Source organism: Anolis carolinensis, chromosome 3 (genome assembly GCF_035594765.1).
Source record: "Anolis carolinensis isolate JA03-04 chromosome 3, rAnoCar3.1.pri, whole genome shotgun sequence".
Classification (NCBI taxonomy): Eukaryota; Metazoa; Chordata; class Lepidosauria; order Squamata; family Dactyloidae; genus Anolis; species Anolis carolinensis.
The window spans coordinates 124237087-125390519 of NC_085843.1; the positions used below are offsets into that span (position 1 = coordinate 124237087).

The 1153433-nt window shown below is 39.6% G+C and overlaps 5 protein-coding genes and 1 long non-coding RNA gene across 12 annotated transcripts in view; 5 read left to right on the top strand and 1 right to left on the bottom strand.

Moving 5' to 3' along the window:
- The first annotated feature begins 48878 nt into the window (after positions 1–48878).
- fgf14 (fibroblast growth factor 14) lies at positions 48879–444825 on the top strand. 3 transcript variants are annotated; one of them, XM_008106972.3, is made up of 6 exons: positions 48884–49988; positions 268493–268532; positions 338092–338202; positions 344728–344831; positions 437424–437622; positions 442189–444825. In XM_008106972.3, exons 3-6 carry the CDS (start codon positions 338151–338153, stop codon positions 442323–442325), a joined length of 492 nt encoding a protein of 163 aa, XP_008105179.1. In that variant the 5' UTR covers positions 48884–49988; positions 268493–268532; positions 338092–338150; the 3' UTR covers positions 442326–444825. The 3 variants fall into 3 exon arrangements, with proteins under 3 accessions (XP_016847790.1, XP_008105179.1, XP_003218761.1); XM_016992301.2 differs by lacking the exon at positions 268493–268532 and having other exon boundaries at positions 48879–49988; XM_003218713.4 differs by lacking the exons at positions 48884–49988; positions 268493–268532 and adding an exon at positions 303274–303976.
- On the bottom strand, positions 443093–646381 carry itgbl1 (integrin subunit beta like 1). The gene is made up of 11 exons (XM_008106971.3): positions 645932–646381; positions 643039–643238; positions 558310–558456; positions 557635–557757; positions 552740–552880; positions 546826–546966; positions 544260–544406; positions 470389–470505; positions 466397–466543; positions 462385–462498; positions 443093–460291 (listed from the first exon to the last, which is right to left on the bottom strand). The coding sequence occupies exons 1-11, from the start codon at positions 646030–646032 to the stop codon at positions 460200–460202; spliced, it is 1470 nt and encodes a 489-aa protein (XP_008105178.2). The 5' UTR covers positions 646033–646381; the 3' UTR covers positions 443093–460199.
- LOC134297570 (uncharacterized) lies at positions 474637–573610 on the top strand. The gene is made up of 3 exons (XR_010004364.1): positions 474637–474931; positions 512977–513046; positions 573260–573610. It is a non-coding gene; the product is annotated as an uncharacterized LOC134297570 (long non-coding RNA).
- Positions 646382–652597: 6216 nt separating the features above from the next.
- nalcn (sodium leak channel, non-selective) lies at positions 652598–952954 on the top strand. 5 transcript variants are annotated; one of them, XM_062975470.1, is made up of 47 exons: positions 652598–652945; positions 663125–663165; positions 664639–664782; positions 666854–667036; positions 693576–693653; positions 694178–694234; positions 705892–705975; positions 706904–707043; positions 708729–708857; positions 717438–717592; positions 782832–782974; positions 783074–783178; positions 786939–787025; positions 829001–829132; positions 831725–831892; positions 843398–843589; positions 864550–864687; positions 870899–870973; positions 902157–902293; positions 903675–903813; positions 911400–911473; positions 913308–913409; positions 913742–913811; positions 915802–915893; positions 919563–919685; positions 921570–921626; positions 921828–921948; positions 922042–922173; positions 925284–925451; positions 927141–927245; positions 929382–929488; positions 933751–933871; positions 933965–934063; positions 935195–935288; positions 935591–935697; positions 935889–935963; positions 936611–936730; positions 937654–937722; positions 938347–938495; positions 938918–939011; positions 940511–940643; positions 941597–941712; positions 943022–943179; positions 943707–943857; positions 945086–945232; positions 947175–947292; positions 948888–952954. In XM_062975470.1, exons 3-47 carry the CDS (start codon positions 664675–664677, stop codon positions 949079–949081), a joined length of 5346 nt encoding a protein of 1781 aa, XP_062831540.1. In that variant the 5' UTR covers positions 652598–652945; positions 663125–663165; positions 664639–664674; the 3' UTR covers positions 949082–952954. The 5 variants fall into 5 exon arrangements, with proteins under 5 accessions (XP_062831540.1, XP_062831541.1, XP_008105175.1 ...); XM_062975471.1 differs by lacking the exon at positions 663125–663165; XM_008106968.3 differs by lacking the exon at positions 693576–693653 and having other exon boundaries at positions 652599–652945.
- A 73561-nt stretch (positions 952955–1026515) lies between these two features.
- On the top strand, positions 1026516–1057516 carry LOC103278306 (maestro heat-like repeat-containing protein family member 6). The gene is made up of 16 exons (XM_016992298.2): positions 1026516–1026658; positions 1029463–1029835; positions 1030178–1030324; positions 1035495–1035649; positions 1037656–1037821; positions 1039571–1039740; positions 1045581–1045715; positions 1045807–1045921; positions 1046489–1046632; positions 1047401–1047571; positions 1048159–1048314; positions 1051374–1051466; positions 1053454–1053556; positions 1054712–1054777; positions 1056496–1056601; positions 1057455–1057516. Exons 2-16 carry the CDS (start codon positions 1029470–1029472, stop codon positions 1057465–1057467), a joined length of 2106 nt encoding a protein of 701 aa, XP_016847787.2. The 5' UTR covers positions 1026516–1026658; positions 1029463–1029469; the 3' UTR covers positions 1057468–1057516.
- An 84661-nt stretch (positions 1057517–1142177) lies between these two features.
- The window catches only part of tmtc4 (transmembrane O-mannosyltransferase targeting cadherins 4), a 72317-nt gene continuing 61061 nt past the window's right edge, over positions 1142178–1153433 (top strand). The window contains exons 1-2 of the mRNA XM_008106967.3: positions 1142178–1142337; positions 1153303–1153433. The exon at positions 1153303–1153433 is cut by the window's right edge and continues 85 nt beyond it. Of these exons, the coding sequence (XP_008105174.1) occupies positions 1153357–1153433 (77 nt within the window). The 5' untranslated portion in view covers positions 1142178–1142337; positions 1153303–1153356. The remainder of the gene's footprint in view (positions 1142338–1153302) is intronic.

The window sequence follows — 1153433 nt, forward strand, 5'->3', positions numbered from 1 at the left end:
GTTCAGGTGGAATCTCCTTTCCTGTAGTTTGAAGCCAGTAACAGCCTTGAAGCTAGAAATGGCAGAATGCCGTTCTGCACAAAACGATGGAAGATCTTGAGTTGATACTTGTGGATATTAGAGTCTCCAATCTATTTTGATTTTTGTTCTGTGTTTACCCTTTCTATTTCACTTCTCTCTCTTTTCCTCTGGTATATAGAGAACTCCACTGTAGCACAATATCCAATTTCAGGCATTGTACATTTGGGCGAAATGGGCCCTTACTGATGCTGCTGGACTGCAACTCTCAGATTAGGGCCAGTGGGGTCTACAGTGTACTGTGCTCATTCCTGGCTTTGTCAGATAAAGTAGAATTGGAACATAAGGAAGGAAGGAGGAACATGTTCACATATGGTCAGCAGTACAAAAGGAAGTCCTATGTGAAAAGTTTGAAGAACTGGTCGTGTTTAACCTGATGAAGGGGGACTGGGATGATAGCAGTCTTCAAATACTCCCAGCTGTTAACAGCCAATAATGAAAGGACCAAGACAGTGACATCTCCAGCCCATCCTCTGTTCAGATATCAGCCAGCACGCCAACGCCTTAAATCAAGAAATAGTTTTCTAAGATCTACAAAGATATTTGGAGGAACATCTCAGCCAGCGAGAGTCCAAAAGTGTCAGGCTAAAACCTGGAACCTCAATCCATGGCTGATACTGGATGAGAGACTCCCTCCTGGGCACACAGAAGACTGAGCTCTGGGACCACAAGGCGCAGAGCCAACCTTAAGAAATGGGACCACAAAGAGGAGTCCACGGTATGTGAGTAAACCACAGACTACCTATTACAATACAGTCTGAGCCCTGCCACATGCACAATGGAGGACCTTATAGCAACACCAGAGGCACTCCAAGTGGCCAGCTTCTGGTCAAAGGATATTTAGTATAATGCCAAATTTTTAACTTTGTGTTTTTAAATACATTACAACTGTACCCTCAGCTCACTTCTAACACGATAAATGAAAAATCGTTATTACAGAACTTTGCAATGTCATGATTTAGACAAAAACTCCCAGAATCCTGAGCTGTTAAAATCCAGGACTGGAAATTATCGGCAAAATCGTATTTTTAAAACTCTGTTAGATGAGAGTAAAGATTTGCCACAGACTAGAGTAAATGTCTTCAAATTATAGGAGGACAGATTTCAATTGAACATCCAGAGAAACCTCTTTATGGTAAGAGCTGTTCAAAAGCAAAGCTGATCATCTGTAGGGAGGGCAGGCTCTACTTCTTTAATAGTCTTTCATGCAGGAACTAGGCCCCTTCTAAACTGCCATATAAAATCCAGATTATCTTCTCTGAACTGGATATATGGCAGTATAGACTCATATAATCCAGTTCAAAGCAGATAATGTGGATCATCTGATTTGATAATCTGGATTATATGGCAGTGTAGAAAGCGCCCTAGTGAGCCATCTCTTGGATTTCCTGCAGGAGAAGCAGGGTCAGATGATGCAATGCAAACTCTCTCCCTCTGATGCTATAAACATCTTCACACATTATTTTGAAGACATCTTTATAGTAGGCACACCTGTTTTGATAATTGTGAGGCTCTAGTTCTAGTTCTTTTTTCCTAAACCTCATAGAGAAAGCCAAGAAACCACAGTCTTGATCTGCCCTTTCCACCCCCCCCCCCCCCACACACACTAAATGTTGAAATGAAAGGCATTTAAAAGTGGTGTCAGTGTGTTCAAGTGAACATAATTACAAAGTCTTACATGTTAGACAAGGTTCCCAGTCTAATAGAGCTCTGTAATTACAGTCAGCTGAATGCAGTAGCTGTAGATCAGGCCTGGCAAGACATTTGATATGGGATTGTCTAGCTCTGTCAGTAGGTCAAGCTTTTAGTGACTATCTGTTGAGGAAGGATTCTGTGCTTTTTAATTGTGTGTCAGATAGCTTTTAATTCAGTTTATTTATTTTATTTATTTATTACGGAGACTTCTATGCCACCTTTCTCCAGGATGAGCCCAAGGTGGCTCATATCATATTAAACATATAATTAAAGAATTTAATTAAAGAATTAAAAACTGTAACTAAACAAGTATTAGAGGTTCGATAATCCTGAAAACCTTTCCATATGGTTAAACATTAAAAGTTAGAATCAGTCTAAAATCTCCATTATTTTGTATTGATAAGTGCCTGGCTTCAGTTAAAAGCTGCTTTGAAGAGGTAAGTCTTCACACCTTTCCTAAATGTCATGAGGGTGGGAGCTGATCAGAGCCGGCCCTAGGTATTTTTCAAGTGTAGGCAAAAAGAATTTTGGCGCCCCCCCCCCCCCAAAAAAAAACCAATCATTGAAAAATAAAAGCATTGGATAAGCAAAAATGTTGGATAATAAGGAAGGATTAAGGAAAAGCCTATTAAACATCAAATTACATTATGATTTTACCAATTAAGCACCAAAACATCATGTTTTACAACAAATCAATAGAAAAAGCAGTTCAATACATGGTAATGTTATGTAGGAATTACTATACAGTAGAGTCTCACTTATCCAACACTCGCTTATCCAATGTTCTGGATTATCTAACACATTTTTGTAGTCAATGTTTTCAATATATCGTGATATTTTGGTGCCAAATTCATAAATACAGTAATTACTACATGCAACAGCTGCCTCTTAGTCTCATCTCCACAAGTCATTCCAGAAGGATACCATGGTCGATGGTATAGAAAGTTGCTGTGAAATTCAGAAGGACCAGTAGGTCACACTCCCCCGTCCACCTCTCCACATAGATCATCCATCAAGACAACTAAAGCTGTTTCCATCCCATGTCTCAACCTGAATCCAGATTGAAATGATTCTAGAAAATCAGCTTCATCCAAAAATTTGTTTGGCCACCACGCATTCCAGGATCTTACTACCGAATGGTAAATTTGGCACTGGCCTATAGTGGGATTGACGGGGTTTTTTTTAATATATTATAGTTTGTGTTTTACTCTTTAAATGTTTTATGTTTTAAACTTGTATGTTGCCTTGCGTTCCAATTTGAGGAGGTACTTCATATAAATGCATAAAATCTACCAGTAAATATCATAATTTTCTACACTGAGGTGAGCAGTATTGAACATAATTACTTTCAGTGAAATAACAAACTGCTTGTTTTGTGGGGAGTGGGGGAGTCAGCACATTATTAAAAGGGGCAGATGACATGCCTTAAAATAATCAGATAGACTCTGAACACGGAAACCAAACTCTGCAAATGGAAGGCAAGTGATGACTGGTGTTCTTAATGCTGAAGTTTATATTCTGTGTATAGTGATTTAAAAGAAATATTTCACTCAATATAGAAACAAAATCAAGAACTCCGCTGCAGGAGTCTACCATATACCATGCAGCTGTGGACAAGTCTACATAGGGACCACCAAACGCAGCGCCCAAACACGAGTCAAAGAACATAAAAGGCACTGCAGACTAACTCAACCAGAGAAATCAGCCATAGCAGAGCACTTGATGAACCAACCTGGACACAGTATATTATTTGAGAACACAGAAATGCTCAACCACTCCAACAACTATCATGTCAGACTACACAGAGAAGCCATTGAAATCCACAAGCATGTGGACAACTTCAACAGAAAGGAGGAAACCATGAAAATGGACAAAATCTGGCTACCAGTATTAAAAAACTCGAAAATCAGAACAGTATTTTATTTCCAATATTTCTATCCCGCCCTTCTCACCCGAAGGGACTCAGTAAATAAGAAGCAACACTCTGAGACATGGGAACTAGGGGCAGTTAACAAAGAATGCCCCGAGGCAGAAAGTAGCTAGTAGATGTAGCCATTCAATGCAAATTAGGGTGATGATCTGCAACATTTACGTTGGCCTCCAACTGACAAGAGTTCTTCCCTCACCTTGGACTTCCCACAGATATATATAAACCTTCCTTGCTTAGTTTCTCCATACCTCACATACCTCTGAGGATGCCTGCCATAGATGTGGGCGAAACGTCAGGAGAGAATACTTCTAGAACATGGCCATACAGCCCGGAAAACATACAACAAACCAAAATCAAGAACAGATAAGCTAGTGGAGAAATAAGGTTTGAACTCTGTTTCCTGTTTGGGTGTTCTCCCAACTGAGATGGGTAAAAGATAGGGTTTTCAGTATGCCTGACCAAGCCTAGATTGTCATCCAAGTGTCCAATCTCAGTTCTGCATATTTTAAGAGACAAATTTTTCCAAAGTACACTTCAACTGGCTTGAGTTCTTTTAAAACATCTTAGGTTACACACAGTGGAATCTTAAGAATGATTAGTCATAAATTAAATATCACAAATAACAAACAGAAATGTATGCTAGAAAGGCAATTGACATTGGTCTGCTTTTAAGTTCCAGAAAGGATTCTTTTCAGGCAATTCGAATCATAGAATCATAGAGTTCGAAGAGACCCCATGGGCCATTCAGACCAACCCCCTGCTAAGAAGCAGGAAATCTCATTCAAAGCACCCCATCCCCCGACATCCAGCCTCTGTTTAAAAGCCTTCAAAGAAGGAGTCTTTACCAAACTCCGGGGCAGAGAGTTCCACTGTTGAACAGCTCTCACAGTGAGGAAGTTCTTCCTGATGTTCAGGTGGAATCACCTTTCCTGAAGTTTGAAGCCATTGTTGGAATTACTATGGCGTAATGTGGGGATCTTTGTACTCATCAAATATGAAATCCTCCTCTCTGCAAACACACAGTGTGAGGGCTTTCCCTAATCATGGTGTCTTAGGCCAACACTGGGTTTGTGTGCCCTGTTGTGCTCCAAGACAAATTTTTAAACACACCTGGTTGGAGATCCAACAAAGATGTATTTCACTGCACAGCACAAGGTGAGGTAGAATCATTCCTAAAATACGAGCACACTAAATGTTAGAAGTGCCTTGGTTTTATACTCAAAGACCAGAAACATATAGGAAAAGTTTAGTATTACATCAAAGGAATGATCTAACTTCCACATGTGTATAACTCATGTTGCATACATCCCATAATAAGCTCAATTAGCTATGCTCCCACATGTGGGTGTGATTTTAGTATGCTAATAAACTCTAGATTCTTATCGTTCAAATAAACAGAACTTAGCGCATGAATCACAGCATTGTTGGAGCCAGTTTTATCTTAGAACTCCTTAGAAGCAACACCCTTGTTACCAATCCACATGTAAGAACTTCCTCCTGTGCCCTTTGTTTGCTGCCAGCTGTGAGGTCTGTCTTCAATGTCCCAGAGAGGATTTAAATTACCTTTATTCCCAACAAGACTCCACCCTTTCACCTTCAGCGGTACAAAAAAAAAATCCCTTGGCTCTCAGAAAGGAAGCCAGAAATGTATAAACACAAAAGCAAAACTTTATTTGCAGAGGTTAAAAATAAAACAACATTATTTTTATATAGGTTGAGCATCCTTTATCCAGAATTTTGAAGTACTCCAAAATCAGCCTTTGCTTTCTTGATGGCACCTTTGCTTGATGGCGCCTTTGCTTTCTGATAGCTCAACGTAAACAAACTTTGTTTCATGCACCAAATTGTATAGAATAACTTCAGGTCATGTGTATAAGGAACAAATGCATGTTTAGGGGCCCATTTCCAAATCCCCCATCCCCTCTAAAAAGTCTGAAATCCAAAACACCTCAAGCCCTAGGCACTTTGAATAAGGGGTACATAAGCTGTATAACAATTAAAACAGCAATCTCTTCTCACAATAAATCAGAATCTCACCAATACACAACTAAAACTCATTTCTTTCATTGCAAGCCTAAATTGTATCTACGCTGTAACATTAATGCAGTTTGATACACCACTTTAACTGCCATGGATCAATGCCTTGGAATTCTGGGATTTGCAGTTTGGTGAGGCATCAGCATTTTTGGTAGAGAAAAGATTAAAGACCTTGTAAAACCACAACTCCCAGGATTTCATAGCATTGAACCATGAGAGTTAAAGAGATGCAAAATGCATTAATCCTACAGTGCAAATGCACACCTAATCTAAGGCCCTATCTACAATGCCAGATAATCCGGTTTCAGAATACAGATTAACAATACTGAACTGGATTATATGGCAGTGTAGACTCATACAATCTAGTTCAATGTGATTCAATCTGCATTTTATGGGTCTACACCAAGCATTATATTTATTAATTTATTTATTTACAGTATTTATATTCCATCCTTCTCACCCCGAAGGGGACTCAGGGCGGATCACGTTGCACATATAAGGCAAACATTCAATGCCATAACATAGAACAAAGACAGAGACAGACACAGGCATGGGCTGGCCTCGAACTCATGACCTCTTGGTCAGAGTGATTTGTTGCAGCTGGCTGCTAACCAGCCTGCGCCACAGCCCGGCCTATATTATAATGCAGTTCAAGATGGATTATATGACACCTTCCATATACACAGATTCTGCATCAATGGGTTCAACCATTACAGCCTAAAAATACATTTTTAACCCTTGATTCTGCCATTTTATATTTTAAAAGACCCATTCGACGTAATAGGACTTGAGCATCCATGGAATTCGGTATCCACAGGGACCCTGGAACTAAACCTCAATAATTTTAGTAGCCAGTGTGGCTCCCAGGCCCCTTCTACACTGCCATATAACCAGATTATTAAATCAGATAATCTACATTTTCTGCAGAGTCCAGTATAAATGTTGCATGTTGCTATTAACAGATTTGTGCAAATGTCTAAGGCCCCTTCTACACTGCTGCATAATCCAGATTATCAAAGTAAATAATCCACTTTATCTGCTTTGAACTGGATTAAATGAATCTGCACTGCCATATAATCCAGTTCAAATCAGATAATCTGGATTTTATATGGCAGTGCCTAAGTGGCATGCTACAGACATGTTTTGCCACTCCTACATTGAGCTAAGGAAATCCCACTTGGGTCCAGGACCTATAGTTTAGGAAGCAATGATCTGGAGGATTTGGGGCACCCACAATGTGAAATGATCTTCTCCATGGGATCAAGCATGTTTCCTATCTTGACAGCTGAAGGGTTACCTTTTTACCCATTATTTTCCTGGCCATCAACCTAGTAAATTACTTACAGGAATGTAAATAAATTCGTAACTTTTTATCAATGCTTTATTCCTCTGCTTGGTTTTTGTGGCATTTTCTTGTTATGGATTGCTGAAACTCACGATCTTTGAGCCAAGCTTTGGTTTATAAATCTTTCACAATCCTTGTTCTTGTTTGGAGAGTAGACCGTAGGAGCAGCAGTGTCCACTGCATTCGGAGACTAATGGCATCCGTTTGACTAATCTTCCTGGCCTTGAGTTTTTCCATCTGATAAGGACAGGCAGCTTGCCCATCCTCAACGTGACCCCCTTTCAAATATTTAAACATGGCTTCAACAGCCTTCTTAAATTGTGGTGTCCAAAATTGGACACAGTATTCCAGGGGAGGCCTGTCTGAAGGAGAATAGTGTAGGATTATAACCTCCCTTGATTTCAAATCTCTATTATTTTATATTATTCAACTCTGTTCTTGAAAAATAGAGGAGTGCTTGTTTTATTACTTTTCATAACCTTCTCTTTTTCCCCTTCTAAATTTGATTGAATTCATTTTACCTATTTCCTTTCCAAATCACTTATATGACATCAGCAGCCAGGATCACCTACGCAAAGTATTGGAAACTAGAAGAAATGCCAGACCCGAGTCAATGGAGAATTAAATTGATGGACATTAAGGACATGGACAAACTGACTTTTTTTTAATTAAAAAGAACTCGGGTAACCCTATAAAACAAACAACCTGGGATCAGGTAGAAAAGTATTTTAGAAGAAGACGAAACAAATAATTACTGGGAGAGGTACAGTAATATAACAATATTCAGCAGAATTAAAAAAGAACCAAACCGCAAAGGACTGGAAGGAAGTCAAGACCAATTTTTTTTTAATTCCCCCCCCCCCCATTATTTTTTAATGTTTTTCTTTTCATATATTTTTTCTACCCTCTTTTTTTATAGTTCTCTCTCCTCCCTTCTTCACAATCTCTCCTTTTTTTCCTTTTTTCCCTTCACTTTCTATTAAATAATTGTTCTCACTCTTTCGATGTATTCTATTTCTATATATGTTAATAAATTGTTTGGATTTTTTTAAAAAAAGAAATCCATTTTATTGCCTTTAATTATGTCTGAATCAGCTTAGATTTTATCTTTTGCCTTAGAATTTTTTTTGGGGGGGGGGGGTTAAACAAATGTTTATCAATGATTACTTCTATTTTTCAACCTTTTCTCTTTTGCTTTTTAAAAAAAAAACCCAGAAGTGTTGTAGATGATGGGAGAGATAACACCAAGAGAGATCCTTTTGTTGAGGCTGGAAAGGATTTTATTTTATTCAGCTGAAGACTCTGGAAGTGGAATCTCTTCCGAAAGAAAATCAGAGCCCCGATCAAGGCATGGCCTTTTATACATTTTCAGACAAAGAACATGCTTCTACATACATCTCATCATCAGTACGTCACTTCACATGTTTACATACATGGGCATAAATATGCACAATCAGCATTTTTCTACTTAAGCACTCTAAAAAGCCTGTAGCAAGTCACAGATCCCAAGAGAGATCCATCAAGAGGCCACTCTTGGCCTGTCAAGCTGTACTAGGAACCAATTCACGCTGGAATGTATAGAAAACAGCCCCCCCCTTCTCCCAGCTTGTCCTGTCAGCTTGTGCATCCCTAAAATCTAACACAGAAAGAGTCTGATTTTTCTACATTTCACTGCTTCTAATGTGCATACAATATATGTCTAAAAATCCATATTTTTCAGTACTTAGGAATTTTGTCATTCTTCATTGGTTGGTAGGCAGTGCATGTTTTGTTCATCATTCCACAATATGATGAAAATTGAACTACTGGGAAACTTATGTTTTTAAACTACTTGGGCTGCATGGATTAAAATATTAAGAGCAACAGTTTCCCCCATTTTAATAACAATTAACCCTTATACTAACTGATGGGACATTTTAGCTTATTTTGCTGCAAAATTAACACAGAACAAAGTTACCTATCTTCCACCATTACTCAGATGGACACTAGGGCCCCTTCCACACAGCTGTATAAAATCCCACATTATCTGCTTTGAACATGTCAGTGTGGAGTCAGATAATCAAGTTCAAAGCAGATATTGTGGGATTTTCTGCCTTGATATTCTGGGTTATATAACTGTGTGGAAGGGCCCTGAAGTCTACAAAACTGCTTTGCAGGAAAACACAATTAAATCACTCCCAACAGATGATCATCCAATTTTGGTTTTAAAAGCTCCAGAGTAGGAGACAGCATCATACTCTAAGGAAATACCTGTAGTCGTTCTCAGCTTTCTCATGTTTATCCTAAACACGTTCACTCTAATGCAGATCTCATTTTGTTCAAAAAGGTTTGTTCCTTAGAACTGTTACTGTCTATCTCACCTTCTGCGTTTTCAAGCTAAACATCCAGCTCTGGATAGATATCTAAACTTTGATGCAATTGTGCCCTCTAGTGTTTATTGTTTTTTAAATACACACCACTGATATAAAAAATTTTATGTGGCTGTGATTTGTAGGTTCTTTTCCTGTTGTACTTATCAGAGCAATTACAACTCAGGGTGCATTCAGATTTGTTGAAAAGTCTCAGTTTTTGTTCCTGTTCTTTCAAATTTATACTGGGTTAAAATGAATTGGCATGAAGAACTGGCATGAAGAATATTTGATTGTACCAAAAGATGACAGAAATTATTCTGAGATAAACAAAACCTGTATGAATAATCAAAATCACATAAGAAAGAACAGGAACTAAATCTGGGGCTTGTTAGTTTTTTTAGATTGTATCCAGATTGATTTAAAAGTCCCAGATTTTATTCAGATTTTATACTGGGTTAAATTAAACCAACTTTAGTTGCTGGTATAAGAAATCTCTGATCATGTAGCAATGAACAAAAAATATTCTGAGATAAACAAAACAAGTACAGATCTCCAAATTGAAATTAGTAAGAAGAGGACCAGAATCTGGGACTACCTGGTATTTTAAATCAGTCTGGATCCACCCTCAACCATGTACTGCATGCTTCATTTCTAAGAAGAAATGTAAGGCAATCCAAGTCTGAGTTCCTCATGTGACCAAAATTATTTTTCTCATGTAAAGACAGAATACCTTTCAAGTTCTTGTTATTTTATAGTAACCTATATTAGCTTTCTTCATTTTCAGGTTAGAATGACAGTCTTGAATCCAAATTGGCTTAAAAATATTAAATGTTAAATATGTTAAACTCATACCTTCATTCTGTCTTTTAAATCACTTTTTAAAGGAAAAGAGTACAAGATTCGAGCTTTGCCAATGATATTGTGCTGACCTTGGAAAACACCAATGAATCAACGAAAGAATTAAATAATATGCTGATGAACTTTTTGGAATTAGCTGGGTTAAAGGTAAACAAAGAAAAAAGTCAATTTTTAACAAAGAACCTGACAGAATTGGAAAAATAAGAACTAAAAAAAATACAGAATATAATATTGTACACTTTGTTTTTAATGCAGCTATTTTCTTCACTCCCTGTGATTGGAACCTCAAATAAAACCTTTCCATAGTCTGTTTGGTAGCTTGATTGGTAAAAGCAAAAAGATGTATTTATGTGGTTTTTTTTTAATACAGTGACCAGGTAGGAGATGCACATACCATATTTTCCGACATACAAAACGACGGGGCGTATAAGACGACCCCCAACTTTTTGAGTTAAAATAACAGTATTCAGAAATACTTGCCATATAAGACTACCATTCCAAGTTTGGCCATGCATAGTGTAGCTGCAGTTCTCCAAACCCCGCTCTCCAACCTCCAGAGGTTGGAGGGGGGCAGGGGCTGACAGCGGGGCTTGCTGCCTTTTTGTTTTGTCAGCCAAAAACCTCCTCCATGCATCGCCAGAGGCTCCTTCCTTCCTACTGCAGCCAAGGCCCACCCCTGGCTTTCATGAGGGTTGGAGGGTGGCGGGAAGGAAGAAGTCTCTGGTGAAGCATGGAGGAGGTTTTTGACCCCTGCCTCCTGCCGCCCTCCAACCCTCATGAAAGCCAGGGGCGGGCCTCGGATGCGGCTGGAAGGAAGGAGCCTCTGGCAAAGCATGGAGGAGGTTTTTGGCTGACAAAACAAAAAGCCAGCAAGCACTGCTGACGGCCCCTGCCCCCTGCCACCCTCAAACCCCTGGAGGCCTTCGCTACAGGATCTTGGGACAAGGAGGCGAGGCCTTGGAGGAGATGGAGCTTGGCAAGGCCATTGGAAAGGTCTGGCCCTGACCAAACTACAACTCCCATGAATCCATAGCCAGCATATAAAACAACTCCCGACTTTGGAGAAGATTTTCCTGGGTTAAAAAGTCATCTTATATGCTGGAAAATATGGTATATTTAAAGAAAAGCTGAAGCGATTATTATAAGCATAGTTCCACTATGCCTTGGCACAGTAACTGGTGAAAGACCCTCCATTCCGCTGCCATTGCTCTGGCCTCCAAGCAGTGGCATTGCTGGGGTTGACATCACACAGTGCAGTAACTCTTAGTGGATCTTCTTCCAGACCATAGAGAATTCTTAATAATTTTTTTGTTCCCATAACCCACTGAATATAATGTCAAAATCAGTTACTATAAAACAATATTTAATATTTTGTATAAAATGCAACTGTACTTAGTTATAACTACAGGGATATTTTTATTTTATCAAAACATAGTTCTGCAGAAACACTGCACAAAACATTTATAGACATACATTTTGGGGTCACCCCCTTGATGGTATCGCACAGTATGGTCTGTAACCCTCCGCACCCCCTAATGCTTCCAAGTGAGAGAAGAGCAAGCAGTCAGAGGCTGATGAACTTGAACCCTTCCTCAAGTGCCATTCCTGTTTTATTAAGATTGTAAGCTTGAGAGCAGAGAACTGTCATATCGGCTATGTGTAGGCAGCTCCAGGGCTGAAGGGAAGAGTATAAACATTCTAATAAATAAATAATAAAAAGCAGGAGAAAGACTTTTAGTGGGACAAATGAAAAATGGGGTGTTCAAAAATTCATGAAAAATTGGGTGTTCAAAATTTCTCCTAAGCTTAAAACAGGGACAAAAGTGGAGCGGGGAGGTAGCAGAATCACAAATAGCATTTTCCAGCTTCATTCTTTATAGGGCTTTGGCACAGTTTTTTGCCTCACCTAAAATGGCACTTAAACATAATAATAGGTTTATTTCCCCCACATGCAAAAGTTATTGAGATTTTAAGCTTAATTAAATGCATTAACCTCTGTCTATTAATGTTCCTTTCTCTCTGAGGATTATTGTAGAAGAATAGAACCATATGAGCTACCTTGAACTTGCTAGGGGAAAATGCAGGATATAAATGTAAATACTAAACATGGTATCATCAGCTTCTATGCCATGATATCACCAAAGCCCCATTACATCAACAGAAGTCCCTAAGTCTCAAGGACTGGGATGTTCCTGAGCTGGCAACCTTAACTATGGGACTTATGGGAATTGCAGTCCAACAACACTTGGAAGGCCACAGAGCTGCACCATAAGTCTGGCCCCATGGAAGCATGCATTTTATTCCTTCGCGAGGTGGCTTTACCATGAAAATTAAATACAGTAGAGTCTCACTAATCCAAGCCTCGCTTATCCAAGCCTCTGGATAATCCAAGCCATTTTTGTAGTCAAATGTTTTCAATATATCGTGATATTTTGGTACTAAATTCGTAAATACAGTAATTACTACGTAGCATTACTGCGTATTGAACTGTTTTTTCTGTCAAATTTGTTGTATAACATGAAGTTTTGGTGCTTAATTTGTAAAATCATAACCTAATTTGATGTTTAATAGGCTTTTTCTTAATCTCTCCTTATTATCCAAGATATTCGCTTATCCAAGCTTCTGCTGGCCCGTTTAGCTTGGATAAGTGAGACTCTACTGTATAATTATTTCCAAGTTTCTAAAATGGGTCTCTGGTGCATCTGGATTTAATTAGCAATCCTGAGGCATGTGTGGCCAAGTAACATCAGAGTGTGGTTAAGTGGGCATAAATTATCAATGAAGAAGAAAACACAAAAAGGAGAGGGTGCAATGGTTGGTTTTTACCTGCTTGGAGGGGCAGATCCTGTTCTCTTCTTGCCGTGTTAACTGTGTGAAAACTAATTTTGCACTTTTTATCAATTTATAGCAGTTGCAATAGGTTGAAGATGAAGGAAGAAAGTGAAAAGTGGAGAGAAACTGGTAAATTTTAAAAACATGAAAACATAGGATGAAATCAGGGCCAAATTGGCATAGTTGGGGGGGGGCATAGAAATGTGCTGGAGAAAAGCCTGCTTTAGTTTCTAGCCACTTCACATGTTTTCAAACAATTTCCATGGTTTTGAAGCTAAATTTCAGACTGCAGAGCATTTTAAAAAAATAATTCAGGATTTCAGTGGAGTTGCTAATTGAATTCACTAAGCTCACATGAATGACCGAATCTTGGAATAATCACACTTGTTCATACAGATTATTCCTTGCAATCTTGCAATCTTGATGGCTAAGGACCCAAGAGCTGAGGGTAAAGCAGATCATCATATAAATCAATAATTCAACTAATACAGAAAGGTGACAGCAGGTATCGATTGGTGCATCAATTCGTAATATGTTTTATATAAAATGCCAGTAAGTGAATTTCATGAGGTACAAAACAGAAAGGTTGAACAGAAGTAGATATTCCACAACATGCTGCAAAATACATAATAGGTATTGTGTAAGACATGATGAACATTTGGGTTTCTTCCTTTCCCAGCAACAGTTGATAAACACAAAACTGCTCAGCCTAGAGCAACATCTTCCAAATATACAAAACTGAGACATATTCATGCAATATGTTAAACTGGTGAAAAAGCTAAATAGATGAGATAAGGGGCATGAGACTTTAATTAGAAAGGCATGGTTCTCATTTTCATATGTGCCATTAATATGGTACCTGGTTTATAATATTCTAAAATTCAAAGTACATTGTGGAAAAATAGAATGCATAACCTATCACAGCATATAAGGTCTTATACAAATGTTTAATCTTTGAGTTTATTCATCACTTCAGACTGACTGGATAAGGCACAAGCAGCAAATCTGCAATATTGTTGGTAGTCATTAGATCGATCTTTGTTATTCTCTGGAAATTTTAGTGAGAAAGATTTATGTCATTATATTTTTGTACTGCTACTTGTCAATGGCTTTCTGTGATTTCTCTCCCATTGATAATTTCATTGTGTTTCTTTCCATGTGTACATATTTTGTATGTTGACATAAAAGATGATTTACTGAAAGTCAAGGTAAAAATGCTTGAAATAAAATAATAAAAGGCATTTGAGTTTGGATTGATTGTTTTAGCATAACCAAAAATCTTTTTGAGTCGCATCAGTAAGGAAAATAAGTCAGTGGTCAGATCTAAATCTAAAGAATAAGCCAAAGAAGCCAAAGAAGAATATGCCCTTTGGATCTGTGTCTAATGCTATCATGTTAGGACTATCATGTTAGTACTATCCATATAGAAGAAAGGATGTTAATCCCCCTTTTCTCTTTGGAAACGAAGAGGACCACCACTGTACTACTTGTAGTTGAGCTTTCTCCAACCTGCTGTCCTCCTAATCTCATGGACTACTGTTCCCATCTCCTCCAACCGGACCAATGGTTATTGAGGAAGAGAGCTATAATCCAAAACATTTGGATGGCATCAGGAGGGGGAGGACCAATATCATGGCAAAGTTAACACATTCAAAAGCAGAGATCACAACATTTACCCTTTTAGACTACAGATCCCCAAATCCACCAGAAAAAAATAATTCTGTGAGATTCTTAGTAGTGTAGTCCAAAAAAGGAAATTCCCCAAGCTCTGTTAAAAAGTGATGCTGCTTCTCATTCATGATAAAACTTTCTTTTTAAGGTTTTGCACACCTCTGTTGTCTTTCTTCCCTTATTGTATTATGGAAGTGCTTTCCTTTATTACTTTAAATAATGCTTAGTATCTGGCACTTGTACAGCACTTTAATCTTAGAAGTACTTTACAAACAACCTCTAAAGACCAAATCCTGGCAGCATTCCAGAAACATAGAAAGTTTGATGGGGAAATGCTTAGAGCCATGGAAGAGTTTGCCCACTACTTTTGGCCTGAGTGTAATAGAACCTGCATTCGCCCGAGGAACTCATAAATCCAATATAAGCATTTATGGCCTGTGTTTCAACCATTGACGTCAAAGCTAGTGAACCATGGGGAGCCAAGGAACCTCCATGTTGGCACTAACACTACACAGGAATGCTTCATCTGAAATGAAATATTAATTGCTTTACTAAGATTATGCAAGCACTGGCTAGATGTAATGAAACTAGTTTGACTTTTTTCCAGACTAAAAAATTAATAAGGATTTCAAGGCACTTGGTTAAACCTTTGCCAGTACTGTGTAGTGAGTCCCACAGCAAGAATGTAATTCAGTGTAAAATTCATACTCTTCTTTTCCTTTAGAATAATTGAAATGATGGCAAAATGCCACATCAGTCTGTAAATGCGGCTTCTTTAAGCGAATATGTAAATCTGTTTCTTAATAAACTTTTACTGCCAAGTTTACAAACCACACACACACACACACACACACACACACCAACATCAGAACAAAACTGACTACACAAGCCATCTGGGTTTCCATCCCAACACATGAATCATATAAGTCATTCATTTCCAAATGGTTCAATTTACTTGAAATGGAACCATTCTGGAGAAAGCATTTGTGCATGGCATCCTTAATATGCGTGAGTGCTTTAACCGCATCTTCAATTGCCTGCATTTATGTCTATGTGGTTATCAGCTTTAAGCCTCAGCACATTTCTTAAATGGAAAAATAAAAAATAGGTGCAGAGTCCTATTACTATATTAGCAGCCAATACTGCTGTCTCAGGAGTTTTTATTTTTCATGTATTTTGTTCATATCACTGAAGCCCTGCACTGGCGTGATGGAAAAGGGAAGGATCCAGCAATTTCAGAAGCTGGAGCCCTTTCATACTACATTAATATAGCATCATGGTTCCTTTTCAAATGCCATAGTTTCATTCTTTGGAATTTAGGGGATTTATGGTTTGGTCAGAGGCACTAGAGGGGTTTTCTGGCAGATAAATCTAAATACCTCTTCTTAAGTTGCAGATATCAGGATTCTGCAGTATGTATCCATTGCAGTTATAGTGGAACCATGGCCTTTCAGCATATTGCTTTCCAACAACTGGCTCTTTTGACAGATCTACTGTATAGCCTCGTAATGCACTTTCGACCCTGGTCTGTGCTTTCAATCACGCCCAACCTTTTCCCCTCTCTCACACACTCAACATGGCACCATCTAAGCCTTGCACTTGCAAGCTTAAAAAATTGAGTTCCATTTTTCAACCATTTCCATTTTTCAACAATGCCCTGGTCCCTAATCTGCTGAAGAATCAGTAGAAGCTTGTCATATGAAAATGCTATTCAAAAACTCCTACCCTTTGGATTCATTGTTAATCGAGACTTCAAAGCTAACTCAAATAAAAATTCTCTCTTGCCTCCAGTGATATTTGCCATGAAAAATTTTCATTCTACTTGCAGAAATGCAGCAATTTTGGGCTGTACCCAGAGACTTGGCAACCCTATGAGAGGTTTAATCCAAGGGGTCAGAGGTTGCAGAAATGTGCTATATCCCTGTTTCATCTGAATAGTCTGTGAAAGGTGTGTGAAGCACTGGAACCATTTTGAAAGGTTGGCGGGATCCACTGCCATATTTCATTGTGTTAAATTATCTGGAAGAGGTTAGGTGCTGTTCTGCAGAGATGACATTGGCATCTTCATGTGATACTGCAGAGTTTCAAGCAGACAGCATCTCTCGAACTTCTTAACATGAGCATGCCAGCAGAATGAAATGAAACAAACTATTTTGTCACTCTCAGGTTGACAATAACTGATGCTGACATGTGTTATGTATTGCTAACACATGATTTGCACATGAAACCTTTGAGAAAATTAGCAAGAAACTCCATTTACAACCATGAAAGCTTATCAGATTTTGCATTTGAGCTTCTAAAGGCCCCAGATTCTATCTGATCTTGGAAGGGTCAATGCTGGCTGATATTTGGATGAGATGCTGCAAATGAATACCATGTGATATAAGCTATATTTCAGAAGGTATATTTAGGTAATTATTGGCAAAACCACCACTTTGTATTAATTGCCTAAGAGAACCCTTAAAATTCATAGGATTGCCATAAGTTGATAGGCAACTTGAAGGGAACATGAACATAAAATTTGTACACAAAATAGTACCTAAATAATATTTCATCTGAGACTTACCCCAACACAAATCAACATCCACTCTATTTCTTACTGTTTTGCATAAATTTGAAAAGTTATTGGGGGGTGGGGGGTGGGGGGATAGTGTATGTTGACTGCAAGAATCTGTTATTTGTAGGCAAAAATGGGAACTTTCCCATAGCTCTCCATTATAAACAGATTCCAGGGTCTTCTGCAATGAGCCTGCTGTTAAACTGCTCTTGCTATTTCAAACAGAAATGTTTCCAACTTTGCCTAAATCTGTATAAATTAATTTCATCCATAAATTGGATTTATATGTGCTGATTGATTTAGTCTCGTGTAGTCAAAAACTCACCTTCCCTTCTTGGATCAGACTGTATCCAGGACAAGTTAACACAAGAGCAAGTTCATCACGCAACCTTCCCCAGGTTGATCCTCAAAACAGGATTTTAAGTCCCCATCTACATTGCCATATCAACTGTATTGAATTGCATTATATGAGTCTACACTGACCATATAATACAGTTTCAAACTGCATTATATGGCTGTGTAGATGAGGCCTAAGTATAAAACTAAGGAAAAGAACTCGAGTGGTGGTGGTGGTGGTGGTGGTGGTGGTGGTGTGTGTGTGTGGTGGGGGGGGGGGAATGTCAATGTATTCCCTGAAACCCTGAGTAAAACTCAAGAAGAGAAACCTGAATGAAATTCAAGGAGAAAAAACTTGAAAAATAAAGAATTCAGGCCCTTGAACACTATCATGTAGGATGGTGCAAAAATCTACATTCAGAATAACACTAGGTTTGTATATCGTCTGAGGGATGAAAGAGATAGGAGGGAAAAGGAAATAAAAGCCTCCCCTGCTCCTTCCACTGGAAGACAATTTGAACATAATCCCTATCTTTTCCTCCTCCACAACTTCTTTTTTCTACAAAACAAGCAGCAGCACTAGATAAAGTCATGCTACAACTTGGCCAACAAATCTAGTCCTGCCTTGAGCTAGTTGATTGAGATGGATTGGGGGAATCCATTCTTAGCAAGACAAGCAAGAGGAACAGCTATATTAGCTGAGAAAACTGGGATAGTATCCAGGTTCTTTGACTATATTTATCCACTGTCTGGAGAACATGCTGTCTAACCAAGTAGCTTGGACGGTGAGATGGATATAAAGCTAGCCATCCCGATCGACCTTGATTTTCTTCAAGGCTGGGGTGGAGAAATTCAGGCCCTTCTGATGTCATTTTCCCCAGCACAGTTATTCAGATCTGTGGAAAATCAAGAGTGTCGTTTAGGGGTTAAAATGTTTTTCTGGAAAGTGAACAGTCTTTAAAACAAAACAGTACTCCTCAAGCTTCCAGCCCTTATGGTTGCAAAGTAAATATAAATGTATCTGCTCAGTTACCCAAAATCTTAGGGGCAACAGCAAAGTATTTGTGGTGGTCTGAATGGGGTGTCAGTATCTTGCATTTCCTTGTCCTTCTCCAATACTAGCAAACCAGAATAAATTATGCAAAAAAGAGAGTGCTTATGCAAAGTTGCTCAATATGCATAATTTATACATGTTGCAGAATTCAGCATTTTTCCAGTGCACATGTTAATCTTTCTTCTCAAAGTATGGAATACAAACTGCCCTAGCCATGCCTTCCTCCAAACTTTTCTTGTTTCTTTCTTGTCAACTATCAGTCTGCAAATACAGGTTTCTTGCACATCAAGTTGATTTTTTAACAAGATAAATTTCTCTCTGAGCCTGCATATGCCATGGATCTGAGCATAGCTGACTCCAGACATTCATCTCTGTGTCCAATTTCAGATCAGAGTGGCATAATATTAGAGTTTTTCTTTGAAAAATGCCTGCCTTTAACACATCCATCTCTTCAGACAAGATAAAGTACAGAAAAATCCTACAATAGAAAGTAGGATGAACAGATACAAGCAATCCATGAGATTATAAAGTCTTAAAATTTTTTATTATGAGATCCTCAAATATAATACAAGCACCACAATTTATTTATTATAGAAAGAGTCTGAGGTGAGAGAGATTGTCAGCAATTGAAAATCAGAACTAGAATTGCACCATCCACTGACAGAAAAGGTAATGTCCTCCCTGCAAAATATGACTCAGTCAGCATTGATTGCCCTATTTCATTAAAAAAAAGGAATCTAAAGCACTATAGATTATAATGTCATATTTGAGACTTAACCCCCATGATGCACTTTACGGCCTGGTGCCGTTTGAGGGACGATGGCCCATGGGTGATGGAATTTGTAGTACTTTCAATTGCTACGACTCCCACAGGCCACTGCGATGCCCAGCAGTGACAGAACTGGACCAAACTTGGCACACAGAACCCCTATGAACCCTTTTCCGTCCTGGGGCAGATTGGGGGAGGATGGACCAAATAGCTTCACTCACTTCTTGCTCTGGGAGTTGTAGTTTATTTATTTCCATCATTTCTATGCCGCCCTTCTCACCCGAAGGGACTCAGGGCGGCTCACTATCTGGCAAATTCAATGCCAGTTTACAGTACAAAAATAAAACATAACAATTAAAACAATCAATTTAAAATAATCCAATAAATAAAACAGTACAATAAAAATACTTAATCCATTTGTCCACATAAACCTGTATAGTTCACCCTTATACAGACAGCACTGAACCCAGCCAACTTCGGATCTGGACTAAACTTGGCACACTGCCTCATCATGCCCAACAGTGCATACAGGCAGGGTTTTGGGGTGACTGTCCTTTGGCTCTGGGAGTTGTAGTTCACCCTTATCCAGACAACCCTGAACTCAGCCGACTTCGGATCTGGACCAAACTTTGCACACAGCCCCATCATGCCGAACTGTGCATACAGACAGAGTTTCGGGGTGATTGTCCTTTGCCTTTGGGAGTTGCAGTTCACCCTTATCCAAACAGCCCTGAACCCAGCCAACATCGGATCTGGACCAAACTTGGCACACTGCCTCATCATACCCAACTGTGCATACAGGCAGGGTTTCGGGGTGATTGACCTTTGGCTCTGGGAGTTGTAGTTCACCCTTATAAAGACAGCACTGAACCCAGCCGACGATGGATCTGGATCATACGTGCCACAGAGAAGCCCCATGACCTGCAGGGGTTTAGGGGAATTGACCTTGATTTTGGGAATTATAGTTCACCTGCATCCAGCATGTACTGACCCCTGACATCAGATGTGAACCATTTGGCACAGAGACCCAACATGGCCAATTGTGCATACAGGCCTGCTTTGGAGGTGATTATCCTGGGAATCTGGAAGTTGTAGTTCACACTTATCCAGACAGCACTGGACCCAGCCTACGACAGATCTGGACCAAATTTAAGTGTTATTTCCTCACATCCCAAAACAACTCAATGCCCTCTACTAACAACCCGGGCACCGCCGGGTCCCCAAGCTAGTTACTTATAAAAGCCTTCTAGGAGGCCAGGTTATCTGAAGATTCATTGATCTCTATAAGAATTTGCCTTCATAATAACAAAATACGTAATAACAAAACTTTATTTGTAGACTGCCCTATCTCCCTGAAGGGACTCTTCATGAAAGGCCTCTCTCTCTGCGACTCTCAAAGTCAACTTTGCTGATGATATGGAAGTCGAGCTTCTCAGTCAGTTCTCTAATTGTCATCTCACGTTCATTCTTGCAATGACAGGCAAAGACTTTTTTCATCAAGCAGGCTTTTCAACAGCTAGTTGGCGACAGTAGAAGGGACTTACTATTGGCAGAGTTCTACCGTACTTTCCTCTTTGTCTGATGTATTTGCAAATTGTTTTTAATACTTATTGTAGACATGATGCCAAAGTTGAAAAACAGCAGCATGAAAGAACAACTGTTGTGCTTAATTTGCATAATAGGGCACATTATTCAAATTAGGCTTTTCTTAGCATTAGAAACCAAAAGTGAGTGTGCAGTTTTTTTGATTCCTCAGCTTTATTCATTCAATCATTTGTTTTGTGGAAAAGAAAAATACAGAAGAATTTGTTGAAAAACATAGAAGCAGAGCTGGCCCGATATTAGAAAAAAAGTCACACAGTTACTGCCAGATGCTGGAAGAGAAAAAAATGTTATTTACTTTTAATGTAGGTTTATTCTTAGAGGTGGGAAGAAGGAAGTTTTCTGCTTCATAAACCAGAATCACTTTGGATTTGAGTAATATGCTCCTTAATATTGGGGTAACCTTTGCATATTTTGTCTCAGGAAGAAAAATGTCTTGGACTAGCCTTATATGGTCTCTTTTAAAAATCAAATGAACGAGGAAACATAACTGTATGATAAAATGTTTGTTTGACGGCACCTTGGGTTTTATACATGGACTATAACATCTATGTTGCATGAAAGTTGCAGTATATTAGCATATTGGAAACAGGTAAAATTATGGTTAGATATCATGAATCAGTAGAAAGCCAAAAAAAGTCAAACTGGTCCCTTCATTTATTACTTCTTCCACTATGTAATCAGATTTACACAGTTATCTCTGAATCTAAAGAATAAATGACTCTATATTCAACACCAATTATTGAACCACACCTATCTTCATCATTTTGGTCAAGAAGTTACATTTTCTAAAAAATATTTTTCCTTTAATAACAAATGTATTGAAATTTAAAAAAGGGAGAAAATATCACTTTGAACTTGCATTATAAAAGAACAGAGGTTGGTGTAGAAAAAAACCCATCCATGCTTCAGGATATTAGTGAATACTCGGTCTTATTTTTCCTACAGCTATGACAAATTAGCTTCTAAGTGTAAAAAAACAAAATGTCTTTGTTTTAAGAGCAACCTTAAACTTAATGTTGCTGTTCCTACTTTCCTAATGAAGATATCGTTAATAATTTGTGATACAGCTTGTGCTTGCCCAGTCATTTTCACAGTTTTCAAGGAAAATTATACTCAGGGAACAGAAGGACACAAATTAGTTTGATTCTGTAAAGTCCAAGACCGATAAATACTATATGAATTTAGTTTTCTAACTTAAATGAACACTAGGGTCTCTTGGTGGTATTGAGGTGTTGGGATTTCACTAACAAAGTCAAATGTATTGTTGCCATCAACGCTCAGTTCATCTTTTCTAGTTCTTTTAAGAATTAAGGGAGTTCTAAGGGAATCAAGGATATTCTTCTTCTAAAAGTTAATGTATTATACAAGGCAAAAGTCAAACGAAGTGCTTCAGCATCTTCATAAATGAAGGTTTCTTTCTACCCAAATGCACAGCAAAATGCTATTGAATGGAATCCTACCTTAATAACTAACCATAGGGAAGAAAAGCCTTTTAAATGGCTGTCTTAGAGGAACTGCTTTCTACCATTAACAGTTGAGGAAGGTCTTGTAAAATGTCTTTCTCTGGAACAAGACAAAGAATACACGGATGCTCTGTTAGATGTTGAACTGTAACTCCCTTCATCCATGTCCACTGGCCTTTGCAGCGAAGGGGTGATAGGAGCTGCAATTGAGAGGTGATAGGAGCTGCAATTGAGAGGTGATAGGTGCAATTGAGAGGTGATAGGAGCTGCAATTGAGAGGTTCACATGTTGTCCATCCTTGCTGTATATAAGATAGGGTTTAGCGTCTTTGCTAATTTGTAAATATTCATTAAAAACACTTACAAAAATATGATTAATTCTTAGAAGGCATGCATGGATACTAATTTGTAAATATTTATTAAAAACACTTACCAAAATTATGATTAATTCTTAGAAGGCATGCATGGAATGATGCTCTAGGACTACATTGTTGCCCTGTGCCCTGGGGCATATACATTTCTTACCCATTATGTCCTTGCATTAGGTGTAAATGTTTGCAGAGGAAAACCTACATGAATAGACAGTGCAACTGAGTACTGCACATCTAACGTACAGCATGACTGCTGTATCTGTGGAACCAGTATCCATAATTTCATTTATCACTATCAAACAAAATATGTCTTCTTTAGGCATTTCCTAGATCCTCCAACACAATTCTATGCTATTCTTGAGCCAGAGGACCTTCATTTCAATATCTCTGGTTTTGTGTCTGGGAACATATCCCTTATAAGTACAGGGGTTGCACTGGATCATGTTTAGTGATAGCACAAAGATCGGCCCTTTAGACCGAGGTCTTGACCTTCATTTCTCAGTGTTTTAGATGGTACTAGTTTAATAACCTAATTTGGACTTATCGCTTCTTCTGAAAATGAAGAGAACACTATGCTTCCCTGTCACTCTAGTTTGGGACCTTTGTGAGGTAATCGCATGGTGGAAAGAGAACCCATTCTGTAATGTAGAGCCAGGTTTTTTTTTAGCCCAAAATCCAAGTCAGGTCAAAGTGATATATTTTTATGATTATTTTTAAGTGCTGGTTGTAGTTCTGAGGATTTGGTTTAGAACAAACCTTAATCTACCCTAATCGACACAATAGGGTCTAAATTTAAATTAGACCTTGCACATGGGATATTTGTAAACAAAAAAGTCACTATTATTATTAATAATAATAATTCACATCCCTCGTTTCTCGTAATAACAGGACTGAGGATGGCTAACAACATATTTTTAAAACTAGAATATTAAAAGTGACATAAAACTTGCTTTAAGGTATACATATAAAATACATTTTAAAATTAAATAATTTATAAAATTAAAACATTAAACATCAAAATCATTAATTAGAGGTCTATACAAACCATAAAACCACACATCATTAAAAGCTAATCCCTTCTTCAGTTACCAAAAGAAGGAGAGCAAAGAGGGAACCATCTTGGCCTTTCTAGGGAGTGAGTCCCAAAAACTGGGAGCAGCCACTGAGAAGATCCTCTTTTTTTCCAACCTAAGAAGCCCGAGAAGGGAGAATTTAATTTATGGGAAGAAATATTCAGTGCACAGGTAATTGAACCTATAGCTGGTTCAGATGAAATGAGAAATGAACACCTCTGCATTTTACTTAGGAGAAGGGACTACCTGCACAGGCAAAAGACATGCTCATGTATTGGCTCATTGAGCTAACAAAAGTTGATCCAAATCCAGTCATTGTTCTCCTGTTTAAAATGCAGGCATCCTGCCAGGAAAAAATGACAACTTTAATACCAGTCTTCTCATACAAAACAAAGACATTTGCATTTCTTGTTCTCACAGGTATAATCTTTCATGAGACACTATTAAAATGGTTTTTCCTGGAGACCTTCCTACCAAGTATTTGAGATTATATTGCACATCTGAGTCATTTTTTATATCAGGGTTTCGACGTGTGAAGTGCCTACCAAAGAACAATGTAATCTTTTCCTCTAGATCACATAGTTTAATAAATTAAATACTGTTGGACTAGGTCTCTAAGCGTGTATTCAGTTAGCATTCAGTTATATCAGCCCCCACCTCCAACATGACCTTCCCATTTCCCTGGGAATCAGATAAAAATAGAGTGATTTATTTTCAAGTAAAAATGTGTGTAATTGCTCTACTGTAGAGCTAAGAAATCAGGTGCCCCCCAGATGCTTGATTACAGTTTTCACAATTTCTAGCCAATACAGCTAATGGTGAAGGATGCTGGGATTTGCAATCAATAACATCTGGCAAGTTACAAAATGCCTACCTCACAATATACAGTCAATGGGAGAACATTGTAAGGTCTTCATCCATTAAAATGACTTCAGGCATAGCAAATACGTGCTTACCTCTAAAAGAGAAAAGGAATGTCCCTACTGTTTCAGGTTTCTGATACTGCACCATATCAACTCAATCACTGCTGTTCAAAGGGGGAAAATCTTATCCAGAAAGAAAGGAGTTTTCTGGAAGAAACCCAACTTTCTTGAAATATTCTGAGTTTTCCTCACTCCTCTCCCTTCTGTCCTTCTTTTTCCCCCGATAAGACTGTTCTCGCAAAGTCAAATCAGTGTCCACACAAAGACAAGTGGTCAGACCTGTTTTTTTTCTGTATCTTCCTGAAGCATAATTCAGAATACTTTAAGATGTGAGCTTTACCTTTTCAAAATCAGTTGGCTTTGCCCTGAGTCTACTGGGAAGAACAAGACTCGCCCCACCAGTCCTTTCCCTTTGCAGATTTAACTGGGTGCCAAACATCATTTGGATGCACCAGGCTAATGTGCCCTCTATACTTGGTCTTAGCAATACCCTGCATCAGTTGGACTATATTTGTTAAATCTCCATTATGTAGTTTGGTTCTTTCTCCTCCATATTTGAAGAACACGTTATAAGACTCTTGCCTTCTGCTGGTGAAAACTACAGTCCTTCTCTGCCAAAGAGTGTTGGTGTGTGACCAAACTAGAATTCCCAAAATTCCATAGCATTGAGCCAAGGCAGTTAATTCGTCAACATGCCTTATTCTGGTATCGAAATGTATCCTTATATATTTATTTTGCTATATGTTATCACCCAGAACTATGTTTTGATTTTACAAGACTATAAGATTTATATTCACAATGCCTTTCATCCTAGATAGTGGTTCTCAACCTGTGGGTCCCCAGATGTTTTGGCCTTCAACTCCCAGAAATCCTAACAGCTAGTAAACTGGCTGGGATTTCTGGTAGTTCTAGGCCAAAACACCTAGAGACCCACAGGTTGAGAACCACTGTCCTAGATTTTAGTCAGCTTCTATTTCCATCAACTCCAGCCAGGCAAAGCAATGGATGATAGGAGTTCACCAATGCCAGGAGAACCACTGATGGACCAGCCCTGCTGCAAAAGCTGGTTGTGCCATGTTGACTTTGTGATCAGAGGCAACGTAAGGGATAGAACCACATTATATTTCTTCCAAGCTCTGCCTAAAGTCCATGCCAAAAAATTCCTTTTGTGCTTCTATAGCCCATGGTTTTTTTTGTTTTTTTTTACTGTTGTATACACAGCAAAACAGACATATGGAATTTTCCCCATATGATGGGGTCCTGAGACGAGAACTCCTATTTGTAATGGCCAAATATGGTGCCATAATTATACTGATGAAATAGTATACATGACATGTACCAATCTTATGTAGAAATGGTAACTGTGTAAGGAAATCATCTTGTGCAAAGTGGCCTTTAGACAAGATCCAAATTAGCTCTGAGTGTAAGCTTGTTTATGTAACACTGGAAGTGGGAGTAATCAGTAAATTTAAAAATCAGCACTCATGCTTTCTGAATGTTTCACATTCTGTTGAGTGGAACTAGAAATTCAGACAGAGAGTTATGGAACTGTTATATGCTTGCAGTCTTTCAAGTATAGCAAAACCTTTATAAGATCTTGAAGGGTTAATAGTTCTTTTCCAAATTGTACAATGCCATTTTAAGGCATGACTCCTGTGATGTGAATTTGAAAATTTTCTCTTGCCTTTCAGGAAAGAGTTCCTGAAAGCAGTTTGAATTTAGAGTTGAGAAGTGGAAAAATTGTCAAAGCCTCTTTTCTAGAGGTATGACCTGGAACAATTGATTCATCTGGGCCAACTCTAATAGAGTAAAGTTGCTTTCACAATCTGATGCCACCAGATTTCTCACACACACACACACATCCCAATCCCAGCCATTGCCCATGCTGGTCAGAAGTCAATCCCACCTGGCCAGCTGTCTTGCCAGAGGCTGTACTAAGGAATATTTGCCTCTTAGGAACGTAGAAGACTTTCTAAATGGAGGAAAACCCTTAAAACCCTTTAAGTCTATCTACCCCAGAATTATGAATAATGACTGGTATTCTTTCCATTTTGATAGATTTTTTAACAGCCTTTTTGCAAAGAAAGGGAAAAAATGGATATGAGGATGGGGTTGACATATACTCTAATGTAGTGGTTCTCAAAGTGTGCTCCGTGGAACCCTTAGGGCTCTGTGAAGCATACTGAGGAGCTTTGCACCCTCCTCCTCCCCCCCGCTCCTGCTCCCCCTACAAGATTTCCCTCCTCTTTCATCCCCCTCCCCCATCCCCATCTCCTTTCTTTCCAAAAGCCTTTTTAAGCCATTTCCTCATCCCCAAAGCCTTTTTTTATCATCTCCCTTGCCCCCAAACCTTTTTCGTCTTTCTTGACCCAAAGCCATTTTCCTAGTCTGCCTTGCTGCTAGAAGTCTTTTTTCCTTATCTCCCTCACCCCCAAAAGTCTTTCAAACATAAGGTCTTCCTAGTTTCATTTCCTCCATACCTTGCAAAATGAATGTGAAGTTGCCTCTGTTATAGCTGGCAAGGAAACATAGATTTTCCCCTTCCTCAGGACATCATGCACCTTCTTTTAACTGTTTCTAAGGAACAAGAAAACCCATTACAACCTGCCCCATTTTATAGGAAATGCTTCAATAATTCATACAATCCTTTGAAATATGGCAAAGTTTTCTAAAATGTTGGTTCCACTTTAAGCCTCAGTAATACTGTTCTGCAGAAGCAGAAACTAGTTACGAGGGCTATCCAGAAAGTACATTACGTTTTAGAATTTAAAATGAACAAAGTATAGGAGAAAACATTTACCATATGCAATTGAAAGCCACACCCGAATACCACACCTCACGTAGTCGCCATTCAAATCTAGGCACTTATCAAAGCGATAAATGAGCTTCGAAATGCCTTCCCCACTAAATTCTGCCGCTTGTCCTCAGCCAGCCGGTCACCCCTTCCCGCAGCTGTGCAGCGTCGCGAAAACGCTGCATTGCTAGCCACGCCCCCATTGTTGGAAACAAATGGTTGAGGAAGCAAACAGCAGAATTTAGTGGGGAAGGAGTTGCAAAGCACCTTCATCTCTATGGTAAGTGCCTAGATTTGAATGGCGACTACGTGTCAGGACCCAGGCTGCAGAGCACCAATAACCTTACACGGAGGCCAGAATCTATCTAATATCTTTATTAAAGAAATATATAAAGTCAATAAAAACAAGTGAAGAATATAGTTCAGAAGTAGACCTTTCAGATGAGGTCAAATATAGTCCAGAAATGTATTGTCCAATATAAGATATTAGAGTCCAAAGTTTTAATCCACTTGACCGAAACACACACCTTGCCAAGCAATAGTGTGGGGAAAACAACAGAGTCTTTAAAGTTCAATGTAGCTAGACAACAAGGCTGGAAAATAAATTGATTCTTGGCTGGATCCGTGACTAGAAGACAAGGTAAACATGAAACATGAACAGAGTCCAAGGAAGTCCGTGAGACAAGACAAGGTTGGAAACTTGATCCGGGAAACAAGGAACTGGATTACGAAGTCCACACACGATCTCCCTCCTCAAGCTGAACAATTGACTCCGCAAAGTATCCCTGGCGCTAAGCACCTATATTGGGTCTCGTTTTCCCGCCAACAGAACTCTTTCCCTAGAGAACAAGAAGCGAAACCCAACTCTGTCCAGATGCATGACTCCTTAGAATTTCCCAAGGGAAGCAGACCTAATCAGCTAGTTGTTTGGCAGCGATTCTCAGGCTCCGGCGATTTGCCTCTCTGACTCCTCTATCTCTATTATAATTGTCCCTTCGGGAAAACGGGGGGGGGGGGGGAGTTCTGCCCAAGGCCTGTTTGGCTGAATTCTTGAGGACAAACAACAACATCCTGCAGGTGAGGAGACTCCGGCTCTGGCTGAACCAGCAAAAATCCCATGTTTTCCTCTTCGTCTGTCACAATAGTACTAGGAACAGGACTACAAGGCCCATGAGTCATCACACTACGTGAGATGTGGTATTTGGGTGTGGCTTTCAACTGTATATGGTAAATGTTTTCGCCTATACTTTGTTTATTTTTAATTCCAAAACATAACGTACTTTCTGGATAACTCTCGTATACTAGGCCCTAGAGATCTAAATCAAACTGGTACTTGTGGCACCATATTTGGCCATTACAAATAGGAGTTTTTCTCATCTCAGGACCTCATCACATGGGGAAAATTCCCAATTGTAGAACACTTTGTCCATGCAGCCGGCACGAAGCCCACCTGATTTCAACACATGACACAAAGCTACTTCTAGCAGGGCTATGTGCTGGCTGCATCAGTGAATTGTTCTGTGATGGGGAATTCTGAACATAGGAGACTACTCATATTCAGATAGAAAATCATGGGGACAGCGCAGGAGCATGCTGGAAAGGTACACTTTCTGGCATGTGATGGGGAAGTGGGTGATGTGGGTGATATGGGGTACAGATTTACCCTGCTGCCCCACAATCTGCCCCACTGGCCTACAGATCCCACTGCTGTTGCCCACATCAAGGACCTCCATGTGATGGGGTCCTCAGTGAAAGAGTTCAGGGTATATCTGCTGCTCCAAGTAGTTAACATGTCTGTCAAAACTTATCATGTTCACAGTTTACCAAAGGGATCATCCATAATTCCCCCATGGAGTGATTAAAGTCCATGAAGTGATGTTATTTTCTGAGTGAGCTACCGACACTAGGAAATCTCACACTTAAAAATTGTGGGTTGTTAATTGGTTCTTATGGGAAAATGCCAAAATTGAAATGGCCATTAACATATCACATTACAGTTGTTGCATATCTCAAAATCACGCTCATCCATACTTTTGAAATTAAAATAAATAAATAAATAAATAAATATACTTTATTTGTATTCCGCCCTATCTCTCCAAGTGGACAGTAGTTGTTAGACCCAATGTTATGTAGATCATATGTGATCACAGTCAGGCTGTGTACAAACTAAAATTTCATCATGTCAATGATGAGTGTCATAAAACTTTCTGCTGTTACAATCTGGCAAAGGGGTCTGTGGAACAAAAAAGGCTAAAAACTCCTGGTCTAAGGGTCTACACATGGAACAATTGAATACTGTTTGTGAAGCGGCTCTCTGTCCTACAGAAATTCCATTACAATACTTTCATGGATCTTGGAGGACTAAAAGCCACTTTGTGCTTCAGTACATTTACCATCTTCTCACTCAAGTGTTTTTATGGGAGTGAATTGTGTTGTTGAACACGTACCAGGGATGCTGTTTATGTGTGTGTGTGTGTGTGTGTGGTATTTTGTTTGTGTCTTCAATTTGCTACTTCTGGGGTTAACTTCCTTTCCTTCGCTGCACTTTTCAACTGCCAGAATGATTTATTAACTGTCATTTGAGAATGTTCTATTCCACTAACCAAATGATAAAAATATCAAATCCTGCAGGCTGACCCTACATCAGTATCAAAATAGCTAACATGGGAGTAGCACAAGCATAAGTTATTTCAAGAGAGAAAAAATAGTGAAGGAATAAATAGCGCATCTAAAAGGCTCTAGGAATATTTGAGTTAAATTTTAGGATTCTAGCTAAAGATTGAACAGTAAGGGCTTGTGACCACTGATGAAAAATATTCTGTTTGGCATCACATTTTCCTGGTCTGTAGTGACCCCATACTGAAACTGCTAACACCACATACATTGCAACATTTTCCCAAGCAACCTCACCTTGCTGTTTTCAGAGCGCAGGGAGGGAGAGATCCACATTCTCTGTCCATTGAGATATCTTCACTTACACAGCCATGGCTGCTCCATTGTTTTCCATTATGCATGAGAATATATGTATTTCATTTTAAGCAGGGGTGTGCTATTGCTGATGTCCTGGAATGTAAGTGTGCACATACATGCACCTTCTTTTAAAAAAGACAATTTAATATTTAAAATGTAACCCGGGAAAGAGCCACCTCCAGCTAATCTATCCCGCCCACCATTAACTCCTTCGCCCAGTGCCACTTGTGATGCATTTAGAAGGCTGGGCACACATTTCTCTGGAAAACTGTGGGGTAAAAGGCAATTTTTGTTAACTGGATTAAAGCTAAAGGACCACGTTGCAAGTGGATTGTCAAGAATATTGCGTGGCAGAAGCACAGTGGCTACAAGTACAATTTTTTTCATTTGTGTAGAAAAATCCTAAGTCAGGAGCTCTCTGGCTAAATTTTGACACAGATCCTATGGACTGTGGGCAGAGTTGTAGCTAGAGGATTAGCAGAAATAACTAGGCTGAAATCAGCCATGCTCCTCATTCCTTTATACCAATTCTGTCAGAATGCGGCAGACATGGCAGAGGGTTAGACTAGATGGGCCTTCTGGTCTCTTCCAACTATAATTTGTTGATTATATAATAACAGATTTTGTAGAATATTCCCAGGGCTCCTGGGCTAAAAGGGACAAAGCTCTGTGCCCTTTATTTTCAAATGTTTCCAAATAAAAATTAGTAGTATAAATCAAGGTTGACTTGATGGCAGTTAACAACAACAGGAATAACACTTTAAAATGCTTGAAAAACTCGAAACTAGATACAATGCTGGAGTATGAATTGAGCAACCTCTTCACTTCCATCACCATCTTGGCCTTCTTCTGGGCTGTAGCCTTGTGTCTAGTTGGGCTCTTTGAGAGCTTTCAGTGAATGCCATCTTGTCATTTTCTTGTTTGTTTAGTCACCCCTTAGAGTCTCTTTGCTTTGCCTCTATGCAGCGGATGAGGCTGCTCGGGAATGACAATGTCAACTACATAGGCCATTTCCTTCATTTTTTCATGGGGAAGCATTTAATTGTATCAACCCCCACCTCCAACATGACCTTCAAAGACTTTAAATGTAGGCAAATTAACTCATTTGCCATTTGTGAAAACACTATGAGGAATAGGCCTTTGTAGGAACAGACCCTAGTAGGTCAACTGTATATTGCTGGGTTAGAGTAGGGATATTTGGGCTAGGCCTAGGGCTACGATATGGTCGTGTTTCGCATCATCTCATTTACTGTCACTTTGGCAATTAATCGAAAATGGAACTACATGTATCAACCAATTAAAGAATTTTAGTTGATCAGCTATTTGCATAATAAGCTACATTCAAATTAATTTACATTCAAGTTATTAAAATTCATTTGCTCTTTCTTTCATTTCTTCTTTGTTATACTGTTTGACTTCTTTGATTTTCTTCCTACGCAGCAGTTAATTATTGCACAGCCTTTACTTTAACTCTTTTGCTTGCTTTGTTTTAGTGTATTTCAGCTAAGACAGTTTTCTCATTTGTAATTCCAGTACTCAGCTCCCACTGTTGGAGTAGTGTAGTGCTGCTGGTTGTTTTCAGAATATAAATTCTGTTATTTTTATTTGTAGACTAGGCCTACTATATTCTAGGCGCTACATTTAACAATGTAGTGTAATACAGTGTAACTATAAAGTTTATTCGTGGCTGTGTATTTCTTTGGTAGAAGAAAATGAACACAGGTGACATTGCTTTGACTATTAGAATTGGTCCTATTCAATGAAACAATGACAGTTTTTCTCTTTAGTATCCCACTTTCACATGGCTCTCTGTATGGATTGCCATTCATAGTTCACCATGGGTTCCATGTTTTTGACATCACTGCTGACAAATACTTGCATTCCAACTAATGTTTCTTGATTCTGGTTCATGATGGCAGTTGGGTGGGTTGAAGATTGGGTTGCTGACCTGAAGGTTGTTGGTTCGAATCTGCGAGACATGGTGAGCTCCCATCTGTCAGCTCTAGCTTGTGGGGACATGAAAGAAGCCTCCCAGCTAACACATCCGGGCGGCCCTGGGCAACATTTCTGTAGGTGGCCAATTCTCTCACACCAGAAGTGACTTGTAATATGATTTAAAAAAAAGAGATGGCAGTTACATGAATGGATAGCCAGCCTATCCAGTGTTGACAATCAAGGTGTTAATGAAGTTTTAAAGACTGACTACAACTTTAATTAAAACCTTCTTGAAGCATTTGACAAAAGAACAAACTTGGCAAGAGGAAGATTTTAATTAAAGTTGTCACCACTATTGCTTCTAGAACAGCATGTATGAGTGATCAGAAAGGAACTGCCTCTTAGTCGGCTTTGCTTCTCTGTGCTGGGATGGTCTTAATTATTTATCATTGAAAATCTACTGTTTCACCTCAGTTCAAAATCCATTATCACAACACCATCCCATTGCTTATATGAAGCCTGGAGAATTACTTGGTCTTGCGCTGTTAAAAAAATGAAATCCCGGAATCAGGCTAATAGTATAAACAAGAATGAGATGGCATGGCAAGAATTCAAGTAAAACCCAGCCAGTTGGTCAACACAACAGTGTTATCTTGTCTTTTACATTTTTTTCTCAAAACCAATTACAAGTATTTGAATCAAACATTAAGGTTTTTGACCTTGAGGAAACTCTTAGTTCCAGGGAGTCTTCTTATTCCAAAGGAGTCTGATATTTGCGACTTAATGACTCATAGCAGTCCAAGAGATTTCAGAGGGAAAAATAAATAAATTAAAATAATTCTGCTTTTAAAATGACATTTCTTACCTCCCCACCATCAAGTAAAATGTTTGGTTTTCATGATCTTGGAGCTATGGAAAAAATTCCAAACCATAGTGGCAGGATGAATGAGGACTGCAGAGAAGGGGGAGATAATTGCCATATGATTTCAGCTCCCCTAAATCATGTAATTTGGAAGCCTGGAGGACAAAGTAGCCAAAAGGTTGAAAGAAGCCCAAAATGGGTTTGAAGGCAAGGCAGAGGTCTTTATTTCATCTGGCCAGAAAGGATATCAGCAGAGCTAGTGCTCAAAGTAATGTCATAAAGCATTGGGAAATACAGAGCAGCTCAGCTAGGATCCAGGCTCACATTGGCTGGAGGTTCTGTGGAGTGGCTTCTGTGCTTGGTTCTTTGAATGGCAGGAAAAATTAATAAACTATTATTCACTAACTTAAAGTGTCTGTTAGTCTGCCCCTTGAAAGAAGCGCAAACTCTAGGAATGTGGAGTGGCAACATGCAAAGAGTCGTTGATTGACTTAATGGTCTAGTCTGGATAAACACAATGGGAAGTATCCCATACATATACACTGGGTCTTTACAGATTAATGGGCGAAGTTTGTCCACAACTTATGTGCTGATCCTCATAAGCATATATCTCCAGCTTCATCAACGAAAGCAGGAAATTCATGAGTGATTACATGGGATTTATGACTTAAGGCAAAGGATGTAAGAAGCAGACACGAGAAGTTCATGAATATGGTGGGAAATCCATGAATGGTTTACACAGAGATACAGAAAGGTTTAATCAAGAGAGTTGGGCGCTCTCTGCCACTTCCTCTTGAGCTCCCCCCAGGTGTTCCGGTCATTTTAAAGGGATTGTGTTAATTTGGGACATTATTTCCTGGAGTCCAAGATGTCGTGAAGCAACATTCCAATGAAATTTCTTTTTAGGGCAATTAAAAATGACCATGTATCTGGCTATATTTTCCGGTGGAGTCACATCTTATAATTCATATATTGTATGCAATATATTTTATTGTTGTAGGGCCTAATTTCTTGATAACAGAATCAACAGAATTAGAATCTTTTATTCATTGTAAGAGAATTTTTTAACTGGATTATCTTCTGACAATATATTATAGAAGAATCCTGGCCAATGGAAACTCACATTAGTGGGCTATATGGCACTTTATTAAGTGCTGTGTGTAGTCACTACTTCTGCATAATAGTAATAAAATGATGCCTTGGCCACATGAAAAAAAGTCTTAGAGCAGATACAACCATAGTTGATGGTGAAGATGATGATGATGATGATAATGATAATAACAATAACTTGCTTTTATCTCTTGACTGAGATGCAGAGCAGCTCACAATATCAATAAAAACAAAGCAATATAAAATACACAACATATAAATATGTCAATAGAATTAAATATACCAGTACATTAAAATAATATTTGGCTCACTCTTAAAACTTTATTTTTAAAAAACTTGTCTGAATAAAAAAAGTTTTAGCCTGTCCTTGGAAGGCCAACAAGGAGGGTGTCATTCCGGCCTCTGTAGGGAAGGAGTTCAAAAGCCTAGAAGACCCCCTCTTGCCTCCTCACCAACCATGCTTACAATGGTGGTGACACTGAGAGAAGTGCCTCTCCTGATGCTCTCAGAATCTTGGCAGGTTCATTCAAATAGCCTGGACCTGAGCAATATAGGGCTTTATAAGTCATGACCAGCACTTTGAATTATGTCTGGAAACAAACTGGCATCTAGTGGAGCTGTTGCAATGTGGGGTTGTCTACTCGTTCCAGGTAGTCCCAGTTAACAATCTGGCCACAGCTGTTTGGGCCAGCTGAAATTTCCAAACACTCTTCAAAGCCAACACCAAGTACAGCATGTTACAGGAATCCAAACAAGACGTAACTAAGGCATTACCATCATGGTCAGATCTGACATCTCAAGGGATGGGGGCAATTGCCTATCAGTTTAAAATATGCAAAGGCATATGTGACCACTGCAGAAACGTGAATCCTGGAGTACTGCTAAACTATGGACCTGTGTCTTCAGGTCAAATGTACATCTAGCACAGGCTTAATTTTCACTGCCTGATCCACCTTCTGTTTGACCAGACACACTTCTGTCTTGTCTGGATTCAGTTTCACTTTGTTTGTCTTCACCAGTTAATTACTGGAGCCCCCGGTGGCACATTGGTTTAAACCCTTGTGCTGGCAGAATTGATGATTTGAAGGTTGGGTTGCTGACCTGAAGGTTGCTGGTTCAAATTCAAATCGGGGAGAGCACAGATGAGCTCCCTCTATCAGCTCCAGCTCCATGCGGGGACATGAGAGAAGCCTCCCGCAGGATGGTAAAACATCAAACATCCAGGTGTCCCCTGGGTAACGTCCTTGCAGATGGCTAATTCTCTCACATCAGAACCAACTTGCAGTTTCTCAAGTCACTCCTGACATGAAAAAAAGTTAATGACTGATGAGAGGCATTTGGTTTAGGATCAGGACACCTTTCTTTGCTTGAGGTAGAGCTGGTAGGTGGCACCACACGCTAAAACTCCAGATGATCTCTCTCAGACGTTTCATGTATATGTCAAATAGCATGGGGGACAAGACAGAGCCTTGTTCAATCCCCTAGCCATCGGCCTCAGGGCTCTGTCTTGTCCCCCATGCTATTTGACATATACATAAAATGTCTGGGAGAGATCATCTGAAGTCTTAGGGTGTAGTGCCATTTTCTGGGTTCACCCGTCCAAGAAGAAACAGAACCACTGTAAAATTGTGCCTCTATATCCCATCTCAGAGAGGTGCTCAGAAGGATAACATGGCCAGTGGTATCTATAGCTGCTGAGAGGTTCAGTAAAACCAACAGGTACACACTCCCCCTATTAAATTCTCTGTGTAGGTCATCCACCAATGTGACCAAAATTATCTCTTTCCCATAGCCTGGCTTAAAACCAGATTGAAATGGATCCAGGTAATCAGTTTCATCCAGAAATCCCTGGAGTTAGGGAGCTACCAGATGCTCTAATACCTTGCCCAGAAATGGAAGGTTGGACACTGGCCGATAGTTGTTTATTATAGAGGAGTTCAGGGACTGCCTTTTTAATACAGACCTCACAGCTGCATCCTTTAGGCAAGTGGGGATTTTGTCTTGTTCTAAGAAGACATTGACAATACCCTTCACCCACGCTGCCAGTCCCCCTCTGGATTATTTGACCAGCCATGAAGGATGTGGATCCAAAACACACGTGGTTGTTCTTAACTCTGTAACGCAATGGTTCTCAACTTATGTGTCCCCAGATGTTTTGGCCCTCAACTCCCAGAAATCCTATCAGCTGGTAAACTGGCTGGGATAATCTGGGAGTTGATGCCAAACCACCTGGGGACCCACAGGTTCAGAACCACTGCTGTAAGGTAAACAAAACATTTATAAACATAAATAATGATTTATATATATATATATATATATATATATATATATATATATCATTATTTATGTTTATAAATGTTTTGTTTACCTTACAGCAGTGGTTCTTTATTCATTATTTATATATATATTCTGCCCACAGTAATCTAACTTCCTGCCTGAAGGATATATGTGAGTAGATACACATGTCTATTTTTGTCTTTCCTCTTTTATTGGAAAGTAAAGTCTAGTCCCAGGAAGTTGTCTTTCCCTATCCCCATCTGTTACATGCAGACTAAATATTATACTTCCCTGTAAGGGCTAAAATGTGATGTGGCTGTTATGTTCTTGAGTGATCATCTTGAAAACAACTAGGGATGGTTGGAATCCTTACACAGACAGATAGTGTTTCCTTTGCCACTGAGTTCTGGCCCTTTCCAAAGCTAGCCCCCTTCCAGAACCTAGCAGAGCATGAATAATATTTTTGGACTTTGCCAAACTTTCTGGTTTGATAACAGATGGTGCTCCTTCCGTGGCTGGAGCAAAGGCTGGCATGGCAACATTTTTCTCATTGCTCATCTGTGTGATCATAAAGAAGAAAAAATAGTTCCACTGAAACACAGAGCAGGAAGACTGCGTGGGAAAGACTTAGTCCTGAATTATTTCTCCAGAGTTTTTCTCACTAAATGGCTGTCCTATAGACATCCTTTTCAATTTGATGGTAAGAGCTTCTGAAAGAGTCTTGAAGACCCCCTACCCTTTACAGCCCTGTACACAAAGTTTGGGGGTCATGTAAGATAATGCACCATAGAGCTAAACAGCCAGGTTAGTTTTGTAGATCTGATAAGGTTAAAATATTTTTGAAATTGACAAAAATATATTCAACACCTAGAGCATGGTTATGCCCAATTATTTTTGTTTTTATCCTTCTTTTTTTATTTTTACTTTGAAGTGGGGTACAAGGCAAGGATGTCCATTGTCTCTTTGAGTATACAATTTATGTTCTGGATCATTAGCATGTGCTATTATAATAAATTCCAAGATCAATGGATTTGTGCTTGTCAACATAGTTTCCACAAATGATCTTTTGGTGTTCATTTTGGTGCCCTAGCATTTGATTCCTGTCTTGGTAAAGTTGATTAATAATTTCGATAAAAGATCATATCTGTTTTACAAATTAAAGTGCTGCTTATGACTTTTCAGAACCTATATATATTGGATCCAGACCATCTTGAAAACTCTATCACCTTCTATGAGACTCTTCAACTATTTCCATCTTTGGGAGGAAAGCTTTCTCTTGGTCACAGGTACATTTGGTGATGGTGAGGGAGACAGCCTTCTCAGAGGCTGTTCTCAGTATATATAAATGTATCCCACAGGAGACCGTGCAGCCTTTCTGTTGGCAGAGATACTATTTTTTTTGGTATATATTAAGCAGACCTTTGGCTTTGAGGTTGCAGTGGCGAAGCATCTTTTTGATAGGCTGTATTATGCTTTTATCCTTTTTAGTATATTTTAATGTATTTTAACTGTTGTAATTTAGCATTTTAATATAATTGTTTATTTAATTTGTTAAACATTTTGTATCACATATGTTTTATTGTACTTTATTTTTAACCTGATGCCAACTACTCAATGGTGGGCTATAATAAATAAAATGACTTTAATATAATGTAATATAATGGTAGTGAGATCATCACAGAGGACATTATATACTTTTTTGGATTAAGACACAGTAAAATAATGCCCTGTTCTAGGAATTTGAAATGGCATGAATACTTCAGTTTGATGGTGTCTATACAGTAAAGTAAGCTTGTGTGTATGTTTGCATGAGTGTTGCCTATTGACTTATGGTGACTCTCTGAATTTCACAAAGTTTTCTTAGGGAAGGATTACTTAGAAGTGGTTTGCTATTGTCTTTCTCTAAAATATAGCCTAGATCACCTGGAATTTCTTGGCAATCTCATGCACATCCTGACCATAGCTGACCCTGCTTAGCTTCCAAGCGATGGTACTTTCATGGTATTTAGGCCCTTAACTTTTGAATAGAACTAAATATTATGGAAGATGAATGGATGCTACCAGAAATAGTAGCTCTGTGGTTTCCTTTATTGTGCCACTCATCAAAATAAAATGCATATTGTGATTTAATTGCTCTATAAGTCTCTCATCTACAAGCCACAATCAATGAATTGCATGAGGAACTATGTAATCTGATGGTCTTATAGTGAAAGAAAGGAGATGCAGGGTTGCTATGCATCTTCCATAATGTCTAGCTATAAATGTGTAGCACAATCAAGTTCAGGTTCACTGACAGGCAGGTTTCACAGCTGGAACCCTAAGCAAACCATAGGACTAAATCTATTCATGTTGTACAGGAGGTGTTTCCCTCTATACTTAGAAATACAGCCTACTTTGCTCCACAGTAGATTGAGCATATCCTTAAATAAACTAAATTATAGTTTTTATTCAATTATTATTATTATGTCAGAAGGTTAACAGTAACATAAATATTACCCCTTTCTTGTGAACATTTTAGAATAATTAGTTAAATGTGGGTTAGATGGTTTATTGCATCTTGCTGGTTGTTTAGCATGGTGAATGCATAGTTACTAATCTTGGGATTTTATATGGCACTTATTGTCATGGTATCCAGGGTCTGAAGAAGAAGGAAAAAACCACACAGGGAAAGGCACATTTTTCTCTGTTCTTCCAGGATGACAGAATGTGGCTTTGGATTGTGTGTGGGATATATTCAATATCATTATGTTATTTTTAGCAACAGATCTAGGTCTAATCAGTTCCACTGGCAGGAGATGCTTCATTCTCAGTATCTGATCTTAAGTCTAGTTAACTGTATCATCTTTGTCAGAATGAGATGTCTTGAAGGAAGGGCATTCCACATGCACTTCACAGAATATTGGCATGCAGCTGGCCAATACAAATATCTAGATGGACAGCTTACTCAGAGGAAGCAGTGATTTTGTCAAATAGTCAGATCTCGAGAATTTTTGCGGGGACTGGATTAGAATATGGTCAAAGGATAGTATGAATAAAGAATGTAAAGAAAAGTAAATATTCTAACAAAATTGTGCTGTGCCATCAGGGAATACCACCCTGGCTGACATGAGGGGAGCTTAGAGAAACATGAATATGACAACTGAGATCAGACTTCCAAACCTTTTTCTGGCAGATCCCTCACACTGAAAAGCAAAACTAGTTTATTTATTGTTGAGATGACTGGCCCAAGGTCATCTACTGACTGTCACGGTTGAGTCTGGGTCACTTAAGTCCTGGTCCAAAACTCTAACACTAACTCTAGTTCATACTAATATTAGTTCACATATGAATAATGATAATGTTAAAGATGGCAAATGATGATTTGTGTGTGTAATATGAGCCACTGCATGTAGAATTTTCACATTGCTTCTAACATAAAGTTTCTCAGTAGAGCTAATTCACACATTTTACCATCAGGGTGGTACATGATGACATTCAAAGGCAAATGCTACTGCATCTTTCCATGGTTAATGCTTAGTCCAAAGAATGTTTTGAATGTATGAATGAATGTATGAATAGATGAATATGTGTACCAAAGGATATGATCATTTTTTTCAACTTTTCATTGATTCATAGTATTATAGCATAGCAGATGACTTCACATGGTAATGATAATGAAATTTGTATTTTGGGGGTTTAAAGATTAATAGATTTCTTCTAGCTTAATCAGTCATGAATGTGTCTACTTATCTGAATGATATAAATGTCATTTTCTTCTAAAATCAACTGAAGCTATATGCCTAAGTTGTCACATAGATTAGTACACAATATACTGCAGGTGGCAAATTATGTAGCCTTTCAAATGTTGTTATACTACAGCTTTTCCCAGTTTTCATCATTGGCTAGAGCTGATGGAAATTTCAGTCCAATGCTACATCATCAACCAGGGTATTATAAGGTTGTAAACTTTCTCCAAGGTTAATTAGAAAATGTGACCATGGCTAGCAGCTACTGGGTACAAATACAACAGGCCAGGAGTGGGCAACTTATGGCTATCCAGTGTTGTTGGTCTCCAACTTCTATCAACCCAGCCAGCATGGTAAATGAGCAGTTCAATATCTGAAGGGCCATCAGATTCAGCCATATCACCCATCATGGGTCAAAGGAAAGGACTCCAAGTTGTTTGGTTATAATAGTAAGGGTGTCACTTTATATCAGTACACCAAAGCAGGCCAGGTACTGATTTATGAGCCCTTATAGAAGTTACTGTACATGTTTCTTTATTGAGCTGTGTGCAATAAAGAGGGATGGCGTTCCCTTACTATAAACAGCTTCTTCACCCTAGGTTTTAAATGCGCTGGGTTTATTGCATGCCAGATGTGTGTCACAGATTGCTTCTTCAGCATATCAAACATCAATGGATATATTGATTAATTTCTTTCATTAAGACAGGTTTACACATGCTCTTAGAATTAGGATTAGGCATTAACAATCTATTGCATGGAGGTGTGCACTTCATAGTTGCCCTTCCAAATCCTTCTTCTGATTTCTTGACAACAATATTCTTTTTGATTAATGACTCAGCCAAGGTGTGAAAAATCTTGAACTATTTTAATGTCTTCATCATCTTATTTAAAGTTATGTAAATAATCGATGGTTATTATTTGTGTTTTCTTAATGTTCAGCTATAAACCCAACTTTGAATTTTTTTGCTTGCCTTTCTTCAATTGTCATTCAACACATTTGCTATTTTTCTGTTAATAGTATGGTCTCTTCTGCATATCTTCAATTGCTGATGTTACTTCTTCCAATTTTTACACCTCCTGACTCCTAGTCTAATCCATCTTTACCCATGATATAAAAATTAAAACAGAGTGATAAATACACCCTTTGCCAACTGGAAACTATTCTATTTCTCTGAATTCTATATTGATGGTAACTTCTTGTCCTACGTTGTTATGCACTAGGACAATCAAATGTTGTGGTGCTCCCATTTCTTTTAATTGGATCCTTAGTTTTTCACAATGCACTGCTATGACTCATAATGCGCAAGTTGATTTTCTTCTGAAATTCTTTGGTGTGATCCATTGTCTCTATAATAATAATAATAATAAAACTTTATTTATACCCCGCCACCATCTCCCCAACGGGGACTCGGGGCGGCTTACATGGGGCCATGCCCAAAACAATACAAAATAAACAGCATATAAAAAACAACATTTCAGAACACAATGAACAGTACAATAAATAAAATATCAATTATAATACAAATCAAGAGAACAATAAAAACAAGGGCGGTCCACATGAACATTAAATTAAAACTCGGGGTGAGAGAAACATAAAATAAAACCATAGCAATCAGGGTCAAGGAAGTGGTGTAGTCTAGAGGGTAGATATTCGAGGGAGCAACAGGAAAGGAATGTAAAATAGTTACTCTCCAAAGGCACCACGGAAAAGCCATGTTTTCAAATCTTTCTTGAAGGCTACTAATGTGGTGGCTTGCCTAATCTCAGTGGGCAGTAAATTCCATAATCGGGGGGGCCACAGCAGAAAAGGCCCTCTCCCTTGTTCCCACAAGGCGGGTCTGGGTTAGTGACTCTAGTGACTCTTCTTTTTCTTAAACTAGCTTGGGCATCTTTTTTCTGAATCTAACTTGGACATAATCAGGGAAAGAATAAAATCTGAGAATAAATCACTTTGTTTTCATGAGAATGTAATGTTATAGTGGATACTGCAATCTTTAGTGTTCTCTTTTTTGGGAATTAGAATGTATATCAAGCATTTCTAGTCTCTGGGCCATTGTTTTTAGTGTGTTTATTGTTACCTGTCTCAACAGGTATAGCAAAACACAAAATCTCAGCTTCCTGTGTTTTTTCACACATAGCAAATGAAAATGGGAAGATTATTTTTTAAATGAGATCTTTTATCTTTATCTTTCAAACCTTATACTCCCTTGTTCCTTCACAAAAGGATGTACTCTATTAAATACTATTTTTATTGTTTCTTGTGTATTTTGTACCTAGAGTTGGTTTTTAATACTGTATTGCTCTTATTGTTATTTTGTGTACTATATAAAGTACCTACAATAGCAGCATTTTGAAAACATTACCTCTGATCCTAAAATAAATCAGCTTAAGGAAGTTAAGTTAGCACAAGATAAGTCTCCTTTCCTCATATAAGATGGGAGCAGGAGGTTGTAGGAAGAGGTAACTGGGGAGTCCATGTGTCTAATTTTTGATAAGTTTTCATATGCTATACCTCATTCCTGAATATTCAGAAAGATTTATGGGGAAGGATGTATAAAATTACTTTAGAAGATTTGGGGTGGAATTAAATATAAGAAATAATTTAAAAAGTATTAATACACACTTTTAACACTATAAAATAAATGTGTATGTGAGATTAGATGTGCTGAAGTCTAACGTATTGGAAGAGAACATGGTTATGTAATGAATTCAGCTAGGATCAGAGATAAGGAGGTCCATGCCTGGTGAGCCTTCACTAAACCAGATCAGCTGGACAGAGTACAGGCACTCTGGGTTGAAGGCAGAGGATATAAAACCTAAAAGATAAAGGTGGTGATCCTACACAATCAAGGATTTGCCAATTCCTACTGAGAGTTAATTGATTCATATTTGTTGAGCCCTGTCTCCTGCGAGACCGGCAGACTCTCAGCCTCAAACTAAATGAACAAAAATCCTAAGGTTACCCCAGTGACAAAGAGGATCATCTATCTGCATATACACACAAAGGTTTTTGATATTTATCTAGCTTGCAAAATATCTGGAGGGACCCTGGCTGTGGTTTCCTTTCCAATGAGATTGTGTAAACTGAGGTCATGGAAAAGTTGCTGCACTCTAGATATATTTTAATACATTTCATTTGATACAGTTTATACTTTTAGGAAGTGAAACAGTAAATAAAAGATACAAGTTATACATAAACTCTCAAGTTTGTAAATTTATTGAAAGTTAGATCTGATAGTTTGTAGGGTACAGCTGCTGCTAGGTCTGTTCTAGCGCTTTGCCATTTCACAATTCTGGAGCTGTGAAAATGTTTTAATAAAAAGGAAAAAAATCATATAATTTTTTGGAATCTCTTGTCTATAAATATCTGGGGTGTGTGTGCTGTGGCTCAACAACAGTCATCTTTTAGAATACTACTACAGTAGAGTCTCACTTATCAAACATAAACGGGCCAGCAGAATGTTGGATAAGCAAATATGTTGGATAATAAGGAGAGATTAAGAAAAAGCCTATTAAACATCAAAATAGGTTACGATTTTACAAATTAAGCACCAAAACATCATGTTATACAACAAATTTGACAGAAAAGGTTGTTCATTACACATTAATGCTATGTAGTAATTACTGTATTTACGAATTCAGCACCAAAATATCACGATGTATTGAAAACATTGACTACAAAAATGCGTTGGATAATCCAGAACGTTGGATAAGTGAGACTCTACTGTACTTCAAATTCTCAGGCTATATGGCATCCTTGGTATTTTAAAAGCATTATCTTTTGTGGAAAAGTTAGGCTTCAGTCTTTTCATATAGGTTACAAAATAATGGTATTGAAGATAATGGGCATAATTTTGATTAAATATGTATTCATAAATATGTAACACTTAAAGAATTTGTTGTGTATAGATTTCCCTAAAGCAGAAATAGCCATATTTTGCTTTTTTCAGTGGCATAAATAGATATTGGGAAGCTGCCACTGAAATGAATAATAATAATGATATACTAAAGCCAAAAATGACTGAGCAGTTATAGGATAATGTCCTGAGTTTTTTTTCATGTCAGGAGCGACCTGAGAAACTGCAAGTCGCTTCTGGAGTGAGAGAATTTACCGTCTGCAGGGACGTTGCCCAGGGGACGCCTGGATGCTTTTAATGTTTTACCATCCTTGTGGGAGGCTTCTCTCATGTCCCCACATGGAGCTGGAGCAGATAGAGGGAGCTCATCTGTGTTCTCCCCGAGTGAATGACTTCAACTGCAGATAATCATATTCATTCTTCATATGTAACTTCATATGAACTTCATTCTTCAACTCTGCTTCATATCAGTTACATATATTTGCAATTAAACCAGTTCACTAACATAGTCAAATCATTGGATTGTCTTGAAATCTTTAATGATGGGCATGTTAAATGACTGCCTGATATCAACAATATGTTACCCAATTAGCTTAAGAATATCCCTGTTCTTTAGTTCTAGAATTTCTTACTAAGATTCAGGCTGTTTGTTGTACCATCAAGTCTTTTTAAAATAATAAGACAAACTTTTTGCAGTGTTTCCTTGGCAAGATTTGTTCAAAGGTGTTTTGCCTACACTTTCCTCTGAGCTGAGGGAATGTGATATTCCTAAAGTCTGCCCTTGGGTTTCCATGCCTGAGTGGGGATTCAAACCATGGTCTATCAGCATCCTAGTCCAACACTTAAGCCACTACATCATGATGGTTCCCTCTCAAAAAAATGTAATGTGCATAATTTCAATTGAAAACCCCAAGACTGGTTAGTTGTGATTAATGTAGTTTCTATTATTGTCAGTTAAATTAAGGTGGGTATCATTGAGGAAAACAGCCTCAAGGTTCCAAGGGAAAATAGTTGAACAAGAACTCATCATTTTTTTTCTCCTGCATCTTGAACAGGAATAAAAACTTTTGATTTAACTATCTGCGCCAACCAGATTGTTCATACAGGCTTGTCTATATTCCTACTCAACTATTCTTTGTTGAAGGCCACTATTCAGTCTTTATTCTGTTCCCTTTGGCCCGCCTGATTATAATTCCCCCATCCACTAGAATTCATCTAGATATCAAACACCTTCTTTCACAACATGGATTAGACAAATGCTTGTCATTTCTATTTGAGGGATGTTTTTATGCAAGCTTATCTATGGTACCTTCCAACTGCAATTTGTTAACCGCAATTAAGATACAGTGGGCACTTGGTATCTGCAGGAATTTCATTCCATGACACCTGTGAATATCAAAATCCATGGATGCTCCTGTCCCAATATCTACAGTGGCACAGTCAAATAGTGTCTCTTATATAAACTGGTAAAATCAGGGGTTGCTTTTTGGATTTTTAAAAATATATATTTTAAGTATTTTATATCCATGGATGATGCAATCCATGGATATAGAATCTATGAGTGAAGACAGTTGATTATATTTGCAATTGCAGTTTGGTTGTCATATATCCTCTCCATCCAAGTATCCTGCTTTTCCCATTACACAGGGCATAATGGCCCCACTTTAACTAAAGTAATTGCATCCTGTGGAATCTTAACATTTGCAGATGGGTGAGGCATTAGTTTTGCTAAACTAAACTTAAAAGTCCAAGGTTCCATTGACTGTAACTATGGAAATTAAAGTGGAATCATTGCACTATAATTTTATAATGTGAACGACTCTGAGGCAACACTGTGAAATGGGCTGCAATCCATAGGCACATACTGTATGTCAGATAAGTGTTGTTAGTCTTTAAGGTGATACCAGGCTTGCCATTGTTGTTTTTGCTGTGATAAACAAACTGTAGGTTTTAAATTCATTCTTATTTCCTATTTAAAAGTAGCTTTTCATTGATTGGAGGCAGCCTACTTGTTTGATCATAAGTAGCAAGAGCTTGCCTTTTCAAATTTGGATTTAGTTACATCCCTCAGCACTTTTGTAACCTCAGTGGTCCATCTGTCACATTTCTGCTTCTTATAGATATGTTCTCACATCCCAGCTGCTAAGCAAACCATGACTTACTTGTTTTAACCAGCATGAGATTTACTCATAAAGGAAACATACCTGCTCAGTGCTACTGACGAGAATAACCTGTACTAACAATAAATGTGACTTTTATTTTAAAAAATGGGAGAGCTTTATTAAAACTGGAAATAAACTATGTTTAAAATGGTACAAGGCATGCAGTATTACAGAGAACAAGTAGGAAATGTCTAAACAGCTTTCCACAGATATGTTGTCTTTTAAAAATAAAAATAGCTTATTTGAATGTATCTTTTTGAACTGGAAATGAAGTGAAACATTAAACCAGAATTGCAAGGATATGTTGGATCACAACTGGCCTTTTTGTTTCTAACATTCAAGACACATACAGCTTAGTATTGTCTATACTGACTGGCAGTTCTCCATAGTTTCAGACTAGGGTCTTTCCCAGATGTAACAGGAGGTGCCAATGAATGAACCTGCAACTTCCTGAATGCAAACCATATGCATTATTACTATGGGTTAATGGTCCATCTCCATCTCAGGTTGGCAGAGACAATGAATTGATACCCTGTCAACACTATACGATAAGGGGGATTTTTAACATATTATGATTGGCATTCTGTTGTTTAGTTCCCACTAAAGCAGATTCATTCAATCAACTATTAATGATACAACAACATAAGGGTAAATCCTGTTCATTCAAAGGGTCTACCCCAGCCAGGATTAATAACAGAGATTTAGCTCACCAATTGCAGAAGGCAGGGGCCACACACAAAGTGGTCTGATCAAAAGTGATTGGCATGTTGTGTGTTATAGGAGAAGACTAAAATCTGGCCAGCCGGCGGCCTTCCTTCCCCAACCTCTGCACTAAACTGTGTAGTTTATCGTACATCCTTCATGTAAATAGCAAGTGTATATAAATGTGTACAAGCTGGAATATGTTCTTCCAACTTCCAAGTTCTGATATCAATAGTCTTGACAGATAATGGCACTCAAATCTTATTTTGCGTATACCTGTCTCAATCATTATGAAAGCCACATGCAAACAAATGCATGAATGCCTCATACTTCAGCTTTTGCTGCACTTTCAGTTTAATGCCCAAATAGTGTTACAAGGTTGAGAGGTGTACTTCCTATTTTTGTTGTGTGCTTTCAACTTATGATGACCCTAAAGCAAACCTTTCATGGAGATTTCTTGGCAAGTTTCTTCAGAGAGTTTGCCATAGCCTTCCTCTGAATCTGTTATTTTCCATGGAAAAGTGACTTTCCATGTTGGGGTTTGAACCCTTGCTTCCAAAGTCATGGCTAAGCACTCAAACCACTACACAAGACTGGCTCTCAGGAGATGAACATAGTTCAATTAACAGACATATGAAGCCATTTCATACTAAGCCAATCAATCATTCTAGAGTGGCATTGTCTCTGCTGACTGGTAACGATTATTCCATCATCTCTACCTCAACATTTGATTGCAGGTGCTGGGGACTTAGTCTGGGACTTTTGGGCGAAAATCATGTGCTCTTCACCTGCACTGTATGTATGTACAGCTGGGGAGAAGTTCTCCTTCAGAAAGAGCAAATTGCAAGGGAAAAAAAGAGTTGGCTTGCTCAGATGATTGCTGGTGTTCAACCTTGGAAGGTGATCTGCCAAGGTAAGGGATCTCCACAAATCCTTCATGCTGGACAGGGCTATTTCGCCCCTAGAACTTTTCTTTAACAGTTTTGTTCACACTCTCCATAAAGAGAAAACCTGGATGGAGTTTTCTCTCAAAAGTGTTGCTTTCTCCCTCTTTAGCAGATGGGGATGGGGGAGTGGCTCATGTTTCCTTTGTATCCCCACATTTAGTCCCTGAGTGGCTTTGGGTTTTCTATAGAATGAAACTGGCTTCTCATCTTTGACTTAACCTTAATACCAAGGGTTGTCAGAGGGCTGCTTCACATTCCCTTTCCTCACAAGTCAGCGCATGCCATGCTATTGGCTTTTCCTTTCTAGTTAGCATGCAGAGATGCACCTCTCCCCAGGGTGTACAAGTGGCAGGCCGTTGTGTCCAGTATTTTGAGCTGCAGCATGGTAGGGTGAGAGAAATGGAGTTGGGGGGAAGAGAGGGAGGGGGCAGGCAGAGAGACTGCAGTGACACTGCCTTCCCTGGGCTGGCTGAAGCATCTCACTGGTGACAGGCCTGGGAACACGTGGCTACGTCATGGAAAGCCAGTCTCTCAATGCAAATCTCAACTCCTCCTACTCCCGTTGAATGCCTGTAACTCATATTCAAGGCTCTGGAGCAAATTCCAGTCTGTGTGTCTGTGTCTGTGTGTGTGTATGAGCGCATGTATCTCTTTCTCTCTCTCTCTCTCTCTCTCTCTCTCCCTCTGTGTGGCTGTATGTGCGCCTGTGTGTGTGTATGAGGTGGGGAAGATCTTTTTTTCCTTCCCCCTAATGCATGCCAGTGTTGGATGAAGCAGGCAGAGGGAGAGAGAGGAAAAAGACGAGAGCTGCCTCTGTGGTGTGTCTGTTCGCCTGCATGCAAAGGGCTAAAATTTGCATCTGTTGTGCAGGCTGGCTGGGAACTGCAGGTGCCAAACAATTACATACATAACTGAGATGATTTGCTGGTAAAAAAGCATCCCTTCCAGAGTGGAGCAGCGCCTGCCTTCATCAATCAGACTTGTGCTGGATGGTGCTGGTGGTGGTGGTACAGACGGTGTGTTCTCTCTTCCCGGGGCTGCGCTATGGCAGTCTTTTAGTAGGATGCATCCTGCCTTGGCTTTGTTCTGCAGATCCACCCATCCTCCCAGCAATCAAGTAACAGGCTATGGTTTCCCCTTTGGAGATCTTTCGTGCTTTACGGTTGTCTCGGGTTAGTTTTTGGCCTTGGCTGGAATTTCATCACCTCATGTCTTGGTTGGCTTTAGCCTGAAGGGGAGGAAAACAAAACAGAGAAAGAGAGGAGAGAAAGAAAGAGGATCTATGTATTTTCTTCTTCTTCCACAGTTTTGGGTGATCATCCAGCATCGTTCTGGAGGGGGAGATTCACCGTTCACCCTGGCTGAAAAACACATCCATTGAGAAGAAGTCTGAAAGAAATAAACCACGTGAGGGGAAAAGGGGAAAAAGACCCTGGGAGATCAGGATTGTATCTTTTTTTTCCAACCTTATTTTTTTCTTTTTTTGGTCTATGATCAATCTGGTGTCCCTCTCGAGGAGAACTGATCTCAATTTATTATTATGCAACAACCACAAGGATCTCATCTTTCTCAGGGTGTATAAGCGCTGGATTGCTTTTCGCCCAAATCAATGAGGTTTCTTTGGAACATTTTCAGCAAAGGATCGCATATGCTGCAGTGTCTTTGTGGCAAGAGTCTTAAGAAAAACAAGAACCCAACTGGTAAGCAATAGATTGCACCCCGTTGTGTTTTCCTTTGTGCTACTCTGTCTGTTGCTCACCCGAGGTAGGTCTGCAGTCCTGTTGAGGGGGGATTTGGGGGGGGGGGGCGGCAATGGTGATAATGTTAACCAGGCCGGCATACGGACGTTTCATGCAGCACAGGGTACAAACAAGCTCTTGGATGCATTGTTGTCAGAGTTTTAAAAAAGAGAAAGAAACTTAGATAATTGCTGACATTTTTCATAGCAAGATGAAACTGTTTTCTGACCAGTCCTCTTCCCACCCAGCCCTTTGTCTCTGTCCTCCTTCCATCCCTCCTTCCTTGGGTGCAGAGAGTTCCCCGAATCGGTCTCAGGGCCTTGTTGTCACTCTCTTGTGAGTCTGCGGCTGGCAGGGGCACCTAAGGGCTTTCCAGTGTCCTGCAGGCGACTTTTCGGTTCAACTCGAGAAGGTGGCTTCCGACTTCCTCCAAGTGCCTCAAAAGAAAGGGAAAGGGTTGGCCAAAGTGTGGATTATTTCCCCAGACATTCAGCTCAGACCCTTCTTCCCCGAGGGAAGACTTTCACAAAGCTTGTGCCTGGAAGGGGACTGGAGGGGAAAGTCCACCTCTACAGGAGTAGGTGTGTGTATGAAAGAGAGAGAGAGAGGGTAGATAGGTCTTCCCAGTGCCTTCCTGTTGGGGCGGCCAGCCTTTTTCCTTAGTCTGCCTGCATGTCTGTGCACTCCAATCCAAGCGGGCTCTGAGGGGGGGAACACTTGCAGTGAAATTACATAAGGAAATGCAAATAGCAGGTGCTTTGGGGCCGCCCCAGTTCCTCTGACTCCCTCTCTGCTCAGACCCTTCTCCTTCCCAAGGAGGAGGCCTAAGGAGTGGGGCAAGGAGAAGTAGGGGAAGAAAGTCTTTCAAGGGAGTGCCACTCAGGACCCAACCTGTGCCCTGAGGGGTGGCAGCAGGGAGAGAGGGGGGAGCTGCAGCCTCTTGCCTGCTTTGGTGGGCAAGAGGCTGCCCAGGTGTGTGGAGAGCCTGGAGAGCCAGGAAAGGGGTGGCACCAAGACTCTGATATGTCTGCCTGCCTGTATGTGTGAGTGTGGTGGAGCTGGTCTCTGCCCTGCAGTGCCTGCTCCTTCGAAGCAGGAGGCTCCTGACGCGGGTACTGCAGTGTAGTAGATCACTGGCACCGCCTGACACCCCAACATCAACAAGCTGCAGCAGGGCTGGCCCACAGTTGGCTCCTGGCTTGGGCACTGCCAGCCTGCCTCCGACTGTGCCCGGCCAAGGCACAAACTCTGCGTCCCCCTCGCGCCAATCCTCCGTCCCTTTCGCCTTGCCCGCACCGCTCTCTCCCTGCCGCTGCCGCAGCCAAGGCCAGCTCCTCCCCAGCATACCAAAGAGAGGCAGGAGGCAGCCTTGCCCCAGCCTACGAGAAGAGAGCGAGAGGGAGAGAGAGAGGAGCAGCCCGCCTCAGAAAGCGCCCCGAAGCTCAGCTCCCAAAGGCGTGCGCCCTCTCAGGGCACTGCGGAGGGAGGGAGGAGCGCGCTTCCCGCCAAGGGGCAACTTCGCCAAAGGCGCCTGAAGGAAGGAAAAGGGAGCCGCTCTCCCTTCCCAGCCACAAGCCAAAGCTTCCCTCTTCCCCGCCTTCTCCTGCCCCGCCAGGGTCCAGTACAGGCATGGGCAAACTTCGGCCCTCCGGGTGTTTTGGACTTCAACTCCCACAATTCCTAACAGCCGATAGGCTGTTAGGAATTGTGGGAGTTGAAGTCCAAAACACCCGGAGGGCCGAAGTTTGCCCATTCCTGGTCCAGAGAGTCAAGGACTGACATAAATAAACTTCCTCCTCTTCTCAACTCCTCTCCGCCTTTCAACAAAAGACCCTTCCCTCGTCAAGAAGCCCGAGTGTGTTGTCGAAGGCTTTCATGGCCGGAATCGCTGTGACTTTTCCGGGCTGTATGGTCATGCTCCAGAAGCATTCTTTCCTGACGTTTCTCCCGCATCTGTGGCAGGCATCCTCAGAGGATGTGAAGTCTGTTGGAAACTAGGCAAGTGGGGTTTATATATCTGTGGAATGCCCAGCATGGAGAAAGAACTCTTTTTTATCTGTTTGAGGCAAGTGTGAATGTTGCAATTGATCGCCTTGATTAGCATTTAATAGTCTTGCAGCTTCAAAGCCTGGCTGCTTTCTGCCTGAGGGAATCCTTTATTGGGAAGTTTTAGCTGGCCCTGATTGTTTCTTGACAGGAATCCCCCGTTTCCTGAGCATTGTTCTTTATTTACTGTCCAGATTTTAGAAGGTTTTTTTTTTAAAAAAAAAAAATATTGATAGTCAGATTTTGTTCATTTTCATGATTTCCTCCTTTCTGTTAGGATTGTCCACATGCTAACAACCACCATGTCAGACTGCATAGAGAAGCCATTGAAACCCATAAGCATGTGGACAATTTCAACAGAAAGAAGGAAACCATGAAAATGAACACAATCTGGCTACCAGTATTTAAAAAAAACCCTCTAAAATCTGGACAGTAAATAAAGAACAACACTCTGAAACAGGCAGATTCCAGACAAGGAATAATCATGGCCGGTTAACACCTCCCAACAAAGGATTCCCCCGGCTGGAATCATCCAGGCCTTGAAGCTGCAAGGCTTTTCAGTGCTAATCAAGGTGATTAATTGCAACATTCACACTTACCTCCGACAGACAAGAATTCTTTCTCCCATCCTGGACCTTCCACAGATATATAAACCTCCCTTGCCTAGTTTCCAACAGACCTCACACCTTTGGGGGTGCCGGCCATAGATGTGGGTGAAATGTCAGGAGAGAATGCTTCTGGAACATGGCCATACAGCTTGGGAAACTCACAGCAACCAGCCAAAGAGTGCCCTCGCGTGTAGGGCTCCTGGCCACCTTTTTAACTGAGAGGAAAGAGGGAGGGGTGTTGTCCAAAGTTGGGAGAGCACTTCTGGGACTCCACAGACCCCGTCCAGGCACAAGCTGCAAGAGAGTGACTCCTCAGGACAATGGTCCGGCTGTCTTTTGGGACATCTTCAGAGGAAGCTGCCTCCCCGAGTTAATGGGCATGCTTCAGATGCCTAGGTGTCTCTTCCAATGGTGTGCTAGATTCGTTTTTGTAGGCTGCAGTTAGATAGGAAATATTGTCTAAGGCCTTTAGGAATCAAGTGTGAGCAATACTGTCCCTAATGTACGTTCTCTATCCCTCTCCCCCTCCACTGCAGTCCAATATTCTGAGTTCTTGCAAAGTGGTCTGTCGCACTGTTGCTGTTGCTGTGTCTACCCACACTGAAGAGAAAGTTGTTCTGGTTTTGGTGAGATGACGCAGAATGGGGTGAAAATTGCAAATATTGCATTGCAAGGCAAGTAAGGGAAAGCTTTTCGATGGCTACAGAGGCAGAACAGTGCATGGCCAAATCTCAGGCTGCCGAATCCAGTGAAAAAGCCCAGGTGTTCCTCTATGTAGCTTTCGGCATCACTCCATTAGCTGCGTAATAGAGACCTAAACTGCTGGACTGTTGAAGATAGTCAAGCTATTTGCAGTCCAAAAGTTGGTGAGCTCCTCTCTCACAACACATACCCATCCTCTCCCCAACATGCACTCCTCGGGCTTTTTGTTGTGGTGATATGGTTTTCCTCCTCACATTCTGCCTCAGTCAAAGCTTTTAGTACAAGCCGCAAATGGTCTGTGGTCCTGAGGTACACGTCTGCTGCTAAATTAATTGATCAATTAATGTGAAATATAGGCAAGTCCTTCTAAACGGTAAAACAGCTCTGAGGAATTGTCTGAACATGATCTATCGTGTTTTGTTTGTTATGACTCAGGAGAGGATAAATAGCTTATCATATTAAGGTGGAAAAGGTTTGGAATTGCTTGCAGTGGCTACATGAGTAGATTTCGTTGACAGTGGTTTATGCACTATAATACATTGAATGATTGGATCATGTTCTAAAGTTCGTCTTTAGCAGTTGTGTATAACTGGATTATTCACGAGGAGAAAAAAAAAGACAAAAGAAGTTTTCATCCTGGGAGTAAAACTCTGGAGATGTTTTTAAGGTATTCCCAAGGTCTGAATACAGTATCTCATATTTGGTTTTCTGCTTTTGCAAAAGGAAGGTTGTGAAAATCTGAAGTCCATTCGCCAAGCAATAAGTCCTAAATTCAGTGGAATTTATTACCATACTAAGTAAACTCATTGAACAAACTCCAACATATTACAAGGCTCAAACAAAATTATATGCATTTAAATTGTTGAATGATAATTTCCAGTTTTGAGATGTTAATGTTTATACCTATTTGTTTCCATTATATTAGTTAATAGATGAGATGAGAGAAAACATTGCTGTACCTTTTTTCTTTTTCAGAGGAATATAGCCATTGTTGAATCTGTACAAATGAATTCAAACTATAGCTGTTTTATTGTATGGGTTTCTGGTAGTAGGATATACCCACACATTAAAAGTTAAATTTTGTTTATTTTATGAAGAAGAATAAATAATACCCACCATTTAAGCATTTGGTTCATGATTCAAAGCTCATAGCCTTACATTTGACTGCTTAGAAAACTGAAAACTGCAAGCTAATAGCTAGAATATTTACTGTCTTCTGAACGACAAATTTAAATAAGATTCAAAAGTGAAAACGTCATCTGAAAAAAATGTTGAATGTCTGTATTTGTAGTTTTTCTAACACTCTGTGCTGCCAAAACCATTTGGGCATATATTTTGAAATAACTATTTTTCTTCTTTCTTTTGTTTATCTTTCCTATCTTTTCCTTTGTTTATTTCTTGGGTTTCTTTAATTTTCCACTAAATGCTGTTTGTAATGCGACATGGGAAATCAACTAAACTTTAAAAAAGATAAAATACTCAGTACAACAATACTTTACCCAAAATGTAAAGTTGATGTCTTTCCAATGTGCCTGGATAAATATACTGGTGATTTTCAAATTGCAGACTTTTGGAAAAGAACTGTTTTGATCTTTAATATTCCACTTCCAACGTGGAATATATTATGTTATCATCAAAGTTGTTTTACCTTGTTACCATAATTTACCCCATTACATGGGACTTTGTTGTTTTGTCATGAACTTCGTAGTTTTGAACTTTTTTGTCACAGTGAATTGAGCTGAATTTTGTCATTGTAGTTTTGGGAAGGAAGGCTTGAAATGTATTATTCCAGGTTGGGTGGCAGCAGGCCTGAGACATCTTTGTCTATCAATAAAGTATGCTGCATTATTCAAAAGATCCCAGTGTTGCCTATAGGATACCCAAGCAGAACTCTCTGGTCATATGTAGTCCACACGATTCAAGTTTTATGTCTAATATCTCAGGGCCAGCCTGCCTCATGCTGACCAAGAAACATTTTGTGCATTATGAAAGGCAGCATGTTGTTAGTTATTTACTGTGCTGTTATGTTTTGAGAATCAGAAAGAAGGATGACTGTTAGGTCTTCTTGGATTTCTTTTATCATATGGCAAAATGACCTCGGTGACTTTAAGTATTGTGTATTCCCCACATTGATGCATGAGAAGCATCTTTCGCAGCTTTTTCTCAGGCAGCGAAATATCTTGTGTTAGTCCTGCAATATCTTCTGTGGCATAACAAGTGCTGCCGTAGTCACCTTTCACATTTTTCACTGCTGCATTAAACAATTTGCCTCCCCCCAACGGATTACTCAGTTTGACACTGCTGTTGTCCTAGTTCTAACTTGGACACAGAAATGAATCCAGTCTGCAGAAGGCTGGATGTGAATGAAAAGGCATCACTTACATTTTTGCTCCAAATTCAGGAATTCACAGCTGTTGACCTGCAGGCTGCATGGGGCCTGCAACATAGTTTTGTTTGGCAAACAAGGATACATCTGTGCCATCCAAGCATATGTCCCTATGCTGGCTTGAAATGAAGGGGAAGACAATATTGGGAAGGAAGGGGGGGTTAAGATGAGGAGAGTTTCTGACCAGCTTCAGTGATAATGAAAGTGCCTCGTTTTCTTCAGCCTACTTATCCTGCTCTATTATGCTCAATATCTGATGGTGATGCTAGGCAATCTCTTTCTCTCTATAGTCTGTACAAAGATAAATGTACATATGATGGTGGATAAGAGTGATGGTGCTAAAACATACTGAGCCAGCCAGGTAGGCAACTAGGGCTATTGATAAGTGTGTGTGTGCCTTCAAGTTGGCAGTAGATTTATGGTGGTACCATACATTTCATTGGGTTTTATTAGGTAAGGAACACTTAGGGGAGGTTTTTTAGTTCCTTCCTATGAAATTTTAGCCTACAGCACCTGATATTGGTTGGCAGTCTCCTATAAATGTGCCAACTAGGGCTGATGCCGCTTAGCTTCCATGACTAGATGAGATTTGGTATTATTACAGTATTTATGCTATTTTTCCACTTTAATTACCATGACACCGTCTGATAGAAGTCTGAGGTTCTATCATTTATGAGATATTTGACCGGGATTTGTAAATATCTCTCTCTAAACCACCAACCCAGGATTCCATAGGATGAAACCATAACAGTTAAAGTGAAATAATAGTGCTATACTTATCTAAGTACATAACCCTATACCCTAGAATATCAAGACAGAAAATCCCACAATATCTGCTTTGAACTGGGTTATCAGAGTCCACACTGCCATATATTCTAGTTCAAAGCAGATAATGTGGGGTTTTCTGCCTTGATGTTCTGGGATATAGGGCTGTGTGGAAGGGCCCTTAGAGAGCATTGAAGTATCCCAGCTTCCACCATATCCTCACACATTTTTATTCATACAGGGAACACTCCTGGTCCTCCAAGAAAGAGAATTATCATGCAATCAACAGTGGTCTTCTCTGCTCTCTCCCCACCAAAAACAGCTTGCCACTCACAGGGGTGGATTTATGGCAGGCTGATACTAAACCAAGATGGGAACTGTGCAGTCTGATATATGCTTTTGGGCTGCAGCTTTTAGCATTCCTCATAATTGGTCATGCTGTCTAGGGCTTCTGGGAGTTGCAATCCAACACGATCAGGAAACCTACTTGTTCCTGACTCCATCAGAAAAAAAAATGCTGATCCCCCACACGAGATAACCACAAAAGCCCTGGTTTCATGTACATCTTTAGTTTTGTACCCAGCTAGAAACAGTTATTAAAATGAACTCATTTACCGCTAGCTATATAATGCTTGTCTCATCGTCACCACTTCAAAGGGGAAACTAAAGCTGACAGTCTCAATATTTTTCCTTTGTAATTAGAGGAATAAGTGACCTCTGGCTGTGGATGGGATTGTAAATCATGGCCTCCTTCTTGATTTATGTGTATCTATTAGAGCTTGTGTGGAAAGCAAGCTGTTTGTGTTGCATATTAGTCCTTTTAGAAGCAAGAAGGCTTTGTGAGAAGTAGAAAAGGTTCATTTGAGACTGATGTTGGTGTGAGCATTTGGGACCTGAATCATGTCTTCAGGGAACTAGGACAAGCCTGGGCCAATGTTGCTGTAATTCAATTAAGTTGTTTATGCTTCTTTTGAAAAGTCAAAGGTTGTTTGGACTCAGTTTCTAGTAGTCATGTATGATTCCCTGTTATTGATCATTCTTTCAGTAAGTTGTTAAAAATAACTTGGGTTTTGGCGATACTGATTGTATATGGCTATTTTCCCTATTTAGAGTTATGGACAAAATCTCTGTCCACATGTTCTAATAAATATGCAACTGAGATGCTATTCCTTGTGCCTCACATTCATTTGGCTTCAAAGAACATCTGAAAAATGCTCTGGATTTGCCAGAGGCTGCTGAATTTATAGAGACTTGAGCACAGCAAAGTTGAGCCAGTGGCGCTTGTAAATGACCTTCTTTATCATAGATCAAATTTTTCTTTGTATATTGACTTGGATGAGCATTGAATGTCTCGAGAACTCAGGGGAAAACTACATAGTATGGTAAATATACTTTTTTCTTTGCATCTGTGTTATGTGGCTTTAAAATTGTAACCATGGGGGTGCTTTACCAGGAGCTACGACATGAGTAGAGAGTTCTATTTGTAATGGCCTAGGCTTTATAAAATATCACTTCTGCTGTTTTTTTCTGGAGGAAAGCTGGCTGCCAGTAGCAGCTTTCTTCTTGGGAAAAATGGCAGCTTGCAGGGAGCAGAAGATTTTCATTAGGACTATGATGTATGGTGGAAAGAAAGGTTAAAATTTCAGCACCACAGTTTTTATGTGGGTTAGATTCCCATGCAATTGCAATTAAAACAACACATAATACAAAATAAAGGTACAATTAATGTAAGTCAGCTGGGCCTCATTTATGTCTTCTGAAGTATACATTGGGATCTAGTCAATAGCATTGGAATTAGAGTCCTTTATGCTAATTTAAGCAACAGGACTGGGTAAGTGATCAGTTTGTTGAGTTGGCAACAAGCGAATCTTCTTCTCACTCATTCTTAGTTCAAATGTAATTCAAAGGTATTGGCAAATATAACTGGTAACTCTAGGAAGTAAGGCAGACATGGCACTCTCAATCTCTCCTGCTCTCTCTCAATCCCCCCTTCTTCCCCCTGTCTATGTGTAGGTGAGAGAAAGATCACTTAAAAAATGGAATGCTGGATGGAGCAAAAAATGGGGCTGATTTCCCTTTCCTAATAATCAGATGCCTGTTATTTACTGTGTTATTAACATATATAACTGCCGTTGCCCAGGAATTTTCTTTGTGCCTCTTTTTTTCCTACTCTCTTTCTCTCATACACTTTGTCACTTTCCTTCCTTCCTTTTTGTTTCTTCATTTTTATGTTCCCTTCTTTCCCTGCTCCTTTTTGTTTCATTTTCCCTTTTATTTCCTTTTCTCTCTCGCTTTCCTTTACTTCCCTCATACCTTTCTTCCTTCCAATTTTCTTCCTTCATTTTTCATCTTCTTTGAAGTCACAATTTCCTAGATTTAGAGCAAGGCACAGAAATGCACACACACATATTCCTTCCAAAATAGAAATCTTTATTACATTGCTTACTTTCTTATGGGGTGGGTGTCCCAACTATGGCCTTAAGGGCTGTGTTGTAGGTTCATGACACATCCATTTGGTTTACAAGTAGCTAATATTTCATCTACATATTGCCCCCTTGTGGTTTGATCTGAGCACTGCATACATACATACCTTTGAACAAGTAGCTAATCCTTTCTTTTTATATACGGTCATTTTTTAATTTGAGTGGTCCTCACCTCCAAATGGGGTTGATTTTGTAGTTGAAATCTTGCAATTATTTTAAGTTGGGCAATAAAGGATATGTGTACCAAGTTTGGGCCAGATCCATCAAGCCATAAAGGAGCCTTAGTAGTGAAAACAAACAAACAGAGACAAACATACATATAGTACATACTTTGGCTTTTATAGAGAGATGTTGCAAGTTGGTAGAAAGATCAGTTGTTCTTTGTTTAAAAACTGTGCCCTCATATTTGGTAATAGTCACAAGTTGATTAAAGGGTATGGTTAAGAATTTCTGTCCAATATTTCATATCTATCTATCTTGTATCTATCTATCTCAATATGTGTATGTGTGTTCCCTCACTTATCATGGAGTTTTTGTTCCAGGACCACCCGCAATAAGTGAAAATCCACGAAGTGGGGACACTATAGTTATTTTAATATTTATACATCATTTTAATATTTGTACTTTATTTTATCAGTTACAATATACAGTACATGGCAGAGAAGAAGAATGGAAGCTAAATAACCTTTTTCTTATTTCCAACCCTTCCCTACCCGCCCCCTCTCCCTTTATTTCTCCCTCCCCCCAATACCAAACCCCTTTGAAAACTGCAAAAACCCATGAAACAGCATAAATACCGCTATAGATGTTTATATTAATATTTATTGAAAACCCACAAAACAGTGAGGGAGCGAAAAGTGAACCGCAAAGTAGTGAGGAAACACTGTACATAAATTTCAAAAAACCAACAATGAAACAAAGCTATACATATATACATATAGATGTACAACTACAATACTATCTAATATTTATACAATAGTGTAATAGTTATATATGACTTTTGTCCTCCCACTCCTCCCATTGTGGTGATTTCCCATCCTTTGGGTTGAAGACATTCATATACAGTTTGTTCTTCCCTACTATTACATTGTTTTTCTATACTTCCTTCTGGCCTAACAGTTATTGCTTATAACTTCCCCACAAAGATTCTAACTGATTAAATTATGAAGCCTTCATAATTTAATGAAGGCTTTTCCTGCATGGCATGTGCGTTTCCTGTGTGGCAGGGGGTTGGACTAGATGGCCCATGTGGTCTCTTCCAACTCTATTATTCTGTGATTCTATGAAAATTTCCCCTCCTTTTTTTCTTTTTCAAATAAAGTTTCAGAATGGCTCCCAGTCCTCAATAAAGTTTTTTGTGTTTTTTCTTTGTTCATCATTGCTAATTTGTCAATTTCTGCTATTTCAAAAACTTTAACAATCCATTCTCCTATTGTTAGGAAGTCTTCCTTCTTTCAAAGTTGTGCATATAGTGTCCATGCTACTATTAGCATGTAGTGCAATATTTTGTAGTTTAGTGATTTTGTTTCTTTATTTGACAGTCCCAATAAAAATATTTCAGGTAACTTTGATTTTAAAATTTCTTGCAGTGTTTTTTTTTTTTTTGTATCTTGAGCTTTTTTACAGGACCACCACATGTGGAAGAAAGTTCCTTCATATTCTTTACATTTCCAACACCTATTGTTTCTTCCCTTATACATTTTGGCAGGTTTTGCTGGAGTCAGGTACCACCTGTTCATCATTTTATAAAAAATTTCCTAAGGCCATAGTACAGAATTTTCTTTAAGCCAATAGTCTACATTTCCCCCATTTATTTAATTCAGTGTTGTGCCAGTCATTTGGGGCCATTTAATCATACATTCCTTATTAATTCTGGTTCCATTTCCGTCTTCAGTAATACTCTATATATTTTCTAATAAGGTGTTCTTCATTAGCACATAATTCCTTTTCAAATTCAGATTGTTCTCTTTGAAATCCGATATTTTTTGCTGTCTAGCATAAATCTTTCTTTCAGTTGCCTATATTGTACCACTGTAAGTGAAGCCCTGCATCCATCAATTCCTCTTGAGTTTTAAATCTGTATTTTTCATCTTCACATATTGTTAAATCTTTGTATGTAATCCATTGTTCTCTTGTCTTCTTATCTAATTTGTAAAACACCTCTTCTATTGAAATTGATAATGGTTTTTTTTTGACATAATTTATTTTGTAGTTGTTTTATATCCTTAGTATGGCTTGTTTTATGAAATGGTGGTTAAAGTCTGATGCAAACTGATGCAAGTACTTTTGCTTTTTGATTCCATATATAGGTGTGCCATCCAAAATGTAAATCATGACCATCAAATTTTAACAGTCTCTCATTGCTTAAGATTATCCAATCTTTCATCCAAACAAATGTCCATGTTTCTGAATGCAGTTTTAGGTCTGGTAGCGCCTTTTCTTTTCAACTTGTAAAATTTTAGTTTTAATTCTAGGCCTCTTGCCTTGCCACATGTATTTGGTTAAATCTTTTCTTGATTCTTTAAAAGGTGCATCATTTATTATAATTGCAATATTCTGAAAAAGAAATAGCATTTTTGCTAGTATATTCATTTTGATAGCTGATATTATTCCCAATAGTAACAATTTTAATCTGTCCCATCTTTGTATATCTGATTTTATTTCTTTCTGTGTCTTTTCATAATTGTCCTGAAATAATGTTGTACTTGAGAGTGTTATTCCTAAGTATTTTACTTTTTTCAATTTGTAATCCTGATATTTCTTTTATCTTATTCTTCTCTTTATCTTTTAGATTTTTTGGTAAGGGCTTTTGTTTTTTGTTTATTTTAAAACCTGCTATTTTTCCATATTTGTCCAATGTAAGTACTGTAGTACATTCTCTGTTTTCTGTTAGATCTTCTATTATCACCATTACATCATCTGTGAATGCTCAGTTTGAATATTTAATTCTGTCCATTTTAGATGAACTTCCATTTCTCTTAGGATGCTGTGATTGTATGCCACTATACAACCTACAGGGATTTGGGGCCATCTGTATTGGCATAAAACTTTATGCCAGATGTATTGCAGCATGCTTTCCAAAAGGGAATATAACTGACAGTAACCATAACACAATAGAAGTCTGAATCCTTCACTCATCTTAGATATACTGCTACTCTTGGAACTCTATTCACCATATGAAGCAATTCGTTTGTACAATAGTTAAGGCTCTGACCTTTCATTGATCAGTATTTTTTATTTCATTTCATATATATATGCTACCTCAAACTGGTGTATAGTACCTGAATGTATACTAGTAAACAAACATTATTAGATGACATATTAAAATAATAACATTTAGGTTGTTTAAAAGACCAGTGGTATTCCTTGGCACTTAAAAGAGAACCTGGAGGAAGTAGACGGCAATCTTTATGGCGGCGAAGCGGAAGTCAATTTGGGTTTAGGCTTTTTTTTCTTTTTTTCTTTCCTTTTTTTTTTTTAACTTGCATTCTTTTTTTTTGTTTTGTTTTTCCTTCCTTCTCCTTTTTTCTTTCTTTTTGTTTTTTCCTGTCTGTTTTTTCTTCCTTGTTTTCCTCTTTGTCCACTAATATTTATGTAAACCCATCACCCCATCCCTCATCCCCCTCTCTTTTCAGTTCACCCGAATTTTATTGTATATGATTGAAATTTAATAAATATTATTAAAAAAAAAAAGAGAACCTGGAAATTTCCAATTCTAGGGAAGAAGTTCATGATTTGGGTGCCATTGCAGGCTTTTTCTCTCTTAGTTTCATGCCCAAAGATAGGGACTTATTGAAAGGTATCTTTACAACAAAGATCATGACTTGCTGAACTTGGGGAAATGTATTTGCAGAACCTGGGAAAATGCAGTTGCCTGAATTTCATAGGATTGTCATTGCATTCCTATGAAATATAATCAACAGTGCCTGGTATTCCTTGGCAATTCCCTATCCAAATGCCAACCAGACCAAACCCCGATTAGCTTCCACAGTCAAATAGGATCTTATACTGTCTAGGGATTTAGGCTTCTACAAAGCTTCTCTATGGGTTCCTATATAAATTAGGGAACTATGGAATATAACAATTCAACATGAATGGTCCACTCCCACCTCATGTGCTGGAAAAAGCAACACATTGCAAAATTCAGCCTTGTGTGCAGTTCCTAAAAAATATAAGTAATATCCCAGAGTCTACATCTGGTAAATGTAATCTTTATGTATAACGAAATATGTTTGCATATGTATGCATTATGCAGCATGTTGTTTATATTTCCAAATTAATTCTGCAAAGGACCTAGAATTTGTATGCCAAGGTGTTAATTCATATGCATAGCATGCTATATCTATTATGAATTTAATGGGTGCATGGTGTTGGCATGCTCCTCACAATCCTTGAATGAAAAATGACCTATTTACATGGATGTTGTCTACAGAAGCAGTTGCGCTATGTATAATATATTATCTACATTTATACCAATTTAAAAATTCTCCCTTATCTGATTAAAATGTACATTGCCTTCTTAATGGATGAAATACTTTTCTGCATGTCACGTACTGTATGTCTGTTATATGATTATAAAACATTCTTCAATTTATTTTTTCTGGGCAACTCACAAAGACAATTCGGAACAATTTAAAAATTCTTAGAACTGCTGATGAAATGTGTTGTCGAAGGCCACACAGCCCGAAAGACATACAACAACCCTGTTTGTATTTAGTTTTAATGTTAGGGGATATTTGTTGAGAGGCCAGTTTATTTATTTATTTATTTATTTATGTTCTTGAAAATGGGTTATGTTGGTATATAAGAAGCAGATTCACAAAAATAGATATATGGACACCCAACACATCTGTGGTTTCTTTAGAATCTCTAGCAAGTGTGTTGAGAAGCACAGCATTACAGTGCAATCTTATATCTGTTAAACTGGTAGTAATATATATACCCGTTAGTCAAACAGCGACCCTCATAACCTGGGATGACTTATCCATGGACATCCTCTTCTCTAAAGCATGGTGAAATATGAGACCGTAGTCAGTCACGAGAACCTAAAAGAATATAACCCCTCTATTCTCTCCACCATAGCCTTTTTGAATGCCTGGGTGGGAAAATGCACTGGCCAAGGGGGGCTAGCCCCACCGAGATGGCTCTGGCACTTTCTCCTCTCTGAGGAATGACCCCTTGTTGCTAGTCTGCAGAGACACCTTAAAATGACACTAGAGCCCCAGACTGTAAGCAATACAAGCTGTTTATTGAGGGTTATATGTAAGCAATAGCAAATCAAAGTTCAAAGTCACTAAAACAAGGTCATAGTCCACAAGGTATGTGGCACTTAGAAAACTTGAAGCAAGGGTCCATAGAATTCCAAACACAAGAATAAACTTCAGTCAAGCTAGTCAAAATTAGTCCAAGGAACAGAGTCATGAACTGGAATAAAAAACAGGATCATGAACTGGAACAGGAGATTCAAAATGCAAGGCTTTTAGGAACATGACATGATAATCCAAAATATCCAGGAATGGAAACAAGGCATGGAAATCCACAGGAACAAGGCATGAAAGTCCAAAGGAAACATGAAACAAGAGTCCATGAAGCTGGATCAAACCTCTCGATGAGCAAAGTTACCACCGCTGAGCTCACTCTCAGAAGCGGTTCTTCTTAAAGCTAGAATCAAGGCCCCTTTCCGTGGGATGTTTCTCCCAAACCCTTTCTCATTAGTAACTGTTTGCACCTTCTCAAACCTCCCTTTCTTTTTTCTGTTGACATATTACTTTCTTTCTGTCAACCTCATTACTTTTATTAAGACTGGAATGCCCATCTGCCGAGGGGATGACTCAATCTTGACTCTCCCAAGGAATGTGGTTCAAGCTGCTTGCTTGAAATCATTGTGTGCCTGCTCCCAGAATCCTCAGGCTCAGGAACAGCAGACTCATCTAACTCTTGCTGTACAGAATCATCTACCTCAGGTAGGAATCCTAAGCCCCAACCCAGATTCATCTGACAGGTCAGGTGCAGGTACAATCACAGGCTGAACAGGCCCAACCCCAAGATCTCCTGTCATCTCAGATGCAGGCTGGAATACAACAGACTTACCCATAGGTCATATCAAATTCCATAATATTGTCTCAAAATGTGTGATCAACTTATACTTGAGATTGACTTATACATAAGTATATATCAGGCATGGGCAAACCTTGGCCCTCCAGGTGTTTTGGACTTCAACTTCCAGAAATTCCAGTCAGCTTACCAGCTGTTAGGAATTGTGGGAATTGAAGTCCAAAACACCCGGAGGGCCGAAGTTTGCCCATGCCTAGTATATATGGTAAGGCTTGCAATGTTTAGTGGACTTTACTAATTTGTTTAAAATTACCTCAGCTCCAGCTTGATCCAGCTGTCCATACATCAAAAACACTGGGGGTCACACCTGAGTTTCCTGGAAGCTCCTGATTAAGCTGTGGCTCTTCACGTGACAGATTGAAAGCTAGAAACAACACTTCTGCTGTGAAACTGTCCATACTTGTGTGGACTGCTTATAGAAGTTTCAGGTTGATAATGTTTTGGTTTTTTTTTTTTGGTACATGTAAACATAGAGCAGGTCAGCAGAATCTATACTGGGAGGTATTTTTTTAGGATTTCAGGTGACAGTTTTCCACAATTCTCCCTTGAAGACACTGAGAATGAATCTGAGACATATGTAAAGGATATGTTCTATGATCCTTTGCTTAATGCTACTTTCAAAAAACAGCCAGATAAACAAAAAGCAAATCTTGCAAGTTCGTGTTGATAGCACCTGCACCACAGCATCATCATGGTCCTATTTGTGCATGACAAAAGTCTGATTCACACTTGATTTCTGTAAGTTTCTGTCGTTGATGACTGATAGCTCAGTATCAAAAGTGACTCTATTGAAAAGCTTTGTGTACAAAGTAATGTGATGAGATATGAAAGGTTTCTCTATTATGTTTATAATTGATATGGCTCACCCATCCATTCAGATTGTGAATGTGTGAGCCAGCCTAGGATAGCTTTTAAAGAAAAAGCAATGAGGCATCCCACAACCTTGAGTCAGAGACCTACTGCTTTCTGCTTCAACTCATAATACATTCTATTTCCACTGCAGATACCCCAGTGCATCTCTTAAAGTGGGGCTGGGAATAAAATGTTGTTTGACACCAGTTTCAGGTCGCTCCTGTGAGCATGACTAGTAGTGAAAGATGATGGGAGTATTACATTGGGTCCTAATAGCTGGTAAGATGGCTGGGATTTTTGGAAGTTGAAGTACAAAACACCTGGAGGGCCGAAGTTTGCCTATGCCTGATCTACCCTGACAATATTATGCAGTGTAGATGGGGTTTAAGTTTTTTGTGTGATTCTATGGTATGCTTCTGGTTCAGGTATGGTTTCTGGTATTCACAGGGAATCTTGAAATATGTCACAACTGAATATGTGGGTCATACATTTTCAGTTAAAGCTGAAAGTGTCCTGAATTTAAATGCCAGTGAAAAGAGGTGAAGTAAGAAAGATTTCTTTGGTTTATTAGCTACAGTCCCTGGCACATTTACCAGAAAGCAAGATCCACAGAGTATTTTTGGACATTTCTGAGTAAATGTGCAGGTAATTAAGTGATTGAGGGATATTTTTTTAAATTACAAATATCAGTTAGAATAACTTCAGCTTGTCACTGATAAATGGTTCTTGCATGGCTTTGAAATGCTGTACACACAATAAAGGCATGTGATCATTCATGTGCCTACATAGTGTGATTTTATTGTTCATGATGCAAGTTCAGTTGTCATAATGTTTTCACCCTTCAAAATGGTGGAAAGGTTGGTGATGCATGCAAATGAATTTTTTGTCATGTTTGCCATTTTATTCTAAATTTTCCCAAATTTCCTTAATTACTATGGCCATTTAGTTGAATTTTGCAATAAGCAGTAGGTTGGAGAAGGCTGTCCTATAAAAGATATAGGGTGTATTTATATTGACCACTTCGGTCTGTTCTGTCCTGTCTCCAAACGGCATTGAATGTTTCCCGTGTATGTGTACTGTGATCTGCCCTGAGTCCCCTTGGGGCAATAGGGTGGAATATAAATAAAGTGTTGTTGTTGTTGTTGTTGTTGTTGTTGTTGTTGTTGTTATTATTATTCAATCTATGTATAAAACTGTAGAATCATGCTCAAAATACAAAGTGAACTTACTCTAAATCAACTGAATAGAAATGAAAGGGGAGATAATTTTGCCCTTCCCAACAGACTCAGGCCAAAACAAACTGTTGCTGCTTCTCCTTGTGTCCCCCCCCCCCCCCCCCCCCCGATTGATCATGTTTGGTGTCTTGATCATGCTCTGAAGCAGCTTGGCCCCAAATGTCCCAATTTTCATCTGTGAAATGTTGGAGAGTGTGTGAGTGTCAGTAGGTGAACCAAAGCATATGTTTAACCCTTGGAATTCTGCTCTCATTGCATTATTGTTCATGGAGTTGATCTGTGATACAGCAGTACACATTTTGTAGACTACATAATTCCTCTCACATTTTGTCATAAAAACAGATTTTACTACATGGGACCTATCAACTAGTGTTATTGATTTTAAGGTTCAGACAACAATAAAGGTTTTTTTGTGATTTTTTAAAGCAGATAATTACATGTATGTCAGGAGCAATGTCTTCATTATCAGTTGTTTCCAGAACTTGGAATAAAGGATTCTGGGAGTGTTTTTTTAAAAAGGAATGTTTCCAAACTCTAGCTGCTTCTTACTTTAGAATTTGAGTTCAGCTAAGAACATCAAGGGCATATGCTATAAATCACATAGCCTTCAGTTCAGATTTCCCCTTTTTGTTGTTAACACAAGTATTTTATGGCCCTAACTAATTTTCAGAGACAAATCAGATTAGACCTAGCACTGTGGCATTTGTGCAGATGTTCATCTTCAATATCATGATGTTCAAACCTGGAACTCTGACTTGTCTGTCCCTGACAAGCCTGATGACAATAAACTATGAGTTGTTTCCCCGGATTTTGGTTGGAAAGACAAGGCAGAGTGCAAAAATGCATGTCTCAACAAGCAAGACACACAGGGAAAATAAATTCTTTCTCTGACTGCTCCATCCAGCCCATTACCTCACTTACTGTAAGCCAGAATACTCAAGAAATCTGATTTGTAGTGATATCTAAATGCATCTAAGATTAAGAGAAGGTTAAAAAGGGACATGTTTAAATATTTGAAAGGGTACCATATGGAAGATGAAGCAAGATGTTTTCCTGATGCTCCAGAGATTACGATACGGAGCAATGGATTCAAACTTCAGGAAAAGAGAATCCATATAAACATTTGGAAGAAGTAGTTCAACGGTGGAATTGGCTGCCTCGGGGAGTGGTGTAGTCTCTGTCTTTGAAGGTTGGATGGCAGTCTGTTGGGAGTGATTTGATTCCTCTACAGGAGAGATTGGACTGGATAGCCATAGTGATCTCTTCCAACACTTTCATTTTTATGTTTCTAAGAAGGATGTAAACATTTTCATGTTTGAGCCTGCAATGGCATTTCAAAAGAAGTATATTATGTATTCATTGCAGCATAACGGACTCTTGCACGCTTGTGTCCATTGAAAGAATAATGCTCATGCTTCAATACTTTAGGTTTCTACTCAGAAATAAGACCAGGGTAGCATACAGTTTGCAAACCTAGCTGCATTTAGCTCTTTATTGGATTGTTTGCAGCCATCCTGTTCAGTACTGATTTTTTTAAATGTTGCATAGTAGGGTTTTGGAATGTATCTAACAGATTATAGTTGGATAATTTAAATTTCACCAGAGGTCAGAAGGCTTTGCTTATTGGGGTACCTACAAGCTATTTGTGAAAAGAAGTTAGACACCTGCATCTTCTTTTAGAAATGCTACAGCAGCAGGAAATTAAAAGGATGCACAAAAATGCAACTGTTTATGAAATGGTGCATTTTTCAAGAGAAAATTAGTTCACATTAATTATATAATGTGCTTCATTTTTATTTAATTTTGGCTGTATCATGACCATTAATTCCAATACTTACTTCTAATGCATTTGATTTAAACACATGTATAACTTTATAACTAGAAAGAATAGGACCCATGTCTGTTTAAGTTTGATATATTTTATATTGTTTTAGATTAATTTTAAACATTTATCTCAGCTAAACAACATTTATAACCAGTGTTAACGCACGGTGTATTGTAAAATCACAACAGTGCCTTAATTTTCTAGTCCTTTCTCACCTTTTTGGGAGAAAGTGTAGATGGCAAAAACTATAACTAGAAAATTTCCTCAACCTTTATATTTTTTAAAAAATATATATTTTCATACTCAAACACTTCAGTTTAAGCAAACATATGGGGCTTTGCAATGCGCTATTTTAATATTTACGTAGGAAAAATAGTCTCTTGGAGATTTTTTTTGGCATAATCGGGTTACGAAATTAAAATTAAATAGGTCCCTCTTGACATTAATGTAGTTCCAAGGTTAAATACTTCAGCCTTGTTGGAATTGTTTTAGTTATTATTAGCTGAAGATGCAAGTGAGATGCTGTTCAGTAAGACTGTTTTTGTATTAAAGAGATTTGAAGGAGATGGATTTTGTTTTGTACAAAGTACAAAGGAATGTTTATTTTTGCTGTGTTTTCTTTTTAATGATACTCAGGACAGTATACATGGGTTTCCCATAAAATGTTTAATCTCGGCTCTGACCTGACCATACTGTAGATCACTTCCTGGATTAGTCTGATTTTCTAATAAAATCAAATGCTACTTTGGTATTTGTCTAAGCCTTTCCTTTGATTGTTTCCCCCCAATGCCTGTTTTTGCATAGTAAGTTGCTTTGGGGTATGGTCCTGTCTTCTCATTCCTACATAATGAAGACATGCTTGGGAACTATGTTAACTGATGTTTGATGGATTTATTTTTGATTTTAGATAGAATGTTTTCTGTCTTATCACTACTTACACATTTTGAAAACATGAATTAAACACGTTTGTTTTAAAAACACAAATATAACCCTCTAATTATGGTAGAAATTTATTTGCTCTTTAGTTGAAACATCTGAATTAAAATAAAATAAGGTGGGAATTTATCTCTGATATTTAATTGTTTCTGTGATATTCTTTTTAAAGTATTTGTTTGCTTTTAAGTATGAGTGTGAAAGATTCCATGCTGAGGAACATAATTAACTGACCCTTAGTGTAGTGCTTTCAAAATAATTTTCAGGATTCTGCTAGCAAGAACCTACAAATCTCTATGTCAGTATGGCTGAAAGCTGTTAAAACTGTCCTTTGAACTTGACAATTTAATGCATCATTCTTGCTTCCTAATTGAAACAGATTTCTCCTCCATAACATTTTGGCATCAAATTATAGGAAAATACTTATATGTTTTTAAAAAGTGTACAGTTCTTCGGAGTGCCCTATTTGATTTATGCTTCAGGGGTTAGTCTGGGCAGGGCTTGTAGCACATGGCCATTGCTCTTACCACCCTTTCAGAAGTCTGTATCTTTTGTTATTGATTTTTTTAAACAATTTGCCTGATTTTCTGTGTTTGTTTTCCCAAATATCTGGTCCTTCAGGTGTTTTATGCATATATTCCATGTCCATTTCTAGACAGTTCAAATTTTTTAGGTCAAACAAAATTCATGACGTGGTAATTGCATTAACGATAGGATGGAAGCATATCTAGTGGGAATACAGGATGGGACCTTCTCGGTAGCTCCTCCTAGGCATTAGCACCCCCTCCCTAAGAGACTCGCCCCTTTCTATACTTCCATCAACAACCTTTTTGGAAGGTCTTCCAAAAAGACTGCAAGGGATTTTAATAGTATGCAGGTTTACTGAGGGTTATTTATTTGTCTTTCATAAAAGTGTTTTAAATTGTTTTAATTGGGTAGATAGTGTAACTGTTTGAATAATAGCTTTTGTACATGATAATAATAACAATATTCCTACATTTTTTGAAGCACAGATCCAAGAACAAAAGGTTTCAGGACTAAAGATGACACGTCATAATTGGTCTAGATCAGTCAAATTTGGGTCTTACATTTAAACTGGTTTCCTTTGAGAATCCTAACATTGAAGAAAAATGAAGCAGCTGTTGGCTAAGATGAGCCAGTTGACATTATTTATTTGGCTTTCTGCAAAGCTTTTTTTTACAAAGTCTCTTGTCAAAAGCTCCTGATTAAGCACAGCAGTCATGGATAAGAATCTGGAAAAATAGCTGGTTGAAGAATAGAAAACTGTGTCTAGGAGTAAATTTTACAGTTTTCCAAGTGGACGGTAGTAAGTAGAAAAGAGCTAAGGAATGTTATGTGTACTAGAACTTGTGCGATTATTTGGATTTAGAACTGAGCAGGGAAGTGGTAGACTTTGTGGATGATCCTAAATCTTCATAAGGGTTTTTCATAATCTTCCCAGAGGAATTCTCTAGACACTGTCTAGGCCAACTTAACCATTAGACATACTGAGGGATTATCTGCACTCTATTCCAGAAGACCAATAGCCTGGACTGGTGCCAGAGGTAGCCACACACTCTATGCTTGACCTGCAGTGGCAGTGGAGCAAAGTCTACAATTTCATTTTACTATATATCTTTCATTTTCCCTAATATTTTTTAATAAATAGAGGGGGCACTACTTACTATAATAAATTCAGGTAGAGAATAAAATGTTGGAAAACAATGTGTGCCTTCTATGCCTAAAAGTTTTCAAATCTATATTGCACCATCCCATGGTAGTATTTTGTTAGGAAGATCAGAGCAAAACCAGTTCCCCTGCTGGAATATCATCTTACCTTACTTGTTGCTGTCACTGCTATCAAATGCTACAGAGGTCTAGAAGAATCCTGGTAACCATAGGGAGGGGCAAGAAGGGAAGCTATTCCTCCTCTTTCTCTTTGGTCACACAGGCTCCTCTGTTCATGTCTCTCCTGGAGCTCTGCAGCCATCTGAAGCAATGAAGAGGGTGACATGGCCCTGATCCATTCCCTTTATCTGCATTAATGAGTACAAGGACAAGAGGATGATGGTGACGGCCCATGTTCACAACAGACTAGTCAGCTTCAGACCTGATTGTGCTGTCCACATTACACCCAATGTGCGGGGCTTCATGCTGACATATGCATCCCTCAAATTTCCTTAGCATGGGACTAAACCAATTTAGCATGGTTTACACTAAGGACCAAAAAAAGACCATCCCCGAATACCATGTTGGCATCCAGGAGTGACTTGTCACCCACTGTGGGTTATTGGCCTCACGTATATGGGCCCTGAGACAACTACATCAAGAGGCACGTACTGAAAGGGCACCAGTGATGATGGAGGACAAAGCTAGTCAGGTTACCCTTCACTTCCTAAGATAACATGTTATCTTAAAGGCGGTGAAGGTGTGATCGCTGTCCATTTGCTAGTGCTGAAGCAAGATTCATTTGGGCTATCAATATAAATTGAAATCTAATTTTTTTGCATCATAGGTACCACAACCTCCATTAATATGCTTATATATGACTCTGCTGCTATATAGTTATACCACATATACACATTCATAAAATATGATACTTCTGATAATAGGAAATACATTAATAAATAATAACCTTTGTAATTATATTTAACTTTTACCTCAAGCAAATTGGATACTTAGGATACAAATATATGCATATATTTTAAAGTATTTTTTATTGTAAACACAAGGTTAGTTTTTACATTTCAATAAAATAAAGTCAAAAATGTAGGGGGAGAAAGGCTGAGGTGTAAGTGCCAGTAGAAGATATGCATATATGTTGATTTCTAAGTTCAAGCTTAGTAACACTATTATATTTGTAATTTGAGAAAAGTACCTTATCTCTAGATCTCCTACACATTATGCTGTCATCCCCATCTATTTCATTAATTTTTTAGCACTTGACATACAGTAGAGTCTCACTTATCCAACACTCGCTTATCCAACGTTCTGGATTATCCAACGCATTTTTGTAGTCTATGTTTTTAATACATCGTGATATTTTGGTGATAAATTCGTAAATACAGTAATTACTGCATAGCATTACTGCATATTGAACTACTTTTTCTGTCAAATTTGTTGTTAAACATGATGTTTTGGTGCTTAATTTGTAAAATCATAACCTAATTTGATGTGTAATAGGCTTTTCCTTAATCCCTTCTTATTATCCAACATATTCGCTTATCCAACGTTCTGCCGGCCCGTTTATGTTGGATAAGTGAGACTCTACTGTACTTGCAATTCTTTAAAAAAAAACAAAACAATTTTTTTAAAAAATTGTGAAATGCAGTGTTACCATATTGTTACTTTAGGGACATAAAATATAACATGTATAACTTGGTTTGTCATAAAAATCATGTTTGAAATATTAAAAGTATAGTTTATTTAGTAGATAATTGCATACTGAATCCAGTGAATTGCCTTTTTTATATTAGATTTTTTTATTATAAGTGGAACTATAAGGTCTTGACAGGAACCTTTTCAGTTTTGCCAATATAAGGAACAAACAAAATCTCCATTAAAAATAGAAGAGTCACAACACCAAAACCAATTTTTATCATGTCAGAAGCGATTTGAGAACATACTGCAAGTCGCTTCTGGTGTGAAAGAATTGGCCATCTACAGAGATATTGCTTAGGGGATGCCGGGATGTGTTACCATCCTGCTGGGAGGCTTCTCTCAAGTCCCTGCAAGCTAGAGCTGACAGACAGAAGCTCACCCCATCTCGTGGATTCAAACCAGCAAGCTTCAGGTCAGCAACCCAACCTTCAGGTTGGCAGATCAGCCGGCGCAAGGGTTTGCAGCTCCATATCAAAACCATTAACATTAGTAAAACAAAGAACATTGTTTTGTCTGTACTATTTATTTATTTACAGTATTTATATTCCGCCCTTCTCACCCCGAAGGGGACTCAGGGCGGATCACATTATAACACACATAGGGCAAACATTCAATGCCCAAAACAGAGACTGAGAGACACACGCAGAGGCAAGTTAACCTTCTTCTGAGGGGATGTTCGATTCTGGCCACAGGGGGGAGCAGCTGCTTCATCATCCACACTGACGGCACTTCCTCATTCCAGGTCGTAAATTAGTTAATCTTGCCTCCCCACTTTATAAGTGGTACCTTATCTCCTACTTGATAGATACAACTATCTTTCGGGTTGCTAGGTCAGCAACGAGCAGGGGCTATTTTTATTTTTAATTGACGGGTGCTCACCCCGCCACGGGCTGGCCTCGAACTCATGACCTCATGGTCAGAGTGATTTAAGGCAGCTGCTCAACAGCTGCGCCACAGCCCGGCCCCTGTACTAGCCCTCCATGGTGCCAGGGTGGTGTAGTGTATTGAGCATTGGATTTAACTTCTAGAGACCAGGGTTCAAATCCCCACTCAGCTATGGAAAACCAACAGGTGACCTTGGCAAGTCATATGCTTTCAGCCTCAGGAACCTTCCCAATAAAATCCCATGGCCTTAAGGTTGTCATAAGCTGAAGACACACAACAAAAAGCATATCTCACTTATCCATTTGATTTAAAAAGAAAAGCTAAAGACAGCACCAGAAAGATGTTTAAAACATAATAAAATGAAAACACTGCTCCCCCTTCCCGCATTAGAAACTCATACCCAAAACCAAATGTTTCCTTAAATAAGAAAAAGGTTTTACCTGAAAATGGAAATATAATAGGAGGTATTATAGTACTATCAGAAATAGCTGTGCTATAGTATTTGTCCAGTACAAATTCTTTTTGTGAACTTTTACTTTACTCCATAAAAGGTATCATTATTGTGTGGATTTTGGACTTTCTTTTGTGTGTGTGAGTTCAGAATTTTTTTGGAGGGGTAGAAGGATCTCATGTTTTGTTTCACAGCCTAATATGAAAAAATAATGACGTGAATGACGTGGAACTAAAAATAACGTCTTCTGGATTCAACCTTAATGAAGATAAAATTCTGAAGTCAGTTGTGGAGAACATCTAAGAAAAGAAACCATTGCAATATATTGATGTTTTAGAATAAGCCTGATTCATTGTTGTCTGCTGGCAGCTTTGGAAATACTATTTTCTATTTTGTTCCAAAAGTTATGCTTTTGACATAATGTTCCAGAGAATTATAGAAAGATCTCCTTTGTATTTGATATGCGCAAAATGTTCTATTTCATTAAAGAGGTCATAGAAGTGCAAGAGAAAGCTATGGAAGCAGTGGCACTAAATTTTTCATCAAACATGACTTCAGTTTTGTAACCAAGAATGGAACAAGGTCTCCCTGGAAATCTCTACCCTTAATAAAAAGGCCACAGAAATGATTGTAAGCCTTTTTATTTAGATATTTTAGAAGGAAATACAGTTATACAAATACATAACTTTTCCGAAGTGTTAAAAAAAAGATAAATATATGACAATGCAATATAGTGAAGTCCCATGGAGCCCCCAGTGGCACAATGGGTTAAACCCTTGTGGCGGAAGACTGCTGACTTAAAGGTTGGGTTGCTGACCTTCGGTTCGAATCCAACCTGGGGAGAATGCTGGTAAGCTGCAGCTCCATTTGGGGATATGAGAGAAGCATCCCACAAGGATGGTTAAAACATCAAACATCTGGGCGTCCCTGGGTGACGTCCTTGCAGATGGCCAATTCTCTCACACCAGAAGCAACTTGCAGTTTTTCAAGTCACTCCTAACATGAAAAAAAATGAAGTCTCATGTATATACTGTAATACTAATTTACTAACAAAGGGAACTGATTCCCATGGATTTATAGGGAAACAATTAAAACTAGAACAATATATCCAAAGAATTGGAAAATAATATTGAGAGAGTACTGGATATTAGAAGATATGACAACAAGTTTTGCCATCGGATGACAAAAATAATGTATCTGCTTTGCTATAGAGGACATTTGGAATTCTGAAAATTTTAGATGATGTATATTATAATACTTGTGTGGAAGATATTGATGTAACACCACACACACACACACACACACACACACACACACACTCTTTTATCTTCCCAAACCCTTTCCTCTTCTTTGGTGATGCAGCAGATATTTATATAATTCTAATCTACTAACTAGAGCTTCACAACCTCCACCCCCTTTATTTTTATCTTTGTGTGTGTGTGTGTGTGTGTAAACAATATGATATGTTTCTATTTTTAAAGGAATAGCAACAAAACTATTGTCCAAAAAGGCCATAAAATAAGCAGTTGAATAATGTTGTTGCTCAACAGAAGGGTAAAATTTTAGGATTTCAAGTGATCATTCCTTCCTGTCCCTGTAGTGCGGCAGTCATCTGTTTTCAACCTAAATTAAACACCACGTTAAAGCTGTATAGCATGGGATAATACTGTATTAAAGGAGTTCCTTGCAATTCTTTGGAACTATTTGCATAATGTCAGCATTTATATTAAAACCAAGCTCTAAGAAGTGTGTGTCTTGGAGATTTTTGATTGAAGATATCCCAATTATCTGGTGTGCTTTAATTTTAAAAACTGCCTTGCTCACGTTCCACATTGAGAGATAGATAGCAGTTTGTTCTGTTAAGTGAGGAACAAGAGACTTTAAAATTTCTAACACAGCATACTCAAAAGAGGAGGAAACATAGAGGCTTCCTAAAGACAACAGCATCTGATCAGAGTAGGTAAGCTAAAGAATTGTTGGTTATTAGGATGTTAATTAGCCATTTTACTAAGCAAGCCATGAATCTGAGTAGATATGAAACTGGAATTCTTTTTTATATCTATCATTGGTTCATAGGAATACATACCAATATTTTTCAAATAATGTTTTATGTTGAGGGTTGAAAAAGGTGCAGCCCTCCTGAGGTTGTCCTTGCTAGCATAGACAATGATGTTTAGGGTTAATCAAAGTTACACTCTAGCTCTACATTGGAGATGTAGTGGGTTTACTTCTCTCACACTTACTTTCTCAGCTATCTTGCAGAGCTCTCTTTCACTTTCTTTTCTTCCTTCTACTACTACTGAATCTCTCTCAGGTCAAATATCTAAAGCACAAAGTTTTATTTATTTCATGTCAAAAGCATTGTACAACAAATACATTTCAAAGTCATAGTTTACAAGATACAAAACCCTGCCACTCTCGATAAAACAACCTCTGGCATTACTGAGAGGGAGGCTTTCCTTCCTCAGGGTTAGCTATTCTATCATATCAGTTGAGGAACAATAGTAGGTGGCTGTGTCCAGAATCAGTGAAGCATGGTGGTTAAGACTGTGAACAAAGAAGTCCTCCGTTCAAATCCCTCCTATGCCACAAACCCATGTGGTCTACAATCATATGTATACTTAGATCGGAGGAAGTCCCACAGAGCTCACTGCTTCTATAAAATTATGCGGCATCTAGATTTGGGCCAACTACTAGTTTTTACAAGGCATATGCCAGTGGCTTTCAGGTTCTGTCTAGTTATGAAACTTCTTGAGAAGAAGTAGGAAATGGCTACTGTTTCAATTGTCCTTAGCCTCAATGAGTGACTATCTAAATTACTGTATTTGATTCAGTAAAAGTCAGCTTCATTCATTCATATACAGCCTCAGACTCTTAAGATTTTTTTGTATGGTGACAATTGTAATTGCATTGCAATGTTTATTTCAGTTATACTTTTCCACCAATGATATCTCTTCCCTCATTTTCTCCTCAAATCAGCTCTGAGATGTAGGTTAGGGGCAGATCTACACTGACACTTTATTCTGGATCCAATCTGGAGTGTTGAATTCTGGACTGGCCTGGGGATAGTTTTAACTACCAGTCCACAGGGCACTGCAGAGGTGGGAAGAAGATGGTACTGTCAGCCCCTGGGTTGCTGCAGAGAAAGGAAGAAGTTATGACCATCCAGTGGTGCCGAATGAGATTTAGCTTCATTGGATGGCTACCCTTATCATCCCACTCTTGTTTTGTCATAGCAGTGGACACCAAATGCAAAATGGCTAGTGTCTGTCACTGATTGCTTGGAGTGATGTCGGCCAGAGTAATGCAGAGAGGAGAGAAAGGAGGAGCTGCCATTAACCCTTTCCCCTCATCCTTGCACTCTAACTGACATCACTTCAAATGACAAGTGATGCACACTAGCCATGTTGACCAACTGGTGACCACCACAATGACAAGAACATAAGAGGAAGAACTGTATCCCCAGGCCATCCCTGGAGAATATGGCATGGCCATGCAAACAGTTGACTCCGGTTCCATCTCAGAACTGGCCCAACTGCTTAAGTGGTGCCAAAGTCACAGTTTGCTTCATATTCTAAAGGAAAATTTAGAGCAACCCACAACTTTTAAAAGTTTGATTCAAGGCTGCATTAAGTGATCTTGGTCCACATTGACAAATCAGCTCCATGCATCATGCAGCTGCCATAGAGCTGATTCGCCTCCCCTTTGGGATAAAGGGTCAGTGTAGATGTGCCCCGGGGAGATAAAGAATGATTTATCACATGAGTTTCATGGCTGAGTCTTCCTAATCTTAGTCTGATATTTCCTAATGTTAGTCTGATACTTTAACACCTAACTCTTAACATTGGTCCTCAGTAGTACTGACCTATTTCATATGCTGCTTGCAAGGAACAATGCCATAAAGTATGTGAAATCCGTTGAACACTCAAATATCTATGTAAATGAAAGGTAACTAAAGATATAGAAGTGACTCATTTGCTTCTGATTTTTATCTGTAATTGTGAATACCCATAACCAATTTGCTTACTGTAATAATAAAAAGGAATATTCTCATATTATTCTGACAGTGAGAATATACAGCAAAGGTCCTTTCTCTCTCTTCTCCTTCAAAGTGGCAGTGAATACTGAGAAAGCAAGAAAGGTCCTTTTATGAATCATGCATTGTATATTTTGTAAGTTAGAGTGACCAGTGGAAGCTAGAAGAGAAAAAAACAACAAAGAAACCTAACATTGAACCTGTTATTAACAGAATGCATTGGCTGTGAATAAAGCAGCTATTAATACTTCTGGAGCTGACGCATTTTATTTGACACTTTTGTGGACATGTTTTTATTAATTATGGAAATTATGTGCTTGACAGAAAAGGCATTATTCTGACTATAATTTCTTTTGTAAAATTGATCTGTATATTGTCTACAGGTTCCAATTTGGGATGAGAAGATGAGACTTGTGAACAGATGATGGAAATTGATCTTGGGGAATAAAATTGAAATAGCATAAAGTAGATTAAAATAAATACGCTTCTTCTATTGTGAAATATTTCTTGATTTCAATAAATTCTTGATACCCCTTGAAATAATTCTGCTTCACTGCATTATGATTTGCCAAAAATAATGTAGCATATTTATGTTACAGTGGTTAAGACAAAAAAATACATATATTAGAGTAACAAAAATGAACGTGTTTCTTGGGTCTTTTTTGCTACATCAATTTTTATGTTTACAGGAAAGAAATTATTGCCATGTATAGGTTTTTCCTGTAAACATAAAAATTAGAAAATGCAAACAAGCAGATTTTTTTGTCATTATCTCTCCTCACCCTCTTGTTGCCTTTACAGTCACCCTCTTGAACCATGTTTCCCTTTGGAGTCACTTGCCTGCCATGCTGGTGCCCACTGTGTAATTTAAAGCTACATTTAATCTTAGAGATTTGAGAACAAAGAAATGATTGGAGAGAGTTCTCATGGGAATTACTTTCCTGTCGTGTTTCCATTTAGTCACCTGTGTGTCCGTGGCTCCATTTGTTTACCTCTCTCATCAGCTATTTCAGGATTATAAAATGGGGTTTCAGAGCACTCCACACCAGCATATCGCAACCAGGTTTTGTGGTTTTTTTGACTGCAGGAATATATAGCCAGTAACAGTGCATTTTTCGGCCAATCATGAATTTAAAGAGGACCTTTTAAACATGTATTTTTTGGCTGATCCCATGATCCAGCACACGTTTTTGGTCAGCGTAATCTGGCTACTCCCTCTTTTATCTCAGTTTCTTGTGGATTTTAAGGTTTGTGTAAGGGGCTTATTGTGAGCAAGATATCACATTTCCCAGAGTTCTTGCTCACACAGGACACATTTATACGGACAGATGTCATCAGCTTAGAGCCTATTTATAAACAGGAGGTTAAAAATGGTCCGAATCCAAGCCACATAATCCAGCCAAGACACTACAACAGCATGAAATAACAATAGAGAAGCCAATTGCCCATTACAAATTCCAAAGCCAATTTCAACAGAGCCCAGAGTCAAGGGTTAATCCAAAAAGCCAAATGCCAGAGTCCAAAAAGATAGTTCAGAAATCACCCACAGCATTAGGCCATGGCTCTCAAGGCTGAAGTTGCTGCCAGCAACAAGGTACCATTCTTGAGCACCTTATATGCTAGCTTCTCAGATGCTGCTTATTGATGGCTTCTTTATTTGCTGCCTTAAGGGACTGTGAAAGTGAGCCTTCTCCCTTTGCAGGTCCAAATGAGCTGGGACTCCTAATCCTTCCTCTGCCTACTCAGATGAACTTGCATATATTTGCTCTGCAAACTGAGAAGGGATGGTTTCCTTCATAGGCTCTTCTACCAAGTTTGGCTGAGGAAGCTGCTGGGTACTGCCGGACTCAAACGCTGATCTTTCTAACAGCATCCTCTCACCCCCACTGTCAGAGCTATCCATGACACCAGGATTAGCCCTGTGGTGGCCAAATGCTGAATGGGATGGATCTGTTTTAACCTAGGGAAAAGCTGCCTTAATATGCCTTTCCCCTGGGTTAAGCTAACTCAGGATAAATCCCAATTTTGAGCCAGGATTCAGGTTGTTCCCCAGGTTAGGGGATGTCAAGACAGCTGGATCAGTTCATAAAAGGAGCTGTCTGCAGCTCTCTTGATACCCGTCCCATGCTCCCCATCCTCAGATGGCCAGGGAATGCCAGGTTGCAGTCCCTTTCCATCCCCTCCTCACATATTGTGGCTTTTGCCAGCTGTGATAACCCCACCTATCTTTTCGTCAGTGGTCTGGCTGCTCTTAGCAAGACTGCAGCCTCACTAAAGAGGGTGGGTAGGATGAGAGGATGGGCTTCCAGCCCAAAAACCAAGTAGACAGGGGCATCACAGCTGCTGACACCTGTAATTTTGGGTGGGTCAAAACCATGTTTAGTGCTGCTGGGCAGTAGGGACTCCATGCTATCTCCAAGGCAGTTGAGGGAGTCCTATCAGCTACAAAATGGACTCAATCTGGCATCTAGGATGCTAGACTGAGTTTGCTTTGTGAATCAGTGTAAGATCATCCTTAGAGAGTTTGTTTTTTATCTGAGATATGTGACATCAGATTAGGCAGCACTAGGGGTTTACCTGCTCTAGTGCATAAGAAAGCCTAATATCTAACATTTCAATAGGACCAATGATGAATGGATGATGAAAGAATGATATGAATGACACACATTATAAGTCTGCTGGATGGATTTTGCAAGATAAAAGGGACTAAAATAACCCACTGTACTGCAAGTGGGTTAAAAACTCATTCTGGAAAGTAGCTTTTGAAAGATTCATAGTAACTCAGAAACTCCACCTTTTGTTTTTAAGTAGGTGCAATCCAGGTTCTTAATTGACTAGTATCAACAAATGCAACAATAATATAACTGTAAATATTTCAATGTTTTTTCAATCTGCATTTGTATCCCAATTCCTCACAAAGCCATAGGCACACATAGTAGCTTACCCTCATTAAATGCATAGAAATAGAAAAAATCAGTCACAGGAGGTAGCCTGAAATTGGAAGGAAGTATTTAGTCAAAAATGTTGTATGTTCTTTACAAAGTAAGGGGAAGTGCACAGTTTCAAGGTTGCATTCTTTTCTGAGATGGCTAACATAAGTTTGCATCTGTTAAGGTATGTGTCTTGGTGCGTGCACATGCGCCTTCAGATTTCCTACCAATTTATGGTGAGCCCATTCATTTCAAAGGGTTTTCTTAGGCAAGGAATACTAAGAGCTGGTTTTTCCTCTGACATACAGCCTACAGTACCTGATTTTCATGGGTGGTATCCCATCTATGTAGTACTAGTTAGCACTTAGCTTCCAAGATCAAATGGGATGTGGTGCCTTACGGGCATTTAGGCTATGTGTCTGTTTGTGCATACATACTCACCTTCCCAATAGACATCAAACTCCCATATAACATTCCCTCCTAGGTGTTAGGGTCCTAGGTGGCAGTCCTTTCTGTATTTGTTTATTCCTGAGTAAAATGGAGTAGGCTTGCTATCTTAAATGCTCTTCACTTCCTTTTAGATTTTTTAGTAAACCTATTCTGTGTTCACTCTTTCAGTAGCCTGCCATCAGATGTTTCTGTTGTCTATGAAAGCATTCCAAGGTTTGATCGCTATCAGGCATAATCATGGTCTGTTGAAATCACATTTGGTTGGTTATAATTTCTTGGGATACAATAAAGTCAGTGAAGCTATTGATCTTATCCTATTGTCTTTCTTAACCTTTTTAGCTTTAGTAGCAAGTGTGTTTCTGTGTGGTATAACTGAAAAGGTGAGATGTGTTTCTTGCTGTATTATTCCTGGGGCGTGAAAGCTTTTACATTCATACTGATCTTAGCAACGACATCTCACTTCACACTTTAAGTAAAAAGCAAAGCAAAGAAAAAACCCTACACCCGTAGTTTTATAATCATGAAGTGTCATAAATACAAATCATGCACAATTCTTCAGCATTTTACATATTTTGACAAAAGCATCATTCCATCTTGCCCGTGTAGAAAGGTGCAAAAATAACTAGCTATTGAAAGTATTTCTTTTAAAAGCAGCAACAAGAACCGTAAGTTATAAATCATAGTAATCCCAGCAAAGGTGTTGTGTAGAATATGTGGAATCTTTATTGACCCCTGATGGTGCAGCAGATTAAACTGTTGAAATGCTGAACTTGCTGACCGAAAGGTTCGAATTCGGGGGGGGGGGAGCTCCCGCTGTTAGTCCCAGCTTCTGCCAACCTAACATGTAAATGTGAGTGGATCAATATGACCTTGGAGATGGAGATTTCTTCGGCTTAGAAATGGAGATGAACACCAATCCCCAGAGTCATACACAGTTAGACTTAATGTCAGGGGAAATCCTTCACCTTTACTATTGACCTCATTTGAGTCAGAATATAAAAGATGATTGACACTAAAAAATTCACAAGTTTATGATTTTTTTTTACTTGAAAATATTGCATTTTTAGTCAGGAGAAGATTGAAAGGTTTCTGATTTTAGAAAAGTGAATGCATGGAATAACTTCTCAAGAGCTATTGCAGAAGCTATTGAAATAAGAGAAAAGTGATGGCTGAATTAATTATTATTAATGTAAAACTACTAATTATATAGCTTCATTTGTACAAGAAGATTTCCTGGTTATAGGTACTCCTTAAATACTATACCTTCCTCTGAATGGGAAAGAATTTACAGTGCAATCATATACTTATGTACTCAGAAGTAAGGCCTACTGAGTTCAATGAAGCTTATATGACGAGGGTTTTCATTTCCAATATAAATATAGTTATTCTTCTTCCTTTCTTTAAAATTATCTGCACTTGTTCATACATACAAAGACACTGGCTGCTTATTTGTACCATAGGGTCGCTGCCCTTTCCCCACCATATGGAGTGTAACTGCAGAGAAGTTTCAGCATGAATGCGCATAGATAAGTTTGGAGTGGGCAGAACATATTTAGTCAGTAACAGCATGACTGTGGTTATGGAATTGGATGGCCACTGTTTCCATGGATAATTCAGCACATGCTTATGTGAATTAAGTAGTCAGTTTGCTAACAGAAAGTTAAATATTGCAGAGTAGTATGTTGTTAAATTGCCACTGGTGTTTATTTGGTAATGCCCTTCAGTTTACAGATAGGAAATGTGTGGTTTTCCAAATGTCATGGAACAACCCCTCTGATCACTCCTAGAGAGCTATGCGTTGGACAACATCTGGAAGGCTATTCATTTCCCATTCACTCTTTAGTTCACATTTTTGCTTCTTCGTTATGCTTGCGTAGTATTGATTCATGTATGCTGAAATCAGGTAGGTTTAAATATCTTGAACAAAATATGCAGATTATGAATGGAGAAATTAGTTCATCACCAAGGGAAAGCTGGAAATAGCTATTGTAATTGGATAAACAAAACCATTTGCTACAGCAGACAAGATAATCAGATAAACAAAGACATAAACCCTAATACAGTGAAGTTGGGACCTTTTTTATGCTTCTCCACAAGTTGTTGGTTAATGGAATGCTGTCAGACCAATGTGGCTCTATAGCCCAACGGATGTTTAGGCTTCAAGCCCAACGTTAATTCAAAAGGCACCATGTTACACTTACATTTCCTGACCTGAGTACAATAGATTCAGAAATGTCTTTAGCTGTCCCCTTGTTTTTGGGCTTTTCATTGGTGTATATGTGTAAATGCTTCATTTCTGCATGTGAACCATTTGATTACTGTGTTTGTTGTGGCATGCTTTCAGAACCACAACTAGTTGATTATCTCTAGATGTTGCATTTTTGCTTCACACAAAACTTCAGCTATTTCTATTGGTGTCATGGCTGATAAGATGCAGACACCCTTGTCTGTGTGCCCCAGTGGACTGCAAAGGATATTATCAAACATCTTGTCAGACTGGTATAGTGCCTGGAGATATCTCACAGTTCAATACTTATTGTTTTTTTTCTTGTTCTTTAGGGCTTCTCAGTGCAATAGAACATAGATCTCTCTTATAGTATTTTAACTTGCCATTGCTGGGACTTTGGTCTGACCAGCCTTTATATGGCTTAAGGTGCAATTATATATACTATTTGCTGGGAGTAAATTTCAATGAGAGCAGTAAGACTAACATATAAATCAACATGCGTAAGATCAGCCTGTTATTTTTTTTTAGAAGTTGCCTGAGCTTGACAGATATTGTTTCATTGTAACTACTTAGGTTAAATTTCCCCATAAAATATATGAACATATCCTGAACCAAGCCATTTCAGGGAAGAGAGAGCTGTCCCTTTGGAAAAAGGATGACATACAGTGGAATTGTACTTACTTTGGGGATAGAAGGGGTCACTGTTTTAACTTATGGTCAGTCCTACTGAAAGAAAGATGAGAAAGACCTTTGCAGAATCAAAATAACTAAAAATTTGTTCTGGTTCTGGTATAAGACATCAGACTGTTTAGTTGTTCTTATACATTTTAGTTATTCCTATACATTATTACTTTCTGTTATGGGTTTAATAAAATGGCTTAAGATTGTATGACACAATCAGAAACCAAAAGGAATGGGGGAAAGGAAGAGTTAAATTGTTATGTGGCATAGTTTTTCTTCCCTTATGTAGATTCCCAAAAGAAGATCTACAAATCCTTTTGTTCCATTTATGAAGCATGTAGGTGGGGTGAGTTTGGTTACATTACAGGGGAAAAACATGTTCACAGAATTGAAATTGAAAAATAAAACACATGCACACAAACATTGTTTGTCTTCTTTTTGTGTTTGGATTTTAAGAGTTATTTTAGCCAGTCTATTTGCATCAGAAACCTGATGAGTTACACTGATTCAGTCAAGCAGGAGAAAAATCATGATTCACAGGCCCCATCAAATTAGATGAGATCGTGACTTGAGAATATTGAATATGAAAAGCAGTCTTGGTTGGCAGTGATTGCATCATGAATATACCTGGGGTGCTATATGTTGACTGGTTCAAAATCAGAATATTGATTTTCGGTCAATCTTATGCTGGTTTTATTCAGCATAGATCCCACTGTATCCTACATCTGTATGCCTGTGCTGAATTCAGGGCAGATCTATTGGTACTCATTTTGAATGGACATTAAACTATTTGAGATAAACTAGGAAGTATAAATAACATGAACAAGTGTATCACATGTGTACTGTTATGAGAAAACCAGAGCTTTTGTAGCCTGCTATTTCATCTGTCTTCAGTGGCAAATGCAAATTACTGGAAAACAAGCTCTATGAGGAGCGGCTTAAAGAGCTGTGCATGTTTAGCATGCAGAATAGAAGGCTGTATATCTTACTGGCATATCTTACTGGCAAAATCTGGTACTAAAAAGTAATAGCTTATACCATAATAGCTAGCCAGTCAACTCCAGATTCTGTTTTTGGCTCTGCTACTAATCAGACTCACCCACCTTCCCAGGAAAAAGAACAATATCAGCAGCAGCAATGGCTTGGAATTAGACTGGGGAGCTGTCCAGCAGTGTCAGCAGGCAGAAGGCTGAATATTGTGGAGATTGATAAAAGATTAGAAGATTCCAGGTAGAAACTAGAAATATTTTTTTTTGAAAACTTTGTCATTTTTGGCTTGCTGCAATCTTCTCTCAAAAAGCTGCTAACCTTTCAGGTTTTTGACCCATGTTTGAGAGCAAAAAGAACAATTGTCAGCAGCAGCAATAGCAAACATTTATTTTTCCCCAAAGAGCAACTGTCTCAAATATCTTCCATGAAAACATTTCCAAAAGGGTATCAAAATTCACCTTCTCTCTGCAACCATCAAAATGCAAAAGAACACTCATTGTATTGTTCATTGTGGAGATAATTCATGCAAGTTTTCATTCCTGTATCTAATAAGGAAAATGGTGAAGTAGGTGTCAATAGAAACTAGAAGTTTAACTGCTGAGCCTAGCTTCCTTCTGGAATTTTGATCCTGATTATACTTATAGTACTCTCCCACTTTACTAGAGTGTAAACATGGGATGCCTTGTACTGCAGTATTGGGACCACCCTTTTGTTTAGTTTTATTGCTATTGCTTTCCATGAGAACATAGTACTGACTATGAGAACAGGTGAAGTCCTATGAAGTTCCTATGAAGACTCAGAGATGTGTCCACTTGGAGCCATTAGACCTCCCAGTTCTGTACATTTCCTGGTTGGAGGATTATTTTTGGTGCCCCCAGTTGAGTTACTTATTCTCATGCAGTTGGAGTTTCCAAAGATAGCTCTCCCTGGCGTGATGTCTGAAACTGGTCACTAGGAAAAAATCATTCTTAGGTAGGTCTCTTGGTTTCAGTCAAGAGTGAACAATAGTTTGAGAAACTATCTGACTTTTGTATGTTTTGTTTTGTTTTGGATGGGGTAATTTCTTCCATCACCTTCTGTCACACTACAGTGAACTTCGTTTGCAATCTGTAAAATAAGCTGTGGCTGGAAGCCATGTTTGTTGCCAGAGATGGAAGAACGGTGCCACTGAGATTTCCAGGCACTGCTTCTGTGTTCTGTGAAATCTGTTTTTGCAAATACTGATAAGAAATATGTCTGTGACTTAAATGTACAAGAAGAGACATGACAGATGATGGCAGTGATATCTGAAGCCGTCTGCCATTTAAGGAATAAGCCATCGTATACTGATATCCCTTTGCTAAATCAAGATAGTGAATTATTGCTTTCATTTTGAAATAAAATGTGCCCTCATGACCCTTTTAGTGACCCTAATCTCATTTTTTATGAGAGTAATTTATAAATGTCATGATCCTTGAGCAAATTAAATTGCTTTCTCTACACTTCGCTTATAGCGAGGAGAAATTGCTGGCGAAGTATACATATTATAAGTTATTAATGCCATACCTTTCCACAGTCCTAAGGCATACTCCTCACAAAAAATAGAACATGAGGCCTAAAACATATTCAGCTGCATTAATAGGTATATGTTGAAAATTACCACTGCTCTGTCATGCACCTGCTTGCTTTTTTAAAACTACACCATGATCTGTCCACTGCTTTGTAGATCATAAAGCTGGAAACCATCCAAAGTTATTGAATCTGATCTGCTGTTTCAAGATATGACCATCAAACAATCTACTTTCTCGCTGCTTAAGCTTGTAGGATCCATGGTATGTCATGAACAAGCTCAAAAAAGCAATGGGTTGTTCCTACAGATGATTCTAGCAAAGAAGCTAGGCATGACACTTTGCTTTTTTGCCCAAAGTAAGGGCGTTAATATAATATTTAATGTGCACAGGAGCTCTGGCAGCCTTCTGTCTCTCTGATTGGGTGAGCATCCTGTCATCATCTTCAGAAATGAAAATACAAGACAGCAGATTTCAGAAGCCAACGCTAGGAAACAAAATAAAGCCACATAAAAGGAGTGAAGCACAAAGGCTCGGAGCCTAAAACAGGTCAACCTGAGGAAGCTAAAGATAAAACTTTACACCTTTCCTCCCTGTAGTATATTATGATCCTGCTAAAAGTCTTTCCTTTTTGTCTTTATGGAAGGATAAAGGATTATCAGAAACAATGTGCGATGGAGTGCAAAGGGGTTGCCAGGAGAAGAGCATTGGAAATTTTCCTTCCATGCACTTCCTTAAGAGTGCATCTACACTGTAGAATTAATAATCACAATGGCTCATTGTGTGGGATCACTGGATTTGTAAAACTACAATTCTCATGGTTTCATAGCATTGAGCCACGGCAGTTCAGTGATGTCAACATGCACTAATTCCCCTTAAGTTGAATTTGGAACATTCTCCTCCCTTCCAACAGCTTCCCTCCTCCAGTCTCAAACTGAGGAAGATGGCTCCATTAACCTTCTTTGAAGGAGAGGAGATGCAGGTTATTTCACAGGAAAGGAGTGGATAGGCGTTTTCTTTCCATTCATTCTTTAGAACTGAATTTAAGCAGTAATCTGTTTCTGCCCACATCAATGACATGTAGGAAAGGTGATAACTTGATGTGGGGCATTTAGAGGCAAAGAGGGAAGATGCCACATGGTTTTTCCAAAGTCAAGAGATCCATAAGGTGGGCATTGCCACCAGAAGGCCCATCGACACTTCTCATATCTTAGCTATGGATAAAAAAATGGGTTTGTACTATAGCAAATAGTCTTTGAGATCCCCACATCCTAGATGATGACATTAAAAGATCAGCATTACTACTGTGAAATTGAATCTGCGCATAATACAGTAACCAAGAAATCTGCCGTAGCAAGTACTTAATTTTAATTAATTGATCAATTATATTTTTAAAACTAAAGGCAATGAGTTGATTTGGAATTTCAGTGTAAACATTTCTGTCTGGAGAAATTCTCTCTAGAATTGTTATTAATTTATTCATTCAACCACAGTTCAATTGTAATGCATTGAAATATAGTACTAAAGAATCATCAATGTTTATATTACCCAATTGGCAGCTTACACAAAATCTGGATTTTTGTAAAATTGTTTATTGTGGGTCTTTTTGTTAGGGTGGGGGTTACAGAACTAAAATCACACCCTCAAGAGTAGTTCCATGGTTCTAACTTGGTTTAAGGGGCATTTGAAGTCTGCAATGTGATAGTGGATCTGTACTGTAGAATTAATGCATTTAGATGCCGCTTTAACTGCCAAGGTTCAATGCTATGGAATCATAGGAGTTGTAGTTTTACAAGGTCTTTAGGATTCCATAGCCTTGGGTCCCTTCAGTTAAAGTGTTGTCAAACTGCATTAATTTTTATAGTGTAGGTAAACATTAGTAACAGATTGGAAATATGGTAGTCTTCTCATCCTGACTGATCTCCTGTGCTCTACATTGGACAGTTTTGTATAAGGAAATTGAATCCTAGACCACTTAACTTAGGATTTTTTTAATGTGAAAAACAATAAACTAAAGAAAGAGGAAAATAATTAAATGTCAAGTATAAAGACAATATCAGAAAGAATGTGGAAGCAAGAGAACAGATTTTGGTAGAACTGGTGAGAAATAGGGTGTTAAGAACTTTGTATACTTTCTCTTCCAAGCTCAAAACAAGGCCAAGTGTTGTGAAGGGAGAACCGAAATCATGGGTGATATTTTTCAACTTCATTCAGATAAGGCTTCTAGTGTGACGAAGTACTGTAAATTTAGTCACAAATGTTCAATGGATTTTCATAGAATAATAGAATAGTAGAGTTGGAAGAGACCTCATGGGCCATCCAGTCCAACGCCCTGCCAAGAAGCAGGAAATCACATTCAAAGCACCCCCGACAGATGGCCATCCAGCCTCTGTTTAAAAGCCTCCAAAGAAGGAGCCTCCACCACAGTCCGGGGGAGAGAGTTCCACTGCCGAACAGCTCTCACAGGAAGTTATTCCTGATGTTCAGGTGCAGGGCCGGCCGGAGATATTTTTTGATGTAAAGCGGGGGTGCTGAAAAGCGCCCCCGCCACCGGCGCCCTGGCCCCGCCCAGCGTGCCCTGGCCCCGCCTCCCACGCTGCGTGGGAGGCGGGGCCAGGGCGAATAGTGAGGGGGCGGGGCCAGAGTTGGCCCCGCCCCCCGTGCCCTGGCCCCGCCTCCCACGCAGCGTGGGAGGCGGGGCCAGGGCACGCTGGGCGGGGGGGCGGGGCCAGAGTTGGCCCCGCCTCCCACGCTACCCCCGCTCGCCCGTCTGGCCTTTTGTAGCAGGCCAGACTCAGCGGAGGTTTCTCCAGGCCGCGATTGCGGCCTGGAGGAACCTCCGCTGAGTCTGGCCTGCTACAAAAGGCCAGACGGGCGAGCGGGGGTAACGTGGGAGGCGGGGCCAGCTCTGACGCCGCTCCCCCCCCCCCGCCCAGCGTGCCTTGGCCCTGCCTCCCACGCAACGTGGGAGGCGGGGCCAGGGCACGCTGGGCGGGGGGGGCGGCGTCAGAGCTGGCCCCGCCTCCCACGTTACCCCCGCTCGCCTGTCTGGCCTTGTGTAGCAGGCCAGACTCAGCGGAGGTTCCTCCAGGCCGCAATCGCAGCCTGGAGAAACCTCCGCTGAGTCTGGCCTGCTACAAAAGGCCAGACGGGCGAGCGGGAGTAGCGTGGGAGGCGGGGCCAGCTCTGACGCCGCTCCCCCCCCCCGCCCAGCGTGCCTTGGCCCCGCCTCCCACGCTGCGTGGGAGGCAGGGCCAAGGCACGCTGGGCGGGGGGGGGGGGAGCGGCGTCAGAGCTGGCCCCGCCTCCCACGCTACTCCCGCTCGCCCGTCTGGCCTTTTCTAGCAGGCCAGACGGGCCAGGGCGCACTGGGCGGGAGGCGGGGCACCGTCAGGGCGGTGCCCCGCCTCCCGCCCAGCCTGACGGCGCCCCCCCCGGGCCTGCGCCCGAGGCGGCGGCGTCAGCTGCCGCATTAGTGGGGCCGGCCCTGTTCAGGTGGAATCTCCTTTCCTGTAGTTTGAAGCCATTGTTCTGTGTCCTAGTCTGCAGGGCAGCAGAAAACAAGCTTGCTCCCTCCTCCCTATGACTTCCCTTCACATATTTGTACATGGCTATCATGTCTCCTCTTAGCCTTCTCTTCTGCAGGCTAAACATGCCCAGTTCTTTAAGCCTCTCCTCATAGGGCTTGTTCTCCAGACCTTTGATCATTTTAGTTGCCCTCCTCTGGACGCTTTCCAGCTTGTCAACATCTCCCTTCAACTGTGGTGCCCAAAATTGGACGCAGTATTCCAGGTGTGGTCTGACCAAGGCAGAATAGAGGGGGAGCATGACTTCCCTGGATCTAGACGCTATTCCCCTATTGATGCAGGCCAAAATCCCATTGGCTTTCTTTGCAGCCGCATCACATTGCTGGCTCATGTTTAACTTGTTGTCCACAAGGACTCCAAGATTTTAACACCTTTACTTGAAACTCATGGTCTTTGCCCTTTCCTACTAACTTTTCTATCTGTATCATAAATGTGATCTGTAATTTCTGAATCATGTTCAAAATCATGGACCCCATTAGCAGAGATCAAGAAAGTTACATTTAGAGTGCAACATTCAGAATCCCTACTGGCTAGTGTGCTGGGGGGTTTTCAGGATCCCATAGTTCAAACATTTTGCACTAAAGTGTTGTGTGGTTTCAAGGTTGTATGGCTGTGTTCTAGCAGCATTTTCTCCTGACGTTTCACCTGCATCTATGGCTGGCATCTTTAGCTACAGATGTTCATGAAACGTCAAGAGAAAATGCTGCTAGAACACAGCCATACAGCCCAGAAACCAGATAACACGCCAGTTATTTTGGTCATGAAAACCTTCGACAATACATCTTGCACTAACTTCAAATGAATATTATCAGACCTATTGAAATAAACATCCTGTGGATGCATACTATCAGATCATGCTGGAGGACCCAGAAAATGCCTAAAGTGAACATATCTCTAGCATTTCTAGGTGCTCCAGCACAACTCTATAGTCAACTTGTGACAGAAAACAGTGATTAACTAAAGCAGTGTTTGTCAAACTGTGCTCCACCAGTTGTTAGGAATTGTGGGAGCTGACGTTCAAAACATCTGGAGGAGGACAGTTTAAGAAACTCTGAACTAAAGGATGCATTCTGCATTTTCATTCTCCTCTCTTTCAAGATTTTTGTAAAGATGTAAATTTGAGGACTAATTTATTCTCCAAAATACCAGTATTGATTTTATTGAGCTGCCGTTCATATCTTCTATGCACTGAGTGCATTGTGTGTGTGTGTGTGTGTGTGTGTGTGTGTGTGTATGTATGTGTGTGTGTGTATATATATATATAGATATATATATATAGATGGAGCCAAATAAAAATGCTTCTCTTGGCATACTTAGGATGCTGTATTAGTATTAACAGCTGGATGTGAACAAACAATATGTCCAGTTCATTGTTGAAGGGTTTCATGGCCGGAATCACTGGGTTGCTGTGATTTTTCTGGGCTGTATAGCCATGTTTCAGAAGCATTCCCTCCTGATGTTTCACCCATATCTATGGCAGGCATCCTCTGAGATTGTGAGAAATATTAAAAATTCGACAAGGGAGGTTTATATATCTGTGGAAGGCCTGGAGTGGGATGCCCAGTTTGTTCATTTCTATTGCTACATTATAGTGTAGATTTCACTGTTACAAAATTCATGTTCTGTCCAAGTGAGCAGTATGTAACAAGTATGCTAGGATAATAATAATAATTGCATTGTATCTATTTTGTCTTACTAAAGGTATGGAACTAAATCCACTGATATGGAAAAAAACGTATGGCATGATTGATTTGATATTGCAGCCACAGATATGTACAAAACCAAGCTCTGATAGAAATAATATTTCCCACTGAAAAATAAAATGTTATACTGTTTTTGAAAGAGAATAACGTCCAGCCTATTTAGCCTCCAATAAAACTTTCATGATCTTTTCCCTTTTTCTTGCTGCTTTTAAAATAAGTATCTTAGGGCACATCCAGACAGCCCCTTAGAAACTGAAGCTTCCACTTCTTCAAGTGGGGCATCTAGGTGACACCCCACGTAAATGTGGGTGCATTCGGCACAAAGCAAAAAAAGCTGCTTTGTGCCAAGATTATTTGATAGTGGGTTTGATCCGTGCCTTCTTGAAAGGTGTGTGTTGAACCCACCATTTCTGCTATCCAGACTGCTCCCTCAGAAGTTCTGAACTTCTGAGAGGGCAGTCCAGACAGCTCTCTCACATTTTTCCAGGCTGATTCCTCCTGGAAAACTGCAAGAGTACCAACTCCCTCCCCAAATCCCTCTCAAAAAGCCTTTAGATAGGAAAATAACTTATCTGGCCTTCATTAGGCTTCTAAGTACAATTCTTGGAATGTACCATTACGTGCAAGAAAGCAACAGGGAGGTAGGAGCTATTTGTCCCTCCCTTGCTTTCTCACATGTAATGGTACATTCCTGGAACTGTACTCTGAGGCCTAATGGAGGTCGGTAAGTTATTTTTACTTCCCCCTCCCATTTTTAAGGGGTTTTAGGAGAGGGTGGAGGCTGCCTCCCTGTCCTCCCAAAAGGTTTTGAGGGGGTATTTGGACACCCACCCCAGAAAGCATGCACCTTTTGGGGCACGTGTGGATTAGAATCTGGGAACTTTCACATTTTTAAAATGTGATTGTTCCCGGGTTAAACTGCTCTTAGTCAAAATGTACTTACTGGTATGCAGTTTTGTCCATGGGAAACTGGGTGTTTGGCAGGTTATGAGACTTAAACAGAATACAAAGTTATTGGCATGTTTTGAATTCATTTTGACTTCTAAATTGAACTCATGCTATGATGAGAGTGGTTTTAGTTTGCCTGCTGCTGTTTGTATTATTTTTTTAAGAAAACCCCAGTGTCATTTTATTTAAATTGAAACTTTGCCAATGGCTGTTCTGAGGTCTGTTCATACCTGTATATTATAAATAGGTTCTCTTGCCAATATTTGATACTCATGAAAATTATAACTCTATTTCGTTTACATATGTCCAAACTTTTATGTCAGTCTTTCAATCCTTGTTTTTTCTTTTTCCATGGGAGAATGGCCCATTTTTCATGCTTCTGGTGGCTTATGTACAGGTCCAGGGATCCAGATCACTCTGTTGCTGTGGATGAATCATGCCTTGCTGTTGAGAAAATGACCAACAATTAACCAGTAGCACAAACATTGCCTTCATGAGGACATTAGAGGCTGTAACGGAGGGTAATATCTGTGCCTCAAAGAGGATGTAGCAAATAAACTTGGGCTGTTTCCTGAGTCTCCCTTATCTGTGGGAAACCTTCCAAGTGTCTGCACACTCAGTATGCAACAAAAGGGCAACTTGTGACATTTCTACCATAATACCTCACAGCTGGCTGCCTGGCTGAATCTTTGGGATGGTGCCAGCCTTATGCAGGCATTGCCAACCAGTGTGTCTATAGAAAAGAACAGAGTTATAATCTGAATCACTGACATGGTTTTTGCTGTTTCCGTTTTGTTTTCTATCAAGACAAGAGTGCAAAATGTGATTCTGGAATATACTACAACCCACACTGGAAAAGACATTACAATGGCTATCCAAGTTCAGTGGTACCAGTTATCCAGGTCAAATGACTAGAATGGCACCTGGGTGATTCCTCTGCTTCCTCAACCTCAGAAAAAAGGGGCTTGGGTTACTTTTGTTAGGGTCCGTGAGACCATTAGCCACATGACATAACAACAGGTTTTCAATAAAGTCTTAAATATGTTTAGAATTTTTTTAAAATCACACAATAGTTTTGCTTATCATGCAACTGAAAATGATGCAGTTCTTTCCAGAAAAAAAGAGAAGAGATTTAAAGAAGATTAACTGAAAGGCTATAAAGAACTGTTTGAAGCACTGGTCTGTTGGGACAAGTTATCAATAGCTTTGTTTAGCCCTGAGCCTCAGGCACAATCCAGCATTTGAATCTTCAGCTTTGATAAGTATTTGTAATTTGTATTTATTTTGTTTCCACAACCCAGATTGGATTTTGCAAGGGGATCCAATATTTCTCTGTATCTATGGACAAGAGGACATTTACCCTTCTTAAGCAGTGAAAGAGGCAATCTGCATTATTTTGAGTTACTGATCTCAGTCATCCTCCAGGCCAAAATTTAGAAAGAGCTTCACATAATAACACATGGCCCCCTCCAATAAGGTGAAAAATATTGTCAGTGTGTGTGAATTGAGTTAATCCGAAGGAACCAAAAGAAGAAAAATCTAAGCACACATTTCAGATGGTTGTAGTTTTAAAGCTTGTACTTCTTGTAGGAGAAGCATTTCAACCTCTTAAGAAAATGCTTTTTTCTTTTAAAAAAAATCATAATAATTATTAAATTATTTAAATACAGTATATATAAATAACAGTACGACAATAAATTCTTATTTAAAATATCGCTTTCACTTCATCTGTAGATATATAGAAACTACTTTCCTGTCAATCCTCTTACTAATAAGCAATTATCTACTCAATTGTCTATTTTTATTAATAATAGTCACACCTTCTAGTCATTTATCAAAAATCACATTATCTAGTCATTTATCCAAAATCTAATCTGGTCTATTGGTGGTTTAAATTTGCTATGGCTTTGGCACATATAGCTAATAAATGGCTTCTGTAAAACCCTGAACTTACTCTCATTTATTTCTTCTCTCTTTCATGTAAAAATATGGGGAAAATGTATACCAAAATGGTGCCATGGGTCAGGGAACATGGCTCTCTGGGTAAAGCATGTGGGCTGGAATCGACAACAGGGCCTGGGGTTCCCCAAATATGCCATTCTTAGCCCTTTTAGAACCATGTTTTTCCTCACCCTCATTATTATTTTTTCTAGGTTTGTTTTTTAAATGCCAAATTTGGAATTTTCTTGCATCAGGTACGTACTTGACTGGTGCATTTACAGAATATTTGGCTTCTCTTTCTATTTCCACCATCTGTTTGGTGAAATACAAGGAGCTGTTGCAACCTGCTCCGTCTGATTGGTTTGAGAACCCAAAGGACAATGGCTCGTAATGCCAGGCAACAGTGATGGCACTTTACAAGGAAACTAACTTGTAAAGCTTGGATGGAAATGATTCTTGTCATAGTTACCAGATGCAATGTTTTATTCAACTAAAATAAATATTTTAAAGTTCATTCCTCTCTTGTCCCCCATCCTCCTTGGTTGCTGAAAAGGCTTTCAAAATGTCATGTTTCAAGATACAAGACACACCTATCTTGGGAAAAAAAATGTGGGTACGTGAACTCTTTGTGTTCTGCCTAGAGGTAGCCTTAAAAATAAAAAAGCAAAGGATTGAGGTTTCAATAGTTAAAAGGCCTAACATGTGGTTATGTTGTCCTGTTCCAAATCTTCCTGTCTGTTTATTCTATTGTATCACTTTATGATGTTTATCATGCCTATTAAGGGAAGCATACAGAAGAATACAATGGAGGAAAGGGAAAGAGCAGCTTTGCTTACAGATTGTAGAAATGTGACACACAGCAGATCGTGCTCTTAGTTTTGAAAATAGCATTCATAACCTTTTAGAAAACACCTTTTGGAAATCACAACTTTTAAAGAAAAGCATGACTTTTCAAAGAAGAGCCAAAAACCCTTTAGAGTAGAATCTTCTCTTGTGGTATACAACCAGATGCGATTATGCTAGGCAATACATATGCTCTCCAATGAAACAACTTTTTTTTATGTCATGCACTCAGGAGACAAAAATGAGGTAGACTTTGATAAAAATAATATATTTGATTTATTTACAACTTTCATGTGTTCAGCATACACAGGTACGAAACTTATCAGTCCAGTTACAGCAGTGGTTCTCAACCTGAGGTCCCAGATGTTTTTAGCCCACAGCTTCCAGAAATCCCAACCAGTTTACCAGCTGTTAGGATTTCTGGGAGTTCAAGGCCAAAAACATCTGGGGACCCCAGGTTGAGAACCACTGAGTTACAGATGTGTTTGAGATAATTCTCTGTGCCATCCAGCCAGGACATCTCTTACAGCAAAACAGCAAGCAAGTGTGTGATCTGAGGTACCCCATGAACTTATAAGTCCAGTTTCAGATATATTTGAGATAATTCTCTGTGCCATCTGGCCAGGACATCTCTTAGAGCAAAATAGCAAGCAAGTGTGTGATCATAGGAACCCTATGAAAATGGAAACACCATGAATAAAAACCCCTACTTCTATACCCAAGAGAACACTCTCTAGGAAGTTCTAGGTCCCCCATGACAACTTTATGGTTAATTTTAGCCAGAGTTTGATGGACAAACAGATTCCTAGAGATGTGTTCTCCCTATGAATATATTTGTCCTGAAGTGCAATTCTGGAGGACCTAGAGAGTCTTTGCCACCCACATTCCTTCCAAAGTGGAGGAGAAGCACCAAAAGATGCTTTCTTTTCCACTACAAGGAGGAAAATGTCATTTGGGTAACTTTGACTGAGCTACCTGCACTTTCCTCCTTTTTTGCCATGTGATAGCAGAAAGGTCAGTGGAGCAATGCACGTTGCTACTCATTGTCACCCTTTCTGCCATCTGATGAGGGGAGGAAGAGGGTGCCAAAGCACCCTCTCCTATCCCCTCCATGTGATAAAGGGAGGAGGGAGGGTGGCACAATTTGCCATGTGAAGAGGTCCCTAGGCCCTTTGGTAGTGTAGACTCATATAATCTAGTTCAAAGCAGATAATCTAGATTCACAAACTGGATTATATGACAGTGTAAATCCAGCCTTAGAGAGAGAACATTTATCAAGTCTGCAAATAATCAAACTTGCAAAAATTAAACTAACAAATATGGAGGGCTGAATGTATTTGGATTTTGAAAAGCCTGAGTGTAAGATATTGTTTGGATGATCATAATTTAATTGATTTTAGTAGTTCCTTTAAAAGAATCTAAGGCCATACAAGCATATGATTAACATAATATAGATACAACAAAGTGATATCTGCAACATTTTAATTGCCAAATTGCAATGTTACTTTCTAATGCCAGATTAAAAAGGTATGCTTGGTCTATGACAATAAGAAACTTTGGAACTACAATTTCCACAGCCTCTCATTATTTTTCATGCTGGCTTTAACTCCTGGGAATTAAAGTAAGAGAATGTTAGGGCTCTCCATCCCAGTTTATAAGTTAAAATATTTCAAGAGCAACGAGAAAACTTATCAGAAAACAATAATGCATGCCACCACTTTCTGTTCTAATTCTCACCTTGGATAGAGGTGTCTCTGTTTCAGTTTTCAGTCATTGTTATCTGTGCTTTGTTATGCAGGTAAATAGTTAAGTCTAAGGGCTATCCTGATGGCTTCTTAAAATGCATCTGTTTAACCATTGTAGAAAAGAAGATGAGGGAGTGGATGGCTCAGCAGGGGAAGTAGTGGCCATTTAACTGTAGTTGTTAGGTACTACTCTCATTGAAATCAATGTAAAGGTTATCCATGTATCTGATATTCCATTGACTTCAGTGGAAAGTAAACACAACTAATTTAGTGGAGATGTAATTGAACACATTCCCACTCTTGGCTAAAGCTAAAAGACAGATGGAAAAGGCAATATATGAGTGCACATGTAGGCTTTTAATATGAGTGAGTTCTGATTCTTGAAGTCCAAATAAAGGGGTATTGTTTCCTTTGGAATATTACTGCTCACATTGCAGATACATTATTTGGGCAAGGTTTTTACATTCATGATATTTCCATTTTCATGGGAGTCCTGTGCCCCTAACATATAGGAAACCCAACTACACATATGTTTTGGGTTTATCATCCACATGGCATAAAATTATGTTTTCTGCTACTTCTACAAAACATCAGGGTTGCTTAGAGTGGCTATAAATTGGAAATATGCACTGTTTCAGTGGCTAAATAAGATACATACCTCTTACATGCTTACCTTGCTTTAACTATGGAACTTTTTTTTTCTTGTTTGCAAAGTCTATGGTTTCATTCTAATGGCATTTCCCCCAGAACTGCTATATTTCAGACAGTTAAGACAAGATGTCGTTGCTTTGGAAGCAATTTTAAAAAGTGTCCAATAGCTTTCTCTCTTTCCACACTCGTATAATCTACCTGTGATCTGTCCATAGAGCTCCTAATGTAACGCATGAAAAGTAAATAGATTTTCATTTAGGAGTTATTCATACAAATCCCCATTTGTTGATGTAACCAAAATAAATGAAATGAATGGTGCTCACTTGCTTTATTTTAAAGCATTTTATAAAATTATGTTTGTGTGTATGTATTTGTGTGCAGCACTAATTTGTTGTTTCTCCATTCCTGTCATTTATTTCCCTTTCCTGACACTGTGGCAAGTCGGATTTTAACATTGCACCAAGGAACATGTGAGAAAGAAGGGTGAGAAAATGATTTTTCTGCAGTTCATTTAAATGATCCAATTGCAGCCTGGATGCACATTTTCGAGTTCACCCAACCCTTCAGAATAATCGGTTTACAGAAACTAACTTTTGTGAAAGTTTATCCAAGTGAGGTGTCTGTGTAGATTTTCAGCTAATTAATCTACAACTGTGCTATGTGTGAAAACATAATCATGGTAGTCTTCATTAGGCATTCTGATAATTCTTAATAGATTGAGGGAAGTTAAGAATGAGGCATGTTGCAGTCTAGTTGGAGGTGGTTGTGCTCAAATATAGGGCAGTGAAGAATGTGTTTTCCTTATTTGCAAGCAGAATTAGATTTATAACATCTTTGAAAAGGCTGGTGGAAGCTGTAACCCACAAAGCAAAACACAGTGTGCCATCTATATATGGCAGCCCACTGAAGGGTTTAATAAATCTTGGGATTTTTTTTCTTACCAGAGAAGGCAGAAGCAAGGAATTGCTAAGAACCTTGCAGGCCAAAATACATAATGGGGTGCATTCAGCTGGCTGGACCACATTGTGAGATATTCATTTCAGCTATCGATAGGGAGGCACACGCCATATTTTGTTTGCCTGGAAAAGGGAAAGGATTCAAGTGGATATCTCAAAGACTCTTGAAAAATGCCTGGCACTTCAGCTTTCTCCAATTCCTCGTCTGGGAAAAGGCTGTGAAGGTAGTTCCCTCTGAGATGGAAGGCTCTTCTACAGTAGCTAATGCCCTAGACAGCATACTATAGCAGTGACAGTGCATTTTCTGACTGACTAGGTTGCGACACAAGCAGTATGTTCCCTAATGGGAAGGGTCACTGAAAAAAAAAAAAAACCAACTATGGATTTACCTCAAATGGAAAGCTGCTGTCTTCATGACACACAACTATGTTCTGTGATTCCCCTATGGTTGGTGGTTTAAACAAACTTTGCTCCACTTCAGCAATGTGGAGGGATGCCCCAAGTATCCGCAACTTTGGGGCAATATGGAAAGCTAGATTTTTCTTGATCTGCTGTCTGTATTGGACACTGGCACCATTATACTTTCCCTGTGCTGATCACGATTGTGCTGCCGTTGCTATTATTCCTAGCTGACCACAGAGTTCCATGGAAGCTCTTGGCCATTGCAACTTCCTCTGCTAACATCAGAAGAGGTTACCCGTGCTCCAAAGAGGTGAGGAGGAGGTGAGATGATCCCTGGCCATGTGAATAATATACCTAATATAGGGCTGCTCCAGGGCATATTTACACTGGGAAAAATGCCTGGTGTAGATGAGCCCTAGGAATATCTAGAGGCAGTCCCTCTGTCTTTGCTGTTGCTTGTCCAAAAGCAAGTTCCTTTGGCTAAAGGGAGGAGGAATCCTAAGGCCTCTACACATGGCACAAAAATGATACATTTTGCCGCTTTATTTCACAGCTTGGACAGGAGGCGAAGTGCTAAAAGTGGAGGCGAAGTGCTAAAAAGGCGCCTTTTCCTCCACCAATGGGAGGAAAGCATTGTTTGGGCAACTCCGATGAAGCTATCTGTACTTTCCTCCTCTTTTTACTGTGTGATGGCAGAAAGGGCAGTGGGGCAACACATGTTTTTGCCATTTCTGCCATCTGATAGGGGAAGGAAAAGGGTGTCAAAGCACCCTCTCATGTACCTCCCATGTTATGAGGGGAGGAGGGAAGGCGCATGGGGCGCCACATTCTGCCCCATGCACCTTCCCTTTCACTGGCAAAAGCCAGCAAAATGAAGGTGCAGAGAAAAGGGAAGACCACAGAAGCAGAGACAGCTCAGAGTCAAGTTAAACAAAACTGCTAATCTCATTCTGCAAGATCCAGTCTACTGTGGACATTCAAGGAGAATTTTCCTGTATGAGCAGCTCTTCTTGAATATCTACATAAATTAAATGCCCCATCTACACTGCCATTTAATCCAGTTTCTGATGCCAGATTATCTGCTTTGAATTGGATTATATGATTATATGACAGTGTAAAATCATATAATCCTGTTCAAACCAGATGAACAGATGATCTGGTTTTAATAGTCCAGGACTATTAAAGGGATATGCAGATATAGCCAGAGCTTGTATCAATATCTTTTGAGAGTTGTTGGAGAACAGGAGGGCTCCCAGAGATCTGAAGGTGACAATTTTTCTCATGTTCAAAAAAGGAAGGTGAGAGAGTACTCATCTTAACATCAATATCAGGAAAAGTTCTAGAACAGACGATTAAACAGTTGTCTGTGAGCACTTAGAAAGATATGCTGTGATTGTTAAAACCTAGCATGAACTTCTGAAGAACAAGTTATGCTATTTCAATCTTAATTCTTTTAAAAAATAGAGTTACAATCTTGGGCGATCAGGAAAATACTGTGAATGCAGTATATCTTAATCTCAGTAAGGTGTTTAACAAGATTTTGCAATGATATTATTCCCAGCCAAAATGCTACTATTTAGTGGATTTTAACTGGACTTAACCCAGTGATTCCTCTTCGTCATCTGAGTAGGTTGCATTTGGATTCTGCCCTGGTCCCAGTGTAGTTCAGCACATGACCTGGATAATGAAATATGCTTATCCAATTTGCAAATGACACCAAATGACCTAATAGCCAAGAAGATAGAATCAGGATTCAATATGATCAAAATAGATTGGAGTTGAAGGAGAACTAACATAATAAAATGCAATGGTGAGAAATGTAAGGTTCTACTTTTAAACAGGAAAAATGAAGTATGGGTAGCATCTGGCTTGACAGCAGTACACGTGAAGAGGTTCTAGGAGTCTTAGTAGACCCCAAGCCGAACATGAGTTAATTATGGGATGTGGATGCCAAAAAGGCCAGTGCAAATCTGGGTTGTATCAACAGAGGTGTCATGTCGTATCTGAGCAAAATGCATTGCCTGACTTACCAGGTGATGTCCTGTCGCGGTGTGAGGCCTGGGCCAATAGGAGGTGGGCTTGGCCCTGCCTCCAGATTGGCTAGGCCTGCTGTGGGCTGGCCCAATCACCCCCTTTTCAGGCCGCACAGCAGGCCAGAGCAGGCATCCCTCCCACCCTGCATATTCATTATGTTTTGTGTCAGTTACTTGTTGTTTCGGTTACTTATTCGTCACAACTCCAGTTGGCGTGTGGCATGGGCCCTGGATCTGGCTTGCTTACTCCCCCCCCCATTGGTAGGAGGGGGGAGTATCTGGTGGTCCCCTGGGGTGCAATGGTACCGCTGGCCCGGTTTGGTTCTGGTAGCACCCCAGCTTGGTTTGAGGCATCGGTCAGCAGTGGGCTGACCGATCTTTGATCCAGGACCTATGCATGGCTGCCAACCCTCGTTCTGTAACCAATAAAAAGAGTTGTGGCCTATTTTATGCCCAAAAATGTCTCATGTTGTTGTTCTTGGTTCCCCTTCCCTTCACGGAGGTGTGTCGCCCATACACAAAAATATTACCACTCTGTCTTCTTTGGTGAGACCCACCTGAATACAATGTCCAGCTCTAGGTACTACAGTTCAAGAAGGATATTGACAATAGGGGTTGAGCAATATAATAAGGGCTGGAAACCTCCTGTGAAGCGTAGAGAGCTGGGTATGTTTAGCTTGGAGAATATATTGTTGAGAGATGACAAGATAACTTAAAAAATATTTAAAAGAAAGTGATGTAGAAGATGACGTAATCGTGTTTTCTCCTGCTCTAGAGATTGGACATGCACCAATGGATTCAAATTACAAGAAGACGTATTCCACAAAAACATTAGGAAAAAAACTGTTTACTGCAAGAGTTGTTGAATAATAGAATAGTGGAATAGTAGAATAGAGGTGGTGGGCTCCTTCTTTGGAAGTCTGTAAACATGAATTGGATGTTCATCTCTTTGTGTTTTCATTTCAGGGGATTGAATTGCTGGTAGGCGGGCCTTCTAGTGCCTTTCAACTTTTATTATTTGATGAACATCTCTCCTTTGTGTTGTAAGAGACCCTGAAAAGAACTTTTACTGGTTTAGATTCTTTTTGAAACAATATTTGTTCTACCCCATTGGTTCCCAATATTGTAGCTGCTTCTGCTCAGAATGGATGCCCATAGATGGTTCTCTCCTCTACACAATGCATTGTAAAAAGATTGATTTTAGGTCCCACTTCCCTAAATACATTATATGTGCACATATCTATATGTATGAAGTTTGGGAATCTAAGTAAGTAGCGGTTGGATTGTGAACAGTTCATTCTAAAGCTTCATTCAGAGCTTTAAAAAGTAATGAAATACTACCAGGACATGATATTTGCATTTAGCAGCAAGGTTATGCTTGAGTTAGGCAAACAATAATATTTGAAAGGTGCCTATGCAGGCTCAACTTTCTTTTTCAACAGATTCTAAAGTGTTCTTCTGTCCCACCTTTCCCCCTTATTTAAGTGCATACTCATAAAAGCACTTTTGCAGAAAGTTCTAAAAATACACTCCAATAAATGCTGTGTAAGGCAAAATGTAATTCATATCAGCGAAAAGCAAGGGACATTGTGCTAACTGAGCTGGTGGTATGAAATAAGTTGGTGTGTCAACAGTAGAGGGTGTTCTTTGGTGTGGAAAAGACATTTCAAAGAGGCATTATCTTGTTGCCATTTTGGGATTTGTTAATGGCTTGTTGGTCGTCTAAAATGAAATGTAACTTTGCCACATAGAAGAAGAGAATACAGGCAGTCGTCAAGTTACAAATATCTGACTGCAAGCTACTCATAGTTAAGAACGAGGGTGAGACAAAGGAAGTAAGAGAAATCTATCCCTAGGAAGGGGAATTCACTGAAAGAGTTATCATGGGGAAAAGGTGTCTCCATGAACACTTTCTCACCGATTCTTGCTTCCACAACAAGCCAAATTATTCAAAATTCACAGGGACAGAAAGGGTGGTGAAATCTTCTGAACAGGGGCACAGACAGCAAAACAATCACCACAGGCAGGCCCGTAGTCAGGATTTTGTTTCGGAAGGGGCTGGGATTTTGGTTCGGGGGGGGGGGGGGCTGAGTCTGAGCGGGAGAGGGACTACCCTAGCAAACCTTTTGTATTGTTATCCAAATACCCCCAGGCATATGGGATATATTGAGCATGGCGATCAGATCACGATATGAATAAACATAACAGTTTAAATTATAAATGTAGGACCTTCTCGTGGACCACCCTGAGAATTTTTTTGGGGGAGGGGCTGAAGCCCCTCAAGCCCCCCCCCCCCGGCTACATGCCTGACCACAGGGGTGTTAACCCTTCCCTATGCTATCCATAGCTGAGATATATATATATATATATATATATATATATATATATATATATTTCTGGAGTTTCACTTAAAAAAGTCAACTGAAGAACAAAACTACAGAATTTATCTTGTTTGTAACTTGGAGACTGCCTGTATTGAGAAGAGAATTATCTATTTTAGTCTCATATTTTTTCACCATTTCTAGCTTCATTTTACTTCACAAAGCACTCTTAAGGAGATTATCAACTTGCTCACACAGACCCTGAAAGCCAAATGTCTTGCACAAGATTTTCAAGGTCTAGCCCAGGCATGGGAAACTTTTTAGAAAGGGGTCCGCATGCCAGGCCATGTGGGGTAGTCCAGACCATACTGGCGGAAGGGGAGGCTGAGGGTTGGCACAGGAGGGGGAGCCCAGAGGTGGTTGGTGTGTTTGTGTGTGGGGGAGAAAGTGTGACACAGGAGAGAAGAAAGAAAGAGAGAAAGCATGCAAGACAGAGGGAGGGTGTGAGAGAGTGCAAGGCAGAAAAGAAAGGAGAGAGGGGGGAGGAGAGTGAAGGTATGCTAGGCAGCGTCAGCACTTGCTCCCTCCCTGGCCTCCTCTTTCTCCTCTGCTACCCGCCTTCTCTGCCTGCCTTGCCTTGCTGTTACCAGTGCTGGGAGATGTGACCCCTTGAGGTTGTTCCTCTGACCCAGACCTGGTGGGCCGCCACATCTCATGAGGGCAGGACATGTGTGACATATGACTGGCTCCAGGGACCTGGACCGGAGGAAGTATACCAAGGGGCTGCATCCGGCCCACATGCCTGGGTTTGTCCATGCCTGCTCTAGCCCATATCATAGCTTTTTTATGTGGCCTTCCCTTGCCCTCCTCCGTCTCCCTTACTCTTAGTGTTCTCTTCTGTTTCCACTGATGGTTACATGAGCTTCTTGAGCAATCTCCATTTCTCAAGGGGAATGTCTTGGAGGAGCTCATAGAGCATGACTTATCTTATACTCTATTTATTTGCTGTTGCCAAACACCTCTGCCTGAAATGGGAAAAAAGAAAGGGCCTAGCTCTTTCCATGAACAATGTCCTTTGCCAGTCTGTAGGCTATTGACATGTGTAAGAATAAATATACTGGATCAGACAAAGATTTACCTATTCCTAAAGCCAGGGGGAGAGTGGGAAGGTGAATAAAAGAGAGAAGTATTGGAAAGTTCAGAATGTGGAGCAAAGTCAGGGATCTAAACAAAGATAGCAAGTGATCCCGAACTTTGTTTACTTTGTTTCTAAAACTAGAAATCTGTTATGGAAACTATCTCAATAATAAAGTTCCGAAAGCTTTTTTTCTGGATTGGGAAGTGCATGGTACCCTGGATGGGATTGGAGTGCAAGTCACATTACCATTGTAATTTGCAATGCTGGCTAGAGTTGGTAGAATCTGCAGTGCAACAACATTTGAAGGGCCACATATTCACATGACTGCGCAATATAATTAAAAGCTCATTCTGAAGATGAATTTGTATACTGAAGGAATACTGTAGGAAGACAAATTGGAGTTAATATTCTTCCAGTTACTATATATTGCTCCAGGATTTTCCACAGTTTGACCATAACAATGAATGTCAAAGACATAAGGGCAAAGAAACAGTTCCATATTTATCCATGCACTCTAAGTGACAATATTCCATAGGAAATCTATGTGGCAGCATTTCATAGGAAGATGTTCTATAATTATTAAGTAGGCCATTGCATTAGGCCTCATTAGCAGATATAACTTTCTCAAGAGATCCTCTTTCAGGAATTAGGCCGAATTGATACTAACTTATACATCCATTTGTGTACATCTTTCTACAAGTCTGTCAGGCTCTCAAGGAAGTTTTACTTGTTCCTTTGGTGGATCTTAATATGTTATGATGGCTCTCAGTTCATAAGCTTAAGCCTTGTACAAAATACTTTAAAAATGGTTCAGCTCCTACAATTTTCTTGTTTATCAGCGAACACCTTGATTTTGTTTTCTTGTGTGTAGAACATAGTGTGGGACATGCATTTAATCCATGCCATCATGTTTCTCCTTTCTATGTATGGTTGTGAAAGATGATATGAAGAAAATCAACGTATTTGAAATGTGGAGATGAATTCTACAGATACCATGAACTGCTAAAAAGACAAATCAGTGGCCCTAGAAGAAATCAAGCCTGTCCTATCCCTAGAAGCAAAGTTACTACACTTAGATTGTCATATTCTGGCCATATCATGAGAAGACGAGATCCACTAGAAAAATAATACTTTATATGAAAAAGGCAGTAGGAAAAGAAAAAATGCTTTGGGCCAGAAGTCGTTTGGATTTTGGAATACATGTATTTGTATAGATGTACAGTATATAATGGAGGTAGGACCGAAGTTTTAAACATGAAGTGCATTTATGTTTCATATACTTTATACACATAATTGATGGTATTTTAATACAATGTTTTTAATCATTTTGTGCATGAAACAAAGCCTGGGTACATTGAACTATGAGGAAGCAAAGGTGTCACTATCTCAGCCAACTATTGGGACAATTTTGGAGCATTTTGTAATTCCAGATAAGGGATGCCCAATCTGTACTATTTTTTAAAGTGGTGATGGCAAAAATAAAGATAAATGTAAGTGTTATGGAACAAGGAACTTATACCAATTTAACTCAATAAACCCAGTGGCAGTGCTTTTTACCCTAGGACCTTGTCGCACGCGCCACCAGAATTGTCGCAGATTGGGGTGATCTTGGTGGCACCCACTCAGGAGGTGTGAGGACCTGTTGCCCCATGCCCCACACCATCCCGGCTTCCCCTCTATCTCTCTAAGCTGGCTTGACCCATTTTTAATTATGGAAAGATGGGGAGCCTTCCGTTGTGCGCTGCTGGAAATTTTTCAGCACCAGCAGGTTTTTTGCAGAAGCTCAGCCCCATAGCCACGCTGGAAGTACTTTTCTGGGGTGTGATGGGAGCCAGAAGGCTTTATGGCTGATGTAAAAAAAACACCCCTCACTACTGCCAAATTAGGGTCTGTGTGAAGAGGTCCCTAGACCCAACAAGCTGCCCAGGAGACTCAGAGATTCTTGGCTTGGTCAGATTTCACTTGCTAGATGTTCATTAATGCTCTTTGTGATTGACCCTAAAAAGTACTGATTAAGCACAAAACACAGAGTGCTTTGACATTATTTGCAGCTGAAGAAAAAAAGTGGCTTTTCGAATGCATTGTTTATGATTAATCAAAATGTTTTCTTGAGGTGGCAAAAGCCAGCTCTATTGCAATTGGCAACTTTTTATCTGCACAGAGTGTTCTTTTTTTAAAACATTAAGAAAGCTTCAGATAAAATTTAAGGCTGTTATTTCTAGCCTTTCCTTAGGACTTGTAATGGCTAGATAAAGTTGTGCTAGATATTTTGAAAGAATGGAATGAGAAGCTATTGTCTGATTTGCTATAAAATACATCTGTAGATAATGCAATCAATTGTTGTTATTGTGTGCCTTGAAGTCTCTTCTGACTTATGGTGACCTGAAGGCATCATGGAGTTTTCTTGGAAAGATTTTTTCAGATAAGGTTTGCCTTTGTCTTCCTCTGAGACTGAGATAATGTTACATACTCAAGACCACCCAGTGGATTTCCATAGCCTAATCACCATAGTCCTAGTCCAACACCCAAATCAACAACACCACACTGGCTCCCAATGCAATAAATATGTCTTTCCAAATGCCCTTAAAAATTCAAAAGCATGAAGCAACTTTTGAACTAGGAGAGGGCTCTAAGGCAATGCAGGACATCGGCAGAAATAATTTTATAAATATATGAGTTGTGACTGGTAGTTCTCCTGAGGAGATAACATTCATGCATGTGCATGCACACACCCACCCACCTCATCTGGCACATAGTCATTCCTAGAGTAAAAATCAGGCCTGCACAACCTGTGGCACTCCAGCTGTTTTGGAGCTCTCAGAATTCTTGACCATTGGACAAGCTAGCTAGGGCTTCTGGGAGTTGGAGTCCCAAACACCTGGAGAGCCACAGGTTGTGCAGGTCTGATAAAAAAAATGCTCTTTTGTCATGCACCAGGATTCCTGATGCAATTATGTGACTTTGAGTCAACTCCAATTTATGATAACCCAATCCTAGATTTTTTTTTCAGGATCTATTCAGACGAGATTTATTATTGTTGCCCTTTAAAGCTGAGAATGTGTGACTTGCCCAAGTTTCCACAGCTGAGTGGGGGTTTGAACCCTGGTCTCTTGGGGCCCTGGTCTGACACTCAAACCACTGTATCACACTGGCTCTACATGATTAAGAAAGTTCATTTGCTATTTATCTAAATGATTGTACATGTATGCACTTCAGAGCCTATGAAAAAATATTTTTGGTCCACAGCTTCTAGAATCCCTTAGAAATGCTAGTCCACAAAAGTAACTTCTTCAAGTAGTAACACATAGATAAAACTGCCCTAATTTAAGTCATGTTTGCTGCTGCTACCTTTCTGGTACCACATCTCCATACACCCAGCAATTTCAAAATTAGGATATACTTATTGACCTGAAGGGCAAAACTGGGGTAATAATTTTTGACCAAAAACATTATTTTATTCAATTAAGGTCTGTTTTGAAGATGAAACTTCTTATTTTATTTTAATGTCAAATCTCAGAAGGAGCTTTTCTATTGCCAGGATTGTCTGTTCGACAGCCACTGTTCTGCTTGATACTTCTGAGCCCGGATCCATTGCACAGCAGTGACAGTGTGCAGCTGAGCAGTTCCAGTTCTGCGGCCACAACTTTGGCAGCCAGAAAAAAAATGCCTGGAAGGATCTTTACATCTTTATTTTTTCTTGCTGCTGCTGCCTGACAGTTCAGATCGCTTTGCAGCACACTGTCATCTTAATGACTTGATGCATTTGGTGTGAATAAAAAGAGGAACATTGTGTAAGTTATAACGACAGGATAATTTATTCATATGGAGAAGACAATGTATTTGATGACTGATACATTTCCTTCCCACTTTCCATGGCAAAAGGAAAAGAAGAAGGAGGGAGGTTTGCAGCACCTTGTCAGTTTAGCAGCATGACTTGCGATTAACAATTTAATCCTGAAATCTGCAGAACCTCAGATGCAGACCTCAGCTGCTATCAGAGAGGGTAGAGCAAACCCACACATTGGTGTCATGGTGGTAAATATTATTGTGCAAGCATCCATAGCCATGCTTCTAAGAGAAGTCTAAAAATCTAGATTGCTGCTGTCATCCATTTCGACAAACTTGTTCTAACAGTACTTTCTATATGAAGAGAAGCTATGTTGTAAAACTCAGAATCTAAATGGCCCAAGACCAAGACTAATCCAAATATCACTTGTGAATGACAAAATATCAGTACAATAGCATGGTTATTGTTTAAGTACAATCTAGACTGCAGCTGGTAATTAATAATGAATTATTGAGTTATATGAAATATATAGAGGAACCTGATGAGAAGGTGTGCAAAACTATGTGGTAAGCCCAGTATCTGAATTTGTTAGTTTCAAAGATCTGCCCTGTGCTGGCCATCTTTGGCAAAGACATTTTGTTAGAATAAAAGCTCCCTGCCTGGCTCAGGACTAAACATATAGAAGCACGTGCGGTTTTTGTAGGCTTTTGGAGAGAGGCTCTGAGGTCAATATTCTGTGAAACCAACTGGGAACTCATTAAAGGAAAGAGGAGAAAAGCAAAAGTTGTCCTTTTTTGAACTCATGGGGCTTATTGCCTCTGGGAGGCTATCTCTATCTTTGGTAGGCAAAAAACAACGGTTTGCTTTTTCATTCTTACTAAAGATGCAGGAATGAAATCCACTGGGTAGTAGATTGAACCAGCATCCCAGTTTGAAACGTTATTGTTTTTATTACAACTTCCGGAACTTCCAAGTCAATATAGTAACTTTTCCATACCCTGACCTATACATTTAATCCCTGCGTATGCTTTTCATTTATATGAGCATGCCAGATACTTTACAAGATCCTGCCAGACTCCACTGCACTCCTTTTCCAGTCCTAGTAAGGAAGCAAACTCAGAGGGTTGTTTTTATTTTATTTTTCTTTTAAGCCTCTAGCAATTTGGCACCGATTTTGAAACCCACAGAGGAACTATGTTCAGCTTTACACTCATAACTTCTATTGACCTCCTATAGGTGATAGCTGAATTTAGATTGTTGATGATTTTGTATCCTACAGGTGATGGCAGTTGAACTGAAGTTACTTGTGATTAACATTGTTGATCATATTTGATAGTTTATAAAAACACTTCAAAGATGTGAAATGCAAATTGAAAATGAAGGGTTTTCTCTCTGTCCATAGTCTTATAATCCAGATAAAAGGAGAGAATAGGTGGGAAAGAAAAACTTTACACTGTTGGGAGGAACATAAAGGAAGCAAAAGAATTTCAAGGAAAAACCAGATACACATCCACACTACATAAATAAAGTTTGTACTTTTCTGAGACACTAGAGCTCTTTGGCTGAAATGATGCCATACCAATTGATGTAGAATAGTGGTGCTATAACTGCGTAGTCTGAGTGGACTATAGATATGATAGAGAAGCTTAAAGGGTGATGGAAGAGATGCAACGTGAAGCCACAAATGACAACAGTAACCAGGAAATATGTTTGCATATATATGTGTGTTTGTGCATGTTTGTAATGTTATGAAAGCAAACTGAATAAAGAAATACTAAAGGAGTAGTGAGCTGATGATGGATTGGATCCGGATGATCCCTTTCATAACCGGAAGGGTATATTTTCTTCATAATAGAGATGTAATTCTTTGTTAATTTCACTCTCAAAGGAAGCAATTAGTAATCTGAACATATTTTTCACAGTATGAGAAAGTCTTCAAGGACTATTTTCACTTTGGAATTTAATCTGTTTGCATTGGGAATGGCATTTTCTGTACCGTAAACACCATTTTTTGCACAGAAAAAACCTGCAATCAGTGCAGAAAATTCTGTGCTCTGGAATTTATTTCCACAGAATTGGTATGTGGGAACTTTTTGCACAGAAAATGACATTTTCTGAACACAGATGTTTCTGCACACATTTTTCTTTTACGGAAGATGCTGTACAGAAAATGTACAGAAAATACTGATTTCTGTGAAAAACGTGGCTATTGTAAATAATAAGTTCTCAGATGTGAAAATTCTGTGAAACGTTCAGGATTCCCAACATCAGGGTTTTCTGACATCTGAAAAACATGTTTTTCAACTATTTGTCAAATATTTTTGAATATTCTTTTTCTTGCTACTTTGTGACTGCAGTTCTGTGAAGGCTTCCACTGGAAGGTGAGGGTAAGGGAAGACCACATTTTGTACTTTGCCACAATCCCTGTGGAGCAATGTATATGAAGCTGAGAAATACAACCAATTCCAGTTGAATCTCCCTTATCCAAAATCCTTGGGATCAGAAGTGGTCTGGGTATCTGAATTGTTTGGATTTTGGGGTACCTATATTTGCAAATAATATGTAAATCATATAATATGTAAATAATGAGATATCTTGAAAATAGGACTCAAGCCTAAATATGAAATTTATTTATGCTTCATATATACCATACACACATTTTCTTAATGTAATTTAGTATGTAATTTTAAAAACTATTTTGTGTGTAAAACAACGTTTGTGTACATTGAACCATAAGAAAACAAAGGTATAAATACCTCAGCCACCCATTTGAGGAATTTTGGGTTTTTTGAGTGGTTTGTATTTTGGAATTCCAGCCAATGGCTGGTCCAGCTTTAGTATCAAAAATGTAAAAATTGAAGTGGAAACAGTGAGGAAGAGGAGACAAAAAGACACTATTAGAAAAATGTGGAGAGAAAAGTAGGCTGGGAAGCTGCTCATCTGAGGAATTATCTTAATGAAATCCATTGCTTGCCTTAAGTTGGGTGTTACTCCATTAATTATCAAAACAGTGTCACATGCAACAGACTGTAGCCTCCAATGTCTGGGTTTAAATAGAGGCAGAAGGGTGTTTAGAAAAGAAGAATAGATTTAAAAAATATTAGAGATGACAATGTCAGACCAAAGCTATAACAACTAATCTCAGTTGGAACAGAATAAAATAGAAGAGCAAAGATAATGTCCAATTTTTAGCTTTTGAAAAATATTTAAATAAAATTAGAATTGTGTTGTTTTGACAATTTAAAATATGGAATGATAGACTCAGGAAGAGTAACATATTGTTAGTAATGCTATGCTGTTACGTAATATTTTAATGTTTTGCAATCCCCACTTTGGAATCTACTGTATGAAGTTCAATATGTAAATGGGTTTAGTTAACGGATGCATATACAATTATAGTTAGATGTGTAGATTTTAGTTGTAATAGAAAACTTGTGAGAGTGCAGCTAGTTTTGGTGATTGTCTTGTTTAAAGCAAGGAGCTGAAAGATCTAGTACTTGAAGAAAGGCAATTCTTTGCTAATCTGATCTCATCTTTGTATAATTCAATTTCTTTCTGACTCTGAGGAATCATTTGAGAACAGCAACACATCAGTCTCTGTACTTGGAAACTCATTTTAAAAAACTGATATTTTTCAAAATTAAATCTGTCATTGCAACTTTTAAAATGAGGTATGACAGCTTTCTTCAACCAGGTACCCTGCTAATGTTTGGGGCTTCAGCCCACACCATTGCCCCTGTTAAATAGCAAAGGGCTGATGGGATTTGCTAACCAAGACATTAGGATTGCATCAGGTTAGGGAAGCTTGAGTTTTTAAATGACAATAAACTATGTCAGGATTGTGTTGTCGAAGGCTTTCATGGCCGGGATCACAGGGTTGTTGTATGTTTTCCGGGCTCTATGGCCATGTTCTAAAAGTATTCTCTCCTGACGTTTCGCCCACATCTATGGCAGGCATCCTCAGAGGTTGTGAGGTATGGAGAAACTCAGCAAGGAAGGTTTATATATATCTGTGGGAAGTCCAGGGTGAGGGAAGAACTCTTGTCAGTTGGTGGCCAGCGTGAATGTTTCAGTTAATCACCCTAATTTGCATTGAATGGCTTATTCTACTGGCTACTTTCTGTCTGGGGGTATCCTTTGTTAGCTGCCCCTAGTTCCTGTGTCTCAGAGTGTTGCTTCTTATTTACTGTTCTGATTTTTGAGTTTTTTTAATACTGGTAGCCAGATTTTGTTCATTTTCATGGTTTCCTCCTTTCTGTTGAAGTTGTCCACATGCTTGTGAATTTCAATGGCTTCTCTGTGTAGTCTGACATGATAGTTATTGGAGTGGTCCAGCATTCCTGTGTTCTCAGATAATATACTGTGTCCAGGTTGGTTCATCAGGTGCTCTGCTATGGCTGATTTCTCTGGTTGAGTTAGTCTGTAGTGCCTTTCATGTTCTTTGACTCGTGTTTGGGCGCTGCATTTGGTGGTCCCTATGTAGACTTGTCCACAGCTGCATAGTATATGGTAGACTCCTGCAGAGGTGAGAGGATCCCTCTTGTCCTTCGCTGACCGTAGCATTTGTTGGATTTTCTTTGTGGGTCTGTAGATAGTAGATGTCAGGATTGGCAACAAAGTTTCTAATACATGAGAAGTTGGGAAAACGCTTCTGATTTCTGTTTGGGTATAACATCCAAATAAGTTTATGCGAAGCACCATTAAAAAAAAACCCAACACTACCACCACCACCCTCCCCCCAAAAATCCTCAAGCATATGTTTCCACCCAGGAATGTTCCCATCCCAGAACTGGATGGTCACGTTATATTACATTATGCCCTTGAGATATTATACTATAACCAGGATCAAGTTGATCTTTAGTAGATTATAATCTGATTATACCATATGATTATCAGAATCTGATAGGACTTTTGAGCAACTTCCACACCTTGGGAGTTGAGCATTAAACAAAATTATTTAGAAATTCTTTTGAATGTTTATATTTTTCATTTATTATACATTTTTATGCCACCTAGCAGCAAAAGCTGCCTGAGCAATGCATTAAAGAGGGCCTGAAATCATAAAATAGAAAAATATAATTCCAATCAAAACTAAATGAAGAATAAAGCCAATGTAAATCCAAAACCTCAAGACCCACATGGTGTAGTGCTTTGGCATCAGACTAGGACTGCAGGAGATGAGAGTGAATATCTGTTTAGGCCTGGAAATCCACTGGATGACCTTCAGCACGCCACATTCTCTCACTTTCAAAAGTCGACAAGGGCAAACCCTCTCTGAACAAAGTCTGTCAAGAAAGCCCCTTGATAGGTTCACCAGAGGGTCATCATAAGTTGGAAATGACTCAGGCACACAGGAACAACAAAATCCCAAAGCAGAGGCCAACAGCAGTGCAAGGATTTAAAAAGCATACAGTTCATACTCACTCTATGTGTGTTTGTGTCTCTTTCACGCATCCATATCCACACATGGGCACACACTGAAACACTAAAAACAACAAATACTTGGGGTAATTTTTCTCTGGTGCCAAAATGACTACTATATAAACATAAGGTATATTTCCAAAACTCAGAAAGGCATATTTTGGACAGTAGCTCCCAGAATCACCTACAACCATGGCCATAGAGATTCTGGAAATTGTAGTCCAAAAATTAGGCATCTCAAGATTTGGCCTCTACATATATGCAAAAGCAAATCTTTAACACATTATGACTGGGGTGATGGTATACTTTATGATGTTCGTAAGAACATCATAAGACCTTTTCTGGTTCTGAGCAAGCATTCATCTTACCCAGCATCTTCATTCCCACTATGGTCAACTGGATGCCTCCAGGAAGGCAGCAACCAGTTCAAGTTTACTTCTCCAAAGACTCTGTATGTGCTTCATAGCTGAATATGAACTTCAGCTTCCATAGTTAAGATCAATATTACCTGCCATTCCATGCTGGTTTATTTGTTACAAGGTTTTTCAGTGCTGTCAAAGTTATATTATGAAACAATTATGTTTTCAGTTAAGAAATATACTAAAAGAAGGTTATTGTTGTTGCCTTTCAACTACTCTAAGGCCAAGTGCTTTCTCTTCTTTCTTTCTTTCTTTCTTTCTTTCTTTCTTTCTTTCTTTCTTTCTTTCTTTCTTTCTTTCTTTCTTTCTTTCTTTCTGTTTTGAATTTACATTATCCCTATGAACAATTGCTGTTCATTCTGGTCTCAATGCAAGATTTAATTTCAATGTCTCTGGAACAATGTGGCAATTTAGATTACCATATAATATATTAGTTAAAAGACTTCTAGGCAAATCAGGCAGCCCACACTAATGAACAAAGCATTAGGGAGTTCTGAAGCTATTATAAAACAGAGGGTCATTATAGTGAACTGTTAGTGAAGTTCCTTCCCTGTAAAATGTTTCTTATTTTCAGGTAGGCCTTTGGAATTAGTGACTAATGCATCTTAAAAAAATACAGCTGACATGTGGCACCTGTGCCCATGCTAATAAGATCTGTGTTCTCCCTCTCTTGCTTGTCCTCATATTACCATCACAGTAACCAGCATCAAGAATGCTGGGGAATGCTCCATTATTAGACAGATGTTTTGAAAGAAAGGTATTCCAAAGAGATCTACTCTAAGCATTCTTGTTGGCTTAGGTCCATATTGATAATTAATATAGTAAACCATGGGTTGTGGGGGTGGGGAATTGAAAAATAGCATTTGTCAGGCTCTTTCCAGTGTGAATGAATGGGCAAATGAAAACTTTGTGAGATAAACTACGCAAAGGCAGTGACTGACCATAATTTAGGCAGGGAGTGTGGGATATGTCAGTCCTTTCCCTGTTCAGCGCTGGGACTGTTCAGGGAAAGAAATTGCTGCATCTTCTGGTTGGTAATCAGTAAGAACTGATCCAGAAATTCCACTTGGTGAATACAATGTAAACCTCAGGGTAGAGATGGGCTGGAAGTGGATCAAAAGCTCTTCCACCTAAGAAGAAATGTCAAGCAGATCTAACAGTTTGGAAAACAAAGTTGCTAAGACAAAAATTGTGGAAAAAAATGTGTAGAATCAGAACAACAAACTGTATAAGAAAGACAAGGCAGAATATGAGACTCCATCTACACTGACCACTTAGCTTGGTATAGAGGTGGATCAGTCCTGTGGTGGCCAAAGTTCACATGCAGTTCTGTAGCCAGAGAAGCAGGGTTCAGAGTTCAACCCCCCTCCTAAAATGTTTCAGATTGAAAAAAACCCTGGTTAACCAGTTAAAATTCATGAATAAACCAGGCTTTTTAAAAATCTTAAATATTTGGGGTGGGGGGTTTGAACCCTTAATATTCCCCCTCCTGACTACAGGCCTGGCCGCATGGGGCTTATCTGAGATGACACAAGGCAAGGACACCTTAACAAGGACTTGCCCTAAGTTACCCAAAGTTGGTGGAAAGTCCAAATTCTGGCACATAATTCAGACTAGCTCCTGATTTGTGACCAGCGAGAGGTAGGACCCATATCATAGCCAGAGACCGCTGAGACATAGAGGGTAAGGATGGCTGCTCAGTGTTCAGTGCTGCTCAGTGTTGGGTATTCTCTCCAATCGTCACAGTGGCTGGTGGAGTCCTTGGGGCTGATCTGGTATATGAAACACCTGATTGGCCCTAGATAATCAATCAATGTGAATCTGCCCTGAGGCAAACCACTGAGCAATGTCTTGGCCTTGTAAGCTCATTTCCCTGTCCAATATTTCACTGAGATGTTCTCATTACAAATGTGTGGAACTAGATGCTACAGTACTATGCAGGGTGGACCAGACTTCAGGGTATTTCTTCTGATAAAAATTCCATGGAGGTTAATAAGAAACATTTGGCAATATGAATGCTGCCCCAATAATCCTATATTTTAATAACTCCAATAAGATGGATCATCAACAACATGGTCTGCTCTGAAAACTTCGGCAAAGCCAGTGAATCTGAGAAGTAGTAGACCATCAAATGGTCTGCTTAAAATTCCATTAGACAGATGTGTCTTCTTATTAACATGTGCTGGTTTATTTGATTCAAGCTAGAGAAGAAGTTGATAGTGGGATATAAGTTACTGCTGACATTTGGCTTTTAATTCATTGTGGAGCAAGAGTATTTCTATTTACATATGATGAACCACAAAAGAAGGGCAGAGAGACCCCTTTTCTTTGCTTTTTCTAGTGACCCAAGTTCCATTTCTGTACTCTGAAAGCAGATTCCCAGCTTCATTTCAGGAGCGCTGAATAAATGATTAAAAACTTCTACCTTCAAGGGATTTGGCACAAGACTTTCTATTTGTTTTTCAATGAGAAAAGTAACCTGGCTCAATATTAAAGGATTATACAGTATTTATTCCATTGTTTCACCACCAAAGAGTAAGGGGGCAGAGAGAGAGAGAGAGAAAGAGGGAGAGAGAGAATAGTGAAAATACATGAAATAAATCTTGCAGTCTTTTCTCTTAGCCGTTAGTTTCTTTCTGTCTTGACCTACTTGCTGCTTGAGAAAGGTATGTAAATATTTAAAAACCTTTCTTAAGTATTCCTCCTGCATGAATTATGTGTGTGAAACCAAAACGGAGTCATAGTTGCCAAATCAAAAGCTGTGATTCCATCGAGGTGATTGCCTAATCCAGTTACTCCAGCAAGTAAAGTCACACAGCTTCACTTTTGAATTCCAGAATCAACAGCAATGACGTTCTGTGCCTGTGTGACTGCTGCCAGATATAGTTCAGTGAATTCTGAAATACTGTCAAGTGCAAATGTTAATGTGTTCTCAATTCAGTAATTGTTTGCTAACATCCTGCTTCCACAGCTATTTTTACCAGCTGAGAATTCATCAAAATGTCCCTAACAGTTGACTATCAGCCAGGTTCAATTTGTCCTTTGCATATGTTACTAGGGACCAGCAAACCCCCAAAATGAAAACCTCTACAATCTTCAATTGATTTATATTTACTTTATAACTCATTGTCTCATACAATTGGCCCAGACATATGTACATACTAGGGTTGTCCGATCGATGGAAAAATTGTTTCAATTCTCGTTTCTAAAGTAGGGGGTGCCGGCTCTTCGTTGTAGAAATTATTTCTAAATGTTTCACCCAAAATTTTTGGATATTTATGAAAATTCGTAATGTTTCTAAAATGTTTCTAAAATGGCGGACGCGCATGCGCAATCACCAAAAAACAGGAAAACGGGGGGGGGACTTTTCTGGGGGTCTCCCGCCCTCATTTCTTGAGCTATTCTCATCAAATTTGGTACAGTGGGAGAACACATTCCACACTCTTTGCTCAACAAATTGCAGAATGTTTCCTGTCTCCTATGATTTTTGGCGAATTTTTATAACTTTTTATAATATACTATTTTTTATATATTTTAAGAAACCTGTTCCTGTTTTGAAAGTCTTACTTCCTGTTCAATTAGGTTCTTCACTGTGAAAGTCCCTCTTTTCTATTTGTGTATATTTGTTGCTGTGGCCGGAAATCAGCGAAAATGGTGGTCATTTGCAGAAACTGGAAACCCCCCGCTCCTATCTAAAAATAAGGTGGTGATATTTCAGCTTCCTAAGACATGGGAGCTCATGTCCCACTCCCTTGTGACCTGAGCCCCACACCACACACCCTGCCCCTATCTAATAAAAAGCGGTGGCCGGGTTTTTTTTTTTTTGTGCAACAAGGAAAAGGGGTGCACACACTCCTTTGCAGGCTTGGAAAGCCTTATATGGGTTTTATTGCTTTCTTCCAGAAAACTTTGCAAAGGAAAGGCAAAAAGTCTACCTCAAAAAGAAAAAGCACCCCAAAAGCCCCAAAGCTAGCGGTTACAGGGAGGGACGCAAACTTCTTTGGAAAATAAAAATTCCCAACATCCACAGCAAGGACTCTGCCCCAAGCCCCAAGCCAATTTCCCCCCAACACAATATCTAACCGGCAACAACCAGCCACTTTGCCCTCTCAGCTTCACGGCGCGCGCGCGAACCACCCTCTCTCCTCGGTATCCCAACCCAGAGAATGGCTTGGCTCCGTGCGGAGGTGATTTTTATAGCGATTCTACACGTCGACAGGAGGACGCTAGCCCCCACCTTTTTTAGCCATAATGGAAGACTCTGATTGGCAGGGAGCGGGAGCCATGTTAGGCTGCGCTAGGCTCCCGTTCATGTTAGGTTGCAGAAACAATATAAAAAAAAATATTTTTAAAAAATTTTTGGAAGAAAAAAAATTAACGAAAATTTTAAGACACAATTACAGAATGGGCCAACGATGGATCGTATTACATTGCCAGTTGCGCCCAGGGAAAACGTTTCAATACTCGTGTCAAAAAACGGGAACATAACGAAATTATAACGGTATGACAATTTTTACGACGATATGGACAACCCTAGTACATACAGTGTTCCCTCAATACTTCGTGGTTCACTTTTTGCGGATTTGCTGTTTCACGGTTTTTCAATAAACTCTAAAAGACTATTATAAATCATAAAAGTTCCAATTTACAGCCTGAGGAAGGAGAAGCCTTCATCCAATGAGGTTGCTAGCTTGTTTCTTTGAGAACATAAAAGAAAGCCTTTTATGAACTCACAGGATGTATGTAGGTCTCCTTGTTTGGTTTCTTCCTTCTTTTCCTACTCTAAAACACATTGTAGCATCCTTTACCTCTTTTCAAGAGTAAAATCTTGAATGTACAGTCAGTCCATATTTGTGGGTTTCATTTTTGTGGATTATACACAGATTTGATTAACATGTTAGGTCTAGGATTTTCTAAGTCATCTATAGTTAACTTTTATCATACAGTTGCACTGCAGGACATAGATATTTTGCAACAAAATACTTTTGGTATTTGGAGGTTTGGAGCATGATTCTATGCTCAGTTTCTGCCAGAAGTCAATTGTATGGCCGTGCTGTAGGATTTAGAGATTCCTAGAGAGGTGTTCTCTTAGGTACAAAAGTAGTGTTGGTTTATTTCTCCTGTGTCCCTAACCCCACTGAGTGTAGAGGGCTGGTTTTTAGGTGTGTCTTATTTGGGGCACTGGTTCAGATAATTGCATTGGATAAACCACATCAGCTCTAGTTTTTCAGGCCCCTTATAATAATAATATAATAAAACTTTATTTGTAGACCACCCTATCTCCCTGAATGGACTTTATTTGTAGACCACTCTATTTCTTTCTACACTATATCCCAGGATCTGATCCCAGATTATCTGGCAGTGGAGACTCGTATAATCCAGTTCAAAGCAGATAATCTGAGATCAGATCCTGAGATATAGTACACTGTAGAAGGACCCTCAGATTAACTATCATGATTTTCTATGGGTGAAACAGCAAATATTCTGTATCTCTAAAACTAGAGCTGAAAGCAGGAAACTGGTGTCATTTATGGAATCAACAGGTCAAATATATCCATTTGAGGTACCTAAATGTGTGTTGGACAGTGTTGTTGGTTCTGGATTCTTGTTAGTCTTTGAGCATAGGATGAAGGCATATTGTTAGCAAGACTCCTTTCACATCATCACCTGCTTTATAGGGGAATGGAACCTAGGTACAGTTCTGTGCCTAATAAGCTACAATATGTGCTACCCTGTTTCCCCGAAAATAAGACATCCCCAGAAAATAAGACCTAGTAGAGGTTTTGCTGAATTGCTAAATATAAGGCCTCCCCCAAAAGTAAGACCTAGCAAAAATTTTGTTTGGAAGCATGTTCGCCAAACAGAACAGAGCATGGAGGACCGTTAAATGTATGTACCATAGATTGTTGTACATAGAAATACAGTGTTCCCTCACTTATTGTGGGGTTAGGTTCCAGGACCACCCGCAATAAGTGAAAATCCGCAAAGTAGGGACACTATATTTATTTTAATATTTATACATTATTTAAGTAGTTATACACTATTTTAAGTCTTTGTCAACCAATTGTGTGTTGATAAATCGCTTCCTTCTCCTCCTGTTGCCACTTGGACTCCTTTTCTCTCCCTTTGGTTTCTCCTTCCTCCCTTCCTTAGGCTGTAAATTGTAATGTTTTATGATTTATAATAGTCTTTTAGAGTTATTGAAAAACCACGAAACAGCGAATCCACGAAAAGTGAACCACAAAGTAGTGAGGGAACACGAAATTCTTGTAGTAACAAGAAATTCTTGATAGGATTCACAGTTTGGTAATGCTGGTTTGTGATAACAACTACTGTACAGTATATAATAAATGTTCAAATTTTTTGTTGAACAATAAGATGGAAGAATAAGACATCCCCTGAAAATAAGACCTAGCGCATCTGTGGGAGCAAAAAATAATATAAGACGCTGTCTTATTTTCGGGGAAACAGGGTATGTCTTGTTTATTATTCATATATATACATGGTGTCCATAAACTCTCTTTACCATTTAAAAATTTATTACAAAAGCAAATGAAAAGTCAAATATGTGGAAATTATTACAAAATGAGAAGTAGATATTGACTTTTCTGCCTCATTTAATACACCTCTATGGGCACCATTAGTTATAAGAAGGTCATCAAGATGGTACTGGTACTCAATTTCTTGACATGTTCGCTGTAGCATAGCCGAATTAATGATGGCAATAGCATCAGTGATTTTCTGCTTTAGGTCAGTGTTGTCCCATATCTTTGTTTGAGTTGTGATATCTTTAAGATAACCCCATAGAAAAAAGTCCACGAGACTGATATATGGCGGACAAGGTGGCCAGGGAAGTGGGTCATTCCTTTCAACCAGTCTGGAAATGTTTAATTTAGAAACCCATGAACATACAGTCTGTATGTGTGTGTGTATGTGTTTGTGTGCATGTGCATGTATGTATGTGTTTATGTGTATATATATATATGTGTGTGTGTGTGTGTGTGTATATATCTATATCTATATCTATATCTATATCTATATCTATCCTATTTTCCCCAAATAAGACAGTCTTATATTAAGTTTGGCTCCAAAGGACGCATTTGGGCTTATTTTCGGGGGATTTCTTATTTTTCCATGAACAACAATCTACATTTATTCTTGAACAAATATAGTAATTGGCATCATGTTTCTTGTTCATCTGTTTACATACGGTACTGTACCATAATTAATAGTGGATAAACCCTTTACCAAGGAAGTAAAGGTAAAGGTTTCCCCTGACATTAAGTCTAGTCGTGTTTGACTTTGGGGGTTGGTGCTCACCTTCATTTCTAAGCTGAAGAGCCGGCGTTGTCCGTAGACACCTCCTAGGTCATGTGGCCATCATGACTGCAGGGGTCTGCTTTCCTTGGGAAAGAATTTATATGTCCTGCAGTCTATTGTCAATTGATTTTAGTTTTTTACATGTACATGGTACCTGTGGACACTATTTAAACTGACTTTTTAATGAACTGCAACTAGGGCTTATTTATCATTGTAATGCTGACCTCATCAAAAAGGCTCATGGATTTGCCAAGCATCATGGAAATTCATTTGGAAATACTGTTTCCTTTTTTTCTTATTGCATCTTTTTTAATGTGCATCATGCCTATGAGGGATTTCAGTGCAAGCTGATAATGAAGTTACAAACATTGAGGATTCTTGGTGTAGGTCATTCCTGTTGACGGATATGCTGGATAGGGAGAAATAGCAATTAAAGGCATGTAAAGCAGTGCTTCTCAGGTTATTGGGGCAGTTGTTGGTTAGGAATTAATGGCCTTCCATTGCAGCAGGAACTAGTACCATTTTTGTATCCCTTGAATATAAAAATATTATATATTGTTTTTTATATTGATGGAAACATGACAAGGACCAAGACTTAATGGTTTGTGTCTTGCCACTGGTCCATGAACTAACACTATAAGTATGGGCAACACAGGAAGGCTCCCTTGCTGCCACAGCGGCAGCATATGCTGCTTGCTCTCCCTTTTCTGGACAGAGTCCCACCAGAAGTACATGTGCATCATGTAATGGCCTCCGTCCTGAAAGGGGAGAACAAGTGGTAGAGGATGGGCCAAGTAGCCTGTCTGATGAGGTTGTAAGTAGAACAGCATTGGCCTCATATAATCAATGAAAGCTTGATACTGTGAGATTATGGTTTGCTTTTGGCCATCTAATGAGTTCAGGGCTGAGAGAAGAATGGAACCTAACCAGTGAGGTTAGGCTAGCAGACACGAGGCCCCATATGTCTGGACAAACTTTCCTGTAGAGTATGTGATCTTTGCCTTCCCTGTGGCTTTTTAGGTAGGCTGTAAGTGTTAGAAGTGAAACTGTAATACTGTAGAGTCAGGGATGCTTTTGAACAGGGTTTTAATAAAAGATTTTGAGATAACCAAAGAATCCCCCCTCCTATTGTCTACCTTTTCTTACCCTTCTCTAATATACAATTACTGTACATAGATATCCATATTTTTTTCACCCATTCTCTTCCTAGAACTTTTCTTAGAATGCAACTAGACTAGAAAGTTACTTGAAGTGTAAAGCCAGTCATAAACTTTATAAACAGTCTAGCTACTATGCACTTTGACCTGACCCCCCCCATCCTATTCATTAGTGGTGAAGTTGTTTTTATGACGTTTTCTTTTATCTTACTGTCATGGTTTTATCTGTATAATTCGTGCTTGTTTTTATTTGATTGTTATACTGTTATTGTTATTGTTTTTGCTTTATATTTTAACTTGTTTATACCTTGTTTTCTTTTGGGCTTGGCCCCATGTTAGCCACCCCAAGTCCCTTTGGGGAGATGGTGGTGGGATACAAAAATAAAGTATTATTGTATGACACAGCAAACAAGATAGATATGCTGGATTTCGTATCACAAAATCACAAGTCAACACTTCCCAAGTGTCTAGGACTGTGTGATGTATTTTCGGATGATGTGCACAGATCCCAGTAGGGTGGCCTTTTGCAGTGGGCAGATCGTAGTTTTGTCAATGTCTATTGTTTCCAAATGCTGACTGAGATCTTTTGGCACAGCACTCAGTGTGCCCATCACCACCGGGACCACCTGCACTGGTTTCTGCCAGAGTCTTTGAAGTTCAATCTTGAGAGCCTTATAGCAGCTGAGTTTTTCTTGTTGTTTTTTGTCAATGTGACTGTCACCTGGGATGGCAACATCAATGATCCAAACTTTTTTCTTTTGTTGTTGTTGTTGTTGTTGTTGTTGTTGTTGTTGTTGTTGTTGTTATATTATAAAATGAAATTCCTGCAATATAACTCTTGTTTGTCCAAGGTGTTTGTGTCTTGTCTTCCTAACCAGGATTGCTAACTATTACACACACTTTCCATTACTAAAAGATATTTCATCTGAATAATTGAGAGTAGATAACATTTCTGTTTATTCTTATTGGCTTAGTTTTTAGATTTTGTCAGTTGAACTACAGTGAAAAGGTACCAGGCCCCATCTTCACTGCCATATAATGCAGTTTCAAAATACAGTTTAACTCCGTTGAACAGAGTTATATGGCAATGTAGACTCATATAATCCAGTTCAATGCAGTTAAATAAGTTTAATATACAGTTAAACTGAATTATAGTCTACATTGACCACAAAATTCAGTTTCAAACTATATTATATGGCAATATAGATGGGGCCCCAGTCTGTTTTTCTACTTATCATTGTTAAGTTGATGTTTTTAAAAAAATATTTAACATTTATTTTATTATCTAATAGATGTCTTTGGAGATACAGTATGGCATAGTATCATGGGGTATATGCTCCTGGACCTACTGTGAAAATATGAAACAGCAGATAATAGTAAACCCTATTGAAATGAATTGCCTCCAGCAGATGCTAACCATAGGGTTATGTTGGAAGACCTAAATATGCCTAGAAAACACCTCCCTAGCATTGCCATGTCCTCTAGTGCTATTTTATGATATTCTTTCATTAGAGGTTGACCATAGACCTCTGATGAAAGAATACCATAAAATAGCACTAGAGGACCTAGAAAATGACTAGAGGAAATGCATTTTTCCAGATATGATGAGTGAAATTGTAGGTATCGCTTTTTGAAAAGGGATAAATACATTTATTTAATAAACAATAAATAACAAGAAGTTGGAAATTTGTCATTTCAGCAATACTGATAATAGGACTCACGTTGTCTACTAGGAGTCTTCCTTGTGGTAGTGTAATTCTTTGTGGTTATACTGTTATGAAAACCCTATATCCTTACTGTGTTGACCAGGGAATGATCTTTGTAAGACAGACATATCTGGGCATATCTTAATCTGCTTAATTATCTGCTACTCCCCAACTGAACTTTATTTCCTTCGAAGGCGGCAGATTAATTTCACATAACTTTCTACTCACAAAAGCATTAAGACGGCAAGTTACTATAAATGTTTTATGCAAGCCTGTAGAAATTGCATTATGGTTTCCCATTAACAATGGTTAATAATAGAAATCATAACATTGTTAATAAATGGAATGTTTCACCCTGTTTATAATATGGCTGTTCTCCTGAGGAAAATGGCAGAAAACATACTTTGCGTTAATTTGAATAAATTTCCCCATGTTTTGAAAGATTTCATCATTTCCAAAAACCTGGAAAGGGTTAGAAAAAAAGACTTTACCTTTTCAGATAGAGCAGGGGTCCCCAAACTAAGGCCCGTGGGCCGGATGCGGCCCATCGAAGCCATTTATCCGGCCCCCACAGCACAAGGGAAGAAGGGGGTTGGGCTAAATGACCCAAGAGGTCTCTTCTTCTCTTACAACCATTATTACTATTATTATTATTATTATTATTATTATTATTATTATTATTATTATTATCATTGAGGCTGGGTGGACATCTGTCAGGGGCAATACTAATGGCTTTTGGTGCACAAAGGCAGAAGGGGATAGAACTAAATGGCCCAAGGGGTCTCTTCCAACCCTCTTTATTATTATTATTATTATTATTATTATTATTATTATTATTATCATTATTATCATTATTATCATTATTAACATTGAGGCTGGGTGGCCATCTGTCAGGGATGCTTTGCTTGTGCTTTCAGTGCGCAAAGGCAGAAAGGGATTGGACTCAATGGCCCAAGGGGTCTCTTCCAACCCTCTTTTTATTATTATTGTTGTTGTTGTTGTTGTTATTATTATTAATTATTATTGCTCGGTGGCCAACTATAGTCTGGCCCTCCAACGGTCCAAAGGATCGTGAACTGGCCCCCTGTTTAAAAAGTTTGGGGACCCCTGAGACAGAGTATTAGCATAAGCAACTGGATCCAAGTATAACCAGCCATAGCTAGATGGTACTTGTGTATGGGTAGATAGGTGATTTGAGAAAGTCATATAGAAATCTGTAAAAATTGTTAAGTAGACAAGGCCTATGGACCTCATCACATTGTCTTTGGGAAGCATCCTAGGACAGAATGCTTCCTCACTGGAGCCTGCTGGAGCCCATCATACAACACAAGGCTGCTTCTGGCGGGGCTCCATACAGGAAGTATCTATGCAGCATCCAGGACACTACTTAGAGAACATGGAGGCTTTCCGTGTTTACATTAGATAAAACAGGAATAGTGGGGGGGGGGAGTCAGGTGGCGACACTTTCACCCATGTGATGGGGAAAGCAGCATAGCAGGAGATGTGGGACTTGGGGCAATGGTTTCCCCCCACTGCCCCATTGATTCACCATGCTGCCTGGGAAATCTCCCCACTGTTGCCTCCATGTGATGAGTTCCTAACTTAGTACTGGTTCAAACCCTCCCCGTATGAAAGGAGATGTTGCTTTTAGAGATTTTAGTGTATGTGTAGGATGTTTCTTTTTGAAAATCCTTCTACGGGAAAATGATATCATCTCAGTGAGAGCTCTAGTTGTCTTTCTTTTTCAGTCTTTCTTTGCTCTGTCCCGCGGTTTTGATGTGACCTTCCTCCCTTGATAGTACAAAAGAAAATACAGGCTTTGGAGCCAGATATGTGGCCTTTATATGTTCCAAAGTAACCTACTAATAACTCCCACCAATGGTTGCAATTTTAGTCTTTCCTCTGTCAAAGTGTATCCAGACAACACCTCCAGCAGACGGTGAATCACAATGTGATTGATCCACATAAGATGAGAACTGCTGTTCCTTTATATCCCATATGGAATCACAGGAATAGCAATGGTGGTACCGTGATTAGACTCCGATTAAAAATAAAAACTAAAATCAAATGCACTGAGGGTCTCCTTATAGCAGGAATAGGGAACATATGGCTCTCCAGATCAGAACTCCAAAATGTTATATTTTGGGCTCTATTTTATACAATAAGAACAGAACAGCAACAGCACTGTACTTAGATACAATGAAATCTAATGCTCTCTAGTAATCTGTGACTCAATGCTGCCCTCCCACTTAACACATGCCCTGCAGCGCGGCATTGCCCAATGTGGTGGATAACAGATGTGTGGGGAAACAACTGTGGGGGTTGTGAGATTGAGCAACACATCTGGAGGGCACCAGGAGTGGAACAGGCTGTTTTACTGTGACTAATGGTGCATCCACACACTACTCAGTTACAGCACTTTGATACCACTTTAGCTGCCATACTTCTATCCTATGGCTCTCTGGTATTGATAGTTTTGTGAAACCATACCGTCCAGCTGCCCCAATTTGGCAGTGGCAGGCTCAGTTAAATCTTTGGTATCTCACTTTTTCAGCTACAGTACTTTTAAAATGCCCCAGTTTCTCTCTCCTCCCATCTCTCCACTTTGTCCTCAGCTTACTTTACTTACTGCAAATTGAGTTCAAAGTAAAGAAGTTGTTTCTAGTCAGCACAGTAGATCAGGCCTGCAAAACCTGTTGTCCTCCAAGTTTTTTGGACTCTAACTCCCAGAAGTCCTAGCCAGCTTGTCCAATGGCTAGGAATCCAGAGAGCTGAAGTCCAAAACATTTGGAGGGCTGCAAATTTTGCAGGCCTGCACTAGGGCAAAGGAGACTCTTGTCCTTTCCTGTAGATTTCGGAAAAAGCAAACTGCTACAACTCATTCTGGGGTTTTCCCCCCCTGTTCTTCCATATGTGTTCCAGTACTCAACTGTAAAATATTGGAAGGTATTTGAGGCACTTTGGTTCTTTGCTAAATAGTTCTAGTGCTATTGCTCAGTAGAGAAGTCTAAATATCTCATGAAACTACAAATGCTGGAATTCCATAAGATGGAGCTATAGCAGTTAAAGTGCTGCAATTGAGAAGTGTGGTCATACCCAAAATGTGCATAAAAGTTACTGGAATAATCTAGTTAAGTCTTTTCTCCTATTTACTCCTACTTTATATCTCTCTGGATTTATATACCAGTTTTTTTTATGTCAGATGTGGCTTGAGAAACTGAAAGTTGCTTCTGTTATGAGAAAATTGACCGTTTGCAAGGATGTTGCTCAGGGGATGCTGGATGTTTTTGATGTTTTACCATCCTTGTAGGAGGCCTCTCTCATGTCCCCGCATGGGGAGCTGGAGCTGACAGAGGGAGCTGATCCGCACTCTCCTTGGATTCGAACCGGTAACCTTCATATCAGCAACCCAGCTTTCAGGTCAGCTGTCCTGCCGGCACAAGAGTATATATTGGTAATGCAGCTTCACTGCATTGAATTACATTATATGCACTTCTAAACTGCATTTTTGTCAGTGTCGATCCAGCCCTTGCTGTTTCCCATTTGCTGAATTTTAAATTGTAATGTAAACTGTTTGAGACAGAGTCCTCTCTTGTACTACTGGGAGTTGGAGATTTCATTGTATCTAAGTACATAGAGTGTCATACAAATCAACGCTGTTATATTAATCTAAGGCAGCAATCAAATAAACATAGATAGTAAATAGACATAGTATAACAAAATATTATTTGAAGTGCAATTTCTAGGCCTATTTGAATGCTCTACTCACATTTGGGAAATTCTCTGGTTTGGATTCCAAATGGGGATTGTGGGAATTGTAGTCCAGAAAAACAACTGTTCCAAGTTCTGGTTTTGCTCTGATGATACATATGATGATATATGCAGAGAGCAAAAAAAGTCTTTCTTTTTTTAAAACAGGATCTGGGTTCTTAAAAGCTGAATATAGCTGGCATCTGAATATTACATAATTGTGTGTTTTATTATCTTTAGGAGTTCTTTCGAGATTGTTTTTTCTTTCTCTAGTTTCCTTCCTTTTCCATTTCAGATATGGTATTAGCCCTTTAATTTTTAAAATTTATGCATTTTATTGGCATTGTTCCCTTTCTTTTATTTAATTGTGGTTTGTACTGCAATCCACAATTTTTGTGCATTTCCCCAGCAGTTAAAAGACCTCATCAGCAGATCAGATCATTGCTGTGGAAAGAGATTCCCTTAGAATGTTGTGAGTTTCATACTGTATCCAAGTTTTATGTTGTGAGAAAGGACCCACAAGTTTATAACTTCCTAGAACTCAATAAAATTAGTCCCTCCCCCCTTCCCTTTAATTACATTTCTAGTCATTTTAATTCTCACTCAAGTTTCAGGAAAAGTGATATAGTCAACTCTAGCATAATCTCCGCACTTCTGCGTTTTGCCATGTTCATTTTCAGAGTGGTTTGTCTCCCATGTACAATATACTTCTTTGTTCTGCCCTGCCCTACATACTTGCAAAATTCAGTATCAGAGATTAGCTCTGGGAAGCAGAGCTATTCCATTATCTTTAGGCTGGATCTACACTGCCACATAATTCAGTTTCTGAATCCAGATTATCTGATTTGAACGGGATTATATGAGTTTATACTGTCTTAGTGAATGAAGAGGTTTCATGCTGTAGAGTCACTAGGCAGGCATGTGTAAAGGGGTGCAAACAATACTAGGTGACACCCTCAGAAGGGATGACATCAAATGACCGTTTATAAATTTTTTGAACAATGTTTTAGCAGAAATTTATTATTTTTTTAAATAAAAATATCTCTGCTCGTCATAACCACAAAAACATTTTTCGTAAATCCATCTCACATGTACTTTATCATGATAACTACACTGATGCTAATTTTTGAACCTTCGAATTCACATTCACTCTGCTCAGAATTATCACTATTACACAATTACAATAATGTTTCAAGTCATATGATTTCATTCGCATGTGCTACAAAAATGCATGATTGTTTACATTGATGCTGGTTTTTTAAATAGCTACTCCTGTTTTGTGACTCTAGTGGTTTATGTCTCCCTGCTAATTATTCCAAAAATTGTTATTTAATGTTACGAGTCAATGATTTGCTTTGCCCCTATGTCCTCCAGATTCCCTCTTCCTTTTGTGTCCCACCCTTTAAACTATAAGCCTATGTATATTATTATTATTATTATTATTATTATTATTATTATTATTATTATTATCTTGAGAACCTTTTGTGGCTGATAAGATTATATTATATTATAGCATTTTTTTGTGTCAGGAGCAACTTGAGAAACTGCAAGTCACTTCTGGTGTGAGAGAATTGGCCGTCTGTAAGGATGTTGCCCAGGGGACGCCCAAATGTTTTACTATCCTGTGGGAGGCTTCTCTTCTGTCTCCACATAGGAAAATGGAGCTGACAGATAAGAGCTCACCCACTCTCCAGACTCGAACTGCCAACCTTTCAGTCAGCAGTCCTGCTGGCACAACGATTTAACCCATTGCACCACCGGGGGCTCTTAAAAATTACATAAAAGCAGTAGATATGAGGATGGACAAATGATTGGTAGCAAGTATATCTTGTCTGGCTCCCACTTCAGCTAGCAGGCTCCAAAGTTCTGTTGATGAAAGTGCATACTGAAAAAAAAACACACATTTGGATAAAGTTAGCCTGGGCGGACAGCTTGTCTCATGTCACAATAGTTTGAGAAGCATGGTGCCAAGTTTGAGGATAGCACTATAATGAAAAAAGATAATGGGACTGACTAGAGTAGCTGATGTTGCACTATGATTCTCATAATTCTTGAAATTGGTCATGCCGTTGGGGGATACAAGTCAAAATCTAATCACTTCTTCCTTATTTTAGAGCTATTATAGGGCTGCTATGAAATTCATTGTGGGCTTTCATAGCTGGGAGTCTATTTTGATGAAATGGAAGTGCTTGGCAATACTTGTTATCTGGTGTAGAAAGCTATTGGTTATGCTAGTTTATACATCTAATGTTTTAAGGTGCCACAGGACGTTTAGGTTTTGGCTATCACTGACTAAGCAATGCAGCTACTCTTCTGCAAAGTGTTTTTGCTGGCTGTGGCAATCTGTGAGTTGTAGCCCAAAAGGTCACTTTTCCACGTTCTGCTCTTGGGGCATATGAACACTGAGCAGTGCTTTGATGTGCATTGAAATCAGGACAGAAGAAGGACATATGGGACACAGCTAGGAATATCACCAGAGGTCCTTTTGGCACAAGGATATTCATGTGCTAGAATTAGGTCATGCCCTTCATCCTATTTTCTGCACACAATTATGTGACCCTGGCACAAACCCCAGTGCTCCTAAGGCGAGACGATCTGGTCAGGCATCTGCCATTACATTTAAACCTTAAAATATAGGTTTGCTTGATTGTGGAAGAAAATGGTGACTTCTAGCAATCCTGTATATACCATAACATCAATCTTGAGGCATTTTATGGCCACTGCTATATTTGCAGCAATTATACAGAAGAAGAGGAATGTTCTTTGATTGACTGCAAAGGAGGCAAGGGTTTCAAAGCTTTTGCTACTACCTAGAAGTTCTGCAGATAAGTGGATTAAGGCAAGTAGATCTTGCCAAGTGGAAAAACTTAATTTCCCCCACAGTTCCCCATATGTTAAAAGATACAGGGATCCTGGTTTCTTCAGATTTTGATTACTCTTGTTGACACAGCAGAAGGATATCTGGTTGTTGTTGTTGTTGTTGTTGTTGTTGTTGTTGTTGTTATTATTATTATTATTATTATTATTATTATTATTATTATTATTAGAAACACAACAAGATGAGTCCACAGCAGACACTCTGCTGGCTGTTGTATTGGATCACACGTCGGACACTTCCCAAGTGGCTAGGACTGTGTGATGTATCGGCGAATAATGTGTGCAGATCCCAGTAAGGTGGCCTTCTGCAGCTGGCAGGTGGTAATTTTGTCAGTGACGATTGTGTTTACGTGCAGGCCAAGGTCTTCAGGCACTGCACCCAGTGTGCCGATCACCACTGGGACCACCTTGACTGGCTTGTGCCAGAGTCTTTGCAATTCGAGCTTTAAATCCTCATATCATGACAGCTTTTCCAGTTGTTTCTCTTCAATCCTGCTGTCACCAGGGAATGCAACATCGACAATCCATACTTTGTTTTTTAACACGATCGTGAGGTCAGGAGTATTGTGCTCCAAAACTCTGTCTGTCTGAATTTGGAAGTCCCAGAGTAGCTTGACATGTTCATTCTCTTTAACTTTTTCCAGCTTGTGATCCCACCAGTTCTTTGTCGCAGGCAGATGGTATTTGTGGCACAAGTTCCAATTAATCATCTGAGTAACGGTGTTATGCCTCTGCTTGTAGTCTGTCTGTGCGATCTTCTTGCAGCAGCTGAGGATGTGATCTATTGTTTCATCTGCTTCCTTGCAGAGTCTACATTGGGGATCTGTTGTCGACTTTTCAATTTTGGCTTTGATGGTATTGGTTCTAATGGCTTGTTCTTGGGCTGCCAGAATCAGGCCCTCCATCTCCTTTTTCAAAGTTCCATTTCTGAGCCACAGCCATGTTTTTTCTTTGTCAATTTGGCTCTCGATTTTTCCCAGTAACTGCCCATGGAGAGCCTTCTTTTGCAAGTTTTCTCTTCTGCTCTGGATTGTGTTTTTATGGTATTCACTCTTTGTCTTTTGCACTTTAAGCAGTTTACTACTGTTGACTTCTGTCAATGTTGATTCTTGACTGCCTTTCACATAATCTGCCAGGGCATGTTTCTCTTCCTCTACCATTTGTTTCACTTGCAGAAGCCCTTTGCCTCCTGATTTTCTGGGCAGGTAAAGTCTGTCGACATCACTACATGGGTGTAATGAGTAGTGGATTATCATCAGTTTCCTTGTTTTTGTGTCCAGATCATCTAGCTCTGCTTGTGTCCAGTTCACAATTCCAGCAGTGTATCTAATGACGGGGATGGCCCAGGTGTTGATAGCCTTGATCGTATTTCCGCCATTTAATTTGCTCTTCAAAATCTTTCTGACTCTTTGGATATATTCTTTGCTGACCACATTTTTCACATGCCCATGCTTGATATTGTCCAACTGTAGTATGCCCAGATATTTATAGGCTTCAGGCTGATTGCATTTTATGGTTTGTTCATTTGGCATCTCTATGCCCTCACTGTAATTTTCCCTTTCTTTAATGCTACTGTGGCACATTTGTCTAGGCAGAACTCCATACTGATGTCAGTGCTGAAGATTCTGACAGTGTTGGTCAGTGATTGGATTTCTGTTTCTGATTTTCCGTAAAGCTATAGATCATCCATGTACAGCAAGTGGGAAACTATTATTATTATTATTATTATTATTATTATTATTATTATTATAATAGCACTACTTGGAGAGGTGAAAGCAGGAGATAAAATCATGGAGACTAACTCTCAATCAGTGTAGATAATATTGGGAAAATTAGAGGAATAGTCTTCCTCAGTTAGCTTTCTGTGATTTTAAGTAGATGGGGTAGCAGGGTGCATGTTTTGTCACCAGGGTTTAGAAAATTTTACTTCTTTGGATATATTCCATAATTCTCTAATGCTGGCTGCGGGATTTGGAATGCTGCAATCCAAAAAGTAACTTTTCTCCGTTCTGCTGAATCAATGAAGAGTAAGTAATTCAAGTAATGGCACCTTAGCAGATGCTCTTTTATAATATCTTTTGGAGCAGCGTTATTATTTATTTATTTATTTATTTTCAGCATTTTTATCACGCCTTTCTCACCTGAGGGGACCCAAGGCGGCTTACATAAATTGGCAAAATTCAGTGCCCCGAAACAGTGCACTAAAAGAACAGTAAAGTTATTTTGAGTAAAGTCTGAAGTCCAGTTGGCTCTATTAATGCAAATGAATATTATTTTTCTTTCTTCTGCTCAAGTATCGCGGTGGTGAAAACACTCTTTATTGTGCAAACGTTTTGATGTGTTACTTCATTGTCTGACTGCTCCATTTATGGAACTTATTTCACTGGCTGTGTGTCTTAGTATACTTTATTTATATTCTGCTCTATCTCCTTGTGAGAACTCAGAGCGGATTACAGGTACTTATATGGCAAACATTCAATGCCGTTATACAATTGACGGAGACAGACAGTACATAAACAGAGGCAAGGCTTCCCTTGCCGTATAGCTTTTGTTCATCTTAGCCCAGTTTCCTTGAGGTATGTTGTACTACAAACCCCCATCATCTTGGGAAACATGGACTGGGAATTATGAGAGTTTCAGTCTAATACATCTACAGGGAAGACTCATGTGGATTATCTTCTTTTTGTATTCATAACTGGAGCATTTGCAGTGGTAGAAGCAATAGAGAAGTCGTTCCTTTTTTCTCTTTTTTCCCATTATTCCGAGAAAAGGCATATACCAAAATTACAAATAATTCCAAGGGTCTTTTTTAATGCTGTGGAAGTACACTTCACGTGTCAGTGATTCACTAATACAATAATAGATTGCACCATTTTAAAAATAACTGGATGGCTACATTTGCCTGGCAGATCAGCAGCTTCAAGCTAGAAATAATTTACCAGGCTCTTTTTAATGTTAGGGTGCTTGTAAAAGGAGCATGGCAGTGTTTTAAGTAGTGCATCATATTCCATGAGTTTGGTGCAGTGCAGCAGGGCTTGTATAATATTAGTGCTTCCTCCAAGCAAGGTTTGGATCTTAGCACCACTTAGAAAGATGGAAAACCTCCAGAATTTCACTGTGCTGCTAAAAACTGTATTAACTGTTGAGTTTCTAAAACAGATTTTTATTGAAAAATAACCATTTCCTTGACAGAGGAATAATTTTAGGTCACTGGAGATCTTCTGCACTGATAAAAGAAATGCCTCCGTGCTAGTGTATAACATAGGGTGTATCTTCACTGCAGAATTAATGCAATTTGACCCCACTTTAACTGCCATGACTTGAAACTGTGGAATCATGAAAGTTGTAGCTTTACATCATCTTTAGCCTTCGTTACCAAAGACCACTGATGTCACACTAAACTATAAACCCCATAATTCCATAACATTGAGCTATGATAAAGTATTGTCAAACTGAATTAATTCTACAATGTAGATGCACCCATATCAGGAAGCTGTTGGCCACACAGGCTTAGTACGAACAAGCAAACATAGTGATCCTAAACATATTTCTTCTCGGTTATATTCTACTGGTTCATATATCCTGTTCATTGTGCATTGACTCTTCTAGATGTAGAAAATGTGTGGACCATTCCTATCTCACAGCCAGTCTTACCCAGGAACTAAGAAAGCAATCGCCCATTGGTTTGCTACCCCAATTCTGCAGTATGTTGCTTTAATTGTTTGGGCTTTAAACATGGCCACTATACCATTGAGTGATGGTTTTCACATGTTAAGTGTCCACAATGCTTATTCACCATTGATACTTTCATATACCCCAATATTAACTTAATAGAATTAACTTAGCAGAGTTAGCTCATACTTTCCATAAAGTTGTCTCAAAATTAAACCAATTAGATATTGACCTCTGAATTTACTGTAGGATTGTGATTGTTCATTTTTTGTTTACTGTCATCTCTTCACATTTGTAGGTTAGGCATTCACATATATGATTACTGGACTGCTGCATTCGCTGCCACCTCCATTGCTGCCCTACATGTGATTGAAAAAATATGTCAGCTGAAGTTGACCACAGAATTGCACTGGGTGATTTACAAATGAGAGCACATCTCTAGATATTTGTAGTGACTTTATGTGAGGTGAAAGTGGATCACAGAATCATGTTGGAAGACCTTCAGATATCAGGAGAAGTGTTCCGTTAGGTCAAAAGAAAAAAAAAATCCCACTTTTTTCAGGGGTCCTACCCCTCTAGCCCTGGTGAATGTAGAGGGCTGACTATACTCTTCCTTTTTTATGAGCAAAGACTGTTTATTTACCAAATTGGGGTATCACTGAGTTGAACATTTTTCTCCAGCTGGATCTACACTGCTCTATATCCCAGGATCTGATCCCAGATTATCTGCTTTGAACTGGATTATATGTGTCTACACTACCAGATAATCTGGATAAGCATATAATCTGGGATCAAATCCTCAACAATATAGATCCAGCCACCATGTGAATTGTAACAAGCTATGACATGTTCATTTCCACTCAACATGAACAAACACAAGCTAGAAACTGTAATCTGGATGTAGATCAACAGGACTGATCTCCATGTAAACATGTATAAAGGTTTTCCCCTGACATTAAGTCCAGTCGTGTCCGACTCTGGGGGTTGGTGCACATCTCCATTTCTAAGCCAAAGAGCCAGTGTTGTCCGTAGACACCTCCAAGGTCATGTGGCTGGCAAGACTGCATCGAGTGCCGTTACCTTCCTGCCAGAGCAGTACCTATTGATCTACTCACATTTGCATGTTTTCGAATATGGCAGAAGGTTGACAGAAGCTGGGGCTAAGAGCGGGCGCTCATTCCGCTCCCTGGATTCGAACCTGTGACCTTTCGGTCTGCAAGTTCAGCAGCTCAGTGCTTTAACACACTGTGCCACCAGGGGCTCCCGTAACATACATAGTACTGAACTACATGTTTCAACTTTACATAAATGTGGCTTATTTCTAGGCAAGTGTATGATTGCATTGAAAATCAGCTCACTGCCTTAAGCCCTATACATTTGTCTTAATATTCATTTCCATTGAAGGAATGGATATCAGATAATAGAAGGAGTCTCCAGTCCTATTATGGAATATAATTTTTTATCTGAAGTAGCAAGAATTGATTAAGAACATATCCAGTTTACGAACATTATGTTTCAGTGCTAAAGAAACTGAAATAATAATTTTTAGAAGCAAAATACAAGTCACTCTTATTTTACTATTCTGTTATTTTTCTTCCTCTTGTCTCTGGGTCCCACTCTGGGAGAAAGTCTGCATACAAATGGAATAAAATGAATAAAACAAAACAAAATACAGTATGAAAGATGTGGTGTCCAAATATATAGCACATGCCAATGTCTCTAAAGGCTGTCATAGTAAATTGGTCCTGTGGGCCCCCATATTAGTTCAGCATTCAGCTAATTTGAAGGAACTATTTATAGTTTCTTTTCAGTGTAATGATTAGACAAATCATTCTTTTCAACACAAAAATCAAGCTCTTTAGGAAGAAGCAGCTACAAGAGTAGTTTCTCACTCAAAGGACATGAAAATTCAAAATGGCATATTGTCATTGTTTATTTCAAAATTCTGACACATTTTGAGTACATGGTTTTTTTTTAGAACATACATATTTTGTCATGGTCTTTTCCCTGTTTTTTTAAAGATATATGTTAGTGGCTCCCACCATGTTAGTGAACTTAATGGTCACAGCTATTGTTTTTTTAAAAAAAATAAATCCCAATTTTTCTCTAAATATCTTTTTAGTTTATTGAAAAACATTACACATTATTAAATCAACCAAACTGGTAAAGATCTTTTCTCTCATCTGTGCGAACTCATGCTTAATTACTTAATAATGTCATCAATAACTTTCTTCTGTTAATATTGAAATGCCAATTTCAGTTAATCAATTTAAATAACATTAACATAATTAAGTTGGCCCTTTTATTAGAATTTAATTTATAGTAATTTGTTTGTCCAATATTGTATACCTGTTGGTCAGTCTGTTTCAGATATTAGTCTTCTTCTAATACCTTATGGAACATATTGAGGAAACATTGTGGTTTAGATCTGACCTAAGGCATCTATTGTCTAAATCCATAGATCTCCATAGATCTTTACGCTTGCTCTTCAAACATTTGTTTTTCACCTCATGATTATTTGGCATGGATTTCCTTATCAAGTAATTTCCCTGTAAGAGAATCTTTTAATTTCATAATAATATTATTGATCCTTGCTGCCTCTTTCAGTAAACTAAATGTTAACACAGAGATTTTATTGTTTCGATTATTACCCCTCCCCAATGATCTTTTCCTAAATAAACTATGTGAGATGGGGTCTGATGAGGAAGAGGAGGAGGAGGGGGAGGAGAAGGAGGAGGAGTAGTTGCTTTCTCTATAGCCTCGGTGTGAATGTTATGATCAAGTTTAGAAGAAAAATATATGACAGTATCAAAAAGGGTTCATACAATAATTACTTTGAGCCTCAATTTTTCTAAAGCTTCAGCAATCAAGCCTGGGTTTGTATTCTCTTATTGCAAATTGGAGGTTGCCATATCACTATTAATTTAAAAGTCAAGTCCTACTGCTGTGAAAGAGGCATGGCTAATGCAGCCCTTGTGGGTTCAGCCTTAATTTTAGTACCAGTACCTACTTAAAAAAAGTCCCATTTTGTTTTATGCAAGTACGTCACATTCTGGAAAGGAGCAGGCAGCAGTTACAAGCCAAAAAAAAAAAAAATCCTCATTTTTATTTTCAACAGACTAGGCAAACAACAAGATTTACTTGAGGCTAGAGAGAATGGATTCTGTTTTTTTTTTTTAAAGTGGTGAACGTATTTACTGCACTTATTCAATAGCTTCCTGAGCTCCACAGTGCACTGAGCTAGGATTATGGATCAGTCTTCCAACCTACATGGATTTTTTTATAGAACACTTCAATAGAAACAGCGTGCTTTGCAAGATTCTCAATTATATATTAAGATTTCTGCACCTCCTGCTGCACATCCTGTCGGAGCAGTGAGCCTACCACTGTAAAACCACACCAGTTCATGCATTTATTCTGAGTGATCTAGTTGCTTCTCCCTGCTTCCACACTGAATAACTATTCTGAATGAATTCATTCAGATGCCTTGGTTCCATGAATTTGCTGGAATGAAAGAGCTTCTCCAAGTTCATACATTCTAAGTGCAAGTCAGGGTCAGCATCAGGTTTTGATCCGCTCCTCTCTCTTGCTGCCTTGTTCCAACCTGGTTCTGTGTCACACTGGTAGTGCTGTCTCTTTTGAGTGGAAGAGAAGAGAAATATGTTGATTTCTCTGGTTATCTCTATCAAAACAGCCTTGAAAGTATTCTAGCTGAATATTCTAGTTTAGTACGAGGATGGTTGTTATGTGAACAAATAAAAGAGATTGCCACATTTCAAGTAATAAGGTCTGAAAATCTTTCTGAAGAAAAACACATATAGCTTACTTTTTACCACCATGAATAGAAACTACTGTTTTACGATCCATTTCAGTTAAATGTCAACTTCACTTTTGGGTTTGAAGATATAAATTAAGTTATCGATGATGTACTCGATGTTCTGCACTAGAAAGACTGTGTATCACAAAAGAGTTACTTTCTTTTGTCTCTTTGTGTCTGATCATCTTTCTGTAAGAACTGAAGGATAAAACACTTTTATACTTTACTGCATTATTCACTGAAATGAATTCAACTTTCAGTGTTTTGTTTATTTTCTTGCTGTACGCCTGACTTCTGCTTATGATTGCCACTGTGAAATAACCTGAATTTTATTATTTGTGGGTGCATTTTCTTTGTTTTTTTTTTTAAAAAAAAAGGAATTGGGAGATTTTATGAAGAACAAACCCCACATCTCCATGATATAATGAAAGCAAAAGCAAGTGACATTTGACAAAATCACTGTACTTTTATTGAAAAAGCTCTTGATTTAGATAAAAAAAAAATACTAATATCAGTCTGTATATTATTTTTTCCTAGTATCTATCTTATCTGCCTACATCTGATCCTATGACTAGGCAGGTATTCATTTAACAGCTGCTATTGCATGAATAAAAGCAATGTATATTTATGTGTGTCTGAATTGTTTCTTTTAATTCCTTGCTGCAGTTCTATTGTGACACTGTATGACAGGAACTATAGTACAATTCCATATCTTTGTAAAAACGGGCATGGTGCACTATTTTGTGAGGTGGGAAAGAAAGAAGGGTGTACATGTTCAAAACAAACAACATATCTTGTCCCTTTATTTTAACTTTTATTATGATAAGAAAATTGATAAAATGAGGCCTGTGAGGTGTGAGGGCTTCATGTCTGTATGTGTTTTGAAGTTGCTTGTCAACCTATGGTGGCCACAAAAATTTCATAGGGCAGTGGTTCTTAACCTGTGGAAACCCAGGCGTTTTAGCCTATAACTCCCAGAAATCCCAGCCAGCTTACTAGCTGTTAGGATTTCTGGGAGTTGAAGGCCAAAACATCTGGGGACTCACAGGTGGAGAACCACTGCCATAGAGATTTTAAGGCAAGGAACACTCAAAAGTGGTTTTACTAGCTTCTTCTTCTGAAATATAGCTCACAGCCCCTGGGTTTTATTGGTGATTTGCCATCCAAGTGCCAACCAGGGTGCTTAGTTTTCAAGATGAGACAGGATCTGGTGCCTTGAGAGTACTTGGGCCTTCAGCTTCCAAATTACATTGTGAATTTTACATTGAATTGCAATGTAAAGACCCAAGTCAGGGAAGTGTAGTTGAACAGTGCAGTAGTGATACTAGAAAAATTATATATTGGGGAGACATAAGACAATATGCATTTGTGGGGACAGTATGTGGTCTGCAGGTTAAATTTCTGAAAGAGAGGTAACACTTAATATTTCCTTCTTCAACATATTTTCCTTGCAATCAATCCTATTGGTTTTGAGGGCCGAAGGTTATGAAGGAGTGGGGAGTTAAATGCTACTAGCTAAAGTTGATTTCTAAAGCTCTTTTTCTTGCAGCAACTTCCCAGGGTTTTAGATTGTAGTCTTTCCAGTGTGGAGACATCAAGAATTGGACCTATAATCCTTTGGACATGTGCTCTACCCCTGAGCTACAGCCTTTCTACAATACCACTGTCATCTGCAGTGATATAGTACAGTCTTCCATACACTTCTGTGGGTTTCACAGGTGTGGTTTCGATTATTCACAAGTTTGGATTTTACTGTGTGAACATTCATATGGCAGCCCCATCCTCAGGGGGTGAGTGAAGGGGCTGTTTAGGAGGCAGTTATGCCATATGTTTATTTCATTTGGCTCTTCCTGTCCTTTGCCTGGGTGAAACAGACACAACATAAAGGAAGAGGAAGACCCAGCCTATGCACCACTTCACTTATCCCGCATCTTCCTCTATAAATGTCTGTAGAATCACGGAATCATGGTTGGAAGAGACCTCGTGGGCTATCTGGTCCAACCCCTTGCCAAGAAGCAGGAAAATTGCATTTGAAGAGAGTGAGGTAATGGAGGGAAGAGGAACAGGTGACAAACAGAAAGAGAAGGATGAGAAGGATGAACTAGATCAATGGTTCTTCACCTGTGGGTTTCCAGATGTTTTGGCCTTCAACTCCCAGATATCCTAACAGCTGATAAACGGGTTGGGATTTCTGGGAGTTAATAATAATAATAATAATAAATTTATTCTTATATCCCGCCCCATCTCCCCGAGGGGACTCGGGGCAGCTCACAACAATAATAAAAACAGTGACAAATTACACATTGTAAAATCAAACATGAAAAGCAGTCATACAATCAATACATACATCACATGTTAAAAACAAGGAGATAAACAGTTCTAGGTCGAAATAGAGGGCTTCTGTAGCTTTGTGGCAGAAGTATTCAGCAAGGTATCAATAATCATGGCAGAACACTCTCTAATTAAATTAAATGGGCAGACAAATCAACCCCCAAAAATTAGTCGTCGAAGGCCCTCTGGAAAAGCCAGGTTTTAAGGCTTTTTCGAAAGGCAAGGAGGGTGGGGGCCTGTCTAATCTCCCTTGGGAGTGAGTTCCAGAGGCGGGGGGCCACAGCGGAGAAGGCCCTCTCTCTCGTCCCCACCAGCCGCAACTGCGAAGGTGGTGGGAGCGAGAGGAGGGCCTCCCCCGAAGAGGGAGGGGGACCCACAGGTTGCGAACCACTGAACTAGATCCTCTGGATAAGTGACATTGTGGCCATATATAGGGCTGGTTCCTTCTTCTGCTTTAATTTGCTACATGTTTCTATTCCCCTTGGTATCTCCCTTCTTTTGCTTGGGTGAAACAGACACTTTTGGCATGCAGGAAGAGGAAAAGGAGCCCGAATTGGAAGGGTAAATGGAGTAGCACATGGGGCTAGCTCTCTTTCTTCCTTTGGGACCATGATGGGTAGTCCCCTCCTAGAGACTCCAGCAGCAGTGACCCATTTCCCCCTTGTAACCCTGACAACCCACACGAAAGTGGAGGGCCAACTGTAAATTTCTTGGTGGTCCAGCTGCAATGCCGGTTTGCTGGCCTTATGCAATAATACATCATATTTATTTGCTGCTCCCAGTATTTTGATAGACAGCTGATTTTTCCTGTGCAGCAAAAATAAGACTGCAGTTATTAATACTTTTAAAACAGGTATGAATAGATTTAATGGGTCTGCAAGGTACTGTTTCATTCCCCCGGTTCCTACCATGGACTAAATTCCCGGCAATAAAAATTGACAGCAATCAGTGATGGGGGAGTCATTAAAAATGCAGGAAATTCTTGCTTTAGAAGGCTCCCCCTAAAAGTACAGTTGAGTTTGGGCAAAATCCACACAACAACAACAACAAAAAAACCCTCACACACTTGAAAGCAGTATTTTCTGCTTTCTTTAAAAGGCCATTTAGCAGTTTACCACTGAAACTGAGTGGTGCAATATCACAGGATTGGAGGGGGGGAGCTGGAGGGGGGGGCTGCCAAAACAGCCTTAGGAGTTGCATGTTGCCCACGCTTGTTGTAACAGATTGTAATGATAGTTAGCACCAACTCGTGGATTTTTACAAAGCAGAATGACTATTTTTCTAATGTGCTGCAACTAGCTGCTCCATAAAGTTTCTCAACTTTTTAAGGAAATCATTTTTTCTTTTGGTTTCCTTGACAATTTTATACTGCTCTGTATAACTGTATGGTATATCCTATAGTTAAATAACAAAAAATTCCTTATTTCCTCCCAGATGCACCCTTTGACTAGTAAATAGTTCATTAAATATTGAACATGTGCTCACACTTAAAGTTGTAATAAAAGTTTCCTCATTGCTATTGTGGGTGTGTTTTTTGTTACCTTCACCCTGTAATAATATGAAATTGTAAAATTTTAATAATAGAATAAATTACTGTACACATACCTCTCTTGTGAATTATACATCAGACTTTAATTACAGACAATTTCCAATTTAGATTTCTTGGAAAAGGAAAGTACTAGAGTAATTTCTAACTGTAGCTCCAAGCAGTTCCTTCTATTTAATAATTAGAGTATTAATGGCAGGCTGTGGCAAAGACACATGCATCAAAGTACAACATTAGATGCTGACTTTTCCTTGATTGTTTCAATCAATCCAGAATTATATTTTTGTCATTGAAGGCATGTACCAGGGAACACGGAAGTGAATTCTTAGCATAACATTATTATTTAGTAATATTATTACACATATCTATCATTTTGCCATCTGCGCGATAGAACCAATCAGTTCATAAATAGTTTGATTTTTATGAATTTTAATAATCCTGAACTGTACCAATGCTAAGGAGATATGCTTTTATTTACATGTCTGACAAATGTGTTGCTGCAACAAACATATCTGCTTATTCTGTTTATTCAATTTTATTATACTTTCTGCAACAGAAACATATCCTTGTGATGCTTTTTGTAATCTATGTATAAATTCTTCTTGCACACGTAATATACTAGCAGTTCCTTAATTACACAGTCTCTATTATCAATATAGAATGTTGTCTCCGTATCCCAGAACAGTGGAGCCCCTGTAACCCAAAGGGTGACACTGAAGTTAATGGGGAAGTCTGTGTATTCAGGAATTCTGCAAATTCATGTATGTCATGCACTGAAGTCGTGCATTAGACTTGTCTACATCAGAATGGGGACAATGAAGTGAACACTCCCCAGAGTTGTTTTGTTACTTTAGAGGTTTAAAAATGCAATCCCCACCCAAATATCCTATAGGGGTTGTGGAAAACATGAGCACCATGTTTGGAAGCCACATGGAATCAAGAAAGGTTTGGCAAAATTAGTAAAAGATTTTGCTCCTAAATGAGCTCTAGGAGCATTTCTACCACCTTCTGGACAAAATTATAAAATCACAGAATCGGACGAGACCACATGGGCCATCAAGTTAAACCCCCTGCAGTGCAGGAAAGACACAATCAAAGTACCCCTGACAGATGGTCATCCAGCCTTTGCTTAAAAGCCTCCAAGAAAGGAGCTTCCACCACACTCCGAGGCAGAGATTTCCACTGTTAAACAGCTCCTACAGTCTGGAAGGTATTCTTCATGTTCAGGTGAAATCTCCTTTTCTGAAATTTGAACCCACTGCTCTGAAATTAGACCTCAGAGAAACAGGAAATGAACTTGATGTTGTTATAAAGGCTGCAGGATCTCAAATGGCACAGGATGGCCCCAAAACATGTGGGAAATTTCCCCATTCCTGGTAGAGAGCATTTGGGATGGAGGAAAAATATTTTTACAGAGATCTGTGAAGTAGGGATGGCCACCCAAGGCCTCCATCAAGTTGAAGGACTACTTTGATGGTCTAAATTGTAGTTAGAAAATTCTCACTATGAATTTCAATAACAGCCATTGTGTTATGACTTAGGTCCTATCTACATTGACCATTTAATGCAACTTTAAAACATATTGAAGAAAGTGATTTTGTTGTGCAGATAATTTTGTAGGAAATCCTGGAACCAGTTTGAGGCTCAGTTGGTTATTACACAAACCACAGAGCACTGATAAGGGCTTTCTTTCATGTGCCTTTGTGGGAATTTGTTGTCCGGCCACTACAGTTCAAAGCTAGCTTTGCGCTGCATTAAATGGTGAGTGTAGATGGTTTAAGCTTTGACTTTTGTACCTGCCGAGTGTTGATTATTCCTGCAATTCTTATTATTACTATTTCTAGTTATATATACATTTCTTAGGCCCTGGCACAAGCTTGGAGATGTAGCCTAAGTTCCCAAATGTGTGTATAGTTCACATTTGTAGTTCTGCATCCTCCAACTTAGTTGTTGCCCTGCTTTTTATATGCATTAAAATGCCCGCATTTTACTCTCCTCCTCCCACTTTCCCTCTTTGTCCATAGCTTAATTAATTGATGAAATATGAGTACAGAATGCAAAAGTAGTTTCTGTCTTCTGTGCAGAAAATGCTATTTTCCATGGAAATCAACTATATGCAAATTTTATCCAGAGAAATGTTCAATGACAGCTTTTTCTGCATTGAAATATAATTTTCCACAGAGAAAATGTTCTTCTTATGCAGGAAATACTGTTTTCTGCACAAAGCCATCATGTACGAATTGTGTGCAAAATAACTTCTGTACTACGAAAATTCCCATCAATCCAGGATTCTTCTCATCAGAGTACAGTATTGCAACACTTGAAAAACACGTTTTTGACCACTTTTTAAATATTTTCAATAATCTCACCATCTTTAAACTCACATCTCCACTTTCCCAGTTTGGTCCCACAATTCTTCCTGATTGATAGATTTACAACACTTTCTCTATCATGGGTACCTCGGATGAATTTTAAAACCCACAAATATTTTCATTACCAGAAGGTAATGATAAACTTGTTTGGAGATTGTGGGCCAGGAATTATGTAACAACAACAATTGCTTGCTGCATCTTTATTACAACTACAGCAGCTGGAGATAGCATTTTCATATAGAGATGGTTTTTTCTTTGTATGTTGTTTTCTTTACTTCCTATTTACTGTGTCAATGGATTAATGATTTCTTTATGCAATTTTCATCTAAAGAGGCTTGCTGCTAATTTTCTTCCTGTAGCAGTACTGTTTAATTAGGCAATCACCCGTGTGTCTGCATGCTGGTAGGAAGAAAAGTGACAGAAATTATACAATGCGTTCATTTGAAACTCTGCAAAATATACTCTTTAACTAGCAAATTAAATTGGGGAAAGAGGTTACGAAAATACAGTTGAAATTTTCAAAGACCTAGAAATAACAGGGAAGTATTTTGTTAACACAAGCATCTTATTTTTAAGCAGTATCTTCTAGAAATACATTGTTTAATTTCACACATCATAGTTAATCATTGTTATCAACACTTCAAATATACTCTCCTAGCTTGTTCTCTTATTAATACATGACTAGTCTTTGGGTTGTGATGTGTGTTTTTTCCCCTTGCATCTCTTGAGCTGTCATTCCTTTTTTCACATGTCCAATCCATAGATTACTTTCCTGACACGATAAAGACATCAAAAGGTTATTTTTAAGCTCATAATTCTTGTGAACATGTCCCACATGGTGACAGCTGGTATAAACTTGAGAACTTCAAAACTCCCATATGTGATGAATTGTCCTCACGCAGGACCACAAACAGCTTTTACTGTAATATTTCCAGAAACAATTTGATGCCTTTCATATTGGAGCATAGGAAAAGCTATGGCAACAAGCCAGCTAATTGTAGTAAATGCATAGTGTTTACACCTAGTATAAGGGTAGGAACTGTAGTCATCTAAATCCAGATGTTGTTAGACTGCAACTCCTAGCATTCCTCATCAGTGGCTGTGTTGGCTGGGGTTGCTGGGAGCGACAACCCAACAGCATCAGGAAAGCTGTCTGATTTCTATTTCTATCTGAGTGCTACTAAGTTTTGCTTTTCTGCTCTTTAACAGCACAGACTTGAAGAGCCTGGGAAGTATTGTAGGGTCCATAGGATACAATGGACATTCCCATCTAAGTTCCAAGATAGAACTCTAAATCTTGGATTAGGAGATCCAGTCTATGTTCTCCGCTCTCACAACACAAAAAGTCAACACCTCACATTTTTATGCTGATGCATAGAGAGAGAGAAAATGGGGAAAGGTTTTTGGTATGGATGGACATGTTGCTAAGTTATTGACTGCACACGATAACACAATGGAAAATTCTGAACAACCCTGAAGCTTGTTGAAAATATTTTTTCTTGCTGCAAACATTCAGAAATATCAGAGTTATCTGACTTTACTGGACTATCCATTATTTATTTATTGAACTATGTTTATGGAGGCTGCTCATTGTTCTAGGGGTTAGTTCACAAAACCTCAAATATTACAGTGCAGTGCACAGCCTTCCGCCAACAGATACCAGCATTAGAAATGAAATCTTTTAAAGAAAAAAAAACAATGGATTAAAAACTGAAACTTTAACATCAAACATTTTTAAATGCTAGGTCTTTGAGTGGTATCACAATGGTACTTTATGGTCTTTCTGGGGAGGTCATATCATAACTGAGGAGACACTATTGAAAAGACTTATCATTTACAGCTCCACCCATCTATTTTTACATGTGTAATTCAGCACCCACCTACAGATAGATAGATAGATAGATAGATAGATAGATAGATAGATAGATAGATACGTTAAACAAGACTGAGGAATTTGGGTATTGTTGGATTCTAATAGCTTACATTAATTTGTTTAAATAGATACCTAGATTCTCTCCAAAATTCAGACTAAGAATAAGGGAAACACAATGTTTTTCATGTTCAGGTACTAGAAATAAGGATTATGTCTATAAATAGGTGCAGTTGGAGCATACAATATTGAGGCAACCTGGGGTAATGTGTTTTTTGTGCTTATAAGGTAATATGTAACTAAAGTACTAAACATTAAGAACTGAATTTGGAAACTTAACTCTGCCCCTGTATCTTGAATAATGGAGATCTTCCATTAATTTTTGTGGCTGTTGAATGCAGATGTCTTTTCCTTTATACATTATTGATTAAATCTCCAAAGCTGCAATTCCATTCACAGTTAGGTTGCTTCAAGCATCAGTGGTCTTCTCCTGCAATATCTCTAATGACCACCTAAAAATCATTCCACCATGAGATTCTTTAGTAGGGGTCTAAAGGTTGGGTGAGTAATAGATGTGTCACTATAAATCAAACTAGATTTGGAGGCAATTCGTTTTAGAAGGTAATTCCTCTGAAAGGTCAAAATTGCATTTTATTTCTACTGTAAATTCTCTTCTTTATTTATGTATTTATTTATTTATTAAAAAAACTTTTTGTGCTCATGCCCAAAAATGCATTTCTGTGATCTCTTAAAAACAAAATAAAACCCAACATAAATTGGATTACAAACCAGAAGCAGGCAAACTCCAACCTACCAAATGTTGTGGAACTACAGCTTCCAGCAAGGCCAACCAGCATAGCCTAACCTGCTCAGTTCCTGATGCTGCCACACATTGTAAGAGCCGTAGTGTTTCCATACTCTGGTCCACTTTGTTAATTCTGCTTCTGGGCTGAATATCTCCCTTCTTTTAGGAAAGCCACCCCCCATCTTCCAAGAGTATGAGGGGGGTTATTTTGGGCAAATGTCAGGTGGCTGGTTTACAATTAGCAGATTGACAACATTTCTAATTTCTTGGGAGAATAATCTCATGGAAATGATACTGGATACTGGAACATTACTGGTTTATACTTTACATTTCTGCTATGTTTCTTTCCAACAGTTCTTTAGAAAATTATGTTACATCATAATATTGTGTTATAATTGTTGGTTTATTGTGTGGAGAATTAGAAATGCTGCTGGGGTATTGATTTTGTTTGGAGTAAAAATGAGGGGAAATCATAGTAACTTACCTTCAATTACTGTATCTGTGTAATATGTTGGTTTCTTAAAGATCTCCTACTTATTACTGGCAACCCTGTCATTGAATTTAAGGATGTCGCCTTTTGTCATCTGAATTGTGAGCTTATCAGTGGAATAAGCCTTGTATGGACTTTAATTCTATATCTGATAGCCCTGTGGAAGAAAGGGAGGAAGGGAGGGAGGGAAGAGTTTGCAGAGTATTACTGCAGGAACAGTAGTTGTTTTAGCCTATTCCTATATTGCACAAGGAAACAGAAGTGCTGACTGGACTGAACGATAATGAACTCCCGCAAGAAATAAAATGCTAAAGAATGCAGCAGGCATATTAGGAGTGTGTATAGCAAGGAAGGAACTCAAAGCCAAGTCATAGAGGATGTTCCGGAGAACAAGACAGAATGTGACTGGAGTCCCATCATGCCCCCTGATATAAGCAAAGGCTGTGCTCTTCACCTTGGGTTTGAAGTCCCCTTTGGTCGTGATGTCCTCTCTTTTGAGGTTAGTTGGGGTCCAAGTGGTATAGATACTCACATTGCCTACCCTCCAAATGACATGCACCACAGGAAAAGAGGACGAAAGAGGGCACTAATTTGCACTGCTTTTGCATTTGCTGATGTACATACATATATGCAAATTTAAAGATAATTACTATAATTTAAATGTCATACAGGGCAAACCAATTCCTTTACTATACAGATCACAGCCCAATGACTTTCAGTATCATTTTCACCACATCCCAGATCACCCAGCTCTTGACCCCAGTTCATTTATTTTACCCCCAAATAATCCGGCTCTTGTTCCAAAATCAATTTCCCTTTAATTATATAGCTATCCTCATTCATTTATCAGCTGCCAATTCGTTTGATAATGGTGAGCAGGCTGATTCCTATCTTGAAATGAAGTGGCCCTGTGGGTGGATTATTTGTCTCTGTATTTTAAAATCCCCAGTCTCTTTCCAAATGGTTCCAGTCACTTTCCCACTTGTTTTTTTTTCCTGCTGGATTTAAGAAAAAGAAAAACAAGGAAATATTATTGATGCCTTGCTATTGATGCTGCAGCTCTCTTTTTATTCCTATATGCCCAGTTCTTGGTTGTGTGAAAGCCAGATAGATTTCTGGACAAGTGTTAAACATGTACCAGCATAACAGGGTGTCTGGACACTTTAGGTGCATGTTTCATAACCATCTCCTCTGGGACAAAACCCATATTCTAGTTGAATGTATTGGTTTTACTTTTTATAGGCATATCAAGTATAATTGACTTGACATGGTATCTCAGTGTTGCTTTATCTTTCTTCTGTTATTGCTAGCTTAATTTTAGCAATACATGTTATTTGTTAGGTCTCCTAATTGAACCAAGGAACTGATTGCTTCTTATAGTTATAATGCCTGATAGGCAACTAACATGGATTGTTAATTGTTGAAATACCAATGGTATATTGTACTGACACATTTTGTTTGTGCTTTGTAGATTCCTGTTATATTTAAATTATATCTTTATTTTTAGTGAACTGCTTTTAGCATAATTTATAGGTCAGAAATCTGAAATATAAATAAACTGTGTGTATGGTATTTTAACAGGGAACCTTATTTCATTCTAAAGATGTAGTAAATCCAACATGTTGCCTTATTCTGAAATCTGTCAAGTTGGCTTTGAGAGGCAATCTCACTTAACCATCCTGGCTTTTATTTCTGTACTATCAATATATATGGTGTTTAAAATGTATGCTCTTGCTTCAAGAAGCTTACAGTCTGACAATGGTAAAAGATCACAGGATTGGTGTAGGTAAAATGAATGATCTGCCCCTGGCAGCTGATTTTAGGTGTCAATAAACAATCACTGATTGTAAGTTACAGTATTTCCTCACTTATCGCTGGGGTTAGGTTCCAGGACCACCCGTAATAAGTGAAAATCCGCAAAGTAGAGACACTATATTTATTTTAATATTTATACATTATTTCAATAGTTATATACTATTTTAAGTCTTTATCAACCAATTGTGTGTTGATAAATCGCCTCCTTCTCCTCCCGTTGCCGCTTGGGCTCTCCCTTTGGCTTCTCCTTCCTCCCTTCCTTAGGCTATAAATTGTAATTTTTGTGATTTATAATAGTCTTTTAGAGTTTACTGAAAAACTGCGAAACAGCGAATCTGCAAAGAGTGAACTGCGAAGTAGTGAGGGAACACTGTATTTAATTTATTACTGGGGTTTTAGTGTGTGCTTGCAGAGGAGAGGAGAAGGGGGTGTCAAGGATTTTCCAGTCAAGGAGCCAAAAACAACTTGAGTGGCCTTGCAGAACAATGTAGGACTATTTGTAGGACTATTTGCAGCAAAATGACTTGGTGCAGTGATGAAAGTATGAGAGAATGATGATTTCTAGACATTGCCTAGATTGATATGGGGATGAGCTGTTCAGCAAAGGATTAATGGAAAGAATAATTTCGATAGTAAGGCCAGAATAGTCTATCTGCTCCTTACAGGCCTTCTGCATAATTCTTGGTCTTCAAGACAACTCACTATTATTTTCAGATCCTGAAAACATTATTTGGACCAAATAGTCCGGAAACCTTCACCTATCATGGTTATTGGTTATATTGGGGGGCTGAAGCATTCTGAGAGCCATAGTTTGCTGCATTGTCCTTCTCCTCCTGCTTTTCCTTTTCCTTCTCCTTCTCCAAAATAAGGCAAAACTCTTCAAAGCCTACGTTGCTACTATGCACAAAAAAGATTAAGGGACCTTTGCCCCTTGTGTTCATGCAGATGTAACTGAGAAAACACAGAGACAGTGTCATTGGCTTCTCTGCTATTACCGAGTTTTAAAAAAAATGACAAACATTAGCCACTAAGCAAACTTTGAACTCCCCCACTGGTTTCTCTGGAATTGCTAGACTAAAGAATACAAAACTGTATCAAATGTTTGCCTTCTTTATATTATATCTGAAGATTCGCTTCCTTTCCTCATATTTGTCTTAAAATGTAACAGCTCCGGCAGCTTTCTTCCCCTTTTTTATTGCTCAGTGTTGGTATCATATCACATGGCTGTGAGTATCAAGCTGTTAATAAGATACCAAAAAAATCTATTTGATATTTCAAAGCCTGTAAGTGGGCACTTCAAAGCAGAAAGAAGCCTTTTAGCTATTGTTCAAACATTACGTTGCTTCTCCCAGGACAATGCCATGTGATGAAACAAAAGAAGCATGTATTGGCAAAAGAGGATGATTCCCCATATACACACACTGCTTCTTCTCTTTGGCCAAACACTGCTATTCATCTAATATGTGTGTGGCAGAGATAAAATGAATTACTGCATTGCAGCTAATAATGCGTAAAGGTTATCCTTTGAATCGTGGTCCCTCTGTTCATTTCAGGATCTTTTCTTGTCTGTTTAAAGGAAAGCTGTAGTTCTTGTTTGTACACAGTGCAACTGTGCTGCTCTCCCGGTGGGAACGTACTGCAAAAACAACCAGCTAATGCCGCATAGTTTTCCTACCTCTGCACAAAAAAAGGGGGAAAAAAGATTCCCGTTTCTGGTCAAGCAATCATTCTGTAAAAACACAGTGCATTCTTTATCCAACGGAGAATGGTGGAACTGAGGACACTGTTTAAGAGAATTTCTGCATAGCCCAAGGCAATATTAAATTATTCCAAAATCTCAGGGACAGCTTGTCAGTAGGACAGTGACTCTGCTCTGGGTTTTAGCCTGAATTTTGACAGATCTGTTCAACCTGCTGGACCTATTTGGAGGGATAAGGTTCAGCATATTGGATAGCTCTTTTATAGTTTAGACTAAAATCCAGAAATGATTCATTCTTTCACTGACACCATAAGCCACCAACTGCAAATGAATTTCCTAAATCAGACTTCTTTCTATTCCCCCCCTTTTTTTGGGAACACCAATGAATATTCTCTGGCCCACATGTTGCATAATTTGAGTATGACCAAGTAGTTATGGAAAGTCAATACCATAGTTTGTTTATTTTTCTTTTGAAACATTTGGATGCTTGCCTGTGGCTCAAAATAAATCTCTCCCATCCATTCTGTTGTACCTCACCACCCACAAAGTGCAAAAGGCAGCTCTTGAACCATGTGATATTCCCACTTCACTATTTAGTGAGGACACAGCTTTGTAAATATAAAAACTAACAATTACAATGCAAAATAAGAGAATGTTGTCACTTGCTAAGTGACATCTGTTACATTATCATTGTTCAAAAAAATCTGTTACAAGAAATTTGCATCTATGTATAACAAGCTTTTCTGAAAATTGAAGGTCTGAGTTAGTTGTCATGGCGTTCAGATATCTATAAATACATGGTGCATCTTTCACCAGTAGATTCATCTTCCATCCTTTGTTTCATTCTTCTGGAAAGCTTTCTCAACTGGTGGTCCAGTCACATTTTAAGAAAGTGATTCACTTCCATTAACTATATGATCTTTTCTTTTTCTGCTGAATGAGAACTTTATAATTATTATTTTCCATTGCTGAACTACTGCCATTAAATTTCACTAGCTGACCTCATTTTAGTATTATAAGAGGAAGGAAAATTCTTTCTATCTGCTTGCCCCACAAAATTCATAATTTATAAACCTTAGTCATAACCGGCATGAAGCTATTTAAACAAATTATCACATCTCAAGTGCAGGTTCCTGTTCTTTATCTATTATAATCATTCTGCTTAGCTGGACACAAGATACATATACATACAGAAACACATACACACACACACACAGCAAATTTGTATACAGATAAAATGTCTAAGCAAATATAGAAACACCAGAAGAAAAAGAAAATGGGCACTTAAACTATGGCTTGAATAGTGTGGGCAGAAAAACCACATTCAAGATCAACCACTCATCTGAGTAAAAATGGGAAAGAATAATAATAATAATAATAATAATAATAATAATAATAATAATTGACACAACAACGTTGTATGACACAACAAACAAGATAGATATGCTGGATTTTGTTTCACAAAACCACAAGTCGAACACTTCCCAAGTGTCTAGGACTGTGTGATGTATTTTCGGATGATGTGTGCAGATCCCAGTAGGGTGGCCTTTTGCAGTTGGCAGATCGTAATTTTGTCAATGTCTATTGTCTATTATTATTATTATTATTATTATTATTTTGTTTCTTACCCGGCTTAAAGTGGGTTACAGCATTGTAGGGGTGTGCAAATCGAGTAAACCTTATGCTGTTTTCGATGTCCAGATTTCACTCTCCCCCAATCAGTTTTTTGGGAGATTCCTGAATTCAGGTAGGCAAAATTCCATTTTTTGATCTGGCAGCCGAAAGAGCAGTTTTAGCTCCAGGAAAATCCAGTCCTTTGGCAGCAATAGGGGAACTTCTGAGGCTCCCCTTTCCATCATTTTTAGGGCATCATACTCAAGAAACCACTCTTTCTGTGGTTGTTTGCCCTCATATCCTTCAACTAGACCTGGATTAAGGCATCAGACTTTAGAAACCACTTTTCCTGGGGTCATCTCCCCACATCTCCTTCAACTAGACCTGAAGAGGAAATTCTTGCCATGGGGACTCAAAGGAGTCAGGCTATCCCCTCCCATCACAAAAAATTTAAAACATCACAAAATTTAAACAAACACCCCAATGCCCTTTCACAGTCCCCCAATGCATGCTAACCCTCACTTCCCTAGCAAAATAGTAAAAAAAGAAGGAATTAAAGATATTAAACTAATAAACATATATGAAATTGCCAAAGGAAAAGACTGGAATTGAGTCCAAAAGCAGGTGAAGTGATCCTAAGAGCAGTGAAGGCACTGAGGATAGAACATGAAGCTAGCTAGCACGTGAGCGGTTTTCTTCTTCTGGTTGGCTCAGGCAGGCAGCAGGGCTCACAAACTCACAGATAAACCCGTGTGTGCATGCGACTGCCTCTCCACACTTTACATGTAGCCGAAAGAAACAGAAAGCAGCCATTTTTGGCAGTCACGTGTTTTGTTGTGGGGAAAAAAAAACATGGCCGCCCCATGCATGCCTTTATGGTCAATCCGATAAGTGAAAATGCCAAATCATCATTTTGAAAAATGGATCTGTGCACAGCCCTACAACATAGCTAAAACCACATAATCATTATATAAAATGCACATATCAAAATGTATTTCTACAAAATACATATATGAAAATCCGTAAAACAATTATTAAAAAATAGTGAACAGATGACATGAGTTTAAAATTCATGATTGAAACTGGCTGGGTAGACCTGCCAGAAGAGATGGGTCTTCAATTGTGTCTTAAATTCCAACAGTTGATCTAGCTGTCAAATCTCTTCCAGTAGGTTATTCCACAGTCATGAGGTGGCCAATGAAAAGGTCATCTGGGTGATGGTAGCCAGTTGGTTTCTATCAGTAGACTACCCCTGAGGACTTCAGTGTTTGGGGTGTATTGTTTGGGAGAAGGCGATCCTATAGGTAACCTGGACTAAAACCACATCGGGCTTTAAAGGTCAAAACTAACAATTCGTACTTTGCCCACAAACTATAACACTTCAGATGTTTTGGAGCATGACTTCCATAATCTTTTGGAAGTTGAAATCCAAAACATTGGAGAGTCAACCTTTGCAATAGAGTGGTGGCACTTCTATCTCTATTTTAAAATACAAAACTGTATCACACAATCTTCCAAGGTAGTCAAACAGCCCTTATCAACAGGACCATCATTCGTTGGAATCTCCTTTCTTATGATCTGAACACATTAGCTACTCCCAATCCTTTTGAACAGCAGAAAACAAACTCATCTCACCTACTTCCTGACAGTCCTTAATATCACTCCTTACACTTCTCTTCTACTTGCCGAATGCATTAAACTGTGCCAACCATTCCTCATATGGCTAGGCTTGCAAACCACTTGCCGTCTTCGCTTGCCTTCCCTCTGGATGTATATTAATCTCAAAGCTACTATGACATGTATCTACAGCACCTGAACTCCTCTACAGGTTTTTCAAAGCCCAGTGTGCCATCTTTTTATGAAGTGCAGTGAAACAGCACTTCTGACATGAAGTTTCAGATCATATAAGATCAGGTGTTGTAACAGATCTATTATGTGCTGAACCAAGTTTGCTAGGTTTGGATACCATTTTTGATTATGCAAAATCCTGTTTCTTGCATATTGTTTGGAGTGGGATTTTTGACAACACCAGGCACAGCATGCTTTTTTGTGATTAACTCTCCCATTGCCTATGGGAGAGTTAATATGTTTTCTTTCATCCAGGGCTACATGGATTTCAGTTCAGTCCCAAGCTTCATTTTCCTTTGGTTTGGTGAACAAATTTCTACTCTCACTTGTTGCTCAATATAAACTTATAGTTCATTTGGTGACTATACATATGTTGTAAACAAGTAACTAAATGTTTTAATTCAAGATTTGCAGACGTTATATTATACATCAATTAACTGATTATTTAACAACAAACAATCCAGCCAGAATTTAGGCGTAGTGATGCTCACTATAACAGTATATTAATGCTTAGGATGGGCTTTAAAAGGCTCAGCATCAGAAATCAATCATTATTTTTCTTGTACAGTGTTCCCTCACTTATCGCTGGGGTTACGTTCCAGGACCACTCGCAATAAGTGAAAATCCGCGAAGTAGGGGCACTATATTTATTTTAATATTTATACATTATTTTAGTAGTTATACACTATTTTAAGTCTTTATCAACCAATTGTGTGTTGATAAATCACCTCCTTCTCCTCCCGTTGCCGCTTGGGCTCCTTTTCTCTTGCTTCGGCTTCTCCTTCCTCCCTTCCTTAGGATGTAAATTGTAGTTTTTTATGATTTATAATAGTCTTTTAGAGTTTACTGAAAAATCGCAAAACAAATCCGTGAAAAGTGAACCGCAAAGTAGTGAGGGAACACTGTATAGCGGGAGGACAACCTTTGTAAATGTTTAGAATTGGTCTTTTAATTTAGTAAATGTTTACCTTTGTCTTTTTAAATCATCAAATGGCAGAACACAATTTTAACTTTTGCAGGGATATAAATAAAATACCAAAATAAATGTATGGTATTGATGTCAGGGATGTAATTTTTTATTTTCTTGCAAGAATGAATAAATTAAATAATATACTCCTCAATGAGAGATGGTCCTTAAAAGCTGCACACAGGCTAGGACTTACTCTGTAAAAGTATTTTTTTTTCTTTTCAAAACTACATTTTTCTGAACCTGAATGATAATATTGTACAGAAAAATGTTTCCTGTGAATGTAATTCATGATTTTTGGAGGATAAAAAGCCCCAAATGGTGAAAATATCACCATGTCAGTTTTTCTCAGCAAAACACTGTGATGGTTGGAAAGCTCCTTGACCAGGAAGGATAGAAGATAGACAGTTGTTCTTTACTTTCCTAGTTAATGTTAATTCTACCGGTCTTCTGCTCACTTTTGAAAAGCCAATGAGTCAGTTATAAAGAAAACTCTAGGAGAATTCCAGTCACTCACTTTTTTTCTAAAAGACCTTGGTCTTATGAGACTAACGGAACATATTTGTTGACTGATGAACCATATGTCATCCTGATGCTCATAACATGTTGATTACAGCTTCAGGTGATGACCTGCTGGTATAAAAGTATCATCATGCATTGTTCATGATGCATATAGCATGCAAGTGTTCAAGCATAAATATTTGCCTTATGGCAGAGATTGGTATATTTGTTGATCCAGCCTATTATTATGCCTTACTTGTTCAGGGGGTGGGAACCTCAAGTTGTTGAGCCAAAAGGCAGTTCTTTTGAGCTCCCAATCTAAGCTTTTAGAGTTTCCCCAATGGCTATACCCCTTTATCTATGCCACCATGGTTTGATGCTTCCCAAGCTTTTGTATCACCCAATCCCCATGTTAAATCTTTAAAATGTCTCTTTTGAGATATATAATTTTTGGCAGGAAAAGCTGTAAGCTAAAATCTGGCATTTTCAATTCTGTCCTTTGGGCCTAACTACTATTGGAACGTGGCCTCTCAGAACTTTTCCAAAGAAGAACTCACACATGTCAAACACAAGGCCAGTGGGCTGAATCCAACGTGCTACATCATTTTATGTGGCCCGCAAGACTTTCAATACCAGAGCAACATATATATTTATTTATACAGTCTTACAATTACAAATGGCCCTTTGATGGCAACCAGAAAGCTAATGTGACCCTTAGTGAAAATGAGTTTGACACCCCTGATCTCGTCTGTAGAGCAGGCATGGGCGAAATTCAGCCCTCCAGATGTTTTGGAGTTGAAGCCCAAAACACCTCGAGGACAGAAGTTTGCTCATGCCTACTGTAGAGTATCCTCAATCAAAGTCTAAAAGCATAGGTCTTTCCTGTCTCTATTTAACTACAAATGGAATTGGGACCTCCTGCATCCAAAATGTGTTAGGCCACTGAGTGATACACACCCTCCAACTGTCCCAACTTGGCACAGACAGATCCAATTAATCCTCTGTCATTCCACTTTTTCCCAGATGGTTTTACGATATCCCAGTTGCTTTGCCCTCCTCCTCTTTGTCCTTAGGCTTACTTCAGTTGTTGCAAACCGAGTTCAAAGGGTAGATTCTGTTAACTCAGCAGTGGGTACAAGAGAGAAAGGAGCAGAATCTGGGCTTTTCCAGTTGGCTCAGATGCAAGTAAACTGCGGCATTCTCTCTTACCTTGTGTATTCTTCCACTTTAATAATTTCTGCTATTTTGACCACACTTAGATGTTGATTGGCTACATGTGTCCTGCTTCTTCTGTAAAATTTTGGAGTACATGATTTCATCCCTCTCGCCAGCTCAGGCTTCCATCTATGTATTTTTATTTATTAATTTATTATTTATTTACTGCATTTGTAGCCCGCCTTTCTCGCCTCCGAAGGGGACTCAAGGTGGCTTACACAGGCACTTGTTCAATGCCTACCAAAGACATACCTTTAAAATATAACAAAATTAAAATTTTAAAACATTAAAAACATGACAATCAATTAAAATTGATTATTTTATTTCCCTTAGCTATTGATGGGTGGAAGTTTTTATTTAAATATAATAAAGAATCTACCAATTGTTCACAGATATCTGGGGAAGGAAAAAAAAGAGTGAGACTTTCTTTCTTACTTCCTTATTAATTTAATAGCCCACCTTCCTCTTTGCACTTACCCATGCTTAAAAAAATGGTTCCCCTTAAGTGTTTGTGAGCCTTTCAGTGACTTCCAATGTCATTCAATGGTACAGGATGGTATGCTTCCAGCCCAAGTAGAGTCAAAATATAGGGCTCACTATTATCCACAGTTTCAGTATCCACAGAATGTGCTGGTGGTGTCTTGGAATATATCCCCTACTCATACATGGGTTGCACTGTATTAAAATAGTTTAGAAACACTATATAATACATAGTTAAAGGGATAAAAGCGTAACATATCCCATTAAAAGACCCTTCTGTTATATAAGTCAAGAGTCAAAGGCAGAAAGAGAGCAGAGAGGGGAGCAACTGAGTTTCCTGTGGGAGAGAGTTCCACAACTTGGGAGCAGCACCAAGAAGGGTCTCTCTCTTGTCTTCACAAATATACTTGTAATGGTGGCAATGTGGAGAGAAAATCCCTTCTCTTAAAAGTAAGAGGGAAATTAGTTTTTTAAAAATAAAATGTCAGAGGAACAGAACTGAAACAGATAGAACTCTTAAGGTATGGGGCAGTGGTTCTCAACCAGTGGGTCCCCAGATGTTTTGGCCTTTAACTCCCAGAAATCCCAACAGCTGGTAAACTGGCTGGGATTTTTGGGAGTGGTGTGCCAAAACACCTGGGGACCCACAGGTTGAGAACCACTGGTATAGGGGCTTTGAGCATCCATTTTATCTACTTTGTAATCAACCATATCAGGACTAAGATTCGGGTTGCCACCTCTGATTTTCTGAAGAGTTTCTCCTCTTAAATGTAAACATAATGTTGCTAGAAATAGTTGTACCTATGAAATTTGGCCATTGCAAATAAGAAAGAAATCTGTTCAAGTTTGTTTCTGGAGATGCTACAGAAGTTTGCAGATTGCATATCTAGATTAGAAAAAATGTCTGGTTTAAAAATTTGCAATGGGGCAGAAGAGAAACTGCATACATTTCCCCAGTTGTATTTCTAGCACATTGAGGTATTGCATGCACTCAGGAAGGTGCTTTGTTCATAACTCTTGTGCTCTATTCACTATCCTGAGCTATATTCCTGTCAAATATTGCTACCAACACTGACTGATAAGAACAAAAGATTGGGCTTTATGCTTTTTTATTTCTTTTCCTTCTGAACAAATGTTCAGCTTTTTCCTTAGTGCACCAGATCCAGTTGGACTGAAAGAGATACTGTCCTCCGGCAAAGACAGTTCATATATTCAGGTGGTTTCATCAGAGGTTTTCAATATTGAAGTGGTGAAACACCAGTGTAGATGTATATAGTACATTTATTCTCCCAACAGTAGTGGCTCTATTTCAAGCTGCTTTCAAATTCTTGCATTTTTTGCATCATTTGCTGTCATCACCTGTACATCACATTATAAATGGAACACATCACTCATTTCATGAGGTTGCTTGTATAAGGTTCTTCTGCAAGGCAGCAGTAGAGAAACTTAAATTTGTATGAAAAATCTTCCCAATCTAAATAGAAAAAATGGAAAAATGTTGCTTCCCTAAATAGGGTACAACAGACAACTTCTACCTTTTATTTTGAGTCATCTAAATCAGTATTGTTTCCACTGACTGACATCAGCTCTTCTTGGAAAGGAATGTAGATTCCACTGTATGCAATGCTATTGGGTTTATCACAGTTCTCTGTCCCTTTCCACAAGGCACTTTCAAATGTTGTTCCTCCCAGCATTCCTATTGTAACTCCCAGCAATGCTAGCCAGTGTAATTAATGATGGGAATGCTAGGAGAAAGTTGCATTCCAACAGCATTATGCCCACTCCTACCCTATTTAACAGAGTTACTTTTTCCTCTTCAAAATAATATTACAGGTGAGATTTACAAGGAATAATTCATTGTCATCTGTTTGCATTATAAAACTGTGTCAAAATCCAGGATTAACACACTGCAGTAAATATATATTACTGATAGCCAGCTGTATCCTAGAGTGCTTTGTATTTTTGTGCATGTGTGTCTTTGTGCATATCTGAGCATGTGAACAGAATTAAGCAAACCTATTTTTTATTGAAGTAACGCAGGGAAAATTTATGATATGTGGTGGGCTCTCAGTATCTCCTGGGGATTGGTTCCAGGACACCCTAGAGTCCCATTACATACAATGTTGTAGCACAATGGTGCACCTTATATAAAATAACCCAAACAAATAGAGTCTAACGATCTGTTAAATGGCAAAAGGCTACAACAGGTTGCACATCAACATGGTGCTCAGCACACAGCAAAATAAAGGTTTGCTTATTTGGATCCCCCCCCCCCAAAAAAAAAATATTATCAGGCCATGGCTAGTTGAATCCATGGATGCAGAACCTGTGGATAAGGAGGGCTGACTGTCGTACAAGAGAAAAACATCCCCAGCAACCTTCCCCACACTGTTGTGAACTACTTTCACAACAGAATGTACCCAACAAGTTTTGGCAGAGGATTTAATCCTACTGTTAGCCCCAATTAAAGTAAAGCTAGGTTGCTGTGAGTTTTCTGGGTCGTTTGGCCATGTTCCAGATGCATTCTCTCCTGATGTTTCACCTACATCTATTGCAGGCATCCTCTAAGGTTGTGAGATCTCTTGGAAACTATTCAAGAGGGGTTTATATATATGTGGAATGGCTAGGGTGTGGAGTCTAGGGTAAAGCTGTTGGAACAAAAAGTTCTGCCTATGTGTTGACTCACTATTCAGCAACTGGTTCAATGGGTCTACACTAGTTAGGATTGACCTACAGGGTCCCAGTCAGTGTCTCATAGTTACTTGTTCTTGTTCAGCACAGCAGGGGTAAATCTGAAACCAGATAGATAAGTCAAAAGTATTTTGAAATGTACAAGGTGCCTGATCACTGAACTATATTGTAAACAAGGATAGGAAGAGATGGTAACAGGGTAATTCAAATGTACTTTCAAAATGTTAATCTAAACACTACAGAACAATCGATTGCATAATCATTAAGAAATACATGCAATGTAAAGTGGCTCCAATTTTAATAAAAAACAAAAGGTTACTTAAAAAAACATTTCAGACACATGGTGGGATCAGGAGCAATGCCAGGGTTATTTTTTTTCTTGCCAAAATGAAAGTTTATGAATGGGTAATCACAGTGAATTGATGAGCCAGTTTAAATGTTTCTTTGCCATGATGCAGCAGAGTAATGATATCAATCTGTACTTTTTCAAACAACATTAGGATACTATTTTGCAAATAGAGACCTAAATCTGAGAAGGGAGTGCTTGGAGATACAAAGACGAGAGAAGTGCATCTATAATGATGTGCAGCTACATTTTGATTTACCCAACCATGTTTGTATTTGTAATTGGATCAAATTATGACTGCCATAGGTAAACACACACACATCTATTAGCCACACAGGTGTGGCTATGAATGTTAAGATATGAAGATGATTCCATTACATAGGGGGGGGGGGGGGAAACAGTGATCAACTTCTTTTTACCCTTCATTCTCCTTCTCTTCTTCTGTCTCGTATAGTAAAAGCTAAGGAAATATTGTGTATATTTCTGTGTGTGCTCTGGCTTCATTACTGGCACAAGCAAAATGTAAACAGACAATCAAAACATACTGAGGAATGGATAGCTGATACTCCCTGTGGACAGTTAGCATTAATATATAAGCACTTAGTAATGGGGAAGGTGTTTGGCATATGGCCACATAACACTATCGCATTGCTAAACTACTGGGCAGGCAATGTTTTGCTACACTTGGCCTACCTCGGTCAATTGAAACCTGGTATTTCTGATGCCAGCAGCCTGGATAATTAAGAGGGAAATTGGATTTATGTTGCAGGGATGCCAATATCTATCTAGTAGATAGATGCCTGTCAGAAAATGCATCCTCATATTAATAGTGTTTTAAGAACAAAGTGTTTCTGATATATTTTTGGTGCCAGGCAGTCTAGCACATCTTCCCCATTCCCTAAAGTGCTCCTGGGTCTTAGGCAGAGGTCTTTCCCAGCTTTGCTCATACAGCTGCCTTCTGGGTTTCTCTAGGGAAAGCTGTGACTTTCAATAAAGCTGGCAAAGAGGAGGATTGTTGTGCTGGCCTTGATTAAAGGGCTAATGGCACTTAGTTTCAGGAAGAGGTTGGACAGAGAGAAACAGAACTGGGCATTGTCCAACATGACATGCTTTCAATAAATTAGAGCTATCCAGATGAATTTTGTGGGCATAATTTATGGACTGGCTCCATCACTAGGGTAGCGTAATATGGCAGCTGCTGCGCCCGGCAACAGGTGTTGTATGTTAAGAAAGAAAAATAAGTATTTAGCTATTTATATTTTATTACTGTGTTTTTATTAACCAATAGGAAAAGGTGTTTGTGGGATTTTCCACCCAAATTGTCAAAATAATTGTGGCCATTTGGTTTTACTCACTCTGACCTGGAGGAATGAACAACTCTGTCTCAAGCAGCGAAAAGGCCTTGGGTCAGCCTTTAGTCTCAACAAAAGGAAAGAGTATTTCTTTCCTGGGAATTATGTATGGAGAGTGGTAAAAGTTGTAATTGTAGCTAACTAGTGTATTCACCTGTTATACTGAGGGCTGTAACCAAGAAGGGGGGGGGGGTAGGGGTTCAACCTCCCCCCCCCCCCCGAAAATTTCATTTTTTTAAAAAAACCTGGTTTACTCATGAATTTTAACTGATTAACCAAATCCCCATGAGTGTCCACTGAAGTTTATTGATGGAGCCTGATTTCTAAATTATTTTGCATTATGGAACTACTCTTCATAATTCGCTAAAAGAAGTTTCACACACACACACTGAGAATTTTTTTCTGGCTATGGCCCTGTACTGAGGCATCCTCTCATTAGGTTGGCTCCATAGGCTGGAAACATCTCTTCTCTCCAAGAACTTGAGAAAATTATATGCTGAGCCAAAAAGTAACTTTTCAAGCAATCTTTACCAATCATCCCTCTTCTACCCCAAGGCTTTTGAGCTTTAGCAAAGCCACTTTACTAATCCATTGCTGCATAGCAGAGTGGGTCTTTAATCAACTGTGGAAGTGCATTCAAGGAAGCACAGTTTAATAGGAATTGCCATTTTCCTGTTAACCCAGCTGGAGCCAAGTTTTGGCATAGCTATTTCTGCTGTAGGATTCTGGAAGTTTAAAAGAATTAGCTAGAACAAATATGGACTATAGGTTGGCCAAGTCCCAAGAATTTGTTCCAGGCACATTTATGTATTGTAGCAACATCTCCCCCAGATGTTTATGCAGCTCAGAAAGGGAACATCAGTTGCACTCTAGATAGGCAAGAAACTCTCACCTTTGTGCAATAAACTAATAATGCTGGCAAGCCTATGTAAATTTCTACTGAAACCTTTTAAAGGCCACTGCTCATTCTATATTTGTGCTCAAATGGGAATGACCAGGAACAAAGTAATCAGGCATGAAAAGTGCAAGTCCATTCAACCCACGCTTCTTTCAGGAAAATGCCTGCTTCTGGATATGGAAAGGAATGAATTTTGGCATGCACTAACCCAAGGGGGGTTGTTGGTTCCCATGTCCAAAGAGCACTCAATCAATTCTGAGCATTAAGCTGAACTGTAAGAGAACCTATCAGGGTGCTGAAACCTATTCTCCATATAGATTCTATACTTTAAATACCTCCTTGAAAGCAGATTAAAAACTGGAATGAATAAGAATGTTTAGATTGTTTTGTCTCCCTAAGTCTTAGTTGTAAAATTGTACATTTATTATGTTCCCCATTTAATTTTTGATGTGCTATTATTTTTCATGTAGATGTGGATTTGTTTTTGTAATTTGGAGGGTTGGTTATTTTTGTCATTGTTCATCTTTTCGCGGCATTGAATGTTTGCCTATATCTGTTGTAAATTGCCCTGATTCCCCACAGGGAGATAAGGCAGGATATAAATAATGTTATATTATATTATATTATATTATATTATATTATATTATATTATATTATATTATTATTCTCTCCCCTATTCACATGTCATCTATATATATAAAAGAGTGATGGCATCACGGCAATTCACAAAACAACAAAAGTACAGGCCCCCCAACCTCAAAATTTGACAACACAACCCATCATCCACGCCTCAAGGTTGATACAACAAAAAGAAAAGAAAAATAAAGTCCTAATTAGAGGGAGAGCAATAATTTTTTTTATCCAATTGCTGCCAGTTTAGAGGGCTAATCTCTGCCCACTTGGTTGCCTAGCAACCAAGGGACAGCCAGGTTTCAGTTAGGGGACAGGCAGATTTAGGCCTCACTTAGGCTTCTTCCACAGATTATCTAATTTGCACTGGATTATATGGCAGTGTAGACTCAAGGCCCTTCCACACAGCTATATAACCCATTTATAATCTTATATTATCTGCTTTGCACTGAATTATCTTGACTCCACACTGCCATATAATCCACTTCAGTGTGCATTTTATACAGCTGTGAAGAAGGGGCCTCATATAATCCAGTTCTAAGCAGATAATTTAAGATTATCAATATACAGTAGAGTCTCACTTATCCAATGTAAACAGGCCGGCAGGATAAGTGAATATGTTGGATAATAAGAAGGGATTCAGGAAAAGCCAATTAAACATCAAATTAGGTAATCGTTATACAAATTAAGCACCAAAACATCATATTATACAACAAATTTGACAGAAAAAGTAGTTCCATGCGCAGTAATGCTATATAGTATTTACAGTAGAGTCTCACTTATCCAACACTCGCTTATCCAACGTTCTGGATTATCCAATGCATTTTTGTAGTCAATGCTTTCAATATATCGTGATATTTTGGTGCTAAATTCATAAATACAGTAATTACTATGTAGCATTACTGTGTACTGAACTACTTTTTCTGACAAATTTGTTGTCTAACATGATGTTTTGGTGCTTAATTTGTAAAATCATAACTTAATTTGATGTTTAATAGGGTTATCCTTAATTCCTCATTATCCAACATATTCGCTTATCCAACGTTCTGCTGGCCCGTTTATGTTGGATAAGTGAGACTCTACTGTACTGTATTTACAAATTTACCACTAAAATATCACAATGAATTTAAAACACTGACTACAAAAACATTGATTATGAAAAGGCAGACTGCGTTGGATAATCCAGAACATTGTATAAGCAAATGTTGGATAAGTGAGATTCTTCTTTAATATGAAATAATTACTGGGATAGAATAATGCAGAACAATATAATCTCTAAAACCAGGACAGTAAATAAACAGGGGAATTCCACACAGGAAACAATCGGGGCCAGCTAACACCTCCCAACAAAGTATTCCCATCATCAAAGTCTGGCAAATCCTGTTTTCTCAGGGCCACAGACAGTAGAAGCACATAAAATATCGCAAACAACACCATTCTGAAAACAAGGGAATTCCAGACAGGAAACAATCAGGGCCAGCTAACACCTCCCAACAAAGTATTCCCATCATCAAAGTCTGGAAAATCCTCTGTTTTCTCAGGGCCACAGACAGTAGAAGCACATAAAATATCGCAAACAACACCACTCTGAAAACAAGGGAATTCCAGACAGGAAACAATCAGGGCCAGCTAACACCTCCCAACAAAAAATTCACTCAGGGAGAAAACAGCCAGGCTTTAAAGCTGTGAGGCCATTGCATCCTAATCATTTTTCCTAATTGCAGCATTTATACTTGCCTCCAACAAACAAAAAAAACCAATCAGAAATATTGTATATTCACAACCTTTAGGAAATAATATCCCCTGATGGCGCAGCGTGTTAAAGCGCTGAGATGCTGAACTTCTGGACCGAAAGGCCACAGGTTTGAATTGGGGGAGCGGAGAGAGCCCCCACTGTTAGCCCCAGCTTCTGCCAACCCAGAAGTTCAAAAACATGCAAATGTGAGTGCATCAATAGGTACTGCTCCAGCGGGAAGGTAACGCCGCTCCATGTAGTCATCCCACATGACCTTGGAGGAGTCTACGGACAACGACGGCTCTTCGGCTTAGAAATGGAGATGAGCACCAACCTCCAGAGTCAGACACGACTGGACTTAATATCTGGGGAAAACCTTTACCCTTTACCTTAACTACCACCAATTCCTCAATACTTTATTTCCCATTCCACCATACTTCGCCACAGCAACGCGTGGCCGGGCACAGCTAGTTACTTACTATTAATGGACTGTTTGAGGTTTTTCAGCCACTACAGCATGTGTTCCTATAGCAGCTAATCTGCTTTGCATGTAGCTGGAATCTGTTTGTTCTCAGAAGACATAGGTTAGATTTTATGTGACTGAAAATTACTAGTGACTTTAATTCCTTCCTTTAACACAGTGTTGAGACCCATGGGGGGTTGCGAGGGGGTGTCAGATGGGTCACCAAAGACCATCAGAAAACATATTTCTGGTGGACTTTGGAACCCTTTTGGCAGAGAAGGCTGAAGATCTTTCCACCTGTCCTTCTCTTCCTTTTTGGAATCAGTGAATATTTCCAAATTTGTGCCCAATTTGGTCCAGATCCATAGTTGTTTGGGTTCACAGTGCTCTCTGGATATAGGTGAGCTACATCTTCCCTAAATCACTGTCAATTCCTCCCAAATCCCTCCAGTATTTTCTGTTGGATCATGGGAAGTTTGACTCAATTCTATCATTGGTGGGGTTCAGAATGCTCTTTGATTGTAGGTGAACTATAAATCCCAGCAACTACAACTCCCAAATGTCGTGGACTATTTCCCCAAAACTCCACCAGTGTTCACATTTGAGCTTATTGAGTATTTGTGCCAAGTTTTGTCCAGATCCATCATTGTTTGAGTCTATAGTACTTTCTGGATGCAGGTAAACTATAACTCCAAAATTCAAGGTCAATGCCCACCAAACCCTTCCAGTATTTTCTGTTGGTCATGGGAGTTCTGTGACAAGATTGGTTCAATTCCATTGCTGGTGGATTTCAGAATGCTCTTTGATTGAAGGTGAACTATAAATCCCAGCAACTACAACTCCCAAATGACAAAATCAACCCTCCCCCCAAATTTGGGTGTATCAGGTATTTGTGCCAAATTTGGTCCAGGGAATGAAAATACATCTTGCATATCAGATATTTACACTATGATTCATAACAGTAGCAAAATTAAAGTTATGAAGTAGCAATGAAAGTAATTTTATGGTTGGGGATCATCACAGCATGAGGAACTGTATTAAGGGGTCGTGGCATTAGGAAGGTTCAGAACCACTGCTTTAGCACATTATGTTATGAGGTAGTGTTCCTTGTAAATTTATTTTTCCTTCATATTTTAATAGTTATTTTTGGTGGTGCTCCATGTTTGTTTTCTTTTTTGGATGTAAGACACAATATTCCATTCAGTTATATATTTTGGTACTCTTATGCATCTGTTGTTCATACTGGTTGTAAATATTATTTTCACTAATAACTGTGATATTGTGTGCTATCCTATGCTTTTTGGGTTATCTATTTTTGGGGGGTCTCTTTTATTGGTAAGCCCATTCACATCAGCTGCCACTTCAGATTCCATAAAAAAGGTAAAGGTAAAGGTTTTCCCCTGCCATTAAGTCCAATTGTGTCCGACTCTGGGGGTTGGTGCTCATCTCCATTTCTAAGATGAAGAGCCAGCGTTGTCTGTAGACACTTCCAAGGTCATGTGGCCGGCATGACTGCATGGAGCGCCATTGCCTTCCTGCCGAAGCGGGTACCTATTGATCTACTCACATTTGTACATTTTTGAACTGCTAGGTTGGCAGAAGTTGGGGCTAACAGCGGGTGCTCACTCCGCTTTCCAGTTTCGAACCTGCGACCTTTCAGTCTGCAAGTTCAGCAGCTCAGCGCTTTAACCCGCTGAGCCACTGGAAGCTCCCTCAGATTCCATAGAGAAGCTTATATTTTGTATTCTGATAAGAAATAGACTGAAGGTGCATCTATACTGTAGAACTGAAACAGTTTAACGTCATTTTAATAGTACTTCCATCATATGGATCTTGAAATTTGTAGGTTGGTGAGGCATTGGAGCTGTCTGACTGAGATTTTGCAATATCCATTCTTAACCTGCAAATACCAAGATTCCATGTTATGTTGCCATGGCAGTTAAAGCAGAATTATAACACTACAATGGACTCTATGTTTGGCATTTTGCAGGTTGATCCAGCCTGCAATGGTTCTAGGAATGGACAGTTGACCTGTGGAATTTGCACAATGATACAAAAATAATATAAAAGGGATGCTAACTTTCTGTTGTTAAGGCTGGGAAATATAAGTTGTTGTCACATAATTCTTAATAGGCAATCTCTACAAAAAGACCCCATTGTCGGTAACACAAGGGTGGAGGTGGTTTAACCTTTTCCTTCACTTGTGCTGTGAATAAGTAGAAAGGCAAAGCCTAGCTCATCTTTCATCCATTGCTAACTCAAAATATGAGGCATTAAAAAATTGGTCACTGAACAAAAAAAATCTATTCATATTTACTGTGTTGAACACTAGAGGGTTTATTTCTGAGCAAACAAATCAGGCGCAACTGTGAAGATTTCTAACAAATCTAAGGGCAAAGAGCCAATGTAATTCATATTCTGGAGAGCACATAGACATGTTGTTAAAAACTAGCAATAAACTCTCTTGTAAGTGACACTTCCTGAGAGTGACAATTCTTATCTCAAAGGACAAGTGAAGCAGTCAGGTTAAATCAGTTGCTGACCATCTGGGCATTTGCCTGAAGAAAGCCAGGCGTGACTGCCTTCCAAGCACTTTCGCTATCACTAAAAGATGCTATTGCTTTTACTGTAGTATCTGCTATTGTTGTTGTTGTCCCTGGAGGTGTAATCACAATCTTTGTGGGGTTTTGTACTTAATGAAACATCCTGAGCTATGAAAGTGCAGGCCTTCATCAAGATCTAAAGTTTTTATTGTACCATTGCAAAGAGAAAGGAATTTATTGTCCTTTTTTGGCTCTTAAAAATATGTGAAGTCACAATATCTGTAGAAATAGAAAAAATATTCTTGTTCATGTCATAGGAGTCATAGAGGTAGTTCAATAATACGATCACATACTGAATAACTCCTCATGTTATTAACAATAAACAATTTCATTTTTCTGCCTACTTCAGCTCATAGGATAATGCTGACATTAATTATATCAATAGTACAAATCCAGCTCTGCATTACGTGTAATGGGTCACTTGTTTCAAGGAACAGGTGCAAGTTTGTAATGTCAAGGTGCTGGAATATTGCTTTGAGCCATTCAGATACACTTTGTAAGCTGGCTTTCTGCCTTTTTGTATAGTGGAAGATGCTGTCCCATTACCTGTATTGAAATGAGGGTCATCTGGCAGTCCATCTGGCTTTTCTGCATGGAAAAAGAAGAGGCTGCCATTTTGTTGTTTGTGTTAAGCAGCAATTTATCCCAACTGCATTTCCAATGCTACCTGCTATGTAAAGAAGAAGTCAGTAAGTACCGTGTCTTCCTGAAAATAAGACACTGTCTTATATTTATATTTATTCAAGAAGACATACTATAGCTTATTTTCAGGGAATGTCTTATTTTTGATTAAGTATGGTACTACAGTCTGCATTTATGGGATGATCTCTCTGGGCTCAGTAGCAGACTGCTTGCTGAAGCTTTTCCCCTATTCCCTGGTGTTTGTGTGGGGTGAGAGAGACCCACAGACTGTTGCTGGTTGATGCTGGGGAGAGAGACCCACAGTGCTGAGTAAAACAGCAGCCACAGCTTTACTTCTTCCCCCCGAGGATACACAATACATAAAGCAAAGCGTTGTGATGACTCATGGGCCTTGTAGTCCTGTTCCTAGTACTATTGTGGCAGACGAAGAGGAAAACATGGGATTTGCGCTGGGTCAGCCAGAGCCGGAGCCTCTTCACCTGCAGGATGTTGACGTTTGCCCTCAAGAATTCAGCCAAACAGGCCTTGGGCAGAACTCCCCCCCCCCCCGTTTTCCAGGAGGGAAAATTATGCTAAAGATAGGGGAGCCAGGGAGGCTAATCGCAGAAGCCTGAGAATCGCTGCCAAACAAATGGCTGATTAGGTCTGCTTCCCTTGGGAAATTCTAAGGAGTCATGCATCTGGACAGAGTTGGGTTTCGCTTCTCGTTCTCTAGGGAAAGAGTTCTGTTGGCGGGAAAACGAGACCCAATATAGGTGTTTGTCGCAAGGGATACTTTGCGGAGTCAATTGATCAGCTTGAGGAGAGAGATCGTGTGTGGACTTCGTAATCCCAGTTCCTTGCTTCCCGGATCAAGCTTCAAGTCTTGCCTTGTCTCACGGATTTACCACGGACTCTGTTTCATGCTTCATGTTCATCTTGCCTTCAGTCACGGATCTAGTCGAGAATAAAGTTTATTTCCAGCCTTGTTGTCAAGCTTCATTGGACTTTAAAGACTCTGTTATTTCCCCACACTATTGCTTGGCAAAGTGTGTGTTTCGGTCAAGTGAATTAAAACTTTGAACTCTAATATCTTATATTGGACAATACATTTCTGGACTATATTTGACCTTACCTGAAAGGTCTGCTTCTGAACTATATTCTTCACTTGTTTTTATTGATTTTATATATTTCCTTAATAAAGATATTAGATAGAGACTGGCCTCTGTGTAAGGTTATTGGTGCTCTGCAGCCTGGGTCCTGACAAGCGTCCTGCTCCTCACTTCACTGAGGAGACTTGTACTTTCACTTTCTATGTCTCCCTTTATGCCTCAGCTTGCAGCACACACTGAAAGACCGGGATCTGACAAGGGGAGTCAACCTTGTATGCTGCATAGCCATGTCTATCACTATGTCTTATTTTTGGGGTATGGCTTATATTGTGCAAATGCTTAGAAATCCTGCCACGGCTTATTTTATGGATATGTCTTATTTTCAGGGAAGCAGGGTATGAATAGAGTTGGGCTGTTAGACCACAATCCTATACATATGTACCCAGGAGTAAGTCCTATGGTTATTTGCAGATAGCTTGAAGTAGAGTACATGAATATGATTAGAATCATACAAAAGACAATACAATATCCCAAACATTCACCATTATAATTAAGCACAGTAGGTAGAAAATAAGAAAACCGAAAAATTTAAGGAATGCCAATGAATCGGAATTGCCACTGAAATTATTGCCAAAGTGCAGAAATGACTGTAGGGCTGTTGGTTTCCAGCATTTCATAATCCAGTCCCACAAAAGAATGTGCTGATGTGAAATGGATGCAATGTAGTTTCCCTAATGAATAAGGATCAACAACAAAGGTGAGCACAACTCTCAAAGCCTTTTTTTCACACTCACTGAGAAGGATCCAAAACAATCTGACTATCTGGGGGTCTGCTCACTTTCCCTGGAATGACAGTAGTACTGAAAGTTCAGCATGAATGTGTACAATTATCATTATCTCAAAGGACCAGTGAAGCAGTTGAATAAACTCAGTTGCTGACTTTACAGTCATGCTTCAGAGCGTTTCACCTCATCCCTACGTCTGATTTTATCAACCAGAACTTCAGTAAGGATCTGCTGGACCATGAGTAATTAACAAGAAACATCCAAGAAGGTTTGGATAATATATCCTTTGTATATCATAAACCTTTTGGGATGGACTATCTAAAATCAGACCACCTACCCCCCCCCCCCCCCCGCAAAGTGGAATGGTCCACTACAGCAATGGTGTCATAAAGAAGTCACCTATTTTTTCCAGCATGGCTGGGACCACCAGATCAGTGGGACATGAAGGGGTTCCAAGGGCAACATTAACACTTTGATTTGCCTTTAGAAATGGATCAGAAACTATTCAAGAAGTAAAGAACTAATGTAATACAGTAGTTTTAAAGCACAAGGACAGCCTCGTGTAGAACATGTTGCAGTGATCCAAATGAGTTTCCCAAAATGAAAAAAAAAAACCTGCTTAGTCCCATTGACTTTGGTGGTAGAGATTTATAAGCATGTGCTTCATGCTCTCCTTTTGCAATTAATAGTGCTCAGTTTTAGCTCATTGTTCTGGATATTTTTAGATGTAACTAAAATAAGTGCATCTGGACGAGCCCAGTAATTATTTAATTTTATTTTGCTATCAGAATGTTTCCAATCATTCAGAACACAAGGAAGCATCTGTTCTCTTAGGCAAAAATCAGGTTATGCATTGAGGAAATGCAATTCTTGTTCAGGCCTGGGAAATATGTTTTCTTTATTCATTTATTCGAGTTCAGCTTTTTTGGGCAGTTTGCTGTTTTATGAAACTCCTGAAAGCATCTTCTAGAAACTAAGGATGAGGCATTAACTTTCACCCAGAGTTCGGAAAAGTTGCATCTTCAAACTACATCTCCCAGAATCACTGCTTCTAATTTGCTATGGAATTCTGGAAGTTTAGACCCCAAATGACTTTTTTGTTCTCAGCTTTAGCCTCACTTTTAAATACAAAGAAAAACATAATACTTTAAGAAGACATATTTACCCCATACATATCACCTTTTGTGGATTTGATTATGAATGGATTGGATCATTCCAAACTTGGAATCTCTAGGTTCCCCAGTGCAACTCTATAGCCAACTTCCTCCAGCCATGCTGGGGAACTTAGAGATTTCTAGGGAGAACACCTTTCCCTAGGAATTTCTGGTTCCTCCAATACAATTCCATGGTCAGCTTCCAGTAAAAGTTGACCATAGAGTCATGCTGGAAGATCTAAAAATTCCTAGAGGTTTTCTCTCAAGTAAAAAAAAAGTAATGTCTTTATTTGCAACTTTTTACTTTCATGAGGATTCATCATGCATTGTATTTATTCTTGTTGCATAATCTGCTATGACTTTCAACCTTCTCAGATATGCCCCATCCCTTGTCCCCCGGTAATGTTACCGTAAGGAGAGGAAGGCTGCGGGGTGACTTGATTCAAGCCATACACCCACTGTGTGATGTGAAGGGAAGGGTAGAGCAATTACTACAGGGCACGGGGTGCCCTGAAGGGTCACACTTTTTTTCCTCACTATGTTGGGGCTTCGTGAAAGAGTGTGGCCACAGCCTCCATAGCATATGAGGCCATAATACAAGGTTAAAAAAGTGGAGCCCAGCATTATTTTCCCTTAAAAACCCCTGTCTGATGAGGTCCCTAGTAAAAAAGAACAAAGAAGCTAAAAGGGCCTCAGGCGAGCTTCCATTCTTGGCAAAGTAGGCTGGCATGTGGAAGAATAATTTGAATATATGTGACATCCCTACTTATATTTACTTCCTTCACACTTAAACCACTTCTTTATCTGAATTTTCATGCATGCAGTACGTGTATGTATATATATATATATATATATATATATATATATATATATATATATATATTAGAAGTACTGGATGTCAGAGGGAGGGAGAAATCTTATTATTTGTAGCTATCATACATTGGCTAGCATTACATATGGTGGAAGAGTCTTCTATTCACTGGTATTATGCCATCCTGTGTGCACCCAAGACAAAGACAAAATATTTCTACTGAGGTCAATCCTTTAATATAATTAGTATGCAAAAGTAATCTTGCCTGTGTCCAAAAATGAATGCTGTATCAAGGCGTCAAGAGAGCCATTAGGCTGCTTCCCCCCCTGAAGAATAGATTTCCATTAGAGAGTTGATGAGTGCTTTGAAAGAGCTACCCTGTGGGGAGCCATTTTGCTTTTTGTAAAATGTTTTCTCTCACACACATGCACACGTACATAGACAAATACATTAAAAGGTTGGGCACCAGTCTATTGGCACAGAATTTCAAGCTTGTCTTGCTGTTCTGCTTATGTTGTTGCCAATAATTGGCTTATAGCATTTGACTTGACCTTTCTAAAATCAGCAAAATGACAGCTGTAATGATTGCATACCTTCTTAAATGAAAATCATTACGGTGAACCTGGGTTCTTTCTTTTCAACTTTGCAGGCAGGGTTGGACAACCATTCCCTTTTGAAGCATGAGCCAGAGCCCTGACACTCATTTCCATATCGTAATTCAGAGATAAAATATTATGATTGAGAATTTGCATACAATTTGCATTTAGATGGCAGACACCAGGATCTGTTGCTGTTCTTTTGACACCATTAGTGTAATTCTTAGTTGAATGTGAGAATATTTCAGAACTGATCACAAGATAATTGAGATTCCTGTTGATGCAAATTCAACACACAACAATGAAAATTGAAAGCAAATGGAAGAGGGTCAGCTCTTGGAAAGGCTTTGCACAGAGAAGATTTTAAGCAACAGCCCTTCATTGTGAAAGAGAAATGCTCTACCTCTGCCTATTCCTATTGGAACAGAGCTTGGAAACGTTATCCTTCTGAGCCTTTCGTTTCTGGAATCCTTTAGGAAAATGTCCGTGTTCACAGATGCATTTTGGGAGTTGCAAGGTATCATCATAAATAGCCATGGAAATTAGACATATTGTTCAATGGTGGAGCACATGCTTTCTGTATTTCAGCTCCAGACTCAGTTCTGTCTAAGCATCTCTGTTTAAAGAAGCCCAGTTCTACCACCATCCTGAGGGGTGGTAGAAATATTGCTAGCAGATGTTATTATATATATATATCACACACACACACACAGCCATTTTGCCCACACATTCAGGGTGCTTCCCAATTTAAAATGTTGACTTATCATTTCATGGGCACTGCACAAAAGGCAGGATGCAAAGTATCAGAAAGGGGGGGGGATAAAATGAATTCAGGAGACTTGACTACTACATGAGATGAAGACTCCAGTGGTAGCTAGCTGGTCCCTTCCATACCTTATATTTAGGAAGAGTCTGCTAGAGGAGGGCGAACAGTACTAAGGCAACATAGCTTGGAACATGTTTTTTTGTGCCACAAAACCTGCCGTACTCATCCTTAGTCAGTACTTAAGTATGGTACAGGGCAGTGTCCTATCTCCAGGACTGAAATAAGGTTCAGCCACTAGTCTTGACAGTTCCTGTATATGTAAGTCCTGTTTGCATGCATGTTTGAGTATGTATTATCTTTTGCCACAGATAACAAATGATCTTGGGATGAGCCCAGCAAAATGGAACAATAGCTCTGTGTTCTTTTTTCTTTAAACGTGTGATAATTTATGTAGATGGAATATCTGGAAAAAAACCCACCCTATTTTAATAGTGATAAAATGGACTACATTGGGTATGGAATACATGTGCAGAGCACTTACTATTAACCATCTGAGGCTTAAGGTCCTAAGTCTGGAGCACTATTCCTTATTTAGGTGTACCATGCTTCACTTGTTATTAGGATTAGTGTGTGCGTGTCCATCTCTAGATGGATTCTGGCAACAAACCTCTGACATTATTATTAAAATACTCATGTATTAGCCTGACTGTTTGAGGAGGTTATGAAAGATCAGTTGTCATAGATACAACCTTGTTATCTTATGAATCAAGTATTCATCAGTGGGATACTGGGCTAGGCCACTCAAGTGTCATTGCAATGAAAACAAGTGCTCAGAAATGTGATTGCCAATATCAGACATCTGATCTAGATACAGGGATGAGATCTCTTGGAAAGAGCCCAAAGTCATTTTCAAAGCCACTCTTGAGTCAAAGGAATATGATAAATTAAATTGTATAGTGGACAGCTAGCTGTTTCACATTTTTTGCTCCTCCTATTCAGCTGCTGTTACAGTGAGTTTTTTAAACAATTAATTTCACACAAGATTGTGTTCTACCATTCCATCATCTTACACTGAGTAGAGGAATGAAAAAAGTCTTACACAGAATAGAGGTATGAAAAAACTTTAGATGTTGAAAGTTTTATTTGGCTGAATTGCTGTAAATGATCAGAAAAATTACAAAATATTGTTATTTATTGTAGGTGGTTCCCTGAACTGACAGGGCACCTGAATGTGGCATATGACACAAGTGCCTGGAAGATGGTGTGTTGTATGTGTTTGTGTGCACGTAGGCACACACACAAGAGTTCCGAAAGTAAGTTGAATGAAATTGAAAGGCAAGGGATGTTTCTGAGTTGGTTGGAGGTCAATCTGCTCTGGACGAATGACTTCTCTCTGGGGATTCACTGTCAACAGTGTTCATTTCCCTTCAGTATGCAGTGCTTGTGTATTTGTCAATAAATGTAATAATACAAGGACAGCAGAAGTTTTCAGCAGCTTCTCACACAAAAAGAAACTGGCATCACAATTCTTTGGCATATACTAAGAAAGGTGTCTGCTTTTATTATTCTTAAAAGTAATATTCTAGGCTCTGGCACTTGGTATGTTGTTTGACATACAATGGGTCTTGTAAAATCTCCATTGCTAATGGACTACAATTCTGCACTGGGCCTTGTTCTACTGAGCAATTCTGTCTCAGAAAAGGCCACAATGCAGTTTATCCCATTTAAAAGGAAAGCTGACCTTACTACCGAGAGCTTAATAATTGTCTTCAAACACCCAAATTACCCTGGGATACAGCACATGTACTAAATACAAAAGATCAAAAATTAACGTTCCCCCCAAAAATACTAGTCTGAATTTAACATTATCCTTCCTGGTGTTATTAACTTCTATCACTACTTAATATTTATGCTATTTGTGAAGGGCAATGCTACATTTCCCCAGGTAGTTCCCTTCATTAAGTGGATACTGATATTTAAATTGCAAGGCAAGCTGGGTGAACGTAGAGTGCAAAATTGCTTGCTTAGCGGGATAGCTTTAGTGCTTTTCCCCACAAAATCACTGGCTTTGTCAATATTTCTTTCAAAGCCTTTAATAATTTAAAGAGAAGTGGCACTGCAACAATGTGCACAGAAAGCTGACAGCTTGCAGTAATAATGTGAAAAATATTGTCTTTTTTCTTAGCAAGCACAGGGACCGGGGGACAGTTGCAATCTGTGGAGAAGAACAATTGAACTCAAGAATTTTTGGCTCCCTGGGGGGGGGGGGGGGGGGGGAAGCATCCTAGAATATCTGGTCTTTATAATGTTATTAATAGCCTGCATTCCACACTTTATTTTTAGACTAAACTATATTCTAGAAAATTTGTTTGTAATTTATTTGATTCTATCTGTAGGATTGGGAGTTCCTGGTGGTGCAGTGGGTTAAACTGCTGAGCTGCTGAACTTGCTGACCAAAAGGTCGGTGGTTTGAATCCGGGGAACGGAGTGAGCTCCCACTGTTAGCCCCAGCTTCTGCCAACCTAGCAATTTGGAAACATGCAAATGTGAGTAAATCAATAGGTTACATTCCAGCAGGAAGATAACAGTGCTCCATGCAGTCATGCTGGCCTTATGACTTTGGAGGCGTCTACAGACAATGCCGGCTCTTCAGCTTAGAAATGAAGATGAGCACCAAACCCAGATTCGGACATGACTAAACTTAATGTCAGGGGAAAACCTTTACCTTTACTTATGTATCTGTAGGGTAGTTAACCCCCTTACTCCCAAGGAATGACACTCAACCTGGCTCACAAAGATAATGTCAAAGAAACAAAAATTAAAACACACACACACACACATATATAGATGCACACACACATTTTGGCCAGACCCATATAGTCTTTCAGACATCCTGGTCCTAAGCCTTTTAGTTCCTTTCAAGTCCAGGGGGTCATCTTGAATTGGGTTTGGTAGGAAATTGGAAGCCAGTACAGTATTATTTTGCCTCTTAAAAGAAACAGTCTGACAGTCATATGTTGGTCTTTTGTCACTGTGAAATATTTTTCAAGGGCACCAGCCTCACATAGGACCTTATCACATTCAGTCGGCCAATGCAGGTGACAGCAGGGGGAATTTGCCAGGCAGCAGTGGAATCCGCCACCCCGCATTGCCCAAATGGCCACCTTCCCCATCCCATAGAGGAAACCGTCACTGCCCAGCTTCCCCCCATTTTCGTCCCATTGCTGGCAACAAGAACACAGAAAACCTCTCTTTCTCTTGTTGCTCCATTCTATGACACTTTCACCACAGCTCAGAGACAGGGTTCTGCCAGGAGTAGCTCTATGTTGTTTGATGGGATTTGGTGGGTTCCACCCACAAACTGTGGTGAATATGTCATAGGACAGGTACATTTGCCCGTGTGATGAAATCCATACAATGGGCCTCAGTATGGATGTCTTATACAAGTGTTTTCTTCCATTAACAATCCGTTCATGAGTGCAGCGTGGATGCATTCATCTGAACATCTTGTAACTCAGGGGAACAATTAATTAGACAAAATGAACTATACACCATGAAAGCTGTTTGTCTTAAAGTCTTTAAGCTAACTTCTGTTAATTTCCAGATTGAAAAAAGGCCTTTCTTCAGCCTAAAACATGCATGGCAATATTATCTCCATTCTTTCAACTAACAAAGCTAGCAGGTTTGGGGACACATAGGTTCCCCTCAAGTTCCTGCAGAGATGGAATGTGCTCCTAATTCTTGACAGTGATCTCCTCCTGCATACTCTCCAATATTTCACAGATGAAAACTGGAACACACCTAGCCAAGCATCATCAATGGTCCATATGATAAAAGTTACTCATGAGGAAGAACCCATTAGTTAGGATAGGCTACAGCAGTTTACTTCTGCCTGAGCCTACTGGGAAGGGTAAAATTCCATTTTTGCTCATCTTTCCTCTCTGTTGAATTAATCAAGTGCAAACTACTTTCACACTTTGAACTTAGTTTGCAGCAATTCAAGTTATCTTAGAATGAAGGGAAAAGTAGGAGAAGCAGAGGGAAAATTAGGACATTTCAGAAGCTGAAAAATGGGATTAATTTGTTCAGTTTGAGGATATGCCCCTGGTTTAAGGTACCACAAAGATCTATTGTTTCTGTGGTAGATGAATGTTTTCTAGACATAATGAAAGAACAGATATGGCCATGAAAACCTTCCTCTTTCACTTCTAGTGATGAAAAGCTTAATTCTCCTACACTGATTAGATTTTAAAATCTTAAGGACATTTTTGTCCTATTGTCATGTCGCTGTTAAAACGGGAGCCTGCTAATGTTGAGGTTTGCAGATTCATCAGAGAAGGCTTTCATCCATTGATCAGTCACCGCCAATTTTAATCAGTGGGGTCAAATTATAATTGGCACGGCTGTGTGTTAAGGGCATGCTTGTTTGTTTGATTTTTCCCTGCTAGCGATTGACTATTTTAATAGGGGACGGAGGAGGAGAAAAGTTATAAAATACCTTTCTAATCTGCTATGAGGCACTGGCATCTTTTTATAGTAAATTTATTTATCACATTCCGCTTCAGTACCTCTGGTACTATATTACATGTTGGTAATAAACATGCACATTTATTTTAAATCAAATTGATGTATTGGTTTGCAGATGATTTACTGATGATGCATGCCTTGACTGGTCAACCACTTTCACTGAGGTATAAAAAAAGTCCTAAAATTATTAAATGTGATGATAATGACTAATGTAACCATTAGGCAGAGTGAGACAGCTGATGTTAGAGTGGAAGATACTGTTGAGTGGCATGAAGACCCTGCAAGTCAGAGTTGTATATGCCTTACATTGTATATGCCTTACAGCCCACCCTCTTCCCCTTGAGCTAAAATGCTGTCCTCTGTTGAGTTAGAAAATGTTGTCCCATCACTACTGTTGAAGCAACAGAGAGAAACAACTGCCCCATTTTGGCAAAAACAGTCCCAGTTAATCCTCTGTTGTCCTTCTCCCACTTTTCCCAGTCATCCTCAGTTTCCTTAAGTTGGTGCAAACTGAGTTCAATGTTCAGAGATGACACCAGAGGATTAAGAGGAGTGGACAGAGTTTTTATCTTCCCAGCAAGCTCAGGCAAGAGCAAACTGCGTGTGTGTTCTTACTCATTAATAACGTCTGCCTCTTTATCACATTCTGATGTATTCTGGTTTTCGTATTTGAAATGTTAGAAGGTATTCTGTCATTTAATAGGTACAGATTCTCACAGTGTTGCAGAGTTGTGCTGTTTAAAAACTACTCATCAGATAAGCACAGCTTGTAAATATTACTTTTTGGACTACAACCTGGAGAACTCTTGCCAGTTGGGGGGATAATAGGTGTTGTGTCAAATCAGCCCCTCCTCCTCTGATCATATCTATTTCATTCATTTCAAAGGTGTTTCTTTACCCCAAGGTCAACTTATTTTCTATCAATTCTTGGACTTAGAACATATGTAATGAATTCCTAGTCAAAGCTTGTTTTGGTTTCCCCTTCTTTCCCCTACTCTACTGAATTTAGCAGACACTTTTCTGTCAAAGCAGAAAAAGTGGCTGACTTGGTTTGCGTCTAATAGTTTGCTGTTTCTCGGATGCTCAACAGCCAAAACTAGTGTTAAATGTAGATTCTGGAAAATAGAAGAACACCATAATTTAATTCTGGTTTCAGGGGAATTCTTTTTCAGAGGTAGGATCTTTTCACCAGCAAATCGTTTGACTATTTTAACACTTTCTCCTTTAGAAAAGCATTCGTGTTTGTCCATTTTAACTTCCTATCAACCACACATTGAACAAGGAGATATTGTAGAAATTGATGACAGAAAATCATGTACCCCTGAGATGGAGCATAAGTAGACATTGTTGGATGGGTCCATTTTATTATGTTGTTCCATTGTTTTTATCAGTATTATTTTTATATTAAAAACCCTCCCCAGTAGTGCAAATTAATGTTTTAAAAACTCCTTTCTGACCAAGAATCGCAGATAACAGATAAATTAGTCAGATTATGTACAGCCATTTTTGTGCTTTGGTGCCTTCATGTTGTTGCTGATTATGATGCTCCCAAGAGCTGCTTTGGCAAGATTTGTTCAGTCAAATATAGGTAAAGGAGATGTAGTCTTCGTATGCTTTTTTTCTGAGGCTGAGAGAATATGACTGGTCTAAAGTCACCTTGTGGGTTTTTATGGCCAAGTGGAAATTTGAACCCTGAGCTAAAATTCAACTATCAAACCACACACCATTTTGGTCCTGGTGGTACAGCCACTGAGGTCTGACAAAGATCCTTGATTACTGAATTAATCTTAATCTATTAATCCTATTGTTAATAATAATAATAATAATAATAATAATAATAATAATAACAACATCAACAGACATGAGTATCACATATTGATTACAATACATATGCTCCTTTTACAATGATTGTTATGTACTGTGTTCTTTACTCATTGCAATTATTCTAAATTTTACATGTTAGTCTGTGCCGATACTTTTTAAAAAGTGTTTTTTAAAAATTTAATCACCCACCAAAAGGATCTACTTTATATCCAGTGGAGCTTTGATTTCAGATATATTTCAGCAGCCAGTATAATAGTGAGACACACATCCGTTGTGCAAAACAGAGAACAGACCAGGAAATAGTTGGTTTCCTGTAACAGTAAAGACTGCATTTAAGTGACCATGTATTAGTAATATTACAAAAGTAGCTTTTAGCACAATCCATAGATTCTTATTGAAAAATCACACTGTGTTCATGAAATGTATTTCCAGGTATATGTATATAGCCTAAGTTCCTTTAAATGCAGCCAACTCAATGTATAAGCTTCAAATAATAATAATAATAATAATAATAATAATAATAATAATAATAATAATAATAATAATAATGACTTTGCACAGCCTTTAAATCCATCCTGCTCCTGTGTTTACATACATCTCATGCTCCAGCCTGGGTCCACCTGATTTAGAAAGTTAGAGGTAATCTTAGTACAAAAGCTCTAGCAACACCTACACTGAACTATTCAGAGAAATACTATTCTAAAAAAAATTCTAAAGAAAGCAAACAGAGAGATATTTAATGATTCCTGGTAAGCTTCAATCTGTGATAACAAAATAATTGTGACATTAATACTGATCAACCACTTGTCTTGATATGCAGCACCATAGATTCATCACTGTGCCATTGTAATCTAAAAATAGGCACTTATGTATTCCAATTCAAAGTTAAAAATAGATCCAATAGCGTAGGGGGAGAAACAATGATTCGGAACAGTCACACTCTCAACACTTTTTTAAAAAAGACCCAAAGAAAAGGCATGCCTTGAGAGAGAAGGTGCTTCAGGACTGTTGAAGTGGAAAATTTGTTATAGATTAGATATCAAGGAATGTAGGGAAACACTACAGCATTATATCATGGACTTTCAGTGTTATTTTAAAGGGATGTGGGCATTGGGAGAAGAGAGTTGCCCTTTAGACCACAAGTTCGGTCAAGCTGTTTCATTACAGTAAAAGGATAATGGAATAACACTTGTCTCTAATAGGATATAAAAATAAGTAAGTAGGTAAGTAAGTTAAAAGGGACCTTTTACAGTGGTATAATTCAGGGAAGACCATGGCTTGACTCCTCAGTTGATCATGGCATTTACTGGGAAATCTTGGGCAAGTCACACTTTCTTTGCCTCAGAAGGCAAAGGCAAATCCTCTCTAAAGTAATTCTGCCAAAAAAAACCACACCTACAATAAGCTTGTCTTAGGTTTACAATATAAATCAGAAATAACTTGAAGGTAAAGCCCCTCTTAACAAATATTGCTACAAAAACCCTATGGTAAAGTTGCCTCAGAGTCATCATTAAGTCAGAAAAAAATTGAAAACATATAGCAACAATACTCAGCAAGGAATACTCAAAAAGTAGTCAACCACCGTGGGATTTCAGGACTTTTCCCACTTTTGCACAAAAAAATTGCTTTCACACAAATTGATCTTTTTGCCCCAAAGTCCTAAACACAAAACAAAATGAAGTGAAACAAAGACATCACAACCCTTTGAAGTGTGCATAGGATCCAATAGTAGAGCACACAGATTAAGGTCAGGGTTCAGCCTAACAAGAAAAGCAGGAAAAATTCAAAAGGACAGTCAAAAACAATGCCGCACTTAAAACAAAGACAGTCATATTAGGAAGTAACATAAATGTGTTGAGGATGACCCAAAACCAGACAACAGTTCTGCAACAAGATTCAGCAGCCAAGGTGAGGTATCAGGAGAACAGTTGGAGAAAAGGTTCAAAATACAAAGGCAGAGTTAAGAATAGTATTGTTACAAACAGCAGGAAAAAAATTGAAATTCTTTGTTCTGACATGTAACAATGAAATAGGAGGAAGTGTCGAGTGTACATCCTTGCTGTTGTATTATTAAAGGCAGACCAGACTTGTTCTCTGTTGCTGTAGAGCAGTATAGATTGTGGTCTAGATGTTGGGGGACCAGCTCCCAGCATAGTAATTGGTCAAGAATTTTGGGAGACGATGCTGTATACCATTTGGAGTAATCCTGTTGCTGTAGTATTATAATTGTAATATGATATAGTATTACAATTCACAGTGACTATGCTGTCTGGGAGAGTATGGGAATTGTAGGGCCCCTTTACACTACATATTTCTAGCATGAAGATTCAATTCTAACTGCCGTGGCAACATCTATGGATGTAGTTTAGGGTGGGGTATGTGCTAGTTGCTAGAGAAAAGGTTGTTATTGTGACTGCTGGTAACCCAAGTAGAGGAAATCCCATAAGTAATACTGTGTTTCATGCATAGAAGTGCCATTGAAACAGAGTTCCAGCACAATCCCAAAGAAAAGAGTTATGTATTTAACAGAGCTTCCTTCCTGTATACATGTTTCAATTTGCATGGGATGGCATATTCCAAGAAGGGCTTTAAAACTTGGGTGTCATCTCACACAATCAGCTCCTGCATGCCAAACAATATAACAACCAGGTTGTAGGAGACATTGTGTTCATGGATTGGATAATACCTTTATAAGATTAATAGAATTGACCAGGGACACTGCAATAAAAATTAACTAAGGGAAGGCGAGATTTTATCTCTCCAGCTCTAGCAACCACCTCATATCTCTTTAGGGTAGTGGTTCTCAACCTGTGGGACCTCAGGTGTTTTAGCCTACAACTCCCAGAAATCCCAGCCAGTTTATCAGCTGTTAGGATTTCTGGGCGTTAAAGGCCAAAACATCTGGGGACCCACAGGTTGGGAACCACTGCTTTAGGGTAACACATATTACTTTTGGAAAGTAGTTAAAATTGAAGCTGGATAGTTCTGAAAGGCAGTATTTCTATTGAGAATTATCTGTACCATCATCAAACTACAACAAAAACAAAATGTTATTTGGAGAATCAATAGCAAAGTTGTTTGAAATCAATATACAGTATACTGGCAGTGCTTGATCCTTGAAGCTAAGTTGCTAACAATTCTGGAGGCATTAGTATGATATTCACAAAGAATGGCTAAGGCATGTGCCAGCCTATCTTTTCCCCCTTTCTGTAGTCAATGGGGATGATTTCTCCATTAACTTGAATGAGGGAAGGAGTGTCCTGTTAAAAAATTGGGGATAAAGGAAGAGAAAAACAGCTCCCACCAAAGATTTTGTTGACTGAAAGGTTTTGTGAAAGAATGTGCTCTACTTATTGTAATATTCACCTGATATGGGATCCAGATTTTAAAAAATGGAAAACTTATGAAAAATGGTCAGAGGAAGGAAGAAGGCATGACCATTGGACAAAGAAATCTTTGTCTAGGAATGGACTTCCACTCACATGAAGAGGAGAGTAAACCCTGCCTAGCCAAAAAAAGAGAAAAAAGAAACAAAAACAAAACAAAACAACATCAACAACCTTGAAGTATGAGAATTATATCAGATTTTGTAAACCGCCTTGAGTCCCCTCGGGTGAGAAAGGCGGGGTAGAAAGCCATTGTCCTCCCAACCCTGCTCTACGCCTGTGAAACGTGGATGGTCTACAGACATCACACCAAACTCCTGGAGCGTTTCCATCAGCGTTGCCTCAGAAAAATCCTGCAAATCTCTTGGGAAGACAGGCAGACAAATGTCAGTGTGCTGGAAGAAGCAAAGACCACCAGCATTGAAGCGATGCTTCTACGCCATCAACTCCGCTGGACTGGCCACGTTGTCCGAATGTCCGATCACCGTCTCCCAAAGCAGTTGCTCTACTCCTAACTCAAGAACGGGAAACGTAATGTTGGTGGGCAGGAAAAGAGATTTAAAGATGGGCTCAAAGCCAAACTTAAAAACTGTGGCATAGACACTGAGAACTGGGAAGTCCTGGCCCTTGAGCGCTCTAATTGGAGGTCAGCTATGACCAGCAGTGCTGCAGAGTTCGAAGAGGCACGAATGGAGGGCTTAAGGGAGAAACGTGCCAAGAGGAAGGCCCGTCAAGCCAACCCTGACCGGGACCACCTTCCACCTGGAAACCGATGTCCTCACTGCGGGAGAACATGCAGATCAAGAATAGGTCTCTTCAGCCACCTGCGGATACACCCCCAAGACCCTATAACTGGAGGACTATCATCCTCGGCCTACGAGGGATCGCCTAAGTAAGTAAGTAAGAAATGCTGCAAATAAATAAATAAATTAGTCCATCCCATGAAAAACTTCAAAGGCAGCACCCTTTTGAACATGATACTTTTCCCCTCCCCATTTAAATGAATGATGCACTTGAATGGAGTGATGGGATGCTAAAGGTGTGGGTGGAGAGAGGCTGATGTTTGAGTCAGCATTCAGTTTGTCATTTCAGCTTCAAAGTTAGGAGGAAGGTGTAATGTTCACAAAACTTCACAAATCCACTGTGACCTGAATTTCCATATTATACCAAGCCTTCTTCATGTAATTAGAATTGATCTAATATTATTTATAAGTGAAGGTTTCTTTGCTACAAATCGATTTCAGGGTTAATCTGTGTTTTAGAGAACACTGGTTGCTAGGTTTTTGTTTTTTAAAAAGAAACTCTTATAGAGACAGCCCTCCCCCCCTGCCCAAAAATAATGCATAACATGTTCGCTTCTGTCTGACAACCTTTGAACACAATCCAGGAATGAAGGGTAGCATAATAGGGCTCTATTGAGCATATGAGCATCCTACGAATGTAGGCACTTTGCCCATTGCAATGGTTTAGTGTATAAGGTACGATGATAAATAGGGACAGGAGAAGTAGTTTTTAAGTATATGGGAGAAAATGAGAAACTGGGGTCAAATAGAGAAGATAAGAAGCTGGGCAGGAAAGCAATGAGATGCAAGCAACTTTCAGGATCATTTATGGTTAAAACAGTCAACTATGCTCTAGCTTGACATTTGGAAGGGTGACTGAATGAAAGGAAGAGCCAGGCTGTGGGTGTGTGTTTCCCTTTGTTTGGAACCTCTATATGGGGGTTGACAGAGAAGCTAGAGAGAAGTGTGATTCACCACTGATAATAATTCCAGAGCCAAAATGAAGCAGGGAGGAAGGAGGAGAGCTGAAGCTGGCATAAAAGCTATGACTCAGTAAATGTTCCTAGCAGTGGACGAGACAAGAGTTGTGAACAAAGGATTCAGTGAAGATGAGAGGGTACAGTGGGTGGTACAGTGGGTGTGCACCACCTACTAAATTGAGTTTGCCTTGGTTATGAAGGTATTTTCCAGTCTAGTCATGGGCAACTCTTCTATCTAATAAATAAAAGCAAAACAAGCAATCCCAATAAGCTATTTAAAATGGTGAATTTAAGGGTATCCTCCTCCCTCCTGGAGAAAAATGTTTTCTCAGCCAACGAGTAGCACAGAAATAATAGCCCTTTATTCTGAAAAGTCCAGCAATGCCAGTACCAGACACACATATTACTTGCAAATGTATACATCAATGAGTTGCATTTACCAATTGGAGTAGAGTCATTGACTCAGTGACACTTGCACAAGGTTACCATGTTTCTGTGGATTTGATGGGACTGCTTTATTTAGGACTTGCAATTGGATTTGGGCCAATGCAATTAGACAGTGATGTACTGAAAAGTATTTCTTCTTAAGCAATTAGCTGCCCTCAGGTGGCCAAAAAGAATTTAGCTGACCAAAGAAGAAAATAAAGGGGTAAATAGAACTATATGTATTTATAAAATTTATAAAAACAGCAAAAGGAAACTTGAAAGAGGCAATTTCTCTGAAATAAAGTCAACAATTTCAGACCAATCTCATTAGTAAATTGAGATGAAAATTTATTTGCAGAAATTATAGCAACCATATTGAAATAAATCTTAGTAAAAATATTACAGGGAGATCAAGTAGTTCCAGGCAGACAGTTAAGTCAGAATGTGAGGACAATATTAAACATATTAGAGGTTGCAGAACAGGACCCTAATATAGATATTGCACTACTATTTTTAGATGCAAAGAAAGCATTTGACAATGTCTGCTGGGAGTTTTTGGAAAAGGTAATGGGTCATTATGGGGTTGGTCAGCAATTTAAGAGGGCTGTAGGTGCTATATACTCAAGATAAAGAGCTATATTAAGAATAAATGGTCAGTTGTCAAATCCTATAGAGATACAAAAAGGAACAAGACAAGGTTGTCCCCTGTCACCTTAACTGTTTATTTGGGTGCTAGAAATATTGGAATAAAACAATATTATTATGAAGAGTTATAACATTGGGAAATCTTTTTAAAGCACAATAAATAATAAATTAAAATTTTATTATTTTTGCTGAAACAGATTAACTTAGTGAGAATATTATATGTAGACTTTAGTATTGAGACTTGTATTTTCTGCCAATAGTTACCCATTCATGAGTACTGGCTTTATACTGTATATTTGTGAAATCTAATACATCTGCTTAGAACTTTTAGTTCATTTTCCATTTTTCCATGAAATAGGCTGCTTTTTTAAGGGGAATATGCAAATGTAATTGTGGTTACAGCACTTCAGAGTATGAACATCTATAGGCCACCATTTAGCTCTAGTGTTAATAGCAAGTATTCATGTGGGAATTCATGTCTTCAACTGGAGTGCAGAAATACCAATTTAGTGGAGCCTGGTTGAATACTGTGCCTCTGACTCGATCCAGTTGTGTGTTTGTGGAAACCCTTATTAGACTGGGAGTTTATCTTCATACTCTAATTTAGGAGTTATTATTGTGTGGTTGAACAGCAACTAGCTTCGTCAATGGTGACAAATGGTGAGAATCACTAGCCAACATCTGGAGAGCCATGGGATTCCATTACTGCAATGCTTCTGTTTTAGGATTTTGGGCTCCCAATCGAGTAGAGATTATTTAGCTTTTCCAAATTGATTTGCTCAGTTATTAAATCGGTGTGTGAGCATTTGTGTGACATAGGGTAATTTTCTTCTTTCAGAATGCTGACATTTGTTCTCCTGTCTTTTCCCCAAAAGATTTGCAGGATTTTTTGAAGGCACTGCTGATGGAATCTTTCTAGAAGTCAACAGTAACATTTGTAGACAGTCCATGCTTCTCTGGAATACAACAGAGTTGGAAGGACAATAACTTTATAAACAAGCACATTGGTATTCCTCGAAATGTCCCAGTCCTCAAACATGTTCTGCAAGTATTACTCACCCATGAATAACTCGATTCAAATCTGATAAAACCCCTGATGGCCATGTGTTTGCTGCGTCTCCTTCAAATACAGCAGCCCAAATTTAATTGTTACTAAAAAAATACAGAGTAGACCTGCTGAATCAGTAGTAACTTAATAAATCCATACTGCTGTAAATTCTGTTCGTATGATGGCTCCACTCTAATTCATCCTAAATATTGGATTGAAGCTATTTACTTGAAATTCTCTTTAAAACTGACATAGGTCACCTTTGGAACTTAACATGTTATTAGACTATGCCATTCCTATCCATAGTCATGTTTGCTAGGATATGATAGGTGTTTGAATCTGATTTCTATCTAGAGAAATGCACATGCTCTCTACTTCTCCAGCATTTCATAGATGAAAATTGAGACAAACAACATCAGAGTCTAGTCAAGATGGCAAAAGGTTTTAATGAGGATTTAGCCAGGAGAGGGTATAGCAGTTTGTTTTTGCCTGAGGCTACTGATAAGTGCAAGTTTTCATCTCACCCCCCTTCTCCTTTTGTCACCAGATTTAATGGAGTACAAGCTAATTTTTTTATTTGATCTTAGGCCTCTTCCACACAGCTGAATAAAATCCCACATTTTCTGGGATATATGGCAGTGTGGACTCAGATAACCCACTTCAAAGCAGATATTGTGAGAGTTTCTGCCTTGATTTTCTGGGTTATATGGAAGGGCCCTAAGTTTGAAGAAACAAAGTAAGCTGTGAACAAAGTGGGAGAAAGAGAGAAAAAGTGGGTCATTTTGAAAGCAGCTGAAAAAGTGGGACAACAAAGAATTAACCAGGACTGACCCTGCCAAACTGGGGCACTTGGAAAGAGATGTCTCTCCCATTTAAAATCGGCTCCGAGTTGATTTTGCAAGTAGCTTATTGTTTTTCTTCTTTTAAAGTTTGTAAGGATTATATCAAGCTCAGGCAATTTACAGCTGCGATGTGCCTCATCTTTACTCTGCTAAAATTAATTGTTCAGTTAAGCTTAGTGATATTGGTAATTTACCAAGTGAGTCAATTAAAAGCCTCCTAGATTGCCTCACAGCCTTACCTAAGCATGCAGTGATTTAATATATAGTCATAGTAAGCAGTGAAAAGAGTCTAAAAATATTCATTGTCAAATGAACAAGGCCTCTACCATTAGACAGATGGGTGTAGGTTCACTTCTCTTCCATTAATGGAGGCAAGTGACTCATAACAGCCTGTTCATCCATTTGGGGCTCTGCCTGCACAAAGGTTCGTGAGCTCTGCTGTTCTCTGCACATTCCTTGCACGAATGTAACACTGAGGTTCAAGTTAATATGCGTAGGTGCTTTTATTTTGTGTAGTCCAAGATAAATGGTGTAGAGAAGAGAGTAGTGGTTCACAGAGATGATACAGCTGGTATTGTGCAGAATTTCTCGAAAGGTGGCTGGCTCGCTTTACAGATAAAGTAGTTTAATTAAAATTATTGATTGTAGTTAACTCAAGAATAGTGTTATTAACTATAGTTACATGGGTTATTTCAATCTGCTAACCACTTTTTGCAATGAATAGTGCTTATTATAGCCAGATAACAGACTATATGTACATAAACAGAGGAGGCTCCATTTATTAATGATTAGCCTTCCTTTGATCTAAAATCTGTTGCTAGTTTCTCATTAAATTCATCTATGTAAGAAAAAGGACAGAGTAGAGAGTAGTGTTTCTCTCGGGAGTGTATCTAGGCTATACAATTAATCCAATTCGACACTAGTTTAACTATCATGGCTCAATGCTGTGGAATTGAATTGAGATATAATAATTTGTTTTACAAGGTTTTTTAGCCTTCCCTGCCAAAGAGTACTAATGTCTCACCAAACTACAGCTCCCAAGAGTCCATAGTGTTGAGCCATGGTAGTTAAAGTGGTGCCAAACTGCAGTGATTTTACACCAGGCATGGGGAAAAATTGGCCCTCCGGGTGTTTTGGGCTTCAACTGCTAGAAATCCCAGCCAGCTTACTGACTGTTAGGAATTGTGGGAGTTGTCCAAAACACCTGGAGGGCTGAGGTTTGCTCATGCCTGTTCTACAGTGTAGATGCACCCTGGGATTGTGGCCTTTCTGGTCTTCTCAGAAGATTTAGGAGAGCAATACCCATCCAGCATATCCCTATATCAGTAGTTCCCAAACTTTTGGGTCATGGAACAATTAAGAAGATATTTATTTTCTGTGGAAAATAGAAATCATACTCCATCGATAAACTTCAAGACAGATACGCTTCAGTGGATACTCATGGAAATTTGGTTAACTAGTTAAAATTCATGAGTAAACCAGTTTTTTTAAAAAAATCTGAAAAATTTTAAGGGGGGGGGCACTAATCCTGCCCTTGGCTACAATCCTGCCTGTATGCCAAATAAATTCCCCATCACTGTGACTCATTAGATGTGCTCCCATGCCACACAGTATATGTCATCCAAGGGGAATAATACTACTGTGAACAGGCATATGCTTCTTTCTTCATGGTATGTGCTAGCCGGACTGTAACAGAACCAACAAAGTCTTGTGGCACAGAAAGGTCTTTCCTTAGCACCAAAAATACCATAGATACAGTGTCAGGTAACCCTTTCTGGGGAAGGAAGAGTAAGGCTGAACAGTTTGTTTCAGTATATGCATTCATTCTTTGGATGCTGTCTAGAAATGATGTTTAATTACTTGTCTTGGGGGTGAGGGTATTTTTAGATAAAAGATTAGATGTTCCTTTAAGTGCCCCATCTCTGTGGCATCTAGACATCTTGTACCAGAGCACCGACAAGTTGAAAAATGGCTGCTGTTGATGCCTTTTGAAATCTATTTTCTTGCTTTACTTTTAGAAAACTGTAAACTAGCTCTTATCGGATTATTGTTTTCCCAGAAGGAAAACCGGTGGAAAGACAAGTCAGTGTTTGCTATATTATACATCTCATTTAAAGTTAATCCTTTAACTTTTTGCTGAAGAAAATCTGGAAGTGATGGGAGAAGTTGGGAGCCTCTGGTGCTTTGAAAGATTTGTATTTGCTTCTGATGATATCACTGAGATATTATTGCTATCCAGTCTTTTTCCCTCCTGGGAATAAGATCAACTTTCCTCACATCATATAGTCTGTTACTCCGCCCCCATATCTATGGGGGGATACAGTCTCTCATGGATACTTGAAACTATGTATAATAGCAAACCATTTATTTTTATATATGGGAAAGAAGCATACCATGGAATCACACTGGAGAATCTCCAGACTTACAAACACTTTTGTTAAGAAGATATTGCCAGAAGGGAAACTATGGATATTGAATCCATGCATAGGGAGATTGTACTATACAATCATGTCAAGTTAATGATTATAGTGAAAGTTAGGCCCCTTCCACACAGCTGAGTAAAATCCCACATTTTCTGCTTTGAACTGGAATATATGACAGTGTGGACTCAGATAACCCAGTTCAAAGCAGATATTGTGGGATTTTTCTGCCTTGATATTCTAGGTTGTATGGCTGTGTGGAAGGTCCCATAGTTAGGAGTGGTACAGGCATCATTTCAACCTGTCAGGAATGGTAAATAACACTGAAGAGCTTAGGCTTAAGGAGTATATAAATTTCCTTTTTTGTGTCTAGGCAAAGAACCAAAAAAAGAAAAAAGAAAAAAAAGGCCAAGGCAGAAATTGAAGCTCTTCCATGTTTGCCGGGCAACTCTGTCACCTTCTTTAAAACAAAGACCTGGGTTTCGTATTGGACACACACCTGGGAATACAGTAAAGCATCCTTTCTGTCTTCCTGTGACACAATAATATGCAACAGAATAATTGCAACAGAAAGAGTTGGTGCTATAAAAATCATGTCAGCAGAGGTTCATCCTCATGTAGTGGGAATTTGTGCCTCATGTTACTTCATGGTGCTTCTACTGAATTAGAAATAGGAATCATAGTTGCACAATGTGCTCTAATATCCTCTGAAGATGCCAGCTACAAATGCAAACTAAACGTCAGGAGAAAATGCTGCTAGAACGAAAATCACACAGCACTCCAATGTACTCTATTGTCAGCTAGGTTTTTTCCCCAGCACCTTGAGGTACAGAGATGAGCTAATAACTAGAGAGAGTAGAAAAGTTGTTTCCGACACTATTTTCTTTTCCATTTCTGTTACACTGAGCAAGGCAGAAAAGGGAGAGAAGGGGACAGGAAAGCTTTAGAGGGGAGTGGGAAATCTATTCTGGAAGACTATCCTGGAAAAGCTATCACAAATTTTCTGGAAGGACTGCAAGTAGCACTCTGGCAGCCCTTTAATTTGTTTTAAGTAATGTTTTCCAAGGCAAAATGTAAAGTTCTGCAGCTATGAATAACCATCTAATTTCTTATTAAAACAGTTCCTTCAGAACTACAGAGCTCTAGAGATATGGATTGTTTGGTTTAAGGTGTCCTTTTGGTGATCACAAGAAATGAAGGACAGACTCCCTATTTTTCCCCACCTAAGGTTGACAAGTAAGGTTGCTGACCCAGTTCAGAATAGCCCATTCCACTAAGCGCCCTTAGCCACAGCCCTATATCCCAGAATATCAAGGCAGAAAATTCCACAATATCTGCTTTGAACTGGGTTATCTGTGTCCACACTGCCACATATTCCAGTTCAAAGCAGAAAATGTGGGATTTTATTCAGCTGTGTGGAAGAGGCCTCAGATGAAAAATACACAACTCGCTTTATAACCAAAGGGGACTGCAAGAAGCAAAACAATATGAAACAAATAACCAAAAGACCCATATAAAATGACCTGAAGAGATCAGAGAGATAAGGACAGAAATAGCCTGAGCAGGATGGTTTTGGGTGTGTGACTAATCCAGGCATTGCAGTCATGGGGGAAATTCCTCAAGTCTAAGGTTGTATTAAGCAAGGTCTGTTATTTCCACAGGCTCCAACGCTAGAGTGTAATGAGAAAAGGGAGCCCTACATTTCAAGGCTATATCAGGAATTACTATTTGAATGGACTGTTATTTCTTCCTGACAGAAGATCCCACATTTTCCTCCTCTTTGAATTTTGATGCCTTCAATTTGAATGTAAACTGTTATGATTAGTAAGCACTATGTTTTGAAATTGTTGCTGCTACTTCATCAAATCCCCACATTGTCAAGCAGTAGGAGCCTTCTAGATGGCCCTTATACAAACCGATATGAAAGAAAAAGTTGGTTCCTTTAAATTCATAACAACCTGCAGAGCGGTTTTGAATGTGTGTGACTGTATGTATGTGCATTATCAGCATTTACACCCTTTCCGCTCCCCACAAAAATAAAATCAACTTGCAAAAAAATAAATAAATCCTAAGCCACCTTAAGCTTTTTTTCCATATGTTTCCTAAATCCATTTTTGCATTTCCAAAATTTGTAATCACCACACAAAATCTGATACATGGGGTTAATTTTCAAAGTAATTACCTTGACCTTTAGGTAATCAGCAAGGCCATTGTTGTTATGTTATTTTCATCTGTATTACAAGGTTGTGGGGTGGTATATAAGTAAAATCAGTCCAAGCAATTTAAAATAGTTTGGGTTTAAAACAATAACACAATTTCAGCAGTATTATTTTAGACTGTTCAAATTATTTGTTGTTGTTTTAATACTTAAACAATGAATAAAGTTGAACAGAATTAAAAAGGCTAAGAAAACAGGATGAACAAGTTTAGCAGACATAAAACGCAAACCTGCATGGAATATGTGTGTATGTATTTTTCTGTGTTTTCATCATTCCAAGCAAGCAACCCCCCCCCCCCCACACACACACACACAGTATATACAAACACACAAAAACATATACTGACAAACAAATCCACATTCACAGCTGTATATTAAACCCTACACACACAAGCTCACGTGTGTGTGTGTGGGGGGGGGATATAATATATATGTATAATGTGTGTGTGTCCATACACACAAAGAGAGAAAGGAACACACACACACACACTCCTTCACAGGCATATAAATCTTCAGAATTATTCTTGCTTTCCTTTAGCTTCCATGGTAAATGGTGGCTGACCAGGAGAAAATTCCGATCTACATTGTTCTGTTCATTGTGTTGTTGTTACTAATACAGTCCTTCTATTCTAGAAAATTGGCCATTTCTACAATTTATTTTAGCTTTGAAAACCTGGTATCAAGAGAGGCCATTGACACTCAGACTGATGTTTCCATTAGTTGACTAGAATGAAGTGCTTCTTGATTTTAGCCAGAGGGGATGCTTGCTCTGGTTTCCTTTCTGAATAGACATGGGATCATCTCATTTACCTTTATTTCTGTTATCTAGTACAAATGAAAACTCCCTGAAATAAATATATGGTGAAAATGCAATTTATTTTTTTAAAATCTATAAAATGAAAGTAGCTCTGGTTTGAACCAGTACAAAACAAATTTCCATACAAAAATGAATAAAGTGAAATAGGATTTGCCACATGAACAGATTACAATTTTGCAACTCCTAGAAGGCAGAGGAATATTCTATATTGTCCTTATTTGGTTTGTCAAGGAATAAGAAGAATGAACCAAAGCGATGGGGTAATCATGTTGTTGTTGTTGTTGTTGTTTTTGTTGTTGTTTGCCTCCAAGTTGATGTTTGTGGTAACCCCATATATGAGAGTCACCCTTTTATCAAAAGCCTTGTTCAGGTCTTGCAGATTTGGGACTGTGTCTTCCTTGACTGAGTCTATCCATCTGCAGATTTCCACTTTCTTAACTGCCATGCATTATAGCCTTTTCCAGAGAGTCCTGTCTTCTCAAGATATGGCCAATTTATGATAACCTTCAAGTAATCTCAGCTTCTAGAGTGAATTTGACTCAGATTTTCTGGCTGTCTCTGGTTTTTATATCATTGATAAAGAAATATTATTTCAAAAATGGAAATAATGCACCAACAAGAAAGAGATCAACCACTAGATTCTTCACTCTGGGACTTCATTGGGGGAGAGATGTTTATAAATAATGTTTAGTGGCATTCTGTAGATAATGTATACATTTTTTCAGTATTTTTGTACATAAAAGAATATGCATTAAAATTAAATGTTGGTTTTCAATGTAGGACTCAATGTGTATGCAAATTGTATGAAATTCTACAACTGTGTTTTATAAACAAAGGTATATTTGAAGCTAGTTAATAAGATGTCTCTATTTATGTTTTAGATTATAAGAATGCTTTAAGGTATTTAGGTGTCAGTAGCTGAGAAATTTCTTTTGATTCTTCTTTTTTGAGGAGTGAAACCAATTACAGCACAGGGTTCACAAGATCACTCTGCTCAATGGTTATCTTCTGCAATTGTACTCCTTTATTTTATGTAAAGATGAGTACATTTTTAAACAAGAAAAGAAATCCTGCTGTGTAAACTTTGACATAAATTATATTATGAATTATTATTTTATTGATTTATATTTCACCTTCCTCCCAACAATGGGACTCGGGGCTGTAAACAATATCTCTAAAACAGTACAGATATAAATAAAAGGTTACCTAAAAAGCAATTCAACAATTTATCAGTGAAAACATTAAACACTAAGAACATTAAAAATCATTTAAAAAAAATTAAAGCACATCATATCATTACAATTCCACTCTGTTCAATTTCCAAAAGGCTGATGGTGTGAGAATGTTTTCATTTGCCAATGGAAAGAGAACAAGGATGGAAATTCCAGAGACTGAGGGCAGCCACCAAGGAGGCCCTTGTTTCCCCAAAGAAGCCTGAGAAGTTGGTGGGAAGGTGAGAAAGGTCAGACGCTCTTAGAGCTCTAACGGTCTCATACAGAGATACGATTCTCCAAAATATCTGAACACAAGAGATGTATAGAGCATTTGTGACCCCAGATATAGAAATCAAACATTTACAGATAACAAATACGCATCTTCAAGGCCTGCTAAAAAGACTGATTTTTCTTATTGTAGAGTCGATGCATTTTCTGCAGAGTCCATTGTAAACACTGCATGTTGCTATTAATAGATTTGTGTAAATTGATGGAATTCTGCAACCTTTTACAGTTGTCAAATTTTTTATGACCCCAACGTTGAGCTAAGGGGACCCCATTTGGGATCGGGACCCACAGTTTAAGAAACCCTGTATAGATCATAACTAGCACTTTGAATTATGCTCAGAAACAGACCAGCGGTGGAGCTCTTGCAACAATGGAACTCTCTGTTCCTTGTAGCAATCTGGTTACAACTCTTTAGACCAACTAAAGTTTCTGAGTACTTTTAAAAGTTCTAACTGAAATAGATCCACTGAACCAATGGCAATATGGGCCTATATCCAATTGCTAGTTCCACACAGCAGAATAGATGCACTGAATTATGAAATGTACCTGCCAACTCAGCCACTGATTTGGAGTGCAATTCTAACTCACCAAGATGATGGAGGGCTCAATAAGATGACAATAGGCCAGGTAAAGCTATGCCTTTGTCAGCCTAGAGCTTTTGAGAGGCATGTAAGGATATGCATCAACGTAATGGCTTTGATCTAGCATAACTGAGCTCCTCCGTCACCCTTTTGTCTCTTTCGATAGCTGTAAATCTCCGAATGAACCAGATCCCATCAGATCATGAAAGCTAAGGAGAGTCAGACCTGATTAGCACTTGGATGGGAGACTATCAAGAAAGACCAGGTGTTCTGGGTTATATTTCAGATGATTAAACAGGCAAGACCACTTCTGAGTATTCCTTGCCTGAGAAAATCTTATGAAATTCAGGGGAGTCGCCACAAGTCCACAGGTATCTTGAAAGCACTCATATTAAATTATTATGTAGAATTTGTATTAGAGATCTTATTAGCCAAGAGAAATGTCCAATTTACAGGACAAGTTATATATCAGGGTTCACTTTTATATCACACTTCAACTGTGTTAAAATAATATTTAGGTAGTACTGCAGGAATTAGCTACGCCTTCCCCCATCAGTTAATGCAAGTGTCCTTCTTTAGTAGAAATCGCTTATGCCTGACCAAAGCATGGCTTGGGCTCTTAATATTTAATGCCTTTTCGCTCTTTTATGTAGGTCAAGAGGAAAAAAATTAAATACGGAAGCTGCACTACTTATTCCAGCAGCCTCCAGGTGCTTGCTGATTGCCTTGAATCATTAATCAAAGGGTAACTGCTCTGTCCGGACAGCAATATAACTTATGAAAAGGCACTAGGGAGGAGGGTGCATCCAGGAGATTGCCTAATTGTCCTGCCATGTCCTTTCCTATTTTTCTCCATTCCCTCCATAGCTTATTATGTCAAGTGACATGGTTTCTGGCTTCTCTAGCCTCCTATTTTCCTTTTGGGTGCTTGTCCAATTCCAGGAACTTGATGTTTTGCTAGGAAAACACTTCCTCCTTTCTCTGTTCTTCGCCATTTTGGTTTTGCAATATAGACAGTTCAGAGCTGGTTGCAAATATTTATTCACAGTTTGAAAAGTTTCTTACTTCTGTATTTTGATAGGTCTGGGGAGTAGAGGGAATAAAGTATTTTAAGGAACAAATCATTTTATTTTGTTTCTGCAGCTATTCAGCTCTGCAATTTCTAGTGCTCTCTGTTTTACAAAGACAAAATTATGATCTTGGGTGGAGGGCACAGACAAGTATTTTCCCCAGAGGAGAAGAAGAAAGAGAGAATACAGGTCACCTGTTTCTTTCATTCTTCGACTACGCCAGCTATTGTTAATATAAATGTGACCTACAGCTAAGATCATGAAGAGCAAAAAGGAGAATAAATCTGAAAAGCAAAGAGATTCTCTTTAGTCACTCAACCAAGTGGTAAAGAGAAAATGAATGGGGTTGCTTGGGTATTTGTGTCTGTGTGCATAAAGCATTTGTGTCTGCCATACCTTGCTCTCTCCCTCTTGCTACTGATATTGACAGACAGTAATGGTCAGGGAGCACCACATGTTCTAAACTGAGCTGCCCTTTCAGGACATCCTGCACCAATCTTGTACTTAAGGTTGCCTCTTCCTCATCATCCCAGGCCCTGAGGTTTCCCAGCAATGACCTGGGACCTAAATACAATCCCCAGTGATATCATTAAGCATTATTCATTAAGTATAATCCATGGTTGCACACAACTCATCATGTAAATGCACACACACAATTTCCTGTTTGGAAATTAAGACAGAAACTTTATTTCCAGCATTTATACCCCACGCTTCTCACCCGGGCGGACTCAGGGCGGCTTACAACAGTTGGCAACATTTAATGCCAAGAACATAATAATAAAACAAAAACAGTACATATAATCAATTAAAACTATAAAAATGCATCATTAAAATACATTATAACAATTAAAACATATGTTAATTAGATCCATTTGTCTAAAAACCTCATGCTTCAGCCTTCAAACTTTACGTAAATGGGCTGTTCCTGAGGGGATTCCATCACTTCACTGTTAAAAAGTTACTATCCCAGAACCTCTTTGTCTGAGAATTTTAAAGGCCCCTCCCTAAACTTCAAATTCTATGATTCTGCAGGAGTAGCCATAGAATTTAAAGCGGGATAGCAACTCTCTAAAAGTGTAGTGCGGTAATCCCCTATGTCATTGTGAAATGAGATTGACATGTTTCCACTCCTGCCAGAAGGTGGATGTAGAGCAGAGTGGAGGTCTCAAACCATAATGACTGGAAGGGACTGAATAAGCTATATGAGTAAATGCATAGATTCCCTTGAGGGTCTTTGAAAATTGCAGCAAGGAATCAATTAAGGACCTCATCACATTTACGAATTTAAGTGTCCTTGGATGGTTGCCAGCTAGTAGAGGGATAGATAGGCATGCAGCCTATCACATGATGTACCTCAACTTCTGGCAGAGGTCCTGCCCCCAATCGGAGTGGAAGCATCCTAGGATACTTCAACACAGGAAGCCTCCCATGTTGTGCTGGCTCTAATGAAGTGTCGTGATTTGCCTCTCAAGAACAGCCTTAAAACAACGTGGTAAGTAAATGAAAAGTGCTTTACTTCAGCAACATAAAGGACAGCACACGCAGTTGTATAATGAAAAAGAAAGCAAAGAAGTCTTAATGCAAACACAGTTCTTAAGTCTCTGATAAATTCCCAAATCAAACAGCAGTCGTACTTCAGACAAAGAGACAGCAATAAATCCTAAGGAGCAGTTTCCCAAACGCAGACCCGAAGCAGGCACAAGGGGAGTGAAGGCTTAAGCATTAGAGTCAGTTTGTTACCAGCAAAAATTGACTACTCCTGCTTCTGATTTATAGCCCTGAGTCCCCACACCTGCAGCTGCTAGGGCGGTTCCCAATTACTTTAGTGTTTCTGGAAGTTATTCTAGCTGAACAGCCTCTCTGCGCTGTTTCCTTTCCCCTTTCCTGAAATGTGGGTACTTGCAAAATCTCCTTCTCAGATTCCAACTTCCCCTCTAATTTCTGAACACTTTCCTGCTCCCTTTCCTCTTCTGAAGATGAGGAATCCCCAACATTAAGACAGCACACTTCTGCCCCGGTTGGGTGACACTTCCCCCATGTGTTTTTCCAACATTACTACCAGTGGTCCCACTGGTTCCATTCCCCCTTTAGTACAAGGTTCTGGGTTTGGTTCATAATAATTTGGTACTATGGAACCTCTCAAGAAAATTGTTAACTGCCATCAATTTGGCTTCAATTTATGAATGAGAGACCTCCAAGTGACTCTGTCATCAGTACTGCTGCTCCAGTCTTGTAGACACAGAACCATAACTTCCATAATTATATTTATTCATCTGGAATATAATATTCCCCTTTTCCTTATTGTCTTTTCTTTTGACCTACCATGTCTTCTCATGATATGTCCAAAGTATAACAAACTCCTCTTAGTCATCTTGGTTTCTAGGGCTAGCCTGATTTGGTCTAGATTTGCCTTTTTAGTCTATGGTATCCATACACCTCCATTTAGAACCACACTTCAAACATGTTCATTGTCTTCCTATCAGCTTTCTTCCATGTTCATCTGATGGCTTGATGGTGCCTAATTAAACCTCAAACCCCATAATTCCATAGCATTGAATTATAGCAGTTAAAGTGTGTCTAACTGCATTAATTCTACAGTTTAGATGCACCCTTGCTATACTGTTGCCCCAGGCCATGATTAACAACACATGATGTACATATAGAGTGCAAAGAATACATTTGTCTGCTCCTCTATAGATAATGTGTGTATATTACCTTAAATTTCCTGAACAACAGAGTAAGGTACTGTATGTATTGGAGATTTCTGCAAGCCTGCAATTTTACTGAAAAGGGTTGTTATTACTTCATAAACTGCAAGAATAAAGCTCAAACAAGGTTGTGCATACAATGCAAAAGGTTAAATTACAGACTGCAGTACATTGGCATGAGGCTTTCTATATTTTATTGGTGATACAAGATAAAGCCATCATTGGAAGGCGTTCTTTCTCTTTTTTCTTTTTTTGTTCTGAGTCTAAATCTTTCAGGTTCTTGGAGCTTTGAAGGAAATGGGGAACAAAAGCATTCTCTATTGTAAGCTGGGATGTGTGCTAATATTCATGTTTCTATGCATTCAATCCTATTCTTTCCTAAGAAAATAAGCATGTCTCAGTGCTTAAATAACAACTGAATCAATACAATAGTATTAATAAAGTTGATATGGAGTTATAGAACCAGGTGTTGAGAGTAGATTCTCCTTACGTTCTCAGCACTAGACAATGATCATTAATGGGTAATAAGTAAGTGTTTAAAATTTTTATGCTTAAGTCTTTGATTTAAATTGTGAGATATTGTTTTTAATTTATTTATTTTGTGTGGGGGGTAGTTATGGTGAGATAGATGAACATTTGTTTGTTTATTGTAGGATTATGCTTTGTTTATTTTTTATTCATGTTTAGTACATGTTTTGTGTCCAGAGGCAGTCCTAGGTATTTTCACCTTGTAGGCGATCCTAGTGGCCATGCCCCCCCCCGAAATTGCGCCCCCCACCAAGGCCCCACACATACCTTTGGCAGCAGCAGCAGCGGCGGCAGGGACCAACGGCTCCCTCCTCGCCAAACACGGAAGGCCTCAACTGAGGACTTGCGAGACCTCGCGAGAAGAGCTAGGCCTCAGTTGAGGCCTTCCGCGTTCGGTGAGGAGGGAGCTGATGGTCCCCACCGCCGTTGCTGACGGCGCCCCCGGGGACAATGTGCCACAAGCAGGCGCTTACATTGGCCTCTATGTTGGGCCGGCACTGTTTGTGTGTGTCATAAAATAATATATATTTATTTTTAAAAGAGAGTAGATGACCCTGCACAGAGTAAAAAACCAAGCAAACAACTTTTTGTGTGAGAAATGCTGAGAAGTAGTTTTGGATACATTTCCAGTGGAAAACTACTGTATTCTGAAGTCCAAGAAAGCCATATAAAGAATGTAACACTACACTAAATTTAATTTCTCAAAGGAAATACTGAGTAATTTAGCAATTTTCTTTCTGCTACAACAATGTCTAAAAATGATGCAGTTTGTCAAAATGATACATACTTTGAGATTTATTTGTCACGAAATGTGCACATTATGCACAAAAATATCATTTTCTGTGCTGAAAATAATTTTCCTGCACAGGAATAACATTTACTATGCAGAAAGTGCTGTAATTGGGGAATTATGCTATGCAAAATTTTGCACATGGCTTCTTTCTACAGAAACCAACATTTTTAAAATAAGAAATAGAACAGAATTGTTTTAGAGACAGAATATTCTGTTTCCTTTCCATGAAATTGTGCTACTTGTGCAAAATTGTAAAGATTCTCATCAGTTTACGATTCTTAATGTATTTTCCAACTCTAAAAAACATATTTTCAACTTTTTGAATAATTTCTAATATACTTTCCATCCCAAGCAATTATAACACTATGAATACCCTTGTTATCTACAAACAGTTTCTTTTTTATGAGAAATCATGAGAAATACAGAGAAAAAGGCAATTTATAATAGCATTTACAGATTAAAGTAAGCAACTTGGATTAAATCCTCCTTCCCCCATGGCAAATAAGAAGACAATAATAATAATCCTGGAACAATATTGTAACATACCCCATGCAGCCTATTTTACCCAGAAAATGAGCGGATACATTTGCTGAACTCTGAACATTAGTAATGTGCAAGCCCATAGAGTACAGCGTAAGGTAATGTGGCACTCCAGGGTTTTTTTCATGCAACCTTCATGCCTCAGACAATGGTGTTTTATTATGGGATTTGTAGTTCAGAAACATCTGCAGGGCCACGGGTGCTGATCACTGCCGGAGATAATATATTAATGTATATACATCTACATCATGGCTGCTATCTATCTATTTCATTACTTGGATGTTGAAATATGTAGGCAGAACATGGATATTTTGGGAAAGATTTGACACTCTTTAAAAATAAACTGAGACCATGATCAATCCTACAGGTGTACTATCCAAGGCAAAACAAACAACCTCCCAAATATGGAGTTGGAGGTTTAGTTCAGGACATTTGAATATTAGCTTAGTGTTATTTCACACATTCACTTTTATCACTTGATGTTTTTATGCGAAAATGAGAGGTAGTACAGATAAAATGTTCAACAGTGAAACTGCAATTAGACATATAAAATATTCAGTAATTTTAGCTCCCTTCACTCATACAGGCATCCAGTTGTGCTGAATGACCATGTGGTGTACTTGCAAATGCATTCTTGCTATAATTTGTCAAAAAAAAAAACACTTTGAAGGGTCATCAACTGTTATTTACAGTATTCAAAAGCCAACTTTGCCAGAGGATGTGTTCAAGACTTTTAAATGTTCCCCTTCATTTTAATATGTGTGTGTGTGTGTATGCACACAGATACACATTGATTATATCTGTTGCTCATTTATCAAAAACACTATCTCAACCATGAAATCCTGCTGAATTAATAACATGCTTAAAAAGGAAACCAGCAGAATAGTTGCTGAGCCCCTGTAGTTTACCTTTTGATTCAGCCAACGGCTATGAATTGATAAAGATGTTAGGAAGTCCAATAGTTATTGAATAATGAGCTGGAGATGAATGACTTAGGTTATGCACTTGGTTCATGGCATCTTGTGTTTTAATTTTTAAGGCTGGGTTGACTCAAGGTGTTTTGGTGCCTATTTCATGCCAGTGGTTTTAATGTCATTTTTGTAATGACATTAAAAACAAACAAACAAGGGTTGCATGTCATAACCTCATTTTCATCATGAGGCAGGCAGGTACAATCTGCATCCTCTTGGTTTATTATGCCAACATACGTTCACTAACACATGTGGTTGTACTTTCTTGGTCAATGCATAACAACTTTATAAGACTGAGAGCTCTGGAAGTGAAATTATGAATGTGGCACCATTGCACGTTGTTTCGCGTGATGTGTTGTGCATTGTCTGTTGCCCATTAATTGTACTGTACAGTGTGAACACTTGGTTGTGCAGTGTTATAATTCTATAACAAAGGGATGTAGCTAAAGTTTTTATTCATGAAATAATGAAGTATGTGCAAACAACACTTGGAAGATTAGGTCAGGGATCATCTGCATCACATCACCTTTGGACTCTGACTTTGGTTCAAAACGTGGCCAAATTGAAATTTGAAGGCTGCAATTCTAGTCTGTCCATAAGGTACTGATGCTCCTCCAGATTCACATTTTACTCTCCTTACACTGGATATCTAATAGTGGCCAATATAATTTTATTTATTTGGACTAGGGGAAGGTTGTGTGAAAACATCTTGAATGCAGCATTCAACAGCAAATATTGCTTCAGGGGCAATATTACGTATCCCAATTCTTACTGTTACTCAAGAACTGAAACCTTGAAATATCTTAATGCTGGAAAAAAGAATGGTGCTCTTTTTGGAAATATTACACTCTCCCCAATAACTCAATAGCACGATATCCATGACTTATTTTCCAAATAGTATACAGCATATGATGGCCTTATTATAGTTTTATAAAGAGTGCCATTGTGGGGTATATTGATTTAAGTGTTTGTCTGGGTGTGGAAAGCTCCTATTCTTCTATCACATTCATTTTTCAATCCTGGGTCATTCTCTATGTATTGGGTAGCACTGTGTGGAGACAGGAATTTGCTGTTTCTGTTATGATTGAAGAAAGACCTTACAGTTATTGTCTATCTTTCTGACATCAGCCTAATCTATCTAGCAGAGTTGTTTTTAAGATAAAAGTGAGGGATGAGAGATCTGGATGCATATTTATGAATGTTCTGTGTCGTACAGCAGTGTATAAGATAAGAGTTCTAGTTTGACAGGCAAGATGAAAGTAGAGAATCATCTCTTCTACTCTCACCCCCATATCTAAATGCTGAAGGCTTTGGATGATTTCTATTTTGGGCATTTGTTACTTCCTAAAAACTACAAATAGATAAAAACCTCAGCAAAGCAAAGTGCTGTGTTGCTAATTTCCTTCTCTTACCCCCACAGCCATCATTAAATCATGAGTGTGTTATAAAAGCTACAGGAGATACGGACCTCCACATCCTCAAACTGAAACAGATCTAATATTAGTTCGTGTTTTTGTTCAGGGATGCAGATTAAGATCTGACTCAGAAAGTGACACATTAAATGAAAGTCACCATATGCAGTTATTGCTTTAAGTTTTTTTTAAAGCTGATCCCTGATTGGTCTTTTACAATTTAAAACTCTGATTTCTTTCCCATGCTGGTCTAGCTCTTCTGACATGAACTTAAGTAGGCCAATTACACTCCAAAAGTACTTTTGGCTATACCATAATGATGCGCTAGTAAAGGCAAAAGACAAATGTCATGGAGTTGGGTATGATAAAGTCTCAGTCAGTAGTAATAGCTTAGAAACAGAGGACAGTGGATTAGATGGTAAAATGCATGATGTGAAACATTTTTCTTCACAGAAAAAGAATGATAAATATTAATATGCTGATATGTGCTAAAATGCCTAATCTGGAGTTGTTACTTTTCAAGATTGAGAAGAGTGGCACTGACTAATAATAATAATAATAATAATAATAATAATAATAATAATAATAATCTAACTTTATTCTTATAACCTGCCTCCATCTCTCCAGAGGGACTTGGGGCAGCTTACATGGGGACAAAGCCCAGAGAACAAGAAATTCGACATACAAAAATTAAAGCACAATATAAGATTAAAACATGTAACAGAATATAGTTAAAACCATTAACCAAAAACCAAAATATGATCATCTTAAAATACATCACAAAACATCATCACCACAGAACAGAAATTGGACTATTAAAATTGCCAGGTTGTCACGACCCAGGCTGCAGAGCACCAATAACCATACACAGAGGCCAGAATCTATCTAATATCTTTATTAAGGAAATATATAAAGTTAATAAAAGCAAGTGTATGAAATAGTCCAGAAGTAGACCTTTCAGGAAAGGTCAAAATTAGTCCAAGAAAACAATGTCCAATATGAAATATTAAGGTCCAAAGTTGTAATCCAATAACCGAAACACTCACTTTGCCAGGCAAAGTGAGGGGAGATGACAAGGTCCTTTAGTCCATGAACTTGAGCAAGGCTAGGAAATAACTTGAAACAAGGCTTGATACAAGGCAACAAGGAACGAGGAGCGAGAACAAGATCCGTGGAATTACTTGGCAAAATCCGGAAAACAAAGCAAGGCTGAGTCCTGGAAACAAGGCAAGGTCCGTGGAGGTAAACAAGGCTGGAAACGGGAGCGAAGGCTTGGAATCAGGAACAAGGCTTGAAACAGGAACGAGGCTTGGAAACGGAGCGCGCTGTCCACACACAACTTACTCCAGTAGCTGACGAATTGACTCCGCAAGATCCCTTTGTGGGTAAAACACCTAAATAGGGTCTAGTTTTCCCACCAAAGAACAGTTCACTGGGGAACCAGAAACGAAAGCTAATCTCTGAGTCCAGATGCATGACTCCTTAAAGTTTCTCATGGAAAACAGGCTTAATCAGCTAAATTCTTAGCAGCTATCCTAGCACTCCTGCGAGAGGCCGCTTGAACTCCTCTCTGTTGTTTACAAAACTCGTGGCGAGAAAACACAGGAGATTTAGGCTCAGGGCTTGTTTGACAGACTTCTGGAAGACAAATCTCTTGCAGGTGCAAGGTTCCCAAATCTGGCTGGGAAGGTTCCAATTCTGACTGAGACGGTGAAAAACCCAAGTTCTCCTCTTCATCTGGGACTACAGTGCCATGAATGGGACTACATGGCCCATGACTCATCACACTATCCCCCTCCTCAAGCCCCCTCTCAAACTGGGACTCTCTCCCCGAGGCGCGAGGCCGCGGCTTGGCGGGATAGGTCTGATGGAAGCGGCGGGTTAGATCAGGAGCATGGACTGTGGAAGCGTCTTCCCAAGAGCGTTCCTCGGGGCCAAAACCCACCCAGTCAATGAGATTGTAGGTGGCGGCGGTGAAAGCGAGAATCCAAAATGTCCTGAACCTCAAACTCCTCCTCCCCATTCATCAAAACAGGAGGGGGGGCCGGCCGGTCTGTATCAGGGCGCACACCATCCGCCGGAAGGAGTAGGGAGCGATGGAACACTGGATGAATGCGCATTGAGCGCGGAAGTTGAAGTTTGAAAGTCACGGGGTTAAGTTGCGCCACCACTGGATAGGGGCCAATGAAACGGGCATCTAACTTCCGGCAAGGGCGATGGGAGGGCAAAAAGCGAGTGGACAGAAGAACCCGGTCTCCTACCTTGATTTCGGGGCCCGGCTGGCGATGTTTGTCCGCGTGACGTTTATAGTCCTCCTTGGCTTGGTCTAATTGCTGGAGCAAAAGTTGTTGCACCGCTGTGAGTTCCTGCAGCCAGTCTTCTGCTGCGGGAACTTCTGAGGTTTCAATGACAGGAGGAAAGAAACGTGGATGGAAGCCGTAGTTTGCAAAGAACGGGGTTTCTTTAGTAGAAGCCTGGACCCCATTGTTGTAGGCAAACTCTGACAACGATAACAGGGAAGCCCAATTGTCCTGTTGGTAGTTCACATAACAGCGAAGGTATTGTTCCAAAGTGGCATTGGTGCGCTCAGTTTGCCCATCTGTTTGGGGATGATGAGCCGAAGATAAACGAGAGTCTATGTCCAATAGTTTTTGTAGTGCTTTCCAGAAACGAGAGGTGAATTGGGACCCACGGTCTGTGACCAAACTCTTGGGCAATCCATGCAATCTGAAAACATGTTGGAGGAATAGATCTGCAGTCTCTTTGGCCGTGGGAAGGCCTTCACAGGGAATGAAATGGGCTAACTTGGTGAAAAGGTCCACCACCACTAGGATTGTGGTGAATCCACAGGAAGGTGGTAGATCAGTGATAAAATCCGCAGAGATTATTTCCCATGGGTGGGATGGGGTAGGGAGGGGATGCAGAAGCCCTGAGGGCTTCTCCCTTCTTGTCTTGGAGCGCTGGCATACTGGGCAGGTGTTGACATATTTTTCCACATCCTTGCGGATCTTGGGCCACCAGAAATCTCTTAGGATCAAATGCATAGTTTTGAATAGTCCGAAATGCCCTGCTGGCTTGCAGTCATGAGACAGACGAAGTGCCTTTTCTCTGCCCGGTCCTGGGGGGATGTAAACATGATTTCTATAGCAAAGTAGCCCATCCTTAAGCGAAAAGGGAAAATGTAGTCCTTGGCGAAGTTGGTCCTGTGCCCAGGCATCTACTTGCTGGCTGGCCCTGATTTCCTGAGCACAAAGGGGCCCTGGAGTAGAGGGAGTTGATTCAATGGGAGTGGATTTGGTGTTTCCCACTGTGAGCGTGGCAAAGTTCTCGGGTTGTAACAGCTGAGATTCAAAGGTCTCCTTGCGCCCTGCAGCGTATTCCGGTTTTCGTGACAGAGCATCTGCTTGCTTGGTCTGGGCTGGGGTTACATAATGAATTTGGAAGTTAAAACGTTCAAAGAATAAAGCCCAGCGTTGTTGCCTCTGATTTAGCTTGCGGGCAGTTCTTAGATGCTCTAGATTCCGATGATCAGTATGGACTTCAATGGGAAATTTGGCCCCTTCTAACCAATGTCTCCAAGTTTCAAAGGCTGCCTTTATGGCCAATAGTTCCTTTTCCCAAATGGTGTAGTTTCTCTCTGGTGCGGTCAATTGACGGGAATAAAAGGCACAAGGATGAAGATGATCTCCCACCGGTTGTAGGAGTACAGCCCCAATTGCCACATCGGAGGCGTCCGCCTGCACGACAAAGAGGGTTTCAGGATCTGGATGCTGAAGGATTGGCTGGGACGTGAATAATTTCTTTAGTTGCTGGAACCCTTTCTCTGCTTGATCTGTCCAGCGGAAGGGCTGTTCCCACGGATGCAGCTGGTGATTGGGTCAGACCAGCGGGCAAAGTCTGGAATGAACTTGCGATAGTAGTTCGCGAACCCCAAGAATCGTTGCACCTCTTTCTTGTTGGTTGGCGCCCGCCATTCCAATACTGCTGAAACCTTTGCCGGGTCCATGGAGAGCCCTAGTGGTGAGACGCGGTACCCCAGGAAATCTACCTCTTGTAGATCAAAAGCACATTTTTCCAGCTTGGCATAAAGTCCATGATCTCGCAATCGTTGTAACACCATTCTGACGTGGTTCTCATGTTCTGATTGTGATCTAGAAAACACCAAAAAATCGTCCAGGTAGATGATCAAGAACCGATCTAGATAATCCTGAAAGATGTCATTGACAAAATGTTGGAACGTTGCGGGAGCTCCACATAATCCATAATTCATAACTCGGGACTCGAATAATCCGAATTTAGTCTGGAAGGCGGTCTTCCACTCGTCCCCTTCTCTGATGCGAACTAGATTATACGCCCCCCGAAGATCCAGCTTGGTGTAGACCTTGGCTCCTCGAAGTCGGTCTAGTAGGTCCGAGATTAAGGGCAGGGGATAGCTGTTCCGCTTAGTGATATTGTTCAATGCTCTATAGTCCACCACCAAGCGTAATTCCCCGGATTTCTTTTTCACAAACATCACTGGGGAAGCGGCTGGGGATTGAGAGGGTCTGATGAATCCCTTGCGAAGGTTTGACTCTATAAACTCCCTGAGAGCTTCTTGCTCCGGTTCAGTCAGGGAGTAGAGATGTCCTCGCGGGATCGGGGCCCCCTCCACCAAGTCAATGGCACAGTCATAAGGTCTATGTGGGGGTAATCTCTCGGCCTCTTTTTCATTGAATACATCCCAATATTCTGAGTACTTCTTGGGCAAGGTGATAATGGGTTCAGTGTCTGTGGCATGGCAGACCTTGGCTACAAGGCAATGGTTTTGGCAATATTTTGAAGCAAACTGCAGTTCTCTGTTGGACCAGGAGATGCTTGGGTCGTGAAGTGTCAGCCATGGAATTCCCAAAATCACAGGGAAATGGGGAACCTCGGTAACAAAGAAGGAAATCTCTTCCATATGTTCCCTTATCCACATTCTGGTGGGTTCCGACCACTGGCTTACGGGGCCCGTCTTGAGGGGGCGGCCATCGATGGCTTGCACCACACGGGCATTCTTGAAGTCATGGTATTGTAATCCCAGAGAGTCGGCATACTCTCTATCAATGAAATTGTTTGTGGCTCCTGAGTCTATCATGGCATGGACCATGACTGGCCCCTTTTTTGCTGACCACAAGGTGACCACTAGAAGAAATAGGACCCCGGTTGGCGGCTCTTGAGTGGGTTTTTTGACCGGGTTGGCGAGCCTCTCTACGCCCGGTCGCTGGCTTCCCCCGCCGGCTGTGCGCCAGCCGCCTCAGACGTCTTCGTCTCCGTGGAGGACGCCGCCGCCAGACGGGCGGCGGGCTTCCCTTTGGCTGGGCACTCTCTGGCGAAGTGGCCCCCGTTTCCGCAGTACCAACAGAGATTTAGGCGTTGGCGGCGGGCCTTCTCGGCGGCATCTAACCTGGGACGCACATTGCCCAACTGCATCGGCACCTCCTCGCTCCCCCTGGGGTATGGGGCTGGTGGTGGGGGTCTCCATACTGGACGCGGCTGGACGCTGGTGGGAGCGGGAGGTTTCGCCCCAGCTCTACCGCTCTGGCCTCGGACCCATTGTTTTCTGTTGGCAAGCATGACTTCAGCTCGTAAACATTGATCAATGAGTGCTTCAAGAGAGTGGGGGGGATCCACCTTGGAAATTTCCTCCAACATCTCGATGTTGAGACCCTCCCGAAATTGTCCTCTGAGGGCTATATCATTCCATCCGGTGCTGTGGGCCAGCACTCGGAACTCGGCTATGTACTGGGACAAGGGTCTGTCCCCCTGAGAGAGGCGCCGGAGTTTATGGCCGGCTGCCTCCAAATTGTCTTCGATCCCCCAAGTCGCCTTAATGTGATCCAAGAAGTGTTGCGCTGATCTTAGGTGTGGGGAAACTTGGTCGAACAGTGCCGTCGCCCAGTTGGCCGCTGGCCCGTCTAAAAGGCTGTAGATCCACGCCACTTTGATGTCTTCTTGGGGAAACTCGGCATTGCGGGCCTCTAGATAAGCCTGGCATTGGCGACGGAAAACATGAACCTTAGAAGCTTCTCCAGAAAACTTGGTTGGCAATGCCAGGGCCGGGAGACGGATTCCGCGTTCCTTCAATCCCTTTATTTCTCCCTCCTGCGCATTGAGCTTATCACGGATGCGGTCCACTTCCTCCTTGTCGATGGTGTAGCTGAGTGGCTGGCCTCCCGGTCCGGCTCCGGTAGACATTCTGGCCTAGGTTAATTGGTGCTTAGGGTGGCGGAGTCAAACTGTCACGACCCAGGCTGCAGAGCACCAATAACCATACACAGAGGCCAGAATCTATCTAATATCTTTATTAAGGAAATATATAAAGTTAATAAAAGCAAGTGTATGAAATAGTCCAGAAGTAGACCTTTCAGGAAAGGTCAAAATTAGTCCAAGAAAACAATGTCCAATATGAAATATTAAGGTCCAAAGTTGTAATCCAATAACCGAAACACTCACTTTGCCAGGCAAAGTGAGGGGAGATGACAAGGTCCTTTAGTCCATGAACTTGAGCAAGGCTAGGAAATAACTTGAAACAAGGCTTGATACAAGGCAACAAGGAACGAGGAGCGAGAACAAGATCCGTGGAATTACTTGGCAAAATCCGGAAAACAAAGCAAGGCTGAGTCCTGGAAACAAGGCAAGGTCCGTGGAGGTAAACAAGGCTGGAAACGGGAGCGAAGGCTTGGAATCAGGAACAAGGCTTGAAACAGGAACGAGGCTTGGAAACGGAGCGCGCTGTCCACACACAACTTACTCCAGTAGCTGACGAATTGACTCCGCAAGATCCCTTTGTGGGTAAAACACCTAAATAGGGTCTAGTTTTCCCACCAAAGAACAGTTCACTGGGGAACCAGAAACGAAAGCTAATCTCTGAGTCCAGATGCATGACTCCTTAAAGTTTCTCATGGAAAACAGGCTTAATCAGCTAAATTCTTAGCAGCTATCCTAGCACTCCTGCGAGAGGCCGCTTGAACTCCTCTCTGTTGTTTACAAAACTCGTGGCGAGAAAACACAGGAGATTTAGGCTCAGGGCTTGTTTGACAGACTTCTGGAAGACAAATCTCTTGCAGGTGCAAGGTTCCCAAATCTGGCTGGGAAGGTTCCAATTCTGACTGAGACGGTGAAAAACCCAAGTTCTCCTCTTCATCTGGGACTACAGTGCCATGAATGGGACTACATGGCCCATGACTCATCACACAGGTTAAGGCCGGGCTTGTGCAAAATGCAGGAATGGAATAAAGTGCCAAGTAGTCGAAGATCTAATCTCTCCATGTTCTGGCTTCACTTTTTCACATCCCACTTTCCTTTGAAGAATAAGGATAATGTATAGTTTCTTTCTTCCACACTTATAAGATAGAACAGGAGTCAGTCTAGAACAATGGTTTTATGACTAAGGATTAGAACCTGGATCTTCCCAGTCATTGTTCTACTTTCTCTCCATCCAGAGCCGTCCCGAGGTAATCTTCAGGAGTAGGCGACCAGAATTTTGGTGCCCCTCCCGAATAAATTGCTGATAAACACCGGCACCGGCGGCAGGAGGCCCAGCCACCCATCTGCGCAGCCACCCTCCTGCTCTCCCTTGCAGTCCGAGGATTCCTTGCCCGCCGTCCGCCCGTCGATGGGCCTTCCAATCGACCACACAGTCGATTGGAAGGCCTGCAGACACACACAGGCCCATTGACGGGCGGGTAAGGAGTCCTCAGACAGCGAGGGAGAGCAGGAGGGTGGCCACGCGAATGGGTGGCTGGGCCTTCTGCTGCTGCCGCCTCAACAGCGCCCCCGCATGGTCTGTGTCACAGGTGACTGCCTAATTCGCCTCATTGTTGGACTGCCTCTGTCTCCATCTAGTGTTTTTGTGTCTTCATTTAAAGATTCTGTAGACCAATGTACAACTTCCAGAGCTACCAAATAATTTTGACCAAAAATGGCAGTAGAATACAACAATGCCTTGAGCTCTTAATTGAAATCACTCTTATTTCAAAGTGAATTTTCCCACTGAAATGCATTAAAATGCTATTAATCAGTTGTGGCCCCCTGCCCCCCCAACCATCCCCTGTCCCCAATTTTTTGTAATGTGTTTTTAAATAAGAAATTGTACTTTATAAATAACAAATAATGTATAAATGCACATTCACATGAAACAATAAAAAAGAAAGATCAACTTGGTAGAAGCACATTTGAGGCAACAAAATATGTGTTGGCCAGTGATCCACTCTAAACTGGTAGAAGTACAAAGTTGTGGCACGATGGTAGAAGCACCAAGCACAAAGTGAAGAGGCCAAAGCATCATTTTCTCAATACTGTACTCATTCCACCCTCCCTCTCTCTCCCCATCTCTCTTCATGAAGCCAAACCTACCAGGAATAAAAACCACACAAAATCAATTAACCAAAGGTTTCTCAGGTGGACAAGAACAAGTGGATGACAGCAATTTCCCAAAGTGGACAAGAGCAAAGCAAACAGCAATCTCCCAAAGAGGACAAGAGCACGAGCCATGAGGGGTATGAGACACGAGGCACGGAGGCTGCTTCCCTGAAACTGCAAATCCCTTTACTGTTGCGCTAGCACTCCTTCTGCCACTAACTTAAAACTCAAAATGCTGCTCATATGTTAAAGCGAAACCTGGGCAGAGCAATGACTCTAAACTCAAAATGCTTTTAAGTTGGGAGTCTCATAACTCGAGATTCCACTGTAGTTGGTAAACTCTGAAAAATGATGCTTCCTACTGGAAAGCCTTCAACTATCTTCAATATCTATATTAATTGGGTTGCTGTGAGTTTTCTGGGCTGTATGGCCATGTTTCAGAAGCATTATCTCCTTCATAATAGATACATAGGACTTTCTAAAAATTCTTTTTCTATCTGCTGTAAAAACCATAATGGTCTAGAGTCTTAACTTAATGCTGTTCTACCACATCCCAGAAGGCAATTATCAGCCAGTAGGGGGAAAGAACAATACAGCATAACATCTGCACAATAACTAGTTATGCCCCTTGGGAGCTGTAGTATATTGCAATCTGGTGAATTACAATCCACAGGGGAAATACTTCCACTTGAGGGAGAAGAAATCTTGCCCTGGGAAGGAAGCTTATAGCTCAGAGGTATGTCTCCAGCTGTTGTTGTACTGCAACTCCTTGCAGATGTAGCCAGACATGAGGAATGCTTGGATTACAATTCAAGAACATTTCAAACTTTGCACTATTTCCACCCTTTTGTAGCAAAAGTGAATAAAGAAATTGCAGTTTGTGGCACCAAATAATGGATCTAACTTCGGTACAATCACGTCCAGACTACTTTCCTAAAAAAAAAAAAAAAAGTCGGGAAGCTAAATGCATCAGGTCCAATTTGACCTTGGAGAATAAGAAGGGTCTGCCCTGGTTAGTAATTAAATGGAGACTGTCAATGAATACCAGGTGCTCTAAGCTATATTTTGGAAGGAATTAGCAAAATCATTTCTGAGTATTATTTGCCTAAAAAAAACTGTGAAAATTCATAAGGTTGTCACAAGCAACTTAAAGGCACATACACCCACAATGCTCAAAATACATAGAGATGGGAGGAATCAGAGAAATTCTAGTTTTTGATTAACTGGAGAATTGACCAATCCATTTGCTCATACTTCTTAAAACAAGAGGGCTGCTCTCTAAGAGACTGGGAGACGTGTGTCAATTATAGGTTAGAACAAATGTCAGTACAGGACAAAACAAAGGACAAGCACAGGGCTGTCTGTCTTGACTTGCTTCTCTCTCCTCCACAGCTGCACAAACACACACATCTATGCCCGCTGATCTGCATCGCTTGTCACCTCCAATAATTTCCTTCTGACTATCAAATGAAGAACACAGTATAAACATTCTATGTCAGACATATCTTTGAATGTGTGAATCACAAGCTGACTCAATGCCAGAAGGGATTGGCTACTCATAGATCCACATCATAGTACCTCTAGAGAACTTCTGCAATCCAAATCAGAAATAGAATTGAACTAGTTAAAATCAATCAAGTTATTAAGTTGGAAACATCCTAACAAAAAGGGTCATGTAATTAAATTTGTTTTTAACTGAAGTGATTGACTGATGTTGGACTTTCAACGTTAATCTCATTTTATTAATCAAGTCATTGATTCATCTACTCAGATTTCAAAAAGGCTGCTCATTCCCCATTTCTTAGCTAGTTTGCTCTCAAAGTCTAGTTTGCCTACATTTTTGCAAAACTACACTTCGGGGGGATAGGGAAGGTTATAAACAAAGCATTATTATTATTATTATTATTATTATTATTATTATTATTATTATTATTATTATTATTATTATTTAGCTTCTTTACTAGCCTAGCAGAGTTACGGACTACAATGTTTAGGTCAAACAATTTATATAATTTATTTGATGCATGATTTGAGGATGACAATTTAAAGGTCTTTTAAACAACAGAAACTAAAGGCAACTTGGAGTGGGAGTAGGGTTTTCTGCATTGAGATATTAATTTAGATCTCATTTAGGTCCTTAGAGCTTGAGCTAGAGAAATTACTGGTGTATTTTTGCGCAGGTGCATTTTAACTTTTGGCTTCTATCTGAAAGTTGCAGTGGTTTCCCTGTGGACATATGCACAGGGTTGTCTCTTCAGAAGGATGAGCCTCTTAAAATATAATATTCAGCAAACATATTTTCCCAACAGATCTTTGTTACACAAGCAGTAGACAGATAGTCCCACTACTGATAACATGATTTCCACAGGCGCTGCATATTGTGGCATCCCTTTCAGTTGTAAGCCAAGTAATTTTGCAACCTTTATGCTATAAAGACCCGGGGTGAATACAGTTGTTGTCACTTATTATTTATGTAGTGTCATTAGTGTGAGTTGTCCTTTGCAATGGATTCACTTGTCTCCAAACCCAAGGATGATCATGAACATGTTTGACATGGTATGATAACCTTAAGGCAAGGAATTGTATATGTACATGTCTTGTGCTCACTAAAAGCTGATCCTCGTGCAGATTTCAGATGATTCTCCATACTTTGACCTTTACGTACTTTCAAAATTATATGTGATAAGATATTGTGCTTTCAAGGTTAATCCAGTACATACAGAAAGGACAGGTTAATATGACATTTCTCATGTAGCTGTAAATGTAACAAATTTGTGGATAATATGAATTGTATATATGTGTTCAGAGGGAGAGGGGAGAAAAAAGGAGGGAAGGAGAGAGGGAGCAGGGGGAGGAAAGGAAAAAAGGGAGAATCAATGTTCCTTGTCTTTTTTCCCTTGCTAATGTCTCCTCCTTGAAAATGGCATCAATACGCACTGATACTCATCTGAAATAATAAGTTCACCCATTTGTCTCTTCAGAACTAGATGAACTAGGTCTTGGAGATGAGTTCCATTTTATGTTGCTATTGACTAAAGTCATTGTCTTTAGGAGTTTATCTTTGCAGTTTTTACATAAAATGCACTATATAGATATCCTTGCATTTATCGTTTCACTGTGTGGTAAAGTAATTTTCAGAATAAACATTTTGTCCTTTTGAGCTTCAATTTTGTAGTTTAGAATCTCTCTCTCTCTCTCTCTCTCTCTCTCTCTCTCTCTCTCTCTCTCACACACACACACACACACACACACACACACACACACACACGAAAATATGTATGTGTATGTTTGTACCTCAAAGGTTCCTACATGGCTTGATGGATCTGGACCAAATTTGTTACACATACACTTCATTATACAGCTTAAAATGCTGCTTAGGTTTATAGTAAAAATTCCACTCCTTTTGCTTGTTGCTTTATTTTTATATGAGCTACATTGGCAACCAATGAGCCTCAAGCTGCAGTGCTCAGATGCCACCACAAGAGGGCAGCATATAGATAAAAGACTACATCAGAGGATGAGATGACAAATGGAAGAGGACTAACACATCAGCAGGGAGACAATCTAGGAGTCCTTCTCAGAGAGCCTACACATTGATAAGGAATCTTTCAGAGGGCCAGAGAATTTCCATATAGATATGCTAAGGGAAGAGCCCCTGGTGGCACAGTGTGTTAAAGCACTGAGCTGCTGAACTTGCAGATTGAAAGGTCGCAGGTTCGAATCCAGGGAGTGGAGTGAGCTCCAGCTTCTGCCAACCTAGCAGTTCGAAAACATGCAAATGTGAGTAGATCAATTGGTACCGCTCCGGCGGGAAGGTAACAGCACTCCATGCAGTCATGCCGGCCACATGACCTTGGAGGTGTCTATGGACAAGGCCAGCTCTTCGGCTTAGAACTGGAGATAAGCACCAACCCCCAGAGTCGGACACAACTGGACTTAACGGCAGGGGAAACCTTTACCTTTACTTATGCTAAGGGAGCTCTTCCAGGGGTCCAAGCAAAGATGGAACTGAGCTGGAGAAGGGAGTTAGAAGGCAGCAACTGACTCTCTGATCCAACTTCCATGTTTGGCGGGCAGGAGAGACAACACAGTAGCAGTCTCTAAGGGAAGGAAGAAGGCATACCTAGAAATGCACATTGTTAGCTTAATGATGTTATGAAAATACATAGCTGAGCAATGCTGGGTAGATAAGCTAGTATAATCAAACCCTAACTCCTTAATCTCTAGCCTAAATTCAGAGCTTTAGAGCAGCAGTTTCTTGCTTACAAGGCTGAACTTAGCCCTATTAGAAAAGACTCAATGAAATCAGTGGAACTGAAGGTTATAGTTGTGAATAGTGTAGGTTCCAGTTGTCTCAGTGGGTCATTTGAAACCTAAACTAAAAATTAATTCTATTTGGCACCAGGGGAAAGTGTGGTGATGCATTGGATCCAATAGTGTTGGGGCAATTTATAAGGTAGTATGAAAAGGTCAAGCCTGCAGACCATAACCTGGAGACAAAAATCAATTTCATCCTTAGACTGTACCACATCAGGTTGCTTGTGGGGGAGCTGCATGATTGAACCATCTGTTTGAACCAACTATTTGCTAGTTGAAAATGGTTCCTCAACTATGAATAAATGGCGCCCCTGTGTGATGAATGAATGACTTAAATCCTATCACTCAGCCCCTTTTAACAGATGTACCAGTTATTTTAGCAAGTACAACACAGTCCTGTTAAAATATTTCATGATTTTAAGCTCTTATCTGAATAAAACATGGAAACACTGCAGATTCTAGGGAAGCTTCAAAAGTTCAAGTAGTGCTATTTTTGGAAATGCAGTGATCAGTATTCTTATTGATGAAGAATAAATGATAATGCATGCCATTTTCCATTAAGGACAAAATGAAAGCTATACTTTCTTAAAAGAAAGACCTATTATTAATAGGAATGGTTAAGTGTGTTGCTGGAAGATACATTCAGTGACCCTTGAACATCTTGTTTCTAATTACTGTGTTTGAGTGATGTGCTGGTAGGTCAAAGGCATGAAGAATAATGTAATATTTATGAAGGTAAATGCAGTTTTAGTTGCTGTATATCAATTAAATGAAACAGATCCCTGTCTATAAGTTCAGTCGAATAACCAGTGAAATTCTTTCAGAATTTTTATTCTGAAGTGTTTTCAAAAGGAAGAGCTAATCTCTGGGAATCCACACTCCATCTTCTTAACATAAAATTAATACATTCTTTTTTAAGCCCTAATATCAAGTGCTATGTATGCAAAGAACGGGCTATGATTTAGTGCTTTCCAACTTCACTAGATATTTAAAAGGGAAGAAATAGTAATACAAGTCATGATTATAATAAAATTGATTTCTTGGGAGTAAGCCATCAGCATGTGAAATTTCACTCTTAAGACCTCATCACATTGAGTCTGAGCCCTGCCACATGCACAATGGAGGACTTCTTACAGCGACACCAGAGTCACTTGAAGTGGCCAACTTCTGATTAAAGGAATTTTAGTATAATGGCAAGTTTTTTCACTTTGTTTGTGGTTTTTCTATACATTATGTGTTCTCAGTTTGCTTCTGACATGATAAATCAAGGGTCCTCAAACTTTTTAAACGGGAGCCAGTTCACGATCCTTCAGACCATTGGAGGGCCGGACTATAGTTGGCCACCGAGCAATAATAATTAATAACAACAACAACAACAACAATAAAAAGAGGGTTGGAAGAGACCCTTTCGGCCATTGAGTCCAATCCCCTTTTGCCTTTGTGCACCAAAAGCACAAGCAAAGCATCCCTGACAGATGGCCACCCAACCTCAATGATAATAATAATAATAATAATAATAATAATAATAATAATAATAATAATAAAGAGGGTTGGAAGAGACCCCTTGGGCTATTGAGTCCAATCCCTTTCTGCCTTTGTGCACCGAAAGCACAAGCAAAGCATCCCTGACAGATGGCCACCCAGCCTCAATGTTAATGATGATGATGATGATGATGATGATGATGATAATAATAATAATAATAATAATAATAATAATAATAAAGAGGGTTGGAAGAGACCCCTTGGGCCATTTAGTCCTATCCCCTTCTGCCTTTGTGCACCAAAAGCCATTAGTATTGCCCCTGACAGATGTCCACCCAGCCTCAATGTTAATAATAATAATAATAATAATAATAATAATAATAATAATAATAATATGGGTTGTAAGAGAAGAAGAGACCTCTTGGGTCATTTAGCCCAACCCCCTTCTGCCCTTGTGCTGTGGGGGTTGGATAAATGGCTTCAATGGGCCGCATCTGGCCCCTGGGCCTTAGTTTGGGGACCCCTGAGATCAGGGGTCCCCAAACTTTTAAAGCAGAGGGCCAGTCCACAATCCTTTAGACTGTGGAGGGGCTGAATTATCATTTGGAAAAAAAAAACACCCTAACAAATTCCTATGCACACTGCACATGTCTTATTTGTAGTGCAAAACAACAACAACAACAATGAAAGAACAATACAATATTTTAAAATGAAAACAGTTGTAACCAACATAAACCTATCAGGATTTCAATGGGAAGTGTGGACCTGCTTCTGGCCAATTAATTAGGATTGTTGTTGTTATGTGCCTTCAAGTCATTTCAGACTTTGGGAGACCCTAAGTCTAAAATTATTTATTTATTCATTTACTACATTTATATCCTGCCCTTTTCACCCCAAAGGGGACTCAGAGCAGCTGTATGTACATACAATATATTATATTATTAGCATAGCACAATATTAGTATTATATATTACTATACTGAACTATACCACTATACTGTAATATTATATGTAATATATAACATATAATTAATATTATTATATGGTATTATTATTAGCATTATATTGTATAACATAATATTATTATCAGTATTATATGTATATACTATTATTATTTTATTAAAATGATATAAAAAATATTATATTATAAAACTGAGGGCAGGGGCCAGGTAAATGATCTTGGAGGGCCGCATCCGGCCCCCGGGCCTTAGTTTGGGGACCCCTGCCTGAGATAAATAAATCACATTGAGGTCCTTGATACAGAGGAGGGGGAGGGGCGTAGGGCAGCAGGGCAAACTTCTGGGAAGACCTCTGGGAAGGACTAAGTCATCTTGCAACTCACACTCCCAGATTTCCCTCCTGCATATCTGAAAGCTATTCAGGAAATGAATACATTTGCTCTGGAATGTTCCCTGACTATAATATGGAAAGTTCATTCATGCCTATGTCCATCCTGGAAGCCCCTGGTTCTTTATTCTTTACCAATATGCATAGCCCGTTGCTAAAACTGTCCTTTTCCTCTAAATCCATCGAGATGGAATAGCTTACTTTCAAAGAATGATGGAAAAACATTCTCCATTTTATTTGGAATCAGCTGGGTCATATTTACAAGTATCCCAAGTGAGTGTTAGGAAAAATCATGATTGTGTTGTCGAAGTCTTTCATGGCCGGGATCGCAGGGTGGTTGTATGTCTTTCGGGCTGTGTGGCCATGTTCCAGAAGTATTCTCTCCTGACGTTTCGCCCACATCTATGGCAGGCATCCTCAGAGGTTGTGAGGTATGATTGTTTTATGATAATTCTGCTAATGAATGATATCAGGTATATTTGCCTCATCACATTCATTGGGATTCATGGTTGAACAAACCAAAGACTGCTGAACCAGGGACTAAGCCCCAGGATATAACAAATACCCACTGTATACCAGTATTACACAGAATTACACAAAGTTTCTATATTTCCTAACAGTAAGCTAAAGCAAGGAGAAGAGGTTAGACTAAGGGGGAATAGGAGGCAGGGATTCACACTGCTTCTTAATTCTTCAAAAGTGGTTACTTCAGATGTAGGCACTCATCACAACAGTCCCTAGAGCTCTGTGCCCAAGGAGATATAAAAAAATATAGGCAGTTCAGTTGTTCATTACTAACAGACTAATTCTACAGTTTTCATTTCCACAAGGAAAGCCCTTTTTAAAGCTAATGGCTCTTAGTTGTAAGTTCAACTGCAAACAATTCTGCATCACAACAAGGATAACTCTCAACAATAGGTTGGCAAAATCAACTCCTTCCCCCCAGCAACTGAAAGGGTCATAGCTGGGCTCAGAGTGACCAAGGAGGCTGTGGGGATGGCAGGTGAGATCAATATCCGTTCTAATCAAAAGATTCTGTACTTGAACCTTCTAAGCTATGGCTCTGATTTTTAAAATGACGGTTGAAGCCTTCAACATTGCAGTTCTGATTTCCTCAGCTGGCACCTAGTAATGCTATTTGGTTTGGCTCCGTGATAACATCATAGTTGGCAAAATTAAGGGATTTTTTTTTGGAAAGGAACACCCAGAATGCTGAAGGTTCTCAGCACTGTAGTCCAAACCCTAATGTTTCCAAGCTGTGGATAGCCAAGTCTTAAGACATCATAGCTTTTTACTACCCAGACCTTTCTCTTCTTACTTGGGAATGATCTCAAGTCTAATGAAACTTGCTTTCTAGCAAATGGACCTAGAGAGAATTTTAGCCTGACAATTCTTTTCTTGGAAGTTGGAATCATTGGAATTAAGACAGCTGCCTAAATCTTGGCACTTTTTCAGCTGCGGCTCCATTCTCCAGGAGGAAAGATACAGTGCGAAAAACACAAATCCATTCCAAATGCGTGCAAGCAGCTTTAAATGTACCTGTTATTCAGATACAATTCCACATAAATTTGAGTCCATTTCTCTTATACTATCTTTCATCTAGTTCCCTTTTCTTTTTCCAGCAAAGGCCACATTCATCCTGCTTCTCTGCATCAGTAGAAAAGGCCAATTTGCTTCTGGTTAATTATTGAAAACCCAAGGGGACAGTTGACTTTTGTAGAAGAAATGTACCTTGGGTGGGGGAGATGTACAAAATCCTGACCTTTGTTTACACCTATCATGAAATGTGAAGCTATTTGTGTTGTGATGGGTGAGGCTGAGCTACAGGTGCACTCATTATAGTGGGAACGAGCAGAAAGGGAATGAAAGGAGATACAGCTGGGAGCAATTATGGCTCAGAAAGAAACCGAAGCACCTGGGAGCAGGGCTGTATTCCTCTGAGAGGTAAACATTGCGGAGGTCTTCAGAAGCAGTGAGTAGACAGATGAAGACTGTAGATGAACAAAGCACTCTAGGATCTCTAATTTAATAAGGGCCTCAAGAACTTGACCAAAATCCTCCAGATCCTCAGGGTTTCAGAAGTATTTGAAGTTAGGAAAGATGGCTGCAAGAACAGGGATTTCATTGGTCTTGAGGTTTCAATACCCAAACCTGAGAATTGGGAATCTGTGATATCTGGAGACACACCCCAGGCAATGCTATAAAGGTGATGTTGTATGGAAGCAGCTCTTGGCGATGTAATTAAGGATGATACATTAAGCATTGAGCAGAGAGGATGAAATTCTGATCAAAACATTAGGTTAAAATATTTAGGAAAGGATACGTTCTCTTGCCTTCAAAGACGGTCCAACATTAAGGCCAATTAAGCCTTTGCTTGTAGCGCAGACCATCCAGGGGTGCTGTCGAGGCGGCGGCAGGCCCAGCCACCCGTCCGCCCTCCTGCTCTCCCTCGCTGTCGCCTGCCCATCGATGGGCCTGTGCATGCTCGCAGGCCTGTCAATCTGCCGTGGGGTTGATTGAAAGGCTACGCATGCACACAGGCCCATCAGGGAGCCGGGGCACACGAGGTGGCGGCGCTGGGCCTGAGACGCAGGTGGGCAACGACCTGGGCAGCCCTGTGCCCCTCTGCTGGCTTCTCCGCTTGTCCTTCGACCACAACGTCCCCATCCAGATGGAGGTGCAGGATCTGCTCCTCAACCACAGCTTCCAACGTCTTGCTCCTGGTGCCCGCGCTGGGCCTTCCGGTGCCCACACTGGGCCCGCCTTTGGGGCCTTCAGAGATTGTGAGGTAAGTGGAGTTTATATATCTGTAGAAGGTCCAGGGTGGGAGAATTTTAGCATTTAATGGCCCTGTGGCTTCAAGGCCTGACTTCTTCTTGCCTGGGGAAAAAATTTTTTGGGAGGTGTTAGCTGTCCATGATTGTTTACTGTCTGGATTTCTCCTGTTTTCAGAGAGTTGTTCTTGTCTTGATTTTAGATATTGTCTTGATTTTAGAGGGTTTTTTTTAAATACTCGGGGCTATCTGAGTTATCTGAGTCCACACTGCCCTAGATCTCTGTTCAATGTTTGGTGCTAAATTCGCAAATATAGTAAATCCTAAATAACATTACCATGTATTGAACTGCTTTTTCTGTTGATTTGTTGTAAAACATGATGTTTTGGTGCTTAATTTGTAAAATCTTAATGTAATTTGATGTTTAATAGGCTTTTTCTTAATCCCTCCTTATTATCCAACATTTTTACTCATCCAACGCTTTTATTTTTCAGTAATTGGTTTTTGGGGGGGGGTGTGCCAAAATTTCTGTTAGCCTACACTTGAAAATTACCTTGGACCTCCTCTGCTTGCCTTGATGTTTCTTCTTCCTTTACCTGGAGAAAGGGTCTTTTTTAGGAATTGTGGCCCTAAAATTGCCAGATTGAAAAAAGTTCTGTGGCTTTAATAAGTGCACAGAAGAGAGGATTTCAACAGGTTTTGCTTGCCACACAACCAAATAACAAGCTGCTAACATTCCTTCTTCTACACAACCATTTAGAGACAGGGAAGTCCTCTCCCGTTTTCAACCTGGCAGCCCTCATGTTGTTGGACTGCAGTTCCTATCATCCCTAAGCCATAGAATCGGGGGTAAGGAATGCTGGTGCTGTAGTTCAACAAGAGTAGGAAAGTGATATGATTATCACTATGATGTAGATCACTATTGTGTCAAACTTAAGGCCCACAAGCCAAATTTAGTCCTCTAAGTCATTTTATATGACTTGCAAAACTTTCAGTGTCAGGGTCAACACAGTAACATTTTTACAGTCTTACAATTGCAAGGCCCCTTTGAGAGCAACCATAAGGTTAATGTGGCCCATGGTGAAATTTTGTTCAACCCCCCTGATGCAGATGATCCCCACTATGTCCATCTTGCCCGGATTGAACTTCCAGTTTCTTTCTTGTCTTTATCACAATGGATCTGCTCTGAATCCATGTTCCCAACTTGAAGAAGTTGCTGGTAGTTCTAATCTGAAGAAGTAATTTCTCCCAGCTTTGCAAATCAGTTATTACTTGAGTTGGTCTATGGAGCAGGACAGTTATTACTTGAGTTGGTCTATGGAGCAGCTCTATGGAGAGGTCAGTGGCAGTGTGATTTCAAGTATTTGTAGTTCATTTTAGTTTTGAAATGTGCTCTTTTGTAGATAACAGCCTTGCATGCTCCAAAGTATCCCACTTCTGCAAGTGTGTGGGTTGATGTCAGTTTTTTTCTTTCTTTCAACAAGGAAGCCATTAGAGAACTCTGAAGGCAAAGTAAAGCTTACGTCTGACATAAGTATCACCTATGCTTTTGAAATTCAAAGTGATTTTTTCTCTCTCCCTCTTCCTGATCCATCCATGTTAATAAGATAGAGTTCTCATGAGGCCAAGGTCAAAGGCAATATAACTCCTATTTGAACCAACATTGAATCAAACATGATATGTTCCAATTGTACGAATGATCATATTTTAAGACAGATTGTACATCATGGCAGCTAAAAGCTCCCATGTTAGTGTTATGTGTCTCCAAGTTCTTTCTGACTTGTCTTGTCCTTTACATGAACCAAGCCAAGACACAGTTTTCTGTGGCTGTGTGTGTGTGACTTTCCCAGGGTCACCCAGTGAGTTTCCATGGCACAGCAGGGAATCGTGCCCTGCTCTCTCAAATCAAAGTCCAACACTCGAAACATCCCATGATATGGGCTGTAAGTCTGCTATGAATTTTAGTCTGGACTATAAAACACTTTTCAAAGTGCTGAACTTATTTTATGGGATAAGATTTAGCATTATTGGTAGCTTTCTAAAGTTTGGACTGAAACCAAAGCAGATTCACTACTTCCAATGGCATTTAAGCCACCAGCCAACCAGGCCTGTAGAAACATTACATGCTTGGGACGGAAGGGACTAGGATCTCAAAGTCAGCATACAAAATATTCTAGTAAATGTGAGCCCTCTAGAAAAGAAATCCTACTCTCATCAGATGAGGACAAATTGGGCTTATGAACAAGACAACAGGGTTCGTTTTCCTTTAATAGTCATAATAACTGTAATAGCTGGCCTTGCAAACATTTCATAAAACCATTAAAGGCACGGGAGCCCCAGCACCCTTTTTATGTGGCCATTCTGGACTGGATTACTTTCCTATGTGAGCAACAGCCCACATACACACATATACACACACATATGCAGAAAATGACCAGATCATTCTAAATGGGAAGGAAGCAGGACATCCGTGTGAAGGGAGTTGCATGTTTGGCTGTGTATATTTAAACATGGTATGCCAATCAAACTTTTACTGCCATGGCTCAGTGTATGGAATCCTGGAAGTTGTGGTTTGGTGAGAAACCAGTGCTCTCTGACAGAAAAGGCTAAAGACCTTGTAAAACTACAGCCATCATGATTGCATAGCATTGAGCCATGATAGTTAAAGTGGTGTGAAACTGGGCTCATTCTACAATGTAGATGCACCCTTATTCTTTGTAATGTGCATGCTATCACTAAAATGAGATGTCTCAATACAAAGCTTGCACTATGGTAGTATTGGAGTGTCAATCCCCAGACATGTCCTTGTGCTTCCTCACTCTCTTTGCACATGTGTGCAATCACCATATATGTCAAAAATATTTTTAAACTCTTGAACTTACAAAGTTTCCCCAGTCTTGTCAAACAGTAGAAACTGCTAACGGATTCATCAGACCTTTTGCTTTCTACCTTTATCCACTGGATATAATGTGCCACACAAAGCATCTTCTTCTTTAAAGACAAGCTTTTGCTTTTACTCCATTCAGCAACCTCAATTAAAGATGAATGCAATCTTCCCATGTAATCTGCCTGACAACTTTTTTTAAAAGTAGTTCAGAGCTATAATATGGTACTGGATTTGGAAATAGCTTGTATTTTGCAATCTATAAAGACAGTCTGCTCTTAAACTATGTGTCTGGGGGGGGGGGGGTTTGTAAGAATTGCTTCTCTGTAAAATTGCAATCTGTTCAAAATAAATTTATCTTTTGCAAAGTCTCAAAAGCATTTTCCAATATAGAGATGGTTTCCAGAAGATTTTGGTTTTCTCTTTTTGACAACTAAAAGAACTTTAGTGTTGCCAATAGCCTGTTTTCTGCATATAAACTTAATCCTACAGGTCTCGCATTGAACATATTTTACTGAATTATTAAAAATTTGGAGTAAAACACTGTGGCCTTCCAGATATGGAGCTAGAGTTCCCATTGTCCCCTCACCTTTGACCAAGTGGCTAAGATGTTTGAGGTTGCTACTCCACAAAATCTAGAGTGCTGCAAGCTTCCTAGTCCTATATTAAGACAGAGTCACACTAGATTGGAGAGATTATTAAACGGTTGCTGCAATAATGTGAATGTGCCATGAAACTGCAATCATGTGGATTCAAAAATGCATCCAAAGCAAATCTGTATCTCAGTAATTAGGTCATGGTATAAGTGGCAAATCATATATCCGAATATTTGTCATCTATTACCCTTTGGTTCCCAAGCACTAGAACAGAATTATTAGTTTCACATAATATATATATGTCTAAATTGAGGGATCAAAATGTTAATTTTTATTGGATCAAAGCCCATGTTTGTTTAGTAACTGTGACATTGGCTGCACTTAATACAGACTTGCCTGCGAGTAAAACCTCATTGAGTCCAGTGGGACTTACTGTTGAGTCGACACGACTCAAATTGGGCAATTGGCTTCAATGAAACCAATGCAGTCGAAATACATACAATAAGTTGTTGGCCACAATGTACTTTAAGTGGACTGGGGCTATATGCCTGAAAAAGAATGTGGATTCTGGATCAAATTAATTAAAACAATAGATTGTGATTTCTTGAGGTTCTAAAGTTTCTCATCAGTTAATTGAGATGGATAATATTTAAGTAAAAGGTAAAGGTTTCCCCTGAGGTTAAGTCCAGTCATGTCTGACTCTGGGGGTTGGGGCTCATCTCCATTTCTAAGCCGAAGAGCCGTCGTTGTCCTTAGATACCTCCAAGGTCATGTGGCCAGCATGACTGCATGGAGCGCTGTTACCTTCCCACCAGAGCGGTACCTATTGATCTACTCACATTGGCATATTTTCGAACTTCTAGGTTGGCAGAAGCTGGAGCTAACAGCGGCCGCTCACGCCGTTCCTGGGGTTTGAACCTGGGACCTTTCGGTCTGCAAGTTCAGCAGCTCAGTGCTTTAACACACTTCGCCACCAGGGCAAAGTAGATAGATGCTTTTTTTGGACAACAAATAGAAGCATTTGGCATGGACAAAATATTGTTGCCATTACAGTAGAATCTCACTTATCCAATATAAACGGGCCAGTAGAATGTTGGATAAGCAAAAATGTTGGATAATAAGGAGGGATTAAGGAAAAGCCTATTAAACATCAAATTACTTTATGATTTTACAAATTAAGCAACAAAACATCATGTTTTACAACAAATTGACAGAAAAAAGCAGTTCAGTACATGGTAATATTATGTAGTAATTACTGTATTTACGAATTTAGCACCAAAACATCACAATGTATTCATAACATTGACTACAAAAACATCGACTACTAAAAGGCAGACTGCGTTGGATAATCCAGAATGTTGGATAAGCGAATGTTGGATAAGAGAGATTCTACTGTATTTGCAACTATTACTCCAAAAGTGCTGCCCCGCTGCGTTTCCTGTCTTGTATTGTGCAAGTCCCTCTTAGCAATTAGGTGTGAAAAGAAGTGAAATGTCTAGCAGTGTACTCCTATGGCACAAATCTTTGGAAGCAACCTGCCATAGATGTCTGCAGCTATTGCAGTTCTCCTTCCCACCTTTCTTCTTCATATGGTGACCCCATAAATTTCATAGGGTTTTCTTAGGCAGGAAATAAAACACTCAGAGGTGGCTTTGTTCCTCTGACATATAGCCCACAGCCCTTGGTATTCATTGAAAGTCTCCCATCCAAGTAGTAACCAGGGCTCATATGAGACCAAGTGACTTTAGAGTAATTAGACACAGTAACAAGGGAGGAGGAAGTGGCCAGACTTAGCACAGCAGGTTAACCACTGTGCTGTAGGAAATCCTGCCGATCAAAGCGTTAGCAGTTCGAGCCTGGGTTGGAGTTGAGCACCCACCATTAGCCCCAGCTCATCTGCCCACCTAGCAGGTCAAAAGCAGAAATGCAAGTATATAAATAGATACTGCTTTTAACCTTTAAGGAAATCCATCGGAGGAAGCTCCTCAGAATGGAAGCTCGAGCGAAGGCACCCCCCCCCCCCCCGTGGGTGGAGTCGAGCACAATCTCCAAGGTGCCAGAAATAAGATGGGGAAAACTGCCTTTACCTCTGTTGTGTTGTCTGTCCTTGTTAATTGTATAATTGGCATTGTATGTTTGCTGTATGTGCGTTCTGTGAGCTATTCTGAGTCCCTTTGGGATGAGAAGGGCGGGGCATAATACTATAGATGTAAATAGAGGTGTCCTGGCTTCAAAGGCACTGTGAGAGGTGAGAGTGGGGAAATTACCTATGGTATTGTGAACCCCACTGTCTTCCTCTTTCTTTCATGGTGGGAAGGCAAAATATAGCTAGAAGAGAAGTGCTGCAAGATGTGCATTGTTTAATCCAGTGGTCTTGATCAGGGATGAAATGGTTCAGGATGTTCTCTCTCTGTCTCTCTTCCTCTCTTTTTCTTCCCTCCTCCTCTTTTTCTTGGTTTGTTCAGAAGTAAGCTTTAGTTGCCCCCATATTACAAAAGGGAGAAAAATCAAGAGAGAGAGAAAAGTAAAAGGAGAACTGTGTACCCTTCCCCATTTTCTGCCGCTTAAAAAATTAGGTTTCCTTCTCTGTGTTTTAAGCAGCAATAACATACAACAAAAAATGTGGCCCATCAGGACCTGAACAACAACAAAAAAGATGGACAGAAAATGTGACTCATCATAACTTGAACAATAAAGTGGCTTCTGTCTGAACCACATTTATCTTTCCCTGCCATGGGGTGGATACTGGGTAGCATGCACTGGCACTCCTTGCCCATTTTTTCTGAGGTGCCCAGCCATTTCCTTCTGCTTTCAAAACTAGCCCGGTGCCTTTTGAGAAGGACATTATGAATAACCAGTGCAGAAATCCACCTGTCAATCTGGTCTTGTCTCACTATGTAGAACAGGGATGAGGCATCATGTGGGAGGAAAACACCTTGATTCAATAGATAGGTAAAGGTAAAGGTTCCCCCTGACATTAAGTCCAGTCGTGTCTGACTCTGGGGGTTGGTGCTCATTTCCATTTCTAAGCTGAAGAGCCGGTGTTGTCTGTAGACACCTCCAAGGTCATGTGGACGGCATGACTGCATGGAATGCCGTTACCTTCCTGCCGGAGTGGTACCCATTGATCTACTCACATTTGCATGTTTTCAAACTGCTAGGTTGGCAGAAGCTGGAGCTAACAGCGGGCACTAACTTCGCTCCCCGGGTTTGAACCTGGGACCTTTCAGTCTGCAAGTTCAGCAGCTCAGCGCTTTAACATACTGAGCCACTGGAAGCTCCATGATTCAATAGATACCTTTCCCTTAAACAAACTGCACAATTGATATAATGTGATACAGTACGAGATACATACATTCAAACACCACATTTAGTAGTAAGAGCATCAGCTTCTGGCAATCTCTCCTAATGGTATCACTCAGGATTTCCCTGCTCATTTTAGCAGGCAAAGTATTTTGATCCAAAACAGATATAGAAATACGCTCTGCTTGCTTGCTTCATTTGTTTGCTCTGACTGCGGTGCTGGTGGAAAAACATAAAACTAAGAAAATCTGAATTTATAGACTGGATTGCAACCCTCGCAGGGAATTCAGTTATGATGTGATGCTAAGATTTCCTTCTTAGGTCGAATATAGTAGGGTATATTTGTAGAGCTCAGTTCATCGCTTGGTTAATGTGCTTCTGTTAGCATCTTATAACATATATTTAGCTCCCTTCTGAAAATGGACTGATGGGGTGAATCACACAGTTCCTCCAAATGCTTTTAATAAAAAGAAAAAAAAACCCATGAATTGATTCACACAAAGAAGTTCAACACAAAAAAGCGCTAAAAATCTCCTTTGGAAGAGGTTGCAGAACATTAGAGCTACTATACTGCCCTCTAGAGCACCACACAGGCAATGCATACCAGTTCTTTATTCTCTGCAGAATCAATGACTTATTCTACCATACAGATTTATCTCTCTCCCCCCCCCCCCCCTTTGTTTATTCCTTCCATGGCTTTTACAAATTTGCTGACTTGTCTGTTGTTTTTTTTTTAGAATCTCTAAATTTTCATCATCCATTAGCTTTTCAGGCATAAGAACAGTATAATACAGTAAACCGGGTGAATCTTTTATCATACTTTAAATGTAACATATACATTCTCTTTTTGATGAAAACAATTACTGATCTCTCACATGGGAAAGCTATTTAGAGAAAGAACAAATGTAAGATAGGACAGAGATAGACCAGAAAGCAATTCTTTGAGTGCTAAAATTGAAACTTTGGGGTCCTCCAGATGGGAAAGTTTATCTTCAGGTCAGAGGCGGTCCAACCATAAGGCGAACTAGGCACTTGCCTGTGGCGCCATCGTCCCGGGGGCACCATCGTCCTGGGAGGAGGGCACCACTCTCCACCTCCTTCTCTTTCGGGCCTTCCAGCGGCCGCGCTGGGCCTTCCGGCCAGCACAGACCCACCTTCGCACCACGCAAGCCCACCTTTGGGGCCTTCAGAGATTGTGAGTCTGTAGGAACTTGGAAGCTAGGTATGTGGGGTTTATATATCTGTAGAAGGTCCAGGGTGGGAGAAAGAACTTTTCTTTGAAGCAGGTGTGAATGTTGTAATTAATCACCTTGATTAGCATTTAATGGCCCTGTGGCTTCAAGGCCTGGCTTCTTCTTGCCTAGGAGAATCTTTTTTTGGGAGGAGTTAGCTGTCCCTGATTGTTTACTGTCTGGATTTCTTCTGTTTTCAGAGTGTTGTTCTTTATTTATTGTCCTGATTTTAGAGGGTTTTTTTTTAATACTGAGGGCTATCTGGGTTATCTAAGTCCACACTGCCCTATATCCCTGTTCAATGTTTAGTGCTAAATTTGCAAATATAGTAATTCCTACATAACATTACCATGTATTGAACTGCTTTTTCTATTGATTTGTTGTAAAACATGATGTTTTGGTGCTTAATTTTTAAAATCATAATGTAATTTGATGTTTTATAGGCTTTTCCTTTATACTTCCTTATTATCCAACATTTTCGCTTATCCAACGCTTTTATTTTTCAGTGATTGGTTTGGGGGGGGCGCCAAAATTCTGTTCGCCTACACTTGAAAAATACCTAGGGCCGGCTCTGCTTCAGGTTGCCATGTTTGTAGCTCACATACAGTTTAAAAAATAATTCAAATGACATTTATGTTGTCCTCATGGTGCAGCAGGTTAAACCACTAAGCTGCAGAACTTGCTGACCAGAAGGTTGGTGGTTTGAATCCGCAGGACAGGGTGAGCTCTCATTGTTAGCCCCAGCTTCTGCGAACCTAGCAGTTTAAAAACATGAAAATGTGAATAGACCAATAGGCACTGCTTTGGCAGGAAGGTAACGGCACATGACTGAGGAGGCATCCACCGACAACACCAGCTCTTTGGCTTAGAAATGGAGATGAGCACCAACCTCCAGAGTAGGACACGACTAGACTTAATGTCAAGGGGAAACTTTTACCTTTACAAACAACATCGTTCCTGACATCAGTTACAAAATTTTGTTCCAAGACATGAGTGGGCCTCTTTCATTACAAGACATAAAGGGAAAAAATACTTGATTCCCAACTCTCTGAAGTTATAAAACTCCTCTTACTTTGTTTTGTACATTCAGTCTAGAAAAAAAGTCATTTAGGATTATGCTGGTTGTATTTTGGGTCTTTTAAAATAATAGAGGCAATTTATGTCTCGTCATTGATGAGATGTCACTAATTTTGCATAAGAAAGAAATATTTTGTAGTAGGAAGTCTATCCTTGGTGATCCCAAGAAAACAGTAAGTTTTGCCTTGGTTTCCAGTCTGATCTAAGGAAGACTATATGGGTTGAACCATGTGATCCACAAGCTTAGCGAGTTTACTCCTTGCATAACCTTCTGCTTTCCACGTTCCCAGGTTATCTGTTGTTGTCATTTAATAGCCCTTGGGAGTTTCCCTTTTTATGGAACAGGGAGAGTAACAACAGCATAACAAGGCTATATTACGAGCATAACAAAACTATATCACTGCCATGAATGGCCAAACAGCATTGGAGTGTAATAATAATAATAATAATAATAATAATAATAATAATAATAATAATAATAATAGCTTTATTCTTATACCCTGTCACCATCTCCCCGAGGGGACTCGGGGCAGCTTACATATGGAACAACAAGCTGGGAGAGTCTGTAGCAATTTGTTTTTGCCTGAGCCTTCTGGAAAAGACAGGAATTCACCAATTCCTCTTTCTTCTGAGGCTGGATCTACACTGCCATATAATGCAGTTTGGAAGTGCAATATATAGTCAGTGTAGAGACTCAGATAATGCAGTTTAACTGTGTTGAACTGCATTGCATGGATCTACAGTGCATTATATGGCAGTGTAGATCAAACCTGAGTGAATTGGATATAAACTACCTTTGAACTCAGTTTGTACCAGTTGAACTAAGTTGGAGAGAAAGGGGAAAACAGGATAGAACGGGAAAATTGAACATTTTAAAAAGGCAGTTGAACAAAAGTGATGACAGGCAATTAGTCGGGATTGTCTCTGCCAAATTCTGACAGTTGAGGGGTATAATAATGTGAAGTGTTTGAATAAAGTTATTTATTGCCATCATGCAGAGACGGGAATTGTATGATAGGGTTGCTTTGAGTTTTTTGGGCTGTATGGCCATGTTCCAGAAGCATTTTCTCCTGACATTTCACCCATATCTATGGCAGGCATCCTCAGAGGTTGTGAGGTATAATAAAATTGTATGATACTTCATGATAATGTTGAACTGCAGCTCCAAGCTTTCCTCACCTTTGGCATTGCAATGGTGCTGGGACTTGTTTGTCAATAGTTGCTGAAGGACCACTGAATTTCAATCTCTGGTAGAATTAGGAAGATGTCCCATTTATTTTCATGAGTGTTTGGCCAGGAGTTTTTCCAGTTTTTTTCCTCCAAAAAGTAACAAAAAGTGCTTAATGTAAAGAGTTAATAAAATTAATTCTTAATATTGCAGTAATATTGATTGCTTCTCAAAAGTCATTAGAGTTCTTTATTCCAGGGGAGCAGTCTTCCCTCTTCCTTCCAAAACAAAAGAGAAGACCCCAGTGAAAGAGAGTGGTGGAGACAGTTCTCAGGATGTCTTTGGAACTGATGGGGTTAAGTCTTACATCTATATGATCTGCTATAAATGAACCTGTCCTGGCTTGTGTCCGTTCAACTAGCATACATGGTTGCTTGTTTTCTTCAGAGTCTTGTGAACAGCACTACTCTAAAGCAGTTACAATTAAAAGCCCATTTTGGGGGCACATTCACACTACACACTATGGTTCCACTTTGATTGCCATGACTACATCCTATGGATTCCTGGGATTTGCAGTTTACAGGAAATATTTAGAATTCTCAGCAAGAGAGTTCTAGTGCCTCATGAAACTATTACATGCTAGGATTCCAGTTAAAGTGGAATCATAACATTATAATTTGAAAGCATTTTAAAAGGCAACTGGCTGCTTTAGGCTATGATTGCTGTTCAAGGGGCCAGTAGGACTGGTACATTATGTATTTGCAGATGCAGATCAGATAGCAAGTGATTGGAGAGGGAGCAAAGGGGTCAAAGAGGCCTGTTGCCATACTGTATTGGGAGAAAAAGTGTGTTGCCTCCCTTTTCTGTCCTCTACTTGGAAGCATAAGCTCTGATGTTCTAGAACACATGGGTCAAATTCAAGGCCCACAGGCTGAATCTGGTCTGCCATATCATTTTATGTGGCCCTCAGCATGCTGGACTACAACTCCAGTATTCCTCATTATTAGCTTTTATAACCAGAGCTCATTGGAGTTGTGATACATTCACATTGGGAAGGCTACCGTTTGTTCTCTGTAGTCAGGATAGTGGGGTTTGAATTTAGATACAAGGCTTGTGGATATGATATCTGATGTTAAAATGCCCTTTAACCTTTCAACCTCAGAGCCACAAGTACTGTTGGGATGCAATTCCCACTACCCCAGTCCACATGGCAGATAATGAAAAGTGATGGGAGTTGTAGTTCAGTAACATCTGGGAACCCAAATTGGTTAAATATTAAAGAGTACAGACCAAAACTTTTTTAAAAATATAATGTATCCACAGATTTCCCACCCATGGATTCAATGGCCCTTTGAAAGCAACCATCTGTAAAGCTAATACACGTGGGTGTACTTGTCCACAATTTCACTGTATAAACTACAATCTCCTCTCTGTTGTTCATTCTGTCATTCATCCCATTGAAATACTGTAGTGGGGTTTGTTATTATCTGACTTCCACTTGAAGTCCAGCAAAGTATCCCCTGTGGATATGAGAGTTGTACTACAAGTGTTGTGAATATATAGAGTTATGGCAAATTAGGTTATTTTGGTGAGGATTTTGACTCCAAGAAAATTATGCTTTGCAGTAGAATAATCAAACCTTATGTTTTCCCACATGTATTTATGACAACAACTAAAGTACAGCAAGCATCATGAAACAGTGCACTACGAATATGTTCCTAAATGTAACCTGGGAGTATGGGAAAAACATGATTTTGCCCCATGTTTAACCATTTCTGCCACTGGGTACATATACTATGCACAACTTGTAAAGTCTTAAAACTCTTAAAGATGTTGGAACTATTTCTTTTGTCCTTGCTTTCTGCCATGGCGAATCCATTTATGTGTGAGCAACTTCTAAGAATTATCAGAAAATCTACCTTGAGGAGCACCCATGTTAGCTGTTTGATAGAGAACTATTTGTATTTGCCACTTAGTTCAGTTTGAGATAATGAAATGGATAATGCTTTCATTTGTAATAAGAGGCTTAGAAATATAATCTTCCAGAATGTTAATTTGTGTTTGATCTGATTATGATATAATAGTACAACTGAACAATTATGTAAACCCTGCTGTTTTAATGAAAATGTTTACCAGGAGACCAGTTGGATTTTATTTTCCTCCCCTAACCAGTTTGTCAATGTAGGTGTCCAAAATCATTAGAACAAATTGAGCTCAGCAGAATGATGTCTTCAGAATATATTAATGATTCCATTTAAATTCCAGCACCATGTCTCATCACATTAGCCGTAGGCTATCTTGTCACAGCAGATTGTGTTAATGTCAGTGTCACAGACCAGGGTTAGGAATTAAAGAATTGTTCATGCTTGGTCATGCTCCAAATTTCCAACTGAATCTTGAGAAAATGGCACTGATACAATGGTAAGTGTTTCTTGGGCTCTGAAGTATGTCTAGAAATTATTGTACGTGTGTGTGCCTTTAAGTTGTTTGTCAACTTATGGTGCCTCCATGAATTTCATGAAGCTTTCTTAGGCAAGGAATACTCAGAGGTGGTTTAAAAAGTATTAGCCCTGAGCAAAAAAGGTTGATAGCAATGTGAAAGTATCTTAGGACTCATTTACACTGGGCAGATAGGCCTATGCCAAATGTCTAGACAGGCTGAGAGCACATCCATCCCACTGAGGCAGCCTGCATCTCACCTGCTATGTGTCATTGCCACTGTTGCTTCTAGCTAGCCATGAAGCTCCGTTCAAGCTCCTCGTCATCACAGGAAACTTTGCAGATGTCAGAAAGGAGTGCCCATCTAACAGGAAGGAGGGGCACATCAACAATATGCTAGAAGCTCATCTGGAGCTAAGACTTGCGATGGCAGTGACATGGGCATAATCCATTCTCTTCCCTGTGCTGATGAGTGCAGAGAAAGCATAATGGACCCAGTGTCCAAGTGGGACAGTGGATCAAGCTGAATTTGACCTAATCCTATTGTTCAGACTGCCCTGAAGGCCAGGATACTCTGGACCTCCCCCCCCCCCCGGCGCGGTGATACTCGCAGGAAGCTGTTGTGTATTGATGGACTTAATTTGAACAACTTTCTCTCATTACCTTCATTGTTTCATGTGCACTCTCTTGTAAGCTATGCCAATATGTGGATGCTGAAGGCAAGCTCCATGTTTTCTCACTAGTCTCAGGTGTTGCAGAAATGACTGACGAGACTTACGAATCCATCAAAATGTTTTGCCATCATTACTGTATTTGAGAGATGCAAATATCAGTGCTAGGCAACCTCACTCTATTGACCATATACTTGTTAATGTGTATCAAATAGTTTTGTGGAAAATTAACAATGTCACTTTTCCACCATTATATCATTAATTAAGACATTGCAAGCAACAATTGTTACTTTTAATACATTCTTTTCACTTGAATGTATTATACCAGGGTTGTTTCTAATTTGATAGGAGTCTATCTCACTAAAGCATGTATGTGAATTGTAGCCTAAACCTAAGTAAGTTTAGGCTACAATTGTTCTCTTCCAGCATTAATACTGCCTTCACTACAGTTACCTCTACGTTGAATACTGGACCATAAGCTCCTTGAAGCAGGAACTAGTAAAATGCCATACACTGGTGTAAGTTGCAATAACAGTGCAAGTTGATTATTTTTCTTGTTGTTGATTCAATTGCTCACTCTCACAATGTGCATGTATACATGGGTGTGTGTTCTCTAGACACTTGTCTACTTTTTAAATTTGTTGACAGTACTATTAAAGTAATGAAGGTTTATTTCTTCTGGCTTCAGCAAAAGCATGCTAGATCTGAGGAAGCAGATCTACAAACCTCATTCTACTAATTTTGTTCTCTCAGTCTCCAAGATGCTACAAGATCTTTTTGCATAATGATATTCCAAACAACTATGCTTTGAATATGCTAGACCTGTTCAGGATAGTATTAAGATAAAATGTAGAGGTTTGACATTTTGTTGTAATTGACTGAATGGAGTGAATGGGACCAGCGTTTTGCTATACCCATAGCTCAAGAAAAGAGAACAGAATTCATTGCTGCAGTGAGTGTTACCCTGGTGTTACCTATCAGGCAGCAAAAACAGCTCCTGAATTCAAGGACAGGTAAAAATGATGCAGGTGTTGCTTGGATCAAGAGTAAGGAGTTTATTCAGGGTTACAGAGGACCAAAAAGGAAAAATGCAGAGCACATGCATGTGGGTGCCAACCTGCCTTGTATAGGAAGGACAATGGTCGACACTAGAATGTTGGTTTTATAGTTCACCTAATCTTTCCCAGTAACTAAGATCGTCATCTCATGACCCTTCTGGCCAATAAGAGGGAAGGGGGAATGGCTTTGCCTTTCCAGCTTTCTATCTATTGGTATTACTTAATAACATTTTCCAATAGCAAAAGCATGTAAGTGAGGATAGCTAGAGCTGTCTCTAGACAGCCCATCCTTTCTGTGTATGTGGACTTATCTGTGTATGTGGACTCTAGTTTAGATCTTTGTTCTCACTGGCATTTTATAAAACTACTGTATTCTTTTACGTATAGTGGCTTTTTAACAGCATACCCTCCAACATTTCAAACTTGGATATATGTGGCAAAGTAATTTCAGAATAGAGTTAAAATGGATGAAACTGTTAATCAGGCTGCAGCAATTTGCCTTTTTCTGAGCTCGGGAAAGGGCAATATTTCCTCCCTCCTCTCCCCTTACTAACTCAGTGCATTGTGAACTCATTTTGAAGCAGTTGTAGTAAGCTGAATACAAATGGGTAGAGTGAGAGGAAAAAAGAAAAATTGAGACATTTTAAAAGTATCTGAAATGTATTAAATGGTACTGACCCTACTAGCCTGGGACAGTTCGGGGGTATATAATGGCCACACACATAATTCAAAACACATTAGCAAGGAGTAAATGATAAGAGAAAGTTTAGGAATAAACCTAGAGGAATCTTTTTCATTTGAACTGGACCCATGTTGCCACCAGAGGCTGTGCAATCAGTTTAGCCTAATGACTTCAAAGATTAGCATGCTGATACAGACTATTGCTTACTAGCCTCAGGCAGAACTCGCCATCTGAAACTAAAGATCCCTGTCCTATCCACTGTGCAGTAAATGTGATTCTGTTTTGACTTCAGGATATATTGACAGCTTCAGATTTTCATTGTGGTGATTTTACCATTATGTGCTTTTGGTTCTTTTTGTGCCCAGTTCTTTAGATGCATGCAGTCTGTTTCTGTACTTATACACTGTTAAACATTTGCAATTTGGGAATCCATCAGAAATTAATGTTTAAAAATAGTTCCGTCTTGTACCTGCCAGTTCCCATTGGCTAAGACTGGCGTCTTGTTTGTTATGTGTCCCGCTCCCTATATCTAAATTACGGAAAAGTTGCAGCCAGATGTCTTGTTCAAAGACTCTTGTCCCCTTTCTCCATAATGCATCCAACTCAACCTGACTCAATGTATCTTTGTCAAAACAATTTCTATGTAATCAATTTCACATTGTTTTCACTTCCAGTATGATATATATTCTGTAGTGGCTTAGCACCTATTAATCAGCATTGAAACTAAAGCCCATCCAGATATTCTTGATCTATCCTCTTAACAAGAAAGACAGTAGGAAGTAATGGCTTGTGTGTTGGACTAGGTTTCTAGAGAGTAGGGTTCAGATTCCTGCTTTATCATCGAAATCCACTGGGTGATCTTAGGCAAAACACTCTAAGCCTCAGAGGAGAGCAATAGCAAATCTCCTCTAATCAAATTTTGCCAAGAAAACCCCATGGAAGGTTCCTCTTAGGATTAGTACAAGTCTGTAATGACCTGAAGACACATGACAGCATGAACAAATACCCTCTATATCCTGATACCATTACCTAGACTGATAGGAGTTGTACACAATCTCTGGAAGGTGCTTAAACCTGCTCTCACAAAAGGAAACTGTTAACTCTTGAAAGTGAGAAAATCAATCTTTTGTTACAGCAAGACTTTGCTCAAGGGGCCAGCAGAAACAGTACAATGAACTTGTGGCTTCCTCAAAATAGCTCTGAACTGGTGACATTGGTGGTATTTACAAGCAATCAGCTTCCCCTGGGCTTGATAAGTGTGACGAGGCTGTCCAGTAAAGCCTTGGTTCTGTTATTTATTGAGCTGCATGTTGTTTCTCCAAATAGCGTGCATGGCTCTCCACGGAGCCCTGCTGGGTGAGGCTCCAACAGCGAGGGGGCATGCAAGAACAAACTGTAGCTGTCTAGCCTGTGGTGTCATAGGCGTTGTTTAAAACAAATAGGTTGGACAGGCAGTCAGAACATATAAAGGGGAAGCAGGAGACCTGATCTGATCCTTGCTCAGATGCGGCGTGACGAGTTTCCACCCCTTCAGGAAACAAGGGGAAAGTATTGCAACAGAGGGCTGGGCTATTGCAAAGTCAAGCAGGAATGCCAGGATAATCCCCCTTTTAGCATAATGAATGGGAACAATAATGTTGCTTGTACCAGCTGTGTTCAGTACAAATATAAGAAGCTGTTTTATACATGACAGCGAATTTGGCCTTCTGGCTCAATGTTCTGCCCTATCTGGTAGAAGTTCTTCAGGATTTTCAAGTAGGAGTCTTTTTCAATCTCACTTAGGTCCCTTCCACACAGCCCTATATCCCAGAATATCAAAGCAGAAAATCCCACATTATCTGAGTGTAGATTCAGTTAACCCAGTTCAAAGCAGATATTGTGGGATTGCCTGCCTTGATATTCTGGGATAATAGAGCTGTGTGGAAGGGTCCTTAGAGATGCTAAGGAATAAACCTAGGACCTCCTTTGTTCAAAGCTTCATGTGCTATGGCCCCATTGATCCTGTATTGTGCATTTTCTATTTGAGAATGCACATTGTATGGTATATCCACCAGATGAAGGACAAAAATGGAGAAATCCAGAATCTTCACAGTTATCACTGGCAAGTACTTCAAGAGCTGCCACATTGAGCCTATATAGAGGTTTACAGTAGCAGATACTAAATCAAACATTTATATGATTGAATGGCTTGAGCATGTACAATATGGCAGTTCATATATAACAACAACAACAACAATTTATTGATTAGCCAGTTGGCCTTATCAAGCACAGACAATACAAACATGAAATACAACATACATCTGATACACTTAAAATAAAATAAAAATATACAGGTATTTGCCAGCTTGGTGCCAATGTAGCTTAGCCATAGATGTATGCATCAACTATCCTCATCTCCCCTACACTGCACCCCAATCTGATCTATGTACTCCGATCTCCTTTTAGCAGCTTTAAGCAAATACAGGGCCACTTTTGTTGTCACAATGGGGTTATAACCAGCCAATAAAAATGTAGTTTTGGCTGCTATGTCCCAGCTTGTTTTATTACAAATAAAAGGCCATAAGTATTGTTTCCTTTCTTTTTCGTATAAGTTACAATTATGCAAAGTGTAGTTCAAATTTTCGACTTCAGGGGTGCCACAAATACATAATCTTTCTTCATATGGGATGTGGGCAGTTCATATATAGGAATAGGACTCTCCCTTTCCTCACAGTTACCTTTGGATGGCATCAATCTGCAGTTTACTTTTTCAAGTAAAGCTTCATTTAAGGACCACTTTCCTTTTTCATTTTTATATGGCAAGATGGCAAGATCAGTAAAGTTTCTAAGTTTGGAGTTTAGGTTTAAGTAAGAGGCTAATATGCACATAATATTTTCTCTCATATATTAGAACTTCCTCCTGTGTGTGTTGGGTTTATGTGCTTCGTTTCTTAGGGAACACAAACTAAAAAATTGTTGAACACCTTTTAATAGTTCAGAATTTGAAAAGACAGTCCCAATTAATCCTCCATCTTCCCACTTTTCCAGCTGCTTTTAAAGCATTTCAATTTTTTTCTCCTCACCCCATTCCCCACCATTCTCCAAAGCTTTCTGCTATTTCTGCAATACAAAGCACAACGGTAGTTTCCACTTAATTAACTCAGCAGCAGGGAAAGGAGTTGAGACAGCAGAATATTGCCCTTCCCAGAAGGCTCAGCCAAAGGCACACTGTTGCAGCCTCTCCAAATTTGTGTGTTTTCCTTCCTTAATGTTTCCCATTTTGATCAAACTCCAATGTTGCTTGGCCAAACTTGTCTGTGAAATGTTGGAAAATATATCATTACTGTAACCCCATATTCAAATACATTTAAGCCATAAGAATGGGTGTCCTTCTGGCCTAACCTACTGAATAGCTGCTGCTATACACGATGTAAATCTACATTGTGTGATGTATATATAACAGAAGCAAAAATAATTTGGCTTTTTAAATTTTAGTGAAGAAGGGATTATTTGATCTGCTTCAATAACATTTCATCAAAGAAACAAATATTACACACACCCTACTTATAATATACTTGTTTCCATTTACAATTTAGTTGTGAATATGCCTGAGTGGACTTAATTATTTTTTTACATATTGAATTTATACCTGTATTTCTCTAAAAGTGAGTTCCAAGGTGGTTTACAATAATTTAAGAGGAACAAAGTTAACACAGTTTATTGAAACCTGCTAAGCTCCACTATTTGTTGAAATCCTCCCTTTATATACATATAGATACTATGTAAAAAGAGGTACATTAAATGGCATCTTAGCTTTCATCAAAAAGACAAGTATTCACTATTACACTGATACGAAGGTGTAAAAGATAATACATATATAATTTCAATTGATAAAAGCTAATTCAAAAACTAAGTAGTTACATAATCAAAGTCACTGTATATACATTAAAACGTAAGACTGTTACATTCACAATACAATGAATATTCTTGTTTCTCTCTTTAAAGATGAATGAAATCCTCTTCACGTAAAGCTATAATGTTCACAAACAATGAATGTTCTTATTTCTTTGTTATTTATTTATTTATTTATTTACAGCATTTATATTCCGCCCTTCTCACCCCAAAGGGGACTCAGGGCGGATCACATTACACATATAGGCAAACATTCAATGCCTTGTAACATAGAACAAAGACAAACAACGGGGCTCGAACTCATGACCTCCTGGTCAGAGTGATTCATTGCAGTTAATTGCAGCTGGTTTGCTCTCCCGCCTGTGCCACAGCCCGGGTTGTTGAAAATGAATGGATTTATAATCCACAATCCACAACCAGTTTTGACTCCAACACTGAGTCTTCATCTGGTGGTTGGGTTCTTAACATTAAGTTCACCAATTGAAGAATGTGATCAATTATCTTTGTTGTATTTCTATAGTAGTGTGGAACCTAGAGGGAATACAAGTAGTGGCTAAAAGTAGTTCCATTGATTTAAACTAAACATAATTACATAGAACATCAATAATGAACATAAAGTATATATTACAAAAATAATATGATAAATATACTCACACAAAGTTCTATATTATCATCAGTGATACTCCGCTCACAATTGTGAGTATGAAACTGAATGGCTGAATCTAATGTTCATACAGCAAACCTAAACAACCAGATGGTTGCAATGCAGTATTGTAACTATTGTTCATAGATCACATTTAAAGGACTACTTCCAATTTTTTTTTAAAAAGCAATCATATGAGTTAGTATTGTTCAACCCTGTCAGATATTCCTTCTGGAGAGTGAAAATCCAGATTCATGTTTTAAGAGTTTAGTCTGGAAATCTTAGGTTTTATATCATCTGATAGAAAAAAATACATGTTTGGATATCAACTTGTACTATCTACTGATGATACCAATATATCCTCAATATATACCCTGACAGTTGCTGGGATTTCTGGCAACTTTCTATTAAAAATCAATTTTGGCAAGAAAAACCTGGATTTCGAGTTAATTCTAGTTTCCCAACTTCTAATCACTGAAGTACCTGAGACCCATTCTATTTAAACGTCATTACCTTTTTAATTCAATACTCACTACAAGAGAGATTGATTCCTCATTGTGTTACACTTTACACAGATACTGAAAAGTGACAGGAGGTTGCACAGTATCCTGCTTATCATCCAGTTATTAGCCAGTTCAATTTGCTCTAGATGCTAGGTGGAAATGCTTGAAACATGGATAATCTGGTAGTTTAGTCTACAGTTGTTAATAGAGTCCTTCAGGAGAAAAAAATCCAGAATGGTTTCTTTTATTATTTTTTTCATTGTACAGTAACTCTTTCAAACCTTATGGGTAGAATAATGGTACAGCTTGATTGCATGTCATAGATTACTCAACAGCTATTCCACTAATTTAAATGGGATCTTCATCCAAGGAAGTGGGCTTGTGTTTTCCAATCTGACACACACAAGAACCAAGGCTGGTACTACCATAAGACAAAGTGAGATGGCTACTTCAGCAGCAAATGCCAGAGTAGAAAATAATATCTGGAGACCATAGTTAGTTATGCCACATTGCCTGCCTTCTAGCCACTTGCCAATGCCACCTTCAGGTGAATTTGAGGTTAATCTGCCCTTGCCAGATAGTTTGATTGGCTCTTAATATGGAATAGGGTGGGGTGCCATCTTTTACTCTGTACATCTCTTTTGGGCTGGCCTGTACAAGCACACATGTGTTCTCCCACCGAGCAAATAATTATCCAGCTGAACCAGCCACAGTATTATCTGCTGCTCTAAAAATGTGTTCCAGAACCAAGATAACAATATTCCATTTATCTAACTCCCTATGCTGGCCATGGCAAATGCTTTCAGTTTGCTTACAGCAAACAGTGTTTAGGCAGGGTTATTACAATGAATAAATAGCTAATGGTGACAAAGTGCCTACATCAGTCAATATAGCATGACCATTTGGTAGCTTGCCAAAAACATGATTGCAAATTTGGGAGTAGTAGAATAGATCCCAAATAGTCATTAGTCTTTAATTTCTCCCTCCCCATAATAGCATAGTTGTGCCAAAAAAGGGTGAGGGTCAAAGGGATGGGGGGGGGGGGGAAATATTCATCCCCTTTAAATTGTATTTCTTTTGCCTGATTCTTACATCTGCACTAAATGTTTGTCCCCTATATCATGAGGAGTAGGTCATCTTTCTCTGAACGTATGACTACCCCTCAGGATTAATCAAAAGGTGAATTGAGACTTAAACTTACAATTATCTATGTGAGAAGATCAATCTAACCAAATTCAGCCATAGGTTAAAAAAATAGTTTTATAAAAATAAGATCTATAAGTAAATCGAAACGTTTATATGTATTTCAGAGTCTTAATTGTTTAACAGGAGTAACAAGAAAGTGATTTTGCTATCTGAACTGAACTACACAAATGAAAACTGCATGGAACAGCCAGATCCAGAAATAATTTCAGCCCTCATACTGGAAACAAACATTAAGGCAAATATGTGCAATTTTGTATGTTTTTTTAATCGGAGTTTGGTTGATAAGACAGCTCTGAGATCTGCTCCCTCTAATCCAATTTCCCAAATACATTTCCTAGAGAAAGATGAACAAAGGACATATCCCAAGATTTTTTTAATATTCATAATTTATTTAATATTTCTCCAGCTCTGCCAAAAACAAAAGATATAAAAACAAGTAAATAAGTATCCAGCAATATTCTACATCAGCTACTCAGTTATATACATATAACTATATATGTATACCTTTTGGCTAATCATGCTCATCCCACCTTAAGAGCCAGAACCAGGGTCAGGCAAAGGAGGTCAATTTAGCTTCCTGTGAAGTGCAAGGAGTATAACCTTTTCACACCCTCGTGCCCGTGAGCAAGATTGTGACCGGGTGCTGCTTTTTTATTTTGGCAACCTCACTTCCCTGTTGGAAGGGTGTGGAAATATCCTTCCCCTCATGCCCCAATCAGAAACAGAACAATTTGGTTGATGGCTCTTAAGAAGTGCTGGGGGGCAGCTGCATAGCCCTACTGAAGAGACTATGCCGTCATACTGAATATGGAGCAGTTATGGATCCATACATTTAGATTATGGACCTGTAGCTACCACAGTGAGTGCCAGCCAGCATTCAAAATTGACCTAAATAACTTCTAAAATAGAGTTTTAAAATTAAAACAATCAATAAACACACAAATAGAACAATTAGAAAAACTCCTCCTGGTTTCAAATGAGAAAAGTCATATCAAACCATGTAGACTTTGGAGCATGCTGGGAAAGCTCAAGGAGAATGGAGCCAGCCTGAAATATTTTGAGAAAGAGCTCCATAGCAATTTATGTGTGAAGGTCATGTTTGCCCTTAATACTCTTCTTTAAGGGGAATGCCCATAAGGATTACTCTTGTACTATGCATAAATGTTCCACATACAGCTGAATTATTAGCCAAATAAATCCAAATTCTTATGCACTTCTCTTCCCTAACAGCTTAATTAGGCAAATTGTGACAAGCAATGTGTTTGTATAAATATTTGAACGGGAATATGATGAACGAGTTTACTTCTTTTTTTTTTTTTTTGCATAGCTGTGTATTAGTGTTACTACGTTTAGAAGCAGCTTTCAAATGCACGAATATTTGCAGTAAATGCTGTGCATGCTGAAATGTATGTACCCTCCTGAACACCAGCTTGCCTTAGTTCAGGGGTAGGCATCTGTGGCTTTTCAGAGGTTCTTAAATTATAACTCCCACAATCCCTCACCATGGTAATGCTTGCCAGGGCTAATGGGAATTTTAAATCCAATGATATTGTGGTAATTCATGCATCACAACAACTACAATTATTCAGCAATTAGGTATATAGTTTAAAATGTTAACCAGATCATCTGGGAAGATTTCTTTCAAACAAATGAAACAATACAACAAGCATATAAAATATAAGTAATAATAACCATCTAAAAACTACAATTACATATAGAAATCACAAATTAATGGACTGATTGATTTTATTGTTTTTATCCTTATATGAAAGCAGACTGTTATGGCTCCAATAATGAATGCATTTCAAGCTCATGTTGCACATAAATGTGCCCTTTCTCTTACTGGGGTGAAAATAATTACTTTTCCCGTCTGATATGTCCAAAAAATCCAATGTTCTTGAAAGAGGGTGATTAATCTTCGGTTTGTCATCCCAGAGAGACATGGGACCTGATGTGGAAAGATAGTTACTGAATTGAAAATATGTCAGGCTATACTACAGTCTCCTTGCCCACAAATTAAACCAAAGAACCCAACAGTTTCTATCCCTGCTTCTTTTTATGCTTTCTGCATGCTGCACCAAAAGTTGTAACAAGATATATTTGACTACAGATGGGATTCAGTGCTCTCTAGAGGAAACAGAAATGATTCTAAACATGAAACAGAAGTTTCACCAAACCAGCGTTGCAAACCCTGTAAATTGATAATTGATCAGCCCCAGGCTTCTGCCTTCCTGTAGGAGATCTTGCTTGGCTGAACACGATGCCAGGGAGCTTGACAGCACACAGTGCCTCTTGCTGGTGCCTTCCACTTTACAGCTTCTACATCAGATGGCATTGTCTGTGTGGATGTGTGCATATGTGCATCAACCCTCCTCCACTGTGACTTTTACAACTGGGTTAATTTTTGTGAAGTCTTCACTGCTAGAATGTAATCATGGTTTGTCTTTAGCAGTTGAAATGGCAAGGGAACAAGTGCCAATAGGCACATTATTGCACATTTCCTAACAGTTACACTTTAAAATCATTTATAGATTGTGGTGATGCATTACAATTTAGAAGATACTGACATTATTTCGATAGGAGCAGACCCTTGCACAGAAAGCTACTTTGAACGATGTTCTAGCTATAGGAGGAGGAAGGTTTTGGCTAGAAAGGAGAGAAATTGCTGTCGTCTTGCAGTCAAAATGGTAATACATCCCTACTGTGAAATTGTTTGATTTTTTCCCCTTTCTATGTTTTTGTCCAACAAAGAACCAGCAAATTCAATTTCTATTCTGAAACACACTTACTGATAGTATGAAATTATAGGGATGCCTGTGAGATAGATAGATACGCACATACACTTTATTACTTATTTCAAAATATTTAACATAGTGTAAGTGTCTTGTTGCTTTATAGTGTAAGTGTCTTTGTTGCTTTGTGTCTTGTTTGGGAGCCAAGATTATGGATTTTGACATGATACATTGATAAGTTGAGGTTCATTTTGCAGAGAAGGGGGGGGCAGCCACCACTGGTCACCACTGCAATTATTTCAGCACTTGGGCATTCAAAGAGGGCAGAAGCAGCACCACATCAAAGGGAATTTAGGAGGGTTAGCATTAGGAGTGTGCTCAGTGCCATTTTTCAAAACAGGATCTGGGAAATCTGGCAGTTGCGGAAACTGAATCCCCAGAAACAGAACAGACGGTGGGGCCAAAATGAACCACTTAGCTGCTGAAAACAGCTGCTTTCGGTTGCGCTGTGGCATTAGCCACACACGGGGGGGGGGGGGGTCTCCCTTAGCCTTCCCTGAGCCAATATGAGCAAGCAAGCAGATTATGTGTCTTTTCACCAAGCTGGTCAAGGGTGAGCTCCTCTATTTTCCTGGGGCATCTTGTCTTCTGAGAGAGAGAGAACATGTGCTGGCTAGCTTCATGTTCTGTCTCAGTGTCGTCACTGCTTAGGATTGCTTTTGAACTCAATTCCAGTCTTTTCTTTTGGCAATTTTATTAAATTGTGTTAGTTTAACATCTTTCAGTCCTCCTCCTTTTTTCTGTTTTGCAAGGGAAGTGAGGGTGGGCATGCGTTGGGGGGGCTGTGAAAGGGAATTTTGGGGGTGTTTAATTTTTTTTACCTTTGTGGGGGGGTTAGTAAAGAGTTTAGTGAAAGTGGTTAGTGATAGCCTGACTCTCTTGAACCCACACAGGGAAAATTCAATCCTTTCCCAGACCTATTTTCTTGCTTCTGTACTCTGTTCTCCACCTTCTCCCCCCCCCTCCCCATTAAAAAAAAATTACAAAAGAAAGCCCTTTTAAAAAAGCAAAACAAGAGTCTTTGTTCTTCTTGTTCACCTCTTTGACTAATTCATTTATCCCCTTCCCCTATCCTAATTCCTGGTTTGTATGTACTCCTGCCCCAGGTCGCCTTGCTTGACAACTGTGTAGAAGTGAAAACACTTACATAGGAACAGTATTTGTTTTTATTAGTAAAAACACTTTCTAAAAATTCTATAAATTGTGGGATGTGTGGATCTTTATGAAAGTTGGCAGGAATGATTTATTTATTTACAGCATTTATATTCCGCCCTTCTCACCCCGAAGGGGACTCAGGGCGGATCACATTACACATATAGGCAAACATTCAATGCCTTTTTAACATAGAACAAAGACAAGACAAACATGGCTCCGAGCGGGCCTCGAACTCATGACCTCCTGGTCAGAGTGATTCATTGCAGCTGCTCTCCATCCTGCGCCACAGCCCGAGCCTTGCTGCTGCTCCTATACTTTTGCTATGGAGAAATTCCAAGGGATACCTTTTTGGGTTTTTTGCAAAGGAGATTTTATATCTAGAAGCTTTAAGAATTTCCTAAAAATCAGTGGATGACCCAAACATTCTGAAACTTAATGGGCTTGCAGTGGGAAATATGTCCTCCAATTGTGGCCATTTTCATTCTGATAACCCTAAAAATGACAGAAAGGGGAGCCTCAGAATTTTCCCCATTCCAGCTGACGGATTGATATACGGTATTTTCCCCTCCCTAATTCTGGCAGTTACTGAAAAATGGAATGGGGGCACTCAAAATGGCATGGGGTTTACCCAAATTGCATGTCCCTAGTTAGCACTTCTTTTAAGTTTTCTCAGGACAAACTAAGTTCTCACATTTTGCCACTCATTTCAGAGAAGGGGATGATTCATTTTTGAAAAGAGCTTAAGGTACTCTACTTATACTGACCCATGGATATGTCAACCCAGGGTTTTTTTTTGGGGGGGGGCAGTTTTAGACTAATGAACTAGATTAATACATGAGTATATACAGTAGCTCTTGAAAATGCATAAGATTCAAGGAACAGATCTAGTTCTTGCATATGGTGATGTCTTTTCCGTGAGGCTGTTGCAGCGGTGGACAATGGAGAACATATCTACATCATTGCTACACCTTCCTGGACATCATGGTCTTATACTATGGCATTGTCCAGGGTAGCTTGGTGAGTAATTTATCAATTCCTGCCAGCAATGTGAACTCTGTAGTGCATTGATAGAGTGTTTGGTGGCAATCACATCTGTACCTCTGGTGTATTTATATTTCATACCCCTGATTCTCTTGAACCAATCTGGGAAGGTGGCTTTTGATATACTATATAGCTATGAGTCTGCTGTGTGGCTCTTTTTTATTTTTATTTTTTTAAAAAACATTAATATTTAAGATTATGCTTTCTATAACTACCTTGGTACATATGTAGAGATGCATTAATGGCTTGGCAGGGGCTCCTAACATCTGTCCTCGTGTTGTGTATATTTTGTCTTGCGTGTATACCTATTGAATAACTGAACATCTTAAATGTAGAAGCTTGCATTAACTGTGTTGCCATAGTAACAAATGCTTTAAAAAACCCACAATGATATAAAATGCCTTGAGGAGCAAAAAAAGTTCAAATGTGTTGTTCAGTGAAAACATTTGTTTTTCCCTTTCAACTGTTTCTTATTTCAAGCTCTTCCATCATCACCATCTCTCCCATTTTAATTCCACCTGAGTACCATGCTCAGGAATGCTGTACTTCTGTTCCTCTCAATGAATCCAAGATGAATACTTAATTTGCTGTAAATCTTACCTAGCCTTTTGGAGGGTGAATGGAGGGTGAAGAATTTTGGCTTATGCATTCTACATTCTGAAGCTTTGAATCTTACCTTTGCAACATAATACAAAAATTAACATCCCCTTATGTGGCTTCTGGAAATGTCAGATTTTTTTTCATGTCAGGAGCAACTTGAGAAACTGCAAATTCTTTTGGTGTGAGAGAATTGGCCGTCTGCAAGGACGTTGTTCAGGCGAAGCCTGGATGCTTTACCATCGTGTGGGAGGTTTTTCTCATGTCTTCGTGTGGGGAGCTGGAGCTGGCAGACAAGATCTCACCCTGCTTCCCGGATTTGAACCGTCATGCCTGCATAAGGGTTTAACCCATTGCACCACCGGGGGCTCCTTGTCAGATTTAAATGTGGCAATAAGATCTGACATTTTCCTCCTTTGTTTTTGTTTTGTCTCATGCTTCACCAGGATGGATGCTTTGCTCATTTTCAGACCATTGCTGTTACAAAATACTACTATGTCATAAACATCTATATCAAATAAGATCCAAAAAAATACTGTTTGGTTGATAGAAACTGTAGCACTTAATTCATGGCATTGCTTGGTAGGAAACGTCCAGTTTGTTGCCATGTGTTTACCTGACTTGGATGGAGCTGATTACATTTACTACGATGCATTTAAAATGTATTTGACATTCAGTTTACAGTTTAATTAACTTGATTTGTGTGTGGAATGTGTAAGTGCATTTGATATGGATGGTCTGGCTATTGTGGAATATTGATTATATCTTTAAAAGCTTTAAAGAGAAATAATAATTCCTATGGCCCCTGTAACATTCTGGTGCTTGCAAAAAATACAAGGCAGTAAAGAAGCAGAATAACATCATATCTAATTGAAAATGATACCCAGCCATGTATAATAGATTACCCAAGCCCTGTAAAATGTTAATACTAAGCATTACCATACAGCAAAATGAAATGGGATGAAAATGATGAGGATTTCAGCTCCTCTTTTGCAGAGGCTTGATTGGCTTTACGGCCATATGCCAGAAAGCCTGAAGCTTGGTTCTTCATATTGCTCAACTAATCAGATTAATTTATCTCTCAAAATGTCTCATGGAATATCAGTTCTCACCCTGTTTGTAATAATATGATGACAATGAGACAGGTTAGGCATTTGTCTCAATATGAGAAGACTTTAAGTCGATAGAGAGATGGGATCATAACTTCTGTTCCCAACCCCCATCCCCTGCTAAAGGAGGACTTTAAATTAAGAAAGGCTTTTATTCCTATTTAGGTAGCACAGTAAAGCATCCCTTCAAACCTTCCTGCTTAATTGAGCAAAGGTAGGGACACAAGGAATGGCTTCAGCTACCAACGGAGAGCTCCTCATGCTTTCAAGAAAGCAGCATTAGTTTGCTCATGAGATAAGGGACCTCGTCACATTGAGTTTTTTCCAGTAATTTTATACTTTATTTTACACTCATTTGAAGGACTTCGGGCCCTTCCAAATAATCTGGAAGATAATCTGGGATAAACAGAAAACCTGGGAACAGATACTGCGATATTGGGCCTGTTTGGAAGGGCCCTTAGAGAGACTGATCCCATCACATGATGTTGCCCCACTTCCAATGGCCATTTGTTGCCTCCTGTCCTTGAAATGGAGAGTAGTTGTAAAAAGTGTACTTAGGTGATCCCTCATAGCTCGAGGAGGATCGTCTTCCATCTCTGGTGTATTGGGGGTGGGTTCTTAGGTGGCTGAAGAGACCTATTCTTGATCTGCATGTTCTCCTGCAGTGAGGACATCGGTTTCCAGGTGGAAGGTGGTCCCAGTCAGGGTTGGCTTGACGTTCCTTCCTCTTGGCACATTTCTCCCTTTCACCCTCCATTCGTGCCTCTTCGAACTCCGCAGCACTGCTGGTCACAGCTGACCTCCATCTAGAGCCCACAAGGGCAAGGGCTTCCCAACACTCGCAAAGCTCAGGCGGTGTTGTATTTCAGTGTCGATGTTGACTTTTGTGGAGAGGTGGCTGCCAAGGTAGCGGAAATGGTCAACGTTTTCTAATGTGACACCATTAACTTGTATTCCTGGCATTGCAGAGGGATTAGCTGGTGCCTGTTGGAAGAGCACTTTGGTTTTCTCGATGGTCAATGAGAGGCCAAGCTTCTCGTATGCTTCTGCGAAGGTGTTTAGAGTGGCTTGTAGGTCTTCTTCTGAATGTGCACAGACTACATTGTCATCGGCATATTGGAGTTCTATAACAGATGTTGCAGTGACCTTGGTTTTGGCTCTCAGTCTGCTAAGGTTAAATAGCTTGCCATCTGTCCGATAGATGACTTCCACTCCAGTGGGAAGCTTCCCATCAACAAGGTGAAGTATCATAGCGATGAAGATGGAAAATAAGGTAGGGGCAATAACACACCCCTGCTTGACACCTGATTCCACCTTAAATGGGTCACTTTGGGAGCCATTGCTGTCCAAGATTGTTGCCATCATGTCATCATGGAGGAGCCGCAGGATGTTCACAAATTTGACAGGGCACGCGATTTTTTGGAGGATGGTCCAGAGAGCGCTGCGATTCACCGTGTCGAATGCCTTTGCAAGGTCAATGAATGCCATGTACAGAGGTTGGTTTTGTTCCCTGCATTTTTCTTGGAGCTGTCAGTGTAGTGTTCACAACAACGGGAGAGAAATCATGTTGAGAGCTCCAACTGTGCCTCTAATCAGTAAATTAGGTGAAAAACATGTCTGATGGCAAGCATCTAACTCTTCTGTGCTGTTTCGTAGCAAAGCGAGGTAGAACCAATGGGCAGACTTTAGATCCTTAGGGGGGGATTGGCAACCGTATTGCCCAGGAAGACTTTATATCTCACTACTTTGCCATTAGGCAGCCTTTTCTTAAGCAATTAGTTAGGTTTCCCAGGTTGGCTAGCCCCTTGTCCCCTAACGGCGGCGGCGGCGGCGGCGGCGGCGGCGGAGGAGGAGGAGGAGGAGGAGGAGGAGGAGGAGGAGAGTCCTTTGTAAACTTTGTAATGATCCAGGTGGGTCAAAGGGAGAAAGCTGTGAAAGCTGTGATAAAAAAGTTGATCAATAGCTTGGGCAGGTATAGCACATATGAGCAAAGAAAGCAGACCGAGAGCATGAAGTATCCCCACAGACAGCCCCCCGCCCTTCCAAAGGAGGGCAGGCAGGGAGAGAAGGACTGAAGAGAGCAGGTAGGGAGCTCGGTGGGAGGGGGGGCATGGGCTGGCACCAGGAACTTGCCAGCACATCTGGCAAAGGAGTCCCTTTTTTGTTTTGTTTTGAGAATTCATAGGAGGCCAAGTCAGGACAGAGCGAGCAGCCCTGGCATATAAGCGTCTCACTAGCACCTGAGCATGTGCAGAGTGTTTGTTTTCTTCCTGGAAATTAAAGCATTGCTACTCCTTCTCCTGTTTCTTGTAGCACATGGGTTATGATATGCTGCCAACATGGCAACCAAATCCATTCTTTTATACCCTTACAGCTTCATTGGTGTTATTTTCAGATTCTTTTTTGCTTCCAAAGTACATTAAATGCCATTTGCGTCCACCCCCCCGCCCAGAATGTTGAATACATGTGACATAACATTAGTTCTGTTCATCTGGGAAGTGTGTGTTTGGCCCATGAAAATTGCTTGCCCTGGCGTTCCCCATCCCCATTGCCCAAATTCCATTATCCCCTGTGAGCAGCCCCATTGGCCATATGGACTGGGTGAGGAGAATACAATGTGGGAAAGACTGATATAAATCCCCAAAACCTAAAAGTTGAATAAAGCCTGTTTATCAAAGCAATGCCATGTTTATAAGGGCTGTGCAAAATTATCGTTAGTCCTTATGATGTGATATCCATCATGTGGGTGTGGCCTGTGCCAAAAACTTAAGAATCAAAACTTACCCAATACTTTTTCATTTGAATTTTGTAAAGTCAGTTTCATTTTGAGTGCAAGCAAACTGTAAAACAAAGTCCAAAAGGCTGCCTTTCCTCTTTAAATTAATAGCCTCTCGCCCTAAGAGAGGGAAGCGACAGAGAGAAAGCAGAGTTTGCTGGGAAAGAAAATGAGAAAGCACAGAATTCTGGGAAATGTATAGAAAATTCAAGGAGATATCTCTTGTAGTTGTTTTTAAAAATTTATAAAAACTTTGAAAATTCCCCAAAACTCTGTGGATAAATGAAATGTTCTGAAACTTGATGGACTAACAGTGGCACATGTGTTCTATTATTGTAGCAAGTTCCACCCCAATAACTGTAAAAAGAAATGTGAGAAAGTAGCCCCTGAAGTTTCTGCAATGTGCAATTACTATAATGAAAAAGTAATGAAATTTGGTTACTCTTGTTATAGTAACAGAATTTTCACTAATTATATTTTAGAAACAAAATTTTGTATTGAGTTTTGAAAGTTTTTTTCATCGATTGCAGAGCCCTAATATTTATGCCATACAGATTTGAAAGGCTGTATTAAGCTATAAGGCAAGAAGCTTTTTTATTATAAAAAAACAAAGTTCATCTCATTTGCTTAGATGACCATGTACCATTTTGATGAATTTCAACAGGCAACTGACCGTGAGATCTGTGTGCTTATTCCTCCCTTGTCTCTTCCTTCCAATGTGTACAATGGAAATCAGTATTTTTTCAGCCAGTTATAACATTGAATACGATGGCAGTTATAACACTGGATATGATGGCCTTCTTCACATAAATGCTAGTGGCCGTAGTTTGTAAAATTTATGGATATTACAGTATTTTAGTTTAGCAGTGTTGTGGACTACTTCGTTAGATACATAGTCATTTTAAAGGACTTCTGGATGCCTAGAGACTTTACTGCAATTCTTAAAAAACAAATCTGTATTATTATCTCCATATTATGGGGTAGTAGACTGTAGATGTTGAAAGAGGGTATAATCTGTCTGTGAGTTAATGATATGAATTCATGATTCATAGCTTAATCTCTTATCCTCTCTGCTCTTGTACACTTTACATGCACTGTCATATTTTAAAATGACATACTTTGACTATAGAAAACAAACAGCAATCTGCACATCAGGATGTCTCCATTCATTATGTGTTTCTGTGTAACAGGGCAATGAAGGATGACAGCAGAAAGCACAAAGAAACCAAAGCCATTTAGAGTGCGAATTGGATATAGAAAGAATAATTGAAAACAATGGATAGAGTGTTGCAGTGTGAAATGTTTCTGGCATGCTGGTTGGGAAGATCTGTGTTTTTCCAGGGCATATATAGTAATTCAGCATCTGAATGTACAAGATTCATATGGCTGTCTCTGTTTCCTTCTTTGTTTAGCAATTCTGTCTGTCTTTGATGTGTATTTTTTTTTTAAAAAACTTTTAATTTAATTTAATATTTAATTTGGACACCCACCCACATACACATACACAGACAATTTTGGTTTTGGTTTTGAATTTTTCAAAGCTAATGATAAAGTAATACAAAGATGTCTTTAACATGAATTAATACTTGTGTTAATATTGGAAGCAAGTAGAAAAAGGGGATCTTCTCAAAATTCTCTTATCTAGAAATGGTTAATAGTTACTTTTGTACATTGAAGAATTCATAGTGCAATCCTATTAGCTGTCCACTTGGTTCACTGGGACTTATTTTTTTGATAAATGCGGTGAATAAGAGCAGGAGCATAACTGGCATGATGACACTAAATCAATGTCTTAACTGTGGCCTCAAAGATTCATGCAGCCTATCCACTCCCAAATACTCTGCCCCCAAATGCTCTCTAATGAGACATGATAATTCTCCCATATTTTTTGTTTCCTGCTGGGACATTTTCTGTTAAGTAAACTCCTGTTTATTTCCTGTTGTTACTAATGTGTCTCCTGGGCCTAAAATGTCCAGGAGGGCACTAAAACAATGTCTGTCTTGCTCTGCCTAATGCTAGAATTGGTCATGAAATTACAAAGAATGTTATTTGAGGCTATTTCTGCAGATCTAATTCCCTGTGGTTGAGGTCTTGTGAACTTTGCTTGAGTAAACACATATATCATTGGAACCGAACAACAATATATTCTGAAGAGGGAGCTGCTGGTCCAAGACCTTCTCTAGAACGAATCTACTGTAGAGTGAAAACAAATTTACACAAAACCAGTGTCACTCTCCAAGTGACATATTATCTCAAGAGCTACAAAAATTCCTCAACTTATCTTGTCATATTGGGCCTAGGAGGAAGGGTACAAAAAGAGCAACTTAAGTACTAGTCCAGAATATGAAATTTCATAGACTGGAAAGGAGTGAGTTGCTAGAAGAACTTGTAGGGCGCACAAAATATCTACATATATGCTACAAACTGGTGACCATTGCCTCATGTTGGGTCTTCCTATCCAGAATGACTGTATATGACCTTTATATATAATTTGCTAGAATCCATTGGGGTGACTTTTCTGGATTGTCTACTGACTCCTAGACAAAAAGGAACATTTAGTTACTTATCTGATTTAGCTTCTGCCTTTATCCCAGCAAGAGATCAAAGGCATCATACATGTTAAAGGCTGGTAAATTGTTGTTTTCTAACCTTGCCCTCCATCTCAAGCACAATTCCTTTCCCCAGTAATTCTGTCTAGATCTTGGAGAGAGTGTGCACATCCAGTAATCTTTCCAAACTCTGTGCTTCTAAGGACATTAAAATCAGCAAACTGTAGGGCTCATATGTAGCCACAAGATGGTATCCTATAGTGTGGAGAACTAGATATTTTGGACACCTCAGAAAATAGTAGGCTGCCTTCTTTCTTTTCTTTTTTTATAAGGTTTAGAAATGGTTCCCAGTCCTTGATAAAGTTTTTTGTGTTTTATCTTTGTTCATCATTGCTAATTTGTCCATTTCTGCTATTTTAAATACTGTATCTAATAACAACAACAACAACAACAATAATAACAATTTTATTTGTAACCCACCCTATCTCCCCAAGGGAACATTTCTATTGTTGGAAGGTCTGCCTTCTTCCAGAACTGTACATATACTGTTCTTGCTGCTATTATCTTGTAGTGTAATACTTTATAGTTTAATGATTTTGTTTGGTTATTTGACATTCTCAATAAAAATAATTCAGACTCCAATTTTATCTTTGAATGAAAAATTTCTTGCAGCATCTTTTGTATCTTGCCCCAGAATCCTCTTGCTTTTTTACAGATCCACCACATGTGAAGGAAAGTTCTTTCCAGTTCTTTACATTTTCAGCATTTATTGTTTCTTCCCTTATACATTTTAACTAGTCTTGCTGGGGTCAGGTAGCATCTGTTCATCATTTTATAAAAATTTCCTCTAAGATCATAATATCAAATTTTTGTTAAGCCATAGTTCATTTTTCCCATTTATCTAGTTCTATGTTGTGACTGACATTTTGTGCCCATTTAATCATACAATCTTTTATTGGTTCTTTTTATTAGAAGGCTTCATAATTTAACCTGTTAAAATGGTTGTATAGATAATAAATATCAGGCCAGAAGAAAGAATAGATAAAGAATGTAATAAGATGGAAGAATGTAATTATATATGAATGCCTCCAACCCAAGGAATGGGAAGTCACTAAATTGGGAGGGGTGAAAGGAGGAGAGAGCATAACTAAATACAAATATGGTATAGATGTTAGGAAGTATTGTATTGGTTCATGCATACACACACACACACATATATGATTTGTTTCACTGGTTTTTTATGAATACATAAATTGAAAATAAAAACATATTAATCCTCAAAAAAAGTAGGCTCCAGTGCTCAAATGAGGCCATCAGAGAGTAGTGTTCCACCATGAGGTGTGGTGTCTTAGGGCAAAGAATTGGGCTGGCTGCAGTGCAGAGGTGCAACCAGAAGAGAGCAATCTAGTATGGGAAGAGTGATGCCTCCTAAGACATGTTCCAAGAACCAGACTCAGGCTGGATCTACAAACTGACATAAACTGTTTGAATTGCATTATATAGTCAGTGTAGATCCATACCAGACTTGTTTCAGAACAACTGCCTATAACAAAGCATTTATGTGTCACAGAAATATAGATCAGGATTTGTGAGTCTGGAATTGTGCTTGAACACAAACTATCTGAGCTGTGGTTTATACTGTGGTTCTTGTCTTGTGTTTTGGTCCTATTCTTTGTTTTATGATATGATCCTAATTGATCTTTAGTCTAAACCCCTCTTTCTTATTTTCTGACATGTTCCAGATTGCGCATGTATCAAATAGTAATTGAGTTAGACTTCCCATTTTCAGAGTGCATAATAAAATATGGATATTTTTGGGGCAAAGAAAAATATCTAAAGAACATTTTGTCCATGTGCCCATGTAGAGTTTGTATGTGTGCACATCTTTGTACATTTCAAATAACCAGAAATGTAGCGTGCTTAGACAAAGGAGAATAAGAGATCAACAGTCCCAATCCGTTAAATTTTCCAAAATATTTGAAGTAATAGGTGGTACATGTTTGTATCAGGCCCCGGGAAACTATACTCAGGTGGGCACTAACTTAAAAATAACAGTGGTTCTGTAGCTGAAAAAGAAGTTAAAATAGAATATGGTTTTTTTCTTTGGTTTTTGTGTGATTAGCAGAATGAGTACTGATTGACATATGGTGGCAGCTGTGTGAGTGGGCCATTACAGATCAAATAGTAAAACAGAACTTCCAGATCATCTTGTGTTGTCTTGATCATAGTGTTTTCTAATAAAGTTGTTTGCACATTCAGCTGCAAATACTGAGGTGTGAATGAGATGATTACATGATCATGTGAATGAATGCTGCTTAAGTTTCATAGCATATGTATGATATTTCTGTAACTTGAGATCAAGGGAAAAATCACTGCAGTGCAATCTCAAGAAGATGTAACATTTTGTAGACATAATTGCCACTGCTTATATTTGCATGACACAGGCTATATATCATCCAAACCGATATAAATACAGTTGTTCAATAATAACACTTGTATTATTTCCCAGTGTTGTTTGCACAGCGGAATTCTTGGTCTTTTGATCCAACTTGGATCCTTCATTTTTTAAACATTTTTTTAAACACATGGTAACTGTCAAATTTACATTTGTTTCATCTTTAAGCATAATTCATCAAAATTTGCTCATATTACCAGGTTGTTTTCAAGGGTGGAGTGGGGAGATGAAAAGCAATAAATGTGCAGATGAATATTCATAACTGCATGACTAAGCTTCCTATTTATTATAACAACTTCAACAGTTCTGTGTGTTTTTAAATCTTAATACTTTTGTTTCTTACACTACATATTCTTGACTATGCAGGTGGAGTTGCAAGAGCTGTACTGTCTGAAATGTTTTAACTCAGGATTTCAAACCAGTTCTCAGATCATGGAATAAAGGTTGCCAGGGGTGTGAATGGGCTGATGTCCTTGAGTTTTGCACCCAGTTTTAGTAAAATGATTTCTTTAAGAACAACACTGAAGGGATCTATAAAAAAGGTAACGGGGATAGAGATTATCAAGTACTAATGTAATTTGAGTGCCAACTACTGCTGATGAACAGGTGGGCAGATACAACATACATGGAGCATCATAGCACATGTAATCCCTACAAAAAACAGAACCCTAAATCACAGCAACATAGGGTTGCATATGACCTCATGCTACCTTTTTTTGCAACATCCATGATGCCTCTGTTGCTGAAGAATCAGCACCCTCCACCAGTACCATTCAGAGTTGTTCTTCTATTCTTTACTGTTAGTTTCAGAAGGGAAAGAGAAACTCCAACTCATTGTCCACCTAGACACAATGGTGCTGATAATGTTCAATAAATTTGATGGCAAGCACCAAAATTTATCAGTAGCAGCTGATTCAACAGTATTGCTATCTAGAGATGTTAAACTGGAGTCAGATTATTATTTTTAAAGGGGAGAACTTTATAATAATAATTCTTATATCCCGGCCATCTCCCTGAAGGGACTCTGGGCACCTTACATGGGGACCAAGCCCAGTAATGTAACAATAAAATACAGCAACATAGATACTCGGCAACAACGTTTTCCTAATTTATTTGGGGAAAACATTCTGATTTTTTTCTTGCAGCAAAGAAAACACAATAGCACAACAGATGCACAGCATCATGAAAACCAATGCACATAGCCTACTAAAGCCACTCCAGATATAATTGTAGGATGACTCAATCTCCCATATATCTCACATAGATAGGATTGTATCCTACTGATTGCACCATTGCTGCTGTAATATTTCAGTGTTGTTAACAGCAATGTATGCTAGGGCTATAAAGTATTACCTTATTCTTGGAACGACATCAGCATTCTGTGTATGTTTTATCTCAGATGACATGCAAAAATGAAGTCAAAGCAAAGATGATAGTTTCTCCTCCTCCTCCAAAGTATGCAGATGGCACTACATGGAAATAGCAGCTAGTGAGAGTTTTGTAATTTTGAACATGTCAGTACTTGCCACACAAGCTGTTTCAAATTTGCTGGTAATGTTATTGTCATTAAAAGCAGGTGTGAATGTCAAGTGAATATTTATTTTCTGTATTTTAACATGACTGTTACCATTTAAAGCACGTCTGCTTTGTTTAGTGCATAACCATATTGGTTTTACAGTATATCTATAAGCAATGATCAGTTTCACATACTGTGTGCATATTGTTGCAAGTATTTATTTATTTATTTACAGTATTTATATTCCGCCCTTCTCACCCCGAAGGGGACTCAGGGCAGATCACATTACATATATAAGGCAAATATTCAATGCCGTAACATAGAACAAAGACAGAGACAAATGCAGCTCCAAGCTGGCCTCGAACTCATGACCTCTTGGTCAGAGTGATTTGTTGCAGCTGGCTGCAGCTGATTGCTCACCAGCCTGCGCCACAGTCCGGAGCTGTGTACAGCTATCAATGTTTTTAGTTTCTCATATGAAAACCTTGCTGGTGTAACTGGAATGCAGCTGGACAGCTTATAACTTGACACAGCTTTAATGCACATTCTATAATCAACAATTATCTATGCAATAAGATCCTGGTGTGTTCATATTCCAAGACAATAGCATGCAATGGCTGATAATTTTGAGCTAACACTGAAAGTCATCTCTTATTTAGTGTTTTTGGTCTCCTGTTTCCTATGTTTAAGATCTTATCATTTGCAGCAATTCAGAGCCGTTTTATATTTCAAAATGACTGTTGATTTGTAAGATAACATTTGACTGAGGATGCATCTATAATGATGAATTAATTCAGTTTGATACCACTTTAATAGCCATGGTTCAATACTATAGAATCATGAGAATTATAGTTGTACAAAGTCTTAGCCTCCTCTGCCAAAGGATAGTGATGCCTCATCAAATTACAAATCCAAGTATTCCATACCATTGGGCCATGACAGTTGAAGATGAGCCATGACAGTTGTCAAATTGCATTAATTCTGTAGTGTAGGTGCACCCCACAGTGCATTGGGGGAAAAACCTGGAAGACAGGATGCTTTACATGTGAAAATAGGATATTTATATGATTGTAAACATTCCTTCCATCTTCATCATCTATTATACATAAAACTGTCTAAAATGTTCAACATACTCTTGTAAAATAGAATAAAATTCCTTTCTGTAGACCTAACATACATAAAATCTTAGAAGTAGAAGGGAGTTGGAGGTAAAACAAAAAACTATGGTAACTGAGATGGAGAAATATAATGATTACATGAAGAAAGAACAAAAATGTTTAAAACAAAATGGAAGGAATGAAGGAAATAAAGAAAGAGAAGAGACAAATATTAGAATAAATTACAAAAATAATACACAGAGCAGACTAAACAAATATCTAAAGGGAGAGCTTTACACAGAAGGTGAGAAATAGCATAATAAATGAAAAGTTTAATATAAAGATTACTGTTTGATGAATGGATGAACTGAGCAGGAGAATGGGAAAAGGCAGCATTATTAGATAAGAAGTTTAAACTTCTTAAAGGATGGAGATTAAATAAAATACCAAACAATAGAGGAAGTCAGTGAAGGGAAACGTTTAGAGGTATTGGAGATTAATGAGAAGAACAGTTGAAAGCAACAGTAATCTGTTTAAACTGAAAGACAGGATGACTGATATCCCAACATTACAATAATCCACCTGAGACATAATTGAGGATCTGAATAAGGTTTTTAGTACAATAAAAAAGAACAAATGTTATATAGAACAAGAATGAGCAAATCACACATGATTTTTCACCATTGGCTAACTTGGAAGATATTACTGGGAACATACCGTATATACATACCGAGTATAAGCTGACCCAAATATAAGTCGAGGCACCTAATTTTACCACAAAAAACTGGGAAAACTTATTGACTCGAGTATAAGCCGAGGGTGGAAAATGCAGCAGCTACTGGTAAATTTCAAAATAAAAATAGTTACCAATAAAATTACATTAACTGTGTCATAAGTGGGGTTAATGTTTTTTGATTATTTACTGTATTTCAAAGAAAAACAATAAGCTAACTCTGTAAGTGTATAAGTAGAGTCAACAAAAACAATATGGTATCAACAATAACTTTATAATAATCATCATTATCATCATCAACAACTTCCTTTGTATCCTGCTCTATCTATCTACCCATGGGGATTTAGGCCAGCTTCCAACATAGTAACAGGCAAACATTCAATGCCTATATAATCAATGTAGAGCTAGATATAGCTCTATAATTATATATACTAATTTCATATTTGCATTTTCCCCCTGAAAAGCTTTCAAATCCTCTGTGCATTTCCCTCCTGCAATATTTGCAAGTCCCATTTATCTATGTTTACATCTATCTAGACATCTCTGTGTGTGTGCATATTTCAAAGGCCTATATCTATATTAATATCTATCTATCTAGACATTGCTCTCTATATAGAGAATTATATCTTTATAGGACTTGCAGAGACTTGCAAACATATGAGGGGAAAATTCATATATTAAATTAATGTATTTGTAGGGGGAAATGTATATATTATTTACAAGCTTTGGGGCATGCATTTGCCCAAGGAAGAAATGCAAGCAAAGCCCTCCTAAAAACAACTTTGGCCTCTTTTCTCCTCCCCTTTCCCACCTCTTTTATTTATCGCTTTTCAAACTCTAAAAGTAGCCAGAAAAGGCTTTTTAAAACTTTCCTTCCTCTCCCAAAAAACCCACTCCATTTTTGTTTCCTTAGGAATAAAAAGAAATACACACCTTCTGTTGCTCTTCTTTCCCTCCTTCCCTCCCTATTGACTCAAACGTTCTTGCAATAATAGTAATAATAATAATAAATCTTGCAAATTTGCAAGAGTCTCTCTTTTTCTTCCCCTTACACTCATGCAATATTTTTCTTCTTCCTGGCTTGCAAGAGGCTTTCACTCACTCTCCTTTCACTTTTGAAAACATTCCCTTGTCTCTCTCTTTCTTAAAAAATAAGATAACTCCAGCCTGGGAGGAGAAGCGGAGAAAGGAGGTTTTGGAAAAGAAAACATACTGTAGTCTTCAGGCTCCACTGCCTGGCTTGACCTTGACCTGTTTATAAGCCGGGGGAAGCTTTTTCAGCCCCCAAAAAGAGATTTAAAAACTCGGCTTATCTTCGAGTATATACGATATGTCTACTGTGTCATATGTTGCCTACTCCTGTTACAGAGAGATACATTGTAGCACTAATGTAATCAATTGGCAAGGCAGAGGCTGAACAATAGTCAGTTCCATAAACCCACAAGATCTAACAGAGAAAACAAGCAAGTTTGGTTGTGTTTATAATACATGTCCATAATTACATTCATAATGGAGGAAAAAATGAGAAAATGGCTGCATGCAGGAAAAGAGCAGGTGTAGTTAACCAAATAGAAAGTCACCACAAGGCAAACTAGCAATTAGTATAGGCATGCAAAGGTGGCTAACTGTAACAACATGAATTCAAAAGGAAAAAAGGGTGGAAAACAACCACATAATTAATTTGCTGAAAGAGATATTGCTGCTCTTGTTCCTTTCCCCCATCTTTAATCTGACTTGGGCGTCGGGGGGGGGGGTACTGCCTCCATAATCTTCCAATCCAGCAGTAGCAAAAGCGAGTCGCTTTCTCAGCCACAGCACATCCTGGAATGATCCAAATGATCCTCCCATTTCTTCTGCCATTACTGCACACTCTGTGGTGCCCTTAACTTTGATTTGCTTGAGATGGAGTGGATGAGGATGCAGAACTAGTCCTGAAAAGTGCTGGGCAATGGAAAGAAGATGAAAGTTGGCAGGCTCAGTAGTGGATGGAAAGTGAAGTGAAAGAGGGCAGAGATTTAGTAGCTCTACATTCATCACAGAGGACTGAGATTCTTGCAATAGGGGGTGGAATTATTTTGTCCTGGACTGTAGCAAACTTTATCTCTGTTGTGTTAACTTGCTCTAGGCAGACTCAAAGATATTTAAAAGAGATGACATTCCTCTTGTCTGAAGTGGTACGACGTCAGATGAATTATTTATTTATGTATTTATTTAATATTTATCTTACTTCCTCTCTAATGTGGAGATCAGCTACTTTGCTTCAAATGTCCTTGGCTCTGTGCCACAAGAAACGTCTGGACAACCCTATGACTACTTCTGGAATATTTGTTGTTCCTTTGATCCAGGCTTTCACACATCTTTCTAAAGTGATATTATTATTATTATTATTATTATTATTTCTACACCACATTATCACTTTAAAGTGGCTAACACTAAAAGCAATACAATATATAGGTTAACACTGCAATCCTAAGCACACATAATAGGCAATGACCCACTGAAAACAGTGAGAACTGCTCTTGAATAAAGATATAGAACTTCAGTAGAACTCTTGTTTTTTTTCCTGCCTTATGAACAACATTCCATATAGCAGGCCATATTATTCTTAAGAAAATGTATTTCTTCCAACTCCCAGGTGGCTCTTTTTCTGTTCTTATTATCTGACTTTAGTTGCCCACTTACTTACCTAGTACAGAAATACTGGGGCAAGCTGATAACCATGTGTTAAGAATAATTTTTGATACATCTAGTAATATGGCAGCAAAGGAGATGGATTGATTAATTAGATACAGGTTTCTAATGACTCCATTTTTTAGAACTTTGGCAATAACAACAAAACCCTTGGAGAAATGAGGTCAATAAACCACTCCATTTCTGGGTTTGAATGTCTTGCCTGTTCTTTGAACGTTCTGTCTTGAAGGATTTAATATCAATGACTAGTTTGTGTAGTATTAAAGAGTTTCAACATGAAACCCAAAGACATTCCCATCAAGAATTTGGTCACAGTTCTCAGACAACAAATTTCACACAATGATATAGGGGTAAATTTTGAAGTGCACAATACCCAATGACAGGCTCGTCATGGTACCTCCAAGCAGAGTCCAGAAATGCTAGCAGCTGTGGTGATCCTTATCAACAAAGCAGTTCTAGCACATTTCATGTCTACCATATGCAGGTTTCTTATAAGTAGAACCAATGGGTCTTTTAAAAGGTATACATGCTATGGAAGTAAAGGTACTTCATATATTTTGCCTAATAAACAGGGATAACTCTCAACCTTATATTAGAATTAAAACAAATGCCATAATGTATCCAATTTCTCACATTGTCTGTCAGAACACAGGCACCTTAAAGAGCCACATACACAATACTCAGTGTTAACAAAAGTTTTATTGAAACTCAAAAACAGGCTCAGAGACACTTAGTGCAGTGTCTCTGACCAAAAACTCAAAGTCTTCGCCCAAACTGGGCTTAAAAGGCAAAACGGAAAATAATCCGGATTAAATCATAGTCAATGGAATTGGCAGCAAACAGTGCTGGAATGGGCTTCCTGGAAGTTAGCGCTGAACACCGAAGTAAACAAAACCAGTAAGAGTTCAACAAAATAGCAAAACAAAGGTCCAAACTAACATCATCCCCAAGTTGTTTACACAAGCCGCAGTTGAGTCAAGCCAGGAACAAAGGAAAGCCGCACTCACTATAGCCAATCCCAAGGTAGTTTACCGAAGCAGGTAACCAAAGCCGAAGTCAAATAAATCCAAAGCCAGGAAGGGAGAAAGCTGCATCCATGAAAAGCCAGTCCAAACGTCGTTACTGAGGGTCATCAAACAAAGCCGGAGTCATCAGTCCAAAGGTCCAGGAAGGGATAAAAGCACACTCATGATAGTCCAGTCCAAATCCAAGAATCACAGGAACCAGGAACGCCAAGCTGTAGAGCCAGGACCCAAAGCCCAACAGGAAAAACAGGCAGGGACAAACCTACACCAAAAATGACACTTTGCCTTCTGCAAAGGATCCCCCATTTCAGACCCTACTATTATCTTACAAATCATTATCTGAAGATGAACTGGCCTCCACCTCATCATCATCCCCACAGCTGTTCCTGTCGTTACACGTGAACCCCGCCCATCATCCCTCCAGTTCCTCCATCTCCTATCAAGACTTAGGTCTCCCCATGCCTCGGGTGTATCAGCTGTTTGCCAATCCTCCTGCCCCGAAAACCCCACAAACGTATCACCAGAAGTTGGCTCTGCAAACACATCCCTTATTTCTTGTACCCTAGTCCAGCCTGATGTGCCCTCTACATTTTCATCACTCCCAGACCCATCATCCCCAGAGAAATCCAAAAACGACTCCTCCTCTGTGGGAGCAGTAAGTATATCCCAGAGCTCCTTCCTCTCCCTTTCCTCATTTGATTCCTGCTCCCGAGTAACCCTTTTAGTTCCTCTGTTCACATCCATCCCATCTCCTCCTTCAATCATTGACTCCTCATCACTTGAAAACTTTTCAAATGTGTCTTCCTCAGAAGGTGCCATAAGTATCTCCCGGATCCATTTCCTTTGTTGTTCCTCATTTGGCACCTGCTCAAGATTACCCCTTTTCCTCCTACTAGTACTTCTACTACCGTTTGTAATACTGCCAGGAGACTCAACTACAACATTGTCAATATTTAGATTTTGATTTTTTTATTATGCGGAAGTTTCTCTATTACTTCTTTCCATGTGAATTCGGAATACCCATGGAAATGTGCAATGAGTTGCACCCAGGCTCCAAAGATAGTTCTCAATAATAGGCCTCCCACAAGCTTATTGTATGGTATCTGATTTATGAGAATGGCAGAAAATAAACATACCAAAATGGAATGCAAAAGTCATAATTACTTGCTGTGGTCCTTTCCCTGCCTTATTTATAACTTCTATATTTTTCTGTCCTAGTTACATATTTTGAAGAAATACCAATAATATATAACATTATATCTATTTCCAGAAACAACATGCTTTGTTTTTTCAATGATCAGGAATGGGGGGGAAACAATGAAGCATTGCTGTGTGTCCTCCTTTAAACTAGTCTTTTTGCTGCTTACTTCCTAGTAAGTAGAGCTATAATGGTTGCTATATGGAATCTTGTTTTGTAGGATGGAAGAAGGAGAAGGACTACAACAAACACAAATAGTGGTATGTAAGTCTTCATTTTATTGATTTTTCTCTCCTTACATCCTTTCTCCCCTTTTCGCCTCATGACAGTGTGTTGAATACACTCACTGGTTTGTTCAATTTTTATTCATAATCATATTTTCATTAAACAAAAGCAAAATTTTATCATAAACATCTGAAATAGCCTAGATTACATTCTAAAACAAAACATTATCTGATGTCAGTGGCAAATACAGCAGATTTTATCAAATCCTCACTGTTACATATCTTTGGGATTCTACTTTTTGTCATTTATTCCACCAACTGTCCAGTTTCCTTGACATGATACATTTGTTAAGGATTGAATGAACACTATCATCAACTAAAAGCACTCTTATCATTCCCTGATGACTTTTGATTACAATTTAATTGAGATAATTGCCATCCAGCACATCTACACTGGCCACGTAAAATGAAAAGACCCTGGACCAGCTCAATGGTGACCAAAAGCCACATGGATCTGCTTCAGGGTAACGGGAGGTCAGACCACATTAATTTGGCCTTGACTTGCATTAACTAAGTATTCCCTGACTTGGACCCATGTAAACAATTAGGCCATGATGGAACTGGCTTCAACTGTTTATACTGCCATCCCATAATAATAATAATAATAATAATAATAATAATAATAATAATAATAATAATAATAATGTTATTTTATTTTTATACCCCGCCCCATCTCCCCAAAGGGACTCAGGGTGGCTTACATGAGGCCAAGCCTGGACATCAACAATATAAAAACAGAGCAATAAAACAAATCAATCAACAATAAAAACAAGTCATTAAAAAAATCACATACAAAAATATAATGATAAAATCTTGGGTTGGATCCAAAGAAACTGGGCCGAAAGTGCAAGTTGTGTCGGTATCCCATGTCTCCTAGGTTTGAGTGGTGCTGGGACATGGGATAGCATTTACCGTCTTCTCCCATTCTTCTTGTTGCAGCGGTCTCTGGGTGTGACATGGGACCTACGAGAGACTAAGTAGACATAGACTAAGTCAGTCTTATCTATCTGACCATCTCTCTCTCTCTCTCTCTCTCTCTCTCTCTCTCTCTCTCCTTCTCAAACTGCATATATAAAGCTAGCACTTCAGAGACAACAATCTTACGTATAACTTAAGTGTGTGTGTGTTAAAATACTAAAATCACACAAAGATAAACCAAGGATGGATGTGTACAGCCATATAATGCAGTTTCAAACAGCATTATATGGCAGTATAGATCCAACGTAAGATAGTATAGTATTATGATACATGTTGTCATTTTATTATCTTCTTGATTATAAGTATTCATATAAATTTAAATGATTTTCTAAAAGAATAAGAGCTCATCTTAGGACCTCATCACACTGAAGTCGAGAAGCATCTTCTCTGTGCTGCTGGCATGCTGCCGGCATGGAGTCCCCCAGAGCCCATCAGATGATGCAGGGCTACTTCCAATGGGGCTCCATTGGGCTGCATGCCAGCAGCACAGAGAAACAGAGCCCAGTCAGGTGTACATCCAACTCCTCAGAGAAGAAGCTAGGGAGAAAGTGGGAAAAAGCTGGGAACTGTGAGGAAATGACACACAACAGTAAGGGGACACAGCATTATGCTGCACTACAGATTTCTCACTGTCCCCTGGCTTCTCAGCTTCACTTAAATATTGAGTCAATTTCTTATGAATGCATTATTAGAAACATATTCATTTTGATTTCCATTCATTGACTGGTTAATGTATTCATTTGGTGATAAGGAATTTTTCAAGAGACTTTGCTTAACTTTAGTTTTGTGGTTGAAATTATTTCATCATGAAAACATTGTATGCAAGATAGCATACATTAAAATAAAACTTTTTCAGTGATTTAGAAAGAAAGCATTTTCAATGTTATCTTTGGAATCTGATTCAGCTTAAACTTCTTTTGATTTGATTTTGATTTCTTGTAAATCTTTTGAATGTTTCAATTCTGTGGCCAATACAGAATACTTATAATAGCTAAAGATATTTTTCAAAGGAAAATTAATGGCATCTTTTCATGTCATATTAATCCTTTGGTAGCTCTCCCTTGGAACTTCCAAGAACAAGAGGTCTAAATACAGATATTAGCATCAAATATAATAGCCTTTTCAAATCTATAAAGCATATATAAGCATTGGTATACTGAATTCTCATTGATTAATTATACTCTAGTTGAGATTATCAAGTGTATTTAGGTCAGCGTACTTTTGTCTTTGACTTAAAATGAAATATCAAGGCCAGAACCAATAGTTCAGCCTTAATCTTACACGAGACCTTACATATTCTTCGGATCCTTGGAAAATGGGAAGAATACAGATGTAGTTCATCTTTTAATGTTGATTTTAAACATACTTGTAAAAGGAGCAGTACTGCTTTAATCATTTTATGCTTTGCTCTGAATGTACTTTATAAAATGGTTTGAAAACAGTGGACTCTGGCCTTAGCAAAAAGTATTGTTTCAATCCTTGTTTACTGGATCTGGAATTTAGGAATATCTAAATGCTTTGGATCTTGCAGTCTTTGGCAGAATATGGAATCATGGGGGTTGTAGTTTTTCAAGGTCTTTAGCCTTCTCTGCCAAAGAGTGCTTATTCCTCACTAAAGTCCAAATCCCAGCATTCCATGGCACTGAGCCACTGCGGTGAAAGTAGTGTCAAACTGCATGAATTTACAGTGTAGATGCACCTAAAGTTGCTGGTTTTTTGTGTGCTTATTCAGAGTCTCTTGTGCTGATCGTTATTTCATAAAGCCTTGTCTTCTGAACCTGATGCACCATATTAACCAAAGACTACAGATAGAGATAGTCTTTTCAATCAGCTGGCAATGGAAGTGCTTACCCTGGAGGGGGAACCTAATAGTATCTTTCACAAAGCAAGACACACAGACAAACAGACCATAACATATACTTATAGCTACTGTGGCAGCCAGTGGTATGTACTAGTGTGCATATCCTATTGTTGCAAGAAGCAAGTAACAGTTTAAGTGTTTTGTGCAGAATTCGGTGCATGGCAGAATTCTCAGTGCTCCCTTACTGTGGACTGAAATAGAGGGAAGTCAGCAAGGTCTCTCTGAAGAAGACTGTGCAAACTACTGTATAAAAACTGGCATGTCGTTTGAACCAAGAACAACCTGTGAGACTTTCCGTATTGTCCCAACTTGGCTTTATTGGTTATTCGGTGGAAAGTGACCACTTTCTGCAGAAGGTTTTGTGAACTTCCCTGGAAGGCATTCTGAATCATTCCTACTGCAATGCATGGACACAGAGAAACGTCCCTGTGCCAAATTTTCTTGTAATAGCATAACTCTCTGCTGCAGAAATAATAATTTGATACAGTGGGCAAATTAAGACCTAATTCATTTACTGTCATTATTCTTTCAGCTGGAATGGATGAAAAAAATAATTATTTTTATTCTTTGTTTATTGAATTACTGGTTTTTCTTCTGCCCTTTTAGCCAGATAGAGATGACATTTCAGGAAAAGTATAGTCTTGGGAAAATGTGCTTGCCAAATCCAGGCAAAATATTAGGGTTATTTTTTAAATACAGTACAGTCTCACTTATCCAAGCTAAACAGGCCGGCAGAAGCTTGGATAAGCGAATATCTTGGATAATGAGGAGGGATTAAGGAAAAGCCTATTAAACATCAAATTAGGTTATGATTTTACAAACTGAGCACCAAAACATCATGTTATACAACAAATTTGACAGAAAAAGTAGTTCAATACACAGTAATGTTATGTTGTAATTACTGTATGTATGAATTTAGCACCAAAATATCACGATATATTGAAAACATTGACTACAAAAATGGCTTGGATAATCCAGAAACTTGGATAAGCGAGGCTTGGATAAGTGAGACTCTACTGTATTATAAATGACTAGTTTAAATGACTAGTTTGAAATTTATTTTCTTCACTACTAATACCTACCTGAGAAAGGTTGTGCCACCTTTCAATCTACATTCCTGAAGCCTGACTAATCTTATGACATAAGCACTCAGTCATCCACAAGCTTTACTGTTAGTGAAAAATATATGTAATGGAAAGCTAAATCTTTGAGTTCCATAAATCGAACAGCTCTGTTTGAAAATTATCTAACTGGTGACAAGCCATGCTCAACATAATATTTTCCAACGTATTTATGAAATGAATTAAGTTGAAAATTATTTTCTTTAAATTGATTTGGACTACATTTCTTGCCTAGTAGTGGATGTATGGATAATGCTGGTAGCATATGACCCTTCCTGTCCTTCCTTTTGCATACTGTATGGTTCTCAATGTGTTTTTGCAAAGTAGGAGCCATCATTTATCATGCCCTGCAGGTTAACACAATACTTTCAGAAAATATTTTCAAAGTATGATAAGTCTTGCATTATACCAACCAATGAGTTTTCAGAAGACATGTTTGCCATATGAGAAGTGACAGCTGACAGAAAAAAGTCACACTGAGACTTTACAGTAGCAAAATTAAAACAAAACAGAAGCTAAAAAGCTTTCCCTCTGGCTGCTTTTATCTGTAAAGATGCACAGACAAGATAAAAATTGAAAATAATACTGGTGATTTATGGATATTGTGTTTCCAACATATGATGTTTAGATTGTCATATTCAGTTTTCTAATTGTAAAACATTGTGAATAGAAGGCATTTATCTGTCAGAATTCTGCTAGTCATCACTGCAAACATGTTAGAGCATAACAGGTTGTTTACCTCTTGTGGTTCATGGAGCAAAAGTTATCAATAAGAAATGGGAACTGAAATCAGCTTTGTAAATTACTTAAAGCTTTATATTTGAGAGAATTCATTAGATCCAATATCATTTGGAGAAACCCATATCTCTTTTCCACTATCACGTCAGGCTCATTAGATGGGAACAAGGGAGAAGACCGTCATGGTGGCTACTCCCAGACTTAGGAACTCCCTCTCTTGGGAGGTCTGCACGACTGCCTCTTTACTCTCCTAACAGCAAGCAAAAAGAAAGAGAGGAGCAAATAAGATGCATATAAAGTGGAACTCTAATCTGGACCTAAACGAAGGACACAAAGCAAATCAGGGCACGGTTTCAAAGAAGTGGGAGCTTTTCCCACTCAAGTCAGTAATTTATGTAGGTTGAGCATCACATGGGTCTTCAGCTCCATCCTAGGACCTTCCAGGATGGCCCCAAGACAGAGCCCGCTGAAGCCCATCACATGACACACGGCTACTTCCAGTGAAGTTCCATCCTGGCTCTATTCTAGAAGCATCCTAGGATGGAGCCCTGAGAATATGGGAAATTTCCCATGTTCTCATTCAGTAAGCCCGGGGAAAGTGCAGGGGGAACCTTATGGGATGGGTAAGGGGATGATGCCAGCTATGCGAGGTGCAGGGTGGCTGTTTCCCCCGTTGCCCACTGGATTTGCCCCTCTGTCTCACAGATCTGCCTCTATTCCCCAGCTTGAGGACCTCAATGTGATGAGGTCCTTATACGTAATACACTGGAAGACTGAAGTTTGAATTCCTGCTCAGCCATTTTTGCAATTATCAAATGTATTGTGAGCAGTGCCTTGTGGAAGGAGCCATATTCTTTCCTATAGAGCTTCTTGATACAATGCTGTACGATAGCAATTACAGAAACCATTCTGATTTTGTTTCTTTCCTTTATTTTATTTTCCTTCCTTTATTTTTTGAAGCTTTGTAGCTTCTCTGAAAGTTACCCTAGTATATTGGTTTAAGTGTTGGACTAGGACTTTGAGGACTAGGGTTTGAATGCTCACTTAGCCAGGGAAAATGATCTTAGGCAAGTCATATAATCTCAGCCTTAGAGGAAGGCAAGGCAAACCCCTCTGAAAAAATCTTGCCAAGAAAACCTCATGATATTTTCACTTTAAGGTTGCCATAAATCAGAAATGGCTTGAAGATACACAACAACATAGCTTCTCTGGGAGGTTTTGGACTTCAAATAAGCTAAAGGAAATAACAGAAAAAAATGATTTACAAGCTTTCAGAAAATGTTTCATTACTCTAATTTTAAATTTCATAACAACCAAAGAACAGTTATCCAGATGTCATAATTTGTATTTGTAACCTGATTAACAAACAAAACTTTCATCAGTTTCTGGTTCCTTGGTCCATAGCAACTCCATCAAATGCTGCTGTGACACACTTCTCCAGCTCACAAAGAGAAAAGTTTTGCAGTGGCAACAGCATGAAGATATCACAGTGAGCACATAACATCCAGATGTAGTGAAATGTCCTCTAACCCATTGAAAAACCAAAACAGAGGGATAAAGTTTTATGGAAGGTGGTGCTGCAACAGATAAATGTATGTTTGTGTTGCAAATATTAAGTATGCATCTGATTTCTTAAAAGATTTTATACCTGTAAACAAACATCTTCAATCTGTGGCTTTGGGAGGAATGTTATCTAAGGGCTCAGAAGGGGTCCTACTATCCCATTGAGCCATGTGTGTTTGGAGCCTGATAAGAAAAAATATATCTCTGTGTTCTTTTGATGTTTCTATAATCCAGGCAACAAAATGAAAATACTTATGAAATGTAAATAATTTTATAATGATATTTTTAAAGCACATTAATATCATGGTCATTAAGAAAACCTTTTGCCATATGTCACTGTTCAATTGCTGCAATAATTAAAGAACGATTCTTTAGTTATCCCCAGATTTAACTCATGCAGCTTTCCTTCAGAGCCCCTTCATTGTATTATTCTACTCTCTACTGCCTGCCTATCACCTTTCTTTTTCATCGTAATGGGAAGGGAATAAGGTGAAAATAATGATGAATAATAACTTTATCTCAAAATAAGCCAAAAAGATTAGATTACACCATCTTTTCTATGTTTGCTCAGAATGAAACTAAAGGTCACTTGTTCCTGCTAGTGGGAATTCATGGACATGAAATTCTTAGCCCTTTCTAAATTGTTTTGTTTCTGGGAAGTTATAGAAACGGAAAGGAAAATGCCATTTCAAAATGTCACATTCATGAGTCTTTGATAATAACACAGCAACTAAAACCAAACACCTAAGGAAACTGCTAGCAGTTTTAGGGACTTTCCATAATCAAAGAACAGGAATGATTTCACGCAGGAGTTGCATCGCTACTTAAAAGATGAACCTTCAAATAGAAAGGACTCTCTTATCCAGTGGAGCAAATCACCTTTAGTGTTCACAGAGTCTAAATGAAGCTGCAGATGTTTGCCTCTCCTACCCTATCACAAACCTATTGAAGTTATTTTTATTTCTCAGCAAAATTTCTTCCGAAGCAACAGAGTTCTGGTGCCAGATGGTAGTTCAGAGCTAGCGCATAGTGAAATGTGTATTCAAGGATACGAATCATGTTTCTATGGTAATGGAAGGTCAAACATCTCAATGTGTATTATGTTCAAATTTACTCTCTCTATATGCGGCATTTAGTAGAAACAGGGTCTTATGACCCTGCAATATTTTGGTCCACACATTCATGTCTTTTATCCTTTACCCTTGTCAAAAAGTATATTGCTATATCATGTCTTCTTTATTGTCTCCCCACCCCACTTGCATATGTGTAGCAGTCAAATAACATTAAAATAATCCGCTACATTGCAGTGGCCATTCTTGTGCTAGGAGAGTTATTTTTCATTGAGGAGAGGCATAAATATCAGTAATAAGAATTCAGTATACAAATATGTATGTTTCTGTACTCCTCACTGTTATATTCTAAGCAGACAACAGATTTGAAACTGTTACTGGACCTGAGAGAACAAGCAGTGACTGGAGGCATAAGCCAAAGATTGAAATCTGCTCTTCATTGCTCATTTTGCTTTTGAATGTAAGCTTTGACAAAATCTACTTATGTTACAATGCAATACAATCTTTTATTGATTAGTCATTTTTGACCATATCAAAACATACAATACGTACACACTTATGCATACATACAATAAAACCACGTAAAGATACAAAACATCCCGACCTACTCCTAGACAAATACAGAGTAAAAAGGTTAGGACAGGGGTAAGTAAAACAAGTGTCTTGTCCATAGTAAATTTTAAGTTTGGATTTTGTTAATGGCAATAATGTATCAGCTCTCTGCTTCCATCTTCTCACGAATGGCCAGCGCTTTTTGCATAAAAAGGGCCAGTTTTAAAATAGAGTTTTTATCTGAACCCTGTAGAAGGATATGCAATTTCTCCTTATTCTCTGAGTATGATTCTCCAGCAGAGGGTCTAAATAGAGAGATCGAATCCTGGTGTAGTAGGGGCATTTTAAGAAAAATGTTCTGAGTCCTCCACTTCTGCATCTATCTCATTACACCCACAGGTTCTCTGCGAATAGTCAAGAAGAGGTAGGTTTCCATGCCCACGTTGCATTTAAATTTGGCCAGGTATGGAGTGGCTCTAGCTTGCGCTATGATCATAAGATCTTTTTGTGCAGCAATGTCGAGGGCTCTTTGGTATACAATTGAGCACACTTTAGCCCTGAAATTTATTAGCTCATGTGGGAAAATCTACTTATGGATAATATAGTGGTAATATGGCTCTGCATTGCGGAGGCTATCTATCTGCATTTGCAGATATGATTTTGTTCTTATATATGTGTGGAAAGGGAGAAATATTCATGGAAATAACATGGTTGACTTTGATTGTTTTTTCATTCTATCATTATGTTAAAAGAATGAAAAATGACCCTATGTAAAGAAGTGCCTAGGGATACGTTTGAAAATATGATCACAAAGAAATGTTGCAGAGCCTTGCAATTTAGTGCAATTTAGTCCTGAACTGTCTCATAGAACTGTAAGGTCATTAACTGGAGAAAGCCCCCGGTAACGCAATGTGTTAAACCCTTGTGTTTGAAGGACTGCTGACAAAAAGGTTGGTGATTCAAATCTAGGAAGCGGGACGAGCTCCCATCTGTCAGCTCCAGCTTCCCATGCGGGGATATGAAAGAAGCCTCCCACAGGATGGTAAAACATCTGGGCGTCCCCTGGGCAATGTCCTTGCAGATGGCTAATTCTCCCACACCAGAAGCGACTTGCAGTTTCTCAAGTCGCTCCTGACATGAAAAAAATAGACTGGAGGTGACCGAAAGGGCCATCTAGTTCACACACACAAACACACTGCCATACAAAAAAGATGGCCACATTCGACCATCAGAAAATTCTTCAGAATGTTTATGTGGAATCTCCTTTTTTCAGTTTCACTGTATTCGTTTCTGTCGTAGTTTCATGAACAGGAGACAATAAGCTTGCTTCATCTTCTATATGGCTTCTCTTCAAATATTTGTCATTATGGCACCTTTCAGTCCTCTTCTCCAAGCTAAACATACAACTACCCAAGCCATTCCTCAAAAGGGTTGGCTTTCAGACCTTTTACCACTTCCGTTGCCAATTTTGGACATGTTAGAATTTGTCAAGGTCCTTCCTGAACTCTAGTGCCCAGAACTGACCTGGCCTCATATTTTGAAAGGAGCCAGTGTGAATTTCCCACCTTAGGTCATGGAGTGGGATAATATGCAATTTATGTGCTTTGGGTGGAGGGATGCATTGTTAGTAGAGTGGATGAAGTTGGTGGTGTAGGTACTCCTGCATCAGGCCAAGTAATATACCATTGTCATGATACATGTGGAATAAACTGAACATCTCTATGTCTATAAAGCTCAGTATATATAGGATGAATAAATAAATAAATCGGATGGTTTATTTCATTGAACAATCTCAGCAGTGATATGTTGAATTGTACACATGTAGGTGACATTCAGAGATTGTGTATCAAATGGCTAGAAAGGAACTGTGTACACTCAGGTTTCAGACTAGGTTGAGATATAAGTATATACAACCCACTCCTTCAAGACTCATTTTAGTATGTGTGTTGAGTTAAAGTAAATGCATATGCATATATGTTTCACTTGGTTGCTGATCACTTGATTACTCAGCTTCCTCTGATGACTGTGTGGACTGACTTAGTTGAAAAGCATGTGATTAAGATAATTTAGTATTATATGAAAAAAATTGTTTGTGAGATTTGATCTATGATAATGCATTCACATATGCTATTTGAACAAATGTATACTCGCTTTGTGGGAAATGAAGAGAGGGAAATACTTTCACCTCTTGTCATTTTGAAGTATTAGAAAGTTCTTCTGTAATGTATAATCATATATTGTGATTATATGCATTCCAATGGAATGCATTGGAAGCATTCCAACATGTGGTTTGATGCTAAGTAAAGGTATGTGTACACTACAAAATTAAAGCAGTTTGCCACCACTTTAACTGACATAGTTCAATGCTATAGAATCATGGGGTTTTAGCTTGGTGGGACAGCTCTTCTCTCCTTCCACACCTTCCCCCTTGCTTTTCTTGAGACAGTAATTTTAATATTTGAAAGCTTTTTTGAATAATCTTAGGTAGATGTTATAGAATTGCTTTAAAAGATATATAAAATATGGAAAAATGAAAGTGCAGAAGGGCAAAGTTACAAGGTTATGCAAAAATAAGACCATGGAAACATGGATTAGCAAATCAAGGTCATTTCACAAGTTCAGAGATGTGTAATAGTGACAATGCTTATCCTGTGTTTTGGCACTATATGTGATCATATGACTGCCATGGAATAGAGGCGTCATGCCATAAAGTTCTTAGTTTATCATGAAATTTTCCTTCTTCCCCCAAATTTCTAGCACTAAGGAGGGTGAGATAGTGAAAATTATTTATACCTTGTGCTCTCATATTTACTGTTTTCAGATTATCTTGGTCATCTTGCCCCTATTCAACTGATCATGTAAATTATTGCAGTGCTAGAAATTGGGGAGTGGGGACTGAAAAAATGGGGAAAGGGAGAATTACTGTTTTGGTGGACAATGCCCACATTTCACCTCCTTCCTCTCAGCTACACATCAAGTTAATGGTCATAATTACAGCCATAGTAGTATTATGAAAGGATTAAGGGTGACAGTCCTTAATACTGGAGATGAAATAACTCATGATGATAATACATACCATTGAATTATAAGCCTATTCACAGAGAGCCTGAGATGTTTCCCATTATTTTTATTGTCACCTTTATGTTACTGGTTCAGCTGCCATTTTAAACATGAGGTTATTTTAACTAGTTATAAGCTGCTCAAAATTTCATATTATTTTTTAATCTGAAACTATTAACTGTGTGCTCTCTAATCACTGACGTTGCTGGCAAGTGAAGGGCAGGATATACTTTCTCCTGTTGAAACAGAAGATTCAGTACTTATGGTATCTATTTTTGTTGAAACTGGTAGTGTGCAGAAAATATCTGCAGAATTCAAATAAACATCACCACTTCCAGCGACAGCATTTCAACATATGCATATTTCATGACTATATACATATTGAATCATATTTCATTATGATTTGAAGTTTGGTTTTTCTCCAACACAAATTTCACAAATCTCTGAGGGAAGCAATATAATTTATATGTGAACCAATTAGGTAGCAATACTGCCTAAGCTGAGTTTTGACTATTATAGCACTGAATATTCATTTCAGGGGGGGAAAACTTGGAACAAAATAACCTTAAATCAAATCAGAAAATTGCCAAACTCTGTCTGCATACCCAGGAATAACAGAAAACTAAAGAACCAAGGTGTGGAGGATTTCAATAACATTTATTAAATAGTAGCTTGGGTACCCAGCGTTGCCCGGGTTATCTGAAAAAGTTAATTTTAGTTGTCCAAAATGCATAAGTTGTGGGTAAACTACAACTCACATTATGCCAAGTTAACCCCTTGAAACTCCATCAATGGTTAAAATTTGTCAGGTCGGGAAGTTTGCTCTCTAGATGCATCATGGATGGGTTACAGTGTGCTCTCTGGTTGCAGGGTAAACTACAGATCCCACCATTGTGGGTCAGTTCCCCTCAATTCCCTCCGGTAGGTTCAGTTGGTCATGAGGGTTCTGTGTGTCAAGTTTGGTCCCAGTCTATTGTTGGTTGGGGTTACAGTGTCTTCGAGAGCCACCGTGGCCCAATGGGTTAAATTCTTGTGCCTGCTGAACTGCTGACCTGAAGACTGGTGGTTCAAATCCATGAGACGGAGTGAACTTCCATCTGTCAGCCCCAGCTTCCCATGCGGGGACATGAGACAAGCCTCCCACAGGATGGTAACAGATCCGGCCGTCCACTGGGCAACGTCTCTGTAGATGGCCAATTTCTCTCACACCAGAAGCAATTTGCAGTATATTCTCAATTTGTTTCTGACATAATTTTAAAAAGTGTCTCTGGATGTAGGTGAACTACAACTCCCAGACATGAAAGTCACTCCTCCCCTCAAACCCCTCCAGTATGTTCACTTGGTCATGGGATTCTGTGTGCTAAGTTAGTTCCAGGTCCATCATTGGTGGGGATTGGAGTGCTCTTTGATTGCAAATGAACTATAAATCCCAGTATCTACAACTCCCAGATGTGGAGGCCAATTTCCCCAAAATCTCTCCAGTATGTTCTGTTCATCATGGGGTTTTTGTGTGTCAAATGTGGTCCAGGTCCATTGTCAGTGGGGGTCATAGTGCTGTGTCTTGATGCAGGGTGAACTACAACTTCCATCATGTTGAGTTAGTGCCCCAAACCCCTCCAATATGTTTAGTTGTTCAGTTGCTGATCAATTCTGTTCTGTTTGCTGTGTGCCATAAGAAAGAGTAGGAAAGGCTTATGGGAGAGGCAGTGGCAGGGTCATGAAAATTCCACACCAATGGAGAGAGAAAGGAACACTGGGAAGTGTCTTTGGTGGAGGAAAAACAGAAAATCTAGGAGGAAATTGTCCCCATATAAAAGCCTTCACTTGGGTGGTGGGAAATATGGTGTTTTTGGAGGACATTGGCAGGGCTCTTGAACATGTTCATGGTGCCCGCTATAACCTGCAGTGTTCCTTGGAGGAAGGGCCATTGATGGTTCCTCTGCATGGCTGTTTGTGTAGCTGTTTGTGGAGGCAGGAGCCTGTCTGTCTAAATGGACACTCATGCAACATACACACAAAGATGTTATTTATTATGTTATTCATTCAGGTTCAATCTCGTTATATAATACTAGCTGTACCCGACCACGCATTGCTGTGGCCCAGTTTCGTGATATGGAAAATAAAGTAATGAGAAAGTTCTGGTATTTAATATGTTCTATTCAATGATATTCAAGGTGGCCAACAAAGGTATGCTGCAGGGCTATTCAGTGCTATTGAAGGTGGCCTATGCCTGCCCTAGAGGCAGGAGATTCTGGAAGTCAAGCAGGGCCAGCTCTGCTGAGTCCTTGAAGCCAGCCAAGGCTACTTTTCTGAAGATGAAAGTAGCAAAGCTTCTCTCTAGTCTTCCTTGCCCAAAGGAAACACTATGAGATCCACAGGGCTGCCATTGAACTGACAGGAGAGTCCCATCCATAGAGAGACCTGACAAGACTGTTTCTTCTGAGGGGTTTCTGTTTCCCTCAAGAGGGGGTGGGGAGGAGAAAGGCAAAAGGACAAAGTGCAAGGAAGAAGGTTTGCCGGTGAAAAGCTCTGACCTCGGTGGCCCCACCAGCAGTTCTGCCTGGCCCTGCTCCTCCGAAGCACACTCACTGCAAAGGTGAGGACGGACGGGGCTACCTTCCCGCTGGGGGTTGCTTGCTCCCTCACACACAGCCAGCACCTTCCCCACCCTCCTCCTCCTCCTCCTCCTCCTCCTCCTCCTCCTCCTCCTTTTCCTGGCTCTGACTGGCCGAGGAGAGGAAAAGAAAAGAGAGAGAGGAGAGCCTAGTGTAATCTTCCATAGGAGTCACTGCAGGCAGAGCAGCAGGGAGTGCGGCCTGAGGATGAGGAGGAGGTTTAGGAGGAGACCCCCCTCTTCACGTTGAGAGGAGGATGGAGGGAGACTTCTGTCACACCAGAAGTGGCCTGGCTGCCGTTTCAGGGAGTGGCTGTCTCACTGCCAATGGATGGTTATTCCTTTTTTTCTCTCACAGAAGAGAGTGAGGTTGGCCCATTCACACATGCACTGTTAGGTATTCTCGGTTTTGGGGGGTTTTAAGGTCTTTTTTGTTAATTTGTTTAGATTTTTTCAGTGCTGGTCATACCTTGGATGTATTAGTGTATTGTGACCAAATTTGGTGGCATTTGGTCCAGTGGTTTTGTTGTTAATCTGGTCCTACAAACTGACAGTACATTTATATATATATAGATTTAAACACATATATATGTATGATGTTTGCTTAAATGCTTTTATAGTTAACAGCATTATGGTTATTAAAATAGGGTGATAGGTACTTGACTTACTTAATAGTTGTAAGCTCAAAATTGATTCCATTCTACTACAAGTCATCTCACAATGAAACGTAAACACACTTTTCATGGTTCTTCTGTGGACAGTAATGCTCTGCTGCAGCACAGAGAATGTGAAGAGTGTATTTTTACACCACTATTAGGTTGATTTCCCTTTAGAATGTACACATCCTTATAGAATGACCACCAACAGCTCCAAGAGTATGCCACAAGTGCACAGCATTGCACTTGAGGGATTTGTATATTTGTTTGGTGTCTAGAATTCACTGCTGGAGGGCTCTAGTGCTTTAGTGTATGTGAATGTAGATGGTATTTTTCTCTTATACCTTTGTCTATGTGCTCATGTATGTGTGTGCATGTGTTCTGATGTCACCTGTAGACATATGACAACCCCACAAATTTTTCATGTGATTTTCTTAAGAGGTGTTTTTGCCAGTTCTGTCCAATAAAATATAGCCTACCATATCTGGATTTCATGGGCAGTTTTCCATCTAAGTAGGTCTGACCCTGCTTAGCTTCTAAGACTTGAGGCAGATGAATCTGTGCTATAATGACAGTATTCCAGAATAAGTGAAAAAAATTCATTTTCAACACAACCCCTTTAAAAAGCACCTTTTGTGTGTAGTCCACATGTACCTGAAATATGAATAATGGACATTATGTAAGGAATTTTATGCTGAGAACAAGCCGTCTGAGTTTCTTTCTTCTTTCTATACACACTGAAGTACCATTTTCCAGTAGTCTCTGAAATAAATGGTTAAGTTTTCTCTCTCTTGCTTGGATCATAGCAACCCAACACTCCGAATCCCCAAGGGTATCACTCTGTCAGTTAGGGAATAACTAAACATGTTCCAACTGACATGTTGTTGTGTTGCTTTGCCAAATCCCATTGTTAGTTCTGAGTGTGCTCTAAGTGCAGCACATTTTAATGTCAAACTTCAATGCATGCCACACTTCCAGGGAGTCTGCAAACAAAAATAATGTGAGCTGTTCACATTTCAAGTTAAGTAGCCTTTCCTTATTAATTCTGTAAAAAAATGAATGGAAATCACGTTAGCGTCTGTGGAAAGGCAGAGAATTAGATTAACTCTAAGTCTGGATGACAGTCCATTTCTTTTGTTTGCTGCTTTCTCCACTCTCTTCCCTTCCGTCTTTCCCATAAAAACGAAGACACTGCTCCAGTCAATATCACCCTTTCTGGCTAATCAGATTAGGATGTCCAGTCAACTGTTCGATAGATTGATAAGGAATTGTCTAATCAAATTACTCAGATTTTCAGACCCCAAGAAACCATGCGTTATGCATTCATAAAACTCAGTGAGTTCACTATATTGCTTTTCCCTATATTATCTTGGCTGATGTTGTTCTGAATTTTTAATTAAAGAATAAATCGTCACAAAATAATTGATGCTCTTTCAGTTGCATCTGTGGAAGCTGGCTCCAATTCACCAAGGTTTATGCTGTGCTGAGCTGCTACACAATTCTTTGTTTTAATTTAAGGAAAAGTCATTTAACTGGAAGAGTTTGAAATGTTTAGAGTTGGAAGTATTTTCTTTTGGTTCCTATCATATAAATCTTTTATAGAAACCAGAGGAAACAGTTTATAAAGCATCAAACTCTTCAGACTATCTCTTATGGTATCCTGTTTTCTGATTAACAGACGTTCCCAGTGATCTCGGGCTTGTGTTTTACTAACCTTGTAACAACATACCAACAGGAAATATCGAGGATTGAAGCAGGGGTCTTCTTCAATAAATGCCAGTAGCCAAACTCAACCCCGGCACCATATCATCAGAAGTACAAATTGCTTATTAAGCAGGCAAACGCTGTTTGGTGGCCATGCTGAATGGACTTTGCAAAGCTTTAACACAAGTAACTCCCATGAACCTGAGAATTTGCTGTTGTAAAAACAGCTCCAAACAATATCCCCACAGTTCACTCTTAGAGCACCTATTCACATGGAGATCTCATATGTCTATAGCTTAAAGTGCTGGCCAGTACCTTGGAGAGCTACTGCCCATTAGACAGAGTTCTTTGGGGCAAAATCTGATTCAGATACATCACAGTTAGGGAACTTTTAGTACTAACCAATTTGACATAAAAATGGTGCAAGGTCTTCATTTCTCTGGAATTACTCATGGGAGCAGTAGCATAAAAAGCAGATGAGAGAAGAAGTGGGTAAGTTAAAAAAAAATGATGCCAGATTTTGTGACTATGAGGACTGCAGTTTGGACTGGGATTCAAATGGAGAGCACAAAATGAAATAATTATTCATTTAATGTATTACGGGTATCATATATCGCTTGACATTCTGAGGAAGCAAGCTAATGGCTGGCAATTATTTTGAAAACATAAAACATGGCTTGAATCAGACTTTATGGTTCTTGTGAGACCTGAGAACAGAAATTGATGGAAATGTTATGGCATCTTTGTTGTGGCGTACCCAGATATTAATTTTAGGTGGTTTCCTAGGTAAAATCAATTTGCTATGTTCATTATTGTAGTTGGAAACAGTGCATTGTATTCTTACAAGCAGAACCAAGCTGTTCCTGAATCTACTGTGTTCATTCCTCTTCTTGCAAATAATCTGATCTAGTCCATCTTTCCTTCTCCAGCTTTCTAAATCCATTTGTATAGTTAAGTGTAATCTGAAGACAGATGGAGTCTTGATCGGTGTCATCTGCTTGAATTAACCCGTAGACCTCAATTATCTAAAGCCACAGATAATAGACGATTGAAGCACACAGTAAATCATGTTGTCAATGGTTCATTAATACTGTTGTATTTAAACTATGGATTTTTATTAAGAGTTTTATCTGTCTAATAGCACTGCCAGCTCATACATGTTGTTTACTGAAAAGCTGATTCTTGGGATCTCCTCCTCCTCCTTTAATGCCAGGATTGTAAACCAAGGTGACAGGAAGGGAGGTGTACTGGGAGAGACACTCCAGGGGCCTTGTTCAGGCAAGAGACATGACTGTCATCTCAACAAATGAAATCCAATTATATCTGCTGAAAACTGAGCAGCATCTCAACATCACTTGGTGTTTGAATATTCATAACATGTTGTGATCAACAGATTACAATTGCTGCGCAGAATCTTTTAATTAGTGTTCATTTTAGCTTCAGCTAAATGGTAGAATAAAAATTAAAGAGACAAGGAATATGAAGCATATAGTCTGCTTCTCTGTGTAGTTAATAGACCTGATCATGACAGGACTGATCCAGACTGGCTCCAGACTTGCAGTGTGGCTCCCTCTCCCAGCAAGCTAATGGGGTCCCTGCCCCACATTGCAACTAATAACTGAGCCGTTCTCTCCTTGTGCCCCATACGTTTGCACTGTTAGCATTCTCCTTCAGTGAGCATGGGGCCTCCCTACAAAGTGATGATATGGGCAAGATGGAGGAGGCAATGGGAGCACACTGGGAATCCTAGAGTAGGTATGGCTGCTGTTCAGCATGTATGAAATGATTACGTACATATTTTATTACACCTTATAAAACTTTTAATGAATCCCATAATAGCTAGGCTTCCAAACACTCACACAATATTTCAAATGTAGGACCAACTGCCTTTAATAACCACATAAAATGAGGCAGACAATGAAGCTCCTAAATCACATATCATCTCATCAGCTCATCAGGCTGATAAGGGGTGAGAATGGAGATGCTGAGTCACTATCTCAGGGGAGTAAATCAATTGCCAGTATGCAAAACAAGGCAATATTTTCAGACTCCCCAAAGTCCTAGTTTTTATGCATCTAGAAAGACAGTGGTCATGTGGGCATTTAGAGAATATTAATCCCTCAGGCTGATGGGAACAAACTAAGTAGGATTTGCATCAGACATTCCATTTTAACCCTCTGATACTCCATGTTATAAGTTTCTGTTTATTCTCAAGTATCAACTATCTTCAAGTTTTAAATTCTTTCAGAAGAACATTTGGTCCTTTCTTTCCTTTAAAACTGTTTCAGTAGCAGCAAAGATATGTGTACTTAAAGTAGTTCATAGGTGGCATATATATTCAACTAAATGACATAAAATCAATAGTGATGTTTCAAAAAGCTGCTCAAGGGGTTGTGGAAGACAGGTTCATTAGCACACATGTGGTTATAATGTCCCAAGGTGAAAGCTTTTTGGAAGGAAAGAACAGAGTGATTGAGTATAATGTCTACCAGATGACCCAAATGAGAGATATGCTACCACTCTTCTCCATCTTTGATAGTGCTTAGAAATCTTACCTCTGTATTACTGGGAGCTATCAGCATGGAAACAACAACATTTTGGAAAACCTTGTAAGGTTTCTCATTAAGATCCCATGATAACTGTTTGGCTTATTGCCCTATCTGAAAAATCAGTCAAAAATCTTTGACTAGATAAAGAAAGATGGTTTAATAGAAATTTGGTCACAATTTCTCCTCTGCAATAAAGATCTGATTTCAACACATATAAAATAACTTGAGTAGATTCAGACACAATAGTTTACTGTTGGAAAGGAGACCCATGAGAAGTGTCTGGACTAGATGCAAACAGATATGTAATAGTTAATTGTATTGACTTAGGATGACTGCAGGTGGCAGTAAATGGCCTTAGTTTAGAAGTACAGTGTTCCCTCACTACTTCGCAGTTCGCTTTTCGCGGATTCGCTGTTTCACAGTTTTTTAATAAACTCTAAAATAATATTATAAATAATAAAAAAATACAATTTACAGCCTGAAGAAGGAGAAGCCGAAGGGAGAGAAAAGAAGCCCAAGCGGCAACGGGAGGAGAAGGAGGTGATTTATCAACACACGATTGGTTGATAAAGACTTAAAATAGTGTATAACTACTAAAATAATGTATAAATATTAAAATAAATATAGCGTTCCTACTTTGCGGATTTTCCCTTATTGCAGATGGTCCTGGAACATAACCCCTGCGATAAGTGAGGAAACACTTTATTCCATATTGTCATTGCAGTCTAATCACTTTATTATATATATTACAAAATTTATTTGACTGCTAATTGCAATTAATTGAAAGCACCAACTGTAAAATAATGTTCAAATAAATCAGTATGATAGAGCTTTCACAATTTCATATGATAGTAAAAGGTAAAATGTTAGATGTAAAATGTTTTATCATATTTTGAGAGAGAAAAGAGCATATGAAAGGCATTTGCAGCTAGATATTAGAAAATAACTCCAGTAGCAGCAAAGTAAGAAGAAAAAATGCTTTGATTTTACACGCTAACTTTGTAATATAAAATTGTCTGGCTGCTTCTTTCCCTCTTCCTCAAGGGTTTTCAGTAGTGGAAGACATATCCCTTACTTGTATCTTCTAGTTCTCCAGAGACTGAACAACAAAAGCTTTGTACACACAATATTGTTCAAGGACAGTTGTGAAGAACATTTGGTCATATCTACCATCTACACTGCATATTTAAATTATTGAAATCAGAGAGTTAAAGTTAAATTGCACTACAAATTGTCCTTAAAAAGAATATCATTCAAGGGTTTGGTATTTCTTTGGCTGTTTTGATGAGTGCCCTTTATTTTATAGTCACTTTTTTTTAAAAAAAAGTGAATGCCATTTAGTTTGGTATTACAGACAAAGTTGACATCAAACAGGAAGGTTTGATGTCTTGGCATGTCTAGGTGTCCTGGAAGCCAAATAGGATCTTAGTCTGCTCGATAGGTTTGGAAAGGCCAGGAAGACTAAAACTGTCACTGACATGCTCTGGAAAAGATACTTTCTTGAACTTTAGCCCCCAGAATTCCATCATTTCCAGGAGTAATGGGAATGTAATTGAAAAATAACCTTTTAAAGATCTTGTGATGAAGCAAGTCATTCCCTCCATCCTCTGTCTTCCCACTTTTTCTGTTGCTTTTAAAATGTCCCAGTCTCTCTATGTTTCTCCCATTTCTGACCTTTATCTTCTCTTACTTCTGTTGTGGGAAATGGAGTTTGGAAGGGCAAATAAAGAATAAGTAGAATTTTGCCCTTCTTAAAAGCAAATTGGCACAGCCTTTCCTAGTTTGTGCATCCTTCCTCATTAATAATTTCCCCCTTGAACATATTGTGATGTAGGTTACACAGACATGTCCCAGTTTTCATCTGTGAAATGGTAAAAATTATGGAAAGTTAATTGCAACCTCATCTTTGAACAAAGTTCCTAGTGAGCCAAACTATATCCGAGGGCAAATCCATTATACATGTCTGTGAAAGCCCTATTTTTAAAAGTGAAGTGGACAAAGTCCAGGACACATGGAAACCTATTTTACTTACCATCCTGAAAGGGTACATGGCAAATTCTTAAAACTTTGTCTTTGAACCCTTATTTTTTCACCAGAATTGTATATTCATGTGATAGAAGCAGGAGTCAAAATAACCCCCCATCTTAGTGTATTGAGCTGTCTACAGCAAGTTCTTGGTAGCTGTTGAGGTTTGGTTCCAGGAAACCTTTGTGGATACCAAAATCAGTGGATGCTCAAGTTCTATTACAAACAATGATGTGGTATATATTCCCTCTCCATAGAATAATGTTCAAAGTTGGTTCATGGTCCATATCAAAATTCATATTTGGGGCCACAAAATCTGCCCTCGACTTATATATGAGGTCAATTTATACATGAGTATACAATGAAGCCCCCGATGGCGCAGCGGGTTAAACCACTGAGTTGTGGAACTCTCTGACTGAAAGGTCGGAAGTTCAAATCCGGGGAGCGGGGGTGAGCTCCTGCTGTTAGCCCCAGCTTCTGCCAACCTAGCAGTTCAAAAACATCCCAATGTGAGTAGATCAATAGGTACCACTCTGGCGGGAAGGTAATGACTATGCAGTCATGCCGGCCACATGACCTTGGAGGCATCTACAGACAATGCTGCTCTTCAGCTTAGAAATGGAGATGAGCACCAACTCTCTGAGTTGGACATGACTGGACTTAATGTCAGGTGAAAACCTCTACCTATTATATACAATATATACTATATCATTATGTCATGTTGAAATTAGATGATATTAAAATCTACTTAATGTGTTGTCGAAGGCTTTCATGGCCGGGATCACAGGGTTGTTGTATGTCTTTCGGGCTGTGTGGCCATGTTCCAGAAGTATTCTCTCCTGACGTTTCACCCACATCTATGGCAGGCATCCTCAGAAGTTGTGAGGTACATTCCACCTTCATACCTCACAACCTCTGAGGATGCCTGCCATAGATGTGGGTGAAACGTCAGGAGAGAATACTTCTGGAACATGGCCACACAGCCCGAAAGACATACAACAACCCCAAAATCTACTTATTTTTCTCTTGATTTTTGTTCTCTACTTTGCAAGGGAACTTTTGTATCTATAAAGAGAAATGCTTTTGTGGTATTGGTTTTCTAGTATGCTCTTCAACTAGGCAAACTAACTGATCTTCAGAAAGCTTCCTGCTTTACCATTCTGAAAGTGGATAACACTATGTCTTAAACCACAAATATTGTGTTTGTGTGTATGCGTGTAAAACACAACCCTTGATAAACAACAGTTCTGTATAATTCAATAGCTGAAGATTCTGCATTGTAAATCTTGGTTACTTTTAGCAGAATTGTTTACAGCTTATCTTTAGATTTACACAGTACCTACTTTTAAAGCAAAGTGTCTTTCTGCCATGTACATATGCAAACCCATTTCTCACATCCATTTTATTGACAACAGGTGTTTCTTTTTATCACGGGTTTCTGTGATATTGCAAGCAGCAGATGCTAGAAATTATGTACATTTTTGCAGATTTTCCTCCTGCTTTTTTTTTTTTTTTTCCTGATAACTAGTGTAACAGTGTCCACTGCTGGTAAATCAGGCAATTGCACCATATATTATAGAACATGGCTGTCAGGTTATTGTGATGAATAGCAATTTAATGGGCTTTCTTAATTAGGCCTGTTGGATTTGGGTACAGGGTAAAAGCTCATTCTGCTAGAAATTGCAAATACTGTTTCTGCTAATGATGATAAATGTGCACAATTGAATTAGTGACCTGTAACAATATAATACTTCTAGCATCGCACTGTCCAGTTTAAAGATCTCTAGAAAGATCTCTTCTTTCAGGGTACAGAACAATGTAATACTGGCCAGAATTATTGGTTTGTCTCTCAGTGATGTCCGAACAGCCAGTATTGATATTGGATCCAGTGCCTTGTCTTTAAGAACACAGAGCAAGTAGAATTCAGCGCTGATCCAGGGTTTTTAATGACATATTTCTGGGGTGTCGTTTCCCATTATTTTTTAAATAAAAAATAAAGTACAATAAAATACAACCTTCCTGGGTATTGAAACCATAAAAAAGAATCTGGTATTAAATTTCAGAATTAAAAAGGCTATAAAAAGCCCTGGTTATACAGAGCATCTAATCAGTTGGGGACTGAGCTCCATTGAACTTAGTAGGGATTACATTGCAAAGGCGTGTACTGCAAAATTGTTACACTTTTACTCTCGTTTGAACTGATTTCAAAAGCATGTGTAGGCAAAATGATAATCGCCCTGGCAGCCTAATGCTTGTGTGGTTGGCTGCAGAGTTTTAGCACGCCTTACAACAGCTCCATTGACATTTACTAAAAAGATTATGGCTCCACTCAGCTGTTTTTATAACTTGGACAAATGTCTGGCTTTTTAACCAAAAATTGTGACAACAAGAACCTGAAGGCATTTTTAATGTCACATTTTTCTAGTAAATGGATGACTGCTCCAAACCAGCGCCACAAGATGGAACATTCCACCTCTAATTTATCATCCTATACAGTGTAGCTAATAATCACTTTTTTATCTAGTGTCTGAGTGTCTGATGTGAATCACAACAGACTGAATATTACTTCCCTTGGAATAGACAACATAGAACCTGAGAACGTGACCCATCCAAATCATTTCTAGTAGAATAGTTCCCTGCCACTATTGTAGTTAACATGCCTCTTGTCAGTAGCATGGAGATGTGTGAACTGTGGCAGACAAAGGCCATGGAAGTTGTTGATACCGTTGTGATTTTTGTTGTTGTTTTAAGGAGTCTTCCAGTCAACTCTGACAGAAAGGAACTGGCAAAACCACCTCTGAGTACTCCTTGTCTAAGAAAACCCTACAATATTAATGGGGTTGCTATAAATCAGCAGGTGATATGAAAACATTTGAGCATACCCATACACATTTATAAAAATGTTCATTTTTAGTCTGGCTTATCCCAAGAGTTGAGGATAATGACTATCTGTCAATGTAGTGTGTATCCCATTAATACCTAGTAGCAAGACCCAGCCAAATTTAACAATTTTAGGGTTAAGACCTATTGATTTGAATGATAAGGTTCTAAATATACCCAATTGAATATAGTTTTAAGTAGGGATGTAACATCTTGCAATGTACTAATGTGGTACACACCACATCTTTTCTGCATCCCTGAATAAATCTTGAGTGACACCAAATTTTTAGCTCTGAAATGAAAGGATGAATGCTTACTTTGGTACATGTTTACTTTGTTTACTTTGAAAAAGAATGTGCTGTGGAGTAGGAGATTATGTTCCCTGAGGAATACTCATACAATGCCAATTTCAAACCAAAGCTTTTGGTTCTCTCAAATGTCTGCCAGCTGTATATTATAAATGACTTTTCCCCGCTCACTCTGGGAAGGAAATTGGATGTCCTCTGTTGGTGAAGGGGTGAGAAATAGAAAACGGTTAGCTAACACTTTCCCAGACAGTTAATTAACATGCATATCCATCTTGTCTATCAAAAAGGTAACATTTTTAGTTCCTTGTGTGACCTAGATTCATGACACAGAGGATTCAGGCTGTTCTCTGTTATGCGCAGAAATATATTAAGGTATCATGCTCAGAATGCAAATACGAATGGTCCCACTTGGTTGTGTGTGTGTGTGTGTGTGTGTGTGTGTGTGTGTGTTTTGCTATCAAAAATTCTTCTCAAGGAATAATAATTGAGTGGAAATACCTATTTCCAATATGTATAGAAAGCATAAAGGTTTTATCTGGCGCAAAACAAGGAATTGCTGACATTATTATTGCAGCATGAAATAGAGGGAACACAAATCTCTGTATCGAGCTCCATCACTTACTAAACTAAACATAATCCTTAACAACCCCCATAGTTTATTGGAATTTATATCTTTTTTAAAAAAATGGGATAATTTCAAATATTACATTTTATCTTGCTCAATTATTGCAACAAAAATAGGACTAGGAGCCCTCCAGGTTCCAAAGCCTTCCATGGATGGCAAAAATTGTGGATTATACCCTTTATTAATAAATGGAAATGACGTGAGCACATCTGTAGATGTGTGCCTGCATGCATACCAATTTACCATACCAATTTAGGTATGGATGCTTCTGCCAGAAGTAGTGGCAGCCACCTGACACACACTTCCCAGCAGAGGTTGTCTTTATCCAGAGCTGCTGGTTCTATAAGGCCTGTTTCTGTTTGGTCCTTGGCATCAAGATCCATGAGGGGTGGGGTGGCATTCATCTGTGAAACAGGCATATGGGTTTTTGAAAGCCATCCCTCAGTTGCTTCACACTAACTACTGTTCAGAGGCAGATTTTTAAAAACTAAGGGGATAGCCCAATATTGCATTTGTGCAACGTCTCAGTAGTTAGATAGATAGACAGATAGACAGACAGACAGACAGACAGACAGACACACACACAAACACACACACACACACACTGTATGTGTGTGTATTACTTTAAGGGAGAATTTGGTGCCTAATTAGACTTCCATTGGCTTCGCATCTGAGAATATCTCCAAGTGGAAACCTGCTTTGCAGCAGAGTACATTACATATTCACATTATAGTTATGTATCAAGGTACAGTTTTTTTTCATTAAAAAAAACCCCCCTGGATTCTTAATGACACTGAAGCCGAGGTGAGGGCAGAAAGCCTCATTGTATTTATACCACTTACTCAGCTCCTAGACAATCATAAAGTTTTCAATGAAGTGATATAAATTGTAAGTGCCTATGTCTGTTTACCTCACTAAAGACATTCAGTGAGTTGGATACTGATAGTCATGCTTAGAGCAGAGTCACTGATGTTACAAGTATTTGAATTAGTCATTAGTAACAATTTAGAATCAACCTACGTGAGTACAAGGAGAAAAAAGCACAAGAAGAATATTGTTATTCCTTAAAGAATGAATTGTTTTATTTTGCACAAATGTTCAGGCAGGTCCTCAAATGCAACCAAGAATCCGGCATATAGTCCATGAAAAATGATACTGAATGAAGCCTATTAAGGGACCACAAGTTTTCTTGTTGTTTTGCTGCAATGAACTAACCTGGCTGTCTCACAGGAAACCCATAGAGAAGGTTCCCTCCTGTTGATCTCCACCAGTATGTGGAAGATGCAATGAAGGGGGCAAAGACAAAAGAGAGATCACTTTCTCCTTTATGTGGTTCAAGTTCAGTGGTTCTCAACCTTAGGTCCCCAGGTGTTTTGGCCTACAACTCCCAGAAATCCCAGCCAGTTTACGAGTTGTTAGGATTTCTGGAAGTTGAACACCAAAACATCTGGGGACCCACAGGCTGACAACCACGGTTCTAGTTGGATACGCATGGGAGGGGGGCAGACAAACTTCTGAATACAGAACCAGTGTTGTGTTAACTTTGATATTTACCTGGTAAACTTGGACCATTGATTCTATTTCTCAGCATGAATTATCTAACTTAGTTGTTGTGAGGATAAAGTGGAATAAGGGAGAAGTTGAAATTCTTAAATTTACTCATTAACTAAATGCTAATGCTTAAATAGGGCTATGGCAACCCTGTCATGTACAAGAATAGCTTCTGGATGGTAATCGTCTAATTCTTCATGCTGGTAATTCATCTTCTGATCAGCAGGACCTGCAAACAATAATTGCATTTGAGCAGATGGAGTCCATTTTAAAATGTATAATTCATCTCCATTGTCTGTTTAGCTTTTATTTTTAGTAACCCCATCATCCTATAGTGGTATGATGTCTTGTACTGAATACACTGATCTTTTCTTATGGTTGATTTCCCTATATATATATGTGTGTGTGTGTGTGTGTGTGTGTATACATATACACACACACACAGAGCATTCCTTTAAAAATCTTATTAATTACAGTATACATAATCTAAATTTTTAAAACTGAAACATGTTTCTTTATGGCGGTATCATTTTTGCATTTACACATATAATGGCTGAGTAAAATACGAATATATTTTGATATGTATTTTAATCTGTACAATTCTGTTTTTGATATGTTTTATGTATATGTTTTATATGAGATTGTTGATTAATGTATGTTTAATTGTCTGTTAATTGTCTATGTTTTGTACTGGCATTGAATGTTTGCCATTTTACTTTGGAAGCTGCCCTGAGCCCCCTCGGGGAGAGAGGGCAGGTTAAAAATAAATCATCATCATCATCATCATCATCATCATCAAAGAAATGAATTTCTTACCTCCTGTATATTTATCTTTCAGTTACTGTACACAAAGAAAAACATGATTGCACTGTTAAAGCTAAGATGACAATGTTTGATAATAACAAACAAATTAGCTGGCATAGTGTTCCCTCAGGTTTATAGCTTTTAATGCAAATAGGTGAATAATTACAAATGAGTTAAACCCATAACTATGTGGGTTGTATCTATGTGGGAGCTCAGCAGGAATCAAGCAGTTAAGCACATGCCCAGACATGTTCCCATTGTTCAGGGGCCCATTCACACTGTGCAAGAGCATTATATTTCACATTGATTGCCATGGTAATATCCTATAGAATCCTATTTTTTTTTCCAATGCTGAAAATGGCATTCTAGCCATTTCCATTTTTGGACTTCTTGACAGTCTGTGTAGTCTTCAAAGGATCTCAGAGGGAAATAACCTGACCATTACTATGGTGGTTTCCAACCCTGCATTATACCAAGATATGAAGAAAAAGCATCAAGCAGGGTGACCTTAACAAGAACCTTGTGATTCCATAAATAATAATGTCTTTATTGTGTCATATAAAATCAGTTCCACCAGGTAATTGACTGCTTGAGTGGGAACCAAGTTTGGCTGGTGAACCTGCTGCTGAAAACACAGCACAACTGCTCTTGATTTCACTGCAGCTCCTCCTGAAATGTTCCAAGTTAAACAGGAGGTCTCTGAACTGGCTGGGATTTTATCATTTAAGGCATCTGGCACCAGTAGAGCTCCTGTACAATTCAAAGCAGCTGCATCAGAGCCAGCAGTAAAATTTAGCCTGGATCAGCTGCCAATTCATTACATATTGGTAGCTAATTAACACATGCTGTACAGTTGTTTTTTATTGGTATGGCTGATATATTGAAATACCTTTAGCTGAATCCTGGAAATGATAACCAGAAATGTATGCCATTCATTCTGTTCCACACTAATTATTTGTTATGTATAATCATTAGTTAAGAATTCTGTCATAACTATATGTGGATCCCATCGGTTCCTTACTGAACTGTTTTTCCCTTTGTCCATTGAGCTGGTATTGTAATATGAAAAATGTTTGAGATGTAACTCTTTGAACTGTGAATCTCTGATAAACCCAAATAGATAATGACTGGTTGATAATGGTTTGGCTGTAGACCAGAGCTGGGCAAAACAGAGTCATGAGGCTTAATGCAGTTCTTCAGACTGTGTTTCTGGCTCCAGCACAATTTTTGGGACAAAAAGGAGTTACCTGCCTCTTCTGAAAGATTCACCTCATAGATAGATTTCAGGAGCCCTCTTCACTATAACAAATACCACTTTCTCCCCCAAACAAAACAGTCTTCTTGTTACTTCCAGTTTGTTTGGTTTTCTTTTTTTCTGATGTGGCAATGTTCAGCCTCCAGAATGTCCTAGGGTTTAGAAAACTACCTGCTGGACTGGCCAGTTATCCTTCATCCTGCTATAAAGGATTTTGTGATGTGCTGTGGATGGGAGCTAGATGTAACAGTGAGTGCATTTCCAGATTAATGCTATTCAAGCCCTTTGTAAAATAATACAATGGCCCTGGGAAGGACTGGCTGTGTATTAACAGAATCTCTGTAAAGGATTAATGTCCATGAAAATGTGTGACAAATTTAGCTATTTTCAACTCCGCTCCAGATCCTTTTCATATATGCAACTTTCCTATTCGTAGTCATGCAATGCTTTCAGCTCATTAGAGTGACTTCAGTCAAATCACAGTGAAGAAATAGCTCTGCAATACTTACACAGATAAAACTAATCATTCCCATGATTATAGTTTAGAAATTACTATTCAGAGATATCTCCCAAGAATTGTGAAAGGAGACATAATCTTGATAATCTCAAATAATTCCTCCTATTAATGCTTGCTTTAATTAAAGATCTGGGTGCTTTAATACAGAGTGTTTTCAACTTGTCCTAAATCTATTATCACAGCTAGTCAGCAGTGACATAGGTAACCTATGTGTCCATGATTGGAAAATCCATCAGCTATCAAAACCCTTGCTCTCGCTTAAAGTGCATATATTTTATCACAGATTTAAAACAGCAGATGGCTCTCTTGAGTTTCCCTTGGAGCACCTAAAGCTGTAAACAACTATGTTGCATTTCAAGATTTCAAGCAGAGTTGCTGCTGTTCCTTGGGATAAAAATCACAATTTCTCCTTATTTCTAATATTTTATTTCCATTCTTTTGACCGTATGATGACCTCTTCCTAATTCTGTGCCCATTCATTCATTGACTAAGAATGGCTAATCTGCAGTCTGAACCTGTGGGAAAAGCTATAAGGTAGAAAAATGAAATGTACAGGTTGAAGGGAAGTTGTTCATCAATAGAAAATATGTGTCACAACAATTAATATGTTTGGAATACTTCCCCAAACAAAAGTCCTAAATTCAATTTTAGGATATGTATATTTACAGTGTTTTATGCAAATCAATGCAGATCAGTAATTTCTTCTAAATACATGTTACAAGGTCTTGAGGTTTTTCTTTCTTTCTGTACATACATTGATAGAGTATTTTCAACACATTCAAATTTTTGTTGGTAATGTTGGAAGCTATTATCAAAAATTTCAATATTCTCTCCCCACAAGACACATGGCCAAAATGCGTATGTGTGTGTGTGTGTGTGTGTGTGTGTGTGTGTGTGTGTGTGATATGTGCATTCAAGGGGAAACTAACATGGCTTTGCAGGGACTAACCCAGAAAATGCTTGCATCTTTTTTGAATTATGTCTCTTGGTCTCAGGAAACGTACTGCGGAGAACAAGATGACACTGTTGTATCTCATTCTCTGTGGTGCCAAAGGACTGGGAAATGGATTACTTAACAAGGACTTGGGAATACTTGTTTACTTTAAAGGAGGGTGAACAGGCGACACCTAGCCTACAGCAAAAAATGTTTGTTTAATTTGTTAGTATAAGAATTTTTTCAGCACATGCACTTGCAATAGTGATTCGGCAACCTTGGCAAACTATATTACAGAGGACAAGCTTGTAATCAGGACTTCCATTTTGTTCAGATTTTGGTCTGCCAGGATGAAGGACAGAAATGCCTTTCTTTCTCTAAAATAAAGTTAGGTCTTTGATTCACTAGCATGGCCTCTGCATCTTTCCTGGTGTGCTGGGAAAAGCAATTCCACATCAGAATGACTTGAACTGGTTTATGCCTGATAATAGGAGTGTTTGTTGTGTATACCACATTTTTTAAAGGACAAAGTGTCCTGCAAAATTTTCTCACCATCATTACTATAAGACTCTGGATTAGATTGCTAATATATGAAGAACTGGTTGTGATGTGTTCAAAGACATTCAAAGTGTATTTTAAATGTCAATGCATTAGGAACAAAACCAACTGTAGTCTCTTCCCCCAGCCATTCTCCCCCATTAGTTGGATATTAAATACCTGTTTTAAATTAAATAGTTATTTTGAAGGGCATTCTTCATTGCATTTTCAGAAGGCAAACCAAGAAGTGGCTCCTTTGCTCTGAACTGTCCAAGGTCCTGAATAAAGCAAAGGGCCTTGCATGGAACAGAGTTGTTTGTAAAAGCTGCCCTTTTAAACAACTTCTTTGTGTGGAAAACATTAATCTCTGGAATGTATTTTTCAGAGGATATAATGTACCAATTTTTAGAAGTGAAATACTGATTAAGCAAATAATAGCTCAGTGCCAGTAATGCTTTGTGTCAATAAACTGTATTAGGCAAACTTCAGCAAATGTGAAGAGTCTCTCTTACATAGAGAATTTTGAAGCTGAACACTTAGCAGAAATTTCTGCATTGAATTTTATTTCAAACCATTTCAAAACACAATGAGACAAAAATGTATTTTCTAGATAAATTAATATGTGCTTCTCCTTGTTTGGCTCACTTTAAGAATCCAAGCATATCCAGAGAACAGAATTGAAACCAACACATGTTCCACTCAGTGTCTTATGCTTTGAGAAATAAAGAATTTATTAGGATATAGATTTTTAATTTTAAAAATATGATAGGGCCAACTGGATAATGGACTACATTGAGATTTATATCTGGAAGGGTTTAATTCACAGGAAATGTGAAATCATAGTACAAATTTTAGAAAAAATTAAAAAAAATAATAAATTGTTCTGGTTCTGGTTTTACATTCAAGGGTTCTCTTTTCAGATGCTTTAAATGACCCCATGTAAATTGTCTATATGTTGCTGTCAGTCCATGGATATTTTCAAGATTTTGACATGAGGCTCAAAATTTGGCATTAGTTAAACTGGTGTATAGTGTCAAGGGAATCTACAGTATTGATACTTTTTCTAATTTCTGCTCAGTATTAAGTATAACAGAATAAAAGAGAAATGCCCCAAAGACATTACAATACAAATGTCTTTACAGTGACAAACCTCTATAGTTTAATACAAAATCTATGTTAGTAACTGATATAAGTAGGAGTCCCTGGTGGTGCAACGGCTCAACCCCTGTGCTAGCAGGACTGCTGACCGACAGGTTGGCAGTTCGAATCCGAGGAGAGCAGGTGAGCTCTCGCTGTCAGCTCCAGCTCCCCACGTGGGGACATGAGAAGCCTCCCACAGGATGGTAAAATATCAAAACATCCAGGCATCCCCTGGGCAACGTTCTTGCAGACGGCCAATTCTCTCACACCAGAAGCAACTTGCAGTTCAAGTCAGTCCTGACATGGAAAAAAAAACCCCTGATATAATTAGGGTGCCAAAAAGAAGCATTTTGAGGTCTGAGATGTTTATATGGCACAGTCGAAAGTAAGTCATCTGCATAGGAAACTGGGAAATCTTGGGATTAGTCCAGATGGAAAATCCAAGGAGTTGCACTGCTTCCCACAACTCTAATTGCAGGTTAAGGCATGAGTAAGGAAAGCACGCTGCAAATGTTCAGTGATATACTGGTGCCCGTTTTTTTGTCCTCCAGGTGCCATCATCTGTGGCAAATGTATACACTTTGACTAGTGGATGCCCGAATCGGAATTGCATGATTGAATACTTGGCAGACAAATAAGCGAATCACAATTCCGGGTCTCCTCCTTTGAGGGTGGGGTGGGGGACTAAAATGCACACACACTAAAGGAGATCCAGCCTCCAGAAGAAAGGATGAAATGAGCTAGAGATCAATGTAGCAGATGGCTCTGCCATTACATGTGTGTGGGAGGTCCACTTCAAGATTGCTTGGCTGTAAAAATGACAGACTGTGTCCTATTGCCTTTTCACTTTCTCTGGCACAGACACACACAAGGAGAAAGACTGGGACTTTCCTTGTCCTGTATCTTTTTACTTTTTTTGGCAATGAAATACTATTCCTAGTGGGTGGGAGAAAGAACTCTTGTCTGTTGGAGGCAGGTGTGAATGTTTCAATTGGCCAGCTTGATTAGCATGGAATAGCCTTTCACCTTTAAGATCTGGCTGGGGGAATCCTTTGTTGGGAGTTGTTTGCTGGCCCTGATTGATTCATGCCTGTAATTTCCCTGTTTTCAGAACACTGTTCTTTATTTACTGTCCTGATTTTAGAATTTTTTAAAATACTGGTAGCCAGATTTTGTTCATTTTCATGGTTTCCTCCTTTCTGTTGAAATTGTTCACATGCTTGCTTGTGGATTTCAATGGCTTCTTTGTGTAGTCTGACATGGTGGCTGTTAGAGTGGTCCAGCATTTGTGTTGGTTCATCAAGTGGGTGACTTCTCTGGTGGAGTAAGTCTGCAATGCCTTTCACATTCCTTGATTCTTGTTTGGGCAATGCTGCGTTTGGTGGTCCCTATGTAGACTTGTCCACAGCTGCATGGTATAGGGCAGGCAAAAGGTGAGGAGAGAATGCTTCTGGAACATGGCCATACAGCCCAGAAAACTCACAGCAACCCCAGTGATTCTGGCCATGAAAGCCTTCGACAACACAGTGTGCCTGTTTTCTCCCTGTTCCAAACAAGAGCCAAGGTAGCCTTTCGGGAAGCATGAGAGCTGGGTTGTTGTATGTCTTTCGGGCTGTGTGGCCATGTTCGAGAAGTATTCTCTCCTGACGTTTCGCCCACATCTATGGCAGGCATCCTCAGAGGTTGTGAGGTATGGAGGTGGAATGTACCTCACAACTTCTGAGGATGCCTGCCATAGATGTAGGCGAAACGTCAGGAGAGAATACTTCTGGAACATGGCCACACAGCCCGAAAGACATACAACAACCCTGTGATCCCGGCCATGAAAGCCTTCGACAACAGCATGAGAGATGTTCGCCCAGAGAAGAAAGCAGTGCGATGCCGTTTTGGCGCCTCTCGCTTTTCTTCCCCGTTCGTCCTCCTTGGTCTGGGCGTCCTTCTTGTCCTCAAGAAGCCGCACGTCCAACGGAGAAGGAAGGCGAGACAGGGCGAGGCGGAGAGCCAGCTTGGCCCCCGCCCCAATCCCACCTGCTGCCTGGGCCAGGCTGCGCCTTCCAAGTGCCCTTGGCCGCCCTTCCCGCCATTTCTTAGGCTTGGCTCCGGTCCCGCCTTTCTAGTCTGTGAGGGACGCAGCCGACGGTCTCTAAAGGAGCCGGCTTTTATCAGTGGCAACCAGGAGACGCCCGTGTCGCCGCCCGCCAAAAAGCGGGGCGAGTTTGTGTTGGCGGGGAGGACGGGACAAGAGTCTTCGGCGAGGTTCCCTTTCGGGCTCCCTTCTGGGCGAGTGGGCTTCCTGAGGCTGAGGAGGGAGGCAGCCAGTAGAGTCCTCCGGAAGGAGTGAGGGAGTGGTTAGGGAGGGGAAAGGGAGCTAGGCAGAGCAAGGGGGAGGGAGAGAAAAAGGGAGAGAAAGGGAAAAGGAAGTGGAAAGGGAGAGGGAGGGGGAAAGGAAAAGAAAAAGAAAAGCGAGAGCGAGAGGAGAGCCACTCAAGCACACAACTTCTTTGTGTTGTCGAAAGCTTTTATGGCCGGAATCACTGGGATGCTGTGAGTTTTCCGGGATCTATGGTCATGTCCCAGAAGCATTCTCTCCTGACGTTTCGTCCACATCAATGGCAGACATCCTCAGAGGTTGTGAGGTCGGCTGGAAACTAAGCAAGAGGGATGTATGTATCTGTGGAAGGTCCAGGGTGAGAAGAAGAACTCTTGTCTGTTTGAGGCAATTACAATTAATTGTTACAATTAATCACCTTGATTAGCATTGAAAAGCCTCGCAGCTTCAATGCCTGGATGATTCCTGTTTGGGGGGATCCTTTGTTGGGATGAGTTAGCTGGTCCCGATTTTGTTTATTTTTGTGGTTTCCTCCTTTCTGTTGTAATTGTCCATGTGGTTGTGGATTTCAATGGCTTCTCTGTGTAGCCTGACATGGTGGTTGTTACAATGGTCCAGCATTTCAACAAAAAGGAGGAAACCATGAAAATGGGAAAAAATGCAGGGTACTAGTATTTAAAAACCCTCTAAAATCAGGACAACGAATAAACAACAATCTGAAAACAAAATTCCAGACAGGAACTAATCAGGGCCAGCTAACACCTCCCAACATAGGATTCTCTCAGTCAAGAATCATCCAGGCTTTGAAACTGAAAGGCTTTCCAATGCTAATCAAGGTGATTGATTCACACTGGCCTCGAACAGTTCTTTCTCCCACCCTGGACTCTTCCATAGGTAGACAAACCCCGCTTGCCTGGTTTCCAACCTCTGAGGATGCCTGCCATAGATGTGGGGGAAACGTGAGGAGAGAATGCATCTGGGACATGGCCATACAGCCCGAAAAACTCACAGCAACCCAGTGATTCCGGCCATGAAAGCCTCCGAGAGCACACACTCGCAACTCCTCCCTGCCCGCCTCTCTCCCGGGCGCGCCCTGTCTCTCACTCCCGGCGCCTCCTTGGCCGAGGCGTCCATTCATTGCGCGCCAAAAGCACCTCGCGCTCCTCCCTCACCTCCGTGGCGCTCCGGTCGCCCCTTCCGCGCTCCCTTTCCTCCAAGGCGAGGGGCGGCCTTTCCCCCCCCCCTCGCTTCCTCCCCTCCCCTCCAGCTTGAGCGCCCTTGATCGGGGCTGGCTTCTCTCCTCCTCCTCCTCCTCCTCTTCTTCTCCCCCCTCCCCCAAGGACAAGCCCCCTCCCTCAGTTGCCTTGGGGAAGAGGCGCGCTCTTGCCTGCTTATCTCCGTGTGTGTGTGTGTGTGTGTGTGTGTGAAAGAGAGAGAGAGACACGGCGCGCGTGTGAGTGTGTTGTCTGGGGTGGGACCGAAGCGCCGTGCTTAAGGCTCCCTCGCAGGGCGCTTTCCAGATGCTGCTTTCCCAGGCACTCGGCGGCAGCGGCGGCGGCGACGCACGAGGCGAAGGCTCTTCCCTCCTCCTCCTCGCCCTCCGCCGCCGCCATGGAGGCGCGGGCATGAGGAAGAAGGGCTAGTCCGGGAGCCGAGGAAGGAGGGCTCGCTTGTTGCTCTCTCGCCCGCCCGTTTGAAGGGTGTCCGGTCCATGTGCTGAGCGCGGCTCCCTCCCTCGCGCCCCCTTCTCGCCATGGGCTCCCGCCTGGACTGAGCCGGGCGCCGTTGTTGTTGTTGTTGGCGGTGTTGTTGTTGTTTTTGGAGGGGGTCTCGGGCGCCGGGGAAGCGGGGCCATGGCTGCGGCCATCGCCAGCGGCTTGATCCGGCAGAAGCGCCAGGCGCGGGACTTGCAGCACTGGGACCGGCCCTCGGCCAGCAGGAGGCGCAACAGCCCCAGCAAGAACCGCGGGCTCTGCAACGGCAACCTGGTGGATATCTTCTCCAAGGTCCGCATCTTTGGCCTCAAGAAGAGGAGGTTGCGACGCCAAGGTGTGTGTGTGTGCGCGCGTCTGCCTGCCTGTCTCGGGGTCTCCTTTTTGGGTGCCATGGCGCCACGCTATGCGGCCCGGGGAGTTCTAGTTTTAGACCAGTGATCCTCAACCTGGGGTCCCCAGATGTTTTTGGCCTACAACTCCCAGAAATCCCAGCCAGTTTACCAGCTGTTAGGATTTCTGGGAGTTGAAGGCCAAAAACACCTGGGGACCCAAGGTTGAGAACCACTGTTTTAGACCGTCTTCAGCCTTCTCTGCCAAAGAGTGCCCTCTCTACACTACAACTCCCATGCCTGCCATGGCTCAATGCTGTGGGATCCATGGCAGTTGCAGCTTTACTATTATTTATTTATAGTATTTATATTCCGCCCTTCTCACCCTGAAGGGGACTCAGAGCGGCTTACATATGGCAATTATTCAATGCCTTAAAAACACATAATAAAATATAATCTTAAAATATTTGCAAATTAAAAATTAATACAGATTGGCAATTAAAAACATACATTCAATTAAAATAACACCATCCAAAAATTGTAGTCTAGAGCTGTTCCATGGTCTTTGCACATATTACACATCTATTGTACTTGATTATACACTGACAAGACAGACAATTGTATATAGAAAAAGGTATATATAGGCTTTTTCGCATCTTCAGCATCTTGGAGGCTTGTGCTCGTTTCCAGCCACAGGAAGGGGGGGTGCTGTTACTCCATCTCCCAGCTGAAGAGATTTCTTCACGAACGTCCTCCTTGATCAGAATGCTGGCATTTTTCTGGCATTTCCTTGTGGATGCCTTAGAATACCTCCCCGCTTTTAAGTGGTACCAATTTATCTACTCACATGTTGCTTTCAAATCGCTAGGTAGGTGGAAGCTGGGTTAAAGGCCAGGAGCTCACCCTGCCCTGGGCTTCGAACTGTCAACCTTCCAGCTGACAAGGTTGCAGCAGGTGGCTTAACCTGCTGTGCTAAAGCCTGACCCTAGGTCTTGAGTGCTCCTGCCTCACCAAACTACAACTCCCATGATTCCATTGCATTGAGCCACAGCACAAATACTGCCAAATTTTAATTCTACCAGGAGGAACAAAAACCTACTGCTTCTTGGTGCTTTCTAGGCTTTGTGTAGATGGCTAATGCTTTCACACCAGAAGCAAGTTGTACTTTCTCACGTCACTCCTGAAGCCAAAAAAAAAAAAAAAAAACTAGAAGGAAAGGAATGCCGTTTGACACCACTTTAACTACCAGGGCTATGGGATCCTGAGAGTTTGTGTTTGACAGTGTCTTTAGCCTTCTCTCCCCCAAAAGTGCTGGTGTCACAAAACCGGAACACCCATAACTCCATTGCATTGCAGTTAAAGTAGTGTCAAACTGCATCTGTTCTACAGTGTAGATTCACCCTTGGAGGAACGAAGAAACCCAGTGCTTCTTGGTGCTTTCTGGGCTTTATTGATATTCATGTATTTCATTTACATCCTGCCTTTCGCCTAAGATGGGATGCAAGCCCTTGGTAAACTCCTCTGACTATTTCACTGGGAGGGAGCTAGAGTCAACCTCTGAGAGAACCAGCCTGAAGGAAATGCTTCCTTATGATCCTCCCAGGTGCTCAAGTGAGGGTGCACCAACCACTGTAGAATTGGGTTGCTGTGAGTTTTCCAGGCTGTATGGCCAGAGGATGCCTGCCATAGATGTGGGTGAAACGTCAGGAGAGAATGCTTCTGGGACATGGCCATACAGCCCCAAAAACTTACAATAACCCAGTGATTCTGGCCATGAAAGCCTTCGGCAACACATTATCACCACTTGAACTGTCATAGCTCAATGCTGTGCAGTTCTGGGAGTTATAGTTTTGTGAGTTCTTTGCCAAGGAACACTTGTGCATCACTAAACTAAAATCTCCAGGATTCCATTGCAGTTGAAGTTGTGTCACATTACATTCATTCTATGGTGTAGGTTCACCCTCTGTTCAAACCCATACAAAGAAGCATTTGGGGTGGCAGAGAAAGCCAGTCCAATTTTCGTCCCGTTAGGAATTGGTCTGCAAAGCAGGATAATTAACTGGGGCTAAACTGACCAAATGATCTTGAGTAGGAAAACTCAATGTGTAACATCTCACCTAGAAGTCTCTTAGTTCTTATGCTAGAAGAGAACTCATATCTAGAAAGCATCATATCCCAGGGCAACCCATGGAGTTGGTAGCAATTATAAGCATTTAAACATGAGCCACAATCTAAGACAGTATTTAAAACAATGGGAAGCTTCCCTTAAAAACCCCCTGCTTTCCTCATAGTACAGGCAGAGGTTTAAGAAAGTGACTGGAAGATGGATTTTGTGCCCCATCCTTTCAGTTCAATGTTTAAATATCCCAAAGTCAGCAGATCCTGTCTGATCTTGCCAACTAGGCAGGGTTAGCTCTGGTTAGTACGTGGATGGGAGATTTCAATACCAGTCCCTATAGGCTACATTTCAGAGGAAGGAACTGGCAAAACCATCTCTGAGCATTCTTTGGCTAAGAAAACCCTGGCCAAAAGTCGGCAACTCAAGTAAAAGGCATGCACGCTTCCAAATCACATTTATATAGTAATTCTGTTCAGCTATAGTGATTGCTATTATGGAGCTGAAAACAGAGTTACTATTTCAAATTAATTAATTCAAGATACAGCATTTCAAACCTGCTTATACTTGGCCACTTTTGTTGCTTTTTTCAATTTGAGAAACGAATACAAATATTTCAGCTGAACTGGGTGGGATTTGAATAGACTGAATGTAGGTGCAGCACAATAAATAACAAAATGTGTTACACTTTTTTGCTTCTTAGATTTTAATAACCCATCTTTGGGAAAAGGAGGTAATAAATCTGGGTGTCTCATGGAAATTTAAATTCTTTTTGGATCCCACTTCTGGGAGCAAAGGATTGAATATACATTGTAGCAGCATAGGTGGAACCTTTTGATATAGCAAAATTTATGATTTACTTCATGACTTTACATTGTTTCTTTTTTGTTTAAATGCTGTTGATAGTAACATTTAATACATGCAAAGAAATCCCAGTTTGTTCTTAAGAGAATAATCACATTTGCCGTGACTACTCACTTTACGCATAGTATCAGCAAATAGGTGTTTGTAGTGTATGGAAGAGAGTCTGTAATGGCTATTGAATAAAGAAAATGGTTTTTTTTTACAATGTAAATGAGTTCAATCTTGTGAAAGGTACATGAGCCTAGAAAATTCTTATGAAATTGAGGGGGGGGGGGGGGAATCAGTACAGTCCAGGTTTCTTGAAAAATGTTTCCCATGAATAAATCATGTAAAGGTATATATGGACACAATATTTTGAGGGAAGAATGAATGGTAACATTCAGTGCATTCTGTCATTTGTACTGAACATATTAGATTTTTAATAGAGGACACCACACAGGATAATCATTTTGGAGTACTATTCATTTTGGAGTACTGTAGCTTTAAGAATTCACAGCTATTGAAATGGAGAATCCTTAGGAGTGCATATATGGGGGAACCCCAATTCCCACAATACCTTGTTTCTACAAGCTTTGTAGCTGGTTTACTCTAGAAATGTTGATGACAATTATCTTCCTTTCCACTCAGAGATGCTCCAGACCCTTTGCAAGCCTTTCCGCGCTTGTTTTAATACCGCCTCTTCAGTCTTCCATATACAGATTTAGTTCTTTTTTTCTTTTCTTTGCCTTTCTGAGAGCAAGCTCTCCATTTTTTTCTTTGAACTGCTTTCAACCCTCTGAAACCCTTACCTTCCCAGGAAAGACAGTTCAAATAACAGTAATTGTGACTGGAGGAGTCTTTACTATATTTGAACAAGCTGACATACCAGATGCACTGTGCATTTGTGCATTTATCTCTCCCTCGGTCTCTGTTTCTCCTTGCTTAACATGTTCTGGGGGTGGGGGATGCTGGTTCATATATACCCAGCCCCAGACGGATTTGGTCAAAACACAAACACACCATAAAATCAGTATGACAGAAAAACAGCCCTTTCTCTTGGCTCTGGAAATTTCCTACTTTGGTAGGAAATGCATTTTGTTTGCTTTTTGGTGTATTTAGTGTGGCAAAATTATCATGTTTCCCTTCTCCTCAAAATTATTTTTATTCCCTAAGATTTAATTTGTGATAAACTTGTAATTGTTTAGATAATATTAACACCTCTGTGTGTGAAGCAAGATCTTTCCATTCACAAAATGTATCAGAGACCATAATGAAATGCTTTGCTCCTCTGAAAAGGATTTTTATAGTTTCTCAAGGATGCAAATTACACATAGTGGAGGGTTTGATTAATTAAATTGTAAACTTAAACAACTTTAAATTATGAGTCAGAAGCAAAACAGATAAAAACTGAGATGAAAAGGGCAAATAAGAAATGGCATACTAAATGAATTGATGACAGCAGTGACGATTATCAAGGTGTGCTAGTGCAATTGAGCCCAACAGCTGTTTTGTAAATTAGTCAATATAGAGAAGGCTATAGTTGTTAAAGCCATATTTCTCTGAAGGCAACCTCCAGAAAGCAAAATGAATGGTTCCATTTTGAATCATGTTGTACTTACACATGCCAGAGTAATTTTGTGGCTCTAGTAGTGTTGTATCATTGTAGTTTCATTTCTAAAAGGATGAAGCATTTCTCTTTTTATTATTTTAAAAGAGCCCTTAAATTAATTTATAACATCTCTTTAAGTAATTGTGGTTCTTTTTAGAAACGTCTCTAAAGCTGGTGCCTCAGTGAAAATAATAGAGTTTTGTGTATTAAACTGGTATGAGTACATGCAGGGAACACCCAAACAGCAATGATAACAGCAGCAATAACATTATTAAAACTTGTCAATTGAACTTGCAACCAAGCAATTAAGTATGCAAGGTATCCACACTTATTTTGAGTTATTATTCCAAATATTATTGTGTGCACAATAATAGCTTTAAATAAGTGATATGGATAGACTGCTAAGAGGAAGAAAATCCAACAAGTGGGAAGCAATAATTGAGCTTCATTCTCCATCAGAAAGCAACTTTGACTCATAGGTTACAATTCTAGCAAGTGTAGGTGAAAATACAGGCATTCAGTCTAGCATGATATTAAACTTTAAAGTAGGATTTTGTCGAAGTATATTCCATTTTATAAAGCCTCCTACTTCAAATAACGTTTGCATAATGTCTTCATAGAATGTTAAAAAGTTGTGTTTCTTTTTTTATAATTGTTATTTGTTATTCTTAACATTTTAAAAGATAAGTAATGAATACATCTAGCACTATGGATCATAAACCCAGGTCCGTATTTATGACAAATTTATTTAAAACGTTTTCCCCTAAGCATGGCTAAATATAGATCTGCTTTGAGCTTTCTCACATTGTATCTAGGGAGGTTTCTGAAACTTAATTTGATGGCATTAAGTTGTAATACTTATAATGTTTTAAATATATATTTTGCGGAATTATTAACAGCTGGAAGAGTTTTTGGTGAAGCATACTTACAGGACTATACTTAAAAGCTTGGTTCAGTTACTCTTCTTTTGTTTAGACCATTTTTTCAAATGCATGCACATGAATTGCAATCTTTATTAGCACATGCAAATGTGACACTATGAAAAGACTGTCTCAGCCATATTTATTTTTTAATTACTTCAACTATAAGCATTTACTTGGATGTTTAACCTATACATATCAGTTGGCCTTCCTTTCAAGGAAACATTCTTATGATTGTGGTTTGACTGATGTTTTTTTAGCTTCCTCTTTTCAAGATTACATTGCAGTAAATAATGATGAATTCAAATTTACATTGTAGTATGCATATGCATATCTTGTTAGAATAAACTCAATGATTTGAAGAGGGCTTATTTCCATGTAATTATATACAGTATTGCTACTCAGAAGGAAATTACACTGTGTTCAACTGGCCCTATTCCCAAATATGTATGTGCAGGATTACAGCATTGTGATTTGTAAATTAGAATGTTAAACAAATAGTTCTTTCAGTGTATTAAACAAGTTAGCACATTGCATGGAAGATGACTAGGAACCAGAACTGTCTCTTCCAGCCAAACAACTATTTGATAGATTAAAACTGAATCCACAAAAAAGAGGTGTCTTTGTTGGTCAACCAAAATGCACAAAACATAGCATGCAAACTTTCCAAGCTTCAGTGGCTTCTTCATTTGGCAAAAGTTGTTAAAAATTGTTCAGGAGGGGGAAAAGTGTTTACCATTATGTAGTCATAGGCCTACATTTTGTATTAGCTGTTGTTTCTGTTGTGGCTCGTTTGGGGGAATCTCTATGCATGCAGACAAAGACATTGGCTACATGTGCAGTGACCAAGACAAAGAACATAAAATGTAGTCCCTTTAGCAGTGATAAAATAACTTCTTTTAGAATCTTGAGAGTCTCTGTCTTAAAAGAAGCCACCTCACCCTTTCTTGGGTAGAGAACACTGAATTTCTCAAGAGGATTCTGCTGCATGAGAAAAAGTTTTAGGTAGTTTATCAGTTAAATAATCCAAAACCAGAGTGAGTTAAATTACAAGAAAGTTACCTTAATGCTAATAATTGGATTTAAATTTTACTGTCACCTTTCTCGATCCACACATTGTCAAGAGGTGAGTGTATTTCTGCCTACATTGAGATTCCACCCAGCCAACTGAATTATAATAGAAGCAACATCTGATATAAAATGTAGGTCTGTTACTAACACTTGTCACTTTATTTCTCCTGTATGATTTCTGACATCTTTTGCCAGTATAGCTTCAAAAGCTTGCACAACATGTTTTGTTGCATTTCGGTCGGTTAATAAAGATATCACTGTTGTGGAATATGGATTTTTATTTTATTTGCTGTAGGGTCAGCATGGTTATCCCTGAATATGTTTCCTGTACTTGATCGGGTATGAGTGTGTCAATACCCATGTGTGTTGGCAGCCTGTGAATAACACAGTATAATGTGCACTGTCCCTGCTCATTTTTTTTTCATATTGTACCACATATACCCACATGAGTAATTAATAGCATGAAATAAAGGAAGTAAGTGACCTTTCCCTTATCAATCCTCCTGCATAGGTTTCTCATTCACTACAAGTAATTAAGAAAGCAGTTATTTGTAAATCAACTATGTAAATTGTACAGCTACTCTTTTGTGTCAGCTTGTCTTTAACACTAAATTAGTATGCTCAGTTATATTCAATATCCTGTTTTCCATTCTGGTAAAATTTTAGCAAAGCAAAGTGAGTTGCCTATAAAAATGTCTCATATTGAAGCAAGAGTTCTTCAGTAATTGTGTTTTGTGCTGTGTGCTATACATTTCACATATTGCTGTTATATTTTGCTACTATCCAACCGTTTGCAATGAGGTTTTATCTTGCCTGATATTGTACATGTTTATAAATATAATTCCACTCCTTTTATTATTATTTTGCATTTTTACTAAACTTATACACAGTTTCTCTTGTTTTGTATAAGACTGTTTAAAATGGTATAAAGTACAGGCAGTCCCAGAGTTACAAATGACTCATAATTAAGAATGGGAGTGAGATGACCGGAAGTAAAAGCAATCTACCCCTAGAAAGGAAAAGTCACTCCTGAAAGCTATTATGGGGAAAAGGTGTATCCACTGAGGCTTTATTACCAATTCTTGTTTCCACACAAAGCTACATTTTTCAACATCCAATTGTCACAGAGACAAAAAGTGGTGTGAGATCTCCTGAACAGGAGCACAGACAGAAAAACAAACTCCACAGGGATGTTAACCCTTCCCTATGCTATCCAAAACTAGAATTACATTTAAAATGTACCTGTTCTTACTTACAAACAAATTCAACTTAAGAACAAACCTACAGAGACTTATCTTGTGCATAACTTGGGGACTGCCTGCATAGACATTCAGTATGAGTATTTATTCTTCAATATATTGATAGCAAAAAACCCTTCAAAACCTTTTTGCTCCATCCTAAGACGCTTCCAGGATGAAAACCGCCAGAGCCCATCACATGATGCAGGGTTACTTCCATCTGGGCTCTGCCCTGGTTGCATCCTAGGAAGGAGCCCAGAGAGCACGGGAGGCTTCCTGTATTCTCATTGCTTAGAATGGGGCTTATAGAAGGGGAAGCCTGGTGGCGATGTTTTCCCGCATGTAATGGGGAAAGCAGCAATGTGGGGCTGGGGCATGGGTTGACGGTTTCCCCCACTGCCCCACAGATTCAACACGCTGCCCGGCAAATCCTCCTGCTATTGCCTGCATTTTGGAGCTCTTCTTATACCTGAGCTTGGTAATAACATGCTTCAAATAATAATGTTATCTGCAATACAATGTTTATTTTCCAATATGTCCAACATGAGTAATGTTTATTTGTTACATTTTCTTATTACTTTTAGGGAGGCAGGATGCTTCTTAGGGCATTTGGGGAATTTTTCTCCAAAATTTCACTGTATTTGTACTTTTTAACAATAGATTATCTCCCTTGGCATTTGCAAAAAAGAAAAGAAAAGAAATAAGTAAAGTAACAGTGTCCCATGAATTAAAATTAATTTATTAGTAATGATGATTAGCCTTTTTGGCTCTGTAATGAGTTAGAAAATGGTTTACTTAAAATATATTTCCAAATCTTGTAATAGACAAACATGCCAGAGAACATACCTCTACTACTACTACAGCAGATATTAGGTCACATTCTCTCAGATCCATCTTAAACCACATAAATCAAGATGAAGACAAACCCTAGAACATGTCCACTATGTTCCTTTTTTGCAGTCTGCAGTTCTTACAGATTTTACTTTCTCTAATAAAAAGGTTGGTCGATAAAAAATTAAGGGGTTTTAAAAATAAGTTAGCAGGTTTAGTATAAGTAAGCAGTTATTGTTTTTCAAAACTTAAGGTAGTTTTCTGGCCACTTCCAGGTTTTTTTTTATTATTACTGTTTGTGAGTTTATGTGTTTTGTTTTGCATTTTTCTCAATTTGTGCAGCTTCACACAGGGTCCCTGGGGTTAAAATGTACCCCAAGACCTTTTGGAGTTGCTCTAATATGTTGGGATGCCAAGTACAGTTTTCTCCTGCAAGACAAATCTTTGTACCATGCATTCCATGTATGAACACAGTGTGGTAGGATCTGAAAAATGCATACAATATTCATTGCAGTCTGTTTCCAGGACCCCCGTGGATTACAAAATATGTGGGTGTTCAAGTTCCATTAGGTACATGGTATAGTAAAATGGTACAAATCAAGATTTGTCTTTTTTGGGGGGAAATTTGAATATTGTCAAGTTGTGGATGGTAGAATCCATGAATACAGAGGGCTTGACTGCATATCCATGATTTTGTTTTAAAAATACAATCAGAGAATTGGGGGTCGTCTTTGTTCCCCAGCTCCTTAATTCAAATTCCATTTTTAAAGCAGAAATTAATTTTGTGACTTTGAATTTTTGAAACTTGTGCAATGCTAGGGCAACTCTGTGACTTACGACCTCATCACATGGGGAAAATTCCCCATCGTAGAACACTTTGCCCACACAAGTGTTCGCTGGATCTCATCACATGACACACATCTATTTCTGGTGGGGCTCCGTGCCAGCTGCATCAGCAAAGTGTGCTACGAGGGAGAAATCTAAACATGGGAGACTACCTGTGTTCAGATAGGAAATCATGGGGACAGCATGGGAGCATGCCGGAAAGGTATCCTTTCTGGCATGTGGTGGGAAAGCACATGCAGATGATGCAGGGTGCTGGACAACAGATTTGCCTTGCTGCTCCACGATTTGCCCCGCTGTCCCTTGCATCAAAGACCTCCATGTGATGAGATCCTAGGTCCTGATAGAGCTGATTGGGGATGTGGACATTTCAGGTCACAGAAATGTGGGTTCCCAGGTGTTTTGGCCTACAACTCCCAGAAATCCCAGTCAGTTTACCAGCTGTTAGGATTTCTGGGAGTTGAAGGCCAAAACATCTGGGGACCCACAGGTTGAGAACCACTGATCTACATGTTCTACTGTAAATCACATCAGATGACTAAAGTACCAGAAGTGCAATGCAGATATGGATCCACATCTAATATTTTTATATGCCATGCTTTAAATAAAGACCTCTTTTTCACTTGCAATTTAAATTTTCTGTGTTTATGCATCTGGTAGAACAGAATAGAATCTTGAAAAATTTTCACTGTATCCTATAGTCTTTCCTACAAGTTCTTGTGTTTTAACCTAAAGTTGAATGATAGATCCCTTAAAAAAAGACTGTCTGCTAAAAATCCATGGCAGGATAAGGAGCTCATTAGTCAAATAAGCTATTTGGTTGTATTAGCTTCTCATGAATCTGGAGGGATCAGTAGTTGGGATGGGAGGAACTCTCCATAGGACCACTATCACCCAGGAACTCTCCTAAGCTGGGCTTTAGGGAAGAGAGATGAGAAGGAGACCAATTCTGAAGTAAATTCATATCAGAATTGATTTGGGGTTTTCAAAAAAGGTATGCTGGAGACATGGTCTCATAAAATAAAAATGTTTTGGCCTTGCGGCAAAATGCGGCACGTAGAACAAAACCAATAATGTACGTTACTTTGAAAATACTTGTGGTGAAGCATGGGAATGGAAGTGTCCTGTTGTGTGAATGTTTTTCATTGGGTACTAGCAAACTGAGCAGGACTGATATGGTCTGTGTGTGTATATATGTGTGTATAGGTAGGTAGGTAGGTAGGTAGGTAGGTAGATAGATAGATAGATAGATAGATAGATGGGGGATGAAGAGCACTCCATCTATCTTGGCCACAATTCTGATATATACAGCAATGGCAGAGAACAATGTGCTTCATTTTATGAGAGATCTGTGAGAGGGGTCGAGCTCATCTTCCAGAAAGATAATGACCATAAATACATGGCCAAAGTAATACTGAATCATTTTACAAATAAGAAGCAAAATGTGTTAGAATGGTCCTATTGAAGCCCAGACCTCAAGTTTGTGGTCTGAGTTTTGATGGGACCTTTCTAACACATTATGCTGCTTATTGAAGCAAGACTTGAAATTGGCAGTTTGTCAATGGCCCTCATCCATGCTGACAGAACTAGAGCCATTTTCCAAGAAGATGGACATAAATTGCAAGATCCAAATATGCAAAATTGATAGAGACAGCTGTACTTCTTGACAAAAGGACTTCTTTCAAGGACTCAAAAGAGTGAAAATGTACACAACCAAACCAACAAGAGCCAGTATGCTTTTTTTGTTTATTTAACATTTGTGTCATAGTAAAAATGAGTTTCCACTTTCATAGTGTAGAGTACCTTCTATACATCAAGTGGCAGCAATGGCAATTAGATCCACTTCCAGTGTAGAACAGTCAAGTGATGGGATTGAATACTTCTGCAAGATGTTGAATACATTGATATTTTGATGTATGTTTCATCCATGTGTACAAATGGTTCATCGCTGACCTATGGCAGACAATATAATATTCTTTGAATTTGATTGTTTCAATAGGTTTGCTTCATAGATTCCTCCAACTTTGGGAACAAGTTGGTTTCTTGCCCCTCTTTTATCAATATATGTTATAATTAGTAGAATATTAGTTGGATGAAATGGTTGCAAGATGTAAGCCACATTCTACCATTACCAATGAAAAACATGGCTCTTTTAAACAGCATTTGACACAGGCAAAAATCAGTATGAACAGACATTATATGGTATAGCTGATAATAATAAAAACATATTCCTTGAACTTAAAATAGCTTAAAATAGAGTTGCCATAATTATCAAACAAACAAACATAAAACAGCTCAAAGATGAGAAAGGAAACCTAGAGAACAAAATTGGCTTCTGTAATGACTGCTAGAGAATTTGTGATATGCTGCCTCATCACACCAGAGCATGGATTCACTTTAAATCCGGTTTCTGGGGTTTGTAGTTTGGTGAGGCCCAGGACCTGTCTGGCTGAGCTGTTTAAAGGTCCCTCCCTAAAGTGGATTTAAAGTGGACCCAAGTTCTAGTGTGATGAGGTCTCTAGTTGTTTTTGCATTTACACCATTTATCCGATTCCTCAGGTGTTAATTTTTTCTTTTTTACATATGACTCAATTACTAGTCATGGAGTAATAAAAAGACTTGGGGCTTTCCATTACCATTGAACCTCATCAGGTCTGAAGTTTGAGACACATTTTTTTTAAGCACCGATGAGAAGGAAATGCCTAGCTGAATGTGTATCTCCCAATTGGTACTATCTTTCTTCAGGCTTTTTAGTGTTTCTAAAAACCACAGGGGAGACAGCATACATAACCATCTTAAATGAAAGTCTAATAGTGGTTGCTGCAGTGAGGTTTACTCCCAGGTAAGCATTATTTACAGACACAGTACAAATTTAGAAGGCATGTATTCCCTGATTCATTGTTATAATTAAAAAATGTAGCAGAAATACAATTTACAGATTGAATAATCTGTTATAACATTTCAGTGTTGTTGTACTTCTAAGGACCTTATCACATGAATAGAGGAAAAGTGGGGGAAAGCGTGGGACAGCAGAGGGAACCATCTTATCCTTTTCCCTCCCATAGATGTCCGTCTTCTGCCATCCCATGTCCTTTCCTCCGTCAGGTCCATCTTTCCCTCACATTTCCCCGCTTTATGCCATTAGGCACTCTGGTCTCAGTTTCTCTGTGTTGCTGAAATGGAGCCCCATGAAGTCCTGCTGGAAGTTGCCCTGTGTCATGTGATGGACTCTGTGGGACTCCGTTTCGGCAGCGTAGGGAAACAGGAAGACGACACAGAGAAGGCTGGAATCACTCCTATTAAGCTGCTATTGCATGAAATCTATGTTGCTTGTTAATATTAATTTACTATCAGTGAGAGCAACTAAATTTAGTCAAATAACACTATATGAATTCTGTGAGAAAAGTACTAGCAGGCTTAACATACAGACCAGCAGGCTTAACATGTGGCTGTTCATCTTACTAATTTTGCCTAATGATTCCATTTATTCAGTTGACAATCCTGTTTTTATCACCAGGCATTCCCTGCCAATTGCTTAAAATTTATTAGGACATCTGTTGCTCTTTATGTTCATGGATGCAAGAATATAAATTCAAAATTTATAGTGCACCATATTGAATATAGTAGATGTGTTTTTAGGCATTACTTAAGAAAAATGGTACCAGAGGCAGAAATAACATGGAAAGAATAGGGTTAATTTCTATAGCACAATAAAGAAGAACAGTTCAGGAAACCTATTTGTTTATAACAAACAAGATGCACATGTAAAATGAACCCAAGTCAGGCAAGCCTAGCATAAGTAAACATAAGCATTTAAAAATCCTCTTGAAACCACTTCAAGAATGCATCAAGGAATGCCTTTCTTTTTCACTTGCACATTTCTTATGAATGCCATTTTGATGGTCTGACTTATAGAGCCATGTCTTTTTCAGAAAATCTGAAGGTGAAGCAGAGTTACATACTCTGTTCAACATCACTTAAGTTTTCTACTTAAAATCATACTGAATAGCATAACTATTTGTCCTAAGAAAGCAAGGAGGAAGAAAGATAAACAATTAATGCATCCTTTACAAAATGGCCAACCTATATTTTAGTGAAATATTTGGATGGTTTGAGATTGGAACACCTGTGTTCTTTGCTACTATATATTTTCATATGATATATGCTTTCTTTTAATATATAGTGTCCTATAAAAATAACAGTTCTTCTGGCTTGCATTTTTTCTTTTAATAAAAGTATTTTCTCATCTCATGTAATGTATTATTTTGCAATTTGTGCCTGAAGTCAATTTATGAAATTTGCACTTAGTTTGCAGGAAGGTATAGGAGCCTATGGTGGCGCAGCAGATTAAACCGCTGAGCTGCTGAACTTGCTGACCGAAAGGTTGATGGCTCGAATACAGGGAGCGGGATGAGCTCCCACTATTAGCCCCAGCTTCTGCCAACCTAGCAGTTCGAAAACATGCAAATATGAGTAGATCAATAGGTACCGCTCTGGCGGGAAGGTAACGGTGCTCCATGCAGTCATGCTGGCCACATGACCTTGGAGGCATCTTCAGCCAGCTCTTTGGCTTAGACATGGAGATGAGCACCAATCCCCAGAGTCGGGCATGACTAGACTTAATGTCAAGAGGAAACCTTTACCTTTACTTTACCTTGCAGGAAGGTATCAGTTTTAATATTCATTTTAATGCTTTTTCTGGGTTTTGTTAAAACAGAACTTTATACAAACTTGTTTTGACAACTATGTTTTGTGATGGTAGTAATGCTTATTATTGTTATTATACATCTTCATGCCATCTTACAGGATAACATAACCTTAAAGCCATGCCCTTCCATTATGATTTCTCTCATTGACCCTCAAACGTGTTTGAAATCACTTAATAAACCTGAAAGGCAAACATACCCACTTGCTCAAATGTGGATTCTGAATCTACCAGGAAGATATGTTAATTCACTACACCTTTGAAATATACTTAAGATGAATACTAATAGCAACTCAAAGTTTTGTTGTCATCTTTTAGAGTTCTAATTACATACCCTCCTTCTCAGGAGGCAGCAGTGCAGGGTTGATTAAAATACAATGTAAATAGTCCCTTAATGGGGTTTTCAGAATCTACAGTTGTCATACATTGAGGATTCAAAATGTTTGATATGTTAGCATGGCAGTACCAACATTATCACTCAAGTTTTTTGCCAGTTTTTTAAAGAACAAGGACAAACATCTATAATACTTGGCAGCCTTTATGTAATGGATTTTAACATTAGCAATATATATGAACAGGAAAAAAGATACATTGTCAGAGTGACTTTAAATTCTTTAAAGATATAGCAAATTTGTTAGATGTTCATCTTTAACACTGCTTTGCAGTCTTCTATCTCTAGATTATGTTGGTTGTCCAGAATCTCTGACACCAGTCACACAAAATAATAATAATAATAATAATAATAATAATAATAATAATAATAATAATAATAATAAATAACACTGTTTTTTGTTTCCCACCCATCCTCACACCTCGAAGTGGGATACAACATAGTTAAAATACATAGATATAACAGAAGACCATTAAATACATTTATTAAAAGACATAGAGCAAAGATTAAAAAAACAAAAAACATACATACCAATAAAATGTAATCTTAATATTCATAGTTTAAAATTGACTGGTCAGTCCTGTCAAAAAGGATAGGACTTTAATTCTGTTTTAAATTCTGACAGCTCCTTTAGCTGTCAAATGCCTTCTGGCAGGTCATTTCACAATCTAGGGGCGCAGTTGATGATATGGACAACATCATCCAGCCATTCAGGATTGGGGAACATTGATCTACAAAGATCAAACTAGATTCCTCTCCATTAGTTTTTAGTTTCAATTTCCTACAATTTATATTTAACAGAATATTATTGAAGAAACCTTACTTTTTAATCCTGGAACAGAGAAAAATGAGATTAAAATACCCTTTTCTTTCCTTTTGTTGAATAATTTTAATATGGGAATTTGAATATATATTTCAAGTAGTTTACACTTATTCTTCTCAGGGAAGAAGTCTTTAGAGAATTTTGCATTATTAAATCTTGGTTATTGTATATAAGTTGGTTAATATGGTTTTGAATAACTGTTGACAAATAGGTCAGTGCTCCTGAATGTCTGGAAATGAATGTCTAGTCACAGAAATATTATGTATCAAGGCAAGGAAGTAAGGAAAAGAGACTGTGTGGGTACTGTACTTCAGTTTGGATAGAATTGGAACAGGTTGGACTTACACAGTGTACATGGCATGTGTAAAATATATTTGATTTATATGTCAGCACATAAAAAGCCTCTAATCTTTGGCTTCTACAATATGCAAGCCTGTCTGCCTATGGATCCTACCTTCTCTGTGTTCTTAGCACAAATAAATACTAGGTGATGTCTAATGTACCAAAAGTCATCCAATCCTGTCTGACCTTGGAAGCTAGCAGGGTCAGCCCCGATTAGTACTTGGATGTGAGATTGCCAAGGAATATCATGTGCTGTAGGCTAGATAGGAAGGAACTAGCAAAACCACTTCTGAGTATTCCTTGCCATGAAAACCCCTGTGACATTCTTGAAGGCACATACACTTCTCATTAAAAGTAACAATAGCATTTGGGGTTGGGACCAAGTTTGTGATTTTAGCTATGTCTCATGTCAGCTCTGTGCTTCCAGTCACATTATTTTACTGATTATTTTACAGGGCACAATGAAACGTGTTTCATGCAGAGTACATGTGTGTATTTTAGATTCCAAACTACAGATCCAGCACCAGCTCCCAATGCTTCGACAGGCCTTTGTGATGGGGCCCTTAGTTGGATCCAAACTTGAGTGTAACAGTTGAAATGCTGTTTTAGGTCTGGACTTGTAAGGCTTTGCTAATACAGTATGATCATGGTGGGTAATGGGGAATCTTCTCTGTAGTCAGAATGTTGGACCAGGACTCGAGGATCTATAATATCAATTGAATCAATATCCATGACACATAGAAAATCCTCATTGAAAGTATTTGTGGTCACTTTAAGTCCTCCAGTGAGATTTCAACCTATGGACCTCTTCACATGTATTTTTTTCGGCAGCAGCAGCTGGATTTTTATTCTTCAGCCACGGAGCCCGATGGTTCCCATCACACTCCAGCCAACTACTTCCAGGGAGGCTCTGTGGCTGGAGTGCTGCTGTCACTAAAAAAAAAATTATGACAGAAGACAATGGCAGGCTCCCCGTCTTTCCATAAGGAAACAAGGTGCCAAAAAAGGGCTCCCCCCCCCATGTGATGTGGAACGGGGAAAGCCACGATGGAACAGAGCATGGGGAGATGGGTCCCCATGCCCCCTGTGTGACTGCCAGTGAGACATAGTGATCTAGGACTCCATTGGCAGCACATGTAACAAGATCCTAAGTGTGGTCAAAATACAGGTTTCGGGTATCCACTGGGAGGCTTGAAAGATATTCCCTGCAGATACTATCCTGTTCCAATTCCACAGTTGCTTTTCAAACAACAGGAGAGTGGGCTGCCATCAGCCGGAGCATCTTTCTGTCAGATGGGGGTTGGGGAACTTTCATGGTCCCCAGAGTCCTCTAAACTACAGAATGCTTAGGTATACAAAAGCAGGTAAAGTCCAAACATTCAACACAAGAACAGTCAGCAGGAACATGAAACATGGAATCAGGGAACATGAACACAAAGAAACCTGTAACTAAAAATCCCTTGGAAGATTTGACTTAGCTCCAAAATCAACTTTGTCTGAACTAATGGGATACTCTGCTGGCCTTTCTAATACAGACAGAAAGCCACACCTTTGCCCTTCCAAGACTGATAAGGGCTTCTTCGATAATACGCAAGTTGACCTAGTGTAATAGTAGTGTAGTGGGTTAAACCCTTGTGCCAGCAGAACTAATGATTTGAAGGTTGGGTTGCTGTCCTGAAGCTTGCCGGTTCGAATCTAACCCGCCGACAGTGTGGATGAGCTCCCTCTATCAGCTCCATCTCCATGCATAGACATGAGAGAAGCCTCCCACAAGGGTGGCAAAAACATCAAAACATCCTGGCGTCCCCTAGGCAACGTCCTTGCAGACAGCCAATTCTCTCACACCAGAAGCCTTTTTGCAGTTTCTCAAGTCACTCCTGGCATGAAAAAAACACAGCATGTACTGTATATAATGTAGAAATCTAGAAATGTCAATTAAAAATCAACCTAAAAATTCTGAGACGACTTATTCATGGATCAAGGTAAATTCTGAGGTGCTTTGGCCTCTCTTTGTAAATGATCTTCAGTTTGTTAGCCTCACCTGTGCCGGGTTGCCACCATTTACTGTATTTCCCTCTTCATCCATCCAGCCTTTGGGGTAGGTAGAAACTGTTATGCCTGCTGGAATTTTGTAAGTTCTTTGGCATTTTTTCCCCTTGGATTTCTTCCTTTCAGTCCTTTGTCAAACACCCCTAAGTTTTATCCATAGGTCATATCAAAATCCAAGCCCTGCCCTCAAATTATACATGAAGTTGACTTATACATGAATATATATCGGATACTCTGAACACAAAGAAGCGCTTGTGTCTTGTGTGAATGGAGTGCATACTCACAACAATGTTTCTTAAGCTTAATTGAAGAGCGGGATGAGCAGGTTTTGCCAATGTGTCAGATAATGGCATCAAACTTATCCCTATTGGTTACCATTGTTTCATACTTTCCGGGAAACTTGTTACAAATAGCTCATAGATTGGCACCAGTCCATGGACCATATCTTTGAGTAGTATTCCTCTAAAATGCACCTGTTGGGAAAATTAATAGCTGTATGACTGTCATTATTTATTGTCTCATTCAGTAATGTATTATTACTTTTTGAGGGACATTAAGAGCCCTAGATCCCTGTTGAAAAGCTACTTATGCACATTCATTACAAACATGACATACCCTCCCCTTCCCAAATCCACCATTAGTTTCCTCACACTTTCACTTTCTTGATTTGGATTTAAGACAGGGACCCATTTCTTTCTGACTGTTGATAAGGTTCAGAAGTTTGATCTTGGAGAAATGGAGAGAGGAGAACTCTAGTGTCCCAGCTCTTGTAATTTTCAAGGAAAAAAGCTATTTATACTCTTGGTATGTCCCACTCTTTTCAAGCTTTACCTCTTCAACACATGCAACATCACACACACACTGCAATCTGTGGTTTCTCTCCACCCTTTCAGGACGTTATAGATTTTATCTGCTTTATCTCTTTTTTGGAGTATTATAATGTTCAGGAACCAAACACATTATTAAAATGTTTCTGTTTACAGATTTTTTGTTCTGATATTCCCATTATATTGAGTCTTTTACTTTGTAAAAGTCAATATGTTCTTGTTTGATTGTACATATTCCTCCTTGCCATCTCCTGCTGCCCCAGAATGTGGACAGATTTACAAAAGGATACAAACAGAAGGGTGCATTATTGGCATGTGGTTTTAAACAATTCCACATTTGAGAAGAATCTCCATGCTATATGCTGAGTATGAAGCATTCTAATAATGTCTAATGTTCCTTTTACTTTTCTTCCTCTAGCTTTTCTGGCAATTTGTATGAATTGAGCTTTAAATGTTAAAAATAATAAAATTTATCTGAAAGTCTTTTGAAATATCTTAAAAGGAGACGGTATTAGTCAGAAGGAACATGAATCTATACATTTCAAAATCAGCTTTATACAGGTTTAAATACATTGTCAGAGATTAATTGAGCCAACAGCTAGAGAAATTTCATAAAATTTACTTTCCTTCAACACCTTTCTGCAGTTGCAGATTCACATCTCATTCAATGCAATGATGGAGTTTGAAATCATTGATACAGCTTCCTAAACATCTTCTGGATAGCCACAGCCAGGCAACCTATCTAGAAGCTGGACTGATTTCTCAAATCATGCTGTATGATTTAATTGTCATCACCCCTTTTCTCCTTTAAAGGATTGATTCATTCCCCTTAACTGTCCATAAACTTCTTTTTTGAATGGCAGAGAAGTGGCAAAAATTGATTTAGCTGTATGACCACAATAGACTTTGTTTGGTCTATTCTTAGATACAGTCAGTCACTGGAACTATTTTTCCAATAGTTCTTTTACATCTCCCAGTGCAACACAGATCTAATCATTAGTAAACCTTAGGTAGCCATCACTCAGGGTTTTCTTGTTCTTCTGACTCAGCCATGGAACATAGTGCAAAGTAGAATGAAATAATGTGGAGATCTCGAAATGAATTTTATGGTGGGAAATGACAAATTCTGGGTTTATTACAAAAGGGATTGTTGCAATTTCTAAGCTTCAAATTGGTTTGATATCCATTTTGTATTAGGCCAAGCTCTGGACAGTTATCCATTCATGAGACACCTCAGAAATACTGCTCAAATTCCCCGTTATGAAATTTAATGCCAATTACAAAGAAAAACATCCACAGGAATCACCTGCAATTTAACTACCGAAAAAGTTAATTGGATTTTGCAGAGAAGTTTTAAAGGATTTGAATCCACTCAGTTTTTCTTGTGATTTGTGGACTTTCTCAGAAATAATGCCAAGGTAACAGGTATTCTCATATTTTCTCCCTGACATCTGCATTATAGCCAGATTGTTGGGCTTAATGTTAATAAAATCATCCACTAAGATAACATGAATATTTGAATAAATGTGATCAATTTTGATATGACATTATAGGAAGAAATATAGAACAGGTAAACAGAACTTCACAGAGTACAAGACTCTATCCCTTTGATTGGAAATACTTTGTAGGGTCAAAAAGAAATCGTAACAATTTATTCCAGTTATTGTTTATATTAAAATGCCTCAGAATTAAAAAGAAAAGAGTAAATTAATCTTCCACTGGCCTTAACCATGCTGCTTTAGAAGGAGAAAACAGTGGAATGTGATGGATTTATTTAAACATTTAAATTATGTTAATTTTAATCAATGAAATCCACTAATAAGGGGAAAATAATTTAAGTGCTTGGGAACTGAAGTATATGAGATTTTGATTACTCCTCCCTCTCTCCTCCCCTATATACACACACGCAAACACAAACACCGCATGGCTGGGTGCAGCAGTGAGTGTAATGTGATTTCAAACCATGGGATGACTTTATAAACAATAAATCCAGAATTCCATTACTCTATATGTTTACTACTGACCACAAATGCCAGGGAAAGCTGACTGTACTTTGTTTGATCCTGCCAAGTTACTATTGGGTTCCCTGGCTATCCTTGTAAGAGCTGATGCCAAATCTCTCAAAGGCCCGAGGTTTGGTCACATGTGCAGTGGAACTCACCCATTCTCCCTGTTGTTGATATGGCTGATATGGCCTTTATTCTTTTCCTCAGAATGATGCCTGTCACCTATTTACAGGTGTTTCAGTATTACTCTTCCTAGAGCCTTTACACATCACAAAATCGTAGCACTGCAGTCATGGATGCATCTTATGGAAATCCTGGGGTTTGTAGTTCATTGAAGTATTAGAGCAGAAGTTCTCAACTTGTGGTTCCTCAGATGTTTTGGCCTTCAACTTCCAGAAATCCTAGCAGCTGGTAAACTGGCTGGGATTTCTGGGAGTTATAGGCCAAAACACCTGGAGACCAACAGGTTGAGAACCACTGTACTAGAGGAATTTGCTGACAGAGAATTCTAAGTATCCCCTGTGCGATTCTGTAGGTTGTCACTGTCAGTTAAAGTAGAACCATCTATCTATATATATAAAAGAGTGATGGCATCACGGCAATTCACAAAACAACAAAAGTACAGGCCCCCCAACCTCAAAATTTGACAACACAACCCATCATCCACGCCTCAAGGTTGATACAACAAAAAGAAAAGAAAAATAAAGTCCTAATTAGAGGGAGAGCAATAATTTTTTTATCCAATTGCTGCCAGTTTAGAGGGCTAATCTCTGCCCACTTGGTTGCCTAGCAACCAGCCAAGGGACAGCCAGGTTTCAGTTAGGGGACAGGCAGACTTAGGCTTCACTTATGCTTCTTCCACAGATTATCTAATTTGCACTGGATTATATGGCAGTGTAGACTCAAGGCCCTTCCACACAGCTATATAACCCATTTATAATCTTATATTATCTGCTTTGCACTGGATTATCTTGACTCCACACTGCCATATAATCCACTTCAGTGTGCATTTTATACAGCTGTGAAGAAGGGGCCTCATATCATCCAGTTCTAAGCAGATAATATAAGATTATCAATATAGAGTCTCACTTATCCAACGTAAACAGGCCGGCAGGATAAGTGAATATGTTGGATAATAAGAAGGGATTCAGGAAAAGCCAATTAAACATCAAATTAGGTAATCGTTATACAAATTAAGCACCAAAACATATACAACAAATTTGACAGAAAAAGTAGTTCCATACGCAGTAATGCTATGTAGTATTTACAGTAGAGTCTCACTTATCCAACACTCGCTTATCCAACGTTCTGGATTATCCAACGCATTTTTGTAGTCAATGCTTTCAATATATCGTGATATTTTGGTGCTAAATTCATAAATCCAGTAATTTCTACATAGAATTACTGTGTATTGAACTACTTTTTCTTCCAAATTTGTTGTCTAACATGATGTTTTGGTGCTTAATTTGTGAAATCATAACTTAATTTGATGTTTAATAGGCTTATCCTTAATCCCTCCTTATTATCCAACATATTCGCTTATCCAACATTCTGCCGGCCCGTTTATGTTGGATAAGTGAGACTCTACTGTACTGTATTTACAAATTTACCACTAAAATATCACAATGGATTTAAAACACTGACTACAAAAACATTGATTATGAAAAGGCAGACTGCGTTGTATAAGCGAATGTTGGATAAGTGAGATTCTTCTTTAATATGAAATAATTACTGGGATAGAATAATGCAGAACAATATAATCTCTAAAACCAGGACAGTAAATAAACAGGGGAATTCCACACAGGAAACAATCGGGGCCAGCTAACACCTCCCAACAAAGTATTCCCATCATCAAAGTCTGGCAAATCCTCTGTTTTCTCAGGGCCACAGACAGTAGAAGCACATAAAATATCGCAAACAACACCACTCTGAAAACAAGGGAATTCCAAACAGGAAACAATCAGGGCCAGCTAACACCTCCCAACAAAAAATTCACTCAGGGAGGAAACAGCCAGGCTTTAAATCTGCAAGGCCATTACATCCTAATCATTTTTCCTAATTGCAGCATTCATACTTGCCTCCAACAAAAAAAAAACCAATCAGAAATATTGTATATTCACAACCTTTAGGAAACAATATCCCCTGATGGCGCAGCGTGTTAAAGCGCTGAGCTGCTGAACTTCTGGACTGAAAGGCCGCAGGTTTGAATCGGGGGAGCGGAGAGAGCCCCCACTGTTAGCTCCAGCTTCTGCCAACCCAGAAGTTCAAAAACATGCAAATGTGAGTGCATCAATTGGTACTGCTCCGGCGGGAAGGTAATGCCGCTCCATGTAGTCATCCCACATGACCTTGGAGGAGTCTACGGACAACGCCGGCTCTTCGGCTTAAAAATGGAGATGAGCACCAACCCCCAGAGTCAGACATGACTGGACTTAATGTCAGGGGAAAACCTTTACCCTTTACCTTAACTACCACCAATTCCTCAATACTTTATTTCCCAGACCACCAGACTTCGCCACAGCAACGCGTGGCCGGGCACAGCTAGTCTATATATATAAAATGATAAAGTTGTTTGCGCAGTGACTATAACAACAAAACTAAACATCCCAGAAATACGAAATTTGGCAACACAATGCAAAAGGCTTGCCTCCAGGTTACAACAACACAACCACACCACAAAACCACAATCCAGACCCACAAAACTCACAACAACGCATCATGCGATAACAACACAACTAAACGCCCCAGAAATACAAAACTTGGCAACACAATGCAAAAGCCTTGCCTCCCGGTTGTAACAACACAACCACACCACAAAACCACACAGGACCCACAAAACTCACAACAACGCATCGTGACTATAACAACACAACTAAATGCCCCAGAAATACGAAACTTGGCAACACAATGCAAAAGCCTTCCCTCCAGGTTGTAACAACACAACCACACCACAAAACCACAATCCGGATCCATAAAACTCACAACAACGCATCGTGACTATAACAACACAACTAAATGCCCCAGAAATACGAAACTTGGCACACAACTAAACGCACCAGAAATATAAAACTTAACAACACAACGCAAAAGCCTTGCCTCCCGGTTGTAACAACACAACCACAAAACCACAATCCGGACCCACAAAACTCACAACAATGCATCATGACTATAACAACACAACTAAACGTCCTAGAAATACGAAACTTGGCACACAACTAAACGCCCCAGAAATATAAAACTTGACAACACAACGCAAAAACCTTGCCTCCCGGTTGTAACAACACAACCACACCACAAAACCACAATCCGGATCCACAAAACTCACAACAATGCATCGTGACTATAACAACACAACTAAACGCCCCAGAAATACGAAACTTGGCACACAACTAAACGCCCCAGAAATACAAAACTTGACAACACAACACAAAAGCCTTTTCTCCCGGTTGTAACAACACAACTACACCACAAAACCACAATCTGGACCCACAAAACTCACAACAACGCATCGTGACTACAACACAACTAAACGCCCCAGAAATACAAAATTTGAACACAAAACGCAAAAGCCTTGCCTCCCAGTTGTAAGAACACAACCACAACACAAAACCACAATCCAGACCCACAAAACTCACAACAACGCATCATGACTATAACAACACAACTAAACGCCCCAGAAATACAAAACTTGGCAACACAACACAAAAGCATTCCCTCCCGATTGTAACAACACAACCACACCACAAAACCACAATCCGGACTCACAAAACTCACAACAATACATCGTGACTATAACAACACAACTAAACGCCCCAGAAATACAAAACCTGGCACACAACTAAACGCCCCACAAATACAAAATTTGGCAACACAACACAAAAGCCTTGCCTCTCAGTTGTAACAACACAACCACACCACAAAACCACAATCCGGACCCACAAAACTCACAACAACACATTGTGACTATAACAAATACAAAATTTGACAACACAACTCATCCACCTCCCCAATCCCTACATTCACACTTGGCCTCCAAAAAAACAATTACAATAATAACAATGACAACAACAACAACAATAAGAATCAACACCATCACAGGCAAGAAACAGCCAGGCACTGAGGCTGAGAAGCCAGTCAGTGCTACACTGGGCCTCCAAAAAACAATACAGTAGCATTTAACTTATCCAACCTTCATGACCACTACAACAACAACAACAATAAACACCTACACAGGCAAAACAAAAAAAAGAATATTGTACCACAATAAAAATATAAACCGCACTCAGCAGAATCAGACATTACAATTAACAACAAACCAAAGACAACAGGGATCTCAAGCAATTATCAATCAACACAAAAACTGAAGAAGGTAACAGACTTCAAATACTACTACAGTAGAGTCTCCCTTATCCAAGCCTCGCTTATCCAAGCTTCTGCATTATCCAAGCCATTTTTGTAGTCAATGTTTTCAATATATCGTGATATTTTGATGCTAAATTTGTAAATACAGTAATTACAACATAACATTCCTGCATATTGAACTACTTTTTCTGTCAAATTTGTTGTCTAACATGATGTTTTGGTGCTTAATTTGTGAAATAATAACCTAATTTGATGTTTAATAGGCTTTTCCTTAATCCCTCCTCATTATCCAAGATATTCGCTTATCCAACCTTCTGCTGGCCTGTTTAGCTTGGATAAGTGAGACTCTACTGTACTAATGTGAGTATAAAGAAAGGTGGAAGTCACAGCATAAATACAACCTAATGTAGACTGACCAACACCACCAGACTAAGCCACAGCAACGCGTGGCTGGGCACAGCTAGTATATATATATAAATGTAATGTGCGGTTTTCTATGGAGTAAACAACAAAACCACTGAACCAAAGCACACCAAATTTGACCACAAAAGACACAGTCATCCAATCTATGTCTTTCAAACAAAAAAAAAACCCTAGAAAAATAAAGTCCAAATTAGAAGATTTGGAAAAACTGTTTTCTCCCTGGCTGCCAGTCATCTCCTAGCAACCCACTCAGCCACAATGGTGACAGGCAGAGTTAGGCTTCACTTAGGCCTCTTCCACACTGCTGATAAAGTACAGATTATCCTATTTGAACTCGATGATATGACAGTATAGACTCAAGGCCCTTCCACACAACTATATAACCCAGAATGCCAAGGCAGATATAATCCACAGTAACTTCTTTGAACTGGATTGTCTTGAGTCCAGACTGACATATAATCCAGTTCAGTGTGGATTTTACACAGTTGTGTAGAAGGGGCCTCATATAATCCAGTTCAGAGCAAATGATATAAGATTATAAATATAATACTGTATATAAAAATTACTGTGGCATAATAGAACAATATAATCTCTAAAATCAGGGCAGTAAATAAAGAACAACACTCGGAAAACAGGAATTCCAGACAGGAAACAATAAGGGCCAGCTAACAGCTCCCAACAAAGCAGCCAGGCTTTGAAGCTGCAAGGCCATTAAATGCTAATCATACTTGTTGCACCAAGACTATTCATTGCCATTAAACCTGGTCAACCAAAGATTCCACAAGGTAGAAAGCGGTCAGGCTTGCAAGCAGCAAGATTATTAAGTGCTGCTCAAACTGGACAACCCTAGGTAGAAAACCCCAAGGCTTTGAAGCCATGAGGCTACTCCGTCCCATTCAACCTGGCCAACGACTGATGCCCCTATGTAGAAAGCGGCCAGGCTTTTAAGCTGCAAGACTATTTAGTGCAATTCAAGATGGCCAAACAAGGGTTCCCCTGCAAAGGAAGTAGCCAGGCTTCAAAGCGACTCTTTGATTGAGGGTGCTACTCCAGCTTGCCAAACAAGGATTCCCCTAGGTATAACACAGCTAGGCATTGAAGCTGCAAGGCTATTCTGTCCAATTCAACCAGACCAACAAAGGATTAACCTTGGTAGAAGGCAGCCAGGCTTTGAAGCAGCGATACTACTCTGTACTATTGAAGCCGACCAACCAAAGATTCCACTAGGTAGCAAGCAGCCAGGCTTTGAAGCAGCGAGGCTATTCATTGCAATTCTAGCAGCCCTAAAAACCGTTCCCCTAGAACGCAAGTACCCAGCCTTCCAAGCAGCAAGCCTATTCCATTGCATTCCAGCTCACCAAACAAGGATTCCTATAAGAAGAAAACAGCCAGGCTTTTGAGGCTGCAAGGCTATTCACTGCTATTCCATCTGCCCAACAAATGATTCCCATGAGCCACAGCAACGCGTGGCCGGGCACAGCTAGTAGTGCTATAATTACAAAGTGTGAAATGTTTCCTTTTATGTGTTTTTTTTGCTACTTCCCATACCTGTGTTGCTACTTATTCTACTGTTCTGTTTATTACAAGCACATCAGAGTCACCAAGGCAGTTGCCTGCATTTTCCGAACTGAGTTCTCACAACTGGTGATTGTAAAGGGAAAGGGGAAAAAAACTGTTGTCTAAGGCTTTCATGGTGGAATAACTAGGTTGCTGTGAGTTTTCCAGGTTGTATGGCCATGTTCCCGAAGCATTCTCTCCTGACGTTTGCCCACTTCTATGGCACGCATCCTGAGAGGTTGTGAGGTCTGTTGGAATCTAGGCAAGTGGGGTTTATATATCTATGGAAGGTCCAGGGTGGGAGAAAGAACTCTTGTCTGCTTGAGCTAAATTTGAATGTTGCAATTGATCACCTTGATTAGCATTGAATGGCCTTGCATCTTCAATGCCTGGCTTCTTCCTGCCTGGGGAATCCTTTGTTGGAAGGAGAGAATGCTTCTGGAACATGGCCATAGAGCCCAGAAGACTCACAGCAACTCTAAATTAATGTTGGGAAGGACCTTAGAATAATGGTGTAATTTTCCTACCCGTCAAATTTGTTCAGCTGGAGATTCAGCTTTTGGGCATTTGGATACTTGCTTTTACTCATCCTATTCAGATAGCTTATAACTGTCACAATTTTTGTGGGGCCGGGCTCAATTAATCTTCTATTAATAACTGGGGCGGCTTACAGCATACCACCCCCCTGTTAAGCCAGCTCCACTGCCTGCAGATATGCTATCGAGCCCAGTTCAAAGTGCTGGTGTTGACCTATAAAACCCTAAACGGTTCTGGCCCAATCTCCTTGTCTGAACGTAACGCCTCCTATGAGCCAGCAAGATCCTTAAGATCATCTGGAGAGGCCCTGCTCTCGGTCCCGCCTGCCTCGCAAGCGTGGCTGGTGGGAACGAGGGATAGGGCCTTCTTGGTGGTGGCTCCCCGGCTGTGGAACACCCTCCCCAGAGATATTAGACAAGTTCCAACTCTTTTTGGGCTTCAGAAGAGCCCTAAAAACATGGCTATGTGCCCAGGCTTTTAATGAATAAACGATAAAGATGACACGGACTGACTTATGGATAAAGCACGAGGTTTTTGGACAAATGGATCTGAGCATACGTATTTTTAAATTTATATATTGTAATTTTATGTTGTTTTTAATAGTTTTAACTGATTTTATATATTGTTTGATTGATTTTGTATAGGCATCAAATTGTGCCAGTGTTGAAGCCACCCTGAGTCCCTTCGGGTGAGAAGGGCGGGATATAAATATTAGAAATAATAATAAATAAATAAACATCCCACTTTTCAGCTGCATTAAAAATGTTTCCGCCTCCTTATCTTCTGAGCTTGCTTCATTTGGTGCAAGTTGAGTTCAAAGTGCATAAGTAGTTTGGCCTTAATTATTTCAACAGAGAGGAGAGGAAACGAGAGGGAAGAATGCTTCCCAATAGGCTCAGGCAAAAGCAAGCTGTCGCAGCCTCTTTTAGCCTTGTGTGGTCTCCTTCATTAATAACATTTGCCATCTTGCAGTTGATGTTGCTTGACCACATATATACCAGTTTTCATTTGTGAAATCTTGGACGGAAGGCTCTCCATTTTCATTCATCCCTGCTGTGCCTGGCCTTTCACTCTCCAAACAATGCATTAATGGGGAAAAGTAGAATATGTGGAAGCCCTTCCATTGGTAATACAATAATCTTAGTCGGAGAGCTAGGTATCTTTTCCATTTTGTATGTGCAGCAGTATATCTGTTTAGTTTAAATCAGTCATTCCTCCTCCTGTATATGTACAATCACAGCACAAACCCTTTTGTCTGTACTTGGCAAGGCTTTATCGTTTATTTTTAATTGATTGCTTTTCACAGAGTGATAGCAGCAGGAGATGACGAGGGTAGGTGTGCATTGCCAAACTGCTGTAAGACAGACTGGAAAAGCCCTTCATTTTGGCACAGTCCTCAAATTAAAAACAAAAGTTGACCTTAGCTGCGCCATAATTCTTATGTGTGACATATATTGCAAATTCCTGGCTAATCAGTTTGGAAAGGAGATTTCATTTTTCTTGTTCTTAGTCCTTCTCCCTTTTCCCCCAGCCAGATTATTGAATGTGCATGTCCTCCTTCTGTATGCAAGTGCTGTTTCTGCTTGTCAGTACAAGCAAATGTAAAATTGTATACAAGTAATGTGAATGGTTCCTTCCCATATTTTTTGCAGTTCATATATTAACCAGAAATTGGACCACATACAGTGTACAACATTCTGTGAATATGCCAGCCGCACTTTGGAGTGATGCTTTTGCACATCTAACCAGAAAGAATATACCACTTCATTTCATGTGCTTTTATGCATTCTGGCAAGGAGTAAATGAAGTTAATAATAAGTTAAGGAACCCTGCCACTCTGTATTATAGAAGAAGCTTCCTGTACATAACTATATGAAATTGGCTGTGGTTCAGAATTCTGTACTTAGCATTGCAAATTAGGCTGCTGTCCTTTCCCTACTGAGCTGCTCACTGATGATCTGGAATACCTTATTTTCTATGGAATTTTCCCAGGTGCTTTGCAAATTAATATTCTAAAGGGGCTTCTGAAAGGCTGTTTCCCAATGAATTGCATTAGTCCCTGATATAGGTAGAATTGCCAGGTGCAAAATTGTGCCAGTGTTCTCTAGCCTATACACTTCCATTGTCACTTCCTCTTTAGGCAAAGCTTTGATTTATGGGAAGCTTATCTGAAGCTGTCACAGAGATGAGTGACATGCGCAAAAAGGACAGAAATCACTATCTTATATAAAAAGAGCGAACCGTCTGAATTACTTCTTTTTAGTCAGGTATATGCTCTTGTAAATGGACATCTTTTGTTATCCTGCTGTTCTTTATATTTTCTTCCTCAGTGTGGAAAATGTGTAGTTTCGTCTTTATAAATACTCCTTATTTTATGTTCATGCTACTGCGTATTGGCTAGAGTCTATACAATTTTGAGCATGTTGACTAATGGATCTGTCATTTCATGCTGCCTCTGTCCTTACAGGATATGACTAAATTAAAATGGATTGCATTAAATTTCCGTGGAGGGGTGATGTCTTAGAACTCTAAACTTCCATGATTGGGATGTGGGTTCTTAATTGATCATGCCTTCAGTATAAAGATACAGAAAGAATATTGTATTGTACATGCACACAGCAAAAGGAAAAATGGATGAGATTTTTCCTTTGGGGTTTGTTCGGTTACATTTTCAACTTACAATATCTCACATTTTAAGTTATAAGAAACAACAAGAGAAATACAGCAGTTATCCTTTAATCCTGAATCTGAAGACATAATCCCATAAGATTTCAGAGAAATACAAATTTCCATAAATTGTAGTAATTCATTGGATCTACTCTAGTTTGGTCCTAGCTAATGCATTATTTGCCATACATAATATAATTTAAAATGTACAATACCATTTAACATGCTGGGAACAAACTTTATTGAGCTGTTGTACTTAATAATACAGTAGAGTCTCACTTATCCAACACTCGCTTATCCAACGTTCTGGATTATCCAACACATTTTTGTAATCAATGTTTTCAATATATCATGATATTTTGGTGCTAAATTCATAAATACAGTAATTACTACATAGCATTACTGCGTATTGAACTACCTTTTCTGCCAAATTTGTTGTCTAACATGATGTTTTGGTGCTTCATTTGTAAAATCATAACCTAATTTGATGTTTAATAGGCTTTTCCTTAATGCCTCCTTATTATCCAACATATTCACTTATCCAACATGCTGCCGGCCCGTTTATGTTGGATAAGTGAGACTCTACTGTACTGTGAAAATCAATTATAAGTCAAAGCTGTGCATGCTTAAAGGTTATTTTGATTGATGTCTTGACTTCACGGGCAAAGTAACAAAATAATAAACTTTTTAAAATGTTTAAATATAATATAAGAAGTTACACCTTCCACACTACTTTTACAGTCTATGGTCTGGACACCTCGTGGCCAGGTGTTTGGGACTCCAACTCCCAGGAGCCCTAACCAGCTTGTCTAGTGGCAGGAATTCTGGGTGATGGAGTCCTGAACACCTGAAGGGCCACAAGTTATGCAGGCATTAGACATGTTCACATCTGATACAGAAAATCAACATTATTTTGCACTTGTGTGAGAAAAATGTTAGTTCATGTTTGATATTTATCACTAAAATAAATCAGGAGATTGAGGTTGTGTACAGAGATCTGCCTTTCAACAGTCTTTGTTTGTCTTTCTTTGTTGAAATACATGCATCTTAATCTCTCTCCTTCTAGGCCCAGAGCTATATTTCACAAGATGTGGAAAAGCTGTGGCAATAAAAGAAAACATAACCAGGAAAACAACAGGTCAAAACAAAGAGAAAGTATGAGACTTGGCCTGATGCATGTGGTTCAACAGCACCATTGCCCTCAGGTCATCCTGTGTGAAGTACACTAGGGACCTCATCAGTTGGAGGTCCAGAAACTGGGGGAACCCTGGGGCAGCACCCAGCTTTGTCCCATTACTATGGTTGGTTGTGGGCTGCCATCCCATGCTTTCTTCCATGCTGTCCCTGGCTTCTTCAATGAGGATACAGGTGGTCACCCATATCATCAGGGTTACCTCTTATTGTGCTGCTGGGATGGAGCCCAACAGACCCTCGCTGGAGGTAGCCTTACATCATATGATGAGCTCCAGTGAACTCCATCCCAGCAACATGACGGTAGCACACTAGGACAGGAAAAAACCCCATCTGATTTGAGAACATTTTCCAAAAATATAAAACAGAAGTGCAATATTAATGTTAAATCAGAAAAACCAGAAGAACAAAATGCTTTATTGAACAAAACCTTATTGTAAGCCTTGCTTTTAAAAGCTGCTGCGAAATTTTCCTTCTTTAAAAGCTGCTGCCTATCATCTACATTTTGTGCTATATGGATATTTAGATTCTTGTGAAGAATGGTACTGCAATCAGTTTTAAGGTATACTTAATTTGGATTTATGTGAATAATGTTAAAACTAGTCCCAGTTCTGCAGAAAAGGCTGGATCTAAATAACCTGAAGGATGGCTAATTGGACAGCTGGCTAGTGGACAATGAAATAATAAGGTTCTAATCCCCAAATTCATAGAATGTGATTTAAGATTTAGCATTGTGCAGCCCTGTTTACTTGGAAATGTTTGTCTGTTTACTTGGAAATAAATTTAGCTGTATTCATTGATAATGCACTTAGGTACATGTAAATAAAGATTGCAATATAAGCCAGTGTTGAGAAGTGTGTGGCCACCACGATGTAGGGATATCATAGCTCCCAACATTCTTCACCACTGACTGTGCTGGCTAGGGCTGCTGGGAAGTGCAGTCTAAAACATCAGAGAACCCCATAATTTCTAGTGAAAACAAACTTGCTTGGAAGCAACTCCATTGAAAAACAATTGACTTTATTTTTCAGAAATCATTGTTAGTAAACTGTCATTTCTACATGATGCAAGAATCAAGATACCACTTATTTTAGTATTGCCTTCTAAAATGGGCATTCAAATTAAAAAGAGGATTTTGATTCCCTTGTCTCCAACATGCCTTCTATAACTATTTAAATACTAACTTTAAGAAGTTCTAACAATAAAAGCTTTAAAGGGTTGAATTTGGATGTTCAATTCAAATAGGTGAGGGGTGGAAAACTGGGCTATTTCTTTGTATGTGAAATTGCCCAGATCTCTTGCCAGTATAGCCGATAATGATATTTTGGAGAGTTTCCACCTAATTGTACTGGGTACAAATTGCTAGTAGAAAGGGTGTTTACAGGATTTGGAAATCCTGGAATATGAGAAAGTGGAACTGAAATATTGAGGCTTCTATTAGCACAAAGTATTTTACAATCTCTCCGGGGCAGGTCCTTGAACAATATTTCAAATGTATGCCAGAGCTTTGTGTGTGTTGTAGGATGTATCTACTAAGGTCTTCTGCAAGAGTTTACAGAACAATTCTATGACCATAATGTCTTCTGGTCATGTATTTCTGGCTCCAATCCAAAATGTTTGGTATACTATGCTTCTTTTAGAGCTGCATACATATAACTCCTTATCAATAAACATGTTTAATAATCATCTTTGTTTGTGAGTAATATGAACACGAAAGATATCATTATCCATTGGTCAGTGTGTTAACCTATATTCTCCAGTTTATAGTACCTGTATTTAAAACCTATGAAAGTATGACAATTCTGAAAACTCCTAACTGGAAATAAAATATAATATGACAGTAAAGACCAACGAGGCTTCACTTTGCTGTATCCATTATAAAACAAACTTTGTAGTAAGAAGCATTTTAAGAGTAAGGTGCACATTGTGCAACTTTCCTAATACTGTACAGGAAAAAGGTTTAGAATAAAAAACTGTAGATTGTTGAAGAAAGAAAAAGAAAAATTGCTGCATATTGAGAAATGGACGCAAATGGTCATAATGGCATACAGAAATAAAAGGCTTGTATTTGATGTGAAAAATCAATTTTGGTGCTGTTGGGATTTTTAAAACATTCAATAATTCTGTTTTTTAAGAGACCGTATTATTTCACTGTTAAGTGGCTATTCATAGTATGTTCCTAGTGTTAGTTACCACAATTCCTCATGTGCCCGAAATCATTCATTGTCATATTCTTCTGTTTAATATAGTTCATTTCCTCCTTGTCATTCTCTGAGAGGATCACAAAGCATATCTTAAATTATTGTGATGTTTGTCAATGTGAAAACGAGAAAGCTGTATATGAGAACAAACAGTTTGGGTAGCAATAAAAGTGCATAAAGATAATAATCTCATCTCTTTGATTCCTTAACTGAAACTTTGGTCAACTCACTGTGTGATATTAGCTAAACTGATCAAAGAGGAAGATATTGAAGGCTTCATTGTTAAGGACTGCATGGGATGGTTCATTTGCAGTAGAGAAACATGAAAGAGTTGGACATCAATAACACCTCCTGATAAAAGCATTGTTTTTCTCTGAATTTCAAAAAACTGTGGGAGCAACATGACTAATAAAATTCTGCATAGACCATTAGGAATTTGTAATAATTTAAAGGTTAACTTTAAGGGTAGCCATACTGCTTTTACGATAGATGTCCCTCTCAAGGAGAGACACAGGAATATCTCACAAAATAGCTCTGAGGCTAGTGACACAATATGTTTGTCTTTCAGATCCCCAGCTCAAGGGTATAGTGACCAGGTTATATTGCAGGCAAGGCTACTACTTGCAAATGCACCCCGATGGAAGTCTCGATGGAACCAAGGATGACAGCAGTAATTCCAGTAAGTGATTGTTCTAGGAGACTATTAACCTCACTCACACATTGTAGAATTAACAATTCCAAGACGTGCACATAGGATATTCTATGACTTTTTATGTTTTTGATGTGTATTTTAATGAAAGGGCATGGTTGAGTATTTTTAGAGGCATATGTTTTAAAGAAACTATGGATAAGAAGCAGCACCTGATTTCAGGATATATATTCACTTGAGACCTAAGTCTAGCCTCATCTTGTTTAACAAAATGATTTCAAGTGTGCCTTAAATCTTTACTAATCTGAAAGGAAACCAATTTCCATACCCTGTTTTCGGAAGAGTCAACAACTCATGGACACCTCCCCTGAAATATTTCTAAGCATAACAAGCATTAAAATTTATTATAATGATAAGAAATGCCTCCACACCCAGAATAATTGTTTTATCGTTTTATTGTTGTATGTTTCGGGCTTTGTCCCCATGTAAACCGCTCCAAGTTCCCACTGGGGAGATGGGGCGGGGTATAAAAATAAAGTTATTATTATTATTATATTATAAACTCTGGCCAACTTGTCCAATGGTCAGGAATTGTAGCTGAAGGCCAAAACATCTGAAGGACCAAAGGTTGACACCACTGATCTAGAGCAGTGGTTCTCAACCTGAGGTCCTCGGCTGTTTTTGGCCTACAGGTCCCAGAAATCCCAGCCAGTTTACCAGGTGTTAGGATTTCTGGGAGTTGAAGGCCAAAATTATCTGGGCACCCCAGGTTGAGAATCACTGATCTAGAGTATTCCCAACTTTGCTTAGTGCTAAGCAAAGTGCACAAATCCTCAGGATGCTTACTACATATTGTTGTGCACAGAAAGTTGCCAGTACTGGATCCAGGGTTAATATAGATTATTTAACTAATCTAGGCAAGTCTTTAGTTAATCCACTGTCCCCCAGCCTCTGTCCTTGCAACAGTAACACAGAGATAGTAATATTAAACTAGATTATGATAATGGTAAAGGCTGCTGAGATTGTGCTTGTGAAAGATTTTAAGCACCCTAAAAACACTTTATAAAAACATTTTCCCCAGAGGGTTTGCTCTCATTTTCTCTTATTTAACATGTGTAGTAGCACTTGAACTAAGAGTTCAGGTGCTCTGAATATGCTCAGTTTTTCATGTTTGCTTTACAATTTAACACAGGCATGGGCAAACTTCGACCCTCCAGGTGTTTTGGACTTCAGCTCCCACAGTTCCCAGCATTGGCTGTTAAGAATTGTGAGAGTTGACGTCCAAAATACCTGGAGGGCTGAAGTTTGCCTGTGCCTGATTTAGCATATTTACAGACAAACAACAGTTCTGAAAAAATTTAACCTTGCTAAACATTTTTATTGGTTTTGTCCTTGCTTTCACCTTCATGAATGAAGACATTTGTTCACACTATTTAATCCAATTGAGTGTGGCAGTAGCAGGTCACATAATTTTATTTAGAGACAGTTGTGACATCAGATACAACATTGTGACATCATAGAGAGAAATTGTACAGGTTGCCATTCCTGATTACATTAAATAGCAAAGAAGGAAAATGAAGTCAAGGACAATGACAACTAAGAAGTGGATAAAGCATAATCAAAAGTCCAGGAAACATGCAAATATGTTTGGAATTAATGTAAAACTATAACAAAATATAGGAGGCACTTTGCAGCATTAATGAAAATAAACATGTAAAGAAACAAGCAATTTCAGATCTGTCAAGAATAATTTAAAACAGAGGAACTATCTTTTAAAAAGCAGAGAGGGCAGCTGTATTTCTTTCCATTTCAAAAATACTCTAAAAGAATGATCTTCACAAGTATAGATAAACACTTTACTTTTCAACCAGAAGACGTACTGCCAACCCTAATTTCCATTGTAACTACTGGGAGTATAGAAACATCTTCTAAATTTAAGCCACTCTATTCTAAGGAAACAGTGGCTTCATGTGTATTTCCACTGTTATTAAAAATTACTGTCAGTATACTTTCTTCCTGATGCAAGGTTGTACCAACATTAAAAAACCCCGAGAACAGAAACATCTCATATGATGTTTGGAAGCCCTTATCACTCATTCATACTGTCATTTTCTATGTTTAAAGAAGACTTCTAAAATACAATGTAATTCTTCTCTGATTTTCTTTTCAATGAAAGTCGTAAGTGATTTTAGGGGTTTTTTTTCCAGCTGGAAGAAAGTCTTTGAAAAACCACACAGTTGTGCAAATTCTTTACAGCAAGCTTACGTTTTTTCTTTTGGCTGATTGTAACTGATCCCAGACCACTCAAAACAACTCTGCTGAATTGTTCTGTGAAGGAGCAATATTATTAGCCAGAAAAAATAGGCCTTTGTTATCACAAAATGAACCTTGAGATAGATTTTAGCCTGTTTTCAGTCAGACACATTCTGGGTTTTCTGCCACTGTTTCTCTATTTCACTCTCACTAATTTCATTGCTGCCAGCTCCTTAGAAAATCTGGGGGCTTGTTTAGTTCCATCCTATAAGAAGGGATACGTAAGAGTAATTGTGACCACCACCATGGTCATTTCCCCAGCAAGGCTAAACCTGACCAAGAAGTGATCATTCCATGGCAATGGAACAGTAGAAAGCTCGTTCATTCCATATGAGCACCATCCTTCCCTGTACAGAAAACAAGGTGTAGAGTTTACCTACCAGCATGAATGGGGTCAAATAGCTCTGTGGTTGTCATGGCAAACATGAAATCCGGAGCTTCTTGCAACAGGGTAGCCTCAGGTCCCTTCCACACAGCTGTATAAAATCCACATTGAACTGGATTATATGGCAGTGTAGACTCAGATAACCCAGTTCTAAGCAAATATTGTGGATTATCTGCTTTGATATTCTGGGTTATATGGAAGTGTGGCTACTCAGGAAGGGAGACTATTGTGCTGTGGGGTAGGCAGTATGACAACAGAATCCCTAACCTTGTAAGAAGGAAAATGATTCATTAGGGTGGCCATCAGCCCCAAAACAAGCCCCAAAACACTTAGGATCAGCCTGTCTAGGATTGTAGATTATTTCTTCTTTGTTGCAACACCAAAGGTGCAAACATGGGTGCATTGCTTGGCATTCGAAATGGCGCAACGGAGGGAAGGACAGTGATCTGTTGACACAGATGAATGTCCTTTTTGCCACACTGTTATCCCAGGCCCCTTCTACACAGCTGTATAAAATCCAAATTATCTGTTTTGAACTGGATTATCTGGCAGTGTAGACTCAGATAATCTAGTTCAAATCAGATAATGTGGATTATCTGACTTGATATTCTGGATTATATGGCAATGTAGAAGGGCCCCCAGCATGTATGCACAGGCAACTCATTCATTGCTAAAGGAAGCAGAAAAGTCTGATGCTGAGTTTAAACATTTCAGTGGTTTTTTTACTAAGCTGTTTAGGAATGTGTTAGAGACAAAATTTGCTGTAACTCTTCTCTTATTTTCCTGGGGGTTGTTTAGTTTAACTTAAATGAAATGAAGTTTATTAAAGTATCCAAGCCTTGGTGCCCGCACAAGACTAAAGATGAAATTGCTGTTTACTTGCAGAGATTTCAGAGTTGTATATATCTGCTGCATTCTATATCAGCTGGAACAATATAATTTCTATTAGAAACAAGATGCAGAAGATCTTAGTTATCATAGTTACCTTTAGACTGGAAAGCCATACTCTTCCTTAGTATCTTCTAACCCCATAAAGTATTAATCAGCCAACCTAATTTTCTCTGTGTAAACTACTGTTGCTTTATTCTCCCTTTCTCCTCAGGATGTGCATAGCATATTCATCTTCACAAAACAAGAAATAATGAGCAGTTCTAAAATACACAGTTGGGAAATTTCGAAAATAGTCACCAAACTTTCAGTTTTCCGAAACCTTTTCATCAGGCTGGATTTTAAACAGAGACTTCTGGGAAGGAAGGAGTAACTTGGGCAGTGCTAAAACAGTAACAAAAAGATCAATTATTAGAAAATTCATTAAATCATAAATATATTAAGCAAGGGGGGAAATTATGTAAAATTCTTTCCAGTGAACGCAAAACTGGCATTAAGAAATGCAATATGCTGTTCTGAAGCACAAGCTTTAAGATATTTTAGCATGCTCAGGATTGCAGACAAAAGGCTGTGAAAATAAAATGTTTAGGATGTTTATCAAAGATGAAGTGATGAGTATTTCCTGATGGAAAGCCTGCCATTAGAATCATAGAATAGGAAGAGACCTCATGGGCCATCCAGTCCATCCATTAGGAGTGAATAGTTTATTCAGGACACTGAATAATTTAAGGTAGTGATAACATAAATTGATTGTCAAAAGCATCTAGGGATCCTTCCAAACTGGAGGGAAGAGCATTGAAATGTAAAAAGAATTCAGCATAAGGAAGTGTAAAAAATGCATATTGTAGCAAAAATCTGAACTTCACCTTCACACAGATGGGATCTGAGCTGGCAGTGACTGATCATAAAAGAGAATCTTGGGGTTGCAGTTCAAAATGTCAACTCAGTGGACAGTTGCTGAAAAAAAGGAAAAATAATTGTTGGACATAATAAGAAAAGGAATTGGAAATAAAGCTATCAATATTATGCCGGCATTCAGATCCATGAATTGATACCCATTGGGAATACAGTTGGCCTCCTATCCATGGATTCTGTGTTCATTGATTCAACAATTGATGGGCTTGAAAATATCCCCCCCCCCCACACACACACAAAAAAAAATCCAAAAAGCAAATCTTGCCTTTACAGTTTTATATAAGAGACATCACTTTAATATGCCATTTACATGTATTCAGTCTCCATTATACCTGGGGGTGCTCAACTGCAATTGTTTTCTGTCTTTTGTGTGTGCGCTTGATTGTTTTGTACACTTTCATCTTATAATTCTGAATTCAGGCTCTAGGCCAGGGGTCCCCAAACTTTTTAAACAGGGAGCCAGTTCGCGGTCCCTCACTCCGTTGGAGGGCCAGACTATAGTTGAAAAAAAAATCTATAAACAAATTTCTATGCATACTGCACATCTCTTATTTTGAAGTTTTTTAAAAAAACCAAACGGGAACAAATACAGCCTCAGTGTTAATCATAATCATAATAAAAATAATGAAGAGAGTTGGAAGAGACCCCTTGGGCCATTTAGTCCAACCCCCTTCTGCCTTTGTGCACCAAAAGCACTAGCAAAGCACCCCTTAATAATTATTAATTAATTAAATAATAATTAAAATACCATTATAAACAAGCAAAGCTTTGGAAGGCGCACACCAGGTGAGGGAGGAGGTGGGAAAGGCGCACACCTTCCTTGGTGGTGGAGGAGGGAGCCGCTGCGGGGGCCAGATAAATGGCTTCAATGGGTTGCATGTGGCTCCCGGGCCTTAGTTTGGGGACCCCTGCTCTAGGCAATTAAATTTTGTCTGGTAATTTAATGGACCGGTGTGGGGGGGGGGTAGCTCCACTCCACGCACACACCCAGGTTAAGTCAGGTCATCATCACCTACGATTCCAGGATCATTGTTCAGCCGGTATGGCAAAACATTTCATATGTGTGACATGGAGTATAAAAAGGAGAAATCCAATTTGAGTTGGCACAGGTTTAAAATTATGGTTAGGGATACAGGGACCTACACAATGGCTGCTTCCCTATTTTAAAATTACGAAATGTAATTGTTGTTTGTCTCTGTTCGTAGTCGTGAGCATGCCATACCCTTCGCCATGTCTCATACCAAGGAAGAATACAGACAGCAGGCTGAGTGAAAAATCCCAATACTTTAGAGGAAGTAATTACCCATTTTTGCCGTGATTTCAAAGAGGGACAAGCTGCCCCTCCCCAATGAAGTGCCTGTTTCAAAAGAATCCCTCCTCCCACCCACATATCTAAGACATGTCAAGTGGTTGAAATTTGGCAGAAGGGTCATTGTGTTGTTTGGAGGAAAACTGGAGGCAAAATAAGGGTACACTAGGTATTGCCTTCCAGGATCATGGAACAAATGTGGCCTCTAGATTTCTGGGATTGCTTATTACTGAAGTAGGGGCATTGTAAGTATACTAGTCAACTGAGCCCATAGGCAGATCATGAGTGCCTGATGAGTTAACCACCAAGCTCTGGAAAAATAATAAGAGGCTGCAACTTCATGGCAAAACTTCCCATCTGTGCTCTTTTGGGAGTACTGATGCCTTCATGGATGCAGACAATGTCTAAGTCCTCCACTTGATTTTATGGTTAACTTCTGATGAAAGTTGACCATAGAATTATGTTGTAGGACCTAGAGATTCATAGAAAGGTGCTCTCTCTGATATTCTCTGTTTTATTAATAGTTTTTCCATTTTCAGAAGGGTCTTCTGCCCCTGGCCTCCATGAAGAAGAATTTGAGTATGTGCATGAGTTCAAATGTTGATATTTAAAGTCTATTTTTCAGTCGGTCATAAACAACAGATTTCATATACAATCTTATTTGTATGTCTCCATAATCAACTATACATTGTTATGATATTTTTTCTTTGACCTATCTGTGACAGCTCTTTATTTTATTTTACAGCATTGTTCAACCTTATACCAGTGGGACTTCGAGTTGTTGCTATCCAGGGTGTAAAAACAGGCTTGTATATAGCCTTAAATGGAGAAGGTTTCCTATATACATCAGTAAGTAAAATGCCATAATTATTGACTGTTACTCTATGCCGGATCTGGTTCATAGAACATCTTCCAGGTTTGAAAAGGATGACAGATCAGAAAATGCTCTCTGTAGTTCAGAATACTTGTGGGTTTATAATAAAGTTCTGGACATATCAAGAAAGGTTTGCATTGATGCAGAGAAAGTTGTAGGGTGGGTTTTTCTACTGTGTCCTATGACATGTGTTTTAAAAAGCCCACTTTTTGGATTGCAATCCCAGAATCCTGTGGTTGACATGGCCATTAGCCATACTGGCTTGGGGATTATAGGAACTTTAATTCCAAAGGCAGGTTTTCCAAACCTTGTGATTACCTTGATTTCCTTTTTGATATGAGAGTGGAATTTATTGCTGCAGCTCGCATTTCAACTCTGAAACATGGGAGACAGAGCCAGTTAATTGTTCTATGAGATCATTTGAAAATAAACTTTTACAGAATAATTAGAGAAAATTGATTTTTTTCAGTACTAAGTCTGCAAAGATGTAGTTCCAAATCTGAAATTATTTATTTCTGAAATGAAATGTTTCAGAAAATTTGAACAAAATGAATAGTATTGCATGTATAATATAGGTATATAATACATTGTATAGATTATTCAGAACCACCCCATAAAGATACAGTAATCTCTTGCTATGTTTTATTGTATTTGTGTGTTAGTCAAGTGAATATTTTGTATGATTAAATTCATTTTATTGTTATGGAGACAGAATGTGATGTTCCTATTTTGAAAAGGTTCAGAACAGAACAGATGTACACTATCCATTCCTTAAAACATTAACAAAAACAGAACATAGCAAAAGATACACCTGGCAGTTATTTTCCATAGGCACAGTGTAGCCAAGGCTAAAAATTCATTTGATTTTCATTGAGCTGAACAGAATAAACATTCCATTTAATTTTGGTGGGATGCAACCCTATGCCTTGGATTTAACTATATGAACACAGCAGCATGCCATTGAGCATCTCATTCATTTATTCATTCATTCACTGAGGGTGATGTATGCAGAAACCTACTGCTGGAGATGGACCATTCATCATGCCCATAGCATATGTTTATGCATTCCATGCTTTATCTGACTTGGGATACATGCAGCCTACTACCAATTATGTGAGCCCCTTATTGAATAATAGAGTAAGTGTAAAGAATGTTATTTACTAGAGAAGGTGCTTTTTATAACATGCTTCTCTCTGTACATCCTATCTGAAAAGTTGCTTCAGTTATCAATGTAATGATTTATTTCATTTAAAGGAACATTAGACAAATTTCAAGGCTCCAGAAACTCTGAAGAATAACATTCCGTTTGTTTTGAATGGATGACAGTTAATTAGGAGGAAATGTTCTAATAACTGAAATGTCATCAAGATAAAAATTGGTATCATACAGCACCCTTCTGTTATACATTGAAGCTTGGCATATGGAAAATCTGTGTTCCTTAGTACAACATTGAATGTGTCATAGGGAAACAGCAATATTAAAGGGTCTATATCTCAGAACTGAAGAAGACTTGAATTGTTTTTTGCTTAGCTGTCCTATTAAACCCCTTTTGAATATATGCATGTTTGTAGGAATGCCTACAAAAGAATTCACTTCAGCCACATGGCGGCAATATTTTCTGCTTGGTAGTGTTGGGAGACATGCATGCATATATATTTATTTGTCCATAATGTTGCAGTATTCTCTATCATTTTTGAGGTAAATACAATCCCAAATGTTAATTCCATTTTACAAAAATAGATTGACAGGTAGTGTATAATTTTGGGGAATAGAAGATACCTACAAGGAGATTCTAACACTGTGTTGAATGTTCTTTAGAATATTCAATTCCATTTCAGTCTTTCTGAAAGCAACATAACAACTGGAATAGAAATGCCACATTTGAATATAGATCGTGTGAGGGCATCTATGTGCACACAAGTGAAAGCAAGCCTCACACTTGAAAAGTTACTGTTGAAATAGTCTAGTGTGTCTTAGAAAAAATGACTTAATATATCATAGTTCCCCAGTAAGTCGATAGTAAATGCATAGTGCGATAAAGAATTGTTTTTCTTATTTTTTGAAAATGAAAGATGGATTAGTTCCAAATGCAAAAACATAATGCCATAACAGGAGTCTATGGATGAAGCAATCAACCTTTGCTTATTTAGTTATTTTTTAAAAGCATGGACATTCAACAGATGAGGAGAACACATTGCAGATTTAAGTGATTGTTTATGATTCAGGTGTAGCTGTTGTTTTTAAATGGCACACTTTCACTTTGATTATTCTGACAGCTGAATTTTAACATTCAGAATTCAGGATGTGGAGAACATTGTCACAACCCATTGGAAGTTGCAGAGTGACTTTCTAGTGTAAATACCATGCATGTGTGATCCATGAAAAAAATGGTTCAATACCTGTTTTGAAAGTAGGGGCGCTGGTGCTTCGTTTCTAGTCATTTCCAAATTTTGAAGCAAAAAATTCAAAACTTTCTGAAACTTCCGAATCTTCGTATGTACCTTGTTAATGGCGGATGCGCATGCACATGATGTAAAACATTATCTCAATTGGGAAAATTGAGGGGCTTCTCTCTTCCTCATTTTTTGAGCTATCTTAATGAAATTTGCTACAATGGTAGAACACATTTATCACTGTTAGCTCACCAAATCTAAGAACGTTTGACTTATCCTCAGATTTTTGGCAATTTTCAATGTTTTTAATTAAAAAAACAATTTTTTAATAATAACAAAAATCTGTTCCTGGTTTGAAAGTGTTATTTCCTGTTTCATTGGGTTGTCTTTACTTTGAAAGTCGCTGTTCTACTTCAGAAACTTTGTTTTTTTGGCTGAAACTCAGTGAAATTGGTGGACAGTGTCCCAGGAAACCATAATGTGCTATCATACGCTGTTTCCCCTAAAATAAGACATCCCCAGAAAATAAGACCTAGTAGAGGTTTTACTGAATTGCTAAATATAAGGCCTCCCCCGAAAGTAAGATCTAGCAAAGTTTTGGAAGCATGCCCGCCGAACAGAACACCAGAGCATGCAGGATCGGTAAATGTACGTACCATAAAGTGTTGTACATGTAAATATTGGTAGTAACAAGAAATTCTTGATAGGATTCACAGTTTGTCTGGTTATGCTGGTTTATGATGACAACTTCTGTACAGTATATAATAAATGTTAATTTTTTGTTCAACAATAAATGTGAATTCTTCTTCATGGAAAAATAAGGCATCCCCTGAAAATAAAACCTAGAGCATCTTTGGGAGCAAAAATTAATATAAGACACTGTCTTATTTTCTGGGAAACACGGTAGCACCGTGTCCCTTGCGCAAAGACAATGTTCAGGCAGTGTTATAAAGTTTTGCCATGTTTCTATGACAGAAACATGTTTTGCCATGTTTTGCCATGTTTCTATGACCAATTAGGAAATGACATTTATCACCCAGGAACAGAAATCACAGTATACCATCAAATCACTCCTGACAGATGGCCATCAGCCTCTGAATAAGGAAATCTGTTCCTGGTTTGAAAGTGTTACTTCCTGTCTCTGGGTTTTCTGGGGCTGAGAGTGTGTGACTTGCCTAAGATCACCCAGTGGGTTTCCATGGCGGAGTGGGGAATCAAGCCACAATTGTAGTCCAACTCTCAAACCACTAAACTACACCATGCTGTCCCAAAAAGGGGCCCGCTGTTTCTTCCTATGAGGCTTAGCCCTCTTCTACTCATGAGTGGCTTTCTTCCTATGCGCTTTTGCCACTTCTGATGTTACACTATGTCTTAGGAAAAAAACTGTCTTTTGTTTTTTATGAATGTTCCCATGAGAAAATGTATAAGAATGTAGGTGAACTACAATTCCCAAAAGTCTTGGGTCAACCCTCCCAAAACTTCCCTAGGATTCACAGTTGGCCATGTTGGGTCTGTGTGCCAAGTGTGGTCCCAATCCATCACTTGCTGGGTTCAGTGTTCTCAAATATGGGTGAACTATAACTCTGATGCCAAGATCAATCACCTACAAAGCCTGCCAGTATTCACAGTTGGCCATGTTGGGCCTGTGCCAAGCTTGGTCCAGATCTGTCACTTTTCTTCTTATCCCAGATTATATGGCAGTGGGGACTCATATAATCCAGTTTAAATCAGATAATCTGGAATCAGATCCTGAGATATTGGGCAGTGTAGATTCATCATGAGGCCCCTTCCATACTGCCCCTATATCTCAGGATTGGATTCCAATCCCTACACTGCCAGATAATCTGGGATAAGAAGATAATCTGGGATCAGATCCTGGGATATAGGCCAGTGTAAATCTAGCCTGATTCCTATATCCCAGGATCTGATCCCAGATTATCTGCTTTGAACTGGATTATATGAGTCTACACTGCCAGATAATCCAGGATAAAATAATCTAGGATCAGATCCTGGGATATAGGGCAGTGTAGTTCCAGTCTGAGGCCCCTTCCACACTGTCCCTATATCACAGGATCTTATCCCAGATTATATGGCAGTGGGGACATATATAATCCTCTTCCTCCTCCCCCACCTGATGACGTTGACAAGGTTCTTGGAGTGGTGAGGGCGACCACTTGTATCCTAGATCCTTGCCCATCTTGGCTTATCAAACTTGCCGGTGGGGGGCTGGCTGATTGGTTTACTGGTATCATTAATGCCTCTTTACAGCAAGAGCATGTTCCATCTTGCCTTAAAAAGGCAATTGTAAGGCCCATATTAAAGAAGGCGACTTTAGATTCATTATTATTGAACAACTACCGGCCAATTTCCAACCTCCCATTTTTGGGCAAGGTCCTGGAGAGAGTGGTTGCTTCTCAGCTCCAGGAATTCTTGGATGAGACCTATTATCTGGATTCGTCACAGTCTGGCTTCAGGCCTGGTCATGGGACTGAAACGTCTTTGGTCGCCTTGGTGGATGACCTCCGCAGAGAACTAGATGGGGGAGTGCATCCCTTCTGGTTCTCCTGGACATCTCAGCGGCTTTCGATACCATCGACCATGGTATCCTTATGGGGCGGCTCTCGGGAATGGGTCTTGGGGGCATTGCTTGGCAGTGGCTCTGCTCCTTCCTGGGGGATCGTACCCAGATGGTGAAGCTGGGGGACACCTGCTTGGACCCCTGGCCTTTGGCCTGTGGGGTCCCGCAAGGTTCCATTCTTTCCCCCATGCTTTTCAACATCTATATGAAACCGCTGGGAGAGGTCATCCGGGGTTTTGGAGTTCGGTGCCATCTTTACGCAGATGACACCCAACTCTACTCCTCTTTTCCACCAAACTCCAAGGAAGCCGCTCAGACCCTAAACCAGTGCCTAGCAGCTGTGTCGAACTGGATGAGGGCTAACAAGTTGAAGCTTAATCCAGACAAGACAGAGGCCCTCCTGGTCAGTCATGGGACCAGTCGGGGTATTGGGTGGCAACCTGTGCTCGACGGGGTTGCACTCCCCCTGAAGGCACAGGTCCACAGTCTGGGGGTCCTCCTGGATTCATCTCTGGCACTTGATGCCCGGGTGTCGGCGGTGGCCGGGAGGGCCTTTGCACATTTAAAACTTGTGCGCCAGCTGTGACCATACCTCAAGAAGTCTGACTTGGCCACGGTGGTCCATGCCTTAGTTACATCCAGACTGGATTACTGCAATGCTCTCTACGTGGGGCTGCCCCTGAAGACAGCCCAGAAACTCCAACTGGTTCAAAGATCGGCAGCCAGATTTCTAACTGGAGTCGGCTATAGGAAGCACACAATGCCCCTATTAAAGCAGCTCCACTGGCTGCCGATAAACTGCCGGGCCCAATTCAAGGTGCAAGTTTTGACCTATAAAGCCCTATACGGCTCAGGCCCTACTTATCTCCGTGATCGCATCTCCCCCTATGAGCCAGTGCAGACCTTGAGATCATCCGGGGAGGCTCTTCTCGCGCTCCCACCACCGTCTCAAGTGCAGCTGGTGGGGACAAGGGAACGAGCCTTCTCGACAGTGGCCCCCCAGCTCTGGAATGCATTGCCAAAAGAGATCAGGCAAGCCCCTACATTATCCAATTTCCGTAAGGAACTAAAGACCTGGTGGTGTCGGCAGGTTTTTCAGTAATTACATTGGAATACCGCCGATTTCTGGGCCTGAATATATTACACAAGATTTCTCTAACTTAAAATGTTACATTTTAATATATTGGGTTTATGGTTCCCATCCCCTTGATCAGGTCATGTAAGTGTTATTTATTTCTATAATTTTATTTTTACTTTGCTTAATAATGTGTTATTATGTTTGTTATGTGATGTTTGTGTTGTTTTTATGTTTGGAAACCGCCCTGAGTCCCATCCGGGAGATAGGGCAGTATATAAATAAATTATTATTATTATTATTATTATTATTATTATTATTATTATTATTATTATTATTATTATCCGGATTGGGAGCTGCGTTTTTTGCAAAGCTTTGGAGAACTTTGTGCAAAAGAGGAAAAGAGAAAGGGAAGCCAAGGGAAACTTCTTCTCCTTTTCCCCCTCCTCCTCCTCCCTTCCTTGTTTCCTTCCTTCCTTCCTTGTTTCCTTTCTTCCTTCCCTCCTTCCTTCCTTGACTCCTCGATCAGAGGCAGTGTGCTGCAAGATCCAGAGCCTTCAGGAGCAAGCTGATGCAGAGAGGCTGCAAAGGGAGCTGGTCAAGGAGAGGGTGCTCTGAGAGCAGGTAGTCAGCCCAGGTTGGTAGGAGCAGCAGCAAGCAGGGCACCCTTTCTTCCCTCTTTTCCTTCCACCCATTACTCGCTCCACGCTCCACATTTTGCACACAGGGAGGCACACTCTTGCAAAATGTGCCCCTTCTCTTCTACACACGGCTTTCCTTGCTTCCCTTCGCCCCTTTTGCCTTCTTTCCGTCCTCCTCCTTCGGGAGTGAAAACGCTCCAGGCTTGCTTTCCATGGGGCTCTTAAGCCTGATGCTGGAGACTGGTTGAAAACGCTTTCTCTTATATCCAAAGGTATTCCAAAAGGTATTCTGAGGATAGGCTCCAATGCTTCGAATTGGAAGGTTAATTCCGAAGGGCCAAACCACCTCGGAACCCTGTTCGATTGTATTACGATTAACAATTTTATTACGATTAATGAGGATTCTGATATTTTTGCTCATGCCTAGTAAATACTATGCTGAACTACTGCCCTTCAAATAATTATAAGGGAGCTAATGCTCAGCAGTGATTAAGATGTGCCATTAATTTGAGTGGATATTATAGTGTGTTCATGTTATAAACTTCACACACAACTGGCTTCATCACCTATTTCTAAGAACATAAATGCCAGACACATTGAGGCATCTGTTTCTTGAACTCCTTTCCAGAGGCATAGTATCTGCTGAAGCTTATGAAGATTTATGCCATCATAACTTTTTAAATACAAACTCTGGGTCTTCATATTAGTGCCTTTTTACCATCCTATAGTTTGAGGGGAAAGTTTATTGGACTAGATTTTCACATAACTCCCATTTATTTCTCAGTGGTGATGGTTTGAAGGAGAACTGAGCTCTTAATATTAAAAATGTGATGAAATACTGCCTTTGGGAAAGAAATTATTATGGAGCAATGAATGTAGCTCATAATCTTTCTGAAGGCCTCTTGTAGAGTTCCCAGTGATTGACAGGAGTGGTAATTTTAGGTCTACCTTGAATTTTAATTTTGTTAAAACCAGTTTGCTGCATTCAAGACTAAGATCTGGGTAGACTTCAACATCGTTCTATTGATCAATGTGGATGGTTGGTTTTAATATTGTATGTTACACTAAATGCCTTTGAACAAAGAGACAGCTGATAAATACAAAGATATGGCATTCCTACACACACTTAACTGGGAGCAGGGATGTAAATCTTCTTAGCTTCCATTATTTCAGCTAAGAATATATAATATTACTCTTCCTCTCCTCACTGAAACAAGTTGTCAAAACCTGCAGAGTTTGAAAACTATACACAGCTGTGCACTAATTTTGTCCAAAAATATTGCTCTTTTGTACATTTTCTGAACAGCAAACATTTCTATGCAGTAGACAAGTTTTCTTCACACTTTATGCTAAAACAAGAAAAACCTGCCAGAGGCGTATAATCCCTACAGTGTATGTAGTTGCACAATTCCTGCAATGAGCAAAGTTTTGGATTTAGGGCAGGTGAAGTGCAACCTATGGGCCACATGAGGCTCTCACGCTCTTCCATTGCTTTTTCACCCACATTTTCTTTAGTCAAAAATGCTTGGAAGAGGTCAATAGTTTGTATAAGTAGAAACTTACCATCAACCAAACCACCAAAATCTCCAAATCCAGAAATGTCCCTTCCAAATACATTTTGTGTTAAAATACTAGTGTGTTAAACTGATAGTGAAAACTGTAGCCTGCTGTTCCCTGCCACAGTTTCCCAGCACTGAATTAAATGTCTCCAAAGACCCATCCCATTTTAAAATAGTATGATTCCATGGATGAATAGAGAAAAAAGCCAGGCCAGTTGGAAAGGAACCATGACATTTATTCCAGGGGGGGAGGGGTTCCTTCCTTCCTTCCCTCCCTCCTTGGATATCCCTACCCATCCAAATTATCTTAATCAGCATCCTTACCCAATGCCACATGATAGTTTGTTTGTGAAAATGATTTTTTTCCAAAAATAGTTTAATGGAACTGTGCTGATCAAAGTAGACAAGGAGAGAAATATTTTACTGGTGTGCTACAAGCCTTTTGCATGAATCTGCATTTTCTTTTTTTCTTTTCTTTTTTATATTTTGTGAGGTATGAAATGTAAAATTTCAAACATTTGAAAATCCAATTTAAACAATACATGTATGCATTTATTGTACGCTCACTTAACTGTATTAGATCAAAGCTTACCCATACTTAGTATGCCTCTTCACCCTGAAATCAATGGAGTTTAAATTAATCCAAATAAATACAGTTTCAAATCTAATAAAATTAAGATTTAACAATAATTCCTATCTAGGGAGATAGGATAGTTTAGTTCTCTGGGGTAATGCTTTATTACCAAATTCAGAGGTGACCAGAAGAGTGCTAAACAAGTGCCCCAGGTTTTGTCCACCTGCCATGCATAATTTGTAACAAAAATGGCATTTTAAATATATATTTGGAGGGATCTTGAGAAAATCCCTGGAATGGAGAACTAGGTAGTACTATATGAAGGGAAAATCAGAGCTTTAAAATTACGTTTTTTAAATCTCAGTTTTCAGAATTCCAGTATCTAGCATAGCCATTTGCCACATTGAGTGGAGAATTTGGCGAATTGCAAAAAATGGGGGGGGGGGGGGACTCCAGCCTTTTCCAAGTTGGGGAGAGTGGCTGTCAAAATATAGACAGCTTGCATGATCAATTTCCCGTTTCCTCAAATTGTGTTCATTTACTTCCACAACTAACACGTTTTCTGTTTTTTATTAAAGATGCAATGCAACAAACTATATAACTTTATTGTAGAGAGCCAAAATGATTCAATTGATGGTGGTGATGATAATGATGTCATCAAATTTATATTTGGCAAAATTTTAACATAGTTAGATTCATTAATCTTGAGCAACAGGAAGTTTAACATGCATCTTGGAATTAATTTCAATTATTTTAAGCTGTATAAACAACTAGTAAGAATACTGATATGCAATCTGCAAGGTACAAACATAATTTAGATTCAGCACACTGTCTGGGACACTTGACTCATCGCAGTTAAATGACAGATAGAGGACTAGAACTAGAAATGTTGACACATACTTTGAGAATAGCAGTTTTCACATCATTTTCAACCAGAACCAGAGGTGGAAAGGCTTGAAATCCTGTGGGAAATACTGTCTGCTAAAACGACTTCACCACTTTGCAGGTCCCTGCATTTCCAATGCCCTTTGCCCATGTTACATACACAGCCAAACTTTACTTCAAAAAGTGGTATAATTCAAACATATAGCTGTGTTAGTCTGAATAAGTATGCACAGAGATCTGGTAGCATCCTAGAAACTGAGTTAGTCAAATAATCTCAAGATCATTTTGTATACTTCATGAAACTTGGCCTTAGCCAAATAACACTACTACTAGTTACTTGTAGTATTTCACTATTTTGACAGCATTGTAGATATTTCTCTTTCTTTTAAAAAAACTACTTCTGATGCCATACCTCTTACTATTCATCAAGTACTAGAAGAAAAATTTCATCTCCAGCATTTAGATGGGGTGATCTTGTATTCCCTTTCACTACTTACACAAAGAAGGATATCACAATGTGTTGTCAAAGGCTTTCATGGCCGGGATCACAGGGTTGTTGTATGTTTTCCGGGCTGTATGGCCATGTTCCAGAAGTATTCTCTCCTGACGTTTCGCCCACATCTATGGCAGGCATTCTCAGAGGTTGTGAGGTATGGAGAAACTAAGCAAGGAAGGTTTATATATATCTGTGGAAAGTCCAGGGTGAGAGAGAAAACTCTTTGTCAGTTGGAGGCCAGTGTGAATGTTGTAGTTAATCACCTTGATTAGCATTGAATAGCTTCATCTCCTGGCTTCTTCCTGCCTGGGGGCATCCTTTGTTTAGAGTCGTTAGCTGCCCCTGGTTCCTATGTCTGGAACTCCTCTGTTTTCATAGTGTTGCTTCTTATTTACTGTTCTGATTTTTGAGTTTTTTTAATACTGGTAGCCAGATTTTGTTCATTTTCATGGTTTCCTCTTTTCTGTTGAAGTTGTGTCCAGAAGCATCATTGTAGAGTGGCATGTGCCTGTCTTTATAAGGTGGCATGGGTCGCTGTTCAGTCTCTTTCCCTGTGAGCACCTTCCCTCAGCTCCACACACATTTTGTAACATGTCTTGATGGGTTCTGGGCGTGAGACACTTTTTCATTGCTACTTATTTCTATATTTGATGGTTTGCTGTGTTGCATCCACTTTTTACAGCTGTTGTAGTGTCCACATTCTTGTTGATGATTGCTTCCCTGATGCGCTTCCTGAGGCACTGGCTAGTAAAAGAACCGGATTCACTTACCTCTTATTGCTATGTGGCTTGAGAAAAAACAGGTCTGTTGTCTCAAGTGCCAGCAGCCTTTAAGATTGTTAACCAATTCCAAAAGGCTAGGGGGGCTTGAGACCCTCTGTTCTCCTAAATGGGGAATTGATCATTTGACTTGCCTAGATTCCAAGCTTAGTCGCAGGATTTCTCATTCTGCTAGCTATTGAAATTAGTACTTTAATAAAGTTGCAGGGTTTTTATATACCTGATTCAGTCAGCTAACATCCATATTCTTGCAAAGATTTTTGAAAGCTTATGTAATGTTGATCTATAAGCTATTGTTCTGATTTGGTTGGCCTCTGTTTGCCAAGCTGCTGGGCTGTGAGAGTAGGGCAGACCAATGTAGGCAAGTTCCTCTCTGGGAAGCATAAACATGTCCCCCATCATATTTCTTAGCCTGTTTTCTTCATGTGAGTTTCACAGTTGCGATCCTCCTTCCTCAGTGATTATTTTGTGCTTTGTTCTATGTGTCATTGAGTTTTTTGTTCTCATTATTGATAACATTATTTAATGTACTACTTGTTGATAATGTATTGGCAACAGTTAGGGCATTAGTCTAGATCCAGTTCCATGTTCACTTCATCTTATTTTGAAGGCTTAAAATATTTCCCCATTTTAGGAGATGATGATGATGATGATAATAATTTTATTTCTTACCTGCCTCTCCTCGTGGCTCAGGGTGGGTTATGGAATAATTAAAACACATAAACACTGTAAAAACATCACAAATACACATATTAAAATGTATTTCTATAATAGATACACATTAAAATACACAAAACAGATATTAAACAAAAGACACGAGTTTAAAATGCATGCTTAAAAACTGGCTGGGTAGGCCTGCCAGAAGAGATAGGTCTTTAGGTGTTTTTAAAATTCTAACAGCTCATTTAGCTATCATATCTCTTCCATCAGGTCTTTTCACTGTCTTGGGGCTGTCAATGAAAAGATCCTCTGGGTGATGGTCATCAGTTAGGTTCTGGCTAGTTGGAGTAACAGCCCCCCAGAGGACCAAAGTGTTCAGGGTGGATTGTACAGGAGAAAGCAATCCTTTAGGTAGCCTGGACCAGAACCATGTAGGGTTTTAAAGGTCAAAACCAACACCTTGAATTTTGCCTGAAAACTAATTGGCAGCCAGTGGTGTGCCTTTAGAATAGGTGTAATATGCTTACTCCTAGATGTTCCTGTAACCAATCTGGCTGCCGTATTTTGAACCAACTGGAGTGTCCAAACTTAGTACAAAAGTAGCCTAATGTAAAGCACTTTGCAGAAGTCCAACCTTGAGATTATCAGTTTCTGAACTACTATCTTTAGGTCCTCCAAATCTAAGAAGTGGCGCAACTAGCATATCAGCCAGAACTGGTAGTAAGCACTCCTGACCGTTGCAGCTACCTGGGCTGACATTTGGATAAACAGATCCAGGAACACTCCCAAGCTGCAGACAGTCTTTCAGGGGGAATGTTACCCCATCCAGAACTGGTTGACACCAGGGCCATAGCCAGAAAAAATTTTCAGGGGGGAGGGGGTGTTGAACCTTTTTTAGTGAATTATGAAGAGTAGTTCCAGTGTCCCCTGATGGGTGAGAAGGGCGGGGTAGAAGTGATGTAATAAAGTAATAAGTTCCATAACGCAAAATAATTTAGAAATCAGGCTCCATCGATAAACTTCAGTGGACACTCAAGACAGATAAACTTCAGTGGACAGTCATGGGGATTTGGTTAATTCATTAGTAAACCAGGTTTTTTTCAAAACTTGAAAAATTTCAGAGGAGGGGTTGAATCCTGTAGGGATGTTATGAGTTAACAGAAATTATTAATTTGATATTATTTGTTTGTTAAAAAAAAGAAGGAGTTATATATTAACGAAGGCAGGCCTCGCATAGAAGCCAGCTGGAAACAGTATACAACAGGTTGCCATAGCAACATAGCCTCTCTTTGGAGGAGAAGGGGGTGTGGCTTAGTTGGCAGTTAAAGCTTAAACCCTTTAAAAAAAAGTTAGTTGCTGTTCGACTTTTGAGGAAGTGAAGGGCTGTTTGAATCAGCTGAAGAGAGGTTGCTCTTTGACAGCTTAGAAAAGCTGGGAAATTGAGGCTTGTTCACACAAGCAGACGGCAGCTTATTGTCATTCAGGGAAAGGCTGAGGATATAAGCTGACCTGGAGTTTAGTCTAGAGGGAGTCGGTTTAAAAAAAAAAAAGGAAAATCAATCCACGGCTTGATTGTTAAAGTGATAGTTAGATCACTGTTCTTTGAAGAGAAGTTGTTTAAGAAGTATTCATACAAATAAGACTGCACTGTAACTCAAGATCCTGAAACGTCTATATATTGCAACCACAAGCTTATGTACAAATAAACTTGAACTTCGTTGTTGTTCATAAAGATCAGTCTCCTTGCCTCACTCCGCGCCTGGGGAAAAGCCATTACCATTTACCATTTATCATTTACGTTAAAAAACATTACCTCACGTTGGTGGCAGTTACCGTACCTTCTTATATAAGTTACCATATTTACTCATATAAATTCCTCAGTTCTGTTATCCTTCCTTATCCTCCAAATCCTCCTGATATATATATACTCACTCCAGACATATTTTCCCTCCATATTTTAAGGACGGTTTACAAATCCCTAACCCATCCCCACCCCCTTGGTTACAACCCTGGTTGACACACCTCCATCCCCAGATTAGGACCCTCGATGGCAAGTACCTCTGTCAATTTCAGTTTGTTTTTCCTTATCCAGCCCATTACATTCTCCAGGTTCAGAGGAGACACGCTATCCTTAGTTGAAGCTGTTTTTAAAGGCATTGATACATATATTTGGGTGTCATCAGCATACTGATAACATCCCACCCCATGCTTATGATTGATCTCTCCCAGCGGCTTTATGTAAATATTAAAGAGCATTGGGGATATAATGACACCTTGTAGGATGTTGAACTGACTTTCCACTTAGGTATGGAGCCATGCAATCTGAGGTATTTCTCTCCAGTCAAGGGCAGAGTGGGAAAGATCTCAGCATGGATGTCATAGGTTGGAACTTGAATAGGGCAACTATCTCAAAAGGGATTCGGGGATAATCTCGAGTAAGCAAAGCCAATGTAGATTTATTTGATGTTTTATGCATGCAGCAAATATTTATGGTAAAGAAAACCTACCCCCCAATGTTGTCACTAAGACATCCTACCCTTTACCTAATTATAAGCTTTATTGAGGAATGACAAACAATGGAAGTTAAAGGGAAATAAAGCTAGAGAAGGAGTGTGTAACTTGGATTTAAAATGGTAAACCATAGTCAAACAAGCCCTTAGAATGGTATATTGGATTCTCAGAAACCCTGTCTTTCTTTTTCCAATCTTTCTTAGCATATTTCTTTCTTAAACTAAAAATATTCCAAAGAAAATTCAGTTCACTTTGCCATAGAACTGAACTATCAGGAAATGAAGTGATTATATGATATCATTTGTTCTCTGTATGTTCTCAAGTGGGAGAATTTTAGTTGTGAAAGACTTTTGCCCCTCTGACATTTCCATATTGTCACCTGGCTATTGTTTTCTCCAGTATCTTATATTTTGCCTTTAGACTCATAGAATCATAGAATCATAGAATAGTAGAGTTGGAAGAGACCTCATGGGCCATCTAGTCCAACCCCCCGCTAAGAAGCAGGAAATCGCATTCAAAGCACCCCCGACAGATGGCCATCCAGCCTCTGCTTAAAAGCTTCCAAAGAAGGAGCCTCCACCACAGTCCGGGAGAGAGAGTTCCACTGCCGAACAGCCCTCACAGTGAGGAAGTTCTTCCTGATGTTCAGGTGGAAACTCCTTTCCTGTAGTTTGAAGCCATTGTTCCGTGTCCTAGTCTGCAGGGCAGCAGAAAATAAGCTTGCTCCCTCCTCCCTATGACTTCCCCTCACATATTTGTACATGGCTATCATGTCTCCTCTCAACCTTCTCTTCTGCAGGCTAAACATGCCCAGCTCTTTAAGCCTCTCGTCATAGGGCTTGTTCTCCAGACCCTTAATCATTTTAGTCGCCCTCCTCTGGACGCTTTCCAGCTTGTCAGCATCTCCCTTCATCTGTGGTGCCCAAAATTGGACACAGTATTCCAGGTGTGGTCTGACCAAGGCAGAATAGAGGGGGAGCATGACTTCCCTGGATCTAGACGTTATTCCCCTATTGATGCAGGCCAAAATCCCATTGGCTTTTTTAGCTACCGCATCACATTGTAGGCTCATGTTTAACTTGTTGTCCACGAGGACTCCAAGATCTTTTTCGCACACACTGCTGTCAAGCCAGGCGTCCCCCATTCTGTATCTTTGATTTCCATTTTTTCTGCCGAAGTGAAGTATCTTGCATTTGTCCCTGTTGAACTTCATTTTGTTAGTTTCGGCCCATCTCTCTAGTCTGTCAAGATCGTTTTGAATTCTGCTCCTGTCTTCTGGAGTGTTAGCTATCCCTCCGAGTTTGGTGTCATCTGCAAACTTGATGATCGTGCCTTCTAACCCTTCGTCTAAGTCGTTAATAAAGATGTTGAACAGAACCGGGCCCAGGACGGAGCCCTGCGGCACTCCACTTGTCACTTCTTTCCATGATGAAGACGACGCATTGGTGAGCACCCTTTGGGTTCGTTCACTTAGCCAATTACAGATCCACCTAACCGTAGTTTTGTCTAGCCCACATTTTACTAGTTTGTTTGCCAGAAGGTCGTGGGGGACTTTGTCGAAGGCCTTACTGAAATCCAGGTATGCTACATCCACAGCATTCCCTGTATCGACCCAACTCGTAACTCTATCGAAAAAAGAGATCAGATTAGTCTGGCATGACTTGTTTTTGGTAAATCCGTGTTGACTATTAGCAATGACCGCATTTGTTTCTAAGTGTTTGCAGACCACTTCCTTAATGATCTTTTCCAGAATCTTGCCTGGTATTGATGTGAGGCTGACCGGACGGTAATTGTTTGGGTCGTTCTTTTTTCCCTTCTTGAAGATAGGGACCACATTCGCCCTCCTCCAATCTGCTGGGACTTCTCCTGTTCTCCAAGAACTCTCGAAGATGATTGCCAGTGGTTCTGAAATAACTTCCGCTAGTTCCTTCAATACTCTTGGATGTAGCTGATCTGGCCCTGGCGACTTGAATTCGTTTAGAGTGGCCAGGTGTTCCTGGACAACTTGTTTCCCTATTTGGGGTTGGATTTCCCCCAATCCTTCGTCCATTCCATGTTGCTGAGGTTGAAGATGGCTTTCTTTTTCTGAGAAGACCGAGGCAAAGAAGGCATTAAGCAGTTCTGCCTTTTCCCTATCCCCTGTCACCATCACCCCATCTTCTCCTTGCAGTGGCCCTATCGCCTCCTTTTTCTTCCTTTTTCTACCAACGTAAGCAAAAAAACCTTTTTTGTTGTTTTTTATGTCCCTGGCAAGCCTGAGCTCATTTTGCGCTTTAGCCTTGCGAACCTTTTCCCTACAGGTGTTGGCTATACGTTTGAATTCTTCTTTGGTGATTTCTCCCCTTTTCCACTTCTTGTGCATGTCACTTTTGAGCTTTAGCTCAGTTAGAAGTTCTTTGGACATCCATTCTGGCTTCTTTGCACTTGTCTTATTTTTCTTCTTTGTTGGCACTGTTTGCATTTGCGCCGTGAGTATTTCACTTTTGAAAAACTCCCATCCATCCTTAACTCCCTTGTTTTTTAATATCGGCTTCCATGGAATGCCGCTCAGTAATTCCTTCATTTTTTGGAAGTCGGCTCTCTTAAAGTCCAGAATGCGTGTTTGACTTGTCTTAGTTTCAGCATTCCTTTGTATTGCAAACTGCAGGAGCACATGGTCACTTGCCCCTAAGGATCCAACCACTTCAACTGTATTGATCAGGTCTTCCACATTTGTTAAGATTAGATCAAGAGTTGCTGATCCCCTTGTTGCCTCTTCTGCCTTCTGGACCATAAAATTATCTGCAAGGCAAGTGAGGAATTTGTTGGACTTTGTACTCTTGGCTGAGTTTGTTTTCCAGCAGATATCGGGATAATTGAAATCGCCCATGACTACTATATCTCTTCTTTGTGCCTGTTTGGTCAGCTGTTGACAGAAGGCTTCATCAAGTCCTTCATCCTGACTCGGAGGTCTGTAGTAGACACCCACGACAAGATCTTTTTGAGTCCCGGTTCCCTTGATTCTTATCCAGATGCTTTCAAGCTGGTTTCCCGGATTACAGTCTTGCATTTCTTCTGCAACGTAACTGTTTTTGACATATAAAGCTACTCCCCCTCCTCTCCCCTTTGTTCTATTTCTGTGAAAGAGGTTATAGCCATCAATGGTTAAATTCCAGTGATGGGAGTCATCCCACCAGGTTTCAGTGATGCCTATGACATCGTATGTGTGGTGCTGTGCTAGGAATTGGAGTTCGTCTTGCTTATTTCCCATGCTCTGAGCATTAGTGTAAAGACATGTAAGCCCCTGTGACCTCCCCTCGAACTGTTTATTTGGGATTATTGTGCTCTCTGTACTTGGTCCTTGCTGTGTTTGTGCAGCCCTCCGTTTAGCCTTTCGGCGGTTCCCTGTGGTCGTGGGTAATATAGTGTTCGCCAGGCTGTTGTTCCCCTCCCCCAGTGGATTTAGTTTAAAGTGCGCCTGATGAGGTTTGTGAGTCTGTGTGCAAAAAGATGTTTTCCTACTTGTGTGAGATGCACCCCATCGCTTGCCAGTAGTCCATCCTCTTGGAAGAGTAGACCATGGTCAAGGAAGCCAAAATGCTCCTCTTGACACCATTTTCTGAGCCAGTTATTGACCTGTACTATTTTTCCGGCCCTTGTAGAGCCGTGTCCTACAACGGGGAGGAGGGATGAAAAGATCACATGTACATTATACAGTTTTAGCTTTGTTCCCAGAGCTCGAAAATCATTTGTGATCTTTTGAAAAGTATGCCTAGCGGTGTCATTGGTACCTACATGAATCAACATAAGGTGGGGAGGGTGATGGGGCATTAGGAGCCTGCTGAGCCTCTGAGTGATATGGTGTATTTTTGCCCCCGGGAGGCAGCATGTTTCTCGAGCCATCCCATCCGGTCTGGAAATGATGGCTTCCGTTCCTCTAAGGAGGGAGTCACCTACTACCAAGACCTGTTTCCTTTGAGGATTGACAGGGTGTATGTCCCCTGAAGAGTGTTCCTGTTGAAGTGAATCATGTAGGTGTAAAGTGTTGTCCTCATTCATCTTAAGAAAGCAGCTTCATACCTTTGGGAAATAGATAGGATTGGGGGTGGAACAGAAAGAGAAAGAATGAGAATAGAGGTAATCAATGTTTTATAGGTGACATTCTAGTTTATTTAAATCAAAATCAAATAAGAATTAGCTCAGCGTGGATCTTTTATTGGTCTTCAGAATACTCATTCTTTCTTTTTAAATATTTTTAAATGATAATGCCACAATCCAAGGAGTTGAGCAACCGGCTCTGGAAGTCAAAAGGAGGTCTTGGACTTATGTTTCTGAAATGATAGATACCAACCATCATCAGTCCTGTTGAACAACAAATTGTATTTGAAATCTAATGTGGATTCTAATGTCATTTGTAATTTGGCGCTATCTGAAATTCCTATGTCATTAGGAATGCACACATTATGCTCTTGAAAATGTCTGTCACAGTACTTGACATTTCAACCTACATTTTCTCACTGTAGTATTTTGTATTGGTAAAGCTAAACTAAAGAAGAAGGATGATAGTCACAATATATTCTGTTTCATCTGAAACTGAAAATATGATTGCATCATACTTTTGTTGAATATATATTCATTATGTCTACCAAGCTGTTTGCTATCTTAATCAGTCTTGTTTACATTTTAATAGGATGATAGATCAAATAGGATATAGTCGTTTGAGTGTTAGTACCAGGGTTTGTATCCCTGCTGAGCAATGGAAACCCGTTTAGATGGTCTTTGGTGGGTCATACTTTTCCAGCTGAAAAGAAGGGCAATGGCAAACCTCTTAGAAATAAATCATGCCAGGAAACCTCTGCAAAAGTGTTGCCATGAGTTATCATTGGCTTGAGGGTATGTAACAAGTAAATTTTCTTCATAACTTATATTTATTTATTTATTAGTTATCAGCAATCAGCAGTAAAGTACATAATTTGTATGCACTAGTCTCCAGGCTTACAGGGTCATGGAAACTTGTTTTATGAGTCGGACCATTCATTCATTTAGCCCAGTATTATCAACACTGGCATTTTTCCAGATGTGGGGCAGAATTTTTCCTACAGTATGATGCCCATATTTGTGGGGGGTGCATTCTCAGCCTGGATACACAAAAGCCTATTGAAATATTTTATTTCAAGCCCTATTGAAATAAAGGACTTCTAGCCCAAGAATATCATACTCATGCTGGAATACTTAGAAAATGTCTGTTTTGTTGGAAGTGGATAAATGAAATTGCGAGTACCAAGATCACAATACAGGGGTCATACTGCATTTATAAATGCTGGGGGTTGAAGGTTGTTCCTTCTGTATGCAAATCAGGTACGTTAGTGGTGAGCTTCAGTCTTTCCTCTCATAAACTCTAGTCATAATAAACATCATAATAACTTTATTCTTATATCCCGCCACCATCTCATCGAGGGGACTCGGGGCAGCTTAGAGATGGCACAGGATGCCTAAAAACAACATAAAAGTGAACACAATATAAAATAGGTAAAGGTAAAGGTTTCCCCTGACGTTAAGTCCAGTTGTGACCGACTCTGGGGGTTGGTGCTCATCTCCATTTCTAAGCCAAAGAGCCGGCGTTGTCCATAGACACCTCCAAGGTCATGTGGCCAGTATGATTGCATGGAGTGCCATTACTTGCCCGCCGGAGCGGTACCTATTGATCTACTCACATTTGCATGTTTTCAAATTGCTAGGTTGGCAGGAGCTGGGGCTAACAGCGGGCGCTCATTCCGCTCCCGGGATTTGAACCTGGGACCTTTTGGTCCGCAAGTTCAGCAGCTCAGCGCTTTAACACACTGTGCCACCAGGGGCCCTCAATATAAAATACAATAAAATAAAACACATACAACATATAAAACATCAATTCAGACTCAAGCAAGCTGCAATCCTCTGACCATCATAGGATTTCAGCCAGCAAATCTGGAGAGACAATCTCATGATCTTTTAAAATAGTAAATATAATTGCATGTATATTTGTTAGAGAAAGGAAAATTGAGAGAAAGAGAGAGATTCAGGCTAGAGAAGGTTCTGAATTTTCTTCAACCCGTATGGAACATATAGCAGCTTTATTGGTAAGCACTTTGCATCATGAACCCAATCTAAATTAAAATCATCGTATTAGTCATGGATCTCCTGTGCCAGCATCATATGTAGCTTGACCCTTAGGCAGAAGTGTCCCCAAGAAATACAGATGTACTATAAATCAGGGGTTGAATTCCCATTTGACCGTGGAAACCGGGTAATCAAATTTGTTCAGCATCAGAGGAAGGCAAAGGAAATCGCTTTCCAAACAAATCATGCCAGAAAAAAACCCATTATGGGATCATCTTTGGGTCACCAAAGAGTCATATAAAAGTTGAAGGCACACCTGTTCTGCCCCACACTTTCTAACTGCTTGGAAGGTGAACTGGTTGTGCAGGGAACAGTCAACAAGGCTTCAACCCCTTTCTCCTCCCGAGCCTAACTGCCACAGTCCTCAGAAGATAGATAGAATCCTTGAGAGACAGGCTCTAAATTACTTAACTTTTTTGATGTTCTTCCTCTTGCTGGTGTCTGTTTGTCTCTGGAGTAATTCTGATATTTGACTTGACTTTGTAATAACTGACTTGACTCTGACATGACTCCATCTGTGACATGCTATTTTGTGGATCTCTCTAGCCTTCCTTTCTTCTCACCTTCCCCTTGTAAAATGGCTGATTTTCCAAGGAACAAGAAGGGTTTTGCCTGAGGTTCTGCCCTTGGGAGGAGTCTTAAAAGGGGGTAGGAAGATCACAAGAAGATTAGACCTCTTGAAACACCAGCGGGAGATAGAAACAGAAGAAACTGCAAAACAATTGAAATATATAAAACTTTTTTTTTTTTGAGAACGCAAATAAGACAGGCAAATGGTTGGCAAGAAAAATTAGGGGGAAAAAACAATCACAACAACGAGGATAAAAAGGGGGGATAAATTGTTAGTTTCAGAAAAAGAGATATTGGAAGAATTTCAAACTTTATACTAAGGAGGAAATTGACAAGGACAAAATAACACAATATTTAAGTAGTGTAAAACTTCAGAAAATCTCAGAAGAACAAAGATTATTATTAAATAAAGAGATATTGATGGAAGAAATTAAAAATGCAATTAAAAATCTACGTAGCAATAAAGCACCAGGCCCGGATGGATACACGGCCTGTTTCTATAAAACAATGCAGAATGAGATTGCACCCATTCTTAAAAAAGTAATGAATAAAGCACTATGGGATAATGAAATACCAGAATCATGGAAAGCAGTGGAGATTATACTTATTCATAAAAAAGGAGCGGATGCAGGGGATATTAAGAATTATCGTCCTATTTCACTATTAAATACTGATTATATATTTTTTCTAATATATTGGCTAACAGATTCAAAAGCTTCTTAAAGGATTGGATTGGAGATGACCAAAATGGATTTTTACCTAATAGAAACATTAAGGATAATATGAGAGTAATTTTGGACACTTCGGAATATTACGAAACCCATTACCAAAAAAAATTGGCGCTTCTCTCTATAGACACAGAGAAGGCCTTTGATAGTATAAATTAGGATTTTTTAAAAATTATTATTTCAGGAAGTAGATATAGGCCACCAATTCCTAAATGCAATATCCTCAATATATACAAATCAAAGGGCAAATCTGGTAATAAATGGTGTTCAAACTAAAAACTTCTTGCTAGAAAAGGGTACTAGACAAGGATGCCCGCTATCACCACTAATTTTTATATTCGCTTTGGAAATTTTGCTTAAAAAAATAAGGGATGATCAAGCTTTGAAAGGATTAAGGATTGATAAACAAGACTTTAAAACAAGAGTATTTGCTGATGATGTTATTTGTATTATTGAAAACCCAAGGGAAACTATAACCAAGTGGATCTTAAAAATTGAGGAATTTGGGAACTTAGCAGGCTTTAAACTTAACAAAAAGATTACTATGATGTTAACTAAGAATATTTATTTATTTATTTATTTTTTCTTCGTGTACTCTGTGAATGCACACTAATGGAGAAGCTGCGCCTGCGCAGGTTCCGACGGAAACTCTTCCAAGCTGAAGTTCAAATTTTGGCGGTAACCACGCCCCCCCTTCCCAAGGGGCATATAAGGCAGCCCCAGGCGCCCGCTCTCCAGTTCCTTTTTTTCCGCCGCAAGGTTCACTTCGGACTCTTCGCATGTCTACTACTCGTTTCAAACGCTGCATGCAGTGCGCTGCTAAAATTCCTGATTCAGACGGCCATGCCAAGTGCCTCTTCTGTCTTGGCGAGGCTCATGTGGTCGGTACCTGCCGCTTCTGCCTAGCTCTCATGGCTCAGGCCAGAAAGAACAGAGCCGCTAGGCTCAGAGCGGCGCTCTACGAAAGATCTCTCGCGCCAGAACCGACTCCGTCGACGTCGGGTACGTCGTCGTCTTCAGCTCTGAGAGCAATGTCGGCGCCACCAGCTAAGCCTCCGACAGCTAAAGCCTCCTCGGTCTCGTCCAGGGCGTCCAGGACCTCCAGGGCCGCTAAACCGGTCAAGCCACCGTGTACTGTGACGACGGCTACCGTGTCGACCCGCTCCGGAAAGGTGGGGCCTTCCTCGACGTCGAGCTCTCTGGCTTCGGTGACCTCAATCCGCTCTCGTATCGGCTCCCCTCCGTCCTCCTCTGCTATTAAAATAGCCTTTAAGAGGGCTCACGAGGAGTCTCGTCGAGCGCAATCTGACTCAGCTGTGGTTCCTCCCACACCAGGCAAATCCTTGAGGGTTGCATCCAAGCAACCGCCGACAAAAAAACGGCTGACTCAGCGCTCCTCTTCCTCGGCTTCCTCAAGGAGAGACCCGCCGTCCTCCTCGGCAACCTCCTCGAGAAGGTCTTCTCCAATTGTGCCAGCCCAGAGGCCTAGAGATGTTTCTCAATCTCCATTGCACCCCCTGTCTGACGAGGAGCTGCAGGACTCACCCCACCACTCTACCCAAACGGTGGTCAGGGTGCCGGTGCCGGAGCCTCTTGCGCCGCCTCACTCTTCGCGCCAACAGCTCTTCCCTCCCACCTCGACACCGGAGCGTGGCAGACAAACGGCTCGCCTGGCTCGAGCAGCCCAGGCCTCAGCCTCTAAAGATCCTCGGCTCCCGGCCCTCTCTTCCCGTGAGGCCATGCCTCCCCCCGAGACTGTGCTTTCTTCTCCCCCTCAGTCCTCCCAAGGGGCTGAGGAGGAAGATGTTGACATTGACCACCCAGACTCTGTCCTCTCGGCTTCGGTAGTCTCTCTCGGACTCGACCTCTCTCCTCCTCACGATGCGTATGAGGCGGACCCGCCTTCTCCTACTGACAATATTCGTGCTTTCTCTGATCAAATGGTCAGAATGGCCAACGCCCTGGGTTTGGAGATCAAGCAGACTTCCAAAGCAGTGTCTGATCCAGTTTTCAAAAGGGTGCAGGCCCAAGCTCCGCCGGCCATGCTACTCCCTTTCCTGCCTTATCTCTTGGACGTTATCCAGGCCTCCTGGAAAACCCCTTCCTCCATTCCTCCGACCTCGAAGAGGATCGAGACTTGGTACCGTATCGATGACGATACCTTGGAGTGGCTGAAACACCACCCCGACCCCAACTCCCTGGTCGTCAAGGCCTCCCAATCCTCAGGTCGTCAGTCGAACACTCCGGCCGACAGAGAAGGGAAGCGCTTCGACGCTGTGGGTCGAAAGCTTTACTCCGGAGCCCTTTTACTTTGCCGGATGGCAAACTATGGAGCCTGCATGGGTGCCTACCAGCAGATTATCTGGGAGAAGGCACAGCCCTTCTTCGCTAAACTGTCAGACGAAGACCGCTCCGTCCTTACCACCCTCCAACAGGAGGCTGACTCGCTTGCCCACCATCAAATCCAGATGGCGAAACATACCGGGGACACGGCGGGCAAGATGATTGCTCACGCGATCGCCATCCGTCGCCACGCCTGGCTGAGGTCGTCAGGTCTCTCCTCATCTTCCAGACAGGTCATTGAGGACCTCCCCTTTGATGCACTCGGACTATTTAACTCCGGTACTGATGACAAACTCAAGTCTAATCATGACTTTAAAATTCTTGCGTCTAAATGTGGCGACCAACCGCAGCCACAGCGCACCCGCTGGTTCCCTCACCGCTTCCGTCGCTTCCCGCCGCAATCTTTCCGGCACCAATCTTTCAAGCGCCCCTCGGGCTCAAGCAATCAAAGCCATCACCAACCCGTCGGGGACCTCATCTGCAAAAGCAACGGGGTCGAACCACCCCCGCTCCTCCGCAGGCTAACCGGCGTACCTGACGCCATCCCCTTTTGCCAAAGCTCCTCGTCTGCTACCGATGTAGAGCCCACGCTGCCTCGAACCTCCTGTGCCTTCGCCGACCGCCTGGCCCCCTTTTACAATCAATGGGAGTCCATCACTTCAGATGCTTGGGTTCTTCGCATTGTCCAAGAGGGCTACGCCTTAGAGTTCACAGAGCTCCCACCTACAGGTCACATTCCCTCTTCAACTCCTTCTCCAGAGATACTGGCCGAAATCGATGCCCTCCTGGCCAAAGGGGCCATCCGTCCCTCTCCTCCCGAACTGGATCCTCAAAGTTTCTTCTCCAGATACTTTACAGTCCCGAAAAGGGGGGGCGGGCTACGCCCCATTCTGGACCTAAGGGCCCTCAATATCTTCATTCGCCCTTACAAATTCAGGATGGTCTCTATTGCCTCTATTCTCCCGATGCTGCAGCTGGGAGACTACTTTGCCTCCATAGACTTACGAGACGCCTACTTCCACGTGGCGATACGGGAGGCTCACAGACGTTTCCTCTGTTTCAAAGTCCTCAACCAAACCTACCAATTTACCGTTTTACCCTTCAGTCTTGTCACGGCTCCAAGGGTCTTTACCAAGGTCGTCGCCGCCGTAGCGGCCCACCTCAGGCTGCATGGCATCACGGTCTTTCCTTATCTGGACGACTGGCTTCTGGTCGGGCCCGACCCTGTTCTTCTCGAGAGCCACGTCTCCTTCACGCTGCGTCTCCTAAAATCTCTCGGCCTTCAACTCAATGCCGAGAAGTCAAATCTCTCCCCGTCGACCAAAATCCGATTCATCGGAGCTCTCTTCGACTCCGTCACAGAGACTGTCTCGCTACCGCTCGACAGATTCCTAGCTCTCCGCCACCAGATCGCCCTATGTCGATCCGCCCGGAGGGTCCGAGCCCGTGCCATTCAAGTCCTTCTAGGCCATATGGCCTCCACGGTTCTCACGACCCCCTTCGCCAGACTGCATCTTCGGGTTCTACAAAGGTGGTTTATAGACACTTTCAAGCCGCTCTACCACCACAACTCCAAGTACTTGTCGATACCGTCAAACGTCCGCCAGTCCCTCTCATGGTGGACGTCTCACCGGAACGTGTGCAGGGGCCTTCCATTTCATCCAACCCTACCTTCAATAACCATAACCACGGACTCCTCCACCTACGCTTGGGGAGCCCACATGAGCGGTCTGACGGTCCAAGATCTTTGGTCCCCATCCGAGAGGACCAACCACATAAACTTTCTCGAGCTTCTCGCCATCCTCAAAGCCCTGAAAGCTTTCTCCCGCCTCATCTGCCACAAATCCATCCTCATTCAATCGGACAATCTGGTAGCAGTATTCTACATCAACAAACAGGGCGGTACGGGTTTGAGAAAGTTGATGCACCTCTCCTCCCGCCTCTGGTTTTGGTGCATAGTCCACGACGTCCAGGTCTCCGCGATTCACCTTCCGGGTGCCCAAAACGACTTGGCAGATGCCCTCAGCAGGATGACATCCTCCTCTCACGAGTGGAAGCTCGATCCCGAGATCCTCCACAATCTGTTCCTCGACTGGGGGCGACCTACTCTGGACCTTTTTGCCTCCCCCCAGAACGCTCAGCTACCCCGCTATGGAGCGAGGCTTCCCCCGAACTCCTCTCCCGGCTGCCTAGGGGACGCCTTTCTGCTGGACTGGTCAGCGGAGATGCTTTATCTTTTTCCCCCTATTCCCCTCATACCGAAAGTCCTCGAAAGACTCCTCTCGATCTCGGTCACAGCGATTCTCATAGCTCCGGCCTGGCCCCGCCAACCGTGGTATCCAGCCCTTCTTCGTCTCTCCAGAGGAACGTTTCGCCCTCTGCCTCCCTCGCTGCACCTTCTCTCGAGAGAGGACGGTCAAATTCTTCACCCGGACCTTCCTTCTCTTCATCTCACTGCGTGGAGGATTCTTACCTAACCTCCCTTCCGCAAAACCTACAAGATGTTCTTCGGGCAGCCCATAAGCCGTCTACAACCAAAGATTATACCTACAAACTTTCTCGCTTTCACGCCTTCCTTCGATCCCGTAATATCGACTCCTTTCCAACCTCGGTATCGGTGGTCCTCGACTTCCTTATGACTCTCGTCGAGAGGAAACTCTCTCTCGCTTCTATTAAGGCTTACCTCGCAGCTCTTTCCTGGTCTTTTCAACGCCATGGTCAGCCGTCTCTCTTCTCTCACCACTTGATCAAAACATTTCTTCGAGGCTACAACAACATCTGCCCACTGTCGCTACCACCTACGCCGGGCTGGAACCTCGAACTCGTACTCTCTCAACTCACTTCTGCTCCCTTCGAACCACTAGCCTCAACTGATCTCCGCTTGCTTTCGTGGAAGCTGGCCTTTCTAGTGGCAATCACTTTGGCACGACGGCCATCTGAGCTTGCTGCTCTCAGGGTCGATGAGCCTTACCTACGTTTCCACCACGACCGTGCTGTCCTTCGCCCGGACATTACCTTTCTCCCTAAGGTAGTGTCAGCTTTCCACCTCAATCAGGACATTGTTCTACGAGCTTTCTTCTCTAACCCCTCCTCTCCTCTCGAGCGAAAACTGCACCTTCTCGACGTTCGCAGGGTGCTCCTCTTCTACAAGGACCTTACCAAGGGCATCCATAAGACTCAGAGACTCTTTGTCGCCTATGCCCCGGACAAGTTGGGTAATCCCATCTCCTCCCAAAGGTTGTCCCATTGGATTGCTCAGGCCATTGAGTTGGCTTACGAGCTGGCCAAACGCCCTCCCCCTCCATCCATCCGTCCGAGATCAACGAGGGGCCTCTCGGCTTCGACCGCCTTCCTCAGAGGTATTCCGCTTGACTCCATCTGTAAAGCGGCAATCTGGTCGAACCCACTTACGTTTGTCTCTCACTACAGGCTAGACAATAAAGCCCTAAAAGACTCGGCCTTCGCAAGATCAGTACTCTCATCTTGCCTATCCTGACTCTCAAACGTCCTTCTTCTCCCTATACTCACCCGCAGGTGACTCTCTATACCTCTCCTTCAAGTTATGGGCCAGTTTTTCTCCCCATACCTACCTCTGGGGATATGTTTTTTCCCTGATTGTGTTGGGCAGTTGCTCTGTTGCTCTGTAACACTTTATTGACCCTGACGGGTGTGTCAAGTTGTGTGATGTTTTCCCCTCTTCCCTTGGGAGAGCGTTTATATGCACTATACACAATTTCTGTGTTTCTATTACGTTTATTCAGTATTTCCTAATATGTTCTGTTTTCTTGTACTATGCTCATGCTGGCATTGCACTGGTCCTTTCGGACAACTTATTGCACTGGTCTCTTGGGACTGTTATCTCAATGTGTCCTAATAAACTTATGTTTGGACATTCACTGGTTGTCGAGTTTGCCTTGTCCCACCATCCGGGACCTTAGCGTGTCAGTCTCCATTAGTGTGCATTCACAGAGTACATGAAGAAAAAGGACAGGTTGCTTACCTGTAACCATGTTTCTTCGAGTGTACTCTGTGAATTCACACAAACCCGCCCTTCCTTCCCCTCTGGCAAACCTCTCCCTTTCTCGTTGCCTTGGCGGCGTAGGAACTGGAGAGCGGGCGCCTGGGGCTGCCTTATATGCCCCTTGGGAAGGGGGGCGTGGTTACCGCCAAAATTTGAACTTCAGCTTGGAAGAGTTTCCATCGGAACCTGCGCAGGCACAGCTTCTCCATTAGTGTGAATTCACAGAGTACACTCGAAGAAACATGGTTACAGGTAAGCAACCTGTCCTTATTTGCGACATTTATATACCGCCCTTCTCACCCCGAAGGGGACTCAGGGCGGTTTACAAGTATATATACATACAATATATTATATTATACAACTATATCGCAATATTATTAGTAATATTGCATGTAATATAAATATACAATTATAATAGTGAATTATAATTATTATTACATTGTATTACATTATAATATTATTATTAATATTACATGTATATACAATGTATTATAATATTAGTATAGTATAATATTATTATATATCATTATATCATTAAATTGATACAGGAGACATGGTGGAAAGATGTCTTCCCGGCCCCGCCTTCTTCATTCTGCTCCAGATATAAAACTAGCATAGCATGTTATTGCAGATAGGGGCCTCTAGCTGATGTAAAGAGACGAGATGGAACTGTCTTCATGGCTCCTTCTTAGCTCTGTCACCTGAGCGTCAGTTGGAGATGGTGGGAGGGGCCTCAGCTGATGTAAAAAGACAAGATGGAACTGTCTTCATGGCTCCCTCTTAGCTCTGGCACCCGAGCGTCAGTTGGAGATGGTGGGAGGGGCCTCAGCTGATGTAAAAAGACAAGATGGAACTGTCCTCATGGCTCCCTCTTAGCTCTGGCACCTGAGCGTCAGTTGGAGATGGTGGGAGGGGCCTCAGCTGATGTAAAAAGACAAGATGGAACTGTCTTCATGGCTCCCTCTTAGCTCTGGCACCCGAGCGTCAGTTGGAGATGGTGGGAGGGGCCTCAGCTGATGTAAAAAGACAAGATGGAACTGTCTTCATGGCTCTCTCTTAGCTTTGAATATATCCAAAAAGAATCAAGAACAACTACAACAGATATCAGAAATAAATGTTGTAGGGAAAATTAAATATTTGGGTATATGGATTACGCCAAGAAATCTACATCTAATAGTTAAAAATAACTATTTGGAGAAATGGAAAGAGATAAAAAAAGGAATTAGAAAATTGGAGACATCTACATCTCTCTCTTTTGGGAAGAATAGCTGCAGTCAAAATAAATCTCCTCCCTAAATTACTATTTTTGTTTCAAAATTTACCAATAATAAGAAATATGAAATTGTTCAATGATTGTAAGAAAGAAATAATGAAGTTTATCTGGAAAGATAAGAGACCGAGAATAACATTTGCAATTACGATTGATTTGGAGAAAAGGGGAGGATTTGGTCTCCTGGACATGAGGATATATTATGAATCATGTGTTCTATTATGGATAAAAGAGTGGGAAAACCTCAATATAAAAATTTTAACCTTAGAGGGGTTTGATTTACATAAAGATTGGCACTCCTACCTGTGATACGGGAGGTCAAAATTGGAAAAAAAATTGGTAATCACTTTATTCGATCTGCGCTCATAAAAATTTGGAATAAATATACAAGTTATTTATATATTAAGACCCCAATGTGGATTTCCCCTTTGGAAGCAAATCACAGGAGACTTTTGGGATGAGTAAATTGGCCTAGCTATAAGGACATTTTAGTTAAAATAAACAATATATTTCAAGTAAAACCCCAAGAAGAAATATCTCAACAATTCAAACAGGTTTCATGGTTCTAATATAGACAAATTAAGGAATACTTTAAGGAAGATACAAAAATTGGATTTACAGAGAAAAACGAATTTTGGGACAATATACTGGAGACAGAAAAGAAAACAATATCAAAAATCTACGAAAAGTTAATAGGCTGGGCAACTGAAACAGAAGAGATTAAAAATTGAATGATTAAATGGGCAAGCAACATTGGAAGAACAATAAATCTGAATGAATGGGAACAGATATGGACTAAACATTTAAAATATACATATGCAGCAGATTTAAAAGAAAACTGGCTCAAGATGCTGCATCGTTGGTATATTACACCAAAAAAATTGGGGATAATGTATAAAAATGTAGATAAAAATTGTAGGAAATGCAAAAAGCAAGAAGGGTCATATTATCATTCATGGCGGACCTGTGAAAAAACAGAGAAATATTGGAGAATGGTTCATAGCGAATGCAAAAAATATTACAGATTGACTTCCCAATGAAACCAGAAATCTATTTGCTAGGAATATTCGACTTTCAGCTCTTTAAGGATCCCCCCAAAAAATTAACTGTTCACTTTTTTTGCTACGGCAGCTAGAATGGCTTTTGCAAAATTTTGGAAACAAGAATTAATTCCAACAAAGACACAATGGTTAGACAAAATTTTGGAAATAAAGAATATGGATAAACTAACTTTTTTACTAAAACAGAGTAATGGTAAAGGCATAAAAATGACCTATTGGTCAATCTTTGAAGATTATATAAACGTGAGTAAATAAAACATTTTCGAAATATAACAGGAGTGTTAAGAAGAGAAGGAAAAAACTGGAACAATACTATTGGGTAATTTTTATCAAACTAAACGGGGTTATGGATTTATACCCAAACCATCAAGGGCACAAGGAGGAAGAACGGAAGTCAAAGATTTTTTTTTTCTTTTTCTTTGTGGATCAGGATGAACTATGGATGTGGGTATTTTCTTCTTCTTCTTCTTCTTCTTCTTCTTCTTCTTCTTCTTCTTCTTCTTCTTCTTCTTCTTCTTCTTCTTCTTCTTCTTGATCTATACTATCTTTTCACTCACCTTTCCTATCGAAAAAAATGTTCTCACACTTTCACTGTATTTATTATCTGAAACTTCAATAAAAATTATATTTAAAAGGGGGGGTAGGGAGGGGGTGGCTTAAAGGAAAGGGGCTGTCTAGACTGACCCTGCACAAAACTATACACAAAATGCTAATTCCCTCTAACTAAACGGAGGCTGAAGTAGGGGAAACAATGAGGGTTCTCACAGAGGCACGACAACACCACAACATAAACACAGATGATGGTAAATCTGGATTAAATGCACCCCACTTTTTAAAAAACACACTTCTCCCATGATTTGCTTTGGTTCACTTCATCATCATACAGTTGGAATCTGAGAAAAGACAAGGTCTTGCACAACTGTCTGTTTTACATAAACATTTAAAAAGATGGGAACTTCTGTACAAGACATGGAAGAAGAAACTGCCTTCGTTATACGTTTTAAAATAATGGTAATCTAATCTCATGCTTCAGGAGTAAGATAATTGCCAAAGGGACTGGGAAGCAATGTCTCTCCTGCTAAGCAGCATTTCATATTTCAGAAGGTACATTATAGATTTTCTTTTTCTTCTGCTGGAGCCCTGAGCAAGAACTCCAAACATACCTTGATGGATCTGTGGCTTGATCTGGTTTGGCAATTGTTTGATTCTTGACTCTTCTTCTTCAGAAGTTCTTATAACATATATTGAACTTTTGTACCTCATTGGACCAGTTACATAAGCACACCCACACACTTCATAATGTAATTTATTCTCCTCCATTTGGTTTGGTTGTGGCTGTGATTGAAAATACTCCTAACTTTGAGACTTTTGCTATGAGGCATTCATCTGCCAGAAAAGGAAGCACGATGAGTCTACTGGAAAAGACAGCATGGATCGTTACTTAATATTAAGTCACAGTTTGGAAGAGAGTTACCATGAAGATCTTTTCTTTATGGTATATAGACAAGTATTCATTAAAATATTTATTTCCCCCCTATATTGTAGAATCTCAGAGTGACATAGGATTAAAATAAATATAAAACAATTTAAAAGAATGTAAAAGCATACTGAACAATTTAACAAGTTGAGAGAGTTTAAAAACCATGTGTTTCTACAGATTTGATGAAATAATTTGGTTCCAAAGACTAATATAAAGCCATTTTTTTTATCTTGGTGCAAGGATAAAGACAGTCCTCAAATGGGATTGTATTCCATGACGAGGGTGCCCATATAGATCCCACTTACGGGACACAAAAGTGGACTTCTCCAGGAGACCTCAGCTCTCTGGTAGGCTTATATAAAGAGACACTCCTTTAATGATTGAGTCCTTAAACCCCATTTAGTGATTGAAACATCACCCAGTGTCCTAATTTGAGACTGGAACTGTAGTTTCCTTAAAACCAATGTGATGTGTTTCCATACAATGGGTGGTTATGTGCAAAGGAGTTACAATTTCGGGGTGCTGCAGAAGTAGGACCCAAGACTGCCCTACTTTATCTACTCTGATATACAATATCGGGATTCAGCATCCAACTTCTATTGCCATCAGAAAGTAACTTTATTCAAATATTAAACTGTGTGGGAGATAGTATTGAAGCCAATAGTACCTCACAGCTTAATCCTCATACAGCTGAACAGAAAATAGGTGTTTTTAGGGTGCTGTAGATGTTAGGAAGATGTTTATTATTTTCCCCCAGTTAAGATCGTTGGTCTGCAGCTTAAAAAACCAGTTGTCTCATGAAAACCTCAGCAATTCAGTGTGTTCTATCCTTCCTTTCCTTCAGTTTTGTTATCCACCTCCACTTTCACCTGTATTATAGCAATAATTGTATGGTTTTAGTATGAGAACTGACAGAGATTGAGGACAAGGAATGGGTGTCAGAAGCAGAAGGGATGTCCAAGTTCATACCTAGTAACCATTTGTGGAGTTTGTTTCCAAAAGGTATTAAATCCAACAAAATTGAAAATTGAGGTATAGGTGGCATCACATTGCTGGCTAGGAGTATTATGTACAGATCAAAACTATCAAAATGTATCAAATCACTTTGGTACAGGGTTTGAAAAATTGCATTTTATAGCAAAAGAACGCATATCCTCAGTACATATTTTTGATTCCTTGTAACATTTGTTCAGATGGATTTGGAACCTTTGGGAAACAAACTCCACATTTGAGAAAAGTAGATAAGCTTACCACTCGCTCTCCTCAGAAGTAAAAGACATAAGAAAGTTCTCCAGGTGGCATCTGTATTTAGTGCAGAAATGTTTACTTTTTGGATGCATACTTAATAGTCAGTGGTTTTTGCTTTTCAATTAAAAGAAGGACTTTCTGTTATTTCTTCAGAGCAAACATGATCAATATTCAAAAAGCACAATCTGTTCTGAAGTCAGTTGGTTTGTTTTTCTTTATTTGACTGCAGTTCCCTCAGTGAGTTCTGCATTGTCACATCAAGATTCAGGCCATTGGCTATATTCATGGACTTCAGGAAAAAAACAGAGATAAGGAAGAAAGACCTGTTTCTGAAAGGATTTCAAATGATATTCAAATTTACCCAAACACATGCCCACACATCATGTTGATCTGTTATTAAATGATCTATGTTATGTAGTGTAGTGAAGTGATGTTTTACTGCCAGGCAGATGAATTTTGAGGTATTTGTTTGTGGCCAAATGTTGATTACTGTCTAGTGGAGTGAAAGAGTACAAAAATAGCCATATTGAATCCCTTTCCAGCCCAAGGAATTATATGACTAGGAATGGAGATTTTATCTAATTGCTAGCCCATGGATAAGGGTCAGTAGAATTTGTCTGGAGTCTCATTTCTATCACTGGTTGTGATGGGATGGTGGATTCTCTCAACAAAAGGGCTCAAAGTTTCTTTCAAATGTAAAATCTATTGTATCATTTGCCCTCAATAAAGTTTATACCCTGAATAAAGCTTATGGTACAACACTTTAAGTACTTTTAGAGTGGCCAGTAATGACACCCAGCTCTGAAATTAGACATATAGTACTTCTTCAAGTCAGCGTATTTGCCCTATTGTCACAATTTCTTATTTCTTTTTGGTTCTACTAGATGGTTGCTTCTATGTCATTGGCCTGGTCAGTTAAATCTACATTTCAGTCTAGGTCAAAGGAGCTAACCAAAATGTTGAATCTAGAGAATAGAGGGAATACGATTGGGCTCCTGTCTCATCTGGCCTGAAATCTAGCATGGATTTGCTCATCTCAGTGGCAACACGTGTCACCAACCTTGTGTTTGGAATAGGACAAAGATATGTGAAAGCAAATGCCTGAGGATTATCATAATGCCGAACTGTAGGAACCCAGCTCAGTGAGAATTAAACCCAGGTAAACATGCATAAAATTGTAGCTCATCCGTATTTAGGTGTGGCAGAATCAATACAGTTAAGGAAGTTAACTGCCCAAATGTCCACTGATGCCTTACATGTCTAGATCTTTTCAATTAAAATTGCTGGGTCTGAATAGTTTGTAATTTTAGATTTTATAAAAATATTTTAATTACTAACATTAGGCAGAAATAAAGGGGGAAATTCCTTGAAAGTGCTTTGCAAATATTTATTGGATTTAGTTGGTCTTGTATGTTTGTTTTGTGTTGAAGTTCTTGAAAATATTGTAATTCTTTATATAATAAAATCAACACATTAAGTAATATTTTAGGGGGGAATCACACTCAGTGTCACTTTTGAATAAAATATGTTAAAAGAGCTTTGAAATGTATTTTGCACTTTAAGGTTATTTCCAATTTATATTGACTCTAAGCTGAATCTGCCTGGGGTTGTTCAGACGGGGCTTGTCTTTGCCTTCCATGATGCTGAGAGTGTGACTTGTCCAAGGCGATCCAGTGGGTTTTCCATGGCTGAGCAGGTATTTGAACTCTGTCCTCCAGTATTCTAGTCCAACACTCAAACCTCAGCACCATGATAGCTCCCTTAATTAATATGGGTTATTTAAACTGCACATGCAGAAAATAAAGAAAAGCCTTGGCTAAGATTGATTATGCCTTTGATTCTCCTCAATTAAAAAATAACTTCACTGATGTAAAATTAATAATGATATATAGGACAACAAAAATGAAACCAAAGGTTCCTTTGAAATTGTACAAAATAGTAAAAAAAATCGTGAATTAATGTATCATCTGACGTCATGAATGAATATTAGACCGCTTTCAGATAGCAGGGCCCCTGTTGGTGGCGCAGTGTGTTAAAGCGCTGAGCTGCTGAACTTGCAGACCGAAAGGTCCCAGGTTCAAATCCCGGGAGCAGAATGAGCACCCGCTGTTAGCCCCAGCTCCTGCCAACCTAGCAGTTCGAAAACATGCAAATGTGAGTAAATCAATAGGTACCGCTCTGGTGGGACCTTGGAGGTGTCTACTGACAACGCCGGCTTTTCGGCTTAGAAATGGAGATGAGCACCAACCCCCAGGGTCGGTCACGACTGGACTTAACGTCAGGGGAAAACCTTTACCTTTTTTACCTCCAGATAGCAATTTATTGTGGGAGGAAATGGGTTAAAGTAACCTGTTTTCTCCCTCATTGCTGTCTGGAGCTTTCTCACAGAGGACTGCCTCAGTTTGCAGGCATCTAAGGTAGGTTTTGGAGTAAAACAGGGCAGGGAGGGTGGCACTGCCACTCCCCATACCTCTCCCCCCCCCCCAAATACCTTCCTGGAAGATCCACACCTTTCCCAGGCATTTTTTTACCCAGAGTAAACCTGGATTTCCAGGCATTGTTTGACACCTCAGGCTAATCTGTTTTCTAGCCAGCTTTTTGGGGCTGTGTAGATAGGGCCTGATTCGAATTATTTCTGCTTCCATTCCTGTGATTTAGGTTAGCATGCTCTGGCCATGAACATAGTGATCCTATCTAATTAGAAGTTTCCGCTTCTAAAAAAAAGTTCAGTAAGTTTGTTTCCCAATTCTTCATTTTGTTCTGCAGGAACAATTTAGAAATGTGAAACAAACTTTTTTTTAAAAAATAGCAGTTTCTTCACAATTAAGTATCTCAGTTCAGAAGAGTAAAGAGAGTTTTAAAACCATCAAAAGGATTAGTTTTTATGGTTGAAAGGACTCATATTAATAAACGTATACACTATTCCCCTTTCTCCTTCTCTTCTCTCTTGATGAATTGGGATTAATAAGTTTTTTTTGTCTTCTTTTGCCTGAGGCACACTATAATAATGTCACATTGTAGGCTGAATTCAAATGTTTCTATATTTATGGTCCACATCTTTTTATATTTAAATAATAAGGTATTTTCATTTTTGAAAGGTGAGACATTGAATAAAGATGACGTTTAAACAATGGAGACTGTATTTCTTCAGCCTCTAGACCTTGCAACCAGCAACAAAGTTATTCAAAACCAGTGACTATTCAATACATTAATAAAGAATGACAAATATTTCATTTAATGCACAGCATTATTGATGGTCTGGTTCATGGTTAATGCTAACTACACTCAATAGGAATTAGACAGTGTCTAACTTTGCTACTAGGACTGATTGAAAAAATAGGAAGACTGAAGGAATTATATGCAAGACAGTCATAATCTTTCTTGTATGAGATGTTTTGAGAGTTTATGTCTGGCATAGAATGTGCTTTTCTTCACCTCTGTATTTTGCATTTCATATGCTGTGAACTTTTGATTGGTCATTGAAAGGTAAACACATGCCTAATTTGCCATTCTGATTGCTGAAATATATATCACAGGGGAAATTCCATTGTTAGATGGAAAAAATGTTATTTACAGTTACTCAACTTTTCCTTTAAAAATTGATTTTTCCGCCAGTCTGGTGTAAAACTATCTTACAATCTTAGGTAAAAGAGTTTAATATTGGAATTATTTAATAAGGAAATAGATATTATTTTTAAGAACTGGATTAGGTGGAGTTACCCCATAATATTGTATATTTTTCTTTAAAAACACCTCCTTCTCATCGTTGTTGTACCTCGTCCTCTTCCTCTTCTTCTTCTTTAGTTATTAAAATATTTACATTCCTAGCTGTATTCAGGAATCTCAGAGAAGCATATGATAAAATCAATTTAGACAATAAACCAATTTAAACTGTAAAATTTAAACTATAAACAGATACACTTAAAAAGACAAAAGTCTTTAATAACATAAACAGGACATTCACATGGGCAAATTTCGGTGGAGCTAATTGGACTGCAAAAGCTTTAATACAAAGCCATGTTTTTACTTAGTGCCATAATCACATTATTGGTCCGTTGTTAGTATTTTAAAACTACACAGTTCATATTTTTGAAATGAAAGCTGGCGAGATTTTGGGATTTTTGTTTTGTTTGCTGGCTTTTATGAGTCACATCCTCTGGGTGCATTTTGTCAGTGAATTTTAACCTTTATATCCCAGTGCCACTGATCTCATGTGACCGAGAGCAAAGGTTGTTCTTTGCCTTTACTACCTCAGGGGATATAGAGGTAAAAAAGGGCAAATCTTCCCCTCCCTTTAATAAAAAATATCTGTTAGATTTTATACATAAAAAGGAATTGCATCTTTCCTTTGATAATTTTGGCTTGAGGGGGGAAATACATGTTTACTATTTTTCTTGTTTGACCAAGTGACATGGGAATGTGTTATATGTACAATGAAAAGGGGCAGTAATGAAGAATAATTTTCCAAATTTGAATATTAAGTGCCTTTGACTGTGTTTGAAGCCCCAGTCTTTTAGAAACAACCTACTGCTGAGACTCTGCTAGCAACCTTCCCAAATCCTCACACCCTTGACCCATATAGAAGTCAGTATTTCACACTTGCCCAGATTACAATTTATATAGCTAAGGAATGTAATGAGCAATTCTTGTAGTGCTAAAAAATGTTCAAGGTGTTTTCTTCCTGGCAATGGAAGTAAAGAAACTTATGCTGTATCTTGTGTAGCTGGAAGGTTTATACGACCTTCAAAGAAAAGGGGGTAAAGTGTAATGTTAATTCTTGATACAAGTACAAAGGCTGGACTCTTGCTGTCACTCATGGGCCAGAATTCTGCCGTGTCCTTTATTTTAACATAGTTTTGCATTTGAGCTAAACGTCCTTCCCATCTCATTGGCAAAAATAACATGCTATTAAAGCTTAGATGAAACTGAATTCATTCCCTAATGTTAATTTATTAAATAAGTTGCATAGCAGCACACACCTTCTTTCATTTTCATAAATGTTACGTGCACTGCCCCTGTGGCTTTTATCTCCAGGAGGCTACAATTGCTATAAGATTTCTAGAAAAGTCATTATAATTTCAATCAGAAATCTGTAGTGATTTGGATGATGAGATGGCTTGGCTGCCTTGCATCATGCCGGGGAATTTTTACCAATTTTGAAATGATCTGGATACATAGAGAACCAGAGTAGTCACAGTTGATTTTTAATGTAACCTCAATTGAGGCATTTGGCAGAAATTACCAATGAACAGAAGCTCTTTCATTTGTCCCTGGAAATTAGATGTATTTTCCTTCCAAAAAGAAGAGCCTACCAAGTTTGGGTTCTTCCCAACATTCTCACAATTTAGCAGCTTTCAAAGAGGAAGTCTATAATGAATCAGGCTGCAATCCTATAATACCTGGAAGTATGCCCTACTGTACAGGTATATATAGCTACATAAGTACCGTATATACTCGAGTATAAGCCAACCCGAATATAAGCCGAGGCTCCTAATTTTACCACAAAAAACTGGGAAAACATTGACTCCAGTATAAGCCAAGGTTTGTAAATTTCAGAAATAAAAATAGATACCAATAAAATTTTGAGGCATCAATAGGTTAAATGTTTTTGAATATTTACATAAAGCTCAAATTTAATATAAGACTGTCCAACTCTGATCAAATCATTATTCTCATCTTCTTCAATGTAAATGTGCTTTTGTATCCTTTTAATAATAATAGAGTAAAATAATACATGTTATAATAATAATAAAAATAAATAATATAGAAAATAATACAAGTCATAATAAATAGAGTAAAATAATTAATGCAATAATAATAATAATAAGATCATAGTGAAATAATAAATGTATTATAATTAATAATAAAAATAGAGTCAAATAAATGTAATAGTAGCAACAATAATAGAGAAAAATAATAAATGTAATAATACCAATAATAATAGAGAAAAATAATAAATATACCATATATTCTCGAATATAAGCTGACCCAAATATAAGCCAACCAGGACCCTCACCCGAGTATAAGCCGAGGGGGGCTTTTTCAGTCTTAAAAAAAGGGCTGATAAACTATGCTTATACTTGAGTATATACAGTATATAGGAATATACTGTTTGACACCACAATCCACACACACACACATATTTATATTATTTGCCAGAATTACAGAGGAAATATTAGTACTTTTAGAGCACTAATATTTCGTCTCAATATAATTGGAGATTTCTGATAATTAAGCTTTAAGTCTGGGAAGCAATATTGTTCAATCCAAGAAGCAATGATCACATGCAATTGCTGCCTTTGGGATAAGAAAGAAGGTTGACATAGTCACAGTAAGAATGCCTCCTTTTCTTCTTTTTCTGAGTTGCTGATTGACTGATTTGTTTGAAGCACTTGCAATATTTTTTACCCCTGATAAGCAACTAATAGTTGTCCTATTTTAATCCAATTGGGTATAAAGGGCTGGTGATTCGTGCTCTGCCCAACAAATCATGTTAGCATGATAGACAAGGGGCTTTTAAACTTCCTTCCATCCAACCTGAATATAAGCAGAAGGTTCAGCAGGGATGGACTGCATCTATGGACTCTCATTTGTCCACATCTGCACTCCTACATTAGAACAAACAGAGACAGAAGATCCTCTGTTGGTGTTCTGTGTATAGTAGACAGATGTTGAAGAGACATTTGCCTCTTTCTTAGGTTTACATGTTAAGGGTGTTCTTGAGAATAGGGAGCACCCTGAAGGCAATAAAGGAACCTGCCCCGCCCCCCCAGCATTAATCTTTATAGCAGTGAAGGAAACACTCCAAATGTTCTTAGGGAACCATCAACCCCTGGTGCTCCTGCCTCACCTCCTCACCAGACAGGAGGGAGAATTTCTCCATCCCACCATTCACCTCTCGGCATGGAATGTTTTGACGTAGCCGAACTCCACCCTAACCTATAAAAAAATCCTCTAAGTGGACCATAAACCCTCCACAACGAGGGCTTATTCCTATAAGATTTCTCAGTTCCGGGCTTTTCTTTGATCCCGAAATGTTACTGCCTTCCTGCCCTCGATACCGACGGTCCTGGACTTCTTACTTACCTTAGCAGACCAAGAACTCTTGTGGGCCTCCATGAAATCTTACTTGGCTGCTTTATCGTGAGCCTTCCAGCAGCATGACCAACCATCCCTCTTCTCTCACCACTTAACAAAAACATTCCTAAGAGGGTACACCAACCGTCATCTGCTGATCCAACCTCTGATGCTGGGATGGAGCCTCGAGCTTGATCTCACTCAGCTCTCTGCTCCGCCGTTTGAACTGCTGACATCAACTGATCTTCACCTCCTTTCCTGGAAAGTGGCCTTCCTCATCTCCATCACCTCAGCCCGTAGGCCATCAGAGCTGACAGCTCTCAGGTTTGACAAACCCTACCTACCTCAAAACAGACATCACCTTCTTACCCAAGGTGGTCTCCACTTTCCATGTGAACCAGGACATTGTCCTCCTTTCTTTCTTTTAACGTTCATTGTCTCCCTTGCACATTAGGAGGGCTCTCCTCTTTTACAGAGACAGAACTAGGGGCACCAGAAAGACTCCCAGACTTTTTGTTTCCTATGCCTCGGATAAGATGGGGAACCCAATCTCGTCCCAAAGACTTTCCCGTTGGATTGCATCAGCGATAGAGCTCCCATACCAGCTCGCTTGCCATCCTCCACCGACCTCGGTCAACACAGGCTGTGGCAACATCAACAACATTCCTGAGGGGGATCCCTCTGGATTCCATTTGCAAGGCTGCTATATGGTCAACTCCCTTGACCTTCGTTTCCCATTACAGAATAGACTCTAGAACTCTTAGAGACTCTGCTTTCGGTAGATCAGTCCTCTCCTGCCTTGCATGATTTCATTCTCTCCTTTCTTTCCTCCGAAAGAAAAGCCAGAGACTCTGAATTCAAAGTTCCAACATGTTTATTGTTTGTTGTTCAAAGAAAAAAAAAGAAAGGGAAAAGGGAAACAAGACTTTATTCCTTTTTATCAGTTCTAACTTCATAGAGGTGTGCCTCAGAGGTGGTCATACATCTTCTACCTTCTCTACAACCCTGTTCGAACCCTCCATTGTTGGGACACTCATAAGTGTTAATGCACGCTACCTCCTCACCTGGTACTGGGTGGCCACGGTACTTTGGTTGCTACCATCTGATTCCTATATTTGTTGCACTTGGCCACTAACGTGGGCTTTTTCATTTGCACTTTCCCCGTTTTGAAATGTGCCTTAATAAATCATGTTTGAACACTGAACTTGTTGTCGGGTTTGCTATGTCCCACCAGCCTGCACCTTAGCTTGCTAGTCTCCACTAGTGTGCATTCACAGAGTACACGAAGAAAAAGGACAGTTTGCTTACCCATAACCATGTTTCTTCGAGGATACTCTGTGAATTCACACAATCCTCCCCTCTAGTAAACCTCTCCCTTTCTCGTTGCCTTTACGGCCTGGGAACCGGGGAGCATGCGCCCAGGGCTGCTTTTTATGCCCTGTGGGGAGGGGGGAGGGGTTACTGCCAAAATTCAAAATATTCAGCTTGGAAGAGTTTCTGTTGGAGCCTGCGCAGGTGCAGACATCTCCACTAGTGTGAATTCACAGAGTACCACTCGAAGAAACATGGTTACAAGTAGGCAACGTGTCCATCTGCAGGCTGTGTAAAGCTCTGATTTGATGGAGAAGTATTATTCCAAGCTAACCTCCTTAATATAATCTCTGGGTGCATGTTTCTTCTGTGATGGAACACCATGACGCAGAACAATGTTGTACTGGCATAATGTACCTTTGCACATGGTCATACCAATATTTGGTCTTGCAAATTAGAATTCAGTAATAAATTATTGCTTTTGTTGAGAACTGCTATAAAATCAGATTCTTCGACACACTGCAGCTTATTTTATATTCTATTTTGTTTATTTTGTGGATGTTGGTATGGTTTTTGGTCAGAGAAATTAAGAAGCAATGAGACTGAATGTGGGTGGTACTTCCCTTGTGAAAATCAAACAGGAGAAATCACGATGTAACATGTGTAAATGTGGATAGTTTTTCTCCTCCTTTCCTCCACGGTTTCTTTTCTCAGATTCTTTATGGTTTTCTAGACTGTGCCCTGGGCATTTGTCTTGGGAGTCATTTTCAATTATGAGGAAAGCAAACAGGATTGGCAACAGGAAAGCCTTGAAGCCTAAATGACAGTTTGGAAGCAACATAACAACTAGTGTTGCTCATGATAGATTTCAGAGCTTTTGGGGGAAAACACGTTGAGGAGTACATCGTTTCTACTTAACTAAATGCCGGTAAGAGATAGCAAACATTTAAAAGCAAGATCATATATGCTTCTTACCTGTGGGTCACAAGAAATGTTGGCAAATAAATGCACTCACAATTAATTGCAGTACTCATATCCAGAAAACACTTCGTGAACATCATTTATTCCTCCCTCCACATGTATATGTTTTGGAATTGCAACATAGCCAAAACTGTAGGCAGACTTTGCAGACGCCGAGACATATTTGTTCATAGAACTTTCTCTGAATGTCACAAATTGCTAATTAATTCTCACATTCTTATATGACATGAAGTATTGTAGTGAGTATAAGGACGTATGTCCCACACACCAGGTGCAATGTTGGAAATCTATCTTTGAAGTCTCATTAAATCTCAGAACCTGATACTTTTTAAACCTAGAACAGGTTTTAGGCATGTATGTATAGAGATCACATAATGAGGAACAGATAACCTTTAGTAGTTTTTTTGTTGTAGCACTTTTTTATTGGATCACTTTGGTTTCTGGCACTTCATAGGTGTGGGTGTCCGGTTTTCCTAGTTTTTCTAAAAAGTGTAGAAATGACCTGAAACTTGTATATGTAAATTCAAATCAAGAACGCTTAATTTATATTTTGTCATAACTGAGAACTACCTGGAAATTGAACTTTTGAATGACTGGCAGTAAAATTGTGCAGTTGTTTCATCAACACACAGGCATACACACATGTACACAGTAAAGTTAAGGTCATTTGATCTCACCTGTTGAGAGGGATCTCTCACCCACCACACATGCGTTATATCTATTACACAACATTTATAGTATTATAAAGGTGATGTCTTTCAACTTTGAGTCACCTTCAAAAAGAGATATAGCAGGGTATAAATTTGTTTTTGTTTTATTATGACACAGCAAACAAGATAGATATGCTGGATTTCATATCACAAAATCACAAGTCGAACACTTCCCAAGTGTCTAGGACTGTGTGATGTATTTTCGGATGATGCGCGCAGATCCCAGTAGGGTGGCCTTTTGCAGCTGGCAGATCGTAATTTTGTCAATGTCTATTGTTTCCAAATGCCGGCTGAGATCTTTTGGTACGGCACCCAATGTGCCCATCATCACCGGGACCACCTGCACTGGTTTCTGCCAGAGTCTTTGAAGTTCAATCTTGAGGTCCTGATAGCGGCTGAGTTTTTCCTGTTGTTTTTCGTCAATGCGACTGTCACCTGGGATGGCAACATCAATGATCCAAACCTTGTTCTTTTCCACAACTGTGATGTCTGGTGTGTTGTGTTCCAGAACTTTGTCAGTCTGGATTCGGAAGTCCCACAGTATTTTTGCGTGCTCATTTTCCAATACTTTTGCAGGTTTGTGATCCCACCAGTTCTTTGCTGCTGGCAGGTGGTACTTGAGGCATAAGTTCCAATGAATCATTTGGGCCACATAGTTGTGCCTCTGTTTGTAGTCTGTCTGTGCAATTTTCGTACAGCAGCTGAGGATATGATCAATGGTTTCGTCGGTTTCCTTGCACAGTCTGCATTTTGGGTCATCAGCTGATTTTTCGATCTTGGCCTTAATTGCATTTGTTCTGATGGCTTGCTCCTTGGCTGCAAGGACCAGGCCTTCTGTCTCCTTCTTCAGGGTCCCATTCGTGAGCCAGAGCCAGGTCTTCTCCTTATCAGCTTTTCCTTCAATTTTGTCAAGGAACTTTCCATGCAATGTTTTGTTGTGCCAGATGTCAGCTCTAGTTTGTAGTGTGGCTTTCTTGTACTGGTTTTTTTGTCTGCTGTGCTTTGAGGAGTTTCTGATTTTTGACTTCAATCAAAGCAGGTTCTTCACTTTGCTTTACATATTCTGCCAGGGCATGTTCTTCTTCTTTGACTGCTTGTTTTACTTGTAAGGGTCCTCTGCCCCCTGATCTTCTAGGCAGATACAGCCAGTCAACATCACTGCGAGGGTGCAGTGAATGATGAATGGTCATGAGTTTTCTTGTTTTTCTGTCCAAATTGTCCAGTTCCATCTGTGTCCAGTTTATGATGCCAGCAGTATATCTTATGACAGGTATGGCCCAGGTGTTTATGGCCTTGATGGTGTTGCCTCCATTGAGCTTGCTTTTGAGAATTTTTCTGACCCTTTGTGTGTATTCTTTGCTGACCACAGTTTTCACATGTTCATGCTTGATGTTGTCCAGCTGTAATACACCCAGATATTTATAGGCCTCTGGCTGGTGACATTTTATTGTTTGTCCATTAGGCATATTTATGCCCTCACTTTCAATGATTTTTCCCTTCTTCAATGCCACTGTCGAACATTTGTCCAAGCCAAACTCCATGCTGATATCAGTGCTAAAAATTCGGACAGTGTTAGTCAGAGACTGGATTTCAGTTTCCGTTTTTCCATACAGCTTCAGGTCATCCATGTACATCAGATGCGAAATTTTGTGAGAATTCTTAGATGTTTGATAGCCGAGATTTGTTTTTTGTAAGATTGTTGACAGGGGGATCATGGCAATAATGAAAAGCAGAGGGGACAATGAGTCTCCTTGGAAAATTCCTCTCCTGATGGTGACAAGTCCATAGCTTTCATTTCCAACAAACAGTTCAGTTTTCCAGTGCTCCATCATGTTTTCAATGAAGGTGCCAACGTTTTTACTAATCCCGATGGCGTCCAGGCACTTGATGATCCAGCTGTGTGGGAGTGAGTCAAAGGCCTTTTTGTAGTCAATCCACGTCATGTGAAGATTAGCTTTTCGGCTTTTACAGTTCTCCAGAATCATTTTGTCAATCAATAAGTGGTCTTTTGTGCCCCTGCTTTTCCGTTTGTTGCCTTTCTGTTCATCTGGCAAGATGTTTTTTTCTTCAAGATAGTCTTGAATTCTGTCAGCTATGATGCCAGTCAGTAGTTTAAACATAGTGGGCAGACATGTTATTGGCCTGTAGTTTCCTGGTGCTGCTCCTTTTGCTGGATCCTTTTGTATCAGGTAAGTTCTTCCAGTTGTTAGCCATTCACTGATACTTCCTTTCTGCAGCATCTCATTGAATTGTTGGGCCATTTTTCCATGTAAACTAATCAGATGTTTGAGCCAAAATCCATGAAGTTGATCACTACCAGGCGATGTCCAGTTCTTGACTTTTTGCACTCGTTTGCTGATCATTTCAGTTGTTATTTCCATCTGTTCCATTTTGTTCTGTGAGAATTTTCCTTCAAACTCCTTTATCCACCCAGCATTTTTGTTGTAGTTCTTCTTCTTCTTCTTCTTCTTCTTCTTCTTCTTCTTCTTATTATTATTATTATTATTATTATTATTATTATTATTATTATTATTTTAGTGTTCATTGTTTTCTGAAGCAATTAGTATGTGGAATTTATTAATATTAATTATTTTTGCATTAAAGAAGATATTTTGAAGAAATACTATTGGAAATCATAATCAGTCAGTGATTATGTGATGAATAAGGTGATGTCATGACATTAAGCTGGTCCAGTAAAGTAACAAAATGGTCTTTAAGCTCTTCCTTAATAAGGGATCATTCAATGCCCAAAGATGTCAAAATGAGAACAAATTTTGATTTCTCTCTATTTTTAGAGATTTTTTTAATGCTGCTGTGTGCCTTCAAGCTGTTTCTGATTTATTCTGACACTAAGGTAAACCTGCTACAGAGTTTCATCAGCAAGAGTTGCTCAAAAGCAGAGTTTCATTGCCTTCCTCTGAGGCTAAGTGTGACATACCCAAGGTCGTTCAAGGAGTTTCCATGACCAAGCAGGGATTTGAACCCTGATCTCCTGGTGTTCTAATTCAACACTCATATTGCTATACCATGCTGGCTTGTTTTTAGAAAATAAAAAATCTAAACATTTGAGTAAATTCCAGTTGAAGTGCATTCAATAGCACAGGAGAAATGCATTTGCTTTGCATAGTGAAGATGTGCTTGGATGTTCACTTGCTGTGCTAGGAAAACAACATAGCTGTATGATAAAACAATATAACAAAACAATTGATTTTGGCAGAAATCAGTATTGTAAATAGAGCTGTTGCAGGAGTGACAAATTGTATAGAGGCGCAATCTGTCTGCAGGCAGTTCACGTTACAGACTCAGCCATCTCAATCTGTTCTCATATCACAAACAATATGTGAAACCATTTCAAACTCAATAGAAACATGTTCGACTCCAAAACTATGTTTTTCAAGTACTTTTCATGTTCTAAGGGATACTTATTGAAATAAATGCAGCATTCAAATTCTAGTAACAAAATTCTGCTTTGCTGTTTTCTGGTAGTATATCAGTAGCTTACATTTTAAATTATTTTAGAATTCAGAAACATTTGTATTAGCTAATGTGCAGTTTAGTCATTTATTAAAGAAATTATCTTGTTAGTGTTAAAACATTAGACCTTGTAATTAATTAACTAAATTATTAAATTAAAAATATGTCAATTACTAAAAAGGGCTGGTAATGTATGTAAGTAATGTGTATCATTAATAATTATTCAAATACCATTTTACTGATACCTAGCAATTAAAATAATTAAATTTAACAGCATTGTTAGAAAAATGAATCACGAGTAAGAAATTAATTTAAAATAGTCTCAAAATTCTATTAATTGTGGACATAATTTTATATATTACATATGCCAGAGTGCCATCAACTTCACTAATAAATTCACAGGCGTATACAGTTTGTCAGGCTATCAGGCCTGGAGCCTTAAACAAGACAGCTGCTCTGTGGAATGGAAAAGGAAGAATGGGGCTATTGATGTTCCTGCGTTCTCTTAGTAGGTGTAACATTCAGTTCTTCTGTCACTTTGTGCTGTCCTTGGGCTTGTTTTCTTAATCTGTGCTTCTCTGTTTAAAAACCTCATTTGTTTCCTGCCATTGCCACTCATGCTCCCCCTTTCACATTAATTGGAACAGGAACATTTCATTTGTGTCTTGGTGATAAATAGATCACTCCAGAGGTGGTATTAGTAGCAAAAACATTTAAAGCAGTGCAGTGGCATTCATACAAAAAGGCTTACATGCATCCATAATTACAATGGAATAATTGCATTGCATGATTAGATCACAGTGCCAGTTTACAAAAGTAATCTCTTTCCCAGACCTTCCAACATGAAACTAGAATACATTTTGCCAATCAGAGCATGGTCAAGATGGCCACAGTTCTTCACAGATCATACAATCTAGGAGAAACTGCAGCAGATTGTTTTTGCCTGAGCTTCCAGGGAAGGTCAACCTTCTCCTCCCCTTGCTGCTGAATAAACTGCAAAATATTTGAACTCAGATTGCAGCAATTGAAGTAAGCAGAAAACAAAGGGAAATGGAAGGAAGAGAAAGAAACTAGGACATTTTAAAAACCAACTGTAATTATAGAATTACAAGGTAATAATTGGGACTATTCCTGCTAAACTGGGACAACTGTGTCCCGTTATTTCCATTTGAATATATGGGCTGATGTAGGTTTCCCATAAGGTTAATGGGAAGTGGGGAGGAAAGGAGTCTTTGTAGTAGTAGGACTGGAAAAGCAAAATGTTTGGATTGGTGGAATAGCCTTTCCTCTCATCATGTCTCCTCTTTTTTGAACCCATGACATTAATTCAGAATCAGCTCATGGTGTGCATGCACCTGAGGTGGCACTTAATTTAGTGATACTCAATTAGGATGCAGGCATCCTCCTTCTCCCTGATCACAAGGCACCTTTTCTGTCAACATAGTGTGTCTGTGACAGCCATCTGCAGCGATGAGGGTGACATAGCCCTGATCCACCTGCTAAAATGTGTAAACAATGTGGACAACTTGCATCCAAGTCAGTCTGATGTTCTTACTCTGTCTACTCAAGATTTCACTGAAACTGTACAGCAGTTCATGGCTTTTCTGCCCTATGTCAGGGACCAGAAGTCTTTGGTCATTATGCAGACAGCCAGAAATAATTTCCGGGCCACTTTGAGTTTTGTGGCCAGTGTAAGCAAGCCATATATGTTCCAAAATATTACAGACATATGCACCAAAGCACCCTCTCCCACCTTCCATGTTTTAAGAAGAGGAGTTCCATGTTTTAAGAAGGGTTCGTGGGGGCACCACAAACTTCCCCTTGCGCCTTCCCCTTTGCCAGCAATTGCCAGCGTGGGCTGTGTGAAAATGTCCCAGGTCTTTGTACTCAACTGGTGCACTCTACCAAGAATGTTGATCTTTAAAAAAATGTATTGAGGTTACGAGTGCAATTCTAATGCATCATCGAATCTAATGCACACCAAAATTTTGGCAATGTAACTTAGCCCAAAAAGGTGAGCATTAGACTCAAGTATTTATGGTACCATATGAGAGAAAGAAAAAAATAAATGCTTCTATAAAGTTGTTTTTTCAGATTCTACAAAGTACATGGCCATGGATGAACTCAGATATGTAGATTTCATTTTCATTTTAAATCAGGGTTTGTTCATATTATTCATTCTGCCATAATCAATATTTTTTGCTAAATGTTTAAAACTAGAAAATAAGAATTTGGATGACATGCTTGTAAAAATATTTGTCAACAAAAAAAAAAACAACTGCAGCAAGGTAAATAAAATAAATCTCAGAATAGCCCAAATGCATTTTATTCTTTCTTGTAACATGCTATATTTTATCTCTAACTTGCAGACACAATAGGAAAGAAAATGGAAGGATTTGGCTTAAACCACAGTTCATTGAAGTAGATATAGAAAAGTTATTATGGTTCTAATCTAAAAATCAATGTAAGTTCTGTGTACATAGAGAATCAATGTACACGATAAGAAGCAAAGAGCACTTAGTGTAAGCAGAAGTCTTTTCAATTCTCTATTTGGGATGTTCATTGAAATATTCATTACTAAACATGCTTAGCAAACACTGACAACCTTATCACATGTGGGAGCCCCCCCCCCCCCGCGGTTTCTCCAGCAAGCATGATGAAACAGCAGGTGCCACTCCAAACCAGCAATGCTTCCCCAATCACATGGAGGAAGCATTGCCCATACTGGGCAGAAGTGTGCCATCTCCATTTTGGAGCCAGTGCAACATGGGAAGACTCCTGTGTTTGGAGGAAGTATCCAAGGATGCTTCCACCCTGGTTGGGGGAAGGGCCTCTGCCGGAAGTCACTCAACATTGTGTGATGGGAGGCATGGGGTTCCGTCCCTGAAGTAGGCTGGAAGCATCCTAGGGCGCTTGATTTGGTCAGTGTGACGAGGTCCTTTGTGTGTTTTGGAATTTTACCTCTCCTCTCTTTTTAAGTGGGTTTGTACTAAACATTTCCCAATAGTATGGGATGAAGGTAACATGAAAACCAATCATTGTCAATCATTTTATTATTATTATTTATTTACAGCATTTATATTCCGCCCTTCTCACCCCGAAGGGGACTCAGAGCGGATCACATTACACATATAGGCAAACATTCAATGCCTTTTAACATAGGACAAAGACAAACAAACATAGGCTCCAAGCGGGCCTCGAACTCATGACCTCCTGGTCAGAGTGATTCATTGCAGTTAATTGCAGCTGGCTTGCTCTCCCGCCTGGCCACAGCCCAGGCCTTAATCATGGATAAAGTGTTGTGAAAGGATGTGTATCCCCCCCATTGTTTTATACAGGAGTGAATTTGCTTTTTGTAGAACACCACACACATCAATTAGAAGAGGTGAAACGACCACAGACAGCTGCCTGTGCATATACTGTACAGTATATGTTAGTTTTAGTCTGTTCACTTATTAAGACTAAAATTCAGAAATTTAAAACCATCTCTTCCCAAAAATAAGTATTTAATTTATATAACTAACAAACCATGAAATACTAAAGAAAATTAGATGTTTGGTTGCCCCCAAGAGATTAATTTGGAGGGAGAGAGGGAGGGAGGGAGGGAGGGAGGGAGACAGAGATTAATTTGGGTTAATTAATCTCTCTCCTTCCCTCTCTCCCACTCTCCCTCTCCCCGTCTCTCCCTCTTCTAAAAGAAGAAACTATGATTATTTAAAATGGTGGAGAATTCTTACTCAGAAATATCTTGAATGCACTGTCAAATACCATACTCACTTTGAATGTTTTTAAAAAGCATGGTCTGCAAAGGTAACTCTTAGAATACAGGTTTTGTAGAGCTTTGTGGCCTGAAGTTCAATCCATAGCATTTCCAAAAAAAACCCCAAATGTTGATTAATTATACCTAGTTACTTCCCAGGTATAGCAATGTGCCTACCTCAAAGATTATTTTGCAGGCCTGATAATATAACATCTCCCATATAAGGAACAATAGAAACTGATTTCATTTGAACATGAATGAAATCAAGACTGCAAAGAGTGAATTTGTTCGGCTCTGCACTATCAAATCCCACTACCATGTTTCACTCATTTCAGTTGTACTTACTCCCAAATAAATGTGCATTCTACTACAGGCTTACCTCTTTTGTAGTAAGTTCTATTCCAGTCAGACCTTTTGTCTGAGTACTTTTTAATGAGATCACACTGTCTCTGTGCAACCTGACTTGCATCCTGTCATTCCAATTAATTACCATAGATTATCGTTGCTAATGCAAGGGATTTTTTCATACCTCTTTCATATTTAAGGCTGATCTTCAGTATTCATTATTCCTCTTCAAACTTGTAGCGTTTCTCTTCCTGAACATTAAAATTTATGGCTATACAAATTTGCAGATTATGTGACCCCATTACATTAGTACTGAAAGGAATGATATATGGTCCTAGTCCTATCTCTCGCTCCAGAGTAACATTCATATTCAGACTTCCATGGAAGGATTCTTATGTTTTCCCCATAATGTCCTTTAATGAATTCAAGACTGCTTTTAAATAAGAGCCTTTCCTATTCAGATCCTCTGTACCTTCTGCCAATATGTTAATAAAAATTGGGAAGAATGCATTATTTTCTGTGTGAATCCCTATGGTTCATGTAAGTGCAGTAAGTCACAGTGCACAGAAACATTGTGTCCCTAGTTAGTCTGAAGCATGCATGCTAAATCAACAAATAGCTAGGAGAAGAATAGCAAGTACTACCTAATAAAATACTTTTAAAACAGCTTTGTAAACAAGACCACAAGGATTACTGACCTTTAAAATGATTTACTAGTCTGCTACTCTTAATGTCCAGTTCCATACTAGCTTCAGAGAAAGGGGATATGGGGCTGTTTAATCATTCATTTCCTTCACATCATTATCATTCTGCTTCCACTCTACTTCAACCCTATTGTTGTCCTTACTCGCATTTCATCTATTAGACAATGATACCAGATTACAGGTAGAGTATCCCTTATCAGTTATTCCAAATTTCAAAATAATCCTGAATCCAAAATTGTCTATATGAGTGGATCAGATACTGAAACCTTTGTTTTCTGATGGTTCGATATATACAATGTTTCATGTGCAAAATTACTATCAGGTTATATGTATAGGGTGTTGATGAAGTATACATGAATTTCATGTTTTCACTTGGGCCTTATCTCCTAGATCCAAAATTAATCCAAATTAAGTAGCACCAAGCATTTCGAATAAAAGATACTCAGCCATATGATGGCTTTATCACTATCATAAACCAGTCTCTATAGTAAGAAATTAAACAAGTACAAAAGCAGGTACAAATTACAAGTCTAGAAAAGTTCCAACATATGTGTATACAACGACAAAAACATAAGTACACTCAATAAAGTTCTGGGGTAATGACTATTTGTAGCAGGGAGTTTTCTCTGCTCACATAAATTCCTCAAATGATTTGGAAGAAAATCGGGATTCTAAATTACACAGAGTGCCCAGAAGAGTAGAACAGGATAGCTGCTACAGGTTGAATCCAAATGGAGTCACTTGCCTAATTGCATAGTGGTACTTCTACATTTGAATTCTCTGTTCATGTGCTGCATACAAAGATCCAAAGCCAAATGTAAGCTGTTTCTGTGATCTTCTGCCAACTCCAGGACATTTTCCCTTGTATGATAAAAGGAGTGATATAAATTCTTTCTGACTTTAGTCATTTCTTTGGGATCTGATTTTATCAGCCCATGATCCTTCACTCCTTTTGTGCCCCCTTCCCCATATGATATTTTGACCTTATTAACACGGTCGTAGAATCATAGAATTATGAAGTTAGAATGGTCTTCATTGACTCTCAGGTCCAACTATATCCTCAAATCAAAATCTCAATTTAGGGCATCCCCAGCAGGTAGCTGTCCAGATTCTTTGTGAAAACATCCAGAGAAGGAAACCTGTACAAGTGATAATTCTGGAGAATATATATGTATATATATATATATACAGTAGAGTCTCACTTATCCAACATAAACGGGCCGGCAGAATGTTGGATAAGCGAATATGTTGAATAAGGAGGCATTAAGGAAAAGCCTATTAAACATCAAATTAGATTATGATTTTACAAATTAAGCACCAAAACATCATGTTATACAAAAAATTTGACAGAAAAAGTAGTTCAATATGCAGTAATGCTATGTAGTAATTACTGTATTTACGAATTTAGCACCAAAATAACATGATGTATTGAAAACATTGACTACAAAAATGCATTGGATAATCCAGAACGTTGGATAAGCGAGTGTTGGATAAATGAGACTCTACTGTGTGTATAAGTCTAGTGATTTTGTGGATTCAATAACAAAGGGCTTTTTGGGACAAAATGAAGTTCAACAGGGACAAATGCAAGATACTTCACTTCGGCAGAAAAAATGAAATGCAAAGATACAGAATGGGGTACTATGCTTGGCTCGACAGCAGTACATGTAAAAAAGATCTTGGAGTCCTCGTGGACAGCAAGTTAAACATGAGCCTACAATGTGATGCGGTGGCGAAAAAAGCCAATGGGATTCTGGCCTGCATCAATAGGGGTATAGCGTTTAGATCCAGGGAAGTCATGCTACCCCTCTATTCCGCCTTGGTCAGGCCACACCTGGAATACTGTGTCCAGTTCTGGGCACCGCAATTGAAGGGAGTTGTTGACAAGCTGGAAAGCATCCAGAGGAGGGTGACTAAAATGATCAAGGGTCTGGAGAACAAACCCTATGAGGAGCAGCTTAAAGAGCTGGGTATGTTTAGCCTGCAGAAGAGAAGGTTGAGAGGAGACATGATAGCCATGTATAAATATGTGAAGGGAAGTCATAGGGAGGAGGGAGCAAGCTTGTTTTCTGCTACCCTGGAGACTAGGACGTGGAACAATGGCTTCAAACTAAAGGAAAGGAGATTCCACCTGAACATCAGGAAGAACTTCCTGACTGTGAGAGCTGTTCGGCAGTGGAACTCTCTGCTCCGGACTGTGGTGGAGGCTCCTTCTTTGGAGGCTTTTAAGCAGAGGCTGGATGGCCATGTGTCGGGGGTTCTTTGAATGCGATTTCTTGTTTCTTGGCAGGGGGTTGAAATTGAAAGCCCCAGTTTTCTTCTCTTTCAGTTGGCCCTCCACCATAGAACAACAATTGATTATTTGGTATCCATGAACATATTAATTGACAATAATCATAATTTTCCATAGGTCAGTTCAAGTGAAACTGTACGTTTCCTACAAACTCACCATCTATTCATTATATGCACTAAAATACACAGGCAAGTCAGGTCATGTTCTAAAAGTGCTGGGAAATATGTGAAACCATACTAGATCTCTCCATACAGTGGGAAAGGAAAAAAAATCACTTCCACTACTTGTTCAAAATCAAATGCATGGTCTGGTGGGAGAGATCAAGGGAAGAAAAATGGCAGTGGATTAAAGTGACACAGAAAGTGACCAGGTGTGGAAAAAAACCCAGAATTTAGCAAACATGCAGATTAGCAATTTGTGACTATATGCATGCAAAGATGGTTCACCCTAAAAAGAAAAAGAAAAAAAGGGGGGGGGGGGCTCCACTGAGACCATTACTGGAAAAAAGACACTCTAAACTTTACCATAGTATAGAATTATTGAGCAATATCCCCTTTTTTATAGAAGATTCTACAGAAAATGATAGACTCACAGTTCCAGGAGTTCCTAGATGAGATTGTTTATCTGTAGACCCATTTCAATGTGATGTTAGACCTGGAGATGCTTTGATTTCCTGCATGGATGACCTAGTTCAGCATCTGGACAGAGAGAGTTTGTCTGTGTCAGTTCTGATGGACCTCTTGTTGTATTTGATCCCATCAACAGTGATAACCTTCAGGGATTCATCTCATGGGATACATTTTAATAGAGCAGTTATCTTGATGCTGATCAAAAGTGAGCTACTCTGGATGAGCATTGTTGGTATCTACATCATCAACCCCTGAACTGCCCTGGCATCTGCATGGCAAGTGAGTCCTGCCAAAACCAGGTCCCTTCCCCCCCCCCCCCCCCGCCACTCTAAGTTCCCTTAGTAGTGCCCACAGGGCATCAAAATGATGGTGAACACTCCTCGGCACCTGGAGTGTCAATATCTGGTGTGCTGGGGAGATGGGGGCAAGGGAGAGAAGAAATTACTCCCTTCTTTCCCCACTCCAATCTCCTCGGCAGGGTGGCATATAGGTCCCATTTTCTGAATGAACCCAAAGTGCTGGATAATCTAGAGCTTTGGAAAATCTCCCGGGGGGTCAGTTAGCTGGATCACCTCCATGCATCTTGTAACAACCACAGAGCTCATTCAGTGCCCTTGCACCTTAAATGGGAAGTCAAGATGCACCTTTATATGGGACAGAGTTGCACTACCTTGTAAAAGAGAGCTGTCCTCCTGATACTGGTGAGCTGCAACTTCCACCATTCCTCATTTTGCCTATGCTGCTGCTGTTGTTCAATGTTGCACTCTTATAATATCTAGAGGGCCACACAACTCCAATCTTCACTATTGTAAATATTGTTTCCCTCCTCTCCCTTTTCTATAAAATAAAAAAACATTTATTATTTAATTATTGCATGAGGACTGGCATACATGCAATTTCAAGTCTCACCTAGAGTATACTCACTGAATGAATTTAAGTGTAGTGTAATCAAGTTCCCATTGATTCAGTGGGACTATTTGAATTGGGGTAAGCAATTGGATTAAGCCATTGCATACATTGTTTTCTTTGGGTTCTGAGTTTTCCGGGCTGTGTGGCCATGTTCCAAAAGTATTCCCTCCTGACATTTTGCCCACATCTATGGCAGGCATCCTCAGAGGTTGTGAGGTATATTGGAAACTCAGCAAGGGAGGAAATGTCAGGAGAGAATGCTTCTGGAACATGGCCATACAGCCCAGAAAACTCACGACAACCCAGTGATTGTCAAAGGCTTTCATGGCTGGGATAACAGGGTTGTTGTATGTATTCCGGGCTGTATGGGCATGTTCTAGAAGTATTCTCTCCTGATGTTTCACCCACATCTATGGCAGGCATCCTCAGAGGAATCAGCCATAGCAGAGCACTTGATGAACCAACCTGGACACAATATATTATTTGAGAACACAGAAATGCTTGACCACTCCAACAACTATCATGTCAGACTACACAGAGAAGCCATTGAAATCCACAAGCATGTGGACAACTTCAACAGAAAGGAGGAAACCATGAAAATGAACAAAATCTGGCTACCAGTATTAAAAAACTCAAAAATCAGAACAGTAGATGGGAACCAACACTCTGAGGGCAGAGGAGCTCCAGGGACGGCTAATGACTCTAAACAAAGGATGCCCTCCAGGCAAGAGACAAACCTTTCCAATGCTAATTAAGGTGATTAACTGCAACATTCACACTGACTTCCAACTGACAAAGAACTCTTCTCACACCCTGGACTCTCCACAGATATATATTAACCTTCCTTGCCTAGTTTCGCCATGCCTCACAACCTCTGAAGATGCCTGCCATTGATGTGGGCGAAACGTCAGGAGAGAATACTTCTAGAACATGGCCATACAGCCCAGAATACATACAACAACGTAGTGATTCTGGCCATGAAAGCCTTCAACACAATGTTTTCTTTTTTCTTCCTTTTTGAACATTTTTGTTTGAACTTTTATTATTAAAGAGCTGATTAATGATGGGTCATTTCATTCGCATTTTAGCTAACTTGTGTTATCTTTACTTGCATTCCTACCAAGATAGTGATTAGTTTGTATGCATACTCAGATAGTGATACCTCCCATGCTTATCCCGCCCCACTAATGCTGCTGCCAGGCAGTCCTTCTCCTACTGAGTAAACTTCAAGGAGAGAGAATAGTCCTAGGAAGCATTCTATCAATGTCACACAGCGACACTGATGTGAATAATATATGCTTTAGTCTGTCAAGCTTGATGTAAACTGAATTTTGAGAGGTACAAAAGAAACAAGAATTCTGAATGAAGATTTTAAAAAGAGAGACATAAAAATAAGGATGAAATCCAGTTTGGCATGATTTCAGCCTGCAGACATTTAAATTAAATGCTAGGTTTGTGGTCATACTTTCTATGAGTAATTATCCTTAAAGATGCAAAACAAAATTCCTTATAAAGACAGAAGGATCTCAACCTCCTTTTGACTTTATTGGCTAATAGCATCTGCCCCATTAGGTAAACTGATTGAATTAAAAGTGTCATTCTTGATGCATGTATATTTTCAATTCAATGAGCATTCCTTTTACATCCTGGAGATAATAGGGCTCAAGAGTCAGGGATTGTATTGTTTCAGTTTATCAAAGAAAAATACCACTTCAATGTCATAATTCCTGTGAGGCAGGCAACAGGAGGGCTTCCTTCACAATAATCAGTCAGGCAAAAAAAAGGAATGGTGAGAGACTATCCAAGGCCAGCAATTTCAAACTAGGTCTCATGTTCAGCTCTTTAATAATAAAAGTTCAGTCTTGCAAGTGCTATCCCTTTGAATTACAATAACATGCAGGGTTGAGCAGTTTGTAGTAGCAACCATTTTTCCTATTTAATTTCTCAGAAACAGATTGGACTGCTGAAACAAAGGCCCCATGTACGCTGCCATCTAAAATGCACATTATCTGCTTTGAACTGGATTATGTGGCAGTGTAGACTCATGTTATCCAGTTGAAAGCAAATAATGTGGATTATCTGCTTTGATAATCTGGATTATATGACAGTGTAGAAGGGGCCATTGTTCACATCAATTTCAATAATGCATTAGGAAGAAAGGGCAGGAAGAGGCAGAATATTGTCTTTTCCTGTAGATTCCAACGAAATCCAAATGTTAGTCACTCCTGGTTTATTTGTGCTTCCTCAATATCTATATTGCCTAGGTTTTGACCTGTGAAATATTGGTGTTCTAAAATGGTGACTTTATATATTTACTTCCTATTCCTTTGAGCCTGTGTAGTTAACTAGGGACAAATTCATGTCCCTGGCTAAAATGAATCAATCTTTTCTTTTTCCTTTTTCTAAGCAGCCTGGTGCCAGGATGACATGAACCTTTTTTCCCTCTGAGTATCTCCAACCCCCCCCCCCAGTTCTATGTAGTCAGAACTTACATAAAATTAGGAACATGTAGATTGAGCTGTATGCCCATTGGCAGATTTATGTTAACTGAGCAACCTCAAACCAGTAAAATTAGATAATCTTTGTGGCATTTTCATCATTATAAATCTGTCAGCCAAATGCCTTTTAAAAAAATATATAGAAAGAAAGAAAAAATAACCACAATCATCTGTGTACCACAAGATAAGGGAGAAAAGAAATTGATAACATAAACATTTCAAATGAAAATCATTAAATAATTTAAACCATTGGGGTTTTTTTTTTCTTTTAATGGTGGATTTAAATAATGTCAGAGTCATCCCATCAGCATGGCCAGTGGAAATGATGATAAATATATCTTCCTTTACTAGTGCGAAGTATGAAAATTGTATAATTATACATGATAAGCCCAGCTTCTCTATGCAGAGATCTTCATGAAATGCTTTGTGTATCAATCACGATGAATTTTCACAGAGTTTGTTGTGAATATATATGGCAGTACTGTTCAAGGGCATTGGACGGGAGAAAGGTCTGTCTGTGGCTATTGCGCAGAACATACTGACTCCCCATATTCAAAGGCAATGTACACCTAAATGTCAGTTATTGCTTCAGAATAAGGCTATTGCCTTCATATTTTCCTTCTGGAGAATCCAGCTGGCTAATATTGGAACCAAGATCTTAAGACTCAATAGTTTGATCCATCTTATCTTCATCTGACTGTCGTCATCTTAATGTCAGAGTTCCCTGCCTACAGCAAGGATGTTTACCTAGTTTCCTATACACACTGCTTTAATCTCAAATAAGCCAATCTCAAGCCGTGCTTCCTGTTAATGGTATGGAGCAACAGTGACATCCACTGGCTGGCTACTTAAACACTGGAGGTTCAGCAAAGTTCAGCAAAGCACATATCCATATCCTATTTTTCTCTACTAATATATACTGAACCTTTGTACCAATTGATTGAGTTTTTTAAGGAAAGGAAAAGAAACAGGATCAGTTACAATAGCTTCTCATTTTTTTCTAAATTAGTTACTGCACTAAAGGCAAACAGAAGTGATTTCATTTTTAATATGTCTTTTCTCCCCTGAGTAGTCACACTCTTTTCAAACCCACTAGCCTAATAATTATGTGCTCATTGTGACCTTATTTTAGAATTCATCTCAATGAATTATATTCCTTAGTTATGGAAGAAAGACATTGGAGAATCAATTTCAAAGCAGTAAATCACATAGATAGGATCAGTGCAGAAAAGGAGAGCAACTTTAGTTCTCCTTGCTGACAAATAATTCACCAAAATTGTTTATTTGGACACTTCAAGAAGAAACTTCTCTGCATGTTGTGAAAGCAAACAATATATACTACACTTAATGTGAAGTAATGTCGAGATGAGCAAACCAAAAACCATCTATTACAATGCAGCCTGAGTCCTGCCACATTCACAATGGAGGACCTTCATATAGAGGCACTCCAAGTGGCCAGCTACTGGTCAAAGGACATTTAGTATAATGGCAAGTTTTTAACTTTGTTTGTGTATTCAAATACATTACAAATATACCCTCAGTTCACATCTGACACAATAAATAAATACTTAATGTCAAAGAAGATGATTGGCAAAAATTAAAAATATTAATCTAGAGACCATACCAGACCAAATCACATTTGACAGAAGGACCAGTGAGAGATTATTACATGTTAATTGTATTTTCTGAACCTCATATTATGTTCCAGATATAACAAGGCTTAATGTAACCATTAGCTAAATTATGATGTAGCTTTCCTGTCCTATAGCATTGTTTCACAGTCTGGAGTCTACTCTGTGAGTAATTCCAGTGTTGCTGTTTTGCAAGCTAATATGTTTTCAGGAGAAAAGTCTGATATTTTGTTTTCCCTACTGAACTTCTGATAGACTGTTTAGAGTTATGTAGCCAGCAATTTTCTAATTTTTTATGCAAAGAATATGTTTTAAAGTAGCACCAAAAAAGAAGACAAAGCTAGAAACTTTCAAAATCCTTCTAATGTTAAGATTCTACAGAACTATAATGCCGGTATGTCATACTGTACTGTGTTTTCGGTCTTTCCAAGACAATGGAAAGCCCTGGAGTGAGGACTAATCCGATTATCCATTCTAAGGGCCCTTCCAGACAGGCCGTATATCCCAGGACCTGATCCCAGGTTTTCTGTTTATCCCAGATCTAAAGACATCTTCTTCCTCATTCTGTTTCAGGATATCATGCAGATACAATGAATTTAATATCATCCGGATTATAAACACCTCCCCCTCCCATCAATTTTAGGGAAATCCTACCTGATAAAGAAATGTGGGAAGTGGGCACCTATTTTTCTATCCTTTTACTTGCTATAATATTGAGAATAATTGTGTAATAAAGTAATGAGAGCAAGCATGGCAGAGTAATTTGAGTGTTGGACTCTGGAGATCAAGGATCGAATTCCTGATCAGGATCAAATCCCTGCCCGTGAAAATCCATTCAGTGACTTCTCAGGGCCCTTCTGCACATGGCTAAAAGTCTGGAAGTAACTGGGATTAAAAGGGGAGGGGTGGCTTCATGATGTTTTAGCAAAGTGTGGGTGGTATTCGGGTTCACAGCTAAAAAGCATATGTCAAAAAGTTAAAACCCTATTCCATCCCCAAAATGTGCACCTTCATATGACTGTATGTCCCTGCAATCATGCAAAGCTCGTGTTTTCCTTCCCTTCCCCCTGTATGGACTGCTCCAGCGCACATGTGTGCTTTAAAAGCCCAAAACAACTAATCAGGCTGTCAAAAAATGGAGCCCTAGATACATAGGTGGCTAAAGGGAAGCAGAATGGGAATGCAATTAGGACTCTCTGCAAGCATTCCTTTCTTTTGATATTTATCATATTAAACAGAGCTTGAATTAACAATTTGGTGAAGAGAGAGATAAGAAATCTGCCTGTATTTACATTAAGATATTTGTATATGTGCATATGAGGTCCACGGCATTTCAGAGAGATTTTTTTAAAAATTCCATAGGATGTCCCCCCCCCCCATCCACCCCCTCCATCTTCATCTGCTTCAATGGAAGAAGTGAAGGCAGCGGATGAGCATTTCCCGGAACTGACAGGTCTGTGTGTGGGTCTGCTGTCAGGTCCCAGGATATTTTGCCTCAGTTTTAAAACACACATTTTGGCACTGTCTGGAAGCCCCATCAGCATCAGAAAACCCTGTGATAGGTTTGCCTTAGAAAATGCTTTGAAGAACAATAACAACAAATGTGAACAAAGAACGTTGTGACAGCTTAAAAACTGACACATTTTATCATAAGCTGGTTGCCTCCAGCCCGTGTAGATTGAAATCCACTGGAAAGGCTGGGGTTACTGAAGGCTTACAGCAAGTAAAATATGTTAGTGTACAAAGCATACCATAAAACTCTGTTGCTCCTACTATAGCAGACTGTCACTCCTTCCCCAAAGTCATTACACTGTTATATATTTTTCCATTAGGGCTAACACTACAGCTTTTGAATATCTTTTTTAAGGTGATGCATGGCCTCAGGAATCTTTGACTTCCCTCTGAGCCAGAGATGTTAATCCCATAGGATGCCTTGCTATGAACACAAAGTTGTACCTTTGTGTTTTGCCTGGCACTTACCATTTTGATAGGCAGCTTGCCCATTAGCATAAATCTTTTGTATTCTAAATGGTTACAGTCAGCATACAGGTATTAGTATGCACAATTAGGTATTTTTACTGGGTGGTTTAGCCCTGTTGTGGATAACTTTCCTTTCTACTTCGCTCAGTGAGACAGGACTTTATCACATTTGTTGGTAAATTAGAAACAGCAGAATAATTGCACCTGTAGCCAGTACTTATCACATGATGTTTCATCTCTCCGGTTGCTGCTTTGCATTTAACGAATGAGCACACTTTTCATTGATGGGGGAAAAGCATCAATGGCTCCCAATATCACTGCTTGAGTGTGTGAAGGAGATTCTCCTCCTCCTCTTCTCCGCTCCCCCCATCCCTCTTGCTATTCCTAAGCAAGCCGAGGCTGGTTTTACATAAAGAAGAGTGAGCCACTGGGAAGGAAGAATGAAGCTTAGCAAGGTGGGCATGGATCCCCCCCCCCCCGCCGCCACCAAAAAAAAAATCTCCCTTTAATCCAACACCCTTGGGCTGATCGCTCCATACCCTCCCCTTTCCCTTTCTCCTCTGACTGCTAGCAGTCACCCTCTTTGATAAAGTGAGGAGTATTCCGATAGTGAAAAAAAGAAAGAAAGAGACTTACATCTGCTTCGCTTATGGTTTTTTCAAAGTCTTTTGAGGGTGAAAAGATCTGTTTTGCAAAACCTAAGAAAAGTGGAGAAAAGTGAAGGGAGGGGGAAAAGAAGTAAGACAGGAGAGGGGAGGAGAAGCAAACCACAGGGGCACAATGTGAATGTAGACAGGGGTGACTGTTTTCAAACTGGTATGTCACTGATACTGTATGTTTCTGTTTGAAACAACAGCCTGGTGTGATAACATCCATAGATTCTACCAAAAGCTCCTAAGAAAAGCAAGGGGAACCAACATGCCCTATTCTCTGCAGAGTAATTTAGCTCTTGAAGAGTGTGTGTTCTTATATACAGCTTCTTTTGTCCCTCTGAATTCCAGGTTTTTGTTACGTGCATCTATACCAGTGTTTCTCAAACTGTGTTCCTCCAGGTGTTTTGGACTTCAGCTCCCAGAAATTCCAGCCAGTCTGCCAGCTGTTACGAATTGTGGAAGCTGAAATCCAAAACATCTGGAGGAGCACAGTTTGAGAAACTCTGATCTACACTGTTGAGTTGATACATTTTGACATAATATTAACTGTCATTGTGCAATGCTATGGAATCTCTTGGTGTGTAGCTTTACAATGTCTTTAGTCTTCTCTGTCAAAGAATGCTGGTGCCTCACCAAACTATAGATCCCAGGATTCCATAGCATTGAGTCATAGCAGTTAAAGTGATGTCCACTTACAGTAATTTTCAGTGTAGATACAATTGTTGTTACTATCATCTTCCTCAGGATCAATGTAGGGCGGTGACAACTTTTCAGAGGCCACTCTGGACAGTTCCAGTTACTCTTCTGGGTTGTGAAAAGGGATGGAACTGTTCCCAGTCTTGCTTGTTCCCAGTGGAGCTAAGGTGAATTGCTTGTGTAAAGCAGTGCTCACATATGTCACCAATAAATTTCTGTCCAAAGAAACATAATGGAGAGCAGAAACCTGCCTCCGCTATTAGTAGCTTGGAGAACAAATGGAGTAGCCACTTGTCCAAAGTCAGTGGATAGATGCATTACATTTCTATTTAAATTATACAATTTCTACATATTGCTGTCTTCTTCCATGATTTGTTTCCTTTTTTATGGTAATGTGTATATGGTGTCCTGTCCTTTGCCTCAGCATTCGCCATTTTTTCTCAAGGATGTTTGTTGCATTTGTCACCCTTAGTGCAGATAATTAAAAGTCACTGAGGTAAGTAAACCACGGTGGAGACACAGCTGAATAAATATTTTTAATAGATTTCCAAACTAGAAGTAGAAAATAGGCAGCAGCTCAGTAACTACCCATTTTCTGCCATAGAGGTAGAGCTGTTTTATGTTATTATCCTTGAAGGCACCAGATTCCATCTGACCTTGGAAGCTAAACAGTCAACTCTGGAGAGTACATGGATGGAAGACCTGGTATTATAAGTTGTATTTTAAAGAAAGAAAGTGGCAGAATCACCTCTGAGTGTTTCTTGGGGTCACAGTACGTCAACAGGTGGTTTGAAGTCACATAGAAACACTGCTTTAGAGGCTTCAACAGAAGGTCCCTCAACAGTTTATGGCTTGCATGAACAAAACTGCTAAATTCACTGAATATTTATTGTTTTGGGTAGATATAAATGGCTGACATAATTTTCTTGAACACTGCCCTTTCACAGAAAATATACTGAAGAATTATTTAGCATACAATTTCACCAGTCAAGTTAGGGATTTTCTGCATTTTCCAATGTACCTTACTCAAGTGAGTTAGCATTTATTATCCAAATCCAGATTACTAGACTACATTTTGTGTCACTTAGTATAGTTTGTTGAAAGTCTTGTTGCCATGGATTGTTACCAACTACAAATCACACGAGAATTTAAGAAATCTAGATTATTTAAATTATGCCATCTTGTGACATCCTGACCCCAAACTGTGGCTTTGCGATTGTATTTCCTTAGCTGTGTGCCCTGCAATGGTAGCAGTCAAAGAGCAATGCATGGAATGTACCCTTAAAAATATATTTAATTGCATACATTGTTTCATTGGCAAGACAGTGTGGTGTAGTGATTTGAATGCTAGGCTATTACTGTGGGAGATCAGGGTTCAAATCCCTACTTATGCATGGAAACCCACTGAATGTTCTTAGGCAAGTTCTGTATGATGAGATGATAATATGATAGATGGAAGGACAATGTATTATGAGCAGATTAACTAAAATCATTGCTTTAGTTAATCTGAAAAAGGGGAATTACCATTTAAATCACTGCAGTTACTAGGAAATTGCATAAATCCAATTCTTAATTTCAATTAGAGTAGCCTTATTGAATCAGTGGGAACATTATATATCAGCACTTCCCAAAGTTTCACGAATTCAATGGATCCAAACTAGGTGGAACTAGCCTTTCACTGTAGTCCATTGTAATACATCTACATACAGAGGTCAGACCTTGGAACTCTTGCTTTTTAGTTATTTCCAATTTATGGTGTCTCTGCCATGGGGTCTTTTTGGAAAGATTTGTTCAGAGCGGGTTGTTTTTGCCTCCCTCTGAAGCAGAGAGAGTGTGATGTGCTCAAGGCCACTCTGTGTTTCCGTGAACCATGGTCTCCAGAATCATAATCCAATACTCAGCTACGTGGCTCTCCTTAGAACTCTAATTGTAGCTAAATATAGTAACTTCCCAAATTTTAAATGTGATCACTAGCTCATCAAAACATATGCCATTATAAAATTGTTTATTTATACAAGACCACAGAACACTTTTGCTGTCCAGGCTAAATGACTAACTTTCTGGAAACTAATGAGAGGATTTTCTGGAAAGCAACTTGGTTATATAAAATTTAAAAATCTGTAGGCAGGGTTTGGGGTTTTTCTTTCTTTCATCAAGGGAGAAGCATCAAAGACCCATTCCTCTCTTACTTTTAACCTTGAGATTTGATCTTTAGTGGCAGTTCTGATTCAGAAACATTATCTGCCATACCAGATAATTACAGTAACTGAACAGGGATTGGGATTCAAGCTGTTTACTCACTTATCTGTCCAAAAGTTTTCCTTTGAGGGGATGATTTCAATTAGCTTTATTCAAACCAGAAAGACATTGAAGACCAGCCTTGAGCCTTTCACATAAGTGTCAGTTAAATTCAAATGTCAAACATGTTGTTTTGTTGCATAATTGGAAACCAAGTGCTGTAGATCAGTAGATCAATTCCTTGGTATTACTTCTTGAAAGGGACATTTTAAATATGGTCCAGGGCAGGCCATCATATTTTTTCTTTGAAATCAGATTTGCTTAATGCCAAGTATAAAAAGCCTTGATTGTTGAGGGAAGATAAATTATCCAAATTGCAAATGTATCCAAACCATTAAAAAATGTCAACTGTAAGCTTTTTGTCATTAAGCGCAGAAATGTAAATGGAAGGGCTCTGGTTTATGTTCCATTTGCAGAAACCACACAGTGGAAGTAAGAACAGGGTTCCAAAGAATTGTGGTATGGGTTTGGCCTGAATATATTTGAACAGAACCACCACTCCACATATGCTCTATGAAAACATTCTTTTAAAATTGATGTAGCTTTCCAAAAGCACTTTGTGATCAAATGAATCCTTACAGAATGTGCCTAAGTCCTTCAAAAGGCCTTTGGATCCTGGCTATATTGTTGGCATGGGGAACATCTGAAGTCTATCCAAAGCTTTGAGGTGGTGCATGTGAGTTTAAAGAAACATTAGGCTTGAAGCATCTTTGTGTTAAATTCATGGACTGCAGACCCAGATGTGTAAGAATTAAATGAGTTTGTGCGTTTTCCACAAGATTTTTCCATCATAAGAAGAATGTATTCCTCAATGAACTATCTGGAGCGATATAGCACAGAGTTGCTTGACTATTGGCAGTATTGCAAATGCTGTAGTTTGCCTCTTAATGGTGATAAGTCAAGTATTCAGATCTTTCATTTCCCTATTAATAATTATTTCATATGAACACTTAGTGAAAACTGGTTTGGGAGTTAAGAGAGATGATCAGAAGCATGAGGAACATTTCTTTGGATGTACTACCATTTGCTTGCCTGCTGAAATATTGGTGACAAATGGGGAACAAGAAAACTGCAATTACATCATAGTAGGCAAAAACTGAATTGTTATGGCAATTTTCTGCACCATGTAATCTTGCATATGCTATATAATTTGCATGTTCTCAGGACAGCCCTAAAGAAGCTTGGTGATTACCAAATTAGGTAGAACTATTTTGTTTTCAATACGGTCTCCCTGCAAAAATACTGATGGCCCATCCTCAAATTAAAGTTCCATAAATAGCAGGATTTTATTTTCAGTAAGGTATTCTTAAACAGTTTGTTACTACCAGGCTACAAACATTGGGATGATTTTTTTCAGCTGCTTTTACAATGTCCCAGTTTTTCTCTTCTTCCACTTTGTTCTTTGTCTTCTGATTATTTCCATTGCTACAAACTGAGTTCAAAGTGCAAAAGTACTCTGCATTCTATTAGTTCGGTGGTGGTAAAAAAATATGAAAAAAATGAGAAGGCATATAAGGCTGGCAGTTGACACTGTCTTAAAATATGCTCCCTGCAGCTGTAGCAGCAAGCCTGCCATTATGTAGGTCACTCTGGAAAGAAACTGTTCCTTAGGGCATGGGGTGGGGAGATGACAGGGAGTTTGCAAAGGGGAGGCAAATGCTGTCTGCTACAGATGTGTTTTGAGGAAATCTGACATTTGCAATTAGGTGTACTTGAATTTAAAAGGCCCATTCAGTGATCTCCAACTGCTACACAACACTAATTTTAAATCAAGTTCCTTTAGCTGAAAAATGCCATACTTGCCTCTAAACTTCTTGTGTAAGTGAAGTATCCACCCAGCATAAGAGTATCTTAGCAAAGCGCACTTTCCTGAAACTCCTAAAACATTTTCATTAATCTCATGACTGATAAATTCTTCATACAGGTGGAGTATATTACCACAGGGGTGAAAAAAAAAAGGATTTAGGGATGGCACATACAAAGTCCAAAAAATTCCTCACTTGCCTTGCAGACAATTTTATGGTCAAGAAGGTAGAAGAGGCAACAAGGGGATCAGCTACTTTTGATCTAATCTTAACAAATGTGGAAGACCTGATCAATACAGTCGAAGTGGTTGGATCCTTAGGGGCAAGTGACCATGTGCTCCTGCAGTTTGCCATACAAAGGAAGGCTGAAACTAAGACAAGTCAAACACGCATTCTGGACTTTAAGAGAACTGACTTCCAAAAAATGAAGGAATTACTGTGCGGCATTCCATGGACATCAATATTAAAAGACAAGGGAGTTATGGATGGATGGGAGTTTTTAAAAAGTGAAATACTCAAGGTGCAAATGCAAACAGTGCCAACAAAGAAAAAAAATAAGACAAGTGCAAAGAAGCCAGAATGGATGTCCAAAGAACTTCTAACCGGGCTAAGACTCAAAAGAGACATGCACAAAAAGTGGAAAAGGGGAGAAGTCACCAAAGAAGAATTCAAACGTATAGCCAACTCCTGTAGGGAAAATGTTCACAAGGCTAAAGCGCAAAATGAGCTCAGGCTTGCCAGGAACATAAAAAACAACAAAAAAGCTTATTTGCTTACGTTGGTAGAAAAAGGAAGAATAAGGAGGCGATAGGGCTTCTGCGAGGAGAAGATGGGGTGATGGTGACAAGGGACAGGGAAAAGGCAGAACTACTTAATGCCTTCTTTGCCTCAGTCTTCTCACAAAAAGAAAGCCATCTTCAACCTCAGCAACATGGAATGGACAAAGGATTGGGGGAAATCCAACCCCAAATAGGGAAACAAGTTGTCCAGGAACACCTGGCCTCTCTAAACAAATTCAAGTTGCCAGGGCCAGATCAGCTACATCCAAGAGTATTGAAGGAACTAGCAGAAGTTATTTCAGAACCACTAGCAATTATCTTCGAGAGTTCTTGGAGAACAGGAGAAGTCCCAGCAGATTGGAGGAGGGCGAATGTGGTCCCTATCTTCAAGAAGGGAAAAAAGAACGACCCAAACAATTCCCATCCAGTCAGCCTCACGTCGATACCAGGCAAGATTCTGGAAAAGATAATTAAGGAAGTGGTCTGCGAACATTTAGAAACAAATGCAGTCATTGCTAATAGCCAACATGGATTTACCAAAAACAAGTCATGCCAGACTAATCTGATCTCTTTTTTCGATAGAGTTACAAGTTGGGTTGATACAGGGAATGCTGTGGATGTAGCGTACCTGGATTTCAGTAAGGCCTTCGACAAAGTCCCCCATGACCTTCTGGCAAACAAACTAGTAAAATGTGGGCTAGACAAAACTACGGTTAGGTGGATCTGTAATTGGCTAAGCGAACAAACCCAAAGGGTGCTCACCAATGCTTCATCTTGGAAAGAAGTCACGAGTGGAGTGCCGCAAGGCTCCGTCCTGGGCCCGGTTTTGTTCAACATCTTTATTAATGACTTAGACAAAGGGTTAGAAGGCACAATCATCAAGTTTGCAGATGACACCAAATTGGGAGGGACAGCTAACACTCCAGAAGACAGGAGCAGAATTCAAAATGATCTTGACAGACTAGAGAGATGGGCCGAAACTAACAAAATGAAGTTCAACAGGGACAAATGCAAGATACTTCACTTCAGCAGAAAAAATGGAATGCAAAGATACAGAATGGGGGACGCCTGGCTCGACAGCAGTACGTGTGAAAAAGACCTTGGAGTCCTCGTGGACAACAAGTTAAACATGAGCCTACAATGTGTTGCTGCTGCTAAAAAAGCCAACGGGATTCTGGCCTGCATAAATAGGGGTATAGCATCTAGATCCAGGGAGGTCATCCTACCCCTCTATTCTGCCTTGGTCAGACCACACCTAGAATACTGTGTCCAATTCTGGGCACCACAATTGAAGGGAGATGTTGACAAGCTGGAAAGCGTCCAGAGGAAGGCAACTAAAATGATCAAGGGTCTGGAGAACAAGCCCTATGAGGAGCGTCTTAAAGAACTGGGTATGTTTAGCCTGCAGAAGAGAAGGCTGAGAGGAGACATGATAGCCATGTACAAATATGTGAGGGGAAGTCATAGGGAGGAGGGAGCAAGCTTGTTTTCTGCTGCCCTGCAGACTAGGATGCGGAACAACGGCTTCAAACTACAGGAAAGGAGATTCCACCTGAACATCAGGAAGAACTTCCTGACTGTGAGAGCTGTTCGGCAGTAGAACTCTCTCCCCTGGACTGTGGTGGAGGCTCCTTCTTTGGAGGCTTTTAAGCAGAAGCTGGATGGCCATCTGTTGGGGGTGCTTTGAACGCGATTTCCTGCTACTTGGCAGGGGGTTGGACTGGATGGCCCATGAGGTCTCTTCCAACTCTACTATTCTATGATTCTATGATCTGATTTCTCTATATTTATTCAATTGGGGATCACACAGCTTTCCCTACCACAAAAAAGAATGCTCATTTTTATTTATTTATTATTTATTTATTTATTACATGCATTTATACCCCACCCTTCTCCCCGAGGGGACTCAGAGCGGCTTACATTCTGCCACGAGGGCCAGCAACAAATATACTATAAAAACAAAACAATTAAAACATGATAAAAAATGATAAAAACATGATAAAAAGTATACAAAAATTAAAACGCTGCAAAGCAGCGATATTGCACCATCCTCAGTCATTCACTACTGCTACAATTACAGATTTGCGACCCGATTACAACAGCCAATGAGCTTATTCGCTGAATGCCTGGGCGCAGAGCCAAGTTTTTAGTTTTCTTCTAAATCCCAGGAGGGATGGGGTTTGCCGGATATCGCTGGGGAGGGAGTTCCACAGCCGAGGAGCCACCACCGAGAAGGCCCTGTCCCTCGTCCCCACCAGCCGCACCTGCGAGGCAGGTGGGATCGAGAGCAGGGCCTCCCCAGAAGATCTTAAGGTTCTAACGGGCTCATAGGAGGGGATACGTTCGGATAGATAGGCAGGACCAGAACCGTTTAGGGCTTTGTAGGTCAAAACCAGCACTTTGAATTGGGCTTGGTAGCATATCGGCAGCCAGTGGAACTGGCTTAGCAGGGGGGTTGTACGCTCCCTGTAAGCCGCTCCCGTTATTAACCAGGCTGCCGCCCGCTGCACCAGCTGGAGCTTCCGGGCCGTCTTCAAAGGCAGCCCCACGTAGAGTGCGTTGCAGTAATCCAGCCGGGATGTGACCAGAGCGTGGACCACCATGGCCAAGTCAGACCTCCCAAGGAACGGGCGCAGCTGGCGCACAAGGCGGAGTTGTGCGAAGGCTCTCCCGGCCACCGCTGAAACCTGAGGCTCCAGGCTCAGCGATGAGTCCAGGATCACCCCCAGACTGTGAACCTGCATCTTTAGGGGGAGTGCGACCCTGTCCAACACAGGCTGTAACCCTATTCCCTGTTCAGCCTTGCAACTAACCAGGAGGACCTCCGTCTTGTCTGGATTCAATTTCAATTTATTGGCCCTCATCCAGTCCGACACAGCGGCCAGACACCGGTTCAGGACCTGGACAGCCTCCTTAGTGACAGGTGGGAAGGAGTGACAGAGCTGGACATCATCTGCGTACAGATGACATCTTACCCCGAAACTCCGGATGATCTCTCCCAGCGGCTTCATGTAGTTGTTAAACAACATGGGGAACAATATCGACCCCTGCGGGACCCCACAGGACAATGGCTGTGGAGCCGAGCAGGTGTCCCCCAGTGACACCATCTGGGATCGTCCCTCCAGGAAGGACCGGAGCCACTGCAGAACAGTGCCTCCAATGCCCAACCCGACGAGTCGTCCCAGAAGGATACCGTGGTCAATGGTATCGAAGGCTCCCTTCTTCTGTGCTGGCAAGCAGCAGGTGGTAGCAGCAAGAAGTGTCCAAAAGCAGGTGTTTTATAGGCCTTCCTCCACCTTCTTCTTTTGCTCCTTACCCCAGAGTAGGAAGGTAGTAGGGCTGGAGGTAGGGCAACAGGACTCCCTTCTTCTGTGCTGGCAAGCAGCAGGTGGTAGCAGCAAGAAGTGTCCAAAAGCAGGTGTTTTATAGGCCTTCCTCCACCTTCTTCTTTTCCTCCTTACCCCAGAGTAGGAAGGTAGTAGGGCTGGAGGTAGGGCAACAGGATTCCCTTCTTCTGTGCTGGCAAGCAGCAGGTGGTAGCAGCAAGAAGTGTCCAAAAGCAGGTGTTTTATAGGCCTTCCTCCACCTTCTTCTTTTCCTCCTTACCCCAGAGTAGGAAGGTAGTAGGGCTGGAGGTAGGGCAACAGGACTCCCTTCTTCTGTGTTGGCAAGCAGCAGGTGGTAGCAGCAAGAAGTGTCCAAAAGCAGGTGTTTTATAGGCCTTCCTCCACCTTCTTCTTTTCCTCCTTACCCCAGAGTAGGAAGGTAGTAGGGCTGGAGGTAGGGCAACAGGACTCCCTTCTTCTGTGCTGGCAAGCAGCAGGTGGTAGCAGCAAGAAGTGTCCAAAAGCAGGTGTTTTAAAAGCCTTCCTCCACCTTCTTCTTTTCCTCCTTACCCCAGAGTAGCAAGGTAGTAGGGCTGGAGGTAGGGCAACAGGACTCCCTTCTTCTGTGCTGGCTAGCAGCAGGTGGTAGCAGCTCCTCATTCTTTTAGCAAATGCACTGTTTCCTAGGGTGTTAAATGCATCTAATAAATTAGTTTTAGAACAAAGTTAGCACATACATGTTGGTTAACATCCTGTAATTGACATAAGCATAAGTCCAAAATATACCAGGATGCTTTTATTATTTTGGTAATTGTGGAAGTTCCTCTCAGCAATTAAAGCCTTTCCAGGACCCACCATGTAGCTGCACCACTTCCATCTCCTGCCATTTGTGGCTGGAGAGTATGGACATCAAAGAAGCATGTTCCCATAGTCAGGGATAGAATGGTTACATCATCCACTGAGGCTCCCAGAGTGCCTCAAGGAATTGCAGAGAATGATGTTATAGGCCTGTATCTAGCTATGAATATATAAGCAAATGCTTCTCAGACCTTCCCCTCTGCTCCCCACTGAATGGAACATGGTGAGATATAATGGCTAGAAAATCGACTCCAAGGGTTTTGAAATGAAAGGTATAGTATAGTTCCTGGTGTGCAGCTATTATCTTACACTCTGCGATACAGAATCTCAGCCATTGGGTGCAGTCATTTCAAATCTAAGGATTAGTCTTCAGTCATATCAACTGTATATCCAAGGCTGGAGTTCTATGTTGAGAAGTAATTCCAGCTAAACTGAATGGGAATGATCATATATGCTCATGTATAAGATGATTTAATGAGGGCAGGTGTGGGGCCAAAATCAATTGATAAGTTGAGGATCATTCCACTAAAAGGGGAAAGCACCAACACCACATCAGGGAGCCAGCTATCCCTGCAGACCACTACTTAGGCATTCAAAACCCAGCACCATGATTGAGATAATTGATGGGATAAGTGCTTCTTTTAGGTTCTTCCAGGATGGACTAAGCTCTTGCCTTTAGCCTCTCTACTCAGAGAAGGGAATGATTCATTTTAAAATAAGTATTAAGGTACACTACTCACATTTACCTGTGAATACATTGACCCAGGTTTTTGAAGTTGATTGTTTGACAAGGTACTTCTGAAAATATGTGCACAGTAAGCCTATGCCTACATACACTAGAATAAACAACTTTGAGGAAACATATTTGAATAAACACTAAGTAACCATTACTATTTAAGTACAGTAGAGTCTCACTTATCCAAGCTAAACGGGGCCGGCAGAACATTGCATAAATGAATATGTTGGATAATAAGGAGGGATTAAGGAAAAGCCTATTAAACATCAAATTAGATTATGATCTTACAAATTAAGCACTAAAACATCATATTATACAACAAATTTGACAGAAAAGGTAGTTCAATACGCAGTAATGTTATGTTATAATTACTGTATTTACGAATTTAGCACCAAAATATCATAATATATTGAAAACATTGACTACAAAAATGCGTTGGATAATCCAGAACATTGGATAAGCGAGGCTTGGATAAGTGAGAGTCTACTGTATATTCAAAAACAGCTTCAGCTAAGGATATCTTGTCTCCTTATGTGGATGAGGTAATGGACTGGATGATTGAAACTGAATCCAGACAAAACAGAGGTGCTTGACATCAAGGGACCTATTCTAGGAATGGAGGTATGTCAGCCAGTTCTGGATGGGTTTACACTTTCCCTGAAAGACTGTTTTTGCAGCCTGGGAATGCTCCTGGATCCGCCCTCCAAATGTCAGCCCAAGGAGATGCGTGGGTCAGGAGTGCTTACTGCCAGCTTCGGCTGATATGCCAGCTGCACCCCTTCTTAGATTTGGTTTGTAAGCAGTCATGTGCTGTGCTATTAATTTTTTAAGTGGCAATTATGTTTTAAATGTTTTAATTGTTAACTACATTTTTCAGTGCTATTATGATATACTTCTTTTCTAACTTTTGTAAATTAATATTTTAGCTTGATCTTTTTTAAACAATTGTGAGCCGCTTTGAATGCAATTTTGGAAGAAAGGTAGTCTATAAATTCAATACGTTAAAAACATATACAGAGAAAATAAAACATTAGGAACTACTTTATGGGAACCATGAACTATAAATGTACCTAATATTTGAAAGAAGTAATGTTTCATAGTAGGAAAGTAAAATATTGTATACTGGGCTATTAATCCAGTAGGCTGTGTATTATGGGAAGGATCTGTTACAAATTCCTTCATGTAATATAATTTTTCTAAATAATCTGGAAACCTATTTTTCTTACCTGAAATAATTTATGTCTTTGGCTTCTCGCTGAAGCATACCATAGAATTGTTCTGGAGAACCTTACAATGTCCAGATATATGTTCTTTCTAGACATTTGGTACAATTCTTTGGCCATCTTCTGACAAATTCCAGCAGAAGTTCCAACAAAAGTTGACCATAGAGTACTTTTCTAGGCATCACTTGATCCCCCTGCGAAATTCTATGATATTTAATACTCTTTGTATATAACTGAAACCACATTCAGTGAGCTCATGTAATGAGCAGACCACACACAGCTGTATTCTGATACAGATCAGTTCCTGATATTTTTCCTTTTAATAGCAGCAATTGTTCTGATAGAGTGTTATGGTATTTCTTGTGAGCAGATTGAGGGCAGAGATCAGAGGAAGCAAAACTGTTTGTATTTTTTAAGCCCTTTGCTTTTTAACTGTAGGGGAAGTGTTGGTTGCCAGAATCACTCAAGGCTTTATAGAGTGGTTGCAGTAAGCATCTTTTCAGGCACTCACATGCACGTGCACACAAAGACACACACGTTTAAATTATTACTTTGGCAAGAAGGTGGCATCACAGCAGACAATTCATTATGATGTTTTTTTATTGCATATTGTGCTTATGAGCAAGTGTATCTTGATACTGATGAAATATGTCGACAAAGACAGTTGTACCTTAATTGGCAACATACAATTAAATGTATATTAAAGGGATTCTTGTGAGGATGGTGGGGGTTTTTTTCCTTGACTCAAAATTATGTATAGAACATTCCCCTGATACCAATTATGTTTTAAAAAAGAAAGTCTGGAATTTAATTAGCATTTGATGATGCCACTCAGAATTCATTCAAATTATAAATTCATCACATGAAAAATATTTTATCATCTGATTAGATAGAGCAATTCATGTGTCTAATGATACCTGCTAATCAATCAGGAGCGGTGGGGTGGGCTGGAGAGACTTCAAACTCAAATGCAAGCAATTTGGCACTGAGGAAAATCATGTCTTTTATGCTATGGTTTAACTGCCATCCATGTTGGTTTAACTAAAGAGCATTATTTCCATTGTTGTCGCACCACCTTGAGATATTGTCTGGGAATGATGTAAGTGCTATTCAAATGCATTTCAAGGGTTCCAAGTGGTGGAGAGAATATTACAGAAAGACTGTGTGCTGTAACTGTACAAAAGGAAGAAGGTGTCCTTGTTTAGATAAAAGTGATGATGCAAGGGATTAAAAGCTGGGTCCATAGTCCCATTTTCTATTCTTTACATCTCCTCCAGTTTAGCAATTCAAGCAACACCAGGGAGTGGATTTAGATAAGTTATCAGTGATCAGTGCTGAAAACTTGATTGTTCATTCCTTTCAGCAGGATCAGGCACATAAATGACCTAAATGTTGTCCTGAATTGAGTAGAACTATTGCATCATTTCAGTTTGTCTACATGTTGACTCACCATTCAACAGTCAATTCAAGTGTCTACCTGGACTAATAAATAGGATTCCTGCCATTAACTTAGTAGCAGAATGAGATTTAGAATTCTGTGCTTCTAAGAATCCCCAGAGCAGGTTATCTACTTGTTGACACAGAGCAAATGTAAATGGGTTTCATACCCTAAGAAAGGACTGATCTCGTTCAATAAACTTCACCTAGTTCCAGGTCCTTGTTCACCCTCTTGAGTATATGCCGGCATTTGGATGGGAGAGGGTTGCTTGGCTCCCACTCAGGCTCAGCCTCTTTCTTCTTTTGGCTTCACTGATCCAGAGGAGATGCTTAACAAGAAAAAATAATGGATGAAGGAAAGAAGAGCAGAGGACTCAGAGTGCAAAGCTTAATAAGTGAAGTAGAAGCAGTATGGTATAGTATTGCCTTGGTAGTTCATCACTCTATTTTTTCATCAGTGATACTAGGCACAGGCAATCTCAAGAAAACAGAAACGAGGTTCTGTAACTTCCTCCCACCTCTTCTCAGCAGGGATTTCATATTCTCAGAAAGGTTTAATTCCTAATTAGAAATCACACGTAATGCAGCTATTGCATTCCAAAGCAACCATTCAGCTGTATGAATTTGAAATGGAAATTGTGAGTTTTGCATGCTCTCTGTCAAATGTTATCATTCAGCCCTGCCAATTAAATACAAAAGGCCTGCAGCCATCCATCAAACTAAAGTCATGGCTTTTCATTGATGTATGATCATCCCTGAGCCATTGGAAATTCTATACATATTAGACTCTAACAGGCCAGGTTAGCCAAATTTACATCAAACTCATACAGGTGCATGACTTCTGGGATCATAATATTCTTGTATGAATGATGTCCATTCATATTAGCCTTTTTTGAAGGTAACAAATTTACCTTTGCCAGATTTATGATAACATAGGAAGAATTAAGTTAAGACTTACAACAGTCAGGAAAATCAGCTTCTCTAGAAATAATAGACAAAAACATGAAGGGAATGTAAGTAACCATCAGTTTTGCTCAACTGATGTTGCTCCTTTCATGTCATGATTCTGCATTTTATTTTGAATGTACATTGTCTAGAATAACGAGAGTGAACACATTTGACCTTAGGCTTATGTTCATCCAGAATGCCAGCCTGTCGGTGTGCTGATCTTTACTTGGGAAGAATGTATGCTTTGAGCATTGGCAGAGCTACCAGACTAAGAGTGTGTGGTAGATAAAACTGTATATAATTGAGAGTTTTCATCAAAGCATATAAATTGAAAAATGTATGCAACACTGTCCTCTTGTATTTTATTTATTGACTTGGCACATGTCATTACTGGATAATTTGTTCATATAGTGTAGATGTTCTTAAATGAAGATGCCTGTGAGAAAAACATTTTAAAAAGAGAAAAAAAGAGGAGACATAGTGTTTTTGTTCTATTAAAAACAGGAAATGAAAAATGTATGCCATGTATTATCCCCTGGATGGGATATACATTCCACACTTTCTCTGCATGAGGGAGTGCAGTCAATGATTATATCACAAAGGTCTGGTATTGTTCTTAATCATTATAATTACCTTACTTCATAAATATTCTCCATTCCAACCCCCTTGAGCATAAAAAATATTTTCCTTCTTTTCTCTGCCTTCAGTGATGGTTTCCTAAGAGATTGGGATGGAAGAATTGCAGGGGGATGATGGTAAGCCTGCAAATGCTCTTTAAGGGGGAACAATATATCGGATAAACACAGCATGGCATTGTGGTTTGAGTGTTGGACCAAGACTCTATGAAATCCCCATACATATATGTCGTATTTTCTCAACTTTAGAGAAATCAGTGGCAAACCTCCACTGAATATATATTGCTGAGAAAACCTCACAAAAGAGTTGCTATAGAGACCTCATCACACAGGGACGTCCCGTCCCCCCCGGGATGAGGGATGAGGGGAAGCTCTGTCTCCTCATGCACCACTTCATTGCGGTAACACTTCCCCCACCATACAGGGGAAGCATCGCTGAAGCAGTGTAGATCGGGGCTGGCTCCATTGGAGCCAGCACAACACAGGCACACTGCCCATGTTTGGAGGAAAACTTCCTAGGACACTTCCACTCTGGTTGTGGGTGGGGCCTCCACTGGAAGCACATTGCTGGACTGGTAGGGAAGTGTCTCACGATGCTAAAAAAGCATGATGAAGTGGTAAATCAAAGTCAACTTGAAAGAGCAACACTACTAGTACATGTAGTAAGAGACTTGGCATTCCCATAGGCAAAAGCAGCAGTGAAATGCATTGTAGTGGAAATTTGAGGCAGCAGAACATCAGCTTCATTTCTGTGATGGTGGAGGCTCTTTCTATGCTGTAATGAATGGTAAGATGGGAGGGACAGGTGGGATTAAAACTGATACTTCACTCCCTATGGAGTGGAAAGTGAAAAGAGTTCAGAGAATATTTAAATGTAAATGTGTAAACCCTACCTATATGTTTGGGACAAGAGCAGAGGAAACCAGAAAATCTGATTAAACTTGACCTGATATGAAATAGAGTTAGGGTTTCAGAAAACAACCGTGTGATATGTTTGGCCACAAAATATATGTACAGTCATTTTCAAGGGAAAGCTATCGATATGTAAAATCACATACTAGAGATATTAAATTTTATTTCTTTAAAAATTGCGAATTAAAAAAAAACTATTCAGAGCAATAACAAATGCTGGTCTATTCAGCTGCTGATTAGGGAACAAGGAGGATGACATTTCCAATCCCTCTCATTGGCAAGCAACTATTGCTGGTGCAATTCCTTGTTGTAGTCCCACCTACTGGTTAACGATGGTTGAAGGCCTCATCCTCCTTGCACTTCGATTAGAAAAAAAGACCTCCTTCACCTGATGCAGTGGATGCCTGTTAAAGTGGGCTGGCTGAGTCAGAACATGAGGTGTTATTTAGTTACTAATCTGTAACAAAGAAACCAATGTAGAATATTAGTATAGTGATTAATACAGTTGGCCTTCTAGTTCTATGTCTACAAATTCAACCATCAACTTCTTGAAAATATCTCCTCTCCTTGCCCCCCACTTAATTTCAAAAAGCCAACCTTGATTTTGTCATTTTATATAAGGGCCATCATTTAACTATGCTATTGTATATAATGGAACTTGAGTATCCATGTATTTTGATATCCAGAGGGGTCCTGGAATTAAGCCTTACCAGATACGAAGTGTCCACTGTACTTTGCCTTTTCTCCTGCCAAAGGACTCAAAGCAACTTACAAAAAATTAATTACAGAAGTAGGTTAATGTAAGTGGAAAGGGTTTAAATAAAAGTATAGCATAAAATAGATAAATAACAGTTTTAAAAATGTTACCTATGCCATTTAATCAGTTTATATACTGCAGTGCTTGACCTGTTTCTTGTGGCCTTTGTGAGTTTGCAGCAACACTCTGATGCATATGCCTTCTTTGAGCTTGTTAAATCAAACCCTATAAAAACAGAGCTGATCTGGTTGTGTGTGTTTCTTTTCTCCCCTGGGTCCCTGAGAAACATTATTATCACAGTTGGTAGCTTGCTTCAGTGCCATCCTGCCTTCCTTCTTGCTCCATTATCTTTCAGTAAAAATCCCATTGAATGTTTTTGGATTTAAAAACCTTTCAAATGAGTTGCAACTCCAGAGCATTAGATCATTTGGGCCTGACAGTCTGCCATCAATAAAATGTCTACTTTTTCTGTCTTAATAATGTCTGTTTAGAAACCAGTGTCACCACTGTTCATACTAGGCACACAGCATCTGTGTGAGGGAAATCCTGATTCTTCCCAGAGTAGTAGTTTGCGCAAGCAGAAGTGAGAGGCATGACTACCTGGAAGATCTAACTGAAAGGCTGATACAGAGCTAAGCAAGCTCAGGGATAAGCCAGGAGAATATATGCACACATGAAAAGGCCAGCACAAACTCATGGAGTGAGATAAAAAGTATCTCATTCCACAATAATAATATAAAATTGGCCAGCCATACTTAAGCATATCAGATCGGAGATAAAGGAGCTTTTCAAAACTTAAAAAGGTTTTTCAGTGAAATGTGCTCTGGTAGTGTAGTTTGGCAAATTTCTGACCAAAATTCAATCTATGGTGTACAGACTTCCTGTGGTTTCTTTAAGAAGTAATTAGCATAATGAGTAATATAATGAACTTAAAATTTGCAGTGCCAGTGTTAACAATAACAACTTCATTTTTTGAAATTTCATAATGACTAATAAAAGAATAGGAGCCTCTGGTTGCGCAGGGGGTTAAACTGCTGAGCTGCTGAATTTGCAGACCGAAAGGTCAGCGGTTCAAATCCAGGGAGCGGGGTAAGCTCCTGCTATTAGCCAACCTAGTAGTTCAAAAATATGCAAATATGAGTCAAACAATAGGTACCTCTCCAGGAGGAAAGTAACAGCACTCTATGCAGTCAAGTCAGCCACATGACCTTGGAGGTATCTATAAACAACACCGGCTCTTCAGCTTAGAAATGGAGATGACTTAATGTCAGGGGAAAACCTTTACCTTTACCAATAAAGCAATTTAATTTCAAAATGTAACATTCCAAACTCTGATCAATCTTGTCTTTTCTGACTGTCTGTTAGTCTCTAGGCCAGGGGTCCCCAAACTAAGGCCCGGGGCCCGGATGCGGCCCATCAAAGCTATTTATCCGGCCCCCACGGCACAAGGGCAGAAGGGGGATGTGCTAAATGACCCAGTGGTCTCTTCTTCTCTTACAACCCTTATTATTATTATTATTATTATTATTATTATTATTATTATTATTATTTGAAATACAACAAGATGAGTCCACAGTAGACATTCTGCTGGCTATTGTACTGGATCACACACCAGACACTTCCCAAGTGCCTAGGACTGTGTGATATATCGGCGAATAATGCGTGCAGATCCCAGTAAGGTGGCCTTCTGCAGCTGGCAGGTGGGGATTTTGTCAGCACCGATTGTGTTTAAGTGCAGGCCAAGGCCTTTAGGCACTGCACCCAGTGTGCCAATCACCACTGGGACCACCTTGACTGGCTTGTGCCAGAGTCTTTGTAATTCGATCTTTAAATCCTCATATTGTGTCAGCTTTTCCAGTTGTTTCTCCTCAATCCTGCTGTCCTCTGGGAATGCAACATCGACAATCCATACTTTGTTTTTAACCCAATTGTGAGGTCAGGAGTATTGTGTTCCAAAACCCTGTGTTTATTATTATTATTATTATTATTATTATTATTATTAACATGGAGGCTGGGTGGCCATCTGTCAGGGGTGCTTTGCTTGTGCTTTTGGTGCACAGAGGCAGAAGGGGGTTGGACTAAATGGCCCAAGGGGTCTCTTCCAACCCTCTTTATTATTATTATTATTATTATTATTATTATTATTATTATTATTAAGATTGAGGCTGGGTGGCCATCTGTCAGGGGTGCTTTGCTTGTGCTTTCAGTGCACAAAGGCAGAAGGAGATTGGACTCAATGGCCCAAAGGGTCTCTTCCAACCCTCTTTATTATTATTATTATTATTATTATTATTATTATTATTATTATTATAATATTGCTTGGTGGCCATCTATAGTCTGGCCCTCCAACAGTCCGAAGGATTGTGAACTGGCTCCTTGTTTAAAAAGTTTGGGGACCCCTGCTCTAGGCTCTTGCAGAAATAGTCCTACTACCTGGAGGCTAATCTAAATATGAGGTATATTAGATTTAAAAAGAACTGTTGTGGAATATATCAACAGTCACCCTGCTTACATCTTACATTTGCTCCACCAGTCTGCTCATTCCCAATGAGAATTAATACATTCTGAGGCATGTCAAGTTGGCCCTCCAGATTTGTGGGTGTGCAGATTTGATTGTTGAGGAATTTGATTAAAATGTTATCTCTGCGGACCTTATCACATTAGGAATACTCAGTTTCTGAGATTGTTTGAGAATGATTTTGAATGGATCCCATCACATGCCATTTTCTCCATCCTGTCAATATTCCATCGGAATCCATTCTCAAAGCGTTGCAGAAATGGATTATTTGCAGACAGAATTCTAATTGTGTTTTTGACATTCTATGGATTCTTCCATTGCTGAAGTGCTGTTTTTATGTGTGATAGGAAAATCTGTATGCATCCCATCAACAATGATACTTTTTAAAAGGGTGTTTTGAATGGATTGAGAGGAGCCAGCCTTCCATGGTGTGATGAGTCAAAGCACAGTGTTTTCAAATCATGAGTTGTAATAATCAGGTGTGATGAGGAGAGTATACATCCCGTCCTAAAATAACATGGGATACATACAGATATAAATGGAGTATATCCCAATGTGATAAGGTCCTAGGAATCTCTTGGTCTTTTGGTGTGACTGCTCTGGAGGTTGACCATAGAGTTATGCTGGAAGATTTAGAGATTTCTAGAGAGCACAGTTTATCTCTAGGACCTCCAGTACAATTCTATTATCAGCTTCCAGCACAGGCATGGGAAAACCTTTTAACTTGGGAGCCACATAGAAGTCCGGAGCGGGATGGGTGGCCCAGGCAGGACTGGGCAGGGAGGGAGAGGGGAGGCCAAGGGGATTGGTGTGTTTGTGTCGCACCTCAGGATAGCTTCACCTTGCTAAAGACACCAGGCTGCACACAGAATGTAGTCTTTTGTAGTTTATTAGGAAAATAGGGAAAAGATAGTTCATAAAAGGCAAAAGTTCAGTTCCAAAAGGTAGTTACAAAACTAGACTGTAAGAAACAAATCCATGAAAACATAAGGCATGAAACAAGGTCCTTTCAAGAAACAAATCCATAGAAACTTTAGTCATGAAACAAGGTCCTTTCAAAAGAATCCAAAGTCCCAGAAACAAGAATACATCCAGACTACAAGATAATACAGGACAGCAGACTTGATACAGGAAAGCAGACTTGGTTCTTGATTCAAGCGAGGAAATTGCTTTGACAAAGATTTCACTCTCATCAGACTGTTTTAATAGCATGACATGAAAGCATTTCTTTGCCCTTTGACCTCCCTCTTATTTGCTATTCGGAGACTTCTGCGCAACCCCCGAAATTCCAAACGACTAGCCCGATGGAGAGAAGCAGCCTCATCGTCAAGGCCACAGTCATCCCAGCCTCCTAGCCTCTGCCTGTTATCAGGCAGAGGCTGGGAACTGCTCTCCCTTTCTGCTTCTTGCACCTGAAAACCATCATCAGAAAAAACATAATTTCTTCCCGTGGGAAAGCCTCCCTGCTCCTCATCTCCCACAGCAGGAACGCTCTGCACCTGAATCCCATAATTCCATCAGAGTCATCTTGAAACTCATCCTGAACCTGAATCCCATCATCATTCACTTGCATCCCAGAATCCTCATCAGAGTCACACAAAGGCTCAGAGTCACATAAAGGCTGAGTCACAACAGTGTGTGTGTGTGGGGGGGGGGGGTTTCACACACGGTAGCTTGCCTGTTCCATGGCCGCACCCAGGAAGTTGTGCTCTTCAGCACTAGCCCCGGGCAGAGCCCCTTCTTGGCCTACACCTTGGCCTCCACTGCCACGGGACTCAGCTGCTCCTTGCCAGCACATTCCCCTTCTTTTGGGCCTCTGCCCGCGGTGACAAGGAGGGCAACTCCTCCTCCTCTTCCTCCTCCTCCTCCACTGCTGCCACCTGGGCATGCAGCTGCCTAGGGCTCTCCTTCCCTCCTGCTCCTGTTTTTCTTTCCGAGGGGGAATTTGCCCTTGAGGAAGGTGGTGGCAGAGAAGGAGGAAGAGGAGCCCCCCTCTTTGTTGCCAGGAATAGAGACCTGGAAGAAGGGGAACATACTGACTCCACACATGCCAGTGAGGAGCAGCTAAGTCCCATTGCGGTGGAGGCCAAGGTGCAAGAGGAAGAGGCTCTGCCTGGGGCTGGTACTGCATCTGTGTGTGATTTCCCTGGTCTCCTCTCAGCATGAGGATGTGGGCAGGCCACCACATCCTCATGCTTATGGAAGGTGAAAGAGGTGAGGGCCTGAGAAAAGTGGCCAAAGGGTTGCATCTGGCCCCAGGGCCTGGGTTTGCCCATACCTGTTCCAGCAGGAGATCATACAGCCATGCTGGGAGACCTACGAAGTTCAAGAAATATGTTCTCTCAGGTGAAAAAAACTAGTTTTTTTTGTTTGTGGTTTTTACTTTCATGGTTTTTTTCCCCTCCCAATCTCAGTAAATGTGGAGGACTGATTATAAGTGGATGTTAGTTACTTTCATGCAGTCAATATCATGTATAGTTTGATTCTGAAATCCTTTAAATGGAAGTGTCAGGGACTCAATCTATGGCTACCAAGAGTAACACAAGGCCAAAGTCAGGGCCCCTTCTTTAAATTTGGTATCAGATGTTATAACCATTTTCTGATCTGCTGAGATACCAACATTTATTTTGTAATATCTTCAGTTATTCACTGTTGACAGACCTAAAGCCTTTGTCCTTCAGAGTCTTGTTCCCCATTCCTCAGGATATTGTGCTCAGTATATAAAAATCTGTTTTGTTTTCTGAATCATGACCCTTGTACTTTGTTTCTATCTGATTATGTGACTTTTCTTTTTTGTCTCATATGAAAAATTGTATATACTCTCTGTACACATATTCAATAATGTATGCATCTATTTATGAACTTTTTTCTAGATAACAGCACAGTTCCCCTCCCAACCAGCATTATTTGGATTGCAGCCTTAAGCCAATCAGTGGCATTTTAAGGTCAAGGGCAGCCCAGTCACAACCTAGTAGTTGGAATTGAACATTTCTGTTCCATTGGTAATAATGAGAATAACAACTTTATCCTTAGTCCAGTTAAGCTGAATTGCTGGGATTTAAAATGGTTTCATCCCATAGATTTGAATGAGACTAAATCAGCTTATATCAAAATATTGTTGTGAACCAATGTGGAAATCGGATTAGATCCAGGCATTCTGATTTAACTAATCTTTAGTCAGCTTATTAAGAGTAGTGCTTTTAATATATGCACACTACATTTGCTTTGATAAATTTGCCATATTCCCAAGCATATATGACCTGTAGAGACTATATTAATTTTGTTTATATCACCACTAAATACCTGGATATTATATAAAGGATAAGAAGGAGAGGGAGGTGTGTGCGTGTGTGCGCGTGTGCACACACGCGGGGGGGGGGGGCACATGTCTTTCCATCATAGCTTCAAGACTATGAAAACTTATCATCTGCAACATGGCATCTCTATTAAGGGAAATCTTGAGAGTGTGCATCTAGTGGGTACTTTACTTTTAAAATGAATTAATTAAAATATGTCTGTATCCAGCAGTTACTAAATGGCATTGAAACACTAGGGTGCCATCCCTGGGAAAGGCATACCTATTGAGAATCTACATGTCCTAAAATTGTTGAAGACACAGGAGATCTATTAAGTGAATGTGGGTTTAAAAAAAAAAAGAGTCAGGAGACACACATAATACCTTTGGCTGCAAAAATCTATCTATCTATCTATCTATCTATCTATCTATCTATCTATCTATCTATCTATATAAATGTTCTGACCATTTCTAACTTAAAGTAAACAGTGAAACTACACACCCAAAACGCATGAAACTTGGCCACAAAAGACATGGTCATCCCCGCTGTGTTTAGACATGTGTTTAGTGCAGTTCAAGCTGGCCAAACAAGGATTCCCCTACAAAGGAAGTAGCCAGGCTTCAAAGCGGCTCTTTAATTGAGGGTGCTACTCTAGCTACTCCAGAAAACGGCCAGGCTTTGAGGCTGCAAGGCTATTCACTGCTATTCCACCTAGCCAACAAATGATTTCCATAAGCCACAGCAACACGTGGCCGGGCAAAGCTAGTAATTATATGAAAAAAACCATAAGAAAGTACAACCTTCTGTTTTCTGTCAATTCCGCAGCTTTAAAAAGAGTAAGAGATTAGCACTGTGAATGCAGGTCAAGTCTTTCCTGTTACATTGCAGTGATTTCCAAAAAGAACAAATAGTGTCTAGATTTGGGGAACTAAAAATTGGCATTAAAGACAGAAAGATAGAAATCAATTCTTATGGTAGTTTATAGTAAAAGTGTTGGGAGATACGAAGTCTGAATGAACACCTGACTGGAGGGAAAAGTCAGCAAGATAAACAAGGAGTGGGGAAGCACAGAGAGAAAAACATTCTGACATTAGGAGGACAAAGGCACCTTAAATCTAAGTAAGTTGGCACAGACCTAATCAATTCCATGGTGAAAAGATAGAAAGACCATCATGAAAAACAAAAGAGTTGGGTTTGAGAAGAATCGGAGTTGAAACTGAAACTAATGGTTTTTTTAATTGAGTATATGGGTAGGTTCTTATATAGTCCCTATATAACTCATTCCTGTGCTAGTTTATCTATGGATATAATTTGTGTTAATGCTAACAAAATAATGTGTAATTTACAGCTTGTTTGGCTTTCTGAGCTAATGTTTTGAAGAAATCAGTGCACTGTGCCCTATTGTGACTGGAAGAGTGATCATACTGCCTAGTGTGCTAAGATTTCTGTTCCTGAAATGATTTTGCATGAAAAATTAGTCATGTAGACTCATTTGGATCCTATCCATTCTGACTCAAATATGAATCTGAATTTTGATTCAGAAAGGTAAATCTTCATAACTTCCATTGGTAGCTATTGGAAATAGTATTAAAGGTGCAATTTTTCATCTTTATTGAAATTGGATGATATTAAAAACGTGTACAGAAAATTCATTCAAACTTCCATGTGAGATAAAAAAGGAAAGTCTCACAATCTGATAAAATGGAAAACGGCATGTAGCAGAAATTCCCAGCACCTTATAAGTTACCAAGTTGCACCCAATCCATGCATTTTTGTGTCTTTGGATTTTGATTTTTTTAAAAAAAAAAAAGAGGGAAATTTGTGGAAGATACAGAATGAGTCTTCCCTCTTCAATCTCCTGAATTTGTCAGCCCAATTCAGTTCAGGTTTGACCATATCCCTAATATTTATCATTCTCTCATTGGTTGGTGATAAAATCTAACACAGATTTCTTATTTGCAGTATAGGCAGTCCCTGAGTTACAAACATCTGACTTACAAATGACTCATAGTTAAGAATGGGGCTAAGATGACAGGAAGTGAGAGAAATCTACGCCAGGAAGGGAAATTCACTCCTGCAAGAGTTATCATGGGGAAAAGGTGTCTCTACTGAAGCTTTATCTCCAAGCCTTTTTTTCCACAACATTCAGTTATCACAGGGACAGAAAGTGAAGTGAAATCTTCTGAACAGGGGCACAGACAGCAAAACAAACACCACAGGAGTGTTAACCCTTCCCTATGCTGTCCAATGCTAAATATATACAGGCAGTCCATGAGTTATGAACAAGATAGTATTTGTAGGCTTGTTCTTAAGTTGAATTTGTATGCAAGTTGGAACTCACACAATTTTAAGTTGAACTCCATCCATATATCAGGTTTGGACAGCATAGGGAAGGGTTAACACCCCTTTGGTGTTGGTATTGCTGACTATGTCCCTGTTCAGAAGATTTCACCTCCCTATGTTGTCGAAGGCTTTCATGGCCGGGATCACAGGGTTGTTGTAAGTTTTCTGGGCAGTATGGCCATGTCCCAGAAGTATTCTCTCCAGGAGAGAAAACTTCTGGAACATGGCCATACAGCCCGGAAAACATACAACAACGCTGTTTCACCTCCCTGTCAAAGAAGGAAGGACTCTTGTTTAGTGTCACCTTCTGATGGTCTGCTTTGATGCACAAAATACTTCAAATAGTTTCAGAACTTAAATCCTTGTGAGCCCATTTCTGGATTGAATATCCGGACCAGTATTTCAGTGTCTTACTGCTTTCATCCCAGATGGCGTAAGGATGAAATGTGATTCTCTTTATATATTAGAATAATTACTAGCTTTTGATCACATAATATGATATGATGAAGTACTAAAATATGGTGGTTTTGTTGTTTTGTTTTGATTTGTTGATGCCACTTTGGCAACTACTATGAAAATGCAGTGTATTGAAGTATTAGAAAGAAAGACATACTCTTTGATACAATCCCTCAAACCTGCTCCCAGGATGTTTTAACAACCTTATAAGCCCAATACAATTTTATCATAGACATCCTTTCCTCCTGAACTTTTCAACAGAAGGGAAGGGCCACTTATCCAGCACAAGTGGAATATTTACACAGCTAATGTGCATATGATGTTGAAGTTTATTTATTTATTTATTTATTACATCTCTTCTACCCCACCCTTCTCACCCATCAGGGGACTCAGGGTGGCTTACAATATAAACATACACATCAAAAAACAGTTTACATCAGATTTAAAAATCCATTGAGATTAAAAATTACAATAAAATTAAGAGTATACATTTAAAAATATACATAATTATACATTTAAATATACATTTAAGGCACTTTTCATGTCCATGTGGGGTTGTCAATAGGTCATATATTCATATACAGTAGAGACTCACTTATCCAACATAAACAGGCCAGCAGAATGTTGGATAAGCAAATATGTTGGATAATAAGGAGGGATTAAGGAGAAGCCTATTAAACATTAAATTACATTATAATTTTACAAATTAAGCACCAAAACATCATGTTATACAACAAATTTGACAGAAAAAGTAGTTCAATATGCAGCAATGCTATGTAGTAATTACTGTATTTACTAATTTAGCACCAAAATATCTCAATGTATTGAAAACATTGACTACAAAAATGCGTTGGATAACCCAGAACGTTGGATAAGTGAGTGTTGGATAAGTGAGACTCTACTGTATATGAATAAGTTGGTAAAGATGGCATAGCTCAATGGTAAAACAGTTGCTTTGCATCCAGGTCCCTTGTTCAATGTCTCTCCTACACAGGTAGAGCTGGGAAAGACTTCGAGAAAGTCAAGTTAAAATTTAGGCAACTCTAAATTTGATGAACCTATGGTCTTTCAGATGGAGTCCTGGTGGTGAAGTGTGTTAAAGCACTGAGCTGCTGAACTTGCAGACTGAAAGGTCCCAGGTTCAAATCCCGGGAGCAGAGTGAGCACCCGCTGTTAGCTCCAGCTTCTGCCAACCTAGCAGTTCGAAAACATGCCAATGTGAGTAGATCAATAGATACCGCTCCGGCGGGAAGGTAATGGTGCTCCATGCAGTCATGCCGGCCACATGACCTTGAAGGTGTCTACGGACAACACCAGTTCTTCAGCTTAGAAATGGAACTGAGCACCAACCCCCAGAGTCAGACATGACTGGACTTAACGTCAGGGGAAACCTTTACCTTTACCTTTATGGTCTTTCAGAAGGCAAAATTGCTTTGGCCCTAAATCATTGTATGTGAACATCAAAATGTGGAGAAGATTGCTTCTAAATTCCATTTTCCTAACTAGGGCTCAAGCCAATATTGAAAGTGCTAAGGATTTTATGGGCCCATGAGGTTTCCCTTATATTTCAACTATCTATTTCAGGTGGCAAATGGCTTTGAAAATTGAAAGGTGTTTGTAAAACATTGAGCTATCATCTGTTTCAAGAAATGAAGTCAAACTTCACCTGGGCATTTACAGATCCCCTGGATGAATCTAACATATCTCTTGAGCAGTTTTGCCATCTTTGTACCATGAGTAATTGCTTCCCCAGCCCATTGGCTTGAAAGCTGTACAACTGGCCAGCTGAATTACTACTGTGATAAATGGATGATTTGAACTAAATTGGGATGAGTGGGCTGATTTACAGTGAGATAAAAGCAACATCTGAAAGTAACCTTAATCATAGTCTGTGGGTGTTTCAGTGTTGGCAGCCTACCTGAAAGGACAGCTGTCCCAAATCCAAAAAGCCCACCTACTGTGTAGCAAAACTGGAGCCACAAGAAACCTTTATATCTCTATTTCAGAATGACGTAGGCTCATCTTTTAAGAGCGTTAAATCAGCTTGTGTTCAGTAATGATCTAAACTCAGAATTTGGATACTTTTGTTTGGTGAGAGGAAAGCAGACTGTGGGTGTTTCCAAATGGCTGTGAGACTACAAAGTGTGAGGCAAGAGGCAGATAATGTGTGGGTAGACATTTCCTTAATTCTCATGCTTATTTATTATTATTGACAGGAGCAGAAGATGTCATCTCTATTACAGAAAAATTTGTAATGTTCATTATGAGGGCCTTTTCGAATTAACATGGTGTATGAGAGAGAACCATGCCTAGTGAAAAACATGGGGATATGTAGTGCCTGCTATATGCCTGTAAACAGGTGCAAAAATAACTGCATCATCTTCTGGGATCTTCCAATGTTATCCAGACATCTCAATGGATTATGTAATCATTTCAGGTCTGGCTACAAGGAGAGAGAAAAATTGTTTTGAATCCCACCAGTATGGAATGGCCATGGAAAGAGTTGCAGTGGCTCTACAGTCAGTCTGTGCAGAGGGCTTTTCCTTGCTATGAAGAAACTCAATCTCTGGATTGATCAGCAAAAGAGCATACAGTAGAGTCTCACTTATCCAATGTCTACGGACAACGCCGGTTCTTCGGCTTAGAAATGGAGATGAGCACCAACCCCCAGAGTCAGACATGACTGGACTTAACGTCAGGGGAAACCTTTGCCTTTTTATGCAGATAAACTGTTGAAATCCCTTAAAAAAGGAACTCAGTATCCTCAGTGCAAGATCACCTCTACAGTGCACCTTGCACTTCTGAAAGTATTGGGTTTACCATTATGACTAGGAAAGAAGCAATAAAATATGGAAAGTATTGCTATTGATGAAATACCATTTTTCTACAACGAAGGTGCTTGTTGAGATAAATCTCACACAACAATGCTGGTCCAAGGCATGGCACTACCTGGTAGTTCCCACCTACCCACTCACCTCCACCTTAATAGTACCCATAGCCAGCTAAAGTATTTTAGTTTATGATAATATGAAGCAGAGGATTTCGTAAACAGAGCCTGGAAGCTCTTCATATCTGATTAGGAACCCCCTAAAGGACTTGTGTCATTCAGATAAAGGGACAGGGCTCCCTTATTCCCAGGTGGTAGAGAAACCACACAGTGGCTATGTGCACAAATGGGTTTTTTAGTTCCTTATTAATAACCCTTTGGTTGCCTGCAGCAGTGGGGTCAGAGGTAGGGCTTATCAGCTGGCAAGCAGGTGAATCTAAATGCAAAGCCAGCACTATGCAGCTATAACAAAAATGGCCTTACAAATCTCCTGTCAATAGTTGTGTGGTTGCTCTCTCCTCTTGCGCCAGCCTCTTGCTACTACTGCATGCATGAACTTGAAGCAGAAGGGCATACAGGAAAAAAAACTGCAAGAAAGTTTGACCAGGAAAAAAAAAAAAAACACCACCACCATCCCACCCACAGGGAACTACAGGCTCTTCTGAACCTGTTAAAATCAGCAGTTCTGACCTGATCTAGATTATAGCTATGAGAAATTATCTGAGTGAGCTATATCAACAGAAGTTTCAGAAGGAAGCTAAATGTAACATGCAGTATACTACAGCGTATTCTGTATTTTGTCAGGCCATCACATTTTTTTCAGCTGACTTTTGCAAAAGTTCAGAGTTCCCTGGATTTTGCATCTGTCATTGAAACAGTGTTAAAAAAAATGCCTCACTTTTTAAGAGTGTGCAAGTCAGCTGAAATGTTATGGACTTCCCCATTCTGTTTCACAAGGGGATTCCCGAGAACATTAAAAAGCAGGAGGAGGATGCATGACTGATACTCTTTGAAAACCAAATTTGGTCAACGGAGGACACAGGCAACATTGCAGAACATACCATTGCTTATGCAGAACAACAGTTGGTTCTCATGTCCATATGCTTCATGTCTTGATCCAACTAAATATGCCAATTTAAACTATGATTAACAAATTACTCTTGACCAAAAAATGGAATGTGTGAGTCTGCTTAAAGAGGAAAGGCATAATCCTCTTTCTACCATCAGTGCAGATTTCTCTCTGTAAGGGATGGAATTATGCAGTCCTCCAGATGTTTGTGGATTGCCTCTCCCATCAACCCTATCTAGAGCAGCCAGTAACAAGTAATGCTTGGTGTTGCAGTGCATCATTTCGAGGGCCACATGCCCCCCACCCCGGTATAATAGACAATATATGAATGCTATAAATTCATGTTCTGAATGGTATAACTCCACACACTAATACCTTGACTGTTTCTCCAGCCTTTCCTTCTTTTCTATCATCTTCCTCATTCTCACTGTCTAATAAGTACATTCTCTTCACATTCAGCAAGCTGAGTCTATACAAGAAGAAATTATCTTCTCATGCATCAGTGGAAGAGTCACATCAAATAACCATCCTTCATACACAGAGCCTAATGATGGTTATTGGGGTTGGTGATGGGTAGAGGCCATTACAGAGGTAACGGCAAGGGGTTACCAGCAGGGGCACTATTGGTATCTAGTTTGATACCAAACCTTCCTTTGAAAGGTTGATATAACTCCTCTCTCTCCTGCTGGTTGGAGGCTTAGATGGCATACTATTGTCCCAAACAATAGGTCTACTCCTGAATAGAGTCTTCCCAAAGAAGGCATGGGTCATAGCAGTATGGAAAAGAGAGCTAACTGCATCATTGATTATAGCAGTAATTTTTTATTAAATTTGTTATTTTTTAATCTCGAAGTTAGTTGGTATGTCCTGCATCTTAAATTGATGGGGCAAGTTAGTATTCATTGTTATCCTTAAATAGCTTTATCCAAGTTTGCTGGAATTGGTGGGTGGACATATAGGTTCACATCTATGCAGGTTTGTAGGGGGGCATTAAGTAGTATTATATCCCTTTTATATGAACCACTTTTCTGTTCACTGGCACTTTTCTGTTAAACCACTGAGCTGCTGAACTTGCTGACTGAAAGGTTGGCGGTTCGAATCTGGGGAGCAGGATGAGCTCCCGCTGTTAGCCCCAGGTTCTGCCAACCTAGCAGTTTGAAAACATACAAATGTGAGTAGATCAATAGGTGGGAAGGTAACAGCATTCCATGCAGTCATGCTGGCCACATTTTGGAGGTGTCTATGGACAACGCCGGCTCTTCAGCTTAGAAATTGAGACACCTTTACCTTTACTAATCTTACTCTTAAAAGTTTCCCAGAAAAATAAATGTCATGGTAAGAAAAATTGAAATCTCTATTGTTTCTTTGTTTTTGTTGATGTGATTCAAACATTTGTTTTTTACATGCTGACAAAGAACCTTGGATAACTTGTTAGAATTGTACAATGTTTCAGTCTTACTTTGTGTTCCAAAATTGTTTAGCATCACATTTTGTTGATCTGTCAGCTATGCAACAAATGAATGAAACAGATCCACCAGTAACTAAACTGAAAACCAAATTTATTTTTTTCAAGTCTATAGTCCTCAGATGCAGTTAAGGTCTTGAATGTAAGTGATAAAACAGCACCAACAGCTGAAGACTACTTGTTGAGTATCACCCTTTTGACAGGTTCTCTTTTCCTTGCAGGAACTTTTTACACCAGAATGCAAATTTAAGGAGTCTGTTTTTGAAAATTATTATGTAATCTACTCATCAATGCTCTACAGACAACAAGAATCAGGTAGGGCCTGGTTCTTGGGGCTCAATAAAGAAGGGCAAGTCATGAAAGGGAACAGAGTGAAGAAAACAAAACCAGCAGCTCATTTTCTACCGAAGCCATTGGAAGGTAAGCTTTAGATTGGACATCTACATATACCGAAACATTAACACCATTCCTTCACCTTGTAATAATGGCAGCTGGTAACTGTCTTGTCAGTGTGGTGGTGATTTCATTCTGAGTTTTAATTGAACTTTAAAGGAACCATCCAAGGTACTAAGCCTGTTTTTCAATTCAACTTCTCGGCTTACTCTAAAGGTCAGATAAAATCCCAGGATTCACCACGCTACTGACTTAAAAGCCTCCAGTCACCATTGCCCTTACAACTCTGTACAGAGTGGGTGGCTTTAGTGGTATGCTTTTTAAGTGCCAGTTAACTTGCTGGCTGAGGGATAGTGAATATTATAGTGTTTATTCTCTGTGTTGTAAGTCCTCAAAATGAACTAATTTGAAATGTCCTGGAGTTCTGTGAGTAGCATGAACTGTCAAAAGGGAAGTAAGTGGGTCCTAGAGTAAATCAAATCAGCTCTCACTAGACTCCAAGGTGACTAAACAGAGTCTATTGTACTTGAGACATAATGACATGATGTGACTAATTGGGAAAGACTATAATGCTTGGTAAAGGGAAACACAGTAAGAGACTAGGAAAACCACACCACAACTGAATTGATCCATCCAAGAAAGCCACAGCCCTGAGGTGCAAGGCAGTTCATGACCAGGGATCCTCAAGGTCTCTCATTTGTATGGTCACTTTAAGTCAAAGTCAGCTTGAGAGTAAATAATGAGTGCAAAAAGGTAACTTTTACAATATGTTATGAGGCTTCTCTGATTTTTGTGCAAGCCCAAGTGCCACAGCAATGTAAAATGATTTCTTCCTAAGTCTAGGGAGTTCTTTTGTGCCTTATTTTATTCCATCTGAAAAGAAATCATTTTTTTTTGTTGAAACAGTCTGGACATGAGCTTGGCAAATTATGCTGAGAGCTAATCCCAGCCGCTCAAATAGAGCACTAAATTAGCATGATGGCTAAATTTTCTGAGCAGGAAAATTACAAGTTCCTGGCTGTAACATCATCCTCCTGTACTCCTTTTGTGAATTCCAACAAGCCATCCCTTTTCCAAATCTCAACTGTTGTCAGGATTTCTAGGGTGCTGCGTGAACAGCTTTTGCTCAATAGCACTCAATGAAATACTTAGTATTCTGAAGGAAAAGTCAGACTCCCAAGTTGAAGTGTGAAAATGTTACTAACCAGCTAGGAAGAACTATATTATGGATTTTTAAACATTCTGCTTTAGAAAACAAAGAGCCTGCTAAAGTCAAGAGTCTGTTGGGTCAGCTGAACATTGCACTCACTGATGTCAAGCGGATTTTAGATTTCAAAATCCACTTCAAAATCCACAGCAGCAAAACACTGGTTGGATATTCTGAATACAAAATTCTGGCAATCTCAGAAAGCCGATTCCAGATGCCAGCTTCTGCTGTTCCTGTGTTTCCACATATAAAATTTAGCATTACAAAATGAGCTTATCTGAGATTCAGAGTTTTGTGATCTGTCTACCTCCTCTTCCATTTGAGATTTGTCACAATTTAGCATTTTCCTCCCAAAGCTAAATTGTGGTTGATTTAACTGTGTTGAAATATTGGCTTGCTTCAAGCATACCATGTTTAAGGTTATCATAATATTTGAGCGTTGGTAACACATCAAGGCATGGTTAATCAAAACTAGAAGCCCTTTCAGCCATGATGGTGATAGAGTGAGGAGAGTATTAACCCAGTGAGGAGACAAGACTGCTTCTTAAATACAGATTACCATTACATCTGAACCTGCCCAATATTTCTTTCTAAATATGTATTCATATTTTCTATCACAGTGCTAGTACAGGCTTTTGCACTGATATCAAAATAAATATGTGCAATGCCAATATAGAAGTAAAAATATTGAGGCAGGAAATAAGAGGAGCACAGGAGAGAATATTCCTGTATTAGATTTTACAGCTATTCTTCTAAGATCAGCAGGAGTGATGGCTTTTAATAAACTCTTGCTTAACCTCATGTAAGCCTCTGGTGTCTTGCTCTCAATCTATATCCCATATTCAAACCAATTCAAAATTTATTCAAATGATACAACCCTCTGGGAGAACCTGGGAATTGTGCTTTTGTGCAAAGATGCATTCCCCTATAGCAGTGAGGGTGAACCTTTTAGAGACAGAGTGCCCAAATGAAGGGGAAAGGGGGTTGGGCACTCAGGGGAGCAGAGGGGGTGAGCCCAGGAGCAGGTGGGGGTAAGCAAGCAAGTGGGGGCAGGTGAGCAGTGGGCAGGAGAGCAGGGTGCAGGCGAGCAGAAATGTGATGGCAAGCAAGGAGGGGCAGGTGAGTGAGAGGGGGTGGGCGGGTGAGCAGGGGAATTTAGGAGTGGGAATTTCCAGCTTGCTTATGACATATAGATATCATATGCAAGCTGTGTTAGGAAGGCCTTTTGAGGGACTCCTACCAGCTAATAGAGAAAATTGGGTTGCTCAAATACTAAACATGTATTATCAATCCATTAAAGTTAGCTAAAATCAAGCTATACATTTCAGTGAGAGTTATCTGGATACTTCTACTGGATTCTTCTGCTTCTCCGAATGGAATCAGGAAAAATAATAGCTTCATTTCTCCGGCATCTTTCATTAACTATCTGATGTAGGTTTTTGGACCACAGAGAGCTATAAGAGATGTAGAGTTGTGAATATGTATGGAATTATTTACTGTTTCTGTTTGTTCCATTTGTATGGCCCCATTTCCGTTTCCGTCTGCCACTTATGGAAATAGGCACCTATACAAATGGGCTTTTCCATCCAAGGTCTGAAAAAAACAAAAAAACAATCAGGCCTTGGGCGGCAAAGCTCCAGGCCCTGTGAGCCGGGAATACAAGCATCGAGCACTTGATGGCTTGTAGGCCCTGGATGCCAGGCCTACCATTGAGTGCTTGACCGTAGGCCCGGCAGCGCTCGCTGTCTCCTAGGCCTGGCTCGCAGGGCCTACAGGTGAGCTCCGAGCACTTAATGCTCATAGGCCCTGCAAGCTGGACCTATGAGCATCAAGTGTTCAGTACTTGACTGTAGGCCCTGCAAGCCGGGCCTACAAGACATTGAGTGCTCGATGCTCATAGGTCTGGCACGCAGAGCCTACAAGCATCGAGCACCCAGCTCTTGGCTGAAGGCCTACAGCCAAACGATGAAAATCAGCCGACCAAACGTCTACCGTTACCCTCTGCCTTTCGTTTCTCTGTTTCTTTTGTTCCCGTGGGGTTGTACTGTTCTGTGCAATCTGAATGGACAAAACGGTACAAAACCATGAAAGAAATAGATGAAACAGAATTTGGGCCCAACCCTACAAGAGAGAAATAGCTGCAGAAGATGGCTTGAAGGAAGACACAAAAGTCCAGATTCTTCTGAGAAACAAAGCAAAATCCAGGAAAAGTGAATTCGTAAGATGCCAATCATCAGTTTTCTCAAATTATTCTTTTAGGTTTTTTTTAAAAAAAGATCTTGCCCAATCATCTTCCTGTATTGGTATTCCATATCATTATTCCCTTGATTCTGAGAAAATGATAAAAGGTGTCTTGGCAGTTGCTAAAATCAAGCTAAATGTTATACAGTGAAAATCAGTATGGCATTATCACCAGTGGCTGCAGGTCTCTTGTCCACAATCAGTTATGCCATCACAATCAATTTGTTAATCTGTGAGAATAACATAAATGACATAGATATAGATTGTAACTACAATAGGGTGGTATCTGTTTTCCTAGAATTTTTCCATCTTGGATTTTGAAAACTTTCAATACGAACTAAGTTGTAAATTTATTTTTTAATTCTGGTATCTGGAGATGAATGTTTTAGAAAACCAAAAGCTTGAACTATAATATTGTGTGTGTGTGGTTTTTTTTTCCTGCATAAATCACAGAGAAGATGAACTTTCATATTCTTCCTTGCTCAGTAATTCCACAATTGAACCCAACTCCCTGCTCATCTCTGTGATTCTATTGAGAATTGTTTCATCTAGTGAAACAAGGCTCATTTGTAGAGAAATTCCCACTATGGCTCACTTGTACCTTCCTTTACTCTCCCCTCTCAACACACACACTTTGAATAAGAAGAGCCGGGGGAGTTATTTTGAGAGGTGACAATCCCCCATCCATCCCAAGGTAGAATTTTAGGAATTAAAGAAAAAAAGACTTTCCTAAGCTTTAGGCAACACAAGGTGAATGATGCCAAAAATGCCACATTGCTAACAATGCTATGGAGGTTGGAGAGGAACAGAGAAGCATGCACAGACTTGCAGATCTGTAACTTTAGGTTACAGGTCCATAACTGCGATACTGATTGCTAGCCATTGTGTTATATATTCCAGCAATTCAAGTTGAAGTAACAATAATATTGTTGACCACAAATAAATGTAAATATTTTAAATTTTGGATGCATGCAATTTGCCATGACATTTATAGGAAATAGCTGCATAATAGTTGTCTTACAGATCTTTCACATTTGCCATCAAGAGGATTACAATTGAATTCTGAAAGGGTTGCTTGAAAAACCTTTGCTGATATGTTTTTAAAGCCCTCTTTCTCCCCATTTCTCTTTCTTCTTCCCTTGAAGTTGCCATGTATCGGGAACCATCTTTGCATGACGTTGGAGAAACAGTGCCAAAGGCTGGGGTGACTCCAAGTAAAAGCACAAGTGCATCGGCAATAATGAATGGTGGCAAACCAGTTAACAAGAGTAAGACGACATAGCCAGATCTCCATGGGTGTTGTGACTTACCGAGCTCTATTACATATGGCTGAGCACTTTACCCTTGCAAGACTGTCTCACTCTGGTGTCTGCGGATCAGCTGGAGGCAAGCTGATGCTTGCTCTTCGCTCGTTCTGAACAAGTTTGTTGCAAGCGGATAAATCTCAACCTGTAACTCCTCCCACAGCAAAGAAGACACCTGGATAACCAGCTGAACTCAGACCATGGAATGCCCTACCAGATATGGAATGCCTTTTTAATATCTTTTCTGTGACTGTGACACCTCATGTGAATGACATACTTCACAAGTACACTTGATATCCTGCCTGCTGACAGTTACCCATAATCCCCCTTTTGAGTCCAGGAAACCCATATGTTTTAAGTTCAATTTTGTAGCACACAAAACAATAACAAATAATTTCTAGATAGATGCTGTAAACCTGTGCTATTATCGATTTTCTCTTCTTCCCCCTTTTTTACAAGGCTGCTCGCTCTGCTGTCTGTGTGACTCCTTTGCAGGGATTGTGTTTCTCTCAGATTTAAATGTTGATGGTGGCTTAGTTTTGAAAAGCAATCAGGGAATCAGGGGAGCCTTCAAAAACCCTATTAGGAATTATATCTATCAAAGGATAGGATCGTCTCAGAGTTCCAAATGGGGGTTCAACATGGGTACACTGAAGGTAGCGTTACTGAGGAGGTAAAAGCGTCAAACGTGGCCTGACAACAATCTCTTGAGACCACTGTTTGACATCTCCTGATAGTTTCTTTGTGTGTGTGTGTGTTTTATACATATCACAGGCTTACTGGTAATGGTAACATTTGCCTTCCCAGTGAGCAAGACCCACACATTTTTGGGAACGTGGGTCCAAAGAACTCTGTAGGCCTTGTAGGCCTGAATTAAGGCTCATTTTTCATCTACTAGTCATTATTTGAAAGTTTTAAAAAATCACATTAAAATGAATGGGAATTGCGCTACCTAAGTCTGTTTCAAAACAATATAATTCTTTTTCCTGTTTTTAAAGAATAGAACGTAATCCCATCCTTATTTTTGGCTGTAGTCCACTCTCTTACTCAGCAAAGCATGGGCCAGGAAGTTATTGTGTTCTTTTTTGCAGCACCAATGCAAAGGGTAGTTACAAAATATACTTTATTTTTTTCAGTGTTTAAAAAAGGAGATGTTTTCAACAGGACATATTTAAAGAGTTCCTTTATGTTTCTTTTTTAAAAGCATGCAGAGTTCAATCGCTATATATTATTTCACCAGTACCCCACTACCACATGTTTCCAGTTCAGCTTCTTAGGATATTATGCCCTCCAAATTGCTAGGTTTATGGTGCCTTGCCTTGATATCAATATTCTTTTCATTGTTACTACACAAACCTAGGAAAATTCTAAGATGAGTACATGGCCAAGAACTTTTCTCATCCAATTGCCTAATAAAATGAAGCTGGTTTCTATTTCCTTGACACTAGAGTTGATGTCAATGAGAACAGAAAGGAGAATGGCCACAAGGGGATTGAAGCTGTAAAACATAAAATGGGTAAAGAATTTGAAAGTGCTTTTTTAAAAGTATGTGATTAAAAACTGGAGGCATGACAAGAACCAAAATGTACCTCAGTTCTGGAAAACTATGTATGAGACTACTAGGTGTTCCTTTCCATGTTTGCTTCTCATGTCATTTTTGAATCTGTATTTTCAGAATGGCTTCTAAATATTGATTTGTATTTTAAATCCATTGTAGTCTCTTCCAATGTCCATCCTTTTTAAAGGGTTACCAACTGACCATTGATTAGCTTTTGATGCTTACAAAATTCTCATACGAGCTTCAATTTTTAATAAACACTTTATATAAGTCCAGTAAATTATGCAATGGGTTGTTTAATTAAGAATATACAAAACAATTTTTGACCATTTCATTTTTGTTTTATTTCCATTTAAGACAAGAGACTGTTTAAAGTTGGATTGTTTTAACCAAATGAACAAAGCACTTTAAAAGCTAATCAATTTCCAAGCATGTAATAAGACTCTGACCCAACTCACCCTGAAAAGAGAAAGAACCAAGGAATCAGAGAAGCATTGTAAAATGGTGAAAATATGTGCATAAAATTAACTCCCTTCTCCCTGTAGCTTATCAAAATGACATTTCCTTGAGGATTATATTGTAAAGAAGGGCCTTTCCATGTGTCATTGAACGAGGAAGACCTGCCCATTCCCCGGATGTATACAGGAATCAGCAGGTGGACTGGCCCACTCCTGCAGGCGTTGTGTGTTCACAGGCTGTGTAGTGAACACTGAAACCGAAGGTCTCTGCCCAGTCTGTCAACTTACTCTCAACTGTGAAATGCTTTGTGTTATTCTCTAGAGCACCAGATCCTAGAGCCTGCTTACTTTAATTCTAAATAGGCCGTTACATTTCTGTACTGTGCAACTGGAGTTTTAAAAACAAACATTCTGGAACACTCTGAAACAGGAAAGCGAAATAAAAAGAGAGAGAAAATGTTATTTGTTCTTCTTCAGAATTTCCTATTGTTGCATGAAGGGGAAGTGGGGCAGAGGGGGTTTGTAGCTGACTTCAAAGACCAAGAGTGATGGTTATTAAGGCCAGCAAAGAAAACCTTACCAACCTTGCTGCATCTTAATCCAAACTGCATTCAGTGCCGCATAATCCTTTGGGCCCAATTTATAAGGGCCATCCTTTTATCACTTTGTGTCTGGAAAAGCTTTGGAGGAACAATCTGCAACATGGAACTGACACTCTTTGCTGCACATCCACATAAGTTCAAACATTCATACTCAAATCCCCATCTCAACCAGTTGAGTAGTTAATGTAATACTGAGGCTGACTTCATTTTTGTAAATGGTTGATACTGTAAGTAAAACACACATACATTTTCGGTTATCCTTCACAGAGATTGCTGTCATTGATGTTTCTCTGGGGGGAAGGGCCTCTTCCCCCACAAGATCTGTTTCAGCAGAGTGGAAAGGATTCTTCGTTCCTTGTGCTTTGGTTACACCTTTAAGTTTGTCTCTTGTTTCATCTGTTGCATGGGAAGAGGATGGTAATGATGAACTGCATGTAGTAGGCTATATGTATCAGACCTGTTGGTATGTGCTACTAAACTGACATACATATAAGCAAATGAGTTTGTCTGCATTGTACAAGTTGTGTTTATTACCATTTTGTTGTATACACTGATGCAACATATTGAATAAAATATTTATATGAAGGCATATTGGAAATAAACATCACCATTTATATATTTTTTTAAAAAAAATTGATTGTGCAAAGAAACATTGCATTGGCTGCAGTATAACAAAACATCATGTAAATAGTTTGGCAAAACTCAATTCTTTCTCCCCTTGACCATGCCAAAGAAAATCTTAGCTCCTTGATATATAATTTCTTGTTGTTTTCCAGGACAAGATTCATTTTTGTTTCTTCTCAAATTTTTTTTTGCTGTCAAGTGAAATTTTCTTTTCAACTGTCTGTTACTTGCTAAAGAACTGTACAGTAAACCTGACGGAATCAATTTGTATTTACAGATTGTGTGTGTTAATACTTCCATTTACACTGTGTGTTTGTGGTCTAATGTTCTCCCTTAATTTGCATGTCTTGGTCTCTTGTTGTGTTGGCTTTAGTTTTATCCACAAGTGTGTTTCAGAGTAGTCTCAAAGGACACAGTGTTGTCAGCAGTTAAATTGGTTAAGGAATCAACCTGATTCAGATATGTATTTGCACACCTAATCGTTTCTTACACACGCTAGGTTTCCCGATCATGTCAACAGAGGGAGCTCCCTTCTGCTAATATACATACAAAAATTAAAATGAAAGTGCTCTGTACATTCATGAAGACTATCCCATATTTATTGTTGGATCTGGACGATGGACATGAGACCGCACCTCTCAATGAAATCCTGACTGCATTCATGTAGAAGCAAATGCCATTGAGCTCAGATGGACTTACAGTCTTAATCCAGGTGCATTATGTTTAGCTATTAAAAGCTTTATCAGCAGTATATTTTCTAAATGCATGAAGATGCCATTCCCACTGAAATAGTGCATTAAGCCGCCCTTTTATAGAACACTTATTTTCACTAGCATGGTGCCACTCTGGTATGACATTCAATGATCTGGCATATGTAGTCTCTGATTTATAGCATAAAGTAAAAAGGTAAAGGTTTCCCCTGATGTTAAGTCCAGTTGTGACTGACTGTGGGGGTTGGTGCTCATCTCCATTTCTAAGCCGTAGAGCTAGCGTTGTCCATAGACATCTCCAGGTCATGTGGCCAGCATGACTGCGTGGAGTGCCTTTACCTTCCCGCCAGAGCGGTACCCATTGATCTACTCACATTTGCATGTTTTTGAACTGCTAGGTTGGCAGGAGCTGGGGCTAACAGCAGGCACTCATTCTGCTCCTGAGATTTGAACCTGGGACCTTTTGGTCCACAAGTTCAGCAGCTCAGCGCTTTAACACACTCTGTGCCACCAGGGGATTTATAGCGTTAAAATGTTTAATCATATCCCAACATAAGAGCAAAAATGGTCATTAATACTTATTTATTCTAGTCAGTATTCTACATCACCTACTTAATTAAGCATACAAAGGGATCCTGTGAATGAGGCCTGCACAACATGTGGCCTGGGGGCCGGATGCAGCCACACAAGAAGTTGCTGCTGCTACCGACCAAGGGAAGGAGGGAGGGAGAAAATGAAAAAAGGGGAGGAGAGAGAAAGAATGGGAAGGAGAAAGAAAGAAAGGAAAAAGAGGGAAAGAAAAAAGAAAAAGTTAAGGTGGGAGAAAGACAGGGAGAAGTATGAAAAAAGAATTGAAATGGAGAAATGATGAAAGAAAGGTAGGTAGAAAAAAAGGGAAGGAGGGATGGAAAAAAGGAAGGAAGTTAGGAAAAAGGGAAGGAGGGAGGAAAGAAAGAAAGGAAACGGAATTCAGAATTGAAAAATCGTGGTATAGTAGTTTGAATCTCGGACGACAGCTCTGAACCGACTGGACAACTTTAAGCAAGTCAACTGGCAGGTCAGCAGTTCGAATCCATGGAGAGCAGGGTGAGCTCCCATGTGTCAGTTCTAGCTCCCCATGTGGGGACATGAGAGAAGCATCCCACAAGAATGGTAAAACATTAAACATCTGGGCATCTCCTGGCCAACATCCTCGCAGATGGCCAATTCTCTAACACCTGAAGCGACTTGCAGTTTTTCAAGTCACTCCTGACACATAAAAAAACCTCAGAGGAAGACAGGCAAATCCCCTCTGAATAATGAGGTGTTAAAAACTTATCTGCAAACCCCAGGAAGTTAATTTCATCCCCTTAGTATTTCCAAGTTGTGCAGGCTTGTTGTAAACTAACTGTGATAAAGAAGTTTGTAGCATATGCTTTCACAGACTTGCAAATACATGGTACCAAGCTTTGTTTACGAAAGCTTCTTCCACCAAAGTCTTTCTGTCAGTTAATCTCAAAGGTGAAACAAGACCCCTTTGCATACTAATCCAGACAAACATGGCCATGTCTTTGAATTCTAGCAGCTTAGTATATTTAACTATAATGTTTCTGGCCCATCTCCTCTAAAATGTCAGATGATGCTTGATAAAGTAGGTTGCAGAATAGAGTTACAAACGTTTCAATAAGGAGCAGTTGTAACTGAAACAATTATCTAAATGTACATGTCCATGAACTTAACAAAGCAGCTGATCAAGAATACTGACTGATGTTCCTTCATGGTTCCAATGATCTTCTCCTCCTCTTGCGAGAAACAGAAGGTGATAGAAGATGGAGAACAGAAACTATCACCAGAACCCTATATATTGTATTATGTAGACCTAGCTACATAGCAATGATGCTATTAAACTCCTTTACTGAATTGTAAAGATATGTAATGGGACACTGGTATCCTCCACCAATGTACAGTTTGTCATCCCTGCTATGCAATGATGTAACAATAGCCTTCAACTGGATATGAACTGTACAATTCTAATCCCTCCAGACATAAGTCCACTTAAGAAGATGTAAGGCACCAAGAGGGTTCCTACCAATAGCTGCTTCTGTTTAAGGAGATGCCACTTGCATTTTGGAAAGGAATGAACTTTTGTATGATTCTGAAGAAAGCGCCCTGCGATAACCTAAAGACAGGTAGACTATGATAGTCATTACAGAGATGCAGCTTGATTTCAGAGTTTGGAATATTTACTTTCTTTGGCAACAGTTTACACAATCCCTTTATCAACAAGGCCTTGTCTGGGAGCTTTAGTCAAAACAAGTAATTTTTTTCAAAGTTTTGCATGACACTGGATAGGTGGATCTAAATCCATAGAAACTGAGTGGTTTAGAAACACACTGTACTACATACAATGGGTTCAATGTTACTTTTGATGAACTTCTGATGAACCTCATCACTATTACTAGTGATAGCAATAATTTCTTTAGTAAACAGCATGTCTAGAACCAAACCAAATAGATGGGAAAGTCCTATAACATATGAGAAAAACAGTACAACATAAAAGTAACCAAACCAGAAAAATCTCTTCTTTTATCCATTTCTATAAAAAGAAACAGACATGCTTAGTCTATAGAAGATTAACAAAGAATATTTTTAAAACACCCCAAAGCAATAGACCATAGCTGAGATGCTCACTGGGAGACATGCCATTGCATTATCTCTCCCCTGACACTTTACTCTTGCAGCAGACTATAGAAAGGAGATGACAATGTAGAATCATCTGGCGATGTGCATATAATCAAATGTAGAGGTTGACCACAAAGTAGGGGAATGTTTTGTCATCCTATGTCTGCCTGGAGGGGCTTTCTCAATGTTTGCCACCCTCCACCAGGCACTTAAAAGGTGGAATCCTGTAGAAGTTAAGCCATTGTGTGAGAGGATAGTGAATGGATTCCTCTGGGCCAATAAAAAATGCAATGCACAGACATTGCTTTCAGGTGCATCTGTCTAAGTTATTAACAGGATGTCCATCTGATACTTTAGGGATAAATTAGATTCTTCCTGAAGCCACCTTCATGCAAAATTCACAAAAGCATGCTGAGAAGGTGGTTTGCATATTATTTGAGTGACTAAGATGGGGACTAAAGAACTGGCATGTTAAATTCAGTTTGTATCCATGTATCTCCCAGCTTCCTTGCTCACAACCATCTGAGAACATCAGCTGCCCAGGGACAAAACTGGCACCATTTTCTAACAAGAAGGAAAAAAAATGTTGCAAATGATATTTTCTCTACTTGTCATTTTTGGCCATTTATCTGAGCCAAATTAATAATCCAAACAAGAATGAAAAAGAAATGTGTTCTAAATAAGATTTTCAAAGGTTTACCAAATTCATGGACTGTGGGGTTATTAACAAAAAGAGGTGTGTATCTTTCAGGTTTCCCAACACAGCAAAGAAACCATGTGTTTTCCCCTTCCTTCCTTCCCTCCCTCCCGCTTTCCATTACATTAATACTCTCACACACCTGCAACTTACTAAAAATGCATATATTAGAAAAAATGTAAATAAACACATTTTCATCAGTGGAAATAAAAAATATGTGCATAACACTTGGATATTCCTGCAGAACTGTTGGGAGTCTCAAAACCCAGTACAGAACTGTGACAAAACAGTAGGATTTTGAGAAATGCAAGAAAAATAAAATTGACAGATTTTCACATCTCTAAAGCTGAATTCATTCCATGTTCCCTCCTCCACTGAATGAGCATGTCTTCAAAAGGAAAGCAGGCATTTTTCACTCTTCCATCAAATTTAAGTATTTCAGACTTTAATTCTCCTATAGAAAACACTGCGGAAAATTGATATAGGGGTATCAGATTATCAAATAGATGATATAAATGCAAATGTAGCAATCTTAGTGCTCAGTGACATACATCTTTATATCATATATTGCAAATATATGACAGATAAATGGCAATTTTAGTGCTCAGTAAGACACATCTCAGAAAAAGAAGTCTCAAGATATGTGTAGAGAGGTTTACCTGTTACGGTCATGAATTAGAAGCTAATATTCTTGTCCAAAACAGATCTCAAAATTAGAAATTAAATTTGTATTTCTTATTTAATAAAAAATTATCTGTGAGTAGTGGCAAGTGTGTAGAGAGCAACAGTGAAGGGGAGTGTGGCCAGTATGCTTTTGAATGCCTGAATAGCGCTTCCTTTTAACTATTGGTCCATGAGTGGTACAGAACTGCTCGAACAGCTTATGTTTAGAAACACAAATCTTAGTGCTACAGAAGGTTTTTTTTATCCTGTTAGGTAGTTATGCTGCCATAAACTAAACTTATGATATTCATAACACTTGCAGTCATAGTACCATTGCCACAACTATTCCTTTGATCAGTAACTTGAACCCACCTTTATGGCCAGGCAGCGATACCAAATTCTGCGGCACTGGCAAGCGAGTGAGTGATGGCACGTCAGTGAGCTACAATGTGATGAAAATTTGTGACATGATCTTTGAGAAGGTCCCTGCTTCTGCTCCTCTCATCATACTCCACTGACAGGAGAGCTTAGTAGACATAACATCTTTCAATAGCCTGCTTGCCAATCTCAAAGAACTCCTGACTCCTGAGTTTCAGTAGATTGAATGAGAAAGGAAACATAGCCACATCATATGCATCCCATGCAGGTTTTTGGCCCACTTCTCAAAGATAGCAACAGAGTTAGGGTTAAACAATATAAATGACTCAAAATCTTCCATTAACTTATGCACTTAGCCTGACTTCTCTGTGGTGCAAAGCAATACACTCAGGGATCTTTCCACTTCTTTTGTTCCCCACCCCTCTTTTGCCCTTCCTCTCAGCTTTTTATAGAAGTGAAACTAGTTTAGTTCACCGACCTCCCCAGAGAGCTTGCTGGCTCCAATGGAGTTCCTACCATAAAATGTTTAATTTGTTAGGTTTCTTTAAGCCACTGGTCTCTGCTTTTTAATCAGAGTTTCTAGTCATTGCATGCTCTCTCCATCACATACCACACTTATCAGTCTTCCCATATAATTAGGTTTTTCAGATGTAACCAGTATGGATTTAATCTGGGTTAAACTGTGACCATGCCTTGCTAATGACATCAGAATCAAACAAGGGGAATTCCATGCTGTACTTCTCTCTGCACAAATCAAGCCAACAAATGTTTCGATGACAGTGCCAATTTTTAATGGATTCTTAAATCAATTATGTCTAATTCCTTATATAAAATATTGTTTCTCTAATCAAATGAGCAACCATAATTTTAAATGATGGCTTTCACCATAAATCTTCCAATAATATTGTAGCAATAAAGGATGAGACGTGCAAGACTTGGAATGTAAAGGCGGCATAGAGGAGCTCTGAGGACGATCTGCCTGATTATGCATGCACAGAACTCCCATTAATAAATTATGCAGAGACATTTAGAGGTCATTGTCCCACTGTGTCCCTGTTAATACAAGCTCCGAATTGAGCTATGTATTCTGCTTTTAAAGACAAGAGAAATCATGACACATAAAATGTTTGCTGTGTTCTATGGGATGCTGGGCAGGCAGCTTTTAATATCTAGGAAATGCAGGCTTCCAGAGAGCATTTCATACCATAGTGCTTTCTTTAGGGCGTGGGAGGGGGGGGGGGGAAGAGAGAGAGAGAGAAATTTTTTTCACAATATGTTTGAAAACATCATTTATGATTAGCAGAGGAGGTCCAAAGTAATTTTCAAGTGTAAGCGAACAGAAATTTTGGTCCCCCCCCCCCCAAACTAATCATTGAAAAATAAAAGTGTTGGATACGCGAAAATGTTGGATAATAAGGAGGGGTTAAGGAAAAACTTAAATAAAGAACAACACTCTGAAAACGGGAAATCCAGATAGGAAGCAATCAGGTACAGCTAACACCTCCCAAAAAAATATTCTCCCAGGCAAGAGGAAGCCAGGCCTTGAAGCCACAGGGCCATTAAATGCTAATCAAGGTGATTAATTACAGCATCCACACCTGTCTCCCAACAGACAAGAGCTCTTTCTCCCACCCTGGACCTTATTCCACAGACAAACCCCACTTGCCTTGCTTCCAACATACGGCAGCGGGCTCCGGAGTGCCCGACGTGGGCTCCAGAAGGCCCACCTGGCCCACCGGAAGGCCCGATGCCTAAATGGCCTCGCCGGTGGACCGCCTCTGATGATTAGCTGTGCCTTACTTCTAAGTCCAAAAGTTGGACATTGAGATATATATGTGATCCACACTAGTACCCTCTCTTCAAGTTCACCTCAAATGCACCGTTGACTGTCCCCATTATACACGGGCACTTCTTGTGAGGGTTTCTGGTCTTAACCTGACCTTGCCCTTCTTTAGATAGGAAACTGGAGTATCCAGGGGCTTGGCAGCAGTCTGGATAGCTGGATTGGAGCTGTTCTGGCCCAATCCCCTGACAAGACAGATAGCACTGCAATCACTCTTTCCCTGTGCACATCAGGGAAAGGGGATAGATTGTTGTGTGTTGCTGTCATTGCTCCTACCTCCATGAAAGACCCTGGCCATCTCAGGCATGTCTGCTGATATCAGAGCAGGGCATCTGCCTGACTAGCAAGGAGAGGGACTAATGTATCACCTTCTTCACTAATCATGTAGGAAACCCTTTCTGACATGATCATGATGACCAGGAGGATCTTCATATCCAGTGGGGAGAGAGGGCAACAACATTGAGGATGAAGTGATGTCCCAGAGGACCTAACATAGTCCCGACCCGGCCGGACGGCTTGGATTCACAGCCCTAGATTCATGACATACCGCCTGGATCCAGGGCTGCTCCAGGGCAGATATGCAATGGAGAAACCTGCCCAATATAAACATGGCCCGATAGGTTGCAATAAATCAGTAGCATATTAAACTTTTGTATCTGTATAGAGGAGCCCCTGGTGGCGCAGTGGGTTAAACCGCTGAGCTGCCAAACTTGCTGACCAAAATGTTGGTGGTTCAAATCCAAGGAACGGAGTACGTTCCCACTGTCAGCTCCATCTTCTGCCAAACTAGCAGTTTGAAAACATGCAAATGTGAGTAGATCAATAGGCACCGCTCTAGCAGGAAGGTAGTGGCACTCCACACAGTCATGCCGGCCACATGACCTTGGAGGTGTGTATGGCTCTTCAGCTTAGAAATGGAGATGAGCACCAACCCCCAGAGTCGGGCATGACTAGACTTAATGTCAGGGGAAAACCTTTATCTTTACCTATCTGTATAGAGTATTTCCCAAAACATTTAAGGAATTCAGTTTTACTATCACTAAACAGAAATTATAAGCATTTCTGTGAAGACAATGTATGTAATCTCCCCCCCTCCCCCACAAGAACTAAAGGGTTGCCAAATCCCCAAGAAGCTTCATTGTTTTCATGATTCAATGAGGACAGCACAGTGAACAGAATCTCACTATCAGAAATAAAATAAAGCATTTTGTACCTAAGAGTGGCTTGTTTGTATGCACCATTCTAAACACAGTTTCTACATTTCCATGATCCAAACTACATGCAACTATACTGTAGAGATCTGTTTCAAATTTCTTAGTCAGCAAGGCCATTACTGTGATGACTAGGGGGTTTTGGGACTGTAGAAAAATTTTCTAAACTCTGGATGGGCATCAGCCAACCCACATTCCTACCAAAGCTAAAACTTGAATATGACTGATGCTTACCCTATGTCCCTCTTCACCTAGTTTCTTACTGGCCTGGTCTAGTACTGGCTAAGTGGATCTAGCTATGATTTTAGTCTTCAACAATGCTCCTGTCATGATGTCATTCTGTGTCAATGTGGGAAATTAAAATTGTCCCCCATTTGTCCCCACATGTTATGTCAGGGTGCTGTGGGATGTTTTAAAGGTGACTAGTCCCAGCTGTTCAGCACTGCTCCTTATGATAGCCACCAAGTTAAGTATGTCAGGGGTTGCAATTAATGGGTCTTTTGTATGGGGTCCTCTCAAACCTGAAGCTAGATTAGGGTAGGCAAAAGTGCAGTCTGCAGGAGTCTAACAGCATCTAGAAGGCCACTAGCTCCCTAGCCCTGGACCAATGCATTCACATGACTTCTGTGCCTTTTCACTGAGTGGGATAGCTATTAGCTAATACTCCAGAAGACAGGAGCAGCATTCAAAACAATCTTAACTGACTAGAGAGATGGGCCGAAACTAACAAAATGAAGTTCAACAGGGACAAATGCAAGATACTTCACTTCGGCAGAAAAAATGAAATGCAAAGATACAGAATGGGGGACGCCTGGCTCGACAGCAGTATGTGTGAAAAAGACATTGGAGTCCTTGTGGACAACAAGTTAAACATGAGCCGAAAATGTGTTGTGGCGGCAAAAAGAACCAATGGGATTTTGGCCTGCATCAATAGGAGTATAGTGTCTATATTCAGTGTAGAAACTAGTGTGACCAAGGCAGAATAGTGTGACCAAGGTATAATAGTGTCTATTCTGCCTTGGTCACACCACACCTGGAATACTGTGTCCAATTCTGGACACTGCATTTGAAGGGAGATGTTGCCAAGCTGGAATGTGTCCAGAGGACGACTAAAATAATCAAGGGTCTGGAGAACAAGCCCTATGAGGAGCAGCTTAAAAAGCTGGGCATGTTTAGCCTGCAGAAGAGAAGGCTGAGAGGAGACATGATAGCCATGTGTAAATATGTGAGGGGAAGTCATAGGGAGGAGGGGAAAAGCTTGTTTTCTGCTTCCCTGGAGACTAGGACGCGGAACAATGGCTTTAAACTACAGGAAAGGAGATTCCACCTGAACATCAGGAAAAACTGTGAGAGCTGTTCAGCAGTGGAACTCTCTGCCCCGGAGTGTGGTGGAGGCTCCTTCTTTGGAGGCTTTTAAGCAGAGGCTGGATGGCCATCTGTCGGGGGTGCTTTGAATGCGATCTCCTGCTTCTTGACAGGGGGTTGGACTGGATGGCCCATGAGGTCTCTTCCAACTCTATTATTTTATGATTCTATGATTCATCATATCACCAAGAAATCATGGGATACTCATCAGTACAAGAGTTAAAACAGTTATTATATCTGCCTAACATAAAGCTGACCCATCAATTTAAATAATACATTTTTAAGGCATGTGGTGGCACTAGCAGTTTGAACACATGCAAATGTGAATAGATCAATAGGTACTGCTCCAGTGGGAATGTAACAGTGCTCCATGCAGTCATGGATCACATGACCTTGGAAGTGTCTATGGACAATGCCGGCTCTTCGGCTTAGAAATGGAGATGAGCACCAAACGCCCAGAGTCGGTCACGACTGGACTTAACGTCAGGGGAAACCTTTACCTTTACCTTTACTATATACCGTACTTTCCTGAACATGGGAGCAAGGGGAGTTCCTAGCTCAGCTCTCTCCATTATTTTTTACTCACTTGTAAAGGGCTGCATATAAGGATAAATCTGTGTTGGCAAAAGCCCAGGAAAGTCTTTGATTTTGCAGGGCTTTTGCTAATTAGAAGAGCATCCATCCCAACAAGAATCTCTTCCTCAGACATGCTGAGTTCTGCTTCAGGAAAGCAATGATGGAGTAGGCAAGACAAGCATCTCCCCTGCTTATGTATCCAGGAAAGTGCAAAAAGGGTGGAATAATATCTGAACATGAAGTCTGTATTTACGTCCACAAGACACTGAGAGACACACCAGACACACCATTAGTGTAACAATAAGAGGACTGCAAGAATTACTAGCTGGAAGAACCAAACTACCATGTGTTGAGTAACATATCCAAGCAACCTAGTAAAATATTGGTCTTTCTCTTATTGAAAAGCAGTCATTCCTACAAGACAAATCACATCAATTTTTTTCTGGCTGTGAGCATTGTAATGTTCTGAGTTCTATGGATTTGAGGCACTCAAAGCAGAATAATTGTGAGTCTAATACATATTGTTGTGGCTTAGCCATCATGGGCCAGGTTACATCAAGAGTTGGAGTCAGAAACAGATGAGGCAGCAGAATTCGAAGACATTCCTGCTCAGAACTCAGGCCCTATGGCCTTGCAGGTGTCGGAAATCATAGATCCGCTAATTGGCAAACATTCCGAATTCTCTCCAGTGTTAACCACACCAGATGGTACAGACTTGGGGGAGAATGGAAGTATCTTGGGTAACAAAATCGGAGAGATTTTGTTACCCAAGATAGAAGTAGAAAACAAGGATTGAGAAGAAGTCAAAGACTCGTTCTCAAACTAGATAATGATTAATTTTCCCATGAGAACTTTTCGTGGGCCCTGTACTCCCTAATTCTTACAGACTTGGGATTCTGTTAAAAGTACTCTGCACTGTATTTTCATTGTGGTGTCAACATTGCTTTTCCTCGGAAGAGGTTCCAGTTTCCAGCTCCTTGCCTTCTGAATCCGTGCCGAGTTTCCAGTTCCAGGGGAGCCGCGCCGAGTAGACCTTGCCTTGTTACCACAACTTTCTCGTTCCTGAATCAAGATTGACTTCGCTTTGTTTACCTTGCTTCTTTGACTTTGCTACGGGACTTGTCAAGCGGATTTGCAGTCCTTGTTTTCCACTATTGTTTCATGGACAAATTTTGATATCTAAGGGAAGCTATCGAGCTTCACTTGTGGATTACAAATTGGACATTGGTTAACTCTTTCTGAATTGCAGTAGACTATATATTATGGACTATTTCTTACTTTGACTTTCCACCTTAAATGCGCATAGACCTATATATTTACTCTGCTTCAATAAACAGCTTGTGTGTTATATTGGCTCCTGCCTGGTTTTCGAGTGCTCGCGTTGCCTTGGGGTGCAACACATATACATATACACATACACAAACACACATACATTTTTAAAATTGCATAAGCATTATCTCACTGAAACATGTTGTAGCACATTTTGGCCCCTCCCTTTGAAAGAAAGGGACAATGACAAATCTATCTCTCTGTAAGTGCTATTGTGGGTGATACTGATCACAGTGGTGGAGCTGGTGGTTATGAAAGCTATCTTGAACTGAAGAAAGAAAGAAAAATTAAGCCAGTAACTGTCAACATCAGGTCCCAGAAGGTTTCGTGTCCATGTCTGTTGCAACACACAGATGCAAACATGGGCCAAGATCTCAGCTAGTTGAGAGGATTATAAAGACCTCTGGAAACAAGTCTCTATCACAGCACCTCTGTTACCACCACAGGAGTCATTGTTGTGCTGTGCGCCCTCACCATCAGAGAAGCATCTAACTATGTCCCTATAGCCCAAGCATGGGTAAACCTTTTCATATTGGGACTGCATTGAGTTTTTAAAATTGGCTAAGGGGCCGGGCTGGGAGAGATGAGAGCACATGCTGGGGGGGGGGGGGGGTGTTGAATAAAGGTGGTTGGTGCAGAGGGGGGAGAATTCATGTATTTGAACCCCACTTTAACTTCCATGGCTGAAAGCTATGGAGTCCTGGGAGTTGTAGTTTTTCAAGGTCTTTTGTCTTTTCTGCCAAAGAATGCAGGTGTCTGAAATGTGTCTGCCCAGAGCTCCCCTGAGAGCTGTGTGTGACTGCAGGTCCCTGCTCTCAGCAGGAATTCATGGCAGCCTTCCACGTCCTCCTGGGGAGAGGAGGGTCTGACATGCAGCTGCCCAAAGTTCCAGCCCATGGGCCATTGTTTACTCATGCCTTCTATAGCCAGATACAGATTAAGAAAGACATCTTCTGCTGGTAACCAGAGATCTCAGTAGATAGCATCATTAATGCGGCTGGCTATGGAATATTACCAGATGCTTTTCTAATCCCCAGTGTTCTCTGCCAGCAATAGAATGGCCATGGGAAGGAGATTATTGCAGCACAACCATGATTCCAAAGTCTTTGGTCAGTGCAGAAGGTGGAATAGACACATTTTTAGAGGTGTTCATAATGAAACACATAGTACATAATAATCTACAGAATAATCTCTATCAGATAACAGTGAACTTTCACATCAGAAACATCTTGCATACATATATGTAAATTTGTGTTGTACAGGCATGAACATTTTTATATGTTGTGTTGAATCACCCCTAGATTCAGTGTATTTCAGAAGTTATTAAAAGTTAGAACAGATGTGAAAATATTCCTTATGCAGTATGCCCAAATGAACTCCTGGCAACGCTAAAGACCATTGTCTTCTCACAGACTTTGTCAGCATGGAAACATCTCAGTTTTACTTGGTGAGCATAACTATATTAAAACAAACCTCTGAAAACAATTTGTAGCATGAATTATAATGAGATATGCTACCTAGCTATTCAAGACAGCAAATGATCAGTTATGTAATTTAATTGGCAATGATTCATTATTATTTTGATGGAAAAGTATTCAGATAATATGGGTGGGTATTAAAGAGTTTCCAGCTCAATTTTGCCCCACCATTTCTGGGTTTTTCAGCCAGTTTCATACTTTGTGTATGAACTGATGATCAATCTGTGTGACTATTTGGAGCTTTCTAAAATGCATCTGTTCCTTCTTTGTGGCACACAAACCAAGCTTGCTGGGTGGTTATAGCCCTGCTGGGATGCCAGGCTGGATGGACTCTTAATCTATTTCAGTATTTCATCTGGAGGTGGCTTTGAAAATATGTGTCGCCATGCTTTGGCATGTGTCTCCATGTGGGGAGCCCTTTTGAGCACTAGCTTCCCAGGTGGGATCAAGCAACTTCTCTTTGCTCATCATAGTTATTTTTCTTCAGGCCTTTGATGGCATGGGGGAGTGGAAATCAGCCAAAGCAATGCCCATATATGAGCTACTAGATTACTTTCGTCACTTCACCTCTGTTTGCTTGAAGAAAGCTTCTGACAGCCTAGGGAAGCAAGAACTTATAATTCGTTCAAGCAGAAAGATGGAAATTCCACATAGTATTGCAGTCAGTATCATACACCTTTCAAATTCTATTTAAAAGTAGCACATTTGGAGCAACTAAGTGGATTACTGAAAAACACCTTGCCAAATATTTGCAGTGCTTCTTGCTTGTTAGTGCCAAACCCAACAGGACTGATTTTTCTTGGTTCTATTTTCTGTGTTTTCTTCCTCCTTTGTCCCCACTCCTATGCTTTATAGTCCAACTATACAAGTGGTTTTCATATGAATTTTGCGACAAGCGTTCCTAGTGTTGTCCTATCAGAACAGACATCACTGTAATAATGCAGATCTGTTTTTCACTTGTGCCTAAATCATGGTGACGAGATGCATTCTTCAATACACCCACTTAAAACATATACACAAAACAAAGCAGGTAGTTTCAGTGCAGCCATAATCCTGTGACAAGGGGCAACACCACTGTGTGGAATATATGCCCTTACATGTTCCCATTTCATATCCAGATCTTCCCTTTTCTTGCAAGCATCTTCATTGAAAGTGGAGGAAACTGGGGTGACAGGGCAGGAAAGACGTCTGCAGGGAAGCTTGTGGGATGGAAGGCAAGGAGAAACTGAAAAGGAGAGAGGGACTACCAGGAACATAGGGATCATCCCTCACTTCCTTCTACAGACTTTTAGCATACTTCAAAACCAGCATGACCCTTTCAAACAAATGCAATTCTTATTATACAATGAAATTGAAATTCAATCATCTGAGTACCTCATACAATGCATCTCAACTGTGCAATTTCCAGCAAACATTAATTGTGGCCCTCTTGAAGATCTTCTGTATTATATACTAAATGTTCTCATTCTACTCCCATAGATTACACTGAGAGCAGAATCAGAGCAACAAAGAGGTATGCTGATTTCATTTGATTTGAAAACAAATATTTCAGGTTCTTTGACTTATTCCTAGTGAATAACATGTGTGTTTGCTTAAAAGTTGATTTATTCTAGCAGCCAATGTTGGGGGAAACTCAAAACTCCAAAAGCCTAAAACACCAAACCACAAATCTGTCAGTCTTCCGTGTTCCATGGCAGAGTTAGGAGTATTCAGTCCCAAGCCAAATTTCACAAGCGTTGCCAGTCCAACCTTCCCAGCACTCACAATTTCCACAGCTACATATACCATTTCCTGGAACAAAATAACACAGGCTATAATTATGCATAATTGACAATGTACTGCATTAAACATGTGTTTCTCTGTAAAAGTCACAAAGCATTGTAAAACTGCTTTTATTTTTCTCAGTATGGTTTTTTCTTCCTGGGCAGAATGTGCTTTATGATTTGACTTGAAAAGGCTCACTAAAGAGCTAATGATTTTTTTTCAAAAAAGAAGTATCATCAAAACATAGCTGTTGTTATAATTAAGACATCAGAGTTTACATCCTGCTGCCTTGGTTCTGCTTTAGTGTTTGTGTAAGAGGCCAAGGTACAAAGGAAAATGGACACCTTCATCCTTGGCACCACTTTAACTAGGATGGTGGAGAGACATCAGCATGTTCTCCTGGAGTTAATTTAATGTGGAGAGCTTGTTTGTCCCAGCCTTCCTTCCTTCGATTAATTTTGATCAGGTTATCATTGTAAAACAGAAGTTTCAAAAATCCGCTACAGCAACACAGGAAAACAAAAAGATGGGGAATGAATAAAGAGCTCAAATAAAAAAGGAGGGTGGCCAAAACAGTCCTACCATAGAATAACATGTTTATGAATTTAAACTGGGAGTGGGAGGATATTTTCAAGTCATTGGCCCAAAACAATAGAGCCAGAGATAAGCAAGTCTTTTTGACATAAAAACTGCAGATGAATGCTAGATGAGGAAGAGACAGCAGTGAAGGGTTAGAGGATAAACAGTGTCCTACCTCTCTATGTCTCCCAAACAAACTGACTGTCAGCTAAATCTCATTTCTATAGATAATCCACCTAAAGACAGCACAGTTGCTAAGGATCTGTTATTCAGACTGTGTGACACATATAGCTTTGTGCTCTAGCAAAGAAAATGGCCAGAGGTTTCAGGAAGAGCAGTGAAGACTTAATACGGCTGCATCTACCTATGAGTGAAACACTCCCAGAATCCACTATGTAAGGTTGCTGCTCATTGGCAGTGCTTTGAGAGTTCCTCAACTTTTTTTCTTCACACCAGCAGAATCCAAATAAGAGGTAGGCAGATATAAGCACTGAAGTTATGATGCTTCAAAGTAAATCTTGGCCCTTATTTAAGGGAAAGCGATTACTGCAATCCCATCAATTGGGAGGAATCTGACCTCCATTTCTACCTTCTCCCAGAAACCACCAGTGTGACAGGCAGAAGCAAAGCTCCTGCCTCAATGCCCCCTCACACATGCAGGGGGTGGAACCATCAGCCAACTGCTTCCTAATCAACAGAGGACCAGACCCTTGTTGATCACAGTAGCTGCTGCCCAATAGAAAGGATTTTCACAGTCCCTATGGAGCCCCTATACTATGGGCTATGTACGGATCCAAGTGAATAACACTAATTTATGAATTTCTAAGTGCCATAGAAGATTTCAGCCAATGTTGTCTAATTACAAGCCCCGATTAGAAAATGATGTTCCCTGTGGCATTTGAAGCTGAGGGCAGGCCTTGAATAATACTTGTGCGGAAGTGAGCCCTTGCTACCTGTTATTCCTTTATTCTTCCTAAAATCACTCTACATACACATTCTAAACACAAAGAAGCTCAGTCTATATTCCAATGTACAGGTTCTATGATGTTCCTTCTGGTCAGGGCTACTGCTCTATTATGGAATGCTTCTTTTTTCAAATGAAATTGATGTTTTTACTACTTGACATTTATAGAGCTCGTTTCCTTCTCACACTCTGATTGAAAGACTTCCTAAGAAGAGAACTTTCTCCCACAATAGAATTTAGGTGTGTCTTCCTGATGTGATACTTTCTGGATCACAATGCCCACCATCTCCAGCCAGTGGCCATGGTGACTGGAGACAATGAGAGTTGGAATCTGAAACTGAACTGGAACAATTTGTTCTGCACACTGCCCTTCCTTCTGCTTCCCTTCTCTACTTGTAGCATCATGGCATTTAAAGTACATGCTGTATGTTGATTGGCAGGGGACCACTGGGTGGAAGATGGTTCAAGCCGTTGGGGCAGTAGGGGGTGTCAGCCTGCCCTAGGCAATCTCATTCAATTGCTGTGATTCTACACTTTTAAGAGAAGTGCTGGGGCATGCATGGGGATTGTACTCCACCTGTGCAAATAAGGCCATCATGTTTGTCGCAGTCTCTGTCATCGCAGTCACAGAATTCTCCTGTAATGTACCATTCCTGTGGCGAGCAGATGCATTTTCCACAGTGACAAGAACCTGAAAGCACAAAGGTTATTACTGGCACTTACAGAACTGTGGAGCTTTTCAGTCAGCCGTGGACCGTCTCAGGCACACACAATCAGTACTTGTTAATAAGCCATTGTCTACAAGGAGATAATCAAGATAAAAGCCCATTGAAAAGAAGGGTGTTATAGAGGTGTGCTTTTGCTTGAAGTGTCCTCTGTAAGGGCCTGCAGTGATTTTCCTCCATTTTGATTTAATCAAGAGTTACTCTGAAGTGAGAGGTTTTCTCTTTGTTCCCAGAGCTGTACAATCAAGCCTTCTTTTTCTGAGCAGGATTATAAAGTGGGATTTTGGAGCTCAGGTATGGGGCAGAGCAGAGAGATAATCCCCTATGAGGCGACTGCAATAGAAAGAACTGAAGCAGGGATAAAACCATCAGAGGTAATAATCATGTGGCACTTTATTATTCTCTAGGTAAATGAAAGGACCAGACCACTCAAACATCCCCTAGTTTTTTTCTTTTGTTTTTCCCAAAAGCAACCAGCACATTTGAGTATGTGTTGCATAACACTTCACCCCACTACTTCCTTATTTACCTCTAATTTGATGAATTCTCACTCTTTGGGATGGAGTCTGAAAACATGCTATGATATTCTAAGCAAAGCACAGGTGTTCATTTATGTTGTGTTGCCTTCCCTTCTGCCCTTACAGGAACAACTCTAGGAGAACAAAGACTAGTTTGGAAAATTAAAAAGACAATAAAGACCACAATGAATATATATATATATATATATATATATATATATATATATATATATACACACACACACACACACACACACACACACACACACACACACACACACACTGGGTTACAATGCATAATTTTATGGTGATAGAATTACATCACTGACATGATACACATTCATGACAGTGAACTGAAACAATGCACAGTGAAGCATCATACAAGACGACTCCACTTGTTCAAAGTATCTTGATACACAATGTGTCTTTGCTCCCACTTAAGAATATGAGTGTTATGCCACAGACAGAGAGGCAGAATAAAATCTGGGAAATGAATAGAACAGTGAAAATGTTTTTTTGGAGGAGTGGGATGCGGGGCATTGACTACGTATCATTCATTAAGGACCTCCTCCCATGAGCAGCAGGAAAGCAGGGAAAGTGAAGGGATGACCAGCCATCCTTTGTCCTTTCTGTGACAAGGCCAGTCTTTCCCATGCTTTCTGCCATTTGGAGTCGGGTAATACTGTCTCCTAAAGATGGCTTTAGGCCTCCGTTTTCATGCGCTGCAGAAACGGAGCCTGACAGGGTCCCAATGGAATTGCCCTGTAATGGTCTCCATGGGACCATTACATGAGACTTTGTTCCCGAAGCACATGGAAATAAAGCTCTAAAGCCATGGGATGAAGCCCAAAATCACCATTACTGCTTTATTTCGGTTAATCTTCATTTTACCAAGAGCCTGGATTTTGGAACCTTCTGATCCCATCTGACTCTTTGCTGCTTAGTGAATAGTTTTGTACTTAGACCAGCCCAAGCTAGACTCAAATCTGCCTACTGCCATCAGGTTCCTTGACACACATGGTTGCAGTTCTTATGTTGCTGATTATCTATTTAAGCACAACACCATCACCACTAGGAACCACAGTTACACCATCAGTCCTTTAAAAATACATCTTTCTATCAAAAGTTTGAAAGCACAGCAAGAAACTATGTTGTAGCAATAGCCTCCAAATGTTAGGAGATGTATTAGGAACATTTAACATGATAGGACTCTGTTAACAACTTGATCTTAATAGTTGTTCACCAGTGTGGAAATACTCAATATGCTTCTCCAGCAAAAACACTATCTGCCTGTATGTCTGTATATTTATCTCTGTCTATTTGCCTCTCTCTTTGTGTGTGATCCACTTTCTGTGGGTGAAAGGTCTCTGCTCACTGAAAGTGTCTCTACCTGATCTTCAAGAATTTCATTTCATGCAGGCATAGTTCCCCAAACCTCAACATCTCATTTTCAGGAAACTTGGGAGGGGGGTCGGTGGACTATTGCTGCATGGAATGTGGAAGGCATTTTACAATAGCTTATAATTTGTTCATAGATCTGTATTTATTAATCAAACATTGTTATGAATGTGTAATTAAGCACTGTCCCTCAATCAGATCTTCATCACTGAGAGAAGCTGCCTGGAAGTGAAAGTATGATAGAATTCAGGGAACATTTATAATCATGGCAATAGTACCATGACTGTAAACCTCATCACATGGAGGTCCTTGATGTGCAGGACAGCGAGGGGACTTGTAGGGCAGTGGGGCAAACCATGGGGCAGCATGGAGAATTTGTTGCCCAGCACCCAGCATCACCCACATCACCCACTTGCCCATCCTATACCAGATAGTGTACCTTTCCGATGTGCTCTGCACTGTCCCCATGATTTTCTATCTAAACACAGCTAGTCTTCCATGTTCAAAATTCCCTCATAGAATACTTCATCAACTCAGTTGGAACGGAGCCCTGCTGGAAGTAACTGTGTGTTATGTGATGATATCCGGCAGGCTCTGTGCCAGCTACATGGGCAAAGTGTTCTATGACGGGGAATTTTCTCCATGTGATGAGGTCCTGTGGCTATTTAGAACAACTGAGTAGTCGCACATTTGTGCCATGATTGTGAATACCACATATAACTGAATACAGATCAGTTATGGATCCATACCTCTATGTCATGAATCCATAACTGCTATATAGGATGACAGCCAACACTTTTAAATATATTGGCACATATGTTACAAAGAGAAATATTCAGCAGATTTAGACAGGGAATGGATTGAATATATCTCTAAACCTAACACAACATTCCACTGCTTGAATGGGAATTTGGGGTTGGCTAAAAAAGTGGAGGACTTGTTTTATTTTCCTCATTCGACACTTTGCAGGAATGTTCCTTTTTTCTGTATTCAGCAGCTCAGCTGAGTACACAGTAGCTAGGTCTAGGAACAACATTTGGGCCAAAATCAGTTATTTGAAGTTTCACATAGACTAGATTGGATTCAGACAAGATGTAGTGATGCTTGGAGCAGACTCCTTGAAACCAGAAGGACATGTATTTTAAAGGGATTTTGACAAGTAGAAACCTGCCTGTACCTCCCACCATCGTTGCATTTTCTGGCAAAACTATGCCATAAAACTTCTTCTTGTATGTGTCCATGCGCAAACATACTGGATTAACATTATTTTGTAACATTGGCCCACTTCACACTCCACATTTTGTAAAGGTCTCAGTAATATTTTCAAGAACTCTGGCTATGCACATGAGACTCATAAATAAATTATTCCTACTCATGATGACAAATGCACACATGTCACTACAACCTTAACTGGAGATGGGAAAAAAGGGTGCAAAACATCAAGTACATATCCCCAGGGCATGGGCCCTCCAATGATAGGACTGAACTCAAAACAAAGTTTATAAGCAAAATAACTGCAGAATGAAGTAGATGAGGGGAGGGGAGGAAAGAGGAAGGTAGGCAGAAAAAATGCTTTCCCACTCAGATGAAGTAGTGTTATTTCCTTCACAAAGATTTAACAAATGTACACATGCCTGTAGTTTGTAACATTTGGTACATAATGTCGAAATGTACTCCCTGATACACAAAGGCCCCATATAAACTATACTCCCACAAGAACACCTCCAAATGGAACTGCCTGCTGTTGGTAAACAGTGCCTGAAAGCAAAGCATAATGTTTAAAGACAACATGGAGAACTTCTCGACAAGAGTTCTGTGTATTGTAAAGCTATTCTGAGAAGCTGTTTAACAGCAAGGGGCCTACAAAAGAAAGCACTACAATTTATAACCCACAGGTTGTTCTTTTTAATCTCCTCATACTCAGCATCAATCAGTTCCCTACACTTACCCTTTCCTGAGCACAATACACCATCCGCTGATTCACAAAAACTTCTGCTCTCCTCTTCAGTCATGTTGCACTTTCTTGAGTGTTGGCACAACTTTCCAAACCATCCATCCTTACAAATGCATCGGCCACAAGAGCAAATCCCATGACCTAGAATGAAAGTTGACAAAGCAGCAAGGTGACCTATTTTGAGACTGTTTTTTTTTTCCTCCATCAGGCAGAATGATCTATATCCATTGCCCACTCACAACAAGGTTAGGAGGTAGTTTAGGCTAAGAGACTTCGGTTTGCCCAACATTTGACTGCCAATTCCTGTCTCCCCCTGTTCATCCCCTATCTATCCCTGCAAAAATAATGTACCTGTGTATTTGTGACAGCTGGAAGAGTATCACTGAAAAAAATTACCTGTAGTGGAAATGAAATTATGGGGAAAGCTTTCCCTGAGACATTTCTGCAATATGGAGAAAAATATTTCAGAATACTACCTGGTGATGTTTGTGATCAAGTAGGGCTTAGAATCCAGATGAGATATCTGCTTGTCAAGAAAATGCGTATCATTCACATGAAACAAAATGACCCAAATTTTGATTTCCAAGAGAATACTTGGACCAGATAAAAATGGTGTTGAGATTGCATGCAAGTAATTGCAAACTTGGCAAAATCCACTTCAGAAAGAATTTGTTTCATTTTTGGAGCCCTTGAGTGAGGCAACATCCAGCAAGTGCAATTGTTGCCATTGTTGCATCACTATGCTCAATGAAGCTACAGCTGTTGAATATTTGCTATTGCAGGTTCTTAATGCAAGCATTTTAGGGAGTAGAGATTCCCAAGAAAATTCTTAACATGCCCAGATTTTAGTTTCAGCAAGCTAAATGAGGAAAAATGTTACATAACAGGCAGAATACATTTTCTTGACTAAACTGTAAAACTAAGATACTATCTACACTTGATTTACTGACTTGGCATTGTCTGTTCTTTAACCTTCCAGTAATGCTCCTCCATTTCATTTTAATAGACCATGTGTTTATTCTAGTCAATTTGATTCCTCTTGGGCCACAACTGGGCAAACAGTATGAAATCTATAACCTCATATTCTGAAGATGAAACTTTAGAACATCTTAGGCTATGTTTAAAAACTTAGTCAAGATGAAACGTATGGGTTACTGGCAAGGCTAATGGTTAATAGCTGTTGACAAGAGCAGAAAATGACGTTTTCTCCACCTACCACCAGAGGATGACAACCAAAAGCAGGGCTCTTGTCACAATTCCTTGTCTCAACCTTGCTCACTGGTAGGAAGTGAAGTGAAGTGAAATGTCATCCTCAATTGCCTCAATTGCCAGATAAGCAGTCCTCCTTTGTCCTATCCAGTTGATGATAGGTGAAGTAGGCTTGGGAGGACATTTGTGATCATGGCAATAATGTCACAGTCATGACAATGTAATGTTAATGAATATTGAGCAGGTATGTATGGATCCAAGACTAAGTTATGACACTGTAATTGCAAGACATAATTCTAGACATTATTTGCACCCCACTTTGCCTCAACTCTGAGCTCCTAGTGGCTTACAAAGACTGAAAAAGACACTCTTTTTGAAACAGATTCAGATACAGCTCATGTGTTTATACAATATGTGGAAAAAGTGAAAATGCAGTTGAAATAGTGAAGCATAATATTGTTCTAGTATACATTTTTTCTATCATCTCTTAGGAGATTTTCATTCAACTTGTTGTTAAACCATGGCATTAAAGAGACTCCAAGCAATATATCTATGTCTGTCTGTCTGTCTGTCTATATCACTGACTCCAACATTGCGAAATGTTGAAGCCACCAGAAATTCCAGGATGGACCTAGCAGCAGCTGTACCCTACAAACTTTATCAGATCTAACCCTTTAATAAATGTATCAACTTGACGATTTATGTGTAACCTTTATCATTTATGTATTGTGTCAATTCTTAAAATGTATAAACTGTTTCAAATATATCAAGAAGGCAGATACCTCTCTCTTCCCCCAACTTGCCTAATCCCTTGGGAAAGGAGATTACTGCCAGAGTCCCTCCAGCTATTTCTGAAGCCAGATAAATATCAAAACCTTTGTGTGTATGCAGACGGCCGATCCTCTTTGTCACCAAGATGAGCTCAGGATATTTGTCCATTTAACCTGAGGTTGAGAGTATTCCGCTCCCATGGAAGAGGGCCCCCAGCAAACATGAATTTATTAACTGTTTGAATGGGCAGCCAAGCCCCTGATGGTCTAAAATTGTAACCTTTGTTTCTTGAGTCTTGCACCCTTTGTCTCACAAGGAACTGGATGCTTGAGTTAATCAAAGATTCATCTGCATATCCACATCATCATTTCCTCCAGGTTTGCCTCCCAGGAGATGTCCCTGCATTAGACTGGTTCTTCAATATGACCAACCACCAGCCGTTTCCCCCCCCCCTATCACAGGAATCTCCTCCTGCAGGCTGTGACATCAAGGAGATCCCCAGCCAATCCCAGTGAGGATCCTAGCCTGCCTCCTCTTTCAGCCAATCTTTGTGAATGTATGCTTGTACCTTTTGAAGTTCATTGCTTGTACTTGCACCCTATTTGGACCAATCAGAGTGTTTTCAAATGATTGTGCGTTTTGATGATGTGTTTTGATGATATGTTTAAGCAATATTGTAATCTGCCTCGAGCAGTGGGGAGAGGTGGGTAAGAAATGAAATTACTATTACTATCATTATTACTATTAATAAACCTCTGTAACTTTGCCTTCAACCTCTGATAAACCTCTGTAGCTTTGTGCTTGTTCTCAGTCTGGTTTAGCAGACATTCACTGGTCACCAACCTCCTTATCCACAGTATTAGCTGAAATCTCTACAAAAATGGATGTATAATTGATTTCCTTTTCAAAGAGTTCAGATGTAAAACTGATAAAATATCCTAACCATGTTCAACAGAGCATGGACAAAGATCTGTGTGAGTCTGTAATCCTAAGCATGTTTCATAGGAAAAAAGTTTCACTGCAATCAACGACATGTTTCCATGAATGTGCATATAGGTGGGATCAGAATGGCTTGACCTGGTTTCACTTTTCAGAGGAGCTAGGAAAAGCATTTTGCTGAGAATAACCTGTTCCTTCCCCCCTTCAGATGATGGACAGCTGCAATTTCAAGTCACTATGACCATACAAGATCACAGCTCTTTAAGCTTTCATTTATCATACTTTTCTTTTTATATTTACCTGGGCCTACAGTCAAAAAAGCAAGGTGTTATTATCAGCTGTCAGATCACGTCTTCAACTATTTCCATCTCATTTCAATAGGCCTTTGTCTTGAGACAAAATCCCCGACTTTTCCTAAAATCTTGCTAACTGTAACACATTCTGTTTTCTAAAGAGCTTTGGGTCTTCATCCTCTACAGGAGAAATGAAACCAACATTTTTAGTTTTCAGACATATGCAATCCAGAGGCGCCAGAAGAAATCTCTTACACCTCAAAGTGTTCTAATCCGTCTGATTGCTAGCAGTCCAAATGTAGCTTGCTAATACGAATCTAGTTTATAACAAGGGTTCTTCACTGCCATATGTTTCCGCCTTCAAAACTCTACAGTTCTGAATTGAGTCATTGGCATATTTCAGACCCAATGCTAAAATATAGGTGTGCCTACTTGAATGAGTTTATGAATTGAGATTGTGATGAAACTCACTGTGTAAATCAAATAAGAAACATAATTGCACATCAACAAACCCCTCTCCACCAAGATCCTCTTGTACAAAGTACATTCCCCCACCCCAACACAGTCATTTCTACAGGAAAATAGCTGGATATGTCCCCAATCACTATCCCCCACCATCTTCCTACAGCTAAATTACATATAAACTTTAAACTCTGACCAAAGATTGTGTCCATGTGGGAGTACAATGATGGAATTAAGGGAGTGGTTCCAAGAGACAAATACACAGAGACAGAAAAAGTTGCTCACCCCTCATTAATTTTAGGGATAACTTACCACTGCAGACATTCCCATCAATGTCCTCACACTGTCGATCATCACACTCACAGATTTTGCCATATATTTTGGACTCTCCTAGGGGAAAACAAGTGCACTGGCCACATTCACATTTTCCTGTAAGAAGAATTGTATGCAGTTATCAAGGTCAAGTTTCATTCACAGTCAATGGTCAAACTATGGGTGCACATACTGACTATTAAACCTACTCCTCTAATGCCGTTTCTTCTACATCGATGGTTCCAAATGATTGGCATTTATGTAATTGTAAGAATGAAAAAGGGTGGGATATATAATATTAGAGATTTATTCATAAAGGGGAAACTTATGACTACAGAAAACCGGATAGCACAACTAAGGCAACTCAGGCCTAGCTGGTTTCAAAGATGTTGGATTACCTCTTCCAGCTCTCAGTGTCAGTAGGGAAAGCACGGTAATCTTTTTATGAAGAATTCCATAAAGATAACAAATCTCAAATGTGCTCATCTATCTACAGCAAGGGAAGGGGCAAATCATTAAAATAATATGGTTGTCAAATCTTGGGACTGAATTCCCTGACTCTGATTGGTAATGCATTTGTTCCTCCCCGCACTATAGATCATGTTTAGCTACTGCAAAGGGTTTCTCAAGACTATTCATAAATGGTATCTAGAATGGTAAAAAGTGTGTCTGCCAAGATTTTGGAAGGGTTGTAAGGAAATAGATTTCTATAGTCATATGATCTATAAATTGTCCCAAGCTAAAGTGTTTTTGGGATGTAATAATGACCAATCACATTTCAAAGTAGCACAACAAACCATCAAGGTATGTCTGGTGCTTTTGTCACTTTTCATTTACCTTAATAACAGCAATTAGTTAAAGCACAGGGGAGTAATTGCTTTCTTTCTGACAACTGCCAAATGCTGCCATTCAGGGAATCTTAAACTAGCCAAATGTTAGAAATTAGGGAATCTTAAGTGAGATAATTGTTGGAAGAGAGTTTGGGATAATTGGCTATTAGGGGAAAAACCATTTATAATAGAATGGCCTTCAATGAACACAAATAAGAAAATACATTTAGTGAGGATTGATTACTTTTTATTGATTATATCAACAAAAATCCATGGCGGCGTCAACCATCGAGTAGTTAAGTGGACTTCGGGAAGGACATTTTGCACCTTGATCCTCTCCTCCAACCTGAAGAGCACCCAATGAATTCTACATGACTGGGTGAACTAGGTGACTTTCTGGCACAAATGGAAAGAAGTAGCCTGCTGTTTCTGTCCATACCCAATGCCTATGCTTGTTTGTCTTTTATAATGTCTTCTTATTTCTCATTAAGAACATTTTCTTTATTTTTTAAAAAATAAATATCAACATGGGATACAAATGCAATCTTTATTTTATTTTTTACATTTTATTATTTATTTTTATTTGTGTAGAATATAATGTAACTGATTACCTCTCAAATATGAAATCTTCATGTTTAAAATGCATCTCCCTCTATGAACCACTTAGAGCGTTAAGATCTGCCAGGGAGGCCCTACTCTATCCCACTCCCTTGAAAGCACAACTGGTGGGGATGTGAGACAGGGCCTTCAAAGTGGTCGCCCCTTGGCTGTGGACCTCCCTCCCCAGTGACATCAGATTGGCCCCCTCTCTCCTGGTATTCAGAAAAAAACTAAAGACCTGGCTTTGGAACCAGGCATTCGGGCAGGAATCTAATATGAAATCTGATACACAGCATCATGAATAACAACTTTGAGATGAGACTAAGCATTATGCTTTAATTGGTTTTAATTGTGCCGATATGTTTTACTGTTTTATTGTCTATTGGTTTTATTGCTTAATGTATTGTTTGCTTTTGTATTTATAATGCGTCATTGAATTTTGCCGTAAATGACAGCCACTCTGAGTCCCCTTCGGGGTGAGAAGAGTGGGATAGAAATATAGTAAATAAATAATATTGGAATTTTCTTTTCTTCCAGGAAAATTTCAAAGGGTTCCCAGTCTTTCTGAAAATATCTTGCCAAAATGTCAATTTCTGCTATTTTCATTACTTTTACTCTCCATTCTTCCATTTTTTTTGGTGTTTTTTCTAGTTTCCATGTCTTTGCATACACAATTCTTGCTGCACTAGACTAATTGTATGGCCAATACTTTTAGCCCATTTTAGCATACATTCTTTGATATATTCATCTTCTGTGTGTAGTTTTAGAAGTGGAGCATAGAGTTTGGATAATTTTTTATTTCTTACTTGCAATATTTTGTCATAATCAGACTTTTCTTCCTCAAATCCTATGTGTATGTTCTTTTGATATTGATGATGGATTTGTGTGAATTCAAACCAGTTCTGGTTGTAGCCCTGTTAGTTTATTTCCATCCTCGTTTTTAGTTGGAGATTGTTCAATCTTCTTCACACTGCTGACTCCCAGTAATGGAATCTAGAAAAGTGACTTTACAGCACTGAGGGATGGAGTGGTAACAATGGAGCTATAGTTGTATAAATCATGTGGAATTCATCTATGTCTGTCTCTCTGTCTCCTTACAGTAGATTACACCCTCTGCCTCAATCCTATGCTAAACAATAAAATAATATATTAAATAATATATTAAACCACTTAAACAGAGTCCTTTTCACTGAAACTCTTAACTATTACTTGTCTGAATAAGTAAACTAATGGTATGCTGTCTTGGACTTCTATGGGCGCATCCAGACAGGGCACAAAATGTGCACCCTCCCAGATATTTGCAAGGGGTGCCCAAATGACACCCCACGAAATCGTGAATGCTTCTGGTGCAAAGCAGGAAAGCTCTGCTTTGTGCCGAGATTATTTGTTAGTGGGTTTGTTCTGCGCCTTTTTGAAAGGCATGGGGCAAACCCACTATTTTCGTTGTCTAGACTGCCCTCTCAGAAGTCCTGGGACTTCTGAGGGGGCTGTCTGCATAGCCGTTTCATGTTTTCCGGCCTCCATGAAGCCAGAATATGTGAGAGAGATCAGGCCCCTTCCCCAACACCCCCCCCCCCAATAAAATGGTTTAAACAATAAAGAAACCTACCCAGCTGCCATTAATGTGATGCTGGAGCTCTCCTGGCGCATAGGAATCATACACCAGGAGAAAGGGGAGAGGAGGAAAATTATGCCTGCCCCCCTTTTCCTGGCATACCATTCCTACACACCAGGAGAGCTCAGGCACCATGCTAACGGTGACCGGGTAAGTCCTTTCATTTTTAAAGGGTTTTGGGATGGTTGGGGCAAGTACGGTAAGTACGGGGAGAACATGTAGACAACACTCATGGAAAGCGTGGGCTTTTGGGGTGGTGTGCAGACTACAGTCCACCCTGACCCAGGTTTCTTAAACTCGGGTCAGCATGGACTTTACTGCTGTCTGGAACCACCCTACGTCATCTGATGCATTTTAACCTCTTATTGTGGGTTTTTTGTACATTATATCTTTGTCATCTTCGATTTAAAAAATTAATAGTATAAGATACATATTAACACACAAAGGGAGGAAGAGATGATGGAGAAAGCAAGGTTTTGGACTATAATATCACAATTATGCAAATAGCATGGTATCACAAAGGGGAAGAGAGATCACGGACATGGACAACTATAATTAAGGCAGGGCAGACTTCTTCACAAACCTGTAGGATCCCACCCCTGCCTACAATATGATAGCAGGACAATGATGGATATGGGTTAGGGTAAAGTGAACCCTGCTTGTCTTTTAAACTTTCTTTTGAATTACAGCCGCCACCAACCTAATAGGTTTTAGGAATTTTCCAAGATATTTGAGGTAAACTGCTCCCACTCCTGCCAACATTGCTTTCACCCCTGGCTCCCAAACAACTGTTTATTAAGAGGTTTTTCTATAGTAACTGGATGTTACTAATGTTGGAACTATCACAAAGGCTTGACGATGGAATGATGCTCTGTAGAGATCTTTTGACAGTTAAATAGAATAAGATTTGTTTATTTTAAAACAGACAACTAACCACTCCTGAGAGGTACAAAAAAGCGTGATTTGTTACAAAAGCACTTCAGCTTGAATTGGTTGCTTGTTCAGTTCTCTTCACTTTGTTATAGACAGATCTAAACAAACCATTCTGTTATTAACAAAACCCTCGCTCTACTTCAGAGAACAATGACGAGTTTGATTAATCTATCTGGTTAGCCCCCTGGGTTCTTAACTATACCTTAGAGTTCTTCCTGTTAACTAACCCGGCGTGGAGAGTCAACCTCTTGTGTTAACTCTCACAAGAAATCAAACTGCTGTCTGACCTTTTCCTGTCAACGTAGAGCACTCCACTCTCTCCCCGTGAACCCAGTTGTTTTAAATCCTACACCTTCACACACCAGCCCTCTCCGAACTCTCCACTTCCCACCTTCTCCTCTTCCCTCCCTCTTGGCCCCTCCCCACTCCTCTGGCCAATCCTAGGAGTCTCCTAACTCCTCCCCTTTTCCAACCTTCCTCACTCAAGATGGCTGCCTCGCTGGCATTCTCTCCCAACATGGAGGCCTGCCATACTGTTATCCAGGCTCCCTTTCTGGCCTACCAGGTAAGATTCATTACACATGGCCACTAGTCTGAACTACTAAAGGGATAGGGGTTCAAGCACTGCTAGCAATTTACTGCAGCTCTCTTTCTCTACAAAAGCTCCAAGAAATACATGTTATTTACCAGTGTTTTCAAATATTACATTTAACAAACGTCAAGTGTATGTCCTGTAATTGAAAGAGTTGACATTATCTTCACGGTACATTGGGTAAGTACAATAATATAACCTTTTCTTTGCTATTTTTTAAAAAAATTCTTCTCCCCTGACTGTGAGCAGCCAATATGTTTTACAGACAGACAGACATAAACCAAATTTCAGGTCACAACATAAAAAAGATTGACTTATTAGACCAAAGCAACCCAACAACAACTAAACAGGGCAGCAAATTTCCTGGACTCATGGTGAGATAATTTCAGCAGCTGTACTGTTTTATCAAATGAGTCTGCTGGGGAAATAATAGCAGGCCCACTCGTATCGGCTTCATCCTCTTGCTTCACATTGTGATAGCCACACTTGCAGCGCAAACTTGATCATTTGAGTAATCAGAGGCTCACGTAAAGCTGAAAAGGGATCAGCACTTCACTAACACATTCTTCGCTTTGCTGGAGTAATAGCTTTGCCATAGCAACCCTGTTACAGAGTGGAAGCGAATACCAGAAACATTGTGCATTCTCCTTAAGAGCAGAAGGCTTATAGAAACAATAATATTACAGATAATCTATACCCTTAGCAGTAAAGATTACTGATAGGCAAGCTCCATGTAACTCAGTTTGACATAAGTTTAGCATTTACAAGCTTTCTTAGATTTTTTTTAATAAAGGAAAAAGGAGGAAATTACAAATAGCAAATCTTCATGAAAATTCTTCATACCATTGAAAGAACAATGTCTTGGGGGTTATTTACAAGTGTAAAAATGAAAACAATATAGGATAACTCTACATTTGCCTCTAACACAGGGGTAAGAAAAGTACAGCCTGCAGACCACATAAAACCCGCAAATGTTTTTTACACACCCCAGTTGCCATATTTTTGTTGTTGCTTTTATTCAAAATGACCCTAATCCACCTCATAAGGGGTGGGCAATTTTGGTGTGTTTGTGATGCCCCTACGTCCAGGACAGGCCTTTTTTTAAAAAATAAAAAAGTTGTAAATTAGAATATCTTATTTTTCTTCTGTTTTAAGAGGAAGCCTCACCTGGTTCTAAAATAGGTTTTAGGAAGAATGATAAAACTGCCTTACACACGTCCTAGAAGCTGCCGAGGGGAATCTAAGTTGTTGCTGTTTTACAAAAAGACTTTACAGGGCTTTTATTAACATAAAAAACTTTGAAATACTTTTATTAACATAAAAATACCCCCATACTTCTAAAATAGGGAACGTTGTTATTATTTCTACACAAAGATGCTCAACATGCTTAATGACTAAGTAACACATACGGAATGACTGTGGTGTTTTGTCCCATTTCTTGCATGCACCACATGAGTCTATTATATTGCTATTCACATTACCTTTTTAAAAAAAGGAAGGAAGAAAGAAAAGCTGTTGAAAATGTCTCAAGCTATAGGAACAACACTGAATATAACCCGTATAAGCAATGCAGGGCTCATTAATTACATGCATTTGAACCAATTTCCAGATGCCTGTAGAGGATAATAGAAGCTTCTTTGTAAACAGTTAGTTTTGATTTAAATACAGTGTGGTTGAACTACACGTTATCATTATACACATTTCTACTTCTTTATGCTGCCTGCAAAAAGACAGTGACAGTGAATAATAAGAAGTGTTCCTACAGAAACACTACCACTTTCTTTCCATTTTGATAATGCACAACTTTTCACAACCCTTTCCATTTGGAATTTATATATTCCTAGCTGAAACAAGGAAAAGAGAAATGTGGTTTTACATAAAGCACTTGGGGTCAAACTGCTATATTGGTCTATTGATCCACACTACAGATCCAACCCTGTTTCCACAGTAACAGAGTGCTTTGCAATTTTGAATGTATCCTTGCACCACCCCAAATTTACAGACTGGGAACTAAGACAAAGCATTTTACTAGAGAACACTGTGCTGGTGTAGATGAGGATCAGCTCTGTTGTGGCCAAATACCATATGGGGCTCATCCGGGATAATGCGGGGCAAGGCCTTTCCCCTGATTTAGGGTCTGTGGGAACAGCTGGAACAGATCACAAATAGAACTGGCCACAACTGTCCCCAAAACCAACCTGTATTTCCTGGGCTTGTGTAGCCCAGGTACACTGGATGGCAGTCCCCTTCCCCCCGTCCATGTCACTGGCACAGGTACTACCTGTTTTTTGTCGTTTAGCATGGCATCCGCCAAAGCAATGCAGAGTGTTGGGAAGGGAGGAGGAAATGAGTGAGGTTTCTTTCTCTTTCCCTTCTCTTGGTGCTCTGGTGCCCTGGCTGATGTCACAGACCATTTCATGGCCTAAGACTACCACAACATGGGAGGTGAGGGGGGACATTTAGGTTAGATGATCCAGAGCGAATATATGGTATCCAGCATGGTCTCGGATTTTGGTTCAATGTGGTTCCACCTCTGGTTCTTAGAATCCTTCAGTTTTACTACTTTACTCTCCTTATGTGATTGAATACAGCTGGATTCATTTGCCTTGTAACTAAATAAGGAGCCCACCAAATGATTACATTCAAATATAGTTGTATATAAAAAAAACATTACTGATGCCAGCAAAGCTTTTATTAGAGCAATGGTTCTCAACCTGTGGGTCCCCAGATGTTTTGTCCTTCGACTCCCAGAAATTCTAACAGGTGTAAACTGGCTGGGATTTCTGAAAGTTGTAGGCAAAAACACCTGGGGACCCACAGGTTGAGAACCACTGTATTAGAGGATACTTTATAAAATACAACACAAAAATGAGAAAGAATAGACAGGAAAAAAATCAGATGATTTCAGATGACATTAAAAATAAAGAAGAGGAGTTAAAGAAAAATCCTTTGAACTCAAATATTCTAACTCAGTTAAAACTCCTATGAAAGCAATTATCTATGTTATTAGTGAATGAATTTCCTGCAGCTATCTTGCCAAAAAACATAGATCAAATATAATGAGTGTCTGGTAATTCTGGTTCTATCCTCATGTAAATGCGCATGGGTCTGCTCTACTCCTTACAAAACTCATTTTCCCAAATAAGAACCTCACTCAAGCATTCGTGCCAGGCACATCCAACCTGTTTTAAACCATAAAGAGCTTTTTGTAAACGGTAAATTACATTATTATCCCTGTTTTTTGTCCCATGTGGTGGTACAATATAAATAGTTTCTTTCAAATCGGCATTTACATAAATAAACAGTGCTGATATCAAAATGATAAGTCAATAAATTTAAACAAGCTGCAATGCTTAAAATTAATCTAACTGAACTAGAACTGACTGTAGAAGAATACACTTCTGTATAGTCAATATCCTTGACCTGCGTAAACCCTCTCACCACTAGTCTTGCCTTATATCTTACCTTGCTATCAGCATCTACCTTATACTTAAAGATCCACCTGATATCAGTGGGATTGCATCCCACAGGTAACTCTGCTGGTCTATACACATTGAGCCTCTTCATGCTCTCCAGCTCATCCTTAATAGCTCCTAACCACAATTCCTTTTCTTTTTGAGGTATACTTTCTAATTTCTCATAAGATTGTGCTTCATAGTTCACTAAACAGATTCTATACCTTTCAGGCTTCCTTATGATCCTTTTAATTCTTCTCATGCCCACATCCTGGCTAGTGCTAGGTAACTCACCATCTTCCTGCACTATCGGTTCTTCTTTCACCTCATCCTCAGATAATTCCACATCAGGTTCATCAGATTCCCTAGGGTTGTTGTATGTTTTCCAGGCTGTATGGCCATGTTCTAGAAGTATTCTCTCCTGACGTTTCACCCACATCTATGGCAGGCATCCTCAGAGGTTGTGAGGGATGGAGAAACTAAGCAAGGAAGGTTTATATATATCTGTGGAAAGTCCAGGGTGAGAGAAGAACTCTGCAACATTCATGCTGGCCTCCTACTGACAAGAGTTATCTTCAGTACTGATATCTTCAGTATTTATCAAAACACTTTATACGTGCCTTAGCCTTTGATCATTGCTCAAAGCTACATTGGTTATTTCAGAATTGTTGATTTGGTTTTTTAAATCTTATATTTATTCTTCTATTCATGCCTTCATATTGTTTTTACAACCTTCCTACCCAGTTGGGGTTTTGAATTTGTGTATTTGATTATACACATATTTGATTAAAAATGTTATCTCTTGGAATCTCTAGGTCTTCCAGTGTAACTTTATGGTCAACTTCCTCCAGTCAAGCTAGAGGACTTCAAGATTTCAAAAGAAAACACCTCTCTGGGAAGGTCTAGGTTCTCCAATATGCTTTTATGTTCAGCATTGCAAGGAAGTCATGCTGAAAGATGTAGAAATAACATTTTTTATTTACAGTTTTTCACCTTCACAGGGGTCCTGTGCTCCTAGCCCCAGAAAATGTAGAGGTCTTACTGTAATTTGTACTTTTAAAAATATGTTGTTAGCCACTCTGATGTCCATTATTGGTAGAATATAAATGAACAAAAGAAGTAATTAAAATGCAGAAATAAATAGTATTTCTTAAATCTCAAGGGAGCTGGGCACTGTTTCAAAAGTACTTTATGCAGTGCATTTCACCTTTAATTGGGATCTGCCAAGCCGTGGTTTATAGAGATTAATCTATGAGAAACTGATAAGTGGGTTGCCCTATTTTGTATCAGGATTTAGGAGCTATGCACTTTTTTCCTCACTTTTTTCTTTTTCCTTTTGCTCCTTTTCTGGCTCACCCCACATAGATGTGGTGACCCAGCTTACCATTTCATCCACCTTCTCCTCCACTCAGCAGGACTAAGCTTTGCATCCATGGAGACCGAGTCCCCAAATCATTTGTGAGCATTTATTCTGCTGTTCTCCTACTGAGTAAGAGTGGGAGTTCTTCCTCTATAAGTCACAATGGAGAGGAAGGAGGGATATTAAAACAAATTCCCAAAAACTGAAATAATATAATCACTTCCTACATGTAACTGAAGACTTGTAGTGTGGGCAAAGTATTTATATTAACTACATAGAAATACTATCTCACCATCTGTAAGACTCTGGTTGGTAAGGAAAACATTACTTGCTTGGAAAGTACTTGAAAATATATCCCAAACAGGGGTTCTCTTGCCCTTTATTCCTCATTACTGACTAGGCTGGTTTAAAACAATGAGAACTGGCATCCAAAACATATAGAGAGCTTGAAAACATTATCTTTTTGAACTGCAACTCACATTTCTCATCCACTGTTTATGCTGTTTGAGGAAATTAGTGAATGTTTAGTCTCCAAAATAATTTCTCCAAGATTAAATGGTACCTTATAAAACAGGAACACATTTGGCAGGGCAGGAACCTGGACCCCAAACTAGACTAACTGCAACGTATAGTTCTCAGGGCATGAATGTTATTGACATGTCTTCACATTGATGAGTTTTCTGTTGTACAGACCTTAGCATAAGATTGAATCAAAGCACAAGGAATACTTGATTCTTTTTCAAGACTGAAGATCGTATCACATTGAGGTCTCTAACATGGGCAAATTTTATGGGCAGAGTGGCGAATCCATGGAGCGGCAGGGGAAACCATCACCCCATGCCCCACATTGCCCACATCACTGCCTTCCTCATCACATGAGGGAAAGCGTCACCACCCAGCTTCCCCTGTGCTGGCCCAGTTATAGGCTATGAGAAAACGAGTAGCCTGTGATGTCTCAGGGACTTTTGGCCCATGACCCCGCAGCCATCATAAATCAAACTGAAGAGGATTTGGGCTTTTTCCCATCTCAGCAAGATTCTGTTCCATTCCAGATGTCCCCTGTTGACATTTTCGTGCCAAAGCCAATTACGGACGCCCTTGAAACAGAGCCTGGTTCCCCGGAAAGTGTTGTGTTTGATAGGAAGACCTTTCTCAAAACACATCGCTCCCATAAGCAGTTTCTAAGACGAAGTGCGAGATTAGCGGAGAGAGACGATTGTAATTAAACCGTTTCCCTTGGGAAGTTTCAGGGAGGCAGGCATGTTGAAACAGCTACGTTCTCTGGGAAGAATTGGGGAGTTAAACACCTGTTGGGGGAAGCTCTTGAACTTCCATAAAAGTTCTGCACTGAGCTTTCCCTTTCGCAGTGTCAATGTGACTATTCAAAGAAGAGCATCATCCCTTGTTTCCGAGCTCCTAAGCGGCGCTCCGGTGCGCTTACTCACGAGTAGACCAGGAGTTGCGTTTTCACTCTTGTTCAAGTTTGGACTGCATTTCAGATCTACCACGAATTACCTTGCCTAGCCTCGAATCCTTGTCTGGACGTTACTTCAAGAATCTCCCTGTGAATCCTGCTCTTTCCCCACTCAAACTTCCAAAGAGTTTGAGTGTGTTTCGGTTATTGGATTATAGACTTTGGACTCTAATACTGGACATATAACTTCATTTATTTGGAATATTTTTTATCTTTCCTAAAAGGACAATTGCTTGACTATATACTCTACATACTTTTGTTTTATTCTTTTATTGCATTAATAAAGATATTAGATTGTTTATTGGCCTCCATGTTGGTTTCCAGTGCTCACGCAGCCTAGGGGTGTTACATAGTCACCTGTGTTCTCAGGGCTTCATCCTAGGACACTTTCGAGACAAAACCAGCCACCAGAAGTAGCCCTGCATCATGTAAAGGGCTCCATCCTGGGAGCATTCTAGGATAGAGCCAGAAGTGTATGTGACGAGGAACTGAGTTGTACATAAGCCACAGGAAGTCTGAGTATGGATAAATGGATATCCCATTTAATGACTGACAAATAATTTTTTAAAACACATTTTGCTTTTATTAACATTTTTCCCCAAACAAGTTTGTTCTGATCCACTTTCCATATCAGTTCACACATATTTAAAAAGAAAGTATCTGCATATTAAAATTGTGCTTCCCCAATGCAAGCATTTTTGAAATATTTTCCCCAATGCACACATTTCTGTATGCACATCCTTTGAATGTGCATGTTTCCATAAGAAGCCTCTTGACAGGTTATGAAAAGTTAGGGTTTTCCCCTTTGAAAGATACTTCCTTACAAGGACTCTTGACTTCTTCTTCTAGAGCTCCTTCTCTGGTGCCTCAGTGGCACTGAACATTTATGCCTCTAAGTAGCTTTCATCCTGCATGTTTGAGATGGATAACACTGCTTTTCCCTATTATGTCTGTGAGCCAAGATAGATCATGCAGCCAACACCAGCTGTTCACAGAAGGAAGTTTGCAGCTCCATGGAAAATTTGATTTCTCTCTTGGGCTTCAAAAGAAGAAGAGGGGAAAAACAGTTTTCCTTCTGCACTGAAGTACATTCATTTCTCATTGCTAAAGAACCTTAGGGATTCAAATCTGGTTTGTCCCGCTGCTACAAAATGTTTTAATCTAGCCAGGCTTCAATGGCCATATGGAAGTGGAACATGGAATATTCACTGGTTTGTGAGAAATGGGAACACCTGATGTTATACAAAGGCATTTGTGATTGGCATGATTAACAATGAAAAATCTGTAAGAAGGCCAACAAAGACAAATCCACCACATTCCAAAGCCGACTCCACAACAGCAAAATAATTCAACTCCAGCACAGAGTATTTTGCCCCAGAGCTGCTCCAGATTCATCTTATTAGCATTCACCTACTTGAATTGTATTGATAGCCACACCTTTCACTGGCCCAAACTCAGATCAGCACCACTTTTTTCTTTCTTCTTGGTGTCACCACTCCTTTCCAGATGAGTCCAATGGTGATGGAATGAATCTCCTTCTGCTTGATACCTTTGGTCACATGGAACCTCATCTCATTGACAAATTTCCCCATCCTAGAACTGTTCGCTGACGCAGCCAGCATGGAGCTGGCTGGATCCCATCACATGACACACAGGTACTTCTGGTGGGGCTCCATACTGGCTGCATTGGTGAACTGTTCTAGGTTGGGGAACCCTGAACACGGGAGACTACCTGTGTTCAGATGAAAATGCTGAGAATAGCACGGGAACAAGCCAGAAAGGTCCACTTTCTGGTGGGTGATGGGGAAGCAGGTGATGTGAGTGTGGGGTGCTGGGTGACGGATTCACCACAATTTGCCCCACTGCCTTACAGATTCCTCAAATCAAGGCCCTTGATGTGTTAAGGTTCTTGATCTCAGAGAAAGCAACTCTGTAAAAGTCAAAGGGACTGTGCTGCGATGCAGACAGCAGCAGAGGTGTTCAAAGTTGTTTAAATCTGATTAGTAATTTGTTTCTGAGATTGGGATGCCCCCTCTACATTCCGTAAAGATTTGGAGGGGTCCTGTTCCAATTCATAATCTCTGAAGCTTCATAATCACTTTATTAAGATTTCTTCTATTAGCAGCAATGGGGAAAATCTGGAGGCTCGTTTTTCTGTCATTTATGGCTATCAGGATGAAACTTGGCAACTTGTAGGCAACATTTATGGCTTTTAGTCATCCGCTGACTTTTAGGAATTTTTAAAAAAGTTTTTACAAATAATTGAAAAACTCCAAGAGGTATCCCCTTGAATTTCTGCACAATGAGACAACATATTCAGGGCAACAATCCTGCAGTTTCAGAAAAGTCGTTCATCTACTGATTTTTATGAATGTAAAACGTTTTTTTCTATTAATTTTTTTTAAAAAAATGCAAGAGGTATTCCTTCAAATTGTGACACAGTGTGACAACATGAACAGGGTAGCAAGTCTGCTGAGTTTCAGAACAATCAGTCTATCCACTGATTTTAAAGTTTTTTTTTTTCAATTTAAGCACATGCAATTTACCTAAATCACTTTCATATCAATGAGTCTTACAAGCAATAGGCATAATTGTAAAGTGAAATGCTGGAACTGTCAGAGGAAGCAGACAGGTAAGGAGGATATTGCAGGTCCAACTTGCTGGGTGTGGGGGCACAGAGTTCACTGGTGTGGGAGCATGGGAATTTGAAAAATATAAATTTGGGGTTGGATAATTTTAACAGAGGAAGGTTATAGGCTGGATACGAAGGGACAGAAAGAAACAGAATAAAAAAGCCACTAGTTTAAGTTTTAACAAACCACAGAACAATAATAATAATAATAATAATAATAATAATAATAATAATAATAAAACTGTATTTATACCCCGCCACCATCTCCCCAACGGGGACTCGGGGCAGCTAACATGGGGCCACGCCCAGAACAGTACAATATAATAAAATATGAAAACAGTATACCATAGCACAATTAAAAGCAATACAATAGATGATAATAAGTACAAGTACACACGTCTTTCACCTTATCACACTGGGTATGTAATGTGATAAGAATGGGCAGCCCCATTCTTCTGGCACAAACAGAATTCTGGGAATTGTAGTTTGGAAAGGTAAGGGCCTTTGTAGCAGTGTATTCAAAAGGTCCACCCCTAAACTACATTTTCCAGAATTCTGCTCACGCCAGAAAAAAGGGGCTGCCCTCTTTAAAGCCCCAGTGTGATAAGGGGGATTGCCTCTTTCCTATTAACTCCACAATGAATTAGAAACACAGACCCTAAGGGGAGGAAACCACCAGCTTTGCAGAAAGCCATGTAATGGGCTTTCTTCTTGGCTCTTCTTCTGATTGGCTGACAAAGAAAAAAAACAGCATGTGGCTGCCCTTGTCAATCACATCACTCCTCGCCCCCTCCCAACCAGACAATTACAGACTACAGAGTATGTTACATTGAAAAAATATGGTCTGAAATAACATCTTTACTAATCTCTCTGAAAGGTTTTGGAGGCTTCTGTTTTGATTCTTAATGTTTCGGAGGGATTACTTTCTGATTAGTAATTCAGAGAGTTGTATTTATACAAATCTCCAAATTACGAAAAGGAACCCTGAAGATTTGCACAGCCCTAGGCAGCAGCCCTGAGGGGAAGGGGCAAGGAAAAAAACTGCTTGGCTAGGGAGTCAGTGAAGTGTTTTATTTGTTTTCTTTTCAATATTGATATACCATCTCACCATTCATCTCATGACTGGGATTGACTGGGAAGCAGGTGTTTCTTTCTCTTTGGGGCACTGCCTCCCTGGCTAGGTTTTGCTTTTAAAAAATTCTTCTCCTCAATGTCAGCTCAGCCAAGTCCAGTTATGAGATCAATGGTGCTCTTTATTAATACAATATTAAATGAATCATGTTAAACACACACCCCAGCAAGTAGCACTGAATTATAAAAGCATGGCAATCCTCACTGAATGTATAAAACCATGTCAATTCCCATCAAACCACCTTGTTATTCTGATCCAGATTGGATACATGTAGCAAACAAAACAAAAACACCTCACTTTTCCCCCTGGAAATTGTGAAGCAAGAAGTGTATTTTTTAAAAAATGCAACTCCTAAAAGAAGCACTTTTACTGTAAAAACGGCTGTACATCATGTGTTCTAATGACATCAGAATAGAGGTGGGAATGGATTTTGTGTGTGTGTGTGTGATGAGGCCCAAGACAGCCAATTCCATTGTTTGAGAGCTCTTAGCATCCAGAAGTTCAAAGAAGGCAAAAATAATAAAGAACAGATAACAACAGCAGTGGCACTACAGGCACTCCAGCTGGGAATCTGTTCTACTCCTATCTCTCCCTGCAAGTGGAACAGGTTAATTGATAAGATACAGCGCTGAGCTGAGCTCAGCTGAGCTGAATTCTGCCAGAGGAATAGCTCAGCTAGTGTCTTGGCCATTAGGTTTTCTCAGCTTTTCAACAAAAAGGGAAAGGATTATCTGTCTGCACCAATCTTTTTAGCTGTCATGCTATGTCATGTTCCTCTCACAATGTCTTGTTTTAAAACCAGCTATTGTTGTCAACTTCTTTATGCCTTTTACTCTCGACTTGTCTATACTGGCCAAAACATCCAGACTCACTGTGTCTGTTTCCACAATACACAGCAACCTTCAGTGATTAACCTAGGTTTTCTGCCAAAAATAGGCCATTAAAAACCAGGAAGTGAACTAGAAGGGGGATATTAAAATGCAATGGGGACTATTTGAGGCAATTAAAAATAACAATGTTTAGAAATTCGGACAAGGCTCTATAAGGTCTCAAGGAGGGTGAATGCAGCCTGCCACCCCTGGCAGTTGAGAACAATTGTCCTATTCTGCCATATGTTTTGTTCTATAGAACTCAATGGAAAGCACTATAAGTTCAGCCATTCCCCTATAATAAAATAATTAAAAAAACACCTTTATTTGTATTTGTGGTGAAATGCGAATTTTAATTTGCAGTTATGCTTAATCATAGGTAGATTGTTTTAAAAGGGTAAGTATTTGAAATGACATTACTTGGGGGATGGTAGCCAGCTCAACTCATTCCGAGATGGGTTGCCATAGAAACAAGGGAGGAGCCAACTGCCACTTGGCAAGAGGAGGCATATTTTTAAAAAAGTAGTCAGTCTGTGGTCAGGGAACCACAGGGAAGGCTGGTTCTATGGTGTTGTGAATCAGGAAAGTTTAGGGCTCTAGCCTGTGTAGTTTAAAATAGGTCAAGTTGACTTATTTATATTAGTAGCAAGGGTTTGAGCAACAAAGGGAAGAAAACCCCAGTAGGAATCTGTACTGTAAAAAATCTAACAGAAAGAGAAAGCTAGCGCATAGAGTGATCAGTTAAAACAAGAAACATCAGTTTAAAGGAAAAAAGTTTAAAACCTGTTTAGTAGAAGGAATAGTCCCCTTGAGAGTTGTTTCATGGAATATTATCAATGTAACCATTAAAGAAATGTACCTCTAAGAGTGAAGAAACATTGAAACCATTAAGCTTCTGTACATCAATAAACTTATTACAGTTTTCTTACATCCAAGCCTCTGTTATGTATATTTTTTAAATCAAGCTACACTACACATCAAAGGAAAAGTAAACTCACTGCAACCTGGTGGCGTCATTATAGTATTCCACCCTATCTCCCCAAGGGGACTCAGGGTGGATTCCAACATACAACTGCAAACATTCAGTGACTACTTCAGATGACTACTTTCATTAGTTTTGATGATGATGATGATGATGATGATGATGATGATGATGATAAAACTTTATTTATATGCCGCCACCATCTCCCAGAGGGACTCGGGATGGCTCACAAAACGCTCAAGGTGTGACACAAAATACAAAATACAACAAATGCAAAACAAAATATACACAATAAACAGTCAACACAACATCATAAATTCACAGTACCCCTGGTAAAAACAATAAAATACAGCAATTGCTGTAGATGAAATAGCAGTATTTAGTGTGATAAAACACTAGTTTTAGTGTGATAGTGGAATATATACTTTTTAACTTGGAGGCACATGTCCTTGCATCTACATATAAAAATGAAAGGTATGAATGCCACCAGCATGCACATATTTCCATCATATCAGTGAAATCTGTATTATTGATTTCTCCAGTTAATTAGGAAAACCAACAAGGTATTTTCCAATTTCATATGTTGAACTGTGATTGGACTCCTGTATGGTAGTTAGACATATGTAATGCGCAATTATACATTTGTGAATATTATATATTCATGGATCCTACTTAGCCCCTAATTTAGGGACTGTGAGACCATGAAAGTCCTCAATTGTCATTTATTGGACAGCAGCTGCTGTGATCAGTGAGGGTCTGTTTTCCTATAACTCCAGAAGAAACAGGTGGTCATTACCACCTTCCCTTTATGTGAATGGTCAGTGGCATGAGAGGAAATTGCAACATGGACCCCGATTCTGCCTTTCACAATGTGAGTCACTCATAAGAGAGAGTGGAAATGGCCATTAGCTTCTTCTTGAACAACCAAAAAGCAGCCCCATTAATCACAGTAGCTACTGCCCAATAAGTAGGGCTTCGAAAAGGTGTTTCACTGGAATTCTTTGTGTAGCACTGTAATTATGGTGTTACCTTTGCAGAAAGATCTTGGAGTATTCCAGTCTCCATGCATATGGATAAAATGCCATTGCTCTATTTTTACATATAGGGAAAAACATTCCTAAAGTCAGACAAGACTTTTTCCTAAGCAGCTGACCTAAGTGATTTAGGATTCCCAAGTAAACATATTTATGTGTTAGTTTGGAAGCAAATGTTAATGCCTGGTGATAGCACTCACAACGTTGCACTGAGGAAGCTGTGAAGAAAAACAATGAGGATATGATTGGAATTCAATTGTTAGTCTTAATTATTGTGGGTTATGACTAGCACCCTGTTACAGTTTTCAACTTAATTGCATCAATGGCATATGGCGAGTGACACACTAGCAGAGAGGAACAACCTTTCATTCTCAAGCGTCAACTATGCACTGCTCCAAAAATCCATCACCACACAGGCCTTCTGTAATTCCTACCAAGCATCAGCACCAATTTAAATTATCCACTCAATATCTCAGCACCCTAATTTCTTAAACAAATAACTGGCAAAAAGCCACTGCTGCAGTTTGCTTTTCAGGCTGTTAGTATGTTGACATCTGCTATCATCACTATCTAGACAGTATATCTGCTCCATCTGTGGACACTCAGTAGCACTAGTTGGGAGGTTTACAATACTCATAGGCCTCAATTATTATGTTGATAAGTCTCAAACAAGAGAGGTATGGTTTCTGGTTTTTTAGTGGAACTTTGGAAAAAAACTATCTCGTCATACTATAAAATCAAAGATGATCATTTCCTATTATTATTATTATTATTATTATTATTATTATTATTATTTGCTTCTATCCTGCCTTTCTCCCGTGGGTGGGATTTAAAGTGGCTTACAACATATACAATTCATACAAATACATCCAACTACAATAAATAATCAGTTAAAACATAATATCCCGATATAAAAACCCAATTAACATGTCAAATAAAACAATTTAAAAACTTACAGCAAGCACCATGTAAAGATATACATAACTTCCAGCCACTGAAGTTATTTGTCAAGTATTATCAAAATATTTATCAGACTGGCAGTGTCTATTCTCATTTGTCTGGGAAGGCCTGGCTCCACAGAAAGGTTTTAATTTGCAAACGAAAGGCCAGTAAAGATGGGTCCAATCATGCCTCATTATGCATACTGATTCATATTTCTTTTTACTGCTTAAACTTTTGTGGAAATTATAAAGTAGCAGTAGAAATTAGGCATGGGCAAATTAACCGGAATTGTCGTTAATCGTAATAAATTCGTTAATCATAATAAATCCGAACAGGGTTCTGAGGTGGTTTGGCTCTTTGAATTTAACCTTCCAATTCCAAGCGTTGGTGCCCATGCCTCGGAATACCTTCGGATAACCTTCGGATATATGAGAAGTGTTTTAATTAAACCAATCTCCTGGCTAGCATTGGGGTTTAAGAGCTCCATAAAAACCAAGCCTGGAGTATTTTCTCTCCTGGCTATCCAGGAGAGAAATCCGGCTCCCCTTCCTGGTTGGTTTTTATGGGGCTCTTAAAACTGTTGCTATCCAGGAGAGAAATCCCCCTTCCCGTCCTGGTTGCAGAAGCGGAGGGAGCCTGGTTTGCAAAGGGCATTGGTGGCTGCTGCTTCATCTCTGCAGGATCTTCCTTGCAAACCACTTCCTCTTCCCCATTGCAGCCTTCCAATCCTGCCTTTTCAAGAAGTTTTAAGTGAGGAAAGGGGGGAAAGGAGGGGGGATCAATCCCAATCCACGATCCAGATCATTTCACTATGGTTTTGTGCTGACAAAACCCAAAACTAGACCTCTAACTAAACCTCCACCCAGGTTGGTGTGTGACTTTCCACTTCAGGGGGAGAAGAAAATTGGAAATGGGCAGGGAAAACAAACTATCACCCTGCTAAGGATTTTCCACAACTCCCCCCTTTTATTTTAAATTACCCTGATATTATTATCAACACAACGACGTTGTATGGCACAGCAAACAAGATAGATATACTGGATTTCGTTTCGCAAAACCACAAGTCGAACACTTCCCAAGGGTCTAGGACTGTGTGATGTATTTTCTGATGATGTGTGCAGATCCCAGTAGGGTGGCCTTTTGCAGTTGGCAGATGGTGATTTTGTCAATGTCTATTGTTTCCAAATGCCAGCTGAGATCTTTTGGCACAGCACCCAGTGTGCCCATCACCACCGGGACCACCTGTACTGGTTTCTGCCAGAGTCTTTGAAGTTCAATCTTGAGGTCCTGATAGCGGCTGAGTTTTTCCTGTTGTTTTTCATCTATGCGACTGTCACCTGGGATGGCAACATCAATGATCCAAACCTTGTTCTTTTCCACAACTGTGATGTCTGGTGTGTTGTGTTCCAGAACTTTGTCAGTCTGGATTCGGAAGTCCCACAGTATCTTTGCATGTTCATTTTCCAATACTTTTGCAGGTTTGTGATCCCACCAGTTCTTTGCTCCTGGGAGGTGGTACTTGAGGCATAAGTTCCAATGAATCATTTGGGCCACATAGTTGTGCCTCTGTTTGTAGTCTGTCTGTGCGATTTTCTTACAGCAGCTGAGGATATGATCAATGGTTTCGTCGGTTTCCTTGCACAGTCTGCATTTTGGGTCATCAGCTGATTTTTCAATCTTGGCCTTAATTGCATTTGTTCTGATGTCTTGCTCCTGGGCTGCAAGGATCAGGCCTTCTGTCTCCTTCTTCAGGGTCCCATTCGTGAGCCAGAGCCAGGTCTTCTCCTTATCAGCTTTTCCTTCAATTTTGTCAAGGAACTTTCCATGCAGTGTTTTGTTGTGCCAGCTGTCAGCTCTAGTTTGTAGTGCGGTTTTCTTGTACTGGTTTTTTGTCTGCTGTGTTTTGAGGAGTTTCTGATTTTTGACTTCAATCAAAGCAGGTTCTTCACTTTGCTTGACATATTCTGCCAGGGCATGTTCTTCTTCTTTGACTGCTTGCTTTACTTGTAAGAGTCCTCTGCCCCCTGATCTTCTAGGCAGATATAGCCGGTCAACATCACTGCGAGGGTGCAGTGAATGATGAATGGTCATGAGTTTTCTTGTTTTTCTGTCCAAATTGTCCAGTTCCACCTGTGTACAATTTATAATGCCAGCAGTATATCTTATGACAGGTATGGCCCAGGTGTTTATGGCCTTGATGGTGTTGCCTCCATTGAGCTTGCTTTTGAGAATTTTTCTGACCCTTTGTCTTTGCTGACCACAGTTTTCACATGTTCATGCTTGATGTTGTCCAGCTGTAGTATGCCCAGATATTTATAGGCCTCTGGCTGGTGACACTTTATTGTTTGGCCATTGGGCATATTTATGCCCTCACTTTCAATGATTTTTCCCTTCTTCAATGCCACTGTCGAACATTTGTCCAAACCAAACTCCATGTTGATATCAGTGCTAAAAATTCGGACAGTGTTGGTCAGAGACTGGATTTCAGTTTCCGTTTTCCCATATAGCTTCAGGTCATCCATGTACATCAAATGTGAAATTTTGTGAGAATTCTTAGATATTTGATAGCCGAGATTTGTTTTTTGTAAGATTGTTGACAGAAGGATCATGGCAATAATGAAAAGCAGAGGGGACAATGAATCTCCCTGGAAAATTCCTCTCCTGATGTTGACAAGTCCATAGCTTTCATTTCCAATAAACAGTTCAGTTTTCCAGTGCTCCATCATGTTTTCAATGAAGGTGCCAACAATTATTATTATTATTATTATTATTATTATTATTATTATTATTATTATTATTATTATTAGCACTCCACTTTTCTCTCTAGATTTGAGATGGAAAGGGACTCACGTTAAAATACATATAATAGTAACATTCTCGGAAGGGAAAAGGTTGCATTTTAAAGCTATGTTTTAGTAGTATTCTTTTTAAAATTCGCTCTATATTTGTGTGTATGTGTAAGCCCCATAGGAAGAATCCCACTCCTGAGCGCTTTCCCTCCTGGTTAGAAGCGGGCTAAGCCCCATTAGAAGAAACCCACTGCTAGATTATCTTCTTATCCCAGATTATCTGTCAGTGTCAACTCATATAATCCAGTTCAGAGCAGATAATCTGGGATCAGATCTTGGGATAGAGCAGCAGAGTGGAAGGGGACTCTGGATCTACACTGCCCTAATTCCCAGGATATGATCCCAGATTATTTTCTTATCCCAGATTATCTGGCAGTGTGGAATCATATAATCCAGTTCAAAGCAGACAATCTGGGATCAGATCCTGGGATATAGGACCAGTGTGGAAGAGGAATCAGGCTGAATCTACACTGTCCTATATCCCAGGATCTTATTCCAGATTATCTTATCACAGATTATCTGGCAGTGTAGGGAATCAAATCCTGGGAAATAGGGGCAGTATGGAAGGGGCCTCATGATGAATCTACAGTGCCCTATATCCCAGGATCTGATTCCAGATGATCTGATTTAAACTGGATTATATGAGTCCCCACTGCCATATAATCTGGGATAAGAAGAAAAGTGATGGATCTGGACCAAGCTTGGCACACAGACCCAACATGGCCAACTCTGAATACTAGCAGGCTTTGTGGGTGATTGACCTTGGCATCAGAGAGTTATAGTTCACCCATATTTGAGAACACTGAACCCAGTATCCTTGAAGTGACTGGCTTGACCTTGAAGGAACTGGTGGCGGTGACGGCCGACAGGGAGATCTGGTGTGGACTGGTCCACGAGGTCACGAAGAGTCGGAGATGACTAAATGATTGCGCAGCAGCGAACCCAACAAGTGACAGATGTGGACCAAGCTTAGCACACAGATCCAACATGGCCAGCTGTGAATCCTGGGGCAGTTTTTGGAGGGTTGACCCAAGACTTTTGGGAATTGTAGTTCACCCACATCCTTATACATTTTCTCATGGGAGCATTCATAAAAAACAAAAAACTGAGGTTTTTTCCTAAGACATAGTGTAACATCAGAAGAAACCCACTCCTGACCGCTTTCCCTCCTGGTTAGAAGCGGGCTAAGCCCCATAGGAAGAAACCCACTCTTGAGCATTTTTCCTCCTCACTAGCAGTGGACCCGTTTTGAGACAGCATGGTGTAGTGTAGTGGTTTGAGAGTTGGACTACGATTGTGGCTTGATTCCCCACTCAGCCATGGAAACCCACTGGGTGATCTTGGGCAAGTCACACACTCTCAGCCCCAAAAAACCCAATGAAACAGGAAATAACACCTTCAAACCAGGGACAGATTTCCTTATTCAGAGGCTGATGGCCATCTGTCAGGAGTGATTTGATGGTGTACTATGATTTCTGTTCCTGGGTGATACATGTCATTTCCTAATTGGTTCTGTCATAGAAATATTGCAAATCTTTATTACACTGCCAAAACTTTGTCTTTGCGCAAGGGACATGGTGCTATAATAGCACATTATGGTTTGCTGGGATACTGTCCACCAATTTCTCTGAGTTTCAGCCACAAAAACAAAGTTTCTGAAGTAGGACAAGGACTTTCAAAGTAAAGACAACCCAATGAAATAGGAAATAAGACTTTCAAATCAGGAACAGATTTCTGCAATTATTCAAAAATTGTTTATTATAATAGCTATGAAAATTCACTAAAACTCAGAGGATAAGGAAAACCTTCTGAGATTTGGTGAGCTATCAGGGGTAAATGTGTTCTACAACTGTACCAAGATTGATCAGAAAAAAAAAATGAGGGCTGGGGAGGCCACTAAATTTCCCCTGTGCTGTTTTTTGCCATTGCGCATGCGGTCCACCATTAACAAGGTAATTACAAATATTCCAAATTTTCATAAAGTTTCAATTTTTTTTCTTCAAAATTTGGAAATTACTTTAGAAATGAAGCGCCAGCGCACCCTACTTTCGAAGCAATTTTTGAACTATTTTTTTCATGGATTGCATATGCCTAGTAGCAATAACAAGGAACCTATAAGATATCTCAAAACACATTGCTGTTTAAATTTTATTGTTATACTGTTAGAGACGTGAATTCTATTGTCAGCCCAGTGAATGAATGGAACAAACAATGTGGTGTTGATCTACCACATTGATTCAATGGGTCTCCTCTTATTTGGGCTAATGGTAGAGTTTTATTGAGATTGCTTTTAAGTGGTGAGGATGAGGACAGTGCAAGCTGACATATGAGAAATGCGGCACTAGAGTAATAGGGTGTCCTGGTTGGGGGGGGGGGGGGGTGCTCTGGGAACACATGGTGGCTCCCAGTAGGCCATTGCAGCAGCAGGCAGCTTCTCCTTTTGGTCATTTGACAGCACTAGCCAGGCATCCATTGGCTGGTCAGGCTGGCTGATAAGGAGATATATTTCAAGCAGGAGGAGGAGCCTAGCCAGTTCTTTTTTTGGCTTTCCAACCCAATCTCTTTTCCCTCAAGTTTCTATGTCTAATTTTGTCACAACTTTGGGTATGGGTGATTAGCATGGATCCTGGATTCAGAAAATGGGGCCAGTGTGAGTGGGCATCAAGAAATATTTGTTTTCTATGGGGGGAAACCATGGTCTGGGGTACTGCACAAGCACAAGCAGGAGCAGATATATGCCACACCAGAAAATTTGAGGTGTGAGGCAGATTGCGGCAGTGGCAATAATGATGGACAGTCAGCACCAGGCTGGTTCTGTGATATCATCGGTCGATCGGCAGGCAGTCAGGCTGGAAATGGGATCCATGACCCATGGGAGGCACCAGCCCTGGTGAGTTGTAACCAAATAAAGTGGTGGCCTTTTTATTGCCTAAATCATGGTGTCATCTTATCTTTGTGCATGTGCAAATGGGGCCGACATCCCCATATACCCGAGAATTAGCTAGTTTCTTGGTTTATTGCTATGGCCCTAAACTGGGAGAAAGAGAGACAGCAGGAGAGGGAAATTCCTTACAAATGCACGATCAGCATTCAGAAGCAACTCTATAGCAGTGCCACTGAAGATGCTGAGCACTGTATGGCTCATGGAGATTAGATGCAATAAATAAGCTTCAATAACCAGTGCAGGTGTAATCCAGGTGAAAGAAAAAGAATGCAACAGAGAACTGAGAAAGCACCCTTTGGACTTGCAAATGTCATCTTACCTTATGTTGCACATGTGATATACAGCAGAGCTGACAGACTGGAGAATAAAAACAAAATATGAAGAGTAGCTGGAAAAGGACAGGGACTGCAAGATAGATTTTGATTTTGTTTCAAAGGCAACTCTATCTTTTTCCTATATAATTTTTATTGCAAAAATATGAGGAATTGGGAAGGGTACAAGCGTGGATATAGAACAGGGGCATTTCAACATATTACATTTCTGTCTTCCATTTTTATCTAACACAAAAAAGGTTTCTATGCTATTAAAAAAGAAAGGAGAAAAAAGAAAACATTTCTTTTCTAATCTGAAACAGAAGGATAGAAAAGCAGTTGTACAGTGTTTTGAAACAAAGGAGATAGAAAGGTTGAGAAATGGAAAATAGAAAGCCCTAACTAACTCTTCCTACTATCTCTGCTGTCTTCTTCATACTAAAAAAAATCAATCTTTTTATCATAAAACTTCTTATCTCTGGTATATTAACTTTCCAGGATCCCTTAGATACCATTGACGATCCTATTATTCTTTTCACTAACTACTCTGTTTTTCTTTTCTTGTTATTCCTAAATTCCTGTAATATTAATTTCTCCTTAATGTTGTAAAAAAATCCCCAATGGGTTGTTGTATGTCTTTCGGGCTGTGTGGCCATGTTCCAGAAGTATTCTCTCCTGATGTTTCACCCACATCTATGGCAGGCATCCTCAGAGGCTGTGTGGCATGGATAAACTAGGAAAGGAAAGGAAATATATATATATCTGGGGAGAGTCCAGAGTGTGGCAAGAGCCCTTTGACACTGGGAAGCCAGCATTAATGTTTCAGTTAATCACCCTAATTAGCACTGGAAAGGTTTTGCCTCATGCCTGGGGGGGCATCCTTTGTTCAGTCATTAGTGTCCTTGGGTCTCCTCTGCCCTCAGAGTGTTGGTTCCCATCTACTGTTTTGATTTTAGAGTTTTTAAATACTGGTAGCCAGATTTTGTTCAGTTTCATGGTTTCCTCCTTTCTGTTGAAGTTGACCACATGCTTGTGGATTTCAATGGCTTCTCTGTGTAGTCTGACATGATAGTTGTTGGAGTGATCCAGCATTTCTGTGGTATCCGGTAGACTTTGTCTTGACTCTCATGGCTTGTTCTTGGCCTTACAGCTCTTCTGATGTCTGTGGTGGAGTATCCATTGGCCTGTAGAGCCATGAAAGTCAAGACAAAGATCCACCCAGAGAAAAGGTGTTCTTACCATACAACAAGGGAACCACTGACCGCATAGGCAAACTGATGAAGAAGCACAACCTACAAACTATCTACAGACCCAGAAAGAAAATCCAACAAATGCTACGGTCAGCGAAAGACAAGAGGGATCCTCTCTCTTCTGCAGGAGTCTACCGGATACCATGCAGCTGTGGACAAGTATACATAGGGACCACCAAACGCAGCGCCCAAACAAAGTCAAAGAACATGAAAGGCACTGCAGACTAATTCAACAAGAGAAATCAGCCATAGCAGAGCACTTGATGAACCAACTTGGACACAGTATATTATTTGAGAACACAGAAATGCTGGACCACTCCAACAACTATCATGTCAGACTACACAGAGAAGCCATTGAAATCCACAAGCATGTGGACAACTTCAACAGAAAGGAGGAAACCATGAAACTGAACAAAATCTGGCTACCAGTATTTAAAAACTCTAAAATCAATACAGTAGATGGGAACCAACACTCTGAGGGCAGAGGAGACCCAAGGACGCTAATGACTGAACAAAGGATGCCCCCCGGGCAAGAGTCAAAACCTTTCCAATGCTAATTAGGGTGATTAACTGAAACATTAATGCTGGCTTCCCAGTGACAAAGGACTCTTGCCACACTCTGGACTCTCCACAGATATATATATATTTCCTTTCCTTGCCTAGTTTATCCATGCCACACAGCCTCTGAGGATGCCTGCCATAGATGTCAGGAGAGAATACTTCTGGAACATGGCCACAGCCTGAAAGACATACAACAACCCTGTGATCCCGGCCATGAAAGCCTTCGACAACACAAAGTCCCCAATATTTTCAATTTTTAAATAGTCAATAAAAGGTTGCCATTATTCTTCAAATTTGGACGGTTCTGGCAATTGTATAAGCCTGGTCAGTTTTTCCATCTCTGCCATATCCAACATTTTTGTAATACATAAATTTTGGGTGGAAATTTCCTCTTGCTTCCAATAGTAAACGTAAACCATCCTTACTGCTGTCACTATGTATAAAAAGAGTATCAGAATATTTTTTTTGGTAGTGTTGAATTTGGAAGTCCCAACAAAAAGGCTTCTGGCTTTAATTTATACAATGTTTTCAATTAATACAATCAATTTTTTTTTGCTTTAGGATATGTCCACCACATATGGTAAAATTTCCTTTTTTATGACATTTCCAACAAACATTTTTAAATTTTGGTTCCATCTTTGCTATTTTTTTCAGCTTACTTACATGATCCCTCGTAGTTTGAGGATGATGGTCCTCCGTTCCTGTTGTCTTGAGGATGGGTTCTTAGGTGGCTGAAGAGACCTATTCTTGATCTGCATGTTCTCCTGCAGTGAGGAAACCGGTTTCCAGGTGGAAGGTGGTCCCGGTCAGGGTTGGCTTGACGCTCCTTCCTCTTGGCACGTTTCTCCCTTAAGCCCTCAATTCGTGCCTCTTCGAGTTCCGCAGCACTGCTGCTGGTTACAGCTGACCTCCAATCAGAGTGCTCAAGGGCCAAGGTTTCCCAGATCTCAGTGTCTATGCCACAGTTTTTAAGGTTGGCTTTGAGACCACCTTTAAATCTCTTTTCCTGCCCACCAACATTACGTTTCCCGTTCTTGAGTTCGGAGTAGAGTAACTGCTTTGGGAGATGGTGATTGGGCATTTGGACAATGTGGCCAGTCCAGCGGAGTTGATGGAGTAGGAGCATTGCTTCAATGCTGGTGGTCTTTGCTTCCTCAAGCACGCTGATATTTGTCAGCCTGTCTTCCCAAGAGATTTGCAAGATTTTTCTGAGGCAGCGCTGATGGAAACGCTCCAGGAATTGAGTGTGATGTCTGTAGACCGTCCACATTTCGTAGGCGTAGAGCAGGGTTGGGAGGACAATGGCTTTATAAATGAGCACCTTGGTATCTCTACGGATTTCCCAATCATCAAACACTCTCTACTTCATTTGGAAAAATGCTGCACTTGCAGAGCTCAGACGGTGTTGATGTTGACTTTTCTCAATGTTCAATGAGAGGCCTAGCTTCCCGTATGCTTCTGCGAAGGTGTTTAGAGCGCACAGACTACGTTGTCATCAGCATATTGGAGTTCTATAATAGATGTTGTGGTGACCTTGGTTAGTCCAATCTTTAAAGGAACGATTCAAAGTGCTCTCCATTCCATAAATAGGTTCATAATCTTGGATAGCTCCCTGAAATTCTGTCTGAATTCACTGTCACATTGATATGAAAGTTAAAAACTACAATCAAGGAAGTACAAGGGAGTATGCCATATTGTATACAATCTAACAGTAAAAGATATTGTAAAAAGAGGAAAGAATATATACTTATACATTTTGATTGATAAATCTATAAATAAATATTATAAATAAACTACAGTCAGTCATCCACATTCACTGGAGTTAAGGGTCCAGGACCCCATGAAAGTTAAAAACCTTGAATAAAGAAATTACTATTTTTAACCTGGAAACTGACCACAGAATCACACTAGAGAAACAAGAAATTCCTAGAGGGCGGTTCTTTCTCAAAATCTCTAGGTCCTCCAGCATGACTGGAGGCATTCCTTTGAGTGGCTGGGAGAAACTCACATCTTTTCTTGGTTGTGAACATGGATTTTCTTATGGACCAATAACCAGGGCTGTAGCCAGAAAATTTTTTCGGGGGGGGGGGGTTGAAAATTTCGGGGGGGGGGGGGGTTAACCCCTTGCACACACCCCTCTCTGCTACAAACCTGTCAATATCTGCTTGAGACAGTGCCTGGAGGGACTCTTAATGTTTTGTGTCTCATAGACTTAGCATGGGGATTTGGTTAACCAGTTAAAATTCATGAGTAAACCAGGTTTTTTTTATAACCTGAAAAATTTCGGGGGGGGGGGGGGGTTGAACCCTTAAAACCGCCCCCTCGCTACAGGCCTGCCAATAACTTCACCCTTTTTAAAAAAAGAAATCCATGCAAGCTGATCATGCAGTTACACTGGAGGACCTAGATATTCTTAGATGTATGTTGGAGTCAAATCCATGAATGATCAAATCTGCAAAAGTCAAAACTGCAATGGGAAAGGATGATTGTGTGCAAATGTTGAGGTTTCCAGCATCACTATTTTAAAAGCCTTGAGACAACATCTCTCTAGGAATGATTAGGTTTGCCAGACAACTTTATGATCAACCTCCACCATGCTATTATGTTGATGAACAACAGAAATTCCTAGAGGAGTGTTACTTCTAGGAATCTTCTAGCAGAAGTTGACCTTAGAGTCATCCTTGAGAATCTAGACATTCCTAGAGAGAACATATTAATCAAATTCATGAATAATACATTTGCAAAAGTTACACCTGAAAATGTGAAGAGCTGACTATATACTGATTTGAATCTTTCAAAATTCTATATTATATGCTGAGCAACAGAGGCAGCCAGAGGGTGAGAACTCTACTTTAAAACTTCTGCCTGGAGCCAGCCTCACCAAACATAGTGGGCATGGTACTCACAGCTGTGCGATGTCACCTGAAGCCAGCAGCAGATAAAATAGCCATCACTGGACCCAGAGCCTGCTTTGCTGAGCAACAGAGGCAGCCAGAGGGTGAGAGCTCTACTGTAGAACTTCTGCCTGGGGCCAGCCTCACCAAACATACTGGGCGTGGCCCCCACAGCTGTGCAATCTCACCGGAAGCCAGCAGCAGATAAAAATGCCATCATTGGCCCTTTGTTGAACCCGTCTTGCAGATGTGCAATTTTACATTAGAGATTAACCATCGTCTTTGTTAGTTATTTCGGATTGGGGAGTTTTACCATCACCTTTGGAAGGGGTTTTTTGGGTTCAGGGTGGGTTGGGCTATTTTAGTTTGGGTCTGGGTTGGAGTGGGCTGGACAAGACCTGTGGAATAGACCAGCTCAAGGCTCTGGGTTCATGTGCAATCCACCGATGTTAAGCCAATCGGTAAGATCTTGGCACTCTAGGACTTTTACCAACATGGATAGAGACACCTCACCATCACGAGAAATAACACCCCCATCTACTTCCCCAAGGACCTCATATCACAGTTTACACCCCCCCCCCCCCCGAAGACCTGGGCTGCATTCCTGTGCCTGGACAGTATCCAGAGGAGTCCTTATTTGTGATGATCTGGGAATCTTTGGGAGGGCCTAAAGACTGGGGGTAGACATTAAGAAGAGGGAATTAGGTGGCAGGTGGGGGAGGGAAATGGTAACCAAACCTTTTTAACTTGGTCCTTTTTAACTTGTGGAATTGTGCAATATAATAATTCTAATTCAGCCAGCACTTTAAACATTCTGACTCAGACACTACATCTGCACTGTTGGCTTGTTGCAAATTGCCTTTTTACATTTAATGTTTTAACTGTTTACTAATATTAGATCTATTAGTAAACATGTCCTAAATGTTTGATTTATATATTTAAATTTCTACTTTTGTTATTTTTGAGTTGTTCTATGTACCTGATGTTGTTCATTTTATTGTTTATGATTTGATCTGTTTGTTATGTTTTCACATGTATGGTTGGCATTGAATTTTGCCATTATTATGTTGTAAACCGCTTTGAGTCCCCTAAGGGGTGAGAAAAGTGGTATATAAATGCAGTAAATAAATAAATAATATCCATCCATAAATGGCTTGCTACCTTAATCCCCCATCTCTAAAATTCACCATATAATAAAGGAATCCGTTTGAAAAAAACACTTGATACTGGGGCAGAAATTAGACATCTGGAAGAACAGGTAGCTGTGTGTGTGCCAGACAAGGGCACTGCTGGAAAAGTCTGCCATTGCTCCTGAGTCATCTGCAATTTAATTCATTTGATTGCCTTTCCATAGACAGGACTGACAGCTTCCTTGTTTTTCACATGAACTTCCATGTAATGAGTCATAGCATTAATTCCACGGAGAGATATGTAATTTGCAGATTAATTTACTAGAAAATGTCAAATGCTTTATGGAAGTTTAATCACCAGAATGTTAACCTTGTTCATTTCCTATTTTAACTTGTTGTTCATTAGCAGTAAATTTCCAAGAGAATGCAGACACCCACCACACATGAAATTTTCCTGTCATGGGTTGCAACACAAATATACCCACTGAAAGCTTTAAACCACAAACCACTGTGTTGTTTGAAGTAATGGCCCCAAATGTAACTTGTATAACAGTGAAACAACAATATGAAGTGATTTGCCTGCACAGCAACTGCGTACATTATTTTGGCGATTACAGACTGCTCGATACCAAATCCATGGCAACAGATAATGCCACACAGTGTGCCTGACTTGTTGATGAATGATACGATCCCTGTGATTTTTTGCCCAGAATTAAATATACTGCCTGCAACTCAAGATGAAAGGTTTCTGTTTAAAATTTAAGGTTTTATAGACCAAGTCACCATGACATACTGGATTGCATTCGTATATGGTAAGTAATTAGAGAGAGAAATGAACTTTTCCAAATAGTTCTGGTAAACTACTTTTCTGTACTGGATTTAGGTGAACCATAAAACTAGGTAGTTGTTGTGTTTATTTTTGTCCCACTTTTTCTCTCAAAGTGGCTTACAGTAAAATCAATATAATACCATTTAAAACTTTAAAATATGTAAACATTAAAATAGAATTAAATGTTAATGGTATTAAAAACAAACAGTTAAAATCTTTAAAACTGATTAAAATGTATTCAGAGCTAAAATTACAGCACCCCCTCACTTGATCTTAAATACCTCCTTCTTTAAAAGCCTGTTTGAACAAAAAGGTCTTAGTCTGCCGCTGCACAGATAACATGGAGGGGGCAATTCTGCCTTCCCTGGGAAGAAGGGAGTTATTATTATTCCAGAGTTGAGGAGCAGCCACTGAGAGAGAAGGCCTGCTCTCTCGTTCCCACCAACCGAGTTGGAGGTGGAGGTGGGACCAAGAGAAGGGCCTCTTCTGAGAACCTCAGCATTCACGTATGTTTCTAAAATCCCATCTTTCTGAATGATGAAGTGTTGCCATTAGCCAAAATACAGTATTCTTTGGCAGAAATAACATTTTCTGGGATATGTCCTTGTGTCAACCAGATGATACATTCAATATCGGTTAGTCAAGTTAGCAAAAGTTAGTCCTGTCTGGGTATATCTTCTGCAGTGGAAGCAGCACGTTCACCATTGTCAGAGAAAAGTCCTCACCAAATGAGAATAAAGACTATTATCCTGTTTGCACTTTTGAAAAGCCCATAAACCTTTCCCACTCTTATTCCCATCATCAGCAAGTAAGAGGTGTGCTGCCTCTGATCCCTGAAATAGCATATTAGGGATTCAGCCTGTGCTGGATGGGGTTACACTCCCCCTGAAGACACAAGTTTGCAGTTTGAGGGTCCTCCTTGACTCAGTACTGAACCTAGAGGCCCAGGTGCCAGATGTGGTCAGGAGGTGCTCAGAAACTTCAGTTGATCCAAAAAGCTGCAGCCAGGTTGCTAACTGGGGCTAGCTACCGGGAGCAGACAACCTCCCAGTTGCAGCAGCTCCACTGGCTGCTAGTCTGCTTCCGGGCACAATTCAAAGTGCTGATTATGATCTTTAAAGCCCCAGATATTTCAGGTCCAGGCTATTTGGCTGACCACACCCCCTTGTACGAACCTCCCTTGGCCCTGAGATCTTTGGGAGAGGCCCTTCTCCTCCTTGGTTGCCCCTTGACTCTGGAACTCCCTTCTTCCCAGGGAAGCCCAAGTGGGCCCCTCCCTGCTGTCCTTCTGGCAGCAGGCTAAAATCTTTTTATTGAGATAAGCTTTTTAAAGATGAAAGTTTTTCAGATCAATTAAGGGTGTGCTGTGCTTTTTAACTTTGAATTTGTTTTAATGGTTTTTAACTGGGAATTTTAAAAAAAAATACTGCTTATATTTACTCCCATTTTAATGTTCGTATATTTGTATATTTTCAATATTTATGCTGATGCTTATATGTTAAAATGCTTTAAGTTCCCTTCGGGGGATAAAATGGGGTATAAATATGATGATGATGATGATGATGATGATGATGATGATGATGATGATGATGATGATAGATAATTTGTGTTATTGGGCAGTCTTAAATGCACACTATAATAAAATACAAAATAAAAATGATCATCTTGGCTACTTTAATCTCTATAAATTTCTGCCATTTCCTTGTGAACCATATAAACTGAAAGATGTCCACAGAACCCCTACCAGATGCTAAAGGAGAACACTGATCACAGTTAGACTAACAACACATCATCACTACACTCTCTCAGTGAAGGTGTATTTGATGTCTGTCTAAAAACATACCATACAAGAGTCTCTGTAGGCATGGATTGTACCGCCATATAAGAGACTTTTGCCAATTTGGTTGGATCTGTGTATTCTGGAGCTACAGAGGAGAGCGGGGCCAGATCCTTCCAATCCACAAATGATATCAGATACATGTGTGGCCAAGTATCACCAAAGTTGGTTAAGATGGCAAAAGTTCTTAGTGAAGAACAACATACAAGTTAGGAGAGGCTGCAGCAATTTGCTTTTGCCTGAGCCTACTGGGAAAGTAGATCTTTTCCCTGCTGCTGAGTTTAGTATTTTAAATTTTGAATCATTTTGCAGCAATTGAAATAAACTCGTGAGAAAGGAAAAATGGGAAGAGGAGACAGAAAATGGTGCATTTTAAAAACAAGTGAATAAATGGAATGAGATGCTTAAAATTGGATTGTATGGGGACATTGTGACAGTACAAAGCAACAGTGGTGTTGGGCATAGCCTCTTCAGCCCCATTATTTCCTTTGTGCACTCATTCAGTGCCTGAGAAAAGTCATATCTACCCTTATGTTGACAAAAATGAAAGTTGGGGGCCCAAATTCTTAGAAATATGAGCGTGGGCTCTTCAGATACTTGAGAGATTTCAGTGCCAAACACTGTCAAATATAATGCCAGAGAATATCAGGAAAAGGCTCAAAGCAATTTTGCATTTAATGAGGTACAAACCAATTTAGGATAATTTTGTGATGTCTAAAATTTCTTGGAAGGTACAGCTATGCTTGAGTTGGGGTGGAGAAAATACTTTTGTTTATTGAAAGTTATTCTTCCCTTCTCCCTCCAATTTTATACCTCATTAACCAAACCTTTTTAAAGTTTCCTTTCACATAGAAACTCTTTTCAGGCACACACACAATAGTAGTGGGTGACAGAAAAGTCTACTAAACTGCCAATAAGATCTTCTCTCTCCCTTCCTCTGATTTTGGAAATGTTAAAGGGCATGTTGCTTTACAACTGCAGAAGAAAAACCATGCTCAGGAAATGCCTTTAAGGTACTAGTGTATATTTCCTGTGCTGTTTTTGATGGGCTTTCTACTTTTAAAAGCTCAGTCTGTCCTAAAAGTTTTGTCAAATGCTCCAGCCCTTTCAGAAAACAACAACAACCTGTTTCTGGCAGCAGCATGAAGAGCGGCCGCATCACCGCTGATTCATGATGACAGCCACACTCCCAGCGAGAAGGAGAGAGGCCTATTAACTTCACAAAGAAAACATTCTAGTTAAAGCCGCCAAGGTCCATCTTGGTCTAGACATACCCTCAATTTGATAAAGAAGTGGAGCTTTATGCTGATGTGAAAATATTATTACGCATAGTTACATGAAACTAAGGCCCACTGAGGACAGCCAGCATATTATAGAAGTTTGAGAGTTAGACTAGGACACTAGGAAACTCACTGGATAACCTGCACTCTCTCTTCTGAGGAGGGAAAGGGAGCGAAGAAAGGGAAGGAGTGGCTGTCAACGGTTGCCAGTCACAAGCTCCGCCCACCATGGCAACAGTTTGAGAAAGCGGGGTTAGGCTCTGCATGCAGCTGCAAGATCCCCTGGGTAATATAGTTGTTTCAGTTCTTGGGGGGGGGGACTCTGTGCATGCGTGGTAAGCAATTGGGGTTTTTTGGCTGTTTTATTATTTGGTCTTTATTTTTCAATGTTTATTTGATTGAAAGACATAGATTGACAGACTATGTCTTTTGTGGCCAAATTTGGTGTGAATTGGTCCAGTGGTTTTTTTTCCATGGGAAAAAGGCACATTACATATATATATATATATATATATATATATATATATATATATATACACACACACATATATACACACACACACACACACACACACACACACACACACACATACACACACACACACACACATATATAGCTAGTGAGACAGAGACAGAGAGAGTAAAGGTTATTCCCTGACATTAAGTCTAGTCATGTCCAACTCTGGGGGTTGGTGCTCATCTCCATTTCTAAGCTGAAGAGATGCCGTTGTCCATAGATGTCTCCAAGGTCATGTGGCCAGCATGACTGCATGTAGCACTGTTACCTTCCCACCAGAGAGGTACCAATTAATCTGCTCGCATTTGCATGTTTTTGAACTTCTAGGTTGTCAGAAGCTGGGGCTAACAATGGGAAATCACCCTGCTTCCTGGATTCAAACCGCCAACCTTTTTTTGGTCAGCAAGTTCAGCAGATCAGCTGCTAATCTGCTGCCCACTCGGGGCTCCATATATATATGGATAGCATATGATAGCATAGAGGAGGATTAGCACTCTTGTGGTGTATGTTTGCTGTCAGTGTCCCTTTTCAGAAGATTTCACCCCACTTTCTGTCCCTGTGATACTTGCATTTTGAAATTTTTTTTTATTATTTTATTTATTTCAAATATTTCTATCCCACCCTTCTCACCCGGAGGGACTCAGGGCGGCGTACAATTGGCAACAATTTGATGCCGATACATCATTAAAAACAACAACATATAAAAATATATTACAACCAATTAAATACAGTATAAAATATAAAACAGAAAACATATGCTTAAAAATGTGGCTTTTTGTGAAATCAAGAATAACTGAGAAAGCTTCAGTTGAGACACCTTTCCCCCATGATAACTCTTTCAGGAGTGAATCTCCCTTCCTAGAGGTAGATTTCTCCCACTTCTTCCTTTCTTATCTCCCATTCTTAACTATGAGTCATTTGTAAGTTGAATGTTTGTAACTCAGGGACTGCCTGCATATGCCCCTTATTTCACAAAGGAAACGAAAGCTGTGTTGACTAAGAAAAATATCACAATGTTATAGATAGTGCTGTACTTATTAGAAATGAGTGCTGGATCTTTTCACATGGGGTAAATTTCGGTGGCAACTCCAATTCTGCAGCAGCTTTGCCACGGAGCCATTACACACTAGAGAAGTACTTCCAGCATAGCTCAGTGAGAAAACTGCTCCGGAGCCCGAGTCACCGCAGAAAAAAGCTACCAGAGGCAGCACAGGTGGCTACCCGTGGTTGCATTGTCTTCAATGGGGCAAGCCAGCCGGCAGACACTTCCCCCATGTGATAAGGAAGAGGGGAAGCTGGGACAGTGTGGGGCACGGGGCGATGGGCGCCATGATCCATGGCTATTCTAGCAGCATGTCTGAAGAGGTCCTAGGTGACACTTTAGAAAAAAAGAGAACGTAATTTAGAGAACACAGAGGGAGGCAAATTATGACTGTTCCTGCAGACAGGAGGCAGGGACACTAGCTGCTCGGAGAGGGGAGTGTACATTTTCTGATAAGGCCTAAATTCTTTTCTCTAAAACTGGCATGAACCAGCTTGAAAATAGATTTTTCAGGTAAAAGGTCTTCATTGAGATAGAAATATTTATGCCCAATATTATGTTAATTTCTTACTATCTAGATTTTTTCCTGATGAATATGCATAGTGAGGTTGTTTTGTATAATGTGTTGCTGTCTCCATGCTGTTTTTCAAAGCACAAAGTTATACATTCCTGTTCAAGATTATATACTGTACTTTAGAAAGAACTGAAATTTAGGAAACTATTTTCCAGGTTTTATTTTCTTCATTATTCAAAATGATAGAATTAAAGGCTACAATTGATTTCCTATGTTTACAGAATTTTTAAGTCTATATATGTAACTTCCCTTAGTGTATTATTTGCCCATGTGCCTTTCTGCTATATTTTCCCCAAGGCTATCACTTAATCTTTGGCAACTTAATATGATTTTCATCCAAAGCCTTTCCTCTTAAAATTAGAGAGGCTATCACAACAGATTTTTTATTCTGCATTTTAAAAATTATATTTTAATTGTTATCCACACTGAGATTGCTTCAGTAGATCAGCTTTAGCCATTGCATTATTTGACCATCACCTTGTAACAGTTTCAATTGTTATGTTGTAACCATTATTATTGCTACTTTTCTTATCACTGCCTCAAATGTTAGATAAATGTTTTATCATTATTTATTGCTTTTCAATATATTGTTTATCATTTCAATACATTTTAGATTGGCTTTATTGTTTTAGTGTGCTGCCAGTTTTAGGGCCATACTCATTTTGGTCATTGAAACTATATGCCAAGAGTGGGATATTCAAGAACCTTAATTTTCAGCCATTAATCATTTTTAAAAAACCAAATCAAACAGATAAAAGTGTATTTAAAACTGTGTTTTGTTCCTTTACATAGATCTGACACATGAAAGCCACAGATCATCAGGCTTTGAACTATTTACCCTACACAATACATTTTAAAACACAGTGCTTGTTTCAGTTAGCTTACAACAAGGCCAACGTTTCTGTAGAAATGCCTCCTACAGCCCTGGAAGTTATTGGGACTTAATTCCAATGAAGTCTGAATATGGAACTACATCCCAAATCTTTATATGTCTCTGTCAATAGAAAGGTTTCATGCTGCCTCCTAGTGTCAAGCAAGGACGAGCTCTTAGAGAAGGAACTCCACAGTAACAATGCAACATGGAAGCTGGCCTTAGTCTTAGAACCTTCACACTACAGAATTATAGAAATATGATTCCACTGTAACTACCATGGCAACATCTGATATAATTATGGGATCTGCCCATTTGGAGGGTACTTAGCATTCTCAGCTAGAAAACTCAAGTACTGCACTAAACTACACATCCCTGGACTACACAGGATACATCCATGATTTTAAAAGTGAAATCACGGTGCTATAATTCTGTAATGTGAAAGACCATTGAGTTAGGCTGCCTGTGTGTCCAGAACATACAATCTACTTTAATTGGCACAGTCACCTTCTATCTTTCAACTCTGATAGTAACTATTTCGTACACCTTTGGACTATAACTGCAACTAATTACTTAAAAGGTAGCATTCTAATCTCTTGGAAACAGGGGAGAAACAGGTCTGATGTTCTTTTGTCGCTTAATAAATAATTATTACAGGGCAAGCTCCAGAGTGAGGCTCCAGAGGGCACAAATTATGCCTCCATATTGTATTTGTCAGTGCCGGTTTGACTGTAATTATCCCCATTTGCCTAAAAACACTGGCTAGTAAGGTCTAGCAAGCATACTTTGATGTTTCTCATCACAAGTACTTACTAGGACTTTATTTATATGTACATAGGAATGTTCTATGTGTTATACTATGGCGTGGGACATCCAGCGAAGGACTAGTCTTCATATGTTTCTTATTTTAGTCAAAGAAACATTGTTTTAATTATGGATCAGCTATGGAAGGCCTCAAGATTTTTAGGGTTCTTACCAGCATTAAGACATTTATTGAGAGCCCAAATCCCTGCACCTATTGCTAAGCAATTGAAGATGCCCCTGGCTGAAATATAATTTTTATTAATTGTTAGATAATGAAATCTGTATTAATTTCCATTTTGAAATGTTGGTTCAGTAACACAACAGAGATGGGAGAGGGAAGTTGTTAAAAATATGAGATGCTGGATTGTGCAGAGCTACGTTCCCACAGCAATGGGACATTCTGACCTAAGGCTGACCTAAGGCAAAAAGATAAGACAGGACTATTGCAAACTGAAAAAACAGTGACTTCATTGGGTGGGGAAAGGAATGAGGAAGGCAGAGTTAGAGGAGGGACAAGAGCTGAGGGTGGAATTGGGGTGGAAAGGAGGTAGAACTGGGAGGAGCATGGGGAGGGGTGAAGAAATGTTGGTGTGGAATGTGTGACCTGTATAAATTGCTTCCATTTATTTGTTTCGTGTGGTACATCTGGCAATTCCAGAGGGCACCTGTTAGTTGGCCTGCCTTAAAATAATAATAATAATAATAATAATAATAATAATAATAATAATAATAATAAATTTAACAAATTTATATCCCACCTTCTCCCAAAATGGGATTCAAGGCACCTTGCAATAATTTTAAATGACCCAGCTATAACATTAATTTACAAACATGCAGAAGTAACAGGATTACTAAAACATAATTAAAACAGTTAAAAGTTCCTAAAACATTGAACATATAGTTTCAATAAAAGATAAAAATATAACTGTCTTTCTTTCACCTGGGGAGAAAACATTCCAGAATCATTGAGATCTCAGCTATTGTTCCCAAGACTAAATAAATTGGATTCCCTGGACTCTGTGCATCTACTGAGAGAAATCCCACAGTGAGATTCCCAAATGTGATTTTCACAGACAGAAACAGCTGCCTTAATAGCCTTTTGAACTTTGCTGATAGGTGCTTTTTTGTCTGCACTGCTACTTCTACTGACCTGCTTTGGAACCAGAACATCAAAGCCATTATTTTTCTGTTTAGTGCCATTGCACTTCTCATGCTCCGTGCTCTCTCTCCCTTTCTTCCTCTAGTATAGCGTTTATTTTCCTGATTGGTCCTCTGGTTCTGTTTCAGAAAAGCATTACCCCTGAACACAGTAAAGCAATTTGAAGATGTGTTTGAACACATCTAGGCTGGCATCCCATTGGTGACATATGAACACGTAGGTATGGATTGTCTGAGCCGTCATCTCTTTTTCAGTAGGCACATTCTCTAAAGTTCTGTGTCCCATCCAAAATCTATCTCCCAGGAGCTGCTGCATCCTGTTGTTGCTTCTTATTGATGAGGAAGAGAAGCAACTCAAAGAAAGAAGTGGCTTGTCATGGTTCTAAGCGGAAGGAAGTTTTCATCCATTTAGCAGTTCATCCTCATTTCTTTCCCTCTCGCAGCCAAAACCAGTCACATCTTTCTTCTCTAAATTGCTCACCACCAAAAAGTAGCAGTAGCTCCTCCTGGGACTTGACAGTTACTAGGATGGGGAAAGGGCATAGAACTGAATGAGAGAATCATTGTACTTTGCCTGTGTGCAGAGGTGGTTCAACCACCAGGCCAACTAGGCAGTTGCCTGTGGTGCCATCTTGTTGGGGGCGCCATCGAGGCAACTCCTGTGGCCTGCCTCCGCAAGGTATTGAACTGCTTTTTCTGTTGATTTGTTGTAAAACATGATGTTTTACTGCTTAATTTGTAAAATCTTAATGTCATTTGATGTTTAATAGGCTTTTCCTTAATCCCTCCTTATTATCAAACATTTTCGCTTATCCAATGCTTTTATTTTTCAGTGATAGGTTTGGGGGGGGGGGCGCCAAAATTCTGTTTGCCTACACTTGAAAAATACCTAGGGCCGGCTCTGCCTGTGTGATCCACGTCATAGTAGCAGTCACCCAGTGCTCTCTTTCTTCTACAGTTTAGCCCACCTAGTATTTATTATGAAGTAAGAAATATTGTGGTTGTTCAGTAGCTTGGAGAGGCAGACATTTTCTCCCCACAGTGTCCTGAGTGGGGTTAAAATCTGGAGCTTCTATTAATGATAATGCTGATGTTTAAAAACGACACAGAACAGAGGTCACGGTGGCTAAGCAACTGGGTTCTTCATCAAAGATGACAGCTGTCATTGGCTCAAGGTTGCTACGTCTAGTGCCTGGATTATGAAGGAAAGGGTTTTCCTCTAAATCAGTCTATTCTTGTTAAGATTTTGTGCCATGAAGCGTATTCTGGCTCTCATTTGATCCTAGAAAACCATCCTTAGCTATATAACTAATCCATTCCATAATGTCTGTGAGCAACATGGGAAACCAATAAAAAAGATGAGGTAACATAATAAATTATGACTGCTAAGCGCTACTACTATTTTGTTAAATGTATTGTGCACTGAAAACTATTGCAGAAGCGGGGGACAGTTAAACTGGAATTTCCCTGGAATAAAAGTAATTAGTGACTTGAATAGTCATTTCTATGTCTGTCTTCATCATTGTACCTGACCTCAGAGAACAGAGGGACACTTTGGTGGATATGGGATATGGAAAATCTTGGAGTGTGACTTTAGTTTTCAGCCCTCTGGGGGGAAAATGGGAATTACAAATGTGCACATTTCTACATGTTTATATGTGTGTACTAATTTCTAAATAATCACTGTTTATATCAAGGAAACAAGATATTATTTTTCAAGTAACAACAACAACAACAATCCTTATTGTCCATAAACCATCCCTTATTTGTTTCACTGTCACCAGCTTTATAGTTACTTCATTTTGCTCATTCTGTTTTGGGGACAGGGGAGAATTGTTGAGATCTTGTGCTGTGAGATATAAATGTATCAGAGATAAAAATGTACCACGCAGCTATGTCTCCATAACTACATCTCATTATGCTAGCTCCCCAAACTGTATTTTGTAAGCAGTGCGGCTTCCATCCCAGAATGGACATTTTCATGTTTTTAGATAAATGTCCAGCTATTTTCCTATAGCAGGGTGCACTACAAAAGACCTTTCACTTTCTGACAACCCAGAAATGGCTGTGTTTGGGGCCTGGGGTTGGGGGTGGGGTGGGGGGTGGAGGTTGAACAGCTTCCAAGATAAGTTGGGGGTTATTTTGCTCATTTCACTGAACATAATTCTGATCTCCCTAAAGAAACCAGAATAGCCCCATCACTCATCTCTTTTACAAAACAAATTAAAACCCATTTCTGTGAATTAGCTTATGGAGAGGAAAGAAGGTAGACTACCACCAATTCTACTACATGGCTGGCAACAAATAATTTTGAATTATGGAGATCTATATTTTGATAAGTATTTTAATCTGTGCAATTTTGTTTTGTTTTTTGTGTTTTATATTATATGTTTTATATGATATTTTTGATTGATTTATGTTTAATTGTCTGTAAATTGTCTATGAGGCCAGGCTGTGGCGCAGGCTGGAAAGCAAGCCAGCTGCAACAAATCACTCTGACCAAGAGGCCATGAGTTCGAGGCCAGCCCGTGCCTGCGTCTTGTCTCTGTCTCTGTTCTATGTTATGGCATTGAATGTTTGCCTTTATGTGTGCAATGTGATCCGCCCTGAGTCCCCTTCGGGGTGAGAAGGGCGGAATATAAATGCTGTAAATAAATAAAATAAATAAATATTATGTTTTGTACCGTCAATGAATGTTTGCCATTTTACTTTTTACTTTGGAAGCCGCCCTGAGTCCCCTTGGGGAGAGAGGGCAGGTTAAAAATAAAGCGTTATCATCATCATCATCATCATCATCATCATCATCATCATCTCCAGAACTACCAAAACCATGAGTTGGGATGGTGCAAATCCAGTTTACAGCATCATAATTCACTAACAGGACACCAGACATCCATGGAACTTGCTGTTAAAATATATAGGTTTCTACAGATGAGACACTACAATTCATACCTTTGGTTCAAATTAATATAGGAATACACAGGTTTAGGGAATTAGACTTACAAAATGGACCAGGATAGATTTAAGATATTACTACATAAATTTACTATCCTGCAGTGTTCCTGCGATCTGGAATAGTGGTTACTTACTAATATTGTTATCCTTCCATTTGCACCACTGCTGGCATTGTGCAATTGTGATGCCTCAGCAGTGCAAGGCCACAATTCTGGGTGGCTGGTGTAATTATGTCTTCTCACTGGACCACTCCAGCTTTTTTTAATTTTTAAAAGAAGCCACAATTTTATGAAATGTAGTGTTATAAATAAATAAAATCCTTCTTTTTTCAGTGAAGAGAAAGGATAATATTTTCCCCTGATGTCACCAGCATGCTGCCAGAGAATCACCTCATAACTTCAGGTAAGCCCGAGGACCATGATACAATTGGGGGCTATTGATGAGGTTTGCTCAACACGTAGCCGGGGGTGGCTTTATAGCAGGGAGATAGTGGACCAGGATACCATGACTTCTATGGCAGTTTGCCAGTTCTGTAAAATAAAGTCCTTATTCTCATCTCCAGTTCAAATGGAGAATATTGTAACATCAAAAATCATTATTCATTGTTTACTCATTTACATTTTAGTAGGCTATCAAAATTTCACATTCAAGGAGTGTTGGCTTAATAATTAATTAAAAAATGACTGCTCACCAAACAGAACATACTGAACTTGGCAGTTGCTGAACAGGCACCATGGCATGCTTGCAACTGAATATTCAGGAACATTCTGCATAGCATAAATAGCTGAACTTGGGGAAAAGAGGAAAAATAAAGAGTCTGAAATCATTCTTAAATTTGGCACAGCAAATAACATCAATGTTAAGCTCTGACTCAATTATAATTCATTCATTACCATTAACCTGTTTAGAATTTTCAGTTCAGGTTTGCAAAATTCAGTAAATGGTATTATGGTAGCAACTTACTTTCCGTAGAAGGCATTTTCAAGGATTTTGTATAAAACATGTAGGGTTTCAATTGCTGGGATGAAGAAGGATGTCAGGCTTATAATAGGGAAACAGATTCTTGAAGTGCTTCCAATATTTCAGTGTTGAGCTTCTTCGAACACTTGATCCTAAGAGTTTTGTTGCATCAAAGAACAATTTTTCTCAGCCTTAATACCATACTTCAATGTCTTCCTCTACATGCTAATAATACAAGAAAATGCAGCATCATATAGCTGAAGGACCAAGGAAGCCTTAGCAATCAGCTCCTTCAAGGTCAAATAAACAAAAGGTCTGGGTGCCAGGCACTCACTTAAGTCTGCCAGTTCCACCCCCAACGGAATTAAAGTTGATTGTGAAAGGTTTTTTCAAGAGTGTAGTTTAAGTTCTTTTCTGCTGTGAGTCATACTTCTGATCTAGACAATCTTTCTTCTGTGCAAAAGGCTGGACAACACCATCAGAGCCCCTTTCATCTAGCTGGTATGCTTTTTTGTTATCAAAGGATTAGACTTTAAATGTCTCATCCCTCCTCCATCATTCCACCCCATGCTCTGGGGTTGCTTAAGAAAGGGGGTAATAAGGCGCACATGATCCAAGAGAGCATTCTTCTCTCTCTCTTTGCTGGTAGTCATTATATCTATTTTCCTACATTAAGGTTTTTAAGAGCCAGTATTTCCACCACACACACACACACATTCTATAGACAGGAAAGTCACAGACTGGTTTACCTATGGTCATTCTATAGGGCATATAGGAAGAAGAATGCGGAACACAGGCAGGAAAGCTAAAACTTCTTTTATGAGAACTGTGAGAATAGAAAATTAGATTAGAGCAAAGCCTTTAAATGTGTAAATTTTGAATTGTTCTTAAATAAATGGGTGTACCACAACTAATTGGTTGTCCCGATATATACTCAGACAAGACACATAACAGAGAAATGGAATGGGTTCCAATTGGCAAGGCATCAGGCAAGCCTACATTTGATCAACCTTTCTGTTTAATTGTATGCTGAACAGATCCTATGTGAAGTGGGATTTGACTCAGAAAAGGAGGAAAGGATATCAACAATGTAAGATATGCAGATGACACCATGCTACTGGCAGAAATAGCAAATACCTGGAACAATTGTTCAAGGAAGTCAAGGGAAAAAGTGCACAAGCAAGTTTATAGTTGAATATTAGGAAAACAAAACTAATGGCCATATATTTATATAATCTTAAAGGAGACAATGAAGTCATTAAAATAGTTCAAAATTTTCCATATTTTAGCTCAGTCATTAATTGGAACAGAGACTGCAGTCAAGAAATCAGAAGAAAACTAGAATTTGGAAGGCAGTTTTGAAGGGATTAGTCAAGATCCAGAGGTGGAAGTTATATAATTTCATATTAAAGTTAGGATTTATATATTTATTTACTATACTTATACCTTCCCTTCTCACCCCCCAAGTGGGACTCAGGGCGGCTTACAAACTATGGCAATAATTCAATGCCAGATTCAGCCATTAACAATATCAGTAAAACACAATCTATGGATTATCTATGCTATCATATTTTCAATTTCTATGTATTGTTGTAAAAGCGTCATGGTGAATAAAGCTGATAGAAGGAAAATTTTGTGCTGCATAACAGTTCTACAGATACTCTGGACTGCTAAAAATGCAAATAAATTAGTCCTAGAGCAAATTAAGACTGACATCTTACTAGGAGCCAGTTTGACTTAACTGAGATTGTTGTAATCTGGACATATCATGAAAAGAAAACAATGGTTGTTGTATGTCTTTTGGGCTGTGTGGCCATGTTCCAGAAGTATTCTCTCCTGATGTTTTGCCCACATCTATGGCAGGCATCCTCAGAGGTTGTGACCTGTTTAACATATACATGAAACCTCTGGGAGAGGTCATCTGGAGTGTTGGAGTACAGGGTCACCTATATACAGATGACACCCAACTCTACTACTCCTTGCCACCAAATGTCAAGGAAGCTGTCCTGACCCTAAACCAGTGCCTGTCATCAGTAATGGACTGGATGAGGGCAAACAAACTGAAACTCAATCCAGACAAGACAGAGACACTCCTGGTCAGTCAGAAAGATCAGGAAATAAGGATTCAGTTTGTGCTTGATGGGGTCACACTCTCCCTGAAGACACAGATTTGTGGTTTGGGGGGATCCTGGATTTAGCACTGAACCCTGAGGCCCAAGTCTCTGTAGTGGCAAGGAGGGCCTTTGTGCAATTTAAACTTGTGCACCAGCTGTATTGGTTCCTTGAGAAACCAGATCTGGCCATAGTGCTACATGCCTTAGTTACATCCCATCTGGATTACTGTAATGTGCTCTATGTGTTACAGTAATCTGAAGAGTGCTTGGAAATTTCAGCTGATCCAAAGAGCTGTAGCTAAGTTGCTAACTGGGGTTGGCTACAGGGAGCAGACAACCCTCCTGTTGCAGCAGTTCAGCTGGCTGCCAGTCTGTTTCTGGGCACAATTCAAAGTGCTGCTTATGACCTTTAAAGCCAAAGACAGTTCAGATCCAGGCTATTTGGCTGACCGCATCCCCTTGTATGAATCTGCCCAGGCCCTGAGATCTTTAGGAGAGGCCCTTCTCTGAGTCCCTTCTCTGAGTCCCACCTCCATTTCCAGCTCGGTTGGTGGGAACGAGAGAGCAGGCCTTCCTTCTCGGTGGTTGCTCCTCAACTCTGGAATTCCCTGCCCAAGGAAGCCAGAATGGCCCTCTCCCTGCTATCCTTCTGGCAACAGACTAAAACCTTTTTATTCAGGAAGGCTTTTAAAGGAGAGGGTTTTTAAGATCATGTCAGGGGCTGCTATGGTTTTATATGTCAATCATAGGGTGACTTGGAGGTGTCCCATTCATAGGGTAGCCATAAACTGAAGTTGATGTGATAACAGTTAACAACAATGGCAATGACAATGAAGATGTATGACTGAAGACAAGCATAAAAAATATGTCTGAAATGCCTGAAAAGAAAAACAGTGACATTTTCACATTCATCTATGACCAGTGTGTACAAAACCATTATATGTCATTTTGACTTGTCCTCCTGAAAAAAAGCGTTGTCCTATGGTTGATTTTGGAGTTTTGTACTCCATTTATATCTGATCTACTTATACATATAAAACAGTTTCTGTTGCTCTCATCATTACTGTTACTTTTACTGCTACTCCCTACCTATTACTAGTAGAAGTTGTAGCCCCAGGATTTTATATAACAATATATATCATGCCTTACTAACTAATCAGGGACAAATCTATAACCAAATCATGGAGGGAGGAAGAGAAAAATGTAAAGGGCAAAGAGGGAAAGGAATAGATACAACACTGAATGAATGAGTGGATTTTTGTTTCGTTTTAATTAGTCCTTGAGACTGAGAGTATAAATGCAATAGGTTTTGAAAGGAATAAGAGGGATAGTGCTTGGTAGGAACATTGAATAGAAATCCTAACCAGAAGAGATAACAATAGAGAAAAGGTACAATAAGTAGGAGCCCAGCATGTTAATGGGGCAATGAGTCAATGTCATCCATACTAAATGGTTACCAGATTGTTGTTTTCAAGATATGCTGATTTCCAGAGTTTAAAATGTGCCATAGGAGCACAAACTCAAGATTATCTAATGTGGATTAATTATCCTTAACACTATATAAATAGCCTGCTTGCTGAAAGGGGTTGTCTTTTCCCCTTTGCTAGTTCATTACATATTTATAGGCAAAATGGGGGCTTTATTCTGCATTAGCATTTGCAATTAGAAAATTGGTCAGCAGTGCTTTACTTGGATTAACTAATTCAGGCGAGGATATATTGGGGCATATGCAGGGGAGCAAGTTTTGTGAGAAATAAGTGAAGCAGAGTAAACGGTCATGACCCAGTACTCCAAGTACACACAGCAGGTAACACATACAGGCTTTGTGTAAATTGGTCCTTCCCTAGGGTTGCCAGATTGATAACTAGAGAGGGCTCTTCTACTGAGACAACAAACAACACCTTCTCAAATTCTGGAAGACCATTTATCTCTGGAAGACCATTAGATTTGCAAGCATTTCAACTGTAAGGACTTGCTATAAGGCAATAAATGAGCACTGTGGGTCAGTTATCAACCCCATGGCCCGTGGTTATGAAATAAGCAGAAAGCTGCAACTTCAAAGTTTCCAGGGTTTAGGGTGGCTGACAGGTTTCAGAAGCTTCTTATCCCCTACTAATAAGAGAATTAGCAGGAAAGGGTGAGGTGTTACCTTAATTATCTGAAAAAATCTAATTGAATTACATTTATGTTGGAGGGGAAACATTGAATTTATGTTAACTTAGCATGTATATTTAAATTAAAGATCTGCACAAAAAGCCTTACTGAAATGAAGCTGAAGTAATCACCACACCCAATTCTCTTTTTGCGGTTGGCAAAGAAAAAACAGTTGCATGAGTTTTTGAAAATGCCTACTTCTGATCCATCCATTAATTTTAGAAACAAGTTGGGGCTGGGCAGGATCATTAACAACAACTAACCTAAGCACTGAAATATCCCAAACCTGGAAGACTTAAAAAAAAAACCACAAAAAATTTATCCCCCCCAAAAAAAAAAACAACAAAAAAAACAAGAGAACCAGGCTTTGAGTAGACATCCAGCAAGTTAATGTCAAATTTGGAGTTCTTCAGCAGTGTCTTACATTTAATTACTTCCTAATTTCATGTAAAAATTCTAAATGAAGTCATTCACATTTTTTAAAAACCATAATAAAGTTGCACATTTTATTAACAATTGCAATTTAATCATGAATTATTGTAATCAATTAGTTCCCATCAGTTCTCCACTGCTACTGGAGGCCTAAAAAATGGAAAATCCTGAGGTTTTATGGGTCTAGCAAAAACTTAGAGATGCAAAGAAAACAAACAAAAAAAAACATTCCTTTTGTGATAGGCAATTCATATCATGGAGAAAAAATGCTCAGGATGTGCATAGGTGAAACAAGAGTGCTCTCTGTATACACCTTAGGCTTTGGGGCACAAATCTGCGATCTTGATGAAAACAAATTAAGCAATCTGTTGTGAAGTATCTTAACTCAAAACATTACAGCCTATCTCATTTGTCAGCTACTGGAATGAAAATATGGCCTCAGACTGAGAAGATAACACCTTGGCATCATTTATGCATTGTAAATGTCACACTTCGGAATATTCCATTCTCTCGGTTGTATGACTGCTACCTTGGCTACAACATGCTTCAATTCATATCAGAGCAGCTGTGGGTGGAAGCTGAAATGATTTTTATAGCACGTTAGTATTTCTGTTTCATTAATCACTGTTATGATAACAGTATATGGTTTAAACAATTAACTCTATTATTTCACATTATGAATTAGCCTGAATGCTATGAAATCCATATACAGAAACCATAATGCTCCAGCAACTGGAAATCCTGCCTATCAGACAGATAGCCCCCAAAATATGAATTCATTGGTTTTTTTTCATTCAACATGTCATATATACAACCATTTATTTTATTCCTAGTTACAAACCTATCTGTAGACTGGGTCCTCAATATCCATGGAAGTTTGGTTTCTAAAGGTAGCAAAACATGTGGATGCTGGAGTCCCTATAAATAAAATAGTAATAGGGTAGCAGTAGAGGTTGTGGCAAAATCTGGCTGTCATGCATGTATTCTTCAGTTTCATCCATCTCCAGGGAGCACACTAACTACCTACTTCTGCCTTTGAGGTGGCAGTGGTGGCACTTCTGCTTGCTCATTCATAAGGCAGAAGTAGGCAGCTAGTGGGCTACCCAAATGCAAGTCAGTGTGAAGAATTCACACCTGTGCTACCCTACACCATTTTATTAATAGGGATGTCTAAATAAAGCATGACAGTACTGTGAATCTATGGTTGGGTGAATCAGCAGATCATGGGCATACAGATATGGAGGGCCCAATCTAGTCTCATATATAACTATCAATACATAATTCCCTTTACAGGTGAAATTAAACAAGACACTTAGGGTGCTTCAACACATGACTTTAATGCACATCAGAGTGGCTCTTTTAATATGCTTTGGTGTGCATTTAAGTCAAGTGTGGAAGTGCCCTAAGTGTCTTGTTTAAAAGTCCACACACACATCCCAGAAACTCAGGCTTTCCTGGGAGGGTGTCATGACATCCCAATAACAGGATAGCATGCAGTCACCATGAAGACCCCAAAAGAACTCCCAAATAATTAAAAAAAAACACTTAACCAGCTGCCATTATCTTCCTCCTCGCGCCCTCCTGGCATAAGGAAATGATGTACCAGGAGATGTGGGGTGAGTAGCCCCCCCCCCCCCCCCGGTCTCCTGTCATGCCATTTTCTCATGCCAGGAAGGTGCGAGGAAGAAGATAATGGTGGTTGGGTAAGTCATTTTTACCTTTTAAGAGCCCCTTTTGGGGGAAGAGGTGGGCACCCTCCTTTAGGGCTCCTGGAGCCTGAAGCACTGAGATGACTGTGTTAATAGGGCCCAGGATTCCCGAGCCCAATCCACACAGGGCCCACACCTGGTAAGAACCCGATCTTACCTAAGATCCGGGTCTTACCAAGTTTTTAATTAATTCAGAAAACTCTGCTTTGTTCCAAGTTAATTCACTTTTACCAGAGGCATCATTTGGATGCCTCTGGAAAAACCACAACCGGTCTTGAGATATGGTCCTGCCTGAATAGATCCTTAGGCCCCTCAATTAATAAAATATGTCTGTTTGTTATTGCATGTGATTTGACTCTCCTATGCATGCTATATTTTGCGTTTTTAATTTTGAAATTGGTGATTGGGAGATACACGTAGACTTAATTTAGAAGCATATATCACTGATGAAATTCCTGTATGAGAAGAAACCTGCATACCCCTTCATGTCTAGTTTGATCTTCTGAATTCCTCAAGTTTTAAGGAAGAGTTTATTTTTCTCTACCCATGATAAATAACATATATCAAACATGTGTCATGTGCAGAAAACAGTGCACTCCATCTCTCCATACACAGAAGGGAGCATTAAGATAATTTCTAAAGAGAAATGGAACTTTTCTCTGCAACTTCATTGAACATCCTGACATCATCTCACTGTGAGGATTGGGAAAATCAGTTATTTTCCACTTGTACAATCATACTACTGTTACTATTACTAACTTTGTCATCGTCATCACACCACTTTTTCCCTAGTCTATAACAAAGGACAACTTACAATATTTAAAAGAGATACAGCTTTAAAATTCAATACCAGTTTGATCTTCAACAGGTGGGAAGAAGTGAAAGGGTGACCATATGAGCAGTAAAGTGCTTGGCAGAGAGCCGAAAACAAAAAGATTGAGCATCCTCCCTACAGGAGTGAGTGAGTAATTTGAGCACAGACTGATCATACTGACAGAACTTTAATTTTTCTCCCCTTGAAACCTTCATTACTGAAACTGCCACTGAAACAAATGGTGCTTTCATCTATCTTTTCTCTCAAGAGCACAACAATAAATCCATCACCAATTATAACTGTTATTTGCAATGTCTTGTTTATGGCTAAAAAGAAACCATTGCATTTTCTCCCTTCTGCACTCTCTTCTGCTAGATAAATGATACACCTGGACTTATCCAGATAATTCATTTAGCACAAACAAATCTACTTTCTAGAAACCGAACCATGGGGGTAAGAGTAGAGAGGAAAACAGAGATTCAGTAGATAACTGAATCTCTGATAATGCACAAAAGCATTATTCAACATTGCAAATGAGAAAAAAAAATGAATCAAATGCATACAAAAGCAAACAGACTGTAGTAGCTGCTTATTTAAACTGCAGCTACATTATCTGATTGCTTAATCTGTGTGGATACAAAAATATGTCTTTATTTACAAAGTAATTAAACACATAGAGAGATGGAGAAAGGAGAGAGAGGGAGAGGAGCAGACTTATGAATCAAAGGTCCCAGAGTCAATCCCCAACACCTTGAATTAAAGAATCAGCTTGTATGAAACAGATAAATATCACCAGTATATTAAAGTTCAGTCGTAGAATATCAAGGCAATGTTCCCACTGCAGAGTTTCTAAAAGACATGCTAAATTTTCTACAAATGCTGATGACCTGTTCATATCATTTGGATGCAAAATGCTACAATTAATGAAAGAATCACAGACCAGTACGAGAAAGCACATGTTAGAATGCACAGGCAAAAGAAGATAAAGATCTTCATGTGCTTATTGATTTTTATTTTATTTTTATTTTATTCTTTATGAAGCTTTATGATTATCCTGTTTTGTAAAAAGCCCAGTGCATTCCAACCTTTATATTACATAGTAATTGGTCTTCTTCCGGGGCAGTACTCACAAGACCTCAACACATGGCAGTCCATTGAGGGTGGAGTACCCAGGAGCCCACCAAATTATGCAGGGCTCCATTGGGCTCTGTGCCAGCAATGTGCCAGCAGCGCAGAGAAGTGGAACCGAGAAGAGTTGGGTGTACACTTGCCTCCTCATAGGAGAAGCCAGGGAGGATGTGGGAGGAAGCCAGGGACAGCCAGGAAATGTTGCTGGAAGGGATCCCACAACTACCAAACGTAAGGGCACGAAACGTTACACTGCCCCATGGTTTTCCCCACTGTCTGGATCTCAATGTAATGAGATCTTCAGCCTATCAACAGCAAAAATGTCTGGAAACTCTCTCTATAAAACTCTCTCTATAAAAAAGAAATATTCTCACAGTATCATTTATTTATTGGAAATCACATAGAATTAATGCACTGTAGAATTAATGCAGGTTGGCACCACTTTAACTACCATGGTTCAATGCTATGGAATAATAGGTCTAGTTTGGCGAGGCACTAGCATTTTTGACAGAGAAGGCTAAAGACCTGTTAAAACTACCGCTCCCATGGCTCCATAGCATTGGGCCATGGCAGTTAAAGTGGTGTCGAACTGCATTAATTACACAGTATAGATGCATACATTGTCTCATTGAGAAAAAGAGGAAAGTAGCTCTTCTAAATCATAGGTGAGGAGCTAGTGTCCTTCCTTGAGGTTGTTATAATTCATATCCTCTCCAATTCGTACCGGTAGATTCTGCTGGGAACCAAAGACCAATAATATCTTCAGGGTCATGCTGTTTCCCCATCTTAGTTTTAAATCAACATACCAGCTTTTAGAAGGAACAAACTAGTTTTGTGATCTACTGTTATCTAGACCAGCAGCTATTGGGGCCATGCTCGCTGAGGAGATGGGATGTGAATTGTAGAAAATATAATCTTTCCTAGCTGTGGTTTGAATTTCCAACTTCATGTCCTGATTTGACTTCCTTTTTCTGCTTCCCCACAACACCTTCTTCCAGCTCAACTGTGTTACTATGTGATCCTTTGATAATATGTGCTTAGGTTTTTGTATACCAAGCACAATGCAAATTAGCATTAATTTAGGAAAGTAGAAGAAAGTACTAAAGGCAATAAAATAATCCATTGTTATTGACTATCTCATTTGGGACTTTTTTTCATTTCTAAGCAATCCCTTTCTCAGAATAACACCCATTTGTCTGCTTGATTCAATAATTAACATGTGGTTAATGCTTGCATGCATAATTTTTCTTCCCCATGAACCTTGAGAAAGCGGAAATATGATGTTGTCAATCATTTCTTGAGTTTCTACCCTGGACAGAGTGATAGATGTCCCATGATGTGTTTTAAACGTACTTAACTAGACAAAAATAGTGCTTAACTTTACAATTATTATGAATGGCAGTAATTTATTGAGCCATTCAATCTGCCAAAAGAACAACAGATGGGAAAATGGAATGTGATTCAATTGTGTGCATGTGTACTATGTTTAGTATATTGTTATTCATCCCTAAAGATTCAATGATTGAATGGCTAAATGAAACAGCACAAATACACAACTGAAATCAAGCAAACCAGCAACTTCAGAAAATATCTTTGACTAATCTAAGAATCCACTTGTGGGTGATGCTGAATTGCAACTCACAGTATATGAAAGATATTTAGGGGGAAGTCTATAGGCTATTGTCAAATAGTTAAATAATTTATTTTCATTTCCATTCTGTTGTATTGAAAGAACTCAAGGGGAAAAATAATTTATTTTAAGTAAGCCATCAATAAATAAAACAGAAACACTAATAACAAAACATAGCCTAGAGATTTTTTTAATTTAAGGATTAAATAGTTTTTGCATGTCTCATTTTGTAATTTAAGTGTTGTGACTGTTTTATTTTCCTCTGCACTCATTCATTTTTCCTGCCTTTCTCCCCATACTAGAACCAAGTTGTTGTATGAAGACAGAAACAAATTTGATTAAAAGCATATGCAAAAAAACCCAAATAAACGTTGTAAATTGATAAAATATTCTTAAACAAATGCTAGAATGAAGAACATTAAAATATCAATAAAATCATGGAAGTTGTAGTTTTACAAAATCTTTAAAATTCTCTGCCAAATAGTTATGTGACTCATTAAACTGCAGTTCCCATGATTCCATAGCACTGAACCACAGCAGTTAAAGTGGCATCAAACTGAATTAATTCTACAATGTGAGAATCCTGTGAGAAGGGTTCCTGTCTTGGAGCTTATATAATGAAATAGGATCCTGCAGATAGCCTAGACCAGGGGTCCCCAAACTTTTTAAACAGGGGGCCAGTTAACAATCCTTTGGACTGTTGGAGGGCCAGACTATAGTTGGCCACCGAGCAATAAGTAATAATAATAATAATAATAATAATAATAATAATAATAATAATAATAACAGCAATAATAATAAAAAGGGGTTGAAAGAGACCCTTTGGGCCATTGAGTCAAATCCCCTTCTGCCTTTGTGCACTAAAAACACAAGCAAAGCACCCCTGACAGATGGCCACCCAGCCTTAATGTTAATAATAATAATAATAATAATAATAATAATTATTATTATTATTATTATAGGGGTTGTAAGAGAAAAAGAGACCCCTTGGGTCATTTAGTCCAACCCCCGTATGCCCTTGTGCCATGGGGGCTGGATAAATGGCTTCGATGGGCCGCATCCGGCCCCCGGGCCTTAGTTTGGGGACCCCTGGCCTAGACTTTGGCCCCTTCTACATTGCCATATAATCCAGATTATTAATTCAGATAATCACCATTATTGGCACTGAACTGGATTATATGGGTCTACATTGCTATATACAGTGTTCCCTCACTACTTCACGATTCACTTTTCGCGGATTCGCTGTTTCATGGTTTTTCAATAAACTCTAAAAGACTATTATAAATCATAAAAAATTACAATTTACAGTCTAAGGAAGGGAGGAAGGAGAAGCCAAAGGGAGAGAAAAGGAGCCCAAGATCAACGGGAGGAGAAGGAGGCGATTTATCAACACACGATTGGTTGATAAAGACTTAAAATAGTGTAGAACTACTGAATTAATGTATAAATATTAAAATAAATATAGCGTCCCGACTTTGCAGATTTTCACATATTGCGGGTGGTCCTGGAACCTAACCCCTGCAATAAGTGAGGGAACACTGTAATCCAGTTCAAAGTAGATAATCTGGATTTTATATGGCAGCATAAAAGGGCCTAGGGGGCCTTCCAAACAGGCCCTATATGCCAGGATCTTATCCCTCTGCAACTGCAGGTTCTGCATCAATTGATTCAACCAACCAGTAGGAGCTCCCAGTAGTGCAATGGGTTAAACCCTTGTGCTAACAGGACTGCTGACCAAAAGCTAGGCAGTTCAAATCTGGGGGGGGGGGGGTGGAATGAGCTCCCATCAGTCAGCTCCAGCTATCCTGGGAGAACATGAGAGAAGTCTCCCACAAGATAGTAAAACATCCTGGGCAACATCTTTGCAGACAGCCAATTCTCTCACACCAGAAGCGACTTGCACTTTCTCAAGTTGCTCCTGACACACACACACAAAACCAACAACTACTCAAAAATATTGAAATTAAAAGAAGTAAATCAGGATTTTGCTTCATGCGAATCAATACATTAAAAGCTGTATTAGAATTATGCTGGTGAATATCTTCTAAACTTAGGTGAGGAACTACATTTTAAAAGACAACTGCCTGATTCCATATGAACTGGTCTAGCCATTATCAATACTCTCAGTGTTTCACCTGTTGCCTTGTTCATTTATGAGGTTCAGGAAAAAACCACTGAAAAGAGGTGCAAAACAGTTACAGGGCCTTTTTAGTGATGGGTGACACCAAAGCTATGACACTTTCTCCCAGACAAGATTTTCTCAGCTTCTAGAAAAGAAATACAAGTTTTAAATATCCCTTATCGAAATGCTCAGTACCATACATGACTTGGATTTGGGATTTTTTTTCGTAACTATTATTGCATTTATGTACATAATGAGATAGCTTGGAGATGAAACCCAAGTCTCATCATTGAAATACATTGATGCTTCATATGCACCTTGCCAGCAATTTTATACGTTATATTGTTTTTATAATTGTTTGCATAAAACAAAATGTGTGTAAACTGAACCACCAGATAGCAAACATGTCATTTTCTGATCCACTCATCTGTACAAATCTGGATTTTGGAGGATTTTGGAATTTGGAATTCCAAAAAAAATGCGTAACTTGTATTTTTAACAGTTTTAATTGGCCTTTGATACACAATCTGTTATCTAAAATATTTAATCCCAACTATTCAAGTTTTAATGTTTTTGTGTGATTGTAGTACAGGAACTTTAAGAATTGGTCCCTGAGATTTTTGCCCTCTACATAGAATAATAGATTTGGAAGAGACCTTGTGGGCCATCCAGTCCAACCCCCTGCCAAGAAAGAGGAAATCACATTCAAAGCACCCCTGACAGATGGCCATCCAGCCTCTGCTTTAAAGCCTCCAAAAAAGCAGTCTCCACCACACTCTGGGGCAGAGAGTTCCACTGCTGAACAGCTCTCACAGTGAAGAAGTTCCACCAAATGTTCAGGTGAAATCTACTTTCCTATAGTTTAAAGTCATTATTCCACGTCCTAGTCTCCAGGGCAGAAGAAAACAAGTTTATTCCCTCTTCCCTATGATCACTTAAACATTCCCATTGCGTTTTTTCTTCTGTGTCATGTCTTATAGGTAGTAAACCTGAGGGCTGGTCCTGTTTTAACACTGGCTAAAGAATAGGATATAAATGATTTAAATACACTCATTTAGAAACTGAGAATGGGACTGATGGAAATCAGCAACTGGCAATAACTAGATTCAGCCCTAGATCCTCAGTGATTGTAATTTATATAATCTCAAAATGTATCTAGAGCATATATTCAACAACTGTTTAATAAATATGCCAGCTGCAGATATTAAATTATATGCTATGATGAAGAATAAGATTTATTTCTGGAAAGATCAATATTCATTTTTGAAACTAAAACACATAATTCATTTTAAGAACATATAAATGGCAAAAAAGAGAGAAAAATTAGTGTGTCTTCCAGAATACTGTTTGTGGGATAGATCTTGCATAAATGGTGAATGTTATTCAAAGAAGTTTTACGTTGATGAGAAAAGCAGGAACTCGCAGTACATACCGCATCAAATGTATCATTCCTAAGTATCTTAAATCATAATGAAAGCTACATTTCCATTGTGGGAAACCTCAACTTCATCCACTTGTTTAAACAGTTTTTGTTTTCAACAATTTCTCATGAAAAAAATGAATGAAATCTGAAATAGTTTATGTATTATTTCTTTGTTTTAGAATTGTAAATTATGGCTCTAACCTTTAAGGGGTTCTTTCCTATGTGTGAATGTCCCAACTGAAATTATATTTGGAGGGACCCTACATGAATTTAAATAAAAATTTGTGAGGGACAAGGGCAAGCCTTGAAAACTGAAGGTCAGCATGCCATCTCTTCAAGTTTATTCCAAAGAGGGATTTACATGACAGTTTTAACATTTACAGCCATCCTCATTATCATGAAGAGGAGATTACTGAAAGAGATTAGTCAATTTCGTGTCTACAGTTTCTAATATTTAAAAGCAACAGCTTACTAGGTGCTTGCTGACACTCTATTTATGTGTGTGTGTTCAAAGAAAGATTCCAGCCATGGCAATGTCAGTGGCTTCCCAAATAAATCTTGTACATCATGGTGTTTTTTTTAAAAAAAAAATAATAATCACAACTGTCATTTTTTTCGTGGCATTGATTTTGTGCAAATACATTGACGTGCAATGAAAGGAGATTGATCTAATATGTCTCTGATTAAACCACATTGGCAGTAAGGACAGTCCTTTCAACGCATCTAGCACAATCCAGTGATTATCTCTCCAGATATAAACCACTGGTAAAAGTGGACACAATTATAACCTATGTCCCTTCTTTTGTTTTTCCTGCACTTTGGTAGTGCATTATACTACCCCATCCCTTTGTACATTCCTGAATGCCACCATCAAACATATTATAGAATAACGGAAAGAGTGAATGTACAAATAATTTGTTCTATCAAAACCAAAAAATAAAAAAATGTTGCAGTTTTAAGAACTGAGTTCTAAGGTTTTGATTTTGGTAATATCTGTTATTCTTGTGTTTGCCACTGAGAATTTTGGGTTTTCCGACTCATCGTCTGCCCCTGTAGAAATGGGTTAAGCCCTTGTGCTGGCTGGACTGCTGACATGAAGCTTGGGTTGCTGACCTGAAGGTTGCTGGTTCGAATCCACAAGATGGGGTGAGCTCCTGTCTTGTCAGCTCTAGATTGCGGGGACATGAGAGAAGCCTCCCAGCAGGATGGTAACACATCTGGGCATCCCCTGGGCACGTCTCTGTAGACAGCCAATTCTCTCACATCAGAAGTGACTTGCAGTATGTTCTCAAATTGCCTCTGACATGATAAAAAAAATCTGCCCCTATACTGTTCTCTCTCACACACTCACTCACTCTCGAAAAGTGCCTATGTCTTTGTCCATTTGGAATGTCATTTTCTATTCCAGGTAAGAAATATGAGCAACAGAGTTATAAAACAGCAACATAAAATTAATCCTAAAGACCATAATTATTCTAATACTGTAAAAACATGAAACACTATTCAGTTGTGCCATCCTTAACTTTTTTAAACCTTGAAATATGCAACATAGGAGGTGGGGCCCCTTCAGATAGGTTCTCTGAATAGCATGATGCACAGTAGTTTGGGATTCATTCTGCCCAAAATTTTCAGTGGATTTTTTGTGCAGAGTATTTCTGCATTTTATCATTTAGCAATCTGGTTTCCTTGGCAGAAAACACTTTCTGAGTTAAAATAAGGTTTGATTTTGTTTGGAACAGAGCTTTTCTGTGCCAAATACAGCATTTCCTACATAGAAAAATAATATTTTCCTGTAGTAACAGTATTTTCTAAAAGAAAAATTCTGAACTGCAGCAAGGGGAATAAAAGCCAGAATCTGTTGCTTCTTTTAAGAACTGCATTAGCAAAAAAATTTACATCCCTTCAAATGAAAATATTTTTGTGCCAGGGTTCTTTTGTCTTTAGCTATTTCATTCAATCTTTCCTTTGTCATTTTGCCCTTCCAAGTTTAATTTTTGAAAAAGTTCTTTCTTTGAGGAGATGAGACGTCAAATTAATCATATATAAAAAATTATTTATTTATTTATTTATTTATTGATAATTCTTCCTTTTTATCTCTTTTATCACTTGAAATGTCATGGCACTGTCAATATGCACATATAATTCAATATACATTAGGGGGTGGGGAGAAGAATTATATTTTCAGCAGCAAGATTATCTTTGAAAACACCACTCTAAATTAGTCACCTGTCAGTTACGAAAGTCAGCCAGTGTGAGGACTTGGTCTATTGCAGTGGAGAGATCAGAATGACCCATCCTATTATTCACCACAAATATCAAGCACATTCAATGGCATTTCACGTTGCCACTGGTGATGAATCAACAGCAGAGGTCATAGAAAAGACGTAAGCAAAGCTCTTGGCATCAGTTGTGTGCAATAATAAAATCAAGCCAATTTTAAATTTGATAAGATGTAAAACACAAATGCTAACTCAACTGCTTGCTTTATCCATTACTCCCTCTTAATAGTGACCTCTTGCAGTGAGTGGGGACTGAAATAGATCCAATTGGGGTTGCTTGGAAACAGAAAAGCTGCTGCATGTCCAGAGATGTTGAACAAGACACCCCCTCCAAATGCATTGATGAGGAATGACTATAATCAGTAGCTATGAAACACTAACTTTCAGCAGAAAAACAAAAATTGAAAACAGGGAGTGGTGGGTCCTGCTTGAGCTCCTTCCAGGATCTTCCAAGGATGAAGATTGTGGGGCTCTCCAGACATTGTTGAACTGCAGCAGATCTTGCCATAGCTTTTCTAACTAGGGCTGCAGTTCAGGAGGCCTACATGATTCCCACCCTGGACCATACATGCTATCTTGGCTGGTTGTCTGGCTGGCTAGATGGAACCTATTGCTCCATCTTAGACCTTACCAGTATCCTGTACAGTAAGAAACAGCTGACATTTCAATACCCCTGGACTTATGATTCTGCTGCAACCTTTTCAGCCCCTCTGTGGTGGCTGGAAGTTGGTTAAAAAGAATCCGTCAATTCCCCCAGACAGCCAGATGTGAAATTATGACATCATCTGCTGAGATATGCCAGGGTCTTCCAGATGTCTATGTAGATCACTGGTTCTCAACCTGGGGTCCCCAGATGTTTTTGTCCTACAACTCCCAGAAATCCCAGCCAGTTTACCAGCTGTTAAGATTTCTGGGAGTTGAAGGCCAAAAACATCTGGGGACCCCAGGTTGAGAACCACTGATGCAGATGATTCAAACATTTAACTTCTGGCTATATCTGGAGACATAAGACTTCATCACACTAGATAGACTAACTGAAATTTCAGCTGGACCATCACCATAGTCCATATCCAGACAATTTTTTAATTTCCCTTTCTGTTGACCAATGATAACCTCTACAATTATCAAGAAAGGACATTTGAAGGCATAAGTTGGACTTATACCTGTATATGGTACTAACAGGATTCTAGCCATTGACACCATTCAACTTAATAAACATATTCTATGATTCTATAGCCTCTGACACACTAGTACTTCTACATTAGGGGAACATAAGAAAACTAACAGATAGTACACCAAGTGTGAGATGTTATCTTGAATGTTCTTGTTGTTTGTAGAGTGGCTTATACAAGGAATGGCCTTTTAGTGGGGGACATTCCCCCCCCCCCAAAAAAGACTCTTTTATTATTAGTGTACAAAATTTCCCTGATGCCATTAATTTAAGGCCTTATAACAACAGTTGTTTTCCTTTGGAGTTTGTGACCATATTTAGTTCGTTTGAAACATATTTATTTTGTTTTGGACTGGAAATACCAGTTTTAGTTTTAAGACACAGTACTCATAATTGTAGAAAAAAGGAAGCCAACATTTCACCTCATGTGAACATGTGTTTTCTCGGTCTGGATGTTCAGGGATTGTTGAAAGTTGTTTTGATTTTTAAAGAAAATAACAAAACAAAAACTTGGGGGCAAAAGTGCCTCTTTTAAGGGGCGGTTAGGTCCTTAGAAGAGTCATTCCCTCCTGTAAATAAAAAGGAATGAAACGTTTGCTGATGCAAGTATAACCATAATTTTCCATGTAATTCCTCTTAAAAACACAGATTTTTGTTAAAAAGAAAAATATGTTATCTGATTAAACAGATGCATATTTTAGTTGATTAAAAAATAAAAGCAACAAATTAACAAGAAACTGTTGCTGCCATAATTGAAACAGGCAAGAAGATTTTTTTCCTACTCATATTTTCTTTACCTCCCTCTTCTAACTATGTAAAACTTGACTTATTTTTAATACAATGGAGTTTACCACACTGATCATAGAAACCACTGAAATATATCAGATGTCTAATAATATTCTAAGGCAGAAAGCATAGTAATGTTCATTTCTCTAAGTGCCAGAGGGAAGGGAATAGTCTCCAAGTATTCTGTAATCTGAAAAAAATAAGTCGAAAAAGGTGCATTGTGACCTTGTTATCAGCAGGTGTTAAATCAAGCAATACAATCCAGTCAAGCATTTATGAAATCAAGATTTTTTTTCTCTCTCTGTGTGTGATGTTCTCCATCTTATTTGTAATAGCCCAAATCCCATGATGTTTCATTATGAATTTAAGTGTAAAAGAAAGAACTAAAGACAGCTGTTAAAGGTCTCCTGAACTGATTTTGAACTGATTTTAAATCATTTCTTTCTGCATACTGAAAGGAATACAAAATGATATTCATGCCAAAAATATTCTGCATCTAAAATAAGGAATGCTTTAGTGAAAGTTGTATCCCACATGGAAAAGGGGGATGGATGCCTTTTAAGCAGCTAGTGGAGGAAGTTTCATTCTTTTTTCCTGCAATTGCCTTATTTACACCTAGTGTTCATTCTAACTGATTGTATCACCCCCAATGAACCTGCCCAGACCTTGAAACCTACATGAGAGATTCTTCTTTCGCTCCAATCTCCTTCACAGGTTTAGTTAGTGGGAACAAAAGGGAAGGTATTCTCAGAGGCTGCCCCTAGACTTTGGAACTTGCTTGGTAGGAAGGCTAGAATGGCCTACCTTTGCCCTCCTTTCCCGGTAGAGAAACACTACTAAAGGCTTAAGAAGAGGACTGTATTATTTTAAAATTGTATTGTTTTTATTCTCTTAAAAGTATTTTTAAGGTAGACATTTTCAAGTGTTCTAACGTTGTTAATTGCTTAATTCTATTTTAATGCAGACTTTTCTTTGTTTTTAGTTATGTTGTAATCATTTAAATTTCCAAACTGTCTTGAGTCCTAATCTTCAGAGAAAGATGGGATATAAATAAATATTAGGCACTTAAATATTAAAGCTTTAATTGAGATTGATCAAGTATCTAAACTAACACACATGCACATACAAACACACAAGCAAATTTTAATCAGTAAATAAATATAGCATGCAAGGTTTACATCAAGAACAGAATAGGGGTTTGGAATGCCCAGTTCAAGTGCTTAGCTGTTTTAACATCTATAACAAGAGTAGGTTTAGATTTTTGACTATGGGCAAAATGGGTTCTGCCATCATAAACCTGTCTTGCTTGAAACGGAAGGATGTCTGCCAAGCCCTCATATCAAGCCTAGATAAATCATTTTGAAAAAGTTCAAAGCGTACTGATCTTACTGTAGCTGAGGGGATATAACTGCTCCCAGTCCATGTATTCCCCTCTCTTTATAGATCCCTTCCCTTTTTTATTTTGTTTTTAATGTGAAAATTGTGGTGCTTCAAGGGTTCACAAGGTCAGAGCTACACATCTTCGTACTTCTGGGGTTTTTAAATTACCGAACTGCCATTCATACGAGCATTTGAAATATTAATTAAAAACTAATGAGCATTTTGGGATGAAAAAAGGATTTCCTATTGTGTTTCTTTTGCAAGTGGAAAGTGTGTCTATTTTTTTTTTTTACTTTGAAAGCTTTTGTAACTCACATGCATGAATGGGAAGTTTTGCAAAATGTTATTGCCTTTCAAGAAAATGAAATATTTAACTAAGAGGGGAAATTCATATTAGTGGCTCATTGCAGCCATGGAACAGCAAACACCATTTTTTTTGTTTATTTTTTGAGGAAGCAATTGGACAATCAGGTAGAAAGAGTTAACTTTTTGCTTTGTAGCAGAGAGAAGAACAATCCATAACACATTCCCAACAGACATCATAACAGACAAAACTCACAGCAGAAACTCTAACATTCCCAGGGCACCTTTAGTCCTCATATCATGTTTCAGGTTTCTGGGTTTCATGGTCTTGCAAATATGCTGAAGAACTTACACACAGAGATACAAATTCATTCGTATAAATTTAGTATATTATAGCATTATGAAAAAATCCAAACATTAAAGTAATAAATAAAATAGACCTGAGTTATTGTAGCAGCACAGCACACTAATTCTGCATTTTCCAGAAAAATACCAATTTTGGCATACATCAAGGTACAGTATGTTATGAGAATATACAAGTGTAGCCAATGCAGCATGGTGTAGCATGAAGTGAGTCATACAACAATTAAGTACTCAGCAACAATAACAAAAAGAATTACCCCCTCAGCATTGATACTACCGGGCCTAATGAATTGTTCTTTCTGCCCGCATTTGGAAATTACTCTCTTCGGTTATTCCATTTTGAATTTCTCCTTTTGCAGTACCTTACCTACCTCATTGATTTTAATTATGCACTTTGCACCACTGCCCAGCCTTTTTATTATCTTGTTTTTATTGGCGGTTTTACTCATCATTATATTGCTGTAAAGTATTGGTTTGACCTGTGTAATAAATGTTTAATGATGTTTTTATTGTGAATGTATTCTTATTTTTTTGCTGTGGAAATTTGGGCTTGGCCTCATGTTAGCTGCCCTGAGTCCCTTCGGGGAGATGGAGGTGGGGTATAAAAATAAAGTTATTATTATAATATTATTATTCTGCTTTGGTTCCATGTTCAGAGAAAATAGTAATATCCTTTATTCTCTGAAGATCCCAGGGACAGATGCAGGCAAAACACCAGTAGAAAATGCTGCTAGAACATGGCCATACAGCCCAGAAACCACACAACATTCCAGCAATATCCTTTCATCCCACATTTTATGGCATTGGTGCAAAGGACAGGTGGCAATGAATTGGAAAGTCCATTTTTGTCACATGATTAGTATTACCAGCAATGAAACAGGAGCAGCAGGGTCACAATAGCATCCTTGCCCAAAGCCTCACACGGCAATCTCCCTATTGCAATAAATCCTAATATATTTGTGTGAACAAAAGGGATTGATGCAGCTTTCTCCTCCAGGTTCTAAAGTACCTGCCATCCATCAAAGCTGTTGACATACTCTTGGGCTTTGTTCCACTCAATACCCCAATCAAGCAGGAAAGACAACCCACACAAAGGATTCAAAGGGAATCTTAACACACAGCAGTGTCATTTCGCTCTTTGATTAGGTAATGACAATTATGATAATTACAGCAATTTCATGATGGGGAAATATCCCCAAACAGTAAAGCCTGTTACCAAATGTAGAACATCCAATACATGCTTATTCTTCGTATAAGAATTGCTGTAATTTTTCAAAAAACGAACTGCAGTAATTCAAAGAAACATTAATCCGATGAAAAAAAAATCTTGTGCTATTACACTAAATAGCTTTGAATGCCCTGTTCCTCTGGGACTGTACCCAGGTATAATATTTTCCATATTATTGTATAAATACATCACTGCCATTCTCCCTATATCTGTGTGTATACATATATATTTCGTATCTCTGCTGCTTTTTCTATGCATCTCTTTTAGCAATAACTCTAAATTCCTAAACTATAGGCTGGAGAACATGCACATAATTAAGCCAACAATTTTGGATGCCTGGGTGATTATGCTGGTTATGAACTGTCAGCATTGCAATATATGGAAAGTGACATAATTCTAAAGAAAAATGTTTGCAGATTGAGCATCGCATTGGTGCTTTAGATAACTGACTTCTTTGCTCTTGATTATTTGTATACACAATATACACACAGAGGTGGTTCAACCACCAGGCCAACTAGACAGTTGCCTGTGGCGTCATCTTGTTGGGGGTGCCATTGAATCAACTCCTGTCTCTTGTGGCCTGCCTCCACTGCTGCCTGCACGAGGTCGCCGCTTTGGGGAGCAGAGAAGCGGCACTTCTCTGCTCCACAAAGCCCCAAACACCTTCCTTCTGCTCCCCAAACCCCCAAACACCTTCCTGCCAAGGCCTTTCAGGGTGAGGCCTTCCCCTTCCACCCAGTGCTCCGGCAAGCACCGAGTGGCCCAGCACTCACCAGGTGGCCCAGCGCTTGCTGGAGCGCTGGGCCTCCTGGTGCCTGCACTGGGCCTCCCGGTGCCCATGCTGGGCCCGCCTTTGGGGCCTTCAGAGATTGTGAGGTGAGTGGGGTTTGTATATCTGTAGAAGGTCCAGGGTGAGAGAAAGAACTCTCATTAGTCACCTTGATTAGCATTTAATGGCCCTGTGGCTTCAAGGCCTGGCTTCTTCTTGCCTGGGAGAATCTTTTTCTTTGGGTGGTGTTAGCTGTCCTGATTGTTTACTGTCTGGATTTCTTCTGTTTTCAGAGTGTTGTTCTTTATTTATTGTCCTTATTTTTGAGTTTTTTTGAATACCGGGGGGCTATCTGGGTTATCTAAGTCCACACTGCCCTATATCCCTGTTCAATGTTTGGTGCTAAATTCGCAAATATAGTAATTCCTACATAACATTACCATGTATTGAACTGCTTTTTCTGTTGATTTGTTGTAAAACATGATGCTTTGGTGCTTAATTTGTAAAATCTTAATGTAATTTGATGTTTAATAAGCTTTTCCTTAATCCTTCCTTATTATCCAACATTTTTGCTTATCCAACGCTTTTATTTTTCAGTGATTGGTTTGGGGGAGGGGGCGCCAAAATTCTGTTAGCCTACACTTGAAAAATACCTAGGGCCGGCTCTGTATACACAGACTTGTTTCATGCACAAAGTGATTAAAACATTGTATAAAATGACCTCCTGGCTATTTGTGTAAGATGCATATGAAATGTCGACAAGCTCTGTGTCTCAATTTGGATTGCATCTCCAAACTATCTCATTATATCCATACATGCAAATACAGAAATTCCAAAATCCAAAAAGGAACTGAAATCCAAAGCACTTATGGTACTAAGCATCTTAGAGAAGGGATATTCAACTTATATCAGGTTACTCTAGGATAAGCAATACAACTTCTATTGTAGTCCTATTCAGGCATTTTAGTCTACCTGTAAAGAAGGGAGTGTGCTGCCCACACAGTATCATAGGCATTTTTAATGTGTTCTACAATGTGGGAAGGTTAAAGTTGGAGCTTGTATGGTGAAGAAATCTCCTTTCACATGAACAAAGTGATAGCGAATTGTACAAAAGTACTGTTAAAAGTACCTCATATGTTAACTGAGTATGCTTAAGGAGTATGCTTAAATAAAACATGTATAAGTAGATAAAAAGTGTGTAGTAGAGAGATATGTAGTACAAGTTGCAATGGAAAAGTTAAAACTGATAAGAAATACGAACTAGATTTCAGTTTACTGGAGATGGTTAAAAGGCTGATCACGCTATCAGCATTTTACAGTTCTGTAAGATATAACCAGCCTTCATCACCCAATCAGATATATATATGAAAAGACAAAAGCTTTAACATTATTGTTCTGATGTTTTATTTGAATACAACAAATCCTAAATCTGAATACCAATCCAATGTTTCATTCATGAAAATCTTAAAACTATTATTCTGACCTTGGCAAACTATGTTCCCTCAGACTCTACCCATGCCAACTAGTTCTATCTGGAAATTTCAAAAAGTTCCCTTTTTATAAACAAGTGATTGCTAGTTCCCAGAATAAAAAACCAGCTATGCCTGCAATCTATTTTATTTCATTTTTTTTTGCAGGACTGAAAAATAGGATGGTTATTGAGGAGGATATCATTTTGAATTTCTCAGTCAATATTCTAATTTGGACACGGCTAAGGCCAAATCTACACTTATCAAAATAATTCAAAGTACTGTGCTCTGGAGCTGTCCTAATACAGCATGGAAGCATCCCCAGAGTTTTCTGGTGTTCAGCCAGTTGGGTAGGCTGAAAGCACATTGGGACCCCCACTGTTGCAGTTGTATCACTGATCAAAAGCAGCCTTCTGGAAGAGCTCTGATGGTAACGTTGCTTCTGATGAGGTTAGAACAGGAAACCAATCTCATGCCACCAGCAGAATTCACATTGCCAACAAAGCTCTGCAAGAGAACTACTCTCATGCCGGCAAGACAGCGGTGGGTCTGCTGATGTGTAGACACTGGACCAGGCTGGATCCAGCCAATTCAACTGTCCACAACTAAAATGTAATAAATAATAAATTCCAAATCTCCTTGTTCTAAATTAATGATTCTTCCAAGCACCAGCATATCATGTGGACCCCCCACAACAGTTGCAAGGTGAATCCACTTTATTCGGCCTGTGCAGACATGGCTTGGGCTATCTTTAAAGCAATCTAAGGTAAATTACATTCCTTGCCAAATTGCCATGTCATAATCCTTACCAGAATGTATGCATGATGACTATCCCTAGCTTTTCTGTAAGAGTCCAGCCAGCTTTATAAAGCAGAGGATCCAATCAACAATGATTTTAAGGTAGGCACTGAGAGACAGTTTCAATGGGAACCAGGAAACAGCATAATGAGAAATTTGACGAAGGCACAACCCTTATGCTAGAAAGAAAGAGAAAAAGAAAAGGAAAAGGAAAAACGGGTGCTAATTTACAGCTCCTGCAAGAGATGGGTAGCTGGAGGCAACAAAAAAAACCCACAAGTAAATGTCAAAACTGGCAGAGCTAAATTTGGCAAACTGTCTATAACCTTTGCTTGACTTCTGGTTACTGTAGACAATATTAGTGAAAGAGCCCATCACATATTAAATAACACACTAGGTCAGATCCAATAGTTCAGGAGTAGCTTTAGCCTTTTCCTGTACAAATGCTTCCAAGGGGCAAAGGAATGGTATCTCAAATTACCAGCTCCTTCAAAGAGCTTTGCAACTCATCTCTGAATTCCCATCTGCGGTTCTTTTTAGTTAAGAAAGAACCTTCTTTCTTTCCTTTACACAAATCAAAATGAAAAGAATATATAAGCTTTGAATGCAATTTTCTGCTTCCTGGCAGGGGGTTGGACTGGATGGCCCATGAGGTCTCTTCCAATTTTATGATTCTATGATTCTATATTTTCTTCTAAATTTTTAAAAATCTCTATTTACTTGTTTCTCTTCCCACTGCCCATCTTATATCAAAGAGCAGGGATGAAGGAAGTATCAAACAGAGATATTTTGATTTGACCAGCAAGAAAAGTAACAGCTCTCGCTAAGCAACATTTCAGTAAAAATGCAAGCTCTATGTAAAGCAAAAAGAAAGAATTTCATTATAGAAAGCATTCTCCCAACTCCCTCTTCAAAATGCTACATGGAATTTATCCATTACTAGCTGTGCCCGGCCACGCGTTGCTGTGGCTGTAGGAATGTTTTGTTGGGCAGAGAAGTGGCCATCTGGAAGGATGCTGTCCGGGGGATGTTGCTCAGATGTTTTGATGTTTTTTACCATCGTTGTGGGAGGGGTTTCTCATGTCCTCGCATGGAGGTGGAGGTGATAGAAGGAGCTTATCTGCGGTCTTCTCAGGTTGGATTCGTGGAAAGAGGAAGCTAACCTTTAAGTCATAAAGGTTTAACCCATTACGCCACTGGGGGGTTCCATAGGGCCAGCTTACATCTCCCAAGAAAAGATTTCCCCAGGTAGGATGCAGGTAGGCTTTGAAGCTGTAAGGTGACCAATTATATCATTGAAGACAAAAGTGGCTTCCTCCACCCTGGACATTATAGTATATATGTATAAACCCCTACTTGTCTAGTTTCCAATAGACCTCATAACCTTTGGATACCTGACATAGATGTGGGCGAAACGTGAGGAGAGAATCATAGGGCCAGCTTACATCTCCCCACAAAGGATTTCCCAGGCAGGATGCAGCCAGGGTTTGAACCTGCAAGGCTATTCAATGGTAATCAAGTGGACCAATTACAACATTCAAGACAAAAATCCTTTCCTGCACCCTGGACATTATTGCACACATATATAAACCCCATTTGCCTAGTTTCCAACACATTTTAGAACCTCTGGATACCTGACATAGATGTGGGTGAAACGTGAGGAGAGAATCGTAGGGCCAGCTTACATCTGCCCATAAAGGATTTCCCAGGCAGGATGCAACCAGGCTTTGGAGCTGCAAGGGTATTCAATGCTAATCAAGTGGACCAATTACAACATTGAAGAGAAAAGTCCTTTCCTCCACCCTGGACATTATTGCACTTATATATAAGTCCCAGTAGCATAGTTTCCAACACACTTCACAACCTTTGGAAACCTGACATAGATGTGGGCGAAACGTCAGGAGAGAATGCTTCTTGAACATGGCCAGGCAGCCCGGGAAATTCACCCCAAACCACAGCTAGGAAAGTTGGCCAAGAGGAGAAAGGAAGGTTCAGAAGTGGGAAGGAGTGAAGAAGGAAGGAGGGAAAGAAAAGGAAAGGAAAGAGGAAGAAGGAAGAGCAAGAAAGAGAGAGAGGGAAGGAAGGAGTTTGAAGGGAAAGGAGGAAGCAGGAACGAAGAGGGTGGGAAGGAAGGTCGGAGTTTGAAAGGGAGGGAAAGAAAGAAGGAAGAAAGTGAAGAAAGGGAACGAATAAAAGAAGGGAGGGAAGGAAGGAAAAGAAGGGAAAAAAGGAAGGGAGGAAGAAAGTTAAGGGAGGGAAAGAAGGAAGGAAGGAAAGTTCTGAAAGAGTTAAAGAGAGAAGGTGAAGGAAGGGAGAGAAAGAAAGAAGGGAGGAGAGTGGAGGGAGGGAGCAGCCAAATTGGGGAAAGACTGGAAACACACCCTTGTGTCCTGATCATCACCTTAAACAGATCACCTTTGCCCAACATGACCACTGAATGTAAAGGTGAGTTGTAGGTAGTCGAACGAGGAGATGTTACTCAGGCTGGATCTTCACTGCTATATAATCCAGATTATCTGCTTTGAACTGGATTATATGAGTCTACACTGCCATATAATCCAGTTCAAAGCAGATAATCTGGATTTTATATGGCCATGTAGATGGGGCCTCAGTTACACATATGCAATTAAATGTAAGCAGCCCCCAATTATGAACAAGACACGTTTGTTCTTAAATCTGCTTTCAAGTCAGAACATGTACATTTTAAAGTGTAACTCCAGCCATATATGAACTTTAGATAGCATAGGGAAGGGTTAAAACCCCTATGGTGCTTGTTTTGCTATCTGAGTCCCGGTTCAGAAAATTTCACCTCACTTTCTGAAAAATTTAGCTTGTTGCAGAAACAAGGATTGGTGATAAAACATCGGTGGAGACCCCTTTTCCCCATAATAACTCTTTCAGGAGTGAACTTTCTGAGGGTTAGATTTCTCTCACCTCCTATTGACTCACCCCCATTTGTAACTATGAGTCATTTGTAAGTTGGATGTTTGTGACTCGGGGACTGACTGTCAGTAGTCAAAATAGACTATTGACCTTTCCCTCCACAAAAATACCCATACCACATAGGTCTATTCACAAACCCAGGGACAAAAAGTTAGTTGAAAATATATTTTAACAGAGTATGCCAGTATGTCCAGATTCCTTCTGATCAAAGACCTTTGAAAATATTCATTATATATCCCTAAGCAAGAGACTATTACAGGATCAAAGAGGGGAAAATCACAGTCATTCACCAGGTGGGTCCTAAAATGTACAATCTATTGAGAGCATCTGATTCTTTTTATGAATAATGACACACCAGTGAGAAACCGTAGATTTAAAGTTTTAAAATCATAGTGGAAAATGTGTGGCTGAAAGATATGATGAGATAAGAAGGAAAAGCCCACCATGAAAGTGTTCATATACCACAGGAAGGCAGATGGTTTGGCATGAAAGCCATTTTGCTGTCTTGTAAGAAAAGAGATTTGCAATGCTGATTTTTGCAAGCTGGAGGAGTGGAAAATATGTAGCAGACTATCCAGTATTATGTCTGATTTCTCTTTAGTACTACATAGCCACTATGCTTTTCATAGAAAGATGATTAATTATCAGCATAGCAATGCTCTTTCCTAATATGAATGGCAAGGTTTATTTCTTAAAAAAATAGATAAATATTAAATAGAGATGCTAGAAACATGAAATTTAACATTCTGTTGTTAAATATTTTGCATTTTCAAAAACATTCAAGATTTGTCTTGCAAAGTCTACTATGCTACGGAAATTAATTGCTTGCCTTAAGGGCCGTTTCTAAAAATTCCACAGAACTAATATCAGCAGCTCCACTGTCTCTCTCTTTCTTGAAACAGTAAATGAAACTTAAGCCAATCATCCAGTCACTATAACAAATGGTGGTCATCTAGCAATTTCTTTCTAATCATGATTTATGTTAGCTCACATCAAGTGAGGTTGTGGCCTCTTCATCTATAAAATTTATTATGTCAAAGAAAGTCTTCAAAACAAAGAAAAAACTCTGGAGAGAGATACTTAAATAAGAGCTTTGCAATATAAGAGATTTTTTTTAGTATGAGGTTTAAAGTGCATTCAGTTTGTTGCATTATATAGGGCCTGTATTTCTGGAAAGGGCTCTATAATCCAAGTAGGCTTGAAAGATGAAAAACCAGAGGAAGAGAGCACAGGGGGTTTGAGGGTTATATCAACAAGGCATGCCTGGACATTAGGCATGTGCAACTTTTTTGGATGTTTTATGTGTCATAAGGAAATTAGTTAAATCTGTACATCCAATCTGTACATACAAAGCAATATCTGACATGCGTACATGGCCCGCACCAAAAACTTTAGAATTGAAACTTACCCAATACATTTTAGTTTGTATTTTGTAAATCTTGGAAGGTTCCCTCCCAAAGTCAGCTTGATCTTAATTTTCATGGTAAGCAAGCAAAACTAAGCCAAAAAAGCTCCCATTTCTTTATAAATTAATGGCCTCTCGCCATTAGGAGTGGGAAAGGAGGAGCAGGGTTTTTTGGGAAAAGCACAGAAAGCTGGAAAATGTAGTTTGGGAATGGATGAGCCCTATGCTAGAGAATTCAAAAGTCCCTGCCCTAAACTACATTTCCAAGAATGCATCAGCATCAGAAATCACCAATCAGAAGAGGGGGGAGAGAGAGATTTGCTCCTCCATAGCCAGCCACCAGAGTTGTAATAAATGCAGGAGAGACATCATGTTATAGCACATTTTGCTATAGTATAGTTGGGTCTCCACCAATTTAACATAGTGTGTGCCAGAAAAATAAAGTTTCTGGAGTACAACTACTACTCTCAATATAAGGACTAAACCATTAAACAGGAAATAACACTTTCAAACTAGAAATGTATTTATTATTATTATATTATTCAGAGGCTGGATGGCCATCTGTCGGGTTTGTTCCTGGGTTATAAATGCCATTTCATAATTGGTTCTATCGTAGCAACACGGGGGAAGTTTATTAAACTGCAAAAACTTGGTCTTTGCAGGAGGGATATCGTGCTATTGCACATTTTGCTACAGCATCTTGTTGAGTCTCCACCAATTTAACATAGTGTGTGCCATAAAAAAACAGTTTCTGGAGCAGAACAACTACTTTCAATGTAAGGACTATGCCATTAAACAGAAATAACACTTTCAAACTAGAAACATTTTTTTTCATTAAAAATGTTGTTTATAAAAATTTGAAAATTCCCCAAAAATCCGTGGATAAGTGAAATACTCTGAAATTTTGCGGGATAAGAGTGGTAAATGTGTTCTACCATTATAGTGAGTTTCATCCCAATAGCTGTAAAAATCAGGGAGAAAGGAGCCCCTGAAGTTTCTCCAATTATAGTAAATTAATTATGTGCAATTACTATAATGAAATGGTAACAAAATTTTGTTAGTCTTGTTATACTAACAAAAATTTCACTAACAATACTTTAGAAACACTTTAGAAATGAAGTGCCAACACCACCACCCTCTATTTTGTAATGACTTTTGAAGATTTTTTTATGGAGCGTACATGCGCACCACAGAATATTGATATTGAATAGACCCCACCATATCATGGCCTGCCCTATTATGAAGAGATATATCTTATTTCTGTTAGTTACAGTAATTGTTTCTAAATTTGCACCAATCCATCTGAGTTAGAAATTACAAAAATGTACGAAATTAATGTGCTCTTTTATTGTCTCAAATCCCCCCTTTTTTTGGGGGGGGAGGAGGGAATTAGTAAGTGTCATCCTAGATTTCATAGCTGGAGATATAATTTTAAAATTACTTGTTGTGATTTACATACAAATTCAACTTAAGAACAAACCTACAGAATCTAACTTGTTTGTATATACTCTTTGTATACTAAGTAAACAAACAGTAGCACTTTCTTATCATGACATAGCTCAGACTAAAGCTTGCACTGTCGTTCAAAATGGAAATGGAAATAGTACAACACAGATATATTCAGTCTGTACTCAAAACCACTAAAATATCAGTATTACTCAGAGTTCTGAAAATTACTTTTAAGAAAAATGAATACAGTACATGCTAGAGTCATCCATAACTGGGCTGCAGTAGAATGATGCTCTGGGGTCCAGTTATGGATGGCTCAGCATGTCATCATATTCATTCTTTTTAGAAGTAACTTTCCAAGCTATACTTTTAACTTATAAAATAGCAATATGAAAGATGGCCAGAATCATGAGACCTAATCATTTTCAGATGAATTGTAGTTGGAGAATCAGTTCTGCCGATTAAGCACTCTTAACACCCCAGAAATCACACGAGACCACAGCTGATCTTCAGTTCTACAAGTAGCGGACCGGAGGGATTACAGCAGGCAACAGATTTTGTAGGAGTGCCATGAAAATATGTGCTTGTGCCTCTGGTTTCTTTGCCTCCTGGATAGCATTAACCAATCTTCCAGCAATTCTTAGAGTTGCCCTGTGAGCATAATCTAAAACTGAATGTGACATTAATGTAAACCCATTTACATGCTTGGTGAAACTGAATTGTCTCCAAGGAGAAATTCAGTTATTCTGTAATCATACTGGGGAAAAATCAGAGCAAACCACCTACCTCTTCCAGAGCAAGGTAACTGTGAGGTCCCTTGACATTTCCTGATGCTCTCTTCCGCTGACATGGAGCAAGACAACGGATGTTCACATTTCTTCCCTGTCCACCTTGATTTGCAGTCACATCTCCCACAGTTACATTGACCATGGCCTTAACAAAATTAAAAAATAAATATATTGACTCCATCTATATGTCGCACAGTTGTACAGATATGGTTCTCAACATTTTGCCCTCCAGGTGTTTTGAACTTTAGTTCCAAGAAGCCCAAGTCAGCATGACCAATGGTCAAGTAATCTGGGAGTTGAAATCCAAAGCATCCAAAGATCACAGGTTCAAAGTTACTGTCAAAGGTTGAAAGTTTTTTCAGGCTTTGTTTAAACACTACTGGGAAAAGTGGTACCTTTATAGTTTCTTCTAATAGTGTGTATTTTCCCCACATATGTTTACACTGGATATGGGTCAAGCCTAATAAAAAGCAGATTGGTGTGACCATTGTACATAACGGGGGGGGGGGGGGAGCAGGAAGTGAAAGCAAGATTTGGGGAGTACACAGCTTTTCACTCAAAGGTTCTTGGATTGTGTCCCCTCTGTTAGCCTCCAGCCTTTGGGTGAAGAGGAAAACATTCTCTATTCAGCACTGGGGAACATAGATAGTAATGTAAAGAATATTCAAATAATTTCTCATCAAGACATTATGTTGGTAAAATGTTTTGTGCATAACTATACTATTTTTGGTACAAACACTTAAGCTTTATGTATATTTTTCACATTGCAGAAATTGTGTCTAAACTCTCATAATTTCACCCAACTGGGAGAAAATGTTTGAAAATCTTCATCCTGAATGGGAGAATGAGAAAAACAAAGATTCATATCCTTAGATGAATTGCTGGTCTCACCAACTTCCTTATTAAATTCAGTGCACAGAAAGAAAAGGGTGTTCTGCCATCTTGTTTTATTTTGTTGTTTAGCCTCAACAAAATATATTGGGCCAATGTTGGGCTGGCACCTAACCATGTACCATATTGCACAATTTTGCTTATGTCCTGGGATTACCATTTGAGTAGAAATGAAGGGAGGAGGCAAATACTCCAGTCCAAATAAGATGTGAATGACCCTATTCCGATATTTCAACGAATATACCCAAAATATGTTATGCTGGAAAAGAGGCGAAGTATACATGTTCTAAATAAAAAGATACATGTAAATGAAAATGAAAAAGAAAAAGTAGGACTCCAGAATGCGTTCGAAATTCCCATCAGCCATGTAAACCCACGGGTCAAACTATCACAGCTGCAGAGGAAGACAATGGAAATTTTTCCCTAATGTTTGTCGTAGAGTTACCATAAGCCAGAAATGACTAGAAGGCATGCAATAACAAAATAAAATAAGCAATCTTATATCCTTTTCCCACTGCAGATATATAAAATTTGTAGAATTTTCACACTGTTTTGCTTCATAGGGAATAAGAACACATCAAATCATTATGAAGGGAATCAGATTATCATGTAGCTTGTTCATAAACACGTTTTTCATTCATTTCCGTAACACCAGTGGTACTCATGTTTGAAAAACAAAGGTAATTATTTCAAGGCAAAATCCTCTTCCCTGCTGGGGAAATTTGTTAAGAACTATCCTGTTACATTCTAGCTGATAAAACTGTTTTGAAGAAGACACTCATTCAGTTAGAGAGGGACAATAAAATGAATTTTCTAGAAAAATGGGGATCTCAGGTCTCCCAGCTCTTGGTGAATGAAGTCTTTGAATTAATCCTTTTATTTCATGCAGTTACAAACAGGCACTTATCTTCAAAGTGATATTATGGTTCCCAACTGGTTAATGTAGACATGGAATAAGAGCTTCCAACACATGGAATGCATGACCAAGCTGGGTGGGGTGAAAGCCTAAGCAATGTTTTCATGACTTCAAATGGCCTACCAGATTATAATTAAGGTTTCTTAATGGTTTTAGTTATTTTAAAAAGTGGGACAAGACTGCTAAAATGATAAATTAATGGGCCCTAGAGCAAATCAACTAGAACTCTCCCTAGATGATGATTAAACTGAGGTTGGCATAGCTTTGCCATAACACAAGAAAAGACAACAATATTTGGTTTCATTGAAAGCAGTAGGAAAAAAGGACCACATTCCAGTTGGATAGACTAAAGCATGGAGACAACAGCCCCTAAGTCTACAAAATCTATAAAGGGCTATTGAGGATATGATAGCTTGGCAGTTTCCCATTCATGAGATTGCCATAAGTCAGAGTTGATTTGAAGGTAGTTAACAGCAAGAAATAATAGTTCAAATTTGAAAAGAAGGTGATTTTACTATTCTGCATTTTGTATGAAACTCCAGTGTTTCCTGAAAAATATGTTCTGCATAACTTGGAGGTCCCTCTACTATTAAATGGCATGAATTTATGATGAAGTGTGTACACCCATAAGGGTGTCATTTCATGGGTCAAAATATGCCAACAGCCAACAACCTGCTGTCTTGGAGAGGTGAATAGCTACCTTTTATTCCTGATTTATAGCCATATTAAATTATTTCATTTAAAACATTTCCCTTACCTGAACAAAAATCATCTGAGTATCTATCATAGAGGGCTTTGCAGTTTCGTTCATCACACTCACAGGTGTCTCCATGAATATCTCCCCAATCTCCTGTTGGATCAACATCATGACACATACATTCTCCACAAATGCAGGTGCCTAAAGAGGGAAGAGGTGATATTAACATCAACAGTGATAGATCAATAGATTATGATATACATAATTAAGAAAAAGAAACAATATTACTTGAAACATTACTTCTGACCATAACACAAGCATAAAAGTACTGGTTTTGCAAACTAATTTATCACTAGTGGCATGGCTATTTTACTGTAATTGATATTGTTTACTCATTGTCTAAAATTTGTAGCATTGTTCTGTAATATATTAACCTAAAAACAATTCTGGTTTCAAGTGAATCAGTGGAAACTTAGTGAGTCAATGTAAGCTCACTGGTTCAGTCAGTCTGCTCCAGTTGGGACTCACAAACTGATTAAGTCAGCAGCAAAACAAAGTAGATGTTACCAATAAAAACATCTACATTTATCTTCAGATGTGACAGTGCAAATGTTTCTCAAAAAAAACAAACAAACCAGAGTACTTTACCTGCCCTTACACAGGACAAAAATGACCCAGATGTCAAAGGGAATAGGTTTGTTGCTACTAATGGATATGGAAATATCATTATGTGGCTTTGACTGTTTTTGCCTACAGTTCCTGCATGGCCAGAAAGAGAGGGAATTTTATCTACATCAACCCTCACCCAGGAGCACCATGAATACCAGCTTTAAAATGTTTGTGGAACTGTGTAATTTGAACTATAGTTTTAATTATTTTAAATTGTATTTAAAAGTTTTTATATTTCATGACATGGAAGATCTTATTTTTTAGATTTTCTTTTTCTTTTTGATGCATTTGTTCTATTTTTAATTTGTATTGTGTCATGTTGCTGATAGCTGCCTTGAGTCCCTATATCAGGAGAAAGGCGGGATAGAAGTAAAGTAAGTTAATAAGTAAGTAAGTAAGTAAGTAAGTAAACATCTCAGACAAGATGAGCTTGTTCAGCAGTTCTAGCAGGGGAGCGCAGCTGTTGTATACTGGGACCCAAGACTGGAGACCTTGGTACACTCCTGTATCAGGGACGTCGTCCTCTTCCACCTAGTGTGCAGCTTTGGGAGGGATGCACATGGAGTGGTGAGGGAGGAAGGGGACACCCATCTAGTCAGACGGGGTGACTAACATCATAGCCAGATTGCCCTCCCACCTTAGATCACTGCTTAATACTTTCACATTTGGCAAACAAATACTTCATGCATAAAGCTTCCAAGAAACCTGTTGTGGGACAAGCTGTGGTCTTTGAATATTGATCCCAGACTTATGTTTCTAATTAGACAACTGTACACCAATACTGTTTGCCAAATTAGATGTTGTGAGGAAGGCCAGCTAACTTATAGAATTAGTACTACACACGGGGTCAAACCTCTGCATACTGGCTCCTACTTTGTTCAACATATTCCTGCATATCTACTCCAGGCTCTAATGTAGGTGGATGGTCATAATCCCAAGATCCGTTCTACACATGTTCCCTTACTCTTATATGCAGATGATACTGACTTATTGTCTTTATCTAGTGTCTGCAGTAAACACCTAATTCATTGCTTGGCAATTACTGTGAAATAAATAGACTGGAAATTAGCAATGTTAAATCAAAAATTCTCATTTTTACCAAAAAGTCTGCCATGTCTTGGCAAGAAATCTGCCATGTCTTGGCAGATCATGGGTCACAAAATTGAACAGGTCAAATACTTTTGATACCTTGGTATTTGCGATAGATATAACCTCTCATGGCTTTTATAGTGACAAGCAGTAATGGCTTCTGCACATACCAACAATGCAGCAATATATCACTTTTTCTACAGTAAGGATAACTAATATATGCCTGTTGCCCTCAAAGTTTGGGGTTAGGATCGTTTTTTTAATTATTGTATGGCTCTCTTATGCATGCAGGTTTTTTTTACTACTGCATGGTGCTCCATGCAGTCATGCCGACCACATGATCTTGGAGGTGCCTATGGACAATGTGGACTCTTCAGCTTAGAAATGGAGATGAGCACCAAGCCCCAGAGTCAGACATGACTAGACTTAATGTCAGGGGAAAACCTTTACTTTATGGCTCCCCGATCTGGATTTCTGCCATCAGCAAATCATTTAAAACACTACATTCCAAGTTTTTCTGGAAGCTAATGTGGATCCCTATATGTGTGCCTTATGCCATTCTATGCATTGGGATGGGTCAAACCACTCTTGAAACCTTGGCATGGATGAGGGCTATACAATTCTGGTTGCATATACATTTTCAAGCACAATCCAATAGCTATGTTCCCTCTTCATTATCAGATCATTTTATTTAAGAATGATATTCTTTGATTCTCAGAAAGATAAAAGCAAATGGCCTGTCCTTGGAAGCACTCTTAATGCTTGCAAATGTGGAAGCCTGCAAGTCAGTCAAGAGCAGACTTTTGGATCTTGACTTTCATAATCTGACTCTTGCAGCAAAAACAACTTGTTCCCCTACCACATCATTAATTCCATGTAAGCGTGGAGTCATGGCAGCATATCTTCGCATTTTGATTACTCCCACACAAAGGAAAACTTTGGTGACTGCAAGATGTAATGTGTTGCCATCAGTTCTTTTGGATGGGAGATATAAAACATGGAATATTCCAAAAGGATTTGCTCTTGTGACTTGGTCTCTTTTGAAATATTTCACCATTATTTGTTTGTTTGCCCCAAATATCATAATATACAGATGAAATTCAGGAATTCAACTTTTTCACAGTGTTCTCAATGGCCAGGGTGTTATAAAATTCCATATCTTCTGAACAACTCTGATGCATTCTTTTGTGAGACTGTTGCAAATTTTATCCTTGAGATTAGTAAATTTTAAGTATGTTTCCTTTTTACCTGTGACTTCCTTTTGTTGAATATACCTGTGTTGTGATTTTATTGTTGTATGCCAATAATGACTGTGCATGTGTAGTCTCAGACAAGATAAAGACCAATGGCACCTTAAACCATTATTTTTATTCTCCAGTATGATATATAACATCTTTGCCTCATAGCTGTAATGGGCTTTGGAAGCTGTTGTAATGTGTTTTGTGCTTTGTGAATAGCAATAGATATTGCTGTGATATATATTTTGGTTTTTAATGCATTTTCATGGCACATTAAAATTAACCAACAAATCAGCCAATCAACGAAGATTCCATTCAATAGAATGAATTATAAATCATGATAAATTAGACAAAGTACATTACATTACAGTCTGGTCTAAAATTCTTTTAGGCATTACTTATTATCACATGTGTAGAATTCTGTTTCTATGACTACAGATGCTTGTTTATTTTGTTTAAAAAAACTGTCAAGTTATATGAAATTAGCTTCTATTATTTTTCTGTTTCTACCATGTATCCAATTGACCTGTAATTAAAAAGAGATGTCCCCCTCCCCCTCTCTAAATGCTCTCAGGATAATTAGATGCTTCTGCTTTAGTTGATATGAACAAAGAGATAGATCTTTGCAGTTTTCACCTTTGCTTTACCATAATAGGTCTGGACCTCAACCAGAAGAATAAAAGTTGATATTTTAGTATATTTGCTTAGTGAGCATAGGCCTCACAGCTTATCAATACTAACTCATTTATGAAATTTTGTTCCTTTTAAAAAAAAAAGTATCAAATTGAAGCTAGATTCAATTTTAAAATGAGCACACAAGTTTTAACTTGAAATTTCTGGCAAAGGACATCACACATATACAAAGAGAATTTTGAAAAACATTCAATGTTTTTCAGCAACATTGACTAGTTAGCTCATAGTGAATTGTTCCATGGCATTCCATGGCGTGTTCCATTGGTAAGGAGGAGATTGCAAACAGGGCTCTGGCAGCAGCCTCCTCAAGCGCAGGTAAGGAAGGAAGAGTCCAACACTGGGCAAGAGAGAAGCTAGTAAGCACAAGCAAAGCTCACATGTCAGCGAAGGTCAGGGGCCAGGGATAGCTCTATCATAACTGGCTGCTCATGAGGAATCAAGGGAAGGAAGCATGTGAGTGCTCTCGTCTCCATTTAGTTGGGCCAGTAGGACTTTGAGCCTGAGTGCTTACAGGAGCCAGGATTCTGTTTGGGATAAAGGAGGAGGGGAGGACCAGCAGGAGAAGAAGGGTGTGTGTGTGTGTGTGTGTGTGTGTGTGTGTGTGTGTGTGTGAGAGAGAGAGAGAGAGAGAGAGAGAGAGAGAGAGAGGTTGATTGATTGATTGATTGATTATGTCTGCAGGGCCCCTTCCTCAACAGCCATGCAGCTTCAGCTCATGTTTTCTTTGAAACTATCCTCAAAGACCCCCACTGTAGATAACTTTTCTGTTTCTTGCAGACCACCTGTGGTCCGTGGATCTCCAGTTGAGAACCACTAGCATACAATATGGCAGGAAACCTAATAAAGATTTTTTATTGGAAGAATTCTTGAGCCTGGGGAGCTGATTAATATAGAATGTGTTTACTTTAGGAAGAACAATTATTGCTGATTGATATTGGCTGGCAATGGGGAAGATCTTTTTGATGGAACAATGGATAATTATTTCAGGATGATGGGTTTGGGTTTTGTCAGAGAAGAGTTTATTGTGTTGTGTATAGGATCAGGATGCCTCTGGCACATATCTACATTCCAGTTTCTAATCTGTTCCAGGCACTTGGCTGTACCTTCTTTTGAATTCACTAGGTGATGGGAAAAGCAGGGAAGGGAATTGTTAGTGCTGTTCAGTTTGGGTCTTTTTCTGGCTTTCCAAGCTGAGTGGGGCAACTATAGGTCATTCCTGAACCTCATCACTTTTGGGGGTCCCAGCCTCACACAACATACACACAAATACAGAGGATGCATTTACACAAGGCAATAAACCAGAGCAGTGTTTCTCAAACTGTTCTCCTCTTGGTATTTTGGACTTCAGCTCCCAGAAATCCCAGCCAGCTTACCAGCTGTTAGGAATTGTGGGAGTCCAAAACATCTGGAGAAGCAGTTTGAGAAACTCTGAACTAAAGATTCATAGGAAATCTGGCTTGTCATGAGCAAGAAGTGTTTTTCCAACAGGAAACAGTGGTTAAACATCTCATAGTTTGATTGTTGTATTTTCCCAACAAACCATTGTCCCAAACCAGAAGCTTCACTGCCTGAAAACATAGTAAGTGAATCTCCATGGTGTGCACAGTGCAAGTAAGTAAATCAGTATACTCCTTATTCCTGAAAAACCACGGTTCCTGCTGAAGCCTGACTTATTATAACACTTCATTTCGCAGATGCCTCTTACCACTTCATTATGAGTCATTTGCAGGTTCGTAGGACACTTATGCCCCCCAGTTGAGCCACTGAGCCCCATGCCACTCATCTGACAAAGCAGGCTCGCTTTCAGTGAGGCTCCATGGCTCAACTGGGATGCAAGTGTCCTATGATGCTGTGCCACAAACATGGGAGGCTTCCCATATTCCATTGCAAACTATGGCGCAGCATGTGGGGAAGCCATGTGGTGACGGTGGGTGAGACAGGGCGCCAGGTGCGGGATTGCCTGGCGGATCACTGCATGGGACCTCATCCATGTAATGAGGTCCTAGGGTACATCAGGTGACAAGTGCTTCCCTGTATTCCATTGTTTTAATATGTTCCAAACTGCCCTGGAAATGCTGGTGAGTGGTATAAAAATCAGTAACTACATAAATAAATTGCCACAGGATTGGAGCTTCAACATACACCATCTTTTCCCAATGATACGTAAAATGAGCTTTCATCATACTACATAACATCACAACTTTGCAAAAGGTTAATTGTTTAAAAAGGAACTTAATCCAGCTTCAAGAGATCCAGTTGTGTAGAGCAACACCGGAAAGCCACACCTCGGTTGCTGCAGATTTTGCCATCTGGAGAGGTACACCTCTTCTTGATCTCCCACGGGGCGATGTCACATTGGAGTTCGCATTTATCGCCATGCCAACCAGCCTCACAGTAACAGTTTCCACAGTAACACTTGCCATGGCCTTAAACCAAAACAAAATGTTGACAGTGAGAATGAATGGTCTTTATAAAAATTTATAATAGTGTTCTTTTCATTTCTGAAGATAATTTTTGAGTGTGAGTTCAGATGACTAACAGCAATGGTAACAATTTATTTTATTCTGTCCTAAAGACAAACTAGTCAAAACCAAGAATAATTTTAATTGTTTTCTAGCCTATTTGCTGGAATTGCTGAATTAACCTATATGTCTCATATTTCCCTTATATTCATCTGGAATTCACCTCATCGCATATGGTTATGAATCTTCTAGCAACTGCCAACCTGTGTCTAACTGGCACTGCTGATTCATACGGAAAGAAAAATATTTCAGCTTGCCTTTATGAACATTTTGCAGCATTTTGACCAAGACACAAAACCTATATAGCCAAGAGAATGCAAAGCCATCAGAATCATGTATTCCCAGGGAGGAAAGGCCACAGAGTAGGAACCAGACCAAGCACAATCTTAAGTCCTCAATGGTGGATCAGGTGGATGATAACATGATACATGTTGCAATGGCCGTGAAGGCGGAAATCCATGCCCTCATTGCAAATGAACATGCGGATCAAGAATAGGTCTCTACAGTCACTTACAGACCCACTGTAAAGACCCTACACTTAAAAGGCAATCATACTTGGCCATGAGCAATAGCCGATGATGATGATGATGATGATGATGATGATGATGATGATATATAGATATATATATTTATTGTATGCCAGTGCTAATCATTTACAAATTTTGAACTTCTCATTTCAAAATGTTATCTGAAAGAAAACCAGTCTCCCCTTCCCTCATTAGGCATACAGCCTCATCACACCAGAGCATTGATCAACTTTCAATCTGGTTTCTGCCTCCTGCAGAATTCTGGAGTTTGTAGTTTAGTCAGTCCCAGGTCCTGTCGGGTTGAGTAGTTTAAAGGTCCCTCCTTTCATTGCAAGCCCCAGAATTCTGCAGGAGGCAGAAACTGGGTTTAAAGTGGAGCCATGCTCTAGCATGATGAGGTCCCAAGTCTTCAGCCATGCCTCATAGACATCAAATCACCTTCTATCTCAACTTTCTTCTTTGTTCTCTTTCTAACCCATTTTCCTTATTGCCTCCCCCTTATTCAGTAGCTAGCTTCCTCTCTTTCCATGCACTTCCTTATCTTAATACTCACTCTTTTCAAGTCTTTCTCACACCAGTGTCTATTCTTTCATTCTTCTCCTCTAAAATTCCCTGCCTTCAAATTCTATGGATCCATTTATGCCTGATTTTCCCCTCTCAATCTTCCATAATTCCTCTATTTCCATTGCTACTTCTTGTCAACAGCATAGACCTACTTGTCCCCAGAGAATATTAGGTATTTTTTCTAACCAGAATCATTTTCTACTTTCTTACACAGAACCTGCTTTGATAGTCATCATTCTGCTCTTAAGACTTTAAAGCCATCTCAAACTAGTTGGAATGCTGATGGAAATTCCTTCATCTCACAGTCACTCTGCTACTTGCTGGCCACAAAGAAAGGGAGAAAATAATACTGATTTCTGTTAATTCCGAGGGAATTCCACAAAAATTAAAAGAACAATAACATGTATTGAAATCAACATTATTTTGATATAACACAGTCCAATGAAGTTCAAACTGCATTATATGGATCTACACTAACCACATAATGCAGTTCAAACTGCAATTTTTGGCAGTGTAGATGTAGCCTTGGACTAAGGTTGCCTTATCTCAAGGATAAAAAGCTTAGTGACAAAAACAACAGAAGGAAACCTATATTTTCAGCTGTGGGAGTGATAAGAGGAACAGATGTTCTGTAAAGCTAACTTTATCTATGACTCTACATTTTAATCATAATTGTCAAGCCTTTTTGGATATGATAAAATGGATTCAGGATTGCTAATATCTTCCAAAAATGAAGGAAGAAACCAAACTGCAATTCTCATGAAGTTCATCATGAAGCAACTTATGTGTTGTCAAAGGCTTTCATGGCCAGAATCACTGGGTTGCTGTCAAAGAGCATGAAATGTACTGCAGACTACTAATACAACCAGAGAAATCAGCCATAGCAGAGCACTTGAATCAACCTGGACACAGCATATTATTTGAGAACACAGAAATACTCTAACAACCACCATGTCAGACTACACAGAGAAGCCATTGAAATCCACAAGCATGTCGGCAATTTCAACAGAAAGGAGGAAACCATGAAAATGAACAAAATCTGGCTACCCGTATTTAAAACACTAGAATCAAGACAGTAAACAAAGACCATCACTCAGAAACAGAGGAATTGCAGATAGCAAACAATCAAGTGCCAGTTAAAACCTTCCAAACAAAGGATATCTCCAGACAGCAACAACCTGGCTTTGCAGCTACTCAATGCTAATCAAGATGGCTAATTGCAACATTCACACTTGCTTCAAACAGACAAGCGTTCTTTCTCCCACCCTGGACATTCCACAAATATATACACACACACACACACACACACTCACACACACACACACACACATACACACACACACACACACACACACCACTTGCCTCATTTCCAACAGACCTCTGTACAAACCTCTGAGGATGCCTACCATAGATGCAGGCAAAACATCAGGAGATAATGCTATGGGAACATGCCCATACAGCCCAAAAAACTCACAGCAACCCAGAAATAACTTATGTTTGGAAAGTGCGGACATCATGTTAGTTTTGTCAGGAAAGGCATGGCTAAATTAATTGACGGTAGTGGAAACTATGAAAAGAAATAAAAATATTGATTTGGTATTTAGGTAGGGGAAAAACCCTTGTTAGTAGGCACTTCCTGGCTACCAACCCGACACAATTTCAACTGTCCCTCACTGCTATTTTGAAAACTCAGCAAGCCTAAATTAGGCTGAACTTGGATTCCTCTCACAATTCCAGATGGTTTAAATATTAGATATCCATGGCTTTGTGATATACCCACTTTGTCCTTTACCCAAATTCTTCTGGCAATAGAATACAGCCCTAGATTTCAGCAGAAAACTCCACATTGCTAGAGAAATGCCAGAAATACTGTTGCCATCAGACACGTGCCAGTGTATTTCCCACCTAAGGGTTGCGGAAGGAGAAAAAAGAAGGATGCAGCCTTGAAATTACTACAATTTAACTTAAGGAGCCCCCGATGGCTCAGTGGGTTAAAGCACTGAGCTGCTGAACTTGCTGAACGAAAGGTCAGCGGTTTGAATCTGGGGAGTGAGGTGAGCTCCCACTGTTAACCCCAGCTTCTGCCAACCTAGCAGTCTGAAAACATGCAAATGTGAGTAGATTAATAAGTAACGCTTTGGCGGGAAGATAACGGCGCTCCATGCAGTCATGCTGGTCATATGATCTTGGAGGTGTCTATGGACAATGCCAACTCTTCAGCTTAGAAATGGAGATGAACACCAGCCTCCAGAATTGGACATGACTAGACTTAATGCCAGGGGGAAACCGTTACCTTTACTTAAGGAGACTTCCAACTTCATAGATATGTATAGGATTTCATGCCTGTTTATAGCAATACAATAGTATTTCATTTGACTATACATTTATTCCTGCCATGAATGGATTAGTTGCTGTTGTTTTGGAAGGAACGCTGATGGGCAGTTTTATGACAACACAATGGAAATAAAGACTAAAACCAATATAACTGAAACACCTTCTCAGAAGATGAACTTGATAAGATCCAAATGCAATAAATTTGAACTAGAAAGTACTATACTATCATGACCTGCAAAGGACTCATATATACTCATGATTCCTATTCATTTTAATAGAAGGAATTACTCTTATGTACTGCAGGAATAAAAGGAGCCCCGGTGGCGAAGTGCGTTAAAGCACTGAGCTGGAGACCGAAAGGTCCCAGGTTCAAACCCCGGGAGCGGCGGGAGCGGCCGCTGTTAGCTCCAGCTCCTGCCAACCTAGCAGTTCGAAAGCATGCCAATGTGAGTAGATCAATAGATACCGCTCCGGCAGGAAGGTAACAGCGCTCCATGCAGTCATGCCAGCTACATGACCTTGGAGGTGTCTACGGACAACGCCGGCTCTTCGGCTTAGAAATGGAGATGAGCACCAACCCCCAGAGTCAGACATGACTGGACTTAACGTCAGGGGAAAACCTTTACCTTTAACCTTTACTGCAGGAATAGATTTATCCGATGCTGCTTTCTGTGGAATCCATCGCAAATGTCAACACATTTGTGATAACAGTCACAGGACACAAACAAGTGTTTTTGTACTGTCATCACATGGATTGGAACATACCAAGATATTATTTTTCCCCATAGTAATTCTCAAATAGCTTTAGCAGAGTACATTCCACTGTCTATAGAGAAGAGACCATTCCATTTCCCTTTTCTCAGATGTTACTTGTCTTCCATCTTTCCAGCACAAAATATCATGCTGGGCTACAGTTCCCTAAAATATATTACTTTTCACAGTCACTTCTGCTATCAGCAAGACTCTCTGTATGGCAGAAGTTCTGCAAAGAAAAGGAAATTAGAAGCCCACTCTAACTTTTCCAGAAAGAAAATCCCAGCTGACTAAGCACTACCTCAATTGTATTATTCCTGACAGTAGTTATGATTAAATCCCATTGATGGCTTCTGTGGATTTACTCATGATTAATGTTAGTCAGATCAAAACTCTTTCAATCTAAAACAACAAAAAGACTCCTAAAGCCAAAAACATTGGTTTATTTACATGTAGTTATCTTTACCAATATATTCTTACCTGTACACATCTCGCCTGTTTCTTCATCTATGCACTCCCTGTCGTCACATTCACAGTATTTACCATGGATCAATCCATTCCCTTCTAAATTATCACATTTACATCTGCCACAATGGCATGTTCCTGTAAAAAAAAATACCAGAAATATGAAATTAGATCATAAAGATCAAACTACAGTTTCAAGGCTTATATCTTTGTGCCTTTCTTTAGCCTTGTGCCTTCCAGATGATTGGGCTTACAACTTGTTTTTTGTGTCAGGAGCGACTTGAGAAACTGCAAGTCACTTTTGGTGTGAGGGTATTGGCTGTCTGCAAGGATGTTTCCCAGGGAACGCCCAGATGTTTTTCATGTTTTTACCATCCTTGTGGGAGGCTTCTCTCATGTCCCCTCATGGGGAGCTGGAGCTAGCAGAAGGAGCTCATCTGTGCTCTCCCCGGATTCTAACTGGCAATCTTCAGGTCAGCAACCCAACCTTTAAGTCAACAGTTCTGCCGGCACAAGGGTTTAGCCCATTTGTCTTACAACTAATCTCATCCCTGAGCTTTACTGTCTTATGGGAGTTGTAGTCCAAAACACTCTACTTTGTGCTAACTAATTAAACAAATTTCATTTAAAAGATATCATGAAGGATGAATTTTTTTTGGTCCAAGCAACCCACCAAAAAAAGTATCCCACCTGCATTTGAACATATGATGTCTTGTGAATTCTTGCACATTTCATTACTTTTCCTTCGAGTCAGGTTGCAGGTTTTGGGGAACTGGCAAGCGTCACCATGCCATCCTTGTTCACATCTGCACTTTCCACAGTCACATGTCCCATGGCCTGGATTAATAGGTGAAAAATGAGAGATGAGATCTTATACATGTTTCCAAGTCCTCTTTCATTTAAAAAGAAAGAAAGAGCTCACTCTTCATACCAGAAACAAATATTTTGTTTTGAACTCATTAGCCCAAGTTTAGATCTACACTCAAGAATTAATGCAGTTGATCTCCCTTGAATAGCCACAGCTCAATGCTTTGGAATTCTGGATGTGTAATTTGGGGAGTCATAAGCTTTCTTGTACAAAGAAGACTAAAATCCTTGTTAAAATATGTCTCCCAGGATTGCATATCATTGAGCCATGGCAAAAGTTAATTTTTAACAAGCACTCAAGTGTGCCTTGTTCTACTTCCAATGAAGGTGCAACCAGAGCCGGTCCAACAATGAGGCGAATTAAGCGGTCGCTTCGGGCGCCAAACATACGGGGGCACAGGCAAGACTGCTTTTTCTGTTAATTTGTTGTAAAACATGATGTTTTGGTGCTTAATTTGTAAAATCTTAATGTAATTTGATGTTTAATAGGCTCTTCCTTAATCCCTCCTTATTATCCAACATTTTCGCTTATCCAACACTTTTATTTTTCAGTGATTGTTTTGGGGGGAGGGAGCCAAAATTCTATTTTACACTTGAAAAATACCTAGGGCCGGCTCTGGGTGCAACCACCCTTCCTCAATACATGGAAGTCTAGAAAATATTGTCTTCAGTTCTACAGTTCTGCTGTGTTTTTCTATTACTTCTCCCAAAGTCATGGGGTGAGGGCTGAAGATCCATTTGATATGTTTTGAGAGTTAGCACTAGGAGCTCTCTTTCTGCAAGCATGGCCAAAGAAGGTGCACTCTTATGTAGTTGAGGATGGATCAAATGGTTAGAACGGGAACCACTGTATAAAATCAAGATCTGGGTCAACAGGAAAAGAGCTTAGCAGCTTCTGGAGATTTATATGAATCTCCATTTGAAAATAAAAAAGCAGGAAACACTGGAAATGGTTGATTTTACATAGCAATAGCTGGTGAAAATGTGTGCAGGTGCCTTGCCTATTGTCCTTTCCTGTGGCACCATATACTTCTTTTTTGAGTTTCTAGTCATTAATTCATCTTGATGCATCATGGTCCTTTTTCTTATGGTTTGTCTGGTTTATATGATTAATGATTTCTAATGTTTTGACATTGCTAGTCTCCTATCTCTTTAGTGAAAGTTAATACAGCTAGATATATAGCTGTCATATTGATTTGTCTGTTTGCTAAGTAACCTCTTGATAAAACCTGGTTATTTCTTGTCAGGTAACCTTTAAGGAGGACATAATGGAAGTAACATTTCATGATTTTTTTAAAAAAATATTTACCATATCAATCCATATATTTCATTCTTCTTTATCTTTAAGAAATACTCATTTCCGGTCACTAAAAAACAATCCTTTCAAAGCAAACTTTTGGCTTTTTTTAGAGAATTGTTCATTTAACAGCTGATAAATTCTTCTATCTACACAGCAAAATAAAAGGATGAATGGTTGCAGAAATATTGGTATACAGAACATATTTCACAAAAGGATCAAACCTCTCCTCATTCTTTATTAGTGGTCAATGGTCTCTCTTTCCCTGGTCTAAGAAGATAAGAAATTATTCCACTGTGAAATAAATAATAAATACCCTCACCCCACCCCACATTATCTCCTTTAATGTGATAAAAACACAGCAATTTAGCCTCCTTTCATTCCAGTCTCCCTGATGAATTAGTAGCTTGATCTCTCTTGATAAAGAAAAGAAGCTCCAACAAAAGTGTAAAAGACATTTTTTTTCCTCGAGTCCCTTAAACATCATTTTAGCAGTTGCCTTGCCTTCATAATCCCCTTTTGCTGATGGTCAGGCAGCCTTAATCCCCCACAGTCAATGGAGATAAGCATTAATCAAAATACATTGTCACATAAAAACAAAATATGTATATAAAAGAATCCATAAAAACTTAATGCCAGCCTAACTGTCACGTTGCACTGGTTGCTTGATTTAGCTGGATATAATGCTGAATAATTCCAGGCCAGATTCGGTGATACATTTAATGTATAAAATTAATTTTAAATGGCTGTTTTTATAGAAGCATTTTAATACTAATTGTAAGGAGTCAGAGAATACAATGAGGACCAAACTATGTGTGTATATCACCATAGGCCTTTTATATTATATTGTGATCTGATGCAAATCTCTTTCTGTGTGTTTCTTTCTCTCTGTCTCCTTCTCCAGCTCTCTTTCATGTATATTTTACCTCTCACTCTGCCAAATTATCTGCTACAATAAAGAACTGATAAAACATTAAAATATTAAATACACAATTAAAAATATATAGAAACAAACTAAAACTTCTTCAAAATAGTTCAAAATGGTACTGTTCTATTATCTGGGCAGAGGCCACTAGGGGGTGCTAGAAAGAGAATGATAGTCCATTTTATGGGGGTGGAGAGTGGGTTGAAGGAATAAAACCATTTCCCCTGTTTTCCTTTTATTCCCCCACCACCACCCATGTCCCATCATGGAAACAACCCTTGTTTATGATATGGGAAGAGGAGGAGGGAAAATAACCAACAAAAACAGGGGAGATGGTTTTCCTCCTTCAATTCCCCAACCCCTGTAAAATGGACCACCCTTCTCTCTATAGTGCCCCCTAGTGGCCTCTGCCTGGATAATAAAACAGTATCCTTAAAATTTCAGAAAGTTACAACAGTCATAACAACCACCTATGTGTTCAAGAATCAAAGGGTGGTTCTATGCAGGCAAATAATGCAACTCCAACCAGTATGAAAAATATCATTTGGAATTGCATAATGGATACACAGGGGTGTTGTCAATCACCGTGAAGGCAGGACCACAGCCCCAAAGCCCAATCATGCTGAAAAGGGTTTCTGTACAACTGGGAATGGGACAAGATTCCACCCCCACCCCAACATCCCAATTCCTAATCTCCCAAAAAGAGAGTAACATGGGGATCCCACTGCCACAACATAGGGTGAATCTGGATCCTAGAGTAGGATCCAGACTTTCCACTACATTTTCCTAACTCTGAATATAACTGTTTTACACCAGATTTGCTCACATCAGTTTGGGTGCATTGTGTGGATGCACACAGGCTAATGCAACCACTCAAAGACAACATGAAATAGTACAGCCTTAGCTGCCCAGAAAAAAACTCAAAAGGAATTGAGTCTGCCTGGTTTCCTTTGGGATATAGTTCCACAATCTCTACACAGAAACACAATTTTTACACACAAATCTTCCAATTTTGTTCTTTGGACCAGGAGAGAAGCTCACGGTGGCCTCATCTACACTGACCATTTAATGAAGTTCAACGCTAGCTGGCCAGATAACAAACTCTCGCAAAAGTGCACAAAAGAAAACCCTTAATGTGCATCAATGCTTTGTGGTTTGTATAATCACCATCTGGGTCTCAGCTGGTTCCAGGATTTCCTATGTAAGCACCTGCACAAAGAAACCACTTGATTGAAACGGTATTAAATGGTCAGTGTGGATGGGGGGAATGTCAATAGGTCTGGCATCTTCTTTACTGGGAAAGTAGCAGATCAAAGGATGGAACAGGATTCATGTTACAACTGCAGTCAACCCACCATGAACATGGATTCTGTATTGACAAATTTAACCATTCACTGCTTGAAAACATTCAACCATCACCTTGCACTGCAAACCATAAAGCAAACCTTGTTTTTGCCATTTTATATAATAAGGGACACCATTTTACTATGCCACGGTCTATAATGGAATTTCTGCATTTGTGGATTTTGGTATCCGTGGGAGATTGCTTCTTGAACCAAGCCCAGCAAATGAGGAGGAGGAGGATTTATATGCTTTTTCTTTCTAAAAAGAGACTAAAAGTGGCTCATACAAAAGGCCATGATAGCTATTTATATAACATAAAAGCAGATAAGTTAAAATCATATATACATTTAAACTTTCCTCTAATTTAGAGAACTAAATACCCATTATTCCCAGACTGTACAAGTAGCCAAGTTCTCTGTAGCTAATGTGAAAACAGATCCAATGCTGCTGGAGCGTATAAGACTCAGAAAGACAGCTCTAATGTGTAGAACAAACAATTATGATGTCTCTCTTCTCATCCCTTTGCAAATAGCAACAATAAAGGGATTAAACTGCAGTAATATATTCTTCACAGAGCAATAGCCAGATTTTATAAATTATACATATATTAAAATCTACTCAGTGTTCAGCAGGCAGGTGAAAGCCTGAAAACATGGAATTCACAGGAATAAAAATAAATAATTCTGCAGCTGGTATGATAATTAAACTGGGCTCATTAGTATTTTATTTTTATGAACTACAAAATTATTCAAAAAGAGCTTCTCAGAATCAGAAAAGTGCTTCATGGAATAGCTTAAGAAACCACTTGTGATTGATCTGCTCATGAATGACAGGATTTAGAAATCAAGCTGGGGGGATCTGAGAGAAAGTGCTTGGAAACATCAGTAAGTTCAGAATGCAGCAGCTAAATTGTTGGCCAAGACTAATTACAAAAATCACCCAGATCTTTGCTCTTAGGACACTTTTCATTAGCTACGTAACCATACTTCAAAGTATGATTTACAATGTGTTGTCGAAGGCTTTCATGGCCGGGATCACAGGGTTGTTGTATGTCTTTCGGGCTGTGTGGCCATGTTCCAGAAGCATTCTCTCCTGACGTTTCGCCCACATCTATGGCAGGCATCCTCAGAGGTTGTGAGGTATGGAGAAAACTAAGCAAAGAGGTTAATATATATCTGTGGAAAGTCTAGGGTGAGAGAGGTCAGTGTGAATGTGTAGTTAATCACTTAAATTAGCATTGAAAAGCTTATCTGCTGTCTTCTTCCTGCCTCTGGGGCATCCTTTGTTTAGAGTCGTTAACTGCCCTTGGTTGATTCATGTCTGGAAACCCTCTGTTTTCAGAGTATTGCTTTTTATTTACTGTTCTGATTTTTGAGTTTTGTAATACTGGTAGCCAGATTTTGTTCATTTTCATGGTTTCTTCCTTTCTGTTGAAGTTGTCCACATGCTTGTGGATTTCAATGGCTTCTCTGTGTAGTCTGACATGATAGTTGTTAGAATGGTCCAGCATTTTTGTGTTCTCAAATAGTATTCTGTGTCCAGGCTGGTTCATCAAATGCTCTGCTATGGCTGATTTCTCTGGTTGAATTAGTCTGCAGTGCCTTTCATGTTCTTTGACTCTTGTTTGGGCGCTGCGTTTGGTGGTCCCTATGTAGACTTGTCCACAGCTGCATGGTATCCGGTAGACTCCTGCAGAAGAGAGAGGATCCCTCTTGTCCTTCGCTGACCGTAGCATTTGTTGGATTTTCTTCGTGGGTTTGTAGATAGTTTGTAGGTTGTGCTTCTTCATCAGCTTCCCTATGCGGTCAGTAGTTCCCTTGATGTATGGTAAGTACACCTTTCCTCTGGGTGGATCTTTGTCTTGACTCTCATGGCTTGTTCTTGGCCTTGCAGCTCTTCTGATGTCTGTGGTGGAGTATCCATTGGCCTGTAGAGCCCAGTTTAGGTGGTTGAGTTCACCTTGGAGGAGGTGAGGTTCGCAGATTCTTTGTGCACGGTCTGTCAGGGCTTTGATTGTGCTCCTTTTTTGACTTGGGTGATGGTTGGAGTTTTTATGAAGGTATCTATCTGTGTGTGTAGGTTTTCTGTAAACTGTGTGGCCCAATTGTTGATTGGGTTTGCGGATGACCAGAACATCTAGAAATGGCAGTTTTCCTTCCTTTTCTTTTTCCATGGTGAATTGGATGTTTGGGTGGATGCTGTTAAGATGGTCCAGGAACTTGCTGAGTTCTTCCTCTCCATGGCTCCAAATCGTGAAGGTGTCATCTACGTATCTGAACCAAACAGTTGGCTTTTTTGGTGCTGTTTCTAGGGCCTGTTTTTCAAAGTATTCCATATAGAAATTTGCTACTACTGGGCTGAGAGGGCTCCCCATGGCCACTCCATCCTTCTGTTCATAGAATCCAGTGTCCCACTGAAAGTAGCTAGTGGTGAGGCAATGGTGAAACAGGGCTGTGATGTCTTCTGGGAAGTTTTGTTTGATTAGTGTGAGGGTGTCAGCTACTGGGACTTTGGTAAAAAGGGACACCACATCAAAGCTGATCAGGATGTCCTTGGTGCTTAGATTGAGGTTGCTGATCTTTTCTATAAAGTGTGTAGAGTCCTTGATATAATGTGCAGTGAGCCCAATGTGGGTTTGTAGCTGTGTAGCCAGAAATTTTGCCAGGTTGTAAGTCGGCGATCCAATGGCACTTACAATGGGTCTGAGTGGGATGGAGTCCTTGTGGATTTTGGGGAGTCCGTAAAGCCTGGGTGGGAGGGCTTCTGATTTGCACAGCTGTTGGCGTATGTCAAAGTTAATGGAGGAGTTCTTGATTAGAGTGTTCGTTTTTCTGGTGATTTTGTTAGTGGGGTCTTGTTTCAGTTTCTTGTAAATTGTGGGATCTAGAAGTTGCCTGATTTTTTCTTTGTATTGTTTTGTTTCCATGATTACTGTGGCATTCCCCTTGTCAGCTGGAAGAATGATGATTTCAGGATCTGAGTTGAGATCTTTGATGGCCTGTCTTTCTTTTCTCGTTATGTTGCTGGGGGGGAGTTTTGCATTTCTCAGGATCCTTGCTGTTTCAATTCTTACCTCCTCTGCTTCTTCCTCAGGGAGCTGGTAAATTGCTGATTCAACATTGGCAATGATGTTTTCTACTGGGATCCTGGTGGTGGTGACTGCAAAATTTCCTCCTTTTTCTAGAATGGATACTTGGTCTTCAGTGAGTTGTCTGTCTGTCAGGTTGATGATGGTCCGTGATTTATCCAGTTCTGGCTTTGGCTGTTGCTTACGGCATTTGTCAAATTTTTGTTTTTGTCTCTTGGTGTGGAGAACCATGTCTTTCTCCACACCTTTTCAATTAGCTTTTCAATGCTAATTTAAGTGATTAACTACACATTCACACTGACCTCTCTCACCCTAGACTTTCCACAGATATATATTAACCTCTTTGCTTAGTTTTCTCCATACCTCACAACCTCTGAGGATGCCTGCCATAGATGTGGGCGAAACGTCAGGAGAGAATGCTTCTGGAACATGGCCACACAGCCCGAAAGACATACAACAACCCTATGATTTACAACTTATGAAACCCTAGATGGCTTGAGCTAGGAAAATATTCATTTATATGAACCTGGCTTTTGAGATCCTCAAGGGAGACCCCAGACTTGATCTTGCCACCTTAATACATGTTTGCCAAGAGTGCAATAAAAGGTTCTCACAATGACCCACTGTTATCCATTTGCAGAAGAATGAAAGCTTCTATTCATTTTCTCCAATAATTCCTGAACACCCACTATTTTTAATGTAACTCCTTCCCACCTGCCCCCCAAAGCCTTGCTCATTTCTCAGACAATCAGTCAAACTAACTCCTATTCTGCTCCCCCTCATTTGGCCATTGTTAGGTTTTTCATGATCTTGTTATCATTCTCATTAAATCAGTCTCGATGTTTCTTAGTTTGGTATCCAGTTCAGAGGCTGTAATAATAGAGGTCTTCAGTTTATTCAAATGTTACTCAACATTTTCAAGATGTTCCATGGGTATATGATCCTTGAGTGGTGCTTGGAGAAGGGCTCATTTAGAGAATTCTTGAAGGGCTTGGATGTTTACTTCACACCTTATCTTTCTTCCTTGGGGTCTATGTTGATGACCACTAAGGATCAAATTAATCAGTCATCTGTCCAGCAGACAATAGCATGTATCATGGCTCTTGTCTGAAATACATTGTGTCAGTTTCTGGCACATATAATTGTATAGTCTAACAGGTACTAATGCTGTGACCAGGATGTTTCCATGATGTCTTAAACTTTCTTTTATGGAAGAAGAGCGTGTTAGTGATGACAATGTTGTGTTCCACATCTTTTTGCGAGAAGTAGGATGCCATTTGGGTTGTTGCTTTCAACCCTGACTTTCCCTATAGTCCCCAGCCACAGGTTGAAATCTTGCCCAACTCTTGCATTAAAATCACCCAGGAGGATAATTTTGTCCTCTGTCGGTATCTCAGATAGGATTGCATCCAGTTGATAGTAGAATTTTTCCTTGATGTCTTTGTCAGCATCTAGTGCTGGAACTCAATTGACAGACCCAGTCCTTTAAACTTGAACACGCCCATCTGTATTTTAGAATGTGTTTTATGAATGTCCGATATAAGTTAATAATTTTTAACTGTTTTATAGTGTATTGTACAATTTTTATATGTGTGTTTTATTGTAAGCCGCCTTGAGTCCCCTGTTGGGTGAGAAGGGCGGGATATAAATATTGTAATAAATAATAAATAATGTGTTGGTGCATAGGTACTTATGATAGTTGCCTGTTGGTTTTTGGCAAGATTAATTCAGTGGGATGAAAGTCATTTGTTAATGCCGATGGGTGCTTCAGATGCTTCACCAGGTCATTTTTGATAGCAAAGTTGACCGATTGTAATCTGCTCAGGATTTTTTGTGATCCAGTTGCCATAAGCTAGGAGAGGCCAACTTTCAGAGTTGGGGGACCCTGCATAGCTGTTCCTTGCCACCAATGTTGTCATACAGCCACAGATTTTGCTCAGAAGATTGGTAAGTGCTTCAGAAAATTCCTCTTCCTATCCCACCTCTCCAAGAACTGCTTGCTTGCTTGATTTTTCTGGGAGGTTTCTATGGGTGCAAATAAACCTTTTAAAAAGATACACGACCCCTTTGCACAAAGCTAAACTATGAGGATTTTTTGCTGATGCATCACTCATTTGTCACCAACATTTGGCAGCATGGAATTTAAACACCCAGCTTGTTTTGCAGAAGTTACTTTGTCCAATTTGGAAACTTAACAGGTAGGATGGAGAGTTTAAACCTACTTTTCTCTACTGAGTCTTTCCTGTCGTAATCTTTTAAAGCATGTTTCCCCCAGGGGACTTCAGGATAAGAAATGTGCCTTCTTTAGAAAGAAAAGACTAGGGACATCATTAGAACAGAATAAGTAGATACAGAGAGATGTAACCTCATGCTTCCCCAACTGTCTTGCAATTCCCTTCCTGTCTCTGTATTCTCAATTTGGAAGCAAGTGGTTGCTGTAGTAACTTGTAGCTTGCCATTCTTTTTGCAAAGTTTCAGCTAAATGATCATAAATGAGTGGATGCCAATCATTTTAAGGGCTCTTGTTTATTGAATAGTTGGCATGGTTCTTTGGAGGCTAAAAATAATGGGGCACATTTGGGACAGGGAACATGTGTTGTTCATGCCATTATATGGAATGTTTGTGAACAGAGAGATGGTGACAAAAGGTAATGTATTTTTGGCCCAGAAGGAACCCAATTCAATACCTACTATCTATAGATTTGGGAAAATGGGGCCACAAAGTGGAGTCCACAACATGCGAATGTGGAGAAGAGCAAGCCACAAACCACACCATGCAGTCTGAGCCCTGCCACATGCGCAATAGAGGACCTTCTCAAAGTGACACCAGAGGCACTCCAAGTGGCCAGCTACTGCTCAAAGGTCATTTAATATAAAGCCAAGTTTTTAACTTTGTCAGTATTTTTAAATACATTACAACTGTATCCTCGGTTCGCTTCTAACACGATAAATAAATAAATTGATTTGGGTTTTGGGAACTATATCTCAGGGAGGAAAAGGCTGACAGATTTCATTCAGGGACATTAAAGAGCCATGAGCAAGCTAAGTAAACAATATTTCCCTGGACTGCATGGATGTACCACTATGATGCTGAAAGTATTGGACAACATAATCTGTGGGCCCCACACAACTCTCTGGTATTTCTTTTATAGAGTTGAAGAAAGAGAAAAATCTTGTGACATTTGGAATACTTTAAACCACCTTGAACCCTGTGTAAACCACCTTGAACCCTGTAGTTGAAAAGAAAAAGCCTTAGAAATGGGATTTAGCTTCAAGCACCTGGCAAGAGACAAAATGAACCATATTTATTTATAAAGTTGAGTTGAAGGACAGTTTTCTCCCTTTCTCTTTCTTTTTCTTCTTTATCACTGCCATTGAAAAAAGAGACCTTGCTAGAATGAAGTAAGACAGCAAGAGAAGCTGTACATTTTTAGTAAGAAAAAATGTTGCCCTCTGCAGGATAATGTTGACATAAAAATGATGAAAAGAAATTGTTATCTTGGGCTGGAATCATTCAGAACTTATTGGATGAGTTTGGATATTATTCAGTGTGAATTTTATTCAGTGCAAACAAAAAATAAATTCTACATATAGGAGATAACTATATAATTTTAGGTATGAAATGGTTTTTAGTTTGTTGTTGAAAATTTCTGTATGATTATTATGATTTACTTTTTTATTTCTGAGTGTTAATATGAGAATGATATTCTCAGTCTTTTATTTCTCTCTTCTATTTTTCTTTTTAATTCTGTGGTTTGATCTATATATAAGATAGATGCATAAGAAAGAAATACATATATTAATTTTTTTGTTAGTTATATTTATTTTGAATTAGTAAGGTTTTTAAAAATATTCATTTACAAAAATGATTTTACATATAAATATAAAAAAACCAATTTTAAATTTCTTATTTTAAAACTCATATAAAATCTCTTATTTGTGCATAAATCTATATATTAACTAGAGGACAATATTAATTATTTCTTGATAACACATTTGAAATGGATACATCTTTTAAGAAAAACTAATATTTCTTTTATAAAGCTGGAAAAACTATCAAGGCTGGCAACTTACCGTTAGGACCCAATTCGACGTGTCCAGAAAGTATCAAATCATGTATGAACATTACATACTGCATAGCATTGTAACTAAAGTATTATGTAGTTACGCTAACCTTCCCTCATTAAGCAGCTGTTAAAATCAATGAGGATTCATTCCCCTGTTGATCAAGAATGAGCTACCTGGGATTTCTCCTGCCTCTCATGAAGAACATTTGATGCAACAAGCAGAAAAAAGACTCTAGTTTTAAATCCTGCTTGTGCCAAGAACTAGGCTTGTGCTAAGAACTAGGCTTGTGCACGAATTTGGTGTGGTCAGTTGCCTTCAACCAATTCGACTTGTTCAGCTTGGCTGGATAGCTGTAACAGTAAGGGCTCAGCCATCACATTTTTCGTCCGTAATGGGCCACGTGGCAGCTAATCAAAGCTCCTCCTTCCCTATTTGGCACCACGTGGCGCACGGAGAGGCTGCTGCGTGCTGCCCGCATGGGGTTTCTCTGTGAACTCTACCTGTTGGGCCAATCAGAATAGAAAAATGCTGTGATGTGCCTTACACAAGCTGGGATGAGTGCCTGTATTGCTCTCAGTTGTGTCCTGGCTCTAGAGAGGTGCTTCAGTCTCATTGCCTTGCTGCTTGCTCTCAGCTTTATTTTTTGGCATGGCTTGGTCTCTCTCTAGCATTTATTTTCTTGATTCTTTTTATTTAGTGGGACTTGGAGTTGGGAAAGTGCGGGAGGGAGGTTAGGTGGTGCGTGCGCATGCATTTGGGGGACTTGGGAGAAAGTAAGAGCATCTCTTTGCTCTTGGTGTGCTTTTCTTTAAAAGTATTTGGGTGGCTTTGAGAGTCTTGAGTCACCCTTTAGCTTCTTTTTCTCCTCCCCTCCTCTCCTTCAGAAAATACTTTTAAAAGATAAATAATAATAAGAAGAATAATAATCCCAGGAAACAAACAGAAAAGCCTCATTCTCAGAAAATGATTACTTCTTTACCTATCTACCTATAATTTCATTCATTTGCAAATAAATTATCTCTCTGTGCTCTCTGCCTTCTGAATTTCAAGGAATAATAATAATAATAATTGTAATATTCCTTTGACTGTTGCCAGTAATAGGGCACTGTGCTGTGTGATGTGGAAGTGCATCTTTGACATCCGGCAGGAAGGAATGGTGCCCTGCTGCTACTCCTGGAGAATTTACAGGGTGAGGCCAGTGGGAGATACCTTTTTGGGAATTTTTAAGGAGATTTTATTTCTAAAAAGAAAAGAAATTCCTAAAAATCAGGAGATGACCCAAACATTCTGAAACTTGGCGGGCTAACAGTGGTTGATGTGTCCTCTAAGTGTGGTCATTTTCATCCTGATATCCTTAAAATGATGGGAAGGGGGGCCCAGGAAGACCCCCATTGCTGCTAATGGGCCGGATCTAGCCACCTTTTTTGGCTGCAGACCAAAAATGGCTATTCGTGCTTTGGAAAAACTATTGCCCAGACCAAATGCAGATGTGAAAAAACTTCTTCTACAAAGAGAATCTTTTTGGATTTTCAAACTACAAACACTATTTCCTCAGGGGCTAAATGATAGAATTGAATACACCTTTTTTTCTGTAACATGTAACCTTACTTAAGAGGTATCCTGGAAATCTTTCATTTGCTCGTTATAGAACTCCACTTAAAACAGAGCCAGAGCAACTAATAAGAATGTAAGTAGAGAAGCGTGTTTTTTTTACCATTTTTTAAAAAAACTTTTACTTAGCAATGTTAATATGGGAATTTCATATATCTATTGTGTATGTTATTTTTACTCCTTTATCTAGCATACTAAGCACAATAAAATTAAAACAGACACAACACCTGAGGAAGTGATAACAAAACAAGGCGAACAACCCGGGAGACCTTGTTGTGTACCAGTTCTTGGCATTGCGAATCAAATGAAGAATTGTTTTGGGAAACATCTCGCGCGGAGAAACAGAATTTGAGGAGAAGCGCTAGATTAGCGGAGAGAGCAAGCATTAATTAAGTCGGTTCCCTTGAGAGTTTCCCGGGAGGATTGCAGCTGGCAAGTTGTTGACTTAGTCCACTTTCCCTTGGGAAAGAGTGTTCAGACACCTGGCTGGAGAGGAGAGCGAAGTCCCATAAAAGTTCTGGGCCCCAACTGTCCTTTGCGGTGTTCAACGTGTCAGTTGAGGAATTCACATCGACTCTAGTTCTGCAGCGCGCTACTCTCGAGTAGACCGGCGTTGCATCTCGTCTCCCTGTCAAGCCTGGACAGCGATTCAGCTTTACCACGACTAACTTTGCCTTGCCTTGCATCCTAGCCTCGGATTTGAGCCCTGGAACTCTTTGACAGATCTTGCCTTAATCCCCACTCAAACAGCCTAAAGGTTTGAGTGTGTTTTGGTTATTGGATTTAAAACTTTGAACTCTAATACTGGACATCTACTTTCATATTACTGGACTATATTTGACCTTTCCTGAAAGGTCTACTGCTGGACTATATACTCTGCTTATTTTTAGTTGTCTCCTTTATTTCCTTAATAAAGATATTAGATTGTTTATTGGCCTTCGTGTCTGATTCCCAGTGCTCACGCTGCCCTGAGGTGTCACAAATATAGACTTGGATGTCTCTTTATGTCTGTTATTTACTCCTTACATAGTATACTTTGTTAGATTATGACATGGAAATTGTACCTTTGTTTATGGTATCCTGAAAGCAATTTTGTTATATGCAATATAGTTTGAAGAGAATTACTCTAATATAGAGTTGTAGAAATCTGATTTGTATTACATTTCTTGGGATTTTTACAAGAGTGTATATATACATACATTATTGTTCTATATTATTATAGAAATTTGTGCATTATCCGCTATTCTGCTACCCACACATTTTCGGGAGGCATGCGAAAATGGATCCATGGATTTCCCAGAATTCAGCCAGCAGAAACAGATTGAGGTTCAGCCAAAATGCACAAGCCTACTAGGAACCACTCACATGAGGAGGGTGGGAATATCAGGAAGCAATTTCTTGACAAACAGGGAAACAGGTATCAACTAATCCTGGTGACCGTTTACCAGTAAGTGGAGTTTTGGGGGCTTTCAAAGTCCTTATGTAGCTCCTAAACTTTGGACTATCTAGTGTTTGAGCATATTTGTAATTTCCTAACAGAATTACAGTCCATATTTTTTAAAATTAGAAAAAAACTACATTAACATTAATACCTGAAATTCAAAACATTCAAAGCAGAAAGTCTAGGATATGGAACCATCCTAATCGGCTTCATATATGACATTTATAAAAATCCGTGGACATCGATATTAAAATGAGTAGGTTAAAACATTCAATAGTTTGGGATTTGTTTGTCTCAGCATCAATATGATGATATTAATATATGTGGCAGATATACTGGAAATACTCCTACATATGTCAGAAATCATACTCACAAAATCTGCCCATTCTCTGCCACAGTGCTGCTTCTGACCTTTTTAAAAGCTAGGTGGGAAAACAGTAGGAGTGGCAGTGACCAGGTACATCTGGCTCCCTGAAGCAGAGCTGGTACTCAACACTCTCCAAAGAATGACTCTCAACAGGTCATGTTAAAATCCACAAATTTGGCCTCCAAGCCTGCCCTTGACTTATACATGAGGTTGAATTATACATGAGTATATACAATACAACTTTTTTATGGAATGGCTAATTTGTGCTCTTGCAAGCACCCATCATTTTTCATTATTGCCTACAGTGGCAAAGAAGGGTGAAACCTGAATATCAACAGAATCAAGAGGCCCACAGATTGGCCACCAAACTCTACAAAAAGTTGTGCTCAACTATCCTTATTATGGTTTGAAATTCCTGTACATCTTTTTAAGCCGAGCATGAAAATTATGCAGCCTGCCAGATGTTGCTGGATTCCAAGTCTTAACAGCTCAACATAGCATAACCAATGGGAGAATGCTGGGAATGCTCCGGGGTGAGAAGGACAGGATATAAATGTATGAAATAAATAAAAATAAATTACAGTCCAAGAACCTGTATAAGGCCACATTATTCTTTTTTTTTTTAACTTTAGGTAATTTGCAGTGCCAGTATGGGGAGACGGTGCCATTCATCTGCAGGAACTGGCAGTCCACCAACGCAATAGCAGTCTAAAACAGACATGCTGCCAGTTTTCCAGGAATTCCTGAAGGATAATGGAATCACACTTTTAGAAACCACTGCCCTTTCCACACATCCACCTACTGCTTGGCTGAACAATCTGTTCAACTTTTCAAGAAAGAGGATTACAAACTGTGAAAGCTTTAAAGGGCACTATGAGCGTGAAATTATGCCATTTTGCAGTTTAGGCATACCTTCATGCAATTTGTACTTCTAATTTAGAGATACAATTTTATAGTTTCCTTTCTCCCCTACCACCTCAATCTCTGTATCTATACATAGAAGTGCATCTGTTTGTATCTAGAGCAGGTGGGTATTCTGTAAAACTCTGTTACTATAATGTACATTTAGACAAAGCAATGGCATTCTGCAGCAAATAATAAAACAAGCAGAAACTACCTGAAAATTTTACAATTCTAGTAGAACTGGCTTCAGATCATAGGGAGTCTTTAGTCAAAAATTCCTTATGACATACCAACCAAATAATTAAAAAAAACATAACTCCTGCTCAGTGATGGATTCAATTCTCATGTTTTGAAAGTTTTTTATGAGCCCATTAGAGCTGGAGAGACCCTTCTCTCTGTCCTATCACCTTCTCGGGGTCACCTCATGGGAACTGATTAGGATCAGGCTTTGTATGCTGTGCTGGGCTATTTTAAGATGTATATATAGCCTTTTATTGATGTTTATATGTGTACTGTTTTAATTTACGACCTCATCACATTCACCCCTGATTCACCACAGATTGTGGCAAATCCAGCGGGGCCTGGCAGGGGCATGGGGAATCCATTTCCCTGTGCCCCGCATCACCCATCTCACCACTCACCCCGTCCCAGGGAGGGGGGAGAATTGCCAATCAGCTTCCCCCATTGTTTCGTATGTTGAGGCATGGAGTCCCGCCAGAAGTTGATCTATGTTGTGTGATGGGAGTTGGTGGGCTCCATGCCTCAACTGAAGTCCAAGTGTCCTAGGACAGGCAACTTTGCCCATCTGATAAGGTCCTCCTTAATAATGCCCCCTTTGTTGTTTGCCTTAAATTCATTTCTGATTCATGTTGAACCTAACATGAATATTACATGAGGGTTTATAGAATCATCAAATTTTAGAGTTAGAAGAGATTCCCAGGTCCATCCAGTTCAACCCACTGCCATGCAGGAACATGTCATCATCTTTGTATTCGGTATCTAGATACTGAATTCATCATTTCAGTGAAGGATATGTACTTTAGATTTGTGAGATTCCATTCACCATCAAGCAAGAATAATAAATACATGAATAACCAAAGGGCTGATCAAGTTGTAAAGTTATAATCAGATCTCAGCAGTAAACGTACACACTGTTCATTTTCTGCATTATTGTTACTTTAAAATAGGACAAAATCAGAACAAAAACCTCAGGGGCAAGAAGAGATCACGTTCTGAAGGTGGAAAACAACATTTGGATCTTTTGCAATGCTTCTATTTATGGAATAGAAATTTCAGTTGCAATGTACTGTTCTTAAACGTTAAAGTCTTTTTGTTTTTAACTATAAGATTTTCTGGATCTGATTATGTGGGAAAGAAACAGAAATGCAAAATGAATTGCAAAAAGCTATTTACCCGTCTGCCAGAAAATGGATATTTTTAAAACAAGAGGTTATGAATAGGGGAAGATTTTGTCACTTGAAAGAAGGACGATTAATAACAAAGATTACTATTTATATCCAAGGGAAATGTCTAAGTAGCCCTTTAATTTAATTACAGAGGAAAGTTCAGTTTGTCATAAACACTTTCCAGACATAGCTATATTTGGCCTCATTTTTTCAGTATTCAGACAAGTGACTGCTTTTCTCTTTTGCAAAATTATATTGCCATCTTTGCATCATCAGATTTAGTTATTCTCTTCTAAACAAATTCTTCCTAGAACTTGAGTTTCACTGCCACCATGACCGACTTGTTGCTTGATAGGACTCACAAGTCCAAATACTGAGATTATAATCTATGCTTCATCTGTTACATTTTTTGTTAATGATTGGAGGAAAATCAGACAAATCTCCAATTGGCAGGGACACTGTCAATTAGTATTCTGACTTCCCACATTTTCTATTGATTTGTCCTCAGTTTACTTCTATTGGTGCAGAACTGAGTTCAAAAGCAATCCGTACTCTATGAACTCAGCAAGAGAAGGATGTGGAATCTTCCCCTTCCCAGTTGGCTCAGACAAAAGCAAACTGTTGCAGCCTCTCCTGGCTTGTTTCTTCTCCCTCATTAATAACTTTTGACATGTTGATCAGACTCTGATTTCACTTGGTCACACATGTCTCTGGTGTAATCTGGATGATTGAGAGGTAGAAAACTAAAATATTTGGAACAGAGTATATTCCACAGATTAGAGGTGAAAGAAATGAAAGTAAAGAACCTGAATTTGAGAAGTTAATCTGCATAAGAAAATTTATACTAGCTCTACAGGCAGAAAATATATGTTTTATTTAAAGTGATACATTCTATATCCTTGGTATCATCTTCAAGAAAGAGACATTTATCTTTTAATAGTTTGCAGGTTCTCCTGAATCATTTAATATCAAAGATATCCAGGCTAGCATCCTTCTCAGCCATTCAGAGATGGTAAATTGGAGTCATAGTGTCATAAGAGTCATAGAGTTAAAAGGGGCCTTATGTGCCATTGAGTCCAACCCCCTTCATGATGCAGAATCCTAACTAAAGCATCCGCAGCACGTAGCTGTCCAGAGCAGGAGACCTCACCACCTCTTTAAGTCATTAGTTCCATTACCAAAATTGCTCCTACTTTTTAAGAGATTTCTTCTAATGTTCAACTGAGATCTACTCTCCTGTAACTTTAAAATATAAGCCTTGAGGTATTTAAAAAGTATAATCATGTCACCCCCTTAGTCTACTCTTGAACACCCAACTCTTTCAGCCTTTCCTCATATGTTTTGTTCTCCATCCATCTTACTGCTGGGAAATCATGTTGTTAATAGCCATATGAGTCTACCAAACTTTATATTTTTAGTCTGGTCGTACCTCAAGGCTTTCTAGGTGCTTCAGATCAATGAGATGGGAAACTGTATTCTGTATTCTCCTAGTTGTGTTGCAGCTTCAGAAGAGCAGTTGTGATAAAGCCCAATATGTCTTTTTAGCTGCCTCTTCTTGATATGCCTTGCAACTGGGAGAGGATAGCAGATGTCATTTACTAGCGTCCTGAATTGCAGCTACTCTGAAACTGTCAGCTGAGTGATTTTGTCAGATGTAACAATGATGACAAAGTTTTGTTGTTCTATTGACCTCTAACAAGGTATAATCTCACTAGATGCTGCAGATCTCCTGCTGCAAGGGATCCTACCTGCATCATGGTAGAGCTTTCATTCATCATTGTCAGTGGGGCAAAATAACTGGGCAATTGGTGTGTTGGGAGTCGTAGAGAATCTATATATCTGAGGCATCCTTATTACTCTGGCATCCTTTACCCATCTCAAAAGATGGCACAATAAATTCTATCCCAGTGGAAGGTGAGAAAGGCTGCTGGCTGACTTCCTCTCTGGTTAGTATGAGCCAGGTGGAGATGAGGAAATCTGTCATTTCTGTTTTCATCCACATATACATTTTTGTATACAATGGTAAATTCTGAGCAGAACTAAATTCTTGGTCATCCATAGGGATGGATAAATCCATCACTTTTGCATTCACTCACATCTGAATTTTGGTAAATTCTAGCAAAAAATATGAACTGAAACAAAACTCTTACCCATCTCTAGAGTCAACTAGGCTTAAAAAAATTGGACGTAGCAACCTTAGCATGGCCATATCATTACCTAGTAGTTTCTAGTTTGCATGTCTTTCTGTGCATACAATTTCTTATTTGTTCAGGTACTCGTATCATTTCATCTATCTTTCTGCTTCAGTTAGTCTGCAGCTTGCTTCAGTTTGTTCATTTTGTAACGTTCAGTTCTCTCTCACCTATCAATATTTGAAAAGGATATTACAGACTCCCACCATGTGATATTATAAAACCTTTAGTATTTGTAAGGACATTTGTAAGTATTTATAAGCATCTGGTTTTTACAAAGAATATTCAGTCTGATTAATTTCTTGGCTAGATGATGCACTTGAGGGTTGTGTGTGACTGATTTTTGTTCACTTTCTGCTTCAGAATACTCAGTATATGTGAGATACACTACTATCTCTCACATTATTCAGCAAGTAAAGGTTGACAACTCACCACTGACCTCCCCTTACCCATACCTCATCTCCATAGTTCTGTGTTGTGCTAAAAGAAGTGATGTACATATAATTCTATAAACCTAGCTAACACAAAGTATGGTTTAAATTTTTGAATAGGTTATTATTATTATTATTATTATTATTATTATTATTATTATTATTATTATTTATACTCAACTTTATCTTCCCAAAGGGGATTCAAAGCAGCTTGACATAAAAGCATTTGTATACAATTTAAAATATATAAATATGCAACAATTAAAATAGAATTAAACACAACCAGCACTAAAATTCACAGTTAAAATCTATGTTCATAGTTTAGGAGACAGTCCAATGTAAATTATGAAGTGCAGAAGCATCTGTAATACAGCAACATAGGACCTTCAAAACCAGGTTTCACATGTAATGCCAAAGTGGAATGGTGAGGAATTTTCAAGGGAGAACTGCTGGAAGGAGAGTTTAGACTGTCCTCTGTTCACTGATTCATATTTTCAGAGTCATCTTAGATATCTCTCTCTCCACCACCCCCCACCATCCCCGGACTGACATCAAGAGCACTTGGTTAAGGGAGCAAAAAGCCTGGGGACATTGTCACAAAAGAATGAGTGGATGCACTTAAGCCCACGCTGTCAATTCTACCCCTTCCTGTCCCTTTATTCTTGTTACTTCTTGAAATGTGACTTTGAGAACAAGTGGTTGCTGAGGTAACATGTAGCTCTGCACTTCCTTTTGCAACATGTCAGGTATCAGGAGTTTAATAATATGTAAAGTCAATTGAATTGCTGTCAATCACATGGTAGCTTTTGTTTATTTAATAGCAAGTACATGGCAGTGGGTTGATTTTTTTAATGTTTCCAGCCACATTCTCCATAAATATTCCCCTGCCACAAAAAATTGGCCTTAAAAGAGAGTAATAATATTGCAAAGAGAGTCTTAATGAGGGTTTTTGCAGTACCAAAGTCCAGAGGTGCAGAATCCTTCTGTTTGCATGTGGCTCTCACCAATTCCCTGTGTGGCCTTTGTGTAGCTGATGTTAGTAGGATGATAAGTCTGCTCTTGCTTTTACTTTGAATTTTAAAGGAGATATTCAACATGCAGGACTTATTTGGGTAAAGGATTCAAAACCTTGGATAGTTCCTTTAAAGTTTACATTAAAAGTCAGAGCAGACTCACTAACCCAATGACAGGGATGCCACTAGCTGCCATTCATGGGGAAAAAAAAGCTCTGAACTATGGCAACTCTGTCTTAGGGTTTAGAGTGGGGGTTTATCAGTGGAGCATGATAAATTAACATCTACAGCCTGTCCAGAAGGTACTGCCTCAAAATAGCAAACTGATCCATAACAGTAGGCAAACATGCGGATTTGAAATTTAAAATGTATTGAAATCTTTTGGGACAGGAAAAAGTGCTCAATTCAGCCATGGAGCACTCAGTTGCAAGACTTATGGGGAATTACTAGTACCAGTACAAGACCAACTTTGTTTAGATCTCAGAAGTAAAACCAGTAAGTACATGAATAGAAAGAAACAACAATTTCCTGACAGATATGCCCAATACACCTAAAGTCTTCTTACTGAATATTGTATTTAGGTGGGAAGATAACTCTGAATTTGATTGTCTTATGGGGGCTCTAAATAATCATGCATTGTAAATTGGGCCTTTGCTTCGCCACTAACAGGCAGATGAACTTTGGAGTCCTTGTTGGCATCATGGCCAAATGCTAACATCTGTTCAGTGGCATGAAAGAGTTCATTTGCATTAGTGGCCTTGCTGGATGCATTTTTGCTTTCGCTTGGCAGTTTGAGGCTGGGAGTGGACTGCATGATACTGGTATTAAAGCTTTTAAGGGTATAAAGCTAATTTTAAGGCATTTTAATATTTTAATGTGTACTCCTTTAATTTATAAAGTGTTTGATTGCTTTTAAATCTTGTATTCATACTTATAATGTTTAATATGTTGTTTGTTTCCTTGAATCCTCTGATCAGGAGAAAGACAGGATATAAATGAAATAAATAAATGTTCCTCTGTTGCTAATCTTCTTGTACAGTTCTGATAACAATGGGTCAGATTTGTACATTTCAGTTTCCTTTACTTGCATTTGCACTATATAACCTTTGGGAGCCCACATTTCATTGTCCTCAGTTTCAAGGGGTGAAGCCCATCTCAGGTGCTTCATAGATCAGTTACAGGGACTGAATTTGATTGATGGGTAGAATTAGTTTAGAAGGTCCAGCTCTATCATTGGCAGTGGTGGGAATTTGACAATCATCAGCAAAAAGGTCTGGAGTTCTGGTGTTACCATTTGCTGCATCATTTACCACCAGTAAAGCATATCTCACAGAAGGAACATGTGCTAGTATCTGGGATTGAAATGTTTTTTAGGGAGATCTGCAAGTACATTCCATGCATGAACAGCAGATGTATATATGGGAAGAGGCTCTTTTTTCCACTTCTTAAAAATTTGATATATAAATCCTGCTGTGCTTGTTTGAAGACCTTCCGGCCCAGACTGCCCCTATCCCCGCACCCCAAACAACAATGATTTTTCAGGAGCTGGAATACATCAGTCAGGCTCCTTGGAAGCAGATTCATAAGAACAAGCATGAGAGTGAGAGAACAATATTATTGGCAATCTCAAGAATTATGCCATTTCTCATCCAGAGGATATGAGCATGACCCTAGATGCTATTGTTTACTAAGAAAGGCATAAGGTATTTCATAATAAGTAAAATATTAAAAAAATCAAAACATAATAAAAGACAAGACATTGATAAAGATGAGAAGTCTTATTTGCTTTCTTTGTCATACCCCTGCACCATCACCAGTGCTACCTATAAACATGTTCGAGAACAGATTTAGAAAATAAGTATTCTATTTTTCCTTGTTCAGTATGAAAACACAGCTTTCAAGTCTACCTGACCCAGATCTTCCTCTTGTAGGGTGGGTAAACAATGGAAAACAGGGCTTAATAACTGTAAAAGAGATATTATTATTATTATTATTATTATTATTATTATTATTATTACCCCGCTTTATCTCTCCTGAAGGAAATTCAAAGCAGCTTACATTAAAAGTATGACCACATAATTTAAAATATATAAATATGCAAACATAACTAAACATAACAATATTGAAAATTCAGTTAAAATAAATTAAAACATATTTAAAGGTAAAAAAACACAGCACCCCCTGACTTGAGCTTAAAAACCTTCTTCTTTAAAAGCCTGTCTGAATAAAAAGGTTTTAGCCTGCTGCCGGAAGGACAGTAGGGAGGGGGCTGTTCTAGCTTCCTGGGAAGAAGGTAGTTCCAGAGATGAGGGGCATTCACCCAGAAGGAAGGTCTGCTCTTTTGTTCCCACCAACCAAGCTTGAGATGGAAGTGGGACTGAGAGAAGGGCCTCTGCTGAAGATCAAAGGGCCTGAGCAGGTTCAGGTATTTTCCTCTATCTCAGCAGACTACTGAAATCGTCCCCAAGCCACGAACCAGCCAGGCCCCATAATCACCTGAACAATGCAGGAACTTCACTGTGTATGAAAGATTCCACACACAGATATTCTTTCACTGCAGTATGCAGGAAAGCTTTTATCTTTGGTTGCTTCAGAAGATATATACAAAGCTATATACACAACAATACAACCTCTCTCTATCTCAGCTCCTCTGTCCCCATCCACTCTCCACAGCTCTAACAGCTCCACTCAGAGCACAAAACTGAGGTGCCAGCTTCTATACCCTCCCTCATGAGTCACTATCTCAGTCATGTGACTCTACTAATCTACAAGGTGTCTAAGCCTAGGAATGATGATAGAGCAGTTTGCCATGTGGCCAAGCCTAAAGGCCTCAGTACCTCACCATTTTATCTATGCCATATATTTCTAAACCTCAACAGTACAAGGGGATGAGCAAGCCAAATAGTCTTGACCTGAACCATCTAGAGCCTTAAAGGTCATAAGCAGCATTTTTAATTGTGGATGGAAACAGAGTGGGAGTCCCAGACAGCAACCTAGCTGCAGTTCTTTGGACCAGCTGAAGTTTCTTTAAAAAAAATATTGAAAATAATAAACATTCATGAAAGTGAAAAACAAGAAGAAAGAACAATGGCAAGAAAAAATGGAAGAGATTCGAGATATGGATGAACTGACCTTTTTATTAAAGATTCAAAGAGGGCAACCAATTACAAAAACAGACTGGACTTTGTATAGAGAATACATAAACAAGGAGAAAAGAACGACTTAGGGAATAGAAGAGGTAGAAAGGCAATAAAGAAAACAACCAGGACTATACCAACTAAGAATTAACAAAATGAAAATCCCATGATAATAAGGATAGAAGACAAAAACACACTCCCCATTTCTGCCTACCCTCCCCCCTTTTTTGTCTTTGCTTACCTCTTTCCTATTTTATGTAAATGCTCTGTTTGTGAAAACCCGAACAAATATTATTTACAAAAAACAAAAGTGAAAAACAAGAATTAAAACAAAATAAACACATACAAAAAAAGAAAAAAAATACAGAAAGATATAAAGGTTTGCACTGTAGTGTACAGCCAGCGCTCGTTAAACTAATGGATATTCACAGAGTGGCTGTACCATTGTTATACCTTAACTTATCCTTATCCCTCTAACCCCACACCCATGAACCCAACCCCCTGACCTCCGATACCACTTAGTAAGTATCACGTAACTAAGTATCAACTACCCATGTATCTTCTTTCACTAAATCCCCTTTATGGCAGTCATCAAATCTAGTCATCAAATCCAGCTGAAGTTCCTCTTCAGAGGCAGCCCCACATAGTGCATGTTACAGTAATCCAGACGGGATGTAATTAAGGCATGTACCACCGGAGCCAGATCTGGCTTCTCAAGGAACGGGCACAGTTGGCCCACAGTTGGCCCACAAGTTTTAATTGTGCAAAGGCCATCTTGGCTACCGCAGATACCTGGGCCTCCAGGTTCAGTGCTGAGTCCAAAAGGATCCCCAAACTGCAGACCTGTGTCTTCAGGGGGAGTGTGACCCCATCCAGCACAGATTGAATACCTATTTCCTGGTCTACCTTTCGACTGACCAGGAGCACCATGTCTTGCCAGGATTAAGTTTCAGTTTGTTTGCCCTCATCCAGTCCAATACTGATGACAGGCACTGGTTTAAGGTTAGGACAGCTTCCTTGGCTTTAGGTGAAAAGGAGAAGTAGAGTTGAATGTCATCTGGCATTGAATGTTTGCCAATTTTATGCTTTATGTTTGGAAGCTGCCCTGAGTCCCTTCAGGGAGAGAGGCAGGTTAAAAATAAACCAGCATCATCATCATCATCATCATCATCATCATCATCATCATCATCATCATCTACATACAAGTGGCAGAAACTCCAAAACTCTAAACGACCTCTCCCAGATGTTTCATGTATATGTTAAACAGCATAGGGGACAAAATGAAACCTTGAGGATTGGCACCTTGAACAGGTGTCCCCAGCACTACCTTCTGGGTATGGCCCTCCAGGAAGGATTTGAGCCACTGTATAACAGTGCCTCCCAGATCCATCCCAGCGAGATGATCCAGAAGGACACCATGGTCAATGGTATCAAAAACTACTGAGAGATCTAGGAGACCCAACAGGGACACACACCCCTGGTCTAGCTCTCTGCGAAGGTCATCCACCAAGGTGACCAAAGCTGTCTCTGTTCCATAGCGAGGCCTAAAATCAGATTGAAATGGATCTAGATAATCTGTTTCATCCAGAAATCACTGGAGTGAGTAAAAAGCAAGTAAACAAAAGATGGGAATTCCAGATGAAACAGATAGCATGGCAGCTGCCAAGAAAAGAACTTGGGATAAAGGAGCAAAAAAAAAAAAAGCAACTGGATGTTGTCAAACAGAAGTCCTTGATCCATAACTGAGTAGTACAAGTTTGCACTCCTAGGACAGGTCTACACAGGCAAAAACAAAAACAAAAAATAGGACTCACCAGAAATCCACTGCTGGTTGTCCCCATGATGTTCAACAACTTTTGATGAATATTATGACTTTTTAAGAATTATACCAACTTTGCACCATTTTGGGCAAAATCAGATGGATTCTCCAGGGCTTGATGGAAATTCCAGAGAATCCCACAGCTATGGAGCAATCTGGATAATAGGATAGTGTCTAATTCAGACTGATCAAGTGTCCAGATAGTACACCAATACCATCACCTTTTCCCAGCACTGATAAGCATAATAAAAGGGGGTGGAGTGTGCTTATGAGACCACTAGCACTGCTACCAGCCAGCCACAGAGTTCCATCTGAACTTCTGCCTGTTGTTGAATCTCCCTCCTTCTTGAAGGTCATGCAGGCACTTCTGCTGATATCAGAACAGGTCACCTGTAATGACCTGAATCTCAGATGACAATCCAGTGGTACTGATGTGGTCTCGGTCCAGCTGGACTGTATAAACACTACCACGGTGCCACAGAGAACTCCGCTAGGTGTTTTGACCACCAATGGGCTAGTTGGGAGTATTTATGATCTGGCCTGGAACTGGATTTAGCAGTGTAGACTTGCCCCTATTCCTGCCATCAAGTCACATGCAGTGCAACAAATTGTTACATACAAGGTGCCTTAAAAATAACCAATTTTTCCAGTTATCTTGAGGTTGGCAGGCATTAAAATCAGACCTTTGAGTTAGGGATAGCCACTGTACAAAACTAGGGAGATGTTTGGTGTCCCACAAAGTGCAAAACCATCCAGTTCCTATCTTGCCTTTTATTTTCTTGCAGTTTAAGATCAGTGACTTATGCCCATCTGGTCCTCCACTCTTACATATTGATGTCACACCTGCTTAGGATTGAATGAGGATTGGGTGGAAGACAGGCATAGACTTTTCACTCGCAGACTTTCATGGTGTTATCCCAGGGCATGTGTCTGTGTTTATTTCTATGGTGATCTAAGAAATATTGGCTGACATACATAAGTTGAAATGCCACACGTCTGCATTGCAACTGACATTTTCCATCATTGCATCGACTAGAATTCTGTTCCAACTATATAAAACCAAAAAGCCACTCCCTTGTAAATTCACCTTGTAAGTTGCATTTCCTCCAAAACTAATGAGTAAAAGGAACATTAGTGAAGTGGCCATCTGCAGAGACTACCCAGAGACTTCCAGATGTCCCTACTGGTGCTTGTCACAGGGCATTGTCCTAATTTGGTTGTTGGCATTGCTTTGGAGGAATCACTTAAAGCAGATGAATCGGGGCAACAAATCAACAACAACAACAACAACAACAACTTTATTTGTATATCCCACCTCCATCTCCCCGAAGGGACTCGGGGTGGCTAACATGGGGCCAAGCCCAGATAATCACAAAAATACAAAATAAAATACATACATAAAACATATAATCAACACAGAGAATTAAAACCAGAGATAAAAACACATTTAGGAGTAACCAATTCAAAACAGAACAAGGATTAAAATGAGAGCGAACTAGGCCAAAGTGCAAGGAGCGTATATTGTAAATCTAGTGGGTGAGGTAGGTGGATAAAGTGTTGCATTTCATGGGAGATTTGGGGATGGGAAAACGATGAGACTATTTCCAACTGTTCAATAGTGGTACTGGAGATACTTTTGCCTGGTGTGTTTAGTTTTGTTTTTGTTTTTGCAAGGGAGCATACAGTACTGAAGTCAGAACCAATCCAGAAGGCCAAAGAGGTCTTAAGTGAGTCCAAGATTCCAGGAATCATGTGGGGTTATTAGCTTGTCCAAAGTCAGGGTTTCAATGATCTGAAGCACAGTTGCAAGAGCACATGCTAATGCTAGAAAGCTATCAGTTGTTTCTAACAGAGACCTTTGGTCAGAGCTCTTTCTTGTAAACCACTCTGAATCCCCTCAGGGAGAGAGGGAAGTCTATAAATAAATTATTATTATTATTATTATTATTATTATTATTATTATTATTATTATTATTATTATTATTATTATATAGACTACAGCCAGATGACGACAGTGAAAGCCTTTGTTGTGCTCTCTTATCTGCCTTCAAAGACCATGGGCTTGTGGGCTGGGCCTCCTCAACCAACTGATAGTGGTTACTTAATTTCAGGTGAGTCCTGACTCAGTGTGTCCTACAGGCAGAGTGTTATTATCATTCCTAGATCCTCAGTCCTGAACTTGGGCTATGACAAGTGTCCAGTAAAGCAAAATAGCAGAATGTTTCACCATTGATTTCTGTGTTCTCCAACCTGGAAATGGGAAACTACATTATTTGCAAGGTAGTTTTGGACTATGAAAATGTAACTATATGAAACACATATATTTGCCAGTGGATGATTGCAGCCATTGTGTCCATGCACAAAAGAACAGTATCTTTTTTCTCATTAATCTCTGTCCCAGTACAAAATCACAAGTGAAAAAGCACAACCATTCACTAAAGGCTCAACTTGCATGAGTTCATACTCACATTCGATGGCAAGTACAGTTGTCTGCATAATGGGAAGAATTATTTGCTGGCAGTGTTTAGAGGCTTGATGCTATCAGGCTGTACATAATGTTCATTTGGAAAAGAAATCATGGTGAGGGAAGCAGGGAGGTGATGAAGAAAACATAAATGAATTTAGAACAAGCCATATAGGAAGACAGATAGGATGGGGGTGGTGGGAAGTTGTCACCATAGCAGAGCAGGTGCCAATATAACAGTCACAAAATCAGGACTGCTAGCTTAGAGAAAAGGAAGGATGGAAAACAGCTCAGTACATAAATGGTGGAAATAGCTAGCAGGTGGGAGCAAGTTTTACACTGAGAAAAGTGTGTTCAGATTGCCATGCTATAAAACAAAGAGCAATCCGTTTTTGAAATATCAGAGGTTAAGTTGAATTACAAACTAATTTTGTAATCTAAACTAACAAATCTATTTTTATTTCTGCTGGTGTGTTGGTAGGGCAGGGTAGGGTGGGGAAAAACCCATAATGAAGGAAATAAGGAAAGCACTATGGATGGAAAGAACAGATTGCTTTCTCTCCCCCCCCCCCTTTGAAAAACAACATGTTGATATGAAGGTGTGGGTGGTATAATTGAGTTAATCAGTTCCTTCATGATGTTCTCTTTTTTATGCACATTTTATATTTCTTGAATGGAAATTAATTAGGAAGAGCTGAGTAACCTCTAGTTAAATTCTACTAAAGTTAACATTTTAAGGCACCCCCTTTATCACTGGAAATGGGCTGAGCATAACCTTAACTTTTACACTAAAATCAATGGCATTTGAGATGTGATTCAATTGTAGAGTATTGATTTAGTTATATACAAGGTATTTGGTCTAATTCAAATGCAATTCTAAACTTTAATTGAGCATTATGAGGAACAGTTAAAATATGAATAGAATGAGCATATGTGAGTATGTTCTCCCTTCCTATTCTCTCCTCTTTCATTCATGAGAAGACATTTTAAGCTGCTCATTGTGACTTTGAAAATTTTCATGGGATGTCCAAATGTGAACCTAACTCTAATAAAAATTTATTCAAAGATCAACGCAAGATTTCAGATCTCATTTTGTGAAGCACCTACAGTGTGATAAATGTGCCCTATGTTTATGAATTTCACTACAGTTCTAGCATCAGCAGGAATGAGAAAATATACAGCATGTGAATATTCTAGAGTTGAAAGAGGGAATCCATTTTTCTCTGTAATACCCTAAATTAGTGGTTCCCAAACTCGTGTCCCCTAGGTATTTTGGACTTCAACTCACAGAATCCCCAGCTGGCTTGGTTGATGATCAGATATTCTGGAAGCTGAAGTCCAAAAAATCTGAAAGATTACAGATTGGGAAACACTATCCTAAATGATGTACCAGACCATCAAATGCCCTACACAGATGTAGTTTTATTCATACAAGTGTTAATGCAAGAATGCAAAAGTTCTTGGTTTTCAGATAACCTGTTCTTCCAAACAGGGAATCCAAAACACTGCCATCACTGTTTCATGTGTTGTACCCACTTTCCAAGAATGTGTCTCTCTCCTTGGACTCCACTCAATATATGGCCTACTCAGCATAAAGCTTGTCTTCTAGGGAACACATTTAAGATATGTAGGTCAATTCTAAAAATATGTTAAGCAAGCTCGTAGGTTAAGCAAACTCTGTCAACATTTGAAGCCTTATGCATATGGATGATTTCAAACTCATCATGTAAAGCTGTAAATATAAGTGAATCACAGCACGACTGAACTTAACCCATGTACAAATATGATTGTTTAAAAATATACTTAGAAAGACCTCACCGTAAAATAGCATGAAATGTTTACTTAGCATTTCCGAATATAGTGGGCCCCTAGTATCTCCTAGGGTTTGGTTCCAGGACACCCCTTGAACACCAAAATCTGGGGATGTTCAAATTTCATTATATATACTGATGTAGTAGAATGGTGTCTCTTATATAATGTTGCCAAATCAAGGTTTGCTTTTTGTATTTTCTTTTTCAGTTTGTAATTTTAAAGCTGTGGACGATTGAATCTGTGGATACAGAACCTGTGGATATGGAGGGCTTACTGCATTGTATTAAACAATCAGTACTTCAAGAAGAAGTGACAGAAGTAATTACAGAACCACTGGTAATCATTTTTGAGAATTCCTGGAGAACGGGAGAAGTTCCATTAGACCGGAAGAAGACAAATCCTGTCTCCATCTTCAAAAATAGAACCCAAACTAGGGACGATATCACATTAGCATTCTAAAATGGGGGTTCCCATTTCCCTATTGTGTGGTTGTCTCTTGTGGAATTCTGGGAAATTTAGTTTAGGGTGGGGCCTTTGGAATTATCAGCTAGAGAGGTCCTTACTTTCCATAAACTACATTTCCCATGATTCTGTTGGCAGCAACACGATTGAAAGCAGGCACCCATGTTTTAAAATGCTGTGATATCATTACCAATCAGCCTAACATCAATTACCAAGAAGGTTTCTAGAGCAGATCATTACATAGACAATCTGTAAACACTTAGAGAGTAATTCCATTCTCACTAAAAGTCAAAATGGATTTCTCAAAAAGAAGTCATGCCAGAGAATGCTGTAAATGTAGCATATCTTGATTTCATTAAGATCTTTCGTTTTGATATTCTAAAAAAAAAGTTAATAAAATGTGGGCTGGACAAAGTTTTTGTTAGATGGATCAGGAATTGATTAACTGGCTGAACCCGAAGGGTGCTGACCAATGGCTCCTCCTTATGCTGGAGAGAAGTGACCAGTGGATGCCATAGTGGTCTGTCCTGGGCTCAGTGCTATTCAACATCTTTATCAATTACTTGGACAATGGAATACAGTGCATGCCTATCAAATTTGTAGATGAAACCAAATAAAGAGGTAGATAATATCTCAGAGGACAGGATCAGAATGTATATTACAGGAAAAGAGATTCCACCTGAACATTAGGAAGAACTTCCTAACTGTGAGAGCTGTTCAACAGTAGAACTTTCTCTGCCCCAGAGTGTGGTGAAGGCTCCTTCTTTGGAGGCTTTTAAGTAGAGGCTGGTTGGCCATCTGTCGGGGGTGCTTTGAATGTAATTTTCCTGCTTCTAGGCAGGGGGTTGGACTGGATGGCCCACAATGTCTCTTCCAATTCTATGATTCTAATTCTAAATGACCTTAATAGATTAGGATGCAGGATGAAAACTCATGAAATGAATTTCATAATGGAAAATTAGTCTCGCTTAAGAGAGAAAAGTGGAATACTAGGAGGAGGAGGAGGAGGAAAAGGAGGGGGCAGACAACAGCAATAACAACAACACAGGCAGGAAAAATGAAATGCACAGATATAGAGTAACTGCTACATGACTTGAAAACAGTTCATGTGAAAGGGATCTATGAATATTAATAGACCTCAAGCTGAACATGAGTCATCAATGTGGTATGGCAGCTAAAAAAACGAATGCAATTATAGACTGCATTAGTAGTAGTATTGTATCTAGACTGAGGGGAGTATTAGTACCAACTCTATCCTGGAAAAGAAAGCACTAAGAGATTACATGATAACTATGATATATTCAAATATTTGAAAGGATATAATATTACAGACGATGCCACCTTTTTTCTGCTGCTCCAGAGACTATGGACCTTCTCAGATGGGCAAGGTCAAAGTGGGGGACAGCGGGGGGGGGGGGGGAGGGAGAGGTCCATCAGTCTCTGTTCCTTTCCATCGGGGTTCGTCTTCTCTCTTCCCATGTGGTTTTACCATCTTTCCCCACTTCCTCTTTGCCTCCTCCTCCCTTCTTCTGGGCTCAGTTTCTCCCCACTGCCTAAATGGAGCCCCATGGAGTCCTGCTGGAAGTAGCCCTGCATCATGTAATGGGCTCCGTGGGGCTCCATTCCAGCAGCAGAGAGAAGTGGGGAGAAGACACTGATCAGGTCCTAGGACACGGAGAAATAGATTCAATGTGCAGGAAAAGAGATTCCACCTAAATATTAGGAAGAACTTCCTGAGGGTAAGAGGTCTTCAACAGTGAAATATGCATCCTTGGAGTGTAGGGGAGTCTCCTTCTTTAGAGGTTTTCAAACAAAGGCTGGATGCCCATCTATCGGGAGGACTTTGATTGTGCATTCCTGCATGGCAGGGGCTGGACTGCATGGCCCTTGTAATCTCTTTCAACTCTATGATTCTATACTGGCCAGTAATAGGATTGAAAGTAAAGCCACTTCATATGTGCGTTTCATATATTCATTTCCACTTTTACATGCATAGAAATATGATTATATTAAACAGCTTGATAATAAAACATACATTGGTGAAATAATTATATACCTCTTCTAAATAGTTTAAACCTTCCCAATAAATCATTACTATCGCCAAAAAAAGCTTAGACAAATTTAAATGGATGAAAGCTCATACAAATACACACACACAGTTTGAGATTTAGGGATTCCAATTTTCCTTCATAGTTCCGTTTAACAATTCATATTCAAAGCAATAAAGAATAAAGATGAAGAATAAGCTCTTTAAAAGCTACCACTTTGAATTCTAATTAATATAATTACTTATTTTAATCATCTCCATGGGTGCTTGATGGAAGAGAACACATACTAGGCACTTAAAAACAAGGTGTTGAATGTTCAATTCACTTTTTTGAGCTTCGGACATTTCAAGCAAACCTACCTCGGCATTTTCCTTCTGATAATAAATAAGGTCCCATAGAGTATGAGATTAAAATATTTACCATTCAAATAAATCTTCACAGTTAATGCTTTAACAATCACAAAAGGAGATGCCTTCTATAACTATAATTTATTTCATGTTATGTGTATTTTTTAAAAGACCCTGCAGTAATCTATTTTCTAAATAAACAAGATATTATCCCAAGATTTACTAAATTGTATAATCAAAATTAAAATCTAAAACAAGTGTAGCCAGACTTCAGCAACATACGAGCCACGTATGGGTTTGGGTATTCTACTTAGGGTTGGATTGTGAAAAATATATAGAACCCACCCTCCTAATGGAATGTGCCTTCCAAAACTTCTTCTGGAATTGAATTGGTGCTTGAAAAGGTTTCCTACCCTTGCCCTGAGGAGACAACCTTTAACCATTTTGATGTCATTTTTCTATTTAGGTTTTTGGTTTTTTTCATATTTAAAATTTAAATTCATTCCACTTTCAAATCTTAACATTTCCTCTATCAATTTGTTTTTCCATAAATTTCAGCAAAAGATCTAATGGCAATTTCTGTCTGTTGGTGTTTTCCATCTACATAACATAAGCATAAGTATTTCAGTCATTTTATTGACCCAACTGCCAAATTTTAAAGGTTTCCTTATTTTATAAGCAACCTAAAATGCACATTATTTGCAGATCTGTAGATGTACAGGTATAAAATACCTGCTACTTAAATTAAATAAAGTTTTCTGTTCTGTAAAATGTACTATCTCCTGTCTTTCTTTCTCTTTGTGATCCTTGTAACCTTTGAAAACTGTATTGTATATTATTATTATTTTTACAGAAAAATGCAAAATTGTGTTTACAATGCAGAGCACTTGCAATTGAATGAGGTAGAGGAATAGTTCAGGGGTCCTCCCTCAAACTGTTTAAGTAGAGGGCCAGTCATGGTCCCTCAGGTTGTTGGAGGGTCAGACTATAGTTCGAAAAAACATATGCACTCTGCACATTTATTTGTAGTGAAAAAAATCATGAGAGACAGTATAATAGTTAAAATTAATAACAATTTTAATTAACATAAACTTACCAGTATTTCAATGGGAAGTGTGGGCCTGCTTTGGGCTGATGAGATAATGAAGTTAATTAGGATTGTTGTTATTGCGTGCCTTCAAGTCGTTTCAGACTTAAGTCAACACTAAGTCTAAAATGGGGGGGGGGGGGGTAAATTACCTTGGATGGCCACATCTGGCCCGTGAGCTTTAGTTTGGGGACCCCTGGAACAGACTATCAATTTTCCGTGTAATCATGTTCAGTTTCCCATCTTTGCATTATAAAAAGTATTATACGTTGTTTGATGTTTTGTTTTATATTAGATCTAATTTACTTGATAGGTTATGTTTCATTTAAAATTAGATGTTAAGTTATACTTTGTTTTTATATGTTGGATAAATTTTGCTATTATGTTTGTATTGGTTGTTGTATTTAGGCATTGAATGTTTGCCTTTTTGTGATTGGAATCCATCCTGAGTCCCTTCGGTGAGATAAAGCTGAATACAAATAAAGTTTTATTAATATAGTTTTATTATTAAAAACTGAACAAATGGGAACTTTGATAAATAAATTCAGTCTCTGAGTTGACACCATTCAGTTTCTTTCCTATCATGGCTGTAATCTGCAGTTCAGCTTTCCAAACCAAGATTAAAGAAAGTGTAGCCCTCTGGGATATTGGTCTTGCATTCCTATCAGTCCAAACTAGCATTTAGAGTTCATGAGAACTTTTGGAGAACCATGTATGCAGAATGCAACTTTCTCTCCATGTCCATGGATCCTTCATCCATAGATTTAACAAACTGTAGATTGAAAAATGTGGAGGAGGGGATTCCAGGAAATTCCTTAAAAAAATTAAACTTGCATTTGCTGTGTTGGGAACTTACCAGATGGTCAGAACAAACTGAGCATTCACACAATCATTAGGTATTATAAGCAATCAAGAAATGATTTAAAATATATGGGAGGTAATGTGTAGTACCTTCAGTACTACTGTCAGCTTGAGGTAGTATTTGCATGAAACCTACGCACATCCTCCCACCATTTTATATAAGGGGCCTGGACATCCATGTATATGGATAACTTCAGAGAATCCTGGAACCAATTCCTAATGGCTATTGAGGAACTAATATGTCAAAGCTGCCTGGACTGGTTTGTAAACTGTCACTAAAAGAGGCCTGCCTAGGATCAACTTCCACCAGTTCCTGCCCCAGACCAAAAGCACCAAGCCAAAGTTGAAGACCAGACCATCAACAAAATGCCACAACTGGTATGTGATACTGCCAGAAGAATGTATGTATCAGTCCTTCACCTCATCCTCTGGAAAATGCAGCATCTAGAATCATAGAATCATAGAATAGTAGAGTTGGAAGAGACCTCATGGGCCATCCAGTCCAACCCCCTGCCAAGAAGCAGGAAATCACATTCAAAGCACCCCCGACAGATGGCCATCCAGCCTCTCCTTACCTTCCTATGAGTTCATTGGGGTAAACCAAACTTCATGCCAGAGTGTGGAGGTGAGGTTGATGAGAAATCCAATCCCTATCCAATAACTTTCAAATGTTATTTCAAATACAGTATTTCTACATCATTTTGAAATCTTGTAATGTTGAGTAGAACCTAAAGATTGTATTTGGTTTAATATGTACTAATTTAATTCAATTTATTTTAAGCTTAATATTTTGTATGTGTTTAAAGCATTGAATATTTGCCATACGTAAGCCACCTTGAATCCCTTTCGGGGTAGAGAAAGGCGGGATATAAATAGGGTAAATAAATAAATAAATTCTAAAATACAATGATTTTTAAATTTCACCAAACCAAAGGTGTGTTTGGCTGAACATGATAATCTCTCTTTAAGTTTAGAATAACAATGCAAATTAACAATGGGGGACTACTACAAGCTTGATTTACTAGACCAAGAGGTTATGAAATGAAACACTGAATTGTGTTACAAATGTTATTTTTAATATTTTTATTGCTGTGAAACAGAAATATGATTTATGTGTCAGACAGGAACTTGGGAGATCTATATTATGGTTCTATAGAGTTCCAAAACTTATTGAGTGTAGAATTAATGCAGTTGGACACCATTTTAACTGCCAAGGCTCAATGCTATTGGGCAGTAGAAGTTTTACAAGGTTGATTCCTTACCAAACTATTGTTTGTTTTTATTCGATGCTTAGACCATAGGTCTTTCACATATAAGGCAAAAAATAAATACATGAAAACCAGATTAAATACAATATAAAATCCACTATTAAAAAGTAAATACAGTATTATTAAAGCTCAAGCAGGGAATACCTTGGATATAAACAGTCACTATTAGTTAAAAGCATCCCCAGCACAGTCGACTGCAATTTCAGAAATTAGTCTTGCCCAATTTTTTTGCTAGGGCAAAAAGAGACATCTTGTGAGTGACCACAGGGTTGGTGTCAGCCAAAAGATAGAAACTCTTTTCTGACACAGTACTGATTTGAAGGAGATAAAGAATAGGCCCCACGATTTTAGTTCTTGGCTCAGAATACAGAAGACAGGAAAACAAATAGTGAGGCAAATCCTCAGTTTCCGGAGTCTCACACACAGAGAAACCAAGAGCCAGAGGGGTGCCCATGTATCTACCGTCAATCACCGCTGTGGGCATACTTTGAAAAGCTTCTCTCTTGAGTTCAAGATAGAGAACTTATCAGACAGAGTGGGGTGAAATTCAAGCAACTTCTGATATCTTGTATTTTGCTAGCTGTTCAAAACCTCCCTTGGGGAGAACCCTAACTGATGAATCTTTTACCAAACCTATCAAACTATAAATCCCAAGATTCCATAGCATTGAGCCATGGCAGTTAATGTGGTGTCAAACTGTATTAATCTTACACCTTGGATCTTCTTGGATTTCTCGCTATCTTTTTGACGAGTCTATTTTACTGGGTTGTGTTTGGGATGCACTAGGGAAAAATATAGCATGCTGCTTTGAGGTTTTTGGATGACAGGCATCCAACAATAGGCAAATTAGAATTTTTTACAAGGAAGGATTTTTCCTACTATAAAGCATTTTACAAATGAGTAATAATTACAAATATAGCTCAAATGAATATTAAAATAACATAGATTCAGTTATCATATATACATGTGCCAAATTATTAATTGAACTTTCAGATAGTTGTTTATTATGATCTGATTTTTGGATAAGGTCATTATAGTTTCATTGATAATATGGCACAAATTGTGAATATAAGGTGGGCTGCTGTTGCAAGTTGGCTAAAAGTAAAATATTATTTAGAATATTCATTATTATCAGAGTCACAGCAGTTTTCAAATTGGCAGTGATTTTGTTTCCTCCTTCCTTCCCCGAAGTGATATTTAGCTTACACTAATATAATAATATCATAATACAATCTGTTCCCATCTGAGAAATATATCACCAGTTATTATACTGTTATTAGGATGGAAATTAACATTTAAGCAAAAAAGTTAATTACTGCTTTAATAATAGTGAACATGGCACATTGAAATTGATCCAGAAATTATTTATAAAGTACATTGGTTTCCCAAGTTCTTTCAATGACTTCAGTGCTATTCATAACCAATCATGGAATAACAAGACCAGATGCAGAAAGTTGGATTAAATAAGGGCCACTTTATTTCACCTATAACATATTTAAGTTACATTGATCTGGAAAAGAAGAAAGAGGGGGACCAGCCTGACTGAGATCAGCTGAAGAGAGGAGTCACCCCCGACTACCTCCTCAGCTTGGGATAAATACTAGAGACTCAAAGGCAATTCAATTATTGAGTTGCTCTTGAATCAGACATCTGCTAGAAGGCAAATGCAAAGCACTACCCTCCAAAGTCCCAAGTAGGAGTGAAGCCTCTGTGTCTGACTTAAGAACAGACTCCATCCCCATGCAGAACTTACAGATGCCATTCCAGAGCCCTACCCTTCACCAAAAGGATATAAACTGAACTATTAAATTATCACCCTGCTACCTACCAATGACAGATACCACCTTTAGCCACAAAATCAGATAAAGACCTGAATGTCTCACATTGCATTGATGCAGGGCTTGTCCAGACAGGCCCCAAAATTTGAGGTCTGCTGGGCCTTCACCTGAGGCGTCCAAACGATGCCTCAGGTAAAAGCGAATTAATTCTGGAGAAAGCAGGTAAACCCTGCTTTCTCCCAAATTAATTAAATATCTAATTAGATCCAGACTTTCCTGAAATCTCTTAAAATGGAAGAAAACTTTCTGGGCCACCATTACGCTTCTCTAGCAGTCCTCCTGGTGCATAGAAATGACATGCCAGTAAGGGGGGGGGGGGAGCAAAATCGCTCCTACCGCATTATTTCTATGTGCCAGGAGGACTGCCAGAGCAGTGTATTGGAGGCCCAGTAAGTTTTCTTTCATTTTGAGGCTGGTTTGGGGGGGTTTTTTTTGGGGGGGTGGCCCCATGCTATCCCAGTATTTACAGGTATGGCATGGGGACACCATCCTGGGAAAGCCTGGGGTTTTGTGGCATGCATGGGGACTTAAACCCACACCAAAGTGGGTATCTTACACCCACTTCAGAGTGGGATCAAGCCCTATTTGGAAGCACCTGCAAAAGGGAAGCAAAGATTGAAAGAGGCACATGAAGCAGCAACCAAGCCTTCAGTAGTCTCTGGCTCCACCTCCACCATGTGCAGCATAAAGGAATGCTGCACTATATGAGACAACCTCTGGCCTCTTAGCCATGGAGGCTATCAAATGGGCATACTCCCCCACAATGTCATTTGCCACTCAGAACCAGGTACATATTACTGTATACATGGCATTATCTGTGTATTTCTCTCTTTGATGGGGCTTAGGGGAGGATTTAGGGCTAAATGCAATTATTAATCCCCAATAGGGAGGATCCAATAAATCAAGAGAAATTGGATAACTTACCATATCTCAATGGATCCAGTACATCTACTCTAGTTGGAACTAACAGATATAGGCTTAATATTTTCCATCTATTTCCCCAAATAGATTGCTAATCATCCAATTCATTAATCCCTTATGAACACATCTTGTTTATAAATTGACAATTATACTTATTGTTGTTGTGTTTTTTTAAGCTTTGTTACCACTTCAAAGAGAATATTACTCCACTTAGAATTCATTGCCTAAGGGCTGCCTAGAATTAGGGATATATGTTTGGTAATTGTTTTCCCTGAAAAACATCAAGCAAGATGAGAAAGACAAGAAAACAATAAGTGCTAAGTTTTGCATATAAGGGCTAGTTTTGAATGCTGAATTTCTTGACGTGATTGTATAGATGAGTCCATGGCAACTTGGAGAAAGGTCAGTTTAATTCAGGCACAGAGAGATCTGTGGTTCACCATTTGCCTCATCCTCACTGAAACCCATTGTGCTAGACAATTGCTGGCTAGTTTCCAGTGTTTGCTCAGACAAGTTCAGCTGCTCTATTCGTGTGTGGTGTAAGAACCCATACTTTTTCTTTCCTTTTTAATTCTGGCCCTGTTAACAAATTGTTTTTGTTTTTTTTAAGTAATGCCCAGGAATATTATCAGGGATAATGACTATTAGAACTCCACTGAACATACTGAAACAGTATACAAATAAGGAACAGAGGAGGAAGTTTATACTGGAATATGAAATAATCATGTCAAAGCCTGTTTGATTCGAAGGTTGGGTAAAGTGAAGGCTTGTTACTTTGTAAGTGTGCATATTTGAGGACAAAATTGTTAAAAGGCTAGCACAAAGGTTTACAAAGACATTTTTGTATTAACTTTTTTCAAAGGCTGCAGTGCACTTTAAGTGTCAAGAATTTCATGTGGAGTCATACAGAACACCATAATCCTCTTACAGCTAGCCTCAAATTATCCTTTAATTTTAGCAGAGGGAAGAAAAACATTTGCAATCCTGTACCATTTTGTTCTTTTCAATATGCTTCATTCTGAGGTTGATTGTATGAATTATCCAAGAACATTCATTCATATCAAGGTGGAAAATAGGTAAGGCACATTAAGAACAGAAAACAAATTAGCTTAAAGAAGAAAATGTCATATGACATTTTGAAGCAAACGTTGGGGGTGGCAAAGTGAAAGCCACATTTGTGTTTGTCTGGGACTTTGGGATGAAGCTTTCTTACTCACTGAAATGTTATAAAGAACATATTTTCACATGGTGAAAATGCTCTTCAATAATTGCTCAAATGCATTAGGCACCAATAGGTTTGGATTCAACAGCAGGTGGGCAGATTACTTTGATCTTTCTATGCAACTGAAAATGTCAACTTCTACTCTCCCATGATTTTAAACTGACATTTCAATAATATTGCAAAGCATAACTGGAAATCTTCCAGAAAGAAGAAAATCACCAGCAACCTTTGAAGCCAGAGTTCAGCCAGCTCCTTGAGAATAGAAATCAAAGACTATTGTGGTTGACTAAAGTAGAATGGATAAAAGTATTGTCAGCATTATTATGATTACTATGATGATAATTATTATCATCATCTTTGTATCCCACCTTTCTCCTCAAATTGGGGGCGGGAGTCAATGTGCCTTAAAATAGAAATAAAAAAATACAGTTAAAACATATGAAAAGTGAATATTATTATTCAAACCTCCACTTAAATAATAAAATGTCATTTAAAAATGAAACACAATGAAAAGGATGTCAGTTTACAATACTACAGCATTCTCTAGCCCAGCAGTATCGAACTTGTGGGCCTCCAGGTGTTTTGGATTTCAGCTCCCATAATTCCTTGCCATTGGACAGGTTGTCAAGGGTTTCTGAAAGTTGGAGTCTGAAACATTTGCAGGGCCACAAGTTTGACACCTCAGCAGCCCACTCTAGAAAAATGTGAAAGAACTTCCAGGTAGAAAGTGACAATACTACAAATACTTTTATTCTCCAAATGAGGATGCAATTTCCCTTAATTTTAATTTGTAATGACATACTTGGATTATACATAATTTTGAGTTGAAAGATATATACCAAGCAACCTGTGCGCCCCCCCCCCCCCCCCAGATATTGTTCTACAGTTTCATTTGGACATGCTGGGCTGGAATAGGAAAAAGCTGGATGTACATTTGGAAGATCCACATCTGTAGAACACCTGGTTGCCTCGTAGTAGAACTTATAGTAGGGAAACACCAATCTTTTAGATAGTGCACATTCACAAAGCTGTCTACCAGTTCCCAATTTCACACCAGATCCCCTAATCAGTAATTATGATTATTGAAGGATGCCTCTTAAGGATGCGCCAAAGAAGTTATGGATCACTGTGTCCTAGCAGTGGTCGTGCAGGAGATGTGGGGACCTGTCTCCCCATTCCATCACAGCTTCTCCTCTTCCTTATCATATGGGGGGAAGCCCTTTTCAGCAGCTTGACCCATCTTTCCTTATGGAAAGACGGAGAGCCTGCCATTGTCTGCTGCTGCCATTTTTTTGGTGGCAACAGCATTTCAGCCATGGAGCCGTCCTGGAACTAGTTATCCGGGATGTGATGGGAGCCATAGGGCTCCATGGCTGAACCCTAAAAATCCAGCTGCTGCCACCAAAAAAAGGTACATGTGAAGAGGTCCTTGGTGTCTTCCTGTTTTCTTGCTTTTCCATACCCACCCTCTTCCTGCATCACTTTACTTTATAGCCATTTTTTCCATCTCTCTCAACTCCATCAGACTGTATATTTGTTTATACACAAGTAATCTGCTACTAAATATACTTTTATATGTTTTACAAAGAAGGCTAATTTTATTTCTAGCTCCTCTGTGTGTGGCCAAGGGTATCTAAGGAACTGGTTGTTCAGCTTCTGCCTTGCTGGTTTGATTGTTTTGCTTCAAAGATATGAAGTCATTCCTTGTGTTTTAGGAACTGCATGTGTGGCCCATGAGGGAGATGAGGAGCAAAAACTGGTCCAGTTGTCTTCATAGAATCATAGAATAGTAGGGTTGGAAGAGACCTCATGGGCCATCCAGTCAAACCCCCTGCTAAGAAGCAGGAAATCGCATTCAAAGCACCCCCGACAGATGGCCATCCAGCCTCTGCTTAAAAGCCTCCAAAGAAGGAGCCTCCACCACAGTCCAGGGGAGAGAGTTCCACTGTCGAACAGCCCTCACAGTGAGGAAGTTCTTCCTAATGTTCAGGTGGAATCTCCTTTCCTGTAGTTTGAAGCCATTGTTCCGCGTCCTAGTCTGCAGGGCAGCAGAAAACAAGCTTGCTCCCTCCTCCCTATGACTTCCCCTCACCTATTTGTACATGGCTATCATGTCTCCTCTCAGCCTTCTCTTCTGCAGGCTAAACATGCCCAGTTCTTTAAGCCGCTCCTCATAGGGCTTGTTCTCCAGACCTTTGATCATTTTAGTTGCCCTCTTCTGGACGCTTTCCAGCTTGTCAACATCTCCCTTCAACTGTGGTGCCCAAAATTGGACACCAATTGCAGTTGCCTGTCCTGATATTCAGAGTAGCTTCCATGCTTTCAGCAAAACTACATGAAATACATAGATTCCCGGGCGTTGCTAAAAAAGCTGTTTCAGATTAAAACCTTAGTTTTACTGAAGCTGTGAGCATGTGTGATGAGATGTCAAAGATAATTTCTCTAAAACCAGAATACATCTTTGCAAAAAATACAATAATTCATGCACAAGACATTTTATATGTGTGCAAATATAATTTCTACATTTGTCCTGAAATGTGAAGGAGAATTGTAAAATGGGCAAACCCTCTGGTATAAATTGAGATGCAGGGAGACAGAAGTGGAATTTTATGTTGTTTATATTTATGTATTTATTGGATAAACATAATGAGATCACATGGAGATGGAACCCAGGTCTAACCAGAAAATTAATTATGTTTCATCTGAGGGTTGTGGTATATAATTTTGTGCATAAAACAAAATCTGTGCAGATTGAATCACCAGAAAGCAAAGCTGAAAGTTGTCAAGGCTTGAGACAGATTAATGTGTAAAAAGTTAAAAATCCATTCTGCTAATCATGCAGTGTCCAAAACCAGGCATGAAAGGGTTAAGACAGAGGAGTGGTCTGGACATGCCTAGACAAAGAGAAAAAGGACTACATGCCACATCCATTGGCAGACTTTGAATAATGGTGTTATTTTGTATTGTTTTAAATCTGTATATTGCATATTGCTAATTTATTTAACTTTAACTGCTTATGTTTTATTCTTTTGTATTGTTATGCATTGGCATCAAATTCTGCCAGTTTTGTAAGCCGCCCTGAGTCCCTTCAGGTGAGAAGGGCAGGATAGAAATGATGGAAATAAATAAATAAATAAATAAATAAGAACATATAAATGTCTCAGACGCCATTATTCATTTCTCTTTGCAATGGACCACAGTGATGAGTGAGTGTGAACTTGTATATAGTTTGGAAATGTAAATAAAAAGCTAATAGCCAGGCTAAGTGAGCAGAAAATGAGACTGCCAGGTTTGCTTGAAGTTAAAGCACTTCACCCATAAATTTCATAATGTCACTATGTCAATCACCCATGTGGATGATTTCAGATATTGGAATTCCAGATTAGGGACAATCAGCCTGTGTTCTTCTGTACCAAGATGGAATGAGCACATTTTTCTACTCTCTGTGTTTCTGTGACAGAAAAAGCCTGACCACATTATTGTCTGTTCAGGTGTGGAGGTGGACATAAAAAAAGAAAGAGATTTAGGATCAATCATTTCTTTCCTTCTTCTCAACTGAAAATGTTATAATGGTCACTGTTACCCATCCAGATCTATAGCACACCATTTCCTGGCACTACTTTGGAGGTGGTTGAATTTCCAAGTACTCTCTAAATTCATCTGAATTACCTGCTAATTTTGATGTAGATACTAACAGTATGTTTTTGATAATAGAAACTGGATAGTGACTCATTCAGCCTAAAATAAAATAACAATATGGACAGAGGAAGGTAGAAATGAGGGAAGAGAAAAATAATTTGACAGAAACATAGATGTATACAGAAAGAGAAAACGTATTTTAAAAGAGTTAATTATATATATTTTCTGTCATTCAGCTCAGCAAATTACTGGTTTTAAAAAGTAAGGGAAAGAATGGTCCATGTTGGGAATGCAATTACAATTGACATTTCTAAGACTGCTGTTGATGGCATCCATTTTCCTAGGTAACCCTCCTCCCAGCGCTTTTCCTCGTAATGTTCTTTTCCAATAGTCTTTAACTAGAACAAGTTTCTGTGATGTCAACAGCCTTCTCCAGAGCAAGCGATTTTACAATAAAAAGTAGGTTATGACCCTAAATCATGTTCTGTGGATTTGAAATAATACTAATTGATTTCTAGCTAGGTGCTCACATAATCGCAGGTCCAAATCCTCAGGTTCTTTAGAAATCAAACACAAAATCTGATGCCTATCTACAATTCAGCACTGGTGACATAATGCTATCACGTGTAATTGGAAAGGTATCAAATATTCGGGTTTCAGTTCAATAGTTGAGAAGCTTCAGGGGGGTTTTGGCCATGAATCCATTACAGCTTTTTTCCCACCTGATAATTTTGTGCTGCCAAAATCTGTGCATGATACCACATTACTGGAATTGATCCCATCATTAGGTTAAAACAATTGTCACCTCTGATGGTAGGCAGCAGCAAGATCTTGAGAAAGCAGTCTGTGTGACACACAACCTTCTCCACAACTTCTAAATGATGCCCTCACTTGCAATGAATGATGCTGTCCCATAGCCAATAACAAAGAAGGAACAAACAGTCAGTTTGGTCATGGAATCACAAAGCCTCCAAAGAAGAAGCCTCCAGCACACTCCAAGGCAGATAGTTCCACTATTGGACAGCTCTTACTGTCTGGAAGTTCTTCCTAACGTTTCCTGGAATTCTATCCCATTGCTCCAAGTTCTAATTTAGTCTAGGCCACAGAAAGCAACCCTGTTTCCTCTTCCTTAGGACATTCTTTTAAATATTTAAACATGGTTGCCATGTCTCCTCTCAACCTTCTCTTCTGCAGGTTAAACATATCCAGCTCTCTTTCACCTTTAATCTTTATTATGACACTTGAGATTTTACTAACAAGTATAAGAAATAACAAAGATTTAAAAGGACTGAAAATAAGAAATAATAGCTACAAATTCTGCGCATTCGCAGACGATGTGGCTTGCATTATAGAAGATCCGATAAATCAATGGGCTAAGTGGTGGCAAGAAATAACAACATTTGGAGAGGTAGCGGGATTTAAAATTAATAAGGAAAAAATGAAAATGATAACAAAAAATATACCGAGAAAGAAGAAAGAAGAATGAGAAAAACATACAGGAATACAGATAGTAAGGAAAGTAAAGTATCTAGGAATAGAGATCTCAGCAAGTAATGCCCAACTCTTAAAAAATAACTATGAGAAAAAATGGACAGAGATAAGAGAGAAAATGAAGAGATGGAATAATCTAAACCTGTCACTGCTAGGGAAAATAGCAGTAGTTAAAATGAATGTTTTACCTGAAGTATTATATCTTTTTCAAACTATACCAATAGTAAGATCCAAAACAATATTTGTTAAGTGGGAGAAAGACATTAGAAAGTTCATTTGGAACAATAAAAAGGCAAGAATAAAAAGACAAAGTTTAAAAGATGATAAGTCTAGAGGAGGACTGGGACTCCCTGACCTGGAGCTATATTACGAGGCGGCAGTACTGACCTGGGTGAGGGACTGGTCCACACTAGAAAAAAGAAGGAGAAGACCTAAGACGGGGGTGGCACAGTTACCTATGGAATGATAAAATAAAAATAGAAAAAGGGTTCAAAAATCATTTTATAAGGTCCGCCCTAATCAGAGTTTGGGACAAATACAAACTGAAACTGCACTCTAAAACGCCTATGTGGTATTCTCCCAATGAAGCAAAACACAGAAGAGAAACCCCCGGAGAAAAATGGTTAACATATAAACAACTTCTAACATTCACCAATCAAGAGATAAAATTAAAAACACATGAAAAAAGTAAAAAAATAGAACCAGCAATAAATTGGCTGCGATACTGGCAGATCAGAGAAGAATATAAAGAAGATAAAGTAAAAGGATTCGAAACAACAGAGAAATTCTGGGATAAAATACTGAAAATTAATACCAAATTGATAAGAATACTATACAAACAAATACTCACCTGGGCTCTAGAGGAAGATCTCATAAAAGAAGTCATGATAAAATGGTCCAGAGCGATAGGACACACAATTCAGTTATGCCAATGGGAGGAGATATGGGTAAAAAAAACTAAGGTGGGCCTATGCGGCGGAAATAAGAGAAAACTGGTACAAGATGTTCCACATGTGGTACTTGACACCAAATAAGCTCGCAAAAATTAGCAGAGGTAAAACCCAGGGAACATGTTGGAAATGTGGCAAGCACACAGGCACCTTTCTACATATGTGGTGGGAGTGTAAAAAGATAAAAAAATTCTGGCAAGAAATACATAAAATGATGACAAAAATTGTAAAAAAAAAAATTGAATTCAAACCCGAGAGTTTTTTATTAGGGATTATCGATAAACAGATAGACAAAAATACAGACAGACTAATATTCTATCTCACCACAGCTGCGAGAATAGTGCTGGCACAACTATGGAAATCAGAAGATACACCCAGTATGGAGAAATGGCTCATTAAAATAATGGATGTGATGAATATGGATATATTAACACAAAAACTAGCACAGGATAGAGCTCCAGAAAATAAAACAGATTGGAAACCTATGATCGAATATTTGCAAAAAGAGAAAATTAACTGGCACATAAAGTTTAAGTAAGGAAATTCCAGGGGAAATCAACATAAAATAATAGTAGTTAAATAAGTGTAACTACAAAATTAATAGACAGGAAAAATAAAACAAAAGGACCATATCCAGAGCTCTGGAAGTAACTAGGACATAAAAGCAACTGTATACATGTTTATCCCAAGCTGCTGTTGTGGATCTTTTCGTTTCTGTTTTTGTTTTTTTATTTTTAGTTGTGTTTTTTTTCCTCCTTTGGTTTTTTCTGTGTGCTTTTTTTCCTCCTTTTTTGTGGTTGCTTAAATATTGTCAGCTACCGTGTATGTCAATGTGTCCCTTTATGTCGAAGTTACCTACCCTACCCCCCCTTACATCTTGATTTCATGTATGTTTTTTACTATATGGTAAAAAAAAAGAATTATTATTTTCACAAGAAATGTAGGAGTTGCTTACAAACTGTACAATAAAAAATATAATAATAATAATAATAAAAACATATCCAGCTCTTAAAAATGGGACATGGTCTCTAGACCTTTGATCATTTTAGTCACCCTCCTCTGCAACCTTCTAGCTTGTCAATATCCCTAATGACTTGTGATGCACAGAATTGGATGTAGTATTCAAGGTGAGGTCTGATCAAAGCAGAATAGAGAGGAACTATTACTTCCCTTGATTTAGACACTACACTTTGTTTGATGCAGCCCAAAATCCCATTGCCTTTTTTGCTGCTGCATGATGTTGTTGAATCATGTTCAGCTTGTCAGCTTTTATTCATGAGATATTGCTGTTTGCTGCACTCAGAAAAATCACTTGGTACATTGTGTTTGCTCTGGACTTCTTCCATTGTACTATAGAATATTTATGTACTGGATAACATCCTAAGATGTGTTACCAACTATCTGGAACCCAAGATGAGGTCATGTTAAACCTGTTTCTGGATATATCTGACCTGCTGATCCTACAAATGGCACCATAGAAACATAGAATCGTAGAGTTGGAAGAGACCTTATGAGCCATCCAGTCCAACCCCCTGCCAAGAAGCAGGAAAACTGCATTAAAAGCACCCCCGACAGATGATGGTCCAGTCTCTGTTTAACAGCCTCCAAAGAAGGATGCCATATACCAGTCTTCCTCTGCTTGCCCAAAGAAAAGCAAGATAACCATATCTAAGAAGCTAGAGCTATTGTGGTTTATCCAATACAACTTTCTGAATTAGCACTCCAAATAATCCCAAGTATAGGCCTTAAAACCAAGACACCAAGAATTTTTGTTGTTGGGGTGTATAATGTTACCAAAACAGACTCAGTCAGTATCATAGAAAATCATCACAGAGCTGATGAGACAGGTTAATTACAGTGAAGACAACTACATCTATGATCGTCATGTGAATTTAGCGCTGGCAGATAACCTAGCCCAGACCTCGGCGTAACCAATGTGTAGACCTTGGTCAATGCTATCTGGTGGATTTTAGGTTGCTAGCCAAAAAAGTAGTGCTTCCAATAAGTACATGTTATGCTTTCCCTTGTTATCGCTGAGAAAAGCTGCTGGAGATATTAAAAGCAGCATTAATTTGAGTAGAACAAGATCTGGGAATTCTTTCATTCATACAGGAAAAGAATGTGGCACTCCAATCGGTTTTAGTTTAACAAGAAATCTTAAAAATCGCATTAGAGCTGTTTTGTTGGTGGTGATTAATAAACAGTTTATTGAAAAGATTAAGGACCTCAATTTTAAAACGTTAACTGATTTTGGCAGCACAATATTACATGCTCAGAAATATCTTTTTTTTTGGAGGGGGGGGGGAGAACATACCAACAATTGAAGGTTGAATATAAAAAAAACTGGGCAAATTTTTAAAAGAGTGAGAACCTTTTTAATTTTTGTAAAAATAGAATATTTGTGGGTTTTGAGCTTTATTATGAAGAATGAAGGATGTGAAAAGTAGTTTTGTATTTATGACCTTGATTTGGAAGGCGGGAAACCAACAGTTTTAAAAAAGAATCTTTTTGCGAATCAGGGTGGTGAAAGACTACTACTAGTAGTTACTACTGTATTTTGGGTAGTTACTACTGTATTTTATTATTTTTCCTCAACCCTCCCTTCTTTTCTAATGGTGTTTTTTTCCTTGTAAGTATTATGTTTTGGTAGATGTAGTATAATCTAGGTTTTTTCTTTGTATGTAGTGTATTTTAATAAAGGCGTGTTATGTTTAAAAGATGATATAGGGTTAAAACATCACCCATCCTTGAGCACTGTCTAATGCCCATGCTCACTTGAGGCTGACAGGCTGACACTGAGGTTTAAATCCAATAACATCATGAAAATGACAGGTTCCCTAGCCCTGGCATAAGAGATCCATTGTTGATGCTGAAAGAATGGAAGATACCATGAAAAGAAAAGGGGCAGTGCAGGTAAAACAAGGAAAAATGTGAGCCAGGAGTCCTATCACATAGTTGTATGAGATGTCAGTTTTAAGGAACAATATAATAGAGATGTTGTTTTGTGTTCTCAAGGTCAAGTGATCCTTGTCAGAGAACATAATGAGGCCTAGATGAGTTGCTGGAAGAGCAATTTTCTAAACATAGTTCAAAATAGATAAATGCCCAAGTCGCTGAAGTCAGAGCAGATTAACTAGAAGATGGCATTAAGGAAGACAAAGCTGCCTGCCAGCGTCGCCCATATTATGTGAGAGACCAGGAGTGTGATCTGTACTTGGCAATGCATTTGTCTGTAGTCACTGCCAAAAAGCCAGATGCTCCAGTTACACAAATGCACCCAGAGCTTGGCATGCAAATTTTGCAGTTGCTATTTACAGTAGAAAATTAGGTGGCTAAATTCTAATTTAAGGAAAGTCATCTTGGGCTTGCACTACTGCCAGTTTGGATCAGAATTAATATAAAATGTTTACCTTGTCATTAACTTTTTATAAATGGTTGTATACACAAGAGCTTTTTTGGTGTCCTATATAACACCTGATGCTGTGGAAAGTTTCAGATGAAGTTTGCATTTAGCTTGATTTTTAGAAGCAATCATGCTATCATCTGCATTTTTAGTCTCCAGGAAGTGACTAGGATTTTCCAATCTTTTAAAGACATCTTTGGACAATTCTCTCCCATCAGTGTAAAACTAGGAGCATATCATTTTTTCCTTGAAAGGGAATTCTGGATCAGGAATATTAATAATAATAATAATAATAATAATAATAATAATAATAATAATAATAATTTTATTAACTGCCTCTCCCTGTGGCTCGAGGTGGGATACAACATCATTAAAACAAGAGATAAAACACTATTAAAACACATACATCAATATACAGAGAGTTAAAATACAAGTTAAAATCTATTAATTAAAATTCACAACTTAAAATTGACTGGGTAGGCCTGCCAGAAGAGATGGGACTTCAGATGTTTCCTAAATTCTGACAGCTGATTTAGCTGCTGAACCTCTTCTGGCAGGTCATTCCACTGTTTTGGGGTAGCTGATGAAAAATGGAACTTCCAGGGTCAACTTGAAGGACTGTATCTATGAAAGAGAATGATTTTGTAGGGCAGGGATTTCCAGAAGAGTTGGTGAGAAGTATTGTTAGTTCTTCTATCCACCATATACATGTGATTTATATATTTAAGGAATGCATAAAAGAATTACTGCACATTTACTAGTCATAGTTATTCATGCAGCCCTGTAGCAAAAATATTTTGCCCATCAGTAGCTGTAATTTCTCTAGAAAGCTATGTGAGATTAGCTCATGCTGTATGGATAGATAAGAATGTTTCCATCTTGAAATGCCTGGTATGAAATGATTCCTCTCCCCAATTTTGATTGTTAAAGCGTCAGCACCTTTTAGGGAAAGAAAGTAGAAAGGATATTTGAAAATTAAGAAAGATTATCAACCTCATTCAGGTATATTCCAGCCTAGAAAGCATGTCCATTAGGGAGATGCTGAGTTCATCCAGGCACCCCTGAAAAACAGCAGCCGTGACAAAGGGCTGCTTTAGTCAGCTGAAGAGATGAGCGCAAACTTTGCCTTTGTCTTGGATTTATTGCTGCATTTCCATTCCCCATTTACTTTTTTTTGTGTCAGGAGCAACCTGAGTCACTTCTGGTGTGAGAGAATTGGCCGTCTGCAAGGACGTTGCCCAGGGGAAGCCTGAATGTTTTTGATGTTTTTACCATCCTTGTGGGAGGCTTCTCTCATGTCCCTGCATGGAGCTGGAGCTGATAGAGGGGGCTCTCCCCAGGTGGGATTCGAACCTGGCAGCCTTGAGGTCAGCAACCCAACCTTCAAGTTACAAGGCTTTAACCCACTACTCCACCAGAGGCTCCTCGCCATTTACTGATAAGCAGCCTCAGACATTTGCATTCACCCACAACCCCAACATGAGCAATCTAGAGTACAAAGGGGAATTTCAACTGAGATCCTGCTTCAAGGATGAGAATGTCAGTCAGTTGCTTTCCAGTCAACAGGGGAACAGATCTCTGTCTCTTGCAGCAGCTGCTGCTTGTTTAGTAAATGGAGATAGGGGAATCAGGCTAGAAGACACTACATAACAACGGTGGTTACATAGTTAAGTATGTCATGCAGAATTCCAACCAATATCTTTCCCTCTATCACCTCTCTTTTATTTCTTAGAAATTGTTAAAGTAAAATCAAATAGAGTTGCATTCCTACAATAATTATACTGCTTAAAACCCAATGGATTTTGGACTACTGCCTAAATTATTTGCTTTACAAAGAAAAGGACCACAAAATCTGGTCTACTATCTCCAGCACTGATATGAATTGGAGGTGATTTTTTCTAAGTACAGATGGCAATAGTAAGTTAATTCCCATTAAAATCTGGAATTGCTTTGTGGTTTTTCCTTTATCATTGAAACATGAATTGGTAAAATTAGCAGCTGCAGTGGTCAGTGATGCATTGATGTAATAATGTTTGTTATCACTCTGTGCTGTAATATGTTTAAGAATTGACAACAGCCTGAGGATGGATTTGATTCTTCTACATTAGAATCAAAATTAAAAAGAGTAACTTTTACTAATTTAATAGTCATGTTTTTCATGAGAAACAAGATGCAGGGAATGCTTTTACCCAGCACTATTATAGTACCATGAGTACTCTGGCAGGATCTACACTGCCATATAATACAGTTTTAGAATGCAGATCAACTACATTGAAATGGATTGTATGGCAGTGTAGATTCAAATAATCCAGTTCAACGCACTTATTCTGCATTCTGAAACTTCATTATATGGCAGTGTAGAACCAGCCTAAGAAATCGTAGGATTCACAGTTTCAGAAGAACATTTTGAATACTCACCCTGATGCCTCAGTGTAAATCCTATAAATCCTAGAATTCTGTAGGATGAAACCATGACAGTACAGTGGAATTATTATTATTATTTTATTATGACACAGCAAACAAGATAGATATGCTGGATTTCATATCACAAAATCACAAGTCGAGCACTTCCCAAGTGTCTAGGACTGTGTGATGTATTTTCGGATGATGCACGCAGATCCCAGCAGGGTGGCCTTTTGCAGCTGGCAGATCGTAATTTTGTCAATGTCTATTGTTTCCAAATGCCGGCTGAGATCTTTTGGCATGACACCCAATGTGCCCATCACCACCGGGACCACCTGCACTGGTTTCTGCCAGAGTCTTTGAAGTTCAATCTTGAGGTCCTGATAGCGGCTGAGTTTTTCCTGTTGTTTTTCGTCAATGCGACTGTCACCTGGGATGGCAACATCAATGATCCAAACCTTTTTCTTTTCCACAACTGTGATGTCTGGTGTGTTGTGTTCCAGAACTTTGTCAGTCTGGATTCGGAAGTCCCACACTATCTTTGCGTGCTCATTTTCCAATACTTTTGCAGGTTTGTGAGCCCACCAGTTCTTTGCTGCTGGGAGGTGGTACTTGAGGCATAAGTTCCAATGAATCATTTGGGCCACATAGTTGTGCCTCTGTTTGTAGTCCGTCTGTGCAATTTTCTTACAGCAGCTGAGGATATGATCAATGGTTTCGTCAGTTTCCTTGCACAGTCTGCATTTTGGATCATCAGCTGATTTTTCGATCTTGGCCTTAATTGCATTTGTTCTGATGGCTTGCTCCTGGGTTGCAAGGATCAGGCCTTCTGTCTCCTTCTTCAGGGTCCCATTCGTGAGCCAGAGCCAGGTCTTCTCCTTATCAGCTTTTCCTTCAATTTTGTCAAGGAACTTTCCATGCAATGTTTTGTTGTGCCAGCTGTCAGCTCTAGTTTGTAGTGTGGCTTTCTTGTACTGGTTTTTTGTCTGCTGTGCTTTGAGGAGTTTCTGATTTTTGACTTCAATCAAAGCAGGTTCTTCACTTTGCTTTACTTATTATTATTATTATTATTATTATTATTATTATTATTATTATTATTATTATTGATGATGTATTGAATACTCTAATGAACTATTTAAATAAATGGATACCGTGTACTTTCTCTACCACTTCCTGTGGTAGGAAAAATATTAATGATTGTACTACGTAATTATTGTCTCTAAGATTAATAGATTTATTTAAAACAGAAATCTGCATTAATTTTACAGTTACTCCAGTGCCTTTCTATTCTTGCTTGTATGCCTTGACTATATTCTGTGGTACAGTCCCATATTAAAAAAACTGTCAAAAGCTGCCAGTGCTGAGTGCATAACTTTGTCCTCATGCATATCACGCTTCTAATTCTGATTTGCTGTGCACCAAAAAACCCTCACTTTTCCAAAATGTTAATGTAGAAAATGTGATTCATAGCTTCACTAGTGTTCACTCAGTGTAGCATTTGTAAAGTCTGATGCTTTGAATATTACCTATTCACTTTAATCGCCCTGCAATCAGAAATTAAGGCTGAAATTGTCTGCTAGCAATTTAATCGGGAGCAAAAGTCAGTGAATTCAGTAAGACAGATATCTGAGTAGGCAGACATGACATCTTGAATCCAAGTTATACACTCTATGGGTAAGGACAAAAGAAAATGTGCTCCCTTCTTTCTTTCTTGCTCATTTATTTATTTTAGCCAAAACAATTAAACGCAAAACAGAAAGTCAAGAAATAGGCAATAAATTCTGTTGTGCTGTGGCTGATGACATAATAAACATTTTCAGTTAAGGAGTTTATTGAAGACCACTTTCCTTTTATGAATTAAAGAGACATCGAGTTTCATAAATTCTGTGTACCATAAAGTTCATTTGATATATAGCTGGGTTCCTATGTAAAGTCTTCATGAAACACACAGTGAAAGTAATTTATAATTTGATGAGTAATAACACTTCTATGACATCTGAAAAGTTGGGTTTGCAATCCTACTCATAGTTAAACTGCATCTACTTAAAGTCTAGGGCTGGATCTACACTGCCCTATATCCCAGAATCTGTTCCCAGATTATCTGTTTATCAGTGTAATAATAATAACAACACTTTCTTTATATTCCACCCTATCTCCCCGGAGGGACTCAGGGTGGATTCCAAACATAAAAGGCAAACATTCAGTGTCCGAACACAACAACAATGCACCCATAATAACGACAACCTTACATATAAAAGCTAATTATGATTTAATAACTAAAATTACATTTAAAAACACTACCTGTTATATTGAACAAGAAGCAAACCATCAAAACATTGAACAGAATTCTTCCCAGTTCCTTGGGAGCAAATAGATTGCTCAAGATGTCTATTGAGCTGGTGGGGTGAACAGGGAATGGATATGGATGATAGCTATTAATCCGAGGAATAATGGTAGTATTACCATCTATTCCTCTTCCTCCTCCTCGTAAGCCAGTGAGCAAATGTATGTCTTCAGCTGTTTCTTGACGGTGGGGAGGGAGGGGCCATCTTTAATTCCTTAGGAATGGAATTCCAGAGATGTGGGGGGGGGGGGGCACAGAGAAGGCCCTTTCTCTCGTTCCCACCAGCTGTGCTTGGAATGTGGGTGGAACTGAGAGCAGGGCCTCCTCCGATGATTGCATGTAAACTCATGTAATCCAGTTCAAAGCAGATATTCTGGGATCAGATCCTGGGATTTAGGGCAGAGTGGAACCAGTCAATGATTCAGCCTAACTGAGAGCCCTTCCAGACAGGCCCAAAACTCGTGATGGGTTCTGGATTAATCTGAGACATCCAAATGATGACTCAAGTTCTTCTAGAATAATCTGGATGAGTAGTATGATTTATTGAGTAGCCCATCAGTGGTATTAAAACACTTAACAAACACATTTAACACATATAACACATACACATAAAGCAATTTCCACAGTCCCAAGGGCCAATCCCCATTGATAACCTGGTTCTTTGGGCTCTAAGAGCCCAAAGTAGTGGGATGGCACCACTCCCCTCCCAGCCCCCCATTTCCCCCTTACACTTACCAGACGGGTCTGGCTGCTTCCTCTAGCCCCTCGGAGTAAGCTTCTGATGCATCAAAATGACACATCAGGAGCTTTGGAGAGGGAAGAGGGAAATTAGAAGCTTACGCCAAGAGGCCTGAGGATGCAGCCAGGTCCCTCTGGTAAGATTAGAGGAGAAATGGGGGACTGGGAGCTGGCTAGATGCCTGCCCAGGCCAACCTCTGATTGAGCCCCCCCCCCTCAGAAAAAACTGGGATTTCAGTTCTCTGTGTGGCCTAAATTTCTAAAGGAATCAGGATTATCAATATCGTTTTCTTTCACAATTTGGCCCTGTCTGGAAGGACGAGGCAGAGCAGGAAATGGCATCCTCTCCAAATCACAATACAAATTTGAAAAGTGATCAAGTACCTTTGGTATTTGAAGCAGAAAACTTTCATAAGAAGCCATCCTTTCACTGGTGGTCCAAGTAATAATTACAAAACCAAATACCTAATAATTTGCCCTTCATTCATCAATCACCAAATCAAGTTTCTGAGGCTAGATCCAGACTGCCCTATATCCTAGGATCTGTTCCCAGATTATCTGTTTATCCCAGATTATCTTTCAGTGCAGACTCATATAATCCAGAATCCTGATCTGAAAACAGATTCTGGGAAATAGATCAGTGTAGATCCAACTTACTCCAGGCCAATTAAGGACTGGCCCTACACTCACTTCAGCTGTACTTATTATTATTATTATTATTATTATTATTATTATTATTATTATTATTAATAATAATAATAATAATAATACCCACTTTATCTCTCCCAAAGGAGACTCAAAGTGGCTTAACAAAACAACATCAGCATACAATTTAAAATATGCAAATATGCAAACATTAAAACAGAATAAAATATAAACAGCATCAAAATTTCACAGTTAAAAAACATTAAAACATATTCAAAGTTAAAAATCACAGCACCCCAAATTGATATTAAAAACCTTATTCATAGGCAAATCTGTGTGTGTGTGTGTGTGTGCAATGATAATCCTCAGATTTGCTATTGTCCATTTTGGCTTCTCAGAAATCAGAGAGGGAATAAAATATGCAACACAATGCCATGTTTACACATTTAGGTAAGGCAAGACTATCAAAACCATCCATTTAACTTTCCTATTATGAAATATTCAGTTGAATGGGTGTCATTTATTACCATCTGAAATCCAACAACTGCAGGTAACACAAGACAATATAGGTAGTAATTTAAAAAAACTATCTCTCATTCTGGCATATCTGCTGCTTAATGTAAAAGTTGAAAGTTAATACTCTTCGGTCTATATAAAAAATGACCATAATCAGAATATTAACTTTCAATTTCTATTGCTTGAAATTTCCGAAAGGCTCTGGAAGTGGAAGATGCATTGGCAAGCCGAAGGAAATTAAATTTCATAAAGGGCTGAAAAATCATAACAAAAGTAGTAGCAGGCTTTTTGTTTCTGGTTCTCTGAACAGAAGCACTCCATTCTACATTTCACTTTAAAGTAACAAACTATATTGTGTGAATGTGAAGTTCCACTTGTCAAGCCTATCCATTACTTTTGTAGTTGGGAAGTGGAAGCTATGGTTCTACAGATGTTGATGAGCATGCTAGTCCCATAACCCTTTCCTGAGCAAAAGACTGGTGGAAATGTAAGTCCAAGGATCCGAGGACAGCTTTCCCAATCTTGTAGTTGGGCAATAAATAAAGCTACTTTAATAGTGTACATATTTATCTCTCCCAAAAATCTAAGATATTCACTTATGAATTCCTTTCCGGAAAATTATATTTTAAAAGAAGACAAAAAAACCTACAAATTTGCTAGAAAATTGTATGTGCTCTTTTATATATAAAGATGCACATGGGGACATAATTTCTAGAATTTATTTAGAGAGAGAACACATTTTCCACCAGTAAGAAGTACTCTCACCTTGTACCCTGCTCAATCTTTTGTTCAATTTGGAAATTAATAGGCAAGTTCAGAGTCTTCTACCTTTCTTTCATATCTCAAAGCTGGACAGCCCTTCAAATTGAGAATGACTTCAAACAAAAGACTGTCCCTGAATTGCCTTTCAAATACAGGGTTGTCCTCAGTAAAGTAAAATATGTGGATATTCTAAAGTAATGTCACCATATTTCCTTGCAAGATCTGTCTGGTTTTAGGACTTGAAGGTATTGATATTACGCATTGCTTGTGATATCAGTATGTCACCAAAACACAATCCCCATGATTTCTGGCTGGAAAAAAAACATAAATGTCCTCCATTTTATAAACATTTGAAAAATAAAAAGCTAAGCAGATCTCTCCCAATCTGAAAGAAACCTTCAGAACAACCCTACAACTGAATTCTTTTGCTCCTTGGGTGATAGAAAAAGGCAGCATGTGGCAGAAAGTGAGTATGAATTAAGGTGAACACATGTTTTTCAAAGCTGCTGCACTCACAAGAATCTCAAGTCTGCCCAAAGTGTGCAGAGAATTTGAGGAGGGTGTTTAGAACTCGATTTCTGCATCACCTCTTAGCTGCCATTTCAAATTTATCTATCAGATAAATTTAGCGAGTTAGAAAAGAGTTAGAAAAGAATATGAATAATACTTTACTTATTCTTCTATATTTCTACATTTGATTTTTCAGTTTGATTTCCTTTAACCCAGATTTAAACATAATTAACCTTTAGTATTTTATGAAATACATTAATTCATCCTATGGCCAATTTATTAATAAAATGAGACTGAACTATCAAATAAAGTCTCCTTTCAAATTCATTTCTTTTATTTTATGAAAATAGCTTTGATGATGTCTGTTGAATGGCTTCAGAACACAAATGAAAAGCTAATATGTGTTTAGCAATGCATGACTGACCATCCATTAATACTGGCAAAATACTCGATTGGTTGCTTAAGTTACACAAAAAAACAGAAACTGAAAGGTTTGGGATCCACAAAAATATTGAATTCTGAAAGAAAGGTAGAAGTAAAAAGGACAGCCATCTGTTTTCCCAGACTGCTTGAATTTGGGGAGTGTACGATGGCTTCTCGCCAACTTAATGCAAGAAAATCTGACTGTTTAGAAGAAAGATATTGCCACAACCGTTGGTTCATTTCCAAGGTTGTGTGTGTTACTGAGCTTCATCTTTCCAGAATGAGCAAAACACTGTCCAGTCTTTGTTACGATTTTGTAATAAATGTGCACTGTAGTGCGTTGAAGCAGTCTTTGACCATTCCACTGGCTTTGGACCTTTCGATTCCGTCTTTGTTGTGGGCGACGGTTTGGTCAGAGTGGAAGAGCAAACTATTCTTCCATTGTCATGGTCTGACATTATCTGATCAAGTTAAGACTCACCGTGTCCTCAAACCTCCGAAGGGGTGGTGGGCCCATTAAGATGGTCCGCCCCAGGAGACTTATGGATCCTGAGGGATTCCTGACATCTCTTGGGGTTCTGTCTGCCATGGAGGCTGACGATCCTGTCAATGCCTTGGTCGCTCGTTACAACACCGAGTTGTCCAGAGCTATTGACATGGTCACTCCCAAACGTCCCCTCTCGCTGCGTGGAGTTGCCCCGGCTCCCTGGTTCACCAGGGAGCTGGCGGAGATGAAACGTGGGAGAAGGAGACTAGAGTGTCACTGGCGGAGAACTCGTGACGTTTCTGACCGAGCACGGTCTAAAGCCGCTATTAGGGCTTATTCCGCGGCGCTGCAGGCAGCCAGGAAGGTTTTCACGACTGCCCGCATCGCGTCTGCAACAAATAGATCTTCGGAGTTGTTCCGAGTTGTTGGGGAGCTGAGAAGGGTGGAGGGGCACCTGACTTCTCGGCAACTCGGTGTAGCGAATTCGCTCACCATTTTGCAGACAAAGTCGCTCAGATTCGTTCCGACTTGGACGCCAGTCTTGAAGCATTGCCAGGTGAGGTAACTGAGGCATCTGTCTGTTCGATCTTGTGGGATTCGTTTCAGTTTGTGCAACCTGATGATGTGGACAAGATTCTTGGAGCGGTGAGGGCGACTACCTGTGACCTTGATCCCTGCCCATCTTGGCTTTTAAAACAGGCCAGTGGTGGGTTATTGGTTTGTGGCAATAATTATTGGTTTGTGGCAATAATTAATGCCTCCTTGGGGCAGGGCAAATTTCCATCTAGCCTAAAACAAGCTGTGGTAAGGCCAATTTTGAAGAAGGCCTCATTGGATCCGACCAATCCTTGTAACTACAGGCCAATCTCTAACCTACCATTCTTGGGCAAGGTCTTAGAGCGGGTGGTTGCCTCTCAGCTCCAGGGATTCTTGGAAGATACGGATTTTCTGGACCAATCGCAGTCTGGCTTCAGGCCTGGGTTCAGTACCAAGACGGCTTTGGTCACCTTGGTGGATGACCTCCGCAAGGAGCTGGACAGGGGGAGTGTGACCCTGCTGGTTCTCTTGGACATCTCAGCAGCTTTCGATACCATCGACCATGGTATCCTTCTGGGGCGGCTCTCTGGGATGGGCCTTGGGGGTACTGCACTGCAGTGGCTCCAGTCCTTTCTGGAGGGCCGTTCCCAGTTGGTGAAGCTGGGGGACACCTGCTCGGACCCCTGGCCATTGACCTGTGGGGTTCCGCAAGGTTCTATTTTGTCCCCCATGCTTTTTAACATCTACATGAAACCGCTGGGAGAGGTCATCCGGAGTTTTGGAGTGCGGTACCATCTCTACGCGGATGACACCCAACTCTACTACTCTTTTCCACCTAAATCCAAGGAAGCCCCTCGGATTCTGGACCAGTGTCTGGCTGCTGTGTTGGCCTGGATGAGGGTGAACAAACTGAGACTTAATCCCAACAAGACAGAGGTCCTCCAGGTCAGTCGTATGTCTGATCGGGGTATTGGGTGGCAACCTGTGCTTGACGGGGTCGCACTCCCCCTGAAGGCGCAGGTCCACAGCTTGGGGGTCCTCCTGGATTCGGGGCTGACGCTTGAGGCTCAGGTGTCAGCCGTGGCCGGGAGGGCCTTTGCACAATTAAAACTTGTGCGCCAGCTGCGACCATACCTCGAGAAGTCTGATCTGACCATGGTGGTCCATGCCTTAGTTACCTCTAGACTAGACTATTGAAATGCGCTCTACGTGGGGCTGCCTTTGAAGACATTTCTGTGTAATCCTCTACACACACAAACACACACACTTCACTAAGGGTGCACTTATACTTTATAATTAATGCCATTTGACACCACTTTAATTGTCCTGGTTCAGTTCTATAAAATCATGAGGTTTGAAGTTTTTCAAGGTCTTTAGCCTTGTCTGCCAAAGTGTGCTGATGCTTCACTAAACTACAATGCTCATATAGTGTTGTCAACCTGCTTTAATTCTACCGCAATGGCTACTTCTGCATAGACATTGAATCTGAGTCGGGATGTGGATTAAAGTTACCAGTTCCATGTGGAGTGCCTACACAGGCATCTAGGAACTGGCTGGAAGCTGGAAAGAAGCCACAAAGATTTGCTGGTTGAGGATCAAGCCAAACCAAGGATTTCCCTCCCACCACACCTTCTCCAGTGAGATGCACTGAAAAGAAGTCTATCTTGGGGGGAAGGAAGAAAGGGAAAGTAAGCATTCCCATGGCAAAGCTGTGGTTTACTTTTTGGAGGGGACTGTTCGTTTTTACCTTCTGGCTGAGCTGTGTATCCAGTTTCTCTCCCTGCCCCAATGCTTTAGGATTAGCCTTGTTCCTTGCATTTTGGTCTCAAGCTCCTGCTCTGCGTGGAATATACAGTCTTTGGCTTCAGTTAATTGCATGGTTTGATCCAGAATTTCCAGTGAGTTTTTAAAACTCAGTTGATTGCATGTTGCAGTGTGCTATGGACTTATGCATTTTGTGGACACCCCAACCTCGAGCCAATTTGGAACTGGATTTTATTGTCTGTGTAGAAGGACCCACTACTAGCAGAAATTGAGTTTTCTTGCATATGTTCAACCTGTTGAAATAAATGGGATAAAAATCTAAGGAGGTGCAATCTCTTAGTACAGAAAATTAAATTACCAGCAAAACAACCTGTTAAGTTGAAAGATGAGTCTTGTTTACTAACTCATGGAATACAAAAGTAATTGAGAATGTGTTTTCTTTTAGTTTATCCAGCACCATTAGAATATTTTTATTGTTTAAAGTATTTAGACTGTATCTGTTAATTATAACTATTTGTCAACAGGAAGAAAATAAATAAAGAGAAAATTAAATTATGAAAAGAAGAAGCAATGATGAAAACTTAGCACTCTTATTTTGCTAAATATGTGTAATAAGATGAAAGTAGTTTCAGAGCAATAAAAACAATTGAATACTGCTGAATATGAAATATAAAAAGCAGAAATTTAAATAATAAAGATCTATTGTTTTACACACCAATTTCCATGAATCTGCATGTCACCAAAGATTTTAAAATATTACACATTCAAGAACAACACTTTAAAATAGTATATTGAATTGGTGAAAAGGAAATCCTTTTCTCTGCTTTTTAAAAATAAACAACAATGGCATGGACATTTTCTGAATATTCATTATTTTGCAACCTCTCTTCCCATCTGAGAACCAAGATACATCCTTCAGAAAGGGCACATAAAACATACAGAAATATCAGAGAGATCTTGTAAAGCAGAAGCAAAATGTATTAAACTAAATTAATTAAGTAAATAAATGAAGCTGTTATTTGAAAGCATTAAAAAGGGACAATTTTTCAAGAAATGTTGCCAAAAGGATAGCTTATATCTCTATAGGTTCTGAAAATTTGCATTTTATGTCAACACTGTACAGAGCAAATCAACTGCTTCTATTTAATTTCTCAGCTAGACAAAAGCAAGAGTTTTAAGTGTAATGATGATTTTATTCCCCCCACCCCCCAACCTTTCGGTGTGTTATTTTTAGATGCTACGTGCAAGATTCCCCAAGAGCATTTTGCCAAACTTAGTAGTACTCTACAGGCTGTCTTCTTCAAAAACGCTTTTTCAATGTGTGCTAAAATTGAAAATAGGGGATAACAGAAATCTCACATATATATTACATGTGGGCAGAGAAAATGCTATGCTAAAAGCTTGTGGGTGATAATAGGAAGTCTATGATAAATAAGCAATTATATTGCTTTTCTTCTTCTGTCTTGATTAAACTGAGTTTTTAATCTAGATTGGAATCCCTGGTTACAGACTAACACTGAGCTTAAAGTATATAATGATTAGCTTCAATATTACATAGGCAGACTTCAGTTAACAAAGCCTCTGAAGCTTCTTTTTAAAGTATTTTTATGCCACCCCAGTTAATTCCTGTCTTGTCTAGTTCTCTCTTTTTTATCACGAGCATTGGGATGGTAGTAAAGGATGACTGGAGAAACAGATTTTCACTATTGAGTTGTAGCCATTAACAAAGCAGTAAAGGCTTGAGGTGGAAAAGAGTGGGTTCTACTCTATCCGATCCTTACTGTAGCTTTGTGTGCTTGCCTAGAACAAGCAAGGTGAACAGCAGATGCCTCCAGAATGAGCATTGTAAACAGCAAAATAGTCAGATAACACCCAAGTCCTTCAAAGGCAATCTGGGCTCTGTTTCTCCATGCTGTCAAAACAAAACCTCACAGGGTCCCAACAAAAGTTTCCCAGCATCATGTGATGGGCTCCACATGACTCCGTTTTGGAAACATGGAGAAACAGGAAGAAGATGCAGAGAAGACTGCATCTGATAAGGTCCCTATAGAATTGGTTGCCACAATAAAAAAAACACCAAGAAAAGTGGGGCTGGTGAAAGGGGAAATAATCCCTGAATACATTTTGTTTTTCTTTATTTACGCAAGGCTTACCTGATCTAGTTGCCTCATTTCATATTGTATATTGTTAGTTTTGGCTAAAATGTTTGCTTAAACATATTAAGTTGCTCTTCTTTTTTGTGGTATAGGAATCCTTCACTGTACTTTCATGTTATTTCTGCCTCTGGTATGTCTTTTCTGTTACAGAAATAATGTCCATTGACATATCTGATTGGTAAGAAGAATACGGGTAACAGAAAAATATTCCAGTGAACTGTGACAGAAACCTCTGGGGATGCCTTCCATAGATGCAGGCGAAACATCAGGAGAGAATGCCTCTGGAACAGCCCAGAAAACTCACAGCAACTCAGTGATTCCAGCCATGAAAGCCTTCAACAACACATTGTGACAGAGATATTCTATTTATCAATGTATTTGCATGTTAGTGATAGGCTAGCCAATTCTAAAAAGAAAAAAGAAAATATTCTGCATATTCAGGATCACAAAGGAGGTTGCAGAACCAAACTTGATGTGACCTGATCATGTTCCTTTTTAGGGAATATCCACACTGCTCAATTACAGCAGTTTGACACCACTTTAATTGCCAGGGGACCATCCTATGAAATTCTGGGATTTGTAGTTTGGTGAGCTAGTCAGAAGACACCAAAATACTCTGAAGAGAGATGAACGAAGAAACAAATCTGTTTATGCAGAAAAGAGCCCCCAAAGTATTTTCTGAATTGCAGCTGGGGTAGAGGGCTAATCATTTCTGATATAGAATTCTAAAACCTCCACTAAATTACAAATCCCAAGAATCCATAGACTGGACATTTAAAATGGCATCAAGCTGTTATAATTCAGGAGTGTGGCTACACCTAGAAAATGAGAATGCACTTTTAAAATAAGTAGAGTTTCTAGCTTTCATCCTCCTAAAAATGTGCAGGACTTGAATGTTATGTTCCAGAGAGGGCATTTTATTTCTTTAACCTTTTGGTACTACTGACCTCATTGCACAAACAGCATCTGGCTCATTTTCCCTAATCCAAGCACTGGAGCCACACTTGCCAACTTGGCATGTTTTTTTGGTTCATCAAAAAGTGCTGACAACCGTGTAGCTGTCAGCTTTCGTCTCTGTGTTTTTTACACTGAGGATAAAGAACATTTGGCCACATTGTACATGAGGAAAGTTTTGAGTTTCTTTTTTTTTTAAAATGAATGTTCTTGCTCAACAGTATAAAAGCAGAGTCCTGGATCCAATGTGCTTATATTCCCATAAATCCTACTAGTTTCTGTTAATTTCCATTGAGCAGATGCAAGTGACATTAGCATTTATCACATTTTCCACTGAACTTATGTAGGAGGAGTATCATGTGTATGGTCCAATTTTCCCACATTTATGCTTCAGACTTAACAAATGCATAGAGTTCATGTATATACATTGTCATGCATGTAGAGTCATATCCATACAACAGAAGGCAGGGTATTGTTGTGAACTTTCAAGTCATTTCTAACTTATGGTGACCATAGGGTAACCCTATTGTGGTGTTTTCTTAGAAAGCTTTTTTTCAGAGGGGGTTTGCCTTTGCCTTCCTCTGAGATTGAGAGTGTGTGATTTGCCAAAGTCACACACTCTCATGGATTTCCATGACCAAGAAGGAATTTGAATCCTTGTCTCCAGAATGGTAGTCCAACATACAAGCCACTACAACTGACTAGGAGTTGTTTTAAAAAAGTAAGTTTTGAAAGCTATGATTTTTGCACACATCCAATATCCTGCAGGGAATGTGTGTGAAAGGTAAATGCAATTAAAGTAGGGTTTTGTTCAGGTAACAATGAAATAATTATGTTATCAATGGAATAGTTATTTCAACTTTTCCCCTTCTCTAGGGCTGCCATCTTCCACTTCTTCAGTGCAGGCATCTAATCTGCATATTATGCAAATTTCTCTGTGTATGAAAATTATTCTGATTTACATGTTAATTATGCTCCTTTAGTACATTAATTGTTGCTTTCTCTCCCCCAACTGTGTTTCAAACTTCATACAACTTTTGTTGAGGCCTGGTTGAGGAGAAGGAGGACCCTTTGGTGGTGGGCGTTGAGCTCCTGAATTGGAGACCCCCATTTCTGTAGTGTCTCAGGGAGAAAGTAGCTCCCTTTTGTATGATGGGAATTGCCTTACAAATAGATCTGCATTTAATGATAATGTTTTCCAGGAAATGCTGCCAGAGGCTCTTCCTGACCCTCAGAAGGAGGCGAGGGAGGTAGAAGATGCTGGATTGTTGCCTATAACTCAGTACCTGTAGTTATGGAGAAATAATGTCAAGGAAAGGCAATTAAGATTTTCCCAGCATTTGAAAGATAAACAAAGGGATGTCAGGTGTTAGACTGATAGTGTTTTGATGGAAATGAATTTTGTTTCTTAAGTTAGCCTTTTGATTGGATTGGAGATTGGATTTAATATGACTAATAATTTTTGGGACGGTCTTCTAAAAAGAAATAAAAAAGTAATAACGATCTTATATAATAAGATACTTGAATGGAAGATAGAATCTGAAATAGTAAAGGAATCAATGTTAAAATGGTCCAGAAATGTAGGCAGAAGTATAACCATGGACGAATGGGAAAATATCTGGAACAGAAAGATGAAATATTGTTATGCTATAGAATTAAAAGAAAATTGGTTAAAAACAATCCATAGGTAGTATCTAACACCAAAAAAAACTTGGATTAATGTACAAAAATAGAGATAAGAAGTGTTGGCGATGTAAAGAAAGGATAGGGTCATATTTTCACGTTTGGTGGAAGTGTAAAAAAAATTAGAAATTATTGGAAAGAGATACACATGGAATGTAAAAAAATTCTAAAAAATGACTTTGATTGCAAATCGGAATATTACCTATTAGGACTTTATGATATGGAAAACAAAGATGGAATATACTCTCCAGGGGAAAAAGAAAATAAATCTAAAATTTATGTATATGCTGTAACAGCAGCTAGAATAGTGATAGCCAAAAATTGGAAAAATCCTAATTGCCCTACAAAAGCAATGTGGTTAGAGAAATTAATGGACATAAAAAATATGGATAAACTAACTTATTTACTAAAAAGAAGCACCGGTAAGGCGATGAAAGAAACAGACTGGTCCGAATTTGAAGAATACATAGTGGAAGAACTGAAAGGATAAGACAAGACATAGTATGGAAGAAAGAAGATTGGAAGTCTACCCCCTCCCCCATTAGGCTACCTTTCCGGATGTCTGTATTCAGACTCCCCCCCGAACTTCCCCTCTGACTTCCCCAAAACCTACCCTCTTACAAATCTATCTGTCAATCTATTTAGATAAATCTCACCAACCCAAAAATATGTACCCAATCCCTCAGTATTCTCAGAATCACTCATTCACCCCCTATTAACCCTCCCCGACTAAACTAAACCCTCCCCTCCCCTCCCCCATACCTTCCCTTAGCAAATCTAGAATATGTCAATCTTTTTTAAAATATTCTTTAATAAAAATGATTTTTAAAAGTTAGCCTTTTGAGTTGTTCTATGTGATAGCAACTTTGAATTTTCAAGAGAAAGTCACAATTTTCATGTGCTCTGGGATAGGAGCTTCTGGCCTTGTTTTCATGTCATGTGTTCTTGTTTGGTATTGGGGAATCACATTTTGGATACAGTTCTTTGTCTAAGTTTTATGGATGTTTGGGCTTTACATTCAGTATTAGACTCTGTGGTTGCTGCATCAAGAATATTATGATTGTAACCTACATTTTGGAATGATTTTTGAAGCCAGTATTTGGGATGTACTCCTGCTTTTGCCTTTTATGTATATTTTGGAAATATTTTGCTCTTTTCTACTCTGGAATGTATTATTGAATTAGTTTTTCTACAGAACACTCTTTTCTTTAATAAACTTTAAATCAGTTGATTGACTCCTGTTGGCGGAGTTATTTTTGAACTAATTAGCTCTTCATTTTGGATGAAAAGGTGTCACATAAGTGGCTGGACTGCAACAGCTTTTTACAATTTCAATTGATCTAAAGACCTTATAAGAAAGACCCATGGATTTGCACTGCATTGGGGCGAATGAATGGGCTCCTGATGGGGTGTGAGGAGATGCTGCTGCTCCACAACCTGCACACGCTGCATTATTTTCTCCTCAACCCACAGTTTCCTCCATTGAAGAAAAGGAAACACAGGAAAGCTCTCATGCCTCACCTCCCTTTATGCTAAAAAAAAAAAAGTGAGGTGAAGCAGCGTACAACGGGCAAATTGCCCTCCCTTCCGATGAGGTGGTAAGACAGGAGTTCCCAAAATAAGGCCCGTGAATTGGATGTGGCCATCCAAGGTCATTTACCCAGTCCTAAGTCTGAAACAACTTGAAGGCACACAAAACAACAATTCTAACTAACTTGATTATCGCATCAGCCAAAAGCAGGCCCACACTTCCTATTCAAATACTAATAAGTTTATGTTGGTCAAAATTGTTTTTCATTTTAAATATGTACTACAAATAAGAGATGTATAGTGTGCATAGGAATTCATGTTTGTCTTTCAAACTATAGTCTGGCCCCCCAACAGTCTGATGGACTGTGAACCAGCCCTCTGTTTAAAAAGTTTGAGGACCCCTGATCTAAGAAAACCAGCCTAAGATAATGCTTAAAATGCTATACTTGTGACAGTGAGATCCACGTCATGGAATTAACTTTGTGATGATGGGCCATGACTACTTCAGAACAAACTCACCTTACTAAGGGAATTAAAAGGAAAGGGAAATCATGAGGTGGACATGCAGATATGCAGCACAGTAGAAAGGAAATGAAAGGCTATATTAATTCCCTTCCAGTGGAATTCTTCTCAGGTCACTATTTTTGGGCATCAGTTTTTTTCACCAATGACAAAAAGCTACAGATCTATGGCAGTGCTTATTATTATTTTTATTATTATTATTATTATTATTATTATTATTATTATTATTATTATTAATAATTATTATTATTACTATTATTATTATTATATCTCTCCCACAGGAGACTCAATGCAGTTTGATGTAAAAACATCAGCATATAATTTACAAATATTAAAACAGCTTTAAACATGCTTTAAACATGCTTTAAACATGCGCTCCATGCAGTCATGCTGGCCACATGATCTTGGAGGTGTCTACGGACAACGCCGGCTCTTTGGCTTAGAAATGGAGATGAGCACCAACCCCCAGAGTCAGACATGACTGGACTTAACGTCAGGGGAAACCTTTACCTTTTTAAACATCATTAGTATTAATACAATTCAGATTAAATCCATAGTAAGTAAGTAAGTAAGTAAAACTTTATTTATATACCGCCCTCTCTCCCTGAAGGGACTCAGAGCGGTTTACAAGCATAAAAACAGCAACATACGTTACATGCAACACATTATACACATTATTAAAAAAATTAAAGACCTATACAACTCATAAAACAGTGAATACCATAAGAAACAAATAATAAAGTTTTTATGTGGTTAAAGAGCTAGATGCATTAAAATCTGGCAGATATTATTTTATATTTTCTTTTTACAGTTATAATTTACTTTCCTCCCTCTTTCTGATAAGAATATAACTCAAGGTCTTCTACCAAAGTTGAATATTTGGGGGATTCAGGAGAGATAAAATGAAGTACTGCTTCATACACAATACATATTGTGTATAACTGTTATGGGAATCACAAAAATACACTGTTTTGAGGGCCATCAACAAGAGCTTAAAAAAGGATCTGGGTGAATTAATGGAGGATAGAGCTTTGAGAAACTACCAGCCATGTTCCCTCCAGTACTGGAGTCAATCTGCTTCTGGAAAGTTAGTTTAAAGCTATCTAGATATACAATTATAGTTCCAAGCATCCACTCAGCACAGTTACTTATAGGTATAGATTATTAAATATAATTCTCTATTCCTCCATTTCTTTAAGTTACCTAAAATAGTGCTTTGAGTTAGTTTTTTTTTAAAAAAAAATCTGAATGCTACAAGACGTTGACCTATGGTGCGAAACATTGTCCTCCAGTCCACCTCACTTCAACATACACAGCACATGACTGTATTGGAACCATGCTCTGGATTCTGTGTAACAGTTGTTGGAGAACACACATGGAAAGGTGCTGTTGGACTCCTGTCTGAATCTGAATCTCCCATAAGAAACTGGCTCACAATCATACAAACAAAATGGTGACGCAATTAGGACAGTCATTTGACCTATCAGGTTTTTTCTTATGTAGCTTTGTTATTATTCATATCCATACGGTGTGCTATCTGTATCTGTTCCAAATATAACATACACACAAAGACAAGTATGTTACAAGGATAACATACATTATTACAATGCAGCCAAGAATCAAGTTTCTTTCTTACCCCTGTGAAGACGTTTAAAAATTTTGAACATTTCATTAAAAATAATGATTTAATGACCTAGGGAACCACAAAAGTGTTGTAAGAATGGTGAAAGAAAATATCTTGGGTTTCGCCATAGTTATGCTGCAGGTTAACTCCGTTCTTTCACACCTGAGAGCTGAACATTCTGTACATAATCATCTCATTCATAATGAAAATAAACTTAGAACAGTATTTGCTTTTACAATCTGATCTTTAGTTTTGGTTTACACCTGTCAGAGTAGTTTTCACTCATTTGTCAGCTAGCAGATATTTCAGTCCTTTGAATAGAGGAGGCACGTGGGAAGCAGGGCTAGTTTCACACCTAAACTTCGACTGCTTTATTCTCCAGGCAATAGTCTGAAGAACTGAAGTGTGTTTTACAAAGAAGCTGAATTCACAGGTAGCTTATGCGCTTGAGTTGAACCACCCTGTTGTTATGGAGAGCATTCTGAATTCTGCATAGTTCTTAGCAAGTTATTTCACCAGAAGCCAGTCTTTCAGTCCTGTGCAAGGAAAGTGTCTATATGAAACACAGCAATGATGGTTCTCTGTCCAGAGGCAGAGTACATAAAGCTAGAGAAATTGTTTTGGCACATGTGGTAGAAAATCTCACCAAGATGATTGTAAAGATACAATAACAACAGACATCATAACTATTTGCTGGCTTTAAGAATAACCCATATGTCCAGCTACCATACTCTGTTTAATGGTTAGTGCTGGCCCTGCCCATTTGGCAGTCATACTTCGTAGATAACTGCCCATGGGTTCTATTATTTACTCCAAAATGTTGTAATATCCACATAAAACTGCAAGGAAAGATTTAAGATATCTTCAGCAAGCAGATAACATATTTGTGTTTTTTCATCAGGCACAGGTCAGAATGTAACTATCCCAAATCAAAATGTAATAATCCCAAATGGTTGTTGACTGGATGGGGATAAACAGAGTCACAAAACCCAATCAACCATACACTTACTCCTCACTTGATCACTCTTTCAAAAATAAGACACCTGATCAAGAATTTCCTAGGGGGTTGAGACCCCTGGAGGGGTCATGAGGTGGTGTCAGAGGGATCACCAAACACCATCAGAAAACACATACAGTAGAGTCTCACTTATCCAAGCTAAACAGGCCAGCAGAACCTTGGATAAGCGAATATCTTGGATAATAAGGAGGGATTAAGGAAAAACCTATTAAACATCAAATTAGGTTATGATTTGATGTTTAAGCACCAAAACATCATGTTATACAACAAATTTGATAGAAAAAGTAGTTCAATACGCAATAGTGTTATGTTGTAATTCCTGTATTTACGAATTTAGTACCAAAATACCACCTGTCCTTCGCTTCCTTTTTGGAAACCGATTGTGAATCCTCCCACCAAAAGTTGTCCTTCTGCTGTAATTGGCCGACCTCTCATCTGACCTCTCAGCCAAGGGGAGAACTGTTTCTGAGACTTCAAGTGGGGAGGGGAGAGCAGGTGTATTCAGTGCATGACAGTGTGGTGCGCATGTGTGGATGAGGAAGTGCGTGTGAGGCTGAAGGGAGGCTCGCACCAGTGAGACCCTTCCATGCAGGGGGGAAAGGGCCCATGCAATGTGGGGCTGAGAGTGGCCCAGCAGCATCAGGAGGAGGAGCAGCAGCAGAAGCAGCTTAGGTAATCTGTAACACTATTTATTAGAAAAAAAGTCAGTCTTTCCTTTTGTTTTTTATTAATGTTCCTATTAGAAAATGTATAAGGTTTAAGATTGGTTCAATTCCATCTTTGGTGGAGTTCAGAGTGCTCTTTGACTGTAGGCTAACTATAAATCCCAACAAGTACAATTCCCAAATGTCAAAATCTATTTCCCCCAAACTCCACCATTGTTCAAATTTTGGCATATTGTCCAGTTTGGTCCAGATCCATCATTGTCTGAGTCCATAGAGCTCTCTGGATGCAGGTGAACTACAACTCCAAAACTCAAGGTAAATGCCCAGCAAACCCTTCCAGTATTTTCTGTTGGCATTGAGAGTTCTGTGTGCCAAGTTTGGTTCAACTCCATCACTGGTGGAGTTCAGAATGCTCTTTGATTGTAGGTGAACTATAAATCCCAGCTATTACAACTCCCAAATGGCAAAATCAATACCGCCCCCAACCTCACCAGTATTCAAATCAGGTATTTGTGCCAAATTTGGTCCAGTGAATAAAAATACATCCTGCACATCAGATATTTACATTACAATTCACAAAAGTAGCAAAATTACAGTTATAAAGTAGCAATAAAAATAATTTTATAGTTGGGGGTCACCACAACATGAGAAACTTTATTAAGGGGTTGCAGCATGAGGAAGGTTGAGAACCACTGTCCTAGAGGATGGTAAAAAGCAGACCAGTAGGCGATCATATGAGAGGAATCTCTCTTGCAAGTAAGTGGGATCAAAGCCATAACGTGCTTTAAACTGTTACAGGAAATGAACTGGCGGCCAGCACAGACAAATATGAATTTGACTAATATGACCTCTATATTTAGTCCTTATTAGGAGACAGACAGCAGGATTCTGCAAGGGCTAGAGCTTTTGGAATTTTAATGGACATTTAATGGGGTAATATTTAATCATGCCAACCCTATTCATCATTATTTAAAGACTGTAATGTCTTTAAAATTCACACAGAATAGAAATAATTGTGACTGTTAAAGGCCATGTTAATTACATGTCTTTTCACCTGCCCATTTCTTGGACTTCAAAAGGACAAAGTCTTAAATCATTCATTTAGTGCCTAACATGTATCTATTTTCTGTGTCAAGATTGCTTACAGTATAATCCTATGTCTCCCCGGTAAATCCGTAAGGGACTGCAGGATTAATCATTCCTCAAAAATAAGATTTTTAGAGAAGAAAGAAATTTATCTTTCTTGGAAGTTTAAGGTCAAGACAAAAAATGCTTCTACACTTCTACATCAGCTTCAAAGGTGATGTTAAAAATTAAACAGCGGCTTTCCCTATCTCTTGATAAATAGAACAGATAGATTTTTTAAAATAATAATAATAATAAACTACAACAAACACACAACACAATTTAAAAAGACACCATCATAATTTAAAAACAAACCCCTTCAATGCATAATCTTCTCATTCTAAACTCCTTTCCTGACTTTCTTCCCTTTTCTTTTTTTTTCTTCCCCTTTTTAAAAAAGAAGACTCCATTAAGGAGGGAAAAATGGAATAGCTGCCTGTGGCATCACCCAAAATGGGAAGAAGTGATGTGCAAGAGAGGAGGGAAGGAAGTCTGCAAATCTCTTGACACGTTTCTGGGCTCTTGATTCTAATTAGAAAATGTGGAATATCATGTCAGCATCTGACCTTTACAAAGTTAGAAACATTTTCATAAGCTCAGTAAATGTGGCAGCTTTATTCCTCGACCAAGAAAATTTTGGTTTCATAAAAACGGTATTAATTCAACAAGTTTAATGAATGACCAGTTTTAATAATACAATTGTCATTGTTAATACTTTATGAAACTATTATTCCTTTCAAAGAATCACAGAGTTGGAAGAGACCTCATGGGCCATCCAGTCCAACCCCCTGCCAAGAAGCAGGAAATCACATTCAAAGCACCCCTGACAGATGGCCATCCAGCCTCTGCTTAAATCCCTCCAAAGAAGGAGCCTCCACCACACTCCAGGGCAGAGAGTTCAACTGCTGAACAGCTCTCACAGTTAGGAAGTTCTTCCTCATGTTCAAGTGAAATCTCCTTTCTTGTAATTTGAAGCAATTGTTCCACGTCCTAGTTTTCAGGGCAGCAGAAAACAAGCTTGCGTCCTCCTCCCTATGATTTTCCCTCACATATTTATACATGGCTATCATGTCTCCTTTCAGCCTTCTCTTCTGCAGGCTAAACATGCCCAGCTCTTTAAGCCGCTCCTCATAGGACTTGTTCTCCAGACCCTTGAGAATTTTAGTCGCCCTCCTTTAGACGCTTTCCAGCTTGTCAACATCTCCTTTCAACTGCGGTGCTAAGAACTGGACACCGTGTGATTCCAGGTGTGGTCTGACCAAGGCAGAATATAGGGGTAGCATGACTTCCCTGGTCTAGACACTATACACCTATTGATGCAGGCCAAAATCCCATTGGCTTTTTTTTGTCACTGCATCACATTATTGACTCATGTTCAACTTGTTGTCCATGAGGACTCTGAGATCTTTTTCACAGGTCTGCTGGCGAGCCAGGCGTCTCCCATTCTGTATCTTTGCATTTCATTTTTTCTGCCTAAGTGGAGTATCTTGCATTTGTCCCTTTTGTTAGTTTCAGCCCATCTCTCTAATCTGTTAAGATTGTTGTGATTGCAGTATCTACAATACTAACCTCAGCCATATGTTCTTCACAGATACTATCATCTGATCCCACAGCCTATAGTCCACAAATGTTTAAAGCAGGGGTCCCCAAAGTAAGGCCCGGGGCCGGATACAGCCCATCGAAGCCATTTATCCGGCCCCCACGGCACAAGGGCAGAAGGGGGTTGGGCTAAATGACCCAAGGGGTCTCTTCTTCTCTTCCAACCATCATCATCATCATCATCATTATTATTATTATTATTATTATTATTATTATTATTATCAACATTGAGGCTGGGTGGTCATCTGTCAGGGGTACTTTGCTTGTGCTTTTGGTGCACAAAGGCAGAAGGGGGTTAGACTAAATGGCCCTAGGGGTCTCTTCCAACCCTCTTTATTATTATTATTATTATTATTATTATTATTATTATTATTATTATTATTATTAATAATAATAACATTGAGGCTGGGTGACCATCTGTCAGGGGTGCTTTGCTTGTGCTTTCGGTGCACAAAGGCAGAAGGGGATTGGACTCTATGGCCCAAAGGGTCTCTTCCAACACTCTTTTGTTGTTGTTGTTGTTGTTGTTGTTGTTATTGCTCGGCGGCCAACTATAGTCCAGCCCTCCAATGGTCCAAAGGATCGTGAACTGGCCCCCTGTTTAAAAAGTTTGGGGACCCCTGGTTTAAAGCATAATAAATATGTCTTTCAGATGTACCTGAATGCTATTGTAGCCCAGCTAGTGTTTATCCACTCAATAGTGGGATTCGTCAACATGTTGGGTCATTAATTCAATGGATCTGTTCTAGTGAGGACTAGTAACAAGCTTCAGGACTTATATTGTTTTTTACTGCAACACACTTACATGGCTACCCTTTTGGAAACTGTCACAGAATCATAGAACTGTAAAATTGGAAGAGATCCCTAAGCACCAGCTTGTCAATCATCTGTCAGTGTCTATATTAAGTTAGTGTTTTTCCCTCAGCCTAGAATATGTTTTGTATTTAATTTGGCCAGAAGCCATTAAAATACGAATTAAAAATGATGCTTTTGTTACTGCGTGTCTTCAGGTCATTTCCAACTTACGGTGACCTCAAGGCAAACCTATCATGGGCTTTTCTTGGCAAGATTTGTTCAAAAACGGTTGGCCATTGCTCAGATTAAGAGAGCGTGACTTGTCTCACATCATCCAGTGATTCAAACTCTGGTCTTCTAGGGATTCAAGCAGCAATTCAAACCCTTGTCGGCCAGAGCCCAAAACCAAAACATATAAACATTTGCTCCATTTGACAACTGTATGTTATGTCAGAAACATGGTGCATCTTAGTGAGAACTTTGGATATCACCAAGTTACAATGGCCTTTATACTGTGAGCAATCCATTACCATAGCCCCATTAGTGCTTTGGTATTAACTGGTAGTAATTTAGTGACATGCCATTCCATGTCTCTAAACTTATGAAGTAGAAGTTTCCTTGCATTCCCAGTGTGTGAATGTCTGTGGACATGTATGCATGCAAACAAGCAAAAACAAGGATAGACAAAGAAAGCAGCTATAACACTAAGTGATTCTTGTTGCATCTGGCAATAAAACCCTATTATATGTTTTTTGCTGTAACTGACATGTTTCAGATGACATTGATCCTGAATCATGTTGGTGACCTTGTTGAGTGAATACATGAGGACAGCCAGGCTGCTCTCTGCATGCTGTGTGTGTGAATTGGGTCTGCCATTTTGTATTCCCCAGCCTAATCTGGAGGTTTTGGCAGAATGAAGTGCAATCGGTGCATTGCTGGATCCCCACAGATGTCCACTTCATAGTTGTTTTGAGATTAAATGAAATCTGTAAGGGAAGGATGGTCACATATCCCCTCCACAGTTTATTAGTGATAGTTTTGTAACTGGACATAACTGCAATCTGTGAGAAATGTCACTTGGTGTTCCTTATAATTGGTGGGCAAAATGTATCTGTCTTGCACAATGGCTGGAGCCTTACACAGTGCCTACGGATATCATTGGATAGCAGACAGCTGCACATTTCATGAGTAGTTGGCTGCATGCCTATAATGCATACCGTTTAATTCTGATCACAAATGGTCTAGTGAACCTTAAAATCCACAGACACATTCTAGGGTGTTGTATCTTCTGCCACATAAAAAATCTTAAATTTAAAAGATGACATTTGTGAACTCGGGTCAGATTTTATTACAAATTTGACATATAAGTCTACAAAAGCAATCTCAAAAACTTTTACCATTGATCTGAACGGAAACGAAAAGTCCAGCCTTTCTGTTGAATATTTGGAAGGCAATTCTTATTCACTACAAGTCTACAATCCAAGTAATGCCACAGTAATATTTCCCTCTTCATAATCCAGTATTAAGAATGTTAATTATGAATTCAATATTTTCTTGCACTGGATGTCTTCAGGATTCACCCAGTCGTTATAAAGAAGAAGACTGTTTTCATGTGACCTAAAGTCTAGTTTTCACTCATGTCTAAACAGCTGTTCACAGTGTAGTGGAGGATCCTGTCCCACTGTCAAATGATCTAATCTAAACTTTAAAGGACTTATCCAAGGTAAAAAAAAAAAGAAAGAACACAATTCCTCAAAATAGTGTCAGTACCTTGGCGGGTACCTGTAAAATAAAAAATAACAGTGGAGATTCACTCTTCTGATATTAGAGCTACAGCTGCCTCAGTCAATGATGTTTAAAAAGTAATTCACCTGCCAGTATGGACAACCTCTGGATATTCTAATGAGAGATCAAAAAGGCAGCAAAATATATGAGTCTAGTCCCAATGACACCCTTACTATATCTAAACCACTGGAATAGAAAAGCCAGAAGCAACTACTACATTCAAACATATTTCTGCTTCCAAAATAATGTTTCTGTACAGAAACATTCTTTTCTGCATACAAGAATAAAGCACAATTTAAATTTGATGGCACTACAATGATGATGATGATGAGAAGTTCTTCTTCTACTACTACTACTACTACTACTACTACTACTATTACTACTATGACTACAGCATTTTTTCTCCAAAAATTCCAGATTTTATGCATAAATTCCAGACTGAGAATAAGATTCAAACACTATAAAGTTATATTTATATATATATATATATATATATATATATATAAAGTTATTTGTTTGTTTAAAATGTTTCTATATTATCTTCCAGCCCACAAGTGTTCCCAAGGCAATGAAGAAATAACAACTATTAAAACAGTATGTTTTAGGAACACAATAAAATACTCTTTAAAATCTTTTTAAAAGTCTAAAAACAATCTTAACATAAAGTTAAAATAGAGTAATTTCAAATATTTTCAAGTACTGTGCTGTTTGGGCTGCTTATCAAAAAAAATTAAAAGATGGAACTAGCCTAACTTCATTGGGTAAGGAGCTCCACATTGGGGTTCTGCTACAGAGAAAACCATGTTCATGTGTACCTCCTCTAAAAATATCAAATTTGGGGCAGGTTCATATGTGAAGAGTTCTTTCAGACTGACCCCAATTCATTTAGGGCATTATAGGTAAAAACTGAACATAAATTGAGCTCACAAGCAAATTTGAAGCCAGTACAGTTGTTGTATGACTGGTGTTATAGTTATATGGTATCTAAAATACACACCTGCCAAATCTGGCTGCTGCAGCATTTTGTGTTAGCTGCAGCCTCAAAACACTTTTCAAGGGCAGCTTTACATAGAGCACACATCAACAGAATCCCAATCCTGTCTCACTGCCCTATTACCAGATGCACACATTAAAACCTGGGAGAGTATCTCAAAGGGTACCACAAGAGCAGACTAGAATAATGACAGATAACTGTGACTCCACCTCTTCATCCATCAGACCTTGCATGGTGGGCATAACTCATAATGCAACAGTTCTTGAAGAATTTCTGTGTGTGTGTGTGTGGCAGGAAGAAATTCCAAAAAATCTGTTGCTTCCTTGAAGAAGAAAACCAGCCAATAGTTATATTCCCATTACATGATTGACCACACATATTTGCCCATTGTACTGCTAAGCATTGGAAGTCAAGTGCCTGAACTATATCAGTCTAATGAGATGCATAGCCTGGGGAAGGCTTTGACTTTGACATCAAACTGCCAAGTTCTATTATAAAGCCACGACGTAAGCTAAGGCCGCAACTGAAAGCCCTGCTTAATTATGTACCAGATGCTACAACTGCTAATATCCAGACGTCATCTGAATGGGAAGCTGTGGAAGAGAAGGTCTCTGGCCACACCTGTCACAGCTCATCAGAGCTGTTAGTGTGATTGAGCAAGAAGTAGGGACGGAAGTACTCAGTCAAAATACTCTGGGTAGATGAACACAAAGTGACAGCAGAATGGAAAACCATAACCCACTTTATGACTCCTTTTCAATGTCAAATATCAAGCATCAGTAGGTCTCATCCCTGCATTCACTAATCTTGAGGAAAGAAATGCCCCCAGTTCATTCATTTGCCCTTTACTATAGTGCAACTGTGAATACTGAAAGAATGCTGATCTGGGACACAATATTTTGGTTGTTAATATTACATTAAGTCTAGATAGAGAAATCTGTGGCTGTCCAGATGTTTGTTGAATGGCAGCTTTCGTGATCAATAACCACCAGAATCAGTGTAATAATGGATCACAGCAACTGCATTCCCACATCAGTTGAAGGAACACAGATTTGCGTTCCTGCATTTCATTAATGCCACAGAAGCGAGTGTGTTGTAGGTTCATCCCATGATGTTGCTGTAGACAATGTTCAGGCTGTAGATTTTATGTTAAAGGAGATAGCACAGTTGGATCTGCACATATGATTCCAGTCTTCAAACACTACAATAGTATCTCCATTTAGCCTGGTGAGGTGGTGATCTGAGAAAATAAAGCAAGAGAAGGGCTGAATCCTGCAAACTTGACTAGGAGGGCCAGCACCACCCCTAGGATCTTTTGGATCAAAATACTCTCCTACCTTTATACTGTGAAATAACATCAAGAGGTGCACTTATTTTCTCACAGGGGGACCTGCTTTCCTTTTCATTTCTGCCAACTTTGACTGCCCTTTATCCTTATATCCTGTAGCCACTACTGGTTCTCAGATAGCTAACCTAATAGACTTCTAAAATGCATTAAAATCCAGCACTTAATGGAACAAGAAATATTGCTGTCTTGCTTTCCTCAGGCAAACTTTTGCAATCTGTTTTATTATCAACACATCCGCAGTGTTTGAACTACAAGCAGACCCTTTGATATATGCTCATTTAACCTCTCTGGGATCAGCCTTAATCTCAAAAAAGAAAAGAAAAAAAGATTAGCTAAAAGGTCTTTATTAAACTAAACAGCACAATAGGAACAAAATGAAAATGTTCCCATGTATTTTAATAAAAATGAAAAATAAGGCTGCAGTTTATCCTCAGTCAACAGTAATATCATGCCTAAAGCAATTCACAATAAAGAAGGATTCAAAATATGATAGAAGTGAAGAGCAATATATAGCCAATCAAAATGGATGTTAATACAGTGTGTGTTTCATTTTATAATTTGAGAAATAGCCCTCTATATTTACTTGCATTATGGGTCCCATGAAAATGCAAACCTCACATTTAAAAAACAGCAATACTTTTTTATTTATCCAAGAGAACACCTCTCTAGAAATCTCTAGATCCTCTAAATATGATTCTATGATCAATTTTCATTGGAAGCTGACCATAGAACAACATTGGATGACCTATAAATTCCTAGAGAGGACATCAAATCCATGAATAATCAAGCCTCCAAATTAATTAGGTTTTACCTGAGGCATCATTTGGACGCATCAGGTAAAACCAAGACAGGTACCGAAAAATGAGCTTGTCTGGAAGGGCCTGTAGTGAAACAACTACTTAATTGTGTCAAAGGTTGTGACTTATGTTTAACAATGAATCTAAATATTCTGTTGTCCATGAAATCAGCCCACCAGCAATATGTGATGGCCACCTGTATGGCTATGGTCCTCTTTTTGTAGGGCTCGGTAGTCACTGAAACAAAGTAGCTTGTGAACCACAATATAGGTGCTTCCTTTTTGAACAGGTCAGTTTCATGTGATATTAATTTAAAATTAATTAAACCCACTGTACCACCGGGGCCTCCTAAGTCAGGATATGTGTGGCCAACAACATAAGAGTGTCGTTAATATACCAAAGGTTGTTAATAAAAAAGTACACACAATCCAGCAGAAGCTTTTGCCTGAGCAGCCTTTTCCTCCTCCTCCTCCTCCTCCCACTCTACTACACCCCAGCCCAAGGACCCTCTACATAGGCAACTTGAAGCTGTGTCTACAAATGTGCTCTGAAACACATATGCAGCCAAAACAGACAAAACAGCATGTTTAAAAAACTCACTGGAGGTTCTGGATCAACCCATAAAATCAATTGAAGTGGATGACTGTATAAATAATCCACAGCAGGAAGTCAGAAGCCAGTTATGGAGCAGAGTGAGAACAGAGTTAATGATGAAGAATTCAAAAAAGAAACCGGAGAAACGGATTGGCTAGAAGGTAAACAAACACCTTCCCTCCCCCAACCCCCTGGAAACGACAATGTTTCCATAGGAATGCCCACTTTCCCTTTCTTGCTTTTCTCTGAATTGCCTCAGTGCACATTCTCATTAAAAAGACTGCTTCTTTTCAGTGCATCTTGCTGGAAGAATTGGGGGGGGGGATCCTTAGTTTGGATTGATCTGTACACAGCCGATCTTTGTGACCACCATCCCAGCTTCCAGATGGTTCTTGGGATGCCAGATCTCTTAAATCTATATCTCTTAAATCCACATCCTGACCTTGTTTAAATAGATGTGTAGAAATAACCTAAGTTAAAGAAGCACATATACTTTTGCACTTGAACCCATTTTGCTGCTATTAAAGTAAGTGAGGACAGAGGGGGAAAACTAAAAAAAATGTTTAATCAAAACAATCTACTCCATGAGGCGTCATCCTAGTGATTGTTCATGTTAATGTTTCATGGCATCTTTCAAGGTGTCTATTTCAAACAAAATGGAATTGAAGAGGGTGCATGAAGTGACTAAGGCTTTCAGTCTCAAGAGCCCTGCAAAGTGAACTTTTGTATCTCTATCCATAATGATATGGAAATTGCTCCTGCTCCATGAGCTTCAATGATGTGGCAAGAGGTGCCAAAGTTCAGTTACAGACATTTTAGAAAGAAGCGATTCTGAGACGCGTAAGATGCTTTCAGTATCCCCAACACAATCTACAATGTTCAGACATAGGAGGCTGGAAACCTTTAGCTATTTGCTTACATAGGTTCATGGTGCTGGTTTTTGTATGCTTTAACTTATTTGTTTTTATGTTGTAATTGTAATATTATAGTTTATCTTCCATTCTAGTGATGTTAGGTAACAGATTGTACTAGACCAATTTAATTAATATGGGAAATAAAGTAACTAAGAATCAAATATATCCAAAAAAATTTAAATGTATTATATATTTCACAATACAATTTGTGCAACTATATGAAAGGATATAGGGGTCCATGTTCACAGAACAAGGCACTGATGATATTGGGTGGGGGGAGTGTATAGTGACTTCCAACATTAGTTACTATGGAGTCTCCAAAATCTGAAATATCTTATTCATGTCTTTATATTGGAAGAAGCAAAATTAATATTAATGCTTTGTTCCTTAATTGTTGCATCAACATAGGGAGTGTATTGTTAGATAAGAATTCTCAACATATTTTAGATATCCCGATATCTTGGACACATTTGTTCTAATAAAACCCTCAACATAGAATATAGAAGAAGAAAGGAGAGAGAGCGAGAGAGAAGGAGAGAAATTTTTGAAGTTGTGTAGCTCAGGGGAAACAGATTCATGTAGTTTATAACCTCGCTGTGTAGGCGGTTTAAGCTATTTGGTCCTAATTTTTCTTTTTCCACTAAAATGTCACTGGCTTCATTGAGTATTAGGGGTGGAAAGTCAATAGTAATAAAACGTACCAGTTAGGCTTCAGAGAAAATATTGGTACTGGCAGTATTCAGTGCAGTTTATGCAAAAAGTAGCATACTTATATTAGAGCTGAAGCCATTGCCACAACGCAATCAAAACAGAGTGCATCTTCTTCATTGCCTCTGTAGTAGTAACCCATTCTTTTCCTGCTTGCCCGAAACCATATCTATTCAAAGACAGGATGATATAACTTTGTCCACCAACATCACCTCATAGACAATCAGATACAATTTCATCACATCCTAGCAGAGTGGAATCCTGTCAGGTTAGGAGCCTACAAGGATAATCAAAAGTGAAGCAAAGGAATGTGGGAGGGATTACACTGAAGTGGAAATGAAGAGGCACCAAAAGAACAATTTCCTTATGCATTGACACATAAACTTTGTTAAATTTCTGTAGTTAGGAACATTCCTCTTAACTGCAGAAATTGAACACAGTTCATGTGTCAGTGCATGGCAACTTTATTTTCATGTGTTCTGTTCTAAGTCACAAGATTCTCAATGCCTCTCACTGAACATCAAGAAAACCAAAGTGTTCTACCAGTAGGCATGAACCAATCCCACTGCAGTGCCAGAAATTCAGCTTAATGGTGCAATGTTAGAAAATGTTGACAATTTCTGCTACCTTAGCAGTCACCTCTCCACAAAAGTCAACATCGACACCAAAATACAACACTGAGTTCTGCGAGTTCAGCATTTTAAAAAATGAAGCAGAGAGTATTTGAGGCTCTGGACATTCATAGGGATACTAAAATGCTTGTTTATAACGCTATTGTCCTCCCAACTCTGTTATACTCCTGTGAAATGTGGACCATCTACAAACATTACTTTCAACTTCTGGAATGATTCCATCACATTGCCTCTGGAAAATCATGCAAATCACTTGGGAAGACAAGAGAACCAATGTCAGCATTCTGGAAAAAGCAAAGACCACCAGCACTGAAGCAGTGATACTTCAGGATCAACTTCGCTGAACTGGCCACATTGTCTGAATGCCCGATCACCATCTCCCAAAACAGTTACATTATTCTCAACTCAAGAATGGAAAACAGAATGTTGGTGGACATTAAAAGAGATTTAAAGATGGGCTTAAAGCTAACCTTAAAAACTGTGGCATAGACACCAAGAACTAGAAAGCCCTGGCCTCAAGCATTAAGTGGAGGTCAGCCGTGACCAACAGTGCTATGGAATTTGAAGAAACATGAATGGAGCATGAAAAATGTGTAAAGAGGAAAGCACATCTAGCCAACCCTTATCAGGACCATTTTCCACCTGGAAATCTATGGCCTCACTGTGAAAGAACATTCAGATCAAGAATAGGCCTCTACAGCTACCTATAGACTCACCACCAAGACTCTACATTTGGAAGGCAATCAAACTTGGCTGTGTGTGATATGGTGATGATGATAATATTCTCAAAATATACACCACTGTTTTTGTTTTGCTGCTGCTGCTGCTGTTGTTGTTGTTATTGTTATTGTTATTGTTGTTGTGTTGTTGTTTTGCATGAGACAGTACTGTCAAAGGCACCACAGCCAGACTGTAGGTTTTTTTCCCTCCATGTCATGAATTGGCCTTCACGTTGTTGGTAAAATAAATAGCTTTTTTCACATGAAATCTGCCAAGCAAATTGCTGGAAGGCATTTATTATAAATGCCAGTCTTTGCAAGATCCTCACTGATCTAACTGAAGGGCTTGGAACAAAATAATTGACAGATTTTAAGGAGAAGATGTGATTAGAAAGCATATACATATCTAGTATTTTGATTCATAGAAAATAATATTTTCTTCTCTCTTCATCTTAGTGAGAAGTTTAAAAATATATATTTACCCTGATAACAGGAACTAAGTGATAAAAAGAGTAGCAGAATTTATTGACAATTTTGTATCATGCAGTATCACAGTTTCTACACATATCAGACCAAATCACCCCAGAAAATTTCATGTTAACATGATATTACACATATGTAGTCAAAAGTCCAACAGGACATACTTTTCAATACCTGTGTTTATTTTATGAGCCCTTCATGAGCCTACTCAAACTTTACAATCTGACTGAAAATGACATCACCCTTTGTGCCATTAATATATGCTATTCTTTTGTACAACAAACTGAGGATGACAGAGTCACAATAAAAAACAAAGTCAACACAGAGCACATGTATTTAAGGACCAGCACATTGCCAGAACAAATCCAGTCTTTTTTAGTTAAGATTAATTTTCGAAGGGCCCATCCAGACAGGACCCATAATGCAGGAGCTCCAGCAGTTTTACTAAAGGCGGCCAAATGATATCCCTGGTAAAACCAAATTAATTAGAGACAAAGCAGGAAAACCCTGCTTTGTCCCAAATTAATTTGATACTCCATTAGACCTGGATCTTCCTGAAAGACCCGGGTATAATGAAGTATGGGCCCTGTGTGGACTGACCCCTCGGTAGTCCTGAGACTACCGAGGAGTCAGTCTGCATAGTCCAATTCACTTCTTTGGGCTCCGTGGGCCTGGAGAAGCGAACTCCTCTCTCCCCAAATCCCCCCTAAAACCTTTAAAATAAAAGAAAAAAACTTACCGGGCTGCTATTAGGCCTCTCGATATGCTTCCTGGAATGTACCAATGTAACGCTAAGAGATCTCCCCCAGTCTCTTAGTGCTACATTGTTACATTCCGGGTAGCATGCAGACAGGCCTAATGACAACCTGGTAAGTTTTTTTAATTTTATTTAAAAGGTTTTAGGGGGGTTGGATTGTCCCCATTGTAGCGTGGTTATTATTGCACATGGTTCCCGTGGAATGGGAACAATGCATGGGAAAGCTCTCTTCTTTAGGGCGTCCGTATGGATAGCAATGCAGGAGAAAATTTGTAACTTTAATCTGTTTTCTCCCATGATAAATTCCTGTCTGGAAGCATCCTGAGCTTATTTCATTTTATGTTTATATATAAATGCAGCTATTTATTTATTTACTTGATTTACTATCAAGTAAATAAATCCAATATTAAAATCCAATATTAAAATAATTCCATTAATTGTGGTAATAAAGATAACAATAATAAATGACACATCAAGCTCTACATTACTTAATACCTTCAAGGAGTTCAAGGTCAAATTCATGGTTTGTTATTCCTATCCCACTTCAACATAAAGAATACTGAGAGGCAAAGGCTTGTCTGTCCAGCTAGTGTCACTGCTACTATTGTACCTTGCTCCAAAAAATGCCCAGTTTTGGCATACTGACTGATGCCACCAAGAGGATTACAAACACTGTTTTGACAACATAGGTCTAACATACTAACCACTGTGCATGACATAGATCTGCCAGCTAAAGACAGACAGACCTAGAAAGTCTCACTTGTTTCCAACTATTAAAAGACTCAGAATAGGAGAAACATTCAGTGATAAATCAGAGCTGTTTTTGCCGTTTTTGTCATTCTGCTCCAGTCTATTGGTTTCTTGTCCTACAACTTTAAGCCTTTAGAATAATCCTCAGATTGTACTATTTTAATTCTTACCCTACTGGTTTTTCAGTCATGTTCCCTCCTGCCTAGAATCTGTTTGGTTTTGCTTTCTTCATCTACTCCCACCGAACACCTCTAACCACTGCAAAGCCTTTTACTCAGCCAGAAATTCAACAGTAAAGGCTTTCTTTCAGTTGTCCACTATATGTCAGAGACCACCAATGGCACATATGGATGCAGAGATGGCATAACCACACTGGAAGTATACTGTGGAACCTTTGCTGGTTAGCTTGGTTTGCTTACCTGCACATGTCTCTCCATCATAGGTTTCACACACCCACTCATGACATTCACAAAGTGGCCCATAGTATTTTCCTGGCTCAGTCACTTGGCAGATGCAGACCCCGCAGTCACACTGGCCTCTGCCACTGCAAAGTTTTCCACCCGGGAATCGACATCTACGTTCGGATTCAGAGGGGGACAGTTTGCAAGGCAAACCACTCCTGGGGGAATAAAAAGTAAACTGTTTTTTTAAAAAAAATTAAGTCACCAGCTGTCACATTATGATTATTTGTCAATTTAGTCTAAATATGATTAGAAAGATACACTTAAGGTGCATTTACTATAGAATTCAGTTTGACACCACCTTTAACTGCCATGGTCCAATACCACAGAATCCTGGGATTTGTAGTTTGGTGAGGCACTAGCAGCACTTTTGCAGAAATGCCTAAATAACTTGTTAAACTACAGTGACCCCATAGCATTGACCCATAACAGCTAAAGTGGTTTTTATCTTCATTAATGTTACAGTGTAGATGTACCCTTAATCCTGAGTCTGAATGTCCAGGTTTTACCAGTGTTCAATAGCCGGGCTGTGGTGCAGGCTGGAAAGCAAGCCAGCTGTAACAAATCACTCTGACCAAGAGGTCATGAGTTCGAGGCCAGCCCGAGCCTGCGTCTTGTCTCTGTCTCTGTTCTATGTTATGGCATTGAATGTTTGCCTTTATCTGTGCAATGTGATCCGCCCTGAGTCCCCTTTGGGGTGAGAAGGGCGGAATATAAATGCTGTAAATAAATAAATAAATAAATAAATAAATAAATAATGTATTTGTGTAGTTAAGTGCTGTATGACAGCTGCACCCATTTCTGGAGATGTCAGATGTGACTATGGTGACATATGGCTTGATTGAATCCTGTTTGGACTGCTGTAGTACACTCTACATGGGACTGCCTTTTGAAACTGGAAATTTTTCTCTGCTTAGGACTTGAGCTGATGGGGACTAGTTATAGACAACATATAATTCCCTTGTTGTAACAGCTTCATTGTAACAGCTTCCTGGGCATAATTCAATGAACTTAATATGTCTTTAAAAATTATCTAAGTCCACACTAAAGTAGAGTCTCACTTATCCAACATAAACAGGCCAGTGGAATGTTGGATAAGCAAAAATGTTGGATAATAAGTAGAGATTAAGGAAAAGCATATTAAACATCAAATTATGTTATGATTTTACAAATTAAGTACCAAAACTTGGTGTTTTACAACAAATCAACACAAAAAGCAATTCAATACATGGTAACATTATGTAGCAATTACTGTATGTATGAATTTAGCACCAAAATATCGTAATGAAATTAAAACATTGACTACAAAAGGACTGACTACTTAAAGGCATACTGCCTTGGATAATCCAGAATGTTGGATAAGCAAAACTTGAATAAGTGAGACTCTACTGTATTTGAAAGTCTCTATGAATGTGTCTGAATCTTAAGATCCCCAGAGAAGACCTTTTTCGAAGTCCCAGCACTGTCACAGTCCTGTCTGGCAAGGATGTAGGTGATTGCTAACAGACTGTGAAACCTACTCAACAGAAGGCTAGAGACAGCTCTCCTTTCACTGGTAGGTGACGGTTTTTATTTTATTTTATTTTTTAAAAAAACTTGAACACACATTGGAGGATTCACTTTGGCAAAGAAGGCTACAGACCTTGTAAAACTATAACTCCCATGATTCTATAGCAATAAGCCATGGCAATTAAAGTGTTGTCAAAAGCCATTACTTCTACAGTGTAGATGCACCCTTAGATGCCCAATTTTAATTAAGAGTAAGTTATGGCTCTGACATTCAAATCCAAATGATAAATATTTTTCTTGAAATGAAGCTCTGCATGACTCAAATAACAGTTGTCTTCAGGATCAAATAATCTGAACAAAATAAATGAGTAAATCATTTGCAACGTATTTATTTCACTGATGTGCTTCCCAAAGACACTTAGGGAAATAGTATTTTCCCCTTCTAACAATCCTTTGTGGTAGGCTGGACCAGAAATGGTTCACATTAACGTGTTGTGCTTCAGGTGCAAATGAATATATAGATCCAAATCTCCCCAATCCAAATCACAGAGCCTTTCCATACTACACAATTACATCACTTTTATTCTAATTTAACTGCCATGATAACATTCTATGATGTCCTGGTATTTGCAGTTTAGGGAAGAGTACCTGGAACTCTAATGTCTCACTAAACTACAAGACTCAGGATTTCACAGGATGTAGCCATGGCAATTGATGTATGTGCTCCATATGTTAGCACACTCATATCACACTCAGGAATTTACTTATTTATTTTTGTTTAAGTCTAGGGGTAATATTTGCTTCCTTGGGACAAAGGAACAGAACAGAAATCCAAATGCCAGACCATAGAATGCCAACTACATTTCCACAGAAAGTTTGCCCCATATAATTAGAGTGAGAATGTGTTCTTATTGGAACTTTCACTGGCACTATGAGTTCAAGAGGAATTGGGTGACACCAGATAATTAACACAGTCTAACTAAAACTAGTTGGGAACCTAGAAACCTAGAAAAAACAGAATCATTCAATATCCAGGAGGATCCATCATATTAGGACCAAGCTCTAGATCCAAGGCACATTTCTGCCCAAACCCTCTTCTCTCTGATAGTTTGTGTATTATGCACATCTATGGCTCCCTGTCAAAATGTAAATAATATCTAAATCACATTTGGAGCATACATTATTCTTTGCTTAATTTAACAGAGGCAAACAGCAGGATGAAGAATGGGGAGAGAGGGAACTACAGACATACACAGAGAGAGCGAGATCATGCCACTTTCATGCTGCAACCTGTTGCCCAGAACCAATAAAGCTAATTGCTAAACAAAACAATGGCTCTTACCGCAGGGAAAGGGATAAACTTTGTGGAACAGTCGGCAGCAGAACGAAGAGTGAAGTCAATGATAGAAACGACACCATGCTGAGGAGCCCCTGTGTAGACATGGTGGGATCCCAGGACAGTTGTAAGAGAGGAGTTCAACGGGAGAGTCCGAAATCCAGTGGACTTGCAGAGTTTTGAGCTGGCCAAAACCGGCTCCTTCCCTCTGTGCTTCACCAAGTGCCTTTGATTAGCTGCCTGGAAGCTGGATTTGGTCAGCATCCTGGAAGGAAAGGCTGGTGCCAAACCCCAAAGTTTACAGTCTAGGCAGGGAAGTAATTAGAAACAGTTGTACAGCCAGATGGTTTGTTTTGACATAATAAAGTATCCTGTTCACAGTTTCGAGAAACGACCCCATTCTTGAAAGACAGACATGGTAAGCATTTGAAGAAAGTGCACTTGAATGAACTTTGATTAATGGATATTTGGAGATAATCGTGGCAAAGGGACCAAGGGAAATGTATGTTTCTCTGGCTTGGCAGAAAATGCTAAGAGCACTTTCCAAGTGTAACATTAAGAGTTCAGGTGAATACTTCAAATTCTTCAGACTAGCAGAAAGAAAGAAAGAAAGAAAGAAAGAAAGAAAGAAAGAAAGAAAGAAAGAAAGAAAGAAAGAAGAAAAGTTTACCTCCCTATTCTTTTCCCCAGCTGAAAAGCTGTTCAGGATTACCTTCATAGTTATCAAGCTAACAACTCTGGCATCAGAACTACGTACATATTTTAGGTGGGTTTTCCACATCAAATGACAGCACATTCAAGCCTGACAAAGTATTAAACAAGGTTGGAAACTATAGCCTGTTCTGCAATCTGTTTCCACATACAGTGTAGAGACTTTGGACCTGTGTCTGTATTGCACCCATATTTTACAATTTTAGGGATGCCCTGAACATATACATACACACAACCCAACTAAGGTATAAAGTGTGAAGTGATACATATGCATTTTTGCTGGTGTAGAAATGATTGCAAATTCTGAAAGGAACACATCAGTTAGAAACTCAGGGGGAATCTGGGCAATATATGAAATACATAATCATATTCCCTATATTCATTTTTCTAAAAAAAAAATAAATCCCACAATTTATGACAACCCTGTCAATAGATATTCAAGATCTATTGAGGAGGAGTTTACCATTGCCTTTCTCCAAAGCTGGCAGAATGTGATTTATCCAAGTCTGTCCAACTTATTTCATAGCCAAGCAGATATTCAACCTCTAGCCTTCTAGGATCCTAGTCTAACATTAAACCACTATGCAATACTGCCTCTGATCATGGATGGGGGGGGGGGGGGGTTAACCCCTTTTATTCCACTTTGTCATCCCAACAAAAATCTATTATTCTAGAAGTCAAGCATTTGGAGGCGAATTCATTCAAGACAACAGTATAATGAAGGATTTGGAAGGCTAGCCTCGCTTCTCTGCAGAGGTTGTGAGCTGTCCTTTATAGTTCCGTTTAACGCAGGAAAAACATATTTGTGCCCTCTCCGAATCTCAAGTGGCCTTGTGTCGATTGTTCACTTCACATATCAAATCCTGGTTTGAACTTTCAAACAAAGAGCAGCTAAACCAGAGGTTTGAGCACCTTCACAGCTTTCCGTTTCTGATTTTTCGGCTTCATATGTTATTCTAAGTTCACTCCCATTTCCGCTGCATGACAGTATCTTTGCTGCAGAAACCACAGTTTGTTAACTCACTTCAGAGAAACGGTTCTGACTTTAGTTGTATTGGTTTATCACAGAGACCTCCAGTTCTGTAATTAAACCAAATCATGATTAAGATTTCTTAACACTGCTATGATACTTGAATTAAGCTGCCTCCTTGTCACTTTGGACTTTGCTGCAAACAAAATGTCAGATGTTTGCATTATGGAAATTAAAATCTGTCAGCAAAGCTCTGAGATGCCATCATCCCAAAAGCTTAAACAGTTTAGAATGAACAGATCTTTAACTTACAGTGTACCAGTACAGATAATATATGACAACAGTTAAGAAAATATTACATTTATTAGGCTTACAACCATGACTCAGAGAGATGTAACATTTCCAGAATGTTTAAAAATAACTCTCTACAACCAATGGTAACTCAACGCATAAACATTATACCCAATGCTGTAGTTTTAAAATTCCAGCTTTAGAATTGCCTAGAAAAGAATTGATTTTTTAAAACTTTTCCCTGTGTAATTTTGGTCACTGAAGACCTGCTTTTGTATCAAAACACATTTATAAGACTGTAATGAGAGTCATATATATTTATTTTGTTGTTGCTGGGCTGAAGGGAATGGGAATGAGGTGATGAGGAATAATTTCTCTTTCAATGGAAAAGATTTCCCTGGCCAGCCTTCTGATCCAAAGTGGGCGAGTGGCTATTCCAAAAATCAAAATTACAGCAAAAGGGGGAAGATTTTCTTCCATGTGGTATTTGCCTTCTGCCCCAAGAAATTCATGAGCAATATGTTTGCTGCAGCCTTATCTTGTGAAAGATTCAGATGGCATTGAGTGAACAGGTCCAAGATAATCGGTAGCGTGGAAAAGTAATTGGAAACAAACCCTTAGGATGTGCTTATACAACAAGCATTTCATGGAACTAATGCGCTCATGAAAAGAAAACAAAGCAACCAACAGCTGCAGACTGAATTTAGTCCAAAAAGTAATTGAGATTGTTCTAGAATCTACTTTATGTATTGTTTATTGGATTCATTCCCTCATGATATGCTACTGGATGGGCAGAGATTTTTTTTAAGTCCACTTCCATTCTAATACTCTTGAAACTTTCCTTCAGTCTTCTTGCATTATATGGTTTATGTGATCATTTAAAGAAGAATTACAATGCCCCATTGATGTCAGTGACAGATGACTGTGAACTTTGATTCTCTCAGTGAGACCTGATGCAAATAAATGCATCTTATTGTCACTTCCTTTGAACTGTAAGCTGTTTTGTGTGAGATGAAAACTGACATGCACAAGTTAAAATAAATACACAATCAAGTATAATAGGTTCCTTACAATTACAGATTGAATACACTTATCAGAATTCTTGGGACCAGAAGGATTTGGGAGTTATATCATTTGAGGAGGTGAGGATTTGGGAATATTTGTATTTGCATATACGTAAATAATGATTTATCTTGGAGATGAGACCCAAATCTAAGAAGTGAAATTCATTTATTTTTCCTGAAGGTAATTGTATACACAATATTTTAATGATTTTGTGCATGAAACAAACTTTGTGTATATTGAACCATGGGTGCCACTCTCTGAGTCACGCAGGTGGACAATATTTCGCATTTTTGAATTCAGTGAACGCAAATATTGTATAAATAAAGAGTATTGTTCTCTATGTATATTAATACACCTTCACCCTGCCAGACAATGTCATAGCAGACATTCATAAACTCTCATTGACTGGTGTAGAATTAAGATTTTGCTGTGGAGTCTCACTTTCCAGCTGTCACTTCGTATAAGGAGATGGAATTGCCTACAGCATATTTCTGCCTCATAGTAACATATTCCTATGAATAAATGGGAGGAAAGGAAGTATGAACTCCTTTGCAAGATTTTTAAATATATATAAGTCTATTTGACAGTGTGTGCATGCACGTATATATGTATTTTCTCCTGTTAATATTTTTGGAGGACTTAATAGGTTATTTAATGTCATGGTCCTTTTAAGACCTTCAGTATAATGGATAAACTAGTCTGAAACACAATATCTAAGAGCTAAAATGTAATAAGCTTAATTCAGTTTGGAGAGGAATCTGCATCTGTTCTGTGTTCATTCATATGACTTGTACTGAGAACATTTAGATCTGCACGCATCTCACTTTATTTGCACAAGCACTCTTGTTTACAAGATGTGCCCTTGGGTCCTCTTCTTCTTAAACGGCATAGACCTTTCACCTGCTCATCCTCTTCATGACCGTTGCAGAGACACTAGTGCAGTCAATAAAGTGTAAACATTCATACCCACTGCTATTATGGACATCTCACAGCTTTCCAAAAGTAAAACAACAAAATGAATTTGAACAGGGAGAAATATAAGGCCATATACCATATATACCTGCAAGTTGCTTCTGACACGATTTTAAAAAATCACTCTCACGTGTAAGTTGAGAGCAGATTTGGGGCAAAATGACAGATTTTGACATGACCTATGGATACGTCAAGGTTATTCTGTAGAGACATGCCCTGGCCCACTGTCACCACCATTTTCTCACCTTAGATATTCAAAAAGTCTCCTTTTCCCTTCACAGTATTAACTCTTATCAAAAGAGGAATAATCCCCTTCTCTGACTACAGTGGTGACGGGTGAGAGCGTAGCATATTACAAGACAGCCTAGAACAGGGGTCCCCAAACTTTTTATGCAGAGGGCCAGTCCACAATCCTTCAAACTGTTGAGGGGCCAAATTATCATTTGAAAAAAAACAAACAAATTCCGATGTACATGTCTTATTTGTAGCGCAAAAACAACAACAAGAACAATGAAATAACAATGAACGAGCAATACAATACTTAAAAATAAAAACAATTTTAACCAACATACATTTATCAGGATTTCAATGGGAAGTGTGGTCCTGCTTCTGGCCAATGAGATAATCAAGTTAATTAGGATTGTTGTTGTTGTGTGCCCTAAGTCATTTCAGACTTTGGGTGAGCCTAAGTCTAAAATTATTTATTATTTATTGATTTACTGCATTTATTTACTACATTTGTATCACACCCTTCTCACCCCAAAGGGGACTCAGAGTGGCTTACAAATTATATGTACATACAATATGTTATATTATTAGCATAGCACACTATTAACATTATATATTACTATATTGAACTATACCACTATACTGTAATATTATTAGTAATATATAATATATAATTAATATTATTGTATGGTATTATTATTATTAGTGTTATATTGTATTACATTATGATATTATTATCATTATTATTATAAAACTGAGGGCGGGGGCCAGGTAAATGACCTTGGAGGGCCGCATCCGGCCCCCGGGCCTTAGTTTGGGGACCCCTGGCCTAGAAGAAGCACCAACCCCCTCTACTTGCATCTATCAAGTAGGAAATTTAGGTACCACTTATATGTGGAGAGGCTAATTTACGACACCATAAAAATCACCCAGCCGCCATTGGAATGAGGAAGTGCCGTCGCAGTGGATGATAAAGCAGCTGCTCCCCCTGTGGCCAGAATCAAGTATACCCTCAGGAAGCTGGAAGCTGGAGAAGGTTTAAATTGCCTCTGCGTTTGTCTCTGTTCTATGTTATATGGAATTGAATGTTTGCCTTATATGTGTACAATGTGATCCGCCCTGAGTCCCCTTTGGGGTGAGAAGGGTGGAATATAAATACTGTAAATAAATAAAATAAATAAGGGATCTAGGCGTCTTAGGTCCTTTCTACACATGGCCAAAACCCCAAAAGTAACTAGGATAAAAAAAGGGGGGGGAGTAAATGACGTTTAGCTAAAGTGTGGGTAGAAAAAGATGCACTTAAAATCAGCTTCCCCCTGAAAAATGTGCACCTTCACATGACTGTATAGTCTTGGAGTCATACAAAACATGTATTTTCCTTCCCTTCCCCCTGAGTAGACTGCACCAGTTTATGTGTGCTTTTTAAAAGTCTGAAACAGCTGATCAGCTGATTGGGCTGTCAAAACAGGGAAAGCAATTAGAACTCCTGGAAACACTTTCTTTTAAACTTTAGGGGTTCAACAAGCCCCCCCCTGAATTTTTTTCATTTTTTTTTTAAATATGGTTTACTCATTAATTTTAACTGGTTAACCAAATCCCCATGAGTGTCCACTGAAGTTTATCTGTCTTGAGTGTCCACTGAAGTTTATCCATGGAGCCTGATTTCTAAATTATTTGTGTTATGGAATGACTCTTCATGATTCCAGTGGAGTAGTGGATTAAAGCCTTGTGATTTGAAGGTTGGGTTGCTGACCTGAAGGCTGCCAGGTTCGAATCCCACCCAGGGAAAGTGCGGATGAGCTCCCTCTATTAGCTCCAGCTCCACATGGAGGCATGAGAGAAGCCTCCCACAAGGATGGTAAAAACATCAAAACATCCGGGCGTCCCCTAGGCAACGTCCTTGCAGACGGCCAATTCTCTCACTCCAGAAGCAACTTAAATTGCTCCTGACACGAAAAAAAAAATGCTAAAAAAAGTTTCAAACCATCCCCCTGCAGCTCCCATTTTTTTTTCTGGCTCTAGTTCTGGTTGGGGGGTCACCACAACATGAAGAACTGTATTAAGGGGTCGTGGCATTAGGAAGGTTGAGAACCACTGTCTTACAGGATCAGGGCTGTGGCTTCCTTGATGCATCTGTGATGTGGTCTTCCTCCTACCCCATTTGGGATACATGGATAGAGGTGACTCCAGGTTTCACTGCCTCCCTTCCTTTGCCTTCCTAGATGATGCTGCTGGGTGGGGTGGAGGGCGCAGAAGGGGCAAAGGAAGAGCCTAGAGTCGGAAGAGGCCCCAAGGAAGGGCCCTGCGGTCCAACCCTGTGCCATGCAGGAAGGGCACGACCAAAGCCCCCGCCAGCCAGCCTCTGGAGAAGGCCACTCCGGCAGAGGAAGGCACGGGGGGCTGTTGCCCACGGGGAAGGGGCCCGCGGAGGGAGCAGGAGGCGCCGCTTGCGCGTGTCAACTCTGGCTCTCTCTCGGTGCCGGGGATGCTCGCTCACTCTCTCGCTCGCCTGCTCGCTCTCTCGCTGGCTGGCGGGGAACAGCTGTTGCTGGGCGACTGCGAGCGAGCGAGCGAGAGCCAGCAACCAGCCAGCCAGCCTTCCTTCCCTTCCTCCTTCCTTCCTTCCTTCCTTCCTCCCCTCTCTGCTCACTGGAGGCGCGGGGAGGAGGGACCGCTCTTGGACCCAAAAAGGCCACCCAGCCACCCCTCCCCCACGGGCCAGTAAGCTTAACGGGGGGCCTGAGCATCCCGATCCAGCCCCGCCATGAAGGGAGAGGCAGGCGGTAGGTGGCTGCATGGCGAAAGGAGCGGGAGGAGGGCTGCGGGGGTCGCGCCTGCATCCGGCGCCTTCCCGTTTTCTTGCTCGAGGATGATGGCGAGGCTGCGGAGCATCCAGGGAGGAGGGGAGGGCCGTGCGTCGGAGGCAAAGGAGGCTTGTTTTGGTTGCCAGGGATGCGGGTGGAGGTGCTCTTTTTACCTGGGAATTTCTCCCCCTCCCTGGGATTGGGGAGGAGGCAGCAGGGGAAGCAAGGAGCCTGGTTGTTTCCCATCGCGGAGGAAGCGGACGGGCCCTCCCCCGACCCCCTTCTCCAGCAGCACTCAAGGAGTCCGAAGGTGGGCTTGATCTCAAAGGGAGAGTCCGCCCATTAATTGGCAGCACCCACCATTCTTTTTAGTGCAGGTGGATTCCAAAGAGGCCTATCTTTGCAAGAGGATCATCTGGGCCTTCTTCGATTCCCGGCCTCTTTTCTACCAGCTTCTACGCCAAAGGCTGATTTCAGATAGCTTTCCTCTGCTTGGCATCCCTTGGCATGGTCCAGGCTAGGCCAGGCTGAAATGGTGTTTCTTGGCCTCCTTTTGCATCACAAAGGCCTGCAGATTTTGAGCAGGAAATCATCCTTGACTTGACACAGGCCTGTTTCAGCATCTCAGCTTGCTTTGCTTTTGATGATCCCTGATTGTCCGAGGATGATTGTCTTCCAGGTGTAGTATTCTGGAGGTGGGTATGTAGGTGATGGTGGAGCCCTATCCTTGACCCACAGTTAAGACATCGGTTTCCAGACGGAAAGCGGTCCAGGTCAGGGTAGGCTTGACACACCTTCGTTTTGGCACATTTCTCCCCTTCACCTTCCAGTCATGCCTCTTCAAATTCCACAGCACTGCTGGTCACAGCTGACCTCCAGCTAGAGCGCTCAAGGGCCAGGGCTTCTCCATTCTCGGTGTCTATGCCACAGTTTTAAGGTTGGCTTTGAGCCCATCTTTAAATCTCTTTTCCTGTCCACCAACATTCCGTTGTCCATTCTTGAGTTAGGAGTAGAGCAACTGCTTTAGGAAACAGTGATCGGGCATTCGGGCAACGTGGCCAGTCCAGCAGAGGTGATAGTATTGCTTCAATACTGGTGGTCTTTGCTTCTTCCAGCACACTGACAATTGTCAGTTTGCTAGGGAAAGCCAAAACAGGTGCGCTTGGGACTGATGTCTTTTGTCCATCAAAAGATATTTTAGGCACTTGGTGTTTTCTGCCATGATAATGTTCTTTTCTAGTAAGAAAAGGCTAGGGGACTGCTGGTGTTAAAAACAGGAAGGTTAATACCAGCAGAAGTGTGTGGTTTATGTTTGAGGCAGGGCCATTGCAGGGTAAAAAGATTCATCCAGGGTTACTTTCTAAGTCAGAGCCTTCCAAACTGGGTGTTGCAACACATCAATGTGTTAGCTGCGGTGTGTAGGTGTGTCTCTAGTCTATGTGAAATAAGCAATACATCAATCTTTTAAAAATATGAATGAACGGTTCGGGTACAGGCTATTTTTCTGATCTCATCTCCCCATATAGGCCGTCTCATGCACTGCGGTCAGCGGAGGAGGCCCTGCTCTCAGTCCCACCCCCATCTCAAGGGCGGCTGGTGGGAACGAGAGAGGGTGCCTTCTCTGTGATCACTTCCCATCTCTGGAACTCCTTCCCTAAAGAAATAAAAACAGCCCCCATCCTCCTCTCCTTTAAAAAAAAAACTTGAAAACGCATGTACGTATTTTAGTGTATGGAGAGGAGGAGGACTAGGACATGAAATTAATGCCACCAGAATTCTGGCTAACTTACTTCTACCCCATGGCTGCTATGATACACTTTAAGCAAACACCTGCTATAGCCATTTCTAATGTATTTTAACTGTTTTTAAGATAAATGTCTTAATGTTTAACTCATGTTATTAGTGTTATTCTGTTTTACTGGATCATTTTTATTCTGTTTCCATTTTGATGCTTAATTCCTTTGTGATAAGTTTTGTTATTACCTGTATTATTCTGTATTTTTTGATGTGATTGTACTTTTTTAGGGCATTGAATGTTTGCCTTTTTTGTGTGTGTAACCTCCCTGAGTCCTTTCAAGGAGAGAGGGCGGTCTAGAAATAAAGTATTATTATTATTATTATTATTATTATTATTATTATTATTTTCATGAGATAGGTTATGTCTGCACCCTTTTTTGTTATTACAATGTATGTATGTGTTCATATCTCTTTTAAGGGGTTGGCTTAACCTGCAGTTTGCTAATAAAACGGAATGACTGTGTCACTAAATGATGCATGCCTAAAATGTGTGTCGCCAGTATGAAATGTTCGGAAAACTCTGCTCTAAGTGAAAAAATTATTAGTGTTCTTGTGTCTTAAGACCCCCCTTTACCAAAATTAATGATACAGATCCATGCACCATTAATTTGGCATTCATGTAATAAGATTAGTAATATACAGAAGTTTGCACAAGAAAATATTTGTGGCCTTCTCTTCTGTTATCATTTATAAAATGTTGAATTTTAATGCAGAAAATTAGCCCATTCACACTCAATGTCCATCACACACACACACACACACACACACACACATTCATTCTGGAGAGCCAATATCATGTGATGGTTTGAATGTTGGACTAGGTCTCTGGGAGGCCAGGGTTTGAATCCCTGCTCAGTCACAGTAGGGAAGTCACACTGTCTCAGCCTAAGTGAGAGGCATTGACAAACCACTTCTGAAGAATTCTTGCCCAGAAATTCCTATGACAGAGATGCAATAAGTCAGAAATAAATTGAAGACAGACAAGATATATTCTTGATAATGTGTGGTTTACATTTGTGTTACATATAAGCCTTCATAAGAATATCCCACAGGTATATATGTGTGTGTGTGTGTCAGTTTAAAATTCATTGTAGCTTTCATCAGTGAAAAATTATGATATTTAAATTTGCATAAAATTTAAATATTATAATTTTTACTGGTGAAAGTTGCAATTTATATTTTGGTGTAGGTGCTAAGAACAGCGAACCCTTGATCCTCCCTTCACATTCATTTCCCAGGATTCGGTGGGGGAAGAGACTATTACACTAGTTTTCTGGCCCAGCCATACCCCAATGTAATGGCTCAGTCCAATGAAATGTGTTCATCAAGTTAGTTTTACTATGTTCTCTGTGTTTACATATAGTGAATTGCAAACGTTTCTGAAGTTTGAATTGATTTCTCAAGGTCAAGTACTGTATGCTATATTTCATCAGAGTATTCTTTGCCTAAGAAAATCACGGGGTCACCATAATTCAATGGGCAGTTTGAAGGTAGATACACACATATAGATTTTCATTATGTCGAGAATGGAACTGAATTCAAATTCTATATGGACTTCCACTTCTCAGTAGTATTTTTTCTGGATCAAAATGAGATTTGCACAAAAGTCAAAGGCAGAGCATGGCCTTTTTGGTATCATTACCTGTTATTTCCTCATCACCTTTTTGTCATCTTCAGAATTGCTCATTCAGCATTCTCATTTGTGGTTCAGAGTGGTACTGTTGAATGTTTTATTTCCCCAGTGATTTGATTTTTTTCAGCTTCCTTTCTACATTTTTTCTTTCCTTCTCTTTTTCCTACTTTGTTTTGCAGCATATATGGGCAATGGAAAGCCAAGCCTTACCTGAAAAGTCAAAGGTTGCACTGTATTTTCAGATGACACCCAGATTCAAAGATGTTGTAAAATATGGTCTTTAAATTGGAAGTCTCCTTATCTTAAGCAGGGGTCTAATTTGCAGAGATGTCTGGAATTAGAGTAGAAATTTCTTCAAGCACATCATGAAGCAGGAATGCAAAACCACAGGCTCTTTTATTGGCAACCAGTATGAGGCCTTTGAATTGACTTGACCCAATGTAAATATCGTGAACATGTCCTTTTGCTATCATTTTCGATAAAAAAATGTGAGCCAAATTGGTATAGTGGTTTTAGTGCTGGACTATAGCTAATACTTGTTCCTTGTATAAATTGGTAAACATACTTTAGTTGGATTATGGGATTATATTTAATGTGTGTGTTTGTGTGCCTTCAAGTCACCTCTTGATGTGTTGCAAATCCATACATTCATAGGGTTTTCTAAGGCAAGGAATACGCAGTCATGCTTTTGCCAGTTCCTTCCTCTGAAATATAGCCTACAGCACCAGATATTAATTGAATAACTCCCATCCAAGTACTAACCAGGCCTGTCCCTGCTTAGTTTCAAAGATCAGAGAGGACCTGGTGCCTCTAAGGCATTAGACCTGCTTATGGTTCATTATTGAGGAGCCCCGGTGGCGAAGTGTGTTAAAGCGCTGAGCTGCTGAACTTGCAGACCAAAAGGTCCCAGGTTCAAACCCCGGGAGCGGAGTGAGCGGCCGCTGTTAGCTCCAGCTCCTGCCAACCTAGCAGTTCGAAAACATGCCAATGTGAGTAGATCAATAGGTACCGCTCCGGTGGGAAGGTAACGGCGCTCCATGCAGTCATGCCGGCCACATGACCTTGGCTCTTCGGCTTAGAAATGGAGATGAGCACCACACCCCAGAGTCAGACATGACTGGACTTAACGTCAGGGGAAACCTTTACCTTTACCTTTACCTTTATGGTTCATTATATCCCAAAACTGTAACAAACCCTTGGATTCATTATCCTGGATTATTTGGGCATAGGTTGGCTGGCTATAGACCTGGCTGGATCTTCACATGAGGTATCAAAATGAAAAAGTAATGATTTAATAAAATGCAATAAAGAATTTTTGTGGTTTCCAGTACCACTCTGAAGGTTGGAAATATGAAGTCAGATTTGACCAAGTCATTCTCATAACTGCCTTGGGGATATATAGTAAATTGAAATGCTACTGCTTTTATAATATGATGTACCCTCGGGAATCTACAAACTTGCCTGACATTCAGAGAATATTATAGAAAGATAGGAACTGATTTGTCTCACTGATCCTTGCATGATAAGACAGAGGGAGCAAAGGCAAACTTCTCAATGCGTTGCATTTTCAAGGTGCCCACCTAAATTTTAAATACACAGTTATAAAACATTATTCATTCCCTTTGACTTTTCCATAGTTTGTTATGTTATAAATTGAAAACAAAATGGATTTAATAGGCATTGTTTCTACTTGATATGCAGAAAATAAAGATGGCAAAGGATATATATATATATATACTGTATATATAATGTATATACATTCATATATATATTTCTCTCTCTCTCTCTCTCTCTCTCTCTCTCTATATATATATATATATATATATATACACACACACATACACACAGTAGAATTTCACTTATCCAACATAAACAGGCCAGCAGAACGTTGGATAATAAGGAGGGATTAAGGAAAAGCCTATTAAACGTCAAATTGTGTTATGATTTTACAAATTAAGCACCAAGAACGCTAAAAAAAAAAAAAGCAGTCCCAAACACGGTAACATTATGTAGTAATTACTATATTTATGAATTTTCACCAAACCATTGCAATATATTGAAAACATTGACTAAAAACAATTGGCTAGTAACAAATTGACTGCAAATAAAGATAGAATTGCATAAAATGAACTTACGGTAGCAACATTGTCAGAAATTAAATCCATAAAAAGTTCAGTCCTTGCTGCCTAGAGAAACAGCTGTGGATCGGGGTGGGAGGCAAACTGGGTTGTATAATCCAGAGCGTTGGATAAGTGAATGTTGGATAAGTGAGACTCTATTGTATACACACACACACACACACACACACACACATATTCCTATTGCGCACGCGCTCTCACACACACACATATATGCAGAGCCGGCCCTAGGTATTTTTCAAGTGTAGGCGAACAGAATTTTGGCGCCCCCCCCCCCAACCAATCACTGAAAAATAAAAGCGTTGGATAAGCGAAAATGTTGGATAATAAGGAAAGATAAAGGAAAAGCCTATTAAACATCAAATTACATTATGATTTTACAAATTAAGCACCAAAACATCATATTTTACAACAAATCAATAGAAAAAGCAGTTCAATACATGGTAATGTTATGTAGGAATTACTATATTTGCGAATTTAGCACTAAACATTGAACAGGGATATAGGGCAGTGTGGACTTAGATAACCCAGATAGCCCTCAATATTAAAAAAAACTCTAAAATCAGGACAATAAATAAAGAACAACACTCTGAAAACAGAAGAAATCCAGACAGTAAACAATCAGGGACAGCTAACACCTCCCAAAAAAAAAAAGATTCTCCCAGGCAAGAAGAAGCCAGGCCTTGAAGCCACAGGGCCATTAAATGCTAATCAAGGTGATTAATTACAACATTCACACCTGCTTCAAAGAAAAGTTCTTTCTCCCACCCTGGACCTTCTACAGATATATAAACCCCACATACCTAGCTTCCAAGTTCTCACAGACCTCACAATCTCTGAAGGCCCCAAAGGTGGGCTCCCGTTGTGCGAAGGTGGGTCTGCGCCAGCCGGAAAGCCCAGCACGGGCACCGGGAGGCCCAGCGTGGCCACTGGAAGGCCCAAAAGAGAAGGAGGTGGAGAGTGGTGCCCTCCTCCCAGGACGATGGCACCCCTGGGACGATGGCGCCACAGGCAAGTGCCTAGTTCGCCTTATGGTTGGACCGCCTCTGTATATATGAAGTAAACAAAATCTAACTGGTACTTATTAGTTGTGTAAGTATTCACCCTGTCAGTTTTTAGGAGCATCTTTGGGAGCTGTGCGTCTTCTTGGACAAGTCTTATCAGATTGACACCACTTGACCATGGATTTTTTTTCCTCACTAATCTTTGCAGAAGTAGTCCAGCTTTGTTGAGTTGCCCAAAATCTTGCCAAAGATTCTCTATCAGACTGAAGCCTGGTTTTCATCAGGCCACTCTCTGACCTATTATCCCAAGGGGTGTGTGTGTGTGGAGATCGATGAATCAGCTCTGTGGCTGCTGCATGATAAATGGAGCTGATTCAGTCTAATGTGGGCCAAAGCCATTTAACACATTCTTGAACCACATTAACACAAGTCGCCGAGAAACCAGACCAAATAACGACTTTAGGTCCATGTTCGCAGTTGGGCTGGTTCCAAGATAGCCCAATTGTTTTCATAGCTACCTCATATTCCCCTGGGCTCAGGAGGCATGGACACATGAGATGGCACTCACCATCCCCATCCTGTTTTTGTTTTGTTTTTTTGTAGCAACAACTACCAGGTGTAACATAGGTAGTATCTGTCACTCAGTGCCCGGTGTGACGTTGGCTAGGACTCCAAGGCATTTGGAGATGCAAGGGGGGAAAGGAGGCAGTGATTTCTCTTCTCCCTTTCTCCCTACATCTCTCAGACGCTTTGGCCAACATCACTCCAGGTAATCAGATGAGAAAACACATTTTTCCAAATATTTACTATGCATCCAACATGCTTTTTTGCAAACTTCAAATGAGCTTTGATAAGGGCAATTTGTTTCATCAACCACTTTCTTTTTGCCGCTTTCCCATAAAGCTCAACTTTTGGCTTGTCCGGGGAACTGTTGTCTCATGAATTATTTCTGCCTTTTCAGCTGTGGATCGCTCTAACGTCTTCAGAGTTACATCTGGTCTCTTGCTTGTTTCTTTGACTAACGCTGTTCATACTAGTTACTGAATTTAGTTGACAACCTTCTCAAGGAAGTTCCATAGTTCACCCATTTTGAGCATCTTTTATCCAAGTATTATTTATTTCTGATTTTGAATACTTGAATATACATAATAAGATATCTTGAGATGGGATCTAAGTAAGGTAGAGTCTCACTTATTCAACATAAATGGGCTGGCAGAACATTGGATAAGCAAAATTGTTGGATAATAAGGAGGGATTAAGGAAAAGCCTATTAAATGTCAAATTACGTTATGACTTTACAAATTAAGCACCAAAACATCATGTTTTATAACAAGTCTGCCACTTGTTTGAAAGTGTGTCTGCACTTGAGTTATTGTTGGGTGTGTTGGCCTGCTGCGCATTGCTGCCTAGAGAAACAGCTGTGGATCCGGGCAGGATAAGTGAGACTCTACTATATAAACATAAACTTTATTTATGTTTCATATATCTACCTTATACACATAGCCTGAAGATAATTTCATGCATGATAGTTTTAATAATTTTGTTCATGAAACAAAGTTTTATCAGTAGACAACAGTGTTTCAGTCACCCCATGCAGACAATTTTGGATTCTGTAGTATTTCAGATTTTTGCATTTTGGATAAGGGATACTCAACCTGTAATAAATTCAATGAACTTTTGGGAAAGTTGTGTTTTAAAACCCCCCAACTCTGATTGGTGCTCCCATACAACTTTGAGACTTCTTTTGAAAGCTCATTTGTCTTCATGATGGTGTTTATTTTAAAAGAGGTGAATTTAACTTAAAATAATGTGATTGAATTGCCAACAGGTGAACTTTAGTTATTTATGTGGCTATTTAGGTAGTGGGTTGCATTAGAGTTTATTTAGTAGGTGAAAGCAGAGGGAGATGAATATTTTTGCAGCCTACAAGTGCCAGTTTGTTTTATTTAGTTCAGTTTTGTGGCAGAGTGTTTTGCACCTTTACTGTAGTAACAAAGCCAATTATATCAATTTCAGTTTCAAGTTGTAATGGAACAAAGCATGGCAAAAACAAGAGCGAGCTAATGCTTCTTCAAGGCACTATAAATGTACATTTGTGTTGGTCTTCTCTCTCCTTTAAGAAATACTTGGTGCTCTGTGGCCACTAAACATGCCAAGGCTAAATTCAATCATTAGTCTCAACTAAAGTGACCTATTGAATCTATAGTTACTTCAACACTTATGCAAGTTCCAATATTTCAGGAGAATTTATTTGGGACTAACACTTGGGCTTAGTAAACAAAGGGGTTAAAAGTAGCACACTTCAATATCTGTACATGCACACACACATATTCCATACAACATTTGTAGGTGTTATAGTACATATTCAAAATGTAGTTGCAGATTGTCATAACATGCAAATGTTCCGAGTTTCTGACTGTGGATGCCCCAATGATAGAGTTACACAGAGGAATATTGACAGTCACCAAAATATGATTTGTTTGTTTTTTGCATTCATTTTTTCATGTCCAGAAAGAAAAGAACTTCTTTCTTCAAAGCAATTGTACTCTATAAAAATTCCAAAGATGATGTTCAAAACAACAGACAAGATAGTATTGTTGCATGAGAGCCCTGAAACACCTTTTCACCACAAATCACACTCTGTCCAGATAATCCAGTAAGCAAAAGTTTATTAAAAGAAGAGTATATATCAAAATTAGCAAATCTAAAAAGGAGAATCAAAGTTCAAACAGTTGAAGAGAGCTAAGATTCCAAAATCCTTTCAAATACAGTCTCAAGAGTAAATCCCCAGATATATCCATAAACATGATAGCATGAATCTGAGGCAGGCAACCTATGCCACACATGAAACTAGAACCAGGAACAAACTTAGAAACTTGAATACATGAATATACAAACGTAGGACCAGGAATCAAGAGCTTTTCACCTGAATACAATGTTGCTCTCACAAAGGAGCTCTCACCAGCAGAAAACCACTTAAAAGGCCTCAAACCCTCCCATGACATCATTCCTTACACACCTGCTTTTCCTCTCCTTATCTGTAAGCCACTGGGAAAAGTGAGTCTGTCCCTTCTGTACACTCTGTCTCTGAAGTTCCAAGCACCATGATCTGGACAAACATTTGTCTCCCACTTTTCTCTCAGCCTGCACTTCTGGCAGATTCTCATGAGAACTAATATCACTTTCTCCAGTCTCATGGGAACTGCCAGGAGATTCCAAAACAATTCTCTCCAGGCCACTTCTATCCTCTTCTGGGATCTCTGAATCTATCCCAGCGTCCCCTTCCACATCTTCTGAGCACTCAGAATCTGACCAGGCTACAATAAGTATATCCCTAAAGGATATCACCAGTAAATTTAAAACCCACACCTGAGAATCCTGTCTCACGGTTTAAGAAGCCGTCTCTTAAATTTTAAAACAAAACATCTTGATAATACAAAAAGGGGCCATATTCTGCCATTTGGATATGAGTCTTCAAATCATTTCATGTAAAAAAGGAACTCTCTTTTCATCAAGTGAAATCTCTATGTATTAGTGTCTGCATAGGTGTTAAGTCCATCTCATGTTGTTTAATATCTCCTTCTAGATTTTGAAAGCCCTCAAGAAATATTACAGAATATTCAGAAAGTAAGTTTTGCTTTGAGTGTCATGATGTACCAATACTGAACAGAAGTGATAACTGATGTTGAAAGGTGTGATCCTTGTTAAGTCATTGTTGCCATTGTTGGTAGCCTTGATGGTGTGCTGGGCTTATGTGCTGATTTTTTAAGACTCAAAGACAGCAATTCAAAGCATACATACAGGAGGAGAAATGTGTTTAACTTTACTTCATTTCTTAAGAAAATGTAGACACTAGTTCTATTAACTAAGACACTTCAGTGGTTATAAAATTGACTTGGAGTTTGTACTATAGCCATATGCTTGTGTAACATCTAATTTTGATGCCCTGAGATGTGTGTGTGTACATAAGTAAATGTTTCTAACTTGTCAGGCCCCCATCTACTATGCCATATAATGTAGTTGTAAATCAGTTAAATTAGCCTCCCCGCATAAGCGGTCCCTAAATTTTCCTACTTGACAGATGCAACTGTCTTTTGAGTTGCTTAGGTCAACAACAAGTAGGGCTATTTTTTATTTTAATTGTCAGATGCTCACTCCGACATGGGCTGGCCTCAAACTCATGACCTCTTGGTCATAGTGTTTTATTGCAGCTGGCTACTAACCAGCCTGTGTCACAGCCCGGCCCTGTTTTTACTTGTTTAATTGTAAATGTGTGTGTATGTGTGTGTGTAAAATGATTGCAGAATTTGAGATGTTTGCATAGATTCTTTTTCAGCCTCCCTGAGTGGAAATAAGGTCCTCTGAGTGGCTGTTCCAAAGCTGTAAAACTCCCTTCCTTGGCTTTTTCCCTGTTGTTATTCTATCAGACTTTTCTGTATTCAGATGACATTTTGGAAGCACATAATTGCTAAGGAGGCTGGTATTTTACATTTAAAATAGTTTCATTAAAAAGCTAGGGTAGTGTAGTGGTTTGAGCACTGAAATATGACTCTGGAGTTCAAGATTCAAATTCCCGCTCAGCCATGGAAACTCACTTGGTAAAACTTGGGCATGTCAAGCTCTCTCACCCTGAGAAGCAGGAAAAGCAACACTCTCTGAATAAATCAAGCCAATATAAACCATGAAAAATATATCCTTCAGGTCTTCATAAACCAAAAATGGCTTGAAGGCACACAACAAGAAGAAGAAGCTGTTAATGGTGTTGTAAGCATATAGTTGCCATTGTATTGTAAGTCTTCTTGGGCCATGGGAAAAAGGTGATATATAATTAGAACAAATAAAATAAAAAGAGGTCTAACGGAGAATAATTGCATGAAGAAGAGACCTAGAATTTTCTGGCTTACTTTTAAAAGAAGATACCACAGAATTACATTGGACAACATAAATAAACTTCACCTGACTTGTACCTGTTATGGTAACTATGCAGTGTTCATGTTTCCACATTCATTTCCGTTAATGAGTTGCATTTATTTTAGTGGCTAGACAGATGTTCATTCATTCTCTAATTTGTTTAACCTGGACATTCTCCCTTTTTTTCAGATTTCACCAAATTAGACAACTAAAGCTAATTCCAGTATGCTTAAAAGGAAACAGAGTTCTAGGGTAGAAGCCCAGCCAGTGACAGATTTTGGTCCTGATGAATCATTATCAGATAATGCAGATATTGTGTGGATTAACAAACCAGTAAGTTTTCAAAAACCATAGTTTTTGCTAGGATTGGGTGGTCAGTTCCTCACTATTGTTGCATCCCGACCCGAGTGCATGAAAATATCCCCTTTCTTTTCCTTCCTGTCACTGTTTAGAAACAGAAGGGAGAAATGTATTTGAGATGGGTTGTGTTCTAAGAGGGCTTGAGGTGATTTGTTTCTTGTTTGTTGTTGTTTTGTTGTTGTTGTTGTTGTTGTTTTTGCATGTTTGCATGTATCAGGAAGGCTTTCTGTGTGATTTGCTGACATTTCTTCATATGACAATTCTACTTCCTTTTAAAATAAAAAAATAGAGGCTTTGGAGCCACAAAAGTGGAACCTAGGGGCTTTATGCTTTAGGCTTAACTTTCCTCTCCCATTCCTTAGAGGTTGATCAACTCAAAGTAAAATACTACAAAATCCCACTGACTGGATTTGAAATATTTCTCAATGAATTCACTGACATTTGGAAAGTATTGCATTTTTTTGGATCATGTCTTATATGTTTTATCTTATACATAAGGTGGAATTTCATTCTTTTATTTATTCACATATTTAATATGCCCCTTTCTCATGGTATGTGACACAAGGTAGCCATTTCTAGTGTATGAGCTTCTCCTCTCTTGGAGTTATAAGGTTTTGGAGCATTTAATAACTCCATAGTAGAATGAAAGACTAAATACTCTAAAGACACCTAGAAATTAAGCAGGATCAGTCTTAATTAATTTAGCTGCAGACTATTTCAGAAGAAGGAGCTAGTAAAACTACCTCTTTGTCAACAGATGACTTGAAATCATGCATACATATATTGACTAAATTATTATTATTTGAAACACAACAAGATGAGTACACAGCAGACACTCCGCTGGCTGTTGTATTGGATCACACGTTGGACACTTCCCAAGTGTCTAGGACTGTGTGATGTATCGGCGAATAATGCGTGCAGATTCCAGTAAGGTGGCCTTCTGCAGCTGGCAGATGGTAATTTTGTCAGCGTCGATTATGTTTAAGTGCAGGCCAAGGTCATTAGGCACTACACCCAGTGTGCCGATCACCACTGGGACCACCTTGACTGGCTTATGCCAGAATCTTTGCAATTTGATCTTTAAATCCTCATATCGTGTTAGCTTTTCCAGTTGTTTCTCCTCAATCCTCCTGTCACCTGGGATTGTTACATCGGCAATCCATACTTTGTTTTTTAACACGATCGTGAGGTCAGGAGTATTGTGCTCCAAAACTGTCTGTCTAAATTTGGAAGTCCCAAAGTAGCTTGACATGTTCATTCTCTGTAACCTTTTCAGGCTTGTGATCCCACTAGTTCTTTGTCGCAGGCAGATGGTATTTGTGGCACAAGTTCCAATTAATCATCTGAGCAACGTTGTTATGTCTCTGCTTGTAGTCTGTCTGCTATTTTTTTGCAGCAGCTATTTTATTATTATTATTATTATTATTATTATTATTATTATTATTATTATTATTATTTGTGGTGAGAGAAGAGAGATTTGGACCTTGTTTGTAAGGTCTTGTGATTGCCAAACAGAATGGGAACAAAGATGCACCCCATCCTTCGAAGACTGGAACTCACCCTTCATGGCTTAGAAAGACATAATATTCAACAAATGCAACTACTGAAATTAGAAATGTACAGAATTTCGCTAAATGATATTTTTCAAATAGTACTCTTGAATTATTTTAAATCTGTTTACATTTGATGGGGTCACGCAAGTTCTTGAAACTTCCGAATGGAATGTAGTAGAATATGAAATCATTATTGATTCTATATTTTTCTCTGTTTTAAAAAAAATATCTTGCAATGGTGGGGAAATGGAACAGACATGGAAAGGGGAAAGAGCAAGTAGAAACTTTCACTAATTATTTGCAAAGCTGTTCTGCATATATAAGGAGAGTAAATATGATTTTACAGTTTGCTCAGTCTCTTTCTTTCTGAATTAAGAATGTCACTCCAATTCATATAGGTCATGAGATCCCATTACGAGAAATAATGAAATGTCACATATTTGTACTGTTGGAGATGATGTACATCTTACTGCTTTTTTATTATTTTTCAGTGGGTCCACTCCTTACTACGCATCTGTGCCATCATAAGTGTCATTTCTGTTTGCATGAACACCCCAAAGACCTTTGAGCACTATCCACCTCTTCAATATGTGACTTTTGCTCTTGATACACTATTGATGTTTCTCTACACGGCAGAAATGATAGCAAAGATGCACATCCGTGGCATAGTCAAGGTGAGTTTTCCAAAAAATGATTGTTCGTCATAGGAAAAAATAAGTTGTAAAGTATTATATGAGTTCTCTTAACTAGTGACAGTTAATTCTCAGTCATTCCTCACATTTTGTTTTTGTGAGCTGGGATGATACTTTCAGTTTGGAAGATTTTCCCCAAAGCCATTCTAAAAAAATAATAAATAAACTGAAGTTCTTTTTGCTGATCTGAATGAAAATTCACTTCATATTATTCTTTAGCCAACATACTTATTAGAGGTAAACCTCCTGACTATAAAAACAGTTAAAGATCATTTCATTATTTTTTTCCAAAAAAATTGCACAACTTCCTTCCATTGTTGAGTGTGCATGTTTTTCTTTGCATTTCATTGAGAGTCAGAATGAATGTGTGAACACATATATTGACAATTGCATATCATTTCATACAAAATGACTGCATAAGGTGTAGATTTCTATGCAGAATATTCTATATATTGTGTATTTCCATGGGATTTGGGGAGTGGTAGTCCAAAAAAAAGGTATGTTTTCTAAGACGTTATCTTGGCTTATGTTTGGATCATGCTCAGAGGTGGATCCATTTGAGGGGGAGCTATTTTAGTGTGATTACAAAAAATACATTGCCACCTCCCTTTGCCTCTAGTGACAAATGAGCATTTTAGATCTCCCAACATGCACTTTTGGAATCAAAGTTGGTAGAGAACAGAGATATGTCCTACCTCTACAAGGAAGAGCCATGTGCAGACACAGCCTTTCAGTCTTTTGCTCAAGGCACTGTATAAGTGCCGTTTGTAAGCCGCCTTGTGCCACTACAAGTCTGTAATGTATTCCTATTGAATTAATTAACAATAAAGTGGAAACCTCTCTTCATTTCATTTGACAAGTTAATTTCCATGAGAGGGCAACTGTCCACACTCAGTTCATCTGCAATTTTATATGCTATTTATAATCTTTTAGCTACTTCTACTCTAGCCAAATCCTTGGATACCAATAAAATTCTTAGAAGATCTGTATTAGTAAATATAGAACACTTGTACTGTTGGAGTAAGTGAAAATCAGAGATTTACTGTATATACCTGTGTGTAAGTCCAGAAATTTTCATCAAAAATGGATGCCAAAAACTCTGAGTCAACTTAGCTATAAGTTAATGTACCTTAAGTATTTTTTAAAGAGGAATCATCTGCTTCTTTAAGAAGGGTGGGGAATAGCAATAGCTTCGTCTGTTCTGGGAAAACCTAAAAGTACCCCCCCACCCCCGTAATCTGTCCAAAACAGTGATGCTTCTGGGGTTTTTATAAAGTTTTTCTCCCATGACACATTAAACTATCTCCTTTTTCTTCTCTATTCTCATAATGGAATTCTTCCTTTTTTAAAAAAAAGAGTGGATACTTCTTTTAAAAAGAAATACCCCTTTATTGGAATAGAAAGGAGCCAAAGGCAGCTGGCTTCCTAAGACAACACTGATGCTTTTGCCTCTGCAGAATGGCTCATAACAAAAATTTTAATTGTGGCCTGAAACCTACCCTCAACTTAAACATGAGGTTGACTTATATACAGGTATATATGATTAATAAGAAAGCATAAACTGCATACTTGCCAACATTTCATAGATTAAAACTGGGGCATGTATGAACAAGCAAGAGAGCAAGGTAAAAAGGAAATCTTACCAAACAGCCCCCCCCCCCCAGAAGTAATCTAATACTCACAATTCTGTGATATTCTTAGCTGAAAATCTTCCTTTTCAATAGGGGTGATCATTATTTGCAGTTTTGAGTATCCACAGAGCTGGGACAGAGTCTGCTGGAGCCCACTGTATGATCCAAGGTGTTACACCCTTGGGCAGCGAGAGCACTGAAAACCAACACAGAGGCCAATAACAATATAATATCTTTATTGAAGCAAATAAAGTTCCAGAAGAAAATAAGCAGAAAAGTTGAATAAGCAATTGACCTTTCAAGAAAGATCAAAATTAGTCCAATAAGCGAAAGTCTTATGTCCAATATTAAGGTCCAAAGTCCAGAACCGAAACACATTCAAACTCAGCTTGAGTATTGAGTGGGGAAAAGGAGCAAAGTGGCACAGATGAGTCCTCTGGAGTAAATGTCCAAATGCAGGATTTCAAGGCAAGGCATGAGCTGGATGTGCAGAAGCTGAAACGCAGTCCAAACTTGGGCAAGAAGGTAGACCGGCGCCCGGTCTACTCAGGAGTAAGCGCACCATCAGGCAGCTTGGATTTCAGGAGCTAGAGACAATGATGCTTCTCAGTAAGAAGTAATGTTGGCACCTCAGAGGAAAGTTTCCAGCGCAATACTTTTATTGAAGTTCATAAGCTCCCCCAAACCAGGTGCCTGACTCCCTAATTCTTCCCAAGAGAACTGAGCTTGCCATAGTCACCGCGCCAGGTGCCTGACTCCCTAATTCTTCCCAAGAGAACTGAGCTTAGCCATAGTCACCACTCTCCGCTAATCTGGCGCTTCTCCTCAAACTTTGTCTCTGCGATCTCTCTGTTTTCAAAAAAGCCCTGCGATCAAACACTAACCCATCAGGAGAATCTGGGAGAACCGGCACTGTTTCAAGGGCATCCTTAATTGGCACTGGCTCTGAAATGTCAATAAAAGGCATCTGGAAAGGAGTTGAATCTTGCTGACATGGGAAAAAACCAAAGTCTTCTTTGTCCTGGTCAGCAATGGCCACAGGGTCAGGGGCCAAAGGTGCCTGAGGTATCACACAGGGCTATTTCTGGTGGGGTTCTATTCGGCTCCATCCTGGCTTGATCCCAGCAATGAGCTAAGAGGAAGCCCTGACAATATGGGTGACTACCTGTATCTCATTGAAGAAGCTGGGGACAGTGCAGGAGGAAGCCGGGGACAGTCGGGAAACATCATGGTATGGCAGCCCACGACTCACAATGGTAAGGGGATGAAGCTGTCTCCCCCATTGTCCTCCAGCTTTTGGACCTCCATCTGATGAGGTCCTAAGAGAGGACGTAGCAATTTGTTTTTACCTGAGCCTGATAGGAAAGGAAGGATTCTGCCCTTTCCTTTCTTCCCCTTCCTACTGAGTTGAGTGCAAACAACTGTTGCAGTTTGAACACAGTTTGCAACAATTGAAGTACAGTAAACCAAGGAAGCAAGGGAAAAGTGGAAGTGGAATAGAGAATCAGGGACATTTTTAAGAGGCGCCAAAGAAGAGAGGTGGCAGAGGAGTGAATGGGGCTATACTCATCAAATCAGGCCAGTTAAAGACTGTTGGCAAGTCTATATCTGCAAGAAAATCTAGACTCACTTCAAAATCACTTTTGACTGTTCTCATGATGTTCACCTACCTCCAGCGAGTATTACATTTTTTAGGGTTACTCCAGAGTTTGATGAAAACTCCAGAGTATCCTACGATTTTGGACCAGTTTGATCAACAAATCCAATTTGGACTGATCTACTGTCCAGATAAGATACTAGTGTCATCATCCTTTCCCTGCGCTTATCAGTGCAAGGAAAGGGAATGGATCATGTCCGTGTCATTGCCACTGTCACTCTCAAGTGGACACAGCTACATGAGAGCTCTTGGTGATTGTGGGCAACCCGTCCTGACATCAACAGAGGCATCCACATGACCAAGAAGGAGAGGAGATTAGCCACCTCCTTCTTCTTAGTCATGTGGGCACCTCTGTTGATGTCAGAACAGGATGTCTAGGTGACTAAGAGCTTGCATGGATTTCTGTGGCTGGCTGGAAGTGATGCAGGCAAAATAGAGGATGAGGTAATGATCCAGTGGGGTCAGTGTAATCTTGGTCCAGCTGGACCATGTGAACGCCAGTGCGGTGATGATGCAGGTTTGGCTGGTTGCGTGCAGTTGCCTTCGGACTGGCTACAGCCAACTGTCAGGAGCCTGCATATAAACTCTGGCCAAAAGAGTCTATTTTCCCACACTAGTATTAATCCTGCGTTTTTAGTCTGCATTGGTAGTGGACATATAAGCTAAATGTAGATAAAGGAAAACAAGAAAAAGGACAGATTGTTCCAGGGGAACAGGAGGAGAAAGCAAAACACTGCTGAGATTATTACACTATTTGCAAAGCATAGAGTGGGTGTTAAATCAATATTAGACCTAAATCCATGGAAATTCAAGCTCCGTATGTAATTGTTAAATGTTATTAGGTGGTATGTGTCAGTCACAAAAGTGCATTTGACCAATTCTGCCTGTTATTAGGAACAGTCTGTTCTGTCCTCTTTTCCAGGCTCAAACTGCATTTTGTTTTAATTTTTTTAAAACCAACTTGCATATCAATCATATAAGGAGGAAAGTTGAGGACGAATAATGCAAGAATGCAGAATCCAGGGTGGGAGATTTAACTCATTCCTCTTACCCCTAGGTCACAACAAAATCTCTACCACAAAACTGTTTCCCTGTGAAAAATAACAGCTCCTGAGAAAGTTTTTTGCCATTAGGGTTTGCACGGAGGAGGAGTTCAAATTTTGATTGGTATCATGCACCTACTTCTTAAGAACCTTGAAAAATAACTATTTTTATTTATTTATTTACATATTTACAGCATTTCTACCCCGCCTTTCTCACCTGAGGGGACTCAAGGCGGCTTACAAAACTGACAAAATTCAATGCCGATAATACAAACCACAGTAATAAAATAAAACATAAACATTTAAACACCTAAACATAATCAAATAAAAACAGTATACAAAATGTAAAACATAATAACTACAGCTTGGGAGAGCTGGATTTTGGAAAAGCATTGCCAGAACTTGCCACCTATGACTTCTCTGGCTGAGCAGTTTAAAGACCCCTCCTTGAACTACAAACCCCAGAATTCTGCAGGAGATAATCACAGGATTTAAAGTGGATAAATGTTCTACTGCAGTGGTTCTCATCCTGTGAGTCCCCAGATCTTTTGGCCTTCAACTCCCAGAAATCCTAACAGCTGGTAAACTGGCTGGGATTTCTGGGAGTTATAGGACAAAACACCAGGAGACCTACAGGTTGAGAACCACTGTTCTAGTGTGATGGAATCCTCAGTGTTTATTTCACTTCTTCCTTAGGCATGTAAACAGGTAGAGGCTAGCCAAATATGTCCAAATAATCCAAATAATATTACAGTCAGTAGGCCTATGACCTGAGCAGCTCAGGGACATCTTTTTGTAATTTGTGTTCATTTTCTTTGGATATTTTCAGTCTTCAGTATCCAATAATCTAGGTTGCAGCAACAGTAACCTACAGCCATTCTGCCAACTTTATTTGATGACGAGACTTCACTTTTTTTCTCCTGGAGGCTTCAGCTGGTGGAAAATATGGTGGGCCATTTTCTGAAATGGTAATGCGGAGAGAACTTTAGCACGTTATAAAGTGCTTTAACATCTGTGCTATTTCTTTACCATTATACAGTCCCAATTTGGGAGGTTTTGCATTCCTTTACTTTCACCTATATGCTTACAGAAAATATTTTAATGATTTTTCCATATTTTCTTGTCTCACTTTTTATGAATTCAGGATTTTGAGTTGCATGACTTCACCACAGCAGTATGCTCTGTGAGGAATAGTTTTCAAAGTTGGTTAGCAGATGCTTGCTGATCTAAGCAGTCAAGGAATACTAGAGAATTCTTTCTATAGAACACCTCTTTGTTCTCTGTATAACAGCTTCTCCCTTTGGTTGTGCTCCAAATGTCCACACTGGAAGGATCTACACCTAACCATGTGCTTCAGAACACGTGTGTGCTCCCAAATCTTTTGTTGCCACCCCCACTGTCACTGCTTCCCTTTTTCCATGATCTTCTCCCCCAGCCTACCATTGTCTGGAAAAAGAAAGCAACAGGTCTTTCCTGCTCAGAAGGGACACCTGCCTTAATTTACCCCTACAGAATATTATCTTTTAAAATACTTGTTTAGCATACACACACTTGTTAGATCCAACTGGAGTTGACCCATTGAATTAGTAAGAACTTGGCAAATCAAATGTAATACAGCAGTATTAAAGTGTCTAATTTAAGAGCAGTTGCCAATATATTTTGTTAAAGTTTTATTCTTATTTTTTCCAGTAAAGGACCTAAGATGACCAACATATTCTTAACCTTGCTGTTTCGCTGTCTGCAATCTGTGCCTTAAGAGCCAGTGTAGTATAATGATTTGATGTTGGGACTGGACTCTGATTTTCAAGTCCCTTTTTAGTCATGGAAACCCACTTCGTGGCCTTGGGCTAGTCATACAGTCCTAGCTAGTCACACAGTCTTAGATGAAAGCAGTGGACCCCCCCCCCCCCCCCGAATAAATTATGTCAAGAAAACTCCATGATAGAGTTACCTAGAGTAACCTTAACTTAGAAACAAGGCATGCAGCTGTAGTAGACTATACCTTGGAGTCTTATGATATAGAATGAGAGACAAATAGTTTAATAAAAATAATAAATTAACAAATAAAGTGAGACAACATGTCAGTAATAATAATGGGCATGTTTCTTAGCCTTCTTCTCATTTAGGAGTCATTTATCTTCACCAATGTGCAATTATATCCTTCCCTACAGAAGAAAGAAGGTAAGCTTATGGGGTGATAGCATGTTCCCTACACATATAACAACCTGTTTTTGCAACTGATTTATAACTGATCTGTTGATAAGAAAGACAACTGACAGACTCAAATTTCATAGGGGTGTGCAATTCAGCACAAAACCATGGAATTTTTCAGTCCCATTTTCAGCTAACCCCTTATTTTGTTTACCGGAACATTGCCAAAATGGTGGGGGTGCCATTTTATTTCAGGAATGATTTGGCCCATTGCCTATAATGGAGAAACTTTAGAGGCTTGTAACTCAGCCATTTTAGCCCTATCTGCATGAAGCTTACCTCAGTTGTAGACCACATATACGACTGCAAGCCTGCCAAGTTTCATAACAATTCACCAACCTAATGATTTTTTGGAATTATTTTAAGTTTTTATCATAACATTTTTTGAAAATAAGACAAACCACAAGACAGGGTTCTGGGAATAGTAGTTGCCAGTTGTGTCCATTCTCAGCCAATCAGAGCATGGACACAACCAGGCTTTTTATTGGCTGAGAAACAGAAAGAGAGAGAGAGAGACTTCAACTTCCATCATGCCCTGGGAGGAGCTCAGAGGCTTTTCAAAGCTCGCCCCATGCAAGTGCTGCTGGGAAAGTGAGTTCCCAGCAGAACCTTCTCTGGAGGAGGGGCTAAGGGAAGTTTTTCAGAAGAAATGAACACTGTTGCCGGGGGGGGGGGGGGTGGAGAGAGAGAAAGAAGAGAAGGAGCCCCTTGTAGCAGGCTTTTGTCTCAGGTACAGAAAAGGAGCCCCAGCGGCAGGCCTCTGCCTCAGGTAGTGCAGTTAACCCCCCATCATCTCCAGTAGCCGAAAGATCCAGTCTCTCTTGATTTGTTTTGGCTAGCTCTTTAACCCCCCCCCCCCCCGGATCCTGTTTTTGGGGATTTAGTAGCCAAATCACCAAACTTTCCAAATCAATTTCAGTCCAAATGAATATCTGCACAACTCTAATATTTCATGCCCCTTGCCCCACCTTTCATTTGCCTCCAACATAAAACATCTTATTCATTTCCCACACAATGCTCTTCTCTAGCAAATGTATTTGTCCTAGGCCACGGGTCTTCAATTCATGGCCCACAGGCCAGGCCAGGCCCACACAGCTCTTTGTTGTGGCCCACACTCTTTTGAAGAATTAAATACTTAACATGAAAACCCAAATTAAACAAAAAATCAATCCAATATATTTTTATAAGTAAAAACAACCAATAATTACAAACCATTAGTGAAAAGGACATTCATTTTTTACAATGTCAATGAGAAAATTGACAATGCATTTCCTTGACCAGCTTATTGATGTAGGTACTTTTCATTAAAAACCCGGCACAAATCACTTGACTTACAGTTTTTATTCATAGATGCCATAGTGATGGAAGGTGAGCCTTCAATCAATCATGATTATTATCCACTGAATATGTGTCACACTAATTAAACTCTCTGGCAATATAAAACAATAATAATCTATGGCGGAAAAGATGAAAATGCTTGCGCCTATAGGTGGGTGGTTTACAACTGACTGGCTAATTGTGGATGGTATCCTCTTATATTTATATGAAAATAACTAACTTTAGGGAACCTTTGAAATGTATCTAGAAGGCACTGACCTGTACACTTGAAGGAACTACTGCCGACACCATCTACTGATCATCTACCTAACTACGATGTTAGGTGTACTATTACTTTAGTGCTGTTTGGATCTGGTTGACAGCAGCATCTTACAGTTTTCAATTCCACAGCAAGAGGTTAGTTATGGAGAATATTTCCATTACCAAGGTACATAGAATCATTCTCGAACAAAAAGAGAAAACTACTCCTGAGCATGTATGGAATCCATTTCCCTTACATTTGAAACCTTTGGACTTGTCACACATCTGGAATTCAAGAGTAAGGATTCTCAAAGTATAGACTTTGGCTAAAGATTTGAGTAGAAGTATGGAATGAATGAACAGTTGTTTCCTCAATCCATCCCCAAATCTACTTCTCATTTCCTATGATTCCCCTCATTCCAGCAAACAAATGGGCTGCCATTATTTTTTTTAAACGTAACAGTTTGATGAAGTAAGATGCCCATTGCAAACACAAGGACATTCATAGTACACATTGCATGCATGTGTACATAGACACGTATGCATAGGCAGAGAACAGAATTTCCATTACATGAACTCCTTTTGTCTTTCATCCATCACTGAGTGTTTAGAAATTAAACCAACAAATTCATTTTATAAGTACATTTTGTCAGGATTTGTTTGTTTGTCCATTTGTCTATATCATACCTCAGAATTACTGCATAATTAATTGATATCTCAGTGATGGAAATTACTGTTCTATACATTTTGCTCAATATGCATGTGCTTATTATTTTATGGTGAGCTCTCCACATTTTCAGGAGTTAAGGGCATAGCACTCCCAAGAAGTTAAAAAGTGAAATACCACAAATACAAAAATGTGGGTTTTAAATCTAAGAATCTCTAGGTCCTCTAGAGTGACTTTGGTCAACATCTGTCAGAGAGAACATTTCAACCAAATAAATGAATAAACAGATCTGCAAAAGCCAAAACTACAAATGTGGAGGGTTGACTGCATATTGTACTTTTACTTTAGCATCCATAGAAAGGGAGTGAGGGAGAGCGATAAAGTAGAAATGTGATTAGGAGTAGTATTTCATTTTTCTAATCTATTTGGAAGTTAGTTTGGATAGCAAGAAAGGTTTCGAATTTAAAATGTAGAATGGTATCATGAAATTGCCATTGTTCTTTCCATTCTCTCAACTTCAAGGTTGATATTTCATGGCATTACATTCTGCATGTTTCCTATCCCCTGCCCTTTTGGGTTGGTGTCAATATCAAGCTGGGCTTTTTGATATTCACATGAAAAAAAATTCACTGGATGTTAATGCCAATTCCTATTGCCATATCTCAGTCAATGGATTGTACCCTGCATCCAACTCCTACTGGAATCCTGGAAGTGGTGCTTGAATGGATGCAGCTTTTGATCTTGATCTTGAAGTCATAACAATTTACCTTAAACACATGCATTTTATTTCATGCTGCTCTCTCAGGATTTTCATTGCAAACAAATTTACAAATATACGGGATGCCAAGTAGGCAAGTTAGATGGAAAGCTTTCCCTTTGGAGTGACTAATGCTCCTTAATTACATTGCTTGAGTTGGTTGGCCCTCTACCACAGAAGTCAGGGTGTGTTTGCAAATAAAGACAAAAATGTCTGCTTCTGCATTTGTTTATTTTTCTTGTGTCTAATTTTATTATATATTATTTAAGATATTTTTTTAATTATCTCCCAGCCCACAAGGGTGCTTGAGGCGAGGAACATGAAAATAATTAAAACAGGTCAGATGCAGTTTTGACAAATACCCACTCTCATGTGTTTGAACTGCTGCTCACATTTGTCAATCATTGAAAATGGAAAGGGCTCCTTTTTTGTCTTCAACACCCATAATCCTTCAGATGTGGTATTCTGAGAAGTGTAATCCAAAATGGAACGTATCTCAGCTTTGGTAGTGATAAGAATTTTGGAGGACAGTGTTTTCAGTTGCTGCATCTAGTGAACCTGTGAACTTCTCAGGACTTGCTCACTCTTTAGGATTATTGATTACTCACTCCACTTATTGTGGAGTCATGGTGACAGCCTTAGGTTGTGCTCAAATGTGTTATTCTGCCTTCCCACACCTCCTTCACCTCCATATGGTAGCATATATTTCACAGTACGGGATCTCTAGTGAAGGAAGAAGTAGCTAAAAAAGAAAGCAGAAAAATAAACATTCTTTACCTCTGTAAAAATAATTTTTCACTTTTATAATATAATAATATCAGAATGTCTATTGTTTTATGTGTATGCAATCCTCACAAACTTACTTTTTAAAATGCAGTTTGCAGAACCACTGCTTGGAAAAGTTACTTTTGGGGCTATATAACTCTCAGTGTTCCTGTTCCCTAAACACCATGGTCAGCTTCTACAGTGGCTGGAAGATTCTAGACATTGCTGTTCAAAAATAACTTTTCCAAGCTCCTGTTTTAGGACTATTCCTTATCTCAAGCAGAGAGGACAAAAATGCAGAGCCCATACAATGTGATTTATTGGGCGGAGGAGCAGCAGAATTGGACCATAGCATGCATCAAGATTTCTTTTCTATGTAACAAGTATATTGCCAACACATGTGCTAAATTGGGGGTAGGTAAACAGAAAAGTAGGGTTCTTTTAAGCCCTAGATCTATCCTTCCACAAATGGGCAAGGATGCAGCCTTTCTAATTTAAACATCTGTATCATATTTCCAAATTCCATCAAGCTGCATGAGGTTGACTGAGGACAAGAATGGAAACATCTGGATAGGGAAGAGGTCCATCTCTACTGCCAACACCCATTCCTTGCATTCAAAATAGACTATGCATTTGCTGGTGAAAATAGGTACATGATGCATCCATACCTTTCATGGATACTCTGGCATCATTTGGCAAGTGCAGATTTGTGAGAAGTTGGACGGATTAAGTTTAATGCCCTCAGCCAGTTCTTATTCCCAAAACAATCATTGGCAGCACAGTTTGGTTCAGATGTTTGTTAGGCTTCCCAGCTGAGTCTATTTTCTGAATTCATCTCTCCCCTGCTTCTTTGTTCTTTGCACATTTTTTCCAGTTCCAAAATTGGCCTCTCCTCAAATCAAATTTTCATAGCTGCAGCTACATCTGTGCTCCTTTTCTGCCACAGTGTTCTTAACTGAGGGAGGGCCAAGCGGTATCCCTTGGGGGCCAGATTGGGCCTCAGGGTACCAATTGCTGAATCTTGTACCAGGTTTTTGATAGGCATTTTTGTCTTTTGATACTGATAATCAAACAGATAGGATAACCTCCTAAGATAGTGCCAAAGACGCAGTGGAATAACTGCAGCACAAGCAAAAAATTTAGTGAACTTAAAATAGCAGTGGAGACTGTTTTAAGTTATGCATTGGGAGGGGAAGTGTCCTAAACTCTTTCACAACCTGGATTCTCTCTCCATTTGCCATTGCCCAAGGGGAGAACATTCAGTGTAACCATCTGCTAAATGTGAATTCTTTTAGAATAAGAACATATTTTTCCGCCCACTGCCTTGCTTGTTTAAGGATGCCAGCAACTTGGTTCACCTGCAGTGTTCAATTTCTCCCTCGACTTCCTTCTGATTTGAGAGTGAGGAGAAATTCTGAAAAGCCAAAAGAGCCCCACACATAAATAATTCAAAAGAAACACAGATTCATCCACTTTGACTTCCAGTAAAGGAAATACCATTAAATATGTTGTTGTTGGCAGCTGAAAACCCTGAAAATTTTAATTCATGCATAGTTTTGCAAACATTTTGTAGCAAACCCTCACATTTTTCTGTACTCTGTAATCTACAAAACTCCACAATTTGGGTAGTATTGTAATAAAGAACTTCAAATTTTGACACCCTCTCATTTGCAGCAAACCCATTTCAATGTTATGTAATAATTTTGAAGCATGGCCCCATGTTTGAAAAAAATTAAACTAGGTTTCTTAGGCTGGATTTCCACTGCTATATATTGTATTATATGGCACTGTAGATCCATCCCTACTCCAGTCCTAAATTCCATTATTGTCCAATTCACCCAAACCTGTGCTGAAAATATGCAACTGTTTTTCCAGCAACCTCCTGCTGGATGAGATAGGTCTTAAGTTCTGCCTTGAAATCAGATAGCTCATTTAGGTGTTGGAGCTCTTCTGGCAGGTCATGCCACAGTTTAGGGGTGGCTGATGTCCACTGGGTGACTGTTGCCAGTTGGGTTGGAGTAAACATCCCGCAGAGGACCAATGTTTCCAGGGCAAATTATATGGGAGATTATGATGATCATGATTATGATGATGTTTTCAAACACTTTTCCAACAAAGCTTTGTTAAATTTCTGTGCTAAGGTAATGTACTTATTATTAATAAAATAAAGGTAATTTCACAATAGAAAACAAAGTTTATTTTGAAAATAACTGGAAGGGATGCATGACATGGAATCATATGGAAAGGTAGGGAAACATCTTGAGACACTCAATACTGGTGATTTTTCTTATGGCAAAATGCATCTCTGTGATATACTTACTGATGATTTGGTTGAAACAATGTATTTTGGGTAGTGGTGATAGAGAAGTTAAACATTCAAGAGTAATTGTCATTTCTGCATTGGCATATTTACCTTGCATTTGATTTGTCATCAATAGGATCAACTCGAGCACGACTCTTTTTTCTCTATAGAGTTAAAGTTATAGAATACTCTTGACTTTGCCATCTGCCTAACACAGAGCAATATTTTATTTGTACCCAGTTTCTTCCTGTATTTGCTCTAAGTAAATTTAAATAGATTGTTAGCTGAATGGTTCCAAAATCCTGAACAGAATCTTCTAATTAGTTTACTGTGAAAGTTCCTTGCTTAACGTTCTAACTTGGAACATTTAGGTCTTTGTATTTAGCTGCAAGGGGGATTTTGTGTTTCTCCCGTCAAATGCATGACTGGTAATTTCAGAACCTCATGTGCCTTTCATAGTGGGATTTGATTGACAGTCTCTCACTGTGATGTCTTTCATAGCAAATATGATTGATAATCTCAGTCAAATTACATGCTTAGACTACAAATCTTAATTTCCTGCCTTCTTCTCCCTACCTTAATTATTTCAGCTTTCCCTTCCCACTTTCCTTTTGTCCTCTTGTGTTTTGCTAATCCTACATCTCTGCAGTGTCTGAAACATTAGAACACTCTTGCTGATTACGGCAGTTATACTGGCATGAAATGGCACGCTTGTAGGTGTGAAATGACTGGATTTTACACAGTGGGGCCATTTTCAAATTCTGAGTGTACTCCAAAGAAAAATCAAAGGCACTTGATTTATGGTTTTGTGTGTTATTAACCTCATATTTTTCTCTTGATGACATTTGAAAGACGGAAAGATTTGTTAGCTTTTGTTATTGGTTGTCTATATTTTTTAGAGGAAAAGTAGTCCACATTACCCCCAGTGTTTTGAGTGAATTAGTTCTTAAAATATATATCCCCGACCAAAACATTTTGTGATTTTGCATTAAACAGCATTTGGTGTGTATTAATTAGAGTTGGAACAATAGTTAAAATGTGTTATGCTTTCACACACCTTCCTATTTAATAAAATGGCTTATTGGAATTATTTAGACATTTTCTCATTACTGTTGGAGTTTTTAGTATCAGGGAAGTTCCTAAATTGTGAATGCCTTTAGCTGTTCCAGGATCTGGAGTAAATATCAGAATGAAGAAAAACCAAGGTATGGAAACGTTCCTTTTCCAGAGCCAGTCATTATGGCCTATTCCTCAAGTTTTAGGAAAGTCTTCACAGGCCATAAAGCTCTAAAAGCCAATGCAGGACCAATTTCAAATTAAGGAAAGAGACTCAGGGCCCTTCCACACAGCCATATAACCCAGAATATCAAAGCAGATAATCCACAATATCTACTTTGAACTGGGTTATCTGAGTCCACACTGTCATATAATCCAGTTCATTGTGGATTTTATACAGCTGTGTAGAAGGGGCCTTAGAGAACAGTGAAGGGGAAGACACAGAACTCCAGGAACAAAATAGGCCTTCAGACTTTAGATGTCAGACAGATTCCAGGTAAGTGACTGGCATAATTGGCCCCAGTCCCTCTACTATGGCACACCCACCAAATCTAATGGTTTAGCAGTAGCAGCCTTCTGTGGGTCCTAATAAGCTTACTGCAGCTCTAGGGGCCCTTCCACACAGTCATATAACCTAGAATATCAAGGCAGAAAATCCCACAATATCTGCTTTGAACTGGGTTACCTGAGTCCACACTTCCATATATTCCAGTTCAAAACTGATAATGTGAGATTTTATTCAGCTGTGTGGAAGGGGGTCTAAGCGTCTACATCAAATGTTTGATTCATCTCCTTGCTCAACTAGAGAACCAACCATGGATGGAAGACATAACAGATATGTAGCATTTCTTCTCTAATTTCAATGCACAACTATCCTTGTCATTAATCATCATCTACAAAATAAATATACAAACACATGAACTACATATATCTGTAAAATGCATATATACACATATGTGTGTTCCACACTTGTTACTGAAATTAATTGAGTATAGATAACTCATTGCTTTTAGTCTCTGGATTGATTTTATACAAGGTATTTAGAATCAGATTAAGAAATTAGCTCATAGAAATTGCTTTCTACTTGAAAAATCATATATTTTCTGAGCAAGAATGCAAAGTATCTGAACGCTATAGCAATTAAATGCAGGACCGTTTTTGTTTATGTTAATTGGTTAAAAACCCTTTAGACAGTTTTAAAAAGAAGTGTCACTAATGAGTAGGGCACATTCTGCACTCAAAATAATGCAGCAAGCAACATTCCTAGCAAAGACTGTCATTCTCAGTAGGAAATGCATGCCCCTTCTGGGATGGGAGCTACATTTACATACATGGCAATTTCTATGCATTCATTTAGAACAGTGGTTCCCAAACTTATTTGGCCTACCACCCCCTTTCCAGAAAAAATATTACTCAGCGCCCCCTGGAAAGAGGAGCATGGCTTAGAGGGGTGGGCGTGTCTCCTGCTCAAGAGGGCGGGGCTGAGCCTCTCCCCTAGTACAAGATGCAGGGCTGAGAGGGGGAGGGGGAGGTGGGCGGGGCCACAAATTGGCAGCCAGGACTGGGATGGATGGAGTTATGAGCTCTGAGGCAGAGTTGAGCTTCTATCCCTGTCCTGCGGTGCCTGCCAGGACATAGGGGGTGAGGCTAGAGGAAGGGGCGGGGCCTCTTCCCAAGTGCCTGATGGGGCTGAACCTCTATACCCCGCCCCCATGTTCTAACAAGCGCCTCAGAGGAGATATACAGAGCCTCAGCCCTGTCTCGCACTCTTGGGAAGAGGTCCTGCCCCAGCCCCAGCCCCACCCTTCTGTGTCCCAACAAGCACCTCAGGAGAGGTATAGATTCAAAGCCCTGTCTCGGGCTCTCAGGAAGAAGCCCCGCCCCTCCCCTGGCCTACCCTGTACTACCCTGTTTCCCCGAAAATAAGACATCCCCAAAAAATAAGACCTAGCAGAGGTTTTGCTGAATTGCTAAATATAAGGCCTCCCCTGAAAGTAAGACCTAGCAAAGTTTTTGTTTGGAAGCATGCCCGGCACCCGCCAAACAAAACACCAGAACTTGCAGGATCAGTAAATGTACATACCAGTTGTACATGGAAATAATGGTAATAATATATTAAAATGTTATATTATTTATATTTATACAGTAATAACAAGAAATTCTTGACAGGAGTCCTAGTTTGTCTGATTTGGTTATGTTGGTTTGTGATGACAACTCCTGTACAGTACAGAATAAATGTTCATTTTTTTGTTCAACAATAAATGTGAATTCTTCTTCATGGAAAAAATAAGACATCCCCTAAAAATAAGACCTAGCACATCTTTGGGAGCAAAAAATAATATAAGACACTGTCTTATTTTCAGGGAAACACGGTAATAGGTACCATCACCACCCCCTGGATTGCTGCAGTGCCTACCAGGGGGCAGTAGCGCCCACTTTGGGAATCACTGATTTAGAATGATTGTTTTATGCAAGAAAATATCAGTTCAGCTTTAGTCATTTAATTAGTTGATACAAAGCTTGCATGGCCGATCAACATAGTTTGTTCAGGACAGGGCAGATTAAAATATGTTAGGTTTCTGCTAAATAAAGCCATTATCACCTAGGAAAATTGTCTGAAATATTTGAAGACACAGTCCATGTGCATTTTGCCTGTACAATGATTTAAGAACAATTGGCAGTGGAACAGACTCTTGCTGACTCACTGTCGTGAAAAGTCAGAGTTGCTCCCTTCTTGTGACAGTTTGATGGTTTTATACCCCGTTCTTGTTTTTAATAGAAAGGAAAATATATAGGTGCCTTTCAGACAGGCCTTATATCCCAGGATCAGATCCCAGGTTTTCTGCTTTAAACTGGATTATATGAGTCTGCACTGTGGGATATTCTGGGATATACAGAAAACCTGAGATCTAATCCTAGGATACAGGACCTTTCTGGAAGGGTCCTGAGACTGGTATCCATAATAGGATTGGGGGGGGGGGTACAAATGCCCTCCTAAATGAGAATTCTGCCCTCAATGAAATTTTCCATCATTCCCCAGAGAGTAAACAGTGAAAATTGTTTACATTTAGAACTCATAACTGCTGTGTTCCCATTTCCTTTAATACCTGCCTGTCTCTTTCTGTTGGACATTGTGTTTGAAATGCTCATTTGAAGTTTTAAGTTATAGTAATGTTAGAAATTTGGGGAGTGAAAGACATTTTTTATGGGGGAAGGGGGGAATTCTTATGGGAATGTATAATGGCCACATTTTGCCTCCTTTCAAGCTACACTCCTCATGTTTTATGGACCCAATCCAGGGCCTGTTTGGAAGCAAGGCCACTTGGAATCCAGAAGATCTACAGTTGTTTCTGGTGCACCAGTCTCATGGTCCGGTGCCAGCAGTAACAAGTGAAGTTACTATCTAGCCTTTTGCACTTTATCACCAGCCCCGTCCCTGGAGTATATTGCTCAAGCCCCCGCCTGCCTTTTAACTCTGACCATATCTACTGAGCTTGGCTACTGATATCAGTTGTTGTTGAGGTTGTTTTTAATGATGGTTTGCATGTTTTTATGTGGTTATGCCTTGTATTGTAGATGTATTTTATGATGTTGTATTTTAATTTTTGTTCCACTGGGCTTGGTCCCCATGTAAGCTGCCCAAGTCCCTTTGGGGAGATAGGAATTAAGAATAAAGTTATTATTATTATTACTAAGCTCTGAAAATGTGTTCCACAGGAGTTAAATGGTGTGAATCAGCCACTGAGCTGCTGAAAGGGCACGGCGTTTTCATTCTAACCCTCCTTACCCAGCCATCACTGGATGTGACGATTGCTTTATAACAATGCCATCTCTTTGTAGCAACAGATATATTGTTGTATTATATTGTATTATATGGCACTGTAGATCCATCCCTACTCCAGTCCTAAATTCCATTATTGTCCAATTCACCCAAACCTGTGCTGAAAATATGCAACTGTTTTTCCAGCAACCTCCTGCTGGATGAGATAGGTCTTAAGTTCTGCCTTGAAATCAGATAGCTCATTTAGGTGTTGGAGCTCTTCTGGCAGGTCATGCCACAGTTTAGGGGTGGCTGATGTCCACTGGGTGACTGTTGCCAGTTGGGTTGGAGTAAACATCCCGCAGAGGACCAATGTTTCCAGGGCAAATTATATGGGAGATTATGATGATCATGATTATGATGATGTTTTCAAACACTTTTCCAACAAAGCTTTGTTAAATTTCTGTGCTAAGGTAATGTACTTATTATTAATAAAATAAAGGTAATTTCACAATAGAAAACAAAGTTTATTTTGAAAATAACTGGAAGGGATGCATGACATGGAATCATATGGAAAGGTAGGGAAACATCTTGAGACACTCAATACTGGTGATTTTTCTTATGGCAAAATGCATCTCTGTGATATACTTACTGATGATTTGGTTGAAACAATGTATTTTGGGTAGTGGTGATAGAGAAGTTAAACATTCAAGAGTAATTGTCATTTCTGCATTGGCATATTTACCTTGCATTTGATTTGTCATCAATAGGATCAACTCGAGCACGACTCTTTTTTCTCTATAGAGTTAAAGTTATAGAATACTCTTGACTTTGCCATCTGCCTAACACAGAGCAATATTTTATTTGTACCCAGTTTCTTCCTGTATTTGCTCTAAGTAAATTTAAATAGATTGTTAGCTGAATGGTTCCAAAATCCTGAACAGAATCTTCTAATTAGTTTACTGTGAAAGTTCCTTGCTTAACGTTCTAACTTGGAACATTTAGGTCTTTGTATTTAGCTGCAAGGGGGATTTTGTGTTTCTCCCGTCAAATGCATGACTGGTAATTTCAGAACCTCATGTGCCTTTCATAGTGGGATTTGATTGACAGTCTCTCACTGTGATGTCTTTCATAGCAAATATGATTGATAATCTCAGTCAAATTACATGCTTAGACTACAAATCTTAATTTCCTGCCTTCTTCTCCCTACCTTAATTATTTCAGCTTTCCCTTCCCACTTTCCTTTTGTCCTCTTGTGTTTTGCTAATCCTACATCTCTGCAGTGTCTGAAACATTAGAACACTCTTGCTGATTACGGCAGTTATACTGGCATGAAATGGCACGCTTGTAGGTGTGAAATGACTGGATTTTACACAGTGGGGCCATTTTCAAATTCTGAGTGTACTCCAAAGAAAAATCAAAGGCACTTGATTTATGGTTTTGTGTGTTATTAACCTCATATTTTTCTCTTGATGACATTTGAAAGACGGAAAGATTTGTTAGCTTTTGTTATTGGTTGTCTATATTTTTTAGAGGAAAAGTAGTCCACATTACCCCCAGTGTTTTGAGTGAATTAGTTCTTAAAATATATATCCCCGACCAAAACATTTTGTGATTTTGCATTAAACAGCATTTGGTGTGTATTAATTAGAGTTGGAACAATAGTTAAAATGTGTTATGCTTTCACACACCTTCCTATTTAATAAAATGGCTTATTGGAATTATTTAGACATTTTCTCATTACTGTTGGAGTTTTTAGTATCAGGGAAGTTCCTAAATTGTGAATGCCTTTAGCTGTTCCAGGATCTGGAGTAAATATCAGAATGAAGAAAAACCAAGGTATGGAAACGTTCCTTTTCCAGAGCCAGTCATTATGGCCTATTCCTCAAGTTTTAGGAAAGTCTTCACAGGCCATAAAGCTCTAAAAGCCAATGCAGGACCAATTTCAAATTAAGGAAAGAGACTCAGGGCCCTTCCACACAGCCATATAACCCAGAATATCAAAGCAGATAATCCACAATATCTACTTTGAACTGGGTTATCTGAGTCCACACTGTCATATAATCCAGTTCATTGTGGATTTTATACAGCTGTGTAGAAGGGGCCTTAGAGAACAGTGAAGGGGAAGACACAGAACTCCAGGAACAAAATAGGCCTTCAGACTTTAGATGTCAGACAGATTCCAGGTAAGTGACTGGCATAATTGGCCCCAGTCCCTCTACTATGGCACACCCACCAAATCTAATGGTTTAGCAGTAGCAGCCTTCTGTGGGTCCTAATAAGCTTACTGCAGCTCTAGGGGCCCTTCCACACAGTCATATAACCTAGAATATCAAGGCAGAAAATCCCACAATATCTGCTTTGAACTGGGTTACCTGAGTCCACACTTCCATATATTCCAGTTCAAAACTGATAATGTGAGATTTTATTCAGCTGTGTGGAAGGGGGTCTAAGCGTCTACATCAAATGTTTGATTCATCTCCTTGCTCAACTAGAGAACCAACCATGGATGGAAGACATAACAGATATGTAGCATTTCTTCTCTAATTTCAATGCACAACTATCCTTGTCATTAATCATCATCTACAAAATAAATATACAAACACATGAACTACATATATCTGTAAAATGCATATATACACATATGTGTGTTCCACACTTGTTACTGAAATTAATTGAGTATAGATAACTCATTGCTTTTAGTCTCTGGATTGATTTTATACAAGGTATTTAGAATCAGATTAAGAAATTAGCTCATAGAAATTGCTTTCTACTTGAAAAATCATATATTTTCTGAGCAAGAATGCAAAGTATCTGAACGCTATAGCAATTAAATGCAGGACCGTTTTTGTTTATGTTAATTGGTTAAAAACCCTTTAGACAGTTTTAAAAAGAAGTGTCACTAATGAGTAGGGCACATTCTGCACTCAAAATAATGCAGCAAGCAACATTCCTAGCAAAGACTGTCATTCTCAGTAGGAAATGCATGCCCCTTCTGGGATGGGAGCTACATTTACATACATGGCAATTTCTATGCATTCATTTAGAACAGTGGTTCCCAAACTTATTTGGCCTACCACCCCCTTTCCAGAAAAAATATTACTCAGCGCCCCCTGGAAAGAGGAGCATGGCTTAGAGGGGTGGGCGTGTCTCCTGCTCAAGAGGGCGGGGCTGAGCCTCTCCCCTAGTACAAGATGCAGGGCTGAGAGGGGGAGGGGGAGGTGGGCGGGGCCACAAATTGGCAGCCAGGACTGGGATGGATGGAGTTATGAGCTCTGAGGCAGAGTTGAGCTTCTATCCCTGTCCTGCGGTGCCTGCCAGGACATAGGGGGTGAGGCTAGAGGAAGGGGCGGGGCCTCTTCCCAAGTGCCTGATGGGGCTGAACCTCTATACCCCGCCCCCATGTTCTAACAAGCGCCTCAGAGGAGATATACAGAGCCTCAGCCCTGTCTCGCACTCTTGGGAAGAGGTCCTGCCCCAGCCCCAGCCCCACCCTTCTGTGTCCCAACAAGCACCTCAGGAGAGGTATAGATTCAAAGCCCTGTCTCGGGCTCTCAGGAAGAAGCCCCGCCCCTCCCCTGGCCTACCCTGTACTACCCTGTTTCCCCGAAAATAAGACATCCCCAAAAAATAAGACCTAGCAGAGGTTTTGCTGAATTGCTAAATATAAGGCCTCCCCTGAAAGTAAGACCTAGCAAAGTTTTTGTTTGGAAGCATGCCCGGCACCCGCCAAACAAAACACCAGAACTTGCAGGATCAGTAAATGTACATACCAGTTGTACATGGAAATAATGGTAATAATATATTAAAATGTTATATTATTTATATTTATACAGTAATAACAAGAAATTCTTGACAGGAGTCCTAGTTTGTCTGATTTGGTTATGTTGGTTTGTGATGACAACTCCTGTACAGTACAGAATAAATGTTCATTTTTTTGTTCAACAATAAATGTGAATTCTTCTTCATGGAAAAAATAAGACATCCCCTAAAAATAAGACCTAGCACATCTTTGGGAGCAAAAAATAATATAAGACACTGTCTTATTTTCAGGGAAACACGGTAATAGGTACCATCACCACCCCCTGGATTGCTGCAGTGCCTACCAGGGGGCAGTAGCGCCCACTTTGGGAATCACTGATTTAGAATGATTGTTTTATGCAAGAAAATATCAGTTCAGCTTTAGTCATTTAATTAGTTGATACAAAGCTTGCATGGCCGATCAACATAGTTTGTTCAGGACAGGGCAGATTAAAATATGTTAGGTTTCTGCTAAATAAAGCCATTATCACCTAGGAAAATTGTCTGAAATATTTGAAGACACAGTCCATGTGCATTTTGCCTGTACAATGATTTAAGAACAATTGGCAGTGGAACAGACTCTTGCTGACTCACTGTCGTGAAAAGTCAGAGTTGCTCCCTTCTTGTGACAGTTTGATGGTTTTATACCCCGTTCTTGTTTTTAATAGAAAGGAAAATATATAGGTGCCTTTCAGACAGGCCTTATATCCCAGGATCAGATCCCAGGTTTTCTGCTTTAAACTGGATTATATGAGTCTGCACTGTGGGATATTCTGGGATATACAGAAAACCTGAGATCTAATCCTAGGATACAGGACCTTTCTGGAAGGGTCCTGAGACTGGTATCCATAATAGGATTGGGGGGGGGGGTACAAATGCCCTCCTAAATGAGAATTCTGCCCTCAATGAAATTTTCCATCATTCCCCAGAGAGTAAACAGTGAAAATTGTTTACATTTAGAACTCATAACTGCTGTGTTCCCATTTCCTTTAATACCTGCCTGTCTCTTTCTGTTGGACATTGTGTTTGAAATGCTCATTTGAAGTTTTAAGTTATAGTAATGTTAGAAATTTGGGGAGTGAAAGACATTTTTTATGGGGGAAGGGGGGAATTCTTATGGGAATGTATAATGGCCACATTTTGCCTCCTTTCAAGCTACACTCCTCATGTTTTATGGACCCAATCCAGGGCCTGTTTGGAAGCAAGGCCACTTGGAATCCAGAAGATCTACAGTTGTTTCTGGTGCACCAGTCTCATGGTCCGGTGCCAGCAGTAACAAGTGAAGTTACTATCTAGCCTTTTGCACTTTATCACCAGCCCCGTCCCTGGAGTATATTGCTCAAGCCCCCGCCTGCCTTTTAACTCTGACCATATCTACTGAGCTTGGCTACTGATATCAGTTGTTGTTGAGGTTGTTTTTAATGATGGTTTGCATGTTTTTATGTGGTTATGCCTTGTATTGTAGATGTATTTTATGATGTTGTATTTTAATTTTTGTTCCACTGGGCTTGGTCCCCATGTAAGCTGCCCAAGTCCCTTTGGGGAGATAGGAATTAAGAATAAAGTTATTATTATTATTACTAAGCTCTGAAAATGTGTTCCACAGGAGTTAAATGGTGTGAATCAGCCACTGAGCTGCTGAAAGGGCACGGCGTTTTCATTCTAACCCTCCTTACCCAGCCATCACTGGATGTGACGATTGCTTTATAACAATGCCATCTCTTTGTAGCAACAGGAGAAATTGTGAAAGTAATGAGTTTCTATTAGATGTTTTGTATAAATGCAAGAACACTAACCCACAGAATTGCTTTAAAGGCAAGGGCACAATTCAAGCAAGACTTCACTGTGCTGGATTTTGTGCCTAGTGCCCAGATTGTTCTGGAAGCATAACAGTAATCACTAGACAAATCACCATTTCTTTGTAAGATGAGTTCGGAAATAAATGTCCATGCCAGTCATAAAGTCATCAATATTTGTGCTTTGTTGCATTAAAATGACCTATTTATAGTGCCCAATCTCAGAAACCAAGAATTTTCCCCTGTCTCTTCCTTTTTTCATGGAAATTGCTTGTTATTTTTAACCTAGAAGTAATGACAACAAGCACAAAACACGAAAAATAGAAATAGATTATTTTGCTATAGTTATTGACAGGCATAGAGGCTTTCAATTTTTTTTATTTTCTTTATAAATTGAAAATGTAAATGAAATCTATTAGCCAATGCATTATTTTCTATACAAGTTCCTTATGGGAACAATGTGATTAATCTCTTTTCCATAATCTGAGGAACAGTTTGGTTATTGATATGTATTGCTGTTCTTCTATAAAAAAACAAAACCATGCCATATTGTATAAAATAATATTTTTGCTTGACTTTTAGTTAATTGAAGTTGAATTTCTGTGCTGTAGCTATTTGTCACCATTCTGTTAATCAAGGCCTAAATGTTAAGTACTCTGTACTTTTCCAAAGCCTGGCTATTAGCCTTCAGGCTGCTATCAACATGAGCACTATTGATTCCCTTGAGTTCACTTTGGCATTTTGTTCCTCCCCAGTGGTTAATGGTCTCAGCACTAGTGTCGCATGTATAGCGCAATATATATAGTTTGCCGTTTCCACAAAGACTACAAAAAGGGAGCTCAACAAGGCACGACTGCCATACAGGGATAATATAAATCTTAAAAATCACATTTTCTCCAGCACTTTGTATAATTTGTGTATTACCTGATGCAATGGTATAATGATATGCCTTGGCAGAATTCTGTTGAGGTACAGTCAGCCCTCTGTATCCACAGATTCTGCATCCACAGTATTTACCGGTATTTATTTACAGGTTGAAAATATCCTCCCCCCCCCCAACTTAGAACAAAGAACTAAAGGGAATAGTATATATTTTCAGATAGTATTTACATTCCTTTACCTAAGACTGGTAAGAACTAGCTGACAAACAGAGATGTTGCCAAAAGATTAGAAAAAAAAAACACCATATCTAGGTGAAATGATAGCATTTATGTAGAAATATTCACACCTAATTTAATGTTAAATTTCTTCCTCTCTGGGAATTTTTCAGATGAATATGCATAGTGCAGTTTCATCTTGTTGTTTTTGCACTGTTTTCCAAGCCAGTCATGAGGGTTTTATGTAAATACAGAAGGTTATAGATTTCTGTTTAAATTTACATACTTTAGGCAAACCCCTTAGATAGGGGTTTTAAACCCAGTTTTTCTTAAAAAAAGGGCTGCAGTTGATTTCCTATAATTGGAGGGTGTTTATTCAAAAATTGGCAGCCACAGAATGAACACCACTTTACTATGCCATTAAATATAATGCCACTGATATTGCTAGCCAAGAGGGGAACCAAACCCCAGTTGCAGTTTCTCAATGATTGTGTGAATGTGGTCCCCACTACAACCAATTAGTTTACAAGCCTGCTTTCTTACTTTTGATTTGATGAGTAGGGAGACAATTAGCCATTTTGCAATGGGTGAGTTCATGACCATGGTATTGAGTCCAACTCAACAATTTTCATAAGTACATAAGTTCACTTCCTTTGTGTTTAACACTCTGAACTCACTTTTAAAACACATTTCTGTACTAAAGTGAATAAAATTGTATATTATAATAATGCAATAAAATATTTCTTACTCACCTCTCCTCCCCATGAAAACCACCACGATTTTTAAATTATATAGCATGGTTAATTTTTAATGAATTTTTAAAAGATCTGCTTATTCTGTATTACATTCAAAAATAGAATGACCAGATCTTATATGTTATGTGCCTACTTTTATTTATATTGTGTTCCTATTGTAAGCCGCTCTGAGTCCCCTTGGAGAGAGGGGCTGGGAAATAAATAAAGCTTTATTAATTATGATGATTATAAACATTTGGTTACAAACCAACCAAAGTATATAATTTTAAAATAGTGGTGGTGATAATGAAGCATATATTATGGCATGGTAATTGGAAATATGCAATGGAAGCAAGGAGTTAATTCTAGAATAGGAGTGGACAACTTTGAAAAGTCTAGGCCAGTTTTTTTCTAACAGGACCATTCATGGTCTACAGTAGTACCTCCTCCCCAATGCAACAAACAAGACAAAACACAAAATGATTTCAGGTGGACCTCTGATTTCATTATTTCACCCCATTATTCCATTGCTGATCAAGCCACACTTCCTAAAAGTTTCTAAGATATGAAATTTATATGTGGGAGAATCAGGGCTATAAAACCCTGGATGCAGTCCATAAACCACACTTTGTTCACTACTGTTCAAGGCCTATCATGTACCACTAAGAACTTATGGTGTCTGCCTGCTTCCTCTTATGAAAATGAGGATATTAATCTGAGTCATGAATCTATTTTTCCCCTGTTCTTTAACATCACATTCTGAATGCATGCCATTAAATAACCAGCTTTTCAAAGATTAAAAAGACTGTAATTTAATAGATTTTTGTTCATACCAATGAAAGTTATACAGTAGAGTCTTGCTTATCCAACCTTTGCTCATCCAGTGTTCTGTATTATCCAACGCAGTCTGCCTTTTAGTAGTCTATGTTTTTGTAGTCAATGTTTTTAATACATTGTGATGTTTTTGTGCTAAATTCATAAATACAGTAATTACTACATGACATTGCTGTGTATTGAACTGCTTTTGCTGTCAATTTGTTATAAAACATGATGTTTTGTGCTTAATTTGTAAAATCATAACATAATTTGATGTTTAATAGGCTTTTCCTTAATCCCTCCTTATTATCCAACATTTTCGCTTATCCAACGTTCTGCCAGCCAGTTTATGTTGGATAAGTGAGACTCTGCTGTATGTTCTTATATATTTTATTGGTACAGATAAAATTTATAGTACCACAACCATTTTCATGTTGCTGTTTCCTGCCACAGTACTACAGTTGTTACTTAAATGCAGCCATCTCTGGTCTAGAGTGCTTTCTCTTCATTTTACCGTACTTTTCCTAGAATGCATCCTGGCACATAGTCTTGCTTTGCCGTGAGTTGGTTTAAACAGCTGATTTTAAAGTAGACATAACTGATGTTAATGTTTGTGTATATTTATAATTATTTTATGTCCTGGCATGGAATGCTTGCTGTATATGTGTTGTGTGCCACCCTGAGTCCCCTTTGTGGTGAAAAGGGCAGAATATAAATGTTTTAAATAAATAAATAAATATTCTCTTAAAAGCTTTTTGAATGCCCAACAATTTATGTTTTTTTAATCCCACATTTCTAGGAATATGGGTAGGCTATAATTTACCCATCTTATTTCATTTGATCCTCTTAGAGACAGAAGCCCTCTTTGGGCATTCTCTTCCACACTGTTGTAGGGACATGGACCTGTGCTCAACCATCCGTTCATAGGGTGGGTATCTGTAAAAATGTTTGCAGCATGTGCATGAGCCTCCCCCAGAACTCTGGCCATTTTTAAAGAATCAAAACAGCAACTACTCTTTAGTTGTTGTTGCAGACATGAGAATACTATGGGGAGGAAACCAGGAGATATGAAGGGCCAAATAGCAGCGCTAGTGGGAAATACTAGGGTGCTTGTCCCCAGCAAAACCTGAGATCTGGATAGTGAGCACTACCATTGGGGTTAATGGTAGGATGTGCATGAATGTTCAGGTTCAGATTCGGTCACACAAGAATTCTTGCATGTGCAACTTCCAAACTTCATTGTATCTGAATAAAAAACTTCCTGGATTGGAAATCTCTCTCTGTATAAACTAAGACTGTGTATGTTAAAAAGGAAATCATCAGAGTGAGGTTTAGCTTCTACAGGTCACATATATCACAGCATGAGAACTTCTCTCTTACATTGGTACATTGACAGATTAAACTGCTAATGTGCAAAGCTCATGAATGGAGGTAATCTCCTTTTTTCTGTAGATGGAGTTGGGAAAAGGTTGGAGGTTAACAACACCACAGCCATTTCAGATGTTCAAGGTAAGATGGAACATGTTCACCTTCCTTGGGGATGTTTCCCTGCTCAGAATTAAAATCAAAATATGCTTGTCTGTCAAAGCAAAAGTGGAATTTTGTACAAATGTTTATGGAGATTAAAACAGAACTATGTTAATTCATAACTTGTACACCATAAACATTAGCTGTGTAAGCCTTATAATTGCTATGCATATATAGGTAGAATTTTTCTTCTTTTTTGTAGTTACTGAAAGTTGGCATTAGCTGTTCTGTAAAAAACAAAGTGTTCCTGCCTTGAAAAGAACTACTGTAGCCAACACATTGGAAATCTTAATTTCTTGCAAATGAAATCTTATATATTTTCCACTATGTATATTCAGTGTTGCATAAGCAACCTTTTTCATGAAGGCCATTACAGCTTAGGGACATGAAGCCTGGGTCCCTCCAGATGCTTCCCATCAGTCCCAGAGGTCAGTATGGCCACTCACTAGTGGCAAGGGCCTACGATATTTGGAAAGCATTAGGTTGCTTGCCTATTCCGATATATATGAAAATGTCCCCTAGAGTGGCTGTGTCCATTCCACACAACCAGTCACCCTCCCTCTACATGTGAAACAGATGAAAGCCAACATTAGAACCAGTTATTGAAAAGGCATCATCTTATCTTGACATCATTCATTTTTATCCCTTGAGCTTTGGAATTCATGGGAAGAAGAGAGAATGAAGACTGTATCATACCTGTGTGTGTTTTACACTACAGCACAGGTTTTGCATTCTTAACTAGTTGTGTAGTGATCAAAGAGCGTGAGATGCTATGTGGGGAGTAGGAAGAGTATAAAGTGTGATATCATATTCAAGAAGACTACGATTAAAAAACAAAAATAGGGATTAAAAGTAGTTGTTCAAGCCTTCCCTCTCCAGCTTGTTTCTTCAACCTCTTTTTCAGATCTAGATAACATTTTTGCAAGCTGTATACACTGAGGTCATGGAGGCTAGAAACTGGATTCTGCATTGAATAGTGAGTTTAGACTAATAGACTAATACTAAGCTGTGCACCAGATATCAAACTTCCATAGAAAGGTGCAAATAGCCAAACAATGCAGAGCTCAGATTTTGCGTTCATTGCATGGCCCTCATTATTCCAGATGGCTTTTAATAGGACAATTCACATTCCAATTCTATAATTTGAAGAAGAGAATAGTAGTTGTAATGGGAGTGTGGGAACAGTATAGGACCTGGGTGTTAAATGGGAGATTTCTACACCATAGTCCCTTCGCCCAGCAGGAATTGCAAAGACTGTTCCATTGGCTCCTACTCTATGAAGGTCAAGACTCCTTTGGTAGCATAGAAACAATTGCAAATTAAATGGGACATCAAACATACCTGTTGTGTTTCCTTTGCACAGACTGGTCCATTTTATTTTGGATTATTTTGCTTCAAGGCAGAAACAGCATGTCTCAAGATTTCAGATGATAAAAAGCGAAGGAGATATCAGTCTTCATTATACTGACATTGTCCAATGATTTCAGTTGGCTGTTCAGGTTTTTCCTTCCCCAGAGGCCCAGCACAATGGTAAATAATAAGATGCCGGTTGCTGAGTGCTAAGAAAAATGCCCTAAGCTTGATTTCAAGATTCTTTCCCAATTGAAAATGATTGCAAAATTCCCTTCATATTTGGGCAAAAAGTTGCTTTTTCTTTATTCTGTGTTTTCCCAATCCTACATGAACCTATCTTTCTCCAGAATATTATTCCCATATAGCAATTTTTTCATGACTGAAAGCTGCTGTGGAAACTAATAATGAGTCAGTGACCACTGTCAATTTATGTATTTTATTTATGCATCATTAGCATTTTTCACACACTGCGATATCTGATATAGATATTCTTGCCATTCCATTTATACAATCTCCAGTGTAAATCAAAAAACAAACATTTGGATTTTAGAGATGTGGGAGGGGGAAGACATGTTTGCATGTGCATATGTTTTGTGTAAAATGCTATTACAATGTGTGTCTCATGGTAAGTCTACTCAGTCACCATGTATAAATGAATTGTCATGTGTTGTTGTCAGCCACTTATGTACCTTCCAAAATTAGAATTGAAAACAGAAATATGAAGAACCTTCAGCCATATAGCCAATACTGCAAACTGTGAAAGACTTGTTTCCAGCTAAAATGATAAAATATTGCTTTACACAGAGGTCTGGTTGTGTACAGTGAGACCCCACATTCATTGGGGTTAGGGGCTTAAGACTCCTATGAAAGAAAGAAAAAACAAATAAAGAAATTGCCATTTTTACCCTTAAAAGAACACATTCCTAGGAATGTCTACACAGAATTAGATTTGGGCACTTAAAAATTTTTAGCGAGGAAAAATCTCTGGAAATCTCTTCAGCATGACTGAAGGAAGTTGATCATAAAGTCACACTGAAGGACTTAGAGATTCCTAGAAATAAGATTGTAATTAAATTTGTGAATACCCAAACCTGCAAAAGTCAAAATCACAAATGTGGAGGGATATCTGTAACCCTAATTAGGTAATTACTATCCTCCCTCCCTGAGAGAACACATTTCTAGGAATATCTAGGTTTTCCAGATAGAGGTGGACACGAGACAGATCAATAAATCAGGTTTATTGTTAGATTCAGGCAAACTGCTATTTATGCTTTTAATGTAAAAGCTTTCATTATTCTCTCTGAGAGAAAACTTGATTAGTAATGGTCAATGGAACAGAACTGAACTACTGAAAAACAAAAAAGAGATATCAGCATGGTTGCGGAGAGTCAAATGTTTGCAGGAGATCATTAAAGAAAACTTCAACCCAGCGAGGCGCATGAAATGATTGTCTACTAAAAAAAACAAAAACATTGAAGCATGGTGATGAGCAATGCCCTGGCTGCAGAATGTCTTGGTTGCCCTTTTAATATTCTGGCAGTTGATAAGACATCCTTCCACAGTAATATTTCTGTTTGAACAAGAAGTGTGCAACTGTAGCCCTTCTAGTGTCATTAGCCTCAAGTTCTCATCAGCCCTAGTGGTAGGGTTATCTAGTGCAGTGTTTCCTAAACTCTGGTCTCCCAGGTGTTTTGAACTTCAAACCCTCAGAATCCTTGATCATTGGCTGGCCAAAGCAACTGAAACTTGCAGGGGGTGAAGTACAAAACACTTGACAGACAAGAGTTTGGCAATAATTAATCCAGTGGTAAGTGACTATGGATCTGTACTCTGTACTCTGGAAGGTCACAGTTGCTTACCCTCTGCTCTTTCTCTCCTTTGGAGAGAGAAAGAGCAGGGTATAAATAAATATAAACATAGCAACAACAACATTTTTGTTATACTTATATTGGTATATGTATATTTCTGAATTTGAGGCACAACATTTCTCTATCCTAGATGATAATATCTGCAAAGAGTGACTTTCTATGAGGAAAATATCAGTTTATAGAAATATCAATTTGTACACAGTACACAATGAAAGTGTTTAAAAATGCACAAATTATCAGAAATGTCAAGTATATGTTGAATAATATTTTGCTTTAGACTGAAAACCTTGGGATTGTCTCTATCCAATGAAAATATTGTTATTGTTAAGATAACCAAAGCTGTGGTTATAGCTAAATCCTAGCATTCAAAATAAAAATGTATCTCTAAATCAAAACAATATTATAGAAATAATTGAAAATTTATGTGATAAATTTTTAAAGAAAAGTCATCACATTTGCCTATAAGGTGTAAAGAATTGAAACAATCCGTATGAATGAATCTTGTGAGTGTGCACAGTTCTTACTTTCTTTCATAGCAGGGTTTAATAATCCAGGAAATTTACAGTCCGTTGTATTTTTGTGTTTTGTCAGTACCAGTACATGTTAAATGGCTTCTGAACAGTCCAGGATATTATGCCAGTTGTCATTCATGGCTTCATATTCTGGGTTTTTCCAAAGCTGCTGTTTGTAGTTTTCTAGTTTGGACACTAAGTAACTAATATCTTCTATTAACTCAGATGTAGGGTGGAGTGAAGGTGCAATGTGTATAATCAGTGGTTCATATGATTGCCAGTTTCAGCTTATATTAAAGTTTTTAAATAAATATTTTATGTTGCCTTTTTCATAGTAAGATATTCTGTTGATGCTTTAAAAAAACCTGTACACAAGAGCAGATTTAAACTCTTGGCACGTAGATTATGGTATAGTTCAAGAGCATGCCATGGGTTTATGAATTTTCTTGTTCTCTCACCTATCTTCAGCAGTGTGAATTTCTGCTTCTCTACTCTAGTTAGTGTTAATGGTGGTGGACTTTTACATTTAGACTCATGTAAACCATAATTATCACAGCTATCTTTTAACTCAAATCTGAACCCTTGCAAATGCTACTTAAAAGGAACCATTTTTCTAAAACATGATAAGGTAGTATAGAGTCCATTCAAGTTAGACAAGGGAGAGATAAGAAATCCATACAGGTCATGGAGAAAATGTGGACCCACAGATTTTCAGCATGTCCTCAATTTCCTAATTATGGTTAGCAGATGGTTAACATTATATATGTTCCAGGCCATATTATATTTCCTCATTGTTTCTATATTTTGAAATGTTTTAGTGTTTTCATATGGTTCCTTATGCGTTCCCAAAGGTGATAAAAGAGGTGAATAGTGTTCCTCTCGTTTACTGTCACTTTCCATTGTCTTAATAGTTCTGATCTTTTGGGTTGCACAGTACAATTGATGTAGCGACAGAATCCATGAAGCACATTATTCTGCTGTGTAACAAGGTATCAGGCCTTCCTATTCTGGTCTGTTGATTTGCTTCCCAATAACAAGCAAGAAGAAACAAATCACAAAAGCTTTGAAAAAATAGCTTTCCCTCATTTTCTCGATAAAGTGCAATGCCTGCCATTTTGAAGGAACACATCTATCGCAATAATATTTGGCAGGATACTCTCCATCTACACTGACTAGTTAGGTCAGCTGATATGACTATCAGGCCCCTGGCCATATCTATGTTCATTGCAATCCTGCATTCTCCGAACTTGGGCAGCCCAGGGAATTGGGATGGCAGACTCCTTCCCGCGACACCTCCCATCTGTGTTGTAGCAGTCTTTGGCTGCAACAAGGGACGTACCTATTCATTGTCATTTGTCCTGATGCCAGTCGGGGCAATGGGAAGCACTGCAAAGGGAGGAGGGCGACAAGGGGGAATTTCTTCTTCCTCCCCCCTTGCTATCTCATGGCTCTGGATGATGTAAGAGCAAGTGTCATGGCTGAACATGTGTTAGTATTAGATGTACCTATAGTGTCTATTCTGCATATTCATGTGGACTTTTGTTTTTGATATGCAACTGGTTGTGAGTCCTTTCTCACAAGGAGTGAATCATTGATCTTATAGTGAAGAGAAGAAACACATTCTTTGCCCCATCTGCATCTAATGATTTCAGCTCTAGAGACTGAAAGCAGATTCTTTCTCTTATTCATGCCATATTAGAAAATATTCTCACTTTATATCAGCTTTCCGGGTAGCACCACTGTATGACAGTATTAAGAACTGACTTTTATAGATAACAAGTCAAAACCATCTAAGTCTAAAGAATGACTTTTGTTTTCAAACCCTTTGCTATCATCAGTCATTCTTATCTTGCCATTGTTGGAAAAGCGGTGGCTTTTGAAGAATTAATGAACTGAAATGAACTTCCCCTTTAAAGAACTGGGTTTTAAAACACACGTTCCTGATATTTAAATAAAAATAATAATTTCCCATAGAATAACATGTACTAAAAGAGACAAAAGAAATTTAAAAAGTAAAAAAGAGAGAGATGAGAAAGAACAGCAAAGAACAGGTGGAAAGCTAACAATTCTTCCTATATATAATACCTTCTTGGTATGGATCTACAGTGTCATATAATGAAGTTTCAGAATGCAAATTAACTTCATTGAACTGGATTATAGGGCAGTATTGACTCATAATCCACTTCACTGCAGTTAATCTACATTCTGAAACTTCATTGTATGGCAGTGTAAATCCAACCTCCAACATTAACACAATCCACAAACTCCTTCAGTTTGACCAAACACATGAATGATCAAAGCTTTCAGTTACCATGAAAGTAACATGAAAGTTTTTTTCTACAAAATGACTAGGCAATCAGTGGTTCCCATCCAACAGGAAAAAACTAAAAGTATCTCAAGTAAGAAATTGTTATTTCTTTATAATGTGATGCCATTACCATCTTTTTTCCAATGTATCACACTACAATCAATATCTTTCTTACATATTGCTTCTCTAACCTAAATTAGCCACCATATTTGTATGTATATATAAACTAGTAATATCTAGTGATATATAAACTATATATATTTGTCTAACTTATATTTAATCTATGGCTCATACATACCTAGCCTAGTGTGAAGCATTTATCCAACCTTCTCTTTAAATTTGATGTAACCTAGAAACATCCTTATTCAAGCCAGAACTCTTACCTCAAGAAGCCCAAGGATCTGCCTTTGTTATTTCTAAGACAAATAAATCCAATCCTTTAATCACCTAAAACTTTTATATTTAATGTAAGGTTTTCTACCAAGTCTCAACTCTTGTAAAAATTGAACGTAACTCATCTAAAATAAATAAACCTGCAGTGAGTACATCATCCTAACCACATAATTTATCTTAATTTTAAATACTTTGTCTCCTTCTATATCAGCTCTCTGGGCAATTAACCCAGAGGACCACAGTTTCTGGTTTGTTTGTTTTTTACTTTCTCAACACTGTCCTGAGAACCTGTACTGCCATCTCTTCTCTGCTCTAAAATCGAATTATAGAATCATAGAATCATAGAATAGTAGAGTTGGAAGAGACCTCATGGGCCATCCAGTCCAACCCCCTGCCAAGAAGCAGGAAATTGCATTCAAAGCACCCCCGACAGATGGCCATCCAGCCTCTGCTTAAAAGCCTCCAAGGAAGGAGCCTCCACCACAGCCCGGGGGAGAGAGTTCCACTGTCGAACAGCCCTCACAGTGAGGAAGTTCTTCCTGATGTTCAGGTGGAATCTCCTTTCCTGTAGTTTGAAGCCATTGTTCCGTGTCCTAGTCTGCAGGGCAGCAGAAAACAAGCTTGCTCCCTCCTCTCTATGACTTCCCTTCACGTATTTGTACATGGCTATCATGTCTCCTCTCAGCCTTCTCATAGCAGGTTTCTATTCTTCTTTTTTTCTTCTCTACCTTTCTCCATATCTTTTTTTCCAGACTGAACCTCCCATTTCCTTAATTGGAGCAAGAAGGACTGCACTCTTTATCATCCTGCTTAGGCTCCTCAGTTGCATAAACATCAGCCCTTCTTGGGACTCCTTTCCAACCGGTCATCACCTGCTTTAAATCTTCCTTTACTAATTTCACTTTTTTGAATATTTCATCCCAAATTGCTTTAGCATCTGGGTTTTAAAAATATATTTCCATACATTGCTCCTATTCTTCAAACATTTTCATCTTTTTTTATCTAGTTAATTCTTTGGTATTATCCAAAAATTAGATGTTCCTAAATTTCTGTTGGTATGTAAATCCTGCAAAAATAGCATGTTCTTAATTTATTGTGATTCAGAAGTTCTCACACTTCTTGCTTGTTGTTCTTATTATTCTTTAATTAAAGGTTAAGTCCTTTTAGTCTTCAATTGTATTTGTAAAAAATATTATAACTTCTTGTTCTTTATCAAAAGTTCCTTAAAAATGTGCCATAGTTAATTTATTCACATCTCTTGTTTACACAAAGAAGTAAATTCATATAGACTGGAATAATGCCTCTGGACCCTTCCAGACAGCATCAGAATGTGGGGCAAAACACATCAAATAAGTGGGGCAAAACATCGTAGTACCTTAAGGAGAGTCCAGAAACCGAGCTGTCAGTTCCAGTAAATGTTTCCCCGATGTCCTGACAGGTTCAGTTGTAGTGGATTGTAGAAATCCACAAGATGGATGCAGGAGATTCCCTGGAAGTTATTTTTAATTTTTTATTGACTCTCCGAAATGTGCTGGACTTCATAAGTGCTGATGTGGTTATACTAATGTGCACACAAGCAGATTTCTTGTCATTATCACTCCTCACCCTCCAGCTGTCTTTACTTTTTCCCTCTTGAATCCCACTTTACCTTTGGGCTCACTTTCCTGCCATGCTGGTGCTGACCGTATAAATTCAAGCTCTGTTTAATTTCATAAACATCAGAACTAAGGAATGGTTACAGAGAGTTCTCATTTAGCCACCTGTGTGTCCGTGGTTCCATTTGTTTACAGCCCTCATCAGCTGTTTTGGGATTTTTAAATGCACACATGCACTGGAGCAGTCCACACCAGCGTATAGCAATGAAGTCATATGTTTTTCTAGACTGCAGGGGTATACAAAGATGCGAGTATACACATTTTTCAGGCAAAATTGGATTTTAAGTGCATCTTTTTAATACGTGTTTTTCAGCACACATTTTTGGCAAATGTCAAGTAGCCACCCCCCCCCCCCCCCCCCGGTCCTGGTTTCTTCTGCATTTTATGGCCTGTGCAGAAGAGCCCTCAAAGTCCATTGTTTATTGTGCCTGATTCAAGACAACATCTGGCAGTGCAAGACTGTTGAAGCTGATTACAACAAAAGAGAATTGTAGCAAAGGGATAACGTTCAGTAGGGAAATAAAGAATACTTAAAAACAACACCTTGAAAATGTTCCTGCCCTCAATGAAAATGGGCATTGACAAATCAAAATATCCCATTGAGAAAATGGTCAACAACTAGTAAATTGTAGAGTTCTTTTGTTTGGTTAGTTGCATGTTGGGAGTGTTTTACAGTAATTAGAAAACTAAAAGTTATTTTTTCTGCAACTTGTGGCAGTGTCTAAAAAGTATTTCATTCATGTTTCTTCATTGTTTCTTCTTCTGATGATGATAATGTGAAAGGTTATTGTATTACTAGTTAGATTGTTTGGGAAAACCCTTTAGGACTGATAAGAAAAAAATGCAGAATTGGAAAACATTGCAATAGAACTTCATTTAAAAGTACAGTGTTCCCTCACTTATCATGGGGGTTACGTTCCAGGACCACCCGCGATAAGTGAAAATCCGTGAAGTAGAAATGCTAGGCTCCTCCTTAGGAAGCAAGTAGAAAGAGGGAGAGACTGAGACCACCACCACTGTAAATCATATTATTATGATTTATAATATTATTTTAGTGTTTATTAAAAAAAAAAACTGTCTGCCCTGCAGACTAGGATGTGGAACAATGGCTTCAAACTACAGGAATGGAGATTCCACCTGAACATCAGGAAGAACTTCCTCACTGTGAGAGCTGTTTGGCAGTGGAACTCTCTCCCCCAGACTGTGGTGGAGGCTCCTTCTTTGGAGGCTTTTAAGCAGAGGCTGGATGGCCATCTGTCGGGGGTGCTTTGAATGCGATTTCCTGCTTTTTGGAAGGGGGTTGGACTGGATGGCCCATGTGGTCTCTTCCAACTCTACTATTCTATGTGAAACAGTGAGTCACCGAAAAGCGAACAGTGAAGTAGTTGAGGGAACACTGTAATGTTTGTTGTTGTTTATTTGTTCAGTCACTTCCGACTCTTTGTGACCTCATGGACCAGCCCATGCCAGAGCTCCCTGTCAGCTGTTACCACACCCAGCTCCTTCAAGGTCAAGCCAGTACCTTCAAGGATACCATCCACCCATATTGCCTTTGGTCGGCTCCTCTTCCTGGTTAGAAGTGACTAAAACATTACTTGCTACAACAACAAGACTGCAATGGTGGTCATTGTGTTTTTATTTAGCTAGTTTATTTATTTATTTATTTATTTGCTCTATTTCTACCCTGCCTTTCTCTATTCTGAAGGGGACTCAAGGCGGCTTACATGGAGGCAATAATTCAATGCCTTAAAACATATAATATAGACATTGAAATTAAATTAGATTTAAACAGGCATATTAAACATTTAAAAATATTACACTAAAATCATGCCATCCATAATAATAATCCAGGCCTTTCCACAGTCAATTCCAAATGTCCAGATCTGTTATTGCACTACCCTATTTATTAAATCCCACAGCCAAGTTTTTATCTTTCTTCTAAAGGCTAGGAGGGAGGGGGCTGATCTAATGTCACTGGGGAGGTAGTTCCATACTCGAGGGGCCACCACTGAGAAGGCCCTGTTTCCCATCCCCACCAATCACGCCTGCGAGGGAGGCGGGACCGAGAGCAGGGCCTCCCCGGACCATCTTAATCTCCGAGATGGTTCATAACAAGAGATACATTTGGATAAGTAAGCTGGGCCGGAATCATTTTGGGCTTTATTGGCTAAAGCCAGCACTTTGAATTGTGCTTGGTAGCAGACTGGCAACCAGTGGAGCTGGCGCAACAGGGGAGTTGTATGCCCTTAGATTGATACCTCCACCTTTTCCCCAAGGTAGAATCCAAGTAATCTCATTATGCGGGCAAATCGAGTAGTTTGTTACAGGTAACACAAACATGGAATTAGAGAAGTGACTCCATCCACTTATTTTCCTTGTATGCGGTGTATTTGATTTTATTCATGTATTTATTGGAATGGAAGTCAGTCTTTTGAAAAAGGAAAATACATATCACAGCATCCATTGTGAACAGCCTTGTTCTCACACACATAGACACATACACAAAGAAGAGATGTAATCTGTTTCCTGATTCAATTCTTTTTTTTCTAGATTGAGAAAGTTCTATTAATTTGTCCTGAGTCAGCTTTAAAACTTATTTAATTTCAATATCAATTTTACTCCTTAACTAAAGGTAATTTAAACAATTTTCATTTGCAAGCAGTTCAAACAGTCATTACCAAAAAATTATAGTACACAGATATTCACTTTTCCTGCCTATTTTTCAATCAAATGTAGTTATGCTGGAAATCGCGGGTATCCATTCTGGCATGGGGTCTAATATAAAAACTTCACAAGTAAATAATGTGGAATATACCCATGAACAAAGTCCATGTTTGAAAAAAGGAGTGAGATTAATTTAGCTTCTCTTCTGGCCAAAGAACAATCCTTGGCACGCTATTATTGTGTTTCTTCTACTTATAGATTGTCAAATGTTTAACTTGGTCAGCAGAAAGACAGTTTTGTCATAATGGCACTGCATCTGCTACTTCTTATATGTTACTTGGAGACATGGATTTGTACTCAGATAGGAATAATATCTGCCAAGGACAAAACAGGGAAAGAGTGATATACCAAATAAACAGATTGAGTTTAATTTTTACAAGAACTCTATTTATAGCATTGTGGGTTGGAATGCATGCAGCTACATGAAGCATCAGTTTAGAAAAAATAAAATCAATGTCTGTGTTCTTTCTCTACCTTTTGATTTGTCCAGTTGATTTTCTTCAATGCTTACAAATTCATTCTTGTTCAGTACAAGAACAGTTAGCAACTATCAGCATCAAAGGCAAATAGTTGCAAGTTGTTGTGAGCAGCTACTGTGTAGACATATTTATGATATTAATAAGCACCAATATGCTCTTTTTTGATAAAATAAAATAAAAATAGAGTTTTTGAAGTTGCTTAACTCACTGCAGTATTTTTTGTATAAAGCATTTGCCGTTTTGTTTCAGCAGCTGTTGACATAAACATTTGAATGCTTGTTTAATAATGAATTTCCATAAAGCCATGTAAATAGTTGAGATAATTTCATTTACATTTTTCTCTGTAGGGGGATACCTCCTATGTGAAGGATCGTTGGTGTGTGTTCGATGGATTCATGGTTTTTTGTCTCTGGGTGTCATTAGTTTTACAGGTAATTATATTGTGCTAAATGAGAGCTGGAGTACAATTCCTATCTCAGTGTTCAAACTAAAGCTTATGTAGGAAATCTTCTTTCAGAAACAGCTGAGCTATGTCTGGAAATGTTGGCTATTACAGACCTGAAATCTATAATGCTTACTGCTGGACTGATGCATATAATTTATTTCAGACTTAGTTAAATCAGTACACTGTCATTTTCTTCAAATATTTTTAGATCTCTTGCCCAGTGAATCCTCATCCTTTCCTCTTGTTTACCAACTTGTGTGAAATAGCACACAATAGCAAACCTGAAATAGTAACCCTGCACACTTATTTATTTACTTCCTCTAATTCAGTCCTTTACCAATCTAGCCACTTTGAAAATGTGTTGTGTAGCTATTTTTTCCCCTTAAAATATTTTCTCTTGGAAGAAAAATAAATGAATAAAGGGGAAACATAGAAAGGATTCAAATTAAAGATAATTATGTCAGGACCTCCCAGAAGTGTCCATTAATGAGACAGTGTCCTTACTTATTAAAAGTTTCCTCTGGTAGTATCGGAAAATTTCAGGTACTATATTGTTCTTGTTGCTTTTGTTGTTATTTACTTTTAGTTTATTTAACTTACATTTTTTTGAGTTTCAATTTTGTAAATTAGTTTGCGAGATAACGTGATGTTTCAAGATGAGTTGTTTGCATTATAATACCCCTTGCTTAACATATTTCCAAAGAAATAGGGGCATTATAATTTAACTGATAAAATTAACTAAAAGAAGATTAACATGGGAAATAATTATATTGGAAATTGTATTATTTTGTTAAAAGTGAAAGATTTATACATTCTGAAGAGAAAGCAGAGTATTGATTTGTTCTGGAATATTAATAATTTTAAAGGTTAAAAAATAGGACAGATCAGAGGGGAAAGATTCCTTTTGTTCCTAGGTGTTTGAAATTGCTGAGATTGTTGACCAGATGTCACCTTGGGGAATGTTGAGGATCCCCCGGCCACTTATTATGATTCGAGCATTCCGGATCTACTTTCGCTTTGAACTTCCAAGAACTAGGATAACTAATATTTTAAAGTAAGTGAATCTTTTACTATTCATTTCCTAAATATAAATATGACTGTCTAAGGCCCCTTCTACACTGTCATATAAAATCCAAATTATCTGCATTGAACTGGATTATATGATAGTATAGACTCATATAATCCAGTTCAAAGCAAATAATGTGGATTATCTGCTTTGATAATCTGGATTATATGGCAGTGTAGATCCAGCCTAAGAATATATTGAAGGGAGGGGCTGCTTTCCTTTGTTTGCTATTTTCCAAAATGTTTTTCATTAATTAATTTATATTAAATTTATGTTATTAAGGATTAATTGTTTGAAAAATAACACAAGCTTATTAAGACGTTTTTAACCTATTTCTCTTTTTAGCCTGTAAACTACATTCTGTGACAGAAAACAAAATTTCTTTAAATGTTTCAGAGAACTGAATGATTTTTTTAGTCCAAGGTGTTTCACCAGATCAGGAATATTAAAGAATGCCTTAATGTGGATGATGATGTAGGTATGGAGCAGGCAATGTATTTTACCAAATATCTTTCCTTGGATTGCTAGTCCCAGGCTAGTCAATAGTGAGGGGCCATGGCAGTTGCAATCCAGAAATGAATTGAGCATCCTACTGCTTATGTCTCTAAAATCTGAGTACTTTCTGAAGTTTAGCTAAGGAGAAAACCATTTGCAGAGACAGACTATGGAAAAGTTTGCAACATATGGGGGGGAGGGGGAGGACATACCCACATTCATATGTTTTTGATATGAAAATCATAATCAATTCTTTTTACTTCTTAAAAATATTTTTAATTACACTATATAACACAATTGTTGTTCCTGGGTTATAAATGTCATTTCCTAATTAGTTCTATCATAAAAACATAATATATTGTGGCAGCCACAAAAATGAAGTTTTTGGAATACAACTCCTTGCAAAGTAAGTATTGCACAATTTAACAAGAAATGACACATTCAAATAAGAAACAGATTTTTTTTCAAATGTTGTTAAAAGGTGTTATGCCGATTTGTTTGTTTTTCATTTATTTTCATTTGAAAAATATTATTCAAGGACTAAACCATAATGTAGTTATCCCTTCCATTACAAGGCTGTCGTTTATTCCCATGAATTCTAGTGGATTGTGGATGGGATGCTGGATTGCTGATATTGAAAGGGTATGTTTGGACTCTATTGTTCAAAATTCTACAAATTTGACTGAGGCACTCCAGTCTACACAGTGATATTCTTAGGGCCTCATTCCATTTGAGTGTTTGTACATCCTAAAATGCTTCCAGGATACTTGGAGGGCAGAGCCTGCCGATTCCTTCAGACAACGCATAGCTACTTCCGGCAGGGTTCTGTCCTCCCAGTGTGCTGACAGCATCCTCGGATTCTGCCCAGAGGACATGAGAGGCTTCCCGTGCTCTCATTGACAAGAACAGGGCAAGTACTGAGATAAACCGCATGGCAACACTTTCCCCTGTGGAATGGGGAAAGCACCAATGAAGTTGATGCAGGGCGCATAGTGATAGTTTCCTCCACTGCCTGCCAGATTCGCCACGCTGTCTGCTGAATCACCCCGCTATTACCCACGTTTTGGACCTCAATGTAATGAGTTCCTATTTCTCCACTTTGACTGAAGTGGAATAAAACAACTGCTGAATATTTACTGTTCCTCTTCCTTTCTCCCCCCCCCCCCCTCCCCTTTTAGGCGTTCAGGTGAACAAATTTGGAGTGTTTCTATATTTCTTCTGTTCTTCCTGCTTTTATATGGCATTCTGGGAGTGCAAATGTTTGGACCTTTCACATATCATTGTGTAACAAATGATACAAAGCCAGGGTAAGTCTCATTCTCAAACTTTGTCGTAATAAGTTTTTTATTTGCTGAATGGGTGTACAAATGAATTTTAGTCAAATGGCCACATTCCCTCTTATGCCAAGGGTAGGTAGAGATTAGTACAGAAGTGGGTGGAACTATTGTCCACACTGTTTGATTCACCCATGTGCACCCAGACATTTATTTTTCTCTTTATCTCTCATACAAAAAAAAAGTGGAGAAAGAGAAGTAAAGAAAACCTGTTTTACAATCCAGGTTAACTTTATGGGAATACTCTCTCCTTGCTTCACCAGCCTGGCTAGCTAGATGAGTAAGGATAGACTAATCTACTTTGCCATCCCTTATAGGTCATCCTGCTTCTCAGCTGTTTCCTGAGGATGCTGTGTAGATGTGTATACAAAATCTTTCCTGCCTGCTATCTTCTTTCCATATCACATGAGAAATAAGCATTCAGTGGAGGAGAAGGAGCTCCATCTTCATCCTTGATCTCCAGGCACCTTGAAGCAAGCAGTTCCTAAGAAAACTGCTTTCCAATATTTGCTTTGCTGAGAAATGTGGCTTTGGAACAGAAAAAAGGATGTCACTTGGGGCATGGTGGGTTGGCAAGGTCTAAAGCTAAACCTGATGACATAAGATATAAACATAAATAGTGTAGAACTAAATTAGAAATAGAAATGTAAAATGGAAGCAGGACCTCAAGTAAGGCACAGATTTTGCTAGAATTAGAACTTCACTAAAAATATGGGTTAAGTGGATGGGCCTAAATACTCTAAAGACACCAGGGTCCATCTCATTTTGGCAGCTAAAGACATACAACTCTAGTTAACACATGGCTGGAAGACCACCAAAGAATATAGGTGCTGTAGGCAATATTTCAGAGAAGGGAACTGGCAAACCATCTCCAAGGATTACTTGCCAACAGCAACCCGAAGGCACATGTATACACATGTAGTTTAGTGCTCTTTGAAACGACTGCCACAGGATGGCTACATGCACCTCAGGTGTGAATGTGGCTACCAAAACTCAGCACAGGTAGATTCCCAAGGTTGCCCCCTTTCTGGCATTTTTAAAAAATAAGGCAAATTGCCTCTTCTGGAAAACATGAGAATTCACATCAGATGGCCCTTCAATGGCTCAATGTCTTTTTTGAAAAAGTAATTTTTCAAAAACTGAAGTGAATTTTCAGATTTTTTGGTTCTAGACAGGCCCAAAGTATCATGTGTTTTAAATGCTAGTTTCACTGTCATATGAAGGCAATGTCATCCCCCCCCCCCCCCGGGCAACTGGGGTTTGCAGAGGCAGGATGGCTATGGGGACTGATAGTCAGGATTATGTGTGGAAATCCTAAGGGCCAATCCTCAAAGACCCCATACCAGGGAAGGTGTGAACCTCTCTGGAAAGTTCACATTTTCCCATAATGTTTAAACCAGGATTAAACCTAGAATTCCAGCTTTGTATTATCTGTATTATCTGTATTATCATGAGGCATTGATTGGATGCCTCATGATAATGTGCCCCCTACACCGCATTTTAGTGGATTGTAGATGGGGTCTTTGGCAGCTAGCACAGCCTCAGAAAAATTCTAGAGATAGTGAGTTGTCCCCTGAATCCATTTAAATTACCTCCCATGATGTAGGTGTCCAGAGGAACACACACAGTTAGAATACAGACAAGGTAATGGGTGCCTCAAGGTGCATGCTGAGATTCATTATGCAAACAGTTTTTTTATTCAGAAATGCTTTGTTTCATTTCTTAGTTAAATGGTCACAGATAGACCTTTTTATCACTGCTATTGTTAAGCAGTTGAAAGTCAGAAATCCTTGTCAGACTATTGCACATCACCAACACTGGAATACATTCTGCCAAGAAAACCCCTTAGGGTTTTCTTAGCAGAATGTTCCAATAAGTCAGAAATGACTTGAAGGCACACAACACCAAACTTTTATTTATGTTCTAAGTGCTTGTGTTTGATATTTTGCTGCTTCAAATTGTTAACTAGCCTAGGGTATATGCTACAAAGTCAGTCAGTCAGACAGGCAGACAAGCAAGATAGTAAGAGACTAAGAAAGTTAGACATGGTTTTAAATTTTTCAAAGCTCAAAGTAGTTAATCTTTGATTTTCAGACTCCTAAATTCCTAATGTTGGTGCCATCATTAACATCAATGCAATGATAATTTAGATCACAGGTAGAGACCTTTCACAATACACAATGAAAGCATTATACTTCCACTTCCGCTTTGTTCAAGAAGAGACATGTCGCATTTTCAACTAGAAAGCTCCTTTAGTGCTTCTTTAGTGCTTCTGACCAAACTACAAACACCTAGATTCAGCACTTAAATTGAAACCATAGTGCTATAATGAATAATGTCAAAGGGCACCTATTGATTCCACATCTCTTTCTGATGTTGTTGCTGTTTACTGTTTTTCAATAACATACTCAGAAATTTCAGGAAAGTATTAACTACTTAATAATATTCAGTTCAAGTGTGTTTAGAGACATTGGTTAATGAGAATAATATCATGCCTAGTACATAATGGCCCAAGAGAGATGTTGATGATTAATCCAAATTACCTGACATAGCTGTGTTCTGACTATTGGTCCCCAAACGTTGCTTTATTGTTTACGTCCATGTAATTTAATGTGGTCAAAGCTGAACTGATGGCTTGTTTGTTGACCTGGGCATACAATATTGTCCACCTGGGCAAATTAATATTTTCTACCCTACTGAATATTACTTGTATTATTCTTATTAACCAATGTCTCTAAACACACTTGAACTGAATATTACTCATATTTTTCAGATTTTTCCAAGGAGGGGCTGCAGTCCTGTATGTCTCAATGTGGGGCAGTAGTTCTGCATGTGGACTAAACCATATACCACCATGGGGCTTCCTGCACAGCCTCTGAGGCACTAAGCAGATGGCATGAAGGAAGCCAATTATGGCTCAGGAAAGCTATGAATGGGGTCTAAAAGGAAACAGAATGTATCAAAAGGTAGAGATTTGCCTCTGAGCAAATTCAAACAGGAACTGAACTGGAACCATCAGTGTTAGAAGTTGACACAGAGAGGGTTTTGAGTTGATAAAGTCAGAATTTTGGATTTGAGGGAAAACAATATATGCTTTTAGAGAGTTAAGAGAATAGAATATTAGAAAAGAATGTATTGTTCTACTGTGTTTAATAAATCTATTTTTGTTTCTTTAAACCTGTCTCTGGCTCTCTATGAGGCCTGAATTAGAATCAGACCATGCATACCAAAACTAGAGAACTCACATAACCACAAGTCCACATGTAAAGGGTCGCTCTGAGGCCCAGAAATCCAGTCCAGCAAGGAAATAATTGGGATAACAAAAATAGAGTGAGGGGCAGGATTCCTGGGGATGGAGTTTGGGACCACCCAGGACAAAGGAATGTGTCACACTCTCCAACATACCAGGGGTCCTAGAGCTGCTGTAATTATCTTGTGTCTGGGTACAAGGCCATTACCATCTGCTTCTCTGATCTGTGCTTTTCTGTTCCTACCCACTCTTCATAGCTACGTGGAAGAGATTTCAGAGTCTGCATAAGTTCAGGGTTTTGGGTCTTGCAGAGGTAGGGAGGGAACAATAATCTCCACAGCATACCAAAAAGGAAGTTCACAGGTCTAAAGGATATTTGTGTGTGTGCCACAAATAAAATGCAAAGAGATTTGAGTATGACAATGATTGGCTGCACTCGTTTGGTTATTAACACGTCTCAAACAACAGAAAGTCTCTATTTTAGCTTTTCCAAGTGTACTTTAAATCCCATCTTGATACCAGTGCTCCCTACTTGAAGTCTAAAAGCAAGTATGTTGAGAACAGGGTCTTCCAATAAGAAATGGCAGGCATATCATGTCAGAGGAAGTAGCCTCTCCCTGAACCTTAGAGCGAAAGCACTTTGATTTCCCAAGGGTAAGAAATGGTTGTGCTTATGTCTATTCTTGTGCAGTGAGATGTGATAGTGAATTTTTAAACAAACATAAATAGACCATGTAAAAGTCTGAATATATATGCCAATAAGATCAGCATAATTGAACCAACTGTTTAACTGTTAACAAGATTTTCCTTTCCCCCTTTTTAATTTGAATGCAGTATTTCCTACAATGCTTGTCCTAATTTATTTTTTTATCAGCTTCCTTCTCTTTCCCTTGAGATAATTCTGAATCCCTTTCTAGCCAGGCAGTCTTTACACTCATTATCGTGTTGTTGTAATCGCTCATCTAACTGTATTTCTTCTGAGGCAGTTGCTCCTTCAGCCTCAACATTATTTTGGGCTTTTGTTCTCCCCACACATTTATTTTGTTTAGTGAGCTTTCTCTCCATGACATACTTTTACTTATTCAATCTCTTGTTAATATTTGTATTGATGTACTTAAAGCAGCAAAGACAATGGCATCAGTCTGGAATGTGGCTTCAGGTCTGCATTTTATAGAGCATTCTTTTATTTGAGAATTAATTCAATAGGGTTCGGTTTCATATAAATCTTCATAAGACTGGAACCACTATTATAAAACCCAGTGGATAGTAGAGTTATTTTTTATAAGATGTGTCATGACTTCTACATTTTTATCTCATTTATCCCCATAGAGCTCAAGCCAGCATATTAATTTTTTAATTTATTTATTTATTTCAGACAAGGGGGGAATCAGGGCAGCTTCACAACTGGTAGTCATAAGATGCCAAAAACACAACTGTTATAAACAGTTATAGACACTTAAAAACAAAGTAAAATGTTAATTAAAAACATCAATTTAAAAATTCTTTGTTCTTGTGTGCAAGAATGAAATAAATGATGATATATTTCCTTTCCTCAATGTGGTGACTAGCCCAAGTTCATTGTAGTGTTGGTGTAAAGTGTACATTCTTTCTGAAATAATAATAATACTTTATTTTTCTATTCTGCCACCAAGGGACTCAATAATCCATTCATTCTACCACAATGGTCCTTCTATAAGTAGAAGAAGTCAGAAGCCTTTACCTTTTATAATTATCTACATTTCTGCTCTTTAACATGTGTAGCATTTCTCTTCTTCTTTCTGCATAATAGTCTGCAGAATCAAAATCCCCCATTCTCCCCAAATATCAAAGCTACAGGTGGTACTCTGTCCAGTTGTGGATACCACTGTTTCATTTAACAGTGATACTGACAAACCAAAGTATGTCCACAGAAGGATTTCTGGGAAGTTGTGCAGACCAGAAACCCAGGCTCTGTAAGGAAAATGTGATAGAATTTGACATATTTAGAATGTACCAAAAGAGGTCAAAGGGGGCAAGATAGTTTTCCTCAAATATCTAAGGCAGTGGTTCTCAACCTGTTGTGAATGAGTCTTCTGAGGCTGTGAGTAATAATGGTGAGATCAGGAGAGGAAGGAAGAATCCTCGTGAGGAGGGCTCGCTGGAAGATTTATATAGAAAGAGAATCAGGGAGATTGATGAGGAATCTTCTGAGGAAGTTTCATGTGAGGATTTGGGAGAGGGTGTTGAGGTGGAAATGGATGCTGAGGAACAAGTGGTGACGGAGGAAGCTGGCATAGATTGGGCACGGGCTCCGGAAGGGCTTGGGGAGGAATCTGGATCCATGGATGATGTTGATGCTGGAGAGGCTTGGGTATCTTCAGAAGCAGATCCCACATGGTCTGCCTGGAGGAATGAGGGTGGTTCCACAGGTGTGGACAGAGTTGGGTGTGGGCAGAATGATATTGACTCTGATGAAGAGTTTGGGACGCCTGATCCAAGGGCGTTGGCTGTTTGGAGCTCAGATTCTGATGAAGAATTTGGGACACCTGATCCTAGGGCGTTAGAAGTTTGGATGCTCAAGGAAACCTAAATAAATTGGGGATGTTTGGCCACTATGCTTTGCATGTGGCAAGGTGTTGGTGGGTGCCATTGGGTTTCCTGTACGTGATTCTGAAGACTGGCTTGGGACTTTGCAACAGATCTGCTGTTCGCCTTCATTGTTTTGGCTTTCCGTGCCATTCCGTGACGTGGACCTTCTTTTGATGACTTCAACTCCTTGGACCTTGGACTGGAATTCGACTCAGTTTTGCTCTTCGCTCCCAAAACGTGTTGTGGCGTCATTCTCAATTCCGTGGCTGCTTTCTGTTGCTGACTACTGGCTTCACTCGTGACCCTGACGCTGGCTGCTTATCCCGACTTCGGACCGGCTTGACGATGTTTTCCTGCTCTACTCCTTCAATTCCTGGCTTGGCTTTTGCTCCTGCAGCAGTTTGACGCTGCTTGCTTATCCCGACTTCGGACCGGCTTGACGACGCTTTCCTGCTCTGCTCCTTTAACTCCTAGCTTGGCCTTCGCTCCAGCAGCAGTTTGCTGTGGGCTCACCAGCGTCTTTCTGTTCCGTTTGCTTTGGTGCTCTCAACAGAGAGTTCTTCAGCCCGGTTTGGGTGTTTGTTTTGGTTTAAAGCTACTTTCGTACTCCTGGATTTTGGGAAGGTTTTGGGGTTTTGTAGCTGTTTGCTTTTGTTTGTTTCACCATTTCAAGCCCGTTTTGTGTTTTTGGGCTGAGTTCAAGTATTTTATGTTTAGTCCGGATTTTATCTCTGGTTAATCTGGTTTAGTCTGGAGTTTATCTCTGGATTATATGTCAGTTCGTGTTTTTGGCATTTCTCCTGTTTTAATTACTTAATAACACTGAAGTTTAAGTGTTTTAAGTTTCTGCTAATTCTTTGAACTATTTTTGGACTATTACTTTAATAAACTATATTTTGCTCTCAGTTGGCGTCTGACATTTGACACAACCTGTGGGTCCCCAGGTGTTTTGACCTACAATTCCCAAAAATCCCAGCCAGTTTACCAGATGTTAGGATTACTGGAAAGTCAAAACATCTGAGGATCCGCAGGTTGAGAACCACTGATCTAAGGAGTAGTGATGCAGACATATTTTCTGCTTCTCTGAGAATCAGGTCTAGAACTAATAAATATAATGTTTAGGAAAATAAACGAGTGGAGTCCTCTACTTCAGGGGTTTGAAGGCATTTAAGTAGAGACTGGATAGCAATCTGTCAGGGAAGTTATATTGTGCAGAGTATTTGGATGAGTCCTGGATGAGATGGTCTCCAAGCCCCATTACTGTATCTATTGCTGTCTTGGGTGTTGCATTGTAAATTGTCTCTCAGATTAATTTATCATGTGGTCTTTCTTTTTATAATAATAATAATAATAATAATAATAATAATAATAATAATAATAATAATAATAATAAACAAAAAACAACAGGAAAAACTCAGCCGCTTTCAGGACCTCAAGATTGAACTTCAAAGACTCTGGCAGAAACCAGTGCAGGTAGTCCTGGTGGTGATCAGCACATTGTGCCAAAAGATCTCAGCCGGCATTTGGAAACAATAGACATTGACAAAATCACGATCTGCCAACTGCAAAAGGCTACCCTACTGGGATCTGCACACATCATCCGAAAATATATCACACAGTCCTAGACACTTGGGAAGTGTTCGACTTGTGATTTTGTGATACAAAATCCAGCATATCTATCTTGTTTTCTGTATCATAATAAAATAATAATAATAATAATAGTAATAATAATAATAATAATAATTTTATTAAGCATTTTAAAATGCATTAAAAGCTTCATGGTCCTTCTTATAGTATAATGCTTTTGCTTAAAGTTCTTTTGATGGGGAGAAGTATACAAACAGAAGAAAATAAAAAGATGAGATTGGTCTAAGACAGATTGGACTGAGGGTATGAAACACTTCTCCAAGTCAATTACTTTCAATTTTTATTTTTGTATGTATTTCAGCATGTATAGCTAATTTGTATTAATAGCTGTATTTTCTCTCATTGTTTTTGGTGTATCGCCTTATATTAAATCTGCTTGCTGTGGGAATGAACTTTTCCGATCCCTTCAAAGCTTTTCTCTTTTCTCTATCATAGCATGGAGATATGTGAATTTGATAAAGAGAAGTTCACATTGTGCCCAGGATTTTAATGAAAATGGAGAGCCCAGTTCCCAAAGCTAATTCCTCAGAGAAGAGTAGCAGACTGCTCCACACTTGGGAACTGTACTGCTAACCATTATTTCTCATTTATGGCTTGTCAGCTTTTTTTTAAACTGCCGGTTATGATGTTTCTGTGCAGACTAGCTATTTGAATATTTAAGAAAAGAAGACTAGAACTACACAGATGGTACTGAAGAAACAGGAGTCAGCATTATACTAGTTTCATAAACTGCTTGCACATTAATTGGTTTTATTGCAGTTCAGCTACACAGTTAAGATACAGGAATGTAAGACCTCAAGGTGAATACACATCTAAGAACTGTGTGTCTGTGATAAGATCAACATTACTACTGGGCAACAAGAAAAGCCTGTGAATAAATATCCTATTGGGAATACTAATAGAGCACTGTTAAGCAGATTCCCATCTAGAGCCAAATTTTCTACATGGTTCTAGTTGTATCTTGAAAATCCTCTTGATACTGGTGTATGTTTTACACAAGTAACTTTTATTTCAGGGATCTTACCTAAGTATTGAGACCAAGTGCTATTCAGTTGCACTAATAGATTTTCTCTTTCTCTCCCGAACAGAAACGTAACCTGGAATAATTTGGCAATCCCAGATACACATTGTTCAAAAGCATCAGAAGAAGGTTACCAATGTCCACCAGGGTTTGAATGTTTGGATCTTGAAGAATTGGGGCTGAGCAGGCAAGAGCTGGGCTACAGTGGCTTTAACGAGATAGGTCTGTCTCCTTGATTAAAATCTGTTTTCAGTGCCTATTTGAAAATGGTTATAAAATATGTAGGAGAGACTCTTAACAGACAGTTCATAAATGTACAGTGAAGGGGCACTAATGCGGTGACTGTTCCTGTCTTTGACAAATTTTCTCCTTCCTTAATGCTCAAACTGGAAATTGCTTTAGGGATATTGTCTATGTGATCCATCTATGCTATTCATTTCCCAGTATAGTAAGAGCCATACTCAGTGTTGCCTCAACCATGTGCACTTTTCTCTGATGTTTTCCTCTTTGACAAAGTGCAGCCATAGAGATTAGAATCTGTTGCAGGAGCCCAGGAGGGGAAGAGACCTCTTAACCATTCTTTTTTCCAGTTCTGCCCACTCCCTTGAATCTATATTAATCCTCTGAAAACTAGTCTTCCAACATGATGGTGAGAAAATATTGGTTTGCAGTTCATTGATGTCATATGCACTTTGTCCGTTTAATATATATGGACATAAGAAGACCCCTGTTGGATTCAAAACAAAGCCCCATCTGCTCCAGCATTCTGTTCCTACAATGCCTGTTGGAAACACATTAGTAGAACCTTCCTGCCTGTGTTGCCCAGCAACTGGGATATAGTGGCCTGCTATTTGGTAGCCATGAACATATGTGGCATGTGTGAGAAATAATGTTAAAGACTACATGAGGAAAAAACATTTACTGTATGTGTATTAAGGAACCCATGTGATTCAAACATATATGCACAGTCCCCAGTGGGAGGAATAGCATTACACAGAAGCAGCTCATGTGCCATATGGTGTGCCTGTGAACTAAATGGACTCAGATAACTGGGTTTTACATATGTGAAGATTTTTCTTGGGTTTGTTTGTTTGGGTTTCTTTGTATCTCCTGTCAAAGCTCTTACATTTTCCACAGTGAGCATCCTTAAGTGCAACTGATATGCACTGGCATATCAGATTATGTTTCTTTTCATCTCCTTTCCATGCTCTAGCTTTTGTTATATTCTAAAGTCTTGTTTAGTTCAACAGCATGTGTGCCAATTATTTTGATAGCTGTATATATTGTAGGGGGGAAACATTCCCTTGTATTCCATGGATTAAAAACTCAGTAATTGAATGGCCTAATTAGGTATATGATTTCATTTGCATAGGCTTCAGTGTTTTCAACAGGTGTCTACAAAGGCCAATAGATTAGAAAGGACCTTGAATGATACTGTAGAAGGAGAAAGAAAAGTAATAGGTCAGGTGGGCATGACCGTGTAATTACATTTTCAGCATAATTAAGTGTGTGATTGTGCATCTAAGGTGAGCTAATATATTTGCACATGAAAGTAACCATGCATCAGTGGACTACAGTAATGTATTCTTTGTTATGGGGTTTTTTAAAGTCTTGGTTCCTCTGATATATAGGAGACAAAATTAAATGGATGTAGATTGCTAGGTTTCCAATTTCGGTGTTCTTAAAATAGCTTCTCTCTCTGAAAAAGCTCAATTACTGGTAATAGCCAGATACACGTATAGTATTCTGTGCTAGATTGTGCAGACTGTTACTTTTATTGTTATCTGGGTTGACGTATGCATTTGGTGTATGGCGGGGGCTGGAGATTTTTTCCTTACCAACAAGCACCCTTCCTGTAGAGATTCCTACACAAAGAATTACTAATGGACTATCACAGATTGATCATTGACTGGACATGGTTCAGTTATGTAAAGGCTTTTAAGCCCTAGTTACCAAGGACTCCTCACTCTTTAGGCCAGGGGTCCCCAAACTAAGGCCCGGGGCCGGATGCGGCCCTCCAAGGTCATTTACCTGGCCCCCGCCCTCAGTTTTATAATATAATATATTGTATATACATATAATGTTGATAATAATATTATAATGTAATACAATATAACACTAATAATAATACCATATAATCATATTAATTATATTGTCACAGACAGAACGCCAGCAAGTAAAACAAAACTCAGTTTATTGAGGTTACAGAACTAAAAACGCCCGTAGGAAACAAAGAACAGGGCAAACACTTGACTTCAGTGTGATAAATAACAAAAAACAGCTCAGTTTGAGCTTAAACGGTTCAAAGGAATAAACCGGGTTAAACAGAAGTATAATCCGGATTAAATCAAAGTGCTTACTTCAGCCTGGCAAACAATGCAAACAAAAGAGGATCAACAGGAGTCAGAATGTAAACAACAGACTGGTGGCAGATTCCTCTCTGCTACTCAGAAACAGCAGGGGAATAAACCAGGCTTGTTTATTCCTTCCTGCAGCGGACGAAAGCGTGGTCGTAGTCAGGATTCAGTTTAAGGTTCAGCGGCCAACGAAATCCAGGTACAGCGGTCAGGGTGACGGCAGTCAGCAGGGTCCCAATCGGGTCCAGAGGTCTATAACCAAGCGTAGCTGTCCAGAAATCCAAGGGTCTCACCGATAGCCAGCAGAAGGGATAATCCGGAATCGAAGTCAATCAGTCCAGCGTCAATCCAGTAAGTAGGTATTGCCCGTCAAAAAGACGACGAAGGTCCAAGCTATTGAGATTAAACACAAGTTGCACAGAGAAAAACCCCGCACAGTTCCTCCCGCCGTCGATGCCCAGTGTCCTTGGTAAACTTACGTATCCAGCAACGAATCACACCCATCTTCAGGAAGTTCCCCAACAAGAGCCCAAGCGTCCGTCCAGATTGCCTTGCCCAACGCAATTAGACATTGATCCCAAACCCCATTTTATCCCAGTTCAAGCTCATCATCGCTGTCCGCTGCCATCCCAATTCCAGACGCCCCAACATCATCATCCTCATCAGAGCTTAAGCACCTTTGACTACGCCCCACAGCATCCCCAGCTGTGGATCCCGCTCCATCCCTCCAGCCAGTCCATGGGTCTGATCCTGCAACCCGCCAATCACCTCCCATGCTTTCATTGCCTGTTTCCCCAACACCCAAATCCTCCCTCACACGAGTCCATTCCATATCATCCTCCTCCGAGCTGGCCATCTCTTCTTCCAAGCCCTGAGAAAAACCCTCAAATGATTCCTCATCTGTCGGGTCTGTAAACAAATCCCGGAGCCGTTTTCTTTCACGCTCCTCGAAAGAGTCTGACTCTCGAGGAGTCTTATGACCCCTTCTTCTATTACCGGAGCCCGAAGGCTCAACCATAACATATATATTCTATATTACATATAATATTACTAATAATATTACAGTATAGTGGTATAGTTCAATATAGTAATATATATTGCTAATATTGTGCTATGCTAATAATATAATATATTGTATGTACATATAATTTGTAAGCCACTCTGAGTCCCCTTTGGGGTGAGAAGGGTGTGTTACAAATGTAGTAAATAAATGCAGTCAATAAATAATAAATAAATTTTAGACTTAGGCTCACCCAAAGTCTGAAATGACTTGAAGGCACACAACAACAACAAGAACAACAAGAACAACAACAACAACCCTAATTAACTTGACTATCTCATTGGCCAAAAGCAGGACCACACTTCCCATTGAAATCCTGATAAATGTATGTTGATTAAAATTGTTTTTTAAAAAATATTGTATTGTTCTTTCATTGTTCTTGTTGTTGTTGTTGTTGTTTTTGCACTACAAATAAGACATATGCAGTGTGCATCGGAATTTGTTTGTATTTTTTTCAAATGATAATCCGGCCCCTCAACAGTCTGAAGGATTGTGCACCGGCCCTCGGCTTAAAAAGTTTGAGGACCCCTGCTTTAGGCCATTCTATATAGAAACACAGAGAATAGCAAATCATTCAAACTGTCCTTGCAACACAAGGGGTAGCTTAATAATGATATAGTGTTACCACATAAGTAGAGTTTAGGGAGGAAATTCCCTTTCAAAACAATAAGCTAAATGTCAAGGTATGAAGAGAAAGAAAGAATTTATGAAAGCATCACTAGAAAATAAAAATCAACAAATCAGTGCGACCTACAGTATTTTAACTACTTCGGTGATATCTAGATTTCAGAACTTTACTTGGATTTTTGGTTAGTTCCAAGAGCCAAGCTGAAGCTTCTTTATCCCTATCTTCAAAATTGATTTGCATCAGTCCACCCACCCATGCCCAGAAACTGATTGTTATTTTAGGTTCATTGGTTATATTATGTTATAATCAAACATTATATTCTGTTATAATGTTGTTGTTTTATTCTGTTTTATGCTGTTGTTTATCTATTTCAGTGTGTTATATTTTAATTATGTTGATCGGGCTCGTCCCCATGTAAACCGCCCCAGTCCCTCCTGGGGAGATGAAGGCGGGGTACAAAATTAAAATTATTATTATTATTCTTGTTTAGTGGAAACCAGTTCTATCTGGGAAGTCTTAACATAAAAGCATCAGCATAACCATTTAAAATATACAAATATATGAATATCAAAACAGGATTAAATATAAACAGTATTTAAAAATTCCCAGTTAAAAAAACATTAAAACAAATTCAAAATTTAAAACCACAGCACTTCCTGAATTGATCTTAAAGATCATATTTAAAAGCCTGTCTGAATAAAAAGGTTTTAGCCTGCCACCGGAAGGAAGCAGGGAGGGGGTCATTGTGGCTTCCTTGGGCAGGGAGTTCCAATGTCAAGGGGCATCTACCAAAAAGGCCTGCCCTCTCATTCCCACTAATTGTGCTTGAGATGAAGGTGGGACTGAGATAAGGGGTTCTCCTAAAGATCTCAGGGCCTGGGCAGGTTCATACAAGGGAATGCAGTCAGCCAAATAGACTGGACCTGAACCTTATATGGCTTTCATAACCAGGACTTTGAATTGTGCTCAGAAACAGACTGGCAGCCAGTGGAGCTGCTGTAGCCAGTCCCAGTGAGCAATCTGGCTACATCTCTTCGGACCAGCTGAAGTATCTGAGCACTCTTCAGAGGATACTAGAAGTCTCGTATCTAGGTAAGTGGGGAGAAGTCAGAACTTTGCCATCAAGTAGGATTTCTGCTCCCCTCCACTGAAATTTTCTTTCAGTTCCCAAATTTCTAGCATGGTAGTGATTTAAGATTTAAGTTGGGCATTTCTAAATATAGTTTAAGCATCCAAAGAAAAGGGATGGGCAAGGTTACCAAGGAATGCAAACACAACACATGTAGGAGTTCTGAAGTTATTTTTTTAAATGTCTTCCTTTCTACAGTGCTAGAAAAAAACATTTAACAGGAAGGGCAGAAGTCTTACATCAGAGTAATGCCTCATTTTATTCCCACCATAGCTACAACCCTACTATGCTATCTTAAGGTAGATGTGCCTTTCAGGAGCCAGAGAATAATTTGTTTCTTGGGCCCCTTCCACATAGCTATATAAAATCCACATTGAGCTAGATTATATGGCAGTGTGGATTTAGATAATCCAGGTCAAAGCAGATATTGTGGATTTTCTGCCTTGATATTCTGGGTTATATGGCTGTGTGGAAAGGCCCTTGGTTTCTCAAAAGTACAGAGCTTAAAACATTGTGAATCTGTTACATGGATATGCTCTCTTGATGCGTTGGTTTGCACCTTCTATCAAATAGGAAAGATAGTATGAGGCCCCTTCTACACTGCCATATAAAATCCAGATTTGTCTGTTTTGAACTTGATTATATGACTGTGTAGACTCATGTAATCTAGTTCAAAACTGATAATGTGGATTATCTGCTTTGATAATCTGGATTGTATGGCAGTGTAGAAGGGGCCTGAGATAATTGTAAGGCAACTGGCTGGCTACCTTTGGTCCATTAGGAAACATTTCTGGACAAAGTGTGATCTGTTGAGGTAGAGGTGACTAACAACCTCATTGGATGGGCCATCGGAATCACCATGCATGATCTCCCCATGCCCTGCATCAGCTGACTCACCTGAGTCCCCATCCCGCAGGTGGAAGCATTGGCCTCCGAGCTCCCTCCCACAAATTCTATTCAACACTGGAAACCTCGCATGTCGCCACTGTGGTGGCATGAACTGGTTCATGTGTCCTCTTGTGACGAAGCCCCACTAGAAGTTGTTCTACAATGTGGAATGCAAGCCAGCAGGCTCTGTTGTAAAAGTTTAGGCAAACCAGTTCATGCCGCTGAAAGGGACCTCATGTGATGAGGTTGTATATTGACTTGGGCCAGCCTTACACTGACCAATACTGTGCGGCCAATGTGACACATCCTACACTGGTGGCCCTGCCCTGCATTATCTCAGGTCAGTTCAGCGTGGTGTTTGGCCATCATGGGGATGATCTGGCTTTACACTGACCTAAGCAGTCTGTGTAGAGGTAGCCTTGGACTAACATTTTCTAGTTTAGTCTGATTTCTCTCTGGAGAAAAACAGAGCGAATCTTACTCAGAAATATAGTACTTTTCATAGCTGCTTCTGGGCTTACCTCCTGTTATGTATAAGGAATACATAATGTATTTTATAGTGTATTTTCCCTATAATGTTATGCAAGCAGTCCTGAGTTACAAACATCTGACTTACAAATGACTCATAGTTAAGAATGGGAGTGAGAAAACAGGAAGTGAGAAAAATCTACTCCCCAGAAGGGAAATTCACTCACAAAAGAGTTATCATGGGGAAAAGGTGTCTCCACTGAAGCTTTCTCACCAATCCTTGGTTCCACAACATGCTGACTTTTTTTTCCAAAATCCAATTATCACAGAGACAGAAAGTGAGATAAAATCTTCTGAACTGGGACACAGACACAGACACTAAAACATCACAGGGGTGTTAACCCTTCCCTATACTATCCAAAACAAAATAGAAATATATTATTTGGCTATAGTTATACTTTAAAAATGTACTTGTTCCAACTTACATAAAATTTAACTTAACTAAACAAACTTAAAGAATCCATCTTATTCATAAATTGACGACACCAAACTTGAAGGGATAGCTAACACTCCAGAAGACAGGAGCAGAATTCAAAACGATCTTAACAGACTAGAGAGATGGGCCAAAACTAACAAAATGAAGTTCAACAGGGAAAAATGCAAGATACTTCACTTTGGCAGAAAAAAATGGAATGCAAAGATACAGAATGGGGGACACCTGGCTCGACAGCAGTACGTGTGAAAAAGACCTTGGAGTCCTCGTGGACAACAAGTTAAACATGAGCCAACAATGTGATGTGGCTGCTAAAAAAACCAACAGGATGTTGGCCTGCATCAATAGGGGTATAGCGTCTAGATCCAGGGAAGTCATGCTATCCCTCTATTCTGCCTTGGTCAGGCCACACCTGGAATACTGTTCTGGGCACCGCAATTGAATATGTTGACAAGCTGGAATGTGTCCAGAGGAGGGCAACTAAAATGATCAAGGGTCTGGAGAACAAGCCCTATGAGGAGCAGCTTAAAAAACTGGGCATGTTTAACCTGCAGAAGAGAAGGCTGAGAGGAGACATGATAGCCATGTATTAATATGTGAGGGGAAGTCATAGGGAGGAGGGAGTGTTCCGTCCCCCAGGACGATGGTTTGCCTTACCTATTGGTCGTTTGTTTGCTTTCCCTCCTTTACATTTTGTTTGAGCCTCTGGCTGCAAAGCCCAGGAAAAGTGGCTTGGAATCTGCAAGAGCTGGCTGCAGTTTTCTTTGCAGTGATTGGTCAAAGAGTGCAACATCTTAGGACCGCCCTTTTTACCAGGGTCTAGTCTCCATTTTAGAGCTTCATTCTGGCTATAGTCTTCCAACGTGCTGGAGCTGTGCAAAGCTAACTGGGACAAATCATCCTCAAAACCAGGCCAATCTAAGCCTATCCAAATTAGATAAGTATTGAATTATATTGATCTGAAATAGGAAATCTAGTTAGAGGAGCAGAGTTATTCCATCGCTTCTAGAACTAATCTTTGCTGTAAAGATAGGGAAGGAAAGAGTTTCTCCTTCTAATATAGGCAGCGTGATTAGGGTATAGTGGTTTTATAATCACCTTTGCTTTCTGGAACCAGGGATAATTCTGTACCTAAAACCTATAGAAATTTGTTTCATTTTCTGCAACTTTAAGATCTGTGCCAGGTTTACAACCTTGTATGAATAAACATCCTTTTTTGAAGTTATCCAGACTCAGTCGTTCAATATCTATAGGACAGCTTATAGGGATTTGCAGTTCGCCCGGATAAAGGACAGCACGTTTCAGTTTTATAGTTTTTTATTGTCCGGCGGACGGCACAGTTTTGAGGTAGATCAGCGGTTTTTCCGCTTGAGCTAGCTTGCACGGCTTATAGTTTTTTATAGTTTAGGAAGTTTAGTATAGGCCGCGGCTTTTCCGCCTGAGCTCAGTCTGCATACCTAAAGACTCTACCAGCGTCTGAGGCAGTGGAGCCCGCTCTCAGACCTGAAGGAGTCAAATAGTGGGGCTCTATTTCCTTGCTATTTGGCTCGCGTGTGCGCACGTGGCCCAGTGGCTTTCTGGGTTTGCACAGGCTGTGCAGTTCCCAGCAACGTCCAGGGCTCCCTCGGCGGTAGACCTCGAGCCGCGGAGCACCAGCGACAGTTCTTTGGCTGGCTCTGAGGCGTGAAGCCCACCAGAACTAGGCTAGAACCTGGACAGGCCTGGCAACGCTGCTGCGAGTTCGGCCGGAGCACTCGGCCGGCTTCGACCTGCCTCATCGTCCTGCGGTGGTGACCTGCCTCATCGTCCTGCGGTGGTGACCTGCCTCATCGTCCTGCGGTGGTGACCTGCTTCATCGCCCTGCGGTGGTGACCTGTTTCATCGTCCTGCGGTGGTGACCTCCCTTCACAGCGGGGAGGAGGCGTCTTTTCTCTCCTCCTTTCCAAAGCCAGCCTCGGTGCTCCTTCGGCGGCAGGCCTCGAGCCGCAGAGCACGAGGTGCTTGAAAATTTGGCGAAGTCGCCATTTTGGCAGTTTACGTCACTCGGGCAAGGGAGGTATCAAGTGGCAAGTTGCTGTCAGTTGGCATTTTGCAGCTTGCCCACTAAAATCTGGCGCCAAAGGTCACAATCTTTGTAAAGTATAGTTACTTAGTGATATATATTGCTATGGTTAAGTGTTGTGCATTGTATTATATGTTGTATTTGCTTTTGTTGTAAATTTACTTGCTATTAAGAATACATAATGTCTATGCAATTTCAAGACGATACAGATGGTATACCTCCTTCTGAGGCTGAAAGTAGGAATGAAAGGCCCCAAAGGATAAAGCACCCTTCAGCCAAGATGCTAGCCCATCTAATAGATGAAAAGGAGCTCCTCCATGTGAGGTTAGGTTCGGCATGGGAGCGCATCACAACATTAATGGACAGAATAGAGAGCTTGGGTATCACAAGGGTGCCAGCCATATTACAGACAGACCTCGAAGAAGCCTTCGGTCTTTGGAGGGGTTTAGTGTCTAAGATAGTCCAGGTCCTCGAGCGCATTAACGCCAAGGATTCAGAGTTAGAAATAGGGAGTGTTTTAGCTGACACTAATGAGAAAGAAAATAGGGTGAGGGCAATCCTAGCTTCCTTATGCAGCCATGAGACCAATCTTTTAAAATCACCTGCTGTGGCACTTAGTCTTAAGTCCAACCGCTCTAGCCAGGTATCTAAACTAAGGGAGCGTGCATCGTCTAAACACAGCCACTCTAGCAAGTCTTCTGCTGCTGGGAGTGCCATCTCTTCCCTAGCTGCCTTGCACATTAAGGAGGCTGCACGTCTGGAGCTAAAGAGCAAGGTAGCGGGGGCGGAGGCTGATGCTAAGGCAGCTGATCTCACCCTTCCCTTTAAAGAAGAAGAGCAACGACTGCAAATAGAACAGGCCCGTAGACAAAGCGAAATGCAAATGGAACAGGCCCGTAGACAAAGCGAAATGCAAATGGAACAGGCCCAAAGACAAAGCGAAATGCAAATAGAACAGGCCCGTAGACAAAGCGAAATGCAAATAGAACAGGCTCGTATAGAGATGCTTAGAATAAAGATGGATGCCGCAGCCAAAAGGGTAAGGGCTGAGACTTTGGCCAAGGCCCTAATTGAGCCACTCACAGAAGAAAATGTAAGCCAGTTACCAATACAGGACCCTTCTGCCAAAGTGTTTGCGCACCTTGGCAGCATGTACAGTCAGTTTTCGGATGAGGAACAGGGAGACTTCTCTCCTTACCCAGAGCAGGGCCCCAAAGTCACTTTTGAGTTTCCTGCAGAGCAGAGCGTCATAGCGGGGAGCTCACCCTTGCTCGAGCTACCTGTGCCTCCTGCTAAAACCCTAGGTCAGTCAATCAGGGCCTCAAGGCCGAGCGCTAGTTGGCCCCTACAGACAGCTGCACAGGGAACCATCGATTCGTCAGTGGTCGATGTCATCCCTCCAAGAGGCCAAAGGTTGACGCAAGGTACACGGTGGGAGTCCACTCCACAACAGCAAACTCCTCAATTGTTCCCTTCGACGCCAGAGTCCCAGCTTGTCTCCATCATCAGAAGCCCCAGAAGAGATCTTAAGGACAAGGGTGTCGAAAAGTTTTCGGACAAGCCTGAGGAATTTCTTCTCTGGAAGGCCACCTTCCAGAGAGCAATCAGAGACTTAAAGTTATTGCCTGAGGAAGAACTGACTCTTCTGGCTGCATGGTTGGGCCCAGCCTCATCCTCACAAGTTAAGAAGATCTACGCAGCCCACGTAGCCGATCCCGACAAAGCCCTGGAAAAGGCCTGGGCCAGGTTGCAGCAGAGGTATGGGGCCAGCACAGAGATTGAAGCATCTCTTATGGACAAGCTCCAAAGGTTCCCAGCTTTAAAACTCAAAGACTTCAAACTCTTGTGGGACCTCAGCGATCTCCTTGCGGAATTAGAGTCGGCCAAGGAGAATCCAGAACTGCCCGGTTTGAAGTGCCTCGATCAGCACCTGTCCCAGAGGCAGATCTTGACCAAGCTGCCCTTCACTTTGCAAGAACGCTGGGGACAGGAGGTCTTCAACTACAAGGAGGCCCACTCCCAGGCATACCCTCCATTTTCTCATTTGGTCCAGTTCATCACCAGGGCGGCCAGAGAAAGGAATGATCCGCAGACGGGCCTCCCCACCTTATACCAAGGGACCCAGCCAGAGAAGGCACCTGAAGTGGACAAGAAACCATCCAGAGAGGCCAAAAGACCGGTTAGTGTTAGGGCTGTTGAAACTCAGCACAGGGCCAACGAATCCAAGTCAGAGGTGAAGGAGGTGCTCTGCCCCATTCACCAAAAGCCTCACAGTTTGGCCAACTGCCGGGAATTTGGCAAGAAGCCTTATAAAGAAAGACAACAGATTGTACAGAAGCTGGGCGTATGTTTTAGGTGCTGTGGAGCAACTCTTCACTTTGCATCCAACTGCAAAGAGGACGTCAAATGCGCAAGGTGTAACAGCCTTAAGCATTGCACCGCGATGCACAACTCTGACGCTGTCTCCCGCGCCAAAGGGGACACGTCTTCCAAAGAAGGGTCATCTACTGAAGCCACCAACATGCAGGCCGCGTCACGGATGCAGGAGGATGCTCCATCGGTCGCCTGTACTGAACTATGCTCTGACGTGCACCAGTTAAGAGTTTGTCATCCTATCTGCCTAGCGGATGTATATCCAGCCAAGAGCCCTTGGCTTAGAAAGAGACTCTATGTGGCCCTGGATTCACAGAGCGACGCCTCCCTAGCTACTCCAGAGTTCTTCCGCATGTTTGACCTTAAAACCAAGATGGTCAATTACACCATGACTACATGTGCAGGAAAAAAGAAGTTGCAGGGTCGCATAGCATCTGGCTTTGTTGTCTCCTCTTGCGACCAGAAGAGACAGTTCAAGTTGCCAGACCTGATTGAGTGTTCCTCCATCCCTCGGAACAAAAAACAAATTGTAACTAGAGAAGTTGTGGAGGCTCATCCACATTTGCGACGATTAAAGAATGCCATACCTGCTTTCCGTCCAGATGTGGACATTGCCCTTCTGCTTGGTGCGGACTGTCCGAACTTGTTCTATGTGAACGACCAAGTTAAGGGACCTCCAGGGGCGCCCATTGCTCAGCTGCTACCACTAGGCTGGACAGTTACAGGCCCAGTGTGCATAAACAAGATGCACCCACCATCGTCGTTGGACTCCAATCAAGCACAGGTGCTTAAAGGTGGACGTCCTACACTTGTGCGCAGTTGCCTAAGTCACATCTCAGTCTACTGCCAAGCAATAACTCCAGAGTATTCCTCCATCTTCAAAGTCTCTGAGAGAGACGAAGCCACAGCGCTCTCGAAAGATGAGCAAAGGTTTTCGGACATTATGAATGCTCAAGTCTCACGAAGTGCAGAGGTGAAAGTTTGCAAGATGACCACAGAAATCAAGATGGGCCAAAGATCTTGCCTGGAACCACACCGTTTTGAATGTTTTTCGGAGTGGCACAGTCTTCTTAGAGCAGTAGCTAGGCTTATACACCGTTTGGCTTGCAAAGATAGTGAGCCTTTACAGGTCCAGGATATGATAAAGGCTAAGAGCGTCATATTCAGGTCAGTTCAGAGGCATGAGTTTAGTCTAGAAATAGCCAGGTTAGAACAAGGGCTTGACACCCCCAGCCGGAGTTTCTTGCGTGAGTTAAACCCATTTCTAGACAAGGAGGGCATTTTAAGAGTGGGAGGGAGGTTAGCTAAGGCTAAACTCAAAGTGTGTACAAAGAACCCCATCATTGTACCCCCCAATAGCCATATTGCTTTGTTGTTGGTTCGTCACTACTATGAGAAAATCCATCATCAGGGTAGAACTCTGACTGAGGCAGCCCTTAGAAATGAAGGTCTGTGGGTAGTTAATGCCAAAAGGTTGGTCAACAGTTGTATTTTCAAATGTGTCAAATGGCGGCGACTCAGACGAAACTGTCAAAGTCAGTTGATGGCAGAACTACCTCAGGATAGGACTTTGACAGACCCACCCTTTTCCCATGTGGGAATCGATGTGTTTGGTCCTTGGGAGGTTGTCACTAGGAAAACCAGGGGTGGTGTTGTAAATAACAAAAGATGTGCGGTTTTGTTTACTTGTTTGTCAGTACGAGCTGTCCATATAGAGGTTGCAGAGGGAATGGACACTTCATCATTCATAAATGCATTGAAAAGGTTCATAGCCCTCAGAGGGCCAATTAAGTTAATTTGGTCGGACTGTGGCACCAATTTTGCATGTGCAGACCTTAGCCAACCACTTCTGGAAGAGGTGGAAGGCCGAATACTTAAGCCAGCTTCCAACCAGAAGACTCTGGCAAACCCAAAGGACAATGCCAAGGTGGGAAACCTTGTGTTGCCAAAGGACAAAGACTTGCCCCGCTATGCCTGGCCTATGGGCATTATACTAAAGACCTTTCCTTGCCCTGACGGTAAGGTTAGAAAGGTTCAAGTAAAGACTCATAGTAAGGACAAAATGTCTGTCCTGGACAGACCAATTAGTGACCTTGTGTTGCTTATTGGAGATGTTTAAAGTTCTAGTGTTTGTATTGTTGTGTATACAAAGGTGTTTGTATGTTTTTGATTGGTAAATTCCCACATCCTGGGAATTTAGCGGGGAGTGTTCCGTCCCCCAGGACGATGGTTTGCCTTACCTATTGGTCGTTTGTTTGCTTTCCCTCCTTTACATTTTGTTTGAGCCTCTGGCTGCAAAGCCCAGGAAAAGTGGCTTGGAATCTGCAAGAGCTGGCTGCAGTTTTCTTTGCAGTGATTGGTCAAAGAGTGCAACATCTTAGGACCGCCCTTTTTACCAGGGTCTAGTCTCCATTTTAGAGCTTCATTCTGGCTATAGTCTTCCAACGTGCTGGAGCTGTGCAAAGCTAACTGGGACAAATCATCCTCAAAACCAGGCCAATCTAAGCCTATCCAAATTAGATAAGTATTGAATTATATTGATCTGAAATAGGAAATCTAGTTAGAGGAGCAGAGTTATTCCATCGCTTCTAGAACTAATCTTTGCTGTAAAGATAGGGAAGGAAAGAGTTTCTCCTTCTAATATAGGCAGCGTGATTAGGGTATAGTGGTTTTATAATCACCTTTGCTTTCTGGAACCAGGGATAATTCTGTACCTAAAACCTATAGAAATTTGTTTCATTTTCTGCAACTTTAAGATCTGTGCCAGGTTTACAACCTTGTATGAATAAACATCCTTTTTTGAAGTTATCCAGACTCAGTCGTTCAATATCTATAGGACAGCTTATAGGGATTTGCAGTTCGCCCGGATAAAGGACAGCACGTTTCAGTTTTATAGTTTTTTATTGTCCGGCGGACGGCACAGGGAGCAAGCTTGTTTTCTGCTGCCCTGGACACTAGGACATGGAACAATGGCTTCAAACTACAGGAAAGGAGATTCCACCTGAACATCAGGAAGAACTTCGTCACTGTGAGAGCTGTTTGACAGTGGAACTCTCTGCCCTGGAGTGTTGTGGAGGCTCTTTATTTGGAGGCTTTTAAGCAGAGGCTGGATGGCCATCTGTCGGGGGTGCTTTGAATGCGATTTCCTGCTTCTTGGCAAGGGGTTGGACTGGATGGCCCATGAGGTCTCTTCCAACTCTACTATTCTATGATTCTATGATTGCCTGTATACATTTTTTTCCTGAATATATGCATTTTACATAGTTTCTTGCTGACTACATTAAATTTTTGATACATCTCAATCTTATTCATGTAGATACTCCAAATAGACACATGGTTTGTTGTGTCTTGGAAAAGTACTGATTTCTCAGACAAGAAGAGCTTTGTCCCATTGGCAATCTTGTGATGTACAGGATGAACCTTTTTGTAAAGAGATATGAGCCAAACATATTTCTTTTCCTTGTCATATATAAATGCTCTTAAAGTTGGTTTATACACTACTAAATTTCATCTGCCAAAATGCTTATGAGAGCTAAGTGGTTGTATAATGCTAATTTTGCATAAGTTTTAATGGTTGCCCAGTCTTTTCTGTACTCAAGTTATAATATAAATTCTAGCTTTTAAAGCCACCAACAATTTGGGATCAATTACTTGAACAATTGCCTACACCAGTGCTTTCCAAATTGTGTGTTGGGACCCATTAGTGTATTGCCTGTTGTCCCAAGGTGTGTTGCATGAAAATGCTCTCCCTTGTCCCCATCTCACCACCACAAATCCTTCCTTGAATAGTCTTGGCAGCCACTTGGATCAGCTGCCAAGCCAATCCAAGGGAGCAATCCCAGCTATTTTTATTACGACAGTGCCCAGTTTGCCAAAGCACCAATAGGATGCTATTGGCTGGCTGCTGCAGGTGGCCCCTTTCAGCTGCAAAAGCCTACTAGGAGCAGCCATGTACTCCCCAGGCCTCCTTCCCTTCGGGACCAAGAGATACCTCTTGGTCTGGGGAAAGAAATCACATGGAGACAGGTTAGGTGGGGAAGTGTTCAAAATAGCTGAAGGACGATCAGATAGTAAATAGTTCTTTTATTGGTGATATATTGCATATAATTACATGTTGCTGCTCATAAATGACAAACATATTTGAAATCTTACAAATAATATATTTAAAAATATATAAATGAAAGATTTTAATGAGATATGTTGTGTCCCCATACATTTTGTTGTTACAATTTATGCATGTGTCTGTATCTCTTAAAGGGGTTAGTTTAACCTTTGGTTTTCTAGTAAAACCTAATTACTGTGTCGAGAAGTGATGCAAGTCTAAAAAGGGTGTCAACAACATGGAAAGTTCAGAAAGCTCTGGTCTACACCTATGTGAATCTGCCCACATGTGAAGATTGGCCTCAGAGGACCTCTCTTTTGGCTAATGTCTAAATATGAGGTTGTTAGTAGTAGGCAGTAGACATAGGATCTTTTCAGTGATGGTCTCGTATATATTCATAATTTGATGTTTTTATTTTTATTTTTCAGTTCTTTGTTTTCATGTGATTACTGAAGTTGGCTTTTGAGGTCCAAATAGACAAACATACGGTATTAAATATATAGCAGTTGAAGAGAAAAGAAACACTTGATTGTTAGATTAATGACCACCCAACTCAAATTTATAAATTACTAGCTGTGCCTGGTCACGCGTTGCTGTGGAGAAGTATGGTGGTATGGGAAATAAAGTATTGAGGAATTGGTGGTAGTTAAGGTAAAGGGTAAAGGTTTCCCGCTGACATTAAGTGCAGTTGTGTCTGACTTTGGGGGTTGGTGCTCATGTCCATTTCTAAGCCGAAGAGCTGGCGTTGTCCGAAGACTCCTCCAAGGTCATGTGGCATGACTGCATGGAGCGCCAGTACCTTCCCGCCAGAGCAGTACCTATTCATCTACTCACATTTGTATGTTTTTGAACTTTAGGGTTGGCAGAAGTTGGGGCTAACAGTGGGGGCTCTCTCCGCTCCCCCAATTCAAACCTGCGACCTTTCAGTCCAGAAGTTCAGCAGCTCAGCACTTGAACACGCTGTGCCATCAGGGGATATTATTTCCTAAAGCTTGTGAATATACAGTATTTCTGATTGTTGTTGTTTTTTTTTTTTTGGTCTGTTGGAGGCAAGTATGAATGCTGGAATTAGGCAAAATGATTAGCATGTAATGGCCTTGCAGCTTTAAAGCCTGGCTGTTTCCTCCCTGAGTGAATTTTTAGTTGGGAGGTGTTAGCTGGCCCTGATTGTTTCCTGTCTGGAATTCCCTTGTTTTCAGAGTAGTGTTCTTTGCGATATTTTATGTGCTTCTACTGTCTGTGGCGCTCAGAAAACAGGATTTGCCAGACTTTGATGATGGGAATACTTTGTTGGGAGGTGTTAGCTGACCCTGATTGTTTCATGTGTGGATTTCCCCTGTTTTCAGAGTGTTGTTCTTTATTTAGAGTTCTGATTTTAGAGATTGTATTGTTCTGTTTTATTATACCAGATTGTATTCCTTTTCATGGTTCACAGCAAAATAATAATAATAATAATAATAATAATAATAATAATAATAATAATAATGATAGTAATAATAATGACTTTGGTAATACACACTGCTTCACTCCCTTCTCAGCTTCCTTTCTGGAAGAATCCTTTCTTGGGAGGTGTTACCTGGCCCTGATTGTTTCCTTTCTGGAATTCCCAATTTCCCTGCTTTCAGAGTGTTGCTCTTTATTTACTGTCCTGGTTTTAGAGATTATATTGTTCTGTATTATTGTACCACAGTAATTATTTCATATTACAGTAGAATTTCACTTATCCAACATTTGCTTATCCAATGTTCTGGATTATCCAACGCAGGCTGCCTTTTAGTAGTCAGTGTTTTTGTAGTAGTGTTTTAAATTCATTGTGATATTTTGGTGGTAAATTTGTAAATACAGTAATTACTACATAGCATTACTGCGCATGGAACTACTTTTTCTGTCAAATTTGTTGTATAACATGATGTTTTGATGCTTAATGTGTATAATGATTACCTAATTTGCTGTTTAATCAGCTTTTCCTGAATCCCTTCTTATTATCCAACATATTCATTTATCCAACGTTCAGCCGGCCTGTTTATGTTAGATAAGTGAGACTCTAGTGTATTTTTATAATCTTATATTATCTGCTTAGAAGTGGATTATATGAGGTCTCTTCTACACAACTGTTTAAAATGCACACTGAAGTGGATTATATGGCAGTGAGGACTCAAGATAATCCAGCTCAAAGCAGAGAATATAAGATTATAAATGGGTTATATAGCTGTGTGGAAGGGTCTTGAGTCTACACTGCCATATAATCCTGTGCAAATTAGATAATCTGTGGAAGAGGCCTAAGTGAGGCCTAACTCTGCCTGTCGCCTGGGCTGAGTGGGTTGCTAGGAGACCAAGTGGGCGGAGCTTAGCTTTCTAACTGGCAGCAATTGGATAAAAACAGTTCTTCCTCTCCCTCTAATCAGGACTTTATTTTTCTTTTCTTTTTGTTGTCAGAACCTAGGGGCAAGGATGTTGGATTATGCTGCCAAATTTCTAGGTTCTGGGGTTTGTATTTTGTTTTTTAGTGGTGGGGGGGGACACCATTACTCATTTATATATATAGATAGAGACACCTAGGTGTGACACAGTAAAAAAGGGTGTGGGGGATTGGGTCACATACAAATCAGCTTTGCTCTGTTTATGTAGCTCGGTGTTATTTTAGGACTAAAAAGCCTTCTGAAATCTATACTGCAGCATTTTTCTCCAGCCAACCCCATGCTGATTTATCTAATCACTTGTTTGAGACTCAAAAATGTGTGTCATTCAGATGAATGAATTCATTTTGAGCTTGTTTTTTCATAGTCGGTTTTGGTTTTGATCAGAAAAATCCCGAAGGTTTAGGACTTTGATTTACATTGAGGATAAGATAAAGGAATATTAATACAATCCTGTCAGGGGTTTAATATCTCCAGTTTTGCAAATGAAAATTTCTTTGTCTCAACTCTTTGTCTTTTCACTGTTTGTTATCCTGTTGTCTACTTTATTACAGGAATACAGTCTCTTAATTATACTCAATTTATTGCATATTGGTTCATTTTGTAAACAGATCTAAAATGGAGTCACTTCCAAGAACAACTGTAATCTCTTCAGAGTTTGCTGTTCATTTTTTCACCTTATGAGGTTGCAAATTCTTTATGTAGACATTTGCTCTTATTACTGCAGCATTTCCCTGTCATTCGGTAGAAACCTGCCTTACATGTGAGCATAGTGATATATTTCCTCTCTGGTCAATTGTAATATCAGATTAATTATATTTGAATCTATGGATTATTTGGACTGAATCGTATGGACACTTTCAATGATATTTTTACTTTGTTAGGCAGCCATTGTTGCTTTAAAAAATGTTTCCTTGATTTGAGATGTGCTTAAAACAGTCTTTGAGTAAATAACCAAATGATGGAAATATGTTTATGTTATTTGGACATTTTTCTTTTGCAAAATAACATTGTGTTCTTCTGTTGGATATGTATTTTACGAGGCAGAAGACTTATAAGAAACAAATAAAATTAAATACAGTGTCAACCTCATGATAGAAGATATATATATTTTAAATACTATATGCATTTTTCCCACATTGTTGATTCTTAAACCACTTATCACAGTCTCTCTTTTTGGGTAGGCACGTACACTCAATTACTGAATCACCAGATGATAACTCAGGTGTAGAAATGCACTCTTATTAATTTAATAACATTGAAAGAACTTCTGCATCATCTCACTGTGAACACTTTCCTGATGTAGAATAATCTGATATAGAGAAATCAAGTGACTGTTCATGTTAGAAATCAACCTTTGGACTTTTAAACACCATCTGCTTCTGACTCTCTGTCCTCTCTGATAGTTATTCCCACAGTGGACTGCCTGATCTGCTGTATTAATGGCTCTATCCTATCCCTGTTTTCTTGCCTTTCCTTCGTTACTGATCCTGTTTTTTCACCTTTTAACCAGATATTGCTGGCCGGCCATTTCTTTAATTACACTGGGCTGTCTGTGCTCTTTTCATTTATTCCTGTGGAAGGAAGCAGGTTAAATCTTTGAACAATTCCTAAATCTTCAAATTGACCAACACATCCAGAACATTAGCCATCAGTTTGTCTGACATATATTATTAACTCTGACCGGCAGCAACTCACCAGGATTTCTGCAACAATATTTTCTTAGTCCTCCTGGGTTATTCTTGGTATTCTTTGGTGGTTAGAACAATCTGAATACTAACTAAGCCCAGCATTGATCACATTCTGATATCCATTTGTGATTGATTGTGGTTGTGATTCAGCATTCATCAGACAATGTGATTCAGGGGTTGCTGCTGCCATTTCATAGAACCTCTTATTGGTAGAATGTAAGCTGATAGTAAATACTACAATTATAGATTTATAACTGATCCATGTTCAATAATGCTGAAATGTTTTGGAGTTTGGTATCACATATATACAAACAACACCCAACTCTATTACTTCTTTCCACCAAAAGCCAAGGATGCCGTTCTGATCCTGAACCGGTGCCTGTCATCAGTAATGGACTGGATGATGGCTAATAAATTGAAATTAAATCCTGACAAGACAGAGGTGCTCCTGGTCAGTCGAAAGACAGATCAGAGTATAGGGATACAACCCATGCTGGATAGGGTTACATTCCCCCAGAAGACACAGGTACGCAGCTTGGGGATGGTCCTGGATTCATCGTTAACTCTGGAGGCCCAGGTGTCAGTGGTGATCAGGAGTGCCTTTGCATAATTAAAGGTTGTACGCCAGCTGCACCTGTACCTTGAGATGCCAGATCTGGCTATGGTAGTCCATGCCTCAATTACATCCCATCTAGATTACTGCAATGTACTCTACATGGGGTTGCCTTTGAAGCCTGTTCGGGAGCTTCAGCTGATCTAGAGATCAGCATCCAGATTACTAACTGGGGGCTCTGTACAGGGAGAACTACTCCCATGCTATGGCAGCTCTACTGGCTACCAGTTTGTTTCTGGGCAAAATTCAAAATCCTGGTCATTACCTTTAAAGCCCTAAATGCTTCGGACCCAGACCATCTAGCTGACTGCATCTGTTCTTGGTCCCACCTCCATCTCAAGCATGACTGGTGGAAATGAGAGAACAGGCCTTCTCTGTGGTTGCCCCTGCTTGTGGAACTCCCTAAGGAAATAAGAACAGTCCCTTCCCTGCTCTCTTTTGAGAAACAGCTGAAGACTTTTTTATGCTCTCAAGCATACAGAGAAGAGGACATATAAACATCTGGCATAACAAAATGGAACAGAATATGGAAATGGCTTATTACTCCGGCTTTTCAATTTCAAGTTTTAATTCTCTATTAGTCCCAATTTTAAGTCTAGTCCCTAAATGTTTATTATTTATTTATTTATTTATTTGCAGTATTTATATTCCGCCCTTCTCACCCCGAAGGGGACTCAGGGCGGATCACATTATAACACACATAGGGCAAACATTCAATGCCCATAAACACATCAAACAGAGACTGAGAGACACACGCAGAGGCAAGTTAACGTTCTTCTGAGGGGATGTTCGATTCTGGCCACAGGGGGGAGCAGCTGCTTCATCATCCACACTGACGGCACTTCCTCATACCAGGTCGTAAATTAGTTATTCTTGCCTCCCCACTTTTATTAGTGGTACCTTATCTCCTACTTGATAGATGCAACTATCTTTCGGGTTGCTAGGTCAGCAACGAGCAGGGGCTATTTTTTTTTCATTTGTTCTATCATACTGTTTTAGTTATGTGGTCCCTAATTTGTTGTAATGCCTCACTATTGCTTGATGTTGTTATTTAATGTGCTATATTGGATTTATGGTTGTTTTATTTCTGGTTGCACTTTACTGCATTGAACGTTTGCCGCTATTTGCTGTGAACCACCCTGAGTCCCCATGGGGAGATAGGACAGGATATAAATAAAGTTGTTATTATTATTATTTGCAACACAATAAGTTGAGTCCACAGCAGGCACTCTGCTGGCTGTTGTACTGGATTACACATCGGACACTTCCCAAGTGTCTAGGATTGTGTGATGTATTGGCAAATAATGCGTGCAGATCCCAGCAAGGTGGCCTTCTGCAGCTGGCAGATGGTAATTTTGTTAGTGCCAATTGTGTTTAAGTGCAGGCCAAGGTATTTAGGCACTGCACCCAGTGTGCCGATCACCACTGGGACCACCTTGACTGGCTTGTGCCAGAGTCTTTGCAATTCGATCTTTAAATCCTCATATTGTGTCAGCTTTTCCAGTTGTTTCTCTTCAATCCTGCTGTTCCCTGGGATTGCAACATCGACAATCCATACTTTGTTTTTTAACATGATCGTTATTATTATTATTATTATTATCAACACAACGACGTTGTATGGCACAGCAAACAAGATAGATATGCTGGATTTCGTTTCGCAAAACCACAAGTCGAACACTTCCCAAGTGTCTAGGACTGTGTGATGTATTTTCTGATGATGTGTGCAGATCCCAGTAGGGTGGCCTTTTGCAGTTGGCAGATGGTGATTTTGTCAATGTCTATTGTTTCCAAATGCCGGCTGAGATCTTTTGGCACAGCACCCAGTGTGCCCATCACCACCGGGACCACCTGTACTGGTTTCTGCCAGAGTCTTTGAAGTTCAATCTTGAGGTCCTGATAGCGGCTGAGTTTTTCCTGTTGTTTTTCATCTATGCGACTGTCACCTGGGATGGCAACATCAATGATCCAAACCTTGTTCTTTTCCACAACTGTGATGTCTGGTGTGTTGTGTTCCAGAACTTTGTCAGTCTGGATTCGGAAGTCCCACAGTATCTTTGCATGTTCATTTTCCAATACTTTTGCAGGTTTGTGATACCACCAGTTCTTTGCTGCTGGGAGGTGGTACTTGAGGCATAAGTTCCAATGAATCATTTGGGCCACATAGTTGTGCCTCTGTTTGTAGTCTGTCTGTGCGATTTTCTTACAGCAGCTGAGGATATGATCAATGGTTTCGTCGGTTTCCTTGCACAGTCTGCATTTTGGGTCATCAGCTGATTTTTCAATCTTGGCCTTAATTGCATTTGTTCTGATGGCTTGCTCCTGGGCTGCAAGGATCAGGCCTTCTGTCTCCTTCTTCAGGGTCCCATTCGTGAGCCAGAGCCAGGTCTTCTCCTTATCAGCTTTTCCTTCAATTTTGTCAAGGAACTTTCCATGCAGTGTTTTGTTGTGCCAGCTGTCAGCTCTAGTTTGTAGTGCGGTTTTCTTGTACTGGTTTTTTGTCTGCTGTGTTTTGAGGAGTTTCTGATTTTTGACTTCAATCAAAGCAGGTTCTTCACTTTGCTTGACATATTCTGCCAGGGCATGTTCTTCTTCTTTGACTGCTTGCTTTACTTGTAAGAGTCCTCTGCCCCCTGATCTTCTAGGTAGATATAGCCGGTCAACATCACTGCGAGGGTGCAGTGAATGATGAATGGTCATGAGTTTTCTTGTTTTTCTGTCCAAATTGTCCAGTTCCACCTGTGTCCAATTTATAATGCCAGCAATAATAATAGTAAGATATTATTATTATTATTATTATTATTATTATTATTATTATTATTATCTTACTGTGAGCCTTTGTAAATGCCATCCCAGCCCACTTTAGGAGCAAGCTGCTGAATTGGCAAAGGACCTAGCACAGGAGGAAAAATACTTCCACGCTGCATCCCACCACCAAACGAGAGTGAGACTATCTGAAGCAGGATCATGCTGGAAGTCTCTGTAGGCTTGCTGACTAGCAGCAGCAGGAGTGAAAGCATCCTCTTGTGCCCTATTCAATAGCTCAATGGACAGCCTTTGATATAATATTGGCTGTTATGGTAGACTGGGGGACTCCGGCCCGGAAACATAATTTTATGAGATCATCAAATGGACAGTTTTCCCCATTGTAGGATACATCGACTCCAGTTCAATGATAGGGAGGCACAGATGCCATCACACGAGGCACCCATACTTTTGGATGTAATTTTTGCCCCCCACCCTGTCATTGAACTGGAGAGAAATCATGGCAAAAGGGGTGAGTTCTGAACATGGAGGAGCAATAGTGTTCAGAGCTCCATCTTTGATATTGAAGGCACATCTACATTGACCAGGTGTGTCAGTGTGACTCTAGATCAGCCCTGAATTGATTAAATGCCTCACAGGACTGCTATAACTTAAACCAGTAAAAGCAAGTCAGTGTAAAAGGGCAGTGAAAGAAAGAAGCTGGTAGCATTGATTTTTGTAGACTTATGATAAGCTTATGCTACCAACTCCTTTCCCACAGTTAGGGCCCTTCCAGACAAGCCCAAAATGTGGGAAATGACACTGCAGGTAAAACTGAATTAATTCAGAGAAAACGGGTATTTCTCAATGTTCTCCAGGTTAATTAAACACCTGGAAAGATCCGGACCTTAAGCTAAGGTGTGCGCCCTGTGTGGATTGACTCCTAGGACTGCATCCAACAGTCCCAGCAGTCAGACCCCACAGCCATCCTGTTTCTCTGGGGTCCTGGAACCCAAAGGAGGAGGAGAGCACCCGCCTCCTCACCCCAAACCCTTATTTTCCACAAAAACCAAAAGTTGACCCGGGATAACATTCAGTCCCCTCCAGTCCCCCATTTCCCCCAAAAGCAACTTACTTAAGGGCCTGTTGGCAGCATAGACCCCTCTGCAGAGTACTCCTGACATGCAAAAATTTCACATCCGGAGGTGAGATGGGGAGTAGGGATTTCCATCCTCCCTCTCTCCACCTAACACACCATTTTTGTATGCCAAGAGTACTCTGCAGAGGGGTCTATGCTACTGGCAGGCCCTTTGGGTAACATATTGTTTTGTGGGGATGGGGTGCTGGAAAGTCCAAGGTTTGGACTGGGGTGGGCAGAAACTTTCACCTGGGTTTCTGCCCTGTCTGGAAGGGCCCTTAGTCTCAAAGATGCTACAAATCCCCTTGCATACTGATATTTTAGATTAACACAACTATGTCTTTGATCTCTTTAAATAATTAGCCAATCAAAGATTCTAGGACCTGACCTTAATTACTACCCAGTTTTTGTTTGAATAGGTGCCCTCATGGAAGAACATGGGCTGAACAGATGGCGAGGCCCCTTTTATCTGTAAAAATTGCTTTCTTAATTTTATCAGGGAAAAGGGGTATTGAGTTTAGGGAAATTTTAAAACTGCTCCAAAATTTCAGTTGGTTGCCATTTTAGTTCCCAAACAACTGATACCTACATTAAATAAGGCAGCCAGGTGAAACTAATGTGAATAGATTAGTACAGCTGCCTTGTGGTGACAGTCTAAAGAAAACTCTGCAACTGTTAAATAGTCTTCAGGGGACCAGGTATTCCCTTCTGCATTCCATAGCATTTAGTATTAATCTCACCTAATAAGTGATAATTCCCAACTAAAATAAGCATTTTTGTAACACCCACTCCCCTATCCTTAGTCTTATTTCCATTTAGTCTTCTCTGTAATAAGACCTTTTTTAATGGGAATGTTGGTCACAAAAGACATACCTTAAAATTTTCAGGTGACCACTCTGAGATTTGCTCTGTAGCTTTAAATGGAGTGATAAAACAAAAAATACAACAACCTCACTTTCTCCCTATCTATTTCGCTGGCATTTCCCATTCATCCAACTCTGCTTGTTACATATTACGTATGAATTCCTGTTCAATATAGCAAATTGTTGTGAGCCTAGGAGTCAATATCTGCCTTTGAGACCCTATCAGAAGAAGCAGAGATTGCAAAAAAAATGTCCTCTTCCATTTCTTGTTTGGAAAAAGTAGCTAATTCTTTTCTTTTAGTATAGTGTGGGGAGGTTCTATGATCTGTATAAAATTGAATCAGTGCTCCTGAAGACCTCAGGGCAGGCTATTAACTTTTTACTCCAAAAATGGCCATTCTTGGGGAAAATGGAGTGAGGTGGAAGGTTGCAAAAAAAAAAGTGGTGGGCTGCATGTGTATCCAGTGTAAATCCATCTCGTCTCCAAAACACACAATGATTTACAGAGTATCCCAGACCTTCGTGGCACTCCAGAAAACTGGATCAGGTCTGCCTCAGCCCAATCACTTATGCAGATGGACACCATAATGATCACTCTTTCTTTGCACTGATCAGTGCAGGGAAAGGGAATAGCTCATCCCCATGTTGCTGTGCTGCTCTATGGTGTCCATGGAGCTCTGTCCAAGCACCTGGCCACTGCAGCACCTGTAGAAGCAGAAGGAAGTAGGGAGTCAGTCTAACTCCTTCTTCTTGATGATTGCGTAATTACCATGTTCTGACATAAGCATACACAACAGGCAATGGCCACATGTTCGTAGATAGCTCTTTGGCCAGCAAGGAGCAGCAGCAGTGACACAAAGGACAAAGCCACTATCCAGCCAATCTGAACACTAACCCGAAATTCAGCATATACAGCCAGTCCCTGAGTTACAAATATCTGATGTACAAACAACGCATAGTTAGGAATGGGGGCGAGATAACAGGAAGTGAGAAATCTACACCTCAGAAGAGAAATTCATTTCAAACGACGCTTCAGGTTAACCCGGATTAATCCAAAGCAAACTGGGATTTCCCAGTTTACTCTGGATTAATAAAACACCTCAACAGATTTGGACCTGATCTGTTGAAATACTGGGCCTGTGGGGATTGACTCCCACAGACCACTTTCCGCATTCCTGGGGGTCAATCCCCATAGTAATCCCAGTTCTTTGGGCTCCTGGAGCCTGAAGGAGCGGCAGAGTGGTTACACCCTCCCCTCCCCCAGTCCCCCATTTCCCTCAAAAATACTTACCGGAGAGGCCTGCTGACAGTGCAGGCCCCTCTGTAGAGTACTCCTGATGCTTGAAAACGATGCGTCAGGAGGTGGGGGGGATGATTTCCCTCTTCTCCTCTCCCATGTCATAATGCATCATTTTCAAGCATAAGGAGTACTTTGTGGAAGGGTTTGCACTGCCAGCAGGCCCCTCAGGTAAGTTTGGTTTACCCGGCATGGCATCTATCCACCCCCAAGGGTTTGTGGGAGAGGGTGGGGACTGAAACCCAGAAGGAAGCAGGTTATTTTAGTCCACTTCCTCCTGGGTTTTAGGTAAGTGTAGAAATTTCCAGGGTCCCTTCCATAACAGCCCCTATAGCCCAGGATCTCATCCCAGATTATCTACTTATCCCAGATTATCTGACATTGGAGACTCATCTAATCCAGTTTAAACCGATAATCTGTGATCAGATCCTGGGATATAGGACAGTGTAGAAGGAGTCTCAGTAGCAAGTTGCCATCCCTATAGTTTTCATTTTAGCATAACTGACTTGAAAAGAACAGATAGAAGCAGGGAATACATTATATATTTTATTTTATTTTATTTACAGTATTTATATTCCGCCCTTCTCACCCCGAAGGGGACTCAGGGCGGATCACATTATAACACACATAGGGCAAATTTTATAACTTCATAAAGGTTTTTTTTAAATTAAGTATTGAGCTGAAAAATATTTATAGTAACCAAAAATTTCACATGTTCCTTTATTAAGAAATTTCTGTTTCAACTTATATTAACAAAATGGATGTTCTAAAAATGGCCTTGCTATGTTTACCAGATTTTTCTGTGTGGTTGATTGAGTACTTTTTAATTCAAAGAATGCTGAGAAAAGCCCTTTGCATTGCTGTATAATGTGCTATGTAACTCAACTCCCTCCCGCCACCAGACAAACATACTAAAATGCTGATTGCAAATACTGAAGTTTTGTGACTTGCCTCTGCTTTTAAAAAATTGAAATTGCTATACTTTGTCATTACTCATAAAACAAATTACTCTTTGTCAGAACTTTTGAGTGGGGCAATATTTACAGCTGTCTATTTATTACTCACCAATTTTGGAACTAGAATTAGGCACTGCAGCATAGCTAGACTTTTTCAAATATAATACATTTTTAGATGAACCAAAATAATAAAAGGTGGCAAGAATTTTCAGCATAATTATTTGTAGAATGACCAAAATCAAAGGTAGGTTCAAATCCTGTGCATCATGACCTGGTCAAAAGTAAGCTAAAAGCTTTCACTTTGTATGATAGTCATATCTATGCTGGAATAGAAAATAGGTTTATGGATAATTACGGGGGCGAGTTACAGGGAGAGATCTACTCCCCTGTTCAAGGAGCTCCACTGGCTGCCTTTTATTTTCCGGTCCCAATTCAAGGTGTATACCATCACATATAAAGCCCTAAACGGTTTGGGACCCATCTACCTTCGTGACCGTATCTCCTATCACAAGCCTACACGATCCCTTCGTTCATCAGGGGAAGCTTTCCTGTCCCCACTCCCGATATCCCAGACCCGCCTTGTGGGAACAAGGGAGAGGGCCTTTTCTGTTGTGGCCCCCCGATTGTGGAATTCTCTGCCCGCTGAGATTAGGCAAGCCCCCACACTAGCAGCCTTCAAGAAAGACTTGAAAACATGGCTCTTTCGCTGTGCTTTTGGAGAGTAACCATTTTATATTTCTTTTCCGTTGCTCCCTCTAATATCTATCCTCCAGAATACCCCACTCCCTTATGACCCTGTTTGCTGTGGTTTTTATTTTTATGTCTTTCTCACCCCGAGTTTTAACTTAATGTTCATGTGGTCTGCCCTTGTTTTCATTGTCTCCTTGTTTTATTTTGTAATGGATATTATTTACTGTATTGCTTATTGTATTGTGTTGTGCTGTTCTTTTATATGCTGTTTACATTGTATTGTTTTGGGCATGGCCCCATGTAAGCCGCCCCGAGTCCCCGTTGGGGAGATGGTGGTGGGGTATAAATAAAGTTTTTATTATTATTATTATTATTATTATTATTATTATTATTATTATTATTATTATTATTATGGATCTACATTTCCTCTTTCTCCCAATCCTGAATTCTTTAATCATATCATGGCTTAATAATTAGCAGTATTTACAGTTAAAAGACAGTTAATGTCTCTCAGGAAGAAACATAAGCAGCTCAGCTAATCTGCTGATGTTCACTTACAGTCTGGATTCTCAGGGCCCTACCAGACAGGCCCAAAACCTGGGAGTTCTCCCTGGGTTTCTGTCCCCACATCCTACCACAATCCTGGGCTTTCCCTCGGGGGGTGGATAGATACCATTTTTTACACATCAGGAGTCCTCTCCAGAGGGCCCTATGCTGCTGGCAGGCCCCTCTGGTAGGTTGTGGAGTGGGAAATGGGGGATACAGGGAGGGGGTGGGTGCCATCTAGCTCCTTTGGGCTCCAGGAGCCTGGAGAACTGGGATGGCTGTGAGGATTGACTCTCAGGACTGTGAAAGCCCACACTTGGAAAGATCCAGATCTTATCTTAAGTTCTGGATCTTTCCAGGTATTTTATTAATCTGAAGCAAAATGGAAAATCTCAGTTTTCTCCAAACTAATTCGGTTTTACCCGAGATGTCATTTGGACGCCTCAGGAAAAACCGAGATAGGTCCTGCATTTTGGGCCTGTCTGGAAGGGTCCTCACTCTTCTTTCAGTGCTTCACAGGAAGTAAGAAATTGCCTTATGCCAAATCAACTATTGGTCCATATAGGGTAGAGCCAGGGTGTGACCCTTCAAGTGTTTATTGGTGTTAACATATTAGACTTCAAGAGCTCAGGATCACCTGCATAACACGGTAAAGTGTGAAAATAGGGCTTTGTGGCAATTCATAAAACAAAACAAACCCTGATAGCATATGTGAAACTTTTTTAAAAAACTAATGCATAGAATTCTAAAAGGGAACCTCTTGGAGTTGCATAGAAACATTTCAGAATTAGAATTACCACAACTGAAAATATTTTGCCATGGGACCTTGCAGGGAAATATGTGAAGGAAACAGCAGAACTTACTTTTTTGCCTTAAAATTCCTACTGAAATTACTGGTAGTTAATTGTATTATGTTTTCAATTATGTTTTTGCCAGACCTCACATTCTGGTTGTACAATCCATACTTCTGAAAATGCCATAAGATTGGGGGAGCAAAATGGAAACTTGGCCCATCCATTAGCCAATGCCATTAGTAAAACCTGGAATGCATCTACTATTGTTCAGTTATATTTTCCAGTTAACATTGATATCATAGATTGTTCTTGCATACTTGTGTAGGATTAAACAGCTGCAGGAATCATATATCTGCAAATTGGCTACTGCTTCTCTGCTGCAATGGGCAATGTTCATTGCAGGACAGAAATGACAAGGGAAAGGAGATACCTTTCATGAACATTGTTTTTCCTATGTAACCTCTTTCCTTCAAGTGATACTAATAGATAATGGAAAATGCAACTGGGTGAAAGGAGTCGGGGGGGGGGGGGGAGGTGACGTTTCTCCTGATTACTTGCTATATGGCTGTCACATTGCTGTACAGAAATTTGCCAGCCACAGCTCCCAGAGCTGCAATTTCAAGGTGCTGTGTAGTTCTAGATGTACCTTTGTATTAAGATTTTCTGAGAGTCCCAATTTCAAGATATCTTCTCAAGATGTACCACTAACCCAAATGTTGGTGCATCTATACTGTAGAATTAATGCAGTTTGACATCACATTAATTTCCATGGTTTAATGCTATTGAATCATGAGATTTGTGGTTTGGTGTGGCACCAGTATTATCTTAGAACCCTTTTTTTCTTTCCAATCATCTATCTGTCCTCTTTTGAATGCAGCACACCTAGGTTGCTTTCATGAATGGTGTTCAGCTGTAATGTTCATAGCAAATGGTTATGGACTTGTGTGCAGGCATGTAGCCGGGGGGGGGGGGGGGGCTTGAGGGGCTTCAGCCCCCCCCCCCCCCAGAAATTCTCAGCATGGTCCGTGAGAAGGCCTTGCTGATATTATTTAAACTGTTATGTTGATTCATATCATGATCTGATCACCATGCTTAATATATCCCATATGCATGGGGGTATTGGGATAATGATACAAAAGGTTTGCTAGTGTAGATCCTCTCTCACTCAGACTTAGCCCCCCCCCCACCCCCCTTATAATCCTGGCTACAGGCCTGCCTATGTGTACTTTCTTGTATTGAGGAAAAGTATCTACGTAACAGACAGAGGCGGTCCAACCATAAGGCGAACTAGGCACTTGCCTGTGGCGCCATCGTCCCAGGGGCGCCATCGTCCAACATTTTCGCTTATCCAACGCTTTTATTTTTCAGTGATTGGTTTTGGGGGGGGGCAAAATTCTGTTCGCCTACACTTGAAAAATACCTAGGGCCGGCTCTGGTAACAGAACAGCCTTATTCAAAGGGAGGGTATAGCAGTTGGGAAAAAACATATAAACAATAACACAAATAAGAGGAAATGAAGCTAATTAAAGCCATCAGCCTTAATGAAGATGAAGAGGGCAAACATCTGGAAAGTGCCGCTCTGGACAAAACCATATCAAATGAACCAATTTGCTTCATAATGAGGAAATTGAGAAAGAATTATGTATGTTTAAGACACATATTAGTTATGCCGTGGGATGGTCATGGGGAAAAGGTATCTTGGTCTTATACCCAGGTGTCCTAAGGTCCAAATATTAGTTACTTTTGCTTAAATTATTTTCCCATAGCTATTCAGATTTTTAAAAATAGCAAAATGATTATACATTTTAAATAAATTTCTTAAAATAGCACCAATATACGTGTAGTTTTAAAAATTGCATATCTGTGCATACAGCAATTCCAATGAATGCCCCTCAAAGTGAATGCTCCCCTGCCTACTGTCGTTTCAGTTAAAGGCTAAATCCTGTCTTTTCAGACAGCCTTTTAAAAGTTTTTAAGACTGAGACAGGGGGTGCTATGAAGTGTTTTAGGTATGTTAATAGGTTTTAGCTGTTTATTTTTAATAATTTCAATGTTTAATACTATTTTAAAATTTATGTTTATATGTATTAAATTATATATTGCATTGTTTTTAGTATAGGCTTCTTTGTGTATCTTTTCAGTGAGATAAAGCAGGATAGTTTAGCTCAGTGATTCCCAAAGTGGGCACTACCACCACCTGGTGGGCGCTGCAGCAATCCAGGGGGGCGGTGATGGCATCTATTAGGGCACAGGGGTGGGGCCAGGGGAGGGGCGGGACCAGGGGAGGGGAGGGGCCTCTTCCCAAGTGCCGGAGACAGGGCTGAGCACCTGAGGCGCCTGTTAGGACACAGGGGGCGGAGCTAAAGGAGTGGTCATGGCTTCTTCCCAAGAGCCTGAGACAGGGCTGAGAATCGATATATCTCCTGAGGCACTTGTAGGAACACAGGGGGCGGAGCTAGGGAAGGAGGCGGGGCCTCCTTCCAAGAGCCCAAGACAGGGCTGAGCCTCTATACCTCTCTGGAGAGGCCTTTTAGGACTAAAGGGCGGGGCTAGGGGTGGGTCCGGTGCCTCTTCCCAAGAGTGCAAGACAGGGCTGAGCCTCTGTATACCTCCCCTGAGGCGCTTGTTAGAACACGGGGGTGGGGTATAGAGGTTCAGCCCCATCAGGCACTTGGGAAGAGGCCCCGCCTCCTCCTCTAGCCCCGCTCCCTGTGTCCTGGCAGGCACTTCAGGACAGGGATAGCAGCTCAGCCCTGCCTCAGAGCTTGTAACGCCACCCATGCCAGTCCTGGCTGCCCATTTGTGGTTCCGCCCACCTCCCCTCCCCCTCCCAGCCCTGCATCTTGGATTGGGGAGAGGCTCAGCCCACCCCTCTAAGCCACGCCCCCTTTTCCAGGGGACGCTAAGTAATATTTTTTCTGGAAAGGGGGCGGTAGGCCAAATAAGTTTGGGAACCATTGGTTTAGCTGTTATTTTTTTTAATAATTTCAGTGTTTAATCTTATTTTAGTGTTTGTATGTTTATATGTTTTAAATTATATTTTACATTGTTTTAATATTTCTCCAAGCCTCTTTTTAGTGAGATAAAACAGGATAGAATTAATAATAGTAATAGTCAATCTTGTTTGCTGTGTCATACAACGTCGTTGTGTCAATAATAATAATAACAACAACAATAGTAATAATAATAATGATGATAATAATAATAATAAAACAGGCATTGTCTAAATCCTTTAGGAAACATGCTCAATGTATATACTGGTCGGAGGATAAATATACATGTAATGTTCTAGGACAGTGGTTCTCAAAGTGTGCTCCTCGGAGCCCCAAGGGCTCTACAAAACATACTGAGGGCCTCCACAGTTTCCTCCTCCTCCTCCCTCCAAGCTTTTCCTCCTCTTTCCTGCTTCTCTCCTTTCCCCGCCTCCCTTGCCCCCAAAAGCTTTTTTCCTCACGTCCCTTTCCCCAAAACCCTGCTTTGTCCTGAATTAATTTGATACCTGATAATTACCAAATTAATATGTTACCTTATCAAAGATCGAGGTCTTTTCAGGTATGGGCCCAGTGTGGATTGGGCTTGGGGACCATGTCACGTGATTCCCCAGGCCCAATCCACAAAGCCCTCTTGGGCTTTTTGGGATCTATGGGCCCAGAAAACCCGTAGGGCACCAACTCCCTCCCAAAATACCCAAAAGAAGCCCATAAAAATGAAAAGAACTAACCCAGCTGCCATTAAGGGCCTGCCAAAGTCCTCCTGGAATGTAGAAATTATGTGTCGGGGGGAGAGGAAAATTGCTCCCTCATCTCCAGTTGCATCATTTCTACATGCCAGGAGGACTCCAGAAGTAAGTTAATACTGGCCAGGTAGGTTCTTTTAACCTTTTGGGGGAGGGTGGGTGTCTGGGTGCCCTCCAGACACCTAAACACCCACCCCCTAAGTGGGTTTCTTAAACCTGCTTTGGCACACTTTGAGTGCTGTCTGGAAGTGGCCCCAGTGCAAGGCCTTGATATTTTGGGTTATATGGCTGTGTGAAAGGGCCCTATGAGTCCTCACTGCCAAATAACCTGGTATAAACAGATAATCTAGGAACAGATCCTGGGATAAAGGGGCAGTGTGGAAGGTCCCTTAATCTCCACGTGGCAAAGAGGTTTGTGACCTCTACCTTCAATGAGATCACTCCAAACAACTAAACAACCACAAAAGTAGCATCTAGAACAAAATATAGTCCTGCAACTCTTAACACCTGATGAAGAAGCCAGGTCTTCAAAAATTTTGCATGGCATATTTTGTGCATTTTGGTTGGTTAACAAAAGTATTGCTTTTTGTAGATTTTAAATTTGTCTCATTTTGCTGTATGGCCAACATAGCTAGCTACCCCTAAATAGCTGCTGAATATATGTGGTGGCAATCAGAAAAGATGTCGGCCATTTTGTCCCAATAAGCAAATACATAATTCAACCTTGGAAATCCTGAATGAAGGTTGAAAGCAGACCCCAAAAGTATTGGAAGAGTAATGGAAATCTAACCTTGAACAAAGAAAAGGAAATTTTCCTGTAAGTGAAATGTCAAGTCAAGTTAGAATGTCAAGTTAATGCAAGCAAAGAAAACTAACTTCTATCAGTTTAATTATCATAGCCCGTAAGACAATGCAGCTTTGCATAATGAAAGCACCTACAATAATAGAAGCAATCATTTTCTAAATTAACGTTTGTTCTCTTTTGAACAAAAGCTGTGGGGTTGACTGTGTTTACGTTTACCAGATTAGGTAAGATTAGAATCTTTGTGTTACTTTACTGTTACTCGGTGGACATGGAAAAAGCACCAGGTTTTGTGGTTATCATTCTTTTAAGTCCATAAATTTAAATCTGGCCTGGGAGCCCTTCTGAATTTCTGGTAATATTAAGTATTTTATTGAAAACACAATTATAAAGAATGTTTGAAAATATTAAGGATTTTATGTTAACAGCCTGGTATGGGAAAAGCAAGTGTGGTGTAGTGATTTGAGCCTCAGACTATGACACTGGTGACCAGGGTTTGAATTCCTGTTCAGCCATGGAAACCCACTGATATAGGCAAATAACACTCTCTCACCCTCAGAAGAGGGTAAATACAAGCCTGACAAGAAACCCTCACTGGAAATAACTTAAAGACACAACACCACAAGGGGGGAAGGGGGATTACAAAATTTGTTTTTGAATCGGTTCAGTGTACTTCAGTCTGAAAACAAAAATGAAGATTTTATCCAGATTCATGGAAAGGTTCCAAATTCTATTTGATTTTTGAAGCTAAAAGGGGTCAGTTCACACTAATGAATAACAGGTGCTGTAGGCTATATTTCAGAGGAAGAAAATGGCCAAACACCCTCTGAGGGCCCTTCTACACAGGCCCTACAGCCCGTAATAGGTAATGGGTTTACTTGAGGCATCCACATGACACCTCAGGTAAACCTTGATTAATGTAGATTTGGCTGAAAACATCCCCTTATACGAACCTGCCTGAGCCCTGAGATCTTCAGGAGAGGCCCTTCCCTCAGTCCCACCTCCATCTCAAACTTGATTGGTGGGAACAAGAGAGTGTCCCTTCCTTCTCAGTGGCTCCCCCTCAACTCTGGAACTTCTTGCCCAGGGAAGCCGAATGGCCCCATTCCTGCTGTCATTTCGGCAGCAAGCTAAAACCTTTTTATTCAAACAAGCTTTTAAAGATGAAGAAGCTGTTTAAGATCTAGTCATGGGTGCTGTGGTTTTTAACTTTAAATATGTTTTGATGAATTTTAACAGTGAATTTTTAGTCCTTTTTTTGTTTAATTCTGTTTTAACGTTTGTATATTTATATACTGTATTTTAAATTGTATACTAATGCTTTTATGTCAAGTCACTTTGAGTCCCCTTTGGAGAGATAAAGCAGGGCATAAATAAATATAATATTAATAAAATATAACAACAACAACAACAACAACAACAACAACGTAAATTGGGTTTTCCCAGTTTACTTCGCATTAATTTAACATGTGCAAAGATCCAAATCTTTGCAGGTTCTGAGCTTGTGGGGATTGACTCCCGGGATTGCTTCCGCAACCCCATTTCCCCCAAAATCTAGCAAAATTATTCCCATTGAATCAATTTGTTTTGTCTATAGGTTATTGTACTATTCAACAATTGACTGAATGGATCTACTCTGATTGGAACCAATGAAAGGCTGCCATTCAATGTATAATTGTTTGTGAAGCTATTCGATTGGGACTTCTATTTAAAGTCTTGAATGAATTGGGGTTGCAGAGAGCTGGTTTATGGTCATTTCAAGCATGCCCACTACTGCTGATTCAGAAAGCCCTTTCCTGATTGAATTAGCCAGAATTTCCTAACTGTGGCCTATATGGACAGCGTGTTACATAACTCATATAGTCTTACAAAAAATGGAAATATCATTTCATAGCAGTGGTATGATTCTCTCTCTGTGTGCCCTGATGTCAGTTATTAGAACATGAAGGCAGATTCTTGTATTGATGTACATTCCTTCACCACCACCACCCAAAGAAGTACCTGTTATGGAAACAATAGGAAAACAGGAAGGCTTTCTGATTAAGATTGTAAGGAGCTAGAAATAACTAATTATTATTAAAATAATGCAATTTCAGAAAATGTCATAGTTAACTGAGAATTGTTGTCTAAACCTTCTTGTATGCAGGTCCCTCAGCATCATATCAGTAATGTGTAGACACTATCTGAGAAAGGCTACTTCAGGAAAAGGTTTTTGCTCTGGATTTTTGTTGAGTTAAACATTGAGTAGTTTGCTTTTATCATCCCAGTTTTCCTTAGTGAGGGTGTTGGCAGTGGTAGCTTCAATATCAATGTGGCAATCCAAATGTTAAAGAAGTCTTGTGCCCAGCATAGATTTAAATGTTGGAATAGCTCCTTTACAGTTTGTTCTAAAATCTAGAGTAGTTTCACTACTACATTGAAATGGAAGCCACAGACAGTCACTGAATAATGATGATGATTTTTAAGTGATTTCTGAAATGAAGGGCTTAAAAGCATGCTTCAAAAAAGGCAAAGTTTTAGATCCCCGAAATCTTCATCCCAGTGGATTAAAATATGAACTGGCTTCTTTGCCAATTTTCCCAGTGCTCCAAACACTCTCACTTTCATCTCCTACCTTTATTTGGTGGGACAGCATTGGTGAGACCCATGGTGAGACTAATGTGGAGGTCATGGGGAAAAGGAGAGAAGTTTTCCTCCCCTTCTCCTGTTTGTCCTGTCTGGCATAGTGATGTATATACAATGGGAACTATGTTGTACATGAGCTATTAATGTTCCTAGTTTACCACTTGTCAAAGACCCCCTGAACGTAGAAAGGAGCTATATCACAGAGAAGTGTGTGCTACACGCCTTCTCCCTGACTTGATAGCTTTTCAGAAGCAAAAAGTGTTTTTTGTAGGTGATAATTCAAAAGTGCCATCTGTTATGAAATGATATCATCCCAGGGGGGCAGAATCACCTGTGATTATGTTCTAGCAGGTCAGGCATTTGTTTTGAGCCCAAAAGAATTTAGAGAGCAGAGGAGGAACAATAGAACCTGCTTCAGATACAAAGGATCCTAAATTCATTACTTTCTATCTCTTGATTAAAGGGTCAGGTAGCAAGTGACAGGAAGGACTGATTCTCAAGACACTGGAGAATTGATGCTACTTAAAATAGTATTGAGCCAGATGAACATATAGTCTTATCTAGTATAAGGCAATTTTCCAAGTTGGTGTAATGTAATGGCTTGGTGTGTGAATTGTAAATTAGGGTGTTTTCTTTGCAAATTCATCTCTACTGTACACTTTCTAGATTACTTTAGACAAGCTGCTGAATTTTACTCTCAACAGCACTTCCAACTTGCAAAATAAGGAAATACTATTAGTGTCTGCCTCATAGGCGTATTGGCTAAAACAAGGTTTGCAAATCATACAGATTGCTCAAATTGTATACTAAATGCTAAGCACCTTTTTAATTTGTTGGGCACAGTGGACACATTTGTATGAACTACTTGGGTTTTCACAGTAGAATAAAATAAAATCTCCAGAGAAAGGTGACACAAGCAACGCAGTTGAGAAAACACAATGAGAATACCCTAGATGCCATATGTATATTTGTGATTATGACAGATGCAGCTAAGCTCTGAACTCATTGCACAAGCCCAAAGCACAATGTAAGCATAATAAATAAACATTAAATAAGATAAGGAAACAACAGGATTGAAATCAATTCAAGCAACAAACATACACAGGGAAAAGTAAACTCACACAATTCCTTTGAAAGAGAATCAGTAAAAAATGCATAGAAGCAATGAAATGCATAGTTATCCTGAGTTGTATTGAAAGAGAAAAAGTATCACTGTCTGCCAGCTTCCCCCTCCTCCCTATATCAGCAATCACAGAAAACATTTCAAGACATGCAGCAAAGGCCCTGACTTGAACTAGGAAAAAAATGTCAACACTCCTTACGTTGGTAAAAAGAGTCACACTATTTTTCCCACCACAAAGTTCTTCTATTTGTATGTGTACAGGCACTTGCAAACATCTGACTTACAAATGATTCATAGTTACAAATGGGGGTGAGACAACAGGAACAGAGTGAAATCTTCCTCTAGGAAGGGACATTCACTCCTTAAAGAGTTATCATGGGGAAAAGGTTTCTTAACTGAAACTTTTTCATCAATCCTTGTTTCCACAACAAGCCAATTTTTTTCAAAATCCAATTGTCATGGAGACAGAAAGTGAAGTGAAATCGTCTGAACAGGGAGACAAATAGCAAAGCAAACACCATAGGGGTGTTAGCCTTTCCCTATATTATCCAAAGCATATACAGTAGAGTCTCACTTATCCAAGCTAAACAGGCCAGCAGAACCTTGGATAAGCGAATATCTTGGATAATAAGGATGGATTAAGGAAAAGCCTATTAAACATCAAATTAGGTTATGATTTTACAAATGAAGCACTAAAACATCATGTTATACAACACATTTGACAGAAAAAATAGGTCAATACGCAGTAATGTTATGTTGTAATTACTGTATTTACGAATTTAGCACCAAAATATCATGATATATTGAAAACATTGACTACAAAAATGCATTGGATAATCCAGAACCTTGGATAAGCGAGTCTTGGATAAGTGAGACTCTATTGTATTTACATTTTTAAGTGTACCTGTTCCAACTTACATACAATTGCAAACTTACAGAACCTATCTTATTTGTAACTTGGGGACTGCCTGCCTGTATACTGCAGTAGCATACATTTTCACCACAGAGAAACCCACTTGTACTACTGCAATTACTGTATGTCTAAAATGAGATCCAGTTAGTACCCCATAATTCCAAGTATAGATCCAGTTCAGCTGTTTTGGACTGTGGACTTTATGTATTTTTTTAGGAGGCCACTCTGTGGACTAAATGATCTCAAACTCTGGACTAAATGATCTCAAACACCCCTTGAACTTAATAATGTTTTAGAGCATCTCTTTTTAGATGGGAAATTCCATTACTTCATTTCAAAATGTGTTAAACATTTCTGCATTCATGGGTACTCCACTGCATTTTGCTGAGTATCACCTTTAATATTTGTCTGCAAATTCTATCCTGAGTGGAACAGTGAATTCAGCCATCTGGAGAACGAGGGGGTAGTTCACAATGTTCCTCTGTACACAAATGCTAGAGTTCTGGTGCACTGAAATCTATGGAAAGAGTTTTGGGTTCTGTGTATTTTAATTTGTATTTTGTAGAAATATGTTTTAATACGTGCATTTTGTGGAATGTTTTTAGATGATTGTGTATTTTTAGCAATGTTGTAACCCGCCTTGAGCGACAAGAGCCAGGTAAAAATTATTATTATTATTTGCGCACTACCTTTGACGAATGTCAAAACTAATATTGGTCATAGACATTCATGTACACGTGCCACCTGAAATTCTTGTATGGACATCTACATCTCATTCAGGGAGAAATCTTTTGCCCTCAATGTGTTTTAGACTTCAATTCTCAGGTTCTCCAAAAAGTATGACTAGGGGTCAGGAAGTGTGGGAGTTGCTGCCCAAAACATTGAGGGAACCCTAGCCTTCCTGTTTACCTTCTTATTCCTCTGAGGACACATCTCAAGAATGATATCTTTCCTTCCAGATTTCCTGCAGTTTAGAAGTAGCCGCATTGAAGTGTGTGTGTGGGGGGGGGGGGGGGGGAGGGCTCTGGCAAGGGCTGGACATTTGTCCTTTAGCAGCTGCTGCCACTGCTGGTGGGCTAATAGTCTGTCATTATTAATGAATATTCCATTTTATACTGCCATTAAAATGTGTTGGCTGTGCTTCAAAATAAACGCTAGAAGCCATGTGTAAGGACACAACACTGTGACAAAAATGCTCCCCAGAAACTCTGCCTTTGATACTTACAAGTGCTGAAGTGCCAGCAAGGCTTTCCGGTGTCCAGAGGCTGTCTTTCCATCTTCTATTTTGAAGTACCAGGTCCTGATATTCTGTGAAAATTGTGAATTAATTATTTAATTAAAGCTTTTTGGTCTACAAGGATTCCAGCTGAGCAAGTGCATGAAGCTATTACCTATAATTGAGAGAGCAAGAGCGAGTGGGTGGGGAGTGGGTTGTGAGTAGAGAGAACCAAAATAAAACAGAAACACAGTGTGATACCTTTTGATGTCTCCTATACATGCAGATTCCTTATTGATAACCTTTTGGGAGCTTTGGTTGATTTTTACTATTCCTGTTGAGAGTGAGCATCTATTTATCAAAAAAAATATTAGAGCTGTGATCCTCTTGGCAATTTTTGAAACATATTTTACAGTACTCATATCTAAATTTCAGTGATTAATAAGTGGGATCAAACATGTGGAATTCAAACAAGGGGGTTCTTATTTTATACTAGCTGCCTTTTAAAGTTTGTGGTATTATTTTATTTTATTTGTTGGATGTATTTCCCACTTTTTGCTGAATGTTAACTGAGTTAATTGTGTCCCCCACCCATAGCCATCCCAAGGTAATTTTGGGGAGTAGACGGCCAGAATTTTGGTGCCCCCCCCAATTTTGGCACCCCCCAAACAAATCACTGAAAAATACCTGTGGCGGCGGTGGCCCCCTTGGAGAGTGTGCATGCCCAACCACCCGCAGGGGCGATTGGAAGGCATACACACGCACACAGGCCCATCGACCATGCTTCCAATCGACCACGCGGATACGGAAGGCCACACAGAGCAATTGCTTTGGCTTGGCGCTGCGCAGCCTAGGTGGGCCAGGACTCCCGGCAAATGCAGGGGCGCCTCGACGGATGGAGTGAGTGAAACTCTACCAACATTGGCAAGAGTGCACTAGTTGAGTACTCGAGTATGCTATAATATTCTTGGGTGGGGAGAGCAGAAATGAAACTATTTTACACATAGGACTCCCCCCCCCCCATTTTAAACAGTTTTAATCAATTTATGGAATGGAAAGTGATCGAGCCCATCCCACAATGCAGGGGGACTGCCTCTCTGCGCCCGTAAAGCTTCGTAATGAAAGCATTGAAACCAGTGAACCTTATCCCATGACAGTCCCCCCCCCCATTTTAAACAGATTTAATCCGTTTAGGGAATGGAAAGCAATGGAGCCCATCCCATGACACAGAGGGACTACCTGCCTGCTCCTGTCAAGCTCTGTAATGTAAATGTTGGAAACCATGTCAAAAAAAAAAAAGGAGGGGGGAGAAGATTATTAGAAATCATCTCAGGAGCTTGGGATACGTGATATTCCATTTCTAAAGTACCAAAAATACGTGGGATGTAATCTGACAGATTTGCCCGTGTTTCAGTTACATAGAGGAATGGCCATTCCTCATTGCTTTTTTTCCATTGCATTTTCCCCTTAATAGTAATGTAAGTTTGAAATCGTGTTCTTGCTAGCTTTTTAGCATAACACTAGTCTAATGTTGGGAAGCAAAGCCTAGAAGAAAGAGATCATGGCAAAGTGGTTTATTACACACACACACACACAATTACCTAAGGGCCCCCCTGGGGGAGAAGAGTGGTATATTAATTAATTAATTAGTTACTTAATTAAGGTCCATAGATGCCATACTTTCCAGGGGTCAGCTTTGCCAGTCCGTTGCCAGAAAAACAACAAAATGGCTTGGGTGATACTTTCATGGCTAACATATTTTATTTGGAGTAAGCCTTTGTGAATCACAGTCTGCTTGATCAGATGCAGAGTATTTGCCTGGGATTGGAGAGACAGTAAGGTAAAAATGGATATGGTGATGATTACCTAACAGTGATTAGTAACTAGCAGTAGCTGCAGTGGTAAGTTGAGTAATACATGTAAAGTGATACAAAGCTTTTCTCTATGAAAGCCACAGGCAAGAAAGTTAAGTATCTTGATTAAATCCAGTCCTGCAGTTTTATATTGTAGGATGTCTTTAACTTACAATTGCCAGGCCCTCTAGACGAGATTAAGTGAAATGTTCCTGTATTGATTCTTAACTTTTTACATTTCTGAGTCTGATTTATGCCCATTTAGTCTTTTTTCTAGGGGCTGGTTTGTTTTAATGTTTAATTGGAAGTAGGGTACCACCAGGTCAACACTTTCCCCATGGGATGGGGTGATGGATGAGTTGGGCAATGCAGAGTGTGGGGCAATTCATGGTGATTCCGGCGGCCTGTATGATAAGGTCAAAATACTGTAATATGTGATATATCTATAGTATTGATCTACAGAAGTGGTTTTGGATGCTGAAAGTAATGTTACAAAGTTTGAATATTTGGATAGTTGTTGGGTTTTGGATAAGAATAATTCCAACAAAAGTGGTGGGTTTTCAACTTCACACACTTTTAAAAATCAATAAGCACATTTCTTTTCTTTACCTGGTTGGGGTATTGGGGGGTAGTACATAAAAAGAAGTATTGATGCTCAGGTGAAAACACCTGGCTTTACAGAAAGAAATTCAGAATGTCAATTTCAGAAAAACTTTTTCGTTCTATTTTTCAGTAATTCAAATATACTTATGTTTTCTTAAAATGTCCTGGCATGCTTCCTTCTTGGCCATAAATATTTGTTTAAAATGCAGTGCAAAATCTGTAGTTCTTCAGATATTGCTGAACTGCAGCTCCCATCATTCTTCAGAGTTTAGGTGATAGACCACATAGCAAGATTATCTGTTCCCCACCACTGGTTCCAACTATGTATATATAGTGTTGTAGATACAAGTGAACAAAGGTTCTGACAGAAAGAAGGTCAGAAGCTTTCCAAGGCAATATTTCAACACTAACTTTTTAAACATTGAAACTCTATCCAAGAACAGTCAAGAGTTCAGATTCTATGGGGGAAGATAAAGGAAAATTCCTCTCCTGGGTGTGTTGAAATGTTTTTCACAAAGATCAAATATGTTCCTACAAAAAATAGATGTGCTTAAAATGAGATTTAAGTAAGGAATGTTGGAAGTTTGCATTTTTTTTCTGGCACTTTTGAAGTAACCACTTGCCAAAATGTGCAACTGAACTTTTCCCTTTTAAAAAACAGACATCTGGTAAATCTATTATTTCTGCTTTTTACAGAATTATTTTGATAACCTAGATAATAGAGCATGGGAAATATTCTCGCAAAAGCTGGTTTGCTGCTCTGTAGCAGCTAAATGTGCCTCAACATTAAAATTCCAGATTCCTGCATTTACAACTGATAATCCAAATAATCTTTTCCTAGAGTGTTCTCCCTCAAAAAGAAGGAAAGTATAAATTATCTTAATTAACTTTATGAGTTAATAAAATGCATTGCTTACACTAACATTACTGCTGCTTTAAAATGGGCCCACAGTTTCTTGCTATGTATACTGGGGATTGTGCTTTTTAAAAAAAAAAATCAAAAAAACAAAACAAAAAACTGGTGCCCCTTATACAGAATCTTGGTATAGCTATTGTGGTGTACTTTAAAATGTTCTGTTATATGGATTTAGTTACAAAATCTATGGATTTTAATTTCACTTATGATTTGAAAGATATAACAATTTAACTTATAGTACGCAGAAACCTTAAAATGTGTTCCCAAAACCAGAAATGTTATGATAAAAGTGACTGTTTTGTTGATCATTCTCAACCAAACCGGCTTTTTCACAAAAATGCTTGGCATGTGAGCTTTAGTCTCAATCTCAAATTTCCATTATGAGAAAAGAAATAACAAAACAGAAAACTGAAATGTTTGTTTGGAAGGCCCCAAATTAATTTATAGATTGGGTCTAGAATATTGTTCATGTCTGTTTCTTTAGATACCGCATCAGGTTTGTCAACTTTGTGATCAAGCATGTGGATTTGTGTAGCTCAATTGGTAATTGCTTCAAATAATACAGACTTTTCCTGCCAAGAATTGGCCAAGGTCCAATTAGGTATCAAATGTTATTTGAAAGTTATTTGAAGGACTGTAATTCTTTCTGTGAGCCTTTTAGAATTCTATGATCATCTGGGACGAACCTTCTCTCTGTCACAAAACCCACTCAAATGGTAACAAGGGAAAAGACTTTTTTGGTGGCTGCTCCAAGACTCTGGAACTCCCTTTTAAGAATGCTTTCAAACAGTACCAAAATCCACAGCAAAGCGGGGTTTAAAAACTCACTTTGGCATGGATTCCCATAATAATAATAATAATAATAATAATAATAATAATAATAATAATAATAATAATTTATTCTTATACCCCGCCCCATCTCCCCGGAGGGACTCGGGGCAGCTTACATGGGGCCAAGCCCGGACATAACAATATAAAAGCGAACAATGCAATAAAACAAACAATCAACTATAAACAACAATATTGATAAAAACAGTCATAAAAGGTCAGCATACAAGATAGATATTAAAAAACATGAATTGAATTTACAAATCTGGGCCAAGGTGCAAAATATGTCGAGGTCATCAGGGAGCTGGCGTAGTCATTAAAGTGCTAAACCCACGCTTTCCTGGTAACTAGCGGGATGACATCCAGCCATTCCGAAGCCCCCCAAAATGAGCCTTAAAATTTAAAAATGTAACATGCAACCATTTAGTTGGTCCTTCAGTCATCTTGGTGCAACAGAAATGATGTATCAGGAGATGGGGGGAGAGAAGGAAAATCTCTCTCCCCCCCCCTTAATGGCGGCCTGGTATGTTTCTTAACATTTTAATGCTTTTTGGGGGGGGGGGCTTGGGGAGAGGGGGTGGATGCCCACAAGGTGTGAGATGGCAAATAAGGGCTCACTCTCAGGTAGTTCTGGTTAGTCCTGGAACTTCACAGGGGTGAGTCCCCACAGGCCCAATACCCCATTAGAACCAGACCTTTCAGGAAGGCCCAGATCTAATGGGGTATCTCATTAATTTGGATCAAACCTGGAACACCCTGGTTTCATCCAAATTAATTCAGTTTACCAGAGGCATCAAGATAGGTCTCAGTTTAAAGACCATTCTGAATGGTCCCTAAGAGAGACCAGGATGGCCACATCCCTACTTTTGCCATCTAGCATTTAGTGAATGATGAGTAGCAGGCTGCTGGGGGTGCTGTAGGATTTTGCAGGACTGTGTAATTTTTCAATTCAGTTTTAATTGTATTATTATTGTATTTTATTTTTTATCCTTCATGACACCAAAGATTTAATTGTGTTTTAATTTTTATATTAATATTTTAATGCTTTGACTCTAATTTTAATTTGTATTGTGTCATGTTTGTTGTTAACCACTTGGTCTCTATAGTGAGATAAAGGCGGGACAAAATAAAATAAATAAATATAAGAACATCCACAGAACAGGAACTCTCTCCCTTTTCCCTTCTGCTTCAGACATCCATAGTGCCAAACGTCTGTTAAAACTTACCAAAGATTTGAAAGAAATTGTTAAAAACACGAGGATTGCAAAAGATATATATTTGTGGGGGGTTTTTTTGTTATTTTTTGTTTGAAGTGATTTGCAGAGAGAACTAAAACAGAGGTGAAAATCATGCTGTTTACTCCTTAAACGGTTTATGTCCATCGGTCTCTGCTGGGTGTCCAAACTCTGGAACAGATGCAGCCATTTCTTAAGGATGCCTTGAGAGACTATGGCCACTAATTCCGTCAGGATTCTGCAAAAATCTGCGATTAGAACCTGGTTACACTAAACAGCTAAACTGATTTGATTCCCTCTTAACTGCCACGACTGCCTCCAATGTAATGCTATGGTCTCTCGTTTGGTCAGAGGCACCACCCCACCCATTCCCCAAACTGCAGATCACAGTATTTCTTAGAATGGTGCCATAACAGTTAAAGCAGGGTTGTAGTACCGTAATTGAAGCCCCTCATCATTCTGTTTGGAGTGAAAACTATTTCTATTTTATCCACGCAGGATGGTTTGACATGTATATTGCCTCCCACTTTTTTGCAAATTAACTACAAATCCAACCTGAAGTGCCTTTCCTTTATTATTTGCAAAGGGTGACATCACCTCAGCACTGTAAGACTTTTAAAATAATAGGGTTGCAGTGACTGAATATTTTTGATTGATAGATAATGAAATGCAACAGTGAATTACATTAATTTTGCCAAAGATCTGTGTGCTTTCAGGTTTCTGTTTGATAGTGACATCCATCACTACACCCATTGATTTTAAGTTCAACATAGTTTGCATTATTTGAGGATTGTTCTACTATAAGAGTCAAAATGTATCATGTCCCCAGATTAAACACACTTAGTATTTTCTTGCTTAACATAGCAAGTCACTGCATTTTTATTTGTTTGTTTGTATAGGAATCAGTTCCTACTTACTTATTGGTTTCTAAATTACATTGTAAATAAAGATGGGTGAGAAAATAATTTCATTTCATTTGTTCCAGAATGTGCTCTATTCAATTCTCAGCTTTCTGAACTAAAGACATTTTTATTCTTAAATTGAGCATATCATACGATTTATACAACAAAAATTCTAAGCTTATTGTATGGTTCATACAACAAAAAGGCATTGAAGACATGCATGCATTTTAAAAATATATACATTTGAAAAGTGATCTACAAATGTTTAGTTAATGGGATAAAAAATGTGCAGTTGATGCATACACTGATATTTCTTTGCAAAAAAGCTAGCTAGAACAATAGTTGGAACTATTTTCTAGGTAGGAATTGGAATTATTTTTCCTGTTCTTATATATAGTGATGGGCTTAATAGATTCAGTCGAGTTCTACATATGTGTAGCAACTAGAGATGGGCTTACCGTTTTTTCTCTTTCGTATTCTGGCTATCGTCGAGGCCCTGATCTGTTTTTTTCTGACCTTCCAAAATTTGTTTTGTTTTCATTTGTTTTCATGTTTCTTTGTTTTTTTTTCAGAGGGGGGAAAGGGGACGGCAAGCCCACAGCAGCAGCCAGCGCGGCTCAAATGCCTAGTAAGGAGCCAGGTGAAGGAAGGAAGAAGCACAGGATGACTCAGTCACCCTAACCTCCCCCCCCCCCCGGCCAGGCCTGTGCACATAGGCCCAAAGCCTATACCAATAGGTCTGAATGCCTGGGCCTACGGGTGCAGGCTTTGGGCTGTGCCTAGCTGGGCCTCACAAGACTTACAGGCAGTAAGAATTGCTCTTTACTCAGCACTTGACTTTAAATCCTGCAAGGCCCGGGCACCTAGGCCCAAAGCCTGCACCCATAGGCCCAGGAGCTTTGGGCTTATGGGTACAGTTTTGGGCCTAAGCACCCAGCCTTGTGGGACCTGAGTGTGCAGGCCCAAAGCTTCTGGGCCTATAGGTGCAGGCTTTAGGCCTAGGCTCCCAGGCCTCACAGGACTTACAGTCGAGTGCCAAGTAAAGATCACTCCTTACTCGGCAATTGGCTGCAGGCCGTGCGAAGCCCAGGTGCATAGGCCCAAAGCCTGCACCTGTAGGCCTGGAAGCTTTGGGCCTATGGGTGCAGACTTTGGGCCTACACACCCGGGCCCCGCAGAGCCTACAGCTGATCTATCCGAAAGGCAGGCTTGGAGCTGATATTGGCTCCTGCCTGCCTTTCGTTTCGAGGCAGTTTTTGTTTCATTGGGTGTCTTTCTGTTTTGTGCCATCCAAATGAACAATACGAAAAAGAAACACAAATGAAACAAATGAGACAAATTTCATGCACATCTCTAGTAGCAACTAGTAATGCATCTCTGTTCTCAATAGATGTCAGATTCAGACAAGCTAAGAGGACTTGTGTAAGTATTATGATGTGACAGCACATCTACAGATAGATTTATCCATCTCAGTTTTATGCGGGATCTGACTGGATTTCATTAAAAACTTTCACGGTGTTAAGTTGATTTTGCTAAGCTGTCAGCACTCATTGCCATTGGCTCTGCTGGGAGTTGCTTTCCAAAAACATCTAGAGGGTCAAAAAATAAAAGCAAAACCTATGTATTAGACGTATTTCCAATTCCCAATGTTAACCTAAGTCTGTGTCTTCCCCTCACATACTAACTAACCACTCAGTCAAATCTCAGTCAAATTTATGTTAGGCATGCCAGGATAACCTCCTTATCTATAAGAAGATTATAGCTTGTATGTGTTTTATTTTTAACTGACCTGGCATTACATAGGAGCAAAGCAAGGTTTTTCTTCACTCTCCAAGTTACTTCATTTGGCAGGGCAAGTGGAAAGTGGAACAGATATTAAACACCTCTCTCCTTTCTCTGGAATTGCACCTTAACCTACCATTGCCATATCTTCCTCAGCCCCAGACAATTCTTATTGCCACCTCATTTCCTTCAAACATAATGCAAACAAACGCCACAATAACAATAAATAAAGAGTACACATTTAACAGCTCACTTACACAACTCACTGATACACCGGACAGTGATTCCCAATTTACACACACTGGGTTTGTAAAGTCAATTAGTTGGCATAGCCTTACTTACACTAAGCTGGGGGAGCCTTAGAGTCAACTAGATGGCATGAAGCTGTGTTCTCACACTTTTTAATCTTACAGCTGACATTTCCACTGACAGCTGGTTTATCAATAGCCTAAAATATTACTAAAAAGGCTGGTCAGTCTCCCATATAAATATCCCACCATTCCAAAACTTAAGAATACTTCAGTCTTCAGTGTAATGTTAAAGTTAACTCTGCCTGTCTGGTTTTCATCACCACAATGAATTGGACAAACAGATGGCCAGAAGATAATGACAAAACCCAAACCAAATTTAGATTTTCTGACAAATGGTAAAAAAATTTCAGTCCCTTCATGAGGACAGAAACTATGTTTTACTTAGTAGTTGAAGAATGCCTAATTTCCAAGGCTTCTATGAGGGATGAGCAAAGAGTGGCCTTTGAGAGTTGTTGAACTGCATCTTTCTGGATTTCTCACCATGGCAGTGCTAGCTGGAGCTGATAAGAGTTCTTCACCTGAAGGGTCAACTGAGGAGCTCACTGCCATTTTATATTTACACTAGCTGTGCCCGGTCACGTGTTGCTGTGGCAAAGTATGGTGGTATGGGAAATAAAGTATTGAGGAATTGGTGGTAGTTAAGGTAAAGGGTAAAGGTTTTCCCCTGACATTAAGTCCAGTTGTGTCTGACTCTGGGGGTTGGTGCTCATGTCCATTTCTAAGCCGAAGAGCTGGCGTTGTCCGTAGACTCCTCCAAGGTCATGTGGCATGACTGCATGGAGCGGCGTTACCTTCCCATCGGAGCAGTACCTATTCATCTACTCTCATTTGCATGTTTTCGAACTTCTGGGTTGGCAGAAGCTGGGGCTAACAGTGGGGGCTCTCTTCACTCCCCCAATTCAAACCTGCGACCTTTCGGTCCGAAGTTCAGCAGCTCAGCGCTTTAACACGCTGCGCCATGAGGGGATATTATTTCCTAAAGCTTGTGAATATACAATATTTCTGATTGTTTTTTTTTGTCTGTTGGAGGCAAGTATGAATGCTGCAATTAGGCAAAATGATTAGCATGTAATGGCCTTGCAGCTTTAAAGCCTGGCTGCTTCCTCCCTGAGTGATTTTTTTGTTGGGAGGTGTTAGCTGGCCCTAATTGTTTCCTGTCTGTTTTTAGGGTGGTGTTCTTTGTGATACTTTATGTGCTTATACTGTCTGTGGCCCTCAGAAAACAGGATTTGCCAGACTTTGGTGATGGGAATACTTTGTTGGAAGGTGTTAGCTGGCATTGGTTGTTTCCTGTGTGGAATTCCCCCATTTTCAGAGTGTTGTTCTTTATTTAGTGTTCTGTTTTTAGAGATTGCATTGTTCTGTTTTATTATGCCACAGTAATTTATATATATTCTGATTTTAGTGTTTTTGAATACTTGGAGACAGATTGTATTCTTTTTCATGGTTCACAGCAACATAATAATAATAATAATAATAATAATAATAATAATAATAATAATAATAATAGTAATGATAGTAATAATAATGACTTTGGTAATACACACTGGTTCACTCCCTTCTTAGCTTCCTTTCTGGAAGAATCCTTTCTTGGGAGGTGTTACCTGGCCCTGATTGTTTCCTTTGTGGAATTCCCAATTTCCCTGCTTTCAGAGTGTTGCTCTTTATGTACTATCCTGGTTTTAGAGATTATATTGTTCTGTATTATTCTACCACAGTAATTATTTCATATTACAGTGGAATCTCACTTATCCAACATTCGCTTATACAATGTTCTGGATTATCCAACGCAGTCTGCCTTTTAGTAGTCAATGTTTTTGTAGTCAGTGTTTTAAATTCATTGTGATATTTTGGTGGTAAATTTGTAAATACAGTACAGTAGAGTCTCACTTATCCAACATAAACAGGCCGGCAGGATGTTGGATAAGCGAATATGTTGGATAATAAGGAGGCATTAAGTTAAAGCCTATTAAACATCAAATTAGGTTATGATTTTACAAATTAAGCACCAAAACATCAGGTTATACAACAAATTTTACAGAAAAAGTAATTCAATGCACAGTAATGCTATGTAGTAATTACTGTATTTACGAATTTAACACCAAAATATCACGATGTATTGAAAACATTGACTACAAAAATGCGTTGGATAATCCAGAACATTGGATAAGCGAGTGTTGGATAAGTGAGACTCTACTGTAATTACTACATAGCATTACTGCGCATGGAACTACCTTTTCTGTCAAATTTGTTGTATAATATGATGTTTTGATGCTTAATTTGTATAACGATTACCTAATTTGATGTTTAATCGGCTTTTCCTGAATCCCTTCTTATTATCCAACATATTCACTTATCCTGCCGGCCTGTTTATGTTGGATAAGTGAGAGTCTACTGTATATTGATCATCTTATATTATCTGCTTAGAACTGGATTATATGAGGCCCCTTCTTCACAGCTGTATAAAATGCACACTGAAGTGGATTATATGGAAGTGTGGAGTCAAGATAATCCAGTGCAAAGCAGATAATATAAGATTATAAATGGGTTATATAGCTGTGTGGAAGGGCCTTGAGTCTACACTGCCATATAATCCAGTGCAAATTAGATAATCTGTGGAAGAAGCCTAAGTGAGGCCTAAATTTGCCTGTCCCCTGACTGAAACCTGGCTGTCCCTTGGTTGCTAGGCAACGAAGTGGGCAGAGATTAGCCCTCTAAACTGGCAGCAATTGGATAAAAACAATTATTGCTCTCCCTCTAATTAGGACTTTATTTTTCTTTTCTTTTTGTTGTATCAACCTAGAGGCGTGGATGATGGGTTGTGTTGTCAAATTTCGAGGTTGGGGGGCCTGTAGTTTTGTTGTTTTGTCCACTGCCCTGATGCCATCACTCTTTTATATATATAGATTAATGAGACTGTATCTCATGAAGTCTGTATCATCATCTGTTTTTTTTAACCTAGAAGAGGAACATTTCCTGTGTCATCAGCTCTGAACCACATTGCCATGATCCTAGAATTTGTCCATATTTTTATTCAAGGATATTATGCTAAAAGATTTTAGTTTTCAGTGCTGTGTGAGTAAAATAATGGCAAAGGCTAGTGCAGAAGTTCAAATGTGATTAGATAATTACTTGGGATGCTATTAATATACCAAAGTATTACAAATGCACACATGTGGGCAAATTTCTTTCCTGACCCAAAGGTCACTTTAAAAACTATGTGACACAATGGTGATTACAGTGTGAGAGATTTTTTTTTAGAATAGGTAGCTTCTCAAATATGAGAACTTAACCATACCATTATGTTGAATATGAACTGTTCTGCCAAGAAAGCCCTGGTGGAGGGGTTAATTAAAGTGAACCTACAGAATGAATGGTAATTGCAAGACAGGTTTTGAAATTATATTCAAGAATCTTTAAAAAGAATAACAACCTCTGTTATTCTCTTGGGATAATTAGGTTCATGAGATCATAGCTATTATCCATAGTAATTGTATGAAACATTGTAGAACAAGGATACTTGTCAAGGAAAAATGAGAAAGTTTCCAAAAGAGTACTGTTCTTCTCAGATGTGTGAAAAGAATAAGCATAGTATTGTTCTGGGCATTATTAGCTTGATAGGGAGAAGACCAGAAATCATGAGGAAACATAACATCAGTAACATGAACATGTGAAACAAATGCACTTTTATATTCTAGTTCTTAATTAACTGTACTGTTTAAATGGTAAGAGTAATGGAATTGTAAACTATGCTGGGTGTTTTGTATAAGGCAGAAAAAAAAATTGATAGACCAAACTCTTACATATTTTCTAGGGATTGAGAGCCTGCTGTAGACATGATTTAGTAAGAAGACCTCACAGTATTGTTAAAATGCAAAAAAACCAGCAACAAATCAACCATATCTTGCTTTTCTTGAAGAGTAATTAAGAATATAGAGGAGCTGACTGAATTCTGAACTGTGAAGGTTCTTTTTCTTTTTCCTCTGTACAGTCAGTGATAAAGTTGACTCTTTAAGGTTGTCAGAGAGAGAGAAAATGGTAAAGTTCAGTTCAGTAGAGACTCCTATGGTGGTCCAAGAAGATCAGAAAATGAAAAAACATGCATGGTTTGGGAGTGGCCAAGAAATTGTCATGCTGTTTCTTATCTTTGTCAACATATGAATCAAGACCTCTTTGAAATAATTTCCTATGAGAATCATCTAAGGAGCATCGATCAGCTTTCTCCAACCTGCCCCAATCTAGTATTGGACTATAATCTTCTTCATCCCCAGTCAGCATAGTCAAAGGAAAGTGTTGTGGACCAACCAACCAGACTCAAAAACAAAATATGCAATGTCAATAATTCAGAGAAGATCTGATGGTATTCATGCCTTATAATAGCTTTCTGGCAAAGGATGCTCATTAGCAGTCACAGACACCTGTTTGAATGCATAGATCTCCTTCAGAGGCTCTTCTGCAGAGTTCCCTGTTGCCTGAGGTATGGTGAATAGCAATAGGTCTTTCCCCAAAAATGTATACCTAGAGATGCTTTTTTGGTGTCTTCTCTGTTATCTTTTGGGATATTGTATGGTGACTTCAAAAAAAGAATTAGTTGTCACTTGTTTTTGATTCTCCGCACTCTGGCTTTATGTGGCATTAACAACCATCTTTGTTTTTGTTTGGGCACTGCCCTGATATCTCATCCTATAGGGCACACGTGTCAAATGCAATGCCCATGGGCCAAATCCTGGCTGCCACATCATTTTATGTGGCCTTCAAGGCTTACAATACCAGGGCAACAGAGTTAAATTTATACAGCGTTACATTTACAAACGGCCCTTTGAAGGCAACCATAAGGCTGATGTGGCCCTCAGTGGAAATGAGTTATATTCTGCCGTATTTCATGTGGTTTCAGGACAAATAAACAGGCACTAGAGGCAATCAAGCTTAGGATACAAAATGACAAAATGGCTGGGCATAGCTTATACATTGGAAATAGCAATAATGCTGGGGAAGGTGGAAGGCAGCAGGAAAAGAGGAAGACCACATTAGAAATGGATTGATTCAAGAAAGTAGCCTTGGCTCAGAATCTGCAAGATCTGTGCAAGGAAACTGATGACTGGAAGTCTGTCATGCAAAGGGTCACCGTAAGATGAGGCTGATTTGACAGTAAATAGCAACAGCAAGTCAATATTCTAATAATACAATATTCTGTTGTCTTATATAATAATATTTCTGACTATGGTTTCAGTTGTTAGCTTCGCTCAGAACCCTTTAAGGATGAAGAGCTTGATATAAACATGTGAAATGAGTAAGCAAACATGAGGGGCTCCTTCGCTGTGAGAGACCATCTGTGGGTTTGTTGTCTTTTCTCCCTGCTGCCTTCCCTTTGTCTTCTCTCCTTTTTTCCCCACTTGGCAGAAGGAACTGAAGATTTTTCCCTTCCTTGCAAGCACTTTGGTGTAGTTCTCTTTTCCTGTTTTGTTTTTCTTACCCCCACATGTAGCAGGTGGTACAAAATAAGCAATTTGTGGTCTGAAGCCTTTTTTACTTCTTTATGTAGCATATGTGCTCTGCACAGTATTTAGAGAAAAATGCCCTCATATTTTGCATTCCTGCTCTTCAGTGTGAAAGATCCAGATGGTGCAGCATGAAAGGTGTGAACAATTCTTCAGTTCACTGGGTCTTTTTTCTTTTCTAAACTGCCGTGGATGCATGAGGGGATATTAGCACTAGGAAAAAGATTATGGACTGTTTGCTCACAGAAAAAAAACTCCCTCTTCAACTGTCATGATATTTCCAGTCCTTGTCACTTTGTGGTTGTTTGTGAGGTGCCTGAGAAAATAATAACTCTTTTCTAAAATGAATGCTCACTGAAGCAAAATGTCAAAAAGTATGAATGTGGATTTTAAAAATCAGGACTAGCATACACAATGCAACTTCTTGTGATCATATTGCTCTAAAATAAAGGGACTGGAATACTGTGAATATTCATGACTAATTATCTGTAATTAATTATTTTAATTGAATTCAACTAGGGAGACAAAATCATGCCAATACCACTGTATTGGATCATTGTGGTAAGCTGAAAAGGATTCAAAGGTAAACATTGAAGCATAATAAAGTCATGTATTTCTTTACTGAGCCATTTTTGAGACTCTTTATCATATACCCCTTGGATGTTCGAGTATATGTTCAAAACACACACATACACAAAGCTATTAAAATATACGAAAAGTTTTATTCATTTCTGATTGTTGATCAAGCCTTCTCAGCTTGATGTCCTCCAAGTGTCATCCCCACCTAGCATGGTTTTTAATGTTCATAAATATAGCCAGGACAACCAGATTGGACAAAATTAGTTTAGAGACGGTGGCAAAACATGTCTATGTATCTCAAATTCTTAACCCTTTTGGAACTTAAAGTTTGGCCTATCTGCACTGAATATGACAACCAGTCTCCCTAAGGAAGATTATTCAGTTATTGAACTTTGGAAGCATTAGACACATTCAGTCATGGATTGATTCTGCCTTATGAAGCCATGGAATTTCTTCCATGAGGGGAAATAGCTTTGAGTAATTCCTTATGTCCATTTTTAAACTCTTCCTGTAAGTGAGCTGTTTCTAGTTCCTGTTAATACTGAAAGCACCCTGGTATTTAGTAAAAATGCTAAAGTTTGTATCTTACTGTGAAGCATTGCACCATAGACAGGAGGGAGGTCTCCCCTTGGTTGAGCCGAAAATCTGCAATGTCTTTCCTTATCTCTAAATTTTCTGTATACAGTGCAGTTTCTAGGCAGAGAGGAACCTTAAATATCTCTTCCTGCATGAAAATAAGCCCTTTCTCTCATCGTTTACCCTAATCCTTTCCCAATTTTCAGTTGTGGGAATATCCTGGTTCCAGCTGGAAAATGCAGATATTTGAATTTCTGTATGTCCATACACTCAGAAAATATGGTATTTTTATGTTGGTTTGTTCCCAGGTTATACATATTGGTTCCCCATTGGTTGTATCCTAAAAACATGGCAACAGTTGAATAGAGGGCAAAAACCTTGTTGTCCACATGTTTAATTAGGTTTGTGACACACCAGCAAAGGTTTTGCCATGTCATCAACTTTTCCCATGTTTTTATGATAAAAGCAATGAGAAACAGATATGTATAACCCAGGAACATCACCCCGTTGTTCTCAGACACAAGTACACAATCAGATCTGTCCAGATAGATGGCCATGCAGCCTCTGAATGATAATAATAATGACCAAGTTCTATTCCTGGCTTGAAAGTGTCAGTTCCTGTTTATAATAGTGTAGTCCTGACTTAGAGAGTAGTGGTCCTCTCCCACAAACTTCAATAAACGTATGGAAGATGAAGTTTCCCTTGCCAGGACAATTTTTTTGCTTTCTACTCAGCTTTTGCCATCTTTTCAGGATAAAAGCAATGAGAAACAGATAGGGATGACCCAGGAACAAAATTCGTATGAACGATGTGCATATTTGCATCTGTGTATTTAAAGTTTTTTATTAATGCTGAAATTCCCGGCAGACATCTTGCAGCAGACATCTTGCAGGCTTTGAAATCCCGTAACGAAGCAGCAAGTCTCATTGTTGCAGGCAAAAATCTCAGAACCAACAGGTCGCCGTGTGGACCTGCTCTCAGGTCCCAGGTATTTTTGCCCCTCATGAAAACTAATGATTTGGTGCTGTCTGGAAGCACCCTAAGAGAATGAGGAAGGCAGTTTAAAGGCTGAGTATCTATAGAGAAGGTGTAAGCCTATGTTAAAGCAGACCCAGAAAAAAATGTGGATCCATAGAGGAAGTATGTATTTTGAGCATTCCAACATTCTTGCCCCATTATTATTTCATACTCTTGTCTGATGGAATAACAGACACAGAAGAGGCCACATAAAGAAACCAGCTAGCACTAGACTATATTCCAGTGGAATTGTTTTAGAGATGAGAAGGAGACTCTTGTGTGTCATTTTATTACAGCACAGTCATAATACAATTCACTGTCTCATGGGAGCATGAAGGGCAAGGATATTTGAGAGCTCAAAATAACATATTTCACCTTGTCTTCCCCGCTTGTCTCCAGCCACCCTTATTAGTTTCCTGGCCTTCAGAGTCCTATGGGCAACCCCATGCAACCAAAAGAAAAGCCTATTTTGGAAAGAGAAGAATAAAATCATGGCAGGTGGACTATTGTGTATTGCATTGTGGAGTCATAACACAGTATATCTCTTTATAGAGTCAGAAAAGCCATGGAGATCCAGTGGTAGAACAGGAGACTAGAGTCCGAAGGAATGAAAATATACTATGCTCTCAAATAGTGGCCATAGTTACTACTTTTCCTCTGTCTTACCCCTTTTTGCTGCAAGCAGATGTCCATTGTACCTTTGGCTAGAGAGGTATACTAGTCAGAGTGCTGAACTACTTTGGGGAGGAACCAAAAGACCTAGATGCAGTGCCATGAAAAATGATTGAGTCATGAAACTCATTTGGTGACCTTGGGTCACCCATTCTTTCTGCCTGGCCTACTTCACATGATTACTATATGAATACAAAGTTGGGAGGAGGGAACCATGTACAGCACCATTCTCATTGGGGGAAATGTATAATATAAAAGTAACCAAAAGAAAAAAAGACCTCTGGCAGGGAAGCAGTTGGAACCAGTAAGAGTAATATTAACAACAGAAGTGGCAGTGATAGCCATCTGTCATTCCTATCTGCTGGGACAGTAGTTGATTTCTTATATCAAGCCCGGCAGACTTCATCCTGAATTGTTTTTGTTTCTTCTCTGCTGACACCCAAGAGACATTTAATATTGCTCAGAACGCTGGTAAAGATGTACTTCTGAGCTATGTTGTTGTTTTTAAGAGCATGTCCCTTGAAGGGTAAAAGCTGTTGTTTCTTATGTGAAAATGTTTCCTAGTTAGTAATAGAATTTAGCAGTAGCAATCTCCAATGTGCTATAGGACTGATAATATTTCAACAGTTATTTGAAAAGCAAACTGTTTCTTCATCACCACTTCTAAATAGGTATATATGTCTTCATTTTTTGCAAAGCATAAGAGAGAGACTGGTCCATTGATCCAAAATACCAGACTAGACTAAAGGTATCACTAACCCCATTCTGTTTCTTAAGAACTGGCACAGTCACTGTCTCTGATGTGCACAAAGAACACCATCGCCACCTAGCGGCACTCCTGGTGTTTTAAAGGCTGGTAGTATAAAATACAGCTATGTTTTGAGAGCCAAGGTGGATTTTAGTTTTATTTTATTTTATTATGCAAAGTTGTTTTGGTCAGGTTGGGATTATACCTTGCAGAAGGGTATATAAAGAGTAGAATTAATAGTTAACGTTTTCTTGATTAAACGTAACAGCAGTTATACATCATAAGCTTCACCAATTGAAGAACAGGACTGAAGTCGATTTTATGTCAGTTTTGAATCACTAATGGAGTTCATGTCAGCCCATTCATGTTTATATTTCAAAAATGCAAGAACACTTCAAATATTATACAAAAATATTTTGATTGATTTTTAATGGTGTGGCAAAGGAATAGTGTGCCGTGCTTTTATCCTGTATATTTTAATTATGTTATAATTGTATTATGAATTTGAATTATGTTTAACAATCTGCTTTTAGGGATTCTATTATTTAATTGGGTTTTTTTAAAACTTCTGTAGTGTAACATTTTAGCTAACTTCAATTTAAAATAATCATAATCTGCCTTGATTCCCTTATCAAGGAAAAGGAGGAGTATAAATTCAATGAATAAATAAACAATGGCTAAAGAAATATGTCAGACCAATTAAACCACCTAGTTATGCCAGCCTGCCCAGTCTCCAGCATCTATGAATACAACATAAATGTATCCATCAGGGAAGCTCAGATTACAATTCCAGTGTCAAGCAAATAATGCATCACGTTCTGTGACCAATCCCTTTAACACTAATATAGCAGTACATTTTGATATGTAGGCAATCATAATGACAGTCTTCATAGCCAAGCCTCCACCAGCAGACCAAAAAAATACTGGCAGATGAATTGAGCCACTTCTACAAAGCAGGTTTTCAGCAACAGCAGGTCTTTTGTCAAACAAATGAGTTTATTTTCTTCTTCAGGATCAAGCTTCTCTCAAATATTTTGCATTACCAAAGAGATGGTTCACAACAATATTTTGTTATTTAAAAATTCATCACCATACCTTTTTACCAGTTTCTCTGAATATCATACTCAAACTCAAAGGTAACCATGATCTAGGTGGGAAGAGAAGTTAAAAGATGAGCTTATTATCCATGTTGATCAGAAAGATTTAGTAGTTTAGGCACCATAATTTCTTCTCTTCACTTTCAAGTTTTTTCTGCTATAGAGCGAAGGCTATCACTGCACCACTTAATTTGATGCAGTGATAGATAAAATGAAGACTGCCAACCTTGTTGCATGTCCAAATGTGTTGTATGCATTTTAAGAGTAATTTGATCTATTCAATGGCATACAATTCTAGTTGGCATGTATTTGAGGATATCTGCTAGACAATCAGGCTGTTAGTGTAGCTTACAGATATTCCCCCAGCTGGTGCTATCATCTGTTTGAAAGGGAGCAGAACCCAAACATGAGATATTTCCTCATCTGTCAAACAATGTGGGATTTGTATTTAGTTTAATTATTGTAAATAGTTGATCTGAAATTAGTGTAAAATGGAAATGACTCTCCAGAAGGTGGACTTCCAGTGTATCTAGTGGTGAGGGATCTAGTCACCTCTGGAGGGGATGCTATACATGTTTCCTCTTAGTGGTGTAAAAGAGGTGCAGAAGAACCACTGGTAGTTTAGGGGCTATCAACATGTGATGGTGACCTGTCCTGTGGATTGCTCAACTTTTCCTGGTCTTTGATGCCTTTTCTCCTGAACCAATTTCCATGACCATGCATGGATGGGTAGATTTGCCCTTTTGAATCCCATCATGGAAAGAAAGGGAGGATATAAATAAAAAATTAAAAAGAATAAAATAGTAAATAAAAATGGGGGATATTTGTTTTATTTTTGTATGCCAGCAGTTCTGGGACCCCTACCAAGTATGGAGTGGGATAGAAATAATCTAAATCAGTAAATTCAGACTTTACAGCTGTAGATTTTACAGCTGTAGATTTTCATTCTATGAAACAAGCTGGTCTATCTAGTCAAGTTAAACCTTTGGTTTTTTAATTGAAATGCAAGCAAAATTATGCATTTAAGTCTAGCAGTTTTAACATCACTAAAAATTTGAGATGAAATACAGGAGAAAGCAAGTATAAATTGTAACTTAGGGCTCATCTAGACAGGCTTTAAAACCGAGACCTGTCTGGGTTTTTTCCTGGAGGTGGCCAAATGATGTCCCCAGTATAAATGAATTAATTCAGAACAACCTCAGTTATTCCACATGAATTAAATGCCCTATTAGATCTGGGCTTTTCTGAAAGACCCAGATGTGGCGACTCACCCCCGGGTAGTTTCGGGATTACCTGGAACTATCTGGGAATGAGTTCTGGGAATTTGCCATCCCAAACCTTTTGGGCTCCTGGAGCCAAATGGTCTGGGATGGAACCCAACCCGTTCCCCCAGCCCCAAAAACAATGCTTCAAACTTTAAAAAACGTACTCACCCATCATTGCAGTGCTCCTTGTGTCCTACTGATGCAAAGAAATGGCACACCAGGTTAGGGGGGGGGGAGGAGAAAAATTGCTTCCCAGCCCCCCCCCCCAGTCTTGTTGTGTGTCATTTCATTGCACCATGATGATGCAAAGAGCACCTTAATGGTGGCCGGGTAAGTTTTTAAAATGTTTTAAGGATTGTTTTGAGGGGCTTTTGGGGTGACTGCATGCATGTAGCCACCCTCACTGGGAAAGCCTGGGTTTTTTGGGGGGAGTGGGGGTGGGAATTTTTAAAACCCACATTGACACAGATTTTGGTGCTGTCTTGAAGCACCCTTAGTGTGTGTCTGACTTTTACTTTTATTAATTAAATAAACAAAGAATTCTGTAAATTTAACAGCAATTATAAGTCTGATCTCAATGTTCTACACTGCCAGGTAACCTATATACCAGGAAGAACCTTAAACTAGTGAAATAACAATTTTTTGAGACTCCCAGTACAGTACCTGAATCAGACGCCTGAAAGTTTCCCCTTATTCCATATGGATTGGCGAAAGGCCACTTGGAAACATCCATTTCCATAGCAATCAGAAAGAATAGTTAAATTCCTATTCATCTGATTTGCTTTCCCAGTTGTAAAAGCTAGCTGTACATGTAAGTACCTTCCCCTATTCTGCAAATCATATTTTGATAAAGGAGAGAAACCTCCTCCATTGGCTTGTTTGAGCCATATGCAATTTGGATTAGACCCAGAGGGTGGAAGTTTCCTGTTCCCTCCTTTCAGTGAAGACAGAGTTGCTAGCCTTGATGTGAGAAATACCCATGTGTGTGAAACTTCACCCATTGGTTGAATGCGGGTTTGGAACTTGGAGGGGAAAGTGTTGTTGTCACTTCTAGTTGCACAGGAACTTTTTGGATTCCTATACTGCTAAATCTAATGTTACGGTTATAGAAGTTCAAGAACTGTTCTGTCAGGAAGGGGCTAAAATCGCTATCAAGAGCAGAGGTCTCATCACTTTTACTTCAGAAGGAAATTAAATATAACTCTATTACTTTGCTTGGAATGAAATCTCAATGTGGTTATTTTTTGCAAGGTTATCCTATGCACTAGGGAGGAAAGAACATTATTTAAAGCTAATGGAAACAAAGGAGTGAGAAGAGGCGAAAGAACCCAAAAAGTGATGGTATTTCAGTGTCCTCAGCCAGGAATTCCCTTCTTCAAATAGTACTTCTGTTCCTTGACCAGATTTAGACCAGGCATGGGCAAACGTTTTTGCTTTGGGGCCGCATTGTAGGGCTGGGCAGAAGGGCCGGGCCAGGAGGGAGAACAGGCAGGCACACACTGAGCTTGGCAGCCCTGGGAGGAGGAGGGCCCAGGAGACGGCAGGATCAGGAGGGGGCAGAGCAGGGTTCAAGTCATCCTCAGGTTGTCCTTCTGGCACACAGACGGGACTGCTCACTCCATCATTATGCTGGAAGGAAGTCAAGAGATGCAACAACTGCCGTGATCCTTCAACCCAATCCTCGTTCCCTGATCCTCGGGCTGTCCTCTTGGCATTATGCTGGGAGGAGGGTGAGACAGGTGGCCGCTGAGAGTCCTCCACAGAGCTGTGTTCTACACGGGGCTGTTTTTGGAAATCATAAACTTTATTGTTTTTAATTATATTGTCTGTTATGCGTTTTAATTTTTGTATCTTGAATGCTTGTTTCTGGGCTTGGTCCCCATGTAAGCCGCCCTGAGTCCCTTCGGGAGATGGAAGCAGACTATTATTATTATTATTATTATTATTATTATTATTATTATTATTCAGCAGGCTTAAAGTGCTTCAGCCAGGCTGTTGATTGGGAGTGGTTATGGGGATCATGTTACACCCTGTTGAAATAATTTTCATGTCCTCACAAAACATGACTGTGAATAAGGTGAGATAATGAGATAGCCCTTTCCTGTGTATCTTAAATAGGGCCGGCCCTGGATAATTTTCAAATGTAAGCAAACAGTATTTTGATGCCCCCAACCAATCACTGAAAAATAAAAGGTAGAAGGTAAAGGTGGATAGAATAGATAAAAGAGTTACCTTACAAACCAGAAGTTTATTTACATGATTATGCTCATATAGTTGCATTACATAGAATTAACAAAAATTAACTGTTAGCACCAGCTTCTGTCAACCTAACAGTTCGAAAACAGGCAAATGTGAGTAGATCAATAGGTACTGCTCTGGTGGGAGGGTAACGGCGCTCCATGCACACATGCCAGCCACATGATCTTGGAGTGTCTACAGACAACGCCAGCTCTTCAGCTTAGAAATGGAGATGAGCACCAACCCCCAGAGTCAGACACGACTAGACTTAACGTGAGAGGAGAATCCTTACCTTATACAAATATATGCAATACATTTCACTATATAAATATTTCTCAAGAAATCTCAGAGAAATAATTATAAGACTTAAACAAAAGACTCCCTGTTTCTATTCCACCTTATAATCTCAATAAACTACCCTGGTCAAGGAGATCAACATTTGCAAAGAGACCCAGGAGGGTCAATGGGACCTGCACTGTTTTCAAGGAACACCTTCTAGCAGCCTTTGCTCCAACTCTCAACTTTCCTGAAAGAGCATTGATGTTTTGCAGGAAGAGCTCTAGAACTTCTGCAGATAATGAAACATTTTCTTTAACCTCAAAACTCACAGCCAAGAGGTGAAAATTGAAGGTTATTTACATACATCTTCAAAGAGTGGGAAAAGAACTAGAGCAACAGCTTGACATCAGTACAAGGAACAGATAATTAAACAGACAAATTGTGAAAAGGACTTATAATAATAATAATACTTTATTTTTCTGTCCTGCCACCATCACCCCGGAGGAACTCGGGGCAGCTAACATAGGGGCACAGCCCAAAACAGAGACAAAGTACAAACAGTTTAAAACACATGGCAAAAATTAAGAACAAAGATACAACAGTCAAATAAAAAGATAGATTAAAAACATTGCATATAATAAGACATAAATAACCAAGCAAATGAAGTAATAATATAGACATCAACCACTATGGGTTAAAAGGGGGGTCAGGCCTAAGAAGATACATGATTTCTATGCCTTTTAATAAAGTGCATGGACTTGCCTAGTTTCCAGCAGACCACACAAATGCTTCTGAACTATGGCCATACAGCCCGGAAAACTCACAGCAGACCAACGAGCCTTATGGCCAGCAAGGAAGGAAGGAAGAGAGGGAGGCAGGAGGAGGAACCGGTCACCTAGCCTCGTTTAGCTTATATACTGGATGTGGGAATGAAATGACCTTTTTGTACACTGGAAAAGTGTTGGGGTTTTTTGTTTTTTTTTTTGGTCATATGAAGCAGCAGCTAGAATTCTTATCTTTGGGTTGCTGTGAGTTTTCCAGTTTTCCACAATCCAGAAAACCGTATCCTGTGCAGAAAATGGCTAAAACCTCTATGCATGAATTGTGCACAGAATAAGTCCCACATTGCAAATAGGCTTTGAAATTGCAGCATTTTTGAAGGCTTTCTTCCAAGGAGAAGATCCCCATTAAAATAACTTGTTGCTTCTCTGATAATCAAATTAGTGAAGAATTATCTCTGCTGCTTAGATTGCAGGAATAGCAATGACAGCTGGTGCCTCCCATGTCTGTGGGGCAATGAATCTGTTCTAAATGTTAGTCTAAACCCTGAAGATGCTATCCAAGGTGCTGAACCTATTTAGGGAAACAGGGTTCAAACAGTACTTCGAAATCTCATTAAATATCAAACTAAAACACAGAGAGGAATTTACTATTGCATTTCACTATCCCAATATTCCTCTGCTACACAGTATCTGCTAGAAAAGAAGCAGAAAAAAGTTAGCATTAAGTATTTGCAAACCAACTGAAAATGCTTTAGAAATAGTGTTTATGATTGATTTTGGGGTAAATGGGTGAATGATTAATGGTGGCTCTAGCCTCAGAGAATGCTGAGGGATCTTTTGATTGAAATTGTAGTGCTGACAAAGCCTCGCTTTCCAGTTTTTAAAAAATATATAATTTAAAACAATTTTAGTAGATTCAGTGTATGTATTCTGTCACCTTATCTTGCTTCAGTTAGAAAGCAAAAAAGCTCCAAGCACCATTTCTAATATATACATTTGTCTCACACATATGCAAACACCTCTCTCTCTCTCTCTCTCTCTCTCTCTCTCTCTCTCTCTCTCTCTCTCTCTTCATGTGTGTATGTGCATGCAACCTTCCCAATTTTGCATTTGTTTTTCTGTAACTCCGCAACAGCTGTTGAGTTTCATCTGGGAGGAGGGGAAAGAGAAGAATTGCAGGGCTCAGTTAAAATCCCTAGTGATTTCCTTGACACCATAATTAAGAGTAATTAAAACCTTGATGCTTCAAAGTCTGCCTACATATCCAGGAATAAAATCTGCCTTATTTAATTATACTCATAGAATTTGTTGGGGAGGGGGGGCATTTCATCCCTTTTCCAGGTTACAGAGACAGAACTGATGGACAGATTGCAATAAATAGGTATAATTATGGGTGTATTTCACCTTCGGAATAAATGTTTGTCACATGTGTTATTTCTTTAAACTAGGTGAAATGGTTTACTTGAGTAGATCCAAGGGTTCAATAGGAACGAAAGGAAGAAAGTCTTGAGTAGCAAATTTTAAAACATAATAGCCCATGTTCCAAAGTGCCAACAATAAGAAAAATATTCCTTACATTTGCAAAAATGTTTTGACTTGACATTCTGCCACAGGAACTTCAACAGATTTTCTTAACTCCACAACAATTCAAAATCACAGGTGTCATTTCAAAATACTATTTTATATTCCAAATATCAACTATGCTCATTTTTTAAACTTATTCTTCAAAATTTTAAGAAACTGCTACTACTGGATATAAAAACTAGCTTTAGAACTTCATTCTTCTTTGGAGAAAAAAGTGCAAATGAAAACAATGTTATGAAACAAAATGAAAAAAATCCACTGTATATATTCATGAAAGTATAAATCAATACAGATGTAATGCATGTGTTAATACAGATGTAAGGCTTCTATGGTCCTTGTGCTGATAAAAGAAGCCTTTCAAGAAATCTTGGAGAAGGCAGATTCTCCATCCTCACACAGCCTTGTGAGTCTGCAATATCTGTCCTGAAGAAAAAAGACCTATCTTAATGAGTGGAGATTTTAAAAAGAGATTCCTTAAATTTGGCTTTATTGCTTTTACAAAAAACTAGTAGCTGCCTTCACTTTGAAAGGGAGGAATTTATGTTTCCATTTTGGAATAGAAGTAAGCAGGTGGTCATCTGCAGTACAAGGTTTAATGATTGCTTTTATATTCATTGCAAATTAGGCTTAGATGCCTTGAGCAAGAGGAACACATGCACACAAATATAAACCTATGCATTGATACCACTGAATAATATAAAGAAAGCCAAATGCTGATCACTACTATTTAAGTGATTTCAACATTTTTTATCTACAGGTTCATCTGTGCATGTCTTTAGAATTAACTATTGTATGCCATAATGTGACAACAACTGAAAGCTAATCATAACAATAGTAAATGAAAATTGTATTGGCTCTTTTTGTGGAGGCTTGTTTCATAGAAGAAACATGGATTAAAGAGCTGATGACTGTTTATTTTAAAAATGTTTCTTTTGATCTGCACTAAATATAGACTTCATGTTTCCTTTTGTAGGTACAAGCATATTTACTGTTTATGAAGCTGCTTCTCAAGAAGGCTGGGTCTTCCTGATGTATCGAGCAATTGACAGCTTCCCTCGGTGGCGCTCCTACTTCTATTTCATCACCTTAATTTTCTTCCTTGCTTGGCTTGTCAAGGTATTATAGAAGTGTATCCCCCTCCCCTGTCACACAAGACTTATATATTTTACTGTTAATTATTTATGAATTTGCACATGTATATAATTTGTTTTACAGAATGTATTCATTGCTGTCATCATTGAGACATTTGCTGAAATTCGTGTTCAGTTCCAACAGATGTGGGGATCCAGAAGCAGTACTACTTCAACAGCTACTACACAGGTAGGTATTGTTAAATGCAAATATTCTTTTTGTCCAATACAGATGTGTATGTATGAATCTTGCTTGTTTTCTTGTACATTTACAAATTATCGTCAAACTGTTATGAATGCATTGCATGATGCAATGAAGCAGCTGATTCAGAATGCAATGATTTCAGAGCCTATACATTCCAAGTTTACATGCTTATAATTCACCAAGAGCAAATATATAATTTCTCAATTTTAATTATACTAAATGCATTCTGTAGTTTCAGTTGCTTGAGAGACTGCTATCTGAAGGGGTAGGACTCCAGAAGGTGTGTGAAAAAACCAGTAACAATGTCTCACATGTTGTGCAAAGGAAGAGTAAACTGACAAGAAAGGGAATGCAATGGTGTGAATTGAAAATATGTAAAACAGAGGATTGCAAAGAAAAGATAGGCCCTCCACTTCTGTGCAGTTTAGGAATGGAAAATGCCCACATGAATTAAAAAAAAAACCATCTTTTTAACTTGAGACAATATCTCTCTAAAAATCTTTAGGTCCTCTAGAGTGACTGGAAGTTAACCATAGATTCATGCCTTAGGACTTAGAGATTCCTAGAAAGATGCTCCTACTAGGAATCTCTAGGTTTTTCTAGGGTGTTTCTGGGCACTTCCAGACAGGTTAGAAATGTGCACCAAAGTGTGTTTTTAAAACCCACTTTGGTGCACATTTCTGTCCCCACAAGCCACCCAAAATCTGGTTTTTCCAGGGAGGGTGGCTACATGCCATCTTGATTACTATCTGGATGGCATCCAGCTACCCCAAAAATGCCCAAAGGAACCCTTAAAAACATACCCAGCCATCATTATGGTCTTCCTCACAACCTCCTGGGATGAAGAAATGACATGCCAGGAGATGGGGGCATGAGGATGAACGTAATGGCGGCCAGCTATGTTTTTTCTTTTTAGTGGTACATGGGGGGCAGGGGGTGGGTACCATCCCAGACTTTTGGTCTCCAGAAGCCCAAAAGGTTTGGAATGGCAAATGGGGACTACCCTATTAGACCTGGGCTTTTCAGGAAGGGCTGGATTTAATGGGGTATCTAATTAATTCTAATTAGATAATCAAGGTTATTCCAAATTAATTCATTTTTACTGGGGGCATCATTTGGACACCCCCCCCCCCGGTAAAAACCCAGACAGGTCCTGGGATATGGGCCTGTTTGGACAGGCCCTCTATGATCAACCCTAAAGTCACCCTAGAGGACCTATAGATTTCTGGAGAAAAAACATTACTCAATTTCACAAATAATCAAGTCCTGTCCATTTTATTGGTTTCTATTGGTTGTGGCTTGTTGGATTCTTGCTGAATAAATAGCCTTTTAATTTCCCTTGGGGTAGGCTCTGCTAAGTATCCCAGATATCAGTTTCTCTTCCTGAAACATAAGGAGCAGGATTTTAATAACTGATTTCCTTGCATAGCTATTTCTTTACATTTTAAATGATAAACAACGTCTAAAGAAAAATCACAGCTCTTTAATAACATAGGCAATAATGTTAAACGACTATAGCAATTCACCAAATTAGTTTTTTCATGACTGGGGCAAGATGTCCAGAGTGCTTTCCTGGAAAGCAATTATATTACCATAATACCACAACATAATGCTATAAAATTTTTGTGGTCAGTTAGGCTCCTCACCCAAAGCAGAAGATATATATGGTATAGCTTTATAGGACATCCGTTCTCATTGCCTCCTATTTGCCCTTCATTTTCCTGGCCATTACTATGGCTGTTCAACTTTTTCTACCTCAGTAAAGTCAGTTGTCTCAGATTAAGCAATCATAATGTCAGAAATAGTATTGAGGTAATGCTTCCCCATCGCATCATTCATGGTTGCAGGAGCTCAGCAATTCCATTAAATTGTTCTAGCAGTTATTATGCCCATTCCTAATTAAATGATCTATAGAGAGAATTGGAGCAGCCAACGCTATCTATGCTTTTCTTGACTGCTGTCATCAGCATTTGGATATTCTGAGACCTACTTTTGGCATTCTAAAACTTTCTGTTGTCTACATTATAAGGAACTAATATGCTTTTCATGTGTGACAGTAACATTTGTATGTTTCTACACATAAATCACAGCATTAAAATGATACAATTTATATAATGCATTGCAACATGTTCCTTATACTATTTCAGTTATCTATACCAATAGTCCTCAAAGTGGTAATCTATGGGTGAGTGCTTTCCGCATGCATTTGTCTGCCAGTCTGTAGAAAGTTTCCAGAATGAAATAATGTTAGCTACTGAGCACAAAATATGGTGCCGAGGGAGAGGGGGATCCTAATCACCCTACACATCGGGCAGCTTCAAAAGAACTGGTCTATATGACTTTTTTCATATACCTAGAGAGTGAAAAGGTACTATAACATTCCATGGCATGCTTTAAAAAATACAAATTTCCCAGATGTAGTATCTGATATTTCTTTTTAAAATTGGATGGGAAGCCTCGGGCCCTGTGCCTGAATCCAGCGCTTTTTGTGTCTTAGTCTTTCAGAGTTCCCCAGAGGACAATGTTCCCTTTCCATAATTCCAGCATTTTGAAGTGTCTCAGCTTTAGTACAGGTTCTTTTTTACCTTCTATTTTTAAAGACTGAAATGTCCATAAGGTTTGCTTGCTGGCAGTAAGAAGCTTAAGATCAAAAATATACTGACCTGTTCAAATCCAGCCATTTGCCTTTTAGGACTGCCCTCCCTGGAATGCAGGATTTTAGCCATTGAGTAAAAGGCTAAATGCCCTCCAATAAGATTTGCCCCTCTCCCCAAAATGTTCCTTCAGCCCCCAAATTTTTAGCATTACAAAGAGTGAGACATGAAACATTGTCTACACCTATAACTGTTATATTTTTTGTGTTCATGCGCGCTTGGTACTTTTGCTTGCACTTTTCCTTTGGATGCCTAAACTGTATTTCAAATGTTCAACTGAAGTGCCAAGTTACCACAATACTAGCAATTTGGGTATCAAAAGAAAACTTGTTTGAGGACACATAATTCTTATTTTGGGATCTATTATCCTCATTTTGTCACACCTCTGTAGTTGAACTCTTCTGAGATGTGCCATCCTTATTATAATTCCCCTGTAATACAAATTGGCCCTCAGACTATAAGAGACTCACGTTTCATTTAAAAGTACAAAGTAGTCACCGCTGCCATTTGTATTATAGAATGCTGGAATAGATGCAATTGGGTATATATAAGATGGTTTATTGCTTTCCTTTGAGTGGATAAGAATGAGAAGGCCAAGGAAAAAAATATTTGCTTTAAAATCATGCCATTTTTTAAAATATACATTGTTAAATTGCACTGCCCTGTGCAATAAATATCGATATATGTATTGTGTTTGCAACTGAATAGTTGTATATGCTGAAAGAGAAAAGCATATGAAAAGGTCAGATGTTAACTATATTCACATATATTAGCATTCACATTCTTTTCAAAGGAGTCTTGAATAATGATTTCTCAAAATGTGTGAAATTAGCTTTAATATCGCTCTTCTTTGCATCACATCCTATGCCCAATTGTTCAGTTTTGAAATACTCATATGATGTTGACTATTTACAGTGAGACAACAATGAAGTCTTGAGTCGTGTTTCCTATAATATCAAGAGATTTTCTTCTGCAAGATGAGAATGCAGTGTAGACAGAATGATGTTCGGGAGGGGGAGGGAGATCACCAGTTTTATTTGTATCTCTGAGCACGTAAACTGCTTCTGACAAGTGTGTTTTCTCTCCTCCAGATGTTTCATGAAGATGCTGCAGGAGGATGGCAGCTAGTAGATGTTGATGTGAATAAGCCTCAGGGCAGAGCGCCCGCATGTCTTCAGGTAGGACATTGATTTTAAAAAATGCTATCAGTGTAGTGAACCAAGAGGGACTAGTTCTGTTCAAATGTAGACAGCAAATGAAAAATCTCAGTAACAACATATCAAATCCTGAAAGTGCTTTAAATTCAGCATTGACCTGCCAAAGATCTATTGTACATTTTGTACAATCCACATCTACTATTTTCTCTACTAGCAGTGTAGCTATTGGGAGGAGGAAATGGGGCCATAATACATTGAAAATTATTCACATCCAAAACTGTGAAAATTCTTGTCAGTATTGGAATGTTCTTGTCAAGAGTTCTTAAGACTTGAAAAGCATGTTTTCCAACCAGTTTTCGATTACTGTATTTTGACTATTCTTTCCATCCCTATTACACATGCACCTGTCTGCACCTGGGTTTGTAGGCCCATGAAATATCAAGATGATAGAATTTTTGACCTTGTACCTAATCTCAGTAATCTCTCTCAAAGTCATTAAGCAGGATTTACTGGGTTGGTCTGGGGGATAGGGTGAAGGTGGAAGGTGAATGCTTGCTTCTGTATAATCTGAGAGTGACTCCGATCAGGTTTTCTCTTTTCCTCTGCTATTGGTAGTAGGCATGTGTGATCCAGGAAAAAAATGATTCAATACTCGCTTTGAAAGTAGGGGGCGCTGGGGCTTCGTTTCTAAAGTCATTCCTGAATTTTGAAGCAAATAAATTCAAAAATTTCTGAAACTTCTGAATTTTTGTATGTACCTTGTTAATGGCAAATGCGCATGCACATGAAGGAAAACATTATTGTCAATGGGGAAAATTGAGGGGCTTCACTCTCCCTCATTTTTTGAGCTATCCTAATGAAATTTGCTACAATGGTAGAACACATTTACCACTGTTAGCTCACCAAATCTAAGAATGTTTGACTTATCCTCAGATGTTTGGTGAATTTTCAAAGTTTTTATAAAAAAAACATTTTTAATAATAACAAAAATCTGTTCCTGGTTTGGAAGTGTTATTTCCTGTTTCATTGGGTTGTATTTACTTTGAAAGTCATTGTTCTACTTCAGAAACTTTGTTTTTGTGGCTGAAACTTTGTTAAATTGGTGGAGAGAGACTCAACAAACCATAATGTGCTATTTTCTATAGGATGATGTCCCTTGCGGAAAGACAAAAGTTTTGGCAGTGTAATCAAGTTTCACCATGTTTTTATGACAGAATCAATTAGGAAATGACATTTATCAACCAGGAACAGAAATCAGGAAGATGGAGCCATAGCCACCAAGGAAGGCGAAGGAGAAGGAGGGAAAGCTGGTGCTTGATTCAGACTGAGCTGCTTCGGGAGTGAGGAGGAGGAGGAGAATCTGGATTGGGAGCTGCGGGGGATATTTTTTGCAAAGCTTTGGAGAACTTTGTGCAAAAGAGAGAGAAAGAAAGGGAAGCCAAGCCAAGGAAACCTTCTGTGGCTTCCTTCCTCTCCTTTTTCTCTTCCTCCTCTTCCTTCCTTCCTTTCTTCCTTCCTTGCCTCCTCGATGGCAGTGGGGCTGAGATCCTTGGAGGCAGTGCACTGCAAAACCAAGGATCTCAGTCCCACTGCCATCCGGAACTCCATTCAAATGTATTATGATTAACAAATTTATTACAATTAATGACAATTCCAATTAATTCGCCCATAGCTAATTGGTAGTACAGAAACAGCAATTATATCTCCTTTGTAGTCACTGTTTCTACACTTACGTTGGCACCAGGGATGCAACAACCTCAGGTCCAACTACAGGAGGGGATTCACCAGTGAAAGGGGAGAAAGGTGTACAGCTTTGAGATCGGTACATTGTCTATAGGTTGTGTATCTTTAAACTAAAGAGTGTTGTCGAAGGCTTTCATGGCCGGGATCACAGGGTTGTTGTATGTCTTTCGGGCTGTGTGGGAAGGAAAGGAAAGAATATATATCTGTGTAGATTCCAGGGTGTGGCAAGAGTCCTTTGTCACTGGGAGCCAGCATTAATGCTTTTGCCACACCCTGGACTCTACACAGATATATATTCTTTCCTTTCCTTACTTAGTTTATCCATACCTCACAACCTCTGAGGATGCCTGCCATAGATGTGGGCGAAATGTCAGGAGAGAATACTTCTGGAACATGGCCACACAGCCCGAAAGACATACAACAACCCTTAAACTAAAGGTTTTTAATATCATAATATTTCAGATTCTTGAGCAAGGCAGTTTGAGTTGCCTCCTTTACCTTTACCTAAAATACAGAAATACCTCTTGCTGTCACAGTCCTCTTAGAAATTCCATCTGTGAGAAGCATGTGAAATTGACCAGTCTTGAAGTTTTTGGTAAATGCTGAACTTCATTGTTCTTTCTAGTTCTGCTAGATTGAATCAGGAAGGAGGAGAGGAAAGTATAAAGCTTTAACCTGTTGGTAACCCTCAAATTAACAAATCCACAGAAATGCTATTAGAACTCCAAATGCCTCCCGATTTGGTGGACATTTCCTTTGTCCGTGGGACCACTGACATCACAAATGTAAAGTATTCTGTGAGATTATGAAGATTGATGGACCCAGAAGGAGTTAAACTTCCCTTAAAGTAAAGATGTATTTCACACTTTGTAAGGAATTAAAATGGCTGCTCCTCATGTTGGGTATCTAACATTCATTTGAATGGCTGAAAGGGGACTCAGGTTGTTGTTTTTGTGCCAGTCTGTTGAAGTGCACATTCCCTGTTTATTTGCACAAGATTTTTAAAATCTAAGATGTTTTTTGTTCAAGATGTCTGGAAGTTTTCACCTAGAAAACCAACCCTGCACAAAAAAAATGTGACTACCTAGAAAAAGATTTGTGTATGCAAAACCCAACATATATTTCTCTGCAGAATAATTTGCCAAACATTTTACTGGATGTGTGAAAATTACACAAAATTCTCATTGCTGTATTATTCTTCCCAAATAGGTTTCATGAGTGATGGGAAAACCTATTTTTCAGCCCATCAACAAATAACGGCAAATATTATTTCCTCCACTATTATTAAAGCATTCTTATCTTCATTCATGATTCTTTAACTGCAAGATGTCACTAGCGCATTTGCGGGGTTGATGCATGCAGTGTTTGCCTCACATTTCTACAGGCACACTGTAGAAGGAAAGCGCAGACAAGCTCTAAGCAAGTAACTAACAGAGGCTGACATTTCTTTTATGTATTTTTTTGGATGAGAGCTTTATTCAGCCTATATACAAAAGAAAAAAGTAAACATTATTCAGTGGAATAGACTTTGTTCACAGAAAGGAATGCATACATCGGCTCACGAAGTGGATTCTTTGTTTGCATGGTAGGCACTAATGCTTATTAATGAAGCCACCTCACTTCAAAGCACACACCCTGCAGAATTAAAGTAATCAAATTACCTGGTACATGTCTTCCTGGAAACAGCCTTGATAATGTCGCAAATGATATTCAAGGTAAAACAGAGTGTACATGTCCTTAAATGTAAAAAAAAAAATCTTCTGCTTTGATCCAAGAGCTCCTTAATGGAACATTTGGAAGGAGTGAAGAAATCACCACAGATGATTTTACTAAATTTGGAAGTTGGTTCCTTATGCCATATCTCCAGAATTTGTGGTGGGTAGATGGATAACTTTCAGAGGTGTTTATAAAGTGGATTGGGGCCCTGGAAAAGCAGCTATTTGGATTACATCTATGGTGGTATATAAATTCACTACTGCCTTCCAAATCATATTCTCCATCTGTAAAAACTGTTCCTAACACTGTGTCATCATTTATTAAATCTATGGGCAACCCATAGACTCACTCTTCAATTGGGTTCATGTCAGTCATCCCTCAGCTGACTCATGCTGGACATGGCTGATTGATTTGTGGGCTCCAGAACTATCCCTGTCTGGATAAAAATGGTGGTGGGATGTCAACAACATGAGCATTAGAGCCACCATGGAAACAAAGAAGCCACTTTGTGAGCCAATGCATATCTCCACTTTTGCAAACTTTTTGAAGTTGTGTATAGGTTAAGATTTAATGCAAAAGATCATCAAGCCAGAAGAAAGGGAAGTGGGTGGGATTGTTTTTGTCAAAGTGGAGGGTAAGGGTGTTTGCAACTGTGTGTGTATGTTTGCACATATGCAAGAAGATGGAAAGGGAGATAAAATGACAGCCAACTAACAGGAAGTCCACCACTAAATGCACTTCTTCAGAGTGAAACAATTGCCTACCTATGACCTAGTAAGACCAAGAAGTACAATTTGAATTATTTATCCCTCTGTATTACGACTATGATTATCAGATATAATAAACAGTTTAAGCCTATGTCGATGCATCAAACTCCCACTGCCAACACATTTGTTTATTTTCTTTAGTATACATCAGGCCTGTACAACCTATAGACCTCCGGGTTTTTGGGACCCCAATTTCCAGAAGCCCTAGCCAGCTTGTCAAATGATTAAGACTTTTTGGAGCTCAAGTCCAAAAGACCTGGAGGTTGTGCAAGCTTGGTATACATGAATGTATGGCATTCACTTCTGTGAAAAAATTAGTGTTTGCTTAGGGTACAATGTGGGGCACAACACAGACCCCATAGATGGCATTGTGGTAGCTGATATGGAAGGGTGATTCTCATCTTTCTTGACATTTTGGATGAGGTTGGTTTTCCTAAATTATGGACATTTCATTCCTGTTTATAATAAAAAGGAATATTTGTGTTGTGCCAAAACATATTCTAGTACATTTGGTGTTTCATTAGATTTGACCAGCAAAAGGAGAGTTCTTTTGTTTGAATATATAACGAGATATACATTCATGGCTAATTTTTGGTGTGGTGAACATGTTAATAGGTTGCTGATTATGCTTGTTCTCCCATGCACTTCTGTTCTTGCTGCATGTTTAGAATGATTGTATGTATGAAATAATCTTTATAATTATTTGCTTTCTTCCATTGTAATAAATTATTTGGCACAACCACCTGTAGGGTTCTCGCTTTGATAAGTTATTTGTTCTCACAATCCTAGCTGCTTTGCTGTATTTCAACTTAATGTAACTTCCTGCCCACCATAAACTGCTCCTTCTGTCACACTGTGTGCAGTTCTCCATTTCATGGAAACAGTTAATCTAAACACCAGGAGCATATTCTTTTACTCCAGTATGAAAGACACAGTTTTGTTTTTGTTGTTAAATAAAATAGGAAAGTTTAATTTATCCTTACCTTAAATGCCAAATATACTTTTTTTTCTCTGATGATACATGTACATCGACCTGGAGCTTTTCAGATCTGGTGGACTACAGCTCCCATCTGTTCCACATGTCTAGAGGGCACCAGGTTTGAGACAGAGAATTCATCTGCTGTAATAAAGTCACACAGCAAGACATCTGTCCAGTCAATTTTGTATCTCCACTAACAGCAACAACTTTACTTATCACTTGGATTGAAGCCAGCATCTGCATGTCATCCAGATGTCTCAACCGTCCATTTGTCTCCTAGAAATGCCTCATGAATTGTGAAGTATATAAATACTCCTGAATTTAATTTTGTGCACAGAAGATTGTGGAGGGAGAGGAGAGAGTATGTTTATGTGTGTTTTTTATGTGTTAATATGAAAAGCATCCTGACCCCTGAGTGCTTCAATCATTTTGAATTGGATTGATTATTTATGATATAGATAACCTCAGAGGAATGAAACAGAGGCAAATTTTCATGAGTAAACTTTTTTGCATCAGACCAGAAAAACAGAACTTTTTGTTCAATCAACAAAAAGATTATATCAGTAAATAAATAAATAATCTAATATTTTGTTGTTTCCTAAGGATGTAAGCTGCTTAGTACTTGAGTAAGATCTTAACATAGTGTTCTTCAATTTTTGGTGTGTGGGGGGGTATTACAGAGAGCCTGTTTAGAATGTTTGTACATACAAAATAATCTGTATTGAACATTTGCTTTATTCCATTGTATCAAATCATTTCTCATAACCACCTGTAGTAGTTTGAGTGCTGCATTAAAAATCCAGCAGACCAGAGTTTGAACCTCCATTTAGGCATTGAAAGCAACCTGATGTCCCTGGACAAGCCCCACTCTTTCAACTTTGGAGGAAGGCACTGGGAAACCTCCTTTGAATAAATCTTGTCATCAAGACCCTAGGATATGGTTGCCATATGCCTGAGCTGACTTAAAGATACATAACAACAGCAAGATATCACAGACTTTTTGAGAATCTAATGAAAGCTTTCCCTAGCCTGTATGACTTTAAGTGGATGGGATGATATGGGACTAAGTCTGGTTGATATTGATGGGTCAGGCATGACAAAGGGTATTACAATGAGATTCGATTATTATTTTTTTCAACCCAGTTAGATGGTGAAGTCTGAGCTGTATCAAAGGCCATGGATGCAAAATTTTAGGAGAAATGAATCTTTAATGTATTGATATAGAATTACTGGAATTAATATTTCTTTTTCTTTCTTTCTTTTTTTGGTCTTCAAATTCTTTCTTCCTCTTTTATTTATTTCAGGAATAAATAATTACTCTAGTCATCAGAATTCATTAATGTTAGTCGATGAGGTACAGGAGTGGATGGATAAGAGGCTGTACCCATATTCTCAGGATACTTTATATTATTGGGAAGGGAGGAGGTAATTGAACAAGACAGGGTGGTCAAGGCAACAGATCCTTCATCCAGGGTCCGCTTGTAAGGAACCGGTGGTTCAGCCCACAGGTTTTTCAGAGCCAGATAAGCCAGATAGACCCAGCATGGAACAGAGAGGAGAGCAAAGGCAATACATGCCCGTGCAGCACTAGTTCCCAGCAGGTAGGAATGTGTTGACCTGTTCCACTGATTGGCTAGAAAACAGAACCCGACAAACCACAGGCATGTCCAGATGATGGAATTAATATTTCTTGAAATAGAATACATAGGGGATATGTTTTGGCCAGATCACTGTTTTCTGAAACTGCAGATATAACAAATGCCATTAAATTTATTTACTTCTGGTCCTAGCATACCACAGAGTTGCATTGGAAAGATCTTTTCTAGGGACTACTGGGAAAAACATAGCATAGAATTGCGTGGAGGACATGAGTATAGGGGAACCCCCCCCCCCCCCGATGGCTCAGTGGGTTAAACTGCTGAGCTGCTGAACCAGCAGTTCGAATCCGGGCAATGGGGTGAGCTCCCGCTCTTAACCCCAGCTTCTGCCAACCTAGCAGTTCAAAAATGTGTAAATGTAAGTATATCAATAAGTACCATTCTGGCAGGAAGGTAATGGTGCTCCATATTGTCATGCTGGCCACATTACCTTGGAGGTGTCTATGGACAATGCTGGCTCTTTGGCTTAGGAATGGAGATGAGCACCAACCCCCAGAGTAATCGGGACAATGCCTGCCAAATCAGGACAGTTCAAAGGCATGCATTTTCAAGTTGTGATTTTGCGGCAAGATTATCTTGGGGGAGGGTGTTGAATCCAAAATTAAAGTTTAATTTAAAAATGACTCGATGTCCCTTATGTTCAGACAACCTCTTTTTCTTCATAAAGAATATCAAAACAAAGAAACAGGATAATACAGAAGGCCTTTTTTATTCATGATAAGGTGTGTACCTTGGAAGTTAAAAGTTATAGGACACAATATTTTAGACACTGGGTGCAGCATGCTCACCAGAGCTGGAAAAGACTTAGCTATATGATGATGAATCTGCCAAATAAATGAGAGCTGATTTCTCAGCGAAGGAAGGGGAATGAGGAATAGATAATACACTGTTTTCTTTTAGTATCCTATAATGGCAAAAATAGAAGATAGACTGAAATGACTTCCTCTTTCACAATAAAGACCTATTTTGAAATTCATTAGACTTGCTGTGATTCCAATCTCTTCTACATAATGGCTGTGCCACAGCAGTTGGATTAAACTGATGTTTGGTGGGAAAGGGCCCTATAAGCAAACTCTTCCAACTTCTTTATTGTGTTTTTTTAATGGAACTTCTCCAAAGAAGTAACTTGGGGCCAACTTGCTTCATATTTATTGTGTTCCAACAAGTTCTAATATATCTTTATGGTTCCCTTGGCAGGATCTATCCAGTAATATGAAATGCTTTCATTCAGGGTCTGGATGATTAAAAAATATATGTTGCCTGAAGTTCAGTAGACTCAGTTCCCTCGAAAGACTGTGGACTGTTGTGTATGTTTGTACAGAATTAACTACATACAAAACATATCATAAGCCTTAAAATAATAACAAAGTTTGTTCCTTTTATAAATACTGGTTTGCCAGTAACCATATTGATTTGGTAGATGAAGTCATGCTGGTTGGAGGATTTAGCAATTTGTAATACCAAAAAGTGATCTTTTTAAGCTTTTGCATTCTAGACATGTGTAATACACCAAGAGTATCTTCATTCATTAAAATCTCATTCCAATCTACTGAAGGGGGGGATATTGGAGACTGCAAGGTGTTACAGTTATAAAGGTGTCTGGTAGCCTATTGGAAAAAGTTACTAGACAGCTAGAGTTCACTCATTTTTGAAGTCTTATTACAATATTGCAAGTACTATAAGGGTGCCACTCAATTTGCTTTTTTACATATTGTGATTTTTTTCAAATCAAATGCTCTTTTCATCAAAAGTGTGAAGAAATTTGCAAATTTGAGAATGATTTTTCTTGAATCATTTTGGGGGACTTCCGGTGGTGTGACAATGGTGACAGGTTGGACCTGCTGAGGGCTCTCAGCTAGCCAACCGCAAGGTCAGACCTGGTAGAGCTCCAGCTCCCTTTCACCCCACGGATCGAGTTGGGGAGAGACGCTAAAACCGCAGGATCCTTCGACAACCCCGACGGCCCCCACCCCTCAAGGGCGAGGGTCAAGTGGGTCCGAAGGACCGCGGCATGTGGATCGACAGGCGAGAAGCAAGCCAACAGACTCGCACTTGCTGTCAGCCTTACACCAAGAATGCGAGAAAGAAGAAAGGAGGAGGTAAGCAAATTGCTACCCCCTAATGCAAAAGTAGTTCTTGTTACGAAGAAAGCTCTCCCTCATAACATATAACAACGAGAATATTTTAAAGCTACCATTTCAATACCAGGAGAACTGATAGGTGGAGCTGGGTGATCTGGAGATCCTTACTTCAACGGTAAAGAAAATATAATTAAGTAACGCTGCGGAGAAGTTTAAAAGTACAGTAGAGTCTCACTTATCCAACGTTCTGAATTATCCAACACATTTTTGTAGTCAATGTTTTCAATGCATTGTGATATTTTGGTGCTAAATTTGTAAATATAGTAATTACTACATAGCATTAATGTGTAATTAACTATTTTTTCTGTCAAATTTGTTGTATAACATGATGTTTTGGTGCTTAATTTGTAAAATCATAACCTATTTTGATGTTTAATAGGCTTTTTCTTAATCTCTCCTTATTATCCAACATATTTGCTTATCCAACATTCTGCCGGCCCATTTATGTTGGATCAGTGAGACTATACTGTAATGCTGTAGATAAGACTGAATTTCACAATGTAAGAATAAGGACACCACTGACCTTGAGAGCCATATTGTTTTGTCTGAGACTACCTGCTTGCCAAAACAAAGAAGGGGCAGCGTCTCACAAAGGTGGAGCTCATGACAGTCTAGAAAAGGGACAAAGAAGAAATGAAGATTCCGAGCACCCTCCTCTGGGAGAGATTTAAAGAGAAACACACCTACCATAGAGAGACCCGTGGTAACCTGGAAAGAAGGCGTTGGAGCGATTAAAGCACAGACTGGGAGGTCCAGAGGAAGAGGAACCATAGAGAAAGACCATGCAAGAGTGGTGACAAAGATGCCAGAGACTCCAGGCCCAACAAGGAGATAAGGAAAGACAGAGGGAGGACGATAGGGAGAAGACGATGGAACAAACGGAGGCGAGAAGGAAAGCGACGTTCCAAGAAATGGGACACAAAGAGAGCATGAGCTGGACAGTAGGTGGATAATAGTAACAAAAAGTAGATTATAGAGGGCAAGTAAGCCGAGTAAGAGAGGCAAAACAAGAAGATATAAAGCCCATTGGGGGGGAAATGAATTATTTTGTAAATCTATTTAAATTTAAATGTAATTGTACCATTATAAAAACAAGGAATTAATCAACGTTCACATAGACAATTAACTTAATTAATCAATTTAATTTAAAGACTCTGATCTGGCCTCTAATCAATTTCAGGGGACCACCCAACTAATGAATTGTGATCTTAATCAATTAACCAATTTACTATGAAATGAATTGTTAATTATCTGTAAGAAATAGGAAGCTTCTGAGGGGCAAGAGGAGCTCCAGTTTGTGAGTTTACAAATAAGGAGAAGAGCACCCTACTGTCTTACTTTCTATGAAGGAATAAAGATAACTAAACAAAGGGAAATTGTCAAACATGAAATACTGACATTATACGGTCTACTGCCCGAGACAAGATTTAAAACTAATCTACGGGGCTTTTGTCGGAGAGATACTAAATAATTAATAATTAAATAACTAAGGAGGCAAAAAGTAATAATTGGAGACTACTGTGAAGTGACTATTGGTGTGTAGAATACTAGTGGAGTTAGGGTTACAAATCAACTATAAAATAAACTCTAGTGGAATTAACATTGAAACAAAATCATGATGACAACCCCAAAGTGGAAATCAGAAAAAAAATCAAGGATATTAAAACTAGTGCACAGAGAGCTTCCTTAACAGATGAAGGCTGTATGAAAGACATTCTATGAGAGATACAGAAAATCTCTGAGAAGCAGGACCTTCTGCAGAAAGAAGTGCAATCCATTGCAATAAAACAGGGCTTACAACAAAAAACCCTCCAAGAAAAAATGTCTGAACTGAAAAGAAAATTGAGAGAGGAAATAGAATCAATTAAAAGGGAAACCACAAAAAACTCAAATGCTATAAATAATCTAAGATTGGAAAATAGAAGGATGGAAAAAAATACAAACCAAACTGTAAAAAAAAATTGATAACCTAGAAGATAAAAATAAAAAACTTGAAAAGATTCAGGAAAAAAATGGAACAATGGACGTTAGAATTCCAACTAACATACAGAAATGTTCAAGAAGAGGTGGACGAAAATATTGGGTGGGTAATTACTCAATTAACAGCTAAACTATTGCAATGTACAGACCGAGAAGCCTGTGGACAGATTGATAGAGTGTACAGAATTCAAACTAATTACGCCAAGAAAAACAAAACAATCCAGGATGTAATTGCTCACTTTTTGAAGAAAAGCACATGAGATGAAGTGCTAAGAAGGAATGCCTCCAACCCAGCCCAGTACAAAGATAGAAAAGTGATTATCTTAAAAGAATACCCAAGAGCTACCTTAAATAGAAGGAGGAAATATTACTTTTTGACAGACGAGCTAAAAAGATTTCAAATAAGGTACAGATGGGAAAAATACGAAGGCATAATGACCACTTATAAAGGAGAAAAAATATGGATAACATCAGAGGAAGAAGCTAAAGAATTTTATAGAAAATTGAAAAGAGATATGAACCATGAAAACCCATCACAAACATCAAGAGGGGGGGAAAACCCCAAGAACCCAAAGAAAAGGAGATTCTACTCGCCTAAAGATGGAGACCTAACAATAACACAACTAAACCTACCCAAAAATCAAAAAGAAGAAGAATCGGAGGAGGAAGAAGAGGTAGAAGATGATGACGAAATCCTCAAAGATAAGTAATGTTAGTCTTTCACTAAAATGGTTTGAATTCACCCAAGAAACTGAAAAGATTATTTAATAAATTAAGAAAAGAGAAGTACAATATTATAGCCCTGCAGGAGACGCACATTGCTCTAAAACACACAAAATATTTAAAAATGAATACCTAGGGAAAGAAGACTTCTCGGTGGACGTGGTTAAAAAGAGAGGGGTTGTGCTATATATAGATCATAGGATTAAAGCAGAAGAGCCATTTAAAGACAAAGAAGGTAGAGTAATTGCAATCAGGATAGACATAGGTTCTGAAAAAATCCTTCTTTATAACATTTACACTCCAACGGTCCCAAAACGAAATTTATCAAATCACTGCAAGATAACATCAACCAGATGGAATTTGGCTATATAATAATTTTCGGTGACTTCAATGGTGTTTTGGACAAAGATTTGGATAAAACTAAAAAAAATTAAAAAGATAAAATAATAAGTTCCCTGCCAAAAACATTTATTGCACTAAAAGAAGAATATGACATGTTAGATGCTTGGAGAGAGCTTAACCCACACACAAAAGACTATACACATTTTTCAAATAGGCACCAGTCGTGGTCAAGGATCGACATGATCTGGTCCTCTAAATCAATATTGACAAAAATAAATAGAATACAAATACTAGCCAGAGATTTATCTGACCACTGCCCGTTAATCATGGAAATTAATTTTAAAAAAGCCAACCCGAGAAAATGGAGACTAAATGAAAACTTGTTAAAACAAGAAAAAGATCTAGAAATGATCAAAGCGATGACAACAGAGTACTTCAAATTAAATGATACCTAAGACATAAAACCACAAATCATTTGGGACACTTACAAGGCGGTAGCTAGAGGCTTCCTGATCCAACTAAATTCAAGGAAGAGTAAATAGAGATATTTAGAATTGACTAGACTAAAAAAAGGAATAGAAGTAAAGAAAAAGGAGCTAAAAGTCAGTCCTAAAAATTATAAAGTAAAAAAGAAGTCTAGAATTATTGATGAAACAGAAAAAGAGCTGGGAATTGGATAAATTGGCAAAACAAATAAAATGCGTAAAACAAAACACTTTTAAAAATGCCAACTAACCGGCAAGTGGCTTGCAAGACTAATAAGAAAGAAAAAACAAAATCAACAAATCATAAAAATTAAAACGCAAGATAGGGAAGTCACTACGGATGACGAAATAAAAGAAGAATTTAAAAAATACTATGAAAAATTTTACATAAGAGACCCGATAAACCCAGAGGAGATAACACAATACCTTGGGAAACAAAAACTTGAAAAAATCACAGATGAGCAAAAGTTAAAACTAAACAAAGAAATCACAGAAGAAGAAATCTTAAAGGTGATCTAGAAAGCAATAAAGTCGACCAGACGGATTCATAGCAGGATTCTATAAACTAGCACAAGAAAAGGTTATCCACTTCTTAAAAAAATAATGAATCAGGCCCTACAAGACAAAATTAGCCCAGAGTCTTGGAAAGAAGCCATGATAATAATGATTCCTAAAGAGGGTTCTGACCCTACTGACGGTTGAAATTACAGGTCCATATCATTACTCAACGCGGATTACAAAATTTTTACCAAAATCTTGGCCAATAGAGTAAAGGAGTTACTAGCCATTTGGATAGGTGAAGAACAATCAGGCTTCTTGCCATCTAGAAACATTAAAGATAACTTCAGAACGATTATAGATACAATTGAATATTATGAGCAAAATAACCAAAAAGAAGTAGGTCTTCTATCACTAGACACAAAGAAGGCCTTTGATAATTTAAATTGGAATTTTTTAAAAATTATTATTTCAGGAATTGGATTTGGGCCTACAATTTCAGAATGGAATCAATAGTATATATGATGATCAATGGGCTAGAATACAGATTAATGGACAGGAAACAGAGAAATTCAAAATCAACAAAGGCGCTAGACAGGATTGCCCTTTATCGCCCCTAATATTTATATTTGCCTTAGAAATATTACTCAAAGCCATTAGGAAAGATGAAAGACTACAAGGAATTAGAATAGATAGACAAGACTATAAGTACCGTGCTTTTGCTGACAAAGTAATATGTATTATAGAAAATCCCAAACAAAACATTCGAAATTGGCTTACGAATTCGGACACGTAGCTGGCTTTAGATTAAATAAAAAGAAAACTGATACAAAGAATATGTCAAAAGAAAGACAGAGTGAATTGAGAGCTATCTCAGGTCTGGAATCTACCTCTAAAATAAAATATCTAGGGATTTTGATATCAGCAAAAAACAATCAGGTCCTCAATTTAAATTACTTAGCCAAATGGATAGAAATCAAAAAAGATCTAGAGAAATGGAGGAACTTGAACTTTTCATTAATCAGAAGAATAGCAGTTATAAAAATGAACGTTCTCCCTAAATTACTCTTTTTGTTTCAAAACATCCCAATTGTCAGAAATGTTAAATTATTTAAGAATTGGCAAAAAAAAAAAATTAATGAAATTTATTTGGAAAAATAAAAAATCTAGAATAAAATATACCATAATGATCTCTCCAAAATCTAAAGGGGGATTTGGTGTACCGGACCTGAAGCTATACCACGAAGCCAGTGCTCTGCATTGGATCAAAGATTGGGCTAAATTAGAAAAAATAAAAATCCTAACCTTAGAAGACCACGACCTGAGAAGAGGCTGGCATGGGTACCTTTGGTGTGGGAAAACAAAAATTGAAAAGAACTTTGGTAATCACTTTGTCAGTTCCACCCTAATTAGAACTTGGGAAAAATAGAAAAGATACTTTCACACCAAAACACCACTATTTATTACATGCATTTATACCCCACCCTTATCCCCGAGGGGACTCAGAGCGGCTCACTATGGCTTTCCCCTTTGGAAGCCAACCACAGAAGGTTGTTAGAATGGACAAATTGGCCTACTTATAAAGAAATTTTAAACAATACAATTAGGAAACAAGAAATACCCCAATTAAAATAATTGAACTTACAAAAAATTAATAAAAATGTATCTTGGTACCAATACATTCAAATCAAAGAGGCCTACAAAAATGATAAAATTGAGAGCTTTGATTTAGAGCAGGGATTCTGGGACAAAATTCTCCAAATAGAAAAGAAAAATATATCTATATTATATAATAAATTATTAATGTGGGAAACAGAAACAGAGGAAATTAATAATTCAACTATGGGCCAAAAATAGAGGCAGACCAATTCAAATGCATGAATGGAAACTAATCTGAAGAAAGAAAATTAAATTGACATATGTGACAGATCTGAAGGAAAACTGGTTAAAACTTCTACACAGATGGTACCTGTGATGACTCATGGGCCTTGTAGTCCTGTTCCTAGTACTATTGTGGCAGACGAAGAGGAAAACATGGGGTTTTCGCCGGTTCAGCAAGAGCTGGAGTCTCTTCACCTGCAGGATGTTGATGTTTGCCCTCAAGAATTCAGCCAAACAGGCCTTGGGCAGAACTCCCCCCCCCCCCCCCCGTTTCCCAGAAAAGAATCTTATTCCAGAGAAAGGGGAAACAGAGAAGCTCAACGGAGGAGTTTACGCATTGCTGCCAGAAATCAAGCTGATTAGGCTTGCTTCCCTTGGGAAATTCTAAGGAGTCACACATCTGGACAGAGTTGGGTTTCGCTTCTCGTTCTCTAGGGAAAGAGTTCTGTTGGCGGGAAAACGAGACCCAATATAGGTGGTTGGCGCGAAGAATTCTTTGCGGAGTCAATTGATCAGCTTCAGGAGAGAGATCGTGTGTGGACTTCGTACCCCAGTTCCTTGCTTCTCGGATCAAGTTTTCGAGCCTTGCCTAGCCTTGCAGTTTTACCACGGACCCTGCTCCACGCTCATGTTTTGCCTTTGTTTCCAGTTATGAATCTAGCCAAGAATCAAGTTTAATTCCAGCCTTGTTGTCAAGCTTCATTGAACTCTAGGACTCTGCTATTTCCCCACACTATTGCTTGGCAAAGTGTGTGTTTCGGTCAAGTGGATTAAAACTTTGAACTCTAATATCTTATATTGGACAATACATTTTTGGACTATATTTGACCTCTTTTGAAAGGTCTGCTTCTGAACTATATTCTTCACTTGTTTTTATTGCTTTTATATATTTCTTTAATAAAGATATTAGATAGAGATTGGCCTCTGCGTATGGTTATTGGTGCTCTGCTGCCAGGGTTCTGACAGTTTGACTCCGCCACCCTAAGCACCAAATAACCTAAGGCCAGAATGTCTACAGGAACCGGAGCGGAAGCTCAACCACCCAGTTACACCATTTCCCAGGAAGAATTCAATAGGATCCGAGACACACTCCGTACGCAGGAGGGAGAAATACGGGGCTTGAAGGAACGCGGAGCCCGACTCCCTGCCCTAGCGCTACCAACCAAGTTTTCTGGAGAAGCCTCCAAGGTTCATGTCTTCCGTCGCCAATGTCAGGCGTACTTAGAAGCCCGCCAAGCCGAGTTTCCCCAAGAAGATGTCAAGGTGGCGTGGATCTTCAGTCTCCTAGATGGTCCAGCGGCCACTTGGGCGACGGCGTTGTATGATGCGGGTTCCACGCATCTGAACACCACGCAAAATTTCTTGAACCACCTTAGAAAGACCTGGGGGATCGAGGACGACGAGGAGGCGGCCGGCCATAAACTCCGGCGCCTCTTCCAAGGGGACAGACCGTTGTCCCGGTACATAGCCGAGTTCCGGGTGCTGGCTCAGAACACCGGCTGGAACGATATAGCCCTCAGAGGACAGTTTCGCGAGGGCCTCAACATCGAGATGCAGGAAGAAATCTCTAAGGTGGACCCCCCATGGACTCTTGAAAGACTCATCAACCAGTGTTTACGGGCTGAAGTCCTGCTTGCCAACAAAAAACAATGGCTCCGAGACCAGAGTGGAAGAGCTGGAGTAAAGCCCCCCACTTCTACCAGCGTTCAGCCCCGTCCAATATGGAGAACCCCACCGCCAGCCCCAAACCCCATGGGAAGTGAGGAAGAGCCGATGCAGTTGGGCAATGTGTGCCCCAGACTAGCTGTTGCTGAAAAGGCCCGCCGCCAACGTTTGAATCTGTGCTGGTACTGTGGGAATGGAGTCCACTTCGCCAGAGAATGTCCAGCCAAAAAGAAGCCCGCCGCCCGTCTAGCGGCGGCGTCCTCCGCGGAGGCGGAGGCGGCGGAGGCGGCTGGAGCGAAACCGGCGGGGGAAGCCAGCGACCGGGCGTAGAGAGGCTCGCCAACCCAGTCAAAAACCCCACTCAAGAGCCGCAGACGGGGGTCCTATTTCTCCTTGTGGTCACGCTGTGGTCAGTGAAAAAGGGACCCGTCATGATCCATGCCATGATAGACTCAGGGGCAACAAACAATTTCATCGATAGAGAGTATGCTGACTCTCTGGGATTACAATATCATGATTTCAAGAATGCCCGGGTGGTGCAGGCCATAGACGGCCGACCCCTGAAGACAGGTCCGGTAAGCCAATGGACTGAGCCCACCAGAATGTGGATAAGGGAACACATGGAAGAAATTTCCTTCTTCGTTACCGAGGTTCCCCACTTCCCTGTGATTTTGGGTATTCCATGGCTGACACTCCACGACCCAAACATCTCCTGGTCCAACAGAGAACTGCAGTTCGCCTCAAGATATTGCCAAAACCATTGTCTAGTAGCCAAGGTCTGCCATGCCACAGACACAGAGCCCATCATCACCTTGCCCAAGAAATATTCGGACTTTTGGGATGTTTTCAATGAAAAGGAAGCCTAGAAACTACCCCCACATAGACCCTACGACTGTGCCATTGACCTGGTGGAGGGGGCCCCAATTCCGCGAGGACACCTCTACTCCCTGACTGAACCAGAGCAAGAAGTTTATAGAGTCAAACCTCCGCAAGGGGTTCATCAGACCCTCTCAATCCCCAGCTGCTTCCCCAGTGATGTTTGTGAAAAAGAAGTCAGGGGACCTACGCTTGGTTGTGGACTATAGAGCATTGAACAATATCACGAAGCGGAATCGCTACCCCCTGCCTCTGATCTCGGACCTATTAGACCGGCTCCGAGGGGCCAAGGTTTACACCAAGCTGGATCTCCGCGGGGCTTACAATCTAGTTCGCATAAGAGAAGGGGACGAATGGAAAACCGCCTTCCAGACCAAATTCGGATTATTTGAGTCCCTAGTCATGAATTACGGATTATCCGGAGCTCCCGCAACATTCCAGCATTTTGTCAACGATATCTTCCAGGATTATCTAGATCGGTTCTTGATCATATATTTAGACGATTTTTTGGTGTTTTCTAGATCACAATCGGAACACGAACAACACGTCAGAATGATGCTACAACGATTGCGGGATCATGGACTATATGCCAAGTTAGAGAAATGCGCCTTTGATCTGCAAGAGGTAGACTTCCTGGGATACCGCGTCTCGCCACTAGGGCTCTCCATGGACCCGGCAAAGGTTTCAGCAGTATTGGAATGGCGGGCGCCAACCAACAAAAAGGAAGTACAGCGCTTCTTGGGGTTTGCAAACTACTACCGCAAATTCATCCCAGACTTCGCTCGCTGGTCTGACCCAATCACCAGCTGCATCCGAGGGAAACAGCCTTTCCGCTGGACGGAGCAAGCAGAGAAAGGGTTCCACCAGCTAAAGCAGTTATTCACGACCCAGCCAATTCTACAGCACCCTGATCCTAAAACCCCTTTTGTTGTGCAGGCTGACGCCTCCGATGTGGCAATTGGGGCTGTACTCATGCAACCAGTGGGAGAACATCTTCATCCTTGTGCCTATTGCTCCCATCAATTAACAGCCCCAGAGAGAAATTACACTATTTGGGAGAAAGAACTTTTGGCCATAAAGGCAGCTTTTGAAAATTGGAGACATTGGTTGGAAGGGGGCAAATTCCCCATTGAAGTTCATACTGATCATCGAAATTTAGAACACCTAAGGACCGCACGAAAGTTAAATCAAAGGCAGCAGCGCTGGGCTTTGTTCTTTGAACGTTTTGACTTCCAGATCCATTATGTGACCCCAGCTCAGACCAAGCAAGCAGATGCTCTATCACGGAAACCAGAGTATGCTGCAGGACGCAGAGAGACCTCAGAATCTCGATTGCTGCAACCCGAAAACTTTGCCACACTCACAGTGGGAAACACCAAATCCACTCCAATTGAACCAACTCCCTCTAACCCAGAACCCCTTTCCACTCAAGAAATTAGAGCCAGTCAACAGACAGATGCCTGGGCTCAAGAACAGATTCGCCAAGGACTACGTTTCCCATTCTCACTTAAGGACGGGCTACTATGCTACAGGAATCATGTTTACATTCCTCCAGGTCCCGGCAGAGAAAAAGCACTTCATTTGTGTCATGACAGCACACCAGCAGGACATTTTGGGCTATTTAAAACCATGCACTTGATCCTGCGAGATTTCTGGTGGCCCAAGATCCGCAAGGATGTAGAGAAATATGTCAATACCTGTCCTGTATGTCAGCGTTCCAAGACACGAAGGGAGAAGCCGTCAGGGCTTCTACATCCCCTTCCTACTCCTTCTCGCCCATGGGAGATAATTTCTGCGGATTTTATCACTGACTTATCACCCTCCCTTGGATTCACCACGATTCTAGTAGTGGTAGACCTTTTTACCAAGTTGGCCCATTTCATCCCCTGCGATGGTCTCCCCACGGCCAAAGAGACTGCAGATTTATTCCTTCAACATGTTTTCCGACTACATGGATTGCCCAAGAGTTTAGTCACTGACCGTGGATCTCAATTCACCTCTCGTTTCTGGAAAGCACTACAAAAACTATTGGGCATAGACTCTCGTTTATCTTCAGCTCACCGTCCCCAAATGGATGAGCAAACTGAGCGCACCAATGCCACTTTGGAACAATACCTTCGTTGTTATGTAAATTACCAACAGGACAATTGGGCTTCCCTATTACCTCTGTCAGAGTTTGCATACAACAATGGTGTCCAGGCTTCAACTAAAGAAACCCCGTTCTTTGCAAACTACGGTTTCCATCCACGTTTCTTTCCTTCTGTCATTGAAACCTCAGAAGTCCCTGCAGCGGAGGACTGGCTGCAGGAACTCACAGCAGTACAAGAACTTTTACACCAACAACTGGATCAAGCCAAGGAGGACTACAAACGCCACGCTGACGGCCATCGCCAGCCGGGCCCCGAGATCAAGGTAGGAGATCGGGTTCTGTTGTCCACCCGCTTTTTGCCCTCCCACCGTCCCTGCCGGAAGTTAGATGCCCGTTTCATTGGTCCCTACCCAGTGGTGGCGCAACTTAACCCCGTGACTTTCAAACTCCAACTTCCGCGCTCCATGCACATTCATCCGGTGTTCCACCGTTCCCTGCTCCTTCCGGCGGATGGTGTACGCCCCGACGCGAGCCGGCCGGCCCCCGCCCCTGTTTTGGTGGACGGAGAGGAGGAGTTCGAGGTTCAGGACATTTTGGATTCTAGCTTCCATCGCCGCCACCTTCAGTATCTGATTGACTGGGTAGGTTTTGGCCCCGAAGAACGCTCCTGGGAAGACGCTTCCACAGTCCATGCCCCCGACTTAGTCCGCCGCTTTCATCAGGCCTACCCTACCAAGCCGCGGCCCCGCGACTCGAGGAGAGGGGCCCAGTTTAAGGGGGGCCTTGAGGGCGGGGATAGTGTGATGACTCATGGGCCTTGTAGTCCTGTTCCTAGTACTATTGTGGCAGACGAAGAGGAAAACATGGGGTTTTCGCCGGTTCAGCAAGAGCCGGAGTCTCTTCACCTGCAGGATGTTGATGTTTGCCCTCAAGAATTCAGCCACAGGCCTTGGGCAGAACTCCCCCCCCCCCCGTTTCCCAGAAAAGAATCTTATTCCAGAGAAAGGGGAAACAGAGAAGCTCAACGGAGGAGTTTACGCATTGCTGCCAGAAATCAAGCTGATTAGGCTTGCTTCCCTTGGGAAATTCTAAGGAGTCACACATCTGGACAGAGTTGGGTTTCGCTTCTCGTTCTCTAGGGAAAGAGTTCTGTTGGCGGGAAAACGAGACCCAATATAGGTGGTTGGCGCGAAGAATTCTTTGTGGAGTCAATTGATCAGCTTCAGGAGAGAGATCGTGTGTGGACTTCGTACCCCAGTTCCTTGCTTCTCGGATCAAGTTTTCGAGCCTTGCCTAGCCTTGCAGTTTTACCACGGACCCTGCTCCACGCTCATGTTTTGCCTTTGTTTCCAGTTATGAATCTAGCCAAGAATCAAGTTTAATTCCAGCCTTGTTGTCAAGCTTCATTGAACTCTAGGACTCTGCTATTTCCCCACACTATTGCTTGGCAAAGTGTGTGTTTCGGTCAAGTGGATTAAAACTTTGAACTCTAATATCTTATATTGGACAATACATTTTTGGACTATATTTGACCTCTTTTGAAAGGTCTGCTTCTGAACTATATTCTTCACTTGTTTTTATTGCTTTTATATATTTCTTTAATAAAGATATTAGATAGAGATTGGCCTCTGCGTATGGTTATTGGTGCTCTGCTGCCAGGGTTCTGACAGTACCTGAATCCTAAAAAAATAGGTTTAATGTACAGGAATGTAAACAAGTGTTGGAGATACAAAGAGCAAACAGGCTCATATTTCCACATGTGGTGGAGTTGTAAAAAAATAGAGAAATACTGGTCAATGATCCTCGAGGTAAGCAATAAAATCTTAAAAACAAAATTTAAGATGAAACCAGAGCTTCTCCTGCTAGGGCTATATGATGCCCAACTTACGATTGATATTAATACAGACAAACTTTTTACTTTCTTTATCACAGCAGTGAGAATGGTGATAGCAAAACAACGGAAATCAGAAAATGCTCCCACAAAAGACCTCTGGATGGATAAAATTATAGAAATAAAGGACATGGATAAATTAATCTTTTTGATTAAGAAGAACAATGGTAGAGCTACGAAGGCTACGAATTGGACTACTTTCGAGGACTACTTAAGAAAAAATACAAATGAACCATTAATGAGAATCAATAAGAAAGAAAAACAAAGATCGGAAGTCAACCTTACCCCCCTACTGTTCACCCCTACCTACCCTTCCCCTACTTACCCCTCCCAGTTTCTTTCCCCCCTTTTCCCCCTCCCCTTCCCTCTCCTACCCTACGACCCCCCCACAGCCCACCCCACAACAATCCCATCCAGAGAACCTTCCCACCCCTCCTCTCCTACATACACACCCTCCAGTTTAATGTTTGTAATATAAACTTTCCATAAAAACATTTTTTTAAAAAGAGAATGGTTTTTCTCAAAATCAGATTAAAGTGAACATTAATTACAATTTCTACTTACAACTTTGCTTAGGAAGAAGAAGATTTAGAACAGGGCAGGATAATCTATGGTCTTTTAGGAGTTATTGGATTATAATTCCCAAGATGGATCCTCTGGTGGCCTAGAGGATAAAAGCTTGTGACTTGAAGCTTGGGTTGCTGACCTGAAGGCTGCCAGGTTCGAATCCCACCCGGGGAGAGCGCGGATGAGCTCCCTCTATCAGCTCCAGCTCCATGAGGGGACATGAGAGAAGCCTCCCACAAGGATGGTAAAACATAAAAAAAAAAACATCTGGGCGTCCCCTGGGCAACGTCCTTGCAGACAGCCAATTCTCTCACTCCAGAAGCAACTCCGGTTGTTCCTGACACGAAAAAAAAATTCCCAAGATCCCAACCATTCTACCTACTGCATGGGATTGATGGTACAGTAGAGTCTCACTTATCCAACCTAAACGGGCCAACAGAACATTGGATAAGTGGAAATGTTGGATAATAAGGAGGGATTAAGGAAAAGCCTATTCAAAGTCAAATTATGTTATGATTTTACAAATTAAGCAACAAAACATAATGTTTCACAACAGATCGATAGAAAAAGCAGTTCAATACACGGTAACATTATGTAGTAATTACTGTATTTACGAATTTAGCACCAAAACATCGCAATGTATTGAAAACATTGACTACAAAAACTAACTACTAAAAAGCAGACCCGTGGGATAATACAGAACGTTGGATAAACAAGACTCTACTGTAATTGAACCCTGGTAATAAATTATACATACATATAGGGCCATAGGTTGCCCACCCTGACTATAAGAATATTATGCTTCTGATTTTGACTGTAGGGCAGGCTTACACTTTCTGACTCCTTTCTGTATGGCTATTGCCTTGATAATATTTATCTGTATCTGCAGGAAAAGATGAGCATGTGAGCTTATACAATTATTTTTCATCCCTTGTGTAAGGTACCAAAATAGAGCCACTTCAAATCTTGTGGCCGCCTCCTGCAGAATTTTGGGATTTGAGCTCTAATGTGATGAGGTCCTTAATATTATATAGCACATAGAATAAGCTTCTCTTTTGTTTTCTTTGGATTTGGACATTTAAAAAATGAAAGAGCATTTTCTTATTTACAGTTTTTGACCTTGAGACAGTGACAGAACAGTTTGATACACTTTTCCTCAGATGTGAGGTTAATTCAGTGGGATTTGAGTCTGACTAGTTGAATGGAGGAGGGGCAGCTATTAACCACCCTATCAAAGCTCATTATCACACCTCTGCTTTATGCTGTACTATTCTATTTGAAATCCACTCCTGGCACCCTCATGAGGATAGCTCTTGATGCTCTCTATTGCGCTTTTGCCACATTTGCACTTTACGAGCATCATTTGCTTTGTTTTTCATCAGCATTAATGGTATCATTACTGTCTCCTGCACCCCAGTCCTGACTTTGTAATGGATTTGTCTATTTTATGGGGGGAAATGTATTTTACAAAAACAAATGTATGTAGTTGTTATAGCACTACAACAGAATGACAGCAGGATGTTTTATAAGGTTATGATGATATAACAGGAAACACAAAGATATCAGCAATCAGAAGAGGGGTTAAGTGAGATTTAAATGTACTAGAAAAATCTTCTTCCCTGTCTCAGCATGGAAATGGTCTGGGGCTTCTCTGCCAGCGATTTCTTTGGGAATCCTTGAGAGAGGGACAGCTTGACCACATCTACACTGCTCCCACTAATGGATTGTTTGTGGGGAAAAAGCACGACAAAAAGACATCTACAACCGAAATCATTTCTGAATTGTTGCAGGGAAAGTGGATTATTAATAGTTTATTTTCAGTGTGGGAAAAACACATTTTCAACAACCTTGCAACACAACACTGCCTGGAAAGCAATGGACCTTGTTTGATGAGGCTAAGACTAATGCAATGCTGTGGCAGGATAATAGCATGGAGTGATAATGCCCTCAGATTTTAACATATCCACCCACATAGCCAACATTACCATTTGACAGAGTGACGACCACTTTCGGCAACAGATGTTAGGACCCAAAAGTAAAATGTTAAGAAGGTAGAGATATGTATGCTGTGAATTCTTAGTTGGAGAATGCCATCCCATTGATAATTGCAAACATAACATTCTATGGTCTGTCTGATTGGCCTTTGTACTTATAACTGAGGAGAGCAAGAAGTTGCTTATCTGCCTCAGGCAGAAGAATATATAAACCTAGCCCTGTCCATTTCCTTGCATTGTAGAGGAGATGTGATTGTTAGGATCACTGGGGAAGAGGGCACTGTGGTAAGGAAATTGAGCCTCTTGGCCCATCTTTATTTTTCACATTGGAACATGCTAACCTGAATGTGTTTATGGACTGCAACTTTCATAATCCATCATTATTTACAATGATGCCTACTGTTGCCATCATAGTAAATAATGGGGTTGTAGGCCAAAATATCTGAAGGTCAACAATTGACCTTCTTTGGTTTGGAATAAGACAGTGTCTGTTTTAATAGCAATTTTCACTAGCTTCCAACTACATTTCTTCAAGCTAGAAACAACAAACGTGATACCCAAATATTTTAAAAAATGTTCCAACTCAATCTGGTTTTGTGGCCATGCTTAGAAAGAGTTAGCACCAAATTTCACTTAAAGTGCAAATTGAGGTATCCTTGGATTGTTTTTAAGACTGAACTTAGTGAGAGATTTCAAAGAAAAAGAAATACTGAAAAGGAGATGTTGAAGCATGTAGCACATGTAGCAACATTCTTCCTTTTACTACATTTAAAAAAATGTAGAAGCTGCAACAATATAATAGTTGGTCTCTGTGCTTCTTCAGTTTTTCATTATATTCAACTCTGCCATTGATGGTGTCTCACAAAGGTGCTCATTTTAGTCAGCAGTATGCTTTGATTGCTGTAATTGTTCCAAAAAAGGAAAATTATACATGGCAACTTAAATGCCTGTTTTCAGCATGATGCAGTTTGAAATACTGGTTGCAGTTAACTCTGCAAATCAAGCTTTCTGGAAAAAATTAAAATACTCCTTGGACTTTGTGACATCAAAGTAGCTCAAAACTAGCTTGTAAATGTAAATTCTTGACAGCAGAACCAACAGATTAACCCTCTAGCAAAAACAATTCCCAAATCAAGGATGCCAATTTTGTTCAGCTCACATCATTTGTTACAGGACTTTGCATTTTGTGCACAACTGCTTTCACACTCTTTTTAGCTTCCCAAGAGACTTGGTTTTTCTAAAAGAAACTGTTTCCAGTCCTCATGGTTATGGAGATATAGTTAGAAAGATGGAACTGTTGTTTACAATACAGGAAAAATGAGAAAATTACTAATTACGTGGTCTTTTAAGAGGGAGAGAAGAGAGATTATAGAATTAACATATATGACTTAGCCAAATCCTTTTGAAACAAACCCACCTAAAGTTAGATTGTGTAAATTTATGTTGCAGGGGAGTGGAATTTAATTTATGCCCTTCACTAGAGGAAACATTTATTGGTAGTGATTCACTTGGGAAAAGGCAGTGGTATGGGAATTTCCCATTGGTGTTGAGTACTTGTTGTGACACATTACTTCTAGGCTCATATATAAATCTAAATACTTTGTGTTCTTGTAAATTGTGTCAATTTTTACAAAGTAAAAGTGTCTTGATTCTGAGAATCATTATATAACCCCTTCAGCTCTCCCTCACTAATTTTAATTTATACATCTTGGCCTTGCTTTTTTCTAGTAAAACAGGTGGCTAAATTGCTTGTTAGAATCTTTCAAATGTGCGTTTGTTCTTTTTTCTCAGTGCAATACTTAGACTTTTCTGTAGTACAAAAATAAACATAATTGAAATGACAGCAAAAAAGAAGTCTCATACAGTACAGTCCACAGTTATCCACAGATTTGATATCCAAAGTTTCACTTACCCATGCTCAAAAAATATCACTCCCACTCGAAAATGTTTGTGGGACATGCTAGGGACCTCATCACATGGAGTTTCTTGATGCAGGGAATCTGGAGGGCAGAAGGGCAAATCGTGGGGCAGTGAGGCAAATTTGTTACCCATAGCCCTGGATCATCCGCAACACCTATCTGCCTTTCCAGCATGCTCCTGCACTGTCCCCATAATTTCTAATTTGAACACAAGTAGTCTCTCATGATCCCATCAACATGATAAAGGAAATAAAAAGAAAGCAGAAGAAAACAAAGAAACTTCTGTAAACTATTGTCCTTTGTGGCAGACAATAACTGGCTTCAGGACCTGTTACCTGTGAAGAACCTTTGCACGATGATGGTAATCTTGAAGATTGTATGTCATTGTTTTTTCGCTCGTATATCACAGTAAAAAAATATAAAAGAGAGAAGACACTGACCTGAAAAGTCATCTTGAAACTGCAGCTATGTGAATGCCCAGTATACTAGTTCTCCAATGCAGAATGAACTAAAAGATATTTGTGGTGAGAAGTAAAAAATTGTTGGACGATGCAATGCATCATTTGACAAATGAAACTTTGGATGTGAGTACCTCATATAGCTTTCGGTAAGGTACATTGGTGTTGAAGCTTCAGGAATAAGAGAAGACTTTATAGGCTTTGTGAAGATAAGTGATATGGAGAATTTTCAGACATTATTTTGAAAACACAAAAAATTGGTCTGAACTTTCAGTACTTATGTGGAATTGCTAATATTAGTGGTGCACAGGTAATTATATCGCAGAGGTATCCAGTGACTGTCTACATCCACTGCACTGCTCATTCACTAAATCTAGCCTGAGCAAAGACTTGCAGCATTCCACCTGTCAGAAACTTCCAAGGAACAATAGCATCTGTGTGCAATTTCTTCAGAGCATCATCCATCAGACTGGAACTGTTGAGGAAAAATATAAAAGACTGTGGCTGAATCTACACTACCCTATATCTCAGGATCTGGTCCTAGATTACCTGTTTATCCCAGATTATCTGAAAGTATAGACTCATATAATCCAGTTCAAAGCAGATAATCTGAGATCAGATCCTGGGATATAGGGCAGTGTAGAAGGGGGCTGTTTCCCTAAATTAAGGTCAAATAACCTGTTGCTGATTCGTGAAACCCATTGGGTTGAGCAACATGATGCAATTTTATGTTTTGTTGAACTGTACAGTGTGGTGGTGAGAACACTTGAAGAAATAAAAGAGAGTCCTCTATACAACAGTGAGACTTCTTCCCAAGCTGGACACCTTCTTTTAGCTGTTCTGAATGCTGAATTTGTAGTAACTATACACATCCTATGAAAGCTTTTGTTATCATCCTTCAGTTTAGGAAAACATTACAAAGAATAGATATGGAGATTTTCTGTAGTCTGCAACATGTCGACAGTCTCTTAGAAAAAGCCAAGGAGACGTGCACAGTATCTGTGAAGAATTTCAGGAGATCTTTGACATAACAAGATCAGTGGTGGAGTCTATTGGTGGAGAAGTTACGATTCCTTGTACCTGTTCAAGGAAGGCTTGTAAAAGCAACATTCAAGCAACTTCACCAACACAAGTGGAATATTATAAGTTAAATGTGTACATCCCATTTCTGGGCTTTTTCTGCAGTCAGCTTCAAAAAAAGGTTTACAAGGCACAGGGAAATAGTTTAGGAACTGCAAGTGTTCTGCCCTATTAATTGTGGACATTTAAAATCTGGTTTGAACATTACAATGATTGCCTTCAAGATACTGACACGCTGATGGAAGAGTTTGACCTGTTGTATAGAAAATGGGAAAAGTTTATACCTGCAGAAAAACCATCAGATGCACTGGAAGCATATCTTGTCTGTGATAAACAGCATTTCAGAATGTGAAGATACTTCTTCAGATTTCTGCAGCATTGCCAGTGTCAACAGCTACAAATGAAAGATCGTCTTCAACTCTAAAACATTTGAAGCACAATGGGGCAAAAAAGACTGACTGGACTTGTACTCTTTAGTGTCCACTGAAGTTTATCTATGGAGCGTGATTTCTGTCGAAGTGTATTGAGACAGTTTTCAAGTGTTTCCAACAGGCATTGTGATATTCTTTTGTAACCACTAAATTCCAAATTAAGAGTTATTTTCAGGTTTTTTTAAGACTTGAAACTTTGTAGCTAAAATATAATTACATATTTATAAAAAATATTTATTTTGTGTTATGGACCTACTCTTCATGATTTGCTTAAAAAATAAAAAATATTTCACACACACTCGCGATTTATTTTCTGGCTATGGGCCTGTATCATTGCTTTCCAATTGTTTCCAAGCTGAAGTCTGCATCTTGTCTTCAACATTCAAAGTCGTAAATTGTTTAGGATTGGGATTTCTAAAAGACCACTTCTTCCCTTTTATCCTATCCAGTGTTTGAGAACAAGGGGCCCTGTTGCATGACCCTGAGCCACTAGGTTGGTGAGTGCTCATGAAAGGTTTTCTGGTAAGTGGCATCTCAGCTGGGGAACTCCCTCCTGAGGAAAAAAAAGCAGACTCCATTCCTTCTGAGTACTTAAGTACTTAACAGGTACTTAAGACTGTTTTATGTCACATACATTTAAGTCTTTGAAACCAGGGAAGGTTTCTTTGACCATTTTAACTCTAAGTGGCTTGTTCTATTTATAAAGTATTTTAAATGCTTTACTCTTTTATTAAACAATTTTCTTATCTGTTTAATCCATTTGTATTAAACATATTATATAATGCTTTTATCTGGTGTACATCACGTTGGGTGCCCTGGCAGGATGCCTGCCATAGATATAGGGGAAACAACAGGAGAGAATGCTTCTGGAACAAGGCCATACAGCCTGGAAGACTCACAGCAACCCAGTTATTCCAGCCATGAAAGCCTGTGCCATACAATAAATAAACACTTTAAATGAACAAAAATAAATGAATCAGTGCAGTAAATAACTAGTTATATGCATTATCTAAAGACATACTTACCACTGATTTTAATGGCAAGTCCACCAGGATTTGTTTCGCTTCAAGTATTTCCATTCATCCCTGTCATTGATTTGTTTGTGTAAGTACTCCCTTGATTTCATCTGCCCCTGGTTTCAGGCTTCAGTTTTCAGTGGATGACGCATATTGGCCCTAATGTAGTGCATAGTAAGTGCATTTATACTCCATTGATTTCAGTGCAGTTTAATCAATCTCACAACTACACACAAAGCATTACATCTTTTGTTACTTTGTTAAAGGAGAAATATGACAGCTGCTAGGATGAAGGTCTGCTTATTGTGGCGTTTTAAAGTTATTTGATCATTAACCACAAAATATCAATGACGCATATAGTGTAAACATGTGTTGTGTTCTACAGAAACAAGTACATTCCTGTTGCAAGACAAAAGCTCCATATTTCTGCAAGAATAAACAAGCCCATAGAGATCTATATGTAGTATCTAGAAGAGTATTCAAATTATTTTGTTCCAAAAAACGCAAGAAGCTGGTGGCATTTCAAAGACTAACAATAAATTAATTATTATTCCTGTTGTTGATGTATATGATGTAGATTCACCACTTGAAATTTTCTTCTTGGAAACAAGAGTTCTCTTGGATAAAATTGCAAACAAAAATGCATTCTTAGATCGCAGAAGTGTACTTGTTTCATTCATCTCATCTCATTGCATTTAATTTACATCCCAAAATTTTCCCAGGAGATTTTATTGATTCTGTTGGGAATTTGCAATTATGAATTTTCATATCATAAGTGCAGAACTGAGCTTTCCAGTCAAAGAGCTTTACTGAGTAGCCTGAAAAATATGTTTGATGCAGATAATTTGAGTGGGGGGGGGGGGGAGGATCCTTTGAAGTTAACTTCAATAGAAACATTTATCAGAAAGGGGAGTGATCATGCGTGATCCCCAATGCTCAATGATTTTAATTATACTTATTTTGATAAAATGGCTGACTTTAGTCTCATTGACTTCAGTGGAATTAAAGTGGCTAAAGTGAAAGAACTTTGGCATAACTAAGTTGTATAGTAAGCTGCTTGTTTGTTGGTTAGCTACTTTAATGAAATAAATATGATCAAACTGATGTATATATCATTTTATCCAATATGTTCAGAACATTAAATATTTAAATTAAACTTTAAAATGCAAGTATGATCACATAAAATGCATAATTGTTAAACCAAAGGTAAAAGAAAAGTAACAGACTTCAGAAGCAGATGTTTTTGCTTAACTATGGACTTCTGAACCTTAGTTCCAAAGACAGTTCCATTCCACTCTTGTTTCATACATGCATATTTGCCCCTTCCCTCAATGAACCTAACTTTCTGTTTGTTAAGTTTATGGTGGCATGCATATTAACCAAATTCTGATTCATTTCGCAATTTTATCACTAGCCAGACTGCTATCATATCCAGAATTTGATATCAATTATCACTGAAAAGAAAGGTGGGATGGGAAGAGAAGTAATATCATCATGAGTGTCCATGATTATGAGATTGGGTGGTGATATGTGTGTACTAATGGGGTAGAGTTGTCTTGTTTTCCTATCTGTTTTTACTTCTGTCCTGCAACCTTAAACTTGTCATATTTAGACCAATATAATAGGAATTTTAGAAAAGTGCATTTTTCCAAATAATACCATCAATTACTATGTTATTTCTACAAAGGAGTGAAAATGCAAAGAGCATTTCACCAAGCATTCAAAGCTCCACTGGCTTCTTTGTCAGGCAAAGGATGTTTTAAAAAATCAAGCAACAGGGAAAAAAAAGTTGACAATGCTAGAGTCACGAACATAGATTTTGAATCGGATATTGTTTCTATTGCTGTTCAGTTGGTCTGCAAGGATTCTAATGCAGACAAAGACCACTCTGCTCGATTTGAGATTTTCAATAGTAACTAGCTTTAAAACTATTTAAATCTGAAAATTGGTGATTTCAGGAGAAAGGGCAAGAAAGAACAATGTGTGATGGGATCTGAGAAATGATATGATTTGGTTTCTAATGCAACAATACATGGCACCATAGATATATAACACTCCCCACTCCATTCTCCACCCCCATGGGATAACTTCCTAAGACACCAAGAGACTGGGGTTTGAATTTCTGCTTGGCCATGGAAACCCAGTGGGTGACCTTTGGCAAGTTTTACTCACTCAATTCAGAAGATGAAGGACAAACCCACTCTGAAAAACATTCTGGCAGTAGAACCCTGTGATGGGGTTGCCTTAGGACTGCCATAAATCAAAAATTATTTGAAGGCACACTACAGAGAGTAAAATTTTCAATGGATGCGAATTAATTTGCAATTTTCAAAGAAAAGTTACTTTAAGTTACGCACAGGAAATCTAAAATAGCATAAGGCATGAAGATTGCATTTAGCTAGCTGATGGGAAGATATCAGTTTCAAACCATCTGAACTGGGAAAGCTTAACTAAAAGCTCATTTTATGGCTGAATACACCATCTTCTTATTTTCTGTGTTCCAACATATATATTGAATCCCAACAAAGTCTGTGTATATCTGGAAGCCAGAGTGACATGAAGCCCTCAGACCATGAACTTACTGAGATGATTACTTCTAAGTGATGGGACAAAATGATGGTAGATTCCATCAATGCAGCATAGTACATTTCTGGGTCATAGTCTTCATTTCCAAGCCTTAAGTACATTTCATATCTTGCCTTCCAGCCAATATATATTCCTTTTCCTTCTCTGATGAAAGCTGAGATTTTCAAAATGCCAGTGTTCTATATCTGATATCAGAGTCCTTGGTTATTCGGATATTGCAAACCAAGTACACATACCACTATTACATTTCACTTTAAAGGTGTGTCCTCCTTTATAGCTGGTGCTTTGAATGCAATTTCCTGCTTCTTGGCAGGGGGTTGGACTGGATGGCCCGTGAGGTCTCTTCCAACTCTACTATTCTATGATTCTATGATTCTATGAAAAAGCCTATCATTGTTTCAAGATGTATTGATATTTAGATTCTGCAAAAAAATGGTACAATCACAATGTTCTCAGTTCCTAGATTAAATCACTGAATTATACAAGTAGAAATGGGTAGAGATAGGACAATGAAGTCTCATCATACATTGCATGATGTGGTCTTTGCAAGTATAGGAGGAGGGAATGCTACATAGAACAATAGTATTTCCATGTGTTTCATAATATCATGTTAGATTCTAACATCTATGGGGGGTGGGGGGGCAGCAGATTATGAAAGATCAAATCTGCTGTTGTGCCTATCATTGTCAGAGGTCATATCAGCCACTTGAGAACCAAGTCAAGATGCAGGAGCAGACATACTGTCTGGTTTTGTGAGGTCTGTTTCAGTCTGATTCAAAAATCTAATTATTGACTTCAGTCATAAATTGTCCAGTTCGAACATAACATATTTTGTTTTATTAACCCAAGATATCTATTATGTTTGTTTTGTATTAACAATGTAAATCTTATCTTTTTCATTCCCACTTCAAGAATGAATTATTACAGATGTTTCTAAATTCCAAGTGAGATATGAAAAGTTCTGCACATTTTTGTTGATTTGCAATATTTTAAGATTTCTTTCTGAAATTTTAATTCACGTAAAAATAATGGTCTTGTCTAAATGAAATTTTCATAGAAAGTTCCCTAATCCAAAAAAGATTGTGGTAAAACTATTTTTACAGTGTTTGTTGATATATCAAGAAACAATAAACTATTCTTTGCATCCCTACTCTGCACAAACAAATTATTGTTTCCCTTCCAGTCTAAATTTGGTTTCAGATCCTGTTTAGTTTTGAATCATGTAACCATAGGTGTCCAGTTTGTATGTCAAAAACTATAATACACTAAGCCTGAATATCTACACCAACATGGAAGAAGCAATATGAAGAAAGAGGTGAAGAGTTAGGGGAGCAGTTTTCTGGGCACAGTTACAGTTTAACCCCCTTGTAAGCCCCGGGGAGCTAGTGAACCCTTCCCTACCAGCGCCGGCTGGGCCCTTGCTCCAGGCCCGTCATGTTGCTCTGGCTGCTTCCCTGCAGCCAGGGAAGAAAGAACACTGCTCCAGCCGTATGAGTGAGCGAGGGATATATACTCCCGTTTCCCCACAAAACAGCAATTCAGCGAAAAGCAAATTGCGAAGTAGTGGGGGAACATTGTATATGTCTTTCTCATAGATTTTGGTTCTTTAATGTTGCATTTTAAAAATACTAATCTCTTCACTTTCAGCAAGGAAACATTACAAAGAACTGCCTAGCACAGCAAAAGTGATCAAAGTTACTAGATTAAAATTATATCTAAGAATATTTCAAATAGCATGGCCAAAGTCCAGTTCTTAATGTGAAATGCAGTAGAATGAATTCTTTTACAATGTTTGACTTTTTTAAATTCTTGAATATAATTATATAATAGTGTAAACCTAGAACTTGATATTTCACAGATTTTGTAAATTGTACTGTATAACTGTACAATATATTCAATGGTTTTGCTTTTTGTATTTTGGTGGATAATATGTTTTTGTTTTGGCTTTCCTTCTCTAACTTCTTTTTTAGCTGTCTACTAATAATATACAAAATATGTACAGAACAGGTTAATTATAGAGAAATCCATTCTCCTACATTGATTCCAGATTTTAACAGTTGTTTGGAAATCTGAATATTTGTCATACTCAATTAATTTATTTCCACAGCACCTGTTCTGTTAGTGATTAGACTATGAATCTAACACCACAGAATCTTAATTAATATAAATTAACTATCTGATTATTTTCTTCTTCCTGGAGCATTTAATTATCTCAAAGCTCAGTCTACTTTTATATGGAGATTTTGACCTAAGCTTTACAAATGGCTATAGCAATTTTTAAAAAGAAGGGATTCTAGTCTTATTCTCTTGCAGTTGATAAAAGAGGACATTAATTCTTATAACTTCAGCAACTCACTTGCTAGAAAATATGTTAATTCTTTTTGCTGTACATACATAATTCATTACCAAACAATCAGATCACTTACCGATTGTTAAATAATTTTGGAGATGGAACAATAGTTTAGCACACAATAAATCTTTTAGCTGCCTTAATATAGATATTTTTAAATTCAGCACCATGCAATGGGTTATACTGATAGAATTAATAATGAGATCTTTTAACAAATTCACTGATAAATATTTGGCATTGGGAAAGGTAGAACTTGGGCTCCAAAAGGGTATTAAGGAGCTAAGATTAGAAAATGATGAGGTTGAGGGAGGGAATGATTTGTTTGTTGATCAAACTGTTCAAAGGAGGGAAGGTATGGATCTAGATTTGGCAGCGGTGAAGCCGATAACTAATTCTCTGTTGGAGGGGGATTTCTCTCCTCCATACGTAGAGGATTACTATGAACATCTTGTACAGACGAAACAGCTGGCTTTTCAAATTGAAGACTCTATATTGAACAGGGGTAGATGGACCTCGGAAAGAGTGATCCAGAGGTCCTTGGGTCAAATTCTTTCAAGGAGCCTGACGACAGTCAAGATAAAGATGATCACTTGGCTCCATAAGGGCTATCAATCATATGATCGCTCTTTACGCCTTATCTTCACTTTTGAGGATAAGTCTATAACAGAGGAATTATGGGCCCTTAGGTTCCGGCTGCTCTCATGGGGCATTACCATTAGAAGAGTATTTGTGGACCCCGTGATTCGCCCTTTGGTGGCCAACCTATCTTTACACACTCAACCATCTGTTAGGCCCAGAGATAATAGGATGTGTAGTCCTCAGCGTAGGCTCCCCCCTTTAGAAAAGTCTCAATTAGAGACTCTGGCCCAATCATTTTCCGTACCAGACCAGCAACTTTCACCCTCTTCAACCTCACTACGTTTTTCCAGTAGGCCCCATTTATCCCCTTCTTTTGAAGTAAAGTTAGATGGTGTGTCTAGTAACCTTTTGGATCCAGGGAGCTGACTAGATTCTCTTAAGGATGCTCCAATTGAGCCAGACTCCTTGGGGGGTGGGGAACAGGCGGGGGGTGGCTCCATCGAGGTCGTGTGGGGGAGGAGGAGGAATTGCCGTCAACGCATTTCCAGGGAGAAGCGCAACAGGGTTCTTGCGACCCTGGAGAAGGATAGGTGTGGTAGCCTCCATGGTAGCCCCTCCCGGCTGAAGGTCCTGCTGTTTAATGCCAGATCCGTCAAAGGTAAATCATCTATTATCCAGGATCTAATCATGGATGAACATGCGGATCTGGCCTGCATCACCGAAACCTGGTTGGATGATCTGGGTGGGGTTAGTCTTACCCAGCTTTGTCCTCCGGGTTTCGGGGTGCATCAGCAGGCTAGGCCAGGAGGGCGGGGAGGTGGGGTTGCGGTGGTCTTTAGGCAGTCCATCGCCCTGGTCAGATGCGTCGCTTTGCAATCGGTCGGGTTTGAGTGTCTCCACTTGAAGGTGGGTACCCGGGACAGTTTGGGGATTCTGCTGGTGTACCGTCCACCCCGCGACACAGCAGTCTCCCTGCCTGAGCTAGCAGAGGTGGTTTCTAGCGTGGTGTTGGGTTCCCAGCGCCTGTTGATGCTGGGCGACTTCAACATTCACGCTGAGACCACCTTGACAGGTGCAGCTCAGGAATTCATGGCCGCCATGACGACCATGGGTCTGTCCCAAATAATATCGGGTCCCACTCATCAAGCTGGACATACACTCGACCTGGTTTTTGTTGCGGGCGACGGTTTGGTCGGAGTGGAAGAGCAAATTATTCTTCCATTGTCATGGTCCGACCACTATCTGATCAGTTTAAGACTAACCGTCTCTTCCAACCTCCGCAGGGGTGGTGGACCAATTAAGATGGTCCGCCCCAGGAGACTTATGGATCCTGAGAGATTCCTGAGGTCTCTTGGGGATCTGTCTACCATGGAAGCTGACGATCCTGTCGATGCCCTGGTCACTCGTTATAATGGCGAGTTGTCCAGGGCAATAGACACGATCGCTCCTGAGCGTCCCCTCTTGCTGCGTGGAGTTGCCCCAGCTCCCTGGTTTACTGGGGAGCTGGCGGAGATGAAACGTGCAAGAAGGAGACTAGAGTGCCGCTGGCGGACAACTCGTGACGTATCTGACCGAGCACGGTCTAGAGCCGCTATTAGGGCCTATTCCGCGGCATTGCGGGCAGCCAGGAAAGTTTTCTCGACTGCCCGCATCGCGTCTGCAACAAATAGATCTTCAGAGTTGTTTCGAGTTGTTGGGGAGCTCCTCCACCCTCCTCAGGTTGGGGGAGCACCCGACATCTCGTCAACTCGGTGTAGCGAGTTCGCTCACCATTTTGCAGACAAAGTCGCTCAGATTCGTTCCGACTTAGACGCCGGCCTTGATGCATTGCCAGGTGAGGTAACCGAGGCATCTGTCTGTTCGATCTTGTGGGATTCGTTTCGGCTTGTGCAGCCTGATGATGTGGACAAGATTCTTGGAGCGGTGAGGGCGACCACCTGTGCCCTTGACCCTTGCCCATCTTGGCTCTTAAAACAAGCCAGTGGAGGGCTAGTTGATTGGTTTGTGAGAATAATCAATGCCTCTTTGGAGCAGGGCATATTTCCATCTGGCCTAAAACAAGCTGTGGTGAGGCCTGTTTTGAAGAAAGCCTCCTTGGATCCGGCTAACCTCAGTAACTACAGACCAATCTCTAACCTTCCATTCTTGGGCAAGGTCTTGGAGCGGGTGGTTGCTTCCCAGCTCCAGGGATTCTTGGAAGATACGGATTTTCTGGACCAATCGCAGTCTGGTTTCAGACCTGGCTACAGTACCGAGACGGCTTTGGTCGCCTTGGTGGATGACCTCCGCAGAGAGCTGGACAGGGGGAGTGTGACCCTGCTGGTTCTCTTGGACATCTCAGCGGCTTTCGATACCATCGACCATGGTATCCTTCTGGGACGTCTCTCCGGGATGGGCCTTGGGGGTACTGTTCTGCAGTGGCTCCAGTCCTTCCTAGAGGGCCGTTCCCAGTTGGTGAAGCTGGGGGACACCTGCTCGGACCCCTGGCCATTGACCTGTGGGGTCCCGCAAGGTTCCATTTTGTCCCCCATGCTTTTTAATATCTACATGAAACCGCTGGGTGAGGTCATCCGGAGTTTTGGAGTGCGGTGCCATCTCTACGCGGATGACACCCAACTCTACTACTCCTTTCCACCTAATTCCAAGGAAGCCCCTCGGATACTGGACCAGTGTCTGGCCGCTGTATTGGCCTGGATGAGGGCGAACAAGCTGAGGCTCAATCCTGACAAGACAGAGGTCCTCCAGGTCAGTCGTACGTCTGATCGGGGTATTGGGTGGCAACCTGTGCTTGACGGGGTTGCACTCCCCCTGAAGGCGCAGGTCCGCAGCTTGGGGGTCCTCCTGGACACTGCGCTGACACTTGAGGCCCAGGTGTCGGCCGTGGCTGGGAGGGCCTTTGCACAACTAAAACTTGTGCGCCAGCTGCGACCATACCTCGAGAAGTCAGATCTGACCATGGTGGTCCACGCCTTAGTTACCTCTAGACTGGATTACTGCAATGCGCTCTACGTGGGGCTGCCTTTGAAGACGGCTCGGAAACTACAACTAGTACAACGATCGGCAGCCAGGTTTCTAACTGGGGCAGATTACAGGACGCGCTCAACGCCGCTGTTTAAAGAGCTCCACTGGCTGCCATTTATTTTCCGAGCCCAATTCAAGGTGCAGGTTATCACCTACAAAGCCCTTAACGGTTTGGGACCCACCTACCTTCGAGACCGCATTTCCCCCTATGAACCCGCACGACCTCTTCGCTCGTCGGGGGAGGCCCTCCTCTCGCTTCCACCAACTTCGCAGTTGCGGTTGGTGGGGACGAGGGAGAGGGCCTTCTCCGCCGTGGCCCCCCGGCTGTGGAACTCGCTCCCCAGGGAGATTAGGCAGGCCCCTACCCTACTCTCATTCAGGAAGAGCCTGAAAACTTGGCTATTCCAGAAGGCCTTCGTTGACTGATCCTTGTGGGATCATGTTATTTACCTATTAAGCAGTAGACCCTCTGGATTGTTTTTAGGATTCATTCAGCACTTTAAGTATTACACCTGCTGCATAATTATCCCTCCCTGATAACTTGATATTACTTTGCACCTTGGCCTGGATCTTTTGACCCAAATCGGGATCTTAATATTATTGTGTATATTGACTTTTATGACTGTTTTTAATCATGTTGAAGTTTTACTGCTCGGTTTAATGTTTTATCTGATTTGTGCTGTCGTGTCTGGGCATGGCCCCATGTAAGCCGCCCCGAGTCCCTCCGGGGAGATGGGGCGGGATATAAGAATAAAATTATTATTATTATTATTATAAAGATCCCACTTTCAATATAATTATATAAGCTAATATTGATAGCACATTTGAAATTGATCTATTTGCTTCAAAAAGGAAAGAAAAATAATATTAAAAGTGAGCTTGAATCTTGGGACCAACCTGAGAAAACACATCCCTGCCTTCGTTTCAGTCTCCACAAATAGGATGGAAAATTAAAGACGTTGTTCACACATTGCTCTAAATTATGACAGTAAATCTGAGTACAGCTGATATTTTGTGAGAGATACATGTAATATGCTTTGAAGAGGTAGTGTGATCAAGTGGCTAGAGACCTGAATGAGGACAGAAGAGAGTTGGGTTGAAATCCATAGCAAGCCATCAAGATCAGTGAGTGACTTTAGGCCAGGTACTATATCTCAAAGTAACCTGTGCCACAGGATTGTTTTGAAGACCCAATGTGGAGAAAAACCATATAAACCCCGTATTCCTTGGAGAAAAGGCAGAACATAAAGACAACAGCAACATTTAGAAGAGACATATATGCCTATTAAATCTACAGAAAGTAATTATGATTGGCAAGGGTGACACAATTTTATAAATACTAAAAACAGATATTGAATCACTCAAGGATGTAATCAAGGTCAGCTAAAATACATGCATGGTCTTTATTTACCATGATTCTTCATAATCTGAGGGTAAAGGGCGTGTGTGGAGAATTTCTTTGCTTCTCTTGTGCACATTGTAGATGAAGGAGAAATCATGAGACCTACTCATTACCTTCCTTTGAACTTCCAGATTATTATTATTGTATTAGGTAGTATTTTGAATCTAGAAATCTCAGGGAAATTTTATCTAGCAGGATTCAGATTAATTGACCTTGCTTGTTACTGTATTCCATAATTCACCGGGCTTATGATTCAGCATAGGGCTGCTAGAACCAGCATATGCTTCAGTTCCTTGCATTGTTACCAAGGCTTTATGACTTCATATAAATAAGATGAAGTTACATGTGAGGTCCAAAGGAAGGGCAGATGTTTCCTAGCAAGTGAACAAATGAAGGGTACCTTAAGGTGGCATCCTATAACTAGTTTTGATGATAACTGAATGTAAAAGGAAATATAGTTTTTTCTCATGTGGCAGTACTAGAATCACAGAACCTTAGAGCTTGAAGGAATGCAAAGCATCGTGTAGTCCAACCCCCCTCCCCGCTCGCCATTCAGGAATACACAACTAAAGAACTCCTGAAAAATGCCCATCCATCCTCTATTTAATGACCTCTACAGATGGAGAGTCCGTTACCCCCTGAGAATCCATTAAACTTTGGAACAGTTCTTATAGTAAATAAAGTCTTCCTGATGTTTAGCTGGAATGTTTTTGGTTATAATTTTAATCAATTGGTTTGTGCTCTGGTCTGTGGATCAAGATCTAATCAAAATATCAACCTGAAAAATGTGTAAAGATGCAGTCAGCAGGTGGGAAAGTCTGTAGTATGTTCTAATAAACAAGATGAAGGTATGGAAATGGGATTTTGGTATTCAGTGTCCAAAACCTGTACAAATTGTCTTAGCACATTAATTCATGCAAGCTGTCACTCTAATCTTCACAGAGAAAATAACTGAAAGTGATAACTTCTCAAAAATTACTGGCATAATTAAAAAACCAACACTCAGTTCAGTAAAAAAAATGGCTCTCAGCAAGGTTGCTGGAACCAATGCCTTTATCCTTATATGCTGTGCTTTCTAAGACATGGGCAGAAGGGTTTTTTAAACATCTCCCTTCCTGTGTACACCACCAGCAGCTTTTTCCACTTATCTCTCCATCTTACTCGACTCACCTTCTCATTTGTATGCAGAAACCAGGGTACTTTAAAAGGCAGACTTTGAAAACATTATCGGGAATCCCACAGCTAGTATAGCAATAATGGCTGGGGATTTCTGGAAATTGTAGTTCAAAAAAGTAAAGTTTCCAAGTTCTTCTTATAAGGTAGAGTCAATTTACTGAAGGAATATCTGAGTGGAGAACTCTGACAAAGATCTTTTGCTGTTCACTCTAGAGCAGGCATGGGCAAGCTTCGGCCCTCCAGGTGTTTTGAATTTCCACTCCTACAATTCCTAATAGCTGGTAGGCTGATAGGAATTGTGGGAGTTGATGTCCAAAACACTTGGAGGGCTGCAGGTTGCTCAGGCCTGCTCTAGAACCAAATATAACTGGGTCTTGTTGTCCTGGCAATGAGTCAGGCCCCTTCTACACTGCCATATAATTCAAATTATCAAAGCAGATGATCCGCATTATCTGCTTTGAACTGGATTATATGAGTTTACACTACCATACCATCCAGTTCAAAGCAGATAATGTGGATTATATATGGCAGTGTAGAAAGGCTCTCAGTAGACAAAACAAATATTTATGATTTTCACTATGCCTTGGTCATTTCAGTACAGACTAAGAACTTCATCAGATAAAGCTGGGGAAAATGGGGGCAAGTGGGGGATATTGTCTTCTTTGTGTGGCATTCTGACTTTAAAGAAGAGAGAGAATTTACTTATCCCATCACACAGGATCACCTCCTCCAAGCTCAACCATCTGCTTATAGGAGACAGGAGGCATCATTCTTAAGACAGACCCCACTTCTTTCAATGGGTTCCTTTCTTATCCCTCCCAAACTCCTTATTCTCAATCACGGAAGTCCAAAATCTACTAGGCATTACAATTCACCATGGGCAAATTTGACAGATCCCATGTTTCCCCCTGCATGTTTCCCCCCATTTTCTCCCATTTCCACATGCATCGGGAATACAGAAGATGCTTTCTAAGCAGCTCTAGTTCCCCCTGTTTCCCTATACTTCAGAGACAGTTCACAGATGAAGTAGCACAGAAAAGAGACAGAAGTCTCCTTATGTTGTATGATGGAATCTGTGTCACTTAATCTATGGACTGTTTTAGAAGTATGTGGAAACTGGGGGGGGGGGGGGGGATCTTGCATGTGATGAAGTCACATGATTGTAATGAGTTCAAATGCTATTTGAAGATATCTACGTTAGAATCATTGATTAAAAAACACAGTTTAAAGGGCGGTAACCAAAATGAATGGGACAGAGAAATCCTGATGAGTACAGCAGACTCTCTGCTGGGGTTTGGTTCCAGGAACCTCCTCCCCTGTGGATAGCAAAACCCATGAATGGTCAAGTCCCATTCTATACAATGGCATTATAAAATTGTGAACAAACCAAACAAATGTTGGAGAGGGTTTTTTTAAAATAATATGTTTGAGCAATGGTTGGTTGAATCCGTGGATGCCAGAAGGAGGGCAAGACACACAGTGACTGAGAGCGCTCCAGAAGAGTCTCAGCTGCTATGTGCCTTCCTTCCCCATCTTTGTGGCATAAGGACATAGCAGGCCACCATGTCCTTCTGTCAAGAGGACAGGAAAAATGAGGAGGGCCTGAAGTAAGCACTCAGGAGGCTGTATTCAGCACCCGGGCCTTAGTTTGCCCGGGTCTATTATATTGGCTAGTATAATGGCCCCTTGGGGTCTCAGAGCAAGGTTAGCCACATTTTCATATATATAAACCTACCTGCCATTGACCTAAAACTTTATCCTTTCAACCCAAAATGCCTACAATTAAACCTGAGACTTCCTGAGTACAGAGCATTTCCTCTACCACTGAACAATGATTCTCAGCCTATTCAGGATATTTTATTGACAACTACTGGTGATTCTGGATGAAACAGCTATTTCAAATGAATGCTCTCTATGTTTAAGATGTTTCTTTTTTTCTAGTAAAGGCTTTCTCTGTTCACATCCAGTTTTTTTCTTCAACAGAGAATGATGAGATCCTCGATTTTCCATATGTTCATCTTGAGCATGGTGGCTGTTGATGTCATTGTCGCTGCTAGCAATTATTACAAGGGAGAGACTTTTAAGAGCCAGTATGATGAATTCTACCTTGCAGAGGTGAGTGCCCTGAAATTGCCTAGACTTATTCAGCAACTGAGTCCAGGCAAATGTCAAACAACATGCAAAGTCTATCATTTTTCATGATTATTATTCTTAAAAGCACAGTGAGAAGTATTTACTGATTTGTTCAAATTCTCTGACTATAGCCGACAAGCCTTCTGTACAGTTTTCTAAAAGGCCATTACCTCAAAGAAAATGTCAGCAATAATGAGATTCAGCAGGAGGGTACTATCAGCAGGCCGCACCCAGCCATGATTTTCCACAACAGAATCAAGGGTCTGGGGCTACAGTGATAAACTACTCATTTTATTATAAAAAAATTTTTTTAAAACAAATCCAAGGTGTACCTGGTTGATTTTATAGGCAGGTAGTAATTTCCATATAGAAACTATCCCTTGCTTCAAGGTGCTTTCAGCCATTCCTGAATCATTCCTACATAGGTACCACTTGCCTTGCACTTGTATTACACGAAATAAATAAATAAAATTTGTATTACTGCCACCAGAAGTGTACTATATAAGAGGTTGTTGGAGAAGGAGGACTCACAGCTAAAATACATAGTCAAGGTAGTACATATGTAGAATATTTCCCACCTCACAGAGCTACAACAAGCCATGTTTACAATGAAAGAAGCCTTCTGGTACCTTCAAGACTTATTTGGCAAAAGCTTCCAGAGACTTATTTTGCTTAGGTGTGACTCCTGAGTTCAAATTAATGGTAATGTTCATAGATTTTGTCGAAAGAAGTCTTAAATACTGCAGTTTTTCAAATGGGCAGGAAGCTTGGAACTTGAAACTGCAGTACATCAGTCACTTGATTCCTGGAGCTTATTAGCAGACTGAGTGGAAAATGTACTATTGGATGACATCTCACACTTTCCTTCCACAGTCATCCCCTTCTCCACACATATGCAGACACATACAATTCCTTGGAGGCATAGCTACTATAGCACAAGAAGAGGTGACAGCCTGCTGAATCGTTCTTGTCCAGCTGCTCTGCACAGTGCCAAGGGCTGCCTTATTGCATTTCATGACCAACAAGAACTACCAAAAAACTCACAGCAGCTATTTGCGGTTTCTCTTGTAAATCACAAAGCCCAAAACACTTCAAGTATTTTTTAAAATTAGAAATTTTAAAATTATACCAAATGTTATGTAAAACATGAGTCCATTTTTAAAAAACTATTAGTGGCCTTGAGTGCCCTTGACAAGCATGTAAAGTGAAAATTAACCAGCCTACACAATTTCGGAATACAGAATACATTACATTTTAGTTTGTAATTCTTAATCTTCTCACATTGGAACAGTGAAAAACACCAACATTGTATTAGTAAATGCTTTGCTATGATGTTTTGCCATGATATCTAACAGTCAGATGGAATTCAGATGTGTGTGCATAAAAAAATCCACCTGCCTTTGACCTAAAAGATTACTTGCTCATAGTTGTATCTTATAGCTGTATCTTGGATTGAGGGGATCCCGATCATGAACTTGTGAACTTTTAAAGAAAACGTATTTATTCTGCTATGGGGGCAAACTGTCTCCCTCATCAACTCACTCAAGGAAATGGGCATTGAGGAAAAATCTACTGGAGGGAAAAGAATTTGATAATGACTGTACAAGGCAGTGAACTGTAAACTGAACTTCAAAAGGGTGTTCAGTTTGGTGAGTTAAACTCTTAATTCCTCTTCCTGTGTGATTGGGAGACTCTGTGAGTTGCAGTCCAAAAAATAATAACTTTTCCAACTATAGTAAACTGATGTAAAGAATTATTTAAACCCTGTTGGGTCTGGTCTAAAGGAGCGGAGTGATCTCTTCCCCTCCAACTTACCTGTCTGAATTTATTTTCCTTTATGACCCAACTGGAGCTTTAAGATCTGCTGAGGAAGCCCTACTCTCGGTCCCACCAAGTTTGTTAGTGGGGATGAGAGACAGGGCCTTCTCAGTGGTAGCCCTCGGCTGTAGAACTCCCTCCTCAGTGACATCAGACTAGCCCCATCCCTCCTGGCTTTCAGGAAAAAAAAACTAAAGACCTGGCTTTGCACACAGGCGTTTGGAAAGTAGGATTATATGCAATTCGACTTTAACAATTTGAATAATGACTATGGAAAATCAAGGAGCATGAAACTAACACTTGGCACTTCATATGTTTCAATCTGCTTTAGTGTATTTATGTATTTTAATTGCTCATATGTTTTAATTGTTGTATAGTTTGGTAGGGTATGTTTTATTGTTATGTCTATGATGTGGCATTGAATTTTTGCCAAAGCTTGCAAGCCGCCTTGAGTCCCCTCTGGGGTGAGAAAGGCACAGTATAAATGAAATAACTAAATAAATAAAATCTACCTATTGCTGCTCATTCTCTGGCCAGCTTCAATTAGAGCTTGCTCTTGGCAAGATGTGCTTCTTGGAAAGCTGATGACAAAAATGAAAATGTGCTTCTCTTCCGTTTCATGGAAGTTTGTTTGAGCACCTTTGACAGCATTTAAATAACCATATGAGTATGGCAGTACTGCTGTATGGAACTAATTCTAGGAAATTATATTACAGGATCTCGGAGTATTTTTTTTCTTCTATGTCCCCTCTCCAGGTTGCATTTACTGTCCTGTTTGATCTGGAAGCCCTCCTGAAGATCTGGTGCCTCGGCTTTACTGGATATATCAGTTCATCTCTTCACAAGTTTGAACTACTACTAGTTATTGGAACTACTCTCCATATTTATCCAGACCTCTATCATTCACAGTTTACATATTTCCAGGTACAGTGCAAATTTCTACAACATCCTGTTTCATGGTGGCAAATGCACTTACAGTCTACTGAATAGTAAGACTGAATAATGGAGAACTTGTTATGAATAACTTTTCAATAACTTTAAAGCATATAGTCTTTTTATTGCAATTTCAGTGTGAGAGGTATATCAGAACTTTTACAGAACAACAAAGAATGGCACTAGACATACAGACATAAAGGTTCTATGCAACTACATTGGATTCACAAATAGCCTACAGTTACGTTGGCTAACGTACAAGGGGGGATTACATTTTCACTCAGCATTCACACACAACATGCATCCATCTTCATGCATAGCAAATATTAACATATCCTTTCTCCCTCCTTGGAGAAGTACCTGCTTAGGCCAGACCCAGCTTCCACTTCAGCCTGCCAACACATCAACATTGCCAGAACTTCAAAACTTCAAAACTCCAAAATGCATCCTCTTTCCCTAAGAACAATGCCAAGGATCAGAATTCCATCTTGGAATATCCTGGCTCCATCTCAGTTTCCTGGACCAGATGTTGATTCTTCTTGATCGGTGTTGGCCTTGTGTTGACTTCCTTCTTAACAATTGTAATCATTTCCTTAAATTAATGTAAAAATTTCTCTTATCAGTCACAGTTCTTATCACATTTTACCAGGCAGGTCAACTATTTCAGCTCTTAATAGCAACTTTTAATTACAGTTCAGCAAGCATTGTAGGCCTTAGTTTACAGACTGGTTTCTTCAAAATTAGGTTTCATTCATTCATTTTCCATTCATACCCATACAAACCGTATATTATATTTTTGCCACAAACCCAAGCTGGTCTGGGATCATACACAGAGGATTTATAAGAACAGAAACATTTTTAATGAAGCCTAGCATCTAAGCAGAGAAGGCAGCCAAATTCTATTAAGGAAGTCACCAAAAATAATAGTTCAAGGAGCAAGCCAAATTTCAGTCAAGCAAGAAAGCAGAGAATTTCACATTATGCCAAATTGGAGAGATTATAGAGCAGGCATGGGCAAACTTCGGTCCTCCAGGTGTTTTGGACTTCAACTCCCATAATTCTTAACAGCCTACCAGCTATAAGGAATTGTGGGAGTTAAAATCCAAAACACCTGGGGGACTGAAGTCTGCCTATGCCTGTTATAGAGGCATAGTTTTGCACCAAGCAGATGAGCACAGATGGCCTGATTGTCTCAGTGTTTCCCTTTTAAGACATCCAAAACCTTTCCTGCTCTTCTCTTACTGCCATTTGAGTCTACTGTACTGCAAAGGATAAAATAGCTCATTCTCTAACTCCTTCCCTTCAGAGACTCCATGAGATGATCCAAGTTTTGATTTCAGGGCAGTCCTACTGGCATTCTCTGGCTTGAAAGCAGGACTGACTCTAACTGGACCCTGTTATTTTGGCTTTCTTTTTCTCTTTCCTTATCTGAGGATGCCTCCTTCAAATACTACCCGACAATGTCAGTATACATGAAAAAATATGCTATCAAATAGACTAAAAGCTAGTCAGTAAATGGCCTACATGCTGTTGGAGTGTTTCGATTGTATATTCAAATATTTATTTGTTCTTTTATCTTTAATAAATGTATAGCCCACTTTTCATCTACATTTGACACTCAGTGGTGCTGTCAAAAATACAAAACTAGTACCAGAAAGCCAATGAGTTTAAAACATGTCATACTTTTTTTAAAGAAAAAGACATACCAGTGCCTAAAGTTTGTTTGAATAAAAAAGATCATTTGAACTGCATGAAAGGCGGAGTCAGGCTGACCTCCTTTGGCATGGGATTCAGGATCTTGGAAGCAGCCACCAAAAAGGCCCTGTCCTATATTCCCACCAGACATGCTTCCAACAGAAATACTGTTTCAAGCATAGTGTTTTACATCATTTCCTTTTTTAAATGAAAAAAAATTGTTTAGTTTATACATAATTAATAAACAAATTGAAATGATGACAAGTAATTAATAATGCATTATGGTGCACATAAATCTTTTACAAATAGGTAAACAGGGTGCAGTCAACCAAGAAGGGTTCTGTATTCTAAAACCATGGAAATCTGAACAGCTCTCTAGTTTGAGTTAATGATGTTCTGCTAAAGCCATCTAGAAAGTGCATGTCAACTCTGGAATGGCTTTTAAGTCTATGTAAGAATTTACTGAACTAACTGTAGTCAGAAGAACTACACCTGGGCTGCTTACATGGCATGTCGCAATTCACAAGCATTGATACATAGAAAAGGGGTATGTGTGTATATCTGAGTGTATGTATGTGTTTGCTTGTATATACACACACACATACATTTTTTGATAGAGTCATATTCCTGAATAGAATGATAGCTGACTGTAAAAACACTGTCTCATATTTATTGCAAGATCATATTTATTATTATAATTACAACTTCACTTATTTAGGAAAAAAATCAATTCTTAAATCCAATTTGGCAAAAAAGTTGTGTTGTGATGAAGTGATTGATCATGGGAATTTTTCTTTACATCAGAATTTTTTGGGACCCCTCTGATGCTTTGGTGGAGCCAATGGAAATTGTAGGCCAGGTCACCAGAACTGAAAATGTCATACCCCACCCCAGCTTTTATGGTCTCATTTCATGGATGACCATGATTAATTTTCCCAAGAATTTCAAGAATGTAGACAAGTACATTTTCAGCTTGTGTTGGAAGTATCACATGACATGAGCCATTGATCATGAGCAATTTGAAATGTGTTTCTTGCCCAAAAAAAAAAAAACAACTCCCCGGGGCAGAGGACTCATGAGAAATGGCTGTATTACTATTGATTTCAATAAAGGCTATTTCCCAAATAATGTTTAGTTATTTTATCTTAATGTTAAAAGATAAAAAGAGGGAGATTGAGACAAAGGTTCCTTTTACAGCTATGTTGCTTTTTTGTGTTATCAAATCCAACACTCCAGAGAAGTACATGAGATAGCTCAATGATGGGATTATATCTAACATCAGTACTGGAATAGCACTGGTTTAAAATATATTCATACCATCAATCTAGTCTCCCACTACAGATTGTACTGAATACCCAGAACATTGAAAATTTATTTTTGTTTTAGTATCTTCTAGCTAGAAGGCCCATGTGGTCTGCAATGTTCTAGGAGTTCTTTTATGTATTATATCTTATGTTTATGTTATTTATTTAATTTTTGTCCCTCCTTTCTGCTGATGTGGGACCCAAGGTGACTCACAGCAACAAATAAAATGAAGCATATCCTAAAAACCCCTAATGAAAAAAAAGTTAAAAGCAATGAAATACTGCCATAATAAAACATTTCATGTGGGAAAGAATTCCTTAGCTACAATTGTAGACTAGAAAAGTAAAGTTTCCAAGAACTAGATGCACCATGGTGTTGACTCATAGGATTGGCTGCAGCTCTTACATAGCATATGAAAGTGTTTTTCGGTGAAAATAGAGGCATTACTCTGTGACATTTATGTCATGGTGCTTCTTTTGTCCAAAAATAGTGCAGCCTCAACCGCTTTAAATTATGTTGTTGCCAGCTTCAGTGGCGATCTGAATTTAACATTATGTACAGATTTTGGTGAACTGCTGTCATTCCATTGAAGATAAACAGAAGTATGGCAATGCTTCTGTCCCTTCCTCAGAAGCTGTGAAAAGAAAAAAATGAGCAATATCTCACCTTGATATCCCTAACCTGAATATGGACAGGCTTCATCTGCTAAGATGAAGAACAATCACATTCCCTTTGACACAAGAAGTACGGTAATTATCATTTCAAAATTAGTAGAACTGAATGGTCTGCATTTATGAAATGTGCACTCCCAAATTACATGGAACCTTAAATGCTGAGAGATGTTAAAAACATCAAAGCACTGTTTTTTAATGAAAATCCAGGCTGCAGATTACTAGTTAATTGCAGATTAAAATTTACTGTGCTCCCCCCTCCCCCGAGTAAATTCATGAAGCTGGGAAAACAGTCCAACAGTGAGGTCCTGAAGAACCAGCTGTATGGCACAGATATGCTGGATCTGCCTTCTCCCTGCATCAAATTTGAAGGGGGGGGGGGAAGAATAATAAAGATTGCTTTTTATTTCAGGTCACATATAAAGTTGATCCAGAGTTCACTTCTTGTCTTTCAACCTGATGAAATAATGAGGAGTTTCTGTTAACCACAGGAACACTCGAAAACCAAAATTGATGCTTTTGTGTGGCTTAAAATATGGCTTTTACTGATAAATCCTGAATCTATTTTATTTTGTTTTACTTGTAAGCCCTCTTGGCTTGGGTATTTTGCTGCAAAAAGAAGGATTCTATATTGCCAAAATTGATTTTTGAAGTTCAAGATATGCTTTCCATCTAGCAATCAGGAAATATTCTTTTCTTTGTGACATCTGAATACAAATGCAGGTCAGGTTTGGAAAGAAGGTTCACTGTTAATCACTTCTTTGCTAAATAATGGGTATCCCCAAAGGAATCCTTTTGGGAAGAATAATACAGTGGCAACAACGCTGTAATACTTTTACCTACTCCAAAGTTTTCCATGAAGTAAGGTGGCCAAAAATATACATTGCTCCTTTGAGCAACTGTCATTGTGTGTGAGAGTGTGTGTATGAAGTTATTTTGTACAAAAAAACCCCACTCCTGTTTTTACGTAGCTATGTATTAAGACCATGTGCAGAAATATTGCTTTTGTTGGTGCAAAAGCTGCACCAAAAAAGCATGCACATACACATGCACATAAGTCTTTCCCCCAAAAAAGCACTCTTGGACTAAAACATGTTCTTTTGTGTGTATGCAAAATTGCTAGGGTTTTGCACAGAGTAACCTTACACAAAAAGCTCTATGTTGCAATTTTTGTGCAAAGTTCTTTCTTGTGCAAGATCTTATTGTATATACTTTTTCATGGAAAAGAATTTCTTAAAATAATCCTCCTAAGGTAAAGGTAAATATTTTCCCCTGACATTAAGTCTAGTCATGTCCAACTCTGGGGGTTGGTGCTCACCTCCATTTCTAAGCCGAAGACCCCAAATCTGCTGAAGTTGCTGACTCCTCATTTGAAGAGGCTATGTCCTTTGTATTTTTAAAAGAGATCTTCCTTGTAGTCTTAAAATATGTATTAATTGGTTAAAAAGAGAATCCCTGCTTTATCTAATGCACTTCTACGTATCTATAGTGGGCCCTTGGCATCCACTGAGGTTTGGTTCCATTATTACCCTCCTCCTGTGGATATTCAAATCTGTGAATGCTCAAGTCCCATTATATTAAATTCCTTATATAAAATGGCAAACAAACATGAGTTGGGAAGAGCTAGAGAATCTGAGAAATGGTGGGAGGTTACAGCAGGATACGCCTACACTTCAACATAACGCTGGGCATGCAGCAAAATCAATGTTTGCTTTTTCAGTTTTAAAAATATATTTTCAAGCTGCGGAAGATTGATCCATGGGTACCAAATCTGAGGATATGGAGGACCAACTGTAATACAATATATAGATATACTGGTGGCTAGACAAATCCTTTTAACAGTTAGGCACCATTTACTCTTCCATTAACAACATGTTATGTTCCAAGCCTTTCAAGACAATTGTAATCTCCTTAATCAATATTTAACAAAGGAGGGGATTGTGCTTTAAAACTGAATTCAGGGGACACCAGACTGAAAATGCTTTAGGAATTACCTTTGAGTCCATCAGCATAGCAGTGATCCTCCTGGCACAGTATTAAATAAAGAATGCTTACCTTATCAAATCTGTTTTTATAGGCATCTTCTTCATTAAATTTACTGTATAAAGATACATATGTTTTGCAAGCAGTAGCATCTGCCACACTGAAGGATTTAGGTCACCTTCTGCAAACCAAGTCCCCAACCAGCAAATGACAGGGGAGGCTGAAAAATGCATTACCATTTGTGTCAGCCTGGCAAGTTAGAAATCCACCATATCCACAAGCAATCAAATTCCTAGGGAGTAATGTAACATAGCTCTAAATCAGCTTGGGTCAAAAGATTATGTTCACTGAGATACTTCTGGTGGTTAGGCAAATCCTCCAGTATTCTAATATTTATGATGACAGGTCTACCGGATCTCCAGCCAAGCAGCAATGAGCTAGAGAGGAAAAGAATTCCCATGTTAAATATACCCCCAATTTATCCGCCAGATCTATTTTTCACCTGCGTAGGCTTCCCTACTGTGTAACAGAGCTTGCAATATTTATTCACCATCCTTTTATTCCCTTCAGTACATCAGTCATTCTTTCTAGCTACAGTGGCTGCCATTCACTTTCCAGACCAGAGAAATTTGTTTTGCTTGTACAAAAATAAAAACCAGTTAGTTTTAGAAATGTTGCCATATTACTTTTTTCTTTTTCCGTCCTTCCTTTTTATGCTGCAAGGGACTAACATAGACACTTCTTTGCAAACTACTGAAAGCTATGTAGCTTCTTTGAATACAGTTGCCTTCCCCTGATCCTCAGACTGCTTGAACCATGTTCCTTTGAAAATTACCCTGCCCCTTCGTCCGCCTAATCAGAACAAATGGGCAGGCGGAAGAGTTACTGGAAAGATTAATGTGCTACTTAAATGCCAATTAAAGAAATTTAATGGTGAGGGCAGAACTTGAAGGCACACAACAAGAGGCTTCATAGCAGAACAGATTCAATGGAAAACTACTCAGATATGAAAGTATGAAACTCTTTCTAACATTTAAAAAGGATTTATACTTTCAGAAAATTCCAGTTTTAATTCCATCTGTCCTGTAAAAAAAACAGGTAGTATATGTTACACAACATTCTCAAAGCTGTTCAGCACCCTGGAATGCTTCTTTAGCGCTTGGATAAAAACTCACAAGCAGATTCCCTGACATTGGAGAGTCCAGTAGATGCTCCTACAGATCCCTAATGAATCAAGTATTTTCATAGTCAGTGGTATAGAAATAATGGTTTGACCTATACCCCTAGCCAAGAGCTCCCCTGCAGTGAACAGTTGCAAAGATGCAAGAAAAACACAGAAATGCAACTTTCAGTTATGTGTGTTTAGCATCGCCCAAAGCTTATAAGCTGTGTTATTGTTGTTTTCATGTGGCTTCAAGTTGTTACGACCTATGGCAACCCAAAGGTGATCCTATCACAGGGGTCTCTTGGCAAAATTTGTTCAGAAGATTTGTTTACCATTGCTTTCCTCAGAGAAGATTTGTTTGCCTTGCCTTTCTCTGCAGATGAGAATACTAATTACATAATTAAATCAAACAAGGACACTCTAGAATAGAAATGTGCAGCTGTGACTCTCTAGAGGATAGAAATCCCTTTTTATCTTGTACTTGTAAGGAAAATGAAAGAATTTTTTCTAGTTGTTTTGTACACTTTTGGAAGCTATTTCCATTTTCAAAGCAGTTTTGCACAAATTACAATTGTTGCTGTGTGCGCTTTTTGCTGAACAAAAAAAAAGATTAGTTTTGTGCAGTGTTTTTGTTTGTTTGATTATGGTAATTTATAGGATTTTTTCAATCATTTTGCTGGTACATTTGCCAGTATGTACAGACAAAAGTTAGTTAATATTCTTTACAACTCTGGGGCCTCAAGGTGTTGTTGGTCTACAATTTCCAATAGCCAGACCCAAAAATCAGTGAGCTTGAATTCTGGCAGTCACAGCTTAAAACTGTCTGAAGAGTCACATCTTCCTCATCACTGAATTGTATCTTGCATGTAAAGGTTTGAGTGTCTCAAAAACTGCTTTCTTCAATGTTGCTAAATTGTTTAACTTGGGTATTATTTCAGGTTTTAAAGACAGGCTGACTTTAGTAAATTCACAACAGGATTCAAATTTGTACAATTAAATTTTGGCTTTAAACTAAAGTGCTACTACTATAACATCATTTTGGGGACACATAGCTTTAGGTTGCAATGCTGAGCATGATTTTTTATTACTGTATATTTTATTTTAATTTAAGATTTATTTGTCCCATGTTTGCATTTATTTTGGGAGCTCGAGGTAGTGCAGTGGGTTAAACTGCTGAGCTGCTAAACTTGTTGACTGCAAGGTTGGTGGTTCGAATCCGGGGAGCGGGGTGGGCTCCCGCTATTAGCCCCAGCTTTTGCCAACCTAGCAGTTCGAAAACATGCAAATATGAGTAGATCAATAGGTACTGCTCCGGTGGGAAGGTAACGGTGCTCTATGCAGTCATGCCGGCCACATGACCTTGGAGGTGTCTACGGACAACACCGCCTTTTTGGCTTAGAAATAGAGATGATCACCAACCCCCAGAGTCAACACAACTAATGTCAGGGGAAAACATTTAGCTTTACCCTTGAACTTATTTTAATTTTCAGGTGAAGTTGGTTTACAAAAAGTTGGTTTTCTGTGGTTGTCACATGTAGGCAGATTCCTCAGTAAGCCCCTGAGGAGGAAGCCACCACCTGTGGAAATCACCAGTCCTGTGGTATCTTGAACTGGTAGAAATACTCCAGTGAAGAATGGAGATTTTGGAGGCTGCAAGGTCCAGTTTTTTCCTCTGATGCTTTGCTAATGCATTTGTCTTGACAATTGCCTCAGTGGCTTGGAGGTCAGATAGGGACTGAGAAGTCTCATTGCAACTGGGACTTCTTTTCTTTTACTCCTGATTGATGGTCACTTAATCTCCATTTCAGATTTTCTTCTATATATCAGAGAACTAAGTAAAATTCAATTAATTATTAGAATCTAAAAGGAATGCAACAAATAGAAAAGGTGGCTGCAGTCATAAAAAGGAAGATCCCTCATGGAGTTGTTTGAGCAGCAATATTTAAGAACTGTAAGAAAGGCCAATAAATCTTGAGAGGAGGGCGACTTTTAGCCACAGCCTAAATGACAAACAAAGAGTTAAAGTTTTGTTTACTTCACAGCCAAAACAAGAAAATGTCTCAGGACAAAAACTTACAAGATATAAATATCTGAGCCTTTGAAAAGGCAACATCCCCCTTTTCCTGGCAACAGTAACATAGAAACATTAAAAGACAGGGAGATGGGAAGTAGAAATAATGTATACCACAGTGCTACCATGTGCACTGATATTTTAGATCAACTGATAACCAATGTTTTTAAGGAAAATGGCTGTTAGAGGAGCTAGAACCCGTGCCTGTCATCAGTTAATCCAGACAAAACAGGTACTCCTGGTCTGTTGGAAGGCAGACCAGGAAATAGGGATCCAGCCTGTGCTGGATGGGGTCACACTCTCCCTGAAGATGCAGGTTCATAGTTTGAGGGTCTTCTGGACCTGGCACTGAACCTGGATGCCCATGTGTTGGCAGTGGCCAGGAGAGCCTTTGCAAAATTAAAACTTGTGTGCCAACTGTACACATTCCTTGAGAAGCCAGATCTGGCCATGGTGATACATGCCTTTGTTACATCCTGTCTGGACGACTGTAACATGCTCTACATGGGGCTGCCACTGAAGAGTGCTCAGAAACTTCAGCTCATCCAAAGAGCTGCGGCCACATTGCTCACTGGCTACAGGAAGCGGACAATCCCCCTGTTGAAACAGCTTTACTGGCTGCCAGTCTTTTCCAGACACAATTCAAAGTGCTGTTTATGACCTTTAAAGCCCTAGATGGTTCAGGTCCAGGCTATTTGGCTGACCACATCCTCTTGTACGAACCTGCCTGGGCCCTGAGATCTTCAGGAGAGGCCCTCCTCCTGGTCCCATGTCTATCTCAAGCTCAGTTGGTGGGAACGAGAGAGCAGGCCTTTTCTGTAGTTGCCCCTCGACTCTGGATTTCCCTGCCCAAAGAAGCCAGAATGCCCCCCCCCCCCCACTGTTGCCCTTCCAGCATCAGGCTAAAACCTTTTTCTTCAGACACACTTTTAAAGAGGAAGGTTTTTAAGATCAATTCAGGAGTGCTGTGGGTTTTAACATTGAATATGTTATCATTGTTTTTAACTGTCAAATTTTTAATATTGTTTTAATGTTTCTATATTTGTATATTTTAAATTGAATGCAAATACTTTTATGTTAAGCTGCTTTGAGTCTCCTCTGGGAGAGATAAAGCTGGGTATAAATAAATGTAATAAATAAATATGTGGATAAACCAAAACCAAGTGAACTAATCCCAATTTTGATGAAGTTGATGAGAAAGGGCTTATCAGCTGATCAGAAATATATACATAATATTTCAGAAAAGATGAATAGGGAGCTAACTTAGGCAAACCCAAAATTAGTGAAACTGGAATATTCAACTCAGAAACCAGAATAAATTTTATAGATACCAAAACACAATAAGAAAGAATTTTAAGAGGTACTGGAGCTCCTGAATCTTAAGGAGAGAGGGGAAATCACGAGAATCTGAGGTCCACCAGAATAGTAGATTCAAGTTATGTGTGTTAAAATGACCTACAAAGAGATGTGGTGGTTAATTTTGTTAGATTGCAATTCTTTGATTTAATTCTACATCAGCTGAACATGTTGATGAAGCAATGTGGAAACAGGATACGTACATATCAGAGGGGAGGAGGAGAGAATCGAATTAAATACTTGGAGAAGATGAGAAAGGTGATGAGAATGGCTGATGAAGATTTGTGAATTGGGTGAAATTAGCAAATTGACAACTGACCATGGATACATATTTGTCCAACTTCTAGAGAAATTGAGATTTGTTTATTACTTTGTTAAAACAATTATGGGGATTTGCCATTTCTGAGATGTATGAATTATTAGAGCCCGGAAAACTCACAGCAACCCAATTAGTACATTGTTATTAAAAATAGAAGTACTGTATGATTATATAATACCATTTAAAGACAGTAGATAAGAAAAAAAAACCATGAAACAGCAAGTAAGAGGTTCATAAATTAGTCTTTTTGTTTGTTAATTTTGTGTTTGTGTGCATGTGTTTTTCTTCCGGTATTTCTTGTTATTTCTTGTAGGTAGTGTTAGATTTAGTGTTGTAGCAGTAGTAGGTAGAATGTAAATGTATAGTTTTATAAAAATATAATCCAAAAACTGTTTATTCTTTTACTGCTATGTTGTACTGTTTTCTTCAGTATTTTTAAATGTTCTCTATTTTTAATTAAAAACTTATTTTAAATGAAAATGAAATAAACAAGCCACAATTTCACCATAGTTCATGTCTCTTGTGGAGATGGCACAATGAGGAAAAACTGTAAAGTATGTGCAATTGCTAACAGAACAGAACATCTCACGTATGGTTCTTCAAGGTCAAAATCGGGCTTATAGATTTTTTTGACAACAACAACAACAACAACAACAACACTTTATTTATATCCCGTCCTATCTCCCCAAAGAGACTCGGGGTGACTCCCAATTGTTCAATGCTTCCATTATGTATTTAGTAGTCTTACTAAAGTTGTTCTCATTAATAAACTGTAATTATGATATGGTTTACATTTTAGTAAAAACAAACACTATCAATGAAGCAGAATGTTTATAACTTTCCTATTCAACATATAATATTTAACACCAGAAAGTTATGGGGAAAATATATTACAGCAAGATCAATAAATGTATTTTCTTTTTCCTTGTAGGTACTTAGGGTAGTTCGACTTATAAAGATTTCTCCTGCCTTGGAAGACTTTGTATATAAGATTTTTGGACCTGGAAAAAAGCTTGGGAGTTTAGTAGTATTCACTGCCAGCCTGTTAATTGTAATGTCAGCAATCAGTTTGCAGATGTTCTGCTTTGTAGAAGAACTAGACAGATTTACAACATTTCCAAGGGTAAGTATTTCAAGCCTGTTGTTGTCATTTTTGCTACAAATGTATTTTTTTACTCTGGCTTTGTTAACACCAGGCGTTAGAAAGGTATGGTGCTGAGCTTTTGCTCATTTGTGTTGCTTTGTAGAATGTACCCTGGAAAAATGTAAAATGCCTTTTGATCATTTTTTCTGTTGAGTTTGAAGTTTTATGCTGCCTTTTAGACAGCAAAGTGAAATGACACGTACAGATTTATGAGTCTATTTGTTTTTATGTTCATTCATTTGTTAGGATTTTCCCCATACCTCTCAAAATATTCAGAGCAACCTATATGCCATTTTGCAGTGATGTTTTATTAGACGCTAACTCCTTCTTTGCATCAGTGGCCCTGACAGTAGTGGGAAGTTCTGGTCTTCAGTAAACATACCATTCATTTTCATTTTGGGGTAACACAAAACTTACATAAATAAGTGGAGTTGTAATTCAGTTTGACAAACAGTTTATCATGTAACCTTGGATTCAGATTAGACTTTGCAAAATTGGTTTCAGAGAACAACAGAGCCATGTACACTAAGATGCCTGCTCTTCAAATTCAAAAAGCGTGAGCCTGGTTGTTTGGCTTGGTACTTTGATATGGCCTAAGGGCTAATCAATAAAATGTTCTTCTTTACCTCACCTTTTAACACAAAATTCAAAAAGCGGATAAGTGGAGCCCTACTAGATAAGACTTCTAGTCCAATATTCTGTTCCCATGCTGGATAACCAAATGATTAAATGAAACCCACAGTTAGATATGAGCACAAGATTACCCTCCTATTTGTGAACTCAACAACGGATATGCCCAGGAATATTAACTATAGTACTGTAGGAGTGGGTACTCACGCATATATGCTTTGTGACTAGTTGCCACTAATAGCCTTATCCTCCATGAATTTGTTCAATCTCCTTTTTAAAAGTATCAAGTTAGTAAACACTGCTGCTTCACTGTGGTTGAGAAAGTACTGAAAAGCATGTATGTTTTATAAGCGACAAACAAAAAGGAGATAGGCTCCATATGCTAATTGATGTTCAACTGAAATCGTAGACCATTAATGGTTCAGTCTTTATAGTGAAGTGTTGTCTACAACTCAGAGATTTCTAATGAATTTTCCTTAGAAATGCTGAAATATGTTGGGCTTTCTAAAGGCATAAACATTTGACAGTCAATAAGCACATGGCCATTGTCTCCTTTTTGTTTCCTGCTTCTTTTTGGAAGCAAGTTGGTTTCACGATGCATAGTTTTATTACACTATATGTTGTGTGCATAGTGTATCTTCCTTGTAACTGATCTTAATCTCCCAGCATCTGACTTCACCCTTGCTTTTAATATGAGATAGGAAGAATCTCATAATACGTTTTATCTTATCTGTTTTCTTCACACCATGCATGATATTATTATATGCATGCAATGTGTTTTTCCTTACTTGCTATTTTAACAACATGAAGTATGGTAATTGTTGCTCTTCAACAAAATGTTTCTTGATTGTTTTATTTTGCTGTACCTTTTCAAACTCTATCAAATCCTTTTACAGCAGTGTTGATTAAAATTGTACAAGTGTAGTTGCACTACAGATTTATGTAAGAAATATTATAATGGTAATTTTGTCTTTAGTTTCTTTTCTAGTTATGTCCAACACAGATAGTGCAATTTTCACAAAAGCCTCACATTAGGTTGCCTTTTCATATAGAATTATAGAATCATAAAGTTGGAAGAGACCTCAAGGGCCATGCGGTCTAGTCCCCTGCCATGCGGGAACACACGATCAAAGCACCGCCAGCCACAATACTAAGACTCTTTTCTAAGTCAATGCCATCTTAAATTTCATCAGGGTATATGTAAAATTATGGGGGGGGGGCATGAATATGTTTGCACTTGCTTAACTGAATATATTAACTTGCAATATTAATTCTCATTTTCCCACTTTGGAGATGTTAGCAATGTGTTTTGTTTTAGCTGCTCTAAATAATTTGGTATCATGTGCAGATGTGGCCATTTTCCTATTATTTCCAGGTCATTTATGAACATGTTTAAAAACAGTGGCCCCAATACAGATCCCCATGGGGGTCCATAATTCACACACCTCTCTTGCAAGAATTGGCAGTTTATTCTATCTGCTTCCTGTTGAACAATTTTGGATTCTTAAAAGGACATTCTTTGACTGCTAAGTTTTCACAAGAGTCTTTGGTGAGAAGTTCAAGCAAATGATGCTTCTGTCTATGTATTTATTGACTTTTCCAAAAATGTCTAACTGTTTCGGTGGACAGGAACAATCTTTACCCAAACCATGTTGATCCTTTTATAGCAGGGTCTGCCCTTGACCATTTTATCTTTAATAAAAAAAAATTCACTACTTCATTTAGAACAGATATTTAGGAAGAAAGGGGAGCATTGCCAACAATGTGATGATTTATTTAGCCAATTGTTGTTAAAGAGAGAAAAAAACTTTATCTTGGCTTGGTAGATGCTCATCAAGAGAGAGTCTGATGGCTTGGTCTGGCATTTACGACAAAATTATTTGTTAGAATTGTGAGCTTCAGTTGTAGGCTTTCCCTCTGAAATGGTATTCAGAGACAAACAGTGAATGGCTAGCAACATGGGTCCCTGATAACCCCCAGATTTACTCTCTAATGGGAGATTTCATCCTCAAAACCTTTTGTGGTAGTGCAGTTTACCATATATACATAATTGAACTCTCTTAAATCTACACAGTCCTTTGATCAGCTGGTCTCATTCTATTTTTTAAAAAAGCTCTTTCCTGGCGTAAAACAGGCTCAGGGTTGAAATGATTTTAAAATTGCAAATCACACTCTCTAAAATTGCATTGGTCAAAATTTGGCATGAGAGGCAAAAAACATGTAGGGCAATTTTGGAGGAAAATGTCATTGGGTCAGATGTCAATGTCAAAGGATGTTCCAAGTATTTCTGAGTTTGCCAGTCCTGTCCGGGAAATGTGTAGCTCTAGAAAGATGAAATTCTAATCATATTCATTTCTACCAAAAAGGCTCTAATTGGCTTAGCCGATGGACAGTGTAATGGATCTTGCCTACCTTACAAGGTTGTTAAGTGGCCCACCTTGCAGGACTGGTGTGCGGTCATTTTGTGAGCAGGGCTGATGGTGCAGACATTTTGTAGGCCTTACTTGCAGAAGCTCAGCCGAGCAAGAGGGAGGAGCAGTCAAGAAGCCATTACAATAGGTGCAGTCTGATTTTTCTGTTTGTGTTTCCTTGGTGAAGGAACATATTTGCACAGAAACCAAGTTATACAAACATCCTTTGAAGAGAAAAGCATAAGCCTTTAATGAAACCGTTAAGAATCTTTACTGTTCAATGTTAATGAAACCATCTTGCATATTTACTGTTCAAACTACATTTCTTGTTTCTCCTCACATAAAGTGTCACATGTGTCTCTCTCAATATTCTAACATAGATGAGGCTCCTAAATAAAGTATTGGTGGCAGCATTTGATAGAGGTAGCGAGTTCAAATCCTCTACATATTTGGTGACAGCAGAAATAAAATCCTTGGCAATTCTGGCAAATTTGAAAAATCCTCTCTATTTTATATTGTCAAAATCCCCCCATCCTCTATAGACAGTATTCCCTTGCACTTACATTCCAAGGGCTCTTCCGCACAGCCATATAACCAAGAATATCAAGGCAGATAATCCACAATGTCGTCTTTGAACTGGGTTATCTGAGTCCACACTGTCATATAATCCAGTTCAATGTGGATTTTATACAGCTATGTGGAAGGGGCCTAAATAAGACATTTTACATTAAATGCTGATTGTATTGATTCACCAGCAAATCCAAGAGCTTCTTTGCACTATTGTTAGGGATTCCTCTTCTTCAGAATAGGAAGGGGAGCAGGAAAGTGTTCATGAGTCAAAAGAGCAGTTGGAATCTGAGGAGGAGGTTTTGCAAGTACCCACATTTGAGGAAAGGCAAAAGGAAACAGAGCAGAGATGTCGTTCAGCTAGAATAGCTGCCAGAAATGCAGCTGAGTAATTGGGGAAATTCAGGGCTATAAATCAGAAGCAGGTGCAGTCAGCTTTTGCTGGTAACAAACTGACTCTAATGCCTAAGCCGTCACTCCCCTTGTGCCTGCTTCGAGTCTGCACCCGGGAAACTGCTCTTAAGGATTTATTACTGTTTCTTTGTCTGAAGTAAGACTGCTACTTGATTTGGGAATTTATCAGAGACTTAAGAACTGTGTTTGCCCTAAGACCTCCTTGCTTTCTTTTGCATTGTACCACTTAGTGTGCTGTTCTTTATGTTTTGCTGAAGTAAAGCAGTTTTCATTTACTTACCACATTGTTTTAAGGCTGTTCTTGAAAGACAAAACAGGACAACTATACAGTTATAGAAGTATGATGTTATTTTATCTGCCACAGCTCCATCTGCAAAATCCCAGGCCTTGTTATTTGGTTAGATACTAGAGTTTTCTGTTTGGGTATTCTAAATGCTCCCAGTTATACTGCAAATCCTAGAATTCCATAGTATGGAACCATGGCAGTTAAAATGGAATCATTGCATCATATGAAAGGTCCCCAGCTCTCTGGTCCCAGTCCAGAGAGCTGGGTGATCCCAGTCTATGATGAACTTGCACCAAAGTCTCACACCTCAGTTCCCAACTAGTTATTTCCAAGCACAATGGCCCTCATAACTGCTACTGCAATAGCTCCTGCCAAAGGGAATATCAGGCAAGAATAGAGAACAGAGCCAGTAGAAAAACATAGTCACTGATGAAGGTCAGAGCCTTTTATGTGAAGTCATTGCCAGCAGCAGGGCTGCTTCAGCAGAGGTCTAGACGGAGCAGATGGAGAGGCAATGCTCATAATGGCAGCATGTTTCTGCCCAAAGTAACTGCCATCCACAGCTGCCAAAAATAAAATTCTTGCCAATAAAAAACTCTTGATGAACACACATTATTATGGAGACTAACTAGACAACAGTGGTGACAATATCTTGGTGACAGATTTACTGTTAGGTAGGTACACTATGCATAGAAGATATAGCAAATTCATTATATTACCTATAGTACAAGACTGGGAATCATGTGCTCCTCCCACCTACACCTCATATTGGATTGCTACTCTTAGCATTTATTACTTTCAGCTATACTGGCAGTGGTTGCTGGAAGAAGTTTAGCAGCAACATCTGTTGCTGCTGCTGCTGCTCAGTCGTTTAGTCATCTCTGACTCTTTGTGACCTCATGGACCAGTCCACGCGAGAGCTCCCTGTCGGCCATCGCTGCCCCCAGTTCCTTCAAGGTCAACTTCAAGGATACCATCCATCCATCTTGCCCTTGGTCAGCCTCTCTTCCTTTTTCCTTCCATTTTCCCCAGCATCGTGATCTTTTCCAAGCTTTCCTGCCTTCTCATGATGTGGCCAAAATACTTTAACTTTGCCTCTAGTATCCTTCCCTCCAGTGAGCAGCCGGGCATTATTTCCTAGAGGATGGGCTGGTTGGATCTTCTTGCGGTCCAAGGCACTCTCAGGATTTTCCTCCAGCACGAGAGTTCAAAAGCGTCTATCCTCTTTCGCTCAGCCTTCCTTATGGTTCAGCTCTCACATCCATAGGTTACTATGGGGATACCATTGCTTTGACTATGCGGACCTTCGTTGCCAGTGTGATGTCTCTGCTCTTCACTATTTTGTCAAGGTTGGCCATTGCTCTCCTCCCAAGAAGTAAATGTCTTCTGATTGCCTGGCTGCAGTCTGCATCTGCAGTGATCTTTGTGCCTAGAAATATAAAGTCTGTCACTGCCACCAGGTTTTCTCCCTCTATTTGCCAGTTATCAATAGGTGTAGTTGCCATGATCTTGGTTTTCTTGACGTTTAACTGCAACCCAGCTTTTGCACTTTCTTCTTTCACCTTGGTTATAAGGCTCCTCAGCTCTTCCTCACTTTCAGCCATCAGAGTGATATCATCTGCATACCTAAGGTTGCTAATGTTTCTTCCAGCAATTTTAACTCCGGCCTTGGATTCCTCAATCCCCGCATGTCGCATGATGTGTTCTGCGTACAAGTTGAATAGGGAGGATGAAAGTATGCAGCCCAAAAGTATGCAGTCCTTTCCCAATCTTGAACCAGTCTGTTGTTCCGTGATCTGTTCTTATTGTGGCTACTTGGTCTTTATACAGATTTCTCAGGAGACAGACAATGTGACTTGGTATCCCCATACCACCAAGAACATGCCATAGTTTGTTATGATCCACACAGTCAAAGGCTTTAGAATAGTCAATAAAGCAGAAGTAGATGTTTTTCTGAAACTCCCTGGCTTCCTCCATTATCCAGCGGATATTGGCAATTTGGTCTCTCATTCCTCTGCCTTTTCTGAACCCAGCTTGGACATCTGGCAACTCTCACTCCATGTATTGCTGGAGTCTGCCTTGCAGGATCTTGAGCATTACCTTACTGGCATGGGAAATAAGTGCCACTGTACGGAAGTTTGAGCATTCTTTAGCATTTCCCTAAACTATGCCTTACTGTGATGTGCAAATGTGTTCATCGTATGTATGACCAAAGTTGTACACAAATAAGGTGTAATGGGGGAGGGGGGGCAAACAAATTTGAATACCAAAACATCTGTTGGATTGCATTAATCCCATCCCAGTTTTGGTATTCAAATTTGTTTGCCCCCCCCTCCCCCATTACACATTATTTGTGTACAACTTTGGTCATACATACGATGAACACATTTGCACATCACAGTAAGGCATAGTTTTTGTTCACCATAGCTGGCTGTTAAAGTCATATATGGCACCCAAATTCACTGTGACTGTTTCTTCCCCACTGCTTTTGTTGCTCTCCTTCGAAGTGGAAGGAACAGGCAGCAAGTCAAGGAAAAATCAGAATTGTGGATTCAGAAATCATGACAAGTCCTAATTTAAACAATCAAGAGTTCATAAACTGGAATTAACTGGCTTCAGTTTATAATCTGGGATTGACTCTACACTGTAGAATTGATACCACTTTAACTGTCATAGCTCAATACTATGGAAACCTAGGATTTGTAGTTTGGGGAGACATGAACACTCTCTCTCAGAGAAGGCCAAAGACCTTGTAAAACTGCAACTCCCATAATTCCATAGCATTGAGTGATAATAGTTAAAGCAGTGTCAAACTACCCTGGGTTTAATCAATAAATAGTGCCTTTTTAACAGAGCCAAGCAGGCATACTATAACATTTTCACAAAACTACGGGAGGTTGTTGTGATGTCTGAAGGCAGTCTGCTTGTTATGTGTGTATGTGTTGTATGTACACACGCACCTTCAAGTTGCCTGTCAATGTAGGACAACTCCATGAAACTCATAGAGTAAAAGTAGTTATTATCTCTGCCAAAAGTCCTGTTGTACTCTTTTTGGGGGTGGTGTTAACATGTTATATTATGTACAAGTAATTCCACAGCTGTTTTCAGAAAATACTATTAACACATCACTTATCAGTGTATAGTTTACAGTTACGCTTAAAGAATAGTTAATTTATGCATAGCAAAATGGGAAGCAGAAATTCACTCATCAGCTGGATTTAACGTAACTGACAGAACACATCCCTTTGAATGAAAATGCTGTAGGTTCCTAATAATCTGCTAGACTCAGTTCATGTGCATTGGACTTCCAGATAATTTCCTAGTATGGGTGAGCCGAAGTTAATTTCCCATTATCACTGATTATTGTTGAAGGCATAATGGTCAAAGCATTTAAACTGGAATGAATAAGAAATGTTGCAAACAGATGTAAAAAAAGTAAAGCACCTAACCTGGTTCAAGGAGCCCATGTAAATTGCTCTAAATCAAAGGTTTAGAGAAATTATAACTAAATGACTACTATAAAACCCCCACAAATATATTAATAAAACAACTAATAAATACAATGGTAGCTAGAATGTATCAATTTTAGTGAACTGGGAATGTTCTATCTTTTTTGATAATATAGAAGCTGTTATTATAACATATTTTTATATATTATGTATTCTTTTAGCTTTTTGCTGGCCTCTTTGGGGTGATTAGAAAAGTGATATGTAAATGCTAGAAAATAAATGTGTAGCTCCAATCTCAATTTATAGGTGAAGAAGCAGCATGAATCCTGTCGACCCTTATCTCGTAGGCTTATTCTTATTTACTTATGAATATTTTATTTTATTTTTTAAAATATTTTTATTGTTATTATTGAGAAAAAGTTACAATTATATAAACATATTCTATACATTTCCCCCTCTTTTATTTACATTCACCCCTGTGCTCCCCTTCCCCAGAGCCATCTCTTCTTCTGTAGTCCCACCAAAAGTTCAATTCTTCATTTGGAGGTAAATTCCCATCTTCTTTTTCCAATAATTTTTCTAGAAATTTTCTCCAAATACTTTCAAAATCATTTTTTTCCATAATCCCTTCTTTACTTTTAAATTTGATGTTAGCTTGTCATTCAGTGCCATTCGCCAAACTTCTTTATACCATTCATTAATTTGTATTTTCATTTCTCCTTTCCAATATTTTGCAATTAATAATCTAACTGCTGTTAATAGCATGTCTATTAAAAAAATTTTCCCTCTTATCATTCTCATCCTCTTTTTTAATTAAAAGTAATATTTCCACTGGATTCCTTCTAATTTTTATATTCATAATATTTTCTATTTCCCTTATGACCAATTCCCAAAAACCTTTTACATGTTTACAATCCCACCACATATGCATGTAGGTTCCAATTTCCTGGCACCCTCGCCAGCATTTTTCATTATTATTCTTATTCATAATATTTAACCTTCTTGGTGTTAAATACCACTTCCAAATTAGTTTGTAATAATTTTCTTTTATTCTAATTGACATGTTTTTTAATTGTCTTGTTTTCCATATCTCCTCCCATTCTTTTTCCGTTATCTTTGTTCCTAATTCCTCCTCCCATGATTCTCTTAATGTTGGTCTTTTCTTTTTTTCTATGTCTTTAATTAGTATTTTATATATTTTACTTGTTGTTCCTTTTAATGGCTCACTATTTCCTCTTTTTAATGCTTTTATTATTAATTCCTCAAATTGCGTTATTTGTTTTCCAGTTTTATTTCGGGCCCACCAGTTTTCATTCCATTTTTCTAATTGAATCCAATGAATCCAAGAAATATTTATTCCTCTCAATTCTTCTCTCATTTTTACCTTTTCCATTTTTTGTTCTATCCAATTTCCTACCCTTTTTAGTTCCCTTTTTTCTAATTCTTTATCTAGCGTTCCTTTTAGTTCCTTTGGGAAATCTTTTTCCATTATTATTGGCGTTAAAACTGAATTCTTATTAATTAATTGTCCTTTATATTTATTCCATATTTCCATTATATTTCTTAATGATATATTTCCAATTTGTTTTATCTCTTTCTTTGAGATTTACTTAATGAATATGTTATCCTTCCTCCACTCAATTGCCTTATTCCCTGATTCCATCCATTCCAAACCTTCTCCATCCATCATCTTCTCTACTACATATCTTAATTGGTTTGCCTCATAATATTTTTTTATATTCGGAAGGCCCAATCCTCCTTCTTTTTGGGGCTTGTACCAAATTTGTTTGTTTAATCTGTTCTTTTTACCATTATTGCAATATTTGTTTATCATTTGTTGCCAGTTATTTATTTCCTTTTCTGAAATCATTAATGGTATCATTCTGAACAAGAAATTTATTTTGGGTAAGACTTTCATTTTTACTAGGGCTATTCTGCCGAACCATGATAATCGCAGATTATTATAATCCTTTAACTTCACCTCCATGTGTTTTCTTAATTCTTCTAGATTTTTCCTTTCTATGGATTTTAGATCTTTGGTTATGATTATTCCAAGGTATTTTATATTTTCTTTTACGCTTATTCTCATGTCTTTTATATCAATCTGCTTTTTAAACTCCTCTTCCTCCTGCTTGGTATAATTAAATAACATTGCTTCTGATTTATTCCAATTTATCTTCAATCCAGTTGCCCATTCAAATTCTGTTAAATGTTTCTTAATTATTTCCATTTTCTTCATTATCTCCTTAATTGTTATCAATGTGTCGTCCGCAAATAAGCTAATTTTTCCTAACTTTGTTCCTATGCCTTCTAATTCCTTGTCTTTTCTTATTACATTAGCTAGTAGTTCCATTACCATTGCAAATAGTATAGGCGACATAGGACATCCTTGCCTTGTATCTCGTGTTACTTTTATCTCTCCTGTGATTCCATCATTTAATATTATCTTTGTATAATTATCTGAATACAGTTGGCTCATTATATTCTTGAACCTTTTTCCTAATCCAAATTTGTTCATTATTGTTTGAATAGTTGGCCATTCCACACTATCAAAGGCTTTAAATATATCCAGTGCTAGAATCCCCGCTTTGTTTTTTTCCCCTTCTATTGTTTGTATTTTATTTATTACTCTTCCTATCAGGTTGGACATTTGTCTCCCTTTAACAAACCCACATTGATCTTGTTTTATATATTTATACATAAAGTTGCTCATTCTGTTGGTAATAATCGCTGTTAAAATTTTTGCATCTTGATTAATTAATGATATTGGTCTGTAAGAACCAGGGTCTGTCAAGTCTTTTTTTGGTTTGGGTAATAGTATTGTTAATGATTGTTTCCATGATCCTGGTATTCGTTCTCCATCCATTATTGCATTGAATAATTCTAATAATTTTGGAGTTATCATTGCCTCAAATGTTTTATAATATTCTGGGCCCAGCCCATCAGGTCCAGGCGCTTTCCCAATTTTTAATTTCCTAATTACTTGTTCTATTTCTTCTTTCTTAATGGATGCTTCTAATAACTCTCTATCTGTTTCTTCTATTTTTACTGTCCAATTTGTTTCCACATATTTGTGAATTTTATCCTTTGAGCATTTCCCAGCCTGATAGAGTTCTTTATAAAATTCTTCAAATATCTTTAATTTGTCTTTCATTAACCTACAAATGTTTCCAGATTTATTTCTCACTGCGTTTATCTCATTTTTCATTTTTTTCTTTTGTGCGGCTCTGGCTAACATTTTTGAGTTTTTATTGCTATATTCGAAGAATTCCCTTTTCAAATATATCAAGTTCTTTTGAACCTCATCTATTTCTATCTTATCTAGTTCTTCTTTCTTTGCTCTCAATTCGTTATATATTTGTGTTGTTCTTTTTATTATATATTGTTTTTCTAATTTTTCTATGTCTTTTTCCAATTTGTTTTTCCTTTCTTCTTGTCTCTTTTTGAGATTATAGGTTTCTTTTATGCATAATCCTCTTGCCACTGCCTTCATAGTGTCCCATAATATATTTCTTGATACATTATTGTCATTTATATCCCATATTTCTTGCCAATTTGCTCCTATTCTTCTAATAATTTCCTCATAATTTAATATATTGGAATTTAATCTCCATCTTCTTGTTTGTTCATAATCTTGTTTATTTATAATTTCTAAATTTACTATTGCATGGTCTGATATTCTTATTATTCCTATCTCAGAACTGAATAATTTATCTACCATATTTTTTGAGATAAAAAGGTAATCTATTCTAGTATATGTTTTATGTACTGCTGAATAGTATGTATATTTTCTTTCATCTCCCTTTAATAGTCTCCATGAATCCTTTAGTCCCCATTTATTCATAATTCTATTTAATTCAGTTTTATTGTTATTTTTATCCTTTACTGTTGGGTTTGACTTATCCTTCATCCTATCCATAGGCATATTAAAGTCCCCTCCCACAATGACAAAATGTTGCTGCCAATTCTTTATTTCTCCTAATATTTTTTCATAAAATTCTCCTTGATTTTCATTTGGGGCATACACATTGACCAATACAAGAGGATGAGGCAAAGGATGGGAAAGAAGAAGTAAAGTAGAAGACAGATAGAAGAATCCATAGATCAAGTTAAAGAAGAATTTGACATTTTGTTATATGAGCACTTGGGGGGAGGGAGAACAGCGGGCCTGGGATTACCACTCCACCGCTCTCCACAAGTTGGCCTATGGGGCCAGGGCTGGGACGTAGTGTCTCAGAAGTGGAGAGGAAGAAAGAAGAAAGGGGGAGAGGGAGGGGACAAGGGGGGAAATGGGATGGGGACTTTGGGGGTGGAATGCACATAAGAGAGCCAATAACAGAAATTAATATTGAATATAATGTCTAGTAAACTGAAAATAGTGACACTGAATGTTAGAGGTCTGGGAACAATATGTAAAACTAAAAGAATTGGAAATTTATTGAAAAAGGAACAAGCACATATTATTTATTTACAAGAAACTCACCAGAAAAGGGGGGGTTTGAATGAAATAAAGGCAAATTGGATTAAAGATTATGAAAAAGCATATGGGAGTTCCAAGTCAAGGGGGGTAGCAGTAATTATAACAAACAAATGTAATTTTGAAATTAAGAGTGTAAAAAAGGATGATGAGGGGAGATATATTATTATAGAAGGGGAAATTGGGGGAGATACTTATGAATATTTTAAAATAATTTAAAATTCATGGCTTAAGGCCTGAGCTCAGATGAACACTGATGTGGACCTCCAGGCCTTTCTGTGTTGTTAGGATTACATGTTTATTTCAGCTCTTATAAACCTCTGCTCACTGGAGGAGTACAGAACTGGAAGAGTGCCATACAGCATTGAGATGTCAGGCAAAGCCATCAAAATACATTGCCAGAAGTTGCTTATTCTCAATAAGCTCATTGTGCTTATTGAGATGTTAGCATCTTGTGAGCATCTCGTGGACAAAGGAGGTGCCTTGATGATACCAATCATTGTCCAGGATGCAATAAAAAAGGAACAAACACCAAATGGCAGTCATGCCCTGATATGGCACCATTCTGCCATTTCCTCGGAATCTGAAAAGCAAATACTGTACATTTAGCCAAAACAAGAACAATTGATTACCAAGCCCATTAATGTTGCTGGATTGGAAAGCTGCAGCGCAAAAACTACAGGAACATTATGTTTTTTTAAAAAAGAAGAAAAGAAAAGAAAAGAAAAGAAAGCGGGAGAAAAGGCAGGCAGCTTTCATTCACTAATGCCTCCAAATTACATGGTTTCACATGGTTACTTGATAAACAGTAAATAAGTGGGAACTTATGGTCGCTATGGTTACGAAACGCAGCATCCTCCGTTCCATTCTTGTCCTCTTGTGTGGTTTGATGGATTTGTTTTCAGATCAATATGGGCCTCTAAACTGGACTTTTGCAACACTTTTTAAAAACTTTTTCTTGGATTTGTAATTTCTCAAGGTTATGCCCACATTAAAGAAAACATGGAAGATGCCCAATAGTCTCAAACTCTTCTATAGTCAAGATATTTTTTGTACTGTGCTCTTAAATGTGTGTGTCTTCCCTCAGGAAAAATGACATTGGGTTCATAGGGCCTGACTACTACAGATGAGAAGCCAGGGTTCTGGCATAGCGTTCTCTGTGAGAAAGCTATAATGGCTGAGTATGGGCTAACATTTCATAAAAAATATAGATATTCCCCACTCCCACCCCATGGCAGCCCTCTTCTATGAAATACTGTACAGCTTATTGTTCTTCCTCTGTGTCCTTTTCTACTCTTCCTTCACATTATTAGTCATGACAAGCAAGGGCCTGGAAAAGGAGAATGTTCAATTTGAAACTTCTTCAGACCTTTCCTTCTTGTTTTCGATTATGATGTGTTGGCACGATTTTGTGTGTGCCACTGCCAACTATACCCTCCACACAAGTGTGCAGAGTGATATGGGGATTAGTAGGTAATAGACTTGCGCATTTGTATAGAATCATAGAAACATAGAATCATAGAGTTGGAAGAGACCTCATGGGCCATCTAGTCCAACCCCCTGCCAAGAAGCAGGAAATCACATTTAAAGCACCCCCAAAAGATGGCCATCCAGACTCTGGTTAAAAGCCTCCAAAGAAAGAGACTCCACCACACTCCGGGGCAGAGAGTTACACTGTCCGCTTTTGTTTGTTTCATTTGTTAGGCCACCGTTTTCATTTTTCAGCACCTTCCGAAAACAGGCACCTTTCCGAATGGGCATTTTTGTTCTGCATCCAACAAAATGAAAATTTTCAACCCATTGGCCACTATGGGTGGGCTTCCCCAGGCTCCCCTTCCCCTCAGTTTTAGGGCTAGAGGAGTGAAAATCACCACACATGGAGGGCACATCTTCCACTTTTAGCCCACCAAGTTTTATAACCTTTGGGTCATCCCCAATTTTTAGGGATTTTTTTTCTTTCTATAAATAAAATCCCCTTAAATCATTTCCTCTTTCTGCTGCTGGCCCCACCCTCTAATTTCTCCAGGAGCAGCAGCAGGAGGGAGACAGAGCAGGGTGCCATTCCTTCCTGCCAGATGTCAAAGATGCTGCACACAGCACACACACAGCCCAGTGCCCAGCCCCACTATTTCACTTCTTCTTTAAATGGCAGTAATGGGGGGGGATTACCCTCCCCTTTCCATCATTTTTGGCAATGGCATGGCTTGTCCTTATATCCTTCATGATGACCTGAATTAAAAGCATCAGAGTTACTTAAGATACCACTCCTTCTGTGATGCTGTCTCCTTCACCTGCAGAGAAGATGAGCAACAGTGGGCGAGGCGAGGCAGGCAGCAAGGCAAACAGCATTTTCTCCTCTGATTGGCCCAACAGGCAGGGCTCAGAGGGATGGAGCATCACATGGGCTGAAAGGCAGGCAAGGAACGGTACCTGCTCTCGCTTTCTTTCATTCCGAGGTTATTTTCATTCTGGGGAGGAGTTCCTATTTCATGCTCCCATCCAAAACAAAAGGAATGAAAAAACAAATGAAACAGGATAAACGGGTACCGTAGAATCATAGAATCATAGAATCATAGAATAGTAGAGTTGGAAGAGACCTCATGGGCCATCTAGTCCAACCCCCTGCCAAGAAGCAGGAAATCGCATTCATAGCACCCCCGACAGGTGGCCATCCAGCCTCTGTTTAAAAGCCTCCAAAGAAGGAGCCTCCACCACAGTCCAGGGGAGAGAGTTCCACTGCCGAACAGCCCTCACTGTGAGGAAGTTCTTCCTGATGTTCAGGTGGAATCTCCTTTCCTGTAGTTTGAAGCCATTGTTCCGTGTCCTAGTCTGCAGGGCAGCAGAAAACAAGCTTGCTCCCTCCTCCCTATGGCTTCCCCTCACATATTTGTACATGGCTATCATGTCTCCTCTCAGCCTTCTCTTCTGCAGGCTAAACATGCCCAGTTCTTTAAGCCTCTCCTCATAGGGCTTGTTCTCCAGACCTTTGATCATTTTAGTTGCCCTCCTCTGGACGCTCTCCAGCTTGTCAACATCTCCCTTCAACTGTGGTGCCCAAAATTGGACACAGTATTCCAGGTGTGGTCTGACCAAGGCAGAGTAGAGGGGGAGCATGACTTCCCTGGATCTAGACGCTATTCCCCTATTGATGCAGGCCAAAATCCCGTTGGCTTTCTTAGCAGCCGCATCACATTGTAGGCTCATGTTTAACTTGTTGTCCACAAGGACTCCAAGATCTTTTTCACATGTACTGCTGTCTAGCCAGGTGTCCCCCATTCTGTATCTTTGATTTCCATTTTTTCTGCCGAAGTGAAGTATCTTGCATTTGTCCCTGTTGAACTTCATTTTGTTAGTTTTGGCCCATCTCTCTAGTCTGTCAAGATCGTTTTGAATTCTGCTCCTTTCTTCTGGAGTGTTGGCTATCCCTCCCAGTTTGGTGTCATCTGCAAACTTGATGATCTAACCCTTCATCTAAGTCATTAATAAAGATGTTGAACAGAACCGGGCCCAGGACAGAACCCTGCGGCACTCCACTCGCGACTTCTTTCCAAGATGAAGACGACGCATTGGTGAGCACCCTTTGGGTTCGTTCGCTTAGCCAATTACAGATCCACCTAACCGTAGTTTTGTCTAGCCCACATTTTACTAGTTTGTTTGCCAGAAGGTTGTGAGGGACTTTGTCGAAGGCCTTACTGAAATCCAGGTACGCTACATCTATGGCATTCCCTGTATCGACCCAACTGTGCACACCTCTAGTAGGCAAGTGCATACATGACACTTTCATCATTAAATGCTACAGCACAGTGGAGAGCTCCGAGTGAGCATTTTTCTCCAACAAGACATGGGACCTAGTTGAAATCTTTTATGCTCCAGTCATGAAGCATGCTTTTTGACATTAACATTTCCTACAAAGTAGGAAAATTAAAAGCCTAATATAATAGACTCTCCATTAACCAGAACTCAAGCAACTGAAACTCTCAAGCAACTGGCAAAAAATAGAAGAAATAATTCTTTTTAAATGAAAAGGCTATTTTTATAAAATAGTAAATCTGTGTTAACATTAAGTTTGTCTTTGTCTTAATATTGAAATATAAATATTAAGTCAGTACATAGTTTATGTTGTGGTATAGTATGGGGTATAGTATTAATTAGGTCTATTTTGAATGTCAACTCTTAGCCATTCAGAAACTACATTTATCTAACATCTACCAATCCCCATGAGTGCTGGTTAGCTGATAATCTAGTGTATTATTCTTGGTCTCCAATAATTCCTGCTTGGCATACTGATTGGTAATCATGTACTGTGGAGTACTTGATGTGCTCATGCTAGGCTCTTGCTGCACTAGAGAAATGCATACATGACACATAAGTATCTAGACCCATAGGATTGGGGGACTTTTTTCTACTGTGGTGTTTAGTCCTGGTTTCTCCTCTGTTACCACTGGTTTATTCATTGTGCCCAGGTGTGCTTCTACAGTGCTGTGTTACTGTGGTCATTGAAGACTACTCCCTAGAATTTGAAAGGTGTCTAGATGTCATCTTCAGTTTCTTACCCCAAAAATGTTCCATAAAGAATATGCCTTATAATTGTGAGTCACAGGACTATTCCTTCTAAAAGCACCACAGGTCATTACTGGACTCAACATACGATGTTGGGGACAATCTGAGGCAGTGTGCATCTCAGTCAGCAATTTGTCTGATTCATAAGAGATATATCTGGAGGGCTAGACACATCAGGAGATGAGAAAGGTTATATCAGATGTTATCATAGAATCATAGAATAGAAGACACCTCAAGACCCATCCAATTCAATCCCCTGCCATTGAAGAATACACAATCAAAGCAGTATGCAGAAGAAGAATCCAGGCTGACAATACCTATTTGGGCAGCCATGCTTTGATTTTAACTTTTTAACAAGATATTATATTTTAAATGTTAAATATGTTGCTTCTGAATTAATGATAGATTTGGTGAATCACACTGAATATGATCTGTTTGCTCAATGGGCAATAATTAATGTATATTTGAGATGTTGTTATTATTATTATTATTATTATTATTATTATTATTTTATTATGACACAGCAAACAAGATAGATATGCTGGATTTCATATCACAAAATCACAAGTCGAACACTTCCCAAGTGTCTAGGACTGTGTGATGTATTTTCGGATGATGCGCGCAGATCCCAGAAGGGTGGCCTTTTGCAGTTGGCAGATCGTAATTTTGTCAATGTCTATTGTTTCCAAATGCCGGCTGAGATCTTTTGGCATGGCACCCACTGTGCCCATCACCACCGGGACCACCTGTACTGGTTTCTGCCAGAGTCTTTGAAGTTCAATCTTGAGGTCCTGATAGCGGCTGAGTTTTTCCTGTTGTTTTTCGTCAATGTGACTGTCACCTGGGATGGCAACATCAATGATCCAAATTAATAATAATAATAATAATAATAATTATTATTATTATTATTATTATTATTATTCTACACTGCAATAATATTATTATAGACTCAAAGTGGCTAATAGATGTATTTTAACGGGTATTCATTTATATGGTGTATTTGGAAATGAAGAATTCCTGTTTGAATACCCACATCAGAAACACTAATGTAGGAACAAGAAATACATTAAAAGAAACCTGCAGGATTTTCCTCTTCCCCCACTTTGTGATAGCATGAATTAATTCAAAAACGCTATTTGCATAGATCTCCAGGTCTCATTTTCACAGCTGTTGGTTCTGTCAGCAAGATAGCATTCATTTTAGCATAAATGGTGGAAAGTGCACCTTTCAACTAAAAATATCTTGCTCTGAAAGAAAGATTGGTACTTGCCCAACTTAAAATCACTATACGCTACATTATTATTTTCTTGAAACTGATGTTTTCCAATACAGAGAACTTTAATAATAGGAAAAGCTTAAAATCTCTTGAGATACATTCAGAATGAAACTTTAATGTAACATTTGAGGGTTTTTTTCAGAAATTGATGAGATGCCATAGAACATTAATGCCATTTATTTTCCATTAGGAAAGAGGCTAAAAGACAGAGTTTTCTTTTAAGTGAGACATATTAGCATTTCCAGACAATTCTGATATGAAAGACAGTAATACTGAAAAGATCAAATGAACTCTTGTTGTATGCCTTCAAGTCATTTTCAACTTTTGGGGGCCCTAAGGTGAACCTATCACAGGGTTTTCTTGGCAAGATTTGTTCAGAAGCAGTTTGCCTTCTTCTGAGGCTTAGAAGGTGTGATTTGACCAAGGTCACCCAGTGGGTTTCCATGGCCAACCAGGTATTCAAACTCCGGTAGCCAGAGTCATAGTCTAACAATAAAACCACTATATTACCCCACAAATGATCTTGAGCTATTCATCTACATACAGTGTCTTCCTGATCCATCTAATCAGCTTGTCTTTATTATTTATTTATTATTTATTTCAAATATTTCTATCCCGCCCTTCTCACCCGGAGGGACACAGGGCGGAGTACAATTGGCAACAATTCGATGCCGATACATCATTAAAACCAACAACATATTAAAATATATTACAATCAATTAAATACAGTATAAAATATAAAACATAAAACATATGCTTAAAATCCGTTCGTCCAATATCCTCCAACTCCCAGGGCTGTGGCGCAGACGGGAGAGCAAGCCAGTGTAATTAACTGCGATGAATCACTGACCAGGAGGTCATAAGTTCGAGGCCCGCTCGGAGCTATGTTGTTATTTGTCTTTGTCCTGTGTTAAAAGGCATTGAATGTTTGCGTAATATGTGTAATGTGATCCGCCCTAAGTCCCTTTCGGGGTGAGAAGGGCGGAATATAAATGCTGTAAATAAATAAATAATAAACTTTATCCAAATAACAATCTGGGTCGTCTTTATCATTTATTCATTAAAAGCCTGGGCACAAAGCCATGTTTTTAAGGCTTTTCTAAAACTCAAAAGGGTTGGGGGGCCTGCCGTATATCTCTGGGGAGGGTGTTCCACAGCCGGGGAGCCACCACCGAGAAGGCCTTGTCCCTCGTCCCCACCAGCCGTGCTCGTGAGGCAGGCGGGACCGAGAGCAGCCCCCCCCCCCCCAGACGACCTCAGGGATCTTCCTGGCTCATAGGAGGAGACGCGTTTGGACAAGTAGGGCCAGAACCGTCCAGGGCTCCACAGGTAAAAACCAGCACCTTGAATTGGGCTCGGCAGCACATCGGCAGCCAGTGGAGCTAGCCCAACAAGGGGGCTGTGCGCTCCCCGTAAGCCGCCCCAGCCATCAGTCTGGCTGCCGCCCGTTGTACCAGTTGGAGCCTCCGGGCTGTCCTCAAAGGTCTTTATCACTTTGGATTGAAAAATATGTGAGGAGATTGAAAACAGAAGAAGATATACATATCATGTGTTCCTACAGAAGAATGCACTATGGTACAGTAGAGTCTCACTTATCCAGCACTCACTTATCTAACGTTCTGGATCATCCAACGCATTTTTGTAGTCAATGTTTTCAAAACATCGCAATATTTGGTGCTAAATTCATAAATACAGTAATTACTACATAGCATTACTGCAAATTGAACTACTTTTTCTGTTAAATTTGTTGTATAACATGATGTTTTGGTGCTTAATTTGTAAAACCATAACCTAATTTGATGTTTAATAGGCTTTTCCTTAATCCCTCCTTATTATCCAACGTATTCACTTATCCAATGTTCTGCTGGCCCGTTGATGTTGGATAAGTGAGACTCTACTGTACTTAAAATGACAGATGCATTTCTATATCTTATCTTTCAGATACAATTCTCAGACACCTATTGTTGTAGAAATGGAAAAGTTTATATTTTAAAGGAATACTTATTATTACTTATTGCATTTTTTCATTTTATTATCTTACTGTTCAGTCCCTTTCTTTAACAGCATCTAAAATAATAAGATTGGTGCCATTAAAAAAAACCTCAACTCTAAAATGCTCTAAGCATTTTAGGTCCTAAAAAGTAATGAATAAAAATAATGAGTAAATGGTAATTGTTATGCAAAATATTATTAACCTATTATGTAACTTTCAATAGCAATATTAATTTTTTCTCTCTTCCAAATGTAATTTTCAGAAGTTGTTTGTTGTTGTTTGTAACATATTTTTCCAAGCTTTGTATTCTCAAAGAGCTAGTTACATAGCCAAGCTTCAGCCGCCCTGATTTCTGAGAAAGAATACAAGAGAAAAGCTGATAAACTTCAGCCTGTTGGATGTAACCAGGAAGAAGAAGGGCACTTAAAGACGATCATACAAAGAATAGCTGTATTATGTCAGTGCTTAGATTTTATTGCATTGGCAACTGTGCAAGAGTACACATTAAACTTCACCCACATGTTTTGTAGAAATAATGAAACCATGCTTTTCCACTCCAGTTTGCAAATGATGAGAAAATACAAAAAAGATATGATGGTATGCTGTGGATAAAAATACAGCCAAATGGCATGACAACATATGTGAGAAGCCCAAGGAAGACTATTTATTCTTGAAGCCTTGCACAAAACTTTACTGAAATTTGGCATTTGTATCCACAAGAGTTTATGAGTAACAGGCCACAAGCTCATTACCTCTTGTCTGACAGAACTGTAACATATACAGCTTCTTGCATGGATCCTTTGTTTAAATGATGATGCATTTATATGTGTGAACTATATCAAACTGAACTGTGTGCTTGGTTGTGTTTTCTTTTAGGCTTTTATGTCAATGTTCCAGATTCTTACACAAGAAGGATGGGTGGATGTCATGGACCAGACTCTAAATGCCGTTGGACATATGTGGGCGCCTGTTGTTGCTATCTACTTCATACTTTATCATCTTTTTGCTACCCTGGTATGATGTGCACCTAATACTTTACATTTTACCTTTTACAATCGTTTTCCTTTTGGATCATATGATAGCAAAGTTAGACATAATCGAAATGATTTTGGGTTCTGGTCCCTAAAATTCGTACGGGAGGAAACTATGGCAAAATTTGAATGTGTTTTCATCTCCCTTTCTCTCCTTTCTGATTCTCTTTCACTAATACAGAAAATTACCCAAATTACAAGCCAGGGAAGTTGTGGGGGTGGACGCTCTCTCTGCCCACCATTTTAGCAGGCCTTCTTCATCCCAGGCCTGCTAAAATGGTGGGCAGAGAGTATGATCACAACACACCCCATTACAGCCAGCCAATCAGGCCTAGCTCCCTCCTGCACCCCAATTGACTACAGCAGGGGGACCAGAATGAAGACCATTTCCCTCTGGTCCACTTGCTGCATATATAAGGAGGTGTCTATCTCTCCCAGCTCAGTTGCCTTTGAGCACTCCCCACCCTCCCATCTTCAATTTTATTGGCTTTGTTGCTGTGATGGTATGTGTTCCTCCCTGCTTTCCCAGGGGATCGATGTGTGGCTGCAAGAGGGTGCAGTCGTGCATGTGTCCTGAGGTGGAAAGAATGGAATCTGCCCTGCACACCCTATCGTCTTTCTTGGTATATTGGTCAAAAGCAGGCTATCCAATACCTTGATCCAGGACCCATGCATGGCTGACAACCCTGCTTTCAGTTGTAACCAATGAACAAGTTGTGGCCTTTGGTTATCCCATCATCTTTGCATGAGACTGTTTACTTGGTCAGTGTAGGGGAGCTGTCACCCTTGTTCATGCAGTCTAAGACTCATTCAAGGCATTATTTTCTCTATCTCTTTTGCTGAGTGGCAACTTATCTTAGGGTTTAAGCAGGATACTTTTCTAATCCTACTGAGCCATGACATTGTTGTCATCCAAACCATAAATATTCATCTCTTTTTGTTAATGCTAAGTACTGGCTAAGGCAGAATTTCTGGGGTGATTTACAGAAATGGGAGGTACTTAAATTGCAAAAGGGGGATTTCTTTGTAGGCCGTTTTGGTCATGCGGAATATCCAAACTCTGCCTGATTTTAACAAGGGTGGGGTTGTTGTGAAATGGAACAGTTACAGGAGAGAAATACCCAGGACTGGAAGTATTAAATCTAGATCCTTCAAAATTGAAAGTCTTCCTTTCACAGTAAGTATGCAAAGGTATCCTGTAGCACTTTTGGGACTGGAAGAAGGAAGGTGTAGCATTAGCTTTTATAGAATTCACCTTCTTCCTCAGATTTCCAAGCAAGCACCTTTATCTCAACAAGTAGAATTGAGAGCAGGGCTTCCCAATATTTCATTTTGTTTGGTCTAGAATTGCCTCCCATTTCCTGAAGCATTTAGACCTTGAAATATAGGTACTCACAAATAGCATCAGGTGATCCACAAAGGCTGTCTCATTTAATAGACAGTTTTCAAAAGAATAGCCATGATAGCCTATTGCAGTATAACATGGAGAAAGGGGAAAGAAGACATTTAGCAATACCTTTAAGACTGGTTGATTTATATTTTAGATTGGGCTTTCATGGATATCAATCATACAGTGTTATTCAAAAAGCTCATGCTAATATTTATATTTTTAAAATAATCTTAAAGGTTTAGTTGGAGTCCTTTCCCCCCTCGCCCTATCTTTTCTCTTTTTATCACAAATTCCTTCTTATCTGTTAGTCAGGATCATCTGTGCATAGTAAAGGGACATGGGATTGGATGCAGTCCTCCTCCCAAACAAATAAACAATCTGAAATCTCCACATAATTAACAAAAATAACATTTTCCTTCTGCTCCAGCTCTTTCTTTCCTAATAAAAAGGACAAATTTCCTCATGGTGAGAAAGTATTACCAAGTGTGTATTCCTAAAGACTGGGCACAAATCCTAGTTGTCTTCTGCATGCAGACCAAGATCTTTGCCTTTTTAAACACTTTGCCCTCCTCAATAATATTGCTAGAGATTTGGATTTGGAAAGTGAATTCCTTTCTCCCTTTATTTGGTGGTTTATGTAGTTTTAGTAAGTGTAAATTGTAAGTGTATTTTGTGGGGGAGGGTTTGCTGGCATTTGTAATACCCATTGGGTAAATCAAGCTACTGCATATACCACTTGCAGATAAAACTTTTTTGTACATGTATTTTCCCTGAATTGTGGCAACTGTTTTAATTCTTAGGTAAAGTTTTCCTAACATTGTCTATCTTTGCATTAACACCACAGGTGGTTTTAAACAAGAGCATGATCACTCTGTTTCATTCTGCAGTTGTTAGCCATCAATTAGGGACCTATAATATTCTACAATCCCAATGTTCTTTCCTTCTAGCTGTAATTGAACCAAAGGTGGGTGCATAACACATTCTGGCATTTGCAGCTGATCAGTAGAACACAATACAATGCCTTCCTATTGTACAATGAGTGCCCAAGGGAGTACACAAGAGATGCCACTATGCTACAGATTGCATTATTAGTTGTAAAAACAAACTAGCAATGAATTAACCATGCATATAAACTTTTAATTCTTTTTTATCTTGGTACTCTTCTGGCATAGTGAAATAAATAATCATTTTTGGGTATATCTATCTATCTTTCCAATATGTGAAAACCCTTCTACCACCAATTGTGTTTTCATAATTGCCCTGATAGTTTTTGCCAAATTCCCCAAATTATTCAAGAAATCTTAAATATTTCCCCTGCCTATAACCCTTAGCTTGGGTTTGGGGTGTTTATTACTTGGGTTCACTCCACCCCAACCTCTGGAGAGGTCAGCTAATGAATGTCTTCTGGTCTTCAGTCCATGCAAATACTGTAGAGGGGTCATAGACTTTCCTCTAATCCCTTGCAGGAGCATACACTTTCTTTTCTAGATTATAGGACATGGTTTTCCTCCAAGGATGAAAGACCTCCAGTCCAGTGATACTTAGGTAGAAAACTCTGCTCCATACAGAAATGAAAGAATTCTAGGACAGCCTTTGCGATTGTGACCATTCCATCATCCAAATGACTCTCTAATCTGTTGAAGGAAAACTTCTTAAATTTCTTCTGTGGGTTAGAAAGAACGTGAGATATATAATGAGTTTTTTGAGTTTAGGCCTTATTCTCCATCAAGAGTAAAAACCAACCTGTTAAAAATGTGCAGGTTCTCTTTCTTAGTACATGCACTATATTTCATTTTAGTTGTAATCATACCAGTTATTTCAGGAGCAAATAAAACTGCATCGTAATTGGGAATTAGCCTTAAGACTTGTATGCTTGCCTCTGTAACAAGTGGATAAAGGAATAAGAAAGTGTTGGAATAAATGATAACTTCCAGCACACAAAATGAGATCCTGGGATAAAACTCTGAGTTACTAGTTTTATGCATTTGGAGCCAAGATTTATATACCATAGATTACTAAAGAAAAATGAATAGCTTTCGCAGCAAAAGCTAGAACTGGGTTTAGTCATGGAAAAACAAAAGGTATGCTAGGAGTGAAGTATATTATTAAAATCCAGAAGAGAATAGAGGAAGTTAAACAAATAATTCGTTGAGGTTTAACTGTTCTTTTGTGATAATGCTCTAGATTCGTTTTTGACATTCAGTGAAAGTCTTCATTGTGCGCCTGTCATTCTCAGCTGTAGAAACTGAAAATAACTGCAGATTAAACTGCAGTATATTTCACACCTACTGCACACCTCTTGATAAAATCAGACACAGCTTTTCATTATGATTCTGCTAAAAACCACACTCTGAAACAAGAATGTCTCTTTTTTTCATTTTTAACACATTTGCAGTCCAAAAAACCCTTTAAAGGGGTAAATGGTATATCAAAAAGGCACCCAGCTTTAGTTGTGGAAAATATTATTATTTTTTCACTTCAGAAGGTTGCATATCTTTTAGCAATGTCACTTATGGTATCTTTCTGAGATAAGAATTAGAGGCACAACATTTTTGTGATTCCACCTCCACATGAAAAGGAGTGCCACAAGTCCACAATCTCAAAGTGTATCCTACAAGCATCTGCATTTTCTACTTCAATATAATTTTACACTTTTCTCCTCTTTGGTTCAAGGGACTTCTATTCCCCACTGTCCTCTTTCCCCCATAGACAAAGAAGGACTATTTGGGGGAATAGGAGGCCAGTACATACTGTCCATATCTCCATCTAGCCCTTTCTTTCTACTTGATCAAGTGCTAGAGAGAGGCAGCTCCTGATATTTGGCTGCCTGTCAAATAAGATAGTAGCCCTCCTTTTCCATGTTCCAAGCTGAACCAAACTGGCAGATGAATCTTTCTTTGATGCCAGGTATTTTCACTACACATGAAGGTAGCAAACTACCTTAGGTAATCAAAACAGGCTGTAGAACACAACTCTCTTCTCCTGTGATGCTGCTACTTTCCAGTAGCTGCTGCCTGAAACTCCTGCTTCCTTGTATCTAATGGCAAGACTGCTTTATGCTACAAAGTCCATGCAACTTGACCACGTGGAAAAGAAATACTGGATATGGACACTATGATCAAACATTCCATTTCTATGTGAGACATGCACTAAAGAAGGTGAAGAAATTAGACAAACTGAGCTTTCTGGAGTTTGCTTTTCATATAAATGACATGCCCATGTGAATAAGGAATGCACCCATATTACTGTTGTCTGTTTTTAAGCATTGGCATCATCTGTAGCTCAAATGCAAGGTATGAATCCAAATACTAGAAACCACAAGGTACTTAAATTCCTATTTATAATTTTATTATTTATGTGGGTAGGGGGGACTAATTTTGGGAAATAGCAATCATAACCTTTTGGAAAAACACCTTTTTGAGATCATAACATTTTAAGAAAAGCATGACCTTTCCGAGAAGGGCCAAAAACACTTTAGAGTAGAATCTTCTCTTGTGGTATACAACCAGATATAATTATACAAGGCAATGATTTCAGTTGTTAGAATGAATAACCTGTTAATTCTGATGTTAGGAAAACAGAGATTTTGCCAGTGCATAAAAAACAGCAGTGCTTCAGAACTGTTTTTCAGTGCCCAAAAATATATATTCTCCCATAAAACAACTTGTTTTATATCATGCAGTCAAGAGGCAAAAATGAAGTAGGCTTTGATAAAAAATAACATATTTGGTTTACTCACAGCCTTCATGTGTTCAGCATTCACAAGTTTCAGATACATTTGAGATAATTCTCTGTGCCATTCAGGCAGGATATCTCTTACAGCAAAATAGCAAGCGTTTGATCTGAGGTCTGAAATAGTCTGCAGTCTGCCTGTAATCTGAAGTGATCATGTGGTCTGCAGCCCCTTTTATAACTTCTCGGGAACCATAGAGTAAAGGGAGCTGCATACCAGAACTTATATACAGGTAATAGTAAGCAACTGGATCATAGATAAACATTACTAGAGAAGGCTTGAAGGAGGTTGTCATTTCCAACAACTACCTACCTCTCACCGAAGAACCAGAAGAGCAACACACACACAGTGTCGGGATAACTAAAGGCCGCAACTTGCTTATCAGTTACAAACAAGAAATAGGGTTGGCCACCATGCATGGGTCCTGGATCAGGAATGGGACAGCTTGCTGCTGACTGATGCCACTTAACCATGCCAAGTGGTGCAACTGTTTTCTGACCTGGCCCATACCAGGATAAGATTAGCATCACACCCCTGCTAAGCCACCAGATACCCCCTCCCCCATCCATACAGAGGGGGAGTTACACAAGCTGGATCCCAGGCCCGTGCCAAACACCTGCAAGTTGTGACAATGAACAAAACTCAAACACAACTACATAGGCAATGTTAACATATCTGAAGGGTTAACATATCTGAAGAAGCACTGGCTGGGGAGCAGCCTAGCCCAGCCTTAAATATGCCGCTGGCAGATCAAGACAGGCACCCGGCCTGGCCAATCAGAGGGCGAAGTGGGGTGAAGCCTGCCAGTGATTGACCATCTATGCAGGTGAGAAATGTGCCTGGCGCAGGGGGCTCCTGGGAAGGAGGAGCCCTCCCCCCCCCAAGCAATGGTGAGCAGAAGAGCACCCACCGCAGCAACATCCCTGCCCGGTAAGTCAGGCAGGGCATATATGATACACCAAAATTCCAGGGGAAATGAATGCCCGTCTAACTTTAGACATCTGTAACTTTAGTGGGAAAAGATAGTATCTGTTTTTCAATGTTGTGGTGTTTGTTTTAATTCTTCTGTAGATTCTGCTGAGTTTGTTTGTTGCTGTTATTTTGGACAACTTGGAACTTGATGAAGATCTAAAGAAACTTAAGCAAGTAAGCTTTTTATGTTGAATGTTAATTGCAACAAAACAATGTTGTGTCCTAATTTTTCTAGCTTTTTTTGAAAAGCAAACTAAATAATATAGTTCAACAGAATATGAAACACCTAAATCAAACTTTGCAGGGCCGGCAAAAGTTATTCCTAGCAGAATTTTCTTTGATTATGCAGTCAGTTGCAATTTGTTGAGCAGCAGGCCTAAGCTAAATCTTACTGCTTTTACCTTTAGATGAACCAAAAAAGTTAAGAAGAAAGATAATTGGCACATTTCTTTTGTAGTACTATCATACAAAAATCCTAGCAATCCTTTCAAAGAGCGCAGGATTCCTTTGCTACATTGAACTATCTATTTGAGAGAGGATTGCATGTAGAAAAGCTGCTCTGTCTATGGGAGTGATGAAACGGGCCCTTCATCAGTAGGTCCCAGTATATGTCATCTCTATTAACACACAATATTACAGGGAAAAGGGACATTACGGTAGAGAGAATTAAATATTGGCCTTAATGCAAGATGACCCTTAGCAAATGTAGGTTTCCATTTGAAAGAATCCTATCTGTGCATGAGCAAGTGCAGAAAAAATGCACATGTGGGTTAGTATGGGGAATTCAAATGGAATGTGGATAATCTTTTATTAATGATCTATAATGTAGTGAAATACTTACTACAGTAGAGTCTCACTTATCCAACACTTGCTTATCCAACGTTTTGGATTATCCAACGCATTTTTGTAGTCAATGTTTTCAATATATCATGATATTTTGGTGCTAAATTCATAAATGCAGTAATTACTACATAGCATTACTGTGTATTGAACTACTTCTGTCAAATTTGTTGTATAACATGATGTTTTGGTGCTTAATTTGTAAAATCATAACCTAATTTAATGTTTAATAGGCTTTTCCTTAATCTCTCCTATTATCCAACATATTCGCCTATCCAATGTTCTGCCGGCCTGTTTACGTTGGATAAGCGAGACTCTACTGTACACGCTATCTTAAATATAAATGAAAACTAGAAAGTCTTTTTGAAATAGCTGTAACTGAGGGCAACAGATTTGGGTGTATGCCTTGCAAAAACAAGATCTCATCTATATTTACCAACATGCTTCTTAGTTTTACTTATTATGGATGAAAATGCAGGAAATACTGGTGTATGATATGCTGCTTGACCTTGGAGCTTCCTTGTCAGTATCACCCAAACTGCGCAAAAAGCATACACTCTTCTAACCTTGTCTTTGGCTTAAACTGTCTCTAATCTAGAGGAAAGGTTGTTTCATTCTATTTTGCAAACATTACACTGTGGCCAACATGCTTTTTGGTACCTCAGATGCTAACCATGTTTCTGGGTATATTTGACCTGCTGATTCCAAAACTGGCATCAGTTTGACCCTATCAGTTCTAGCTTTCATGATATGTGACATATATACCAGTCCTCATTGGCTTTCCCATAGAAAATCATGATAACCATATTTAAGAAACTAGAGCCGATGCAGTCTATTGAGTAAAAAAAAAAATGAATGAGAACCCCAAATAATCTTAGGGACAGGCCTAAAAACCAAGACACCAAGATTTAATTGGTCTATGTTTCAGTGTTCCAATGAAATTCATAAATCAAGCTTAAACTACTAAGGAAAGACCCTTTCCATTAGGCATAGGAACTTGATAAATGAGCTTTTCGTTTAGGTTATTTTGGGATATTTAGGAAGGGAAATAACTTGTGCATTATAAAATGCACAAGTTATGCATTTTACTATCCTACAATGACTAGCATATGTCGAGATGAAGGAAAGGTTCCTAATAACATGCATAGTATTAGGCTGTATCTCACACACTTTCTCTCACACATACGTGCATATTTTGCTGCAACATAGTCGTGTCACATAATTTTTATCAATTTTTGAAAAAGGTGTTTGTTTTTCATGTGTTATGCCACAATGTCATTAACATCTATCAGTAAAATGTAATTAAAAATACATAATTTGGGATTAAATAAAGAACGAAGAAGAAGCAACAGAAATTACTCTTTTCAATATTATGGAATCATGGGAATCATGTAAATGCACCCTTTGTAAAATGAAAGTAACACAGAATTATATCTATATCCACCACATGTAATAGGTGCAAAATGAAGGTTCTGGGCATGGGAATTTGTCACCCTCTTTCCAAGATTGGAAGCATATTTGCAATATTTCCTACCAAACAATAGTGGCCATTTTATAGTCAAAAGATTTTTACTGACAGTAATGTCATGTGAATTTTTTCCCTTGAGGAGAGCATAGTAGAATTCAGTTTTGCACATGATTGTAAATGTGAAGTATTCTATATCAATCATCTTATCTTGAGCAAAAATGTGTGTAGGTGTGTTTACTCAATGACAATAACTCTTTCATTCTAATGTAGCCATAAGAAGAATGAAAAATGATTTTTGTAATTGTTGCTTTTTCTTAAGTTCCTTTTTAATTGAAATGGTTTTTGCAACGTTATGGGGAAAAATACTCTATCACATCTGTAATTAAAAAGCTAAATAGAAAGCTGATTAATTTGTTATGTGCTGATTTCTTGAGAAATGTCTTGAGCCTACCAATTCAATCTGCATCATTCTGTAGAGAATTCAGTTGGCTTGTGTTGATTTTCATTTGCTTTTTACGAAATCATAAAGATTGAGTTGAGTAGAGTCTCTCTTTTTTCATGAATGCTGGACTGGAAGAAATGCCTTCTAATCAGGACTTCCTTGCAGACACCCATAAACACAAACATTTTCAAATCACAAGCATTTTGTTCTCTTGAAGAGGCTGGGCATTCTAGTTACCAACCATTGTAGCTCCATTATTGCATATATCCATATGAAAAAACTAAGAGCAGATAATATGACATAGGGGCAACAGTGTTTTTAAATGAAGAAGGCTCTTGAAATGTATGTCTTCTTTTTGTGCTTTTTTCTGGACCCGTAGATTCTTATTGCTTGCTGACTTATATTCTCCACCAATCTTTTTGTATAACATAAAGATTGATGAATTTAAGAGACTTCACCAAAATGTAGTACAGTTGTCTGGAAGTATGTTGAGCTGAGTTCAGTTTCGTGGGCTGCCTTGTAAAATATACTGATGAGTTCTGGCCCTATTGCAGAAACTGAAAAGCAGGAAAGAATATTTGTTATTATTACTTGTTCCCAGGTTGAAAAGTGGGTTTCCCCAGATATTGGAAACTTCATCAAAGCCAATAATGGTCCAATGAGCATTTTGTGCAATTTCCTCTCAGTAGTCAAACATCCAAACCTGTTATAGAGGAATTAGTCTGTGTAGAAAAACATGGTTTTTTTTGTGTGTTTTGTTTTTTTGCAAATACCTGTTTTATGAGAAAAGGTATTGTTTCCTGTGCAGAAAAAATTTTGTTTGGTGGGGAAACACGTTTTTCTACACACAATAATTCCTCTGCAACACGTTGGGATGTTTGAATACAAGGAGAAAACACTATGAATGAGTATTCATTTCCCGCTACCTGGGGGACTAATATACCTTAATGATTTCTTCTGATACATGAGAATGAAATCCATATGAGGATTTACATCCCAAAAAAATATGCATACTTATGTGTGTGGTGTGTGCATACATCTTCAGCTAATCAAAACACATCTATGCTATTTGTCCTCACTATCCCATTCTAAAGATAATAATTTGAGAAAGTGAATTTCAGTTCCAACTCTTTATGATTCTAATATGAAAATATAAAGGATTTTTAGAATAATTTTTTAAAAGAATAATGATAACTGTAACATCGTATATGCTCACATCAACCTCATGTATAAGTTGAGGCCAGATTTTTAGGTCAAAATTGTGGATTTTGATAGGCATTCAACAAAGATCAGAAATAGAACCATGGCAGGTTGGTGATTCTTTTATGTTTTCATGGCATGGACTGAACTTGTTTTAATACAGTATATGTATTTTACAGTGTGTTTTTAAATGATTGTGTGTTTTGATTCTGTGTTTTAGCAATGCTGCAACCCGCCTCAAGCCATGAGGAGAGGCGAGTAAGAAATAAAATTATTATTATTGTTTTGCAACTCAGAGAAAGGAATGCTTACTTTTTTATAAGAGTTTAGGTACAGTAGTCACATTGACCTATGGATAAGTCAACTCAAGAGTTTTGATGTTGGGTTTTTTACTACATTTTCTAGAGTTATATGTGAGAATATAGGGTATTTGCATAAATAGGAAAAATAGCAATATATCTGACCTCATTGTATGTGGTCAGCATTTTCTCTTTTAATTATGTATTATAATTTTACTCTGCCAGAAAATGTAGAATATAAGTGCTGAAATAAATAAATAAGGCTACAAGAAAACATGTTCCATAAACCTTGCAGATTAGGAGAATATATTTCATAGTGATTTTTTGACATTGTTGAAATTGAGGTGGTGTGCTATTGGCTTAGTGTGGAATAGTACACTTGGTGTGGACTAGACTATCAGAGAATTTGTTCCAGATTTAATATCCCATACAGGATTTGTGTTACCAGCATCTTATTGTTTTCTTAGCTCAGTGTCTTTGACCTCGTTTCCTTTTTAAGAAAAACACAATGTTTCATTAAAATTTGAAATGTACAATTGAAACTGTACTAGGTTCATAGAAGAAACACAGCTGTTCCTGATATTATTGTTGGCTTTATTTCAGCAGAAAGTCCCATGAGGGCTGGAATGACAGGAGTGAAATAGAAATGTGCAGATGATGAGAAGCAATATTTGTGAAGATTCTGTATTTTGAAAGGTCACTAAATTCACAGCAGAGAAGCTATATCTAGGATTGGCAGGGGAACGTATCTGTACCTTTAATGGTCTTGGAATAGTGGGGATTTCAGCAGGTGTTGCCTGAATATAAATATTGGCAGTCATGTCTTTAGCATTTATCTATTTAATAGGTCTGCTGCACTCACTGACTTTGAGGTCTTTGCAATGGATAATATACCTGTAAAGATTTTGAGTCCATGGATAAAAATCACAGGAAGAGCTCTCCCCAAAATGCAACTGTAATCTGTAGTTTGTACAGAAAATTCAATCTTGCCTTATTTCCAACCATTGTGATCTTAGGCATGTCAAAAAAAAGTCCTTCTTTCTAAAATAGAACGCATTTGGGTCCCAAGATGGGAAATAATACTAAATAACAGATTCTAGGAGAGTTTGGTTATACAAATTTGACTTTGCTCCCACACTGTATTAATAGAAAGATAAAATTTGTCCAAGATATATAGCCACTAGGCATGTGCAATTGATAAAAAAATCAAAAGTCATTACAAAATTAGGGAGTGCTGGCGTTTCATTTCTAAAGTGTTTTTAAAGTATTGTGTCACGACCCAGGCTACAGAGCACCAATAACCATACGCAGAGGCCAGATTCTATCTAATATCTTTATTAAGGAAATATATAAAGTTAGTAAAAGCAAATGTAAAAGTTAGTCCAGAAGCAGACCTTTCAGGAAAGGTCAAAATTAGTCCAAAGAAACAATGTCCAATATGAAATATTAAGGTCCAAAGTTGTAATCCAATAACCGAAACACTCACTTTGCCAGGCAAAGTGAGGGGAGATGACAAGGTCCTTTAGTCCATGAACTTGAGCAAGGCTAGGAAATAACTTGATACTTGAAACAAGGCTTGAAACGTGGAACAAGGTAACGAGGAACAAGAACAAGGTCCGTGGAATAACTTGGTAAAATCCGTGAAACAAGGCAAGGGTTAGTCCTGGGAAACAAGGCAAGATCCGTAGGTAAACAAAGGCTGGGAAACAGGAGCGGAGGCTGGAAACAAGGCAAGGCTTGAGCAGGAACGAGGCTTGAATCGGAGCGCGCTGTCCAGACACAACTCGCTCCGGAGGCTGACGAATTGACTCCGCGAAGTTACTACGCGGGTAAAACACCTATATAGAGTCTAACTTTCCCGCCGAAGCAGTTCTCTGGGAACCAGAAACGAAAGCTAAACTCTGAGACCAGATGTCTGACTCCTTAAAGATTCTCACGAAAAGCAGACTTAATTGGGTACATTCTTAGCTGCTATCCTCGCACTCCTGCGCGAAGCTGCTTCCAAACCCCTCTGTTGTTTACAAAACTCATGGCGAGAGAACACGGGAGATGTAGGCTCAGGGTTTGTTTGACATACTTCTGGGACACAACTTTCTTGCAGGTGCAAGGTTCCCAGATCTGCCTGGGAAAGATCTGGCTGAGAAGATTCCAGTTCTGACTGGGAAGGTAAAAAACCCAAGTTTTCTTCTTCATCAGGCATTACAATGTCATGAGCAGGACTACAAGGCCCATGAGTCATCACATATTGTTAGTAAAATGTTTACTACTATAACGAGAGTAACAAACTTTTGTTACTTTTTCGTTATAATATTGTGCAAGTGGGGAAATTTCAGGAACTACTTTCTCATTTTACAGCTATTAGGGTGAAACTTGCTACAATGGTAGAACATATTTACCACCGTTAATCCATTAAGTTTCAGAACATTTCACTTATCCATGGATTTTTGGAAAATTTTCAAAGTTTTTATAAACCACATTTTTAAAAACAAAACTACAAGAGTTATCTCCTTGGATTTTCTATATAATGACTCAAGATAACAGAGGTTCACCCCCCACCCCAATGTTCAAAAATATTCATACATCTACTAATTTTAGGGAGTTTTTTTAATGACCTTTTATGTTTTTTGTTTTTTAAGCCACAACAATTATCTAATTGAATGTCTCTCATATTAACCAAGAACTTCCATTTAGGGGTTTCTTCCCAGCCTAGCACAGAGATTTACTTACTAGAAGTATTGGTCAGTCCTCTTCTTTGCAGAATCAACAATTTATTGGAACTCTGGCTGGCTGCTGCTATGGAGGGAAAAGAGCTCTCCCCTATCCTGATTGGGGTTTTCTGATGCTGAACAGAATTCTAGGAAATGTACCATAGGGCAGGGCGTTTTGAATTCTCTGGCATAGGGCTTCCCACCTTCCCAAACTACATTTCCGAGAATTCTGTGCTTTCTCAGCCAATTTCCCAGCAAACTCTGATTTCTCCCTGCGGCTTGCCTCTCCTTAATGGCAAGAGGCCATTGATTTAAAGAGGAAAGGCAGCCTTTTTGGCTTTGCTTTGCTTCTTTGTGCTGAAAATGAAACTGATTTTGGGAGGCTTCCAAGATTTACAAAAGGCAAATGAAAAAAAAGTATTGGGTAAGTTTGGATTGTTAAGATTTGGGCGCAGCTATGCCTGCATATTGGATATTGTGTCGTAAGTATGAATTTAAGGAATCTGATACGACTTACGACTAACAAAAAAAATTGCACACTCCTAACAGCCATATGCAAAAAGCAGTTATGCAGACATCTCCATCTAACCTCAGAAGTTAGATAGGGTCAGAATTAGTTATTTGGATGGTAAGAGGGAGTCAGGAATGAATATGAATTAATTGTTTAACCAATATCACAATGCTTATGTTACTAAGCAACAATGTTTTGGGAATTACACTATTTATATTATTATTTCTATCTATACTTTTAACATTTTGTTTCCTCCTGAGACACACACATATACCAACCATATGCCTCTGTCCTGGGATAACATTTCACACATCTTATAAAATGTGTATTAAAGCTTATGTCACAAGAAATATATTAGTTTTTATGGCTGAACAAGACTCTTTATTTGAATTCCTCCAGTGTCACATTGAAAACTCTTAATGGAAATGGGAGGGAATCCCCTGATCTCCTGAGTCATAATCCATCTCTTCTGCTCCTTTATGATGTCTGTTGCTCACATTCTGTTCAGCTTACTCTTTCAAAGGAATATTCTCTTGGGAAAGATCAAGTCATCTCACACAGCTCCTCACATCTGTCAGTCTCTCCCTTCCTACTCCATATTTATGATTTCAGTACAGATACTCATTATCAAAAACATTTTTGCAGCTGATGTGTTTTTTTAACCAACGCCCATACATTTCTCCATAGAACTCAGGCAAGGGCAAATAAATGAAAATCTATTTGTCACCAGCTAATGTATTTGTCATTTTTCTATGTGTTCATGTGCATCAGGTAACAGTTCAACCAATTTAGCTAATATAACTGCCCCCATCACCCCAGTCTTTGTAACAGCACATACAAAAGTGAGATACTACAAAGCTCTGCCTTTTCCTGCTAATGTTATCTTTGAAGCTGAGTCCCTTCGGGTGAGAAGGAAGGCATAGAAATGATGGAAATAATAAGCTTTAATAATTGCTTTCAGTGCTTTCCTAATGCAGTTATAATTGTGCCATGCTGAAAATTGATTTTGACTCAGTTAGTTATCTCAACACTGCATTAGGGTGGACATGTGGTGCTCCTGTTTCTGGCGCACCAGCACAGGAAGTCAAAATTGGGGGTACCAAGAATCATCAGTATTTCTGTGTCATCAAGAACATGCCTAGTAGAGATGACCAATTGCTTTGCAGCTGTGCTTCGCATGCATAAGTGTGATGGCATGCCCAAGCCTTTGGGAGAACTATAGTGTCTGGCTTTACTCGGAGGCTATCTGTATACTGTCTATTAACCTCAAGACCCTTAACATACAGAGGCACGTTAGGCAAGGTGAAAAGATAACCAAATGAGTTTACCGAAAGCAAAATGAATAAAGGGTTAACTCCACCAAGGACTATTGTAAGATAAGCTTAAAACAATACATTACAAAAGGAGATTTTGTTGGTTGTAGTCATCTCTCTGGAGTTTTTGAAAGTCCTCTGTCCCTGGTGCAAGCAATAGCTCACAAGCTGGAGCCCAAAGGTTGTCTCAGTCTTCTTTGTGAAGCCTAAGCTGGTCAAAGGCTTCTGTTTTCTCTGGGACTGATGGTATAAGAATACTGCTGAATGCAATGTTTATGTGCTAAGGATGCCTGTTTGGATAGCTAGGCCTAGGATTTCCAGACAAAAACCAGGTCTCTATAGTTCTACTGCAGAAAAAAGGAGTCTAGCAAAGGAGCTCTATACAGGCAAATGGAAGAGACCAACTAAGGCTAGCCTCTAGGGGGATTTTATGCTCCACCCAAAAACTATTACAAATGGAGGTATCTACACTATTGGGAAAACCTAAACAGAGGGAACTGAAGCAAAGGAGAGGAAAAGGCAGAGTGAAGACTTCGCAGTAAGTTTCCAAAGTTGCCCACTTATATCTCAGTTTAAAAGACCTTCATTTAGGAATCTGGGGAATCCCCTTCTCCTTAGAGGAGACAATACTAGAGTAGACAACACTAGCTCAGGTCTCGATCTCTATCTCATAACTTTGTTATGCTCTAGGTTTAAAGATTTGCATGTGATAGAATTAATTAGGCCAAGGAAGCAGCTTAAAGTTGGTCAAACATATTCTCGGGACTTCATTACATTGTGGTTCCTAACATGGGCGACAGCGGGGAAATTCGCCAGGTAGCATGGCAAATCCATGGGGCAGTGGGGGAAATCATTATCCAACACCACACAATGCCCTCATCACCACCTTCCCCATCATACAGGTGAAAGCGTCGCTGCCGGCTTCTCCCTATGCTGGCCCCGTTGAAGTCACCTGTGTTCTCAGGGCTCCATCCTAGGATGTTTTCAGAACAGAGCCAGGACAGGGCCCCACCAGAAGTACCCCTGTGTTGTGTGAAGGGCTCCAGCAAGCTCCATCCTGTCTCTTTCCTGGAAGTGTCCTAGGATGGAGCCAGAAGGCCACGTGATGAGGTCGTAAGACTGATTATATCTGTCTTTTATGAGGGGGGTTTCACTTTCTGGATATTCCTACAGGCTCTATAGGCTCCGATTTATGCATTTAGCTTGCGGTTCCAATGAGATTAATATAATTAAGGTTTACGTAGTTCCATGAAAAGAAACAAAGGAACATTCTAGCTGGAGTTAGTATTCAGACAATGTGCAAACAAAACCTGAACTTTGGGTTTTGTATCTTACCAGCACCTGCAGTTGCAGGGGACACTGAGCTTCCTTCCTTGGAGTGTTAAGGGTGTATCCATCTATGCTTAACATATATCACCACCTTTATTGTTTTATTCACTCTAACAATAAACGGAGTCCTGATATTTTGATGACCTAGCCCAAGTAGAGGAAGTGTCAAATTTGCATACGAATGAAATATCTTTTAAAATGAATCCCAAATTAGTCCCCACAAAGGCCACTGGGCTAAAAATGTGTCTGTCAGACTTTAGCTGGTGGACAGAAGGAATGGGGCACAAGGAACAGAGGTTTTGAAGGACAGTATGCCTGGTTCCCAGACAGAAATACTGAACAAGCTTGCCCCTGGGAGGAGGTGAAAACATACTTCATCTTTTTGCTGGAGTATCTACTTATTTTCCCAGTTCGAGGAGGAGAATGGCTGGTACCACAAATACCATCTTTCACAAGAGGGAAGTTTCAGCAGAATCACAGAGTTACATAATATAATAATAAAACTTGATTTATATACCATCCTATCTCCCCGAGGGGACTCAGGGCGGATTCCAATCAAAATAAGAACATACATTACATAGTCAGCAATTGAGAGACAATATTAAAACAGATACAACTATACAATTAAAATAGACAATAAATAACAATTACAAACCAACCATAACCGAGAGGACAGGGATCATTAGCCAAGTATCCTAACAATCCGGTTAGGGATGGATGAATCTTATATAACATGTTTCAAGGCCATAACTGAAACTGCCAACTTCACAAAACTGCCAAGGGAGAAAACACTTGTGGGGGACAACTCATAGTAGCCCAATTGAAAGTGAGTGTATTGAATATTGAGATCATTGGAATAGAACTGTGGAAGAGAGCAGAAGCTAGTGAAGAAGAGACCAGCACTTAGAAGTCTTCAGTGGGTATTTTGAGATGGAGCATTTATCACATGATTGCTTGGCTTCATTCTCTAAATTTTATGGACTTCACATCCTTTATTTGTAATCTCTCCATATTTTTTCACTTATTTTTTCTGGCTCTTTTCTTACTGGGGAAATCTGATAAGAGGAAAAAATGGAATAAATTCATAGTGCCTTATTATTTACTAGCATGAGGGGCCCTCCATTAGAAAATGCCAGAAATGTCACAGATCATCCATCAAACTGGTAGCAGGGGATAAAACAGAGTGGGAAGGTGGTAAAGAGAGGAGTGGAAGGTGGATAGATATATCCATACATTTCTTCCTCCATTGTCCTCAGTTCCATTTATGCCCTCTTTCCTCCACTGAAAAAAAATATCATGGAGGAGAAAACGTTTTAATTTTTTTTTAAAAAAAAGCAGAAATAACTGTGTCTTTATCTGGATAGGTTGTTTTCTAGTTGAAACTATATGCTATTTCAAAATAATCCCAGGGATAGAAATCAGAGCTGACTATAAAACTGAATGGAGAAGTACCATCTATGTAATAGCTATGTCAGTACTAACACACTGGTGTTAACTCATTAATACAAATTTATTTCTTAACATTAGACCACTGAAGAAATTTGTAAAATTAGTTTGTTCATTATATCTCTAAATAAATAAAAGGTTAATAAGAATGGTCAGGGGAAAATTAAAGTAATAAAAAACCTTAATTGTCATTCAGAAATGAAGTTGGCTTTTACCAGTTAAATAATGAAAGTTGAAATCACTGTTGAAAATAAGCAGTATTGTGTTAGTGGGAAATAATCTTTAGCCTACTATATTTATAATGATGGAATATCATTTTTCCACAGGCTTCCCACATTTTTTTTGGATAGAAAAAATGTCCCTATCTTATACCAAAAAAGGGCAATGTTTTCTGTCAGGGAAATCTAGAGATAAGAATGCTTTTCCTGTGTGAGCTATATGCACCTTTTAAACATGTTCTTTTTCTTTACTGGTAAGATGTTTCTCATAAGTAAATACCTTTTTCCTGAAGGAAATGCCAACTCTGCTTATTATGTATGATGAGGCAGCAACAGGAAGTAGGATAGGGAGAGAAAGTCACTTACTTTTCTTCCAGAATTGACAAAAAGTATCTACTAGCAACAAAAGTTCTCAGTTTCATTAGCACATCAGCATAGCCAGAGGTTTACAGTAGCTCTTTCTCAGCTCTGAAACCACTGTGGCTTTTACCTTTTCTGACGACTCTTCCCAATTCATTGGAACATACCATATAGGTTTTCTTCTCCTGCAGACTTATATACTCTTACTTTTGAATAAGCTCTATTGAACTCTTTGGAATTTACTCCCAAATAAAAATATGACTGTATACTTTCAATCTGGGAAACCAAATTAACTGTTTTGAAAAATATTTATGAGCATATCAAATTATAATCATCTCACTATGGTGCTAACATTGCTTGGAAGCCTCAAGCTAATCCAGAAAAAACACTGGCTTTAGGCTTGTGTAGATGGGCGCTCAGATAGAGAACCCCCCATGCTGCTCTTTGTTGAGATGTGAATTATAAACCTATGAAGATGCAAAGTTTTACATTTTAAAAGTTTGAACTTGCATTATATGGTCACTGTAGACTTATATAATGCAGTTTAACTGCATCGTATAAGTGTACATTGGCCCTATAATGCAGTTTCAAAGTGCATTATATGGCAGTGTAGATGCGACCTTATTTGTTGCACATAAGCAGATTTCAGTCAGGTCCAATGCAAAAGACACACAAGCAAGAGGAAAAGGGACAAAAAAAAACTTTACTCTTGTCAGCAGAGTTAAAATATAAATTCGCAGTATTGCATACAAAATCAAACAGTCCAACAAACTTACATAGTCCTTGTAAGTAGCACAGAATAAGGCTTCTTCATCCAAATGAGAGAGTAGAACATAAAACATATAGCTATTCCACCATAACAAAGAGCATCACTGTTAGAACATTGTTAATTCAGCATCTCTAAACTGTATTCTAACATCTATACAGTTATAGACTTCTCCTGCTATTTTTGAGATCCCTGCAGCCTGAGGCTGAATCACACCTCTGCAAAGCTCCTTCAACACAGCTGTATAAAATCCTCATTGAACTGGGTTATATGACAATGTGGACTCAGATAATCCAGTTCAAAGCAGATATTGTGGATTATCTGTCTTGATATTCTGGGTTATATGGGTGTGTGGAAGTGCTCCAAGCCTCTGTAGTTTCGTTCTTTTTGAAAAAAAATATGTGCTCCTATATCATGCTTTGACTTTTTTTAAACAGACTACGTGTGTTTTTAAATGGTTGTGTTGGGAGGCACTAATATAGTCCACAACAGGTCAGAAAGTGGTGGAAAATAGATTCCTCCAAAATTACCTACTTCTGAAGGAAAGCTTTCATTCTCCAGTAAAATACAGACAATACTACTACTACGCTTTTTTTTGGGTAGTTTCCACAATATGGGCAGATACTATCCTATTTCACGAGATAAAAGAGAAGTTGGAAGTTACCTAAAGGTGCTACCTAAAGCAGACTTTAAACCAGGGGTCCCCAAACTAAGGCCCGGGGGCCGGATGCGGCCCTCGAAGGTCATTTACCTGGCCCCCGCCCTCAGTTTTATAATATAATATTTTTATATCAGTTTTAATAATATAATATATTGTATATACATATAATATTGATAATAATCTTATGTTATACAATATAATACTAATAGTAATACCATATAATAATATTAATTATATGTTATATATTACATATTATATAATAGTATAGTGGTATAGTTCAATATAGTAATGTATAATGCTAATATTGTGTTATGCTAATAATATAATATATTGTATGTACATACAGCTGCTCTGAGTCCCCTTCGGGGTGAGAAGGGTGGGATATAAATGTAGTAAATAAATGTAGTAAATAAATAATTAATTTTAGACTTAGGCTCAGCCCAAGTCTGACATGATTTGAAGGCACACAACAACAACAACAATCCTAATTAACTTGACTATCTCATTGGCCAGTAGCAGGCCCACACTTTCCATTGAAATTCTAATAGGTTTATGTTGGTTAAAATTGTTTTTAAATATTATATTGTTCTTTCGTTGTTGTTGTTGCACTACAAATAAGACATGTGCAGTATGCATAGGAATTAGTTTGTATTTTTTTTTTTAAATGATAATTCGGCCCCTCTACAGTCTGAAAGATTGTGGACCGGCCCTCTGCTTAAAAAGTTTGGGGACCCCTGCTTTAAACCTTTGTTCTAAGAGCATGGATAGAAGTATATACAGAACATCATGTTCCCAAGGTATAGTAAGTCCAGCCTTCAAGCATATCTTTGGAAACAGAATGGTTATGTCTGAATCCAATTCATATATATATATATTTGGAAACCATTTATATATTATTTAACTTGTGTATATGCAAAAATCTTTGCAATACAATACACATGTGGCATTGCAACATGGATTTTAAAATAGTACTTTTTCTTCAGATACTTGAGAAGTTCCAAATATCTTACTGCTGTGATAGTATGGTTAGTTAAAATCCTAGACAGACTTTGAGGAATGTCACCCTATTTAATATTTCAACATTTATAATGATAATCTCCCCCTTCCTCACCCCAGCCCTAGCACTTTATCCTTTTGTTTAAACACTCTCCAGGTGTTAAAATATCAATATAAGAAATTCTTTTGTTGGCTTGCTTAATGTTTTTGCTGCATATTAAGCTGAAAGGTTACTGTTTCCAATTTCACTGCAAAAAGCCATAATATCTTTACTAAAAGTATTATTTTACAACATGCAACTTACTTCTTTTAAAAAAGCTAGCGAAAGAGCATGCTATTTTTATAAATGCTGCTAGACACTCCTGCTGATGTTGGGCGTTTTTATGTGATTGTCTGCAGAGTAAATGAAGACACTCCATGAGTTCACAGCATCCAATTTTCTCTCTCTGTCTTTTCTCCTTCTTACATTTCCTTGTGAAATCCCATGTGCCAATTTCTTCACTTCTTCCAGGGGTTTATTTTAGTTATCAGATTGGTTGTGTGCTAAAGAAATTCTCATACTTAAAAAAAATAGAAGTAGAGTGCTATGTTCTTCATATCTATGTAGTTGGTATAATTTTAAAATATTATTTTTCTTAGTAGATTTCTCAGACTATGCTGCCTGGTTTTCTAGGGCTGATGGCCTTTTCAAAAGCCTTCTACACTGCCATATAAAATCCAGATTATTTGCTTTGAACTAGATTATATGTTAGTGTAGACTCATAATCCAGTTCAAAGCAGATAATGTGGATTATCTGATTTCATCATCTGGATTATATGGCGGTGTAGAAGAACCCTCAGTTATTTGAGATTGTCAGTCATAGGTGTCCATTTTGCACAGAATGTCTGGATGCTGCTACCTAAATATCCTTCTATCTCTAAAATAACACCTTTGCCTCAAAGACAAAGTTTTTCAAAGATGTCACCTGTGATACTTACATTGCTGTATAACAGATCTGGAGGTGATGAGCAGCTCCAGTTATAGATATTCCATTTATTTATTTATTTGGTATTTCTGTATTCTAGCCCACAAGGGCTCCAGAGGTGATGAACAAATAAAAACCAGTTATAATAATACAAAGATAAACCATCTAAAAGTGCATTAGAATTATCTTTCAAAACATCCAAAACAAGCCCTTGAAATCCGTTTTAAAACAGTTAAACAGCAACTGCAAGTAGTGATTGCCACATGGAACAAAACTGCTTTGAATGCCTGCAAGGAGTTTAAAAAAGGGAATTCCATAATTGAGGTGCTGCTACAGAAAAAGCCCTGTTACATGCAACCTAACTCAACAAGGTTTTGGGCCATGTGACAAGGCTGCCTCTGGAGATCTCAAATTTCTGTCTGGCTCATATGGAAATAGGTGGTCTTTCAGATATCATCGGCCTGAGTCACTTGGGCTTTGTGGACCAACACTAGCACCTTGAATTGAACTCAAACACAATTTGAAAGCTAGCGTAGTTCTTGCAGGACCAGCGTTATGTGGTCTATGGACACCATTCTGGCTGCTGCATTTTGAACTGGCTGCAGCTTCTAAACACTTTTCAAAGACAACCTCATGTGGAGCACATTACAAAGGTAACCAAGGGGCAGATCTGCCTTCCCCCAGGAGAAAGCTGGGGCTTCAGCCAAAGCCGGGCAAAGAAGCTCCTGGCCACAGCAGCAGCTTGGCTTCCCATTAACAGCACTAGAGCTAACCGCACCCCCATGCTACAAAATGATATTTTAAAGAGATAGCAGATCCATCCAGACCAGGCTGTGATCCCAATTCCTGGTTGGTTTCCCTTCTATTTTGTCTAGATTAAGCCTCAATCTATTCAGCCCTTTACTTTACTGCATCCAGACAATAAGAACCGCCACAGCTTTTTTGGCCTCAGTGATAAAGGAGAGATAGAGCAGGGTATCATCAGGATGCTGATGACATCCAACACCAAGGCTCCAGATGATCTCTCCCAGTGGCTTCATGCAGCATCCCTTGTATTTTCTGAACACATATTTGGCTGACCAAAAATAAAAAAGCAAACAAATGACTGTAAATAAATGAACAAGCGAGGCAGTTTAGCCTGAAGGAGTCCCAAAAATTAAGCTAAGCTGTTCTCATGAGTTATATACTCAATAGGTGCTCCAGTTAGAGAAGAAACATGCTATTCCAGCAAAGGCTTCACAAGGTCAATGCACATTGGCTTGTTTTGTTCTACTGTCCTTTCCATCCAGTTTCACTAGGCAAAATTGGACTCATTTGTGCCCCAGGCGAGCAGCTTAGTGGCAAGAGCTCATGCCTCTGGCAAGATGTCTACCAGCAGCAGGGAAGAGGGGACAAAGTCTCAGCAACTCAAGTGTCCTCAGTTTCAGTTCCTTCCACAGTACCAAGCCTTCTTACAGAAGTCCTCTTTTGCAGAACAGGCCATGAAAGTTTCTTTTAAAAAACAAGTTATACCTAAAAGAGAGGAGGACTCAGATCTTTTTCCCAAGTGTTTCCACATCTCCTGATTGTGACCTAATTGGTACAATTTACTGGAACATCTACCATTACAGGCAGTTGGAATTTATTTTCTTTGAGTGTCCTACGAGTATATAATGTTCTGAATAAAACAATCTGAACTTTCCAGGACATGCAGAATGTTGCTGTCATGTTCATGTTTCATCAATGCAGAGGAGGATCCAATCACTATTGTCAGTAAATCCTGGGACTCTTTTCTTATATGGTCGCTTCTGACCTTGTTGTCATATGCTGCTTAATATTTCAGAGTAACTGCTTTTCATGTTGAGTAAACGAAGTTGGCACAATTTACCATCAATAGGCACAGATGTGTGAAACCCTAACAGACATACCTAAAAGTGGAAGGATTCCACCACTCTAGTTTTAGACATCTAAATATAAACTTTACCTAATTGTCACCTACACCTCCCAGCACTTGTAAAAGTAACTTTTTTAACACAGCAGCTGTTCTTTCTTGGGAGACTCTGTAGTCCACAATGCACTTAATCTATAACACAACCCTTATTTAAAAATGCAAATTATAATTATAATTTGATTCTGAAGTATTTTTTAGTAATATTCCAATATTTACAGGCAAAGCATATACCTGTATTAAACTAATAATAGAAATTTCATCAAACAGTCAGAAACCTTGTGTGAATCACATGTTGCTCTTAATAATGTAAATCAGTGGTTCCCAAACTTATTTGGCCTACCACCCCCTTTCCAGAAAAAGTATTACTCAGCACCCTGGAAATTAATTTTTTTTTAAATTTAATAGCAATTAAACAAAGATATATGTACCTGTGGCCATCACCGCTCCCCTGGATTGCTGCAGCACCCAGCAGGGGACGGTAGTGCCCCATTTGGGAATCACTGATGTAAATAATCAGGACCCAAGCATCTGCATCCTGATGATAGGTATTGCTACTTGAATAGAAACAATTGTTTACTGGCCACTGTGCTGCGGAAGAGAATTGCAGGAGAATACATATTTTCTTATTCTCTTGGTTGTCTGTGTTTGACTGATCGGTCCATATGGTAGAAAATACAGACCCTCATGCAGGAGTGAGAGTTAATACCTGGCAACTTCAATGATTAGATGGCAGGTGAGAAAACAAGCCCTGAATTATTGCTGCTGGATAGATTAGATCAAGGGTGTGAAATGCTTTTTCATTCAGAGCGACATCAGCCTTCAAATGTCCATTGAATCCTTGGACAGGAAATCCATAGATTCAGAGGGCTAGCTATAATATTTTTCCATAGTAGTTGGTGCTCTTTAGTTTTTATCCCATTTGGATCCCCAGAAGTTATTGAATGACAACTCCCATCACTTATCCACCATGCAGACTGGGGATAATGGAGTTTGCAATGAAACAGCACTCTGAGACAGGGGAAAGATTAAAGGACATTTTAACATCAGACATATCCATGAGCCTTATATCTACATCATTCAACCCCACTATACTGACCAAACAAAACAAACTGCAGTCTTCCAGATGTTACTGTATCACAACTCCTATCAGCTAAAGTCATAATGTCTAATGATGAGGAATACAGGAGTTGTGGTCAAGGATCTGGAGGGCTGCATAAAATGAATTCAGTCCATGGGCCTTGAGTGTGACACATGTGCTAGATGAACAAAAATACTAGACTAAATGGACAAATAGTCTATTGTATTCTAAAGTATCTTTCTATGTTACTCATTCTGGTAATACAAGAATGGTGCATAATAGGCCTTGGTATTCACTGGGGTTTTCTTCCTGGACCATTCTGAATACCAAAATCTGGGAGTGCTCATATGCCATGATATACAATGGCATAGTAAAATGGCATCCCTTACATAAAATAATGAAAAACTCAGATGAGTGCCAGAGAGAGCCTGAGGATTTCTGAGGCTAAAGTAGGTGTGTCTACACACAAATGCATGGCAAAATCCAGCTTTGCTTTTTGGATTTTTTTCCAAATATTGCTAAACTGATGTTGGGTGAATCTGTGGATTCAGAATTCATGGATACAGAGAACCAACTGTAGGCTGTTCAAAGCATCTAAAAGAATAGCAAGACATGTACAATGAATTGGTCCTTGATGGGGCAAGAAAGGAAGGCTTGGGTAATACCCCTATACAGCATTCCTACTGTACCGACTAATGCTGGAGAAGGTGATTGTCTAACACTGGGCCAAACCAGTTGCCTGTAGAAGTCATCACTGTTAGGCAGATGCCTTGGTCTGTGCAATGCTAACATCTCTCTAATGTTGCAGATTAAAAGAAAGTTTACAAAACTAGAGTTCCTAATTAATCAGACCTATTTTTTCCGCTTCCTCTCTTTCTCATTTGTTTCTATTTTATGCTAAATTAAAACCTTTCTTATACAACTATATGTTGATTCACACTCTTTTTTCCATAACAGCTATAAGCGACATTTCTGTTCCAGTTCTTCCCTCTCATTTTCTCCTTGACTTCAACAAAAAGAACTACAAAGCTAACATTTGTTTTTTGGCATATGCAAAATATCCCTTATCAAAAATGACAACAATTCTTTGATTCTTTTCACAAAGTCACTATGAAAAACTGTCATGCTGAAAACTATTTTTCATGACAATGTCCAGTGCATAGCTACTGCTGTTTCATAAGGAAATCATTTTATGTTTATTTCTCATGGCTAATACAAACAAGATGTCTGTGAAAGTTCTACCAGTGCCTAGAAGGTAGTTTATAATTCCTGAAATGTGCTACAGTCTATCTTGCTCTAAAAATAATATGTGAATCCTGGCAGAACAAAATACCCCCTAGGCGGTAGCATAAGCAGTGTACTTCGGGGCAAAACATCACCAATCAAAATGTCACAAGAAGTTCTTCACTCTATTCCCCACATCCCTTCCTTGATTCTGATGCCGTTTGATAAGAGGGGAATGAACAACAAACATTTTGTGAGACAAAAACCTATTTGTTTTTCAGCTCTACTGATTCAATATGTTTCAAAATGTTATACTAATATGTTTGATTTTAAGCTCAGAGCAGGGCCTTTTTAAAATTAAACAAAAAAAATGCATTACTATAAGTAAAAAAGGAAAATGTAGTACTAAGGTACATTCTACATTAAGTGGAGATTGTGTGACTCTCCAGATAGTTTTGCATCGTAGGGACTTTTTGGGAGATGCAGTTCACCAACACCTGTAGGGCTTCATATACTACTTTTAAAACCATAATTAAAATTAATCCAGATAGGCCCACCAGAAGAGACTGGTCTTATTCTTGCTTTTTTCCAATTCTGGTGTTTGTATATCTCTCTTGCAATAAAAATGTGCAAGTTTCTATTTGCTTAGAGTGTGACTTTGTATATCACTCATGCATCTGTCATTATAATTAGCTGCCACACTAAAGCAGAACAATTCTGGAGAACTGCTAATTCCTCCATTTGAAGTATTTGTGTTTCTTCTTCCCCATATCATTCTTTACCCCATGATTTTCTTATATTAAATTATATCAGGAGTCCCCAAACTCCCTGTCCCAAAGTTTAGGCTTAGGGTCACCCTGCGTCTGAAACAACTTGAATGCATAAAACAGCAATTCTAATTAATTTGAATATTTCATCAGCCAAAAAGAGGCCCACATTCCCAATGAAATACTGGTAGGTTTATGTTGGTTAAAATTGTTTTTCATTTTAACTATTGTGTTGTTCTTTCATGTTTTTTTGGGGGGGGGCACTACAAATAAGTTATGTGCAGTGTGCATAGGGATTAGTTCCTGTTTTTTCAGACTATAGTCAAGTCTCCCAACACTCTGAGAGACCAAGAACTGTCCCTCTGCTGAAAACGTTTGAGGACTCCTGAATTAGACCATAGATCATCCTAGCCCAGTTTTATTAATATTGATTATCAGAAGCATTCAAGGGCCTTGGCCCTACTGAAAGTACCAAGCATTTCAACAGAGATCCCTGGCATATAAACCTGTAGTATTTCCACAGTGGTTGACAATAGAATTTTCAGACCTTTCTTCTTTTCCCATGAGTCTTCTGCAATGTCTAGAAACATTCCCAGGGTTTGTTTCCCAGTCCTCCATTGAACATGTAATGGGGAAGCAAGAACTCTCCTCACATTCCTATTAAATTCTGGCATTCCATGGATATTCAGCCATGGATCTTGTCCAATGTCTGGCTAGGTAAATAATATACAGGGTGGGGCATAAAAATCTCCTACATTTTGATGGGTATAAAAAATGAACAAAGCTATCTAATATATATATATATTTCTGAAAAGTAATTAAAAGTTTTGTTTTAATTGGTTTTAAAAATCATATTAGACAAATTATTTTGTAAAGACACAGTTTTAAATTGACATGTGGAATCCTCCTCAAACTCCAACTTGATATCCCCAGTACCATGACATGCTTATGAATGGTATGCCTTGGTGATTTCTGAGTGGATGCTCTTACTGCTTCCACATTTTGTGGTGTTCTTTTAAGTGTGGATCCAGTTGCCTGCTGCAAATTCATTTTCCGATTTGGTACAAATGCATTTCGACTGAGCTCGAAACATATACAGAATGTTCTGAGTCGTTATCACAGAACAGTTGTTCTTATAATATGCTTAAACAACAAAGCCCCGATGTTCACTGGCCCAACACATGATAAATAATGAAAATGCAGAGCCTAACCTACAGAATTTGACCTACTTCACGTCCCCTATCCCCACTATAGCCTACAAAGTCCCTATTTAAATATGGGAAATTGTTATGCCCCATTCTATACTTGGGTCCCACAATGTGGGGAAAAAATAAAGAATGAACAAATAAAAAGAAATAAATTCATATTAAGGATATGACAGAAGTTCTTGGAAATTTGCAGAGATCTAGAAGCTAGTATCATGGGTGTCTTATTGGTAATTGCAGCTAACTACATATTATAGAATATTTATTTTTTAAAATTGCACCTCTATGTTTCTTTTTAAAAAAGAAATGCGTAATCACTGCCAGATATTACTATTCAGAGATTGTCCACAAGCAATTTCAAGCAGGAAATGCAAAAACAAGAAAGAGCCAAAGGGAAAAAATACCTTTCCACTATTTATCTGATCCTTGCAAATGGCTTTTTTTGTACAACTGGCAAGACAGATAAGTGTCAGGCTTATTTTAGTTAACAAAAGGAAGCTACAATGACACCTTACAACAGAGCTACATGCAATGATGGAATCCCATAAATCCTCTTGCATGCAAGGATGATGGTAGAGGAATCCAAAATATACTTTATTATGATTGTAAGAGTAGCTAAATCGAAGGGAAGGTATATGCAAGCATTTTAGGAATGGAGGGCTTTATCAAAACAATCTCTTCATCTCTAGTAGAAAAAAATACATTTAAGTGTGGTATTTTATCTATGGGCACTCTCCACTTGCAAACTGAAGCAAGCAAAACTGAGACATGCACAGTCTGTCTTAAGCTAGGATATGGCATTCTTTTTTGATTCAACTTTACCAAATGTCACTGGTGACAAAGGAAAAAATCTCCCCCCCCCCCCCATATATGGACATATTTTATGTACACAAAGAATTCATGGAACCATGGAAACTCTGGACTCCTTTGTTGTGTTATGACTCCACCTGTGTATGCGGAAGTTGTTGCCATCCAACAATCCAATCTGAAGGGCTTTGAGCCTCTGAATACTCATAAGTATGTCTGTGGTTTCTTGACAGTGGTGCTAAAAGGCACCTCTTGCACTCTTAAGTAGTACGAGGACTATGTGCTGGACATGAAAACAAGTATGAGAACAGAACATGGGATCAAAAGAAAAAACAGTCCATTATTCCAGTGTAGTAGAGGAGAAACCCCTGTCCAACAGTCTTACACCTCCTGCTAGCTAATGCTAAAAGCTATGAACAACTGACCTAGATCAGATCACAAGAGGGATCCTTTACCAATACAACAAGGATCAGGACCTTCATAAGACAATACAAAACAAGGCAAGGTAGGGCATCTCTTATTTCCATGTAGATTTGCATTTGAAAAACCAGAACCTGAGGGCTTTCTCTGAGCCCCACTAGGTTCTCAGGTATGGTTGGTGATGGATGAGTCAGGAGAAGGCAATCTTTGAATTCTTTTAGTAGCAGATGCAAAAATAAAGCAGAGTGTGCATGTATGGTACCTATGTTTTGTACAAGCAAAATTTGCAATCAGCTTTGCCAGTGTAAGCCTCCTTATTATTGACTTACCATCCAGGTCTTGTTGTTTTATTTTCCTCCCACATAATGATTACGATCACTTTAATCTCTCTGCCAGCATGCTTCTACCTCACCTGTTAACCACCTTTCTAACTGCAGCTGAGTGTTTTGACATACTCTAGGGTACAGCTTGGTTTGGCTTTACTAAAAGCATGCAGCTAAACACAAGTACACAAGCAGAGTTTTGAAGTTCCTTTTTTGGAGCTTAGGCTTCCTAGCCAGTGTGACTACTGGGAATTTTAGTCCAAAAAGACAACTTCCCCAACCTCTCTATATGAGAACTTTGAAATTCCATAGAACAAGGGATTTGTAAGAATTTGTAATTGTAAGAATATACAAGGGGAGTGAAAAGAGAAATGGTATTTTGTTGATCAAAAAGTTTTGCATATCGTATTCTCATTTGGGGTTCACATCCTCCCAGATGCCTTAGGGATGAAGGTTAAAAACAATTTAAGATTTTCTATAAATTGAATGATACGGAGGTTGAACAAGAAGTGTCTCATGCTGAGCAAATATTACCTCAAAATGTGTTCAGAGGCACTAAGTGAACCTAAATGCCTTGTGCTGTCCAATATGTAGCATTATCTCAGCACGAGGGAAGCTGAGTTGTACTGTAGAATGGCTTTGAGCTCAGATTATTTTTAAAGCATGTTATTAATCATTATGCTGTTTTCAGCTAGATGCCTTTAGGTAACCTTGGCTGTACTGCATTCTGGCTATACTTCTCCAAAATAAGCATTTCTTTCCCTGTTTTACTTATATTAACATCTGAACTCCATTAAAATTCAGTTTGTGGTCTTGTCTATCTTCTTTGGACAGTGGTTCTTGATAGGGCAGGTCAACATCCATATGCAGTCCATAAATTTATTTATATCCCACCACCATCTCCCTGAAGGGACTCGGGGCAGCTTACAAGGTGCTCCAGGGTGCACATATATAATACAACAGGTTAAAACTGTACAAAAGTATTAAACAAGGCACATAACATTATAACAACAACCCCTGACACATTTATTCAAAACTCAAGGTTGTCCTACTTCTAGAGCCCAAGAGATCTTTTGGAGGGTCTAATACAAACTTGTAACATGAACTGGCTCCCACATGTTTACTATGATCCCATTCAAAATACAAGAGTCCAATGGGTAATGAAAGCAAAATTTCCCACTTTAATTCCAAAATATTTTCTGTTCTTGATTTTATAGCACCACCGTTGCCCATGCATTTCATATAACTGTTAGTCAGCAGAGATCTGTTCCTCAAACTCAGTCCCTTGTCACTGCACAAGGATGCTTTCTTAGTACTATAAAAGGCTAACAACTGTCTGTTCAGAAGCATGCCTATCTGTAACTCTGCTTCTGATTCGCTCCTTCAAATTTTAAAAGAGCTGGATGGAGGGGATATGGATTAAGGGGGATACATTTTCATAAATATCCTTAAGCATAATCATATTCTCAATCTCCATGCCTACCTCATTCTGGTAAAGAAGTTAAAACCTGAGCAATCTCTCCTTCCCCATAAAATATATTCCTTACTCCTACATGTCATTGTCTACTACTGGCAGCAAAGTTGAGAGAGTGCCAGGTGCTATGAGATCCAACACTCTTTTGGAAAGTAGGAAAAGCATATATGTAGTTGCCATATATAGTTATTGTATTATTAAAGTACTATCAGCTCCAGCTTGGGATACACAGGAAGTAGCAACTTTTGCCTTTTGATGGCAGAGTCCAGCCAAATGACAGTCAATATTGTTATCTGAGCAGTGTTGCTTTATCACAAGCTAGAGGTCTATTTATACACGGGTTGAATGCCATCTGTGTGTGGTTATTGGACTGCGTGAATAGTTTCCCCAAACATACCACTGTATCCATAGGATGGAGATTATGCCTGCAGAAAAAGGCATAGTTTCATTTCCAGTTTGACCAGAGTGTATATAGTCCATTCTGTAAGTTTAAAATCTTGTGAATTGTTTGGATCCCTCTTCCTAGGAATATCAGGACTTTAAGATGCTGACTAAAGTATCAGGCAATTGTTAAGCTTTTCTGGGTCTTAAAGGGGAGAAAGAAATCCCAGAGGAGGCAGTGGTGAAGGAGGAATCTTAATTTTTGAATATGAGGTGGCTTTGTATTCTTAGAACTCATCTCTAGCCTTTTCAGATTATGTTAGAGGGCTTTGGTTCAGTGCAAAAGCGTTGGTAGGTGCATTGCACTTTTGCAATATTGGTGCACCAAAACTCCAAAGGGAGAGGAAGGAACTAGAGAGAAAACTGATAAGATGCACCTACTTCAGCCCATCATACTATTTGGTGCATCATGAGCAGGTTGCCAGTATCATGACTCTGCCTTTACATATGAATCTTGGCTTGGGAGGGGCTGGTTGATTGGTTTGTGTTGATCATTAATGCATCGTTGGAGCAGGGGGTTTTTCCATCTTACCTGAAACAAGCTGTGGTTTGTCCACTCCTTAAAAAGGTTTCCCTTGACTCCATGGTGCTGAACAATTTCAGACCAATCTCCAACCTCCCTTTCTTGGGTAAGGTGCTGGAGCGGGTGGTTGCCTCCCAGATGACATCAACTACCTAGATCCGTCACAGTCTGGTTTCAGGCCTGGTCACGGCACCGAGACAGTCTTGGTCGCCTTGGTGGATGACCTCCGCAGGGAGCTGGACAGGGGGAGTGTGACCCTGTTGGTTCTCTTGGACATCTCAGCGGCTTTCGATACCATCGATCATGGTATCCTTCTGGGATGGGTCTCGGGGGCACGGTTTTGTCGTGGCTCCGATCCTTCCTGGAGGGTCGATCCCAGATGGTGAAGCTGGGAGACGCCTGCTCGGACCCCTGGCCTTTGAGCTGTGGGGTCCCGCAAGGCTCTATTCTGTCTCCCATGCTCTTTAACATCTACATGAAACCGCTGGGAGAGGTCATCCGGAGTTTTGGAGTTGGGTGTCACCTCTATGCAGATGACGCACAACTCTACTACTCTTTTCCACCTAATTCCAAGGAGGCCTCTCGGGTGCTGGACGAGTGCCTGGCCGCTGTGTCCATCTGGATGAGGAGGAACAAGCTGAAGATCAATCCCGACAAGACAGAGGTCCTCCTGGTCGATCGTAATCCTGACCGGGGTATAGGGTGGCAACCTGTGCTGGACGGGGTTACACTCCCCCTGAAGCCACAGGTCAGCAGTTTGGGAGTCCTCTTGGATTCATCGCTTACGCTCGAGGCTCAGGCGTCGGCGGTGTCTGGGAGGGCCTTCGCACGATTGAGACTCGTGCGCCAACTGCGACCGTACCTTGCGAAGGCTGATCTGGCCGGGGTGGTCCATGCCTTGGTCACCTCCAGACTGGACTACTGTAATGCGCTCTACGTGGGGCTGCCCTTGAAAACGGCTCGGAAGTTCCAACTGGTCCAACAAGCGGCAGCCAGGATGTTAACTGGGGCCCCTTACAGAAAGAGGTCAACCCTCCTGTTCAAGGAACTCCACTGGCTGCCATTTACATTCCGAGCCCAATTTAAGGTGCAGGTGCTTACCTACAAAGCCCTGAATGGTTTGGGACCATCCTACCTCCGTGACCGCATCTCCATCTACAAACCCATGCGTTCACTTCGGTCATCTGGAGAGGCCCTGCTCATGATCCCGCCTGCGTCGCAAGCGCGGTTGGTGGGGACACGAGACAGGGCCTTCTCTGTGGTGGCCCCCCGACTCTGGAACACCCTCCCCAAGGATCTCAGACAGGCCCCTACATTGGCAGTCTTCAGAAAGAACTTGAAGACCTGGCTGTTCCAATGTGCCTTCCCAGATTAATAGGAAATCTCCAACACCAAGTCCCATAAGCACTTTATTAGAACTAAGATCGTATATCGCACTCTGCACTTGCCCTATAAGCCTTATATATCACCTGTCACATCAGCACTTTTAATCTTGTACCCATTACTCTGGCCCGGCCCAGTTTTATTGTGTTTTAGCGTATTGTTTATTGCTTGTTGTTTATACTGTTTTAATTGTTTTTAATTTGCCTTTTGTTTTGTATTGTTATATTGTGTGTTGAGGCCTTGGCCTTTGTAAGCCGCATTGAGTCCTTCAGGAGATGCTAGCGGGGTACAAATAAAGTTTAATAATAATAATAATAATAATCCTGTTGATGACTTGAAAATAACTTGCATTCTTACAGTTTTTTGGATGGTGTGTAATGTTTGTATCAATTGATGTTTATACAAGTAGAGTAATGTGTGTGGTGCGATTGTTCATAATTGCACTTTGTTTGTTGCAGATATACAGATAGGGTTGGGCAATGTCACAATCGGCTGATGAGGTGATATGGAAAAATGTCCAAATCCAAGGGTTTTTACCATTTTGTAAACAAACTTATTTATTTTTTGCAAAACGCTTGCGATGTTGGCCTTGACTCTGTTTCCTTGGGGCCTTCACTCTGCTTTCTGAATAGTTGACTTGGTATGGAAGACATAATTTCTCATTAAGGATAAGAAAATTTGCATGTATTATTTACATCATTAACCCAATTGTCATAGCATGCCAGCTAGCCAGGTTGAGCACCTTTGCTGGCCTCCAATGAATGGAAGACATGATTAATTATTCCATGGCAATAGCAGTGTGACATTACAGTGGTGTTTCTCCCTAGAGCTCAGGAGTTTCAGCCAGTGGGAGCTGGGGAGGACATGGCGTAGACAACCACTACTCCAGTTTCTCCCCATGCTAGGTTACTTCCCCTATTTGTTCATCTCTGGAAATAATTAAATAGGTAGCAATTTAAACAAAGCAGACCATATTTCAATCCAATTTAAATGTATAGTCTCATTATTTCATAGATTGGTCAGTAAAGCTTTGTGGCACCAACATCAATGGAATCAGATATGTTCAGTGGCTTATTGGGATGTCATCAGATAAAGCTGGGGAAAACAGAGAGAAATGGAAAAAAGTAGGGAAAGTTTTTTAAATTTTCATGTTGGATCATCATCTTTGTGTGGGATTCCGCCGTTAAAGAAGACAGAGAATTTACTTACTCGCATATCACAGGCATCAGTCTTAAAACAAGCACTACTTCTCCGCCTCCTTTCCCCTCCCAATCTCCTCTCAATTGTGAAAGTCTGAAACCTTCTAGGTACTAGAACTTACTGTAGTTGGCAATAAAAGCGGGGGGGGGGGGGGGAGAGAAAGTTATAAAGCTAGCAGTAGCACAATTTTGAAAGCCAAATGACAGGAAAAACAAAGTGATGATATCTTGAAATGGCGATATTCTTAATGATTAAATTAATTTGTTTTAATTTAAGTAAAATTAATTTTTAAAAATCACCATGCCAGGCTCATTAAGCAGGATTTTGAGAGATAAATGTCAATGTTTGATAGGATACTGCCCATTACTCCATGTCATTGAAGCAATTCAACATGGGGAAATTTGACAGACCCTATCTCAAGTGTTTTCCCCCACTTTTTCCCATTTTCATATGCATCAGGAACTCAGAAGACACTTTCTAACAGGCTCCAGTTCCATCCATTTCCCTACACTTCAAAGAACGTTCACAGATTAAACAACATGGGCAAAAGGCAGAAGTCCCTTTGTGTCATAAGATGGGATCCCTGTTGCTTTGTCTATTAACTGTTTTAGAAGTTTATGGAAATGGAAAGGGATGGGTTGCTTCTGCCTTAGTGTACAGAAAAGGCCCGTTTTCTCTCCCTCTTCTCCCCTGTGGAATTGATTGACTGGAAACTACTTCAGGATTTTGATCTCAGTGCAGCAACTGAAGTAAACTGAGGATTAAAAGGAAATGCGGAAAGAGAGAGAAACTAGGGCATTTTAAAAGCAGCTGAAAGGGTGGGACAACAGAGAATTAATTGGGCCAGCTCCTACCAATTAAAGACAGTTGGAATATATGTAAAGCAGGTATTTTAGGTACAAGGAATGGTACATACTCATTGAATGAAAGTGCCTTTCACACTTCCCACAGGTTTGCTCTAATGCAGAAAGGATTCCTATTCAAGCAAAATAAGCCCAAACTTCCCTTGGACGCATGGGCATTTTGATTCTTTGGTTATAAATGTAGCCGACGCAAATTCTTTCTTATGTCCTCCTGTGTGTGGTGCTGTTTTTGTGTTGCCAAGGCCACCAAAATTATTGGGCTTTTACTGTAATAGCAACATTGAACTGAACAATTATATCTCATATTTACCAGAAGGCAATCCTTTGACTATTTTTGTGAGGTTATATAACCCCTCTCAAGATATTTGCTTTGTTTTGACAGTTCCTCCCCTCCAATAAAACAAGTGTACAGTTTGGGACAAAAAGAAAATACTTTTTCTTTGATTTAGTTTTGGTATTTTGCTCGCTAATCTTCAAAATATTGTTCTGGGTTTGATTCTCCTGTATGTTCTCAGCATCTCTGTTATTAAGCAGTTGTAATTAAGATGCTGCTTCTGTCCTTCGAATGCATTAACGGAGATAAGTTTGAACATAATTGTGGCCCTTGCAATGTCCTTAAATGACTCCTTTTCTCTCCACTCTTTACACTGTCAATAATCCATACCCTTTGTTTACACTCAGGCTCAAAAGTGTTTTCAGCCCATGAGGCACGTTGCTTGCAGCCGTGATAGCTATTCTGATGTTGTTTGTCCTTCTGCACTGGAGGCTGCCGAATAGGAGCAGCCTGCCCTTCAGACACATTCAGGGGCTTATCTATGATGAGATGTTCTCTATTAGATGTCCTAGTGATTGTGCTGAAATTTAATTATATTGTTTGGTTGCTCCCCTATTTCCTGAGCCACTAAAAGGGTCTTGGGGGTTCACAGCGATTTTATAGTTTTTGTTTATTGACAGATAGACCCGTCAAGAGTAAGAAAACAAGCAGGTAGGCAGTGCATGCTGATCCTTTTGAAAAATCCACAAAATCCCCAGAAACATGCACTTACAGATATACACACATTTTCATACAATTTATTTTATGAAATAAAACTGTTTGCTTTTATGTGGAAGTATCTGGAGAACAACTACAATGAACACTGGAAAGTAATAGGAAGGAAATTTAAGGGGGAAAAATCATTTTCATCAGAACATTGACTTTCTGAAGCCCATCCTAAGTATGTGTAGATCCCAGTTTAAGACTCTCTATTTCAGCCTCTATCTAAGGAGATAGTCCAGGCCAATTTCCCTCCTTTTATTGGCTACTTTCTACTCTGCCCAAGCATATGGGGTATGAGACTAACTAATGAACATTGCTCCCAGTGCTCATTAAAGAGCATGTATTCTTGCCTGAAGAATAGAGGAATACATTCAACTATTAGCTATTTTAAAGTCAGGAGAAAAGATAAAAGAACATTACAAGGTAGTTGTTCTTTGGTTAGGAATGTTTTTCAGGATTGCACCCATTCTTCTCATTTATTCTCAAACACTTTCTGTTCCTTACATTCTTCCAACCATATTTTCATCCCAAGCTGAATGTTTTCCAAGATGAGCTCAAGCAGCAATTAATTTGTCCTTGCACGGTTGGTCAAGCTACTGAGCCTGCTATATTGCCATCAAGTTCATTCACAGGGACTGACATCTCCCTAAGGATCAGCAAGAATTTTCAAAGCCAGATTGCCTGAATGTAGTGACTCCTCAGTAAATGAAGGTGATTCTCTTTGGAGATATGAATACAAAAACCTAATTTAGTTCGGATTTGTGGAGGTTTAAGCATTTATAGGATACTGTCATCTTTCCTATCTCTTAAGCATATGTTACATTTAGTTCCCATAGATGAAAGTTGTAAGTAGAAGAAGTAATATTTATTTTTATATTGTATTAGAGAATTGTGGGGAGGGGGGAATACATGAAGGAAATACAAATATTTACTGCAATATTCTTTGCATTTTAAATATTTTAACAAATATACTGTTTCAGCTTCAATTGTGACTGTAGCTCTAACACACTAAGGAGGGAGTATTGGACCCACTACAGTCCTCTCTGTAGTTCTTTGCTGCCATCGTGTGTTTCTTCAGCTGACTGCATCAGGTTATCTGGGGGGGGGGGACAAAAGCAAATCCTGCATATATCTTTATTTCATTTCATTTCATTTTGTTAGTTGAAACAAAGTGAAGCAAATGCAGATACCAAGGAGAAGCTCCCATTGCGTTTACGGATCTTCGAAAAATTCCCCAACAGACCTCAAATGGTAAAAATCTCCAAGCTCCCTTCGGATTTTACAGTCCCCAAAATAAGGTAGTAACCTCTTCCAACTCGCCTAACATACTGAACAAGTGTGAAGAGCATTTTGAGATTGGTTTAAGACTTTCACTGCATTCTTTTGGTTTGGTGTTTATGTGATCTTTCAATTTTCCTACATACACACAAAAAAAACCTTTAGTGAAAGAAGTGTGATTATTTCATTGAATACTTCCAAATTCCAAAATTCAAAATTTTCAAAACAAAATCCTATGCATATCAAATCAGAAATAAACTTCATTGAGTTCAGTGGAGCTCATTACTCCCCAGCAAAGAAGTCCCTGATTGTGTCATCAGTCATGGCATTGGCTTTCTTGTATAGGATACAAAATTTAGCAAAGTAAAAATGGTGAACAAACAAAAAATTTTAAACAACAGTCAGATCAGATACTTCAAAATTCAAATGTGAGGCTGAACATCTGTTTTGTGTGTGCGTGACTTTTTAACAAAGAGAGAATTTGTTAAAATGTAACATGATTTCTACAGCAGCAGCTGGCATCTTCCATGTTTTTAAAGGCATTATCCAAGGAGAAACAGTATATAGACCATAGAAACCCATTGTCACTCTCTCAGCCTCAATGGCAAATCATCTCTGAACAAATCTTGCAGAGAAATTCTCATGATAGATTTGCCTTAGGGTCACCATGAATAAAAATGTATTTAAGGTACACGACAACATCCAGGGTGCCAACCCTATTTCCTCCTCATTCGTCCTTAACCATTTTTCATGGACCTTAATAAGAGTTTTTTTGCACAAATCACCTTCTATGCGTAGCAATTGTTGTCTTAGTTTTTAAATTTCATCATGTTGTGTTGTTTTATAATGATGATGCTATATTATGTTTTAAATTGTATGTTAATTTTCATTGTGGTATGTTGTTTTCTCATGTAAGCTGCCCCGAGTCCCTTCGGGGAGATGGAGGCGGTGTAAAAGAATAAAGTTATTATTATTATTATTATTATTATTATTATTATTATTATTATTAAAATAGCCCCCTCCCCCAACATCCCATTCAGATTACTCATCCCAAAGATCTGAAATGAATACTTGCAGAGTGCTTTTGGAATTAAGTAAAGAGCCATGGGCTCCCCACTCCTGTTTTAGGCTCATTTTCAGATGCATACAAATTTAATAGTAATAATTGCTCATTCAATTTAATGATTAAACCAAAATCATTTTGTATGATATGCCTCTTATGATTTTCCATTTTGATTTTACCTTTTGTCTTATTGGAACCAAAACATAGCATATAGGACAAGAACTATTAATACTGTTTTAGTAACTGAAGTACAAAGTTAATAATAAGTACTGTGAAGTCAAAGTGAATCTCTACTTTTCCTTCAATTAACTTGTTCTTTCTTTTTGTGTAATAACAAGGGAAAGTTTTATGAAGCAGTTTATTGATCGACAGCAACAAGATACAACTTGTTTACTAAGAAGGCTTCCATCAGCTTCTTCTTCTTCTTGTGACCACTCCAAAAGGCTTGCAATTGAAGACAAATATATTGACCAGAAGGTAAACAGCAATATATGAAGTTTCGAGATGTAGTAAGAAGATAGACTCTTTATTGCTCAAGCTGATTTGAGATGTGGCCAGGGACTACCAGGATTCTTTAAATTAATTAATTTAAATTGAACTTACAGATACATTTGTATACAGTGCAAGAATGATTCTGATTATTACAACTCTTTTATAAAATTCCAGTGAGGTGAAAAGATAGGTGGTTTGCCTCATATTTACCTACTGCAGTGGTTTAGTTGCCCATCAAAATTTTTATGCACCATAATTTTGTAAAAGAACTCCCCATACCTCAACAGCATTCACCCTCTTTGTTTTTGCCTCAGGACATACTAAACATTTGTAAAGATGCAACTAACCAATAATTAATCTATTAATCTAATTAATCTTTCCTAGCAAATGTCTAATTTACTAGGGAAGGGTAAAATAATTTTATGCACCATTTGTATCCTGTTATTAGACCTTTAAAAGAAAGAGGATGAAGACAATTTGAAAATTCCTTTAAAAAGTAAAATCTGATGTTTTGAATCATGAATCTGATTTCCAGTATTACTAGTTACAGTTGCAGAGTCAAATAACATTCAACATTAAATACGTGGTGTAGAGATAAAATTTTCTATTCTAAGTATGCAAGGTCCCAATCTGGATTGAGACAAGTAATGTATGATATTTGACACACACACCCTCCATCTAGTTGTGGAAGTAGTGGCAGTGGTGAGCAGTGGAAAGCAACATTGAAGAGTGTATGGGAATAAAACAGGCCACACTCTGAGGTTTAGTCACATGGAATAATGGATCTACCACCTTATCACACATGCTGCTGTAATCAGCCAATCTAGCTGCATCCAGGCGGTGCTCTCACAGGAGGCATGAGGACCTGTTGCCCGTGCCCCTCACTGCTTCTCTCCTGCCTCATCATACGGGAGGAGCCACCTAAATTTGGCTTGACCCTTCTTTCCTAATGGAAAGACAAGGAGTCTCTTGTTGTCCACTGCCCACTTATTTTTGGTGGCAGCAGGGGTTTTTTTTTCAGTTAGGCCATGGAGCCACCTCAGAAGTAGTTGGACTGGGTGTGATGGGAGCTGTCGGGCTCAGTGGTTGAACTTTAAAAAAAAACAAAAAAAAACGTCACCACTGCTGAAAAGAAACCCATGTAAAGCGGCTAGTCATCAGTTCACTCACCTGCCAGCCAACTACAACTCACCCAGCTGCTAGGAGAACACATGAAATAGCAAGATATGGGGTCCCACATATGTTTAGATCTTTAGATTGACCTCTCAGTTGCCACGGGTGAAATATGACCGATAACCCTGAGCTAGACATATCACTGGAATCCTTCATCCCCAAGGTCCATGTAAAGGATTCCCCAAATGGGGTGACAGGCATGTATGATAATGAAACCAGCTTGGGGATCTTCTGCTATATCATGCTAAAATGCCACAAAAATAACAAAACATGGAAAGAAATAAACATACAATAGCAGAAGCAGAAACATACAATTTATAGAAACCCAAGAACAGGAAAAGCTGGAAAGGCAGTAGAAGTATAACTGACCATTTATACCAAGTGTGAGCTCCCCAGGTTGACCGGGTGGGGGAGGGCTCTCTTCTGGTGTTCACTGTATGACTTGTCCCTGACAAACAGAGTCAACAAGCCATATGATTGGCTGGATGCTTAGAGAAGGAAAATGAATGGCTAATAGGGAACAGTGTACCACAGGAGAAGATGGCAGCTGCTAAATCTCTATTGCATCTAGCAGCAGCCTTCAAACAGGGATTCAGTTGAGTTTGTGGCTTCTTCTACCTCTTCTGAGAGTGGGATAAAATTCCATTGCCATCAATAATTTTGTGTGAGAAAGAGAGATTGAGAATGGGAGGGAGAGATTGTAAAATTATGAAAAACCACACAGAAAGAAAGTTTAAAGCCTTCATACCCATGCAACCTTATCACAATCCAGCCATACAAGCTTTAACAGGTATGTTCAGTTGTGCACTGTACGTCTAATGTAGCACATATCTAGGCTGAATCTCAGACAGTTTTGCCCAAGGCATTGGGAAACTGTTGCTAAAGAGATTTGGGCGATATGGACATGAATATGACTTACTGGGAAATTATTTCTTATACTCCATGGGAATTTTATCTGTTTTGATGGAACATTAGTTGCACTTTGCTAGACTAATGCTGTCTTTCTACAGTTACAATTACCATGGCAACCTCCCATTTAAATATACTGATTTTTCCCAAATCTCCTTCCTGGCACAAAATTGAAATAGTAACATTAAAAAAAGAATACTTGTCAGTGTGCACAGTAAAATGAAAGAAGCTTGAGCTTCTTGTCAATTAAACACAGAACATTGAAACCAACAACAGTGAAAGAGACATTCTGCTCACAGCTGCTGCTTCTATTGTGCACCCTATCTATGTTTCATGCAGAATGAATTGGATAATCTAGAACACTTCATAGTGTATAAAACAGTGAGGACTAGACTTCATCATCATTTAACAAGGATACATTTCTAACTACATCTGTTTGTTTTGATTACTTGTTTATTGAAATATTTATATACCGCCCATTATCGAGAGTTCACAGGGCAGTATACCATAAAGCCAATCTAACAAATGTAAAACAGTACATATAGTGAAAATAAATTTAAAAAGGAGAAAAGCTTATTAAACAATTAACAAATTTAAATGGTGCTTAAGCGGGTTTTTGTAAAACCAAGCAGATCTCAAAAGCATTCATGAACAGCTATCAGGAGCTAGGCTGGAGCCAGTTGGGTCTCCACAGTTGAAGTGCCACAGCAGAGAAAGCAGGCTTTTGTGTATTGCCCTGAATTTAGAGACAATAAGGAGGGCCCTAAAGCCAACAAATTCAAGAAGGTTCATAGAAAGAGAAAGGCCCACCTTCATATATGGAAGTGTCAAACTGTTAAGAGTCCTTTGAGTGAGAACAGTTCACCTTAACCAGTTTACCTTAACGGGAGGCGGGGGGGGGGGGGGGGGGGTTAAGATGGTTATTCTGTAGGTAGAATTTTGTTTTTCTTACATTCCATGCAATGCTTAGTTTATAGGTGCTTAATAAATAATAAGTGCCTCTGGATCTAATCACAATCCAAAGAATTAAAAAGGAGAAGAAAATCATAGCTTTCTCAAAATGATATAATAAGGTAGTGAGTTAAATATGTCACACTACCAAGGATACATAGCCAAAGGCAATTATGTGAGTCATAAATCCGTCTCAACTATCCTCTTGGTAGACAATGCACTGTGGAATCCAGACATAATAGCTTGTGAAAATTCCAGACCCAAGGCCCTTTGCAAACACCTTGACTGCGTATTTATAGGAATCTCGACTGTGAAATTGACACAAGAAATAACCAGATTTAGGAATGTCTCTCTTGTACAAATACAGATTAAAAGGGATTTATTTGGCATTTTTGTAACTTAACACATTCTCTTCCTAACTCTTCAAGGCATTAGATTTCATATCCAAAGAATAATTTATCTCAAAGTATCCCTGTGTGCACATGTGCATTTCTAGTGCCCATTTTCTCCAATGAGAGAAATGCCAGCAAAACAATTGCAAGATAAAAGAATATAATTTCTTTCACCTCTAGGAAGCAACTTGTTGCAAAATAACTAGTTAGTTCTGTTAGGACCTCATCACAAAGGCCCATGAATTCACCATGCATTGGCAGGGGGCATGTAGAACCCATCACTCCACACCCCACATCACACAACTTACCCCAATCCCCATCCCATGAGGAGAAGCATCGCTGCCTGGCTTTCCCCCATTTCCCCCCCTGAAGACAACACGGGAAGCCTCCTGTGTTGCCGCAACGATGGCATATGCCACTTGCTCTCCCCTTTCCTGATGGAACCCGGCCATAACTACACATGTGTCATGTAATGGGCTCCATCCTGATAGAGGAAAGCAAGCAATGTACGGCGGGAAAAGTAGCCCGTCTAATGAAGTTGTAATTTCTATAGGATAACTAAGACTCATTAAAATGGTAATTTCATGAGGATAAGCTTCATTTCTCTTCTGGTATAATTGTAACATTTTAATTTGTGTATATTTTTAATTACAGATATGTAGATATGGCCTCACTAAACCAAATATTTTGTTAAAATAACATACTCAGCTGTGATTTCACTATATCACACATTTTTTTAATTCTTCCTTTGTTCTCGCTTGTGTTTTATCTTTGAAAGATTGATCAGATATACAGCCTATGTACTTTTGGCATCTAGCCAGTTACGTCAGAATAGGACACTGACATAAACCATTCTTCTATCCATACAACCATAGAGCTGGAAGAGATTGCATGAGAACATAACTGTCAGGACCCAGGCTGCAGAGCACCAATAACCTTACACAGAGGCCAGAATCTATCTAATATCTTTATTAAAGAAATATATAAAGTCAATAAAAACAAGTGAAGAAAATAGTTCAGAAACAGACCTTTCAGGAAAGGCCAAATATAGTCCAGGAAAGTAATGTCCAATATAAGATATTAGAGTTCAAAGTTATAATCCATTAACCGAAACACACACTTTGCCAAGTAATAGTGTGGGGAGATGACAAGGTCTTTAGTCCATTGAAGCTTGACAACAAGGCTGGATCATAAGCTTGGTTCTTGGCTGGATCAAGGGCTTGAAACGTGACAACTTGAAGCATGAAACAAGGTCTGTGGCAAAACGTGAAACAAGGCAAGACTTGAAACTAGATCCGGGAAGCAGGGAACAAGGAATACGAAGTCCACACACGATCTCTCTCTCCAGCTGATCAATTGACTCCGCAAGGTTCCCCTTGCGGCAAAACCCCTATATAGGGTCTTGTTTTCCCACCAACAGAACACTTTCCCTGGAGAACAAGAAGTGAAACCCAACTCTGTCCAGATGCATGACTCCTTAGAATTTCCCAAGGGAAGCAGACCTAATCAGCTAATTGTCTGGCAGCGATTCTGAGGCTCCGGCGATTAGCCTCCCTGACTCCTCTATCTCTATTATAATTGTCCTTTCGGGAAAACGGGGGAGAATTCTGCCCAAGGCTTGTTTGGTTAACTTCCTGAGGACAAACATCCTCCAGGTGGAGAGGCTCCGATTCAAGCTGAACCGGTGGAAATCCCATGTTTTCCTCCTCGTCTGCCACAATAGCACTAGGAACGGGACTACAAGGCCCATGAGACATCACAATAACCTCCTATACAAAAAGTCCATTTGGAAAGGAATTTGCCATATGCTAAGTCAAACACCCTTCTCCCCCCACTACCAGTCTATGGAAACAAAGTCTGGTCTTTGACCTCTTAAATTTTGATGTCTTTATTTTTTCACCTGGATGCTTTTAACGCAAATATTGAGTGCTAACTCAATCCAAAATGCTTGCCTGGTTACTCTTTTATATCAGAGCTTTTGACTCCACCTAAACATGACTTTTATTCCAAGTTCTTGCATTAAACACAGATTAATGTTCCAATATTACCATCTTCTTTCATTCAGAGATAACCAGGAACTCTGATAATATTATGATAATATTCTCTTGATAAGTTCTATATTGTCTATTTTCCTGAAATGCTCTGCATATGTCTGCAGCAGTGGTGTGATAAAGTAGTATTTAACTTTTTCATGTGTGCTCTCTTTCTTGGGCCCCAGCTAAACTGCCATATAATGCAGTTCAATTCAGCCACACCCAACTGTAAAATGTAAATTGTCCTGATGGGAAAGCATAGGCAGATCTTAGAAGAAAAATGTAATAATAGTGTCCTGATGCCATCTATTAATGGTATGATCTATTTAAATGGGATTTACCTCTCCGGAAATGTGCATTTTTTTTCCAGATAGAGGTTTACAGAAAACCTGTCATCTACTACAGCTGGGTTATTGCCCAGTGGATGGTGACTTGCCATCTCTATATCACAGATGTGGTTTTGGCTTTACTTTCTATTAATACCATCTGCCTTTCTTGAAACAATCTTATGATATTACTAACACTGGCAGATTTTCTATCATATTCAAGGTGGGGGTTTTTTGCAAAACAAAAATAACCGATGTATAATTTCAGAAAATGCAAATAGAATTTACAACTCCTGACCCAAGTTGAATGAAACTTTCTTGGCAAGTATTTCCACTGAGGCATCCATGTGCATTTTGCCATGTAGATGTTTTTTTCAAAGCAGCACTGTAAACTTGGTGGATCTATTCCTTCAAAATAATGTGGGGTACCCCAAGGTGCAGTTCTCTCCCCGCTTCTCTTCAACATCTACGTTAGACCCCTTGCTAGTTTGGCTCGGAGTTTTGGCCTAGATTGCTATCAATATGCAGACGACACCCAACTCCTTCTGCGCTTGGAGCCTGGAGCAACGTCAATACCAGACAATTTCACCTTATGTCTGGAGGCTCTGTCGAACTGGCTACGTGCTAGTAGACTGAAGGTGAACCCGGCGAAGACTGAGATTCTTTGGCATGGCCGCTCGACTGGTCTGACCCATTTGCTACCCACCTTCGATGGTGCTGCCCTATCTCCTTCGCCTACCGTTAAGAGCCTGGGTGTCGTTTTGGATTCGCAGCTGACAATGGAAGCTCAGGTCGCTGCTGCTAGCAAACAGACCTTTTTCCATCTACAACAAACGAGGCAACTGGCACCTTAGCTATCTGATGAGGCTCTGGCAAGTCATCCATGCCACGGTCACGTCTAGGCTGGACTATTGCAACGCCCTGTATGTTGGGCTTCCAATGTCCACGATCCGAAAGCTCCGTCTTGTTCAGAATGTGGCAGCCAGGCTACTCACAAGAACACCCATGAAGTGCCATATAACACCAGTGCTGCAGCATCTGCATTGGCTTCCAACTGATTACCGTGGTCTATATAAGATGCTAGTTCTGACCTTTAAAATTCTTTAAAACGGCCAGGGCCCATTGTACCTTAGGGACCGTCTCTCCTTCTCCCATCATCGGAGGTCACAACGACCATCTCAACGCGACTTACTTTATATACCGGGTCCTAGAGAAGTGCATTTGGAAAGGACCAGACGCAGAGCTTTTTCTATTTCTGCCCCTGCCTTATGGAATGCCTTGCCGCCCTATATGAGAGCCATGGGTGAGTTAGGGCCTTTTACCCTAGCACTCAAGACCTGGCTCTTTACTAGAGCTTTTAATCTATGTTAATTTTATCAATATTTATATGTATGTATTTTTATCCTCTACAATTTTATCTTGTAAATCGCCTAGGGCATCTTGGATGGAGGGCGATTAATAAGTAATTAATGATGATGATGATGATGATGATGATGATGATGATAATAAAGTTTATTGAGCCATGTAAAATAATCTGGGAAACTCATTATCTATGACCAGTCCCTCTACACTTAATATTTTTCATAGAAATATCACTATAGAACAATTCCTATAGAAATTACATTCAAGTCTCCATAGGAAGTACAAATTCCAAATTTTCAAAGATGACTGGTTTGCCATATTATGAATTACCTGCTAATGTTTGAGTTAGGTACTGAAACATCATAATGTATCAGTAATCTGGTCAATGATGGCAGATACATTGCTGCATTTTCTTTTTTTCACAGCTCCGCAAATCTGTTTTCAGCATTAGGGCAAGAAACCTTCTGGAAAAAGAGACTGCAATCAATAAAATTCTTAGGTAATGGTGGTAATTTAATAATTTTCTCTCATTATATTTGCAAGTAGTTTTCAGCTGCTGAATAATGAATCATATTGTCCAATCTTATTCTTTTTTCCTTTGCTGTCTACGTACCAGTAGCTGAAATCCATGATAATAGGGATAATCACCTTTGTGTGTTTCATTCTTGCAAGCCAGATGAATAATTTCAACAATTTTCACTCTGCTGCAGAAAATAATTAAGAAAATGGGACTGTTTTGGAGAACTAGTCATGATTCAAGATGATGGTGATCATTTTCATTGAAAAACCACCCATATTTCTATACAAGAAGGTTTAATTTATTCAGAAAATACTATTTTCTATGCAGAAAGCAAATTTTATGTACGGAAAAACAAGTTTTCTGCACACACAAAAATGCTTCCAGCTGTGTAAATATTTTGTGCAACCCTTCCTATCCATGTCTTTAAGATTAGACGTATTTTGTATTTTAAAAAACCCCAGTCTGAAGCATCTCATTGTGTTTAAATTTCTAACCAGAAGAGGCAAGATGATAGAGATGTCCCATTTCATTTCTCAGCATGAAAACAGATTTCAAACAAATTGCACACACAAAATATTTATTGATTGTCTTTGTATTCTGCTCTTCATTCAAAGAGTAAGCATGGCCTTCCGCTTCAGAGATTGCGAGTCATTCAGAATCACTCAATGAGCTTCATGTCCAAGTAGAGATTTCAACCTATGTCTCCATACTAACATTGGGCTAGGAATCATACAACCAGCCAGATGTCGTTGGACTGCAACTCCAAAAATTCTTCACAATTGGCTATGCTAGCTAGAAACATTGGGAGAATCAGTCTAACCACATCTGGAGTTGCCATATTATTCCTCCTTGCTGTAAGAAATAGGTCCAGTGAAACTGTGCTTTGTTTGCTTCAAATCATACTTGCTTATGATTTATACTTCACCTATCCACATTTATGACCCCATCACACTCACCAAATTTAGCATCCTAGCCTGTTTTTGTAACAGAGCCCCACACCAGCCATCTCATGATGTTGTTTGACTTCTGGCATAGGCCACGCCCCTTGGATGCTTTCCGTGTTTTGCTAGCTTCCATGGAGCCAACACAGATCCTCCCCATAAGGGCAATGCTTCCCATGGTGATGGATTCACCCTGCTGTCCTTCTCTTTCCTCCGTGAAGCGAGGCGAAGGAGGACACTCTGCCAGGTCTTTGTGATAAGGTCATTAATCTTTCAAAGCCAAATACAGATGTGGCCACAGCTTCTAGAAATATACCATGTTTTCCTGGCCCTGAGTGGCCCTATAAAGCACCTGCACTTCGCTGTATTGGTAGAGGAATACTCTTGTGAGGTGACTCATGCTGGTTGCTTATATTGAGCAGGATTAGTAAAAAAAAAAAAAAAAAAAAAGACGAGCATGAGATCTCATGCATGACTCTATAATAACTATTACATCACTGAGATTTCTTTTTTCCACCCCCACCCCCTCCAATCATCTCACAAATGATTGTATAGGGTGGTATAGTGCAAATTGAGTGCACAAGCCCCACAAGTAGGTAGGATTTGTGCCCTCAATTTGTAGGCCTGGGTTGGAGAAGAGATTGGTGGCTGGCCATACTTTGACATAGGATTCTGGGGCATGGATTGTCAAGAGAAAGAATGAAAAGGACTCAAACAAATCCTGCTTCTTTGCCATTCCCTCCCGCTGGCTGGTAGAGTCACACAAGACTGTAGATTGTGTACTGTTTTTTGTTTTTTTTAGTTTATCCATTTTTTTCTTTTTGTCTATATGATTGTTCTATTTTTATAATATTGCTTTTCCCCTCCCCAAGAGCCTGCACTCGCCAGCGCATGCTCAGTGGTTCCTTTGAGGGGCAGCCTGCAAAAGAAAGGTCAATTCTGAGTGTCCAGCATCACATACGGCAAGAACGCAGGTAAGTGTAGATACAAGCAAACTCTTGAAGAAAGAAATGTATGTATCAAGAATTGCATAGCAAACAAAAAAGGCTCAATGTTTACATTTTTATAGCAACAACAATTTCTAACTCATTGTCATGTATTAATTAAAAATATTTTTTTAACATTCACATGTTTCCATGGCATCCAAACTATCAGTTTAAAAAATCAGAAAATGTGCTTAATGTACTAATTAACGTAGGCTGAATAACATACAAGCTAATGATGTAACTTTTGAAAAACTCTAATAAACATTACATAAGGATAATGATGTTAGCATCTCTTATCCAGAGGAATGTACTTGTTTCAGGTCACTAAGACATGGATCCAGCAGTCAACGAATCAGCAGAGGAAAATCTCTTGAAACTTTAACTCAAGATGTAAGTCTATACAGATATTCCTCAGACCATAATATTATTGTGTACCTTTGAGTTATTTCAATGTATGGCATCTCTAAGCCTGTCATGGGATTTCTTGGAAAGATTTGTTTAGAGAGCCTTTGCCTTTCTCTGAGGCTGGGTGTGTGTCTTGCCCAAGGTCACCCAGTGAGTTTCCATTACACTACACTGACCATAATATCTGACAATAAAATAGAAGTGATGTCTATGGTAATACAACAAATAATTACTGCTATGATAACCATTATATTAATACACTATCACTATTACGTTATTCTAATTAGTTTCAATCTAGATTAAAAGCAAAGGACTTGAGTCTGTCAGCATTATAGCTCCAATATTACAAACCCTGTCACATAAAGTTTGACAAATATACCAAGAGGATCCTAAAGATAATTATGTAGATTATTTGGCTTTTGATGCGTTACTTAATTTTAATTAATGTGTGTGTTTTTGATGCCAATAATATAATCTACAGTCCCTAAATAGCAGGTGTTCATAATTAATACATAAAATCATTAGTGATCAATATAATTTGAGGCCAGAGGGAAACAGTTCCAGGGGTTTCTAAAACACCCTTCCCAACTGCTAGTACTTTTATTAGTTCAATAATAATCAGACTGGAATTGGTTATTGGAACTACTGGTTTGGCTCCGAAGTTTCCTATTAGGTCAGAATTCATACTTCCAATGTGCTCAGTAACCTCCCTACCACTCATCAGATCTACCCACTTAGGACATCTGGTTCCAACAAGGCCATGGGATTTGCTCCTTCCTTTTAGTTTTTTACTTATTTCTCCCATAACTGGGACTCAAACAGATATGCTGAACCCTGTAGTTCTTCATAGCTATTTCTACAGGTTTTACAGTGGTTCCATGAATTTCTTTAACCACTGTACAAAAGACTCGTTTTCAACAACCACTGGTTGCTTTCAGATCAGTGCAATGATGATTTCACTCTGAATTTTAAGTGTGAGCTTTCACAGAGTTGTCCAACTGAACCATATGCTGAAAAATAGATAACAAATCAATCCTGCTTGCAGTGATTGGCTCTTGTGAATACATTAAAATGTCATGGAGTGCCCAGGATATATGTCCTGACTGAGTATAAATTCATTGGAAGGAACAAATTTCAGATAGGTTAATTTTACGTGTTGCAAAGGCTTATTTTTTCAAATTTCAAAAAAATAACTTTACTAAGAGCTATTTCTATATAATGTGTGATTTTGAATAAAGACTGTCTTAATTCTGAACACATTCATAAAGAAATATTGGGACTGGCTCTTACTTGGTTTCTTACACGTGAATATATTCCTTTATGTAAGTGATTGGACATTTTTTGTTCATGTAGATAGCCATACATATTTCAAAAGTGAAAAAGTAAGCATGTAGTGTATTGTCATTGGCATACATTATATATGTAGATGTGAACACATTAAGTTATGCACCGGGTTGTGCAATGTAACAATTCACTAGCAAGGCTAACTTGCACAACTGCCACAAGACTCCATGAGCATAATATTATATTCCTTTTTATCAATTTTGGCCAGGATTCCCATTTCTTGATATCATGGTCAAAGATGAAAAGAACTGTTAGGAACAGCAAATAATAATTTTCCACTGGAATAGACAATTAGAGGAAATGGTAGATAGAATGATAGAGGAAATTTTTAGTTGCTGGTGGAAATCACTTCTATTTCAGTGCTTCCATGTTAAGGGGTGGCTTTCCTCTATCATGTAGGATTTTTGTGAAGGAGGCCAGGTTTGTCAACATTTCTTTTGTCTTCAATATGCTAATGTCCAGTCTACTAAGTGTTAGACTCTTCTAAATGGCAATGATATCTATCTATCTATCTATATCTTCTTCAAACCAGTGTGATATAAACTGCTTAGTTTTAGCTAGAAACAAATTTATTGTTTTTGCTCTCACAGTAAAAAATAGAGAACTTTGCTTTAAATATTTCTTCTTCTAGCATTCAAACACAGTGAGATACAGAAATGCACAGAGAGAAGACAGTGAAATAAAAATGATCCAAGAGAAGAAAGAACAAGCAGAAATGAAAAGGTATTTAGGATATACATTTCTTATGGGTTTCCTATTTAACAGTTCTTCTGTGGTTACTCCCAATTCAGCAATTTTAATCAATTAGTTAGATGGGTTTTAGCTAATTAGTCAGTTAGTCTTTTGTTCATTTGCATGAAGTACATATGGCTAAGCAGAAAGTTTCTGAAACAAATTGCATGCTTTCCTTTTTAGATGATGTGCATAAATACCAAAGCCAACATCATATGAGAAGCATTCTTATTTGCATGAATTGGATAAATTACTCTTTAAGGCAGGGTTTACCATCTGCAGGTTTTATAAGCACATTTGTTTCTTTGTGGTTTTTACAGGCTATATTCCAACATTAATCTCTCAAGGCAGTTCACAATATATTTTTAAACAGATGTATTATAATAAATTATAATGCTATCAAACCACAGTCTAAAACTATTATAATAACATTGTAACAGCAACATTTTGATAATCTCAGTAAGTTCAAACAGTATAGATATAAAAAACAAGTAGTAATAATAACATTAAAATAGTATTTATTAAATTCAAAGCATTAAAATATCAGTTAAAACCATTTTAAAATTGATATAATGCCTAATCTAATGCTACATTGCTGCTACATCAATTGCCACTCGCTTGTGCTTGGCATATTTTAGAAATGTGCTTGCGGTAGGAATCTAGTTCTGCAGCATGTTTTAGGGCAGTGTGGTCCAACCCACGGGCCGTGGGCCACATGCAGCCCACCAATTCATTTTTGTTGGCCCTTGCCCTTCTAACTGGAAAAAATATTTTACTTTAATATTTGGAAAAAAATTGTTTACCTTCTTACTGCTTTAAGTTTTTAAGAAATGTTTTCTTTCTGGAATGTCTCTGGCCCTCACATTCCTATGCTATAGTCTGATAGGCCCTCGGGTAACTAAAGGTTGGATCACACTGTTTTAGGGTATACAGAGACTAGGTTTTTCAGGTTGAATATTTAATGGTGCTCTTGCAACCATAAGGCCAAACCTATTAATAATAATAATACATTACCATAAAATTCTGTGAGTATAAGGCCCCTTCTACACTGCCAGATAAAATCCAGATTATCTGCAGAATAATAATAATAATAATAATAATAATAATAATAATAATAATAATAATAATAATAACAACTTTATTTTTGTATGCCGCCTCCATCTCCCCAACGGGGACTTGGAGCAGCTCACATGGGGCCAAGCCCAGCATATCATATAACATCATAAAATGAATAGTTAAGACAAGCATCAATGGTAAAAACTAATTGAACAAGTCATAATTTAAATAAAGCATAATTAAATCAAAAATATTAAAACAATCATTTAAGGCATTAAAAGTCTAGTATAGCACAACAATATTGGTGACATTCAAACTGAGGAGAGAATGTCTATGTCAAAATAAAATATATATCCAAAAGACAAGACAGGTAGGGAGATGAATCTGGAATGGAAAACAAACTATAAAATGACAGGGAGATTTTTGATATGGATATGGGCCAGGTTATAATGGGCTTGTCTAGTCAAAAGCACAACAAAACAGACATGTTTTTAACTGTTTCCAGAAGGCAGAGAGGGTCAGAGCTAACCTAATCTCCCTGGGGAGGGAATTCCAGAGCCGGGGAGCTACTGCTGAGAAGGTTCTCCCGCATCCCCACCAACCGCATTCGCGAAGGGGGACGAAGTGAGAGAAGAGCCTCACCAGAAGATCTTATATGTAGATTCCTGGTGGAGAGAGTAAGGGGAGCTGAGAAGCCTCAAGCTCTGTTCTTTCCATATGCAAACTATAGTTAAAAAACAAGATCTAAGTAAAGTTTAGAAGCTTTATTTAAGCAAACAGAGAGCAAATCTTCCATCTACATTGAACTGGATTATATTGCAGTGTGGACTCGGCTGATCCAGTTCAAAGAGATATTGTGGATTATCTGCCTTGATATTATGGGTTATATGGCTATGTGGAAGGCCCCAGAGTTGGTCACAATACAACAGGGATGGGGAACTTTTAGCCTAGGGGATGCATGAGGCCCCTGAAACAATTTAGCTTGGCCCTTCATCTCCCACTCAAATATTTATTTATTTATTTATTTATTTGCAGTATTTATATTCTGCCCTTCTCACTCCGAAGGGGACTCAGGGCGGATTACAATGAACATATATATATGGCAAACATTCAATGCCATCAGAAAAACAACATACAGTATAGACACACACAGAGGCAATTTTAACATTTCCACCTTCATGAGGGTATGCTCGATTTCAGCCACAGGGGGAGCTGTTGCTTCATCATCCACGAATGACACTGAGTGCTGTACTTCCTCATTCCTTTCCACATGCTGCTGGCAGTTTTTTTTTATGGTGTTGTAAATTAGTTAAATTAGCCTCTCGCATAAAGTGTACCTAAATTTCCTAGTTGACAGGTGCAACTGTCTTTCGGGCTGCTTAGGTAAACAGCAAGCCAGGCTATTTAATGGCCGGGGGCTTAACCCGACCTGGGCTTCGAACTCATGACCTGTCAGTCAGTAGTGATTTATTGCATGTGGTTACTAGCCAGCTGTGCCACACTGAGTACTGATTTAGATCTGGTGCCTTTAACAATTTTGCAAAAACTGGATGATACTACACAGAAAAGAGCTCAGGAGTCAATTATACCAACATTGGATGTATCCCAAATCCAACATGCAAGATTAGAATAGCAATCAACGCAAAAGAAAATTGCACCTAAGACCACCAAGCTGTGGTTGCTGTGGGTGAGGGAGCCCCTTTGATGTACTCACTAGATAGAGACCAGGATTAAACTGTCTGCTGTATGTGTCTGCTAAGGCAGGTCACATAAGGAGTATTTTATTTGAACTAACCCTAAATGTTTAACCATATTCTGTCTTTCTTTTGGGGTGCTGGGTATGGCTTTTTCCTCTTCATGATCCCATATAGTATTCTATTATTTGTCACCAGTAGAGTTATGCCTGGGGAGGTAATCTACAGTAGCTAAACCTTAGTAACTTATGTAGTTCTCTTACTACAAGCCAATGTAACATATGCCATCTGTAATCTGCATCCAGACTACTTTCCTGGCTCTGCTCAAAAGTATAATTCAGAGAGCCCCACAATATGAGACAGAAGTTTGTTTTTAAAAACAACCTCAAAACCATCAATACACTTCTGACCACTGATAAGAGGTTACAGATGTGGACTCTGACATCACTGGATCTTTAGAGCTCTCCTGGTGGAATTAAAATATGTCCTAGAGTTCTCTCTTGGACATAGGTAGATACCTCACATTTTGCTGTCTAACTTAGGAGAGCACCAAAGTATTGTTGGACTTCAGTCACTGATTATCATAGCTAATGTTTATCAGAAATGTCATCCAGCAACATCTCAGAGCTCAAGGTTGGAAACCACTAAACTAGTTCACATCTTCATCCACCAAGAGGTGTAGGCAGTTACCTCAAAACAAGGTGAGTTTGAGAAATTATCAAAAGCTGTTGAATAATTACAATATATTATTATTATCATAGTTGACCAAAGGTTTTTAAAGTTCCTAAAGTTAACAATCAACAGATTCCACCAGAGCACGAGTCTAGCAATTTAAGAATGAAGAGAAGATGTGCATATTTGACTGATATATTTGTGGCTATCTTACAGTCCTTTGTATTATTTTTAAAAGGAAAGTCCAAGAAGAGGAGCTGCGAGAGAACCACCCTTATTTTGACAAGCCTCTTTTTATAGTTGGTCGTGAACACAGATTCAGAAATTTCTGCAGAGTGGTTGTACGAGCGCGCTTTAATGCGTATGTATATGAGTACTCTCTGATTGTGTGTATTTGCATTTCTTGCTTTGACAGATCATATTACTTCACCCCTTCATGCATCAAAACATAGATTTGAGCCAAACATTACTTAATTCTCTTTTGAAATTGCTGTAAGCACCTTTACATTTGGGTACACATATAATGCATGTAAAAAGTCCCTGGATGGATTAAAAATAGGGTCATCTTGTTCTGCATTCTGGTGCCAACCAACTGAGTTATTAGGGACAGGGCATGGTACGAGTCAGATGCCAGCCAATATAAAAAACTCAGTTTATTGCAAAACAACACAAAAGAGCCTAGAAAGTCACCAAAAAGGGCTCAAAACACTTTCTCTTCAGTGTGAAATAACAATGTCCAAAAAGAACTCAAAAAACCTCAACTTGGGATATAATCCGGATTATCCTGGAAAATAATCCGGATTAAAACAAACTACGCCGAAATGGCTGTAAACTCGCTCCACCTAGTCGTTGGAGTTTAGCAAACACAGGAAAGCAACCAGCAACAACCCGCAGCGACCAGTGGCCAAACCGTGCCCCAAAACGTCCTTGAAGCCAATCCACGTCGTAAAGGAGAAGTCACAGCCGTCACGTCCGGTCTGCGTCGTTAGGGAGAAGTCACAGGCATCGAGTTGCAGTCCACGTCATTAGGGAGAAGTCACAGGCATCGAGTTCCAATCCGCATCGTTAAGGAGAAGTCCCAATCACCGAATTCCAGTCCAAGGTCAATCACAAAGAGCCAAAGCAACGGAGGCAAGCCGGCAGGTCCCAAATCAGTCTTCCAAACACGTCTTCTGAAACAGAGATCCTGAAAGCGCCCAACAAACACCTTGCCGATTGCAAGGTTACATTAGCAACAAACTTACTTTTATTTACAAGTCCTCCTCTGAGCTTAATCCAGCTAACGCCCTATCTACAGCTGAACCTTGTTGCTGCAAATCCTCATCGGAGCTGGATTCGGCCAACGCCCCACCAATCCCTCCTCCAGCTGCTGCCCTTCTACAATCTCTCCAGCCAGTCCACCTTCTATCCAAACCCATAACTCCCTGAGATCCAGCTGTATCTTCGCTGTGCCATCCTTCAAATGTACCACTGCTTGTGGGTTCCTCAAAAATATCCCGGATCTCTTGAACCCTAGTCCAATCCATCACTTCACTCCCAGAGTCCGATATCCCATCCTCCTGACTCCCAGCCCCATAATCCCCTTCAAAACCCTCAAAAGATTTATCATCAGTGGGTTCCATAAGTATTTCCCGGATTCTCTTCCTTTGTTGCTCCTCATCGGAGTCTTGCTCACGAGCAGTCTTTCTGCCTCTTCTAACACAACTAGTAGTATCTCTACTCGAAGGCTCCATGACAACAGGGCATGAGGACCTTTCTGTAGTTCCCAGCACTTGCTATTCACACTAGGGTTAGGTGAAAAAATGTTTAATTGAATATTTGAAAAAAAATCCAAAATTTCCAAATGTATTTATATGTGAAGTGAAAACACTTTGATACGTGAAAAAACTAAATGTGGGCAAAACTCAAATGGACAATGTTGTGTTACAAGCCTGAAATTCGAATATAGGTTCATCAGGTGCTTAAAGATTGTAGGCTTTATTATTCTATGGTTTCCTTCCCTGAGTATAGATAGTCCATCAGTAGAAACTAAGTGGACTATCTGTACTCAGACAGAACATTGTAATAGACCTGGGCTGGACCAAGGAAGAGATCTGCCACAAACATTACAGACAGATTTATCTATTTAGGCCCAGTGCCTTGAGTGCTTAATTTCTAAAAGTTTGGATTTGTATGCATGACATTACTATGGATAATAAAACTCAAATTCAATGGAATTGTAAAATATGTTTTTCCTTTATTACAGGTCAAAAACTGACCCTGTTACAGGAGCGGTGAAAAATACCAAATATCATCAACTATAGTAAGCACTATTGAGAGTCGGGAAGGGGGGTGTTTTATTAGCTACAGTTTGGCTATTTCTGTACTTTGTACATTTATCTAAAATATTAAATCTGTGAGACATTTTTACCATTTGTTTTTCTAACCCATGCTGTTGTTCAGTTTATTTTTGTTGTAATTTTGGAGTCTTGCTCTAATTAGATTTTTTTTCACTGTTTTCCAGTGATTTGCTGGGATTAGTTACTTATCTAGACTGGGTAATGATCATTGTTACCATATGCTCCTGCATTTCAATGATGTTTGAATCTCCATTTCGAAGAGTGATGCATGCACCAACACTTCAGGTATTGCTACAGAAGTCCCTAGTTGTGTAAAATAATGGTGGTTTTTTACAAGTTTCGTGCTAAATACTCATTTGTTTTTCCTTTGATTTTCAGATCGCTGAATATGTTTTTGTAATATTCATGAGCATTGAACTTAATTTGAAGATTATGGCTGATGGCTTGTTTTTTACTCCAACGGCAGTCATACGAGACTTTGGGGGTGTCATGGATATATTTATATATCTTGTAAGTTTTTGTTCTTTTTTTTTTTAAGGAGGGGCTTAATCTGAATAAAGAAAAATTAGACTCTACAATAGGAGATAAGAATAGTTTTATAAAACTGCTTCTTCAATTTTGATCTAAATTCCAGAGAACTATCAGGCGGAATGTTTTTAGTACTTTGTTATTCAACTACTTTTGCATGCAAATGTTTGACAAGTTGGTATGCAAAAGTGCAATCCAGTTGCACTGTTTCTGTTAGTATGCTTGTAATTTGATTATTTTATTCCCAATACTCTTTAGCATTCTCAGGCATCATGCTATTTTAGATGTGGAGAAATAAGGAACAACTGAATTGACACTTTTTGCTGCTTGGTGTCCCTTGGTTTTGATCACCACTCAAATCCGTTTTTCCATCTGTATCACACTGCTGGAGCTAATTATGAGAATTGTGATTGGCAAATATGGGAAATACATATTCCTTTCATACTAGACTCCAGAAAAATCCCTTCACCTAAACTGGTATTTGTATTGGAAGGATATTTATCTGAGGTATCCGTGGAAGACCCTCCAACCTGAAAGTAAATCCCTCTCATTGCTTTCTCCCGTGTTAAGGATTGATGCAAGGGAAGGAAAGGTGAAATTGTACTCTGCTCCCCAATACATACAAAATTGTGATCACAATTATCTCCCCCCTTCCAATGGCTGATGTCATTGCTTTTTATTAAAACCTGCACAATAGATTCAAAGTCCTTGTTATTCACTTGAACTTCATCTCCAGCAAACTAGTTGCACTGAATATGCATATATATGTCTAAAATGTCATTATGTATTTATTTAATCTTGCAATTTACATGGATTTTTAAAATTGTTAACAGGAATAATTAAAATCAGAATTGAAAGGGTAAGAAGATAAAATGAAGATGAGATCATAATAAGAATGATATCATAAAAACAAAGCAGATAAGAACATACATCAGAATGAAAGCAGAATAAAACAAGTCCATGTGGAAAGCTTCTTCAATGCTGAAAGCATAAAAAATTAATCTGATGATGACGCATCCAAGAATTTCACATATGAGATAGTAGTTCCATAGTTATAGGAAAGATGTCCTTCAGAATAACCTTCAGAATAAAGACTCTATTTTGATTTATAATGATATGATCCATGCCCATACTGGTGGACAGTTCATAAAGAAAAGAAAATATTTCATTTGTTTCATTTGACATTGAACCGCCCTTGGATGACAGTAAATACAGAATTAATATTAATATTATCTAAGACGTACTGTTTTTAAAATTTAAAAAACTTCTAAGTGAAAACGTTTTGAGCTTGATTAAATCCTGGACATATTAGACTGTGTCACCAGATGTAATAAATATAATTTGTCATAATCATTTTGTATTCAAGGCTTGTGTGTCTGTAGTCAGAAAATGAGATCATTTCTCAGAACCCTTAATCTTCTCCAGCTATTTGTTTGAAGAACAACATTTTTTAAACCCTGCACTGCACTTTCATTTGTAAAATAATCTGGGGAGAAATATAACTAAAGTTTTGTTTAGCTTTGAATTCACACTATTATTTGATAGCAGGTAAAGTTGCACCAAATAAGCCCAAATACCCTAAAGCTGAGTTTCACAAACCGTGCTTTTCCAGATGTTTTGGACTTCAGCTCCATAATTCCTCACAGATGGTAAGTCCAAAACACCTGGAGGAGCAAAGTTTGAGAAACATTGCCCTAAAGATACCGATCTGATCTTGGAAGCTGAGCAGATTTATCCCTGGTTAGTGTTTGGATGGGAGACTGCCAACGAATATCAGGTGCAGTAGGTTATATCTCAGAGGAAAGAAGTAGAAAAACTACATCTTATTCCTTTCTGAAGAAAAGCCCATGAAATTAATGGGCACAGTATAAGGGCTCTTCCACACAGTCATATAACCCAGAATATCAAGGCAGATAATCCACAATATCTGCTTTGATCTGGGTTATCTGAGTCCACACTGCCATATAAACCAGTTCAAAGCAGATAATGTGGGATTTTATACAGCTGTGTGGAAGGGGCCTAAATCAGGTGACTTGAAGGCACACCCACCCACAAAGTTGCACCAACCCTTTTAAGCACGATAATTTGAAATAATCAAACACATGTATAGTCTAATCCTTAAACTTGAAATAAACTCCTATATAAATCAGTAGGTCACCATTCCAGAAAAATGAAAGCATGAAGAGTCAAGATTTATTATGAAGAATGAAATAATGATTCATATCTTTTCTTATCCTTTCATATTCTTATATAATATGAAAAAAAATGCTTTTAATATAAAAGTTAAGCCTAAAGGATCACTTGAAAATCTTTCCTCACAAGGGAGTAAAGACTCAATTGCAAGAAAGCTATTATAGCTTGGATAATAGTTACTATAGGCAGAAATAATGCATTGCTTCCTTCCCCACTGTATCTCCAAGTTTTCTCCAAGCCCATAATGAAGTCTACAGGACATAGTTGGACACAGTGACCAGTGGATAGGTATCTTTGGGCATTTAGTTATTTTCCCAACTCCTCTCTTTTATGTAAGAAGGAATATTTCACATCTAGTTGCAGAGATGGCCTAAGGCATTTTGCTCCTTTGAGTAGAACAGTAAATGTGTGTGCAGTAAAATCCATGTACCCAAGCCAAGGTACGTGAAGCCCCCAAGCACCTCTCCCACACAATATTTGTGTCTTTTGTCATTTTATTCAGGGCCCTTCCACACAGACATGTAACCCAGAATATCAAGGCAGGTAATCCACAGTATCTGCTTTGAACTGGATTATCTGAGTCTACACTGCCATATAATCCAGTTCAATGTGGATTTTATACAGCTCTGTGGAGGGGACCTAAGATTGCAGTAGCATAGGATTAGCCTGCCCATGTCAGCTTTCACATGACAATTTGTTCTGGTGTTCTATATATAAGAAATATAGGTAGATACATGCATGTGTGTGTGTGTGTGTGTGTGTGTGTGTGTGTGTGTGTATATATAATTTAAAAGATTTCATGGCTGCTGTTCAGCTAGTTTCCAAAATAACGAATTAATTGTAAGATATTTTAATATATTGTGTTATATTCTGGATTTCTCTTTCTTCTTTTTCAAAAGGTAAGCTTGATATTTCTGTGCTGGATGCCCCATAATGTTCCTGCTAAATCAGGAGGTCAGCTCTTAATGGTGCTCCGATGCCTCCGACCCCTTCGAATATTTAAGCTAGTGCCTCAGATGAGAAAGGTTGTCCGAGAGCTATTCAGTGGCTTCAAGGAAATCTTTCTAGTAAGTACAGCTTATTTTCTTCCTGATTCAAAGCCATTTTAGAAACAAACCAGTGTTATATTCAGTAGTGACCATCTAGATTGCTTTAAAGTTGATACATTTACCTGCATGATAAAAAGTGTGGATTAACATCTCATTGTTGTTTCATTATACTTGGTAACTAATCTCTTCACAGTCTATCTAGTTATAAGGTCTTACTTCACCAGCATAATAAATAGGTGGAATCAAAAATATTTGAACATTGTGCTACTAATATCATCGTTATTCTTTCTTTCAAATAGGCTATACCAACAACAATCTAATGGCCTGATATAGATGCCTATATAAATATTGAATTGTTCTCTCTATATATATGTGTGTGTGTGTGTGTGTGTGTGTGTGCGTGTGTGTGTGTGCGTGTGTGTTAGTCTATATATATCTTTGAAACAGCGATACAACTATTTTAATTTTATCATATTTTCTACACACATTGTATGCAATATTTTGTACCTGGGAAAGTGTTCCTATGATGCATCAATAGTGTAGAATTATGCAGTTTGACACCACATTAACAACCTCTTCACACAGAGCCAAAATTAGTGACATGTACCAGTTTAGCCCAGGTCACCCACATAACTTTCTGGTTCCCATCAAAAAAATTTGGCATAACACTGTGGTTGACAGAGGGCAGAGCCTGCGTATGCCACTGCCACGGCAACATTGGGGGCTTCCTGTGTTGCCGTTGGAATCCATGGAGGAAGCCGTGTGCTCCACGCTTCCCCACATGGGATTATCCTCAGCTGGAGCCGAGCGATGCGGAGAATGGGGTACCAAGTTCCCCCGCCCCACAACAAAGCGGAGCAACTCTGGTGGCCATATGACAAGGTCGTGACATGGCTCAATGTTAGGGAATCCAGTGATTTGGAGTTTGGTGAGGCACCACCATTCTTTGGCCAAAAAAAGCCTAAAAACCTTATAAAACTACAACTACCATTGTTCCATACCATTGATACATTGTAGTTAAAGGAATATCAAACTGTATTAATTCTACAGTGTAGACGATCCCCATTGTATTTTGCAAGTGCATTCATTTGTATCATGGTTGCTGTGTGCTCTGCTATTGTACATTAGACATGAGTACATCCGTTAGGTTCTAAATTCAGGATGAGAAGAAACCACCACCTATGGCACCATGATGACATACATGTGTAGAAAATAGGTCCAGTTTCTGGCCTTCCTAGAGACATATTGTTGCCCTCTGTGGGTATTAGCACTGTTCTACCAGAACTCTTCTGCTTGTGTGCGTGTATTTGTATATATAGTGTATCAGTATTTGTGTTCATGAAATACAGGACATATTGCTGTATATCTGGAGCAAGGAGAAAATTTAAGCATGGTGAAAGTCGGTACGTCTCTGAGTGCAAGGTTAGGGACTGACCAACATCTCACAACTGAATCTCCAACAAGAAGGTCACCAGCTGTGTTTCATGGGAGACGTTTCAAATATATCTAAAAGGCACCTGGTTTCACAAGGTTTGGAAGAGACCAAGAACAGTATTCAGTCAGTGATGAACACTAGGTTTCTTGATCAAATACCGCATGTCTCTTGATCAGATTGGTGCCTTAGTAGGAAATGTCCAGAGTCAAGTCAGTCATCAGTCAATGGGCTGTTTTGAAGAATGTTTTACTCCTTTTAATTTACTCTTACAGGTTTCCATTCTTTTACTGACCTTAATGCTTGTTTTTGCAAGCTTTGGAGTTCAGCTATTTGCTGGGAAACTGGCTAAATGCAATGACCCACATATTATAGCAAGGGTAAGAACAAGTTTTGTTTTCTTCATCATATTCAGACCCTTAACTTCCTTTGGTGATAGACACAATGTTGTTGACTTCTGAGACCCTATTCTGGAACCAGAAGGAAGTGCTTGAAACACTGAGAAATGATGGGAGAGGGCAAATGCATAATAAAGGAGGATATCAATGCAGTCGCCTTGGATGGATTCAGACATTCATTTCATTTATAGGCTGCATTTTGGTATCAAATCTCCCAGACTAGTTTCAAATATATTGAATCACAATATATAATGAATACAAGTTCAAAACAATAAAAATATAACAGGAAAAAGAACAACAATGGCCACAAACTGACAACAATAAATCCAAACAAGTAAGTACAAATTGCAGTAGCACCATTTATAACAATTGAGCAGAACAAGGCTGTTGATGATAGGGTGACCTCAAGGTCTGTTATTCATGGGATTGCCATAAGTCCAGGTCGATTTGATGACAGTTAACAACAAAAGAAGAGGAGGAGGCTGTAAACAATGGGATAGTACATATTCCTTCTGAAATAGAGTTCTGGATGCATGAAGCCACAGCTGAAAATATCCCTCCTCCTTACTTACCACTGTGACAATTTCAGTTCTCTTATGGTCAAGCATAAAAGGAAGGCTTATTAAACTTACTTTTGAGGGGCAGGCAGGCTGATGTTATACAGTGTGGCAACAGCTCCCCAGATTCTCATAGAGTTCTTCCAATATCCATACCTGAGATTCTGTATCTGGAGTTGCCAGGACTTAAACCTAACATTTCCAGATGTACTTAACTACAATCTCACTAGTAAACAAGGATGCTAGGTTTTGCAGTGCAATTCATGCCAGAATTACCAGACTTGGGGAGGAGGGAGACTTTTAAAAAAATATAACAGCACAGCTTTTAATGCTGCCAGTTTAAATCTCATTGGGAGAAAGGAAAATAATTAGCATATAAATAGTTGAAATTAACAAATTATGATTGATCTGATAGTGATTGATCAACATATCAACTTGTTAAGCCTTTGAGTAGAAGGGGGGTAACTAATTAGCATATAGCTTGTTATTCTTAATTAGTTAAGTTCAAGCACTGCAAATTCCTGAACTGATAGCTAATGATGACAGCTTAGATGGCAAAAATCTTGGTGAGGAGAGAAGGAAAATGAGAAGTTGCATTTATGTCCTGAAAATTAGGAAGACATTGATAAAATGGTCAGGTCTCAATTAAAGTTCTGTTTTTAGCTCTTGGCTCCTCATTTTAAGAATGATATAGTTGTTTTTGTTTTGTTTTTTTAGTGTCAGGAGTGACTTGAAAAACTGAAATATAGATAAGATGATATAGATAAGATGGAACAGGCTTAGAGAAGGGTGGTAAGATGCTAAGAAGTATGGAGAACAAAAGATATTGAAGGAGCTGGGTATGTTCAGCTTGGTGAAGAGAATATTGATGGGTGACATTATTGCACTCTTTAAATAGCACAAGCACTATTACAGAAGTGCAGACAGATTGTTCTCTTCTGTCCAGTAGAGTAGGGCCAGGTCTAATGGTCTGAAGTTACAGGGCAATAGATTTCTAATAAACATTAAAGGGACAGTAAAAGTAGTTTGGTAATGGAAGAGAGATGGTGAGATCTCCCTCTTTAGATGTCTTCAAAAAGAAACTGAACAGCTACCTGCTGCTGTGGATGTTTTAATTGGAGATCCTGCATTGAGCAAGAAGTTGAACTTGAAGGTCCAGTAGATCCCTTCCAACTGTATGATTCTATGATTGTATTATATGGTCATTATTGCTGTAGAAGTCCAAAACACTTGGAGGGCCAGAGGTTGTACAAGTCTGCTGTAGACTGTGACCAGTATGCTCCTGCGGATCAATTAGTAGAGTATCATCATGCACAATGTTACTCTGATTGCTGCCTGCGTGGAGGGAGGTGTTCTTATTAAAAACAGCACGCTTTTTCAAGCATGTGTCATTTTTCATGTATAGGTTCCAACTTATTATGGTGTTGACATTTTAAATCAAATTAAATGTGATGTTGACATACCATTTATAATTTCATTTGCAGAACTTGTCATATGAAATATTTTGGTTTATTAGCAAATGCTATTTTCATCGGATTTCTTGTTTGTTTGTTTATGATAGGAAGATTGCCATGGCATATTCCGAATAAATGTCAGTGTTTCCAAAAATCTAAATTTAAAGCTTAGACCTGGTGAAAAAAAGCCTGGATTTTGGGTGCCACGAGTTTGGTAAGTGATATATTTTTTTATCTCTGCCTTTCTTTGGAAGAACAAATTGCCAATTTAAGCTTTGGTGTGGACACTGTAGAACCCAGCTATTTAGTGGATGACTTAAGATAATTAAAAAAGGAAAATACCTATTACAATGGCCAACACATATTTTGGTGCCTCAGATGTTAGTTCTGTTTCCTGGTATATTTGACCTGCTGGTTCCAGAAATGGCACAATTTTTCCCTTTCCTTTTTGAGATAGAGAAAACATGCCATAAACCAGTTATCATCTGCTCATCCATAGAAAATCATGATAACAGTATCTAAGAAATTAGAGCTGATGTGGTCCTTCCAATGCAAATTTCTGAATCAGCCTGCAAATAACCCCAGGAAACAGGCCTATAAACTAAGACACTAAGAAAGATATGGTTTAGTTTGGCTGTATTATAGCTCTAGTTTTCCTGTATTTTTCTCAAAATTAAAATGGAAAACACATGTAAATCTTATTTGGAGAATCTTACACAATGTACACACATAGTACCTATTTAAATGTAGCCTGCCAGTCAAGTATACTGAGCTGCTAGGGATCAATATACTCAGGAACAGAGATAAATTGCCTTACAGCTTTGTAAATCATTGGCCAGTCTAGCACAGTACTGTCAACTATGACTGAAAATCGCTCACTCAGGTGTCAGTGTCATAGACAGAACGCTCCAAGTAGAATACAACACAGTTTATTGAGGTTACAGAACTAAAAATTGCCCATAGGAAACAAAGGACTAGGCAAACACTTGTCTTCAGTGTGAAACGTAACAAAAATAACTTCGTTTGAGTCTAGATAGTTCAAAAGAATAAACCGGATTAAACAGAAGTTTAATCCGGATTAAAACAAAGGTGCTTACTTCAGCCTGGCAATTAAACAAACAAAAACTGGTTAACAAAAGGTCAAAATGAACACAAAACCCAGCAGCAGATTCCCCTCTGCTACTCAAGAGCTACAGAAGTAACTTGGGCTGTTGCTCCTCCGTGCAACGGGCAAAAACCAGGTCCAGGCACTTCAATCAGGGTAACGACGGTCAGCAGGGTCCCAATCCGGTCCGAGGTCGAAAGCCAAATGCAGACGTCTAGGTTCCACAAGTTCCACCGATAGCCACAGAAGGGTTAGTCCAGAGTCGTAGTCAGTCAGTCAGTCCAGCGTCAATCCAGAGTTGGCAATAATGTCCATCAAAAAGACGACGGAGGTCCAAGCTATCAAGATTAAACACAAGTTGCACAGGAAAAGCCCACACAGTTCCTCCCGCCGTCTATGCCCAGTGTCCTTGGTAACTTACGTATACAGCAAACGAATCACACCCGTCTTCAGGAAGTTCCCCAACAAGAGCCCAAGCGTTCGTCCAGATTACCTTGCCCAACGCAATTAGCCATTGATTCCAAACCCCATTTTGTGCCAGTTCATAACTCCTCATCGCTGTCAGCTGCTATCCTAATTCCAGGTGCCTCCTCATCATCATCCTCATCAGAACTAACACACCTTTGACTACGCCCCACAGCATCCCCAGCTGTGGATCCCGTTCCATCCCTCCAGCCCGTCCACGGGTCCGATCCTGCAACCCGCCAGTCGCCTCCCATGCTATCATTACCAGGAACACCCAAATCCTCCCTCACACGAGTCCATTCCATGTCATCCTCCTCTGAGCTAACCATCTCTTCCTCCATTCCCTCGGTAAAACCCTCGAAGGTGTCTTCGTCAGTTGGTTCTGCAAATAAGTCCCGGAGCCGCTTCCTTTCACGCTCCTCAAAAGAGTCTGACTCTCGAGGAGTCTTACGACCTCGTCTCCTAGTATCGGAGCCAGAAGGCTCAACCATAACAGTCAGGATGACAACCTTGGATTTATACACAAGCAAAGTCAGTTATGCATTAGGGCCTTACTCTATGACCTTTAGATACAGTTTTATTTAAGTATTTATTTATTTACCATATTTAGCATCCAAGAAATATTCCTCATAGTGAATAATGTCCCCACCCCTTTTTTCTTGTAATTTTTACAGCCCAATTTTAAATAACATACAGGAAATACGTTATTTTCTTAGCTTACATGCTTTTGTTAAAATACACATTTTTACACATGTCCCCCTTGCCAAAAATATGTGCAGATTTTTTTCAACTTTACTTATACATAATTTCTGAGAAGAAAAACCTGACAATTTTGTATTTCTTCCCAAAGGTGCTAAATGAAGTAAAGAAAAAAAATTAATGCAGGCTTGCAGTTACAGTCTTTCAGTCAGTTAATATAAATTCACAGACAATCTTGTTTAATAGAAATGTAATTTTCATTCCAAGTAAGTGCATATGCTTAATTCGCATAGGATATAACATGTGTTGTGAAGGTGCTTCAGAATTTGCCCAATATAATTTCCCATAGTTTGAATCCATTGCTCTGAGCCCTAAAGTCTGGAGGTGCAAAAAAAAAAAAGCTTGCTCTCTCCTAAATATGACATCATTTCAAATATATAAAGATGGCTATCATGGTATCTCTTAACCCATCTCCAGCTGTCTAAGTCTCTTCTCATTAGGCATGCCTTCCAGATCTGTCATCATCTCTGTCACCTTCCTCTGGCTACTATAGTGGAACAGGTGTTCTATTATGGTATCCAGAAGAAGGTGACCACTTAATAGTTGTCAAATGTTCCTTCCCTTGTGATTGATAGACTGATTGATTTACTTATCATAACTGAAAACTGTTTCTGCTTTTGAAAAGCCAGTGGTCTCAAATCCAATGTGATCTAGTTAAGAGTGCTGGAAAGTGGTCTAGTTAGAATGTTGGAATGGGACACCCAGGTTGATATCCCCTCTGAATCATGAAAATAATTGAGTTTAGGCAAATCACTTTCTCTCAGCTTGGCATGCTTCATGGTGCTGTTGCGAGGAAGACAGTCATATACTTATTTTGAGATCACTTGAAGAAAGGTGTGATATAAATGCATCTAATCAATGAATAAATATAATTTGCATTGGGAATCTCATCCACCAATGAATCTGACAGTTTCAACTGTGCTAGAACTGCCTTATGGTGAGCCAACAGTTTACAACAAAAGAGGCCTTATCTCATAATGCAAAGGGGGGTAAGGAATGTTTCATTCCAGACTAGTCTAGTTTTATTATGTAATCTTGCTAGATTCTTTTTTAAAAAATCATTTTTATTAAAGAATATTTTAAAAAGATTTACATCTTCTAGTTTTGCTAAAGGAAGGTATGGGGAGGGAAGGGTTTAGGTTAGTTGGGGTGGGTTAATAGGGGGTGAATGAGTGATTCTACCTTTCCGGATGTCTGAATTCAGACTCCTCCTCGAACTTTCCCTCTGACTCCCCCAAAACCTACCCTCTTACAAATCTATCTTTCAATTAGTCTTGCTAGATTCTGTCTATTTTTCATTCTTTCTACTATGGTGACTCAAAATACCATAATGTCTGCTCTGACATGCAACAGCCTTGGCCTTCCAACAGTTTTGGCACAGAACTCTCTCCAAGCCCTTATTCCTGAGATCAAATTTTAACTAGGAATACTATGAGATGAATCTATGACCATCTGCAGAGTAAGCATGTATTACACTTTCTACAATTATTATTAAACCTCTGATGCTCCTAAAGCTATTTGTGTTTTAGGTTGTTTTAGAATAGAACTACAGTGGCCTAACTACACAGCAGTAATGTTTAACTTGAAACAGAAATCATTACCAGTGCACTCCGATCCACATCTGTTCTGATGTATGTATAGGATTAATTGGCAACACTGAACTTTGTGGCATCTCTGATAGTTATTACTATATGAAGAAGAGGAACACATTTGGGTTTGCCTCCAGTTCAAAAATGCACAATGAAGCATTTGAAAAACATCTCACATATTTTGAGTGCACATTATATAGGACTAAACACTGCACAACAGCAGTAAACAATTCATAAACATTGTATTGGTTCTTAAAAGTTGGGGAACCTTATGGCACAATCTTATACAAGTCTTCCAAATAGTAAATTCATCTGCAGTTGAAAATTTTGTCTGCTTTTCCAAATGTTCAGATTAACTTTTTCTTTAAGTAGTGATATTAGAAAGAGGGAAAAATCAGAGATATAACAAATATACCTGGGGCTTTTAATACTTCTTGTATTGTGTAGGTACAGAGAGAGAACTGCTCGCATTCATTACACAGAGATCTGCCATGGTTTTCGGGATAAGTAAGGGTCTTCTCAGAACTTTTTACCCCACATTCCTATGCTGTATTACAGGGCCAATCCACGGAACTTCAACTTTGACAATGTTGGAAATGCAATGCTGGCATTATTTGAAGTCCTTTCTTTAAAGGGCTGGGTGGAAGTCAGAGATGTTATCATTCATCGTGTAGGACCAGTAAGTATAAACCTTGGCACTTATCTGATTCTCAATCCCATTTTTCATTTCTACAAAGGAATAACTTTTTATTTTTTTCATTTATTTTTGCAGATCCATGGCATCTATATTCATGTTTTTGTGTTCCTAGGCTGTATGATTGGACTAACCCTTTTCGTTGGAGTTGTCATTGCTAATTTCAATGAAAATAAGGTAACAGTATAAGCTTTCTATTTCTCTTGAAAATATATTTTATATTACATTGCATTGTTTAAATGTGGTGATGCAGATAAAATACAAGGTTGTAGTCATGGAGGTCAGGAACAATTTTTTGCCATCTTAAGCTGGTCTGGTGTCCTCCCTCTCTGGTGAAGCTCAACTCATTACTTTGAATGTGTATTCAGAAGCTTCAACCAGGGCCCTTTCTACACTGCCATATAATCCAGATTATCAAAGCAGATAATCCACATTTTTTGTTTTGAACTGGATTATATTAGTCTGCACTGCCATATAATCTAGTTCAAAGCAGATAATCTGGATTTTATATGGCAGTGTAGAATGGGCATGTGACAGCAAGGTTTCAACTGAAGCCAATTAATATATATATTATATGTGTCATTTCTCTTTGTGTTCTACAACCTCTTCACACTAGGCTAAAATCAGCATCATGCACCAATTTCAGCCCAGGTCACCCACAGAGCCAGCAAGCTCCCATCAGACACTACCAGTGTGGCTCTATGGGTGAAAAAGGATAAAGCTGACACATGCCACTGCCGGGGCAACACGAGAGGCTTATTATATGTATTGACTCTCTACTTGCCTCCAGGTCTAATTTGAAGGGATGGTATCACCTTTAAAAGTATAAATATCTTGGGATCTATCTTCTGCCTTATGAGCTTGCTTGCTATCTTAAGTCAACAGCTGAGGATGTTCTTTGCTTCCTTCTACCTTCTAAACTAAGGCAAACAAAAATAGCCAAATTATGAAATCCCGACCCCTGAGAAATTTGTTAGGCTCTCAGTGCTCAAGCAGGTTTATGACTTCTGTGGAGGCCTATGAATGCATAGTAATATATATATTGGCTTTCTGTTCTGAGTCATCCACTTGCAATGTGTATGTTGGATTAAAGAGCTTTCCCGTTTAAAGCCAGTAACATGGCCCCATTGTTCCTTTCAGTATGCAAGGGAACTATTGAATATGGCGTAAAATTTCTTAAACCAACCAATTCCTTTTGGAATAGAAAAATTACTATAGGTCCTACTCCAGACCCTTCAGTATCAAATGGATTGTATCTGTTCAGTCAATCAATAACATGCAGTTGTTTTGTGGTTCTTTTTTATTTAGGGAACAGCTTTGCTGACTGTTGACCAGAGGCGATGGGAAGATCTAAAGAGCAGACTCAAGATAGCACAACCTCTTCACCTCCCACCTCGCCCAGGTACTGAGACAATTTCACTCTGATTTACACTGAGAATTAATGTTCTTTATTCTACAGAAAGCTAGGATTCAAATTGTACTAAGATGGCTAGTAGGGGGGTATGCACCCAATAATGTGAAGATGGGCTATAAATTGTTACCCAAGAAATACTCATATTCGCTCAAAAGGTTGGACTGATTGGAAACTATATTTAAAATTGTCATAAAATATTGTCAGAAATCTAAACAAGGTTTTGTAGCATAGAGATGGAAACACAACAATTATGTGGCTGATTAAATTGCTCTTATCTGTTTTTGTTCCAGATAATGATGGATTCCGAGCGAAAATGTATGATATAACACAGCACCCATTTTTCAAGAGAACTATTGCTGTTCTTGTTCTGGCACAATCCGTGTTGTTATCTGTTAAGGTATGGCAGTGTGCACCTTGGTAAGCAGGAGATGATTCTCTCAATAGTGATGTATTTTTATAGAAACTAGTGTTCTATAAAACAAACAATGCTAGTGATTGATATATAAACAGAACAAGAAGAAGAATAAAACCCTAGAACTCTAGTAAAGCAACAAACGGTTAAAAGCACTCTCTCATCTTTTACATTAGTGGGATGATCAAGACCCAGTGACCGGTCCTTTAGCTGCAATGTCTGTTGTCTTCACTTTCATTTTTGTTCTTGAGGTAAGGAGATGCATTATTATTATTGTCTCACTGCTGTTGTTTAGCAAATAAGCTTATTTTGCTTTCTGTCACAGATGTATAAATGTTGGTGTTAGAAGGTTCAAAAATATTTTATTTTTGCATGTTTTGCATTTTTGTTTTGTTTTTGCACAAATATTTATTTACCTCTCATATGCAAAAAAAAACATTTGAGAAGCTTTCTATAACTTAGAAGCTTTACCTTTTAATCAAAATATTACGTAGATCTGAAATAGAAACAATAATGTAAAATAATAGATTATAGGAAATGATTAGAGGCAAAGTTGAAGTATTTTGGCCACATCATGAGGAGACAGGAAAGCTTGGAAAAGATCACGATGCTGGGGAAAATAGAAGGAAAAAGGAAGAGAGGCCGACCAAGGGCGAGATGGATGGACGGTATCCTTGAAGGGACTGGGTTGACCTTGAAGGAACTGGGCGCGGCAACGGCCAACAGGGAACAATAACTAAGTTTACTTTTTTAATTTGATAGGGTTCATATTGATTTTCCAGAAATCCTCAGAACAAATACTCCTGAAATGCTACTGAATGCTAATGAATTGTGGGAAGAGCATAGAACAATACTTCACAGAAGAATTTAATAATTTCTATTTATTTATTTCTACTAGGTTACCATGAAAATTATTGCTATGTCACCAGCTGGCTTTTGGCAAAGCAGAAGAAATCGTTATGATCTCTTAGTGACATCCTTGGGTGTCATATGGGTAATCCTCCACTTTGCCATCACTGTAAGTTTCAACACATTGTATTTTTAAACTTTCAGAGCATTATCAGAGCAAACTACATGGGAGTTCCTCAGGAATCATGCAAAATGTAATCTTGGGCCCCTCAAGTCTCAGTACAGTAATTCAGAATCACATTAAATCTAAGGAGTTGAGGTAGTACAAGAATACAAAAAGGAGAAATGTTGCCATCCTGGGATTCAACTATATTAGAGTCTACCATTCCCCTAAACTGAAGAATAATAAATAAAAACAAAAAAACCCTTGTATTAACTTAAAAGCTAACAATTTTATCGCAACCTGAGCTTTTATGCATTATTACCAACTACATCAGATACATGGCTACTTCATTAGAAATGGTCAGCAATTTTCTAAGTATGGTCAATTCTATGATTGAATAAATTAGAGCTTTTAAAATATCACTGTTTTTCAGCCTCTGTGTGTGAATGAGATTTGAATAATGAAGTGGCAACTATCTTTATCTCTAGAAGTTGAACTATATATTTCAACAATTTTCAAAATTTCAGCTGTCAGATTTTTTCCCCTTTAGTTGGCAGATGCACCAACTAACATGCCTAATAATCAGCACTTATAGTAGTTGAAGCCTAAAATACCTGAAGAGGAAAAGTTTGAGAACCACTGTTTAGACAATACTTATTATAATAGTTTTATTTCTTGCCTGCCTCTCCTCACAGCTTACTAAAACATAAACAAATACATAATCATTTTGAAATACTTCATAAAATACCTCCATAAAATACGTATCAAAATACACAAAATAAAAATCAGGTATACCATGGAGTTTAAAATTCACCATTAAAACTGTACTTATAGCTTGATTATAACTTGTGTGACTGAAGTACAACTTTCCCAAGCTATTATATAAGAAGAAATACTGAAGAAAAACAACTCTTGTGTTTTTGTTCTAGAATGCCTACACATACATGATGGGAGCATGTGTCATCGTTTTCAGGTTTTTCTCCATCTGTGGAAAACATGTGAGTACAAATTAGAACATAAACACCTAGCATTTTATATTTATGTGTAAGTAAAAAGGTTAGTTCATTGCTTTGTCCATGCCATATTTTCACTGTTTTGTTTTGTTTAATTCCATGCTTTACACCTAATATGTTATGCTGTACTACAGTGAAACCAATAGCACTGTAAGCATGTGCATCCTTAGCAGCATCAGATCCTCTCATAATGCAACCAAATACTTGAATGTCTTTTTTATTCTTTATTCTTTTGAGGCCCTTCCATTTTTTGGACAAAAAAATGTGCTTTTTCTCTAACTGAAGTTTTGTTTGTTACTTTAAAGGTTACTTTTGAAATACACTCTTAGGCATTTTATAACTTGATTTTTCTAATTTGCAGGAATATTACAGGAATTTACAATTCCTTTTTTCTTGGCCTGTACAAAATAATTCATATTAATTTGAGCTTGAGTATGGAAAGTTACCCCTTATGGGTGGAGATGTTGTATTCTACAGATGCTCAAAGGAGTCAGATGCACCACTACTTTTTTAAAAAATCATCATTTGACATTTTTCAGATTATTAAAAAATGGTTAGGATATATTAGTAACTTGGATGGTTTCCCATGCTTTTCTTCTTTCTTTCCAGGTGACCTTGAAGATGCTGCTATTGACAGTGGTTGTCAGCATGTACAAGAGTTTTTTCATCATAGTAGGAATGTTCCTGCTATTGCTTTGCTATGCCTTTGCTGGTGTAGTTTTATTTGGCACCGTAAAATATGGCGAGAACATCAATAGGTATACTTCTTTTTCTAATCCACTAGAAAGTAATTGAAATTGCAATCTTACTGCCTTAAAGCAAGAATGTTATCAAGATTCCATGAAGCTGGATCGAGTGCAAGGATTTCAGAAGCTGTGTTTGTGTGTTATAGTTAAGCACATAATGAATACATGCAGTTATATATGATGCCACTCTGAGTCCATAGATAGAAATCTGTGTACTTGGAATACCTTGCCAGCCAGGGAGAATAACAGAAAGAGTACTACACAGGGGGTATAATTTATCCTCTCATTTTAAACAATTAGTCAGTACATTATGCTGTGCACGGGGCAGAGATGAAAGGATGGAAAAAGGCTTGGTGCGCTGAAGTTTTATGCCAAATTTCCTTTTTGAAGCATTGAATGAGCATTTGGTTGTTGTTGTTGTTTATTTAAAACAGGCATGCCAACTTTTCATCAGCTGGTAAGGCCATTACTGTACTCTTCCGAATTGTCACTGGCGAAGATTGGAACAAGATAATGCATGACTGCATGGTAAAGTAACCAGAATTATAAAATTAACACAAACACTGGGCCACTCCACATCTAATATTCTGGCTATCACATTGCTTTGATGTCAGTGTGCTTTTAAGAAAGCGTACTACCCTTCCTACAAACTACATGTGTTCTGTTTCTTGAGTAAGTTGCAAGAGAGGTATGCCCTTCAGATATTACTGGATTGAAGCTCTAGTCAACTATATAATTCTCTCCTTTGCATTACTGCAGCTTGATGCATAATGAAGCAGGCATCATTCTGCATTACTAGAGATGTGGGAGAGTGATATCATCTTTATTTGTCTTTCTGCAGAACCCAAACTAAATAGTATTGTAACCACCCCTAGCTGCTAAATGGAGAAGAACCTAGACTGCATGAGAGAGACTACATGGGTGAAGTGGAGCTGTGTCAAATGAAGCTTTACATTCTGCCAACTCACTATAGAATCTCAGCCATGGTCACTGTATACAAAACTTAATATATATGACACTGACAAGCAGCAAGCGTACCAAAGCTAAAATAAATAGTTTATTCACTCAATACATAAATAATTTGGAGATGCAACTTTCTCATAAATCCAGAGCATGGAAAAGGTTTTTTTGGAGTATATATCCCAACATAATTAGGATACTCTAAAAAGAAGTACCTTTCTCAAACTGTGCACAAGATTTTCAAAGGCGCTATAATTTAAGTCAGCCAGACAGAAAGATATTTTTAAAGGGGCTATAATTTAAGTCAGACAGACAGAAAGATACACACACTCTCTTATGTATAGGAAAAGATATATAGCTAGATAGGATATATACTAGGCTGAGAATGTATAGTTCTCTATATGATGGAGGACTACAATGTGCACTAGACCTGGCAGCAGACCCAAAGAAAAAGTGCCATGGGAGTTGGAATACAAACTATTTGAGGGCCTAGCATTGCCTACCTTGGTATATTTAATAAAATACATTTCTACTTCTTTTTTAAGTTACCTGCATATTTTCTCTCATGTTTCCTACCACAAGATCATATATAGCACTGGCTAAGCTGAACTCTGTTCTGCTATAGATACCAAACGTTCCTTCACATCAGATCTGCTAGCTAGCATTCTATTTTTGCTATGTACTTTTCTTCCCTTCCAAACTTCTTTTTTAGATACTGAAAGTATGATGGATTGGGTGAAGAACACTTAGAAGAGCAATGGGAAGATTAGTGGTAGTCAGATCAGGAGGGTTCTGTCCTCTGATCCATGATAAAAATTGAGTTCCATGTCTATGTTTTGAAATTGTTCATGGATCTGCCATTGTCCTACTGCATTTATCTCTCACTATTGTCCTCCCGTACATATCAGTGTTATGTCAACTATTGTTGTTCTTTCTGTTGTGTTAATGCCACTAATGTATTGTTTTGGCAGTTTAAAAAAAACAGAGCTTGCATGTGCATATATTAGTTTCATTACAAAATGTATCTGATTTAAAAAATAATAACAACAATTATTTTTCTTTTAAAGGTTCAGCCTCCTTTTTGTACTCCAGATAACAGTACATACTGGAAGACAGATTGTGGGAACTATGCTGGTGCTCTTATGTATTTCTGTTCATTTTATGTCATCATTGCATACATAATGTTAAATTTGCTCGTGGGTAAGTTCTAGTCAAAATATATGGCAATAGAAACTACATTCTATGTATTTATTACATATTGGATCCCTATTTAATCATATTTTGAGTAGGCCCACAAAATCCATGAAACTTAAGTTAGTCATGACTAAGGACCTCATTACATGAACTTCTGGCTCCATCCTAGGATACTTCCAGGATGGAGCCAGGACGGAACCCACCAGAGCCCATCACATGACGCAAGGCTACTTCTGTCAGGACTTTGTCCTAGAAGTGTCCTAGGACAGAGCCCAGAGAACACGCGGGGTTCCTGTCTTCTCAGTGGTTAGAAGGGGGCCAGCACAGGCATGTGATGGGGAAAGCAGCAATGTGACTGATGCAGGACACGGTGATGCCCCATGGATTCACCATGCTGCCCAGTGAATCCCCCTCCTGTCATCCACATTTTGGACCTCACTGTGATGAGGTCCATACTTAGGTCCCATTGATTTCAATGGATTAACTCTATGGGTTGCATTAATGAGGCCTTCCATATGTAATGAAACTAGTATTCTCAGCACTGGCTGTGTTGGCTACAAGAGCTAATAGCAGTTATAGTCCAACATTTCTTCAAACTCATTCATGCTTCGATTGGCATTCTTTTATTACTTGAAAAAGGCCTTAAAATATCTTCAGCATCTTCAGGTGTGTCCCCCTTTTGTGTGGGTTCTTTTGATATTTTGTGAGTGATGTACTTTCCTCCACATTTAGGTTGAAATATATTGACTTATCTTTAACATGGCTTACATATCATTAAATATAATGATATGTATTATTAGTTAGTGTTTCTATTATTTTGAAAGAAACATTAGTATGAGATTGACATATTGCTTATTTACTGTCAACTTAAATCCAAGGAGCTCTTCATTCTTGTATTGCTTTTAATGCACTCGTGGTTTACATTTTTATATGGTGTTTGATTTTTCCGTTTCCTATAGCTATAATTGTGGAAAATTTCTCACTATTTTATTCAACGGAGGAAGATCAGCTCTTAAGTTATAACGATCTTAGACATTTTCAAATTATATGGAACATGGTTGATGACAAAAGAGAGGTAAGGGGTTTTTCTGTAATTCCACAAGTTCCATTCAGTTGGTTATTAGCTGTTGGAAAGGAAAATAAATGCAGTGTTCCAAGTTCATCAAAGCAACTGTATGTGAGTTCATACAAAGAGAGGAAATTCTTATTTACTCAAATATAATGCACCATTGAATGTAATATGTACCTCAATGTTGAAGGTGCACATTACAAAAAACAGATTTGCCCTCAAATGAAACACACCCAACAGTGTAGGACACCAGGGAGGCAGGCACCATGGATGAAGTCATTTGGGAAACTATGTCCCTCATTCAGGCCAAGACTGATAAACTCACCAACCTTTCATGATTCCCAACTGACCTCATTCACAAGGCCTTCAAAAGTTTTGAAGACCTTGTGAATTAGGTCAGTTGGGAACCACATGGGACTAAGCCAAGGGGCGGATGAGAGAGCCCAGGGGCCGCCCCTTGGCTTAGTCCCAGGAATGGCTAAGTAGCAGGAATGACTAGGTTACCAGTTGGGCGCTCCTCTTTCTCTGGGTGTCACCTAGCCCTGAGGCTGCTGCCACCACTGATGGCCTCTTCATGCCCCCTCACCTCCCTATCTGGTCCCTAGAGTTCCTGGTTCTTCCGGGCTTTTTCACACAAGTGGGTTTATGCGCATGATTCTGCTGCACAATTGAATCTGATGCACACCTCAATTTTGGCAGTGTAATTTAGCCCAAAAAGGTGAGCATCAGACTTGAGTAAATATGGTAGCAGGGGTCTTTCAACATCAATTGCTTTTAGACTATGTGCACAAACAGACTGGAACTTTAAAAATTGAATTGGGCATGCAGTGACCAAAATGAAAGGATTGGATGAGCACTGCTGTATTGCTTAATTATGTGTTTAAAAACAACATTTAATAACAGGAAGCGTGGGTGCCTATTGTGATGGTCCCCATAGCTACTCCTCCCAAGAGAGTTCAAAAATACCATCACCTATCTTGATTCATATCCAGAAAAGAGTTGTTCTCCTCCCAACTCAGAGAAGCTTCTTTGCAATAGATTGCATATTCTCATTCAAGATGAAACCACTCCAGAAAAGTTTGCATCACAGCAAGGATTATTAACAAATTATTTTGCCACAAAGAAAAATCCTTTTCCTCCCAGCTACTGTAAAGAGGAGAGAGCAGAAAAATGCTGGGAATGAGGAATGATATGATGAACCCTGATAATGAAAATGTCCCTGCACATTGACCCTGTAAGCCTTGGCTACAGTCCAGCATACTGCTTAATGATCCAAATCTCTCTTCTGGGTAGTTATGCTCTAGTTTTCTCCTAGGGAGTGATTCCTACTTTCCGAATCAAGTTTTTGCTGAGGTTACTGCGTGGGAGGTTGGAAGTGGACCTGGACAAGGACAAACTTCTGTTCAAGCACATGTGCTATGAAATGGAGAGGCTGCATAATGGTGGAGATGTAACATTCCATGATGTACTAAGGTATACTTGACTTCATAATAAATGCTGCGCTTCAGCTTAAAATTACCTGGCAATAAGCTTTACATAGCAACCACACTTTACTTTGACTAGGCATACAAAAGAATTGGCTCTGAATCAATTATAGTTTCCATCCAGTATTGTAACAATATGACAAAATAGAATTGTGATATAGACATACTAAAAGGGATGGTAGACCATTTTCATTCATTTCCCTCCAAAGCTATTATTTTTCTTAATATACATTGAGGGCCAGTTCTCACTCCTATAATCATCATATAATTCCTCAACAGTCAGATGATAGCTCCCTCTAATGGGGTGACTGTAAAATTTTCTACTTCTTTTCACTATATAATTACCTGCAAATCCCAAGCTCTTAAGAGCAAAATAAGTATCTGCTATCCTACGAAAGTGTTTGGTACATCAACTATTATAATTATTTAAAAAATGAATTAGTAATAATGTCTTCCACTTCCACTTCATCCTTTTCCTTCTTCTGATGATGATAATGGTTATAATCTTTTTCTCAGCATGCTCTCCTATAGATCTGTTGACATCAGAAAAAGTCTTCAGCTAGAAGAACTGCTTGCTAGGGAACAATTGGAATACACTATAGAAGAAGAAGTGGCCAAACAGACCATCCGTATGTGGTTGAAAAAGTGCTTGAAGCGCATTAGAGCAGTAAGTTTTAACAAGGAAAAAATAGAAAATGATGAAGCATGCCACCAAGAACTGAATGCTTGACTTTGTCAAGCATTCAGTTTTTAAAACACAGAAATGTTTTAGAAGTATTAATATTTATTTCTTTATGGTTATAAATTGTGCTGTACACAATATCAAAAATATCAGTATTGCTCTCAGTACATTCACTATCTAGATTTTGACAATAATGGAGATGACAAAGCAAAGTGACTAAAGAGATTAGTGATAATAGTAATTTTGGAAAGTAGAGAATGAGAGCTGCATGACTCTAAACCAGTTTGAATGTCTCATGATATTTCAGATGAAGACCAGCCCAAACACATTTTTTACCTTGCCTTTTAATGGCACTCACTCCATAATATTCTTTTCTTCTGCTTGAATATTAAAAATTATGTTTTCTCCCACATTGGATGGGACAGATTACCTAATTATGAGAGGAGTTGGGAGTTGTTCTGGATTTTTATTCATGGAAGCTGAAAATGGGGTAGTGGTTAGAACTAAGGAGAAATGGGTTCAAACCTTCATTAAACCATAAATTCATTGGAGATCTACGTCACAAGATTGTCATGAGGATAACATTTGGGAAGGAGGCCATATTCATGTTCATGTTCAGTTCTTTGGAGGAGAGGTAAGATATAAATGTAATGAAGATAGGTTTGTCCTTCTCAAATAATACATACAGTATAATAATACTATATGTAGGTGGCACATCATAATCACAAGCTTAATATTTTCAGTTAACGTGGTAGATATTTATAATTTTAGTAAGTCACTTAGCATCTTTTTTAGAAACAATGTCATTGCATTGAAACATAAAAGCAGCATGATATGAAAGTCACAGTTGATTGTTTTCTGAGGGAGTCTTCATTATCATTTTGTTAATCTTATCTAGTGTCTAATTTAAAAATAAATGAAACCAATTTACTTTAGTAGTCTCTGAATGAGCGGACTTCTTTTAACTGCCCTGTTTCATTTAAATGTCTTTTTGGATAGTTCCATAAGGCGGTTTGAAATAAAATTCAATTGTATCTGTAGCTATATGAAAGTGAAAGCAGAAAAAAATCTATCGTTTAATGTTCTAGACTAAAGAAAATGCGTATCAAAGCAAATAGCAGTGCATCTCAAGTTTTAAAGACTTTTAAATAAAATAATAACTCTGTAAGTTTTATATTGTCTAAACATTGCATGTTAAACTGCATTTTTATAGAAACAACAACAGTCATGTAGCATCATCCACAGTCTCAGAGAGAGTCAACAACAAGAACTTAGTCGTTTCCTAAATCCACCAAGCATCGAGACAACACAACCAAGTGAAGATATGAATACTAACAACCAAGATAATACACAGCCAGAGGTATAGTTTTATAGTTCAAGATCTTATTCTCAAAATATTGATCTAAGCCTGTCATTTGGAAGGGTTAAAATAGATCTTTATAAACTGTGTGGAGGCATACAGTGTGGAAAAACACATACCTTTGCATAAAATCTGTGTAACATTCTAGAATTTGATCTATCTTTTGTCTATACATGCCCAATAAAAAGTTATCATTTTGTACTACTGCAAGGAGTTCACACAACATGCAGTACTGCAGCACTTCTTCTAGGTTTTAATCTGACACAAGAAAACCCTGGTTATTCCAGAGTTGCCAAGAAATTCCAGAGGGACCTGCAGTCACTTTTTGATGTGTGGACAGCTGGATCAGCCTGGCTTCAGGGTCATCCAGTGTGTACATCTCTTAAAAAACCACTGCTTGTTGCAAACCAAAAGAAGCTCCCTTTAGAGCCTTGTTGGTTATGTTGTTTCTACTGATCACATGGCTGGGGACTGTGTTGTGACCTCACCAGAAGTGGTGTCATTTCCAAACTTTCTGCCAAAGATTTGGCTATGATTGCAAAATGGCAGCAGGAGTCACCAGGAGGATAGGGCACTAGTGCCGATGCGTCAAATGTCCAAATGACCACCTGACTGCAAAAGAGCTTCGCAATACTCATGTAGTGTACCCTAGGCAGTAAACTACTCCTGATTATTTCATTTGGTGTAAACGCAGCCCTGAACATTATTAGCAGTGGTGTGCACTCTCCCACACACAATCTCAAGCATATTTTCAAAGGAGCAGAATCTATACCTGTTCTTCAGGTGGTACAGTGTAACAAATACCATCGGGGAAACTTGAGTTAACCAGACCCAAAATTGTTGAGATTTTTTCTTATTTTCTTCCCTGAGTTTTGTTGCACTGTTTTCTTCAATTTTTATACATCCAGTGCTCTGGAAAAGTAAAATGACCCAACAATTTATATTATACTATACTATATGATAAAGACAGTACTGTGGTTTCAATGAGATATTTGGAAACAGCCTTCAAGTAATCTCTAGAAAACTATTTTGATTACTTACACAAAGCTTACTTGAACTGGTTGTTTTCTTCCAGATGGGCACACTGTTAGTTTTGAATTCAGTAAACAATTTGCTCAAACATGTTAAGATTTGATCTGCATTCTAAAATCAGATTATATGACCCCCGGGTTTACTTATTAGGCCAACAAAAAAGGCACATCTCAGTGATAACTTTTGAAAGCAAACTTTTTCATAAAAATATGCTAAAGTGGGGTGAAAGATGGGAAATGAGGATATTAAAATCACTAGCCAATTTATCCTTAGACAATGTGAGGAAGAGCACGCAGACTGCCTCAACCTATTAACTCAATTGGCCCTGGGTCTGCTATATATAGAAGAAAAACAACTTTAACATCCAGAGGTATTTGCCGAGGCAGACGTGTCAGCTTTCTTCTCGAAGTAGCTGCTGTTTACCATAACTGTTGTAGACAAACACACATGGCTGCAATAGATTGGAGTACAAATTCATTTTTTTCCCATTTCAAACTTTTTTTATTGTTTACTGTAGACACATTACTAGAATGCAGTACCAGAAGTCTACGTCCCTCTGGCTTTCCTTCAACACTTTTCCAATACTAATGCTGCTAAAATCATTCCAGTTAGATTGGGGATGAGGAGGAAATTGGGGCTGAATAAAAAGACTTTTGTGCATTGGAATGAATCTTAAACTCCTCCTTGCATTTATTAATATAATAGCTATAGTAACTAACAATCAACAACATATAAGTCAAGAATGAAAAGGCATTTTGCTTGTTTTATCTAGGTCTAAATACTACACACTTAAAGTCTTTTTGTGGAGAGAAAAAGCAGGGTATAAATAAACATGATGATGATCATGATGATGATGTGTCAATTTATTGCATTCTCAAACTCTGTTTCTGTCTCTGCTTCCTCTATTCAGACAAGTAGTCAACAGCAGCTTCTTAGTCCAACACTTTCTGACAGAGGTGGATATCGCCAAGACTCTACTGAAGCTGGAAAACCTCAGCGAAAATTTGGACAATGGCGTTTACCATCAGGTAGGTGAAAACTGTGATCTACAAAGTGAGTGGTAATGGACCAATACTCTTATTTAACAATAAAATTCTGGAATTCTGTATCCAAAGAGAATGGTGCTGATTACAGCATTTAAAGCTGTATTGGGATCTCAATAATTTAAGGAGCACCTCTATATACGGCTACCTGAGAAATGAATAAATTGCTTTTGGCAGATGTTTTTCTTTGATGATAAAGAAAAAAATGCAATCCCAAACATAGTGAAGATCAATGTCTTTCTTTAGAATTAGTTTTGTTACACACACACATTTTCACAGCCCAGCAGAATTCTGTTGGACAGAACTGTACCCTGACAAAACCATCAATACTTTTTTACAAATGGAATTAAGATGTGTTCTATTTGAATAAAATTCCTGGAAAATAATATTTTGACAGTTTTAATCACAGATATAAATAACTATTTTAAGTTTACTGTCATACAAATGAACTGGGGACTAAATGAATGGGTCCCAAGTACAAGTGCAATAGAGGATTTGCAATCCGGTAAATTTCTGAGTTTTTTGGATTGCATGGACATAATTATCCCTGTTATTCATGCCTTAAACTTAGGCTAAGAGGGATTTCCAGTGTCGTGCTAGATACAGTGTTGATGACTTAAAGCAGCATAAATATTTTCTTGAGTGTTGTGCAAGGAAGCTTTGCTCCAGAAGAATAGTGGTAGCCAGGCAACTTCACTCTGCAACTCTACCCTTTCAGGTCCTGTTTGCCTTTGAGGGTGTGCCTTGAATGAAGGCACAAGGAGTTCCCTTCTTTTATTGTTATACAGTAGATGCGAAACATATTCCAATAGGCTGAAAAAGTGGAGTTCTACCAATAAGCAGTATGCTACTGTGACATTGCCAGGAAAGGAAAAGGAACCTCTAGTTCAGTGGTTCTCAACCTGTGGGTCCCCAGATGTTTTGGCCTTCAAGTCCCAGAAATCCTAACAGCTGGTAAACTATCTGGGATTTCTGAGAGTTGTAGACCAAAACACCTGAAGACCCACAGATTGAGAACCACTGCTCTAGTTCATGTGAAATCACCTTCACTATTACAGAGTGAGAAAGATAAGTGAGTCACGGCACAGTTCTATAGCTGAAGGCTGGGAGATAATAGAAGTGCTGTTGAACTAAAATGGGGAGGAAGCTCTGTCAGAAAGCATCTCTGTGTCTCTTGAGGATCCCCATAGGCACAAGTACACCAGCAGACATAGGCATAATTTTACTGCCATCAGTAACAAGGAAGGAATATATCAGGAACAAACAATTGTGCTAATAGCCTCCAATAAGGGATCTATAATCTATACCAACTTTGTACTGTAGTAGTGATTCCGCCTTCCCATTCATGTTGTTGGAAAAGAAACACAAAAATACAAAACAGAACTGCCAGAAAGGAGAATGGCATCTCCCTCACCCCAGCCTTCAACTTCCCACTCTTGCTAGTGAGAATTGGCAGAGCTTAGAAAGCAGCAGTTCCTGTGCCATGTATTTCCCTCATCATTGGATGGCCCCCATAGGATTGTTGAGTCTGAATCAAGCATGTTTGCAGTATTTAAAACATTTTCTATTTAATATCTTAGCTCCAAAGCCAATAAGCCATTCGGTGTCTTCAGTCAATTTACGGTTCGGCAGCCGAACAACTATGAAGTCTGTTGTGTGCAAGATGAATCCCATGTCGGATGTGGCTTCTTGTGGATCAGAAGTTAAGAAATGGTGGACAAGGCAACTAACTGTTGAGAGTGATGAGAGTGGAGAAGACCTGCTTGAGATCTGATAGATGGAACAGCTGGCAGTTAAACAATACAAGACTATTTATAACAAGACCAAGCCTTTGAACTTAGTATCCTTCAATGTGACAAGACAAAACAGCTTCTAATTATTATTGAACCTGATTCTTATGGTGATGCTGATTGATGTATTGGAAAAGAGGAAATAGGTACAATGCTTATGAAAAGCAGAGGACTTGTAGCCTCTGTCCCAAGAATCATAAGAGCAACCTGTGTCTTTCTGCAGCCTCTTTATGCCATATGCTCAAGTTGCTTTTTTAAACATTTCAGGGACCTTGAAAAGCAGTTTGATGTTTATTGCTAAAAATTGGTAAACTCCAAAGCTGCCAATCAACTGTTTTAGAACAACATGCAAGTGATAGGTAAGCACTTCGAAAAATATGGAAAAGTTATGAGAAATATACTCAGTGTGCTTTGGAGGGAAATTTGCTATGGAAGTGAAACTAATCCTAATAAAATCTTTTGATGAAATGTTGCCAATCTAAGGGGTTTCAATCATCTGGTTTATATGAGGAGTTGGAATTATGGAGCATTTCAGATTTCATTTTATTACAGCCCCCAAAGGTCTCAGCGAGATCTGATAATCGTAAAGAGTGCTGGAGATTCACCAACATCTGGGAAGCTATATGATTTCTACCCCGATTTAAACAGTCAATATTTACATGCGGTTTGTGCTACATAGGCTTTATATAATTATTCTTTTTCTTGATGTTAATTCATTGTTTTTATTCTCTGTGTTCATTCCAACACCCCACATTATCTTTTAGAAAGCTGTTTGCAGTCCATTGAGTGGGCTGGGAAAATCTTAGCCATTACTGGATAAATACAGCCAGTGTGGTAGTTTGAGCATTGGATTATGACTCTGGAGACCAGGGCACATCCCCTCTCAGCTATGCAGTCCACTGGGTGACCTTGAACCAGTCACACTTAGTCGGCATGGAGAAGACAAAAAGAGCCAAGAAAATTGGTCAAGTATTTTCTCACCATAGGTCAGAAAATACTTGAAGGCACACAACAACGATTTAACAAATACAAGACAATGTATATATTCTTAAGAAACATGTTTAAGAATTTTAATTTTATTGATTTGTATCAAATTATACATTCAGGCACTGTGTCCTTTTATGCCAGAGCAATGCATTTTTAGCCTAAAAATCCCCATCACAGAGTACAAAAACAATGCAATTCCTTTTGTCATTTTTTCCAATCTTTTGCCCTCACCAGAATGATTACTAGATGAAAGTCCTTTTTAATAAACAAATTCTGAATTTACAAATATGTATATTCCCTTTTTATAGCCAATATTGAGGGGGGTGTCAGAAAAATATTATTTTATTTCTTATTTAATTGCTAATATAAAGCCTTCCTGCATATTGACCTGGAAGATTCGCCTCTACTCATACCAGTCACATTACTGTTGGGACAGGGAATTCAGAACCGAAGCTTCGTTTTCTTCTCCCTTCCATATAAATCCTTGGACATAAATATGTTTTTGCTGAGCACAAAGGCTGTTTTGAGGATTATGGGTGACCTAGGAAGGGCCATCATGGGTGCTATCCTGAGTGTTTTCTGTGAAGTCCAACATCCTTTTAGCACCTGGAGCAGATGATCTATGTAGAGATATCGAATTTTGTGTTTGATCTTCCTTTCTGAAAATGTGCAGTTCTTGTACAAAAAGGTTTTCATCCTTTGACTAAACATTATTACAAAAAAGATTAAACAGCTTTATAATTAATTCACTGTGTAAAAATTCATCACTGTGTTATATGTTTGAAATGTATTAATCACATGATGCTGACATTTTATTTACATTATTGTTATGTTCCCTCTCCTTCCTGATAGTGATTTTTTAAATAAAAAAGAACAAATTGTATGATACAAATTATAGTTCACTTGGCAGAGAGGTCAATGCATTTGGGAAACAATGCTGTTTTAAAATTCACTTTTTCTTGATAAATATAAAGTTTGTGTAGAAATTGACGGCAAAGCAGCTCTCAGTCATCAAACAAACCTCAAAATGCACCAGGGTACCACAGAGAGATGCACTACATACATTTGCTCCAGAGAGTGAAAGATATCAAGAGCCTTAAAAGAAGACTAGAGGGAGACTTGCCCTAATGTAATGACTTCTTACAATGCCTAAATTAGAAATGAGCCATCTCAAATATAGATACCAAAAAGTATGTTGTGTGAGCCGTGTCCCCGAAAGTCAGAACAACTATATTACTGTCTGTAATTTTATATTTGCCAAATGAATTTACGGAAAAGGTTAAGAAGAGCCTCTGTTTACTACCTCTGTTTACTATCACACACATACACACACATTTCTGCTCCATAAGGACAAAATGAAAGGGTAAAGGCACCAGCAACTTGTGGTCCTTTTGGGGATGACCCCCATCCACTCTTGGACAAGGTGCCAAACCTGTGTAAACGTTCTCTTGAGTTTGCACTTAGTTCCAATTTTAAAATTAAAGTTTTCAGAAAGGTGTGACAGGATAGTACAGTGTATTGATCCCAGCAAGATATGAAACACTTTAGCTGGATCTACACTGCCCTGTATCGCAGGATCTGAGCCCAGATTATCTGCTTTGGACTGGATTATATGAGTTTACAAATGCCAGATAATCTGGAATAATCAGATACTCTGGAATCAGATGCTGGGATTTAGGGCAGTTCAAGTAGAACCATGGTGTTATAGTTGTGTAAAAGGGCCTTTGATAATGCTATGCATTCATTATTACCTTTTATTCTGCCACGAAAGAAATATTACATCCCAGAGCACAAGCAAGTAGCAGATTTGATTTAATGTATTCTAGTATCTCAAATTTCCATCAGGTTCTAACTTTATTTTGCTATAAGGCCAAAAGGAAGAAAAAACACTTTTTTCTGGCAAAACCTGAGAATGAAATCTTTGCCACAGTTGCTTAGGGGTAAGGCCCACTGAATATAGTGAAAGATACTTCTGAGTAAAACTAAAGAAGATTGTGTTGTAAGTGTAATCCTTTGGCTTCTGTTATATAAAGCAAGTTCAAACTGTGATGAATAACAACAATCATATTACTTTTAGAATACAATTACATTTAATAAGGGAGGAGGAACAGGGTTCTTGCACCTTCATACAAACAACAGTGCTTTTAGGATTTTCTATGTACTTCCCAACCTCAGCATCTTAGGGATGGGACCTTCACCACTACCATTATTTCCTATGGAAATTATGTTGCACTGTTACAACCTATCCTGGATCTTTTAGGAGACTCATCGGAAATTTCACAAATGATATGTTAAATATAAGAAATGATAACTGGAAATTGTCCATCCTCTTCAGTAGCCTTATAGACAAAAGAAAACCCCCCCAGCAACACTGAATGAGCTGGGGGTTTACTCATGCTTTTGCTTTTTAATGCAAATTTTATCTGAACCAAAAGCTGTGTTTCTGTAGACTCGGAAAGCATTTGATTCTCAAACTACTTTAAATGCTGCTGTCTTTAAGACCTTATAATATATGTGCCTGAGTGTACATTATACTGTTCAGATTTGATGTTTCAATTGGGAGAAAAGTCAAGTTCCTATCATGTTTCCTAAGTCTGTCTTCCCTGTTGTTTAAACTAGGTTGGAGCAAAAAAATGTTACTGTCAAGGACTGTCTTTTCTTCTATGTCCACTTGAGCATCACATTTTGTATAAATGAAAAAGAAAACAACAGGTGTGTTACTGGATTTATTTTAAAATGCATTCTCTTGAAATTTCAATAATGTGCTGCATTGAAAAAACTTTCCTAATTGTTACAATGGCAGGTGTTCTTTTTAAATTGGTGGCAAACATATTTTGCCATACTATATAAATAAAAACCAATTGCTTTCAGCAGTGTCTCTCCACAAAGTTTTTTTTTTTTACAGAGTGTTTGCTGTATATGAATGTACATGTTTTATGCAACTGTATTATTCTTTCAAAACTTGTTTGGCCAACTTTTATAACGCCTTTTAGCCAAATCAGTCAATAAAATGCCATAAAAAACCTAAATAGTCAGAAAAGAATGTAAGTGAATTAAAAGGTTAATGACACTCTCTTCTAAAGAGAAAGTATTCCAAAGTTTGGGTGCCAACACATAGAAGTCCTTGACCTGGATCGATTCACCTAAGTGCCTCATAGAATACATCATCAACAGAAGACTTTAATACAACAGCAAGCTCATATGGTATTGTTGGACTGAACAGTGACTCCCTGCATTCCTCATTATTGACCACTCAGGCTAGGGCTGCTGGGGGGTTGCAGCCCAACACCTGAAGAGAGATGAGATTCCCACCCCAGGTTCCAGACCATCTCGAGCAGTGTCGCTCAACCTTTGAGCCCCCTAGTGTTTTGGATTGTATCTCTCAGAAGCCCCAGCCAGTTTGGCTAGTGCTCTGGAATTCTAGGATTTGAAGTCCAAAACATCTGGATGATTCAAAACTGGGAATTATTTATCAAGAGCACTGGAACTCAAACACAATTAGGTACTGGAAAAAGTCAAAGATACCTCTTAGGCCTCTTCAACGGATTACCTGCTTTGAACTGGATTATATAGCAGTGTAGACTCATATAATCCAGTTCAAAGCAGGTAATGTGGATTACCTGCTTTGATAATCTGGATTATATGGCAGTGTAGGAGGGGCCTTAGGGTACTTCAAGACAGTATCAAAATGCAGGACAAATAAGAGGGGCAAAAAGTCACAGAACTTGAAAGCAAGTCCAAACACAGACCCATAAATGGTCCCCCGCCATCCTGACACCTTTGTTTCTAAAAGATTTTAGAAATCCATAATATGGACATAGGGACATCCAGCAGAATTTTACTTTTTTAAAATTGACTCTCCAAGATGCGCTGTGTCAGGACATGATTCAAAGCTTGGAAGAACAAGCATTTGACTCCTGCCCCTGCCACAAGGTCAACATTTGCAAACAAAACTGGAGACGGCGAACGGTCCTGAGAAAAAGCGATAATCAGGAGAAATCATTCACAGGAATTAGAGAAGGCTGTAGAAGGGATTGGGAAGGAAGAAAGAAAAGGAGGAAGGCACATGGGATATTTAGTAGTGTTATTTTCTTTTTGTGTGTGTAGTAGCAATAAAGTTGGCTATGTCCACCTGGGGTGTGAGTACTGGTTAATTGCTAGGAGTTACCAGCAGAAGCTGACATGCTGGACCTCATATGCGCTCATGTATATAGCTCAATGTACACACAAACAGCTTTCTTATTATCTCTCCTCACCCTACTGTAAATTCAAGTTCCATTTAATTTCATAAGGGTCAGAACAAGGGAATGTTTGCAGAGAGTTCTCATTGTAATTACTTTCCATTGGTGTTCCATTTAGCCACCTGTGTGTTTGTGGCTCCATTTATTTACAGCCCAGATCAGCTGTTTCAGGATTTTAAACTGCGCAAATGCACTGGAGTAGTCCACACTAAGGTATACGAATGGAATCACATGTTTTCCTTGGCTGCAGGGATATACAGCCATGCGAATATGAGCATTTTTCAGCCAAAATGTCATTAAGCCACCCCCATCCCATTTTTCCCTGATTTCTCCTGCATTTTACAGCATGTGTAGATGGGCCCCTAGTTCAAGGTAAAAGAAAACAGGTCAAAGAGCTCCACAACATCTTCTTTCCTGAGATCATCTAACTACAGATGCTGTAGACTTGACCTGGAATGAGGATACAAATCTCTGCTGATTTGAGTCTCAAAGGAAGTAACAAGTAATGGTAGCATTTTTCTTCCAGCTGTGAGAAAGTCCTCAAAGTCCATGCAGTTTTCAAAGACTATTTTCAGTGTAGTGCTTTATTGCACACAAAAAACCATGTTGGGATTTTGGACAGAAACCGGTTTTCTGCACATAAATGTTTACATAAGTTCAGGACTACTGTATATTGGACCTGCCTGACATAGAGATGTTTAAGTTAAATAAGTTCTCAGAAAAAAAGAGAAAGAATGAGACACACACACACACACAGAGAGAGAGAGAGAGAGCGGGGGGGCAATGCTTCTTAAGAACTGACATGGTTTGAAGATAAAAACTCAGATTGCGATTCAAATCCACTTCAAAACCCTAGATATATATAGAAAAACCTGTCCCATTTTGGTTTCTTCCATATTTAAATCATTTTTAATTCAAGTTCTTTCCATTCTGAATATGAATAACTTTGCAGATGTTGTAAAATTCTTCTAACAAATTCAAGAAAAAAGATAGGCATCCACTCTTCAATAGGAGCAGCACTGAATTACAGACAACGTCCAGATGAGTGTAGCCTTGTTGGTAGTATAAATTATAAATCTGGACTGCACTTTTGCTGCTAGTCTTGCCAGTCCATAACTCTAAAGAAGGCAGGGGCTGAGGTTTCAGCTGATAGATGTGAGAGAGAAAGTGAGCGGTGAGGGCCATTCTCAGACTCTGGCCTGCAACCATCTGGCCCCATCTGTCACAGTGCAGGGCTGCAGTATTTTACGCTACAGAAGGTGGGAGGAGGGAAGGTAAGAGATTGCCGCAGCACCTTTGTGGCCAAAGCTGCACCTGCCATCTGCCACGTATGTCTTCAATGCACCAGAGACCCTCTGTGCCCACCTGGTTGGCTCACAAGTTGCCAACACAACGTGCTACTGCCTTCTAATTTTACCCCACAAATGGTTTGAGCTCTTAGGGTCAGAAAATCATGCTGACCTGTCATTTACATTCAGCCAGATGTCTATATCGCCTGAATTATGAAGTAACATTAAGACTCTGTGTAAGTTTTTTCTTAATATAATTCCATGGCTTAAAGATCTAAATAAGCACACTGGACCTCAGCAGAAAACACTGAGTTTTGTATTGCTCAGCTATATCTCTATTACAGCAATGAGGGACTAGAATGCAGGTTCCCATTTTATCTGAAGTACAGGGAGAGGGTTATGCTTGCCTGTCTTTTAGCAGGAAGTCCAAATCCCCTTATTTTGCATTTAGAGACAAAAATGTGAACCTGAGGACCATCTCAACATCTGAGCAGTCATGCTGAGAAACAATCTGCTGTTGTTGTATGGATGATTTGACTTCTATCTATTAATTACTTGCTGACTGAAATATCATGTGAAGTGATGTCTTGAATGTGGGTCATTGTACAGTCAGAGCATTTGTGTCATGTCACCTCACCTAGATCTTTAGAGAGATCTCATGCATTTAGCTGTAAGCCATTTGCTAAATGATAGACGTCTGCCTTCCCCAACCTGAAGCTTTGTAAATGTGTTTATGCTGGGTTTAACTCCCACCAGTCTCATCAAGACTGACCTTGGCCATGTTTGGCTGGGAATCGCAGGAGTTATAGTTCCACACATCTGGAGGGTGCCAAATCAAGGAGGGCAAATGTACCTAGGACTCATTCTGAATAATATGTTTGAATAATTTGTTTATTCAAAACTCACCTGTGGGAAACATCTATGTTTTGAACACTAGAGGGCCTGCATTACCTTGCAATGAATTTCTTTAAGTACAGATTTCAATGTTATCAGCGTCTGATAGCAAAAACATGTTTTAGCTTTGTTGTAATAGAAGAGAGTCATTCATGCTTGCTGAGATCTATCTGAAGTTTTCATTCTAACTAGAGACTTCAGTGTGTTTATGATATAGATTAACTTCTAATTGTTTGTTTCCAGAATTCTCCAATATTATTTTACATTTCAACAAGAACAGAGCTTCTGTAAGTGTTGACCCATTGACCAGTCCTAGTCCACAGATATTGGCTGCCAGCCCCTGGTAAATTTCTAGGGAAGAACAAATACTTGTAGTGAATGTCTTTAAATATGGTAAAAGACATACCAGGTGTTGTTTGGTAGAGCCCTGTTGTTTTGATCACCTGAATTTCATGAATTTAATTGGCATAATTGGTGGAGAACCCTTAAGGAAGAGATTGCACCTATTCTGCAAAGTTTTGTTTTGATGGAGAGCTGAGATAGAAGAAGCTGTTATTCCCTTACAAAAGGGAAAATAGGTCTTTATCACTTTTAGTAATCAGATTTCAATGTATGTGAGCAGATGGGAACGAAAGGGCTGACTTTATAGCAGCGCTGTTCTAGAGTTGTCTCTTCCTTTGTATTTTATTTTAGGACTTGAAGGTTTTACCTGTGGGATTACTGGTCTTTGTGTATTGAACTGAACAGGAGATGATTTTGAAAGGCAGCAAAGTTCTGAGACTATTTCCCTGACTTTTGGAGTGAGGAATCTTTGTGGGACTTCTGTAGGTGTAACCCATGCTGTTATCCCCTTTTTAACAAGCAGGAAATGGAAAAATTGCATTGTAAAGTGCTACCTGGGCACCCTGCCGAGGGGCATATCAATTGCCCCTTCCCCTTCTCTCCATGGTGGGCAAAGTGTATTCAATAGCATGTTTCCCTCAGAAGATTTCAGCAGTTAGTCCGACTGCAGGAACAGAAGGTCCACTGGGTTAGAGAAGGCCTAGTCAGTGATCATAAGTATCTTCTCAATTATTATCAAACCTCACTGTGGATTACGACAGAAGATTCCAAGCACCGTTGATGAAAAATCAGGCCATGTTCTTGAAACTTTCATATAATTTTAAAACATAGATTTATACATAACTTCAATTATGTTATTCAAACCAATTGGGTGGCTGAGGAAGATTTAGAACACTTTGATAAATATAACTTGAACTTGTAAATTGAACTTGTAAATTGAACCATAGTTATTGTAATAATGAGTGTTATAAATTATTATTATAGTAAATCAGGGTCAGAATATTCTTCAGAGAATATTTGCTGAGAATGAGAATATTCTCTAAAATATTATTCTGTGATCATTTTTACTATGCTCCTTGCCATAAGTTGCACTTTACCCATAACTCTGTTACTTTACTGCTTGAGTCCTAGCCTAGCTCCTACAGTTGTCTGACTTATTTGGAAATTATGTCCATTGATTATCAAATCACCCAATTGAGTGATTTGAAATTATTTTATATTTTTCAAATGAGTACATTGTTTTTAATTATTGTTTTTAATTGTTATTCTGCTTTGTTGATGTTTTATGATTGGACTGTTGTATGCTCTATGTTGATATTGAATGTTTACCATGTGTAAACCACCCTGAGTCCGTTTTGGGAGATAGAGTGGTATATAAATAAAGTTTTGTTGTTGTTGTTTTTCTAATTTTCATTACTTCTCTAAAAATACATCATATTTGATCATTCCTAAATGTTACAGTGTGTTATTAAGCATTCCAGGTGGTTGAATATAACGTTCTACAACTTTTGCTTCTGTCATAAAACACACAATCAGTTGCTCTCAGACTCCCTCCCCATTATGTTGTATCTACCCTTCATCTTTCTTACTACAGTGAATATTTTGCTTTCTGTGCCATCTAGACCTTGGAGACCCCCTGGCAAAGCTGATCCTCCAAACTGCTTTATGGCTCTTCAAATGTCTTCATAACTCCTCCAATCCTTTATGAGTGGAAGGTTTTTCCTCCCAAAATGACCAATAGCACCCACCCACCACCCACAAGACAGCAGAGGGCACTACTGGCCATTTAATTCCAACTGGCAGCAGTTTGCTCTAGATGTGTCTTTTCCTCTCAAAAAGAAAGTGATCAGCTTCAAAGTCAGTGTTCCATAGGCAGTGTTCCCTTGCTCCAATCACCTAACAGGATAATGTAAACAATCACAACAATGATACTGCAGTCCAGGAAAATTCAGAAAATGCATCCCTAATCTGCACAGGACAATGTGTATGTAGTGCGTGCAGCCCAAAGTGGCAATGGGCAAAGTAGATGGTAAAAATGAGACAGTTAGAATCAACCACTGACAGTGATTTGTATTTTGTTGTATTTTGTTGTATTGCCAAAACAGCTTCCCTCCTTTTATTTGTATTTTTTGTGAATAATGTGAATATGAAAATGATGCTTCTGCTTCTTTTTGGAATGCACAAAATATAATATTTAAAGTATCAAGATAGGTGAGTCGTGACATTTATTTTTTGTTGCAAGGCTTCTTCTGGTGCAGACCTGTTTCAGTGGAATAGCATATGTATGCATTACTCCCCTTATTGAAATGTGAAGGATTTATGTATGTACATCACTGTCCACAGATAGTGCTGCCCCAAATTGTTCCTCTCATTAATTTTTCTTGATGCAAATTATAAAGGATACTTTTCCTATCCTGGTCACACAGAAGCCACAAACTGTATCCTGATGCAGATCCTGTTAATCTTAATGGAGTTTGTTAAAAATTCTAATGAGTTGGATCTGGCGTCACCTCTCACCCCCTTTCTCTTCCTAGAGTTCATAATATGCCACTTGCATCATGGTAGGTCATCTTTACATCCAAAATCTTCTTTCTCATATATTGGTACAGTAGAGACTCACTTATCCGAGCTAAACGGGCTGGCAAAAGCTTGGATAAGCGAATATCTTGGATAATAAGGAGGGATTAAGGAAAAGCCTATTAAACATCAAATTAGGTTATGATTTTACAAATTAAGTACCAAAACATCATGTTATACAACAAATTTGACAGAAAAAGTAGTTCAATATGCAGTAATGTTATGTTGTAATTACTGCATTTACGAATTTAGCGCCAAAATATCATGATATATTGAAAACATTTACTACAAAAATGGCTTGGATAATCCTGAAGCTTGGATAAGTGAGGCTTGGATAAGTGAGACTCTACTGTATTCCTATTTGTGTTTAGGATTATCTACTGGAATACCTGAATTACTCATGCCCTCCAGTGACCAGATCCGTTAAAGTTAATGTGATGGTCTGATATCACCATTTTAATGATCCAAAAATATTAACATAAATTAACATGCATTAGATATTTGTCTTCATGCCTTCTTTTCTTTTGGATGCAACCCACTAGACTGCAACTCTCTTAACAAAGCTGTGATGTGATAATTATACACAAATTAGACGGAAAGTCTATGCTCCCACTCATTCTAATATTCATGTGAAAAGACTGATACATGTCATTTGTTGTACCCGCTGTTTCCAGGACCCCTGAAGATGTTAAAACCTGTACTCAACTCCCACTATATATAATGGCATAGTAGAATGATGTCCCTTAAATAAAATGGCAAAATTAAGGTTTGTTGTTTGGATGTTTAAAAAACATTTTAAAGCTACGGGTGATTGAATCCATGGATGAAGAACCTTTGGATATAAAGGGCTGACTGTACTGCTCTTAAAACTGACTGACAAATCAGAGTTAATATGCTGTTGATCTGAAGGCTAAATAGGATTTGTTAAATGCCTACAAATAGAGAGCCAAATAGAAGAACACTCATTATTTGCTAGAGAAACTTGCAAAATAACTGGTAATCTGACTCAACTGTGTATTTATCTGCCTTGGAAAAGGTCACATAAAATGTCAGCTACTGCTGTGTCTCAGCTCCTGGCAATACTATGTGGGGACCTTTGTATCCAAAACATGGGATATTAAAATAACCATTTTATTGGTTTTGTAAAGTCCAAAACTGCACAGTGGTAGGTTGATAGCCCAATAAATAAAATATCTTTCTACTGCTCAGCTATGGATGCCTTCAGGGTGCCATTATTTTTATTTGTAAGGGGGAACATAAGTAGAGAACTTTTCACATTATGCTCCATCTATTATCTAACTGTGGCCTGTTTGACAGAATGTCTTAACAAATAAGCAGCCTTTAAGCAAGACGAAATAAGTACGTATGAGGTTATGAGAACATGACTCGGCATTTTATTTGGTTTTAATCTGTTTAATTGATTGATATGTGTTTTAATTGCTCATGTTTAGATTGCTGATATTTTGCTGAGATTTATTTTAATGTTTGTAAGCCGCCTTGAGTCCCCTCTGGGGGATACATAAATAGTAGGGAGTAAAAGAGTGTTTCTTAAGCTGTTTGATTCAAATTAGCTTTTCTACTGTGAGAATTGTTCAGTAGTAGAGTAGACTATCTTGGAGATTAGTAAACACACCATCTTTGGAGAGCAAGGTTAGATAAGCATATTTCAAGACTGCTTTATCTATGTATACTTGCAGTGGCAGGGGTTGCACCAGACAGCCTTCACAGTTCCATCAATCTATAAAATTAGATTATCAATTACAATACAATCCTTGTATCCATGGGACCACTACCCACAATTTCACTTACCCATGATCCATGGCTGCCTGCACCTGTCCTGGCAGAATAAAAAGACAGGCACCTTGTTCATCCAAACCTCTGGGACTAGTATTTATTTATGTATTTATTTATTTATTTATTTATTTCCAACATTTGTATCCCACCCTTCTTACCCAAAGGGACTCAGGGCAGCTTACAACAATGACAAAAATTGGATGCCTACATAAAAACAATATCAAACAATACATAAAATCAATTAAGACCATTAAATACAATATAAAATTATAATATATAAATTTAAAACATTTGATTTACCAGATTTAGCCTCTCCTCGCCTCCTTCTAGCACAAAAAAAGACACCTGAGGAGATTGGGGGGGGGGGAGGGTTTTCCTCCTCATCCCTCCCATCTCCTCAGGCATCATTTTCTCACACCAGGAGGATTTGAGGAGAGGCTTCATGGCTGCCAGGGACCTTTTAAAGTAAATTGTAGGGAGTAAATGGGGAACATCTGGGGGGGGGGCTTCATGCCATCCCAATTTGACTCAGAATGGCATGTAGCCACCACCCCCACCCCGGGAAAGCCCAGGTTTGGCTTAGGGAGCGAGGACTGGAACCCATGCCAAAACGGGTTACTTTAAACCATTTTGGCGTGGGTTTTAGGGCTGTCTGGAAGCGCCCTTTGTTATCCTGAAATAGAACATCCCAAACCACTGTTTTTCAAAATAATCAGGGGCAGAAGGCAACTGTTGGTGATGGCATTCACAACCATCACAGTATCAGAAGTTACTGCATTGACACCGAAGCTTTAAAGCTTGTGCTCAGGTGCTGTGGTTATTTTTTCATTCAAATACTTAGTTTAGCATTTCATTGAGTCAGGCATACAAAAACATGGGGACATAGGGAACCTGCCGCTCCATGCTCCACATTGCTCATTTTCCCTCTCATCTCATCCCACGGGGAGATGCATCGCTGCCTGGCTTCCCTCTGTTGTTTTCAATGCCTCCCGTGTTGCCGCCACTGCTGCCTACACCAATTTCACCACTCTTAGGCATGGAGCCCCATCAGAAGCAGATCAATGTCATGTGATTGAAGTTGGCAGGCTCTTTGCCTGAAGAGTAGTGAAATCGGCGTAGGACTGATGATGCCCATCTAGTGAGGTGGTAAAAAGGGAAACTAGGCTACAATTTGTCTAGCTTCATTTGTGCTGTGGCCTATAAAAGGAGTGGCATTTTGGAAATGCCACCCTCATTTTGGCTATTGAATGAATAGCAAATAGGAAAGATTTCTCACAAAATAGGACAAAAGTTTAAAACAATCTAGCTATTAACCATACCTAGAGTTTAGTGTCATTAGGCTTTTTAAAATTTTTGTTATGATGACAGTCTAATCATTTTTGTAGTCCAGTCTATAAAGAGGATGTAGATAGATGACAGAGAGAGGATACAAAACTACCTCTCCTTTTTTTGTCTTACAAAAGACAACTAGCTTTTCTCATTATTATCAGAGAACAGGGGCTCTGCTTTTCCTACTGGCTGTATGAAAAGACACATCAGGAAATGCAACCATTAAACATGGCCTTGGGCTATGCAAGCATGAAGTGTTTCAGTATTTGCTGAAAGTTGGTGTAATATTTATTATTTATTTATTTATTACAATATTTATATCCTGCCCTTCTCACCCAACAGGGGACTCAGGGCAGCTTACAATAAAACAGACATATAAAAACAGTACAATACACTATAAATCAGTTAAAAATTAACTTACATATAACATTCATAAAATGCATTTATAAAATATAGATAGGCGTGTACAAGTTTAAAAGACTGGATCTGTCAATTGAGTTCCAGCATACATAATAGTAATTAATGCTGCTGATTCTTATTCAAAAGCCTGGCCCCACAACCAAGTTTTTATCTTCCTACAGAAGGATAGGAGGGAGGGAGCCTGCCTGATTTCAATGGGGAGGGCGTTCCATAGGCGGGGAGCCACTACTGAAAAGTGTACGGAACAGTGTGAATGTGACTTTCTAAAGTACCATGATTTTTCTACAACTGAATATAGGTCCTTAGGCTGAGAGACTGTGATTTGTCCAGATTATTGAGATCCATTACAAAGTAAGGAGCTGAACACAGTCTTGCCACAGTGCACTATATTGTTGCACATTGCTTCATAAGTGCATTTTTACAGTTACAAAATAAATCCAGAAATTGGCTGATGTTCACTATAAAAGTCTAGGACTTAAATAATACTAAGCCATGGTCAAACTATTATATCCGAATTGGTTAGCAAGAGACCAAGCCTTAAAGCAGGATCACCTGGTAATAGATTGGTTCCAGTCTTTATGCTGCTGAAAATAATCTGGATAGCTATATTTCTGCCAAGTAACAACCAACAGCATTTATGTGACAAACCATGAGGACATCCAGATGGGCAACACATGAACATCTACAAGATGTGGCAGGTTGTGTTTATTTTGCAGACTGCAATGTAAAGCTGTGCAATTCTGCAATGATCACAAAGAATATATTTCTGAAACCTGCTAAATGTGCACATAATTTTTAAAAATAGTTTTATTTGAATATTATAATACACCTACAATACACAAATACAAACATGTACACATACATAGACAATCTGCCACCCACACTGCAGTTACCCCTCATCCCACCCCCAGTGCACCCACCACCTTGGCTTCCGTCACTAATTCTCTTAGTTGATGCTCATTTTATTTATCCCTCTATAATTCTAGGTCAATAGATTCCTCTTGTTTTTATTTCTTACATTCTCCAATCAGATATGCTATAGATAGCTTCTGGTTTCTTCCAAACACTTCATGGTTTTCACGTTTCAAATTACTAGAAATATTGGCAATCTGTGTATAATCCCATAGTTTGTCCCTCCAATTTTTAATGCTTAGCGTTTTTTTCACCTTGGCAATCGTTGTATGTACAGCCGCGAAGCTGTATTGGCAAATTTCTCTTTCTGGCTGCTCTAGATTGTCTCTGAATAACCCTAATAGGCACATCCCTGGATTTTTAAAAACTTTGCTGTGGATCATTTTATTTGTTTCCTTGATAATTTTTTTCCAATAAGCCTGCACCAATTTGCAAGACCACCACACATGGAAGAAGGTCCCTTTTTTATTTTAGTCCTCCAACAGAATCCTGATTGCGAATTATCTATTTTGGCTAGGAGAGTTGGGGTTGTATAGCACCTATAAAACATTTTGTATAAATTGTCTCAAACTGAAACCGCAACTGTAAATTTGAAATCTTTGATCCACAAGTATTCCCATTTATGAGGATCCATATTTCTTCCTAGATCTTTTGCCTATGAAATCATGGAGGTTTTTACTTGGTTGTCTTCCAGGTTATAGTGTAAGATATATTTATACAATCTGGATATTAAACCTTTTTTCCCCTTTTTCTAATATAGTTTCACGTTCAGTTATCAGACTCAGTTCACGTTGGCTGTTGAGTCTGATAAGAAATTCACCATATGTCCTTATTTCATCAAAGGGTGGATCTTGCAATGGCTTTTACTGGTCTCAGCCACAGGGTGTTTTTTCAGTTCCATGCCTAACTTGTACCTGTTCCAGACATCTATGAGGCTTCTTCTGATTATATATTTGTCAAAATCCTTATTTAGTCTCTCTCCATCACACCATAGGCATGCCCTAATCTTTCCCCGTATCCTTCTAGATTAAGTAGATTTAATGTGTTGTCGAAGGCTTTCATGGCCGGGATCACAGGGTTGTTGTATGTTTTCTGGGCTGTATGGCCATGTTCCAGAAGTATTCTCTCCTGACATTTCGCCCACATCTATGGCAGGCATCCTCAGAGGTTGTGAGGTATGGAGAAACTAAGCAAGGAAGGTTTATATATATATCTGTGGAAAGTCCAGGGTGAGAGAAGAACTCTTGTCAGTTGGAGGCCAGTGTGAATGTTGTAGTTAATCACCTAAATTAGCATTGAATAGCTTCATCTCCTGGCTTCTTCCTGCCTGGGGGCATCCTTTGTTCAGAGTCGTTAGCCACCCCTGGTTGATTCATGTCTGGAACTCCTCTGTTTTCAGAGTGTTGCTTCTTATTTACTGCTCTGAGTTTTGAGTTTTTTTAATACTGGTAGCCAGATTTTGTCCATTTTCGTGGTTTCCTCCTTTCTGTTGAAGATGTCCACATGCTTGTGGATTTCAATGGCTTCTCTGTGTAGTCTGACATGATAGTTGTTGGAGTGGTCAAGCATTTCTGTGTTCTCAAATAATATACTGTGTCCAGGTTGGTTCATCAAGTGCTCTGCTATGGCTGATTTCTCTGGTTGAGTTAGGCTGCAGAGCCTTTCATGTTCTTTGACTCGTGTTTGGGCGCTGCGTTTGGTGGCCCCTTAATACCTCTTTCATAATGGCTTTCCCAGCCTCCAAGACCACTTTATCTGCTAGGTTGTCTTTAGCATCCTCTTTCACTTCTCATTTTATTTCTGTTCTAATTTTGTCCCTGCATGTTTTTATCCTCAGGATATAGTAATTCTCCATGCACCCCTGCTTCTGCTTTCTCCTCTTAATTTCAATAGAATTTGATTGTGGTCTGCAAAGACCCTTGATAGGATCTCCACCTTTTCTATCCTACAGATGATGGCTTTTGTACCAAATACCATGTTAATTCTAAATGTTAATTATACATGTTGTAAATAAATAAATAAATAAATGTCTGTGGGAATAAAATGTAAATTCCCTCCTAGTTGGATTGAGAGTTCTCCAAATATCATTTGTGTAAGATTAGTGGTTCACCCACAAATGAGTACATAATGAATAGTAACCTGTGACTTATAAATCTTTCTTGCTTTGTCAGCAACCATTTTCCTAATCTTTTCCTTAACAGCATTGTTTAAAAGAAAAAAAAATGAATGTGTAGCTACTGCATCTCAAACCCCTCTCACCAATCTCAAAGCTCTTATCAATGTCCATTTGCCACTTCGGTGGTCCCAAGAATTTCCTTTTTAACCATAGGAAGCAGGTATAGAAGCATGGCTTTTAGAGAACAATCCCAGCAATGCCATTTTGGCCATTATACTTGTTCAGTACTGAATGCCCCCTCCTTTGTTCTTGGCAGGTGCTGGCACTGATTTAAATGCCTCCTACATCCGTTCTTCAAGAAGCATTCAGGCAAGTATACCATGCAATGTGTCAGGATGACAGTTCTTTGGGAATCAGAATCTCCAAATGAATCCCAAGGAGGAGGAAGATGGCATCATGCCTGTTTTGCACATTTTAGATGCATCATATCTCCAGAGGCTTATTCCTTCATTAAACTTTACTCAGTAAATGAGCAGCTTTATAAATAAAAAATAAAAGTGCAAAATGAAAAGAAAATACAAGCCAATAAGGATATCCACACAATTCTGACCAGCTAATATGGACACTCAAGCCAGAACTGAAAAGAGAATAATCCACAGTGAATCTTGAAGTGTCTTCTAATTTATTGTTCCATCATTTGTTTATTATGCTCAATACCTTTCAGATCATTATCCAAACCATTCTTGTCTAGCAATTTTCATACTGGAAACAAATCAGTGTCAAATCATGTGTTAACAATGTGCTGTGTAGCTCCGAATTCAAGTACCTGGGGACACTCAAGCAGACAGACAGTTATCGGTAGAAATCCATATCCCTAGACAGAACGTCTTTCTCTATCTGTGTTTCAAAGAAACACTTACCCTTAGTCTTTCCATTGCCAACAGCGAGCATTTTCTTAGAGAAGCTTTCATGCACTAGTGAATCGTCTAACTGCCAATAGAATTAGATTTGGATCTTTGCTTCCACAATGGACAATACATGTATTACATAATAGCCATGTAGTGGAGTTTTGTAAACTTTGGATTTATTTATAAATGCATGAGTGGAGTTACTCATAAGTTGAGGCACAACTTAACATTTGAAGGGACAATAACATCTACCATATTACATCTGAGTGCTAGAAAGAATGGAAAGCACCCCAGTATCCACAGATGTTGCTAGTCAATGGTGCTCCAAAAAATCATCTTATCTCTCCAAAAATGCAATCTGGCTCTCTTCCAGGCACATACAGATGGAGCTAGATATTCTGCTTGTGGAAATAGTTCATTGTCAGAGCTGTTGTTCTGAGAATAGCAAGATCATTATAGGCAGTAGCAACCATGGTTAGCAAAACTGTTGGCAAAATGTGGCCACCACCCCAAGAAGATGAAAAGAAATAGTTCCAGCAAACACTGTTGTAGAAATATGTTACTCGTGTCAGCTATATAGCTCATGACATATGGCATACCTTAATAACGTTTTTAAATAGATCTCATTCCATCTTATACAAACTCAGAAGCAAAGGAATCTGAACATTTATTTTTGTTGAGGATTGCTGCTATAGTTTCAATTCATAGTCCATCACTTTCATGTGTTCCTTTCCTCAGCAAAGACTCTCAGGACCACAAAATCCAATATTGCTATTGGAAGGACGCCAATGACAAATAGGCAGCTAAAGCTGAGAGATTTGACACATTTTCTCAGCTTCCTTAGATTCTTCAATCACTGTTTCCAGACTGCAAAGAAAGTACAGCATGTACTAAACTGAGTTTGACCATGCAAGCTACAAACGGGGGAGGGGGGGGGGGTCAACCAACACTAAATACAGCAAATTAGAGGGATCTAGGGGATAGTATGTTTTTCTGTAGTTCTACTGTCCCTGTAGTAAAAATAAGATAACCATCTCTATGTATCATTGTGGCACCCATTTTATGGGGATTCACACTACAGAATTATAGCACTATTATTCCACTTTGACTGCCATGTTTCCATTCTATGGTTTGTAGTTTGGTAATACACTAGAACTCTCTAGTCAGCAATTCTAAATCCCCCGGCCAGCAATTGTAAATTCTAAAGTAGAAGCAGTCTCCAAGTTATGAACACGAAGGTTCTGTTGGTTTGTTCTTAAGCTGAATTTGTACATGTCAGAAAGATACATTTTAAAGTGTAGCTCCAGCCATATATAAATATAGATATAGATACAGATAGATACTTAAGCTAAATCTGTATGTAAGTCAAAACAGGTACATTTTAAGTGTATCTCCAGGTACATTTTTAAGTGTATGGCTGGAGCTACACTTTAAAATGTACCTGTTCTGACTTATATTCAAATTCAGCTTAAGAATGAATGTGTGTGTGTGTGTGTGTGTGTGTGTGTGTGTAGATATAGACATATAGCCATATAGGCTTTGGGCAGCATAGGAAAGTGTTAACAGCCTTGTGATGTTTGTTTTGCTGTCTGTGTCCCTGGTTCAAAGGATTTCACCTCACTTTCTGTTCCTGTGATCATTGAATTTTGAAAATTTTGGCTTACTGTGGAAACAAGAATTGGTGATAAAGCTTCAATTGAGACACCTTTCTCAATGATAACCCTTTCAGGAGTAAATTTCCCTTCCAAGAGGTAGATTACTCTCACTTCCTGTTGTCTCACCCTCGTTCTTAACTATGGGCTTGTAAGTCGGATGTTTGTAACTTGGGGACTGCCTGTATATGTTCCGGAATTCTATATAATGGAACAAAAGCAATTAAAAGTAAGGTAATACACTAGAGTCTCACTTATCCAAGCCTCGCTTATCCAAGCTTCTGGATTATCCAAGCCATTTTTGTAGTCAATGTTTTCAATATATTGTGATATTTTGGTGCTTAATTCGTAAATACAGTAATTATAACATAACATTACTGTGTATTGAACTACTTTTTCTGTCAAATTTGTTGTATAACATGATGTTTTGGTGCTTGGCCCAATTCAAGGTACAGGTTATTACCTATAAAGCCTTAAACGGTTCAGGACCTGCCTATCTCCGTGATCGCCTCCTCTCCTACGAACCAACGCGAGCCCTGAGATCATCCGGGGAGGCGCTCCTCTCGCTCCCGCCTTTGTCTCAAATGCGGCTGGTGGGGACGAGGGAGAGGGCCTTCTCGGCAGTGGCCTCCCGGCTCTGGAACTCTCTCCCTAAGGAGATCAGGTTAGCTCCTTCCCTGCCCATTTTCCGCCGGGAATTAAAAACATGGTTGTTCCAGAGCGCGTTTGAATGAACAGGCCCAATACAGCTGGCATTAGAATACTTCTCTCTGTTTAAAAGCATACGGCACTTTATCACTCATTTCCATGACACAGCACTTTATAAAACCTGTCCCCGCTGGTTTGTTTTTAATTCTCTGATTTTATTGCTTGGATTTTAATGTATTTATTATTTATTTTGTGAATCGTTGGAATGTTTTTGGTCAAATGTCTTGTGTTGTTGTTTTTGGGCTTGTCCCTGTTGTGAGCCGCCCCGAGTCCCTTCGGGGAGATGGGGCGGGATATAAAAATAAAGTTTATTATTATTATTATTAATTTGTAAAATTATAACCTAATTTGATGTTTAATAGGCTTTTCCTTAATCCCTCCTTATTATCCAAGATATTCGCTTATCCAAGCTTCTGCCGGCCTGTTTAGCTTGGATAAGTGAGACTCTACTGTAGCACTATAATTTTGCTGTTTGAAAAAGTACCAGGCATTGAAAGTTGTTTTAAAACTAACTCAATAGTCTGCTTGTTCTGTTGGCTTTTTGCATGCTTTCATATCTCTGATTACATTACTTTTGTGGAAGATTAGGCATTTCCCATCACTTGTCTCTTTTGCCAATGCTGTCATTTTAATTTTATTCACATTAACATCCTGTATGATGTTTTGCAAATATCTGTGTTTGCACATCACATTGACAAAATTACACACATATTATTAAACAGTTATTGAATAGTTTCATGGAATATCTTGAAATACACTTCCCAACATTCTTGATTGGGGCTGGTGGCAGTTGAAGTCCCAGACATCTAGGGAAAACTACTTACCAGCAAATGCTGAAAATCACTAAAAATGGAAGGGTTTTTCACACTCAAAAAAACAAGCCAGGTGAGTAGTTAGGACCTTAACTCCAGTATAAAGAAGAGTGGACACTCTCCACCATGTATGTATTTAAAGCACTGTAGAAGCTTTGAAAGCAATTTGAAGATGTCAGACTCATTTCAAAAGATCTTGGCCATAGTGAACATATTTTTACATCAGAGCACTTATTTATAACACAAAATAAACCTTGTCATTGATGTGATTGCTTTTTGTATGTTTATGATGTTATAGTTATCCATTTATAAATGTAAAAATTTGCAATATTCTGCTTTTTCTTCTGTAAAAGATATTCAAAGCAGTGAGGAGTGATAAAACCAATACAATATACTATTTAAAAGCTAAAAACTATAAACATTTCAGTAGAATTAAGCCCGGTGCTATTTAAGGATGAATAATTGAAACCATTAAGACCAACTTAAAATACACCAAAGACCACACAACACGACCTGATTTTCTTCTTTAAAGGTCTACCTGAATAAAAAAAGTTTTAGCCAGAAACACTACAGGGAAGGAGGCATTCTGGCTGCCCTAGGCAGGGAGTTCCAGAGACAATACAGATATGTGTAATTTAAAGACAGTCAGTCTATCACCCACCAGCTTAAGCCATTCCACCTTTCTCTCTCACACACACACCAGCTGTTATTTGGTGTATCTTTGAATGCATCGACACAGTAAAATTAATGCAGGGTTGCTGTGAGCTTTCCGGGCTCTATAGCCATATTCCAGTAACATTCTGTCCTGACATTTTATCTACATCTGTGGCTGGCATCTTCAGAGGTCTGTAGTTAGAATTAATGCAGTTTGACACCATTTTAATTACAATGGCATAATGCTATGGAATTGTGGGAACTGTAGTTTTACAAGGTCTCTAGCCTTCTCTACCAAAGAGCACTGGTGCTTAATAATAATAATAATAACAACAACAACAACAACTTATTTGTAGTCTGTCCTATCTCCCTGAGGGGACTTATCAAACTACAACTTCCATGGCAACTAAAGTGCATTCATTTGACAGATGCACTCTTAGGGCCCATCGAGACAAGGCTGTAAACATGGCAGTTCCTGTTTCAAAAAGGGGAGTGGCTAGACAACATCAGCATTAAATGCGCACTGAATCGCTATAAAGAAGGGAAAGTGTGGTACAAAAAGCCAAAGATGTACATCTTTGTATGCCTGTGTGACCCTGCATTTCAAAAAACACGTGTTTTCCTTCCCTCCCCCCATGGAGACTGCTCCAGCTGATGTCCCTTTTTAAAAGCCCATAACAGCTGATCAGCTGATTTGGTTGTCAAATGGATACACAGCTGATTTAAAGTAAGCACAAATGGAGAGCCATTAGACCTTCTGAAACTCTTTATTTTACACAGTATAATATTAAACGGAGCTTTAATAAATAATTAGGGAAGGGAGAAATCCAGCGGAAGTTTTTTTTTTAAAAAATTCACTCTATTATGAACTGAACCTCATATGCGCACATGCAAATATACTTGTATTTATTATATGCACACATGTGCATATACAGTCTTGCATATAACTATTTAAAAAAAAAAACTTCCACCAGATATCCCCCATCCGCCCTCCATTTTATCCTGAGACATAGAAGGGAGGCCAGCGAGGACAACGTGGGAAGAAAGCCCAGGACTGGCAGGTCTGTGTGGGAACCTGCTCTGAGGTCCCAGGTTGTTTTTGCCCCTCTTTTTAGTCCCGTGTTTTGGCACTGTCTGGAATCGCCCATAGAAATTACTCTAGAACTTCTACCAAAGTAAAAATTTATTGACCTACTGCTTACAAGAGAAGACATCAACTGAACCAAACACTATGCGTGTGACTGAATTCCACATGTATACATCGGTGTGTACAACTTCCATTTCTCAGATACACTGAGGCAACACTCCTATTGAACAACAGAACTATGCGCATGGAACAAAAGGAGGGAAAGGAGCAACAAAGGGACAGAGGAATGATACCATGGGCAGTACAATGATTGGGGGTATGGCAGCAAAAGCCAACCCATAAAAGAGGTTATGTAATCTACCAGTTTCTGACAGGGATGGTTTCTACTTCTGTCTTCCTGTTACTACCCCAAAGTCAGACAGGACTTGAGTTAAATGAAGCTTCTATCTTTGTAAGTCGGCAACAGGATTCCTGCCTGAATGTGCAGATATGTGTGGCCATCGGGCATGTCAACTTTGAGAGCTGAAATGTATGTCTCTGTAGTTTACCATCATACACTGTTTCATATTACTCCCATGCTGTCTCCAAATCTTTAAAATGTTTCTGCTTGTAGTCAGAAATTCCTCTTGCAAAATAATAATCCCTTATGTTGTTCTCATGCCTTGTTTTTGTTTATGTATTTCTATATAGAAAGAGGTGCTTTGATCAGCTTAAGATGCTTTAGTAAGAACAATTCAACATCTGAGTTCTTCTAGTGCAGGTGTAAAGAAGTGTGTGTTTTTGTTTTGATTTATGGATGACATGTTTGTTTGATTTTGTGATGACTCATGGGCCATGTAGTCCCGTTCCTAGCGCTGTGGTGACAGATGAAGAGGAAAACTTGGGTTTTCCACCGCTTCAGCCAGAATTGGAATTTTCCCAGCCAGAATTGGAGCCCTTGCACCTGCAGGAGGTTTGTCTTCCAGAAAGCTGCCAAACAAGCCCTGAGTCAAAATCTCCCCCATTTTCTCGCCGTAACTATTATCAACAACAGAAAGGAGTTCAGCAGGCTAATCGCAGAAGCCTGAGAATCGCAGCCAGGCATTCAGCTGATTAAGACTGCTTTCATGAGAAATTTTAGGGAGTCATGCATCTGGACACAGAGATTGACTTTCGGTTCTGGTTCCCCAGAGAAGTGTTCTTTGGTGGGAAAACGAGACCCTATTTAGGTTCTTTGCCCTGAAGGAATTTTGCGGAGTCAATTCGTCAGCAACTGGAGTAGGTTGTGTGTGGACAGCGCTACTCCCGCTTCCAAGCCTTCGTTCCTGTTTCCAAGCCTTCGTTCCCGTTCCCAGCCTTGTTTACCTCCACGGACCTTGCCTTGCTTCCTAGGACTCAGCCTTGTCTTCCAGGACCTTGCCAAGTATTTTACCACGGATTTTGTCCCTGTTCCTCGTTCCTTGCTGCCTTGTATCAAGCCTTGTGTTCCAAGAATCAAGTTTACTTCCTAGCCTTGCCTCAAGTTCCTTGGACTAAGAACCTTGTCATCTCCCCTCACTTTGCTTGGCAAAGTGAGTGTTTCGGTTATTGGATTACAACTTTGGACCTTAATATTTTATATTGGACATTGTTTTCCTGGACTATAATTGACCTTTCCTGAAAGGTCTTCTTCTGAACTACATTCTACACTTATTTTTATTGACTTTATATATTTCCTTAATAAAGATATTAGATAGATTCTGGCCTCTGTGTATGGTTATTGGTGCTCTGCAGCCTGGGTCGTGACAGATTTTGTTTTAGAAGTCATGTTTGGCTAAGTTTAAAATGGGTAAGTATTGGAGTTGACAATACATGGGGGAAGGTAACCAGCTCAGCATTCTGAGGCAGGTTACCATAGCAACGGGGGCGGAGCCAACCATCATTTGGAAAAGAAAAGGAGGGAATGTTTTAAACCCAGGCCAGTCTGTGATTTTTAGTCACAGGGAAGAGACTGGTTCCAGGATTAAGGAAACCATGGAGGCAGACCTCTAGTAGAGCCAGACTAAGCAAGTTGGGTGACTTGTTTAGGGTTATTTGTAGAGGCTGCAAAGTAAGGGGAATTAATCCCAGTAGATCCAAGTGATCGGTTTATAGTTTGGTTCTGAGAGAAGAAAGTATTTTGGAAGTTAGAACACCTCAACATCTATTTGTAACAGTTATTTAAGTGCCTTAAAGAAATTATTGAAACCACTAAGCTTCGTACATGAAATAAACTTGTTTTTGTTCTTTAAACCATCTAAGTCTCTGTCACACTCATATTCTAAAATAAACAATGATACCATCTAAAGTAAATAAGAAGAATTAAAAAGAATAAATTATCCTCTGCCTGACACCTCCATAATTGGTGGCAGCGGTTATAAAATCATCATCCAGACATCTTTACATTTTGGTGGCAACTGTATGGTAGGATAGTTAAATATATAATAATTAAAAGGATTCCTCCCTGCCTCAGTTCTTCGCAGCAGGTATCCTCAAGCTGCAGTTCTCCAACTCCCAGAAGCCCTAGCCAGCTTGTTCAATGGTCAGAAATTTTGGAAGTTGTAAGCTGAAACAGCTGGAGGGCCATGGTTTGAGGATGCCTGGTATAGTGAATGGAGAAGTCACTTTCATTGGTATTCAGGTTTTGATGAAAATAATATGGATCATTTGTACATTTATAATCTATAACATTTTTAAAAAATTCTAGATAATCCAAAAGTTTGCTCACTCTTTTTATAAAATTTTGGAAGGACTTAATAAAGATATTATTCAGCTGTGTATTTTGGAGGTTTTTACTCCTTCTTACAAAGTGAAAATACAAGACCTCGAGAGCATCCAGTAAATTGTCTTATCTAGTGTGAGGTGCTGTTTAAATATTAAATAGATATATTTTTGTCCTGTTAATATTTTAAGAATGCCTTCAAGGTGCTGTAAAATGTACAAAGAACAATGCAGAAACTGACGTATATAAACATTATACATTATAGAGTCATTCAAATAATTGTACACTGCATTATAGCCTGTAGAAATTTACTCACATGGGAAAAAAGTCTAAAGAAATCTAGCCTTTCGGATATGGGGTTTGCATGATATAAACTGAATGGATATTCTGGAACAAAAAAGCTGAGCATTTAGAAATTTAAGAAAATTAACAACAAGCTCCAAGAAAGCAGAATAAAACATTGGGACACAACATAGCACATACTAGGTTACCAGGACAAGGCTATGATTGTGTTTTTAAGAACATAAGGATCATGGTGATGAGGAATGAATATGAAGAGCACAAAGAAACATTGCAAAATATTCAGATTTGTTACAGTAGCTATAGCCATGGGGCACCACTTCAGCTAGTGGTGTTTTTACTTCAAATATTACCTCAAACATAAAATATGCAGGTACAATATTACAGTAATCAAATCTGCAAATAGAAAATTCTCAAATGTATATGGCAAACTGTATAGATTTTGCCACCTTTGAAAGTAAATTTGACATCTATACTATTCAGAGCAAAGATAAAAAAATCTATGTGAGTAAAATAACAAGGTCTCTTAAAAATCAAATAGAGGATATAAGGAACCAGAGGGATTCGTGCCTCCTTAGTCTCTCATTTTGTAGAACAAAATATTAAGCAACAGACCTCAGATTTTAAGCATTAGGGAGAGTTAATATTAATGATGATAAGGTCTTATAAAAAAAGGAAATGTGAGGGATTAAAATATTAAACCTCTGGACTTAATAAGGAATGAGAATTTGGTCTTCTCTCTTAAATAAAAGATCTGAGATTTTCAAAGATGCCAACCATTCCTGCCTAGTTATGTCCCGACATGAGTGCCCTTGAATATTTTTAACATGTTCCAGCAACAGCAGCATGTAACATTTCTAATACAGCAAACCTTACAACCTTCCATTCACTTTTTTCTAATTGTGGAAAGTAGTATCAGAGAGGGAAAACAGCCTTCATTTGGAGACATTTTCCCTGTGTGTTATCACATTTTTTCTTTTTTTCTCATCCAGATATATTTCTTCACATTTGTTCACCATATTTGCACAATATTCTATAATCATGTATCCATACAGTTGATTCGGGGGAAACATTTCCTTACTACTCATATTTTCCCCCACATACGTGGTCCCCTGTGTTCCTCCTCCTAAGCATAGATTACCACCAAACAGCCTGGTTTCAGGCCTGGTCACGGCACCGAGACAGCCTTGGTCGCCTTGGTGGATGACCTCCATAGAGAGCTGGACAGGGGGAGTGTGACCCTGTTGGTTCTCTTGGACATCTCAGCGGCTTTTGATACCATCGATCATGGTATCCTTCTGGGACGACTCTCTGGGATGGGTCTCGGGGGCACAGTTTTGTCGTGGCTCCGATCCTTCCTGGAGGGTCGATCCCAGATTCTGAAGCTGGGAGACGCCTGCTCGGACCCCTGGGGGGTCCCGCAAGGTTCTACTCTGTCTCCCATGCTCTTTAACATCTACATGAAACCGCTGGGAGAGGTCATCTGGAGTTTTGGAGTTGGGTGTCACCTCTATGCAGATGACGCACAACTCTACTACTCTTTTCCACCTAATTCCAAGGAGGCCTCTCGGGTGCTGGACGAGTGCCTGGCCGCTGTGTCTATCTGGATGAGGAGGAACAAGCTGAAGATCAATCCCGACAAGACAGAGGTCCTCCTGGTCGATCGTAAACCTGAACGGGGTATAGGGTGGCAACCTGTGCTGGACGGGGTTACACTCCCCCTGAAGCCACAGGTCAGCAGTTTGGGAGTCCTCTTGGATTCATCGCTTACGCTCGAGGCCCAGGCGTCGGCGGTGTCTGGGAGGGCCTTCGCACAATTGAGACTCGTGCGCCAACTGCGACCGTACCTCGCGAAGGCTGATCTGGCCGGGGTGGTCCATGCCTTGGTCACCTCCAGACTGGACTACTGTAATGCGCTCTACGTGGGGCTGCCCTTGAAAACGGCTCGGAAGTTCCAACTGGTCCAACGAGCGGCAGCCAGGATGTTAACTGGGGCCCCTTACAGAGAGAGGTCAACCCTCCTGTTCAAGGAGCTCCACTGGCTGCCATTTATTTTCCGAGCCCAATTTAAGGTGCAGGTGCTTACCTACAAAGCCCTGAACGGTTTGGGACCATCCTACCTCCGTGACCGCATCTCTGTCTACGAACCCACATGTTCACTTCGGTCATCTGGAGAGGCCCTGCTCGTGATCCCACCTGCGTCGTAAGCACGGTTGGTGGGGACACGAGACAGGGCCTTCTCCGTGGTGGCCCCCCGACTCTGGAACACCCTCCCCAAGGATCTCAGACAGGCCCCTACATTGGCAGTCTTCAGAAAGAACTTGAAGACCTGGCTGTTCCAATGTGCCTTCCCAGATTAATAGGAAATCTCCAATACCAAGTCCCATAAGCACTTTATTAGAATTAAGATCGCATATCGCACTCTGCACTTGCCCTATAAGCCTTATATATCACCTGTCACATCAGCACTTTTAATCTTGTACCCATTACTCTGGCCTGGCCCAGTTCTATTGTGTTTTAGCGTATTGTTATTGCTTGTGGTTTATACTGTTTTAATTCTTTTAATTTGCCTTTGTTTATATTGTTATATTGTGTGTTGAGGCCTTGGCCTTTGTAAGCCGCATCGAGTCCTTTGGGAGATGCTAGCGGGGTACAAATAAAGTTTAATAATAATAATAATAATAATAATAATAATAATAATAATACCATCAATACGGGAATCATAAGAAAACTGGAGGAGGTTGGGAAACAAACATCATCCCAGGGGTGCATTTTGGAGATGCTTTCAAGTGGTCTCTAGAAGAGTCAAGGTGCATTAGTATACTTATGCAAAACTTACCTGATCTTGGTTCGCATGTGCATTGTATTAGTTTTGAATAAAAAGTTTGTTGAAACATGTTGAGCTGTGCTTTTGTTGTTGTTGTTGATGATGATGATGTGTAGGATTCTTTCTGTGCCATTATACCTTTGGTAGAAATGTATTTCTTTTAAAGAAGGAAAGCTTAGGAACACATCTACTTAGCTGAGATATATCTGTATAGGCTAAAATGCAGGCTTTGTGATGTGAGGTATGCTGGTATGAATATTTGAATGGCTCTTCAATTTATGGTGACCTTTATGTAATGTATTGTTATTTATACATTCTAGGGATCTCTGGAAGAACGCCTCATTAATCGGCCAAAATACACTGGGATTCTTAGCCTTACTTCACAGCATCAAGAGAAGTGTCTCCTTCATATAATCTCTGTATGGCTTTTCTTATTGCTACTTTTGCTTTTCAAAAAATTAAGGAATTGAACTTTTGACTATGACTGAAATATGACAAATGTTATTAGCATGTCACCTTCTTTTTAGATTGAGTGCACCTTCATTCCAACAGATTATCTTAAAAAATAATAATAGCGGAGTTAAAATACTTTCTTTTTAACAGTTCCATGGATGCCCATTAATAAGGAATAAGCTAGTTACCGCCAAGCAACTTTTTTTTCAGATGGAACCCTATTGGTAAATTATGAATCACTTATATTATCATTTATTAATTCTTGCTGTAGCTAACGAAGGGGGCTTCCTACACATTAGTTCTCCTACAAAGAATTTACAAATTGTCTCTAAATTGCCTCTTAAGATAGAAAACAAGTTGCCTGCTGTTTGATGACATCATTACTGCTTGATGGGCTTTGGTGAGCTGTTAAAACTCACTGGAAATCATAGATTGCCTCTTTGAGAGATTTTCTTTTTCATTAACAGAAAGAATGTGTTTCATATGAATAATGTACCTTTAATTTTGCTTGGGTTTTTTGTCCATAAAAGCATTCCAACGAGCAGCTGCATTCTAATTGCAAAAGTAAAAAAAGCCAATCCCAGGAAATTGGAGGTCCAGGAGATCAACTTATTTTTAGCATAAGTCATGTAGAAGAGAGAAATTAAGACGCAAGCACATAACTATGCCTGAAGTGCTATATCCATGAGCTATATCTATGCAGTGCTTAGAAGTAACAAGGTAATTTTGGAAGTTATAAATATTTACTTGCCATTGCCATTGATTCTTTTTTCTCAATAAGATAAGGTTATTCAAATGGAGAAAATATATCAGGAGGTTGTTGGGGGTTGTGGTATTTTTTGCTATGGTTCTTAGACGGTTCCTCCCACCCCCTTAAAATCAAAATGATTTTTTTTTTTACTTTTCCCAGCAGTTTCTGATGCTAGCTGAACATTTTATTCCCACGCTTTAGTGGCATCCTTCTTAATTTGTAATTCCAAGACATATTAAATTTAAAGAAATGTGCTTCCCTTCTCTTCCTATATTCATTTTATTATTTATTATTCTTAGAATTATGACACATCAATGCATCTATGAAGTGGCACTTCTGCACTATAACACTTCTAAAGGTAAAGGTAAAGGTTTCCCCTGATGTTAAGTCCAGTCACGTCTGACTCTGGGGGGTTGGTGCTCATCTCCATTTCTAAGCTGAAGAGCTGGCGTTGTCCGTAGACAACTCCAAGGTCATGTGGCCGGCATGACTGCATGGAGCGCTATTAACACTTCTAAGAAAACTGCAAAACTGCAACAAAAATAAAAATGACCCTCTTCTAGCCTCTTCACTTTGAAAAGGGCAATTTCTAAATCCAAAAAACTGCTACAAAGGGCACACACACACAGACATAACTGAACAAGGGAATGCAGACACCAACAGGGGGAATTAGCAAAAATGAAGGCGCTATTTATATGAATCCATACTTCTACACACTGGTCTAGAAGAGGTCAGTGGTTACTTACGACCATCATGTGACGCAGGGCTACTTCCGGCGGGGCTCCATCTTGGCTCCATCCTGGCAGTGTCCTAGGACGGAGACCTGAGAACATGGGTTCTCATTAACTAAGTCGGGGCAATGTGTGAGGAAGCTGGGCACTAACGTTTTCCCCCATGTGATGGGGAAGGGGGCAATGGAGGGTGCTCAATGACAGTTTCCCCCACTTCCTAATGGATTTGCCCCTCTATCAAGAGGATTCCCCTGCTAACTTCTGGCTTAAGGACTTCCATGTGATGAGGTCCTTACTGGAGGATAACTTTACTCCTTTTATGATACACCTGTACTTTTATTTATTTTTTAGAATTGGTTATTTTTAGAATTAGAGAAAAATATCACATGGTTAAAGTTCTGGCTGCTGCCTCTGTTGTGTTAAGGGTACTGAGGTAATAGAAAGGAGGACTGGAGAAAAGTCTCACTTGTAGCAAAAAGGCTGGATGCAGACAAACAGTTTGCTTTAAAAACAATAATACTTTCAGCAAGATAATCATTGTTCAGTACCTTAGTTATCAAGTTTATCTTCAGTAGAATCACAGGATCATAGAGTTGGAAGAGACCTTATGGGCCATCCAGTCCAACCCCCTGCCAAAAAGCAGGAAAGTCACATTCAAAGCACCCCTGACAGATGGCCATCCAGCCTCTGCTTAAAAACCTCCAAAGAAGGAGCCTCCACCACACTCTGGGGCAGAGAATTCCACTACTTAACAGCTCTCACAGTGAAGAAGTTTTTCCTGATGTTCAGGTGGAATCTCCTTTCCTGTAGTTTGAAGCCGTTGTTCCATGTCCTAGTCTGCAAGGCAGAAGAAAACAAGCTTGCTCCCTCCTCCCTATGACCTCCCCGCACATATTTGTACATGGCTATCATGTCTCCTCTCAGCCTTCTCTTTTGCAGGCTAAACATGCCCAGCTCTTTAAGCCTCTCCTCATAGGGTTTGTTCTCCAGACCTTTGATCATTTTAGTTGCCCTCCTCTGGACGCTTTCCAGCTTGTCAACATCTCCCTTCAACTGCGGTGCCCAGAATTGGACGCAGTATTCCAGGTGTGGTCTGACCAAGGCAGAATCGAGGGGGAGCATGACTTCCCTGGATCTTGATGCTATACCCCTATTTATGCAGGCCAGAATCCCATTGGCTTTTTTAGCAGCCGCATCACATTGTAGGTTCATATTTAACTTGTTGTCCACAAGGACTCCAAGATCTTTCTCACACGTACTGCTGTCTAGCCAGGAGCAGCTTCTTTGGAGGCAGATATTGGAACTGTAATTAAAATCATGAACTTTGTTTGGGTTATCCCAGTTTAATACAGCATCAAAGTCAATCTCTAACCTGTCACTGGCTGTTAGTAATTGAAACTACTTCTTAAAACTAAGTTTACCATCTATGTTCCACTTCCTTTTCAGTAGACAAGTACATTGAGGCCCCATCTACACTGCCATTATAATGAAGATTGAACTGGCTTATATGGCACTCCAAACTAAGGCCCCATCTACACTGCCAGATAAAATCCAGATAATCTGCTTCAAACTCGATTATATTAGTCTGCACTGCCATCAGGGCCGGTTGATTATAAGAGGCCGCTGACGCGGCCGCCTCGGGCGCTGACCGCTAGGGGTGCTGTCGAGGCGTCAACAGCGGCCCGTAGCGCCACCGACGCCTCCGGTGTTGGCGCGGCCGCGCGGGGCTTCAATCACCGCGCCCGCGCCAAACCGCTGAAAACAGATATGCCATTTTGCCCTTAGTCAACAAACTAAGGGCAAAATGGCCTATCTGTGCTGTGCGCATGCGCACAGCACAGATAGGCCATTTGGCCCGTAGTCGACAAACTAAGGGCAAAATGGCCTATCTGGCTGTGCGCATGCCACAGCCAGATAGCCCATTTTGCCCTTAGTTTGTAGACTAAGGGCAAAATGGCCTATCTGTGCTGTGCGCATGCGCACAGCCAGATAGGCCTTTTTGCCCTTAGTTTGTAGACTAAGGGCCAAATGGCCTATCTGTGCTGTGCGCATACGCACAGCACAGATAGGCCATTTGGGCCTTACTTCCTGGTCGCGGCCGCCGATCGCCCGGGCGATCAGCGGCCGCGACCAGGAAGTAAGGGCAAAAAGGCCTATCTGGCTGTGCGCATGCGCACAGCACAGATAGGCCATTTTGCCCTTACTTCCTGGTCGCGGCCAGGGCACGCTATTTGCCCTGGCCCCGCCTCCCACGCAGCGTGGGAGGCGGGGCCAGGGCATGCTGGGCGGGGCCAGGGCGTGGGAGGCGGGGCCGGTGGCGGGGGCGCTTTTTAGCACCCCCGCTTAACATTTAAAAATATCTCCGGCTGGCCCTGACTGCCATATAATTCAGTTGAAAGTAGATAATCTGGATCTTATCTAGAAGTGTAGATGGGGCCTAAGGCCCTAACTATACTGCCTTATGATCCAGTTTCTGAAACAAGATTATCTGCTTTGAACTGAGTTGTATGAGTCTACACTGCCATATGGAATCAGAAACTGGATTATATGGCAGTGTAAACAGGGCCAAATATAATCCCATTCAATGCAATTCAATGTACATAATATGAGTCTACACTGACCATACACTGCAGTTTAAAGTGCATTATATGGCAGTGTAAATAAGACAATCGTGGATCTTCCCAAAGCATAATAAACTGACCAATCATTTGAATTATTACTAGAAATTCAGTTCCCCTGGCTTTCACAAACAGCAACCTAAACTCATTCATCTGGAAGGAAATCCTGGTGAACACTGTAGGTCAGAGGTCCCCAAACTAAGGCCCGGGGGGCGGATGCGGCCCTCCAAGGTCATTTACCTGGCCCCCGCCCTCAGTTTTATAATATAATATTTTAATATCAGTTTTAATAATATAATATATTGTATATACATATAATATTGATAATAATCTTATGTTGTACAATATAATACTAATAGTAATACCATATAATAATATTAATTATATGTTATATATTACATATTATATAATAGTATAGTGGTATAGTTCAATATAGTAATATATAATGCTAATATTGTGTTATGCTAATAATATAATATATTGTATGTACATACAGCTGCTCTGAGAAGGGTGGGATAAAAATGTAGTAAATAAACGCAGTAAATAAATAATTAATTTTAGACTTAGGCTCGGTCAAAGTCTGACATGACTTGAAAGCACACAACAACAACAATCCTAATTAACTTGACTATCTCATTGGCCAGTAGCAGGCCCACACTTTCTATTGAAATCCTAATAGGTTTATGTTGGTTAAAATTGTTTTCATTTTTAAATATTGTATTGTTCTTTCGTTGTTGTTGTTGTTGTTGCACTACAAATAAGACATGTGCAGTATGCATAGGAATTTGTTTGTATTTTTTTTCAAATGATAATTCGGCCCCTCAACAATCTGAAGGATTGTGGACCAGCCCTCTGCTTAAAAAGTTTGGGGACCCCTGCTGTAGGGCTTACTTCCATATAGATATTGATAGGATTAGGCATTCACACAGAGATCTGAAACCTTGAATAATGACAAACCCCACTGAAATAAAGGACTTCTGGTCCAAGAATACCTTAGATTTATGCTGGAGGACCCTAGAAAATGCCCGAAGATGACATATTTGTCAGACACAAATAAATGAAACTGGATATTGGTCCTGCAGATACAGAGTCATAAACAATGCCAATAATAAATAAATAAATTATTAATAAACAATAATAATAATAACAACAACAACAACAACAACAATAATAATAATAATAAACAACTTTATTTATATTCTGCCCTATCTCTCTAGGGGACTCAGGGCGGATTCCAACATACAACGGCAAACATTTGATGCCTCCATAAAAGAAAACAAAAAATCAACATAAAATCCCAGAAAAACTGTAATATGAAGACAACATTAAAACCTAACATCAAATTAAACCTAATATCAATAAATTAAACCTAACATCAATATTAAACCTAACATCAATAAATTAAACCAAGTAAGTATTCCTGAAATATCCATTTAATTGGTTAAGTAGTAAATTACTTCAACAACTTTTTGTTTCAAAAAGAAAGATAGATATACTTTCCCAGATTCTTACAGAAAAAGCAAGATGTCAAGTTAAACTATCAGTTAATGCTTGACTATTAGCAATTTCATCTGCTCATTAGAGTTGGCATCCTGATATTAGTAGTGGCATGTCTGGAATTACTTGGGATTGCCATTTATTCTCGGCAGACAGGAACATAGCAAGAAGGAAGAATTTTAAAAGGGACATATTTTCTTGCTCCTAACCTCATTGTTTTTTAACATTCTAGTTCAGAGTAGGATAATTGACCCCCCCCCCCCAAACACATACAGTAATTTATTCAAGCATGGACGTGTTTAAAGCTAATTGTAAGCAAACTGGAGGGAGTTCCATAGCCAAGGAGCCACCACTGAGAAAGCCCTGTCTTCCATCCCCAGCAACTGCACCTGAAGGCGGGACTGAGAGCAGGACCTCTCCAGAAGATCATAACCTCCAAGATGGTTCATAGGGGGACATGCATTCGGACAGGTATTATTTAGTTCTAAATAGTAACATACATGAATAATATCGCACAATACGACGGCAATCCTAACACATAGGAATGGGGGAAATTATTATATATTTATTTATATTATGCTTTTATGTTGCAGCCAAAATGTGAAGCATCAAGAAGTTCAAAAAGAAAAAAAACCAATTAAAACCCCACACAAATAAACAAACATCAAATTAAAATTACATAATAATCTAATAGCCTACTGCACTTCCTGGCTCATTCTTTAAAACTCTCTTTATTAAAATAAATTTTATAGGTCACTTATCTATGTGACATTTCTAGAATTATAAATGAGTATATAAGGTATATTTAACTAAAGCATGCGTATTTGAGAAATGTTTGCAGTTACATTTTTATTAAGAGGAAATGGTCAAAAAAGCAAATAATTTGAAAAACTATACATAGAATTAGGCAGAAATGTACATACTAGAGGAAGAGAAGATTTAATAACCTGATATGAAACTGGATCGGGTTCTGAGGCACATAGTGAAAATTAGATTTACTAGATTTTCACATCTCTATGAGATCCTTCCTGGTTCTAGAAACTAAACAGGGCCAGCACTGGACAGTACCTAAATGGCCAACTGCTAGTCTCATGCATTTGTATAGCATCACTATCAGATTCTGTTTGTTTCATTCGTAACAGGCACCTTTCCCCCGCTTAATATTTAAAGTTTTTTCGGGCCGGCCCTGCTAGTACACACCGCATTCACTGGCGGCTTGTAGGGGCTTATCCTCCATCGCGTTTGCTGGTGGCCTTTCTTTGCAACCGTGGAGGCCCAGAATGGCATGCTTATGGCGTGCATGCCTAAAGTGCCAGCACCAGCAACTGCCAGGGCCTGCAGCTGAGCGCCGAGAAGCCAAGCCCCTCTTACTTGGTACTCAGCTGCAGACCCTAGCAGGTGTGATGACTCATGGGCCTTGTAGTCCTGTTCCTAGTACTATTGTGGCAGACGAAGAGGAAAACATGGGATTTTTGCCGGTTCAGCCAGAACCGGAGCCTCTCCACCTGGAGAATGTTTGCCCTCAAGAATTCAGCCAAACAGGCCTTGGGCAGAACTCCCCCCCGTTTTCCCACAGGGACAATTATACTAGAGATAGAGGAGTCAGAGAGGCTAATCGCCGAAGCCTGAGAATTGCTGCCAAACAACTGGCTGATTAGGTCTGCTTCCCTTGGGAAATTCTAAGGAGTCATGCATCTGGACAGAGTTGGGTTTCGCTTCTCGTTCTCTAGGGAAAGAGCTCTGTTGGCGGGAAAACGAGACCCAATATAGGTGTTTGTCGCAAGGGAAACTTTGCAGAGTCAATTGATCAGCTTGAGGAGACTTCGTAATCCCTGTTCCCTGCTTCCCGGATCAAGTTTCAAGTCTTCCTTGTCTCACAGTTTGCCACGGACTTTGTTCATGCTTCATGTTTGCCTCGTTTCAAGTCTTGGATCAAGTCAAGAATTAAGTTTATTTCCAGCCTTGTTGTCAAGCTTCATTGGACTTTAAAGACTCTGTCATTTCCCCACACTATTGCTTGGCAAAGTGTGTGTTTCGGTCAAGTGGATTAAAACTTTGAACTCTAATATCTTATATTGGACAATACATTTCTGGACTATATTTGACCTTATCTTAAAGGTCTACTTCTGAACTTTATTCTTCACTTGTTTTTATTGATTTTATATATTTCCTTAATAAAGATATTAGATAGAATCTGGCCTCTGTGCAAGGTTATTGGTGCTCTGCAGCCTGGGTCCTGACAGTTTGACTCCGCCACCTTAAGCACCAAACAACCTAAGGCCAGAATGTCTACAGGAACCGGAGCGGAGGCTCAACTGCCCAGTTACACCATTTCCCAAGAAGAATTCAATAGAATCCGAGATACTCTCCGAACGCAGGAGGGAGAAATACTGGGCTTGAAGGAACGCGGAGTGCGTCTCCCTGCCCTAGCGCTACCAACCAAGTTTTCTGGAGAAGCCTCCAAGGTTCATGTTTTCCGTCGCCAGTGCCAGGCGTACTTAGGAGCCCTCCAAGCCGAATTTCCCCAAGAAGATGTCAAAGTGGCGTGGATCAACAGTCTCCTAGATGGGCCTGCAGCCAATTGGGCGACGGCGCTGTTTGATGCGGGTTCCACGCACCTAAGCTCCACGCAAAATTTCTTGAACCACCTTAGAAAGACCTGGGGGATCGAGGACGACGAGGAGGCGGCCGGCCATAAACTCCGGCGTCTCTTCCAAGGGGACAGGCCGTTGTCCCGGTACATAGCCGAGTTCCGGGTGCTGGCTCAGAGCACCGGCTGGAAGGATATAGCCCTTAGAGGACAGTTTTGCGAGGGCCTCAACTTCAAGATGCAGGAAGAGATCTCTAAGGTGGATCCTCCAGGGACTCTTGAGAGACTCATCAACCAGTGTTTACGAGCCGAAGCCCTAATAGCCAACAAAAAACAGTGGCTCCGAGGCCAGAGTGGAAGAGCCGGAGTGAAACCCCCCGCTTCTGCCAGTGTTCAGCCACGTCCAGTATGGAGATCCCCACCGCCAGCCCCAAACCCCATGGGAAGCGAGGAGGAGCCGATGCAGTTGGGCAATGTGCGCCCCAGACTGGATGTTGCCGAAAAGGCCCGCCGCCAACGTTTGAATTTGTGTTGGTACTGCGGGAACGGGGGCCACTTCGACAGAGAATGTCCAGCCAAAAGGAAGCCCGCCGCCCGCCTGGCGGCGGCGTCCTCCCTGGAGCCAGAGGCGGCCGAGGCGGCTGGAGCAAAGCCGGCGGGGGAAGCCAGCGACCGGGCGTAGAGAGGCTCGCCAACCCGGTCAAAAACCCCACTCAAGAGCCGCAAACCGGGGTCCTATTTCTCCTGGTGGTTACGCTGTGGTCAGTGAAAAAAGGACCCGTCATGATCCATGCCAGGATAGACTCAGGGGCAACAAACAACTTCATCGATAGAGAGTATGCCGACTCTCTGGGATTACAATATCATGATTTCAAGAATGCCCGGGTGGTGCAGGCCATAGATGGCCGACCCCTAAAGACAGGTCCAGTAAGCCAATGGACTGAACCCACCAGAATGTGGATAAGGGAACACATGGAAGAAATTTATTTCTTCGTTACCGAGGTTCCCCACTTCCCTGTGATTTTGGGAATCCCATGGCTGACGCTCCACGACCCAAACATCTCCTGGTCCAACAGAGAACTGCAATTCGCCTTAAGATATTGCCAAAACCATTGTCTAGTAGCCAAGGTCTGCCATGCCACAGACGCAGAGCCCATCATCACCTTGCCCAAGAAATATTCGGACTTTTGGGATGTTTTCAATGAAAAGGAAGCCGAGAAACTACCCCCACATAGACCCTACGACTGTGCCATTGACCTGGTGGAGGGGGCCCCAATTCCGCGACTGAACCAGAGCAAGAAGCTCTCAGGGAGTTCATAGAGTCAAACCTCCGCAAGGGGTTCATCAGACCCTCTCAATCCCCAGCAGCTTCCCCAGTGATGTTTGTGAAAAAGAAGTCAGGGGACCTACGCTTTGTTGTGGACTATAGAGCATTGAACAATATCACGAAGCGGAATCGCTATCCCCTGCCTCTGATCTCGGACCTATTAGACCGGCTCCGAGGGGCCAAGGTTTACACCAAGCTGGATCTCTGTGGGGCTTACAATCTAGTTCGCATTAGAGAAGGGGACGAATGGAAAACCGCCTTCCAGACCAAATTCAGATTATTTGAGTCCCTAGTCATGAATTACGAATTATCCGGAGCTCCCGCAACATTCCAGCATTTTGTCAACGATATCTTCCAGGATTATCTAGATCGGTTCTTGATCATATACTTGGACGATTTTTTTGGTATATTCTAGATCACAATCGGAACACGAGCAACACGTCAGAATGGTGCTACAACGCTTGCGGGATCATGGACTATATGCCACGTTAGAAAAATGCGCCTTTGATCTACAAGAGGTAGACTTCCTGGGATACCGCGTCTCGCCACTAGGGCTCTCCATGGACCCGGCAAAAGTTTCAGCAGTATTGGAATGGCGGGCGCCAACCAACAAGAAGGAAGTACAGCGCTTCTTGGGGTTTGCAAACTACTACCGCAAATTCATCCCAGACTTCGCTCGCTGGTCTGACCCAATCACCAGCTGCATCCGAGGGAAACAGCCTTTCCGCTGGACGGAGCAAGCGGAGAAAGGGTTCCACCAGCTAAAGCAGTTATTCACGACCCAGCCAATTCTACAGCACCCTGATCCTAAAACCCCTTTTGTCGTGCAGGCTGACGCCTCTGATGTGGCAATTGGGGCTGTACTCATGCAACCAGTGGGAGAACATCTTCATCCTTGTGCCTATTACTCCCGTCAACTAACAGCCCCAGAGAGAAATTACACTATTTGGGAGAAAGAACTTTTGGCCATAAAGGCAGCTTTTGAAAATTGGAGACATTGGTTGGAAGGGGCCAAATTCCCCATTGAAGTTCATACTGATCATCGAAATTTAGAACACCTAAGGACCGCACGAAAGTTAAATCAAAGACAGCAGCGCTGGGCTTTGTTCTTTGAACGTTTTGACTTCCAGATCCATTATGTGACCCCAGCTCAGACCAAGCAAGCGGATGCTCTATCACGGAAACCAGAGTATGCTGCAGGACGCAGAGAGACCTCAGAATCTCGATTGCTGCAACCCGAAAACTTTGCCACACTCACAGTGGGAAACACCAAATCCACTTCAATTGAACCAACTCCCTCTAAACCGGAACCCCTTTCTACTCAAGAAATTAGAGCCAGTCAACAGACAGATGCCTGGGCTCAAGAACAGATTCGCCAAGGACTACGTTTCCCTTTCTCACTTAAGGATGGGCTGTTATGCTACAGGAATCATGTTTACGTCCCTCCAGGTCCTGGCAGGGAAAAAGCACTTCATTTGTGTCATGACAGCAAACCAGCAGGACATTTTGGATTATTTAAAACCATGCATTTGATCCTGCGAGATTTCTGGTGGCCCAAGATCCGCAAGGATATGGAGAAATATGTCAATACCTGTCCTGTATGTCAGCGTTCCAAGACACGAAGGGAGAAGCCGTCAGGGCTACTGCATCCCCTTTCCACTCCTTCTCGTCCATGGGAGATAATTTCCGCGGATTTTATCACTGACTTACCACCCTCCCTTGGATTCACCACGATTCTAGTAGTGGTGGACCTTTTTACCAAGTTGGCCCATTTCATCCCATGTAATGGTCTCCCCACGGCCAAAGAGACTGCAGATTTATTCCTTCAACATGTTTTCCGACTACATGGATTGCCCAAGAGTTTAGTCACTGACCGTGGATCTCAATTCACCTCTCGTTTCTGGAAAGCACTACAAAAACTATTGGGCATAGACTCTTGTTTATCTTCAGCTCACCATCCCCAAACGGATGGGCAAACTGAGTGCACCAATGCCACTTTGGAACAATACCTTCATTGTTATGTAAATTACCAACAGGACAATTGGGCTTCCCTATTACCTCTATCGGAATTTGCTTACAACAATGGGGTCCAGGCTTCAACTAAGGAAACCCCGTTCTTTGCAAACTACGGTTTCCATCCACGCTTCTTTCCTTCTGTCATTGAAACCTCAGAAGTCCCTGCAGCGGAGGACTGGCTGCAGGAACTCACAGCGGTACAACAACTCTTGCATCAGCAACTGGATCAAGCCAAGGAGGACTATAAACGCCACGCCAACGGTCATCGCCAGCCGGGCCCCGAGATCAAGGTAGGAGATCGGGTTCTGTTGTCCACTCGCTTTTTGCCCTCCCACCGTCCCTGCCGGAAGTTAGATGCCCGTTTCATTGGTCCCTACCCCGTGGTGGCGCAACTTAACCCCGTGACTTTCAAACTCCAACTTCCGCGCTCCATGCGCATTCATCCGGTGTTCCATCGTTCCCTGCTCCTTCCGGCGGATGGTGTACGCCCCGATGCGAGCCGGCCGGCCCCCGCCCCTGTTTTGGTGGACGGAGAGGAGGAGTTCGAGGTTCAGGACATTTTGGATTCTAGCTTCCATCGCCGCCGCCTTCAGTATCTGATTGACTGGGTAGGTTTTGGCCCCGAAGAACGCTCCTGGGAAGACGCTTCCACAGTCCATGCCCCCGACTTGGTCCGCTGCTTTCATCAGGCCTACCCTACCAAGCCGCGGCCCCGCGACTCGAGGGGAGGGGCCCAGTTTGAGGGGGGCCTTGAGGGCGGGGATAGTGTGATGACTCATGGGCCTTGTAGTCCTGTTCATAGTACTATTGTGGCAGACGAAGAGGAAAACATGGGATTTTTGCCGGTTCAGCCAGAACCGGGGCCTCTCCACCTGGAGAATGTTTGCCCTCAAGAATTCAGCCAAACAGGCCTTGGGCAGAACTCCCCCCCCCCGTTTTCCCGGAGGGACAATTATACTAGAGATAGAGGAGTCAGAGAGGCTAATCGCCGAAGCCTGAGAATCGCTGCCAAACAACTGGCTGATTAGGTCTGCTTCCCTTGGGAAATTCTAAGGAGTCATGCATCTGGACAGAGTTGGGTTTCGCTTCTCGTTCTCTAGGGAAAGAGCTCTGTTGGCGGGAAAACGAGACCCAATATAGGTGTTTGTCGCAAGGGAAACTTTGCGGAGTCAATTGATCAGCTTGAGGAGAGAGATCGTGTGTGGACTTCGTAATCCCTGTTCCCTGCTTCCCGGATCAAGTTTCAAGTCTTCCTTGTCTCACAGTTTGCCACGGACTTTGTTCATGCTTCATGTTTGCCTCGTTTCAAGTCTTGGATCAAGTCAAGAATTAAGTTTATTTCCAGCCTTGTTGTCAAGCTTCATTGGACTTTAAAGACTGTCATTTCCCCACACTATTGCTTGGCAAAGTGTGTGTTTCGGTCAAGTGGATTAAAACTTTGAACTCTAATATCTTATATTGGACAATACATTTCTGGACTATATTTGACCTTATCTTAAAGGTCTACTTCTGAACTTTATTCTTCACTTGTTTTTATTGATTTTATATATTTCCTTAATAAAGATAATAGATAGAATCTGGCCTCTGTGCAAGGTTATTGGTGCTCTGCAGCCTGGGTCCTGACAGCAGGTGCCAACACTTTGGGCCTGCACACCACATACACACGCGCACGCACACACTTTCCAGGAGAATGTGTGTGTGGCATGCAGGCCTAAGGTGCCAGCACCAACCAGGGCCTACAGCTGAGTGCTGAAAATCAGGTGACCAAATGGTTACCGTTCCCACTTTTCTTTCATTTCACTATTATTTTCATACCGGAGGGGGGTACACTATATTGTGTCATCCGAATGAAACAATCAGTACGAAAACATGAATTTAATGGCTGAAATGGTTACTGGGCCCATGACTAGCAACTACCTACTAATACCATACTATAGATTATATTTAAAAGGAAGGAACTAGCAAAGCCATCTCTGAGTATTCCAAGCTTTCAAAAGCCTAGTGAAATTCATGGGGTTGCCATAGGTCAACAGGTGACTTGAAGGCACAAACACATACACACATAAGCTTACCTAGACATGGGCTGTATTTAGAGAGTAGGGTCCAACATACACAGTGACTTAATTTACAATAGTTGTAAATTATCAATAGCTGTAAAAATGCTTCTCAAAGGCTAGCTCCAGCTCTATCTGAGAAAGGACATAAATGGTGGCTTTAAATTTAAGGAAATTAACAAGCTATATTCTGCACTGAAACTCATAATACAACCCCTGCCCCTTTTTACTTTCTTCAGTCAATTATTTTTTTCTACCATCTGCTCTCAATTTCTTTGAGGTTAGGGAGAGAGACACTTTTCTATAATGGAACAACAATAATTCCATAGTTACCAGTAGGAACCCAACAGCACATGTGCCTGAATAAAATCATTCATGCTTTGCACTGTGGATGATTTGCAATGTAATAGTCAATCTGAAATCATCTCTGAGGTCAGAGTACAGCAAATAGCGGCTCATTCCACTTTCCTACCTAATGCACATGTCTACTACTAACTCATTTCCTGCAAATGGGTTCATAAAATGTCTTTGAAAAGGATTCAGACATGGAATGCTACAAATGCTGAAAGTGTTTTGTTAAGAATATATATTATACATACCTACTCCAACAAACAACATTAGCCGACTATCAAAAGACTTTCACCCTAATGGGTGTCAATGCCTGTAATAATAACAACAGAACTAAACCTCAATCTAAAATAAGCAAGCTCCAGAAAAGGGATCTCAGGATAACAAAGTTTCCTTGGTTGTTTTTAACATTTGCCTCCTTTCCAAAATTGCTTTGCAGAGGCAGAAATGCTATTTAGATCCCTTGGGATAATGTAGCCCTGTAAACACTGCCAGACACAATTAGGACTTGAAGTTTGTGTGTTTCCTCAACAAGCAAACTCCAAAATCTTCATTTCAAATTTGGAAATTTGCCTATAAAAATGAAAGCAACAAACTGTCAATAAGGCATCTTTGGAAAAAGAAATCAGAGGTTCCTCAAGTTTGTTTTTAATAATGTATTATTGTTTTCTTGTTTCTTGTTCTTTTTGCAAGTAGCACCTCTTGCTGAAAATGTTCTATATTTGCAACAAATCATCGTTTTCATGACTTTACCATATTAACTGTTGGATTAAATTGCCTGTAAAATCATTTTATTTTTATGAATGCAGCATCTGGCATAATTCTACAATCCTGGTTGATAGTGGGATGGGAGACAGCCCAACAATACCAAGCTCTGTAGGCAACATTTCAGATTTAGAATCTGACACCGTCAGGGAGGAAGTCACATATTAACCAAGGGCAAGTTTTAGAGCCAAAATGGAGCCTCTGGTGGTGCTACTTGCAAAGCCTCGTGACTTGAAGGTTGGGTTGCTGACCTGAAAGCTGCCAGTTCGAATCCCACCCAGGGAGAGCGCAACCACCAATTAACAACTGCTTCTCTCATCTGGAACAGCCTTCTCCCAATTTTCAGGTCTCTTCTCTGACTTTTCCCAGTTCTCATTTAGGGGAAAAAAAGCTTCATGCCTTTTTCAGGCCCCAGAAACTTTCCCTCATAATATTACAGAGTTTGTCTGTGCTAAGTACCCCAAAAAAAGTACACTGGATAAAAGGAGGCATAGCAGCAACAGCAGGAGAGAGATGGTGAGAGGGTTAAAATGACAAAGGTGGATCTGGGACTGAAACTGGTTTTCTAAGGATCTAAGGATCTCTTTTTACAAGAGTTTTCTTGAACAGCTCAAAAAATCCAGGCAAATGCCAAATCATTAAGATGGATGAGTTTCAACCACTTCCACTGAGAGCTAGTAATATGGACCAATTAGTTACACTGCATTTGCTGCAAGCTGGTCCTAGCTTCTTCGGGATTTTAGAGCTGTATTTTCCAGCTTCTTCTGGGATTCTGTTTGTTTGTTTATTGAGCTGTTTGTGTTGGTCAGATTTTTGAATTTCTACTTTTTTGCTTTGAAGATGATCCTGTTAAAACAGAACCTCAAGCTGGGATTACTTGGTTGAATCCCCTAAATGCTAGACACAAGCAGCTTGTCTGTTTTGTGAACATAACCCATTTGTAGGGGAAATAGCAGATGTTGAGTGTATTCTGCCATGGCATGAATCTCTTGCAACAATGTGTTTTTCCCCGTGAATGAGTGATATAGAAAAATCCCAGTGCTGCAACCCCAGTACTTTTTGTAGAGTCTTTCTTGCCACATACAATTTGCTAACTTAGTATAGCTGATTAAGGTGTACCATATGTTACTTGTACTGGGAAATAAATTAATTTCATCTTCAACAACAAATGAATTATGCATTTCTAAGTTCTGTGGCTGGTGTCTTATGTTCTGTAAAGTGTATTCCCTAAACCTGCATGACATATGTAATGAGAGCCATAAATTGAGAACATGTTTCAGCCCAGCCACCTATGTGACACCTTTTCACCCAAAATGAAGAGCTAATTAATCCAAATATAGCTCTGTCAACAGGAATCAATCAATCAACTAATTTAAGGTTTATTGAAGAAAAGAGTATTCTATAGAAAAAGCTAGTTCTATGGTACATTCCAGAATACAAAATAGCAAAGTATTTCCAAGGTATACATAAAAGGCAAAAGCAGGAGTGCATCCCAAATACTGGCTTCAAAATCATTCCAAAATATAGGTTGCAGTCATAATATTCTTGATGCAGCAAACAGCAGAGCCCAATACGGAAAGTAAAACCAAAAATCCCTAGTACTTAAACAAAGAACTGTACCTAAAACGTGATTCCCCAATACCAAACAAGAAAACATTACATGAAAACAAGGCCAGAAGCTCCTATCCCAGAGTACATGAAAAGGTGACTTTCCCTTGAAACTTCAAAGTTACTCTCACACAGAACAACTCAGGGGGCTAACTTAAGAAACCAAATTTGTTCCCATGGTGACACTATCAGTCTAACACCTGGCATCCCTTTGTTTATCTTTCAAATGCTGGGAAAACCTTAATTGCCTTTCCTTGGCACTATCTCTCTGTAACTGGAGGTGCTGAGTTATAGGCAACAATCCAGCATCTTCCACCTCCCTCACCTCTTTCTCGGGATCAGGAAGAGCGTCTTTCAGTGTTTCCTGGAAAACATTCTCACTAAATGCAGATCTGTCTGTAAGGCAATTCTGATCATCCAGATGAGAGTGACTTCCTCCCTGAGACACTACAGGAGTGGGGGGCTCCAACTCAGACTCCAATTCAAGAGCACAAGGATCCACCACCAAAGGGTCCCCCTTCTCCTCAGATCAGGCTTCAACAGCCCACATGTCAAGGGATTGGTAGGGGAATCTCTCAGTCTTGATTTCATTGCATTTCTCTAAATCTCACCTACATTTCTACCTTATCCTTCATATCAGTTTGAGAGTTATTAATTGGATTCTTGTATCAGAGTTGCATCTCCTTAAATGGACATCTTTATCCAGTAAACGGCTGCTGTTACATTACTGTGTAGCAGAGTCAGCAAAGTACCTGATGTGCATTGTTCAATGATTCGCACTGGCATCCTACTTGATGTACCAATATGTATCTTCACAATTCACTAACGGATTTCTTAGGGCCCTTCCAGACAGTCCCAAATTGTGAAAAAAAACGGTTAGTGATTTAGGCCACACATAGGGTCCAAATCCCAGGTTTTCCCTTGGGGGAAGGCTACATCCCTTGGGGTCGACCAAAGCTCCCTTGCAGTAAGGCCCTGATCTTTTCAGGTATATTTTAATCCAGAATAAAGCAGGAAATCCCAGTTTACTCTGGGTTAATCTGGATTAAACAAAAGCGCTGTTTGGATGCCTCCAGTGAATCCAAAACCCATCACAGGTTTTGGGCATATGAGGAAGGGCCCTTAGTGCCTCTGCTATGTAGCTTAGTATATGTGAAATTCTGGTAAGTAAAAAGTGGTATAGGATTCCGACATTTGTTTTTTCTTCCTGTATAGAAATTTATACCAGTCTTTCATATCTGTTTATACATATATATTTATTTCCACATTTTCTTTATTATAGTTTATTCACATTCCTCAATTGACTAAAGCATGTTTTTCAATTGTAAGCTATCTTTGTTGTTCACTTTTTAAAAATGCATGATCTCATGCTTATACAAAATACTCCCAAGTTCCAATAAATATTCAAATTTCTGAAGCAAGGTGTATTTTGTCTTGCAACACAACTGAAGAGATATGAACTGTATCACTTTGGTGAGAATATTTAAATCACAAAATTATTTTCCATCTGTAACTCACGCCCCTTTGGGTCTAAATTCACCTACTGTAGGTAAGCATCAGTCCATGGGTGTGCAGTGTGTGCCTACCAGCGATTGGCAGCCTAGACAAACACATCTCTGCTATGCTATAGGCAGGGGAAATGTTTTAATTTATTAAATTCTCAGTTCATGAGATCTGCCCCAATATGATCTCAATCCAGAGACTGCCTGAGTTACTATTGAGTTATTTCTACAATTTAAACAATTTGTTATTCTAGGGCCCCTTCTACATTATCATATAATGCATTCATAATTTCAGTGGTATACTGTACCTCACTGACATTACTACTTTACATATATTGGGCTGTGAACTCCCATGATTTTGCACAATGCTTGTCAAAATTGCTCTATTGCCTTTATTTTACTTTGCTTTATTTTACTTACATGCTTTTTAAATTGTCAGATGTTGAGGAACTAACAATAATCATGATTGTTCCCCATAGTGATTCAGTGCAACATCCCATTTCAGATAGTATTTCATGAACTAACAGAACAAACGCATTAATGCAGACTAACAAGATGTAAATTCTTTTTTTCAATATTAAAGAAATGTAATTAATATTTCACTCTCAGAAAAAAAGCCATAAGTGACTGAGATTATTGACAGCAGACAAAATTGTCTGGAAGTTGTTGTTGTTGTTGTTGTTGTTGTTGTTGTTGTTGTTGTTGTTGTTGTTGTTGTTGTTCCAGTTTTGTAAAAAGAGAATGGGGTAAGAGTTCCTCATTCTTTTTCTAGGCATAATCAGAAGTTGGAATATTAGATTTAATAAATTCATTTGTTTACTGTTTGCAATTAGAATTTGAAAGATTTAATTAAGTGAAGTTGTTTAAACTATTGGATGCTTTTAATTAGTTTGTTACTTAAGGCATTCATTTACAAAACAAACCATGGGATTTACAGTAAATGATTTAGAACATGTCACTGCTGACTTGCAGAAACACATTTTGTTTTTGTCAACTTCAAAAGGGAACATGTTTTGCTTGCAGAAACAAGCAATTCTGTGTTCACAGTGAGTCTACCTGTAATCTGATAGGTAACAACCCCATTGTTCTCTTCAACCATTCTGTATTGTTTAAATCTTTTAGCCTTGCCTTGTGAGGGCAATGAAATAAGTGATGTTTGCACTCATTAATGTTGCTGATTACTGAGCAACAGAAGATTCAGGAGGGAATTGAACTAGCCCGGAGACTGATGAGTATTGGGTTGAGGTTAAGCAGCTGCCCCAAGTGATGGAAGTCTATTCTGCTGGTTTTTGGAGACGGAGGGGTGTGTGTGTGTGTGTGTGTGTGTGATATTTTTAGCCCCTTTCTGCCAGCGTGTGAAGCTGTGATGAGGAATCGTGACATTATCCTGCTTCTGATTGTTGAAGTCTTACTTAGTGGTTTATGATTGTGGCAATAATGCCATAGTTGTGAATTCATAGTATTACCAAATATTACAATGAGTAGTTGCAGGTCTTTGACTCTGGGGCCAACCAAAAACATCTACACTGGCAATCTGGCCTTAGTCATCCTTTGTGTTCAATCTCCTCTTCCCCTCTTCCTACATAAAAAATTAATGAAATAACACTAGAATTTCCCAGTGGGATCCATTGAAGCTAGAAGTGGGCGGAAAGCAGAATGTGACAATGTGAAGAGGGGTAGTAGGTGGGAATAACAAAGAGAGAAAGAAGTGGTTGGGACTTTATTGTCCAAGAACTGAGCACAGTGTGAGCAATTCATATACTAAATAATTACAAAGGGGATCACTTCACCATACCAAAAATAATAATATATAAGGTTAGAAAATAAAATCAATAAAAATTAGAGAATTGAGGAGAGTCATTATGTCTCCCCTCACCACACAAAAAACCTATATAGACCTATAAGACACATGAGCCATTTACTTCAAAGGGTGTGACATTCTGAAATGGCCATGGCTATCTGAGCAAACAAATCACTTCCATCCCATGTTTCAATTTCTCTAAAAAATTTCTCTTCTTTCATTCTTTTGTTTCTAAAATCCAGGAAGGCACAGACATCTTAGCACAGTAGTTCTCAACCTGTGGGTCCCCATTGTTTTGGCCTGCAACTCCCAGAAAAAATCTCAGCCAGTGTTATCAGTTGTTAGGATTTCTGGGAGTTGAACGTCAAAACACCTGGGGAGCCCAGGTTGAGAACCACTGTCTTAGCTTAACAAGCCATCAATAACAGAGCAAAGTGATGTAATTCTTCCTGTTCTTATCTTTCTCCTGAGATCCACTATTATATTGATTTTAACACAGAGAAAGATTCCCATTCCTTAATTAAATATAATGACGGCAGCTCCATCTATACAGCCATATAATCCAGTTTCAGAATGCAGACTAAATGCATTGAACTGAATTATATGAGTCTACATTACCATAAAATCTAGTTCTACATTCTGAAACTAGCAGTATAGCTCTAGCCTCAGTCATTACACATCCCTTTTTTAAATATATATTTTTATTGAAGTTTTACCTTATAAGATAGAGTAAATTAACATTGAAAGAGTGAGAACATTTGATTGTATAGAAAGTGGGAAAACTGAGATTTAAAAAGGATCAAAAAGGGAAAGAGAGAAAACCAAAAACAAAGCTAAAATGTCCATATTTATATAAAAAAGAAAAAAATCTGAACAAATGGCGATATAAAAATGCAAAGTACTTTGCAAATAGTTTATGCACGAGCCTGGAAATTGGAGGAAACACCAGAAATGGAGGAATGGATCGTGAAAGTGACGGAGGTGGCTGAGATGGACATTCTGACAGGGTATCTCCAGTCAAAAGACCCTTCTGAGTTTAGGAAAGTCTGGGATCCCTTCAAAAGGTTTTTAGAAGGAAAGACCATTTCAACGTGGGGGTTTCAAATTTGACTATTATAAATTTTAATTTTCACCACTCGTTTAACTTCCTTCTGTTAAAAAAAAAGGTCATGATGAAGAAAAAAAAGAACTACAGTTCACAATTGCTGGTGGCTTGTGAACAGGTTGTGAAACAGTGAACTTTTTGCTTTGCTTTTTGGTGTATTTCTTTGCCAAGTACTTTGCATTACACATCCCTTTGATGTGAGTTTGAAGGTTAGATACTGAGGTACTCCCATTCATAGGATCATAGAATCACAGGATCATAGAGCTGAAAAAGACCACAAGGACCATCAGATCCAACTTCCAGCCATTCAGAAATACACAGTCAAAGTACTGCTGGCAGATTGTTATCCAACCTCTGCTTAAAAACCTCCAGACAAAGAGACTCTGCAACCCTCCAAGGCAGCATACCCCACTGTTGAACAGCTCTTGCCATCAGGAAGCTCTTCCTAATGTTTCAGTGGCAATGTTCCATCTGGAGCAGCAAAATTCTAAATGTCTCTCCCTACTATGTGTGGCAGATGTCCATAGGACAAAACTATGGCTGCTAAAGTGCAATAATAATGCCATAATTCAAGAGTACATATCATATGCATCTTCCTGACAAGAAAAATCTAAATGTTTTAAATGGCAAGCACTTATACAAATTCATATAGTACAGACGTCAGTACTAGATTCAGTATTGTTGCAGCATTTTTGTTCACTTGAAAGGAATACTGTTTTCAGGTGGAAGAGGATAGAGGTATTTATGACATGAAGAATAGTTGTAAAGACAGTTTTCTTCTCCAGTCAAGAAAACAGCATCAAGATCAAAACAGAGGCTAATCCAAAGGGTGTACCTTTAGTAATGATCCCAAACATTTCAGTCACTCTCACAGCCCATAACCTAAGAATCTACAGTGCAAGAGATAAAAGTCATCTTTTAAACAGATTGCTGCCAATCAGCCTAAGAGGAGGAAAGCTTTCGGTAAGGATCTTAAGAAACAGAAAACATCTGGAGATTTCCTGAATGGTACATGGGTCCCAGCTAACTGTAAATGACCATGAAGGAAAAATATCTTGGTAGCCAATATTTTTCTCTGCTGGTATCAAATGAAATTCATTTGGTATCAGCTGGAGTTTCTGTAGTGCTAATGGAAGTTATTTTCAGTTATCACATCAGTCCATAAGTATACAAAGGCAGCAATTTTGCTAGTAATCTGGAGATCAGTCGGAATGCAGGGGGTAGGCGTTAGACTGTTTTCTGCAGTGACAAGCCTTTATTTTAATGCATGTAGTACATCATAAATAAAAATGGGGACAGCAAAAAGAACATTGAGCTGGGGTGAAGATTAGGGTTGGGAAAACTTCACAGTGTGAACATCTGAACTCTTTTAAACACTAGGAATGCCCAGAAAACCTGGTGCTTAATGGAGAAGCATTATGCCTAGAAACTAATTTTATGCTACAGATGCTTCTTTAAAGCTTTTGATATGATGAATGACAGAGCCAAAAGGAATCAAGGGAGATTCACATTCTCCTAATCCAGATCTGGTTTCAAAAGAAGAAATGTTTCCTCCCTTGCAACATTTCCATATTGGATTTAAAAGTTTTAGAAAGGGCTGGCGACAGATATTCATCTGGCCATCTAATATGTAACTTAAGCTACCTGGTAACAACTATTAAGAAGTCTATCCAAATGTTCAGGGGAAAACAGGAACCTCAGAATTGGTTTTACAGTAAGGTGGGGGTTTCAACATTGGCAGGCAGATTGATGTTTATTTTGCCTACTTGCAGGGAGAGAGCAAATTCCTTTTTCCAACTTATCTCTAAATACAGTTAGCCTTAAACATTTGCTGAGATTAGGGATACAGAACTCCCACGAAAGTGGAAAAAACATTAATTGAAGATTTTCTTTTTCCCAAGATAATATATTTCTAGGGATCACTTGGACATCCAGCATGACACTATAGTCAATTTCCAATGAGGAATTAAACTGGAGGAGCTAGAGATTTCAAGAGAGAACATGATAATCAAATCCATAAATAATCAAATCCACAAAATTGAATCCCGCAAAGGTGGAGAGCTGACTAAAAGGACCTCATCACATTGATGAGGTCTTCCATGTTGATTCACCAGTCTCTGTGTTAAATTGACGGGGCAGCAAGGCAATCCTGGCACCTTGTGCACCATCCAGCCGGCAGCGATTCATCCCATCACACGTGGGGAAACGTCACCGTTTGTCCCCACTGTATCACCGTTGTTCCAAATGGAACATGGGGAGACTCCTGTATTAGCGGCGGAATGTCCTAACATGCTACTTCCCCAGTTGAGCAACAGAGCCCCACCGGAAGTGAGGCTACATCGTGTATGGGCAGCATGGGGCTCCGATGCTCAACTGGGGTGACAGTGTCCTAGGACACTAAAACTTCATTGTGTGGTGAGGTCATAAGTGTGCCTAGAATGAACTGTAGATATCTTTATTATTCCTGAGACAGGCCAACAACACTAACCATCTTAATATATCTTAGTGCTTAATTGTTGAGTGCATTTCTGGTTGACAGTTTAAAAAAAGATCCAACTACATAAGATTCTTTGTAATTAAATTTGGCTGGAATGTTTCAGAAGAGTTCAAGCCCCACTCCCAGTCTTAAGTAGACTTAAACCCCCATTCCATCCCTTTCAAAGGGGCTTTCATCACTTTAGAATTTCCATTAGTACCCCAACAGCACCAGATTCTTGTGAAAGCTAAGCAGGGTCAGACCTGAATAGTTATTGAATGGGACACTGCCAATGAATGCCAGGTGCTGAAACTATATTTCAGAGGAATGAAGTGGCAAAACCACTTCTGAATATCCCTTACCTAAGAAAATCTTCTTAAATGTATGGGGCTGCCATTGGGTGACCAGAAACTAGAAGGCACACATATACATTCTCCTATTTTATTATTCTACAAGCAAGGAATCGGTTTACAGAGCGGCCCCCACCATTATGCATAGAGGAATCCGATGAAGAATGTTGTGGAGCAGCAACTGACAAAGTCCTGGAAAAGGACCATTCTGTTGGATTACAGAACTAAGTGTGCCAGGTAGGCAGCTCTGTGCCATTTAAGCCCAGCTTCATTCTACGTTGATCCTGAACATGCTGCAAAAAATGAAATAACATTCAGCTCAGTGCCTGCTCAGTCAACATCTTTGTGTGGCATAGGATATGGCACTATTTTTCCTTTCTTTCCAGCAGCAAAATGGCAGCTTAGAAAATCAGCACTGGAGTTTTTCACAAGAAGGCTTGGTCTTCTTCTGCATAGGTTTAGGATTTAGTATTTTAAACTGATCAATTGAGCCAGGTCCAGACCCATTCTCTCCTCTTGTATTATTATTCATATTAGTTAAACCTGGGACTGCTCTGGCTTTTTTATTGTTGAATTTTATGTTTCTTTCGATTTTACCTATTTGAGGCTCACATTTTTAAATGTTTGTTTATCATAAACCATGCTAAGAACTTTAGCTGCATAGAAGCATTCAGATGTCATAAATCAAGCAACAATAAGCCTTTACCTCTCCTCTCTGCTGTCTCTCAAGCATTCTGCAGTGGCCCAAAACAGATGAATTTTATACCCAATATAATTTTAATTTTTAAAGTAACTGGAGGGGATAGTCTCATTTAGATCCATGCCACAGCATTTTGTGAGCAGAGGGTGTTCATTCCTCTGCTTTTGCTGGTCTTTGCTGGTCTATTCCAGATCATCCCCATAGGAAGGTCATCTCTGCAGCAAAAATCATTTGTTGGGGAGGAATTCTGGACTGGAGATATGACACCAGAGCCTCAATCATATTGGCTCCTTTCCCCCAGAAGAAAAGTGCATTTTGAACTTTGAAAATAGATGTCCAATTTGAATTGTATTTTTGCTCTTTTGAGTGACCTGTGCCCAACTGGCTACTTAAGAACCTAATACAATGAAGCATACATATATGTGTATGAACAGATGGTTTCACACAATGCACTCTTGGGGTGGTGGCTGGAAAAGATGTTGTCTTAATTTTAAATTGAACTTGCTTGTGAAACATAATGAGAGAATATTACTCATTTGGGAAGGTGATCCCAGGCATTCTACTGAAGAGCAGTTTGGCTCAGCTTGTTGAAATAATCCTATGTATCAGTGTACCTATGCAAACAGAGAGCTCACATTTGCATTGCACAAACTGTGCAAATCTCAGTGGGAATGTACAAAGAATGCAGAGAGATGTACTGATGCACTGCATATGCCCAGGACTCTCTCTGTGGCATGTAGAGACTCCCTCAATGGGAGGCCTGCTCGTCATAATGACAGGCATTTTGCTAGTTTTAAATCGTTCTCCCTTAAGAATTCTATATGCTTCTGCTCTCTCTTGTTTCATTATCCTAAAATGAGCACAAGGATGTAGTAAAATTATGCGTTGGGTTTTCTTTGCCTCAAAATGACTCCTCTGTCTAACATTATTTATAATCTTGCCACAGAGGGGTTCAGGCAATAATGATGAGACTGAGGAGAGAAGTCACCATTTAAGGAAGGAAGGGGTCAAGTGAGCTTCCCCAAACAAAATCACAAAATGTTGCACCTAAGGCTAGCTACAAATGTAGAACTGCTGGTAATGGGATGTGGCAGCCTTTCCAACTTAGTGTCCTTCAGATGAGTGTTGGTATGCAACTCTCATCATCCCCAATCAACATATCCCTTGTTCTCTGGCTTTAAGTGCTCCCAACAAGGTCAGAAAGTTCACATAGTAAACAATCAGTGCAGGAGGACAACAAAGAGAGGAGTCAAAGACTGAGTTGGTTTGATGTGGTTTGATGTGGAATACATAAAGATTTTGAAATAAGCAGCCCACAATCAGAAAGACAGTGTTGCATGCCATTGGTTTCCAAGCCAGAGAAAGGCCCGGGAAGTGAGCCCAGGGTCATGTAAGCCAGAGAATGTCAATAACAAGCAAAAGCACTTCAAACAGGGTTCATGGTAACTGAATGTAGATATTTAATCCAGAATCCTGGCACCTCAAAACCCTTTGTTTATAAATAAACCTTTCCAAGCGAGACCAGCTGATGCCAATCAAGACAGATACTGCCAAATCAGATTTTGCTTGACTTTTTCACTCAAATGAAAGAGGACAGATGTGACCCTTCTGGAGAATCCAGGGGAAGCTACAAAATCCAACACATAATTTGCAGCACATCCTGTGAATCCTTCTAGAGGATTCTCATATTCTCTCTTTCCTTCTTATCTGTGAAGAGGTTCTTATGGTAAAACATAACAACATGGGCATTGTTAAGACTGGCACATACAGACACTTTTGTGTCAATACAACATTCTACAATTTAGCATTACAAGGAAATGATGACAGAGTTGAGAATAGGTATATGTCATAATATAATTTTAGAGTCAGGCTTCGAAAATGAATCTGAACGGCTCCTATTTTGAGAGTTTGGCTACAGTGGCAGCTGTAGTTTTCCTTGTTGATAGGGGTGGTGAATACATTGCAGGAAATGGCCAGGAATATAATGGAGTTATCCAAAATACTGGAGCTTTATAAAGAACTAGGGCTCAGCACTTTGGATAGCTCTTTTAAACACCTGAGGGGTTCACCACCACAGAGACATTAAAACCATGAACTAGAACCGATTTCCAATGATAGCCTTCTATGCAATGTTCTTTAACCATTCACTGTAATGAAAAAAAAGCTCCAATCACATATTTCTTCCTGGGTGCAGATCAGTTCTTATGCTTGGAAGGAAATTCTATGTATGCACTATCATGAAATTAATGTGTAGCTTCCTGCTTCTAGAGTGCAATAAGGCTGATTATACCTGTGTGTGATCCACAGGCTGGTAAGAATTTGGGCGCAAAATATAATTGTGCATCAAAGCCTCGTTGACTTCAGTATATATGCCTAACTTTCTCCAGATTGTGTCCAAAGAAACGAAACGAATAAGAAACTCAGATGACCCTCCACTCTTATCATTCTTATTCTGGGAATTCTAGATGCTGAGAAAAATGTCTCAATTAGAGAAGACTGTATCTCTCTCATCTAGAATTCCAATTGTACTACAATGGAATAAAATCAAAGTATGGGAAATATCTGATATTTAATCAGCTAAAAGATATATGTAGACATAAAACGTAATTGTAACTCATCATTTGGAAACTACTTGCCATTCTCATTCAAAGTGAATCCTGTAGAGTGTAAAATATAAACGGTTTTGCTCCAGCAATGCAATATTATTTTAGTTTTGCTCTGAGAGAGTAGAGGGAACTTGTAAAAACAACAGTCCCCAGTTCTATTGGACACAAGGAATTACTTGCAAGCCTTGGGTTCTGCATTCTAAAAGCATGTTTCGTTCTATTAATATAGTGTTAGTTCTGCCAAGATTCTTTTATTTTTAATTGGTATTTTGCAAATTTGTAAAAGGAAACTTTTAAGAAAAGAAATGCTAACAGTTTACATTTTCTTTTACTGTGGTTTCGATATTAAAATGTTTCTGCTGCTGCTGTCAGCCTGATTTACATTTTTTACCATAACATCTTTGAGTCTGTTTCATTTCCTTTTGCAATTAAGCTTTTCTTTTTTAAAAGCCGATACATCTTTTTTAGGGTGCTAGCAAAAAAGAGAAGTGAATCCACTTACTCATAGGTGATAAAAATTCACAGTAAAGCCATAGATGAAGCAGGGTGAGAATTACCGTAGCAGCAGGAACCAAAGATAAAAGAGGATTACAGATGATGAAATGTAGTAATTGACGAGAAATCGCTGAAAAATACCAGATGGATGTCAGTGTTTCATACATAGCTCTAATATGCCTGTATGGTTTTATTGAGCTTCACTTTTCAAATTTCCTAAGTGTAATTGAGGTTTATTGACATAGTATATGTCCATTTAATAGGTGACCATAAAGAGAGATGCAACATAAGCCCTTCTGTATTCAAGAATCTTGCCCTAGGCTGCCTGGCTACAGAGACTCATGTTAATGACTGCCATAAGATACATTTGCTCCCTTGCTCTGCTCCTTTTTATTGTGCATGAACTGCTCCATGCTGAATTTAAATTGCAAAAGAAATTGCAGCAACAAATATCAGACGTACAATTATAGCAACTTCCAAAAGAGGCTTAGATAGGATATACTGTATATACATCAATTTTCTGCAAAGGGGGAAGGAAGAGGAGAGAGATACCTACAAGGTAGTAATTTGTTATACCCATCCTGGAATATCCAACAGTTGTTCCAAAAGTTGTACTTGCTATTTAGGACTTTATCACATAAAGCCACTTTTCCATGGCAGTCACACAAGCAGAGGATATATATATATATATATATATATATATATATATATATAGGTAATGAAATTTCGGCCTAGGACAAAACAACAAAACTACACATCCCAGAAACACTAAACTTGGCAGCACAACCCCTCATCCATGCCTCTACGTTCATACAACAAAAAGAAAAGAAAAATAAAGTCCTAATTAGAGGGAGATGAATAATTGTTTTTATCCAATTGCTGCCAGTTAGAAGGCTAAGCTCCGCCCACTTGGTCTCCTAGCAACCCACTCAGCCCAGGGGACAGGCAGAGTTAGGCCTCTTCCACACTGCCTATAAAATATAGATTATCTGATTTTAACTGGATTATATGGCAGTGTAGACTCAAGGCCCTTCCACATAGCTATATAACCCATTTATAATGGACTTAATGTCAGGGGGAAACCTTTACCCTTTACCTTAACTACCACCAATTCCTCAATACTTTATTTCCCATACCACCATACTTCGCCACAGCAACGCATGGCCGGGCACAGCTAATATATATATATATATATATACACATGAATAACCTTGTTATCTCATCTGTTTCTATTCGCCCAATAGCACTGCTTTGCCAATCCATGGTCCCATGGTCATACTTCCACATAACCTCATAAACCCGCCTTCTGGTGACCTCATCATATGGGCTGATTTGCTCGTCATACATCGTCTCCTCACCCCTTGTCACACCCAGGCAACGGAGCACTAAGAACCAAACACGGAGGCCAAATATAATCTAATATCTTTAGATTACTTAGAAACTGGGAGGGATAGCTAACACTCCAGAAGACAGGAGCAGAATTCAAAACGATCTTGACAGACTAGAGAGATGGGCCGAAACTAACAAAATGAAGTTCAACAGGGACAAATGCAAGATACTTCACTTCGGCAGAAAAAATGGAAATCAAAGATACAGAATGGGGGATGCCTGGCTTGACAGCAGTGTGTGCGAAAAAGACCTTGGAGTCCTCGTGGACAACAAGTTAAACATGAGCCAACAATGTGATGCGGCTGCTAAAAAAGCCAATGGGATTCTGGCCTGTATCAATAGGGGAATAGCGTCTAGATCCAGGGAAGTTATGCTCCCCCTCTATTCTGCCTTGGTCAGACCACACCTGGAATACTGTGTCCAATTTTGGGCACCACAGTTGAAGGGAGATGTTGACAAGCTGGAAAGCGTCCAGAGGAGGGCGACTAAAATGATTAAGGGTCTGGAGAACAAGCCCTATGAGGAGCGGCTTAAAGAGCTGGGCATGTTTAGCCTGCAGAAGAGAAGGCTGAGAGGAGACATGATAGCCATGTACAAATACGTGAAGGGAAGTCATAGGGAGGAGGGAGCAAGCTTGTTTTCTGCTGCCCTGCAGACTAGGACACGGAACAATGGCTTCAAACTACAGGAAAGGAGATTCCACCTGAACATCAGGAAGAACTTCCTCACTGTGAGAGCTGTTCGACAGTGGAACTCTCTCCCCGGGGCCGTGGTGGAGGCTCCTTCTTTGGAGGCTTTTAAGCAGAGGCTGGATGGCCATCTGTCGGGGGTGCTTTGAATGCGATTTCCTGCTTCTTAGCAGGGGGTTGGACTGGATGGCCCATGTGGTCTCTTCCAACTCTACTATTCTATGATTCTATGATTCTATGATTAAAGAAATATTATAGTAGAATAAAAACAAGTAGAAAATGTAGGCCAGCAATAGACCTTTCAGAGAAGGTCAAATATAGTCCAGAAATATATTGTCCAATATTTTATATTAGAGTTCAAAGTTGTAATCCCAAAACCGAAACACACTCTACTTCCAGGCCGTAGAGTGGGGAAACGTCCAAAGTGTTTTTAAGGTTCACAGTAAGTCGAAAGCAAGAACTGGAGACAAGACTAGATACTTTAGACAAAATCCAAGGCTGGAAACACGACGAGATAGTTCATGAAAACTTGACAAGGCAAGACAAGGCAAGGCAAGGAAACTGGAGTTGCAGACTTAAAACACAGTCCACACTAGGCTGGAACCGAAGTTAATCCTGAAGCTGATCTGTTGACTCCGCACGGATTTCTCGGTGCGAGGAACTTTTAAGGAAGTCCCATCTTCTTGCAGAGCAGGTGTCCAGAGCTTCCTTTCCCAAGGGAAAGAGAAGCGAAACACATCTTCCTGCAGCTGCGATCCTCCCTGCAAATTCCCAGGAGAACTTAGCTAATTAACATTCTGCCTGGCTGCTAATCTAACACTTTTTCTTGTTTGTTCTTTTTGACTCCGATTAGCAGCATAGGACTCTTTTCTCGGGAAGGGAGGAGAGGCGCTGGGAAAAACTTGTTCAAGGTCCATTTTAATGGGCTCTGGGCAAGAAGTGTCAACAACAGGAGGCATCTGGAATGACTCCGTCTCCTGCTCAGGCGGCAAAAACCCCAAATTATATTACAAATGTGAGGGGAGAAGATACATCAGACAAAAACAGACAACACAAAACAGTCTCAATTTTGTCTGTGTAAATTGGTACTTTAGATTCCTGCATTTGGTAAGCAAAGGGGTCTTGGAGCACCTTAGAGACTAAAGTTGGCAGTGCAAGCTGTCATAGACTATGGATGGATCTACACTGCCATATAATGCAGTTTGGAACTGCATTATATGGGTTTACAATGACCATACAATGAAATTCCAAATTCTGCTTTCTCAGGTTCTACTATGGTGTCTATTATGTTTACTTCCTCGGGTGCATGGAAACTTTGTATGTCAATAACCATAGTAATGTGAAACTTGTGGTTACAGTGATGAGGTGACACTTCAGTATTAACAATGGTTCAGTATTAACAAGAAGGACGATGTTGCCTAAAGGTAAGATAACCTTATGAATCGTGGAAAGAGCTATTGGAATGTAGTGTGATGATGGCTGTGAATCTGAAAGATGTGATCAACTGGCCATGGGGACCCACATAACGTTGTGATGATATGATATCTGTGTGCTAGGAAACCACTGTCTCTGTTCACCTACTGTCAATAGATTAGAATGTGTGGATATATTCCAATTCTACTGTTTCTCTTCACAATCTTCTATTTTACTTTTTTGTTCAAGGACAGCTGTTCTGTGGTCAGAAATGGAATATCTGAGGAGATATTCTGCAAGTGTTCTGCAAGTGGTACTGCACTTGGTAATTCAGTTTTCCATCAACCCCATTATCCATACTCCATCTAACCAGCTTGAGAAGGAAATTCCATTCAGCATCCTTCAGTGATTAACCATTTCAAGTCTTGCCCGGATAAGAGAAGTGAATTTAATTCCTTATGTTATAATTTACTGTTTAAATCTGCAATGACTGATATATGCACATTAGAATAGGTGATGAATCTATTAAATGTTGAGATTATTGAGATATTCATCCATGCTGTGAGGCTGAGAAAATAATTTAGGGATATTCAAGAAGTGCCTCCACCACTCACAATATAAAGGCATTTCTTTTTATTAACAGTTTTTCTTTTGTGAGGAAAAAATAGAAAAATGAAAATGAAAAATTGGAAAGTAAAGACACTGGCACTTCCATAAACTTCCATGAATTAGGCCATATGATTGCACATTAAAAGTCCCATTTGGAAGCACCGTGATTCTAACCCGTTTGGTGGACAAAGGAGTCAATGAATTTAAAGCATTCTAGTCTTTATAACAAAAGCTGCTATACACAGTGAGACATATTTTCTCTGGATGGTGCTGCATCCCATTTGTAGAGAGTATAGGCAAGTAGGAAAATATGGAAGAGATTTACATGCTTGCATATACTATGTATACTAGTACAGGCGATCACTCGTGGCTGAGTATGATTGTGGTATGTATGATAAAGTTTTGTATCATCCTCTCCCCAACTGTATCTGATACTACTAGCACTTTTATGGCCCAGTTCTTTTTAGGAGCCAACCCAGGATTTTATCAAGCATGTTTGTTTTATATGATCTTATTTGTTTCATGACTTGCTTTATTGTTGATTGATTTGTTTTATCTCCACAGTAGGATTGACCTGTTGCCATCCAGCAATAGTCCCTTGTGTATGCCTTCCCCAGCACTTTAAATGGGAATGATAGCTTGGGTAACCCCCCCCCCCCCCGATGATTTGATTTACTGCTTTGTTTTTATATTGTTGATGATCGGACTTGGCCTCATGTAAGCCGCCCCGAGTCCCTTCAGGGAGATGGGGCGGGGTATAAAAATAAAATTATTATTATTATTATTATTATTATTATTATTATTATTATTATTATTATTATTTGTTTTATTGTTGTGTTTTATATTGTCTGTTTTGCCTGGGCTTGGCCCCATGTAAGCCGCCCCGAATCCCCTCGGGGAGATGGGGCGGGGTATAAAAATAAAATTATTATTATTATTATTATTATTATTATTATTATTATTATTATTATCTTCCAAGTGTAAAGTCTTCTTGGTGGATGTAGAAACTATCCAGGATAGGTATAGGCCTCTTTCTCTGAAATTTCTACAGCAAGAAAAGGAAAAAATCTATAAAATTTCCACAGGTTTTTAGGTTTAGGGTAGAAATAGAGTTCTTCAGTTTCAGGGGACAATAGCTCTTTATTTGAAATCTCTTATCCAGAGAGGTATCAGGTAGAGAGTGTTGGACACTTTCTACTAGTATTATAGTTATCTCTCAAGGGAACTTGTTTGTATTCAGAACTATCTCCAAAAATGTCTAAAGAAGACAAAACCATCAGAAATATGAGAAGAGATGGACAGGTTGCTTACCTGTAACCATGTTTCTTCGAGTGTACTCTGTGAATTCACACTAATGGAGAAGCTGCGCCTGCGCAGGTTCCGACGGAAACTCTTCCAAGCTGAAGTTCAAATTTTGGCGGTAACCACGCCCCCCTTCCCAAGGGGCATATAAGGCAGCCCCAGGCGCCCGCTCTCCAGTTCCTACGCCGCCAAGGCAACGAGAAAGGGAGAGGTTTGCCAGAGGGGAAGGAAGGGCGGGTTTGTGTGAATTCACAGAGTACACTCGAAGAAACATGGTTACAGGTAAGCAACCTGTCCTTTTTCTTCGTGTACTCTGTGAATGCACACTAATGGAGACTGACACGCTAAGGTCCCGGATGGTGGGACAAGGCAAACTCGACAACCAGTGAATGTCCAAACATAAGTTTATTAGGACACATTGAGATAACAGTCCCAAGAGACCAGTGCAATAAGTTGTCCGAAAGGACCAGTGCAACGCCAGCATGAGCATAGTACAAGAAAACAGAACATATTAGGAAATTCTGAATAAACGTAATAGAAACACAGAAATTGAGTACAGTGCATATAAACGCTCTCCCAAGGGAAGAGGGGAAAAACATCACACAACTTGACACACCCATCAGGGTCAATAAAGTGTTACAGAGCAACTGCCCAACACAATCAGGGAAAAAACATATCCCCAGAGGTAGGTATGGGGAGAAAAACTGGCCCATAACTTGAAGGAGAGGTATAGAGAGTCACCTGCGGGTGAGTATAGGGAGAAGAAGGGCGTTTGAGAGTCAGGATAGGCAAGATGAGAGTACTGATCTTGCGAAGGCCGAGTCTTTAGGGCTTTATTGTCTAGCCTGTAGTGAGAGACAAACGTAAGTGGGTTCGACCAGATTGCCGCTTTGCAGATGGAGTCAAGCGGGATACCTCTGAGGAAGGCGAAGCCGAAAGGCCCCTCGTTGATCTCGGACGGATGGATGGAGGGGGAGGGCGTTTGGCCAGCTCGTAAGCCAACTCAATGGCCTGAGCAATCCAATGGGACAACCTTTGGGAGGAGATGGGATTACCCAACTTGTCCGGGACATAGGCGACAAAGAGTCTCTGAGTCTTACGGATGCCCTTGGTACGGTCCTTGTAGAAGAGGAGCGCCCTGTGAACGTCGAGAAGGTGCAGTTTTCGCTCGAGAGGAGAGGAGGGGTTAGAGAAGAAAGCTGGTAGAACAATGTCTTGATTGAGGTGGAAAGCTGACACTACCTTAGGGAGAAAGGTAATGTCCGGGCGAAGGACAGCACGGTCGTGGTGGAAACGTAGGTAAGGCTCATCGACCCTGAGAGCAGCAAGCTCGGATGGCCGTCGTACCGAAGTGATTGCCACTAGAAAGGCCAGTTTCCACGAAAGCAAGCGGAGATCAGTTGAGGCTAGTGGTTCGAAGGGAGCAGAAGTGAGTTGAGAGAGTACAAGTTCGAGGTTCCAGCCCGGCGTAGGTGGTAGCGACGGTGGGCAGATGTTGTTGTAGCCTCGGAGAAATGTTTTGATCAGGTGGTGAGAGAAGAGAGACGGCTGACCATGGCGTTGAAAAGACCAGGAGAGAGCTGCGAGGTAAGCCTTAATAGAAGCGAGAGAGAGTTTCCTCTCGACGAGAGACATAAGGAAGTCGAGGACCACTGATACCGAGGTTGGAAAGGAGTCGATATTACGGGATCGAAGGAAGGCGTGAAAGCGAGAAAGTTTGTAGGTATAAGCTTTGGTTGTAGACGGCTTATGGGCTGCCCGAAGAACATCTTGGAGGTTTTGCGGAAGGAAGGTTAGGTAAGAATCCTCCACGCAGTGAGATGAAGAGAAGGAAGGTCCGGGTGAAGAATTAGACCGTCCTCTCTCGAGAGAAGGTGCGGCGAGGGAGGCAGAGGGCGAAACGTTCCTCTGGAGAGACGAAGAAGGGCTGGATACCACGGTTGGTGGGGCCAGGCCGGAGCTACGAGAATCGCTGTGACCGAGATCGAGAGGAGTCTTTCGAGAACTTTCGGTATGAGGGGAATAGGGGGAAAAAGATAAAGCATCTCCGCTGACCAGTCTAGCAGAAAGGCGTCCCCTAGGCAGCCGGGAAAGGAGTTCGGGGGAAGCCTCGCTCCGTAGCGGGGTAGCTGAGCGTTCTGGGGGGAGGCAAAAACGTCCAGAGTAGGTCGCCCCCAGTCGAGGAACAGATTGTGGAGGATCTCGGGATCGAGCTTCCACTCGTGAGAGGAGGATGTCATCCTGCTGAGGGCATCTGCCAAGTCGTTTTGGGCACCCGGAAGGTGAATCGCGGAAACCTGGACGTCGTGGGCTATGCACCAAAGCCAGAGGCGGGAGGAGAGGTGCATCAACTTTCTCGAACCCGTACCGCCCTGTTTGTTGATGTAGAACACTGCCACCGGATTGTCCGATTGAATGAGGATGGATTTGTGGCAGATGAGGCGGGAGAAAGCTTTCAGGGCTTTGAGGATGGCGAGAAGCTCGAGAAAGTTTATGTGGTTGGTCCTCTCGGATGGGGACCAAAGATCTTGGACCGTCAGGCCGCTCATGTGGGCTCCCCAAGCGTAGGTGGAGGAGTCCGTGGTTATGGTTATTGAAGGTAGGGTTGGATGAAATGGAAGACCCCTGCACACGTTCCGGTGAGACGTCCACCATGAGAGGGATTGGCGAACGTTTGACGGTATCGACAAGTACTTGGAGTTGTGGTGGTAGAGTGGCTTGAAAGTGTCTATAAACCACCTTTGTAGAACCCGAGGACGCAGCCTGGCGAAGGGGGTCGTGAGAACCGTGGAGGCCATATGGCCTAGAAGGACTTGAATGGCCCGGGCTCGGACCCTCCGGGCGGATCGACATAGGGCGATCTGGTGGCGGAGAGCTAGGAATCTGTCGAGCGGTAGCGAGACACTCTCTGTGACGGAGTCGAAGAGAGCTCCGATGAATCGGATTTTGGTCGACAGGGAGAGATTTGACTTCTCGGCATTGAGTTGAAGGCCGAGAGAGTTTAGGAGACGCAGCGTGAAGGAGACGCGGCTTTCAAGAAGTACAGGGTCGGGCCCGACCAGAAGCCAGTCGTCCAGATAAGGAAAGACCGTGATGCCATGCAGCCTGAGGTGGGCCGCTACGGCGGCGACGACCTTGGTAAAGACCCTTGGAGCCGTGACAAGACCGAAGGGTAAAACGGTAAATTGGTAGGTTTGGTCGAGGACTTTGAAACAGAGGAAACGTCTGTGAGCCTCCCGTATCGCCACGTGAAAGTAGGCGTCTCGTAAGTCTATGGAGGCAAAGTAGTCTCCCAGCTGCAGCATCGGGAGAATAGAGGCAATAGAGACCATTCTGAATTTGGAAGGGCGAATGAAGATATTGAGGGCCCTTAGGTCCAGAATGGGGCGTAGCCCGCCCCCCCTCTTCGGGACTGTAAAGTATCTGGAGAAGAAACTTTGAGGATCCAGTTCGGGAGGAGAGGGACGGATGGCCCCTTTGGCCAGGAGGGCATCGATTTCGGCCAGTATCTCTGGAGAAGGAGTTGAAGAGAGAATATGACCTGTAGGTGGGAGCTCTGTGAACTCTAAGGCGTAGCTCTCTTGGACAATGCGAAGAACCCAAGCATCTGAAGTGATGGACTCCCATTGATTGTAAAAAGGGGGCCAGGCAGTCGGCGAAGGCACAGGAGGGTCGAGGCAGCGTGGGCTCTACATCGGTAGCGGACGAGGAGCTTTGGCGAAAGGGGATGGCATCAGGTACGCCGGTTAGCCTGCGGAGGAGCGGGGGTGGTTCAACCCCGTTGCTTTTGCGGATGAGGTCCCCGACGGGGTTGGTGATGGCTTTGATTACTCGAGCCCGAGGGGCGCTTGAAAGATTGGTGCCGGAAGGATTGCGGCGGGAAGCGACGGAAGCGGTGAGGGAACCAGCGGGTGCGCTGTGGCTGCGGTTGGTCACCACATTTAGACGCAAGAATTTTAAAGTCATGATTAGACTTGAGTTTGTCATCGGTACCGGAGTTAAATAGTCCGAGTGCATCAAAGGGGAGGTCCTCAATGACCTGTCTGGAAGATGAGGAGAGACCTGACGACCTCAGCCAGGCGTGGCGACGGATGGCGATCGCGTGAGCAATCATCTTGCCCGCCGTGTCCCCGGTATGTTTCGCCATCTGGATTTGATGGTGGGCAAGCGAGTCAGCCTCCTGTTGGAGGGTGGTAAGGACGGAGCGGTCTTCGTCCGACAGTTTAGCGAAGAAGGGTTGTGCCTTCTCCCAGATAATCTGCTGGTAGGCACCCATGCAGGCTCCATAGTTTGCCATCCGGCAAAGTAAAAGGGCTCCGGAGTAAAGCTTTCGACCCACAGCGTCGAAGCGCTTCCCTTCTCTGTCGGCCGGAGTGTTCGACTGACGACCTGAGGATTGGGAGGCCTTGACGACCAGGGAGTTGGGGTCGGGGTGGTGTTTCAGCCACTCCAAGGTATCGTCGTCGGTACGGTACCAAGTCTCGATCCTCTTCGAGGTCGGGGGTATGGAGGAAGGGGTTTTCCAGGAGGCCTGGATAACGTCCAAGAGATAAGGCAGGAAAGGGAGTAGCGTGGCCGGCGGAGCTTGGGCCTGCACCCTTTTGAAAACTGGATCAGACACTGCTTTGGAAGTCTGCTTGATCTCCAAACCCAGGGCGTCGGCCATTCTGACCATTTGATCAGAGAAAGCACGAATATTGTCAGTAGGAGAAGGCGGGTCCGCCTCATACGCATCGTGAGGAGGAGAGAGGTCGAGTCCGAGAGAGACTACCGAAGCCGAGAGGACAGAGTCTGGGCGGTCAATGTCAACATCTTCCTCCTCAGCCCCTTGGGGGGACTGAGGGGGAGAAGAAAGCACAGTCTCAGGGGGAGGCATGGCCTCACGGGAAGAGAGGGCCGGGAGCCGAGGATCTTTAGAGGCTGAGGCCTGGGCTGCTCGAGCCAGGCAAGCCGTTTGTCTGCCACGCTCCGGTGTCGAGGTGGGAGGGAAGAGCTGTTGGCGCGAAGAGTGAGGCGGCGCAAGAGGCTCCGGCACCGGCACCCTGACCACCGTTTGGGTAGAGTGGTGGAGTGAGTCCTGCAGCTCCCCGTCAGACAGGGGGTGCAACGGAGATTGAGAAACATCTCTAGGCCTCTGGGCTGGCACAATTGGAGAAGACCTTCTCGAGGAGGTTGCCGAGGAGGACGGCGGGTCCCTCCTTGAGGAAGCCGAGGAAGAGGAGCGCTGAGTCAGCCGTTTTTTTGTCGGCGGTTGCTTGGACGCAACCCTCAAGGATTTGCCTGGTGTTGGAGGAACCACAGCTGAGTCAGATTGCGCTCGACGAGACTCCTCGTGAGCCCTCTTAAAGGCTATTTTGATAGCAGAGGAGGACGGAGGGGAGCCGATACGAGAGCGGATTGAGGTCACCGAAGCCAGAGAGCTCGACGTCGAGGAAGGCCCCACCTTTCCGGAGCGGGTCGACACGGTAGCCGTCGTCACAGTACACGGTGGCTTGACCGGTTTAGCGGCCCTGGAGGTCCTGGACGCCCTGGACGAGACCGAGGAGGCTTTAGCTGTCGGAGGCTTAGCTGGTGGCGCCGACATTGCTCTCAGAGCTGAAGACGACAACGTACCCGACATCGACGGAGTCGGTTCTGGCGCGAGAGATCTTTCGTAGAGCGCCGCTCTGAGCCTAGCGGCTCTGTTCTTTCTGGCCTGAGCCGTGAGAGCTAGGCAGAAGCGGCAGGTACCGACCACATGAGCCTCGCCGAGACAGAAGAGGCACTTGCCGTGGCCGTCTGAATCAGGAATTTTAGCAGCGCACTGCGTGCAGCGTTTGAAACGAGTAGTAGACATGCGAAGAGTCCGAAGTGAACCTTGCGGCGGAAAAAAAGGAACTGGAGAGCGGGCGCCTGGGGCTGCCTTATATGCCCCTTGGGAAGGGGGGCGTGGTTACCGCCAAAATTTGAACTTCAGCTTGGAAGAGTTTCCGTCGGAACCTGCGCAGGCGCAGCTTCTCCATTAGTGTGAATTCACAGAGTACACGAAGAAAAAAAATGATTAATATGGTATGTCTTAAACAATATCTCTATCTTCCTGAAGGATTTCTTTTTTGTAAAAACTACCTTTAGTCATGCTTCTTCTATCAGTGATGGGAAAACCAATTCTCTAGAGGAAAAGTGGGTACCTGATGTTTAGGTATTCCTCTTGTTCCTTGTCTTGTGTGATGGCTGATTACTTCAGAATAATCAAGAGCTATGACAGATGACAAAAGGAATAGCAGCCTAAATATGATATATTGTACTAGTGTAAGGAAACATACAAGATTTCTGAATGTTGCTGGTATCTTTGGAGGATTTGGTGGATGATTTTTTGCCTGACACCTGCAAAACCATTAACTGCACAAGGGTCTGTGGTGAAAGGGGAGAGCAAGTGGCATACGCTGCCGCAGCGGCAACACAGAAGTGTTACTTTTGAAAAAATGGTGGGAAGTCGGGTAGCAGATGCTTCCCTCAAGGGATGGAGACAGCTGTAAGCCAGGCGATGTGGGGCATGGTGCAATAGGTTCTCCTGGACCCTGCCAGGACCCCACAGATTTGCCACACTTTGTGGTGAATCCATATGCCAATGTAATAAGGGCCATAGAGTCTCAACCAGTTCAGCATAGTTTGTGGTAGCCACAAAAACAAAATTTCTTTCAAAGTAAGTACCACATAATTAAACAGGAAATAACACCTTCAAACCAGGAACAGATTCCCCCCCCCCCCTAATTTTGTTATATAGTGTCATCTGTGTAGTGCACAGGACTGCCTTTGAAGACAGTTCAGAAAGTTGAAATGGTGTGGAGTCACCCACGTATTGGTGTTTATTTCCAGACCTTTATATAATGCCAACTTTTCTGGAATGTTTCTAAGGTTTAAATCCTTAATCTTTAAGACTTAAAGCTTTAAATAGCTTGGAGCCAAACTAAAGGCACCAGCATAATCAGCAACATCATCATCATTTCCATCATAGTCAATTCAGTATTTTATTGAGTGCAGTATTTCATAATTACCTTGTCTCTTCTCCTCAGTGCCTTAGTATCAAGTATAAGCAGACATGACACTGTGTGATCAGACAAAGTAGATTTTTATGTATATATAATGGTGTTTTGCAAGGGGGAGGGAATCATAGCCGAGGCTTGTATCATAATTGACAGATAAATAAAGTGTTGCTGCCTTGTCTGTTGTTAGGAAATCAAGCTACAGTGTCAGTTCCAGAATCTATGGAGGCTGACAGTAAGGCACTGCTGAGAAGATTTTGATCTGTGTTGGCAGCAATGTGTAATTTTGCTTCTTTCATTTTGTTGGTATGATTTAACAGAAACTCAAAACTGTGGTTAATAAACTCACTTTGTGCATCAATGATAGTATACATTAAAAGAAAGGATGCTGCAAAATTGGGTTTCAAATGGATCCTTGCTATTTCTCTGCTCTCGAAACCACCAACACCATTTTGGCATACAGATCAAAGATTTCATCTCTGTTGGGAAGATACATATTTTTCCTCTATAATCCCCTAGAGTGGGTATTATTATTATTATTATTATTATTATTATTATTATTATTATTATTATTATTTCTTACCTGCCTCTCCCCAAGGTTTGGTGTGGGTTACCACATAATTAGAATACAGTAGGTAAAAACATAAAACAATTTAAAGCACATTGATTAAAACACATAGATATAAAATTAAAACACACATTAAAACCATTCAAACCAAAAAAAAATGTCAATTTCAAATTTATAGTTTAAAATGGACTGGGTAGGCCTGCTTGGAGAGATAAATATTTATTTATTTGTTAGAAAATTGGACAGTATGTTTTGCTGTTGAATGTCTTCTGGCAGGTAATCCCAGTCTGTGGACAACTAACAAAAAGGTCTGAGTTGCCAGTCTAGTCCTGGGTGGTTGAAGTGAATTCTTCCCAGAAAAGCTGTGTGTATGGGACAGATTGTATGGGAGGAGGAGATCTTGCGGGTCAAATATCCATAAAATATCAAAGATAACAACAGCTCAGTAGAACACCAGGTGCCTCCTCTCCACCATAGTAAGTAACATTGGGGACATTGTACAAGAAAGGCCGGTAAGAGCAGTTTCAAGCAACACATCACAACCAAATCCTAAACACACATTGCACTGCAGAAGAAAAATGAGCATGTCAGAGACAGGTTGGTTTAGATCAGTGGTTCTCAACCTGTGGGTCTCCAAATGTTTTTGGCCTACAACTCCCAGAAATCCCAGCTAGTTTACCAACTGATAGGATTTCTGGGAGTTGAAGGCCAAAACATCTGGGAACCCACAGATTGAGAACCACTGGTTCAGATAGGTTTCCTTCTCCCTTCTTGGCTATGAAGCTACTGAAGATAAAGGCAGTCAAAGCAAAGTCACTCCATTAGAGATCTAGGCTGTTGTAGTCCCTTGAGAAAAACATATCAGCTGTCATCTAGTATGTATAATGTAAGCTAAATTTACAACTTCATGCATTTTGCTATTCTAAAGCACATCTTAAAAGCCAGGCAGCCAAACCAACCAAAAGAGTTCTGCAGTGCAGGCAAGAGGGAAGAGGATGACACATCCAGATCCCTGCTGCCACCGACCCATATTGTAATAAGCAGTTGAAGTACACCACCTGCCACTGTTGCACTGCAATGTACTACTAAGAGGGGCTAGATATATCGTTATTCAAAACCTTGCTCCCCAGAGCCACAGATCCTCTTCAGCTGATGTAGGCAACTGGCTCCCATGTAGGATCTTTGCCATAATCACTCTGAAAAATAGCTCTCCAAGAAAATAAAAAGGACTTTTTAAACTGATGTCTGAGGCTGTGTATAGTGATTGTGTTTGAGACCTGTGACAACTATCATACTTCTCTTTAGAAGTATGATAGTTGATAGTTGATTCCTCCAGTGCGAATGTCTCAGGAGATAAGGCTTCAGTAGATGGCAAGTTGAAAGTCCATCAGTCTGATTTTCCTTGCATTTCACCTTGTCTCAATTCTTGGTCAAGATAAATCTTTTCTTTTTCTTCTTGTAGAGAACTCCTTGACCCCCCCCCCCAGCACACATTGTTAGAAATACAAAACTTTATTTCATTGGCTAAAGTATACCAACATCTCATCAAGAATATGACTCTGGAGGAACTTCATCAGCTGGAATCCAAAGAACCAACAGACGGAGACTTACAGGGCTCAGAGGTGGCCTATTCCCATCTCACCTTCCTGTCTCATCCTCCTCCTTCTGAATCAGCAATGGAGAGGGTGGACCCATTGGTGCAAGAGAAAGGAGCCATGTATGGCAAGATTCGCACCTATAGAGCAGCAAAATAAAGAAAGATTTTAGCAGAAAGAACCTACTGCAAGAGACATCTTGAACCCAGAATGCACTATTGCTTCGGCACAAGTGAATTCCTTTGGTGCCTAAAAGAATGTGTCAACCAAGAGTTCATCCGCATTGTGTGCAACTGCCATACTGAACAATTATTTTGAGATCTGTATCATTGTGTTACAACAATAGTCAAGATAAAACCACTGTGTATTTTAATGTGTTTTAGAAATGTTTTTATCTTTGTATTATTTTAATTATTTGTTATTTGTTCATTGCCCTGATAGGTTGGTATGGGAAACAGAAATATTCAATAAATAAATGTTAAACAATGAATAAAGTATATGTTTTCATGAATCATTCTGATCAATGCATTTTGAAATACAGTAGAGTCTCACTTATCCAACATAAACGGACCGGCAGAATGTTGGATAAGCGAAAATGTTGGATAATAAGGAGGGATTAAGGAAAAGCTTATTAAATGTTATGATTTTACAAATTAAGCATCAAAAACATCATGTTTTACAACAAATCGACAGAAAAAGCAGTTCAATACACGGTAACATTATGTAGTAGTTACTCTATTTATGACTTTAGCACCAAAACCTCGAAAACATTTACTAAAAAAACATTGGCTACTAGCAAATTGACTACAAATAAAGATAGATTTGTATTAAATGAACGTACAGTAGCAACATTGTTGGAAATTAAATCCATAAAAAGTTCAACCTTTGCTGCCTAGGGAAACAGCTGTGGATCGGGGTGAGAGGCAAACTGCCTTGGATAATCCAGAATGTTGGATAAGTGAGACTCTACTGTATATGCAATTATCAAATAAGTACATGGTTTTATCAACAAGTCACAGAAATATACAGAGCTTGGAAGGAAGATACCCTTTCTAGCAGGTGAGGCCAATGCTGCCACCAATTATATTATATGTACCATTGCTGCCACCAATTATAACATAATTATAACATATATGTTCCACCGCTCACCGGAGCTAGCACACAGAGAAACCCAAAAATGGAGGGAAAACTCTTAATGGAGTGATGGTTAATAAGCAGAAAGGCCACCTCCTTATTATAATGAACAGAAAGACACACAAAAACTTGAAGTGAAATAAAAACTGAAATGTGAAGTTTATTAGAATTTGAACAAAAAGGTTGTGTATTGGTTACAGAAGAATAACAGGCTGGTTACTTAGAATAAAATGGTACTTTAGCTTGACTTCCTCAGAAACTATGATCCCTTGCAAGAGAACAAAACAGGCTTTTTAAAACTTCATAGTCCTCCCTTCCAGAGGCACTAAACTCAAGCACTCTATCCCCTAGAGGCTCTCTTCAATATCTAGCACTTTTCCCCAAAGGCTAATTTAACCTTTCTCCTCAAAGAGGTTCTTTACTAACAGCTCCCAAACTCTTCCTTTGTTTCTCTTCAAACTCCATTCCCTGACTGACTGGCTGACTGACTGGCTGACTGACTCTCTCTCTCTGACTCACTGAATAATTCTTTCTGCCTCTCTGGCACCACCTACCTCCTGTTGCTAGGCAACTCCCTCCAACTCCATCAACCAATCAGACTCCACTACCATCTCTCTTCCCCTTGCCTGGTTCTGCCTGTTTACCAAGGCCCAGAACCGACTTTACACATCAATCCTGCAAGGTAGGCCATTCCGTTACACCCTTCATCCCAATGTGAAGCCAAAAAAATTCATTTGCATCCACAGATATAGCTTTTCCATTCCCTTCCTAAATATTTCAACCATCTGTTCTTCATCTGACTTGATCAGTGCTTTGGCTTTGCCAAAAATCAAGAAGGACAGCATGATAGATAAGATCATGGCAGGGGAAAGAAGAGTTAGACCAAGCTGCAGCTGCCTTCTGTCCTGCCCCAATAGAGGATTTAAAGTTATGTGAATTTTTCATTGCTATAAATTCGGAAACGCTTGCAATAGCATCCCCAAGAAATAGCACAGGATCTAACCTCAGTAAGGGACAAGGTGCTCTCATCAAAAATGCAATGTTATTACAGCCCATGTGAAACTACTTTTACACTTTTCTAAGCATATACATACTTTCTGACTACCGAATGGCATGCATTATGTTCTCAGCTTCTATTAAAACAAATATTTTGCTGATTTGCACAGCATATGCACAATGAGAAAAATAAGACAAAATCATGGTGATTTTGAGCTAAGTAGCAACATGTACACTCAAATCTTGTGGATGGTGCTTTTTCTTGGCTCTCTGCTGCCTAACATTCTTTCATCTTCGTATGCTTGCTGAAGGCTGCACCTGTGTTCAAAGCATTAATCAATCTCATCCAGATGGATGTTAATGACAAGAAGTTTATGCAAAGCATTATGATCAACCGACATTTCCATTGTGTGTCTATGTCTGTGTACTTTTTTCTTTCTTTCAACTCATTCTATTTATAGTCTGGCTGGTGTCTACAAGTTCAGCTATGAGCCCTGTAATGATCAAATATGTGAGACTCAAGTTGCTGCTTTGCTTTGTTTTTCATGTATATATTTACTTTTAGCCCGAGCAAGCTGGCAAGGACATGCTTTATGTAATATTGAGGTGGTGATGGAGCCTGAGGAAACTGCTTGGCTGGTAGTGGGAAAGACTCAGCCTATTGAATATTCTAACAGAGGGAAGGGCAACTACCTGGGACCAGAAATCCCATTCCGCCCAAGCAAGAGGTTACAAAACAGAAAAGGGGTTTTATATACATTAGAACAGCAAATTTATTCAAACCTACTATTTTCCAAAACCTATAGTTATTAAACTATCTTTTCTCTGCCAAAAGACAGTGAAGAGTTCCCAGTCTTCTAAAAACATTGTCAATGATTCATCTCTAATCCAAAACTGATAATTTATCCATTTCAGAGAAACCATTCAATTTTAATAGCCAGTCCTCTTTTGTTAGTGTTAACCGTCTTTCATTTTTGGTCATATCATAATCTTGCACCATGGTCATATATTGTAACAATCTTCCATATATTATTTCCCATTTTCTTTATCCATCAGATCCAATAAGAAACATTTCAAACTTCAACTGAATATCAGTCTTCAAAATCATTGTAGTGATGCAGTAATACAGAAAGCCCTATGAAATTCATTGGGTCACCATAACTCATATTGCTACAGTCTTACATTTTCAATCCAATTACAACCTGAGATGAAGAAAAGTAATAATAAAGTTCTTATATATCTTCTATTTGCACATAAGTGGTTTGTGCTGCTATGTAAATTGAGTTCTGCTCATTAAGGAATTCCAGACATCATTAAGGTGTTATCCTAATATATGCTTACCATATATACTCAAGTATATGCAGAGTTTCCAGCCCTTTTTAAAGGCTGAAAAAACCCCTTGGATTATACCCAAGTGAGGGTCCTGGCGAGAAGGTGTGGGGCTAAAAAGAATCCTTTTTTAAGCCCCACGCCTTCCCGCCAGGAACCTCACCCCTCCCTCCTCCTCTCGCCACATGCCAAGTGCCTTTCCAAGCAATTACCAACTGTGCTGCTCCTTCGATATGTATTTCTCTCCCACATAGTATAAAAGCAGCCTCCGTTTGGAAAATTTACCATGTGTGCGGTTAGAGAAGGAGAAAGGGAGGTGTACGAACAACAAGATGAGCAGGGAGGGAGGCGCGTGCCTCTGTTTCTCCTCCACTTGCTGCGCACATGACCTCTGCTCTCTACACAGCAACCCAATCACCAGTAGTGTTTGCCCACACAGGAGTTGAGCCCAGACTTAGGCATACTTTAATAGACCATGTAAATAAGTCAGTAAAATAAAAGAACATGAATCTCTCTATATAAAAGGCTTTTGGCATCTCAGTGACTCACAAAACAACAAAACCCAACCCCCCCCCAAACTCAAAAATTGTCAACACAATCCATCATCCCCGTGTCAAGTAAGATACAACACAATTATACTAAAAACACAATCACAAGACCAACAAAAGACCAAAAACCGCAACAGGCGATATGCGCATGCGCACAAACAAAATCCTCCAAACCCTTGCAGCACGAGCACACACACAGAACCCTCACCTCCTCACCGACATGGGCTCAAACCTCCCAGGCGCCTCTCCTGCCTCAACCCTCGCAACCCTGGGCAGGGGAAACCCAACTGGAGACCAAACTGCATAGCCAAACTCTGGGCCTCCCAGCCCTCTGCATCTGGGAGGGGGGGCAAAAAGGCCACGGGTCTCTTCACTCACCTCTTTCCGCACCGCCGCCATCACCCGTCCTCCAAACCCCAAGCACAAGCACACCACACACCACCCGGAAATAAACAGGCCACAGGCACACCGGCGAGACGCTATTCCCGCCGCCACACTATTCCCCATACTCAGGTGGGCTCCCAAGCAACCTGGGGGGGAGAGAAAAAGGGCCGGGTGGCCGCCTGTGGCCTCAGAAAATGCTGCACCAAAAAGAGCCAAAAATGGCGGCTCCCACCCCTCTTCTCGCACCACCCCTCGCCACCCTGGGGGGGATGGGAAGCCGGACGGAGACCAAACTACCCACCCAAACTGAGGCGGGGAACCCAGACAAAGACCAAACTACCCACCCAAACTGTGGCCCTCCAGGTCCTTTATATGGGAGGGGACAAAAAAGGATGCAGGCCGCCTTACTCACACGATTACCCCAGTCAGGAATCACCCAGGCTTCGAACCTACAAGACAGGAAACAATCAGGCCCAGCTATTACCTCCAAAAAAAGGATTCCACCCGACACGAATCACCCAGGATATGAAGCTACAAGGCAGGAAACAATCAGGGCCAGCCAATACCTCCCAACAAAGGATTCCACCACGCAGGAATCAGCCACAGTTTGAACCTACAAGGCAGGAAACAATCGGAGCCAGCTATCACCTCCAAAAAAAGGATTCCACCCAGCAGAAATCAACCACGATATGAAGCTACAAGGCAGGAAACAATCAGGGCCACCTAATACCTCCCAACAAAGAATTCCACCACACAGAAATCAACCAGGGTTTGAAGCAACAAGGCAGGAAACAATTAGGGCCAGCTAACACATCCCAACAAATCATTATCCCACCCAGAAAGCAGTCTACCTTTCAGATTACAAGGTCATTCAATCCTAATCAAGGTGACTAATAACAACATTATACCTACCGCACCGACACTACTCATTCTATTCCACCTCACCAAACAACGATTCCCATATAAAGAAAACGGCCAGGCTTTCAGCCTCCAAAGCTATTCACTACTATTTCACCTGGCTAAAATAACATTCCGAAAAGCCACAGCAACGCGTGGCCAGGCAAAGCTAGTGATATTATATAAGAATACATTTTATTATGACGTTGTGGATGATGATACAAAATTAAATTAAAATTAAAGATTTCAACAGGTCTCCCTATAAGTAGACCTGTTTGAGTAAAGTCATCATAGACATTGGTCTACAGGCCCATCTACACTACCATATAGTTTGAAGCTGCACTATATGATTTATTTATTTATTTATTTGCAGTATTTATATTCAGCTCTTCTCACCCCGAAGGGGACTCAGGGCAGATCACATTACACATATAAGGCAAACATTCAATGCCTTAACATAGAACAAAGACAGAGACAAACGCAGCTCCGAGCTGGCCTCGAACTCATGACCTCTTGGTCAGAGTGATGTGTTGCAGCTGGCTGCAGCTGACTGCTCACCAGCCTGCGCCACAGCCCGGGCTGTGGCGCAGCCTGTAGACTCCTATAATGCAGTTTAACTGCACTGAATTTCATTCTGTGAATCTATGCTGACCATATAATGCAATTTGCAACTGCATTATATGGCAGTGTGGGTGGGGCCTAGAACTCTGGAGATCAAGTTTCTCTCAGCCTTAAAGGAAGGCAAAGGACTCCTGTACCAGACAAACCTTACTATGAAAATCCCATGATAGGGTCACCTTAGGCTCTCCATAAGTCAGAATTTTCTTTTGGAGGCATACAACAACAACAGCAATAGCCTCTAAGTATAAATATGCCTGGATCCAACTCATGGTTGTCTTCACCTACAGTCCCCAGAATTAAACTATAATGCAATTGTATTCTCCACCTTCGTCATCATCTCTCCCCCCACCCCCTTCAGTGTTAAATAAATCACGTTTCTTTGCTTAAGAGATATTCACTACTCATGAAGCTCTTCTAATTCTTCTTTGCAATACAAAGAAATACACAAAATGGCTGGATGTCTGAGGTCCTGCTGCTAGAAATAAAGCTGCCTTCATTGGCAGTTGAGTGATACCCATGACAGCCATTGGAACACTGGGCAGCCTTGGAAAGAGTGTTGCCATGGCGGCCACAAAAGCTGTGCCGTGATGCAATGCATTGTGACCTGCACCCGGATGTGTGTGGATCCTTTCATCACTGTGTTCCATGAAGCAGAAACTGCTAAACCAGTAGAGGAACTACACAGGTTCCAACCATGCAAACTTGTAAGTAGATAGCCCTATGTAGTCCATTGCTTCGGTAAGCCTCCATTTGCTCCTTGCTGGTTTCAGACATTCCAACCAATATTTTTTCTAGCCGGTTTTGTTTTGAAATTTCTGTAGTCCTAAAAGATATATTTCCTGTTGAGCCCTTGCAGCAGTCTTCTTTTTAAAAAATTCAAATTCTTCATCATAGAATCATAGAATCATAGAATCATAGAATAGTAGAGTTGGAAGAGACCACATGGGCCATCCAGTCCAACCCCCTGCTAAGAAGCAGGAAATCGCATTCAAAGCACCCCCGACAGATGGCCATCCAGCCTCTGCTTAAAAGCCTCCAAGGAAGGAGCCTCCACCACGGCCCCGGGGAGAGAGTTCCACTGTCGAACAGCTCTCACAGTGAGGAAGTTCTTCCTGATGTTCTCCTGATCAAACATATTTATTCTTTCGGTTTGATGACCACGTGAATGTAAACATTGGTGTAGTGTGCCTTAGGTTCTGTTTCATTTTATATTTGATGAAAGAGAAAGTGAAAATCTGAAACATCAGTCAAACCCCAAAATATGTTTTTTGCAGACATTGATCTTTCTCGACATCTTAGATTTTTAACAGGCACCCAAAATAGTGAGATCTAGAAAAGCATCTAGGAGTAACAATCCTCTTTTTACATTGGTGGCAATCCTCTTTCATATTCTTACCCTGGTAAGCATCAAAACATACTGATTTTTCCAAACAAGATATGGCATTCTGGCCACTTCCCATGTTTTTAAATTGCATTTTTGGCAATCTGAAAGGTCCAGGGGGCAGGAAAAATCCCTGTATTCATTGCCTGGTTCTTGTCTCTTGTCTAGAAAAGTAAAGCATGTTGACAAGTCCTTGCTTTTATGCTCTGGTTGGAAATGATTCTAAAAACATGCCTTTATATGTTTCAGAATGCACTTCATCATTTTCCTAATGTGAGATTGGTAAAACATGCATTGATAATTATTAAAGTCAAAGAAGAAACAACGTCCCTCTTATTTCAAATTAGTCCTATAATATCTCTGGTAGTGAATTTGTGTGTGCTTCTGAGAATGACTATGCCACACCAAGTTCCCTCTAGTGATAACAAATATCTGTGGCGTAATGTGACGCAAGGCTCCTTCAGACATAACTCTCAGCATCTTCCAGCCATCATGACTGTGATGACACAGAGATTCAAAGTGTTATAATACAAAACCAGTAACTTTTCTATACTCTGATTACTCTTCTAATCTATATTCTGATGTACGAGGGTTATCCAGAAAGTAGGCTATGTTTTGGATTTTAAAAAGATCAAAGTATAGGATAAATCATTTACCATATGCAGCTGAAAAACACATCCCAAAACTACAATCTCATGTAATCCCCATTTAAATTTAGTCACGTTTCTTATAGATAAATGAGTTTGAAAAGTACTGCACCAGTAAATTCCCCGCCTGTGTCCTCGGCTCTTCCCCCTTCTCCCTTCCTGCAGCGTAGCCAAAATGCTGTGCTGCCAGCCATGCCCCCATTGTTGGAAACAGAGGAGAGAGGCGGCAAATTTACTGGTGCAGTACTTTTCAAACTCATTTATCTATAAGAAACGTGGCTAAATTTAAATGGGGATTACATGAGATTGTAGTTTTGGGATGTGTCTTTCAGCTGCATATGGTAAATGATTTATCCTATACTTTGATCTTTTTAAAATCCAAAACGTAGCCTACTTTCTGGATAGCCCTCGTATGTACATGGTGTTGGATCCCACTTCAAGACTGGCCCCCATTTGTCCTCCCTACAAGTGTCCATAAACTAGGATGGGTCTTTTTAAAAGAAGAAGTAATTTTGTAAGTCAACTAGCATATATTGGTTTTGTGTGCTTTCAAGTCATATCTGACTTACAGTGACTCTAAGGCCCTTTCCACACAGCTGTATAAAAGCCACACTTAACTGGATTATATGACAGCGTGAACTCAAATAACCCAGTTCAAAGCAGATATTCTGAGTTATCTGCCTTGATATTCTGGGTTATATGGCTGTGCAGAAGGGCCCTAAGACAAAGTTATCACAGGGTTTTCTCCACAAGATTTGTTCAGAAGATGTAGGTTATTTGAGCTAAGGCCCCTTCTACACTGCCATATAATCCAGATTATGAAATCAGATAAAACAGATTATCTATTTGAACTGGATTATATGTGTCTACACTGTCATATAATCAAATTATATAAAAGTATAATTTGCCCAAATTTAAATTATAGAAACATAGAATAGGAAGAGACCACAGGAGCCTTCCAGTTCAACCCCTGACATGCAGGAATATACAACCAAAGCACTCCTAACAGATGGCCATCTGTTTAAAACTCTCCAAAGAAAGAGATATATTCAATTGCTGCACCACACTGACTCTCTCGTGCATTAGGCTTTTGTATAATTAGGACACCACTGAAATGGGATGTTGTATTCCAGTTCCAAAGAAATTAATGTGCATGCAACCACATCAGGCCTTTCTATTATACACGACCATACCAATATATGTGCATTTTAGGTAGAACTAGACAGTGTCCACTGTGCAAGAAGAAAGGTTAAGACAACATGCCTACTCACCTTTATTTTGTAGGTTTCCCCACTTCATGGAAGTAATGTGGAGGCATTATTCATTAATTTATTAACTACACATTACTAAGACATTATATCAAGGAGCTACCATCAATAAATCCATATTTTGTATTGAACTAGAGATGCACTTATACATTCGGGAACAAGAAGATCTTCCATCTCATAAATATGGGGTTTCTGGTTGTGTTTTCTCCTAGAACAACTATGGTAATAAAAGAGAAGACAAAAGAGACCGATGGCCCACATGTGGGGCTGAACATGTCGTTTGCCAGTGAACCAGACTTTATCTGCTCAGATAACACTGCACAAGCTATCTTTCAAGCTGGTGACGATCTGACCCAATATAAGAAGACGAATTCATACACAGCTCACTTACCAATGCCTGATAAAGAGAAACACTATGTGCTGAAGACAAAAACCAAAGTGAGAGAAAGAGCCTACACAGTCCAGCCAAAATCAGAGTTGGAGAACCTCCTCCCAAATGAGCAACAAACAAAGGAGGAAGCAGACAAGCACTTGGAATATCACCAGGGTATCGCCTTCCAGTCAGTTGATGATGTTTTGGATGAGGTATAACCACTGTGTATCAATAGAAAGATTTCTGTTTATAGGCTGTGTTCTCCTTATATAGGCTCTGTTCTCCAGCCAGAGCTTGGAAGTAATGTCTTGGAAATAATGCTGTATACCTATAACTCATTATGTGGAGGGGTTAAAAGTAATGTGATGACTGGCATCGTTGTTATTTTTTGACATAACCAAACATGGATGAAATTTATTATTTCTAAAACACAGCTGAGATGGACAATATGGAATATTTTTATGTGTTTTATGTATTTTTTAAAGGTTAAATTAACTTCAAGATAATGCACTATGTTTAAGAAACATAACTATTTAGCTTTTTAACTGTTTCAGAAACCTCAGAAAAATGATGCCACAGTTACAGGCCAGATACTTTTCGCTGTAGCAAGTCTAAGGGATGCAGACAAAAGCAGTATCCAGGCAGCTGCAGCAATGCTGAACTCAATCCTGAAGAAAGAGAAAAACAAACTGAGAGGAAAGGTAAAAAGAGTTCTAATGTAGTATTTTTCGTTACGTTTTGTGGGGGTTTTTTCTTGGAATTTCTCAAACAGAAGTTTTAATTTATTCATTTTACTTAAAATATTTTACTTAAAATATCTTCATTTAAAACATCTCTTAAGAGATTTGTAATGAAACACATTCACTAAAGCAAATACCATATTTTATCATACAATAGTTGCAATTTCCCCCCTTTTTTCAGGAAAGGGGTACAAGTATTATGTGAGGAAATTTTTGCAGCTATGGAGCTGTTGCAGGGTTTGCTGGTACGTGAAGTGATTTATGGTTTCCAAATCACAGCCTCCCCAAACCGCTGCAAGCTGGATGGCAAGTGTCCCAGAAGCAAGCAAAAGTACAGAGCAGCGTCCTTTTACAGCAAAACATGTTATTCAGCCCATCTATCAGCAGAGTTCTGCTACCTGCATCTGACCTTATCTACACATTGTATAATAAACTCACGGATTCAGGTTTTCATCCAAAATATCCAAAGGCTTTAATCTTCACCATTGCAATATATACAAAATGTCAAACAAGACAAACAGAACCATTTTCTTTGTCCTTGTACTTGCAATCAGAATCATCAAATAGTCACATACAGAAAAGAGGCAGATGCTCACACCCGATTCCCACAGAAGAGAGAAAACTGGATTCTTTCCTCCTCCTTATATAGCCACCTGCTGACAGGTCATCAGTAAGGTACACGGGCTAGCAACCCCTTTGCAATACACTTCACCTCACATGGTGACTCAGCCATTAACACATTCCTTTAGGTTAGTGGTTCTCAATCTGTGGGCTGCGGCCCACCAGTGGGCCACGAGAACGTAAATCCAGTCCGCAAACCTTCTTTCTCTTTATTTTATTTTATTTCCGCTCCTTTCTGCAGAGCTGACCATTGCATTGGATAGACCACATCAGCTCTAGATTATTAAATATTTATTATTTTATTTATTTATTTATTTATTTACTTCATTTCTACCCCGCCTTTCTCAATCTCGAAGGGGACTCAAGGCGGCTTACAAATCCAGCAAAAATTCAATGCCGCACAGGTAAACAATAAAATACATCTGATCAAAATATAAACAATCTAAACATATAAGCAATAAAACACGTAAGAGTTAAAGAGTTAAATATGGTTTTCTGTGGGCAAGCAGATGGCGACTACTGGATGGCATATGTTCTGTATCAGAAACTAGAGCTGATGTGGAGTATCCAAATCAATTTTCTTAATCAGCACCCCAAATAACCAAAACCGATTTGTAACCCTTTTGGTACTAATGTTGGAGAGTGGTCCCTGGTTGAAGTGATCCCTGGTCAAACAAACATTGGGAACCACTGCTTTAGGTTTTACATCATGACATTCACAGTCACTATCTAGGTGCTCTCAATCAAGCACATGTTCATCAAACTGTATTTTTATGTGATTAGAAATGCTGTGCTATTCCTTTCTAACAGGGGCTTCCCTCAGCTACCAGACAAGGAAACTCCATAGCTGTAAATCCAACCACATGCCTGCCAGATGAGAGCTGCAAAGCGTTCCTCAGCTGCTGCCAGCTGAAGGAGACTCATTAGCTTTCGCCCACTGGTGTGTGCACGAGGGCAAGAGCTATGGAGCTCTCTCTCTCCATAGTTCTTGCTGGTGCAGCTGAGAGGAAGCTTATAACTCTCTGGCCGGCAGATGGGTGGGTGGGTGAAGGATCCCCTGCCCATGCACCTGCCAAAGAGAACTGCAAGACCTTCCTCAGATGCCACCAAATGAGGGAGGCCCCATACCTCTCACTGACAGATGTGCAAACAGGTGAAGGCTCACCCACTCTCCCGCCTCTCCCGTTGTTGTTAGGGAGGGCTGCCCCCTTGCATAATAGTCATATCCATCAACTGCAGGTGCGACTGTTATGAAAGGAAAGCAAAAATACCATTTTGGCATCCCAAAAAGGGTGTGTTGTGCAATAGCGACTATTATGCAATAAAATACAGTAGTTAAAATAATTTTAAAATTGTAGTAATTATACCTATTAAAATATTTATTTGAAAACATTTCATTTAAAAAGAATTGTAAAGACTTTTAAAATTAAATAGGTTGTACATGTCATGGATTTTAGATTAAAACACATTCATTGTTTTCTGCTGGTGTGGTTCTAAGCTAATTTGGGGGGACACACAAAAAACAGGCTGCCAGTACCGGTCTCTACCCACTTTTGACAGATACTGTTGGGCAATCTAATTCTACAGCTGCCAGTTCATTGGCTGGGTCTTCTCATCCAGGTACAGACAGCATTGAACACTTTTGTAAGGAGAACTGTTTCTGTCATGGTTCAGTGCAGCAATGCTAAGGAATGCTGGAATTGTATTACAACTTTCTATGGAAAGTACAACTTTCTGCTACAATATTTGCATGTGGGTGCAATTTTACTTTATGAAGGTTTCATTTAGAATCTGAGAATTGATACCCACAACTGCTTTTCAAGTCCTGTTGGAGCAATATTTTTCTAAAAACTTGTATGGTACTCAGAGTAGGTGTCAGTGGCATTGGCCCTACTATTAGGCAGAATGAGGCAATTTCCTCAGGCAGCAGAAGCTGAGAGAGATGCCAATTAGTTGTGAGAAGAGAGAGGTGCCTGCTTTGAATCCCCTACGAGAATTTACTGCCTTCATATGCTTCATATACCGCCTGTCCAGCTTTTTTTTGTATAAGAATGGAAGAGGGCATATCTTGTTCTCTGGCTCAAGTAGCAAAAAAATTGTGGGCCTTTCATCATTACAGGTAATATGCATTGTGAGCCACCTGGAATATCAATTCACTTCTACTGTGAAGTTTAGACTAAAACAGTATCATTCAAAATCCAGGTGGATAGCTTCTAAAGGAGTTGCTGGGTGATTCCATGGGTGGAGAGACACTGGTTCAAGACCATTTTGCAACTGCTGATAGCTGTTTCTAATCAATGACTATTCTCCTACTAAGGCCTAGCCCCAGCCAATGTCTACAGTTTGACTGTACCAAAGCATAATGCATACATTTGTCCCAAACTTTCTCAAAATGCTTAAATGTATTCTCCATGTCAAATATCTTTGAGCAATTGTGAATTCATTGCTGAGGCAGAAAATTATTTTTAAACTACTGGCTCAGATTCCCAGCCTTTTAGGGTAAGTTTTCAGACATACAGTAGAGTCTCACTTATCCAACACTCGCTTATCCAACATTCTGGATTATCCAACACATTTTTGTAGTCAATGTTTTCAATATATTGTGATATTTTGGTGCTAAATTCATAAATACAATAATTACTACATAGCATTACTGCGTATTGAACTACTTTTTCTGCCAGATTTGTTGTATAACATGATGTTTTGGTGCTTAATTTGTAAAATCATAACCTAATTTGATGTTTAATAGGATTTTTCTTAATCTCTCCTTATTATCCAACATATTCGCTTATCCAACATTCCGCCGGCCCGTTTATGTTGGATAAGTGAGACTCTATTGTACTAGTAAAAAATGTCTCTCAGCTTGGTTATGATGTACTGATAAGCAGGATAGCAATGTGCATAATGTTAAACATTTCAGTGACAAGTTTGCCCATTTTTTTTTTGTTAGGCTCTGTCCACTAAAGACTATCAGTCTGTCTAGTAGGATGATCGTGAGCTGCCATCTGAATGATAATACTGAATCTTAATTCTAAATTGAGTGTCATAGCTATGAGCTCCTAAAACAAAATTCACTTTGAACAGAATAATAATTGGTGGCAATTCCTAAGACCAGACTAAAAGCTTGATCTCTGCACTCAATGATACAGAGGCAAAAATCATTCTTTTCCATCTGACATCGCATGGCAAATTATCGCACAACTTCCATATGCTGAAGCACCATATGCCAAAGAAATGTCTAACTCAAGGTTGTTATGTTTTGTACCAAAGTGACAAGTTGCTTTGCCTCCTGAAAAACCTTTTCACTTTGCTTAGTCCTGTTCATTTTGACATAATTAGTTCCGCACAACTACAAAAACTGAGCAAAATATGTTGTAAGACATGAACAAATAAACAACAGTCAGTCTTCCACTTTTGCAGGTGTTGGGGCACAGGATCCTCCTGAAAGTGGAAAAATTGTGAATTTAAAAAATACTTCTTTTTTCTGTATGAGAGAGAACATTTCACTGGGAATCTCTAGCTCAAGTGTGACTTTATGATCAAATTCTGCTGGAAGTTGACAATAAAATTGTGCTGGAGGACCAAGATATTCGTAGAAAAGTGTTCTTTATAAGAACTTAATTACTTTCCTTCTTGATTTCAGGTTGTAGGTCTCTGAACTGCATGATTTTGACAGTACACTGCAAGTAACAATTTTCAAACATACTAGCAGCCTAATAATGAAAGGAAATATAGGACACTACCTAAACACCAAGGAAATAATCTAACACCATCTTCTGATTGTTGGTGCTAATATGCCACCATTTCAGTTTACCGGATGGATTTATTAGCTTCTAGCATCTATATGGCAAAAGTAACCAGACAAAATCTCACTCAGATGCTATGTTTTTGTGTGTGTGTTCAAGTCATTTCCAATTTATGGCAGTTCTAAACCTGGGCTTTCTGGGGGGAGGTGTCCAGATGCCCTCCCGGTAACTACAGGGGGCAGGAGCAATTTTGCTCCTGCCCTGCCTCCTGGCACATCATTTCTACGTGCCAGGATGACTGCTGAAATAATGGCAGCCTGGTAAGTTTTTTTTTTAATTTTAAGGCTAGTTTGGGGGGGGGGGTTGGAAGAGGGGGTGGGTGCCATCTCACACCTTTGGGCTTCAGGAGCCCAAAAGTGTGAGATGGTTGTGGAGACTGATCCCCTGATAGTCCCAGGACTACCTGGCAGTCAGTCCCCACAGGCCCAATACCCAGTTAGACCCAGGCCTTTCAGGAAGGCCCAGATCTAATGGGGTATTTAATTAATCCTGGATAACCACAGTTATTCCAAATTAATTCACTTGTACTGGAGACATCATTTGGACACCTTGGGTAAAAGCCTGACAGGCCCCGCATTTTGGAGACTGTCTGGAAGGACCCTAATTGTATTAGATTCAAAATAGAAATGAGAATAGCCATTAGCAATCAGGAAAGATTAATCAGCAGCAAACTCTTATTTCCTTTGTTTTTTGTTGCTTTGTAGGTGCCAGAGATTATTGATATTATTTATTTCCACATGCGGGCAATCCAGGAACCCAGTGCAAGAGAAGCCGCAATAGGGGCTGTTTGTCTCCTGACTGAAAAACACACAGAAGAAGCCATCACAAGTCTTCTGAGACTTTCACTGCTTTGTGACAGGTGAAGAACTGATTTTGGGAAACTCCCTTTTTGGGCCACAACTCCCATAATTTCTTGACCATAAACTGCTCATGCTGATTTAGGAAATCTGGGATTTGAAGTCCATAGGAAAATTTCCCCATGCTCTAATGAGAAATGGAGTAGCTGGTGTCATTTTTCAGATAAGTGTTTTTAAACTGACTCTTTTCTTACTTAAATGAGTTCTTTGCTAACTTTGGTGGAGAAATTGGTGTGCCAAGCCAAAAAACAGTAGTGTTGATTTCACTTTTTTTCAGTTATCCAGCCATTTGTAGCTTCTGCTAAACTCTAGATTGCAGAAGAAATTCACTCTTTATCACCAGCTTAAACAATATGTAAATTATAATTGATTCAGATTCTTGATGAAACAAATTGCCATACCAGCAGACATCTTTTCCCCAATCTTTGTGATCTTCAAAAAAAAAACATTTAAATGTCAGAAGACAAGAATTCAGTAAGTTATACCAGTTTTGGGTTCATTTTATGAAGCCCTTTCTCTTCCATAAGCAAAGAGCCATACAGTCTGCAGAGCCCTCAAGTGGCCACACCATCCTTTGCATTACCCCACAAGAAACTGTCTTACTGTACTTTAGTCTCTCTGGCACAGTATAGTGTTCATAAACCTTCAAAAACTCTTGCACTCTACAATATGAATGCAAAGAATACTTGCAGTTTTTCTCCTTCTCAAGAAGAGACAGTACTTCAATATACCAAGACAACCCAACAGGAATAAGTGGAGATACACACACATACACACGCGCGCACACACACAAGTTACAGTGATAATAGCACATAAATATGTATTTATACAAAATGTCATAGTTTCTGTGCAAATGATTATTTCACTAAACCAAATCCTAAAATGTGAATATCCTCAAAAAGCCTGAGTGGGTGAAAATGTTTATTGTTCTTGAATGCAAAGGTGGAATAAGGAAAAATTTACATGACTGCTTTAGAGTTTGATACCAAGATCTTTCCTAGTTCTAATGAGAAGTACAAAAAACTGAACCTCGATCCTTATGAATGCAAAGCACTTGATTTACCAGTGAGCTGTACCTGTATCTCCTTAGCAAGCTTTTGAGCTGGAGATGTCAAATGTAGAACTTTGCACACCAAGATCATTAAGGATCTGTGTGCGAGACTTTGATCCATGGGATCCATGCTTTAAAAAGCTTACACAAAAATCAGGGGATTTTTTAAAAACTATTTGGCTGAAGTCTGCAATTCTAAATGCAATTAAATTCATTTACTAAGTAATAAGCCTAAGTGAACACAATATGACTTACTTTGTAGTAAGAAATCCATCTAAATGTAGGATAGAAAGATTGCTGCTTTGAAGGCATTATGTTATCAGGTCGAACCCTGGAGGCACACTTAGGCTGTTCATGGAAGACTAAATATTGACCAGATTACTGTGTTCTGTTTACATGATCCATTTTCTGTTTTTTGCATCCTAACACATTGGCCACTGTAGCCCTCAGGGCGGTTATCTGTGCTATAGTAGTTTGACAAATAACTCCTTATCCTCTAAAAGCAATACAGAGTACAAAATTACACAAATAAAGAATGGAATTTCGAAGAATAATGTGAAAAACATGCCTCAATACTGTATATAGCAAGAGCTGAATGACAGGCCACAGCTAGGCTGTATGGTATAATTTAAAAGCTGCAACTAGACTGATAAAAAAAATCTAGACACCAAAGCAAACAAAGCAAAGTTTCTCATCGAAAAGGTGAGCAAACACTTTTTGGCAGCAAAGTGACAGATCTGCAGCATATTAATTTCATTATTTTAAATGGGTTTCTACCCTGCCTTTCTCCTTTCTCTTTATAAGGACTCTATGTGTGTGCGCGCACACATTCAAACATATGCATTTGTGTAAAGATCCACATTGGACCACACCTGGCTAGCAAGGAAAAGATATCTACAATCACTGTGTCCATTTTTGTATTTGTGTCTTGCTGGTTTGATTTTCATTTGATTTCAGGCATATTACTCAAATTTGGGAAGGCCTGGGCCAAGCTAAGCAGCCTGTTAGACTCCAGGTTCTTGCGAAGCTTCTTGAAGTGCTAAAAAGAAGACCTTTTCTCAGCAATGAACTCCCAGAGCCAGACCCATCGTCAAAGGATAATTCTCCCCTCCTTCCTCTAGCAGTGAGCAAAAAAATTAATAAATCCTATTTTCTTGCCTCCAGCTGTAAGAAACTGTGCCGTACAAATGTGTAGACAGCCTTGGTCTTGATTCTAAAAAGGATGCACAACCAGACTTTAGAAAGTTACTTGTTCAAAAGTAATTAATTGCAGTTCAACTAGCAAGCCCCCAAAGTAATTCCATGGTAGTTATAATCCCATGATAGCTTTTTCCAGTCCAGGAATTACTTTTAGTACCTTTTAGAGCAGTGGTTCTCAACCTGTGGGTCACAGGTGTTTTGGCCTACAGCTCCCAAAAATCCCAGCCAGTTTACCAGCTGTTAGGATTTCTGGGAGTTGAAGGCAAAAATATCTGGGGACCCACAGGTAAAGAACCACTTTTAGGGGGATAAGTTTAACATAACAAATTGCCCATTGACCTACTGTTCCTGCCCTTGTGGTCTCAATATCTGCAACAGAACCCTGTGAAATTCTCTCACTACAATTTAGTGAGACTACAACCCTGTAACTACATATTTAATTAAAAGGTAGAGTTACTATTGCAAAAGGAATTATGCTGTTCCATATTAAGCTACAACTGTAATGTAATGTATTTATATATGAGTTACCATGCATAAACTAAAATTAAGTAACTTATTACGGCTGCTCATAATGTTATTTTCAAGCTCTATACAGGACTGATTTCACAGTATAACTGAAGAATCCACATTTCAATAGAAAGATAAAGTGCATTTCAGGGTTCTACTTTTAGGTGCAGTATGGTTCCTGCCCTGCACAGTGCATTCTGGGAGGTAATAGCAGTTCTACAAATTCTTGAACAGTAGTGCTTTGAATAGTTCCCATGTCACCGACATGGAAAACCCACAGCCTTGTTTTCAAACTATAAAAGAGCAATCAAAGACACTAGTGCCAAATAGATTCAGGACCTTGGATAGTTCCTTTAAAATTTGTGCTCTTTTGTACCAAGCTAATCTTAATACAGTAGAGTCTCACTTATCCAAGCCTCGCTTATCCAAGCCTCTGGATAATCCAAGCCATTTTTGTCGTCAATGTTTTCAATATATTGTGATATTTTAGTGCTAAATTCGTAAATACAGTAATTACAACATAACATTACTGTGTATTGAACTACTTTTTCTGTCAAATTTGTTGTATAACATGAAGTTTTGGTGCTTAATTTGAAAAACCATTACCTAATTTGATGTTTAATAGGCTTTTCCTTAATTCCTCCTTATTATCCAAGATATTCGCTTATCCAAGCTTCTGCTGGCCCGTTTAGCTTGGATAAGTGAGACTCTACTGTATCTTAATTCTGACTGTCTATGTGTTCTGTTATCAACACAGTGTGCTATCAGTCGTGGCAATGCTAAATATACAATGCAGATTGTCTAGCTCTCAAAATAATTCAAAATGTGCCCGACACTCAAATAACAGCATTTTCTATACACATTGGGCTAAAATCCTCATATTTTCCTCCCAACATGCTTACTGTAGCTTGACACATCTGGGGAGCACAAGAATGTGAGATGATGCCAACTGGGGTATGGTGCAGGGAAATGTAAATATTTCTAGGATATCTTTGCCATAAGAGTTTTCATAGTAGTTATATACCAACCTCTGTTTAATCCATATTAATCCTTTCTTTCAACCACAGTGAACAGAGAAGAAAAATGATGAATAATAGCTATTTGTGTCAGAGCAAATGACTTGTTCAGAATTATGATTATGAGTGTGAATACAATTTTATTTCAGGCAACAAAGGCCCTGTGTATAATATTTAGGGATAAAAAGTGCAAAGTGCCTATGAACAGCTTTTATGTGTCTGTCATCATCTTCCTGGTTATTCAGCTGCATTATCTGGTGGACTGTTCAGATATTGACTATGGACAGGAGGAGATACTTCAAACATCAAGCTATATAAGGTAACAGCTAGTGGGATACTAAGCAGGTAAATATCAAAGTTGGATATTAACTTAACACTCATTGAGTTGTCGAAGGTTTCATGACTGGAATCACTGGGTTGCTGAATATTTTCCAGGTTGTATGGCCATGTCCCAGAAGCATTCTCTCCTGAAGTTTCACCCACATCTATGGCAGGCATTCTCAGAGGTTGTGAGGATGCAACATTCACACTTTCCTCGAGCAGACAAGAGTTCTTTCTCCCACCCTGGACATTCCACAGATATATAAACCCCACTTACCTAGTTTCTAACAAACTTCACAACCTCTGAGGATGTCTGCCATAGATGCGGGTGAAACGTCAGGTGAGAATGCTTCTGGAACATGGCCATACAGCCCAGAAAACTCACAGCAACTCAATAACACTCCTTTTTCTAGCTTTTAAGGAAAGAATCAGGGACAGGATTATTTCCCTGTTATTGTCATGCTGTCCATGAGAACAGCTGTCATTAAATCAGGAAGGAAAAATAAGTCATGTGGTATCTTTAAGACTACCTAAAATATTTTAGCACAAGTTTTTCTGGACTGTATCTTACTTCACAAAAAACATATGCTGAAATAAACTGTTTAGGTGCTACTTTTTCTTTCCTTTTTAATACTGAAACAGACTAACATGGCTGTCTATTTCAATATCATGACTGACATGTCCTCAAATAAAAAATTCCAATCTTGACATCTGTCTGTTCCAGTATCAGCAAACAACTTCTTGGCTGGATTCACTCACTTTGAATAAGACCAACTGGTTGAGAAGAAAACCATGGGTTGGAAGAAGCCCTCTATTTCGGCCTAGAACTGTTTTATCTCCTTGTTTTTAACATGTGATGTATGTATTGATTGTATGACTGCTTTTCATGTTTGATTTTACAATGTGTAATTTGTCACTGTTTTTATTATTGTTGTGAGCCGCCCCGAGTCCCCTCGGGGAGATGGGGCGGGATATAAGAATAAATTTATTATTATTATTATTGGATGTTAATTTAGCAGTGCTTTGAACACATCTATTAAGATCAATGGAATTTAATTCAGTGACTAAATCAAATCCCATTCATCTCACAGGTCCTGTTCTGGGCATTATTAATTCTAGATTCATTCCATGGAACTATATTCTTCTGAATGAATTAGTCTTTCTTCTAACTAAATACATTAAATCTTGTTGATGTAAACAGGTCTACCCTCAGCATGACTAGTCATCCAGCTCCATATCCTTATTAACAGTTGAAATCTGAACATGTCACATGTCAATCCTGTGTGTGTGGAAAATGCAGACTCACAGAATTGTTATTATTATTATTATTACCCTGCTATATCTCCCTGAGGAGCCCATGATAGTGCAGCGAGTTAAACCACTGAGCTGCTGAACTTGCTAACCGAAAGGGCAGTGGTTCAAATATAAGGAGCAGGGTGAGCTCCCACTGTTAGCCCCAGCTTCTGCCAACTTAACAGTTCAAAAGCATGCAAATGTGAGTAGATCAATAGGTAGCACTTTGGCAGTTAGGTGACAGCACTCCATGCAAGCATTCCAGCCACCTGACCTTGGCGGTGTCTAAGACAATGCTGGCACTTTGGCTTAGAAATAGAGATGAACCCCAGCCCCCAGAGTCGGACACAATTAGACTTAATATCAGGGGAAACCTTTGCCTTTACCAACTTTTTATCTCTCCCAAAGGGGACTCAAATCAGCTAAAATAGCAACACCACAATTGGTAGCCAGTGCCACTTCAATAAAGTACTTAACAAATATGCCATTGCAGTGATGGATTCCCATAGAATCCAGATAATTAGGTGTATAAATTATGAATTCATTTGGGTCAATTCTAAGTGGAACTGTCATTTTCATGTTCTTAGTCTCCAACTGCATCCTAATACTGCCCGTTGAAATTCTTATCTACTATAGTTCTGCTCATGAAATCTTGTTTGCCTCTTATCCCTCAGTGGTTATCTGTAGCTCTGTTGGTATAACTTAATTTAACACATAAAGACACAAAAATGGCACATGCTTAGTATGTAGTATTAAAAAAAACACCCTGCCTACACTCTGCTATAATAAGATCAAAGAAAGGCACAACCTTGTCTGCCTCTCTACTTGCATCTCTGTCATCCATTTGTCTGGGGATACACCCATCTTCACATGGGTGTATCTATTAAAAGATATTTTGTCTCTACACATGAAGTTTTTTCTTGTTAGATCTCCTTGTTAATTAGATCTCCTTTGGAAACCATTTTTCATAGAACACACAAACAAGCTACAATTCTTCAGCTAGGCATGAGTTTCCCTTTCTCTCATAATCATACCCTAGACATCATTCAGCAAATGAAGGAAAAGAGAAGAAAATATACAGTTGGAGTCTAAAAGAGAGATAAAAGGCTCCAATGGGCAGAAAATCTCACTTGCAGTAGCCAAGGCTACTTCCAGACAACATCAAAATACAGGTTAAATAAGTGGGTTTAAAAATCATGGGACCTGACCGCAAGTCCAAACACAGACCTGTCAGTCCCAGGAAATGGTCCCTCACCATTCTGACACTGTTCTTTGTAGCAGATTGTACAAATCTTGTGGATTTAAAAAAATTCTCCAAGATGTGCTGGATCATATATGTGCTCATGAAGATATCTCAATGTATACACAAGCAGATTTCTTATTCTCTCTCCTCACCCAACTATAAATCTAAGCTCTGTTTAATATTATAAAGATCAGAACAAAGGAATGGTTGCAGAGAAAGTGATTGTAATTACTTTCCAATTGTGCTTTCATTTAGCCACCTATGTTTCTGTGGCTCCATTTTTTGACAACCCTGATCAGCTGTTTTGGGCTTTTAAAACCCACACATATGCTGGAGCAATCCACACCAGAGTATAAGAAGGAAGTAACATGTTTTCCATGATTTCAGGGATATACAGTCATGTGCATATGCACATTTTTAGTGCAATTGGATTTTAAGCACACTTTTAAACACTTGCTTTTCAGCTGTTAATCTGATTCTACTCGCACTTTCGCAAAACGTCATTTAGCCACCACTATCCCTTTTATCCTGGTTTCTTCCAAGTTTTATGGCATGTGTAGAAGAGCCCGAAGAGTACCTCTATAGCTATACATTTGGTTAGTTGCTTGGTCATATTGAGGAAAGGATTAGCTATATCGAATTACTTTTTGGATCACTTATAATGATGATGCTTTTTGAAAGCAAAGAGTGTGGGGGGGGGGGGGGCGGGGAGACAGGAAAAGCAATTGCAATTCCATGGCCCCTTCCACACAGATGAATAAAATTCCACATTATCTGCTTTGATCTTCAATATATAGTAGTGTGGACCCAGATAACTCAGTTCAAAGCAGATATTGTGGGATTTTCTGCCTTGATATTCTGGGTTATAGAGCTATGTGGAAGGGCCACATTTCCTGGGTCATTTTTAGCCACTTTCCTTCATCCCTAAGGGGACACAGCCAGATCAGAATTAGACCCTCACCATATCCCATAGGCTGATTGAAGATGGGAAGTGGGAAAAAGAGAGGAAGGGAAAGACAGAATTTGTACTACAAATCTATAAATAGGTTTGTAGGTTGAGATTACAACCTCAAAAAAAAAAGCCAGTTTATGTGGAATCTCTTTTCTACTTAAAGAGATTCCACCTAAAGAGATTCAACCTAAACACTAGGAAAACCCTCTTGATGATTAAAGTTGCTACCTCAGAGTATGGTGAAATCTCCTTCGCTTGAGAGTTTTAAATGGGTGGCCGTCTATCTGAAGTGTTTTGATTGTTTATTCCTACATGGCAGAGGGTTGGACTGGATGGCCCATGTGATCTCTTCCAAGTCTGTGATTTTAGTGAAATCCTAGATACGAGATTTACACCCACATAAGACAGGGTTGTAGCCAAAGTTATCCTTAGATACATTGTGTAAACAATGGAAAAATTCAAATGAAACATATTCTAGGAAGCATTCAACTGATATACAACTGGTGCTGATTCCAGGGAAACACCACCCCCTGTTGAAACAGCTCAATTGGCTTCAAATTTGTTTCTAGGCCCAATCCAATGTGCTGGTTTTAACCTATAAAAACCTGCATGGCTTCGGTCCAGGTTATTTGAGACACTGTATCCTCCATTACAGACTGTGAAGATCCATAAGGTCTACTAAGGAGACTCTCCTCTCCACAAAGTCCAGGGCCAACAAGCATTTAAAAGTCACCAGAGAAAGCACATTCTTAGATGCAGCTATGAAGCTATGGAATTTACTGCTGGAGGAAGTTAGATCGGCTCTCACACTGATGTCATTGAGGAAAGGTGTGAAGGCCTTCCCTTTTGAAACAACTATTAATTCGATCCAGGAAGCTAAAAGATTCATTTTCTATCCTGCCCATTGGCAGCAATGGGAAGGACTTCCCAGGCTCTCCTTTCTGTCATTTTAGGCATTGTTTGTCTTTATATCCTTCATTAAGACCTGGATTAAAAGCATCAGAGTTAAGATACAATTCTTTCTGCAATCCTTTCCCTTCTGTCTGTATAGGAGACCTGGGTTTAATAAAGGGCTTAAGAAACCTCGCTTCTTGGGATCCTTTTCCTTCTGGCGGTTGCCTCCCTCCCTGCACTCAATGTATAACCGAAAGAAACCAAAAGCAGCCAGTTTTCAACAACCACTGTTCTGTTGCAGCTAGTAAAATGGTGGTGGAGCCCATGCCGCTGTGGGCTTCAAAACCAGCTGGACAAGCCAAACAAGCCAAACAAGCCAAAAGCAAATGTTCAAATTAGGCACAAGCCTAATGGTTATTCTTGCCCATGTTTCCAAATTCATCAGGACTTCCTACACTCCTCCTCATAAAGACTATGCTTCTTGCCCTGCCATTTCTTTATTATTCTTGATCAGGAGAAGAACTGATTTGCAAAATGGAAGTTTGTTTTATTAAATCAACATTCACAGTGATTTCATGTATCAGCTGAACACATATGACTTCTATCATGGAAGCATCTTATGAATGCACTGCAGTTAAAAAACCTATATTGGGGAAACAATCCTCTAAATCAGTGATGAGGTACATGTAGATTTCCAGATGTTTTAAGGACTGCAGCTCCTTTGGTCCCACACCTTTGAGTAGGTTGGCAATGACTAATGGTAACTGCAGTGCAGTTTCTGGAAGCCATCTTAAAGCCATCCTGAGTCCTCTTCGGGGTTAGAAGGGCAGGGAGTTAAATATACTAAACAAATAATATCTCCACTGCTTCTGCATGGAACTGGATCAGGCATGGGCAAACTTTGGCACTCCAGGTGTTTTGGACTTCAACTCTCAGAAATCCTAGTCAATTTACCGGCTGTTAGGAATTGTGGGAGTTGAAGTCCAGAACACAAGGAGAGGACATGTCTTTTTTCTGATCTGCAAGATATAAAACAATAAACTTATTGGGGTTGTTGTGTGTTTTCCGGGCTGTATGGCCATGTTCCAGAAGTATTCTCTCCTGACATTTCACCCACATCTATGGCAGGCATCCTAAGAGGTTGTGAGGTATAACCTCTGAGGATGCCTGCCATAGATGTGGGCAAAATGTTGGGAGAGAATGCTTCTGGAACATAGCCATACAGCCCAGAAAACACACAACAACCCTGTGATTCCGGCCATGAAAGCCTTTGACAACACAATAAACATATTTCTGAGAAGAAATCATTTCTGAAACATACAGAATGTTGAAACCCGCATTTGTAATGACTTTAATAGCATTGTCTGTAAAAGCAGCAAGCTGTGAATTACAGGCATCAAAACCTAAAGATTCATCTAATGCCACCAGTCACATGCATTTCTTGTCCAAAATTTAGCTGTACCATGGAAACTTTAAAAGCCTTAGTCAAAAGGGAGACAACTTCTCGGGCATGTTTTGCAAGTCTAACTGGAAGCTGGGACCTTCTGTCTTCACCAGAGAATTATCTCGAAGGCGTTCTCCTTTTGGCCAGGTAACTAGGGGACAATCTGAGTTTGTTTCTTAGCTCAATATCTGTATATAACCCCCCAAGTATCATGTCCATATGTATTATGTCATTCCAGAGCCCTTGTCAAACATCACCGTGGGCTTGACTATGCTGTATTTACCAAGGTGATACCACTTCTCCATCATGGGGATGACAAACAGAAGCTGACGGCAATGGCCTTTTTTACAGCAGTAGGTTTCGTTTCTCATTTCTTGGACACTTTGGAACCTATTACTGTTGGCTCTTTTAGGAATAGGTACAATCTTGGGAAACAACAAGCAAAATCATGAGCATGTGTGTCCAAATTTTGCCTTCATTTATCATCAGAAGCAAACTGAGTAATGCTAATACATTTTGCTGCCCAAACTGAAGAACAAGGAATTGTTTTTTCCCCCAAATGATTCCACATGAAGTCAGTGATGGAACAGCATCCTCCACCATGCCCAAGGTCAGGGGGCACCAAATATGGCAGATACAGCTCTATGCCCTCAGTATTTTTTGCTTGAAGTAGCTTCCTCACTCTGATTAAATAATGGGAGGTAGTTAAAAGAGCCAAACAGTAAGAGAAAAAATCTTGCTACCAGTCCTGCAAAATTCCTCTTATTATAAGTTTTAGGATTTGGAGAAAGGAAACTCCCTATCCATTAGCTAAAATTTCAGAAATACTGAGAATAATAACAATATTCCATTATTCTATTTCTATAGCGATGATGAATAGGAAATGTTCTCTATTTCTCACCATGTCTTTGCATTTGTAGCTTCTGTCTTCAGAGTCCACCTACACAGTGCTTCAAAAACATTACAGTTTGGGGCTCTTAAAGAACTGGCTTGCTGATTCGAGTGCAACCTATCGCTGGCTCAGTCTCCATGGAATGGGCAATGTAGCTCATCATCTGCAAAGTGTGAGTGATATCAATGCTTTGCCTCATCCATTTCACCTACTATATTATTTTATTTTACTGTTAAACCAAATTCTAGCTAAAAGTAAGCTTTGGGCAGTGAACCAAAATAAACAGGCTCTTTCTGCATCAATAAAACATGACTTAGTGAAATCAAAACATAAGAAGAATATGTTTTAAAAATTTTAGAGTGGTAGAATTTGTGTTGGCTACCAAGTATCAGGCCTAGACATACATGAAGTGAGTAAGAAGCAGATTTTCCATACACAAGTGACTTCATTTATAAAGGCTTTAACAGCATAGGCTGGCAGCCTTTTGAGGAGTTACAAATGAGTGACCAAGACTCCCATAGCTGTTCAATATTTATGTTTATGATCGTGGCAGCTTTCATAGCCAGCAGCCTTATCAAGCAACAGAGATCTGTTGTGCTGGTGATCAATGTGCAGCATGATAACATTTCTAGATGTCTCCCATCAGTGCTTCTAAGAGTTGCAACAGTGGTTTGTCGCACAACGGATTGATGTTGTGCAGAGCTGGAAACATCATCCTGCTGCACCCCAATTGCAAGCAAGATAGACCTTTGTCACTCTGAGTATTACTTTCCTGAGGAACCCTTATGAAATGCATGGGATCATCCTAAATTGACATATATATTTGAGCTCTGCTAGATATGTAATACGATGTGAGTTTTACTGTTTTGTTATTGCTTGCTTTATTGTTTTACTATTTTGACTGATTGTAAATAAATGAATACATTCTGATGTCTTTTAGAAGAAAGAATTCACTACCCTAATCCTCAGTATCCTCCCAAGTTTTGATGACTCTGATGAGAAGGTGGCCTTGACAGCGATGGAGGTCATAACGAAGGTCATGGTGCAACAGAAGATCAATGTCAACTTATATGTGAAAATTACCAAGCAGCTTCAGCCATTCCTGGCCGATGTAAGTGTGACAAGAATTTCTGATTAATGTTACAGAGACTTTTCAAACAGATAGAAAGATTAAAGGATGAATTCAGGAAGTCATTTCAATAATACTGTGTTCCCTAATATTAAGGGAATATTTGTCAGCCTTTGGCATAGTACATTCTGCCCACTTATGAAAAGTAACACATTTTAAATTAGGCAAAGTAGATTTCAGTATAATCATAGTCATTGCCTTATGATATTTCCTCCTCATTAGTCTATGCCAAGCCAATATAATACACAGATCTAGCATTACTTCTCAAAAGTAGAAGCCAAATTATAAGAGGCGATGAACATACAATGCAGTCCAGTGTATTTGTGCTCAAAGTAAAACCGTTTTCACGGGCATTTACTCCCTTACCAGTATATTTAGAATACCAGTCTTCAAAAATGTTTGAGTCATCCTTCATTTTAGATTTTTTTTAAATATAAACTAAGGGAAATAAACACAGCTTTAAAATTACTCTGCAGGTTCCTACTAGTGGTAAATGTCAGTTTGTGGCATATGCAGCTCTTATAGCTAGGTCATCAAGTAATGTCTTTCCTTTTTTCTGTCATTCCTAGGGGAGGAACAAAGTAAGCTGTGCTGCAAATAAATTGTTTCAAGACATACTTAAGAACATAGATGCAAAAGACAAGTATGCTATGCAAGACCAGGTTCTCACTGCTATTGTTACACTGATGGTGAATCTGCAAGAACTAAATCTGGATGTAGCCAAGGTAAATGAAATTATGACTGTTAGCAATTTAACATTTGCTGCCAAATGTACTTCATGAGGGCTGAAATCTAAACACTGAAAATAGAGAATAAATGTCCCAGCCTCCTGAGTCAAGGATACAATCATTCCGCATCCACTGGTACTGAAACGTAATTCTGTGTCCCAAAAGGAATAGCCCTACCCTCAGACAGAGTAGAGTGGCTACCACAGACAGCATAGCATGTAAAGGTAAAGTTTTCCCCTGACGTTAAGTCCAGTCATGTCTGACTCTGGGGGTTGGTGCTCATCTCCATTTCTAATCCAAAGAGCCGGTGTTGTCCATAGACACCTCCAAGGTCATGTGGCTGGCATGACTGCATGGACCACCGTTACCTTCCCACTGGAGCGGTACCTATTGATCTACTCACATTGGCATGTTTTCGAACTGCTAGGTTGGCAGGAGCTGGAGCTAACAGCGGCCACTCACGCCGCTCCCGGGGTTTGAATCTTGGACCTTTCGGTCTCCAGCTCAGTGCTTTAACACACTTCGCCACCAGGGCTCCTATTTGAGAGGGCAGTAAATTCTTGGTTTAATAGTTCTTGTTGGTATTATTACTACCAAAGACAAAGAGAGCCACTGCAGGCTTTTCTCCTCCTGTGCCAGGATAATTGGGCTAGTTTTGAGTATTGTGCTCATCAGGAAGCTATATGACTTGGGCTGACTCTGTGTTACAGAACAATTTGACTATACCTTTCAAGGGACCACCCAGATGAGGGTTTGGGCTTACTTGGTATAAGTTAAATGTTACACTTTCCCATAACAGTTCATTAAAATAATGTCACCAAAATGGTACCCAGTCACAATAGAGTCCTGAATTAAGGCTGAGTGTAACAGATCTTGCCTACCTTACAAGGTTGGTAAGTGGCCCACCTTACCAACCTTGTGTGCAACCATTTTGTAAGCAGGGCTGATGGTGCAGCCATTTTACAGACCTTACTTGCAGAAGCTCAGCAGAGCATGGGGGAGGAGCAGACAAGCGGCCATTACAATAGGTGCAATCTGATTGGCTGATGCAAACGAAAGTTGCTTAGCAATTGGAGATGGCAGAGCCAAAGTGACAGTTGGAGCCAGGGAGTCAGGGAATTCTTTTTCAGTTAGGGCTTGGAATTCAGACAGTTAAGAGTTAGGACTGGGAATTCAGTCAGTTAGCAGTTGGGTTTTGGAATTCAGTCAGTTGGGAACTGTGTTTTTAAAAAGAAGCCTCTTTGAGGAAATATAGTTAAAGTCTTCAGGAAAGAAAGGACTGAAAACTATATTTGTGAATTCTATAGTCTAGAGTGTTTGCTGTTTAAATCCCAGGAGAACTAGATTTAAAAGTAAATAATCCTATTTGTGTTTCCTTGGTGAAGGAACATATTTACACAACAACCCAGTTCTATAAGCATCCTTCGAAGACAAAAGCCTATGCCTTTAATGAATCCATTAAGCATTTTTACTGTTCAATGTTAATGAAACCATCACACATACTTATTGTTCAAACTACAAATAAACAATTTCTTGTTTCTCCTCACATAAAGTGTCACATGTCTCTCTCTCTATATCCTAACCTAGAAGAGGCTCCTGGATACCTCTACCATTTATAGAGGTAGCGAGTTCAAATCCTCTACATATTGGTGGCAGCAAAAATAAAAGCCTTTGCAATTCTGGCAATTTGAAAAATCCTCTCTGTTACATATTGATGAAACCCCAAATCCTCTATACTGAGCTATTGGGAACCCCTGAGATCACTGTGCCGTGAGCATGAGTATGAAAATGCAGTCGGCCCTCCACATTCATTGATGTTAGGGGCGCAGGAACCATGTGAAAAGGGAATAACTGCAAATATTGTACAGTGGGAGTAGATGGCTCCTGGTTGTGGTGAGCACAGAGAAATACGCGCCTGGCTGCTGGCTCCAAAGCCTGCAGTTATGAGCACATTCTCAAGGCAGTCTTGTCTTCAGGAAGTGGGGGGAAGGAAATCAAGCCTGCCTCCTAAAGATAGAGCTGCCCTGTAAATATTCACACAGCAGCTCTAGCCTAAGGAGGTGGACGGGTCGGGTGTGATCATTGCTGCTGTCCATTTCCTGATGTCTGAATGGTAACAGGATAGTCCCATCTTCAGAAAATGGGCACAATGCAGGCAGTGAACCCTCTCTTCCTCACCCACCTCCTAAGGAAGGGACTGCTGTGTGAATGTGCATATAGTCCAGTATGTGATGCTCTTGGCAGGACAGAAAAAAAAGAGAAAAGCAATGGAGGGAGGTTAATCTAATTAAGGTCAAAGAGAGTGGCCACTCAAGCTGGACCTACATCTACATTGCCACATAAGCCAATTCAAAGCAGATAATCTGTATTCAAAAACTGGATTATATGACACATGTTTCACTGTCCCCAGACAACATCTTTCAGTTGTTGGCTCCAAGAGTCTTTTAATGGAAGTGGTTTTAAGGATATTTATTGTCAAAGAAAACCCCTACAAATGTCTGTATTGTGATGCCCTGTGGGTTTCCCAATATCCTTTACGTCTAAGGGGGTTACACAACCATTTCAATGAGTATAGGATGAGACTTCATTAGATCAGAATTTAATGTGAGAATATCGGGCTTTACATTTTTCCACTTGTCCAATGCCCACTAAATAGAGAATGGGAACTCATTTGTTTGGGATTGCAAAAACTAATTAGCAAGTAGGGTGCAATCTTAATTTCAGGGATGGGTTTTAAAATAATGAGATTTGAATAAAGATAATTGGGTTTTCTTGGCTCTCAGATGGCCATGAAGATTCTCATCAAGATGGCTGGAAATTTCTCTTTAAAATTAAAGCTCAAAAACTACGGTAGCAGTCATTCTAGAAAGAACAAATGAGCTACACAGAGAAACCTGTGGGATGCTGGCTGTGATTTTAAGTACACCCTGTGTTAGGTCAAATATACATCATCTATAAAGTCTCACTCTGTCTCTTCTCTTTCACACACACACACACACACATTCCACATTCACATTGGGTTTTAGGGAAACTTCTTGTCTCTACTTGTTTTACAGAGTCGTATGGACAGCTTGCATGAATGCAAAGTCTTTCAGGGATGGACAACAAATGATAACGAAGACTCTTGGGACATGGTTTGCAAGCACCTTGTAAGGCCATTCAAGCCCTGTGCTCCTCTTCATGCTATCTGCTAATTTCATACCTGTTGATTTCAAATTTATCGGGAAGCATGCTAGGCAGAGAGAAAGAGGCTTCCTTCAGTATAAAGAATTATATGGCCCATGTACATATAATATGTGATGATATAGCACTTACTGGCTGGCAACCTGTTAATAATGTATGAAAGCATAAAGATTGTGCTTCATACGCTGAATATTTTTTTAGAGTATATAATGGTCATATTCAGCTGATGGCAGTATTAGTGAAATTGTGCACATGGAACTAAAGGCAGTCCCCAAGTTAAAACAACTCATAGTTATGAATGGGGGTGAAACAACAGGAAGTGGGGGAACGCTACCCCTAGGAGGGGAAATTCACTCCCGAAAGAGTTATCAAGGGGAAAAGCAGTCTCCAATGAAGCTTTTGTACCAATACTTGTTTCCACAACAAGCCATTTTTTTCAAAATCCAATTATCACAGGAACAGAAAGTGAGGTGAAATCTTCTGAACAGAAGCACAGACAGCAAAGGAAACACCACAGGGGTGTTAACCCTTCCCTATGCTGTGCTTTTTACTCTCTCTATATATATGTGTGTGTGTGTGTGTGTGTGTGTGTGTGTGTGTGTGTTGGAGTTAGTTTTAAAATGTACCTGTTCTGACTTACATACAAATTCAACTTAAGAGCAAACCTACAGAGCCTATCTTGTTCATAACTTGGGGACTGCTATACTATCTTGGCATGCAGTGCAGGGACTGTAATTCTGCCAATAGATAGTTATGTTAAGCTGAAATGGTGTAAAATCTCAGCCACTTCATGGTGTAGGGAATATGGGTCTTCTTCCAGCTCTTTTGCCACTATGAAGAGGTTATTGCTGTTGAGTCATGGTCACAGTGATTTTGGCAGTGTTTCACCAATTTGATTGCAAGTGCAGAGGTTGGGTGGGTGTAAACACACAAATATACCTAAAATTAATGACTAGTGCAAAACTAATTTCCTTGTCAGATCAACTAAAATTTATAGGGAAGCTAAAGGCTGCTTCTGATATTCCTGCATGAAATGCTAAGGATATTAGAAGCAGAGCTGGTAGGCAGGGCCGGTTTAACCTATAAGGCCGCTGAAGCGCCCGCCTCGGGCGCACGCCGCTAGGGGCGCTGTCAAGGCGTCTGCACCGCCGCCGTTTGGCTCAACGGCCTTGCAGCCTGGGCTCAACACAGGCACAGATCGCCAGCCGATCTGTGCCTGCATTGAGCAGGCAGGGCAGAAATGGGCGATCTGTCTTGTGCGCACACGCGCAGGGCAGATTGCCCATTTCCATGGAGCCTGCTCAACACAGGCACAGATCGCCAGCTGATCTGTGCCTGCGTTGAGCAGGTAGGGCGGAAATGGGCGATCTGTCCTGTGCCCATGCGTGCAGGGCAGATCGCCCATTTCCACGGAGCCTGCTCAACGCAGGCACAGATCGCCAGCTGATCTGTGCCTGCATTGAGCAGGCAGGGCAGAAATGGGCTATCTGTCTTGTGCGCATGCGCGCAGGGCAGATCGCCCATTTCCATGGAGCCTGCTCAACGCAGGCACAGATCGCCAGCCGATCTGTGCCTGCGTTGAGCAGGCAGGGCGGAAATGGGCGATCTGTCCTGTGCGCACGCGCGCAGGACAGATTGCCCATTTCCGCACACAGGGTAGAGCGCCCATTTCCACGGAGCCTGCTTTCTCAGTGATTGGGGTTTTTTTGGGGGGGGCACCAAAATCCTTTTTCGCTTACACTTGAAAATTTCCTTGGGCCGGCTCTGCTGGTAGGTCATGGAGGGGGTATATATGTGCTTGCTTCCTCGTACATGATTCATCAGACCAAAGAAGTACTTGCTAAACTGGCTCTTTAACTTAAGAAGTTTAACTTTTGCATCTTATATTTCCCTTGTCCCCTTTTAGCAGACAACATTTCCAGCACAACGCTCATCAAAACATTCACTTTCTAGGTTAAGGAGCATCCAGGAAAATTGAGGAGGCTTCTGAACCAGGCACAACACTATCGTCAAAGTCCTCAAAAGTCTTCAAGATCTGCAGCCACCATTTTTATTGGTAAGGGTGTGTTTGTGTGTGTTGCCTGTCAACTTATGGCAACTCATGAACTTCATAAGTTTTGCCAGTCACTGAATGCTTCGAATTAGTTTTGTCATTTCCTTCTTCTAAAATATAGTTTGTAGCACCTAGTATTCATTAGTGGTTTCTCATCCAACTATTAACATGGGCTGACCTTGTTTAGTTTCCAAAATCAGATAGGATCTGAGGCCTTTAAGGTATTAAGGCCAGTATTTTTATACATACAAAGTAGTCTTAGAACTGGAGTGGGGAACAGAGATGGAAACAATTTTATGGAAAGATCTATAAAAAGAGATACAACTTTACAGAGGTACCTATTTTTATAGGTGCTTCCATAAAATTGTTTCCATTTCTGTTCCCCACTTTAGTACAAAGCGACTTTGTACAAGGGCATAAAGGGTATTATACTTTTGTTCTGTAACCTGTGTTATCCTGTGCAAATGTAGGTCCCCACTGTCATGTATTTTAGAATGATTATAAAAATAATCATATTCTATTAATCTTTTAGTGCTGGTAGCTGAGCTATTTTTATACATTTATACATTTATGTCTGTATAGTTCCCTGGGGATTAGTTTTATCATCATACGGGTCTTAATGTATATGTTTGCTTTTTTAAAAGATAATTTTATTTTAGTTGTAGGTAAGATTATACAATCAGGCTGGACACGATCTATTTTCAATATCTAAATTTCAGTGGGCACACAGATCTGTTTTCAGGAGCCTCCCAAAACTGGCTAATAGAAAAAAAGCCTTTTTCTCCATGTGTAGCCAAAAGAAACCAAAACCAAAAGCAGCCATTTTCAGCATCCACGTGATCTGTTGTGACTGGAAAAAAATGGCAGCAGAACCCATGACATTAAAGCTGTCCAAAACAACCAAAGTCCATTTTTAAAAACAGATCTGTGCACAACCCTAGTTGTAGGTTTTCTACTACTAATAAAGTAAAGTTTGTGACAGATTTAAGTAGTAGTACAAAATAAAATAAAATAAAATACCTTTTCGATGCAGTCTTCAGATTGAAATATGGGTCACTATAGAAGTTAGTGATAAATATAAATAGTGCCCATCACTTTCTCAAAGAAAATGATTTAAAGTAGTGTAAAATTACCCTTTTAATTTACATTTATCTCTAGACACCATTTTGCACCACATGGAATCGAGTTCTATGCAAAAAACGGAAGTGGACTTTCTGAAACAAGGCAAGTGTATCGTCATCTGTTTGGATATCCTTTTGTTGTCCCTGGAAACAGTTTGTTGATGTTTCTATAGATGCCAACATAAATAAAATATGTAATATGCATACAATGGTGATGCCTATAAAACAGCAATGATTCTGGGGAGCAATTCCTTATCCCTAAGACCTTCAAGGACTATGGATGTAGTCAAATTCTTTCCCCTGTGAAAGTGTCTCAAGTCCATTTGTGCTTTTGAAAAATGTGAGTGACTAAAAATCTGATTTGCTGGGCCTAGAAGCTTCTGGGAAAAGTATGTTATCTAAAGGAGTCTAGGCAAAGATAGTCCAAGAGATCCAAAGAAGTTGAATGCAAAATGTCCAGAGACATTGAATGACTTGGGTATCTGCCCGAGAGAAAGCAGACTATAACATTCATTCTATCAATAAATCAATCAACACAGCCTGTGGAGCTGCACTTTCCCTTTCCCTTTCCTTTCCACACAAAAAATTGATTCCCAAGCATATATTTTAAAAGACCTTTTCTCAGTGCATATGGACAATGTAAATGAAAATGTTTCAACCTTCTTTTTCAAATCAAAGATTCCATGGAACGTACATATATTCACTGATCACAAAATTAATTTTACTATAGTGTCCTCATGGAATCAGTGGGCCACAGTTCTATAAAGCTATGGTAGAAACAATGAGATTTATAAAAGTGAAACAATGACTCTGTTATCAGTGAAGTATGTAAGTTCCATGGATTTTTTTTATTTCAAAAATCAGCTTGAAAAAAATGCATTCATTCAAACATACTAATGTGACTTGTAGTTCAAAAACTTCTGTTACAAGATTCCCACCACTACTATAAAAGCACCCACATAAACAGTCCCTGACCCATATTTGCACACGCACAAGGCCCTTCCAGACAGGTCAAAAATCCAAGAGGAAGTGGGAATTTTAATTTTGTTTCCTCTTGGGATGGAGGCCACACAGATAGCCTAAACTGTGTGCTTTTGTGCGGGTGATGTCCAGATACTCACCCCTGCTGAACCGAGATCAGCAGGGGAGGGCATGGGCACTACCAGCCTTCCCCTCCCTGCCCTCCATTTTCTCTTGCACTTACCAGCACTTACTCATTTGAGGCCTGCAGGTTTTTTTCCCTCCCTCCCCTCTTGGAACAGCCCATGGAGGGCTTTGGGTAAGGGAAGGAGGATTTCTTCTCCAAGACCTCCTATTGGTTCTTCCAGGGAAGAGGAAGAGAGGAAAAGGCTCCAGGCCTGCTTGGAAGGCTTCCTCCGGTATGTTGAGAGGGAAATTGGGGGCAGGAGGGAGTTCAGACAGGAGGGAGGGAAGGAAAACATGTGTTTTCCATGCCTGCAGGGATACACAGTCATGGAAAGGTGTGTGTTTTTCAGGTGGAATCAGGTTTAAAGGGCAGCTTTTAAATATGTGTTTTCCAGTCTTTAACCCAATTCCTCCTGATTCCTCCTGCATTTTGGCTAAACGTCTTAGCCACACACACCCTTTTAACCCGATTAAACCCTGTTTATAATGCATGTGTAGAAGGGCTCACAGTCGGTTTGCCTCGTTTTCTAAATTTCTTTGCAGTTTCCCATTCCAAGCACAGGATGTTTCCTGGTTAATTTGTCCTATCTGAATCAAGTAACAGGGACACCAAATTTGGTAGCTCCTCCTTACATTATATTACTACGGTAATCTACCCTTTCCTCTTTATTTCAGCTTTCAGCTCTTTTCCATTAGAGAAACAGTGCCCTGTTGTTTTGGAACCAGAGAAAGTATGCAGGTTTTGCCCAGCCCTATTCAGATGTTCCCGCTATTTCCCAAGGTATGTTCTTTTCATAGAAAGGAATGACTAATGAATTATAGCTATTGGCCTTGATTTAAAAAAAACAAAAGCACTGTGGGGCCTATTTCACACTGGACAGCTCTAGAGCTATGATCCCACTTTTATTACCGTGGTTCCATTCTGTAGGATCCTGGGATTAATAGTTTATGGGGGCATTTAGAATGTTAATCCAGAGAGGTTTTCTGATGGATCTCCAAACTACAAGCCCCAGGATTCCATAGGATGCTGCAATAGCATTTAGAGTGGAGTCATAATACTAAAAAATGATGTCGAATAAAGAGGCACTTAAATCTCCTTATGAGGACCTCATCACACTAGACCAGTGGTTCTCAATCTATGTGTCCCCAGATGTTTAGGCATTCAACTCCCAGAAATCCTAACAGCTGGTAAACTGCCTGGGATTTCTGGGAGTTGTAGCCCACAACACATGGGGACCCAGAAGTTGAGAACCACTGCACTAGAGTGTCTATCCACTTTCAATGATGTCGTTACCGCCTGCAAAATTCTGGGGTTTGTAGGTTCAGGATTTCTCTGGCTGAGAAGTTTAAAGGCAGGAAGCAGCCACAGCATTTAAAGCAAATAGACTCTTGAGATCCCCCTCTTCCTCTTCCTCTTCCTCTTCCCCTTCTTCTGCCTCCTCTTTTTCTTCTTCTTTTCTCCTTCTCCCCACCCCTCCTCCTCCTCCTCCTCCTCCCTTTCCTCCTTCCCCTCTCCTCCTCTTTTGTATATTCCATCTATCCTGAGAATGAACACATAGTTCAGAACTCAGAAGGGTGTGTACTTTATCATTATAAAAATCTAATCATATTTCTTTTTCCTGCTGACTTTGCAGATCCTGTATTTGATGCCTGTATTTGAAGCTAATATCCTCCTGAATAAAGAGCACTGTATGAATTTCCCAGTGAAGATTTATTGTGGAGACCCTGCCCTGTGTGCTAGTGAGCATATTTTGTCACTAAAATTAGAACAGGGGTTGGGAACTGCCATCAGCAGAGCAAAACTAAATTCTCTTAGGTATTCTTACATCACCCCTCTCCACCTCCCCTATCTTTCTCTGACATGGATTCAGTTAAAAAAACTGACTGTAATCCGAACAGCAGTCAAAGGTCTTCTCAAGAAAGAAGCATTCGACATTTCGACATTTCCTTCCAGCAGCTCGCTTGCTGCCCACAGGTGCTGACATTCATGTATTCACTCTTTCTGTTTTAACATGTGAAGAAAATGTTGAGACTGAACAAAATGTGGTAGATTACTGAATGAGAACAAATGTGAAGGATTCCAGAATATGAATTCAGCGGAAGTTCTGAAAAGTCCATTAGGCATTACATTAAAAATCCTTTAATAATGCCTGACATTTTTAAAATGAAAAGCCAATAAAAGAGGGTACATTTGGGATAAAGGAAAGATATAGCAGCTTGTGGATGGCATCTTTAGCTCCAACTAGAGGGGCCGCAGTGGCGCAGAAGATCGAACCACTAAGCTGTAGAATTAGCTGACCAGAAGGTCGGCAGTTCAAATCCGCAAGATGGGGTGAGCTCTTGTTGTTAGCACCAGCTTCTGGCAACGTAGCAATTCAAAAACATGCAAATGTGAGTATATCAGTAGGTACTGCTTTGGTGGGAAGGTAATGGCACTCCATGCAGTCATGCAGCCACATGACTTAGAAAGTGTCTACAGACAACGTCGGCTCTTCAGCTTAGAAATGGTAATGAGCACCATCCCTAAGTCGGAATCGACTAGACTTAATGTCTTTACCTTTACCTTAGAGGAAGCCTATTTAATCAATTGGTATATAATGAGTTGACAAATGTATTTGATTTAATGAATCTATTCTAGCCAGGAATAAAAATAGGATTTAGGCCATTGTTTGTATGTGTGCGCACACATGTACATTACTAGCATTGAATTCTTTTCCTAGTAGTTTCTTTCTGATCAATAGTACATCCCAGCTATTTTCTAACTGTTCCAAATTCATATTTACAAGGATAGCGCTTTGTCAAGAACCCCATGGGGTGTGAATAAGCAGTGAGAGGATTCTAAGTGGAAGAGCAGTTGGTAAAGAACTCCTTCCCAAACACTCAAAATCATGGCCTCCCATGATTCCTCTCATTTTCATCTTTGAAAAATGAGTTTAATTACATGCCTTTGTGTGTAGTTGGCTGGTCAGGTCTCTCTTTGGAAGCGCTACCTCTTAGGAAGAAAAAGCAATCGTTAAGTGTTTACCACTCGGCCAAAAAGATGTCTAGATTGTCCTTCTTCCGTGTTAAATATGCAGAGTGAGCTGCATGACATCTCCAGTTTGGAAACAAATGAGAAATCTCAGAGGGATTTGAGGGTCAGCGGAAGATTTTCTGTTATCCATCGCCAAGGACGATGTGTCAAGTGGTGTATTTATCTGCAAAGTGGAAGGGAAATTAACAGTTCCTCAAGCAGTTCACCTGGCATGTGCTGTGAGCAGTACAAATGAGTGATGCCTCACAATAATTACTGAGCCCAACTTTTGCAGTTCGCAAGTTACTAGCATATTCATTTCACTTGTTAACGGATTTGTTAGCTGTCCAGAGTGCACAAGGCAGAACAGAAAGCTTGTGCTGCTGTTCCTAACATTTCTTAACAAGCTTTCCATTTGCCTCATGAATGCAGAGTTGTCAGGCTACCGTGAATCACTTTGCAGACAATATTATTCACAGTACTTGCATCTTAGTGTGTTAAAAAATAATGTTCTGGTGGGCTCCGCTCATAACACTATCTGTTTATAGTCTGCATACAGGACAAAAGCTGCCAATCCTTTGTCAAAGTTGGTAACAATTTGGGATGTTGTTTTATTCTCTCTGGGAAAATGTGAATTTAGCATGCAGATTTATAAACCTTTTTGCAGTTAGTTAAAGAGACAGATTCATATTGGGATTGGTACATTCATTATCACATGGTGATATGTTCTCCCTTCTATGCTGCCTTCCTGCTCTATGATATACATAGCATGCCTTCCAGGGTTTTTTTAATCACAATTCTTCAATTATGGTATCATGAAGACAACAAAGGAAAGAAAAATTTGGAGTGGGCAGTTTGCTTGTGAATAAAGGAGAAGAGGAGCAGGTAGAGCAGGAGAGTCAGCCCCACTAATGTCCCTGACTGCTGGTATATCACAACTGCAGCAGAAGGGACCTGTTTCAAAGAAGGCAGTAATTGCAGAGTGGTAACTTCCTTAAGTTAGCTTACTTTAGAAACCAAGCCTACACAGGGAAACTGTATAACTAGTTTCTAAAAAAGCACCAATTTATTTTACACATTTGGCATCACTTTTAACTCAGCCCAGAAAAAACAAAGGTTGAGGTGGGATAATATAGATGAAGGATAAGAACAACACAGATTAGGTGAGTTAGAGTTGTTAGAGGCTTCCACTGAGTTGTTATGTGGGATGTGGCATGTCAGCTGTAATTGGTGATATGTACTAGGAGGACAGTTGAGAGGGAGTATATTGATCTCACCCACCCGCATAATTGAAGTTATCATACTTTCCCAATGGTGTTCCCAAGTATGCAACTTTACACACTCCTATGGATTAGTAGAGCTGTACCTGCAGTAGGCCAACATGCCTATCAAGAATGATGTTCAATGTGTTGTTGAAGGCTTTCACAGCCAGAATTACTGGGGTATTGAATGTTTTCTGGACTGTATGGCCGTGTTCTAGCAACATTTTCCCTGGAGATTTCACCTGCCTCTACAGCTGGCATCTTCAGAAGAATGACGTTAATTATGGGAGGAAGGAATTCGAAGATACATGTCTGTGTGAAATATATGGGGTCTCTCTATAGCAGAGAGAGACAACCATCCAAGGCCCATGATGCCATATATGCCACTCACTGCACCTAAGAAGACCACTCATCCCTGAAATCCCAACTAGGTTTTTTTAAACTATCTTAAAATTTAAAATATTTTATTCCAAATTCTGCAGTCTGGAAGCAAAATTTCACCATGCCCCCCTATTCCAGCTATTTTTACACTCAGCTGTTTTTATGAACAAGGAAGTGAAAGCATAACTCGTTTTCAGTGTTTCCTGGTTCTTCTGGGCGTAAAACAGCCTGTCCCTCTCTCTAAAATGCGGGGAAACATTCACCACAACACCATGAGAGGCATTTGAGGAAATGAACGCTATTAAAAATAAATTATTTTGGGAGGAGCTAGGGAGAACGCAGCTGAAATCCTGTTGGGCATTTACAAAAACATAATCTACATCCATAAGTGTTATGTGTTACTGATCCCTATGTAGCCCTTAGTTTGCTGGTAAGTAGCCGCTTGGATTGATGAAGATTCACTCTCCTATCCATGAAGAAATTACCACCTAATTTTCCCACCCTTTCCACACAGAAGTGGGAATTTGCCCAATATATTTGGGCCCCACTGTAATGAGCTTTTCCTTTAGCAAATGGTTGCTAAATTCTTTGCTAACATCATGGCCAAATGTTAATAGTTATTAGGTAGCAATGGAAAGGATTAATTTGTATTTAGTGACTTTGTTAGACACCTTCTGGTTTAGCCTGACAGTTGGCACCTGGAAAAAGACAGGAAGGCTGAGAACCACCTGATGAAGGAAACCTTTCATTTTAGCTACCTAATTGTACCATTCTCATAATAGGGAAGACAGATGGGACACACATGCACACTTTGATTTTTGGATTTCTTCTGCACCATGTAACACCCATTTGTCTTTGGGGGGACAGGAGGCACCATAGCTAGCTGTGAGGCAGGGTTAATTAGATGTAGGATAGACTGAGCAGATCTAGTTGCATTGAGTCCAACTATATCATAAGATGTGAGGAGATCCCATCCAAGAATAATCTGGAATGCCTCTCTGTTTTATGTTGTTTCTTATATGTTTTATTCAGTTGTATTTTATATTGTGTTTTATTTCATGTTCTGCTTTTTAGGCACCTTGTGCCTTGTGTAAGCCACCCCAAGTCCCTTCAGGGAGATGGTGGCAGGATACAAGAATAAAGTTGTCATTGTTATTATTATTATTATTATTATTATTATTATTATTGACACAACAACATTGTATGACACAGCAAACAAGATAGATATGCTGGGTTTCGTATCACAAAATCACAAGTCGAACACTTCCCAAGTGTCTAGGACTGTGTGATGTATTTTCGGATGATGCGCGCAGATCCCAGTAGGGTGGCCTTTTGCAGCTGGCAGATCATAATTTTGTCAATGTCTATTGTTTCCAAATGCCGGCTGAGATCTTTTGGCATGGCACCCAATGTGCCGATCACCACTGGGACCACCTGTACTGGTTTCTGCCAGAGTCTTTGAAGTTCAATCTTAAGGTCCTGATAGCGGCTGAGTTTTTCCTGTTGTTTTTCGTCAATGCGACTGTCACCTGGGATGGCGACATCAGTGATCCAAACCAGACTGTGATGTCTGGTGTGTTGTGTTACAGAACTTTGTCAGTCTGGATTCGGAAGTCCCACAGTATCTTTGCATGCTCATTTTCCAATACTTTTGCAGGTTTGTGATCCCACCAGTTCTTTACTGCTGGGAGGTGGTACTTGAGGCAGAAGTTCCAATGAATCATTTGGGCCATATAGTTGTGCCTCTGATTGTAGTCTGTCTGTGCGATTTTCTTACAGCAGCTAAGGTTATGATCAATGGTTTCGTCAGCTTCCTTGCACAGTCTGCATTTTGGGTCATCAGCTGATTTTTCGATCTTGGCCTTAATTGAATTTTTTCTGATGGCTTGCTCCTGGGCTGCAAAGATCAGGCCTTCTATTGCCTTCTTCAGTGTTCCATTCTTGAGCCATAGCCAGGTCTTCTCCTTATCAGCTTTTCCTTCACTTTTGTCAAGGAACTTTCCATGCAATGTTTTGTTGTGCCAGCTGTCAGCTCTAGTTTTTAGTGTGGTTTTCTTGTACTGGTTTTTTGTCTGCTGTGCTTTGAGGAGTTTCTTATTTTTGACTTCAATCAAAGCAGGTTCTTCACTTTGCTTTACATATTCTGGCAGGGCATGCTTTTCTTCTTTGACTGCTTGTTTTACTTGCAAGAGTCCTCTGCCACCTGATCTTCTAGGCAGATACGGCTGGTCAACATCACTGTGAGGGTGCAGTGAATGATGAATGGTCATGAGTTTTCTTGTTTTTCTGTCCAAATTGTCCAGTTCCGCCTGTGTCCGATTTATAATGCCAGCAGTATATCTTATGACAGGTATGTCCCAGGTGTTTTTGGCCTTGATGGTGTTGCCTCCATTGAGCTTGCTTTTGAGAATTTTTCTGACCCTTTGTGTGTATTCTTTGCTGACCACAGTTTTCACATGTTCATGCTTGATGTTGTCCAGCTGTAATATGCCCAGATATTTATAGGCCTCTGGCTGGTGACAATTTATCGTTTGGCCGTTAGGCATATTTATGCCCTCACTTTCAATCATCATCATCATCATCATCATCATCATCATCATCATCATCATCATCATCATATTGCAGCATCACTTCCCAATAATGAAATATTCTTAAGTAGTAACTCTTTGTCTAAATGGCTTTTGTACACCATAAGTGGGAACTGTATGATCCCCACCTGTTTTATCTCCTCCTGCATTTTACTGCAGAAATACCAGAAATAAAAAATTGTCTCCAGATAGATATATTTTGCAATCCCCAATCAATTGTGTTTTTTAACCAATTTTTCTCAGCTTCATAAGCACTGTAGGGATCGATCTATCTATCTATCTATCTATCTATCTATCTATCTATCTATCTATCTATCTGGAGGAGGTCAGAATAATATGAATTGCTTGGATATCATACCCTTCTACCTTTCCGAGGTGAAAACCAGGATTTGTGTGATCAGGTAAGGACAGCATGCAACCAAGATGGCATCATGATCATCATTATCAAGGAAGAATATGCAAGCTAAATGAGCCTGTACCAGTACAGTTTTCTTCCTGCAAGGAAGGATGAAATTCTGTTTTTCTTTTATCCTCCTGTTCTCATTCCTATTTTCTCTGCTCTCCATTCAGTGCATGCTTAGTGGGTGTATGCAGACACTACAATGGAGTTCAAAGCTGGCTCTAAGTTTCAGTGTCCACAAAATATATATCCTCAATGCAAGCCATATGATTGGTCAAGCCAGAAACAATGCATTTTTAAAAATTCACCAGGAAGTCCAGAACAAGCCAGATAATGTGCTTTCACCAATCAGAATATATCCCATGCAGGGCTTGAAACTGGGGGGGGGGGGGGGGGGAGGGGGGATCCCGAACAGACATGGATATGTGCATCTGCTTAAGGGATCTGGTTAAGGGGGGGGGGGGGGGAAATCCTCATTTTCCTGCAGCTGTCTAGCTGTGGATACTACAGTTCCTGGGTTTGGTTCTGATCCATAATCGTCAGACACCATCCCAGCCTCCAACCAGTTCCTGGAGTTTTTGTGTAGGCACTGCACTGAAAAACCAGTTTGTTTTAATCAATTTCCAAACTGGATTTTAGTGTCTGTGTTGAACTGCCCCTACTTTTGCATTTTCTACTCAATTTGCAGGAATTGAATTAAGCTGAGGACAAAGAGGGGGTGAGAAAAGAAAAACTAGACAATTTTGAAAGAAGCTGAAAAAATCGGGTCAGCAGATTGATTGGGACTGTCCCTGCCAAATATTGATGGTTGAAAGATATGATATTATGATATATTTAAATGCTCTTGTTGCTCAATATTGACTCCTTGTTTTTTAAAATGCTCTCTCACAATGTGAATGGCAGGATTGCATGCAGTGGTGAATCTTTCACTCACAAATCTCTTGAATAACAATTTCTTTTAAAATGCAGTGACAGTAACAAATGTCAGTTTTCAGTGCTCAATCAAGTCTTGAAGAAACTTGATACTACAGCCAACTCCAGAACAGGACAGTCAGTGAAATAAAGCCATGGATGTGTGTGTGATGTTTGCGTGTATGTATGTGTGTGTATATATATATATATAAAAATTTCCCCCTGAAAATCAGGATTTCACTGAAGTCATAATCATAGGGAAGTGTTAGCTTTTGGGGTTAAAATGCAATAAATCTATCACCATAGTAACAGAGTTTGGCTTAGCATTATTTAAACATGAAGCAGACACAACAATACACAGATTATATTTTAGCATCCAGTATGGAAATCTGTAAAATGTATGTGATGTCAATAATGTCATTTCTTATTGTGCAGCTGAATGGAATGCAAATAGATATTAGCCACTGATCTAAATTAAAATTTGACCAACTGAGCTCTGGACTCATGCCCTCTGAGCTATATCCCTTTTTTTTTTATCAAACATCATAATGGGAGTATGTCAAGTACTCTGAGTAGTGGAGGGTTGCAAACCAATTTGGAATCTATCCTAATGAAATACACCGCATAAACAATGCATTGCGTGGTTTTATAGCAGAGGCAATTAAAGTGAATACTGACAAAATGAAATGGTTGAATAAAAAATGACCTTAGAACAGAAAAATGAAGTAATGTTCTTTCCCATTTTAAAATGGAAGAGAGATTAAATATCTGGGAGTTACAATCACAAAAAGTGATTACTTATTATTTTGAGAGAACTATGAAAAAGTCTGGAAATAAATTAAAAGAGACAAAGGGTGCTTCTAGACAGCCAAAAAAAAATCCATGTTTTAAATGGGGTTAAAAAAAATCCCAGGACCGAATATTACGTCCCTATACAGACCTGTTAGTCCCAGGTTAGGATTGGGTCCCCTGCCATCCTCACAAGCTTCCTCTGTATTAGAACAAGATGGAAGGCAGACAGGCGATATCTGACAGAAGTTTTTTTTAAAACCACTCTGTTATGAGCTGGACTGTATATGCCCACATATGAATATCTTAACATAAATATAATCAGATTTGTATGTGTTCATATGAGGTTCAGCACATAACGGAGTGAATTGTTTATTTATTTATATTAAAAGCTTGTTCGGTTTCTCTCTTCCCCCAATTGTTTATTCAAGCTCTGTTTGATATTAAACAGTTTAAAATACAGTTTCAAAGAGTTCTCATTGCTCTCTGTTTGGGCTTTCTTTAAAGCAGCTGTGTGTCCGTTTCATGGCCCAATCAGCAGATCAGCTGTTTCAGACTTTTTAAAAGTAGACACGTGCTGACACAGTCTTCACAAGGGGGAAGGAAAGAAATCACATGTTTTCCTTGAGTGCAGGGATATACAGAGATGCGAATATGCACATTTTCCGGCTGAAATCGGGATAAAAGGGGACCTTTTTACCCCATGTTTTTTATCCATTGTAGCAAATCAGCACTGATTTCCTGCTAGCATTATGTAGCCCCCTTTTAACTTCTGTGTTCTAGATGCTGTGTTGATGAACTCTTAGTAATACGGGAGAAGTTAAATTTACCCCTTTTGAGTAGAATTGCCATAATAAAAGCAAATGTTTTGCCAAGGCTTTTATTTCTCATTTAAACTATCTCCAGCATATGAAATGGAAATTTCTTTGTGCAAAGGCAAAGAAACCAAGGACAAAAACTAAAATGTGGTAGAGGCGCAGCTCCACTGTCAACCTGTATTATGAAACCTGTTGTTTTCAGTGGTTGAAAGATAGATATTACTTAGGGATGTGAGAATCTTGGAAACTGAAGGTCATATTTCAAGGTTTGGGTGGCGTGCTGATCTTTAGCATGATAAAGCCAGGCCCGGTTCTTCATGGACGTCGCTGAAGCCTCCGCCTCGGGCGCAGCGGAAAACTCGCAAGATCTCATGAGAATACAAGCTACTTCCTGGTTCTGCGGCGAGTGACCCAATGGTTGCCGCCGCCACTGCCCGCCACCGCCAGTAAGTTTGGGATGGGGGGCGCAATTTCAGGCGGGGGGTACGCGGCCCTAGGTTGGCTTACCACCTGGAAAAATCTAGGGCCGCTCCTGGATAAAGCTAAGGTACGTGTTGTTAAGGAGCCTTCAGTGGCATAGTGAATTAAAGCCTTGTGACTTGAAGGTTGGGTTGCTGATCTGAAAGCTGCCATGTTCAAATCCCACCTGGGGAGAGTGCGGATGAGCTCCCTCTATCAGCTCCAGCTCCATGCGGGGACATGAGAGAAGCCTCCCACAAGGATGATAAAAACATCCAGGTGTCCCCTGGGCAACGTCCTTGCAGATTGCCAATTCTCTCACACCAGAAGCGACTTGCAGTTTCTCAAGTTGCTCCTGACACCGAAAAAAAAACATGTTGTTGCTGATGAATCTGAAAATCATTGTATTAGAAAGGCTCTCCTACAAGTTTAGTATGAAATTTTCCCCAAGATAATACTAGCCACCTCAATACAGGAAGCCTTTTGTTGCAATGCATTGTTGAAATGCATTGAGATAGTTGTTTTATGCAGATATTTTGCATTTTGTACAAGACAGCTGGAAGTTTAAATCAAGATAAATGATTCTTAAGAAAGGCAAAGAAATGTTTTGCTTACATGTAACTTTAAGGTTCGATTTAATCAAGATAAGAGAAATGCTCTCATAGAGGACAAAGAAAACGAGTTCTATTTAGAAATGGGTAAATAAATGGTTCTGAAATTCGAGACAAAAGATAAAACTGTAAAAGAGAATATGATAAGGTAGACCCAATGTCCATACAGATGTATAGACAAATGTGGCCCAAAAATAGAAAATGCACTTTGTGCAACAATTTCAAAGAAAAGTTTATAAGATGATGTGTAGATGGTATCTAACGGCAAGTAAGCTGTCAAAAACACTCAAATGTTTCTAATCAATGCTGGAATTGTTAAGATAAAAAGAGCCCCTTTTTCATATGTGGTGAACTTCCAAGAATTTACTGGTCTAAGATTTATACGTTAATCAATTTTTTTAAAAAAGATTAGCTACTTTCAGTGGGACAATGAATTCTATGAACAGAAAGATTGAGTGGCCATGGGGAGCCCTCTCAGCCCAGTAGTAGCAAATTTCTATATGGAACACTTTGAAAAACAAACCCTTGAAACAGCACCAAAAAAGCCAACTATATGGTTCAGATATGTTGATGACACCTTTACCATTTGGAGCTATGGGGAAGAAGAACTCAGCAAATTCCTGGACCATCTCAACAGCATCCACCCAAAAATCCAATTCACCATGGAAAAAGAAAAGGAAGGAAAACTGCCATTTCTAGATGTTCTAGTCATCCGCAGACCCAATCAACAATTGGGCCACACAGTTTACAGAAAACCTACACACACAGATAGATACCTTCATAAAAACTCCAAACATCACCCAAGTCAAAAAAAGAAGCACAATCAAAGCCCTGACAGACTGTGCACAAAGAATCTGCGAACCTCACCTCCTCCAAGGGGAACTAAACCACCTAAACTGGGCTCTACAGGCCAATGGATACTCCACCATGGACATCAGAAGAGCTGCAAGGCCAAGAACAAGCCATGAGAGTCAAGACAAAGATCCACCCAGAGGAAAGGTGTTCTTACCATACATCAAGGGAACAACTGACCGCATAGGCAAACTGATGAAGAAACACAACCTACAAACTACAGACCCACGAAGAAAATCCAACAAATGCTAAGTTCAGCGAAGAACAAGAGGGATCCTCTCACCTCTGCAGGAGTCTACCGTATACTATGCAGCTATGGACAAGTCTACATAGGGACCACCAAATGCAGCTCCCAAACACGAGTCAAAGAACATGAGAGGCACTGCAGACTAACTCAACCAGAGAAATCAGCCATAGCAGAGCACTTGATGAACCAACCTGGACAGAGTATATTATTTGAGAACACAGAAATGCTCAACCACTCCAACAACTATCATGTCAGACTACACAGAGAAGCCATTGAAATCCACAAGCATGTGGATAACTTCAACAGAAAGGAGAGAACCATGAAAATGAACAAGATCTGGCTACCACTATTAAAAAACTCAAAAATCAGAACAGTAAATAGGAAGCAACACTCTGAAAACAGAAAGGTTCCAGGCATGAATCAATCAGGGGCAGCTAATGACTCTGAACAAAGGATTCTCCCAGGCAGGAAGAAGCCAGGAGAAAGAAGCCCACCTCAAAATATCCTGACCCAAATGTTTTTGTAATGAGAGAAGTATAATGATGATCATTGCTCATTATGATGTGCAGAAGAGAGCTATAATGACTACAGTGGGTGTTTGATTTCCTCAGGGGTTCCAGGACCCATCCACCCAATGCAGACAGCAAAATCTGTTGATGCTCAAGTCCCATGATATACAATGGCATTGTAAATTTGTGACCTTTATATAAAATGGCAATATCAAGGTTTGCTTTTTGGAAATATCTTAAGAATACTTTCAACGTGTGGTTAGTTAAACTTGTTTCAACTAGTAATATCATTTCTGAAACACTTGCTAGATTGCCTGCAGAAAGACTGTAAGAAGGGCAGCCACTGAGAGGATCATCTCCCATGTTCCCACCAGATGTACTGGTGAGAATGGTGGGACAAGGGAAAGGACTGGATGAGATGATCTCAAAACATGGCCAGGGGTATATGGAAGAATACGCAAGAATTTCTTTCTTAAGCAAATTCATTAATATCATCTTTACTGCCTTCCAGGGAAGTCAGTTTTGTTTACACATGCCTGAAAAAGCAATATGTATAGATTAAGCAGTTTTTACATTTCCTGCAAATTGCTTTGAGGACTGTTGTAGTTGAAACAGGCAGATAGGTGGGAAAGTAGATGAACAGAAATGGACTTAGCCAGCATTATTTGCTATAGATGCAATTGTTTTTTGTTACCAGCTTTATAAGCATATTAGCATATACTTTTCTCTCTCCATAGATTTAAGTTTTCCCTTTCTCTCTCTGTTTACTCCTTTGGCTATGTGAATTTTTATTTTCCTAGATTTTAGAGATTGCTGTATGTGTGTATATATTTGTAAGAGATAGACTAGCTAGCAAGGGAATTAATTAACAGGCAGCTTATACGGCTCCAGCTCCCTAGCAGCTGAATGTAGTCTTCAAGAAACGTGGCACAATCAATTATACTGAGAGGCTTGTGGTAACTTTGCTGATGTGAAAAGATTTTTAAAACACTTCAGCCATTTTGTTTGTTTCTTTGTGCACTCATTTAAGTAAAGGTCATGGTTTTTCCCCCCTCTCAATTGTTGTTACCCTCTTTTAAAAAGAGAAAACTGCAAAACTACGAAATGGACATAAAACATTGGCTGGCATCCTATTAGATATTGCCATAAATCATCTTATGATCAGGTAAAGGTTATTTGCAATACTGGACAATACTTGATTTTTTCAGCAGGGAACAGAGAGGTAGCTTCAATTCTGAGATCACTGTGCAAAAGTATGTTTATTGAATTTTACCTTGCCTTTGCCCTGCAACACTTCTGTGTATTTGATAATGTCAAAGAAAGGAATAACGGAGTGTTTGATGAAGGACATTAAGAAGACCACAGACAAATTAGCATGGGCTCAAAAGAAGACAACAAGCAAGATTGTCCTTTCATTCATTTAGTGCCTCCTTCCCCGAATATCTTGGGGGAATCCAGATCTGTAGTCAAAGGTAAGAGTAGTCAAAGGGAAGAGTGTTGGAGTGAGGGACTTGATAGCAAATATCCAAACATCTGTCACAGAAGATGACAAAAACATGTCATAAGAGGGTTCATTTAATAATAACAACAACAACAACAACAACAACAACAACAATTTATTTTTCTATCCCGCCACCATCTCCCCGAAGGGACTCAGGGTGGCTAACATGGAGCCAAGCCCAAAACAGAAACAAAGTATAACAAGACTAAAACCAATATAAATAACTAAGAAACAATGATCACAACAATCAAATAAAATAAACAATTAAAACACAGCATACAATAAAACACATAGTGACCATACAAAATGAGGTAATAATGCAAGTGTCACCACTATGGATAAAAAGGGGTCGGATATATAAAAAGTACACAAATTCAAGGCCATTTAATAAAGTGCATGGACAAGTGTCGGAGAGTTGCCTGGGATAATGTGGAATAGGATAGATAGGAAGGCAAATAAAGTGCTAGGAAGCAGTGTGTCAGTGCTATCATGTTAGTGGTTGTTCAAACGCACACTGAAAGAGCCATGTTTTAAGCTGTTTAATAAAGGCAGACAGGGTTGGAGCCAGTCAAATCTCCCTAGGGAGAAAATTCCAAAGCCAAGGGACCACTACAGAGAAGGCCCTCTCCCTCGTTCCAACAAGCTGAGCCTGTGATGGGAACAAGAGGAGGGCCTCCCCTGAGGATCGAAGAAATCGTGCAGGCTCATAGGGGGAAAGGCGGTCACGAAGGTAGATGGGCCCCGAACCTTTTAGGGCTTTGTAGGTGATTACCTGCACCTTGAATTGGGACCGGAAAGTGAACGGCAGCTAATTGAGCTCCTTAAACAGGGGGATTGACCACTCCCTGTAAATTGCTCCAGTTACCAATCTGGCTGATCGTTGGACTAATTGTAGTTTTTGGACCGTCTTCAAGGGCAGCCCCACGTAGAGTGCATTGCAATAATCCATCCTGGAGGTAATTAAGGCATGGACCACCATGGCCAAGTCAGACTTCAAGAGGTAAAGTCGCAGCTGGTGCACAAGTTTTAGTTGTGCAAAGGCCCTCCCGGCCACCGCCGACACCTGAGCACCAAGCATCAGCGATGAATCCAGGAGGACCCACAAACAATGGGCCTGTGTCTTTAGGGGGAGTGCGACCCCGTCAAGCACAGGTTGCCATCCTATACCACGATCTGACGAGCGACTGACCTGGAGGACCTCTGTCTTGTCAGTATTAAGCTTCAGCTTGTTCATCCTCATCCAGCCCAATACAGTGGCCAGGCACTGGTCCAGAATCCAAGGGGCTTCCTTGGATTTCAGTGGAAAGAGTAGTAGAGTTGGGTGTCATCTGCGTAGAGATGGCACCGAACTCCAAAACTCCGGATGACCTCTCCCAACGGTTTCATGTAGATATTGAAAAGCATGGGGACAGAATAGAACCTTGCAGGACCCCACAGGTTAATGGCCAGGGGTCCGAGCAGATGTCCCCCAGCTTCACCAACTGGGAACAGCCCTCCAGGAAGGAATGAAGCCACTGCAATGCAGTGCCCCCAAGACCCATCCCCGAGAGCTGACCCAGAAGGATACCATGGTCGATGGTATCGAAAGCCATTGAGATGTCCAAGAAAACTAGCAGGGTCACACTCCCCCTGTCCAGTTCCCTGTGGAGGTGATCCACCAAGGTGACCAAAGCCGTCTCAGTACTGTGCCCAGGCCTGAAACCAGACTGTGACTGGTCTAGGAAGCCGGTGTCCTCCAGGAATCCCTGGAGCTGGGAAGCGACCACCCGCTCTAGCACCTTGCCCAAAAATGGGAGGTTAGAGATTGGTCTGTAGTTACCTAGAACCGAAGAGTCAAGGGAGGTCTTTTTCGGTCTCACTATAGCCTGTTTAAGGCCTATTGGAAATTTCCCTTGCACCAACGAGGTGTTTATAATAGTTACAAACCAATCAACCAACCCACTACTGGCCAGTTTAATTAGCCAGGAAGGGCAAGGATCCAGAGCACAAGTGGTCACCCTCACAGCCCCAAGGATCCCGTCCACATCTTCAGGACAAACAAGCTGGAACGAATCCCACAAAATCGGACAGACAGGTGCCTCGGTTACCTCTCTGGCATTACATTTAAACTGGTATTCAAGTCAGAACGTATCCAAGCGACTTTGTCTGCAAAATGGTGCGCGAACTCGCTGCACCGAGTTGCCGAGTTCTCAGAGGACTCCCCCACCTCAGGGGGAGTGAAGGAGCTCCCCGACAACCCGGAACAACTCTGATGATCTATTTGTTGCAGACACTATGTGGGCAGTCATGAAAGCCTTTCTGGCTGCCTGCAAAGATGCAGAGTAGGCCTTAATTGCGGCTCTAGCCCGTGCTCGGTTGGAGATGCTACGAGTTTTCCTCCAGAGGCACTCTAGTCCTCCTCTCATACATTTCATCACTGCCAACTCCTCAGAAAACCAAGGAGCTGAAGTAACTCTGTGCAACGAGAGAGGACGCTTGGGAGTTATTGTGTCTAACGCCCTGGTCATCTCGCTGTTATAGTGATCCACCAGGACGTCAACAGGATCGTTAGCCTCCATGACAGGAAGATCCCCAAGAGACCTCAGGAAACCATCCAGATCCATTAGCCTCCTGGGGCGGACCATCTTAATCGGTCCACCATCCCTGCGGAGGTTAGAAGTCATGGTTAGTCTTAAACTGATCAGATGGTGGTTGGACCATGACAATGGAAAAATATTTTGCACTTCCACTCCAACCACTCTACCGTCCACAAAAAGACTAGTGCGTGCCCCACTTGGTGAGTGGTCCCCGATATTACTTGGGACAGCCCCATGGTCGTCATGGCAACCATGAAATCTTGAACTGCACCTATTTGGATGGCCTCTGCATGGATGTTGAAATCTCCCAGCACTACCAAGTACTGGGAGACCAACACCATGCTCAAGACCACCTCTGCCAGCTCCGACAGGGAGAGTGCTGTGTCGCGGGGTGGACAGTACACCAGCAAAATCCCCAGGCTGTCCTGGGCAACCATCTTCAAGTGAACACACTCGAACCCAGAAAATTGCGGAACAGCGCATCTGACCAGGGAGATGGACTGCCAAAAGACCACCGCAACCCCTCCTCCCTGCCCGCCTGGCCTGGCCTGCTGGTGCACCCCAAAACCTGGAGGACAGAGCTCGGAGAGGTTTACCCCCGCCCCGCAGCTCGACCAACCAGGTCTCAGTGATGCAGGCCAGATCCACCCTTTCATCCCTGACCAAATCATGGATGATAGATGTTTTGCCATTGATGGATCTGGCATTAAACAGCAGGATCTTCAGCCCAGGGGGCGGGGGGTCTGCCATGAAGGCTACCACGTATATCCTTCTCCAGGGTCGCAATAACTTTGTTGTGCTTCTCCCTGGGATAAGTGCAACCACCCTTCCTCCTACCCCACACAACCTCAGTGGGCTTCCCCCTCGGTCCGATTCCCTCCAGTCAGGGAGATTGGCTGGGCAGGGTTCACATTTAAGGGCCCAATAATTCTACTGATTTGGGATCAAAATGGATGATGGGCTCTCCTTTGATGTAGGATTTCAACAGAGGCTGGATAACTATCAGAGATACTCCAAATCTAGATTTCCTGCATTGAACATACATGTTTAAATGGATAGGCTTCAAGAAATCCCTTTCAAATCTTTGGTCCTATGACAATGAAGTAAGCCTCAGGTGATTGGGCAGACGTTTTCTAAGCAAGATTTCAGGCTTATGGTATCAATATTTTCTTTAACTAGAACCTTGAAATCCACCCAGTTGATCTCAAGTTAGTTGATCCCAAGCCATATCATTTGCTAAATGTTGATTTGTGATGGTGGTGCTACTCCTATTGCAATACAATATCAAATATCAATCAAAGATGTGCATTTTTGACAATCCTTGATCCACAATTTAATGAAGCCCTGATTGCTAAAAGGACTTTTGTCATTAAATTTGCTCATCAGTTAAAACTCCAGTTTGCCTCAGCTGTCTGTAAGCAGAGAAATACATCAACTTAACTGTGGTCCTTCAGAAAAACCCACAGTATCTCAATATGAAAAATTGATATGCCTCCTTTGGCCTGTTGGACAAACATTAATGCACTCTTGGTGACAGCTGAGGAGGAGGAAAAAACTACTAGAGGCCACAGGTAGAACACCTATTTTCACTCAGACACCAAAGCTGACACAAACGGGCAGAAGTTGGGCCATTGCTACATGAAAATCAAGTCGATCACAGTTTGAGCCTTATTTCTTGAATGGGTGGAAGTTATATGTCTACTTCGAGACAACAAACAACTCACAAAGCCTTTTGTAGAACCTGCTAAATCTCCTTTAACACTTATTAACACCGTTATAGGTGGGATGGTGAGAAGTACACCTGTAATACACCCATAATGATCCAGCTATTAAAACTACCAACACATTATGGTTTTGTTAGAACAAATAATTATAGCCCCAGTATGTGTGTTTTCATTCTTTTTTCTGTGCTTTCCAACTTTTTGGTCATAGCACCTAGTTTTTCCTGTAAAATAACCACTCAAGGGATTCGCGCAGATGCTGTAGTAGAAAAGGGAAACTAAATGGCATAAACCAACATATTAGTAGATTACAAAATTAGCTTGTGGTCATTTTTATAACCTTTTATATACAAAAGGTTATTTTCTTATTCTGTTAATTATTTAGAGGCAATAAGAAATCACAAGCACTCAAGCTGAGAAAAAAAGAGGTAGTTGAGAGGCATTAAGACAAGACCAAAAGTACATATCTTCCAGCGATCCCAATGTGGTAAGGACTGTCTGAGTTAATTATCTCTCTTTTTCAGGTGCTTTTAATATGTCTCTGATTCTTTCTTCTGCTCCCACTTTGCCTCATCTTCCTTCAATTGGTGCAAACTAAGTTCAGAGTGCAAAAGTAGTTTTTCACTCAGTTAACTTAGTAGAGTTGTTGCAGCCTCTCTTAACTTGTGTGTCCGTCCTCATTAATATTTTTTGCCATCTTAACTACATGCTGATGGTATCTTGATTTCCATCTGTCAAATTCTGGGGGATGTGGGGAAAACGTTAGTGGCAAAGCAGCTTGGCTGTCTTGTTGATGGTCCTCAATCAGTCTTATATATATGCATAAGCAACTACAGTTTATGGTTTTGGATTCTGAGACTTCAAAATAAAACGACCACTGGCATGCCCACAGATCAGGACCTGTACATATGTAAACACAGTATGGATGATAGACATGTTCCTTCCCAGTGGTTTCAAAGAGGCAGAAAATAAACAAAAATGAAAAACCACTACCACGTCTATCCTTCTCCAGGGTCGCAATAAGAGTAACTGAAAAGCCCTCTTTGTTTCCTAATGAGGTGGTAGTAAACGAGCACAGATTTTTCAAAGAAGAAAGTGATCTGCCATAGAATGTGATTTAGGATTGCTCTGCCTACCTTTACATCATATTTGCCTGATCCTTCCCCTGCTTTTAAATACACTAAAGGATAAAACCCTGCTTTGTGACATGCAATGCTAGAATTTAATTTAGTGTAGAAATTGAATAATGTTCAAATTATATCTGGGCAGTGCCTCCTTAGTAATTTCTTACTTTTGAAAAGTAGAAAGTGTAACTTTCAATGGAGAAAATGTAAATTGTAACCAATATGAACCTCCTACATTAATCTGCTGCCCTTAGATAAGGTGGAGGATATTGTTCCACAAGCAGTACTGAAAGAGAATATAATTGCCAGTCTAGTCAGCATCCAAAAGAGGAATGGTAGTACGCACAAATTATGCAAACATAGACATCAACAACATCTGTGGATACATAACTTCCACTGATATCATACAAAGATTTCCATACATAAACAGCTGCTTACCAGCTTTTAATAAAATCACTCTATCAAGCTACAAAAAGGGTGCAGAGTGGGTGGATGACACAGTGTTCTGATCCAAGTCCAATTGTTGTCAACATAAGCATTAACTTACCAAGTTCACATGATTCATTAAGCCTATCCTAACAAATGGAATTAGGTCTCTTACTGCCTAAACATATTTGTATTTGATTGAAAACTTATAGACAAATGTTACATGAAATATTTTAGTTCTGAGCAATTGAAGCAAATGATGTGGTGGAAAATTGAGGTTTGTTTCTCTCTCTTTTAAAGTTATTCTGCAAATTCTGAAATATTGCCTAGGAACAATGTCATGGCAACCAAAGCACTAGAATTTAAGTGAACTTATAAAACAGGATTATAATTTGTACTATGAAATATAGAACTAAGTAGTGGAACAGAGTAAGAAAGAACAGGTGAGGGCTACAATACACCATTTGGAAAATCAATTTGCTTTGCTTTAACACTGTTTTCACAATATTCCCTGAGTGAAAGCATCCTAAGGATCACACATCTGGTGTTTGGACTTTAGTGATGGGTGGTAAGTGCTGTAATCCTCTGAGAAGGTGTGAAACTTAGAATTAGTACCACGGGGCTGAATATAATAACAGCACTAAAAACAGCAGCCCTCCATTTAAATCAATATCCCATTTTCCCAAACCATCTCACACAGCTCAGTCTTGCTCTCATCACATTGAACTTGACCAGTCTGACCTACATGTTTTCATGTCTGTAGCCATCCACATCATCAAACTATAAGTTGCAACTCAATATTACCCTCTAAAGAGTACACAAGCATACTCTGTTCGTATTATACACCAAGGAGGACTATGTTTGTCTAGATATAGTAGAGAGAAACAAAAGAATACTATGTTGTATCTAATCTTTTATGAATTCCATTTTATTATGGAAGAACAGACTAGTACCATTTTTTAAAAGTGAGATAGATCATTCTGATTTTATTTGTCTATTTGTTTGTTGGTTCAATGAGATATATAACTTATATAATCATGTGTTTTTTAAAACTTCTATTTACTGTGAAGTTATTTCAGAGTTTCTCTGTAGAAAGACAAAAGCAAGCAGTACTTGCTGTTTATGGCATGTGATAATCATCCTCAGAGGTTTTAAAAATTGGGGAAAATGCAAACTGAAGCTAAATTATAAAAATTACTTAGTAGCTGGAGGGTATAGAATCCTCAGTACAAAATCCCTCTTCAGGTCATTAAGAATCATTTCCCACTCACAGTAGACTCTGCCCTAAATGGCTAAATGTGGTATTTTCCAAAGTAAATTAAAAAACCAAAGATGACAACACAGCAGGAGCGTATATTTGAGGCTGGGCTCATTCAGTTCTTGAAGCAATTCCACTTGAATCAAATAGCAAATGTCAATACATTGAACTGGCCTTCATGTTTCTAAGGCAGATATGCATTATTTTATAGTAATGGAATACTACAGACGTACATAGCAACACCCACAACATACTGAGGCGGGAGGTTAAAGAACCCCAGGAAATACCATATATGGGCAGAGATGGCGACAGCTAGCGACCCGGGTGCATAAACTCACAGAAACATGTGACTTCTGGGAAATCATGTGTTTCTGAAGAAATGAAAGCTAAAGATAAACAAACAGCGCATGCGTACGCAAGCGCTCTGAATGATTTGTGAGCACGGCACTGAAAGAGTGCAGCCGGCCTGCTGGTCAGCACTGATTGGGCAGCGTCACAACTCTAAGCCAATGAATTTGCTTGTGGGCGGGCATAACCCGAACCCTGTAGTGTGTATAAATATTTTCTCAGCCCGTCACTGGGGGTTCCCCTGGAGAAGCACTTACTTTGTGCTAGGGGGAACCCTAGTGGCCATTAGCGGAATAAAACTGCTTTCTTGGAATTCCTTCAGTTGTCCGTCTCCATTCCTCCACTGCGCTCAAACAAGGACCGGAGCACAAAGGTTCCGCTACATTTTCTGGTGACCCCGACGTGATTTCCTATAAGACGGGCCAGGAGATTGGAGACGGATCCCGTTGGCGGGACGGCCTCAACTCAGCGGTGGGGGCCTGAGGCAACTACCGTGAGACGAGAAGGGGCCCCTGAATATTACAAGACAGGCTACGGTGCTTGCCTCTGATGCCAACGCCGACTGACGGTGAGAGCTGCAACATCAGCGAGGTTCCACAGAAACCGGCTAGGAGGAAAAGGATCCAGGGAAAAAAGCCCAGGGGCGAAGGTTGGTCCGACGTCTACAGAAATCTGGCAAGTATAGGGGTTTGCATGAGATATTAAGGGAACGCCAGCGCTGGGAGGGACAAAAAAAAAAAAAAAGTTCCCAGGGAGGTAGAAAGGGGTTCTCTCTTGTGTTTCCTGACGCATGCCATTGAGTGGCCGGGTGCCCAGGCCAGGACAGTCCCCTCTATTAGGCAGGATGGGAGGGAAAAATTCAAAGAGCTCCACTCCCTTACAATGCATCTTAGATAATTTTGGCTCTTTTGCTAGCAGAGCCGTAGCAGGGAATCCAAGGGACCTGAGAGATTATAGACTGAGGAATTTGTGTCAGGGAGAATGGCCAGAGTTTGGTTTAGGTTGGCAAGTAGAAGGAACGTGGGATCTGAAACTGATCCGAACAGTGGAAGAATATTGTGCTGTGAATCATCCGAACCAGTGGGTCTATATTGCTACGTGGGAACGGGTAGTTAGAGAAGATCCAGGTTGGGTTCGACAGTGCAGGAATGGCAAATGTATGGTGGTGAAGAAGGAGGGGAAAAAGAAGGAAGTTTTCCAATCCAATGAGGAGGACTACCCAGATTTACAGTTGAGTGTACAGGCTAGACAACAGGAATTATTGCCGCCACCCTTGCCACCGCCCCCCCCACCCCAGGGAACAGCCCCCGGTGCACCTACACTAGGAACGAGACCCCCACCCTACTCTTCGGAGTCAACCGAAGCGGCCAAGAAACACTATCCTAGCCTAGAAAAATATCAGGAGGAAACAAAGGAAAAGAAGAAGTCACAACGGATGCCCAGTGATGCTTCTCCGGCACAAACTCGGAGACATGGAGCTCCGGTGTGGCCTGGTGATTCACCGACCGGACCGGCCCTCCAGATGCCCTTGAGAACGGTGCCTGTGATAAACAACAGGAATGAGATAGTTCAAGCATACCAGGTAGTGCCTTTCAGTAGTAGTGACATTTTGAATTGGAAAAATAATACTCCACCTTATAGTGAAGAACCCCAAGCTATGGCTAGGCTATTGGAAGGGATTATGGCAACCCATAATCCCACCTGGCAAGATTGCAGACAATTGTTGAATATGTTGTTCACATCAGAGGAGAGAAGAGCAGTGTTGAATAATGGGGTAGCCATAGCCCAGGTTGGTGCCCCACAAGATGGTGATGCAGCCGAGTGGGGAGCACAGAGGTTTCCTGTGGAAATAGATCCCCAATGGGACACCGCAGAAGAAGGACATTTGCAGAGACTGAGAGGATTCCAGCGTATATTGGTAGAAGCGGTAAAGAGGGGCCCGCCGCGACCCGTCAACATTGTAAAAATTCAGGGAGTGGTACAGGAAAAATCTGAGTCACCAACAGCCTTTTTGGAAAGGCTGGAGGCAGCATATAGAAAGTATAGCCCATATAATTTGGAGGATGAAAACGGTAGGAGGGCGATTCAACAGTCTTTTATCAGTCAAGCGGCTCCTGACATCCGGAGAAAGATTCAAAAGCAACCAGGATTTCTAGGAAAGACTATGAATGAATTGTTGGCACTCGCAGATCAAGTTTATATGGCGAGGGACCAGGTAGAAGAAGAGAAGAAGGACAGGAAGAAGAAGCAGGAATACCAAGCATTAGTTACCATGATGGAACAAAGTGCAAGTGGACAGAGAGGAAGAGGAGGATATGCCAGAGGGGGACAAGGAGGAAGAAGAGGGCCCTCTCGGAGGTTAGGTCGAGACCAATGTGCTAAATGTAAGAAGTTTGGACACTGGAAAGGTGAATGCCCAGAAGGAAGAGAAGGAAGTCAGGAAGGACCGAGAGAAAGAGGAAGGCCTGAGAGAGGAAGAAACCCAGGAAGGGGAAGAGGGCGTGGGAACTACGTACCTTTTCCTGCAAGAGAGGTGATAGCTGCAGCAGCTGTGATGGAAGAAGAATGGGAAGATATGGATGGAGGAGAGGAATGAGGAAGCCAGGCTCTTGTTTTGTTGGACCCCGGGGAGCCGATGGTCACACTTGAAATCGGGGACCAACAATTGGACTTTTTAGTGGACACAGGTGCCGAAAAATCAGTAGTAAATACAAAAATTAGTCCACCAACTCGGGAAACTACGAAAGTAATAGGGGTGTCTGGGAAGACCCAGAAGTGCCCCTTCCTTAAGGAACGCACCTGCAATCTGGCCGGACATCAGGTCAAGCATAAGATGTTATATCTCCCAGACTGCCCAGTCCCTTTATTGGGAAGGGACATTTTATCAAAATTACAAGCACAACTCCAGTTCATGAAGAATGGACAAATGGAGCTATCATTTCCCATGGAAGAGGAATGGAGACTGTTTCAAGTTAGGATTTTTACTGAAGAAATACAATGGCCATGGCATGAGACTCCTTTAGTGTGGGCAGAAGATAATCCTCCAGGATTAGCTAAATATGTTCCGCCGGTGGTGGTGGAAGTGAAAAGAGGAATGGGACCCATATGTAAGCCACAGTATCCCGTCAGTCGAGAGGCAGTACAGGGGATCAGAAAGCATCTAGAGCGACTTCTGCAGCATGGGATATTGGTACCATGCAGTTCCCCATGGAACACGCCCCTGCTCCCAGTCAAGAAACCAGGAGGACAAGGAGAATATCGCCCAGTTCAAGATTTGCGGGCTGTAAATCAAGTCACCGTTCCCCTAACCCCGGTAGTGCCAAATCCATACATCATGATGAGTCTAGTACCAGCATTTGCCAAATGGTTTACTGTATTGGATTTAAAGGATGCATTCTTTTGCATTCGATTGGCCCCTGTATCCCAACCGATCTTTGCTTTCCAGTGGGAATCTCAGCAGTCAGGGCAAAGGACCCAGTATGTTTGGACACGCCTTCCTCAGGGGTTCCGGGACAGCCCGACCATTTTTGGTCAAGCCCTGGCCAAAGACTTACAGGATTTTGTAATACCTAAGGAAGAGGGAATTTGGCTTCAATATGCAGATGACCTGCTTATCGCTTGCCGGACACTAGGGGGCTGTAAAGAGCATACTTTGAGATTACTCAAGACATTGGAAGAAAAGGGTTACAAAGTGTCAAAGAAAAAGGCCCAGTTGTGCTGTCCCACGGTGAAATATTTGGGGTTCCATCTGACCGAAGGAAAGAAGATGTTAGGAGCTGAAAGAAAGGAAGTTGTTTGTGCCATCCCCACTCCCAGCACCCGGCGACAGGTGCGGGAATTTTTGGGATCAGCAGGATATTGTAGACAGTGGATCCCCAACTACGCCGTGTTGGCTAAGCCACTGTACCAGGCTACGAGAGGTGGAAGAGAAGATCCATTTGAGTGGACAGAAGAATGTCAACAGGCATTTAAGGCATTAAAAGAAGCATTGATGTCATCTCCAGCATTAGGACTGCCCGATTTGGAAAAACCATTCACTCTGTTCGCTGCAGAGCGGGAAGGAACAGCGGTTGGAGTATTGACCCAACCACTAGGTTCATGGCAAAGGCCGATTGCCTACTTGTCAAAGCAATTGGACACAGTGGCTCGTGGATTGCCACCTTGCCTGAGGGCTGTGGCAGCATCAGTAGATTTAATCAAAGAAGCGAATAAATTGACCCTAGGACAGCCACTGACAGTTAAGGTGCCCCATAGCGTTAAGGCACTGTTAGACATTAAGGGACCGCGCTGGCTCACAAGTGAGAGGTTAATGAAATATGAGGGATTGTTGTGTGACAACCCACTGGTGACCCTGGAGACTTGCTCCACTCTGAATCCGGCCACCTTGCTCCCGACTCCAGGAGACACCACGATCCATCAGTGTGCCCAGGTGATGGATGAGGTATTCTCCAGTCGACCGGATTTGAAGGATGTGCCACTAACTAAGGTGGACGACACTCTGTTCACAGATGGAAGCTCCTTTATGGAAAATAATCAAAGACACTCAGGTTATGCGGTTGTTCGGTGGGGGGGAGAGACGCTGGAAGCAGAGTCACTGCCCCCGGGGACTTCTGCCCAGAAGGCCGAATTGATTGCCCTGACCCGAGCGTTGGAATTGTCAAGCGGAAAGCGGGTTAACGTCTACACAGACTCAAAATATGCCTTCACGACCCTCCACGCACATAGAGCACTGTACAAGGAGCGCGGGCTCCTCACGTCTGGAGGAAAGTGCGTGAAACATGCTGGAGAGATTGTGGATCTCCTGGAGGCGGTTTGGAAGCCAAGGCAGGTGGCTGTGATGCATTGTAAAGGGCACCAACGTGGAGACGATCCCGTAGTGCAAGGAAATAGGCAGGCTGATCTGGCAGCCAAAGAGGCAGCTAGGCTGCCCTATATTGAACATCAGGTAATGGCCCTACAGGTAGAATTAACTGAACATAACATTACATATACACCAGAGGAAGAAGAATGGGCCTTAAAGGAGAAGGGTCAGTGGTCAGGAGAACTCATAGTGACGCCAGACGCCCGTGTCTACGTCCCTAAGGACTTGGCATGGCACTTAGTCCAACACATGCACCAAAACACACATTTAGGAAAAATGGCATTGGCAAATCTGCTAGGACGACAGTTGTATATCGATGGATTACATAGCCTAACGGCAGCAGCAGCCCGAAGATGCTGGACATGTATCAAAAATAACCCCAGAGAAGGACCCCTCAAGCCACCAGGAGTCCAACATGTGGGTGGGGTACCCTTTGAAGCTTTAGTCACTGACTTTACAGAAATGCCCCCATACAAAGGATACAAATATTTACTGGTGTTCGTGGACACATACACAGGATGGGTGGAGGCTTACCCTACAAGGACTGAGAAGGCTGTGGAGGTGTCAAGAGCTCTAATGAAAGATGTTATTCCCAGATTTGGCGTACCCTTAGAAATTGGGTCAGATAATGGCCCCGCATATATTCAACAGGCTGTGCAAGGATTATGTAGGATTTTGGGCATAAAATGGAAGTTACATTGTGCATATAGACCCCAATCTTCTGGAAAAGTGGAAAGAATGAATAGGACATTAAAGGCTCAGCTTGGGAAACTTTGCCAAGAGACAGGATTGCCGTGGACGGTGGTTTTGCCCATGGCATTATTAGGAATCAGATGTACACCACACAAACGGACAGGACTCTCCCCTTTTGAAAGACTCTATGGACGACCCCCTTTGAACTTGAAGGGAGCCTTAGAGACAGGAGCTGAGCAACACCTCATAGGAGAGAAACAGACATTGGCCCAGGTTCAGGCTTTGGGCAGACAAATGCAGCAGTTAGAAAAATACATTTCTGAATTGAACCCACCATTCCCTACCACACCTCTACATTGTTTTTCACCAGGTGACGAGGTTCTGGTCAAGGATTGGAAGATTGAGCCATTGGGACCCAAGTGGCGAGGACCCTATGTTGTGCTCCTGTCTACCCCCACTGCAGTGAAGGTGAAGGAGATTAAGCCGTGGATACATTACACCCGTGTAAAGCTAGCACCTGAGGAGTGGCGGACGGAGCGAGTTCCTGGTGAGGACCTGAGACTCAGGATCATCCGGCAACTCCCTAAGGGGTCAACAAGGCCATGAAGCTGATCCCTTCGGGTGCAACGGAGCGTCGGTGGTCAAGTATGTCGCAGCATGGCCCAACAAAGGCGCTCTCCGGGAGATGGTGGCTAGACATTTTGAGAGGAAAAAGTGGGAGACAAGTTATGAGGAGGGGAGGAAAGCGCACTGTGTTTGGTATATTATTTGTGCTGAGTTTTATTCTCTCTTTTGGAAAAAGAGCACATGGGAATTGGATAAAAGAACATGCCAATTATATGTTTGAGCAGCACGGGAAAGAGGTAGCATTAATATATGAACACCCCCTCACCGTAGGAGATTTTTCATTTCTTCCCGATTTAATTGATGAACCACAGATTGTGTTGGAGGGATTGTCCAAGGCTCAGGAGGGTCCACCTACCGTGTTTTCTAGCATACCGCAAAAGATAAATAAAACTCGGTTTCGACGGTTTAGATACCATACCTCCACCAGGGGTTTGTGCTTCTGTTGTGGAGGATCGGGAATATGGAATTCTGAGTGGAAACACTGGGGAACTAGGCAGGCGTTCTTTTCCCGATTAGGCAATTATTCCCATTGTCGAGACCGGTTCTATCTACATGGACGATTTAATACATCTTATGTCTCACCGCAACCGAGTGGGCTAGCATGTATCCAGATTATCCCACATTTAGTGTGAATGATTCTATTGAGGGCCTAAAATCTTATATGAACATACTGCAACAATTAACCCAACTGAGCCTAGGTAAAAGCCTCTGTCCGTTATGGCAAATTAGGGATCCAAATCTATGGTTTTTCTTTGATAAATGGGCCACAAATTATCACCCCGGCAACTACCAGTGTGTCGGTGTGGGTTATTTGACATTCCCAGTTCAGGTCTTACACAAAAGGTATCAGCGCCTGAAACGGGACATTGTGCAAACAGGCCCTCTAGGACCAGAATGCTCGGATGAGGTCATTATTAACAAGGCCCTGTCAGGTTCAGAAGCCTCCCGTGTAGGAGGAGGCCTGATCACAGGCTTGTTGACCCTGGGTGCTTACCCAGGGATTGTAGCTCAAGCAAATCGTAGAAGTGTTCTAGGCCTGACTTGCCGCCTTGAAAAGTCCATAAATGCCACTGGTAAAATTTTCCGGGAAATCCAGTCTGAAGTAGAAGAAATCAGCCAGATGGCCCTACAGCATAAGTTGGCCCTTGACTACCTACTGGCGGCCAGGGGGGGGTTATGCGCCATGGTTAGAGGGCGTTGTGTAGTGAAATTTCATAACTTGAATAGTACTATTGAAGATGACATCGAGTCATTACAAAAGTTAATTTACAATAATGTCCAGGAGATAGAAGGTTGGTCTCCCTTCTCCTGGGTGACTAGCTGGTTACCCTCAATAGAATGGTTGAAGAACATATTGTTGGTAGGGATTTTAGGATTGTTCATTGTTCTCATAGTTATGTGCTGCACTCCAATAATGATGCAAATGTGTACTAGGTGTGTCAAACAATCCTTACCTGAAAAAAAGATAGCCATACTCCAAGCCAAGCGGGATTGGATGGAACCATAAATGCTTTGCTTCAGCTTTTGTACATGCGCTTCGCAAAAAGAAAATGGGGGAGTGAGGCGGGAGGTTAAAGAACCCCAGGAAATACCATATATGGGCAGAGATGGCGACAGCTAGCGACCCGGGTGCATAAACTCACAGAAACATGTGACTTCTGGGAAATCATGTGTTTCTGAAGAAATGAAAGCTAAAGATAAACAAACAGCGCATGCGTACGCAAGCGCTCTGAATGATTTGTGAGCACGGCACTGAAAGAGTGCAGCCGGCCTGCTGGTCAGCACTGATTGGGCAGCGTCACAACTCTAAGCCAATGAATTTGCTTGTGGGCGGGCATAACCCGAACCCTGTAGTGTGTATAAATATTTTCTCAGCCCGTCACTGGGGGTTCCCCTGGAGAAGCACTTACTTTGTGCTAGGGGGAACCCTAGTGGCCATTAGCGGAATAAAACTGCTTTCTTGGAATTCCTTCAGTTGTCCGTCTCCATTCCTCCACTGCGCTCAAACAAGGACCGGAGCACAAAGGTTCCGCTACAATACACATCATGTTTCCATCTCTAATAACTGGTCTGATCAGTTTATTACCTACTCAACATCTTCCTCAGTAAAAAAAAAAAAGTTATTGTTTGACTCATAGGATCATTTTAGAAGAAAGAGGAAAACTTTCCTAATCCATGTACAAACGCATACAGTGTTCCCTCACTACTTTGTGGTTTGCTTTTTGCAGATTAGCTGTTTTGCTGTTTTTCAATAAACTCTAAAAGAATATTATAAATCATAAAATATTACAATCTATAGCCTAAGGAAGGGAGGAAGGAGAAGATGAAGAGAGAGAAAAGGAGCCCAAGCGGCAACGGGAGGAGAAGGAGTTGATTTATCAACACACAATTGGTTGATAAAGACTTAAAATAGTGTATAGCTACTAAAATAATGTATAAATAGTGCCCCTATTTTGCGGATTTTCACTTATTGCGGGTGGTCCTGGAACGTAACCCCCGCAATAAGTGAGTGAACACTGTACATCTAATTTTCCCCAGTGTTTGAAAGGGCTTTTATTAGGCTGTTGCAGCAAAAAGGCTTGTGGTGCCTACAGCAGAAGCTATTATAAAGCATATCCAGATTCCTAGCAATCAAAAGTTTCTGTGTCTTGTCTTTTTTTATATTAAGATATTTTTCCGTGATAGGGGGGAAAAAATGAAAGAAGTGGTAAAAAAATGGGGGGGGGGGGGAATGTACAAATGGAAGAAGATGTTATTTGAAGTCATTATAAAACTAAATGAATGGGGCAGAATAAGAACTCTTGCAGATTGCTCCTCTTCCTCTTTCCATCCTGAAATGGCTAACATTTCAGCTTGCATGGTGAAAGCAGCCCCTTTGCCATTCGAATCAATAAAACACTGTCAGATAGTCCATAAACAAAAACAGGCAGGCTTGCCAAGATACTCACAGCAGCTCTTTTATTTCATCTTCATCACAGACAGATTTAAGGGCAAATCTTCCAGTCCTTTCTTGTCCTCCTCCCTTTTTCCCTTCTCCACGCCTCTCTTTTTAATTTCTCCCCAACTCCACCCTTTACACACACTTCCCTCACAATTCCCCAACTGATTGATAGCTTTTATCCTAGAGCTGTAACTATACTGAACTCCATGATTTTGCACTGATGTGGCATTGAGGGATGTGCAGTGGTGTTGTAGTTTGGAGGGATGAGTGGGTTGCTTTTGTAATGTGTGCTGGGGAAAGCATTTAATTTCGTGGTACAATGTACAATGACAATAAAGTTATTCTATTCTATTAAGATTAAAGTCTCTTGAACCTCAGTTCACATATCCCTCCTTTGAAGTAACAGTAGCTGTTTTATTTCTCCTAAGGGCAGTTCCCTTCTTACTGCTCACACTCTAATGGGGGCATGTAACTGGATGCATCAACTGCACCAAAGCTTTTTACTAGTCTTTCCATTGACAGCCAGAGTGGAAGTGGTTTGAACATTGGACTGTGAGTCTGGAGACCAGGGTTCAAGTCCCCACCTGGTCACAGAGATCCATTGGATGGCCTTGGGCAAATCACACTGTCTCAGAGGACAGCAAAGCAAATCCTTCTTCTAACCCCCACCCCCCACCCCCCATTTTGATGGTTGGTGCCTCTCTGTGATGCTGATTTTCACCAGTACAAAGGAATGCCCAAGAGAGATATTGGTTATCATTTGCCATCCCTGGGCATGCAGAAAGGGATAGTTTTCCAGCCAGTCAGATCAGATAGAAAGCCCTGAAATGCAGGCCTGTAGCGAGGGGGGGGGGGGGTTAGGGGTTCAACCCCCCCCCCCCCGCCGAAATTTTTCAGGTTATAAAAAAACCTGGTTTACTCATGAGTTTTAACTGGTTAACCAAATCCCCATGCTAAGTCTATGAGACGCAAAACATTAAGAGTCCCTCCAGGCACTATCTGAAGCAGATATTGACAGGTTTGTAGCCGGGGGGGGGGGGGGGCGCTAGGGTTCAACCCCCCCCTGAAATTTTCAAAACCCCTCCCGATTTTTTTTCTGGCTACGGCCCTGCTGAAATGAGACAATTCTTAATAGAAGCAAGAAGGCACCAGCTGTGGATGACCTGAGTTCAAAGATGCTCTGTTTCCCCAGAGAGGCCTAGTCAGCTAAAATATTCCCAAAACAGATATAGCCATGGTCCTGCCATTACTGCCAACAATATCACAGAAATCATTCCTTTCGCTCTGGAAGGATGTGAAGGTGGTGGCTGTGACAGCTCTGAGCAGATAGGAGTACAATGACAAAACACTTTAGAGAAGAAGGAGACAAACAAAGAATGGACAATACGATTTCAGTGTGGTATTGCAGGTAAATGTTGTGCTAATGGGATTAATCCAGAATAGATATGTGGCAAAATATTCTAAATTGCAGCTGGATTCCTTTGGTGGTATTGACAAGTTCACTGTGGTAGAGGCATGTAGGACTGCAAGAAAACAGAAGAGAGATCTTTGGAAAATGTGCCAATGTAGTAAAAGTTGTATGAATAGTGATTCCCAAACTTAACAGGTCAGTATAAAACAACACATTTTTGTTATTCACAACATGGGGAGGGCTAAAAAGGGGTTCATAACAAAGAGCATAGAGAAAAGATAAGGGAACTACCTTATATGATCAGCGTAGACTCATTTAATGCAGCTAAACTACATTCTATGAGTCTACACTGATCATATAATGCAGTTTCAAACTGCATTATATGCAGTGTAGATGGGGCCTGCTTCTCACAAAGAAGTGTAATAGGAATTTACATGACTTATTGAACCACAGCATGAAAGGCGGCAATTGATGGATGACTTCCAATTTGAAAAAATCAGATTTCCAGTTACTCTACATCAGAATACTACTAGAAGAGTCATGACATCATGTGATAAAGTTGGCACAAAGGCAGGATTAATCCTCTGATATAATGGTATAACAGCATTGTGTCATATACTCTGTCTTGGACTGGCTCTAATGCACTAATGGACCAAGCTGGTAGATAGTACCAGCTTGGGATTTTATCATATAATATTTGGGCTAATAATTCTACTGCTCTCAGATTGTGGACTCCATATATGTAAATATGCATATTTGAGACACAGTCAATGTAGTGATTTGATTATTGAACTTGGATTCTGGAAACTAGAGTTGAAATCTCTGCCATGGAAACGCACTAGAGGTGCATCTACTACACTGTAGAATTAGTGCAGTTTGACACCAATTTAGCTGTCATGGCAAAATGAAATAGAATCACATGAGTTGTGGTTTTACAAAGTCTTGGCCTTCTTTGCTAAAGAGTCTAGATGCCTCACCAAACTACAAATTCTAAGATTCGACAGCATTGAGCCATGACAATTAAAGTGGTGTCAAGTTGTATTAATTCTACAGTGCAGATGCTCCTTAGGTGACCTTAGGTAAGTCACACTGTCTCTGTCTCAGAGGAAGGAAATGGGAAACTTCCTTTCAATAAATCTTGTCAAGAAATCCCTGCCATACATCAGAGCCAACTTGAAGGCACATAACAACAACCAGTAGACAGACATATATAAATCACATTTCAAAGTCTAACCTCTGACTTGTAATACCTTATGCTAATATGAAGTAAGAATATGACATTCTTTGTAAACAATCCTTCAGTGCTCTTCAGTAGTTCAGGTTGAGGGGCTACCTCTGTGCATAACCTAAAAATAAATGTAATTCCTCAAGGCAGAATTGTTCATTGCACCCACAACTGATAATTTATGAGAGGTTAGATTTCAGGTTTAAAAAGGCAAAAACGGGCATATTTGAAGGTGAAATTCTAGCTTTTTCATGTCTGCTAGCAATAGTTAGGATTCAGATTCCTATGTCATACAGTGAGATGACTTTTTTATATATATAATACTTTTTATTGGTATTTTACAGTGAATTGTGGGGAGGGGCATGTGGGGGAAAGGGTAAGACTCACGTAAGTGGGGGAGGGCATACGGGGATGAGAGGGGGAGGCAGAGGGGATGGGAAGGGGGTATGAGAGGGGGGTAGGTGGATGGGGAGAGGGGGAGGTGAAGGGTAAATATGGGGGGGGGAGGACCCTAACCTAGGGGGTAGGATAGGGGGGGAGGGTTGGGTATGTGACTTCCAATCAGCTAGCTTCCATCTTCGAACGCATATAATTTCTTCATTTCATCATTCATTGAAGATATTCTTCCAGAGGTGACCAGTTCGTTTCTCTCATTGGTCTTCCTGTAGTTTTTTTGATCAGAAAGGTTAGTCTGTCCATGCTTTTAATTTCCATTAGTTTCTCCAGCCACAAATCTTTTGAGAGGTTTTTCCCCTCCTTCCAGTTTCTTGCTATCACCAGTCTGGCGGCCGTTACCATATAGGTAAATAGTCTCTCCTTGTTCTTCTTCTCTTGTTCTGTAATTGTTGTCTCCCTCTCTTTAAAGTTATACAAACCTAATAAATAATATTCCGGTTTACACTCAAATTCCAGTTTTAGTATCTTTTTACATTCTTTGTGGATTGTTTTCCAATACTTTTTTATTATCTTACAATTCCACCACATATGATAATATGATCCTACTCGTTCCCTACAGTGCCAACATCTATTGTCTCTGCTTTTATACATTAATCCTAGTTTTTTTGGCGTCAAATACCATCTATGTATTGTTTTCAGCCAGTTTTCTTTTAAATCAGTGGAGTAACATAGTTTAATTTTTTTGTTCCAAATAGTATGCCATTCATCTATAGTTATAGATCTACCTATATTTCTGGACCATTTTATCATTGATTCTTTAACTATTTCAGTTTCCGTATTCCATTCTAACAATTTTTTATAAAGGATTGTTATATGGTTTTTTTTCCCTTTTCAGCAGATTATCCCAGAAGCCTGTAGTGGTACTGAAACCTAGTATTTTGTCTTTTTTATAATATTCTTTTAGTTGGTGATACTGTAGCCATGTGACATTCTTATATTCTTTTTTAATATCCTCCCATTCTTTCATGGGGGGTGTAGATATCCCCGCCTCTGTTTTCTTAATAATTTCCGAGTATGTCGGCCATTTTTGCCAGCCGAGCAATCTACGTTGCGTTGCCTCTAACGGAGACAACCAGAGTGGAGTTTTCTTATAAAAGAATCTCTTGTATTTTTGCCAGATTGCCAATAATGCTGCTCTGATAAAATGGTTACCGAATTGTTTATCTATTCTAGCTTTGTCTTGCCATAAATAGCCGTGCCAACCCCATCGCAAATCACTTCCTTCTAATGATAGTATTTTAATTTTTTCCAATCTTACCCAATCTCTTACCCAATCTAATGCACATGCTTCGTAGTATAGATTTAAATTTGGAAGGTCGAATCCCCCTCTTTCTTTTGGAGTGGTCATTGTGGCCAATTTAATTCTAGGTTTTTTGTTTTTCCAGATAAATTTATTTAGCTCGCGGTTCCATTCATTGAATAATTTTTTACCCCTGATAATGGGGACATTATGGAAAAGATATAATAATTTAGGCAATACATTCATTTTGATTATAGCTATCCTACCCAATAATGATATATTTAGATTTTTCCAATTTTCTAAGTCCCTTTTGATCTCATTCCATTTCATCCCATAATTCAGTTCTAGTAATTGATTATTTCTGTCTCCTATCCATATTCCCAAATATTTGAATTTCTTGACAATTTTTAATCCTGAAATATCATTAAGTTCTTTCTGACTTTTATTTGACATATTCTTTGTTAAAATTGTTGTTTTCTCCTTATTAATTTTAAAGCCTGCCAGGGTCCCAAATTCCTCTATTTTCTCCAACCAGGCTTTTATTCTTTCTTTTGGACTTTCTAATATACAAATCACGTCGTCGGCAAATGCCCGTACCTTTATCTCTTGTTTCCCTATTTTTATACCCTTTAAATTGTCCTCTTTTCTTATTGATCTTAATAAAATTTCTAACGTAAATATAAAGATTAAAGGGGACAGTGGGCAGCCCTGTCTCGTTCCTTTTTGGATTTCAAATTCTTCCGTCAACATGCCATTTATTTTTATTTTTGTGTATTGTTTTTCATAAATTGCCTTAATCCCATTTAGAAATTGATTTCCCACGTCCAATTCCCCAAGTAGTATTTTAAAAAAATCCCAATTTACATTATCGAATGCCTTCTCAGCATCTAGTGCTAAGAGGCCGACTTCCTTTTGATGATTTTGTTCCAGGTATTCGATAGAGTCAATAACAATCCAGATATTATCTTTTGTGCTCCTATTGGGCAGGAAACCTGTCTGATCCTCCGCGATCCAATCATTTAGAAATTTTTAAAATCTTTCCGCCAGTACCTTAGTATAAATTTTATAATCATTATTCAATAACGATATGGGCCGGTAATTCTTTACGTTGCTTGGGTCTGTTCCTTCTTTATATAGCAGAATAATTTCAGCTTTTTTCCACGAATCTGGTATTTTGCTTTCGCTTAGAGCTATATTCATTATTTTTTAAAAATATTCCAATGTTGTTTCCTCATCAATTTTGTAAAAGCCGGCGGTAAATCCATCCGGGCCTGGGGCTTTGTCTGAATTCAATTTTGCTATAGCCTTTTTGATTTCTTCTACTGTAATTTCTCTATTTAGGTTGAGTCTTTCATCTTCTGATATTTTTGGTATCTTTTGTTTACAAATGTATTCTGTTATAGCTTCTAGATTAATTTCATCTTTTTTATACAGTTTTTTATGTATGTCATACAGTGAGATGACTTAAGTGGTAAATGCATACAGAAAAAACCCAAAGCTGGAAAGTTTATACTGTGCCCCCTACTAATTGAGTCAAAAGTCAATTATCATTTGTTGTGATGCCATGAAAACCTAAGACTGACTTTGCCTTTCTCCCTTATGCTGGTATCTTGGCAAAATGAATAGTAGATGTTTTATTTCTGCTTACTTAATAATGAAGGGGTTTGAAAAAATCCAGAGTGCAGGGAGGAGAGCATTTCCACATAAATGAGTCATTTAGTAGTAAGGCTATTGTAGTCTCATGCATAAATGCACTAATTGTTTTGCTTCTAACTACTGCTTTAATCACATTAAAATATTTTAATTTATTAATCAGCACCATCTATGTGTATTAGGCTTTACAAAGTGCTAGAAGACAAGTTACTTTCCCAAGAGATACTCTCATATTAAAGTCTTCCCACTACTTGTATAGTACTGTTTAACTCCATGCAGTGCTTTCCATGTTTCACAATATCACAATAGATACTAGTGTCATTGGAGGAGGACTTTGGTGCAGAGGCTCTAAATCCCAGTCAGCCAAATGTATAGAATGCCCATAGTTTACTATATTCTGAATTAAGTCAAGTAATACAGATTACCCCATAAAGGCCATGTTCTTTAGAAGACCAACATAACGAGTTTAAAATTACCTGACTAGCACTGTTACCATTCACACTACACAGTTGTATCATTATGATTCCACTTTAGCTGCCATGGCTCAATTATATGAAATTGTGAAATTTACTATTTAAGAAGGGCTATCTAAAATTCTTAGATTACAGACCTAAGGATCCCATAGGATGCAGTGTTGATACTTAAAGTGGCATCACAGAGCTATAATTCTGCAGTGTGCAAGTGCCCTAGTTCAAAGGCAGGAGTCATGCAACCCTCATCAAATGGTTGGACTTCATCTCCTAGCATCCTTTGTCAGTATGAGATCTGCAGCAGAGCAACATCTGGAGAGCTACATGATTCCTAATCCTGGTCTAGCTTCCCTGAGGATACTTTCAAAAATATGGCTTATTCTCCTTTCTTATAGATTAATCCTGTTCATGTCTCCTTAAAAGTAAAACCTCAATGAACTCAGTGAGTTTATTCCCAATTTAAACAGATATAAGAATGTATAAGAATTTTTAATAGCATGTATAATCTCAGAAGTAATCTGATTGTATTTACATAATAGAAACAGTGCATATATTTTCCATTTCTTTTAATAGTTTGAATTGATGGAGGGGAGGAAGAGGTGCACTACTGTTCCAAATAAGACTCACCAGGAAGGGCTCTTTCAGACAGGGCAAATGTGTCAGGAAGTTGCAGAATTTGTTGTAATAGTTCTCTAATAATAATAATAATAATAATAATAATAATAATAATAATAATAATAATAATATAAAACTTTATTTATATACCGCCCTATCTCCCTGATGGGACTCAGGGCGGTTTCCAGTCATAAAAACAACACAAACATTACATAGCAACATAATAACACATGATTAAGCAAAGTAAAATAATACAATTATAGCAATAAATCACACTTACATGACCTGATCAAGGGGACGGGAACCATAAACCCAATATATTAAAATGTATCATTTTAGGCTAGAGAAATCTTGTGCAATATATTCAGGCCCAGCAATCTAAGGTTTTGTAAAATGACCCAGTGATGTTTCTACTGTCCCAAGATACTTTGGGGAAATTTGCAACACCAGCTGCAACATTTAGTTAATTCTGAAACATTTGGGGAAGGACAATATCTTTCCTTTCTTCCCTTTTCCCTTCCTCACTCTCTACATCTATGCCGCTTCTATTTTGACACTATGTTATATATTGTTTTACCATTGTGCCTTTTTTTCCATTTGCTCTGCTACAGAAAAACCAAAGAAAATTCCCAAAGAATAGCACATTTATTATCTCCGATGAAATTAAAAGTATGCACAGACACCTGTGCCATGACAAATTTGGAAAGTCTGTAAAATGCCTCAAAACTTTTATCCCCTCTAACTGTTCCAATTTGGTAGTGAAAGTCCCACATAATCTCCTGTCACCACACTTTTTCAGTTACTTTTAAAATACCCCCAATTTCTGTCTCCTCCTCCCATTTATCACCTTTGTCCACAGTTTACTTCTGTTGCTCAGAATGCAAAAATAGTTTGCACTTAATGAATTTAGCAGGGGCAGGAAAAGAGGGTAAACAAATGTGTGCTTCCTTGTAGAATAATGCAGGCAAAAGCAAACTGCTACAACCACTCCTTCTTCATTAATAACCTTTTCTATTTTCTCTTATGTTGCTTAGTTGTAGGTGTCCAGATTGTAATCTGTGAAATGTTGGAGGTTTTCAACTCTTTGCTGTTTTTACTACGTTTTCTTTTAAACAACACCTACGGCAATATCTGTGACTAACAAAGTCACAAATAGCTTGGTGACTGTAAACTTTGCATAACATAGTAGTAAAACTAGTCGCATCCTCTCATCAAAAGTCATTTTAGCTTCCCCTTGTGAATAAAAGCTTTGAAGTCAATCTTAATGTAATCCCATCATGACTCATGGACCATCTTGTGAAAGTGTTTCTTCTTAGTTTTTCTTCTCCATCGTTGGGTTGCTCAGCTACTTACAGATTTATAGTGTTATAACATAATGAAGTCATACACCCTATGTCTTATTGATTTCTTTGCCATTTCAGACAATCTGAACACAATTGCCGAGTTTAAATCTTTATCTGTACCCTTGTACAGCTGTTCTCTGGCAATCCCAAAAGAGTAAATGGCGAGCCAGCAGCTGGATTTTTATAAATATGAAAAGATATGTATCCTATCATTTTCAGTGTGTTTTCAAAATGAGGAATAAAAATGTTTCAGAATTAAAATATGCTTCCTATATAAGTTAAAGGGCTAGTAATGAGGAGGATATTACAACCAGAGCAGTTTGAACTAAATGTCACAGAAATCCCCAGTTAGCATGGTCATTGTTGGAGATATGCTGGAAACTGTAATTCAAACACTATTTTGCCAAGTTGAGACTGGGGGCGCTTCTACACTGCCATATAATCAAGAATATCAAGGCAGATAATCCTCATTACCTGCTTTAAATATGATTATCTGAGTCTACACTGCCAGATAATTCAGTTCAAAGCAGATAATCTGGATTTTATACAGCTGTGTGAAAGGGGCCTGACATCATACTTCTTTGATCTTTACAATCTCTGGCATGCAAGTTTCTTGGTCCACCCAGTGTCCATGTCCATAGAAGCCTACTTCACACAATCTATATGGATCACAAAATCAAGTGTTCAAGTTGCACAGTTAGGTTCTATTTATAGAGCCAGTTTAAGGTCTGAGAAAAAAAGGTACACTCCTTGCTTGGACAAAGCATCCTCTGGCCAACTGTTTCTGTGTTCAACTAGGATTGCCAGATCAGAACCATCTCAGGATTTTAGGGCCAAAATTTGATGTCTCTTCCAAGATTCTGTGAAAGGAGTTTCTATTAATATCAAAATTAACCATGAGGAATTAAGCAGCAGCAATAGTTGTAACAGGTATGCCATTCAAAAAAAAAAGTCAAATATTTAAGAAATACAAAGTGTGCACCCCCATGTATACACCCTGACATAATTCTGGCATTTATTTTTTCTAAAAGGGGATACTGAACCTTCTAGTAAAAATCACAAAGATGCTTCATGGAGTTTGGTTGTTTTTTTTTTACGTCTCATAATACTAGACCATTGTTGCGCTTCAGTGGTAGGTGATTCAGGACAGATAAAAGAAAGTGCTTTCTAATACAACACTTAGGCCAAGAGCCTGCATGTAAGATGTAGTTATAATGTCATATCTATGCTCCATTTCCCAATACCATCCTCTAAATCCACCTTAAAAGCCAAGCAGTCATACTGAACAAAGTCATTTTGCCCTGTGAGTCAGCAGAACACTGAGGGACGTTACATCCCTACAGCAAGCCATAAAGCAAGGAGCAGAAGCAGGGCTTCCTGCTCATCGCCTGTGCAATAGAACCCCCTCGCTTAGTTTTTGTTGCCTGACTTTTAAGGTGGTGTTGAAAAAGAAGAAGAAGAGGAGGAGGAGGAGGAGGAGGAGGAGGAGGAGGAGGAGGTGGTGGTGGTGGTGGAGGAGCAGGGGGGACAAATAAGTTATTACCTGCCTCTCCTTGTGGCTTGAGGCAGCGTACAACATGGTTAAAACAAGACATAACACTATTACCTATACTAAAAATTACAAAATACACACAAGACCAACACCAATAAAATGAAGGTTAAAATTCACGGTTTAAAATTGATTGTGTAGGCTTGCTGGAAGACATTTTTGGTTGTGGCAGTAGTGTTGTGATCATAAATGTGAAAATGAAACAGTTATTAGATTGTAAATCTAGTTTACATCATCCCAACTGCCAACATTAGTTTAACTCTGAAGGTCACTGCCAAATGATATAGTGTTGGCTGCCACCTTGGAAAGGGGACTAGATACATTCATAGCAAATCCTACTCCAGGAAAAAATAGACCTGTAATACATTGCCTGTAATACAAGCAATATTTTGAAAATATCATGTTCAAATGCAAACACTAGGATTGAGGTAGGTTGTCCACATGACTTTCTTTCCAAAAATGTACCAATGTTTTTATTAACCCTCTTCTTCTAGATTGTGAAAATGTAATGTGTACATTAGATTGCATTTTCTGATCACAGTGAGAATTCAAATGTATTAGAATCATAGAGTTGGAAGAAACCTTGTGGGCTATCCAGTCCAACCCGCTGCCAAGAAGCAGGAAAATCGCATTCAAAGCACCCCGACTGTCAAGAGTCAGACGCCAATTAGCGAACAAAAATAGAGTTTATTCAGCAGATAAGCCAAAAAGTAATGATAACACAGAAAAAACCTTGAAACACTTCACTATCAGTGCTTCAAGAGCAGTTCAAACAGAAATATAATTCAGCAACACAAGCAGGTAAAAACAAAGCTAAACAAACTTAGTGCAAACTGCACTTTCTGAGTCCAAGCCCTGCCAGCCGGCTCTGTAGTTTTCAAAGGAACAGTTCCCAAAAGAAAACACCAAATTGGTCAGGAATCAAACAAACAAACTAAGAATGCAGTAGACTGCTTCCACAATGTGGATAAAGCCGAAGGCTCCAAAAGGATGGTGAAAAGACGTCGTCCGGGATTCCAAGGTCAGGTCAGGAGATAACAGCGGTGTCCAAAGAGCAAGCCAGGAGTCAAAAGCCGATAGTAGTCATCAATCACAGGGCGAAGGCAGTAGCAAGGTCAAATTCCGATCCAAGGTCTGAAGAGGGTGCAGTCATCCAAAACAGGTCCACGATAAGACACAGCGAGAGCCAAGCTAGGTGATAACAGCAGATTCAAATCATAGTCCAAGTCCAGTCTTCATGGAAACACAGAGATCCCAATGGCGCCTCAGCAACACCTTGCCACACGCAAAGTGCAGTGGCCAAACATTCCCATTTTATTCCCCTTCCTCCTGGGTGACCAAACACTCACACCCAAACACCAGGTGTCCCAAATCTACTCAGAGTCTGAGCTCCACACAGCTAGAGCTCGTGGATCTGGAGTACCTAGCAATTCGTCGGAGTCCCAATCATCCTGCCCACACTTAGCCCCATGAACACTTAAAGAACCATCCTCCCTTCTCCAAGCATCCCAATTGGGATCAGCTCCTGCAGAAACCCCAGGTTCAGAAGTATCCATAGACCCCAAATCCCCAGACATCTCCGGTGGCTGTGCCCATTCAGTGCCCGCTTCCCCAGCCACCACCTGTTCCTCAGCATCCATCTCCCCATCTGAATCTTCCTCAGAAGATCCCCCATATAGCTCTCTAAGTCGCTTCCTGCGCAACTCCTCCAGTGAACCCTCATCACGAGGGTTTTTTCTTCCTCTTCGAATTCCATCCCCATCAACCATAATCCCCGAAGGCGCAGTCACAACACCGACAGATGGCCATCCAGCCCTTGTTTAAAAGTCTCCAAAGAAAGAGCCTCCACCACACTCCAGGACAGAGAGTTCCACTGCTGAGTAGCTCTCACTGTGAGGAAGTTCTTCCTAATGTTCAGGTGGAATCTCCTTTCCTGTAGTTTAAAGCCATTTGTTCTGCATCCTAGTCTCCAGGGCAGCAGAAAACAAGCTTGCTCCTTCCTCCCTGTGACTTCCCCTCACATATTTATACATGGCTATCATGTCTCCTCTCAGCCTTCTCTTCTGCAGGCTAAACATACCCAGCTCTTTAAGACTCTCCTCATAAGGCTTGTTCCCCAGACCCTTGATCATTTTAGTCGCCCTCCTCTGGACACATTCCAGCTTGTCAATATCTTCGTTTAATTATGGTGCCCAGCATTCGATACAGTGTGCTTCCAGGTGTGGTCTGACCAAGGCAGAATAGAGGGGTAGCATGACTTCCCTGGGTCTAGACACTAGACTCCTATTTATGCAGGCCAAAATCCCATTGGCTCTTTTAGCTGCAGCATCACATTGTTGACTCATGTTTAACTTGTTGTCCACAAGGACTCCCAAGATCTTTTTTACATATACTGCTGTGGAGCCAAACGTCCCCGATTCTGTATCTTTGCATTTCATTTTTTTCTGCCTAAGTGGAGTACAGTAGAGTCTCACATATCCAACACTCGCTTATCCAACATTCTGGATTATCCAACACATTTTTGTAGTCAATGTTTACAATACATCGTGATATTTTGGTGCTAAATTCGTAAATACAGTAATTACTACATAGCATTACCATGTATTGAACTACTTTTTCTGTCAAATTTGTTGTATAACATGATGTTTTGGTGCTTCATTTGTAAAATCATCACCTAATTTGATGTTTAATAGGCTTTTCCTTAATCCCTCCTTATTATCCAATGTATTCGCTTATCCAACATTCTGCCGGCCCGCTTATGTTGGATAAGTGAGACTCTACTGTATCTTGCATTTATCCCTGTTGAACTTCATTCTGTTAGTTTTGGCACATCTCTCTAATCTGTTAAGATCATTTTGAATTCTGCCTGTCTTCTGGAGTATTGGCTATCCCTCCCAATTTGGTGTCATCTGCAAACTTAATGATCATTCCTTCTAACCCTTCATCTAAGTCATTAATAAAGACGTTGAACAGAACTGGGCCCAGAACGGAACCCTGTGGCACTCCACTCGTGACTTCTTTCCAGGATGAAGAGGAAGCAAATTAAAGGGTTAGGCTTCAGACAGAACCTGTATCTTCCTCCCTCATTTAGAATTTCAAGGTTTGCCCACTAGAAAACAAAATCCAATTTCTCCCAAATGTGGTCCATCTATTTCAGGGCACAATGCCTTGCCAAAAGTAGGCAAAGGACATTTTTCTCCTAACATATTACATTAGCTGGTACTGAAAGAAAAAAAGGCATTAAAGTGATATATTAGGTGGAATGTATGTATGTATTTTAAATTCATAACTGTTTTTGTTGTTGTCAATATGGAAAAATGGTGAAATTTGTTTAAAACTGATTAGATGACTATAACACTTTGATAGGTTAAGTTCCATGTAAAATCTGCAACAGTGTGACCACAAAGGAATAACATTTCCCATTCTAGTACTGGAATGTTAAAACGAGTTGTTGCATTGCACTGTGAGCTTTACAAAGCCCTGACTTTATTATAAGGAGAGTCTGGTAATTTGTTTTCCTTTTCCTCCACCTCCATTTTGCACATTCCAAAATATGCCAGCCTTTAATAAAGAAAATCCAGAAAACACTTCATGCTTCTTGAGTAAAATAAAATAAAATAAGGAAATGCTTTTTTTGCTGATGTTTTTTGTAGCCTGAGATTTGCTTTGTAGCAGGACTGGCCTTTTACCAAATGCTTTGTTACGGCACTGCATACAAAAGTCTGCCCTTTTTTGACTCCTTCAGGATTCAAAAACACCTGAATTCTAAATACCATTAAATTCTCCCTTACCTTTTTCTGAAACTCTTTCTCCAACTTTAATTCCCCAGCCCTTCCCATATGACAGAGGCTGGATTTACACTGCCAACAGTTTGAACTACATTATTTGGCAGTGCAGATCCAGCCAGAACTTCTCCACCCCAAATCTGACAGAAAAGAGGAAAGCTCTCTCAATAATTGCCAATCAGAAACAAACTAAATGGAAAAACTCTCACTCTTTCTCTTTCTGTGTGTGTTTTCTGTGTTTTCATTGTTTTGTAAAAATGTGCTTGCAAGTAGGCAAAAGTAATAATAGCCTGCTTGTCGAAATTGAGCCTGTTCACCTTAAATAAAAAAAAAATTCTAGGCTCCCTGCAGATCTGGAAAGCAATGATAAAGAAAGCATGAGCAAAGGACACAGACAAAAATGCTGTAATCTGCACAAGAAGAAAAATTCCTCTCAATTGTTTAGTATTACAAAATAGAATGAGGTGGCTTTTTGGTGCCTGAGTTCAACAGTGTGCTCTAACTGGGAAATCTATCATCTGCATCTCACTGATATTTGAAACTGGAAAAAATGCCAAAAGCTGTGAAAACAGCTAGACATTTGTTTCTGCAAAGAATTCATAACTGGAGCAGCACTAACAACTACTTTATGGAGATCACCTGATAAATACAAGCCATAAAAGTAAGTAAGTAAGTAAGTAAGTAAGTAAGTAAAAGTTTATTTGTATACCGCCCTCTCTCCCGAAAGATAATAATTAATTGTCTTTTGTAAAGCAAACAAAAGCTGGAATAGCTTTTTGTTCAAGCAGACATTTAGTGTGTAAGCTGGGAGCATCTTATTGGGGTGCTTTTGTTTATTTTTAAAACTGCTGTTTTTTCATTGTTTTTATACTGATTTTAATTATTTTAATTTGATTGTCAACGTTTTTAATTGATGTTCTCTGGGAGCTGCTTTGCGTCCCAGCCTAGGAGGGAAGTGATGGAGCAGATTAAAACTGGATTTTATTTTTTGTGGTGTTTTAGCAGAATTGTATGTTTGTTTTATGATGTTTAACTTTGTTGTATGGTCTCCTTTTGGCAACTGAATGTTTTACCTTATGTCAGAAACAGCCCTGAGTCCTCTTGGGGAGATAGGGCGGCATAAAAATAAAGTGTTGTTGTTGCTGCTGCTGCTATTGTTGTTGTTGTTGTTGTTGTTGTTGTTGTTATTATTATTGAGACAGATATCTGAGATTGCCACAAGAACTAGAAAGCAAGCAAGCAAGCTTAGGCTGACACTACGCTGTAGAATTGCATCATTTTGCCATTGCTCAATGTTACAGCATTCTGGAATTTGGAATTTGGTGGGGTCCGAACAGTTTTCAGCTGAGAAGTCGATAGACGTTGTAAGACTACAACTTCTATGATTGCACAGTATTCCATGACAAAGTGATCTCAACCCGCATTAATTTTACAAAGTAGATGCACCCCAAGATAGATATCTAAAGCTGCCATGAGTTTTTAAATTCCATTTAGCAGTCATAGTATTAAAATAGCGAATTCAAACTGGCAATTTGTGAAAAGCAATATCAAGATGATAGCACTGAGTTGGCCAAATTGGCTTGAATTTTCTGTCTCCCCAAATTCCCTGCCCCCGATTCCTCCTCCCCCTCCTATTAATCTGATTGGATGAAGTTTGTATTGTGCTTGAATACTTCATGACTTCATGCCTATTTAGTTTGAGAGGAATGGCACTTACAAGATGGCTATGTTTTGACTTGCTTACTGGTCTGAAAAATGATGCATGCAGTGCCCTGCTGCCCTCTGGATATGCCATGCCCTGAAATATTGTTTATCCTTTGCTGACTAGAATAATTAAGGCTTTGCTATACAAGAAGGATGCATAGATACCAGTCTGCATTGTCAAGAGCTTAATTGGTAGATGCCTGATATAGCCTTGTTTGACCCACAAACCAGGGCCAAGACATCTGCTGCATTACAAAAAAAACCTCTCACATTCTAGGCCCCTTTGCTGGATTTTCCACTTGAATATATTTTATTCCCTTATGCAAAAAACCCCTAAATGACAATGTGATAAAAAATAAGATTTCTTGAAAAAAAATCCTTGTTTTCAGCATTTGATCAAAAAAATTACTTCTCAAGAAGAAGGACTGTTAATTCAATGGGATCTCCTAGGAACAGTTTTTTATGTACAATGAATAAACAAACGTAAAAAATTCACCTATTGCCATTGTTAAACCTTTCACATAAGCTGTATCCACACTGCAGAATTATAGCAGTTTAACAACACATTAACTGTCATGGTTCCACGCAATGGAATTCTAGGATTTGTAGTTTTGTGAGAGTTTGTAGTTTTCTATTCCTCTCTGTCAGAGGGTTCTGGTGCCACAATAAACTACAAATCTCAGGATTCCATAAATGGAGCTTTGGTCTCACAGACACACAAAAAGAAAGGAAAAGGCCCTACACAAACTTAATCATTTCTGAAGTGTTGCATGAAATTAGCTGTGATGTGAGTGGGAAGGATCCAACCAAGGAAAAGAAGGGAAAGCATCACATGTCAATAAACACCTAAATGGAAGAGCAGAAAATTCTGTGAATATACAGACACAACATATTAGGAAATGTTCTTCTAAAATCTTCTTCTCCCTAACTTTCACTGTCATTGTCCACTACAGCCCACCATGACACTTTAGAGACCTTTATTGAGGGTTGTCCTAACCTCAGGGGGGAGCCTGGATGTTACAGAGATGTGAAGAGAAGAGGAAATGTCTGTTAGGTGAGCAAATTTCTTCACCTATCATGCCAGACACAATGCTAGCTACCTTGGGTTGCTTCCTTGACTACCGTACAGTGCTTAGCAAAACTATCAATCATAACTAAATTTCTAAACTCCATTTCAAATATTATTGAACTTTCTTTCTGAAAGCGAGATCATTTCTATTTAATCTCACTTTCAGCTGTTTTTAAGAGATCCCAGGTTCTTACTCCTCCTCCTTTCCTCCTTTGCCTTCAGTTCATATCCATTACTGCAAACAGTTCAAAGTGCAAAAGAAGTTTGCACTCATTTAACACAGTGCGGGAGGAATGGTCATAATTTGGCCCTTTCCAAGTAGGTTTTCCAAAAGCAATCGACTAGACTGTGTGGTTTTAGTCACTTCATTGTTGTTACTGCTAATTCAAATAGAGCTGGTAGGGGAGCAAGAAACAAACCTTGAAGTCCCCTCTGTATTCTCAAAATCTGCTCTGGGCTACCGGAAAACCCTTCAGAACATGTTTTAAGGCATGAAGACAAGCTGTAGAGGAGAACAGAGGACAGTCCCATTGCACTACTAATCATCAGCTAGTACAACATGGACTCTGAAATATCAATGACTTACTAAAACAACATTATTTCTAAATTGCAAACCCAGTTGCTTTTTCGTTTGACAGCCATTATAAGTGTATGTTCCTCCATAGTGGCATGGCAAATAGGGCGGCCTCAGCATATTACCCAGAACAATCTGACCCAGTCTTTCCCCTGGGTGACATCTGTGAATTATGAGAATTTTTTGCTTCTGTTTTGGCCATGTTTCCAGTATGGATTATGATTATGTTGGCAGGGAAGCAATGATGGCAGAGAGAAAATAAATACTGAGCGCTAGCCACTGGTCCAGTGGAATACTTTTTTTTAAGCAAGTATTTCCAAAACAAACCAATGTAGTGCTTGAGTTTGATCACAAGGGAACAAATTGGATGGGATGTATAGGTGTGATGCTTTCTCCTTGGTGTGTCGACGAATGGAAGGTAATATCCTATTGCTGCATTACACTTGATGAATAGTATTTGTGGTACTAAAATCATAATAGAAAGAAGCTAAAGCCAATTTGTCTGTTGACTCTGCCAGTAAAATAGTTGCTCATTACAGTATATAAAGATTAAACCATGTAAAATAATTTTAATTTTAGATTAAATTTTGGCAAGGACAGCAAAGACTGGCATTGTGCTCATAGCAGGATGCCCCTTCTTACATTGTATAGCATCTGCTCTGAGTAATTCTTCCAGCGAATAGGCAGCCATTTGGTGAGGATTGAAGGGGAGGGGTCCATAGCATTGTTTTCTTGAGACATTAGCTCTACATACAAAGCATATTTCTGTGTACATATGTAGGTTCAACTGAGTAGAGATTTACCAGATGTCAGATGTAAATCTACTGAAGTAAGGGGAACAAAGGGCAGGTCTGGTAGCCAACTGCTAGGAGATACATTAGAGAAAGTCTACCTATCCCTACCCTTCTGCTTGCTCACAAGGATAAAAAACTAGACCACTAGTACTACACTAACATCTCTACCCAAGCTGTTTTCAGGGCCTCCAACATCTCCTGTAAATTGAACGGCTGCTGCCCACTGTCTACTTTGCTGTCTTATGTGAAATCAAGGGGAAACTACACAGCACAGGAGTGTGACCAAAAGTTTGAAAGTCTACAGTGGATATAGGCAATTTGTGGTTCTTAAAATACTACACTACAGCTCCCATCATTTACCTTTGGCTGTATAAGCTAAGACTGATTGGAACTGAAATTCAACATGTCTTGTGATTATCCCCCAAATGAGCTCATGTAGTTGCATTGTGCAGTCTGAAGGAAGCTAGATTTACATCTGCACCACAAGGGCCAAACCAGGCAACCCATAACCAGGCACTAATTACTTATTGCGTGTGCCAGGGGCTGTTGTGGTTTAGGGTTACTGCTTTGAGGGCCTGTATGAGCTTATGTAGCTCCACATGCTTTTATGACTCACAGTAGGCATTTATTCCAGTCATGTTATGCAACAATAAAAGCAAATCGACTTCTGAAAGATCTGCTTGATTGCAGGGCATTGTCTAATCCCAACTCTTGTCTCCTGTTCTACTAGAGACTTCGTCACACCAGCTTGTTGTCTTGCCACAATCACATTATTTAAGCTGATAGAAACATAAGCTATTGTAACATTCTCTTTCATAACTCAGTGCTATTGCACAATAATACCTTATTAATATGAATTCCCATTCTCAGACTTCCAAACAGCTAACTTCTTATCTGTGTTTACCACACCCAATGTATATGCACTGTTTTTTAAAAAAGCTATTTGTTCTGCAACTGCACAACGGCACAGTTTCTGCATTTTCATGCAACCTTCCTCACCTTCACAATACCAGGAACACAGTGGAAAGAAGAACAGCATATTGGATTCATTGATGGGTTTTTCCTGTCAATTAAAATATCCCATTATGAATAAAGTGAAATGTGATGATTGGATAGCCACAATGTTATGTAGTAAATTCCATGTGCCATAACTGTACTTTAGCAGCCTCGTGTGATAAAATTCCAGGAGAGACGTGGTTATACAGAGTTCACACAATCAATAATCATATCAGAAACAGGCTGACAGTGACTATTATATACTACCTGAAAGATCTTAGGTCAAATGCCTCTGAATACTTGCTGTTACGTAGTGAGACACAGATGTGGTCCCTCAAGCACAAAGAAATGACTGAGGATGACACAATCATCCACACTGCTGACTACACATGATTAAAACATTGTCTACCTGTGTTTTATATAACGTGCATGGCAATGTTTTTGTCAAATTTTCTGTTGTGGAGCAGTTTGTTTTCACCTTGGCAAAGTCTATAGTTATAGTGATACATCCCAGAGGGCTCTCTCACATTTGTGTTGCCTGTATGAGTCTTGGACAGCACAGGTCACTTCTTTCACTTCATTGCCTGTCGCTTTGTTAAGTGAAGAAGCAGGTAACCGATTGGTTTCTTTAATCCTCTAACACTGAGTGACACATGCACACAACACATTTATTATTTTATCCTTTTGGCAGTTAACTTCATAAGCATCTCTTGAACAAGGACAGAGATGGAAGAGAGCCCCGCTTGTATGTGATAACAGCATCAGTTCATTGTTGCATTCACCTTTCAAAAGTTCAGCTCTCTTGGCCAGCTTGAGGTCTTGACTCAAAGCCAAGCAGGAGAAGGCAAAGGGCATAGTATTTCTGGTCACTGCAGTAAAAGGCAAAATGAAAAATTACATTAGCCTGACCTCAAAACCTCAGTCTGTTTTCTTGGAAAGCCTCCAAGTCTGCCAGGGAGTAACAGGATGTATAAGTCCATATGAAATATGTGACACAAGCTGTAAAAGTGATAGTAATGCCTTTGTCTATTTGAGGAGTGATTCTGAAGGGGAAAGGTAGAACAGAAACAATGGGAAAGGACGCGTTTAAAAGAGTACTGGACTACTGTTCTGAATGTATCCAAAGGGCTATCATCAGATGATGGCCCTTTGTAAAGCAGGGAACAACGACGGAAATCATGGGACAGTGTAGGGAACCATCATTCTGTGTTTCCTACTGTCAAGGTCTATAGTATCCCTTCCCATGACGTTTCTCCACTGTCTTCTTCAACTTCTCAAGTTCTTCTTCAACTTCTCAGACTTTTTTCTATGAGGAATCGGGTGTACATCCAACTCCTTTGGGGTCCTCTGCTGCAGCGCTGCTGGCAGAGATTCCCTTGGAGTCCTTCCAGAAGTAGCCCTACATTATGTGAGGGCTCCGTGCTGGCAGCAGAGAGAAGCCAAGAAAAGATGCTTCTCTCCTGCATATGATGAGGTCATAAGAAGGCATTTTGAAAGATAAGAGGGACATAGAAGGGCTCGTCGGGGGAGGCCCTTCTCTCGCTCCCACCACCCTCACAGTCGCGGTTGGTGGGGACGAGAGAGAGGGCCTTCTCCGTCGTGACCCCCCGGCTTTGGAACTCTCTACCTAGAGAGATCAGGCAGGCCCCTACCCTCCTCTCCTTCCAGAAGAGCTTAAAAACCTGGCTGTTTCAAAAGGCCTTCGATGTTTAGTTGTTGCTGGATTGATCTATCTGTCCATTCCATAATAGTCCCATTGTTGTTGTCTTGCCATTTTATACCGCACTTTATTGTCCAACTGTGAAATTTCCTTTTCCCATTTCGTATCACTCTGCACCTCACCTGGGATCTACGAATTAGTCTCCTGTTTTTAACACTGTATCCTGCTTGTTGATTTTAATGATTGTTTTTATTGATGTTGATGTTTTTTTACTGGGATAATTGTTTTATTGCTTTGTTACTGTTTTGTTTGTTTTATCGGGCCTGGCCCCATGTAAGCCGCCCCGAGTCCCTTCGGGGAGATGGGGCGGGGTATAAAAATAAAGTTATTATTATTATAGTTTAGTATCCCATTAGTGGCTGGCTCACCGGCGGAGTACAGCTATTTCTAGGTAAATTATCCATGACCGATTGGATTTTGCCATTGTTGTGTGCCTTAGCACATTTCTGAATTATGATGACCTTAAGCTACATATGTCAAACTCTGGGCCTGTGGGCCAAAATGCGGCCTGTCATGTCATTTTAGGATGCCAGAGAGGTTCAGCTGCATTTCAAAGCTTGTAGCATTTTGAATGGTTGTGTTTGCGTTTTGTTTTGTGTCCGTTATTATTTTCAGAACATGATCGATGGATGAGGAGGGTGTGTGAAATGGTGCCTCAGATTATCTAACAATATGTTAAGGAGTAGTTATGATTATAACAAATGATCCCTTGAAGGCAACCACAAGTTTGATCTGGCCCTAAGTGAAATGAGCTTGACAGCCCTGCCCTAAAACAACCTATCACAGTTTTCTTGGCAGCATTTGTTCAGAAGAGGTTTCTCATGGCTTTCTTCTGAAACTAAGAGTGTGAGTTGGCCAAGTTTGCCCAGTGGGTTTTCCTTGCCAAATAGGAAGTCAAGCCCTGATATCCCAGGGTGCTTCCAGACTAAACTTAAACCCGCTTTGGAGCAGGTTGAAGGAACCCGATACAAAACAGGTTAAAATCTCCACATCTCCCCCCCAAAAAACTAGGATTTCCCGGGTGGGTATCTCCATGCCATCCCAAAAACTTTCAGGATGGTATTGGGCCATGCAACCCCCCCCCCCACACACACACACACACACACCACCTTAAGCTTATCGGGTCACTATGAGGTTGTAAAAATGGTACGCCAGGAGGTGGGGGGGGGGGGCAAGAGTAAACCCCTTGCATCCTAGTGCATTATTTTTATGTGCCAGGAGGGCTGCTGGAGCAGCCTCATAGTGACCCCATAGGTTTTTCATTATTTTTAAGGCTTTTAGGGGGTGGGGGTGGGAAGGGGATGGGTGTCCTCTTCGATTTTCAGTGTTCATGGGGCCAGAAGAAGTGAATTGGGTTGTGGGACAGACTACTGGGACTGCAGAAACAAGCCTCTGGATAATCCAAGCCATTTTTGTCATCAATGTTTTCAATATATCGTGATATTTTGGTGCTAAATTCGTAAATACAGTAATTACAACATAACATTACTGCATATTGAACTACTTTTTCAGTCAAATTTGTTGTATAACATGATGTTTTGATGCTTCATTTGTAAAATCATAACCTAATTTGATGTTTAATAGGCTTTTCCTTAATGCCTCCTTATTATCCAACATATTCTCTTATCCAACATTCTTCCTGCCCGTTTATGTTGGATGAGTGAGACTCTACTGTAATCAATTTTCTGAATCCAAATTATCCTCTTTGAACTGGATTATATGGCGAGGTAGACTCTTATAATCCAGTTCCAAACAGATAATCCAGATTTGGAAAATAGATTATATAGCAGTGTAGATCCAGTCTTAGTCTTCCCTCCTCCCCTTCATTTTAGGGATAAGAATCAACTCCTTGGGGAGTATCAAGTGACCTTCAAGAGAACACCAATTTAAACTGTGACATCCATGGAGGGAAACTGAGCTTTTTCCTCCCACCACAGTCCTGATAAGTCTGCCATCCTCACACCTGCTATTAGCAATAAAAGAAATACTTCTATCAGCATCCATTTGTGTAGAGCAGCTTTCTAGGAGAGAGTCTGTTCAAGACTGGCTGACTTTGGAGGCTGAAGGAAACCTGCTTTGGGTTCTATTCTGCTAATTCTTCAAATTAACTGCTGAATACAACCAGTTGTTCAACAAATGCCACAGAGATTCCTTATTGAGAACCAAGCTTTCCACACTAAGAACTATGTATGGAAATTGGTAATAATTTCATAATATATCTGGAACTGTCACAACACATTATAAGCAAAATATGCAGTGTCTATTACAGAGATGCTAGTGATTCTCTCCCATAAATTCTCTTTATAATCCTCCTCCACATATATTTATACTAAAAATTAATGAGCATTTTGTATCACTTTGTGTGTCAATAGTGTATAATGGATTTCAGGATGTGATAAAGACTCTGGCCTTGAGGTATCAAAAAATTATCATTTAATTCAGGCAGAATTATACAGTGCTCCAGAGACCTCAGGCATCTTTCCACAATTACAGTGAATTTGATTCTGCATTAATTGCCTGATAATATTTTATGCAACCATGGCAGTTAAACTGGAATCATAGTTTTATAATGATGTAATATGAAACACACAAAATGTTGTTATACTTCAGCTCCCAGCAGTCCTGAGTAACATGCCTATGAAGAGGAATGCTGGGAGTTAAGGTTCAACAACATCTGTAGGGGCACATGAGATCCAGACCTTTGTAGTGGTATTTGAGATTGTACAATATCTGATACTGTATCTATTTCATTATCTACATACGATATATAGTATGTCATTCTTCTTATTGGTCCTTTGTAAAAAGCATAAATGTGAATTTTAATGAACATGCATATAACACATATACAGTATTTATCTTCAAATTTGATAAATAACATGCAGTAGCACAGTATTTAGTATCCAGAAACACGTATTGTGTTGATATTTCATAATTGACAAATACCATTGGAAGTTTATTGTTCAAAGAAACAGTAACTTAAATTGAAAGAGCTTATGGATATATGCAATACAAGCAAACAACACAGACTCTGAACTTCATTACAATGCATAATGAATTAGTCAACAGATAGATCAAGAAGCATATCCAATTTGTAGAAGAGCAAAAAAGTCAATACAAAAGCCTTTGGCCTAAATCCAATTGTTAGTTTTGACTACAGAAGGCCCTTTAAAGAAACAGTGACTTGACAAGTCAACACCTGTATACATTTCATTGATTATACAGCCACATTAGTCCATGAACTGCTAACCTCTTGACTAGACTACTGTAATGTATTGTACGAGGGGTTGCTCTTGAAGACCTGGAAGCTGCAGTTGGGACTAAATGCAGCAGCTTTACATATTGACAGCATGCAATGCCAGTAATAATGCCAATGTGTTGCCAGTCTGAATTCAAGATGCATGTTATGACACAGACCACCTTATCACATTGAGTTTTTTTGCCCTTTGAAGCGCTTTGGGGACGGGGCCTGCCATCACACAACGCTCAGCAGGCCCCACCCTATTTACCCTCCAAGACACTCCCTCAACAACAACAGAAAGGTAAGTGTGTTTTGGATAGTTGCAGTGGAGCTACCCATATTTTTTGCCCTTACCTCCATCTGATAGGGAAAAAGGCAAAGTGGCAACATGCGCTGCTGCCATATCCCCATCTGATGGGGACAGGTGCAAAAGCGCCTTGTCCCACCCCCATGTGATGGGGAAAGGAGAGAGGGCACCACAAGGTACCCCACGCTCCTGCCATTTGACTAGAAACTGCCAACAAAACTGAATACGTGCTCAGGGACCATGTAAACAGGTCCTTAAAGTCCTACGTGGTTGGAGGATACTTGAGTGATTGCTTCTCTCCATATGTATCTGCCTGAGGTTTGAGACCTACTGGTAAGAAGCTCCTCTGGAAATAAATATTTAAAAGCAATAAATAGGTCAAAACTTCTGAATTCCAAAGTCAAAATTCTGGAGACTAAAGTACATGCATATTGTTTCTTCTTGTTCTTCTTCTGTACGTTCATAGCTTTGTTATTTAATGCAAAAGAGTCTGAGACCTCTGAGCTTGACTCTGTTGCAACTATTTCGTTGTTGACAGTGGGCCCTTCCACATATGCTTAAAAACCCAGAAGTAACTGGGATAAAGGGGGTGGTGGCTAAATGACGTTAAGGGAAAGTTCAGATGGAATCAGGTTAACAGCCAAAAAGCACGTGCTTAAAAGGTGCACATAAAATCTGATTCTGACCCCAAAATGCACACCTTCGCATGACTGTATATCCCTACAATCATGCAAAACATGTGCTTTCCTTCCCTTCCCCCTGTGTGGATGCTCCAGTGCACGTGCACATTTTAAAAGCCTGAAACAGCTGATCCACTGATCAGACTGTCAAAAAATGGAGCAACAAACATACAGGCCTTGGAGACGTCTATGGACAATGCTGGCTCTTTGGCTTAGAAATGGAGATGAGCACCAAGCCCCAGAGTTAGACAAGACTAGACCTAATGTCAGGGGAAAACCTTTAATTTTAACCAACACACTCTAATATGAAGTTTTGTAAATATATATATATATATATATATATATCTATATATATAAAAGAGTGATGGCATCAGGGCAGTGGACAAAACAACAAAAGTACAGGCCCCGCAACCTCGAAATTTGACAACACAACCCATCATCCATGCCTCCAGGTTGATACAACAAAAAGAAAAGAAAAATAAAGTCCTAATTAGAGGGAGAGCAATAATTTTTTTTATCCAATTGCTGCCAGTTTAGAGGGCTAAGCTCTGCCCACTTGGTTGCCTAGCAACCAGCCAAGGGACAGCCAGGCTTCAGTTAGGGGACAGGCAGATTTAGGCCTCACTGAGTCTTCTTCCACAGATTATCTGATTTTAACTGGATTATATGGCAGTGTAGACTCAAGGCCCTTCTACACAGCTCTATAACCCATTTATAATCTTACATTATCTGCTTTGCACTGGATTATCTTGACTCCACACTACCATATAATCCACTTCAGTGTGCATTTTATACAGCTGTGAAGAAGGGGCCTCAGATAATCCAGTTCTGAGCAGATAATATAAGATTAGAAATATACAGTAGAGTCTCACTTATCCAACATAAACAGGCCGGCAGGATAAGTGAATATGTTGGATAATAAGAAGGGATTCAGGAAAAGCCGATTAAACATCAAATTAGGTAATCGTTTTACAAATTAAGCACCAAAACATCATATTATACAACAAATTTGACAGAAAAAGTAGTTCCATGCGCAGTAATGCTATGTAGCATTTACAGTAGAGTCTCACTTATCCAACACTCGCTTATCCAATGTTCTGGATTATCCAATGCATTTTTGTAGTCAATGTTTTCAATATATTGTGATATTTTGGTGCTAAATTCATAAATACAGTAATTACTACATAGCATTACTGCGTATTGAACTACTTTTTCTGCCAAATTTGTTGTCTAACATGATATTTTGGTGCTTCATTTGTAAAATCATAACCTAATTTGATGTTTAATAGGCTTATCCTTAATGCCTCCTTATTATCCAACATATTCGCTTATCCAATATTCTGCCAGCCTGTTTATGTTGGATAAGTGAGACTCTACTGTACTGTATTTACAAATTTACCACTACAATATCACAATGAATTTAAAACACTGACTACAAAAACATTGATTATGAAAAGGCAGACTGCGTTGGATAATCCAGAACATTATATAAGTGAATGTTGGATAAGTGAGATTCTACTTTAATATGAAATAATTACTGGGATAGAATAATGCAGAACAATATAATCTCTAAAACCAGGACAGTAAATAAACAGGGGAATTCCACACAGGAAACAATCAGGGCCAGCTAACACCTCCCAACAAAGTATTCCCATCATCAAAGTCTGGCAAATCCTCTGTTTTCTCAGGGCCACAGACAGTAGACGCACATAAAATATTGCAATCAACACCACTCTGAAACCAAGGGAATTCCAGACAGGAAAGAATCAGGGCCAGCTAACACCTCCCAACAAAAAATTCACTCAGGGAGGAAGCAGCCAGGCTTTAAAGCTGCAAGGCCATTACATCCTAATCATTTTTCCTAATTGCAGCATTCATACTTGCCTCCAACAGACAAAAAAAACCAATCAGAAATATTGTATATTCACAACCTTTAGGAAATAATATCCCCTGATGGTGCAGCGTGTTAAAGCGCTGAGCTGCTGAACTTCTGGACCGAAAGGCTGCAGGTTTGAATTGGGGGAGCGGAGAGAGCCCCCACTGTTAGCCCCAGCTTCTGCCAACCCAGAAGTTCAAAAACATGCAAATGTGAGTGCATCAATAGGTACTGCTCTGGCAGGAAGGTAACGCCGCTCTATGCAGTCATCCCACATGACCTTGGAGGAGTCTATGGACAACGCTGGCTCTTCGGCTTAGAAATGGAGATGAGCACCAACACTCTGAATCAGACATAACTGGACTTAATGTCAGGGGAAAACGTTTACCCTTGACCTTAACTACCACCAGTTCCTCAATACTTTATTTCCTATACCACCATATTTTGCCACAGCAACGCGTGGCCGGGCACAGCTAGTATATATATAAAATGATAAAGTTGTTTGCGCAGTGACTATAACAACAAAACTAAACATCCCAGAAATACGAAATTTGGCAACACAATGCAAAAGGCTTGCCTCCAGGTTACAACAACACAACCACACCACAAAACCACAATCCAGACCCACAAAACTCACAACAACGCATCATGCGATAACAACACAACTAAACGCCCCAGAAATACAAAACTTGGCAACACAATGCAAAAGCCTTGCCTCCCAGTTGTAACAACACAACCACACCACAAAACCACAATCCGGACCCATAAAACTTACAACAACGCATTGTGACTATAACAACACAACTAAACGCCCCAGGAATACGAAACTTGGCACACAACTAAACGCCCCAGAAATATAAAACTTGACAACACAACACAAAAGCCTTTTCTCCCGGTTGTAACAACACAACTACACCACAAAACCACAATCCGGACCCACAAAACTCACAACAATGCATCGTGACTATAACACAATTAAACGCCCCAGAAATACAAAATTTGACAACACAACGCAAAAGCCTTGCCTCCCAGTTGTAAGAACACAACCACACCACAAAACCACAATCCGGACCCACAAAACTCACAACAATGCATCGTTACTATAACAACACAATTAAACGCCCCAGAAATACAAAACTTCGCAACACAACACAAAAGCCTTGCCTCTCAGTTGTAACAACACAACCACACCACAAAAACACAATCCGGACCCACAAAACTCACAACAACGCATTGTGACTATAACAAATACAAAATTTGACAACACAACTCATCCTCCTCCCCAATCCCTACATTCACACTTGGCCTCCAAAAAAAACAATTACAATAATAACAATGACAACAACAACAACAATAAGAATCAACACCATCACAGGCAAGAAACAGCCAGGCACTGAGGCTGAGAGGCCAGTCAGTGCTACACTGGGCCTCCAAAAAACAATACAGTAGCCTCTAACTTATCCAACCTTCATGACCACTACAACAACAACAATAATAAACACCTACACAGGCGAAACAAAAAAAAGACTATTGTACTACAATAAAAATATAAACCGCACTCAGCAGAATCAGACATTACAATTAACAACAAACCAAAGACAACAGGGATCTCAAGCAATTATCAATCAACACAAAAATTGAAGAAGGTAACAGACTTCAAATACTACTACTAATGTGAGTATAAAGAAGGGTGGAGGTCACAGCATAAATACAACCTAATGTAGACTGACCAACACCACCAGACTAAGCCACAGCAACGCGTGGCCGGGCACAGCTAGTATATATATATATTAGTATAATTTTGAACTTTGACTTTTTTCTTTTTTTGGCAAATAAGTTTTATTTTGTTTTCCAAAAAGAGGAAAAAAACAGTAAAAAAGGAAAAAGAAGGGAAAAATTGGGAACATAAAAGGATATAGTATATATGCCATGTAATTGAGTAGTTCTACAGATAGGTTTGGTTTTCCCCTGACGTTAAGTCCAGTCGACTCTGGGGGTTGGTGCTCATCTCCATTTCTAAGCCGAAGAGCCGGCGTTGTCCGTAGACACCTCCAAGGTCATGTGGCCGGCATGACTGCACGGAGCACCGTTACCTTCCCACCTATTGATCTACTCACATTGGCATGTTTTCGAACTGCTAGGTTGGCAGGAGCTGGGGCTAACAGCGGGCGCTCTTTCCGCTCCTGGGATTTGAACCTGGGACCTTTCGGTCTGCAAGTTCAGCAGCTCAGTGCTTTAATACACTGCGCCACCACCAGGGGCCCTGCAGTCTATTGTTTCATCAAAAACATAGAGGAGCAGGGAGAATCATTATACATATTCATTAGTATAGAAGAAAGTGAAGTAAAAGGAAAAAGTTCCAACTTATGGCAAATTTTCTAACAAGAGTAACAGATTATCCTTCTGAATCTGCATTGATTTCTTTTATCTTCATATATTGTCCCTTCTTCTCTTATCTTCCCTTCCAATTCTGCATAGTATTCCTTCTCCTGATTTTATCAGTTAACTAATTCAAACTCCATTTTTTCTACTCTTGATGGCAGACAACTATATACATATCTTATTGAATGTTGACATTTGAATACAACTGTTTCATTTCACAGTAAATATATTGTTTTGGAATCTCCATATGTTCATTAAATAGCACTAATCTATAGCAAAGGGGCAGGGGGAAGAGAAAAGGTTTTAAAATATCTTGGAAACATTCCACCAAAGCACAATTACCAGCTTATACAACACAACCTTACTGCCTAATCATATGCAACTTATTTGTCAGCAACCACTAAAAAGCAGGAATCACTCTTGCTGCATTAATTTTGAATTGTCTATGTTACAAAAACACTGTAGCATCATTAATAACACATTTCTGAATGTGTAAACAGCACTCCGTTACCATAATTATCAAAAATGATGAACCTCAAACACTTAGCATAGCACTAGAATTCACTGATGGAAGACTTTGTGGAGGTTATCCTCTCCCTGCCTTCTGGCTTGCCTCTGAGCAGCCAGGGATCATGCATTATGTATCAATGCAAGCCGCAAGTGCTAACAGCAGGCTGGCACATGAGATATTTCAAATTTGTTTTTATTAGACAAGGAAGTGGCTTTTCATCAGCTTCCCAAAGTGGGAGGTCAAAAGAGCAGACATTTTAAAAAACATAATGGTAAATTAGCAAATGTTCTTCTTCCTGTATTTGATTCCCTTTGTGAAAGAACAATGAAGACAAACAATGGGAGGATTTCCAGGGGAATAAGGATATGAACACAGAATATGGACATTTAGGTTGCATATGAAACATGCATAGAGAGAAAGTATATCTCCACCCAAGAAGTGCTCCTCTGACCCATTAATGCAAAATTAGAAGCAACAAGGAGGGAGGCATGAGAAACATTATTGACTGTAGGTTTTTCCCATTTTTAGCCTACCAGGATTTCATCACTTTGGTTAAGCTCATATTTCCATACACTATACCAGTGGTGACGAACCTATGGCACATGTGCCAGAAGGGGAACACAGTGCCCTCTCTTCTAGCACATGGATTGCCCTCCCCCGCCCCTCACTCACCATCCCACCCACCCCACTCACTTGCCCCCCACCCCTGGTTTGGGCACTTGCTTTCTAAAAGGCTCCCCATCATTGCTGTATACAGTCTTGTGTAGGATTTATGCAAGAAGATGGATTCCTTGGAGATCTTGGGAAAGTGATTGTTTTGGATTACAAATGCTAGAATTCACCAGATAACTGAGTTACTCTAGTCCAAAAAATCCCCATCGTTTCTAGTTTTTTGATGTTTTTGTGGATAAGATCCATGGTTTCAGTGTGTGAAGTTGTGAAGATAGAAAAAACAAAGATTCCTTCAAGGTAACAGAACATCAAATGGGAAACTGAATTTCCCCATCTCCTCCATAGTCCATAGGTGTATCTATTTGCTTCACTGTGACCTGCTTCACAATGGAATGAACCAAACTGGGAAAAAACTGTTTGTCTCCAAAATCTTACTTCTGTTCAATTGCTAGCTTCCTGTATTAAGGAAAAATCAAAAAGGTATATAAAATATACAATATTTTACAGCAAACTCAGAGGGGATGAAAAGGAAACACCTGGTTGAGCGAGAACCCTCTCCGTTTGACAATTCCAAGTGCTCCAGAATGCCCCATGTAAAAGAGGGTAGCATAGAAGACCCAATTAATAACTAATAGATGTCCCAAATAATAAAAGATAACTGCCACCGATTAGTGGAAATGCAGCCACCACTGTGTGGAGAGACACTTTAGATTATAAAAGTGCTCAACCACCCAATAGCTCAGAGGAAGCCTTTTACTTTATTCGGTGTTAAAATGGTAGCGCAATTGTGCTGAGGGAGTCTATAGACGACAGAGGCTTTGATGTAAAAAGAACAATATCAAGTTTATTCAGGCACAAGCTTGGTGGTTACAAAAGATGTTTCACTTAGAGGTATTCTTATTAACAGTTACAATACTAGAATGAGATGAATCAAACTCTCTAAAGTATCACTTCTTTTACTTAAAGTAGTTAAAACTTCTTCCTCTGCTCCTTTTAAACTGTTACTTCAATGGATCTCTGTGAGTCCAGCTGGGATTGGTTCTCAAAGTCTGAAACTTGGACTATCCAGTCACCCCTGTAATATACTATCACAGATTCTCTGTGCCTTTCCAGGACACAGACTACATTAAATAAGTCACCAAATTTATTTGAAACCGACTCAAAATGAACAATAGAGTCTCCTTGATCCCATCAACCTGGAATCAGTCATCCCTGTGCCTCTTCAGAGCACAGACTGAGGCTTCACTTTTAAAAACCTCTTCACTTCTCCTCCCCTCAGCAGATGGCTCTCCATGGCAACTGCCTCAGAGGAGAGCCACTAGATGGCTGCCGCCATCTCACACCTACCCAATCAAACCACAAGCACATAGTTAAACACAACAAACATGAATACAAAACTCATACTTCATTACATCACAGAACCATTTGGCCTGCTCCTCCAGAAAAGCTCAAATGCCAGGAAGGCCCATATAAAATATAGCTTAAGGAGAAGCATGGCTTTGTAAAGAATAGGAGTCTCCATCTCTTTCAGAAATAAATGATGGAAAGATGGGCCTTTTGAGGTGCAGTCCCATAAATGCTAACTAAAATACAAAAATTCTAAAAATGAAGGAGGAGCTCAACACCAAAGATGTGAATTCTGCTTTTCTCCAGATGTTGGAATTATACTGGAAAAAGTTGCTGACAATGGCAGTCCAGCATAATCTGAAGGACCACATAATTCCCAGCCTTACCATCTACCATTCAGATGTATCACACAATCCCTATGATGCTCACTGGTGCTGTCACGAATTTATCCCAATTAAAGAGTTCTTCTATGTTGCTACAGTAGTAACTATGACTACAGTAGGAAAACATGAATTTAAGAGAGACTAAACGCTTATGCATAACAAATTAATAAACAAATGTAGTCTTATGTCCACATCATGCAAAACAAGGATAACTACTCATATCTGAGTCAAAGCCCAAAGATGTAAAATATTGAGAGACAGTAACTTCAGCGCATATGCAAAATACAAACAAAGCTATGAAAAAGGAACATAGCATATGTGACTTTTGCATGCATTTCTTCCCTGACAAGTGTGTACATTTTTTGACACGATATAATATCTGCATTCAGTTGAAGAGAGAGGAAGCAGAGCTAAATATGTGGTGCCATTACTTATGCAGTATCACTACATATTTCACATGCAGATATGGATGATGATGATGATGATGATTTGATACACGGCAAGATTAGTACACAGTAAACAAAATTACTATGGTGGCTTTTGTACTGGATCACATGTCGGACACTTCCCAAGTGTCTAGGACTATGTGATTATCGGCGGATAATGCATGCAAATCCAAGTAGGGCGGCCTTTTGCAGCTGACAGTTGGTCAGTTCTGTGACACCCCTGGCTGCGAGAGCACTGGAAACCAAAACACCGAGGCCAATAAACAATCTAATATCTTTATTAAAGAATTGAAGAAATAAAACAAAAACAAGCAGAAGATAAAGTTTATCAATAGACCTTTTAGGGAAGGTCAAATATAGTCCAGTAATATATTGTCCAATGTCTAATATCAGAGTTTAAAGTTTGTAATCCAAAAAACCGAAACGCACTCAAACTTCCAAGCAGTTTGAGTGGGGAAATGTCCAAGTCTTTTTCTAGTGTTCAAGCAAGTCCAAGGCAAGGAAATGAAGACAAGGCTGGATACACGGCACAACAAGGCAAGGCTGGAATCACGGCAAGGCAAGACAAGGAACACGGCCAGGCAAGGCTCGGAAACACGGCTAGGCAAGGCACGGCTAGGCTGGAAGGTAGTGGATCCAAACGCGGTCCACACTTGGCTGGAAGTGAAGTTAATCCTCCAACTGTCACGTTGACTCCGCGCTGGCTAGCCAGCACACAGAACTTTTAAGGAACTTCAAATCTTTCCACAGAGCAGGTGTCCAAATGCTCTTTTCCCAAGGGAAAAGAGCTAGAACAACATCTTCAACCAGATGCGATCCTCCCTGAGAATTCTCAGGGGAAAACAGGTTAATCAGCAGATTCTCTAGCTGCTAATCGCGCGCTCCTTCTCCTGCCAGCTTTCTCAAACCTACTAGTTTCCCAAAACATTTGTCTATCAAAGGGAGGGGAACTGGTGGGAGAAGGTTCTGTTTCTAGGGCCTTTTTAATGAGCTGTGGACTAGAATTGTCAATAGGGAGCATCTGGAAAGAGGCAGAGTCTTGCTGAATCGGCACAAACCCCATTTCCTCGTCACTATGGTCCAAAATGGAGGCAGGATCATGGCCCAAGGGTTCAGGGGACATCACAAGTTCCAATTGTTTTCAAGTGCTGGCCAAGGTCGTTAGGCACTGCACCCAGTGTGCCAATTACCACTGGGACCACTTTTACTGGCTTGTGCCAGAGTCTTGCAGTTTGATCTTTAAATCCTCATATCGTGTAAGTGTTTCCAGTTGCTTCTCATCAATTCTGCTGTCACCTGGGATTACAACATTGATGATCTATACTTTGGGTTTTTTTCCATGACAGGGCAGGAATATTGTGCTCCAAAACTGTCAATCTGAATTCGGAAGTCCCAGAGTAGTTTTATGTGTTCATTTTCTGTAACTTTTTCAGACTTGTGATCCCACCATTTCTTTGTCTCAGGCAGATGGTATTTGTTCCAATGGATCATCTGAGCAACGGTATTATGCCTCTGCTTGTAGTTTGTCTGTGTGATCTTCTTGCAGCAGCTGAGGATGTGATCTGTCATTTCACCTACTTCCTTGCAAAGCCTAAACTTGGAATCTGTAGCCAACTTTTCAATTCTGGGTTTGATGGCATTTGTTCTAATTTTGTTCTTGGGCTGCAAGGACCAGGCCCTCGATCTCCTTTTTCCATTTGTGAGCCTCATCCATGTTTTTTCCTTGTCAATTTTGCTCTCAGTTTTTCCCAAGAATTGTCCATGGTGAGCTTTCTTTTGCCAATTTTCTCTTCTGTTCCACATTGTATTTTTATGGTATTCACTGTTTGCCTTTTGCACATGGTTTTTTATTACTTACTTTCATCAATGTTAGTTCTTGACTGTCTTTCACATAATCTGCCAAAGCGTGTTTCTCTTCTTCTATCATTTGTTTCACTTGCCAAAGCCCTCTGCCTCCTGATTTTCTGTGCAGATAAAGTCCATCGACATCATTATGTGGGTGCAATGAGTAGTGTATTGTCACTAGTTTTCTTGTTTTTCTGTCCAGATCATCCAGCTTTGCATGCGTCCAATTCACAATTCCAGCAGTGTATCTGATGACGGGGCTGGCCCAGGTGTTGATGGCCTCAATCGTATTTCCGCCATTTGCTCTTCAAACTTTTTTTGACCCTTGGACATGTTCTTTGCTGACCACATTTTTCACATGCCCATGCTTGATATTGTCCAGCTATAGTATGCCCAGATATTTATAGGTTTCAGGCTGATTGCACTTAATGATTTCTCCATTTGGCATCTCTATGCCCTAGCTGTGAGTAATTTTCCCGTTCTTTAATGCCTCTGTGGTGCATTTGTCAAGGCCAAACTTCATACTAAATGTCATTATTATTATTATTATTATTATTATTATTATTATTATTATTATTATTATTAGGCATGTCTATACTCACCAACATTTCACAGATAAAATCCATAACTCTTGTGGCCATGCTATATCAAAATGTGATCAAGATGGCACACAAGATAGGACAGACTGCAGCAGTTGACATTTGGCTAAGCCTGCTAGAAAGGGCAAAATTCTGAGTATGTAGCATCTACAAAATAATAACCAGAATCTTGTGATGATTGTGCATTAATGAATTGCAACACTGTCACTAATGCACAATAATCCCAAGATTCTGATCATTATTTTGTAAATTCTGCTGACTCAAGAATGATTCCACAGAGGGACTGAGAAGCTTATACATGAAGCGTTGATTAAAAATGGCTACCTCCACTCGGCTCCTTCTCAAGCGCCCAGAATGGTGGGCATGATGCATTCTTTGGGCTACCTCATATTGTTGCTGAACACCACTCAGGCCAAAAAAGCAAAGGAACGAGGGAAGGAGGGAAGGAGGGAAGGAGGGAGGGAAGGAAGGCCTTTCTTTCTTTCTTTCTTTCTTTCTTTCTTTCTTTCTTTCTTTCTTTCTTTCTTTCTTTCTGTGATGTCCCAGAGACCCTCGGGCCATGACCCTGTATTCGTTGCGGACCAGAGCGACGAGGATATGGGGTTTATGTCGAATCAGCAAGATTCTGTCCCCTTCCAGATGCTCCCTGTTGACAGTTCGAGCCCAAAGCTCATTAAAAAAGCCCTTGAAACTGAGCCTGTTCCCAGCGGTTCCCCTCCCTTTGATAGGAGGCTATTTTGGGAAACAAGTCGCTTGGAGAAGGCTAACTTACGGAGAAGCGTGAGATTAGCAGCCAGAGAAACCTCTGACTAACCCGTTTCCCTTGAGAGTTTCCAGGGAGGGTCGCATCTGGCGGAGATGTTGTCTCTAGCCAGTTTTTCCCTTGGGAAAAGTGTTGGACACCTGTTTTGAAGGGAGATTTGAAGTCCCTTAAAAGTTCTGCGCGCTGGCTAGCCAGCGCAGTGTCAACCTGTCAGTTGGAGGATTAACTTCGCTTCTAGTTCCTTGTGGCGCGCTACTCTCGAGTAGACCGGGCGATGCGCCTCGCCTTCTAGTCAAGTCTGGACCACGTTTGGATCCACTATCTTCAGCCTTGCCTTGCCTTGTTTCCTTGCCTTGCCTTGAACTCCTTTGCCTTGGACTAGACTCCTGAGACTCTTGCAAAAGACCTGGATTATTCCCCACTCAAACTGCTTGGAAGTTTGAGTGTTTTTTGGTTAATTGGATTATCATCTTTAAACTCCAATACTGGACATTGGACTTTATAATACTGGACTATATTTGACCTTTCCCATAAGGTCTATTGTTGGACTATATATTCTGCTTATTTTTGTTTTATTTCTTCAATTCTTTAATAAAGATATTAGATTGTTTATTGGCTTTGGTGTCTGGTTTCCAGTGCTCACGCAGCCTAGAGTATCACACTTACTTTCTTTCTTTCTTTCTTTCTTTCTTTCTTTCTTTCTTTCTTTCTTTCTTCTAGATTGGACAAGGGAGGAGAATGGTGAAAGAGCATTGCTTCTAGGGATGCTCCAGACAGCATCAAAATGCAAGATTAAAGAGAGGAGCAAAAAAACAAAAACAAAAAAAACCAGGGACATCAGAGTGGTTTCCCACAGAGACCTGTTGGTCCCGAGCTTTCTTTCCCCATCGTCCTCATAGCGCTTCTGTGTCTCGGGATAAAATGGACGAGGGACATCCACTAGAAGTTTTTTTTTAAAAAAACATATGGTTATGCGTTGATCTATATATGTGCACATCTGAATATTATGAAAACATGCATATTCGCATGTGCACATATACGGATCCGCGCATAATGGAGGGAATTTTTTGAAAAAACTTCTGCCAGATTTCTCCCATTCCCTAATTATTTATTAAAGCTCTGTTTACAGTGTTACAGCTTTTACAGTATTAGAGTTTCAAAGATTTCTCCATTTGTGCTTCCTTTCAATCAGTTATGTGTCCATGTGACAGCCCAGTTAGCTGATCAGCTATTTCAGGCTTTTTAAAAGGGACAGAAATCAGCTGGAGCAGTCTCCACAAGGGGGAGGCAAGGAAATTTTGTGTTTTTTGGCATACAGGGTTACATAGACATAAGAAGATGCACATCTTTCAGCCAGAAATGGGATAAAGGGCAACCTCTTTATCCCGCAGTTTCCTTCAGTTGGTCCGAATCAGCATGCATTTAGTGCTGACGTTGTGCCAGCCACCCCCTTTTTGAAACGGGACTCCCATGTTTAAAGCCCTGTCTGGATGGGCCCTAAGTCTCTCCACATCTCACCTCTGTCTCATGTCACTGCCTTCACACTGGTTGCTAGGGACAGGTTGCATTCTTTTCCCTTCTCCCCATCACTTTCTATTTATATGATGCATCCACACTGTGCAGAGCTCATTGAACTATTGTAATCTGTATTTATTCCCAGTATTGCCCTGTTGATAAAGTAACCCTTTTTATGAAAGCAAAATTTAAAAAATGAATGACTCTACCACACCCCCAAAACATATGGCTCTGATTTCTTTCCCACCAACAAGTCCAGCTAGTCACTCCTTTTCATCGGTACATTAATCTGAATGTAAAAGCCCTTTCCCACCCAATTGCTCTCCCACACTAACTCCTTCCCCACCTTCCACCTCTCACAGTCTCCTCTCTCCAACCCCACCAGATCATGCAGGACTCCCTTGCCCATTATCCCACCACAAACATCAGTCTGAATTTAAGACTGGGGGAAGCCAAAGGAGCAAGTGGAAGAAGAGCTGAATTGGGAGGAAAGGCCTTTAAGTTCATGCTGAAGCTTATGGTGGATGGAGCTTCAGTGAGAAATAGGGAGAGGAGCAATGGTGGAAGGGGTTCAGAATCTAGTAGAGGCTTCAATGGGAGGGTGGGGAGAGGAGCAATAGAGGGAGGTGTTTAAAATCTGGATGTTATGGAAGGGAGTAAGGGAGCGGCAAACACACGAATGATCAAATCCACAAAATTAAAAGCTATGAATGTGGAGGGCTGGCTATATGTAGTATTACATTTCTATCCTTATAGTAGAACTAGCTGTGCCCGGCCACACGTTGCGGTGGCTTATGGGAATCATTGTTGGCCAGGTGGAATAGCAGTGAATAGCCTTGCAGCCTCAAAGCCTGACTGTTTTCGTCTTATGTGAATCCTTTTTTGGTGAGCTGGAATACAATGGAATAGGCTTGCTGCTTGGAAGGCTTGGTACTTGTGTTCTAGGGGAATGGTTTTTTGGGCTGCTAGAATTTCACTGAATAGCCTCGCTGCTTCAAAACCTAAACGCTTTCTACATAGTGGCATCCTTCGTTGGCCAGGTTGAATGGGATGGAGTAGCCTCATGGCTTCTAAGCCTGGCCACTTTCTACCTTGCAAAATTCTTGGTTGGCTAGGTTGAATAGCAATGAATAGTCTCTGTGCAGCAAGTAGGAATGCTGTAATTAGTCATCTTAATTAGCATTTAATGGCCTTGCAGCTCCAAAGCCTGGCTGCTTCCTGCCTGGGCAAATCCTTTGTTGGGAGGTGTTAGCTGGCCCTGGTTGCTTCCTTTCTGGAATTTCCCTGTTTTCAGAGTGTTACTCGTTATTTACTGTCCTAATTTTAGATATTAAATTGTCCTGTATTATTATACCACAGCAATTATTATATATTTATAATTGTATATTATCTGCTTATAACTGGATTATATGAGGCCCCTTCTACACAGCTGCATAAAATCCACACTGAAGTGGATTATATGGCAGTGTGGACTCAAGATAATCCAGTTCAAAGCAGATACTGTGGATTATCTGCCTTAGCATTCTGGGTTATATAGGTGTGTGGAAGGGCCTTGAGTCTACACTGCCATATAATCCAGTTCAAAGCAGATACTGTGGATTATCTGCCTTGGCATTCTGGGTTATATAGGTGTGTGGAAGGGCCTTGAGTCTGCCATATAATCCAGTTCAAATCAGATAATCTGTATTTTATAGGCAGTGTGTAAGAGACCTGAATGATGAAGCCCTGAGCTCCATTGTTGCTGAGTGGGTTGCTAGGAGACAAAGTGGGCGGGGCGTACCCTTCTAACTGGCATTTGGGGGAAACGTCTTTTCCTGGTCCTCTAATTTGGACTTTATTTTTCTAGGTTTTTTTTTTGTTTGTTTGTTTGAAAGACATATTTTGGATGACTATTTCTTTTGTGGCCAAATTTGGTGTGATTTGGTTCAGTAGTTTTGTTGTTTACTCCATAATAAAATGCACATTACATTTTTATATATATAGATTATGCCTTTCATCTCTTACTTGTCTTTCCCCGCCTCTCCTGTCTTTTCTTTCTCAACATTTTCTGATTGTATCTGATTATATTCTGTACATATGTGGGGGGGCGGGGGGCGGAGGAGAGATAGATTTAGAAATACAAGTTGCTTTAAAAAATGAAGTCAGGATAAAAATGCTCAGATAAATAATGCATTAGTGTACTACTCTTTGACAAAACCCTGATTAAACTATGAACTCTCTGTGCGCTATGAGCATAACACGCCACAGTAAGTGCTACACAATTGACCTTGAGGACATTTCACTCCAAGATGCAAACTAAGTCTTGGTAAAGAAACAAATACATACACTTTGTGACCTCCTGGGCCAGTCTAGACCCAAGAACGCCCCCTTTTTAAGCAAACAGGAAGTTATTTCTGCTCACTTTCAGTTGTTTTTTTAAAAAAGGAATCAAAACATGATAAAAATGCCCCTATATCATTTAGATTTGGAAGGAATTTTTATTTTTTTCTGGGAGTGGGTACAGTGGAGAGATGTGTACTTCCAAAGACTCCCAAGGGGTAGTTATTGCAACCTGATTTCCATAGTTGCACACTCCTGATATAGATTCACCACTAAATAATTGGTTTGTAGTCTAGTGATATGACTGTGGCCAATGTTAAATACACAAGTGTACAGTTGAGGGTTGCTTTGCTTTTCAATTATAAAGAAGCATATGTGGGAAAATCCTATCTAGACCAGAACTAGGGTGGGATATAATCTCCCATAGTGTTCTCCATCCCCCAAATACAAAGAAGCATATGCAGAAAAATCCAATCTAGACTAAAACCAGAGTAAGACATAATCCCCCAAAGCATTTTCCATCCCTCAAATGTCCCAATAAATGCCATGTCATTTTTTAAAAAGCTTCATTGGCATTACTGTAGTGGGTATTCATACAAATCAGGGATTTGGTGACTCAGATGGGTGCTCATATATGCTAGCCCTTGTGCTATTTAATGACCGATTTACCCTAATATTTTTGCAACTTTGCTGTCCTGTTTGCAAGGTCTTTATTCCCATTTACAAGCACTTTCTTAGAACAATCCTACTGATACTATCCAGCTGTCACAGCCTAGGAACATATTTGTTTATTGTATTTATTGTTCTTAATAGCAAACAGTGTTCTGTATAAACACACTGCATATAGGACTGCTATGTGTACAGCCTGGCATTTAAAACAAAGTGACCTAACTGTTGAGTCTGCATTCCTTTAAAATCTTCACTTAGAAAAATCATTAGGACATAACTTTTAACCTAACCACATACACTAATAGGATTGCATTACAAATGTTGCTGCATTATAGTGTAGACACACTGAAAAGCAAATAAAATATTGTCCACTCATTTACATTTCCCCATTTGTGTTCTAGTGGCGTTTTAAAAATGTATGCAAGATAGCATTTTGAAATGGAGAACACTGATGCTTAATTTGATATAGTTACACGCCTGGCTATAACCATAGCCAAAATATAGTCCATACCACTAGTGCTGTCTCTAAATCTCTTCCTTTGTTAGCTTTATATCCACAATCTGTAATACAGCGGCTAAAGTAATTTCAGGCAAGCACTATATATAGCAGAAAAACAAATGTGCCTATTTGCTCTCTCACTATACATAATTTTTCAAACAAAGCAATTTAGCAAGGGCTAGTACTCTAGTTTCTTGTTTTTAATTTGATCCTTACACTGAAGGAATAAAGTAATTTGAAATTGGGGAGAATTAGAATGCTTGTACAAAGTTAAAATACATTGTTAGAATACAGAATATTGTCAGTATATACCTGGGTGGAATGTCACTCTTAGGAGACATTTACTTATGTGCTGAGTGACACATGCAAACATGTGTTTGGGTGGGAGGCAAGGGTTCAAAGTCTCCAGATTTTAGTGGGACGAGGACTGTGTGCAAATCTCCAGGCAGCAGATGTTTCTGCTGACCATGTGCCTGTTTTTCCTTTCTCTTCTTTCTCTTATTTTATTTAAGTCCTTTGCTCCTCTAGCTGGCCATTTGCAAATATGAATCCAAATGTCAATCTTGAATAGATTCAATTTGCATATTATTCTATTTTACTATTCAAGAAAATGTTCCTTATCCAATTTCCATCTGTAATCTCCTTGCTCTCCCTCACCTTGAGAATTGCTCCTTTAGCTAAGATTTCTGTCTTGATTTTTAAACAGAAAAGTGTTCTCGTTGTGTGTTTTTATACTAGGCAACACGCTTGCCTAATGACATCACCACGGTCCATCTGACTGACATTACTAAGGAATCATCCCTAGCTCTGATGTTTTGATCTAAAAATGTCAGGGGTGGAATAATCCTAAAATGGCAACTATATTTGTGAATGTACTTATTGGAGAAATTATCAGGACTGGCACAGTTCACTCTTTTGAATGACGGAAACTTTTGTAAAAAAAAAACAAGATAAAGGTTATAGCTTCATGGTCTTTTTAATAATAATAATAATAATAATAATAATAATAATAATAATAATAATTTTATTCTTATATCCCGCCCCATCTCCCCGAGGGGACTCGGGGCGGCTCACAACAATAATAAAAACAGTGACAAATTACACATTGTAAAATTAATCAGTCTGGATGTGCCCTTAGCAAACATGTCTTTCACTTATTTTTGAGTTGATTCTCCACCATTAATTTGACATAGAAGTACCATCAGTGCTCCATAGTCACAAATCCTACATCCTCAGATTCAACCATCCCTCCAGCTTGAAAATACCTCCCTCACCTTCCAAAAAGCGGCCCTTGATTTTGCCATTTTAGATATGGGATATTTTAGTTGGCCATTGCATAATATGCTATAGGTTTGGTCCCCAGGAGAAAAGGGAGAGCAAACCATAGCAAATATCAATGGCTCACTCTACAAGAAAAAAAGGGGGTGGAGGAGTTTTCAAAATGGGCAAAATGAATTTCAGAGACAGTTTTTGTCTTGCAAATTAGATTATCAAAGGATTTAAGCTTGGGAAGTAACAAGTTAAGAGATTGTTTATCCCTCCATCCATTCCTTCCTTGCCTGTGTGGAATCCAGAGACTGGCCTCCTACAATAATAACAAAAACATCACTTTTTTTGGATCCCATTTCTAGTGAATACTGTTTGAACATTAAATTATTTTCTGAAAGGTCTGTGGAAGTAATGCCAATTTATTCTGAATAGAAATGGGTGAGTAGGGCTTATCTTTATGACAGAAGGTAATACTGCTGTTCTTCAGATGGTCTTCCCTGTCCAGGATTATTTAGGGAGGTATTTACAGAGGCCAGCAGACTTGCTATGATGAATTATTGAAGAAGAAAATGAGCAGAACGCTGTCTGTGATACTGAGACAAGTGTTGATCATGACAAATAGGTGGCTGTGACAACAGAAAATAAACACAATCCCTCCATAGGCAATCAAGATCCAGGGAAAATAATAAACTACTGCATGTAATAGAGAAGACCATTCAAAGTGGACGAAGATTCCCAAAGGATGAAATGCTATAAACATGAGGAAAAGGTAAGTTGGTGGACAAGTCCAAGGGTAAGGAGTAAAGATAAGGCGCAAAAAGGCGCCGTTAAATTGGCAACTAAGTTTTGAGAGATGTTTGGGACATTCATTCGCAACTGTTGAATAAAAAGACTAAGAGCACATGAAGGGATGAGATATAAATTTGTTTGGTTTGCATTTTAGTGATTTTCTCCCAATTTCAAATCATTACTTCAATGAATCTTTTCACATCTGCACATTTTATAAAGGGTTTATGCATGAAGAAAGTTTGCAAAATGTATCAGGCAAAATTGCATACACAAATACATGCAATTCGATAAAATGTATATAAATATTCATGCAAATGTTAAAAATGATCTCAGTGCAAGATGGATCAGATTTAAGATTGGAGAAATCCTCAAGGGTTTGTGAGGAACTGAATTTAAGTCTAGATAATCAAGAAACAGATTTTTGGCAGATTTCTTCATCAGTATATGCTAATTTTCTTTTTAAGCAGATATGAAGGAGCCCATGAGTGTTGTCGTCAGCAAAGCTCACAAGATCTAGAGAAAGGCACATTAATTCAGGAAAATAGGTTTTCTTTAATATTTTCAACCATGATCTATAATGTCTTGTCTTTTATTTCTTTCTCACAGTGGAGTCACAGACCAGCTGGGGCTTCAGATGTCCTTCCCTATCCCCATGGTTGGTCCTTGGATTTAGGACCAAGGCATTGGAAGCATGCAAAGGAGATATCTGTAATGAACTACTTCTTGGTGGAAAATCCTGGTCTTAGAAACATAGCCCTCCCTGCATTGACCCAATGTCTAGGAGGACATCACTGACCTCTGAGCATTTGCCCTTTAAGTACAAACCCCTCCCACAAGCACTAAGTGCCACTTTGCTTAATATAATTTGGTGTGTTCTGCACGTATTTCAATCCATTTAATATATTAAAGCAGGATAGTTCTAAAATGACATTTTCAGGAAAACTAATGGAGAAAAATGGCATTTTCTGGCAGTTTTTAGGAAACTGAAAGATGCTTTTATTGAGGCTATTGGAATTCCTCATATAAAATGTAATGTTTCAAAAATAATATTGACAGATGTAAAATGTGCCAGAATATATTACCTATATTTTGATATTTCTATTATATCCCCCTCCCCCCACCACTCTCAAGCTATTACTAAAGACAATGAAGACCTGAAGCTCAATCTAATGGGAGACGAATTCTGGCCTCAGTTATTACTTCTGACAAATATCATATTTATTGTTGGATGCAGGTTTGAAGAAGCCTTTGTAAAGCCACTTTGAAAAATGGTTGCAGTGTTCCATATTTCATTAAATCTTCCACTCAGTCATCATTTTCAGTGTGAAGGATAGATGATAAATTTCATTTCAGTGAGAACAACAAAACACCCTGCAGGGTTTTTCTTTTTTTAAAAAAAATCAATTCTTTGCCCACAAAAGTAACTTGCCTTTGATGGTTGCCACAATGTCTTGCTACAATATGAGCAATATGTGCAGTATAAATGAAATTTTAAATGTGTATTGTTTGTGGACCAGTCAAAACAAATGGAACAATTAATAGGACCCCACCAATGTATTTATAACTATGTATATAGAAGAAACATTTACACTGCACTTCAATAAGTGTATAATTGAAATTAACACACACTGGGTGGGTGTGAGGGTGCCTTCAAAGCACCAATTGATTTATGGTGATCTCATGAATTTCATAGGGTTTTCATAGGAAAGTGTCTATCCACTTTAAACCCTGTGGCTACCTCCTGCAGAATTCTGGGTTTTGTTGTTTCGGCAAGGTCCAGGACCTCTCTGGCTGAGCAGTCCCAACCCCAGAATTTTTCAGGAGGTAGCCACAGGGTTTAAAATGGATAGAGACACTGGTATGATAGAATATTTGGACAAAGAATACTCAGAGGTGGTCAAACCAGTTCCTTCCTCTGAAATATAGCCTATAGCATTTGGAATTCATCCAAATAGTAATCAGGACTCAACCTGCTTAGTTTCCAAGATCAGACAAGATCTATTGCCTTTAGAGCACAAGGGTCTACTACATAAGTATGCTTAATAGGTGCAGTCTTAAACAGAATTTCCTACACAGGGAAGAGGTGGATTTAGTTTTGTGGAAAATCCTGGTCTTTGATGGTAGCAACTTTTATATCAGCCCCAAGAAGTTCATTACTCTGTAATCATAGATACTTCCCATCAATACCCTGTGGTTACAATGAAGAAATATTGACTGGCATTCAGTATAGCAGTTAAGGATCCATAACTGCTCTATATTCAATAAAACGATATAAACTTTCTATAAAACTATGCAAGTGCCCCTCCCAATCCACTTTAATAACCAACAGCTGGATTGGGACAGAAAGATGAACACATTTCAACCAGTTCCTGCCAGCCAGTGAGACTGCCAGTGAGAAATTCCAACATGGATCCTTCTGACTGCTGAAGCTTCATTATTGGTGAAAAAAAGCTAGACATTTGACTCCCCTTGTACCCTGCTTATTACCTAAAAAGAGGTCCTTCACCAGATTCCTTTATTTTATCACTTTTAAACTTATTTATTATGCAATGCTTTTGACACGAAATAAATAAATAAACCAGATCTGATTGCTGGCTATTAAGGTAAACAAGGGGGCCCTTTCATGCAGCCCTATATCTCAGAATATCAAGGCAGAAAATTCCACAATATCTGCTTTGAACTGAGTTATCTGAGTCCAGACTCAGATAATGTGGGATTTTCTGCCTTAATATTCTGGGATATAGGGCTGCGTGGAAGGGCCCTGGGGTAGTCAGATCAAAAGTTGCTGTTAGATATGTAACTATATGTAACTAAATGACCGATAGCGAATATCTGTGATTGTTTCCAAAACATGCATTGGAATTAACTGAATTAATTCACTAATTCACATTGCTTTGATTTCAAAGACCAAGAGAGCTACCAAATGCCACCTACCCACAATCTCAATTTCAGCTGCTTAAGCACAAAAATAAATCTGAAAATTACTTCAGTCTAAATATCCTAAAGGCACCAAATCCTGTCTGATCTAGGAAGCTAAGCAGAATCAGCACTGGTTAGTAGTTGGACCACCAACAAATATCAGGTGCTATAGTCTGTATTTTAGAGGAAGAAACCAACAAAACCCATATATGAGTATGGGATCACCATAAATCAACAAGTGACATGAAGGTACATACACACTGCAACATACCTGAGTTTGGTTAAAATAATGTTAATCCACATTTACTGATGCCATGGAGACAGTATGATAATGTTATGAAGCTGCAAATAGATCTGAATATCATCATTGTGAGAGCAAATGGAAGGAAGAAAAAAACCGCAGACACTTTAGAATTAGAACTCTAGCTTTATGCTGAAAAGGTGGGAAGGCTAATGAATCATTGGTATCCACTAGGCTTGAGCAAATTTTTCGTTATTTCGCTAAATTCGTTAAAAATTCGTTTCGTAAGCACTTTTGAATTGATATTGAACCATCTGCTCACTGCCCTTACAAATATTACGAATTTGAATAATAAAAGTACCTTTTTTCGTTTGTTTCTGATGTCTTCGGATGAAGCTGTAGCCCCTCTGAGAGGAGAAGCCATGTTGGCATGCCTCTCAGCCAATCAGAGCGGAAGAGGGAGGGAGGGAGAGGCATGGCCATCGATCTGCTAGCATTTAAAAAAAATGTTGCTTCAAAAATCCCCAAAAATCAGTGGATGGGTCAAACATTATGAAACTTGATAGGCAAAGAGTACTTAATTTTTGCTTCCATTCTGGCAAATTTCATCATAATAGCTTTCATAATGCAGGAGAACGAAGCCTCTGAATATTGACCATTAATAAAGCAATTCGCCATAACGAGAAAAAAAACTCCATTTCCCAGAAGCCTTAGCAAGCCAATCAAAGTGGAAGGAAGAAGGACAGGGAGGCGTGGCCATCAATCTGCTAACACTTTAAAAAAATGTTGCTTCAGAAATCCCCAAAAATCAGTGGATGGGTCAAACATTATGAAACTTGATAGGCTAAGAGTACTTAATTTTTGCTTCCATTCTGGCAAATTTCATCATAATAGCTTTCAAAATGCAGGAGAACGAAGCCTCTGAATATTGACCATTTATAAAAGCATTGGGCTGAAGCAAACGTTTCTCCAATAGTACTATGCCCACTTGCAAACTACAATTCCCAGGTGTTCCAGGCCCTCTCTCCTCTTAACATTCCCCACCCCCTTTTGTCCTCACTTAGAATCATAGCGTCATTGAACAGTAGAGTTGGAAGAGACCTCGTGGGCCATCCAGCCCAACCCCTTCTGCCAGGCAGGAAGACACCATCCAATCCCTCCCAACAGATGGCCATCCAGCCTCTGCTTAAAAGCCTCCAAAGAAGAAACCTCCACCACAGCCCGGAGAGAGAGTTCCACAGCTGAACAGCTCACAGTGAGGAAGTTCTTCCTAATGTTCAGGTGAAATCTCCTTTCCTGTAGTTTAAAGCCATTGTTCAGTGTCCTAGTCTGCAGGGCAGCAGAAAACAAGCTTGCTCCCTCCTCTCTATGACTTCCCCTCACATATTATACATCATGTCTCCTCTCAGCCTTCTTTTCTGCAGGCTAAACATGCCCAGTTCTTCAAGCCACTCCTCATAGGGCTTGTTCTCCAGACCCTAGATCATTTTAGTTGCCCTCCTCTGACCATCTTGACCAAACTTTCATACAGTATGTGAATTCTTGGAAGGTATGAGAAGTTTAGAGAGAAGGAGGGAGGAAGAGGTTTGAATTTTGGACTCCAATTGTGGCTTGATTCCCCACTCTGCCACCCACTTGGGCAAGTCACACACTCTCAGCCCAGAAAAGCCAATGAAACAGGAAATAGCACTTTCAAACCAGGAACTAATTTCCTTATTCAGAGGCTGATGGCCATCTGTCAGGAAGGATTTGATGGTGTACTATGATTTCTGTTCCTGAGTGATAAATGTCATTTCCTAATTGGTTCTGTCATAGAAACATGGCAAAATCTATGACACTGCCTGAACTTTGTGCAAGCGACATGGATGGAACATATTATGGTTTGGTCCACCAATTTAACAAAGTTTCAGCCACAAAAACAAAGTTTCTGAAGTAGAACAATGACTTTCACAGTAAAGACAACCCAATGAAACAGGAAATAAGACTTTCAAACCAGGAACAGATTTCTGCAATTATTAAAAAATGGTTTATTATAAAAGCTATGAAAATTCGCCAAAAATCAGAGGATACGGGAAACGTTCCAAATTTTGGTGAGCTATCAGTATTAAATGTGTTCTACCACTGTACCAAGTTTGAAGAAGATCACTCAAAAAATGAGGGCGGGAGAGTCCTGTAAAATCTGCCCTCGTGCTGTTTTTTTTTTTGGCCACTGCGCATGCGCGTCCGCCATTAACGAATTAATTTAGAAAATAACGAATTTTCGTTAATTTCAAATTTTTTGGGGGGCAAAATTCGGAAATGACATCAGAAACAAAACGCTGGCGCCCCCTACTTTTGAAACGAGTTTAGAATCAATTTTTTCATGGATCGCTCAAGCCTAGTATCCACAGTTACTTTAAACCATTTGTGTTGCTTCTTAAAAACTTGGATCTTTTCTGAAACTTTTGATTTGTGAATAAAACAGTGCGGAGGATGAACCATACGCCTTAGCAAGAAATTTAAAAAAGAGAATCATGCCCTCTTAATTGTATGGGTTTCTTCAGATACAGTTTATTATAGTTTGCCCAACTGTAATGCAAAAAGTGCTATTTTACTTCATTGTCATACATTAAATGTATTTCCTTATCTGTGGTTAGCTAGGAAAAAGCAAACCACATAATATTGGTTTTGAGCAAATAGGCCATACCCTAAAAATAATGTGTCTGCATACTAAATAAATTATAACATCTCATGCGATATGCCCAAATATGCTAATATAAGCAGACTGCTTAAACAAAAGGCCTTGTTCCATGTTTAATCAGATGTCAGTTTTATTTAGTTCAAGCGGACTTGACAATAATGGGATTGAAACCTTACCTGAGTGAATGGTATCAGTGTATTTTAATTATTTTGGACTGCAGCCAATAATCCAACTTGGGAGTGTACAAAAGATAAATTTGGAGGGGGGGGGGGGTTTCTTCCAGGATAAACCTGCCAATAAATCAAAGATGGCAGCTTTATTATTTCAAACCCATGAATACTATTGAGTCTATACCTTGTATTTGGGCTTCCTGAAGGCATCTGGAGGGATATTGTAGACCCTGGTCTTTTGATCTAGTCCATTCTGCAACAGGAGACACAATAGTTTCTTTAGACCAGTATCTCAAATTCTGCCCCACTCAGGAAAAAGGAAATGTTTGCACTGTTGTCCTTATTTCCTTTCAAGTTGGTTTCAACTTATGGGGACCTTATAAGACCTACCAAAGAGCCTTTTTTAACAGCCCTTCTTAGGTCTTACACTAATTTGGGGATATAGCTTGTCTTGTTGAATCATCCCTATTATAACAAAGTAAATAAATCATGCTTAGTTATTTTTTCCAAATTAGCAAACAAGAGATTTAAGGAGCGATATGACCGCAGTCTTCAAATATGTGAAGAGCTATCAGGCAAAAGATGGGTTTTTTAATGGCTGCAAGAAGCAAGACTATAACCAAAATGCAAATGAAATGGATTTTAGATTAACATTAGGAGACATTTTCCAATTCAAAATTAAAAGAGGCTGCCTATGGAAGTGATTGGCTCTCCTTTGCTGCACAGTGTTTCAGTTTGTGCAAGATCCCTTTCAGCTCTAGTGCCCTAAATTATGGTGAAAGAAAGACTATGCAGCAGGTATTTTTGCACAGATAGCATGCTACTATTTCAGTTCCAGTTCCTAGTTCACTGGTGTCTTTGACAGCTGTTAGGACTCTAATATGCCATGGCATGGACATCCCAATCCAAACTGATCTTGAAGCCTCCCAAATGTCAATTTTGTGTTCGTGCTGCTTCTTCCCCTCTACGTTGGACTGGGAATTATTGTTACATATCTTCTTTGAGAAAAAGCATGGCAGTGGGTGGGCCACAAAGGCAAAAACTCATTCTTCTATACTAGATAAGACTGGAACCTCTACTCCAGGATTGCAATACCCATGCTCCTCCAGACATTCAGTTTCCACAGACTTCAAATTCCACCTATCCTATCCAACATGCCACTGGTCAGGGATAATAGATGTGGCCCAGCAACATCTGGGAAGCCATAGATCCTCACCCTTCTGATATTGAGCTTCTGGTTAAATTCTGTCAAGTTATCCGCTGTCAATGAGAGACAAATCCCCTCCCGCAACATTCTGTTATGACTGCTGATGGCTTCCTTGATTGAGTCCACTGTAATGCAGTCTTTGTCTTGTACTACTCTCTCCCACTTTACCAAGCCTTGTGGTCAGCCACCTGTATCCACAGACTGCACTATATTACGAACTTTGAAAAAAATCTGTTCCTGGTTTGAAAATGTTATTTTCTGTTTAATTGTTCAGTAATTACTTTTAAAGTTGTTGCCATACTCCAGAAACTTCATTTTTGTAGCTGCCACAAACTATGTTGAATTGGTTGTGACTCTATGAGATATTAATTGAAAAACTATAGCAAAATGTGCTGCAGGATGTCCCGCAAAAACAAAGTGTTTGCAGTTTAATAAATGTTTCCCTTATTCTTATGATAGAACCAATTAGGAAATGACATTTATAACCCAGGAACAAAAACGTGTTACAAAATCATTTCCAACTTATGGTGACCCTATCATGGGATTTTCTTGAAAAGATATGTGGGGGGAGGGGTTGTTTTGTCTCCCTCTTTGGCTGAGGGAGAGCAATTTGCCCAAGGTCACCCAGTGATTTCCCATGGCCAAATGTGAATTCAAATTCTGGTCTCCAGAGTTGTAGTCCAATGTTGATTCTCTGATGTGCCCGAGGACCCAATTATAGTTCCTGTGGGCAGTCCACATTTTCCACTGAACTCTGCTCCAGCACCATATTCCAAATGAGTTTCCAAATACAATATCCTCTTGATACGCTCCTAAACATTCGGAGATGAACTGAGGACAGATTCATTCATGGAATAGCTATATAAAGATGTACCGAGCATTTCAGAAACTGAAGTGGAAATTGCACTCAAAGCACTTGGGAAAAATAAATGATCAGGGACAAATACCAACAGAGCTGCTGCAAGAGATCATGGCATATCTCACTTTAGTTCTAACCAAAATCTCTTCATATAGCAAACAAAAAAGGTCCACGGATTGGAAACACTCCATACATTCAATTAGAGTATTATCATAATTTTAAAAAAATCATACATTAAACAATTAAACAAAAAGATGGACCTGATTTGAAATTGCAATAGCTCTGCCACCATGAATCGCCCATGAATGAAACTCTGACCCCTTAAAAGGGTGAGACATAGTTTCTGCCAGATGTCTCTACGAGAGCACAAAGAGCCCCTCATCTACAAGACAGAGACCCCGCAACATAAGGCTGAATGAGGTATTTATTTTTTAGATTTGTTTCTGACTCAAAATGGTTACTAAAACTTGCTAACTCATTAACCTGTTTTAACTTTTGGTGTATCTGTGACACATTGCCATTGTGAAATATGGTGCTTTGAAACTGGGTCCATATTTCAAGGGTCTAACAAATAAGAAGTTAAAATCAACAGGCAATGCGTGAGAAGCTTGTCAGTGAGTTTAGTAGGGTATTTGTTCTAAACATATATAGGCTGTATGTTGTAAATAAAAGTGTACCAATTACTTTTGTACATAATTTAAAATGTTTTTGTTTTCAATGGTACTGGCTTTTGTACTCTTAATGCCATTTTGTGTTGTTGTATTTTTTGTATGTTTTTTCTGTTTGCATGTTTGAATACAAATTATTAAAAAGAAAAAAGAAAGCCATTCCATCATTTTTGAAATACCCTTCATGTCTGCTGGAGTGTGGTCCCTGGATACCCAAGGCCATGGATGCTGAAGTCCCATTACACAATGTAACTAAATTTGAAAATTTTTCTTTTCCTGGTTTGAAAGTGTTATTCCTGTTCAGTTGTGAAGTAGAATCATGGAATCATAGAGTTGGAAGAGACCTCATGGGCCATCCAGTCCAAACCCCTGCCAAGAAGCAGGAAAATTGCATTCAAAGCACCCTCGACAGATGGCCATCCAGCCTCTGCTTAAAAGCTTCCAAAGAAGGAGCCTTCACCACACTTTGTGGCAGAGAGTTCCACTGCTGAATAGCTCTCACAGTGAGGAAGTTCTTCCTCATGTTCAGGTGGAATCTCCTTTCCTATAGTTTAAAGTCATTGTTCTGTGTCCTAGTCTCCAGCCAGGGCAGCAGAAAACAAGCTTGCTCCCTCCTCCCTATGACTTCCTCTCACATATTTAAACATGGCCATCATGTCTCCTCTCAGCCTTCTCTTCTGCAGGCTAAACATGTTCAGCTCTTTAAGATGCTCTTCATAAGGCTTGTTCTCCAGACCTTTTATCATTTGAAAGTAGTTGTGATACTCCTGAAACTTCATTTTTGTGGCTGCCACAAACTATGGCCCTTTCTACACTGCCATCTAAAATCCAGACTCTCTGTTTTGAATTAGATTATATGGCAGTGTAGACTCTTATAATACAGTTCAAAGCAAATACAGTAGAGTCTCACTTATCCAACATAAACGGGCCGGCAGAATGTTGGATAAGCGAATATGCTGGATAATAAGGAGAGATTAAGGAAAAGCCTATTAAACATCAAATTAGGTTATGATTTTACAAATGAAGCACCAAAACATCATGTTATACAACAAATTTGACAGAAAAAGTAGTTCAATACGCAGTAATGCTATGTAGTAATTACTGTATTTACGAATTTAGCACCAAAATATCATGATGTATTGAAAACATTGACTACAAAAACGCGTTGGATAATCCAGAACATTGGATAAGTGAGTGTTGGATAAGTGAGACTCTACTGTAATATGTTCTATCTACTTTGATTATCTGGATTATTGTATTTACTTGAATCTAATGCTCACCTTTTTTTTGCTAAATCACCTTGACAAAATTAGGGTGTACATTAGATTTGCGTAATATGGTAAATCTTAGTGCTGAGCCAAAGCAAAAGGGGAAGCTACTTCAGGAGCACCTGGAGCTCCAATTTGAGGGATGTCATCTGTAATTTCATTGTCATAGCTCAATGCTATGTAATCCTGAAAACTTGCCACAATTTATTATGATCCACACAGTCAAAGGCTTTAGAATAGTCAATAAAACAATATGGCAATGTAGAAGGGACCTATGCTGAATTTGGTTAAGACTTGGAAAAATTATACCAAAATGTGCTGCAGGATGTTAAATTAGTTAAATTAGCCTTTTTCATGTTTTTATGATAGAAGCAATTAGGAAATGACATTTATAACCCAGGAACAAAAATTATGTTACATTGTGTTATGTACAATGGCACAGTACAAAGGTGTAACAACAACAAAGAAACAAACTTAATTTATAACCTGCCCGCTCTCCCTGAAGGGACTCAGGCCAGTTTCCAATGTATAACAAAAATGGCAAACATTCAATGTCTTTCCAGCATACTGGATCAGCATTTCAAATACATATGCTCTAACAGTTGGGATGAAGAAGAAAAAAACACAAGTAACACTATGAAATGGTACTAAATCTTCTTTACAGAGGTGACATACCTAAGATGAAAGAAGATATGCATAAATACAGCTGCCAAGAATCTAAATATTATCTTGTATGCTTGCAAGGGATAAAACATTTCACCATCACTAATGATAAGGAGTTCCATTGAATTAAGATGTGAGAGATTCAGTTTAAATTATAGTTAGCCAGGAAATATCTCAGCATTTCAAGTGCACTTTTGGAACTATCAACTTTGTGCTACTCGTGTTGATCTTGTACCATATTATATAAAAGGTAAAGGTTTCCCCTTCAAGTTAAGTCTAGCCGAGTCCAGCTCTGGGGGTTGGTGCTCATCTCCATTTCTAAGCCAAAGAGCCAGTGTTGTCCGTAGACACCTCCAAGGTCATGTGGCCGGCATGACTGCATGGAGCACCGTTACCTTCCTGCTGGAACGGTACCTATTGATCTATTCACATTTGCGTGTTTTCGAACTACTAGCTGGGACTAACAGCGGGAACTCACCCTGCTCCCTGGATTCAAACCACTGACTTTTCGGTCAGCAAGTTCAGCAGCTCAGTGGTTTAACCCACTGAACCACTGAGGGCTCCCAATGATAAGGAGTTCCATTGAATTAAGATGAGAGAGATTCCATTTAAATTACAGTTAGCACAGAAATGTCTCAGCATTTCAAATGCAGTTTTGGAACTACAGTAGTCTCGCTTATCCAACCTTTGCTCATCCAGTGTTCAGTATTATCCAACGCAATCTGCCTTTTAGTAGTCAATGTTTTTGTAGTCAATGTTTTCAATACATTGTGATGTTTGGGTGCTAAATTTGTAAATACGGTAATTATTACATCATGTTTTCATGTACTGAACTGCTTTTTCTATTGATTTGTTGTAAAACATGATATTTTGGTGCTTAATTTGTAAAATCATAATGTAATTTGCCGTTTACTAGGCTTTTCCTTAATCCCTCCATATTATCCAACATTTTCACTTATCCAACATTACGCCGGCCCATTTATGCTGGATAAGTGAGACTCTACTGTATCAACTTTGTGCAACTCATGCTGATCTTGTACCATATTATATTGATAAAGGTTTCCCCTGAAGTTAAGTCCAGTTGTGACTGACTCTGGGGGTTGGTGCTCATCTCCATTTCTAAGCCGAAGAGCCGGCGCTGTCCATAGACATCTCCAAGGTCATGTGGCTGGCATGACTGCATGGAGCGTTGTTACCTTCCCGACGGAGCGGGTACCTATTGATCTACTCACATTGGCATGTTTTCGAACTGCTAGGTTGGCAGGAGCTGGGGCTAACAGCGGGCGCTCATTCTGCTCCTGGGATTTGAGCCTGGGACCTTTTGGTCCGCAAGTTCAGCAGCTCAGCGTTTTAACACACTCTTTTTTAGACTACAGTAGAGACTCACTTATCCAAGCTAAACGGGCCAGCAGAAGCTTGGATAAGCAAATATCTTGGATAATAAGGAGGGATTAAGGAAAAGCCTATTAAACATCAAATTAGGTCATGATTTTACAAATTAAGCACCAAAACATCATGTTATACAACAAATTTGACAGAAAAAGTAGTTCAATACGCAGTAATGTTATGTTGTAATTACTGTATTTATGAATTTAGCACCAAAATATCACGATATATTGAAAACATTGACTACAAAAATGGCTTGGATAATCCAGAAACTTGGATAAGCGGGGCTTGGATAAGCGAGACTCTACTGTATTTCCAAGCCGTGGATGGTGGAGGGAGGCTGAATCCGTGGATACGGAGGGTCGGCTGAAATTCACTCCAGGGTGATTCACTCACAGGTACAGGTCTCATTCCAACGCACTGCTTTGGCTGCCCTTGGAATCGGGGAATTGGGAAGGGCTGCGCTCTGCCAGTCTGGCTTTGGCTGATAAGGAGACAGACAGACCGACCCCCAGGGAGCGCGCGGGGCTTGCTTTCTGTCTTTCTTCCCCTCGCCCCTCCCTCCTTGGGGCCGGCTCTTCCCTCTGCTTCGCCTCCTCCCGCTCCGGCGGCTGCTCCGCCTTCCAGACGCTACGGCTGCCTGGCCAATGAGTGGGCCGCTCCATTCAAGGAGGGGGGGGGGGACAACAACAAGGAAGCGGGGCGAACCAATGGGCGGGGAGGGAGCGGCGGAGCCAGCCCCCCCTTTTCCCCTTTCCCATTAGACTTCGCCAGAGCCCCGCGCCCGGGAGGAGGGAGATGCCGCGCGGACTCCTCTGCGTTGCAGGTAAAGCTGGTTTGGGGGGCGGGACGGGACCCCAAAAGCTCTGCGGCAGGAGGAGAGCCACGCGCTCCCCAGACAAAAGCCAGGAGCGAACAAAAGGAGGGAGGGAGGGGGGAGGCGCCTCGATCCAGACTCAGAGCACTTCGGATGGAGTCCCTTTGTCATCTCAACTACTCTCTCTTCTTCTTTTCCTCTGCAAGAGTTGGTTGGCACCATGCGTTGCATCCCTTTCTGTCTCATTCTCCCCTGCGCTCTAAGGGGCGGGGCTGGCTCTCTTGGTGGGCTTCACACCTTGCCAAAAGGGAGGGAGGTGTGTTACACCCCTGAAACTCTTTAGCGTCCCTACTCCTCCTGTGTGAGTGTCGCTTGGGCTCAAGCACCGCCTCGGAAATCGTCACTCCAAGGGCGCCACGGGCACAATCCCTGGCTTTTTGTGCTTCTAAACAAACAGCTCTGTTTTCCTTCCTCGGAGATCCTGGTTCAAAAGCAGGTTTTGAGTAGCAAGGGAGGATAAACGAGACAAGACAGGGAAAGAACCAGTGTTCATTAAGGTCCCCCTGCAGCCTACTTTATGAATGGTTTTCATCCTCCGCCGCTTTCGAGGAAAGTGCTGGCTGGCAAAAACCTTTATGTAGTTGGATCTTCCATCTTTCCTCCCAGATCGCGAGGAGCAGCGGCAGGAACATGAGGAGTTGCTGATGATACATCACAAAGTGGGGTGCATGATCCCTTCCTTGCAAAAAGCTATTGGGAAGGAATTAGTCCTAACCCACAGGCAGGATAGAACAGGCATGGGCAAACTTGGGCCCTCCGGGTGTTTTGGACTTCAACTGTTAGGAATTGTGGGATTTGAAGTACAAAACACCTGGAAGACCCAAGTTTGCCCATGCCTGGGATAGAATAACGCTCTGCTGAGTGTGGTGTAGTGGTTTTTTAGTGCTGCACTTCAGCTCTGGAGATCAGGGTTTGAATTTAGCCTCTGTCATGCAGCCTCTGTCATTGAGATCTCCTGGGTGACCTTGGACATGTCACACTCTCTCAGCTTCAGGGAAAAGCCAAGGCATCCAGGTCTCCACTCTTTTTGCCAAGGAAATCCTGTGCTACATTCGCCACCATTCGGAAATTACTTGAAGACACACAACAAAGCTATGTTGAACATCAGATGACTTACTGAGTTGCTGTTAGTTTTCCAGACTGTATAGTCATGTCCCAGAAGCATTTTCTCCTAACGTTTCACCCACATCTATGGCAGGCATCCTCAGAGGTTGTGAGATATATTGGAACTAAGCAAGTGAGGTTTATATATCTGTGGAAGGTCCAGGATAGGAGAAAGAACTCTTGTCTGCTGCAGGCAACTGTGAATGTTGCAATTAATCGCCTTGATTAGCATTAATAAAGCATCTTTATGATTTCCACTAGAAGGTTCAGTATCCCCTTTTAGAAAAAATTAACACCAGAATTATAAGATGTCATTAGCATTGAAAGGCCTTGCAGCTTCAAAGCCTGGCTGCTTCCTGCCTGGGGGAATCATTTGTTGGGAGGTGCTAGTTGGCCCTAATTGTTTCATGTCTGGAATTCCCCTGTTGAATCATAGAATCATAGAATAGTAGAGTTGGAACAGACCTCATGGGCCATCCAGTCCAACCCCCTGCCAAGAAGCAGGAAATCGCATTCAAAGCTCCCCCGACAGATGGCCATCCAGCCTCTGCTTAAAAGCCTCCAAGGAAGGAGCCTCCACCACAGCCCAGGGGAGAGAGTTCCACTGTCGAACAGCCCTCACAGTGAGGAAGTTCTTCCTGATGTTCAGGTGGAATCTCCTTTCCTGTAGTTTGAAGACATTGTTCTGTGTCCTAGTCTGCAGGGCAGCAGAAAACAAGCTTGCTCCCTCCTCCCTATGACTTCCCTTCACGTATTTGTACATGGCTATCATGTCTCCTCTCAGCCTTCTCTTCTGCAGGCTAAACATGCCCAGCTCTTTAAGCCGCTCCTCATAGGGCTTGTTCTCCAGACCCTTAATCATTTTAGTCGCCCTCCTCTGGACGCTTTCCAGCTTGTCAACATCTCCCTTCAACTGTGGTGCCCAGAATTGGACACAGTATTCCAGGTGTGGTCTGACCAAGGCAGAATAGAGGGGGAGCATAACTTCCCTGGATCTAGACGCTATTCCCCTATTGATGCAGGCCAGAATCCCATTGGCTTTTTTAGCTGCTGCATCACATTGTTGGCTCATGTTTAACTTGTTGTCCACGAGGACTCCAAGGTCTTTTTCGCACACACTGCTGTCAAGCCAGGCGTCCCCCATTCTGTATCTTTGATTTCCATTTTTTCTGCCGAAATGTAGTATCTTGCATTTGTCCCTGTTGAACTTCATTTTGTTAGTTTCGGCCCATCTCTCTAGTCTGTCAAGATCGTTTTGAATTCTGCTCCTGTCTTCTGGAGTGTTAGCTATCCCTCCCAGTTTTGTGTCATCTGCAAACTTGATGATCGTACCTTCTAACCCTTCGTCTAAGTCGTTAATAAAGATGTTGAACAGAACCGGGCCCAGGACGGAGCCCTGCGGCACTCCACTTGTCACTTCTTTCCATGAGGAAGATGACGCATTCGTGAGCACCCTTTGGGTTCGTTCGCTTAGCCAATTGCAGATCCACCTAACCGTAGTTTTGTCTAGCCCACATTTTACTAGTTTATTTGCCAGAAGGTCGTGGGGGACTTTGTCGAAGGCCTTACTGAAATCCAGGTACGCTACATCCACAGCATTCCCTGTATCGACCCAACTCGTAACTCTATCGAAAAAAGAGATCAGATTAGTCTGGCATGACTTGTTTTTGGTAAATCCGTGTTGACTATTAGCAATGACCACATTTGTTTCTAAGTGTTCGCAGACCACTTCCTTGATGATCTTTTCCAGAATCTTGCCTGGTATTGATGTGAGGCTGACCGGACGGTAATTGTTTGGGTCGTTCTTTTTTCCCTTCTTGAAGATAGGGACCACATTCGCCCTCCTCCAATCTGCTGGGACTTCTCCCGTTCTCCAAGAACTCTCGAAGATAATTGCTAGTGGTTCTGAAATAACTTCCGCTAATTCCTTCAATACTCTTGGATGTAGCTGATCCGGCCCTGGGGACTTGAATTCGTTTAGAGAGGCCAAGTGTTCCTGGACAACTTGTTTCCCTATTTGGGGTTGGATTTCCCCCAATCCTTCGTCCATTCCATGTTGCTGAGGTAGAAGATGGCTTTCTTTTTGTGAGAAGACCGAGGCAAAGAAGGCATTGAGCAGTTCTGCCTTTTCCCTGTCCCCTGTCGCCATCACCCCATCTTCTCCTTGCAGAGGCCCTATCGCCTCCTTTTTCTTCCTTTTTCTACCAACGTAAGCAAAAAAAGCCTTTTTTGTTGTTTTTTATGTCCCTGGCAAGCCTGAGCTCATTTTGTGCTTTAGCCTTGCGAACCTTTTCCCTACAGGTGTTGGCTATACGTTTGAATTCTTCTTTGGTGATTTCTCCCCTTTTCCACTTCTTGTGCATGTCACTTTTGAGCTTTAGCTCAGTTAGAAGTTCTTTGGACATCCATTCTGGCTTCTTTGCACTTGTCTTATTTTTCTTCTTTGAAGCTACAAGGCTTTTCAGTGCTAATCAAGGTGATTAATTGCAACATTCAAACCTGCCTCCAACAGACAAGAGTTCTTTCTCCCACCCTGGACCTTCCACAGATACATAAACCTCACTTACTTGGTTTCCAACAGGCCTCACAAACTCTGAGGATGCCTGCCATAGTCCCCTGACATTAAGTCTGATCGTGTCCGACTCTGGGGGTTGGTGCTCATCTCTATTTCTAAGCCAAAGAGCCAGCGTTGTCCGTAGACACCTCCAAGGTCATGTGGCTGGCATGACTGCCGGAATGGTACCCATTGATCTACCCACATTTGCATTTCTTCAAACTGCTAGGTTAGAATAAACTGGGACTGACAGCGAGAGTTCATCCCGCTCCCCGGATTCACACCGCAGACCTTAGGGTCAGCAAGTTCAACAGCTCAGCAGTTTAATCCGCTGCACCAGCAGGGGCACCTATTTGCCTGCCATAGATTTGGGCAAAACATCAGGAGATAATGCTTCTAGAACATGGTCATACAGCCCAGAAAACTCACATCAGTCCAATTATTCCAGCCATGAAAGCCTTTGACAACACATCATAGGACTTACTTCCTTCCATGTAAATGTGTAATTCCATGGGATTCATGTCTGGGGAAGTTTCAGATTTCAGAATGCGCTATATGCAGTTATTTTTCACCTGTTCTGTACTCAAATGTTTAAACAAATGTATGGAAAATGGGGGGGGGGGGGGGAGAGAAAGAGAGATCCACTCTGGATGATTTTAGAAAAGGCGGCACTCATATCTATTGTCTGATCCATGAGATCTGCGCTGAACACCTTATAGTTCTCATCTTTGCATTACTGACATGAGTTTTAGTTCCTCCAATCACCATTTTGCCCTTTTCATTCATTAGGTTGGTTTTCAGACATCAAGGGAACAGTTTATTATCATACTGCCAAGGAGGTTCCTGTTACCTCTTGTATGCCACTTCATGTATTATTAATTTCTGCTACTATAAGGGACATTGCTATAGTAACCAGGACTCAGTTTTGGACTGAATTAATACCTGCATGAGAGAACTTAGTCCAGTTTGTATTTCTCACAAGGCCTTTGCTTTTGTTAGGTAGGGCCTGGAATGCTTTCATTGTTACTGAAGTGCCTCTCAAGCCAGTTCCTAGAAATCCATTAATGACTATTGCCTTTCTTTTTTAAATTGTTTTTGTTCTCCAAGCTAGAAAACAGAGCACAACAAACTTGTCATTCAGAACAAGTACCACAGAGCTGAAAAGAAGAAAATGGCCTATGTAGTACAGTCTGTTATACAAGGCCTTGAAATGAAGGTGTAAGCCTTAGAAATCCACATTGAATAATTCAGAATTTGGATAAAAGATGTGTCGATTCTGTAAGCAGAGAAAACCTATCTCGGATATGGGCAAACTTGGGCCCTCCAGGTGTTTTGGAATTCCACAATTCCTAACAGTTGGTAGGCTGTTAAGAATTGTGGGAGTTGAAGTCCAAAACACCTGCCTATACTCAAAATACTTGTTCTGAGCATAAGTATACTATATATAAATGTATACTGACATGCACTATATATAAACTATAGTGTGCAGGGATGCATAATTTTGTTGCATTTTTATGGTTTGTGGAATTTAGATTTCAGCAGAACTGGAATAAAAATACTTATTTGGACTCTCATTCCCAGCATCCTCTGTCACTTCAGCATCTGTGCTGTTTGCAGGATGCTAAGAGTGAATTCCAAAAAAGCAAGTTTCCTAAGCCTTGATCTTGAAAGTAGAGAGGACATATGAAGAAAGCATTAGAAAATATGCTGCAGTAAGGATTAGTTTTCTGTATCACACCAGCCATAGCTTAGTCTCCTAGCATATGTGTTTGTAAAACTCCAGACAACCATCAGATTAAAGGAGTAAAAGAGCTTCTTGCTGTAGGAAGAAATTCTCTCTATAATCAGTATGTTTGATAGGATAAGCAGGGTTTTTTTTTGACAGATGTGGAATTTATAAGCAGCTGCTGCTTAAAGCTGTGCAACATATAAATGGCTTAACTGATGGTGTTGGAGAAACGATTGCTTCATTCCCTTTCAGTGAAAGATTAAATGACTTCGCACATGAAATCTACGTGAGGAAGACATTTGGGAATCAAAGTATGATTCTTGTGGCTTTTTGGACTTGAAACAACTCTCTATATTAAAAGGTGCATTTTATGTTGAGGTTCTGTACGTGAGGAATTCTCACTTCCTCTCAGAGGCAGAGCTCTGCATCTGCAGCATTTGCAAATCAAATACTTTGCACAAGAGCATGGTGTAGGTCAGTGGTTCCCAACCTTTAGGCCTCCAGATGTTTTGGGCTTCAGCTCCCACAGTTCCTAACAGCTGGTAAACTGGCTGGGATTTCTGGGAGTTGAAGTCCAAAACATCTGGAGGCCCAAAGGTTGGGAACCACTGGTGTAGGTAGAAGATTGTACAATGCTTCAATCTTTTTCAGAACTCTTCCTGATCACTGCATGAAAGGGTTCTGAAAATATTTCATTTTGTTTTGCTCCCCTTGTTAATGAGAATATATTTGGATTAATTTCCAGGCATCCTGTGGATCTGGTTGATAGGCTCTCATGCACAGCAGTTATATCAGATTGCCTGGCCGTGTACCATGCAGCTCAAAGTGGTGGCTCATGGACTAGTGTCACACCATAGGCCATCAATTACTGATCTAAGAAGAGTTCCAGGAAGATTTCCTGGAAAGAAAGATGGAAAGATGTAGCTGGTGGATACAAATATGTGACAGTACAGCTCCTGTATCTGTAGGATCAGCATCCACTGTTTGATTCATCCTTGTCTGCCTAGATATGTCTTCTAGGCATTTTGGGGGCCCTCCCTTATGGTATTCTTGTGCCTGCTTCCCTTTGTTTCAATAGGATTTGCTATTGTCTGTGGTTTCATGTATCTATGAGAAGTTTAGGAACATATCCACTGTCAGTATTGGGTCATACTGTCCAAATCTCAGAGGAAAAGGGGCTAGTCATCCATATCTAATGGCCTAAGAAGTACTGGTCTAGAATTCTTAATCTCTTTGGCCAGGTCAAAGACGCTAAGTGGTGTCTCCATTACTCCTCAGCCTGCATAGGAGGGATAGAAGGGCAAAAGTGTCGTAGAGTATTGCTTATCTGGCTATTTCATGTAAGAAATTGCAGAAATTGTTTTCCAGATTGCCAGGGCCCACACTAAATTTGTACCTATTGAATACTATTGTTTCTTTCTTTCCTGCACGCCTGGAGGGATCAACAGCCAAAGACTCAGGGATTGGCACCAGTCCAGTACTATCAGTTTATCATTAGTGTAGAGCAGTTAGGAATGGTAGGCTGTTAGGAATTGTGGGAGTTAGAGTCCAAAACATCTGGAGGGCCAAAGTTTGCCCATGCCTGGTATAGAACTTGGAGATAATTGGTTACAAATAAAAGATTCACTTTTACAGTAATGAACATATACTTGAAACTACATTACAATTGTAATTTAATGAGCAGTAAATTCAACCCTATAGTGATCTGTCTGTAATTTTTAGTAACAGTTATAACAGAGCTGGTCCAACATGGAGGCCAATGAAGCCCCCGCTTGGAGCGCACGGTCCCCAGGGGAGAAGGGAAGAAAGCCATGCCCCGGGAGAGCGCAACCCGTCCGTGTGGCGCAGGCCTTCCAATTGCCCAAAAAGCAGTTGAGGCCCCTGGGAGGATGGCGCCACCCCCACCACCTTCACGTTTGGGCCAGTGTGGGCCTTTCACCCAGTACTCCAGCGAGCACTGGGCCTTCTGGTGAGTGCTGGGCCGCCCGGGGCCTTCTCCCGGCCTCCGGGGCCTGTGTCCACCCTCCAGAGCCTTTGCCCGGCCTCCGGGGCCTGTGTCCACCCTCCAGAGCCTTTGCCCGGCCTCCGGGGCCTGGGTCCGCCGAGGCCTGGATCTGTCCTCTGGGGCCTTCTCCTGGCCTCCGGAGCCTGGATCCATCCTCCCGGGCCTTCGCTAGCCCTCCGAGGCCTGGATCCACCCTCTGGGGCCTTCTCCCGGCCTCCAGGGCTTTTGCTCGCCCTCCGAGGCCTGGATCCATCCTCCGGGGCCTTCTCCCGGCCTCCAGGCCCTTCGCTCACCCTCCGGGGCCTGTGGCAGGCATCCTCAGAGGTTGTGAGGTCTGTTGGAAGCTAGGTAAGTGGGGTTTCTATATCTGTCGAAGGTCCAGGGTGGGAAAAAGAGGTTGGATGGCCATCTATAGGGAGGGTTCTAATTGTATCTCCTTGCCTGGGAGTCTGGGGATGTTTGCTTATCTGGTGTTTTTTTAAAGCAGAAGCTGGATGGCCATCTATTGGGAGAGTTCTAATTGTTTCTCTTTGCTTGGGAGTCTGGGGAAGTTTGCTTATCTGGTGTCTTCATAAAGCAGAGGCTGGATGGCCATCTGTCTGGAGGGTTTTAATTGTATCTCCTTGCCTGGGAGTCTGTGAAAGTTTCCTTCTGTGGTGTATTTTTAAAGCAGAGGCTGGATGGTCATCTGTCAGGACAGGTCCTTTATTCTCTCTCAAGTCCCCCTCCCCCTTTTTCTCTTTCAAGTCATCTGGCATAAAGGTAACTATCATGTCTCCAGTGGATTAGTGAAATGGTGTCATTTTGGTTTGAAAAAATATTTTCAAGCTATTGATGGTTGAATATGTGGGTACAGAGTTGGCCCAGATAACTTCATATAGCTTTATCAAACCACCTTCTTCTTCTTCTTCTTCTTCTTTTAAAAAAATATTTATTCAGGTTTTACATATACTGTATGATAAAAGAAACATGGCAACGACAAAAGAAAAAGAGAAAAAATAAAAAGGGGGAAAATGTAAAAATAAAATACAATAAAAAAAATAAAGTTCCCTATTTCTGGTCTGTAGGATTCAGGAAGCAAGGCAAGTGGGGATTATTTATCTGTGGAATAATGTCCAGGGTGGGAGAAAGAACTCTTGTCTGTTTGAGGCAAGTGTGAATGTTGCAATACTTTTATTTTTGAGCAATTGGTTTGGGGGGATGCCAAAATTCGGGGGGAAATGGCAAAATTCAGGGGGGGGCACCAAAATTCTGTTCGCCTACACTTGAAAATTACCTAGGGCCAGCTCTGAGGTATAATTACAAGGGATTGGTATCACTAAATGGTGGAGGAGGAACATCACATGCCTTCAGTGCTGCCTTGAGTTTAGGCTAGATCTACACTGCCCTATATCCCAGGATCTGATCCCAGATTTTCTGCTTATCCCAGATTATTTGGCAGTGTAGATTCCTATAATCCAGTTCAAATCAGATCATCTGGGATCAGATCCTGGGATACAAGGCAGTGTAGATCCCACCTTAGACTACATATGTGGACCCACATTTCAGAATATGTAGCCAGTATGGCTATATAGGCTAGGGCAGTTTTGGAATTATAGTCTGGAAATTATCTTTCGAACTCGGTTTTAGTTATTTTTCAAGACAGTAAATAATAAAGTTACCTTAAAAAACTGCAGTTATGATAGCAACTAACTTTTTATACAGTGTTGAAACTATAGTGGCGAACAGTGGATCTTGAAAAGCAGTTATATTCAGAGTAGGGGATGGATCCTACCTTTTTAGGGATCGTAACCTTTTGGAAAACCAGAATCTCCATAACCTTTTTGAGAAAAATGGAATTCACAACCATTTGAAAATCATAACATTTTATAGAACGATGATCTTCCAAAGAAAAACCAAAAAACTCGGTTGAGTAAAATCTTCTGGTATATATCCACATGTACGTATGCAAGGCAATTTGGCTTTCAGTTGTTAGACTGATAACCTGGTTGTCTCTGATCTGTTAGGAATAGAGATTATGTCAATGCACAAAAACAGCAGTTCTTCAGAAGTGTTTGTTTTCATTGCCCAAAAACATCTACTCTCCCATAAAATATCTTGTTTCTATATAATGCTCTCAAGAGACAAAAATAAAGTAGATTTCGCTAAAAGTAATATATCTAGTTTACTCACAACCTTCATGTATTCAGCATACAGGTACATAACTTATCAATCCAGTTATAGATAGGATTTGAAGTACTTTCTCTGGGCAGATAACACAGGGCATCTTATGATCAAGAGCAACATGAGTTTGCTCCTAACAGTCCATATTCTCTTGGCGTCTGTGCTCTAATAGAGTCTGATGCATCTCATGTGTTCTAAAATGGAGTCTGAGCTCAGAGTAGTCCCAGATCTGATCGTGTGGTCTGCAGCCGCTTTCACAACCTCAAGAAACATAGAGTAAAGGGAAAGCTGCATATCAAAGTATACATATATAAAACAGTAAGCAAACAGAATCATATACAAACAAATTACTAGTGGAGGCTTGAAGAGGGTTGTTATTTCCAACAGCCAGGCATTCAAAAAAATCCGGAACTGGCACTGCAGTGGAGATAGTAAAGAGAGTCATGCTTTTTAAAGATTTTTTTGGATTGGTTTAAATTCTTGCTCTTTACCCTATATTCAGAGTTGGGGATGGATCCGTTTTGGTAAGAGTTTAGGCCCAGTACTTATATTGAATTGCCATTTTTTTTTACAATTTCTACTCCAACATTTTGTTAAAGGTTTCAGTACTGCAATTATACGCATATTTACTCAGGCTTGATTGCCCTTTGCTTCAACAGACTGACAATTAACTATGTTGAGCAAGTGTGATGAAAATGGTACTGGAATCAGACTGTCTCAGAGAGGATCAAACATGTGACAACATTTCTCCCATACACATAAGGATCATTGGGGGATGGGGTGAAAATTTGACAGAGAATGAGGACCTCTGAAGGGTCAGTGCTGCTCACTAACCCATGACAGTTGCCCATCCTTGGTATATAGGATTGCAGTCTGAAATTGTTCAATAACTATGCTAATAGTCACAAGTCTTTTAAAATTTTAAAATTGTGATCCTTTGATTTTTAAAAGGCAAAAAAAACCCCTGTGTTTTCACAGCCAAACCAATTAGTGTTTTTATTCTGAGCAAGACCTTTTCAAGAGCATGAGAGTTTTAGACGGCTTGGAGGGTCTAATTTAAGAAGGTAGCAAATGGATTTTGAGTTGCTAAGAGAATAGATAAAAGCAACCATTTACCAAATGCACATAATGACAAGAGAAGCTGGTTGCTGTAACCCTTGCATCTGTACCCAGCAGGAAATACTTTTTATGCTGAGAGAAAGTTGATCTGTTCTTCTCTCCTTTTAGAGTAACAGTGCTCCACATAAGTGGCTAATGGCAGTATTTGCAAGCAGGAGGATTAACCAGTTTTTTACATGCCCAAAAATAGATGGGAATACTGAACTTGCATGTAATAAATTAATGTTGTATTTCTTTCAGATTTGCAACCAGCATAATGTTGGCACTCCAAATTTGGAGCAAGTATTGTACAGCATGGCGCAGGCAGAAGGCAACCTTGACCATGACCTACCACTGTTACTCCTTCCGCCTTACTGGGCAAAAACTGTTGT

Excerpts from the sequence above, each read along its gene's own strand:
- nalcn (XM_062975470.1), top strand. The coding sequence starts at position 664,675 with ATGCTTAAAAGGAAACAGAGTTCTAGGGTAGAAGCCCAGCCAGTGACA. Across the intron at positions 707,044-708,728 it reads AGGATAACTAATATTTTAAA|GCGTTCAGGTGAACAAATTT; the intron begins GTAAGTGAATCT and ends CTCCCCTTTTAG. Across the intron at positions 937,723-938,346 it reads TCTCCATCTGTGGAAAACAT|GTGACCTTGAAGATGCTGCT; the intron begins GTGAGTACAAAT and ends CTTTCTTTCCAG.
- itgbl1 (XM_008106971.3), bottom strand. The coding sequence starts at position 646,032 with ATGTCTACACAGGGGCTCCTCAGCATGGTGTCGTTTCTATCATTGACT. Across the intron at positions 558,457-643,038 it reads TGATGGAGAGACATGTGCAG|GCCATGGGACATGTGACTGT; the intron begins GTAAGCAAACCA and ends CTATTAATCCAG. Across the intron at positions 544,407-546,825 it reads CTCAGATGATTTTTGTTCAG|GCCATGGTCAATGTAACTGT; the intron begins GTAAGGGAAATG and ends AATTTTGTTAAG.
- fgf14 (XM_003218713.4), top strand. The coding sequence starts at position 303,781 with ATGGCTGCGGCCATCGCCAGCGGCTTGATCCGGCAGAAGCGCCAGGCG. Across the intron at positions 303,977-338,091 it reads GAGGAGGTTGCGACGCCAAG|ATCCCCAGCTCAAGGGTATA; the intron begins GTGTGTGTGTGT and ends TTTGTCTTTCAG. Across the intron at positions 437,623-442,188 it reads TCTACCGAAGCCATTGGAAG|TTGCCATGTATCGGGAACCA; the intron begins GTAAGCTTTAGA and ends CTTCCCTTGAAG.
- LOC103278306 (XM_016992298.2), top strand. The coding sequence starts at position 1,029,470 with ATGGTAATAAAAGAGAAGACAAAAGAGACCGATGGCCCACATGTGGGG. Across the intron at positions 1,045,716-1,045,806 it reads GGCGTTCTCCTTTTGGCCAG|AGCCCTTGTCAAACATCACC; the intron begins GTAACTAGGGGA and ends ATGTCATTCCAG. Across the intron at positions 1,054,778-1,056,495 it reads AGTGGACTTTCTGAAACAAG|CTTTCAGCTCTTTTCCATTA; the intron begins GCAAGTGTATCG and ends TCTTTATTTCAG.